A 1,113,893-nucleotide genomic window follows, 5' to 3' on the forward strand; every position below is an offset into this window, starting at 1 on the left:
ATCTATACCATACTGGACAAGCTGCTCCCAGGCTGGGACCCCAGGACTGCAGGACCCCATGGGGCTGGGCCTTTCCAGGGGAGAGCAGGGCAGGGCAAAGAAATACATCTGAGGTGCATCCTGGCTGGGCCACGCCCAGGGAACCAGATGCCTGGCAGGTTTGAAAGGCCCCTCTGTGGTGGTGGGGGGGCAGTGTCCCACGTTGGGGATCGTGATGGGCCTCGTCCCTCTGTGAGGCTGAGCAACAAGGGTAGGACCGTCCCTTCCTGAGGAGGGGCCACCCACACCCCACCTCGGCGTACTGCTCTTCACACCGCCTGCAACGGCCACGCCGTAGAGGGTGGGGACCCCCCGCCCCAGGCCCCAGCTCTGTCCATACTCACCACTGCTGATGCAAGGGGGGGAGGGTGCACGCGCAGCTGTCCGGCCATCCGCACCACTGGGGGCTCAAGGCTGCAGAGTCCGTGCACGTCCGTCCACCTGCCTGGCCTTGGCTGAGACATCTGCGCACCTCACCGGCCCTTCTCTGCGTGCCAGAGGTGCCCCTGCCCGAGGCCGGGAAGCCGAGCCCCACCCCTGAGGGCCTGGTAGGGCAGCTGATGCCCACAATCTTCCTCTAACTTCCACCCCAACGAGTCACATTCACCTTCTCTGCCTCCTTAAGAAAAGTTCACAAGTCTAAGACTCCAGCTTTTCCAGAAATCGGAGCCCAGCAGCTAAGTCTCAATAAAACACTGTGTTTCCTGGCATTGGGGCTGGTCCTGGGCCCCAGCTGCTGGGGGTGCACGAGCCCTTTCTGGGCATTTCATTAATGTTCGTACCAAACTCTCGTCCCAGGGGCCACGAAACCACCCTTGCTCCTGGGCCTCCCACCGCAAGCCACAAACAAGCCTGTTCCCCCGCCAGTGGATGGACCCATGGGCCTCAGGGCAAGGCTTCCCAGAGGAGGGGCCTAAAGTCCACTGCCTGAGGCGCCCCCAGCTCCGGTGAGCCCCTTCCTGTCCTCCCCTGCGGGACAGCCAGGAAGCTCCTGGGTCTTTCATGCCCACACCAGAACCTGCCCCGTTTGGACCTACCCAACCCCACTGGACCTTCTCCCAGAGGCACCACGGGGTCTACATTTGCTGTCAATATGATTTTATTTCCTTTGCTGTGGATCCATGAGAGCCAGAAGCGCTACTGAGGCCAGAGCCCACAGGCGTCACGGGGACCGGTCCCAGGCCTAGGGCAGGGCCCGAAGAGAGGGCGACTATTTACAAAACTAAAGCAAACAAGAGGAAGAATTGCTTGCCATGGACATCAGTGATCTCTCGGTGACAGTGGGCATTCATGACACTCCCTTAGACAGCAGAGCCCGGCCTCCAGCCCAGAGGAGACACTCATGGGCTGGATCTCTTTGAACTTGAAGCTTCCCACTTAGAAATTCAACACAGGGACAGGGCCAGACACCTGCAGGATGTTTGTACCCTGCCCCTCTCCTCCTCTCCACACTGACCCAGGAAGCAGGGTCCCAGCTGGGGTGGTTCTGACAGCCGAGGGGGTAAGACCTTGAGTGCCATACCCGTTGAAGAGCCTTGCATGCCCACGTACACAAAGAGGCGCACATCCATCTCTTGAGGTTGCTGAGGCTATGGTACATGGCGGAATTTTCTCGGTGGCAGGACTGGGGTGCATGGGTGAATTCTACAGAAGAGGCACAGAAAGGCTTCCCCCTCGGCTGGGGATGCAGCAAAGTGGGCATATGGAAGGGAGTGGGTTTGCTGACTCCCAAATCGGGACGAACTCTCTGGCCGAAAGCATGCCGCCTCTTGGTCAAGGCTGCTGGGGCCAGAGTCAGTGGTCTCTTCCCTGAGTAGCAAGTGAGGTCCCTGGGGCCTGGTAAACCGACCTCACGGGATTTTCCAGGGACACAGTCCCCACGGCCGTCCTGTGAGGAGGGTGGGCGGGCGTCATCATTCTCATTCTGCACAGGAGGAACCCGAGGCTCAGAGAGGGGAAGCCCAGGCGATGGAAAGGGTCGGAGGCCAGGCGAGAACCAGGCTCCTGACCCCGGTGAGCCCTTGACTCTCAGGGCACTGCTCGCGCCCTGCGGGGAAGCCCGGCCTCAGGCTCAGTACCTTGGAGGAAATGAGCCATCCGGTTCTAGGACAGTTCTGAGCCAGGAACGAACAGGGACAGAATGCTTTGACTCCCGGGCCTTGCAGCCTGGCTTAGAAACACAGGGCTAATTAGACGCCCCCCCTCTGCGGTCTGGGTCCCTAGGTCTCTGGGGATGGGGCGTGTCCAGGCCGGACCTGCGGGCCCCTCCCTTTGCTGCTGCGGCCAGTCCTGCCCACGGCCTTTGGCCCAGGCCACGCCCCTGCACGGGTGTGGGTTTTCCCAGGGAACTCCTCCTCCCGGCTCCAGGCAGGGCAGCTTCCAGGGGCCTCTGCTGGGCAGACAAACCCGAACGGGCTTCTTCCCTTTGCCCCGTAGCCCGGACACCCTTCGGGCACTCCGCAGTGGGAGGGGAGGTCGTCAGAGGATCGAGGCTTCTGCAGTGGCGGGGCCCAGCCGTGAGCGGACTCCTGCCACCCCGGCGGCCACCCCTCCAAGTCATTCCTACTAAACGAGAAGCAGCCAAGAGAGCTCAGGTGAGGCCCACAAAGACCAAGGGAAGAGCTGCAGAGCCCCCCACCCGTGGTCCATGGGTCAAAGGTGGGAGCCGGGTGGCCTCGCCAGCCAGTGCCCCCGAGCCCGGGGGAAGCCCATGTCTCAGGACCATCATTTTCATCCTGTCCAACAGGGCTTCAGGCAAAGTCTTCAGGAAAATCCAAAGGACATGCGGTCAAGGTCCTGGACTGTAAAACCTCCACCCTGCCTGACGTGTAGCCGACAGGGACAACACGGCTCTGCCTGCTGACGGCATCCAGCAAGGCGGCCCTTTCTGCACCGCAGCCCCTCCCCACCCCGTGCATCCTTCCCCCTCTGGCTCAGGAACACCGATTCCCCTGGCTTGGGAGTTCCACATCTTCCTGGCTGAGACTTGAGCTGGAACCTTCCTGAACAGAACCCTGTTCCCGTCTGCACCTAACCAGGCTCCAACCCCACCAGCTTGTGCGTCCCTTACCCTCCCAGGCCCAGAGTCCTCCTGCTGTCCCATCCTCCCTTCTGGGCCAGCACGTGTGCATCAAAGGCCCCCTTTCCTCCCAGAGGTCCTGACGACATCGTGTACCGTCAGCACAGACATTAGCGGTGGGGGAACTTGTAAGTATGTGCACACACGCACGCTGGCCAATAACATTAAGTGTCATTTTAAAAAATGGGTTAAATAAGCAGCATCGCCAACGATGGCCGTGCAGGTGATTATCCCGCGTTTGCACATTCTGGAGGTGGGAAGGCTAGAAGTCTAATGACTGAATTATCACCCGAATGCCTTTTGCTGGCTGGGAATAATCCTGGGGCAGCAGCTGCCGCAGGGTTTTGGCTGGCTTCCTGTAATTGCATCCAGATTAGGGGAGCCATGCCAGGGGCGGGTCTTCTCCATCCTCTGGAGCAGTGTTTCCTCACAGAACACACACAGTTAGGTCTGCAGCTTCTGAGATCCTAGCTGCTCAGGGAGGTGATCTCACTGGGGTCTGGCCCAGCCCACAGGGGTGTGAGGGGGGAGCAGCAAGGGCAGGGGTGGCACTTGGCATGGGGTCTTGGGGAGCTGTAGGAGCTGCGAGGTTCTGCACGAATGCTTTGCACCCAGGACCCTCCAAAGAGAGGATGCCTGGACAGCTCCCAAGGCACAAGGTATCGCAGTTAAATGCTGTCCTGCAGAGGTGGGAGGGGCCTCCTCGTCCATCTCCTGTTTCTCCAGGGAAAGTCAGGCCCCTGGCAGGAGAGTTCTGAAACTGTGTCATTCAGACCAAGACGTCCTGATTGTGGAGGTGGTGATGGGGGTGGAGGGGGTGGAGGTGAAGGTGGAGGAGGTGGAGGGGAAAGTGGGGGGGCGGATGTGGTAGAGGTGGTGTTAGTGTTGGTGGGGCACCCTACCAACCAGTGAGTTCCTCGCCCCTCCCTGAATTCCTAGCCTCCTGCCATGTCACTGAGCACCCTCTTGCTAAAGGCAGGGTCCGTTTCCCCACCCCATGCAGCTCAGTCCAGCCGTGTGACTTGCTTTGGCTGATAGGCTGATGGCAGGAATAGTGCCCACCAAGGCTTGGGGGGCATCTGCCCATTTCTGCTTCTCACCCTGGCCTTGCCAGGCCTGGCCTGAAGGAGGGATGCGAAGGACGCAGAACAGCACAGGTCCAGCCTCCAGGCATGCGAGCACCCCCGTGGGACTACACGGCCAGCTGACCCCAGACATGGGGACACGCCCAGCCAAGCCCAGAGGAATCTCCCAGCTGACCACTGACCTCCGATGGGCGTGGGAGAAGAGTGCGTGCTGTCCGAGGCGCCCCATTTGGGGCTGTGTGCAGCATCACTGTGGCAACGGAGAGCTGATGCTCCTGTCCACGGGGACGCGTTTGCAGGGGAGGGTCGGTGCAGGGCCTGGCTAACTCAAGCCAATTCCACGGCCAGTCTGGGGCCGACACGGCATGGTAGTCCTCTTCTCTCAGCACAGCACCTGGGCAAGGCGACCTCCACCCAGCCTGGGCCCCACTGCTGGACAATAACGGTCAGGGCCCCAAGACCTGGGCACAGATGGGGATCCCGGATGGTCTCCCCAAAGGGCTCTTGGACAAAGGGACCAGGAACTGGGCAGTGCCCACCTTGCCTGTGGAGGACTCGGGCTCATGCAGAAAAGGGAAGCTGGGGAGGGAGGACGCTGGTAACCTCTTCCTTCCTGTTGATAAACATCTCTTCAGAGCGCCACCACCCAGTGCTCCCTGCCAGGGAGAAAAGCTGGGGGCAGGACTGAGCCTCAGTCAGCTGCGTCCCCATGACCACCCCCAGCACGCCAGGGATCGGTTTCCCCAGAAGGATGTCCGGGAGGACCCTTCTCCCTCCTGGCAGTCTGAGGACTGGTTTTCCCTGAAAGTGGCTCCATGCTTTCCAGCTGGCTGGGAGCCCCCCCGAGCCCTTGCCCTCGTGAATCCATCTCTAAATCCCAGAAGGAGCAACTGATGCAAAACCCTTTGGAGCAGGGAGAGTGTGTGGGAAGACCTGGCTGTCACAGGTCTTTCTGTGGCAGAAAGCAAGGACCCCGAGCTACTGTTCTGAGATGGCTCTTGTGTCCGACCACCTGAGAAACTGACTTGCGAAGACTGTCATCCCCGGTGGGCTGCAGGCCCTGCAGGAAGCAGGCCTCTTTCTGGCACTTGCAGGTGTCTTGGTATTGGTGGGCCAGTTAAGAGACTGCCCCGTCTCTCGGCCACTGCAGATTCTCCCTCCAGGACTCTGCATGCACACACACACACCTCCACGCATCCAGCCCCCGCTGGTTACTGCATTTGATGAGGGATATGCATGTTGACTGGAAATGATTTGACTTAATGTGCTATGACCTTAAGAAATGCTGAAGACCCTCATGTAGAAATTCCCCAGCTAGGGAGAGGAATGCAACACATCTCCAACATCTACGGCTTGGGTGCGTGGGCTGGCAGGTCCCTTCACAAACCAGGCACGTAAGCCCCGGTTCTCTACCTGATGCCCTGCTCTCTAGCCTGAAATCAGTGGAGCTTCTGGTGGACAGAAATCTTCACATCAACTTTGTAGCTGGGGCTGGAAAACTGTGGCAAGTGTGTTTGTTTCACTCAGAGGATGAGGCCTGGTGGGGAGGTGTGTCTGGCTTGCAAAGATGTCTGGGCCCGGACAGGACCGCCACCTTCTGCTCGGCACCCCCCAGCGCTGGAGGATGCACAAGACCTCCTCCTGTCCCTGGCCTCCACCACCTGGCAGTGCTGTTGGTTGACGATAATGCCAGAGGAATTCCTCGGAGTGTGGAGGTCCAGCGAAGGGAGGCAAGAGACCCCGGGGCATCCCTGTGCAGCGGCCGCGCATTCTGCCCCGCTTCGGGGAGCCGGCTTTTCTCTAGGTGGCCGGCAGGTCTTACTTCCGTCTCCCCCACGCTCTGCTTTTGTCATGATTACCCGGTGTTCCCATCACATCGCCCAAAGGCATATTCCTTACATTTCTACTGTCCTGCCCCCTCCATGCCTGTCCCTCCCACCCCACCTGCCCAGGGTCCAGGCGCCATCCCCTCCGTGCCCATCTAGCACAGGAAGCCCAGCCTATCTGCGGAAACCAAAGCCTTCCCGAGGTGCCTTTGGGCCCTTCTTGCCGTCCCTGGGGAACTTGGGCGAAGGCGCCTCCACTGCGCCCCCGAAGGGGCAGCTCTCTGAGCCCGGGTGCTGGCCGGTGCACTCCACAGCAGGCATGTAGCCACTGTCCCACATGCCAGTCCCACACAGCTTACACAAGTCGTGCAGGCTGCAGGGGATCCGGGGCAAGAGGCGGAACTGGTACAGCAGACTCCTGGCCTGTGGAGAGAGGGGACGGTGGTGGGGTGGCCGCGGAGAGGGAGCCGACTCCTGCGGGCTCACTGTGCGCCAGACCCCGGCCCCGGGCTCCGCCTGCAGCCCCCACTCGGTGCCAGCACTGCGGGGCCCACCCGGTTCTTGGGGCAGCGCTCACATGGCTCCAGAAGGCTCCCCAAACGACCTTCCCCAGGAGGGGAACAGGGCTGCCCACAGCTGCACTAGGCCCCTCCTAACTGGCAGGCACCCCCACCCCTGCCTCACATGCCTGGACTCAGCCCTGTGACACTCTGCTCTGCCCGCCCCACCACCTTCCAGCCCCCTCAGGGTCAGTCTGCGCCATTCGGTGCAGGGCCGTGCCCACTCCCGTCCACATGGACAGTGATCCCTGGGCCCTCCTGCTGCCCCTGGAAGGCCACTAGAGAGCCGTAACCAGCAGCATCTGCAGCAGGAGTCTGGGAAGTGGGGGAGCAGCCAAGCTCATGGTCCCCCTTTATTCCACTAACCTTGGATGAGAAGTGGCCACCCTCTCCCCTGGCCTTCTTCTCAGTCTTCCTGGCTCCAGGCTGAGTGAGGTGCCCAAAGGTAGGCAACCTGTCTATTAACCCAGCAACCTGTTCACTCTACGTGGTTCTCAGGTCAGGGCCAGACAGCCAAGGGGCCCTGGAGGTGGGCATGGGGGCAGAGCTCCTAGGTGGGGAGGGTGGGTGCATGTGGGGGCACTCACCTTCCTGAGAACCAGCTCCCCGTTCATGTGCATGGCCAGGGTCCCAAAGTGCAGGAGCATCTGATCGGTGGCCAGCTGCTGCTCAATGACGTCATCCCCATAGATAGCCACAATGGCCACACAGATGAAAAGGTGGAAGTAATCTGTCTGGGGGGTGGAGAGTGGGTTCAGAGAAGGCCCTCCTGCAGGGGAGGATCAGTGCAGGGGTGAAGCTGACAGTGTCTGGGTCCCTGCAGCCTGGGTAAGCTTGCAGCCTTTTTCCATCCTCAGGTTCCCCACATGCAAAAGGGCCAATGCCCAAAGGCCGCTGTGACATGCAAAGAGGTGATGTGGGTGCTGGCCACCCATGGGCTGCTGTGCTCTTGGGGGAGCTCCCTGGGTGCTCTTTCCATCACGGAGGGCAAAGGACTCGCTTCCTCTGAAAGCCAGCCTGGGCTGAGTCTTATTCATCAAGGTGTCGAGAAGCCCTCATGGTCAGAACACACTCACTGGGTCGTGAAGCGTGCCAGCAACACGGGGCCACTGGCAGCCACCTGCAGCAAGTGCCTTCTGGGCAACAGGATGAACGTCCCAATGGAGCCCCAAAGAAGGCTCTTGGGTTTGTCACTAAGAAATTGGGAAGAAGGTCCTGGCACAGAGGAGCACGGTGGCTTCCTGACGCTCCCCATGCAGTGGCCAGCACACCCCGCTGTCCATAGGGTCTTTTCAGAGCCTGCTGAGGCCGGCCGCCCTGCATGGAGGCTGCCTCACACCACTGCCCGGCAATGCGAGGTAGGCAGCAGGAAGCCGGCACTTGGCCCTGAGCTGGGTGCTGTCCTGCCCGGATACTTTGAGGGCATGCTGCCTTTGGTTCACAGTCGCTCCCGGGGACGGAGGAAGAGCAAGGAGCCCTGGAAGTCAAGTTCAGTTTCCTGCTGTCGAAGTTCCCCGACCAGGCCAGGCGGAGCCCAGTGTGGGCCGAGGTCACGGTCAGCAGGCACTCCGCGCCCACCTGCTCTGGGCAACCATCTCCCAGGCTGCTGGGCCCAGGACCACCCTGCCCCTTCCTCCGTCTAGTCCCAAACGCCCTTGCTCGGGCTCTGAATGGTCCTTTTGCAGCTACTGGCACTCTGGCTGCGGTGGGAAAACAGTGGAGAATTCCAGAAGGTGGACATCCAGCTTCTCTAAAGAGTAATGTGGGGAGGAAAAGGTGCAGTCCTGGAGTGGCCTGGGCAGAAGGGGGCTCATTTCAGCTGGTGTGGTCCCTGGTAGTAAACGGAGAGAACATAGCCATTCTCTCTCAGGGGCCACTTCAGACGGGCAGCCCCTCCCCTAGAGCTCACTCCTGGAGATCTGGCCTGCCCCCCCCATCCTGCCCCTGCCCCATCCTGTGCTACTAATTTGATGAAGGGGCCACAGTCTGAAAGGAGTAAACTTGATTTATGGGCTTCGAGCAAAATGACAGCCAGCAGAGGTGTGCAAAAGGGCCTCTCCTGCAATGTTTACTAGATTTTATTAAACTGGGGCATGGATAGGGCACAGTGATCACCACCATCACGAGAATGGCCCGCCTGTCAGGTGACGCTCAGCGTCCACGCGTAACGCCAGCCTGAACGTGATGTGATGAGGATGTCGGATTGGCTGCAGGAGGAACATACGATGCCCCACCAAGAGCAGACGTGACTTTGGTTCTTAGCATGAGCCTGCGTTTGGGAGCATCCGTGCCGGTGCATCCCTTGCTTAATGCGGACTATTCACTCTGGATGGACCCGTCGGGCACACCAGCCCAGGTGAGCCCCACAGCCAGACTGGGGGCCATGGGGGGCAGGTGGGCAAGGCCGGAGAGCAGAGACAGCTGCCGGCAGCCCCGACACGCTCCTCCTGTGATGTCAGGGTGGCAAATGCTGACGCACATTTCTGCAGGCAGGTGGGGGCCCCACCTCGGCAGGGTTTGTCTAAGGAGCTGCTGGGCTGCCATGGCGAGAATGCAGCCACCCTGGCAGAAAGGGTCCTGGCCCCTCCCGGATGCGTCAACACTACTGTTTTTACAGGCTGATGATTCAAAGGGACTTGCCTATCCTTTAACATCGCCAGCCTGTCTCTGATCTGGGTGTTAAAGCCATGTGACAGGGCCGTGCTGAGCTCTGGCAGGAGTTGCTGATAACGGTGGCTGCCGAGTGGGAATGGATGTCGCTGGGAGGCGGCCGCTGGTCCTGGGTTCTCCAGAGGGGCTGGCGGGAAAGCCAGCCGAGCCGGAGGGCAGGTGGGCGCTGGCTCCAGCCTGTGGGCCAGGGCCTAGGCTGCAGCGGGCCAACTGGCCCGCAGTCTCTTTCATGCTGATTGGCTGTGACATGAGAAAGCCCAGCCCCAGACCATGGTGAGGAGCGCAGTCAGGGGCAATCCGCATCAATTTCAGTCCCTTGGGAGGTGAGTGGCTGGTCTCACCAAGCCACGTGAGACGAGCTGGCAGTCACCCGTGAGGGCTGGCATGTGGCTGGGGTTCTGCCCCTCGGGTCCCCCCGGCTCACCTGGTAGTGGGCCCAGCAGGCCTCCCAGATCCGTAGCGCCTCGGCCTCCGGGAACTCCCGCTTGAAGCACAGCAGGAGCCAGCGGTGGCAGAAGAGCATCTGAAGGCCGTCTTCACCCAACGAGACCAGGTGCTGGTAGAAGCGCGGGTGCGTGAGCCGCAGCAGTTCCCGCAGGTACAGCTGGGGGTGAGGCCGGGCGTCAACTGCAGCCTCGCGCAGGCCTGGTGCCCGGCCCAGGAAGCCCGCTCCCAGGGGGCTCTTCCTCTGGCTGCCCCACCCCTGAAAGGGACGCGTGCCACGCCCCAGATCTCCGCCTGCCCCCTGCATATTCTATCCTGCTGCTGGGATCTGACTCACACCCGGTTTTGCTAGTGGGTCCCAGAGGGTAGCCTGTCCCGGTGGCCTGTCCCAGGGCAAGGCACAGCATACCCAGTGCGCTGCTGGGGGTGGGGAGGCTGGGGGCCGGGAAGATGTCCCCTCCTCCTGGGAAGACAAGTGGATCACCCATGGAAACCCCTGCCCAGTCACCAAGGTCTATCACCTTCCAGAGCCAATCTAGAGCAGAGGGGGGCGTTTCCGAGCCCCTGGACACTCAATTCCTGCAATGGAAGGTCACCACCCAGTGACGTGAGACCAGGTCAAGGCTATTTTTGGCAGCACCCAGATTGGACTGCTGACTTTACCAGAGCCATAGGAAGGCCCATCTCCAGTGGCCAGCAAGTCACGAGGCTGCAGGCTGCGTGAGCCCGTCAGGGCAAACAGCGCCAGGCCCTGTGATTGCCTCCCCTGGTACTGTAGAAACCTGGCATCCAAGGCCTGATGCAGAGCAGGGGTAGGCTGGGCTCAGCCGCTCTGGGGGGCTGCAGTGGGGGCGGGCTGGGGGCAGGGGATCCTGGGGCAGGGGCCCCGTGACTCAGGGCCCTCCCCACACAAGCGGCCCTTTGTTCCTGCAGGAGACCCCCATGGGGGCAGCGTGGAGCCCTGGAGGAACTGATTCTTCCTCTCTGGCCAGTTTCTCCCCGCTGTGGCCCACTGCAGGGTCAGGTCCATGAGGGTGGCCGGGCCCTGCCCAGATGCCCCTCACCTTCCGAACCACACCTCCTGTCCTCCAGCCCTCAGCAGCTGTGTTCCCGTCCGCAGTGAGTCCACGTCCCTGGCACTCAGCTCTACCCTAACGCCCGGGACATGTCTGGCCCAACAAGTCCAGGCTGTGCAGGGTCGCTAGACTTGCCTGCCTTACTTCCCATCTCTGCCTGCAGGCACCCCCGTTCCCTGCATCCAGCAGCCTCTCCAGGCACTGCCAGCTCCCAGGCCAAGGCCCTCCCGGACTGGGCACCAAGGCCACGTCCCCCATCAGTGTGTGGAGCGCTCAGCAGGAACAGGAGCACCCTGGCTGCCCCCCCAGCTCCGCGGGCTCCCACCCCCACGCTCGGCACCGCCGGGCAGAGTAGGTGAGGGAAGGCCGTGAAGGGAGGGGTGCCTGCTGCCCTCGGGCTGCGGTGTGGCAGCTGCCCAGGGGGCTCAGGGGGGCTTCAGGACCCCCAAAGGTGTTGGGCCCTTGCAGGGAGTAGCTGAGATGCACCTGGGGATCCATTTTGTGAAGCACAGGGCTGTGTATGGTGGGGCCTCCCCCTCCCCACCCAGCCAAGGAGCCCACACAGGGAGGCCACCAGGGGAGGGCCCTGCCCTGCCCAGCCTGCAGGGAGTGGGATGGAGACAGCAGCATGCGTCCTGGGACCTGGGAGCAGCATGCGGCCCTCCTGGGAGAGCTGGCCCTTCCCCAGAGGCCCCCAGGCCCCATCAGCAACATCTGCCCCACAACAAGCATGCCACATGCAGCCTGCCCTCTCCCATGCCCTCCCACACCTATCCGGAGCCTCACCAGCTGCTTCTCCATGTCCTCGTCCCGAGGAGAGCTGACAAAGATCGTGTTCTGCATCAAACCCACAAAGCACCAGAAGGTGTCTGATTCGTCCAGGACCTCGGCCAGGATGGGAGCCACCAGGTCCGACATGCCCTGGGAGTAGCCGATGGCCGGGTTGTACACAGCGTAGTTCAGCAGGATCCTCCTGGCGACACGGTGCAGAGAGCAGGGAGGTCAGCAGACAGTGGCCACAGCACAGCCCACCCTGCTGTCCTCGTGGGGGGTGAGCAGCACCCCAGGTGGGAGAAGCCCTCCTTTGCCTGCATCTCAGAGGAAGGAGGCAGCTCTGGGGGCTGTGCTGGGAGCCTTGGGAAGCTGAGTGGCCTCCGGTTAGCCATTCACCAGGCCCAGAGTAGGGGAAGGAAGAATGCGGGTCTGATTTTCTTAATGGCCGACTGCCCGTGGCAAAGGGCGGACTGGCAGGGACATTTTTATGGGCTGCTAATTTTGTGTAATTGTTTGCCAGGCGGCAGCAAAATGTCAAAGATGCCAGTCTGGAGCTCCGTGCGGCCGTATCACCCAGAGGACCACCCACTGGGAGATGGAGATATTCAGGGGAGGGTTGTCCACCGTTGCTGTGAGTCAAGCAAGGACAGGGTTGGTGGAAGCCCAGGGGTCACGGCCTTGGCTGGCACCCTCAGGAGGGCTGCCCTGGGACGCTATGGCCTAAGGGGCCGACCAACGTTGCCTGAAGTAGCTGACAATCCCCTGCTCCCAGGTGTTGATTGCATGAACCTGCAAGACCCCTGACACAAGCTCCTGCTCTTCCACTTTCCAGAGGGCCACCTGCGGCCCGGGGGACGAGGTGACCTCCAGAGTGGCAGGAACAGGGAGAAAAGCAGTTGTGCTGGCAGGGAGGAGGGTACCTCATGCTCTCCACGTTAGGATTGTCTTCACCTCGGAAAAACTGGTTGCTCCGATCTGTCCGAACCACGTCCTTGTCTACAGTGAACTGCACATTTCGCCAGAAGGCTCTGTGCTCTTCGGGGGTCATGGAGAGCCTGGCACGAAGCAGAGCACATGCTCCGGGGGGCCGTCCCCACCACCCCCGTTCCCCAACAGGGACTGCTGCAACTGGCAGACTCAGAACTGGGGGGGCCGTGCAAGGCTTTCCCCATATTAATGCCTCCCAAGACCCAGCACCTGGGAGAGGAGGGCTGACTGCAGCCCAGGGCCGGCCAGGCCCAGAGAGACCTCGGCGCCAGGCTCCATGGGCCCTGCTGCCACTGCAGCGTCAGTGGCGGGCTGTCAGCACCTGGCCACGCCGGGAGAGCTCTGAAAGCTCCCGGGGCTGCCCAAGCCCGGCGCCCCGGGTAGTGACTGCGCTCTCCCGCCTGACCGCCCGTTCCCACAGAGACTCTGGGTCAGGGGACACATAGTGCTGGATTGCACCTCGAATCGCCTTTGCAGCTGACACATCCCCGCAGGGCGGCAGGGCGGCGGTCACCTTTTCCGCTGGATCTCTGCGTATTCCTTTCGCTTCTGAGCCCGCAGTGCCTCCCGCTCTGCCGACGTGGACTCGTGGCTGTAATATCGCAGCAGGAAGGGCCAGACCTCCCCCCGGATTGACACATCAATGCCGCCGAAGAAAATGGCCTGCAGGAAGCGGCAAAAGTTGGGGAGGGGCCAGAACAGGGCCACTCAAAGCACCCCAAGTCCCCAGGGATTTGTGTTTGGGGGGCTTTGCTGCGCCTCCTGACAACTGATGCCTTGATTCAGACAGCGGCAATTTGCACTTGTTTGGAAAGGGAAAGTGCCGGCCCCCCATTCCCATGCAGGACACAAGCCAGGCGCATTTCAATGTCAATGCCCTCCCTGGTGTGGCGCTCGGATCAGCGTGTTGTCCTCACGTCACGGCCTAATCCCCGTTCTGGAGGCGCTGCATTTCCCCATGGCTCTTCAATGCAGGCTGACGCGGGACCCCGGAACCCACTCCCTCTGGAGGTTTCTCTCTCCACGCAGGGGCTCCGATTGCTTTATCGGCGTGTTTGCACGGCTCCCGGCGCAGGGCGGGGCCCGGGAGGCTGGGGGGCCTCACCTTGCGCAGCTTGTACTCCTCCTCCACCTGGCCCAGCTGGTTCAGGTGCTGCAGCCAGGAGGAGACGTCCAGCCTTCGGTACGCGCTCTCCTCGGGGTGCGTCTCGGACGAGGGCAGTTTGGGCCGTCGGATGGAGAACTGCATGCAGGTCTTTTCATCGGCGACCTGCTGGACAGGAGCAAACCGGGCTGCTCGGTGCCTGGGGTGCTCAGCTCCGGAGCCCAGCGCTCTTCTGAGGACAGAAAAGCCTCCTTCTGTCCTGAAAGGAGGGGACGTGCTCTCCCCCTGCATACAAACCCCTAAATGGCAAGTGTAATTAGACCCAATTAAAATGAAAATACCTTCATCTCAGCACCGGTTTCCCGGCTGCTGGGCTCACTGGCCCACTCCCACCGGCCGCCGGGCCCCTGGCGGCCGCCCCCCGACTCTCCCTCCGACCCTGGCTGCAAAAATGGAATTAATGCCTCGAACGGCCCGACTCCCCTCTGCCGGGAGGGCCTGCAATAAATTACATGTGATTGGCCACAAACAAAGGGATCCCTGTTCCGCGAGCGGGAAGCCCGCCTGTCAGGCTGTCTCCGCGGGCAGTCACGAATCCAGGGCAGAGCTGCAGCTGACATTTAATTCAAAAATCAAAGGTTGTTCAATGTACGGGGGAAAAAGACCATGCCTACTGTAATAAGGGGAGCCGGCAGGAGGCTCTGTGGGAAGGAAGGGAATTTTAAAGTCAGCCGTTTCTAATAGGCACATAGGGTGTCTTGAACAGATAATTAAAGAGCTCTTATTACATTTGTATGTAGATTGAGCAAAATATGGCAGGAAGCCTTGTCAAAACATGATTTTTCAAGAACGGAGCACTGACTTTACAAGAAGCCCTGGGCACATGTTTCAAATCCAAAGTCGCTGTTCCGTCAGCTGTCCAGCGACCACGGACAGTGGCGAGCCACCAGGGGCCACACCCTGCGAGGCCTCTGTGCCGGAGGTCCTGGCCCCAACAGAAGGAGGGGGGCCTCAGCAGCCAGAGGTCTCCCAGGCCGGGTCTGTGGACCTCTGGGCAGCGTCCGTCCGCCCCCTGGCTACCTGGTCTTTGAGGTGTGTCTCGGCACAATACTGCCACTTCTGAAACACGTCCGACAGCTTGTCCAGGCCGCCCCGGTGAAAGTGGAAGACCTTGTACTGGCTCTCGCGGCTGGCGACAACGAGCTGACCGCTGGTGCAGGCCTCGTCGCTGAGCGGCCATGGGGGGAGAGAAAAGACGGCTGACTGTAAACACAGGTTTTTATTTCCAAGTATAATCAGAGGCAGGAAACAGGAAGTCCCTGTGGAGTTTGGCTGCTGGTGGGAGGGGGTCTGTCCACCCTTGCTCTGGGAGACGTGCCTTCTGTCCGCACCCCACCTGCCAGGCCATGCAGTCCTTCGCTTGGGGAGACCTGGGGCAGTAGGTGGAATCAGATTCTGAATCCGGGTGAAGCCGGCTCACAAACCCTCCAGTTCCCCAGACTCGGGGGGGACTGTCTGAGACTTTCCCTGACATTACTGGCTTCCCAGGCCCCAGCACCCAGAAGAGGAGGGCTGACTGCTGTCCAGAGACAGCCAGGCCCAGAGAGACCTCAGCCCTGGGTTCTCATGTTCCCCAGCTAGCCCGGCGGGCTGTCGGCCCCTGACCACTCGGGAACCAACGGACCCTCCTCGGTGGGCTTCCTCCGTAGCATGACGGCATGCTGGGAGAATCCTCAGGGAAACCCGCTGCCCGTCACAGGGCCACCAGCCCAACCCAGGCTGCCCTTCCGTAAAGGGCTGGATGTGGCTCTGGGTCTGGGGCCTCCTCCAGTGACACTTCCGCCTCCTCTAACACTGCTCTGAGGTTGTGCGGCCTGCTGGCCGGGCCGGGCCGCCTTTCAGGAGGAGAGCTCTGCTGTGGCTCTCAGGCAGGACCCTGACAGGGATGGTCCACCCTCACCGAAGAAGGGTGCTTCCCCACAGAAAGCCCAGCCCCAGTGAACAGCAGGCGGGCGGGTGAGCGGCACTGCTCTGTGCGGCCCACCTGGCACCTCTGCCCATTCAAGAGCCCCCGGCCACAGCCGGCTCCTGCCACCCTGAGGGCAGACAGAAGTTTGACAGCCACCATCCCCCAGTGCCTGTGGGCAGCTGTGTGGAAAACCGTGCGGCTCAGGTTATGATGATGGGAAGCAAACGTTTAGGAATGTGGGTGTTGGCCGAACCTGCCAGGGCCCTGGACCTGAACACCCCACTGTGGGGACACGGCGCCAGGCCAACCTCCAGGAAGCCTCCAGTGGTCGGCCCTCACCTGAAGAAAAGGCGAAGAGAGCGCATGTGGCCCAGGTCCACGCGGAACACGCCGCAGATCTGCTCCAGGGTGCACACCCGCTGCGGCTCATCCCAGCGCGGGGCCTGCAGGAGGCCGTGGTTGTCCGGGAAGCACAGGTGGGCATCGGCGCTGGAGGGGGAGCTGGTGGAGCAGGCGAGGTGAGCCAGCCGAGGAGGAGGGCAGAGAGGGCGTGGGGAGCGGAGCCATTCCACCCTTGTGCCATGCCAGGCTTAAACACACACACTACAGACACGCCCAAACACGCACGCATGCCAAGGCTCTCCAGGTGCCCGAGAGTGAACGAATCAGTCTATCCATCCTGTTACAGGTCAGGCCCAGCTATATTTTCATGTGGATGGGAAAGCATTTTCCTGATCAAATGACATTCTACTTCTAAGGAGGCAGTCAGTCATCCTAACGATAGCCGAGGTCACACTGAGGCACCCTCGCTGTGGGACCCTGGTGGGTCACCAAGCCTCCCTGAGCCGTTGTTTCCACACCTGCAGAGTGAGGCTAGCACAGGGCTTTGTGTGGAGGACGGGTGCGGAGAGAGCTCTGTGCAGAGCGCCCTGGCCTCCGGGTTTACCAGGAGAATCTGTTTTGTGACCATCTTGGGCAGCATAGGGCTTTTGTTTGGGTTCAGACTGGTTCACTGTTTACCTAAAAGGATATTGGCTTCGTTTATGGTTCAGTAAGGAAACATTTGGGTTATTAATGCTAATAGTGAGCATTTATTAAACACTCAGTGTGGACCTGGCCAAGGTGAACCACTTCTCCTGTGTTTATTATGTAGGATCCTGTGAAATAAGTCATGTCATTGTCCCCATTGTACAGAAGAGGAACTGAGGCCTTGAGAGGTTAAGTAACTTGCCCAGGGGCACACAGCTAGAAGGTGGTAGAGCTAGGATTTGGACCCAAACTTTGTGGCCAAGTCCTCACCAGCGTATTTTACTGCCACTGAGTGCAAAGTTCAGCAATACAACCCCATTTATTCTGTTTTAAAATTTGTTTTCATGAATTTGTTTAGAACCTCAGTTGCAAAATATTTTATTACCTGGATTCAGCCGTAGCAATCTCCTGATTTAATAGTAACATCTAGCAAATACCTGCTAGAATAATCGAAGGCGAGCATTGGTTCCAGGCCCCAATCCTGCCCTGTGCACACGCACAGGCTTCACCTCGTCCCGCTCTCCCGCTCAGCTCCAAACAGAAGAGCGTCGGAGGTGACCCATCCCGGGGTCTCTCGCCCAAATGGGCGCCAGGCTCTAAACGAGGCGCTCTGCTGGCCCCAGCACAGCCCCTCGGGACTCTTCCTCGAAGAGAAAGACTGGCCTTTTCAGAACCTTTGCTGCCTCTAAAATGACTCTGGGCCGGCCTGGGGTTTGGGACGCACACCTGACCTCCCTCCCTGTCCGCGGAGGTGCGCTGAGCCCAGCTCTCCATGAGCAAACAGCCAGGTGGGAAGGTGCAGACCCGCTGAAGCACTGTGGCCACACAGCGAGCTCAGACCCAAAAAGGCTGGGGAGCCGCCATCTTCCAAGGGGCCTCTGGCGGGGCCTCCCTGCACCATCAGTGCCGGCAAAACGAGGTGGCCACGGGTCTGCGGAAGGCCCCACCTCGCCACTTTACGCGGCACTTCAGCATCCGCTTACTGAGCAAGGGGCTGCGGCAGGAGAGCTTGCGCTCGGTGTGCTTCCCTGGCCGGAGGCCCCTTCCGGGGCTATCTCCAAGCCCAGCTGGAGCACGACCCCTAAAGGGTGGCGTGATTTGCAGGCCCTCCCCACCCCTCCCCCAGCACACAGCGCACCCTCCAAAGCCTGCACACCTTCCCAACACGCTGCGCCTCCTGCTTGCACATGTGGCGGGCCAAGCTTCCCAGAGACCAGGTCCAGGATGCAGACTCACTCTGGCAGAGGGGTGGGCAGAAGACCCCTGCTTGCCCCTGTGACCAGGAGGATGGGTCCCCTGCAGGGGAAGGAGCCATCTCAAACCAGCAAGGAGCCCCAGAGAGAGGGCGCCTCCCCACCTTCCGGAGGCATTGTGCCTCCAGGCAGAAGTCTGCTTAAACCCTTTCATGACTCCTTAGGGGAAACCATTTGCATTAATTAATTGATTGATTAATTAATTCAAGACACTATGCTTGGACCTACAGCTGGGGTTCCATGGGTTCAAAATGGAGAAGTCTTGGTTGTCCATCATACAGGACCTAGCAGATGGCCCTTTGGTCATCCAGGTCACCTCGGGTGACGTCTGTGCCCCCTCAAGGCTGGCCGCCATGGGATGGCGTTAATAGCCGGGTCGCTTCTACATCCCCAGCTCCCAGCCCAGACCTGGTGCAGAACATGAAGCCATTTAATGCCCATGCCTAGGATGACGATGGAAACTGTCTGGAATTTTGAGGTCATAGAGGAAAAAATTGTAAGGAAATAAAATATCAGAAAAATTGAAGTGGGTACAGTTAAAAAAAAAAGACCTTTTTTACACATGTTGAGAAATTTAGTTTTAAGAATATTCAAATACACTACATATAATCTGGTTTGCTCATAAAATTATTATGTGCGCTGCATTAAAATTAAAAGGATGGCTTATATGGGCAATAACTCCCAACATCCACATGTCAAAACTGTTTCATCAGTAGAGGTGGAAGATGTGACATGACACCCTAAGAAATGTAGCATTTCTTAGTTTTTGTTCTTCTTTGAACATTCCAAAATGCAGAAACAGAAATGAAAACAGAAAAGCCGGCATTCTCACAGCGAAACATAGCAAGTGAGTCCTCTGTCCGCCCAGTAACCTAGGCCACGGCAGGTACAGAGTCAGAGATTAAGAACAGCCTCAAGTTCTTTGGCGCTGACCCCATCAAGAGGGATCTGCGCCCCCACCCCCACCCCCAATCTGGGCAGTTACTCTGGCCGGTAAGGTGTGGTGTCAGTGACATTCTGTGAGTTCCAGAGCCTGACCTCGGGAAGCCTGGCGGCTCCTGAACCTGCTCCCTGGGTGCACCCCTGCCTCCACGCGAGGAAGCGTAGGGATGGATGCCGGAGACCACGGGGAGGGCGGCCCAGCTGCTGGTCAGCACCAGAGCCCCCAGGCTGCGTGGACAGAGACCGTTTCAGCACCCCCACTCTGGTCAGCCCCCCCCCCCCCCGTGCCCTGTGGAACATCCTGACTTAGCCTAGCCTGACCAGAGCGACAGTACGCAAATGAAAGGTTGTTATTTTAAGTTACTAACTGGGGACTTTGTTATGCGGCAATAGATAACTGATACAAATGGGAAGTGCCTGCTTGCAGAAAAGCTTGAGTGGGGGCAAGGAAACCTCCAAAATTACTGAGTTGTAGTTCTTAAGGTCAAAGAGACATTGGAGCCAGATTTTAACATTTAAAAAATATCCAAACTTCTAAATTTGCTTCATCCTGACTCTTTTGAGTAAGTTGACCAATAAGTCAGTGGAACCCCAGCTGTCGTCTGAGTATAGTGTCTTGAATTAAATAATCAATCAATTAATTAATGCAAATGGTTTCCCCTAAGGAGTCATGAAAGGGTTTAAGCAGACTTCTGCCTGGAGGTGTGCTGCCTCCGGAAGGTGGGGAGGGGCCCCCTCTCTGGGGCTCCTTGCTGGTTTGAGATGGCTCCTTCCCCTGCAGGGGACCTGTCTTCCTGGCCACAGCAGGGAGCAGGGGTCTTCTGGTCTTCTGCCAGAGTGAGTCCCCATCCTGCACCTGGTCTCCAGAAAGCTTGGCCTGCCGCATGTGGCGGGCGAGCAGCAGGCACAGTGTGTTGGGAAGGTGTGCGGGCTTTGGAGGGTGCTGTGCACTGGGAGCGGTGTGGGAAGGGCTGGGGAAGGGCCTGGAAATCACACCACCTTTTGGGGCCTTTGTCATTGCCAGAACTTGGAAGCAGTCAAGATGACTTTCAATACGTGATGGGTAAATAATCTGTGGTCCATCCAAACAGTGGAATATTATCCAGCACTCAAAAGGAATGAGCCATCAAGCCATGAGAAGACATGGAGGAACCTAAATCATATTGCTAAGTAAAATATGCCAGTCCGGGAAGGCTACTGATGGTAGGATTCCGACTCGATGACTTTCTGGAAAAGGCAGAGCTATGGAGACAGTGAAAAGATAGCGGTTTTCAGCAGGTGAGGGGAGGCACTGAGGACTTGGGGGCACTGAACTACTCTATGAAACTATAGTGACAGGTCCACGTCACCACACACTTGCCCAGACCCGCAGAACACGCAACACCGAGGACGAAGCGAACCCTGATGTAGATGGTGGACTCTGTGCGATGACAGCCTGTCCGTGCAGGCTTATCGGCTGTGACAAGTGCCCCATCCGTTGGGCTGCTGGCAGTGGGGGAGGCTGGGTGGGGGCAGGGCATGTATGGACAACTTCTCGATTTTGCTGTGAACCTACAGCTGCTTTAAAAAATAACATCTATTAAAACAAAACACGACAAAAGGAGAAGCTAAAGAACAAACCGGAACAAATAGATGACAAGGCATAATACCTTTAATACGTAAGAAATCGTGCAAATTGAAAAGAAAAAAACGATGCCCAAGAGGATATGAAGAGACAGTCCTCCAAAGAAGAAATTCAGATGGCTAACAGACACATGGAAAGATGCTCCACATCGCTAGTCATCAGAGAAATGCAAGTTAAAACCACAGTAAGATATCACATCACACCAGTTAGGATGGCCAGCATCAAAAAGACTAAGAACAACAAATGCTGGCGAGGATGCGGAGAAAGGGGAACCCTCCTACACTGCTGGTGGGAATGTAAGCTAGTTCAACCATTGTGGAAAGCAGTATGGAGGTTCCTCAAAAAACTAAAATTAGAAATACCATTTGACCCTGGAATCCCACTCCTTGGAATATACCCAAAGAATACAAGTTCTCAGATTCAAAAAGACATATGCACCCCTGTTTATTGCAGCACTATTTACAATAGCCAAGATATGGAAGCAGCCTAAGTGTCCATCAGTAGATAAATGGATAAAGAAGATGTGGTACATATACACAATGGAATATTATTCAGCCATAAGAAGAAACAAATTCTACCATTTGCAACAACACGGATGGAGCTAGAGGACATTATGCTCAGTGAAATAAGCCAGGCGGAGAAAGACAAGTACTAAATGATTTCCCTCATTTGTGGAGCATAACAACGAAGCAAAACTGAAGGAACAAAATGCAGGAGACTCAGAGACTCCAAGAAGGAACTAGTGGTGACCAAAGGGGAGGGGTGAGAGAGGGCGGGTGGGGAGGGAGGGAGAAGGGGATTGAGGAGTATTGTGTTTAGTACACATGGTGTGGGGGTCATGGGGAGAACAGTGCAGCACAGAGAAGGGACATAGTGGATCTGTGGCATCTTGCTGCACTGATGGACAGTGACTGCATTGGGGTGTGGGTGGGGACTTGATAATATGGGTAAATGTAGTAACCACATTGTTTTTTCATGTGAAACCTTCATAAGAGTGTATATCAATAATACCTTAATAAAAAAATTTTTTTAAAAATTAAAAAAACAAAAACGATGCCCAACAGAAAAGTGACAGAAGAACAAGAAAACAGTCCACTGGGAATAAATACAAATAACCAATAAAAAGCTCATGTCCAGAGTAATAAATGAAGATGAAAACAAGATACCATTTGAGGAGAGGTCTAGATCTGAAATTGTCCATAATCAAAAAATTATACAATGTAGTGTAGGCATGGGTTCGGGGAAACAGACAGTTTCACAAAGGTGGGTCAAATGTCTCTAAACAGCTATAAACAGGCCACAAAGGCTTAAAAACATTTCTACACTTTGACCCTGTATTTTTCATTTCTACATATTGATCCTAAGAAAATAACCAGAGATGCCCATGAAAAACCCCTACAGGAATGAATGCAGAAAAGGCATTTGACAAAAGTCCAACACTCATTCATGAAAAAAATGGTCAGCAAACCAGGGCTAGAAGGGAACCTCCTCAAACTGATCAAGGGCACCTACCCGCAATTCTACAGCTAACATCACACCCAGTGGTTGGAGACTGAGGGCTTCCCCTGCCATCCGGGTAAGGTGGGATGTTTGCCTCCACCACTCCCGACTTCCACTCCCTACTGCACCGGAGGCTGTAGCCTCTATAAGGGGAGGAAAAAACTAAACTGCATGAAGACTGAAAAAGAAGTAAAACTGTGTCTGCGTGCAGAGGATATGACTGTGTACATGAAAATCCCATGGAGTTTACAAAACAACCGTTAGAACTAGTACGTGTTGCAAGATTGCAGTATAAAAGGTCAATGCCAGGAAATTAATTGTATACTAAAAGACTAGCAGCAGATAACTGAAAAAATGTAATAAATAAAAAATTCCACTTACAGTAGCAGAGAAACCCCCCAAAAGCCTACACAAGATACTCAGCAATACGGCTGACAAGTGCTGTTCAAGACCTCTCTGCTGAAAACCACAGACCCTTGCTGAAGGAAGTCAGAGGAAATGGAAATAAATGGAGATACAGACCACGTCCATGGATTGAAACAGTCCATGTTGTTAAATGGTAACCTTATTGATCTATAGATTCAACACAATCCTGATAAAAAATTCCAGCAGGATTTTTTTTTATTGGTAGACATTGAAAAGCTGACTCTAAAATTCATATGGAAATGCCAAAGACCTAGAACAAAAAAGAGACTTTTTATACACCTACAGGAATCAAGGCAGTTTGGTATTGGTGAAAAGGGAGACTTTCAGATCAGTGGAACGGAACATACAGTCCAGGAATGGACAAATATGATCCATTTAGGACAAAGACGCTAAGACAATTCAGCGGAGGAAGGATAGCATATCCCCACACAGCACCAGAGCAACTCTCTATCTTTATAAGAAAGAATTCAGATCGACCTTTTCTTTATGTCACACACAAAAATTAACTCAAAATAGATCATGGTAAAACCCATCAGCAAACCAGGAACAGAAGAGAAGCTCCTTAAACTGATACAGGGCACCTACCTCTATCATACTTAGGTGTGATACCTAAAATTATAAAACTTCTAGAAGAATCCATAAGAGAAGACTTTTGTTACTTAGAATAGGCCAAGGTTTCTTAGAACACAAAAAGCACAAACCATAAAGGAATAATCAATCAACCTGAAAATTAAAAACTCTTTTCTGCAAAATACGCCATTAAAGAAAACAGAAATGCAACCCACAGCCTGGGAGAAAATATTCACAGCATATACATCCAGTAAAAGACTAGTAGCCAGAACAATGTATGAGGGACTCTTTGAACTCACTAGTATTGTTAGAAAAAGATTTCATAGACAGGACGCCAAAAGCATGGTCCATAAAAAAAAGTAATTGATTAACTGGATGTCATAAAAATGAAGAACATCTACATTTTGAAAGACACTAAGAAAATAAAAAGGTAAGTCATGGACTGAGAAAAGATATTTGCAAAACACATTTCTGATAAGAGATTTGTATCCAGAATATATAAAGAACTCTCAGAGATGGTAATAAAACGAACAATACAATTTAAAAATGGGCAAAAGATTTAAAAAGGCACTTCACCAAATAAACGGGTAAATAAGCATATGGAAATGTGCTCAACATGCCTGGTTGTGGGAGGAATGGAAACGGGAACCACAATGCGGTAAGAATCCACAGCGTGACACTCTGCACACCCATGAGAAGGACTAAACACCAGACCAGTGGGAACGGGCAGGACAGAGCGCTGCCCAGGATGCAAAGCGACTGGAACTCACACCCAACTGCAGGAATGCAAAACGCAAGAGCCTTTTGTTAAATAGTTTGGCAGTGTCTTAAAAAGCCAGACATGCACTTACCATATGACTCAGCAAGCCCATCCAGGGAAAGGAAAACTGCTCACACAGAAATGTGTGTGTGAATACTTACAGCAGTCTTATTCATAACTGCAAAAACATCAATCAACAGATGCATCTCTCACCTGGTGAATGGATAAACAAACCGTGGTGTGCTGTGCTGTGCGACAGAATACTGCTCGGCAAGAAAAAGGAACAAACCACGGGCGCACCACCACCCGTGGGCGAATCTCAAATGTTTTATGTTAAGCCAGACTCAAAAGCTGCACAGAAAGATGCGGCATCGTTAGTAATCAGAGGGATGCAAAATCAAACCACAACAAGATACTCCCACACTTGTCAGAATGGCCAGATTAAAAAGAATAACCACACCAAGTGTTGATGGGGACATAGAGGCACTGGAACTCCCACACGGCTGCGGGGAGTGTAAAATGATACAACCACCTTGGAAAACAGTTTGGCAGTTTCTTAAAAAGTTAAACACACACCTATTATATAACCCAGTCCTTCCACTCCCAGGTTATTTATGAAGAGAAGTAAAAGCATGTCTACATGTTAGACCTCTGCATACATGCTCACAGTAGCTTTATCTGTAATAACTGAGTACTGAAAACAACCCAATGTTTATCGGTAGGTGAATGGATACACAAGCGGTGGCGTATACATACGATGGAATACGACTCCATGGAACACGGAATGGAGTAAAGGTGAATGAACGGTGGACACGGGCAGCAATGTGGACACACAGAAAATCATCACGCTGAGTGAAAGAACCCAGAGAGAAAAGGAACAGTCCTGTTTATATAAAATGCTAAGAAATGCAAACTTATCTGCAGTGACAGCAAGCAGATCTGTCATTTTGGCCTGGGGGGAGGGATGGATTATCGAGGGACACAAGGAAACTTCTGTGGGGGATGGATATGTTCATTATCTTGATTGTGGTGATGGTTTCACCGGTTAAGTATGTCAAAACTCTGCAAAGTATACACTTTAAATATGTGCAGTTTAGTGTACATTATTTATACTTCAATGAAGTAAAAAATGCTAGTATGACTCATTATTACTAAATTTCTAACCATAGGGTAATATTTTAATATATTGTGGCACATTCATATGATACAATATCATTAAGCTATTAAACATTTTATAGATGTATGTGAGACCAAAGAAAATGCTCACACTGTTATGTTAAATGAAGATGGTAGAATAAAAAGCTGTATGACATATATCAATATGGTCTTACAGAGAATGCATATTTATAGATACTTTATGTCCACATAAATATAGAAGTAGAAGACTACACTAAAATTATAATTATGATCATCTCTAGAATGGCATGATCACAGCTTATTTTCATCTTCTTTGTTTTATAAATTTTCTGAAGAGAGTAATGTAACCTTTTGATAATTAGAAACAATAAGCTAATCTTCTGTACTCTTTTTTTTTTTTTAAAGGAAGTCTGTATTGGTTTTTTATATGGCAAAACCAATAAGGAGAATTTCAAAAAGAAATAAAGGAAAGGACGGCCGATTGTCATGGTTACCACCTATCTGACTCTTTCTATGCACCAGGAGCTCTGCTAATTGCTTCAGAGACGTCTTACCCCGACCCCACAAGAGAGGTATCATTAACCCCATTTCGTAGCTAAGGAGACTGAGGCTCAGAACAACACCCCCAAACCTCACAGCTGGGCAAGGCCCAGCCCACTCCTGACCCTACGGTGATGGCTTCCAACGTGAGTTGGAACAACAACGTACAGGAACAAAAAGGAAGATACAGAGGAAACCTAAAGGCTGTCTTAGGCATCTTTTACAGATGCCCCTGAAGACTGTCTACGCCTCCCCCACGCCCCACGCTCCTGGCTCAGACCGCGTCGGTGCCGAGGTTCTCCTACCAGGAAGGCCCAATCTTTAGCCTCGCAGGCACCACGCTCCGCAGACTGGTGCCCACTCATCTTTGCTGGTCCCGCTTGGGTCAGTTTCTATCACTGCTGTAACAAATCACCACACTGCATGCCTTAAAACAACAGAAATGTCTCTCTCACAGTCCTGGAGACCAGAGGTCTGAAATGCAGGTCTAGGGGAAGGTCCTTCCCCCCTCTTCCGGCCTCTGGGGGTTGCCGGTGACCCACCGTGCTCCTGACCTGCAGGCACATCTCCCACATCTCTGCCTCCATCGTCACAGGGCCTTTTTCCCCTCTCTGGGTGGGTCTCCGTCTCTGTTTTCTCTTATAAGGACACCAGTCACTGGATTAGGGCTCACCCGATCCAGAATGACCTCTTCTTGACTAATCACACCTGTGCAGACCCGATTTCCAAGTAAGGTTGCATTCCGAGGTCCTGGTGGACATGAGTTGCGGGGACATTATTCAACTCCGTATACCCTTCACAGGCCCCCTTCAGACCCGAGGCAAACCGGACAGCTCCCTTCCTTTCTGCCTCATCAGGTCCCCTCCCTGGGCATCCGCTCACGCGGGCCGCTCCCTTCAGGCTGCCTGCTCCTCTCTCTCTCCGAGGCCCAGCTCAAACACCACCTCCTCTGTGTTGCTTTCCCGTGTCCTCAGGGAAACACTAACCAGACCGCCTCATGTGTAGCAGGCTGCCAAAATATGCTGGCTTTACTTTATTTCCTGGAAATCCTTAGAAATTTATCATTCTCTTTTGTGTGTGACTGTGAAAAGTCACTTGCTAATGCCCAAACGAGACAAAGGTATCACAAGATAGAATTCTAGGTTCTTAGGAATATCCCTCATGAATAAGGACAAAAAGTTCTCAACAAAATACTAGCAAACCAAATTCAACAACATAAAAAAGGATTATACACCATGACCAAGTGGGATTTCTGCCAGGAATGCAAGGGTGGTTCAACGTATAAAGATCAAGGTAACACACCAGGTTAATAGAACAAAGGACAAAAACCACATGATCGTCTCAATGGCAGCTGAAAAAAAAATTTTGACAAAAATCCAACACCTTTTCATGATGAAAACACTTACCAAGCTAAAAATAGCAAGGAACTTCCTTAAACTGATAAAAGGCATCTATGAAAAACCCACAGCAGACATCATACTCAATGGTGAAAGACGGAAACACCCCCCCTAAGATGAGGAGCGAGACAAGCCTGCTCTCCCCGCCTCCATTCAGTGTTGTGCTGGAAGTTGTCCTTATGGGCAGTTTGGCCAGAAAAGAAGTAAAGAGCATCCAGGGTGGAAAGAAAGAAGTAAAACTGTCTCTGTTCACAGACATGATCTTGCATATAGCATATCCTTAGGAATTCCTACTCACACACACAAAAAACCGTTGTAACTAACACATCGATTCAGCAAACCTGCAGGATAAAAGATCAATATACATAAATCGGTTGCACTTCTATACACTAGCCATGAACAATCCAAAAGCAAAATTAAGAAAAATAATTCCACTTCCGACACACACACACAAGTACAAGACTTACACATTAAAAACGACAAAACCACTGTTGAAACAAAGAAGATATAAATACATCGAAAGTCATCCTGTGTTCACGGATCAGAAGACTGAATACTGTTAAGATGGCAATTCTCCCCAAATTGATCCATAGATTGAACACAATCCTTATCAAATTCCTGGCTGCCTCTTTGGCAGATACTGACAAGATGATCCTAAAATATATATGGAAACGCAAGGGACCCAGAATAGCCAAAACAACACTGAAAGTGAAGGACATTTGAAGGGCTCACACTTCCCAATTTTAAAACCGGCTACAGCAGTACACAACCAGGACTGTGTGGTCCTGCCGTAAGGTCTGACCTACTGACCCTTGCACTAAAGCAGAGCCCAGAAATACACCCATACATGTAGAGTCAACTGGTTTTTTGACAAGGGTGCCAAAACAATTCAACAGGGGAAAGAATAGTTTTTTCATCAAATGGTGCTGGGACAACCGGTACCTATGTGCAAAGGGATGAAGCCGAGCCCTTTCTTCACACCATATACAAAAATGAACTCAGAATGGACCAAAGACCTCAATGCAAGAGATGAAACTATAAAACTCTTAGAAGAAAACAGGCAGAAGTCTTCATGACCCAGGAGATGAGGGTTCCTTCAATATGACATTAAAAGCACAAGCAACCGAAGAAAAAAACAGAAACGAACTTCATCAAAATTAAACATTTTTTGTGCTTCAATGGAAACTATCAAAAAAGTGAAATGACAACCCACAAAATGGGAGAAAATATTTGCTAATCACATACCTGATAGGGGACTAGGACCCAGATTATATTTGAAAAGCACTTAGTTTGCAACCACAAAAAGATGAGTGATCCACAGAAAGAATGGGCCTGTCTGGAGGGACGTCTCTCCGGTGAAGACACACAAATGGCCAAGAGGCGTACGGCAGGGTGCCAACACCCTTAATCACCAGGGAAACGCAGACCAGAACCACAGAGGGGCCACTGCACACCCACAAGGATGGTCAGAATTTTAAAAACAGAAAATAATAAGTATTGCTGAGGATGTGGAAAAGTTGGAATCCTTATACATTGCTGATGGGAATAAAAAATGGGAAGACAGTTTGTCATTTCCTCAAAATTTAAACATAGAGTTATCCTATGACCCAGCAACTCCACTTAAGGTGCATACTCAAGATAACAAAGCGTATGTCCACACAAACATGTGTATAGTTTGAATGCTCACAGCGGCCCCAAAGGGAAAATGCTACCAGTGTCCATCAGCAGGTGAATGGATAAGAAAGGGCGGTCTATCTGCACAGCAGAACGTCATTCGTGGCACAGCCACGAAGAGGGATGAACACTGCTACCTGCTGCAACAGAGATGGATCTTGAAAACATACAAAGTGAGACAAGCCAGTCACCAAAGACCACGTAGTTCACGATTCTGCCTACATGAAACAGGGCTCCAGGGCAGGTAAATGCAGAGACAGAAAGCAGATGAACGGTGGTCAGGGGCCAAGGGAGGGAGCAGTGGGTGCTAACTGCAATAGGAAGGGGTTTCTTTTTCAGAGTGATGAAAATTTCTGGACTTAGATAGTGGTGATGGCTCTACAACTTTGGAAATGAATAACTGCCACTGCACTGTACACTTTTAAGGGTGGCTTTTATGTTATGGGAATGACATCTCAATAAAAGGAGGTTACTGCACACCCATCCTCCCCTGAGTCATCTTATATGTCTCCTAGTAAAGGTCTTGCACGAAGCATGACCTCAAAAAATACTCGTTTGTGCAACAAAACCTTCTGAGTGCCTCCCCTGTTCTGAGACAGCTGGGTGTGGCCCCCATCTGTGTGAAGCTTCAATCTGGTGGAGGAGGAGACAGCAGACACAGAAAGGAGAGACTGTCCGGGATGCGTTGAGACACCCACACCTTCAGCGGTGGGAGGCAGAACGGCTGGGGGTGGCCACTCTAGAGAGGTTGTCTTGGGGGGCCTCAGTGAGGCCTGAATGGGGGGTAAGAGCCAGCAAAGCAAAGACCCAGGAAGAATTAATATGTGAAGCTAAACGCACTGGAAAAGGCACCAATCCTTAGATTTGCCATCCTACAAAATTGGCACCCCTGGAAATAGAACTTCTGCTCTTACATTGTTGAGGTTGACTTTCCTTCTAGTGGGGGAATGGAAACGATCTCATGTTATAAATAATGTTATACTGCAATACACTCCCTGTATTTTTTTTATTGCTTAAAATTTGCAAGTAAGAAATGAATTCATTTTCATGATTAAAAAATGAAAACATACTGCAGTGTGCAGACGGAGCAGCGCAAGCGCCCTTCCCGCTCCCCACACCCTGCCCAGGGCCCCCCAAGAAGCTGTCCCCTTGGCAGTCTGCTGATTCCCCTTCCAAGCCTTGCTATGCCGTGTGTGGCGGCCTGTAGGCACCATCTGTAATAATGGCTCGGGCATAATTTAAAAACAACCGCCTTCAATCTTTTATTCAACTTGACTCACTAAAGTAGAATAAATTGCTTTTCTCTACAACACTCGACTTCATTCAAGGGAGGCTTGAGGAGACCGCCCCCCCAACCCCCCAGGAGAGGGGACCTTGTAGGAGAGCTAAGTGGGGGACACAGGTATGACAACACGGATCCTGTGGCTGGGGAAGCTGCGAGTGCTGGGGGTGTCAGATGAGAGGGGATCACCCGGGCAGGCGGTGCAGGTTCCAGAAAGGCCCCAGGTCTGAGGAGGGCTGGTCTTTGTGTGGAAGGAAGAGCCTGGGCAGGTGCAGGGACGTGTGGAAGGCATGAGAAAGTAGCCAGACAGCTGGTCCGTGTCACTCTGAGAAGGTCCCTGGCATTGACTTGAAAAACGCGTTTCTCCAAAGAACTGAAAGCAGGGACTTGAACAGGTGTTTATACACCAACATTCATAGCAGCATTATTCCCAACAGCCAATACGAAATAGCTGGAAGCAACCTAGGTGTCCTGCAGCAGAGGACCCCATACATGGACTGCAGGCCACCCACACCACGGAATATTACTCAGTCTTCAAAAGGAAGGAGATTCTGACACATGCTAAACATGGAAGAGATTATGCCAAGTGAAATAAGCCAGTCACAAAGGGACAAATACTGCAGGATTCCATTTTTTTGAGGTCCCTAGAGGAATCAAATCTAGAGAGACAGACAATAGGATGGTGAGCACTGGGGCCTGGGGCCTGGGAAGAGGGACAGAGGTTATTGTTTAATGGGAACAGAGCTTCAACAGGGGCTAAAATGCTAAATTTTGTTAATGTGTCTTTCTACAACAGTAATAATAATAATGAACGGGTTTACTGCAGTAGAATTTGTTTCCCCCGCCTTAATGAGTATTTCCTGGTCCTCCCCATCTCCCGGCTGGAGTCAGCACCACTCCCAGGCCCAGCAGCTGTGGGGCCGGCTGATCAGCTGTGGGGCGCAGACTGCTGGGCGAGGCCGGTGGGAACCTGCCTGGGGGCCTGCGGAGGGTGGCAGATGTTGTGGAACACAGTCAGGAATTTCAGAAGAGAGGGCAGAGGGCTGGCCACCTGGCTTTCAAGGTGACTTGGTGGCCGTCTCCCTGCCCGACTCCTTCCTTGGCCTGGGGGCCCCCCCGCTGTGTGCAGGGGTGGGGAGGGAAGGGTGTCTGCAGGCCTCCCAGTCCTGCCTCCCGGGGCCTGCCCACAGCCGCTCCCTCTGCCCGTGAGGAGGCCCTGGAAGAGGTCGGCACTGCCCTCACGAGGGGCTCTGTCCCGGGGCAGTGGACCCTGAGAAAGGGGTGCAGCTGGCCAGGCCCACAAAGACCCAGGAGCCAGGGCCTGCACCACGCTTCCTCGCGCGGCAGGGCCCTGGGATTTGGGAAAGCAAGTTTCTGTGCTGTCTTTGTTTTTTCTTCCGATTTGGTAAAGCTGAAGTCAAGAAACCCTGCCTAAGGGTTTCAACAAGAACAAAACAAACCTGATCTTCCATAATCCACCGGGTGGAAACACCGGCGATTGGCATCTGCCGTGCCAGCACCTGTGTCACTCCAGCTGGCTGTGAGCTTTGCTCGGGACCCGGGCTTCTCATGGCGCCTACTTGAAAGGCCGCTCTGAGCCAGCCAGGGGCTCTTCAAGCCCTGGTGGAAATTCCTCGGTTGTCAGACAGAAAAATTGCTCGAAAGAATGAAACCTGGGGCACCTGCAGTGTTCTCGGAGCCCCAGCTCCTGACTTCAAAGGATCAACGACAAGGAGGGCTGCCGGCCGCAACAGGTCCGCCTGAAGTGGGGAGACCAAGGGCCCCTTCGCCCCAGTTGGCACCAATAGCCACCCCACCGCCGGGGCCAGGAGCAGATCCCTGCAGCACACCCAGCTCTGGCACAGCCCGCGTCTGCCCACACCTGGTGCAGGAGCACCACTTTGGAAGGGACCCCGGCATGCGGTGGGCTGATTTGAGGCCACTTTGGGATGGACAGGGTCTCTGCAGAGACCCAGCAAAGCTTCTGGGCGTCGGGGCCACAGCGACCTTCGCGGGCAGCTCTCAATGACGAGAAGCTGCACCCTCACTGCTTCTGCCTGGCCCCTCACACACAAGGCAACAGTGGGCGTGGGTGCCAACATGCAGTGACAGACACGCCCGCTGGCCAGTGCCCGCCCCCGCTGCACAGTGCCGAGCGCTCCTGAGCTTGGCTTTGTCCCTGAGAGCTGACTAGTCCACACACAGGCCAGTGATCTTGACCTGCCTACCCACACCCCGCCCCCACAAGCACCAGGGCACGGGGTGGAATCAGAACCGGCACATACAGGGTGGTTTCGGTCCTACAGATTTACAAAGGAGCCCCACTGTGCATCCGTTAGCACACCCACTTTTCAGATGTGAAAACAGACTCAGATGAGAAGCCGGGACCCTACTGTGCCCCGACCACTTCACCAAGTTTTCTCTCTTGCATCAAGTTCCAAGGATAAGCCATTTCCCGTGTAGTGCTTTCAGACGCTGGAGGACCGACAAGTGTTAACCAGAAATACGGGAAGGGCTCTGAACAGAAAAGGTCACGGGGAGACAGGGCACAGCAGCTCGTCCGCACAGGTGTGTGTTTGCATGCCTGAAACGTGACTGAGTCAGGCCTGTGTGGGGCGTGCGGGCCTACGTTCCACCAGCCACAGCCAAGCCGAGGAGAATCCTCCCTCTGCTGCTGGGGGGCCGGCCCTGGCGTGGCCCCTCTCCCGCCTCTGTGTTCTTGGGCCCGTTCCCTATGTCTGCTGGGCCTCAGGCTCCCCATTGCAAAATGGGGCAATGAGGGGCACGTACAGGGACTGGGCTGGGGTACCAAGAGAGTGAGTGGGTGCTGCCGTCCTAACCTGCTCGCCAGGGGTGGCTTGCCGCCTTGCCAACTGCCTGTGGCTATGGGACAGTCGGTCCCAGGCAGGACGTCCTCTGCCTGCCAACCCACCCCAGCCACCCTGTATCATCTCCTTGCAAGTCCAGGCTCCAGAGGGCTCGCGGCTCCAGCCGGACCACACAGTGGCCTTGGCCTTTGCACAGGCCGCTCGCCCGCACCTCTCTGCTCTTGTCCTCTGGAGTCCAGCCAAGCCCTCCATGGGAGAGGGGTTGCTGAGGATGTGGGACTTCCGGTGCACCATCCTGCCCCGTGTTCCCTGCACCATGACCAGGGGGCCTCCCCAGGGTTGGGTTAGACAGAACAGGGTGAGTGGGAAGTGGATGGCACGGAGCTGCGGCCCTCCACCTGGGGGTCCTGGACCCCAATATCAAGGACCCATCTTCCTTGACCCCTCAGGCCCTGGCCCCAAGCCCTTTTCCAGCATGTATCCCCGCCCCGCCGCGACTCGTCATGCCCCCAGCAGGGATGAGCCTGGCCACCCTTGTAATCCACACCCCACGAGAGCTGGCATAGGGGAGGACAGCAGAGGAGGCCTCACTTTGCATCTTCTCCGCCTGTGAGACGACAGGGACAGTGGCTGGACTCTGACCCCTGGGACCCCATCAGGCTCTCAAATTCCAGCAGTTTCTAGGATGCGTACAAAGCCGGCTGTTCCAAGTAAAACCAAAGGCACGTCTGCCGTGATTGACACGACACACACACATGTGCACACAAACACACATGCACGTACACACAGTGCCAAGTGCCAGATCGATCTACCCGCAGGGCTGGCCTCTGCCTGGCATCCGCCGCCTGCGGAGGCCCTGCTCTGGTGTTTGCTCGCAGGGCCCGGCCGGTGCACAGAGAGGACAGCCAGTCAGTGTGGCTTCTGGAATGGCCAGCCGGGGCACTAAGGCCGGACAACTGTGGCCACTTGCACTGTCCGTGTGGGACTTCAGATGCTTTTTGGAGACCTGGGCACTGAAAGGGACCACGGAAAACTGGTTCCATTAGGCCCAGAGTGTCCTTTTTGACATGAGTGGAGATGGAAAGTTCTTGGGTAAAGGTCCAGCAGATTCTGTCCTCTGAGCTGAGAGAAACTCCACGGCCGAACTCAATCAGTCTCTTCTTTTTTAGACCGACCTGGTTTTGCCATGCAGAGGGCTGTGAGAGCCACGGGCCGGGGAAAGACAGGCCAAGCAGAGCCTCAATCACATCTCTCCATGCCGGGGGCAGGGCACTGCTCGGAGCTGGGAGGGCAGCGCCTCGGCCCGGGCGATTAACTCCGCCGCGCCATCCCCAGCACCACGCAAGCCCACACAGAGCTAATTATGAAAGGTGTAAATCACGGGGAGGAAGAGAACAGGCACATTACTCAGGTTTATTACCAACACCATTTAGGAAAAGATAACCAGGCCGGGCCTTGCTTCTCTCTCTCCGGCAGCCCTGGCGCGGGTGGGCGGGGGGTGCTGGATGGCCAGAAGGCGTGGCAGGTGTGAGACACACACGGTCCTCTGGGTGCTGTTTTTATTTTAACTTCTTCTGAGTCAAACAGGGTGACATGGTCAGATATCTAAGTAAAATTAAAAAGAATTTCATTGACCGACCCAACTGCCCTAATGCGGTTCCAAGCTTCCATGCGTCAGATGCATTTATAATTATTACAAAGGTGGACGCAGGCTATACGGGGGTGCTGTCGGGGCTTTTTCCACTTAACGCTATTATACAGTGTTGCTCATTATGGGCTGGAGACTCTGCTGGCAGGAATCATTTGTTCTTCTTTCTCCCTCAAGGCATTTGCAAATATGCCTGGAGGCTAAGGGACGCCGGGTACATCTAATAAATAAAGCCGAATAATTAATAGCCAAGCAGTCTGGAGACCACTCCTAGTTGCTCCAGCCAGGCTTCTGAGAACCAGTTCCCAGATGACTTCATCCTTGAAATAGACTTTGCTGAGAAGACGGCAGCAAAGAGACCCTTCTGAACCCAAAAGAATGAAAAGCAGAGTTATATATTTTTTCCTCCAGATTTTACAGCGATTTACCATGGGTAAGAAAGTAAGATATTTCTAACCCAATGTGCTCTTATTAGCTGCACGTACTCATGCTCGGCCCACTCGTGATTGTGCCTGGGAAGTTGTGTGTGGCCCACCCAGGAAAAATGAGGAGACACACATGTTCTGGGCTGGACAGAGGCAGGCCCACGTGGCCACCCTGGCAACACCCCGAAGCTGGCAGAGAAAGGCAGAGAGCTCACGTTCACATTCACAGCTGGCACCCACCAGTCACATGACCCTCCCCAGCGGAGCTACCACACCAACCCCAAGCCAACAGTGGGTGCTCCAGGGAGGTGGGCGAGGGGCGGGAGAGACAGGAGTGGGGACACGGCTGTCACACGCACACCTAGACATCCCTGCATCTTCTGTGGGACCACAAGGGAGCTTGCAGGTCAGGTTGGTTAATGCAATACTAAAGCACCACGTGGGCCTTGTGTGGTTTTTCTGCAAAAATACCTGGAAGGGGCATCAGCCCAGAGGAGTCATCCTACAGTCTCCTGGGCACCAGCCCACTGGGTCTAACCCACAGGGGCGGGGAGGCACCTGTTCTCCACATGCCTTTTCCAGGGACATTTCACACTCACCAAAAAGCATCCCTGGGCTGCAGCACCAGGAGAGGCTGAGGCCAGCCTAAGCTGCCAGGTCACTAAGTCAGTAACAAGGAACCGACTCTGGGGGTGGGGTCGCCGCCGACCAGGGCCAGAACCAGGGAGGAGGAGGCCTCGGGCGAGGTGTGATTCCTACGGGTCCATTATGGCCCAGCACAGGAAACGCTCAGGTTCGGCAGAGCCCAGGATGGCACCTGCTCCTCCCAGGCCCCAGGCTCACGCGTGTGGGATGCCAGGACCCCTGCGATCCCCCCCGCAGGCCCTCGGCTCTGCAGAAGCAGAATCCTCACCACCAGACCTGGTACTTTCCCGACTTTTTCGGGATGTTCCCCTAGGCAATTTAACAATGGAATGAATACTAATAAAGCTTGGACTAAATTTAGGGGTTCCCCTGAGGCACATGATTAAATTTCATGAACTCCTCAGGCTTTCAGCCCCAGTTCGCCTTCTCTCTCAGCTTCCTGGCAAGGCGGCCCTGGCCACCCCGGGGGTCCGCGAAAGCCGCCTGGCAGGCCGGGGTGCCTGCCCCCGAGGCTGGGCGGTCGGAAGAGCTCTGCGGGGGAAGGGCCGTGGGCTGTTGCATCACGTCGTGGGCCTGGGCGCCCGAGGCTTGTGTCACGGAAGCACCTGAAGATCAAGGGGCCCACCACCAATCTCCTAACGAGGGCACTGGGCGCAGGAGTGAGGGGGCCAGCTGAGAAATGGGGAGGGGGAGGAAGAGAAGAGCTACAGTCGGAACCTCCCAGATTCCGAGGTCTGGGTTGCACCCCACATGCTCCTTCCCGCTTCAGCCAGTCAGGGTTCATCTGAACCTCCTTTGGGGACCCCAAGAGCAGGGATGCTGGTCCAAACATGCCATCTAGAATGCTCAGAGCGATGCCCTGGGGCCCCTCAGCCCGTGCAGGCTGGAAGGGGAGCGTGCCTGATGGGGAACCCGTCACCCTGAGCTGACCAGCAGCTGCTGGCATCGACGGTAGGAGTCGGTGACTGAGGCCAGGGTGCTGGGAGCCTGCACTCCGCCACTCCCACGGAAACTGCAGTAACGATCACGAACAATAAAACCCCCTGCGCTTTCTGACAGGGCACTTCGTTTACGGTTCCTTCAATTCCATCTACGAGGCTGACTCCACAAACATGAATTTTGTATATAGCACATCATCCCGCGAGTGACATCGGGACAGCTTGTTTCCAATTCATTTCCTCCCTCCCTACGGCGCCCGTTACGCACCAGTCTTGTGTATTTGTACCCGGGCCCTGGCTCCAGGTTCTCCTCTGGCACCGAGCCATTGCTTGGCTCAGCTCAGGGTATTTAAGGCAAACCAGGAGTGGGGCGCTGGCCGGCAGGATCTTAGAGAAAAATGACTACTCACCAGCCCGGGAGGTGGGCTGCTTCCGGGGCAGTGTGGCTCGTGGGCCCCCGGCAGAGCGTGCTGCCGGCCGAGGCTGCCTCGGGGCTGGTTTATGGATTCTGGAGTGTCTTGGGTGGCAGAACGCAGGGGCACAAAATGGTGGTCCTGGTGGGAGGCTTTGGGGACCCTCAGAGGAGGGGTGACACCTTTCTCTCTCTGATGTGCTCTCTGTAAAGGTCACAAAGACCCCGGCAGATAAATGGGCCAATGACACATACCTCACAAAAAGAAGCGACATGAATAAACATAACAGAAATATATTCAAAATCATCAGCATAAAGAAATGCAAATGAACAGGGTTTTAGCCTGTGTATCTGCTAGGAGTTATTTCTAACAGGTAGAAGCCAGTGTCGGGGGGTCTACAATGAAGCAGGCACCTCCTCCTGCCTGAGGCAAAGCAAAAAGTCAGATCGCCCCCCACCCCCACCATGAACTTCTCTTTAATCAGAAAAGGAATGTGCTTGTGACAAATTCACACACCCCCAGAAGTGTGCAAAGCAAAGCTGTGAAGTCTCCTGTTGCTCTTCCAGCCTCAGCCCAATCACTCCTGCCCCTCCTCCGTACCTCCAGGTAACAGTGGGACACGCGGCATCTGGGGTGCTCTGTGTGTGTGCACAGACATGCACATGTGTTAACAAAGAAATAGGAGCATGCTGTCAAAACTGTGTTACACCTGTATCTTTTCAGTCACCATATTCCTGGCCTTTGTCCTGTCACACCCCTTTGTAGGGCTGCTTCGGATTTCATGCATAGGAATGAAAACTTGGGGTGTTTCCTGTTTTTACTTTTTTGTAAAATAAATAATATCACGTCAAACTTTGGGGGGTGTGTATGCGCATGTGTATACACAAGTATGCATTAAACCTCTGTGCATGCACAGTTACCCCTTGAACCTTTGCACATGTATATGTGGAACCTCTGTACATGTATGACACGTATTTATACCTTTGGGCACATCAGTGAATCTGTCCGCAACCAAGACTCAAACCTGCAAAGCAGCAAATGGCGATGTGTCTCAAGAACTGAAATGCCCTCTTTGATTCTGTTTCTGGAAACCAACTGGAGGGATGATCCTGTCTGTGCACAAGCATCAAACACAGACGCGCTTCTCATAGGACAAGTGGAAAACTGGGAACAGCTAAATGTCCGGGTGTGTGGTCAAGTGAAATGCCCTACATCTACCCACAAGGATGGGCATCGACAATGAGGCCACGAAGAAGGCATCACAGCGTGGGAAGAATTTATGATAGGACACAGATCGAATATAGCCAGACGGAACTCACACGGTCGTGGTGGGTGGGAGTGTAAGCCAGCCCAACACCCGTGGAACAATTGGTGCATCTTATAAAGATGAGCACCCACCAGGTGCACCCCCAGAGGGCCTCACTCCCGGCACCAAAGATGTGTTGTGCAAGTAAGTATTGCCACGGCAGCCTTATCCACAGAGAAAAACCCCGATAACAAACCCAATGGCCACTGACAGGGACACAGACAAGCGTGGAGCCCTGCACAGCCGACAGAAGAGAGGAGCCACACAGGTGGGTCACTGAAGCACGCACGGGATGAGGACGTTTCTATAGTGCTCAAAATCAGACAAACAAAAGCACATTTTGTTGGGAAATGATCGGGGAAATGGACATGGTATTCGAGACAGCAATTCCTTCGAGAGACGGGATGATTGGGGCTGAGCCCAGGGAGGAAAGAGCCCCAGTTGGTTCATTCGTGTAACCACGTGATGGTAACAGGGCTCATTCTGTTATAATGCTGCATGGTTTACAGATGTTCCCTATGTTTTTCGCATGTATCAAGAATAACAGTATCAAAAACTCACTTCTTTTAAAAACAAGAAACCAAATTTTACAAATGGCACATCTACACCTCTATAAAATAGAGATGCATTCTCTTTTGCATGAGAAACAACAAATTGAAAATAAACGCAAAGCCGGAGGAAATAAGCCAAATGCTGCCAAAAGCTGTGCTGAGCGGTGGGACACGGGGAGGTTTCACCCGTGTCTTTCATCTTTCAACTATTTTGCAAAATTACTTTAAGTGTTACTTTTACAATTAAAAAGACAAACTCCTCCAAATCATGAAAAAACACCCAAGGCAGGAACAAACAAAATAGCTAAATAAAGCAAAAGCCCACCCCCCAGAAACAAAAACTGACCCTGAGCCATCAGCCCACAGTTTCAACAGGGAAATAACACACAGGAAGGCCGCACAACCACCCGGGTCAGGACTTAGCTCCTGCAGAGACCAGCCGGGTCCTGGCGCCCTCCTCCCATCCTTGACCTTCTCTGGCTCCAGACCAGACATGGGCACAGCCCCCCAGGGGCTGTGCTGCAACCCACGGCACTGGCAGAGGCCTGGGGCTGCTGTAACAAGGCAACGCCAACCCGGCGCCTTAAGACAACAGAGGTTGGTCCTCTCACGGTTCTGGAGGCCAAAAGTCTGAAATCAAGGTGCCCATGGGGCCAAGCTCACTCGGAAGGGTCCGGTGGAAGACCCTTCCCACCTCTTCAGCTTCTGGGGCTGCTGGCAGTCCTTGGCTGGTAGATGCATCCCTCCCGGGTTCCCCGGCTTCCCCCCGGATCCGTGTGCTCTCCTTGAAAGGACCCTCACGGGATTTAGGCCCGCCCTGATCCACTGTGATCTCATCTTGAGCCTGCTGAATGACACCAGCAAACACCCTTCCCAATCAGGTCCCACTCTGAGCTTCTGGGTGGACATGAATTTTGGGAGAATATTTATTTAACCCACTACACACAAAATTGCCAGTAACTGAAGACATATTTACTGATGTTTGCGACAGGGAAGTCGGGCAGCACGTGCTCAGGGGGTGTCTCCCATCCAGTCCTGTAGTGCCCAGCCACCCAGGAGGGGACAGCTCCTGAAGACACGGGCCAGTCCGTCTCGTGGGCCATGCTCAGGGCCCTCCCCTCCCCTGCCACCCCTGCTCAGGAGAGCCTGCCTCCTGCCCTGAGACACTGGCACTGTCAGACACGGGGTGAAACGCCAGCGGGCTGGGATCACCCTTGTCTCTGCGGCGGCCATTTCTCATTGATCTTCTCCATTCGCTTTTCAGACATGCATTTCCCATCGTAACTGTGCTAAATGCTATTTAGTAGCTAATTAACTTTCTGTGTGAAGACCCCTCTAATCGCACACTCTCCCCCCTTCGCCTGGGTCCTCAGGGGAGCGAAGCTGTCCTAGGGCATTTGTTCTGCTCACTCCTACCTCCAAGACACAACTTCCAGCCCGACAACAAACTGCCAATCACGGCAGCAGAGGTCAAGGGGGACCAAATTAGGAGCCCTCCGCTACTGCCAAACTTGCTTGGTGAAGCTTAATTTAAATAGAAAGCAAAAAGGTTACGAGAAATCATTTTTCCCAGTGAAACTCTCTGCCAGGCTGCAGAAGGGGTGCTGTCCTGTTCTCTGGAATGGCTGATTTCTTCTTTGAAGCGTTCTGACTGGAATCTGTTTATATTTTGATGGCTCTGGCATCTGCCATCCATCAAACAGAGAGATAATCAGAAAGTGAAAGCATTTGGGTTAGCATTTACATAAATCACTGCGGTGCCCGTGACGCGGGGCCCCGTGCAGGGGAGGCGCAGGCAGCAAAGGTGTGCGCTCATTCACCGGGGCAAACGGCCCACGCCCACCCACTCCGGGCCGAAAGCCATCCCAGGCTTCATTGCTGGGCTCGGGCCCTGTACTTCTGCGACACGCTGGGCACCAACGCCCCATGGCAAGTGTACGTTTGCTTTGTAAATGCAAGGAGCTCTCTGATCGTCCTCCGAGACCAAAGTCCAAGCCCAGCAGCTGCTCCCATGGGCACGCGTGCAGCTCCCAGGCAGAGCGCAGGGCAGACCCCTCAGCCTCGCGTCCTCACATCGCCATGGCACTAGCTCCCGGGGCATTCTGGAGCCCCCTGCGTGCACAGCACGCACGCGACGGCGACCTTCCCCAGACCTTCATCGGAACAGGCGAGGAGAGGCAAACGCGGCCCATTCTGAGGCACTGGGCAGCGGCCCCTGGCTTTGGAGGAGTGGCAGCAAGCAGTGTGTGGGCGGGTGCCTGTGACACCCAATTCCTTGCCTCTTCTTCAAGGGCAGAGCCACCCAGGGGAACGAGCAGGTCTCAGCTTGGAAACCAGTATCCTGGTTTGGCTTTCCATTTGGTTTCCGGGACAGGCCCAGTGAGCCTGACTGCAGGAGGCCGACCTGAGCGTGCAGGGGACACGGCGCCCCTGAGAGGCCAGCAGGAAGGTCTGGTTAACTGGGAAGCCTGCAGCAGGACGGGCGTCTGAGGCCCTTCCCTGGCAGGCTGGGCGGGCCGGGGCCGGGGTGAGGCCTGGGCTGTGGAGAGCCACCCTGGGCTGCATTTGTCATAACTGCGGGAGTAGCTGGACTGCAGTCAGCTGTCCCCTCTGGCCCCGTGGTCTCTGCTGCTGCGTCTCCCTGGCTCCCTTCCCACAGCGTTGGAGCAAAGCCATGTGGGATACAGTCTGTTTTCACAGAGGGAACCTCCCCACCATGTGGGATGGGGCCCAGCACCTCCACTGCAGACACCGGGTCAGGCCTGGGATCCATGACGGGGCTGTGGCCAGCCAGGAGCAGGCACGCGGGAGCATCTTTTCAGGCCATGGCCCTGACCCCAACAGGGGGCCTGTTCCCGAACATGTCAGCCTGGGTGGAGATGAGGAATGAGCACTTCTTTAAGGATGGTTATTTTTAAAATAGGACGAACAGGTGCAGGAATGTGCCTGATGACCGGAAGCATTATTCTCTCAGGAAGCGGAGGCCGGTGGGGGACACGGTTACCCTGGTAAGCACTTTCCCTCCTGCCTTGTGACCGTGGCCTCATCAGCCGGGGAGCCCTCGGCGCTGCCTCAAGCCAGTTCTCAGGGACAAGGAGACTCAGTTGTGCTCAGAGGGGCTTAGGGCTCCTCCAGCAGGGGCTGGCTTACAGGTGCTCGAGGAATCCTCCCTCCTCAAGATTCTAATCCAGGGCAAACGCACGTGTGCGTCCAGGAGGACCGTTTGAGGGGCACAGGCCCGAAGCCCACCGAGGCTCTCAGGTGTTATGCCAGGAAATGAGATCCGGAGGGAATATCTTGAACTTGGAAAAACCAGTCCAGAAATTCTGGAAGTGATTTTTAAAAATACAAAAGATAGAGGACAATGAAAGGATATTGAGTACTTTCTTCTGACTTAAAATACTTTCAAGTTCTTCTCCCTGAAACTATGTGTGTGTGTCTGTGCCTGTGTGGTATGCATGCGTGTGTGTGTGTGTGTGTCCGTTTGGTCTGGGTGCCTGCACGTGCTCGTGTGGTGCCTGTGTGTGCATGTGTGTATGCCTGTGAGGTGCATGTGCCCGTGTGGTGTGTACACGCATGCATGTGTGTGTTCTAAGCCAGGATTCCCTGTTCCCATCCAGCCCATGCCAATCTTCACTCAGGAAAGGACAGAGACTCCTTGGGGTTCTGGGCCCAGGTGCAGGATTAGGGAAGAGAGGCAGTGTCACGCCCTCCCAGCAGCCACCGCATGTATTTACAGGGAGTGTTGACACCCATGGAGTGCTGGCCTGGCCACCGGCCTGGGCTCCTCTGCAAGCGGGCACCTGCCCAGACTTTCCTGTTCCTTCCAAACCACGGAGCAGAAGCAGTACCCCCGAGAATCCCACCGCAGCTGGCCCGTGTCTCCGTCTTCAGCAACCTGTGGTCAATCTGCCCAAATTAGAGATTATCTCCCACTATTGGCTGCAGAGAGCTGTGTGTTCAGTGCAACTCACACAGTCAGCTCCACTGGGTGCCTCCCCAAGGGGCGCAGTGGGCACAACCAGGACGGGGCTCCTGGCCACCATCTGGCCAATCCTAAGACTGCGGCAGAAAGTCAGAGGCCTGCACCTGCTCAGCCAGCAGGGTCTTCTCCTGGTCAGTCTAGTTCTCGGTTCCATACCAAAGAATCCTGTCTGCACACACCAGCGACTAAGCACACCAATTCCAATGCAAAGGGAACAAAACCCTAACCATTAATTTCAGGGCTGAAGGGAGTTGTTCTGGAAGGTTCTATGCACAGGATGTTGGCCCTTTAATCAGCAAAGCAAAACTCGGTGGCTCCTGATTGTTCTGTGAGTTGGAGCCTTGCAAAACGAAAGCCTGGTTCTGTTACGTACAGTGACATCTGCCTGGGCCAGCCTCACTGGAAGTCCTCACGTGTCCCCCGGCTCCCGGCCAGGCTGGGTGGGGGCATCACATCCCAGCCCCCACCTGCCCTCCCACCCCCGGCACTTTCTGGAGACCTGGCACCCTCAGTCCACTGAGGAAAAGGCTTTCAGTCAATAAAAGAGAAAACAGTTTCCCCGAAGGACTTTCTTAAATTGGAAAAAAACATCTGAGGGTGTGAACAGGGATATTTTTCCAGTGTCTATTACACAAACCCAAAGTGTGGGCAGACACACCATGTGAGCAGCTGGAGAAGTGACCTGGCGAACCCACTCACAGACAGGATTCCTGGGGCCCCAGGGGCACCCCGAGTGGAGAGGCCCCCTAAGACCCTCACTAGCAGCACCGCCTTTCCTGATGAAACAGCTCTGTGGACGCAGGACAGATTTACCTACTAAACTGAGGAGTGGAGCCCTCCAGGCCAGGCCCTCCCCGGGCCTGCTCATGAGCCACCACTTTCCTGCGGGTGAAATGCCCAAAGCCTCCTTAACCAGCCGCCTGCAGGTCAAGTGAGCAGGTGGGGCTGGATCACAGGTGCTCCCAGCTCTGACGGGATGGCTGGAGCAGGTGGCCTCTCTGCTCTGAGCCTCGTCCGAGTGACAGGGAGGCCCAGCTAGACGCGGCGTGGGATCATCTCCAGCATGAAGACCACAGGGTCGTGCCTTCGCAGAGACAGGCCCAGACAGCGCCAGCACCTTGGACCTGCCCAGCACTTGCCATGAGCGCAGAGCTGTCTGGAAGGCCTCTCCCCTGGCGGACTGTGGGGGTCTTTCATCCTGGGCGGGTCTGCACAGGCATGGTCCAGAGGTGACGGGTGCTAAGTCTCCACGCCATGCCATGTGCAGTGACCCCAGACGTGGGCCCTGAGGTGGCCTAAGGCTCACAGGGAGCCCTGCACCATCAGGGACACTAGCCTTTCAGGGCAAGTTCCAGCTGACCTTTGGCATCTGCCAAACTCAAAGGTCACATCATGTAGCAGCTGTTTCTGTCCCAACTTTGCAAACACCCACGACAGGCCTGATGCACCTGCGTCCTGGCGAGAAGGCAGGTGTGCCCTCCAGGGCAGCCAGGAGTCAGCCCTGGACTGCTGCCCCATCTGCAGCCCAACCCCTGCCACTTTACTCCAGGGCATAAGGGGCAGCAGTTTGGACCTCTGACTGTGGCCTCTGCCGGGCCCAGCACACTGATGGGCGGCCACTTCTACCACCCCATTTCCTACAAACCAGACTGGTCTCCCCACAGCCCTTGCTCATGCTGCCTGTGACCCTGAGCTGGGAGGACTCTAGAGCCCTCAATGAAGTAGGAAGTCCAGGGTTTCTGCTGCAAGAAGAGGGGCATAAACACCGGCCCTGGCCAATCGTGCTACATGTTATTGAAAAAGAGTCTTGTGGGCGCTGGGAGGAGTACCTGCTGTGCTGTGGCCTGGACTCCGACAGCGGGCAGCAGAGGCACGCTGGCCAATCCCACCCTCCTGGGGGCCGGGGACTTGGGGGTCATGCTTAGGGCATCAGCCCCAGGCCTGTGGTTACCCTCCCTCCAGAGACAGGCCTGCACCCACACCATCTCCCTATTCCCATAAGACCATGGAGACAGCCTGTCTTTCTAAGCTCAAGAAAGAGCTGGGAAAGTGGCATCTCCTGGTCTCACCTTGACAAGGCATGGGAGCTTCCCCCAGGTTCTCCTGCCCAACAGAGCCTCTCGGAGGAACCCGCTTTCAGCACCAGCTCTAGAATTTACTTTAAGCTGCTTTTGATTCACACTGAACAGGTCGTGCTGTGAGAAGATGTTCTTAGAGCAAGGTGCGTGTGGCGACCGTCCTGGGCCCCAGCCAGGAACAGGAGAGCCTGGGGGGTGGGGAGGCCATGGCCACGGCACCACCGCTGGCCTTTCCTCCAGCCGGGCAGGGAGTGGCATGGGCTCCAGGCTGGCTTGGAGTTGCCCACAGCTGGCAGCCCCTGAGCGGCGCCGGGGGCCCCAGGCCCTGTGCTGTGGCAGCGGGACCCGCACAGGCTGACAGACCCGATCTGAGAAAGCAGGTTCTCACGAGGCCTGGAAGATGTGCGCCCTCCATGGCTGCTCAGTCTCAGATACTTGGTGACCTCAACTTCCTTTTCTTTCTCTTTCTATTTTTCTGTTGTGGCAAAATATATATAGTACAAAATTCCCCATTTTAACTCCTCTTATGTGGGCAGTGCAGTGGCATTAAGCACACTGACACTGTTTTGCAGCCACCGCACCGTCTACCCCCAGGACATTTTCCTCGTCCCAAACTGAAGCTCCGTCTCCCCATCAAACACGGACTCCCAGCCCCCCACCCCCACCCCCCGCTGCTCCGGGTAACCTGCAGTCAACTCTCTGTCTACACACTTGACGATTCTAGGTCCTCGTGTGAGTGGATGCCTGCAGGATCTGTCCTTTAGCGACTGGCTTCTTTCACTCAGCACCATGTCCTCAAGGTCAGCCACATGCAGCACGTGTCAGAATCTCCTTCCTTTTTGAGGTCGGGTAATATTCCATTGTGTGGATAGAGCACATTGTGTTATCTGCTCATCCGGGGATGGTGATCGTGAGTGCTGTGCTAGGAGCCTGGGTGTGCACGTATCTATCTGAGTGCCTGCTTTCAAGGTTTTGGTACCTTCTCTTGATTTCTAACACTTGTATACTGACCACAGAGAATCTATACAATAATAAAATTTTTTTAAAAAGCAGAGGATCTAGCAAAGTAAATTCCAGACAGGACACCCGAGACTCAGGTGGGCCGAGCGTGTCCACACGGGGCAGTGAGGACAGGGACCAGGCTGCACCCTCGTGTCTGTGTGTATTCAGCCAACTGCTCCCCGACACCAGCCATGTGCCTCTGCTTGGGGACCAGAGGCCAAGCCTGTGTAGGGCCTGTCTGTCCCCAGAGGCCGAGGTTGGCACGAAGTGGGGTGGGGCAGGTCATGCTGGCAAATCCCCACCCACCAGACACTCAAAGAGGAAATGGAAGGTCAGTGGGGAGAAGGTCAGTAGGAGTGCTGGGAGGCCACAGGGGAGCCCGGCCTGGGTCTGAGCTCATGTCCTCCTCTGCGAGGCACACAGCCTGCCACCCTGAAACCCAGGCCTACTGGGCCATGTCCTCACTGAGGAGGGCTTGGAAAACCAGCTTGGGAGGAGGCAGTGCCAAGGGAGGGAGGTGGGCAACAAAGGGCAGGGAGGGCATCCTCCGCCAAGTGGTCGTGGGCCCTTAGCAGGTGGGTCAGGGTGTGGGGCAGGGGCGGAGGCCTGCGGGCCTGCGGGCAGTGGACACCCCTGGCTGCTCTGGAGGAAGCCTGCCATCTGCTGGGCATGTGGGATCCCTCCCCAGCAGCTGTGCCACCTCCAGGAAAATGGAGTTTCAAAGGGGCAGGGTTGACCAGCCTCATCCTCCCAGGGGACACAGTAGGGCCACGGTGCCCAGGCAGACCCGATTCTGGGCCTGCACAGAGCTGGCCCCAGGTGGGCCTCGGCATCCTACGTCTGCTGCCCCAGCCACAGGCATGCCTGCCCAGGGGAGGGGAGGAGTGGGGGCGGGGCAGTCGGGCCCCTCCCCAGCTCTGCTCCCAGTGTTTCTGCCGGGGAGGCCCACAGACACCTCTGCAGGCTCCACGCTGCTGCAGGCACACAATGCGCCCTTCACACTGGCGGGTCTGGTGGAGCACGGCCACCTCCCCGGGGTGCCAGCTGGCTTCTGGCCCTGTGCACAGTTCGGAGGCCGAGGACCTGTCACTGTCAACCACCAGGGAGGCTTCTCAACATGACATTCAATCTGTTACACACACTGGTCTCGCTTGAAGGCGAACGCCCAGGAACCTCGGTCCGTCTGTGCTCTCCCACAAGGGGGGACCATGACCCCAGTCAGACCGTGGCCGTTGGGACGGCAGAGATCACGCGGGGCACAGAGGGGCCAGCAGTGAGGCTGCTGTCACTCGGCACCCTCCTGGCAACCCAGAAGCCCGCCAGGCTCAGAGAGGCCGTAGCTACCAAAAATAATCCTCCAGTGTTTAAATATTCACAGAGGCAAGTCAGACCCCGTGCCTTTACCATCCCCAGGTCTGCCTCTAACCGCAGCCCCGGGGACCCTGGGAGGCCACAGCCCCCACCGGCCCCCTCTGCTGGATCCCAGGCCCTGTCCCTGCACCCCTCCGTGTTTTCGGGCCTCCTGTTTCAGTGACCCATGAGATAGCCCCTCTCCCCCTTCCAGAACATTCCCAAAGTTCCAGCTTCTCATTCCCATATTATCCCAACCCTGGCAGGCACCTCCCTCCTACAGCCCTTTCTGTGTCCAAAGCCCCTCAGGAAAGGCACCCCCTTCTCTTGGCGGTTTGCTCCCTGTTTTGGAAGCCATTCATGCAAATGTAACAAGAGGTGTGCCCACTAACCCCCTGGACCAGCCTCAACGGCCCTCTCCTGGGGACTGGAGGACAAGACAGGGTGGGGATGGTGCCCGGCCACAGTCTCAGACCCCGAGTGTGCCAAGGCCCGCTCCTCACGACAGCCTTGTGGCTGTGTACCATCTCCGCATCCACCATATGGGGGGTTTGGTGAGGGCAGGGTCCTGCTAGGGTGCGTGCTGGGCAGAGCTGGGTGGGCCCAGGGCTCTCCGGCTGCACAGCACCTGGGGACCATCTGTGCCACCACCTGCAGCTAAGAAAGGCCAGGGAGGCTCTGAGTGACCTGCCAGCACCCGAGCCCAGGCCTGCTTCCACCAGCCCTTCTTCCTATGGGCAGGCAGTTTGGACCCCAGTGGGGGGTGGGGGGGCTTCAGCTGCCTTAGATCATCTGGGAAACCATATTTTCAGGTTTCCAAAACAGATTCCTTGAGGCGAGGACGCATGCTCCGGAGCAGGCAGAAGGGGCTGCCAGGAGCCCTTTGTCCCCTACAATCGTGGGTGTCTAAGGAAATCCCCGGTGGAGGTGGCCCTTCTGTTTACTCTGCTGGGAACGAACGTGAAGGCAAACAGAAGCGGATACAGGAATGCTCGATCCAAAGACACAAGTCATTGTCCACCGCCTCTCACTTTCAGGGGGGATTTCACCAGGTACTGAAGCAGCCGGGCACGGGGACTCGGGGACAGAGGAGAGCTCCTGTCTCCCGTGGGAGGCACTGCCACGTCCCTGCTTCCATCACCTCATGCTCAGATCTCTCAGAAGCTCACGTGGCCTCGGGCCCCACGGAGTCCCTGCCAGGGCTGCTGACGCAAGACCCAGGGGCCCGGGGCCTCCGGCTTCCTGCTCCCTGGGGCAGCTCCATGTAGTTCGTGCCAAACAGCCCCCGAGAGCTCCCCCAGTCCCCGTGCAACAGAGCCCCGGGGGCTGCACCAAGGACCCCCAGAGGGGCTGTGGTGGTCTCTGCACCAAGTCCCTGGGGAGCCCTGCCTCTGCCGGAGGCTGAACCTCCTCCTCTGCGGTTCAGGAGGGTTAATGCGCTCACTTCCTCCCCCTCCTGACAGCTTGAATAGAAAGAGGCCAGCTTTCTAAACTGCTGACAGCCCTTCCAGGCCAGTCAGCAGCAGCGCACCACGGCGACCCCCAGGGGCAACACTCCACCAGGCATGGCCTCAGAGCCCTGCTTCCTTGGGTGGTACCCCCAGCTGCTCAGAGCCAGGGAGGGCTCAGGGCTGCAGAAACCTCCTAGCACGGGCAGCAGTATGCTCTCCAGACCTCCTCCCCGAGCCCCCCACCGTCACGGCCAGAGGAAGAGACAAGTCCAGAAGAAAGGGCCAGACAGAGAATAGTAAATAAAGAATACAACTTCTCAGATTCAAAAAGACAGATCTACCCCTATGTTTATCGCAGCACTATTTACAATAGCCAAGATATGGAAGCAACCTGAGTGTCCATCAGTGGATGAATGGATAAAGAAGATGTGGTACATATACACAATGGAATATTATTCAGCCATAAGAAGAAAACAAATCCTACCATTTGCAACAACATGGATGGAGCTGGAGGGTATTATGCTCAGTGACATAAGCCAGGTGGAGAAAGACAAGTACTAAATGATTTCCCTCATTTGTGGAGTATAACAATGAAGCAAAACTGAAGGAACAAAATAGCAGCAGACTCACAGACTCCAAGAAGGGACTAGTGGTTACCAAAGGGGAGAGCGGGTGGGGAGGGAGGGAGAAGGGGACTGAGGGGTATTATGTTTAGTACACATGGTGAGGGGGGTCAGAGGGAGAACAGTGTAGCCTAGAGAAGGGACATAGTGGATCTGTGGCATCTTGCTGCACTGATGGACAGTGACTGCATTGGGGTGTGGGTGGGGACTTGATAATATGGGTAAATGTAGTAGCCACATTGTTTTTTCATGTGAAACCTTCATAAGAGTGTATATCAATCATACCTTAATAAAAAAAAACATCATCTTAAAGGTTTGGAGAGTAGATAAAATATCAAATGTATTGGCACTGTGAAAGTGCTGAGTAAAGGTCAGTTGTAATCAATTTTTAAAAAAAGCAAAGCCTCCAAGCTGAATGGAGCCTAGCTGACCACCACAGTGGCCCCAAGCCACACTCGGCATAAGCACCTGAAATACGGCAGGTTAAAACAGAGACGTGAGTAGAGCACACAAGGGATTCCCAAGTAATTTTTAAATTTATTTTACAAGTTTGTTTTCTACTTTTTAGAATGTGACTACTAAATCCATACAGATATGCCCCGACCTAAACCTCACTCTCTTTGTGCCAAAATTAACCCAAAATGGGTCATAGACTTAAATGTGAAATGTGAGACTACATGTAAAATTCTTAGGAAGATAACAGAAGATCATCTTTGGGATCCAGGACTGGGCCAGGAGTTCTTAGACTTGACCCCAAAAGCCATACCCATAAGAGGAAAAAACCAGTAAGTTGGGTGTCATCCAAATTAAAATCTTGTGTTTTGTGAAAGAGCCTTTTAAGAGGATGAAAAGGTAACTCCAGAGTGGGAGAAATATAAATCAATATGTTCTGAATCAACATCTGACAAAGGCCTAGTATCTAGAATATATAAAGAACTACAAAAATTCAACAGTTAAAGAAAACTGGTAAGAACATGGGCAAAAGACAGTAAGAGGCATTTCACCAAGCAGGATATACACATGGTAAATGAGCAAATGAAAAGATCCTCCACGTTGCTAGGGAACCTGGGGAACTGGACATTCAAACCCCAAACCCCAGTGAGGTACCACCACACACCTATCAGAGTGGTTGGAAGAGGAAAGTGGCCACACAAACGCTGGTGAGGACGTGGAGAAACGTTTCTGGTGGCAATGTAAGACGGCACAGCTGCTTTGGAAAATGGTTGTGAAATTTCTTTTAAAACTAAACATTCAATCACCACGTGACCCACCACTGCCCTCCTGGGAATTTATCCCAAAGAAATGAAAACTATGTCCAGATAAAACCCCACCATAAACATTCATAGCAGCTTTACGTGTAAATGCCCCAAACTGGAAACAACCCATTAATGTCCTTCAGTGGGTGGGCAGTTAAACAAAATGGTCCATGCATGCCATGGGCTACCAATGAGCAGTAAAAAAGAATGATCTACAAGGGAAATAGGCTGAGTGGAGAAAGGCAGTCTCAAGGTCACAGTGTATGATTTCGTTCACATAAACATCTTTTAGAATGAAGAATAGAGTAGTGGGCGCCAGGGCCTAAGGATAGGGACAAGGAGTTGACTGTGAGGGGCAGCACACGGCAGCCGCGTGGCGATGGACCCATAAAGACTCCTGACTATGGTGGTGGTCACACAGAGCTACACGTGTGATACAAATGCCCAGGACGCTCACACATGGCCGTGACGCTGGCGAGACCTGCGGACGGTACCCCTGCAGTTTCCTGGCTAGGAATGTGTGCTGTGCTTTCATGTGGGATGTTGCCACTAGGGGGGGGCTGCAGGGCGCCTCCCTGCACAGGTTTGCAACTTCCTAGGACTCTATAGTTATTTCAAAATAAAGTTTTAAAAAATAAGACTACTAGAAAATGTGAAATCACAAATGTGGCTCACATTACACCTCTACTGGACGATGCCAGGCTGGACCAGGTGTCGGCACATACGGCCTCCTGTCTGTGTAGCCCATGAGCTAAGAATTTTTTCCATATGTTTTATTTTTTAGAGTAGTTTTAGGTTTATGGAAAAATGGAGGGGAGGGTAACAGGGTTCCTAGACACCCCGCACTCACACACACAGTTTCCTGAATTATCAACATCATGCATTAGTGTGGTACATTTATCATAACTGATGAACCTATATCAGTACATTATTATTAATAACTAAAGCTCATAGTGTACATGAGGATTCAACTTGGTGGTGTATATTCTATGAATTTTGACAAATATATGATGGTATGTATCTGCCATCACAGAATAATTCCACTGCCCCCAAAATCCTCTGCAATTCACCCCTCCGCCCCCCAACCCCTGGCAACCACTGGTCTTTTTCTGTCTCAATGGTTTGCCTTTCCCAGAAAGTCATATAGTTGGGATCATATAGTATGTGGCCTTGTCAGACTGGCTTCTTTCACTTAGCCACATGCACTTAAGGTTCCTCCATGTCTTTAACGGTGTGATGGCTTGCTTTTTTCGGCCTGAACAGTATTCCCTTGTCCGGATGGACCACAGCTTACTTTCCCACTCATCTACCACAGGACATCTCAGTTGCTTCCAAGTTTGAGCAGTTACGAGGGAAGGTGCTACAAACACCCGTGGGCAGGCTTTTGCTGTGAAGGAAGGTCGCGAACACTTCTAAATATTGAAATAATCAAAAGAAGGGCAGTGTTTCATGACACAGGAAAATTTCAGAGTCCCTAAATAAAGTTTTATTGGAACCCAGCCATGCCCACTTATTTACAAATTGCTAGTGGGTGCTCTCTCTCCACACAGTCAGAACTGAGAAGCTGCAAGGAGGCCGTGGGACCCCAAAAATCCAAAAACACTATAGAAAAGATTTGCTGACCGCTGAGATAGACAAGTACAATGCCTGTCTTTGAAAGGCCAGAGAGAAACGAACCGGAATGATAATGGCAATGCTGGAGGGATCAAGGGCCATAAATATGTTCTTTATGCCTTTCCCCTCAAATTTCTAAAATGGACATACATTACTTTTGCCACTTTTAAAGCAGATTTCCACAGCTTCTTTGCTCAGGCCCCACACACCTGTCCAGGGACCCCCGCCCAGACACAGGGGCCAGCGGGGCTCACGGGGCCGGAGCACAGAGGGCAACTGGCCCCCAGGGGAGGTGGGAACCTGGGGCTTCTTCACAAGGGCCAGCTTTGGTTTGATTTCTCGCTTTCTGCTTTTAACTTCAGAGCTGCTATCTCGGCCAGGAACCCGTGGGCCGTGGCAGGAGTTGTACCCCACCCTTCCCTAAAACAGGCTGAGAACAGCACCCACCTCGGGCATGGCTCCAAGGATGAAACGCGTCAGCACCCACAAAGCATGTACTGGGTTGAGTAGTGTCCCCCCAAATTCATGTCCACCTGGAACCCCCCAGAATGGCCTTACTTGGAAAGAGGGCCTTTATAGACGCAGCTAGTTGAGGATCTGGAGATGAGATCACCCTGGCTTAGGGGGGGCCCTGAACCCAGTAACTGGTGCCCTTCTACAGGGAGAGGCGGTACAGAGACACGGAGAAGGCCCATGACGATGGCGGGACAGGGCCACAGGAGCGCCTGGGGTCCCCAGGAACTGGCGGAGGCAGGAGGTCACACTCCCTTAGACCTTCAGGGGGGGCACAGCCCTGCGACACCTTGATTTTGGATGTGTGCCGTTCGAAGCTGCCCCGATTGTGGTCCCCCATCACAGCTGCCCTAGGACACTAACAGCACTTGGTTGGGCTGGACGCTGGCAGGGCTGTGAAAGCAGCTCTAGCCGTTGTGGCCCCGGGAATGGCCTTGTCTGCTGGCCCTGCACTGAGCCCCTGCCCGGCACTTTCACACGCTGCCTCCTTCATCCTCACGACGGCCCGTTTCACAGGTGAGAGAACTAAGGCCACCTTAGTTCTCTTAGAAGTAAGAGATGGGTCACCTGTCCAGGGCCGTACCCTGGGTCCCACAGGCGCACACAGGTTCGCGTCCAGGCGACGAAGGCAGCGCAGACCAAGCCAGCCAGCCTCCGCCCTCCCAGACAGCGTGTGGGAGCCCGACGGCCACCCCGAGTCACACATCAAAGGACCGGACATGGTTGAGACGCAGCCCAAATTCCTCACAGCCCCCGTGAGCCCCTGGAGCTGTGGGCAGCAGTGCCGCTACTGAGCTCCCAGGGCTGAGGGGCAGGCAGCAAGGACCCGAGCCCGGCCCTGGGCTCCCGCCGGCCTCCCAGCCTGGCAGAGGCCCAGGGCCTCTTCGGCCTGCCCAGTGGGGCTCAGCCCTGCCGGCTGCCTGTCCCGGGCCAGCTTCCTTCAGGCCCCAGGCTCGGCCACCCCCCAGGCACGGGAGAGCCGCTGGGGACTGCCCTCTTGGCTGGGGGGGCCCATGCAGGGGAGGAAGGGACGCCAGCACGGAGCCTGCCTAGTGCAACAGAAACATAAGACAAGATTAGTCTTAACGAAGCACAGAACAGATTGCAGGGTGTTGGGAGATGTGATGTTTTAAAGAAATAAATCTCAGCTCCCGGTTACAGAAGCGCAAACAAACCCAAACAACAGATCTTTGGGAGCTGCCAGCTTCCCGGCTGCCAGGCTGCTTCTGGGGGCCTGGGAGAGGTGAGGGCGGGTGTTCCCAGAGCACCCTCAGGGGCACCCGGACGCCTGGGCTGGCCCACAGCTGAGCTCTGAGGTCTCGTCCTGAAACCCGGGGGGCCGGGGATGCACCCCTCCTCACTCCCGGCCACGTCACCTCCCACCTCTCCGGGAGGTGGGCCGCCTGCACCTCCGCCCACATCCCATGACCGGTCAGGCGTCACTCTCCTGTCTTGGATGACGGCATGTCCCCCTCGCCTTCCCAAGGGGCGTCTCTCCAGCCCTCCGTCATCAGGTGCCCCTGGGACAGACAGGAGGAAAAGTGAGACTGTGCGCAAGGACCTAAGAGGACCATGCCGGCTACCACCCTCTGCCCTCTGCAGGGCCCCGCACGGCAGCTGCCCGGCAATGACGCTTTCAGGGGCTCGGACCTGGCCGGTGGAGCTCACGGGCTCCAGATCCTTCTCTGAGGCTGGGATTCTCCCCGGAGCACATCACTTCTGCCCACCGTGCAGGGTGGGGGGACAGGGCCAGTTACGGGGTCGATGACAACAGGTATTAATAATTCAGCCTTGACGGCTGACACGCCGTGTCATACAGCCTTTCCTTCCTGAGGCAAAAGCACTTAAGATGCCATTTATCCCAGCCGTGCGCTGCAGGGTGGCCGGCTGGAGCCAGGAGAGTCACACGCTTGGTTGGCTGGGCAGCGATCGTCCCTTCTCACTGGCTTCTGCCTGCCGCCTCATGGTGACCTGACCCTCCTCCTGACACCCCCATGGAGCCAGCCACCCCGGGGGGGTGCAGGGCACCTGTTTGTTTTGGTCTTCACCCCTTTTTCTTGTGACCCAGAACACTGAGGGCCTACTCTGTGCCCGGAGGGGACCGATCACATCCTCCATCCTCACAAGGACCTACTGCCAACACAGAAACCCTCACCACATGGGGCCATTAAAATTTAAACTTGTTGAAGATGAATAAAATGGAAGATCTAGTTGCTCCATTGCAACAGCCACAGTGCCCAGTGGACAGTGTCCATCAGCGCAGAAAGTTCTACTGGGTGGCGCTGGTCCAGATGGACAGGTAAGACAGTACAGGCAGCTTATTTTAAACGACATATGAACGAGACACACACGGGAGCTCAGCAGAGAGAGCAAGGGTCATGGAGAGGAAAATCATCCCCCCCTCCAGCAGGCCGGCCGGGGCTTCAGCATTCAGAGTGAGGAACCCGGGGCGCGTTCAGCAGAGCGTGGGCACCAGTGACAACCTCCGGGGACCTGGGGCAGCGGATCATCAGCATAAGCTTCACTGGAAGGACCTCAGGTTCCTGGGTAGCCCTGGGGGCTTCCTCATTAACACATACGCAAGACAGCCTGGAGGGTGAGCCCGCTGCAGTGTGCAGCAGTTTTAAATGGCTATTTTTAAAACTTGGTTTTCATCATAAGCTTATTATAATCACAACACGTTTTTGAAAAATGAGAAAAGAAAAAAATTCCTCATAATCCCTCTATCCTAACATATTGGCATACATCCTCTCAGCCTGTGCTGCCCAATAGGGTGGCCACGTGTGCTATTTAAATGTATATTAATCGGTAGTACCTAGAATGAAAGCTCCAGCGTCAGCCCCCCAGGCGCACGGCAAGCCTCCCTAGCCGCATGAAGCCGGGGCGACTCTATCGGATGGATGGCACAGATCTAGAATGTCCTGTCTTGCCAGCAAGTCCTAGTGGGCATCGCTGCTCGGGGCCTCTCACAGATTTTAATCAAAATGGGCCCATAACTTGCCACCGGCTCTGTTTTCCACGCCCTGTGGATTCCACACGCTGTGCGCTCTTCCATCTGGTAGCACTGAGGCTCTGAACATCTGGGGGTCACAGACCCTTTGGGAAGTTGGGTGGTGCCCCCTCCTTGGAAGCATGCACACCCGTGAGCACAGAGACATCAGGGGGCTCAAGAGCCCCAGATGAACTCCTTGAACTGGCAGGTGACCCTTAAATGCTGCCTCCGTGTCTACTAGTGCTGGGTATTGAGGTTCTCTTCCTTTCCCCCCCATTGTAAAGAACACTGCGGTGAACATCTCTGTGCAACGAGCTTTGTGTCTGCAACTTATTATTTCTTAGGCCAAGTCCCAGAAGAGATGTCCGGTTTAGGGACTAGGAGCTGTGTTTCGGTCCTTCACACCCATCACCAATACTCTTCCCAAGGGGGGCTACTGACACACCACACTGGGGGTTAAGTCACATCCTCCCCCCCAGGTACCTCTCGGGACAGACACAAAGGAGGGGCCAGCCACCAACCTCGCCTGGGGGTCAGTCGTCCCCACCTCACCTCATTCATCCCAGCCCAAAGCTATGGCCGGACTGGGGAGCCACACGCCCTGACAGAACAGACCTCAGCGGAGGCGCCCCCACGACGAGCCCGCTCCCCCCGTCCTCCGCCCCAGAGGGCCCTGGTCCCTCACCTGGTCTAGGACGTCAGGCCCTCACTGCCCAGGGGGTCTTGCCACCGAGGAACCAGAGGCTGCCCAGCTATGCCCCACAGGTAGCACATGAGCGGACACTGCCACACCCACACTGTAACACTCACCCCCTCTGTAAGCTACCGGCCACATATTGGGTACTGGGTGCATCCTGGTCCACATGTTTCTTTCTTTGCTCTTCAAGCCAAGGGTGACGTCCTTGTACCCTTGGGCCCTCTCAGATCTGGGGGGCAACTTTTACTCTTGGCCCATCCCCTGCCAGACACTCCACGTGTAGTTCTCCGGTTCCGCCACTAGAGGGAACCCGTGAGCCAGCCTGCTTACACCCCTCCCGGGGACCCCATTCCCAGTTAAATGAGGAGCCTTGGCTCTAGGAGCAGCTATGGGCACCTGCAATTCCCCAAAGCCTCCCCCCTCACTGGGTGTCTGGCCAACAGGGGTGTCGGTGCTCTGGGACCTCGGCCCAGACCCACACCTGCTCAAGGCACCAGAGCCATGCCTCTTCCTCTGGGCCCCTTCAGTGGGGCTCTCAACCCTCAGCTGCACCCTGGAAACCCCTGGGGAGCTTTCACATGGCTCAGGCCCAGGGCCCACCCTAGTGGGCAGCAGGATGTTTCAGAGCTGCCCAGCCGGGTCAGGAAGGCCTGCTCTCTGGTGCCCAGCACGACTACCAGTTAGTCCAGGATTTCAGCCATCACACGGGAGTGCTGAGGGGTGGAAGGAGCAGAGGGGTTCCAGCTTTGCTTCTGGGGTCTCCAACGTGCTGGGGGTACAAGGACGTCGCCCTTGGCTTGAAGAGCAAAGAAAGAAACATGTGCACCAGGATGCACCCAGTACCCAAATCTGACTCATGATAGAATTATTGCCTGCAAAGAATGCAGATTCCAGGGCACACCCCAGCCCTTTCAGAATCCACATCTGCTCTTTTTTTCAAGCCCCCAGCAACCTGTCACGCCTGGCTGGGTTGGAACACATGCCTCCATGTACCGTTGCTGCTCAGACGGGGGCTGTCTTCACCTCAGCTCCTGACCGAAGCACATACTCCAGGGGCAGAGAGGGGTCCCATCCATGTCCATCTGTGCCAACACAAAGCCTGGCATAACTGGACGGACACAGGCTAGAAGAGCTAGCAACAGAATTGCTGGAGTTCTCAGGCGGGAAGGCACCTCCCTGCCCACACCACGGCCTTCCGAGACACCCAGGAATCAGCGCACTGTCTGTTAGGCAGCTCTGGGCAGACGGTGACCCTACACTAAATGTGCTTCCAGAGCATCAGCACAGAAAGGCTTCCCGAGGGGAAGCCAAAGCCTCCTGCTCCCCACGGCGCCACCCAGCATTAGCTCAGGGGTCTGCAGGTGGTGCAGAGGGGGGCTCTCAGGCCCAGCTTCAGGCTAGAATGATTGCCTGGAATATTAGTCAGCCATAAAAAGGAACAAAGTCCCAGCTCGCTAAGACACAGCAGGACTTTCAGAAGGTTATGGTCAGTGAAAGTAGCCAGACACAGAAAGCCACATATCACATGACTCCATTCATATGACCTGTCCAGAGTAGGCAAATCCAGAGAGACCCAAAGTGGATTCGTGGTGACAGGGGCTGGGGGAGGGAGCAAATGGGGACGGGTTTTCTTTCTGGGATGACGACACCAAGTTCTGGAACCAGACAGCAGTAGTTTTGCACAATGCCGTGAATGAACTAAATGCCACTGAATTGTAAATTTAAAATGGCAGAAACAGCAAATTTTTATGCGTTGTGTATTTTACCACAACTCAAAAAACAATTTCTCTACTCTAGGGCCCCACGTCTGCCTGCAGCAATCAAGACCTCTAGGGAGTGGGGGCTCTCAGCCTCAGCCTGCTGACACCGAGGCTCATCGCTCTGTGGTGGGGGCCGTCCTGGGGGCCCAGCCTGGGGGTGGCCCTGGGCATTGGGGCGTGTTTTGCAGCACCTCTGGCTTCTACCTGCTAGGTGCCACTATCGAGGGATGACATTGCCCTATGTTCCGGGGGGCATCATCTGCCCCAGGCGAGAACCACAGCCTCCTGAACTGCCTGAGAATCAGACCCCCAGGGGGTCCTCGTGGGCAGCCAGGGGGGGAGCCATCAAGGTAGAAGGAGGGGAAAGAAGAAGCCAGGAGTAAATTCTATAAATTCTGGAATAACCCCACAAAACGGCTGTCACTATTCCCATCTCACAAACAAGGAAGTGGAGGCCCCAAGAAGATAAGGGGCTCGTCCAGGCACATGCCAACCGCGTCTCCCTAGTCCCGAATCCAAGCTCGTCGCACCATCTGCCGGCCGCACAGAGCCGAGCATGCCAGGCCCTGGTTCTGCCATTAGGACCCCAGGCGCGGGACCCCAGGCCAGGCCCCTCACTCCAGGGGCGGAGCGAAGAACAGCAGCTTAGACACTCCGGAGGTGCTGGCACCGCGCTCTTATTCCCAGCCACCTGGTCCCAGGTGCTGGACACCCACAGGCATCGCTGCGCTGGCACTGTGGCACCACGAGGGGGAGCTCTGGGTACGCCCCGAGGCAGGATCCAGAAGGGCTTGAGATTCGCTCCCAGCCTGGTTCCCCGGTGGGAAACACAGCTCAGCGAACCTCCTCAGGGCCCTGGGGTCCTGGCTGCCGCTGACTGCTGCCCTTTATATGCTCTCTCCCAATACTTGAGACAAATGCTGTCAGTTCACCCTTGGGTTTTAATGGACCATGTCTTACTGAGGGGATAAAGTCAGGAAAGAATCCATCTTAAATTCCTTCCTGCTGAGGCCAGCAGAATGTTCCACATCTTTCTGCCCTGCTCCTCTGCTCCCCGGTGTACACTGGGCCCCACAGGACCCTCAGTGCTCCCGGTGCGGTACAGACCCAGCTGAGTTCAGATCTGGCTTGCCTAGCTTACTGGCTGTGTGACCTCTGGCAAGTTACTTAACCTCTCTGATCCTCACTTTCCCCTTCTATACATGGGGGTTAATATTAGGACCTATCTCACAGGATCTGCATGGTTGTGAGCATAAAAACAAGTAATCCACAGGGCATGTGCCAGTGGCCCAGGCAATGCTTGGGCCATGCACACCTGGAACATGCCTGGCCCATAGCACAAGCTCCACAATTACCTGCTGACCGACTGACGTGAGTCAGAGATTACTCACGCTGTTTGCCTAGAAATCTAATGGGAGCAAGAACCACAGCCAGCGTACAAGAAAAGGCTGCAGAAGTCAGAAGGCTCTCCAGGTCAGCACAGGCCCATAGTTCCTGATGCCGTGGATACACCTCTGTGAGGCCCTGAGGACCCCTGGCCACCAGCCGAGACAGGCCTCCCTCCCAGGCCCCACCCCCACAGGCACAGGCTGACTTGTGCCCCTCCTGGCCCCACCCACCAATGTGTCTGGGCATCTGGTACCCCGGGGCCCCCAGGCTGCATAGTAAAGGCCACCAGCACCCCGCGGGGCTGTGCTCCAGCCTCCTGCAGCTCATGGGAGTGAGGAGGAGAGAGCCTAGGGTTCCCTCGGGTCGAGCAGGCAGGCCACACGCCCGGCTTGGCTGCAGGGTGGAGTGCAGAGCCTGGCTGGGGAACAGGCCAACCCCATGAGCCTTATGCCACCACCCAGTCCTCTCCTGTGATGAGACCAGAGGCACAGAGGCACCAGGACTCCTAGGACCTGGCTGGAGGGGCTCTGCCAGGGTGACAGGGCCAGCAGTCCCCCACTGTGCATGCCCCACCAACGCTCCCCGACTCCCTCACCCCACGGCGTGAAGTGACGGGGCCCTGAGGAGGGGACAGCCTAGCCCCTGGGGTTGGGGCAGGGCCGCCTGGCACTCACCAGCTCTCGCTCTCCAGGAACACCGAGCTGCTGCTCTCCACCAGGGCGGCGCTGATGGGCGACAGGCAGAAGGGAGAGGAGAAGGCTTCGGAATCCGAGTCGAAGGAGCTGTCGCGGCTCCCGCCATCGGCCGACAGCTCCAGGGAGCCCTCCTCCTCGCCCGCCTCAGGCCGCGGCTCCCGGCCCTCCTCGGTGCCATCCTGCGAGCTGATGGCAGACAGGATCCCAGAGTCGCTGTGGGCCGGCTGCGAGGCGGGTCCCGGGCCACCCACTCCCAGGCCCCGGGCCGGCTTCTCCCCGTCCTCGGGCGAAGGGCTGACGTACACGGTGTCCTGGAGGCTCTGGGCCACCAGCAGGATGTCCTCGTCTCTGGGGATCAGGCCGGGCCTGGGCTCTGTGGGGGAGCGCTGGCGAGGGGCGCCCAAGCTCTGGGTGCGCCGGGCCCGCGGGCGGGGTGCCTTGCGCACAGGGGAGCTTTCAGGGGTGATGTAGCGCAGCGCCTCCTCATCCTGCCTCTGGATCCGTGAGTTGGGGACCCACGCGAGGATGAGGGTGGCCCCCAGCAGCTCATCCTTCTCCTTGTACAGACACAGGTAGCCTGTGAGGAGTTGGGGGACAGGCGGGTCGGTGAGGGCCATCTGGCCGGCTTCTTGCAGCGGCCACACCCCGGTTAGTAAAACGGGCTGAGCTTCAGAGGAGCCTGGCCCCCAAGCAGACAGGCCAGGGACACGGTCTAGGGTGAGAGGGCTGAGCACTGCGCGCATGACTGACACACGCAGCAGATCCAGGGACCCCAGGTGCCCAAAGCAGAGGCTCGTCCTGGGCTTTTCCAGGCTCGAAAGGCCTCCAAGAGTTCAGCACCCCTCCCAGGCCCGAGTCTGGGGGCCCCAGGGCTCTCCGGCCTGCAATCAGCTGCAGGCTGGGCAGCGGGAGAGGAGAACAGAGGCCCAGGAGCCGCACTCTGCAGCCTCCCAGCACAGCGGGGCAGAGGCTGACTTTTTTGTTTCACAAAAAGAATCGACCCAGAGGGCGGCGTGTGGGCCTTCCCAGTCGGCGGGGCCCTCAGGATTTCCTCCTTAAGGCAAATTCCGGAAGAAGGCGATGCCACGTCTCCCATGTCCCACAGGGGACGGCTGACAAGGACGGAGAAGAGCCGTTTCTCCGAGGCCCACGTGGCTCTCTGGCTGCTGAACACTCGGTGTGGGGGAAACGCAGCATTTCCTGCCGCGGCACCTGCCGCTTGGGGATGTCCTGACTCACGGACTCCCTGGGCGGCCAGTCTCCTGCTCTCCACCCTGAAAAGCCCTCAGGGCAGGGCTGGGTATCCTTGGGCTCTGCGAATCTGCCCCCAGAATCTCCTTAGCACTGTTCCCCTTTCCAAAAGAGGTGGGAAACTCAGCTGCTACCAGCCAGGGTGTGTCAGGGTAACGTGCAGGTGAGGCCAAGCGTTCTCACACCCTCAGTTCACACTCAGGAACCGGGAGGAAAGCCCAAGACCTCGGTCCCTCTCCCTTGTCACGCACCACAGCGGGAATATACCCCAAAGCTCTCCAAAGGCTGCTGTTCTTTTTGTTTTATACCCAGAACATGTAACACTCGCAGACCCAAGCCTGGAACCTCTGCCCCCTGCACCCAAGTCCTCAGCGTCGGTCCTGCAGTCAGGAGTCCACAGGGTCAAGGTAACATGCCACCCAGACCCCACGCCCCCTTCTAAGGCACACTCTGGGGACCCGGGGTCCTGGGATTCCCTGTCCATGCAGCCCAGTCCACTCCTGAGCTGTCTGTGGGGGCTGCTGACTGGCTGGGGTGTCCACAGGTGAGCACCCCTTTAGGGCAGGAAAGACCTGGGTGGGAAGCCAACCTTTCAGCTTTGGAACCCGGAGGGGCCAATGATTCTAAACCTGCACCTGACCATCCAGACTGACCACAGACTCAAGGCAGGAGATTAGAATACTTTCAGAAATAGTTCATTAGCATAATTGGAAGTTTTCATCTTATTTATGTATTTATTCAGTACTTTGTTGACACACAATTTGCACGCAGTAAAGAGCCCAGATATGACTGCAATTTATAACTTTCAAATGTTCCAACACCTGTCGTGGGGCTTTAGCTGCACCCTGGGGACCCCGAGGGTCCTTCAGCAGCCTGGGGAGTCTATGGGCAGGAATGAAGAGAGCCCAGAGGCCGCCCTCACCCCATTTCCACCCTGGCCTCGAGCACCAGCCTTCTCGTCGGAAAACAGGCCTGCCCAGGCCTGGCAGCTCTCCTGAGGCTATTGTGCAGAATAAATAAAGCAAGACATTTACTTGTCACAAGTCATTTGCACAAATCACAAAGGGCCACGCAGGCCTCGGGTACCCCTGACCCAGCTTTCTGTTCCTTCTGGGGCAGCAGAGGTGAGGGCTTGCCCACTGGCCCAGGAGCTCACGCTGGCTGTGTGGCCACATCTAACAATCCCCGGCCCCTGCCTGGAGGAAGCCAGTCAACCACACATCCTGGAAAGAGAGCCAAATGCGTGAGGCTTTGCTGCGCGCTGTGGCCTCAGCCGTGGTGCTCAGGGCAGTGGCCAGCGCAGGCTCGGAGGACAGCCTGAGCCCCAGAAAAGACACGTGGTTCCTTTCTCCATGACTTGGCAGAAGGTAGTGAGGTCACGGTCACCACAGGAGACATTTCCCAGGGACTGATGGGAGCCGTGGGCTGGAGCGCCCCTGACATGGCCCCAGATAATATGGGTTCCCGCGGGGAAGGGCCGGAAAGGGTCCCTGCCCCATTTCTGTGCCTGCAGAGTCTAGCAGAGTGTTTTCTCCCAGATCTCCAGACGGTGGGATTGCAGGACAGAGGGCACACAGGATCAGTGGCTTCCATTTCTCCAGACCACAAGGCCTGCCCAATACCGCCTTGGGTCTCATCCCAGCCCGCTGGGCTGCAGAAAGGAGGAAGCCGCCATGCCTGGCTGGAGCGCTGTGCTCCTGGGCAGGTCCCCGCAGCGTTCCTCGCAGGCCGACAGCCCCTTGCTCCCAGCAGCCCAAGCGCTCCGATGTGTCCGCAGTCTTCTCAGGCCCCCTCCAGACTTGCAAACACAGGCCCATCCCCCTTAGCCTCCTGCCCGCCCCCATGCCTATGAGTCCAATGGCACCCGCCCCTGTTGCAGACAGAGAAACTAGAGCAAATGAGGAAGTGACACAGGAGCTTCTGAAGCTGGGGCTCAGGGACTCGGATACACAAGCGGCCCCAGGCCTGTCCCCTCAGACCCCCCTCCCCCAGTCCTATGGCCCACCCCGCCCCAGCCCCCAGGCCCAGGCCCCCCAAGCCTCCTCCCGCAGGCTCACCTGGGTGGTGCTCCCCCAGCCCCTGCAGCCCCTCTGGTGGGTGCACACAGACATTGTTCTTGGAGTAGATGATCTCGCCATCCAGGACGGGGGAGGGCCCGCCGCTGCCACCTGGGGTGAGGGTCAGGAGGTCCGAGGCTTTGGAGGAGGCCCGGCGAAGGAGGCGGCCCAGAGACATTGCTGGGGGGGTGTTTCCATCCTCTGCACACCTCGGCCCAGGCGGGGCTCGTCCAGGCCAGCCTGGGGAGGAAGAGCAAGGAGGTACAGGGGGGCCAAGGTCCGGGCTCGGGCTGACGACCCCGGGACTCCAGCCTGTCTGACACGGGTGGGCTTGAAACAGATGCTGGTTCACTACAGAAACAGGTCCTGCCAACACAGGCCATAGACAGCGGGGGCTGGGTTCTTGACACCTGGCCATTTGGGGCCCAGTCATTCTTAATAGTGGGCTGCTCTGTGCACTGTAGGATGCCCTGGCCTCCACCCACCAGAGGCCACTAGCACCCCTTTCCCACTAGGACCCCCCAAATGTCTCCAGGCATTGCAGATGCCCCCGGGGTCTAGAGGAGCCCCATCCCCGTGCAGCCGTCTCAAACCTCCAGACAGACTCTTTGCTCAGTTTTCAGCCCCGTGTCTGCACCGAGCCTCCATTCCAGAACTTCTCCCCCAGCGCCGCATTCCCAGGACGCCCAGGTTCTCTGTCCTCCCCTCCCCCCACCGGCCTCCTCCACCCCCGCCCGTCTGTGTGTCCTCGCCATCCCAATGCCCTGCCTGATGTCCTAACACGCGATGGGTCAACTCAGCTGGGAAGGGCATCCAAGTAATATTTGGAAGACACAAGCTTACATACAACTCATTCTTTAAAAAAAAAACACTAGAAACAAAAGGCTCGGATCCAGAATACAGACAGAACTTCTAGAGATTCACCCCAAAAGGAGGAATGTCCCACAGAAAAGATGAGCAGCTCACAGCAGAGCAAAGTGGAAGGGCAGAGACTCGTGGAAAGAGATCCTCCATCTCAAATGAAAACCCAGCACCCAGCAAATTGGCTTCTTAGCAATTTTAATTCAAGCAAAACACAAAGGCCTAGGCGACAGCTGCAAGAACCACCGGCTTTTCCCATTGATGGAGCTCATGCACGTGGACCCCCAAATAGCCACGGAGTGGCCGGTGGGCATGATGTCACTGCACAAAGAAGAGGTGCAGGCGAAGCCATGCTGCTCCTGGGCAGAAATCATGGATGTGCAAGACAAGCCACTCTGCGCAGGGCGCAGATCAGCTTTGTGGGGATGTTGGGGGTCTGGGGTTGAGAGGGGCTCCCACACAGCCCCTTTGAAAGAAAAGGAAAAAGACTTGAAGCCACCATGAGAAAACCACTGATTGGGAGTGGGCACACAAAATGTGCCCTAGCCATACAACGAGACATTATTCAGTGTCAGCAGGGAGTCCTGACACCTGCTGCACATGGAGGGACCTCGGGGACGTGGTGCTGAGTGAGATCGGCCCATCACAAGGACAAACCCACTTCCGTGAGGACCTACAGGAGCCAAATTCACAGACAGACAGCAGGACAGTGGGCACCTGGGGCTGGGGAGGGGAGGGAGTAAGCATTTACTGGGAGCAAAGCTTCCGCTGGGAGGACAAAGAGACTGGACGAGGACGGTGGGGCGGCTGCCCAACGATGTGAACGCACCCAACAAACATCACTGAGCTGCATGCTTACAGTAGTTACGACGGTAAATGTTGCGTTACGTATATTTTACTACAATAACTTTTTCTGGTCAATTATGATACAAAGGGGGTTAAAAATATTCAATAGGGAGAAGACAGGCTGTTCAATCAATGGCTTTGGGAGACCTGGACAGCTATGTGAAGGAGCGCGAGACGACTGGACCGCTGTCCTACGCCTTACACAGAAACAAACTCCAAATGGAGTAAAGCTCTAAATATAAGGCTTGAAACCATAAAACTCCTAAAAGAAACCATAGGCAGTAATTCTTGAACATCAACGTTAGTAATTATTTTTTCTGGATGTCTCCCCAGCCATGGGAAACAAAAACAAAAATAAACAAATGGGACAACATCAAACTGAAAAATGTCTGCCAAACAAAGGAGACCAACAACGGAATGAAAAAGCCACCTCTTGCATGGAGGGAGATATTTGCAAATGATATATCCAGTAAGGGGCTGATATCCAAAATATAGAAAGAGTGCATGCAACTCAACACCAAAAACACAAATAATCCAATTAAAAAATGAGCAGAAGACCTGAATAGACATTTTTCCAAAGAAGACATACAGATGGCCAACAGGCACATGAAAAGATGCTCCACATCACTAACCATCAGACGTTCCACACCACAGATGAAAATCAAAACCACACTGAGATATCACCTCATACCAGTCAGAGTGGCCATTAGCCAAAAGATAACAATATCCAAAAAATAACAAGTGTTGGCGAGGATGTGGAGAAAAGGGAACCCTCATGCACTGTTGGTGAGGATGTGAATTGGTGCAGCCACTATGGAAAGCAGTATGGAGGTTCCTCAAAAAACTAAAAATAGAAATACCATATAACCCAGCAATTCTACTTCTGGGAATATGCCCAAAGAAAACAAAATTACTAATCAGAAAAGATATATACATTCCTGTGTTTAATGCAGCATTATTTACAATAACCAAGTTATGGAAGCAACGTAGTATCTATCAATAGAGAAGTGGATAAATAAGATGTGGCACATGTACTCAATGGAATATTACTCGGCCATAAAAAAGAACTATTGCCATTTATGACAACATGGATGGCCCTAGGGGGTATGATGCTAAATAAAATAAGTTAGAGAAAGACAGATACCCCTACGGTTTCACTTATATGTGGAATCTAAGAAACAGCAAATGAATGAATAAACAAAATGGAAATAAACTAAAATAAACAAAATTATGTTCTGAATTATCAATTGGTAGAGGGTTGTAGGGTACATTATATTGTTCTTTGAACTTTCTGCATTTCATACACTTCTCCCCAAACCCAGGATGTTCCCTAAATCAAGTTATTTCCACCCCCAGTGCTTGGGCTCCTGGATAGGGGCAGAGGGGTGGGGTGGGGGTCCCAGCTGGCTCAGCAGAGGAAAGGTGTCTCAGGGCTGCCCGTCACTGTCCCAGGACCAGGTGGCTCAGTGCCCGGTCCTCAGCCCACCTGGCTCTCTGGGGCACCCTCCTACCCCATGAAGAACTGCTCTTCACCCCCCCCAGCTCATCTGGGCATTTCCAGACGCACCCAAGCTTTCTTACATTCTTCTAACCACTCCCTGCCCGCCTGAGAGGCCCCCCTATTCCCGTGTCTTTCCCAGAAAGATTCACATGCCTTCTCCCGTGTCACTGAGTTTCCAATCGTCAGCATCGCCTTGACAATCACAGTCCTGGGGACCTAGGCCCTTGCTCCCTGGCCCTGAGCCATGGACAGTCCCCTGTTCTCAGCCGCATCCAAGGCCCTGAATCCTTGGACCCCCAAGCCACCCCCTGGCCCAGGGATCGGCAAGCTGGAGGGCCACACAGCAAATAGATTTGGCTCTGTGGGCCACAAGGTCGCTGTCTTGGCTAACTCACCCCTACCCGCGGTGTGAAAGCAGCCAGTCAACAGGCGGACGGCCCTAACAGACGCACATGCCTGAGTGTCATATAATTTTCACACGTCACAAAAAATTCTTTTTAATATTTTTTTAACCATTTAAAAGTGTAAAGACCATTCTTAGCTTGTAGGCTGTCCAAAACAGGCAGAAGGCTCAGTTTGGTCCATGGGCTGTAGATGGCCGACCCCAGCTCGGCCCCAAGCTGCCTGCAGACCGACCAGTCTGAGGCCCTCCAGGCCCCTCCAGGCCGAGGGGCTGTCTCCCCGTGTGTCAGCCACCAGAGCTCTACTGTCTGAACACTTCCTGGCCCGCATGACACGTGACAACCGAAACATGAAGCTTTTAAAGAACCACACTGGAACCTACACCTCAGAACACGTGTCATCCTTCCTTACTCATCTGGAGAGCTTTCTTCTTATTCTCACGACGATTCTGCTGTCTGGGACTTCTTAGATTCAAGAATCCTTCCAGACCTCTAAGACTGGTTAATGAGCCAACGAAACGAATCCTCTTTTTCTAGACCAGCGCTGTTCCACAGGAATATAATGCAACTTTAAACTTCCCAGTAGCTACATTTTTTAAAAGTAAAAAAAGAGATGAAGGAAATCCATTTTAATATTTTTATTTAACCCGTTATATCCCAAATAGTACCACTCTGGCATGTATCAACATGAAAAAAATCATCGAGGGGTTCTTGAATGTTCTTTAAACTCCAGAGCCTGGTGTGTGTTTTGCTCGTAGGCACATCTCAGTTCAGACCAGCCGCCTTCCAGGCACTCAGTGGCCTCCTGGGCTTGGCCTTGGGGTGGGCGAGACTGGAACCCCATTTCTTTTCAGGGATCAAGTGGCATTTCTAGTTTGATCGCTCAACTGCCAGGCCTGCAAACGACCCTCAGCTGCCTCTAAACGGAACGATCTTTAAGTGAAGATGTTTGCCACCACTGGGGTAATCAAAAGAATGTGCTAGAAGATGGGAAGGGGATTCCAAAATAGAAGTGCTCACGATAGCATCTTCGCACACATCAGCTGTGAAATCCCCCCCGGAAGCTGTGTGTCCTAGAGCTGCAAACAAGGAAGCAGGTTCCAAGTCCCTCCGTGCGGGAGCCCTGGGACGGGAGACCTTTGTCCCCAAGAAGAGTTCTGGCTTCTGACTGCCCCTCAGTGGGGGGGGGGGGCAATCCCACCCAGCGCCACCCCCAGACTGTTCTGCGGGGGGACAAGCTACCTTTGGTGGCTCAGGACATGCCTGTTATACATGAGTCACAAATATTCACTCTCTTCAGACAATCTGTCTCCGTATGAGCCTGTTTCATCTAAGCTGAACCTGGTCCACAGCCTCTGATCTCTATCCAATTGGATGTGGAGAATCCTTGACCTATTTTTAAAGCTTTTTTAAAAATGAGGGAACATGCTCAGAGAAGTATAAAGAATTCATGCTCCTTAAATCGCACAATCCAAAGGCACCTGGTATTTTCTACTCCCTGCCGCGCCTGCCTTAAACCCACCCCTGGAATCGTATGGCATATTGGTTTTCCGTTATCATCAACATATCTTCCACGTGTTATGGGTTGAAGTGTGTCCTCCCAAAATTCATATATTGGAGTCCTAACCCCCACTACCGCACTGGAGGTAGGTCTGTACAGAAGTAATCAAGTTAGAATTAGGTCATTAGGATGGTCATAATCCAGTATGACAGGCATCCTTTAAGAAGAGGAAATTTGGAGACGGACAAACAGATCCAGAGACAGACAAGGTGTCGGGGATGGGGCATAGGTCAAGGGAGAGGGTAATGTCCTGACACAGAGCCCTGCCAATGCTCCAAGGGCAGGCGGGCGGGGAGGCAGGCCGAGGTGGAGGCCGCCCGGAGGGGAGGCAGGCGGGCAGGGAGGCCACTCAAGGGAAGGCAGGCGGGGTGGCGAGGCAGGGGGGTGGGGAGGGAGGCAGGGCTGAGGAGGGCCAAGCACCTGTTCGGTGAGCTCAGGCTGACAGGAGGGAACCAGCTCCCGGAGCCAAGTGGAAGGGGCCACACGAGAAGCCCAGAGGGAATACTCCGAGCCACAGGAGCAGGTGGCTGAAGAGGATGGAAAGGTTCTGGGGATGGTCAGGGGGGACGGCGGCACGTGCGGGCACCTCCACCGTGAGCCGGGCACTCCAGATGACCTAAGGGGCTCATGCAGGCGCCCCTCACCCCAACAACAAGCACCCGCGGAGCCTGCAGGGGTTACAGACTCCTGGGACTTTCTGCTCTTTCTGCTTCATAAACCTAAAACTGCCCTAAAACATAAAAACTATTAATTAAAAAAGGAGGGTGGAGACCAGGAAGCCTGCAAAGACGCTGGGCCGCAGGAGATGCATGACCTTGAAAAGCTCTCCTCACTTTACGGCTGTCTGTGGCCTTTAGAGACCTGCTGGCCTGTGGGGTCAAGATGCAAACAGAACACCCAGGTCACCTTCCACAGGTCTGGGGTCTCCCTACGGCCAGGCAACGTAGGTTCATTATAAAATGGTCAGAACTGAGGGTGGGGACCCATCTAGACCATCTCTAAACACTGTCAACAAAGATCCTAAGACACATAAAATCCACTAACGCTCTAAAGGGAGCTGAGAAAAGACAGTAGCCCACAACAGCTGCCTGACTGGTCCTGTCTCAGTAAAGACTTAGAATTAATTGAAATCAAAACAGCAGCCCAAGATGCTCAAAGTACCTGGCACCAATACTGCAAAGCCTCTCCCCAAATCCTGAGAGGTGAAGGTGGATAGACAAACAGCTCAAGGTAGATCCTTGAGAATGATAAAAACCTCATTCCCTGGATTAGGTTCACTTAATATCTTTGCTTTAAAATGGTTATGTCTATGAGCCCTGATAGAAACCCAACCATATATGGTCAATTAATATACGATAAAGGAGCCATGGACATACAATGGGGAAATGACAGTCTCTTCAACAGCTGGTGTTGGCAAAACTGGACAGCTACATGTAAGAGAATGAAACTGGATCCCTGTCTAACCCCATACACAGAAGTAAACTCGAAATGGATCAAAGACCTGAATGTAAGTCATGAAACCATAAAACTCTTAGAAGACAACATAGGCAAACATCTCCGGAATATAAGCAGGAGCGACTTCCCCCTGAACCCATCTCCTCGAGAAAGGGGAACAAAAGCAAAAATGAACCCGTGGGACTACATCAAACTAAAAAGGTCTTATACGGCAAAGGACACCATCAGTAGAATAAAAAGGCATCCTACAGGATGGGAGAATATATTTATAAATGACATATCTGACAAGGGGTTGACATCCAAAATATATAAAGAACTCACACGCCTCAACACCCAAAAAGCAAATAACCCGATTAACAAGTGGGCAGAGGATATGAAGAGACAGTCCTCCAAAGAAGAAATTCAGATGGCCAACAGGCACATGAAAAGATGCTCCACATCACTAATCATCAGGGAAATGCAAATTAAAACCACAATGAGATATCACCTCACACCAGTAAGGATGGCCAGGATCGAAAAGACTAAGAACAACAAATGCTGGCAAGGATGTGGAGAAAGGGGAACCCTCCTACACTGCTGGTGGGAATGTAAGCTAGTTCAACCATTGTGGAAAGCAGTATGGAGGTTCCTCAAAAAACTAAAAACAGAAATGCCATTTGACCCCAGAATCCCACTCCTTGTAATATACCCAAAGAATACAACTTCTCAGATTCAAAAAGACATATGCATCCCTATGTTTATCGCAGTACTTTTCACGATAGCCAAGATATGGAAGCAACCTAAGTGTCCATCAGCCGATGAATGGATAAAGAATATGTGGTACATATACACAATGGAATACTACTCAGCCATAAGAGAGAAACAAATCCTACCATTTGCAACAACATGGATGGAGGTGGAGGACATTATGCTCAGTGAAATAAGCCAGGTGGAGAAAGACAAATGCCAAATGATTCCCCTCATTTGTGGAGTATAACAATGAAGCAAAACTGAAGGAACAAAATGGCAGCAGACTCAGAGACTCCAAGAAGGGACTAGTGGTTACCAAAGGGAAGGGGTATGGGAGGGCGGGTGGGGAGGGAGGGAGAAGGGGATTGAGGGGTATTATGTTTAGTACACATGGTGTGGGGGGTCACGGGGAGAACAGTGCAGCACAGAGAAGGCACATAGTGGATCTGTGGCATCTTACTACACTGATGGACAGTGACCACATTGGGGTATGTGTGGGGACTTGATAATATGGGTTAATGTAGTAACCACATTGTTTCTTCATGTGAAACCTTCATAAGAGTATATATCAATTATACCTTAATAAAAAAATTATAAAAAAAAAGGTTATGTCTAGGTCAGTATCGTGGGTTTAGGATTGTAAACATCTCCGACCAGTTCCTTCACGATGTGCCTACCACAATGCTGCTGTTCCAAATGCCTTGTTTTTCTTGATCGGGTGGCTATGCCAACCTGGCAGCTGGCACAGGAATGCAGAGACAGAATAAGGCTAAGACCTAGAATGTACATTAGCTTGGGTGTACGAAAAAAGGGTAATGATTTCCAAAGGAATAAAATAAAATGCTAATGCTGGTTTTTAACCATCTGATTGTGGCACGATTGTAAGCTGAATTTCATGCTGCTCTGAGCCGTCCACAACCACTAGGTAGGGCCAGATTTCTGCAAAATAGGCTATTGTGTAATCAAAAGGGAAGGACAACTTGGCCTCCCCTCAAAAAACACACACGTGCTCATAAAACAAAAATCTCTCTGCAGAAACTCCCCCACTAGGGAGTCATTCTTTCCGCAGAACCTGCAGTCTTTAAGAATTAGAGCACTTTGGAGAACTGCGGGCTTTTGGCCATCCCCGCTCGCAGGTCTAAGTTACATTGGTGACAGAGGGAACACCACCAGCTTGCTTCCCAGGGAGGGTTTTCGTGGTGGCAGGAGTCGGGAGGGAGCTGGCAGGGCAGCAGATTTCTTATTTTGCAACCCTGTTCAGAACCGGCCCCGCTGCTGGGTTCGAGCCAGCGTGCAGTGCCCAGCGCACAGCGCACAGCGGCAGGCCTGCTGTTAACCACATGTTCCCTCCACCCGCCCTCAGGCAGCTGCTTGGCCACTAACCCTGGGCCCCGAGCAGCAAGGCTTGTAATTCAGCATGGCAGTGGGGGTGGGGGGTAGGGCTCTCATCTAGCTAGCATGAAGTTAAGATGTCTATAACCCAAAATTCATTTCCCAAGATTTGTTCATTGGTACCTGAGGAAAGAGAGTCCCCCTGAGAGGCAAAGTCACTGAGAAGTCAGAAATGGGCAAAAGCCCTGATTAAGAAATGACACCCTTTAGAAAAGACACGGGTCTTCCCTCTTGCTTCCTTCAGAAAGCACGTCCGTCCCGCGCGGCCTGGCTTCCCGTGGCTGCTGGAACAAATGGCCACTGATCTAGCTGTTCGCAGCAGCACAAAGGCATCGTCTCACAGTTCTGGAGGTCAGAGGCCAACCCGGGTCTCCCTGGGCTAAAATCTGCGGACTTGCCTTTCCCCTGGAGTGCCCCACCCTCCTTGGCTGGTGGCCCCCTGTCCACCTTCAGAGCTGGCGAAGGCAGGTGGGGTGCTCACATCCCATAGGATGCTGACTCTGCCCCTTGCCTCTTAAGGACCCCGTGATGACCTGGACCCTCAGATAACCTGCAACAACCTCCCCATCTCTAGGTGAGCAGATGAGCAGCCTTAATTTCCATCTGCATCCTGAGCCCCCTTTACCACGTAACCCAACATAGTCACGGGTTCCCAGGATTAGGACATGGACATGGACATATATGGGGACCATTCTTCTGCCAAGCACACCACACCAAGAACTAACTTCGAACTCTTAGGAGGCCAGGGCCTGCCAGAGCCCCATGCCGAGCCACTACCCTTTAGGCAATCTGAGGAAGACCCGGGGGAGGGGCGGGGCCACACGCTCCCAGACCTGGGCTGGCCAACAGCTTGGCTTCCTTCCTGGCATAAAGGGCTCCACCAGTTCCCGAACAGAAGACAAATAGGGTCAAAGGTGCAAACATCTCTTCTGGAACCTTCTCAGAAAGACCAAAGAGAGGAGCAGCCCAGAGCCACCAGGAGAGAGACAAGGCCTCAGCTTCCCCTGCTCCCTGCTCCGTACCGTGTGCCTGCATCAGGGCCACCCCGAGCGGCACCAGGATGCTGCGGTCCACAGGGCAGATGGGTCCCGGCAGCTCCCACACGCCAGGGGTACATCCCACACCCATGGAGACAGCTGCTCACTGCAGGCAGGCAGGCGGCAGGGGGCCACGGAACACTTGGGGGATGTGTCTTGGGACGAAGCCCACAGCTGATTATTCCCCTGGCCTTATCGCAAACGCCCTGAGCACCTGCCACCTGCCACGCGACCTGCAGAAACCGGTTCACCTGCTTTGCCCTGGAGCCGGTGTACACACAGCACGGATGAGGCAGTGGCATATTAAACATGAGCCGGACACAAGCAAACAAGGATCATTTTTCTCCCACAGAACAGCTGCTGCTAACACACCTCAGGGGAAAGGCCAGTTCCCTCTACTTTCCAGAACCCGGCAATCCCACCAGTTTTTTGGGGGAGCCCCAGCTTTACAGTACAAAGGGTGGTGCAAATCCCGCAGGCAGCCTGGACTGGGAGTCCCGTTCTTGGGGCAGTCGGGTGTCCTCCGCCTCATCGTCCAGATAAGAACCCCAAGGGCTGATATGACCCCTCTCTCAGTGGTATTTGACTTCATGGGGTCATTACAGAAGAGAACTGCATTTGCCGCTCATAGAGCACACCCAGGATTCACATGGGAAGGCTGTGGCCCGAGGGCAGGGCCCCTGTGCAGAAGTCAGGACAAGAAACCAACTTGCGCCCAATGCAAAGGAGCAGAGTTGAGAGCATAAATCCTCGTGCTGGCGCCTTGGAGCAGCTGCTGTAAGTGAAGGCCTTTGAGAGGCTGTGCCTGCTCCAGAAACGGGCTGCTTCGCTGTGGCTCTCCCTCTCCCAGCTGTCCCTTCCATTGCCGCCCGCTCCCCGGAGAGGCCCAAAGCCTCTGCCTCTCGAGGGAGAGACCGTCTCCGTTTGTGCCCCGTGACGGCAAATACCAAAACACTACCTTTCCCTCAAAGAGTCGGGGAAGTAGGGACTGGGAGACGGAACCAACCTTAAACATGACACGGAAGGGCTAACCCCAAAAGGCAAGGAAGGGGGTGAACCCAGCCAGGAGGCCGCCAACCAGCTCAAGAGCAGGTGAGGGGCACCTGACTTCGATCTCGTGCCTGTAAACTTCAATCCAGAGAGGTTCTCCTGCCTGGGATAATTAAGAAGCCACTAATGTACTATGAAATAAAAACCAGCTCTGGGGGGGAAAATGTACTGACAACTCCCCTGAAAAGCAATGCAATTGATCTTGCTTAGGGAAAGCATTTTATTTACAGAAATTGAAAAGCAAAAGGGTGTCAAATGACATCTGTTACGTACACCCTTTGCCCCAATTCCAGAACTCCAGAGAGTGTAACGACCAGTTCATTAGACAACTGAATTCAGGATCACTCAAGTGTGGAAAGCCAGCACATAAACCAAAGTGTGCAAGCTAGGGCAGACACCGGCTGGCGTACACGTATCAGGGTGGTTTCTGCTGTGGCCAGTCTGGACAGAGCATGGAAGGATAGGGCCGCATCTCGGTACCGCCGTTGGGGGGGCTCCATGCAGCTCATACCTTGTGTACATCCGCTTTAGACACCCAGACTGCCTGTCTGCAGCTCGGCTAGACAGGGTGCGCCGTTCAGACTGGATGGCGGCTCGGGGTCCAGTCCTGGTGCTGCCGGTGACTGATGCTACTGAGGACAAGTCTCCCCTCTTTGAGGATGGCTGTGTTAGTTCAGAAGATCTAGGGCATGCGTCAGATCAGATATCACCAGTAACAAATAGATTTACTAGAGATGCAAGACCAGGTGCCCAAAGGATGCACAGGTGATGTATGGCATTAAAAAACACCACCACTGAAGTGAAAGGGGAAAGATTCCCTACACCATTTCCCCAAATTTAGGGAGAAGGAAAGACTGCGGGCTTCTGCTTGCTTTTCTGTGCATTGCGCTCATCAACCGTTCACAGGTATAACACACACACTAGAATGATGTTCAGTACAAAGCACAACAGTAAGATCGACCTTCACGTGCTTCATGGCCAAGCTTGCCCGCACTGCTCTGCTGTATGAAACCAAGCGCCTAATAGTACAAGAGAACATTCAGGCTTGTGAAAAAATCAGGGTCCCTCAGCTGGCTCAGAGTGACAGGGAGAGGTACAATCTCTGCTAGAGATGTGTTCCAGGCAACCCGGTCACCGTGGTCCCTGGAATGATCCACAGGGACCAGTCCACAGCAAAGTTACAAAGATAAGAATGAATATAGGTGAAGGTTGAGTCCCACTTCTGTTTATGATCAGCTTTCCACCTGATGGACCGCACGCACAAAGAATCAAAAAACAAAACCTACATGTTTTCACTGTCTAGTTAAATGTGAAAAGCCCAAATGATGTTCATAAGTAATAACGAAAAAAAATAGCAATGTGCTAGTACTACATACTTTAGATAATTGTTGCAGCAGGCCTTTGAGGTAGGCAGTATTGTCTCCATTTTAAAGGTGGAGAAACTAAAGCACAGATGCATTAAGTCATTACTAATGCCAGGGTTGGCATTTGAACCCAGAGGTCCACTTTGGAAGCTGTGTTTTTAACCATTGCACCAAGCTCCCCGAAACCAAGGCAGAGAGACCTATGCAAGTAAACAGGTCCTGCAAACCCAGTGGCATGTCTTCTCACATGCTGTCATACTGAGGTCTGGGAGGCTCCATGCGGATCAGAGGGGACTGATATTAGCAGCTAGTGGTGGCATGGTTTCAGCCCCACGCCCTTGCATTTTTATGAATCCCTTGATAGAGTCAACCATGTTGTCTTGTCTGCAAATGGGAGAGGAGGAAGAATGTGTGTGTGTGTGTGTGTGTGTGTGTGTGTGTGTGTGTGTGTGTGAGTGAGAGAGAGAGAGAGAGGAGCTGTTACAGGATGGGAAACAGTGTGGCACAGTGGTTTCTTGGAGCTGCGCATCCCGGGTCTCTAGAATGTCACTCTTAGCCGCATGCACCTGGGGGAATTGCTTCTCTAATCTTTAGCGTTCCCATCTGTAAAATGAGGATAACCTCAGTCCAGATTTTACAGGTTTGGTGGGTTATGTGAATTCATACATGACAATCAGAAGTTATTTACACAACAACCATCACGTCTGGAGGAATTAAAAATTCCACTGATAGGAACTTCAGCCATGTTCTGAGACGGTTCACCACAAACCCTCCACAAGCCAACAAGTGCTACAGAAAACACAGCAACTGCGCCCGGCAGCTGATGAGCCTTCCAATACAGTGGACAGCGCCAGCGAACTCGAGTTCCTCGCTTTAATAATCCCTCCTTTGCAAAAACTTTCACGTTCTTAAAAGGGTTTAATACTCACCAATGAAATGTGTATGTTTTTAATGAGGAATTTCTAAAACCAACACATGCATTTTTTAATTCTCAGGCTAGCCGGGAACAGACTGGGAAGGGAATTCTCGAATCTGGGCCTCGCACCATGTGCTCCATCACATGGCCATTTTGAGAACCATTTCCCTCTTCTTTCGGGATCCAAGAATTGCTGACTACGGCTGGTGGAGAAAGGCCTGCAGGACCGGGCACAGGGGCTCGGATGACCTCGAGCGGGCAGCAAACTTCACAGGGAGGAAAGGGATCCCATCGTGACGTTTTCTATTTCTGAATAGAACCTGAGCTAGATTGTGGCCAACATATGACACCAACTTCCAAGTGGGGGAAAAACAGGATTTCAAGATTCAACCACTTCTGGCAGGGTTCCCTAGGGTTATATTTAGCAACCTTAAATTGCGTATTTTTTGCCTTCCTATTCCATTTTCTTTTCTTTTCTTTTTTTGAGTGAAGAACAAGAGGGAAGAGCCCAGGCCTAGAGGAAATGAGTTTCCTGACACGAGGTTCTCGAACAGCCAGACCACCGGCCCTAAGGCCCACGAACGGAAAGAGCACGCGTGCTGCTGGGGAGAAAGCACACTTTGGGGGGCTCCGTCGGCATTCGGCGGCCCCCACAAGTTGGCATTCGCGTGCTCTGGCGACCCAGCCAGACAAAGACCTAAGTTCTCCGGTCCTGGCTCCAGACAGGGGACACCGAGTCTCCCCGATTTGGATGCATTCCCTGCCCGGGACGCGCGCACCCGCAGCGGAGGGGTCCCCAGGGCGCTCCCTGCCGGATCCGCGGCCCCCGCGCAGCCCCTCCCGCCCGGGCCGCGCACTTCTCGGGGCTGCGGCCGGACCCCGGCCCCTCCCGGCCCCGCCGCTGCAGGCACACACGCCCCGCGGGCCCCGGCCCCGTTCCCGCCGAGGGGGCGCCGCTTGGTGCCCCGCGAGCCCCTCAGACCCCGCCCCCGCAGCCCCCAGCCGGGCCCAGATACCCACCCGGGTCCCGCAGCGGGGGCCGGATTCGCGCAGGCTCCTGGGCCGCCGCCGCCGCCGCCGCCAGTGAGGCGCGGCGGGGCGGGGACGCGCGGAGAGGCCCGGCCCCCGGCCCGCCCCCCGGTCCTCCCAGACCCTCCGGGCCGAGGTACCGGGCCAACCCGCCCCGGCCGTCTTCCAGGCCCAGCCTGCACTCCCCACCCGGCCCCCGACCAGCTCCCCAGCCCCTCCACCGGGGCCCCAGGTCCCGCCGCCCGGGGATTCTGCCCCGGACGGGAGCCCCGTGCCCCCCGAATGAAGGCCGGGCCCCAAGGACGCTCCACGTGCGCGTTCGTCCGCTCCGTCCAGCCCTCTGCATTTAGGTTTTTCCTTTTTTGGGGTAGGAAGGGAACAACACCCACCACAAGGCCCTTGGGCTTCCCTCCTCCGCTCAGGATCCTTCGCAGGACCCCTGCGGAGGGGACGCCGAGCCCCCCAGGTCTGGCAATGGATGGGTGGGCACCAGGGTAGGGTCCCCGGCGCCCCGAAGCTGCAGCCGGCTCCGGAGCCCCTCGCGCCCCCCTCTCCGCCTGCCACGCTCGGGGCACTTAGCGGTCCCAGGTCCTCGGGTGCCCGGCGCGGTCCCCTGGGACATCGGAGTTGCTCGGCTGGACGCACACTTGACACGGTTGTCGCTTTACAGAAGCTGAGCCAGGCGGGGGAGAGCTCGGGCTCAGAAATGGATCTGGAGAAAATACATATTAATCCTGTAGTCCGTTTACATACTTAGGTTTTCTGTGTTTCCAGGGCGCAGAACTGGCACAAGGCAGCCGCGCCCGGGCCGCCCCGCCCTCCCGCGTTGGTCCCCGCCGCCGGATGTTGACGGCGTCGCCTAGCAACCAGAGATGGAGCCGGGCGGCGGGGCTGGCGGGTAAGCGGGCGAGGGACGGGGACTCGCAGCGGCCCGCACCCCCCGCCGTCGCCCTGGGCGCCCCTTCCCCTCAGGCGCCTTTCCTCTCCCTCGCCCCCGCCCCCGCGCTCTAGGCCGTGCGCGCTGCCCGGCACCTCTCCGCGGCGCGCCCCTCTCCTCACCTCGCGTCCCTTTGTCCTCTCCCGCCCTCTCCCTCTGTCCCCTCGCTCCCGCGCTCCACTCTCTGAAACCCGGCCCGCAGCCCCGCGGTAACCATAGCAACTATACAGGGTTGGCCCTCCCCGCCGCGGGGCGCAGAGCGGGGGTCTCCCCGGGCTGGGTCGGCTGGGCCGTCCCTGCCGCGGCCTGGGCGCCGCCGGAGACCCGCCACCCGCACGCTCTCCTGGAAGGGCGGGAGGCTTGGGGCGGGGGGGGGCCCGGGCCAGGGGTCCCCGCGGCCAGGAAGCCCTGCGTGATTGTCCCCAGCGTACAGGAGGGCTGGTAGTCCGGAAAGATCCTGCCACTTGGCCTCTGCTCTCTTGTGATCCGTTTTTTTTTTTAAACGCTAGAAACTATTTGAAAGAATTTGACCTTTACCTGAGATGCTTCTGTATTGTTTCTTTTTTCTTTTTTTTTTTAAAGGTAGGTCTATAGGAGGGACATGAAAAGTCCAAGTTCCATTAAATGAAAAGACTGAATGGAAAACAGTGTGTAAAGTGTGGTCTCTAATTGGGGGTGGGGGGGTGTTTAAAAGGCACAGAAAATATTTGAAAGAATATACCCTTAAATCTCCTCCTATTATCAGTGGTTATCTTGAGAAGGGGAGGGAAAGTCACAGGGGAATGTCTATGTCACACATTTCTGTATCAGTTTGACTTTTTTTTTAAATTAGCCTGTATTTTAATTAGAAAAAAAATTTAAGAATGTAAATCATGATATTCTTGCACTATGTAAATCATGGAGAAACTAACCCAAGAGTTTCTAGAATATTTGTCCTCTCTGCAACTTTCTCTCACTCTATTTCCTTTCCCCAGATTAGTTACAGACACAAGTATATTTACGGTGGCTTTTCTGTCCTGATGTACTTGTGCTGTGGCTTTCATGTTTCAATAATTTTATTTTTCATTCATTCATAGAGCAACTCTTGGTGGCCCTCCCGCCACATGCCAGGCATGATCTAGTGCTGGGGTTAGTGACACAGTACAGTCATGCTGGTGGCCTAGGAGGGAGGCAGACCAATAGCAAATAAACAGATTGTATACAGACCTCAGGGAGGTGAGGAGGCCAAGAAAAAGAATGCTCTCCTTTGAAACTGCTACATTATTTCTGTGCAACCAGGTCCCCCCTGCAAGACAGATGGACTTCTGAAGGGGAGGAAGACCAGAACAGAGGGGACACCCAGGACAATGAAGGCGACAGGGTAAAGCTTCCATTCCGGGCTTGTACTTACTAAGAGTTAAAAGAGAATTAAGACTTCCTCAGGGTGACCCTATGACCTTGTACGAGAACAGACTCAATTCTGTTGCAGAGAAACTCATTTTCCTTCTAGCCCATTCTGAGGTGCTGGTGGCTAGTCAGGAATGCCACAGAGACCCTGCTCTTAGATCCCCTGAGTTTTCCATGACTCATTTCCTGTAACAAAGGAGGCAAAATAGTTACAAAACGGAAAAAAAAAAAAAGCAAAGCCCAGGTAAATTAAAACATGAAACAATCTCTCAGCAACTCAGAAGTGTACAGAAGCAGTTTCCCCATTGGTATAATTAGACTATTAAGAAAACCTCACAAGAGCTTTACTCTCGTGTCCTGATTTCTTCCCGCCACATGGCTACAGGTGCCACCCACAGAGGACAGCAGCGACAGGAACAATGACGAAGCTGTTGGGGCCACACAGCGTTCTGAGGGGGAAGTCGCAACAAACGATGGGGAAGAGGGAGACATCACAGCTGAAGGAGAAATGCCAATTCAAGACATGGAAAATGACTGGGAAGAGGCTACGAGAGAGGAGGCCAAATCTGAAGGGGAAATGGAGTCTGAGATGAAATCCACGTCTCCTGAAGGACAAGTCAGTTCTGTGGAACCGGCTTCTACAGACGTCAGTCCTGGGGAAGAGCCCGGAGACTTGAGCCCCGCATACTCGGATGAGAGGGTTGGGCTTGCAGGCGGAGAGGCCCCCCATCCGTCCGAATTCAGAGGGGCCGGGGTCAGCCCCACTGAGCCATCCCAGCAAGGATCAGATTCCTCTGAGCACATGGGCCAGGATGCTTCCGGAGCCAGCGCCGGCGAATCGGTGAGCAGTGCTGGGGTTTGTTTTACTGCCCATGGGCTTGTCACCCTAGGGAGGAACGCAGGGCGGCTAGACATATGAATGGGGATCCCTGTTAGAACTTGCTTAGCACACGGAGGTCCCAGGATCCACTACTGAATGCCAGGGTTTCCTGGACCCGCCTTCGGTGGTCCCAGACCCAAGGCTGGGGGCATTCCACGTGGGGGCATCCAGGTTTCTAGTCTAGAGCTGGGAATGCCCTTCATCTGCACTGTCCAGCATGGTAGGTGTTCGTCACATGGGCTACAAGCACAGGGAGGTGGGGGAGCTGGGTTTTTTATTTTTAAGATTCTAATTAAATTTATATAAGCACCTGTTGCTACTGGCTACCCTATTGGACAGGGCAATTCTAGATAATAATGATTATAATGACAATAGTTATGTTCTTATAATTTTCTTTTTTTGATTTTTTAAACAAGCACAGACTTACAGAAAAGTTGAAGTATAAGAGGTTTTTTTTTTTCTAATTTTTTTAAGCCTGGTGAGCAGGCTGCCAATCTGATGCTCCCCGGCCTTCAGACTCTTCAGTGCGCTTCCCACAAACAACCACAATGTAACTGCCAAAATCAGGACATTTCATTACAGCACCAAATAACCCTCAGGCCTCACTCATCAAATGTCCCAACAGCATCTTTTAGAGCAGAGGTCCAGTTCAGGTCACGTGTCGCCTTTAGTCCTAATCTCTCCTTGACTTTGATGACCTGGTGCTCTGAGAGGTCACAGGCCGTGTTGTGGAATGTCCCTCGGTTTGCTCTGCCAGGGGTTTCCTCACGATGCACTTTGGGTTCCCATCCTTTGCCAAAGGTGTCTCAGAAGGCTGCAGGTGCTCCTGGTGTCCTATCAGGTGGCACCTGATTTCACTTTGTCCCACTTACCAGTGATCTCAGTATGGATCGCTTCACGAAAGAAAAAAGGGCCATCCTTCTCTGTGAAGCACCCTTTACCCCTTCACATTTAAAAAAATTTGCGTGGGATGGTGCTTTTTTTGTTTGTTTCAAATGGGAGGGGAAAATCACAACAGATTAGCACCAGTTTTTTTTTTAGGACTTCTTAGTTCTCTCAGCAATGTGTGCGGGCATTGCCCATCTTTTGTCAGATTCATCCCTAACTATTTTGCTTTTTCCAGTTGCTTGTTACTACCCTGTACAGAGAAATACAACTGATTTTTGTATTTGGTCTTATATTTGTCAACCTTGCTAAGTGCCCGTGTTAATTCTAATAGCATTTCTTGTAGAACCCATAGGATTTTTCAAAGACGACCTTCCTGTCTGTGAATAAAGGCAGCTTAACTTCCTTTGCAACCTGGATTTTCTCTATTTCTTTTTCTTGCCTGATTACGCAGACTAGACCCCGCAGTATAATGCTGAGGGGAAGTGGTGAGAGCGGACGTCCTTGTCTTCTTGTTCCAGCTGGTAGAGGGGGGCTTCTAGCCTTAAGTATGATGGTGGCTGTGGGTTTCTGTAATGCCTTTTGTCAGGTTCCTTCTGTTCCTAGTTCTTTTTGTTTCTTTTTTAACTCTTTTTAATCATGAAAGGATGTTGGCTTTTGTCAAAGGCAACGTCTGTGTCTATTGAGATGATTGTGTGTTTTTTCTTTTTTAGTTTGGTAATTTGGTGGTTACATTGATTGGTTTTCAATATTAAAGTAAATCTGCATTCGGAGATAAACATGGAGAGGATATTTGAAGCCATGGAATGTCCCATTCCTCATTAAATTTTCAGTTCATTCATATACTAGCTTCTATCTATGGATTCATGATGTCCCATTTCATTTGCTAGATTAGAATCATTACTGTCATTTATACTGAGGCTCAAATCGTCCCCAATTTGGCCAGCGAGAGCCCATTTAAATTGGCCTTGTGTCCTTCTGACACACACACGTCAGCCTTTCTTTCCTTGTTTTTGGCTGCCATCGTTCCTTGAGCACTTTCTTGTTGTCTGGCACAGACCCCCCTGCACCAGAATCAGACATTCCCCGGGAGCTGGTTGCTTTTCATGGAAAATAAAATGTAGAAGTTAAGATTTGGGTGTTAGGTGTTCTGAGTGCCACTGGGGATTCACAGTCCCCAGGCCCTCACAGTACACGGCACACACACATGGAGCTCATCACATCAACACCTCTCTAACTCCAAGCCACTGCAGGGCCCTCCCGGTTCTCAACCCTTCCATGTTGTAATTCTGTTTGCAACAGTGAGAATCCTGGTCCTCATTATCCTTAATACAGTTATTAATTCGATCCATCCCCTGGATGCAAACCACACGGCACTTTCCCAGCCCCTAGTGACCCTCCTCACACCACTTCTCATCAGGCAGGAGCTGGGCTTTCAACTCCGGGCTTCTGTGATGTCACTGTGGGTCTGGATGCTTCCAAATTCATTTCTAGAGTCGGCATCATCTGAGAAGGTCCAGCCCAAACCTGAACCTGCTGTTGGCGGGCCATGTGACTGTCAGGCAGTCTTAGCTTTGTGAGGCTGCTTCCCCTGCAGATAACAGACCCGTCTGTGCCAGCAGAGGTGTTGTACGGGGTCATTGTCTGCTGGTGGTAATAGTCACCAGTTCATCCTCAACAATGATTATTGCCAACAATACCTGCAAGAATCTGTTTTAAAGCTAAAATGGAGCCAGGCATTCTTATCAAAGGAAAATATTTTCCTATCAAAATATTCTTAAAGTGTTATGGTTTGACGAAGAAACTGCCCTCTTGGGGCTTGCCCGGGGCTGAGGCTTTGTAGCGCCCTTTTGTAAAGGGGATGCCCAGAGATGGCACTCACCATCCATGGGGAGATAAGCATTTGGGAGTAAAGGAGCCCATGTCCGACACAGACCTGTGCCTCAGCGTTTACACTTGCTACAGATCTAGACGGTCAGAGACCACTCCTGGATGCCTCGTGGGGTAGGGGTAGATGTTTTCCCGTTTGACCATTTGCAAAGGCCAGATAACTTTTATGTCTAAATGACTTTCTCCTGCTTTGCTGTTCTTGCTCTAGACGAAATCCCACGAAGAGCTCCAGCGGAAGGCTTTTCCTTTGGGGGCACAAGACCACCTCAGACTGAGCCAGGGGAGCAGCATCTCACCCCTGGGCTCCGATGAGCCAGGTACCCGGCACCTGCCAGGGCTGCAGTACCCACGCGATGAGCCCCTGCCTGTCCCCTTCTGCGCAAGGGATGTCATGCATTGGCCACCTGTTATCTAGTTTCCTGTTCAGCTGTGAGCCTAAAAGCAAAAATATTTCTGGCAGCTACGGGTAACATTTATGAGCATTTATACTCTTTTATCTCATTTAATGTTTACACTAACCTGATGAGCTAGGAACCATTCTCCATTTCACAATGTCCCTAAGAGTCATGAAATAACGACCTGGACTGAAAGCGGATGACGGACCCACCCAGGGCCCCTGACCACGCCTCACTGCCTCCCAGCATCCCAGAAGGGACAGCCCTGCAAGCGTGCGCCTGTCTGCTGAGTTTCCAAGGCTGTCCCAGCACAGCCCTCCTTTCCACTGGGCCCTGGGCCCTAGCGCTGTGCACATGGGAAAGCAGGCAGACGTTTCCTCCTGCATGCACACCGAGTCCACCGACAGCCCGGCTAGCAGAGCCTCCCGCCTCTCCCAGGGGCATGAGGGCAGCACCCAGCTAGGCGGGGTGCACAGAGGGCAGGACCGCTCCAGCTCGGGCAGGTGGGAAGGCTGAACCCGGAGCCTCACTGATACTGCTGGTCAGGCTTATCAGCTGTTGCCCATCTAGAAAACTGCCAGCCCAGTCCAGAAGCAAGAAGCCACTTTTCTTTATGTATAAAAAAGTATCTATAAAATATATTGCCTTCTTGTCTACCTCTAAAATGCAATCCTTTACAGAGAATAAGTTGAATCACCGACAGAAGAACCATGAACGTAAGACCCTGTAACTGGCACTTCCGAATGCTTTTCCATCAGGCTGCGTGGGTTGGCTGACGACTCCCCCCGAGTGGTATTATCAGCATCTGCTAAGTCCCCAGTGATGCCTGCTGTCCCCCCAGGCGCCCCCCCGGAGGAGCCCGACGCCCACCCCAGGGAGGCAGCTCTGCCTGTGTTCCTGGACAGGATCCAGCAGTCAAGCCCGGCCGAGGACGGGGTGGCGGACAGGGTGCAGTCCGAAGGGAGTGAGGAAGCTGAGGAAGACGGATCCCGGCTGGTGGTTTTGGACCCGGACCACGTAAGAGCAGATTCTCAGGCTGTGCATTTCCCTGCACAGGTGAAGTGACTTAGAGATGCGCTCTGGCCTGCTGCGTAGGCCCTGCTCTGCCCTCTGCCCCCTGGCCCTCCCCCAAACGCTGCGCCGTCTCGCGGGCTCACTCACTGCTCTGCTGCTTTGTAAAGCAAGGCTCCCTTTGGGCCATACCCCGAGGTCCGCGTTTCTTGGCCCCTGCCCTGCTGACGTCTGGGCCAGATGCCCTCCTCGGGGGCCGGCCCTGGGCGCTGGAGGAGGATAACGCATCCCTGGCCTCCACCCACCCGATGCCAGTAGTTCCCCTTAGTTGTGACAGCCAGAAACGTCTCCGGACATTGTCAGGCGTTGGGCGTTGGATGGGGGCAAAACTGCGCCCGCCTGAGAGCCACTGCCCTGAGTGTACCCACCTGGTTATGAATCCCTCTGCCCCACCCGTCTGGCAGGTGGGGAAGGCAGATCTTGATTGGATGAACCCGCTGGGACAGCTGGGTCTCCAGCACTGTGGGGAGGATTGGGGGCTGAGCGCTCCTCCGGGAGCAGCCCCCTCGGCCCCGTGGGGCAACGAGGCCCACGTCCAGGCGGAGAATCCCGAGCAGAGGCGGGGGGCACCCGGCACCGAGGCCGTCCCTGCCGCCCCGGGGACAGCCGTGGGTGGGACCTCTGGCTGGACGGGCAGGCCTGTAACCGGATGTGTTTGCACTGTTCTAGCCCCTGATGATGAGATTCCAGGCCGCCCTGAAGAGCTACCTTGGCCGGCAGATAGAGAAGCTGCAGCTGGAGCTCCAGGAGCTGGTGCGCCCCCGGCAGGGCAGCCTTCCCCCGCCGCGCGCCCGCCCGCGCTCCGCGTGACCCGGCCTCTCTCTCCGGTGCAGGGCGTGGCCGCCAAGCAAAGCCGCGTCCAGAGGCAGGAGCTGGGCGTGCATCTCTACGGGGTCCAGCAGCACCTGGCCCGCCTGCAGATGCAGCTCGAGAAGTGCCACGACCGCCACTCGACCGTGGCGCGCGCGCGGCGGCAGAAGGAGGAGGAGCTGCAGGGCGCGCGCGCGCTCCACACCGAGACCCGCGCGGCCGCCGACGCCGAGCGCAAGAAGCGTAAGGCGCCCCCTCGAGCCCTGGCGCCCCGGAGGGGCTTCCCGCGTGCCATGCTGGCCCCGAGGGCTATCGCGGCCTAGTGGGGCACCCCTGCGTGCCATCGCGACCCGGTGGGGCAGCCCGCATGCCATCTCGGCCTAATGGGGCATCCCTTCGTGCCACCACCACCTAGTGGGGCATCCTGTGTACCATCGCGACCTGGTGGGTGGCGGTCCCCCATGCCATCGTGGCTCCAAGTGCCATCTCGGCTTAGTGGGGCGTCCCTTTGTGCCATCACCACCCAGTGGGGCATCCCCGCAGACCTTTGCATTCCAGAGGCGCATCCCCACATATTGTTGAGACCCGGTGGGGTGCCCCCCTTTGAGTAAAGCAAGATGTGCCCTGTCCTAGGGGTTCCAAGCTTCTCAGGGAAGGAAGGCAGAAAAGTCTTAAAAGGTCCTGGGTAGGCAGAGAGGCAGAGCTGGAGGCCGACCGTGGGGAAACCCAGGCAAACGGGTTGGGGCTCGGGGGCAGCAGTGGTTCAGAGGTAGGCGTGTCCAGAAGCCCAGCCAAGAGGGGAGTGTGCCTGGGCTCTGGTGGCAGATTGGGGGGAAACCGGGTGACTTTGGACCAGATGAGACGGCAGGGCCATGACCCGCGCCGTACTCCATTCCTGGGGAAACACACCCCTGCACAGAGCAGAGGTCGTGGGTCACAGGGAACAGTGGCTTCCTCAAGACACTGCAGATTATTTTAGTCTTTGTGCTGTTAGATTTCCAACTTCATCGACTCCATGTCACCGTTGCGGTGGGGAAGGTGACCTAACAGAATCGGAGGGGAGCAGTCACATGCATATCCCAACCGTGGCTGGAAAGGAATGTTTGGGGCCCTAAGAAAGGCAGGAGAGTTTTCAGATTGCAGAGGGGGGGTAAGTGCTCATTAATTAAGCGCCTCTCCCTGATTACCTCCAAATTAACTGAAGACACCAAAAAGAGATGACTGTGACATTCATGCTGAGGAAGAGCCGCACCCTCCAGATTTAACAGAATGTAGACCAACCTGAGAGAGGACGCGGTCTGCCACCCCCGGCCCCACCCCCTCCACTCACGGGAGAGAGTGCCCACCAGCACCCCGCCGGGGAGGCTCTTCTGGAAAAATCCCAACAGCTTCATGGCCTTTGTGTCCTTCCTGGAGGTCACCAGGGAGCAGGATCAGAACCTGTTTGACCAAGCACAGCATCTCCCTTTCAACACCAACGGATTCGGGCAACTGTGCCAGTCCTGCCCGCCAGCTCCCGGCACTGCACTGTCCCCTAGGTGACCACTGGAGAGCACCCACTGTGGCCCACCTCACCTGGGAGGGAGGTGACACCCACCAGTACTAACTCTACACGTCAGAATGTGGGTCATGAGCGGCAGTCCACAGACAGCCGAGGGCACGGCTGGACAGACAGCAGACACCTACACAGACACAGCCTGACTCCACACCCCGAGGAGAGCATGAGCCTGCACCAGTTGCTATCCTGCATGAGATTTTAGAGGATGTCGTGTCAGTGAAATGAGAGCAACCTATTAGGGAAAAGGATGCTTGGAAGTTAAAAATATAATCATCACTGTAAAAAAGGCATTAACCAAATAGACAAATCAACCCTGCTGAACACTGAACTTGTAAACTAAAAGACCAGTGTGAGGAATTCTCCCCAGAATTCAGAACATAAGCGCAAAGCGCAGGACATTCTGAGGAGGAGATAAAAGCCCTGGATGAGAAATCTGGGAAAGTCAGTATCCATGGGGTTTTGCCAATACCCCTGGACAGAAACAGGAGACGGGGGCATTACCAGTGGCCTTGGAGGAAAACATTTGCAGGAGGTCACGAAGGACGAGCCTTCAGATGTAAAGACTCCTGGAGGGCCAGACAGAGGAAAAAATAAGCACGCCTAGACAAAGCTGGTGAGGTGTTTAAGACCTAGAGGTAAAGGACAATGGTTATTGGAGTATCTGCGGGACAAAACCAGATTCCAGCAGGAAGAAAGTGGCCGGCCCGCCCAGGGTGGTTCTTCAGTTCTGATCTCAACCCCCTGCACCTTATAGGAACCTGCAGGGTGCTGCGAGTCCCCTGGGGCCCAGCACCGCCCAGATTTCCAATTTGTTTGTTCTGGGAGAGGCTGGGCATCATTTGTTTCTTGTATTATTATTTTTTAAACCTTCCAGGTGATTCTAATGTGCATCCAGGGCTGAGAATCATAAATCTTAAATATAAATGACAGTGTAGCGATGGCTTCAGAGTTTAAGGGAAATGGATAAAAAAAGAATCCAACCTACATGGAAATCACAAACTATTTAGGAATTAATGACAAAGAGAGTCCACGTACCAAAATCTCTGGGGGCAGCCCAAAATGCTCAGATTAAACCCACGACCTTGTGTAGTTGTATCTACGTTTCCATTAACACAATTGAAAATAAAACATTTTATTCAAGAAGCTAAAAAAGGGCAAATAAACCAAAAGAAGTAGGAAGAGGATATTAATAAAGTTGAAAAGCAGAAAATAAAAAATCGAAAATACATCGACCTGGTAGATAAACACTTCAAGTCTGAAATAACCAATGATCTTAATTAACCTCTGGCATGTCGGACAAGGAATGAAAAGGATGTAACACAAGCAACAGTATGGGGATTGAGGACAGTTCAGAGAAAACACCTTTTATTTCAAGAAAGCCATGCATTGCACTGATTTCATCACTGAAGAGACTGAAAATGTCAAAAATATATTTTCCCTAAAAGCACTAGTATTTGAAGATTTTACAATACAGTCCTACTAACCCCAAAAGAAACAGACATACCCCCTGTCAGTCAGCCAGCCAGTGGGTAAGAAGCTTGGGAAAACTTCCCAGGCTTGTTTCACAGCACTTAGTGGAACCTTCACTGCAAAAGCTGGCAATGCGCAAAAACAGAGAACCGGAACGCCGTCCTGCTTACGAGGTGTGAAAATCCTAAATAAAATATTTAACATATTGGGTTCAGCAATCTTCAAATGAAAAGAAAAACACCTGTATTCAAAGAAAACAGAAGGGTTTACTTCAGGAGCAATTTAAAATGAGGACATCTACTAATTCAAGGAATTACACTGATAAGTTAAACGGAGACTAAACAGAAAAAAAAGATTTTCTGGGTGGATGCCAAATGGGTGATTGATAAGACTCATCGTTCATCCTAAGCTAGGGTAAAAAAGAAGTTCTTCATAAGTATTTATCAAGAACAAGAAAATTTTGCTCAGGGAAAAGCGCCAGAGAAATGACAGTTAAAATGAGGAGTAATATAGGGATGCCTGTTGGCACGCTGTCCGCACACGCGGTCTCAGGGGCTCCAAATGCAAGATAGATGAGGTACGGGTTTTGCATACGAAATGACCAAATTCTCATTCTTTCCCAATGGTATGATTGTTTGCCTGGAAGATTCAAGATTACTGGTGAAAAAAAGCTAACAGATCCATAAGGCAACTGAGGACCAGCTCTATGGTTTCCTTCTATACCAGTAACATCAGTCAGGAAATATAATATTTAAAAACTCCTCATCCATGATGGCTGTAACAACCGTGTAATACCTAGGAATAAATCTAACAAGGAGCGAGATTATCTGAAGAAAAACAATAAAATTTTATAAAACAATGCAAAACAAATTTAAATAAATACAGTTCCCATGTTACCTGATGCAAACATGCACAGTATAGAAGTGTGCTTGCTCCGCGTGAATAAATCCTCCAGCACAAACTCCACTGGAAATCCACGACTGGATGTTTTGGGTGAACTTAAATTTATTTAGCTTGTTTTTACTCATTTTCGAGAAGAATCATGCAAAATTCAAGAGCTTTGGAGTGTAAAGTCTCCCCCTGCCCGGCTCCCAGTCCAACAGAGGTGCCTGTGGTGTAGGCTCTTGTGAGCTCTTCTAAAGGTATTTTCACGTAGACAAGCAAAGGTCCAAGGGTGCATGTATAAATACACTTTCTTTTTTTTTAATGCATGTAGCTGCATATTCCCCCTGCCACACTGTCCCTTATTCACTTTCACAAATGTACACTGGAGATGAGTCCCTATCAGTGCACAAAAAGCTCTCCATTCTCCCAGCATTTTTAAAGTTCCCTTGGAAGACTAAATGCCAAAGAATATCCAAGAGAATTTTGAAAAGGAAAGTTGTCCTATCAGGTATCAACACGGTATGAGGCTGTAGCAGTAAGAACAGAATGGCAGTGGGGGAGAAACAGGCAAATGGGTGATGGCGCGCAGCAGTCGCAGGACCTTGGGTTTAGCTCTTTACTGCAAACAAACGCACAGGCTGCATTTTAAATCACTTTTTTTTTTCTGTTTTGGCCACCTGAAAATAAATACAAAGACCCCTATTCAACGCCATACAAAAACAAGTTCCAAGATTAGCAAAGGTCTCAGAGCATGAGAAAACTGTGTAAGGTCATTTTATTTTTGTATAATCTCGGAGTGAGGAAGATCTTACAAGTGTGACTCCTCTTTAGAGGAGTTTGGTTATAAAACAACATAAAACTTACCTATCAGGAAGCATGTTTATCATGTTCAAAGGCAAACACAATTTAGGGAGAAAAACTTCTGAAACATCTTTGGCAACCTGTATTCTGCTCCACTTTCCCATTGCTGTGTGCCAGGGCGCCCCAAGCCCGTTTACACATTCCCTTGCGTCTCTGCGCGCCTGGCTGGGTGCTCTGCTTGGACATCACAAAACCAGAGTCAAGTGCTGATTGACTGAGTTACGGGAAGATCCGGGGAGTCCGCTTCCAGGGCCATTCCTGTCCCTGGCGAATCCAGCTCCTGGCAGCTGAGGCCCTGCTTCCTCGCTGCCATCAGCGGGGGCTGCTCTCCCGTCCCCCAAGGCCCCTGCGCCATCAAGCCGTGTAGAGTCCCCCCACCCCCATCCAGTCCCACTCACCCTGTGAGTCTCTGATTCCCACTTTTGCCACCAGCCGGAGAAGGCTCTGCTTTTAGAGGGCTCATCTGCTCAGCTCAGGCCCACCTGTAACTTCCCCGTTGTCTTGTGACGTTAAATGATCACAGGAGTAAAACCAGGGGCAAAGTTGATGGGCACCATCTTTAAATCCTGCCTGCCTTGTCTTTACCACCCAAAGAGCCCTTAGAAGTCAACCAGTGAGCGACGAACATCGGCAGAAACGTGGCCTATGACAGGAGCAGGCCATTTGGGGAAGGGAGAAAACTGGTCCTTCAAACAAAACAGACTTCACTTCACTTATATTAAAACAATACAAAATAGTGACTTTTGGTTACTCAGCCAACAAAGAAAAGCTGGGTGAGTGCATGGCTCCTGAGGCAGGTCCGCGAGCTCCTGCCCAGTCCAGGTGGGGCTGCATCCATCAGCTCCCAGCTCCGTCCCAAAGCGCCACAGGCCAGGCAGCTCCAATAAGAGGAGGTCGTTTTTCTTACAGGTCTGGAGGCTGGAAGTTCCGGAGCCAGGTGTGGGCATGGTTGTTCCTCTGAGGCCTCCCTCCTTGGCACGGGGACACCTTCTTTCCCTGGGTCCCCTGTGTGTCTGTGACTCCGTCTCCTCCTCTTATAAGGACACAGTCACATTGGGCCAGTACCCACCCATGACCTCATTTCACATTAGCTGCCCCTGGAAGACCCTCTCTCCACCCCAGCGACCGCTCCGGTCCCCGTCCCCATATTCTTCTTACCCACACAGGAGCGAGACTTCTCTGGCATTAGAATTTTTTTACGATCATCTTGGTTGTAAAAAAAAAATCTGTTTTCAAGTTTAAGCTACATCCTTTAAGAACACCTGGGTCACATCCTAAGGAATTGACTCCTAATAACAAAACTCACAAGAGATTCATTTGCAGAGCTAGAGCCCCAGTTTTCTTAGGGAGCTAGCCTCAGTCGATGACTGTCGGCTCACTGGCATAGCGCGGGCCTCTTTCAGTGGATAGATCCAAACAGAAAACCAGTCTACAGATCCGAAGGCTGCTGGATGAACGATGAACGTCGTGCTGCACCCCACATGCCATCGTGGGGCGGGGCGTCAGCCCACCCTCAGGCTGGCTTCCTCCTAGGAGAGTTAGGATTCTACCCAGGACTGCTAACCTCTCCATGTAAGAAATCCGTGAAGTAACTGGGGCCTTGTGAGCGAACACTTCGCTGTTATCTTCGGACACAGGCTTGCAGCTGTGGGCACAGGTGGCATGTAGCTTCGTCTCTCTGGTTAGGTGGTAAGGTCACTCATGGCAAAGGCCGGTCTTTAGTTTGACAGCAGTTTCCCAGCTCACCCTGAACGGCAGGAGGGGTGCTGTTTCCTGGGGTTTCAGGCCAAACAAGAGCCTGTGGGTGACACAGGACCGGACCCCCACTTCTCCACAGTGGCAGCTCTGCAAACGGAGATGGAGCGCCTGGCCCTGCAGCTCTTCTTGGTGCAGAACATAGACCAAGACGTGCGTGACGACATCCTCGTGATGAAGCAAGTCGTGAAAAAGTCTGAAGTGGAGCGGACGCGGGCCGAGGCACAGAAGAGGAGACAGGTATTCTGCAAATTCCTCGCAATGTGAGGGCCCCTAGGCCTTGGCTTTTCCAAAGGCGCTTAGCTGCACTTCCTGCCTGATCCCACAGCCAGGCAGGGCCGTGGCCGGCCTGGAGCCGCTGACCGGGACTGTGCTGGTGGACATGGTCCCTGAGTGCCTGTCGCCTCGTTCCACAGGACCTGCATGTGGACCAGCTCACCACCCGAGCCAACCAGCTGGAGGAGCAGATCGCCCTGCTTGAGGCCCAGTACAGTGCCCAGGCTGAGGACACCCGGATTCTCAGAAAGGCAGTGAGTGAGGTAAGGGCCACACCATAGTGGCCGCCATGCGGTGCCAGACAGCATTCCTGCACAGCTCCACCCAGCCCTGCGTCTCCGTAAGCATCCCAGAGCATCCGCTGACCCCCAGTGGGGACACGGGAGGTAGTCGCCCACTCACTACGGCTTGTATTGTTATCTCACCTGTCTTTCCAGTGGGTTTCAGCCCTGGACAAGTTCACGATGGATTCGATGTGACCAAAGAAATGACAGTAGAATATTCTTGGGGTGAAAGGATTTATACCCAACTTTATTTCCTGGTGGCAGGTCAATCACTAGAATCCTGTCTACTCAGAGCGAGTCGGCATGCAGCAAGCCAGTCTCTGCCTCTGGGCCCTTCTGTCTGCACAGCCGTCCTCTGGGTCTCTCTGCACAGTTGTCCCACAAGGCTGTCCTCTGGTCCTCTGTCCTCGGCGCTGCCACCACTCCAGCCTCTGCTCTGCTCTCCTGCAGCCTTGCAGCCCTGCCACCATGTCGCCCAGGGCACTGGGCAGGGCTCTTTATATAGAGTCAATAACGACATATTGCCCACGTGTGTAGTGAGCCAGCCAACCAGGGCCAGGTGGGAATCCTGGCCACGGGAACCTTCACTTTATCCACACCACCGCAGCTGGTAGCAGACTGGACAGCTTCCCGGGAGGGCTGAGGACCCTCGGAGGATTCCCAGCCCTGGGCAGCCAGCTGAACTCAGGGGTTTCCTGAGACGTGGGACTTCCTGTGCTAAAACCCGGGAGAGTCCTGGGCAGGGGATGGCAGGTCACCCCAGCATCGCCACACCAAATATTAAATACTGTACAGCCTAGAGGCTAAAATGATTTGTTCCTGGAATTAGAGATAGACGGGAAGGCCACAGGAGTCATGAGGGCCCAGAAGCAAGCCAACGTTTATAAAACTTTGGGTAGATAATAAATCCATGGAGATGGTGTGAATTTAGCACCCAGTGGTGGAGCGACATTTGGTTAATCATCTGGGGAAAAGAATGAAATCTGTTCCTCATACCAGACATTAAAATAAATTCTAGCTGGGATCAAGCATTTAAATAGGGAAAATGTACCAGGAGAAAATAAAAGAATATGTCCAAAATCCTGGGCTGTAGAGGGCTTTCTGAGGATGCCACCAGCAGCAGACACTTCCAAGGAAAAGAAAAGACTGGCAGAGTAGGGACGCCCCCTGGGGCAGCTTAGGGACCCCCCAGCAGGACAGAAGGACAGGCTTCCCGCAGGAGCCAGTGGCAGTGTGAAGACGCCTGGGAAGACAGTAAGCAGCAGCCTGTGTGTCTCCACGCTGTGCCAACCAAGGGTACGCACGTGGTGCCAGGAAGTCCCTTTTTGTGCCCTCCGCCTTCCTCTGCACCAGTCTCTGCCAGGGCAGACTGCCCCCCATTTATTCATATGCCTTCCTGCACCCAGAACAGCAGGGGCTGGAGCAGGCGCCATAGAATCAGTGAACGAACAAATGAGGACCAAGAATAGTAAAAGGACCCGCTGGCCTCCTCCTGCCGGCTTGGCAAAGATGAGCTGCAGCAGAGAGAGTTCCCACACCCACGGGGAAAACGCCCGCTGGTCTTTACCAGGGTCTTTGTTTAAAGACGATGTGGTAGCACGAAGGGGGAAGGAAGCTCCCTCCCCATCCCAAAGCATCACCACCTGGGCTTCATTCCAAGGGAAATGCTAAAGGTGCACACAGGTAAAGCTTGCACGCATCACAGACGCCGGCAGACAAATAGGCTCAGCAGGGCACTGCGTTGTGTGTAACAGCAGAGGTGCTAAGGAGACGGCCTTGTTTAAACCAAGTAGACATACCTGTGTAGGGCAGGACTGCCCGCCAGGAGGAGAAATATTTGCTGACGTGGAAGCCCATTCATGGTATCCTAACTTTTAATTCTAGGTGACAAAATAATATGTAGAATATGATTCCATAAAAACACACGCACACACACACACACACACACACACAGGAAGACAGCAGCAGGATGTTGATATCATAAGCTCTTAAGTAGTAGGATTATTGGTACTTACTTTCTTTTTTGCTAATTTGCAAAGAAGGAAACACTTTTTTTTAATGGGAAGGGTGTTCAAAACATTTAAAGACTGAATTCAGCCGTGATCTTTGCATCTCAACCCACACGCTGGTCAGCGGGCTCTTACGCAGCAGCCTGGGGGCCACGGGAAGGTGCCCGCCTCTGGCTGACTGGCCCAGCCCGGGGGGAGCCCAGGAGTTAGGGCGCCTGCCACCCAAGCTGGGTCCACAGCCAGCCACCCCACCGCGTTCCCATGGCGACCCTGAGTGAAGGCTCACACAGCTGTTTGGTGTGTCTTTAGAGCCGTATTTATTTCATATTCATTTTTCATTGGTTCATGATAAAGGCCAGGGACAGGGGAAGGAAGGTGATTCCAGAAAGTCTGGGATCTCGGACCTCCTTTTGGGGCTTCAAGCATAGTGAAATGTACCTTGACTCTGCCCTGCAGGCCTGCACGGAAATAGATGCCATCCACATGGAGAAAAGGCACGTCCTGCAGCAGTGGGCCACCAGCCTCACGGGCATGAGGCTTCGCGACGAGGCTCACAGGACCATCCACGAGACCCTCAGGTAGGGCCTGAGATGCGTGGGTACGTGGGGTGGGCGGGGGTGCAGACTACTCGGCTCCCGCTCCCTCCCAGGTGAGCACCGAGCACCTGTCCTGCCGCGTCTCCCAGGACCGGGGTGCACCTGCAGCCCCGCAGCCCGGCGTCCGTCCTGGAAGCTCCTGATTGTCCACCAGGATCTCGGTGTTTCTGAAGCCCTGCCGAGCTTCCTGCAGTACCGGGAGCAGCAAAGCTTTCAGGCCCAGATTCCCGGGAGGATCGGGAAGCAGGGAGGGCAAGAGATGGGGCGGGGCATCTGTCTCTGGGAGGCAAGGGTGAGCCTGGTTGCAGTTTCACCACCTGTGGGCAGAAACGCCGTCCCTTTGAGATTGCTCTGCCAGGGCTGTGTTCCGACTGGAATCCAATTTAGTCCCCCCTCCCCACAAAGGAAAGGAAGAAGCCCCCTCCTCGAGTCCCCTTCTGTCACTCGGGTAAAGGGTTGCCGTGCAGAGTGGGTAGGGTGCTCGAGGTGGGGGCTTCCTGGCACAGCACCCCCCGGGGGGCACTTGGCCCACCTGCATCGCTGAGCTGGCCAGAGCGGCATGGGACTCGCCACCCACGGGAATGAGGGCGCGGCTCTGTCTGCTCCCGCGTGGCCTCTGGTAGCTGTACAGCCGGGAAGACGTTTCCTTTTGGTCCTGTGACTTAGAAGCCAAAGGCCACGCACACGCACCATGGTCACGTGCTAGGCACACACGGTTCTCTGCTGTGCTCTCTCTGCCTTTTCACCAACAGTGTGTCCAGGAGAGCTTCCCAAACCACAGTATAAAGATGGCTCCTCCCTCCCCTTTCACCACAGAGCATCCCGCTGGGCCGCTTCTGGTGGGGAGGTTCCCTCCTGGCCCCGAGGTTACCTGCTCTCCTTTTCCACCGTGTTGCCACCGCACCGTGTCCAGGATCGTGACATTTACATGATGCTGTGCTTACATTCCCCACCAGCCTAGGCGTCTGGGGACGTGCATGTGCAGGTCTGACAGGTATCACCCAGTAAGGCTGTGACATCACTCCCCACGGCGGTGTTCCCAAGTCCCAGGACAGTTCAGCGGGCTTCCATGCCTTTGGGTTGTGCCAATCTGATTGATGAAAAACACAACATTGCGTTTTTAAAATATGCATGCATGGAATGGTCAGCGAATATTTTAGCAAAACACCCACGTGTAACAAGGCGTCTGGTTCTAGGTCAGCTGACCTATCAGACTCGGAGGCGTGAGGCCTACCTTTCCATGGGAACTGTGAGTGACAATTGCAGAGATGTGCCATCTGTGTCCAGATGCGTAAGAAGAAGGGAATCTAGGACAGTTTAACAGAAGGTCAGGGCTTTGCCAGAATCACTTATGACTCCCAGTCCAGTCCAGCACCAAACCCCAAATGCCGACTCATGATGTGTAGACCATTTTAGAGAATGAACAAAAGGGTGATGTTCCTGACTGATGGCTGGGACGTGGGACACAAGGCCAGCACCCAGTGTTGTCTAGGCACAGCAGGGTCCTTCACTGGACGGGGTTCCCGGGGACCAGGCCCATCATCTTCGAAGCTGGCATCATCATGCCAAGAATGCCTCTGTGCCCTTGGGGTTAGTGTGCAGGAATCAGGTTCGCCAGAGGCTGACACAAAGGACACTGCCAGTTTATTCATGTCCACTACAGGGCGCTGCTCAGGGAAGGCAGAGGCACCTGGCGGTCTGCTCACGCAGGAGGAGGTGCCCCGAGGCCCCCCTGGAAGCCCCCTCTGTGCCCCTCCTGCTGTGGTGACCCTTTCCCGTTACTCACCCGCCCCTCCTCCCTTCTGATGCCCATGAGATTTTTCCCAGTGAAGTAATACCTTCTGTTAGTTTCTGGCCGAATCCTGCATTTTCTCCTTTTTTAATTTCCTTGCATGTCTCTTCATTTTATGTCAGTTCTACAGTTTAGAGAATCCAGTGTCCCGGTTCTTGGGCCGGGGGGCACGGTAAGTTGCTCCCATGTGTCTCGTTCATGATGAGCAAGGTTAGCTGCAGGCCCGTGCACCTGCTGACTGTTGCCGTCTCGGCTGTTTGCAGGGGCACCACGTGCAGTCCCAGAAATGCAGGGGAACCCTGACACGCAGTTGGGCTTCAGACTGGTCCAGAGCTTCCGGCACTAGAAAGCAGAAACGCTGGCCTCAACGCCCTCTAGACTCCTTTTCCTTACATCCTGACGAGGGCAGAGACAGCCCTCTGGGGCAGTTCCCTTCAGCGTGGAGGGCTGGGGCAGTCTGCCTGGCCGAGCAAGGGAGAACAGGATGAGCGTCTACAGTCCCCAGCAGGGAGCCCCTCATCCGCAGGGCCTTCAACAGGGTCAGAGGTAGAATTCAGAGCAAGACAGTAATAGCGTGGGATCTGGCCGCACTCTTCCTGTGTGGCAGGCCCTGCCCCACTTGGTCTGGCATGGCCCCTCCCAGTGGGGGCTCTCTCACCACCCACATTTGACAGACGAGGAGGCAGTGCGGGAGGCAGTGTGGAGTGCACTGGCATGGGCACCACCACCGCCACCCCCAGGGACCTCCCTCAGGCCTGGGGCCTGGCTGGTGGCACCCATCACTGCCACGGATGCATGCCACCCAGGAGACCCGGCATAGTGCAAGGGCAGAGAGCACCCTGTTAGTAATGGGTCCCTGGACAAGGGTGCGTGGGTGAGGCCCTTTGGGATTGCTTGCATGGCACACTGTCCTGTCCCTCCCTTCCACTCAGGGAGGCCAGGTGACCGTCCCTCCACAGGCTCCATGAGGCAGGGGGCTCATGCCGTTGGTCTAGGCCCAGCAGCCCCAAGCAAAGCCAGCATATGCCCTCTAGACAGACAGGTCCCCCCCACACAGTCACTTTAAAGGCCAAGGCCATCCCACAATGTTAGTGACAACGTCAGATCAAAAGTGGGTCCCGACCACAGGTGAGTACCCACAGCTGAGACTGAATTAACACCGAGAGTCAGGGATTCAAAGGAAATGGGCCATTTCATGTGAAACCTCTCAAAACAAGCCAGAAACCACAAAGACAGTGCTGTGCTTAACTTGGGGGGTCCTCAGGGACAGGGCGGCAAAGGGTCCCTGGAGCCCCATTATCTGCCTCTGTCTTACTTCCTGACAGGAGATGCATGGGGCAGATGGAGCTCAGCGTGAGCCAGGAGCCCCTGTGCCCCCAACGCTGATCTGTCACCCAGCTGCCTCCAGATCCTAAGCGGGGTCCCTCTGAACCCCCCGTGGGCTCAGGCTGCCCTCTAGAACCCGCCAGGGTCTGTTTTGTGTATTTTCAGTCGGCATCTATTAATCAGGAAAGTTTTTAAAGTGTGTTTTTTTTTTTAATGATTTTTATCAGTTTAGTGATCACATTACAGGAAATTTGAAAACCAGAGAAAAGGATCTAAAAATACCACTGTCTTTCTCCTCTGGTGGCAGTGACAGTTTGCGAGCTTTCTGGGCACATGCAGGTGTGTTTTCCCGCCCAAGCACGTGTTACACCAGAGTGTTCACACTCCTGTCATGCAATTTGGTAACTGTATCTTTTTAAAATTGGACATCTTATTTTTACTGTCAAATTTTAGACATCTATAAGGCTGCTGCTTCCTAAAAAAGGAAAATGAGTAACTTTCTCAGGTTAAGTCGGGTTTATCGAGGATAATTTAGGTACAAATTCATTATGTACAAGTTACCTTTTCAGCGCGCAGTTCCTGCAAACGGACAGAAGCAGGTAACCGTTACACACGGGGGATGTCGGGCACCGCCCCCAGCCCCCAGCAAATGCTGGCCTGCTTTCTGCCCCTGTAGGTCTTTTGTTTCCAGAACGTCACGTCAGTGGGGGGCTCACACAGAGGGGGCTCTTCTCATCTGCCCCCTCTTCCGCCTTGTGATGCTCCGGAGTTCTGCCCTGGCGCTGCAGGATCGCCCCCTGGCTCCCCCAGATTGCTGGGCAGTGATCCCCTGCGTGGGGACATCGGAATGCCTTTATTCAGTCACCAGCTGATGGGCAGGCCGGTTGTTTCCAGTTTGGGGAAATCCCGAATAAAGCTGCTGTGGCCATCTGTGCTGCTCTGGGTGCAGACAAGTTTCCATTCCCCCCCCGCCCACCGCAAATTCCCATGTGGCGGGGGTGGGGGGGGGGTGTTGCTGAGAAGTAGATATTTCACTTTACTGCAAACTGCCACAGGGTTTTCCAAAGTGGCTTGTTCCATTTTGCCTTCCCGCCAGCAGCATACACGATTCCGTTACTGCCCGTCCTCATCAGCTCTTGGTATTGTCACTCATTTTAATTTTAGCCATTAAATGCAGCCCTTGGGAGGCACGTCGTGGTATTACACTAGGGTTTGAGCCCGCGTTTCCCTCCTGAGTAACGGTATTGAGCTCCTTTGCATGCGCTTATTTGCCGTCCATGCGTCGTCTTCTGTAAAGTGTCTTTTGCTCATCAAAGTGAGTGGTTTCTCTTACGACTGAGTTATGAGAGTTCTTCATGTATCCTGGACACAAACCCTTTATCAGATGTGTGTTCTGGAAATATTTTCTCCTGGTCAGTGGCCTGTCTTCTCGGTCGCTCAACAGTGTCTTTTGAAGAGCAGAAGTTTTAAATTTTGATAAAGTCCAATTAATTTTTTTCCATAGCTCTTTCATGCTTTTTATGTCCTCTCTGAGAAATCTCTGCCTGACCCAGGGTTGTAAGTTTCTCTCCCGTGTTGTCTGCTGAAGTTTTATGACTGTGGCTTTCCATGGGCACGTGAGCCATTTCAAGGTGATTTTGTCACGGTGTGAAGCCGAGGTCCCACCTCTTCTTGCACACCTGTCTCCAGTTGTCCCAGCACTGCTGTTGAAGACCACCCTCTCTCCGTGGCACCCGCCATCAAAAACCGGTGGCACCTTTGTCAAAAAACAGCTGGTCCCATGCATGTGCCTGTGTGGGTCTCTCTTCTGTTCCGGTGATTTGTCCACTTTCGCCAGGAAGCCACAGCTTTATAGGAGCTTAGAATCAGACAGTGGAAGTCTTTGTTCTTCTTTCACAAAATTATTTTGGCTATTCTCAGTTCTTTGGATTTCCACATACATTTTAGAATGAGGTTGTCAGTCATGAAGAAAAATGCCTAGTGGGTTGTGATCAGAACTGCATCAAGTCGACACCTTAACAATACTGAGTCTCCTGCCATATGGACATGGCATACCTCCCCAGTACCCTTTTTAAAATTTGTACATGTGTTTATTGCTCCACTGGTGAAATCAGGAAAAAAGAACAGAAAACTAGAAAGGTCCTAATTGTGTATCCATGAGGACAATTAAATTATGGCACATTCATCACTTTGAATACTAAATGTTTTTTCGCAAAACCTCCAGCCCGTTTTCCATAGTGGCCGCACCAACTTACATTCCCACCAGCAGTGTAGGAGGGTTTCCTTTTCTCCACATCCTCGCCGACACTTGTTATTTCCTGTCTTTTGGATGGTGGCCATTCTGACTGGCGTGAGGTTGTATCTCAGTGTGGTTTTTGATTTGCATTTGTGATGCGGAGCATCTGATGATTGGTGATGTGGAGCATCTTCTCATGTGCTTGTCGGCCATCTGTATGTCTCCCTTGGAAAAATGTCTATTCAGGTCCCCTGCTCATTTTTAATCAGATTATTCGTGTTTTTGGTGTTGAGTTGTATGAGTTCTTTATATATTTTGGATGTTAGCCCCTTATCAGATAAATTATTTGCAAATGTCTCCTCCCATTTCCTAGGCTTCCCCTTTGTATTGTTGATGGTCTCTTTGACTGTGCAGAAGAGAAAGCCATGTTTAAAGTACAGCAGGACATCTCAGAATGAAAGGGGAACATCGCCTCACACACTAAAGTGTAAACTCCTTTTTCCAGTATCTATACTTGTAACTTGATGTAAATTACAGGTATTTCCATGGCCAGGATGTGGAGGGGGAAACAGCAGAGTCTGAAGTGACTCCCACTGGTGTTTCCCCAGCCGTGGGGCAGGCCACTCACATGGTCCGAGCCTCCGTGTCTGCATCCGTAGAGCCGGAAGAACGGCTTCCTTTCCAGGACCGTCGTCGTGACTAAAGAGGACGGGCGGGAGGCGCTTTGAGATGCACTGGCTTCCTTCCCCTTCGGTCTCCCATGATCATAATCTCAAAGACTTTCAGACTTGGACTTGAAATGGGGAATAGCACTATGAATACCCTAGAAAAAGTCAAGATTTGGCTACTATTACGAGGGGTAGTTTCCTAACTGATTTCTCCCCATTCGGTGAGCTTCCTCCAAGTGGGGTACAACCACGGGCACTGGTGTTCTCATATCCTGGCTTTATTCTCTCAATTTCGGCAGCGAATGCCAGCATCAGATCAGGTCCATGGACAGTGAGATCGAGGCCTATAAGAAGTCCATCACGAAGGAGGAGGAGAAAAACGAGAAGCTGGCGAGCGTCCTGAACCGGGCAGAGACGGAAGCCAGCCTGACGCAGAGACTGACCACCCAGTGTCTGGCCCAGCAGGAGGCCCTGGAGAATGAGCTCAACACCTACCGGCTCGCCCTGCAGGACACAGAGGACGCACTGGGCAAGGCCCACGGGGTACGGCCAGCCCCCTCCCAGCAGGGCGTGCCCCGTGGCCCCCAGAGCAGCATCCACCTCTGACTCTTTCTCTGCAGGAATACACGGCCACCGCGGCCGAACTGCAGGCTGCGCACCAGAACATCCAGCACGAGCTGGAACTGCGGAGGAAGATGGACGCCGCCGTCGTGGAGAAGCTGCAGGAGCACATGACCTCCGACAGGATGACCAAGCACTTCCACCAGCTCATCCTGAAGCTCCGGAAGGAAAAGACCAACCTGGTGTGTCCCCTCCGCACGTTGCATGTGGGGTGGGGGCCCTCGGGGACAGGGTGGCAGGAACAAGAGGGCCTGCGGCGTGTCTCCTCACTCTTTGTTTCTAGCCGGAAAGACACTGCCCTTTATTGCAGAAATCCTGGAAATTTAGAAAGGCATTAAGAGGGAAGTAAGACATCGTAACCCCGCCATCCAGAGATAATCTCTCCTAAAATTTTGATGGATTTCCTTCTGGGAATTTTTCTAAACACACACACTCATCTTTACACATGCAACCAAATGCATGCACACACACGAACACACGCATATCTGCATCCCCATGCACACCATGGCCAACACACTCACACGTGCACACACTCAAACATGCACACTCATGCAAACACAAAACTGAACACACACGTGCACACACACCTTAAACAACATGGGACTCAATTAATTATGAGTTTTAAGTCTATTTCAACCCATGTTTCATTAATTCTACTGAAATATGACACAGAAGTACACAGATAATTATAGGAGTCAATGAATTTTTCACTGCATATATATATATATAGTGTTTTACTTTTTGGCCATATTTGCTATAACAGTTTTCATTAAGTGTTCTTCAAAAATCTACATTTTCATTTCTGCATAACATTTCATCGTACAAATGCACGTATTTCATTTAACAGTTCCCTGTTACACACTTCACGTTGTTTCTGGTTTTAAACACTCGGCCCTAAATGTACTTGTACACCTTTGTCCCCACTTTTGAGGATAAACTGCTGCTCAGAAACCCTGGGCCAAAGGGTAGGAGACTTTAAATGGATTGTGGGGCTTCCTGAGCCTCTGCCTGCCAAGGTCCTGGAGCATGAACTGACCTTCCCGGGCTGGGGGGTCCCCTCTGCCCCCTTGGGCCCCCCTGTGCTGTCGGAGCTGTGGTCAGGGCCCTGTGTCCTCTGAAAAGCAACCTCTCACTTGAATAGTTGCTTCTTTGTCTCTCCTCGTGGGTGACGCCCTCTGGCATCCCCTGCTTTGTCAGGACCCCTGGGGGGACCCTGCGGAGGTCACCGCAGCCTGCACAGGACCTAGAGCACAGCCCAGCACAGGGCCGGCCCCACGGCCCCACACTTGCCTTCCAGCCCCATGCCTCAGTGTGCATGGGGACGCGGATGTGCGTAAGGTTCCACATGTGTGACTGCAGCCCAAGCCCCCTGAGGGCAGGAGGGCGGGGAGCTCCCACGGGGTGCTGCATTCACTCTTACTGGTGTGAGGCACCCCCAGATGCTGGAGGGTTAAATCCCACAGATTATTAAAATGAGAGCAAAGCGCCTGGAAGGACCAGAGGCAGTGATCCCTAAATGTCAGCCGTCACCACTGTTGCCTGGTGGGCTCTGGTGAGGAGGGGGCCCAGCTCAGACTAAAGGGACCAGCTGCCTAGCTGGTGGGGCTCACCTGTCCTCCTGGGAGCGTGGGGCCACTGTCCACCTGGCTGATGGCGGGGGAGTCCCATCAGTCCTTTCTCTGGGAGGTGGGGCAGACCACCTGCTCGGAGCAGAATAGGGAGCCAGGGGCACTGGGGAAGCTAAGGGGCGCGGTGGGTGTGAAGGAACCCGCCCTGCTTGGGGCTGCAGGGGCCCCGCCCCCCGCCCCCGGAGGCGGCCCCTGTACTACCACTGGAGTCCAACGGAGGGCAGTAAGGAGCCCTGCTCCCGCTAACTGTCTACTACCACCGCCCCAGGTGCAGCCCAGCTCCTGGAAGCTGGCGCTTTCTAGGAACTGCTCAAAACCCCCTGGGATGGTGGCAGGCGGGTCAAGGCATATTTGAGACAAGGAACAGAGGCTGTGGGTGGACGGAGTCATCTGGAGCCGGGGTCCACACAATTCACGGGCAGTGCCGACGTCCCAGGGGGAGGCCAGGGCGGTCTCAGCAGGAACAGGTGGCTGGGGCGGTGATCTGGCTGGTCTGGCTGGTGACAGGAAGGGGTCTTAGGGGCGGGAGTCCCCTCGCGTGGTGAGCGCTGGGCAGAGAGGAAAGCAGGGTGATCCCAGGTGAGCTTGGCAGAGAGGTGGCATACTCTGAGCTGGGAGGGCCCCCCGCTCACAGGGAGCTGGGTGACTTGACATGCTGGAAGCTTCTGGTGGGCAGGGTCTGGCTTTAAACCTGGGGATGGCGGGTGCCCTGCAGAGTCACCCACAGTGGCGGGTCAGAGAGAGCTCGAGGGACAGGGCCAGCTAGGGCCACGGAGGGGAGGAGCCGAGCCGAGCCTGGGGGGCCGTGAATGCTGAGGATGGCAGGGGCTGCCTGTGGCGAGGGGCTGGTGGGAGGGTCAGGCAGCGCCAGGCCTGGGGAAAGGGACCCTGTCCCCAGCGTGAGCCTGATCCCCACAGATATCCTTATATAATATCCTTAAATAATAAACCGCCTTCACAGGAAAGGATCCGCCAAGTTAAATCTCTTCTGAGACCAGAGAAGAGGCGGGGGTGGGCTGGTGAGGCCCGCAGGGCGGCAGGCGGGCCCTGCGGCTCCTCCGCGGTTCTCCCTGGGCGGAAGCCCCGGCCCAGAACCCAGGGCTGGCAAGTAGCCCCAGGGGCCCGACCTTCCCGTTGGGTGGTGGGTGGCCCGCCAGTGGCATATTCTTTTTCTAGGACTGTGTCCAGCTTTTCAGTAAAATGTAAGAACATTTTTCCCCATCAAATATAAGGGGTCGTCATGAAGTTTTGCCACAGCGTTACTTGAATAGGAACACTGACACCAGTTTCAGGCCCAAAGGGATGGCATCTCGGCTCTCTTCACCAAAGCTACCAACGTCAAGTGCAGTGCAGACACTCAGTTAGCGGTGTGGCCGTGAGTGGGTGCTGACAGCTCTGACGTGCATACAGATATGACAGAGGATTGCACAGCCGGTAACAGTGGTGTGACATGGGAACACAACACAACATTTACCTAAAAAAAGGCGGCTGACAAGCCTACATTGTAGAGTGTGGTCCTGTTTTCCATTTCTGTGGGAGGAGGGGGTTTCTAAAGACAGAAGGAAGGTTAGTGATGGTGGCAAACTGTGTGGCCGAATGGCACGATTGAAGGGTTCCTGTGTGATTCACATCTCCCCACAATGTGTGCCATTTGTTTCGTGAGAAGAAACAGTGTCATCTTTCTTTTGTGTGAGAAGCCACCACTAGGGTTCCAGCAAGTAGGTCCTCTGACAGGACCTTGAGATGGAGAGAAAACCAACCTCCTCCTCCCCTGCGCTGTTTTGGGATTTAACCAGATGAACATCCAGGCATTCAAGGAAACAATAAGCCAGCCAGCTTGTCTGAAGCCCAAATGTTCAGACATGTTTCCTTTTGCCAATTCAGGTGAACCGTCTTTCCAAAATCGATGGTGACATTGCTCAGACCACCCTGGATATCACAAACACCACCTGCAGGCTGGACATGCATCAGAAGACGCTGGCCGAGCTGGACGACAACGTGAAAAAAGTCAGCGACCTCATCGCCAACAGTGAGAACGAAATCTCCAGGCACACAGTCCTGATTGAGAGAAAGCAAGGCCTCATTAACTTTTCCAACAAGCAGCTGGAGCAGATGGTTTCTGAGCTGGGGGTAAGATCCCAGGGCCAGGAGAGGCCACTTCGAGTCGATACTTATGCCTGGCCATTTCAAGAACTTGCCCTGAGAAATGAGCCCACAGAGAACACAGCCATCCCCTTCCCCGCCCATTTGCACGTGAAATGGCTCGTGTGCAGAATGCTCTAAGTCAGGGGCTTCTGCAAACCTCCTCTCAGGAGCCCAGTAGTAAATATTTCAGGCGTTGCAGGCTAGATGGTCTCTATTGAAAGGTGTCACCCCTGGTGCAGTGGCAAGAAAGCCACCACAGGCCACAGTGAGAGGATGGGTGTGGCCATGTGCAGTGACCCTTATTTACGGCCCTTAAAACTTGAATTCTATAGAACTTTCACCTGGCATGAGACTTTCTTCCTCTTTTGATTCTGTGCCCGCCCTTGGGCCATAAAGACAGGCAGCAGGCAGGACGGACCCAATGACCCACTGATCCACTGACCCACTGCGCTAAGTGTGGTGGGCTCAGGAGCTTGAGGCTTGAAGTCCAACATGTCAGTCTGGATACCTGTGCCCCAGGGACCTACCACGGGCCTCCTGTGACAGTCTGCTGTTAAAAGACAACTTGCAAAACCACTTTGGGTGGTGGAGGCCCCCCTGACCCTGCCCTCACCCCCATAGGGCTGTGGCAGGGTGGGGCCATCTCCCACCACAGAGGGTCCCCGGCGCGTGGCCTGGGCCCTCAGGGGCAGGAACCCAGTGATGGGCCCTGGTGCCTCCAGGTAAAAATTCCTCAGTCCTCCTACCGACGCGTGGTGTCAGGGGCCCCAGCCCCCCGCAGCCCGCGTGGGACACAGGCCTCTGGGAGCAAGGAGCCTCATTCTGCTCTTTGGCGGATACCACCCTCAGGGGGAAGAAGTGGGGCCACTGGGACTTGAGGTCAAAAGGCTGACCAAGCTGATCGAGGAACACAGCACCAGTGTGATTCGGGCCCAGGTGACGTGGCTCCGCCTGCAGCAGGAGGTGGTGCAGGCCACGCAGCAGCGTGAGGAGCAGCTGGCCTCCCTGGGCACACTCAAGAAGGAGGCCCACGTCCTGGAGCAGAAGAAGCTCCGCATAGAAAGTAAGCGACCCCACAGCTCCCGGGGAGAGGGCCACTGCCCTGGGCAGAGCATCGCTCTGTGGAGCACCCCGCTTTACCTCCCAAGGCCCTTAGAATGATCCACAGCGATGCTCACGTCACATTTTGCAAACAGCTGTTGTCCTGACAGAAGCATGGAAAAAACTGAGTTTAGGTTCACGGACTGCAGAGTGGTCCCAGAGCAGGAGCACGGACGCTCCCGGGAAGCACAGCCAGCACACGCTGGCCTCCTGCTCAGGGAGAGAGTGACTCCTGGGGCCCCAAAGTCGGAGCTGCAGGGAGAGGATCTTTCCTCCTCTCCAGCTGGACTTAGAGGACTGTCCCACGGGGGCTCCCGGCTCGTCCTGCCCCAGGCCGCATCTAAACCCTAAGGGTGTCTGGCGTGCCAGGCTGTCCAGTGGGGAGGCAGGCACCCTCCCCGCTGCCATGCACCCCAACGACCACCTGCTAAAGCATCCAGGTCTACTCAGTCCCACCTGGTCCCCCGCCAGGGACCCAGGCAGATCAGCTGGGCCATGCGGACCCACAGGCCATGCCTATGGCCTGGCCATTCCGCCCGGACACCTTATGCACGATTCCACCCAGAGACGTGCTGCCCTGGGGGTGCTCAAACCCATCTGTCAGAGGTTAGGGCGGCTGTTCTCAGCTCCCACACCGGGGTTTGGGGTGGGGAGGGGTGGGGACCCACATGGGGCTGCCTTTCCTGGAGTGTCAGTATCTGTCCCTGCCTCTGAGGAACCCAAGTGTCCTGGGGGAGGGCAGCTTGCTGGCCATCATCCCGCCACCCATCTACTGGCTGTCCACACACAGAGGTCCTTTCGGTTCCGCGGAGGGCCAGGATTTGGACCCCTTCCCTCTCCTCTGGCCCAGCAGGGCACCGAGAAGGATAGTGAGGCGGGAGGGGAGCCGAAGGGAGGGACCCTACCACTCTCGGGGGCCCAGGTTTCCCGGCGGGTGAGGACTTAGGGCCTGTGGCCCCCGCTCTGCCGCAGACAAGATAGAGCAGGAGAAGAAGGCGCAGAAGGAGGTCGAGCGGCACATGAGGGGCCTGGACAACGACCTGAAGAGGCTCAACGTTCTGGTGGGCAGAAGCCGGAGCAGCTCCGAGGAGCTGAGACACGGCAACCTGGTGACCGAGAAGGAGTTCCTGTGCTCGCTCAAGGTCGGGCTGGGGGCCCACGGGGTCGGGGGTCGGGGGCACATGGGGGGGCGGCGCACAGGGGAGTGAGGAGTGGGCGCGTGTCAGGGGGAAGCGGGCCCAGGGGCGGTGGGGCAGAGGGAATGGGGGCGCGTGGGGGGCTGGGGGGGTGCCCTGCAGAGGCTGTCCGCCCACAGCCGCTGGCGTTCTGTATGCAGGCCTCTGAGAGGGAGACCATTGAGATGCAGGAGAAGCTGAGCCAGCTGGGCGAGGAGAAGGCAGCCACCCTGAACCGCCTGGTGGAGGCTGAGTGAGTCCAGGGCTGCGCCGCACCCCGAGGGCAGGTGGCTGGGACCACAGGGCCCCCGGACAGCAGAAGGTCCCCACAGGGCTCCGGTATCCTGCCCTCTCCCCGAGCCAGTTTTCGCTGGAAATTCAGTGTCTTTCCTTGGGATAAACTTTTGAAAAATCACAGTGTCTCTGTAACGCTGACAGGTGCCCGATCCTAAGAGCGGTCCATACCCAACCGTAAGCATTTCGCACGGTAGCAATGGCCGCGCAGCGAGGAGAACCACACCCAGTTCCGACTCTCTTCCTTTATCAGAAAACCACGTGTGTATACATTTTCTCATTTGTGTTTTTTCACAAAAATGGGATTATTCTCTCTGCTCCCCTTTGAAGCCGTCTCTTGCTTTTCCGTGGCTCTCCCACGCGACGTGCACGTGGATTGTCCGGGTGGAATGGTCGCTGAGCAGGCCCTGTGCGGAGATGTCAGAGTGACATCATGTGCCCTGCAGGCACTGAGCAGCAAAGGGTTCATCCAGTCCTTGTAGTTTGAAAGAATCTACACGTAAAACCATGTGGGCCTGATGCTTTTGAGGGTCTGTCAGTCCCTCCTGGCTGCTATACCACCACAGGCTGGGGGCTTATCCACAACAGACATTTATTGCTCACAGCCCTGGAGCCTGGAGTCTGAGTTCAAGGTGCCGGCCTCTGGGGTGAGGGGCCTCTTTTGGGTGCAGGTGTCTGGCTGTGTCGTCAGTGGATGGAAAGAGGCTAGGCAGCTGCAGGGTCCCTTTTATAAGGGCACTAATCCCATTCACGAGGCTCTATCCTCATGACCTGTCGCCTCCAAACACATCTCCACATGTCAGGTTAGACTGCCGCAGGGGCCTAGGTCCTTGCTAATGTTTTAACAGCTTTTGGTTACGGTCTATTCGGGCTCTTATGTCATCTATTATCATCTGTGTTTACTTTCCTCAGTTCCTCTGAAGGTTTCATGTCCTGCTTCGTCAACCCACCTCTCTACACCAGAGGCTTGGCAAACCTTTTCTGTGAAGGGCCAGATAGGGAATATTTTTGGCTTTTTGAGAAGCTTTACAGTCTCTGTGGAAGCCATTCAACCCTGCAGCCACGGCTCATAAGCTGCTGTGGACAATACATCAGCAAATGGGTGTGGCTGTGTTCCGATAAAACTTTACTGGGAGACGCTGGAATTTGAATTTCACAATCTTCGTTTCCATACTCAGTCTTTGTAATCTGCTGTGCATTCCACACTCATGGCACATCTCAGTTAAGACTCACCTGTGCTGACACAGGGCATAGCCACGTGTGGCTGGGGCAGACGCAGCAGAGGTCAGGCCGACCCTGGCAGCCAGTCGGCTGCACCAGTACCTGCGGGTCCAGCTCCCTCCTGCCGCGCTCGGCACCCTCCCACCCTGGCAGACCAGATGGCCACCCCTGCCCCCACCCCGGGTGCCATTAAGTGGGCTTTCCCCTGATGCAGTGAGTGCCTGTGGGGTCCAGTCTGTGAGTGCCCCCTGCTCCCCGCCTCGCACTGGGTGCTGGACACAGGGGCCGCAGGCAGGCTCCCCTCAGGAGCACTGGGCAGGTGCTGGCCGGCTGCCTGCTGTTCCCGAGCACTGTGCTGGGGAGCATGGAGAGGAGGGGAGGGAGGGAGCAGCAGAAGGCGAAGCCAGTGCCCGCCCTCCACCCATGGTTTGCCTCCACCGGAACCCAGGAGGCTTCAGGCGGCTCTGGGCTCCAGGGCGGGCAGCCCCTCTGCTCTGGGCTGGATGGGCTGGCAGGACCTTGAGAGGACGTCAGGCCCAGAGGCTGAGGTTGAGCCCCTGGGCCCAGCCGGGAGAAGTCCATTTCTAGTGAACAGCCAAGCCTGTGCTCTGTGTGTTGATACTTAAAGACGCCACCTGCCAAGCCAGGGTGACCCCTCACAGACCGGAAGGTGGAGGCCCCCACAGCCCACCAGACTCGACACCTGCTGTGCTGCCCTGAGCCCACCCTGTACCCAGCACTGCGAGGAGGTTCTGCTTTGACCCAAGTTTCAACCTCCCCGCTGGGGGTTCCCAATCTGGAGCGAGTCCCAGAAGCGTGAGGAAGAAATCTCCTCAATTTCTCCAGCTCTTACACTGTCTCCTACCTTTAAAGACACCAGATCATGCTTTGGGAGAAAAAAATCCAACTGGCAAAAGAGATGCGCGCCTCGGTGGATTCTGAGACCAGCCAGACGGAGATCAGAGCCATGAAGGCTGAGATCCACAGGATGAAGGTGGGTGGGAGGGAGCAGCACGGAGGGCAGGGTGGGGGCGCCTGGTCACGTCGGGGCTGGCCTGGGTCAGCTCCGGCCCTTGTGGGATCCACACGGGCCACGCTGGCCAGCAGCATGGACGCAGTTCCCAGGGGACAGTGAGGGTCATCTTCAGGCACTGCAACAATCGGGGGCCCCCCAGGACGCACACAGCTGTGTGGGTGACACTCGACGCGACACCATTTTAGCCTTGCTTCAGCAGCCAGTGCCCTCTGACACATTTCAGGGCTGGCTGTGTCCCCCGAATCTCACGACCCACCAGCGAGATGCATCCCACTTGGCTGGACAGAATCTCACTCAGTAAAGGGTCAAAGACACCCCCTTTCCCTCGGGGCCATGTGTCCTCACCACTGTCATCTTTGGCTGGTTTTCATCATCTTAAAAAGGCCTGGTAATTAAATCCCAGGCTATCATGGAGCCCAAGGTTCAGGCCTTAAGGATACAAATAGAAGCAGATAATAAATACAACTCAACACCACTTCTACGGTGCCGTTTTCAGTAACGGCCCCTCTGGCTGAGTTAGGGAAGAATTCTGGTCACCTGCATTTGCTACTGGTAAGCTTAAAAACCCTCCCTTTAAGTGGCTTCTCAAACCATAGAAGACATGCATGCCTGTTGGCTGCAGCAGGTCACCCCCGCCCCTCTGCTGGCAGACCCGGGGTCCCTCTCCCTCCCCCAGGTTGTTGGTGATTTTATTCCTTAACGAAAATAGTACATACAACTGTACATACAATTTAGCAACTCACTTAAAAACGATAATATGGACATTAACGTATTCTTTAATAGCTACAGAATATAGTTTGGATATATCGCAACTTATTGAAACATTCCCAGGTTGATGAAAATGCAGGTGGCTGTTTCGTCAATGTAAACGTTATAGTAACACCCTTACTACGGGTGTGTGTGTGGTTTCTGTAGGCTAGATCCCCACAAATTCAACTACTGGGTCAAAGAGTATGAAAATTCTTGACTCTACAAGTCCGACGCATTTCTTTTCCTGAGAGTACTGTGTCCCCACAGCCCCGGCAGTCCTGGGTGTTATCCCAAAACCAGCCCTTATTTTTAAATTGAAGTATTAGTTGAGTAAAAGCTCACCCTTTGTGGTACGCAGTCCTGAGTTATGACAGACTTACAATCATGCAGCCACCACCACTTCCTGGCAGGAAGTATTTCCCCCCTCCTCACATCACCTCGCATCCCAGTGTGAGCCCTGCCGCACCCCAGTCCCCGCCAGTGCCACATGGTTCCCGTTCCTGGAGTTTCGGCTTTTCCAGAAGGGTGCATAAATACATCTCTGCATGAAGCATTTTGAGACCAGCTTTTCTCACTTGCCATGCGACTGCAGTTGCGACTCGTTGTATTGGCCACGTCCAGTCAACCCCTCGGTTCGTGGTGGGCCGTGTCGGTGAAGCCTCTGAGAAATCTTCGCGTAGCCCAAGGCCACAAAGATTTTCTCTTATGTTTCCTTCTAGAAGCTTCATACCTTTAGGCTCTCCATGAAAGTCCATGGCCTGTTTTAAGTTGATTTTTTGTATTTGGTTCCAGTGGTGACGGGTTAATTTTGTATCAGATGTCCTGCTGTTTCAGCCCCACTTAGTGGAAAGACTATCCTTTGCCCCCTGAACGCCACCATGCCCTTGTGGAAATCAGCTGACTGCATTTGCATGAGTCTGTTTCTCTGCTGTGTTCCGTGGTCCTTGTGCCTGACCCACCCCAAGTCCCACACTGTCTTGATTTCTGGAGTTCCATACTTATGTGGTGCCTCCAGCATTGTTCTTTTCCAAAATTGTTTTGTCTATTCTATATCTTTTGCCTTTCCATAAAAATTTGAGAATCTGCTCATCAATTTCTACAGAAATCCCTGCTGGGATCATGACTGGGATTGCCCTGAATCTGCAGAGCAGATTAAAGAGAACTGACATCTCCACATCACTGGGTTTTCTAACCCAGGAGCTCTAATGTGTTGCTCTCCATTTATTTAGGTCTTGTTTGACTTCTCAGTGTTTCTCATTTTCAGCATCCGGATCTTACACATGTTTTGTTAGACTTATGCCTAAGTATTTCCTGTTCTGGTGCTATTGTAAATGGTCACTTTTAATTTCCCATTTCCAATTCCTCATTGTTAGTATGCAGAAACACAACTGGCCTTGCATATTGGCTTTGTTCTGTGATTTTGCTAAACGCACTCATTTGTTTATCAGCTTTAGAGTACCTGACTATCCACCAGTGAAAATGGATTTCTCAGCATTATGTGAATTTGGTTGCTGGCTTACCAGTGGGGCACTGGGCAGCGTGTGTGCGCGCGCGCGCACTGGCATTTACTCAATTTCTTACTACTGTTTTCTTATTTGTGAATTTAAGGAGCTCATTGCATTGCGGGGTCAGTAGCCCTTGTTTAAGTGCCCATTCTGGGTGCTTCTCTCTAGCCATTTGCCGGTACGCTGACCTTGGCTCTGGGTGGGTCCTTCTGCACTTAGAATGCTCCAGCATTCGCACTGTGTGGTCTCTACCCTTTTTCTGCACGGCTTCTGGGCTTCCCGTACTGCTCAAGAAGGTCAGCGCTGCTTGAAGTTGCACAAATCTATTCCTAAGTTCTTTTCAATTGTTTGTACATACTTAGATCTTGACTCCATCCGGGATTTATCTTTGGTTATGGTGTGAGATAGAGGTCCGTGTCCATCTTCTCTCAGCTGGGGAGGGAGTTCCAGCAACAGCCTGCATGCAAACAGCGCCCCCTCGCCGAACTGAGGGCCGCGTGGATCACAGAAGCTGTGGTCATCCCGGGCCTCCGCTCAGTGCGACCATCGCTTTGACAAGCTGTGCACCAGTGCACAGAATCTGGTTATTGTCACTGGTCAGTGTCAAACTGGCTGGGCTAGGCCTTCCACCACCAGTCTGAACTTAACTTGGGGAGTCTTGCCTGTTTTTCCTTTTTTGTTTTAAATCAACTTTATGGAGGTATGACTCACATACAATAACACGTACTTTAAATGGCCAGTGCAAGAGTTTTGACACAGGTACATGTCTAGGCAACCACCACCGCCATAGAGACATAGAACGCCTACACTCCAGAAAGTTCTCTTGAGCTTTACCATCGATCTCCCACTACAACCCAATCCCCAGCCCAGATTCCAGAGACCCTGCATGTTACCATCTCACAAAACCATGGTGCCTTTATCCCGGCTCAGCAATTAAGCTTGATACAGTATGGTCAGCTGGGCCACAAACTCCCAACCAGACTTCCCCATTCTTTTGGCTAATGTCCCCTCTGCTCCAGAGCCCAGTCCCAGGCTGGACACCACAGCCCTCCACCCCCAACTCCCCTTGCCCCCCACAATTCCTCGGCATGTCCCTGCTGCCTGCGTGTCCTGAGGTGCGTGTCCTTATTCTGACCAGTAGACAACGCCTCCCAGCACCCCCATCTGTGAACCTAGGTCAGGCATGGGCAGCTGCTGAAGCAGCAGGAGAGGATGATCCGCGACATGGAGCTGGCCGTCGCCCGCAGAGAGACCATCTCGACCCGAGCTGAGGGGCAGTGCAAGCTGGACAAGAAACTGCTCACACGGACAGACTTCCACTACAAGCAGATAGAGCTTCAGCGAAAAATCAGAGAGACCCACAAGGTAGGGGAGCTGTGGGACACAGGCTGGTGTCTCCGCAAGCACTCGGTCACCCTGTCCCGCGGCCAGCTTGCCATGAATGCCTCCCACCCTACTCACGCCATGGCCTCTGCTTCTGCCCCCACCCTGGACTAGAGTCAGCTGCAGGAGACGGAAGTGACAGTGGGCATCTGGGGAGAGGGGATGGCAACCTAACAAGCCAGCCCGCTCTTATGCCGGGGACAAAAGCTGCTGCCCCTCTGTGGGAGCCCCCGCCCCTCATGCTGGTTCTGGGTAGAGATGCAGTGGCTGCTGGCCGCCCCTGAGGTCAGCAGGTGCTTCCCAGGTACCCGCCCACTCTGCTGTGCCGGCCTTTCTCTGGGAGCTTGCCTTCGGTTTGACAGAAGGCCCACCCTGCGAGCTCAGGGCTGCACTGGCCGCAGGTCAGCCCTTCCCGTGAAAGAGGAGGGCATCAGAAGCATGGTGAAGGGAGTGAGCCCAGGTCCCTGACCCCCGGGGTGCTGGGGATGGGCTGATGGGAACTTGGAGAGCACCCACTTAAGCCCCATCCCAGGCCACTTTGATGGAGCAGGTGGTGTGGCCCTTCTCATCTCTGCCAACCTCATGGCGACGGAGCCCAGGGATGCCTCCTGAAGCACGGGTCCCGCTGAGACTCTGCAGAGGGAACCCCACCCTGCTGCCAGCCATCTGCACTCCCACCCTCTCCAGTCCACGTCCCCAGCCCGTAAGGCCTGGACTCCTGCCCCCACCCTTGGCACAAAGCCATCCAGCTGCCCCTGGTCCCCCTGCCCTTGCAGGAGGACAACCCCCATAACTGCCCAGGCCCCCCATTTCTTTCTCCAACCCATGCCTGCCTTTGGGCAGCAGTCTTCAGGTCAGAGTTCCCGAGAGGCAAGGACTCTCTCCATCCTTTGGGGATCCTCCCTGGACAGTGCACGTGGAAGGCTCTCGGCAGGTCCTTCCAGGCCAACTCTTTCCTGTCCACCGAATCACCGGGAGACAGGGTCCCAGGATGATGCTGTCTGTCTCCTAGGCTACCGAGGAGTGCACCCAGGCCATTGCGGAACTGGAAGAAACTCAGAAATGCGTAAGCAGCTCCCTCCTGGAGAAGCAGGGACAGCTGTCAGCGATGCAGTCCGATGCCGACGAGCTCGGGGCCAACCTGGACCGGCTCGTGGCCCTCAAGAGACAGGTAGGCCAGTTGCCAGGGCCCCAGGGCCACAGAGCCGGGCAGTGGGGTCTGCGCCTTGCAGCCGCAGTTGGCAAGTCCTCCGGCAAGGCCTTCTCCCCACCCGGTGAAGCCCAGACTGGTCACAGCAGTGGGCTGTGACCGTCCCTTCATCTCTATTATCTAAAAATCTACAACAACACATAATGGTGTCTCCATCTTTTACGGGCCGGGCACTGTCCTGGGTGCTGGGGCTACAGAGTAGGACACAAAAGATGATGGTCCCTGCCCTCCTGGGGGTCACATTCTAGGGGCCAGAGGACAGGTGATCAAAGATATACCGGATGTCAGATGGTGGTAGATACTCTGGTGGGGACTAAAGCAGAGGAGGGGGTGCCGGGGAGCGATGGGGCCTGCACTGCCAGGTAGGCAGGCCCAGGAAGGTCACGTGAGGGAAACGACATTTGAACCAAGACCTGGAGGCTGTGAGGGAGCCTCGGGTGGAGGGCGCAGCTGGAGGCTGAGGCCAGCAGAGTGGACGTGCCTGGGCCCCCCTGAGCTCCGCCCCCAGCTCTTCTCTCAGGGACGCAGGAGACAGTGGGGTTGGGAGCTGAGGGGAGGCCTGGGTGCCGCAGGACCACTCCGGCTCTGATGAGGACATAGGGCACCTGCTTGGGCCATGAAGGTACCTAAGGAGGACAGTGACGCCCAGACCAGGGCGGGAGCACGAGGCCAGTGAGAGGCTATCAGATTCTGCACGGGATTTCCAGGTCTCCCCAGCGGAACTTACTGAGCTGGATGTGGTGTGGGCAGCAGAGAGGGCCAACGGGACTTCGGGGTCTGGGCCTGATCCGCAGAGACCCGGCAGCTGTGGGAAGTGTGTGGCCCACCCCCCTTCCCCCCAGCACGTGGCAGGGTCTCAGATAATGGAGGAAGGAAAAGGCCCCACCCTGCCTATCAGCCTCTCCCACTCGATTTGGGGAACCTTTGCCTGCAGCATTTCATGGAGTACAAGTTTGTGGGGGGGAGCCCGTGGGTGTCCTTTTTTAAATTTGCATAGCCTGACGCGGTGTCTCCTGACCCACCCAGAGCCTTTCGCAGCTCGTGGCCCTGCAGACGCGCCTGAAGCACCTCCAGGCTGTGAAGGATGGGAGGTACGTGCTCCTGTTCCGCTCCAGGGAGTCGCTGCTGGCCGAGCAGCAGCGCCTGGATGACCGGCTGGCCGCCATCGGCACCATCCTGGAGCGCGTGAGGGTCGGGTATCCCCAGTTCCAGGAGGCCCTGCTCAAGGTCAGCCAGACAATTGCCAACAAACTGGAGTCCTCTGGGTCCTCCTAGGGAGCCTGCACCCCACCTTCCAAGGCTGCCTTGTGGGGGAGATAATACAATTTTGTATGTTATCAGGGACTTGGAATCTTTTTGTGTCACCGAAAGCCATGTCTGCTCTCAGAGAACGGTGCTGTCCGAGAGCTGTCAGGAAGCCAGCACTGCAGGAACTTTTTTAGCCACCCAGCAGCTCAGTCAAGTCAAATCCCAGCGTTTCCTCTGAGCCCACCATTCGCGCTGGGCGTACAAACCTCTATTCCCACAGAAACTTGGGTTTGTGGAGGCCCCCACTTCCCACATGTGAGTGGTCACTAGGGAACAACGTGTCTCCTCGTGACGGTACACTGGGTCCAGTTCAGAACCTTGGGTGAGTAAGGGACCCCCAAAAAGCCAGAGTACGACGGCAAGCCTGGCCTCTGCCTCTGCGGGGTGCACTGAACACCCGCCTCCCACCTCGTTACTGGCAGCTTTCCTGTTCCCACCTGGGATAGTCAGCCCCTTCTCCTGCCGCTCCCAGTCTGGGTTAAATCCAGATTCACAGCTTGCAGGAGGAAGTCCAGGGGGGTGCGAACCCAGGGGCTGCGTTTTTGGAAGCTGGGACCACCGAACACCGGGACCGCCTCCTGGGTCTGCCCGCTTGCGGCCCCTCCATCGTCCCCCCAGCGCCCACTTCCTGAGCACCTGCTACCTTGCGGCCTCTCTGCAGAGCTAGGAAAACTATCCCACCGAATAATTTCACTTTCAGACTTTTCAGCAGAAAAATAAAAGTTGTTTTCTGAACATGGGAGAAAGGCGAATTTATTCTGAAACATTTCAGAAATACAAAAGCCATAAAGCAGTGGGGACCCCGAGTCCCCGCAAGCCGGGCACCGTGGTGCCCACCCTGCCGGGGCCCCTTCCAGGCTTTCCTGCGGGGCCGCCGCGGGGCAGGTTCGCGCCGGCTTCGGCTTTCCTGCTTGCCTTGGAAAAGCCGGCTCACCTTAGCGTACGCGTTTCCTCCCGGCAGCAAAGGCTGCCTGCGACTGCCCTGCAACGTCTTGACACCAGCCGGCTTTGCGGGCGATGACAGTGCTTCCCTTTTCGGAGCGCGGCTCAGCGCCGGGCGACCGTGAACACGGGCGCGTCCTCCAGGCTGGGCCTGCGCTCAGGGAGCCGGCAGCCGGAGGCGAGGGCGGGGCAGGGCGCTGCCGCGGGGGGCGTGGCCTCCCCGCCCAGGGGGCAAACGGCGTGGGGCAAGCGCAGGCCGCGCCTCTCTCCCCGGCAGCTCCTCGCCGCGGCGCCACCAGGGGGCGCGCGCCCCGCCCAGAGCGCCTGCGCGGGCTGCCTGTCACGTGGCCGCCGCCGGGGTCTGCGCTGCGGCCGTGCGCGCGTGCGCGGAGGTGAGCGCCGGGAGGGCCGGGTCCGCGGTGCCCTCAGCGCAGCCCCTACGGCAAGGCTGGTCGGGTCGGGGCAGCCGTGACGCCCGAGGTGGATGGATCGATGGGTGGACCGGCGGTCAGCGGTCAGGGTCCGCGCGCGGGGACAGCCCGACGGGGACCAGGGGCGCCCACGGCTCTCGGTGGCCGCCCCCGGTGTGGTTGGGGAAGGCTGTGCTTCACACGGGGGAAACTGAGGCACCGGAGGCTAACGACGCCGGGTTCCCGGCGGGGAGCTGCGCTGTTCCCACTGGGCGCGACAGGCTCTCTGGTCAGCAGACCGCTGGGCCGCCTGACCTTCAGCTCTTCCCCATTTGCTCGCTAACTGCCCAGCCCTGCCGTGCGGGCCCCCGGTTCTAGGCTCTCTTCCCTCCTTGTCCGAGAAGCGGAGTCCGCAGCAGGGGTGGTGCGGCCCCCCAGCCCCAACCACCCCCGCGCCCTCTGAGCTCTGCGCAGGAGGCCCAAGTCCTCCGATCACTAGGTGTCCTGTGTCTGCCAGGGTCAGGTGGGGCTGGGACGCATCCCGCTATGAAAACCTCTGCCCCAGTCCTGCACACAGCTGCTAAAAGCCCTGGACTGGGGGTGAGGATGGCCTTTATAGGCTACACCTGGCCGACTTGTGGCAGGGGCCTCTAGAGAGCTTCGGGGTGGGCGCTGGGGAGCGCAGAGGCTGGACCCGGTAATCACCAGTGGCCAGAGATTCAGTCCATCCTGCCCTAAACCAGTTGGGGTTTGGAGAGGCCCCCGCTGGGGAACATTGCGGTGGAAGGAGGCATCATGCCGGCCAGGTACCCTGCCCTCTGGCTTGGTTCTGTGAGTTGTAGCCAATTATTTAATCTGGGAGGCGGGGGGGCAAATCCTCCGATATGAGCCGATTGGTCACAGTTGTTGGTGACAACCTGGGACTTGGCGACCGGCTTCTGAAGTTTGAGTTGTCATGTGGGGCTGAGCCTTACTTAACCTGTGGGGTCCCGGAAGCTCATGTCAGCGTTGATTTGAACTGCTGGACACCCAGCTGGTGTCCAGTCAGTTACTGTGAGAAAAAATCCCACACATTTGAGGTCAGCAGTGTTGTGAATAAAAAGTTGGCTTTTGCACCTAATTTACCAGTGACCCCCGGGGCCAGAATGTTCCAGGTGGGCTGTGTGTGTCTGTGATGGCCCCGGCTCCCCTGCACCCAGGCCCACTCCCACCGGCTGTGTGGCTTTTTCCCAGTATTTGCGTGTGTCTAAGACCTCCCTCCACAGGGAGCTTCCTTGACAGAGGGCTCAGCCACTGTGCCCTGACACCCATGGGGGCATCTGCTCCCAGCCTGTGACACTAGGGCAGGCCGCTTCCGGGAGGCCCTGACCCTCTGACGGCCAAGGATGACCCCCTGAGCCCTGTGGCCTTGCCAGACCTCCCCTAGCCTGCAGGGACTCCTGGACCCTACCACCTCCATGGGCCAGCCTTCCCTGGCAACCTCCCTGTGTTCTCTCAAACAGATGAAAGGGCTCCCCTAATACAGGCCTTTGCATCGAGCCCACACTGTCTGCCGCTCAGAGGAGGAGCACGCACTCCCAGTCCACCCCAATGGTCAAAACTGAACAGCCCTGCCTGGTTTTACAGAACTGGGGCTTACTCTGCTGCTGTGACCTCCTGTCCACTCGTCAGCCTACCACACTGGCCTTTGTGTCCTTAAATCATTTTCATAGGTACTCTAACTGCATTCATCCATAATATTTCGGAAGACGTCATGGTGCACGGTACTCTGCAGCCTCTGATTTGGGGCTTTTCTCTCCTTGCGCTTTTTCCTCCATCCCTCATGTCTGTCTGACAAGTACGGGGACTGCGTCCATCCCCGTCTGCTCTGCTTCCTCATCGACCCCACCTCAGCCCTGGGCACTGCTGGGCCCACTTGTCACAAGCCCATGTCTGGAAGCTGCTTTGCAAGTCCCAGCCGCTCCCTCCATCCTTCCCTTGAGCCTGGTTCTTCTCTCAGCAGGCCGCCAGGACCTGCAGGTGCCACCGGCCATGGACGTGAGATGGCTGCCCTGCTCCCGCCCCCTGCTCGGGGTCTGCGCCCTCCTCTCCTTGGTCACTGCTGCCCTCCTGGGGCATGTCCTGCTGCACACTATCTCGGTGGTTCCCCGGGAGCTGCACCGTTTCTCCCCAGAACCCGAGGGGATTCACCGAGCTCGCCAGCAGGGATCCGGCAGCCCAGGACTCCGGCCCACCCCAGGGCACCGTGGCAATCCCACAGCAGCACCCACACACTGTGATGTGTCCCCGGGCAGCCGCTTCGACTGTGCCCCAGACAAGGCCATCACCCGGGAGCAGTGTGAAGCCCGGGGCTGCTGCTATGTGCCTGCCAGGCAGTGGCCTCAGGGTTCCCGGATGGGGCAGCCCTGGTGCTTCTACCCACCCAGCTACCCGAGTTACAGGCTGGAGAACCTGACCACCACAGACACAGGCTACACGGCAACCCTGACCCGAGCCACTCCCACCTTCTTCCCCAAGGACATCCTGACCCTGCGGCTGGACGTGCTGGTGGAGACCGAGAGCCGACTGCACTTCACGGTGGGCGGGCCATGCCAGGCTCCTGCGAGCCGGCCTGGGTCTGACATATCTCCTGCTGTGTCCTAGCCCGGAACAGTGCCTGGCACATAGCAGGTGCCCAGGAAAAACTTGTGGATGGAATTAGCAGGGATGCAAAGCTGAGAGGGCCAAGGTGCATGATGCACTGTGGCCATGTTACTTTCATGGTGGTTCATAATTCCCACCCTTCACTGAGTCGCTCCTGTGTGCCAGCCTGGAGCCGGACACCCTGGTTATGCCTCCCATTCCCCCGTGACCACATGCCAGGCAGAGCTACATTGCCAGATTCAGCAAATAGAAATACAGGATGCCTAATACATTTGAATTCCAGACAACCAAGGAAAAGTTCATTTTTTTAGTGTATGTCCCATGCAGCATCTGAGACATACTAAAAAGTATTTGTCATCTGAAATTCAGATTTACTGGGTGTTCTGTATTATTCCTGGCAAAGCACAGCAGTGCGGCTTTCTTGGCTCTGTACGTGAGGAAACGGGCTCTGGAAGGCTGACCCAACTGCCCACACTTGCCCCTCGCTGGGGCTGAACAGAACCATGGCCCTGATGGGGAGGAAGAGGTGGGAAGGGACGGCTGAGGGCCACTGATGGCATGACGCCACCGTCTCTCATCTCTAGATCAAAGACCCTGTCAACAAGCGCTACGAAGTGCCCTTGGCGACCCCGCATGTCCGCAGCCAGGCACCGCCCCCACTCTACAGTGTGGAGTTCTCCAAGGAACCCTTCGGGGTGGTCGTGCGCCGGAAGCTGGGCGGACGGGTGCTGTGAGTGCCGGACAAATCATTTTGACCCCATTGTCCCTGACCACACTGCCCCTCCAGCCTCCTCTCTGCTGCTGGCCTGCCCAGGCCCCGGTGCTCCCTGTCGCCTCTGCCGGGAGCCCTCCAGATCTGCCCCCGTCCCCTGCCTGGGTCTCCCAGAGCCCCTCCTCTATGTCCAGCCCAGGAAGCCCAGCCGGAGGCCTTCCCCCAGGGGACACTGGCTGTGGCTGGAGACACTGTTGGTCGCCACCACTGGGGTGGTGTGTTCCTGGCAATCTCGGAGAGGAGCCCAGGGTTGCTGCCCAACACCCCACAACCCCCCTACAGAGAGTCAGCACTGCCCTGGCCAAGGCCAGCTCCAGGCCGACACAGCCCCACCCCCACTGGGTGGCACATTGTGGCCCGCTGTACTTCTATTCACTTATCAAATGCTGCAGATGGCTTATTACACTGCAATTACTAACGTGGCTGATCCCCATAATGATTCTTACTGGTGCTCTTATTGTCCCCACTTCACCGATGGGGAAACTGAGGCACAGAGGCGCGGGTGGCTTGCTGGCAAGTGACAGCCAGGGCCCCAGCATCCTGAGGCTGTGCTGCTGCTGGCCATTCTCTGCTCCGTGTCCCTCCAGGGCCCATGTCCCCCACGGGATCTGTGGTTTGAATCATTGTCCCTGCTGCCATCTGCCCGCGACAGGGAGGTCACTCGGCCGGTTCTCTGTAGGTCACACTCTTGCCCCAAGGGAAGTATCACCCTCGCCTCCCCTCCAGGCATTGGATGCCCCGAGGCATCCTGGAATCCACTTTAGACTCAGATGTCCTGGCTGTGACTCGAGTGTCCAGCGCATCCCCTCCTCCAGGGGACAGACCTGTGGGCCAGCGTGCGGCCTCCCAGCCATCGGATGGAGCAGGGCCTGCCCCCTCGAGGGTCAGCTGCTCTGCCCTGATGCTGGGTCATGAAAGCACACTTTCCCTCGTACGCACTTTGCACTTCACCCACACGGCCCCGTGTAAACACGTGCTCCGGGCCCACAGGGCCCCTGTCTGTCACTGAATGAGGTCCCTTGGGCTGGCCTTCATCTCAAGAGGGCTCCCCTTCTGAAATCCCTTTCTGGCCCATTCATTTTTCAGCTGTGCATTATCAGCCTGCTCCCAGGGCTGACCCAGGAGGAGAGGCAGTGAGCAAATCCATACAAGTACAGTGTCAGGAATAATAATGCTAAGAAAGTTCTAGAAACGGGCTATGCAGACACAGAGGGCCAGGAAAAGCCTCTCTGAGAAGCTGACCTTTGAGCAGAGATCTTAGAGAAGTCTTTTAAAGGATTTCAAGAGATTCGGTCTTGGAAACATCACACACGGATAAGTGGGGTCTTATCTGGGCCGGGATTCTGTGAAATTAGCATCATTATTCATTGTGTGTGGAGAGGGTCCTGTCCATGGTTTTTGCCTTGCTCTTGACCCATGTGACCTCGAGGGACCCTGGCATGCCTGGCTGGACAGTGCCATGATGCTTAGCTGGGCCTGGGCCGGGGTCTAGAGCAGTGCAGCCCTTGCTGGAGGGGCTTGGGCCACAGCTCCTAGGCCTGGAAGGTCTTCAGCTGGTGTTTGTAGGGTGCTTCACCTCTGCTACTGGGGCTTCTCCATGGCATGACCCACCTGTGGCCAGGGCTCACAGGGTGGCCACCTCTGGAGGCCCACCTGGGGTAATGAGCGCTCGGCCAGGTAGCTCCCCTTCCCTGGACATGTCCTGGGTGCTCCCCACGCCCCTGCCAGGCACCCCAGGGTTGCTGGGCCCCACTGCCTGACCTGTCCTGAGGTCAGCATGTCCCAGAGCTGGCCAGACTGCAGCAGCCTGAGCCCAGGGACTCCCTGGGAGGTTCATCTCAGGTTCCACTGGCCACTGAGGATTCAAGGCTGCCTGGTCTCTTCCTGGCAGGCTGAACACGACAGTGGCCCCCCTGTTCTTCGCTGACCAGTTTCTGCAGCTGTCCACGTCCCTGCCGACACAGCACATCATGGGCCTCGCCGAGCACCTCAGCCCCCTGATGCTCAGCACCAACTGGACCAAGGTCACACTCTGGAACCGGGACATCGCCCCCATGGTAATGGGCAGCCTGGGCGGCCCTGGGACCTGAGGAGCAACGTGGTGAGGAGCTAAGTGCCATGTCCCCCATGCCCCAGCCTGACGTGAACCTGTATGGATCCCACCCCTTCTACCTGGCACTGGAGGACGGTGGGTCGGCTCACGGCGTCCTCCTGCTGAACAGCAATGCCATGGGTAAGCGAGCAGCTGGCTGCCTCCAGCCAGTTCGGCTTCTGAGCCCCAGGCCAGGGCCTTCCCTGGGGGCGGCCGTGTCTGCCTCCTCCATGGAGGGGACGACTGCTCTCTGGTTATGCCTCCCATTATGCCTGGCAGCCAGGAGCAGAGGACAGGACGGTGGGCAGGGATTGGGCCTTGTTTGCTTTTCCAAGAAATGAGACCAGGGGGTTGTGGCCTCTGACAGCCGTGCCCTTCGATGCCCCTAAAGTGGGCTCTGGGGCTCCTGCTCTGAAGGCAGGCAGAGGCCAGATGGGAGTCCCGGGGCCCAGCTGCTCAGCATCTCTGTGCCCTCCAGCTTCCTCAGTAGTGCTCAGCATAACTGTCCCCAGGCCCCCGAGCAGGCTGCTCCCAGGCTCCCTGTGGAAGACCCCCTCTCCAGGGATGGCTTGGCCCGTCATGAGGTGCCAAGGGCCTGGAGGTGGGGGTGGGTATTTGTGCCTGAGCCCAGGACTGCTTCCCCCAGACGTGGTCCTGCAGCCGAGCCCGGCCCTCAGCTGGAGGTCAATAGGCGGGATCCTGGACGTGTACGTCTTCCTGGGCCCGGAGCCCAAGAGCGTGGTGCAGCAGTACCTGGACGTCATGGGTAGGCCTGCTCCCGGCCCCGCCCACCCCTGCCCCTTGCCCCCAACTCACAGAGCGCTTGGCTCGCAGGCTCCCCGTTCATGCCGCCGTACTGGGGCCTGGGCTTCCACCTGTGCCGCTGGGGCTACCCCTCCACGGCCATCACCCGCCAGGTCATGGAGAACATGACCAGGGCCCACTTCCCCCTGGTGAGTGCAGGGGAAGGTCGGGCCCAGCAGGTGGGGCGGGCAGGCCGCCAGGGCAGGGCGGGGGCGGCCCCCAGCCACCTGCAGCGTACCTGTGCTGTGGCAGGACGTCCAGTGGAATGACCTGGACTACATGGACGCCAGGAGGGACTTCACCTTCAATAAGGATGGCTTTGGAGACTTCCCGGCCATGGTGCAGGAGCTCCACCAGGGCGGCCGGCGGTACGTGATGATCGTGGTGAGTGCCTCCCCCTCCTGTGCCGCCAGAGCCTGCAGCCCCTCTCCCGGTGGCCTCCATCCCTACGTCGTCACGGAGGACATTTCCTGAGGGCTTTTGATAGGGAGGCAGTGTCAGATCCACTGACCTGGCTCCTGCCGTGCAGTGATGTCCCCTGGAACCTCTGTGTGGGGCCCAGGATTGTTCAGGTTATAGGTTAAAGCAAGGAGGCAGTCAGCTGCCGTCACGCAGTGCCAGGGGGCTGGGTGGACCTGCGTGCAGGGGCAGGGAGAACGGCGGTGGCTGCGTGTCCGTCCTGGCCCTGCCTCCCGCAGGTCCACTGTCTCATGGGAAAGACAGGACTCTGAGTGGCCAGCACAAGACACACTCTCTCTGGGCCAGTCCCCGCGGGCAGAAGGCTGGGGCAGGAGGAGGAGGCGGCGGCCGGGAGGACTGAGCTGAAGGGTTGCCACCAGGGACGCCCCTCGGCAGAGGAACTTTGCTGAGAGGTTTGGAATGGCGCTGATACTGGCCATTCCCATCGCCCAGGGCCCTCCGAGGGCAGTGAGCGCCAGTGGTCACTCAGAGCAGGGTGGGCACAGACACAGACCTTTTTCACTGAATGAAAGAAATGCTCACCGTAGAACACTCTCCAGTTTCTAGAACTCACAAAGCAAAGGTAGAACCCACATCCAGGCACCCCGCCCCCCTTGCCAGCTGGTCCAGCCTCGCAGGCCAACGTGCAGCTCTCTCCTGCCTTGGTCCCTTGTGTGGAGAGCGTCTTCCCGTTTCCCCAGCAACGGGCGAGTGGCTTTGGGGCATTTCCTTCTCCTGACCAGTTTCTTTCTCCCACAGGATCCTGCCATCAGCAGCTCTGGCCCTGCCGGCAGCTACAGACCCTACGATGAGGGTCTGCGGAGGGGGGTTTTCATCACCAACGACACCGGGCAGCCGCTGATTGGGAAGGTAGGGCAGTGTTCTGGGGGCAAGGGGTGAGAAAGCAGGGGTCCCCAGTCAGTGGGGCAGGAAGCTGCTCAGGAATAGGGTGGGTTTCAGAAATCCCTGTGGGTTCTTCACATCCAGAAGAACAGAAAGGGTGGTGGTCACAGCTTGGGGCTGACAGTGGCCCCGGACAAGGAAGACCATCTCCAGGCCTTCCGTGGGGCCTCCTGACTTCACGGGCAGGGGCCCAGCCCAGGCACAAACTCTGCAGACCCTCGGTGAGGCCCCTGGGGGGCTTCCGGACAGTCCTGAAGCCTTCCCAGGGGCGACTGGCAGAGTCCCAACCTCGGGATGCCCAGAGGAAGGGGCCAGGCCGAGGGGAGGCTGGGACAGGCTCCCAGGAGCGGGGATGTGCAACTTCATTCCAGAGCCTTTGAGAGTGGGGCCTCAGAAGAATCCACCCCAGGGTCCCTCACCGATGCTCCTCACCACAGCAGCCCACCCGCCCCTGGTACGGGAGCGAGCCTGCAGCTCTGGGGGGGCCTCCATGCCATCTCTGGGGGCCTGGGCTCCCCTGTGGCCTCTCATCCAGGTATGGCCTGGACCCACTGCCTTCCCTGACTTCACCAACCCTGAAGCCCTTGAGTGGTGGCAGGACATGGTGGCCGAGTTCCACGCCCAGGTGCCCTTCGACGGCATGTGGATTGTGAGTTCCCGTGGCCTTGGGGACCGGCCCCTCCCCCTACACGAGGCAGGGTGCCCATTGCCGGGGCCTCCTTGCAGGACATGAATGAGCCATCCAACTTTGTCAGGGGCTCTGTGGACGGCTGCCCCGATAGTGACCTGGAGAACCCACCCTATGTGCCAGGTGAGCTCCCCCCTCAGCCCCACCACTCAGATCAGGGACTTGTCCCCTGTGTTGGAAGACTCGAAGCTGTCCCTTCCGAGGAGCCGATGGGCACAGCCGGCCTGGGAAAGTGGGGGAACCCCAAGAGTAAGGTTTAGGCGAGAGAGACGCCAGCGGAGAGTGAGACCAGGGCACGTGGCGCCGCGCACAGCCCTTCAGAGGGAGGGCATTTCAGGCTTAGGCAAACGGACAGGGAAGCGCTTGAAATGGGTCAGGAGCAGCTGCGTGTATGGTCTGGGGTCTGCAGAGGCCAGCCTTCAGCATCCCCTGGTCCTGTCCTTGGAAAAGTAGTCTGTCCAGGGACCCACCCAAGTTCTGCGGTGCGCCGAGCAGGGGAGCTTGGCGGCCCACTGGGGAGGGCAGTGAGCGCCAGCGGACTCTCAGAGCAGGGGGGTAGACACAGACCTTTTTTATTGTAATGGAAGAAATGCTCACCGTAGAACACTCCAATCTCTAGAACCCATAAAGCAAAGGTAGAACCTACGTCCAGGCACCCCCCACCCCCTGGCCAGCTGGTCCAGCCTTGCAGGCCGACGTGCAGCCTCCCCCTGCCTCAGTCCCCTGTGTCGAGGCATTTCCCCACCCCCGCCCCCAGCACCGGTCCTCTGTACCCCCGGGGCAGCTTCAGGGTGTGCCTCCTGGGCTGAGACGGGGAGTCCCCACCCTGAGAAGGACTCCTGGGATGTGGGGGGCCAGCCTTCCAGGTGGAGGCGCTATGGAAACAGCCTCCCTGTCTTCCAGGGGTGGTCGGCGGGACCCTCCAGGCAGCCACCATCTGTGCCTCCAGCCACCAGTTCCTGTCCACTCACTACAACCTGCACAACCTGTACGGCCTGAGCGAAGCCTCTGCTTCCCACAGGTGAGGGCCCCCAGGGCTGGGCTGGCCAGGGCCCCTGATCTGTGAGCCTGGCGCACACCCGTCCTCCCTGCCACAGGCTCGTTTTCCGGGGTGGGCAGGTGGCCCAGGCACAGCCGAGTGCCCAGCGTACGGCTGCTTGCCCCCAGCTCTGCCTCCCTGCCACATGACCAGGCACTTGGGCCCTGCAAGGCGCCGGCAGCACTGGCAGGCAGTGGTGGCATTCCTGGGGGACCCTGCCCCACACAGCACCTGTCTCCCTGCTCTACCCAGGGCCCTGGTGAAGGTTCGGGGCACCCGCCCCTTCGTCATCTCCCGCTCAACCTTCTCCGGCCACGGCCGATATGCCGGCCACTGGACAGGGGATGTGTGGAGCAGCTGGGAGCAGCTCTCGTACTCCGTGCCCGGTGAGAGCACCTGTTGGGGGGAACTGCTCAGGGGAGGTTTGCCCAGAGCTGGGTGCTGGGCTCAGCTCGGCTCAGAGATGCTGCTGTAGTGACGTGGAGCCTGCCACCCCCGTGCACCCACGCACCAGCATGGCCAGCTCACTTGGGGCAGCCCTCTCCCGAGTGAGCCCATCTCTGCTTCGCCCCAGCTGCCACCTGCAAAGCCATCAGATTCTGTCCCTTCTGGTGCCCACATCCTGAGCTGCAGGAAACCGCACCTGAGCTCGGCCTGCAGGGCATCTAACCCACTCTGGAGTCTGCACCGGGCTCTGCAGTGCAACGGGGAGTGTTACTTGGGTTCTTGGAGCTCAGATGCCACCATGCTCGGCCCAGGAGTGGGGGCTCAGGAGTCCTGGGGAGGGGGTTGGGGTGGCCCCAGAGTCACCGCATGGGCAGCCTTCAGCAAACCCCCAGCCTGGAAGTGCTTTGATGGTTGTGGGCCCACTTCTGTGTGGGATGCATTTGCGACCCTCAACTGCAGGGACATCCAGCAAGCCAAGCTTCGGGAGAGCAGGCCCTTCCTCCTCCAGGAAGCCGCTCCGGTTTTCATCCTGCAGCAGGCACGGCAGGCAGGCACCTCGAGAGCAGGGTCCTTGGCATGGCCCCAGTTCTTGGGTCGTGGTTCTGGGTGAGCCGACTACCTGGCGGAGGCCGTGCGGCTCCCAGGATCTGCTACCACCCAGACTAGAGTTCCCCACAGCCCCCGGCTGGCCCCGTCTTGCCCCTTGGCTCCCATGCCAGGGTCCCGGCTCCTGAGGAGACCCGGGGCAGAGGGGTCGGCCCAGTGCATCCTCCTGTCCTGCCCAGCAGTGGGGGGCTAGTGCTGGACCGAGATGGCCGGGAACCTGTCTGACCTCTCGGCAGCTCAGGGGACTCTGACCCCAGTAGCCTGCTGCCACTGGATGCCTAAAACTACCAAACTCATTCTCTCTCAGCCCCAGGGACTTGGGGCCCTGGTGGCAGGGCTGTGCTGCCTGAGCCCGGGAAGAACCCTTCCTGTTCCCTCCGGCTTCTGGGGGCTGCCGGCCGGCTGAGGCACTGCTGGGCGGGTGGGGCCCTCACACCATCTCTGCCTGTCATCTGGTGGCCTTCTCAGTCCCCATCGCTCCTCAGCATCTCCCTCCCATTAGGTCTCCAGTCATACTGGACTAGGACCCACCCAACCTGACCGACTCTGCAAAGACCCTATTTCCAGATGGGTTCACACTGGCAGATGCAGGGATTGAGACACAGTTCAACCCTAATGGGCTAGTGTTAGGAAGCAGCCCCCAGGTGTGGATTGTCCTGCTGACCGTGCATGGCAGGTGCAAAGGCCTGCACCGTTGGGGCAGGTGGGAGGGCCGTTAGGAGGGACCCTCGCCTTGGGCCAGCTTGATAGACGTGTCTCTTGGGCTCCTTGGTCCCGAACTGGTCCTTCTCTGACAGCCTGAGGCCCAGTTTGAGTCTCTCCTTCCAGAAATCCTGCTGTTCAACCTGCTGGGGGTGCCCCTAGTTGGGGCTGACATCTGCGGTTTCCTGGGCAACACATCGGAGGAGCTGTGTGTGCGCTGGACCCAGCTGGGGGCCTTCTACCCCTTCATGCGGAACCACAATGACCGAGGCAGCCTGGTAGGGCAGCAGGGTGGAGCAGGTTCTGCCCTGGGAACCCTGGTTCCGACGGTTTCTGTGCCAGGGGCTTCCTCTGCCTTTCACCGCAGCCTCAGGAGCCATACAGGTTCAGCGAGACAGCGCAGCAGGCCATGAGGAAGGCCTTCGCCCTGCGCTACGCACTGCTGCCCCATCTCTACACGCTGTTCCATGGGGCCCACGTCAGGGGCGAGACCGTGGCCCGGCCCCTCTTCCTGGAGTGAGTGCCATGGGTCAGGGAGCAATGTCCTACGGGTGGACTGCATGCTCAGTGACACCAGGGTGGCCCCACCTGTGCAGGGGTTCCCTGGGAACTGAGCGAGGGAGCAGGCTGCAGGTGAGACGGGGCCAAAACCTGGGCCCTCCCTACCAGGTGCCTCCTGAAGCCCAGTTAGGTTCCAGCTCAGGGCTCGGGTATTGGAAGTTCAGAAAAACCCAGGATGAAGAACATGGGGGGACCAGGCTGGCAGATGGCAAAGCAAGTTATAAACCTATTGTGACTGCTCTGTGATCAATCTCAAGGGAAAGGCCTTCAAAAGAAACCCATAGATTCCCCCAGTAGGACAGTACACTAAGGTCCCTCGTGACGTAACGGCATCTTGAATCAGTGGGTTAGAGGAGGATTCTCAAGAAGGTGATCAGTTAGCAACCTGCAAAAATCCGTGCATGCTCCCCTCACACCATGAAAGCCTAGCGATCCCACCGGAAAACAAGGGGATGTTCCTCAGTGTTCCAGCAGGTGAGCTTTTCTAAGCATCAAAAGCACAAAGCAAAGAGGAGATTTAATTTAGGGAAAAAAAATATCCTGAACATAGGCAAAACAGTATTAGAAGTGCCCTGTAGAGGTGAACGAGCTGGAAAAGACACTGTCATAAGGTGACAAATAGTTGTTCTCCGGAATATTTAACACCTCAGGCCTGCTGGTGAGACCGACACTAAGAACAGTAGATAAGTAGCTAGGAGCCCAGCTGACACCTGGCCCGGGCCTGGACGCCCAGTCCCACTCCTGCCGCCACCGCTCACCCAGGAGCTCGGCTCCTTTCTGAGCCTCTTGGGGACCCTCGGGCACGCTGACTGCAAAGGTCAGCACGCGCTGTGCTTGTGTGTGAAGGTTCCCCGAGGACCGCCGCACCTGGACTGTGGACCGCCAGCTCCTGTGGGGGGAGGCCCTGCTCATCACCCCGGTGCTGGAGGCAGGGAAGGTGGAAGTGACTGGCTACTTCCCCGCCGGCACATGGTTCGACCTGCAGACGGTGAGTCCCAGACCCTGAGAGCGAGAGGATGGGGACTGCACAGTGGCCCGCCCTCCTGAGCTGGCTGTGGGCTGGGCCGGAGGAAGGACACTTGGTTGTCGAGGTCCAAGCACACGTGGGCCCTCCTCGCCTGGCACTCCGCATGCATCTCCCCTGCCATCCTGGCAGTAACGCATCTTCCACATGAGGAAACTGAGGCCTGAGTGGCCAGCATGCTGGGGTCCATAGCCTCGCTGCTGCAGAGCTGAGCCAGAACCATCCTCCCTCCGTGTCCTGCCCCACCCAAGCCCTGGGTCAAGGCTTCCCCACCACGCAGCCAGGTCTCCGCCCCTGAGGTCACACCGGCTGGTCTGCTGGGCCCCCTGGGTCCTTGGCTCATGATGACAGCTTGGCCCTGGCACATCCCAGGACACCGTGTGATGGGACATCTTCCTCCAGGTGCCAGTAGAGGCTCATGGCAGCCTCCCGCCCCCACCTCCTGTACCCCTCACGCCTGCCATCCACAGCAAGGGGCAGTGGGTGACACTGCCAGCCCCACTGGACACCATCAACCTCCACCTCCGGGCTGGCCACATCATCCCCCTGCAGGTACCTGGGCTGGGCGACTGAGCCTCTTGTGCAGCTCGGGGGCTGCCAGACCCCACATGGCCTCTGTGCAATTGGGGGCCCCCCCCAGAACCCCAGGCAGCTATGATGGTGTCTGAGGGCTGAGGAAGAACCGAACAGGGAGGGCCACTCAGAATACATCCTGCCGTGACCTGTGGCTGGGCCCTGCGGTGGGAGGCCTGCCTTGTGGCCCTTTTCAGAAAAGTCAGTCCACCTGTACACATCTGTGGACCTAGCGTGTCCCTCAGGTGTCTGCCAGGCCAGGGCAGTCCCCGTGGGCACGCAGCCCCATGCGGGCAGCACAGCCCTGTCCCAGCCTAGTGTTCGTCCTGCCCTAAGTCTGGAGGCCTCAGCCAGGCTGACGTGGGCCCCCGCTTTGCAGGGCCCCGGCCTCACAACCACAGAATCCCGCAAGCAGCCCATGGCCCTGGTTGTGGCCCTGCCCGCGAGTGGGGAGGCCCAAGGGGAGCTGTTCTGGGATGACGGGGAGAGCCTGGGGGTGCTGGAGCGTGGGGCCTACACGCACGTCATCTTCCGGGCCCAGAACGTGAGTCCTGGGACCAGTCCAGGGTGGTGGAAGGCCAGTGGGGCCACCTGTCCTGGGTCAACCCAAGTGAAGAGCAGAGCCTGGGGGCCTTCCTGCCTAGCCAGAGCCCCGTGCCCCCTGCCAGGCGGGCTGGCACCCTAAGGGTTTGCCCAGGGGCGTGGTGCCCACCTGCCCTTTTCCGGAGGGGCTTCCTGCCCTGAGCCATGTGCTGACACCTCCGGTTCTGTCTGTCTGTCTCCCTCTGCTCGGGCCAGAACACCATTGTGAATGAGCTGGTGCACATGAGCAGTGAGGGGGCCAGCCTGCAGCTGAGCAAGGTGACCGTCCTGGGGGTGGTCCCAGCCCCCCAGCAGGTCCTGTCCAATGGCATTCCTGTCTCCAACTTCACCTACAGCCCTGACACAGAGGCAAGGAGCCCACAGCCAGGGCCAGAGGGCTGGTGAGGGTGAGGGGTGGTGCCAAAGACCCGGTGCTGAGCTGGGCCTTACGCGGGGTGGTGCCTGGGGGAGTGGGGAGGACTGGCCCCCAGCGGTTGTGTCTGCCCTCTGCCTGTGTCTGTTTATGGTGGTGGTGGGCTGTGTTTAAACAGCAGCTTGCTTCCAAAGCCAAGTAAGGCTGCCAGTGCAAGGCCTGCCCTCCCCCACCTCATGTCCCCTCTGCAGAATGCCAAACCCTTAGGGTCTTGCCTCTGTGACAGTTGTTGGGTGGTCAGGTTTTCCCCTCTGCCCCCCAGGCCCTGGGCATCCCTGTCTGGCTGATGATGGGGCAGCAGTTTCTCATCAGCTGGTCCTGACTGGTGTGCTGATGCTGCCCAGGAGGCCCCTCCCAGAGGCCCAGCACCTGTGCGCGCTCATCCAGGTGGGTGGGTCTCGGGGTCGGGAGCACTTAGCCCACATTGCCGGGCACCGACCTCCCTCCTGGACTCTGAGGTCCTGGGGGGCCACCCTGTGTCTGCAATGTCACGCTGGAAGCCTGCCACCAGCAGCTGTCACTGGAATGCGTGACGTCAGCCGCCAGCAGCTGCCTGTCAGTGACGGCAGAGGTGGTGGTGCTGGGGATTGGATGCTGTACTTGCCAAGGCCACACCTGACTGCTTCCTGGGCATCTGCCCCCGCCAGCAGCACGGCTGTCCACCCGTCTGTCGAGAGTGGGCTTGGGGAGCTCTGGAGAATTCTCAAGACCTGGGGGAACCCTTAACCATTAAGTGCAAATGTTTCTAATAAAAGGGTCTTTGCATTCAGGCTTCTGCTGGTCCTTGTGGATTCAGGGCAGGGAGAATGTCCCCAAGGTGGCTATACCCTCATGGTGGCACATCGCTGCACTGCCTCCCTCCTGTCACCTCCCATCCCCACATCACCTCCCTTCTGCTCATCCCCCTTCACCTTATGTCCCCACATTGCCTCCGGTCCCACATCACCTCCCATGCCATCACCTCCTGTCCAGTATCACGTTTTCTAGAATTTTATGTGAATGGAATCATTCAGCAGGTAATGTCTAATACTACCCAACAGTTTGAGATTCACCCATGTGTGCCAACACCTTGTCCTTTTTGTTGCCAAATTGTTTCCCACTGTACAGATATGCCACGATTTGTTTATTGACTTTTAATGGACATCAGGATTGTTTTGTATTTCTGTCTATTATGAATAAAGTGTGAGGAGCAGCACAGACAAGCCTTTGGGTGTGTTTTCATTTCTCTTGTACAAGTACCAAGGGGTGTGTGTCAGGTCGTGTGGTGGGGGTTGGGAGGCAGGAGGTGGCAGGGCGTGTTTCACAAAACCGCGCCCGTGTCCGACCAGCTGTGAGGACCGCGGGGGCCCCCCCTCAGCACACCGTGCCGGCCTCTCCAATTCCAGCCACTCCAGTAAGTGTGGGTCTCACTGCGGTTCTCATCTGCACGTCCCTAATGACTAACAGTGTGTACCTGTCACCCATAAATCTTTGGTGATGTGCCTGTTTAAATTTTGTGCCTATTTTTTACTTTGCTTTCATATGTTCACTGTTTTTCTATCATTACTATAACAAATCATTGCACACTCAGAGGCTTAAAATAACACGATTTTATCAGCTGTAGGCCCACAGTTTGACATGGGACTCACCAGGGCGGCCGGCTCTGTGGGAGCTCCACAGGAGAATCCATTTCCTCGCTCATGCGGGTCGCTGGCACGGTCGTCTCACAAGTGTACAAGCCTGACGTCCACTTCCCGGCTGGCCAGATGCCTTCTGGGCTTCTAGAGGTGGCTCCGGGTCTCGGCTGGAGGCCCCTTCATCTCATCTCCCAGTCCAGCAACAGCGGGTCGAGCCCCTCTCGTGCCTGAGGCCTGCCGCCTCCTGCTCACCGCGCTCTGGCTGACTGCGGCCCAGGCCTCGCCTATCAAGGGCTCATGTGATCAGACTGGGTCCGTCTGGATAACCCAGAGTAATCTCATGCCAAAATCTTCACCACTTCTACAAAGTCCCTCTTGCCATTTATTGTGACAGTCACAGGTTCTAGGGGTTAGGACGTGGGTACATTTGGGGACCATTATTCTGACCACATGGAAGTTCTCTGTACCAAGTTGCAAGTCCTTTGTCAGGTACACGCTTTGCATAGATATGCCTCCAGGCTATGGTGGTTGCCTTTTTACTTCCATAACAATGTCTTCTGAAGAGAAAAAGGGTTTAATTTTGATGAGTCTAATTTAGAATTATCTCAGCCTTCAGAAGAAATCTTTGCTAAATCCAAGGCCACTTTTCTCCCGTCCTAGAAATTTTGCAATTTTAGCTCTTCCATTTCAGTTCAGTGTCTGTATTAGACATGAATTAACAGCCAAGGTCCTTTTCTTTATTGCCTATGGCGATCCGACTGTCTGGCACCATCTGTTAAAAACATTATCCTTTCCCCCTTTAACTGCCTCAGTCCCTTTGTTGAAAATCCTTCGCCCACAAACCTGTGGTCCTTGTCTAGACACCCTGCTGAGTACAGACCCACCTTGGTGCCAACACCAGGCTGTTACTGTGGCTCACTGCTTCCTATGGGGCAACTGTACCCCCACTTTGCTTTTACGAAGTTGTTTTGGCTGTGCTAGTTCCTTTGTATTTCCATATAAATTTTATTGTCAACTTTTACCAAAAAGAAAGACTTGGTATTTTGATTTGGACTGTGCTGAATATATAAATCAGATTCAGGAGAACTGACAGCACCCGCCCTCCTGGTCCATGGGTACAGAACCTCTCCCCTGCACTCCTGTGGTCTTCGGTGCAGAGCTTGCTCATCTCTTCCCAACTTCATCCCCGAGTATTCGTATATTTGGTGCTCCTGCAATGGTGTTTTAGATTTCCTTTTCAAGCGTTCATTGCTAGCATCCAGGAATACCAGTGACTTTTTAAGCCTGACCTTCCCTAACTGTACTAGTCGTAGCGGCTTTGTTGTGGACTCCTTGGGATTTTCTACATAAAGGATCATATAAATGACATGAAGACTTCCTTTCCAGTTAGATGCCTTTTACTTCCTTTTCTTGCCTTATTGCGCTGACCAGACTCTCAGCCTGACGTGGAATGGAAGTGACGAGGACACTGTCCCTTTATTCTGAGCGCTCCGACTGTAACTGTGGGCCAGCCGACTTCTCCTTGAAGTTTTATCAGGTTTTGCTTCCTGTATTTCCTGCATTCCGAAGCATCGGTAGGTGCAGGGACATTTAGGATTGTCACATCCTTTAGACGAATCACCTTCGTGAACGACCCTCTCTACCCCTGGTGAACTGCTGTGACGTCTACTCTCCGATTCTGACAGGGCCCTCCGAGTTCACTCTGATTGTGTCCTGTGGTGGATTTTCCTTTACTTGTGCCTCACATTTCCTGTAGGCAGTGTGCTGTCATGTCACTTTATGCCTCAGTCCAATGTCTCCCCTGACTCTGAATTTCACTGGGCTTTCCCCTTGCTCGCGCCCTCTGTAAATATAACCTTAGAGGGTGTCAGATTCCCTGCCTGACTGTTGGTTGAGATGTAGCTCACATACCATACGAGTCACTACTTTCAAAGTACAATTCAGTGTGTTTAGTCCCTTCACAGAGCTGTGCAGCCACCACCTCTACTTCCTGAACATTATCATTCCCACAAAGAAGCCCTGTGCCCATCAACGCTTGCTCCCCAAACCCCTCGGCCCCTGCACTCTGTCTCTGTGGATTTGCCTGTTTGGGACGTTTCATATAAACGAATCCCCTACTGTGGCCAGTCCCGTGCTTCTCTCAAGGCCCAGCCGCCTCCTAAGAACCCTCATCCCCTTATGTCAACGCGGTCCCGAGCCCCCAGTGGTGAGCACACGCTGCCTTTCCCGGCACTGCGGATGCCATCTGTGCCCCTGAACAGTCTGCATCCCAGATCACTGCCTACTGCCTCTGGCAGACACTCCCTCAGGGGAAGTTACATGCTCATCTCACCACTCCTGCTGCCCAAGAGCCAGGCTACTTCCAGAAAACCCCTACCCACTGACACCACCCACGTGGATGTTTCCCACACCCTCGCCAACATCTAGGGTAGTGCTTACCAAGCCTCTGAGAATCACATAGCACTCCTGAACCCCCACAAGGCCAAACATTTTCAGACAACTTGCACATTGTGCTGCGCTTTCCTAGACAGTGCTAGAGCCAAGCTCCTCAGGCCTCTAGCCTTCTGGCCTGTTTCCTGCTGGCTCCCCCACCACGCACCCACCCACCGTGACCCAGTGCCCATTAAGCCAGAGCAGTTCCAACTGGGATGGATTCCTTCCTTCCAGTTATTTACCCAGGCGTCTTCATCCTGCCCGTCTGCACCTGGGTACACAGACCCAGGGCCAACCCAGAGTCCTCACGGCCTCTGAGCTCCCATTCCCCACCCCCTCACCCGTCCCAAAGAAACGGGACCAGGGCCAGAGGGGGCTGTTTCCTCTCACCTAACACCTTCCTGGCTGGAGAGGGAGCACGGCGGCACATGGCCACGGCTGTGGGGTCACCCCCTTTGCTTCTGTTGAGCTAAGCACCCAGAACACACCGTGCCTGAGTCTCCATTTTCACCCTTTCTTGGGGACTCACAGGGGAAGTTCCTTTCATAAACTACACAATCTCAGATGCCTTGAGTTAGAATCACCTGATGAACTTTAACCAAGCTCCCCCAAAACCTGAAAATATAGACAACTCAACCATACGGAGGGACCCCAGGTAAGCCAGACAGCTTTCTCCCTCTACTTTGCCATTTTAAAGATCAGAAAACAGTGAAATGCCTACCCAAGATTACACAGCAAGTCACTAGAAAAGCTGGTGACACCTTAAGAAATATAAATTAGGGTTTATGGGAAAAGTTTATATGTTTAATAAAAAAAACTTAAAGCAATGCATTATTTACATGAGGGTAAGAAAAAGTGGCAGAGCCCTGGAGCTTGCTGTGGGGTGCTCTGAGTCCACACCACCCCTACACAGAAACGGCCCCGAATACTCCCCAAGGGGGGCACACGTACATGGTGGCCAATTGCTCTTCAGTGTGCCAGGTTCTTCAAATCAGATCAGCAACTGGAGGCGAAGGAAGATACACAGTAAGGAACAATACAAACAAAATGAAAATCTGTAAACCTAACAAGAGGCTCACAACACATAACAGGAAAAAAAGAAGTGCACTAGACGGGCCTGGGATGCCTCTACGCGACCCGAATGCCACGGGGCTGTTTCCTCACCGTTCATCGGCATCTCGTCGATCTGCGTGGAGTAGTACTGCTCGATGTCCCGGAGGATGCGGATGTCATCGTTCTTCACGAAATTAATGGCCACGCCCTTTCGGCCGTACCGGCCCGACCGCCCAATTCTTCAGGCAGAGAGCAAAACCACCTTAGTGAGTACGGCAAAGGCGATGGCAGTGACTCCATCAAGAGTGAAGCCAATGAATGAGAGGGCCGCCCCCATACCTGTGTATGTACAGTTCTCTGTTATTCGGCAGGTCGTAGTTAATGATCAGGGACACCTGAGGGACATCCAGCCCCCTGGCCCAGACATCTGTTGAAATGAGCACGCGGCTGCAAAAGGGAAAGGATTTCAGGCAATCACCTCGGTCAAAGAAGTTCAAGACTGGCTGAGAGTCCAAAACAGACCAAGGCACTCCTCACGCTGGTCCCTCTGCCGGACTGAAGTGTTGGCAACAGTACCAAAAAGAGCCTCCCAGAGGGGCGTCAGGTGTACTTACTTAGGTCTGTGTGCTACCTGATAAAAACACTTCAGCTACCTGTTACAGGGTATTTCACTTGCTTAGAGCCAGCCCTGTACCAGCAACTGGGACAGACACTTACATCGCCTAGCCACGACTTAGGAACAGTAGCCTTATGATTTTAGTGCCATGAAGAATAAATAAACAGTTACCAAAATAAGTAGCACGGAAACATCCAGAAGGAGGAAAGTAAAAGGAATCGCAGATGGGACGTAATAGGTAAAACGCACTTATGGAGCCAATTTAGACCACACACGTCAATGTCGATATTAAACAAAACTGGGCTGAAAGCTCCAATCCAGACAGTGATTATCATCAGACTAAAAGGAAAACAAAACCAAAGCCAACTATTCGCTGTTTGCATGAAACACGTGTGACGCTCAAGGCTCCAGGGAGGATGTGAGGAGCACACGGGGTGCAGGTGTGCTGCCCCAGGTGAGCTGGGACTTAGCAACAGAATGCAGTGCCACAGGTAACGACAGACAGTCTGTGATGAAAGTAAACCTCCTAGAAATACATTAATTCTAAGTCGATACTGATGAACGAGTTTTTTAAAAAAGGTCAGATGCAGGCGTTTCGAAAAACACAGTAACTGACATCGAAGGGGCGCGCCCAGGAGGTGCTGTGCCAATGAGCTCAGTCCTCGTCCTGTTCAAGCACACACACCAGCTGTCAAATGACCGTGTGTTAGGCCACGAAGCAAGTCTGAGGACCCGTCCAAGGAAAGCAATCACAAAGCACGCTCTCTGACCAGTGCAACTAAGCTAAAAACCAATTACAAAAAATCAAATGTCTACTTGGAAACAAAGGAACGCACTTCAAGGTAAAGCAGCCCACCCACCCAGGAAGGCCGGCTGTCCCCGCAACATAACCTGTCGCACCAGCAGTGGGTCCCCCCTTACTGGGAGGTCATTTGACCACGGAGCTCAGTGGTGAGGGGACCCTGGCAGCCAGATGTGGACCGGCACCGCCAGCAAAGAGCCAGCCAGCAGGGCCAAGTCCGGCGCAGAGCACGGCCGACCCACCTGGCGCCAGAGCGGAACTCCTTCATGATGGACTCGCGCTCCTTCTGAGGCATGTCTCCGTGCATCGACGAGACGGTGAAGTTGGCTTCTCTCATTTTCTCCGTCAACCAGTCAACCTGTAAATCAAAGGGCAGACGCTACTTAAGCTCCCAAACCAAACCAGGGATTGTCCTCAAGACCTTCTTTCAGTCACTTGCGAACCCAACGTGAACACAGGTGAAGCAAGCACTCCGAAACCTCACGACTAATCTTTACTCAGCATGTAGAGGAATTCATTTTTCTCAGCAAATATTGGGGCAAGAACCCCCTTAATCTGTTCCATGTAAATTTGTTTTTTTTTTTTTTAAAAAAGGCCATGTATCACTATTGTCTTTTGAAATTTAAATCTGAATCTTCCTTGGAACGTGGCCCCCTCCTCCTGTCTCCAAGAAAGCGGCCTGTGTTCTGGGTGACGCCTGCAGCCGGCACCCCCGGAGCTGCTGAGCCCCGAGGCCCAGGGGCCAGACAGCCGGCCTGCAGCTGAGGCACCAGTGTCGCACCTGCCGTTTCCCTGGCTGCACCCCTTGTTAATGGACTGAGCGCAGCAGCCTCCGCACTCAAGGGCAGGGCTGGACAGTAGCCACAGGCCCCACGCACCCACACAGGAGGCCAAAGGCACTTGCTGCTGGCCCTTTACAAGAGTCCGAGCGACGTTCTGGGCCGGCTGCGCACCTTCCTCTTGGTGTTGCAGAAGATGACCGCCTGGGTGATGGTCAGCGTGTCGTACAGGTCGCACAGGGTGTCGAACTTCCACTCCTCTCTCTCCACTGCCACGAAGAACTGCTTGATGCCCTCCAGTGTCAGCTCGTCGCTGGGGAATGAAGGCAGACCTGTTCACGCACCTTCCAGCCACTATTGAGGGTGTACGCAGTCCAGGCACGGTCCCAGGTGCCAGCCTGCCCTGCAGCCCCGTGAGGCCGGTCACCCGACCCCTGCCCTCCCCACCAGCCACGTCCGCCTGAAGTCATGGCTCCAGTGCATGGACCCACGTCCTGACCAGCTGACTCCCAAAACACTGATGCAGAAATACTACCGGCTCACTCCTACTCATGGAAGCACTGGGTCATAGAGGAATGCACACGTGAAATCTGGCTTTTCAAAAAGAATTTTCGAATTTTAAAACCCAAATACAACCCAGGTTTTGTGTTTTAATATCACTCGTGAAGCAGGGAGCTCTCACCGTTTCACCAAGATGCGGATGGGGTCCGTCATGAACTTGTTGGTCATCTCCAGGATTTCGTGGGGCAGCGTGGCACTGATGAGCACCACCTGCGTGGCTGGGGGCAGGTACCTGTACACATCGTAAATCTGCTCCTTGAAACCTGGGAGGAGGGGCAGGACACACAGGGAATTCTCAAGGCTGCACACCTCGAACAGAAGGCGCACATCAAACGTTCCCAGTACGACGCAGTCCTGGCCGGAAGGTGCAATTTCACAGGCGACCTTCGCAGAGCTGGACCAAATCCGCGCATCCCCTCTCCCTGCCCTGCCCCGGCGTGCTCTGGGGACCACGGCCCTACCCCAGGAGTCCTGCAGGTCACAGGCAAAAGCTGCCCACAACTTCAGACACCTGCAGGTGGTCACAGCCTAGTTCCAGCTGCTGCAGCCCTGTGCAATTTGCATCCACTGGAGCCACATCTGTCACATTTTAAGAAAATCCAAAGATCTGGATTTTTTCAAAACAATCTCCCACATATATCAAGTCATTATGTTGTACACATAGAACGAATATGTCTCACATCAGTTATACTTCAGGAAAAAACCTTCCCAATAATGCAACTAATTTACACCATTTCCTGTGGTGCAGGCTGAATAAGACATGTCCCCGGGCAGGACCTGGCTCACAGGTTACCACACCACAACCTTGCCAGGCCCGGGCAGGAGGGGGTTAGGAGGCAAGCGTGTGGGAATGCCCACTGCTGGGGCCCAGCCTCCGAGGGCTCATGAACTGACGGCGAAGTTCTGGCTGCGCAGACCATGGGGCCCAGGAGTGTGCCGTTCTTGTAGGTCCCCAGGTGATGTGGATGCTGCCGGTGTGGCCGCCTCACCATGAGAGCTGAAGCCCTTCAGGACAGGAGCACAAAGAGCCACCCACAACTAACAGCTTCCCCAAAGGAACTGAGTGCTCGCGGTGACCACCTGTAAGTTAACTGCAGAGCAGGGCCTTGTGGTATGAGGCCCCAGGCAGAGGCCAGGTGGAGGGCAGCTCCTCCGGACAGCATCAGCCCCAGGCACCTCACACACCTGCTCAGGAGAGCGCCCAAAAAGAGCCCCGCTCTGCTACTGGTCACTGCTGAAAAGCAGGGTACCACCTCAGACCGCTCGGCCCAGAGCCTACAGAGACGACCCACCCAAGCCCCTGGCACAGAGGTGGAGGCACAGCGGGCGACGCGGCCAGGCACTGCCCTCAGCTCTTCCCCACGTGTAACCGGGCTCCCGAACTCAAGGTGACCTGTCATGATGCATCACCAGGCACCCTAAGAGGACGATGCCATCACTCAGGGTCCTCACACACAGGCCCTCAGGCACTTGGTAGAAACACAGGGAGAGCCTGGGACGCGTGCACGCCAGTCCCAGGAACTCAGCCTGAAGAAAGGACCGGTGGAAGAGCACCAACAGCCTAGACAACCAATAAACCGGTACAATTACAGAACCGCTCGACGGCAGAGCGCCCTGCTCACACCCGCTTCAGCCAGCACCAGGCATCTCCGCACGCATCTCAACTCCACTTGGGCACCTGCGCTGACCCGCAGACGCGCGATCAGCAGGCTGTGTCGGCCGCGGCTGAGATGCTGTTCTGGCTGCGGTCTCGCAAACCACGAGCTTTGTGTACATAATCACCCTCAGGGTATAACTGTTCTTTTCCACAAAGAAAACCCATCTATGTTCACAGCATTTTCATCAACTCCACATTTCATTTTACACTGTGAAAATCTAACAGTTATGTCAGTGGAAAACTAGTTCTTCGTTATTCATACCTTTATTCAGCATTTCATCAGCCTCATCCAAGACCAACATCTTGATAGCTCGAGTCCTCAAACTTCTGCGACGGATCATATCTATTAAGTCAGATGTGAAATGATTAGGCCTCAGGCCATGAAGAAAGAGCCAGCCATCTCAACCAGTTTTCAGAGCACTTCAAAGACCTCATCTCCACTTCTTCCAAGTTATCCACATGCAAAAATCCACCCTGCAGCAGAGCAAATTGGAAATGGCCCTAGGTTGTTTCTACCAACTTCCTGTAAATATTACTTGCAGCAGATTTTGGAGAAAAGCACTTACCGAAGACGCGCCCAGGTGTGCCGGCAACAACGTGCTGCCCGTAGTCCAGCTTCCTGATGTCCTCCCCCACGTTGGTGCCCCCGATGCACGCATGGCACTGGACGTTCATGTAGTCACCCAGAGCAAGCAGGCCCTGAATTAAAACACAGGTTCATGTCCAGGGCCTGCTCAAGCCCACCTTCATGTCAGAAACAGCTGAGCCTCCCTAAGTGGAGAGCATTTCTATTCCAATCTAAGATGACCACCACGTACTATTTATGCCATTATTTATACCGTAAAACTACAAAAAGCTCAATTCTCCTTCTCTACCCTTTCCTGCACCAAAACAAAGTCAGCTTTGATGGTTTCTTATTACAAATGCAATACATGTTAACTACAGAGAAATCTTTTAAATACATAAAATTGTAATTCTACACCCTCAGAGACAACAGTAACATTTCAATATATCCTTCCACAGTGTTTATAATATATAAGAACAAAGTAGTTACAATTATTTCCATTAAAATTGATTTTTGTTGAAAAATTACAATTCTAAGAGCAAAAAAAAAAAATTGGAATCATACAAGCTACACTGACACGGACTCAGTACAAACCAGCAAGTTAAATAACACATATTTATGACAAAATGTGAGGAATGAAAAAAACTGAAGGGAACTGAAAAGCAGGATCAGAGCAAACCACCCAACCGGGCCACGCAGGTGCGCGGCAGAGACCCTTCCGGTCGCGGCCCTGCCCGTCCGCGAGCCTCACCTTCTGGATCTGCACGGCCAGTTCTCTCGTTGGAGCCAAGATCAAAGCTTGGGTTTCACGAACCTGGTAAAATGGTATGTCAGAAAATAGAGAATCCTCAGTGTTTTCAAGGAAGACTGCCTGATTCAGACTCAATCTACTCTGAATATTATCTCACATTAACCGTACGTCTGGTATCTACAGGGAAGAGTGAACCAGCAATAATGGTAGTGTACTAGTCGGGTTCTTGTTTGCAGACCAGAATTTCCACTAGCTTAAAAATCTCCCAGTTTAAATAAAGAGGAATGCAGGACTGGGTATCAGTGAGCTCAGACGCTAGTGTGCAATTAAGAGTCTCTTAAAAATTTTTGTCGAGTCAGTACAACTGCAGACGTTTAAAAATTATACTTTTTGAACACTGCAGGTACAGAAGAAAAGGGCGTATTTCTCGGTACTAAAGAAAGGCTTGTTTGAAGAGCAGCAAACTACCTGAATATCCAAACACTGGAGGACAGAGATACTGAAGGTGGCTGTTTTGCCTGTACCAGACTGAGATCTGTCAAAGGAAACACAAACGGGAGTTAGGGGTACAGGCTGCACGCCTCCCCTCCCATTCCTGTAACCCCCACGCGCAGCAGGGCCCCGAGGGGGCGGGCTAAGGAGGCACTGGAGCAGCTTCTTCCAAACAGACTGCCTCCCCCACCCCAACAACAGATCAGCCACTTCTTAACTGAAAGGGGGAGGGGCTCAGGCACCACGTCACAACTTCTACAACACAGGGGACAGGCCACTGGATGGCTTTTCTATCAGGGGATGATGGAGCTGTAGAACCTTAACTCCAACAGGTGTTACAAGGGCCAGAGAAAAACAGATTTGTCCTTATATGACTATCATTCTTTTCTATGACTATGGACTAAAACCATCTGCCAAAAATACTTGGTGGTTTATTTCTGGGAAACCAGTCTTTAAAAATTAGGCGATTTGGAAATCGGGACTAAAGCTATTCAAAAAGTATTACACATAATTCCACATGCCAGCTGACTGGTAAATTAAGCTGGCTATAAAGTGAAAGTTTTCCAGAGTAGAGGACACAAAAATAAAAATGAACAAAACACCCCATAGCTAAAGTCAAGGAAAGAGTTGGTAAGGAATGTATGAGAACTGAGAGAAGCAGCCATCCCAAAGGATTTCCCAGGGGCTGCCGCACTAGCTAGCATCTGGGCCCCGCTCTGGAAGCACACTTACTGAGCAATGACGTCTCTCCCTTTAATTATTTGCTTGATAGCTCGCTGTTGGATGGCAGATGGTTTTTCAAAACCTGTAAAGAGAAACAGAAAAAATCAGCTCGAACCATTTAGATGGCATGCTTACAACCACACACTGGGAGCACCTGGGGATAGAGATGCATCTTTTTTTAACCCGCCATTCCTACCCCACCTAACCCAATGTCCAACATACTAAGCTCTCAAAACACAGCTGCTGAATGAATTGGGCTGAAGTGAGTTTTTACAACTAACATGGGATCTTTTTGTACAAAATAAGACAAAAGTCTCTGTAAAAGGGACACCACTGCAAAATACAGAGCCCCCAGTTATGTTTTAAAAAAATGTTAATGGTGATGCTCCTGAGAATGAGTGGGGAGGCTCACCTGTTACTCCAATTGCTTCTGTATTATTTGACTACATTACAATAACCTGCATTGTTTTTTTACGTTACTTTTTAAATAGAAAAAAGGGAAATCCTGTAACTGTGGCTGCCACTGTTTCCCATCAGCATTAAGTCTGCAGGCTCTTCCTGTTGTCTACAGCTGCCTGGGGGTCTCTGCAGGGTGTCCTGCACTGCACTCTTTTCTGAATCAATGCTCCTGCGTGGCTGCACCTCCCCACCTCTTGCTCAGGATCCCCAAGGTATGAGGCTACTCTGAAAGAGTCAAAGTATGTTGCAAGTAGACAAACAAAACTTTACATACAAAAATGTATTTCAATTATCTTTGGTAGTCTTTTACAGTGTAGTATAATTTCCTATCCAACACAAAAGGAAACGCAACAGATGATTCATACCCCTCATGACAGCCAAGCACGTGGACGGGAAACTAAAAAGTGTTTTCGGCTGGGATGCCTTGGGTGCCAACAGGCAGGCAGGGCTGTCAGCCTCTCGAGGCCGGGCAGCAATGCTCATTATCACTCCCATCCCCTCACCAATTCTCTGTGCTCTGAACTGCCAGGACATCACAGACTGCTGGACAAAAGACGTCCCAGTCCCAGGCATTAAGTACAGACAACTGATGGCTCCATTCTGCAACCTAAACCCGACCTCTTCCCAGGCTCCCAACTTAGACAACTGCCTCCCCAACATCTCCAATGGAGGCCTCAAAGGCCCCTCAAGCACCCCACCACCAAGACAGAGCTCCCGACTTGACCTTTCTCCAGTGCTCCCCACCTAAGCAATGGCAACATCCCGCGCCTGGCTGCTCACAGCCCCCAGGACTCACGCATCCTCTCTCCTCTACAGCTCACATCCAACGGTCAGCAGCAGCCCTGTGAGTTCTCCAGCTCGAGACCGCCTCTCTCCCCTGGACCGGAACAAAAGCCTCCTACTGCATCTCCCTGCCTCCTGCCCTCCCCTCAGCTCCAGACCCCAGGACCACTGCAACTGACCACGAATCTGAGGTCACTTCCCTGATTAAAACCCAGTTCTTTGCAGGATCTGGCCCTGCCTCCCTCTCCAAACTCCCACGACAGTCCTCTCTTTCGCTGGAATGCACCCGGCTCGTGCTGGTGGGGCCCTGGCGCCAGCTGCTCCCTCTGCCCAGTTCTACCAGTCCTTTTAAAATGGGCTCCTTAATCGGGATCCCAGCTCAGACGTCAGTCCCTCGTCTGCCTGCTCTCCTATTTTAACTTTCTCCTCCCCCCAGTCGCACTCCACTCGATTATCGCTTTATTTTCTTCACAGCCATCACACTGCCTGAAACAACCTTGGGTGGAGCCGCCTTCTCCCCGATAACAAGCTCCCCCAGGGCACGAGCCTGTCCGGTTCAGAGCCGGCCTCCCAGTGCCTGGGAGGGAGGCTTCCGAGTCCCCGGGCGACCCCGCACGCTCGCTGCACCCGGAGCGGTGCTCTGAACTGCGACCACACACCGAACCCGGCGACAGACGCGGCCGGTGAGCAGCCTCCGCCCCGCCCCACGGCCTCCGGGTCCGGCCCGGGGCTCACGGTCTCGGCTCTCACCCCCCGCCCGGGCCCGTGGCCCGCGCCCACCGACCGTAGGCGTAGATGCCGCGCAGCAGGTCCTCCCGCAGGCCCATGGTGTCGAAAGTGGGGGTCACGTCCACCTCCTCGCTGGTCTCGAATTCCACTTTGGTCATGTCTTCCTCTTTGAGCAGCCGCTTCCGCGCCGAGCCTGAGGTCGCCATCGTGGCGGCGGCCGCCATGATCCCCAGTCGCCCGAACGCGGAGAGCGCGCCGCGGCGGAAAGCGGAAGCAGGGCCGCGCGCCGCGGTCGCCGCCAGGAACTGACGCCACTACGCGCGCGTACGTGAACGTGGGTGCGCGCGTGCGCGCAAACCAGCGTGCGTCTGGGCCGCCACCCAGGAGCGCGCTCAGGGAAAGGGGCACGGGAGCCAGCCGCAGGAAGCGGGCGGTGCTGCTGCTGCTATCGCGCGATGTGAGCTCCCGCGGGATTTCACGAGGGGTGGGACCCGCCCCCGCCCCCGCCCCCGCCCATCCATATAAAAGTAGGCGCCGCGGCCTGTCCTAGTGAAGTGGCTGTAGTTTTCGTATCGTAGGTGTTTTTTCTATCCTGCGTTTAGGGCAGGGCCTAGTCCACCGCTTGCCGCCCTCGTGCTCTGGAGGCTGGCCGAGTCACCGCTGGGCCGCAGCGTGCGGACGCCGGCGGCAGGCGGGCGGCCCCTTCTCCGGACTCAGCGACCACACGGGGCTTGCGGTATCGACGAGATACCGAGCATCTATACAGCCGAATTTCCTCAGGCCCCCTGCACCGGGGCATAGCCGGCGCCCTCGGCCGCACGCTCGGTTTTGAGCCTGGCGGGCCGGCCTGTGAGGCGTGCAGGCAGGGCGTGCGGGCGAGCTCGGCAATCACGTGGATTGCGTGTGCACGTGGTGCAGTTTAGGCTCGCGGAGCTCATAAACGCGCTGGTCTCACCTGTTCCTTTGCTTCCTAAACTACAGCTACTTAGAGACATTTGAATTCTGGATGGCATTCCTGCTGGGCGGGTCAGTGTGAAATACCTGCTGGCGCGTGGGAGAGAAAACACGAGCACTGACCTTAGCAAGTCCCGGTATCGGCCAGGAGGGGTGCGGAGGTGGTAATTGCCGCTACTGCGCTTGTTCAGATTTTTAATCTTCCGATCCACGTAGACTTGTCTTTTGTCTTCACGCTACTGTGACATTTTGTGCCAGTACCTGGCGATGTCCCTTTCATTGTGTCTGAGTACGCATCTTAAAAGCCTCTTCCTTTTGTTTGAGAATAACAAACTTTTTATGCCAGAGTCCATGAAAATTAAGATCTGGTAGCCGGGAGGCCGGGGCAGTCTGGTGGGCAGTGCTCTTGGGGAAGCGATAGGGAGCCATGGAGACTTGGTCACTGTGCTCAGCGTTAGTCTGATCAGGTGCAATGACACCCTCCCCAAGATAGCGCCCATGTGGGAGATGAGATGCGGAAGACATGGCCCTGTGCCTGAACACAAGGCACAGGCCCCCCACCCACCCTGACCACTCAGGCCCCATTGACAGTATAAACACGCTCCAGAGAACTTGGGCTGGAAGTGGGTCAGGAGATCGCAGGAGAGCTGGCTTTTCACCATAGGAGAGAGTGCTCTGGGCAGTTGCAAGTGAGACAGGGACCGCGGGTGTAGTCAGAGCAGGGTGAGGGCCTCCGGGAAAAACAAGGCAGGGTATTTGCAGTCAGAGCCATGTAACAGCATGCAAGGAAACCCCCTACTAAAACACTGTGTTAAACTTTCAGCTCTGGATCATTCCTCAGTGAGATCAGTTGGTGTACCCCAGACAAAGGGTTATGCTAAACATTTATAATCATGTGTAAGTTTCACTTTAACATGCTAAAAGGCCCAGGCCTACGTGTTGTCTTTCCTCCTTCAGATCTGATGACGTGATTTTGCAAACTGGGCAACTAATTTAGCATGCAAGCCCAGACATAACACAGTAAAAGGCAATAAGGATTACAACTTAAAGAAAAGATTGCACTTAATTTACCCTTTAGCAAACAATGCCTCAGCCCACCTTGGGGTCAGGCTGTGCAGGTGGCCTTGTTTCATATGCCCCCAGACCAAGATGTTGGTATCTCGGAGAAATCAACAGAGCAGGAGGTTACTTGTATCATGTTAATTGTAAATATTCTGGGACCACTTAATAAGTCCACACCCCTAAGCTTTTTTCATGTTCTGGAAAAATCCTCATCTGCCTATAAAACCCCTAGACAACGCACCACCCCGGACTATCTTGTCCCCGCCTGGCAGAAGCCAGGAGCTCTGTCCTGTCACTTTATCTCTAAATAAAAGCCTGTACCTTGCTCTGCCACCTTGAGTGTGAAGCTCATTCTTCAGCTTCGTGAACAAGAACCCTGGCATCACAAGGATAAGAGCTCCTCTGAAGAGCAGAGGTTTTTCCTGTTCACATATAGTGCCAGTTTTCACCAGGCCTATACAATGTTCACCAAAAGTCTTACAGTGTCAGTGAGATCCAAAATGATTTTGCTTTATTACCTGTAGACAAATGTAATCTCGTCTGTCCGTGTGGTGAGAACGTGTCTTAGTTACTTGGCCTGTTCATTCAAATATTTGCTCAGTGTAGCTCTGCTGTGCTGGGCATAAGCAGCTACTTAGAAAGCAAGAATTGACAGCCCAGCTTGGACATCAATACACAGTCCCACTGCTTAAATGTCCAGAGTAATGTTTAAATGTCTTATCAGAAACCTCAATTACAATTCTGACTAGAAGATGCAAACATCTAGAAAGACTAAAGCCCACCCCGGTAAGTTAAAAGTGGGGGCTATGAATTCCCTAAACAGTGGACCTAACACTTTCACTTGTGGGGCACCTGCCTGCAATTTTTCACTGAAATTTCGGAAAGGGTTTAGAGATCTTGATGAATTCACTCAAGATAATAATGACATTATGTTGAAAAACATATAAGACTTTCGGAGCTGCCTACCTGTAGAAACCATGCTTTCTTCAGAGCATCTGGCCCTCCAAAAAATACAGCAGCAGCCAGAACCCACAGTTCCCGTGGATGCATTCCTTTAGGATGAAGACGTTATTGATACAGTACGCGAGGAAGGAAAAATGAGCGGAAACTACCGTATGGTGTACAGTTCACACCCGGCGGCACCTTTAGGGTTTATTCCTCATCCCTTCTCTCTCATGGAATTGAAGTTCGTTCACCATCCTGTGTTCCCCGATCTTTTGGGAAAGGCCTTGGTGGACGCTGGCTCCAGGCTGGGCACGGTCCTTTGGGGGGGGTTATCTTCACAGTTTAGCATTGCAGCTATATGGAGTAGGATTGAATGGAGACTTTTGCCAGTTGCAGGAAATGGTCATTAAAAAATACAAGTTCACTGACAGAATGAATAAAGGTGCTTCATGCAGACATCTGACCCCAGGGTTCACTTCTGCAAAATGCTGATATTATTATAATGAATAAAGTCTTTGAATATTTTCTTGATGAGCAGAACAGGCCAGAGCCTGGGAATGTATCAGCCATAATGTAAGGAAACCAAATCATTATTAGTAATAGTACCAAGTCCTGAAGATTCTCTCTCAAGACTTCAGGTCAATGTACAGTTGTCTGCCTGAGTTGAAGTAGAAGCTCTGAACTATGATGTATGCCCAGAAAAGGGTATTGACAGGGAAGCTCTTGAACAAATTCATTTATATAAGATTCTATAGCACTAAAATAGTCTCAGTATAATATTTTGTTGAGTATATTACAAAATAATGAAAAAGAAACATAACCCCAGTACCCTAGGACATATTTTTTCTGTATATTCTTTTCTAGTCTTGGTACATATGTTTACATATTTGTAAATAGTTGCTTATGTAAGTATACATATACAGTTATGTATATATATAGTGTGTGCATACACAGATATACCCAACTTTGATTTGTGTGATGAATTATTTAAAAATTTATGTGAAAAAAAACCCACTCCATGTATATGGCTCATCACACCTAGGCCCTGCATCCCAGGGTTCCCAGTCAGGGGACCCACCCATCATGTTCGGGTGCAACACCCTGCCTTCTACACCTCGATTTCCACACTCTTTGTATTTGGGGGAGGGAAGTTATCTCACCTGATTAGACTGATCTCAAGGAGGTCACGGGCGAGAGGGCGTGAGGAGCACAGGACCGGATGTCTGGGAGCAACCTGGGTGCATGCTGGAGTGGCGGGGAACCTGGGAACAGCTCCACAGGCTGCATCCCAGGGGCTGGCCTGCCCCTTTCCTGGTTCCCATGTCAAGCTAAGAGTGGAGACATCAGGGCGGCTCATTTTGTCCAGGGAGGAGGTTTGGGTGGAATGGGCTGGGCTGGGTTCCCATGAGTCATCACCACAGGAATTAATGTCCTGGGCCCAAAGAGCCATCCCCAAAGATTAGCTTCCTACCGGTGGTCCCTGCCCATCACCATGTCATAGCAGGTAAATACCATTCCTTTCCAGATGTTAGAGGCCCTCTTCAACCCCACCTGGCCATGGTGGGGCACCTCACTAAGCTCCTGAGCCCACAGAGCTGGACCCCAGGCCTGCACGGCTGTCATCCCTCATGGGGCAGGAACTGTGCACTGAGCATCTCCGGTCAGGTGCTGGACCAGTTGGTGAACAGAACAGAACAAAACACAAACTAAAAAGTAATTGCAGGTTTTATAATTACTGTGATGCAAAAGAAATGAGGTAAGTGGAAAAGAGTGAGCGGGTTGTGATCTCCTAGGTGGCGAAGGGAAGGTGTCACATGAGTTATTAGAGGAGGTGGCCTAGCAACAGCCCAGCGAGGAGTGTTCCAGGAACAAGGGGCCATGAATGCAAAGCCCCCAGGCCTGCAGGGAATGGTGTCGGGGTACAAAAAGCCAGGTGGTTGTATTGTGAATGGGGGTAAGTGTGGAAATGGGAGAAGATGGCCAGATCACAAAAGGTCTTACAGACTATGAAATGGAGTTTAAATACATCACGGTTGCCTTAGGAGCTGCTTCAGGGTGGTCTTTCTTTTCAGGGAGAGGAATTGTAATAAATGGTTTAGAAAGATGATGTGGCTGCAGCCGGAGGTCCAGAAGTTGGAGTGAGCGCTGGAGAGCCCCGCTGGAGCCGTGGCGGGGGCTGCTGGAGCCCGGGAGTGGAGGCGCTGAGAGGAGCCTCAGGAGGGAATCTGGGCAGGGCTGATGTCGGAAGGACGGGCTGTTCGGGTTTCAGAGGAAGAGCGACTCCTGGGTTTCTGACGTGAGCCTCCGGGGGGCGCCGTCACGAGATGGGGAAGCCGTGGGGCAACACTGTTGTAATGCCTTGGGGGCCAAATCAACAGACCTAACAAATACATGTGCACCGTGCCCAAGGCAGCAGGATTCACAGTAGCCAAAAGGTGGGACCAGGCTGCCCATCAGCACATGGAGGGGCAAACACAGTGCGGTCTAGCCGTACAATGCCACTCAGCCTTTGTACCACGTTGAAGAAACCAGACACAAAGGCCACGTGTGTGTGATTGCATTTATGTCAAATGTGTAGCTAAGCAAATCCATAGACAGAAAGTAGAATCGCGGTTGCCAGGGGCTGAGAGTAGGAGCTGCTTAATGGGCACAAGGTTTCCTCTGAGATGATTAAAATATTCTGCAACTAGAGGTGATGGTTGTATGGCATTGGGATTATACTAAATGCCACTAAATTGTTCACTTTTAAATGGCTAATTTTATGTTGAATGAATTTCACTTTAATAACAAAATAACGTTTTAATAGAGCTGATTTAGCTGGATTAAATTTGAGATACCCAAACAGCCAGTGGACTTGTCAGAGGGCAGCTGCCTATGTACGTGTGAAAAACAATAGGGAACAGCTGGTTTTACCGGCTCCTGTGGAAGTAGCAGCTTCCTGCCCTCCCCGGGCCCATTCCCACACTGGTGTGGCCAGAGGTGGGTGTGGGGTCAGGCTGCCAACCAGCTCAGCCTCTGGAGGCCAGCCTCAGAGCCTCACCCAGCCCTACCCTGACTGCCAGCTCAGCCCTCCGGCTTGGCGGCAGAGGTCCTGTTTGGAGTGTCTTGGGGGCCCAGGCCCGGTTCACAGTGACCCAGTAATGACTACACACGGATTGTTATGGCTGCCACCACGGGGCATGGTCACCAGGTGGTGCACGCACATGCCCACACGCCCCCACCGCCTTGGGGGTTTCTCTGGGAGATGCTCTTTCAGTTAAGCCAGGTTACCAGGAATACCACTTCACTGACCCTGGAGGTGTGTGTGTAGCTGCAGTCCTGTACACAGGGAGTCACTGTCACTTACAGGCCTTTGTGGGGTGGGGGCTTCCTCGGCTCGTGCCAGTAGCTCTGCACGTTTGTGTTCTTAGCCGTAGAGGCTTAGAGGGCTCCAGCCGCCTTCAGCACTCTGTCTCTTTTACTTGGGATGGTGGCATTTCTTCAAGTTTTTGTATGACCATCTAGAATTCTCCATGCGCCAGGCACAGAGGTGCTTTCTCACCTTGAGGCAGGTGCCACCAGTAGCCTCGCTGGAGGGGAAGGAAAGCTGAAGCTTAGGTGTTTAAACCCCCTTTCCAAGAGGGTGGCAGGGCCTCAGCTCTGGTCTGAGAGCTGGTGCCTGCTCTGCCCCCAGCGGCTGCAGCCTGCTGGCCCTCGCTAACCGGGAGGAGATTTCGGGTGGCCCTGTGACCTTGGAGACCCACCTTTTTCCGTCAGGATAATAATCTTTAAGGTCCTCTGTACTCAGATGGCACGGAGCCATGAATTTCCTTCTTTCCTGACCGGTACCTGCATCTTTCGGAACCAGGCACCCAACCAGTGTTTATCTGTTCACCCAAGCATCAGTGTCCCAGGGGTGGGGACACAGCAGAAGACAAGAAAACAAGGGTCCTTGTCCTCTGGAGGTGACAGGCTCCTTCTGGGGAGGCAGGCAAGAAACCAACAAGAAATTAAAATACATCATTATCTCATGGAGCAGCGAGGCCCATGAGTAAACTTTCTCCAAAACCTTTGAGGAACGGCCAACGAGCCCCCAAAACAGATGGAGTGGTGCGGAAGGGCCGGGAGCCCAGGGACTCAAGCAACCCCCAGGGACAGAACCGGGGGAAGGTCTCACGGCTTCTCCCCACTACTTCCCCAACTCAAGACAAACTCAGGGGGAAGCACGGGGAGGTCAGAGAAGCACCCCAGACTTCCCCATGACTTCCCCTTCCTCTCAGCAGAGGTGGGGGGCAACCCTCCTTGGGGGTGAGGGGACCCGTGCCGATCAGACCAAAATGAAACAGGGAAAGGGCAATGGAGAGCCGGGGTGGGAAGGCTACGATTTTAAACAGAATGGCCTGGAAAGGCCACTCAGGGCAGGTGGTCCTGAGGGAAGTCCTGAAGGAGGCAAAGGGAAGAGCATTCCAGGTAGATGAGCCACAGGGCAGAGGAGCCGGGCTGGTGAGAGGGCCTGCGGGCGGGCGGGTGGGGGCGGTGAGGCCCGCAAGCTCTGGTACGCAGGGCCTCACGCGTGGGCATGGATCTGTAGGCCAAACTCATGCCCAACAGGCTGCACCGCCTGCAGTGCTGAGGGCTGGCGGGGGGGCGTGGCGGGGGCAGCCAGGAGGCACTGCGGAGGTCCAGGGAGGTGATGACCGGGCACAGCGAGGCAAGTGGTGAGAGGTGACCGATTCTGGATACATCCTAACCCAGGAGATCCAGTGCTTTCATCTAAATCGAAGTAAGAGTTATCAAACGTGGATTGTAGGTGGGCCCGCTGGAATTGTTTCGGTTCTTCCCATAACTGGTCCTGGGGACCAAAGCAGAGCCCCAGCACCTGCTCTCACCTCCGCAGGGTTCTTCTGACGGGTTTGTCAGCATTCACAAAGGGGAAGAGGTTCCCTCTGCCCCGAGATCGCCCCCGTCCTCGGTCGCTGCCGTCTGTGGGTGGTCCCCTGGCTCTCCCAGACCAGCTCAGGGAGGACTCTGCACATGTGTCCCCCCTGCTGTGGGACCGTCTGGGCGCCTCAGGGCCGCGTGGGGTTCCCATGGGAGGCAGTGCTCCTGCAGGCAGGGCCCTGCCGACGTGCCTGTCAAACCTGCTTGGCTGCTGCCCCCCAGGAGCCTGTGGCACAGGTAGTCCTCACTTCTCCAGGACCAGGAAGGCAGGAGTGTCCGCAGGAGAGCAGGTCAGCACTGCAGGGCAGGGTGGCCAGCCAGGAATGGGGTCTGGGAGCCATCCCCCTCTGCACGGCACGGCGGCTCACAGCCTCCCTAGCTTTCTCTCCTCATCTGCTCCTGTTCCGGGGCCCTGCCCGTGCTTGTGGACAGGTGGATGCGCACCTTCTCCTCCCCTGCTTCACAGGCAAGAGGCGCCCCTGAGCCTTGGAGGGGAGGAGGGTGCTGGGTGGGGCAGAGAGAGGATGTGAGGCTCTCTCTGGAGCTGTGGAGGGTTAGAAGACTTACAGAGTCTAAGACGCCCTTCGGGATCTCGGGGCTAGATTTCCTTCCCCGTGAGGACCAGCCTCTATTTAAATTGGGACTGAGTTGCAGAGGAATTCCCACATTCTTTATTGCCACTTGGGGATCCACTGCAAGCTACCTCACTGCATGGAGGATGGACTAGAGCGACCCCTGGGCTGGGCCCCCTTGCACCCAGACCCCATCGAGGCACAGGGCCCAGGAGCAGGGCAGCTGGCGTGCTCTGGAGCGTTCTGGGGAGCCCTCTGTCTTCAGCGGCCCTGGTAAGGCAGCCTGTGGCTTGAGTTCACTCTGATGGGAGAGAGCCCTGCACCATTCCGGGCGAGAGCTGGGGTCAGATGGGTCCCACGCTCACCACGCAGGAGGGTCACCTCCCACCTGTGCCAAGAGGCAGTGGGAGTCAGAGGGCATTCTGGATGCTTGCGTCCATCTCCCCAGACTTCCCCCAGACTTTATTTGTCTTGAGATGGGCAAGTAGTGGGGAGAATCCTTGAGTCCTCCTCCTGGGCCCCTCCGCACCGCTCTTATCTTGGGGCTTTTCTGCCTCTTTTCAAAATTTTTGGCAGAAAGTTGTTTACTTTCCAACCTTTCCCAATTTTGTGCTTTTTAGAAGTTGATTTTAACAATTTTTGGTTCTTTCTGTGAGGCACTCGGGGAGATTCTGTGAGTCCGCTTCATTCAGAATCCTTATCACGTGGACTGATTTTATATGCCGAATTTGATCCGGCATCTTTGAGCTGGACCTGGTGGGGGGCAGCTCGCTCACGCGGGTGCCACCTTAGAAGGCTCAGGAGGAACCCCCAGCCGCCTCTGTACAGGCGGCAAGGCATTCCTGGGGTGGCAGGGTCCTCTGAGGGGGACAGGGAGTGTGGACTGAGGACGTGCAGGGCTTGGAGAGGAGGAGGTCAGCAGGGAGCACACAGCCTCCTCTCAGCCCCTCCAGGGTGGAGGACGGGAGCGTGGCTGGGGCACTGGGTGGTCAGGGTGCTGCAGGCCAGCCAAAGAAGGAAGAACGGGGGAGGCTGGTGTCCCGTATGTGGAGGGGCACCAGCACTGGGGTCACAGAGGCCGGGGCAGGCCGCGTCCCCGAGGAAACCTCCTCCCCCCCTCCTCTGCATCCTGGCAGGGAGTGGTCCCTGTGAGCCCTAAGATCTTTTTATTGAAAAAAACAACATATTCGAGCTATATTTCATGCACTATACAATTCACCCATTTAAGGTAGACAATTTAGCGGTTTTCCATATATTCACAGATATGTGCACCCATCACCCTTTAGAACATTTTCATGACCTTAAAGGAAACTTACCTGGACTCTTTAGCCACCACCCCCAGGCCCACCTCCCCCAGCCCTAACAGTCACTCATCTGCTCCTGTCTCCATGCGTGTGCCTGCCCTGGACTTCCATAAATGGAACCATGCAACATGTGGCCTTTGGTGTCTGGCTTCTTCGCCTGAGCATCATGTTTTTGAGGTCCGTCCATGGTGAAACACGCGTCAGGGCTTGCTTGTCTTATGGCTGCGTAGCAGTCTGTCCTGTGAGTGCACTGTCTCTGTTTATCCATTTGCTGATGGACACTTGGGTTCTTTCCACCTTTTGGTGACTGTGACTCTCACTGCTGTGAACATACATGGGCAAGGCTCCAGGATCTTTGCAGCTGTGCCACCAGGCCAGGGGGAAGAGCTGGTTCCCATATAGACAAATCCTGGGAAAAGACCCTCTGGCTGAGGCCAGATGTCCTTGTCTAGGCCCTGGTGCTGGGCACAGGAGATATTGTTGCTTCCAAATGGATGGGCAGGGTCTGGGCAAACAGACAATGACCTCCACCAGGCAAGGCCAGACCGGGCACAGAAGGGCTGCTCCAGGACATGCTCCCCTGCTCTCGGCCCATGGGGTTGACCAGCTGGCACCCTTGGCTATGGAGGCCCAGAGGCTGAGCCATTTCTCAGGGGTCACAGTGACAGCTCATCTGAACTGCAGCCCTGTCCTGGCTCCCAGGGCCACTAGCCTGGCAGCTACAGAGAAGGTGGATCCCATTTCGCACCCTAGCTCCCCCCAGGCCTCTCAGGGCTTGACATGCCCACCCACCCCTCCGTGCTAAGGAGTAGGTGCTTCTTTCCCCATGGGTACTTGAGAGAGAACCTCACAGAAGGACAGTAGTTGTCACAGAGGAGCCACTGGCCGAGCCAGGAATTCAGGCCTAAATTAGACACTGGGGACCCGGAGACCCCTTGGCCACACACAGCAGGGCCAGCCTCATGGGTGCAGCCTGGGCTCAGGGTCCCGGGCCTGGTTTAATGCTTTGCCACCTCTGTCTTGACCTTCTAAATACTTCTTAAACAAGGTGTCCATATTTTCCCTTGTGCTGGGCTCCGGAGGTTACACAGCTGTTCCTGATGCAGGGTGGAAGGTCATCCTGATTCAGAGAGTCAAACTCCCCTGATGTAAACTTCTTCAGGGTAGAGATCCTAGGATGGGGCGAGCCTTCCATTCAAGTGTGTGGGTGACAGCTCACCCTTGGAGGCGGGTGGGCACCCCAGGACAGCACCAGGGTCCAAATCCCCTTTGCAACTGTCGCTGGTTTCCCAGGGCTTCCATAATAAGCGGTCAGCCGCAAACCAGGTAACCTAAAGCAACCTCACTTTACTTTGCTCACGGTTCTGGAGGCCAGAAGTCCTGAATCAAGGTGTCGGCCGGGCCAGTCTCCTCCTGAAGGCCTAGAGGAGGGTCTGTTCCATGCACTCCTCTGAGCTTCGGTTGTGCTGGCAACCCTCAGCTAGGGTGAGCGCCACTCCCACCTCTGCCTCAGTGGTCACGTGGCCTTCTCCCTGTGTGTCTGTCTCTGGGTCTCTTCTTATAAGGACACGGGTCATAGTGGATTTAAGGCTCATCCCAATGACCTCATCTTAACTTGATGATATCTGCAATGACCCTATTTCCAAATAGGGTCACATTCGAAGGTCGTCGGGGTTAGGACTTCAACATGTCTTGGGCAGGGAGCACAATTCAGCCCATAAAACCCTGATTCATGCCCAGCGGTTGCCCTGAGGAAAGCAGGAGTGAGCTGCCAAAGGGCAGCGAGGCGGGACACCTACCCCGGGCATTGCTCCTCATTCCCCTCACCCAGAAAGACCCCAGAGCCCCTTCCCATCCACATCTGTGCCCAGCAGGTCCCTGCCTCCGGGTGAAGGAGACTTGGGGGAAAGGTACCCATGGGCTCTGACCCTGGGGTGAGGGTCCCAGAGAGTGACTGTCACACCTGCCAGCTCTGCTCGGTGCCCGAGGGTTCAAACCCCACTTCCTCCTAGGACCCTGCTTCCAAGCCCTGCAGAAGCCTTTACAGTCACTCCAGTTACTGAGAAAACCACTGGGGTCAAAGGTCTGTCAGAGTTCCGGGATCAGTTTGTCTTTTTTTTCTCATTGTGTTAGTCTTTGGTGCCTGAACTTTGAGTTTTGGAGCAAGTCACATGGCCTGAAAGAACTGCCAGGCTCTCTTGGCACTGCTTTGGCGGGCTCCCCCCTCCCTGCCCCATCCGCCCGGCAGCCTGCAGAGAAAGGAGCCGGCAGCAGCGCCGCGCCTGGCCACGGAGGGGCCGCCAGATCCCATCCCAGTGGGAGGAGCTCCTGCAGAAACAAGTGTGAGCGTCTGTCGGTGAGTGCGGGCTGTGGGCGGGGCTCCCCGTGTGGATCGTGGGGAGGCCTTCACGGGGCAGGTTCCAACCACCGGTTCCCATTCTCCTTAGTTTGCCAGCATTGATTTGCTCTGGTTTTCCAGCATTTGTAGTGTACAGACCTCTTCAGGAGGCTTCAGCTCCAGCCACTCCAGCTCATCATTCCAAAAGAAAAGAACCAGCTGAGGGATTCGCAGGCCCGAGCACACTCCCACCTGGGCTCAAGGGGACACAGAAGGACGGTCACTACGGTGCTGTGTGATGAAGGAGAGTAGAAATGACACCGTGCCGTCCACGGGGCTCCCAGCAGTCAGCTGTGGTTTATTCATGACCGAGTCCAGTAGCAGTGGAAATAGAAAGGCACGTGTATACAGCCTACATATCAGCTGCTTGTGTCTAGAAGACACACCTGAAAAACATGTTGCGCGTGGTGCCATGTCCAGTATGGTACTATTCATGTAAAGTTGGAGTGAACAGTGAGGATCTGTGTGTGTAAAGGCAAATAAAGTTTGCAGAGGGCTGTGCAGGGGTGCCATGTGTGGTTTGTGGACGCCATGCACAGTTACCGGATGAGTCCAGGCCTTCACATTCGTCCTGGGGCGGGGTCCCTGAGCCTTCAGTCACCCTCACCACCAGGGAGCCTTTTCAGACATTCTGTCCCCAATTGCCCTGCCAAGAAATATTAATATCACAGGTATCCGGTATGTCTATGTACAGTGTGCGTTATGCATTTAAGAGTAAGAATTTTTGCTCAAGAACCACGTTTCCGCTGGGGGCTGTGTCGCCCCTATTGAGAATGCATGGTCTAGACCCTCCAGCAAGCCTGTTGCAGCCAAGGGCAGCTTCCTCTGCTGTGACTGCAGATCCAGTTCCCCGAAGCTAAAGGAAGCCGAGTTCTTGCTCTGCTCGAGGTGGAGAAATTCATATCAGCCGTAAGGATGGATGGTCCCTGCCTGCTGGTCACAGGACACCAGGGCCAGGAGGGTGTCATCGCCCTCTCCAAATGCGCCACTTGCTTCCCTGCCAGTGACACGGGAGAGGGGGTCGGACGGAAAGGCCTCTCCGGCCGGAAGCCAAGTCACAGTTCCCGCCCTCCTTCCAGGGTCCTCGGCCTCCGGCATGGCAGAGCCAAGGAGCACGGACTCCACGCTGACAGCCCTGGACGAGGAGGAGCTGTGGGAGATGATGGAAGACCACCGCTCCAGGATCATGCACAGCATCTGCCCCAGCCGCCTCACGCCCTACCTACGCCAGGCGAAGGTGCTGGGCCGGCTGGACGAGGAGGAGGTGCTGTACAGCCCCAGGTTCACCCACACGGCCATGCGCGTCGGTAAGGACCGCGGGCCCTGGGCCCTTCCTGCCGAGCATGCCCAGCACAGGTGGTGCCACCCAGCCATGTGCAGGCAGGGAGCACAGATGAGGGGTCCCAGTCCCAGACATGGGGCCACTCAGTGGTTTCCTGGGGCCGTAGCCAGTGACCCCACACCAGGGCTTAAAGCAGCAGTGGGCCCTCTCACAGTCTGCAATCTGCAGTCAAGGCGTGGGCGGAGCCACACTCCTTCTGGAGGCTCCAGAGAGAGGATTGCTGTGCCTTCCAGCCTCTGAGGGCGGCAGGCAGTGCCTGCTTGTGGCTGTGTCCCCCACCCCCACCCCAACTCTCCTCTGTTGCCACGGGGTCCCTTCTCTGTGGCCCCTCCTCTTCTGTCCCCTTGAAGGGCATGTGTCGTTGGGCTTGGGGCCCACCTGCAGAGGCCCGTCTGCTCTCATCTCAAGACCCTGACCATTGTTACATCTATCTGCAAAGACCCTTTTTCCCAATAAGGTCCCATTGACGGTTCCCAGGTGGACTTACCTTCTGGGTGGGGAGCCACAGTTCAACCCAGGTGTCTTTGGTGCTGACGCTGATGTTCTCGGCAGCTGTGTTTATTCATCCAAAAACAGGAAAGCTAATAGCTCCACCAAGCAGGTTCTAGGAGAACTGTTCGTGAGATGCTTACCTCAAAGCCTGGGCCATAGAAAGTGGGCAGTAAGCGGTCGCTATTAAATGATACTATTTGTGCCTGTTGCCTTAGGAACCTCAGACACAGGAGGAATGGAGGCAGCCTCGTAATTCAAGCTGAGAGCAGTGGGATCTGGGTGAGCCTGGAGGGCCCCAAGGCTCTCCGGGACCCCGGCCCTGGGGCACTGATGCTCGCTTTTTTCCCCCCATGTGCTTTGTACATGCGTTGGCATGTGTCCACCAACACTCCAGGGAGGTCTTGAGGGCAAAGATCATTTTCCTTAGTCTTTTATCTCCAACTCTCAGCACTTGGGTCCTAGTAGTTGTTCAATAAATACAAGCCTTGCCCCTTTCAAGATCGTTCACATCTCGAGACTGACTGTATCTTGTGACTTAGAGGCGCCCACAGGAGCAGCTGTGTTTATTCATCTAAAAACAGGAAAGCTAATAGCTTCACCCAGCAGGTGAAGGGCAGCCATCCCCGGGGTCCTGGGGAACAGCTTTCACCTGCTGACTCCCTGATATGCAGGGATTGCCACCAGCCCACCAGTGCCTTGTTAGGAGACTGGTTCCTCCCGAGGGCACTTGCTGCATTTGCTGAAGACTAGAGGAAAGAATGGGGCCATCGCCTTCCTGGAGAGCCTGAAGTTCCACAACCCTGACGTCTACACCCTGGTCACTGGGCTGCAGCCTGACATGGACTTCAGCAACTTCAGTGGTGAGAGCCGGGTGTCTGATGGGGGGCTGGCGTCGGCGTCCTCGGAGCTTCAGGTCCCTAGTGCCCACGTGCTGTTCCAGACATTTCCCTGATCCCTCCAGGAAGAGGTTCCTGTCCCTGGCTCCCAGCACTCTGAGGGTGAGGAGACCCCCACTACCTTAGTGGGGTGGGTCAGATTCTAAAAGAAAAAGTCTGTCTCTGATTATCAAGCACCAAGAGGAGACCCCCCCACCAGGAGGCATGGAATCTGCATCTGAGAGGCCCAAGCTAAGGGGAAGTAGGCTCTTGCCGTAGGAGAGCTCCTGAGAAGGCTTTTACCCTCCTGGGTGACCTGTGATTGAAGCCAAGGGGAAGCCTCACTCCCAGGGTGCTCTGGCTCTCACGGGGGCCCGAAGACAGTCCCCTGCCAGAGGGGAAAAGGTGTGGAGCCCACAGCCTTCTGTGCAGTTGCTCAGCCAGCCAAGGAAAGGTGTACGCCCGGCTTGGTGGGGGAGAAGGCTGTTTGCATTAATTCAATAGTTTTAGGCTTCCCTGGAGGAGCAGTTGAAAGAGTTAGATATTCTTAGGAGCAGGACAGATATCACTCAAAGCTTTGGATAAGAAAACTTTTCTGCTTATTTGGCATCACGGTCTGTATTTATGCTTTTTAGAGTTCCGTTATACAGATTCATATTCGGTGGCGTGTTTTCTTAGGATGACATTAAAATGAGTTAACATCAAGCATGTCTTGGCTGATGGGCAGAGACTTGGGTCTGAACAGCAGGGTCCCACAGAGAAGACGAAAGCAGATGATCTTTGTACCAAAATCAATGGTCATACTATTTATTTAACCAAAATATCGAGGCTGGCTGAGCCTAGAAACTTTGAAGGAGGCCCACAGATTAGGGTGGGAGGTCTTGCTTGCGAGTCTGAGCACAGGAGACAAAGCCCCAGAGGCTAAGGAGTGAGAAGAGGGCGGCGGTGCCAGGGCCCACCGCCTCTCCCCTGCAGGGCTCATGGAGACATCCAAACTGACTGAGTGCCTGGCGGGGGCCATCGGCAGCCTGCAGGAGGAGCTGAGCCAGGAGAAGGGGCAGAAGGAGGCGCTGCTGCAGCAGTGCCGGCTGCTGAAGGAGCACCTGGGACAGGCCAAGGCCCGGGCCGAGAGCCTGTGCCAGCTGGAGGCTGACCACGGCCGCATGAAGCGTGAGGCCAGCGCCCACTTCCACGAGGCTCTGAACCTGAAGGACGAGATGCTCAGTCTCTTGCTGCACTACAGCAACGCGCCGCGGGAGGAGCTGGCCACCACGCACTGCCGCAGCCTGCAGGAGGAGGTACTTGGCTGCCTGCCCTGCCGCCCTGCTCCCCGCGGCAAGACACTCGGCTCGACCCCGCTGCTTACCACGCCGTGCCTTTGCACCCGCTACGCCACCTCCTGAAGCCCCGGCGCCTCCTCCCTGCCCCAGGCTCGGGCACCCCTGCGGATAACTGATGCTTTACCTCCACCCCCAGCACCACCACCCCCAGCCTACATGGCAGTGAGCATGCCCTGCCCTGTAACTGCCCTTGGACTGGCCGGGGAGGGCTGCCCCGCCTGCATCTGTAGGCAGGTCCTTCCTTCAGCGGAAAGGTTCTTCCTTCTCTGCTTGGCCCTGGTCCAGGAGTGCATGTCTGACCCACCCTGACACCCAGGCCCCCTGGGTTCGCCTTGCGGGGAAAGTCCATGCTCCCCAGGGATGCCACACCCAGATGGAGACAGGCACGAGTCTCTCTTGGGCCACTATTCAGCAGGATGGAGGCCAGTGGGACTTGGCCAGGTAGTGTCCAGAGGGCCACAGCCCTGGACACACTGCCCGCTGGGCAGGTGGTGGCACATATTTGCACTCAGATTGCCAGTGTGAACAGACTGTGTCCTGCATTCCCAGGCATCTCTGCCCCATCGGACTCCACTTTTTTCTGTCTTTTGACTCACCAGTTTTCATGAATCCTAAGTCCCCTATCTGGGGTATTTAGCAGACTATGGAAAGGCAGAGAAACCGGGGAGTGGGCTGGAGATTACTTGCTGGCCATTCATCGCTGGGGGCTGGTGACCTAGTTTCAGACCAGAGATGGAAGAGCTTGTTGTCAGGGCCCCTTGTTCTACTCCCTGGGACCCAGCCCAGTCAGTTAACTGCACACCTCATCTACAAAATAAAGCTGAAACGCCTTTCTTCTCCCACAGGAATTGAGATATTCAAACCCTTTACGGAGTTTGAGGTCTCGGGGGAGGGAACGGCACCATCCTTAGGGACAAGGTGGAGGGCACGCCAGGCTTCTGGTCTGGTGGACACCCAGCATTTACTCCCTCCCCCCGTCTCCTGCTCCCCGCAGTTGTACCTGATGAAGCAGGAGCTGCAGCAGGAGAGAAAGCCTTCCTCCTGTGAGCGGAACTGCTGCGAGCACTCCCTGAAGACCGCCAGCGCTCTGGAGCCCGGGGAGCAGGAGCTGAGCCGGCTGAAGGAGGGGAATGAGAAGCTGCGATCGCTGACCTTCAGCATGGTAGGTCCTGGCGCCTGCGACCAGGGCAGCTCCCACGGCTGGCAGGCAGCCAAGGCTTCCTGGGAGTCAGCTAGGGCAGGTGGTTGGGCCAAGGTGTAGCCAAGACCTGGGTGAGATGAACCCCAGTGACTCGGCCTGCCTCTTCGCCCAGCTGCAGATGTTGGCATATTTGACAGCTGTTGGACATGCCTTAGAACATACCCCTCAGCGTGACTGCTGCCATGTTATTTGGGGTGGATTATTAGCTTTAAGGTTATATGTGGTGGGAGGAACCCCTTGACTGAAAAATATTCTGCCGTCCTGTCCACATGTGCATCGGAGAGTGGGGAATTGTAGGAAGCCGGGGAACAGGTGCCCCCTGGGGTGGTGCCAGCCCTTGTCTTCTCCTTCCTGAGCCATTCCTGCAGTAGACATTCACTGGGTGCAGGGTGGGCCGCACATGCCTGGATTGAGCGCCAGCCATCTGCCCCTTCCTGAGAGGTGACGGAGAGGGGGGGTGCCCTAAGGTTGGTGCCCCCGCTTGGGAGCCCTGCTGGCGGACCTGCTCTCCGGAGAGACTTCTGCTTTCTCTCCATCTCCCCCACCCCACAGAAGCAGGACTGAAAGGCTTTTCCCATTTTGATTGATGACCTTGCCAGTTTGCCCGCCTAATGGACAGAGATGGGGCTAAGCAGGTGCACACCCCTCTCCGGACGAGATGATGGGGCTGCTTCCCAGGAGCAGGCCTTTGGGGAGGTGGGGGCCCCTGCCCTGACCTCTCTTTGCACCAGGGAGAGAAGGGCATCCTGGAGCAGGATCTGGGCAAGGCCCTGGAGAGCAGGCGGGAGTTGGTGGGCCGCCCGCACTCCCTGAGGGAGCGGGCCGTGGCCGCGGAGAGGCAGCGAAAGCAGGTGAGCATCCCGGCCGGGGCCGGGGCTGGGGCTGCGCAGTGGGGAGACAGCTTCTTAAACCACTGAGCTTAAAACCAGCTCTGCTTAACTGCTGTGTTCATTCATTCCTTCGTCAAAGCTCCATTGAGTCCAAGACAGGAGGTCGTGGCTGGTTTGTGGAATGGTGAGAAAGTGGGGCTCAGGCAAACACAGCGCAGTTCAAGTGTCCAGGGTCCTGGGGTGAGAGCTGGGCTCTACTTAGTCGCTACAAAAGACAAGGGAGGAGCATGAGGCAGGATGGAGGGGGGCGTTCGCGTCTCGGGACATGGAAGAGACAAGACAGAGTCACACACGCAGCACCCATGTGCAGTCCGATTACTCAGCTCGAACGTGACCAGCACGGTGACCCAACAGACACACCTTGAGATTTAGCGCTTACCAAGCATGAATTCACCTTATTTCACCCCAGAACCACCTCCCTCTCTGTCCCTGAGGTTCCCCCACCCAACCCTGTCCTCAGCCCGACCCTCAGCCGCCGACCTTCATGGGCTCTGTCTGTCCCCCTCTGTCCAGTACTGGGAAGAGAAGGAGCATACCCTGCTCCAGTTCCAGAAAACTAAGGTGGACTGCGAGATCTACAAGGAGAAGATGGGCACCCTGCAGAGCCAGGTGGTCGAGCTGCAGAAGGAAAGGGACCAGGTACCCGGGATGGCGAGGGCGCGTGCCAGGCTGAGGGGCTCGGGGGAACAGAAGGTGCTGTCCATGGCCGAGTCTCGGCCCAGGAAGCCCCTGGCCCCCGCTTCTCTGGGTGCAGCCGAGGGCTGGCTGGCAGAGTTGCACCACTCGCTCAACCTCAGTGGCAGCTGGTCCAGGTTTGGGTCTCTCCTCTGGGTCCACTCGAGGGCTGTCGCCCGTGTGTCAGCTCCCTTTCTCTTTGGCACAAGATGTTTGCATGGACCCCACATATCGGATGTTCTGAAAACTGTAAATGAATATAAGTGTGTATCTCAGAATGAGTTCATGTTGGGCTCACACTGGATGAGTCCCTTGTAAACACAGACAAGAAACACGTGGCGTTCTCAGGCCAGGGCTCCGTGTCCCCGGCCCGGCCTCTCACGCCCCGGCGTCGCTGAGTCCGGGCCCACAGGCCTACTGCTCCAGAGACGCAGCCCGGGTGGAGATCTCTCAGAATCTGGCAGAGAAGGACGCCCTCCGCAGGAAGGTATTCGAGCTGACGGCTGAAGTCTGCGAACTGCGCCAACGGCTCCACGGGTTGCAGGCTGAGTCACAGCCAGGGGTGAGTGCCTCCTGCCCACATGCAGGGTGATGGGTGCAGGGGGTGGGCACCAGCCCAGTAGCCCGGTTTAACGCATCCGCCACGCAGGTTCCCTGGAGCAGACCATGCTGTCGAAGGTGCAGGACTGGGCAAATTGAGTGTGTGTCTGCTCCTCCTTTTAGGATAACATTATGCAAATCAGGAAGGGGTAGCTCAGCAGAAGGTTCTGGAGCCTGTAGAGTGTGATGGTCAATGAAGCTCCGGACACCCCGGTGGCTGGCAAGACCTTTCACAGGCACCAGGGACCTGCATGAGGCATCGGCAGACCCTCCCCTCCGCACGCAGGGGCCCCCAGCCCATCCTCCCTCACCCCTCCCCACATCAGCCAAAATACACATGCGTAGAGAAAAGGCTGATGGTCAAACTGAGCAAAACGCTAACAGTCCTGTCGGAGTGCAGGAAGGTGGGCGCATTTTATTTTCATCTCTAATCAGTTGTTTTCTCCCTAATATTCTGTGTGTATATATATATACGGTAATAGAGCATGTGTTGTTTATACAACCAGTAAGGGACATACATCCTCTAAAGATATGAAACACACCCAAGCCGGTGGCTTTTCATCTCCTCGGGGGTGGGCTCCTGTGATGCCGGGCCCAGGCTCAGAGAGGGACGTGATTGTTTTGCCCAGAAGCTGCTGAGGGGAAACTTCCCAGGGGTGGTGACTTGGTGGAAACCCCAGGGGAGACTCTCCGGAGTACCAGCCCCAGGGGCATCCTTGGACAAGCAGGAAGCTGGCACCACGGAGCCCTGTCCGAAGGGGAAGCAGCGGCTCGTGCACATGTTTGCCATCGGCCCACGGGAGGACAGCGACTGCGGCTGCCTCGGCCCCGCGGAGGCACAGCCGGTGCCGGCTCCACTCCTGGGGCCTGACCAGGTGCACCCTCATCTTCTGGGACAGAGGGGGGCTGGCCCCCTGGGTGACAGAGTGCTTACTGAGTGGGCAAAGAGCTACATTCAGACCTGCACTGCACACCTGGCCATGCTCAGCACCTGTCGCAGTCGGCCGATAGCACGGGACCCTCGCCGGCCATGAGCTTGGCCCCTCTGGGCCTCAGTGGCTTTGTATGTAAAGTGGGACAGCACTACCCACCATGTGCATTCACCACGAGAACTAAGTGAGGTAGCCAACAGCGTGCCTGGCACACAGCAGGCGCTCAGTTACTGCAACCTCCTCCCTCCACCTTGTCTGCCCTCACAGGGCTGTGGCTTGTTGCTATCGTTCCCCTGATGGAGTGGGAGGTGTCATGGGGTTCCCGTGAGCCCCGAGCCAACCTGGGCCCTGTCCTTCTCCAGCCCCAGCTCTGGGCTGACCTGAGAGCCACGTCCAGCCGCGAGCTGGTGGACAGCTTCCGCTCCAGCAGCCCAGTGCCTCCCAGCCAGCAGTCGCTGTACAAGTGGGTCGCAGAGGACTTCCAGGAAGACCCCCACTCATTCAGGTAGAGAGGGACTGGCAGTGGCGTCTGGATGACTCGGGTTCCCAGCGGCTCGCATGGATGCGTGGGAGCTCAGGGACGATGCAGCCTGAGCTGTCGTCTTCTGCTGCTTTGCAGCAGCTTCCCAGCAATCCTGGAGGTAGACCCGGGAGCCTCCACAGGAGCCAGCATGGGAGACGCAGACCTGGATTATGAGATCGTAGACAAAGCAGGTGAGTGCCCCCCACCCCGAACCTCTGCAGCCGCCACCTCCCCTGGGCTGAGCGGGACCAGCAGAGCTGGGAGGGGAAGCAAGGACAGGGATCTTCTGGGAGGCAGGTGAGCTATCCAGGCATAGGGTAAACACACGTTCTCACCCTGGCCCTCCCTGCCCCCATCCACCGCCGCAGGCCTTCAGTGATGTCAGGAGACTCTTGGCTTATGTCCCGAGGCACTTGCCTGGAGCATCTCTCCTCCTGGGTGTCCACCCCTGAGGCCTTCCTGTTGCTTCTGTGGCTTGTTCTCCTTATGTGTGACTTAACTGGTACTCTCCTTCCCAAGCCATGGGCAGCTCACGGACAGCCTCCTCACCTTGTCCACCCTCTGCATCTGTCCCCAGTCTGGGCCTAGCACACAGTAGGTGCTTAGCACCCCATCTGGAATTCACCCCATAGTCATGGGGGGGGCACCCACCCCACGCTGTTCCTCACAGAGGCCCCTTTAGGGTGGGGTGGCACAAGGCTTTCTATGGTCAGGTACCCAGAAACGTTGCCCCTTGAGAGATCGATGGTGTCTTTATTTATAATAGTGACCCACTGAGGGCGCTCCCAAGGTGCACCCTACCTGGATCTGGATCCTGAGCAGGGAGGGGTGCTTTCCTTCTGTCATGATTCTGTGTGATGTCCTCTTCATACGCTTCCAGTGGAGCTGACCTCAGTCACATCAGGAGTCTAACTTCATTTGGCTTTGACTGTAATCTTGAGTAGATTTGCTGTGAGTTGGGTACAGGCTGCCTGTAGCAGGCAACTGCTGACCCTCTGCTGGCTCTCTGGTTCCCGTGGGCACTCCACCAGTGAGAAGGGCAGCACCCACCTCGGGAAGGCTGACACCTAGCTGGAGGCCATCTGCTTGGAGAGCCCCTGAGGACATCTAGTCCTAGGACTGTTGACTCTGAGGCCTGCCACTGCCAGCTGGGCAGCAGTGTGGCCCAGGATGAACAAGAGGGCAACTGCCGTGCCTGTGACTGCTGCCACACAGAAATATGGGTCTATGCAGAAATGTGGGTCCACATAGAAACAGAAATGCAGTCCCTAGTTATATCCGACTTGATTTTTCAAGTGAAGCCATAAATCAAGACTCTAGCTTCCCTGTCCTGTAAAATGTTGGAAACTCATTCAAACACCACCAAAGCACATGATGTAAGTCACACCCTGGTAGCTGCAGCTTTCCACCAGCTACTCCTATTTGGGGATAAAATCAAGGTTCTGAGTATTGAGGAAGGGAGGAGGCAGAGAAGGCTCAGCCTCAGCAAAGCACGCAGAATGGCTAGGGGGAGCCTGAGGCTGAGGTGGGGTGAGGGTGAGCTGAAGCTTTGTCAGGAGGGGCACTGGGCGGCCTTGGGGGCTACCTGGCTTGGCATCTGAACCCTCGGCTTCCGCCTAGACCTTCCTGAGTCTGAGCCACCTGCAGCCATCCTCTGGGGATCTCGCCTTGTCGACCAGGTGAGCGGCGGGCAGGGCTGGGCCCGGGGCCAGCAGGTGGCAGGGCAGACAGGACAGTGTTCGGAGCAACACTGTTGGGAGGGCACAGCCTTTCCTAGGACGGGGTTATGTCAGGGGAAGGAGAATGCCAAAATGCTGGGCCACATGGAGTAGGCCCTGCCCGACCTCCTGCTGCAGGTGGCTCTTGGGCTCCATCACCTCCCTTTCTGCCACAGCGTCCCGGTGCGGAGGAGGCTGGCCCACAAGATCCTAAGCCAGGTGGTGGTGCTGGCCTTCCAGGGGGACGTGCTGCTGGAACAGATAAGCGTCATCAGCGGAAACCTCAGGAGCATCTTCATTCACCGGGTCACCCCAGGCTCGGCAGCAGACAAGATGGCCTTGCGCCCGGGCACCCAGATCGTGATGGTGAGTGTTGTGCCGGCCCCAGGATCCTCTCGGGGTGGGGTCGCGGTGGGAGAAGGTAACCCAGGCAGCCGGGGCTCCTCCTGGGTGTCAAGCAGACACTGCAGCTGTTCAGAGCAGAGAGCACACTGAGCCCGAGGCCCTGCCCCATCTCCCACCCTGACTTGAGGAACTCCAGTAGGTGGGCCTCCGGCTGACCGCCGTCTGGGAAGGCTTAGGGATGCTGCAGTGCTGACCGGGGGCCTTCAGACCAGCCACAGGCCTGTTCTGATGAGGGGGTGAGGGGGAGGCCTTTTCTTTTTTATCGTGATGATTGTCACTTTGTGCATGTGTGGCACAATACACATTCCGTAAAATTTGCGATTTTAACCATTGGGGGCATAAAATTTTTTTTTTCTTGTTGTAAAATATTAACTTGTAAAAAACATAAATGTGCCTTTAACTAATTATTATTAGTTGAATACATGCACAAGGAGGTGTCTTTGATGTAGCCTAAGCAGAACTAATACACTTCAGGCTTTTTAAAAATAGCAAGAAATTCACAAAACAGGAGTCACCACATTCTTGAGGCTGGCCTTTCTCCCGGAAAGGTGGGTGCAGGGCATGAAGGCAAGTGCCGGGAGGGGGCCTGTGCCCCACTCGGGAGCTCCCAGCGCCCATGGCTTCTCCCTCGCCGTCCGCATGCCAAGCCACGTTCACGTGTCTCAGTGACTGTGAAGGGAGTTTCTTGTCCACTGCACACAACACGAGCCCTTCCTCACATCCCTGGCAGCCCTCTGCAGAGTCTCAGTCATAGGCTTACATTGTAGCTAAAGCAAAAGCACCCCATTATGATATTTGGGGGGACAGTCCAGATGCCTGAATGGGGCCGATTCAGTTCTAGCACTGTTGAAAACATATCTTCATTTTTTTCTCATTATAAAAATATCTACTCTCCTAAACTTACAACACAGGGAAGTAGCGCAGAGCACCCAGGGCTCCCAGCGTGGCACCATCCCCAACTACGCATGGTGAGTAGCCGTCCTGGGCCCCTACAGCTCTCTGGGAGGCCGGGGAGCTGCACAGGGTATCGCCTGGCCTCCTGCCCAGGAGGGAGATTCTTCTGAAGGCTTTCCCCCTGCCCAGGAGTAGAGGGTGGGGGTGATGAGATGCCCCAACATGCCACCCACCAAGTTCCTCTATGGGGAACGAATGAGATGCAGAGCATTCTAAAGCATTCAGGACCAGAGATTCTCAGCCTCAGTACTGTTGACACATGGGGCTGGTATGCTTTGTCCCAGGCACGCAGGACATTGAGCAGCAGCACCCTTGGCCTCCACCTACTTGATGCCAGTAGTCCCCCCTGCTCCCTTGCGATGACAGCAAAAATGTTTCTAGACATTGTCAAGTGTTCCCTGGAGGCAGGGGGCCCTATCATCCTGGTGTGTCCAGGACTGTCTCTTCAGCACAGAAAGTCCCACATCTCGGGGAACCCCTCAGTCCTGGGCTGAGACAGTGGGTCACCTCCCTACAAACCCCTGCTGAGTACCATGTTCTAGATCAACCGTCATGCACATGGCAAGGGTGTCTCGTGGGGCACCCTCCAAATCTGCAAATCTGGGTCACCTGGAGAGCAGGCTTATCAGGTGCAGGGAGGGCATGAGAGTCTGTATTTCTCAGCGATGCCAGGCTAAAGTCCAAGACCACACGGGGGATAGGGGGTTCTGGAGGGGAGGCCCCAGCCCAGGCTCACACTGAGTCGACCACCTGCGTCCCACCTCAGAACAATCCAATTGGCATCTTCAGGGTGGGCTGAGGCTCTGTAGTTTTTTAAAAGCCCTAGGGGTCTTGTGGCCACCTGGGTGGGAAGGCCCTACCTGGGGCCACGGGGTGTTCTGGAGCGCTGGCGGCAGCCCACTTCCCCTGCCGGCCCTCCTAGCAGTGGCGTTGGGGCTGTCCTCACAGGGCCCAGCAGCTGCTCATCGGCCTCATCCAGGACATGGCTCAGCAGAGCGCCATCACCGGCATGGTGAGGCGGGGAGTGCAGGTCCTGGGTGCGGTCCGTCCCATTCGGGGGCCCCACCCTCTCTCCCAGCTCACGCTGTCCCGGGGAGGATCCTAGCCCCACCTGGGGTGGGCTGGAAGAGGGCAGGCATGGGCAGGGGGTGTTGCTGAGGGAAATGACCCGCATGTCTCCCCCGTAGCCCCCTCACCTGGGTCTGTATACAGAACCTAGCCTGCAGTGACTCTAAGTGTGCAAATACGTCACATATGCTCTCCCTGTATATGACCAGTACCCCCCACCCCGTTTGCTTGTCCATCTGCTCCCCATCTTTCCTCCCTCTGAGGTTCCCCGACACACAATGCTCAGCTGTCCCAAAGCAGGGCGCCAGCAGCCCCTCTGGATGGCAGGGCCTGGGCACGGGAGCCCCACTCCTCCTTCCTGCCACTCACAGCCCACCCCCAACACGGACGCCCTGCTCGAGGGCTCTACCTGACCGCCCTCCACTGCCTCCCTTCCTCGGGGCCTGGCCTGAAGGTCCAGGGGGGCAGGTGCCTGGGTGAGGCTGGACCGACCTCCCCGCGTGCCCTCTGCCCAACAGGCTTCCAGGGGGCTCCACAGACTGGTACGCGTTGTCAGTGTGGACAGGAGCGAGGCCAGCGCTCGGTGCTTGTCCTTCAGTGGGGGCCGGTGGGACCCCAGCAGGCCAGAAGGTGAGGGGCGGAGCTGGCTCCGCGCAGTGAGGGCCCTGGGAGCTGCTGCGTGGCCAGCTGGGCCCAGGAAGCACCCATTTGGGCCAGAACCTGCTGGAGCATCGCAGCTGATGTCTGCAGGCCTCTCTGGGAGCACTTAGCACACCCATCTTTCATTTCCTTTCAACCCCTACTGCTGCCTGTGTGATCGGCCCCAGACAGTCCAAAGCCATTGGGACAACTGCACGGACAGCCCGGCTGCTGCACAGACGGACATGGTGCCTGGGGTGGAGGGCCACTGAGCTGACACACGGGGCTGCGGCAGCCCAGCCCTGGCCATTCAAGGCTCCTCTCTCTGCAGAGCCCCCCTGCCGTGTGCTTCTGGGCCGAGAGCTGCCTCACCCTGGTGCCCTACACCCTGGCGCCCCCCCACAGGCCCAGCCAGCCCCGGCCCGTGCTCCTCACGCCCCAGCTGGTTGGGAAGATCCTGAGCGAGAAGCTCTGCCTCCTCCATGGGTTTAAGAAGTGTCCAGCAGGTATGTTCTCACCTGCCTGCAGGAGACAGTGTAGGGCCTGGGCAGAGAACAGGGCTCAGGTGGTTGTGTGCATGTATGTCCCGGGGCTGTGTGACAAATCACCACACACTGGGGACTCAGGATGACTGAGATTTACTCTCTCCCCGTGTGGAGGCCAGAGGTCTGAGGTCTGGTGTCTGCCAGCTGTGCCCGGCCCAGCGGCTCTAAGGGAGAGCCCTCCTACCTCTCCCGGCGCCAGTGCTGCCCGCAGTCCCAGTGTTCCTTGGCCTGTGGCCACCTCCCTCCCATCTGTGTCCTCCTCTCATGGACTTCTAGGACCAGCCATTGGATTTAGGGCCACCATGCTGCAGTATGCCCTCATCGCACCCAGTCGCATCTGCAAAGACACTATGTGCAATTAGGTCACATTCTGAGGTTCCAGGTGGACGTGAATTTGGGGAGCCCTGTTTATCCCATGCAGTTACTGCTGGCAAGTTGGCTGTACTGACCAGGGCAGACCCACAAGGGCTGCACCCACCCACCTGCCAAAAGTCACTCCACAATCATGGAGACAAATGGGCCGGTGGAACCCTCAGTCCCATTGGACAGGGTCTGCGTGCCTGTGCAGCAGGAAAGGTGGTTCTGAGGTTGGAGTTGGGAGTGAGGTGTTTGTGGGCACTTGTGGGCACCCACCCATCACTAGGTGATGCTGTGGAGGAACTGGGTGGTGGCCTGAGGATAAGTAGGGCTCTGTCCTACCTGCTTGTAATTCGGAGGGACTAGAGGGAAGCAACTGTTTCTGGGCAGTTCCTCTAATGAGCACCTGTGTGCCAGGCTCTATGTAGGGAGCCAGGGATGGGGGACAGATGGGGGACGGGGACGGGGCCAACCCATCCTTTTCCAGAGACAGGCATGTAAAGCCATGGCAGGCTGACAGGGCTGTGCTCCACAAGTGCCCAGACTGGGAGGATTCTTTGGAGAGGGGAGAGCGTGGGAGCCGGGATCTGGCAGGCAGGCAGGGGTGGGTCTGAGACAGAACGAGGTGCCCAGGCTGCGGGAGCAGCACACACAAAGGCTGGAAGGCCAGCAGGCCCAGACCCCTTACGGGGAGGTACCCAGTCACGCTGGTGGCATGCAACTTTATGTATCGGGCAAGGAGTCAGTGAGGGAGGAGGTCAGGCTTGGGCCTTGGGCGCCCGTCCTGGAAGGAGACCAGAGGACGGATGGCAGAGGGCTTGGCTCAGGACTCAGGCGAGCTGAAGGCTGCCAGAACCCGTGGGGCCAAGGTGGCGGTGGCCAGGCAGCACGGGGGGTGGAGGGAGACGAGAGGGGGGCTGCTAGGAGCTGGGGGTCTGACTTGGAAGGGTGGTGGTCGGCCCGAGAAAACTAGAAAGAACGGCAAGGTGGGGACATGATTAACAGCTCCACGTAGGGGAAGGGCTCCTGGCCTCGGCACTGTGACGTCCAGTGGGGCTGGGTCACTCTGCTGTGTGGGCTGTTCTGTGGGTTGTCAGATGTGCACAGCATCCCTGGGCTCAGCCCACTATGTGCCAGGGGCACTCCCACCCCCGAGGTGCCACAGCGACTAGACAGCGCCAAGTATTCCTTGGGGCAAATTGCCTTTGGCTGGGAACCACAGATTGCAAGGATCTAAGGGACTAACAGGTTTAAACTGCTCTCATCTGAGGCTTGAGGAAGTGATGGGAGGGTTCGTTCGTCCCCGTCGTCCTCTCTCCCAGCCACCCTCATCCGGGCATTGACTGAGCACCTGGGGTGTAAGGTCAATGTGCAGAACACAGACTCTTCTGAGTGGGAGGGGCTGGGTCAGATGTATGAAGAGGACACCCTGGAAGGGCTGCCCCAGGACTGGTAAGGGTCCATGAGGGGAGTGGGGGTAGTTTGGGGATCCCTCAGGACCCAATGCAATCAGGTGACATCCTGTTCACTGTCACCTTCAGAATACTTGAGCCAAGAGGAGTACAATGTCTCCAGGCAGAAAGGGGACGTCATCCAGGAGAAGGAGGCATCTGGTGGCCGCTACTGGGTGACCCACCGAGCCGTGGAGTCTCTCATAGACAAGGTAAGGGGCGGGGCTGGCAGCTATGCTGAGGACTTGGGGACTGCATCTCCACAGGAGGGTGGTAGCACGAGGCAGGAAGGGCTGACCTTGAAATCAGGATGCTTGCTGCTAACCTCCAAGGCCCCCAGCAGACACCCCTCAATGCTCCTCTGCTACAAACTGCAGCCCTCCTTGTCCCTTCTGGGCTGTGCGTGGGCTCCACCACTTGCCCAGGCTGAGATCCCGACTCCCTGCCCTGCCCCCTCCAGAACACCCACGCCCTCCTGGATGTCCAGCTGCACAGCGTCCACACCCTGCACAGGATGGAGATCTTCCCCATCGTCATCCACAGCTCCATCACCGAGAAGGCAGCAAAGAAACTCAAGTAGGGGTGCCCCCAGGGGCTTCCAGTGGGGTGTGAACTGGCCCCAGGCTCCGAGCCTCGCTCCTGGAGTGTCACGGGGCGGTTCCCCCAACTTCTGGGACAAAGGTCCTGCTGCCCTCCCCTGCCCCACCCAGGAGCAGCCTGGAGGACAGTTGGGCAAAAACCTAGAACCTGCTTTAACTTGAGTAAGGCCACGTTTACTGGGGCTTATGCAGTCAGAACCCACCCACATTAGGTGAGGACAGATGCCAAAAGACAGTGTTTAGTAGTGATCTCCTGCTGCCCCTTTTATAATTTACAACTGAGGGTGGCAATGAGCCCCCATCCCCCTCTGTGTGATGTCGTTGCCCTCAGACCCCTGGAAGCGGGGCTGCCTGCATCTGGAAGCACTTGAACTTGCACCTGTGCAGCCAGCCCCCTAGAGTTCTGGACCCGTGGCCGGAGTCCTGGGCTCTGCAGGGCAGCCAGTGCTTCTCACCCTAAGCCCGTCCTCCTCTCTGGCCTGCGCAGGAAGGCCCTGCAGTGGCTCAGCACCTCGGAGGAGCAGCCCCTGGACGCGGGCAGGCAGGAAGAGGGCGAGCTGGACAGAGTGCCCTGTCTCTACTGCTGTCTGGCCCCCGACAGCTGGAGTGACCTCGACTCCCTGCTTGGCTGCATCCGCGCGGCCACTGCAGACGAGCAGAAGAAGGTGGTGTGGATAGAGCAGAGCCCCTGCTAACCACCCCCTGCACCTCCCTCCCAGGGCTGTGGGGATCCCGGCACCCATTAACACAGTCCTGCCCTTTGAGGTCAGGGCCTGGCCAGTATGGCTTTGTGGGAGCTCGCTACACAAGCCCAGCTCTCTCACCCTCCCACCCTGTGCAGGCCATAAACAGGCTTTTGAACCATCTGCTCATTTTTCTATGTAAACCTTCTCTGCCTCTCGCCAAGACTTCGCATTTCTCATGGTCTGAACCTGAGGCCCTGAGAATGTCTCCCCGATGGGGGCATCTCCTGCGCCTCCCAGAGCCCAGGAGCGGCCGGTGTCTTCCGCTGCCTACCGGTCTGACCTGAGTCACTGCACTTCACTTTCACATTTCAGTGTCAAAGGGCTCCTTCTAAACCCACTGAGGCCACAGGCTGGTGGCCCCAGTGCCCCCAAGGTCAGCGTCACCCTGCCTCCGGCAGAGTCATGCCTCAGTAACTCTAGTTTACAGGGACTGGCATGTGAACCAGTGAATAGTTTCCCAACGACTGAACAGTTATCTTCAGTGGTCTGCGCCTGATGGCCACCGTGCCTGGCCCAGGGACCCAGGAGGGTGTCCTGACAGCAGTGCCCCTGGAAGCTGCTCTAGAATTCTGGTTAGTGTTGCTATAAATATATTTCACTTAAAATAAAAAGCTTTTACGGAGCTCTGGCCTATGCCTCTCTCCCCACACACCCAGGAGATGACGGGAGAGGGAAGGGTGGGGTTGCCCAGCCACTCAAGGGACAAAGCCCTCCCCGCCCCTGGTTTCCCTAGGCAGAGCTTCTGCTCTGTGGCAGGCAGAGGGGGGCAGTTCCGGAGCACTCTACAGGCAACGTCTGTGCCACAGACACCAGCGCTCAGCCAAGGAGAACTAGCCCAGGCCAGAGTTTGGGAGAGCCTCACCCCCGGACGTTCACACAGAGGGTGAGTTCCGCCCGCACAGACCACAGGATGACACTCGTGAAGGGAGCCTGCCATGACCCAGAGGCCTCGTGGAAACATAGCCTGGGGGTCGGTGGATTAAGCCGGACACCGTGCTAGCACGGACAGTGAGGCCTGGACCTGCCCACCGCCACCTGCTTGGCTCAGAGAAGCCCCATCTCCTCTTGGGTGAAGGCCCAGGAACAACTGCGGGTTCCAAAGAATGAAGAGGGTCTCAAGCCCTAGGTCCCAGCCCCTTCCATCCACAGGTCCCCAACCCAACTCAGAAAACAAGACCCCTTGTTCACACCATCCTCACCTGCTGTGGGCTGGGAATCCATCCCATCCCAGGGTCTCCTACAACTCCTGTACTGGGACACGGCTCAGACACAAGGTCAGCAGTGTCCCCAAACACGGGGGTGGGGGTGGGGGAAGGGCCAGGGCACACGCCTTGCTCACCCCTCAGGCAGGATGCAGAGGCAGGGGCTGTGGGCTGTTCCCCTCCTGCCCCATCAGCTGAAATGGCTGGGAGTCGGGGCCTAGGCCTGGGGAGGGGCACATGCCCAGCGGCCCTCACAGCTCATTGTGGAGCGGCCGGCACTGTGGGGAGGGCTTGTCCTCCAGGACACCGTCAGGAGCACACACCCAGGGGTCATGCGTCTCCCACTGCCACTTGGCCAGCCGGGCCTGAAGCAGCCTCAGCACCTGTGCGTAGCGAGGGTCAGCGGCCAGGTTCCGGGTCTCCCACGGGTCCCGGCCCCTGTCATAGAGCTCCCAGCGCTCCCGGTAGTAATAGTGATGGAGGTCCTTGTACCAGCCGGTGGGCTGGCCGGCCACGGTGCGATTCAAGAGGTCCTGAAAGGTTGGCGACACGTAGAAGTCCTGGTCGATAGGGAAGGGCATCCTGAAGCTGAGGTTGTGCACGAGGCGGAAGCCCTGGTGGTACACTGAGCGCATGGGATAAGCCATGGTGACTTCATGGTGGCTCTGGCTGCCAAACACGGTGGTCCAGAGGGGCTCTGCTTCCAGTGCTGGCAGGAGGGACCGGCCAGTGAGCTCGACGGTCTTTGAGCCAAAGATGGTGTAGCTGGGGTAGGGGATGGAGAACCAATCCAAGACGGTGGGCGTGAGATCTGGAAGGGAGGCGGCATCTTAGCATGGTGGGTACCCCAGGACACTGGCCCTGCATCCCAGGGCTGAGGCCGAGCCATCTGGGAAGCTGGTGGGCCACCTAGCATGAGACATGACACCAACAGGGAGCTGCATGCACCCAACGCCTGGCATGCAGCCCCTCCCTCTGGGCCCCACTGCCTCTGATGGTGTAACAAGGCCCCAGCATGGCAGCCGTCAGCATCCTTCTAAATACCGTGGACCAGTGAGGAAGCTCATTATTCCTCTTCTGTGCTATGGCCACAGCTCTCCTCGACTTATGTTTTGGGGCCAAAGGGAGAGATGCGTCCCAGTCCGCAGGAGCCCGACTGTGCAAAGCGCGGGATTCCCCGGCACCCGCAGCAGCACCTGGGCACTTGTTAGAAATGCAAATTCTCAGGCCCCACCCCCAGATCTACTGAGTCAGGCACCCTGGGGGTGCAGCCTGCAATCTGAATTGTGAAAAGCAGTCCAGGTGCCTGGCTCTCACCAGTAGGCTGGTGGGAAAGTCCTGAAGGCAGCAAGACCCAGTCTAGAATCCCGGGTGGGAGCTGATAAGCCATGTGACCCTGGTCACTTACCTCACTGATAGTTTCTGCATCTGCAGATGGGGTGACCACCCCACACCCACATAATGCAGTAGTTGTGGCACTGTCTGGGCGTAGCTGAACTTTTGCTTGTGCCCCTCACCTGTAAGCACCAGAGGCATACCTAGGAGGCTCACGGAGGCCTCGCTGACCTGGCCCTGGCGCTGCGGGTGCTCCGGGGATGACACCAGCAAGGGCTCGGCGGTGCCCGGCCAGTACAGGTTGGTCCTGCCACTGGGGAAGGGGATCCCATTGTCTGACGTGAAGATCACCAGGGTGTCGTTCAGGACACCTGCTCCACGCAGCTCCTGGAGCACGAGTCCAATGCCTGTGGGGTGCAGAGGGGGGAGAGCAGAGCTCAGCCTCGGCCATGGAGGCGCGGGAATGTGCGTGGACTCACCTGGCCACTGGGCCTGTCACGTCCTCAGACCACCTCTGTTGTCCTTCCCACCAGCCCAGGCCTCTCACCCAACACTGCCAAGCGCCCCATCCTGAAGCAGGGACTGCATGGCCGAGGCCTTTGCCTTCCCGTTAGGGACACTGGCCATTTCTTGGCACTTCCATGGCACCCCTGTGCGGCTGCTACCAGCCATATGCTGGTTTCTGTGTTTGGCGGAACCTCATGTCTGCCCCATGGAGCTAACAGAGTCTTGGGCGGGGGCCAGAGACAGGATGGCCTCTACACCCAGCCCCTTCCCAGATCACCATGAACGAGTGGCATCAACACTTCCTACAGCACACTGAGTGGTGGTCCCCCCATAAGGCATGTCCAACCAGAACCTGGGAACTGGATCTTTGCAGATTTAATAATCAGGGCTCCCAAGATGCAGTCATCTTGAAGTACCCAGGTGAACCCTGAATCCAATGACACGTGTCCTCACAAGGAGGGCCTGGGCCCCGCAGGAAGAACTCTGCACTAGAGCCTCCGAGGGAGTACGGCCCTGTCCACACCGTGGTTTCAGACTTCCCGGGATGGGGGCCCAGCCTGTGGCCCATCCCACTGCTTGGGCAACTGTAACCCACCTTGGTCCATTCGGCTGATGGTGGTGTACTGAGCGGCCAGGTCAGCTCGGGCCGCCGGGGTGTCAGGGACAAAGTAAGGCACCTGGGGGACAGGTGGGTGGGAAGGCAAGGTTAGAGCAGATAGGTTGGAGGACAGGACAAGGCGAATGACCCCTGAACTGGGGTAGGAGATAAAGGTGTGCCTCTCTCCCAAGACCTGAAATTGTCTTCCTTCTGTTGACTGGATCAGCCCAGAAGCCACGGGGATGTTTCTGGATACACCACTCGGGCATTTACACTCTCTCGCCAGCCCCTCAGACAGGGACCCGGACCCCAGAGGTCAGAGGGTCTCCTTTCATGCTCAGTCACACATCTGGAATCAGGGCTGTAAGTCCCCAGGAGGGCCCGGCCCCCGACTGAAGTGGGGGAGAGGCAGGCAGGTGTCCTGGAGACACGGTGAGGGGCCCTCCTACCAGCACATCCTGGGGGTCGTAGGTCTTGGGGGTCCAGTCTGGGATCCACCCCATGCCACTCTCCCCATTGCCAAACTTCTCGCAGAAGGCCCCATACTGGGGCTGGGAGTGCCCGCAGCGGTGGGGGTCATGGAAGGCGACATAGAGGAAGAAGGGCCTGCAGGGGTGGTGGGGGTGGGGCCAAGCTCAGCAGTCGGCACCCCACCCAGCTTCCTACCCTGGGAGCCCCAATCTGTAGGAGGAAACTCCCCACTCGGCTCTGCCTGCTCCCCTAGAACTGAAGTCCCCCCATTATCCTCACTGCCTCAGTTTCCCCATGTTCCCTCCCGCTCTGACCACTGATAACTTCAGTATCTGGCGTTCTCCCCCCAACCCCGACTCTGCTGCTGGGGACTCTAAGAATCCCAACTAGTCTGGGATGTGCACCCTGCGTGGACCGCCCAGAGGCCTGGCAGTGCTCGGGAGGGGTGGGGGGGCCTCCCCGCACCTGTCATCCAGAGACTGCAGGAATTTCCGGACCAGCAGCTTAATTCTAGTGATGTTCCGCCCCACCTGCAGCACAGAGCCGTTCTCTTCCGTGTAGGCGAAGTCGAACGGGTACACCGTTTCGGGTCCCACATGCTTCTTCCCAATGATGCCTGGCGGTGGGGAGACGGTCCCGCGTAGTCTCCTGCTCCTCTCTGCACCCTTCCCCACCCCAAGCCTCTCCAAGGGCAGCCCCGGGCCTTGTTCTCATGGACCCTCAGCCCAGGCAGGAGGCCCAGGTCCTGGGGGACAAGTGCTCAGAGCAGCCGCAGGGCTGAGGGGGGCTCAGGACAAGGCCCCGCCCCTCCGGGGCTGGGAGGCCAAGTGCCGTGCTGTCCCGGTTGTGGCACGCAGCCTCTTACCTGTGCGAACACCGGCGCGGCCCAGCAACAGTGGGAGGCTCTGCACCCCGTCGAAGGAGCTGAAGTGGTGGATGTCCTGGTGCAGGCCATACATGCCGTTCTGATGCTGGGGCAGAGACACTGTGAGCCCGGGCACTGCCCGGCAGCCAGGGTCCTGCCCTGCCTGCTCCCATTCATACCTTGGCTCCTGAACCCCATTGTTCTTAGGTCCTTGATTTAGACTCACGTGGCCAGCACCCAGGGGGGTTCTCTCCACCTCTCCCTCCCTGCTGGACTGAGACAGGCCCGCTGGTCCCTCCCGCGAGACAGCAGCAGGTAGTGTGAGACTGCGACATGTACACCGAAATCAGGGTGGTTTTCCTTCCCTTTTTGCCTATCTGTACTTTCCAATCTTTCTATTAAGAGCACACGTCGTGGGGGAAAAGTTAGCAGTCGGCATCTCTTCACTAACTAGGTTTTTCTATAGTGTAAAAGAAATCACTGTCCATGCTGAACTCCAATCGGAAAACAGTGAGAAAAGCTCTCTATTCCTGCAGGAGACGTGCACAGACCAGCCTCCCTCTCTGTGGGCCTTCACTTGGCTCAGTCCCTCAGATGGGGGCCCACAGAGCAGAGCACCTCCCCATAAGGGAAGGGCAGCAGACAGCACATCACGCGTGCCCTGTATACCCACGTCTGTAGCAGCATTATTCACAACAGGCAAGTCTAGATGCAACCCAGTGCCCACCAGCAGATGGCCACAGGTAAAATGGGCTCTGTCTGTACAAGGGCATACGACTCAGCATCGAAAAGGAAGCGCATGCTGCTGTAAGGCTGTGACACAGGCGATCCTGAAGGACCCGTGCTCAGTGAAATAAGCCAAGCACAAAAGGATTTGTGCGAGGTGCCCAGAGTAGCCAAATCATAGAGAGAGCAGATGGAGATTGCCAGGGGCTGGGGGGCTGGAGTGCTAGGGTTTAGTGGGCACAGTGTTTGGTTTGCGAAGATGAAAAAGTTCTGGAGATGGAAGGTGACAGGTGCGCAATGTTAATGCACCTGGTACCCCTGAGATGCACACTCTTCAAAATGGTGAAAATGGTGAACGTTATGTTACATATATCTTAGCACAATGAAAACAAGGAGAGTGCCTTAAACAGCAGCAATTACCCTCACAAGAGCTCCTGGGACAACATCACAGGGGGTAACACTGGGCAAGTGAGTGCCAGGCACCTTGCTGTGTGCTTTACATATAAAGTACTAACTTGGCCAGTCCCATAATATGCCCACTTCCCAGGTGAGGAGATCGAGGCATTACACAGGCATGTGATTTGCTCACAGTCACACACAGCAGTGAGGCCAGGGCTCACAGGTGGGTACTTGGGGCCTCCAGCCCACACTTGGACCACTGGGCTGGGGTGGGGGAAGGTGGGCGAATCCCCAAGGGAGACCAGGGAGGGCTTCCCTGCGGCAGAGCTGTCAGGGGCACACCTTCCCCATGCCCTTCCCTTGCCCCCCTCACCTGGGGCAGGCCGGTGAGGAGGCTGGCCCGGCTGGGAGAGCAGCTGCTGACAGAGGTGAAGGCACTGCGGAAGGTCAGGCTGCGGCGGGCCAAGGCATCCAGGTGAGGGGTGCTGATGGCACTGTTGTTGTAAGCACCGCTCTCAAAGCCTCCGTCGTCCGCTGAGGCGGGCAGGAGAGAGGCCACGGTGGGCTGGGCTCAGGAGGAGGGACCCCTGGGGTCCTGCCACAGTGCCCTGGGCCAGCGATGCCAGGTGATTGTGATACCCAGATGGACATAACTCCCAGGGTGTGTGACATTCAGCAGGCATGATACCTGGGTGGGAATGCTCCCAGGCATGCATGAAAACCCAGTGAGCAGGCAGGCATTGAACTTGGGGTGTGTGTGGGGGGGGCAGGTGAGTAGGCAGGCGAGGTTGACCAGTAGGCAGGAGCCCGCCCCTCAGTAGACAGCTGTTTATGTTACAATTAGCTGGAGGGCCTTGCTGGTGACCACAAAGCTAATCACAAAGTGTGAATCTGGCAGAGGGCCAGACCTCAAAAGAGGAAAGAATCAGGTTGCCCTGTGATGCGCTCTGGTTGCCCAAGGCGGAAGTCTCGTGAGCGGCAGGGTGTTGGAGGAACTTGGGATCGGGGAGAGGGCAGGTGGGTAGTGGGGCTGCGCCCCTCGGCCAGGAGGAGAGCTGAGCCACAGCGCTCCGGGGCTGAGGAGAGCAGGGCAAACTCAGACGGCTACCACCGCTGGAGAGAAGAGGAGAACCCCAAAGTGCCCTGATCGCGTCTCTGGGGACATGGGCACCAGCCGCTCTTCGGCATCCCCTCTGGGATCTGTGGACCCGAGTTCCGGGAAGCCGCCCAGCTTCGCGAGCTGCGGGATCCGCAGGGTTATCCCTGGTTGCTCTGGGCGCGGGGTGGGGGGTGTGCAGGATCAGACCCGGGGGCACTGCGGGGTGCTGAACGACGGGGACCCCTACAGACCCCGCGGTGGCGACGTCGCCCCTGCCTCCCTCTCCAAAGAGCCGGCCACGAAGAGCTGGGGCAGCAGAGAGGAGAGACCGGGAGGACATGGCGGGGGTGGAGTGGGGAGGGCTGCAGGGCACACGGGTCGGCGCTGGCCGCTGGGGGAGCAGCGTGGGGGGGGCGGGGCGCACTCACCGAGGATCAGCAGCACGTTCCGGGAGCGCGCCCGGTGCGCGCAGCAGAGCCCCAGGACGAGCACCACCACCCAGCAGGCCGAGCCCCAGCGGCGCATGGCGGCGGATGGCGGCGGCTCTCGGTCCGGCCCCGCCCCGGTCACGTGCGCGCGAGGCCCCGCCCTCCGCTCGCCTCCCGTTGCGGTTCCTCCGGACCCGTCGGAGACGTCGGGAGTCCCCGAGCTGCGGCGCAGGGTGAGCCCGCGGGGCGGCAGGCCGGGGGCCCGGGGCGGCGCGGAAGAGCGGCCGGGGAGTGGCCAGGGCGGCCGACGCAAGGGGCGGTGTCTCCCGCAGGACCCCTCCCCAGCAGGTCCCAAGGCTCTCGGTCTTGCTGGCACCAGCGGGCCGCGGACCGTCAGCCACCATCAGACCTCAGGGCCCCGCCACACATCGGGGGCGGGGTGGGGTTCTGCACAGAGCAGCCCCGCCGGGGCCGGGGGTGGGGGCTGGCCCGGGCCGGCCCTGCGCACACGGGGCACCGGGACCCTAGAGGCTGCTGCGCACCCTAGTTAATGAGGCGCCTCTGACGTTCTCCCAGAACCCACTAGAACCTCGGGGCTCCTCTGGGACGCGAATGCCACAGGTGGGGGTGGGGGTTCGACGCGGCCGCGGGTTGCAGCCGCCCAGCGCCTCAGTTCGCCGTAATGGGCGGAGCCCGCTTGGTGCGCCCTCGGGAAGCCCCGCGCCACACACCCACCCTGCGCACCGGCCGTTACCTCCTCTCTTAGACCAGCAAGGGGAACACTTAACCCGTCTGGCTCAAACCCGCACCCCGTAACCCTGGACACCCCGCCCTATTGCTGGGCTGTCCGAATCTCGGACTCTGACTGCTGCTCTGCGTTGCCCCCATGCCCATCTCAGGCATGCCCTCGTCTGTGAAGGCGCTGGGTCCGGCGAGGCCCTCCGGTACCAGTATGGGCCCCCAGGCCCGCTGCTGCTTGCCTGCGGCCCTGCAGAGGAGGCTGCCCATCCTGGCCTGGCTACCTAACTACTCCCTGCAGTGGCTGAAGATGGACTTTATCGCTGGCCTCTCGGTGGGGCTCACAGTCATTCCGCAGGCCTTGGCCTATGCTGAGGTGGCTGGACTCCCACCCCAGGTGAGATGTCTGCCGCCCCTGCCAGCTACATCCCCTTCACAGGGCAGGACCCCACTCCAGGCCTCCCGCCCGGAAGCAGGGTACAAACGCATAGTATCCTCTCCAGGCAAACGCAGCACCCAGAGCTCCAGTCCCGTGAGACCCAAGAAGCCTTACTTTATGTCTGGAGCATGTGACTGCCTTTGGGCAGACACGCCCTTGTAACTTTCCTTGTCACACGTGTCACGTGCAGCACCCAGCCAGTTCTGCATTGTCTCATGAGGCCAGTGAGATGACCCCCGGCAGCCTTACGGCTCGCAGACTCACGTACACACACGCACACCGGCTTCGGCTGCGAGCCCCCGAGTGCAGGGCAGGTGCAGGTCCACAACTGTGAATAATAGAGGGAAGCGATTTGCCCTGCCTGCCTAGGGTGGTGTGCCCAGGGCTCGCGGGGGGCACCAGATGTCCCTGTGCCCAGACGCCCGCAGCAGGGGCACCGTGGGCATGCCCCGTGCCTCCCTGGCGCTCACAGTGCTCTCCCACACAGTACGGCCTCTACTCTGCCTTCATGGGGTGCTTCGTGTATTTCTTCCTGGGCACCTCCCGGGACGTGACTCTGGGCCCCACGGCCATCATGTCCCTGCTCGTCTCCTTCTACACCTTCCACGCCCCCGCCTATGCTGTGCTTCTGGCCTTCCTGTCAGGCTGCATCCAGTTGGCCATGGGGTTCCTGCACTTGGGTAAGACTCCCGTGCTTTCCTGCTGCTGTGTAGAGTTTGGGGGCAGCTCCTGGGGCACTGAGGCACCCACCCCAGGGGATGCCCCTGCCCTCAGCATTTCCCCTTTGCATTCCAGGGGCTATGCGTGTGTGGAGGGGGGTGTGGAGGGGGCCTTCTGCTTAGGGGCCGGGACATGAGGAGAAGTGCCCCGCGCCTCATATCCTAGCCCTCCCTCTTCTGCTCTCCAGACCAGCCTAATAAAGGCATGCTGGCCCCCAGTCCCCTAGCCCCAAATCCACCTGTACCACCTCTCCCTGCCCACATCCACCCATGGGCCCTGGGTCTGGGCAGGGTTGAGACCAGCTCGGCATTCCCTTTGGCTGGCCAGGGTTCCTGCTGGACTTCATCTCCTGCCCGGTCATTAAAGGTTTCACCTCTGCTGCTACCATCACCATTGGCTTTGGGCAGATCAAGGTAGGCCATCTGTGGGCATCGGGGCACCTGCTGGGTAGCAGGACCACAGCCGGGCCCTGGTACATGTGGGCCAGGTGCTGTCTTGCTATTCCACAGCTTGGAGCCCCTGGGGCTTGTTGCATGGATCTGCATTAATAAAATGACCCCTTTGGGTAAATGCTGAGTGACAGTGAGGTTCTACACCAGGTGATTCAGGGGACGGGTGATGACAGCCCCTGCTCTGGGCAGAGCTTGTAGACCAGTGCGCTTGGCTGTCCTCACCAAGTGGTGCCATTGTGTTGCGTTTTCTGCACACTCGGCCAGCAGGCCCTCACGCATCAAGGCTATCCTACCAAAATGTCGACAAGCAGATGCGTCCCTGTGTGAACTTGGCTAGATGATTTCATTTTTGTGTTTTGCCCAAATTTCTGTTTAATATATTTCAAGTGTCATGCTGCCTTGTTACTATTTAAAACATCAGCAAGCAGTGCTGGACCCCGTCATCATGTGTGATCTGAGGATGTTCCTTTACTCTCTTTCACGATGTAAGCCCCTGGAGGGCGGGAGCTGCTCTGCTGGCAGCTGCTGCCCCGCCCAGCGCTATGCTTGGAGTGAAGTCAGAGCGGGCTCAGCTGGGTGTGCAGAATGGGGCCGAGGCGGATGGTGCAGATGAGGCCATGGGGCCCCGGGTGGCAGCCGAGGCCCCTGCCTGGTGACCAGGTGTCACCCCCTGGCCTGGCCAAGGCGTGGTTCCCACCAGCAGGTGTGGTCCAGGCTGGCAGGGGGCAGTAGGAGGCGCTTGTTGCCGTCTTACTGTATCCTGGGTACTGGGTGAAACACCCGCAGCTCCCCAGGAGGCAGGTTTATGGTTTTCTCCACTTAGAAAGGTGTGGGCAAACCGATCTGTGTATCACGTGTGCCCTGTGTCAGGGTAAGTTTGGCAAATGCCATTTTGTAGGGTGGTCTGTCCCTTATTCTGGAAACAAAACCCTTCATTTTTAGTGCCAAAAATGTTCTTTCACGTAGGATGGTCCCCCATAGAGCATAGAGGGTAGATTCTTTAACTCTGCGCATGTGGGGACCCCAAGACTTTAAAAAGCCTTAACTCGTTCGCGAGCCCCCAGGCGGGGTGGGGTCCTCCTGACCTGCTCTTGCTCCCGCCCACCTAGTCCTTCCTGGGTCCGGCTGTGCGCGCCCTGGGGTCTCGGAGCCACACTGCCCCGGGACGGAGTCTGGTCCTCGACTTCCCGCCCCCACACTGCCCACTGGGTCTCAAGCGGGGTGAAGAGCTAAAGCACACGACGGCGGACCCCCGGGATTGTGGTGGGAGGCCCTGACACCCGAGTCTCCCGCACCAGTTCCCGGAGGCCGGAAGCCCAGGCGGCCCATCCTCAGCTCTGCGGGGGTTTTTCCCTGTTCAGAGGCGGTGCCGTGTGGGGGTGGGGGTGCCGTGTGGGGGTGGGGGTGCCTCCGAGCGAAACGCGTCCTTGGGCTGGCCCGGGGCAGGGGCGCGAACCCGAGGCAGCGGGGCCTTGCGGCGGGGGCAGGGCCTCAGACCGCGGACCCTGAATAGGGCCCCGTCCAGCCGGTCTCCCTGCTTTGAGATCCCTGGGCTGGTTCGCCTCAGAAATGAGAACAATTCGCAGTCGCGTCATTGACTCCAAGCACTTTCCCTGGAGGGTAACTTTGATCCCCTGCAGTTGGGCTGTGGGAATGGGCAGGTGGCCCGCGGGGAGGCCGGGGGAGCCGGAGAGGTGCCCCAGGAAGGGCCCTCGTGTGACGGGGGACTCTGGGGCGGGCGGAGACACAGCGGACAGGGCTCCAGGCCTCACTCAGGGAAGGATGTCTAACTGAACCCCCCTGTTGGAACAGAACCTCCTGGGCTTGCAGAACATCCCGAGGCAGTTTTTCCTGCAAGTGTACCACACCTTCCGGAACATCGGAGAGACCAGGTAGCCTGCTGGCCTTGGGTTCTGCCCCCAGATAAGGAGGCGCTTCCCTGCAGACCCCCTCTCCCGGCCCCTCCGCATTGCCACGGCTGCCAACCCCCACCCCGACCCGCGTGGCATTTACTCCAGTCCTCCAGGGCCTTGCTGTTCCAGTAAGTTCACCACCATAGCTGGTTAGAAACGCAGACCCAGGCACCCCAGGCCTCATCAGTAGGATTTACTGGGAGCCCAGGCGGTCTGTGTGCCTGGTGAGGTGTGAGGTCTGCGCAGGCAACCTGAGAGCAGGTCACCTGCCCTGGCGCTGAGCTTTCCCGGGTGTGAGAGTCTGAGGACGCCACGCAGAGGAAGGGCAGGCAGTCCCCTTCTCAGAAGTTCATAGTTCATAGTTCAGTGAGGAAGAAAGAACTCGGGGAAAGCAGAGGTACACAGAACATGCAGGTGCCCCGGGGACCGCTGGCAGGCAGAGAGGTGATAGCGGCTACACAGCTAGTCGTTGGGTTCCCTCAGATGGAGGGTCCCTCCCAGAGGGCAGGCAGGTTAAAGAGACAAACAGGAGATCCTCGTGGCTGAACCCAGCCAGCAGCCAGGACTCTCTGGCTGGGGGAGCAGGAGGAGATGACCTGGGCCTTGACGCCCAGACCTGTGCGGGCCTGTGGACTTGCTGGGCTTCTTATAAAGCTTTGAACTAGAACAGGGATGCAGATTTCTTAGGAAACAGTGGAAAGCACAGCCAAGAGAAAGCTTACCAGCAGAAGCGGTAGCCGCTGGGCAGTGACCAGCATCTGTCTGCAGGGTGGGCGACGCCACGCTGGGGCTGGTCTGCATGCTGCTGCTGCTGGTGCTGAAGCTGATGCGCGACCACGTGCCTCCTGTCCACCCTGAGATGCCCCCCGGCGTGCGGCTCAGCCGTGGGCTGGTTTGGACTGCCACAACAGGTGAGGGCTCTAGCTGAGGACCAGCTCCACAGCCATCCTGTGTGCACCTTGGGAGCCCTGGGTCCCACCTCTGGGGATTCTCGTGTCACCAGTCTGGGTGTGACTTGGGCCTTGGGATCTTTAAAACGTGTTGGGTGGTTCTCACACGGAGCCCGGGCCAAGAACAATGATTTGCAGCAGTGTTCTCAACCAGGGATGATTTTGTGCCCTAGGGGACACTTGGCAATGTCTGGAGACATTTTTGGTTGACACTAGGGCAAGGCTGTTACTGGCATCCAGAGGCCAAGGATGCCACTCAACATCCTGCAATGCACAGCCTGCCATGGCAAAGGATGACCGGGCCCAAAATGTCAGCAGTGCCAAGGTTGAGAAACCCTGGCTGTTCCCTGGGAGAGAAAACAAATTCCACCGAGGCCAACTGGTTCAGTTTTAGTTGTGCACCTGCTAGGAGTAAACATTTTGCTGTGCGCACAGAATCACCAGGTTGAGTCACAGTTAACAGAAGGGTCCTTGAAGGAAGGCTGAGGTAAGGGCTGCAAGGGAAGGAGGTAGTGTAGCCCTCAGCTGGTTGGAGGGCCGTCTCTCCGGAGCTGGAACCCTTTCCTCAGAGGTGCCGTGACTGCGCCGCCAGGAGGTGACACCCAGAGAGGAAGGCAAGCCAGGGAAAGCAAGGAAGCGTGGGTGCTCCTGGGCCTTCTCAGAGCTGGCGGGGAAATGGAAATCAGCCCGCACTTGGCCTGCTCTTTGGCAGCCGTGAAATCCATCCAGCTGTAGGAGGGATGGGGTGGCAGGATTTGGCCCTTGAGTCTCTTCTAGCTGCTCAGGCTGGACCCCGTCCCTAGAGTTGCCCGGCAGACCGTGTTCTGCAGCCGTGACTCAATGCTGCAAGCTCTGTAGCGTGGAAGAGCCCTGGGTGTGTAGTGCCCTACAGCACCTGGCTTTGCCGTCTACCTGGCAGGTGACCTTGCATGTCACTCACCAAAACTTCCGAGCTTTATTTCAGCTGTCTTCAGTGAAAACAGCTCAATGCTCTGTTCTCTGCAACCTCGCCACTCAAGATCCTCAGGCCAGAAGCCTGGACAACCCTGTGAGGTGCCCCAAATGCAGCCTCTCGGGCCCCACCCAGTTCTGGCTCAGGATCCTCGCGTTAACATGCCCACCAGGGGAATTGTAGGCACGCCAAAGTCTGAGGAGCCCTGGAGGGTTCTCGGGCTGCTCTCTCCTCTCTCTGCAGTCTCACCTTCAGAAATGAGCTGCTGAGCTCTCCACCGTTGTTTTTTAAGTTGTTGTTTAAGCTTGTATTAGAGCTGTGTGAGGCCAGGTGGGTCTGTGGCCTCACCTTGTGTTTATTTCGCAGTTTGTACCTCCTCTGAGCCCCAGGGCAGCCTTGTGAGGTTGTCGTTTCTCCCCTTTTGCAGATGGAAAAGTGGAGCCTTGCGGAGGTTGAATGTGTTCTGATGTGACAGATGGTGATTTATGCTTTATAAAACCTTTTGTATGTACCTACACATAATGGTCACGTCAGTACTGCCTTTGATTCCTGACAGTCTTGAGGATGGCGAGATTTTCCCCATTTTGCCAACGAGGAAAATGAGGCTCTGAAAAGTAAAACAGACAAACCAAATGAGGCTTCTCGGGGCCACACACCTAGGAAGGGGCTAAGTGAGGACTTGCTCCCAGGTCATCCACCTTCCTTCCCTCCTGGTCAGTTGATCTAGAAGCATGTCGATTTTATTGATCTTCTCACTGACCCAACTTTTGAGATTTTCATTAACCTCTCTATTGCTTTTATTTTCTAGGTCTTTGATTTCTGCTCTCATCTCAATTATTTTCTTTCTTCTGTTTATTTTGGGTTTACTTTTTCTTTCTTTTAAAATTCTTAAGGTGGAAGCTGAAGGCTTTGAGACTTTCACTTATTCTAATATAAATGGTTAATGCTATAAATTTTCCTCTCAGCACTATATGAGCTGCGTTCCACAATATTGGTATGTGGTGTTTTCATCTTCATTTAGTTATATATACTTTCTGATTTCCATTTTGACTTTTCCTTTGACTCATGGATCATTTAGAAGTGGTTTCTTTGATTTCTCCTTTGAACCATGGGCTACTGAGGAGTTACTATAGTGTTTCCAAATATTTGGGAATTTCTCAGTTAGTATTTTGCTGTTGATTTCTAATTTAATTCCATTGTGGTCAGAGAACATACTTTGTATGTACCTACACATACAAGGTTATAATTTTCTTTTGAAATGACCCAGTTTATCCCTGGTCTTTGCTCTGAAATCTACTTTGTCTGATATGAATGGAACTATTCCGGCTTTCTTTTGATTATTACTAGCATATATTTTTTCAGTCTTTTACTTTTAACCTGTTTAACCTATTTGTGTCTTTATGTTTAAAGTGTATTTTTTGTGGGAAGTTTATAGATGGGTTTTGTTTTTTAAATCCAATCCCTGACTTTTAATTGGGGCCAGTAGGTTAACATGGTTATTGGTATGTTTGGCCTTAGATCTGCCAGATGGCTCCTTATTGCCTACTTGTCTCATTTGTTCTTTGTTCCCTTTTCCCCTTCTCTACCTTCTTTTGAATTGTGTGTTTTTTTATGATTTTTTATTTCCTTTATTGTCTTATTGGGTATAACTGCTGTGTGTGGGGCCTTTTGTTTTTATCTGTTAGTGGTTGCATTAGGGTTTACAGCATCTTATCTCACTGCAGTAGCTACTGTTTCATGTTGATAGAAGAGCCTTATGGCAGGATAAGAATACTTCTGTCTCTCCCTTCTCAGCCTTTGCACTGCTGTTGTCACGTATATTTCTTCAGCATTTATTGTAAGTGCCACAATAATCAGTATCGTCCCTCTCTAAACATGCAATTTATTTTAAAGAGATAAAAATATAAGAGCAAAGTCTTCTCTGTCTACATACATCGTCACTCTGGTTCTCTTCATTCCCTTGTAGTCCCAGATTTCTGTCTGTATCATCTTCCTTTTGCCTGAAGGGCGTCCTTCATTGCTCCTTGTAGGGCGCTTCTGCTGCCGACGACTTCTTTTCGCTTCTGTATATCTGGAAGAGTCTTTATTTGCTTTGCTTTCACTTTTGGATAGTTTTGCTGGATATAGGATTCTAGACAGGATTTTTTTCCCTCCTTCTGTACTCCTAACCAGAAGTGTGCTGTCATTCTTTGTCCCTCTACATATGACCTTTTTGTCTAGCTACGTTTAAGATACTCTCCTTATCACTGGTTTTAGGCAATTTGATTATGATGTATCTTGGTGAATTTTTGTGTGTGTGTTTCTTGTGCTTGGGATTCATTTGGGCTTTTTTTGGATATGTGGGCTTACAGTTTTCATCAAATTTGGAAAAAAATACCCAGCCATTATTTCTTCAAATCCTTGTACTGTCCCTCCATGCCATTCCATGAACTTGGACTGTGGACCCTAACACACCTGTACTAGGCCACCCAAAATTGTTCTGCAGCAGCTGACGCCCTGTACAATCTCTGTTTTCTCCAGGTGTTTTATTTTGCATAAGTTCTGTTGCTACAGCTTCAAGTTCACTAGTCTTTTCACCTGCAGTATCTAATCTGTTTTTAGTCCCACCCAGTCTCAACGTTATGGTTTTCATTTCTAGAAGTTCACTTTGGGGAATAGGCACGTATGCCACTGTTCCATTCATTTTGTATAGTTTTGAGTTTTAGTTCTTTTGGCAGTAGGCTGAGCCTGCAGTGTTACTCTGTCTTCAAAGAGGAATCATCCCAGGACATCTGATCTCAGAGTGTCTTTCCAGCTATTCCACTGGCTGTACGGTCCCTGGCCACCAATAGGCGACATGCACACTGGCCCCGTGTGCCACTCCTCATCTGTCCCATTGTCATGCGTTTTCTATGGCGCCACATGGTTGCGTGTGTCTGCTGGAGTGAAAGGGGTTGTAGCTGGGGTGAGGTCTTCCTCCTCCTGAGGTGCATTTACCCGGTTGCCCAGAGGGGCCAGGTCTCACCAGTGGTCTCTCCCTCCATCTGCCCCAGCTCGCAATGCCCTGGTGGTCTCCTTTGCTGCCCTGGTTGCGTACTCCTTCGAGGTGACCGGATACCAACCTTTCGTTCTAACTGGGGAGATAGTCAAGGGGCTTCCTCCGGTCCAGACCCCTCCCTTCTCAGTGACCACTGCCAATGGGACAGCCTCCTTCACCGAGATGGTACAGGTGAGTAGAGACGGGGAGTCAGGCAAGCTGGGCTGAGCTGTAGTGGCCTCTGGGCCTCGTTCTGTGCCCCTAATGTACCTGCTTAGCGATGGGGAGCTCTGAGCTCAGCTAGGACCCCTGGCTCTGCACCGAGGGTCGGCTCTGGGTGCAGGGACAGGCCTGGAAGAGTTCCAGATCGGGCACAACCTCAGCGGATACCACGTTTTTTTCTCCGGCCTGTGCCCAGGGTGCCCCTCCCCCTGCAGACACTGGCAGAGCAGGAGTCCGCCGCCTGCTCCTTGTATGGCGGGAGATGGTTCTTCCTTGCGTGTGCGAGCTCACAGCCGTGCAGCTGCAGTGTGCTTGCCCTGCTGCCTGGGCAGACCCTTCCCCTCCTCCCCCAGAGGTCGCTCACTGCCCCTCTCTCCTCTCGCAGGGCATGGGGGCCGGGCTGGCCGTGGTGCCCCTGATGGGTCTCCTGGAGAGCATCGCGGTGGCTAAATCCTTTGGTAGGTGCCCACCCCACCCTCTGCCTCCGCATCTTATTCTGGAGCCCCACCTGCCTTGCCTGCCTCCTTTCTTGCTTGCTTTTATCTGATTTTGTTAAAATTAAATCTTTATCCACTTAATACATACTCATGTTTTTTTAAAAAAATGTATAGTAAAAATGGATTTACAAGATTAATGATACCAAAATAAAAAAAAAAAAGAAAAGAATTTACAATAAAGAACCCCCTGCAGTGGTGGCTGGCAGCGTTTGACAGCCTGCGTCGGCAGGAATAGCCCTGGCCGGCTGCACCTTCTGTGATGTGAACGCCCCCCACCCCAACCCCGCTGATTTCACGCTGACCGTGGAGTTTGAAGTTCACGTCTGGGAGGGGATGGGCAGTGGCTGCCACTGCCGTACAGGTACAGGTAGCCACACCGGTTATGGTACAAGAAATTAGGAAGCAATGAGTTTTAAGTAGTATCTTTGTTAGTAACATAGTTAATTTAATTGGTAATAATGGCTGTATTTAGTAACCGGCTTGTAAAATTCCTAAGCACTTAACAGTAAGCTCTTTGCAGCTGGCTGAGCACCCCAGGCCTGTCGCCTCCTCACTCCCAGAGAGCCGGGAAACATTACTCTCCTTAACTATCTATTTGCCGCTGGGAGTGCTGGTCCCCTGCATGTGAGCTGAGGTCACTTAGCCTATCATGTGTCACCTCCCTGCCCTCTTAGGCCTGCTGGACTTCCAGCTTTGTATCGTCTGTGTGTACATGACATGCTCTTTCTGCCGTGTAACGCGACTAAGCCTTCTCTGCGTCTGGTATAGGCTGATTCTAAAGGTTAAAACCCAGTACACACTGTGTACATCATTTCAAAGCATGAATTGTGTTCACTGCCCAGCCCATCTGTTCCAGGATTCGTTTTCCTTCTGCGGAGTTCCAGCATCGTGACCCGTAGGCCTTTCCAAGAAGACTCTAACTAATGTCCATCCTAAAGGGTTTTCTGCTCCAAATGCCAGCACCTGCTCAGGGTCACACCCTGTGTCCAGCTAACGTCTTTCTCGTTCAGTTTTTCTTTCTCTGATGGTTTTTCCTTTTGTCGCTGAGGTGGGGAGTATTTTAGAATCCCCGTCTTACAGCTTTTATTCTTGTCTGTTAGCTAAAACTTTCCATTTTCTTTTGAAGTCAGCCAGCCTCTGTTCTACTTTGTAAAGCTTGTCATGCTCTTAAATCAGGGCTTGGTCAACCACCATCTGCTGCGCTTGACCTAAGAGTGGCTTTTCCATTTTTAAATGTTTGAAAAAAAATCTGAAAAATAGTATTTTGTGACACATCAAAAATATAGGAAATTTGTGTTTCAGTATTCACAAAAATAAGGTGTTACTGGGATACAGTCTTGCTCATCTATTATATAGTATGTATACATATAAATATGTACGTGATATTTATGTATGTCATACACATACACACATAACTACATACATGATATGCATATCATACGTGTATATATAAGACACCTGTTAGCACAGCTGCTTTGTGTCACAATGGCACATTGAATAGTTGCTACAGAGAGTGTGCCCCAGAGACTAAAATATTTATACAGTCAGGTCCTTTCCAGAAAAGTGTGCCAACCTCTGTCCTAGATTCATGCCCCTCCCATAGATTCCCCCAAAATCTCTGTCCACTCATCTCTGGGCTGGCCGCATCTGTGACTTCTAGTCTTCTCAACTTGGAATCAGACAAGCTTTCAGTTTAAAACTTTTCCCCTTATTATAAAAGCAACACATGTTTGTCACAAGAGGTTGAAAGTACAGAAATGTATAAAGAAGGAGCAGGTCAGTGTAACCCCTGCACCACCCAGGCCCGTCTGTTCACACTTGCCTGCTCGTTGTGTGCACATAGGCACACGCATCTACGCTCTAGCACGTGTGTATGTATTTTCTGTCTATTTGTAGACTAGTTACAAAACATAGGCAATGCTGTGAATAGAAATTTGTACCACTTTTTTCGTCTCAGGAACCTTTTCCTAATGATGTGTATCTAGTAACTGTTTCTATTGCCTGTTCTCTTTAGCTTCTCAGAATAATTACCGCATCGACACCAACCAGGAGCTGCTGGCCATCGGTAAGACTCCAGGGGGGGCTCTCAGGGGGCCTGCGTGTGCCCCTCTGCATCTCACGTGAGCCTTGCCATGGTGGCTATGATGAGGGGCCAGGAGCAGGTGGCCCTGAGCTGGGCCCATTTGAAATAAGAGCATGGCCTCCTCAAGTCTCCAGGCGGTCCGTTGCAGCACTGGGAGTAGGGAGCTGACATCTGCTGTCCATTCTAACTGAAGCTTATTGAGTACCTGCTGTGTGCCAGACCCTGAGGTCTGCAGCCTGGTTTTGTGCCAAGGAACATGCATGGAGTGTTCCACCTCAGGGTCAGATGGCAGAAGAATGTGGCCAGGTAGAAACCCAAGGGCCTGCTGATGATGCAGAATCTTGACTGCCTTTGCCGCGCCTTGTGGCCCCGTCCAGGCCAGGCGGGTGGGTCAGCGATGTCTCACGTGGGCCCCAGGCCACCTGACTGGGTGGAGCCTGCCTGCCGTCAGCACTTGTCTGAGGCTTTTCCTCTGCGAATCCGGCCCTGGTGGCCCCCGCTGAGACCATGGCAGGAATCTGACATTCAGTTATCATTGCTTCTCATTTTGTGGATGCCAAGCCATCTTGCCCTGTGAGGCAGGCACAGGTCCACCCGGGCAGCATGCTGGGCTCCTTCCCAGAGGGTCTGCCAGGAGCCTCCACCTGGCTATGCCATGGCAGCATTTTGGACCTGAGCCTCTGGGTTTCTTGACAGCAAAGGGTGTGGGGACCACTCCTGTCTGAGCCCATGGTGGAGGGGGCATGGCCTGTTGGTGGCCTCATTGGTTGCGAGAGTTGGGGTCAGCTGGGAATTGCTCAGTCCCAAGCAGAGAAAAGCCGCAGGCTTCCCCACGCTTCACTAGCAAACATCCCAGAGGGATCTCTCAGGCTGCTCATTCCCGTTCCTGCAAATAGCACAGAATTTCTCTCCTGAAGATGTGGGGCGTTCCGGGGCACAACCCAGACAGAAGCAGCAAGCAAGGGATTGTCATGAAGCCGACGCTATTAAGGTGGATGTGCTGACCGCACAGGCGCTGACCCCTTAGTGTAAGAGACACCAGGTCACTTTCAGCAAGTGCACAGCAAGAGGCCAGCCTGTTCCCCCCACCAGAACACTGCCACTGGGACAGTCCCCCGCCACTGGCTTCTCACCACGGAGCCGGGACTCTGACCCAAGTCTTGTGGAGCTGGCATGGGGACTCGGGGTGACCACGTGTGGTCAGCACACGGCCTTTGCTGTGCCTGCTGATGTCTGGCCCTGCTCTCGGACGTGAGCTTGGCTCTGAGTGGGCCCCACCCTGAACAGTCTCAAGAGCAGGTGTTGATCCTGTGGTCCTGCTCTGGGTTTTACAGAGTTGGGGAGACCAAGGGCTTTGGGAAGGCCCCACGGGTGCAGATGCTGGCAGGCCACCTGTGATAAACGTGGGCTGTCTCTCCGTTCTTAGGTCCAGCCAGGCTCGGGGCACGGATTCCAACCAGTGTAGGTTAACAGTGTCACCTGGGGAAGACAGTTTACTGGCCCAAACCTTCTGCCCCTCACACTGAGCATGCATCTCCCGGGGAGTGTGGGTTTGAAGGGTAAGGTGGAGTGCAGCGTGTGGGTGGCCAACTTCCCTGGCACTGGGCGTCTGGGTGCACCACCTCATTTGGCCATCGCTGCCGCCAGGCAGAGGGGGTTCCTCTTGTGTCTGACTCTCACGGGCGAGGCTGGGGTCAGAGTTACTTAAAGCTAGAATCAACCCCAGTGAACTTGGCAAAGGTCATGGTTCGGCTTTTCCTTCTCTGAGAGAGATGTGCAGGTGCAGGGCACCCCTGGCTCCCCCCACCTCGTCTCCCTTTCTTTCCATCTCATGCTCCGTCACCCGGATAACTTTCCCTTCTGTGCCCTCCCAGGCCTGACCAATGTGCTGGGCTCCCTCGTCTCTTCCTACCCCGTCACAGGCAGCTTCGGACGGTGAGTGTCCACATCTTTCCTTCTTCTGCCTCAGGGTCCTGGCCAGGGCAGAGGGCCCTGGTCCAGCTCAAAGAGCCCACAGGCCCCCTGCCCAGCCATCACCCACCCACATGGCCGGCAGCATCCGGGAGTGGGCTGGCTCTGCTTCCCAGCACCTGGTTTTCTTCACACCAGTCAAGGCACTGCTGTTCAGTTCTGACCATTTCCGCACAACCCTGTGCTCCGCCATCCTGGTGCCGGGCCGGTCCCTCCAGCAGCTCTGCCTGAGGGGCTCGGGCTCCCTGGGGCTGTGGCCATGGGTGCTCAGAGAGCAGGGGCAGACGGGAGAGCGAGGGAAGGGGGCACCAGCCGTCAGGCCAAGCACCTAACCCTCACCCAGCCCCGTCCGAGCGCCGGGCCTTCCCACACCCCGACCCAGCACATCCGAGGGGGCACCTATCCTCTGCGCCTCAGTGTCCTTGCCTGTGAAGTGGGAGTCCTGGTGGAGCCAACCTCAGAGCCATGGGAGGATTAAGTGAGGAGCATTTGTAGTGCCAGGGCCTAGTGGGCACTGTGCTGATGTCTGTGAAATGACATTTCCAGGCAAAGACAGGTGGGCACCAGTCATGCTTAGCGGCTGTAGTGGGGCATGAACCAGGCAGGGTCCAATACACGGTGCCTTAGCGGTGCTGAGGTGGCAGAGGGAAATGTGAGCTGAGAGCAGGTTCGGCAGAGAAAGTATTTCCTGGGATTTGGGTCTGAATGCATTTTCCAGATGGGCAAAATGGAAAAGGAACATCGAAAAACAAAAACAGCAAAATTAACTTCTAGTTCCACCACCCAGAGAAACCTCACCGTTAGGATGTGGGCGTCTCTCCTCTCCGACTTCTTTCTGTTTGTGTGGACTTACATGCACGTATGCGTCTGTGTATCTCCATGTATGACGTGTACGTGTATACGTGAGGGGGATTCCTCCTGTCAGGATTCCCACGTTCCTGTGGAGTCTGTTGTGGGGGGCGTTTTAGTTGCTGGAGCTGCCATGGCAGCACAGAGCAGGCCTTAAAGATTTGCTGTCTTGTGCTGGCGGCTGAGTCCAGGTCAGGGGCTGGCAGGGCTGGTTTCCCCGGAGGCCCCCCTTCTTGGCTCACAGATGGCAGCCCTCTCACTGTATCCCCACCTGGCCTGCCTTCCGTGTGTCCAAAATTCCTCTCCTTTTAAGGACACCAGTCAGATTGGATGAGGGCCCAACTCTAACAGCCTTGTTTTAACTTAATTTTTAAAAGATTTGTGATAGCAATATAGTGTTTCTGTGTTACCATTATAAGCAGGAGACCCCGGGGTGGTGACAGGATCCTGGTGGGTCATGGCTGAGCAGTGCGTGACTGTCCAAGATGCTCCAATGGTGCCGTGAAAGCTAGGCTCTGATTGGGTGAGCACATGTCTAAGAACAGTGGAGAAAGAGAAAGACGTCGAGACTGAGGGCGGAAGAAGCCTGCGGTCCTTGTGTGCCAGCGACCCTGGGCTGGTGGTATTGCCAGGTTGAGTGTGTTTGTCTTGATCACCTCTTTGAAGGCCCTCTGCCGCATCCCAAGGGCCCGGGGTGAGGGCTTCAGCCTGTGGCTTTGGGGAACACGGGGCAGCCCGTGACTAGGAGTCGGGTTTTACGGATTCTCTGTTGGCTGTTGGGTTTCCAACCAGGCCTCTCTCAGATGCACTGATGGGATGTCTTTTGGGTTTACCTAGACAGTCCAGGAAGTCCCCCTTTGGTGAGAGGACCCCCAAGTTCCTCTGTGCTCCTAAGCCTGTCCACAAGGTGCTGGCGTCGGCGGCCCAAGGTTCCCTCACCAGCGCCCCCCTATCCCCGGAGACTGGCTGCGGCTGTGAGGACTGTCACCTCCAGCCCTCCCCGAGTCCCAACAGCCACTAACAGGTCCCCGTGTTGCCTTCCAGGACGGCTGTAAACGCCCAGTCGGGGGTGTGCACCCCAGCGGGTGGCCTGGTGACAGGTGAGCACCCACACCGTCCCCTGGTCACCGCAGCAGTAAGGTGGTGCTGGGATGCAGTCAGTGCTGGCGTGACAGGGCCCCTCGCTCACAGGTTGGGGGGTCAGGGCAGCAGGGCCATAGGTTACCCAGGACCCCGGCCCCACAGGCGTCCTCGTGCTGCTGTCGCTGGACTACCTGACCTCGCTCTTCTGCTACATCCCCAAGTCCGCCCTGGCCGCCGTCATTATCATGGCCGTGGCCCCCCTGTTCGATGCCAGGATTGTCCGGACGCTGTGGCGTGTGGCACGTGCGTATGCCCCGTCTGTTGAGAGGCTGTTGGTGAGGCCCCCACCCTCTTCCAGGAGCCTCGCTGGCAGGCTGGAGCCGGGAGGTTGGCCTGGTTCTGGGAGCCATCGCTGCCCGATGCGGTCGGGGCTGCCGAGAAGAGGGCTTCCTTCAGCCCCTCGGCCTTGCAGAGCACCCTGGACCAGGTCCACAGGGTGCCGACAAGTCTGCACCTCCCAGAGGGCAGGGGCCAGCTGGGCCCGCAGGTCTCCAGGCAGCTCAGCCCAGGCAGGGAGGGATTTCGTGCCTCTGGCACGTCACGGGGCTGGCGTGGCCTGTCAGCAGTGCCAGCCCCTGGGTCTCCAGGTGGAGGTCCCTTGTGGGGTTCCTGGGGCTGTGACACCTTTACCCATTGCATGAAGCCAGAGCTGTCCTGCTGGTCAGCAGGGACTCGGGGTAGCCCTGCAACCAGACCCCCTCTCTCCCAGGGCTGGACGTGCTTCCCCTCTGTGTGACATTCCTGCTCTGTTTCTGGGAGATGCAGTATGGCATCCTGGCTGGGGCCCTGGTGTCCACCCTGATTCTCCTGCACTCCGTGGCCAGACCCAGGATGCAGGTACCAGCCCATCTGTCCTCCTTGGGAGTGGCGTCTGCTGGCCTTGGGGCCTGGTGGGGCACAGTGAGCCAGAGGCAGGACCCCATGGCTGCACTCGGTCTTGCGTTGTTTTGGTGTGACTGTGGCCCGTGGCACTGCCAAGGACTGTCCACCTCGCCAATGGGAATAATCTGTTGTCATGAGGCACAGAGCTCTCACGCAGAGTGTGGGGCCGCGGGGGACCCTACCAGCTGTGCACCCCACTGTGCCTTGGGCCTGGAGTGGGGCTCTCTGCCTGTGTGGACCAAGCCTTGCAGAGCTGACCCGTTGGACTTGCCTCCAGGACTCACTGGCTTCTCCCATTCCGTGGTGTCCCCAGGTGTCAGAGGGGCCAGTATTGGTCCTGCAGCCGGCCAGCGGCCTGCACTTCCCCGCGGTTGAGGTTCTCCGGGAGGCGATACTAAGTCGGGCTCTAGCAGGTACACGGGCCGGGACAAGGTGGGCCGCAGCACCCCGAGCAGCCACCACCCTCTGTGCACGTCATCCTGCCCTTGCCTTCTGGAAGGAGCTCACCCTCTCTTGGGTCCAGGAGGTGTCTGGGTCCAGCGGGTACCCGCTGTCTGCGTGCATGGGTGGCTGGTCCCCAGCATTTGTCCCTAAGGAACAAATGGTCTTTCCTGTAGGGTGTTGGTATTTGGGGGAGAAAAGGGGCCTGTTCTCTAACCAAAATTGCTGCTGTACCCAAACAGCTTTTGTCTCGGGTCCTGCCATCACCCCTAGCACGCACCAGCGCGCACACACATGCACATGACGGGCTCTCAGTGGCCTTGCTCTACCCTGAGCCTCTGGCCAGGGCCTCCTCTAACCACAGCCCCATGTGACCAGCTTGCACCTTTCTCCCCAGCAGCACCCCCACGCTGCGCAATCCTGGAGTGCACGCATGTCTGCAGCATCGACTACACTGTGGTGCTGGGGCTTGGGGACCTCCTGGAGGACTTCCACAGGCAGGGCGTCACCCTCGCCTTCGTCGGCCTGCAGGTGGGCGTCCCATGGGGCACTCGGCCGGGGTTATTCACTCTCAAACCAGCCGGTGAGGTTGGTACTGTCATCGTCCCCATGTCAGGATGACAACACCGAGGCCAGAAGCTGAGTTGCATGCCCAGGGTCCCACAGGAAGCAGGGCGCCTGGGCTCCCAACTTGGGGTGTCTGGCTCCAGAGATGGCTGCTCTCTGTGTTGTACTCTCAGGGCATGAGCCCTCCTTCGTGTCCTTCAGAGAGTATTCATTTAAAAATCATTCCTCTCACGGCATTTTCTGGAGGCCTGGCTTCCTCTCTCCATTTCCCTGAGGGGAGGTGAAGTCCTTCCTGGTCGCAGTGAAGCCAGGAACCGCGCCGGGCCACCTGTCCGCGTGTGCCGCAGCAGGTGTGTCCCCGCCTGAAATTAAAGTTTGTTGCACAGGTTCCTGTCCTCCGGGTCCTGCTGTCCGCTGACCTGAAGGGCGCCCAGTACTTTACCTCACTGGAAGAAGCAGGTGGGTGCAGGTATTTGAGAGGGCTTAGGCAGCCTGCGTGCCCACACCCCCTGGGGCCAGGACAGGAACTCTGGGAAGCGGGAGGGCCGGACATTCAAGTCCTGGAGTGGGGGCGATGCGTTGCAGCAGGGGGCACATAGTCAGGACCCTCTTGCTCTGGGGTTTTATTCTTGTGGGGTGGGGGCAGTGTGCGTCCAGTTGAGGTACAGTTTACTCAGAGTGAAGTGCACAGACCATAAAGGTGCATTTGAGTTCTGGCAGGTGGATAAGGCCAGGTGTGCACCCATCAGGGTATAAAACATTTCCATCATTCCAGAAAGTTCCCTGAGTCCCTCTTCCAGTGACACCCCCTCTCCACCCAATTGGGAGTAACCACCGTTCTGGTTTCTTCCATCACTGATGAGCTTTGCCTGTTCTAGAACTTCATACAAACAGGATCATTAAGATTCTGGGTCTGGCTTCTTTGGCTCAACACGGTGTCTGTGAGAAGCATCATGTTGCTAGAAGCAGCCGATCGCAGGAGACGGATGGACAGACTGGCCCTGCCGTATGGTAGAGCCACCCAGGAACAGGGAAGGGGGCGCAGAGCAATGAGTGCCAGCTGGGACCTAGGCGAGGCCCTCCCGGTGCTGGGGACACAAGCCCCAGGACTCCCAACCCCCTGTGCACGCGGCCTGGGCCCAGCCTTCAGCCCCATCCTGTGAACTGACCCCTCCTCCTATCCGCTTTCTTACTGCTTGAAACCTCAGGTTTTGTTCTTGTTTTTGTTTCTGTTTTCAGAGAAATGCCTGACCCAAGAACCAGGGACCCAGCCCTACAATATCAGCGAAGATTCTGTCCCAGAACACAAGGTCACCCTGTTGAAGGCCTAGTTGGGCCACTGATGGGTGTCGATGTTTGGAGGGTCCCCCTGAGGGTTCTTGCCACAGTGATGCTGGACACCATCTGTAACTGTGCTGGCCTGAGGGCTCAGGAAGCCTGAGCCGGTGTCCCACAGGAGGAGGGGTCCTCGGGCGACTCACTGGCTTCATTCGGGATGACCGAAAAATTACCTCCTTACCGTTCCCTGGGCGTGAACCCCGTTCGGAAGAGTGGTTTGGAGAGAGCCTTGTAGAACGACAGACCCGTGGGAACAAGCAGGTCCAGGAGAGGGGGCCTCACACCCTCGTGCCTTCCTACCTGCGGCGGAGCGAGGGGCCATCCCAGAGGTGGGTTCTGAGGTTGACGGCGGCATCTGCTGTGGCTGGGAGAAAAGCCACGGTGTGCAAATGACCTGAAGTGTCTGTGAGAAATGATTTTGAAGTTTGTGTTTTTTAAATTTAAAAAGTAATTGTTTTGATGTTTTTATGATATTCATAAATGCTCACTATAAAAACTATGGCAGCTACAACGTGCTTGGTGGCAGCTCAGACCCTTCCCCCAGTATCCGTTCACATGGGTGTGTGTTCACAGTCTCACACGAGTGGGCCATGTCATACGTGGTGCTCCATGACCCACATTTCTGTGTAATTCAGTGCTGTGAATTCTTGTTCTTGAGAGGATAATAAATAGAGAAGATGTGGTTTTTTGTGGCTACATGGTGGTTTTTTCTGTGGGTCACAGCCCCTGCACGTGGACCTCTGCCTGTGCCCACGGGCTCTAAGTTCACTCCCATGGCATTTAGAGTTAAGCCCTGCATGTGCTGCAGCTGAGGAAGGTGACACTCCTGGACTTCCTTCGGAAAAGAGCTTGCTGTCCAGACAGCCAACTGTGGGGCCCCAGGGCCACCCGCGTTCCCGCTGAGCCACGTTCTGCCCGGGGCATCCTGGCCAGTCTGTGAGGCCAGCAAGGGGACCACCCACAAGCCTAAGTCTTTTCCAAATTCAGGTCCCCTGTCTTCCGTCTTTCTCCCTCAATCCCCCACCCAGGGCTGTCCGCTGTGGCCTGTGCTTACATACCAAACGCACCCATTCTTGAACCAAGAGCTCAGCCCACTCACAGAGCTGGGCCAATGGACACATTCGCAGCCACCTAAAACCACGCGCCACCCCTGGCTTGGCGCTCCCACTTGGAAATCCAGAGCATGTCCTGGGAGCTGGTCCGAGGATGTTTATCATCACCTCGTCAGCAATTTCAGAAAATGAAAGCAACCTAAACCTCTCAATTTAGGACTGTCTCAATCGTGAAACAAGCAACCCGTGGCCGGTGTGTGGCATCTGAATGGGGAGGAGCCACAGGTATGCACAGACCTGAGTGAAAGGAGCGAGCTGCTCAGTGGTGCCCTTCCTCAAGTGCCCCTTGTGTGAAGACACCCGTTGACCAACGCCGGGACTGTGTGTGCCAGTTTAGAACAAAGTTCTGGAAGGACGTACAGCCAGAGGCTAAAAGTGATTACTGCTCAGTGTGACAGTGTTTGGGTTGACTTTAACCATAGCTTATGGTTTAATTGTTAAAAGAACAATACATTCCTTTGTAATTATGTTACATAATTCAAAATTAACCTATGGTTACATTATAGATTAATTAAATTTAAATTTAACTTATTATTTACCACACGTTTTTTAAAAAGAGAAAAGGAAGGTATGGTAACTGTCTGGGAGGAGTTTGGAGTTCGGTGTCAGGAAGCTCGGGGCTGGGCTCCTCCATCGTCCCTCCCTGGCCAGCCAAGCCCCGGAGCCACGGGCCATCCACAGGGCACTGTGTGACGGTGCCCACCCAGCGGGTGAAACCCTCACCCAGTGGCAGGGGTGGCGCTTACAGCGGACGACCACAGAATGACGTCACCAACGCTGGCACAGCCCCAGCCCCCCTGGAGTGTGACTGGAATGTCAGTGGTGGTGTGGGTCAAACTGTGTCCCCCAAAATCATACGCTGATTTCAGTACCTAAGAATGTGTGACCTGTTTGGAAATAGGGTCATTGCGTTCTCGCCGGATGGTGGTGGGCCCTGATCCTATGTGCCGAGTCCTTGCAGGGAGAGGAGGTTCAGTACAGACGCATGCGGGCAGGTGGGGCGAACCCTCTACAGACTGGAGCTGGGAGGGGCCTCTGCAGGAACTGCCCTGCTGACACCTTGGCCTCGGACCTGCAGCCCCTCAGCCCGTGCTGTCTGTCTGCGCAGGCCGAGTGCGCCCACATAGTGTAAGGAGTGTGCGCCCTTTCCAAGCCTGGCCAGCAGAAGCGGGGCTCACGCTTCCTCGCCCCTCCCGCTTCCCGGCGGGCTGGCCCGGAGGCATCGGAGCCCTCGGAAGTCACGTACTGGGAGGGCCCTGGCTCTGGTCCACTGGAGGGTCAGAGGGCGCCCTGCCCAGCCACACGCTGTCAGTGCTGTCCCTGGCTGGGAGCAAGCGCAGCTCTGCCCGCCTGCCGGCCACGCAGATCGTGAGCCCTGACTGCACATGCGGGGGCAGAGTGGCCTGTCCCACAGAAGTCAGTGTGGGCCACGCACGGGAGCCACATGTGTCATACTAACATTTCTAGGAGTCGTACTGAAAAAGTAAAAATAGGTGGGATTAACATGTTTTACTTACCCATTACATCCAGAACACTATCTTTTCAACATGTAAACAGTTTAAAACTTATCAATGAGATCCTCTGCACCATTTCCCTCATGAAATCTATGAGATTGCGGCCCCTCCCCCACGAGCGGCGTGTCTGGTGTGGGTCAGGAAGCTCTTCTTGGCTGTGTTGGTGGGGCCGACGCAGGGCAGGCTGTAATGCCAGGGTCCTGTTCCTCCCATGCCCCAGGAATTCCCCCAAAAAGAACAGGGCAGGGGGCACCCCTGTGCCACAGCTCTACCCCGCCCCTGCACAGTCTGGGGCTGCCGCGGTGGGGGGGCACTCTTAGTGCCCCAGGCCCCAGGTGGCAGCTGCAGGCTCCAGGGCCAGAGGCCGCCCTGAGGGTAATGTGGGGAGCCGTGGGCATCTCCATAGGGGCCGGTGTGGGGCAGGGATGACAGTGCCTGCCGTCGAAGTCAGTCTGAAGGGGGGCCGTGGAGCTGAATAAATGTACAACTCACTCTGAGAGGACGCCCCACATTTGGGCGCCTGATGTAGTGTGCCACACGTTTTCTTTGGGTGAAATGAGAGAACAAAAAACACAGACAACACAGACAGACAGACAGTGGCTGCAGCCCCGATGTGGCGCAGCATCTTTATCTTTACACTGCCTTTCTCGGACCTCAGCCAAGTGCTATGTTCATCTTTCCCTTCTCAGGGGGGGCAGGCCAGAAGCAGGGGCGGTGTTTTCACACATCCTCAAGGTCTTCCTATTTTCAGAGTGAGGAGTCTTGGCTCGTCGTCGAGGACAAGATATGTTTTTGTGGGCAGATAACTTCCAAGGACGGCACCGGTTGCTCTCAAGCCTGTGCTTTCCCCTGCTGCCTTCAGACCTGGGGGAAGGTGCTTTCCCATTCTGCCTACAAACTTGTGAGAAGACAAAGGCTGTCCCCAACACAGGGACCACCCTCTGTCTTTGGAAGAAAGTCTACCTAGAGCGGGGCTACCTGGCTGACCTGGAAGTGAACAGAAACCCTTTTTCTGACTGAAGTATAATTATTTTTATAAAATGCCTTCTGTAGATCTGTCTACTCTTCGTCAGTTCAGCCCCTGACACTGGCAGACAGCCTGTTTCTCCTCCTTTTAAAATAACTTTAATCCTCTGAAAGGATCTAACTTTATCCAAGTCACATGAACCTTTGTGTGATGCCGACAGTTGTGACTTCAGAGGACTTCGGGCAAAGCCCATGTCGGGGCCGGCAGAAGGATGAACTGTGTCCTTGTGGGTAAAATTGAAACATTTCTAGAATATCTCACCAGGCTTTAGTATATCTGCATATCAATAGGTGTTCAGAGGTAGAAAGAAGTATGGCTTTAGTGCATCTGCATCTTTCCTCAGGGGTGGAGAAGTTTATCTCCGTATCAGTGAGTGATTACTTGGGCAACCGAGGGCTTATCTGTACCTGAGAGCTGAGGGGGAGGCCGGTGTGATTGCTGCTGGAGTAGAGAAGAAAGACTGTCTGGGACTGCAGTTTGTGAGCAATAAATGGGTTTTAAACTTTATTTCTCCCTTTGACTGATTTCAGTTTTTAGAGATATTTTGCCCCGGGATTTCCTTTCCCTGGACTTACAGTCCCCTAGAGAGAGTTCAGTCCTTGCCCCTGGGTACTTGTGACTGTGACCCTACTTGGGGTGGTCTTTGCAGATGCACCAAATTAAGTTCAGGTGAGGTCATCCTGAGCCAGGGTGGGCCCCAAATCCCGTGGCTTGGGGCCTCCAGAAGGGAAGCGGCACCCATGCACAGGGTGAAGGCCCCGGCAGCCCTCCTCCATCCTGCCCCAACTCCCTAACTAAGGGACCCGGGCAGGTTCCCCTCCACAGGCCCGCAGCCCTTTGTGAACAGGCAGCTGAGAGGAGAGGATGCTCGGACCCGAGCCTGTCACTATCTTTAGGGACAAAGCTGGAGGTGGCGCCCCTGAAGCCTCTCCTCCAGTCCTCTTGACTCCCCATTGCCCCCTTCATCCTGCACTCAGCCTCCTCCTCCACCACCAGTCCTCCATTCTGCTCCAAGCTCAGCCCGGCACGGTGAGCCACCGCTGCCTCAATCCTTGCATTTCAAGAGAAGAGAAGGCTCTTCTCTGTGAGTGTTCAGATGGGCTCCTAACCCCTGGATGTCCCCCCTCTTTGTTCTGTCTTTAATCAGGGTACTTTGTGAGCGTTGCCTTGGTGCCCTGGGCTGCTAACCTTTATGGTTTAGTTGTCCTGTGAACTGGACACTTACAGCCACGTTCCCACATCTGGACAGTGTCCGGGACCTCTGCTTTCCTTGGAATACCTGATGACCCGTGTCTGTACCTGTCAAAACAGGCTGTCCACGCTGACCATGCCACATCCAGACCTCTCAGAAAACAGGAAGTCCCAGCCTCCTGCCCTGACTTCCCCTTCTGGAGGTCGAGAGTGTTTCTGGTGTCTCTCCAAAAGCCATGCCTGGAAATGGGTGTTACAGCCCCAGCCCCAGGTCAGCCTGGCTAGACTGGATGCTAAGAGACAGGGACCGTGGGCTTAGAACAGGGCGAGGGCCTCTGTAAAGAGCAAGGCAGGATACTTAGTCAGAGCAATGTGACTACATGCAAAGAAATCCCCCTACCAAAACTCTGTGTTAAACATTAAGCTCTAGAGTCATTCTTCAGGGAGATCAGTTCATATTCCCCAGAAAAAGAGTAGCACGTGTTTTCATTATGCTAATCATTTGTAATCATGTGTAAGACTCACTTTAGCGTGCTAAAAGGCCCAGGCCTATGTGCTGTCTTTCCTCCTTCAGACCTGATGAGGTGATTTGCAAACTGGGCAACTAATTTAGCTGCAGACCCAGCTGTAAACAACATAGTCAAAGGCAGGAAGGATTCCACCTTAAAGATAAGATTGCATCTTAACAACCAGGAAGTTTAAGAAGTAAGATTCTTAACTTACTCTTTAGCAAACAGACAATACCTCAGCCCACCTTGGGGGCTGGGCAGGCGACCTTTTGATATGCTCCTAGACCGAGACACCAGTATCCCAGGGAGAATCGGAGCAGTCAATTTCTTGTGTTAAGTTAATTTTTAATATTCAGGGACCACTTAACAAGTCCACACCCCTGAGCCTTTTATCCGGTTCCCCAAAATCCTCAACTGCCTATAAAACCCCTAGACAACGCATCACCCCGGGCTCACACCAGGAGCTGTCTGTCCTCTCACTGTCTCTCTCAGTAAGTGTCCTTGGCTTTCCTACCTTGACTGTTTGCTAAGTTCATTCTTTGACTCCGCAAGCAAGAACCCCGGCATTATAAGGGTGAAGGAAGCCGCGTCAGAGATTTGGGAGTACAGCTGAAGTCTCATTTACCCTGAACCTCAAATGAAGCTGAGGGGCAGTACAGCAACCCCTTCTAGGAAGCCAGATTTCAAAAATCCCTTTACTGTTTTCATTATTCCCCTGAGGACCAGGACACAGGAGAGGTGGAGGGGAAATCCCCTGGGGACACTACAGTGGCCTTACAGATCGAAAGACACCTGCCTTCCTGGGGCCTGGTTTCTTGCTGGAAGAATCCTAATTTCTGAGGCTGCGTTGGGTTTTGCAGTCAAAGACACTGCATCAGGCAGGGAAACGTGTTTCCTCAGGCCATGTGACTTAGCTAGGGTGGGCATCCTGACCCCGACAGGCTGTTGTGCTCTCACCCTGCTGCCCACTCTGCTGGACCCCTCAACAACTCCTTGTTACTTTGGGGCCCCGGGCTCTGATATGCATGCCTGCAGGGTCCACAAGCGGCTGCTCTTCAGGGCGCACACAGGAGGTGCCTCTTGGCCATGAGGGCTGACTGTGTTGCTGACCTGGATGGGTGTCTGGGTTTTGGCTGGCACTGTGCCAGGAACAGCCAAGCTCTGCTGGCAGCCCCTCGCCATGCCCGAACATAGCAGGTGGCATGTGGGAGCAGCATTGGGCTGGGCTCTCCCCTCATTTGACATTCCTGTTGAGGAACCCCACCTGGAGAATCTTGAGCACTGGGAGTGGCTCTGGGTTCTAGTGGAGACACCTTTCCCTAGGACACATAAGGGCCAGCCCAGTGCAGTCCGCTCCCTGCCAAACCGGCTGTGTGAAGGGGTCCACCCTGCCCCTCCTGGGTCCCTCCTTACAAGATAAGCTCTCTTGCGTGCGCAAGGTCAGCACAAGGTCAAAGCCACTGCAGTCGATGTAGCCTGGATCCTGCTCAGATCCAGATAAACTAGACAGCAGGGGTGGCCAATTTTGTGTGAGTTGGGGTTTGCGGATACAAGTAAATGCAAGATATTACTCCATGGCCCGTGAGAAGTGCCCCCTAAGGAAAGCCTGAGCTCAGACACTGGTGCTGGGATTGAAGGGCCGGGAGAAGCCAGCCCTGCAGGGGGAGGACAGTGTAGGTAGGAGGGGAACCTGTGGATAAAATTTAACATTTCCCGAATATCTCGCCTGGCTTTGGTCATTTGCATATCCTCAGGGGTGGAGAGAAGTTCATCTCCATGTCAATGGGTAATTACCTGAGCAAGGAGGGCCTGTCTGAACCTGAGCAGTTAAGGGGAGGTGCTGGCTGGCTTGATGGCTTCTTCTGGAGCAGAGGAGAAAGATGGCCACGGACGGCAGTTTGTAAGCAATAAACGGGTTTTAAACTTTATTTTTCCCTTTGACTGATTTCGGTTCTTAGAGGTATTTTGCCCCGGGATTTCCTCTCCCCGGACTTACAGAACCCAAAAAAGATAGAGCTTGCTGTTTGCAACCCAGAGGAAGGACAGTGTGACAGGAGTGAGTGGGCAAGGAGAGGGTGGGAGAGGGAACCCAAGGCCATTTAAATTTTTTTTAATTAGTTTTATTTTGGTATCATTAATCTACAATTACATGAAGGACATTATGTTTACTAGGCGCCCCCCTTCACCAAGCCCCCCCACATACCCGTTCAGTCACTGTCCATCAAAGCATAGTATGATGCTGTAAAATCACTACTTGTCTTCTCTGTGTTGCACAGCCCTCCCCGTGCCCCCCCCACTATACATGTTAATCATAATCAAGGCCATTTAAATTTAATAATGATCATCTGAAGGACATTGAAGTGGAAGAGCCTGTGCCACGAGTGCCCTCAGGCCGTGCTGGTTCTGAGGGGAGAGGATTGTGAAGCATGAGATGATTTGCATCAAACACTTTACTCGGATCCTGATACCAGCACTTGCAGTTTTTATTATTGTTGTCACTGGTGGAGGTACTATTCCCAGAATCGTGTCTCAGAGGCGATGAGGAATGAAGCCAGCAGACCAGAGTATGGAGTAACCAGCGAAGCTTTTATGGACTGTAAAGAAGGAAACGTCGGGGCTGCAGGGTCTAGGGTTTATAAGCGCAGAAACAGAAATTTACGTGATTGGCAGGGGCCTGTTGCTAGGGCTGAGCTGGGTTCAAGATTCTCTGTCTCCGTGTCCACTTAGTGAGTGTGGTCTAGTGTGTTTCTCACGGGTTCAAAAGGAAAAACTCCCTTATTTTCAGGCTGATTTTTCCAGGTGGCTAGCGGTTTCTTGTTTATTGGAAGCCTTGACCCTAGGTCCCTCCTGACAGGAACTTACCTGGGCCTTGAGCTCTGTCTGTGTCTCACTAACACCTGCCTCATTATTATTACCTCTCCAAAGCCCTAGGATGTGGGAGTAGTTTCCTAGAGGAGGACACAGGCAGGGAGGGGGTAGGGGCGCAGATGCAGGCTGGGACAGCCTCGGTTATTAGTGACCATGGGAGCGCTGGCCGCTGGCTGGGAGGCTCTCTTGCCTTTGGCTGCTGTGGTCACTTAGCCACACAAGCCCCAGATGCAATAGGGCTGGTGGCCTCCACTTCGCACCCGTGTGGCCCGCCTCCTGTCCTCCGGAGCCCTCCCCAGCTGGCCGCTGGCTCCCCGGTGGACCCTGTCCGAGGTGCTGGCCGGCCGGGGCTGGGGAGGACCCGTGCGTGGAGACCACCAAGGCCTACGCGGCCCGCGGCTGGGGGACCTGGGTGCAGACGCTGGCCGGGCCTAAATCGGGCGCTTCCTCCGAGCCCCGCCCCACGCTCGCAGGTGCAGGAGGGGGTTCCCTCTCGGGCCGAGGACGGATGTAAGGTCCACTGGGGGCGCCAGCAGCGGGGGAATTCCGGCCACACCCACCAAGCCCCGGGCAGGAGGGGCGGGCACCCGGACCCGTGAGAAAAACCACGCGGGCCAGCTGCGCCGCGGGTGCTGCGGGTACGAGCGTGGGGTGGGCACGGGGGGTGCGGGGGCAGAGCGCGGCAGCGGCGAGCGGGCTGGGCCGGGGATGCGGGCCGGGGTGTCACTTTAAGGAGTGCGGGGCGTAAAGGCGAGCCCGTGGGTGCGGGTCACATGCGTGCTAGGGGGTCCCCAGGCGGGGCCTGGGTCTGGGGTCGCGGCGGCCCGGTCCAGGCGCAGACCGGGACAGCGCCTGCGCCCCGATGCGCGCGTCCGGCCGCCGCTCCCTCCGGGCCGCCTCTTCCTTCGGCTCCGGGTTTCGGTTTCGCCGCCGGTTCCTGGTGTAACCCCGCCCTGGCGCTGTGCGGACCCCTCTGTAGGGCCACGGGCAGCAGGTGGGCGCAGGGCGTGGGCAGCGCGCGTCCCCGCGGGGTCCAGCGACCTTGCCCGAGGCGCGGGGGCTGAGGGGCTCCGGGCGGGCTGCGAGCTCCCTGGAAGGGGTGCCGGGACCCGGGGTCTGCGCCTCCAGCCCGCAACCCAGGCGTTCGCTCAAACGAGCTGCAACAGCGAAGTGATGCGGAAAGAGAGCGCATCTTGTTTCCCAGTAACTTTGAGAAGCATCCCTGCCCGCAGAGGCGTGTGGCGGGGCGCGCGGCTCTCCCGCCCCCGAGCCTGCCGGCGGCCTCTGCACAAATGGCCTCGGGCGCCCCGGGGCGCGGGCGGGGAGGCGGGCGCCGAGGAGGGCGGGCCCGGGCGTGGGGAAGGATTTCTTTGGCTGGGGGATGGGCTCGGAGTTGGGCCGGTCCTGTGCTGGGAAAGGGCAAGGGAAGGCCGGGAAGCTGACTCAGTAGCGAGGCGCCCAGTGCCTGGTGGCCTGCCTAGGCCCCGGAGCAGGGAGAGACCATGGGGGCGCTGTAGTGAGGATTTCCGAGCCCCGCTGTGAGTGTGCTGGTCTGTGCGGAGCAGAGCTTGGGAGAGAAGCTACCGAGGGGACGTGAGACCCGGGCCGTGCGGGCCCCCCCACGGAGGTGTGAGAGAGAGTGCCCAGACCACGGTGTCGGGATTGCTTCAGGGGGCCAAGGCCGGGCTGCGTTCTGTTGGTGAAGCCAGGGAGCCCCTCACACCGTTTCAGCCCTGCCCTGCACCCAAGCACTCACCAGCTAGTAGAGACCGAACTGGTGGTGGCAGACTGGCCTGCGTGCCACAGACCTGAGCAGGGGAGCCAGGGGTCCCAGGGTAGGCGGGGCGAGGGAGGACGCAGCCTCCGGCCCATCACTAGGAACCTGACCGCCAGCCCTGTTAGCCTGGGGCTGCTCTGTGCCGGCTGGCCCCTAGGGTTCCTCTGACTCAGCCAGTGGCCACTGGCATTTCTGTAGGGCTGCTCTGTAGGCGCCGTCCCTGCCTGCCTCACGTCGTCCTCATGTCACCTGTGAGCCAGGCGCTCTTGTCTCTGAGCCCCTTGGCCAGGACGCGGTGGGCAGCCTCACCCTGTGTCATATGTCTCTGCCTGGAGACCCCCCCCCTCCTCCCCACCTAGTTCTCAGTTGTACTGGCTCCCAGGCCCCCAGTCTTAGCTGGGTGGGGCCAGTGATGGAGAGTTCAGGAGGCCCAGAGTGGCAGGCCTGGTAGGGACAGCAGACGGGGAAGTGGGGGCAGGAGCTATGTGGGGGTGGGGTCAGGAAGGAGAGGGTGGGCAAGGACTTGGGATGAGGACTGGCTCTGAGCCCCATGCGGGAGCCTCTGGGTTTTGATTAAGCAGGGGAGCCTTAAGAACTGCTGTGAATTCACTTTCCCGGAAAATGAAACTGAAGCAGGGCTGTGGTCACATGACAGACAGACGGCGTGGTATATAGCCCTCTGGCTCCGGTCTGCTGCTCTTCCTTCCAGATCTGCAGGGACAGTCTGGCCTTGGGAAGCTCCCTCCCTGGAGGTATGAAGTGTCCTTCGTGCCAGCATGTCTCTAAAGACAAAGCCCCCAAGTTCTGTAGCGAGTGTGGACAGAAGATGTTTCCTGCAGCTCGCGCTCCAGGTAAGGCCGAGGGGGCACTGATGGGCCAGGGCTGAGGGTGGGGTGGAGGGGTGCTCCGGCAGACCAGGCCCCCTTCCTTTCCTGGGGATTGAAACTGGCCAGCAGGCAGCCCGGAACGGCAGTGTGAGGGCTTGTGGCTGAGGAACGCTTTCTAGAGGAAGTGCTTCCGTTAGAACAGTTTTATCTGGTCCTTCGCTGCAGGTGTCTTGCATTTTTGAAAATTTATATTTTTATTTCTTAGAACTTGGGGTTCCCTTTCTTGGGAATGGGAAATGTTGGGCTGAGCTGAAGGTTCTTAAAAGATTTCAGAGGATGCTGTATGGAACTGGCCTCCCGGGCGCTGTGGTAGGGTGGGTGGTCCTCTCAGGCTGCACAGGCCCCTTCCTGGTGAGGGGAGGCTGGTTGGTGGGAGGAACCGGCTAGGTTGGGCCTCACCTGCTGACTCTAGCAGTCCTTGATTCTCTTGGTATGCTGGACCTCAGCCTGTCTCCCTGCCCTTCCTGGGACACATGAGGACCACAGGACCTTTGCTCTGTCAGTTCCCTCTGCCTGGAATACACTTTTCTCAGAAGGTAGCACTGCTCCACACTTCCTTCCTTTTGGTCTTTGCTCAGCTGTCTTCTCCCACTGGAGGCCACTGCAACCACTCCACTCCACTGAACGCTGCACCCTGCGCCTCCCACCACTGCCAGCTGCACTTCACCTGGCAGGTTGTCCTGTAACACTTGGACCACAGCAACGTGTGTGTGTGGACGGTGAATGCTGTCAGCACTTGACCTTCTTGCTGTCTACCTTTGGGTCATCTCTCCAGGTGGCTGTGTATTAGGGGTGAGGTAGAAGTCTCTGTGCATCCATCATTCCTGTTTCGGCTGTGTTTGTATAAGATGCTCCCATTCTAGATGCTTTTATGGATTGCAGGGGGTGTGAAGAGGTGGCTGGCTGTGTTTTGTCACTTTTTGTTTGATTGGTCTTGGTATGCTGCTAACCCTTTGGGGAGGAAGAACTTGGACAGTCAGACCTTATCTCTTGGAAGACCTGGGACTTGAGGACACAATCTCAGGCATGCTTGGGAGCTGGCTGACTTGGCTGGTTCTCATCACTGAGCGCTTGCTGTCTGGGTGTTGAATCCCGGCCTGGTTGAGCTCCTGGTGTCCAGCTGGGGTTTCCCACCTGCCAGGGCTCCCCACCCTGGTCACCAGAACATCTGCCTGGGTGGGGATCCTTGCGGGGGGGAGGCTTCTGAGGGCCCAGAGATGGAAAAAACAAAATAAAACCAAATGGTTTAATTGCTATGCGCCCATCTCTGTGCTAAGTATTGAGAGAGGAGCTCCCGTAAATCCCCAGTTTGTAGATACCAAGAGCGAAGCACAGAGAAGGCAGGTAGCCCTCCCGCAGACACACAGCTAATAACTGTGAGGCAGGACTTAACCCCAGGCTGGTAGCTCCGGAGTCGTCCACACACTCATTCTAATAGGAGGGCTCTCTGTCTCTGTCTCTCTCTCTGTCTCTCTGTCTCTCTGTCTCTCTCTCCCCCTCTCCCCTCTCCTCTCAAGCCCCCGTTTTGTGTGAGACGCTTTCACAAGATTGCTGAGGGCAACTGATGTGTTTCCCAGCAAAACAGGAAAAAAACATGTGTTTTTTGCAAAATGCTGGCAAGTAGGGAGAGTGGGCAGGGCACAGCTGTCTGCCTCGGCCAGGTCAGAGGTCACTCCTGGCTGCCAGCCCTTAGCAGGGTATGGGCATTCCCAGGGGACAGCCCGCATGTCCAGGATGCCCGGTGACCCAGCCAGCATGGGGGCGAGGCCCTGAAAGCTGTAGGGGTGGGCTGGCGTCTGGGTGGCCCTCTTCCCTGTGAGTACAGTGAGTGGGGACAGGGCTTATCTTTGGGGCTAGGGCCCTGTGGGTGTCCTCCCACCTGCTGCTAGGGGAGCAGTGCCCAGGCCCTGGTCACGGTGCAGGGCACACAGTAGGGCTGAGGGCCCAACTGGCTGCTGAAGGCACTGCTGCCTGGCTCTGGGGCTCTGGCCGTGCAGGCTCCATCTCCAAGGGCCAGGTCGGTATCGTGTGGCACTCCGCCCCAAGCACACATCGGGTCCTCTCTACTTCCTCATAGCCTGGCTGTGCCTCTATTTCCAGGAATAGAAACTGAAACCAAGATGCTGGGGGCTTGGCTGGATCTGCTGAGAGAGCATCTTCTCCTCTCATCCATCTGTAGGGCTGGGTGTGAGCTTAGGTCATCCCAGACGCTGGGCTTTAGAGCCTCTTGGGGGTCTGTGCGGGGTCTGTGGGCCCAGGAGAGCCCCTGGGCACTGCCCAGGGGGGGGGTGCCAGGTCTGGGGGCCAGCAGGGGACCACAGGGATGAAGGCATGGATTGGGAACGTGTGGGGAATTCCAGGCCTCCCAGAACATAGGCGGAGGGTGCCCGGCTTTGCCAGGGGTGATACTGGGAAGCAAGGGGTTTATGAGAAAGATTTCGAGGCTGGGATGAAGGAGGCGGAGGAGAGAATCATGGGCTGGCACGCTATGTGCGCTCTGACTCCTTCGCTGGTCTCACCGAGTGAAGTCATTCCGGGACCCATTAACTACTCTATTTGCACACTGACAGTTTTTTATGGTCTGTACTCAGGCGCTTTAAAACGATTATTGTTTCTGGCCCAGTTCAAAGGTTTTTTTTTGTCCAGTTCAAGAGTTCATTACTTAGGATAGTAGAGCCTCAAAATGGGGTGTCTGCTGTTCAAAACCTGTCCCCCTCCCACTCTGCCCGGTGTGCATGCACTGGTGAGCCCCGGCCTCATGGATCGGGGGTACATTCGCCTTGATTCAGCCACTCATCCAGGGGCAAGGACCAGGGCTTGGAGCACCAGTCCCCAAGGCCTGTCCTGGCCTCTGTGAAGCCCTGGGTGGCAGCATAATGCCTGGGTACAAACCCTGTTCCTCCTGTTGCATCCGGGGCCTGAGCATGCCACCTACCTGCCCTTTGGTGGCTGAGTACCTAATGGGTAACGTGCCAAGTGCCCAGTGAGCGCTAGAAAGGTTTACTCTTACTGAATCCAACTTGTCTTTTAATTTTGCTGTTCACAGAAACACAGGCTGGTGTGAATGACCCTCACATTGCAGGAGGCTATGAGGACTGTCAGGCCCCCTGGCCTTGCCCAACCCCTGCCCGTCAGTCTCCAGGGGATGAACACAGCACGATTAACTGTTTGGCGTGTCCCCTTCCAGATGCCGCCTCTTTGTGGAAATGCGTGTGCACACACGTGTGTTTCTCTGCGTGGACGGGGTCACGCCTCACAGTCCGCTTTTCTCGCCCGTCAGCACCTCGAGGCCTCTAGATGCGGCCGCAGCCTGGGCACCTGTGCTTTTCTGCCATTTTGCCATCATGCACTCGGCTGGGATGGGTCCTGGCCCGGGACCTTGCCTCCGACCATCTCCGGCTCCCACACCCTGCCTGGCTCCCGACGCTGAGTCTGGTTTCCTTTGCACACACACCCCCTCTCCTGCGTGGGTGCAGTGGAGCTTGTCAGTCAGAGCGGGCTGGCATCTCCTGGGTCCTGTTCTCACTACCTTGATCAATAGGAAAGCTGAATATCTTTTCAAGGAGTGAGGTCACTTGTAGCTCTTTTTCTCTGAACTGCCTCTGCTTCTCTGTTGGGGAGCTTTTTTTTTTTTAATTTGTATTGATTCTCGCAGGCATTGGGGCTGTTTATATTGCAGGTGGCCAGAAACCAGCTTCCCACTTGCTCAGGAGGAATGCACTGCCCCCCCCACAAGTCTAGATGGAGCGGTTCAGGGGTCCCCGTGCTCTGCCCCCACGTCCTGACAGCCCTGCTTTGTCCTAAGGCTGCCCGCCCTCCTGGAGGCACACCGGCCCGGCACTGGCTGCTTGTCGGACCGGGAGGCAGAAGTCATCAGTCAGCAATTTCCTGCCCTTCACTGGGGCCAAGGGAAGTGCCAGGTTCTGATTGGCCAGGCTGCTGGGGGGCTGCCCCCCAGCAGAGGCTGGTAGAAGGGACTCCATCTAGATGCCATTTATCATCACAGTGGCCTGGGGCTGTGGTGCCTTACAGATAAGCTCCCAGCTTCAGTCCTGTGGCTTTCAGGTTGTTGGGGAGGAAGAAATTTTCCTTGAGTACTCAAGGTCCTCTGGCTGGTCTAAGAATCAAATTAACATGAGAGATTACAGGAGAAAATCAAGTTTAATTTTGTACATAAGGGGAATCTACATAAAAATTGAGATTCCAAAAATGGTCAGGCAAGATGAGGCATACACGGCCTGAACTAAGGAGAAGGCAGGCAGTTCACATGTGGTGAATAAAGTTTGCTTGGTGTCTTGCCAGTGGATTTCAGCCCCGGGCAAGTTGACTGTGGATTCAGTGAACGGAGGAAGGACAATGGAACGTTCTTGGGGTGAAAGGGTTATACCCAACTTTATTCCCACAGTGGCAGGTCAGTCACTAGAATCCCGTCCACTCAGAGCGAGTCTGCAGGCAGCAAGGTGGTCTCTGCCTCTGGGCCCTCTGCCCCCACAGCCCTCTCAGTCCGCCCTCGGCGCTGCCACCACTCCAGCCCCTGCTCTCCTGCAGCCGTGCCGCCCAGGGCACTGGGCGGAGTCTCTATACAGAGTCAGTAACATCGTATTGCCCACACGTGTGTAGTGAGCCAGCCTACCAGGGCCAGGTGAGAATCCTGACCACAGGAACCCTCACTTTACCCACACTGGGACTCCCACAAACAGTGGGACATGGAGCAGAATTTGAGCAAAGGGACTGCCAAATTCTTCCATCTACACCCGTAGATCACGGTACATAGTGTCGCCTCGGTGGTGGCTCTTCCTGGAGCCAGTCCTCTTCCGTCTGAATGGTTTTGTGCAGTTAGGGGGGAGGTCAGAGTTTCCTCCTGAATCTATTGTGCCTTGATTGCTTTTAGCTAATCTGCATGTCGAGTGGTACACCTGGGGGCAACTTCTTCCAAACCCATACAAGGTTTTTGTTGTTGTTACTCTGAGTCCTGTTGACAGTCACCAGGGAGAGGGGCCAGTAGGCTTTGTATGTTCCAGCGCTGAGGACTTACTGAGGGAAAGGGCAGGGAGAAGAGGAGAGTGCTGGGAGAGGAAAGAGGGAGGGGTTTTGAGGATGTGCCAGAGCTGGGGTGCCCTGGTGGGGCTGGACGTGGGAAAATGGAAGTTCCCATGGCCAGGATGCTCACCTGACCCTAACCTACCTGCCCACTGTGCACGTGCAATGATGTAAACTTGTGCGGTGTGTGTGGACAATGAGCCAATATCGTATAAAAGGGGGCGACTGCTTGGTGCTTGCATCCAGGTGGGTCGTGGAAAGTAGATCACGGCTGTGGACGTGATTCTAGCCTTAAACCTGCTGCTGTGAGAGAAAAGCTTGATAAAAGACTTTTTACCCAGCACGTTTTGTTGTTATTTGGTCTCACTGGAATCCAGAGTGAACCTGCCTGGAGCCGAAGCCCTCCGGCGCTACAGGAGGGTTCCACGCAGAAAACTGTCTGGAGTGTGTGGAAGGGGCCACTGAGACCCAGGTTTGAAAATAGGGGCCCCCTTGTTAGGCAAGAAAATAGATATGAGCAGGGTGGAAAGAGAAAAAGGGCAGTAAGCCCACTAAAAGGGACTCAAAGAGTTAACCAGTTCAACATAAAAGCTCAGACGGCCAGGAGCAACTTGGCCTAGAAGTTTGAGTACCCCCAGATAAAAGTACCTCAGCGTAGCCTGTGCTTTCCGTTGCCTCAAGTAGCACATACCATTGTAAGATTGACTTCAGCACCTGCTCAAAGACGCAGCTTATTCAGGAAGAATTCTGTCTTTAAGTTAAGATTGCATTTTAATCAAACGGATGGTGGCTCAGCCCACCTTGGAGGCAGGGCAGACAGTCTTGATGGATATGCTTCCAGACAGAAGCTGATATCCTGGAAAGGAATCAAAGCAGAAAATTTCTTGTGTTAAGTTAAAAGAAGAAACTTAATGTCTTACCAAAGACAACATTCTGGGACCATTTGACAGGTCTGCACCTGGCCCTTGGTCGCTTTCCCGAAAATCCTCATCTGCCTAAAAAACCCCAGAACTTTCCGGTGCGTTCCTCCTTTCGAGGTCGCCCGCGCTAAGTGCGAAGTGTTAAAACTTTATCCCACCTTCCAGCCCGCCTCTTCTGGGGGATAGATCACACTCCCCTTTCTCCAAGTGTGCACTTGCTGTCTTTAAATAAAACTTAAACTTTCCAGGGCACCTCTCCTCCCTGAGGTTGCCTGCACTTTTTCTCTCTTTAAGTAACTTTAAGTAAGACTTTTGCTCTGTTTCACTACTGTGTCTCTGCCCTTCAATTCTTTGTTGCGGCGGGGACGAGAACTGAGGAAAATACACAACGTCCCCCAGCACCCTGAAGGGCTCAGTTTGGGAGCAGCCACTGCATCAGGTGCTTGTTGCTACGTGGATGAGGGCTGTAAAGGGGTGTGGTTCTGGAGGGAGACCAGACCAGTGTGCATGGACCCCACCAGGAGAGGGGCTGGGAAGGGGTGCTGGCCCCTGAGGGGAGAGCAGGAATTGCTTTGGGGAGGGAGGTGGGTTGAGCTCTGTCCTGGAGCCATGGAGTGTGAGGGGCTGCAGAGACACAAGGGCCTGGGCACCCTGCTGACAGGGACATCAGGCTGCTCACTTTCTGTCTGGATTCAGCCGTCCCTGGGGGCTGCGCCTGGGATCCAGGGTCCTCGTGCCTGCCTGAGAGCAGGCTGTTGCACGCTCGTCTTCCTCCACCCAGGACAGGAGGGAGGGGAGAAGGGGGCACCTGTGGGAGGATCTCAAGTCCCCTCTACCTGTCACCTGCCTGTCCCCGAGGTCTGACCCACATGCGTCTGCCTCTGTAGATCCTGAGAACCATGGCCCCAAGGTGCCACAGCCCCCTGAGGGGGAGATGGAGAGCGGGCAGGAGCTGAAGGAGGAAAGCGGCCCTTTCTCAGGCTCTAGTGATCTGGGCTCCAGTGACCTTCAGGAAACTGCGGACGACCTGAGTTCCGGTGCCTCCTGGACCTTCCAACGAGTGAGTGTGCCGCCCTGCTGGCGGGGTCTGCGAGAGCAGCAGTGCCCCTTCCAACCTGCTCTTCCCGGAAGCAGTTCCCTGCCGCGGATTTCATCAGTGGGTGAATGAGGTCCCCACATCCCAGGACCTCATTCAGGTCCTTACGGCCCTGATGCCCGGTGCCCCCTGCCAGGATTGTTCCCTGCAGCCCAGCCTGTGGGCCATGTAGCTGTTGTTCTCTGTGCCTGCCTCATCGCATAGTCTCTGGGTTGCAACCCCCTGGGGTTGTCACCTGCCTTCTCCCACCAGACCCCTGCTGTGTCACCCCAAAGCCGGGGCTGGGCTGGGGCTGAACTCTTAGCTGCTGCCCTGTGGGTGTCCAGCTCCTCCTGGGGCCTTCTTGCGTTAACGGTGCAGGCCCCGACGTGTCTGGAAGCTCAGGATCAGGGTGGGTGCACGGGAAACAGCGCTGGCCCCCTAGGCTGGCAGCCACTCCTCCTCAAAGGGAAGGCTGGGCTGGCTTTCGTCTCCCTACAAGGTCAGACCCCAAGGGAGTGTCTCCTGGGATGTAGCCAGGCTGGGGCCCCAGGGAAGGCGAGCAGGGAGTCACTGGGACAGGTCAGGGAGGATCGGGGTGGGGGGGCTCCCCTGTGCCGACGGTCAGCCCCCAGGTTTCCTGCTGACGCTGGGAGGGTGCTGTCTGTGTCTGGGGTGGGGCTGGTTTCTGGCCCTCAGCTCCTTGCAGTGGCCGGGCTGGGTTGGGAGGTGCTGTAGCTGGCGGTGCCGTGGTCTGTCGTTAGTATGTGATGTGTGTGTGTGTGTATGTGTGTGTGTCCTTCCCCTTGTAGAGTAATCCATCCAGAGCTGGGTGGCCAGCTCGGGACCACGTGGGACATGGAGCGTCAAATCAGGGTAAACTGAAGTGAGTCTCAGGGACACACTGGTTGAAACCACCGCCACTGAGTCCAGCAGGATTAGGTCACTGTGTTCTGAGAACCACCTAAAGCAAAGGATAAAGAACTTCCGGGCGGGCTTCTAAAGAACAGGGCGCATTTGGGCTGTCAGGTCGTCCCGCTGACTGGATCGGCCAGCCCCTCCCTACTCGGGCTCCCGCAGCCGCTTCCCCACTTGCTGGAAATAAAACAGGATGGGAAAAAATTGTGTCTCAGACTAGAAAGATGAATGAAATAGCAAAGTGACAAAGGCATTTGCCACCAGAGATGGAGGTGGGTGAGTTCTTGACCTCATCCTGAAAAATAATTCAGAGACAAGTGCAATTGGCTTATTCAGCAAAGAGTCTGATACGGCAGTAAATGCACAGTTGGGGTGTGGACACCCTCAGATAGGGGCGAGGGGTGAGCTTGAGGTGTAGGGTTTGAGGATTTATAGGGCCTTTTGGGTAGGGGTCAGCATAAGGCATGATGTATACAGGTGACTCATAATTCCTTTGAAGTTTTGTCTTAAGAATAGGGCTATTTAGGGGACTGTGTTGATCTGGATCTTGACGTTCTTTACCCACAGGTTCATTACACTTTGGAGGTCTGTCTCCTGTCCTGGTTACAAAGTTACTTAATTGATGAAGGGGCAGGAAAAAGAGGAAGAACAGCCTATAGATTAAGTTAATGAATAAACTGGGTCTTTTTCGCAGGCTAAGTAGGTTTTACACTGGCCTGACTGACCCTTGTCCCATGTCCCTGCTTTTCTCAAACCCGGAAAGGCAGGTGTCCTTTGGCCTACTCTTTTACTTCTGTGATTTTATTATAAGGAAATAACCTCAGAAAGGCATCTGAAGGATTAGTGTAGGATTAACTCACAGGCTTAGTCTTCTCTGGCCAGTTTCTGGAATCCACCTGAATATTCTGCCATGGGGAACGCCATCGGTAGCATTAGGGCAGAGCGTACTGTGGCCTTTGACTGTTATTTTCTCCAAGTTTAATGGTGTGAGGAAATTCTTGAAATCAAATAAACTACATAAAGACAAAGATTTTTAAAAAAAAAAACCCAACAGTGTACAGTAGAGTGACAACAGCAAAAATGGCAGCAACGGGAGCCCCATGGGCCTGTCCCTCCAGAGAAACGCTGGAAACACTGATGCAGACCGTAAGAAGACATTTGGTGGAAATGCTGGAGAATAGCCCGAGATGGACAGTCACTCAGTGAATCATTCAACGGCAACCCAACCGAGTTAGGGGAGCTTCCTGGTGCTTGAACCAGCCCTGCCTGCCCCTCGCTGGCATGCCACCTGGCACGCTGGCGGTCTGCAGGCAGGCAGCCTGCGGTTCCGAAGTGGGTTCTGGTTCTGGAGGGAGCAGAGCAGACCTTGTTCCCGGGGAACTGGGTTTGTCTGTTCTGACCTGGTTGGGTTCCCTGTGGGAATGATACAGGGCGCGCCTTCATTTGCGCCTCCCTTGGAACACTGAGAGGCAGTCAGGCAAAGGGTGTTCCTGGAAAACTTAGCAGGCAACGCCCAGATTTCCTTTAGCAGCGATGGCGTGTCTGGAACTAGGTGGTGGTGGTGGTTGCACGGCATTGTGGGGCACTAGATACCACAGGATTGTGCACTTTAAAATGGTTCATTTTCTGTTATGTGATTTTTGCCTCTGCATAAAAAAGAAAGTGTTGTCACAGAAGAGGATTTTTTTTAAAGCCCAAATGCACCCACACCCACACATGGAAGGAAGTCAGAGGGAGGCCCATGAGCAAACGCGGCAGGGTTGTCTCTGATGAGCTCGGGGGGCGTTTGTGGTCGCCCCCAGTCCCTGCAGTGACCCTACATAATCCAAATGGTCAGAAAGTGGAGGTCCTCTGTTGAAGGAGCCTCTAGGTGTGACTGCAATGTCCCATGGTGGAAGGACTGTGCCAGGGAACGAGGGGAAAAAGCCCCGGAACGAGGTGGGCACCCCAGCAGAGGGGAGGCCTGTGCTGGCCACTGAGTGAGTGGGCCCTCCGTCCCTCAGTCCTGGCTGGGTGTGCAGGTAGGGGTAGCTCCCCTCCTGCCCCACCTGCCGCCCGGGTGACCGTCTCTCCCTGGTCTCTTCACTAGGCCCTTTGGTGCCAACCGGGTGCCTCTGCCAGTTCTTACTTCTTTCTTAGAGGCCCAGGACTGGTTCTCCCTGGGGTGGGTTGATAATGCCAACTGACCCTGTGGTTCCCACCTCTCTTCTGCTCGCTTCCAGCCGCCAGGTGATGGGAGAGGGACTCCTGGGGCTGAGCAGGCAGGCTTGGGCCTGGGGACCCCCCTGACCCCAGTGTTCTGCCCCTCCCTGCTGAGTTCACACCAAGCACCTGATGCCAAGATCCATCCCCCTTCCCCTTCACGCTGTTCTCCGCTGCTTCCCAACCCTTGGCCCAGCAGCCCTTGGCCTTTTGCCCTCGTTGCTTGCCTGAGGGTGGTGCCTGGGAGGCCCAAGTATCCCCCGGGTCCTGGGCTGGCTCAAGAGCCGGTGGCCACCACTTTGTTTGCTGGCCCTCTTGATGGCCTGGGGTACCTTAGTGATCCCCTCTGAGCCTCGCCGTCTGGCCCAGAGAAAGGGCAGGCTGGTGGGAAGAGGAAGTGGGTTCTGGAGTGTTCTCTCCACGGCCCCTCGCTCCTCAGGCCCCCGAGGCCTGGCCTGGCTCTGTCTCTGCTCTTTCCAGGACTGTCTGTGCAGCTCCACTGTGTTGGAACCACTAGCCCGAGTACTGGGATGAGGCCCTGGGGAAGCAGGCCCCGGGCTTGTGTGCAGGGGGAAGTCAGGTGCACCAACCAGCTCTTGCAGGACACCGGGTCTGGCATGAGCCAGTTCTCCTCTGCGGCTTTGCTCAGCCCACTGGCTTGCCCATGGAAGCCCTTCCCTGGGTCCCCTGCGCGGGCCCCTCTCCCTGCTGGCCCTGGACCCTGATGGGGCTCAGGAGCAGCTGAGGCTGAGCTGGCCTCTTAGGCTGTGCCTGTAGTCGCCTTGCCCTGCCTGCACAGTCATGTTTCAATAGGGACTTGCATCCCAGCTTTCGTAGATGCAGCAGATTGCCTGTCCAATGAGCTGGAGGCAGCTAATTACCCTCCCAGTAAAAGAAGAAAGAAGGCTTCAACCCCAGCTGGGGTCCCTGGCTCCTGCTCTGCAGACCCCAACAGGCACGGCTTGCCTCCTGTTGTGTTTGCATTACTGCTTTGCAGACACTGCGCTTTCTACTAACCGAACCCTGTGGCCACCCTGTGTCAGTCGAGCGTGTCCATCGGTGCCATTTTTCCAATGGCATTTTCCCCCTTCGTGTCTCTGTATCACACTTTGGGAGTTCCTGCAATATTTCACACTTTTCCATTATTACATTTGGTATGGTGATCTGTGCTCAGTGATATGGCTTACTGAAAGGTCAGGTGAGGGTGAGCATTTTGTAGCAAGAGTATTTTAAAGGATGCATGTCGTGGTTAGTCACAAGGCCACCGCACACTTAACAGACTACAGTACAGTGGAAATGTAACCTTCATCTGCACTGGGAAACCAAGGTGTTCACCTGACTCGCGTTGTTTCAGTGTTCGCTTAATCGCAGTGGCCTGGAATGGAACCGCCATAAATCCGAGGTATGCCTGTACTTTGCATAAATAGTGGGACAGGATGCCTCCCACCGCACTGTGCCTGCCGACTGACCACCCCCATCCCTGCCATCCTAGGAAGGCTGTTGAGTTTTATGCAACAAAAGCTATTAGAACATTTTCACTTGTTTGGGCTTCTGTAAGATGGAAACCTAATTTGAGGTTTGATTATTTTAACTATTAGAAATATTTGGTTGCAAATAACCGAAAACCCAGCCCATATTACTAATTCATATGTAAGGGTATCTGTCACTCACACAACTGAGAAATCCTCAGGAAGAGGCCCGATCCGGGCACCTGGATGGTGTCCCAAGTCCAGGTCTCCGTCTGCAAGGCCTTTGCTGAGGTTGAGGTCCTCCTCAGCCTCTCCGCCGCTGCCTCCAGCGCTGTGGGCCTTTCTACTGTGTGTCACACCATGGTCTCCACGGCTATCCAGCTCCTGCTGCGTCGTTCAGGGGACAGAACACCTTGCGTGGCTTCCGCAGAAGAAAGAGGGTGTGTCTCTTTCAGGGAGGCCTTTCTCAAATCTCATTGGCTCTGGTTGGGTCACATGCCCATCCCTGAACCAATCACAGCATCCAGGGTGATAAGCTGGAGGACTTAATCCTACCAGGAACACACTGGTGAGAGCAGGGAGACTGGGCGCCGTTTCCGGGAGCCGGAGGGAGTGGGAGTCGGGTCAGCCTCCTGCACGCAGACCCGGAGGCGGCCCTGAGCTGAGGCCCCGCGCCTTGCGCCTGCAGGACACGCCGAGATTCTTGGACATGATCTGTCCCATCCGGTCCTCACAATGACGCTGTGCTGGACGGACTCCAGGGTGCAGACAGGGAGCTGCGCGCACTGTGGCTCCGTGATCCACGCAGGGCCACCTGGCCAGTGTGGTCTGTGGCGGGCCGGGCAGGCACTACGCCCGGCTGGGAACCTCTGTGCCCCTGCCCCGGAGGCGCCCGCAGGCCGCTGTGGGGCAGGGCTGGCTGCTCGCCTCTCCCCACTTCCCAAGCAAATCCAGGTGCCTGTGCTTCCCACAGGGATGGTCTGTCACCCCGCTCTTCCTCTCGGTGGTGCTTGAGGGGGTCTTTGTCCCCTTGGCAGCTGCCGGCCTGTACTTGTGAGGCTGGCACTTGTCCTCAGGAGCCACGAGGTAGGCTGATCACCTGTGTGTCGGCCTGATCTCTCTGGGCCCCGCCCCAGACATCCTCTCTTGCTGCAAAGCCGCACCTGCTTGTGTGGAGCGGCCGCCCCGCCGAATCTGTCATCTCAGTGCCACAGAAGAGGAAACCGAAGCTTAGAAGGGGTCAGCTCAGGTCAGCTCCTGCACCGCCGCCAGGAGGCACGGCTCTGGCTGTGGAAGCAAGTGCTTCACAGGGTGGCGGGCGCATGCGCCGCGTCCGCAGCCCGTCCTTGCTGAACCCACGTGGCAGGCTGAGGCCGCGAGCCCAGGGCAGCTCTCACAGAGCCAGGGGGCCCGTTGGTCTGCCTGCCCAGGCTCAGCCCTTTGTCAGGCAGCTGCACTGCCCCCAGCCGACCAGCCAGGGCTCCTCTCTGAGGTCCCTGTGCAATGCCCCCGCCCCCGCCGTCACCCCACACCTGCCGTAGGTGTCTCTTCGGGGCCCCCAGCAGCCCCCCATGTACTCCTGACCCATCACTTGAGTGCGTGAAGGGGATTGGCCTGTGCTGCTGTCTGAGTATTTGGGGGGCTCTTTGGTTTGTTTGATGGAAAAATTAATTGATGCTTACTGTAAAATCAGAGGCACATTTCGACCAAAAAAAGTCCAAGAATTGGCAAGCTGTTATTTTTTCCTAGTTAATTCTCTCTAGGCAGGACTAGGAATGGCATTTGTGTGTGCCTTTCAAGCTGGAGCAGCGTAGCTCCTGAATCGAGGTGTAACTGGCATCGAGTGAAGTGCACAGGCTCAGGGCAGAGTCCTCCAGGGTACACAGTGTGTGTAGCCTCCTGACCCCCACTGGGCCCAGACACGGAGTGCTCCAGTCCCCGAAGGCTCCCCAGCTTTCCTTCCCAGTCAGAAACTGTTCATTAAAATACAAATTTAATTGTTAATCCCACAAAAAAGGATATTCATAACTAGATGCAGGGCTAACAAAGTGCATGTGATTCCCCACCATCCAGTGTAAACCTGGATGTATCTAGACCTGCCAGGGTCTCCTCCCAACCGCACCCTGCCTACTCCTCAACCCGCAGGTTGTGACCCCCCCCCATCCTGACATTGTGTCCACCCCATCAGAGGGACATTTAGGGTATATATTCCTGACTCCTGTGGTCTTTAATTTTGCCTTCTGGCAATTATTTGTATCTGGTGCTCAAAACTACAGATGACAGTAATTAGGGATACATATATACATTCATAGAGATGACCAAGCAATAACTCAAGAGGCCAGTGCCACTGAAAGAAGTTTCTCATTATTAAGAGTTCCCAGGAGGAGGGTTGTGCCTCACGGGGCCACCAGTAAAGCACAGGGTGGTCAGCAGGCAGAAGTGGGGAGGGCAGAGTGTGGCCAGAGCCTGCACTGTGGGGCAAGTCTCAGCAAGTTTAGGACAGATTAGTTTGAACAGTCGTGGTGTCCTGGGCTGTAGGGTTGTCCCATATCCGGCCCTGGGTGATGTCGGGCTGGGGGAATATTGGCTCGGAGTTTGAGAGCCAGTAAAGAGGGTGGCGGGGGCATGGGCCCTGGGCTGGTTGGTTTGCGTGTGGAAGGTGTGTTCCCGCAGGAGCCATTTGCTCTGGAGGAATGAGCCAGCCCTGGGAGGGGCAGTCTCTCCAGGCTCAGCAAGGCCTGTAAAATGTAAAGCATCATAAAATACAGAAAATAAACCAGGATTAATACCAGAGGCCACGGCAGGATGAGGGTGGGATAAGGTTGGCCGGCAGTGAGCAAGGAAGCCGTGGGAGGCAGCCTCTGGCCCTGGCCCCTTGTGGATGGACAGGACCAGGGAATCTCTGTGGAATAGATGAAGCTACCTTCTCGGGGTTTGGTGCCTTTCCGACTCAGCCTGCGCCGTCTTCTTCGGAAGCCTTCTGGGCTTGGAGCTGCCTCTGGGTTCCTGGGGCACCGTGCCTCCATCAGTGCCACCCACGCTGAAACTGTCTTTTAGTCTGTGCCCCACTGAACCATGAGCTTCTTGCTCTTGAACATGTCCTACTCCTCCGTTCCTTGCGTGTGGTAGAGTTCTAGGTTCCTCTGCGAATCAGTGGAGAACCTAAGCAAATTGATTAAAGCCAGCCTTGCACTAAAAGGAGATTCTGCAAAGGGCGTTGGGCTGTGTGGTGCTTGTACGCAGCCTTCTGCTGGTCGGACTGTGGTCCTCAGGGGCTGATGTTAGAACCCTCAGGAGAGCGATGGAGATGCAGGTTCCCTGGCCCAGACCGGCCAGACCAGACTGCGTGGGGCACACGTGTGGCTCCCAGGGGCGGCCTTGGGGATGCACTGGTCCCGCTGTTCACAGCGCCAGCCTGGACCAGCAGAAGCCCCTTGGAAATAAATGCAGGATCTCAGGTGCCCCCTACGTGTGTGGAGTCACCACCTGCTTGTTACCAGATCTTTAGAGCTCTGTAGTCTGGAAGGTGGAAAGCTTAGTGCTATAACTGATTTTTCTTAAGCCTCTTTCTTTCTACCACTGTATTAGTGGATGTTAATTGTCAGGCAGGGAAATAGCCCCCCAGCGGTGCTGGAGCTCAGTCCTTGCGGCAGTTTTGCTCAGAATTCTTGGAGGGAACCCAGGCACTGACCCAGAGTGAGGCCAGGCCACCCCATGTGCACACAAACCCCGCACCCTCCCGCGTCCCTCTCCCAGGCGTCTGAACCCAGGCATGGTGGGGGTGGGTGGTGAGTCTGGACCCACATCGGGTCCAGGGATTTACAGGCCACTGGTACCAGGTGAAATGCTCAGTACTCCCCCCGAGAGCTGTGTCCCAAAGTGAGGTAGGGCTCAAGCCCCATGAGGTTCTCAGAGGGTCCTGCCACACCTGCCCCTCACAGCTGTTTCTGATCCCCAAGTCAGGAACTCCTGCCTTTGAGCAAAGATCAGCCCGGCCCAGTGCACCTGCCCCTGTGCAGGGAGCGGCCATTCGGACTTCTGCCTGAGTTTCAGCCTCATCCTTTCCTGTTTCTGTTTCTATGTACATAATTCATGTGAGTGCAGTGCAGGGGGCCCATATATGCTTTCTAACATTCAGAAACCATCCTTGCAGAGATGGTGCATCAGGAGGAGCTCTGAATTCCCAGCTTTGGTCTGGCAGAACATGGTGTATGGCTAGCACGGCTCGGCCACTTGTCCCACAAGCCTGCCCGCCATCCGTTTGTTGTCTGTCTTGATGTCATTCTTTCCAAGATAAGAAAAAGGCAGACTTAATAGATGTATGGGGGTTTGCTCGGGCTCAGCTTGATGTACTTCAGAAATTGAAAGGAGATTGGAAGAAAACATGGGTGAGAATATGGTAAATGTCAGAAGTAAAAGTGGTGTCTCTTTTCTGTTTAGAGCAAAAAGAAGAAAAAGAAGAAGAAAAACAGTCAGGACACTTCCACTTCCGGAGAGCTGGATTCCCTGTCCTTGCCCCCCTCCAGCCCCAGTAGTCTGAAATCGCTTACAAACCCTGGGTCCCAGAATGCAGCTCCACCCCAGAGCCAAGCTCAGCAGGAGGGTCTGGCCAGGGTGGCCCCACGCGTTGTCACGACGCCGCTGGGCCGCCCGGCACCCCAGGAGCCGACTCTGGGAGGCGTCCTCCCAGAAGGGAGGGACTGTGGCACCCCCCAACCCGTCAAGGGCAGAGGCCTCCCCCAGAAGGAGGCTGGCCCAAACTCTTCTGCCAGTAAAGGCCATCCTGGGAAGGAAGACACTGCCTGGGAGCTCCTGCTGCCTGAGTCAAAGGGGGAGGGCTCTGAGCCCGGGAAAGAGGGCCCAGCCAGGGCCCCCGCCTCCAGGGTGAGTGCTCGGGGGCGTGCGAGCAGGGCTGGCCTGCCGTGCTCTCTCTGTCTCCCTGTCTGGGAAGGATGTCCACTGGGACGTGCTTCCTGGGCAGGGGGCTGTGCAAGGGCTGCCCCCAACCCTGAGCTGCTGACCTGTCTGGGTTGGTGACATATGCTGGCCTTAGGCCACTGAGTCCCAGTATTCCTGTCCATTGCCTCTGATGTCTTGGGGTCTTTATTTCTTCCAGGCAACTGATGCTACAGTCAAGCTGACTGATCTGGTGAACAAGGCTGGAAAAGAAGTTAAAACCAAGACTCAGAAAACAAAGCCATCACCAACAAGTGTCCCTGCTTCCCAAGAGTGCCTCAAGGTAGAGCATCTCGTTATCTGGGAAGCTGCCTGTCCCTTCCTTCTGTCCCTCCGCCGGCTGCTTTGGCCCCGTCCCTCCCTCAACTCCTGATTCAGTGACCGTGTTAGGGGTTGGGGTGCAGCCGTGACTCCTGCCTTCGTGAGCTCACAGTCTAGAGGGGAGAAGACAGACAGCAAAGGCGGGTGTGAGGAGGGTGAGGAGCGTGGTCAGGCGAGGCCTCTCCGGCGGGGGTGGTTGGCAAGCCATGTGGATCTCAGGATGTGTCCCGGGCAAACATGGCACTTGCAAAGGCCCTGAGGCCGATTTCAGGGAGCTGCAGGGAAGCCAGTGTCCCAGGAGTGAGGAGGAGAAGAGGGGCTGGGGCTGTCCCAGGGGCTGGAGAGAGGGGCCCTTGGGGCTGTGGTGAGTGGACCCGAGGGCACTGGAAGGTTCTGTGCAGGGAAGAGATGTGGCCACTCTGGCTGCTGAGAGAAGCACCAGCATGAGGAGCAGACTGGAGGCTGGTCTTCAAGGCTGGGCTCTGGTTGCTTGTTCCAGGAAACTGAAGCAGCCAGGACAGCCATGAGGAGGGAGGAAGCAGGTGCGGATGAGAAAGCGACCCGGGAGGACGCGAAGAAGCCAGGAGGGAGTAAGAGAACCCAAACGGCTGCCTCGGTGAAAGACTGGAAGGATCAAAGAAGCCCGAGAGCCAGTGCATGGAAAGTTGAGAGGTAGGAGGGAGCCAGCCTGCCCCTCTGCACCCCCAGGCCAGGGGCAGGAAGAGGGCCACACAGGCCCCAGGGGACATACCCAGGCCGCTGTTCTTGCTCTTCGCGGGAAAGGCAGCTGTCCCAATTCCTTGCTCGGTTGAAATGCTCCAGTCCCTGGGGTGCCGAGGGCAGCACGGGCCTTACAGGACTCAGGACAGAGGCTGTCGTGTCCCAGCAGGCTAACCAGCCCCCTCCTGCCACCTCCCCGAGCCCGCCAGAGCTGGGCAGAGATTGTCCCCCATGCTACGCCCATCTTCCTCGCCTGTGGAGGGAGAGATGAGGACGCACAGTCTGTGGGGCTTCTGTACTTTGCTGGGGTGTGTGTTCGTGCACAGTGGAGGAGCAGGGGCCCTGTGCGCACGTGCGTGTGTGCGTGTGTCCATGGATGGCTAGGCAGAGCTAGGTCTCATCGGTGTCTCCTCTGCGGCTTTCCTCCAGCCCCCTGAATCCCGAGGAAGGAATCACAGTGTTTTTCCACGCAATCATTTCCAAACATTTCGAGTTCAACCCCAGCTCCCACCAAGTGTTTGTCAGGGGAGGTGAAGAATTCGGGAAGCCCGAGTGGGACCTCAATGTCTGTGAGATGTACTGCACCAAGTGAGTATGTCCGAGATTGCCGGTGGGGAGCCCGGGCTCTGAAACATTGGAATAAAAATGTTGATCCAGTTGATGACCTCCTTAGACTCTTAGAAAGTAGAGATTTCAAACAGTTATTCCCTGTAATGCACTTTTTTGTTATATGTCACCGTGGCCTGTTTTCTGTTGGTTCTGTCTGGAAACCATGTCTCCAGAAGCATCCTCTTGGTCAGCATCAGTGTATAGCTTTGGGTCTGCATTCCATGCGGTATTTGGGAAGAACTAAAACTTCCGAGAGGATTTTTTTGGATAACTGCGTGGAATCCTGTTTATTCACAGAAATTTATATGAGAACGGGTCCCTCGTTGAAGGCAGCACCGTCATTGCCAAGCAGCACTTGGACAAACCCATCCCGTACAAATACATCATCATGCGCAACAAGGACACCGTCGAGTATGAGTTCATCTACGAATATCAGCAGCAGGAGAGTGAACCCATCAACCGCTGTCTGCTTGTGAGGTCTTCCCTGCTGCGCTCAGGAGGTGAGCCGCCGGCGGGCTCCGGGTCACGCTCGGAACGGCAGGTGCCAGGTCTCCGCGGTGGACGTGCCTGGACACCGAAGGCTTCCTCCTTGCTTGGCATGGCCCTGCCCCACCCCTCAGCTCATACACCCAAGTTTGGAAGCATGATTTCGGTCAGTTTAACGTAGCTGCTCACTTAGAAGAGGATTTTTAATAAAGGGAGAGGAGAGAAAACGGAGCCGCTGGGAGGAGGGGCAGCGGTGAGCCTGGGAGCAGGTTCCAGGCCGAGACAGGGCTGGGCTGCCAGGACCCGGGGGGGGGGCGGGGGGGAGGGCGTGTTTCCAAATGGTGACCATGAGGGGTACTTCCAAGAGGAGACAGCAGGGGCCCGCCTCCCGTGTGTATTTGATACTTTCTTTCTTTTCCTCTTTATTGTCTGTATCTAATTTTGTCTTTTTTCTCCATTTCCCGTCACTGCTTGCAGCATGTGTGTTCAGTATGCGGTCTGTATGGAGTCTTCTTTGGGGGGTTTGCCCAGATCTTTGTTGGCCTAAATATTCCACGTGTGCTTGGATAGAATGAATGATGTATTTTGGGGGGACCCAGAAGTTCTGCATGCGTCTATTAGATAAAGCCAATTTACTATGAAAATCCCCTTTTAAAAAAGATTGACCTGTCAGCTTCTGAGAGATGGGTTCCAGCCTGTCCCTGAGACCAGCCCCTTCGACTTGGCACTTCTCGGCTTGGGTGTCTTGTCTTGAGCTGCCCTGTCACTAGGGTGACTTTTGGGACTTGGGAGACGGAGCCCGCTTGGGCTGGGCTGGCTCAGGAGTTTAAGCAGGAGGGAGCCGTTCCAGGAAACGATGGGAAGGCCTTCACTGGCCTGCCAAGTGCCAGGGCCACTGCTGGGGCCCAGGTGGGAGATTGGGGACAAGTGTCTGGCAGGCACTGGGACTTTGTGGGTTCAGAGGCGTTCTGTGTTTTGCTCCATTTAGTGTGGTAGTGGCTTATCTACATTAAGTAAGGAAGCATAGGTTTCATTATTCCCAATAAACAGGTGGGGAGAGAAATGGCTGCCCACCTCTGCCTCCTGACAGCGCCTCTCGTTGGCAGAACGTGACCTCAGTGGCAGGGCTGGTGGGAAGGGGTCCCGGCCCCAGCACTGTGATAGGGAGACTGGGCTCGGGGTCTGTCCATCCATCCGCCTGCTGGCTGCCCGTGTGGTGCTTCGCCTAAAGCTGGTAGCCAGTGGCCACAGTGCCTGCTGCTCTGCAGCCTGTGCCCCCGCTTGCCTGCCCGCTGCTGTTTTCTGCGGGTCTGTCTCACAGGCGTGTCTCCATGTCTGCACTACTGTTTGTTTTTGTTATTCCCTCTGATCTTCTTTAACGGGCAGCTGTAACCCCCCAAGCCTTAATCATGAGTCAGCGGAAGACGTGTACCACCTTATCCTTCCTTTTCCCTTGTTTCCTTGCTGTTTTCTGAACTTTTCCTGACTTTTGGATTTTCTTTCTCTTTTCTCTAGCGGGTTGGAAATTAAGCCTTTCATTTCCATTCTCGTAAATTCTGAAAGACCAAACCCCTGCCCTGCCCTCCTGGGGTGGAGATGGCCCCTGCCCAGGAGCCGGCTGGCACTCCCTGCACCCCGCGGCACCCGCCTGTCCCAGGCCAGCAGCCCTCCCCTCACCTGGTCTGGCTGGCGTTTCTGCAGAGTGGAGAGACGCCGCTGTCCCTGGTGTCAGCCCGTCTGCGGGAGGGATGCAGGGAGCAGGAGCCGCTCGGGGTGGGCGTGCGGGGGTGGTGCCCAGGCTGAGATGCACACGATGACTCCAGCTGTTCTTGTTGCTGGTGGGGGTGGGGCTGTGCCGCGGCCAACACTGCCCTGCGTGGAGTGGCCATCGCGGCCCGGCCACGAGGAGGCCGGCCTGCCACCAGCCGACTCACCACATGGTGCCCAAGTGCGAGTGAGTGATGCAGCTTCCAGGTGAAGCATGTAACCCCCATGCGGTCACTCCCTGAGGAACTCGTGTGCCAAGTGTGCCGAGCCGTCTAGTTGGGCAAAGACACGTGCCAAGTATTTTGAGGCCGGCTGCATCAGGTGACCTTGGGTCTCGCCCCAGGCCTGCGCTGCCCCCCTGCCGATAGGTACCTGCGGCGCCGTGAGCTGCGGCCGCCACGCCTCTGGGTTTTCCTTCCTCTCTTCCCGTACTTGGTTCCTTCCTCCTGTGCTCAGCCAGTCAGGGGCAGCCTCCGGGGCAGAGCACCCGGGCCCATGGGTTCTGATGATCTTACGTATGGACGGCTCTTTCTTCCACCCTCAGACTGGCACCAGTATGATGACATCATTTGTATGAGGCCTCCTGGGAAACTTCAGAGATTAGTGGACTACTTCACGGACGGCACCAAGAGAGACGTGGTGCGGGGGAAGAAGATCGCGGCCACCATCATGCTAGACGGCATCTTCGGTGTGCTGCAGACCTGGAGCCTCATCAACCTGAAGAGCTTTTTCACGCAGTTCGAGCAGTTCTACGCTGCGGTGCGCGTGCCCATGATCTACGAAGGCCGCGCGCGGCCGTGGAGCTCTCTGCAGTACAAGGAAGGGGAGGTACCAAGCTCCTGCGGGCCCCCGGCGCCTGCCTCTTCCTGCTTCCTTCCTGACAGTCAGCACCCCCTCTTCTAGAGGCCAGGCTCAGTGGCTGGGGTGCAAATGGGGGCAGGCAGACCCTTTGGGAACTCCCTGCCCTCCCCATTTTTTCCCTCCTAGTTCCACTCCCACCTCCTCGTCTGAGCCCCCCTTTACCCCCCACCCTCACCTGGCCCCACCCCCACCTCCTTGCCTGACCCCACCCATACCCCCACCCCCACCTCCTCACGCCCCGCCGGTCTCACTTCCTCACCTGGACTGTGGACCCTCCTTCTTACACGTGCACCCTGTGGTAGTGTGGCCCTGGCAGTCTTGAAACAGACTGAGGGTCACTTCTGAGCTGACAGCTGAAGCCTTAATAGCCCTGGGGCCCCCCTAGGGCCCCTCGTCCAAGCTGGGTTTCCCGACTGCACCATTGATGGCAGCTCCCAAAGGCCCAGATCCGCTGGGCCTGGGGCGTGGGGGAATCTCGGGTTCGGTGAGGGGACGGGGTGGTGGGGCACCCCTCTGTGGAGCTGCCCCCCCCCCCCTCAGGGGCCTAGTTCCCTGCCCAGCCGATGTGGAGGTGAAGGGGCAGCTCTCGCCACTTCTGACGGCCTCAGCTCTAAGGGTCTGGTGTCTTCCTTCTTTTCTGGGCTCAGGTGAAGAAAAACCTGTGGGAGTATTTGAAGAAGCAAATGGCCCCATTTCTGGACAGACACAGCGACCGTCTGCCTGACGACTGCCCAGTGAGGAGTGCATTGAGAATGGGCCTCATCGTCCTTTTCTTAGCGGAAAAGCTCAACTACCCCTTGTCCGAACACGAGCTGGTCCGGCTGTGTGGCCTCCTCTGCTCGAATGCCGAGTCGCCAGATGCCTTTCACGCTGACCTGAGCCACGTCCTTGAAACAGGTCAAAGGTATTTTGTGTGTGTGTATGTTAAGAGACTTTATAGCTCTTAATAATTTTTATCTGATTATAAAAGTAAGTGCTTGGCATAGAATGGATGAAACATGCAAGAAATAACAGCCACCCGTAATTTTACCACTCACTGCCGTTTCCTCCGGCCATTTTCCTAGCACATGAATTATTTTTAACGCTGTTACGTATTCTGCTGAATATCCTGCTTTTGAGGAGCTGTGGGGTGTCCCCTGGCTCACCCTTGTGTGTGTACATTTGGGGGGCTTACTAACCCTCTGAACCTCCATTTCCTCAGCTGTCGGGCGTTTGCAGTGGGGCTACAGCAAGGGCCTGCTGAGGGGCACTTTGCGGGGGTGCCGAGGCAGCCCCGCCTCCCATGCCACCATGTTTCTCCGTGGCGTGGTCCTGCTGTGCTCGGCCACCCAGCCAGCGGGTGTGAGGGGCTGCTGTGGGCTCACTGCGAGGCCTGTTTCCCTGCAGCTGGCGAAGGTACCTGGTGGACCTGTGCCGGATGTGCGTGGACAGGATGAAGGAGTGCTGGGTGCCGGTCCTGCCTTTGCTGCACCACTGCATGGAGCTGGCCCCCCAGAGGAAGGGCTTGGTGCTGCAGCCGGAGGACACCTGGGCGGCCCTCGAAGGAATCCCGTTCTCAGAGTACCGGGAGAAAATTCCAGATGGGTATGTTTCAGGGCCGCACTCCTGTACGTCAGTCTCGGAATAGGAGCCATGCTTCCTGGGCTTCCGGGGACGCTTAGGGAGCACTCACACCTGCCTCTAGTGACAGACAGGATGGGTCACATCTTCTAAAATTGCTTCTTTAAAACATTAAAAGAACAAAAACAAAACCATTTCAGGCATACAAGGAGTATAAAGAACACAGATGTTGCCCTGAAATCCCAGAGAGCATCGCTGTGGCTTCCTGGCCACACGTATTTCCAGGGTTTCGTCCAAACGTGGACCTGTGGGTACTCTGTGTGCTTCCAAAACAAACAATAGGTCATTGTTCTCCAACCTGCTTTTGTTACTTTATAGTATTTACTGGCAATTTCTTGTCAGTAAATACACACCTGTGTTATTACTGTAATGACTGTTTAGTCATTGTAATTTATTTTTATTTAGCCAATTACTGGGCATGTGAATTGTCTCTGCACATTCACTGTGTAAGCATGCTTTTATGAGCATCCTTGTTATTTCCCTGTCCAATTATTTCCTCAAGATAAATTCCTGAGCGTGTAACTGCCCCGGCCTGGGCTCTGCACCTTGTACCTGCAAACCTCGAGGGGGTGGAGTGCCCAGTACCAAAGCTTTCTTGGGAGGAAGACACAGAAAGTGCTGTTCATAAAAGAGAAATGTTAAATCAATACAAAAATGAAATAAAAAACAGATGTGAATTAAAAGCCACCACGCATCTCCCAGCATGACTTCCCTCATTTAATCTTCTGTTAGAGAAACAGTTCCAGGTCCCTTCTGCACCCCCCTCCCAATCCAATGGGATCTAGCCTGTAGGTTTCTGGGGATCAGAACAGTGAGCTAAATTATGTCATTGCTTCTTCACTGTTACTGGAACATTTTGAAGCTAAATCCAAATTAAGATTTTCTTACATGATTATATGTATTTTAAATGTCCTTCAGTGATATGCAAACTGTGTAGAAGTTTAGCTGGTGTCAGTCGAGAACGACATCACTAGCCGTGGTACCCAAGATCCTGTCTTTCAGGCAGAAGAGGTCTTTTGCGTGTCACAAACCCTCTGTCCATATGTTTCTTGTATCTTCTGCCCTGCTGTGGCACCCTGCTTTACTGATTTTCCAATTGTCAGCTTTTGGGGTCTCCAGTATAATGTTACAGATTCAGGATAATTCAAAGACTTTCACGGGGCTCACTTAGCCTGGCTGATCCGAGGCACGCACTCACTCATCAAAATGCTTAATTCATAAATTATCACAACCACCATGGAAAACAGTATGGAGGTTTTCAAAAAGTTAAAAGGTATTAAAAAGTTAAACCAGGACTGCTGTATGATCCAGCAATCCCACTGTGGGTGTGTCCCAAAGGGCGATCACTCTGGTAGAGAGAGCTGCACCCCATGCTCCTCGGAGCATTATTCCCAGTAACAAAGACATGGAAACAACCTAAGTGGCCATTAGTAAAAGATGTGGTTTACATAAAAATGGAATATTTTTTAGCCTTGACAAAGAAGGAAATCCACTGTTTGTGGCAATGGGGATGGACCTTGAGGGTATTATGCTAAGTGGAATTAGTCTGATGGAGAAGACACATACTGTCTGATCTCACATGTGGAATGTAAGAAAGCTGAACGCATAGAAACAGCAGAGCAGTGGTCGCCAGGATCTGGGGGTGGGGGTAAAAAGAGATGATCAGAGACTGTGAATGTTGGCTATCAGATGACTAAACTCTGGAATCTTATGTACAGCGTGGTGGCTGTAGCTAATGATCGTATATTATATACTTGAAAGTTGCTAAGAGTAAGTCTGAAATGTGCTCACCACAAAAAAGAAACAGTAGTTACATGATGGGATGCAGGTGTTTGCTAATGCTGCATTTTGTGTATGAGTGTATCAAACCAATACGTGGTAACCTTAAACTTACACAATGTCATCTGTCAATTATATCTCATCAAAGCCGGGAAACATGCACGGTTCTTAGTGAATTCTTTTATTGTGGTAAAATACACGTAGGATTTGCCACAGACCATATGCAGTGAGCAGTGCAGGGCATTAGGCCCACCCGTGAATTGCGCGCCCGCCCTGCCGTCCCTCTCCAGCCTCCCCTTCCCAGGCTCTGCCTCCCTGATCCTGGCGACCACCCTTCCGCCCTCCGCTGTGAGTCTGAGTGCCCTGGGTGTTTCGCAGAAGTGGAATCCTAAAGTATTTGTCCTGTGCGGGGCTGATTGCCCTCAGCAGTATGTCCTCAAGGCCTCTCCATTTTGGTGAATCTTAACCATTTATTTTCCATTTGATTCACTGCTTAGTGTTTAAATTATTTTTAAAGTCTGAACTTTCTAGATCCCTCCTAACCCTATTTTACTTTACTTGGTCTGAGTTACTGATCTCACTGCCAGCCTTCGCCCCGTTCGTTTTCCCGTGTGCAGGCGGCAGTTGCTTCAGCTTATGGAAAAAAAGAAGCACCTGCTGCATGTGGACAAGTACCTGTTCCGATCCTGGCTCAGCGTGCTCCCGCTGAGAAGCCTGGTGCCCTACGTGAAGCAGTTCAGCGACTACCTGAGCTGCCACCCCACTTGCGTCCTGGACTGTCTGCTGGCCACCTGGTACCGGTTTCAAGGCCTTGAGGAAGTCTCCTACAGAAATGCGGAGGTCCGTCACTCAAATAGCCTTGAGTCCTTAGCAAAAGTGGATCAGAAACTAAACATGCAGAGCCCGTGATTGTTTTTCTCTGAAAATTTGACAGGATGAAGCCCTTAGAAAGAAGAGAACTGGCAGGGGGTGGGGGCAGCCCTCGGGGCTGCTTTAGTATTTCAGTAACTTGATATCGGTAAACTGTAGCCATGTGTTATTTGTGACAGTACGAGACAGGATCTGTGTCACCGTGGGGGCCGCCCCACTTCCTAGCTGTCACCTCTCCTTCCCCATTGGTGGAGGGGGAGAAGTGGTCACATTCTGAATCCTGATGTGTATTGGTAACAGACAGAAGATGGGCACGTGAGCACTTACGGAACCTTGCTCACAGACAGAAAAGAATTCATTATTTTACCTTATTTCTGTTGGATGTTTTTCAGTTTTGTTTTTGCCAAGAAGGTGGCATCATGACTCAGTCTTTCCTGTTTTTCTTTCCTTCACCCCCCTAGGCTATTGAGAATGCGTTAAAGATGCTGTTGAAACTCCTGGATGCTTATCAGGACAAGTGAGTAGAAAGCAAAGCGTCATCTGACCCTTGCCCACAGTGCCCCTCCGCTGATGGGCAGCCTCCCACATTGGCTCCGGGTCAGAAGGTCATCCGTGTATATCCCGCTTCTTTTTGCAAGTTATTAATATAATCACCCTGTTTTTTTTAAGGGAAAATAATAGATATCAGCTGCTAGGATTTTGTTTCTTTCCATCAGGCCTTTTCCTGTGCATTTTTTCCATTTACTTTGGCCATCATACTGCATATTCATGCTTACATCCCACACTCCTTTAAGCTTTAGTCTGCATGCTTTTTCCAAGTCAGGTCAGCCGAAAATAAAAATGAAAGGTAACTTTACAGAAATATCTGAATTCATTTGCTCCTGCAAATTTGTGTGGCCTCTGACACCCTGAATCAGGGACAGTATACAGAGTACAGGACAACGAAATAGGCCCATGGGGATGACGTGCTTTTGCAGAGTCTGGGGTCACCTCCAGCGTCGCCTCACCTGAATTGTGCCAGTCTCCGTTACTGTCAGGCGCCTGTGAGGCCTGGGAGCTCACCTGTGGCTGGGCGTGACGGGGGCACCCCCGGGGCTGCTCTCGTACCTTCGGAGCCTCCCAGCCAGTTAGTAACAGACGTGAGCCCTGGCCACACACAGCTCGGAGAACCAGCATGTTCTAGCATTTCTTTCTCTTTCTCCCACCCTCCCTGTGTCTTCCTGAAATTTTTTCAGATTCATGTAAATCTTTAGTGATATACATCCTTACCTAAATGGGATGAAATTCATGCCTTAGTTGTAGGTATTTTAAAGGGAAGAAACGCGTTATGGATAATGGAAACTGTTTTCTCATTTCTGCTAAGTGCCTTCGATGATTTCTCTTTAACTCTTTGCGGGGTAGGATTCTTGAGGAGCCCTTGACAGTCCTACAGTCCTACCTGACTGTGTGTCTGAAACTTCACGAATCTACCTGCAAAATCACAAAAGAGCAGAAGTATTATGAGATGCCTGCCTTATCTGCTGAGATGGTTTGCAGAATTATTAAGCTTAAACCTCTAGTGGTAAGTGGAACACACACATATAATGTCATACCCAGGATAGGTATGGGGTTTCAAGTAGCCTCAATTCAAAAAGGAGATGGGCTAATTCTGAGATTGCTGGAATGGCCCAGAGTGGCTGATTCTGTCATCAGATACTTGTGGCGTATCCGCTTGATGCTGGATTCTGTTCTGGGCATCGAGGATATTTTGGTGAACCAGAGGCTGCGCCCTTGCTCTCCTGGGGCTTCTGCTGGAGGGAGGGAGGGAGAGAAGGGCGGCAGGGCAGGGGTTAAAGTGTCAGCAGAGAATCACAGAGGATGGGAAGAGGAGCAGAGGGGGTGGTCGGGGTGTCAGGCAAGGCCCCCTGAAATGCCCTTCCTGTTCACTTTAATTCCGTCCAGTAGCATAGTGCACACGTTAAGGGACGCGTCAGTGCCTTCCGAGCAGCTGCGTGCCCTCACGCCACCTTCCGCATCAAGCTCTGGGAAGCCCCGCACTCTGTTCCCCAACCCGGTACACCGTCCAGGGTCGTCACCCTTCTGATTTCTGCCACTTAGATTAGTTTTGCCTGTCTTCGAACTTTCTGTGTTTTGCATCTGGCTTTCATCATGCGTCATCACGTCTCCGAGATTCCTCCGCATCGTTCTGTGTATCAGCACTTCGCCCATGTTTGGTGTGCACTGTTCACCCACCCGAGCGTATGAGCTTCAGTTATAGGCGGTGTAAGGTTTTCTGTTTGGACCAGCCAGGTATTTGTTAGCCATATTACAAGTCGGAGCTGTGACATTAGGGATATAAAATGATTTTTTTTTTTTTTTTTTTTTTTTTTTTTTTTTTTTTTTTTTTTTTTTTTTGAGAGGGCATCTCTCATATTTATTGATCAAATGGTTGTTAACAACAATAAAATTCAGTATAGGGGGGTCAATGCTCAATGTACAATCATTAATCCATCTCAAGCCTAATTCTCGTCAGTCTCCAATCTTCTGAAGCATAACGAACAAGTTCTTACATGGTGAACGAATTCTTACAGAGTGAATAAATTCTTACATGGTGAACAGTACAAGGGCAGTCATCACAGAAACTTTCGGTTTTGATCATGCAATATGACCTATAAACCATCAGGTCAAATATGAATATTCATTTGATTTTTGTACTTGATTTATATGTTGATCCCACATTTCTCCTATTATTATTATTATTTTTATTTTTAATAAAATGCTGAAGTGGTAGGTAGATGCAAGATAAAGGTAGAAAACATAGTTTAGTGCTGTAAGAAGGCAAATGTAGATGATCAGATGATCAGGTGTGTGCCTATGGACTAAGTATTAATCCAGGCTAGACAAGGGCAGCAAGACATCCACGGATGCAGAAGATTTCTCTCAAAGCAGGGGGGGTGAGGTTCTGAGCCTCACCTCTGTTGACCCCCAAATTCTCACCTGATGGCCCCCCTGCGACTGTGCCTGTCTTAGGTTGTTCCTCCCTTGAGGAATCTTACCCGTCTCTGGCTAACCAGTCATCTTCCGGGGCCATACAGGGAAATGTAAAGTTGGTAAGTGAGAGAGAAGCCATATTGTTTGCAAAGGTTAGCTTTTTACTTCTTTGCAGATTTATGCCCTGTGGCTTCTATGCCCAGCACTTGTCTCGAGGTATCTTTACCACCTGGAGGAATTATGATACTCGGTAAATTCGATATGAGGCACGAATTCTATTTAAAGTTTGTAATTAGGAAGGAAGAAGAAAAGCTATAGATGTAGCATATGAAGGAAACTTGGGAGGATTGATTATTTCTTTGACATATCTTCTTGTATAGTACCTTAAGTATGTATAGGTTTTAAACTACTAACTAATTTGCACACACATATTGACATAATAGGAATACGGTGACATAAACAAAGCAAATCTATAATTACCAGCCATCTCCAGTGAAGCCAAGACAACCATTTAGGCACCCTAGGCATTTGTGAAAATTTATCTATGATATGATGGATATTTTCCAACTGTACTTGAACCATCAGACAAATTAAAGCAGCCCATTTCTGGGATCTGTTCACATCCCATATGTTCTTTTAACCATAGATAGTCTATAGTCATGAGATTTTGGGGTGCTACAACTTGCACCCCTCCCAACTCCTGGTTGAGTTCCAACAGTACAGATCCAGTCAAATTCGTTGTCTCACTGTATGCACATGCCAGCCTAGACATCTCCCTCCTCCTTCTTATGGCAAGTCCAGGAGACGGTGGGCTGGATGCAGCCACAACCGCAGCATCGTCCGGATCCCTGTGGAGGCTTTTTGATGATCATCCCCCGGCACGAGTCCTCCAGAGAGTGCTGATGCCGGAAGCTCCTCCTCATATCGTATCTTAGTTCATTTTCTGGGTATCCAAGCTAGGCCTTGATCTTCTGCGTAGAGACAAACAGACCCTTTGCCCACACTTTGACATGCCCTCTATACCACTGTGCAGAACTCATTGGAGGTCAGCACACAGTAACTGCTTTTTTTTTTTTTTTTTTTTAATTAAGAGAAAGGAATATTATCAGAAAAGAGTACCTCCATAGCTGATCATCTGACACCCTTTAAGTGATCAACATTAAGGATATTTAAAGCATGCGTTGATCTCTGATTTACCAATAGTTTTATCCTGTTAAGGAGTAATCCCCCTTTTCTTTCTCTTTCTTTTTTTTTTTTTTTTTTTAAATTTTTAATCTACACTTACCTGAAGAATACTATGTTTACTATGCTCTCCCCTATATCAGGTCCCCCCTAACAACCACATTACGGTTACTGTCCATCAGCTTAGCAAAATGTTGTAGAGTCACTACTTGTCCTCTCTGTGTTGTGCAGCCCACCCTCCCCTTTCTCCCTCCCCCCCATGCATGCTAATCTTAATACCCCCCTTCTTCTTCCCCCCCCTTATCCCTCCCTGCCCACCCATCCTCCCCAGTTCCTTTCCCTTTGGTACCTGTTAGTCCATTTTTGGGTTCTGTAATTCTGCTGCTGTTTTGTTCCTTCAGTTTTTCCTTTGTTCCTATACTCCTCAGATGAGTGAAATCATTTGGTATTTCTCTTTCTCCGCTTGGCTTATTTCACTGAGCATAATACTCTCCAGCTCCATCCATGTTGCTGCAAATGGTTGGATTTTTCCACTTCTTATGGCTGAGTAGTATTCCATTGTGTATATGTACCACATCTTCTTTATCCATTCATCTACAGATGGACATTTAGGTTGCTTCCAATTCTTGGCTATTGTAAATAGTGCTGCGATAAACATAGGAGTGCATCTGTCTTTCTCAAACTTGATTGCTGCGTTCTTAGGGTAAATTCCTAGGAGTGGAATTCCTGGGTCAAATGGTAGGTCTGTTTTGAGCATTTTGATGCACCTCCATACTGCTTTCCACAATGGTTGAACTAATTTACATTCCCACCAGCAGTGTAGGAGGGTTCCCCTTTCTCCACAGCCTCGCCAACATTTGTTGTTGTTTGTCTTTTGGATGGCAGCTATCCTTACTGGTGTGAGGTGATACCTCATTGTAGTTTTAATTTGCATTTCTCTGATAATTAGCGATGTGGAGCATCTTTTCATGTGTCTCTTGGCCATCTGTATTTCTTTTTTGGAGAACTTTCTGTTCAGTTCCTCTGCCCATTTTTTAATTGGGTTATTTGTTTTTTGTTTGTTGAGGCGTGTGAGCTCTTTATATATTCTGGACGTCAAGCCTTTATCAGATCTGTCATTTTCAAATATATTCTCCCATACTGTAGGGTTCCTTTTTGTTCTATTGATGGTGTCTTTCGCTGTACAGAAGCTTTTCAGCTTAATGTAGTCCCACTTGCTCATTTTTGCTGTTGTTTTCCTTGCCCGGGGAGATATGTTCAAGAAGAGATCACTCATGTTTATGTCTAAGAGGTTTTTGCCTATGTTTTTTTCCAAGAGTTTAATGGTTTCGTGACTTACATTCAGGTCTTTGATCCATTTTGAGTTTACCTTTGTATATGGGGTTAGACAATGGTCCAGTTTCATTCTCCTACATGTAGCTGTCCAGTTTTGCCAGCACCATCTGTTGAAGAGACTGTCATTTTGCCATTGTATGTCCATGGCTCCTTTATCAAATATTAATTGACCATATATGTTTGGGTTAATTTCTGGGGTCTCTAATCTGTTCCACTGGTCTGTGGCTCTGTTCTTGTGCCAGTACCAAATTGTCTTGATTACTATGGCTTTGTAGTAGAGCTTGAAGTTGGGGAGTGAGATCCCCCCTACTTTATTCTTCTTTTTCAGGATTGCTTTGGCTATTCGGGGTCTTTGGTGTTTCCATATGAATTTTTGAATTATTTGTTCCAATTCATTGAAGAATGTTGCTGGTAATTTGAGAGGGATTGCATCAAATTTGTATATTGCTTTCGGCAGGATGGCCATTTTGACGATATTAATTCTTCCTAGCCATGAGCATGGGATGAGTTTCCATTTATTAGTGTCCCCTTTAATTTCTCTTAAGAGTGACTTGTAGTTTTCAGAGTATAAGTCTTTCACTTCCTTGGTTAGGTTTATTCCTAGGTATTTTATTCTTTTTGATGCAATGGTGAATGGAATTGTTTTCCTGATTTCTCTTTCTATTGATTCGTTGTTAGTGTATAGGAAAGCTACAGATTTCTGTGTGTTGATTTTGTATCCTGCAACTTTGCTGTATTCCGATATCAGTTCTAGTAGTTTTGGAGTGGAGTCTTTAGGGTTTTTTATGTACAGTATCATATCATCTGCAAATAGTGACAGTTTAACTTCTTCTTTACCAATCTGGATTCCTTGTATTTCTTTGTTTTGTCTGATTGCCGTGGCTAGGACCTCCAGTACTATGTTAAATAACAGTGGGGAGAGTGGGCATCCCTGTCTGGTTCCCGATCTCAGTGGAAATGCTTTCAGCTTCTCGCTGTTCAGTATAATGCTGGCTGTTGGTTTATCATATATGGCCTTTATTATGTTGAGGTACTTGCCCTCTATTCCCATTTTGCTGAGAGTTTTTATCATGAATGGATGTTGAATTTTGTCAAATGCTTTTTCAGCATCTATGGAGATGATCATGTGGTTTTTGTCTTTCTTTTTGTTGATGTGGTGGATGATGTTGATGGATTTTCGAATGTTGTACCATCCTTGCATCCCTGGGATGAACCCCACTTGGTCATGGTGTATGATCCTTTTGATATACTGTTGAATTCTGTTTGCTAATATTTTATTGAGTATTTTTGCATCTACGTTCATCAGGGATATTGGTCTGTAATTTTCTTTTTTGGTGGGGTCTTTGCCTGGTTTTGGTATTAGGGTGATGTTGGCTTCATAGAATGAGTTTGGGAGTATTCCCTCTTCTTCTATTTTGTGGAACACTTTAAGGAGAATGGGTATTATGTCTTCTCTGTGTGTCTGATAAAATTCCGAGGTAAATCCGTCCGGCCCCGGGGTTTTGTTCTTGGGTAGTTTTTTGATTACTGTTTCAATTTCTTTGCTTGTAATTGGTTTGTTTAACTTTTGTGTTTCTTCCTTGGTCAGTCTTGGGAGGTTGTATTTTTCTAGGAAGTTGTCCATTTCTTCTAGGTTTTCCAGCTTGTTGGCATATAGGTTTTCATAGTAGTCTTTAATAATTCTTTGTATTTCTGTGGAGTCTGTCGTGATTTTTCCATTCTCATTTCTGATTATGTTGATTTGTGTTGACTCTCTTTTTCTCTTAATAAGTTGGGCTAGAGGCTTATCTATTTTGTTTATTTTCTCAAAGAACCAGCTCTTGGTTTCGTTGATTTTTGCTATTGTTTTATTCTTCTCAATTTTGTTTATTTCTTCTCTGATCTTTATTATGTCCCTCCTTCTGCTGACTTTAGGCCTCATTTGTTCTTCTTTTTCCAGTTTTAATAATTGTGATGTTAGACTATTCATTTGGGATTGTTCTTCCTTCTTCAAGTGTGCCTGGATTGCTATATACTTTCCTCTTAAGACTGCTTTCGCTGCATCCCACAGAAGTTGGGGCTTAGTGTTGTTGTTGTCATTTGTTTCTATATATTCCTTGATCTCTATTTTGATTTGTTCATTGATCCATTGATTATTTAGTAGCATGTTGTTAAGCCTCCAAGTGTTTGTGAGCCTTTTTGTTTTCTTTGTAGAATTTATTTCTACTTTCATACCTTTGTGGTCTGAAAAATTGGTTGGTAGAATTTCAATATTGTGGAATTTACTGAGGCTCTTTTTGTGAGCTAGTATGTGGTCTATTCTGGAGAATGTTCCATGTGCACTTGAGAAGAATGTATATCCTGTTGCTTTTGGATGTAAAGTTCTATAGATGTCTATTAGGTCCATCTGTTCTAGTGTGTTGTTCAGTGCCTGTGTGTCTTTACTTATTTTCTGCCCGGTGGATCTATCCTTTGGGGTGAGTGGTGTGTTGAAGTCTCCTACAATGAATGCATTGCAGTCTATTTCCCTCTTTAGTTCTGTTAGTATTTGCTTCACATATGCTGGTGCTCCTGTATTGGGTGCATATATATTTAGAATGGTTATATCCTCTTGTTGGACTAAGCCCTTTATCATTATGTAGTGGCCTTCTTTATCTCTTGTTACTTTCTTTGTTTTGAAGTCTATTTTGTCTGATATTAGTACTGCAACCCCTGCTTTCTTCTCACTGTTGTTTGCCTGAAATATGTTTTTCCATCCCTTGACTTTTAGTCTATGCTTATCTTTGGGTTTAAGGTGAGTTTCTTGTAAGCAGCATATAGATGGGTCTTGCTTTTTTATCCATTCTATTACTCTATGTCTTTTGATTGGTGCATTAAGTCCATTTACATTTAGGGTGACTATTGAAAGATATGTACTTATTGCCATTGCAGGCTTTAGATTCGTGGTTACCAAAGGTTCAAGGTTAGCTTCTTTAGTATCTTACTGCCTAACTTAGCTCGCTTATTGAGCTGTTGTATACACTGTCTGGAGAGTCTTTTCTTCTCTCCCTTCTTATTCCTCCTCCTCCCTTCTTCATATGTTGTGTGTTTTGTTCTGTGCTCTTTTTAGGGGTGCTCCCATCTAGAGCAGTCCCTGTAGGATGCCCTGTAGAGGTGGTTTGTGGGAAGCAAATTCCCTCAGCTTTTGCTTATCTGGGAATTGTTTGATCCCACCATCATATTTAAATGATAGTCGTGCTGGATACAGTATCCTTGGTTCAAGGCCCTTCTGTTTCATTGCATTAAGTATATCATGCCATTCTCTTCTGGCCTGTAGGGTTTCTGTTGAGAAGTCTGATGTTAGCCTGATTGGTTTTCCTTTATAGGTGACCTTTTTCTCTCTAGCTGCCTTTAAAACTCTTTCCTTGTCCTTGATCCTTGCCATTTTAATTATTATGTGTCTTGGTGTTGTCCTCCTTGGATCCTTTCTGTTGGGGGTTCTGTATAATTCCATGGTCTGTTCGATTATTTCCTCCCCCAGTTTGGGGAAGTTTTCAGCAATTATTTCTTCAAAGACACTTTCTATCCCTTTTCCTCTTTCTTCCTCTTCTGGTATCCCTATAATACGAATGTTTTTCCTTTTGTATTGGTCACATATTTCTCTTAGTGTTGTTTCATTCCTGGAGATCCTTTTATCTCTCTCTATGTCAGCTTCTATACGTTCCTGTTCTCTGGCTTCTATTCCTTCAATGGCCTCTTGCATCTTATCCATTCTGCTTATAAATCCTTCCAGGGATTGTTTCACTTCTGTGATCTCTTTCCTGACATCTGTGATCTCCTTCCGGACTTCATCCCACTGCTCTTGCATTTTTCTCTGCATCTCATCCCACTGCTCTTGCATTTTTCTCTGCATCTCATCCCATTGCTCTTGCATTTTTTTCTGCATCTCTGTCAGCATGTTCATGATTTTTATTTTGAATTCTTTTTCAGGAGGACTAGTTAGGTCTGTCTCCTTCTCAGGTGTTGTCTCTGTGATCTTTGTCTGCCTGTAGTTTTGCCTTTTCATGGTGATAGAGATAGTCTGCAGAGCTGGTACAAGTGACCGCTGGAAGAGCTTCCCTTCTTGTTGGTTTGTAGCCTTTTCCTGGGAGAATAGCGACCTCTAGTGGCTTGTGCTGGGCAGCTGTGCGCAGACAGGGCTTCTGCTTCCTGCCCAGTTGCTTTGGGGTTTATCTCCACTGTTGCTGTGGGCTTGGCCTGGCTGGGGCTCTTCCTCCAAAATGGTCGAGCCCCGTTAGAGGGGGAGCAGCCAGGAGACTATTTATCTCCGTAAGGGGCCTCTGTGCTCCCTGCTGCCCAGGGGGTTAGAGTGCCCAGAGATCCCCAGATTCCCTGCTTCTGGTCTAAGTGACCTGTCCTGCCCCTTTAAGATTTCCAAAAAGCACTCTCCAAACCAAAACAACAACAGCAACAATGAGAGAGGGAACAGAAAGGAAAAAAAAAAGAAAAAACACGCGATTTTTTTTTTTTTTTTTCCTCAGGTGCCGGTCCCAGGCACCCGCGCACTGGTCCTGCTGCCCTGTCTCCCTAGCACCAGGGTCCCTGTCCTTTCAAGGCTTCCAAAAAGCACCCACCCACCGGTCCCGCAGGGAAGGAACGCTCAATATTCTTGGTCCTCAGGCACTGGTCCCACGCACCCGCTCACCAGTCCTGCCGCCCTGCCTCCCTAGCACCGGGGTCCCTGTCCCTTCAAGGCTTCCAAAAAGCACTTGGCAAAAAGAGAGAAAAAAAAAGGGGAAAAACGCGCGATTTCTTCCGTCCTCAGGTGCTGGTCTCAGGCACCCACCCACCGGTCCCACAGGGAAAAATGCGGGATATTCTTTGTCCTCAGGTGCCGGTCCCAGGCACCCGCTCACCAGTCCCGCCGCCCTGCCTCCCTAGCACCGGGGTCCCTGTCCCTTTTAGGCTTCCAAAAAGCACTCGCAGAAAAGAGAAAAAAAAAAGGGGAAAAACGCGCGATTTCCTCTGTCCTCAAGTGCCGGTCTCAGGCACCCGCCCACCGGTCCCGCAGGGAAAAACGGGGGATATTCTTTGTCCTCAGGCGCCGGTCCCAGCCACCCGATCACCAGTCCCGCCACCGTGCCTCCCTAGCACTGGGGTCCCCGTCCCTTCAAGGCTTCCAAAAAGCGCTTGCCAAAAAGAGAAAAAAAAAAAAAAGGGGAAAAACGCGCGACCTCCTCCGTCCTCAGGCACTGGTCTCAGGCACCCGCCCCCAGGTCTCGCAGGGAGAAACGCGGGATATTCTTTGTCCTCCGGCGCCGTTCCCAGGCACCTCCTCACCGGTCCCGCCACCCTGCCTCCCCAGCAACGGGGGCCCGTCCCTCTAAGGCTTCCAAAAAGCGCTCTCCAAAAAAAAAAAACTGCTCCAGTTTCTCTCCACCCGCCGGGAGCCGGGGGGAGGGGCGCTCGGGTCCCGCCGGGCTGGGGCTTGTATCTTACCCCCTTCACAAGGCACTGGGTTCTTGCAGGTGTGGATGTGGTCTGGATGTTGTCCCGTATCCTGTGGTCTCTATTTTAGGAAGATTTTTCTTTGTTATATTTTCATAGCTCTATGTGTTTTTGGGAGGAGATTTCCACTGCTCTACTCACGCCGCCATCTTGGCTCCCTCCTAAAATGATTTTAAGTAGAGTATATGTTTCAACTCTATTTCGTTCAATTGTCTCCTTTAGAATACCATGGACACATTTTAAAATAAATATTGGTAAGATGGTGGCTTCCTCCTGAAGTGGGTGTCATTTAAAACACCATAAGCAGGTGCCAACTTCCAAATAAACCGTTAAGAAATTCATTAGCTGTTTAGGGTGTATTTCCTGGCAGAAATCACTGTCTTAGGATTGTTTGGGAACTCATATTAGTGTAATCCACAATGTGGTCAGAACACTGCCCGCGCCAGAAAAACAAAGCTTTGTGAAACTGAGGTGAGACACAAGGGTGAGGAGGTTCCGGAAAGCTTTGGTAGGATGCTCGTGTAAAGGGCTGATGGGATTGACAGGCTGCCATATGGGAGGAAACAAGGAGCAGAGGTGAGGGCTCTGGCTTAGATTTCGGGGCTTGGGTTGTTCACTTATGCATCCCTGCCTGGCCCAGTGTGGGCACAGGGGACAGACACTAGATGGAAAAGAGGAGGGTCCTGGCACAAGGACTTGTAGGAGGGGCGCCACCCGGCAGGCGCACAGTTGCATCTCAGGGCTCAGCGGTAAGCTGGATTGCCAGTAAGATGCCCCGGGGGCAAAGGCAGGGCCTTCAGAGAGCGGCCAGTGTTCCCGCGCCTCAGAGTCAGGGAGGGGGAGCCCGTGTGGAGGGCCTTGGAGTAACAGCGGCGCAGCTGGAGGAAGCCAAGTTCTAGGGAAGGCTGGATCACAGAGGGTGTGCACACCGGGCCAGAGCTTCTGGATTGTTCTGGAAGGTTCTGTGCCCTTCCTAACCCCTCCTGCAAGGCTAGCGCTTCCTCATCCTTCAGGGCGGAGCTCCCTGCCACCCCTGCTGGGTACAGCCTCCTCTGTGTGCCTCGAAAATGCCTTGCAGTTTTCCCACTGGCACTCGCTACGGTTTCCACCACAGGCTTGTCCGTCTGTCTGTCTGTGCACCGCTGGTCTCCTGCTCCAGCAGGCCGCCCTGGCAGGAATGGCGTCCGCTTTGCCACCACATCTCCCAGCCTTGAGGCACATGGTGGTTCTTGGAGCCTCCAGAGGGAGGGAGTGGCACCAGGTCCAGCCATTGTGGGTCCTGACACTTACAGTGTATGCTGCAGAGCACGCGTGCACACGTGCACACACACCGTGCAGGTGTGGGGGCTAGTAAATGTGCTTCTGGTGAGGAGGGAGGAAGGGAGGCAGGCATCACAAGAGCCTGATGCCGGGGAAAGGGATTTTGGGGAGAATAAAGGAGAAGCCGCACCCAAAGACAGCAAGGAGAGCGGGACTGGGCCCCCTGAGGCCATGATGGCCCGCTGGTGTTGGGGGTGCGGGACTTGCACGGCCCCCTCGCCTGGGTCCTCCGGGCCGCTGGCCGCAGTGCTACTGGGGGGCCTTTTCCACCCGCTGGAGGAGGTGTGACGGCGTTGCCTTCAGTTGGGCCATGGAGATCCGCCTGTGGACAAGGTGGTCTGGTCTGATGCCCCTGGACAGGGTGGCTGAATGTCACATTAATGACCTTGCTTCTCTCCCCATTTCCCCCGAGTCATCCGTGTTCCAAACGCTCAGAGGAAATTGAAGTGCTGTGGGCTGTGCCGGTGCCAGTGCCGGTGCTGGCGCACGCGTGTGCAGCTGCAGTGCCAAAGCCGTTGGCTCTGCAGACGCGGTGAGGCAGCCCGCAGCTGCTTGGCCCCGCGGTTCCCCGACTGATAATCAGTGTCTCTCTCCCTCCCTCCCAGGAGCAGGCCTCTGCAGAAGGGCAGGGAAATGAAATGGGAAAGAAGAATTCAGTAAAAGCAGTCTTCCAGGACACCCTCACCACTACTAGAACTTGGCTCAAGAGGATCTTTAGGAGGGGCATGTTCCAGAACACATATGAGCGTCCTGTCTCATTCGTTTATCATGATGAGATCGAGGTAAGCTCCGCCTAGGCAGAGGGGATGCTGAGCAGGGCGGCGGCCAGCGGCTCCCACCCTGGATGGCGGTGGCTTCCCTAACGGGGTGGCCCCAGTGGTGCTCAGGCAGCGCAGCCCGGGGACACAATCTCCCCCTGCCTTCCATCCAGTCTCAGAGCAAAATGGGTGCCCCTCCCTCTGTTTGTGAGGACTTTTGAGCCAGCTGCCGGGACACAATTCTAGAAGAGGAAAGCAACCCAGCCAACAGCCCTCTGACCTCATTTAGCCAGATTTCAATAAGCTGTTGCCTGACAGGGATATGTGAACAGGATAATCACACAGTCATGTAGATGGAGCTGTGCATGAGCAGAGACAGCTGAGACTCGGGATCGCTCAGACTTAACCTGCCCACAGAAGGGAAGGGATGTTAACTCGAATGCCTGGAGCACGGAACCTGAGCGCTCACACTCAGAGGAACAAAATGCACATGAATCTTGAGCTTTATTTAGAACCTTGTTTGATGGTGGAATGGATGTAGCGATTCTGGAGTATTGTGCGTGCACTGTAAGGCCAGGCAAATGAGTGCAGTTGGATGCAGTTGGAAGCCAGGGCTCTTTCTGGCTGTGTAGGAGGGAAATGTGGACCAGGGAAGCAGGAACACCCCAGGGATTGGAAGAAGCTAGCGGTCCTCTGCATTTGGGATCCGGAAAGCAGCAGTGACCGTCCAAGCTCTCTCCATACCAAGGGCCTGGAAGTGACCTCCTGTTCCCTCGAGCACACTGAGAGCCCAGTCATGGCTTCTAAGTACCATCTTCACCGAAGGAAGCCTGCGCTTCCGGAATCAACAGCAAGTCCCGGGCTGGGAAGGGGAAGGGTGGAGCCAGAAGGGAGCAAGTGCCCAGGACGGATGGCAGCATGTCTCCGGGGCACAGGACTCCCTGCAGGACCGTGTCCTAGGTTGGACCCTGGGAGGCCTGCAGTGTGGTTGGTGGCGATCTGTCAACCCTGACTTCTTAGCCTTGACAGCTAGGCGCTGCGGCCGCGTGACGGGGTCCTGGGGAGGTGCGCTAAGCTCCATATGTGGGAGAGCGCTGTGTTGTCTTCACACTATTTCTATAAATGTAAAATTATTCCACGTTTTTAAAGAAAGGCGAAAGAAGCGAGCCTGAAGGGGCTTCGGCTGGCCAAGCCGGGCGATTTGAATACCCAGAAGAGTCATACCAGGGGTGGATTCAGTTCACTGATATCTTAAACATGTTTACAGAACAAAAAGGGGGAGAGAGGCAAGCCTTTTTTTTCTTTTGTAGAAGAAAACTGAGTACTAATGTGTAGAAGAAACCGTTGCGGTAGAAAGTCCTCGTTCTGTGACACGGTGGTGACAGTGGACTTGTGAGAGCCAGCCACCGGTGCCGCGATCAGGAGCTAGAAGGTGTCAGAGCAGATAACAGAGCACCCCCACCCCCACGCAGATTCCCTCCTAATACGGAGGAGGGATGAGCCCCTGGGCAATGGGGAGGTGTGGCGGAGTGGCCAGCCCTGGTGTGGCGAGGACCCCATGCCCCCTTGTCTGAGGGCCAGCAGCATCCCCGACATGTGAGGCAGATGGGGGGAAGGTGCCTGGCCTACACAAAGTACATTTTCAATGTAGTGCCACTGAATAGTGTTTCCACCAAGAACACTTCATATGACTGAGTCGTGGGAGCATTTGGGGACAAGTCAGGAGGGGGGTCAGCGTAAGACAGTGGAGTGTGTGCGGGGCCCCTTGTGAGCTGTGCTGGGCATGGTGCCTGTGCTCTGGGGGTGTGGCCATGGTGGTAGCGACACCTTCCCGGGTCCCTGGCAGGCCAAGTGACGTGACACCTGCATTGTGCCTCCCAGTGGTTCGGGGGAAGAACGCGGGTCTTTATAGGGAGACTCGAGAACGTGATGGGGAGATAAATGTTTTTGATAGTCACACCTGGGAGATCTGGTGGGAGGTATGTGGTGTTTGCCATTCTTGCAAGTTGTCTGTACATTTGACATTTTTTGAAAAAAAAAAAACCAGGGAAATGTTTTCAGAATAAAAACCAGTTGCACAATGGAAGGACCTAATGGCCGCCTGATGCAGCCAGGGCCCTGCATTTCCTGAGGCTGAAGGCGTTGCCCTGATCGGCACTGACAGGGCTCGCCAGTGACAAGCATCAGGACGCAGGGGTCCTCAGTGCCCAGGGCTCTGGGTCTTAACACAGCCGCCTTTTGTGTAGGATTAGGCTGTGGCACTGACGCATACATGTTGCAGGTCTGGAGGCGGCTGGTGGAGATGCCCTTCCCCCTGGAGCGCTGGAGGGAGTCCTTGCTGGGGGACATGGAGGGGAGAATAAAACAGGTACCGGTGGGTGGGGTTCTGTTCAGGGGCAGGATAAACCGAAGCACCCGTAACAACCCATAGATGTATGTGAACGGTGCGTTTGAATGGACAGCGCTGCTGTGCCGGGGCATGGGGTAAGCGTGAGCTGCATTCTGAGCCGACCTTAACAGTTGGATATTCTGGGATATAGTTGGATACCTGCAGTGAGGCTCTGAGGAGAATAAGGGGACAGGGCCTTGCCGCCAGCAGAATCCCAGGCACAGCCTGGGCAGACCCTCCTTATTCAGGAACTCTGATTGGCTTCTTGGTGACAGGCACCTCATTAAACCCAGTGATGGGTGGGGAAAATGCCAAAGGGCTCCTCATTTTTAAGCAAGGCCTGTTATTCTAGGAAAATTAGGGTTCCTTTTAAACATGGCATGAGAATTGTATATGTAACTGTTAAATGGATGTTTTTAAGAAAGTGGAAGCGAGGAAAAAGTCATGTATTTTTCAAGATTACATGTTTCTGCGCGCTGCTGTGCAGAGAGGCTTTTTCCGTGAAGTGGGAAGAGAGGTGTTCTGAATTGTAGCCTTTTGGGGCTAATGTGGCGGGTGAAGTACTTGCTTAGCAGGGATGTGAAGTTAAAATAATGGCAGGTGAAAGTATAAGGGTGCTTTCATTCTGCAGAGTAGGCACGTGGTGCCCCAAAGCTCTCAACCCTCGTCTCCATCCTGCAGGGGACGCCTCTCGCCCAGATCTCTGTCTTCTGCAGCACCCAGTGGGTCTCCGCAGGCCCAGAAGACAGTGTGTCAAAATGCTTTCAGAAGTGTGTCATCGAAGCCGTGAGCTCCGCCTGCCAGGTGAATGCCCCTGCCTTGGGGAACGCGTTTGGATTCATCAGTTAAAGGCTGTTTGCACCTGCTGGTTTGGAGACCTTGCACCGACACAGAGGGGACACAGGTGTCCCCCTCCTAGCCTAGAGGAACGGTTCTGAAATCCAGTTCCCTTGACCCACTCCTAGAAATGCCGCTCAGCTTCCTGCCACCCCAGGTTGCCACAGCCACTCTCACACAGCCTTGAATGAAGTAGCCTCGCAGATGGCACCTAAATACCCCGTTATCATCAGTGAGAGTGGATTTGTTTTGTCTGACCACTTGCTTAGGCAGGTGTGCAGGAAAGGACTCCAAAGGTCGACAAAGCAGTGTTGGAAGAAAAATGTAGGAAGCTGAAAAGATTCTAACAGTTCATATAGGGCTTTTTTTTCCCCCTTGAAAAGTGGAAAGAGATTCTGTCCCACAGTCTCTTAGGAGCAGCCTTACTTCGTGTGTGTGTGTGTGTGTGTGTGTGTGTGTGTGTGTGTGTGTGTGTGTGTGTGCAGCCTTACTTCGTGTGTGTGTGTGTGTGAGAGAGAGAGAGAGAGAGAGAGAGAGAGAGAGAGAGAGAGATCTCTTTAGGGTTTTTTATATATAAGATCATGTCATATGGAAATAGAAATAGTTTTACTTCTTGCTCTCCAATCTGGACACCCTTTATTTTTCTTGCCTGATCACTCAGGCAACACCCTCCACTGCACCGTCGAGTAGAAATGGGGCGGGTGGATGTCCTTGTCTTGTTCCTGATGTTACCAGGAAAGGTTCAGTCTTGAATCACTGAGTCTGATGTTGGCTGTGGGTCTTTACAGATGCCTCAGGTTAGGGAAGTCCCTTGTATTCCTGGTTTTGTTGAGTGTGTTCACTCAACAATATTGGATTTTGTGCTGTGCTTTCTCTGCGTCTATTGAGGCAGTCCTGTGCTTTTTTCCTATTGATATAATGTATTGCATTACCTGATTGTTTTTTTTTTTCATGTTAAACCAACCTTTCATCCTGGGATAAGTCCCACTTGATTGCGGTGCACCATCCTTTTTCTGTGATGCTGGACAAGTTTCTTCCATCCCTTTAAATATCAGAAAGCATCTGTACTAAACTACCTTCACTCTGTTTTTTTTACTAATTACTAAAACTTTTTCTGAGAACTTTGAGTGTAAAGAAGGAAAACACTTTGTTTTTTGGTGGAGCATCAGAAGGAGAATTACAGTGGATTTGCAGCCTTTAAGAGAATTACAGTGCAGGAACCCAAAGTACCGCGTGTATTCATGGCTTGTTCATGATGTACCTGGTGTTTTTCATGATATGAAAGTCTAGGAAAAGGTAAAAACTGGCAGCGAGTCAGAAGGAGAGGGGCTGTGACTCGTGGGCTGTGTTCTGTGCGTGTTTGTGTGCGTGTGTCCCCACATCTTGGGTGTTTGTCACGTAAGAAGACTGTACACGGGGAGATGGAAATGCCTTAAGAAAAGGTAAGGATTTTCCTTTTCTGTTTTTTTTGAGTCCCAGAAGAGTTCCAAATGCCACTGGGCAAGTAGTTTACTTCCTTTATTCAAAAGCAAACCAATAAAAAATACATCCTAAACTTCTCTCCTTACTTCTAGTCTAATACCAGTATCCTCGAGAGAAACTCCTCCTGTGACTTGTGGAAACTGGGGACTCTTGTGTCTGCTGTGATCACGAAGTCCTGGCCGAGAATCAATGGGGAAGTTGTGGTCACCCTGGATGAGGTCCTAAAACACCTGCTTTTTTGGCCAGACATCAAGCATGTCTTGAAATTGTTTGGTATGTTTATGGGGGTGTGTTGGGAAAATCTGCTCTGTCCACTCGGTGTCCTCCTGCCCCCTGGGGACGGCGCGCTATTTGACCTGATACCCAGGAAAGGTTGATGTTTGACAAAGGTAGCAGATTGGATGGAGGGACCCAGGAGGGTCCAGGGTATCTTGCAATGTAAATAAGAACCAGTCCTGAAAATGATCATCCTTTGAGTACTAGCTGTGCACCTGCCACTATTGCACATAGAGTCCTTGAAATGGTCCCAAACATCCTCCTTAAGATCCCCATTTTTCAGAAGAGGAAACTGAATTGGAAAAGGTAATGTGACTTAAAGTCTGGGAGATAAGGATTAAGAACTAAAATTGAAGCCCAGGCGTGTCTGGCTCTAACACACAGTCTCTTACTCTGAGATGGATGGAAGTGTCCGACCCAGTGTCGGCCTGAACAAGATCTAAGCACTGTCTGATTGTTCTACCTGCACCCTCTATGTTCCCAAGCTCTTTGTGATCAAAATTGGGGAGACACACGTGCCGCCCTGAAAGCATCGTATTCAGGTTGACGTGTACATTGTTAGACTTAGAAGGCCCTGGATCTGGACCTGAAAATCCCAAGTTGGATTATTCCGATTCTCAGTTCCCTCAAATAATCGGGCAGCCAAGGAGTAGCTGAGCTCCCACGTGTGGCTGTGGGAGAGAGAATCAGATCACTGTTGTGGGACTTTTATGTATGTGATTAAAAGCTTCTCACTTGAAAGGTCGTATTTGTATTTTCGTATTAATAGAACTTATTTTTAGAGTACTTGTAGTTTCACAGGAAAACTGAGCAGAAAGTACAGAGTTCCGTATTCACACCTCCCTGCCCCTGACACAGTTTCCCCTGTTAATACTGTCTTGCCTTGACGTGGTGCATCTGTTACCCCCGTCTATCCAGGCCTGGTATGTCAGTGGTAACTGACGTCTGGAGTTTGCATTAGGGCTCACTCTTTGGTGTTGTACAGCCTACGGGCTTTAACAAGTATGTAATGACATGTGTCCACCAGTGTAGTGTCATACAGTCTTCTCACTGCCCTAAAATGCCCTGTGCTCCATCCATTCACCCCTCCTTGTCCCCTCCCCTGTAGTTGTCTTTTCCAGAATGTTATGCAGTTGGAAGCATATAGCATGTGGCCTCTTCAAACTGGCCTCTTTGACTGAGCAAATGCATTCGAGGCCCCTTTTAATCGCTCATTTCTTCCTCTCCCTGAGTAACATTGCATCGTGTGGCTGGACCACAGCCTGTTTATCCAGTCACCTACTGAAGGATACCTTGGATGCTTCCAAGATTTTGCAATTATGAATAAAGTTGCTGTGTTTGTTTTTAATGGTGCAGATAAACTTGGTGTCCTAATACTGTGCAGCCCTAATATTACTGGGGGAGAAATCTCTGGTGGTTAAACTAAGTAGATTTAAAAATTCTACCCTCTAAATTGATGCTCAAATTCACATTCAGAATTTTGCAAGACAGCGAGCTGCAGGGCGGGTCAGGTCGCCCATTGATGCTTCCCTGTTTCCCTAATGAAACGGGCCCCGAGGGCCGTTCGAGGGCCCTTGCTGGGTGTGACAGCGTCCAGGGGAGGGATCCTCAGCGAGGAGGCATCTGAAGGAGGTTGGTGAAGGTTGAGGGGTCTCAGGTACTGAGGGGGCACGGAGTTTAGAAACCTGAGAAATGTTCTCCTGGCTGGTTTGGCCGTTGGAGAAATCACCTTCGTGAAGGAGGAAGTCAGCGGGCAACAGTTTGGACAAGGCAGAAGTGGAACCTAGTGGGTCGGGAAGCGCGCGTAGGAACTCAGGGTGCCTTGCAGAACGGCGGCTTGCTGGGCACCCTCCTGTGTAAGAGGGATGGGGGCCTCGGAAGTGGGGCACCCATGGTTTTACCTCTGTTCTTAACCTGATCAGGAACTAACAAGACGGTCTTAGCGAACATTACGGAGAATGGCAAGAAGCTGATGGCGGTTGTGGACAATGTGCTTGCAAAAGTCACCGGGGACCTGTTGAGTGGAACGATTTTAGTTGGACAGCTGCAGCTGATCCTGAAGCACATGGATCACTTTCTTGACATCTGGCAATTGCGTGAGTGTCAGGCCAGGATGTGGACTTAACAGCCAGTGAGGGGTTCCAAGGGTGAGAAGGTCTGTTTGCCTGTGTGTTGTGGGGGTGATGTTTGTCATGTGTGTGATGAGTGGCTTTCTGGCCAGTAAGTTGCAGAGGTCGGCTTTGCATCCTCAGGAAAATAATGGGAAAAGTATACAATGATGACAAGAATACCTGCTGCATTTTCGTTCCGCATTGCTGAGCCCATGGGCCCCCTGAGAATGTGGCCGTGTGTGCGGCTTTATCGTTCTGCGGCCTTGAATGTGGAACGGATTTAAAGGGAGGTGCAAGAAGTGGGTTGCCATGGAAAAGGATATGTTTGTTTGATTGGGTTACATTTTTTATCCCCCCCAGAGAGAGAAAGTATTTCACTCCAGGAGAAAAAACATGATATGAAGAAGGTGCTGGATTGGAGAAGGAACGAGCTAATATTCCTAATGAGAGAGAAAAGATACGTTGACAGCCTCCTGAAGATGTGTGGGAAGGTGAAACACCTGATAAAAGGTGGTATTCTTAGGAATTGAAGTAAAATCAAGGGGTGTCTTTAGGGGAGAACGGCCGAGGAGGACACAGTAAAACCTATCGTAATCTTGGAGGGGAGGCTTTAGTAATGTGTTCATTTTTAACAAAGTCATGCACTGCTCTCTGGCATTTTCTGCCGTAGCTCTAGATGACGTTTGTAAACGTCCGCCCAGCTTTTCAGTTCTGAGTATTCTCCGCACAGAAGAGGAGGACGCAGATCTGTGTTTTTCCGAGCTCTGCCCCGCACACGTCACCTGTTGAGCCTCCCTTTCCTCCTGATTACATCATGATTTTCATTAGCTCACTAATCAGGGTTTAAGTGATCACAGCTGTGTAAATACACGGCTCACAACCGGGCCACCAAATTAGACCACGATGATTTTGTGTTTCTTGCACGCACTTTGTTTTCTCTAGAATTGAAATTCTTGTCTTGTTCCCATGCTATGTTTTCAGTGCATTTATTTTTAATTTACCAACCGTTTGAATTTCCTTGCAAGATGATCAGGGTGATCTTTCAGAAGGAATCTCCCCAAACAGGAGGAATGTAGTTCTAGCATCTTCCTTCAGCAGCCCGGGGATGTCCTTTTCCCCTCTCCTCGATCGAACTATTCCCTGGAGCCGTGAGTTCCCTCTCTCCCTGCTGAATTTCAGCAGAACATAGCCTCTGTTAATCTCCCTGAGAAAGGGGGAGAGGAGGTTCACGTCCTTGCGTTTCTGGAGCCACCTACCCTTGAGTATGGCTGTTTGGCTCTGTGGGAATCGCAGATGGGAAACCCTCTTCCTGCAGGACTTGGGGTGTGTCGGTCCGGAGTCTCTGTAGAGTCACTTTGGGAAGTCGGAAGCAGTTCTAATTTCTGATCCTTTGTAGGCAACGTATTTTCTCTCTGGAAGCTCTTGAGATCTTTGTGCTCCTGGTATTCTGAAATTTCCCAGTGATATGCCTTGGTATGAACCAGTTGTCCACCATTGTGCGTAATCATGTGGGTCTTTCTGATCCGGAAACCCAAGAATTTGTGTTCTGGGAAATGCTCTTGAATTGTTTAACTGATTGTTTTTTTGTCTCTTGCTGGAGTTCACATTAATTGAAGATTGGGCCTCCTGGGATGGTTATCTAACTTCCGTCATTTTTCTCTCCTACTTTTCATCTCTTTGTTTCTCGCTCTGCGTTGTGAGAAATTTCCTCAGAAATTCCAACCTTTCTGTTAAGTTTTGCATTTCGGTTCTCACATGCGTTTCATTCACAGGAGCTCCTATGACCCTTTTTACTCTCCTGTTCTTGTTCGTGGTTGCCGAACCTTACCTTTCTGAGATTACTGATATTTTTGGTTTAGAGGTTTTCTTCTCTTTTTCTTGCATAGTTTCCTATTTCCTCTGAGTTGCTTTTATCTCGTGGTGCGTTTTAATTCCTGTTCTTTACGTGAAAGACGCCCCAGGCCCCAGCAGTGCACAGTGTACGCTCAGGGAGTTCTGTGCCAGAGGCACGGCGGACGCAGCCTGCCTCCCTAGGCTGGGACTCGGCGCACCGGGGTCTCGGGGGTCCTGTGATTTCCCGCCTCCGTAGTTTTACTGCTGTGGACTCCTCCTCCGCTCTCCCTGACCCTGTCAGTTTATGGCTTTTTAAAACTATCTCTATTCAGACACTGGCGTGGGGACTGGGGAGGGAGGGAGAGAAGGCAGGTGCAGTTTTCAAATGACCATCTGCATGCAGACATCCCAACAACCTTTGTCATGAAAACCGTCAGCCAAGGGGCCGGTGGTTGGGTAATCAGTGGATTCTTACTGAGGAAAATGCCAGCAGGTGTGTTCACCTGAGTTTCCCTAGGAGCAGCGAGTCCAGCAAATACCAGGGAAGTAACATAAAATGATGCCCGACTAGAGGTCTGACTTCTGACTTTCTCTTCTGGTTTCAAAAGTGGACTTGGGAGAGATTGTGGCGAGACACTCAGAAGACCTCAGCAGCAAAAGACTAAGTGAGGCCACGACGGTGAGGTCATCGCTCGCCTCCTCAGACCAGAGGCCCACCACGCATTACAGCCTGAGCCCCCAGGTCGAGGAGATGGCCCGCCAGCTCAGCATGCTCACGGACAGCCATGTCTTCCAGATCTTCTGGGCAGAAGCTGCCAGGGCGCTGAGCACGTCCCAGGAGAAGGAGGAGGAGGCGCGGCCGGCCCTCCAGCCCGGAGACGTGTATCAGCAGTTGTACCACCCTTGCTTCGAGAGGTTCACGGGTCTGTACCAGGATCTGAAGTCAGGAGAGATCACCTTTGGGGAAGTCGATGCCACCTTCAAAGACTTTGTGGACAGATACAGCCACCTTAGCTACAACCTGCAGATCATGTGCGCCCTGGATCCCAGTGACCCCAGGGACTGGATCACAGAGCGGGTGGAGCAGATCAAGGAATACCACCACCTGCACCAGGCGGTCAGCTCGGCCCAGGTTGTCATGGAAGCCAAGGAGAATCTGGGTCTGACGGGTGACTTCAGTGTTCTCCACACTTTATTAAGCTTTGTAAGTTATCTTCCAGGGACTTCTGGGGTGGAGGTGGGGGTCCTAGCTTGGACTTGCCAGGCACCTGGGCTCCTGGCTTTAAAAGCTGGTTGATGCCTGATACAAGGGCTTTGTTTCCACCTTTGCTTGTGAATGGTATGTGTGCTCCTGGCTAAGGAGAGTTGGGTCTGCGTGAGGATTGAGAAGTTGAGAACGCGCAATGATCCCCTTAGTCAGACATTTGTAAGGAGTCATCCGAGCTCACAAGGTCAGAGGACACAGAAAGGATTCACGCTCTTGGCCGCCCTTGTCCTGGGGCCAGCCGGGCACGGTGCATGGCCAGTCACTCCGCTGAGACCTGGGAGGTGAGTCCTTTATTCTCTGCTCTCAGGCGAGCATGTTGACGGCGTCCTGGCACCTGTACCCCAGGCAGACAGGCAGCGGGCGTAAACTTGAGCGGCCAGTGTGGCATCGTGCTCCCAGCACTGTGTCTTCACCTGTGAGACAGGAGAGAGAATGGTGCATGCAGGCAGGGATGCGTGTAAGTTGCTTCGTGGAATGCCGGGTGCAGAGGCACGGCGGTCACTGCTGAATGGATGCAGGGGGCAGCAGAGGCCAGAGCATCCGTTCAGGATGAGACGCCGGGGGCAGATGTGGGAGGGCAGGGGGTGGCTGCTCAGGCTGGGGTTCCTTGTCTTACAGACGGATGACTTTGAAGACTTTCGCCACCAAAAGCTGGACCGGATCAGTAAGCAGCTCATCTCTGCCAAGAAGCTGCTGCAGGGCATCGACGAGGCCCGGCGCCAGTGCCTGCGGGAGCTGTCCCTCAGGACGGAGTTCATCGGCTGGGTCCGGGAGGCGCTTGGAGGTACGGCTGCTCCCGGAGCTTCCCAGGGCTGCCCCGAAGCTGACAGGCCATCCCTCCCCTCGGTCAGCACTGTGCCGGGACAGACGGACGCCCTCTGTGCTCAGGAACACGGGGCCCATGTGTCCAGCATGGGCCTTGTTGGCTGTTGGTAGAATTTTCACAACAGTATTTCTCCTGTGTGGTGGCAAAGCTGTTTCTTCGGCTGCTTTACTTTTGCCCGTGCTCTGGGTACTTGCTGTGGAGAGCTGGCCCCTGGCCCCTGGCTTTAACATCTGGGCGGGGGAATCTGGCAGCGTCCTTCCCAAGTCCTTGCTGGCGCTTTACGTCATGCCTGATACGGCAAGGGCTCATGAATAGTGTGTGTGCTCCCGGGCCAGTGAGAGCGGGGTCTTAAAGATCCTGCCCCTTGTTGCCTTTACCTCCAGTACAAGGTGAGATCTAAGTGCATCGCCTTGCCACTGTCGTGCACGTCTCTTCTGGCTGAGGGCTGGGCAGCCTTTCAGCAAAATGGCTTAGGCGCTGCGGCACAGTTACTCACAGGGGAGCCAGAGGCGGTGGAGGGGAGGCAGTGGTGCTGTGCGGGGCCTCAGGCAGGGCCATCCCCTCCAGCCTTGCTGCTCCCCGCTGCGGGCTCCTTGACACACTGTGATGCACACCCCCAATTTGTAATTAGCCCAAAGAGAAATATCTCCATTTTCTATCGTTAACTATCAACATAGTATTTACCGGTTGAGCCTCTTGCGTTTTGCATAAACTGGGGGTGTCACGTGGATTAAATGAAATAACAGCGCACGAAAGCCCCAGGGGGTACCTGGATATTGCTGTTGCTCAGTAAGGCCAGGTGCTGGCTAGTGGTTTCAACGTAAGCTGCAGAGAAAAGGTATTCAGATTCTTATTAAAAGCAGAAAGTGGGCAAAACTCTAAAAACCTACTGCATGTCCATTTATAGCTTCGCTAAGGATTCGGGTCCCAGGTCTGTGTGTCACGTCCTCACGAGCACCGCACTCACCTGTCTCCTCTTACCCCAAGGCATCACTGAGCTGAAGGTGTTCGTGGACCTGGCCTCCATCTCAGCGGGGGAGAATGACATTGACGTGGACCGGGTGGCCTGCTTCCACGATGCTGTGCAGGGTTACTCCCCTCTGCTCTATAAGCTGGACACGAGCGCGGGTTTCGATGAGCTCATGACGCATCTGAAAGAACTGTGGAAGGCTCTGGAAAATGACCAACACCTGCCCAGTAAACTCGTAAGTTTTGTTTCCCCGTTGCAGGTGAAGCTTACATATCGCTTGGCCACACCAGAGGCGTGTGGCAGTGATGACACTTCCATGTGGCAGGCGTTTAGGCAGCCTTTTAAAAGAAGGTTTGAAAACAGTTCTTCATATGTGGAAATGCTTTCTCTGCCTTGTTATGTTAGGAAGCGTGGTCCAAAATCACAGAGGTGAGAGTAACATCTGTGATGCAAAACACACGTGCGGGAACACGTAGGGGAGAAGAGTGCTGCGTCTCCAGCAGGCGCTCTGAGCGGTGACGGTGCCTGTGACTCAGTTCTGTGTTCTGTTTGGTATTTTCCACGTTTTCCACAATTGGTCTTGAAATTTTATTTTATCAGAAAAATAAACCCTTCGTTTTAAGTAAGCCAGCTGCTCCACGGCCTCCGTAGACCTGTACTACACACCTTAACTGAGGAGCCGGGATATTGTTGGGACTGCAGGCGCCGGGTGTGGGGGGAGGGAGGGACAGACGTGGAGAGAGCAGACGGAGGTGTTCCTGTTCCCTCTGCTGGAGGCTCTTGTCCAAACGAGAAGCCGCTGTTGTAGTCTCCCCGTGGTGCTTCTGGCTGGACTTGGGGAGCCCTGAGCTTCAGAGGACGAGGCCTCACGGCCCTGCCCTCCTCAGCCCCAGCCCCTGGCCGGGGCCCTGCAGAGCGGCGTCTTCCCTCTGAGAACCGGGTTTGTGCCCGTTCGCCCATCCGTGTGTCCGTATGTTCAGGCCGGGTGCCTTCACGTGCTGTCTGTGGCACCAGGCGTGGTGGGAGTGTGTAGGAGCGCAGGCCAGGCCTCCGCCGCGGGGGGCTGCACCTCGAGCTGGACAAGGGGAGGAGGCGTTTGCCCCACAGAGGCGGAGGCGGGCAGAGACCGCAGCAGGGAGAGAGCAGGGCCGTCCTCCACCACAGCCCGTTCCTTCCTCGTGCGTCCCGACAGCGTGACTCTGCCAGGAACTTGGAGTGGCTGAAAACAGTGAAGGAGAGTCACGGGTCTGTGGAGCTGTCATCCCTGTCTCTGGCCACAGCGATCAACAATAAAGGCGTCTACGTGATTGAAGCACCCGCAGACGGCCAGAAGGTGAGCCCCCCCACAGCCCGGGCGCAGTCGGGAGGGTCTGTCTCCAGAAAGGTGACCTCTAAGGGTGCACCTTCCACAGATTTCCCCAGACACGGTTCTGCGTTTAACCCTTCCCGAGAGCCACGGGGACCAGGACGAGGAGCGAGACTATTCTTCAGAAGAGCTGAAGGAACTTTTGAACAAACTGATGCTAATGTCAGGCAGGAAGGACCACAACAGCACGGAAGTGGAAGTGTTCTCCGAGGTGAGAGCTGTGTTTGTGTCGGTGCTGAGGGCTCTCTGCTGAGTTGCCTGAGAAAGTAAGGACTTGAGTCTGGTCAAATTGCTGGGAATCCTTCCGCTCTTAAATGCCTGGCAGGTTCAGCCAGAGGCTGTGCAGAACCAGACCCGCATTCACGGCCCCAAGAGATGTCCCTGGCGTGGCAGGCCCGTGGGGTCGTAGCCTCTTCTTTTTTTAAAAAAATTTTTATTAAGGTATTATTGATAGACACTTATGAAGGTTTCACATGAAAAAACAATGTGGTTACTACATTCACCCATATTATCAAGTCCCCCTGATACCCCATCACAGTCACTGTCCATCAGTGTAGTAAGATGCCACAGATTCACTGTTTCCTTCTCTGTGCTACACTGTTCTCCCCGTGACCCCCCACACCATGTGTATTAAACATAATGCCCCTCAGTCCCCTTCTCCCTCCCTCCCCACCCGCCCTCCCACACCCCTCCCCTTTGGTCACCGCTAGTCCCTTCTTGGAGTCTGTGAGTCTGCTGGTAAGTAGCCTCTTCTTAAGCTCCATAGACAGAATCGTCAGATAGTTGACAGTAAGGAAGAGATCACCCAGTGGACAGCTCTTAGAAAGAAACTGAAATTGCTTTATTCATTCTGTAAATCGGCAAGAATCCAAAAATATAAAGATTTAGGTAGGTATCCTTTATCAAATCCCAAGCAGCCACTCTGGTAAAGGCTCTCAGTTTATGTAACAGTCTCTGAGCTTTGTTCTGGCCTTTTCTCTTTAAAATTCACTGGTACTTTAACACGATATCCTTTATAACATATTGCTTCCTGAAGAGGAATCTTCTTTGAGGCTGATGACATAAATGCAGAAGGAAAGCCTGCGTCAGCCTTCTGTGCCCCAGGCCCCACCGTGAGCCGGTGGACGGCACCGTCCCACGTCTGGCAGGTCATGAGTCCTTGTGTGAGTCTAGACTGGACACGGCACCCAAGCCCCTCTGTGACGCCTGTCCCGTTCACATCCTTGCCAGGTGTTCTGCAGCGTGCAGAGGCTCGTCCAGGCCTTTATAGACCTCCACTCTGCTGGGAACATGCTGTTCAGAGCCTGGAAGGCCAGGGTGTCCTGCGCTCCCCAGGACGGCGTCTCCATTCGCATGGACTTCTGCTTGGAGCTGGTGGGCCAGCTCACGGGGAGTGGGCCGGTCGCCCGGCTGCTGGAAGCCCTGTGCTTGCAGATGGAGAAATTCTTGAAGCAGTGGAAGGAATTTGTGGCTGAGAAACGGGCTGCCCACTTCTACCTCAACTACTACACCGCTGAGCAGCTGGTGTATCTGAGCACGGAGCTCAAGAAGCAGGCCCCCAGCGCCGCCGCCCTCACCATGCTGTCCTTCATCAGGAGCAACTGCAGCCCAGAGGACGTGGCCCGGGCCTGCAGCGGGCTCGCCAGCGAGGCCACCCGCCAGCGCGAGAGGACGGTGGCGGAGGAGCTGCCGCTGCTCCTCTTCTCCGCAGGCAGCCTGGGGGACAAGCTGCAGGTCCTCACGCAGCAGTCGCTGGGCTGCATGAGCGCCTTCCTGCCCCACTGCCTGGACCTGGAGGCCTTGGGCTGCGGTCTGGCCCAGCTGGCGAGCATGGGGGGGCCTCCCGTGCAGCGGCAGCTCCCGAAAGGCCTGCAGGCCGGCCAGCCCAACCTCATTGTCTGTGGCCACTCTGAGGTGCTGCCGGCCGCCCTGGCCATCTACATGCACACCCCCGACCAGCCCCTGCCCACCTACGATGAGGTGTTGCTCTGCACCCCAGGAACCACGTTTGAGGAGGTGGCGCTCCTCCTGCACCGCTGCCTGGTGCCAGGCTCCCTGGGGTGCAGGGTCTACAGCCTGCTGTTCGCAGACCTGCTGAGCTACGAGGTGGCCTGCCAGGCCGAGGCGCTCTTCCTGCATCTGTGCACGAAGTGCCACCGGGAGGACTACCAGCTCCTGATGGTCTGTGACAGCGAGCGGGAGCACAGCTACCTCCCCTCGGCCTTCAGCCGCCACAAAGTCCTTGTGGTCCCCCAGGCGCCCCTCGAGGCCTTCCAGGCCTACCTGGCCCGTCACTACCAGGTCCCAGAGCAGACCCTGTCGGCCGCCGCTGTGTGTCGGGACCGGATGTGCGTTGGGATCGTGGCCTCCGAGAGAGCGGGTGTCGGTAATGACAGCTGCTGGGCGGAGGCCCCCGTGGGCCCCAGGGTCCCCTGACGGCCTCCCTGCCTACGGGGGGGCGGCTCAGACGGAGCCCTGCGAGCCGTAGGGACGCTGAGTCTCCGAGGTTTTGTGAGCCATGCCTGTGCTGGAATGGGACACCCTTTCTCGTTCCTTTTCTCTACTCCTCTCAGCTGCTTCTCTGCCATTCCTTCTTTTTAAATCGCTCTGGCCGCTTCAGGTTGGTGTGGGTCCTGAGAGGAGAAGGAGGGGTGACTGCTTTGTGTGGAGAAGAAACAACGGCCTGTCACCCTTCCAGGGGCTGTCACGACTCCCCTCCTGTTGACGGTGTCCGGTAACAGTGATGCCACCTCTGTGGGGGAGAGCCTGCTTCTCCCGGCACATGGCGCGCCCTACGGGGGCTGGCCTGGCCCTCGGACAGCCATCCTTAGTCCCAGGGCTCTGGCGAGGCTCGTGGGTGGGGGACAGTGAGGGAATTGGAGGGCTCGGTGGCGTGTCCCTCAATCTGATGCTCCGTTGCATCACTTTTCAATTTTGTACCAAGGGAAGTGACCTGGTTTCTCTTACTGTTAGTCCAGAGCACGGGCACCTAACATCCACATTTTAATGTTACAGGAAAGTCTCTCTACGTGAAGAGATTGCATGACGAACTGGAAAGAAAGTTTGGTGAGGAGAAAGAGTCTCTGAAAATTATTCGATTGATTGACCCTCAGGTGGATGAAAACCAAGTCCTGGGCTCTCTCCTGCCTTTCCTGGGTGCCCAGTATCAGGCCAGACCCATGATATTCCACTTCGACGTGACCTCTTCAGTGAGTGCGCAAGGATCCCCGCTCCTTCCCACCCCTGCCCTGCCTTCTCCCCCGTGTAAAGAGTCGCTTCTTTCTTCATGTACTGATATTTAGGATCATGGTATCAAATAATACGAGAGCATCCTTGGGTGGAGAGCACGGTTTTTTCTGTGTATTTACAAACCCACGCAATTCTGTCTTTAGGTGCAGACTGGAGTTTGGGCATTTCTTTTCAAGCTCCTCATTCTGCAGTATTTAATGGATGTAAATGGGAAAATGTGGCTTCGGAACCCGTGCCATTTATATATCATTGAGATCCTAGAAGGGAGCTCAACGCTGCCAAAGAGATCTTCAAAACTGGTGCGTATCCCAGGGCATGCCACATGACCACTGGGCAGGGCCCTTGTGCGTGTCTGTGATTCCTGTTTTTGCCTTAGCCAAGCAGGTGAGTGCCAGTGTTAGGAGAGAAATCAATCTTTAAACTTCCTTTCCAATAATGTCTGATATAAAAATACTCTTTTATTAGTTAACAGTATCTTAAATGTTTTGTTCGATGTGGGATTGCTGCTCTGTGAACAGGGTGCTCTGAAGGCAGTGAATTCAGAGTCTGAGAGAGGTTACCTTTCACAATGCTAAGATGGGAAAAACTTTCATCATATAATTTCTTAGCATAAGGGAGTTTTATGCACACACACACACACACGCACGCCTGATGGAAAGATTTCATTCCAGGTAGTTGGGTAGAAAAGGATTCCTTGTTGAGAATGCAGTTCCCGCAGTGTTTTGACATGGCAACTATAACAACCTATACCAAAAGGAGTCTACAGAAACCACTTTATTATCAGTGGTTTTTCATGAAGGTCCTTTCACTACAGACCGTGTTGGGGGGTAAAGATGCAAAAGCATTTTTTAGGGAAGTCAGTCATAATCGTTTTATTCATGTCTCCCCTTTCCAGAGCACACATGCCCCCCAGTTCAGTTTTCTCGACATCTTCCCCAAAGTCACCTGCCGGCCTCCCAAAGAAGTGATAGACATGGAGCTGAATCCTGGGAAGAGCTGCAGAGACCCAGGGATGGACCAGAGAGAATTCTGCAGCGAAACCTTCCAAAGACCTTACCAGTATTTAAAACGGTTCCATCAGAAACAGGACCTAGACATGTTCAGATACAAAGATGGCCTCGTCGAAGACACCCCTGAGGAATGCCTCCAGCATTTCCTGATTTACTGTGGGATGATAAACCCATCCTGGTCAGAGCTTCGGAACTTTGCCTGCGTCCTGAACCATCAGCTCCGCGACTGCGAGGACTCCGACTTCTGCAACCCGGAGGTGATCAGGGACACGCTGGTGGGCTTCAAGACCTTCGTGGTGGCCTTCATGATCCTGATGGCGAGGGATTTCGCCACACCTACACTGCAGATGTTGGATGAGAGCCCAGGGAAGCACATGGTCACCATGGATGGGGCCACCGAAGAAGATCTAGCCCCTTTCTCTCTCCGAAAGAGGTGGGAGTCAGAGGCCCATCCCTACGTGTTCTTCAACAGCGACCACACGTGCATGACATTCATCGGCTTCCATTTCCAGCTCAACACGAACGGCAGCCTCGACGCCATCAATCTCGTGAGTCGGGAGGTGATCAAGAAGGAGGTCATGACAGTGGAGCTGTACCAGGCGCTGTTGCTTCAGGGGGTGCCCTTCAATGTCGACTTTGATAAGCTGCCCAGACATGAGAAACTCGAGAAGCTCTGCCTGGCCTTAGGGATCCAGCAGGCCATCGACCCCGATGAAACATACGAGCTGACCACTGACAACATGCTGAAGATCCTCGCCATCGAGATGCGCTTCCGGTGCGGGATCCCCGTCATCGTCATGGGAGAGACCGGCTGCGGGAAAACCAGGCTCATCAAGTTCCTTAGCGACCTGCGGCGAGGGGCTGTCAGGGCCGAAACCATGAAGCTGGTCAAGGTCCATGGGGGAACCACCGCAGACATGATCTACTCCAAAGTCAGGGAGGCAGAGGAACTTGCGCGCTTCAATAAGGACCACTACGAGCTGGACACCATCTTGTTCTTCGATGAGGCCAACACGACAGAGGCCGTAAGCTGCATCAAAGAGGTCCTGTGCGACCATACGGTGGGCGGCCAGCCTCTGGCCGAGCGCTCTGGCTTGCACATCATCGCGGCCTGCAACCCTTACCGGAAGCACTCGCAGGAGATGATCTGCCGCTTGGAGTCGGCTGGCCTGGGGTACAGGGTGCGTGCAGAGGAGACGGCGGACCGGCTCGGCTCCATCCCCCTGCGGCAGCTCGTGTACCGGGTCCACGCCCTGCCGTCGAGCCTGATCCCTCTGGTGTGGGACTTCGGGCAGCTGAATGACACGGCAGAGAAGCTGTACATCCAGCAGATCGTGCAGAGGCTGGTGGACTCCGTCGGGATAGAGGAGAACGAGATGCGCGTGATCGCAGACGTGCTCTCCGCCTCCCAGGGCTTCATGCGGGGGAGAGGCGACGAGTGCAGCTTCGTCAGCCTCAGGGACGTAGAGCGCTGCGTCAGGGTGTTCAGGTGGTTCTACGACCACAGCGAGATGCTCTTGTCCAGGCTGGACTCCTTCCTCTGCGAGTCCCCTGTCAGCAAAGGCAGCCTGGAGAGAAACCCTGTCCTCTGGTCTCTGGTGCTGGCCATCGGGGTGTGTTACCACGCCTCTCTAGAAAAGAAGGACTCCTATCGGACAGCCATTTGCAGGTTTCTCCCAGAACCGTATAATGACAGCAAGGTTATCCTGGACGAGATAACTCGAATGCAGGATCTTTTCCTGAGTGGTGTATCTCTGAGGAAAACCATTGCCAAGAACTTGGCCTTGAAGGAGAACGTCTTCATGATGGTCATCTGCATCGAGCTTAAGATTCCTCTCTTCTTGGTGGGGAAGCCCGGCAGCTCCAAATCTCTCGCCAAGACCATCGTGGCGGATGCTATGCAGGGCCAGGCCGCCCACTCGGACCTCTTCCGGAGCCTGAAGCAGGTGCACCTGGTGTCATTCCAGTGCAGCCCGCACTCCACCCCTCAGGGCATCATAGGCACCTTCAGGCAGTGCGCCCGCTTCCAGCAGGGGAAGGACCTGCAGCAGTATGTGTCCGTGGTGGTGTTAGACGAGGTGGGGCTGGCGGAAGACTCCCCAAAGATGCCGCTGAAGGCCCTGCACCCTCTGCTGGAGGATGGGTGCATCGAGGACAACCCCGACCCCCACAAGAAAGTTGGCTTCATAGGTATTTCCAACTGGGCCCTGGACCCCGCCAAGATGAACCGGGGCATTTTCGTGTCGCGTGGCAGTCCCAGTGAGGAGGAGCTCATAGAGAGCGCCAGGGGCATCTGCTCTTCAGAGCCCCTAGTTCAAGAGAGAGTCCAAGGGTACTTTGCATCTTTTGCCAAAGCCTATGAGAAGGTATGTGAGCGCCAGGACAAGGAGTTCTTTGGGCTCCGTGACTACTACAGCCTCATCAAGATGGTCTTTGCCATGGCCAGAGCTTCTCACGAAGAGCCTTCCCCGCAGGACATTGCCCAGGCTGTGCTGCGGAACTTCAGTGGCAAAGACGACATCCACGCTCTGGACATTTTCACGGCCAGCTTGCCCGAGGCGAGGTGCTCGGAGGACATCAGCACCTTGCAGCTGATCAAGCAGAACATGTACAGTGACCGTCAACAGGCGGCTGGCGGGGAGCCGGACGGCACCGAGTCCCGCTACTTGCTTGTGCTCACCAGGAACTACGTGGCCCTGCAGATCCTGCAGCAGGTGTTCTTCGGCGAGGACCAGCAGCCAGAGATCATTTTTGGTTCCAGTTTTCCCAGGGACCAAGAGTACACCCAGATCTGCAGGAACATCAACCGAGTGAAAATCTGCATGGAAACGGGCAAGATGGTGGTGCTGCTCAACCTGCACAGCCTCTACGAGAGCCTGTACGATGCGCTCAATCAGTACTACGTCTACCTCGGGGGTCAGAAGTACGTGGACCTCGGCCTGGGCACCCACCGGGTCAAATGCCGGGTTCACCCGGACTTCCGCCTGGTGGTCATCGAAGAGAAGGATGTCGTCTACAGGCACTTCCCCATCCCCCTCATCAACCGGCTGGAGAAGCACTATCTGGATATCAACACCGTTTTGGAGAAATGGCAGAAAAATATCGTAGAAGAGCTCAAGATCTGGGTGGACAAGTTCGTAGATGTGAGCGCGGGGCGGTTTCTGGGCAGACACAGGTACAGCCCGTCTGACGTCTTCATCGGCTTCCACTCGGATGCCTGTGCCTCCGTGATGCTCCAGGTCACAGAGAGGCTGGACCGCGGGGCGCTGACCCATGACCTCTACCAGAAGGTGTCTGAGGCCGCCAAACTGGGCCTGCTGGCCTGCGCCACGCCGGACGCGGTGGTCCGGCTGAGCGCCTCCTCCCTGGGCCTGTTTGCCGCACAGTCCCTGTCCCGGGAATACTATCACAGGCAGCATCACAACTCCTTTGCGGACTTCCTGCAGGCCCAGCTGCGCACGCTGGGACCGGGGCGCCACATCGTCTTCACCGAGGTGATTATCTCTGCAGTGTGGCCGTTTCTCCTTTCACTGAAGGCCCTTGGATCCCCAGTGTCAGGAATTCGAGATGCTTTTCCAGTCAGTGTGTGGGAATCTCAGGTGGACGTGTGGAGGCTTTTCGATCTTTAGGTTAAGTGCAGGAGATCCGGTTATTTATAAAAGTTCAGTTCAACCAAGTTTTGGGTGCCTGTTTCTGGGCAGTGCTCTGTGCTGATAGCAACGTTCAGTTCAGCCCAGGAAACAGCACATTGGCGCCCTGCGCTGAGGGCCCTGGGACGGAATTGTCAGCCTTGGGCAGCACGCCGGAAAGGCGGGGGCAGGCTCGTGAAGCAGTGCGTCGGCCTCACACGGTTGCACTGTCCACGGAGGCAGATGGGAGCCTCCAGGTCAGGAACAGGGTCAGCTGAGATCTCTAAGAGACGAGCCTCAGACTGACTGTGGAAGTGTATGCAGAGGGCCTCTCACTGTCTGCAGGAAACCGGGGCTCGGCTTTTGCTGGGACTCCAAGGTCATGGTTGCAAGTACCAAAAGTGGGGGAGGTGTCTGGGAGACCGCTGGGAGGCACCGAGTGGCTTGGCCTTCCTGCTGTGGACAGGGGTGGTGGGGAAATGTGTGCTGAGACGGGTCCCACTGCCTGGGAGAGGGGGAGGTAGTCTGGTAAAATACTACCGTAGAAAAGGCGAGCCTGCGGGGAGGCTGCTATGCTAGGTCAGGTGGGGCAGAGGAGCAGGTGAAGGGGACTGAGGAGTCATGAGGGTGTCCCTGGCAGAGCTGACGACACGTGTGGTGGCCATGGGGGATGGCAGAGTGTGGCAATGAGTCCCTGGGCCCTTCTTTGCCCAGGCGTTTTGTACAAGCAGCCAGTTTTGGGGAGGCAGTGGTAGACTCCACTCGGAGAGGTTTTGACGTCCCTGTAGCACCCAGGTGGACACAGCTGTCTGCAGCCACATACAGGAATTGGAAGCTCAGGGGTAAGGCCCGTCTGGAGGCAGGTTTGGCCACCACGGTAGGAGCGTGCCTGTGAGGAGGGCTTGGTTTGCACCGTGTGATGTGATGAGCTACAGAGGAGAGCGGCTAACAGCTGTGGGAAGGGAGGGGCAGCAGAGGCTGGCTCCATCCTGAGCAGAATTGCCAGGAAGCACTGTCAGTGGGGGGGCCCTGAGGGGTCATGAGAATTTCTGAGGGGCCAAAGCAGGAAGGGACACCGGCGTCCAGGAGGGAGATGCGAACACATCTCCAGTGCCTTTGGATCCTGTGGGTTCTGTTTGCTTCAGCGCCATCCCATTTTTAGAAGAGGGTGTGGCTTGGGTCCTTTTCTGTCTGTGTGCCCACCACGTGACGCTGAGCCCATAGGAGATACTTGCTAAACATCACTGTGTTTCTAGAATCTCAGCCCAGCAGACACGCAGTCTTGCCTGGAGTTGGAGCAATAAATTGCATTTCCTGACTTTGCAGATCACCACGTTCTCCAGACTGCTAACCAGTTGTGACTGTGAAATCTTAGAATCGGAGATAAAGGGCAGGGCTCTGAAACTCACCGTCCTGTCGCTGCAGCTGTTCTACACGGAGTACTCCTTCCTCAGGGGAGTCCGGTGAGCCTCCCGGCCCCCCGCTGCCGCTCCGTTCCCCAGCCCTGACCACTTTGTATCTCATCTGCACGACTACAGTAACCCCTGGAGTCACCAGTGCGGGCGAGCTGAGGACACGGGACCCTGTGCTCCCGTGTCTGCTGCTCCTCTGCTTGAACACCATTCTCTGAAACCAGCGTCCGTGTATCTCATTAGGAAGCATGTATTGGGCTCTGTCCTTTCTCCAGTGGACTTCCTGCTCACCTTGCAGAGGAGAATCTCTCCTCAATAGTGTTTTCTATGTGTTTTTTGTATTTCCCATCACCTTGGGGGGATTTTATGACCCAATTTATAGGTCAGAGAAGTCACTTGGGCGGTTTCCCTTTTTTCTTTTTTCAGAGACTGCTTAACTAACACAGCCAGCTGTAAAGTCCTCATTATTCAAACAGATTTTGAAGACGGAGTTCGTAGCGCTCAGCTTATCGCCTCAGCTAAGTATGTTTTTATTACTTTTCTTGGAAAGTAACATGGGAAACTCAAAACGCGTTCAGGTGCTCCTAAGGAATTTTTTTCCCAGAAAACAGTATAGTATCAGAATAAACATAGAAGTAAAAATAAAGACTTTCCCTTTGTATTTTATTTCCCCAAGTACGGACTAGAGAAACTGAAGAAAGGTTAATAGTGACACAAAACTGGTCAAAGGCAGGAGGCGTCGGTAAGAGACTCTTAGAGTATGAAAGAATATCCTCGAAGCCATATGCACAGATATGTTTTGGTAATTATTAATTTTAAATTACACGATTTGAATATGCTGCAGGTCCAGGGGTGATAATAGTATGCAAATGATTTTCATTTGTACTGACGGGACATTTTTATAGAGTTTGTAGGAGAAATCCGATACTTAAAGAATCGACTATGTTCCCTTATTAAAGTAAAAACGATTTCTGGGCCTTTTAAAGTACTAGATGCCTTACTTTATCTCGTGGGTGTCTTTAGCCGTTGACTGTCTGTTCACAGACCCCTGTTCCTTGAGATGGAAAGTCGAGCCAGCCCCTCCCTCAGTGAGTTTAGGGTGATCCCGCCAAGGGTTGCAGGATAGGGTTCCTGGTCAACAGAGAGACGCAGAGGGACACAGGAATCGGGGAGAAAATGAATCTGCTGCCAGAGAACTTGTCCTCACGCTGGTGTAAGAGATGATTATGAATTTATTTAGAGCAAAGAAAATGTAAGACTGAATATGACTGCCCGCGGGGCACCTCTCGGCCATGCCACGCTTGGGTTTTGTTTATTTGCTTGGTATCTGTTTTGATCTGTTTTGTCTCTGCTTGTTTATTTTTTAAATAGGTATTCTGCCATAAATGAAATCAATAAGATAGAAGAAAACCAGGACTATATTTTAGTCTATTTCATCACAAAACTGTCGCGGATGGGAAGTGGCACATCCTATGTGGGATTCCATGGAGGTAGCACCGAAATGCTTGTGAATATGTTCATTTAAATAATGCTTGAGTTATTTCCAACTTGGTCCTATGGTGCACAAGTCTGAAATAGAATATTAATAGTGATCTCAACAATATCCATCTCAGATGCAATTAGGTTTCTTTTTTTATTTATTTAATTAATTTTTAATTTTGGTATCATTAATCTACAATTACATGAAGAACACTATGTTTACCAGGCACCCCCGCTCACCAAGTCCCCCACACACACCCCACTACAGTCACTGTCCATCTGCGTAGTAAGATGCTGTAGACTCACTACTTGTCTGCTCTGTGTTGCGCAGCCCTCCCTGTGCCCCCCCCACACTATACATGCTAATCGTAAGGCCCCTTTTCTTTTCTTCCCACCCTTATCCCTCCCTTCCCACACATCCTCCCCAGTCCCTTTCCCTTTGGTACCTGTTAGTCCATTCTTGGGTTCTGTGATTCTGCTGCTGTTTTGTTCCTTCAGTTTTTCTTTGTTTTTAAACTCCACATATGAGTGAAATCATTTGGTAGTTGTCTTTCTCCGCCTGGCTTATTTCACTGAGCATAATACCCTCTAGCTCCATCCACGTTGTTGCAAATGGTAGGATTTGTTTTCTTCTTACGGCTGAGTAATATTCCATTGTGTATATGTACCACATCTTCTTTATCCATTCATCTACTGATGGACACTCAGGTTGCTTCCATTTCTTGGCTATTGTAAATAGTGCTGCGATAAACATAGGGGTGCATCTGCCTTTTTCAAACTGGGCTCCTGCATTCTTAGGGTAAATTCCTACGAGTGGAATTTCTGGGTCAAATGGTATTTCTATTTTGAGCTTTTTGAGGAACCTCCATACTGTTTTCCACAGTGGTTGAACTAACGCAGTTAGGTTTCCTACTACTGAAGACTGACCGCAAAGAACACTCATTTTGGACCTGCCGCCGCACCATAGAGCATTTCCTCAATTACCTTGTAGACACTTGATCAGTCCTGCTTGTTCCCCACCTTCTGTGTGTGGTTAATGCAGAGACAGTGTCCCCGACTGACATGGTGGTGAGCACACTGATAGTTTATGCCTGTTTTCGGTGGGCTGGTGCTCTCTTAGTATCTTAAATTTCTCTCTCTTATTTTCTGAGGTCTGGGTCTCCAACCCTTTATTATGTAAGAAAAAAGGTATTCTAGAATACCGATTTTAATAGTTTCCCTTAATAACGTCATAGATGATGGGAGGCAAACCTTGCCAGTGTCCCTACCTTTTACTAATTATGCCACAGCAAGTATAATACAAATATGTAAAAGACTCACAAGCCTTCCGATATCCTTGACCAATCGTCAGTTACTTCCATTCAAGCTGTGGATGTACACAGCATGGCATGGGTCAGGCGTTTCCGACGCATACTCAAGGGTTCGACTTGGGGATGCGAGTGATTTTGGAGCAGTGTATTACATGTGAGGACGTGTGGTGCATTCCTGCTTGTGACTGCCAGGAAGAAAGCAGAGAAGGTACGAGGGCTTTCTGATGGCTCTCTTCCTGCCAGGGCTGTGGCAGTCTGTGCACATCGATGACCTCCGGAGGTCCACCATCATGGTGTCCAATGTGACCAAGCTGCAGGACGTGGCCATCAGCCAGCTGTTTAAGCCAGAAGGCATGCCTGAGCGTGAGTCAGGGGGAGACCTCGTGGGCAGTTGGGGTGGGACGAGGCCTGGGGAGGATGCAGGGCGGCAGGAGTGGCGGCCAGGGCTGTCAAAGCACGCGGTGGTGTGCCCCGGGGACAGGCCACCATGCTGTCATCCCCTTTGCATCCCAGCACCTGCCCCACAGCAGGAGCTTGGAACACTGGTAGAGCCCCAGGGCACCATCTACTGCTCTCCAAGCCATGCAGGAGGCGGTACTTCCACTAGAAGAATCAGGTCTGTGGATGGATGAGGTGGTGGCCATGGGCGCCTGTAGGATTCGTCAGGTTCTATTTGCTGTGGCCCCTGTGTCACTCCTCCGAGTGGAAGGCAGGAAAGCCCAGGGCAGAGGGCAGAGACTGCCCTAGTGGGCCCCACTGAGCAGGCGAACCGGAGGCTGGCCTGTGCCACTGTGGCTTCTCTGGAGATCACTGCGGGCCTTGGTGCCCAGCAGAGCCCGATGGCTGGGGCCCATCCCACAAACCGCCATGCCAGTGCTTCCGCTCCGTGTCCTGAGCAGTGACGTGATTGCTTCTATTGCAGCAGAGATGCCCGGGCCCAGAAGCCAGTGTGAGGAGCTCATGGAAACAGAGCCCAACAGACCAGGGGACACGGCGGAGGAGGAAATGGAGACAGGAGGTCCTGAGGCCCTGGGGAGCAGGCCCTGTGAGCTGGGGGAAGGTGACATGGTGAGTTCCTGCCCTCCGGGTCCCAGCCTCGGGGCCTCTCAGGACGCGGGCTCTGTGCAGTGGCCCGTGACCCCACCACTCTGCAGCAAGGGCCACGGTCCCCAGGGGCAGCTCTGACCCGCCTTCTCCAGCCCTCTCCTGGTCGGTTTGGCTGTTGTTCTGAACCAGTGACCAGGTGGCCTGGCACACGCGGTTCCCAGAGGAACTGCTGGGCCCTGGGTGGGAGCACCTCCAGGCCTGGTCCTGGGGTCACTGGGCATCCCCCACATGTAGTGGCAGAAGAGGACAGCCTGGTTGTCTCTGCCAACAGGCACAGATTGTGGACACCACCACTCTGCTGAGAAGCTGCATACAAAGTGCCGTGGGCATGCTCCGGGATCAGAACAAGAGCTGCCAGCGCAACATGAAGCGGGTCGAGATCCTGCTTGGCCTCCTAACTGAAGAGGACGAGTTTAAAGGTAGGTGGCCCTCGTTGTCTCAGCTGCGGTTCAGCGGCCGCGCCGCGGGGACTAGTCTGCCCTGGCGCCGGCCCAGCTGGGGAGGGGTGCCGGGCCTGGGCACGGCTCCTCTGCTCCTTTGCAGCCGCGTTCTTACGGGTGTCCAAGATGCGCCTCTACGTCCTCTTAACGAAGCAAGAAGAGACCTACATCTGCAACACGAAGGAGTGGGTGGTGAGGGAAGCCTTGAACCTGGACGCTCTCCAGGAGGCCGGCACCTTCAGGTACTGGGACGAGGGCCCCGGGAGGGGCGGGTCAAAGGAAGGCCACCCGACGCTTCCCTCGGACCTCTGGGCAATCTGAGTGGCTGCTTGGTTTTTTTCCCCAACTAAGCACAAGGCGGTCTGGGTGGCCGTGACATGGGGTTCATTGGGCTCCTTTTTGTACTTCTGTGTGTGTTTAAATTTTTCATAGCAACAAAAAGAACCAACATCTATTCTTGTAAGAAACAAAGGTCTGCTGCCAGCATGTCCTCACCACAGAAGGGGCTGTTGCAGGCCATGAGCTTGAGAAGGCGACGGCGGGGAGGGAAGAGGGATTGCTCTCCCAGGCCTGCAGCTGAATGTTACCTTATAATCAGAAAAACAAGACCCTGGACTATTCATTAACTGTCCTCGACCCTTTTCCTGTGAAACCTTGACACTTTCCTCAGGGCTGACCCTTGATGGCTGGGGTCGGGGGAGGAGGGCCTGCTCTGGAACGTGGGTCAGGGGTGGGGCCTGGTTTTGCAGGGTCCTCAGACCCGTTACTTTGTCCGTCTGGCCCTTGGTCTCTTCTTCTCTAAAGGGTGACCCATCATGAGGCCCTGCCCGGGTCTAATCTCTGATTGCGTTCCGCCTGGGGGGTGCCACGCCTGTGCCAACAGCAGGAGGAACCTTGGGGGCAGCGCAGTTGCTTGGAATGTGTGAACTTACTGGTGCCGTGGGAGCTGCTTCTGTTTTTTTTCTCTAGTTATCTTTACCTTCCTTCCTAATATACTTCCTGAGGAAGGAATTTTATAAGATCCAACTCGAGCCTACAAGGAGTTCCATTTTCCCTGGGTCCTCCTGATGGATTTTTCCGAATACTTAGATTTACACAAATGCTTCTTAAAAGCTGTTTACCCTCATCACAAGTCTTTCAGCTACTGAACGTCCCCTGTCTGCCCGTTGCTGAGAGCGGCATTTGCTGCAGCACCAGACGGCTACAGTGGCGTCTGAACAGCATGTGGATGCGGCCTCAGAGCTGCCCGTGTGGCCCACCTCAAACAGGTGTCAGGCACTGTCACAAGACTTCGGGGATTAACTGCTCCCCACCCAGGGGGTTTGGACCTAAGTCATCTGCCCTCTAGGGATTCCTCAGTCCAGGTTATGATCGTGTTTGTGCTAGGGTTTTTCAGACACCCCAGGTCTGCACACCTGTCCGGGTGCACCTGCCCTGTTTCTTCCTACAGTCAGCCATTACTCTTACCTTTCTAGCACCTTCTACACTTTTTCCAGTTCTGCATTGTTTTCCTTAGATCAAGTAATTGCTGACCATTAGCTGCTTTATGTCCTCAGTAGACGTTTTTTTTTTTAATTTTAAAGATAATATTTTTAATTACATCAAAAAAAAATAATTTTGGTATCATTCATCTACAATTATATGAAGAACATTATATTTACTAGGCACCCCCCTTCACCAAGTCCCCCCCAACATACCCCTTCACAGTCACTGTCCATCTGCATAGTAAGATGCTATAGAGTCACTATTTGTCTTCTCTGTGTTGCACGGCCCTCCCCGTGCCCCACCCCCCACCACACTATACATGCTAATCGTAAGGCCCCCTTTCTTTTTCCCCGCCCTTGTACCTCCCTTCCCACGCATCCTCCCCAGTCCCTTTCCCTTTGGTTACTGTTAGTCCATTCTTGGGTTCTGTGATTCTGCTGCTGTTTTGTTCCTTCAGTTTTTCTTTGTTCTTATACTCCACAGATGAGTGAAATCATTTGGTACTTGTCTCTTTCTGCCTGGCTTATTTCACTGAGCATAACACCCTCTAGCTCCATCCATGTTGTTGCAAATGTAGGATCTGTTTTTTTCTTATGGCTGAATAATATTCCATTGTGTATATGTACCACATCTTCTTTATCCATTCATCTACTGATGGACACTTAGGTTGCTTCCATTTCTTGGCTATTGTAAATAGTGCAGCGATAAACATAGGGGTGCATCTGTCTTTTTCAAACTGGAGTGCTGCATTCTTAGGGTAAATTCCTAGAAGTGGAATTCCTGGGTCAAATGGTATTTCTAGTTTGAGCTTTTTGAGGAACCTCCATACTGCTTTCCACAATGGTTGAACTAGTTTACATTCCCACCAGCAGTGTAGGAGGGTTCCCCTTTCTCCACACCCTCACCAACATTTGTTGTTTTGTCTTTTGGTTGGTAGCCATCCTTATTGGTGTGAGGTGATATCTCATTGTGGTTTTAATTTGCATTTCTCTGATGACTAGCGATGTGGAGCATCTTTTCATGTGTCTGTTGGCCATCTGAATTTCTTCTTTAGAGAACTGTCTATTCAGCTCTTCTGCCCATTTTTTAATGGGATTATTTGTTTTTTGTTTGTTGAGGTGTGTGAGCTCTTTATATATTTTGGATGTCAACCCTTTATCGGATCTGTCATTTATGAATATTTTCTCCCATACTGTAGGGTACCTTTTTGTTCTATTGATGGTGTCCTTTGCTGTACAGAAGCTTGTCAGCTTGATATAGTCCCACTTGTTCATTTTTGCTTTTGTTTCCCTTGCCCGGGGAGATATGTTCACTCAGTAGATGTTTTGAGTTCTCTCCAGGTTCTTGTGTGCTGTGTATGATAAAAAGCAAACTATTTCTTTTCCATCTTTTCAAACTGAGTCTGCATTTTTCTTTCCAATATTAATTACCAACTGGTGGATTTCTCATACCTTACCACAAACATTTTGAAATGAATTATAGTTTACTATCATGTAGGAACATAATCATAACAATAAAGCATAATGCAGTTAACATAAGCAATAGAATTTATGTGTGTGTGTGTGTGTGTACATACACCCAGACCTAGTATAAAAGCCACCAGCTGCCACACGTAAGTTCTAGATAATGTATATGCTTTCCTGTCTGACTCGGTCTGGAACAAAATAGCTTTGGTCTCCCCTTTATTATATTCTGTCTGCAACTGTGGTTTTTTCCTTAAAATAACAATTTTTCCAAATGCATTTGGTCACTGTTTTCTTTATTTCTAGAGCCTAGATGACTTGTTCTAAAAAGTTAACTCTCTAACAAAATAAAGCAAGTTCCACTTGGCCTTTTCAGGAAACTAACTACAGATTATCAGATGTAGAATGAAGGCCCCTCCTGGCTTTGCTTTGCATCTTAGCCATTTCGGTTCATGAGTTTCTCTTCTGGAACTTAAAAACTATGAACATGTCGATCTATTGCCGCAGCTCTAGCGCGGGTAGGTAGGCAGGATGTTCTGTCGCTGCCGAGGAGGAAGGAAATGTTGGGCTGCTGACCTGGACCTGGGTCTGCCTCTCCCTGGCTGCAGGCACACCCTCTGGAAGCGGATCCAGGGCGCCGTGACCCCTCTCCTGGCGAGCATCATATCCTTCATCGACAGAGATGGCAACCTGGAGCTGCTGACCAGGCCAGGTGCCCCATCCTGGGTACGGCCTCTGTGGATGTTCATTTTCCGTGACACTAAGCTTCTGAACATTCCTCTTGTGGCGAATGATTCCAGGTGAATAGAGGACCTTCTTTTTGTGGGAAGGGAGCAACCTCGCGACACAGCAGCCATCTTAATATGCCGTGCCAGCTGTTCGGTGAAGTACAGGTGTCAGTTTTTGAGTCGCCATTACCTCGGCTCTTTTTGCCGCCAGAAGGGTCAGGGCACTGCAGCGACCAAGGAGAGCTCACTGCAGTCCTGTGAAATCTGCTCTAGTCTGTATTTTCCTCAAGTCCCAGCCTGCTGAGCCCCCGTTAGAGAGCAGATTGCCAGCTTCAGGTCGGTCTGCATGGGGGAAGCCGTCCTTAGGGGAGCTGTCTGGGTGCCTTTCCCACCCCTCGTCCTGTCCCTAGGCCTGCTCTTGTGCGGGTCGAGCTCAGCTGGCCTCCCTACTTGGACGTCGGGGGGGTTTGATTCTGGAGTGTCGGTTGATGAAGAACCGACAGGTAAATGGAATCCCAAATCTCCAGCAGAGACACGCCCTTAGAAGGGCCATGAGAGCAAGAACTCGATGTCTAGTTCCCTGTGTGTGCGTTCAGGGCACCGGCATCCAGGCGCCATGCGGCCCGGTTCTGCCAAGCCTGGGAACCTCCTCGGCCCCTCCCAGCCTCGGATTGGTTTTATTTTGTCTGCCAAACAAAGAGATGACCCAGGTCGCCCTGGAGTTCCTTTGTAAGCCTGGGCTGTGAGGCATTCGGGCGGGCTGACTAAGCCTCGGGCACCTGGCTCTACAGCATCGAGGCGCACTGGCCTCGGGGTGGATCTTGTGTCTTGAGACGTCTCCCTCACTGTGTCCTCTGTCCTCCTTCGCCTGGTAGCAGATCCAGAGGTGAGATGCCGTACATCATGGTGCAAAACCACATGAACCTCTCCTGGGACACCTGCAGCAGCGTCCCGTTTAGCTGGAGAATCCGGGACTATTTGGAGGAGCTGTGGATCCAGGCTCAGTACATCACAGGGGCTGAAGGTGAGCCCAGGGGTCCAGTGGAGATGGACAGGTCCCGGAAGGAGAACCAGTCCCTCTGCCGTGAGCTGGTGTCTCCCGTTCGGAGGCTCCTGTGCAGCTGGGCTGCTGGGACTCGGGAGGTGTCCCCAGCTGAGCCGTTCTCAGCAGGCATCCGTGACCGTCCAGACTGAGCTGCCAGGTCCCTCCAGGACCCCCAGCAGTGCGGTGCTGCCACGTGCCACAGAGATTATAGGCCACGGGCATTATAGGAAGGTGTAACAGTGCTTTGGGAAAAGTCATCTTTTGTACATGAAATAATGTTTTCAAAATTTACTTACAGTTCTGCCTTAAAAAAATACAGGTCAAAATGCTTGAAAATGAGCTTACTTTCCTAGGAAAGCATTCCGCCACTTTTTCTGCACAAATGTGAAACAGCCTCTGTCTTGGGGAAAGAGTATTTCCTTTTTCAGGGCCACACCCTGGCTGGCCCTGCCCTCTGATGGTGACACCGCTGAGGGCGGGTCTTCTGGTTTGAGCAGCACGTGGCCCCAGCCCCCCAAGAGCAGCCCTCTCATTATTGAATCTCTTGTACCCGAGGGCTTCTGAGACGCAGTATGACTTGAGAGGTGTAAAACCTGGTCTGTTTCTGATCATTTTAGCTGTTTGGAGGTAGCGAGGCTGTTTGTGACTGAAATTAGTATCTGCCCTGCCTTTATTTCTGTTGTCCCACTGGAAAAATAATGTGTCTAGAGATGATCATAAAATCTGCGAGCTTCCACTCAGCAGAAACTTTACCGTATACATTTACAGGGCGGCTGCCTTTTGCCAAGGAAGCTGGGCATTCAGAATGTAAGGGGAACATGGGGCTGCCACCTCACTCAAGCCGTTCCTGGTCTCTCTGCAGGGCAGTCAAACAAGTTGGTGGAAATCTTCCAGCAGACGCCGCTGGGCAGCTTTCTGTCCCAGCTCGGTGCGCGGCAGCAGGCCGAGCTGCTCCAGGGCTACTTGCAGGACTTCCTGCTGCTGACCGTGACAGTGTCCTCTCAGCAGGAGCTGCTGGTGAGCGCCGCTCCGGGCGGAGGGAGGCTGTCACGATGGGGACGAGTCTGAGGAGGACACGCGGTACAGCGAAGGGCCCGTATTCTTAGGGATCAATAAGAAAACCCTGTTTTTAAGAAATGGGTGACAATTATAAACCAACTGTTAACAGAATAATTATATAGAAATCCAGAAAACGTTGGCAAAACTGTTCAGCCTCACTGGTAAACCAGCAGAACATGAGCAGTTTTTAGACACTGTCTCGGCTGTCCACGTGACAGAAGTGATTTTTTAAAAAGGCCGGAGTTCTTCCATTGTCGACAGCATGGGGCACCGGCACAGGGCTGCTGGGAACCTGCCTGGCAGGGTGACCAAAACCTCACCCATCTGAACGGGTGATTCTGTCCTGAGACATTACTGCAGACGCGGCTAAGTAGTTTATGCACAGGAATGTTCTTTTCGACTTTATTTCTAAGATCAGAAATAGAAAACAATTTACTTGTTCAAAAATAAAGGTTGGACAAATTAAAGCATAGCCATTTGATCGATTATTGTGCAAGCATTAAAAACCATGGTGCTCTTCAAATATACTCAGTGATAAAAGAGATGCTCGCAATGTTAAGTGAAAAAAATGAGAACTACACTGTGATCCTGCTTTGGGGACAGCAGCGGGGAGAGGTGTGGTTATGAAGATGCCTAGAAAAGAGGACACCGAGAAGTGAACTAGGGGTAGTGATGTTGCGTGTGGTTTTTAAGTTTCTTTTTTGTCATTTTTTGAATAGTTTACATTTTCCAAAGGGAAAACGTGTATGTGTGTGTGTGTTGTGATTTGCAGACACAGAGTAAAAGCTTGTTTTTGGTCCCAGGTTTTGCACATGGCTCTGTCGTCCTGCATCAATCAGTTAAAGGCGGAGCAGCCAGAGGAGAAGCTTTCTTTACCATGGGTGCACCTGGCCTACCAGCATTTCAGGAGCCGGCTGCAGAACTTCTCCAGAATCCTGACTATCTGTCCCCAAATTCCACAGGCTCTGTTCAGCCCAGAAGCCTTACACGACTATGGCTCTGGACATGAGTTGGTATGGCCCCCCGATGGGGACAGTCAGTGCCTTCAGCCCGGGCCTGGCCTGCCTTGCTTGGGTGGGAGGCTGCTCCCAGGGCCGCCCTAGAAGAGGGAAGCTTGTGGGCTGTGTTCCGGCTGGGGACTTCCTCCCGGGGAAGCTCAGAGCTGGCAGAGCACAGCTATAGCCAGTGTCTCTTCTGTCCCAGGACAGCTGGAGCCGAGGGCCCCAAAATGCCCCGGGCCCACCGCCGGGCCTCTGGACTCAGGGTCCGGAGCAGCTCCCCTTCCGCGGGGCTGCTCAGTCCTTGGCCTGTCCTCTGTCTCCCTAGATTCTGGACGTCTATGTAGCCATGGCTTGTGCTGAAATGCTGATCAGAGACATCCTGAAGCCCAGTCCCCAGGCCTGGCTGCAGCTGGTGAAGAGACTCGCCATGCCGATGGAGCTCCTCTGCTCGGACGGGTACATGCAGGGCAGCGGGAGCAGGGCCACAGCCATCGTCGGGGAAGTCAGGTGAGGCCCAGGTGACCCCTCAACAGGTGCCAGGCACCATGTCGACACTAGGGACATGGAGAAGAGGAAGGCTCTGCATTCAGGGGTGCAGGGAGTACTGGGGGAACAGGAAGGCAAGTGGTCATTGCGAGGCACAGGAGGGAGTCTGTGATGGGGCAGCTGGAAGGGACCCAGCGGGACGGCAGAGGCAGGCCCTGCAGAGAGGCCAGCAGTCAGGGCAGGCTTCCCGGGAGAGTCCTGTTCTGGCCGTTCAGGGCTGCAGGGACCCACCAGGCAAAGGCTGAGGTTCAGGATGTGGGACCCCGAGGCGGGAAGCAGCAGGCCCTCGAGGCGGCAGAGGCCCAGTGGCCGTGGCCAGGGACCTCTGTGTGACTCCACCTGTGCAGCTGAGCCTCTGCTTATCTTTCACCTCCTGTGTGGGGAGCTGCTGCCCCTCACTCGCTCCTGTCTCAGGTGCTTTGCCCCCGGCTGAGCCAGTGACTCTCCTCTCCTGACAGAACCCACTGGAATCGTATTTTTTCCATTGCTCTTTTTGTGGAGCATGTGCTCCTGGAGACCGAGAGCCAGCTTCCCGAGCTGCGCCCGCTGGTGACCGAGTACGTCTTCCTGCTGAGCAAGGTGAGTGTGCGGCTGGCTTCCTTCTGGGATGGAGACAGAGAGGCATCACCAGACGTTCTCCTGCAGGCTGGCGCAACCCTTTACAATCAGCTGCTGCTGATTTTATCTAGAAGTGCAAAGGAAAGTGGCCTCCTCACAGAGGCCGCTGCAGGTCAACGTTTAATTGTGTGACGACGTGTTCCATGCTGGGTCAGGGTCTGTGGTTCAGGGCTCCAGGGTGGGAACAGAAGTTGGCCGTGCAGAGAATGTGCTTCCACACCCTGGGAGGCTGAGGGCCCAGCCCCACCTGGGCTGGACCGACAGCCTGGCCAGAGCTGCCGACCACTGCCACGGTCAGGGGCGGAATGCACGAGAAGGCCACCAGGGTCCTGGACCTCTAAAGGCGGTGCTGCCGGTGGACCAGGGTTGCAGGGAGCCCTCGTGACTCTGCCGCGTGGCACCCCAATAGGCTTAGTGATGCATAGGGCAGTGCCCCTGCAGAAAAAGTTCCTGTGTCTCTGACCACCCTTCAGTAACCATGGCCTCTCCTTAGAGGCTGGCCTCTACCTCACTCTGGGTTTGTGACGTGAGCATTTCTAGCAGCTCTATCTGTGATGTTTTGTTTCTTTAAAAAAATGACCAAAAGCAAATATTCCCAAACACCAAGATTTCTTACACTTGGTGGTGGACACACAGATGATCGGTCCCTGTATGATCATCTAAACTGCAAGAGGCGTCATGTGGGAGGAGGGGCAGATGTTCAAAGAAAAGGAGAGGAAGAGGGGGAAAATCGTCAAGTTGAGGATGCCGTCCTTCCGAAAGCAGAATCACAAAGGGCCCCAGGTTAAGGGAGCTGCTAAGTGAAGGGCAGAGCCCTGTCCTGCACGCGCCGTCCTGCGTCCAGCCTGGGCAGGGTGTGCGCATGGGCGCTGTGTTGCCCTGGGGGAGCACACCCGCCTGGTGGACCTCCGCCCGGCCTCCAGCCGGTCACCTCCCTCCTCCCCGCCTTTCTCCCTCAGTGTCTGGAGGAGAACTCTGACATCAAGACCCACAGGCCTTTTGTGGCGGTGATGACCACTCTTTGTAAATGTAAGGACCAGGCCAGCAGGACCTTCTCCAGGTGAGATCTTGGTCTGGCTCCGCGAGGGAGGGAATGCATTGTGAACCTTTGGTATTTTTCTCTTCTTGCAGCCAGCTTCTCTGCGTCCACACTGACCAGCCCTGTTGAATTCTAGGTTTGGGGTTCAGCCATGCCCCATCTGCCTGGAAGACGCCCAGGATCCTGTCTGCCTGCCCTGTGACCATGTGCACTGCCTGCGTTGCATGAAAACCTTGCTCACCCAAGGGGACACGAGGTGCACCCTGTGTTTAGCTGACTTGCCAGAAAATTTCTCTCCAGTGGTTTCCCAAGAGCACAGGTAAAACACCCTTTCTCCTAAGAAAGCCTTCTTTTATCCTCTTCCTCTTTTACAAATATAGTATTCAGAATATAAACTCACAGTATTCAGAATATCAACTATTGAGGTGAGAAAACCTGACTTGAGGGAACTATTCTGAGAGGTTGCTACTTACTGGCCTTTATAAACACCTTTTATAAAAAAGGTGAGCGAGAGAGTTACTCTTTCCCAGGACACACCTGCATATGGATCGGGGAGACAGCAAAATTAGAGAAAATAAGCCAGAAAGTTATAAACGAAATAAAACTGTCACAAGAGACCCAAGGAATTTTGAGCAACTGGTTCATCCTCTTGACGCATAAGTGCCGTTCACGTCCCGCGACCTGAAGCGAGGCTCGATCTCCTCGGGCAGGAGCTCTGCGGGCGTGGCCGTCCTCAGCTCTGCTCAGTCCTCCGAAGGCTCCTCCAAGTGGAGCCCAGGCGAGCCAGGGGACAGGCTCATTGACAGGCTTTTAGGATATTACAGTCTGGCTGGTCCAGATGATCCAAGTGTTCCTGGAACGAGAGGCCTCTTCACACTGTTGCAGTTTTAAAGACCAGCTCTAATCAATGTAAAGAGATACTTGCATCACTGTACTCACAAAAACAAAAAGCTGTCTAAAGCCCCAAGCGTTCTGTGTGGAGGGATTCTGGAACACGTGCTCTGCACCTTCTGACCGTGTTTTTCGACCATCCCCAAGGAATGCCATTGAGAAACACTCCTGCTTCCGACAGCTGTGCAACAGTTTCTTCGTGGACCTCATTTCCACCGTGTGCTTCAAAGATAACTCCCCACCGCAGAAGAGTGTGGTCGATGATCTGCTCTCTTTACTCTTCGTAAAAAAGGAGTTCTTAAGAGATGCTTCCCAAAGTAAGTTGCTCTCTTCTTACAGACCGACACATTCAGAGCTTCGTCTCACTTTTGTGTGTCTGATGTAAACAAGGAGGTATGTTTCCCTTTGTGTCCTAAGGATACCGTGAACACACAAAATCTCTCTCCCCTTTCGACGACGTCATGGATAGGACCCCTGTCATCCGCTCCGTGGTCCTGAAGCTGCTTTTGAAGTACAGGTGAGCACCGTGGACCTGGGGTTTGCCCCCAGAAAACCTTGGTTTCTTTGCTCCTCATTGCAGACTTTCCTTTGCTGCTGGGCATTTCTCAGAGGACTAGTGGTCACGTCACTGTGGGGGGGGGGGCTTTTTCAGGGAGAGAGCACCTGGTATGTGTGTCTGTATTGGCTGTGTGTTTGACATCTTCACGTACAGGCAGATGAGCTCAGCACAGCCGCAAGCATGTTGTTAGGAAGAAGAAAACAGGTGGTGGGAGAGGAGTGGGGTGCTGTGAAACGTGGGCACCCGGAGTCAGAAGTCTGTGGTTCCATCCTGCCTTCCGCCGCTTTCTAGTTTGGAGATTTGTAGGATGGGAGCTTGGAATCTCCCTCACCCTCATTGTCCTAGATGTAGTCTACATTTTGTTTCAGTTCTTAGATGTCTCTGATTCTATAAAGAGACAGAGAAGCTCACGTGGTGCCCAAGCTCAATGGTCTGGTCAAATTGTGCTATTACAGAAAATGCTTAGAATGCAGAAGGCATCTTTCAGAAGATGCTTGGATATGGAGCCTGCTGTCTGACTTGATTGTGTGCTTAGGTGATGGGGAAATCAGGATGCTGGAAGGAGAGTTTGGACAGAAACAACCATTACTGACTTCAGTGTCCACAAGAGACTCAGTATGGAGATGAGGTTTAGGTCTAAAACGTGGGTCTGCTGCATTCTTGCTAGACAGAAACATTTTGCTTTTTTCCAACATGGCTGAAATAGTCTGTTCATACAGGATTCCTGAGGATTCACCAATCAAATGCTCTTACCATGTCTTTCTACAGAACTACCATCTTGCTATACTTTCAAGGCTTTTAAGGCATATAGGTAGAGTTAACTTGAAATCTGAAATGAACCTCTTTGGATGTTAAGTGGTTTTTATTGATTTTGACAAATGTGTGAAATCTGTGCTCATTTGAATTTCTTTGCTTAGAGAAATGGCCATGTCATTGTATGTATGCGTGCATCTTGACGTAGTGTAGACATGATAACGTGAGTAGAAATGGTACTTACAAGGCAAACATTTTGCTCAGAAATATTTAGAGACTAAAAATTATGGGACTGACAATAAGATAAACATCTTAAGATGTAAACCACCATTTAAAAATCCACCTTGTCATTCTCTGGGTTGAGAAATGCTTGTGTCCTTTACTCTAGCCGTTGGGGCACTTCTGTGCGTTAGGGGCTGAGCAGGCTGGCCTTGGACAGTCTGTGGAAACGTGCACGGCAGCTCTCCAGGCCAACCATGCAACAAAGCAGACCTGACTCCACGCGGCGTCCTCGTTGCTCGGGCTCTGGACCCGTGGCGGGGCGCCACCACACCGTCTGGCCGCACGGCACCCGCTGGCTGTGGGCCCCTGCGTCTGCCTGGGCCACATGGATGTCCACTTGTAGTGGGGCTCTTGGCGCCAGGCTGAGGACCTCTGGGCAGCCCAAGGCCAAAATGATGTTTACAGCGCCGAGCTAGCACCTGGCCTGGACCTGCTGCTGCCCGTGTGGTTGCAGAGGGTGTCCTGCCCCCGACCGCCAGGCCTGGCGTGCAAAAGCCAGTAGCACCTGACTACTGTCACTTAATGATGTCCTTGGGGCTCTAAAAAGGATTGATTTTACTAAATATCCTCCCTTGAGGATGTGACTTTTTAATATTCTGTCAAAATGGGAAGTGTGCACAAAACCCTCACCGCACCCCGGGCCTCATCGTCACCAAGGGGCGGTGGCACGCGGGCATCTTGCGTTCTGTGCTCGGCGGACCTCTTTCTTCCTGGGGTACGTGTGCCTGGCTGCAGTTACGTGGCCCCAGGTGTTCAGCTGGCCTTTTCTTGAGAACAAGTGAAGTGGGCCTGTCACATCGAGGGAAACCGGTGGTGGTAGTGGTAAAATTCAAGCTTTGAAGCAAATACCGACATTTTGGAAAACCTATACCCTCCACCATGAGCTGGTTAGCTTTTAATGGCATGGGTGGTGATACTAATGTATGTGAGGTTTTAAAAAATATACTGTAGAATAAAAATGTGTCAACACACACATTTGCAAGATCTGCATAGCTCAGTGAACCAGCGTTTTCCAGATGACCAGTGCTTGATGTCACAAAATCATGTGCTGGTTAAAAAAAAATGCATTGTACTTTTAAAATACAAGGTAGACCATTTGATTGAATGTAACTGACCATGAAAAATGCATTGATCTGGTTCTAGATTGCACGTTGCAGCCGATCCTTAGAGATTATTTGTCAGGTTCTGGTACAGTATCAAAAAAGAGTATCCACAATTATCTAAGACGATTAAAATATTTCTCCCTTTTCCAACTATGTAGTGCGTGAGAGCAGATCAACATCATATACATCAATACAGCACACGCAAAGGGGCGCTAAAAAGATTTGCAGGAATGAAAAACAAAGTCACTCATTACTAATTAATTTTTGCTTTTGGAAAAGAGTTTTTTAATGTTACCTATTTTGACATGTAATAGGTTTATTATTTTTTTTAATGAATTGATAAATATTTCAAAATTTTTGTTTTAATTTCTAATTAGGGATAGATATTAAATACCTAAAAATCTAAACATTGACAGATGTAACCCATGTGAACAAAAGCTCTTTCAGGGTCTCAGTAATGTTTAAGACTGAAAAGGAACCCTGAGACCGAAGTGTTGTTTAAGAACAGCTGGTCTAAAATACAGGCTCATATACCTCTAGTATTGTGCTAAAATATTTTCAGTCAAATCATGTTATAAACTGTATATACATGCGTGGGTATATATTAATAGAGAAAGAGAGAGATTGATAGATAAGTAGGTGGAGGGTAGAGAGAGAGCTTTTTATTTCCTTTGGGAAACTGAGCTTCCAGACCTGAGATAACCAGGTACAACATTTCTCTTGCTATAGCTTCCATGAAGTAAAAGATTATATTCAGACCTACTTGTCCCTGTTAGAAGAGAAGGCATGCATAACTGAAGATAAAAGTGAACTGTACCTGCTCGTCACCAACTGCCTGGAGGTACGCTGTCGCTGTCTTATGTCCCTTCCCGCAAACTGTCTGAGTCACTGGTGTGAGCCATGGAAAAGTGTTTCGGAAAATTTACAGAATATAATCGTAGCTGGTAAAATTAGCAGGTGCTCTCTTCCGTGGAGAAGAAAGGGGTTTCAGAACCATCGCTTGTACCCTCAGTCGTTGCATAGATGGCCATTTATGTGCGTGCGAGTGAGGAAAGAGCAGCCTGGTATATACCACCCCTACCGACAGTACTTACCTCCAGGCGCTGAGGCTGTGAATACTTTTTAATTCTCTTTGTATTTTTGTTTGCTTCCAAAGATTCTACAATGCATATAAAAGTAATAAGATTATACAAAATGTTTTCCTCCTGGGTTTTCTTTTTCTTCTTTGTCTCACCCCTAAAATAAGAAGGATGCTACAAAATGATACAGAAAATTTACACCCAAACCTACACGGTATTCTTCATCCTTTATTTTCCACAGTGTGACTGGAAATTCTGGGAGACTGGGGCCTGTTGTACGAGAAGGAATGACATGCTTTTCTTCGGTCCTTGGCCCCCTAGGATTCCATGCATGAGAAGCACACCGCCCTCTCTGCAAGCGCTGGGCTGAGACGGCTGAGGGAGGAGGGCCAGTTCCTCAGAACGTACGCCTCCATGGGGCTGGGCCGGGAGCCTGCCTGCCAGGCCTCTGTGGAGCGCCTGCAGGACGTGGCCAGGATCCGCCTCTGCCTGGACAGGGCTTCTGACTTCCTCTCTGAGCTTCAGGAGGGCTCCGCAGGTCTGCTTTGCACCTCTCTCTAACTCAGACTGAGACACCCTGTTCTTTAGAATCCCAGGACATGTGGAAAAGTGGTTCTCAGAGTATTACCGGCCCTCCAGTGACCCCTCCTAGTTTCCTTACCATGATTTCCTAAAGAGCAGCCCCAGGCCTTCACACCAGCTCCGTGTCCTTGACAGCTGGCGAGCGCACGTTCTTAGCCCCCGCGGCTCACGCCTTCTTGTTGGCCCCTGCAGAGATGGCTGAGGAGAAGCGCTCCTACCTGGGGCAGGTGCAGTACTTCTGCGCCGAGGCCGGGAACGACTGGTTCCGCGTGTACCTGGTCAGGAAGCTCACCAGCCAGCAGGGGATGGAGTGTGTGCAGAGCTTCTCCAGACAGGGCCACCCAGCCCAGTGGGTGTTTCCCAAGGAGGTCATTGCCCAGCAGGTGAGCAGTGAGTCCGGAAACCCTAGGGGGCCGGCACAGCAGGGCGGGTGCTCTGATCCCTCCCCGGACCTCCCATATCCGCCAAGGAAAATGTGTGCCTCTGTTCCAGTCGTTTGCTGGTTTGACCCAGCCTGTGTGCTGTCTTAGACTGTGCAGATTGGAACGGTGGTGTTTGCACCTGCAAGGCTTCTGTAGGCGTCCCCTCTGGTCCAGGTCAACACGGGGTGCGGAATGATTCTGCAGCTCTGTGTTCTGCAGACTTGAAGTGATTGAGCAGAACGAGCCCTCGTATTGTCGACAGGCAGAGGCTAAAGAGAAGGAAAGCCAAGGAGCACAGAGCTGCAGGGCTTGTGGCTTTGGGGCCTGTCTGCTTCTCTGCTAGTGCTCAGAAGGGAGGAAGTTGTACCGTCCTAGGGTCACAAAAATGGCACTACAAGTCCTGGCTTTTCTCTACTATCAGTTGGAGCTCTGAGTCAGCATAGTTGAAGTCACCAACGTTTGGTGGCCTGCTCTGGGGATAGGGGGGAGAGCGGCCCCAGGTTGGCATCGCCCCTCCCAGTGTCCATCCACTTGCCCTCTTCATCGAGCACGGAGGACGTGCTCCCCAGACAGAGCGGAGGACTGTGGGAAGCCCAGCTCAGCTGCCTTTAAGCCTGTAATGATCACCTGGTCCCTTTCCCTGTTGAGTTCTTCACTAGACATGCCTCCCCTGTCCCCACTGTGAGTAACCCTGTGTTCCTGCGGTTGCAGAAGGACTACCCGGGCCAGATGGATCGATTCCTAGTGCATGGAGATGAATACAAAGCCCTTCGTGACGCGGTGGGCAAAGCCGTCCTGGAATGCAAGCCCCTGGCGATCGTCACTGCTCTGGAGGTAGGGCGGGTTCTCGTCACACAAATGACACCCCACAGAGCCCGCCGCCCACCTCCCTGACGTCACACGGTACAATGGGAGAGCTCCATAGAGCGACATGTGGCACTGGGAGTCCTAGGCCCGTGGCCTCTGCACGCCTGGCCTGAACAGGAGAATAGCTGAGTGGGCAGACAGATCTACTCAGCCTTGCTGACCTGGCAAGGCCATCAGAGCTCCTTTCTGATTGTTTATGTCTGTTAGTTCCTATGAAACCCAGTGGAAATTCCCTCCCTCCAAGGTCACTCTGCTATGAGCACGGCACAGCTAGCAAATTCCTATCCACGCATGTGCATGCGTGTGCCTGGGTGTGCACCTGCTTTAATGGGTCCAGGGGTGTCGAATCTCATCTTGTTCTCTCTGGTCTGGCTTCCTTCCTCCTCGTTTGCCCTGGCACTGTGCCAGGGAGAGGGGGACAGACATCCTGTCCCCACTGTGACCAGTGAGGTAGCCAGAAACAGAAGAGGGTGGATTCCGTTCCCGGTCAGACGCCACCTGGTCAAAGCGCATTGCACTTCCCGTAAGAACATTTGTGAGCTGTGCTGTGACAGGTGTTTGCCAGGAGGTGGTTGTTGAGGTGCAGGGTCCTGGGCACGAAGGTCTTGGGAAAGGCCCCCCACTCCCTCTGTGACTTAAGGGCCGATCCACTGTGTTCATGTATGGCTCACATAGGACACTGGCCTGGGGTCGAGTCTCACCTGATATCCTTGCCATTTCAGGCCAGCTCCTGCCCCCCACAGGCAGCCCACTTGCTGCTGGCGCTTTTCCGGGAGGTGACGGTCCTGTTCCGATCCCCAAACACGCATCTCCATCCTAAGCCGGAGGTGAGTGAGCACTCAGGCTGTGTTCAGAGTCTCGCTATTGGGAGGGACTTTTTTGAAGAGAAGTAAAAGCCACAAACATGGGCTAGTTCCCATAGTTTTTCTTAAGGCAGTGAGTTTCAGCGTCTCTCGTGTTGGGTGCCTGCCTTCAGTTTCACCAAAACTTGCAGAATTGCAGTGAGAAACTCAAGAACATAAGCTAATGTTTACAAAGTAGAGCATCTAAATTAGCGCTTGGGTCTGGGGTGCTGTTTGTAGATGGGAATTCTCTTCTCTGGGTAATTTTCTCCTCGAGTGGTGATAACTGAACTGTATTTACCTTGATATAGGTAAGTATTTGGTATCAGAATGTGTGACTAGCTTTAGGGCAATCTTTGGCTTCTTTCATATCCTGTTTTTCTCTGGCGTATTTTAATATCAGACCTTTCTTCCTCCCAGCAATGTGAGGCCCTGAACAGATTCATCGAAGAGAACGAGATCCTTTCTCCTCCTGACATCAGACTTTTTGCAACGTCCCTCGTGTCCAATACTCTGCCGCTGCTGACGGGCCCCGGGGAGGGCGGCCTCGAAGGGGCGGTGACAGAGATGGCTGTCCATGCCGCTGCCGTCCTCCTCTGTGGGAAGGGCGGAGTCCTAGAGCCCCTGAGGAATCTGGCCTTCTTCCCAGACAGCATGGCGGTAAGATGGGTCTGCCACCCACTTTCCCAGGAAAGACGTTGGCCGTTTGTCCCTGCAGAGCCGGGGCCTGTGCTCCGGGAGCCGCCGGAACTCACCTCCTAGATTCTCCGTCCGCTCCGCCTCGCGTGGCACCTCAGTCCTGGTGGCGAGACACTAGCCTTGCCCTCTGCTTCACGGAGAGCTGCTCCGTCTTCTCCCTGGAGAGCTTTTGGGTCAGGAAGAGAGAGAACCAGATGTTTCCTTTCTTGTTCTAGGCCTCTTGCTGACAGCGACCAGTCAGGGCGCTCACTCAGCTCAAGCTGTCTCTGCTTTTTTTGGCTTTTCAGGAAGCTTTTCTCCCCACAATGCCTGAAGACCTGCTGGCTCAAGCCACACATTGGAAGGATCTGGAAGGAGTCCGCTGGTACAGTAAGTGCTGGCGTCTGAAGGGAACCCTCTGAGCTTTGCAGAGCCCCCAAAACCACGTGAGGCATGGGTTTAGAACAGGGGTCCACACGGTTTGTGTCTGAACGTCCCAAAATGATCGTCATCTTCTGCTGTTCGCGCCTTTGCGGACCATGAAGGGCCTGAAGGAGCCGGCTCTGCCAACCTGTGAGCCATCTAGAGCACTTCTCAGTCGTGGGCAAGGGGCCCCTCCAGGGTGCACTTCTTTTCCCTGGAATATGAGCCCCATCGCAGGCTCAGTCAAGGGCCAGCCCACAATGCAGCCAAGCTTTTGACCCAAGGACAGTTGTTTTTTGAAATCTAGATGTGAAGACAAAATAACATGACTCACAATTTTATGTAAATTTTGGTTGCCTGAGTAAATAATTCTTTCAAACTAGCTTTAAAGTTAATTACAAAACATGCTCATGGTAAAAACAAATCAAAGAGACGGAAGGGTATGAAGTACTACGCATCCCACCGCCAGAAGTGACCCCGGTGTGACCTGTAACCTAGTTTCTCTTTGCCTCATCGAGCCGGGCCCAGGGCGCTCCTCCCCAGCGAGCTCAGGCACCCGCTCTCTGTCCTGACGTGGTCAGGCTGCGGAGGAGAGTCAGCTTCCTTTCCTTAACCGTGGGCCATCCAGCCGACATGTGTCCTGTTGTTCTTTTGACAGCGTGTCCCAACGGCCACCCGTGCTCCGTGGGGGAGGTGAGTCTCGGTGTCTGGTCTTCGGGGCCGGGTTTGGGCAGGTCTTGACCTGGGAGAGCGTAACTCCTTGGAGAGCCATTTAGGGTTCTGACCTCAGGCTGTTCAGACTGCACCCCTGCAGGGCGAGGTTTCCAGCCTCAGCGCTGTGGACTTACTCCCCTGGGGGCATCCTGGCCGCTGCGGGATGGTGAGCGGCGCTCCTGGCCTCAGCTCAGCCGTTGTCAGCACCCCATTTCCCCAGTGTGACAACCTGAAGTGGCTTTGGCCAACTGAAGGTCCCCTGGGAGACAAACTGCTGCTGACTAGGAGCCACTGCTGTGTGGCATTAGTGGCCCATCTGTGGTGGCCCTGTGTGGACTAGATGATAGGCTGAGTCACTGGCCCAGAGAGGAGATGGTCCAGATACCGACTCAGAAGTCATAAGCTCCTGCGGGAGAGGAGGGTTCGCAGTCTCTGAACCCCGAGGCATCTGGGCGGGGCCCTGGGGAGCCCTGTCCCTACTCAGCCCTGGGCTACTGAACCGAACTGGCGAATGTTATTTAATGAAGTAAATGAGACACAGGCGGAAAATAACTGGTGCATAAACTCCACCTTTCTGAGATTCAGTCACTTCCTCATCATGAAATGAGTTTGAAATGCATTCTTCCCAAGATTGCCGTCAGCTCTGAGATCCCGTGGTCTGGGAGTCAGACTGGTTCGGTGTGCTACAGGCTGTGGTTCTCTGTGTTCTCTAGCGGATGGTCTGATTTGGAAAAACGAGCCTTTGGAAGTAGTAAATCGTATGGTTACATTTTTCTAAGTCAGCAGGTTCACAAGAAGCTGAGGAACCAGTTAGGGAGCTGCTGTACTGTCTGCGGCTGGATTCCGAAGCGCGGGGACGGTGGAGGCCTTTGGGAAGGAAGATGGGTTTCATGTATTAGTGAGGTTTCTACTGGAGAATGAAACTTAGGTTGTCTCTGCTGTTCCAAACAAAAACCTGGATTGGCCCATATACAACATAACTGGCGTGGAGCGCCTGCCCCTGACATAGCCTTGTGGCACTGACCACCCCTGTGCCGGTGCCTCTGTGGCCTGGTAGTGCTCGTGTGCAGAGCGGCCCTGGCCCCCAAGTGGAGCTTGTGTCCCTTCTGTCTGCCCTAGTGTGGCCTGCCGATGGAACAGAGCTTCTGTGTTGACTGCCACGCGCCCATTGGAGGAACTGATCACAAACCTCGTGATGGGTTTCATCTTATCGTGTACGTAAGATTGTATTTCCCTTTTAAGTAGTTAAACCACAGGCTTCCAGACTTTGGGGGCTCTTAAGTCTTCCTTCTGATAAACTGACACTAAGTGCAGCATTGATCACCCCGGTATACTTGGCCTTTGTCCTGTTGGGTACTGTTGCCAAGGTCCCATAGTTGTACAACAGTGAGACGTTGGACCTGTCACTGGCTAACTGGGTTCTCAAATGCTAAGAATGCTATTAATTTAATACTTAACTCGTATTTGCTGAATAGATGTCTTCCACCAAGACCCGGGCCATGCTGCCTGTAGAAATATGTTTGATATACACAGGTGACCTAATTCAGAACAACATTTTGAGTTTGCAAAACCAAAGACTGGGCCTTGGCATCACTTGTGAATGCACTTAGCTTGCTTTATTTTTTGAGAAAAGTGAAGTCGAGACATAGTCAGTCCTATCAAATACTTCAGAATCCAGATACAAATCTGATCTAGAATCACACACTTACTCGTGAAACAAGTATGGTTGTAAATGTTGCCTTGGGGTGGCAGGTGTGGCCTCTCCATGGCCATTGTACATGCTGACTATTCAGGTGCAGTTTACAGTTTAATATAGTCTCAGCTGTCATCTCCGTGGACTATCAGAATGTCCTAGGATCTCTTAAGATCTTTGGAACTGAATATATCTGTTATTCTGCACCTCCCATCTGGGTTGCTACAAAATCCTCACAGACCCTGAATCCCAGGTTCGATTCGGGAAAATGAGACCAGTGCACACAAATCCCCACATGGGAGCCGAGTGTCCTAAGCTCCGGCTGCCGCCAGCGTGCCTGCTCCTCGGCCCACAGTAGTTTCCGTGGATGAGGCAGGCGCAGACCCATCCTCACACAGGGCGCAGGGAGCGTGCAGCCACCCGGTGCGGCCACTTCCCACTGAGAATGTTGTGGGCTTTTGGTCTGCCGGACAGGTGAGTCTACAAAGAAAGACTCAGGAACGTGGTCTGGGCTTGGTAGACTAAGAAGTACTTTTAACACGGTTTCCTTCAACGCTGTGGACCGAGTCTCCGCATGCCAAGGCCCTGCAGTGTGCACCCCAGAGCCAAGAAGTGACCGTCTTCAGGCCTCATCGTGTCTTCTCTCGTCCTTTCCAGCAATGGCGCAGACAGAACTCAGACCGGCCACGTGCTGGGGTACCCGCAGCGCAGAGGCGAGGCGGTGGTGTCTGACCGGCAGCTGTCCCCGGCCACCTTCCTCCTCCTGCGGCTGCTCACTCATTTGGCTATGCTTTGGGGAGCTGCTCAGAACCACCAGGTAAGCGTGTTGCCACCAGGCTATGTGTCTAGTTATGAGAGTCGTGACCTGCTGCAGGTTTTCACACTGAGCCCTGCTGTCTGAGAAGCCCTAGCCACTGCCTGTGGATTTGGAATATGTCACTGCTACCTAATCCACGGAGTAACATAAAATTATACATCCTAACTTTTCCCACAGTGGCATATGGGGGGGGACTATTCATCAGATTATATAACCTCCGTTTTAAATGAACAGTCTGTGTCTTCCATCCACAGCTCGGGGTGGAGAGGCTAAGAGAATCACGATTTTACACGTCTTCCCTGTAGCTCTGGGGAAGAAAGAACACGCACTGCGTTCCCTCTAAGTTAATTGGGTCACGATAGCACCGCTCAGGCTTCGCAGTTCCCTGCGCCCCTGTGAACGGCAGCCGTTCTCAGGCTGCGGCCATTCGCGCCTCGGCGCCCCCACCTTCTCCCGCCTCAGCTCCTGGACTCACGCTCCGTCTCTCCGGGAAGAGTGCTTGCTGTCTTGGAGGCCGTCCCCTGGCTCAGCGCTAGTCTCTCGTTACGCATGACCTTGCTGAGCTCGCCGTCTCCCTGCAAACAAGGTCTCATCCCCTGTTTCGTCTCGTCGCCCCCACAGGCTCTGGTAAACATCATCAAGCCTCCAGTGAGAGATCCGAAGGGGTTCCTGCAGCTGCACATTCACAGGGACCTGGAGCACTTGGCCAAGACGCTGGGGAGGAGCGCGGACGAGAGCATGAGCGCGGTGCACGTCGTCCTGTGCGGCCTCCTCCGGGGGCAGCAGCAGCGCCCCGACCAGTGTAAGGGCCCGGGGCCGGGGTGCCTCGGCACAGCTGCACAGCGGGCAGGCTTGCTGCTCACAGCTCCCGAGGGACACCGAGGCATGCATGGCGGGCGAAGGCGGCGCCTTTACTGCCGTTGGGTCGGGACCTGCAATTTCGGAATCACTGGCACAGGAGTGTTCAGTGCGTGTGTATGAGGGGAGGCTTTGCAGTTTCAAGAATCAGCCTAGTGTGTAATCCACCCCCTGCAGGGGGAGTGTGGATCGTCCGGAACAGGCAGTTGTGTTAAAGATGCGTCTCCAGCAGAGGTGAATGTTGGATGACTGCGTGGAACTCGTTCTCTTTGTACATCTGCCCTATTTTGGGGGATAACTTCTGCTTTTCCTAAAAAAGTACTCTAGTCGCAGGCTGACTCGGTATGTTCACATGCCCACCGTGTGTTACACGAAAAGCAGGCTACAAAGTATGGTGTTCATGGAGCTTATTTGTCCATTTTACAAATTTAAATCCATAAAAAGAAAAAGTCTCTGAGCCACCTTAGTAAAATGGTTATGTCCGAGTGGAGGAGTTAAGAGTGATCTTACCTTCTTTTTGCTGATCTGCAAAAAACCTTCTAAAACGATTACTGTAATGACAATGTTATTTTAAGTAGTAATAACAGCATTTAAGAAGCCCTTCCACACAACAAGAAAATCCTTTCCCACTTTGGGTGCTTCATTGCCAGAATCCGGTACCAGTATGTGTTTTGCATTTAGCAAAATTAGATTTTTTAAGCTGCTCATTCTGGTGTGATTCCAGACTAGGTGAGCCCACCCCGCCTCACACTGACCGAGTGGCCGCGTTCCAGGAGTGCGCCAGTGGTGCGGGCAGCAGCCGGCGTCTCACAGGCGGCCCCCGCAGGGTCCAGAGGCAGCTGAGGTGGCCGGGGGTGGTCCTGGCCACTGTCATGGGGCCCCTGGGCCTCTGATTCAAAATGCTGTCCTTCCGGGCACTTTGTTCAGAATGGCCTTCCCGTCACAGCCCCATGCGTCAGAGCCTTCGGAGGCCAAGGCACCCGCACGAAGCTCGGAGCGCTGATGGCAGCAGCCAGGGGCGTCCCTAATACTCAGCCTGACTTAGGAAGCCAGCTGCCCAGAAGGAGCTAGATTTCAGTTTGCTGGATATTTGGTGTTGACCCTAGGTAGGTGGCTGTGTTTGCTCCTTGGGTAACCCACACCGTGTTCTTTGCAGGCCCTGGAAAGTTGGACCCAACTCTGTCTACTAAAGAAATGAGAAACACCTGGGAGCAGCTTGTTTCGCGCATTCTCTTACTTGAGCTGCAGGTACGTGGTGAGTGACGGCAGCAACCGGGCCGTCCAGGTTTGTTGGGCATTGGCCGAGCGCTCTGCCCAGCACCTCGTGTGCCTGCCGGCTCGGGCCCCGTGGCCGGGGACGCCCCTGTTGTCCAAGGCTGCCCGTGAGTCAGGGTGAGGATTACTGGGTCCAGGAGGTGCAGCGAGAGTTTTCTCTCCGATACCTTTTACAGCAGGATAGAGATGAGCTGTCACTCAGACCCACTGAAAGCGCTCTGTTAGGAGAGTACCTGAGCCATCCTCAGAACAAGGCTCAGGAAGTAAAGGGCGGAATGAGTCACAGGGCCCCGAGCCGCATTCTACGGGGGATCCTAACCACACAAAAAGGAACATGTAAATAACAAGATAACAATGTGATTGTTTGGCCTTGTGCTGAAGGGAGTATGGCAGACCCCCTAACTCACTCAGAATCACCAGGCAGCACGTGCACGGACCTGGTCTGCCGCGGACGTGTCTCACTTCCAGGATTCCGTATCCTTTTCTTCACCTAGAATCTCGATAAGACCCTCCTCGTGGTGAATACTCGAATCAGCCAAGACGAGCGCATCAGTTCTGACCCTGTGGCCAAAATCATATTCGGTGACCCAGTGTCCTTCCTGCCCCACCTGCCCCGGGGCAGCATGGTTCACAGCTCTAAGATGTGGGCCTGCAGGCAGAGGGTCACCTTGGAGCACCTCCAGCACATCGTGGAGCAGAGAAACGGCAAGGAGACCGTGCCTGTTCTTTGGAAGTTCCTACAGAAGGTAAGTTCACTCCTCGACCACCTGCCCAGATGCCCCCTGCAGACTTAAAGGCCCTGCCTGTGTGTGGTCTGATCGTTCCTCAGGGTGGGACATCTCACAGACTGCTTCAGTGCTTTGGGTTTTATTTATTTGTTTATTATTGCTTTATATATATATGCACACACACACATTTTTTTAAGGTATCATTGATATATAATCTTATGAAGGTTTCACATGAGCAGCATTATAATTATAACATGCACCCTTATTACCAACTCCCCCCACACTCCACTTCAGTCACTGTCCATCAGCGTAGTAAGATGCTATAGAATCACTACTTGTCTTCTCTGAGCTACACTGCCTTCCCCCCCCTGACTCTCCCACAGTATATGTGCCAATCATAATGCCCCTTAATCTCCTGCTCCCTCCCTCCCCATATACTATCCCCACTCCCTTCCCTTTGTTAACTGCTAGTCCCTTCTTGGAGTCTCTAAGTCTGCTGCTGTTTCATTCCTTCAGTTTTGTTTTGTTATGCTCCACAGATGAGTGAAATCATTTGGTACTTGTCTTTCTCTGCCTGGCTTATTTCACTGAGCATAATACCCTCCAGCTCCATCCATGTTGTTGCAAATGGTAGGATCTGTTTTCTTCTTATGGCTGAATAATATTCCATTGTGTATATGTACCGCCTCTTCTTTATCCATTCATCTACTGATGGACACTTAGGTTGCTTCCATATCTTGGCTATTGTAAATAGTGCAGCGATAAACATCGGGGTGCTTGTCTTTTTTAATCTGGTATCTTGTGTTCTTTGGGTAAATTCCTAGCAGTGGAATTCCTGGGTCAGATGGTATTTCTATTTTTAGTTTTTGAGGAACCTCCATACTGCTTTCCACATGCTTGAGCTAATTTACATTCCCACCAGCAGTGTAGGAGGGCTCCCCTTTCTCCACAACCTCGCCAACATTTGTTGTTGTTTGTCTTTTGGATGGTGGCCATCCTTACTGGTGTGAGGTGATATCTCATTGGGGTTTTGATTTGTATTTCCCTGATTATTAGCAATGTGGAGTATCTTTTCATATGCCTATTGGCCATCTGAATTTTTTCTTTGGAGAAGTCTGTTCAGATCCTCCGCTCATTTTTTAATCAGGTTATTTGCTTTTTGGGTGTTGAGGCATGTGAGCTGTTTATATATTTTGGATGTCAACCCCAATTGGATACGTCATTTTTTAATATATTCTCCCATACTGCAGGATGCCTTTTTGTTCTGTTGATGGTGTCCTTTGCTGTACAGAAGCATTTTAGTTTGATGTAGTCCCATTTGCTCATTTTTGCTTTTGTTTCCCTTGCCTGAGGAGATGTATTCAGGAAAAAGTTGCTCATGTTTATATTCAAGAGATTTTTGCCTATGTTTTCTTCTAAGAGTTTTATGGTTTCATGACTTACATTCAGGTCTTTGATGCATTTCAAGTTTACATTTGTATATGGAGTTAGACAATAATTCACTTTCATTCTCTTACATGTAGCTGTCCCATTTTGCCAAGACCAGTTGTTGAGGGGGCTGTCATTTCCCCGTTGTATATCCATGGTTCTTCCCTTATCATATATTAATTGACCATATATGTTTGGGTTTATATCAGGGCTCTGTATGCTATTCCACTGGTCTGTGGGTCTGTTCTTGTGCCAGTACCAAATTGTCTTGATTACTGTGGCTTTGTAGTAGAGCTTGAAGTTGGGAGAAAGATTCCCCCCTGCTTTATTCTTCCTTCTCAGGATTGCTTTGGCTACTTGGGGTCTTTTGTGGTTCCATATGAATTTTAGAACTAGTTTGTTGAAGAATGCTGTTGGTATTTTGATAGGGATTGCACTGAATCTGTAGATTGCTGTAGGCAGGATGGCCATTTTGACAAATATTAATTCTTCCTAGCCATGAGCACGGGATGTATTTCCATGTATTGGTGTCTTCTTTAATTTCTCTCATGAGTGTCTTATAGTTTTCAGGGTATAGGTCTTTCACCTCCTTGGTTAGGTTTATTCCTGGTTATTTTATTCTTTTTGATGTAGTTGTGAATGGAATTATTTTCCTGATTTCTCTTTCTGCTAATTCATCATTAGTATATAGGAACGCAACAGATTTCTGTGTATTAATTTTGTATCCTGCAACTTTACTGAATTCAGTTATTCCAGTAGTTTTGGGGTGGATTTTTTAGGGTTTTTTTATGTACAATATCATGTCATCTGCAAACAGTGGAAGTTTAACTTCTTCCTTACCAATCTGGATGCCTTTTATTTCTTTGTGTTGCCTGATTGCCGCAGGACCTCCAGTACTATATCGAATAAAAGTGAAGAGAGTGGGCATTCTTGTCTTTTTCCCAATCTTAGAGGAAAAAGCTTTCAGCTTTTTGCTGTTACTATGATGTTGCCTGGAGGTTTGTCGTATATGGCCTTTATTACGTTGAGGTACTTGCCCTCTATACCCATTTCATTGAGAGTTTTTATCACGAATGGATATTGAATTTTGTCAAATTCTTTTTCAGCATCTATGGAGATTTTTGTCTTTTTTGTTGATGTGGTGGATGATGTTGATGGATTTTTGAATATTGTACCATCCTTGCATCCCTGGAATAAAGCCCACTTTGATCATGATGGATAATCTTTTCGATATATTTTTGAATTTGGTTTGCTAGTATTTGGTATTTTTGCATCTATGTTTATCAGGGATGTTGGTCTGTAATTTTCTTTTTTGTGGGTGTGTTGTCCTTTGGTTTTGGTATTAGAGTGATGCTGGCCTCATAAAATTAGTTTGGAAGTATTCCCTCTTCTGCTTTTTGGAAAACTTTAAGAAGAGGATAGGTATCAGGTCTTCTCTAAATGTTTGATAAAATTCATTAGTGAAGCCATCTGCTTCAGGGGTTTGTTTGATTACCAGTTCAATTTCATTGCTGGTAATTGGTCTGTTCAGATTTTCTGTTTCTTCCTGGGTTAGTCTTGGAAGGTTGTATTTTTCTAGAAAGTTGTCCATTTCTTCTAGGTTATCCAGTTTGTTAGCATATAATTTTTCATAGTATTCTCTCATAATTCTTTGCATTTCTGTGGTGTCCATAGTGATGTTTCCTTTCTTATTTCTGATTCTGCTTATGTGTGTACACTCTTTTTCTTGATAAGTCTGGCTAGAGGTCTATCTATTTTGTTACTTTCTCAAAGAACCAGCTCCTGGTTTCATTCTGATCTTTATTAGATTGCTCCTTCTACTGACTTTAGGCCTTATTTGTTCTTTTTCTGTTTTCATTAATTGTGAGTTTAGACTATTCATTTGAGATTATTATTCTTTCTTGAGGTAGGCCTGTATTGCAATATACTCTCCTCTTAGAACTGCCCTTGCTGCATCCCACAGATTTTGGGGTGTGGATTGTTGTTTTCATTTGTCTCCATATATTGCTTGATCTCTATTTTTATTTGGTCACTGATCCATTGATTATTTAGGAGCAAGTTGTTGAGCCTCCATGCGTTTGTGGACTTTTTGTTTTCTTTGCATAATTCATTTCTAGTTTCATACCTGTATGGTCTAAGCTAGTTGGTAGAATTTCAATCCTTCTAAATTTATTGAGGCTGTTTTTGTGGCCTAGTATGTGATCTATTTTGGAAGAAGTTCCATGTATACTTGAGAAGAATGTGTATCCTGCTCTTTTGGGTGGAGTGTTCTGTAGATGTCTATTAAGTCCATCTGTTCTAGTGTGTTGTTCAGTGCCTCTGTGTCCTTACTTATTTTCTGTCTGGTGGATCTGTCCTTTGGAGTGAGTGGTGTGTTGAAGTCTCCCAGAATGAATGCATTGCAGTCTATTTCCCCCTTTAATTCTGTTAGTATTTGTTTCACATATGCTGGTGCTCCTGTATTGGGTGCATATATGTTTATAATGGTTATATCCTCTTGTTGGACTGAGCCCTTTATCATTATGTAATATCCTTCTTTGTTTCTTATTATCATTGTTTTGAGTCTATTTTGTCTGATACAAGTACTGCAACTCCTGCTTTTTTCTCCCTATTAGTTGCATGAAATATCTTTTTCCATCCCTTCAGTTTTAGTCTGTGTATGTCTTTGGGTTTAAAGTGAGTGTCTTGTAGGCAGCATATAGATGGGTCTTGTTTTTTTATCTATTCTGTAATTCTGTGTCTTTTGATTGGTGCATTCAGTCCATTTACATTTAGAGGGATTATCAACAGATAGGCATTTATTGCCATTGCAGGCTTTAGATTTGTGGTTTACCAAAGGTTCAAGGGCAGCTTCTTTACTATGTAACAGTCTAACTTAACTTGCTTATTACACTATTTCAAACACAATCTAAAGGTTCTGTTTGTTTTCCTCCCTTCTTTTTCTTCCTCCTTCACTCTTTTTATATTGGGTGTCATATTCTGCACTCTTTGTGTATCCCTTGACTGACTTTGTGGGTATTTGAATTAATTTTGCATTTGCTTAGTAATTAATTGGTCTGCTTCCCTTACTGTGATTTTCTTTTCTCTGGTGACAGCTATTTAGCCTTAGGAGCATATCCATCTAGAGCAGTCCCTCCAGAATACACTGTAGAGATGGTTTGTGGGAGGTAAATTCCCTCACCTTTTGCTTATCTGGAAATTGTTTAGTCCCTCCTTCAAATTTAAATGACAATCTTGCCTGGTAGAATATTCTTGGTTCCAGGCCCTTCTTTTCATGGCATTAAGTACATCCTGCCACTCCCTTCTGGCCTGTAGGGTTTCTGCGGAGAAGTCTGATGATAGCCTGATGGGCTTTCCTTTGTATGTGATATTTTATCTCTCTCTGGCTGCTTTTAGTAGTCTGTCCTTGTCCTTGATATTTGCCATTTTAATTATTATATGTCTTCCTAGTATCTCTTGTGCTGGGAGATCTGTGCACTTCCAAGGCCTGAGAGATTATTTCCTTCCCCAGATTGGAGAAGTTTTCAACAATTATTTCCTGAAAGAGACTTCTTATCCCTTTTTCTCTCCTTCTTCTGGTACCCCTATAATGTGAATACTGTTCTGGTTGGATTGGTAGCACAGTTCTCTTAATATTCTTTCATTCCTAGAGATCTTTTTATCTCTTTTCCTCAGCTTCTTTGTATTCCTGTTCTCTAATTTCTTTTCATTTACCATCTCCTCTACCTCACCTAATGTGCTTTTAAATCCCTCCATTGTATGTGTGATTTCAGATACTGTATTTTTCAAAGTTTCTTTCTTGAACTCCTCCCTGAGGTCTTAAATATTTTCTGTAGCTCTGTGAGCATGTTTATGATTTTTATTTCGAAATCTTTATCAAGAAGATTGATGATTTCAGTTTCATTTAGCCCTTTCTGGTGTTTGAGGGATTTGGGTTTGTACCAGTTTCTTCTGCCATTTCATATTTCTGATGATTACTATGGGATAATAGGTTTGTGTAGTTGGCGTTCGCCAGTGCCCAGAAGCTCTACTCTCTGGAGCTGCCCGGCTCCTGGAGCGATGGTGGGGGTCGCAGGCGAGCGGCGCTGGTGCCTGCCAGGAGGAAAGAGCTCTTTCCTGCTTCCCGGCTGCAGTGCCTGCCTCCACTGCCAGGGCCAGTGGGCCAAGCGCGTAGGGAGGAGCGTCTGTGTTATGCCCTTGTAGCTGCCATAGGCAGGGCTGCCCTCTGCCTGGCCTGTCACAATGGCAGGGGCAGCAGGTTTGCAATCCAGTGCCAGCCGGGAGGAAGGAGCGGCAGGCTGTGTATCGCATTGTGGGGCCTTAGCACTGCGTTACCAGCCAGAGGGATGGAATGCATGAAGCTTCTGAAAGTTCCCAACCTGCTGGGCTGAATGCTCCGGGATGATTTTGTCCACCTGTCCTTTCTCCTGAGCAGCAAGCTCTGTGCACTCCTTGCCTCCTTAGCAGCCCTCTCATGTTGGGAAGTTTTTCAAAGTGCCCATCTTTCTTTTGTGTCGCGTGCCCTGTCCTCGCCGGCAAGAACAGCACGCAACAACAGCAGGATTCTTCTGCAGAAAGCTTTATTCTTCAGCTCTTTGTGAAACAAATGAGTTGGGCAGGACCCAGAGGGGAAGGAGAGGCTTGCTTATATAGTTCTCATGCTCTGACCTGGTTGGTGCGGCTCCATATGCCTTATTAGCATAACCATTTGGTGGGTCTCATTGGTCCTTATGCCAAGGCGCAATTAGCATGTAGTTTAGTGGTGTGGGATGATTTGTCATTAGGAAGTTCGGGGCCTTCCGGCTGCCCTGAGCGCCCGGCATGGGGCGCTATTTTCTGAGCACGGCTGCCAACATCTCCCCCTTTTTTGTCTAACAGAAGCTCAAGGCGGAACTTGCCAGCAGAGGCGGAGACAGAGGCCTGACCTCCATCATACTTCCTGATGCCCCCTTTTTGGAGAGGGGTTCTGGGCATCTACCCCTATGCAGTCAGGCATGCCTCTCAGAGGGGTCCAAGACCTCTTGCAGTGCTTTGCCTCGCATCCTCTGGCTGGCGTTGGGACCGCTTGGTACAAAGGGTTTGGACCCTTTTTCTCAACCCTCTTGCACCATGAGCTTCTTAAAGAAAGCTGTGATTAAGCATTGAGGTACTCGGGCCTGGTGCAGTGCCACATGGGCTCAGGGTGCAAGAGCTACCTCAAGCTAAAGCTGAGCTTCCTTCTTAAGCATATTGAGCCACACTTGGGGAGAGGCGCCAATGTCTATCGCCATTAGGGCTTGAGCAAGGATCACCTTGTCCTTATGTTGATTGCGGAGTCTGCATAACAACCAGAGTAGGAGCATGAGACCTCCAAGCATGAACACGCCCATCCCAGCCATGCCCGCCCACTCCTTGACGTGGGAGAGAGCTCTGAGGAACCAGGAAGAGAGTCCTTCTGCTACGGAGATATCTAGACGGGTGGAGTTGATGTGGATTATTTCTCGCCGCAGTTCTAGTGCTCCATCAAAGTCCTGGGACCAGTTTCCTGAAAGATACTGGGACAGGCCTCGTGACAGATTAGTGAAAGCATTTAATACTTCTGTTAGTGATCCTGGCTTGTTTGTGGCTCTGTAATATGGCTGCGGCTAGGCCCGCGTTGGTGAGTGGCCCTCCTATTTCTCTACAGGCTTTCAACCAAGCGTGTATCCCTTTCTGTTTCCAGGGTGTTATCGCCTGTCTGCATTCCTTGGTACATTGTTCAAATACTAATTGCTCTACCAGGGGCATCGCTTGTTCCTGATCTCCAAATATTCTGCCTGCGGCCTCCATCATACGAGCGACAAAGTCAGAAAATGGCTCGCTCGGCCCCTGAATAATTTTTGTCAAATTGCCTGATACTTCTCCTTTGTTGGTGAGGGCTTTCCATGCCTTGGCAGCGCACGTGTTTATTTGTGCGTATACCTGTAAGGGGAAGGCGGTCTGGTTGGCTACCCACTGTCCTTGGCCCGTCAGCGTATCATATGACCACGCAGGCTGTCCTTCGGCCGCGTTTGCGCGTGCCTGGGTCATACTGATATCATGCCACAATGCCTTCCATTCTATGTATTGCCCCATACTAGAAAGGCATGCCTTAGTTACATATTGCCAGTCTGCGGGTGTCATGGCTGTCTCTGTTAATCTCTCAACTTGTGCTATGGTGTAGTTGGCACTGACTTCATAAGCCCGAACGGATTCTGCTAACTCCTTAACTTGTTTATGGCTCAGGGGCTGGTGAGAGCGTACGCCATTATCCTCAAATACAGGAAACATTTGTCTAATTGCCTGAAGAGTATCTGGGTGGCAAAAGGAGAGTGCGCCACTCACGTAAGGTGGCGGGGCAAAGGGCGTCGGGGGACACCCTGCTTTCATTTTTTCCTTGGTCCGCTTTTCAACTTTGCTGGTTCCCTTACTTCTACACTCTGCGGTTTTATTTTCTTCCCCTTCCTCTGCGGACGTTAATTCCTCCTCAGATTCCCTATTGGAGAATTGGAGGTCCCTCAATTCTTTCCAGGGGTATTTACTATTTTCTCCGAGGCGATCATCACTCGCTTCTCGGGGCTCTTTCGCTTTTGCCCTAGGCGGGCTTTCTCCCTCACTCTGAGGTTTCTTTACCTTCGTTTTTGTGGCCTTTTTTCGGCCGCGCGCGCTCTCTGTTTCCCGTTCCGTTTCTGACATGCTCTCTTGGATATCTGTCAATGCTCTCTGACCTTCTTTTATTACCTTTTCACATCTCTCATCTTGCAGACAAGCTCTAATCAGTTTCCAGAGGGGCCTGGTGCCTCCCCTCAGGCTACCCTCCTCCTCCTCTCTATCAAGATCTTTCCCCAGTTTGTCCCAGCTCGGGATTGAGAGGGACCCTGAACAAATGAACCAGGGGGCCACACGGTCTATCTCCTTCACAAAAGATCCTAAGACTTTGCTGGAGACCTTCAAGTTTCGCTCTTTGAGAGCTGTCTGCAGCGCCGTGACTAATGACGGTGCATTCCCCATGGTGCCTCCTTATTTACAGAGAACCATCAACCATCATCCTAAAAAGCAGGGGCCTCTCGGAACTTACCCCTCCGGGCTTTCTTCTGACCTGCAGTTCTGAATCCTCTCCAGATGTCTGAAGGGTCCTCCCTGTGCCGGTGATGTTCTGGTTCCCGGGTTTCGGCACCACTTGTCGCGTGCCCTGTCCTCGCCGGCAAGAACAGCACGCAACAACAGCAGGATTCTTCTGCAGAAAGCTTTATTCTTCAGCTCTTTGTGAAACAAATGAGTTGGGCAGGACCCAGAGGGGAAGGAGAGGCTTGCTTATATAGTTCTCATGCTCTGACCTGGTTGGTGCGGCTCCATATGCCTTATTAGCATAACCATTTGGTGGGTCTCATTGGTCCTTATGCCAAGGCGCAATTAGCATGTAGTTTAGTGGTGTGGGATGATTTGTCATTAGGAAGTTCGGGGCCTTCCGGCTGCCCTGAGCGCCCGGCATGGGGCGCTATTTTCTGAGCACGGCTGCCAACACTTTTGTCCTGGAGCAAACAGTTGTGGGTACCTCAAGCAGCTGGAATCTCAGTCTTTCTGAGTATTCCACCTGTCTTTGTTTTCCAGCCCCTCTAATCTCCAGAGCACCATGTAATGTGGGTTCGTGCTCCCAGAGCACATCTCCAGGGGTGGGTGTTCAGCAGTCCTGGGCTTCTACCCCCCACCCCCCCCACTCTGTTTTTTTTCCTCCCGCTGTTGAGCCTGGGGTTGGGGGCAGGGCTTGGGTCCCGTCGGATCACGGCTTTGCTATTTATCCTTTTCCATGAGGTCTTCTCTTTTCCCCAGATGTAGACTGTCTGTTGAAGTCTTCTTTCCAGTCACTTTCAGGATTAGTTCTCTTTGCTGCATTTTCGTGTTATGTGTGGTTATGGGAGGAGGTTTCTGCTTCACTTCTCGTGCCTCAATCTTGTTTGATCCTCCAGTGCTTTGGTCTTTAATAGAGTGTAGCAGAAGGCTCGGGAATCAAGGAGAGATCTTGATACACAGCAAAGTGTTGGGCAGTTTGAAGCATAAAGTCATAGATGAAGTGTACATAGGTTGAAAATATCAAGAATCTGTAAAGAGCTAGAGCGCCAGGAGGCTATCTCCCCAGTCACTTAGCAAAAGAATAGGGCACGAATCTTTCCATGCCGTGTCTGTCTGTCTTTGTTGGCCCCGTGCTGGGAGCACTTGGTCTCCAGGGGGTGTCTGGGAGATGAAAAGACTGTAGTCAGGATGCATGATGAAATCAGACAACAGAAACATTCTTTTTCCTAAACCACCAAGCCTTAGATTGGAGACGTGAGTGAGTCGGTGGGGGAGGGTGGCAGGGAGGGGAGCATACGTGTCTGTCGCATCAGAACCAGAAATGGACACTGTTTCTAACTTTATTTCATTCGAACTTTTCTGTAATAGCTTTTCTAATCATTTTCTCTGTGGACCAGTATTTTTAGCCTAGCAAGAGGTTAGATGACTCAGAAATTTCTGGTGGTCAGTTAAAGAAAATGAGTTCCCAGTAGGAAAGACTCATTAAGACCAATCTCTCACCAAGGTGCAAAGTGCCAGTAATTGAAGCTGCTGAGCTCCTAGGCCCTCAGAAGACAGCCAGGGTCACACCCAGCACCAGGGCCTCAGCACCTGGTCTCTTTGCTCTCAGCAGCTTCTCTGCACAGCCTGCCCTCCACATGGGCCCCAGACGCTGCTTTCTTTCATGTGTCAGCCCCATGAGGGCAGGGGCTTGTCTCCACTCCCTCATACCTAGAGTGTGGAACAGTGGCTGGCACACTGCGAGCAGCCCATAGGTGCTTGCTGGAAGAAGGTGGTGGCCTTTCCCCACTTTCGGGCACCTCGGTGTGCCATCATATAACATGGGGCATTGACCGGATTAGATGACAGGTGCAGGTCCTGGGCAGCCCGGAGCCCATTTCCCCAGTGGTATCTTACAGGACAATCACAGTGGTCCTGGGTGGTCTTTCTTCTCCAGGAAGCAGAACTGAGGCTGGTGAAATTCTTGCCCGAGATTTTGGCCCTGCAAAGGAGTCTTGTGGAACAATTCCAGAATGTTTCAGAAGTTGAATACCAATCTATCCGAGGTTTTATCGGAAGCCAAAATTCAGGTATGACTCCGGTCTAGTAAGACACCAGTACTGTCTGTGTTTAGTGGTTCAGGGTGAGCACTCCACTGGCCGGGGTGGGCACAGCTGTGGGTGGCTCTATACCTGAGATTTTTCATGGCATGAAGCAATGCCATGAACCCCAAAACACATTAGAAGCTTTGCTGCAGCTGAAAGCACCCTGTCGTGGCTCCACAGGCTCAGCAGCATTCGGGACATGTTGAACACATGAGGTTCAAAGTTGGGTTCTTCCAATGAGCATGTAATGATGCAGGTTTGAGCTAGAGTGGGCGGTTATTGTCACGGGCTCTTAAACATGTTTGGTTTGACAGATGGGTTGAGGAAGTTACTCCACAACAGAATCTCCATCTTTCTGTCGACATGGAACAAGCTGAGGAGATCGCTGGAGACCAGGGGTAAGTGTCCTGCATCCTGTTCTGAAAGCTGCTTCTCCCCGACGTAGCTCTCCTGTCCCGTACTGCACACACAGGCGTTGGTACCCCCTGTGCTGGACGCTGGGGCTGAGTCTTTCTGGGGAGGCGTCTGGGATAAGTGAAATGACAGTCAGGAAAAACGAGCCCTCGGTCCCCTTGCATCTATAAATTTGGAATTGAAAAGGAGTTGAGGACACTGGGAATTCTTCAGCACTTAAGAGAGATCCGAAGCAGAACCCAATCTGTTTGCAGCAGCTCATGTGGGGTGAGGAGACCTCTGTGTAGCCTCGCTCTTGCCCCACATGCCGGACTCCCCGGCCTTGAGGGAGTGACAGGAGCAGCATGGAGATGGCTGCCTCTCTGCTTATAAGAATAACTTGCTGTTGAAAGGTGAGATCAAGCTGCCTAAAGAATACTGCAGCACAGACTTGGATCTGGACGCTGACTTCGAGGTCATTCTGCCGCGTCGCCGGGACCTGGGCCTCTGCTCCACTGCCTTAGTCAGCTACCTGATTGCCCTGCACAACGAAATTGTCTACACAGTGGAAAAGTTCTCCAATGAGAACAACAGGTGAGTGCAGGAGCTGCAGGAGGCGGGGCCCTTTCACCCAGGAGGTGTCATTTCTGAGGTGAATTGAGCAGGGTCCCCTGGCTTGTGAGGGCAGAGGTGCCAAACTTCAGCTCCAACTCTTGACAAAACACTCCTTCAGCCACGCTCACCAGTGCCCACACATGAGTGTGTCGTTCCTGCCTGCTCAGCCAGTGAGAAGAGCAAACAGGACCTGGCTCTGCGTGACCCAGAGCCCCAGGCCGCGTGTGCTTGCCCGGGACTCTGAGTGCCGTGTCCTGATGTCTCTCAGCTATTCCATCAATACCTCTGAGGTCACTGACCTGCATGTCATCAGTTACGAGGTGGAGCGAGACCTGAATCCACTGGTTCTCTCCAACTGCCAATATAAAGTAGAGCAAGGCCGCGAAACCCTGCAGGAGTTTGACCTGGAGAAGATCCAGCGGCAGCTCACCAGCCGGTTCCTGCTGGGCAAGCCCAGGATAACCCTCAAGGTACGGCCGACCCAGCTGCTGGTTCGGTCAGCACGGCTGGCTTGCAAGTGGCCCTGGCTGTGGCTTTGAATGCAGCAGTTCCGGAGCAAGCAGGAGTGAGGCGTGGCTGTCTCGTCGGCCTTGTTCACTTCCCCAGGGCCGCAGCCACCTTTCTGTCTGTGTCTCTGCACCCACGGCCCTCCTGAGCCATCTTCTGCATCACCTCTGACCTCAGCTCCCCTGGGGTGTCTTCACATACAGAATCCTCTCCCATTCTGCCCCCTTTTCCTGTGGCCTCCACACAGTCTGCATCGGGTGTCCCTCAGTTCGCTGCCCCAGCCCCTGCTTTCAGTCCGAGCAGCTGGCCTCCAGTCCCGCCACTGCAGTAGCTCCCACTGGCTCCACCTGTGGTTTCCTCAGTTCATATTTCTGAGTCCGGACCCCATCATGCCAGTGGACAGCCGGACACATCCTACTGCCCAGGGATAAAGCCATACTCCCTGAGGCCCGGCCCCAACCCCGCTTCCAGTTGGTCACCATGCCTCCCGCCCTGACGCCTCTGGCCCCACACATGGGTTACTCCCCCCAAGACCAGGCACTCCACACCTGTCCTTGGACCAGGCCGTGCCTTCCCGGGCTGTGGAAGGCACCACACATAGGCAGGTCTGTTCTCCCTCACTGCTCAGCTAGGCTGCAAACTGTTTGAGCCCAAGGCCGCTCCTAATTCCTCTGTGACCCCTGCTGAGTGGTGCCTGCCATGTTCGCGGTCTGTGCAGTCCTGTGGAGTGAGTGCACAGGTGGGGGCTGCCCCGCGGTCCCCAAGCCCCCATTATCCTATGGTGTCTGCTTGGCCACCTGGCTAGGCTGCCCCCTTGTTGTGTGAATGTTCCCGTAGACTGTGGGTAAGACACGCACATCACATGCCAATGGCATGCTCCGCCCAGTGACACACCGAGTAGCCTGGCTCTGCAGTTGAGCGCTGCTCATCTCATTCAGCAAAGGTGGACCCTCCATTATGCATTCCATTTCCAAATGCTGTTGTCTTTCCCACCCTAGGGAATACCCACTCTGGTGTACAGACGTGACTGGAACTATGAGCACCTCTTTGTGGACATCAAGAACAAGATGCCGCAGGTGATCACGGCGGCCCGCTCCTCCGGGTGCCTGGTGCTTCTGTCTGACCTGGGTGCTTCCATCCCTGTTAGGGGTGTTCCGCCCTCACTCCTGGTGTTCACTGTGAGAACCAAGGAGTGTCAGTGGCCTCCCTAAGTTCCCTGAGTCCAGTGCTCCCTTCCAAAGGGCGAGCGGGACGGCAAATCAGCAGGTCTTCTTGTTGGGTATAAACAGGTGGAAATCTTGTGGCGTCAAGCCTCTTAGTAATGGTGTCATGACTGTGTGTGCTGATGTAAAGGTCCAGAGAACTTACTCCTGCTCTTTTGTCTGTGTGTGGGGTGGGGAGAGTGGGGGGGTGCATGTCGGTGGAGGGGTGTCTCCTTGCCAGGCTGGAAGGCTCCAGGGTGTCACGTCTGTTTCTGTAAAGTACCTGGAATAGTGCCGATGCTTAGGAAGGACTAAGCACTGACTGTCCTCGCAGAGTCCGCCCCACCCTCGGGCCCTGGCAGCCAGGAAGGCAGGGGCTCTCACCGTAGCTTTGTGCGTGGAGCCCCGCCCACAGACTTGTTCCGTCCTTGCTTTCCTAGAACTCTCTCCCCAACTCGGCTATCAGCACCATCAGTGGACAGCTGCCATCCTACAGCGATGCCTGTGAAGCCCTGTCTGTCATAGAGATCACTTTGGGGTTTCTGAGCACAGCTGGCGGGGATCCCAACATGCACTTGAACGAGTATATCCAAGACATGCTGCAGATGGACAGCCAGACAATGCTGGTGTTAAAGGTGGGTCTGCCTTGTGGGTTCCCTTGAAAGGCAGTGAGCACTGCCCTCCCCTCACTGACTCCCTGCAGCATTGCTACCATCCAGGCAGCTCAGAAAGGGAGGCGAGAACAGCCCCTCACGCAGCCCAGCCACGGGGTAAACAGAACACACTCTGGCGGCAGACGCAGAGATGCGGGCGGGACATAAGAATCTAGACCCAAGGGGGTCAGCAGTGGATGGGCTCTGAGATGCCGACGGGTGGGGGCTTTCCAGGCACTTGGTATGGATGAGGCAGGGGAATTCGTGGAGGGAACAGAGACAGCCTTCTTAGGAGGGAAATGAAATCCACACGGGGCAGAGGTGGGAGCTGTGCTCATGTGACCGGCACTCAGTGGGCCTCCTGCTCAGGAACTGTCACTCTTGCAGGCCTTACGCTGGTGCCAGTTAAAACACACGATTGCCCTCTGGCAGCTCCTCTCTGCCCACAGATCTGAACAGCTGCTCCGGCTGAACAAAGTAAGTCCCCTCCTGGACGGGGGATCGCTCGCGCTCCCTTCCCCGCCTGGACGGGGGGGATCGCTCGGCGCTCCTCCTGCGCACTACCATTTCCTTTGTCCTTGCTTCATTTTAGGAACCGTTTCGCGAAATCAAGTCAAGGTACAAAGCTGATCTCAGCCCGGAAAACGCCAAGCTCCTCAGCACTTTCCTGCACCAGACGAGCCTGGACGCCTTCCTCCTGGAGCTCCATGAGATGATGGTCTTGAAGCTGAAGAGCCCCCAGACCGAGGGGAGTTTCAACCCCGAGTGGAGGTAGGGTCTGCAGACCCGTGTGCCCTGCACACACACAGCACCTGCCATCTGTCTCTGCCCTTCCACAGGCCCAAGAGTGGTTCCTCCTACAGCCCCCCGCTTTGGCGCCATGACCAGGGCCCCTGAGGACTGCATTCATGGGTTTTGGTCTCTGTCGGCCTCTTTAAAATGATTATAGCAGTCATATATTCTCATCATAACAAGTGGACTTACTGTGTCAAAAAGAGGGTGTTTTAAACGTGAAACAGCCACGCCTGGTGTGGTGTGTGAGGCCACTTGACGCCGGACACGCTCTTCCTTTACATTTTCCACTTTAAATGCCCACAAGGGTATCTCGTTTTCACTTTGTTCTTATTTATTAGTGAAGCTGAAGATATTATTTATCAGCCATTCGTGTATCTTTCTCTGAATGACCTCTTGATATCCTATGGTTATTTTTCTTTTGGGCTGGTCATCTTTTACTGAATCTGAAAAGATTGAGATTAATGTTTAATCTATCGTGTTACAAATGCTCTCAGTCTTTAATTCAGGAAGCCAAATTGGACAGAACTTTCCTATAAAGACTATACAAAAACAGACCCACAAGGGTCCTCCGCATCCCAAGGTTGAAGAGTGTTCTCCCATGTTTATCTTCCTGTGCTTCTAGTTTCATATCACATATGCTTGAACTTATTCACTGTGTAAGAACTTGTTCACCATGTAAGAACTTGTTCGTTATGCTTCAGAAGATTGGAGACAGTTGAGAATTAGGCTTGGGGTTTCATATCATATATTTGCTGTGTTAGCCAGTTCATTTTGGTATGTAGTGTGAGGCAGGCCTTTAACTTCACTGGTTTTCTACCCGCAGAAATCTGGTTTTCCTCACCAATGCACTCACATTTGCTATTTTCTTCCATTATGCTATATGGCATATACCTATTATATACATTTATATTCACTGAACTTACTCAACATGTTTTACTGTCCTGGACTTTCAGCTAGGGAAAAGATCCCTTTCCTGGAGAATTTACGGTCCTTGTTAAAACAAAACATGAAATGGATTACAAGCTTTTTTTGAGTGGCAAGGCGTTGTTGCTTGTACAGATCATGCTACTAGAGTGTTAGGAACCACCTGATTGGGCAGTTAACCAGCTTAGCACCATTCGTTAGTGTTTGTGCACCGCAGGGGCAAGTAGTCGGTGTGTCCCAGAGCCCTTATGTCTGGTTCTGATCCATGTTCAGTAACTCAATAGTTATTGACTTTAAGATGGCCCTTGGTATTTCTTTTTTTTTTTAAATGAAATGTCTCCAATTATTTATTGATCTATAGCAAGTATAAGCTTTTTGAACATCTGCTTATAATCAGAAATTTGATCTTTTTTTTTTTTTTTTGAGGGGGCATCTCTCATATTTATTGATCAAATGGTTGTTAACAGCAATAAAATTCTGTATAGGGGACTCAATGCACAATCATTAATCAACCCCAAGCCTAATTCTCAACAGTCTCCAATCTTCTGAAGCATAACGAACAAGTTCTTACATGGTGAACAAGTTCTTACATAGTGAATAAGTTCTTACATGGTGAGCAGTGCAAGGGCCGTCATCACAGAAACTTTCGGTTTTGATCACGCATCATGAACTATAAACAATCAAGTCAGATATGATTATTCGTTTGATTTTTATACTTGATTTATATGTGAATCCCACATTTCTCCCTTATTATTATTATTATTATTATTATTTTTAATAAAATGCTGAAGTGGTAGGTAGATGCAAGATAAAGGTAGAAAACATAGTTTAGTGCTGTAAGAGGGCAAACGTAGATGATCAGGTGTGTGCCTATGGACTAAGTATTAATCCAAGCTAGACAAGGGCAGCAAAACCTGCACGGATGCAGAAGATTTCCCTTAAAACTGGGGGGTGAGGTTCTAAGCCCCACCTCTGTTGATCCCCAATTTCTCACCTGATGGCCCCCCTGCGACCGTGCCTGTCTTAGGTTGTTCCTCCGGCCTTTGGTATTTCTGATCTCAAAGAACACACTTTGGTCCTGTTGATGACTTAAAAAGGGGATAACTGATGTGTCTCCTTATGTCGTATGGAGAACTGTTGTAAATGCTGTTTCTTGTTCCTTGGTTTTCAGCCTGAGAGACACTCTAGTAAGTTACATGGAAACCAAAGACAGTGACATTCTCCCCGAGATGGAGTCTCAGTTCCCAGAGGACATACCACTCTCCAACTGTGTCTCTGTATGGAAAATGGCTGCTGAACTGAAACGGGATCGGCAAGTCAGATAGAACTGTTTACGTGGTGCTGCCTCTGCCCGGGGCGTGGGCTTCGCCCAGCACCAAATTCAAGACCAGTACGTGCTGTGCCAGCTGACCGCTTCTGGAGAACCAAGCCATTTCAAGAACTGTGCCCTCACGTGATGGGCGCTGTGCATTGGGAGAACTGAGGATGACACGGACCTGGCACAAGCCGCCATCCTTTACAGCCGGGACATGGTACCCACGGGCTTCCAGCGTCATGTGTGGCCGCCGAGCTTCTGAACTTGCACGTGCCTACCTACCAGGCCCTTCTTCCTCAGACTCCCGCACAGCGAGTGAAGGAAAACGAGTAATTTTTGCTTTATTTTTCCAACTTAGTCTGCATTCAAAGAAGAGAATCTGGCTTGCTTCTTTCTTCCATTCCTGTACACTCGAATATTGAACACAAATTTCTTGTTGCCAAGAAGCTGTGAAAAGTGCCAGGCTTTTTGTTTTCCCACCGACACCAGGCAAGGCCCTCCGGGAGCCTGGAGGCGATGCGAACGAGGCCTCGCCCAGGCCCCTGGAGTCCCTGCCGGGTGTCAGGAGCCGGAGCCCCAGAGCTCTCACCGTGAAGAGCACTGGGCTGCGAGTCAGGGGCACTTTTTGGGTCTTAGTTTCCATCTATAAAATGAAGGGACAGATTGATGACCAGATTTCCTTTTAGTATTTTTAAGTTCTGAATGGAAGTTTATCGGTGTAAACTGGAATCAGTGGCATGGGTCTGCCATCGCCGTGGGAAGACTCTGACATGTGGCCTTCGTGTGATCGTCATCTCGTCCTTGGATCTGAGCCAAGGCCTTACAAACAGATGGCGACGCCACTTAAAAAAGGAAAAAGAGTAGTCAGCAAGGCCCGATCTCATGCTGCTTCTCTCGCTGTTAGAGGCTTTGTCTTTTTTTTCAACTGCCTGGGCACTTTCATCTCCGGGCTGGCTCCTGCTCCTGGATAGCTTGGTGCCACTGGCACTGAGACTGTTCACAAGTCAGAGGCACCGTCTTTAATGCACTTAACAAAGGAGTTCATGGCCCAGTGACTTGAAATTGGGCCCGTGGCGTGAGAGCTACAAAACCAGAAAATGCTCCCCAAGAACACCGCCGCCCTCTTGAGCACCACTGGAGGGAGCTGGAGGAGGCACACCCCCTTCTCCTTATTCCGATTTCTCCTCGGGTTGATGCAGGCGAGGTCCGAGGCCCTGGCCAAAGCAGCAGTCATTCAGGGCAGCACCCACTTGCGTCCGGTAATCTATGAGTCTATCATTCCAGGCTGTGCAGAGGCGCTCCCCCACTGAGCCTGGCATGCAGGATTGCCCACTCAGCGGATTGCCTGTTCTAGGTCTCCCCTTGCACTTGGTACTCCTGATACCTCAGAGCTGGGATGGAGCGGGCATGGCCATCAGGTGCTGCTCTGGTCCCTCCCTGTCCACACCTTAGCAGGTGGAGGTCAGGTGTCAATCTCCTGCTGTGAAAAGATCTTTTTTTTTTTTTTTTTGGTCTGGGAATTTTCTTCCCTCACTTTTATGAAGAGTTTTCTAATGAAGATACTTTGTTTTGTATGCTATGTTTTCAAAGCCTTAACTGTCAGATCTCGCTTTACCTGGTTTGTACAAGAACACATTGGCCTAACACGCAAAGGAAGATTTCTTATACTTGGCATTCCTGTTTTAATAAACTTGAGTTTTGCTTCTAAAGACCCCTTTTCTCTGGGGGGCGGAGCCTCTGTGTATGGCAAATAGGCATCAACCAAGCTTTCAGGAATGTTTCTTTTTTGTTGAACTGTTCTTGTAGCAATATCCATGAAATGGAAGGTTCCAGACAGCAAATGTACACTTTGGTATAGAATGTGAGAGGGTAACTTTTCCTCTGGACGAGTTAAAGTGGTAGCCTTAGAGGGGCGGCCCACTCCCTGCCTAAAGTGCCTTTGCCGGCAACCAGCAGAGCTCAGCTCACAGTGAGTACGCGCCCACCCCAGCAGTGGGACAGGTTGTGGGCTGGGGAAACCGTTCCCCAGCAAAAGGAACTAAGGTATGTGAGAGGAGCCAGCTTCCAGCAGCCCAGAGGTTTGGGCGGTAAAATGCTGCTTCAGAGGATAATTGCATTTTCTCTTCCAAAAAGAAAAGGCTCCTCTAGGAGAGAAATCTGTGGTGCAGAGCTGCGGCCAGAGGACGCGAGCCGGCTGACAAGGACCCGCAACCCCATCCCATGCCAGGCTCCACTGCTTCCCAGTGCCAGTGTAGGTGTCAAGTCCGTCTCTGCCCTCGGCACCTGCCCTTACCTGCCCATGCAGCCCCAGTTCACTCATCGATCTCACCTTCATTCTTCTGGACGTTACCAGTTCTTAGGCTTTCAGTCCTGGGTTGGTGGGGACGTACCAGAAAATCTTCACACCTGATGACTACATCTGTAAGGCCTCGGTGTGTGTGTAAATTACTTATTCACATTTTGTTATGGGCGATAGGACCAAGGACAGTCCTGAGCTGCTGCAGTTATTCCTGGGTGCAGGCAAGCCCAACCTAGAGAGAAACTTGCAGTGATAAACAGTGAAGAAACATCAGGTCAGAGGGCCCTGTTGGTCTGGTGCCACTGCCTGTCAAGCCACACGAGTGGGCACAGTTCCACCTGACTGAACATTTCCATGCCGCTGGTCAGGCTGCAGTACCAGCTGGGCCCGGAGAGACTCGGTCGCAGAGGTGGTAGAAAACCCAAGGTCTGGAGCTGAGCGACAACACGTCCGAGCCATTGGCAGCGTTCAGAGTACTAAGGTTCTGATCCCTTGTTGGGTCACTAAGCCTGTGCTCAAGCATTAGGAGTCCTACTTCCAACTGGAAAAACAAGCACCAGGGAAGTGCAGCTGCTTGTAATTCACCTCATCAGACTGGAAGGCTATGCTGGGGACAGGAGGACCACTGAGGCGGTGGGGGTCTCAGGAAACATCCAGGGTACGAGCTGAGTGGAATGGAGGGCAGGAGGCCCCGGCTGGAGTACATGCAAGCTGCCTCCAAGACCCCACATCCTTTAAACACCTGCCTTCAACCCACTTCCCTTCACACCTAAACTTACCAGGACTGCTCCCCACGCCCCAGCATTCCCCCCATGACCACTGCCTGTACCCCCAGCACCCCTTAACTTTGCCCCGAGCTCCACAGGCCCAGGAACGACTCCCCACCACCAAATCTAAGGGCCTCTTCGCCCGACTGTTTTGTCACATAACAAGGCTGACACATTACAGCCCAGGTGGGCCTTGGTGTAAATCTTGGCTCTCCCATTTGCCAGCTCTGTGACCTTGGGCAAGCCACTTGACCTCTTTAAGCCTCAGTTTCCCCTTCTGTAAAGTACCTCTCGGTGCTGTAAGCAGTAAGGTAGGTAAATAACTGAGCACAGGGCCTTGCACGCAATGGGAGATCAAGAAATGGTCTCATCCCTGCTCCCAGCTGGAAACTGCCTATCTCATAAGGCCCACCAGCTGTCAAAAACTATACGAAGCCACCCCTGAACCTCAAACAACCCAGTCTTCCGCAGTCTCGTCTCGAGATCTACACTCAAGACTGCATTACTTGTCTGAACACTTCCCTGAACTCCCCTTGTATATAAACCAGGGGTCAAATCGCTACACTTCAGCCTCCAGGGCTGCCCTTCAGTGCCTGAAACACACCCATCTCAGGACCTTTACACCTGCTGTTTACTTTGCCTGAAAGGCTCTTGTCGACCACCTTCAGGCGGCCTGTGCACTCGCCCCCCAGAATAGCCTTTTCCTGACCACTGTCTACAGCAGGCCCCTGTTATTTTCGCTGCTGCACCATGATGGCAGCTACACCGTGGGGAAACTGATGTAGCACATCACCTGGCACCAAGCGCAGAATAGATGATGAGCTGGCGAGCTCCCAGTAGGAATCGATGCCCCAAAGGTTGTCAGTTTGGTCTGGTGGGTGAGTTTTCTGCCCACCAAGACCCATGCTGTCAAATCTGTGAGTGTGGTCCCACTAAGGGCTGGGTCCTGTCCTTGAAAACGTGAGGACAGTGAGGGAAACGGGTGCGGGGTGATGGGGCTGCGGCCCCTGTGAACGACCTCAGCTTCGGGAGCCTGCGAAGGGCGCGGGAAGGGCCCTCCTGGCTCCCCCACGGTTCACCCCAGGTCCCCCAGGAGAAAGGGACTCCGCCAGGACCGGAGGGTGGGGCGACCGCCGTGTCTCCGGAGCAGGAATTCAGGGCCGACGGCGGTGTCAGCGGGCTTTGTCGCCACATTTACGCCCGGCCCAGACCCCCGTCCGTTCGTCGCAGACTGGTGGTGAAGCCTGGGGTCTTCCTCGCTGCAGGCCCCCGAGTGCTGGTGCTGGTTCGGCGCGAGTGTTTGCCCTCCTCCCGTCCGGGTGCCCGTGTCAGCGCGGCTGAGGAGCCGGCCCCGGGGGGAGGCCACCGTGTGCCTGCGGGCCGGCTGGGCAACGCTCCGGGAGGGCCGCCCCGACGCCGGCCTGGGGCGCCCCTGGGTCCGCGGGCGTGCGGGCGTCCGCCCGGGGGGCAGCCCAGGCTGAGCGGACGCGCTCGAGTCCCGGGCAGGGCCTCCGGCCGCCAGGCGGCGGCGTCCCGGAGCCCCGCGCCCCAGCGAGCGCCGCCATGGCAACGAGCGCGCGCCGGCGGCAGCGCCGCCGGAAGTGACGATGCAGAGGCGCCGGACGCTGTGCCATGGCCCGGGAGGCGGCGGGGCGGCCGCCGGAGGAAACCCTGTTGCTCTGGAAACGGTAGTCGGGTGGGATACGCGCAAGATGTGGGGCTGAACTACGCGCCTTCCCGCACCCCCCGACCCGTAACCCCGGCCGCTTCCGGCGCGCGGGCGGAAGGGCCTGCGGGACGTTGGAGTCCTCGGAGTCGCGGCGCTCACTTCCGGCGCCGAGTCTTGGGCCCCGGGGGCGGGGATGTGAGGCCAGGAGGTCCAGGGCAGGGCGCGTGAGACAGGGAGGGTCCCGAGAAGCAGCCCCAGCCCGCGGGCTCGGACGCGCAGGGCTGGGAGAACTGGGCCGCGAGGCCCACCTGACGTGTGCTGTCCCCAGGGAGCAAGCCCAGCTGAAGGCCCGCGTCGTGGACCGGGACACGGAGGCGTGGCAGCGGGACCCTGCCTTCTCGGGCCTGCAGAGGGTCGGGGGCGTGGATGTGTCCTTTGTGAAGGGCGACAGTGTCAACGCGTGTGCCTCCCTGGTGGTGCTCAGCTACCCCGAGCTGGAGGTAACCCCGGGGGGAACGCTAGCCGGAACCGTCCTGCCGGGGCCCAGGGTGCGTCGGTGGGCCGGGCGGGGCTCCGGCGCTGGGAACGATGCCCGGGTAGAACTCGGCTTCTCCTTTTGCAGGATTTCGGGAAGGGGGTGGGGCGGGCAGAAACTAAAGGAGATTCTGCGACTTAAGTTTGAATTAACCCTCGATCTTCACTTAAAGCTGATGGTCACTTTGGGCTCCCCTCCTCAGTGACCCGCAGCTGCGCACCCCCAAGTTGCCCAAGCGGCAGATCTCTGTCTTCCCAGACCCCACGTGTCCAGTAACACATGGCTCCATTTTTCTCTGTCCTAAACGTTGCTAGAGGCTGCATCCTCGATGCCCCCTTCCCGGCTGTGCCATCATTACCCCACCTGTAGGTGATCAGCAGAATCTTCAGGGGGCTCCCTGCCTCTGGGATTGCCCTGTGGTTCCTTTTCCATGCTGCCAGCAGAGGGATTTTCCTAAAAAGCAGATGTGACCACCTGACCAGTCCAGTGGCTTCCCTAAATAAAAGTCACCCTCATTGACAAGTGTAAGGGTCCTTCACGATCTGACCTTGCCTAATGTAACACTATAGGCTCCACCTTCCACACTCCACTCTTCTCCCCGGACTACACAGCACTTAGGATTCTGGAAACATGCCATGCTGTATCTGCCTGCCTGACCTTTGCAACCACGTTACCTCTCTTGGAATATTCCTCACCTAGCTAACCCCTGCTCATCTCTTGGGTCCTCCAGTAAGCTCACCCCCTTGCCCTGTAAGACCAGTAGCTGTTCCCAGCACCCTCTCTTTCCCCTTTATTGCACCAGGATGGAATTGGCTGGTCTGTCTACCAGAAGTAAACTTCGTGATGGTAGGAATTATGTTATCTTGCCCACCATTTGTAGCCTTAGGATCTAGCTCAATGCTTGACACATAGAACACACTTGAATATATGTGCAAGTGAACAAACATATGCCTGCGATTCCTTTGGCTGCACAGCTCAGGAAACCTTGGCTAAAGAAGAGCTCGAGAAGGAAAACTGCTCCAAAGCTTCAGTTTCTCCTGCTCTGTTGCCCTGCCAGCTCCCAAAGATGGCATCTCCCTGCTTCCATGTCTTTGCACTTTACTTGGAGGGCATCTTTAGTCAAAATTCAGCACGAATGTCCTGAGCACCTGCTGTGTGCTAAAATCTGGATCTAGGTGGTGAAGGAGCCAGAGCTGCTGCCCTGCCAGGTCCCTGGTCAGTTTATAGAGCCGTGTTGGGGGCAGAGACACAGACTTGACAGCCACGCTGCCTGGGCTCCTGCCTCGGCTTTGCCGCTCCCACTTCCCCACCCCACCCCCAGCCCCTGGCCTCCATCTCCCCTTTTCTGACTCAGGGGTGACCTCAGTATTGATACCCAGTCCAGAGCTGTGAGGAATAAATGGGGTCAGATACAGAAAGCAATGTGCACAGCTGGCCCTTGCCAAGCCCTCAGTACATGAACAGAGCCGCTCTCCGTCTCCACCTGTTGGGGCCCGGTGCCCATGTCCCCCCGTGCTGTGCCTTTCCTTAGCTGCAGAATTAACCGCCACTCACTCTGCCCTGGGCCCCTGTATGTGCCCTGAAGTCACTTCTCATATTGTATTAAAGTGACAGGGTTAAAGAGTCTGGTCCAATGGCTCTCAGGTCACCCAACTGTGGATCTGTGCAACCAAGTCACCAGGAAATGCATTTAAGAGACACAGATTCCTACAAGGTTTATTGAGGGTGATGAAAACCTCCTACAAGTAGATTGTGGTGATGGTTGCTCAGCTGTAAATATCAAAATATTACATATTTCACACAACTGACCTTTATGGTAGTAAATTATATCTCAAAATTGTTTTAAAAAAAGATTGCAGAGCCCCACCACCTTTACTGCAGGAAAAAAAAAAAATCCCCCAGTGTAAAGCCTGGGATTTGGCTTTTCTAAGCAAGCCTCCCTATGATTGCAAAGCAAAGCCAGGCTGGTAATCGCTGGTCTGCCTTCCCTGCAGCATCCTCAGCATCCCTGACAAATGGTGGCCTTACAGCAGAGCCCATTCCATAACTGGACTCTTGGTTAGCACGGAGCTGAAGTGTGTGTGGCTTCTACCTGCCGATTCTGGGTACGGCAGCAGAGCACGGAGCAGACCTCCCACTGTCTGCACAGTGCCCCCTCTTGTCTGCCCCGTCCTAAGAGTCTTGCTAGTGTGACTCCAGCTCCTTCACCTCTGTACTTCTGCTGTCCTCTTGGTTGGTAAGGCTCGTGTGTACATCACGTGGGCCTGACATGCACATGCATTTCTGTAAGTGCAGCTTAAGACAGTTTTTAGGGGCACCACATGGCTGACTTAGGTTGGAGCCTGCAGATCTTCATGGAGATTACTAACCATCCAGATGCTAATTGCACAACTGATTTTTTCTTTTCCCAGATTTTTAACTTAAAAAATGTGTAAACGTACTGAAAAATTGAAAGAATAACATTGAATGCTCTAGACCTTCAGCTTAGCTTCAGCTGCTGAATTTTGTCGGTTTTCTGTGCGTGTCCCGAACAGCTTGGGTGTCTTCTTGAGGGTGTGACAGCAAACTTGAGCAAATCAACTGGCCTGTCCGCAGAATGTAGAACATCCGTCTGCGTGACAGCAGCGTCATCATCACCTCAGAAAAGCCATAACCCCACTCCATGTCACACTTTCCCGACTGTCCCATGTCTGAAAGCTGGCCTCGTCTGGTTTTCTGATCTGTAAATTTTAACATATTCTGTGTTACGTCCACTGTTGTTTTTTGGTCATGTTTACTGTGGGCTGGTTCATTTCTCGCCCAGTACGGTGCTTGACTTCTTTACCCTTCACGCAGCTAAGATGCGTCTTGAGCTGAGTGTCCGTAGTCGGCCTCCCCGAGCTCACAGTCTGCTGACTCTGGGGCATCAGCTCTTTCACTCCTTGAGTGTTTCCGGGTCATGGTTCTGAGTATTAGTTCACTCCCGAGTTTCGTTTGCCTTCAGTTGTATGCATGCTGGGTTTTCTTTCAGGTTTTTTTGTCCGTTTCTGTTCTGAGTTTTGAATTTCTGCCTTGTTTTCTTCTTGATATGCCACTTGTTTAAGCGTCGTTTTCCTCTGCTGCACGTCGGCGCTGGGTGGGCAGCATCTGCCAGCCGTCGCATTTGTGGCCTCGCCACCTGAACTCTTGCGGCGGCGCGCGACCTCGCTGCTCACTGAGCTGTATTTAAACCAGAGGGCTGGGTTTGGGGTGGCTTATTGGGTGTCTGAGATCATGAAGGACAGTGAAGTGAGGCACCCCAACAAACAGTGTCCTTTTCAGAGGAGAAGATGGCCAGCGTGTCTCCGGTTCTTTGACACTCTTGTTCCTGAAGGACGTTACACTTCCTGGCCTCGCTTCACTGCCACCCTCCAGGCTTCAGCTGCCCCTCCCCAGAAGCAGCCTCTTCTGAGAAAGGCTGCTGTTGGCTCAGTGTACTTCCAGGCCTCTCTTCTAGGCCCCCCTGCGGGGGCCGCCCCCCAGGTCTCACTGCGGCAGGCTCACCACTAGGCCCCATCACCCCCGCCCCACCTCGCCCATCCCATGCCTGCCAGCCCAGTGCAGTCTGGGGTTGGCTCTGCTCGTCCGGGCTTTTATTTCCCTTCATAGGTGCGTCCGTAACACGCTTACACTGGCATGGGGTTGGGGGTTTTTCTCCTCCCCTTGTGGATGTCTGCTCTCTGGAGCTTGTGCAAGACTGATGCGATCTGCCGTCATCGTCCTCTGAGAACGCAGGCCACCCCTGAGTGTCCCATGTGTCCCTGTGAACAGTCGCCCTGTGTGGAGTCTGGCGCCCCAGCCTGCTGGGGTCCCTGTGGGTCAGACTCTCTCGTCCGTCGTCAGATGAGACCCTGCCACTTCGGGAGCTGGCAGTTTGATAAGTTTCTGGTGACTTTGATAAAAGATGTTGGAAGGAGAAGACTGGCCTGCACCCTAAGAGGACATACTCCCTTCTTTTAGGGACACGTAGACCCCCTGCAGGGAGGGGTTCTGGGTGGGAGTTTGAATGCCATCACCGGGGCACCCGCCCCTACACCCCGGGGCTCTTGCAGTCGTGGCCCTGAACTTAACCCTTCTAGGCTCTCCGATCCCTCGGGCTCCCTGTTCTCTCTCGGGTTGTCTAGCTCTGGCGCCAGGCCTGTCCTTTCCTGAAGTACTTGAAGTCTCTTCATAAAGCTGGGGTCGCCTTTCTCGTTGCCTCCTCTCTGAAGACCTGGCCTTTTCTAGTCATGGGGGTGGAGGGCAGGTGTCAGCTCTGATGTACAAAGGGGGCACCCCAGAAGGGTCTGGTCTGGCTGAGGTGTGGGGGGCACCGTTGAAATGGCTGCGGCTTCAGCCCATCTGCAGGGCAGGCCACCTTGTCCGTGTACTTTCCTCTGGGTAGGTGAGGAGGGGTGGGGGCCCCGGGGCAGGCCTAGGAGCTGAGAGGACGTGGTAGTGAAAAGGACTCATGGTTGAAGGGCAGAGGACCGTGCTGTCCATGACCAGGCGCCCGGTGACAGGTGGTGTACGAGGACTGCCGGATGGTTAGCCTGACGGCTCCCTACATGTCAGGCTTCCTGGCCTTCCGAGAGGTGCCCTTCCTGGTGGACGCAGTGCGGCGGCTGCAGGAGAGGGAGCCTCACCTCATGCCCCAGGCAGGTACCTCAACTGCGTCCATGGGGAGAGGGGCCTCTGAGCTTCCTGCAGAAATGCACTTCTGCCTTGAGGGAGAGGGCTAAGATTTCCCAAAAAGCTGGGCCCCAGAAATGGCAGGGCCACCCCTCCTCCTTCAGGACGTCCTGGCCTGATGGGCAAAGGACAGCAAGCTGACTGACTTTCCCCCGCGGCTCTTCCAGGTCCTTCTTGTGGATGGAAACGGTGTGCTCCACCACCGAGGTAATCCTGCACTTGAAAGACAGGGCCCCAGAGGCTGTGGGAAAGACACTGGGATGGAGGTGGTTCTGACCACCCCCACGGACCCCTGTGCCCTGCGTCAGGACCCACCCAGTAAAGAAGCCTGCTTCTCTTCCACCCCGCCTCTTTCCTGCCTGCCCTCTGGCCTCCCCCAGCACCCGGCACTGGCCCACCGCAGGAGCCATTGCCAGTTTGGACCTGACCAACACCAGAAGTCACAGGGCCCCACGCCCAGCTAGCCGGTCCCACCAGCTGCCTGCCCTGCGCCCTTGCCCCAGACCAGCCAGGAGCAGACGGGTGCCCGTTCACACTGACATGGGCCTGTACCTCCTGCTTGGGTGCCAGCACCTCGGCCGGGGAGAGGACCACTGAGGGAGGGAGGGAGGCCCCAGAGGGAGTGGGGAGGGGTGGCGCCATGCCTTAGAGCCCCTGGGTCCAGGGCCACGGGACGGACACGTGCTGCCCGGGATGCCATCCAGGACCAGCGGGCCAGCCCTGAGCCAGGGCCCCAGTCCCTGCAGTGTGGGCTGCCTGGCAGGGGTCCTGGTGTGTGGTGGGGGGGAGGCAGGGAACAGAGAGGCCCACCCGCAACCACAAAGGGAAAGAGGATGCAAGGGGCAGAAAATGACAGAGGAAGTGGAGTGAAGCATCGTGAGCACTCTAGTTAGGCTCCTAACTCATCAGAGAGGAGGCAGCCTGTGCCCCAGCCTGGCACCATGAAACTGGGGCAGGGGCCACGGCCAAGAGCAGGCTGGGGCCTCCAGTCCAGGCTCCCCAGCCCTTGGACTGCCGACAGGCCTCTGTTCATTCGGGAAACTGAGCAGGTTCTGGTTTGTCCCCAGTCCCCACACCACCTCTAGAAGATTGCTTGGCTCACCACCCCACTGCCCCAGCCTCACCCTCGTCTGCCCCTGTAGGCTTTGGGGTGGCCTGCCACCTCGGCATCCTCACAGACCTGCCCTGTGTCGGGGTGGCCAAGAAACTGCTGCAGGTGGATGGGCTGGAGAACAACGCCCTGCACAAGGAGAAGGTGAGGGGTCCTAACGTCTTGCCCAAGGTGGGGCTTGGGGCACCCAGGCCCAGAGGGGGCGCTCTGCCCTGTGGGGAACCTCTGGTCCAGTCCTTTCCTGCTGGCACTCCCTGGGTCCCTGACCCACTCCCTGTGGCTCCCAGGGGGTTAGGGCATGGTGACAGATTTGTGTGGCTGGAAGGGCACCTTCCGAGTTCCTCTCCCTTCTGGAGCCTACCTGGTGCTCAGTCCTTTAACCCGCCCCAGCCCCCTGGCCCCTGCTCAGGTGAGGTACCATCTACCCAGCCTTCGTTTCCTGCCCCACCTCCTGGCACTTCCCTCCTCTGAGCCCCAAGGTTGGCCCTGGGAATGTGACACCCCGCTCAGGAGGGAGCTGGTGCCACACACAGACCATGTCTGTCTCACCCATTGGGCCATCCTGTGTCTGCAAGAGCAGTTGTTAACAGAGACCCCAGACCAAACCGTCAGTGGGCCACTCCCCACCCCCTAAAAATGTTAGGTCGAATCAAAATGCCCGAATTGCTAACTGGAGAGAAAGCAGCGGGAAGGGGTTCCGGCCCCCAGACTGCACCTGCCTGTCCCCCAGCCTGGCCCCCAGGGGAGGAGGCTGGGGCCATCCCTGACCAGCACGTGGCCTGGGCAGGCTGCCGCCCCTCCTGCAGGCCCTGCCTCCCTGTCCAGAGCATGGAGGAGAGAGCCAAGCTCCAAGGGCCTGTCAGGTGGCCAGTGCCGGGTGGGGCGGCTCCCCGAACTCCGAGTCGGCTTATGGGATGGGCATGAGCAGGGCACCAGGCTGCTCAGCTTTTAAAAACCAACAGGTGTGCCTTCAGCCCTTCACCAAGAAAATAGTTTTTCCAAGTTTTTTCCCTATTTCTAGATACGACTTCTACGAGCTGGGGGAGACACGTTTCCTCTGATGGGAGGCTCCGGGACCATCCTGGGCATGGTGAGCAGGCCCCTTAGACACACGTACTGGCACGTGCCCACCTGATCTCCCGGCCACTGTGGCCCAGGTGTGTCCTGGGCCTTTATTGGCTCCCCAGCCCTGGCTGTGCTGAGGGGGCCTCAGGGCAGCACACGCCCCACCCTGCCCCGGGGCCTGCAGTCCTCCAGCCCTCAGGGCTTGTTCCCCAGCATCCTGACTGCACCTTGCTGTCCCAGGCCCTGAAGAGCCATGACCACAGCACCAAGCCCCTCTATGTCTCTGTGGGCCACAAGGTGAGCCTGGAGGCAGCTGTGCGCCTGACCCGAGGGTGCTGCAAGTTCCGGATTCCAGAGCCTGTGCGGCAGGTGGGTGGCCGCCACACCCCCTCGTCTTCCTTTGCACCAGCACCTGTGGGAGAGCCTGGTTGGGCCAAGCTGGGACCGGGGAGGACTGAGGAAGCAGAGCTCCTGGGGGCTCCTGCCAGGGCCCGAGGTTCCACCGTGCTCCTGCGCTCAGCCTCCCAGCCTACTGCAGCAGGTACCAGGTCACTGGGAAAGCCAGCGGACAGCATGGGTGGCACAGCATCCTGCCAGCCCCCAGCCAGTCCCTCAGGGCCTGCCCTGCCCAGCTGGCGTCAGGGGGAGCAGCTGCCCTTTGCTGGGCAGCCCCTGCAGGGCCGCTGGGCAGTGCTGAGGAGGACGTGTGCCGGAACCATCAGTGTGTCTTTCCGGAGCCTCTGGGGTGTGGCACATAGTCACCCAGCAACTAAATAGGCCAGGGGTCAGAACTCTGGTGACAGAGTCGGCTCAGCGGAGCTGGAGCTCAGCCTGCGGGGGTGACCAGCCATGGGCGGTGCATGTCCCTGAGAAGCCCACGGAGTCTTAGGAAGAGACCTGCTGGAGGAAGAGGGGAGGGCAGGAAGGACTGAGGCCCAGAAACCCAAAAGAGGGTGTGGCCAGGGCCAAGGTGGGGCAGGGCAGGCTGCGGGGAGCCTGTGAGCACAGTGGGGGCGCTGGGCCTTCAGGCCTTCCGCAGGGACCTTGGGTATAGGCCCTGCCCTAGGCACGGCTCTGCACTCATCCGGGGAGCTGGGGAGCCGGCTAGCTAGGTAAGTGGCGCTGGTTTCTGCAGCCGAGCCTGGGACCCTGGCTTAGAGCTGGGCTGCTGTGGGGTGGGAGGCAGGGTCCGGAGATCTCCCTGGTGCCCACAGCTCCCCATCTTTCGAAGCCTGTGCCGCTTCAGCTCTGGGCAGGTCACGGCCACACTGCTGAGAACCAGTCCGCCCAGCTCAGCACCAGCTGGTAACCTGGGAAACTCGATGGCCCTTGCTCTGATTCTGCCACCCTAGGAAGCCCCACTGCCCTGCCACCAGCATCCGACCCCACCTCTGGGGGCTCGGGGTCTTCCGGGCTGCTGGTGTGCAGGGCCGCCTCTAGGTGGCAGCAGCCTGCACGCTTGCCCGCTTCAGCCTCCACCCAGGGCCCTACTCTGCTGAGGTGCATGGGTGTTAAAGCCTGTGACTTGCGTCCCCACCCCCTAAGCCCTGCCCTCCCCCATTCCCTCCATCTGTGTGACCTTAAGGGAGAAACCCAAGAACGCTCCCCAGTCCTTCGGAGTAAGCGGCCCCATTGTGCTGGGTCAGTCCTCTCCACACCCCATTCTGCCCTCCATCCTTGCCGGTGGGGAATGGCCTATAAAGTGCCTGGGCATCTGAATGCCAGTACAGACCATGTGTCTAGCCCCAGGGAAGGGCCTGCCAAAAGCCAGCCACCTGTGCCCAGGAGCCTGCAGCCCACCCTCACATCAGCAGTGAGGTGAGCCTGTCCGGCAGCCCTGGCTTTCTCTTGGTCTGTTTTCTTCCTGGGCCCGCTCTCCTGTCAATGCCGCCTTCCTGTTCCAGGAGCTCCCAGGAGAGAATGGGAGTGGGTGGGGCCCGCTCTCTCTCCCTGGCACCTGTGGGTCCGCCGAGGGGGCCTACCGGCAGGCCCCAGCTCTCTAAGATGGCACAGGCTGCAGAAAGGTGCTGCCTCCCACTGCCGGGGCTGCCTTCCCAGCACAGTGTCCCACTGTCCCCTGCCCGCTTGCCCATCCATGCCAACACAGCATCTGCAGGATTAGTTGTATGTCCTGTAGTCTTGTGGCCCAGAGGGTGCTAAGCCCCTGTGCAGTGGGAGTGGCCAGGCCCCCAGGAGGCCTCAGTGTGGAAGAGCCTGGACAGCAAGGTCCCTGCTCCTACCCCAGCCCCTTGTCTCAGACGCCAGCCTGTGGCCCAGAGCACCTTTCATCCCGGTGGCCCTGCAGGACTCTCCGTAGATGCTGTCCTGGGGCGGGGTCTCCGCTGACAGGAGCAGGGAGACAGGAGGAGCCAAAGGTGAAGACAGACCAGCGGGCTGAGGAGAGCCCTGGGAAGAGGGTTTAGAGAAGAAAATCACAGGAAGCACGGGCTACAAGCCCAGACACTGGGCACCCCCAGCTGAGACGGAGGCGCCCCAGGACCCCGCCTCCTTCCCTCCCTCGGGCCTTTCAGAGCCCCTGCCCGCACCCCGTGGGGCTGTGCTCCCTGTTCTGAGGGCCAGGCCTGGCGGTGCCGCCTTGGATGTTCTCAGGGGGGAGCAGGGGGCTTGCACCAGGCTGCTCAGGTGGGGGCTGGTCTGGAGGCCACCTCGGGACCCCAGCCACCCCCTCTCATGGGAGCCATTCCTCTCCCCAGGCCGACATCCGCTCCCGAGACTACATCCGCAGGACCCTGGGAGTCCCCAGGGCCCCCACTCCAGGACAAGAGAGGTGAGCATGGCGGGAGGCTGGGAACTTGGTTAGGAGTCCCCCCAGTATTTCCCGTGTGGGCCATTCCTAGTGGTTCAGCCTCTCCTTGCTGTGGCCCTGTGGCTTAGGGCGGACGTGCAGGGCCAGGCAGGGGATGCACAGTCTCTGAAGGGACAGGAGAGTTGTACCAGCAGGATCCCGGGGACCCGGGTGCAGTCAGTGTCCAGTGGGAACTCTAGAAACCCACAGAGCTGTCCTGCCTGCTTTGGTCCCCTCACCTGCAGGGCTTGGGGCTGGGCTCCACAGACAGGATGTGGGAATACACCTTGGCTCTGCCTGACGGCTCTGTCGCTGGCCCTCACTTCCTCATCGGTGGGCAGGCACCGGGATCCTCCCAGGCTCTCGGGAGCAACGACTGGTTATTAGTCTGATGGCACCTTGCCACGAGCGGGTGCTAGGCTCCCCAGCTGGAAACAGGCACAGGGCGCTAATGGGATGCCAAGCCTGGCCTCTGACCTGCCTGCCGCTCCCTGAGCGAAGGGCAGCTGGAGACACCTGGCTGGCAGTCTGCATGCCTGCCTCCCACCATGGGCCATCCCGAGGGGGGCCTTTCCCTGCAAGCCGGTGGCCGTCCAAAGCCTGGCTGAGCTGCCTTGAGAATGGGGGGATGGTGTGCCTCTGACCTAAGACGCCCCCAGGAGTAGGGGCCCTTGGAAAGAGTGCACGCAGCCCCTGACTGTCAGGCTCTGCTTGGCCCTCTGGCCTGGGCCGTCAGCAGCCTCTGAGGGTCAGCTTAGTGGCTGCTTCGGGGACCACCTGGGCATGAGGGGGCCCCAGGCTAGCTCTTGTGTTTGATGCTGCCCGTTGTCCATTTCATTATCAGGAGCCAGAAGGCGCAGAACCCAAGGGGAGTGTGCCCCAAGGGAGGCTCAGAAGAGGCCACAGGTGAAGGCAGGCCTCCCGAGGGCCACAGCACCCAGGAGTCGCGGGACAAGGGCACGGGTGGAGCAAAGCTGGACGCCACGAAGACAGGCTGCCCCGCGTCCCCTGTTCGGCAGTAGGCCTGGGGGCTCGTCTGTCAGGCCGGGACCCTGCCCCCATGGCAGCAGGTGGAGTGCCCAGGCCCTGAGGACATGCTGGTCACACCACCCACGGGGACGCCCCCGGCCCCTGCACACGCCAGCTTGATCCCTGGGACCCAGGGCTCCCTAAGGACTCTGGGACCTACTGAGAAGCATGATGAAGTCGCAGAGGACTTTGCCATTCATCCTGCCTCAAGAAGGAGTCGGTCGTCATGTTTGCCAGCCTGAGGTGGTCTCTGTGCTCTCTCTGCGCCCCTCTCCGGCCTTTCTCCTTCCCTTCGTGACAGGAATGGGTGCTCCTCAGGGACTGGGCCCCTGGGAGAAGCAGGGGCACAAGTGAGCAGGGCGGCCACCTCTACCAGCTGGCTTTGGGCACACCTCCGATGGGGACACCTGTCCCACCTCACCAGACAGGAGTCTTCCTGCGTGGAATGGGTGTGCCGGGGTCCTTGAGAAGGGAGGTGACAGCGTGTGAAGTGGGGTCCACAGGGCCAGGGGTGAAGGAAGAACGGGAGGTGGAGTCCTCTTCTACCAAGCTCCTCATGCCTCCTGGCCCCAGAATGCAGGTCCCGGAAGGGCTGGACGGGCAGGACTGTGACTCCCGGCCCCGCCCCCCACGCTAACAGGAGAGCTTCCCAGGGGTGCTGGGCGCTCGCGCCGTGTCTGCAGCAGCCCCTGCAGGGAGCCCCACCAGCGGCGTGCGGGCTTGGCCACAGCCACCCACAGGGATGGGGGTGGGGTCCTGCTTAGAGGTGCTGTTCACAGCTCCCAGAGGTCACCTCAGTGAGGGCAGGCAGAGCAGACACGAGTAGTTTCTGTTTTGAGGTTTAAATCACATTAACGAAAGTCACCATGTTTTTAAGTGTACAGTTTAGTGGGTTTTAATATATTCAGAATCTTGTGCACCCATCACTACTGTCCAATTTCAGAACTTTTACTCGTCCGGTCAGCCATCACACCCCATCCCCACCTGCACCCCAGCCCCACCAGTGGGCTTCTGCCTCGTGGCCGTGCAGACTCAGGCCTCCCCGGGACAGTCACACGGTGTGCGACCTGCGGGTCCAGCCTCTCCAGCACTGTTCCCAGGATTCATCCATGTTCTAGCACCTACCAGCGCTTCGCTTTTCCTGGCCGAATATTGACTCCTTTGTATGGACGCACTGCATTCCGTTTCTCCAGTCGTCCACGGGAGGGCATCTGGGTGGTTTCTGTGTGGGGCTGTTAGGAATAACGCCATTCTGAACCCTGATGCACAGGTTTTTGTGGGAATGTATGTTTTCAGTTCTCTTAGCTGTATGCCTGGAGTGGATCGCTGGTCCTGTGGTAGCTCCGTGCTTACCTTTTGGGAACAGCTACACTGTTTTCCACTCCAGATGCACCTTTACAACCACCAGCAATGCGCAGGTTTCTCCACGCCTCTGTCAACACTTGTTATCATGTGTCTGACTCTGGCCATCCTAGTGGGTGTGAAGCGATATGATTTGCATGTCCCTAATGACATGTTGAGCACCTTTTCATGTGCTTATTGGCCATTGTACGTCTTCATGGGAGACAGATCTCAAATCCTTTGCCCTCTTTTAAACTGGGTACTTTGCCTTCTTATTGAACTGTTTGTTCTTTATGTGCTCTGGATATCAGAATTTTTCAGTTACATAATATGCAAATATGTTCTGCTTTCTGAGTTTTTTTCATATTCTTGGTTGTGTCCTCTGACACCTGCAAGTTCCCCGATGTGCCGGAGTCCACTGTGTCTCTTCATCCGTTCCTTGTGCTTTGCTGTCTTACTTAGAGACCATTGCCTGTTCCGAGGTCATAAAGATCTCCTTCTAAGAGTTTTATAGTTTCAGCCCTTGCATTTATATCTTTGACCCATTTTGAGTTCATCTTTGTATATCCTATTTGGGGTGCCTTGCAATTCCATGAATTTTAGGACCAGCTTGTCCATTTCTGCAAAAACAGTTGGAGTTTTGCTGGGGATCACACTGATCGATTTGGGGAGCACTGCTGTCTTAACTGTCATGAGTCGAAATCACCAAATTTGGGTCTCTCTCTCCTTTGTTTAGATCTTTAGTTCGTTCCAACAATGATTTGAAGTTTCCAGTGTGCAAGTCTTGTATACCCTTTGTTTACACTTTGTATTCTTTTTGATGCTATTGTAACTGGAATTGTTTCATTATAAATTTCATTGTCGGGTTCATTGCTAATGTATAAAAGTACAATCGACTTTGCGTCTTGTATCCTGTACCTTCTCTGTGCTCCTTCATTAGCTCCGCTGTGTGTCTGTGCATGCGTGTGTGTGATCTGTAGGGTTTTCTACACATAAGAGCATGTCATGTGCAAGTAGAACTTTTCTTTAATTTCCTACTCTCCAGTCTGGATTCCTTTTTTTTCTTTTCCTTGCCTTATTACCGTGACTGGAACTCCGAGTACAGTGTTGAACAGAAGTGGGGAGGGCGGGCATCCTTGTCTTGTTCCTGATCTTAGGGGGAAGTCTCCGTCTTTCACCACTGAGTATGATCCTGGCTGTGGGTTTTTCAGGTGCCCCTTTTTAGGTTGAAGGAAGTTCCTTCTGTTCCTAGTTTTTCTGTACTTCTGTGATGAAAGGTATTGGGTTTGCCACAAGCTGCTTCTGCTCCGATTGAACTGATCGTTGTTTCTTTGTCCGGTTCGTATGGCGCATCACACTGATTCTGAGCCACTCTTGCTTTTCTGGGGTAAATCCCGCTCGGTCATGGTGTTACAGTCCTTTTACTGTGCTGCTCAGTTGGATTCGCTAGTATTTTTTTTTTAAGGTTTTTACATCTACATTCATAAGGTATATTGGTCTGTAGTTTTCTTGTGATGTCTTTGACTGGCTTTGGTATCAGGCTAATACTGGCCTCATAGAATGGTTAGCAAGTACTGTCTCTTCTGTTTTTTGGAAAAGGTTGAGGAGCCCTGCTGTTGACCCTCGTTTACACTTTCGGTAGAATCCATCGGTGAAGCCATCTCGCTCGTGATTCTCTTTGTTGGGAGGGTTTACTGATTGAATCACAAATAAAGAGATTGAATGACTGATTCAATCTCTTTATTTGTTAAAAGTCTGTGGAGATTTTCTGTTTCTTCCTCAGTCAGTTGGTAGTTTGTGTGTTTTAGGAATGTGTCCATTTCATCCGAATTATCTGGTGTGTCCACATACAGCTGCTCGTGGCACTTTCCTTATTTCTGTAAAGTTGGTGCTAATGTCCCACTCTCCTTCCCGATTTTAGTAATCTGTATCTTCTTTTTCTGGGTGAGTCTGTTTGTGAGTGTTTTCTAGGAGCCCTCTCCTTACCCCCACGATGCCCCAGCAGTGACCCTGGCTCCAAGTGGGAGTGGGAAGGCAGGGTCCCCTGCAAGATTAGAGGGTCGGAGCTCAATCTCCATCTGCCTTAAAGAGCTTCCTGCTCTGCCCAAGCAGACAGGCCCCCAAAGGTGCAGAAACGGATTAGGGCCCCACTAAATCCTCAGCTGAGGGCCTGACCTCAGGGGAGCAGTTGAAGGCCAGCAAAGGCTGTGTATCACCCTAGGTGGGCTGAACAGGGGAAGGTGGGGAGGTTAGCCTGGCATAGATGGCTGGGGGTGGCATGGGGCCTGAGTCTTAAAGAAACAGGAGTTTTGGCTACAGCCTTAAGGACGAAAACCCCCAGTAGTGTGGGGTGCCTTGGGCCCTCTGCCCTGGCTGGTGGCCGCACCAAGGCACCAGCCCAAATTGGAGACGCGACAAAGAGGTGGTGTGTTTCAGTGGCTTGCCAAGAGCCCAGGGCTTCTGGGAGGGTGTCAGGCTTGGGAGTGGGGTGCAGGGGTCAGGGTGGGCTGGACTGGGAGGGTCAGGTGGAGGGACAGGGCACAGAAGCAACTGGAAGGGGCTATAATGGGGACCTGCCAGCTGGGGTCATTGTGGGAGACCCAGAAGACAGTGGGGTGGTGGGGGTGAGGCTGCGGGGTGGTACCTCCTGCCTTCCCCCAGCTCCACCTCATGCCCAGGGCTCTACCCTGCTCCTTCCTCCTGGTACAGAAGGGCAAGCAGGGCCCATAAGTGCTGTCACGTCTTGGCCCCTTCGCACAGAACGTTAGAAATAGGGCTGAGATGATGTCCTTCACCGCAGACCACAGCCTGCCCCAGAGCCAAGAATAAGCCTTGAACCACTCAATAATTCAAGGCAGACCCAAATAGATGTTCCTATTAGCCTGGCAGCCTCTGCTCCCCTTCCCCAGGCCCCCACCCTGCCCAGCGGCTGCGAGTGAGAGGCTCCCAAGACGGGGGTTGGTCTGGCCAAGGTTGGTCATACCCAGGCACCTCGGGACTCCCACGTTGGGGACCCCACCCTCTCTGCTCCCCATCTTCTGGCCATAGGTGTTGTCCAGTTTGCACCTGGGTCTGAGCCAGGCTCCTCAGGCCCTTTGACCGCACCTCACCCCTTCCCCTGTGTTCCTGGGATCCTGACCCTCCAGGGCCCTTGGGCCAGCCTGGGCGCCAGGGAAGCCAATCCCGGATTCAGGCCCCAGTCACTCGTGCACACCCGCCCCTTGGGCTGTGTTCCTGACTCATGGAAGGGGCTTCCCCTGAGGCTCCATGGCCTACAGGGGACAGCCCAAGGGCTTTGCACTGGCTGGAGGCGGGGGTCCCTGCCCCACGGCGCACCGCCCCAGGTTTGGCCCCCGCAGCAGCCCCTCCTGCCCTGCTCCAGCCAGGCCCGGCGTGGAGTTCTACCAGGTTAATTACAGGCACCAGCTCGCGGCAGCGCTGACATCCAGACGAATGGCAAGCCGGGTAATTAGGCGACGCGTCGCGGGAATGATGGAGCGCGGCCCACTATCCCCAGTTCACCTCCCTGGGAAGCAAGAGCAACTGCCCCAATTCTCTACCACCGTGGGTGGCTGTGGGGGCCGCGTGGGGAGTGCAGGCCAGAGGCCCAGGGCCCGGCTGCTGCTCATGGACAGGGCTGGACCCCCTCTGTCCCATCCCCACCCAACGGGGAGCAGACTGAGAAAGAAGGCAGGGGAGGTGAGAGGTGGGCTACTGGAGGAAGATGCCCTCCAAGACAGGCCAGCAGACCTGAAGCAGCTCCGAGAGGGCGGCTGAGCGAGGGCCAGACCGAGGGCACGGGGGTCCTGCCCGGGAAGCGGAGGCGCTCCCTGGGGAGAGTTGGAAGCAGGAAGCAGGCTGGAGTGTTCCTGCTTTTTAGTAACTTGAATTTCACCTGTGTTTTTAAGTCAGTCATGAAAGTACATCGTTTTAACAGCGGAATAGTTATACAGATTTGTCACGAAGAACCAGCAGCCCGTCACCTATCCCTCTCCTTTCCTGATCGCCCCTTCCGTTTGTTCCTTTTTTGTCAGATTTAGAAATTATCCATCGACTTTCTGCTGTTGGGGTTTTTCTCTCATATATGGCCCCTCCCCTACACTCCACCTGCCCACCCACACTCACTCTCACACTCACATACTCTCACATTCTTTTCCTTGAACCAATTCCCTCACTGGTTGAATCAGATTCAACGTTTGCATTATTTCTTTGCATATACTGCCCACAGCTGCTAACATACTGTAATTATATCTCCTTTCTTATACAACCTCTTGTTTTTCCTGGACTTAATGATTGCTTCATGTTTTGGGTTTGATTTATTTTCTATGTACCTATTACTTATTTATCCCCAAGGCCTGCAGTGGAAATACAGACCTCTTTGAAGACACCAGGCCATCTATGAATTTTTCCCTTGGGGGCCTGTGGTGCTGGTAGCCCTCAGGATGACCCCAATGGACAGCATCTGTGTAGTTCTCCGGCCACACTGAACAGATCGGTCTGCATGACCAGCTGAAGGCACATCAGGCACCATGGAACCTCCTCTCTGTCATCACTCGCTCGGGGGAAGTCAGGTCATGAACTTATGCCAGGTCATAAGCTGCCCTCAAGTACACATGGCAGGGCACTGGGCCCTCCTGCCCTCCCCATGGGATGGAGACGTCTTGGAAGTGCACCTGCCAGCACTGGTCAGGCCTTCAGATGTCTGCAGCCCTGGCTGTCATCCTGGGCATGGCCTCACGAGAGCCAGACCCTGAGCCAGAACCAGCCTGCAAGTCTGCTCCCAAGTTCCCATCATTCAGAAACTGGGTGAGTTAAGTATCTTTGTTCTGGGATAGTTTGCTGTGTAGCCGAAGGTAACTAGTACAGGGCCATCCGTCCTGCGCCCCCCGTGTTGGCTGCTTTGTACGCCTGCTGCCCGTCCCTCTCTCCGTCCTCACCTCCCCCTGCACCGAATCTGCTCTTGGGCAGACCCCATGCAGTGCTTTCCTTGGGCTGCTCCTTTGTTTTAACGGTTTGCATCATCCAGAGGCTCCTGAAGAACCCGCTCGCCCATAGTGCGCATCCCAGAACCACTGCCTCCTGGTGCTCTGCTAAGGTGACCTGGGAAAGAGGCTGATTTTTTTAATTATCCAGGGGAGTTCTTGTTTCCAATACAGAAGGACACCATGATGTCTTTCAGGTTCTGTCAACAGCTCCAGATAACTGCACCATCACATTTCTAGATGTGTGAGTCCACCACTCCCTTCTCTGGGCCTGCTGGGGTGCGCGGTCGAGGCTGCCCTGTCCTTGGACTGAAGCCAATGTCTGCGTGTCAGCTGGGGCTGCCACCAGCGATGCTGGGAAGCATCTGCCTAGTTGTGCTCCCCTCCTCCCAAGGGCAGACGCTGGGCCACCCTCAAGATCACCTCCCCCCCAGCCCTGACCCACTGTCCAGGCTTTGCCCTTCTGTGCCAGGCTGCCTTCCTCAGGTACCCCCCTGTTGCTGTTATGAGCAGACGTCTGCAGGCTCTGCAGACAGGCTTGATCTGGGTGAGAGCCTGTAGGAGTTTGAGCTGAGAACTCTCCAGATTTCATGTGGTAGAAACCAACTTAAACTACCTTAAGCAAAAACGGGCTTGTTAGTTCACCCAAGGGGCAGAGCAGCTGCACCGCACACCTGCTGTCGCCCTCTGTTGATGCCATTTCCCCAGCTGGGTGGTCGACAGTAGCCCCAGGCTTACTTTCTGCCCTGTCGTGGTCCCAGCGAAATGCACCCCTCTATCCCAAAGGCTCCTACAGAAGCCACGCCCCTCGGTTCTGGCTGGCCTGGCTCTGCCCGATCACTGGCCGACTGGAGGGAGACATGTGCCCAGCCTGAGCCACGGAACAGAACCAGCCCTTAGCGAGGGGGCTTCTTCAGTGGCTAGAACACTGCCACCAGCAGAAGGCACACCTGGTTGGGGAAGCTGAAGGGAAGGGACCTCAGGAAGGTGAAGTGGCTCCAGGATCTCCCCAGGCCCCAGGAAAGCACCATCTTCCCAGCAGCACCCATCTTGTCTCTGAGTAATTCTCTCCCAGTGCCAGCAGGGAACGGCATGATTAAGGCTCCATCACTAACTGCCAGTCTTGTTTCTGGGGCAGACGCTGACGGCTTAGGGGACCCAGTTGGCATATAACGAGGTCTCCATGACAGATTACTTGGATATCAATTAGCTATCTAGGGAAATGTCAAGCAGGATCCGTCATGCTGACGCAAGGGATAGCCAAGTAACCGGGAGCAGTTCATCCGATCCAGGCGGTCGCCTGCCTCAGCCTCCAGCTGGGCTGGGAATGAGGGAAGGGGCCTGGGGTGCCATCTCCCCAGGACACATGCATCTGCAGTCACACCTAGGACGCCCACTCACGGCCCTCGCCTTTCAGCCCACCTCTGTCCCTCATTAGCTCCTTCCACAGCTACCTGCTGGGTTGGCCTGAGCCGGTCACTGCAGGTCAGGGAGTGGGAGGGTGCTGGGAAGGGACAGATGTGCAGACAGTGCCTTGGGTGGTCTCTGCGGGATCCAAGATGGGCAGGAGCATCCTCGGGGCAGGAAGAAGGGAAAGGTTAACTCCACACGGGCGGGGGCATGCAGGAGGTCCGTGGTGAAGGGCTGTGGGCATCGGCCAGGGCACCCAGGTACAGCACTGCACGGACACACGGGCCCACTGCTCAGTTCAGAGCCCTCTGGCAGTGGCCTGGCAGACTGGAGCAGCGTCTGGCTCTGCCGTCCCAAGTTGTTAAGACTTAGAGACGGTTTCTTAAAATGTTTCTGAGCCTCTGGGTTCTCACCTGTAAAAGGGCTGATAATCCCAGGGGTGCGGTGAGAGTGAGTGGTGACCTGTGCACATGCACCTCTCTCAGCGCCTGTCCCAAGATGGGTTCTGGTTGCATTTGGTTTCCCTCGTCATCCTTACAGGTGAAACCTTGTCCCTGACTCCCTGGTGGGATGATCCGATGCAGCCTGTGCCCTGGAGACACACAGGGATGAAGGCTGTGGCCAGGGACAGGACGGGCATCCTGGAGGAGGTGGTGTGGGCTGGCCAGTGTGCGACACACCGGCCAACAGGAGACTGAGGGGCCGGGCTCAGGGACTCTGGCCACCTGACATGGTCACACTGTATCGTTTGGACTTTGTTTCCGGGAAAGCATTCTGGTGGCCTGGTGACCGTGCTCTGACCCACCCTATTCCCATGCCTCTGCTCACACCGTCCCCCGACTAGGCCCATGGAGCTGCCCCCTACCCTGTGGTAGCGCTCCCCATGTCTACTCAGTGGGTGATTGGCAGCTGTCACTTCCCAGCCCCCCACATGGAGCCTCGGGCTTATTCACGATGCTGACATATGGCACCTCCGTGGGGGGGATTGGAGGGAGCTGCCAATTGTGAGTGCAGCATGTCCCCATTCGAGCCCCGCTGAAGCAAAACAAATGCAGGATGTGAGGGGAGCAGAGGCGGCTGGGGGTGTGTGCGTGTGCGTGCATGTGTGTGTGTGCATGCTGGCATCGCACTGCGGGGGCCCTGGGAGGAGAGGGTAAAGCAAAGGGTAAGGGGGCTGCAGGGCTCGGGGTGAGTTTTTGTTTTCATGGTTTCTGGATTCTCAGCTAATGGGGTCCTTAGAGGTCAGGCTGTCCACTCTGCACCCCAGGCAGGGCAGCTCACACTATCACCAAGACCCCTTTGCTCCCCAAACCCTCCACACACAGGATGCTGCACCAGAAGCCATGATCAAACGGCCCCCCAGCCCCGTGTGCAGATCGTTGCAATGTTCAAATTCTCTCCAGGATCAGGAAGTTCTACCTAATAAACCGGAGTCCCCAGGGCTCCAGACTTGGCCATTTCTTCTGGTTTTGTTGGGGATGGACAGGAGGGCACAGCAGCCCCCCAGCATTTCCCCTCCTGCCCTCTAGCTCCCCTCTTGACCCCTCATTCCTCCCCCCAGACTCGCTCTGGGTGCCTCTGAGCTCAGCTGGGTGCCCACAGGCTACAAAGCACAGCTCCTGAGGCCAAAGGCTGGGCTCCCCGTCCCAGCCCACCCCTCCTCCCAGACCTAGGGCTGGGGGTTGCTGCCGTGGAGACGAGGCTGTTGGCCACAAGCATCTGGAGATGGTCAGTGGGCCCAGGAACGGTGGCCACCATCTCCCAAGAGGCCCAGCCCAGGTCCCCTGTCCTGTGCTGCCACCTGCCCCCACTGGTGGGAAGCAGAAGTCACAGGAGCTGCAGAACAGGGCTGCGAGGAGCGGGGCCTGGGGCTCAGCAGGCCCGGTGGAGGCAGGCTGAGCCAAGAGCCTGCTGCCCAAGCGCCTGCCGAGGGCCCAGCCCCGTGGAGGGGCTGGCAGCTCTGGGCTTCCTTCCGCAAGCCTCCACACGCGCTCTGGATGGCCTGTGGGCGGTCTGCCTGTGGCAACCGACATCTTTTTGGGATGGAGAATGGCTGGGGGCTTGGGAGCAGCACCCCGACACTTCGGCCCCCACCACCAGTGAGCCAGGAGCTGCAGAATTCTGCCCTTAAGGGTGCAGCCCCCTAGAGTGCAGCCCACCCACTGCCTCCTCCCCAGGCAGTTGGGGCCCTGGCGGGATGGAGGGCAGCTCCAATAACAGCCCACCGACACCCTGGTCTCCAGCCCAGCCAAGTGTTTGGAGCCTCCGCACGGGGCTGGCAGGGCTCACGTCCGGCAGGCGCTGGGCCGCCACGCTTCAGGCACCGCTGTGCACGGAGGCATCTGCTGCTGCCGGTCTCAGGGCAGATGGGCCGCCAGTGAGCTAAGTGTGTGCGGGGGAAGGGGTGCCATAGGAACCCCTTCCCGCCGGGAGCGTGGGGGCGGGAGAGGCAGGCGCCTGCCAGTGAGGGAACAGAGACGCCCAGGAGGGAGGGGGCTGGATCGATGGGCTCCCAGTTCAGGGGGAGGCCTGTGGCACCGGGTCGCCGGTCAGGGCAGGGACCACGTGGCCTTGGGCAAGTGCCATCACTCTGGGCCTGGGGACCCGAAGGAGTGAGGTTGGGCCATCTTCAGGGCAGCTTCTAGCTCCTGCGTGCCGGGCTGCTCAGCAGGAGAGGGGCGTCTTCAGCAGACAGACAGCTACCTGCCAGGGCGTGAGGGGGTGGGGGAAGGCCAGCCCCATCCAGGCACGTGGGCAGCACCTCTGCCCTGCACTCCGAGGCGAGGCTCCCAGAGAGGTTAGGGTGGTGCTGCATGTCAGGCCAGGCCACCCTGCGGCGCCCGACTCAGCCGGGCTCTCCCAGCCAGGCCTGGCCAGTGGGCACCGTGCAGTGAGGGTCGTGGGGGCTGGGCTGCTGGGCAGGATACGGGCTAAGGTGGGAGGCCTGCTCTGGCCTGGCTGCCCCCGAGCCCAGCCCACTGGACCCTGGACCTCCTGGCACTGGGGCCCGTGGAAAGACGGGGAGTGGGCAAGTTGACAAGGAATCCTCTCAAGGCCACCACCAACCTGGGGGACTCACTCAGAGGGCCTAGGAGGGCCAGGGGCTGGGAGAAGGTGTGGGGCAACCCCACGCCCTATTCTGGGAAGCTCTGGGGCTTCTCCTTTGTAGAGACGGGGAGCAGCCCCCGGGGACCTGGCTCAGCCCCATCCTGTGCAGGGTGCTCCCTGAGCACTGGGCGTGGTGACCTTCAGTGATCCCAGTGGCTGGGGGCGGGGGCCGCCACACGGACAGGACACTGAGTTGGGGCTGGAGCGTGAGCCCGCTGGCTGCGAGGCCCTGGTGGGCAGCCCCAGCCCTCGGGCTCCTGGTCTCACAAGCCCTGCTTGGGGGGTGGCCGAGCCTTGGCCCTGCACAGCCCCAGAAGCCCGGGGAGGGTGCCAGGCAGGCCCCGGGGCCTCTCTCCCCTCCCGCCCATCCCTGGGAGGCCCATCCCACCCCTGCAGCCACCTCCACCAGCCCGGGGGTGACTCAGCTCAGCTGTACTCAGCCTCTCGGCTTGCTGGTGACCACTGCCTTTTCTTTTTCTTCTCTTAAGTGCAGCATCGACACTGTGCTGCGGCAGGGTGAGCACCTTTGCCCAGGAGTGCCCATGATGGTGGCCCTGGCCCCAGGCAGCCACGGTGGCCCAATGACCAGCCAGGCCTTGAGCTCGGGCTCTGCTCCTGGGCAGACTCTGTCCCTCCAGGGCGGTCACAGTCCTTAGTTCCGCCTAAGGCACGGTACCCAGGGACACTTGGCCAGTCACCCTGTGCAGCTGCCTCACAACCCAAGGACCTTGTGTCTGTGATGTTGTAGGCTGGGCATCAAGAAGCCAGAAACCCTCCTAGGGTGGGTGCCCTGGAGAGGGACCAGAGCCCCACTTTTCAGGAAAGGAATAGGAAACAGAATTCATCCTGGAGAAGCCCGAGGACAGGGGCACTGCCCATCACCCAGTCTGGGAGGCCAAGTTCCACGGGGGAAGGGCTTTCCCTCAATGAAGGATGCTTCCCTGACACTTGGGACTGTCAATGCAATTTGCTGTTTTGTTAGGGGGTGAGTTCCCTGTCCCTAGGAGGATTCAAGCCTGAGGTGGACACGATAGGATCCAGTGTGAGGGAGTTGGTGGGAAGAGTGTTAAAAGCTGGAGCTGGACTTTGGGTTCAAGTGTCAGGTTTGTCTGTGGGAACACAGGCAACCCATTCAGCCTCATGGGGCCTCAGTCTCCCTTGTCTAAAATGGGATTAGCGTCTCCTTTGCAGGCAGTACTGAGGTCTGACAATGTAGGAGAAACGTTTCTATATTCTGAGTCTGATCCATGCACCTCCTGGGCTCCCTATCCCTGAGAGCACATGCTGCCAGGAATGGGAACGAGCCCTGCGGAAGAAACAGCCTCAGCTCTGACCGGGAGGACTGGGGAGGAGAGGCAGAGCCTTGGGCCATGGGGAGTTGAGGGACAAGGGACTGTGGGACCTGCCCTCTCCATGTGCTCAGGAAATCTAAGACGCTGACCTGCGCAGGCAGCTCCTCCTGCTCCCTGGACTCAGAGCCCAGGGCTTCCTTGGGGCCCGTGAGAAGATGGGGTACTCCTGGCACCTGAAATTGGGACACCCTGGTCTTGGGGAAAAGATGGTGGGGAGACCAGAGGTAGCAAGAAAGCCCTTCTCAGCGGCCACAAGCTGGGGTCTAAGTAACTAGTACCAGATAGTGCCACACCCACAGATGCCAAGCTGGGGGCAGCGGGCTTCTCCTGCCCGAACAGTCCTTCCCACCTGCCACCCCCTGCCTTTCCTCTTTCCCCACTCCCGCCCTTGGCCTTCTGCTCTGTGCCCATTTCTCATGCACCTAAGAGTAGACCAAATGGTGGTTCCCGCCACCAAAATGTGTCCACAAAGAACCTCAGAACATGACCATATTTGGAATAAGAGCCTTTGTAGATGTAACCAAGTTAAGGATCTTGAGATGAGATCGTCCTAGATTAGGGTGGGCCCTAAATCCAATATCAAGTGGATATCAAGTGGATATCAAGAAAGGTGGAGGGAGATTTGGGCCTTGGCCTCGAGCCAGCCACCTGAAGCTGGAGGCAGGTTGCAGTGGTGCGCCCACCACCCAAGGAATGCTGGGGACGGCCGGCAGCCACCAGGGGCTGGGAGAAAGGCCTGCGGCCGTTGTGCCTCAGAGCTGGGCAGCTGCTGGGAACTTGGGCCGGAAAAGCCCACTGTGGGCCGAGGGAATTCTGGGTGGCCGCTGCCTCACCGGTGGGAGTGGGCTTCCTGCCTTACACAGTCCCACCTTCTTAAGGCGGAACTCAGACCTTGTGTTCCCTGGGCCCAGGTGGCCTGCGCTCCGCCAGCCAGAAGCGCCTGAGCAGACTGACTCGGACGTGAGCAACACCGGAAAGCAAATGCCCCGGATTTCCTTTTCTAGCAACACTGTGGCAGAGGGCACTGAATTCCAGGGCAGCGGCTCGGGCCGCGGGGTCTGTGCCCAGCGCGGAGCGTGTGGTTGGGGTGTTGCTTCCGGGGGTGTGGCCACAAGCACCTCCACGTCTCTCCAGAAGGCTGAGCTTCCTAATATCCCGCAGTGACTTCCTTTTCCAGTAAGCTGACCAGAGTGGGTTTTGTAGCTCCCAAGTGGTACGTGGGTTAGGAGACCTCACCTCGTCCACGGGGCAGGTAGTTGTGCCCTAGAGAGAAGCTGCCAGGCGGCCCTTCCCTGCTAAGCCGGCTGGATGAGAGCTGACCTCCGCCCAGGGCCCTGCGGGAGTGGAGCTCACCAAGGGATCCGTGTGCCATCAGGAGTGGGGTGCTCATAGCCCGGGCTGCAGGCCCCTGTGCTCAGGACAAGCCGGGCCCCTAGGTCCCTGGGGCTGCAGGCCTCGGCCCTTCCCTGGAACCCCAGACCCCACACTCCCCGCTCCCCCCTGCTCCCCACCCTCCCGGCCCCCCTTGGGGCCCATGTCCTTCCTCCCTCCCTCTGCCCTCCTTCTCTCCCTACACCCTTCTTAGAAATGAAGTCATCTAGAAAAATAATCAAAAAATAGAATGGAAAAAAAAAGCTAAGAAAATGGGATTTTTTTCCCTTCAAACATTTGGTAAGACACCTCCCACACGGATGAGTGTCCACAGGGCCTGTTTCTGTCCATGGGAAACTCAGGCCTGCACCTCTTGATTGGTGTGAGCCAGGCAGGCCTTCCCGCTCCCCAGCATGGGGGTCCGCCCTGGCCTCCCCCTGCAGCCTGGCAAAGGTCAGCCCCTGGGAGACCTGGAGCCAGGCGATAGCAGGAGGCCCCTGGGCGCCAGGGGCAGGGCAGGGCCAGCCAGGGAGAGAGTCAAGGGGCAGGGGGACGCTAGCGTCTAAGTGGCTCTCTGCCGTGTTGCTTCCCTCTTCCCGCCGGCCCACGCCCTGCTGCAGAGCTCTCGTTTGTTTATTTATAATTTATACTCATCCTGCTTCCAAGAAAGCTCTAAAGCACTTGCTGAAAAGCTGCTTCCCCGAGCTCCACTCTGCGCCCATGAGCCTGGGGCTCAAAGCCATGCACACTTCCCCATGGCTCACAAGTGCCGATGCCCCCGGGGCCCACCAGCTATGGCCCCCAAATGCACCCTTTCCCGCCAGCCCTGAAGTGCACTCTGGCTTCCAGACAGACCCTCCTTTCCAGGGCAGCTTGTTCTGGATGACCCCAAGGCCCAGATGCCTTCTCCCCATCCGGGGACCCTTCTCCCCATCCAGGGACCAGACCCTTCCTCCATGGCGCCTCCTCTAGCACCTGGAGACCTCTGCACCTCTCCCATGCCCTCGGCTGTCATTCCATGTCAGTTACCCAGCACAGCTGGCGCCCTCCTGCCCCCGGCCAGGCTATCTGGTTCTTGAAGGGGGCTAACGACACGTCATGATGGCGTGGTGACCGTGCTGGTGAAGGGGGTGCCCCTCTGCCTCTGGAATGGTGCTCAGAGGGTCAGGAAGAGGCTGGGAAGAAGGAGGGGTCACTGATGACTTCATCTGAAGCCCCACGTGGAGGCCGAAGACGTGCTGTTTCTTCAGGGCCCAGGTGGCACAGTGCGACCTCACGGACGGGGCAGGGCAGGCAGCACAGTGTCGGCCCACATGGCCACACTGCCCTTGGTGGCTTCCTTCCCGACTCTGGGCCCAGCTGGGGCCTCAAAACTTCTTGATTCTGGCAGGATGGTTGCCTTTGACCCGGGTCCCCCCCCTCCTCAGCCTCGCTTTTACCTCTCATGGCAAGTGTGGGCACTGCCTGGTGTCCTGCTCTGGGCTGGGCCAGCAGGGGCCAGGGACCCAGGGAACCGGCTCACTCAGGACAACTTGAAAATGGCACTCATTTCCTAACCTCCAGCTCCTCTTGAAAAGGGGCTGATGAGCAGAAGGCAAAGCCCATGGAGCCCAGACCCTCCGCCCCTCAGAACCCCACTTTTTCCATTTGCAGAAGGAAGCAGCCTCTAGGTTTTTTCCCTGGCCAGAAAAGTCTGTGTATCTGACTTCTGCAGAGCAGGAATGCCTCTGCCAGCCAGGAGGGAACACTGTGGGCAAGGGGTGGGGCCTACCCTCCTCCCCCTCCCATTTGCAGGTTCCAGATCCCCGGGTCTGGCATCATCAGTCACGGCCCATGCCCCACCCTCTGTCCCTCAGCTGAGCAGACCCGACCTGGCAGAGGGAGCTCTGGCATGGTAGGGCCCTCGGGGGTCACCCTCAGTGGCCAGGGTGATGCCAGGAGGGCCCCGCTCTGCCACTTGGCAAGCTCACAGTGGAGCATGGCCTCTCCCCGGTCCTGGCTTTCCTTGCCGCTGAGTTGCACGGGACCACAGATGCCTTGGCTGTGGGGGTTGAGGCAGACCAGATGTCCATTCCGGGCCACAGTGTCCTGTGACAGAAGGACAGTGCAGCCCGGCCCCTTGCTGACACAGCCCTGGAACCCTTGACTTCGGAGATGGGAGGGAGGCAGGTGCAGGAGGGAGGAAGGAGAAGGGCCAGGTGGCGCCATCTCCTGAAGGAAATACCTTTGAGCCACAGATTGGCCCAGGAGCATCTGGCTCCTGGGGTGGCCTGTGCCCTGCTCCCCACGAGGCTGCCAGCATATGGCTGCCCTGGCTTGCCCAAGCCACACACCCTGCAAAGAGCTCCTCTCTCAGGGCCCATGCCCACAGAGAAGCCAGTTATCCGGATGTTTGGATGCAATTCCAGGCAGCCCTGGATGCGTGTCTGGCTTCCTGCCTGAGAAGCAGCATCATGCCCCGGGAAGAACACAGGCTTCTCGGCCACAAATCCGCTATGTACTAGTGGCGCGATCTAGGTCCTGCGGCTGCCCTTTCTGAGCCTGCTTCGTTTGTAAAAGGGTGATCGTCAACGTGTGAGAACTGGTACCTTCGTACAATAAGCATCTTCCACCGTTACGGGATGGGCTGTGCCGCCCGGTGATGAGACTGGCGGAGGGAAACGGGAGGAGTGGGGGAGGGGTGTGACGGCCACGGGACGGCGGCCTCTCCGAGGCGACGCCCGAGCAACGCCCGAAGGGAGTCCAGCGGGCTTCCGGGGAGGGGAGCTCCCGGCAGCAGGGGCAAAGGGCCTGGGGCAGGACGGAGCGAGGCCTGGCGGGCTCGACAGCGTGGCGTGGCGGAAGGGCGGGCCGGCGGAGGGGCCCTTCGGTCTCGGGGAAGCGCGGAGAGAGGGCAGCACTGATACGAAGCCCCGGCTGCTGCGTGGGGGCCCGGCCGGAGACCAGGGCAGTGATCTGGGCTCCCAGGGCGCCCGAGCCGGGAGATGGGGGCGCCGGCGCACGTGCGAAGGCGAGGCCGTGCGAGCACGCGGGGCGCCGCCGCCGGGCCGGGATCCCCGCCCTTCGGCCCGCGGCGCACGCCCGCCGGAAGCCGCGAGGCGAGCTCTCGCGAGGCCCGCCCTCCGCGCTCCACCAATCGCTGCGCGCCCGAGCGCGTTACCGTGACAACCCGCTGCGCCAGGGGGCCTTGCCCGGGAGCCCGCAGGCCTCCTGGCGGCGAGGCCGGGGTTCCCCGTCGTGGGAGGCCCGGTCGGCCCCCTTTGGCTTCTTCAAAGCACTTTGCCCGCCGCCTCTGCCGGGCCCTCCTGCCGTGCTCGCCGCCCTGGGCCGCGCCTCCGCGGGCTCCTGGCCCCGGGCCTCACCTCCCTGCCCGCCCGGGCCCGAGGTCCCACAGCGGTCCCTGGAGGGCGCGGCCCGGATACCGGAGTTCAGCGGGGGCCCCTCCGCCGCCTCCCCCTCGAGGTAGTGGAGGGCGAGGACGGGGCGTCTGGAGATGGGGCGGCCCGGGGTCAGTGGGCCGGCGTGGGGGGCAGCCCGGCTACCGGGCCCCGGCCTGGGCCCAGCCCCGAGGTGGGAGAGGGGCGCCAGCGCCCCGAGCACGGGCCGCCGTGCCCCCAGCCCTGGTGGGGCCTCCGCAGAGCCGCCCTGCGCCCTCGGCCGTCTAAGAAGCAGTGATGCGACTGTGTGTAAAGTACTGTCAGCTGGAGAGGGAGTCATTTCTTCCTCCCTGGGGTTCGCCCAGAAATCTGACTCAAAGGAAAGTTACTGCAATTGGGGAAGAGCACAGTTGGCTGGAGGATTTTGTTTAAAAAGAAATAAATAAAAATTAAATTATATAACTAACACGTGTTCCATGTAAAAAATCTGGAAAACACGTGGAAGTTTAAAATCCACAAGACGTAACGACTGTTAACATCTCAGAATATTTTCTTCCAGTCTTTTTTCCCCCAGTGCATTTATATTGTGTTTTCGAGTAACATTTATGGATATGCCCAAGGGCCCCGGGGACCCTTATGTATCTGTGGGAATGGCGGTCCTCACGTGACAGTTTCCTCTCCCCTAACACCCAGATAGCTGCAGCAGGACCCCAGGGCAGCCAGTGTGTGACCTGCGGTGACACTGGTGTGGCCTCTGGTTCCCAGAACTGCACCCTCCCGAGTGGAGGGTGTCCGGGGTACATGAGCCCTCCATGCTCCGTAGCTCTGTGGTCCCAAGTGCTCGCCGCCTGGTGGGGCAGGAGTGTTGGCGTGGGGGACAAGGTCAGGGTGAGGCTTGAGGTGCCCACCAGTCCAGGTGAGCGGTGGAGACTGAACCAGGCAGGCGCCACAGAGCGCTCCACCCTCCAGCTGCAGGAGGGCCCAGGGGAAAGCAGTGCAGAGGCAGAAAGGGGGCCAAAGCCACACTGCATCTGCCCTCCCTGGGGACTGGGAACTAAAGGGTGAACCCCCCCGCCACCAACATGGTTTCACCCTATTCTGGAGGAAGCCCCTGGCTAGCCCACCCTCCTGGGCAGACGTTGGAATCTGTGTGTGTATGTGCTGGGGCAGGGGAGTGGGTACACCCTGTGCCTCTGAGCTTCCCACCTGGCCCCTCATCTCTTGGCTGAGCATATGCAGTCCCTCTGACCCCCCTCTCCGGGGTCATGGGAATGACCTTACCATCCGTCCAGACAGTCCTTTGGGCTGCTGCCACATCGGACGGTTCAGAATAAGGTACAGACCCCACACGTCCTAGCTCCTAAGTACCTGCAGGTCCACGTGGATTTTCTCTTCTCCGTAAGCTCTGTCTTACAGGATGCCCTCCTCGTGATGGCCACTGTGCTTGGGCAGGGTCAGGTTGGCAGTGGGGCTGGGCACCTCTGCATTCCTCCAGTTAGATGCTTCCTCTCCTGCTGCCTGAGAGTGACACAAACAGCCCTCTCCAGCTCAGTGCAGCCACATTCCTACCTCAGAAGCCCCTTAGAAACAGTCCTGGGACACAGAGGCCATCACACGTTCTCACCTTCACTCCTTGGCTGCCCTGCAGGGCAGAAGGAGCCCCCAGCCCACCCCACCTGCCATCACCTGCACTCCCAAACAGAGCCTCCTGACCAGCCTCCCAGGGTATTTCTTTTGAAAATCACTATATACTTCTCTGTTTAATGCCATCCACTGGTTTTCCATATCATTCTAACACCCGACATTCTTTCCATGGTGTAGGAGGTCTCAGCGATCTTCCGTGCAAAGACTCCCGGGAACGCACCTGTAGTGGCCTGAAGCCAGGGAGACCAGTCCTGGGCTGCACCCGTGCAGGTATCAGCAAGGACCCACGAGGCTTGAGTGGTACAGGGGGACCTGGCAGGGGGTGGGAGTGTCAAGGGCTGGACCAGAGACTGTGGGGAAGCAGAGGCGGTTCCTCCATTATTGTTTCTTTACTCATTTTTATCTAGAAAGTAGGGAAATGGAACATGTGCTCACTGAGAAGTACTGGACAGTGTGTGTGTTCCCTGTGCTCAGACCCGACTGCAGAATGTTCTTGTGTTTGACTCGGTGCATTCAGGCCACAGAGACCCTTGTGTGATGGTGTGGTGTTGGGTGACATTGTTCAGCCATAAACTCGCCGGTTGACCCGCATAGGAACACCAAGGCCAGTCGCTTTCCTCTTGTCCAAGGCCCAGTGTGACCTGACCCCAGTGGCCCTGCATTTCACCTGCTGCGCCCTCCCTGCCATGCAGCTTCCTTTCGTGGCTGAGCAGGCGCCCCTTCAGGCTGTCCCTCCCGAGGGGCCGGTGCCTCTGCCCAGCGACCCACATGGCCGAGCCCTGGCCTCCTTCCCTGCCCCGCCTCTCTGTCCCTTGTTACTCATCATGGCTCTTACCACCTTCCCTTCCACTTGCTGGATCCTACGTCCATCTGACCCCTGCTCATCCCGTGGGCTTCTCCCCACGTCACCACCAAATCCCACCATAAGGGGGCTAGGCTGCACACCGGTGCCCTGCAGTGCTGGTGGAAGGGCCTGGTTCCTGCGTGTGGCTCTTGCCCTTCCCAAGCACTTGGGCCTTTCCTCTGGTCAGTGACCCCACTCAGCCAGCTGTCTCTGCTGTAGAGACCAAAGGTGGCTGCGGGCAGACGTGCATAGTACATGGGGCTTTGACCCGGCATCTCAGCCTCCCCTGTCCACTGCCAGATGCCAAGGGACAGCTGGTCACCACTGAGCTGGAAAGAGCAGAAAAGCTGGAGTTCAGAGCTACTTTCCACTCTGCCCAAAGTGGGTCTGGCTTTTTTCTGGGGCCACTGAGGGCAGAGACTCCACCAGCAGCGTCAGCCTCCTGGTGTCCCAGTCCTCCAGCGTTAGGGGCCTCCCTTTCCTTTGCAGTTAAAATGAAAGACCCTTTATTCGTTCGGCCCCTTTATTTGTTTTTTGTTGCCATAGTAAGATAACACAGACTAGGGGGCTTAAAATAATAGAAATGTGTCCTTTCACGGTTCTGGAGGCCAAGAAGTTTGAAATCAAGGTTTCGGCAGGGTTGGTTCCTTGTGGAGGCTCGATTCCATGTCTGCCTCTTGGTTTCTTGTGGCTGCCAACAATCCTTAGTCCCTTGGTTTGTAGACACATGAGCCCTCTCTCTGCCTCCACCTTCACATGGCGTCTCCCTGCATGTCTGCATCTTTGGCCAGGTATCCCCCTTACAAGGGCCTCAGGCACTGGATCCGGGCCCACCCTACTCCAGTGGGACTGCATCTCAACTGGATTGTGTCTGCATGCAAGGTCAAATTACAGGCTCTGGGTGGATGTGAATTCTGGGGGGATTCTGTTCAACCCAGTACAGCCCCCATCCATATACAATGGAAAACCGAGTGTCCCAAGAGGATTTGCACACTTTTCCTCGTCATCTCCCTGCACGTTTCTTGCTTCTGCTGCCTGCTCATGGGTGGTCTACGCCAGACACCACTCAGCTGCTTCATCCGTGCAAAGCACGTTCACGTGGGGTGCCCGAGCCACTGCTCTGGGCAGCCGCACTCTCTGATGGTTCGAGTGGTGGTGCTGCACATTCCTCTCTGGCTCTAGACGTCTCTTTCCTTGCCTTTCTGGACCCTATCACACCTTCTCTCTCCCCAGTTGGTGCTCCCTGAGCTCCGACCTCCTCTCTCCCAGGAATTCTTTGAAAACCATGGTCCCCTCCACTTTTGTGCAAGCAATTCTCTGCTCTCTCCCCTTCCTGCCTGGGCCCCTTGAGGCAGGGAAGTGGGTAGGCACCGAGCAGAGCCCACCTTTCAGAACAACAAAAGCCATGGGGGAATTTTCCTAAATGGACTCAAGCTGGCCGAGTAGTTATACTGTCCCCGTGGTATATGAAAGCAGCCAGTTCTTATTTCAAAGAGCGTTTCTGTTTTTTTTCTTCTTCTTTCTACATCTGTGCTAACATTCTGTGATTCTTAGAGAACCAAAATTCTGAAGAGCAAAGCCCAGAGCCAAGAATGTTCAAGCCAGAAGGGGCTTCTGGGAGGAAGGAAACAGGTGCAGCCTGTCCGCACCGGGTTCTGGGCTGGGGAGCCTCGGCGCCCTGCAGACCCACCGGGTGTGGCCACGCTGCCAAGGGAACAGGTGACAGGACAGAATGACTAGGATGGATTTGGGGGTAAAGGGGAGTGAGTAGGATTTATCAAGCAGATTGCTTCTTGGATGTGACACCAAAAGCATGGGCAGTAAAAGAAAAAACAGGGAAGTTGGACTTCATCAAAGTTTAAGACTTTTGTGTATCAAAGGGTATACAAAAGAGTAAAAAACCCAGAGAATGAGAGAAAATATTCACACGTCCCTTACCCGATAAAGTTCTAGTATCCAGAATACATAAAGAACTCCTACAACTCAACAAGAAATAAGTAAATACTCAATTTAAAAATGGGCAAAGGATTTGACTAGACATTTCTCAAAAGAAGGTAGACAAATGGCCAATAAGCACATGAAAACCACTGTATCATCACATAGCATCTTGAATCATCAGGGAAATGCAAATAAAACCACAAGGAGATACCACCTTGCATTAGGATGGCTACTAATTTTTTTAAAAAAGCTGAAATAACAAATGTTAGTGGAGAAATTGGAACATTGGTACATTGCTGAAAGGAATGTAAAATGATGCAGCCACTATAAAAGTTTGGCATTTCCTCAAAAAGCTAAACATGGAGTTACCATATGATTCTACGCCTGGGTATGTCCCCAAAGTAATTGAAAGCAAGGGCTGAAACAGACACTTGTACTCCCATGTTTATTGCAGCATTATTCATAATACCCAAAAGGTAGAAACAACCCAAGTGCCCATTGATGGATGAATGGATCGAGTGTGGTCTCTCCATGCAGTAGAACATTATTCAGCCATGAAAAGGAATGAAGTTCTGACACCTGCTGCGTCGTGGCTGAACCTTGAAAACGTGACACTACAGGAAAGAAGCCAGGCAGAAAAGGACAAATATTGTCTGATTCGACTTATATGTGGCACCGAAATAGGCAAAGTCATAAAGACAGAAATCAGCTGAAAGGTGAGCAGGGTCCGGGAGTGGTGGGGGTGGGGAACGGGGGTCAGGGTTTGATGGGGCAGAGTTTCTGCTTGGGACAATGTCTGGAAGTAGAGGTGATGGTTACACAACCCTGTGAATGTGATGAATGACACTGAATTGTACACTTAGAGATAGTTAAAATTGTAAATTTTACATTTTCTACAATTCAAAACAATTAGTAATGTAATATATCAAAAGCCATTGAATTGTATGCTTGAAATAAGTGAATTGTTTGGCAGGTGAATATATCTCAAAGCTGTTAAGAAGGAGGCAGTGGCTCCCCACGCACGGGCCCCTAATGTTTAAGAAGGGGCCTGCTGCTGTGGAGACCCTGGGCGGTCCGGGCCTGGAGCCCAGCAAGGCTGTGGCAGGGGTGCGGGGGAGCCTCTCCAGCCACCACACCCCCCCACCGTCCTGCCCAGCGCCTCCTGAAGCGCCTCTGCAGGTTGGTTCTGTGCTGAGCACACAGCTTCCCCTTGGAAGCCAATTTTCTGCACAGCCAAAATGTTTTCTCCATGCCCACTTTAGCAGATGGCCCCCCACCTTGGCCTGAATTGAGAAGCAGAAATCAAGCAGGGGACAGACGGCTTCCTTGGCAATGTCCTCTAGGCACACAAGCAAACTCACCCCATCCCCCAGCCCCGCCCTTCCCGCTGTTGGAGCTGGTTGGGAACCGGCCAGAGATGGGGGCCCCTCCTCTGGCTGGCAGACCACCACCTGGCCCTGGGGCTTACTCACGATAGGTGCTCGGGAGGCACGAGGGATGAACGAATGTGTCTGTAGAGACGAGAGTGTGGCTTTTCATATCCCTGGCACTCTGCTCTGCTCCTGCGCCCTGCACCCTTCCCGGAAAGGAGGCTGCTGAAACCCAGGTCCTCCGAGGGGGGTGCTGGCTCATAGACATGTGAACGGGGCATGGCAAGGGGCTTGGCGCCCCAGACCTCCCACATTCAGACCCCCCCGCGAGTACCTGTGTGCACCTGATCTGATAGCTAAGAAGCTACTGGGAAGAAAATGTGACCCAGGCCCACCAATGATGACCAGGAGTGTGCACTCACGTCGGGGAAAGGGCAGGGGTCTGGCCTGAGGGTCTGATGAGGGATAAGAGGGACCCGCAGCGGGCAGTCAACATTGTGCAAAAGTCTGGTGAGGGCAGGTCATGTGGCTGCCGGGCTGCCAGTGGGCCAGGGGACTCAGGCGGGCGGCAGGGGGCCAGAGCCCTGTGTGAACAGCGGGGCTCAGGTTGGGGCGGGGCAGGTGCCCTGTGCAGATGGACTCCAGTAGTGCCCATGGACTGGGGAGGCCCGTCTAGGCACCAGGGAGAGCCCAGAGGGACCACAGAGACCGTCTGGTTTCTCCGTGCTGGGGGAGACCCTCCTTGAGTGCCCGTGTGAGAATCAGGAAGTGCAGGTGTGCTTCTTGGGGAGGCCAGGGAATGAGATGGTTTTCAGGCTGTAAGGATCAGACTGTCAGAAACGATTTACTTGAACATCAGGAGAGGAGGAGCCTCTGCTCCCGTGGAGGTGGGGGGGCATCTCTGGAAGCTGAGGCCGCAGGGATCCACCTGCGCATTGCACGTGTGTGCGTGAGAGCCGCGGGCCGAGGATGACCGAGCAGCAACGTGCGAGGGAAGAGCAGGTCCGGGTGGAGATCCGAGAGCTGAGTGCGCCTGGGTCCTTTGTGAGGTGGGGGTCTGCCTGTCGCTCACGCCGCACCAGAGGGCTAGCGTGGAAAGGCAGGGCTCCGCGGTGTGCACACTCGTCTGCCACTCCAGAGCTTGCAGGTCCCCCAGCCTCTCCCCCAGCAACTTATCTGCAATCTCTGTTGTCAGCAGGGTGGCCACCGGGATCAGGAAGATAGAGTATGTTAGCGCGTTAAGCACAGAGTGAATGCTGCAGAGGCCCAGAGCTGCACAGCCTGAGGGCGGCTCCTCCAGGGCCCTGAGCCCATGTGGGCGCCAGCCGTGGCTGCAGAGAAGCGCCTCGTGGGGGGCGGGTGAGGAGTCTCATAGGGGTCCAGGCAAAAGCACCCGGGGGTGAGCACGCAGAGCCCGAGCGGTCAGCAGGGCAGCCCAGCACCTTCCCCAGGGCTTCTGGTTTCTATGGAGAAGCCAAACTCTGAGCCCAGAACCACAGGCCTTCCAAGGAGTTCCACACCATCTGCAACATCCCCATGGCCACCACCTCTCCTCCCTCCTGTTTCCTGGTTCCAGGGAGCAGTTACCTCCTCAGAGCCCAAGGAGTGTGTGTGCTCCTTGGAGGGCCACAGAGAGGGGCTCCTGGGGAGGTGTCTGCAGCCTGGGCACCTTGCAGGATGCCAACTCAGCAGGTGGAGTGGGCTGGGTGCCTTCAACTGCGCTGCTCCACCCTTGGGGCCTGGGGCTGAGTACGTGACACATGTCCTAGCTTCCTAAAGCAAGGACCTAGATGGGGAGAGACAAGGGACCCAATGGGGGAGAGGCACACATCCGTTTGATGGCTGAAGAGATAATGTAGGATTTCAGAAAGATCTTATACTTGCAGTGACCTACTTCCAGTCACATCCCGGACCCACCAGGGCCTTGTCCATCCTTCTCTGCTGTCCCCTGGGGGACTCGGGGAAGGGGGAGTTGGACAAGCCCTGGAGCAGGTCAGTGGAGAGCAGGTGGTGCAGGAGAGACATGAAGGCTGAGCCCCCAGCATCCTGGGGGCTGAGGTGGGAGGGAGCAGCCCTCAGGGGCTTCTGGGAGCTGAGAACTGGCCTCTGAGATGCCTGACACTGACCAGTTGCCCTGAGGATGGGGGGAGTCCCTGGAGTCCAGGGCTGCAGCCACGATGTCCCAGAGCCCAGCTTCGGGAGACCACCCCCAACCTGGGCAACATCTCCCAGATCTTCATGGGTCTTTGTGCCCTAGGAGGGACTAGTCATGGGGGGGTTCTGTGGGGGAGTGAGGGACAGTGTCCCACCCTCCTGAGTGGAGTGTGGAGGGGGGTTCTTGGTGGTGCAGGAAGGGAAGGGGAGGGCACTACTCCATGTGTGCCTGCTCCACACCAGGCCCCGCACATGGCTGCTCATCCCACCTGCACAACCCTGTGAGGTGGAGGCTGTGGCCCCCGCAGTACAGGTGAGGGTACTGTCATTTAGCCAGGCCAGGTGAGCGCCCCAGGCTGGGAGTCGGGAACCCTGGGCTCTGATTCTGGCTGCAGCATAGACAACTGTGTGACTTTGAACAGTCCGCACAGCCTCTCTGGGCCTCGAGTCCCCTCATCTGAAATGTGGACCGGCTAGACTAGACGACCGTCAAGGCCCTCCCAACCCAGACATCCCGGGCGGTATCTCTTCCTCCTCAAGGAGAGAGCTGGACAAGCCACAAGCAGGGCAGGATGCCTCTTGCCCAGTGTGGCTGGGCGGCTCAGGGGGTGGAGACGGCAAACACTCAGAGGGCATGGTGGCTGTCTTCACGTGTGCAGACAGACGGTCGGGGGCGGAAGCTCAATACAAGGAACCGAGCACATCGTACGGGACGTGTAAGAGACCTACGGGAGAAAGGTCCCTGACAGTGTCCGGACGCGGCCAGTCTGTCTGTACGGGACAGTGGCTTCCCATCACCAGAAGTGTGTGAGCTGAGGAGTTTCATGCACCCAATGGGCTGGTGTGGTCGACGGCTTCCAACACACTCTCCAGCCTTGAGGTCCGGAGCCTGTGTCCCTCTACTCGGTTTCCCGGGTGAGCCAGCTCAGCTGCAAGGCCCGCGGCTGCCTTCAGAGCTGTTGTTCTCAGCCCTGTAGCCGCCTGAAGTCGTTCACCGATGTGCGGAGGTCAGGCGTGAGCAGTGTGGAAAGTAATTTGTTCCTAAGGATAGTTAAAATACCCCCGTTTCTGAATGAGCTCTTCTACATGTTAGAAATGTGTGAGCGATGCTGCTGCGGGCGTAACTATGCACTTGCTTGAGCCGGAGGCAGAGAGGCGGCGTGCCGGCTGGAACTGCTGGAATCGGGGGCCTCCCTGGGCCCAGCCACGAGGGTGCAGGCCACAGGTGGACGCAGCAAGGGCGACTCTAGAGAACATAGGCCCAGGGCCTCCCGCTGGGCGGGGCTTCTCTCCCCACCAAGGCTCCTCCTGCAGGAGTGACAGCGGACAGTGCCTGCCTGCCTTGCTGAAGGGCTAAGCTCCTCCCTTCACACCATACCAGGCCGGCCGGGGCTCCCTCACCCCCCAGCGAACCCCAGCTCCCGAGACCTGGTCATAGAACACCACCGCCCCGGGCCGGCCATCTGTAGGTGAGGCCGGGAGTACGGGCACGCTCTGTGTAGCGCCAGCAGGAAGCCCGAGCGACCGGTGCCTCCTGCTGACGTTGTGTGGATGCGCGCGTGTGTGTCGGGCATCGGGAGACCAGTCACCTGGGCAGGCTCTCTTGGCTCCTGGCTGTCTCTTACTTTGGAAGGGGGCAGCTTGCAGGCTCTGTGTCCGTCCAGAGTCTAGCCTGGTCCATGAGGGGCCAGGAAGGCAAGTTCTTCCCAGTACCCAGGGTTCCCTCGTTACCTGTTCCCCTTGTCATGTGAATCCTGGATGCTCCCATGCTTGAGTGCGGGGAAAGGGCCAGGGGAGCCCCAGAAGAGGGAAGGTGCTGGCCAAAGACTGGTGAGCAGGGATGGGGCAAAGGAGAACCGGGCAGGGTTGTTTGGGAAGAACCGGCCGAGGCTGCCTGGAACCTGTGCCCAGTGGAGCTGTGGGGGTAGGACCCTCTTCACCCAGGAGGCACTAGGGCTGCAGGCAAAGTGAGGAATGGGGAGTTACTGTGCACCCCAAGTCCAGTGTGGCTTCGCCGCTGAGTTGAGAAACCCCTTCACCTCTGTTTGCCTACATGTCATCTTCATCTATGAATTGGGGAGGCCCCTCCCTGCCCCCGGCGGCCCAGTGCCACTGGAGGGCTGTGGGAGTGCTGAGGCATGCACCCTCTCTGCAGGCGCGGGACCCTGGCAGGTCCCTTGGGGTGGCCCAGCAGATCGAGATGGCCTCCGCAAGCTGGGAAAGAAGGCACATTCCAAGGAGACCACAGTCTTTCTTCACTCTTTACTGTGTAAAAATAAACTCAACAATTCATGTCATTTCAGCAAGAAAATGAAAAAGAAAAAAAGAAGAAAGCAAGAGTACCAGTAGAAATAGTGCATTTCTAGAATTGCTGATGGGAGGTGGCAGGTCCCATGGTTTTGTCCCATTTGATACCCAAAAGGCTGCAGATCATATGAAAAATGTACAGCTTTGGTTAGCAAATAATGAAAAAGTAAGATACATCGATTCTCTTTCATATTATACAATATATACATTGTAACAATATCAACCATCGGGGATTTGCTTTGTTGGTTATTTTTGTTTTTTGGTGTTTTTTTGGCAAATAACACAAAATTGGGACTCTTAAGTATTGGGCTTTTTTTTCTCCTCAATTATTTGTTCCCCTTCAACAAAGTGCACTTAAATCCACTATGCATGGAAGTGATAGATTTCCGATCATTAGTTGAATAAATTTACACTGTTTTAAGAGATGACACGTATTGGTTGCCATAAGATTACAAAGGATACTATCTTCTTAACGTTAATAGTATGTAACCCTAGTTTCTCTAGCACGTTTGGAACTGATAATCAAGTCCTCAACTTAAAAGTCAGCTCCGAGCAAAGGGTCCACCGTAAATAGCCAAGTTACATCCTGTCCCCAATATGCCTTTGAGAACAGGTGGTCCCTCTTTGGAGCTCATTGGAATGACTGTGAACCTCATGCCAGCCTCTTCCCTCCCCTTCCCTGCCCACAAGACACCCCCTTGGTCTCGGGTCCCAGGGCTGGTGACAAAGTGATCTTTGCAGTCTTAGAAAATAAACTGGGAATCTACAAAAGGAAAAGAAAGCATACAAAATGTATCTTTTTCTTCCAAAATACATGCTCTCAGTCCTATGTTTTGGTTGGAGCCTGAAAGTATCACGGGAGATATAGGTTGAGTTAATTTATAGGTTTGTCCTTTTCTTTCATAAAAATACTCTTGTTTGGTAATAAACTTTTTCTTCTACAGTAAGAGAAATAACACTGTGTTATCAAAAGCAAGAAGGCTTACGATTCAAGTGGGATCTCAGCCCCAAAGGCCTGGAGAGCCTCCATCAGCTCTCCCACCTCGGACACCCCGGGAGCTGCGGGACACCAGCTCGGCAAAAGCAAACACTGCCTTGACAGTGGTTTTTTATCTTCTTGTTTTATGAAATGGCTTACCTGAGATAGGCATGTATCATTCAGTGCGAGAGGGAACGTCAGTCAGATTAAGGAGTAGACGGGGACTGTGGATTAGATTTGTGGCTGTGTCATCCACCTTCCTTGGGGCCAGCAAAGTGCCAAGTGTTAACACAGTGAGGGAGTCGGTGGGCCTGGCACAGGCTCCAGTGAGGGGCGGGGAGGGAGCTAAGTGTCAGCTTCTGTCCCTGGCACCATGGGCGCATCGGGGGAGGGGCCAAGGAAGGTGAACGGGCAGGGAGGCCGAAAGGGCACAGGCGTAAGCATCCGGGGTGTGCTCTGCCCATCTCTAGTCAGGGCAGAGGATGGCTTGTGGTCCTGAACGGACAGCTCCCACCGCGGCCTCTGGGCAGCAGGTGGTCTGGGGTCCGGTAGATCGGCAGGGCTGGTGGGAGGTGCTGAGGGGAGAGCACCCAGCCCGCTCGGGGCCTTGCCTACGCAGCAGCTCCAGATGGCTGACGTGAGGGGTGGGGCCGATCTGGGCTAGGGGTGACTCCAAGCTCTTGCTCTCTCCCAACCACGGGTATTGTTCAGGCTTGTTCTCAACCTACACGTTAAAAATACTTCTTGGTGTGTTTGGGGAGCAGGGAGGGGGAGAGGGAAATCGATCTCTCCCTTGACCTCCTCCGACACCCTTGGCTTGCTTACCCAACCTTTTTTGGTAGCTACGTGGATGATCACAGAACAATGGGTGTCACTCGGTACATGACACAGAACCAGAGAAGTCCATGCAGGCAGGGGAGCACACGTCAGACTGAGGGAGCAAGGGACACGCCACCCCGAGGAACATGCAAACAGAGAAGGCTCCTGCAGGCCCACAGATGCCACAACCCGCTGGGCGCTGAAGGAGCACAGGGGTCTCAGAAAAGCCACTGCTGGACCACAACACACAGCACGGCGCCTGGACTCCTTCCTCTGAAAGAGAGCGATACGCCGCAGAACGGCAGTGGGCTGCTGAGCAGACACCCACGTGGACACTAACACAGAGGCACCAACACAGACTCACACAGACGCACTAGGTTCCAACACAACACGGACCTGCGTTTAAGGAGACAGGTGCCCCTGGAAGGGACAGAAGACAGAACACCTGCTCCTCTTGAAGAAACGCCTGCAGCTGCACAGGAGCCAGGCAGTGAGGGAGAATTTCTAGAAAGACTTTCCAGCCTTTTGCTAATTAGACTCCTGGTGAGAGTCCAGGGTGCCCTTGGGGCATGCGACCCCCAGATGGTGGCCCAGAGTAGGGAGCTCACCCTCCCCTGGGCGTGATCTGTCCACATGCTCTTCCTCTGTCACTCAACACGCACATGCACACACACACTCGTCTCCCCACCTCGGAGAAGAAAATGTGCATGGTTGTTTTTCATGAAGGAAACAAAAGTCAAAGGTTCTGGGCCCTGGTCTTGTCTCAGTGTCACCAGCTGGGGACAGGCTGGGGGCTGCTGCAGGGCTTCAGCCCTCTAAGACCGTGGCATAGGTTTCAGACCTCAGTCCTGGCCATGTGAGAGGTCTCCAGAGTCCCTGTCCCCTTGTGGGAGTCACTGAACCAGCTTTTTGAGCCCAGGAGCATGGAAAGACTATGGCTGCCAAAATTACCAAGGACCTTCTCATTGACTGGTCAGATTTGAGTCTCAATGGCCCTGTGTCCATGGGTCTTCGTCCGTGTGGGTTTCCTTATCTGAAATGTCCCCACTGAAGCCTCTGGTCTTCCACAGCCAGGGACAAAAGGGGAGGTCTCCGGGGACCCTAGCTTCCTGGGCTGTGGGTGGGACACTGGCTGGTGGCTGAAAGAGAGGGACAGGGCCCAGCCTCGCAGGTCCAAGGAGGTGGGAAGATGAGGGTCAGAGCCAGCCAAGCCAGGCATGCAGGCCAGCTTCCCCAGCCCAGCACTGTCCTCAGATGCCAACTGCAGGGCTGCTGGCTGGGCACTGGGCGGTGGGCTGGGGATTGCCCAGTTCCTGGGGTCAGCCCCACCTCCTCTGCCCCTCACCACCCGACAGCATGTGGTGCCACCCCAGAACACCACCAGCTTTCAGACCTCGGAGAATCACTTCTACTATACGATAGAAATTCTCCGTGGGGAGGCTCCCTCCCCAGTCGTGAATAAACCCTAAGACATTTATTTCATCAGAGGGGGGGATGCGTCCTAGTTCTAAAAGAGGTTTGCAAACGAAGACAAATGCGTGTGCTGAAGAGGCCGCACCAGCCCCAAGGCACACAGGCAGCTAACATGGTCAGCAAATGCACATATTCGACCAGTCATGAGATTTCCCAAAGCCACAAAGAAAGAAGGAAATGAAATACCTCATTCTAAAAGAAAAAGCCGCCGCCCCCCCCCAGCCCCGAGACACACACCTGTAAACACACCCGTCCTCTCACCTACTTCATTGTCCAGCATGTTGCAGCCACCTGTCCTGGTGGTGAACAGGGCTTGCCTGAGAAACGGGGGGCCTCCTCGGGGACGGCCGGAGCTGGGCCTGCTTCATGTGCACAAGGGCGAACCAGGCTACGTGCGTGTGCGTGGTGGGTGTGCAAGGGTGATGCCTTGTCATTCCTGGGGAAGAGGGAGCGAGACGACGGGTCATCAGGGCACAAGCAGGGGCGAGGCGGGCGGGCCGGGCCAGGGCGGGGGCTCAGCCCCGCAGGGCCCTCAGTTGATCTGACGACAAGCTTCGAATGTCCACTTGGTGGCTCCGCCGTAGATCTCAATGTGGGACTCGGCCCAGGCGATGACGTTGCCAGAAAGGGCCTTGGTGCTGCAGGTGGCCAGGTTGTACACCTCCCCCGGGGTCAGCTTGCGGTCCCAGATGTTGAAATGGGCCAGCTCGCCCACGAACGCTTGAGTGGCATCAAACCCACCACCCAGAGTGTCCTTCAGAAACAAGAGGAGGAGGTGGGAGGGGGTTGCAGAGGTAGGGCATCATGAGAGGGCCACCCTTGCGGGGTGAGTTTCTGGGCATCCCCACCCCCCGCTGGGAGCTCTGCACATCCAGCCCTGAGCACCATCTGGTCTCCTGTCTCTGGGCCTCCAGCTAAGTGTCGGTCCCCCTCGCCCCGGGAGCCCAGGGAAAGGCCACGTCTGTCCGGGATGTGGGGCTGCTCCTCGGGGCACCTGCACGCAGCCTCTCCCTGTGGTCAGTCCCTCCGCCAATGAGGGAGGGGTCAGCTGGGGCCATGACAGCCGTGGGAGCGGGGCCAGGGGAACCTCCCCTACTCCCCCGATCCAGTCAAAGCACTCAGACGCTGCTCTCTGCCAGCAGCCCACCCAGCGGGAGCAGAAGCCTGGGGCTCTCCCACCGGGTTCCGCCTGGGTGCCCAATGGGAGACAAACCACTTCCAGGAAATAAATTATGCATGGCTAAAGGCAGGACCAGCCTTCCCACGACCAGGAAAGTCTTGCTGCAGCTACTAAGAGTGGGGCGCCGAGCCGGGGCAGCCTGCGTTTCCCAACAAGCCCACGCAGAGCAGGGACTTGGCCCAAAGCTGTGCAGCTGCTTCCCTGGGCTGCCTCCCAGGGGAAAGCGCTTCCCTCTCCACCTCCTCTCTCCTCCCTCCCCTCCCACCTCTTCTTCCCCTGCAGCAGACCGCCCCCTGGTCCCCGCCCCTGGTCCCCGGCAGTACCTGCTCCTGGCCCAGCACCAGCACTCCCTGTGGCTTGATAGGATGATAGGGCGCCAGGTTCTCCCCGTGGCCGCCCTGGGTACCGTCCTGGTAGGCTTCCCAGACCCCGTCCCGGGTGGTCCAGGTGATGCAGATATGATGCCACTTGCCATCGTTGATGACAAAGGGCAGCTTGGCCACCTGCGAAGGAGGATGACACACATTTTATGGACCCAGGGGCACAGCACAGGGTCAGTGATCACTGCCAGTCATTAGTTCCGCTGTCATTCTTCCTACTGCTGCATTTAAAATAAATGCTACGAGCCGGTATCGAATTCTCTCACCACCTGCCACTCCAGGCTTTATTGGCCGCCGGCCCCACCCAGCAGAATCACACAGGAAGTGTGAAGCCTTGTCCAGCGAACCCCTAAGATCCGTCTCAGTGTACCGTCTCCTCACTCCTCACCCTCCTCCCTCTTTGCTAGTCTACAAAACAACCTTTGGACGGGAGCCCTGGGGTCTGAGTTTACTGCGGCCTTCAGGCCTCAACCAATTGCTGAACTCTCTGGGTGCTCAACTCGCCCAGCCTTTGCAGAGACTCAGAGACACCAGGAGAGGTGGCACCATGCCTTTGAATTTTGACTTGCCTGTGCCTGGGGCTTCATTCCACTCTTACATTCCAGGAGGGTGGATGGGGCAGCAGACAGAAGATGGTAGGTGTCACGCCCTTTTAGCTTGGGGAAACAGGGCCCAGAAAGGAGCAACCCTTCCTGGGCAAGCCATCGAAGCAAGGGCTTGGAATCCAATCCCCAGCCAGGGTCTCGGACATTTACTGCCAATGCTGGCATAGAGACGAGGGAGTCTAAGAGCTGGCATTCAATTCCACAGCTGAAGGAAGGCCACTGTGGAGAAGGGCTCTCTGGAGGGCAAAGGCTGCCGTCTCCGAGGGGGTCTGCTCAGCTCTGGACTCCTCCCAGGGGTCAGGGGTCAGGCAGGATAGATTCAGGCTTGGGAAGAATCTCTAGGGCAACTTCACCATTCTTAGCGCATCTACGGGTCTACGGTCCCGCAAATACATGGAGCAAAGCCAGTTCCGAAGCCAGCTAGGGCCAGGATTGGATTTGCGAATGGACGGGTCCCCTGGATCATCCTCTGCCATCCCCCACCCTCCTGGGCCTTTGGCAAGTTTCCAGCTGCACCCTGTTAATGGAGTGCAGGCAAGAGTGCCCCTCCCATTGCTCCTGGTCTTCACCCTCGCCCTCCCGGCACACACTCCCCTTGGGGCCACGGCAGCATCTGAAGCTGCGTGTCCCATGACTGGCACGGACAGGGCCCTAGGGACCTCAGCCTGCCGCCCTGCAAGCCCAGATGGATGGGGGCTCTACCTTGTCATTGATGAGGATCTCCATGGGGTTGTTGCCCCACTCAATGAGGACCAGCTCGTTGGCCTGGCCCGGCACGGCGTAGGAGAAAGGCGTGCCCACCCCAGGCGCTGCGCTGGACTTGAGCCACATGCACACGGAGAAGGCATACATCTCGGGCAGGCTCTTCTTCACCTTGGCATACATGTAGTTGGTCCGCAGGGGGAACGTGAGCTGGAACTTGTCTCCAGGGCGGTTGTCCTTCTGACCTGGGGAAGGCGGGACACGTCCTGACAGCTGCACCTGGTGAAGGGCTTGTTTCTGACGCCCACTCAGCCCCTGCCAAGCTCACAGATCAGACTCCGTTTCCATTGTATATGCCAGGGCACCAGTCCGGGGCCAAAGAGCTGAGCAAAGGTCTCTGCTCTCTGAGTCTGGCTCCCGCAGCGCCCAACCCTGGGGAGGCTGGGGTGGGGGTGTGGGAAACACGGTGGACTGAGCTTCGGCACCTGGGCTGAGTGGTGGATATCCTGTAAACCGCCCTCAAAGTTGTGGCTACAGAAAAAAAGAAGGTCTCCTCCCTGCCCTGAAAGAGACCACCTCAGAGCAGCTCCTTTGGGGGCCCGGCCTGATTCCAGGATGCTGGCTGCTGACGGTGCTCAGAACCACTCCCTTTTCTCGGATCCCCGCCCAGGACAACCGAGGCCCCTGGTTCTCATCACACTTTCCTTGAGGCCGGACCCCGCTGCAGTCCCTGCTCACCCTTCTGACCCAGCCCACTAGCCCTGAGGACTCAGGCTATTTCCAGAATCCCATCCACCCCACAGGAGGAAACTCTGCCCTCCTGGACTCTTGGGGCCATGCTGCCTGGAGCCTGCAAGGGGGCAGGACAGCAGGGGGCCGGGAGGCAGCCCCGGGGTCAGGGGCCCCCCAGGGTGACTGCCCTGATGCTATGCACTCACTCCTGGGTGAGCTTCCTATGTTTCCTGAAGAATCAGGCTCCTTTTTCAATAGCCTGCCTTGCGCACGGCCACAGCAGCCTGCCTGCTAGTGATGTCTCCAGGGAGGGCTTGTCTGCCCCCTCTCCACCCACACGTACACCGCGGCTGTGGCACTGGCCACCGTGTGCCTGACTCCAAGCAAAACATTCCGACCTAACAGTGGGCATGGGCACCAGGCCTAGAGCCAGCTCCACTCCACTGCCAGCTCCTGGGTGTGCTCTGGGGCTTGCCAGGGGGCCCAGAACCTAAGCCAGCCCCCCAGGCCAAGAATGATTTCTAGAGGGCATCCCCCTGGGCCAGCACCTCCCCCCTCCCGCCCCTAAGCCAGGTGTCAGGGAACGGAGCAGGGCTGGCCCCAGGCGGTGCTCCCCACACCCACTCAGGATCACAACGCCCCCCCTCCTTGGACAGACCCAACCTCTCGCCTCTCTAGGAGGTGTTTTTCATTTCCCCCAACCTCCCCTCTCCCATCCCCCCACGCTCCCCCATCCTTCTTCCCGATTTGTTTTTTCAGTTACATAACGTGCCTTAAGATGGCACTGTTTAGATCCATCAGGCACAGTTTGCGGTCTGAGAAGGGTCACGTGGTCCTCCTCTGAGCCAGGCCCCCCCACCCGTTTACAACCTTGTTTGATTTCTGAGACTTCGGGGCTGAGCTGCGGAGCTCCCTGGGCTGCAATGGGGGGCTGCCTGAGTAGGTGACCCAGGGACCTCCGGGAGTGCAAGATGCCCGGACTTGGGTCACTCCCAAGAGAAAACTGCGAGGAAGGGACTGGGGTGGGGGTGCCCCGAGATCCCTAGAGGACGCCAGGGGTGCCTGGGAGCTGAGAGGAAGCCTGCCCAGGACCCTAATCTGCTGGGACCAGGAGGACTCGGCCCAGCCTGAGCCTGCTTTCTGCTGGGGACAGGGACGGACTGGAGCCAGGCTTTCTCAGCCGGGGACGGCTGGGCTGCCACAGCTACAGCACAAAGTTACTGAAGATTAAACAAATCAGACTCAGAAAAATCTTACGGGGTATGTGCCTGAGGGGACTGAAGGGGGTGGACACCAGGCAGCCCCTTCCATGGGGATGTCCCCAAACCAGGGTACCGCAGCCGGGCCAGGAATGCCAGCTGGACACCCAGAACCTGGGATGGGGATGGGGAATCGGGAAGGGGCCGGAGGGATGGGGGTGCTGTGCAGGGAGTCAGGACCAGAGACAGGGACTCCTGGCCCAGGGGGCTGGGGCAGGCAGCGCGACCACCCCCACCCCTTACCTTTCTCCAGCTCGCTGATCCGCTGGTGCAGGGAGGTCAGGGCGCTCTCGATCTTCGCCCTGTCCTCGGTGTCGTTCTTGGGGCCCCCCTTGCCTTCCTCCAGCGTGTTCACCCGAGACAGCACCTGCCTCTCCAGGTCGTCGATCTTGCTCTGCAGCAGATCCTTGAGGCTGTTGGTCTGGCCGGAGGAATTGAGGCGGCTGTACTGCTGCGGGTGCAAGGGCGGGGGGAAGCCACATCGTTACGCGCGGCGCAGGGACCGTGCCGGTGGCGCGGTCCCCTCAGGGCGACTGCGGGGGCGGCCTGGCGGAGGGCTCGGGCGAGCGGCCGTCCGCGGGGCCCCGCGGGCTGGGAAGACCCGGGCGGGCGTTAGTCGGCGCCCGGCCGAGGCGGGGTGGACGGTGTCCGGCCGGGTCGGGGGTGGGGGTGGGGCAGGGCAGGGGGCACGCGAGCCGGAAGGGGAACCGCGGCGCGCGCGGACCTCGAGGTTCTCCAGGCGGGTTTTGAGCGACTGCAAAGTTTGCCCGAGTTGGCTGAGCGTCTCGGCGGCCGGTGTCCGGGACAGGTCGCCCATGGTGTTCTTGCCCGCGCCGGGCGGCTTGCGGCCGCCGGCCGTCCGGGCCTCGCCGGCGCCCGCGTCCAGCGTGCTCTGGCTCTCGCAGCGGCCCAGCTTGTTGGTCAGCTCGCGGATGGTGTCCTTCTGGCTCAGGATGGTCTCCTTCTGCTGCAGCACGGTCTCGCGGAGCTGCAGCACGTCGCTCCGGAGCTCCTCGGCGCCGCCGGCGGCCACGGACGCGGCGCACATGTCGGCGTCCACGGGCACCGAGGTGCAGATGAAGCGCGTCGGCCCGAAATCCTGGGCCCCGCCGCCCAGCAGGCAGAGGGCGAGCAGCGCACAGGTGCGCGCGGCGCGGCCGGCCGGCATCGCTGCGGGCGGGAGTCCGGGCACTGCGGGCCCGCTAGGCTCGGCGCTGCTCGGCTCGGCTGGGGCTCCGCGGGCGGCCCGCGCTCTGGGCGCCGCGCTGCTCGGCCGCGCAGTCCGCACCGCCACGCTGTCCGGCCCTCGCTGTCGCCGGCGCTGCGGAGCCCGCGCCTTTTATGCCGCCGCGGGAGGGGCCTCGGCGCCGCCGACGTCAGCGGGGGAGGAATCCCGCTTTAATTGCCTGCGGCCGGCCCGCTGAGCGGCGGAGGTCGCACGCGCGCGGCGGGCGGCCTCCAGGTCTCCTCCCCGCCCCCGCGGGCCGCCCCCGCGCCGCCAGCCGCTTCCCCAAAGTCTCCCAGAGCCGCCGGGGGGAGGGAAGGGGGCGGGACTGGGTAGAGGATGGGCCACCTGCGCGCTGTCCCCGAATCTCCGACGGGGCTCTGGGCCGGTGGGAGGCTGCGGCGGGCTCGGGAGGCAGAGCTCGGTTCACCTCGCTCAGCTGCACAGAACACCCGCGGGGCCCGCGCGGGTGACGTCCAAGGCCGACCGCGTCCCCAGGGACTCAGATCGTCTACACCGTGTGCCGGGTGAGGAGCGCCCGGAGCGGAGCCGCGCGGCGCCCCGAAGTCCAGATAGGGTGTCGCGGGGCCGCCCCACCATTCTTCGGTGTCCTTGTGGGTTGAAAAGCGCTTGCACCCTGGGTCTGGGACGTCCCCAAGACCCCGTTCCCGGCTCCCCTGCGCCCCCCTCCTCCCCAAGCCCCGGGCTCTGGGGACCCGCAGAGCCCCGGGGGAATGACAGCCCCCACCCCGCGCCTGCGGGGCGGGCGGCACTTCTCGGAGGCGCCCCCATCAGATCGAGCGTTTCCTGCCAGCGGAGCCGGCCAGGTCCTCGGCAGACGGCGCCGCCGGGGCTGGATGTTCCCCGCAGGTCCCGGGGAGGCGCCGGGCCCGCCGCGCCGACGAGCGCGCCAGCGGGCCGACCCTCCGCGCTCCCGAGCGCGGGCACGTGTGCCCGTCAGTGAGCGTGTCTGGGTGTGTGTCCGCGTGTGCGTGTCGGGTTTTCCGGACCCCACTCGCCCCAGCTCGTCCCCTCTCGGCGGGTGGCTGGTGGGGAGGCATTCCGGACTTGCTGGGGGTGAAGGGGGGCGGCTGTGGGCATCGCCCCTGCGGCGCTCCACAGGGGGGGCACTTCAGTCACCGCCATCCATACACTGGAACCCGTTTTCGGGCCGCGGCACAGGGGGTCTCGGCTGCCGGACTCCCGTCTGGGTTACGACGCCCCGTTCGGGGCTCCCCACCAGGACCCGGGCTGCAGGCCCGCCCGGGGGGTCAGAGCCAAAGGCCTTTCGGGTGGCGCGTTCCAAGCACCCAGTGAGCCTTCCACCCCGCAGCCTCTGACGGGGCGCCCGCGGGCACCCACGGCGGCTTCAGGTTGCGGTGAGCGGCCTCCCCGCAGAGGCAGAAGCAGCGGCTTAACCGAGAGCCTTACGTCAAACCCCGACGGCCCCCTCTCACCCCCGCCCCCGGGGCGCCCCGCCGCCTCAGCCGGGAGCCCTCTCCAGCCCCAGGCGGCGAGCCCGGGCGACCCTGCACGTCTGGCGCGTCCTTCGGCCTCCGCTTCCCGGCGCCAGAGGGACCCCGCGGGCCACACGTGGCTGTCCGGGCTCCGCGCGCCGCGCCCCGTGGGGTGCGCGGGGTCCTGGCCCCAGCGTTCCCGTTTGCCCACCACCCAGCGCTGAGCCCCGCGGCGGCTCTCGACCGGGCGCCCCAGGCCAGAACTTGACTGGGGGTCCCTCCACGCCCAGGGCTGCGTCAGTCCAAGGCCTTCCCTGAGGGGCCTGAAGGCGAGGCCATCCCGAAGGGCGCGTGGGCGCGGGAGGGGAGCCCACCGAGGCCCAGGCCATGCGTCCTGAGCCCCTGGTGTGGCAGGGGTTTGCCCGCGCCCAAGACCTGGACGGAGCTTTTACCGCCAAGGGAGGAGACCTCTGCCCTGGGGCACGGGGGCCACCCCCCCAGAGGCTGAGAAGCCCGCGTGGGGGAAGGGTCCTGGGGCAGTGTCCAGGGGACCCGGGAATGTGGGGTCCTGAGAGGGGGAGACGGCTGTCAGGGCCGAGACCCTTGGGTCCCAGCACGACCCTTGGGACCTCTGTGGAGCACACCGTTGGCCAGAAAGCCTTTGCAGGGCCCCTGAGCAGGTACGCGGGGCACTGCCTGGCCGAGGGCCGCAGTGCAGGGCCCCCGTCTTTAAAGCCTTGTGACTGCACTCAAGACCGGGCAGGCAGGGACTCAATCCTGGTGATGTCTGCGGCTTCCTCTCCCTCTCCGGCGTGGGCTGGTATCTGGGCGGGAGGGCTAGGTAGGCCAATGAAAGGTCACTCTGCCCAAAACCCTTCGAGGGGGAGCCCCAGCTGCCTAGCGTCCTGGCCGGAAGGCTGGGGGATGCAGGGGCACCCTCATGTGTGGGCACCGGGTTCTCTCCCACTGTGGGGTGGGGAGGAGGTCCTGTAAACACCCCCCCTGGAGTTGGAAAGAGATGCTCAGTGCCATACTATTACGTGGTATTCCCAGCAGAGCCACGCAAGATGTGAATAACCTCAAAAGAATAGATAATAGTAAAATGTAGTAAGAGTAATTAGAAAGCAATGAATTCTGAGTATGTAGTACCTTTGATCTTAATATAATTTAACTGTAAATTCATATGATTTAAATTTTAATGATGGCTGTGTTTAACAGTCAGCTTGCAAATTCCTGAAATGTAGCAATCGGCTGTTGTCAGCCTGCTCAGCTGAAGAGGATGGGGAGGCCTTCAGAGGTTAGACTGGGGGTGCAGGGCAGGCCGAGGGGGCTAGTAGGGAAGTGTGGCCCGGGGCTCCCTGGCTGTGGCCAGCATGGTAAAGGCAGGCAGGCATATGAAGGCACAGCTATTTATAGGTAAGTCAGGAGGTATCCTGAAGATGCCAGTGCCCACTGAGGGTCTTTACCTAGTGGATGGTGGGAACCCACCCAGGGAGGTGCTGAAGCTGCCCCTGGACCTGCTCTCACCCTGTGGCATCTCCTGGGCTGTCCTCTTCTCAGGACAAGACCACAGGCTGGTCTAGAATCTCAGGCAGAGATCCCTTCAGGGTGTGGGGTGCTGGGTGCGATCTCTGCTAAAAGTGGCTCACTGCTTATCTCTGAGCCCATTGAGCATGAGGGTCTGCCCTGTCGTTTGAAACAGCTGCCCCTGCAGGGAGGAGATTGGGGAGGGGGGCGTGGGACCACCCAAGGGGCTCTGTCTGGGAGGAGGAGAAGGCAGCAGTTCCCACCAACACAGCTCAGCTGGGCTGCCCTGGGCCTCCGGACTCCCTGATCCCAACTGGGGCTTCCCCACAGCGAGGGCCTCCTTCCTCGGAGCCCTTCCCAGGGCAGCGACTGGCCCGGTCTGACCGTGGACGGAGCCCCAGGTGGTGTCCGTCTCCAGCCTGCCCTCCTCTGGACTGAGCCCGGCGCTGGCCTTGGGGGTGAGGAGACTTGAACTGAGGACATTCCAACCCCGACCCACAGGCGTTCAGGGGCACCACCACGAATCCTTCTGAGGAAGGCTCGTCTCCCTTTCCTCCAAGCAGAGGTTTCTGGTGCCAGGGAGCATCACGGGCATCTAACATAGTGTAAATGTTCATAAAGTTTGCTCTCTGCCCACAAATATTCCCAGAGCATCTACTGAGGGGAGATGGGACCAGGGCAGAAGAAACCACCACCTCCGGCCTGGAGAGCGCTTGTGCTGCAGGGCAGAAGGGTGTATGTACACCTTCAGCGTGGCAGGTGAGTGGGCAGGACGTCTCCTGGGGAGGTGGTACCAGAGAGGGGTCCTGAGAGTGGGTGGGGAGAGGGGGCTGATGGTGGGGGGAGGCATGGCCCAAGGGCATGTCCTTCACCTTGGAGGAGCAGAGGGCAAAGCGGGATGTGGGAGGGGTGTGGGTGGGGTGGTGGGACAGGCCTGGGGCCAGGAGCCAAGATTTCTTCCTGTCGGCCAGAAGGCTGTGGTCCTGGGGGTAGGAGGCCCCCCCTGGAGCGCTTCTTGGAAGGCAGCCTTGAGGCGAGGCAGGTTTGGGGAGAAGGGTGGAGCTGAGAACACTGCCGGAGGCTCATTCGTCAGGACGCTGATGACTTGGGTTTGGGGAGTGAAGCAGAGGAGGGGGCTCGGTTGATTCCCGACTGGCCCCGAGGGGGGCGAGGGGCTGGTGGTGCCGCGGTGGAGGAGGGGAAGGTCTGGAGGGAGAGACAGACGGTGAGTCCACATGGGACACGTCTCCCTTGAAGCGGTTACCCAGCAGCCGGGAGGAGGTTGCAGCAGTGATGCCCAAGCACCTGGCCCTGGCCAGGCGCTCAGTGGGCTCCCACCAGTGCCCAGGGAGGAGGCAGGTCCCGAGCTGAGATGGAGGGGCTGAGGGTCGGGACAGAGTCAAGCTGACGAGCGAGCCCTGGGTGTGCATCTTCGGGGTGGTGGGGGTACAGCCAGTGGGTGGGGAGACCACCCAGGGATGGAGGACAGTGCCCTGACCCCAACAGGGACTGTCCTGTTAGGATTTCTGATCTCCGCACTTAACAACACCAAGGAGAGGTGCTGGTACTCTCCGCCATTTGTGGGGCACTGCGGACATCAGAACACTTTCCATCACTGTCTTCCCTGCCCTCCCAACTTTGGAGCTAGTAAATTCTAAGGCTGGGTCTGGAACGGCCCAGGAGCCCCAACCCGGGGAACCCCAGCTTGCATTAATTTGGTTCGCTCGCCCAAGCTAGTGGCGTAGGGCTGGTGCGGTGGGTGCCAGGCCACCAGCCTGCTGTGTCCTCACTCATCAATTTCACCATCTGCCAGACATCAGGAGAGGGCATTAGGAAACACGAAACAAGGTGAGGCATACTGGTGTCAAGAATACAAATGGCGTGTACCGGCGGTGGGGGGGTCACAGCTGTCATGAGGCTAAGAGGCCATCGCTCAGGCCTGGGGGAAAGGCTCAGGTTCCTGCCAGCAGGGGTGGGACCTGGCCACCCCAACAAGACTCAGTGGATGGAGGTTACAGGCTCCCAGGGGCGGGAAGGTGCCTCAGGGCCTCCAGTGGACCAGAGGACACAACTCAAATTGGCCCTTTGACCCCAAATTAGCCCAGTGCCTGGTGGGATGCTTTCCCACATCTTACTGCATCTGATCACATGAGGGGCCTGTGAAGCCAGCACAGCGGGTTCTTCTGTGTTTATGTCATAATTTACAGACAGGCCGTCAAGACTCACTCCCTTCCAGGGCTCGGCCTGAGCAGCACAGCAGATTGCAGTAACGCAGGGCCTGGCCTCCATCTCTGTTCATTCATTCCACGGACAGTCTTCCAGGACGTCCTTCATGCTGCTGGGGACTCTCTCACACAGTGGACACACAGAGGTTTCCCGCTGATTTTATTTTAGGTTGATGTTCAGAACGTTCTTGGTTTTAAGTTTCAATCTCATGCACTTTCCTTAAGATAACTGGCATCTGGCATCTACTCCAGCAGTTATATTAAGATCCCTCTAAGAGGGTGTCCGGCTGGGCCAGAAGCGTGGACTTTGAATGACCTGCGGTTTTCCAAGGCAGGGTTTCACGGTGGCTCACAGAGGGCCCCAGCAAGGATAGCGACGTCACGGATGCGGTGGGCCCCTCTGGTGCGGGGTGAGGCACGCTGGGAGGGAGGGTCGCTCAGCATCCCAGCTCCACCCGTTTCCAGCCTCACCATTGCCCTGGGTGAGACCCTGGGTGAGATCGGGGCGACATCGATGGTGCTGGGTTGTGGGCAGAGGCCTGCATGCAGCGAGCGTGCCCTCAGAGGTGGCGATGGCTGTTCCTGTGACCTTGATGGGCTGTGGGCAGGGCCCAGCCACCCAGGGACAGCCCTGGGCAGGAGGGGAGCCATCGAGGCACACGGGGAGCAGGGGGCCGTCTCCCAGCTGGGGCTGTGTGTTCCATGGGTTCCGCCTCTTTTTTGCATGATGTTGGGTCTGAAGCTTTGGGGTGTGCGGCCCCTCCTGGGGACAAAGGGGCAGCTCCTGGGGAGGGGCCCTCCTGAATTGTGTGTGTGTGTGTGTGTGTGTTTGTGTGTGTGTGTGTGTGTGTGTGAATGAGGAGAGGAGAAATCTTCCTGTTCACGCAACTGGAAGAGAACAAAAGAACCAAGGAATGAAGCCCCCATTGGGATGTCTTGGGGTCGCAAAGCCCCCTTTCTGGGAAGATTTTCATTTCCGGTTGCATTCTCTGCTCAGCGCGGGGTCAGCCCAGTGCCCCTGGAGGCAGGCTGCGGCGGGAACGCAGGAGCAAGCCCTCAGAGCCGCCTTGGCCTCCTGTCCTGCCGCCTCTCGGCTGCCAGCTGCCAGCCAGTGGGAGCTCAGGCTTCGCCAAGAGGCGCTCCTGGCCCGGCTGACCCCCCACAGCTGTGTGAGGTGCACACTGTCCTCCGGGACCCTCTCTGGCCCCTTCCCTAGACTCAGCAGTGGGACAGGGAAGCCTCCCTGTGTCTGTGTCTCTGTCCAGCTCTGTGCTGAGTGCCGTCCAAGGGCCAGGTGGTGCTGGGCACACGGGCAGCGTGCAGAGGACCCGGGTGCACCCTTGCACAAGGGAAATCGCCCCTGACAAGGATGCCCACAGCATGGGCGTACCCCTCTCGTCTTACTGCAGGCCCCTCCGAGGTCAGGTGGGTACTAGCTGTGGTCAGCTCCCCACAGGGGCAGGCAGGCAGTCCCCGGTCCTTATGGCCCCAGGGCTTCTCAGGCTCCACCAGCAGCCCTCTCTCTGCACAGCCACATGTGCACACCCCAGATGTGCTTTGGGGTGGGCAATGTGAGTCCACCATTGACGAGTGGCATAAAGGCTCAGTGGACAAGAACCTTTCCTGACCTCCAAGCGGGTGGCCCTGGGAGGGTTCACCAGCCCCCTCAGGAGGTCCCGGGAGCAGTGGCCAGATCCATCACCCCCCTAGCATTCCCTTCCCTCCCGGATCACTTCACACACAAACCGCTTTCAGCCTCGCTTCTGCTTCTGGGGTGGTGCAGCTAAGTCAGGGATGCCTGGGGAGCGTACAGCAGGACCCGGCCTAGGCTGGGGGTCACAGAGGATCTTCCCAAGGAAGCGACGTGGAAGCTGAGCTCTAAAGCAGGAGTGGGAGTCATCCAGGCAGACGTATTCTAGGTGAGGAAAGGCAGTGTGTGCCAGGGCCCTGGGGCAGCAAGGTGTTTGGGGTGAGCAGAGGGGTGGGCATGGAGGTCAGCAGAGCCTTCTTTGTAGGTCACATTAAAGGGTTTAGTCTATATTACGGTCCTGGGAGTCCCAGAAGGGTTTGGAGCAAGAGACTAGTTTAGAAAGATTCTGCCTGCCCCTTGGTGGCGAATGGACCTGGTGCTGGTGCCGGAGGGGGCAGGACGCCAGTTAGGAGCCTCTGTGAGCAGTATGACGATGGCTGGGAGCAAGGGTGCAGGCGGGAGAACACCCCCAATCACGCGTCCATTCTGCGTGAACTACAAGGGTGACCGTATTTAGCCCTTGGCCTTGACAGCTGCTGTGGGGCTTCCTCGCAGACGCGGCAGCCCCGTTTCCCCCAAAGGCCTCTGACGTCTCGCTGGCCTCTTTTCCCGTTTCCTTCTTCTGTAGGTGGGTCTGGTGACGTGCCCGACACGCGTGCTGTGTGGCCCTGCCCAGCCCGGTGGCCTGTGCCTGTCCTGTAGCCTCCACGCGGAGCTCAAGTGGAGGCAGGGGAGCGGGGCACCCACCCACGCACTGGGAAAGCAGCCCCGATGTGGATATGCCCTAGTGGCCAGGTGGGGAGGTGGGGCGAGGGGGCCAGGTGCACCCTCTCCAGTCTTCAAATCTGAGACAAGACGGCTGACCTCTGGTCCTAGGTCTTCATCTGCGGAGGAGGTATTTTTCCGCCAACCCGGAAAGCACACGGAGAGGCAGAGCTTGGGCTGGAGGCGGGGCCGGCATGGAGGGCTGGCGGGGTCGAGGAGGCGGCTCCCTGCTCCCCTCTGCCCTTGGGCTCGGCTCCTGCCGCTGTGGGCCCTCCCCTCCCGGTGCTGCCCCACCGCGGGTGACCAGGGGGCCTCCAGGGAGGCTCTCCCCGGCCCGCAGGGGCTCGGGGTCCAGCGACACGCCCCGCGGGCCCCGGGCAGGCTGCCGGAGGGCCGCGTCGGAGCTGGAGTCAGGCGCGCTGGGACAGAGACCCACTTCCCCATGGCCAGACCCAAGCCCCGCACACCCCTCCTGCGGACCCGCCTCGTGGGCGGCTGCCATCCCCAGGTGGGGGGGTCGTCTGGGGCCCCGGCCGGAGGCAGCCGGCCCGGCTTGCTGCGCCCTTTCGCGAGGGGGTGCCCCGGAGAGCCGGCTGTGGGAGCTCCGAGCCTGCTTCCAAGAAATCCGCTGCGTTTCGCCGCAGCGCCGGCTCGTGGGCCCCGGAGCCCCGGCCCCCCTCTGTGCCCTGCACCCCCCCCTCCCCTCTCTCCGTCCTTTCATCGCTGCCCCGCGCTCCTAGCACCTGGGTCTGTGAGGGCGCCGCTCCTGCGGCCGCTGCTTGTAGCTGGCTGTGATGAAAAGCGTCCGTTTTACACTCGCCGGGCCCAGCAGCACTACAGACACACAGATCCCTTTGTTGCAAATAATTAATTTGACTCCATATTGCGTAATATCCTAAAAAGCTTTCTGGGGTGAACTCCTGCCGGCCGGACACTGCGATCTCATCAGTATTGCATTGCACTGGGCCCTACTGTGATGCAGTTTCATTAAAAATTTAATTTGTGGTTTAAATCCACAGTATTTCCTTTAAAAGGAGGGCAGAGGATGCAAAGGGGGGACAGGCTTCATGTTGTGGGGGGTGGTGAGCGGATCTGGGGAGAGGGAGGCCTTCCCAGGGCGAGAGCAGCAGCCCCCCTCCCATTGGCTGCCGGCCGGGCTGCAGCCTGAAGCTGGACGGAGCTTGGACCATTCATAGAAAATGCTTCTCCGGCTGTGCTGGCCTCCTTTTCAGCGGTCCCGGGAAGCCAGGAGCTGCCGCAGGGGGGCCGGGGGTAGGGAGCGGTCCCCGGAGGGCGTCCCCCACGGAGTGCAGCTTCTCCCCCTGCCCGGTACAGTCAGTGCCACAACTCCCAGGGGAGTGTGGGGCCTGGCAGTGCAGTCTGGGTCGCCAGCACCCCCTTGTGGCAAGGGTAGCAGTTCACAAGATCCCTGCTGGGAATCGCTGGCCCCTGAAAGGCTGCCCTTAGTCTATTCCCTCATCTGCACTTGCAGACACCCATGGAGGGCTGGGGTGAAGCCACCACCTTGCAGCTGACAGACCCTGTCCCTGGGATTTCTTTTGCAGTGGGGGCTCCGGGTAGCGGGCCATTCTGCTCCTCCATCCAGGCACGGGAGGCCTCAGGAGAGCTCTGCTTCTGGTAGGGGAGGGGACAGAAGTGAAGGGGGCAGGGGAGCCGGCACAGAGCAGGCAGCTTTGCAGTGCTGGCCGCCAGGCTCTGCCCCGTGCTCTCCAGTCCCTGCAGGCCCTGGCGAGGCCACCGATCATGGAAGGGAGGGATTTGTGCATCCCTGGCTATCTTCTGACATTGTTCCAGAGTGACTAAGTCAAGTGCCCTGGGGCCGGCTGCAGAGAAGGGACAACCTGCTCTGTAAACCCGATTTGCTGTCTTAGCATTTTTATAGGGAGCGCGAAGCATCCACGGGGTCAGGTACGCTTCCCCCGCCTCCCTGCCATGTGCTCACAGGTCACGTGCCACAGGCCCAGGACATGGACTGGGGTCCGGGCATGGTGGGTGCACAGAAGGGGGGCTCAGTGTCTCACGCAGGGCAGATGGCTGCCCACCTGCAGAGACTTCCCCCAAAGACCCTTGGGGGTGACCGTTTCCACAGGTGGGCTGTCAGTGCCACAGAGGTAAGAGTACAAAGATGTGAGACTCTCAGGGTCCCAGAGAAGAGAGGCAGAGGTGGCCATGCACCAGCGTCTCCTGACCTGGGCAAGGAGGGCCCCTTTCAGCTGCCCAGACTGCCTTTCCCCATCCACGGGGAAACTGGACAAGGTGAGTATTGCCCCCCTTGGGAGCGGTTTTCAGAGTATCTGTGGGCTCTGACGATGGTGTGTGAGGCCCCTGGACTCATGCAGCTGGGGGCCATTCAGGAAAGGAGGACATCCTGGGGCCAGGGGCGGAGTCTGTCCAGACAGAAAAGTGCGGCCGGGCATCAGGATAGAAGGACAGGCTGGTCCTCCTCAGCAGGCCCACCATGCATTTCAGAAAGCACAGGCTGTAGTGGAGACGGCTTGGCCTGGCCACAGCCCAGAAACAGGCAGGACTTGGACCCATAGGTGCTGTTGGTTTCTATGCCTATTTCCTGGGTGCTCCTGGGCAGTGGGGAGATGGTCAGGGGAGCCTGGCAGTGAGAGACACGGCTTCAGCATTCTGCCTGGGCCAGAGGCAGTTCCTCTGCTTAGATGCTGTGTGACCTCAGATGGGTGACCTCCCCTCTCTGGGCTATGTCAAAGGTTCACTAGCAAGCGCCATAGGCTCTTAGCATGGTTCGCCCCATGGTAGAGTCAGTAAATGCTGATATGCTCTTGTCTTCCCCGCCCTCCAGACACTCTGGTACTGGGAATGACATGAGGAGGGAGAGGGATGCTCGGGCTGTGTGAGGGCCTGGTGCCGAGCCAGGGAGGAGGAGGAAGGTGGGTCTCTGAGCAGCACAGGCTGGACCCTTGCAAAGCAGCGCTCCCCAGTGTAAATTTAAATTTAAAGATGTTTATTAATTGTAAAATATACACAACATAAGACATACCATTCCAACCGTTCTAAGTGTCCAGTTTAGTACCGTTAGGCGCATTCACACTGTTGTGCGGCCGCCCCACCGTCGGTCCCCAGAACTTTCTCATCTTCCCAAACTGAAACTCCGTCCCCGTTAAACACTCCCCCGCCTTCCCGCCAGCCTCTGGTAATCTCCATCCTCTCCGTCTCTGTGAACTCGGCTCCTGCAGGGACCCACGTAAGTGGAATCCCGCAGGATTTGTCCTTTTGTGTTTGGCTTGCATCTCCTAAGGCCCACGCCCGACGTAGCAGGTGCTGGGACTCCCTTCCACAGGGCTGAGCAACATTGCGGTGTGTGGACAGACTGCACGGGGTTTATCCACTCTCCTGGGCTGCTCCCACCTTTTGGGAGTGTACCAAAAGCAGGGCTGCTGGCTCACCTGGTCCCCCTGCTTGTTTTTTTTTATTTGGGTATCATTAAACTACAATTACATGAGGAACATTATGTTTACTAGGTTCCCCCCTTCACCAAGTCCCCCCCACAACCCCATTACAGTCACTGTCCATCAGCGGAGTAAGATGCTGTAGAATCACTACTTGTCTTCTCTGTGTTGCGCAGCCCTCCCCGTGCCCCCCCCACACTATACATGCTAATCGTAAGGCCCCCTTTCTTTTTCCCCCGTCCTTATCCCTCCCTTCCCACCCATCCTCCCCAGTCCCTTTCCCTTTGGTAACTGTTAGTCCATTCTTGGGTTCTGTGAATCTGCTGCTGTTTTGTTCCTTCAGTTTTTTCTTTGTTCTTATACTCCACAGATGAGTGAAATCATTTGGTACTTGTCTTTCTCTGCCTGGCTTATTTCACTGAGCATAATACCCTCTAGCTCCATCCATGTTGTTGCAAATGGTAGGATTTGTTTCTTTCTTATGGCTGAGTAATATTCCATTGTGTATATGTACCACATCTTCTTTGTCCATTCATCTACTGATGGATACTTAGGTTGCTTCCATTTCTTGGCTATTGTAAATAGTGCAGCGATAAACATAGGGGTGCATCTGTCTTTTTCAAACTGGGCTGTTACATTCTTAGGGTAAATTCCTAGAAGTGGAATTCCTGGGTCAAATGGTATTTCTATTTTGAGCTTTTTGAGGAACCTCCATACTGTTTTCCACAATGGTTGAACTAATTTACATTCCCAACAGCAGTGTAGGAGGGTTCCCCTTTCTCCACAACCTCGCCAACATTTGTTGTTGTTTGTCTTTTGGATGGTGGCCATCCTTACTGCTGTGAGGTGATATCTCATTGTAGTTTTAATTTGCATTTCTCTGATGACTAGCGATGTGGAGCATCTTCTCATGTGTCTGTTGGCCATCTGAATTTCTTCTTTGGAGAACTGTCTGTTCAGATCCTCTGCCCATTTTTTAATTGGATTATTTGCTTTTTTTTTCTTGAGGTGCATGAGCTCTTTATATATTTTGGATGTTAACCCTTTATCGGATCTGTCATTTATGAATATATTCTCCCATACCGTAGGGTACCGTTTTGTTCTATTGATGGTGTCCTTTGCTGTACAGAAGCTTGTCAGCTTGATATAGTCCCACTTGTTCATTTTTGCTTTTGTTTCCCTTGCCTGGGGAGATATGTTCATGAAGAAGTCACTCATGTTTATGTCCAAGAGATTTTTGCCTATGTTTTTTTCTAAGAGTTTTATGATTTCATGACTTACATTCAGGTCTTTGATCCATTTCGAATTTACTTTTGTGTATGGGGTTAGACAGTGATCCAGTTTCATTCTCTTACATGTAGCTGTCCAGTTTTGCCAGCATCACCTGTTGAAGACACTGTTATTTCCCCATTGTATGTCCATGGCTCCTTTATCGTATATTAATTGACCATATATGTTTGTGTTAATGTCTGGAGTCTCTCTTCTGTTCCACTGGTCTGTGGCTCTGTTCTTGTGCCAGTACCAAATTGTCTTGATCACTGTGGCTTTGTAGTAGGGCTTGAAGTTGGGGAGCGAGATCCCCCCCAACTTTATTCTTCCTTCTCAGGATTGCTTTGACTATTCAGGATCTTTGGCGGTTCCATATGAATTTTTGAACTATTTGTTCCAGTTTGTTGAAGAATGCTGTTGGTAATTTGATAGGGATTGCATCAGATCTGTATATTGCTTTGGGCAGGATGGCCATTTTGACGATATTAATTCTTCCTAGCCAGGAGCATGGGATGAGTTTCCATTTGTTAGTGTCCTCTTTAATTTCTCTTAAGAGTGTCTTGTAATTTTCAGGGTATAGGTCTTTCACTTCCTTGGTTAGGTTTTTCCTAGGTATTTTATTCTTTTTGATGCCATTGTGAATGGAATTGTTTTCCTGATTTCTCTTTCTTTTAGTTCATTGTTAGTATATACGAAAGCCACAGATTTCTCTGTATTAATTTTGTATCCTGTACCTTTGCTGAATTCTGATATTAGTTCCAGTAGTTTTGGATTGCTTGTTTTGTTTTTTACTAATACGGAAACCAAGGCTACACAGAGTAGCTCGGAGGCTTGCCTGTGGAGTCCCAGCCTACCCCAGCCAGCTCCTCCATGGCGTATTCCAGGCCTTCTGGAAGGCTCTCTGGAAGGAGTGAACCATAATGAATGCAAACTGGCCCCACTGCCGAGGTCATGGGATGGGGAGCTCTGGGCCAGGGCAGCAAGTGAGCAGCTGCAACTAGCCTCCGAGTGTGACCACGTCCCGGGTGCTGGGTGTCCAGCTGTGGATGAGCCCAACAAGGTGTCCAGAGGGGAGCCGTAGACCAGGAGCACATTGAACAAGACAATAATGCAGTGGTAGGAGCTCAGCGCTGTGGGCTCTGGGTTACCAGGGGCATAAGGAGGTGCCCTCTGTCCTCGGTAGCCACCTCAGCTTCTGCCGGCCTTCGAGAGTCCCCATCCCTGGGGCTGGCTGTGGCCTGGATGAGGGGGCTTAGCAGGAGGAGGCTTCTGTAGCTGTGCCCCTTTCCATGGGGCCCCCAGAGAGGGATGGCCCTGGAGGAGATATGGGCTCTGTATGTCCCAGGGCTACTCCCACCCAGGGCAGAGTCGGCCTTGGGAGGTCAGGGCCCTGCCCCGTGGGCTCTTCAGCCCCCTTCCCGGGGGACCAGCTGCAGACAGGGGACACTGGCCGTCTCATCAGCACATTGGCCAAGTCGCTCTGTTTCCCTTGTGGTGGAATCACTGTCCCTGTGGCCAATGAATGGGGACCAAAATGATAAGGTCATTTCAGGCAGGGCATTTCAGACCCTCAGGGTCCCTCTTTTTTCTCTCTGGCCCAGGGACCCAGTGCCTGAGTGACCAGGGTGGGAGGAGCCCCTGCTGACCTGCGGCAGACACATCCTGGGAGGGAACGAGAAAGGGGACCTGATGTTCGAAGCCACTGAAGTCTTGTCTGTTATGGCCACACAGCCGAGCAGCTCCCGGTCCTGCCCGGGCCTGGCTCCCTGGCTTTGTCTTCGGGGCAGCCAGTGCCCCTCGAGCAACTTCCTTTCTGCCTAACCTGACTGGGAAGTCTTGGTTTTCCCTCTTTGTAACTGACGGCCCGGCAGAGGAGGCCATTTAAGCTGCCGTGGACCAGCATGTTACTGGGGTGTGGGCCAGGCAGCCAGGGGGACAGAGAGGGACTGGCTTTCATGCACGGTGCCGGGCTCTGGAGGAAAAGTCGTGTGGTTGTGTGCGTGTATGCACCGGGGTGAACGCCTGTGGGACCTTCCTGCCTCTTCAGTCCATGCAGCCTAACGGTTCAGAGCATGTGCCTGCTACCAGCCTGGGCTTGAATGCTGGCTGCACCCATGCCAGCTGTGCACCCAGCACAAACTAATTGGTCTGAATTCCAATGAGCACATCTGAAATATGGCGACAATACATGGGATTTCTGGAAAGATGACAGGGGAGGAAATATGTAAAGCACCCGACAAGTGTCTAGACATAATAGAATCTCAAGTCCCCATAATAGTGCGGTCCGCCAAGGCCAACCATGGTGCGCAGCCGGTGACGCTCAGTCAGCCTGCATCTTTTTCTCGCCACCGGCTCAGCCCTCAGCCCCACCTGTCCACTTCCACCCCCCCTTCCCAGGGAGCCTGGCTGCCCTCCTAAGCCCGCACGGCCAGGGGACCAGGCCCTTGTCCAAAGAGCTGAGTGCCAGCTACAGGCTCCCAGTGTCTGCGGCCCCCAGGATTCCTGTGATTGGGATCCCGACTTCTCTTTATTGTTTTTAAAGTGTTTTACTGCTAGGAAGCCTCTAGCTTCTCCACAGAAGGACGCAAATAAAGGTAATCGCTTGGCCATTAGGAAGTGTCACGTGCGTGTCCACCGTGGAGCACTGTGCGAGCCTCGGGCAGCCCCTGCCAGCGAGCACAGGGGAGGAGAGAGACGCTGCTCATGCATTCTGCCTCTGGGCCGGGTGCCTCTCACTCTGCGGGCTGCCAGGAATGGGGGATGGGCACAGGCTTTGAGTCCCAAGCCAGGGTAGCATGGGGAACAGGCTGTCCCCCCACGGTGGACACAGAAACCGTGGTGAGGCAGGCCAGAGGGGACACCTCTGATTGCTGCTCTCCCGGCCCTCTTGCAGGCCAGAGCCCAGGGTGGCCGGCGGGGAGGCAGTGTGCCCTGCTGGTCATGGGTGTGGACCTTGCAGCCAGGCCAGCCTTGGTACGAGCACTGGTTGGCGGCACACTGACTGTTCCCTTGGGCAGGTCCTACCACTCGCTAAGTCTTGGTCTCCTGTGTGCGGAGTGGAGGTAGTGATGGTCTCCATTCCCAGGAGCTGGGCCCAGAGGCGCCAGCGCCAGCTGCAGGGCTGTCATCTGTTGTGTGTGCAGCCGCAGCACTGTCCTGCCCTGGATCGGCCCACATAGTAGGTCTGTGTCCTGTGAGGCCCGCTGCCTGTAGGTTCTGTTTCCCACCACGACGAGAGGAGGTGCTGAGCCTGCTCAGGCTGGGGTGGGTGTGGGGGGAATCTGAGCTCATCTTAGGTCAAGGACGGGGCTGAACATTGGCTGGTGGCAAAGTGTCCCTGCAGGGGCCCCGCTGCTCCTTCGTGGCAGGACGCAGCTGCAGCCAGTGGGGAGGGCGGGGGAGGCTGGGGGCCTGGAATCAAGCTGGATCGGGGGGCCCCTGCAGGCTCGGCCTGAGAGCTGCGTCCCAGGTGTCACCTCTGACAGCCGAGGGCTTCTACCGCCCACCAACCCCGGGCCTCTCTCTTCTTGCCTTTAAAATGTTTGACTTTATTTTCATACTTAATAACACTTTTTTAAAACCAAAAAATACATGCCCATGAGAAACAATTCAGATTGTACAGATATTTATTAAATGTGACCATGCGTCCCAAAGCAGGGTGACACTTTTGGGTGAGAACTCCTGGGAGCTGCTGGGCTGGAAGCAGGGCGAGCGTCCGGCTGCAGAGTCAAAGGGTGCAGCAGGCAGGACCCCGTGAGGAGCCCCCACTGAAGAGAGAGAGCGGAGGAGGGGCTCTGCTTCCGGTGCTGGGCTTTGCCCCATGACGTGGGGGCTGGGAGTGGTCCCGAATTTGAGAGCAAGGCCAGGCTGAGGTGGGTAATGTGACATTCCCACATCTGGGGTTTACTTGAGCTGTGAGCTTCCCAGGGGGGTGAGTGGAAGTGGCAGGGGGCAGAGGGAGGGAGAAGCGGGCCGCAGGGGCAGAGGTCAGGGGTCAGAGGGAGGGAGGGGCGGGACAAGGGGCAGAGGGCAGCCAGTGAGGAGAACAGGGCAGGTGTCTCCACACCCACTTCCTCTCCACTGAGGAGTCACGGGCCCTCGGAAACGGCAGCAAGCCTGCCCAGGGTCTGTGCATAGAGCACCAGATGCAGGCCAGCGTCCCAGTGGGAGGCAGACACAGCCACTCTGACCTGGCGACCTTCCCCACAGCCCGAGGACATGGCCTTCACAGCACGCATCGTGATTGGGTTTTGCAGGGACCCTCTGTCACCAGCTCAGTCGTCCCGTGCCGCCTTCCATCTCTGAATGTGTGGCTCTGATGATCTTTAAACCCTGGGCATCACAACTTCTTGCTTCCAGATCTCATGCCCAGCTCAGATTCCACCCCAGTTCAGGGTGGCACGGAGCCTGGAGCAGGTGCAAGGGGTGCCTGGCACAGCGTGTGCTTCTCAAGGGTGGTCTGGGTAGGCAGCTCCCCGCCCTGTGCCCCAGAGACCAGTGAGGCCCTGGCGGGCACCCTGGATGCCTAGGTGACTCCAGAGTGGGGGAGCCTGCCCTCTGACGCTGTGTCTGCATGTGGGGGACACTGGAAGGGTTTCTGGGACCCAGGCCCTCTTCTGCAAAGGGGTAGCAACAGTGAAAGTACAGAGACTTCCGGGTTTAAATGGAAGAACGCGTCAACATAGGCCCTGCTCGAATGAGAACAGCCATTTGTCGTCCATCCCCCTCCCTCTCTCGCCGCTTCCTTACCCACCCCGCGGAGGAACGGGTCGTCTGAGCAGCCAGCTGCCCCCAGGTATCTGTGTCCACTGTCACTTACTGCCTGGGTACCGAGTATGTGCTGGTCTGGGCCAGCACCCAGTGGGAACATCTGCTGTGAGCTGGGACACCTCCGAGGCCCCTGTTTTAGGGTCCACATTCATGGAAGGGGACACTGAGGCTGAGAGGGGTTAAGGGATTGGACAGGGTCCCAGAGCTGGTGCAGGGGGACTTGGGACTCCATCTCTGTCTGCTGACCCCAGCACCCTGTCCTTCACTGCATGGCATGTGTGGGAGGCATCTTCCTGCTCTGGGGTGATCAGATGTTCAGCAGCTTTGTATCCAGGAATCTTGGGGGAGCGGAAGGTCGCTGCCCTGGCACCTTTGCCAGCCCAGCCGCTGGCTGAGCGTGTTCTCGTTGGGCTCTGACGGGTTACGGCCTGTTTTTCAAAACACTGTGAGCACAGGGCTGCCGCGGGAGCAGGCGCCTGTCTCTCTTGGTAGGTTTGCCCCGGGCTCGCCGGCTGCCAGGGGCCGTGTTCCACAACTCCCGTGAGGCCCCGGGCATCTCCCCGCTAGGAGTCTCTCGAGGACTGGCCAGGGGCACAGATAACTTTGTGTTTAAAAAGAGGCCAAAGCTTTGGCCAGCTGCTGCAGACAGCGTTCCTGAACGTGGGCCTGTGGCTATAATCAGGTGGGCGACATGGGGTGCCCACCCCTGCTGGGGAGGCCCCCTGCCCTCACCCAGGTCCCTGCCCCTGATCTCAGATCTGCCTCCTCTGTGTCTCCCAGCTCCTGCCAGTAAGCATGAAGCCTGCCCTCGAGGCTGCATGAATTATAGAACTGAAATCATCCCTACTTAAAAATAGATATTCTCTTCATAAATATTTTATGTATTGTCTTTAGGATACACACGGCTCCTGACTGAGGAGTTAAAGCAAACCCTGTTACTGAACCCCAAGAATATAGGGAAGGCTGGGCCCTGGCCCTACCAGTGTGTTCTTGGGGTTGAGGCTCCTGCTTCACGTCAGGCCCTTGCTCCTGGGTGCCGCCCCCTGAGAACAACCCATACGTGACAATGACAGAATTGTGGCCCAGAGCGGCTCCGTTCCTGGGCGTGTCGGTCACCAGTGAATTTTGTGGAAGTAAATCCGTTATAAAATGCCCGTGGTCGGTGGGCCGAAAGCTGGCTCTGCTGCTGCTGTGGTGCGGGACTTCCACATGGGGGGACGCGGTGGGGCAGCGGCCGGGAGGCGAACTCCGGGCGGGGAGGCTGAGGCAGGTGGAAGGCACTGGCCCATTTCGGAAACTTTGCAAATGCAGTGCAACCTTGAAGGTCTGTGCTAATTAGGACACGGCATGATCTAGATTCGACAAATGAGCCTGAGTCATCCCCAGCGAGGGCTCCGGCCTTGAACCTCCCCCCCATATGCCCTCCCCTTGGGAGGTGGGGCGGCAGGAGATGCTGGGGTCTGCCCAACACACAGACCACTTCAAAGTGCTCCCTGCCCTGCGGGCCCCAAGAGAATGTGTGGCGTGTCCTTGTTTGACAGGGCGGGAAGCTGGATGTTGGGGGGCAGTGTGCTGAGACAGGGACGCACGAGCCATATGGGGCTCCGGGGGCTCGCAGCTCAGGGTTGGTCCCTTTGCCAGGAGCAGCGTCTCTACACCCCTTCTGGTTTTCTTCAGCGGGGCTCCGAGGCCCTTCCCTGTGAGCCCCACGTGCCCCAAGCAGGGGCCACTCTCCTTGTATGCCCAGCATACCTTGGGGACATTTCGGTCTAGCACCCAGCATCCTGGATGACAGGTAGGATTCCAGGTCCGTCTCCCTTCAGAGAGTGACTGTCTGGTGCGCCTGACTTGGAGCCTGGCACGTGTTGTTGCATGAATGGCTGGCTGGGTGCATGGATGGGTGGCTCGATGGACGGATGAGTATGAGTGGGTGGGTGGGGCAGGTGGATGCACGGATGGGTGGGAAAAGGCACATCGAATCAGAGTTCAAAGGGGAATCATACAAAGAATAAAAATGGGAGCTGAGTCACCTCTACCTCTCTTATTTTGGGGTTGGTCGCATAGGTGGCAGTGTGCTCGAATCCTCTTTTCCTGCTGCCCTCTGTCTGCTGCTCCCAGTTCCTGATGGTAAAGGCAGGGCTTGGGGAGCAGGGAGGGGGAGGGGAGGGGTCCAGACCTTTGGAGGACGGCCAGTGACGGCCAGAGGAGCAGACGCCAGTCTCTGCCGTGGGGCCCGCCGGGAGGGCTTGGGACTGTAAGCCGGGGAGACTTAAGGACATGGTGGTGTTTCCTGAGGTCCCTTGAACAGAACTGGTGCTCGAATGCCAGGTGGTCAGCACTCAGCCCCTCTCAGGCTCCCATCAGGCCAGGCTGTGTGGGGCGTACAGAAGTTTTAAAGTTAAAGATAAAGACATCCAGTTGTTTCAATAGAAAGGGTTTTTCAGAAATCTGTGTCACCACAGCTACGGTTTTTATGTTGGAACATACAAGGGAAGAAAATCATGACATGCTTTCATTTCTCTGTGATTGAACAAACTCTTAAAATATTAAGTTATTGCTTAATAATTGATTAAAACTAATCTCTGTGGGAGCCAATCACCTTTACACTTTTAGGGGCTTTCAGCTTTCCTGGCTGCCTGACCTTTCTCGTGTCTGATCCACTCAGGGCTAAGCAGATGTTCACCTCTCGGGGATTTGCAGTGCCTCTGCTGGGCTGTGGCTGACCGAGGCTGGACCCCAGACGGACAAGCAGAAGGGACACTATGTGTGAGGGCATAGTGAGGGGAGAGGGGGAGGGGGCTGGACGGGCTGCCGAGGACTGTGCCGCGGGTTCTAGGTCACAGAACAGGCCTTGGTGGTAACGGCTGTGTGACCATCACAGCCGCTGTGGCGAGGTTTTCCTCAGAAAGACAAGCGTGCCTGCCTCTCCGTTTCTCATGCGGACACTGAAACCACCGAGCAAAGTGGTTTGGAACCTGGGCTCAGGCATCAGCTGACTGGGTTCCACCTTCCCTCGGCAAGTTGCTAAATGTATGACCCTGGACGAGTTTCTCAGCCTCCTCGGGCTTCAGTTTCCTCATCTATAAAATGGGGCTGATGGCAGACACGCCTTCCTGAGCAGATGAAAAGGACATTCAGCCTGAGCAGGGCTGGGGGAGGGCTCTGCCACCTCCGCTGTGCTCATGGACGCAGGGGGATGCACTTAAAAACTAGTGCTTTGACCAGGCGGAAAAAGACAAGTACCAAATGATTTCACTCATCTGTGGAGCATAAGAACAAAGGAAAAGCTGAAGGAACAAAACAGCAGCAGAAACACAGAACCCAAGAATGGACTAACAGGTACCAAAGGGAAAGGGACTGGGGAGGATGGGTGGGGAGGGAGGGAGAAGGGGGTAAATAGGGCATTACGATTAGCACACATAGTGTAGGGGGTGTGGGGGCACGGGGAGGGGCGTACAACACACAGAAGACAAGTAGTGATTCTATAGCATCTCACTACGCTGATGGACAGTGACTGTAATGGGGTGTGGGGGGGACTTAATGACGGGGGGAGCCTAGTAACCATAATGTTACTCGTGAAATTGTAGATTAATGGTACCAAAATAAATTAAAATAAAAACAAAAAACTAGTGCTTTGAATTCTGGGAGAGAAAGGGTGGCTGTGTGAATGAGCAAAGTCCCCAGACTAAGGGGTCATAAAGAGATACTTGCACACTCGTGTTCGTAGCAGCATGATTCACACAACAGCCGAAAGGTGGACGCAGCCCAAGTGCCCATCAACGGATGAACGGATGAACACGTGTGGTCCGTCCACATGGCGGGATAGCATTCAGCCGGAAAACCACCGGAATTCTGACCCCTGCTACACTGTAGATAAATCTTGAAAATAAATGAAATAAGGCAGTCAGAAAAAGACAAATTCTTTATGATCCCACTCACATAAGACCCCTAAAGGAGTCAAATTCATACATAAGAAAGTAGCACGGGCGGTGCCAGCTGGGCCCTGCCCCTCCCTTCTCGCACCCTGAGGTGACCGCTCCTGTTTCCATGTTCCGTGGTGGTGATGGGCGCCTCCTTGAGTCTGAATAGTTGCTTCCAGTGCTGTTTCTTGGCTGTTTTGCTTTGGAGATGCTCTCTGACCCCCCTCGTCTCAGGGGAGGCTTGGGCTTGTGGGCACCAGGGCCGACGACCTGTAGTCCCCCATTCACACCTTCTCACTTTTGAACCTGTCCCGGGTGGGAGCTGCCAGCAGCTTCTGTCCCTGGAGGAGGGAGAGGGGACACTGGCCTCGCCCTAGCCGTCCAGCCCCCCTTGGCCATGGCCTCGCTCTCCTCCCTAAAGCGAGCGCCCCCTTGAGGTCTGAGGCCTGGGCTCCCCTGGGCTCTTGCACTCCAGCTGGTGTGTACTGGACCCGGCCTTCTTCCGGGCCCCCCTCTTCCTCCTGCATCTCGATTCCTGTCCCTTCCCCTTTTGGGGAGAAGCTGCTGCCCTGGCCCCTGTCTCCCCCGTCGCCCTCTACTCGTGGCGCAGACATCTGTGATTCCTGGAGCTCTCGTTGCCTTTCCTGGCTGTGACATCCTGGTCTTTGCCGTGGAGACACCGTGTCACTGTGGGGCCTCGGGCTTTCTCGTTCACACAGAGGCTTTTTTCCAGCCTCGGGGAGGCCTGCTATCTGTTTGCCTGAGCCTGGCAAGGCTGGTGGGCGTGGTGCAGGTGGGATGGAGAACTGGCAGGCTGTGCTTCAAGGCAGCTGCTGAGAGGCCCAGGATACCAGGGTCGTGGCGGCTCACTGGAGCCACCAGCACCCAAAGCCTGGGTGCCTTCACTTACAGGTGGGGAAGCTGACACCCGGGAACAAGTGGCTCGTCCAAGGTCACACAGCAGATGCGTGGCTGAAACGCAGATCCTCTGTGTCGAGAACCCAGGCCCTCCCCTCGTGCTCGGCGCCCTATGCCCCAGCACACCTTCCTTCCTCTGAGCTGCAGGCCGAGATCTGTGCAGCCCGCCCTTGTCCGGGATCCTGTCTGCACTTGCATCTCTGCAGTCTGAAAGCACTTCCACACACACGCCTGGACACGCACGTGCACGCACACAGCCACAGTGGACCCTCCAGGCGGGCAGGGCAGGTATCTTCTCTCCTTTGCAAGCCAGGGCACAAAAGGTTAACTGAGCCACCTGGAGGCACATGGTAAAACCCCAGGAGCCAGAAATCCAGTGCAGATCTCGTTCTTCAATCAGGGTCATCCTGCAGGAAGAAAAGCTTCCCTGGAGCCCCTTGGCTCTGCCTCCTCCCCCAGCAGGAGGACGTGAGGCACCCAGGCCAGGCTTGGGGTTGGGGATGTGCCGAGGGACAGCTGGGCTGGAGGCAGGAGCTAGCGGGGGGCGTGGAGTGCGGGACTTCCACTGTGCGTGCAGAGGCCGGAGGAGCGCCCACTGGGCACCTTTAGAGCTCAGTGTGGAGTTGGGGTGAAGGAGGGTGGGAAGGGGGGCCTGGGAGGAGCTAGGAGGCAGGAACCAGTCCCAGGAGGCCTAGTGATTCAGGCCGAGTCTCCTGAGCTTCATCCCAAGAGCTCCAGGGAGTCTCCGGGTTCTGAGCAGCAGAGGGACAAGACCAGACCTGAGTTTTCTAAGAGATTGTTCTGGCTCAGGATGGAGACTGGGCCTGGGGAGCAATGGGGGCAGCTAGGGGGCCACCTACACGGTGGTGCCAGGCCATTGGCCCAGAACCTGGGCAGCCCGCAGTGAACAGCCACGGCCTTCCACTCGCCGCTCCTCGGGGTATCCTTCGGCCACTCTTAGACATAGAACTGAGCTCCGTCAGGCCCGTGGCGAACCATTTAGTGGACACGAGGGGACAGAAATTCAGGCGACTTCTTTGGTTCAGCTTTTTCACTGTGGGACAGGCAGGGTGCGGCCATCCTGTGCACCCCACAGAGAGAGGAGCAGAGGAGCAAATCTGCGATACAGGCTAAGCTGTTGGCACCTCTGGGGCTCTGTCCCTTGAGCTGGGCCAGACAACCGACCACCCAAAGCCCTTTTCTGGATTTTAGAGGGTCTGAACCTCGGGAACGTTGCGATGAGCCTGCTCCTTGGTCAGGTGGCTGCCTGCCCAGGCAGTGAGTGTGGCCCTGTGACATCCTCATGCTGAGAGCGGGTGGAGAGGGACTGGCATTTCTTCAAAATCCTGTGTCCCTGTGGCTTCTCACTTGTTCTGAGGGAAACCAGCTGCTGTGCTGTGAGCTGCCTGGTGGAGCCGTCCGCACAGCAAAGAACCTTCAGCCAACAGCAAAGAGTCAAGAAGTGAGGCTCACAGCCCACAGCTCACAGCATGTTCGCCGCCCAACCACAGCCGCAGGAGTGAGCTTAGAAGCAGGTTCCCCACCCAGTCGAGTCTGCAGATGAGAACACGGCTGGCCGACAGCTTGACTGAAGCCTGTGGAGAGACCCCGGGCCGGAGGACCCAGCTAAGCTGTGCCCGGACTCCTTCCCAACAGGAATAATGGGAGATCATGAGTGTCTGTTGTTTTAAGCCACTTAAAAATGAAAAAAGAAAAAAGATCTTTTGTAATTCCATTTCCAGAAATGTGTCCCGAAGAAACAGGTATATTAGAAAAGCCTTCAAAATCAAGATGTTCATAATGCTCTCATTTATAAAAGCCACAAACAAGCAAAAACAATCTGAAATACCCAATGATAAGGGAATGACTAAGTGGCAAGAAAGTTAGAGTGGAACACTCTGCCTTACCAAACACAGATTCTTTATGAAAAGTTTAAACAATATGAAAACACTGTGTTAAACAAAAAGGACCAAGTTGCAAACAAACATCGTATGAGCATCACCTGACATCAGACCTCAGGCCATGATGGAAATAGCCCTTGATGCGTAGCGGGATGAGAAATAAGTTCACCAAAATGTGTGCAGTGGTTATTCATGTGTGGAAAACAATGGGTGATCTTTTTTTCCCCTTCTACTTAAAAAAAAAATCCCAAATATTCTATAACGAGTAGCAGCTTGATTGTCAATTCCTGGAGGTCAGGAACTGTGTTCCTGACACCTAAGCACAGTGCTGGGTCCATTTCTGTCAGGTAAATAGTGAGTATGGTACTTACAATGGAAAAACCCTTTATTTAATTAAAAATACTAACTTTCTCTGGCAGTCAAGGTTGGAGGCCCCCGGGAGACGCAGACTTTCTGAACACTCAGGCCAGACGGTGAGGCTGCCCCACGAGGGCTCGTGACCCAGCTGTCCGGGCGGCTTGGGGCCTGACACGGCTGGGTGGCTTGGGGCAGCCCAGCCCTCCTCCCCGGCCCTGCTTGTCCGCAGCTGCGCTTCTGAGCAAGGTCGTGCCCTGAGGTTTCAGAGCCAACACGGCCTCCAGAAGAACCTGGCAAGAAAAACACAGGCCAGAGACCCTCCCTGGGGCCCCCCACTGGACAGACTTGGCTGCTGTCATGGCCTCGCACAGCCCTGTTTTGCCAATTAACTGAAGATCCGAGCCTCCTGCTCAGATCCGAGAAGGGCCCCAGGCTGGATCCATTCGCAGAGGGGCTGCAGGCGTTGGAGGAGGTGGGCGGGTGCCCAGGCAGCCTCAGGGGGAGGGGCTGCGGATGACTCGGGCTCATTCCACCACGGGAAGCTCGTCTCTTCTAGGCACCAGGGGCCTGCCCACGGGCTGCCTCACAGGGTCCACTTTTAATGTAGAACCTCAGAAATTTTAGTGTGTAGTGGCCTCCCGGCCCATCCCCTTATTTTAGAGGCCTGTGGGACTGGTCCAGGCCACTCGGTGGCTCTCTGGGGGGCCCCAGTAGTGTTTGGGGCAGGGTGATTGTATTAGTCAAGGTTCTTCAGAGAAACAGAACCATTAGGAGCTATATATATATATATATATATCCTATGATATGTGTGTGTATATATAGAAAGACATGGACTTTAAGGACTTGGCTTATGAGACTGGGGGCTGGCACACCTGAGATCTGCAGGCAGGCGGCAGGCTGGAAATTTTGCAGGAGTGATGTTGCATTTGAGCCCAAGGCCGTCTGGAGGCAGAATTCCTTTCTCTTCTGGGAACCAGTCTTTCCTCCTAAGGCCCTTGGCTGGTCCCACACGCTAGCGGGGGCATCTACTTTACTTAAAGGCTACTGAGTACAACGCTCGTCTGTCTAAAATGCACCCTCACAGCAACGTCTAGACTGGTGTTGGAGCAAACTGGGCCCTGTGGTGCAGCCAAGGTGACAGAAAATTGACCATCACAGTGGAGCTGAGTGCACGGTGTGGGGCATTTGGTATCCCTGGCACCTGCCCACTCAGTGCTGCAGGGTCCCCAGAAATGTGACAACCAGAGATAAGTCCCCTCCTCATTTCTGAAAGAGCCTGGGAAGGGGGCATGGTCCGGAGTGAAAACCTCTCAGGTGGAGTAGTCAGAGAGGTGGAAGCTGCCTGGCACCCTCAGGCCAGTGGTCTGGGCACCAGGCTCCATGCCCAGCCAGCTTGTCTGTTCAGCTGGGGATTGGACATCTTGAAGCTAAAGGAATGCTTCCTTGTCTGTGGCACCCGGAGCATGGGCTGGGTCCTGAACCCACAGTGGGTCTCATGTGACTTCCGGCTCCCCTGTGTCTGCCTTCTCGACGACCATTCCAGGGCCCCCACGCTGGGGCTGCCGCTGATGAACGGCCACAATAGCGGCCTTGGAAGCCGGCCCAGAAATTGGAGATTCCTGTAATAATTAGAGATCATTTAGGGTTCAGCTCCTGGGGACATTTTGTAGTTAAAATAGAGCTGTTTCATTTTGTCCCCAAGTGTGAAACTGTGATATTAGGAATTCTAATGCTGTGAGTGCCCCCTGACCCCAGCTCCTGTCCTTTAGAAAGCATGACGTCTGCAACTCCATGCCAGGGTTGATAATGGGGGGCCTGCTGTTTAATCCTTGATATTTACCAACTTTGGTCAGTTCACCAATCTCCGGTCCCAAATTTGCTAAAGTAAATGCGGTGCCCTTTTCACGGAGCTGTCATGCATAGAATCTGCCGCTGCGCTCCCTCGCGCCCGGCCCCAGCGAGCTCTGAGCCCTGCTGCAGGCAGCCTGCCGCATGTTGGGGTGCTCTGAGGACAAGCCTGAGCACACCGTGACAGCCGCTCGCACGCTTGCTCCTTCCCAGCCCAGCCTGACGGCCTGGTCCGGAGCCCCAGGCCAAGTCAGAGATGGTTCTGCACCCTGGTGCCCACCCAAGAAAGCAAACGCTGGACCCTCCAGCACTGGCAGCTGGGGGCTGGCTGACATGCCCGGAGCAGGGACTGAAAGTGGACAGGTGTCCACACAGGGATTCAGCCCCTCCTGTTGGGCTGCTATGCCCTCGTCCCTCCTCTGACCCGGACTACAGCCCTTGCCACCTCCTGCCCCATCAAAAGGGGAGGGGAGGCCAGTGGGACAGAGGGTCCAGGACCACAGTGGATGGTGACACAGTGGCAGGCCTGGGCCCTGAATCACTGTGGCCATACTAGGCTGCTGTGGATCAGGCATTTTTATATGTCAGCTGCTGCATCAGGCTGTTTGCACAGATTGGCCCAAGCCCCGCCCCTTCCTGTCCCTGTTCACCGTCCCCAATCACGCAAGCCCTACGTCAATCTTTAAAACAGGGTTCATATGAGTAAAAAAGCCACTTCGAATGGCAATCTCTAAATTCAGAGTTGGACAAGGAGGACACAAGTCACACACGGAATTTCACTCTAGTATGTCTACGTTGTTGTCTTCTGTAAAGTTGTGTCTTTGACATTATGATTTTGTTATTTTATTGAAATCACTGGGATAGATATTAATTACTAATTTTTGCTGATGAGGAGGGTCATAGGCCTAAGACTCAGTACCTGCCCTCTGCCAGCTCACAGTCCTGCACAGCTACAGGCCTAATGAAACAATGTGTAGCCCTAGGGGGAGGCGGCTCGGCGGCCAAGCTTTCTCTGTCTGGAACCCCGCCTCTAAAGAGCCCACTAAGCGGTGTTCCCCCAAGGAGATTTGTTAAGTTGGTGATTGAATTCATGGGTTCTAAAAGCATCTATTAGGGTGAAGAAAATATTTTCTTTTGAAGCTTCCTTTCATTGGTATAATTCTACAGAGGTAGCCGAAGAAGTGTATTTATATCATCAAATTTTCTCACAGCAACTTTATGGGATGGGTAGAAAACGAACTACTCGCACCTGATTTTATAAATGGAGAAGCTACCAGGGTGGGTGGTGGATTCTGGGGGAGAACTTCTGTTCTTGGCCAGGCATTTATTTACCCACCCACCCATCCATACACCCACCCACCACCCATCCATACACCCACCCGTCGCCCATCGCCAGGCCCAGGACTAAGAGCTGGAGGGCAAAGGTGGGTCCAGCTTTCACGAGCTCCCAGTCCGGGTGGTCGTTTGGATCCTGTAGGTTTCAGTGGTGGCTTAGGTTCTCCCCAACATTTCGAGATTAGCTCCGTCCCTCACGCACGGTGCGGGGACAGGCACAGGCCCCTGGCAGCAGACTCCTTCGGGTGGGTCTGGGTGTCCGGGCAGTGGCAGGCGGTGGGCCTCAGGGAGCAGCGCTCACGCCCTGTAACTTCCTAAAGGTCGCAGTACAATGTGCTGAGTGCTGACCGTGGTGCCGGAGCCTCTGGGCAGCCGTGTGAGAGGATTTCTGGTCTCCCTCTGGACACTGAGAGGTAGCGAATCTTCTTGTGGTGGATTAATGGATCTCAGTGTCACGAGGGCTCCCGATTTACAGCCTGCATTCTTGTCTGCCCTCCACAACCTGGCAGAATCTTAGAGAAAAGTTACTGGGCAGCCGGGTCAAGTGAAGGTTGTTCTTTTAAAGTGAGAGGGTATTGTGATCATTCAAGAATGGTGTCATGAAGGACACGCTCAGCCCAGGATGATAGCACTCCGCCTCCCGGGTCCAGATGCTCAACCCGTTAGAGCCTCGGCTCTTGGGAATCGACTCATGATAACCCACCTCACGAGAGACGGAAGGGGGAACCCCGTGGCAGTGGGCTGCCTCCCAGTGGGAGGGGGGCTCAGAGCTCCACACTGGGGCCTCTGGCTGCAGTAGCTCATCTTGCCTGAAGCCTGGCCAGAGAACAAGGGTCCTTCACACACGTTACCTTATTTCGGCCTCACACAAGCAGACCCCCGAGGCGGGTATGACCGAGGCTCAGTGCCGGGCAGGAACTCCTCCAAAGTGGCCCAGCTTGTCAGGGCAGAGTTGGACTCAAACCCAAGCCCCGGGCTCCTTCGGCCTTCCTTCTCCACAGGCTCAGCGGCCCTCAAGGTGTCATAAGAACTTAGATGTCAGCATCTCCTCCTCGCTGACTTAGTTATTGGCCAGGACTGAAATCCTCTGTGTGTGGCAAACACATGTGCTTCCGGGACACACCAGAAAACTGACAGAGCAGGTGGGTGTATCCCTGCGCATCCGCAGCCAGGCGCCCCGGGCTCTGGCTCTGGGGGTGGAGACAGAATGGGAACCAGGCAGCTGGAGCAGCTCAGTAGGTGTTTGCAGCCAGCCAGGGAGCCCAGGGGGACAGCCTGGGGGTGCTCTGCCTGCAGGCCTCTCCTGGCAGTGCTGGGCAGGCACCGATGTGCCCCCTGTCCCCTGGGAGCCCGGTCCCTAGACCCCGGGCAGAGATCCCCGCACTCACTGCCTGGCCACGCTGCATCCTGGAAGATGCAGTCTCTGGCAACATGAGTTAGATGAAGCACGTGGAGTGTGTGTGTTGTGTGTGGTGCATGTGTTGTGTGTCATGTATGTTATGTGTCGTGAGTGTGTGGTGTGTTGTGGGTGTGTGTGTTGTGGGTGTGGGTGTGGTGTGGGTGTGTGTGGTGTTGAGGGCCTAGTGTAGGAGAGCCTGGGGGGTTGGTGGTTGCCTGGCCGGTGGGGTCACAGGGGAGAGCACTGGAGTCTAGCTGTGGTTGGGAACAGCAGGTGGCTGTTGGCGGATCATTAACCAGATGAGCCCCGACGGAAGCGGCTTAGAACATCAGCTATTGTCATGGACTCCGAGGGACTGTGGCAGGGCCCCTGAGAGGCTGGGAAGGATGCATGTCCTTGCTCGCTGGGTGGTTGCCGATGGGGCGGGTCCTCGCCATGTGGGCCCCTCACACCCCCATCACGACGAGATGACAGCTCGCTTCCCCGGAGAGCCAGAGGAGGGCAGGCAGGACGCAGGTCAGGTCGCAGCCACTGGTAGCGTCCTCGGGAGCATGGCGCACTGTTACCTCTGCTGGTCGTGGTCAGAAGCAAGTCCCTAGGTGTCCACACTGCAGGGGAGGGGGCCACACGGAGGCACTGGCAGGGACGGACCACAGGGGCTGCGACCAGCTGACTGGCATTAACTGAGCGCTCACTGTGGGCCACATGCTGGACAAGCCTTCCTGGGCACCATGTTCTCTTACCCCGCATGAAACCCCGCCAGGCATAGGTCCTGGTACTACGCTCCCTGTATAGACAAGGACATGGGGCTTGGGGAGGTGGGTAGTTCAAGCTCAAGCTCAAGCTCACAGAGCCAGCACGTGGCAGAGCTGGAACATGAGCCCGGGTCTGCAGGTCCAAAGCCTGCCCTGCCCTCCTCCATGGTCCTCGCTCCTCCGGTTTCGCCCCGGTTGTCCCCACCTTCTCTTCCCCCATCTACACAAATTCCACCTGCTCAAGCTGCAGCTTTCCAGTTGGACACCAGCCACAAAGAGCCCTTCCCTCCGCGGAGATAGTGCGATAAGCATGCCCTGCACAGACTTGCACCGCAGGGCGGGAGGCCGGCAGCCTCTGTGTGGGATGGGAGGGGCGTCGGGGGGCTCCCTCTCTGTCCCCAGGATCCCCCTACTGGCCCGCCCCTATGCATGGGTCATCTCCATTAGCAGTCACTTCATTTGAGTTCAAGCAAGGAGGATGCCGGAGGTTCCGCTGCAGCCGAGGAGGGCAGGAGCAGGTGGCATGCCTCCACGCCTCCTCGCCGTGCCCACGCTACCTATGCTTCCACTTATCAATGGTTTCCCTGTTTGACAGCCAGGTGGGAGCTGGGCCTCAGGAGCTGGGACATAGGACAGGCCATGTTTTAAAAATTTGTGGTAAAATATACATAACATAAAATTGATCCTTTTAACGATTTTTAAGTGCACAGTTCAGTGGCATTACCATTCACATTGTTGGGCAGCCCCCCACCATCCATCTCTGGAACTCTGTCATCTTCCCAAATGGCCATCACACAATGACCCCTCCCTTCCCTCCCCCAGCCCCTGGGCCCCCATCTACTTTCCGTTTCTATGAGTCTGACCACTCTAAGTACCATATAGGTGTGGTGTCACGTAGTGTTTGTCCTTCTGTGCCGGGCTGATTGCACTGAGCATCATGTCCTCAAGGCCATGCATGTTGTAGCAGGTGTCAGAATGTCGTGTCATCTTCACAGCCGAATGATATCCCACCACGTGGGCGGGCCACACTTTGTTTACCCACTCCACCCACCCGGCGATGGGCCCTTGGGCTGCTTCCGCCTTCTGGCAGTTGTGAGTGATGCTGCTCTGAGCCTGGGTGTCCAGGCATCTGCTCAGGTCACTTGCGATGGGAGCCTGGAGGGGGAGAGGGGCGGAGGGAAGGGTCATCAGAGCTGGCGGGCTGCTCTGGGGACTCTGCTTTCTCCACGAGGGGCCCGGCCTCTGGCTTGACCACCTCTCACCCAGCCGACATGCACACCTGATGCCATGACTGAGTCTCCTCCGTAGCTGGTGTCTCCCAGGCATATAGGGAGCTATAGGGCGCTATAGGGCGGACTCGAGAGCTCACAAGGTAGCTGATAGGCCACCGAGTCCAGAACTGATTACCCTTGTTCTAGACTGTGTCAGCGGTCGGGCCCGCCCATGGCCTGGTGGGGACGAAGCCAGAGCAACAGGAAAGTCACCGTCCAGCAATGCATGTGGGCAAGGCAACATCTGCCTTGTGAGCAGAGCTCTCCTCGTCACACCAGTCAGCTAGTTCCATGCAAAAGCCGTGCCAAGCGCTCAGCACCCTGCCCCAGGAAGCATGATGTAGCCAGTTTCTATGCTGGCCAGCTATTGGCACAATAACGATGTATAACAAACCGGCCCCAACTCACGATTTAACGCACCAGCCCCGATGCTCCTGGACCAGTGGGTCGCGGTGGCGGCTTCTCGTCTGGAGAAAGAGGTGCGCAAAGGGCAGTCCCCACCCAGGCGTGTTTTCCAGCCCCTGTGTTTGCCGTTCCACTAGGATCTCTGGCCAAAACAAGGCTCAAGGCCAAGTCTGAAGTAAAGGTCAGGAAGGAGGGTCTGACTCCGTGGGAAGAGCTACAAGTCATGCGACAGACGGGGACACGGGAAAGGGTGAAGGACTGCGGCAAATCTATGCCTTTCTGGAATGTTCTGCGAGAGCTGGGGGATCACGGCCCCTCAGTTCCATTCTGGCGCTGGAGGAGAGGTTTATTTGTTCCTGCTCTAAGGTGCTCTTATCGATTCCAATTCCAAATTTCTATGATTCCTGAACAACGCCTGATGAACCATACCCACGCAAACGAAATTCATTCCCTGCCAAGATAATCCTGAGGGGCTCCGGTGTCTCTCCTTCACTCCTAAAGCCCCTGCAAAATCATCTTTTTTATTTCAGGCTCATAGGAAATAAAAGATTTTATCTGAGGGCTGATGGGCATTAGCAGGGCTGTATGGGGCTTGAGTGGAAACGCGAAATCTGTGTGGATCAACATGCCACTGTGCTGGCTGCGTCGGGGAGGAGGGGGTGAGCGGGCTGAATTCCTGCCCAGGTTGTGGCTGTCAGCTGCCTGGGCTGCCAGACTCACTCTTTTTGGGGGGTGTGTGTGTGTGTGGTTATGGATTTTGCCGTGAAGTTTCCTTGCTCTCGGCTGTTTCTCTGAAGGAACTGGATTACTGAAGAAAATCCAGCTTACGTGTCCCAGGGCAAAGCAGGCCTGTTTACCTTTGACTCTGACATGCTTCTTGTATCTCCTGAGGTTTGGCGCTAAGGAGGATTTATGTCTCCCCAGATGGAAGGAATGAAAGGAGGGGCCGGCATTCAGTCTGCAGGAGGCGATGCAGCCAGCACATGGCTTGCCATATGCTTGGTGTGGATTTAAGAAAAGAGGTTTTTATTTTGTAATGCTTATTAAAGATGGCTATTGTGAGAATCTGCCCTGACATTATTAAGTGGTTTTGACGTGAAGTGTGTGTGGCTGTGCCTTGCCGACGGGCTTTGGGCAGTGGGCTGCAGCCAGTGCTGGAGAGGCATTCCCGAGGGGCCCCTGCCCCTCCGCCGAGGTGCGGCTGCTCTGAGGGGAGCTCAGGTACATGGAGGGGAGACTCAGTTCTTCAGGGGTGAGCGTGCACAGAGCAGCGGTTCTCAGCGGGGGAGGCTTTGTTCCCTGGAGACATGTGGTGAAGTCTGAGCCATCTGTGGTTGTCACACTGGGAGGAGGGAAGTGCTTCTAGCTTCTAGCGGGCAGAGGCCAGCGATGCTGCCGGACACCCTACGGTGTGCAGGACGGCCCCCCAGCAGAGAACCGTGTGCCCAGAATATTGTTCCTCCTTGGAAGGGGAGGGAGTCCTGACACCTGCTACCACGTGGAGGAACCTTAGGACATGATGCTCAGTGAGATGGGCCAGTCACGAAAGGACAAATAGCACTGGATTCCACTTATGTGGGGTCCCTGGAGGAGTCAAGTTCATAGAGATAGAAAGGATGGCAGGCACCTGCCCGGGGCCAGGGGAGGGGGAGTGAGTGACTTTAAGAGGGACAGAGTTTGGGAAGATGAAGAGGCCGGAGACTGACGGTGGGGTGGCTGCGCAGCAAGGCCAGTGGGCCTGGCGCTGCTGCACTGCATGCTTAAAATGGCTAAATAGTGTTTTGGTATGTATACTTACCACAGTGCTTTAAAAAAATGCTAAATGTAAACAAAGAATAATTTGCCCAAAATGTCAATAGTGCTGAGGCTCAGAAACCCTGGTATGCGTGGCTGTGTGTGACAAGGTGGTGCCGCCTCTGTGACTACTATGGCTGTGCTGGGGCGACAGCCACTCCACGCGTATCACCAAAGGTCACGATGCCCCAAGTGCCCCCTCCTGCCCGCCTGTACCCACAGGGCACCCCACACCAGCTCACAGCCCAGGTGGGCACCTGGGAGAGTCCCTGCTCCTCCCAGATGTCCCCCTGTGGTTTGATGTCTCCAAAGCCCGCAGAGGGACAGCTTCTGCTGCCAGGGACCCTCAGGCGGGAGCCAGTGTCTGGGCCGGTGTGCTTCCTGGACACGCTCAAGCTGCCTTCTTCACGAACCGTCCCTCAACGCCATGCCACACTCTGTCTCCCGGCCCTCTGCTTACGCCCAGAATCCCAGAAGTCCCTCAGTCCCCGCTCCTCCAGCTGGTACCCGCCCCCATCCAACTGTTTGGGCTTAGTTCCTCTCCAAACAGCTCGGAGCATATGCCGGCCCTCCATCATCGTTACTGCCCCTACATCCCCAAATCAAACTGTTCCCACTTTCCTTAGTTTCAAGTGGCAGCTTCGAGCATGGCTGGGGAGCACAGAAACCAGGGGTGGGCAGCATCTCTCGCAGCCAGGGTGCCTCTTGGCCCACATGCCCCAGGCTCAGACTGCCTGAACCACAAGGTGGGAGTGCTCTCTGAGTCCCCTGCCCCAAGCCAATCAACCACCGGGCCCGCTGCGCCTCCCAGACAGCTCCAGACCCCTCCCCGTCCCCCACCCTGCCTCACACCCAGGTTTGGGCCCCCTTCATATTCCACCAGGATTATGTACCTTACTCAAGACTCCTAAACTGTTGATCAGAACCGTGGACAGTAGGAATATTTAGATTTGGGGAGGGGGCAATAAAGTTGGTGGGGGGCTGCATTCCACCTCCTCTGCTTGGTAAGGAGCCAAGCCTGGCGGTCTCCCGGCCTCTGGGCCACTCTCTTTAATCACCTTCTGTGGCCTTCTGGGAAACTGGCCGGCTTCCTGGGGCATCCTACGAGGGGTCCTTCCACCGTGGCCCCTGGCCCCCCACGGACAGGCTGCTATCTCCACCGGCTCAGGCCCCACTCACCCTCCAGCTGCGTCTGGGCCCTCCCTCCCCCCAGCGGCGCCTTACCTGCCTCCAGGTGCCTTCCAGATGTCCCCAGTTTGGTGAGGGGCCCTTTCCTGGGCCTCCCCAGCCATGACCTATGGTGCTGCCCATGTGTACTGTTAGCCCCTCTCCCCCACTGGAACTGTCGCCATTTGATGGGGGTCATTTTCAGTGGTGCAGCTGCTTGACTTCCCTTGGGTCCTTCATCCAGCAAGTATGTACCTCGTGCTGACTCCACGGCAGACCCGAACTCCTGTCCTCACCTGGCTCACCTCCCTGAGGGGCCAGCAAGCGGTAAGTAAATAAACCGTAGATGTGAGACGTGCCAGGTGGTGATGGGCTGAGCAGAGAGAGAGAAAGCGGGACGAGGGATGGAGGGGATGATGGTCAGGGAAGCCTTCTCTGGGTTGTGACGTCAGTGGGGGCCCCGAGGAAGCGAGGGCGGGGAGCCCGTGGGCGTTTGGGGAAGCATGTTCCAGGCAGGGGGCAGAACGTGCAGGCCTGAAGGTGAGGAGGAGTCTGGCTTGGGGTGTCCCAGGAGGATCACAGAGGCCACTGGGGTGCAGCTCTGCGGGAGACCGTCATGGATCAGAGGGGAAATGGGGGCAGAGCCTGCCAAGCTTCAGGGTGACGGTAAGGACTCTGAATTTATCCTGAGATGGGGCTGTTGGAGGCTTTTGAGCCCTAGATGGTCCCTAAGCTGATTTGAACTTTAAAAGAGTCACTTTGCAAAGTTCCTATTAAGTCCTATCTGATTCCACTCTCATGACGTGGTGCCCTGGGTAATCTCATCATTTCCCCATTGTGCAGAGAAAATTGGGGTTCAGAGAGGTTAAGTAACTTGCCTGAGAGTGCAGAGTCTGTGAGTTTAGAGCTGTGCTGGGACCTGCTCTGTCTTATTCTAAAGCCACTGCAGCAGCCCACGGTCAGGGGGCTGTGTGAGTGACCAAAAGTGTGAATGGCTTGGCCACTCTCTCCCTCAGGCCAGCGGACTGGGTGATGCCAGGATCAAAGTGAGAGGTTGCGAGGTCCAACCTGTCTTTTTGGCAAGTGGATCTGCTCACGAGACGTCCAGTCCTCTCACTGGACCTCATCACCTTTGATACCTAACTCAGGGCTGGGGTGGGGTTGTGCAGTGGTCCTGTCTGTGTTGCAAGGCTGACAGGTAGGCCCGTGGAGCGGCAGACTTGGGCCCAAGATAGGGGGATCCTGACCTTGATTATGTTGTCAGCCTTGAATGATTTTAGGTCAGTAATGCAACCTCTGGTTCTGGAAATGAGTTTCTGGGCCTACCTAAGCACCCTGGACCTCTCCTCATAAGGGTCTTTAATTCAGTGGACACCGGCTTGACAGCTACATGGCTTTTTTCTATCCATTCCATTTCATTCTTTCCACCTCCCTGCCTTGATTATAGCTGGGGGTTGGTTCTAAGGCCTACTTGGAGGTGGGTCGGGAAGGATCCCTTGCTTACCCCATAGGAGCGGAGAAGGGAGACTGTCCCCTTGGGGATGCTGTGAAAGTGACAGGGACACTGCATGGTGAGAAGCAGCTTCCCCTCCGCACCTCTTTTGGGAGTACAGCTCGAAAGATGCACAAAATTCAAACCATACTCCAAATAAGTGAAGGGGGAAGATATATTTAAGAAGAAGACATGAAAATAAATAAAGGAAACCTCATTAAAAACAGAGCGGGAATGGAGTTCCGCCCCGAGAGGGCACTCTCACACGTGGCCACCCCCATTAGAAATATGCCCTCCTGAATGCCCCTCATGGAGAAGCCCACTTTGGTAGCCTGGCAGGAGGAAGAATTTCTCTTTGCCTGGCAACAGCCCAGCCACTGAGAACTCTGGAAACAGCCCCTCCCAACTCCCCCTTTTCCCCGCAAAAGCCTCCCCTCTCCTCTGCTCTCCCGACTTGCCTACGGTTCACCATCGTCTGCTGGTCCTGGACTGGAGTCACTCTGCTATCCCCCAAAAACTCATTTTGCTGGTAAAACTGCTGGCTCTTTTGTTTTTTAAGGTTGACAGAGATAACTATATAGCAATCACGTTCACTCAAAGGCAGTAAAAATACGTGTCACAAACCCAGAGATTTGAGGCTGTGCTCTGCCACGACAGGCCACGTTCTGAAGGAAGGCCGACTCTCAAACTCACTCTGGCCCCTGCTCCTGATTAACACTGGAGGAGGGGAAATGCAGGAGGGACACAGAGGGCTAAGAGGGAAGATAATGACCAACTCTATGACAGAAACTGAGAATGCAAATCACGCTTACAAATTCTTCCCTGGCTGACGTTCTGCCTGGAATGCGATCACATATCATAAGGTGGCTGGTGTGAGTAATTCACGGGGCGGGGGTTCCTCTGGACTCAGCACGTAGCGTTCTGATGGGCGATGGCACCAGTGGCCTGGCAGAGTCGCCCTGTGGATGGCATCTGGGCGTCTGCCGTCACCATCACAGCGAGCTTGCCACCGTGACAAGCGAACCAGACAAGACGCAACCTCGGCAGCTGGGCTGTCTGCAGAAAGCACCCAGGCCTTGTTGCTGGCAACATTAATTTCAGATGGATAAATGGAAGTTTTTGTCTTCTCTGCCTTCTGATGTTTGCTTTCTGCAAGAAGAGAACAATGATCTCAGAGTCTCACTATAGCCGCTTAAATGTTCCTAAGTTCCTGCTTGGCTTCTGCCCTGTGATGGCTGCTTACTGACCAAAAACACTGCACACCTGGGCCTGCACCGAGGACACTGGCCCAACGCTGTCCCCAGCCCTGGATCCTGACTGAGTGCCATCCTTCCGTTGTAATGGGTCACGTGGTTCCTGTGCGTGTTTACACTTCCCATGTCTTTCCTAAGGAGTGTCTATCAAAACAAAAATGAGACACCGCTGCTCACTTACCGAGTTTGCAAAAACAGACAATAAAGATAAGGAAGAAAACCGAAATGCCGCTGCTCAGTTTGGGAAGGTGGAGTGACACTTGACATCCGTTCTCCCGTCCCTGCTGGTGCGTCTGCTGATCGGAACACTCTCTTTGGAAGCGAAAGGAGGATGTCTCAAGAACCCTTGAAAAGTTCACGCCCTTTGTTTCTTCTGGGTTGAATTGTGTCCCCCAGAGACATCTATCCAAGGCCTAAGCCCCGGTCCCCGTGAAGGTAGGCTTATTTGTGGATGTAATGAAGGCGTCAGCTAAGATGATTTGGGGTGGGCCCTTAATCCAATGTGATCCGTGTCCTCATAAGAAGAGAGACAGGCACCGGGGAGGACGCCGAGGGATGGGGAGGTGGGGCTGGAGGGATGTGCAGCGAGCCAGCAAGCCCCAGGGTTGCGGATGGAGCTAGAAGCTAGCAGAAAGGCACAGAAAGGGGCAGCTTTTCTCCTCGAGCCATCAGAGGGAGCGCTGCCCTGCCAACCCCTTTATTTCAGACTTCCAGCCTCCAGACTGCAAAACAACAAACTTCCCTTGCTTTAGGTCATCCCCTTGGTGGCTCTTTGTCAGCCCCTGGCTAATGAGTACAGCCTTTTCCTTACTCTTTCATTCTTAGGGAGAAATCTTGTATCTCCTGATCTACCAAATGTGTTTCCATTTCCTCTTGCACCTGGCACTGCATTTCGCAGCCTGCCTTGCAGTGAGCTGTGGTGCATGACTGGGTGTGGCCAAGGCCCCAGCCTCAGGGGAGCCAGGGAGACCTCACTCCCCTCCAGCCCTGTGGCTGGAGCAGACATCTACCAGAGGCACCCACCCCTCCCCGCCCTCCCCCGACCCCAGGGCTCAGGGGATGGTGGCTCCAAGACAGACATGGTCTGTGCCCCCAAGGTTACTCCACCCAACTGTACTGAACTGTCCTGGGGGTGTGCAAGGGCCTCCCACTGAGACTGGCTGGTGCCAGCACTTAGCATAGCTGCTGATACAAGGAAAAAATCAGAGATGGATAAAAGCAAAGATTCAGAGGCCAGGCTATTCCCATGCCCCATTTTGCTCCCCTGGGGACTCAGAATAAAGTCACTCGCTCTTCAGAGCCGGGGCAGCATGGCCCCAAGTGGTTGTCCTTGGCCTTCGTGCAGCCATTCTCGGGTGTCATTAGGTATTACCCAGGGCCGCCCCTCCCCAACGCCTGTTCCTTCCAAGGGTTCAGCCGCTGCCGCCGCCGCCGTGACCCTGAGCCTGGTGCTGAGACCAACCGGGCAGTGTGAGCTGTCCAGGCTCTTCCCCGCCCCATTTCCGCTTCAGGCCAGGCGTGCGCTCCTTGGGGTTCCTGCTCATGAGTCATTTAACAGATCCTAGGTGCCCGCCACTCTAGGAAGCTCTGTGTTCCCTGCGGGGCATGAAGCGGAGAACGAGAAGATCCAGTCCCCGTCTTCAAGGACCTTCTGTCTGGTGGGGAGTGAACAGACCAGTGATGTATGCAATGAGTGAAAAGTGCAGGTCTCATGAGAAGGGTATGAGGTAGCCTGACCGTAGTTTATCATCCAAACCAGGACATCTCTGAGAATGTAAGAGGCACTATTAACCATTACGTCAGGACAAGGGGTGACATCAGGATGTCCCAAGAAACCAGGACCTTGACCCGCGCTGGCCAGCTTGCTCCCAGCTCTGGACCCAGTCCTCCCCCACAGCTAAGTGTAGATGGCATGGCCTGGATGGGACGCCATGTCCCACAATCTCTGGGATGGGACTGAGTCGCACTTTCCAGGAATCCGTGCCTCCATGGCTACGGATGCAGGACTGGATGCTGCGGGTCCCACATGTGCCCGGCAGGAAGCGCCTGGGGATTCTAGGATGCAGAGAGGTTGCCACCCTCTGACATGCCCTGCCGGTCTCTGGGTGCTGCGGAGCGCTCTAAGGCTCCTGGCAATTCCCCCACGCAGCACAGTTTGGGAACCTCAGCTCTGCACTCAACCTGTTGGTTTGAATCCTGGTTCTACTACTTACTACCCGTGTAACTCTGGGCAAGTGACCCTCTGCCTCAGCTTCCCTGTCTGCCAAGTGGGGACCACAGATGCATTGTGCATACTGAGTTAGCAAGGGTGAGGTGCGTAGAAGCGGGGCTCGTGCAGAGGAGGTGCGCTGGGTGTGTAGGCCATTGGAATTGCCATAATTACTTCAGTACCAAATCAGACAGTCAGCCTTCCACAGGCTCTGCTTGCAGGTTTGAGGTCCCCCGAGATGTTTTTGGAAATGAACGGGAGGGTGTTCGCCTTATGTCTCTGTAGCCAAAGGTTTAGCCTGCTGCATTTGATTAAATCACATGCAATCATGGCAGCATGCAGCAGCCCTGAGGGCTGTGTCCACAATTAAAAAAATAAGAAAGAACCCCTGTCTCCCTGGGAGTGGGTCGTGCCTCTCCGCTTCCAGTTGCTGTCTGGGCTGGGCGTATATGCATCAGTAATGATGCTGATCTGCAAAATGCTGGGAAGGAAGATGCATGCTCCTTCCATAAGTGAAAAGGACAAGCCACAGAATAAATGCTTTGTTACATAGTATTGTTTATATAAAACTGAATGGTTCTTTTGTGCAAAAACTATGCAATTAAGTATATCTACTTATAATACGTATTTATAATATATACTGGAAGGCTATGCAAAGAAATATTAATAGCAGTATGTCTGCACACTGGAATTTAAAGTGTTTGCTTTTTTCCTTATTTTCAAAACAATGTTTCAGGATAATATTGTAACATAAAGCAACTTGAATTTTAAATATAGTTATGTCAAAAGAAAAGGCAGAAAAGAAATACACAAAATGGCAACAGTGGTTACTCTGGGCTGTGGATTGATGGGCAATTTTATTTCATTTTTTTCACTCTTTTTGACATTTTCCAATTTCTCCAGCAAGTATTTATTACTTCTTACTTTTTAAATTTGAGAAAAAGTGTCAAAGTACCATGTGACACTGTTTAAAATGTCAAATATTATTTCTGGAATTATGCTGGGAGGGCAGTGTCCCTGCCCCCTGCCCCATGCCAGTCCCGCCCTGTGGAGCAGCTGGTTCACGTGTTGGGCTGTATCTGCTCATATCCACCTCACCATTTCTGCATAGCATATTTCCAGTATCTTTCTTCACTTAAAAAATGCATCTATACATCTTACTACATTGTTAGATAGTGACCACACTAGAGGGGGTGAGGATTTAGTAATATGGGTAACTGTTGAACCACTGTGTTGTATATTTGAGACCAACATAAGATTATTTATCAATGATGCTTTAATAAAAGAAAAATGCGTTCCCAGTCTGATCCCCTGACATCTGAGAGAAATGAGAGTTTTCCCTCTTCTCCCTCCCACCTCACATGTAAGACTTCCATTTAGAAAACCAATTAAAATTATTCAAAAAATGAAAAGGAAATCCATTTTGGAGGCTGGGGCTCACATGCTGTGTTTCCCATGAAGGCTTTTTAATAGGCCCAGATGGAGCTTATTTCCTAGGGCACTTTGTTAATAATAACAGCTAGCCTTTCTTGAGGGCTTGCTGTGTGCCTGGCATTAGCTCACTTACTACTGACAACACGTCTATGAAACGCAACTATTAGTCTCCTAGTTTCCACATGAAATTGGGACTGGGGTGTGCCCAGCACCTCACTGGGGGGGTTCGGGGCAGGGAAACACCAGCGCAGGGATTTGAACCCAGGATCACTCAGAGGCACTCCCGACAGGACGCAGGCTTAGACTGTACTAGTTGGACTCTCACGTGGCCCTGGCCTGGAAAGAGATGTTGAGAAAGCTGTGTAATCATTCTATGTCTCCATTTCCTTCCTGGTAAAATGAATCTAAAACAGGAACCTTTGCATGGGGTTAGTAGGAAGATTAAGTGAGTTAATTCTTATGAAAAGGGCTTGGCTCGCTTCAGACACTGCTGGGGTTGCCATGTTTCAGTTACGGGTGGTTCTCCAATTCCCCTCGGAGGGTAGAGGGGACGGCTGGGTCAGCCTTCGCTCCCCCAGGAGCCTGTGCTCCCTGAGGACCTGAGAATCATTGATGAGATGTGACTATTATGTAAAATGACAAATGGAGAGTTTAAAAAAAGACAATTGGTTATATTGTTCGTGCTTTCATAAAGATAAAATCTTATTGTAGGCAATACTATTAAAATAAAAGGTTTAAAATTCAGTTTGCATATTTTTTATTGGATAACAAATTTTCTCAGTATCATCTCTATCATAAAAGCTTCCCTTTCCCCTTTGTTTTTCTTAAAACACTCTGTGCTGGGTTTAGACCACATCTCCGTGATTCTGCCTCCAGGGTCCTGGGGGAGGAAGGAGGGACTAGGGACCGGGAAAGGGCACTGCTCTCACCCCTTCTCTGCAGAGAATTCCTGGGGGCCATGCAGTTCTTACCCCTGGGGTGTCTGCTCCAGCAGAGGCTTGGGGCTGGGTGCACCAGCCCATCTGGCCCGAGCAGTCAGGGTGCCCGTGCTGGGAGCTGGGCCCAGGGGACTGGGCCTGGGGCTCATTGGCTTCAGGCCCTCGCCTTGCTCCCAATTCTTGGCTCCCCAGACAGGGTCCTTCCGGCCCACAGAGCAGCCCAGAGTAGGAAAGAAAGGGCTGGGGTGCAGGCCACCCTCTGCTGAGGACCCACTTCTGTTTCCTAGCCTCTGTGCGTTTCCCTCTCGGCTCTGTCTTGCGGCCGGCTCTTTAAGGCTGAGGCTGTGCAAAACGCCTCAGTTCTGAAAGAAGAAATTGGACACGGCGGCTCTTTAAGGCTGAGGCTGTGCAAAACGCCTCAGTTCTGAAAGAAGAAATTGGACAGCAGGTGAAGTTTGTTCAATCTGAGGTGATTTTTACTGCAGCCCCCATGCTACTCAGAGGTCATCTCCTTTCTAAATCAGAAAAACACTGTTATTTGTTTCTGCTTATCAAAACCATTCATGCTCAGTGTAAAAAAAAATTATAAATACAATAGAAAGGTACACTGTCGGGGTGCAAATCACATGCACAAATATCACCCTATTTTTTGATGGATGAACCGGGCAGAGGGAGGCAGCCAGGCGGCTCCGTGCGGCCTGGCATTTCCCATGGAGCGTGTTGGTGAGGCCCTGTTACCTCCCTCCCCCCTCTTCTCACTTCACTGTCAACAAAACCTCTGACCTGCAGTTGGTGGGGGGGGCTTGGATTTTGCTAAAAACAGAGTAATGGTGCTTAGACAGAAGCAAAATACTTCAGGTCTATTTTGGCTTTTTTAAGCTAAGCACAGATTTCTCTGGAAAGAACGGGAGCTGGCCGGTCTCCCTGTGCGGAAAACAATTGCTCAGCGAAGCTCCCGGTTTTCTGCAGCTGCTTGACCTCCAGTCTCACTCCCAGTTCTTGATGACAGAACACATTCAGTGCCCTTGATGGACAGTGGGGAACCTGCCCTGCTGGAGGGTGGAACGCGGCCCATGCTGCCTGCAGATGGAACGTTGCCGTGGCGATGGTCTTGAGAAAAGCTTAGGTTGGTTGCTGTGGGCCAACAGCCAAGCTTGGATGCTGTGAGAACCCAGCCTCCTTCCTTTTTCCTGGGCAACATGGAACCTAGTGGGAGCATTTATTCAGACCCTGTCCGTATCTTGGAACTTTTACCTCTATACTTACCCCTGACTTCCGTTGTATTTGACCAATGCACTCAGGTTTTTATATCTGTTCTCGTGCTCACTTCGCTGTATCTTTGGCTTCTGGTTGCCAAATAGCCCAAGTTTTAAGGCTGGAAGGGGTCATCTGGTCTGCCTTCACAGTCTAGGACAAGGCGTCCCTCTCTGTCCGGCAGGCTGCAGGGTGTTCTGCCGTTTCTGACCAGAGCTGGGCTGAAAAGCTCCTCCTCTCTCCTAGTTTTACATCTGTAGCCCGATGTTCATCACCAGCACGATGTCATCGACAGCCTCCCCCATTTTCATAGCTTGAATCAGACCAGTTTCAAGATTCGTGCATTTTTTGAGATTCATAAAGCTTGTTATCAAGATTAAAGTGTCTTATTTAGAGGCTTTGTGGAAAGCAGGAGACGTCCTTGTTTGTGAAGAACTGGAGTCATGGGAAATCGGAACTGCAGGCCCAAGTGGCTAGCAGATCACACACCGTGGTAATGAGATCAGCAGGTGAGACTATGAAGCCCTTGAATTGCCAGCCTGTCATGAGTCATAGACACTCACTGCCTTCTCCATCCTGGAGCCACACGTCCAAAAGCTTATCTGGGACTTGAATAGAATAATCCATGACACACTGGAATGAGGTTTCTTTCAAATGTCATCATGCCATGAAATGACTCGAGCCCATTCTTGAATCTTCAGGCTGGGGGCTGGGTTGTCACCAGCTCCTTTCTGATGTTCACATGAATCACAGAATTTTGAGCCTCAAGTGTCCTTAGAGACTCACCTTCAAGATCCTCATGTCACAGACGTGGAGGCTGAGGACAGAGAAGGGCAGAGGCTTTGCCACCAGTGTCTGTGAGGACTAGTGGTGGTCTGGGGGCCAGAATATGTGTACCCTGAGCCTCAGCCCGGCAGATGGGCCCCAAATGACCTCTGGCTTCTGGGGTCACGTTTGCAAAACAGCAGAGGGTATGTCTTGTTCTGATTTATTAGATGGAAGATTGGGTAATTGCTTTATAGTGTCCATTTATTTGGTACAAATATTTATTGATGGCCCACCATGTATTCGGAAGATAATCATTGGAGGAGAATATTATCTAACGTCCTTAGAGAGAATATTGTCCTATATCCCCAAATTTGGCTGATTTCAAGCTATCACCAGGGTCCCCTGGTTGAAAAATACAAACCCTGAACCGTATCTTCTGCTCCCCTTGATTCAGGAGGTGTGGGGTGGGGCCCAGGCGTCTTTATGTTTCAGGGTTTCCCAGGTGGGCCTGACGATCTGCCAGCCTAGGCTCCACGGTCTCCTTTACTGCCTCCACTTGGAATACCAGACAGAGGGAGTGGATTTCCCAAGGTGACACACACTTCACAGGTGAGGAAACTGAGTCTTCCAAAGATGAAGTGGGTTTTCCCAGGTCACAGAGCTGGTTAGGAACGACTGGGTTTAAAGCTGCCACTTTTCTGTGGTTGAGGCTTCCTCCAAGAGCTCCTGGACTGTTATCTGCGGCCCAGGGGGACCCTGGCCCTCGTTGCCAGGTGCTGCAGAGTGACAGGGCCGCAGTGGGGGCTCTGCGGTTGCCTTCAGGCGAGAACAGGGTCTTCCCAGGACCCTGCCATCTGGAAGCCGCTGCTGGGGACTGAGCGGGACATTTTGCTAACACAGAGAATGGGAAAGGAAGACTGCAGCCTCCATCTGTGAGAACTGGGCTCAGCGGGATGTAATCAGCAAATGGATATTTGGAATGGTAATGATTTAATCCAAGAATTTTCATTAAATGCTTGCTATGTGCTCTGTGGGAGATCTGGGATTGTACTCGTCACCTGGATGTTGCAAGGAACACCAACACCGTCAGGATTCTGATGCGGACCACGGCATTGTGTCAAAGCCCAGGGAAACACGGAGAAACAGGGATCTTCCAGAGCTCAGCCTCAGCTTTTAGATTAATCAGCCACTCAGGGTTGCCAGATTTCACTCTATTGTTCAATTTTATTAGGTACTCACTGTATACTACGGCATCTCACGGATGAATTTTACCCTTTAAGTGGGTATTACGGTCTGTTTTACAGTCGAGGAAACAGCCTGAGCTCCCTAAGGGATTGACCAAGGCCACAGAGATGGAAAGAGACACAGCCAAGATTCCGATCCGGGGGCACCGAGCACGGAAGCCCAGGCGCGGGGGGCGAGACAGCCTCTGGCTCGCTGCCCCGCGAGGAGGGCGGGAGGCGCGCCTCCACGCGCAGAAAGCCGTAGCTTTTCTGGTTGTACAGGAAGCTGTGTCAAAACAGGAACAGTGTTTCAGAAAATAACACGGATCGAACAAAAACCTGTAACCGGACTTAATTTTTTTCACTTGGTGTTCTAAAAAAAAAAAAAATTAAAAGGAAAATCTGTTTGATACTGTAGAGGATACTATGCGCCCCCTCTACCCCCCAAAAGACTCTCCTATGATGTTATCAATGGTTCTTTCCGAAGCTTTTTTGCTACCTTTTCAAAATCTGGAAGAAACAACACGGGGTCTATTCTTCTTTATTTCAGAAACATGTAGCCACTTGTAATAATACGCTTTTTTCAATTAATTAAATTAGCATAGTTCCATTTGTAGAATTGACTGATATCACGCATTTATTGAATGAACGGTGATGAACGCTGGAAAGCTGAATTGTGGTAACCATGGTAACGGGGAGAGGAAGCGCGACTCTCCTTCGCGGCCTCCGGGGAGGCGCGGCCGGAACGCTTTGAGGAAGTTGGGCCTTTCAGCCACGCCGTAGGTCGCGAGGCACGCTGGGCCTCGGCAATATGGCGTCCTCCTTGATGTGCTGATGAGAGGAGTTTCACTGTGGTTTCAAACCAGAGGGCAAAACTCCCCAAACCCAAGAACTCCACGTAACCCATTTCCTCCGCGGCTCCGTGTTGCCCGTTTCTCAGGACTCGTTCTCAGGCAGGAGAGAGCCACGGGGCCGGAGGCCAGGGCGGGCCGGGCCGCGCGGACCTGGGGCTGAGGAGCCGGCTGCGGGCGAGCACGATGGGCCGGTCCTGGCTCCCGTTGCAGCAGCTCCGGCGAGTGCGGGACCCGCAGGGCTGAGAGTAGCCGGAGGAGACCCGAAGCGCTCGGAACCTTTTCCCCGCGGCCGGAGACAGCCCGGTCGGCGAGCCGGCATCAGGGGCTGGCGGCCTGCCTGTCCTCGGATCGGCCGCGGCGTCGGAGGCCTGAAGTCCCCCGCGCCCTTGACAGCCCGCGCGCAGCCCCCCGGGCGCTGACGGGCTCAGAGGCGGGCCGCGGCTCAGCATCTGGGGCCGCGTGTGTCTGTGCGCTCCCGGGCCGCCCCATTTCCCACCCGCTCTGCCCAGCCCTTCCGACTTCCCGCGCAGAGTTAGAGCCCGGGGGCTCCGCACACTCTCCATTCATTTCTCTTCCTACTCCTTCCCTTTCTGTTTCTTATTTCGCCCATTCTGGTACACACTAGTTTTTAAGGCTGGAGGTTCTCGAGCGCTTGCTTCCAAGGACTCCCCCACCTCCTCCCCCCGTAATGGAGTCCGAGATGCTGCAGTCGCCTCTTCTGGGCCTGGGGGAGGAAGACGAGGCCGACCTTACGGACTGGAACTTGCCTTTGGCTTTTATGAAAAAGAGGCACTGTGAGAAAATTGAAGGCTCCAAATCCTTAGCTCAGAGCTGGAGGATGAAGGATCGGGTAAGTGGATTCCCGCTGCACCCCTTGGACCTTGGCAGTTTTCTCGAGGAATAAAGTTCAGAGCCACAAGAGCGTCCTTGGGAAAGTGGCGATTTTCACTCAGACACGTGTTGCAAGTGATCCAGAAAGCACAAACCATTTCAGATGCCAGTTTTCGGTTGCAAATGGAAAAGGCTGTTTTGGTTAGTTAGACTTAATTCACTGGATAGTGTTAATTCAAACTAAGTTCTAATTCAGACGCTAAAAGTTAACCTTGAGCTTGAAAATACAGCACTGCAAGTGTTTACCACTCTGGTTATACTTAATGCTGTTAACGCTGAGAGAAAAAGACACCTTGGGACATAATACTTGCGCCCACGTGGTTAGTCTGCTTTTGTGGTCAGTTCACTTTTTTATCCAAGCTAGGTGAGGTGCCAAGGTCTGATATACTGTGCCAGGAAACAAGATTGCTGGCACATGTTCAGCTAGTAACAATCAATGCAAAGGTATTTTAGAGTTACGATGAACTTCATTATAGCCTTCTAAACAATTTATCTTGAATCCAGACTTTCCTCCTTTTTTTTTTTGGTGTCATATTGCTGTAACTTGGAGACAGAATTTCTCCAATAGTGGACTTAGAGTATGAGTATATGGAGTTAGAAGTGGGGTCCAGGTTTTAGGGAGTCCGGTGGTGTTGGAGCATAGACAGTGACTCACAAGCAGCTAGTGGGGAAGAAAATAGCCAATTTTGTTGAATCTGGCCACCACCATGTATTTCCTCATCTCTAAAGCAAAAGGCGGGGGGGGGGGGGGTGTTTCACCTATATACACTTATAATTTGTCTTTTGTGACTTACTTTCTTCAAGATTGTATTTAAATATTTTAGAGGTATAAGGGGGTAGTTGGTATTACAATAGTGTCATTGTTCTTATGAACACGTTTATATGAGATTATTGTTTTTCATATATAACATTGAACACATAGAAGAAGATTACCCTTATGGTAATTCTAGTTAATCAGTCACTAGTAACCCCTTCAGTTAATGATGTGGTTTACTTTTGGTTAGGAAAATTTGTTTTATTCAAAAGTAGCTTAAGGAATAAAAGAGGTGGTTATTGGAAGAGATTGTATAAAGTCTATCTTATGGATATCTTCAGTACTAATTATGTAGTTAAGAGCTTTTGTGTTCCTGTGCACATATGAAAAGAAATTTATTTTCAAGTGACTGTCTAATCTTTTTTTTTTTCATTCTATTTGGGGGGCCTTTTTTTTTTTCTTTTGAAAAGTGGTTTCCTCTGCTATCCTAAACCTGTGCTCAAACTGTGCAAAACTGATAATGGATATGCTTTTGATTTTTTAATTAAAACATTGATTTGTGAATGATCAACATTCACTAGTAAGCTTTTCATAGGTTATTAAGAGGAGGAAAAGTTCTGTGAGTCTGAGAAAGTTTGCTTATCTGACCTTTGCAATTAGTTTAATGAAGGACAGCTAACATTTTTAGTTAAGTTTGTGAGTTTGCTATCTTAACAGTCCTTGTAGTCCCTTTTCTCTGGTTAAACCCTGAGGGGCTCTTTTCAGCACACCCTACTGGGACAAAGGTTGCCAAGTCAAATGATGCTAAGCGTTGGAAGGTAGCATAAATGAAAAGATATAAGAATAATGGCGCAGGTTCAGAGATGCTGGCAGCTGATATTTGACTCAGGCTTGATTTTCAGGAGGGCTGGGATAGTGGGCTCTGAAGAGCGTGTGCTGGGGCAGCTGAAGAGCAGCTGGGCCTCACTCGGCCAGATCTCTGCATTTCCCTTTTCTTTTCCTTTGAGAAGCCAGAAACTTACTTTTTTTAAATGTGAAGTCTTCCAATTTTAAAATACTGGCACTAGTTCGTATATTACAAAACACAAAGCGATCCAACACTGCAGGCCAAACAGACCGAGTCTGTGGGGCTGGTTCTGGCCAGTGGGTTACTCGTGACTTCTGCTCTGGTATTGCAGTTCCAGGCAGCCTGGAAATTCCAGGATGGCCAGACTGCCGCCCTGTGCTGCAGCAGCGTTGTTGTAAAGCTACATGTGTGGGCCTGGTTGTCCTGTCCACAGACCCACGCCCCCGTCACTTCTGGTGGGCCGCTGACTGCCCAAAACTCAGACCCAGCCCTTGCTTCTTCCCGTGATCCATGTGTGGCACCATATGCTTCCATTTCACATATATATTAGTGGTTACCTGTGGCCTATTTTGTGGCGTTAAGGATTCCCAAAATTGGCATTTTTACTTAAGTTGACTGATGACTCCAAAAAGTTTTCCGCATTCAGCACGGGGCATCCATCCTTACAGAGCTGGAGCACGTGCCTCTCGCAGTTGGGACTCCCACAGTCTTCTTTTGAATCACTCCTGGTTTTCAAATGCCCCTATTAGTGCATTTTAAATACTAAGTTACTGTTATTTCAATACTGTCGTTATCAAATCAGTTTGTTGTTTGGTTAACTGTACTATGCATAGCAAATGATACGTATGTGCACCAGTAGCATTTTTGGCTTGTAATTTTCAAATAACTAGACTTACATGAATTACGGTTCAAAATGAATCATTCATAGACCTGTGGCCAAAACCGATGTGTGTCGATCGCTCCCGTTGCTGTACCGTGGTAGTTAGTGTTATTACCACAGAGCTCATTTCCCCACCGGAAAGTGGGCCGCCTCGGTGACTGGTTGCCTTTGGCTCTTTTGCCCCAGTTGTGGGATGGACGCAGGGAAGCTCCAGAGCTACTGTTCTGAAAGAGCATCAGCAGACACGCTACCCGCACGTGTGTAGGCAGTAGAGCGGTAAGAAGACGAAACCATCTCCCAAGCCGTCTCTAGACGTAGGCACCTTGCTCCGTAAGCCACGCTTTTAGTGAACTGCGGAGGAAACCGAGTAGATGCATCCAACTGCTATGTGCATAAAGAAAAGGCAAACAAACAGTGACGCTCCATCATCGCATGTGACTCCTCCTCGCGTGCTCTTCTGTCTCCCCCAGGCAGGCCGCTTCCAGGCGCTGCCCACCTGCGCATGGCCGTGTTCACTGCTGAATCTACGGGTCCCTTCTCCGTCCTTGTCTCGGGCCACCTCTCAGCAGCGTTCCACAGCGGAGCCCTTCCTCTTGCCTCCGCGTCCCCCATAGCTCCAGGGCTCCCCCAAGGCCTCTCAGCACCCCTCCTGCGACGTCTTCGCCGTGGGCAGTGAGCGTGGAGTGCCCCGGGCCTCCTCGTGGGTCCCTGTCTCCTGTGTGTCCGCCGCTCACTAGCTGGCATCACCCAGGCTCGCAGGTTTAGAGGCCCGTGAGCTGGCCCTGGGGCTTTGGCCTGCCCGGCCGTCTCAGATGCCTGATTGCCTGTTGTGCCTAGTTGTCTCCACAGCCCACTCACTTGTTCGAGCTGTAGACCGAGGATTTATCTTTGATTCTGTCCTCTCCGTGTTCCATTGCCCCAGCCACTTCATCAGTGGAACCTGTCAACTTTACCTCCAAAGCGTATCTCACAGTGGACGGCCCCAGGTTGTCCTCCCCACTGCGGGCCCAGTTCAGGCAACCACCGGTCTTGGTCTGGGTGACTACAGCTGCATCCTGGCTGCGCTTGCTGTGTCCACTCTTGCTCCATGACCGTTTTTTCCTGGAGCGGCCAGAGGCATCTTTCAGAAGTATAAATAGGGTCCTGTTACTTCGTCATCAGCCCTCTCTGAGGGCTTCCTGTGTGCTTGGAGCAGAACAGTCCCCACCCAGGCTCACAGAGCTTCAGGATTGAGCTCTGCCTGCCCTTTTCTGCTTCTTGAATGGAAAGGCCCAGAATGCTCTTTGCACACCTCACTGCTTCTTGTCCTTTGGCTCAGCTGCTGGGTCACTTCCTCAGAGAGGTCTTCCCTAACTGATCGCCCCATCCCAAGCAGCTCCCCCTCTCTCATGACCATGCTTGATTTCTCTGATATTTTCCTTGGTAGACCCCTCCTGTTCAAGAACTGAACTTTTTATTATAAAGCAAGGATTTTGTTCCTGCTTGTACATAGAACAGTGCCTGGCACATAGCAAGGATTCATTAAGAATGTACTGATGAAGAAATGAATAATTTACAAAGGGTTTCCACCTTGGTCATATCTTTAAGGCTCAATAGCACCTAAGTTAGTCAGGGATCATTATTTCATGTGATTTAGGAAGAAACGGGCTTTAGTTAAATGGCTTGCCTAAGGGACCTATATCACATGGCTCGCAGTGAAAGGAAGTGGAACTTGAGAAATGAAGCCTTGCTGGCCAAGCAAACACACCAAACTGTATCGCAGTGTCCGTACTGAAGGGTTCATGTGGAGAGGCTGTGGGGCTAAAGCCAGATGTGTTGGGATGGTAACTAGTGGTGGCAGGAACACAGAACCAGACAGCTGACCCGTGGCCTCCCAGGCTTCCCTGGCCTGTTCAGGCAGTCCACAAGTTCACCATTTTCATAACAGAAGGCATCATTAGTCTTTTCTGCCTTGTTGAGCTTTGCGCTCACAGTGCAAAGAGCCGGTGGGTGAGCTGCCCGGCGCCTGGGTGTGAATGCAGGCGCAGCACCGCACTGCCGGGCACCTGGGCGTGAAGGGAGGCGCAGCACTGCACTGCGTGGAGGCTGCTGTCTTCACCGCCCCATGCATGGGAGCAGTCCGATTCCCTCGAGGATGCCGCCGATAAAGCAGGAAAAAAGGGTGTTGCAGAACATGTTGGCTCTTGTGTGCACAGCTGTCTAACTGTGCGATGCCTCTGCGCTGTGACGCCTCTGCTGCATGCGGTGGTGGCCTTTGGAGCACCCTGTGTGGTGCAGGCTGAATGAGCTGCCACTTTTCCTGGAACACCGGCGGACCCGCACGAAGGCTAACGGACCCGGCGGGTGCTCAGGCTGGGCCTGTCACAGGTGTCTTCCCCAAAGTGAACAGCCAGCTGCCACCTCAAGGGAAACTCCTGAGTATTTGTTGCCAGTGATAGGTTTTGAACTTTCAAGTGGAAATTAGAGTTTTGGAAAACCTCTATCTGCCACTGTGAGGTTCATAGCATCCCAATACTTAAACACTTCTCTGATGAGATCATGGTGATATCAATGAATATGATTTTTTCTTATATTGTATAATGAAATGCACCCGCATTTGGAACGGCTGCCTAATTCAGTGAACCTCTGTCTCCAAATGCCCATGACACCACAGAGCCATCCGGGGGGAAGGACCCATTCAGAGCCAGGCCCGTGGATTCTAATGTGATAGGGCACACAGAGTTCATCGCTTTGGTATCAGATGGATTAGAAATTCTGTTTTATATTCTGTGCAGATAGATTGCAGGAGACCTTTAAGAAACTACCATTTTTGGTGTAATAGTAGAGTTTTGATGTAATAGTAGAGAAGGCTATTCCCAATTATTTGGATGTTCTGATACTCTCAACCTTTCCAACTACATATCTTTATGAGTTTCGTTTTCCACATCTACATCAATCAAAACAACAGATTGAATGCAGAATATGAGAGTCCAGTTGTCTTTTGGTAAGGCAGACATGAAAGATATTTGCAAAAATCTGTCAGTCAATCTGACAAGTTTTTGGAAATGTAGTTATTTTTCATAGAAATATTTGTTTGAATATATATAATTAGTTTATAATTCTTAGGTGAATTAATGCTGAAATGTATTACTTTTTTTTTTGTTTTAACCTCTATTATGGAAAATACTGGTAAATGTAACTCATAAAAAAAGCTCTTTGGGCGTCCTCAGTAATCTCCAAGAGTGTGAAGGTGCCCTGTTACCAAAAGTTTGACACTTGTAATTGTCCTTAAAGTGGGTGTCACACTTAAATTAGGAAGAAGGGTTTGAGGATATCAGGTGGTTGGCCGTGGGTATCAAGCAGTGACTCGACTAGACCTAAGAAGGGTCTCTTATGTCTGTGCCATTCTCTGGGCTATGTGTGTGCGCAGAGCCTGTGTGACTGTGAAGGCGACTGCCCTTTACCCATGACTGTCTAGCCATCATCAGGGCCTCCGGCTGCCCTGGACCTCTGGCCGGTGTCCTGCTGCTCACCTGGTGGGGGCTTGTCCTGTGGGTGGAGTGGTGGATCCAGTATGGCCAGGGAAGTTAGCTGGAAGCCTTCACCACAGTTCCACAAAGGTTTATTTCTCTCTCACCACGTGCTGTGCTCTCCGGGAACCTAGTGTCTAGTAGGACAGACAGGCACGCTAGCACCAAGTCATGATAATGCTGCTACATGTGTGTTTACCAGTATAACTTGAGAAGGACATGATTTTCAGGAAAACCTTGAATTTGTATTAGATAAGTAAATCATTTGCATTCAACTGCATTTGTGAAGTCTATAATCAGTTACATTGACCCAGCACTAAACTCTCAGCAACTAATGACTGTTCTGTGGTCGGCAATGGGAGTGGCCTAAGGACTTACGTGGGCGATGCCATACATAGATCTGCGTTTGAAAGATTTTTTCGACCATGGGTGGAGTGGAGATTGTGGAGGACATGGCGCTGGAGGAGAGAAGGCCAGCGGCAGAGGCATCTGTAGTCCGGGTGGGAAGCCACATGGCCCGGAGCGAGCCGTGCGGGGGGCCGGGAGCAGGCAGGGGCTCTTCTGCTACCAGGAGGCTGGACCGAGAGTCTGGCTGGAGTGTGAGTGTCAGAGAGGGGGCGCCGACCGTGAACCCAGCACGCTTGTTGGGCCGAGCGGGCGTGCACTCCTGAGCCGAAGAGTTGGCAGCCGCCACGTGAGGCTCAGGGGCCACCAAGGGGCATGTACGTGGATTTTTTTTTAACCTGCTTAAAAAAACGTGCCGCGTTCCATTTTGGACAGTGCGCTGTGGCAGTCCTGGGATGGATGGAGCAGTCCCCCCTCGCTATCGCCTTGTGGGATCCTGAAGCTGGGGTTCTGACAAGAGAGCGTGCCGGTCATATACAGAGGCGCCCTCCGGGCTTCTGATCCCATCCCTCCATTCAGAAGACATCAAAGAGTTCTTTGGGCACCTGCTGTACTGCTTCAGCAGAGCTCAAGTCGGACACCTTTTCTTTGTGTGAATTTAATTAAATACATAGAAAATATCACTCCAGTAAATGTTTGGCATAATGTTTTAATGCTTTAATCATTTTCTTGAGCCTTAAACTTATCAGGTAGGTTCAGCTCTGCGGTCAGGCCTCCAGAGGCAGAAGAGGAGACGGCGGAGGGAGGGCCTGTCACTGATCACAGGTTTTGATTTTACCTGCTCACCAGTGTGCTTTCCAGATGTGTCTTGTTCTTGACTAGTTCTATTTTGCATTTTTTAGTTTTGATATAATTTCAAACTTAAAAAAAAATCATGAGAATAGTATAATGGGGCCCATGCCCCTTGCCCCAGATTCACTGTTGTTCACATCTTGTCTCATTTACTTCATTCTCCACTTACACATGTAAACACATAATTTCCCCTCAACTGTTGAAGAGAAAGTTGGAGACTCTGCTCCTTCATGCCGTCATGTGTGTATCTGCTAAGAGCAGGGACATTCTCTTGTGTAACCACAGGACAGTTGTGAATATCAGGCCTTGTCGTTGCTATATTGCTGTCATCAATCCACAGTGCACATTAAATGTATCTGCTTGTCCCAACAGTGCCCCTTTATCAGCCATTTCTGCCCCTCTCTCCTCGTCTAGGGTCACTCATTGTGATGAGTGGTCTTGTCTGTGTAGCCAAGGAGCTTCTCATGTTTTCTTAGCATTTCTTGACCTTGACATTTAAAAAAACTGTGGTAAAATATATGTAATGTGAAGTTTACCATTTTAACCGTTTTTAGGTGTGCAGTTCAGTGGCATTGAACACATTCACATTTGTTGTGCAACCATCCCGACCATCCACCTCCAGAACTTTCTCATCTTCCCAAACAGAAACTGCCCCCATCAAACATTAACGCCCCACTGCCCTCCTGACAAAGCCCCTGGTACCTCTGTTCTCCATTCTGTCTCTATGGGTCTGTTGACCTTGACGTTCTTCAAGGGGGCGGGGCAGTTATTTTGTATAATGTCCTCAAGCCTGGCCTACTGTGTCCTCGTACTCAGATTCAGGCCGTGCCCCTTGCAGGAACACTGTGGAAGTGATGCGCTCTTCCCAGAGCCTCATGCAGGAAGCCCACGATGGTGGTTTGTCCCAGGATCGTTGCCTTTGACCTTTTGCTCTGTCCCTCTCACTATTGATTTGCTTGCTTGGTAAGGCCTATTCACGTTGTCGCCATTACCCTCTGAGACGCCAGGTCTTGCACTTCTGTACTTCCCGGTGCAGTGAGGTGGTCCGTGCCCCTCTTGTATTTTCCCTGCTTCAGCCCTGACCAACCTTTTCTTCAAGGGTCCCTGGTGCCTTTGGCAGCGAATGGCCTTTGGGAACAAGGTCTGGGCCTCGTGTGTGCTTGTCGCTGCTGGTATGCTGCTGTTTGTAGGCCCCTCAGCAGGAGAGAGGGCGGAGACCTGTCTGCCTGCGCGCCCCTCTCCGCTGAGCGCCGGGAATGCACAGCGGTGTCTTCAGTGTGGCGACTGCCACAGGCGCACCTCATCTTTCCTCATCTTGGTCTTGCCCCTTGCTTCCTTCCCGACAGTGAGAACCGGTAGCTCTTGGGGAAGCAACCTGATGCAGAGGTGATGTTTACTACGTCGCTTGAGGCAGACTTTGCATACAGTGAGACGCACAAGTCCTACCAGTCTGTGCCATCTGAAAGTCAGTCTCAGGGTTTCTCAGTGCTTTGTGGGGAAATGATGGTTCTTACAGGCATTTAGTACCATTTACGCGTAGAACCCTGAGCCTGCGATTGTGTGGGAGGGAAGGAGCTGGACATGGCCCTTGGGGAGTTTATATCTTACTAGAGAAAAACGGCGTCCTCACACAAAGTTGTGGAAAAGCACATTATAGGAATTAAGTGTCTGCATGTGGCTAACAAGGTAGTGCCTTCAAGAGCTTAGCCTGCTGGACGTTTCTAAGGTGTCTGTATGCCCGAGGCACTTGGCTGAGCTCGGTGATTTCCTGATGAGGAAAGTGACAGCGTATGTGCACAGGCCAGGTGCTGGGGTGCTGGAAGGGGAAAGAGTAAAGTCATAAACAACTGGTTTATAAAATTCAGTAGTCCAGCTAATATTTATTGAGCGCTTCCTTCTATGCACCAGGCAATAGGCTGAGTCTTGGCAATTCATTGGTAACTCTTGTGTTTAAGGAGTTTACCAGTTTATTGGGGAAGCTGGGTTGACTCAGACAGGAGGCCGGATGCTGGGGTTCTGGTGGTAGCACACTGAGGGTGGGGGCCTTTGTGGGGGTGCTGGTGCTCTGAGCCGGTAGGTAGTGGGAAGAGAGGGAGCTCTTTTTTTCCTCTGGCTTCCGGGAACAGGTGTGGTTCTCCACTGACACTTTGTGCCAGCCACTCTGCAGCCCCACATGCTTTATTGTCCCTACAGCACTGCCACCTCACACTGGGTTACATGTAACAGGGACGTGGTTTTGTTCACGGCTGCTTCTGCATAGTGACTGGCTGGCAGTAGGTGCTTTGTAGACATGTTGTGCAGATAGTCATGCAAATAAAGGGGCAGAGAGTGTGTGAAGAGATGTGGGGAGGGACCTGAGGCTGGAAGGGGGCAGGGCAGGTATGGCAGGCTTTATAAGACCCTTTTGTCTCATGGACAATCCAGAAAGGTTTTACAGTAGGGTAATGACATGATCAGGACTGCATTTTAGAGATCTCTCTGGAGAGTGTGTTGTGTGTGTTGTGGGTGTGTGTGACTAGGTGAGTGTGCGTTAGGGAGTGTGCCGAGGATGGGCAGAGGCAGCAGGTGGAGCTGGGCAGCCCTGAGAGGATTGATGCTCCTGGGACAGGACTGATCGCGCCTGGTCATTGGCTGGGTCCCCGGGGTGGCAGAGTGACGTGCAGGCCTCTGGCTGGATGTGAGAGAGGAACGAGCCGCTGCGGGCATTCGGGAAGGGCAGGGACACATGTCTGCTGTGGACATTGGAGAACGTGTCCTTTCTGTTTGAAAAGAGCGTTTCTGCGGGGAATGCCGGAAGCGTCGCTTGCACGGTCTCCTTGGCGCCTGGTCCTCTTTCCTCCCTGCCCTCTGCGCCCTGGTCCTCATGCCCACAGGGGTTGGCGATGAGCTGCGCACTGGGAGTATCATTCCGTTTGCTGTTTCTTGTGTAATTTCTTCTTTTATCCTTGAAAGTTGATCAGACCAGCAGTTAAAGATACACCAAAATAAAAGGACTATCCAAACGTTAAATCAGACTTTCCCTTCTTCTGCATCCCCTTTAAGCGCCGGCTGAGGCCCAGGTTTATTTTCTACAGAGGCGAGGGCTGTGCCGGGATACCAGGTGTCCTGTTTCTTTGCTGCAGTAGACGTCCTGGGTACGTGACATGTAGGGACATGTTCACCAAGTAGGCGACCGCGGCGCTTCGTTCCCGCTTGGTGGCTGGCTGGCCACATGGGCGGCAGCGCCTGGGTCAGACCTGCAGCCTGGCTCCTGGGCTCTGCTCCCGAGAACTGCTCCTCAGTTTTTTACTCCTGAAGATGTGATTTTACTTGGTCGGCAGGCAGGAATATCTTGTTCTTTTTTAAATTTTATTTTTATTTATTATTTTATTTTGGTATCATTAATCTACAATTACATGAAGAACATTATGTTTACTAGGCACCCCCCTTCACCAAGTCCCCCCAACATACCCCTTCACAGTCACTGTCCATCTGCGTAGTAAGATGCTGTAGAGTCACTACTTGTCTTCTCTGTGTTGCGCAGCCCTCCCCGTGCCCCCCCCACACTATACATGCTAATCGTAAGGCCCCCTTTCTTTTCTTCCTGCCCTTATCCCTCCCTTCCCTCCCATCCTCCCCAGTCCCTTTCCCTTTGGTAACTGTTAGTCCATTCTTGGGTTCTGTGGTTCTGCTGCTGTTTTGTTCCTTCAGTTTTCTTTTGTTCTTATACTCCACAGATGAATGAAATCATTTGGTACTTGTCTTTCTCCACCTGGCTTATTTCACTGAGCATAATACCCTCCAGCTCCATCCGTGTTGTTGCAAATGGTAGGATCTGTTTTTTTCTTATGGCTGAGTAATAAGGAATATCTTGTTCTTTAAATAAAACTTTATAGTGAAAATGGTCTTAGTTCTTGAAAAATATTTTAACATTTTTATTGGAGGGACTGAGTTCCTTGAAAACTTGTTTTCCTTCAGATTATAAAAATAATACATGCCATTGTAAACGAGTTAGAAAACACAGAAAAACTAACAATGACAATAAAAATTATATGAAGTCCCACCATGGCACTGTTAATATTTTGGTGTATTTGCCACTTCTCTGTCTTCCCTTTTCCCCTTCCCACCACCATGATTACGCTGTATACGTCCTAAAGGATTACTTTGGATTACCGATTTTTTCTTACCTTTTTAAGATCTGAAGCGTAACAAACACTTGGAAACCCCCCGCCACACTCAGGAACCAGATCTGTCTGCTTCAGTGGGCGCTTGGAGCCCAGGCAGGTGACGTAAGGCAAAGACAGCGGCCTCCAAGGAGGGAGGCTTCGCACACCTGGTGGTCAGGGCAGCTGTGGACGCAAGAAGGGTTTGAAGGTCGGAGCAAGATTTTAGCAAGTGGAGTTGAAAGAACAGCATGGAGGTGGGGAAGGGAAGGGTTTGCCCGGAGTCAGGCGCGTCTGGAGTCAGGCGCATCTCTGGCCCAAGGCTGGGAGGTCTTTGAGCCAAGTCTTTAAAGGCCTGAAGGGCAGGGTGAGGAAGTGACATTCATTTGGAAAGCAATAAAATCTTTGAAGGTTTCTGAGCAGGGGTGGGGTGTGAAGTCTGGAGTAAACATTCTGAAAGATGAAAGAGAATCGTAGGATTTGGTGACTGATTAGAAGAAAGAACTTCTCTTCCTCCAGCTCCCGAGCTCCTCTGGGCTGTACCGTCCCCCGAGTGGTCTGTGTCTTGGAGGACTGCCGCAGTTCGAGGAGCACAGCTCAGGGGTTCTGCCACCCCTGCTGGAGCTGCCTGATGTTTCTCCCCTGGTGGGGCTGGGCCTGCGGGTTTGGGAGGGAATGAGCTGCCCCCTACATCCAGCCAGGGTGGGGCCCTCAGCCTGGCTCAGCACCGTGATGTGACCTTGGTCACCTGGCTGGGGTGTGCTTGCGGTGTCTCTGCCACGGTTACCCCTACCCCCCAGCATCCAGAGCCCCTGGGGCCTCGGCGCCCCCTCAGGGGGCTGTGCCCCTCCTGACGCAGAGCGTCTGCACCCAGTGCGTGGGATCCTTCTGTGAGGGGGACTTCTGCTGTCTCCCGTTTACTGATCTTCTCCGTCATCGACTTGCATCGGTGTGGACTCGTGCGTGTTTACCTTCCACCTGGGGTCACCGTCCGCTGTGCTTTGTTTTCCCGCTGCTCTGCCTCTGGCCACTGGGCGCTTTCGGTCTGCTCCTGTGCTGCTCCGACGAGCCCCACGTTGCCGGGGTTTGGGGTGCCTCACGGTCTGGCCCTCCAGCGTCCTGGGCTCATGTGCACCGCCTGCCCCAGTCCTGGAATCAGCCGATTCTCCGAGGAGCCCTGGGTCCTTTTAATGGGGATGGGGTCGGAGACCAGGAGCTGGGTGCTGGGTGTGCTTGTCTCCTGGGGTCCTTGCTTCTAGGCCCTCAGGTGGCAGAGCGAGGAGATGCGTGCATGCATACGGCCCCGTGTGCATATGTGTAAGTATTTCTATACGCAACCATCTGTATCTGTGTTAAGCTAAACATACATTCATAGTGATGTTTTCAAGTCTAATCTGTTTTATTTTTTCTGTTTTTGTTTTAAATCTGAACTAAGAGATTAGTAACATAAAGTGAACTTGAGGAAAGGTGTCCTGCAAAGAAGCTAATGAGTTTGGTGTTCCGCAGGTTGAATTTGGGGACACTGAAATTTGAAGACACGAGTCAAGTTTGGAGAAATAAATTTAGAAACTGCATAGGGGTGATGATAGGTGGTGGAAGGGTGAACAAGCGGGGTTGTTTATCAGGGAAAGACCAGTCAGTGATAAGGAGAGAGAGAATCATGGAACGTAACAGGTGCCGAGGAAGAGAAAGGGTTTCTTTGGGAAGTAGTTGCCCTATGAGATTTCCTAAGTGTTCCACTGGGTGTCTGCCAGTCCATAGCCCCTTCCAGTGAGATATTTTCTCCTTTTTAGTCCTAGCTCCTCCGGAACGAGCAGCTTTGCTGGACCACATGGCCTTGCCCCTTCCTGACTGCAGGTTGGAGCTCTGACCCAAGGGCATTCACTTCCGAAGGCCACAGTGTATGGCCTGGCAGATGGGAGGATGAGCTCCCATAGAATTGGTTCTCTCGTAGAATTTGAATCGGGAAACGTGAGTGGACACAGTATGAAGACTGGGTGACAAGGGGTCATGGCATGCTCTGTTAGTGGCAGAGCCCACCTGTGAAGCAGCTGCTGTGCAGGGATGCAGCATACGGCTGAGCCATCACAGTGGTGGAGCCCAGGGTGCACTTCGGCTCCACGCCGGGCCCTCTCGCCTCCTTGCCCTGGTTCTTCCATCCTTCCTGAGGTTGGGGCCTTTTGCTCTCTTCTGGACCCCATGCTAGATGTCCTCACAAAATGAAGTTGCTTAGGGTCACTTAAGTGAGACTCACATTTTTGAGGTATTCATAGTAAATTCCATGGAAACCTAACAGGAGAGTTCACATCCTAAATGCTCCGTGAATTGCCATGAAGTGAACACTTGTGTGACCAGCACCCAGACCAAGAAAAGGAGGCGACGTGAGCGACCAGCCCACTGAGGTGCCGCTTGGGCCTCGCCCCTGTCGCTGCCAGCGCCCCCTCCCGGGAAGCCACCCCCTGAAGCCTGCTGTAGGTAGTGGAGCTCTTGCTTTCGTTCTCCCGAGGGGCAGGCAGTGTTGTTTCTCAGGCTCTGTCCTGCTGCTGTCAGTAGCGGTCCTGTGCTTCACGGGGTGCAGGGCTGTAGCTTATTCCTGCATGTCAAATGTATTCCAGCATTTGGGCTGTTAAAATTGTGCTGCAGTGAATGTTCTTTTATATGTCTTTTGGGAAACGTATATGCTGATTTTTCTTAGGTATTGATATGTAGGAGAGGGATTGCTGGGGGATAGAGAATACATATAATCAGCCTTCTTAGGTACCTGCCACACAGGTTTTCAGAGTGGCCGTCCGGCGAACATTCCTGCCAGCATTGCATGAGTTCCAGGTTCTCCATGTTCTTGCCAACATGTGGAATCCATATGACCTTGAAAACTGCAGAAAGGAGACCTACGGTCCTCACTCACCAGGAGCCGACATCGTGATCGAGAGGCCTACCGCTGGACAGACAGTTCTAGAAGTGTCTGGTGCATAGTAGAGGCTTTGTAAATATCTGTTGCATGATGGAGCTGGGGCCATTCGTGACCTCTGAGAGAGAGGCCCTGGTCAGATAAGGAATTCAGTGGGAACTGAATTTCTGGGGAACCGTCATCAAGGAAGCAAGGTCACAGAGTCTGGGGTTTGGGAGGACAGAAGTGGCTGGCGCTGGGGGCAATAGCAGCAAATGCTTGCCAGGCAGAGGAGCCTGCAGAGCAAAGAGGGCAGGCGGTGGAGGGTGGGGAGGGAAGGGCCCTGGGGTGCACTGCGTGCTGCTCCAGGGAGGGGGGTGCGGCTATGCTGTGGCGCTTCATGTCTACAGCCTGGAAACATTTTTTTTCACATGGATTAGTGTATTTAATCCTGACAGCACCCGTGTCAAGCAAGCAGCCATTGTTAGAGCTGAGCGAACTGAGGCCCCTTAGGGTACTTAACCCTATGGAATTCGTTGGCTGCTGGGAGGCGGGCCCAGGAGTCCAAGGTCCTGATTTGACAGTGGAGGAGGCCAGGCTTCCAATGTGCTTCTACCCTGTTCTCAGTACAGCCTCGGCCGAGATTTCTCATTGGTTAAAAGCCCTTCCTTAGGGAGACTCAGAAAATCTTGATGGACTTTTTCAAAGAATTGAGGAAGCAGCCAAGCTTTTATCTAAGAAAATGGATATTGGTGTCAGACTGACTTTCGTCTAAGCTGGTTCCTTTTCTAGCCGTCTGCTCTTGGTCTAAATCCTGGTGTTTTCACCAGAAAATGGGTTTAAGGCTACTACCTCATAGGGCGGTCGTGAGGTTAAGTGTGATAATATATGTGAAGCTCTGGGGACTCCGTGACCCATGGTGTGGCGCCTGGTGGGTGACTGCTGTTCTTGCCCAAGGGGACACAATATGCTCGTTACTGCAGGCTGCTAATGAGCTCCGTCCATTGTGTGTGCTAGCTTATATGTTGCAAATGATCACCTATTTGGAAGAAAAGAGCAGAGATTGCCTCCCCTGAGACAGGCTGTGCCGGCTGTTCGCACCGGTTGGTAAGGGGCACTGTGGTTCAGGCGCCCGTCATCCTACGAGGGGCCCTAAACCGGGCAGGCTTAGATTTCTTTCTTTCTTTTTTACCCCTTTACAGTGCTGCCAGCCCCTTTCACATCTAGGATATGATCTGTCCTGAGATACACACTGTACCTCAGTGTGTTTATATGAGATTCTGGTAAATGTTGGAGGTTTATCAAAAACTAGCTTTTATGACACAATTCCCATAAATCAGTATTTGTGAACACTAGAGAAAGTGAATTGATTTTTGCAAGCCATCATGGCAAGCATTAGACGTTCAGTAATGGCTCTCATGTATTTTAGACATCAGATTCATTTCATTCAGAGTAAGTGTTCTCGTAAAAACAGTTTGGGGAAATCTACCAATAGGACTGGGAAGGAGAGGTCAAAACTGTCCCCTTCTTTCTAGTAAAGGCGCTCTGAAGATGAAATGCCTTATTCCAGTATTACTGATCTGTGGGGCCAACTGCTGGGTTTAACGGGAGTCGTGACAAGTTCCCTGAGCGTGGGCTCGCTGCGATGCCCATTTTCTTTGCTGCTGGTCTAGCCCTGGCTCTTACGCTGTGCTGCCTTTCCCACAGGTGGGCTCGCTGGCCTAGTGCTGTCCCGAGTCCCAGGAGAAATGAGCCAAGCAGGAGGTACCTCAGCTTTCCTGGGGCCCCACTGGGAGTAAGGGTGTGGATGCTGACCCAGAAGTGAGGGGCCTGCCGCTGACCATGGGGCTTCGGAATTGTGCCTGAAGCCACGTTTCCTCTGACCCACGTCTGGGTCTCCGTCTGCTGATGCTGATCACCAGGTCCCCCCTTTATTCTGTTCTGTGAATCCTGCTCTAACAACAACCTGCGCACTGGCTACTGAGTCCTAGGGCTTGAGTTTCCCCCCTGAGTTCTGGTTTGCTTCAGCTTGGGGCACCTGGCTGCTTCTCCCTTCTTGGCTTTGCCTGGGTTCTGCAGCCCAGTGTAAGGAGCAGCGACCCCGAGTGGTGTCGGGCTCCGTGTGCTGTGTCTCCCTTGGGTGCTGTCCTGGATCCCAGGCACCAGAGGCATGCCCGAAGTGGGCTTGGAGATGGCCTGGTTCCCGTGGCTGCTGTCCTGCGCACCCCTCCCTCCCTAGCGCTCATCTGATCCGCCTGGCAGGGGGTTGACCGTGGGCCCTTGCTCTGCCCCTGCCGCTGTCAGCTCTACCAGGACATGCTTGTTTATGATTCAGTTTTAGGGCCATCTTTGTGTCTTATGTTACTGCATTTAACGTAGACAGTGGGTCTAATCTATGATCTATTTTATTGCCTTATTGAACTTGTTGATATTTTTCACTTAACAAAATATATTTTCTCATAAATAAATATTTTGAGAAATAGTTGCCAGATTGTTCCTGACAGTATCTTTTTTCTTTGAGAATTTCATACTAAGTAGATTACTGTTGATTCTGTAGATTATTTTTTCTTCAGTGATGACTTATACATAGAGATGTGTTCTGAAAGTATGTTAATATTTACACAAATATCATGACTTTATGGAATTGTCTTTATAGAGCTGTGAGTCTATTTAAACCTAGGAATAATAATCCAAGCAAATATAGAAATGTAGAAAACCAAACATTTTAAGATCATCCCAATTTTCTATAAGAATATTCATTGCAGCATTTATTCATTCATTCACTTAGTATTTATTGAATCCCTGCAAATAATCTAATACCCATCCATAGAGAATTGATTAATTAAATTATACGCTTCATCATACACTAGACTTCCATGCAGTTACTAAAGACAGCAACGCCATTCTACATGTGCTATTGTGGAAGGTTTCCAAGATACATTATTAAAAGAAACAAAGAAACCCCCCAGACAAGGCATAGAACAGAGTATATGGTATGATCCTATTTGTGCTTTTAAAAAGCTGTGTATACATATACAAATACGTGCTTATCTATGTAAAAAATTTATGGAAAGGTACACATTTAGGGATAGGGATGGGAAGGAGGGATCAGTAGAATTATATTTATAAAAATTTGTATTTTTCATCCTGTACTTAATTTTTAAAACCTGCACGATTATTTTAATGTTAGCTTAAAAAGATGATTCTTATGATTATGTGTGCTCTGTGGGCTTCTGAGCTATACCTCTCTGTTTTAATTTTTTGGTAGTTCTAAGGTTTGCAGTGTTACACTGCTAACCTACCACATTGCACCTGCAAGTAATACCGTACCACTTCATATGGAATTTAAGAACCTAACTTCTGTCCTTCCACTCTTTTGCTATTAGTGTCATATGTCTTATTTCTACATGTTATAAACATTATACTGCATTGTTATTTAAAAAAGTAGTCAATTGTATTTTAAAGAAACTTTAAAAATAAGAGAAACCTCTTTTATATTTACCCATGTTTCTATTTCCAGCCTTCATTACTTTGTGTAGCTCTGAGTTGGAATCTGGTATCATTTTCCTTCAGTCTGAAGAACTTTCAACATTTCTGGTCTATTGGCAACATATTTTCTTAGTTTTTGTTTGTCTGGGAATGTCTTTATTTCACCATCATTTTTGAAGGGTATCTCTGGGCTTTCATTGTTCCTGATGAGAAGTCTGCTGTCAGTCTCATTTTTGTTGCCAAGTATGTAATATATCTTTTTTTTCCCCTCCAGCTGCTGTTAAGAATTTTCTCCTTACCACTGGAATTTAGCAGTTTGATTGTGATGTACGTCAGTGTAGTTTTCTTTGTGGTGAGGCTGTTTGTGGTCAATTGAGATTTTTGGATCTGCAGGGTTATCAGTTTCATCAAAATTTTGGAAAATGTATTGCCGTATTCTTTCATTTTTTATGTTCCTCCCCTGCTCCCCTCCTGTCTTCCAGAACTTCAGTTACATTTATCATAAAGGCTCGACATTATTCCACTGAGACTCTCTCCCCACTTGCTTCCACCTTTTCTTCCCTCTTCGGAGCAGTCTGGCTGGTGTCTGCTGCAGCGTCCTCACATTGTCTCATCTATTCTTCAGCGTCTGATATGTTGTTAGGCCCATCTGATATATTTTTCATTTCAGATAATATGTTTTTATTCCCTAAAAATTCTACTTGGGTCTTTTTTATAGTTTATATTTTTTTCTTCTTTATGTTGTTTTCCTTTTAATCTTTGAACAAATTTATAATCCCATTTCAAAGCTCTTGTCTGTTGTTACCATCAGCACTGTTATTTCTGGCTTTGTTTCTATTGACTGGTTTTCTTCTGCTTCTGGATTTGATTTTCCTGCTTATGCTTACATCTGGTAACTTTTGATTGGGTGCTGGACACCGTGGATGTGTTGCCAAGCATCTGGATGCTGTCTTCATTAGAACAATGTTCAGTTTTGTTCTGTCGGGAAGTCAGTGTGCTAGTGTATCAGCTTCATTCTTCCCAGGGTTGTTTCCTAGCTTCGTTCAAGCAGGTGTGGATCAGGGGTCGGCAAACTGGGGCCTGTAGAGCTTCTCGGGCCCACTGCTTGTGTTGTGAATAAAGTCGTTTGGAACACAGCCACGTTGTTCATGTATTGTCTGTGCTGCTTTCATGCTCCAGTGGCAAGCTTGAGTGAGACAGAGACTGTATGGCTCACAAAGCCTAAAATATTTACTATCTGGCCCTTTTCAGAAAAAACTGAATACCACTAGTTGAGAGAAGCCTTTGCTCTGGGTCTAGCTTAGCCTGATGCCTAAGGTCTGGCCTTGCCGGGGCTTCTGCTGAATGTTACGGGTGTTCAGTGAGGTCTGTTCATTCGGACTGGTTAGACCTTGGGTGCCTCCCAGCCTCACCCAGCGGCTGCTCTTCGCCTGGCCTCCCCGAGTCTTGCTGACTGCACGTGCTGCCTTCTGCTCAGCCAGGGGTGCGAGGGGCCCCACGTAGACTTCTGGAGCACCCTCTCCAGGGAGCGCTCTTCTCTTTGGGTCTCTGGCCCACCACCTCCGGCTGCCTCAGCCTCCTTGAGCTCTGGTCCCCGTCTCCCGTGCTCAGTGAGCTACCGCGCTCTGCTGGGGGCCCCTGTCTCCACACGGAAAGCTGGTGATATGTGTCTCACCCCGTTGGCTTTCTTTTTCTCAGGGATCGTATTCCTACACTGCATGTTGTTTAATGTCTGAAGAAGTGTTTTATGTATTTTGTTCAGTCCTGGTCGTGTGTGGTGGGAGGACTAGTCTGGTACTAGTTACTGCGTCTTTCCTGGAAATGGCCATCCCCCTGAGCGTGCTGGGGGGGGAGCCGAGGAAGGCGGGAAGTGGTGGAGAGACGAATGATGCCCCTTTTATTAAGCAGATTCCAGTGGTTGCTAGTCAATTCTTTACAGTTAATATGGTGGTGTATGTTGGACTTGTTCTTTCATTAAACCTTATTTTTCCCCCAGAGTTTTATTTTCCAACCTAAATGTGGCATTAAAATTTAAGACTGCATTGGTGCATCAAATTAAGGGACAGATTGAAGTGTGGAAGAGCTCAGTTTGCAAGTACCTGCCCAGTCTAGATTTCAGGTTCCTCCTTTCTCTGATAGAAACATTTGCATTGCATTTGGGCTTTACAAAGGTCAGAGGTTGAAACTGAAATAATTGTTAAACAGGTAAGAGGACTTAAGAGTAAAGTCCTCTCCTGTTTTGGTGTTACGGATTTAAACTGGGCACTTTGTCAGGCAGCCTTGGAGCTTGGGATTTGACTTGCTACCTTAAGAGTTTTGCTTAATTGTGCAGAAATCCTCTTTTGATGTTAATAATCATTAGAGCCCTATAAGGAATTGTCTAATTGCTCTTTTCATTTAGCTGTTTTATTTAAGAAGGTTCTTTCTAGTACTGTTTGATTATTTTCTTTCTATTTGAAAAACGTAGGAGGTAAAATGCATAAACATCTATTTACAGCTTAGCCAGTATTTACGAAAACAGCACCCGTGTACCCCAACCCCAGTCACGAAACGGAGCATGTCAGCACCCTGGACACCCGCATCACAGTGCCTCCTCCCCTTGGGGTCAAGTGCCATTTTTACTTTTTGGGTGACACTTACTTCTTCCCTTTTCTTAGAGGTTCCCCCCTACATGTGTGTCTCTAAAAGTCGTACTTCTGTTCTGTCACTTTAAAGTTTGTATGAATGATACACAGCATTTATGTTTTGTGTGTAGCTTCTTTCTTCAATGTTACATTTGTACAAGTCACCCAGGCTGTTGAACATTTGTGTAATGACTTTGTTTTCATGTCTGTGTAATATTTCATGACACATCCAAATCACAGTTCACTTACTCTACTCCTGAATGGTGTTGGAAGGAGCATTCTTATGTGTTCTGCACACTAAGCAGGCATAGGGCACAGGTACAAGATAATATTCTCTTAAAAAAACCTTTTCAGATCTTTTGTCCATTTCTCTGTTGAGTTGTCCTTTTCTTATTGATTTTAGGAGTTTTATAAATTTTGTATATTTGCTGTAAACACCCTTCCAGTCTAAGGCTTGTATCTTCACTTTCTTGGAGGGGCGTTTTGACACTCCAGTTCCAGGGTCAGGTTTATCACTTCCTCCTTAAGCTTGAGAGCATGAAGGTGTGCTCCTGCCTTACCTGTGGAGACCCTGGCCTTGGCCTTCCCTCTGCAGGTCCGTGAGGCACTCGGGGTCGATCTCAGGCAGGGTCCAGTTTCCTTTCCCCCCATGTGGGTATCTAGTTGTCTTAGTGGTGTCTGTGGAAAAGCTCACCCCTCCCTTTGCGGCCGTGCTCTGTCGTCAGGTGTCTGTGTCAGCTCAGGTGTGTTTGGGGCTTTCTGTTGCGTCCTGTTGGCCAGCCCTTGCACCTTCCGCGCTGTCTTAGTTACGAGGCTGTATGAGAAACGGAGTGAGCTAAGTCCTCGCGCTCGTTTTCTTGGGGAGTTGTTGTGGCTCTTGTTCATTTGCTCGTCCACAAGTTTGAGAGGAAAGAAAGAGAGTTAGTTGAATACTGATTGGGATCGCATTGAGCTTGTACATCAATTTGGGGAGATTTGAATTCTTGAAAAAAATCGAGTGTTCCAGTCGTTGAACATGGCACGTCACCATTTATTTCGGTAGGTCCTTAATTTCCCTGAATAAGGTTAGATACTTTTTCTTGCAGAGGTGTTGCTTATCTTTTGTTTGATTTCGTTTAGGTACTTGATACTATCTTGATGCTTTCCTAAATAGCATCTTTTAAAAAATCTAATTGTTTAGCTGTATATGTATGCATTTGTTTTGCTAGCGTACAAGGATGTGTCATTTATTTTTGTATATGGTTTTATGTGCAGCATTCATAGCATCTTCCATCTCTTTGGGAGTGTGCACAGCTTCCTGCGCCTCGCGCCCTGCGCCCCGCGTGTAAGGCTGCTGGGATGAGGGGTGGGGTGGGGTGGAGCATGTGTGGGCACAGTGCAGCTGTGCCTCGGTTTCTTGCTGGTTTAATACTGTTGTGATCACAAGACCACGCTGGACAGGTCTTCTGTTTCAGGGGCTGTCTCATGGGTCTAAGGGTCCCAAGAGCCCAGTAGTGGGATAGCCAGTCCCCCGCAGCAGCCTGCTCTCTCTAGCTTCACTAGGTGCATTTCCAGGGCGTCAGGGCTGTGAGAAGTCAGCCTCCCCAGAAAGGGCCGCCCCCCGGCTCTGGCGGGGAGGCTCAGGCTGCGTGGAACTCTCGAGCCCGAGAGCGATCCCTCGGTGTTGGAACCTCCTGCCCCACGGGCGCGTGGCTTAGACAACCTGTCAGTGAGGCCATGGCATCCTAGAGCTTCCTTTGTAAAAAGAGCTTTTAAAAATTATGATTTAGGCTTTTAAAATGGTATTCCCTTTTTTAAAAGTCGGTTTGGGTAAGTTACATTTTTTAGAGAACATTGTCCATTTCATCTAGGTTGCAAATTTTCAGCATAAAATTGTTCATTATATCCTCCTGTGGTCTTTTAAAAGTCTATAGATTGAGATTATATTCCTTTTTTATTTCTGACATTGAGTATTTATACATCCACTCTTTTTTCAATTCTTGCCAGAGGATTGCCCATTTTATTAGTCTTTCAAATAACCAGCTTTTGGCTTTATTAATACTCTCTAGTATGCTTGTTAATATTTCATTGACTTGTTGTTAAATCTTATTATTTCCTTTTTCCTACTTTCCTTGTATTTATTTTTAATTCCTTTCTGTCCATTCTTGAGGGAGAAATTCTTGAGATGGATTCTTAGCTTCTTAATTACTGGTCATTTGTCTTTGCTAATACAGGTATATGGTAAATACTTAAATTATAATTTACAAATTATATAAATAATTAAATCCTTCGCTGGGTCCCGCAAGTTTTGATGTATAGTGTTTTTATTATTGTTCAGTTCAAATATTTTCTAATTTTCATTTTGACTACCATTGATTTATGGGTTATTTAAAACTATGCTTTGTAATTTTTTAAACATTGAGGAATTTTCCTAGGGTTGGTTTTCGATTTCTTGCTTGACTGCATTTTGGTCGCCGCACATCCATGTGATTTCGGCAGGGCAGTAACCGCCTGCACATCAGTAGGGGAGGCATTTACCTCTGACCTGCGTGAATGGCGCCCCCTGGTGTTGTGGAGCATGCAATTTGCCCAGCTCTGTGCGCGTTCGTGTTTGCGTGTGTACACGCTCAAGATTTCAGTCCTTTGAAATTTGTTAGACTTTGCCTTCTAGAGCTGTGTGTGTTCCCTGTGCGCTTCAGCCCGATGTTTATCTACGCTTGTTGGGTGCCACGTTCTGTATGCGCTCATTAAGCCAAGAATTTTATAAGTCATCTTTACTGACTTTTTTTGGCTTTTGTCATAACACAGAGAGGTGTATTACATACTCTCACCATCATTGTGAATATGTCTGATTCTCTTTATAGTTGTGTCCATTTGTGCTTCATTTATATTTTGAGGCTATATTACTATATCATACACATTTAAAGTTGTGTATCTTCCTGGTGAATTGGAGTCTGTGTTGTAATGAAGTCACTTTCTATCCCTAATAATGCTTTTTGCTTTCCAGTCTGTCCTCTCATGAACCTGGTTTCCTCTTGGTTAGTGTTTGCGCTGTTTATTTTCCTGTCTGTTTATATACATCAGCCTTTGTGTGTCCTCATGTTTTTCCTAAGTCTCTCGTAAAACAACTGCTATATGAAGTAAAAAAAAACCTAGTCTGACAATTTTTGTCTTTTAATTGGAGTATTTAGTCAGTTTATATTTGTTTGGGCTTAAACCTGCCATCTTATTTTATGTTTTCTGTTTGTCCTGTCTGTACTATTTCTTTTTTTGTTGTTGTTGCGTCTTTATTGATTGAACATATTTATTATTTCTTTCCACTATTTTTGAAGTAGTATACTGTTTTTCTCTTGTTTAATAGTTCCTAGCCGTTACAGCAGGAATACTGAAAAAAAAAGGATAAAGCTAATCAAGGCCTTTGTCCTTTTCCTGGACCACTTGAGACTTTGGAAATGCATTCAACTCCTCTAAGTTCCCTTTATGTCAGCGCGGTCGCGTGTTTTATTTCTGTTCTGGCAGCGCCACAAGCGCTTGCTGTCATTCCTGTTCCTCACGGTCGCTGTGCTTCCAGATGCCCATGCACACCTGTGGCCCCACACCGCATCCCTTTTGGATCCCAGACCTTCATGTGCGATCACTTCACTTTGAAAGATTTTCGAATTTCCTCTCATGAGGGTCCGCTGATGACACATTCTCATTGTTAATCTGAAAATGTCTTTGCTTAGTCCCAATTCTTGAAATATAAGCTTCCTAGGCGTGGGATTCTAGATGGGCAGCTTCGTTCAGCACTTTAAAGATACCCTGGCGTCACCTCTGGCCGTTGTTGTTGCTTAGGGGACGTCACTGCCCCCCCTGCCCCCCGTGCTGTTTGTGAAACTCCGACTTGATATCGTCCACTCTTCTCCACTCTTCCCCCCTTTTGCCCTCTGCTGCCTGGAGGACAGCTTCTTCCTCACCAAGTCCGCCTCGCGCGGTCTCACTGTGCCAAGCTGCTCTTGGTCATCCACCGAGTTCTAACATGATGGATTCTGTTTCATCCTCCCAAGCCTCTGAACCTTAATGTTTTCTGTGTTTCTCATTTTTTTGGAACTTTATTTGGTTTATTACTACAATGCTTAAAAAAATTTCCTGTTCTCTACAGTGATTTTCCATTTGTCTTTCAGTTCATTGGGGTATGTAAGTACAGTCTAGTATTTTATTACTTGCCTTTATTAATTTGTCTGGTGTTTTGTTCTTTGTCTAGGGTTCCAGTCTGAAGCTCTTGGGCTCTTCTGTTTGCTGCGTGTTAATCATTGCCCCTGGTGCCGAGTTGGTCTGTGTGCTTTGTGATTTTCTGTTATACTGTCTCTGCCTTGGGAGGTTATTGGTGGGGATCAGCAGGCCCCGGATAAGGGTGCCTTTCTCCAGGGTGGGCTCTTGTTTCTTGGTCCCAGTCTGGGATCATTTTACCCCAAGTGCATGCATTGAGGTTCCCGAGGCACTCCAGAGCTGGGAACCCAGCAGAAATGCACGGAGGACACAGACGATGACATAGTGTATAGATGTCCAGATCAGCCTGGGGGAGGGGCAGGGGATGGAGCGTGACTTCAGGTGGGCACAGCATTTGCTCCTTGGAGGGATAGAAATGTTCCCGTGTTGGATTCTGGTGATGGTAGCAGAGCAGAATACTCGAACCCCTCAGTTGTGCACCCCCATGGTTTCCCTCTTCATCCTTTGCAAATCCTTGCAGTCCCTGCTGTCCCTTAGATTTTGGCCTTGTCATTTCTTACTATCTTGACAGCTTTTCGGTGCTTTTAAAGAAATCACAAATCAAAAGAAAGCAGAATATCCGGCCCAGGTCCCCCCTCCTGGCCTGCCCTGCCCCAGCCGCCCTGCTCCGGAGGGGGAGGCGGGGGAGGCCCGGGGAGCCTGGCCCTGGCTGCGGGACCTGGGCGTCCTCTGTTCGCTGTTTCCTACACTCCCGTTAAACATTTCTGGTCTTCTGGGGCTCCTTTCTGTGTCATTTCTTAGTCGCACCAATGATACAAGCTCATTCCTTAATTTCAGTGGGCCTTGATCCTGGGTGATGGCCGCCACTGGGGTCACGGGCAACCTGTCCAGCTAAACTTCTGCATATTATTTTACCACAATAATTTTAGAAATTGAGTTGATTTTGGGTGATAGGGTGCGGACAAGGGTTGAAAATAAGTTGATCACATTTGTTTGCCATAATTGTCATAGTAATTATTATTATGGATAACATAATTCCCATTCTTGAGGTTTTGCTCAGATACATTAAGCTTTGGTTTTTATGAATCACCCATCACTGTTTGCTTTTCTTGGTAAGAACAGGAAAGGAATGGATATAGTTCAGTAAAGGCATTGGATGAATGAAAAGCTTAGGCATGAATAATACAATTTATTTAGTACTTTTTGCTAAATTAAAAATACTGAAAGGCCATATTTACTGACTTAGTGAATTGAGATGAGGTTAATTAAATATTTGAGTTTAAATTTATAGTGTGTTAACTTACGTATAAATAGTCATGATTTTTAAAAATCGTGTTACTGTCTTTTTTATTTCAGGCTTTCCACATGTGCCCACAAATTTATATCCCTGTGTGCCAAAAGGTCATAGGGCTAGGAATTGCATGGCTGTGTGTGTAGACACACACAAACACACACCCTTTGAACTGCAGAACACATAAAAATTTGATCACAGAAGATCGTGTGCCTGCTTCCAACCTGGTAAACCGCGCCGTCCTCCCAAGTCAATTTCAGATGCCAGCCTCTTCCGGAATCCCGTCTCCACCTCCTCCTTTAATCCCATAGCGTTCTGTGCCTCTGTGTCCTGGAACGTAAATCACCTTTATTTTACAGACTGCTGTTTTGTTTTTACCTTAAAAAAAAACTTATAGAAGTCTATAGCAATATCGTGGAAGACCTGAAAAATCGAATAGTAATAATAATGAAGTAATACTAAGAGCTACTTGAATGAATTTGGGAGTTTCCTAACAGTTTTCAAGTACATATGTGATTACATTGTTGCCATGATACCCATACAATCTTGTGTTTCATGTTTTGTGTTTACCTTCTCACATGCAGTTTTTCCATATTGCTAAATGCTCCGAACTAGTTTTAAGGGCTCCTTGTTGGCACATACTTCAGCTTCACCTGTTGTTGAATGTTCAGCCTCCCCCGCTTGTTGTGAGTGATGTCATCAGCACAGATCCCGGAAGTCAGGGGCCCGGGAGACGTGGGCTGAGAGCAGAGAGGGGACACTGCGGCCGCGGCCCCTGCCCGTCCGCCTGAAGTGCAGGCTGTCTCCCATGCTGTTCTCCTTAGGACATTTTGCCCTTTCCACTTTGTTTTTCAGAGGTGGGAACATGCTTAGCTAGAGATGCCCTTGTCACAGTTTGCAGTGGAAAAGTATTCTTACTTACATTTTCAGATCAAAAATGTTTGCTTCATGGCATAACATCTCCCTCCTGCGGCATCATACTGCTTTTTGAAACAACCCCCGTGCAGCCGGGCAGCCGGGGGTATGAATGCTGGGCGTCGGGTGCTCGCCCTGGGGACGGAACGAAAGGCAGAGCGAAGCCGGCGCCGGCCGGGAGGGCTCTGGCCTTGTAGCCCTCACGTGAGAGTCCATACCGACTTGCGTGGTGTTTGCCACGGGCTTCCTGCCAGGCCTGAGTGGGCAGCCTCCTGCAGGTCCTCAAGTGTGGGTGTTCACGTGCCCTTCCGCCCTGCCCCCAGCTCTGTCCCCAAGTATGGGAGGTGGCATGACAGGACGCCGCGGTGGCCTGGGCCGAGGGCCAGCTTCCCATCTTGCGTCTGCTGCATAACGAGCTGTGCGGGCTGACCTGTGAAGTGGGCGTAAGGTGAACCCTGCACGATTGCGGCGAAGCTTGCTTCTTGTGGACTAGGGCCTGGCGGGCGAAGCTGCCCTGTGCCCTCGCTGCGCGTCATAAGCCAGGAGAACCTGCGTCGCTCAGGTCGCGCCAACGCTCGTGTAGGGGGTTTGCACAGGCTGCGGGGCAGGCTGCGCGCACGGGGGGCAGGGGCGCTCAGGCTGAGTCCCTTTTTGCTCTCTGTCGTTTCAGTTTTTCACTCATCAGATTTGAGATAGTTTTCCAATTGAGGCACATTTTTATGTTAATATAATCGGTACCAGAAGCTCTTGATTTGTTCACTAAATTAAAGAACCATATTTTTTGTTTATATGCATTATATTTATACATTGATTTTACTGTAAACAGTGCCTGGGAAGATTGGTTGAAAGGTGAAAATAATTTTAACTAGTCTAAAAAAAGAAAAGCTTTTGGTTTACTTTTAATGATATAGGAAAATGTTCATGCATGACTAAGTGGGGAAAAGTTGGACCTTATATGGCCTGTGTTGTGTCGTACAAAGAAAATAAGAAAACATGAATATCTGAGCAGTAGTTTTTTCTGGCTCTTCTTTTGTGATCAGAATCGTTATAAAGTTATTTTTATGGTTTTGTGTAAGTACAGTGATCAGGACCGAATACCGCACTCAGGGATGGGTCGATGGGTGAGGCGTAGGTGGACGTGGCTGTCATCACCTTCGTTCTGGGTATGGACATCTCGTCGGCATAGCCAGGTCCATCCACCTGCTCTGGGGGGCCCGGCCTCCTGGCTCGTGGGACGCTTTCTGTCAGACACTCCTGTGCGCGTCATTTCCCGCCTGCCCCTCTCTGCATGTCAGGTGGTTTTTTCTGGCTGCAGCAGCTAGGCTTTAATCTTCAGTTTTATCTCATTTGGTTCGGTGGCTTTGCCAGATCTTTCTTGGCTTCCTGATTCTCTTGTCCAGCTTATTTATAATCCTTTCCAGCTCAGCTAGCTAAGATAAGCACACATTCTAAACCTCCCCCCTCAGGTGTAGATGAGAACGTGGGTCACCCCTGACCAGGCACTGTGCTGTTGGAAACCCCCTTTCAGCCCCAGCCGTTTGGGTCCCCTTCTAATCACTGCCGTACTCAGGCTCCGTGCTTAGTCTGTGCATAGGTCAGTCTGAGGAGACTTGCCCAAGTGTTGATGGAAACAGCATTATCGTTGGTAGCTCTGTTTTAGTTAAGAACTACCATTTCTGTAAATTCAAAGCACTTTTAAGAGTTACCGCAGTGTTATCACAGTGACCCCACTTACAGGTGAGGCACGTGAGGCATGGGGCAGCGAGGCTTGCTCCGCTGTCGGACGTATAGCCAGCGCTCAAGCCTGGCCGTCCCTCTGCAGAGGCCACACCTTCCACCAGGCTGTGTTCCAGTCACATCCGTCTCCAGGGCCGCTGTCAGAAGGTAGAGCCCTCCCGGCAGGAAGAGGGAAAGTAGCTGAGATGCCGAAGGGTTTTCACTCATATTATCTGGAAGACATACACTAATAAGGTATTAATCAGTTTGAGCACCTTTTATGCCCCTGAAAACATGCTTAGGTGTTTTAGTTGATTGAAAGCAAAATATGACTTCTGTGATGTGCTGCCAAAAATGAACAGTTTTAGACCTCGGCTGTATCTTTTGGCTGCATTAACCGAATGCAGTGTCCAGAACGAGGGAGGAGATAGTCTTCCTGTTTATGAGCTGTTTTTTATAAGTACTATCTTTAAAAAGAATGTGCATTAATTTGGAATTTATTCAAAGTGTGCAGCCGAGATTGTGAAGGGATTCAGAACTCTGTGGGGATGGCGTGTGTCAGCGATGTGTGGCCCGGAGCAGTGTTCTCCTGGGGGCTGGTGGGGGGCGGGGCGAATGCCACCATTCGTGTCGTCAGGGTATGTGATGTTGGTGCTGCTTTATCCCGAGCTTACAGAGGGCAGAATTGAAGGTGTGAGAGGTGCAGTCATTTGCACAAGGTCCCTTGAATTTTGGCCTCACTGTGTCCCAAGTGGGTGGGCTGGGAAAAGGGAGGGGACACCTTCCAGTCACTGTGTCTGACCCGTGAGCCAGCCAGCTTCTCAGTGTTGCCAGGTGACAGGACAGACTGTGGGTCTTCATGCAGTTTCTGTAGCTCTCTGTCTAGAACATGATTATATGTGTCCTTTTCTCTTTGAGACAAAAGTGTATCCATCAGGATCCAGAAGACAGAACACATCCAGGGTCTCTAAGCAGCAGGGGTTTAGGTGGGGGGGTTTCAGCAGAGCAGAGAGGGCAAAGCGGCAATTCGAGGTGTTGATGACTGAGAGGCTCCCCTGGGCCAGGGGCAAAGAGAAGAGGCTGGAGTTACAGGATCCAGAGTTTTCAAGAAGGGGCCTGCAAGCTGGGTGTGGACTCCAGGGGCTGGCACCTTTGCTGGTGCTTGGTGAGGCAGCTGCTGGGCGTGCCCGCCTGCCGCTGGCCTCTCCCTCCAGTGTCCCTGGTGGCAGAGCCCAGGAGGCTCCGTGGGGTGGGAGTGGGGCTGGTGGCTGGGTGTGGGGCTGAGGGCAGCAGCTGGGGCACAGCATGGCAGCCTTGGGGCGCGCAGCCTCTGTTCCGGCCCTCCAACATACGTGAACTGCCGCCCACTACAGTGGTGGCGGGGTTTACTTTGTAAATTTGCAGCTGCCCTTTGTCCGTGCCGCTCTGCAGTGACTATTTCCCACAGGGAGGATCTTGCTTAATTCTAATTCAAACCTAATTCACAGGTAGTGAGTCTCTTAGCCTCGCCCAAATGAGGGGCTTCAGGAACTTTGTGGACCCCTTCAAGTCGCCTCCCCAACACTGGCCTGACTAGCACCCGGGAAGCTCCCAGTCGCCACGGACGCAGGAGGAGGATCCAGTCCTTTCTGTCTGGAGGAGGTGGGAGTCAGAGCCCAACCCACACATCCACGGTACCCATAGTGAGCGTGCCGGCCTTGCCCAAGGATCACTGTTTAAAAATAACGGAGAGTATGAAGATATTTCAGAGAGGTCTGTACTCCGTGTTCAGCCTTTGTTGTGAGCCGTGTTTCCCGGAGCAAGAATCCCAGCACAGTTGTGCTTGAATTTCTTGGTTGTTAACCCTTGGTTTCCCTCGGTGACGCCCATCCCAGAGCTGCCCGTGTGACGCCATCCCGGCACAGCGCTGGAGGGCCCGCAGCGCTGCCTCTGTGCTCGGCTGTGGCTTCTGTAGTCCGGAAAGGCCAGGCAGGACTTCAAAAGTAGTGGACTTGTATATGTTTAGACAAGAATGCATCGTTTGGTGTGGATGTAGCTCTGTTAAGAGCAGGCTGCGTTTCCTGTTGTCTTTTCTTTGTCCCCCGTTTCTTTGGAATTACCCAGACATATTTTTCTTTCTCCCCCTTTTGATAGCAAAAATTGAGATCTGTTCTACGTACTGTTTTGTATTCTGATTTTTTTACTTAATATCAAATTGTGTGTATTTCCCCTTATTATTTACACATTTTAAAAAATGTGATTTTTATGTGTTCCATAGTAAGTGAAAGTCATATTTAAAGTTATTTAACATTAATGTTTAAAGTTACTGGGACGTACCAATAATTTTTTAAGCTACTTTTCTATTGTTAGATATTTAGGCTGTTTCTGATTTTTCAGTAATATAAATTATGTTAGGGAATCTTTGTATTCTTTGTTTAGGTTTCTGGTTATTTCTTTAGTGTAAGTTTCTAGCAGTTATAAAAACCTGGATATGAACATATGAAGCGGTATTGACACATTTTGCAAAATTGCTGTTCTGGAAGATATTTAAAAGATAGTGTGTTGATAGAAAATTTAAGGTATAGTAAGGCTAGCAGATCAGGAAACAATTGCAGTTGAAAAGAGTTTATTTACTCACAGTTCCCAAGGGAAGGGCCACGTGGGGAGGTACTGGGCTGCCCAGGAGGCAGAGGCTCGGCCTGTGCCGGGTTTTGGCTGGGAGGGCCGGGCAGGCCGGGCAGGCCGGGCAGGCAGGCCCTAAGCCCTGGGGTAGGGGCTGCCCGGAGCCGTAGGGACCTGGCCCTGCGGCGGGCATGTGTGCGAGCAGGGGAAGGACGTGGTGGCAAGGGGGGTGTTTCTGAGGGTGCGCTGGGTGGGTTCGCATTTCAAAGGCGAGACGGTTTTGCTGTCTCTGGAAGCCGGTGGCCCCTCCAGGGTCAGCGCGGCCCAGGCGTCAGAGCATCAGGAGGAGGGAAGAGGAGCCTGGTCAGTGCGGCCTCTCCCAGCTGGGGGCGGGCCTGAACGGGCCTCTTGGCCGCACTGTTGCCCACCCTCAGTTTTAATCATACTTTTCAATTACTGGTACAGTTGAACGGTTTACACATTCACGGGTCCATTGTATTACTTCCTTTTTTGTTTGTACCCTCTGCCCATTTTTGAGTGGAAACAGGTGACCTGCATGGCACTGGTACGGGTGGCTCTGCGCACATGGAGGGTTATTCGGTGCCTCTCACAGCCTAGAGGGAGCCCCCGGGAGCGGCTCATTGCCCAGGCGTTGACCCTGTTCTCTTCAGCATTTTTGTCAGTGCCCTCGATAAAGGTTTGGAAGGTGTGCTTACCAAGTCTGCTGATGGTACAACATTGGGAAAAGCACAGGTGACGATGTGAACGACAGGTCAGGACTGAACGTGGGCCTGTCAGGGTGAAGTGCGCTGGAGTCTGTGGAGGAGGGTGCGGATGCCCTGCAGGCCCTGCGCCCGGCTCCTTCCCTCCTGCTGCCTTTCTTCCTTTGCTTTCCCCCACTTCTCCCCTTCCCGTTTTTTCCACCAACTGCATAAATACAGACAATTAATGTGCAAAGACCTAGGGATATAAAAAAACTTCAGTGTCTGATGCCTCATAGATTTCCATTCGCAGCCCCGCATGCCTCTTACCCTGAGGACGTGAGACCGCGTGCAGTCTACCACCGGTAACTGCGGGTTTCTATTTTGAGAGACATCCACAGACCAGACCAGGTGCAGGACGGCTGGAGGAAAGTGACTAAGGTCCCAAGAGGCCCTGAAGCAGGGGCCCTGTGAGGGAGGAAGCATGGGATGAGGGGAGATGGCCCAGTGGGACTTGGCCGGCTCTCTTTCAACCCCAGAAGAGCTGCTTCTGGGCCCAGTGTCTGTAGACCTGCTGGGCTCCTGAGGAGCAGACCCCAGTGGCCCACCACAGACAGGCCCCTCAGTGGGGCAACCATCTGTGTCATCAGCTCCTATGGAGACATCCCGGGCGCAGCTGGACGGGCATCTCCCAGGACGTCAGGGTCTCTGCATTGCCAGGAGAGTGCTTCATGTTGTGGGAGAGGCATGCTGACGGAGTGGGTCTGAATTCGGAGTACAGCTTGCCGACTCCTGGCCTGTGGTCTTGGAATGATTGATTCTTTAATTCACTCTGAAAATCGCTTTCCCGTAAAGTATTGATACCTGTTTCCCATGATCGATGCAAGTATATGAAGAGGCCGGGCTGGTAAGTCCCTGGAATGTAGTCCTGTGCCCTCCCTGGGAACGTGCCCTGGGGCTCCCAGGTTCCGGGAGCTCCAGATTGCATGGTGCTGTGATCCTCTTAATGCAGATTTATGTGTGTATGTCCGGTGCATGAATCTCTTAGGAAGATACAACAGGGCAGATACGTTGTTTGAAGTCCGTGGCCTTTGTATTAGAAAGTTTATCAGAATTTCTAGCTTCACTTACACATTCAGTGCAGGTAAGGACATCTGTCAAAAAAAAACAAAAGCTGGTTGTCTCCACCGCTTCTTTCTGAGGCCTGACACACTTGGTACCCAGTGGAGAGTCTTAAGGCTGAACTGTAGGGGCCTGCTCTTCTGGGCCCTTTGCTTGTGCTTACAGGATCCATTTAGCTTCTTTCTCTTCAGAATCTTCAGCTATAAAACCAGAGTGCTGTCGGCCTCCTGCTGTGGTCGTGGGTGGAGGCATGTTTGGTACTGTACGGGAAGTGGCGGATAAAGAGAAACCAAGACATCGCCATTGTAATCGGCCCTCCTGATGTCATTCATCATCAGGTGTTTTTTAGCTTGTCATTGACAAGGACATTTAATTTTTTCTGTTTTTGGATCATGTTGTATAGAAAATTAGGCCTTTGCCCAGGCATCCCATTTACTGAAGTGAGCATGTTGTTTACGACCTCCTGTCTTCACTAACCCGTCTGATTCTGTGGCCCGACCAGCTGCCTGCTGACTCTGAGAAGAGTGGGAAGTGTTGATCCATTCTTTTTATTCGTAACACCTCTTGGACATGGCCTTGACTCATTCGGGGGAGGGTGTATAAGTCAGGGTTTGTCAGAGAAACGGGACCCATAGGATGCGTGTGCAGAGGCTCACGTGATTATGGAGGCTGCCAAGCCCGCAGTCTGTGAGGTAGGCCCGCAGGAGGGGCCTCGGGGACCGTGTAACTCATGCCTGAAGGCTGTCTGCTGCAGAATTCACTGCTGCTCGGGGGCGGGCAGGTGTAGTCCGACCTTGCACTGGTCGGCCGAGGCCCACCACACAACAGAGGGCGGTCTGCTTTATGCCAAGTCTGCCGCTGGCTTAAATGTCAGTCTCATCCCAACACGCTTGGAGTAGGTCAGACCGCGGATCTGGGCACCGTGGCCCAGCTAAGTAGACGTATAAAATTAATCGTCACAGGGTGTCTTTTCTCAGTTCGGTTCTTGAAGCTGCTGCACCTGGTGAGGAGTCTGCCTGGAGGCTGTGCAGTTTGTGGCTGGCTGGATGGAGCCGGGCAGATCTCCATTCCCCATCTTTAACCTTTTTCATCCTGAATGCAGTGTTCTTTCTTAGTTGTAAAGGGAATAAATTAGCGTCCTGAAATGTACTTTAATGAAGTTTATTTTTTGTCGTTTGGGATTTTACTGAGAGCCACAGAAAAAGTACTCACCTGGGGGTTCAGAAGCATTGTGGGGTGCTGAATTTTTCTTTGAGCTTTTAAGGTTAGAGCTTATGGGAACTAAGAAAAAAAATATGTAAAAACATAAACACTTAAACTTTATAGAGTGGCTTGTAAATAAGTGCCTTTCAAGATGGATGGGATTCTTGTGGGGAAGAGCATTGTGAAATTTCCTGCCCTCAGGGAGCAGAGGCCGCCACTGCCAGGTACAGCCTTGCACGACTGAAGGGTCCCATAGAGCTGTGCCTCTCAGCCAGGTGTTGCTGTGTTCACCCCCTGCCAGTGAAACGGTGAAGAAAGGCCTTTCCATTGTTTTGTTGTTTGCTTAATGTCTCCCCCTCTTGTTTCCTTGTCATCTCCCCCTTTTTCCGAGCACTGGCTGACTGTAGAATCCATTGTCCCCCCTCTCTGCCTGTGTGGAATCTGGGTGCCGTCACTGTGATACTACTGTGATCTATTATTTATTTAGAAAAAGATTTTATCATGACAAAATGGAAATTATATTTTGGACTTTGAATTATATCAAGTCTTTGGTAGCTGGTGAGTCATGAAAGTTTATTAAAATAAATGATTTCAGATGCGTTGGATATTTACTGACAAGATGCTACCAGAGTTCAAATATTTAAAATGAGCCACATATTATTTTTATCAGCTTGTAAAATACAGAAGGAGCATGAGCTGGCTACGGCTGGATTTTTGTATCTTTTCTCCCAGTTTTTTTACACTTTTTTGCAAGAGAACGAGAATTTGCTTTCATGTGAGTGGTTACAGAAAGCTCGTGAGGAGGTCCACTGGAAACTGAATTAAAACCGAATTATATAGGACTCTTCTTAGTTTTATAAGCTCTGTTGTTTGAATGCTTTTGTTCATGATTTTTCTGTAGCATTCTGCAGCCCGTGGAGCTCCTGTATCCACGGCGCCGGCTCGGCTGTGTGCCTCCAGGGGTGCCCTTTATGTCATTTGTGCACATTGCTGTTAACACCCAGGTTTATGAACCTTAAACAATTATATAGTTTAAGGACAATGGTGTTCTCAAAGTGAATTTTACTTTTACTATTTGCATACAGTTTAGAAATTAGACATTTTATAATGTGTCATTGTGAAGTGGACCCTTGAGATTTACTTAGTCGAGAAATTATTTTTGGATTGGGTTTTAAATATTTGAAAGCCTGTTAAACAAATTCTGTAGTGACTGGAGGTTCAAAAATTGCAGTGTTCATGAAAAATACTCACTCTAAATCTGCTTTCTTTTGCAGTGTAGGCATGTGTGCAGTCTTTTCGGAGTCCTTCCATCCAGTGCATTAAATACCATTTTGAAGTGCTCTGAGTCCCCGTTCTCAGTTGTGCTTGTAAACTAACCAGTCCTGCACACGTCCTGATGTGGTTTGCAGTTTGTCAGAAGGTGCCGTGCAGCCGGGCAGATGGAGGGGCCGAGAGGCAGGCTGCTGAGAATCTGGGAGGGCATCAATCTTTAGTTTCTGGCACAGATTTAATTGTTTGGTTCAACTGGGAAGTCATACATTTACTTCTACTCCAGGCTGTCCTGCTCTCTCCTACAAATGGAAGTTTTAGACAGGCCTATTTTTCTCTGAAAGTGAGCCTGAGAGACAAAAATTCGTACCTGAGTTGTCATAGAATTTGCTAAGTTGCGGCTCGTGGAACTGGCTGGATGCCTTCCACCTGCCCGGCGCCCCCTCATTTAGGGGCCACGTCATGATTCCAGGGGACCCATTGGGGAGAGCTCCCTTCCAGGATGCGGATGTCTGTTTTTATTCCACTCTCTTTATGGGCAAAATTCTGCACTGAAATTTCCTTCTTGAGAAAATTAGATTAAAGAACTAAAGGGAGAAAGACCATAAGGAGGTTCGGGTGGGCCTAGGGCTGTGGTGCCTCGTCGTGTGTCTGAGAGCCACGCTTGTCCCCTGCTTTGTCTGCTGCCCCCTTCACATGGGTGGCGCTCTGGGAACAGCCAGGAGGTCTGTCCCACGGCTGGGTGTCCAGGCGCTTCCCGTTCCTTAAGGCATAGCTCAGAGGTCTCACCTTTGCTCTGCAACGTGTCACGTTTCTTAAGGTCTTGACCACATTTTGTCATATACTGTAGTGGTGTATGTTCTTCAGACTAGATTTTAATGTTCTGGATGGTGAGAAAGTCCTCCCTCCCCTGTTAGTTAATGGAACTGGTCTTCAGAAAGTGTTTATTGAGTGAAAACAGGAACTCGTCATGTATCACTTCACCTATGTCTTCTTTAACCCTGTAAGTTTTACAAATGTGCTGTATGCACAGAAAGATACAAAAAAACAAATATACAGTGAAATACCCCAAAAATAAATACCCAGAAAGGAACACTGGCACCATCAGACCCAGCAAGGAGCCTCACCAGCCTGGGCCAGTGCCCTGCATGTGGATGGCCCGCTCATGGGATCCCAGCATGTGGAAGGACTGCACGTGGGATCCCCACAGGTGGGAACCCTGCACGTGGAAGGGCCACACATGGGATCCCTGCTTGTGGGATCCCTGCACGTGGAAGGCTGCATGTGGGATCTCTGCACATGGAAGGCCTGCAGGTGGAACCTCCACGTGTGGGATCCCTGCATGTGGAAGGCCCGCACCTGGAAGGCCTGAGATAAGTAGGTGGGTTTGCAGCAGAACCGCGTTCGTTCTCATTGCCGAGGGGCGCATGCAGTTGGACTGCAGTTTATTCATCCACACCACGGTTGTTGAATATTTAGGTTGTCCACGTTTTGTATATGATGCACAGTGTTGCTGTAAACACTTTTACATGTCCTTTGGTTAGCATATATATGGATTTTTTGATGGGGAGGTAGATGCCCAGGAGTAGAATTGCAGGGTAGCGGTACACCTACCTATACAAATGTTCAATTTTAGAAGCTGCCACCAAATGGCTTTTCACAGAGATTCTACACTTCTGCCCGCCATGTGTGTGAGTTCTCATTGCCCTGTATTTCAGCCAACACTGTTATTTTCATTTTAGTCATTTTTATAGGTATGTATGTATTTTGTTATTTTAATCTTCATTCCTTTCATGACTAGTGAAGTTGAATACCCTTTTATATAGCTTCTTTGTGAAATGCCTGTTCAGGATTTTTGCCCATTTTCCTGTTAAGTTGTTTGCTGTTGGTTTATAGGAATTTTTGTATGTTCTAGATTAAGTCCTTTTTAAATTTGTTTGATGTGCGGCACATTTCTTTTCCTGCCCCGTGATGTGATTTTTTTCAGTCTTTTTATGGACTCTTGATAAATAGAAATACTAATTAGACTATATTTGAATGTAAATATTTTCCCTATGGTGCATGCTCATGTTGGCATTTTTTCCTACCCTAACGTCAAGACTTTGTTCTATAATGTATCCTGAAAGCTTTATAGTTCTGCTGTTTATAGTTAGGTCCATGATTAGGGTGACCGTAAGTCCCTGTGTGCTGAGGGCACTCACAGCTTATGCCTGCTATCCTGGTGTAATTATTCATAAATCCTTTTTTACTCTCAAAAGTGTCCAGCGTGGGTGACAAATAATCATACTCTCTTGCGTACCTGAGCACACCTGCATGTGTTGTGAGGTAGGGGTTCAGTTTGATTCTGTTCCACATGGATATGAATATACGAGAAGATGCCGGCACTCTTTGCTGCTGGGGCCACTGCCCCTCCTCTGCGGCGCTGGCCTTGTGATGGATCAAGTGTTGGGTATGCTGGGTCTCTTTCTGGTCCCTTGGTGCCAGCCTGGGGTCTGTTTGTCTCTGTGCCAGCCTCCCTCAGTCTCTGTGGCTCCATGTAATCTGAAAAGGTGAATGGTGCTGCCTTTCTCGCCCCTTTACATCTCCATGTGAATTTTAGAGTCAGTGGGTGAAGTTTCACCAAGGGGACAAGAAGACCTGTTGAGATTTTTATTGTGATTTATTCAGGTCTATAGGTCATAGATCTTTTCGGTAGAGAATTGACATTTTCAATGTTAAGTTCTCTGTTTTTTTCCATGTAAAGTCTTTTATTAAATTTATCCCCAGGTATTTGAATTTTTACATGCTATTTTGATGGTAGCTTAGGCATTTTATATTGTTAGTTCTGGTTCATAGGAATGCAGCTGATTTATGTACTGGTTTAGTACCCAGCAGCCTGCTCAACACTCTGGTAATTTGAATATTCATCCACATATTCTTTTGGATTTCAAGAAACGTAATCACAATCTTCTGCAAATGATGGATCTGTTTTTTCTTCTCCAATCCTTACACTTTCTCTCTTGCCTTTCTGTCTTCAACTGTGCTGCCCTGATAGGACTGGTGTTGAATCGGAGGGAGGGCACCTTTAGCTCGCTCTTGATCTCACAGGGGGAGCTTTCCATCTTCCACCAGTGAAGTTGATTTCTGCTACTGTTTTTTTGTAGACAATCTTGATCGGATTGAGGAATTCTGTATTCTTGCTTTAGGAGTTGTTTTTATAATGAGCAGCCACGGACGTCTATGAAATGCCTGTTGTGCATCTTCAAGGTGGCTGCACTCCTTCTCCTTTCATTGGTTAGTGTGCAGAAGGGGGCAGGTGCCCGCCCCCCCCCGCCCCCCGCACCCCCTACCGAGTGTTTTTAGTGGCCAGGCCTGTCTTGGGTCTTGGGTTTCAGATATAACTCCAAGTGGGCGTCGTGTCTCGTGTTTTTTATGCACTGCTAGATTTGGTTTGCTTAAGATTTTTGACACGTGCTCTTTATGAGAGTGACCTGCTGTTTTGCTTTTTCCCCTGGTGCTTTTTTTGGTTAGGTTTTAATGCCAAGTTAGCGTGAAAAATATGAGTTGGAGGAATGTTTTCTATCTTTTTTATTGTCTGGCTTTCAGTAGGATTTGTAGAACTTTTTAGTTACTCATCTGGGTCTAGAGTTTTCTATGTTTAATAATTTTTTATTACAATTTGTTTTTAAATGGTAATAGGAATTTCCATGTTTTTTTCTATGCCTTCCTGAGTCAGTTTTGGAGAGCTGTGTTTTTCTAAGGATCTGACTTTTTACCTAGTACATTAAAAAATTTAGTGCATAGCAGTGTTCAAAGTGGCCTCCTCTCTTTCCAGTGTATGTAGAGCTTGCTTTTTTCTGTTTTTGACAGTGGTTTATTTGTGCCTTTTTTTCTCCATTAGTCTCCACAGGCCAGTAGCACCCCAGGCAGGGGAGTGGTTCTTGGAAGAGGGCCTGGGCACGTCCCGCCCTTCATGTGTGCAGCACAGATGAACGTGTGGTACACTGTGTGCACCGTGCCCGCAGCATTGGAATTCCACGGGGGAGGGGCCCACTAGGGAAGGTGTCTGGCAAGGCTCCTTAGCAGGCAGAGGATGACCGTCTGTGGGTAAGAGGTGCTGGTGGTGTGATGGCAGGAGGAGCGCAGACTCGGGACGTGCGCCTTGGGAGGGGCGGCGGGGCAGTACGCGCCACCGAGCAAGTCATTCGAGAATAGTCTCCGTAGGACAGACCATCAATTACTGTCCGGCCCAATAGATCTTAGTGCGCGGTGGCTGTGTAGCTTTTCATTTATCTCCATGATTATTTAGTGCCCTAACAGATAGATTTACTGGGGCAAACAGGTCCCTAGGAACATTTACTTTAAGTATCCTCTCAATTCTTGTGATAAATAAAGATAATTCAGTGCAGTCTGTTTTCACATTCCTACAAATTCAGTAGTACAATTCTCAAAGTGTGTTGCAGACTCTTGGGGAGTCTCCAAGACCCTCCTGGGGGGTCTGTGAGGTCAGTTACAGAGCTGCTGTTTGCCTTTTCCCGTGTTGACATGTGCACTGATGGTCAGGGGCGTCAGCGGGTGAATGAAGCGGAACAGGTCAGGCAGGCTCCACCCGGCCCGTCCCCGTGCTCAGCGTCTCGCCCTCGCGGGGACATGGACACTGACTAGGATGAATATATGAGACCCTTTGGTGCGTTCTCCCTAGCATGCCGTAGCACTGCTGCGGAGTGTCGGATCCGATGCTGGCCTCAAGGCAGAGCGCGTGTGAGCCCAGCTGTGAGTCGAAGTAGTGGGTTTTCATGGCTGTAGGAATTTCCTCACATGTGAATAAAGCTGTCACTTCAAGGAAAACAGCTGATGGCATTTGTTGCCAGCAATGACATTTGAGCTTTTGACTTACAATTACAATTTTGAAAAACTTGTGTCTGCCCCAGTGAATTTGACAGAAGCATTTTCTTATGCCTAAAGCCTTTTCTGAGGGCACCAGTGGTGAGCTCAGCGTGTGCTTGTTTGACGTTGTGGAAGGAAACTCACAGACGTTTGGGAGAACTGCATAGCTTGGGGAAACAGTTTTTTCTAGATGACCATGGCCTGGCAGCACAAAGTCACATGAGGGTCAAAGAGCCAGTTAAAGCCCTGGACGGGACATTAGACTTTAACATGACAGTGTGAAAAGGGCCTTGAGATGCTTTCAGGCTGCATTGCAGATGACCTTCGAGGGACCACCGCTTGTGGAGTGTTGGTGTGGTATCAAAAAGTACAGTTATCTGAGAAGACTGCGTGTAGACGTGCCTCCCCGCGTTTGCACGAGGCTGGATTTTCTTCACAGGCTTCGATCCAAGGAACACACTGCGGCGGACCGGACACAGAGCGAATGGGAGGGTCCCGCCGGCACCTCTCAGTCAGACCTTAAAGGGATTTGTAAAAATGAAAACATTGCCACTCTCCTCACTGAAGTTTTCTGTTTGTGAAGATAGTTTTCGTTTTTTTTCTTTAAATAAAAATATAGCATTTATGTTATCATGTAATAGGTTGTTGTTCTTTTTTTTTTTTTGTGTGTGTGTGTGTGTGTCCACATTTTTTTATATTTTGGTATCATTAATATACAATCACATAAGCAACATGTGCTTACTAGATTCCCCCCATTACCAAGTCCCCCCCACATACCCCATTACAGTCACTATCCATCAGCGTAGTAAGATGCTACAGAGTCACTACTTGTCCTCTCTATGCTACACTGCCCTTCCTGTGCCCCCCTTCCCCACATTATGTGTGCGGATCGTAATGCCCCTTTTCCCCCCTTGTCCCTCCCTTCACACCCTCCTCCCCAGTCTCTTTCCCTTTGGTAACTGTTAGGCCATTCTTGGGTTCTGTGCTTCTGCTGCTGTTTAGTTCCTTCAGTTTTTGCTTTGTTCTTATGCTCCACAGATGAGTGAAATCATTTGGTACTTGTCTTTCTCTGCTTGGCTTGTGGTTGTTAATTTTAAATGAATTAATGAAAATGAAAAAACCTTCAGTTTTAACTTGGGACATGGTAAATATTGGTAGTTACAGTTGGCAAAAGCTCTCGGATCTTCTACAGTTTTTAGGAGTAAAAAGTGGTCCTGAGACCAGAAGGTTTGAGAACTGCTGGTTCAAAGAAACAAAAATGATACTTAGTGGTCTCCCACTTACTCAAATAGAGGAGGTACACTTTGGCTTCTCCGTCTGGCACTGGCATCTCCAACCAGAGGCAGGCTCCCTTCTGTACTAATGCTCTTGCAGTGTGACGTTTCACACGAAGTACTTGCACGGAGCAAAACATGCCCCTTCGTTTTAGGAAACCACCGTGGGAGCAGCGCTTTTGCAGGGTTTTCCTTCTGCTCCCTGAACCAGAAAAGTGTTGTGTCCTCTGTGTCTGCGGGCTGTAAGCACAGCGCAAGAAAAAGGCCTTTAAAATTCAGCAGATAGAACCAGCCATTACTGAAAATTGAACGTTTTAATTAAAAATATCCATCACAGGGTGCCTATTCTCTTGCGTTGCTCCTCGAGTGTGGCAACATTAATCAGCAGCGGTTGCGCTTGGCTCTGTGGTGAATGGCGGTTGGTGAATGGGATTTCCCCCCATGATGTGCTTGGAGATAAAACTCTGCAGCACCCGTCCTTGGACCACTGTCCCTTTTTATTTTGGCTTATGTGTATTTCAGAAGCTAGAGACGGGAGGTTATGAGAACCTTCAGGAAGAGCTCAGTAAATGCCTGCTCTGTTTTGTGTGTGCCGAGAGTCAGAGGAAGAGAAAGCACATGACCAGCACGTGAATTCCTTGGCGATCCTTTCTGTTTGCTTTGTTTTTCACCTGGATTAATTGAGGGCTTGACTAATTACTGGGGTGTGAGAGGCGCCCAGGTGTACAGAGGCACTCAGTTTTTTTTATTTTCCAAAATTACTATATTGGCAGACAGAAGGGTTGAACACCATGATTCTTTGTTCTCCTATTCATATATTTTTTAAATAAAATAGGGTAAAGTTGGGCTTAGTCTTTCTGCCTTTGAAGTTACTATAGTGTGAAAACTACTCAGATTAGGGGAAGGTTGGAAGAATTTTTAAACCTTTTAAAACTTATCAAGTGGGTTGATTGGGGTTTCTCCTGCAGTGTAACAGTAGGATTCAGATGGATTTTCTCATTGTGAAAAAAGAAAACCCTTATACCCACCCCCAACTTACACACACACACACACACACACACATATATGTCTGTAAAAGCAAAAAGCCCAGCAAGTAGAAGCCAGGAAACCTGGGGGAAGAACTGGTTGCGTGCAGAGAGGCCGGGCCATACGGTAGCTGGCGCTGTCACCGAGGGTGTGGTGATTGGCTGAAGCGGGCAGTGCCATCTTGGCACAAGTATTTAGGGGTTTGGGTACCTCCTCTCCTTATAAGGTGTGTGGGGTATGGTTTTGTTTCAATGTTTTCACCAATATTGCCGAGCTGTTTGCATTTTTCTTACAGGGGCTCTGGGCACCAACCAGCTGTCCTGCCGTTTGGGGTGCAGTGGTTTGGGGGGATTTTGCTGGGGCTTCACTAAGATGCAACTGAAATATTGACTTACCTTTGGACCAATATGAGTTTAAGTCTTGGCAACTTTTATGGTTATAGTTTTCATTTTATTACCATTTAAAACTAAAGGCTGGGGAGATTAATTTGAATGTCAGTTTATGCTGTCTTAGGCTGAGAGGGATTCATTCACGTGACACGTGCTGTATGGAAAGCACGTCAGAGACCACGGTCCTCCGGAAGCGGTTTGCATGGTCAGCTGTTCTGTTTATATTTTATTGTAAGGCAGCCTGCTTATTCCTGCCATGTCCCCATTCTCACATCTGCCTAGTTGGGATGGGATCAGTAGTAGACGATGGACCTATCAGTACTTTGCAGATGTTAAAAAAAATAAGTAAAAAGTAAGTATGTTAATTGTTTTGGCTATGTCTATAATAAAATTTCCTTCTTGAGTTTCCCTTTTTCCTCTTTTCCCCTAATTCTTCACTGTTAGGCTGCCTTCGCAGCTGTGGGTCCTCCAAGGGCGAGTGCGCCTGCACACGTCGGGAGGCACGTGCTATGTGTAGGGCTTCTGGGTGGTTTTGAGACACTTAGGGCTTCTCTGTGATGGATATGACACCCAGATTTACATTTCATTTAACTTATTTCTGAGATTGTGTAACATTTTATACTGTATTCTTTTAATATTGATGGTGTTGGCATTTTGGAACTCCTGTCTAGAAAGCATTTGGGAGAACAGTGCACGGCAGTTTTAATTTTGGTGATGTCAATACTTTTCTCTCTTAGTAACTAGACTTTTGCAGAGGTTGACTTGGGGGTGGTGGAGTTCGGTGAGGGACCTGGCTATCACCGCACAGGCTGTCAGACATCTCCAAACACAGTGTCACTTGCTCTTACAGGAGGGTGAGGACCGGCATTTCAGCCGCGCTCGCTTTGCCTGGAGACTGTGCTCTGGTTCCTCGGGAGGCACTGCAGTGGTGCAGCAGCAGGTGACGTCACTGTGGCGCTTGGCAGTCAGTTCTTTCGGCAGGTGTCTGTTGCCGACTGACTTGCTTGGCAGCAGAGGGGGTTTGCAAAAAACGTCAGAACATAGCTGCATGCTTGGGAACCATGCACCGCTGAGGGTGAGCGCACCCGCCATGGCTGAGCACGAGCAAGTGAGGCGGCTTGTGGCCGAGCCCCAGGATTTACACAGCTGAGATGCTCAGCAGCAGGGCCGTGCAGAGTGGGTGGCACCCCGCGGGACCTGGAGCTGGCTGGGCAGAGGCGGGGGACTCTAAGTGCAGGGAGGACATTGATGATGATTTCCAGAGGAGACACCATGACTTTTCCACGGGACGCTGGGAGGGTCCACGTAGCTGGAGGTGGGGCTGGGCGGGTGAACCGGGGCCAGGCTGAGGAATTCGGTCCTTAACTCATAAAGGCAGTGGGGAATGGTGAAAGTTGTCAGCAGGTAAATGCTGTGTTTCCTAAAGATTAATCTGAGTGAGGCATGGGGAGAAGTGGAGCCAGTAGCTACTATCAACCAGAGTTTCTAGGTGGTCCAGGCACCAGGCAGTCACTGTCATGTAGAGGATTAGAAGTGGGAGTAAGATGTGATGGAGGTAAAGGGGCATTTAGACGGAGGAGCAAAGCCTTTGACACCTTATTTATTAATAAAGGGACAGGTTGGGGGAGCCCAAGATAATGAATATCTTAAAGTACTTCAGAAGGGAAAGAAAAATGAAACCGGAGAAAGAAAAATGAACCCAGATTTCTGGATCAAACTCTTTGATGTTGTGCTCTTGCAGGGCCATTGTTTCTTACAGGGAGCTGAAAAGGAATTTAAAAACTATAAGGCCGTACAGTTTATCAGTATGAGAGAACCCTTGATAGCATCTCTGTATCAAGATGCCTAGGAGTGCAATCAGTGGTTTCCTACCTTTTCAAAGGGTAGTTTTGCTATATTTTATTAGTCCTGATTTCTGGAGGCCCTTTTAAATTTGGATCTTGGTAATTATGCCAGCTGAGAAAAGGAGTTCTTTCTGTGTTTGGAATTTGCGCATCACCTGCGAGGAACAGAGAATGGGCGTCCTGAAAAGCACTGAAGGATGCAGTGCGTGGAGTCACCATAGGAACCCAGAAAAGCTGTTCAGCAAAACAGTCTCTCTTTAAACATTCACATGTTAGAAAAAGCTTCTGTTATTCATGCACCTTAAACTGTGTGCAGAAGCCACTTTGACCAAGGAATTCAGAGGAACAGGGATTGTGCCGTGAACAGATCTACTTGTGCTGGGATTTCTTGCTGCAGGTGCAGGGTTTGGAGGTGAGCAATGAATAGCCTGGAGACGGTCAAACCCTGCTTCTGGCAGGTGGTATTTTCCCCAAACAGCCACAGTGTGACACCTCTCTGTTCCCTCCCCTTGAATCTGGGCCCTTGTGACTGTGGCCATGTGACCTCCAGGACCGGGCCATAGCAGCCTCACGCCCGGATCTGCTGGAGCCCTCGTTCCCAGAGGGGCCACCTCACCGAGAGGAAAGCCTGTGGCCCAGTAATAAAGAGGCACGGAGGGAACCTAGTGCCCACTGATGCCCACCCCCCAGCTTGACTTCTCCCGGCTGATGCCCCAGATTGGGTGGAAAAGCACCCTCTGCAGGCCCCTTTCTCAGTTCTTTACCTATGGAATCTGTGAGCATAATTCACTACCTACGTATGTACAAAATGAGAAAAGGCCTTTGGATGCCCAGATTCTACTGGAGGAAGCAGTCTGAGAAAACCACTAAATATATATTTATATTTGTATATATAAATATATGTATATTATATGATACTATGTACTATGTAATATACATGTGTATTATGTATACCCCACTAAGTAAGGGGAGTCTGTTAAACAGCAGTAGGCAACAGGAACACATTTTGGAAGCTGGAAACAGGTTCCATATTAAATCCTAAAACCTGCAGGACTGGCTTTGGGACGAGGTGGAGGGCAAAAGTCTCACGGGGGCTTCTAGGGCTTGGGGGTGCCTGTCTGCCCTCCCCTGCCTTGGTGGGCATGGAGGTCATGGCCCAGCCCTGGAAGCAAAGAGGGGCCCCTGTTCTCTCCAGCTGGAGGGCTGGGCGCCCTTGTCCCTTGGTGGCGGCAAGTTTGGGGTTCCTGTTGCCGTGGTAAAGGGGAAGGTGTGCCAGGTGCAGGTGACGAACCCCATCACCTAGTTCAGGGGATGTCCAAGCAGAATATTCAGAGCCACCTGGCTTCTACTTCAAGCCTGTGACAAAATTTGGGAGGAGCAGGGGACTAGAGAACAACTCAGTATACAGAGACAGGACTTGCTGGGTCTGAAGATAGAACTCCTCCTCGTCCCCAGCCTCTTCTACAAGCAGAGGGGCCTCGAGTGAAGAACCGGCATCAGGCGGGCAGCAGGCCGAGGCCTGGATGTGAGGTGCTCCCGCCGCCGGCCCTTCCCGTGGACTGAAGGCCTCCGGAGTGACCCCGCAGGTCCTTCCTCTCACAGCAGGCCTCGGGATCTGAAGGCAAGCGTGGTAGGCAGGCTTGTATCCCAGTGGGGTAGAGGATAAATTGATACCCAAAAAGCTCACAAGTTTGTACAGAAATTATGTATCTGCTTAGACTGAAAGAAACAAACAGTACAAAATGAGAAAGGCCTTTGGGCGCCCAGATTCTACTTGGAGGAACAGTCTGAGAAAACCACCCAGTTGCAAACACGTGCCACTTCTCATGGGAAATGTAGTGTGTCTGATGGGTGGCCGGGAGCCTGGGAGGACAGCTGCCAGGTGGCAGGCCAGAGCCCTCACCAAGGTGCACTGCTGGGCCGTCCTGCACCAGCCCCACCAGGCGCGGGGCTGTGTAGGGCTCTGGGTCATAGGTCTTTAGACTGGAGGGAACGTGTGAGGAGCCTCATCCTCCCCTGGGCATGATTCGGATGATGAGATCGCAGCCTTCAAGCTGAGGTGGGGATCCCACGGGCCTAGGGGACCTTGGGGCCTTAGGGAGGTGTCAGGTGCGTTTTGCACGGGAAAGGCTCTGAACTGACCACCTGGTGCACCGTGTTTACCAAAGAGGACTCAGCAGCTCCCATCGCACATGCCTGCCCACAGTGTTGTGGTGGCACTCCTCCCGTTGAGAGGCCGTGTCCCTTTTCCCTCCCCTTGGGCCTGGAGGGCAGTGACCATGGTAGAGATGATGCTTTGTGTCTGGGGGGCTAAAGACAGCACGACTTCTGTCTGATTCTCTTGGGGGTACCATGCTTGGAACGCAGCCAGCATGCTGCGAGGGAGCCCAGGCCAGCCCCACGGAAGAGCCCAGGTGGGGAGGCCATGCACTGGTGCTCCCATTGACAGCTGAGCTGAGGTCCCACCCGTGACCTCCGTGAACCACCATGTGTGTGAGAGAAGGAGCTTCCAGGTGGTTCCAGCACAAGTCGTCGCCAGCCTTTGCATCTTGCTAGAGGAGGCCCTAGACATGTGGAGCAGAGACAGGCTGCCCTCTGCCCTTTTGTGAATCTGACCCACAGAATCCCCACTGAGTGGGGTGGTTTGCTGTGCAGCTGCAGGCCGTGGAGCCCGCTCCCGCCGCGTTGCAGCCAGCACTCACGCCTCGTGCCAGAGCAGGCTGCCGAGCCCCGGAGATTCAGGAATCTCATGCCTTCCAGCTTTCTCTAGGCTTCCCTGGCATTGTGATTCCAGCCTTGCTGCCATTGGGGAAGACCTCTGAGTTTCTTGGGTTGTTCACCTTGATCATCGTAACAGACAGAAAGCCTTGCACCTTGCGCCTGTCCACCCTTGTAGGCTTGGGGCTTTTCCTGAAGCCTGGTGAGAGGTGAGCACTACTTTGGTGGTTGCTGCCTCACCATCACATTGTTCATTTTTGTTATGAAAAACATCTCCATCAACAAGAATAATCTCACTTTGATCCAGCGCCACTCCCGGGTCAACTCTGCTCTTCCATCAACAGACTAGCTCACTACATTTACAAAGATGGAGAAAATTATTTTAATCACATTTCAATCTTTTTGAATTTACTGAGCCTAGTATATATAATCTATTCTTGAAAATGTTCCATGTGCACTTGAGAAGAACGTGTATCCTGTTGCTTTTGGATGGAGTGTTCTGTAGATGTCTGTTGGGTCCATCTGTTTTAGTGTGTTGTTCAGTGCCTCTGTCTCTTTACTTATTTTCTTTCTGGTGGATCTGTCCTTTGGAGTGAGTGGTGTGTTGAAGTCTCCTAAAATGAATGCATTGCGCTCTATTTCCCCCTTTAATTCTGTTAGTATTTGTTTCACATACGTAGGTGATCCTGTGTTGGGTGCAGAGATATTTATAATGGTTATATCCTCTTGTTGGACTGAGCCCTTTATCATTACGTAATATCCTTCTTTGTCTCTTGTTACTTTTTTGTTTTGAAGTCTGTTTTGTCTGATACAAGTACTTCAACTCGTGCTTTTTTCTCCTTTAGTTGCATGAAATACCTTTTTTTCCATCCCTTCACTTTTAGTCTTTGTATGTCTTTGGGTTTGAAGTGAGTCTCTTGTAGGCAGCATATAGATGGGTCTCGTTTTTTTATACATTCAATGACTCTATGTCTTTTGATTGGTGCGATCAGACCATTTACATTTAGGGTGATTATCAGTAGGTATGCACTTATTGCCATTGCAGGCTTTAGATTCGTGGTTACCAAAGGTTCAGGGGTAATTCCCTTACTATCTAACAGTCTAACTTAACTCACTTCGTGTGCTGTTACAAACACAACGTAAAGGTTCTTTTTTTTTTCCTCCTTTTTCTACCTCCTCCATTCTTTCTTTGTTATGAATCATATTCTGTACTCTTTGTCTATCCCTTGGTTCAAATCTGTTTAGCCTTAGGAGTACTTCCATCTGTAGCAGTCCCTCAAAAATGCACTGTAGAGATGGTTTGTGAGAGGTAAATTCTCTCAGCTTGTTCTTATCTGAAAATTGTGCAATCCCTCCTTCGAATTTAAATGATAACCTTGCCGGGGATAGTATTCTTGGATCGAGGCCCTTCTGCTTCATTGCATTAAATACATCCTGCCACCCCCTTCTGGCCTGTAAGGTTTCTGCGGAGAAGTCTGATGATAGCCTGATGAGTTTTTGTTTGTATGTGATCTTTTTTCTCTCTCTGGCTGCTTTTAAAAGTCTGTCTTTATCCTTTATCTTTGCCATTTTAATTATTATATGTCTTGGTGTTGTCCTCCTTGGGCCCCTTGTATTGGGAGATCTGTGCACCTCCATGGCTTGAGAGACTATCTCCTTCCCCAGATTCGGGAAGTTTTCAGCAATTACCTCCTCAGTGACACTTTCTATCCCTTTCTCTCTCTCTTCTTCTTCTGGAACCCCTATAATACGAATATTGTTCTGTTTGGATTGGTCACACAGTTCTCTCAATATTCTTTCATTCTTAGAGATTCTTTTTTCTCTCTGTGCCTCAGCGTCTTTGTATTCCTCATCTCTAATTTCTATTCCATTTACCGTCTCTCCTACTACATCTAATCTGCTTTTAAATCCCTCCATTATATGTTTCATTTCAGATACGGAATTTCTTAAAGATCGAATCTCCAACTTAAATTTGTTCATGAGTTCTTGAATATTTTTCTGTACCTCCATAAGCATGTCTATGATTTTTATTTTGAACTGTCAGGCAGATTGGTCAGTTCAGTTTCATTTGACCCGTTTTCTGTGGTTTGTGAGATTTTGGTCTGGACCATGTTCTTCTGACGTTTCATATTTCTGTGTGGTGCCCTCTGGGGCCCAGAAGCTCCAGTCTCTGGAGCTGCTCAGCCTGTAGAGTGAGGTTGGGGGCCGTAGGGGGGCGGAGCTGGTGTGGGAGGGGGGGTGGTGGGGGTGGGGGTGGAATCTGTGTCCTGACTCCCGTCTGCGTTGCCAGTCTGGGGTGTCAGAGCCCGTGGGCGGAGCACCCAGGTGTGAGCCTCTGAGCTGGGCGTGTCTGGCTGTTGTGGGCGGGGCCTCCCCGTGGCTGGCCTGACGCCAGCGCAGTGACTGCAGGTGTGCGGGCGGTGCCATCAGGCCAGGAGGGAGGCGCAGCCGGCTGTGTGTCTCAGTGGGGGGGCCTCGGAGCTGAGCAGGCAGCCGGGGGGATGGGGCGCCTGAAGCTCCCCCAAGTTCCCAACCTGCTGGGCAGCCGCCCAGACAACCTCCTGCGGCTCTCCCCTCCCCCGCGCAGCGAGCTCCGCGCAAACCCCGCCCTTTCGGCCGCCCTCTCCGACCGACCGCCGCCTTTCCTCCGACCCAGAGTGGCCGGGTGGGGATCCCCTCCTCCAGAAACGGCCGGAACCTCAGTCTCTCAAGCGCCCCGCCTCTCCGGGCTCCCCAATGTCCGGAGCAGCGCGCAGGGTAGGTTCCTGCCCCCAGAGCTGACCTCCAGGGCCGGTGTTCCGCAGTCCCGGGCTCCCCCGCTCCCCGCCTGCGGTCTGTGCGCAGTCTGGGGCAGCCTTCTTTCCTGTTGCTGTGTCAGGGTTAGTTGTGTCAAGCAACTACATTTTCATGCTCTCTGTGGTTTTGGGAGGAGTTCCCCGTCCCACCTCTCACGCTGCCATCTTGAATCTCATCCAAGACTGGGGGTTAACTCAGTATTTCAGAGTGAAATTACTGACAGCTTGGGGCTTGCTGTCACTCTTCTACTGAATAAAAGTTTTATGTTGAAAGTTATATAACCTCTCAGATTTCATTTTTTGGAAGTTTAGTAAAAAAATGTGGGGAGGCGGTGGATGACAAAGCGGATGATACGTAAACCTCCTTCCCAGCTTTATGAATCAGTGAAAATCGGTTGGTTGGATCTGGAGAGCATTGGGTCCTGTGTCTGCACCCCTGGGGAGTCACTAGAGAGGGATTGTTGTTTGGAGCCAGGAAGGGAATGCCTAAAGTCTCTTTATCTGGTGATTGCTCAAAAGTAGGGGTGTGCTGGCAAATGGAGAGAATGAGGTGTCAGTCCCAGTTGGGATCACGTGGGAATGTCTCTTTCTGAGCCACAGCTCATGATGTGTAAAAGTAGAGGCGAAAATATTTACCTTTGCATGAAAATGAAAAGTCATGTACACAAAGGACCCAGCACAGTGCGGTACGCACAGGAGGCTCTCATGGATGCATCGGCACAGTTGTTCCTGATGAGGGCCTGTCCAGTGTCAGGCCCTGGCCAGCTCCATAGCAAATGCTGGCTATAAATCAGAAAGGTAGTGGGTTTGCTCTGTGGTACAACTCGGGATGATTGTCCTCTGGGGTCCAAGATTTTGAAATGAGGATAGCTGTGTGAAGTTCAAGGCTTTAGTAAGTGAGAGGTAGTCGAGCACAGTGCTGTTGTCCTCCACGTCCTCTGTGTTGTTCCCAATGGGCTATTCTCTATGGGCACCCTCATTCTCTGTGGGGTGTTGTAGTTTTCTGTGGGGTTCTCTCTTACCAGTATATTTTTTAAGGAGGTGGTTTCCTCAGCTACTGAGAAATTTCCGTGTGGCCTAAGAGTGGGTGCAGTTATGTAGCAGTTGTCTTAGTGATTGTCAGTTTCCCCACATCTTTCTTTAGTTGAAGCAGTTGATTGATTTGGACTCTGGTAATAGTCCTGTTGTTGCTTGTATCTGCATTATTTTGTTATAGTGATGACACTGGGAAATTATTTGAGTGAGGCAGATTTCAGGCTTCTGTCTATCCATCCATAGATCTGTCCTAACTACCTATCTACCTATCCATTTATTCGCTCATAATCTGTTTATCTGCCTACCTGTTTACCTACCTACACATCTACCCACCCATTCATTTAAATGTCTTTTTTTCGGAGGTGGTGGGGGTGGCATTGTGTATATACCTATGAATGATAACCTGTTAGCAATCAGTAGTCCGTTCTTCTGTTGAAACTTAATTCTATATTTCTAGAGGGAACTCATGATTGAAAGTTGTGTGAAAATGGTATTATTCTATGGCTGTTGACAGTATCAGATTTTAGTTATAATTGAAGGCAGTTTTGGATCTAAACCTATAGTTTTGGTAATTAAAAAAAATCTCTTAATGATCTAGTCTTTCCCATCAATGAAGTGTTTCAAGGCTTTTAAAAAATTTCTGTCTATTCTAGTTCACTAGTTGATGATTATTTTTGTAATCTTTCCTGCTTTCTAGTCTAGCCACTGAGTGGTCGAATCAGGATGCATTCTCAATCTGCCTGACTCCAAAACTGAAGTTTTGCCCATCATTCCCTAGAGCTTCCTATGGTGTGCATGTGCGTGTGCGTGTGTGTGTTTTAAGTTTGATTTTGTATGCTCCCCAGTGTTTTTGGCATTGCTTGTTTAGAGGTATTGGCCAACATTTCTGACTCTTGGGTCCTGTGTTCTGGTCTTATGAGCCTGTCTTGAACATCTCTCTCCATAGCACGCTTGGTGACTGTGGGTCTCTTGGGTGTGTGCACACTCGATTAAATGCTTCACATGTATGTCTTTGTAAAGGGTCCTGGCCTCCTGCACACCATTGCACCAGTCAGTGTTCCATGTGGCATCCACCGTGGGGCTCATGTGCCAGGGCTTTGGAAGGACAGACCAGGTAGCTAACTCAGGCTGGCAGAGGGCGTCAGGGTCGTTAAGCAGGTGGCGAAGGGAAGGGCGTTCCAGGCAGAGGAAAGGCAGTGTGAAAGCCTTGGGAATCTCAGGGATTGTGGGCAGTGCACGTAAGTGTAGGTGTGCGCCGGGCCCTCTCCAGGGCGCTTTCTGGGTGATGTGAAGCCAATAAGACGTCAGCTCGGAAGGCACATGTGGCCTTGTAGTGGAGACTCTAAGGGGTCAGAGTTGGGGGGAGCAGGAGAGTGTATTGGGTGGGGGTGCTGGGACCTGGGCTAAGACAGCAGCAGGGCAGCGCGAGAGGGGCTGAGTGGACGTCAGTGTAGAGGGAACAGGCCCAGGCCTCGGGGTAAGTTAGACGGGGCAAAGCGTCCAGACTGTGGAGCTGGGTAACTGGCAGTCTCTGTTTCATGCACACAGGAGATGGCACAACAGCACAGATTCAGGGCGGGTGGAGGCGGGCGTGGGGACAGTGAGAGGTCAGAGGACCCTCAAGGAGCAAGCGCCCCCCCTTCTCCTTTCTCCCCTCCCTTTCCTCCCGCACGTCCCCCCTCTCCCCTCCCGTCTCCTGCTCTTTGCCCTCCTCTCCTCTCCTCTCCCTCCTCCACATAGTCACTTGTTCAGTTCTACTGCCTTGAGTATCACGGTCAGCTAAGCTGAATCTAAGACATTTCCTCTTCCTTCGCATGTAGCAAGAAAGCTCGATTATACAACATGATGATCATATAGACGGAAGACATTCCTGGATTTGTTCATGTTTAACGTTGCCATTGTTGCCAGCTGCCGTCGCTCATTAAAGGGAGCAAGTGTTTTGCTGCTGTTAATAAGAAGGGTCCAGTGGGCTTCATCGGCCTGACTGGCGATGGAGAACCAGCGGCCGGGTGCTGCTGTCCTTGGCCGCGTGGCCCAGCGTGCGCGGGAGGAGCACGTGGTGCAGCCGGGAGCTGGCGGTGGGTCTCTGGACTGGGGTGACCCGGGTGGCCCTGCCGCTGCCCCTGGACGGTTCTGGTCTGCCACCGCCCGGGGGTGCGGGAGGCAGGACCTGCCCGCGGGACTGCTGGGCCGGTGACGGAAGGGCACGCCCCGTGGTATCGGCGGGACCCGAGGGGGCCCCCCCGACTGACCACGGGTGTGCCGGAGGGGCCGCTGTGCTGGCAGCCCCATCAGCGAGAGCGGCAGCAAGTGTGGCTGACTTCGGGGACTGTGGCCCTTCCGCCTTTTCTGCTGATTTTCAGGACTGTGCCAATGTGTGTTGCGTCTGTGCGTGTAATGGTTCTTGGAAACCAGAGGGCATCATTACCTGGAAACTACCTTCCAGCCATCAAGTCTGTCTGCTTGGATTCTTGTGGTCAGTTTTGCTTTCCTCCGTGTAGCTTGCCTCCAAGTTTTCATTCTGAAAAACTTTGTCACAGCAGGAGGAGCTGGAAGAGGGCACAGCGAACGCCCATGTCCTCCACTTACATCCAGCAGGTGTTTACGTTTTGTTTTGCTATATTTGCTGTTTTTTTTTTGACATTTTTGTCTGTTTTTGAGTCACTCGAAAGTAAGTAGCACATCTGGTGAGTCTTACTGGATTTTTTTAAAACCAAGATCCACCCATTACATTTGTTTACGCCTCTTTAGTCTTTTCTAAATTTAGAACTCTTAAAAAACAACATTGACTTTCTAAAGAAGGTTCTAGGCTGGTTGTATTGGAGAATGCCCCACGCGGAGGTTTGCTGATCGGCTCTTCATGGTGCCCTTTAGCTTGTTCATCTATCCCCCGCATCTCCTGAAAACTAGGAGTTTAGTCTGGAGGTACGATTATATTCAGGTTATTTCTTCTGGGCAAGAATGCCTTATAAGTGTGGTTGTTCACTTCACGTTAGTGATCAGTTTTTAACTTAGAATTCTCCATCATTCTAAAATAGAACAGGTTGTTTTTTTTTAATGAGTCTTAATTTTACTCTGTCAAATCATACTTAACTGATTGTTTAGCTGTTGTATTTGAGGTTGAAAATCTTGCCTGCTTTCCTTCCGCCCTGAGACATCGGAAGCCATTCTGATTGTCAACCTTTTCTTTGTAACTGAATTTTTTCTCTGAAGCTTGTGTCTTGTTTTGGATAGAAGTATTTTTCTTTAAACTTTTAATTTAAGTTTGAAAGTCATTGTCAAAGATGTAAGGCTGTAATGTGGGTAGAAATGTTAAGGGGTAAATAATATATATTAGTGCCTATGTATATTTATAAAAAGAGCCACAAAGCAACTCAAACTCCACAGTATGTAAACATGACCACAGTGCTCCAGATCCAGGGAGCTTCTGCGCACCCCATGCCGGTAGGTGAAGTACCCCTCCTCAGGTGGCGTGCAGCCTTCTGGTCACTTGTCCGAGTCACTGGGCCACGGGTCTTGCACTGCCTAGGGGCACCCCAACCACATTCCCCTCTCGGCTCCTGTCCGCTTGTGCCGCCTGGAACTTGTGTCGGTCTATGATTTCTCTCCCCAGACCCAGGTAGAATGTCCCTTTTCTGTGCAAAGGCTTCTCTAATTCTGTCATGGACAGGGTGATGCCCCAAATCTGAGACTAACTCTGATGCCACAGTCACTTGATGAAGACATTTAAATGAATATTGAGAATCCCTATTTTCTTGTTCCTTCTTTTGTGTGCATATATTTATATATAATAGCATTTACATGCAGACATTTTCAAGAAGAACGAAGTGGATGCAGGTGACTCTGTGGTTTCAGAGGGGAAAGCATTATTGAAGAGGCGTTAGGGTTTCAGCTGGGCTCTGCCTTCCATACCAGTGACTGTGCAAACACGACGAGGCGTCTGTCTCAGTGCTCACCTCTGCACCCAGGGTGGCTGCTCTAAGTGGATTTCTTGTCTTAGATCTTGAGAAGAATATTGACTTTCTTCCTGGTGTTGGTGGAGGATCCCCCAGACACACTGCTCTGGAGTAGTGGTCGGCGGGCCTTGATCGTCACCTAGCTTCGAAGGAGCCTGGCACTCCTCTTGCCCATGTTTGTCTGGGACCTTCATGTCAGCAGGGGGCCCAGGTGCTGGGGCTTCAAAGATGATGCAAGGCTGGTGCTGCAGTCCAAGAGGCTTGCATGGCTGGCCGGTGGGGACAGGGCGGTGACTCCCCGAGGAAGGGACCCACCTTCAGTGCTTCCATGGCCTTGCATGATTCATGCTTGAAATGTTTCCTGAAGGATGGTATTTTTAAATTTTTTTTGGTATCATTAATCTACAATTACAGAAAGAACATTATGTTTACTAGGTTCCCCCCTTCACCAAGTCCCCCCCACATACCCCTTCACAGTCACTGTCCATCTGTGTAGTAAGATGCTGTAAAATCAGTACTTGTCTTCTCTGTGTTGTGCAGCCCTCCCTGTGCCCCCCACGCACTATACATGCTAATCGTAATGCCCTCTTTCTTTTTCCCCGCCCTTATCCCTCCCTTCCCACCCATCTGAAGGATGGTATTTTTGAAAAAAAATTTTTTAAAGCAAAAAGAACCAATCTACATGTTGTGTTTTTGAGGCTCTTGGATTTTTCTTCAGAGTTGCTTATCAAAGAGAGTTTTACCACTAGCACTAAATTCAGTTTACTTTTCTTCCTTTTCTTTTAAATAATATGTTTTATTGGAATTAAACATTTTTTATGTGATTTTTTATGTGATTTTTATGGCTCCTTCAAGAATATTTTTTTCTTATGCTTGGTTGTCTGCAGGAAAACCTGTTTTTTTAGTGAGGCTTTGCTTTGTTCAGATTTAGCACCAAGGTGTTAGTAGAATGTGGCTTCTTCATTTGGGTGTGTTCTGTGGTTTTCCAACAGTCTCTGAGGTGAGAGGAGATACAGAATATTAAACAAAAAATATTTTCAGCAGTCAGAGTTGCACGAATGTCGAGAAGAAATGTACCCGGTGAACGGCAGGCTGTAGGAAACACCTCACTGCTGAGATCTTAACACTTGCAGGGTGGGAGGCTTTAAAGCAGCTGGCAAAGATGCATGCTGGACTATGTTCTGGTAAGTTCTGGGCCACGGGCTTGGTTATAGACCATAGTTTGCTGTCAGCATGGTTTAGAGTCGAAAATCCCCAAAGGATATTTGTGTGTGTTGTCGCCATTCTCAGCAGGACCTTGAAGGAAATTGAAATGTGACTGTTAGTTCATGTTTATAACTCCTCCTGCCTCTGGCCCTGCGGCGCTCTCTCATTTAGAATTCCTTTGAATAGTCGGGTCGTCGGGTGGGGGGGCTCTGACATTATGTGGTGGGCTGGCGTCTGCTGGGCGCCGTGGCGGGGGCACCGTGGCGGCTTGCTGCCTGCAATCTGGCCCCTGCCTCTCTGAGCTCCCGGCCCCTGTGAGCTGCAGGCTGCTGCCGGCCCCCTTCCGCAGCACTTGGCCCTCTTCTGGAACATCAGAAACTTCTGCCTCCAGACCTGCTCTCTGGAGTGAAGGAGGGTCCGGCACCAGCGTCAGATCCAGGTCACCGCGGGGTCGCGGCGCTGCTTCTGGTGTCTTCACACTGAGCGCGTCCAGAAAGGTTCCGGCGATGGTTCAGCTCTGACCTTTTGTTTTCCTCTTCTCTCTCTTGGGAACAGTCAGTCTGCTTGAGACCGGAGGTAAAATTCCCACCTGTTGGGCTAACAGCACCTTGGCCAGATCTGTGTGTCCTCAGTTCCCGGGTTTGATGATGCCAGAGTTGGTGATTATTGCAAGATGCCATACAGTTAAATCCAACGATAATTTTAGCTTATGAATGTTTTCTCTTCTCAGGAGCCTTAGGGACTCTTAATTCCAGACATTAGAATCCACTCCAGCTAGGTTAAGCAGAAAAGACATTTGATGAAGGCTCTCCGGGAGAACCCAGAGCCAGACCCTGCAGTTACAAAGACCCCAGTGGGAGCTCTGTAGCTGCTGAACAACTGGGACTTTCAGAAGAACCTAGAAGCCCTGCCACTGCCACTCTCGAGCCAGGTGTCCCTGCCACGCAGCTCCTGGTGGGGTGGTGGCCTGGTGCTGCTGGATTCGGAACCTGATTCTTGGGCAGGTGCATCCACTGGAGGAGCCCAGGCCACGTGCTGGTCCCTCAGCTGTAAGGGTCTGAGACATGGTTGTTTCCTACCATGGGCAGGCAGGATGCATGGCCTAGGAGGTTATCAGAATGTATGGAAGGTGCTGAAAAGGTCTTGGGGAGCTACTGCTGGCAGGTGTTATACTGGACGGGTGATGCGGAGTTGCAGCTGTGCAGGACCTTCGATCTGCTTGTGTCTTTTCTCTGATGTAGCAGCAAATGCTACGTCATGTGTTCTCTGAAATACAGGTTCCTTTCTTTCTTTCTGGTTCTTTCTTGTCTCTGCACTCTTGCCACCCCTAGTGCAGGCCTTCTGTTCCGGCTTCCTGGCTCATTTCCCTTCCTCCATGCTCTTCCTTCCCAAGTAAACATTAGCCCAGTACTGTCCTGAGTTAGCCTTCTTGAAAACGTCCATTCTGCCTTGACGACTTCAGTGAGGGCCCTTTGCCAGCTCCTGGTTGGGATCCTCTTCAAGGCCCTAATTATCAGAATCCACCCACTCTACCCTCCACCTGGAGCTATGGGACCTTTGAGACGTGCTTCATAATACATGTTGGCCCAGCCGAGAGCTTGGATGGGAGCAGAAATAGCCACAGTCAGCATCCTTGGACCTTTACGTTGGGAAACGCCTGTCATTGAGGCGCATGGCTACCTCAGCAGTGTGTTTTCAGCCAGCGTGGGAGCTCTGTGTGGTCTTGTTTGCCTTGGGGTTGTTTTTATGAGGCCTGTGCTTGGGTACATATAGCTGGATAATGAGGAGTGCAGGAAAAATCAGTCCTTCACAAACGACTCGGTCCCATGCTGCTGCTAAGTTTCATTTACACCGGGAGGAAAGCAGCGGTCCAGCATTTTATCAGATGAACAAATCTCTAAACAGCCTGGGTATCAGTTCACTTATTGAAGCAGGAAATCTCTTCCCCATAACAGAAATTTTAGCAGCGGGCTTTATCTAGTGGCTTAAACTGGAAAGAAGTGGAGAAAAAAATAGATTAGAGTCCTTTGCTCTGCTGTTCTGTGAAGGTGATGAGGGCTGGGTTGGGCTTGACTCACGGAGTCCTCGGGTAAGGGGAGATGTGACTGTCACTGTGAATGCACGTGGTGTCACCTGCACTGCGCTCCTCGCGCCACCCCTGCTCTCACTGTTGCTTGGGTACTAGTCCAAGCTTCAGCTAACCAAACAGGTTATTTTCTACATCTTCAGAATGTGATAAAAATTACACATGTGCATGTGCACAAACGCAAAAAATAAATCCTTGACTATTGTGATAAAATCATTTTTATAACTTTCCCCCCTGCTTATAGAAATAATGTATATTTATGGTAGAGAATTTGAAAATACGCACACAGAAGGACCACGTACAAAGAAGATGGGCGGAGTTATCTATACCCTTCGCTGCTCGGAGGCCACAGCCATGTGACATCTTGTTTCTCATCCTGTGTCCCTTGCATATGCGTATTTACAGTTCGGAGTGATTACGAACATGGTTTAGGGCTGTCCTCTTTTCACTGAAATTATGTTTGGGTATGTCCCATGCCATTTAACAGTCTTGGAAAATATGTCTTTATTTAAACAGCTTTTTCAAAGTACAATTCAAATTGAAGTTCACCAGGGGAATGGTGCAACCTGAAAATATGTTGCTAAAGGTGGTGTGATGTGCCATCATGTAGTATATGGCACCATTTAACATATTCCATTTTTGGACCCTCTTAAACCCCTTAAGTCAGACTCCTAGGTTTCCATACTTAGACTTCTTAATAATTGTTGAATTATTTAGAGTTAATTTGTAAGTGTATTTATATGTTTTCATGTACCCCTCTGTGATAGTTAAATATTCACTTTTTTAGGTAAGGAAACTGAATAGGTAATTGTATTCTTTTTTTATTTATTTTTTATTAAGGTGTCATTTATACACACTCTTGTGAAGGTTTCACATGAAAAACATTGTGGTTACTACAGTCACCCATATTATCAAGTCCCCCCATACCCCATTGAAGTCACTATCCATCAGTGTAGTAAGATGCCACAGAGTCACCACTTGTCTTCTCTGTGCTACACTCTTCCCTGTGCCCCCCTACACACCATGTGCACCAATCATAATGCCCCTCAATCCCCTTCTCCTTCCCCCACTCCTCCCCTTTGGTAACTGTTAGTCCATTCTTGGGTCCTGTGAGTCTGCTGCTGTTTTGTTCCTTTAGCGTTGCTTTGTTGTTATACTCCACAAATGAGTGAAATCATTTGGTACTTGTCCTTCTCTGCTTGGCTTTTTAAAAAAATTTTTATTAAGGTATCATTCATATACACTCGTACGAAGGTTTCACAAGAAAAACAATGAGGTTATTACATTCATCCTTATTATTATTACCCCCCATACCCCACTGCAGTCACTGTCCATCAGTGAGCCTGGCCTGTTTCACTGAGCATAACACCCTCCAGCTCCATCCATGTTGTTGCAAATGGTAGGATTTTTCTTCTTCTCATGGCTGAATAGTGTTCCATTGTGTATATGTCTTTATCCATTCATCTACTGACGGACACTTACGTTACTTCCGTATCTTGGGTCTTGTAAATAGTGCTGCAATAAACATAGGGGTGCATATGTGTTTTTGAATCTGAGATCTTGCTTTCTTTGGGTAAATTTCTAGGAGTGGAATTTCTGGGTCAAATGGTATTTCTGTTTTTAGTTTTTTGAGGAACCTCTGTATTGCTTTCCACAATGGTTGAACTAGCTTACATTCCCAACAGCAGTGTAGGAGGGTTCCCCTTTGTCCGCATCCTTGCCAGCATTTGTTGTTCCTAGTCTTTTCAATGTTGGCCATCCTAACTGGTGTGAGGAGATAACTCATTGTGGTTTTAATTTGCATTTCCCTAATAATTAGCCATGTGGAGCATCTTTTCATGTGCCTGTTGGCCATCTGAATTTCTTCTCTGGAGAAGTGTCTGTTCAGATCCTCCGCCCATTTTTTATTAGGGTTATTTGCTTTTTGGGTGTTGAGGCATGTGAGTTCTTTATATATTTTGGATGTTAACCTCTTGTTGAATATGTCATTTACAAATATATTCTCCCATACTGTAGGATGCCTTTTTGTTCTGCAGATGGTGTCCTTTGCTATACAGTAATTGTATTCTTTTTAAAATATTTCACCCCATAAGGTGTTACAGGAAAAGGCAAAGAAGTCATGCTTGCCCTCACTCAGCTCCTTCATGCAAATAGACCAGCTCCTCAGACCCCTGGCCACAGATGCCCAGGTTTGCCAGCTGGCACTAGTGGAGACCCTTTGTTTCATGAAGGAGTCACAGAGAGATTCAGTATAGAATTCCTTTAAGAAAGGATTTCTCAAGTTTTTTTAAAGCTATTATGATCTCTCCAAAAACCTGTTTTGTATGCAGTTTCTTAATTTCATTTTTAGGCACCTTACTTTCTCTAGGGTCAGTGATGTTGGAAGTACGCCTGATCCCAGTGTCCTGAGCCGCCCGGATGGGCTAGGAAGGGGCAAGAAAGGGTGATGAGGTACACGCCTTCGAGACGATAGCAGCAGATGAGATTTTCTAATTTTCGGTGTTGAGAAGTTCCTGTTGTCTCTTCCCTTTGTATTAGATTGTTTTACAGGAGTGGGGGTTGATTTCAAAAGCAGGGAAATACAGACAGAATCTGGCCTCAAAAAAAGTGCTTAAAACTAAATTAGGCTGCCGGCTCAAGGTAACAGACTGACTCATAAATTGGAGAACTGCTCTCATTTCCAATTCCCGTTGAAATGAACAAAGGAACCTACAAATAGGGAATCGCCCAAGCTCACACAGTTGCCTCTGGTGATGAGGATCGTGTTCCTATTACAGGTTTGGGTTGCAGACACCCCACTTGATGGGCTCTTGCTAGTTCGTTGCTCACCTCCTCCTTGCAGCCTTCGGGATGGGAGTCAGGAGGCAGGCTGGCTTTTCCTTTTCTGCAACAACTCGCGCTCTCCCCCACCCCCCGCCCCGCGCCACTTCCTGTGTTGTGTCAGTTCTGCCTGCTATATGTTCTAGTCTCTGACTTTCTTTATAAATTATGCATTTGTATAGCTTCGGCTCTGCTCAGAGTTTTTGCCTGATGCTCTGAATCTTAATGAACACTACTGGGAATTGGGTGGCTTTGCTCAGACAAACAGGGGAGTCGTGAATGTTGTGGCATCTGGCAAACCCTGGTCCTGCTTTCTGCCTATTTTCCTTTTTGCTCGGTTGTTTTTCTCCGCAGGGATAAGGAGTGAGTCATGCTCTCAATGTGGGGAGCAGAAAGCAGTGATTGGCCCGTCTAACGTATGTAATTTTCCTCGTTCTGCGTAACAGCTTGGATGCCGTAGCGTGTCAGCCTGTAAATGTAATTCGGGTTTGGTTGTACCACTTGATCAACTGGGTCTTTGAAAAAATGTGTTTTCTCATCAGTTAAAGAAGAAACCAATGCAGGAATCCCTTGTGATTTTGTGTTTGAACGACAACAGGCAGTAATGCGTTTTTAGTGAGAGGTGACTGGGACCTGAGCTTGTGGGTGCTTTCAGGCAGGGCTGGTGGTAGTCTGGGTCCACAGGCCCCTATCTGCAGTTCTGAAATCTGAAAAGCTCTGAACGTTGGAAATGTTTTCATAACTCATTTGGTGGCAAACTGGATTTGAACTGGTGTGAGTCTGTTGATAGTCTTACATGGGTAGTGCATATTTGTGCCTTTCACTGTGGAGATTTTAATGGTTTTGAATACTGGGTGTTGCTCCACACGCTCCTGGGTGTGTTACGTGAGATACAGGATTTGAGCCTTATTATCCTTCCGTGAATCTGAAAAATTCCGGATTTCAAAAACGCATTTGGCACCAGAGGACTGTCTGGGGAAACTGCCCAGGCTGTTGCAGTAGTGCCAGGCCCCCACTGCCCAACCGCCCCCAGCCTCTCCCACCTCGTACCGGAGATGATGTGAGGACCTTCGGGCTGTGCCCAGATTCACAAGGCAGCGCGCCCCGTGCCTTGCTTCTAGTATGGCTGGAGAGACCAGTCCCGGAGTCAGGACTTGAGACCTGAGGAAATCATCAGCTCCTAAGAGGTGATCTGCAACCCACCCCTCATTTTGAGGGTAAAGAAGTTGCTCAGGAGAGGCTGGAATTAACTGACGTGTCTAGGGTCACACATTTTCGGTGATTACTTAATGTTTTATAGCTTCTCAAAGTGATACTCTCTTCAAATTCAGAATTAACCTCTGGGGATATAATTGCCATCTTCAACTATATTGCATTGGAGAAGAAATGTTTTAAAGCCCAAAATGCTTATTTTATGTACTGTTATGCAGTTTTTGGCACATTAAATTTGATAGCCCTTACATTTTCTTAATGCTATAACTGTATTATTAAAAAACATAAATCTAGAATTTTTAGAATGAGGTTACTATAGAAATGAAAATAAAATACCTAAAAGACACTTCAGGGTATAGCTAAGAATTAAAAACTTACCACATATGAAATCAGGCCAACACCATTAAAATTTGCAGAGAAACACAGACGCATTTGATTGGCTTAAGGATATTTTCTGGTAATGTCCTTTGCCCAATTGTGGAACTAAATTGGTAGTGAGGTGTTGGGCCAAATCCATTGTTCTGGCCCACATGCCAGTGTACCCTTGAGACCTTTGTTCTTGTTTTCTTAAAAGGTAGAGAGCGGGGTGCGGGGGTAGTTGAGCAGGGGTAAGTCACATACTCCTTGCACGTCCTTCTTCGTGGAGCATAACCAGCTGCACTCTGTGTGTGAGGGCCGTGCTCGCCTGTTGCTCGCCTTTAAAGCAAATGGAAATCGTGCTCTAAGTGACGCTTGTTAGTCATGAAGACGGCACCAGGTGACAGGGTGCGGAGAAGTGAGGCCCTTCAGCCTCCTGGTCTCCTAGGACTAAAGAGTTTGCCCTGCTTCCGTTAGTTTCCATTTCTGTCTAAGGACTTAGAGAGCTTCCGATATAGTAATTTTTATAATTAAATCAAATTATTTTACTGAGAATTTTTAAAAGTTTATTAACCGAGAGGTAGAGGGAACATAGTTTGTCTAGAGTGTCAGCTGGTGGATGAGCTGGGGCCAACAGTGGGGATGTGGGGCAGGGAGCAGGCTAGTGGGGACAGGGTTTCAAATGTTAAGGAACATTTTTAAAAACTGGAAAACCACATCAGTGAGTTTCTTGTTGAATACTTGTCTTTTCTCTTGTTTCTAGATGAAGACTGTCAGTGTCGCCTTAGTCTTGTGCCTGAATGTCGGCGTGGACCCTCCAGATGTGGTGAAGACCACCCCCTGCGCGCGTTTAGAATGCTGGATTGGTAAGTGCGGGTCCCTCCCCTACGATCTGTTGTGGAGGTCACTGTGTGAGGGTTCTGGGCTTGGCAGGGCTTGTCCCCCACTATCCTGGTCCACAGAGGCGGTCACTGGTTTGTGTAAATCTGAGAACTTCTTTTCTTTTTGGAGTAATAGAACCTTTAAGTTATTTTAGGTGGGTTCACCTATGATTTGTAGTGGAGGAAGTATTTCAAGGAAAATTAATAAAATATTGAATATTGGATTATGTAATTTCCTCCTTTAAATTTGCCCTGTATTTGGCTTTATACACTTTTTAAAAATTTAAATACTGGTACCTGCATGAAGGTGTCTCCCTTGTGCACAGCAGAGAGTCCTGGTTCTTTCCGAGGATGGAGGGCTCAGTCCTTTGTTCCCCACCTCCCTGCAGGGTCTTAAACACACTGTTGAGCAGACATGGTGAGAGTGTGTAATCTTCACTTGTTTCTGGTCTTAGAAAGCATTAGGCTCTTTCCATTAAGCATGATAGTAACTGAAGTATTTTTTTAGATTCCTTTTCGGAGGAAAAGGGATTCACTTCTACTCTTAGTTGGCTGAGAGTTTTTGTCAAGAATCAATGATGAATCTCACAAAATGTTTTCTCAAATCTATTGAGACAATCACCTGGCTTTTCTTTTTTAGTCTGTTGATGTGGTGAATTATACTGATTGAATTTTGGTTGTCGAGCCAACCTTGAATTCCTGGAATAAACCTCACTTGTGTTATTTATATATTGCTGGATTTGATTGCTAGTATTTTTAAAGAAATTTTGCATCTCTGTTTATGAGGGCCATTGGTCTCTGGTTTTCTTGCAACATACTTGTCTGGTTTTGGAACCAAGATAATCATGGCCTCATTAAATGAGCTGAGAAGTATTCCCATCTTTCTGTGTTATGGAAGAGTTTGTAGTGAGTTGGTTCTCTAAATTTTGGTATAATTCTTTAAATTTTTGGTATGATTTAACAATGAAGCCATCTCAGTATGGATTTTCCTTTGTTTTCATTGTTGATTATTCAGCTTTCTCATGGTAGGATTGGGAGCAATGGCCCCCTTCCCCGTGTCCCCACCCTAAGCAAATGCAGGAGTTCCCTTTATCTGTTTTTAATAACAAATGTTACAAATTACAGGTTCCCCTGCTCACTGAACCTTCACTTTATGCCACTTAGCTTTTACAAAAGACCTACATTGATACCTGTTTTGCGAACCGAAAGACAGCCAAGGAAGATCGTCACTTTGACGAAGCAGTAATTCCTCCTTTGTGTCGTGCCACTTGGGCTTATGAGAGGCTTCCCAGGAAAGCTCTGCTTCCAGATAGTGGGGGAAGCCTGTATTCTGATTTGAACTGAAAAAAAAAAAAAGTCGTTCTTCCCTTTTTACTCACCTGTGTCACTATTTGGGGTGTCTGAGGGTGACAGTCGCGTCTCACAGCCTCTGTGGACGCTGCCCCGGCCCCCTGCCCCTCACACCCCATAACAGAGTAGCCCCTTCCTGTGGCCACTTTTCTTAGATGCTTTCTTGGCCCTCTGCCATCTCCTGGTGACTGCAGGTTGAAAATGACTTCTTATTAACCACCACTGACTGTTCCACTTAATTTATCCCTTGTCAAAGCTGAATGTGATCGTTTGCTATTTTCTCCCTCTTTACTCTTATGTTAGGTTTTTTAAAAACATTTCTTGACCTAAATCCTGGAGTGTGCTCCTAGGGATGTGGGAGCCCCCTGGGAACTGGTGAGTGGTGGGGTCTGAGCATAGAGTTGCACCTTACAGACTGAGGATCCTTGGGTTTCTCCTGGGATTCTTCCCTCCACCCCCTACCCCCCAGCCCCAAATCAAAAGAACCCTCCTTCTCACTCATAGTCTCTTTGATTAGTATTTATGGGACAGTGTTAATGAAAATGAACAGAATTCCTTACTTCCTTCCTGGTGTGAAAAATCCAGCAAATGAATAGATTTTTTATATAGTGTTTTAAAATTTTTGTGCAATTTAGGAATGTAATCTACTTTGTAAAAATTTCAGTGGATTTTGAGTTCAAAAGTCATATACCTTTCCTGAGTTGAAAAATTTGCATTTGGCCTTTAGTAAAGGGAAGACTGAGGACCTGTTCCAGGATGAATGAGACTAAATTAAGGACAGCCTGTGACGCTGAGCCAGGGCCTTGTGCCGTAAAGTACCTTAAGGACAACTGGCCAACCCGAGTGCAGCCTGAGGCTTGTGCGGTAGCAGGACACCCATGCCAGTTCTTTAACCGTGACGGCCATGTTGTGATTATGAAGGAGAAACTCTCATTTCTAGGAATTATACACTAAGGGATTCAGAGGTGATGGAGCATCATTTCATCAGCTTACTCTCAAATGAAGCAGGAAAAAAACCTGGCATCTTTTGAGAGTTTTCTTTTTCACAATAAAAAATTAAAATACAGACTGCTAGATAGCACTGCAGATGTGCTGAATCAAATCTCCAGAACCCTTTTTCCTTATTGCGTATTGCTGAAATCATGGTCACCAGGATCAGCCTCCCACGGTCCTCCTCGCGGCCGGGTCTCCGGCACCCTGTGCAGGTCGCCCATCCACGGATATGCCTTCATCCCTTCGCCGTGCAGGCACTGAGCCCCTGGTGGGACTTGACAGCTTGTAGGGAAAATGCAAGTTCTAGGGCTGGGGTCCTCGCCTGACCCTAAACCACTTGATGCTGTAATTGGCCTGCGACGCTGCTTCCGCACCCCTCGGCAATGAGCTGTTACTGACTGAGTCACTATATAAAGAGCTCTGCCCGGCGCTCTGGGCGGAGGCTGGAATGAAGGTCGAGTACAGATCTGCAGGCTGCAGGGTGCAGTCGTGATTCTACTGCCTGACCTACCACCACGAGAATGAAGCCAGGTATAAACCCTTTTACCTCAAGAACATTCCCTTGTCATTTCCTGGTCTTACCAAGTCCATAATGAACGTGCCTGGGCTGAAACCCTCAGGGAGGGCACAGCTCCTTTGGGGCCACTGCAGTCTACCTCATCCTGGAGCAGATGCCAGTCTTGTGCAGGCCCACCTGATGGCTTTAGGATTGTTAGGGGGGCTGTCAGCATTTTCAACAAGTGCTTTAGGGTCCTGGCTTGGCCAGCCCAAGGGATGGTGATATACCAGAGACCAAGCTGAGAGCTGGAGCCCAGCTGGGGAGCTAATGAGATGGCATTTTGTGGGAGGTCAGGTGCTTCTAGGATGCTCAGAGTAGAGGCAGCTTCCCGCCGACAGCTGAGAAAGGCCTGTCTGGTTGGGGAAGGGGACTTGGGAGCGATCACCTGCTGAGAATGACCTGATGGGAGGCGAGGAGCGGACCCAGGGCTCTGAGTGTGTGGGGAGGGTGCGCCTGGGACAGAGACCCTGCTGGTGGGCAGCAGCAGGAGGAGGGCGGTGGTGCCTCGTGTTGTCACCAGTCGAGACGCAGAGGGTGAGAGCTGGGGACCCGGCAGGTGGTAGGAGCCCGGAAGTGAGGAAGACGACGTGGCGAGGGCTGTGGGGTGGCCTAGCTGCTGAGGCCAGGATGCCCAGGCTTGATGACCGGTTGGTTCTGTCTTTTTCAAGACGTGAATGTCTGGAGCCTGCTGTGGCCACTAGCAAAGGGTCCCAAGGAAGACCCTCTGCGGGGTTTTTGGTATGGTTAAATAATTTAGAAGTCATTGCAGGTAGAAGGCAGCTCATTGGGATTTTGTTTGGTCTAAGCATTCTGTGCCCCATCACCAGAAATCAAAAGGCTTTCCGTACATCAAGACCCCTCTGCATTCACCCCAGTTTCCCCACTTCAGCTGGTTCCTTAATTGTTCTGGGCCTGAGGGTCCTCGTCTGGAAAACGGAGCTAACAACTCATCTACCTCTTGGCTGGAGGGGGATTTACTGGGTGCACTAACGGGGCTCAGGGTGGGGACTGCCTGCAGGATGGAGCAGCGACTGCAGGCCTAGGCCACCTCCCAACTCGAACACACCCTCCCCTGCCCCAGCAGGCCACCCCCCAGTGCCCAGAGGGAGCTCGAGCTGCTTCCTGCATCTGAGCCTCTGGTGTGCAGCGCTGTGCGCTCACTCCCAAAGGGAGGGGAGGAGACCCCGCCTCGGGCCCCCAGCTACTCCTGCTCTGGCCCAGCGGGCAGCTGCTCCGGCCTGGCTGCAGGCTTCTAGCAGATGTCTGACAGCAGAATGCACCATGTTTCTCATTTTGTTTTAAAAAGTAGACATTAAGTCAGGTAACAAGGGTCTCAGTAGGGGGTGGTGGTGGGGGACAGATGATCGTGAGTTTTTCATCTGCAGACACAAATCCGGCCAATGGGGAAGGTCTGTGCTGGTTGAAACTGCTCTGATCTCAGGACGAGGGGTATGAGTAGCTTGGGAGGTAGATGGAGTCTTCCTTTCCAGTCTGCTCCGCTGTACCTGTGTGTTTGCTGCCTACACCCACGCGGCAGAGAGCATGCCTGAGTGCTGGTGAAGTGGTCCTCTGGTGTCACCGTGGTGATGGGCCTTTGTTGACAGAGCAATAAGCCCTGTGACCAAGAAACGCCTGCATGGCCTCGCTGACAGGCAGGCTTCTCTCCTGGCGGCTGGTGCCCGGGGAGGCTGGGTCTGGACGACGCCCAGGCCCTTACAGCTTCTGGGGAGCAAGCAAAGATGAAGAGGATCTTGAGAGCCTGCAGGCATTTTTTGGGCTCTAACACCTCATTTCCTGCCCTGACCTGCCCTTCCCTTGGGCTAAAGTGCTGTTTTATTTCATATCAGAGAAGTGACACTCCTCTCCTCTCAGAGAAGCGGGCAATTGGCTGTTTTGTTTCATGACCTGACATTAAATACTATGACAGTAACACTGAGTCCCGCTGAAGAATGGTGAGAGCCCCACAGCCTGTCGGCGGGTGTCTGCGTTCGAGCGGTGTGGATGCGCTGCACGCGAACAGGCGGAAGTACGATGTAGCCCAGAGCTTTTTACATCCTGGCTAATGGCTGTGCATCATAAGCCACAAGGATACCAAAGGTTTGTCCAGTGCCTGGAAATGCATTATCCTAAGGAAGTATTTGGGAGGCACTTTGTTTTTCTCTTGTTCCTTAGAGAAAAGCATTTTCTCCTTCCTCCACATATGTGGACGTGAAGGGGCTTGAAATAGACTGACTGCTCTTTGCACAGCTCGTGTTTCCAGCACAGTTGCCCAGACTTTGTGTTTGACTGTTACAGCGACTTGGGGTTGATACGTCAGTCAGGGCGGTCAGCAGGTGTTAACTAAGTGGTGGTGAGCGCAGAACTAAGCTGGGCTCCTCACTGGGTGCTTATGGTGCAGCTAGGGGGGCCGCACTCGGGACACAGACCCACGTTGGGCGACCTAGGAGTTCAGACAGTCGGGAAGGCCATGTGGGAGGAGGGACTTTGCAGAGGAGATGAGCCACTTACCCCAGGAGGGGAAGGAGCCTGGCCGTGGGGGCTGAGCCCTGGGAGAACTTGCTGGGCGCACCTGGCGTGGGACACCTGCTGCTGCTGTGTGCTCTGGCACGCCTCTGTGCCCGATGCAGCCTCTGTCCCTTAGGGATCCTGGTTGGAAGCCCTGCTCTCTCTGTCCGTGGTGCTGGTCTCTCATAATGGTTTCCGTGAAGGGCAGTGTGCATGTTTGGAGCCTCCCTCTCTCTCCACTCTGCAGTGTGACTTCCATGTAGGCTACAGGCTTCACGTTAAAATGGCATCCCGGCCACCTCCCTGGCTCTGCTGAGAATCTACCCAGCTCCTGGTGTTTGTGTAGCGCAGCAGCAGATGGCATGGGCACCAAGCGCGGAGGCGTGCTAAGTGGCTAGGACAGGGCAGGGTTGTAGAGGACCCTCCTGTAGGCTGGTGCTCCCATCCTGGGACCCGCAGGCTGTGCAGCTGGGGGCACCAGCTCCATCCTCAGCTCAGTAGATGAGATGCTACTAATTATAAAATAGATGTAGGTGATATTATGGCTAATATAATACAGAGCTATTAAAAACCATGTCTAATTTCAAACTGGCCCTTTTGCCATTGTATGTTTTCTCAGTCAAAAATCAGTTGCTCAAGGTTACACAGCTAATTAGTGGCTGAGTCCTTGAAAGCCTCACAGAAATTTGCACTTGATCTAGTAGGTGGTACCCAGACAGTGAATCGGTTAGCAAGCACTTATGAAATGTACACTAATACAAGGCATAAAAAATCCAGGTGCGCTCTGAGCAGTGAGCTCTGCTTTCTTTTTAAATTTTAAGTTTGTGCCAGAGTGTAGCCTGCATACAGAAAGTGCTCTAATCCAAGCACATAGCTTGATAACTTTTTTCAGATGATCGCACCCAATTAGGAATCGGCGTGACCGTGGCCAGAAGTCGAGCCGCGGCCCCTGCTGCCCCCCAACCATCCCGCCCCAGGTCTCACTGCGGGCGGGCGGTCTATCTTGATTTCGCTTCCTCTGCAAGTCCTCTAGATGGAGCATGCGGGGCTCTGTCGGGTTTGGCCTTTGGCGGGGCGGCATCAGGGAGCCCTTGCCTGGGTCAGGGAAGCCTTCTTCCCCAGGACTGTGCCCGCCTCAGAATCTCCGGGGACGCGGCAGGAGGTGGGAGAGTGTCGGCGTTTCTGCGTGGGCGCGTCGGTGGGCCCGGCACATTGGCAGTTGACCATGGAGGCAGGCTCTTTCCAAGAAAATGGGCGGAGGGGGTAGAGCTGCGTGTGAAAGCCAGGGAGGGGAGAAGTGCCCCACTTTTCAGGAGGGCTGAGTGCCAGCACCATTAGCCTTCATAACCTTGGACCAGGTCGTTTGACCACTTCAGTCTCCTTCAGGTGGGTGAAATGTCTGTCCACGTAAAGTGCTAAGCTTGTGAAATACACGGGTTATGCCGACAAGCTTGCAGATGGGAAGGAAGTCTGGTGAAAAAGCTAATGTTTTGAGCAAATGCAGGTTGCCACCTACTTTTCCTTCCATCCACTCACCCCAGCGTCCCACCCTTCCACTCATCCACCCATCCACTTAGGTCACTGAACTGAAGCCCACGAGGGCATTAGGAGGAAGTGTTTTAAGACGGAATTGTAAGTCTGTATTTATGTTTTGTCCGCTTTGTCCAACGTCAGATTGATAACATTGGGGTAACACCCAGCAGGAGTTTGAAGTCCATTCAGTTCGGTGGCTTGTCTCTTGCAGTTCGGGTAGTAGCTGTGACCTCTCCCGTCCCTCCCCTTCTCCCATCTCTTCCCTGTCCCACTCACTGGCCAGTTCTCAGGAGGAAACCCTAAGATCATCTGACCACAGGGATTCCTGGTAGATGGGATGTGGAGGCACCACCTGGTTGGTCACAGCCTCATGACTGGCCAGTAGCTGCCCTGCTCCTCCCCCCCAGGGGCAGGTATTTTGCTCTAAGGTCAGGGAAAAGAGTGGGTGCCACTGCCAGGCACCACGACTTGTCACTGGAAGTTGGCGGGGTGTGCAGAGAAGCTCGGCAGCAGCTCTCTCCACCTCTGGCACGCTTTCCACGCCCCCTCTTTGGGAACACTGGGGAGAGGCTGGTGTGGGGTGGAGGGCCTGGGCTTTCCAAGGGTGAAGGTCAAGGAGGAAGGGCAGTAGGCCTCCCCTGGCCCGTGGACCTTCTGAACGCCCTTCCTCCCCTGACGGGCTTTTAGACGCCATGCCCAAGGACTGCCTCCAATCCACGTGAGTCCTGGCCAGGCCTGTTTTACTGAGGAAATGGTTTTGCTCTCTGAGCTGTGGATTACAGCCAGAGCATTGGCTGCGTGGTGCTGCATGGAGGTGCAGGTGAGTGACAGGCGCTTTCACACCAACTCTGGCATGTATTCTGTGGGTCATCATGCAGAAGGCATGGCCAGCTATTTGAATGGTTTCTATTCGTTGAAGCTTTTTTCTTCTTCCCTTTGTTTGTACACTTCAGTGGCCCTCAGTTTTTATTTTTCAGATCCCGGTTCTTTCCTGCCTCTTGCCAGTCTTGTGAGTCGGATCACAGCAAAGTTCACTGGGATGATTCTAATTCTTTTGAGATCTTAGCACTACTTTGCTACCTGAACAAAGAGAGAGGAAGACCGGTGTCTAATTTCTGTCCTTATGGATCAAAACATATTGACCGTACTTCTTATGGACAAGTTAGTTATAACCCGACTTCTACGAGGTTTCTGCTAGAGGTGCTCATTAGCCGGCCAGGCTCTTCTCAGGCTATTGAATTAGACTCTCCGGGTAAGGCCCGCCATCTCTGCTTTGAGAAGTCCCTGATGACTTTGACATACACGTAGTAAAGGTCCTTCCAGCTCTAAAATGCTGCTACTTAGTTTTATAGTTCACTTATATATTTTTAAAATCAAAGTAACATAGCTTCAAAATCAAATAGCACTAAAAAATTTTTTAAGAAAAACCTGACTCCGGCCCCCGCCCTTCCCAGAGGGGATACTATGAATGATTCCTTTCTTGTCTCTGTATATAATCCCCCCCATTACAGATTGACTAGTTACTTTTATTTGCTTAATGCTGTGAATTTATGAATTCATTTTATTTTTTACAGATATTCCGGTAGATCTATCAAATGCTATCAATTTTCCCTGTGCCCAAATAATCTATTAGTTTCGTTTTTTTTAACACCCCTCCATCCATAAAAAATATGCATATATTTTATGCACCATGACATATCTTTTTTATTTTTTTGATATTTCTCAGCCACTCAGTTCTTCTGCAGGTTTTTTCAAACTGTTGCATATCTCCAAAAATTTTTCCAATATACTTACTGGAAAAAAATCTGTGTGTAAGGGACTGCTTGGTCTCTAGATCTGGTACCTGTGCATTTGTGGTTTCTCTTCTGTCTGCTTCTGTCTCTGTCTTCTCCTGGATCCTTTGTTGTCTTTTTTTGTGATTTATTTCCCGAGGAACATGCACAGATTTTGTGAGTGTTTGCATGTCTGAACAGACCTCTATTTTACCCTTATACTCAAACGATAGGTTGAAGTTATTTTCACAGAGGACTTGAAGGCACTGCTCTATTTTGTCCAGCTTTCAGTGTTGTTGGGAAACCCAGAGCTTTTCTCGTTCATGATTCTTTGCCATCTGGTTCTTCTCAAAGGGGTCGCTTTGCCTTTGGTGTCCAACGCTTGGTGATGTGTCTGGATGTGGACTTCCTTGGGTTAGCCTGTTTCTAGTTCACTGAGCTGCTTGAATCTGTGCATTTATATTGTCACATTTGAAAAGTTACCAAGCATTGTATTTTCAACTGTTTTTTGAGCTCTGTCAAACTTCTCTCACTCTGAGACTCTGATGACGCAAGCATTAGACCTTTTGTCGTCCCCAGGTCTCTTAAGGCTCTTTGCTTGGGAGCCAATACGTTTCTGCAAAGAGGAATCTCACATTTGCTGCCAAAGATGGGATTGTGCAGTGGGTGGCCAAGGAGGGGGAATACATTAGGTGATACAGCTGACCCTTCAACTGGGCGGGTAGGGGTGCTGACCCCCTGTGCAGTTGAAAATTTACATGTAACTTTGTATTTCCCATTGCTGATTTGATGGTAGTAAATGATAAAATAGACTAGTATTTACATATATTTTATGCACCATGACATATCTTTTTTATTTTTTTGATATTTCTCAGCCACTCAGTTCTTCTGCAGGTTTTTTCAAACTGTTGCATATCTCCAAAAATTTTTCCAATATACTTATTGGAAAAAAATCTGTGTGTAAGTGGACCTATGCAGTTCAAACCTGTGTTGTTTAAGGGTCAGCCATTCTTGACCATGCGGAAGATAGTATTTGAGAGAGATCCTTGGGGGACTGGGGCACAATCAGTGCTTGTACATGGACACAGGAGGCTGAGAAGCGGCACGAAAGACATCGCTTCAGTGCACAGACTGGCTGGACTTCGACGCATGTTTCACTAGGTATCCCCGTGTGAGGAACCCTGAGTGCTAACTTTGTAAGACGTGTGTGTGGCTCCGTTGGGAGAGCAGAGGGGGGCAGCAGTGGAAGAGGGGGTGACGCCATCCCAGGAGCAGGGCTGTACTGGCGTCTGCAGTGGACATAAACAGCCACATAAGCGTGGTGTTCAGAAAAATGGTGGTGATATCAGAAGCAAAGACTGTTCTGGTTGGAAATGGTTGCTCCTGAGAAGTGAGGCTTGAGGTGGAGGCTGGGGCTAGGGGACTGCTGCTGTTTTGTTTAAAGCCTTTTGACCCTGTCTGACTTTTTAAAGGAAGAATATGTGTATAACTTCGAGTTGAAGAAGCCTTTGGGAAGGCTCTGGTTAAGAGGGGAGGCTGAGTATCCTGGAGCCTGGGGATTAGGAGTTTAGCTTCTGAGAAAGTGGGCCGAGCTAGAGTCCAGAACACCGAGTGGGAGGATTAGTCTCGGTTGGGAGGAGGATTAGATAAAAGCCAACATAAGTATTCTGTCTATCCAGTAGTTTAACCTCTTTCTTTGAAAAATGCTTTCTGGTTGAAGTCAGAGCATCTGTGTTGAAAACAGCTTTGTATAGCCATGCTGACAGTGTGATCTGTGGGCCCCTGGAAGTCTCTGAGGCCCTTTCAGGGACCCACAGGGCTGCAGCTCTTTTATAATATTATTAAGATGCTATTGGCCTTTCCCTGTGTTGGGAGGTTGCGCTGATGGTGCAAAAGCAATGGTGGGTGAAGCAGCTGGCACCTGAGTGCAGACGAGGCCTTGGCTCCAAAGTGCAAGTTGTGGTGTGCTTCTCAGCCACACATTTGCAGTGAAAACATCATCCCCCCCAGACTGCCCTTGATAGAACAGCAAGACTTACTGATGTTGCTGATTCCAGCCTCTGCACCCATGTCTGATCTTCTGTGTGATGAAGCGGGGTATATGCGGTAGGCATGGGGGCGCACTGGCGGTGGGGTGGAGGGCACCGTGCTGTCGATGAGCTGCAGGCCACACCATTTGCTTTCTCCTGGCACCCTTTCCGCCTGCAGGGACCGTGGCAGACATTTTCTGGAAAACAAAGTGAACTGTCATTTTAAAGACAACAACTGGCAGTATTTGTTGTCGCTGACAAGAAGATAGTAGAGAGTGAAATAGGGAAGGTCTGCATAGCTTCGGGAACCAGTATTTTCCAAATGACCGGTGATGATGGTACGAAGTCATCCATAAGCTAAAGATCCATTTACAGTGCAAGATAGACTGGATTTTCCTGGAATGGGGTTCAAGTTCATTGCTGTGCTTTCAGATTCCACAACCTGAACAATATTAAAGAAGCTTCTACTTGTCAAGTTTGGTAGCATGTCAAAGAAGAGCCATGATTCCCTAGGAATGCCCCAGAGCACTCCTGTACTTCCCAGCAGTCGTGTGGGAGGCAGGATTCTCACATGTCGCCCAGAACCGCACGTTGCAGCAGATGAATGCAGAAGCAGATAGGAGAGTCCAGCTGTCATCTAGTAGACCAGATATTAAAGAGATTTGCAAAAGTGTAGCACCGCTATTTTCATTAATATTCTTTTTTGGAAAAAATTCATTTTTCATAATAAATATTGATGTTCAAATGTAATGGGTTTGATACTGCTTTTAAAGGAATGAATAAGTAAATAAATAATCTCTCATCTTGATTTTGAACACAGTAAATGCAACAGAGACAACCACTTAAACATGTTCTTTGTGTCCCCTCCCTCCCCCCACTGTAATTTTAAAGAGTACAGAGGAGTCCCAGAACCAGACAAATTTGGGGAATTGCTGGGTTAGTTACTTGTTCTAGGAGCCACTCCTGAATAGATGGGTAGCCTGTGAATGTGCAGGTATGTCTGTGAAACTGAGAGTACGTGGGGGAGTTGTTAAAAGTGTGTTATGTCCTCGCATGTCTTCCTGTTGCTCCCGTACGAGAGCTGTAGTTTGAACGTGGGAAGAGTGCCTGGTGCTCACGCTGCAGGCCCCAGCGCCCCGCGCCTCTGCTTTGGCAGAGGCCCAGGCCCGATCTCTGGTCTCTGTCCCACAGCCCGTCAGGAGCACACGGCAGGGCAGGAGGCATGCCGGGGAGCCGCAGGTGCCGGCGTGACAGACAGACGGGGCTGGGAGAGAGCAGGTGCTGTGCCCGCGACCTCCAGAGAGGTGCCACCGGTGGTGCGTTAGCCCATTTGGTGCGTCAGCACTTCTGTAACCCCAGCGAAGCCCAGTTGCGTCTTCTTCCATTGAAGGAGGCCCTGACGTGAATTCTGTACGTGGAAAGTCTGGAAGCGGTTCAGCAGGGGAGCAGATGTGCAGATAAAAATGTTCTCTCCTTCTTCCTCAGATCCTCTGTCCATGGGTCCTCAGAAAGCGCTGGAAACCATCGGTGCAAATTTACAGAAGCAGTATGAGAACTGGCAGCCACGGGTGAGCATCCGTTTGCTTCTCTTTCCTCCTCACCGGGAGGCCGCAGTTCCTTGGTTTCAGTCTCTGGGCGAACGGGGTGAGCACACGTCACCCTGAGGCCGTCGGTCGGTGACCGGGGGCTGCTCCTCCCGCCTTCCTTCCCTCCTGGCCTGTGACGCGCTGTCCCGTTTTGTAATGCAGCACTTGCCCTCCTGTGAGTCATAAGTGGGTTGTCTGTTAGTGATTTTGCCTAAGTTCTCCCCAGATTTTTAACAAGTAAGGCATTTTCATGTTACTCTTAAAGCATGGTTTTTACTTTGCACAGAAATGTATTTTAATAACTTTTCTGCAGCCTCAACTAGTGAGAGCTATTTCTTTTGTCTTCAGTTTTCAAACAGTTGAGAAAAAAAGGGCCCAGTATTCAAAAGATGACACCTATTAAATGCTTTGTCTTTGATTCAAAAGGTAAGGTTCTCTTCAGAGAGTCAGTTACCAATTACTGAGCCTTTTGTTGCTTATAGCTCACAGTTTTTTTCTGTGTCTTTGTTTTTTTAAAGAAAGCAGCATAGAATATAACTGTGTCAAATTGCCTTTAAGATCTTGAATTATTTGTAAACACCCAGAGACCTATTTCCTTCAGCCTTTCTTGTTCACTGCTTTGAGGATTTAATACTTCTAATAGAAAATCAAAATTTTAGGAGGGCCTTTAGAATTAATGGAGGGTATTTTCCATTCAGGCTTGTGTGAGGGGCCGTTCTGGTGACCTAAAGGGTGCGGTCAGACAGGCAGCGAGCAGGCGGCCTGCCTGCCTCCTCCTGCGAGTCTTTGCGCTCCCTTTTTGAGTAATGGAAGCAAATGGCTCAGGACCCCAGAGGACACTGCCTGCTCGGTATTTTCATTTGTGGATCATGTATCCACGTGCTGTGAAATATAGGAATTCTTTGTGCATTATTTACATCTAAGAGAAGAAAATAGCCAGAGAGGATTTGTTCCTGCCTGTGACAGTGCCCTCAGGTGATGTCCGCCGTTGCTCGCAGCGGTGGGATGGCTCACTGTCACGCAGCAGCGGCAGGTTGTAGGGTTCACCTCTGTGCTTCAAGTTTCTAACCTGTCAAGCCAGTAATAATGAACCCCTATGCTTTAGAAGGCACTTTCTTAGTGGTGGTTTTGATCCATGCCTATCGACTTTGGTTTTTCCTCCATCAGATGTGTCACCTCTTGACGGTGTTTATAAAAATTCTGTAGCCTTTTTCTGGAGAGTACAATGTGTTCGGGGCTTGGATGAGGACCAGAGATATATTTTGATGGGATGGTGTATTCCTTTCAAAACAGTTGAGATGTCTAGTGTTATCAACAGAAAATAGCTTCTTTGAGACCTTTGGAGGTACTCAGGACCCTGGTGAGGTACATAGACACTTAACCAGGAGTGAGTGGTGCGGACAGCGTGACGGTATGCACCTGGAACAAAGGATGGTACCATTGGCATCTGGAAGATGGAGAGCCAGCACTATTTAAATGTAAAAGAGTGCCTTTCTGCTTTAGCGACCTCTGATCTCTCCTGGGCTTGACTTTCTGCTCTGGCTTTTTGCTGGGTACATCTGTGTAAAAGAGAACGCAGCCAGATGAAGTCAGATCCATAGCTGTGTTCTCTGTAGAACAGGGATCTGCTGTTTTGACTACTTTTTTCTGTTAAAGAATTATTACATGAGAAGATACAGTCTTTCAGAATACATGTTTAATATTTCAAGATATTGTATGTTTATTCCATTTGATGTGACTTACTACAGTTTTTTTTCCGGCATGCTAAGGGTTGATTTACTGCTATTCTTTTCATTAGTGTAGCTTGGTAGGTATCAGCTAGTTCAAGCTAGCAGATAGTAAATGGGATTTTCTGGTAAGGTCTATCACTATTTTTGACCTAAATTTCTGTCTGAGAGCAAACCTTGTTCACGGTATCTGGAAGCGGGGTCACCATGTAAGGCAGGCAACCTTTAAATATAGGGAACTGGTTGCAGGTCCAAAAACAGCAGTGCAGAGTCACATATAGGACTGAGAGACTACCTTCCTGTGAGAGTGGGTGGTAGGCCACGGTTCAGGGGCGTACAGTCCTGTGGGTAGTCGGTGAAGTCTGAGAATATTTGTTAAATTGGTGAGATTGCATGAATTCATCTGCAGTATAAGTTTTTGAAGGAGGGAGAGAGAGAGTTCAGAGGGCTGTTGAGGAAGACTGTTTCTAGATTATAGGATGCTTAGGAAAAGCCTTCAGTGAACTAGTGCCAGGGAGATCCCACAGGGTGAGTTTACAGAGTGGGTCAGGGATGAGGTATCAGCGGCAGCCTGGAAAGCAGCAGTTCATGCCGAGCGAGATCTCTTGCCTGCGTTCAGGAAGCACAGCCACAACAAGGAGTACTTAACACTGTCTTTTTCGAATGCCAAGACCCATTGCATTCATTTTTTATTTTTATTTTACTTTTTTATTTTGGTATCAATATACAATCACATGAGCAACATTGTGGTTACTAGATTCCCCCCATTATCAAGTCCCCACCACATACCTAATTATAGTCACTGTCCGTCAGCATAGTAAGACCATTGCATTCATTTTTTTTTTTTTTGAGAGGGCATCTCTCATATTTATTGATCAAATGGTTGTTAACAACAATAAAATTCTGTATAGGGGGGTCAGTGCTCAATGCACAATCATTAATCCACCCCCAGCCTAATTCTCGTCAGTCTCCAATCTTCTGAAGCATAACGAACAAGTTCTTACATGGTGAACAAGTTCTTACATAGTGAATAAGTTCTTACATGGTGAGCAGTGCAAGGGCAGTCATCACAGAAACTTTCGGTTTTGATCACGCATCATGAACTATAAACAATCAGGTCAAATATGAATATTCGTTTGATTTTTATACTTGATTGATATGTGGATCCCACATTTCTCCCTTATTATTATTATTTTTTTTAAATAAAATGCTGAAGTGGTAAGTAGATGCAAGATAAAGGTAGAAAACATAGTTTAGTGCTGTAAGAGAGCAATCGTAGATGATCAGGTGTGTGCCTGTAGACTATGTGCTAATCCGAGCTAGACAAGGGCAATAAAACATCCACATATGCAGAAGATTTCTCTCAAAACAGGGGGGGGTGAGGTTCTGAGCCTCACCACTGTTGTTCCCCGATTTCTCACCTGCTGGCCCCCCTGCGGCTGTGCCTGTCTTAGGTTGTTCCTCCCTTGAGGAATCTTACCCGTCTCTGGCTAACCAGTCATCTTCCGGGGCCATACAGGGAGATGTAAAGTTGGTGAGTGAGAGAGAAGCCATATTGTTTGCAAAGGTTAGCTTTTTACTTCTTCATTGCATTCATTTTTGCATGTGATAAAAATGTTTAAAATTTCGCTGCTCTCCACTGTTAGAGGGACTCACCGATTTCAGAAACAAGCCTAAGGTAGTGGGTGCGGCAGGGTACCCGAGCGTCTGTGGGGTTGTGCACTGGGCAGTAATAGTACAGGCCCCGTGCAAGGGGCGCCCTTCTTGCTCTCCCTGACCTCATGTGGGTTACAGGAGCGGGAGGGAGGCTGGCATCCATGGCGTGGTTCTCTGTGTGGCCGGCCTCGTGCTCCCTTACAGACTTTGTGGAAAACATGAGGCAGTTACCAAGCTCAGATGTTTGTGTGCAAGGCGCCTGCAAATCAGGGTGCTTTGAAACATCGCAAAGCTGAACACACACCACTTTATTGCACCCCACAGGGCTCTTGAGTTTTCTGCAGTAATAGAGGTTGATGTGCATCTGCAATAAAACAATGGGGACATTATTAAGTTTCTGGATCTTTGATGTCAGTACCCATAGATCTGGTTTTCTCTGTCTCTATATTCTCTATTTTGCAAGACTCACAAAGGTTCAGCAACTGGAAATAAGGTCATTTTCATTAGTGTTTGTGGAAATCCTCGCCTGCCTCCATGTTGCTGTGGGCGGAAATAGGCTAGGAAATCCTGCTGTCTGATCCCATCGGGGACGTGCAGAGAATCAACCTCTGCGAACCTGCCAGCACTGTGAGAGCAGGGCCTTGAGTTGCTATTTCCTGCCTGCTGCTACCATGCGCCTCCCTCTCTCCTCCTTACTTTTCCAGCTTTAACCATCCAAGATTAAACATTTTGATGAGGGTGATTTGGGGTCAAGAAGGAATTTAGAGAAACCATAACAACGATTTTTTTTCTGAAGCTGACAGACTGTCAGACCCCCATTTCCTTGCCAGGTCGATTGTGCCCTTTTCTAAATAATTTATCAGTTTGCTACTAGTGAAATATTTCTTTTGATTAAATTTAAGTCTTCTCCTTATTACATGGTAGGCACATAAATTTGTGTTCTGCAGGAGACTGAAGGAGAAGTGCCAACTGTTGTTTCAGCGGAAAATTCTGTGGTTAAATAAACCTCACTGGTTTCATCAAAGTCTCAACAGAAAGCTTTGCTGGGAGATGGCAGTAGGAGATTACAAAGCATATACAGTGAAGAATTTATCTTTTTAAGACTTTTGCCTACAAATCAAGGGTGCTGGCAGTTTAGTGCAAGGTCTGATTTAGGAGCTGGAGCCGGCGGGAGGTGGCAGTGCCTCCATCCTTGTCTACCGTCCTTTCTCTAGAGAGCACACAGGCCCAGGCGGAGGCGCGGTGCCTTTCCTCGGGTTGAGTGCCGTTCTGGGCGACGAGTTTATGTGGGAATGTTTGTGACTTACTAGGGTAGGTGAAGGAATTTGGCGCGACTTCCCCTATTGGCAGGCATCTGGGGTGACCTGAGTAAATCCGTTTGTCCCAGTAGTTCTTGGGTTTGTGCTGGTCTAGGAAAGGGGCAGAAAATGCCACTCAGCTCTCTGCTTGCTGGTGGAGCTTGTCCTATCCTAAGTGGGGCTGCAAGTGGCGGAGGTGGCCCACCTGAGCAGCAGCTGGGACCCTCAGGAGCTGGGACGCTGGACGATTCCCAGTGAATGCACCCTGACAGTTCTTAGGTGTCCTTGCACAGTGACGCTGTGGACTATGTTTTGCAGATTCTAAATGTCAGTCTTCCCTTCAGCTCCATCGTGCTTCTCAGGGCTGCCACAGTCACTGTGCATCAGGGACTGAAAGTGAGTTGTGCTCTTAGAAAGAAAGACCTGTTCTTATCTTGCTCTCGCCAGGCTGAGTTACCCAGGGAGAGAAGTCTGGAACAAAGTGGGACTCCACCACCTGGCCCGCTGGCCATTTATTTCAGGTTGGGTGGCAGTTGGCCTGGCGGTACTGTGGCCACAGACTCGTCCCCACGCCCCTGGGAGCCTGCTTGCGGCAACTGAAGCTGACGTCACACGTCAGAGGAGAATTTGGGGAGAAAGGGGGTTGCCAAGGGCAGCAGCGGCTTCGTTCAGGTTTGGGCATTCACGGCCTTGCCTTTGGGTTTCAGGCACACACCCTAACACTCTGTGCAACAGTGTTCATGGTGGGGGGTCAGGCCCTTCACTCTCTCCCTGAAATGGGGCTGGCCTGGCCATCTTGGGGAGGGGTCCCGCGGCATAATGAGCCACCGAGCGTTGGGATTGGCCGCTGCGCTGACGGGTGTAGGCAAGGCTGGCAGCCCAGGTTGCAGGGCCGGGCTTTGGAGCCCAGCGAACTGCTGGGTGACTGTCATTGCTGGCCTTCTGGCCTCCTTCCTGGGGCTGGTCACAGCGTGTGGCCCACAGGCTGTGGTGCTACCTTTTTCGGGTGAGTAGCAGCAGAGCCACAGGTATAAATGCTGATGACTCCCCTTACCCGATCCTTTCAGTGTTTTGGAATGAATTTTATACAGGGATGCAGTCAAGCCCTGTAAGTGGGTTCTGCCATTTCTTGGAGTTTTCAGAGTCACATGTGGGTGGCTGAGGAAGGACCCAAGCGTGCGTGGGACTGTTGCCTGCCTGGGCACTGCCCTGGAGAGAGCTGGGGATTGTTCTTGTGGGGGCGCTGGCTCGGGGCTGTCCCAGCACGTCCCTCATCCCACGCTGACAGTGCCATTCGGCGGGGGAAACGGCCCTGTGAGGAGGTGGCTGCTGTCCCCTGAGCGCTGCCCTGACTGTGTCGGGGCTCTGCTGTCCTGGCCAGCCCGCTCTGTGGGTCCTGAGGTTGGGCTTGAGCCACCTTACTTGTGTCTCGTGGCAACTGCAAATGATGACTGCACCCCAAGGCGGAATTGCCACAGTTGACATAATTTGGTATCTGGGGTGAAGCACCTTGCACCAGGTACTCATTAAACTTCCATGACAGTGCAGACGAAGTCCCCTGGCCCTCTTGGGGTTAACTGTGGTGTTTTGGCAGTTTCACTTAATTGCTTTCCCCCGGAACTTTTAAGATTTGTACCTGTGACAAGCATTTTGTTTATATTTTTGCTTTGGCCTCAGTCACGTTCCCGTGCTTCACCCCTCTCGGCTTTTCTGCCTTTGCCTACCTGCTGGCCGCGCCTCGCCCCTGCTCGGGGAGTTCCGATTGACAAGAGCCTCTTACTCAGCCCTGCCCACGCGCCTCCTGTCCTGCCCTGTCCCCAGAGGCCATGCTCTTGGAAACAGCCTCTGACGTGGGGTTTGGATTCTGATAAACAGTTCATGCCAAACTCTTCCTGACAACCCCGCCTCTCCTTGCATTTCCCAAGAGCGTAAAGGCCTTGTCATCCCACTGCCATCACTCAAAGCAGCTTTGGAGACATGACCTATAAATTATTTTTAAAAACACAACAAATACATTAAAAAAGGAGGAGAAGGAAGAAAGAAATTTTGTATCCCGTCTGGGGGATGAATAGCCTGTTGTGCAACTAAAACTCTAGGCTGTTGGGGGCTGCGCGTACGTGACCGCTGGTCTGGGAGGCAGCGCTGCTTCGCCTTCTCTGTGATGGGCTTTGCTCTTGAGGTGGCCGGGGTGGCTTCCTGGGAGCCCACTGGGGGCGCAGGCCTGCCCCGTGGGGTGGCGCCTTGCCTGCTCACGAGAATCCGTCCCCTGGCTCTGGGTGTCTGAATGGTCCTGTGCGGCTGGGGGCTCCCCGCACTGGCAGGGAGAGCGTTGGGGCGCCTCTTCCCCCCCATGGTCCTGGTCTGGGGAAGGGCGAGGCCATAGCCTGGAACCAGAGAGGAACATGGACTTGCTGGATTTTGGGTTTGTACTTCCTGGAAATGTACCTTTGAAAGGTTGCAACTTAACTTTTAAGATTTCTAAAAGTGAAAGAAGGGTTAAGGTGGAGAACAGAATGAGGTACAGTGTTTGCTCCAGGAGGGGCCCGTGGCAGCCTGCCTGCACACCCCTGCTCCCGGCAGGTGAGACAGTGAAGGCTGCGCATGGACATGGCACGCGGCTGTTTCCAGCGCAGGGCGTCTGCTCCAGCCCCATCCTCCGGCCCGGTTGCCTCCCCTGCCAGCTCTCCTCTATGAATTGACCTACTTGAAGTGTTGTATTTTTAGAGAGAAATAAGGGCTTACCTCTGTCCTTAACAAACCCCTTCAGGGTATCATCTCTCATCTTCATGTTCCGTTTAACAAGAGAGTTACCTCTCTGTGTGTGACAAATTGCAGATGAAGCCCAGGCGCTGTCAGTTGGAGGGCTAAAACTAGCTCAGATGGCGGGCATCCACAGATTTCATGTGCAGTGCTGGTTTCCTGAGTTAACCTGGAGGCCTGTGATACTGAGCGACGTGTAAACAGCTCTGGAGGACGTGCTAGGCTGGAAATAAAGATGTCTGAGGAAGTGCTCGTTCTAAGTCAGGAAGCAGAAGATGTGAGGCGTTGAAGATGGAAAGCAAAATTTGGATGTGGTGATGAGGAGCCACCGTATGCTCACCATATGTAACCGAGAAGAGTTGTCAAATTATATTCCAGCCAAATGGGAAAGTTCTGATACAAGGGGAAGATAATGATGGATTGGAGGGGATGGCTTCTTGGGTTACACTTGATTTTGTTTTACAGGGGAAACTGTATGTCACAGTGGTATTCATGAATTGGGGGTTCACAAAGGCTTCTGGACATGCCCCTCTTAAATGTCAAGGATCTACCTGGTGTGATATATAATGTAGTTTTTTTTTTTGATTGAGATAAAACTCACATAACATAAAGTTACAAGTGGACTCGTATGATCTGTGGCCTTGTGTGTGTGTTAATTTCTTCCACTCAGCATGTTTTCAAGATCATTCTTGTGCTCGCACGTTGTTGCATGTATCAGTAATCAGCTGTTTTAATGGCTGAATAATATCCCATTGGATGCACACACTACACTTTGTCTGCTGGTGCACATGGGCTCTCAGGAGCAGTGCTGCTGTGGACGTGTGTGTGTGTGGTGGGGGGGGCTTCTTCGTGGACATGCTTTCTGTCCTCTCGGGTGTAACCCACGCATGGGATTGCCGGGCCCTGTGGTCTATGTTTGCCTTTTTGAGGACCTCCTGAGTTGTTCTCCACAGCACTGTACTGCCTTCTGTCCCTACTGGCAATGCGTGGGAGTTCCAGCTTCCCCCTCTCCTCTCCAACACTGGTTTTCTGTTGCCGTTGTTACAGGCGTCTCCGTGGGGGTGAAGTGGTGTCTCTGGTCTTGATTGGCATCGCCCTTGTGACCAGTGATGTTGCGCATCTTCTCATGTGCTTGTGGCCATCTGTACATCTTTTGAGAAATGTTTATTCAAGTCCTGTACCTTTTTTTAAGTTGGGTTACTTGTTATTGTTGACTTGCTGGAAGTCATAGTGGAGATTTTTAATAATTTTTGTTGTCACTCATTTCCTTTCCAAATAGTTTATGTGATGTCTGCTGACAACCTCATAACAACATTTAATTCTTAAAATAGTCTTTGGCCTGGTAGGTTTGTTCCATTTATGAAATCATTATTAAAAAGTTTTGTGATTATATGTGTGTGTGTGTGTGTATATATATATATATAGATATATATATACACACACACACAAATCCATATATATATATATATCTATATATATCTATATACACATATACATATATATATATATATATATTTTGGTATCATTAATCTACAATTACATGAAGAACATTATGTTTACTAGGCTCCCCCCTTCACCAAGTCCCCCCCCACCGCACCCCATTACAGTCACTGTTCATCAGTGTAGTAAGATGCTGTAGAATCACTGCTAGTCTTCACTGTGTTGCACGGCCCTCCTTGTGCCCCCCCCACACTATACATGCTAATCGTAATGCTCCCTTTCTTTTTCCTCCCCCTTCTCCCTCCCTTCCCACACATCCTCCCCAGTCCCTTTCCCTTTGGAAACCGTTAGTTCATTCTTGGGTTCTGTGATTGTGCTGCTGTTTTGTTCCTTCAGTTTTTCTTTGTTCTTATGCTCCACAGATGAGTGAAATCATTTGATACTTGTCTTTCTCCGCCTGGCTTATTTCACAGAGCATAATACCCTCTAGCTCCATCCATGTTGTTGCAAATGGTAGGATCTGTTTTCTTCTTATGGCTGAATAGTATTCCATTGTGTATATGTACCACATCTTTATCTATTCATCTACTGATGGACACTTAGGTTGCTTCCATTTCTTGGCTATTGTAAATAGTGCAGCGATAAACATAGGGGTGCACCTGCCTTTTTCAAACTGGAGTGCTGCATCCTTAGGGTAAATTCCTAGAAGTGGAATTCCTGGGTCAAATGGTATTTCTATTTTGAGCTTTTTGAGGAACCTCCATACTGCTTTCCACAATGGTTGAACTAATTTACATTCCCACCAGCAGTGTAGGAGGGCTCCCCTTTCTCCACAACCTCACCAACATTTGTTGTTTGTTTTTTGGATGGTGGCCATCCTTACTGGTGTGAGGTGATATCTCATTGTGGTTTTAATTTGCATTTCTCTGATAACTAGCGATGTGGAGCATCTTTTCATGGGTCTGTTGGCCATCTGAATTTCTTCTTTGGAGAACTGTCTGTTCTGCTTCTCTGCCCATTTTTTAATGGGATTATTTGTTTTTTGTTTGTTGAGGTGTGTGAGCTCTTTATATATTTTGGATGCCAACCCTTTATCGGATCTGTCACTTATGAATATATTCTCCCACACTGTAGGGTACCTTTTTGTTCTACTGATGGTGTCCTTTGCTGTACAGAAGCTTTTCAGCTTGATATAGTCCCACTTGTTCACTTTTGCTTTTGTTTCCCTTGCCCGGGGAGATATGTTCATGAAGAAGTTGCTCATGTTTATGTCCAAGAGATTTTTGCCTATGTTTTTTTCTATGAGTTTTATGGTTTTATGACTTACATTTAGGTCTTTGATCCATTTCGAATTTAGTTTTGTGTATGGGGTTAGACAGTGATCCAGTTTTATTCTCTTACATGTAGCTGTCCAGTTTTGCCAGCACCATCTGTTGAAGAGGCTGTCATTTCCCCATTGTATGTCCATGGCTCCTTTATCATATATTAATTGACCATATATGTTTGGGTTAATGTCTGGAGTCTCTCTTCTGGTCCACTGGTCTGTGGCTCTGTTCTTGTGCCAGTACCAACTGTCTTGATTACTGTGGCTTTGTAGTAGAGCTTGAAGTTGGGAAGCAAGATCCCTCCTACTTTATTCTTCCTTCTCAGGATTGCTTTGGCTATTTGGGGTCTTTGGTGGTTCCATATGAATTTTTGAATTATTTGTTCGAGTTCATTGAAGAATGTTGTTGGTAATTTGATAGGGATTGCATCGAATCTGTATATTGCTTTGGGCAGGATGGTCATTTTGACGATATTAATTCTTCTAGCCAAGAGCATGGGATGAGTTTCCATTTGCTAGTGTCCTCTTTAATTTCTCTTAAGAGTGTCTTGTAATTTTCAGGGTATAGGTCTTTCACTTCCTTGGTTAGGTTTTTCCTAGGTATTTTATTCTTTTTGATGCCATTGTGAATGGAATTGTTTTCCTGGTTTCTCTTTCTATTAGTTCATTGTTAGTGTATAGGAAAGCCACAGATTACTGTGTATTAATTTTGTATCCTGCAACTTTGCTGAATTCCGATATTAGTTCTAGTAGTTTTGAAGTGGAATCTTTAGGGTTTTTGATGTACAATATCATGTCATCTGCAAATAGTGACAGTTTAACTTCTTCTTTACCAATCTGGATTCCTTGTATTTCTTTGTTTTGTCTAATTACAGTGGCTAGGGCCTCCAGTACTATGTTGAATAACAGTGGGGAGGGTGTCTCTGTGATTATATGATTCATATACTGTATAATTAGATGTTTTATCTATTCCATTTCATTTGCTAGGTGTGTTTAGTTTCAGAGAGCTGTGGTCCAGTCAACCTGGATCATGTAACATGGAGAACCTGAGAACCTTCCTGCCCAGGTCAACCCATGGGGGGCAGTGGGGTGCTGGGCCCCTTGGAAATCCCCGCACAGCTCCAGAGGTTCAGCAGGCCCAGGGCCTCCACAGTGGCTGGGGTGTGTTTTCACCTGGCGGCTGATTGCTCATGAACTTGTGTCCCTCTGGGTGTTTTCTACTTTAGGGTCACTTCTGTTTTACCTTGAAGATCTTTTCTCTGCCTCCTCATGCATGTTGGCCTGTTTTCCTTTTCTGATGTTTTCATCTGTTTGACATGTACTCGCCTACTGCCTGCTCGGGAGAGGCCCTGGTTGCCCTGGGTCTTGGTGCCAACCAGCCGCAGCCCAAGCCTTGTGGAGCTCACATTCAAGGGGTCCTCACCGTGAGTCCTATCATAGTCTGTCATGCTGTGAACCCCCATGTTCTAATGTCACCTGTAACCTTTCTTCTCAGCATCAGTTCTTTGCTAGCTGCATTTTTTGTTGGATTTTCAACATTAAGTTCCCCTCAAAGAGTGTTGCATTATTCATGGGGTGGCCAGGCTGTGTGGCTGGACATAAAGGCAGGTGCCACCCAAGGGAGAGGCCAGTGTGTGATGCGAGGCCATTGAGAACAGGCAGTGCACATGCCAAATGCAAGCGTGCAATGCCTGCTTCAGCAGGAGCAGGGACACAGATCTGCTCTTGAAGGGTGGCACACAGCCCCACAGTCCAGGCCGCGCTGTGCAGCGGCACGTGCCCTGGCACACAGTGTGGTTGCTGGTGCCCCGTGTCATGCTGTAGTGGAAGGATGTCCCCCCAAAACACATTCCTTGGGGTCTGAAATACAGAAAGCTGGGCACCACCGACTCACTTTTGTGTTCGGCAGAATGAGGAGCACATGGTGTCTGAAGCAGGCAGGACACCCTTACTGCTCCGAGCCCAGTGCCCGCTGGGGGAGAGGGGCTCGGAGCAGTGCAGCCGTGCTTACATCAGGCACAGAGCGGGGCGTGTGGCCTTCCTCCCTCTCCCAGGCTCACCAGCCGCCTCCTGACCTTGGGTGCAGCAGTGGTCTTCTTCCAGGCGCCTCTGCCCACATGCCACCTGCGGGCTGACCTTCCTCAAGTTCACTGTGGTGCTGTTGCCCGCACAGACACAGTCATGGTGGGCTGTAGCGGCAGCACCTCCGTCCGCGCCCGGCCGGGTGCTGCTGGTGTGCTCGGTCCCTCCTGCCGTGGCCTCCCCGCCTCCCCGAGAGCACATCGCCCGCCCACCTCTCGCCCTCTCAGCCTGCTGCCCACCTGACCTGTTCCTCTCCTCGCGCTGCAGCTCCCGGGCTGGGACGGAGATGGCAGGTGCTTAGGCTGAAGCCCAAGTTGGGGATTACGTGTGGCCCATGTGCCATGTGTTAGGGTTTGGGGGAGATGGGAAGTGACTTGTCATCCCGGCCAATACTGGGACTGATAAGGAGGGCGGCATGGTTCCGAGTCAGGGCATGGGGGAGACAGTGAGGGGCACACATAAGACAGCATCTCAGAGGTGGAGGCGACAGCCTCGGAGGAGGGTCAGCCCTTCTCGGGTCTCAGCAGGGGGGTGGGCCGGAGCCCCAGAACCTCCAAGCCTGCCTGACTCCCATTTTGGTTGGAGGGAACTGCATTTTTTGATTAGCTTGAGAACTGGCATTTTACAGCCACGCCATGGTGTGCTTTCTGCTTTCTGCTCCTGTTTTTATGTCTTTCAGTGAGGCCTGAGAATTCCTCACAGTGGTCTGGTGCATTTGTTGGGGCTCTTAGAGCTTCTGCTGCTCTTGGGAAAAGGACTCCCCCCGTGTTTGCTAGTGGGTTTTTGGAGGGTATGTGAGCCCGCGGTCTGTGCCACATTCGGCATTACGCCATTGCTGATTCCCCGGGCTCCTCCAGGACCCCTCATCCTGTGGCTCCAGGATGGCTGTGGTAGTCGCTGGGTGGCTCACAGAGTCTGGACGGGGGCTCTGAGGAGGGTCACGGCCCTGCCCATCAGGGCCTCCGTAACTCACAGCCAAAACAGCAGACGTGGAGGTGTACAGGAAGGTCTGTTCTACTTTCAGTTTCATATAATTCATGTCTTTTTTTTAAGTCTCTTAAAATTAAGAAGTCCCTTTTTTATTTGCCATTTTACAAATTTCTTTACAAGCAATTTTTAGACATCACAGTAAAATGCACAAGACCACAAGTCTTTAGTTGGGCAAATTCCCACCATTGTATCCTCCCCTTTCATCGCCTCTCAAGACAAGGTGTCGGAGCATCTGGCCGCCCAGAACTTCCCTCGTGCGCCTTCCCAGCCAGTGTCCCCTGGCGGGGGAGCTGCTTTCTGGGAGTCACTGTGGATCGGTTCTGCTTATTCTGGGACTTCGCCCATGTGCTCAGACACGGGGCCTTCTTGGCGTCATGTTTCTTAGCCTTGCCCCTGCTGCTCTGTGTCCGCGGTTTGCTCCTCTTTGTCGTGGAGTCGTGTCTCATTATATGGAGGTACCAAGACTTATCATTTGACAGCCGATGCGCATTTGGGTTCTCCCCAGTTTTTGGCTATTAGGAGTGCAGCTGCTGTGAATGTTCATGTGAAAATCTTTGTGTGGGCATATGCTTCCATTTCTCTTGATTAAATACCTAAGGATGGGACTGCAGGTCACGGGGTAGTTGTATGTTTTCCGTTATATTTTGTAAGCAGCTCTAAATTGGCAAAATTACAAAAATCATCTGTTTCTCTTTGCCGAGCCAGGCAATCTGCAGAGAAATCTTATTTACAGTTTTCTCCACATACTCTGGAGACATGAAAACTGGAACATAAATGAGCTAGGAGGTGTTTGGTTGTCTTTGAATGAATTCTTAGGTTAGGCATTGGACATTATTTTCCTCCCAAATAGTACACATTCCTAGCAGTGGGGAGCCAGTTAGGCTATTTGTGCTTATTATGGAAACATGCATATAAATAATATGCACAGTTTAGAAGATAATGAAATTACTTGCCCTTACCCATTATTAGGCTTAAGAAAGTAGGTGGTTTGTAGCTTTAAAACCCTTTCCAGCCCCTCCCTGATGACAGCCCCCTGGTCTTGCAGAGGCAGCCCTGGCCAGGGCTGTGTGCCTTCCCCAGTTTTCTTTAAAGTAGTCCTGTGTGTGCACGTGCATGCCTTTGTGTGTGTGTGTGCGCACAGGACCCTAAACAGACTGGTCAATTTGCCCATTTCCGACACTGTGTGCTCCTGTATGTAGAACTGTTTTGAGGTTCATCTCGGCCGGTTTGGGTTCTCAGTTTTCTGCAGCTCCGTATGTCCCCTAATGACACTAGAATGGAAGTTGGCCCTTGATGTTTTTTGCCGGCACAGACGCCCCGTGGAGGAGGACCGGCACACACCTTTGGCCCAGATGCAGGGTGCTCGTCGGCTCTGGGAAGGGCCTTGCTGGCTGTAGAGCTGTGTGTCTGTGCCCCGCTCAGTGACTCCGTGCTGCCTTCCTCCTGGCGGTGCAGAGGTGGGGTCTTGCTAGTGGGCACTTCTCATTCTTTCCCTCTCAGTGATAAACAACGGGAAACACTAATCCATTGTAAATCCCCAGTACAAGTGCATTTAGCTGTATTTGTTTTTATTCCCTTTTTAAGTAATAGGAACGAGACCTGAGAAAACCGTTTTTAGGGTCTGGTTTTCCGCTGCAGGTGCCGGGGGTCCCACCTAGAGCTGCGGCCTCCCGCCGCCCCCCAGCTCCTCCCCCGCCCCCCCTTCCTGCCCTCTAGTCTCGCTCCTCCCCGGCCCGCAGCTGGTCTTCTAAGGCACGGAGCAGTGCTCCGAACCCCCGACCTCCAGGACCCCTGCTCCTTGAGGAACCGTGCCCGCCGGAAGCTGGCTTGATGAGAAGATGGAGCATTTCTAATAATGTGCTTGTTAACTGAAAGTGCCTGAGGTAAATTTATAGTGTTCATTTGCTTTAGAAGGACCTGGAATTTTTCTTACAAGAAGATGCTTTTATAAATTTTACGTCCAGAATACTGATACAGTTGTAATCTGCATTACTCTTCAAAAGGAACAAAAAGGTTTTTTTCCCTCTGAGCTGTGGAGACCTCCTAGATTTTTTTCCTCCTTCTATCCTGTATTTTTCCTCATTTTTCTCTTCTTCCCTCATTATCTCTTGTCAATTAAAATATTTGAAACGAAGTTTCTGAGATACTTGCGCTGATGTTGACCGTGGGTGTGGTGCCCTGACTGGCCTGCGTTTCCCCGGGGTCCCTCCTGTCACCCTGATGGGGTGGGGGGGTTGTGGCGGCCTCACATCAAAGATCCCCGGTTTCCCGAAGAGAACCGAGGCTGGGAAGCCAGATGGAGGCGCTGCCTGGTCACGGGGGTGCACCCTAACGCTGTACGCGTTTCCTCTTGAGAAACGTCTCCCCCAGGGGTGATACGGATCCTACAGGCTCTAGGAAAATCCCCAGAGGAAGTCCAGCCGATATGGTGCTTCCTTCCCCGGCCGGCCCCGAGATTCCGTATCCGCTGCAATACCGTTTCGGCCCGTTCGTGACCCTTGTGGGCATGAAGAGGGGGGAGGCTTTGCCTTTTATTCTCAGTGTTTCTCCCCGGAGAAGAACATGATTTTCTCTCTTTCATGTGAAATATTATGAAATTGCCGTTTGGTATTACCCAAAAATCACCTGTCCTCACATTTGGCTTAGTGAACAAAGATGATTGGTATCATTCTTTGGCCCTGCTATGAATTCGGGAAGACCCTGTTCCTGGTCGCTCTCTCCGGCCCGCTGAGACGGTAAAGGGGAGGGTGGAGGAGGTCCGGAGGCAAAATGTGCCCTGCTGGTGTCCAGGGGAGGGGAGGGGCCTCGGGGCCCCTTCGGAGAGCGGGGGAGGCCGTCGGAATCGGGTCAGCGTGCTGGCCGAGAGAGAGGGACGGCGAGAACAGGAAAACTGCCTGCTTGGATCGATGCAACACAATATGATGGAGTGTTTGCCGTATCTGAGGCACTTTGCCGGGCGCTGTGGATGTTAAAAGAAGATGCTTCCTACTGGCATAGAGCCCCAAGCCTTACAGAGAAAGCGGATACTGATTGATTCATGCAGTCATCCAATATTTATCAGATTATACTGTGCTCAGACTGAACATCACCAGATCCGTTCCTGCCGCTGTGGACATGAATCCTGGTGGTGGAGACCCAGAGCGGTCAGTCACAGAGTCGTGCCAAGGTGGGAGGCTGGTGGCAAACCAAAAGCAGTACCTGAAGACAAGGACTATATTCTGTGAGCCTGGGGAACGCTCTCCTGGCCAGAGGCCTGTGGAATTAATTCCCAATCAAGTGCTTATGAGCCAGAGCAGGGCCCCCACACCCCAAAGAAGGCTGTGGTACTGTGCCAGCAGCTGCCATCACCGTACACTCAGCCATGACGGGGCAGCAGGCACCCTCTGCCGGGTGCCTTCTGTGTGGGCAGGGCACTGATTGATCGGCATGGATTTTCCCACTGACCTGGGAAGGTAGGAGTTGCCATCTCCATCTCCCTTTCTCAGGGTACCAGCCCCAAGAACAGGTCTGCTTGTTCCTCCCCAGGCGCCTGTCGGTGTTTCCCGTGCATCTCACTGTGTTCAGTGTGTGTGGCTGTGAGGCCACCCTGAGGTTTACTAGAGGGCTTAGTTTTTGGGAGGCAGGGAGCAAGCAGCTTGGAAGCGCTTCAGAGTTGGCCGTGTCTGAGCCAGGAGCCAGGGGTGCTCAGACCCGGCCAGGCGGCCGAGGCGAGGGCCCACCTCCCCTCCGGGCTGCGCAGCTCGGTGGTGCACCTGAAGATGGAGCAGGCACTCGAAGAGGTATCAAGTCGGGACAAGGCCACCTTCCCTGCTGAAAACTGGCCGTACAATGTCGTTTTTTTTCCTACCCAGGCTGTTTTCAAAGGTCCTCTTAGCTATGTTGACCAAGATGTACAGAGTTAATAGTTTGAACCGAAGCACTTACTTCCCCATTGCAAAGGTGCTCCGTGGTGCCTGGGGCCTCACCTGCTGGTGGCTGACAACCCGGCCTTGCCTGCACCCTTCTCACGCCGAACCCTTTGATTAGCTTGTAGTGTCAGGATAGCAAGCTGGTGACAAGTCAGAGGACTGTCAGTGTGACGGTCTCCCAGGTGCCACGGGACAAATGGCGGCTCTCGGTGGCTTTAGCTGAGTGCACCTGGGGCACAAGGTCTCGGGGGCAATTTGGGAGATTTCAGCGAAGTAACTGTGTGATTGTGATAATGTCCATAAAACCAGTTGGTAGCTTTTCCCCTTCTTCCCACCAATCGCCCAATATTCTGAAAAAAATTAACCTTTTTGTGAAATCATTTTAGTGGGAAAACCCTCCAGCCCTCTAGGAACTACCATTTTGCCAAGAACATAAGTGCTGTGGGCGCAGTGACCTTCCGAGGGTAATCTGGCCGCCATGTGACCTGAGGATCAGGTGGCAAAGACATCTGGCTTTCAGGGGGGAGTTTACTCTGGGGCTGTGCCCCAGTGCAGATTTCAAAGCTGTCGTAAGAGCCCAGCTGACGGCGTTCCCCGAGGCTGGCCCCCCGGGGTGGGCGGGCCCCCCCAAGGCAGACTTGAGCTGCAGGTTGCCCCCAACAGATGCCCGGGTCCTCCACACCTGGCTGCCTCTCCCGACTGGCAGCCTTCATGAAGTGCCGGGCGGCCTCTGTGTCGTTGCCATAGGCCCGGAGGGCCGGGGCTGCAGGCCGGAGTCCGCAGAGCCCTCGCTCTGTGCAGGGTGGTCTTGAAGGCGGGGTGGGGGGGAGCTGTGCTGTTCATGGACCACAGCGAGCTGTCTTGTTCTCCACACCTTTCTCACTGGTTTTGGAGGAGAGAAAATGAAGAACTTGGTGCTTTCTTTCACATCTTTCTTTCTTTTCTGTGTGCCTTCTGCAGCCTTTTCTCACGATGTATCTTCTTAGCCCTTTGTTTCAGTGTCCTGAGCAGCGGAGCGGCCTCCTGAGGGATCCGGGCAGAGGGGGCCTTGCTGTAGGCCTGTCCGCAGACAGTGCCCCCTCTTCATTTCGATCAGAGCGCCGAACATGTTCAGACCAATCATTTTAGATGGCCAGTTCCTATCCAGTGTTTTGTAAAGGACAAGCTGAATATCAATGAAGGGAGGAGGCTTCGTAGTCCAGGCAGATGCCGTGGGACACTGAGCCCCGCAGTGCCGTGGGAGCTGGCTCACCACACTCCCTGGCGGCCTCAGGCAGCCGGCATGGGGGAGGGGAGGCCATGCTGAGGGGGGGCTGCTGGCTCAGTCGGGGCTCCGGGGCATTTCCTGGCTGCTGTGCAGGCCGCTGGTCCTGTGCGTGTTGTTCCAGGGAGCTCAGCCTACGTTCTAGGGGCCTTGGAGTGCCCGGCAACGCAGCCCTTTCTTCTTGAACCTCTCAGTGGCTTCTGCTGAGCCCCGCCGCCCCTTGTCCTGTTGAATACAGTCTTTCATTCTCGTGATGTTTCTCCCCTGTGCCCTGTCAGCCCAAAGCACTCCGTGGCAGGTGAGCGCCATGGTGCCTCCTGTGCTGGCACCAGCTGGCCATTGTTTTTGTGGGTGTCTCTCCCTTTTCTTTTCATTCTCTCCTTTCATCTGATATAAATTCAAATAATTTATTTTCCTCCCTCCAGTTGTCTTGTCTGTGTTTAATTTCTGAATGCCTCTCCAGGCCTGACCTCTTAATCTCTCTCATGCTGTGTGTCTGCTGCTCTCTACAACAGCACTTCACTGAAGCGTCCTTAGATATGTGTGGTAAGTGGAACTCACCTTAAATTGGATGAATTTACATCCAGAAGGGGGGTAAAGGTTTATTCGTTGCCCTCCCTGGATGGGTAAAGAAATGATTCTGGACAGAGAAGGTGCCTTGCTCGTAGAGCTGACGCAGCATTGGAACCTGGTTCTTTCTTCACTGCAAGCAATATTTTCTCTTAAACCAGTTTCATGTGGCCACTGCTTCACATCTGACCACGGGACTCCACTCTTTCTGTCTCTGGTAGAACACGAGGAACGCACCCCTGGAGCATCCCCATTCTTTCCGTCACTGCCCACTTGGTCACCCGAGGCCCCGGCTCCCTCCCGGGGCCTGTGCAGTCTGCCCCGCCCTCCCCGCTTCCTGCCCACCTCCTCAGTCTGGCTCCGGCTCTTCATGCCCCAGACCCAGTTCCAATTCCCAGGGTCTTGCTGTTTCTGACCTTTCGTGCCTCGGTCCATCCTGAACTTTGCTGAGAGCACTTGTGGGTGTCCCACTTGGTGAACCCATACTGTGTGATGGCTCGTTGCACTGGTCACCTCTGACATGCTGTATAACTTTTTCCTGGTTTTTTTCTTGTGGCAAAATACACAGAATGTAAGTTGACCATTGTAACCCTTCTAGGTGTGCAGTACTTTAGGTACATGCACTCTGTGCAGCCAGCACCACTGTCCACCTCCAGACTCTTCATTCTATGAATTCTCACTCCCCATGTGCTCCCCCAGCCCCTGCACCCACCACCCTCTTGTCTGTCTCTGTGCTTCTGACTCACTGTACAGTGTACATGCTTGGGGTCTGGTTCTCCCCAAGAAAATGGGCTTCAGGAAGGCAGGACTTTTGTTTTGACCATAGGTGTGCTGGCTCCGGGCTGGCACACACCAGATGTTCATTGATCCTTGTTGACCTTGTTGAGCCCCCAGCCTGACTTTGACTTTCAGCGTTGTCTCAGTATTGTAGCAGCTGCTATAGCATCACATTCCCTTGGCTAAGTTCCAATAATCACTTCTATTGTACATTGAATCTACTGCTTCTTTTTAAGATATGACCGTTAGTGATGGGTTTGTCTTTGAAAAAGGACTAAGACCACAAAATAGGCTTGAGCAGATGCCATCCAAGAAATCTGTCCAGATTCAGGTGCTGAAGGGGTAGAGTGAAAGCCCTGGTTCCTCCCTCCCTCATTGTCACATTGATATCTCTTTATGTTCCACCTTATTAGGTTTTGGTTTGGCTAAGTATTTATCTATCACAGGGGGTGGGGGTGGAGAATAGCAATAGTGTAAATAAAATTGCAGTTTTTTTACTCACATTAAAACTATTTAGTAGTAGTCAGGGCTATTAGGTGCTCTATAATATCAGGGTCCTTGGCTTCTAGTAAGGATTTTACTCTCTTGGTCACATCCAAAATGACTGCTGGAGTTCCAGCCGTTGCGTGTGCATCTCACCTTGCGGGAAGAAAAAAGTAGGGAAGGAGGCCCCTCTCTTTACCTTTAAGGATGTTTCTTAAAAATTACACTTAGCACTTTCATTGGGAGACAGAAAAATATTGTCTGGTGGCCCTGTGCCCACATGAAAAATGGGGGTTCTGTTATTCAGGAAAAGAGAGGAATGGGTATTGGAATAAACTTGTAACTTCTGGCATAAGCACCAACCATGCTGGCTGATGCTCAGCTAAAATCTTGCTACCATGCCAAGAAGAGAATGATTTTGTTTTGGAGTGTTCGTCAATCCTGAATTAGTTTCAAGTGTGAAGTATCTCAGGCTATGATCAGGTGTGCATGGAGAATGAGAATGAATTATCTTGTTGGTAAGTGCCTGGGGAGCTTAGAGATAGAAGACCTAGGTGACTAGTTGTGCTCTGAATTAGGGCCCAAACCCCGTGGCACGGAGATGCAGAGTGGTCTCTGGAACAACACAACCTTGTGGCACATTTGTCAAAAACAACAGTTTTTGCTGCTAAGGGGCCTTTCTTTTAATTTTTCTGACTTAGGTCCCCTTAATATTATTTATTGCATGTAGACATTTTGTATTACATTTCAAATTTGGGAAAGTTACTTCAAGTCCTGGTTTTATCTATCTATTAGCATTTTTGAGAATAATTCTTAAGGAAAGAGATTGCTAAGAGGTTAATAGAATATTCCTGGATGAGATGCATAAATACTAGACTTTCCCAGAAGATTGGTTAGCAGCGGAGCTTGGAGCATTCCCTGGAAGCAGGATTTCTGCTTTTGTGTCAGGAGTCAGTAGGGTGCAGGACTCGAGTGTGAGCTAACTCATTGACAGAAGCACCCTGAGCAGTGTTTCTCCTCATTATATCTCAGTTTACACATCGTAAAATGAGAATAATAACAAATGTTCACCTCAGAAGGTTTTTGCAGACCTGGAATGACATAATGTACATTAAATACACTTGTTAAATTTTGGCTATTAATTTTTATTCATACCCTTTATATGTAAAACTACTAATCTTTTTCATAAATATTGGTTAGGTTCTCCCAGGTAGTCAGAAAAGAGCTGTCAAACAGTAAAATTGAGGTTTAGGTCATAGTAAAGTTTGTCTTCTGAAACTCAGAAATTCAGAATTTCTGAAAACTTAAGTTTTCCCATATTTGGCACCAAAACTTACTTGGCAGTAGAACCCAACCTGAAAAACATGAGGCTGTTTAGAGAATTAAAGGGAAAAAAAGCGAATTAACTATTTATAAGTTTGTCAAAAGAGATACTTGTTTGTGTGTTTATTCACCATTATTATCTTTCTAAAATACAAGAATTCAGAATTCTAGAGCACATCTGGCCTGGGGGTGGGCACGAGGGGCTATGACCCCATGGGTTCCCTCGCCCTGTCCTCCTGGAGCCCAGCTTGATGCTCCACCGCCCCTGTGTCCCCCAGGCTAGGCAGGCCCTGAGAGCCATGCGGCAATGCGAGGGGGCCCGGGCACAGTACTGATGGCAGCTTCACTCCCAAACGGCTGCCTGGCAGTCGGTAATGTACCGCACACCATCTCCTCCTCCATTTGGGGAGAGGCAGGTGAGTCTTGCTTCTGTCCTGATACACTCCTTAAACACTTTGGAATTTATGTTGCAGTGTTTGCTTGCTGGTTGCTGGGTTTTGCACGCATACTCAATGTCCTGGGCCTCGTTCTGTTAACCTAAAACTTGAAAATGGCATAATTTACCAAGGAAGTCATTCTAGGATTTTTATTTTTCCATTTCTTCTTAGTAGACACCCAGTTTTTTATAATTCGTCTGTATGATCTGCTGAACTCCTGGTCAAAGGCTTGGTTGCCAGCCTGTGGCATCATTGTCAAAGGTAAGACACAGGAAAGGCAATTATTATAGGAGACTTCCTACCACCTGAAAATAGTACTTTTAACTATAGAAAAATACTGGGAAGCCAAACAGTATTCTTTGGACAATCAATTCCAAATAATAAACAGTAAACTTAGGCTGCTCCAAGCTTTTCTTCCAGAAGCTGGGTGACCACCACTATGATCAAGAGTAGAATGCTGTCTTTAGAGTTTTCTGTTAATTTGCCAATTCTGCTAATTTGACTCCACATAAATGCTCAGAATAACCTAACTTTTTTTTGTTGGTAATGAATTCCAAGATATTTGTTTCAGTTTTCCAGGGCTGCATAATTGAGCACCCTAGAACCTACTGGTTTAAGACAATAAGCATCTACTTGCTCCGTTGTACATTATGGGCTAGGCCCAGCTGGGCAGTTCTTCTGCTCAGTTCTCCTGAGGCCATTCAGGCAGCTGCAGTCATCAGAGCCTTGGCTGGGGCTGGAATCTAGGATGACATCATTCTGTGTCTGCTGCGTCAGTCCAGGTGGCTGGACCATTGTGGGCTGGCCATCACCGTCTCTCCAGGTGTTCTTCCCAGCAGGTTGCCAGGCCTTTTTATGTATACATGGTAGTTTGTGCATTGAGGAAGGGTTTTCTAAGAGGACAGGGTCCTGTGTTCAACTGCTTATTACACCTCTGTTTGCATCCCACTTGTGAGCCCATTGGTCAAAGCAGGTCACATGTCCAATGCCAGGGTCATTGTGGGAAGGGACTACACAGGACTTGAATACAGGAAAGCACAGTTTATTAGGAGCTATCGAATTTTTTTGAGTCGTTATGAACCAATGGCTTTAAATGTATTTGAGGAGTTGTAATTCATCTCAATTTCCACTATGATTGAAGCCCAAATTGTCCCATCTTTAGGCAGTGGGGCCTCTTCCACTTGCCTTGGCCCCCAGGTCCCTTCAACATGTCATTGTCCCTCACGTTCCCATGTAGCTTCCTTGCTCTCTGGATGGCACGATGGTCCAGGTTCATCTTGTACATTTCTAGTCCCAGACCTGGAAAAGGCCATTTTCCAATAAGTCTTGGTTTCCTTTACTGTTTTTCATTGTATTTCAAGGCCACACAGCTAGGGACATTCATTGCTACTGTGCTGGCTACTTTTCCTAGGCTTTTTCAGAGGGTACAGCTGGAGTTATGTAGTTATTCTCCTATACAATCAGTATTTGGTTGCTTATATTTACCCTGGTGCTTGCCAATTCCTTTGCATCTCAGACCTTCTAGCCTAATAGTTTCCTCTTGTCTGAAGCTCATCCTTAAGAATTTCCTTGTCTATATTAATCTCTTTTTAGGACGGACTTTCTTAGTTTCTGACATCTCAATGTATTTTAATTTTACTCTTATTTCAGAAAGGTGTCTTTCCTGGGCATAGAGTTGTTCGACATTTATTTGCTCTCAGTATATCACAGGCATAATTGCACATCATTTGGTTTCTAATTGCGCTTTTGAAAAGTCAGCCACCGATCTAACTGCCTCTTCTCCTTGTCTGCTTTTGAGAGCTTTTTTTTTTCTTCCTCTGCAGAATCATTAGTATGTATATAATGTAAAATTATTTTTATTTCTTTTTCTTGAGATTCAGGGGTGTTCAGAAATTTAGGTATTGGTGTCTTTCATAAGCCCTCGAGTTTCACAGCCGTTTTCTATTCGAATGTTGCCCGCGCCCCAGTTCCTCCTTTGCAGGAATCTCATTAAAACTATGTTGGACCTTCTCTGTTGTTCAGTTTTTCCTATTAACCTTTCTTTCCTATATTCCATTATTTCATCTCTGTGGCTCTTTTCCAGTTAATTTCTTCAGATCAGTCCTCCAGTTCACAGATGCTTTGCTCAGCTGTATCTAATCTGTTGAGAAGCCTTTTCATTTCTATTTTAAGTTCTAATAGACATTAAACTTTTTTTGCTGTTGTTACAACTTCTTGTAATTGTTTTTCATGTCTGCTTGTCTTTTCTCATCCTTTCAATTCTCTTCCCTGAAATACACAGAATCACTTTATTTCATGGTTGTTTTGATATCTTAAGTCTATGCATTGGCTTCAGTTGCTGTTTTTGTTGGCTTTCACAGTGCCTGTTTTCTAAGGTACTTTAAAAATATTGACAATTAGTAATTTTCCTTTGAAGTTTGTGTAAAATCTTTGAAGCTTTAGAATATGTTGTTTTTTTCCAGAAATTATTTAGGTTTGCTTCTATCAAATACTTAGGAGCCCTAATAGTCAAGGTTATTTAAGGTTCTGGCTTAGGGCTTTTGTATCTGACCCAGACAGTATGACTGCAAACCCACATCAAGACCAGCTTTTCTCACTCCCTATATTACCTGGGTTAGAGAACAGATAATTTTCTTTGCAGCCTCTTGGTGGGGTGGTTTTACTTTTGGTTATACCCTGTTTGGAGTCTGTAGCCTTCTGCTGCCCCACTTTTCGGGAGGGCCATCTTCTCTGGGACCTGCCACTTGGCCTAAGCCTTGGGCATTGTCTCCTGATCCTTAAGCCACTGTGGCTGCAAACAACCATGCTCTGGCACAGGGCTGGGCAGTTGCTGTTCAGGTGAAATCAGGTTTCTTTCCCATTCATGTCTAAGGTCCTAACTTGAGTGTATGACCTAAATATTCCTTACTTGTGTTTAAGAAGGCATTCCCCAGCTGTTCCCACCCACCCCAAAACGTCTCTCATTGTTTGTGGTGGGGGAGGTGCCCAGCAAGCTAGGTTCCCCTCTCTGCTGGGCGTTTTCTCATCTGTGGTCACCATGCTTCTGCAGATTTGATTTCCAAGGGCTGTGACAGTTCCAGACCCTAATCTTAGAGCTGAGAGGTATGATGAAGTATTTTTGAGGATGTGAACTGAAGTAAATCATAGAGTCTGAGTGGTACAACCTGATGGTTCTGAGATAGAAAATGTAGCTGAGTGCCTCCGATTAAGTATAGCTGCAGTCAGTGATAAATTGCTGTCCACGGTGGGCGGGTAGTATTACGTTCACCCAAGATTTGAAGGCACTTCTGGAGACCCATGGGCGGTGAGCCTTGTGTTGGTGAGTGGCAGGGAAGCGGTGGCGTCTCTGCAAGCTTGTGATGTCCAGCACTTGCTGGCAGAGTTTCCAGTAGGTAGAAGGTTAAGTAAAGGTGAGTGGGGAATGGAATTTGACTAAACTTAAGCATCTCTGAGGGACGTGAGTCACTGTGAGGCACGTGAGTCACTGCACAGGTGGACTCACCTCCTACTTTGATTTAAACAATAGGAAGCAATTTCGAAAGAAAAAACAGCATGTCCAGAGCCACAGCTCCCTGAGTCCCAAGAGCACAAGCACCAGACAGCAGGGAGCCCTCAGATTCATTGGGGAGTGATGCCCCTGGCTGCCCTGGAACTGGATCAAGGGGCGCGTGAGATAGCAGAAATCTTCACGCGGCGGCCACGTCACTGTCTCCTGGGATGTCCACTCACCGGCCCTGGGCGAGGCGTGCCAGTCCGGGTGTGGAAGATCAGCGAAGCTAGTGGGGAGTTTGAGTGAAGTTATGTTTGGGGCCGACCAGTAGCTCGTTAAGTTAAATGCAGTGTAGCATGTGGACGGGAAGACTTTCAGTCCTGGATGCCTGCATGACTTCTGGAACCAGGGCCGAGGAGGTCCTCTGGCGTAGTCCCCGAGGCGTCTTATGAAGAATGGAGGCCCCGGGAGGTACACGGACTCACCACACAGAGTCGGTGGTTTTGGGGTAACCGCCTCATATAACATAATTAAGGTCAACACTGTAGGGAAGATTTTTATTGTAATGATCAGCTTAAGGCAGATCTTGAAAACCAAGTAGTAGAAGGACAGCAGCTAGGTTACAGGCTCCTGAGTCTTGGTCTGATGTCGGTGGGCCAGGCATAGTCAGAGCGTGCTGACTTACTCGCTATTAGGGGAGAGCTAGTGCATGATACATGTTACCCATTTGTGTGTTTATTGTGACGTGAGCTTGTTGTGAGCAGCTTTTATTGTGATAAGAAAATAAGCATTTTCTTATTCTTAGCAGTAAACAACCCTTTTTCTTTCTTTGCTGTCACCTTAATGTTTGCCTTCTGCGTTGTGCTCTTAGAGATACTTAGGGATGCCATCTTTTCAAACCATCATAACTTTTCTCTGGTTGTGAAGTGCAATAAAATGTAGCCCTGAAGCCGCATGGCAATTCCTAAACTCTGCACATAGTCTCTGCTCTGGGGACAGTACAGGTTTCATTTAAGAGGGCTTTGGGGCTGCTTAAAGCATTCTAATGGCTCTTCACTGGCCCCAGTACAGAGTCTGAGTCTTCAACGGCTAAGAAGTGGCATTTGATCTGGTCCCTGGTCTCCTCTGTGACTGGCTGTGGTTCTCGGTGCCCCGCGCCAGACCCAGCCCGACTTCCAGGCTGCTTGACCCTCCCTTCCGCTTTTGCCGGGCAGTTTTCTCTTCCTCTGCCCATTGAACTCTGTTCATGCTTCAGGTCTCATCTTCGACGTCGTTTTCTTTGGAAGCCTTCCTGGATCTGTAATCCTAAATGAATCCTGGGAAGGACGCCTGCTCCTTTGTTCTCCCATAGGATGTTTTATATTTACTCCATAAGATGTGCTGTACTGTAAGATTTATTATTTATCACCTTGATGTCATTCTCACTGGTCTCTAGGCTTCAGGGGAACAAGGAATGGAGATTTCCAGGTGCCAGTGACAATGGTGGTGTTTTACATCTGTCTCCAAAGATTTCCTCCTGAACAACATAGAAAATCAAGGGAAGCGGAACCATATCAAAACCGTGCCTTCAGCATAGTGACATAATATGCCCACACTTGGACGCAAGGAAGAGCCGCAGGCTCCCTATTTCTGCCCCATTGCAAGGCTCCGCCTGGCGATGCCGCGCATCCGGGATTGTGGATGTGAGTCAAGGACCAGCGCGTGGCTCCTCACTGTGCGGGTTGGAACCTTCCAGACACGTTTTCCCTCCGCTTCCTGGCCTCGTGGTCAGTGGGTTTTATTGCTGCATCTGGTGGGGTGGGTTCTTCCTACTACTTTTTTCCAGCAGTGGCCTTGTTCATCTTCCAGGCGTTTCTCCCTTTGCCTTTTCTGATTATCCACAGTGACCCCTGCTGATTATTCCCCTTCCTCTTTTCTTTCCTCTGGGTGGAAGTCTGATTTTGTGTGAATTAACGGTAAGAAAGGAACTGTAGGGACGCGTCCCCTGGATGAGGAATCTGCGGACCGCAAGGTTACACGCTCGTTCCATGTCAGTTAGGAAAGACCAGAAAAATGCGGTGGTTTTCTTTTCTTTATTTTTTACCTAAGTTACGATTTTTTAAATGATGTTATTACTTCCTTTTCCCACAGTTTAGGGCTCCAGAATACTAAGATACTTTTATAGACCCACCTGAATGAATTTAAAATTAAGGATTTCTCTCAATTCCTCTCCCTTTCTGTTTCACTTGGCCTAATTTTTGAGCCTTCAAGTTACTAATTTTTCTACAATGAAAGTAACTTACCAATTAACCTTAATCCTGTTTTGAGAAGGCAGTGTGAAACACTACATCAGCAGCGGTTGGTGAGGACCCCACGTCCTCAGAGCCAGGTTTGGTTTTCTGAAGCCCAGGGTGGTCGGGAGCGTGCATGGTCCGGGCAAGCGCTCCCAGGCCGTGTGGGTCACGCGACCCTCCTCCTCGCCTTTCAGCGGCAGTCTCTCCCGCAGAGAGAAGGGGCAACGGTTAAGGGCGGGATGGGGAGGAGGCTTGTTTGTGCCAAGCTGTCTGCACTGTTTCCCCAGAGCTCTGAGAGGGGGAAGGAGGCAAAATGGTCACTGTCTTGGACTTAAAACGCTCAGGTCATTCCTCGTAGCGATTCCAGACCCGGGAGTGTTGCTGTCACCTTGCTTCGCCTGTCCTTCGCCCGAGAGCGCTGGCCCGTCTGTCGTACGGCCAAAGGCTGTCCGTGTCTAGCTCTCCACGCCCAGGCATGTCTTTCTGCCCAAACTCCAGCTATGCATTTCAAATTGTCTGTTAAATGTTTTTGCTGCGGTACGTGTCTCCAAAATCTAGGCCTTTCTTCCTTGGGGCCCTAGTACGTTAGAAACCTGGGGTCTTCTCCTGGGCAGGAATCTCTGTATTGAGTGTGTGGCTCTGTCCTTCAGCTCACGCTCCCGGCCGCCTCTCTCCCTCTCCTCTGAGCGCCCCTTCTTTCCCGAGGCTCTGCCTCGATGGCTGCTCTGGACTGCGCACGGACTCCCTGACCTTTTCCTAATGGGCAGTGGTTGTGATCCCTTGAAATCCCACGGCTCCTCCAGATGAAGCCCCTTTGGTGGGTGATAGGGAATACCAAGCATGGTAGCCCTGGCACCCAGCTGACTCGAATCCCAGCCCACCGCTCGCCACAAGGGCCTCTGTTCTCTCCATTGGCTCTTGTGCAGATCCTAAGGTTGTGGCTTTGTCAGTATTTGATGAGTAAATCCCTGCCTCGCCTGGCACAATGTGGGACACGGTTCAGGTGCCTGACTGACACCAGTGGACTTGTTCTGACCATCAGATCCAGAGACAAATATAAGAGTGCTCTAAAACAGGTTCCCACTAATGTAGTCAGCACAATGCTTGTGAAATAATAGGGGCTCAGTAAATATTTGTAGGGTGACTTGTCGACTCAATCAATAAATGAAATGGTTTGCATCCTATGCTGCCCCTGAGGGGCTTAAGTAGTGATGTAGCAAGAGCAGAGATGCCCTGCAGGTGGTCTCGCATGGACCTGAAGACCCACGCCTGAAATCCATGTCACACACGTGGTGAGAGAATCACAGGTTGGATAGACCCTTCTAGACTCCACATGCGGGCTAGACATGTGGCCCCTCATGTCTAGCTGGCATTTGCTTTCACACCTCGTCTGTTTCCAGTGCCCACGGCTCTGCTCTCGATGCATGTTGTGGGTGTGTCAGACAAGAGGCCTGGCATGCTGGACTGTGGCTCTGGTGGGGTCAGGAGCGGCACAGTGGCCGCCACATGCTCTGTGGAAGGTCAGTTACTGGCAGGCAGTGAGCCGTAGGCTCTGGAGCTACCAGGGAGTAACTCCGTGTCTCTTTGGACTCAGATCGATATCTCCTTAGGAAAAGAACCCTGTGCATTTTCTCAAACTCGACAGAAGCAGAGCGTGCCTGTGGAAATGGCAGCTCTCTGTCTAGGCCTCCGGTTTCAGGCTACCTGGTGCATGTGGATTCAGTCTCTCCGCCTGTGCCGGGGCACGCGTGTACCTGCTGTAGCTCCTTCACGGCGGCACGCCGTCCCGACAGCTGACAGTTGACCTGCACTGTGGTTTGGTCCTGTAGCTTTCTGACACCAATCAGTCATTGTTTGCAGTTCCTTTCTGTGGCCCAAGGCTTGGGTTCAGAGGTCACCTGGGTCTGCGTACCCTGCCTGCATGCCATTAGTCAGCCATTTGCAGCAATGCGCTAGCACTCCCTCCTCCTCCATTTAAAAAAATTTAATTTTCTGAGTGTGTAAAATTTTAACATAACCCCCCAAGTCGAACTGTATCACATGTTACGCTCACTGTCACCCCTGCTGCTGTTCCCATCCACCTCCTGTAGGTGACAAATTTCAGTTTCTCATTTACCTTTCTTCTGCTTCTTTTTGAATAAGGGCATGCCTGCTTGTTTTCCCCTTTCTTATTCTTTTTCACACAGAAGCTGTGACACCGTGGGTGCTCCTGGCATGGCCTGGGAACTGCCCTGCCTTCATCCTGCTTTAAGGCTGTGTTGTACTCCAGGGTGTGGATGTGCCATAATTAACCCCGGCAACCTCCTGCAACTGCTATTAAAATTGTAGCGCTTTGCAATTTCAAACAAGGCTGCAGTGAATAACCTTGTTCAGATGTGTTCTGTATTGTTAAGGATGTATCCTCGAGGTAGATTTGTAATAGGATCACTGGGTCACAAGAGTACACACGTGGTTTTTCCGGGTTATTCTGAGAGCTCCCTGCACAAGGCTCATGTGCCGCCTCACGCCCCCCAACCCCCGGCAGCGCGTGCAAGCCCCTGATGCGCTGAGTGCCTCGTGGAGCCTTCCCAGGCGCCTGTGTGCGGTGCTTGGCGCGAAGTGCTCTCTCAGGCGTTTTGTCTTATTCTGGTTGGAAGTGAAGTGGGCTGTTTCTGTCTGTGTGCGGGCTATCTCCATATTGTTTGCTGTGAATTGTCTGTTCAGGTCTTCTGCCCACTTTTCTCTTTAAATATTTTTTATTCCCATAAGTTTTAATTTCATGGTGATGACCGTGAGGCCCTATGCATTGCCAGCTGCTCCTGGCTGCCGAGTCCCTCCTAGTAGTGAGGGTTGAGGGGCCAGCAGAGTCATCGGAGAGAGGAGCAAGGTGGTCACTGTGAGGAGTGACCTCACAGTCCTTTGGCGACCTTCCAGGGGTCGGCGCTCTTCTGGGGCAGATGGTGGCATCTGCGGAGGGCCGGGTCATGCTGCGTGGGACAGAGGTGAACGCTGGCAGAACTGTTTGTCAGGGGCTTCACGGAAGGGCCCGGCCTCCGAGCTCTGGCAGGCCACCCGAACCTCTGGTGCTGTGCCCTCCTGAGAGTCTGTGTCACTGAGATGAGGGACTTGGGTGGGAGGTTTGGTGAGTCTAGACTTGAGGACAGCGCGTGCCATGCGGAGACCATGTCCTCCCTGCCCCAGTCCTGGACAGCCTGCCGGTACATCACGTCTGCAGATGAGGCCACTGACTCTCCTGCCTCCTTGTCCAGGGTGCTTCCGCCCTGTATGACTGGAGCCCTTTTTCCATTGCAAAATGAAGAGAAAGTGCCTCCAACTCTCCGGTTTTCTCTCCTGGGCCATTGGCATAATTCAGATTCTCTGCAGTGAGTCTGTCTCCTGGAAGGTGTTTCTCCTGGGAGGGCTGGAAAGGACGCTGCTAAGGAGGCTGTATGCCTCCGTGCCCTCCTGTGGAGACGAGGGTCTTGTTCACTTGTGCAGGGCCACACGGACCAGAGGGTGAGCTGTGAGGCTGCAGCTTCACCACATGCCGGCTTCTACGGGCAGTTGGGCCATGCTACTTTGGGCCCTTAGATGGAATTTGCTTGACATTCTGAGTGAGATTTATTTTAATGGGAGCCTTAAAAGCAGAGGCTTTGATGGTTGAAATCACATAGTTTTTGAATCTGTCAATTCTAGGGAGAACTGATGGCTATCCTTGTCTTCACAAGCCAGTAACCAAAGAGTGGCACCTGAGAAATGTGTCTTCTGTAACCAAAGTGAGTCCCCATCCGACGGGCTGGGCTCGCAGTCTCGGGTGGCCTCGTTTCCTGAAGGGCAGGCCAGGCACCAGGGCTGCACCCTCTTCTGCCCCCAGGCCACCACCTTACATGCACTTAGTGGGCACTTGTGAACAGGTGTTGATTGGATGTTGCACTTTTGCACATGTGAAGGTTTGTGAAAAGTGGGTGCAGTGGCATCGCCTTGTAGGAGAAGGAGTGGGAAAGGCTCACGGGGTTTCTCTCCAAGCTTTCTGGCTGCTCCAGGCTTAGTTCATCCTCTCGATGCAGCGAGGGAGCAGCTTCACAGTGGACCCTGTGGTGAAGTGAGGTAAAGGGTGAGTTCCAGAAAGCTCCCAGAGGGATGCTGCACCTGTGTGCCCCCAACATTCATTGCAGCCGCCTGCCCTAAGCACCTGCTGGCTTTGACTGCAGGTACAGCTGATGCCGCATCCCCACTTCCTGAGGCTTCACCTCCAAGCCATCTGCTGCAGATTCTGCACATATGCCCCTTGCCTGGGCAGCCCGTCTCCACCTGCAGCCCAGAGGTCCCGGCTTGGGGCTCAGGAGATACTGGTTAAATTAAACAGACAGGTAGTCTAGGTCAGATTTACTAAGTTTTCATGCTTCATTACTCTTTTTGTTTTAACCATTGCATATTGGAAAGCTTTAATTTTATGGAAAATTAAAGATGTTTTAGGATTTTATTGACATAGTTGTAGCCAATGGTATTCCTTTATTTTACATATGTTTTATATTAAGTGGCTGTTCAGTGCGTGAGAGTCAGTGTGTTCAATACTGTAAGAAATGCAAAGAAACGGAAGTCAGGAGGATGCACTGATTTGGGGGAAATGTCATGTGGAGTCAGTGGAGTGGTGTGTGGTGAGAATGACTTAGGGAGAGAGACATCCACAGCAAGTAGTAGGGGCACGTTAGGAATGGGTGGTCTTGGGGGCAGAGCACGTAGGGAAGGCTGAGGGCCGAGGAGCCTGGGTTGGGTTGGGAGGAGGACACTGATTTGTTGGGATGCTGATAATAGTGGTGTTGTGTAGTGCCAGGTACTTTTGTATATTAACTCATTTAATCTTCACAAAAGCTGTGAGGTAGACACTCCCTGAACCCCTTGATTTTATTGGTGAAGAATCGGAGGCACGGAGGAGTCGCGTAGTCCGCCGGATCGCAGAGCTTGTGTGAGCTGGGTCTCCCTGGGCCCAGAGTCCGTGCTCTGAGCCGTTACGCCCTTACTTTTTCCTGACTCCGTAAGTAGAGAGCAGGCTTCATCATGACTTCTGAGGCTCCGTGGTTCCAGGACTGGTTACGTATGTGGTGTACTATTATCGAGATTCGGGATAGTTCTTTGTTTTCATGACTCTGTTCTTATGATGGCAAGATGGTTGCTGTGGCTCCAAACATCACATCCTTACAATTGTGTTCAGAGGGAGAAAGAAAAGCAGTTATTCTTTTTTTATGAAGGAAAATACTTCCAGAAGCCCTCCAGCTGGCTTCCCTCGGGTCTTTCTGGTCAGGCTTGATGTTGGGAGATTTTCAGCCTCTGCAGTGGGACAAGGCACGCTCCGCTAGAGGGATGAAGGGGTGTGGGAAGGCAGCCAGTGTCATTCCCTGCCCCATCCCTTTTTTATTTGCTCTTTCTTACTCTTATTGAGACTTGATGTATCTCTAGGGCACGGCAGGAATGGGCTGTCGCCTTTTGCCAGCTTAGGTCTGTGCCCTGACTCAGGCAAAGGAGTGCTGAAGCCCCCCGACCCCCCTCCCCAGCCCTGAGCCCTGGCGGGTATGGAGCTGGCTCTGTAGCAGCCTTGTTGCTGGGCAGCTGTGTCTGGGGAGGGGTCAGCCTGTACACCAAGTGAAACCTCAGCCTGGATGGGAGAGGGTTCTCGATTCTGAGTGAGAAGGAATTCTCTAGCAGGAAGAAGAGTGTAGGGAAGGAATGAATTCATCAAAGTGAGAGTGGCAGAGAATGGCAGCAGCCGTGCAGGCAGCAGAGCGCAGGGAAGAGCCGAGGGAGGGGAGGGAAGCTCACTGGACTCCTTCTTGGCATAGGGCAGATCCCCTGGCAACTCGTGGAGCCAGGGTCACCTGTCATCCAACGTCCGCTTGAATCTGCGCGGTGTGAGAACTGAATCCCCACCACCCCAGGATGCGGGGAGCCGCAGAGCACTGGATGGGGCGAGACTGTTCTGAGAGCTTCCCAAAGGCAAAGAAAGGAGACTTTCAGGGAGGCTGCTAAAGAGCGTGTCGCGCAGCTGCAGTCCTGTCCGGGTCGCTGAGGCGACGGAAACTCGCCAGCCCACATCAGAGCCCTCAGCAGCCCCTCCCTACTTGTCCGGAGTAGGACAGAGACAGAGTGAAGACTTGCGCTTAGGTCTGGAGAACAGAGTGAAAGAGCAAAGGGACAAGTGAGCTCACCGCTGGGGAGCGCAGAGACAAGACACAGGGAGTGGGGCAGTGAGAGGTCTAAGGCAGAAAGTGCACGCCCGAGGAACGGGGAGTGCGGGCACCCTCAGAGGAGGCTCACTTTAAGCATCTGGGGTTTGGGGTTTTATAGGGCCTTTTGGGTACGGGTCAGAGTAAGACATGATGTGTGATTCATAATTCCTTTCAAGTTTTGTCTTAAGAACAGGGTTATTTACATTCACAACAACATGGAGCTAGAGGGCATTATGTTCAGTGAAATAAGCCAGGCAGAGAAAGACAAGTACCAAATGATTTCACTCATATGTGGAGCATAAGAACAAAGAAAAAACTGAAGGAACAAAACAGCAGCACAATCACAGAACCCAAGAATGGACTAATAGTTACCAAAGGGAAAGGGACTGGGGAGGACGGGTGGGAAGGGAGGGATATGGGCGGTAAAAAAAGAAAGGGGGCCTTACATGTATAGTGTTGCGGGGGGGCACGGGGAGGGCTGCGCAACACAGAGAAGACAAGTAGTGATTTTACAGCATCTTACTACGCACATGGACAGTGACTGTGAAGGGGTATGTGGGGGGGACTTGGTGGAGGGGGGAGCCTAGTAAACATAATGTCCTTCATGTAACTGTAGATTAATGATACCAAAATAAAATTAAAAAATAAATAAAATGAAATAAAAGCTTTCATCATTAAATAGAACATAATGTTATTACAGTAACTAAACATTTAATTTTTAAAAATGAACTAAAATAACCCCATGACATCACTAAAGGAGGAAATGATCATGTTGAAATCAGATATTTGTGAATTACAAACAAATAATAGAGAATTCTTTAAAAAAAAGAACAGGGTTATTTATGGGACTGTGTCGATCCGAATCTCATCATTCTTCACCCACAGGTTCGTTACACTTGGGAGACGCCTGTGTCCTGTCCTGGTTACAAAGTTACTTAATCGATCAAGGGGAGGGAAGGCGAGGAAGAACAGCCTATGGATTAAGTTAAGGGATAAACTGGGCCTTTTTTGCAGGCTGAGTAGATTTTGCGCTGGCCTGACCCTTGTCCCGTGTCCCTGCCCTGCCTCAGCCTCTTATGCAAAATGGCAGCTGGCCTAGTGCAGCTCTGAGAGACTGCGAGATAATCAAGTACCGGCAAGTGGCATTTCTGAATTTGAGTATGATTTTGCTTAGAAATATTATCTCAAGTATTTCTAAACATTCATCAGATTATTGCATGTTTTGGAGTCTGTAGTGATGGGTGGCCATTTTAAAGCGGGTGCGGTCACCTTCTGAGGCCAGTTGATACTTTCATGGCTCCCACCCCGCAGAGGCTAGTGAGCAGATGAACAGGCTGGCTTCGGGGTTATTCCTGGAGAAGTTGCATGGTGCCTCTCCATTTGCAAGGTGACCCGTTCATTGACTCACCGAACCCCGGCAGCCAGTGGGTAGAGCTCTGGCCTGTGGCACGAACAGCAGACCCTGTGCCCCAGTGTCTGTTCTCCCAGGCAGTGAGGGCTCCTCCTGTGGAGCAGGATCCCCCAGGCCTGGGGCTGGGCCTCCGGGGCAGGGCAGTCGCGCCTCCCCGATGCCGCCTGAGCCGCCGTCTGGGCAGCCGCCTTGTCACCTGCGAAGCTCCCCGTGTTCCCAGGGATTGGCTGCCTTAAGGCTTTCACCGGGGTGGCCAGGGCTGGGAAAGCAGGGACCCACGGTGGGGAACCAGACACCTAACTGGAGACGGATTTCCTAGACAAAGCTTTATGCAGTATTTTTTTCCAGATGCATTAATCGTTCAGGTTATTGGTATGTACATATTCAAGATTTGTACTTGTCTGTTCACCTCAAAACATCTGGCCAAGCCTCGAGAAAATGCTGCATGTAAGCAAATTTTAATAAAAAATAGCCAATTTTGATTCTGCCATTAAGTTAAATGTAAAAAAACACCATTTTAGGGGACTTCCTGTTGATTGTGGAAAGATTTTGCATGCTGCCTCTTATTTATATGTCAGACATTTTTTGTTATGGAAAATGTCCACATCCACCCCTCTGTGGCCTTCTCTAGTCCCAGTCCTCTTCCAGCTCTGCTGCCCCCCACTCCCTGGCTTATTGCAAACATCAAATAATTTCATCTGTAAATATTCCAGTGTATCTGTAAAGATAACTATACCTTTACACACACACACACACACACACACACACGTATTTGAATTTGAATCAGGACACAAGGTAAATAAGTCATGATCGGTTGATTCATCCTTTTAATCCATAGGATCAATACAAAAGTCAGTTCCCAGCCCCATCTTGCTCCCGTCATCTGTTTGTCTCTTTCTGCAGTTTATTGAAGGAACCAGGCTGTGTGCCCTGTAGAACTCCTCACAGCCTGCCTTTTGTGGATTGCTTCAGCGCCTCACTCAAAATAAGCTACACTTGCCTCAGTCCTTGACTCTCCTCCGCGTGGCAGATAAAGCCAGAGGGCTGACCGGGTCTGGTCAGATTGGAGGGGGCGCTCAGGAGGTGTCTCCGAGGTGGTGGTGTGTGCCTCCTTTAGGACGCATGAAAGGACTGACTGTCCCCTCTGTGAGCTTAGCAGCCACTGATGACCAGTACTTGGACCCAACCATTAGAAATCACAAAATGATGGTGGAGTAATTCTGTCCTTGGGCCTTGTCTGTTCACTGGGATATCTCTGTAAAGAGAAACTTCTTCTCATCGATTATTTGGGTCACTTGAGGTATAGATCATATAGGAAAGCCAGAATCAATAATTATTTTCTTTTATTTTTCCAGATTACAAAATGAGTAGGCTTGTCTCAAAGGTAACCAGTAGTGGAGGGTGGGAGGGTGTTTGACTGTCCTAGTCGATGTGCAGTGAAAGTTTAACTGGTGCTCTGATTGGCTCCTGAGTCTGTCTTATGCAGCTCTAGGGGTCTTTGATCACTCCTTTCCTATCTGGTGTGACAAGTCAGGATGTTCCATACTCATTTTGTACATTTTCTGCCTCAGGCCTGATATCAGCCAAGTCGCCGAGGAGTCCTGGTTTTTTTAAATTGGGAATCGGTATTTAGAAAGCTTAGTGTGGGCCCCAGGGGTGCTTATTGCTCCCACTCCATCCCTCTCTGTTGTGAGGATACAAGGCATTATGAGCTCTTGCTGATTTCGTCTCAGGACTCCCAGGGGTCTTACAACTGTGTCTGCTTTCTCCTGCACCAAATGTAACCAGCCATTTCTCTTGCCCCACACGGCCCTCGGCACCTTCAGAACACAGCGCCAGCGCCCCGTCGGTGGCCACTGAGAAACACTCACCAGGCACTCGCGGTTCTTGTGACAGCAGGACCTAGAGATGGGGCCACATTATCCTGTTCTAAAGTCTCCCGGAAGAGTTCTGCTCCGGCTGTACAGCCAGCTGGACTCACATGTACAATCATCTGTTTAATTTTACTCACAATTTTCAAGGACTGCCACTTAAAACTTCTAATTTTGCTTTATAGTCATGTAAAATATTTCATGGACCCAAAGTCAAGCACACCAAAGCAGTGTATTCAGAGCAGTCTGGTCTCCCAGCCCCGTGTCCGCCTTCCCTCTGTTGGTGACCATTTAAGCATTTTAACAGCGCATGCGTATATAATGTATGGCCATTTACATTGGTGGGGAGGAAGACATTTTCTCTGCTTCTCAAGATGAATAGGAGTAAAAACCAAAGATTGATTACATATGTTTGAGGACTCCGTAGACATGAGAATACAAAGACAGTCTGGGACAGTGAGATAAACGTGTCATCCTGAACCAAGGAGAGGGGCTGGGGCTGGGACTTCAAAGGAAAAGGGAAGCGACTCACAGGAAGCCGAAGGAGGAAATGTTGCTCACTACCTAGTTCCTCCCCGCCCACCATACCACCCCTAGGCTATCTAATCTGTGGTAAAGCCAGGTCCTCTGCGTGAATTCTCTTACATGCAGCTGGTGTGTATGTTGTTTCTTTCTGCGTTTTCTGGGCCCTGATCACTCTCAGCTGTGAAGTAGTCTGCATGCCAAGGTGGTACGTCTTGGGGCAGCCTGCCCTTTGCCCCTGGAACACATATGCACACACGCTTGTTTCTGTTTTTCGTGGATAAATGGTATATATATATTGTACACATTTTTCTCCACCTTGGTTTTTTCACTTTATTAGATTAGAATCAGTTTATGCTCATTAGAATCAAAACTCCATTTTTCTCTCCAAAGCAGTTTTACAAATGCAGTACTATTGATATTTTGGGCCAGTTAATTCACCTTTGTGGGGATCACGTCTCCACATGCTGTGAGGACAGTCTCGTAGGGTGGTTCGCAGCTTCCCTGGCATTTACTCATCAGCTGCCAGTACAACTGCCGCCCCCTCAGCTGTGCTGACCAGGGCTGTCTCCAGACCTCACCAGATGTCCCTGGGGGGCAGAATTGCTCCCTGCTGAGAACTGAATAATACATAACAGAAAGAAAGGCAATGATTTTACAAATTTGTTGTACAACTCTTACTGGGAAGGTAGGTGCTGAAAGCACCAGGAGTTACTTGGACCTGTGCATGGGCTCACAGACCTATCGCCTCGGTCCAGAGGCCCTCCAGTGCAGTCACCCCTGCTTTCTGACTGACCAGGGCACGCCAGCAGACCTCCCACTGGGCCACGACCCAGCACTGCGGGTGCAGCTGTTCTCACCACACGGGCTGGAGGACCAGGTCGTCCTGTTGGGTAAAGCAGACGAAGCCAGGGCATTTTACGAGGGGCCGGTGGGGTGACGCAGATGCGTGTCCTGGAGCGCATCCACAGGCCACAGGCCCGCACCCAAGGGCGGCCTCTGCAAGCGTGCAGCGCAGAGGTGGGGGTGCTGCGCAGAGGTCATGGGCCTCAGGGACTCCTCCTGTCTGCTCCCTGATCTCTGATGCCCCCTGCGGAATTCAAATTAGCCTCTGCATTAAGAAGAGGTCTGACAAGGAATCAGGACCTTTTCTGGAAGTAAATACGGGGTTAGCAAGAATGCTCCTACCATAGCTGAAGATTCGAGTTCACAGCTATAAATCAAATGAAGATGGGCTCTGGCAGTCTGGCCCTCTTGCGGGCTGCTGCTGGGCCCGGGGCAGCCCTGTTTGGGGCTTTACTCCCAGGGACCTCAAGGCATACCTCGGAGGTACTGAGGTTCGGTCCCGGCAGTGAGGTGAATATGGCAGCAAAGCTAGCCAAAGGCATTTTTTGGTTTCCCAGAGCAGATAAAAGTTATGTTTACACTATGCCCCAGTTTAAGTGTGCAATAGCATTATGTCTAAAAAAACAGTGTATATAACTTAATTAAAAATACTTTATTGCTAAAAAAAAAAAAGAGCTAAATTAACCATAGTCTGAGCTCCCAGGAGTCCTAATCGTTCGCTGGTGAGGGTCCCGACTCTGGGTTGGTGGCTGCTGACTGATCAGGGTGGTGGCCACTGGGCAGCTGTGGCTACTTCTTAAAATAAGACAGCCGTGAAGTGCGCAGGATCAGTTGATCAGTTGACGCTTCCTGTCACCAACGGGGTCTCTGCAGCGGGCGATGCCGTTTGAGAGCGTTTTCCCCGCAGTCGGGCGTCGGTCTTCTTATAGCTGCTGCCGCCTTCTGCTCAGGCCTGGTCCGCATCCTCTGCCGTCATTTCACGCGGCCACAGCGTCCTCAGCGGGAGCAGGTTCCGCCTCGAGAAGCCCCGTGCTCTGCTCACCCCCAGGAGGCAGCCCCTCGTCTGTGCGAGTGTGGAGACGAGGTGCAGCGACCCGGCCCCACTGTCGGGCCCCGCTTGCGATCCAGCTCCCAAGCTGTCCTCCCCGCATCTGCAGCCCGTTCCTGCACTGGGTCTGAGCCCCTCGGAGTCGCCCCTGAGGGCCGGGGTCCCCTCCCCAACTCCCCTTAATGCTGGTCTTTTGACCTCTTCCCATGAATCATGAATGTTCTTAATGGCATCTAGAGTGGGGAGTCCTTTCCCGAAGGTTTTCGGTTCACTTTGCCCAGATCCACCAGACGAATCATTATCTGTGGCAGCTACAGCCTTAAAAAAGTGTATTTCTCACATAATGAGACTTGAAAGTCAAAATGACTCCTTGATCGTGGGCTGCAGGAGGGGTACTGTGTTACTAGGCATGAAAACAGCGCGAATCTCCTGGTCCATCTCCTTCAGAGCTCTTGGTGACCAGGCGCAGCGTCAAGGAGCAGTCATGTTTTGAAAGGAATGTTTTTTTCTGAGCAGAAGTTCCCAAAAATGGGCTTAAAACACTCAGTAAAGCATGTTGTAAACAGATGTGCTGTCATCTAGGCTTTGTGATTCATTTATAGAGCATGGGCAGAATAGATTTAGCATGACTCTCAAGGTTCCTTCGGAATGGGAAATGAGCACCGGCTTCGACTTCAAGTCCCAGCTGCGTTAGCCTCTCGCAGGAGAGTGAGCCTGTCCTTGGAAGCGTTGAAGCCAGACATTCAGTTCTGCTCTCGAGCTACGTAAGTGCTAAATAGCATCTTCTTCCAGTAGGAGGCTGACGTGTCTGCATTGCTGGTTAGGGTACCACCTTCACGGATGATCTCAGCTGATCTCCTGGGTGACTTGCTGCGACTTCTCCATCAGCACCTGCTGCTGCTCTTCCACTTTCGTGTGATGGGGATGGTTTCTTTCCTCAAACCTCAGGAACCGACTTCTGCTCGCTTCAGGTTTTTCTCCTGCAGCCTCCTCACCTCTCAGCCTCCGTAGAGTTGAAGAGTTAGGGCCTTGTTTTGGGGTAGGCTTTGGCTTAAGGGAATGTCGTGGCTGTTTGATCTTCTATCCAGACCACAAAAACTTTCTCCGTATCAGCAGTAAGATTGTTTCGCTTTCTTATCATTCGTGTGTTCACTGGAGGAACAGCTTTTAATTTCCTTCAGGGGCTTTTCCTCTGCAGCCACGACCTGGCTCCCTGTTCGGGGCACGAGGCCTGGCTTTTGGCTGTCTTGGCTTTCGCCCTATGGTCCTCGCTAAGCCTGACCATTTCTAGCTTTTGATTTAAAGTGAGAGTCGGGTAAGTCTTCCTTTCACTCAGACCTTTAGCGGCCTCTGCAGGGTTATTAATTGGCCCAATTTCAATACTGTGTCACAGGGAGTAGGGAAGGGAGGGGGAGAGACAGGAAGTGCTGGTCGGGGAGCAGCGACAGCCCACACATTCGCCGTTTACCACCTCACATGGCCACTGTTATGGGCTCCCTAAAACAATTATAATAGTAACAGCAAAGACCGCTGATCACAGACACTGTAACAAATAAAATCATATACTGAAAAATTTTGAAACACTGAGAATTACCAAGATGTGACGCAGGGACACAAAGTGAGCAGATGCTGCTGGAAAATTGGTTCTGATAGACTCGCTTGATACAGGGTTGCCACAGACCTTTTATTTGTGAAAAACACGTTTTCTGCAAAGCACAATAAAGCAAAGTGTAACAAAACAAGGTGTGCCTGTCACTTTCTGTGAATTGCTTTCTCGTGAGTTGCTTGCTGGCCGTTTCTGCAAATGAATTCATGTGTGGTTCAAGGTCATGGGCACACCCTGAGGTGTACACCCTAGCATGCGGCCTGCTGGCCTGGATTACAAGCGTTTAACAAATACCTATTCCTGCTCAGGGTAAGGCTTGCTCTAGCTATTTATTTATTCCTTTATTCATTTTGTTAGTGTTTAAAGATAACATATAATACGACAGGTGAGGGCTGTCTTCAGATTCTCTGCCAGCTGTGGTACTGCGCATCTGGCGTGGCCACATCCCAGTGTCCCTCCACTCCTTTAGTCCCAGTGACCAGGGCCAGCCTCCCTCCCCTCCCCTCCTGTCTGCTCCATATAGCTCATTAGGTTCTGAGTGTTCCCTTTCTCTCCCGCCAGGCAGGTGGGTACATATTGAGTGTTCCAGGTAACTGGCAGTTATTGATCTGGCTTGGAGGTAGTCTGGCATTAATGTAAGGAGCCAGCGGTTCCTTCAGTGCTAATGTGGTATTGTGTGGGAACTGGCAAAAATCTGTAGCCGTGAGTGATTCAGGCTATTGTGTTCTTGCAGCCAAAAGAGACTTGCTCCTTCAAGCAGCTCTCTGTTTTGCTGCTCAGCAAAGACAGGCTCTCAGGGTCTGTCGAGGATTCTGCCCTTCTCCACAGAAGGGACTGCCCTTTAGTGGTGTGCTGGAGCCCCGAGGCCGTGTTTAAGCAAGAGGGGCATTGCCACATCAGGACGGCTAGAGCTGGCCCTTCTGTCCTTTGCCCCCTGCTGTCCCCGGGGCGTGAAAGCATGAGAAGCTCACCACTAGTTCCTCAGGCCCCGCGGATGCCCTCGGCCACTGTTCGGGAGTCCGGAGCAGGCTCCCTGTCTTCGACATGCACCGGCCACATGCCGGCTGCGTGCCTATGGCAGCCGCTGAACCTCTCTGTGCACCAGCTTCCTGTCCATAAAGCGAGGATGACACGGTGCCCACTTCACGTGTGCGTGGGATGCGGTGCGTTCGTGTAGATGAAGGGCCCTGAGCGGGGGCTGGTGCGCCCGCCGTGCAGTGTGAGCATGGATCGCCACCCCCTCAGCTCTTTACTGCTCCCGAGCTGCTCTGACTCAGTCCCCGTGGCCTGTGGCAGACAGGGCAGCAGCATTTTAGTAGTTTTACAGAGGAGGCCACGCAGGTTTTCGGTTTGACTTACAAGCTTCCCAGGTCAAATGCCTGGTGAATTGTGGGGTGAGCCCCCAGCCTTCCATCTTGGGGACCCTGGCTCTTATAAGGGAGGGAGTCAACAGTGGGTCACCAGACTCCTCCTCTGAGATCTCCAGCATTGTGGGGGTGGTGAATGGAGACTGCACCCAGTAAGGCTGTGCCCAGGGCAGGGGTGGGGGGAGAGGAAAGCGGCCCGGAGGCTCCCAGCACCCAGCAGAGGGACAGCCCTGGAGAAGCTCAGGCTGCATTTGCTTGGCTTTCTCTGAAGGTGCGTGCAGCGCTCCCAGCTGGCCGGCCGCATTACCATCAGCCCCCAGGGGTGGCCTGGGACGCGCTCTTGGGGAGGGCCCTAGGGGGGCAGTTCAGTCACTTGTCTTAAGCCATCAAAGCCTGTTTGAGACGCTGCTGCCCTTAGCAAATGTGGGTGGGGTCTGGGGGTGGGATTCCTGAAAATGTTTGTGTCAGCTGCTAAGCTAGCCCTGCCCTGTGACGCAGGGGGCGCTGATTTCTAGAAGAGGCCTGCGGGGCCTTAATGACTGAACCGAGAGGAGGAATCTTTAGAGGAGAGAAAGTATGTTTTAAAAATAACTTACTACTTAATTGTGGAGGGGGACCCCTGGATTGTTGAAGCACACATAAATCTAGGTCAGATCCTTGCAGACCGAGGGCCGAGGGGTGTAAGGCAGAGCAGCCTTTTCTGTAGTGGTGACCCGCGCTCTTGGAAATGCCCCGTACCTGTCTGTCGCTCTTGGAGCCGGGGTCCTCCTGCGAGGTCATCTGAATGGAACGTGATGTGACAACTGACAACTTTCTGTTCACGTTGCCCAGTTCCAGGGTCATATAAGAAGGAGCGACAACTATTGGAAGGTGACCTGGGATTTCTGTGCTTTTGACGTTTTCTGAAGGTCACACTCACCCTTTTTATTTCTGAGAAACAAGTGAGCTCAGTCCCACCCATGCACAGTGGCCAGAATGCAGCACACAGCAGGCGCGCAGTGAGCAGCCCCGGCCTGTCATCCAAGCTGGGGCAGGGGACTCTGCTGTCCCTCTGCCATGGGCTGCCCTGGTTTTGATTTGCTTACGTTCCATCTTGGCGATGAGTTTACACAGGATGCTGGTCACATTTTAGGTGAACACTGCAGCTGTTTCTGTATGTGTGACACTCGGAGGCAGGGCTGCTGGATTCCTCGAGGGCCACGTAGATTCTCAAGGTGTGTGGACTGAAACAGTGGCTTCCTGTCTCTGGTTACACTTCCAGGACTCAAGTGTTCCATTTAAACTTAGAAGTGGTAGCTTGTTTTTGTTTTTATTTATTTTTTAAGGCATTTGGGGAAACAGCAGTCTTATAATGATAGTATCAGGAAAAAATACACAAGATACCATCTTACTATGAAATAATGAAAACATTTAAAGAAAAGATGAAATATGCAAATAAAATGGGGCGTTGAATTTGTGCTGCATGACACCTTGCCCTACATCCTAATGACAAATTAGCTCTGAGATCTGTGTTGGGATGAGCAAAATTATTCTGGGATGGTGGAGTTCTACTTTTGTTAATTTAAGGTAAATGATGTATTAACAGCCTCTATAGTTTCCGCAGACACCCAGGGCTTCACTCCCCACGCTTCTCTTACAGGACTTCTGTGTGTCTGAAAATCGGGATCCAGGACTTCAGAGGGGCTGTGCTCTGTGGTGGCTTGTCTGGAGGCAGGGCTGTGGGAAGGGTGGTGAGCTGGCCTGCTGCCTGTGGCCCAGGTAGGCAGCCCGGGCGGCACGCGAGGGTAAGGGTGGAGGTGCCATCACAATGTGCTCTTGAAGGTGCTGCCTGGGGGTAGCGCGTCACGTGAGGGAAGGGAGGCTGAGTGACAGGCTCATGCGAGGATTGCTGGAGGAGGCTGGACTAGGGAAAGCTGAGAGGCAGCAGGCACGGTGGTCTGGGGTGGAGAAGGGGGCCTCAGGGGGCCGGGGAGCCCTGCCAGGTGCTGGACCCTGGCTCGTAGCAGGAACCTTGACTCCCTGGTGGGTGTGACACAGAAGGCCTCTGGGCTCCAGTCGCCGCCAGCATCCTGAGCCCAGTGGTGACATGTTGGAACAGCTTGGAAGGGGCCAGCTGAGAGCTGTAGCAAGAGTTCCTACCGTTACCCTTCCAGAGGGCTGTCCTCACGCCAGGCCTCCCATGGAGGGAGGGACGAGGAGGAGCTCTCGGGGGACATGCCCAGCCAGTCCCCTGCTCAGCTCTCTTCTGCCCTGACGCTACTGACTTAGCACGTTGCTCTTTTTCCCTTCACCTTTACATTAGGAAAGTCTCCTTACAGTCCGAGGCCACGCCCCTGGCTGAGCGCAGCTGCTTCTGCAGCCCCTCGTCTCCAGGGAGCTGTGCTGGGCGATGGAGATGTCTTGTCTTTACTTGCCGTGCAGTTACAAACCTTGGAAGACATGTGTATTTGCCAGTGACAAAGTAAATCTTACCTCCCGCCTCCGCTCGTAGATGGCACTCCTGGTTGCTTCTGGCAGACAAATAACAAGGCTCATGGATGGTCCCTGTCCACCCAGGAGAGTGTCAGCCTAGTGTAACTCCACTACGTCAGCCAGGCACTTCCATAGAAGTGTGTGTTTCCACCTGCACCTGCTCCGAGCCCATTTGGGCAGGAGATTGTCTGTTGAGGGGCCTGGGTGCTGTAGCAAGAGGCCTGCTCCCCTGCTGCACTCCATCCCAGCAGAGCAGAGGAGCTGCTCTAAAATGCAGAAATGCCACATCTCTGATATAATAACTCTTTTTTAGAGCAGCTCATTGGACTTTACAAACAAAAATTAGGAAGTATTTATTCATCATTTGTTCATGAACAAATATTTATTGAGCACCAACGAAATGCCAGGCATTGCGCTTACCCGAGGGTGCCATGGTGAGCAGGGAAACACCACGATCTCTGTGTCCACTGGGTTTTAACCAGGTCAGGAAGAAGGTGGAGGGCAGGCAGACAAATGAAAGACAGGGAGATAGGCAAGGGTCATAAATGCCGCGGTAGGTGTCCCAGGGGTGCCGTGGAAGCATTTGGCACGGGGCTTCTGCGGGGCATCCGAGGTGAGTTCCAGAGAAGTAGCATTTCACCTGATACTTCAAGAAGGAAGAGGCGGTATCGAGGCAAGACTTGGAGTCGGAGACAGAGGGCAAGTAGGAGCGCCTGGGAGAGGGCCGGAAGGTGGGTGAGGGCGTAAGAAGGCAAAGGACTCGAGACTCTCGCAGCTGGAGTGCAGACCCTCCAAGGCTTCAGACAAGGCCAGAGGTCCCGCAGGGACGAAAGGGCTCATCCTGAGAAGTTTGCGAGGTCACTGGGAGGCTGTCAGAGGGTTTGCAGTCAGTGAGACTTACTGAGTTTTGGAGAGTGGCTTAGGATAGAGCAAAATGAGGCTGGCTGGTTAGCTGGGAAGTTGTAGGAGTGATCTGAGAGGCAGAGGGTGGTGGTGGTGGTGGTGACAGTGGCGGTGACAATGATGGTGATGGTGACTGTGGTGGTGATGGTGACAGTGACGGTGGTGGCGGCGGCGATGGTGGTGGTAGTGATGGTGACGGTGGTGGTGACTTGGCGACGGTGTTGGTGACAGTGGTGATGATGGTGACTTGGCAGCGGTGGTGGTGTGACAGTGATGGTGGTGGCGATGGAGGTGGTGGTGATGGTGACGGTGACAATGGTGACGGTGGTGGTGACAGTGGTGGTGATGGTGGTGATGGTGATGGTAACAGTGGTGGCGATGGTGGTGATGGTGACGGTGGTGACGGTGGTGGTGACAGTTGTGACAGTGATGGTGATGGTGTCCAGAGCAGCTTGCCTTCAGTAGTAATAGTGAGGATGGAAGAGCTAAAGCACAAAAAGGTGTTTTTTGAAGGGTGGTAGCATAAAGCCCCTTAACTGCCGGGGGCCTGGAGCTTCCTTACATGGGGCTGCCATCTGGGACGGGTGTCCTCCAAGCAGACCTGACCGTCCTCCCACCCAGCACTTTCCCAGAAGTCCTCACTTCCTCTTGGGATGGTGAGCGGTAGGGGTGGAATGTTTTCAAGACCCCAGATTGGAACAGAATTGGCCCCAAATCTAGTGGTACGTTTGCTTCCCCAACAGTTCTGAGAAAATGTGTCAGGCATTTCGGTTTCTTCGATCTGTGCCTGCGATGCCTGAGAAGGATGGTGATGGAAATAGCTTTATTCCTGCATACATACCTGGCCTGTGAGATGGCAGTCTCCTTACTAGAAACCAGCGAAGTGCAAGCAGAACTGTGGCGTGGCGCAGGGTTCCTGGTCCGGCTCTGACGGGAGGAACCCTGCTAGCAAAGTGCCCTCCTGTGCCCGCGGCAGTGTCCAATGCCTTGCAGACCCAGCAGGGCCTCCACCTGGCCTGCCAGCCTTGAGTTGCGTGCGTGAGCGGAGCCACAGGAGACAGGGCTCTGCAGGGCATGCCGAGTGCGAGCCAGTTCTCAGGCCTCATGACCACAGTGGGCCACCAGCTGCCGCCTGGGGGCAGGAGGATTCGCTGAGAAGGAAGTGAAACCGGGAGCTCCCTGCTCCTCGCCTGCTGGAGGAGGCTGCCTGCCTGCCCCTTCCTCGTCCCTCCTGCACTTTCTTTGTTCCACCTCGGGACTCGGATGGGAGGGGCGCTGCCAAGCCCAGTGGGAGGTATTTTAGAGTCTGGCCCTGTCATTTCTGATGCCCAACTAAAATTGCTAGAGATCCCCCAGGTGGCCCATGCTTCCTGTGCCACTGCCGCCTTTACACCATGGCACCCTTACCCCAGGCACTGTCCTTGTGAAGCAGCACCCTAGCGTAGTGCGCTGCAGGGGTGACATTTAAGTCACTGCCTCTCATCTCATGCCCTTAGTGGTATTAATCAATCCCCACAAGCTCCCAGGGGACATGCCATTAATATCTACAGTGCCGCTCATGCCAACCCATCAGTGTGTCCTTTCTGTGCGGCCCTAAGAAAATGAGGCTGGATGATTTTTTTGCAACCCCACGTGCGAAGACCTTGATGGGGCCGAGGTCAGAGATGACAAATCCCTGATTTTATTGATGTCTCTGGGTAATGTCAATCCGTGGCCTTGTGTAAGGCCTGGGAGAACAGCACTCCTATTTAGGACTAATCTTGGGAGACAGCAAGTGGTCCTTCCCTGGAGCTGGCACTTCACAAATCCTGGTTGGGAGCTGCATGGAGGAGGGCAGAACTGAGCAAAGCTTTGTGTTGTGGTAAAAGTGAGATGTAGCCGGGACAGGAAGCACCTGCCATTGCCCGTCGAGGAGGGCCCAGCAGTCTGTGGGCTGCGAGGCGAATCCAGACACCATGGATGAGCTTGCCGTGCCTGGGAGACTGTGTGCGGCCATGCAGAGTGACCTGTTCATATCTTGGGGTGCCTTGTCTTTGAGCAGCGTCTTCGCAGCTGCACATCAGGGTTCTGTCGCCTTCAGAAGGATGTTTGAAATTAGGGGGCTCCCTGAGGTCTGGGGTTTCATTCAGGCCTTTCCCCTTCCCTTTGCCCTGCCGTCTGGAAAGCTGCGCACATGATCTCTTTGTGCCTGCACCTATAGCTCATGACACTGGAAGTCTTCCTGACTCAGAGAGCCATGTCCGTGCTCAGTGAGGTTCCTTGGCTTCAAGCGCATGAATGAGGCAGGCGCCGCCCAGCTTGAGGCAGCGTGGTGAGCGCGAGACCTGGGACCAGGCCAAAGGCTGGATTAGAGGCGTTCACAAATGAGACCTGCGTGGCCTGCTCCCCCTGGCTGGGCTGTGGACTCAAGGCGGTCACACCCTCGCTTGCATGAGCCTTGGTGGCTGGGTGAGACCGCGGGTATGTCGCTGGCTGAAGGACTGTCAGGACTCTGCCTGTTAGCTGTTTGGAAGCAGTTGTAAGTAGTGATGAGGGCGGGCTCAGAGTGGGCCATGGTACTTGGCGCCTGTGGCTCATGGTATTTGCTGGTAGTAGGACGTTTCAGGAAACAAGAAGCATTTGTGCTCTAGAGACCTGTGTGGGTTTCTCTCTGTCGCCTGAGAAAGCTGCCAGTGAGCTGAAAGTCGCTGGAACTCAGTGGCGTGGTAAGGCGCGCAGGCTGCAGGGCGGTTCCCATCCCTGCTGCCCTGCCCGGACCTCGTGGGGCGCGTTCTCTGGGAGCTTCCCCGCCACTCACTGCGCCTCATGGCTGCTGTGGTGGGAAGGGGTGGCCGTGTCCCGACGGCGGTCCTAGGCCCCAGGGCCCTCTGAGCCCGGGCAGGAGGCCCTTCCCACGTATCTTCCTGATGGACCGATGGGACTTGAGTGGAGTGGGGATCTTCCCCAGGTGGTTTCCTCACACCCTGGAGGAAGTGCTTCGGGTCGGGGGAGGGTCTGGTTCCTCCTTAGCAGCGCACCATCCTTCAACAGCTAGAGGCAGCCCTGCCCTCCAGGGGTGCTCGGGGAGAGGCCACTGGAAAGGCTCCGCCTCGTTCGAACTGGGTCTCTCACCAGCCTGACGCCCTGCTGCTGCCCTTGGTAGTAAATGAGCGTTGCCTTCAGTTCCCTCGCGCCCACAGGCAATCTAAGTAGCGTTCAGAACTCCGTGCAGGCCCACCGGCCTCTCCATCCTTGCTGTTCCGTGCCCGGGCTGCCTGGAAGCCTTCCTGGAAGCAGGGAAAACACACATCCAGTCTTCCCAGCACCTCTCCCCTCTGCCCCAACATACCCCGGGGCTCAGTAATGCTGGTGCTTGCAAGAGAACCACCTCTTCCCTGCGCCCTCAGGCCTGGGGTGTAGCTCCTGGTGCCAGGATGTTCTGAACACCTCCAGCTGCCTCCTACGTGCCCAGCCACGACACGTTTCGTAAAGTACTTGCACCAAAACTGCAGCGGTGTCTATGCTCGGAATGCCCTCCGAGGTGGGGTGTCCTTTGCTGCCTGGTTCGGCCATTATAGCAGCTCTGATTCGCAGAGAAAACTGAACTTACATTTAGTCCTTATTTCACCAAGGACTTATGTCATCGTAAGTTGTATTACAGGCATGTATTTAATTAGATGAGCCCAGACGTTGTCTCTCTTACACAATGGACCCAAAACTGTGAGACCAGTCACCATATTTGTAAAGAAAATGTTTATCCTTTTTACTGGTTTATCAATTTGGGGCATTTTTATTGAGTTCCCAGTGTGGCTTTAGTGCTTTTATACACATCACTTCCACCCCACCACGCAGTGTGGCCATGGACGGACTCCTGCAGCTCCTCGCTGGGAATTTACCCTTGAAGTGAATGTAGGGTAGAGACCTCCAGTGAACACCACCCCTGCACCCGTCACACAGCTTCAGTGTCCCCCGCACAGGCTTGTCTCTGCACTGGCCAGCCCTCCACACTCAGATTGTCTGGAAGGCAGAACAGTTTGATGAAATAAAATCAGCATTCTGTGTAAACACTGTTCCCCAGAAATCCAGGAAGCATGTGTTTGGATCTAATTCTGGACTTTATGTGGTAGCCCCCAGGCCCACTGGTCTCTCTGGGCCTCTGACCCCAACATCTTTCCATTTTCTAATCACCTCTGTATTTTCCAGGAGAGTCGAAAAGCATTTCCTTGTCTGGGTTTTGGACATTTCTGTTCATTTTATTCCTATGTATTTAGTCTGCTCTGTTGCTTTATAGATGGGGGTTCCTTACATTTATGTCCTCTAACCATGTGTGTAGTTGATTTTTGTACTTAATTTAGGTCCTGCCAAGTCAGTGAATTATTTGCAGTCATCAGCAGGGTCCGGACAGGAGTGGCAGGCAAGCAGAGTGACTGTGGCAAGGGGGGACCAGCGTGGTTTGTGCTCCGTCTTTCTTGATTAGATGCTATCTGTGGCTGCATTACATTGCAGGGCCCCTGCATTTAAGTAAATTATCTTTTCCATGTTGCAGATAATCTCAAAAGGATGCAGTGGCCCTGCCTTCTTGGGTCTGCTCGTGCGGCAGGTTTTACTCATTTATCTCCTGTGATCATCATAGCAGTTCTCAATAAATGCTTAGTTGAATGGATAAAAGTTGAATGGATGACTACAGTGAAGTAGTCATTATCCCTATTTTGTAGGTGGAGAAACTTGGGGCCACTTGTCCAGGGCCACACATCTGCTGATTGCACACTCCGAGCAGGGAACGGAGTATGTCCCAGGTTTCACCATGGATCCACCGTAAGTTTCTTACTTTCTTCTCCTGCCACAGGCCCGGTACAAGCAGAGCCTCGATCCCACTGTGGACGAGGTGAAGAAGCTTTGCACGTCTTTGCGCCGGAATGCCAAGGAGGAGCGGGTTCTCTTCCACTACAACGGCCACGGGGTGCCCAGGCCCACGGTGAATGGGGAGATCTGGGTCTTCAACAAGGTAGGAGCGCCAGCAGAGGCTCGTGTGAGCCATGCTCATTTCTCTCTGCCAGACTGTCTGTCCATTTGGGCTGCAGGTGTGGGTCATCCGCAGCTTCTGGAACCACTGATGCTTCATCTGTCTCCATGAACCCAGGTTCAGTGAGGTTGAATAGGGCCGGCAGGCCAGCTTTCTGGTGGCAAGTTGTGCAGGCACTTCTGTTTCAGTGGTGAAAGCTGAGAAGTAATCAGGCGCAAGTTGTTTCTGTTGCGAAACGTCTCAATGGAATGGCCGGGGAGTCTCAAAGTGTGGCAGGTGTGAGCTGTTTCTCCCGTGAGGATCTGAGTTGTTTGTAGGTCTGTGAGGAGAGATCTCAAGAATGTCTGCATTCTGGTTTGTGCAAACACAAGATCTCCCAGTCCTGTTAGACTCTTCCTTTGAGAATCAGTGGTTTTTCTAGAAAATAAAATGGTGTAAATATTGCCAAGAGCTCCGGCCAAGCACCTGAGGATGCCAGACTCAGGTCTGCCCTCTCCTGGGAGCATAGCCGGCCGCCTGCAGGTCCTCCTCAAACACTGGGTGAAAGTGAGGGGTCGGACACCCCCCAGTGCGGGCTGCGCCCTTCCCTGTGCCAAAGTCACAAAAGCATTCCGCTATGTGTTCTTCCAAAAGGGCTGGATTTTTGTCCATTACTTTTAGGTCTTTAATTTACCTGGAAATGATTTTTTCCCCATACTGTTGGGTAGAGTTTCAAATTCATTTTTTTCCAAAATGGATAGTCCCCTGTTCCATTACCCTTAAAGCCAGATTTGAATGAAATCAAGTTTCCAGAGGGTGTGGGGGTGCTTCTGAGCTCTGTTCCATCCCCCGAGTTTGCCTCAAGCCAGCAAACTGTTTTAGTGCATGGACGTTTCCAAGGGTTCCTGATATTTGGGGAGTCTCCCCTCTTTGCTCTTCAGTGGTGTCTTGGCTGTTCTTGGCCTTTCAATCTTCCACGAAAATATTGAATCAACTTGGGAATCAGCGGCTTAATGGGGGAAGACTCAACACCTTTACAGTGCTGTATCCTATGAACTATGTTCTTGGTGTCTATCAGTAGCACTTTATAATTTCATAAAGGCTTGCACATTTGTTAGATATACTTCTAGTTATTTCATATTTCTTGATGTTATATTCACTATAAAAATTGTATTTTGTAAGTTTTACCAGGGTACATGGAAAGTTGATTTTTGTATGTTTTGTACATTTAGTTAATATCTACCAACTTTGCTTTTCTCTTGCTGATTCTATAATTCACCTGTCATACTTCCTGCCCTGATAGACCCTCGTGTCATCTGCAAATAGTAGTTCTCTTTTTTCTTTCCAATCTGGTGCCGCTTGTTTATCGTTCTTGTCTTACTGCGCTGGCTGGCGCCCCCAGTGGGGTCCTTGTCTCTCCTCATTTCTGAGTTTTGTGTGTGATGTTTGCCATAGACTTCCTGTAAAAATTAAAAAATAAGGAAATTCCTTATCAGATTAAAAAGTGCCCTTTTATTCCTACTTTATTTTTTGAAGTCATGAATAGATTTTGCTTTTTCCCGAGTTGTTATTTGAGTGTGTATGTGTGTGTGTTGTAAGATGATTGTATGAGTTTTCTCCTTGAAATTGGCAAGGCATTGAATGATGTTTGATCTGTGGGATGACTCAGTGTGTCATCATGAATTATCTATTCCTAATATGGTTGAATTTGGTTTATTAGTATTTTGTTTAGTGTTTTTACAGCTGTGTTCATGAATGAGATTGGCTTGGAATTTTTTTTTCTCCTGCTGTCTTTGGATTCACATTATAACTGGCCTTAGAAACTAAGTTGAAGAGATATCCCTTTTTTGAATAGTTTTTATAGGAGGTGAGCGTATGTGTGTGAGTATTTGGTAGCACTCACGATTACGGCTGTCTGGCTTACATTTGTTTGTGGAGACAACTTCGACTATGGATTTAGTTGCTTTCCTGGTTAAAGGGCTGTTCAGACTGTGTTTCTTCTTGAGCCACTTTAACTAACTTTAGTGGGAAATTGCTCATGTCAGTTGCATTTCAAATTTGTTGACAGGAAGTGGCTCATAATACTTCCTTGCTCATTTGTGAAGTCCGGCCTCCTGATGCTGACGCCGGGCGCCTTGGCCTGTCTCTCCTTGCCGGCCGCCCTCACCAGTCCTCTCAGGCGCCCGGCAGGTAGCTTTGCTGGCCCCCCAGGAGGACCGGGGCTGCAGGGTGAGTCCTGCCGTGCTGTCCGCCCAGGCGCCGCCGCTAACACTGCTACGTTTGCTTTCTCTCCGAGAGAAATATTTTCTGCCTTGACCCTTTGAAAGTTACGATAAAAGACATTGTGACATGAAGAACAGGACATTTTCCTACAGAACTCCAATGCTCTAAGATTGCTCAAAAAATTTAGCATCTACTCTGTAATATCATTTAATATGGAATTCATACTCACATTTTCCCAAATGTCTCAAAAATGGGTTTTAATGGGCATTGTCTGTTGATTTTGTCTGGATCCGGGATCCATCTTGGTTCATGCACCGCATTAGCCTGTTCTTGTTATCAGTCTCCTCAAATACACATCAGTCTCTCTGTCGTTTTTTCTGTATTGACGTTAACATTTTTTTTAGTGAGGTTATTTTTTTTGTCCTCCTCTGGTAAGGTAGTGTAGTTCCACATCGGTCTCTTTTTCAAATTATTAACAGACTTTATTTTTTAGAGCAGTTTTAGTTTTACAGAAAAATTGAAAAGAAAGTAGTTTCTCTGTGCTCTCTGCCCACCCAGCCTTAGTTTCTGTCCCTGACGTCTCGCTTTGGTGTGGTGCGTGTTACACTTTGTTACAACTGATGATCTGGTGTTGATACATTGTTGCTGAGTATAGTCTGTGGAGTATATAATGGATTTAGCTTCTGTCTGACAGGCCTGCCAGTTCTGCCAAGTGAGTACTGTGAGTGTCACGCGCCACTGCAGCATCACACAGAGGAGTGTCATCGCCCTAGACTTCCTGTGCTCCCCTGTTCATCCCTTGTTGCCTGTCCTTCTGACCTCTGGCGACCACTGATAATTTTCCTGTCTCTGTGGTTTTGCCAGAGTGTCATATAGTTGGAATCATACAGTGTGTAATCTTTTCAGACTGCCTTTTTTCAATGAGGAATTTACATTTAAGATTCCTTCATTTCTTTTCGTGACTTGATAGCTCATCTCTTCACCACTGCATTAGGAGTCCACTGTCTGGATGGACCACAGTTGAAGGGCACCTTGGTTGTGTCCAGTTTTTGGCAATTGTGAGTAGTGCTGTTATCAACTTTTGTGGGCAGGTTTTGTGTAGAAATACGGCATCAGTGTCTGCTCACTTGGGTGAGTACCTAGGAGTGCCACTGATCCCCCAGGTGGCATGTTCGGCTTTCTGGGAAGCCATCACATTGTCTTCAAGGTGCGCGTCCCTCTGCGTACCCATCGGTGGCAAATGAGAGCTCCTGCCGCCGCACAGCCTGCTGAGCATTTGTGGTTGACAGTGTTTTGAATTTTAGCCCTTTTGAGTAGGTGGCTAGTAGTACATCTCAGGGTCGTGTTAATCTGCGATCCCTTTATGACATACATGGAGCACCTTTTCATACGCTCTTTGCTATCTGTGTACTTCTTTGGTGGGGTGTCCATATCATTTACCCACTTATAAATAGGATTGTTCTCTTATTCAGCCTTAGGAGTTCTTTTTCTATTTTGGGTGCAAGTCCTTTTTCAGATGTGTGTTTTGTAAATATTTTCGCCCAGTCTCTGACTTCTGTTTTCATTTTCTTGACAGTGGGCATTGTCTTTTTAAAGAGTCCAGACCAATTTTCCTCTAGGATATCTCACATTCTAGTTTAATGTGTTTTCCATATGTTTACATCAGACTGTGCTGTTCACAGAAGATGTACTTTAAATACAAAGACACATAAAGGTTGAGTGGTAAAAGACAACTCATGCAAATACTGGTTGTAAAAGCGTGGAGTGGCCTATAATCATAGGCTTCAGGATGAATAGACTTCAGGATGAGGAGTGCTTCCAGGGATGAAGAGGGACATTTCATAATGACAAACAGGTCGGGTCAGGAGAAAGACATGAACCGTGGTGAACGGCTGTGCACCAATCTGGGAGCTCAGTCTACGTAAAGCAAGATTGTTAGTACCAGAGGGAGAAAGGAGAACTTATGCAGTTCTCAAAATCCAGAGATGGGATGTTACATGTTTTCTGGAAGAAATAATCAGTTACTCATAGAAAAGATGGGAACAGTGCTATCAACCTCTCTGACTCAGCGGCCGCCGGGCGCTCCACCAGCAGCCGCAGAGCACAGGCTCGCGGTGCCCAATGAAGTTCGCGGAGGCAGGCCATGTGTTGGGGGCACGAGGGCGTCTTAGCGAAGTTTGAAGGGTTGAAATCACACGGGGTATATTCTCTGACCACAGAATTTGAAAAAGAGTGTCTGGAAAATCCTCAGATATTTGGAAATACAACAACACGTGGGTCAGCAAAGATGTCACTAGAGAAAATAAAAATAATTCCCAGGAAACAATAATGAAAATATGTCTTGTCAGAATTTGTAGGAAAAGCTTAGGCAGGGCTTACGTGCTAATGTATAGCCTTGAGTTTAGAATTAAAGTCTAAACTTCTACCTTAGGAAACTGGAAAATGATGGGCATACCGCACTCAAAGCAGAAGGCAAGAAATAGTAAAGAGCACATGCCAGTAAAATACCAGTGAAATAGAGAAGAGGCGATAGAAGTAGAGCTGAAGTTGGTTTTTTTTAAAGTTCAGTAAAATTAACAAGTCCAGCTAGATCAAAAAAAAAAAAAAAGAAGACACAACATTTAGGAATGAAAGGGGATATCACCGCATATCCTACAGACATTGAAAAGATAAGAACTCTTATTATTTTTTTTCCAATAAATTTAACAAATTAGATGGGAAATACCTAAAAAATAGAACTTAACAAAAGTAACCCAAAATGAAGTAAAAAACTGAATAAATCTATATCAATCAAAGAAATGAATTGATAGATAAAAACCTTCTTACATGTTCACTCATAGATGAATGGATGTTTTTAAATATCATCTTACCAGCAAAGGGTTTCCTGATTATACATGTAAAGTGGGAAATCATCATTGATGGAAAAAAAGGGTTTGGGAAGTTCTTCATAAAGCATCAGGCATACAGGTCAGCCAGAACCAGAGACTGAATGCCCTCTGTGGGCAGTACGCTCCGGCGCCGTCCACCCCCCAGGGTTCTCCGAGGCTGGGTCCCGGGTCAGCAGCAGCGGTGTCTTGAACTTAGGAGCAGAGTGGGTGACAGGACCCCGGCACAGCTGCAGAAGCCGTCTCTGGGTGGGCCCGAGGGCCTCCAGGCCAGTCCATGCACACTTACTGGAAGACGATTGCTCTCCAAATTTGGTTTCAAATAGTGCAGGACATCTGAGAAATCAATCAAGATATGATCTAAAATGTTATATTTCTTAGCATCGAGGAAGTTATATCTTAAAAAAGTTCCAAGCTCTTACATAAAGTGATAATGCCAAGTTTTCCATCACTCCTCCCAAGCGCGAGAGCTGTGCTGAGGGCCTCGAGCTGCCACAAGCAGACACGAGGGCTAGCGGTCCTCAGAAGGAGAGGCCAGGTGTCCGGTAAAATGAACAGCTTTTGTTTGGACCCTGTTGCATTCTCACTACAGATAAAATAATTACAACCAATGGTAAATGTGGTCTGGCATAAATACTGCTTTGAAAAACTCATGGATGTATCTGCTTGATAACAGTGCGATTAAAAACCTTTATGAAAGAGAAAAAAAAACCCTTTATGGTCCACATTTTAAGAGAATCAATAGTGAATCATATGTTGAACCAGAATAAGAGGCCTCTCTGATCGTGACATGCAGTTTTAAAAACCAATGAACCTATTATTTTAATAACATTTATTTGGAATCATGGGGTAAACAGTTACTTCCCTATAACACAGAAAAGGCGGAAGTTGAACAGAGCCCACAGCCCTGAGCTGTGGGGATTTCCAGGGACCCATCTGGCCATGGTGATGCTCTGGAGTTGGGCTCCACCGCTTGATTCACAAGCTCTGCTCCCCTGACGCCTGACATTTCTGGGCATCACCTCCTGCTGCAGTTGATGTGTGTTCAGAGAACACCCTTTAGGAGGAGCTGAATTTTCTGCTCCTCTGCTCTCCGTGGAGGACAGCTGTGTGCAGACACCAGCACAGTCTAGGGACAGTGTGGGTGACATGGCCAGATGTGCCTGCAGTTGTTGCCATGAGGTCAGGAGCAGACATGTGTCCTTATGGGGCCGAATGGGGGGCTCTTGGGAGGGTGCTGCTCAGTGTGGCTGATGTCCTGGCTGGGTGGTGTGTGTACTGAGACTGCGCTCAGAAATAGGGAGCTGCTGCTTCAGAGGCGCTGCTTTGCCTGGAGAACCGAGTGTCCTTCCTGCCCGGCCCGTGTCCTGGCGCTCTGCTGCTCTGCTCAGCGCAGCCAGAGGTGATGGTTCCTGAAGCCAGTGCACTTTTCTTTTGATGTTTAATATGACATGATAGATAAAGTGGATTGTAATGAATAACTTATCTAAAACCTATTTCTGTTTTTTTGTTTGAAACCAAAGCCTTGAATGTGTTTTTTCACGAAAAGGGAGAGGTACTTTTATGAGGAATTCTCCGTACTTGTAGTTTTGCTGGGGGAGAAACCACACCGCTGCCCGAAAGGCTCTGGGGTGTCCCCGGTGGCCTTCAGCGCACGCAGGGGGCCTTTGAGCCCTTCAGCTGCGCGGGTCGGTTCAGCCGGAATGACAGAGGACCGTTCCACGGGGACAGAGAGCAACAGGCACACTCAGATGTTTCCGCTGCCTGCTCCTGCCCCGCGGGCGCACTCCCTGCAGCGCCAGGCTGTCACCCCACAGGGCTGCCCTTTGCAGGTTGAGGGGTGTGATTCTGACAAGCTGCTCAGGATCTCTGACATGGGAAACGAGATCTACATGGTCACGTTCCAGGAAGAATTCCTTCTCAAAGGTCATGCTCCACAGTGCAGTTTAATGGAGTCATTTTGTATTCTCTAAAGGATACAGACTTCCGAGTTTGGGGTCTGACTAAACTTAACACATATTGCTAATGTCTTAAATGCAAACTGCTCTCCTGAAGGGCAGCAGTCCCCACCCGGGGAGATATCCCCCAGGCACATTTGGCAACGTCTGGAGCCCCCTTCAGTGGGCATAAGTGGGCAGGAAGTGCTGCTGACAGGTAGTGGGTTGGGGTCAGGGACACTGCCTAGGACGGCCCCACACCAGGTGACCAGGCCCCAGTTCCCTTGCTGAGCAAAAGAAGCGGCCCCAGAGGCATTTGCTTCTCAGCAGGTGCTCCCGAGGCTCAGGCCTGCCAGTGTCGGGGCGCAGCAGCCCCCTACGGCATAGGCCGCAAGTCCCTCCCCTAACCACAACTCGTGAAGCCGACGGTCGGATTGGGAGGCCGCCTTGCCGTGCCACTGTTTGGGCGGGCATTGGGAAATGGAGGGAGCCCGCCCTCCAGTGGGGCTGGGCAGCTGAGGACACACGTGAACCCTGCTCACAGTGGCCAGTGGTCAGAGGACAGAAGGAGAAACTGTTAGTGGGTTTCCTAATGTGTTATTGCTTCATTATTGTAATGAATCACCACTAATTAACTTTGTGTCTCAGAAATCTCAAAAGTAGCTTTTGATTTGGGGGAAATACAAAAGTCAGATTGTAGCTCAAAAGGCAGGACCTTGGAACATGGCATGTTAACATGTGTTTTATTTCACGCTGCCTTTGGGACCTTGTAGGCCTGTGCCTAAGGTAGCAGACGTGACCGCATCGCCTTTTCCTGGCCACGCAGCTGACCTGGTGGTGGGAATGCGGTCAGAGCTGCACCAGCTGTGCTGAATGTTCCTCAGAGCCCAGAACACGGTGGGAGGTAAATAAACAGCCCACACAGTGCTGCCAGCACAGAACAGCGCTTATTCCCCAGGCTGGTGCTAAAATCCTTTCTCCCTCCAGGGTTGGGGTGGCCCTGCCCAATTAAAGGGTTCACTTTGCGCACCCCCGCCTCCCGCCAGCAGTGGGGGCTGCGTGTCCTCAAGGGGGCAGTGAAGGGTGCTGGGAAGAGGGGACAGAAGGCACACATTCAAGCCCTGCTCTGTCTGCAGTGGCATTTGCTGAAGACTGTTTACTTATACAGATACTATGTAATAGCTGCTCATTGTAAAACACTAAATCAACAAGGAGTATATGGTAGTAAACCCTGGAGGTCACTCTTTTCCTCACTCCTTTTAATAGTTTGCATGTGTTTTGTCTTTTAAAAAAATGCAAGTGATTTATATTATAAAAAGATTCCAAGAGGGCACCAGTATCGAGAGGAGTAGATGTGACAGTGCCCCCACATGCACACCTTACCTCCCTGACCAAGGAGGACATCCCTTAGCAGTTTGATGTTTATTCTTAAACACCATTTATGTGACTTGTTCATTCAACATGCACTTACTGAGTTGTTGTGTGCAAAGCCATGCTGGGTGCCTTACACGCACAATTTTTCCATTTCTTCCCACAAAATGGGGTCATGTTATATTTGATATTCTAAAACTTTGATGTGTAAAGTCATAAACCTCTGACATCTGTCCATGTCAGTGTGAGTAAGTCACCTGTCTGTTTAGGGCCATGGGTGTCCCATAATACAGATGTATGGGCCCCACTGTGCCCACAATTCCTTTACTTTGGATATGTTAGGATCCAGGATAGGTGTCACACAGGCCATCTGTGCCTGCTGTGCCCTCACCAAGACGGGCAGCCAAGGCCCTTCTGTCACACACCTCCACTGTCCTCTGCTCTTGTCCTCTGCGTGGGCAAAGGTGGCTCCCCACATTCCCGTTCCCACAGGGAAAGGACTAGAGGGGAGGGTGAGTGTGGTGGCACTTGTAATTTGGACACATTGCTTCTGATCCTGCCCCACTGGCCAGAATTTGGCTCTAAGATCAGACCTAGCTGCAAAGGAAGCCATGAAATGTGCAGAGCCACTTCCTTTGGTGATGGATAAGGATAAAGCAGGTGTAAGATTAGCAGTCTCCACGGTGGCATGGAGACAGCTCCCAGGCTTTTACCAGAGATATCGTACATCCTGGTACATGTGTTTCTGTGTACAAATGCAAGTCTTTGTATACAACAGACACTGGAAGTCAAAGGGGGATGTGCATTTAAAAACTGAAGTCCTGTGAAACTGCTCTCCGAGGAGCTCCCTGAATTGGCATTCCCACCGGCGGGGAACCTGTGACCTGTTGAACACATCCTGGTCACCATGGGGTGTCATGCGCCTTTAGTATTTCTTACCAGTTTGCCAGATGAGACAGACAGACAGAAGATTCTCCTTGTGATCAGTGGCTCCGTGGTCGAGTGTGAGACTCCACTGCTGTTGATCACCAGTGTTTCTTGTGTGAGTCGCCGCTCTGTGCCTCCTGCCTGTCTGCATATTGTCCCCGGTTCTGCCTGTCACTGCTCTGCAGCAGGCGCCTAGACACACTCTGTCACATCTGTTGTGTCTACTTTGTTCTTACATTGCTTGTCATTAATATGTGTTTTTATCAGAATTATATAATTTTATGTTAGATTTTTCTTTATCTTCTAGGTTTTGTGACTTAAGAAGGCTTTTTTACATCAAAAAATATTTTATTCTGCTCTTATATTTGACTTTTTTATCTCGTGATTTTTTGTGTATAAAATCTCCGATAGCAATACTGAATGGCTAGATTTTACAGTATAACTTACTGAATTGTTCTTCTCCTTACAGTTATTATGTGGATCTATTTCTGGATTTTCTCTTCTGTTGATTTGTCTCATGCTCCCTAATACCGCCCTATAATTACCACAGACGTATATTTAATAGCTGGTAGTGCGAGTTCCTACTCATTATTCTTTATTTAAAAGATGTTTTTTGTGCTATTCTTACACATTTCTGTTTCACACTAACTTTAGAATCAGCTTGTCAGATTCCTTGCTGGTATTTTTACTGGGCTTACACTGACTTTATAGATTCATTGGGGAAGAATCTTGAAATCCATCAGTGAGGAGTGCATCACAGAGAGCGCGTCCAGGCGCGCCTACGCAGCACGGTGGTGAGGACGGCGCAGCGAGCTGACATGGTGGAGTGAAGGTGAAGAGGTGCCCCTTGGGAGCTAGGTGTCTACCCCTGCACATGCACACCTGGGATCTGGACGTCTGCACCTGTGCACACACTTGTGTGATCTAGACGTCTACACCCCCCCCCGACCCCCCCCCACACCCCACCTCACCCCCCTATATGACTGTGGATAAAGTGAAGGTTACTGCAGCCAGGATTCTCATCTGGACCTGGTTGTCTAGCTCACTACACACATTTGGGCAATGCGTTAATATTGACTCTATATAAAGAGCCCTGTCCTGTGCTCTGGGCGACAGGGTGTCACAGCTGCAAGGCTGCAGGAGAGCAGAGCAGAGTCTGGAGTGGTGGCAGCACTGAGGACAGAGACTGGGACGGCTGTGCAGAGAGGCCCAGAGGCAGAGACCACCGTGCTGTGTGCAGACTCGCTCTGCGTAGATGGGTTTCTAGTGATTGACTTGCCACCATGGTAATAAAGTTGGGTATAACCCTTTCACCCCAGGAACATTTTACTGTCATTTCTTTGGTCACACTGAATCCATAGTGAACTTCCCTGGGGCTGAAACCCATTGGCAAGACAGACATCTAGACGTCTACACCTGTGCGCGTGCACACACACACACCTGTGGGACCTAGACGTGTACACCCCGTGCATGCGCACCTGTGCCTTGCCCTGTCTGGAGCGTTGCTGTGCGTATGGAGAAGGCTCTGTGCCCCTTGCTAGCTCTGCTCGTCTCTTGTCCTCCTCCCCTGCTGTGTGTATAGGGTCCTCTCGGCAGTACCAGGGGCAGCTTTCATGGCTCAGCTGCTGAGAAGCACTGTCGCCTTCGCTGTAAGTGTACAGAACTGATTTCCGCCAGTTTTATCGGTGTCAGTGCCCAGGGAAAGGTGGTGAATAAGTGATGGTGTTCTGTGCAGAACAATTGCTAAAAACGTTACTTTTCGATGGGGATTTTAATTGTTTCTCTGGTGAATTGAGGAACATTCTTCTTTGTGTTTTCTAGTATTTACTGGAGTGTTTTCGAGTGCTGAACAGTACAGTGTGTCCGGAAAAATATCTCACTTAGCGAATTTGTGTTAATAATTTATTGTTCTGTGATTTGAAAAAATTACAGGGCCAAATCCACTTGTACTCCTTCAGTGTGATTTTTAAAATCATCTAGAGGATAAAGTGGTTATGGGTGTCTCTGAAGCGAAAGGGACAACAGGCAAAACATGCACATCTGAGGACCTGATCAAGTCTTCGGAGCTCATCTCCTTTATAAGCGAGGTGTGTGTTACGTTTTGTGAGCACAGAGACACCCGGGTGAATCGGCCAGCAGGGGAATGGCTGGAATAGCACGCGCAGCCTGTCAGCCTATGAGAGGAAGTTGTGGTTTGCTTGCAAGGGGCCGGACAGGAAGGGTGAATGGTGGAGGCCCCGTGGGTAGGATTTGGGGGAATCCCACAGCCACTGTGGGAATGAGCCCCTGTTCCCAGGAGACAGCAGCCACTGAACCAGGTGGCGCCTGCCGGTGGGCTCCGGGCTGGGGATTGACCTGTGACAGCCACCCAGTGCCCACTGCTGGGTAACACCGCAGCAGAGGGTGCAGAAGCTTAGTGTGCTGCCATTCACACTGAGCAGAGCTGACAGCTCCAGAGCTCCCTGAAGCCAGGCCTGGTGCGTCGTGCCTTTTTTGCCATGCGTGTGCTGGTTGTCAGCCAGAGCTCTCCGGGTGTCTCACAGCGCACTGTCCTTTCTTTTCCAGAACTACACGCAGTACATCCCCCTGTCTATCTATGACCTGCAGACCTGGATGGGCAGCCCGTCCATATTTGTCTACGACTGCTCCAACGCTGGCCTTATCGTCAAGTCCTTCAAGCAGTTTGCCCTCCAGAGGGAGCAGGAGCTGGAGGTGAGGCCCGCACTGACCCTGGTTGGTGCTGAGCTTCTCTTTCCTGGGGAAGGGGGTGGGGGGGGGGCGGGAGGAGGCGGGGAGGGTGTTGGACTCTGGGGGGCTTCCTTTCATTCTTTGGTGGGGAATTGCTCAGAGTGCTCTGGGCAAGGTGTATGTGATGACAAAGGACTTGGGGGTACGTGATGCAAGCTTTATGGGCTTAATTTTATATCTCATTTTACTCGTGTCATTTTTAATCTCAACAATAATGAAGTGATAATATTAATAGGGTTGATTTGTGTCCCAGTGGTCTCTACCTATGAGATAAAGGTTAAAATAACACAAACACATTGATTTTAGGAGAAATGGGCCCATGTCTGGGCACAGTCTTCAGTCCCACTACTATCTTTATTGTTGCCCCATTTTTTTCCTTTTGGGTGAAAAAAGCCCACCCAGCTGAATACAGACAGCAATGCAAAACAGCCGCCCTCGGTAGCTTCCTTTCATAGAATGCGGAGCCAGTGCAGCTCTGGGCATGCAGAGGCATTTTACTTGGTTGTTTTAGTTAATATTTGATGTTTGAATTAAATAGTGAATTGTAAACAGGGGTTGAAGAGGCCTCCATCCTGTGGCTTGCACAGGAGTAAGACATTCTGCAGCCTCGAGGGGGTCATGAATCCCATTTGGTTGCAGAGTAGAAAATTCTCCATTCAGGAACAAACTGGTCCTGAGTACACTTTTCCTCAAGCCTTTTTGATCTATCCAATTTTAATGTATTGTTATATTTTTTTCACATTTCATCAGAGGATACTGCTGAAATAATCAGCAATAAAATGGGAAGTTCTACTTGGTAGAATTTAAAATTAACATGTATACAATTTAATATTTTATATTTTGTAAATTAAGTCCTTATGCAGAGCATTGCACACGAGTGACTAATAAATAAAATGCCCTTTATCTTGGAAAATGGAACCAAGTGCCACAATCTTTTGATTATTATTATTGTTATTGCATTCTATAAGAGGAAGGAAAGATCAAGTCTTGTGCCATCAGATTTCCACTTTGCCTTTAGGATTTCATCTAAGTCCACTCAAGGGACAGCCATCTAACCGAGCACGACAAAATTCAGAGCACCAGAGGTGACTTATTCTTCCTCACATCAAGTAATAAATGCTGCAAACCACGGTTTTGTTTTTTTTACATTTAAAATATGTAAATAAAAATGCCAAAGAATCGTAGCTGGTTTTTATCCCCAATTTATGAGCCTTAGTGTGGTTAAGGAAACACCAGTGCATCAGCCTCAGTTAATTAAAACATGTTAAATGTAGCCCCTCGCCCCCTGCTGTCCGCAGAAGGCAGGCATTTCTCTCTTGTGTGTGACACTAAACGTTTGCTTTCAAAAACTTTGAGTATCTGCTCCGTCAGTACTGTGTGTGTTCTCTGTATGTTTCCAGGGATTAATCAGCCTAAGAAACTGTTCATTTCATTGAGTACAACAAAAAAGATATCCATGCATCTCTTTTTGGGGAAAAAAAAAAGTTTAATTGGCTAATTTTTCATGGAGGAGAGCAAATGAAAAATGTTATCTGGGGTGGCGAATAGATGGCACTGCAGTAATACCATCTGCTTTATAATTAGCTCTGACTTTTATCTTCACTCTTTTTTGTTTAATTACAGTGTAGATAAGTCTCGTGTTTTTCCATCACACTTACTATTGTTGGCTGTTGTTCGGTTGGTCTCTTGCATAAACAGTGGAAATTAAAATGATAAAATTGGCTCCCGGCTAATATCTTAATGTTCCCTTTTGTCATCTTATTATCTGCTGTAGAAACAAGTCCTATGTGGCCTTAGTTTTATTCTTTTAAAAAATTCTTACCGTCTCTAGTACATTTGGCCGGATTCTTTGTAAGTTCACATTCTATCACTTTTATTACATAGGTGATAACATGTGAGCTGAAAGAAGTTGACAGGTAAAATGGTTTGTGCCAGGGTTTAAAAAATACAGAGGGTAAAAACAAATGTGATGCAAGAAAATGTCTCCTTGGACCAGAAAGCCTCCATGTGATCAACAGTAATGCAAACATGAATGACATAGATTTTAAGGGGTGACCATCAGCCTGCCTGCTCCTGGTGGCCGGTGCTGTGCTGGGACCAGGAGCCCGCTCACTGCGACTGCAGCCCAGAGGGGTCCTGCCGGCGGGGAGACGCCCTCACTGGGGTGCTGCGGAAAGGGCTGGGAAAGTGCATTTCTGTCCTCAGTGACCTTCCTTACACTTTTCACTGTGTCCTACTGCTTTTTAATTTGAAAATTAAGGAAAGTTTTCAGATCTCTCTGCTTTCTGTGCTCTTTTTAAAATAAGTGTTTTTATTTTTACGAAATTAGTATATCCATGATTCTAAAAATCAAATATTGCGGAGGCCTGGGAGGAGAAGAGGGGCAGCGGGAGGCATAAGGCCAGGCTGGGGGAGGCACACCGCAGAGCTTGGCCCCCGTGCTACGGCCGGGGTACCGGACAAGTCTTACCTTATAGGTGCTCCTGCCTTTATTTGGGTGGCATTTCCTAGTTTGCAGAGTGTTTTTACATTTACTCCTATCCCAGCCCGTGCAGTAAAACGGCCTGCAGCCAGCCTCCAGGCCCTCGGCCACCCTCTGCACCATGGCCCCCCCCTTCTGCGGTTCATGTGCAAAGACTGAGCCGTTTTCTTTTGGCACCTTTTGCTATACCTAGTCCTGTAAATTGGAGGCTTTGGGAGAAAGGAAAGTGATTCCTCTGTATAAAAAATTGAGGAGCTCTCACCCCTGACGGCACAGAGTGAAATCCACAGACACGCAGTCTGTCACTAGCACACTCAGCTTTCAGGGTATAAAGTCCTGCCTCCCTGAGGTAGCCTCCCGCGGAGGAGCTCCGCACGGTCTCGTGCCTGCCTCACAGCGCCTCCCTCACTGGGGTTGTGGTTCTCTTTTAAATCTGTTACAGGCGCCGTGTATGATGCAGATGTTCAGGAAGTATTTACAGATTTTGTCTGATAAGTAAATAAACATCTGAATAAACTACCTTTACTTGTCTTCTTTAGGTGTGTCTGTGGTTCATTGAATATGTTTGACCTTTGATTTGTGTGAAATATAAAAATAAACAACAAAATTATTATAAATCCAGGAGCCATTTACAGCCATAACTAAGATTAATTCTTTTTTCCAGTCTCATCTTTTCATAATTTCATTGTAAGTCTGCGGAAAGTAAATTCCGGGGCAAAATACCTTTAAAAACCGAAATCAGTCAAAGGGAGAAATAAAGTTTAAAATCTGTTTATTGCTCACAAACTGTGGTCCCGGACCATCTCTCTCTCCTGCTCCAGCAGAAGCAAAACCGGCCCCCGCCTCCCCTCTCAGGTACAGATAAGCCCTCCGTTGCCCAGGTAATTACCCACTGATAGGGAGATGAACTTCTCTCCACCCCTGAGGACTGAGGCAAATGCACTAAAGCCATACTTCTTTCCACCTCTGAACGCCTGTTGATATGCAGATGTACTAAAGCCAGGTGAGATATTCTGGAAATATTACAATTTTGCCCACATTCATATTTGAAATGTTCAGAAATTGCTTAATATTCTGGACTATAGATCATGGCTAACACCATGGATATATATGGTGCAGGGTCATCTGCTGGCCCCACCTGCCATCACAGTAGTCTCTCCCCAACACCCCTCTTGAGGAAGCTCAGATAAAAATTAACATTTAGTTCATGGGTTGGAAATCTCAGAGAAGATAAAAATAAATACATTGGATTGAATGAAAATGAATATATAACATGTCAATATGGAGAAGATGCAGCTGAAGCAATTAAAAGGGAAATTTATAGCACGATTTAAATCCTTATACTGGAAAACAGAAAAATATCAAATCAATAATCTAAGTTCCTATGCGTCCTAGTCCATTTGGGCCCAAGACTGGGGGGTTTGTGAACAGCGGGAATCTTACTTCTCACAGCACTGGGGGCTGGGTGTCCCCGATCAAGGCGCCAGCATGGTTGAGTGAGGGCCCTCTTCGTCCTGCACTGCCAATGCCTTCTCTCTGGGTCCCGAGGTGGACGAATCGAGGGAGCTTTCAGGCTCCTAAGGGCACTAATCTCATTCCTGAAGGCTCTGTCCTCATGTCCCAAGCACCTACCAGAGGCCCCGCCTCCAAATAGCATCACCTTTGCAGTATGATTTCAACGTAACTCATTTTGGTGGGGATACGAACATTCAGACCATAGTTCTAACTCAAGAAACTAGGAAAGGACAGCAAAATACGGTTGACCTTTAACAGCGCAGGGGTTGGGGTGCTGACCCCTGATGCAGTAAAAAAATCCATGTATAACTTTAGACTCCCCAAAACCTTAATTACTAATAGTCAGCTGTTGACGGGAAGCCTTACTGATAACAAATAGTTGATTAACACATGTTTTATATGTTATATATGTGCTATATACCATATTCACAATAAGGTAGAGAAAATAAACATTCTTCAAATTGTAACAAAGCTACAAAAATTTTTCCAGTATGTTGAGAAAAATATGCGTGTAAGTGGCCCCACGCAGTTCAGATCTTGTTGTTCAAGGTCACCTGTAAACCCAAAGTGTCCAGAGGAAAGAAGATCACGATGCTAAGAGCAGAAATCCCTGAGTTGGAAACAGAAGAGGCAGAGAAAAATCTGCGAAAGAAAAAGACGATTCTCAGAAACAATCAATAAAATGGCTAAATCTCTAGCAAGACCACCCAAAAGAGGAAGAGAGATCAGGATCCTGTGACCATTAAAAGAATGACAAGGGAATAGTGTGAACAACTTTACACTCATGTATTTGACAACTTCAAAGAGGTAAACCAGTTGCTCTAAAACGACAAACAACCAAATTCAACTAAGGTGAAATACGTAATATGAATAGTTCTGTAGCCACTAAAGAAACTGGATTTGTAATTTAGAAGTTCCTGAAAAGGAGATCTCCAGGCCCAGATAGTTTCATTGGAGAATTCTACCAAATATGTAAAGAAGCATTAACACCAGTTTTATACAGATCTCTTCCAGAAAATAGACGGCGGAGAAAACATGTCCCAGTTCATTTTCTGCGGTCATTATTACCCTGATGCCCACGTGGATGCGTCCTGCACAATAAAACACAAAAGAGCAGTAACATGCAGACCATTACTTCTTACAAGCCAGATGCAAGAGCTCCACAGAATGGTAGCAAATGGGGTCTAGCAATCTGATAAAAAGAATTATATTCCACAGCCAAGTGAGGGTTATTTCAGGTATGCAAGTCTGGCTATATATTCAAGAGATCAATTAGCATAATCCACCTTACTAACAGACTAAAGAAGACAATCCTATGGTCATATCAACTGATGCAAGAAATACCTTTCTGACACAATTCAATACCTTTTCATAATTAAAAATACTCTTACCGAAGTAGGGATAGAGGGGAGCTTCTTTGGTTTGATAAAGAACATCTACAAAAACCTACAGCTGATACTAGATAATATTCTTGTGTCATTATTCTTGATGGTAAAAGATGGAATGCTTCCCCCTGAGACTGGGAGCAGGGTGAGGATGTCCACTCTCCCATTTATATTCCATGTCGTGCTGGAAGGTCAAACCCACGTAATAAGGCAGGGAAAGGACATCAGTCGCTAGGGAAATGACAGTCCAGATACAGGTGCACTGCATATCACCTGAGATGGCTCAGGTAGAAGAAATGGGTACTTACAAGTGTTGGTGAGGGTGTGAAGGAATCAGAACTTTTACACACCACTGGTGGGGAAGTAAACAGAGTGGCCGCTTTGGGAAACAGCCTGGGAAGTCCTCAGATGTTAAAGTTACTGTGTGGCCCAGTGATTCCACACCTGGGTTTATACCCAAGAGAATCGAAAATGTATTCACACAATAACTTGTACACAGTGTTCATAGCAGCATTATTCATAATAGCCAAAACATGGAAATGCTCATCCTGATGTAAAAGGTTGCAAATTTTTAAGTATCTTCTTTTCTTTAGTTGCTGACTATCTCAGAGTAATTGGGGAGTAGAATTTGGTTATAATTTGTAATTAAGCATCTTCACTGAGTTATAAAATGATTCTAGAGCCATCTAGAAACTGCTCAATGGCCAGCAGCTAAATGGCTTTCAAACAGTGGGTGGTCCATTTGGGTAAACTCTCAGGATAATCGTGACAAACAGTTGCTGTAAAGAGGCTCTTTGCCTGCCCTTGGTGGGCCACACTGAGGGGCTTCTCGCCGTCATTACAGGTCTTCACCTGACGTATGTGATCCTTCTGCTCTCTCGACCTAGGTTTCATGGTTCCCAGCAACAGATACCACTTGGTTTTTAAATCAATACTTAGTATTTGACATATGTAAAACTATATAAAGACTCTTAAAATTACAGCTTCCACTTCATATCTGCTGCTTTTAGTGTGGTATCTGTCACGTAATAGGTGGTCCGTTAATATCTTTGGAATGAGCTCGGTAAGCAATACACTGATTCCCTTACAATTCTCAGTTTCTTTCTGAACTTTACAAAGTGTGCATTATAATAGGTGTTGAATTGAGAACAAAAGTTGCTTTAAGCTAGAACTGGCATTGTTACCAAGTAGATGTTATTTTCAGAGATGCACTTGCTGAAGACTCACTGCTTTCTCTTCATAAAGATGCCTCACAGATGTAGACATAGCTGGATAGGGGGAGACGGCAGCTTGTTGTCAGTTTAATTTAGAAAATGAGAAATGAAGGTGCCCACGGCCCCTAAGAGCAGTACATTCTGCTCGGACCAGGCCTCAGGCTTCGTGTGCGGTTCCGCCTGGCTGGCTGTCCCCATACCGCTGAGCACCAGGGCTCCATGTCACCACACGTGTGGACGGTGCAGCAGATGCCGATTTTGGATCCGGTTGCTGTGTGTCACATCTGAAGATTTTTCTGGATCCTTCCCAAATCCTCCAGAAGGCTCTAGTGAGCTTTTAAAGTTGAAAGTTTTTCTGATATTGGAGTCTCTCCGTTTTCTAGGAGAAACCTTGGTGGGAGGAAGGACATCTTAGGACAAGGGGTGGTGCCAGCCGGAACCATTCACTTCTACTCCTCGGTGCTTTTCAGAGTTCTGTGAATCGGTGGTTAGCCTGACATGCAGGCTGTTTCCAAAGAATAATTTCAGTTAAAAGGTCAGCATATTTAGATAAATACAAAGCCAAAACAATGGATGGGAAATAACTCATCCATTAAAACAGATTTTTTTGTTTTTCTGAGTTAGCAAGCCTGAAAAGTAATGATTCCTTGGTGGAATCCTTTGCCTTGAATGTCATTTTTTCAGTGTTACTGGCACTAATTACCCCCAAAGCAGAGCTCTCCTGCTTCTGTGTGCCCAGGGGTGCCGTGGAAGGAGAGAATTAACCTTGGCAGGCCTCTTTCTGAACACGAGATGGCAGGTCCATGCGTCGGACTGTCTGCAGCGGGACATCCTGCTTCTTGTCTGCACACCGGTGTACTGCAGGGGCTTATTAAGTTGCTGGGGTTTCTATCAAAGTTCATTTAGAATTGGGAAACTTATAGTTTCTGGTAGACTTCTTTGGGATAAAGATGTTTGAACATCTACCCGTTCATTTCCTCGCTCAGCATTCTCGGAGTGTCTCCTGTGCCCCAGGTGCTTCGCCAGCCTTTGGCCCTAGTGCTGGTGGACTCCAGGTGTAGATTTGGGGACAGCACGCGCAGAGGTACCGAGTAAGCTTGCCACTCGTCAGCACCGCATGGCTCTGTTGGGACTACGGGAGCTTGCTCGGCCAGAGGGGATGCACTTCTTCATCTTGACCCCTAAGGAGGTCCTCTGAAACCCACCACCTTCTGACGGGCCGCCTGTGCCTGAGGAAACCGGCTCGCTGGGGGCCTGTGTCCACCCTGAGGGTGGCCTCGATGTGACACACCGCCTCACTGCTGAGGGGTGTTAGGTTTTAGAAGACCCCTAGAAAGCAGAGGTGGGATAGCTACAGTGTTTAGGGTCAGTGGCCGGAGACTGGCTTTCTGTTCTCTGCACTGTTAGAAAGAGAATCGGACGTGGAAGCAGGTTGTGAACAGCAAAGCTACAACCAGTAAGCCACACCGATATTTCTGCCGTGAAAATGCATCTGTCTTTGAAAAGGAGCACAAGAACATTGAACGCAGCTTTTATATCGATGGCTGTTTCTCCCTCCTTAAGTCGTTGCCTTTCATCCTCTGTCCGCTGTTGTCACCCGTGCCCACTGGGGCCGTGGTTGCATCGCCATGCCTGCGTCCTCTGGTGCCACGCGTGGCGCTGCCGCCCCCGCGCGTCCTGCCGCGTGACTCAGGTCTGCCAAGCACCCAGGCCCGTCGTCCCGGGCGGGCTCGTCGCGGCAGACCCGGGCTGATCTGGGTGGGGCAGCTTGCCCGCCGGCGCAGTTCTGGCTTCTAGAGAGAGAGTCTAGGAGAGGATTTTAAGCAGGATTCTGCCGTCCTTTTTCTCTTTGCTTTCAGAACCCACTCTCTGGTGGTGGGTGTGCCGTGTGAATGTGCTTAATGCCACTGAACCGTACACGTGAAATGGCTGAAGTGGCAGATTTTATGTATGTTTTACCACAATTAGAAAAATCCTTAAATTGCATTTTTAATTCAAAAGTTCAAATTTTATTTATTATTCAGTATACTAGGATTTGATTTGTATTTGGGGCTTGACATTCCTGCCATCGTATGGGGTTGTTAATAAAACTGCAACCATTGCTACCTTCCATTTGAGAAACTGAGTTGTTAAAAACAAGGTTTTTTATCAGCAGTAATAATTACACTTCATGTGTCATAATTGGTGCATCCGATTTTTATAAGTGAGTGCAGCTTTACGTGCAGGGGTGCCCACAGAGCACCCATGTGCCGTCACAGGTGCTGGGTATAGATGCGGGAGGGCGCAGATGGGGTGAGAGTGGAAGCCGCCCTGAGGTCGGGAGCAGCCTTCGGCTCTCTGGACGCACCTGCTGACCAACTTACCTCCTGAGGATGTGGTAAAGCAAATGAAATTGTCAGTGTGAAGAGCTTTGAAAAATACCAGCTGCTGTGCAAACAGAAGGGACTGTCAGTGAGGAGCTAACCGAGATCCGTAAACATTCTTTTCAAATCATGAAACAGATCTGTCACAGTCAGTGACAAAATCACGTCCCCCTGACCCATTCCGGCCTCTGAGGTGCGACTGCCCCCTCCCACGTTCAGCACATGCTCTGGAGCCCGGCTGCAGCCTGCGTGGGAAGCAGCCCTGCCCCTCGGGCATCGTGATCCAAGGAGTTGCTCAGTAACACCTTTCAGAGGCTCTGGAGCCGAGTAACCGGCAGCTGTAACGTGATTCACCGGATCCGGGCGGCTGCTGGCCTGATGAATAGAACTGCATTGGGAAGAGATGTGTTCAGTCATTAAAGTTCACCTTAACGAGGTTTGAGATGAAGCTGTGTTACGCCAGATCCCTAACCGAGGTGGGCTGGGTTACAGGGGCCCTGGTAAACCGCTGTCCCTTATGGCCAAGTGGTGGGTATTTGGCGAGTGAATGACAGTGTCCTCAAGGTTGTGCGGACCTGCATAACCAGTGTTCTCGAGTATCTTAATTTGGGGCAAGTCCTAAGTCAGGGCACATAGAGCACAGGAAAGGGGCCTCTGCGCCTGTCCACCTCTTGCAGTGTCCACCCCTCTCTCCCCAGCCTCCTCCTCCCCCAGGGGGTGTCGGCAGGGGGTGTGGGTCGGGGGTGTTCAGACCCGCGCTGCCTCCGGACCGGCCTCCCTGTCTCCCGTGTGCCGCCCCCGGCAGCTCACCGCCGCGTGGCCGAGCGCCGCCACCCTGGTTCCCTGCTGGAGGCGGTTCATCTGCGCGGCGGTGCCCATTCTGTTCTTCCCAGCTGTTGCCAGGAGCAGGCGGGGCAGCGTGCACACACGAGGCCTCCCGCAGCCTGGCACATTTTACCAGCCGGAATGGCACGCAGCCACAGGGGTCCTGTGAACCTCGTCACAGGCGCCGGCCACTCGGCTCCTCAGCCTCTGAACGGTGTTACCGAGAGGCCCCGGTGACAGCGCCCGAGGGCCAGGGCCGCGGCCGGGCTCCGCACGCGGGGTTCTCGCACACCTTGGGGTTTCTGCAGACAGCAGCCCAGCTGCGTGGAGTACAGGGCCGTGCATCTGCTCCGCGCATGCGCAGGGGAGGGGGGGAAAACCCGCTCCGCCGGGCCCTGGTGTCGCCGAATGCTGCTGTTTTTATAAGGGCACAGTGAAGTCATGATTCTGGCAGTCCTGTGATTTAAAAAACACTTTTTGTATGCATTGTGTTATTTCTTTTCAAAAATTTACACTTTTAATTAGGTTTCATTCAGTCAAAAATAAGGTTTCGTGTGCACCCTCACCGTGCACAATAATTAGCTGGGTGCCTGCCCTCCTGAAACTTCGTGCACTGTCAGCCCCACGCCCGGTGCCCTTCCCGGAGTCTCGCTGGGGACCACGAGCAAGTATTGCTTGCCTGCTTTAAGAGAAATGGTCGTATTTAAGGAAAAAACTTTCTCCCTGATCACAAAGTTAATGCCCATTTGTTTGTAGGACACTTAGAGATATCGGGTGACGAAGCGAGGGAGGAAGTCACCCCGGGGCCCTCCGTGTGCCTCCAGTCGTCCCGGTGTGAAGGATCAGGATCAGGGGTGCCCACACCGAGATTTTGCCATCCGCGTTTTGGTGGTCGTGGTGGTGGTGACCTCCTGCACCCCGAGCACCGTCCCATGTCACCAAGCACACCACAGTAAGGTTAGGCTGGGTTAGAGACTGAATTTTAAATTAGCACTAAGACCCCAGCAGAGACCTGGAGGGAAACGAGTGTGGGCAGTGGTGGTACAGTCACCAAGGAAGGAAGGGCCGCGGCAGGAACACCACCGGGGAACTGGTCCGGCGGGGACCAAGCGCGTGTGGTCGGAGGGGGCCTGGTAGTGAGGGCTGGGCCCCCTCCAGGGGAGGGCCCGGCAGCGGCGCCCCTCCTGGGGGGACTTGGAGGGAACCCCCCGAGCTCGAGGCTTCAGCTGCCTGGTCTTCCCGTCAGCGCTGCATGTCCCCGTGCCCTCCGGGTGCGCACAGCGGCTGAGAGCTCTGTTCCTAACGTCTCCCGGCAGGTCGCCGCGATCAACCCGAACCATCCCCTCGCCCAGATGCCTCTGCCCCCGTCCATGAAGAACTGCATCCAGCTGGCGGCCTGCGAGGCCAGCGAGCTCCTGCCCATGATGCCCGACCTCCCGGCCGACCTGTTCACGGCCTGCCTCACCACCCCCATCAAAACCGCCCTGCGCTGGTAAGTGGCGCCTGCTGCGTCCCAGTGAGCCCGCGCCCCTGGGGCTTTGGGCTTTGCACCGTGGGTTCGGGCCCCGACGCCTGACCTGCACTCTTAGGGAGTTGAGGCCGCCCTCTCCCTCCGGGGCCAGCCGCCTGCGTGGTGCGCCACTCCGTGAGGTCCACAAACCGTCCGCATCTTTGTTTGCTGCGGGTGTGGCCGTAGAGGGTGCCGAGGGCGGTTGAACTGGAAAGCAGACTTCGTTTTTGACAACAGAAAGGCTGTCATGAAAGGAGAAGTATTTCCTTGCTCCAGTTGAAGTATCATCTTCCTTTTATTCTTAGCAGTGAGAAAAATCACGGTTCTTCCCACCGCCATTCTTTTTAGAAGCCCAGGGCCCTTCCGCATGTGGCTACTCCAGAACCGTGAGGACCCTGCCCCGTGGCCTGGCTCACAGTGAGACATGCCCGCTTCCCGCCTCCAGATCCGGTCTCCCCCCTAGACCACCCTGCCGCTCTTTAACATCGGCTTCTCCAGCCTTGTTTTGTGGAAAAGCTTGTGTGTAGTAGCTGTTAACCGGCTGGTAGGTAAACACATCTCCAGCGAGGTGCAGAGACGCGCGGCCCCGGGGGAGGCCCTGCCCTGCAGGGGCCGCTTCCCCGGGCTTCCAGGCAGGATGACCCGACAACACAAATTCAGGCGCTTGTTGCCTCCCCCAAATCCTGGGAACACGTCCAAGGCCAGTGTGCACTCAGGTGGCTGGCCACGCAGAGCCCCTGGGGAGCCCCTGGGGGGGAGGGCGCCGGGGCGGGGCGGGCCGGGCGGGGCGGGGCTGAGGCTGCTCAGAGCTGCTTGATTGGACGCAAACTTGGACAGCTTTGCCTCTGCGGTGACACTGCCGGTCAGCCCCAGACCCCAGTGAGGAGTTAGCGATGCGGGGCGGCCCGAGCAGCTCCCCTTAGCCTTCAGCTCCCCCACCAAGTCCTCCCAAATCCCGGGACGGTGGATCGCCCCCAGGAAGAGGCCTCTGCCAGTGTGGCACACCCCTGGGAGATTAGGAGGAGGAGAGGAACTGTCTGGAGAGGGCTGGCAGCGGGGTGATCAGCAGTGTCCCCCAGCTGGCACAGACCGGGGCTGGCCCAGGGCCCTGCCCACTGCCCCTGGAAAGTAGACACCCAAGGGTGCAGACGCCACAGGAGGGCTGAACCGCACGTGTGCAAGCAGGGCTGGCAAGCACGTGTGGTCCACACCTCGTGGAGGTGAAGGTGGGAGACATGGGAGCAGGAGGTGAGGCTGGGGGAGGACCAGGTGGAAGCCAGGGGAGAGAGGGAGCGCAGTAGGTGGGGTTTGAGGCGGGGTAGGTGGCTGCGCCCTGTGTTGATGCACCGAGGCGAGGAGCCCAGGAGGCGGCAGGGGTGGAGATAGAAGACCGGAAGGAAGGAAAGACGGGGAGGGGCGGCCCCATTCGCCGGGAAGGAGGAGGGTGGCGCGGGGGAGTGTTCCTGAAGGTCTGCGTGGCACGTCCCCAGAATTGGAAAGAAGGCGAAAGACCTCGGGTTGAGGGTGTGCTTGGCACAGCAACTTAGCTGAAGGAAGACGCTCAGAAGCCCCGTTTCTGAGCTGCTCTCTGCCCCGAGTCATTTGTCTCCTTGTGGGGGCAGTTCTTCTTGACATGGGTCTTTTTATTCATTACAGTTTGTGAGCTTTTCTTCTTAGCTATCTGTTTGATTGCTGTCAGAAAAGATTGATGAGGGCTTTTTAACAGGACCCCAGGGTGGTCTGTGGTCCAGATGACTCAGGACTTCACTCATTTTATCCATCATCCAAGAACTGATTTACTAAATACCAACTGTGTACTTAAAACCTACTCCAAGCACTGTAGGAGATGCAAGGAGTTGTGTTGCCTTCAAAAATGTAGAGTCTAGTTAAGGTAAGATGTGGCTTGAACATTAGTTCTAAAATGGGCGCTTTACGCCAGGCAGAGGAAACCTGGACACTTCAGGCAGCACATGATCCAGAACTGAAGGTGTTCACGGCACCACGGCCACCGTGACCCCCGAGGACGAGACCCCTTGGGGCCAGCGGGGTCAGGGAAAGCTTCTTGGAGGGGATGCACTTGACTTGGAGCCGCGGGCTGTGGGAGTTGGAGGGGCGTGGAGATGCCCCGCAGACACGTGGCACACAGCACAGGCAGGGCACAGGTTTGAGAAGAGCAGGCACATCAGCCCAGCTAGAGAGGGAGGCACCCAGAGGGCCTGAGTGAGGGCAGAGGGTGGACCAAGGCCAGTTTGGGGGACTCTGACCGCTGGGCCGACGACCTGGACTTCTAAGCCTGGCCAGGGAGAACCCCCATGGTGTTTATGTGGGGGGACGACTCAGTGAGATAGTGTTTCAGGAGCATGACCCTCGCAGTGATGGGGTGACCCTGGCCATCACTGGCCTTTATCTCAGCAGTGTAGTTGTGGTCTGGTCAGACGGAAGCAGGAAGGGGGGCATGGCCGGGGCCTGGAGGCAGGAGCTCCCCAGATGCACCGTGGCGCGTCCTGAGGAGCAAGCCTTGTCCCCGCTTGTTGCCCTCCTTGCCCTCTGGGTTTCCTGCCCTTTCTGCTTCGGTGCAGCCCAGTCCAGAATTGACACTGTGTGTCTGCTCAGGGCCCCACCCAGCTGGGCCTTATCTGCTGGGACCTTACTGGCATGCGTATTTCCAGGCAGATGACTGGAGGTGAAGGGAGGGAGGGAGAGAGGAAGCTGCAAGGCGCCTGAAGTGAGATCTCAGCTGCTGCCCCCTACCCCCAGGGACCCTGCTACCAGGTGTTGCAGCCAGTGGGCGTCCATCTCCTGACCCTGTCCCTCCGCCCTCTCTTCCCCCACCTTGAGTCAGGAAGGGCCTGGCACCCCTTCCCTCAGAGCTCTGTGCCCCTATGGCTTCCGCTCTCACACAGAGGCCAGATGACCCTCAGTGCTGGTATAGGCCTGCCACCTGATTTGGGAGTGGGCTTTCCCTCCACCAGGACATGATGCTTCACGCAGTAGCTCCCTGAAAAATCCTTCTGGGAGTTAGGGTATAACTGAATTTTTAAAAGTAAGCATTTAGTGGGAAGCACAGTAAAAACAAATCAAGTTAATGTGGTTACCATAAGGTGGACTTTAAAATCACTGTGCCACAGTTGCAGGTGATGGTCATCAGGTCCCACTGCCTTAACAGTTAAGCAGTGTCCCAGGCTGGTAGACTTTTACGGTGAACCACTTTCTGCCATAGTGAGGTGTTGAAATTGGGTTGAACAGACTGTTCTGCTGAGGCGACCTGAGCCTGGGAGTGGCCATGAACTATACTCCCTGGAGGAATTGTCAAGTGAAATGTGCCCTTCTCTGTAACAGCTGATAAAAAAACATTAGCTCCTTTAAAACAGAAAAGGGAACCGTTTGTCAGGCAGTACTTACTTACATTTTTAGGGTTACGGTTTTGTTTTTTTCAATTAAAGTCAACTTAGTATTTTCCAATTAAAAGTAGAGTATATATTCTTTATAGAAAATTTACTAAAGGTGAAACGAAAAAACATTATCCAAGATTCTTCCATCTTTACCATAATCAGGGTTAACTTTTTGGTGTATTGCCTATCGATGGTGTACATTTTTACATGGATATAATCAGACTAAATTTATAGTTTCGTATACTTAATTATCAGCCTTATAATAAATTTGTCCTAGACTGTTAGAAACTCTCAGTAAACATCATTTGTATTGATTGAACAATATTTCACTGTATTGATGTTCCATGGTTTATTTAACCAAAGTCTAGGCTTTAGGCTGTAGGATTTACGGAAATAAAGGTAGGAAAGCTCAGAGCAGTTCTAGTAGGGGTTTGCCAACATTTGTGAAGGGCCAGACAGTACATAGTTTAGGCTTTGTGGGCCGGAGCGTCCCGACTGTGCTGTTGCAGCATGAAAGAGCCACAGACAGTATGTAAACGGAGGAGCAGAGCTGTGCCCCAGGAAGACTTGATAGAAACAGGACGTGGCTGTAGTGTGCCAGCTTCTGTTTTGGAACATGGAACCCCGATCGTAGCTGCAAATGACTGGTGTGCACATCTACTGGTCAGTGAGTAACCTAGACAGTCCGCTCAGGAGGGCTCCCGTCCTGCCTTCCTACTAAAGCAGGTAAGAAGACGGTTCCGACAACACTGAACTCATTATGTCAGCATTATGTGCTTTGGAAACATTACACAGCCTTGCTTTTTATATACAAAATACGTATATTTGTATTTGATGGCAAGTGTGTTTATGAATCTTATTTGACAAAGTAGTTGGAAAGCATTGTTCTCTGATTTCTTTTTCACCTCAGTCTTTCCTAGTTTCAGAAACTAATACTTGTAGTAATTCTGAAAAGAGCTTTTACATTATCATCAATATAAGTGGTTACCTTACTCACCATATATGTGAATGTAGTGTAGGAATCCAAAGTGTATTTTTCCTTTAGTGTTTTCCTACTCTTTGATTGAGTGGCAGAATACCACTTTAAATTTATTGTGGGTGTGTTTGTGTGCTACTGAACATTCTAACTCGGTGGTACTTAATTTGCTGGTGACTTACTGTAATGCAGATTGATGCCGTTGCGTTGTGCAACATGCAATCGTATTGCCTGTTAATGAAAATGATAGATATTATTTTGGATTGAACAGAGGTCAAGAAATGTGTTTTCTTCCAATTAAATTGAGGGATTTCAAGGAGTTGAAATGTTAATGACGTAGTATTAATGTATCTGTCACCACAGAAATGCACTGATGGGCTTTGGCCCCCATGTGTGCCCGGCGAGTGCTGGCAGAGGCACAGACGCCCTGTGCAGGGGGCGTGCCCAGCGGGGCTCCGGTCCCTCCGAGCCTGGTGCCCTGCCTGTCTCACCTCATCTCAGATACTCGCTGCAACATTTGCTTTGGGTTTTTTTTAAAGACTCAGCCAAGAATCAGTCAGTATTGCCTTTGGAAAGATAACTTCTTGCTGGGTTTTGGTGATGGGATTAACCATTTGCTTTCTGTAGAATTTCCTGAAATGCAGCTTTGCTAGAGAACAAACTTTCTGCCTACCCACTCGGTGCTCTATGCGTGGTGAACTTTTCCAGCTTCTTTTGAAAAGCTGAGTATAGTGATTCTGCCGTATGTTTGGAGGCCGAGGAGTTCGGGGACCCTCCCAGAGAGCGACGCAATCTGACCTGTCAGTGAATGTACTTGTTCACCTTGTAGTCATGTCACTCTTTTGTGCCTTAGGCCTTATTACTAGGTGAGTTTAATTTGGAATTTATTTAGATGGTTTTCTTATCCGAAGGTCTTCATGGTATGGCCTTAGCCGCAATCTGGTCCTGCTGCAAAAAGCCTGAAATGGTTTGTGGTCAGTTTCTAAAGTCATTTGGGTTATGTAATTTGTCATGTGCCCACTGAGGAGGATATTTTTTTCCTCCAAACTAGACGATGTACTTCCACTGTCGCAGTCTCCTGACATACACTCAATTAAGACGAATGTCATAATGTATTGTAATGGGATGCCTTTAAAAGTGTTGACATGCAAAAACCTGATTTATGCTACTAAGAAGGAAAATCGAATCAGACGCAATAGCACGGTCTGGTCTGCTGACTCCCTCCCCTAAACCCAGGCCTCAGGATGCGCCAGGAGGAAGATGGGTGGGCCCTAGAGTGGGTTCACTCCGTGAGTCAGAAAGGGTGTGGAGCCCTTGGGGCTGAGGCAGGAGCGGCGGCGGAGGGGGCTTCCTGGGGTGCACGGGACCTCCCCGGGGGTATCCGGGGCTGGGGAGGAAGAGAGGGAGGAGGGGAGGAGAGGGGGCGCACCAGCTCTCCTCCGCAGGGTGGCCATGCCTGTGAAAGGCAGGAGCATTACCCCAGGCAGGAAAGGGGTCGGCGGGGGCAACGGGCGCTTCAGAGTGGCGAGGAGGATGTCGGGAATTCGAAGAAACGCGCAGTTAAGGAGCAGCTCGGTGGGAGCACGAACATGTCGTTGACGGAATAAAGAATTTAGGAGCCGGACTGAAGCGCGGTGCTATGGGTATAGCCAAAGGGCGAACCAGCTAGAAAACGGGGTCAGGGAATGACTACCGAAGAGAGAGGGGGGGGGAATGAGAGACCGGGAGATAGGATTGAAGTTCAAGTGTCTAAGATGCCTAAGGACTGATCATGAGAAAGAAGTAAAGCAAGGTCTTGGTGTTGTCAGAGATGACCACCGAAGAAATAAAATAGAATGTATGGTTTTCACAGAAGGAGAGAAAAATGCCTTGTCTCTAAAAGTAGGTAGAAAAAGAAAGGAAAGCATGGTAAATAGAAAATGTGATATAGAGTGGCCAAAGTAAATTTTGAAGTAAAGTGATTACGTAACTCTGAGTGAGTTGAATTCACTCTCGGGTGACAGGGGTTCCCACTCTGGGGAATCTTGTGTGGCAGTGTGTCCCTCACAGGATGCGCGTTAGACTGGCTGAAAGGCTAGAAAGCAAAGGACGGAAGAGGCGAAACGTGAACCCGAAAGAAAGCTGGAGTGACGATTTTAATGGAGTCAAAGCAGAATCTGAGATAGAAAATATCAAAAGGGACAAAGAAAAACGTTTTATTGTGGTAAAAAGAGCAGGAGATCAGAAGATGCCCTGATCCTGACTCCGTATGCGTCCGACACCATGACTTCAGACACGCACGACGGGAACTGGAAGAGCCGTGGACAGAAGCAGGTCCTTCAGGACTGCAGGGACGGGGCCACAAGGAGTAAAAAGCCAGCAGAGTGGGGGGGATCCCCGGGGCCGGGCTGGCCAGCCAGACCCCAGAGGGGGACGCAGGGCCACATACCCAACAAGCACAGAATACAGGTTTGTTTAGATCATACATGGACCATGCACATAAATAAACTGCTCTAGGCACAAAGGAAGCTTTAATAATCCCAGTATTAAGCTCTGTCCTCAGACACCATGCAATCAGTTGGAGTTCGGTAATGAAAGAATAGTTCTAAAAAATATCTGAAAACAAAATCTTATTCTTCAAGAAAAATCCTTGAAGAGGAAATACTTCTTTTAAAATGCTCAAAGCTGAATGACAGTGACAGCACCACTTTTCCTATCTGTGGGATGTAGCTAAGGCAGGCTAGGGTTTAATACAGTCAGCCAGAAATCAAAGATTAAAGTTAGAGAGCCAGGGGGAAATGCCGTGAACCCAAGGAAATGGGAGGCGGGCGTCGTGACGGGGCAGGCAGCCCTCCGCCCCGAGTCCGGAGCCCCTCTGGTCAGTTTCTCCAGAATTCTACCAATGGGCAAGAAAAGTCTGGGACTGTAAGCACTCTTCGTGCACATTTCGGACCAGGGCCCTCATTGTCAGTCCCTCCTGCAGGCCGGCACAGCACCCCAGGTTCTTTATCCGTCCAGAAGGTCTGCATTCTCAGTTGGCTTACTTCTCTTCGGCTTTTCCCCGCCCTTCCTTAGGGTCTCATCCCCCTTCCTCTGTGAGTCATTACGACTTGTCCCACTCTTTCTTCTATTTTGTTGAAATCTTAAAATTAGGGTATGAGCAGCTAGTATTTATTGAGCATCTTCAAGGCCATTACACGAATTAGCTCACTGAGTGCTTACAGCAGGCCTGAGAGGCATGGACACCTCTAGTCCCACTCTCAGGATGAGGACATGGAGGCAGCAGGGGTGTAGGTTCAGCCCCAGTGCCCTGACTCGAGAACGGACACTCAAAGTTGCTGACATGTTCTTCCCCTCTGTTTGATGACTGGCTTCTCTTGTTTGCTGTAACTTTCTCCCCAGTTCTCTCCGTTTCAGTCCGGTGGTTATGGAGGGAGTTGAGACCCATGTCCCTATTTAATCCACCATGTTTAAACAGAGGTCCAAGGGTCTCACTTAACTTGATCAAGGCTATGCCACGCTCTTCAGCAAACACTGTGCTTAGCAGAGAAACAAGGTGTCATCCCTCTGAGGCTGGGAGTGAGGCAGGGGTTCCCTCTGCACTGCTGCAGTACTTGAAGTCCTGGCTGCCCGGAAGACAGGAGCAATAAATAGCCGGTAGGAGAAACACAAAAACCTGGATTTCTCTGTTCTTAGGGCGGATCATCGGTCAGAGATCATCCATTCTAGGCTGCCCATTTCATATCTGAGATCCAGCACCATCCCATAATAAATACCATGCCTGCTAACAGGCAGCACCTTTTCTTTCTTAGTGGCACAAAGAAATGCTTGCAGAAGTCCACTCACTGCACTATTTGTGAGATGGACTAACTGAATGTTTACCATGAGAGGATCATGGGTAAAATGTCCCGGAAGCAAGCAGTAGATTTACCGAACTAGGCTTATGTATACCAACAATAATTAATCTCGAAATCATAGTGGTATTTATAGATTTTAATTAGAAGAGTCTGAAAGTTATGATCTTTCTGGAGAAGATCAGAAAAAAGAGAAACACTTTAAACCTTAAGTACTTAAATAGTAGAAAGGAAATAAAAGAAGAGCAAGATTAAACAAAATAGAAAATGTACCAGATAAATGTAGAAAACCCATGAAACTAGATTGTTCTTAAAAAGTTCAGTGGAAGTGTTTAAACTGTAGCTAGATTGGTCATTAGAAATGGAAGAGGGGGCATCACTACAGACCCCACAGGCGTCATAAGGACTCTTTTTAAATATGAAGGACTTTATACAATAAACTCTACATTTTAGATGACATGGATGAATTCTGTGAAAGACACAAATTACCAGATCTGACACAAAAAGTAAAAAAAAAACTGTATAGTTTATATCTCACAAAGAAATTGAATTCCTCGTTGAAAGCCTCATAAAGAAAACTCCAAGCCTGGATAGGTTTACTGCTAAACTCTCAAACATTTAAGAAAGAAGTAATACCAATCCTTATACAAACTCTTCCAGAGAATAGAGCAAGGGGGGACAACTCCTGTCTCATTCTAAGAGGCTAACTTTACCCTGAAATTCAAAGTCAGAGACACCACAAGAAAAGAAAAAGAAAAAAAAAAAACAACCCACAGGCCAAGATACCTCATCAACATCTACTATAAAATATTAACAAAATATTAGCAAAGGAAGTCTGTCAATATATAGAAAGAATATAGTGTTATGATCAAGTAAGGTTTAGCTCAGGAATTACAATATTTTGTTTAACGTGAAGTTCAGTAGATGTAATTCATTATATTTGCAGAATAAAGGAGGAAAACCATATGATTATCTCAAAAGATGCATGAAAATTATTTGACAAAATGCGACACGCATTCATGACAAATCAATTCTGCGCACTAGGAATAGGGGGGCACATTCTTAAGCTCATGAAAAGGCATCTAAGAGAAACCCTTAAGGGTGAAAGACTCAACACTTTCCCTGGAAGACTAAAAGAAGACAAAGATGTTCACTCCCACCATCGCTGTTCACCGCTGCACCGGGGCCTCTACTCAGCACAGGGGGGCTAGAAAAGAATAAAAGTGCGTGCAGATCGGCAAAGAAAAGAACTGTTCACAGACAACATGATTGTCTGCATAGAACATCACGGGAGTCACAAGCCACTGGATGAAAAGCACAGCAGGGGGAACATGGTCGATGATATTAGGGCTCTGGTGACAGACGGTGGCAACACCTGTCATGCTGAACATTTTATAATGTGTGTAGTTGTTGAATCCCCATGTTGTACACCTGAAACTAACATGATACTATATGTCAACTATACTTCGGTTTAAGAAAAAGTCACTGGAACTGGTCATTCATTTTAGCAAGGATCTAGGATATAACATCAGCTCTCCCAAATCAATTGCATTTCTATATAATAACAACAAAAAGTTGGAAATTGAAATTTAAAAAAATATGATTTGCTATGTCATCAAAATTCTGAAATACTTGGGGATGAGTAGAACAAAATATATGCCAGATCCATGCACACAAAACTATAAAACATTGTGAGACCGAAGACCTAAATAAATGGAGAATTGCACTGTGCTCGTGGAGTAAAGAGCTCAGTATTTTAAAATGATGGTTCTACCCAGCTTGATTGATAGATTCAGTGCATTCCCAAAATCCCACCTTTTTTCTTTTTCTTAGAAAAGTTTGTTTTTAAAATCAATACAGAAATGGCAAAGGGCCTACACAAAATGCTTCTGAAAACAAGGTGCATTGCTTTCTGTAAAGACTTGATCTAATAGAACTACAGTAACATCGCTGTGACATCGCCGTAAAGGAAGGCGTGTGGGTCAGGTAACAGGAGTCGGAGCGCAGAGGCGGACTCCCACACATGCGGTCGGCGTGGGACAAAGGTGTCAAGATAACTCGAGGGAGAAAGGACTCTTTTCAACAAATGGTGCAAAAAGAATGCTGTACTTTTCCTGAATGGAAAAACAAAAACAACAAAAATCCCTCAATTTTACACTACACAGAAAAATTAACACTATTCAAAAGAATTAACTTCTGACCTTTTACATGTAAAAGATGAAGCTTGAAGATGAAAGTATGGAAATTGTTCATGATTATTTAGACATGAGACAACACAAACCATTAAGAAAATTGATACATCGAAGTTCAAATTTACAGCTTTGGAATTTTGATAGACACTGTTAAGAAAGTAAATAGAGAAGCCACAGACTAGGTGAAAAGGCCCACGATAGGTGTATCTCACAAAGGCCTGTACCCCGAATATATAAAGACCTTTAAAAACTCAATTGTAAGAAGGCAACCCAGTTTTGAAAAAATGGCCAAGTAATTGGAATAGATGCTTTACAAATGAAATAGATGAACGGCTGACAGACAAATGAAAGGTGCTCAGTGTGTTGGAGAGAATGTAGAGATTTGGGACTTTTCATACATGCCAGTGGGAATGCAAAATAGTTCAGCCACTTTGAGAACAGCTCAGCAGTTTCTGATAATGTTAAATGCATAGCATATAACCCACTAATGCCACTCCTGTATATTTACCCAAGAGGAACGGAAACGTGTCCACACAAGATGTGGACCTGAACATTCATAGCAACTCTGCTTGTGGTCTCAAAAGCTGGGAAGCAACCCCAGTGTCCATGGGTTGGTGAATGGATAACCAGGTCATGGTGCATCCATAGTGTGTCCCTACCTACCAATGAAGGGGAGCACGCTATTGATCCACACACAGTATGAATGACTCTCAGAAACATTTTATTGATTGAAAGAAGATAAACACAAAAGAGTACACAGCTTATGATGGTGTGAAGTTCCCAGAAAGACAACTACCAAGAAAGAAAGTGGCTGTGGGGTGCTAGGGCTGGATTGACAGGAGGTGGGGGGGCCAGTATCCGAGTGGAAATGTCCTGCCTGGGTCTCTGCAGGAGGCTACACAGAGGTGCACCTCTACCAGGTGCTCCAAACTGTGATCTTAAAATGGATTCATTTTGTATGCAGATTGCACGTCATTAAAGTTGATCTAAATGTTTTCAAATGCAGTGTTGAGTGAAAAAATTAGAAACAGGTTTAGATTTATAAATTAAATACAAAAAATGCAGCATAAACTTGTTCATGCATGTAAACAAAGGTCTGGAAGGACACACATTTAATAGGTGTGGGTGCCTTTGAATCCTGAAATCTTAAGTGGTCGTATATATGAACAGGCTAGACAGCACTTTGTGAAATACCTGTATGTTAAAATCATGTCCCCTTCTATTTTGAGTATCAGCTGACCTTTTATTAAAGTCCTGCTCCAGAGCTCAATGCAGACAATAATGGTAAAAGCTAAGAAATAATGTTTAGAGACTTACTGCCTAAACATTGACCAATTTGGCCAAATTTCAGGTACCTAGGGCCATTTGAAAATCTATTTCCCTAAGAAAAAATTATCTTTAATGACTTTGCTTTTAAAGGTCAGGTTGCTGTTTATTTTTGGTTCGTGTTGGGGCTTACTAATCTTCTGGTGACTTACTCTGGGTACACATCCTCTCTCCTCCAGCGTTCATCTAACAAGAGAACCACAGAGCGCACGGTCTGAGACGGGGCCTCCCAGGCAGCTGAGTGAATGAGTCTTTTGTGAGAGTTTTGATACATCAGAGTGTAATGTGTGTGGAAGACTCAAGGGTAGCAAGCATGAACAGAATATTCTTTTAACATAACAGGATGTTCAGAAGAGAATAAAGATTATGTGCAGCTCAGCTCACAGTGGGGTTCTTACTGCCACTGAGTTATTGATATAATTCCAAGAAATCAGCTCTGGCTGAAACGATACTCGTAAAATAGTATTCCGCCCCCCAGCCTCCCTCCCTCCCAATTATCAGTGGCCAATGGGAGGAAAGTCTTCTGTCCTCTGCGGTTTGATACCGGAGTCACTGTGTTCCAGATTCGTCTCAATCCCTGTTTGAAATCATACCTGCGCAGCAACTGAATTATATCACCTTTTATAAAAGAATCACTTGTTAACTATTTGCTTGTCTATTCATATCTTCTTATTAAACTGCTGGGCATTTTAATGGTATTTCGACTTCTTATCTGGTCTGTGTGCCTACATGTATAATCAGTAATATTAAGTTACATTGCTTTCAAACGTGCTGATTCACGCAGCTGCCTATTTTGTAGTGGACATTCATGACCCTTATGGAAATAAAATAGCAATCGTTTGGTGCTGAACTGGACGTTGTATTGCATAAACCATTTTCATTCTCCTTTTACTCTAGAATGGAATCGGTGGTCCTTAAATAGCATCTTCTTTTGAATACCAGAGCCACGTGATCACGTAGGAGCCGTGCATACCATGGCGTAGTGACCCCAGGTGTTCAAAAACGGTGTGAATCAGCACATGAGACATCAGCCCCCTTCGGCTTTCTTATTTCCTGTCGTTCGCTCCCCTGATGTTCCTGGACTTGATGTGGGGCCGTAAACTGTTCACACGGGCCTCAGGACACACCACAAGGCCAGGCGCCATCTCACTTTGGTGTCAAGTGCTGTCCCATCATGAGGGCGGCCTAATGGGGGCTTTTGCTGAGGCTGAACTAACCGTGTGAAGTGACTTATTTTGGATACCTGTTCTGTTCCAGGTGGCCTCTCAAGTACTTAAGTACTTTATAAATTACAGAGCTTTGTGAGACGAACCCCTGTGTGCTGGGCGGGGTCATCGGAAGGGGGACCCACACCTTCAGGGTGCTGTCCTGGAGAGCCGCGGTTCCTGCTGCCAGGCCAGGTGGCGTCTTTGCTGCTGGGTGTCATCGGGTCCCCCACCTCCTGAGAGGACGAAAGTCTCCTGAAGTGGGGGAGGTGCCAGGCGTTCCAGCCAGATCATCCCATCCTGATCACAGGCCCAAACCCACCTTTGGGCGACAGCAAACTGTCCCATGTGTCAGGAAGGGGCGTTGGCCGTGAAGTGAGAAAGGGACACACAGCACAGGGTGGGCTGGCTTGTGGTCATGACTCCTGGTGACAGGCCCTGCGGCCTGGGTCCAGGCCTGGTCTCCAGCCCGGTGAGGTCTCCTGATCTCTACCCTTCAGGAACGCACGCCTCACTTGGAAGCCACAGGGCCGGGTGCTGCTGGGAACACGCAGGGCATGTGGGTGCACAGCAGCCAGTGTGGGCCACGTCCCAGGGTGGGCAAGGCCTGGCATTGGCCACGGTAGTGGCTCTCTGCTGGACCCAAAGGGGTTCAGGGCACCTGGGCGCTCCCAGCCGGCCTCTGCCCAGCCTGCCACAACCAGGGTGTGCAAGCAGCGTGATAGACAGAGGCTTTCCAGCTCATTCTGACTCCCTCCTCTCATTACCCAAAACTATGGAGCAGCCACGCAAGACAAATGGGACTGGGCGGCAGGGGAGGCATTCCAGGGGAGGCGGGCTAGGGCTGCAGGAGAAGTAAGGAGAGGCTCCCCCAGCAGAAGGAAGGGATGGCAGCCAGGCCAACGAGGCCAGGGCGGCTGTGGGCTCTTTATTGGTGTGGACACCTCTGTTTCGGGTCATGTGCTTGAGGTGTGTGGGGCTCACGCAGGCGACGTCCCAGGGGGAGGCTCGTGGCCAGGGCAGGCGTGTCAGCGGGGCACTGCCGTGGCTCTGATGTGGTTGAGGTCTCTCAGAGAGAAGGTAATCCAGAAGAGGGCTAGGAATCCGGCACCGGGGACCCAGGCCCAGGTGCAGGGAGGGAGGGAGCGTGGAGCCCGGGAGGGCAGGAGGCCTTCGCGCAGGAGAAGGCAGCTGGCCTTGAGTTGCAAGGAGGACGCTCTGGGTGGGGGCTAGGGCAGGCCGTGGCAGGTGGGAAGCCATTGGTCACCGTGTAGTTCCAGACGAGGGGCTGGCGTAGTGCCAGTTGGCTGGGACGGAGCAATGGCACAAACACACTCCCTTCTGGGCAGAGGGAGCGGGAATGTGCGAGGGTGCCCCCTGGGGACTGGGAGGTTCAAGGAGAGGGCTTGATCGGTCAAGCTAGTTGCCTTTTATGCATTCTTGTTGTTTTAAGTAGGCGAACGTTTGTAGAGAAGCGTGAGGAGGGGCTACATCCAGACCGCAGATTCAGGGCCCACAGCGGGGCGTTTTTTCCTCTTAGCAGAACGCAGGCAAGCTCTGAACGGAGGGAGTTCACTGGTGGCCTCCCAAAGCAGGGGTCTGCTGAGATGGGTGAGGGGACACACGGGGAGGGGAGGCTTGGAGAAGAGGGCCAGGTGGCCGGGCGGCTGTGAGGTCTGCCTGAATTTGTGAGCCAGTTGACAGTCACGCAGCTTAGCAGTGGAGCGCAAGCAGAGTTGTAAGAACCAGAACAAAAGCAGGTATTCGGGGTGCTCTGCATGTGACAGTTGGCCAGAGGATGAGGAAATTGTGGGTCTTGGAGCTGGAGTGGCCCCAGGCTGACCTGGGCTGGGAGAGACAAACCAGGGACCACTGGTTCAGAAATGAGAAGACTCCGAAGGCCGGGGGTAAGGATGGAGGCCAGGCTGCGAGATGCTCAGGGCCTCGGGGGCAGGAGGCCCAGGCCCAGGCCCAGGATGTTGTGGCCCTGAAGGGTTTCATGGTCACTGGTGTGTGGACAAGTCCTTGATTTGGGGGGTTCCATCTGGAAGGGTGACGGCAGTCGGGGAACGAGAGGGAACTGGGGCAGAGGCGTGGGGGCAGTGGCGGGACTGGAAGAAGGCGGTGCCATGGCGGTGTGGCCGGCTGGCCTGGTCTCTGAGGAGGTCTTTTTAAAAAAAGCCACTGAAAACCTGGGCAAGAAGTGGCAGTGGGTGCGGAGAAGTTGGCCGCCCCCTGCCCCTGGGGTGTTGGGGCCCTGGGGAGCATAAGGAGAGTCCCGCTGGGAAAGGGCAGCCTGTCGGGGCCCGGGGATGAGGCGGCAGCCCCCAGTACCTTGGAGGCCCCAGAGAATGGACCGCCAGGGCCGCGGGGCCTCTGCCGCCTGGCATCCTGGGGTCTGGGCAGGGGGGCGTGGTGGTCTGCAGTGCGCACAGCCTGCCGCCTGCCACCGATGTTCCCTCGAGGGTGCTCCTCCAGGGGCATCTGGCTGTGGACCCCCTGAGGTGTTGCTCATGTTGACCACATGTGGGTTTCAGGTGTTCCGCCACTGGGCTTTGTTGGAGGGGAGTGTATCATAACTGGGGTGTGGCCTCTCCACTTACCTTGCAGTGGGCTGGAGCACCCGAGGCCTGTCCTCCAGAAGGCGTCTGACTGTAGGAATTAGTTGCACCTTCTTTCCCGGGAGGGGTGCAGACAGGGTTCCGGGTGGGGGGAGACACTCCGATCACCGTCTCTGTAATTTCCTTACCATGTCCTCCCTACCCCCTGACCTCTAAAAATCAGCACAAAGAGAAAGAAGACCGAGCGGTGGAGGGAGAGAGCCAGCAGGCAGTGAGGCGAGGGTCCGCCGAGGGAAGGCGACCGCGGGGGTCTGGGGTTGGCCGTGTGCTCACTCCAGAGAAGCATGACCGTGTGCGTTAGGACCAAACTGCAGTTAGCACGCCACCCTAGCGACAGTTCAAGTGAGTGGGAGGCTTTCCTCCCACATATCACATGAGAAACCCGAACAAACCATTTCCTCTGAAGCCCTGGTTGGAACGGGCAGCCCTTCCAGTGCCACGATCTCTGATACCGGTGCCAGGTGGGCACTGTGCCCACAGAGATGGCTCACCGTGACTGGAGGGACCCTGGTGTGCCCGCAGCCCTTCCTGTGCCCAGATTCCCTTCGCTGCTGGCAGAGACCTGGCTCAGAGGCTGGCGTGGCAGCCCAGGGTCCCCAGCCTCTCCCCTACCACGTTTACCACAGCCTCAGGGCTCCAGGGGCCTGGTGTGGGGGTGGGCATCAGACCTCGGTGTATTCCCCCAGAGTACCCAGTCCCAGCCCCATGACTGGGTATAGGGAACATTCTGGAAGTCATTACGGAAGGAGGGAGCAAAGGTTCTTTCCTTCAGGGGGAAGCTAGTATTTATTTCACTTTATTGTGTACCAGATACAAATTAAGACTTTCTTTTAATGTCAGTAATTCCTATTTTGTAAATATATTGTCCTTATATTGTAAGTGAAATATACTAAACATAGAGAAGCTGCTGCCAAGCCCAGACTCACGCAGTTGGCAGGAGGCGAAGCTGGCCCTGGGAGCCAGGGTCTGGGAGCTGTGTTTACCACCATTCTGCCGTTCCGCAGTTGCTCCTGAGTGGCTTTAAAAATGCGTGTCTTTTGAAGTCAGAGTTTCTTAAAGAGCGGTGTCTCTTCATAGTGAAACGCCCTCGTCACAGAATCCCGGGGTCACAGAGGGCCCTCCTGTCAGAGAAAGTGGCGCCGGGCGGTGTGTGTGGCCAAATTGGTGGCGCCCAGCAGCCTTCCTCCCACAGCTGATGCCAGCCAGCCAGGCAGGCGTGGGCGCCGTTTACCGCTCTGGACAGGGGGCTTCACCAACACCCTCAGAGTGACTGTGCCCGAGGTACGGCCGAGGGGGTTTTCCTGCAGGCTGAGACAGTGTGGCGCAGGGGCCGCTGGACCCCTCTGCTGGCATGGGCTTCAATACCCACGCTGCTGTTGAGGCAGTATATTCCACGAGCATGTGGAAAAGCAGCCATTTAAAATGTCTCCGCTTTTTATGGGCCAGTCTCTCTTGTTCTCTCTCACTCCCTTGCCAATTGTTGAGCTTGAAGCTTGTGGAAAGGGCCTCTCTTTATTTTGATTTATGCCTGTACTTTGCTCCAAGGCAGGCGACTGGGGGCATTTTTCACACCGAGGATGCTGGAGCCTGAACCCATTCCCAGCCCGGCATCTCTTCTGCTCGCAGGCGGACGCCGCCCTCCGTGCTGGGTGCTATTTGTTGTTTCTTTTGCTGGTACAGCTCACCCCCCTGGCAGGCTCTGGACAGACCCCAGGACGGATGTGCCATTGTCAGGGACATGTTGTCATCGCGTGGCTGCCAGAAAGTCTTTCTGGAAAACAAAGTGGCTCCTTGCACATAGCGTTGCTGTATGCGCTGCTCTCTGCAGACAGGCTGACCCGCCGAGCGCCCTCCAGACAACTCCAGGGCGCGACGGCCAGGCCAGGCCTGGCGCCCACAGACATGGGCCCTTCTCAGGACACAGGCTGTAGTTTGCACGTCCCCTCCCGTGGTGTCCACCCTGTCCATTCACAGGAGCACTGGCTGTCACGTTTCTTAAAAACACCTCAAGTGTGTAAAGGCTTTTATTCTGTTAGTGTAAATTGATGCCGAGGTATCCTGAGAAACCAGTGGCTCTGAGAGTCTGACACCAGTGTGGCCCCAGCCCACCTTGGCAGCAGGCACCGCTCTGGTCCTCAGCTCTCTGGACCTTCCCCTCTGCTTCTCACGGAGGGGGCTCGCGAGGCGATACGGGAAGGCACTTTTGGCATGGGAGCGGCAGCAGAAATGTGAACCTTTGTAGTGCTGACCGTAGGCAGCTCCGTCATTCACGGCACGCCCTCCCTGTGGCTGCACGCCTGCTCTTGCTAATAACCCAGGGCTCGTCAAAGCCAGCACGAGGCATCAAGCATCCCTGCTGCTGGTACAGAGCTGGCTGCTCACTGACAGCGGAGCGCTGCTCCGCGCTCCTGCTTTATAAACGCAGCCCGATGTTACCGCGTGGTGATCTCATCACTGCTGCTCCGTGGTTCCTGTGAGAGCCAGCGCTCCTCTGGGGGCACCACAGACCTTTTGGAGCCCCGCAGGACGGCGCTGACCCCTTGTGAGGCTGAGTGACGTGTGTTTGCATTGGCCTGGAAGGTCCCGCAGGGTCACATCTGAATTTCACCATTTGCCAGGCTGTGAGGTGCCACAAAGCAGTCAGAGGACTCAGACACTGTCCGTCCTCGAGCATTCAGTCTTCCCATGCCTTCCCTTCTGGCGCAGGAAATTTTCATGTCCTTACATTGTTTCCTTTAAAATTTGGCCTTCCTTGGCCCAGTCCCCAGGTGCGCCGTCGCTCTCCTCAGGGTGCCTCTGCCTGTCTGCACGCTTGCCCGTGGGCCCCGTGTCCATCGGCCGCCCTTTCTCGTCGTGTGCGCCCCCGCACGGTGTCGGTCTGCTGCCGGCCCGCCTGGCAGCCTGCCTGGGCCTCCCCCTCAGCTGAGCCTGTGCCCCCGCCACCATGCCGGGCCTGGAGCACGGGGCCTCCTCCAGAACCGGAGAGTCCCCAGCGGGGAAGGAAATGCAAAGCCTTTTAATTCTCGTTTTCAGCCGTTTCACCCACACTGTTCTCGAATCCTGCCTGCCTGGATCGCCCTCTGCCTGTTTCCCGCCCTCTGTGTCCCTTCCCCGGTGCAGGGGACTGTGGAGCAGGCGAGGAGCGGGGCCAGAGCAGGCACTGCTCCACGGCCACGCGGCCTGCAGTGTCGGGCAAGGGCAGCCCCCCCGGGGCAGCGGCCCAGGGCCGGAGGCGGAAGGAGCCCGCTCCCCGCGCTCTGCTCTTCAGACCGAGTGACCCAGAAACCCCTGTCATCGTGAGAACGCTGGAGCAAGCCTTCGCCTTCTTTTAACTTACTGAACCAAGAGTAGCACAACAGTAAACAATGAAAAGGAAGAAATGAAAGAAAAATCACCCAGAATTCCACCTGGCCAGTAAATCAACTGCTTTAGTTTTCCATGCTTTTTCATACCTTTTGTCCATATTTGCACATAATTGTTCTTAATTAGCATTATATATTTTTTGTGTTTTAGTTTTAAATTTTAGAATTATGATTTTATTTCATTATCCAGCATTTTATTTCCAAATTTAAGTTTCCCTGCTCGGGACTCAGAAGCTGGGGAAGGGAGAGCCCTTGTACTCAGCTTTCTAGATAGCAGGGCATGGCGTCTTCTTTATTTACTTTGCATCATTCAAAAATTGAGAGCAAATTCATCACCTGGATTCACTATTTACAACATTTTAAAATATAGATCTCAGTGTTTTTAAGTATTTTCATGATGCTGTGCAGCCACCACCACTAATTCCACAGTATTCCTGTTGCCCCAAGGAACCCTGTACCCACGAGCAGATACTCCCCGGCCCTGCGACCACCAGCAGTCTGCATGCCATCTGCTTTGCCCATTATGGACCCTCCACATGCAGAATCACCTGCAGCCTTTTGTGAGTCGGTGGCATGTATCAGGGCTTTATTGCTTTTATGATGAATAGTATCCATTATCTTTGGTTTTTATTTTATGTTTATATATTACATATGTTTATTACATTCATTATTTTGTTTATCTGCCCAAATGTTGATGGACGTTTCATTTGTTTCCACTTTTTTGCTCTTGTGAACAGTTAATATTTGCATATCCATTTTTGTGTCACCACCTGTTGTCAGTTCTCTCGGGTACACCTAAAATGGAATTTGGGGTTGCATAGTAATCCTATGTTCAACGGTTTGAGGAACTACCAGCCTGTCTCGCGCAGGGGCCACACCATGTTAGGCCCCCTGGCAGCGCAGAGGTCCAGCGTCTCTGCGTCCCTGGTGTCATTCATCATCACTCGTCGGTCCAGGTCCTTGCTTGCTTTTTAACTGTGTCTTTGGCTTTTTTTTTGTTGAGCTGTAAGAGTTCTTTATACATTCTAGATACTAGACCCATATCAGGTATTTCATTTGCAAAAAATGTTGGCAGGTATTTTCTTCCATTCTGTGAGCTTTTTACTTTCTTCATAGTGTTCTTTGATTCAGCAGTTTTCTACTTAGATGAATTCCATTTTATCTGTTTTTTTCTCATTGCTTATACTTTTGATGTCATATCTAAGAAACTATTGCCAAATCCATGAAAATTGACACACGTATTTCCCTCTGAGAGTTTTATAGCTTCAGCCATTACATTTAGTCTTTGATCCATTTCAAGTTGGTTTTTCTAAAACCACATAAAACCACACAGGATCACACTTATTCTATGTCAGAGGATGTCAGAGTCAGCCACTTCTCTGCTTTTTACTTTGGGAAGAGCTATTTGGGTCCTTTTTTTAATGGCATCAGATAGAAAATCAACCAACCTTCTTTAGGTCATGGAAGCTTCTACCCCTGGACCCCAGGGTCCGGATCTCCGGAGGAGGATCTTCGTGTTTTGTGCATCTTGGGAATCAGTTTACCCACCTTGCTCAAAAGCATTATATTTGGAATTGCAATGAACTCATCTTTTCAATTTTTTTTCTTCCATTTTAATGTTAGTGTGGTTTTTTTCATCACATTCTCTACATACTGCAATTGATTAAAAGAATGTTCATTGAGGATTCGGATGGTAAAATCACGGGCCTGTAGGGAAGGACAGAAGCATGAGCTCAAACCTAAGTGTGTGTGTGTGTGTGGCTCCCGGGGCAAGTGACCCTGCCGTGCTCGGCCGTCCTCGGGAAGGACTAGACAGTGGCGCTGCAGCTTTGGACTGGCCATGTCGATAGCTTGGACCGTATTCTTGTATCTTAGTATAAAAACAAGCCTCGCGGTTTGCAGCCGCCACCATCACTGGCAGAGCAGTGCCATGACTTGACGCGCAGGTTCAGTGATGGGCAACACTCCACACCCCGTCCCCTCGGCTGTCCCCAGCCTCTGCGCAGATGACACCTGAATGAGCCTGCAGGACTAGGTGTAATAGGTTGAACTCTTATTTGCATATGTGTGTTGCAATAAACTGGCTTTCTGTTTATGGATATGAGCTTCTTCCCATAGAAATACCAAAATCATCCACAAAAATAAGTGACAGTAAACCACAGGCCACCACTGCTGTCCTCAAGTTGTCTAGTGTCTCATTGAGGTACCCAGCCAGGTAGTCACTTGTGTCCTGTGATGGGCAGGCGTGTACGTAGCTTTCTTGCCACACTGAAGGGGTCAGTGAGAGACCCACGGGGGGGCAGCATCTCTGTCTACTCCTTCTTCAGTGCCGTAAACACGGCTAATGGAAAGAGCCATAAAATTCTGCTGCGGTCAGGGCTGTCCCTTGCGAACAGGAAGTCTGAAATCCTGTGGGCCCTGAGGCTGCGCCCTCCTCACGAGGGCTCATCTGCCCTGGGAGCCGTGAGGGCAGGCTTGGAGAGAATCTCGGTGACGGGTGGTGTCCGGGGCCACTGACCAAGTGTCTCAACTGCAGACCAGGAGCACAAGTAGATGATGTCAGCACGTGTGATAGAAGGGAGAGCCGCATCGCATGATTTCCGAGCTTCCTACCTAGGGTAGGAGCACAGGGGCAAATTGTGTGTCAGGCATGTTAAGGAACACAATTTACATTTAAAGGGTAATTGGAAGATGAGCATGCATTCACTCCTTTGCCACCAGAATGCCAGGAATTAGCTCAGTTTCTCCGTGTGCTCTTCCCCACTCCCATGCCCTTGGGAACTTTTTCCAGTGGCTCCGAGGCATACGAGGGCCCAGAGAGGCCGAGGGGGAGCGGCCTTCGTTGCCCTCACTGACCTGCCGGCGCTGCAGTGCCCCTCTGCGGTGGAGGACGCGCTCCCTCGGGTGGGCTCCCCACGCCCCGGCTTTGTCCTCCCAGCCCCCATCCTCAGACCAGCAGTGTTATTTCATGTCCTTGTGCTTCTGTTAAGTTACCAGGCCCAGAAGCAGCTGAAGTATTGCTACTTGTCAATCTACTTAATTGATAAATGTTTCACTCACTAGACATTAACATCATATTAGTGCTATTAATGTTTGGAAATGTGTCCCAGGCGTTTCCTTCCCCTAAGTGTGACTGGAGTCATGAGTGGAGAAAGGCACCCAGGGAGAGCTTAGGAGTTGGAAGGGAGATGGAGAGAGGCGATGTTACGGAGTTGGTGTAACTTTAAATACTGGACGTGAAAGACATTAAGATTTAAATCCTAAGGAGGACAACAGTGTAGACAAGGGTTTGCAGCACCGTGTGAACTTGGCAGCCTGGCACACCATGGCCAAGACCGGCTGGCGCGCCAGCCATGACCCGGGCGATGGAGACTCGGGAATGACGCGCTCACCGGACCTTCAGCGGGACTTGATGACGCGCCTTGGCGTCTGTGAGCTGCTGATGCTCTGACGGGTCTGCATTCGGCTGTGGGGGGACGTGCACACAGACACTCCCATCAGCCCTCCCCTGAGCCGGCAATTGCCCCTGCCCCGTGCCCCGGGCGTCTGCCCCCGCCCTGCCCCTGTCTTCACCCCCATGGGCCTTACACGTGCGCAGGGCCGTCCTCCCCTCCAAAGCTGTCACCTTGGTGCCCTCTGCCCTTCTCCTGCTTTCCCTGAGTGAGTGGAAAAGCTGCAACGATCCCGTTCTCTCAAGTATGGAGAGGAACACCATTTTGCATCGTATCTGTGTGGACTCTGCACTGTGGGCACGTGGGCGTGTGGGGCCCTCCCCTCATCCCCTCCACAACCTGGGGAGTTCCAGAAGCTTCTGACCCCTGAGAACTAGGGCTAATGAAAGCATACCTCCAAACTGGCTGCAGGAGACACTGAACAGATGCTCCTCCCCAGCCTGAGCCTCTGGTAGCTGGGGCGCTCTAGTGCTGTCCCAGCCCCCGTGCCATTGCCTGAGCGAAGGCCCCTGCCTCTGGGTCCTTTAGGAGTTACACTGGTGCTGCCCAAAGGCAATGGAGTCAGAAAATTCAAAGTTTTTTGCGAGAACTTGAACTTCCCTGGTTTAGAATACACGGGGCTTATTCAGAGCGGCGCCTCCTCGTGGGAACTAAGGGTGCTCTGGCTGCAGGTCAGCTCCAGCAGGGCCACAGCAGCGGGTCGGCCTTCCCTACAGGCTGAGCCCGCCATGCTGGGCTTGGAGTCAGGGCCGATTCCTCTACCTGGCCACCCCGGGGCCTGAACGCTAGCCCAGGGCTCAGGGGGACAGTGCCTGGTGCTCCAGTGGGTGCGGGGGGTGCCCTGAGCCCAGCGGGCGTGACTGTGGGTGCAGCAGGAGCCATGTCCTGCTCAGCTTACCTTGGCCTCCAGGCCTGTTGGAGATCCTTCCAGCCGGTGTCCTTGCTTGTGTTTCAGAGTAGAACCAGGGCTTGGCGTAGGGCCACCAGACGCACAGCAGTTCTGGAGCCGTGCGTTGCTGTCAGCTTGGCTTCCTGGCGGGCACGGGTGGCCTCCCGTGGGCCTGTGTTTCCCCCGGCCTGTGACACAGGTGTGAATTGACCTGGCTGTGAAGTTTGGTACAGAGGAAGGATTGGGGACTAGGGGCATAGCTTCTGAATACAGAAAGAACCCATCAGATGGGAATAAACATGGGGGATGTTGCAGAAAGTGTTTGGTTCTTTAAAAGAATCACTTAATTTTTACATACATCTAACTTTCTGGGTCTGTCACAAGGCCATCCTACCTCCTAGACAAGGATAAATGACAGCCCAGCTGCCGTGTGTGAAAATAAACAGGTGCATTTCGTGGAAAACCTCCCCTTTCTGCCATTAGCACTGTTTACCCTTTACTAGAGTTCTTGCTTCCAAGGGATGGCGGCCTCAGCCCCCGCCTGCAGCCTTCCCTCATCACCACTGGCAGGTTTTTAATGCATGTGAGGACACTTTCTAATGAAGAACTGCAGAGCCGAGGCTCCAGAGACGCCAGCAGTAAGAGGGTCAGAGCTCTGTGCACGTGACTGCCAAGTTCCTGTCCTCCGCGGCCACCCCCTCTGACCCAGCTTGTCTTCCTCCAGGCAGGTTCTTATCTTTGTCAGTAGGTAGTGTAGACACAGTCCTTGTTATTTTTAGATTATTAGGTAAAAATGCCTTAAGGTTGGAATCAGGCTGAGGAGCCTGGCTAATGTGAAGCTGTCCCGAGCAAGGAGGAAGCTGTTCTATGCAGTTACAGCGGCAGCTCGTTAAGGTTGGTGAATTAGGGAAGTATCTTCTCCTTTTTTTTTCTAATAATACCAAGTGGCATACTTTTTAATTTAGTAACAGATACCAGATGATTGACACACTGGTTTTATATGGGGTTTTGGTTTTTTCTTAAACCTCCTGGATTAAATGAGAACCAAGGAATTTGTGGTACTTTAATAGTATCTTATTGCTACTTAAGCTGTCTCCTCAAATTCCCTTTAAAAAAGGAATATTTAAAGAAAGGCTGACAGCTCTGGCAATGTGCTTCATATGCAGAAGGACTAGGTTCAAGTCGTCTGATCTTAAAAGCTTTGATGGCATCTCTACTGCCTGAAGCCCCCGAGACTCCCTGTGCCCACAAGGCAGTGGCCTCTGCTCGCACCCCACTGAGTACTGCCTCTGGTTGGAATATAGAGCCACAGGCCGTGGGCCCTGCAAAGCAGGCAGGCACATTGGGGGCTGAGGTCCAAACTGAAGTCACCACCTGTGGTCCATCCCTCACCTGTGTCCCTTGGCTGGGACCACGTGCCAGAGCCACACAGCAGTGCTGAAAGCCAGACCACCAGGAAGCGAGACTTTCTAGGTGAGAGGAACCCCCAGGGATGGAGAGAACAGAGGGTGTGCCTCCTTCCCAGGAAGCACCCTGGTGAGCTCTCCAGCCGGAGGCTCTGCACACGCCCCTCATTCAAGGCTTGTATAGAGCTCAGGCTCCAGCCCCCTTCTCTCCCGCAGTCAGAGGTCAGCCTGGGGGTGAATGTTCCCGTCCTCCATCCAGTGTTGGGCTCCTGGTGACCAGCGCCTGCCCAGAGTCACCCCACCAGCGTTCATGCAGTGTGGTGCAGAGGCCTTCCTACCACTCCCCAGAAAGGGGACAGCATATGCTTTGCGCCCTCAGTGAAATTACAGGAAAATGGTCTCTGTGGAAAAAAAATAAATACTGAGATGATAAAATAGTACATCAAGATGAAAAAAGAGCTAGCAAAGAGAAGGAAAAAGTTTAAGAAACCAAGTTTAATTCCATAATCCACAGGACCTTAAAATCAGAAGTAGAGTTGGTAATACAACAATGGAAGCAATACAAAATGACAAGCATGGAACATAAAACAATGAAGATTCAACATACAGATAATTATTCTGAAAGATGGAATAGAACAAATGGTAACAAAACAGTACATAAGCATGTGCCATAGTTCAACAAATAAAAGCTTTCTTATTTTTTTCAAAAAATTACCGTGGCTGGGATGCCACACCTCACACAGCGTGTACGTGTACGCACACACACACGCACGTGCGCACACACAGCCGCCGAGACATGTTCACAATGAAACAGTGGTAATTAGAACACTGCAGTACCGTAAGAGAACAATAAGCTTCGGCCAAGTGAGATTCATTCCAGGGCCGCTTTGATGATTTTCTATTAGGCTGCCTATTAATATAATCCATCATCTTAATAGGTGAAAGGAGAAAAGTTATTTGATAAAATTAAAAATGGATTTTAATAAAAACTTACAATAATAATAAAATACTTCACATAAAAGAAGTTTTCTTCTGAGCTAGCAGCCGTCATCATACTCTAATACCTCAATTTTTGAGTTTCCATTAATGTAATTAGAACTAAGAGAAGGATGTATACTGACTTTAATTTATTCAACAAACTGTTCTGGAAGTGCTTGTCAATATAGTAATTAGATGAGAAACAAAACAAAAGGTCTTCGTGCTCCAAAGAGAAGGCACATTTGCATTATTTATGTATGATCTGAATTTCAACTCTGCGAAAAAATAACCCAATAAAGTACGTTGGAAAACTATTAGTAATAACATGAGTATTCAGCATAGTGACTGATCAGTAAATGAATTCGTACACACAAATCGATACTGTAGAAGTCGGAGAGGCTGCTCCGGAGGGGGCGGGAGCAGGCACCGTGGGGGCACACACGGGCCTTGCACATTCTGTCATGTGCTGTTTCCTAATCTCGGTGGTGGTTAATTTACCTAATTGTTCCTTAAACTCACATCTATATCATATTTGCTTTTCATATATGGTATACTTCACAATAATTTGTTTTAAACTGTTGCAACTTTTTATATTAAAAACAGCTAGCAAGGAAATACTGGGAAGGAGAGGGAATCTGATACACAATAGCAACAGTAGCAAATAATGACAAAAACATAAACTAGCTGAAGTATTAGACATACATATAGAAAATCCCAGAAAGCCCTCCTGATTAATAGGAAAGGACGTTTATATAAACGAAAGGATTGACCACACTATTACATGATGAGATCCGGTAAATTAAGGATATAAATTCTCCCTAAATTAAACCATAAATTTAACACAATACTGACAAAGTTATTTTAAAGGCCAACTAGAAGAGTAAATGCTTGAGAACAGTCATGAATATTTAAAAAAAAGAAGATTTGGGAAAGAAAATGTATCCTGCCAGTTACTAAAATGCATTGTGAAGGTACAATGGGAATAAGAGTAGACATTCCAGTCAATGGAACAAAATAGAAAGTTCCAAAAACATGATCTATGTATATAAGAATTTATCATTTGTGAAAAAAAGTGAATCACTCAATGTCTTACACTTGGGCCACATGACACATTTGAAATTTTAAAATCCCTACCTCTAACTTAAAAAAATTCTAAATATACTGAATATTTAAATACAAAAAACTCACAAAAGTACTAGAAAAATTACCAGCTGGGGGACTTTCAAGTCTTATTTGAGAAATACACTTTTTTAAGGCTGTAGCTGCCACAGATAATGATTCGTCTGGTGGATCTGGGCAAAGTGAACCGAAAACCTTCGGGAAAGGACTCCCCACTCTAGATGCCATTAAGAACATTCATGATTCATGGGAGGAGGTCAAAAGACCAGCATTAAGGGGAGTTGGGGAGGGGACCCCGGCCCTCAGGGGCGACTCCGAGGGGCTCAGACCCAGTGCAGGAACGGGCTGCAGACGCGGGAGGACAGCTCGGGAGCTGGATCGCAAGCGGGGCCCGACAGTGGGGCCGGGTTGCTGCACCTCGTCTCCACACTCGCACAGACGAGGGGCTGCCTCCTGGGGGTGAGCAGAGCACGGGGCTTCTCGAGGCGGAACCTGCTCCCGCTGAGGACGCTGTGGCCGCGTGAAATGACGGCAGAGGATGTGGACCAGGCCTGAGCGAAGGCGGCAGCAGCTATAAGAAGACCGACGCCCGACTGCGGGGAAAACGCTCTCAAACGGCATCGCCCGCTGCAGAGACCCCGTTGGTGACAGGAAGCGTCAACTGATCAACTGATCCTGCGCACTTCACGGCTGTCTTATTTTAAGAAGTGGCCACAGCCGCCCAGTGGCCACCACCCTGATCAGTCAGCAGCCACCAACCCGGAGGCAGGACCCTCACCAGCGAACGATTAGGACTCCTGGGAGCTCAGACTATGGTTAATTTAGCTCTTTTTTTTTTTTTAGCAATAAAGTATTTTTAATTAAGTTATATACACTGTTTTTTTAGACGTAATGCTATTGCACACTTAAACTGGGGCATAGTGTAAACATAACTTTTATCCGCTCTGGGAAACCAAAAAATGCCTTTGGCTAGCTTTGCTGCCATATTCGCCTCACTGCCGGGCCCTGGGACCGAACCTGCAGTATTTTCAAGGTATGCTTATAAACATAAATTTCAAGTTTTATCTGGCAAGGAAGACAATAAACAATATTTGAAATAAAATAATAAATTGGGAAAAACTGTGTAACATGTAACAAAGGGTTAGTTCTGTTAATGTGTAAAATAAAACATTCTTCGGATCAGTCAGATGAGGAGTACTCCTATAGAAAAATGTAACGGGGATAAAAACAGGCGACAGGAAAAACACAGAGACCCCAAAAAATTATTAACTCACACTTAACCTCAGTGATCAAAGAAATTCAAATAACCTGTCGTTCACTTGGGCAGAGGGCAGAGATGGTTTGTGTTTTTTCTTTAGTGTTTATAAACCCAGTATTAACAAGAAGTTAAAACAAGAAAGGGTACGATCATCTTTGTTGGGACAGTAAACGGCACTTCCCTTCTGGAGAGTCGTCCGCCTCTGCGTAGTCCTTCAGCACACGGGTGCCCGTTTATCAGGCAGCTCCAGTCCTAAGAATGCATCCTGAGGACGACTTAGTGTTCCAACGAACAGGTTCCTTCAGATATTGAAAAAGGTAACTTCTGTGTGTCAGCTTTTATATTGTCCACGATACATGTGTAAAAATTACAGACCCGCATAAACCGTGGTGCGTTTCTCTAGTGGAGTACCAGTCAGCAATAAAACGTAAGTCCATGATGCAGGCAGGATGTGGGTAAGCCTCAAAGCATCATGCTGACTGTGAGAGGCCTTATGTAAAAGTACACACTGGATAGCTCTGCTTATATGAAGTTCTAGATGGAGGAATAAACCAGCGGGAAGATCAGAAGGGTTTTTGGGGGGGAAGTCAGAATTGACTGGGAAATGCAAGAGAGACCTTTCCGGGATGTTGGCAGTGGTTTCGGAGGAGTTTGGGTTGCTTACATAGGTGTATGTATTTGTCACAAACCAGTGTCTGTGTAAGATGTGTGCACTTGATAACATGTAATTTTACGTCAAAAGACAAAAGCAATAAACGAATATTGAGATCCAGGTATGTGTGCTGAAGAGTCTAAAGGGACATGTACCGTATCTTCAAATGCGACAAAAGGAGATGATTAATGGATGAAAAGACAGATGTAATGAAGCAAATGTAGGCAAATGATAATGGCGGAGCCTAAGTCGGGGGATACATGTTTTTACTAAAATTCTTTCAACTTTATTGAATGTTTGAAATGTCAGGGGAAAAAAAAGTTGTAGCATATAAGGCACAATTCTGTTCTGGACAGGAAACAACCTGACAAACCTAAGTGTAGGTACTGGTGGTACGCATGCGCCGCACACAGTCCGGAGGGTGGGAGTTGTACATACGCATGCGCCGCGCACAGTCTGGCGGTGGCTGGGACAGACTTCACTTTCCCTGACACATCTTACTGTTTGTTTTGGACCTTTTCTGTAAAAGGTAAATGTGAAAATGTCAGGATTTTGGGTTATTTTCCCTTGTAATTTTCTGTACTTTTAATTTTTTATGGTTAGTACCTTTTTTTAATTAGAAAAATTAACATATTTCCATTCTCAAAAACAATGGCATCCAACAGTCGCATGATGCTTTACAAGGTTACAGAGCTGAGTATCTTTTTTAACATTAATTTGTCATTCATAAAAATCTGGAAGCACTTATTTTCAAGAGTGACAGGAAAAGAGAATATATATGAATATTAGAATCCATCAACACTGCCAAGTCGCTCTTCTACCATATTTACTTGTGGCCGTGCAGTTACTGAGTATCAAAACTGTTAGGCGCCGTCCCAAGCACTGGGGATGTGATGAACAGAACAGAGAACGCCTTGTACCCCTTGTCTGTACTCACTTCCCGTGACGGAGACAGATAATAACCTAATGCATAATAAAACACTGTCATGGGGCCATGGAGAGCGGAGGTGCTGTTTCCCTTCGGCTGCTCAGAGACCATAGAAATTTCAGTCCAGCAAGGGTGGTGCAGGCAGCGGGAGCGGCGGGTGCAGAGGCCCTCTGGTGGGTCTGTGCTCGGTATGTTGAGCAGGGGGCAGGGGAGGAAATGAAGGGCGCAGTGGCAGGAGCCTGCCCTGCAGGGTCTCCGGGGGCCTGGGTAAGGGCTTTGCACTTCATTCTGAGTGGCAGGGAGCCTCCAGAGGGTTTCGAGCAGATGGAATGACCAACTTCAACATTTCCTCTTAGAAGGCTTGCTCTGGGTAGAGAATGGGCTGGGAGTGGGTAAGGTGGGCAGGAAGGAGTAGAAACAGAGAGACTCTTCTGGAAAATGTGGGAGACGCTGGTGCTTGGCCTGGGGCTGTGCCTCTTGAGGGGGATGATTCTGCTCCCAGGGACATTGCACAGCCCATGTAGGGAGAGGTTTTGTGTTGTTGCAGCTGCTGGCTTCGTGTGGGTTGAGGCTAGGATGCTGCCTCCCTTGATGAAGAATGACCCAGCCGGTGCCCTAGTGCCGGCTGAGAAAGCCAGGCCGGGGGCGGCGGGCAGGAGGTGGGCGTGGCCAGGGCGGACAGGAGCCCCCGACTGCGACTGCGGGGGATGGTGAGTGGAGTAAGAAAGGCCCAAATCTGTTTATGCGCCCCATCCCCCATGCCACCTAGTAAGCGCTCACTAAGCGCCCACTGTTGTGGTTATTGTTACAATTATTAATATCCAGTTTGGGGCCTTTGGGAGGCGCTCGTATCGCCTCTGACTGTGCTGCTCCTGGGGTTCGCCCTCATTCCTGGGACACTCTCCAGAGGGGAAGGAACAGATCGTGTGGCACCCGAAGCTGATCGTCCACCGTCCTGGGATGTGCAGAGGGAGCTGATTTATTGGCTGACGTGAGCCTCGGTCATCAGTGACTCATCTGTCTGCTGCTTTTACGCAGATACCACACCATGGGTCTTCTAATGCGTGATGTCCCTATTTTTAGTTTCCTATTTAATGGAACTTTATAATTCAGCAGATTTATAAAAATGCTTATTTTCCATCCAATAATTAAGCTATTTTTAATTTTAAAGGCTGCTAATTCCAAAGTCTGGCCAACTATGAATCTAGTTTTATTAACTGTGTTTTCTCTTGATTTTAGACAGTGAACTCCAATGTGGATGCGACACCAAGGAACGTGGGTTCTGTTATCTTCCTGTCGGGGGGGTCTTGCTCTGTCCTTGCAGGCAGGCTCGGTGATCTTGTGGTCACTGGTGGAAGGACTGGCCTCCCTTGGCTTTGCTCCGAGTGCCGGGTGTGGCTCTGAATCCCAGAGCTGGTTGTAACTAAGGCACCCTCTCCAGGGTGCCCGTGGGAGCCCTTGGTGTTGACGAGCCCTTCTGATTCGGTGGGCTGGCTCTCCCTGTCTGCGTGGGCACTGGCAGGTGCTGAAATCCCCAGGAGAGCATTTCAGCTCACAGAGCTGGGCTCCCTCCTCGCTGGGGCTCCAGGCGCCTTGAGTCCTCAGTCCCGGCCCCTCGGCCCGGTGAGCGCCGCTCCCAGGTGCTGCGTGTGCTGAGGAGCCCCCGTGGGAGACGCTGGGCAGAGGTGGGCCTCGCCGGAGCTGCTGTGCTTCTAAGGGTGGTGCCCCTCTGTTCCTGCCTGTGTGTGGTTGCCCCTTGCTGTGCTCAGATGGTTGCTGTTTCTGTTTTGTCCAGAGCTGCTTATTGTTATTGGCAAAAGGATTAGTCGGTACAAATTATTCTGCCATTACTGGAACGCCGATGTCCCGGTCAATAAGTACATTACAGATGAAATGACAAACAACAAAGCAGCATGGTCTGCAAAGGACTTGGAATTAGACTGAAAATGCGCTTCCTGCAGATGGCCTCACCCCCCGGGTCCTGCCAGTCCTGGAACCGCTGGGGCTGCGTGTGCATGGCTGCAGCGCAGGGTGGCAGTGGGCTGGGCCACGCTGTCTGAAGGTGGAGGCACGGAAGGGTTTGCTTGGAGTGTCACTGAGCAGCTGGCAGAGGTCTCGGCGCTGGGGCTGTGGACGGGGAGGGGCTGCCTCCTGGGGTCAGGGTGGGAGCCTGGCCGGGTGTGGTGCCACCATCTGGCATTACCCGCAGCCCCGGAGGCTGCCTCCCAGGAGCCGTTTGCCCGCCAGTGCCATCTCCACAGCCGTGCCTGCGTCCTGGTTCTTCCTCGGTCTTCCCATGTGGCCACCATACACTCGTCTCCCTGAGTGAGGCCTGGTTGTCTGTGGGCTTGTCCCCTCCCTTGGGCCCACCATCTTCCTCTACTTATCCTGTCAACTAGTGGTGCATTGAATGCATTTGGTAGGTGTGAGTCCCCGCAGTGTGCCTGCCCATTTTCTTAGAGGGCGTTATTCTTAATTTGTAAAGCAGGTGAGTTAAGCGTTTGACATTTCTCGCACTGTATGTATGCCCTGGTGCCGGGCACCCTCTGTTACTATTGATTCTGTGCTGAGTGCCGGTGGCCCTGACAGGAAGGTGGACAGTGTCCTGCCTCCCGCTTGTGCACGTAGCAGGAGGGGCCCCGCCAGCGGCCCGGCTCTGCAGGAGCACCTGCCTGCGAGCGTCAGGTCCCTTGGCTCTGACCACACGCCTTCATGATAATTGGAACGATGTGACTGAACTCCCTTGTCTTTGTCCTCCCCGGTTTCATGGCTGTGCTCCGAGGTCGTTCACAGGCGCTCAGTCCTCACCGCTCTCCCGTGTGTACTTTCCTAAGAAGGGAAAAAGACAGAAAAGGCTGGCGTGCCCGGGACCTGGGTGGGAGCTTCCTTCTGGGCCACGCCCCATGTCCCCCCAGGGACTCTGCCCCCGCCGCTGCGGCCAGCCTGCTCGCGCCCAGGCCCGAAGGGGGTCCTCATCAGCGAGTGGGCCTCCGCCTCAGCCGCCCCGCCGCGCCTCCCCTGTGGCGTGCCCGCCCGTGTGATCACTGTCTCTCTCTCCCCGCAGGTTTTGCATGCAGAAATGCGTTAGTCTGGTGCCTGGAGTCACACTGGATTTGATAGAAAAGTAAGTAAGAGCCTGGGCCTCGGGGCCTTGGGGCCTCCTCTTCTCCCTCTGGCTCCGGGGGCACGTCCTTTGCCGAGGGGAGGCTCCCCTTCAGGTGGGCGCGCCTTTCTTCTCCGGTTAAGGCTGCAGCTGTGACGGTCACACCAGGGCTTGCATAAGACATAGCTAATTTGGGGAGCAAAAACGCTGAATCCTTTGAGCGTGTGAACGTGCTCTCGCACTCTGCTAAGGCGAGAATGGATTACTGCTCCTTCAGACCGTCTCGCGCCCTGCCTGCCGGTGCCAGAACGTGGGCTGCTGTCCGCGTGTTGCCTTCGGTTTCCCTCTACTGTTCTGCACCTTCCCATCCCCAAGCCCAGTTCCATGTCCCATCATGGAGCAGGTGAAGAGGTCCGCTTAGGAGGCGCCCTCCCTGGGGCCACGAGTCACACGGCCCCTCCTTGGCCTTCCAGGCCGGTGTGCCAGCTCGTGTGCCCCCTGCCGGGAACTTCTGGGCCCGAGACCCCTCTCGTGGCTCTGCCTTCTGTCTGGTCCTCTGGGTGCTCACCCAGTTCACGTGGGAGGCGCTCCTTGCATCCTCCCCTCTGAGCATGTTTCTTCTGGAATTAACATACAAGCCCATCGTTTTCTAAGTCGGACAGGCAAAATCGTGTATTCAAACAGCCATGGCTGAGGTGAATTAAAATTAGTCAGGAAACACAGACCCTCCTCTAGGTCTCTCCCCTAGAAAGCTCCTTGCCTGTGTATCCGGAACAGTATTCTAGAATATCATGTCAGAAGGCCCGTGTGGTGGAATGGATCAAGGCCCCTTCCCACCCACGGGGGTTCCCAGTGAGGGGTTGCTCACTCTCAGGCAAATAAAAAGAATGTGGTAGTAGCTTCAGTCGTGCTGGTGCAGAGTGGCCTGTCAGACATGGTGTCTGGGAAGAAAGCAAATGGAGGTCAGTCCGCGCAGGAGGCTTCCGAGAGAATTTTCAGAACAATGCCTAGTTCTGTGCGTGAGCACACACTAAAAAGTCATGAAATGATATATTTGTAGTTCACTCTGGGAGGAGCAGCATTAATTGATTCCAATTTTTTTCCATCTTTAAAAAATGTTTCTGATAATATAGACATGTATTTTACATGTAGAAATAAATCTTAAAGAAGGAATCAACAAAGTATAAATGGGACACCTGCCAGCAATCACTGAGTATATTTTCTCCTTTTATACTTTGTAAATGTCCCAGGAGATCATGTGACTGGTTGGCCACTGTATCTAGTGACTCCAGGTGCTCTTGTTTGCAAGGAAAATGGAACATTATGACAAGAAAGAGCCAGCGTAACACTGATTGGTGGCAGCAGGGCACGTAAAAAGCTTGGCAGCCCCGCCACTCGAGGGTTGGTCCTGGTCCTCCTGAAGCCAGCCCCTGGTTGACAGCTGCTGAGAAGCCTTTGTCAGAAAGGCAAGCACCAGGCCAGGAGTGCGGGGCCGAGATGTGTCGGCAGGTCAGCGTGCTGGCCAGCCGGAAGCAAGGTAGCGGGAGCCTTGCGGGCCAGCTGAGGACCGGGGTAAAGCTGCACGCAGGGGAGCCGGACTCGAGGCCATCTGCCCTGACAGACACAGTGGCCGGAGCAGGGGCTGCAGGCCGGAGTCACCGCGGCCTAGAGGGCAGTTCACAGACGCCCAACAGACAGTGTGATCCCCAAGAAACACCACATGGAAAAGAATTTTTTTTATGATACAATAGTAGCTCTGTCTGGTCAACTGATCTGTTTGGTCTGGTTCCTTGAGATTTCAGAGCTTTGCAAAGCTGTTTTATTAGAACTCTGTTTAGCAGCTATTGCTGTGTTCTCTCTTCTGGGTCTTATTTCCCCCCATTTCTGAGTTCTGAAATACTCCATTAGCTATCCGTCTGTTGGCATATACATATAATTCCTCAAATAAGCCGTACCCATTAAAATTTCCGTAGAGCTGCGTTTCGTTGCGGCCACTCGCTGCTGGCAGTCTTCTCAGACAGTCCTCGGTTTAAAATGTCCTTGATGTCTTCTTTCTGCCTCTCTGTATTTCCGGAGTCCCCTGTGAAGGGGGCAGTCACTGTTCCTCCCACATCAGGTGGGCGGCATGAAGCCCAACCCCAGCCCACACCTCTGTCTCCACGTGAGGCCAGCACCCCAGTCCGCGCTCCTTCCGGGACTCAGCATGGCTGTGGCCACTTCGAGCTGTGCCCCGAACAGTATCACATGCTCAGGGTTCTCCAGAGTAAAAACAGCTTTAAAAATCACATAATTTAAAAATATGCATTCTTTAAATTATTTGGCTGATACAATATTGCACCCCCGCAGAAGCTCCAGTGCAGTTGCTGGCCTGGGAGGGAACGTGGACGTGGGGTTGGATGGAGTGGCTGGAAGCCCGCCCTCACCACCCTCGGCCCCGGGTTTACTGAAGAGCACGGTGTTTGGTTCAGTTCAGCTTCCTGGGCGGCTCTCTCTTGCAGCCGGTCTCTGGACGTCTCCCTGGTCCTCCCCATACTCAGGCCTCCCTTTACCTGACTCTGGTGTCGGGATAGCCAGCCCCCGTCCTGTCACTTTTCTCAGGCTGAAAGTGAGCATGGCAGCTCGACACCCTGAGCACAACGTGCACGGCAGACTGGACTTCGTTTAGTTTAAAATGTTCGCTCTCTGAAAGACATTGCAAAGAGAGTGAAAAGACAAGCCACGGACTTGGGGAAATATTGGCAAATTGCACAGCTGACAAAGGACTTGTATCCGGAACATACAAAGATACCTCAAAACTCAAAACTCCAAACTAAGGGAAAACTACCCAATTTAGAATTGGACAAAGGACATGAAGAAACACTTTACAAGAAGACAGGCGGAAGGGCCTGGGACCAGGCTCCAGAGGGCCAGAGCCGTTGTTTTTCCATGAAATGTGCTCTGTTTCTTGGGAAGAAACCTTCACTCTCATTATTGAAAGTGGTTAACAAAGATTGGAAAGTAGAAGTAAACACCCTTACATGTGAGGACTTTGGCGTCTGTAGCATTATTTCCCTCAAGCCCGACTTGGAGTTTGCAGCCACCGGGTCCTCCTCGGGAACACACGGTGTTTCTCTCCCTGCTCGCTGACGTCCTCGGCCAGTGACTGTACTCAAGCCTCCGAGGGGTATGCGGATGGGCGTCTTTTCTACTCTGCACCCTCTCCCTTGCCTGGTGATGCCACAAAGTCAGTTAAATCCTGGAAGTGGGTGTGTGCTTTTTAATTTTAATTTTACAATGAAAACATAATTAACTGTCCCTAACAGCAGGCAGTTTTCAAAATGCATCCTGAGTGGGGATGGGTGTCGGGGAGGGAACGTGGACGTGGGGTCGGGCAGAGTGGCTGGAGCCCCGCTCTCACCCCAAAGCTACTCTTGTGAGACACGCCTCTTTCCCCGGTCTGTCCCCACCCCACAAATACTTTGGCTGTCTTCACACTTTCCCTGGAGCTGCTGTGTGCTCTTTGTCAGTGTGCCCTCACCTTCTGAAGCCGTTAGGCGAGGACTGCACACGGCTGGAAAATCAATATCCAAGTCGAACTGTGCAATTAGAAAGCATGAGTTCTGATTTCAGGTTTGCATTTTAGAAAAGCTTATTGTCAAGATTGATTGGGACGGGCCACCAGTGTCCAGAATGATCCACACTTTTCCCCTCACGGCATCAAGGAAGGTGCTTTCTTTGTGGTTGTGCTGAGGGACAGGGACTGGAAGCTGGTGGCTCTAGAAGCCTAAGTCCGTTGTGAGCAGCCCCTGTAGGTGTGTTGAGGGTCCGAGTGGCCGGCCTCTGAGTACGGTTCAGCAGGTGTGTTCAGCCGACACAGTCAGCACTTCCGTTTGCTGTACCATGTGGTGCCCTGCCTGGTAACCTGGCCAAGTGGGACTGCATGTGAGTGGGTGAACTATGTTAATGTTTTTATACCAGGACAAACTCCAAACTTCAGAATTTTTTACTTTAGAAAAAATCAAGACATAAAGGTCCAGAAGGTCCCCGCCACCCGCCTTAGATCTGTTTCTGAGTAAATACGACTTCTTGATCTCTGTGGCTTACATGAGAGATTCCTCCATTTAAAAGAAAATGCTATTATGTTTTTTTATTTTTAGATTTTTTTTCTCAGTCTTGCTTAGTCTATAAGAAAAAGGAATTTCAGTAAGCAGATTTGGTTTTGTGGTTCCCAAGCCAGGCGGTAATGAGGCCCGTTTGTAATGAATACCGTCTTCCCGGCTGCTGTGGCTTCTACATTCATAGAACATTTCTGGGGAGAAGTCTCATTATTTTCACTTATTTTACTACCACTTTATAGAAATTTCTTCTCAAAATATGAAGCTCTTGGTTACAGTGGCTCTGTGGCTCCTGCCTCCCTGTTTGGCGTCCCACTGCACTGGGACAGCATGGGGCCCCCCAGGCTGGCTCCTCGCGACGGACCTGGCTGCCAAGGCCAGTCCACCTGGGGCGTCACCGTGTGGCACAACTCACACTCAGGCACTGTGCCCCCTCCAGCAGGGAGGACTTAGTTCACCCTTTTCCCTTCCATCATCTCAGCAATGTATTCATTTTCATCAGCCAGTTTCTAAGATGCTGTGACCTTTGTCCATCCGGAGGCGCCCCCTCCGCACAGCGCCACCCTGCCGCTGCTGCCTAGTCTCTAATCCGCCTGAAGACGTGCCGAGTGAGTGCCTGGTCAGGTGGTGCTTGTGTGTGCGGGCTTTCTCCGTTCAAGGCTGCCCTCCCCTGGCATGCGAGTCCCCACCGTCCTCCCCTGAGGGAGCCACAGGAGGCCGGGCCTCTAGGAGGCGGTGCAACTTCATCCGCTGTCACAGCTGAAGTCTGCACAGTCCAGACTCACACGTGGGCTCGTGTCGTGTTTTAAGTCAAATACAAGCTGAAATCCTTTCACCAAGATGTGGAAGAGTAGGGGAAATGGGGCCCAGGGGATGGAGAAAGTGAGAACAGGAGCATGGCGGGGCCTGGTGCGAACTGGGGCTGGCAGTTCAGAGGGAGGGCGCGCATGTGAGGGACACCACTCACCTTCTGGCTGGTTTTGTCATCTATCCAGGCTCCTACACAGGTCCCTGCCGCCCTCACGCCGTTGCACTTGCCCTGCTGGTCTTGGTATGGGCGGGACAAGCCTTTTACCCTGTGCAAAATGCCGGGGCCACTGTGCCTCCGGACAAGGCTCCCCCCAGCTCCTTCCGGGCAGACTTGTGTCCCGTGTGCCTGTGGGTGACAGGTCTCACCTCCCTGACATGAGCCCAGAGCTCCATGTCTGAAAGAAGACCTCGCAGTCAGCTTCCTTCTTTCTGGTGCTTTGAGCATGAAAGTGCCCCACTTCGGGGTGACAGCTGACACATGCACAAAGGCCTTTTAAGTCTCGGGGTGGGTTGTCTAATCTGCCAAAACTTTCCTAAAGCGGAGTGGTCAGACGTGAACTCACTGCCCCTCCCCAGGCGGACTGGCTGCTTCCTCTGGGTCAGGACCATCCCTGGGACTGCAGGGGACTTGGAGGGTTTCTGCTGCCCCAGTCAGACTCCGCAGGAGGGCATCCCTCCTCAGAAGCCCCGTCCTACCAAGAGACTGTCTTGGGGCCCCGAAGCAGCGCCCCACAATTGCTTACCAAGATTCACCTTTGGCTGTGGGACTGAGTGAGGTGGGGGCGGAGGCACCTTCCGCCAGCCTGTAAGTAGCTGCTGTTTGGAGAAGGCAATAATATTTCACAATACGTAACTTTTTTAATAGTTTGAGAGATTTTAATAACACAGTTGCATGATGTGGACAAAGCTGGTGGAGTGGTTGCTGGGTGTGATCTTAGAGAGCCCAGCAGTTGGCTGGATGATAGTCCCACGTGTCCCCACCTACTGTGACTGACTCCACTCTCTGAGAGGAGTGCGGCTGTGGGCCCCTTGAAGCGTGTCTGCATTAAAGCTGATGGGGCACCCGTCCCCCTGTGTGTGGGCATTCACTCCCTGGGGGCGGCTGTGTGGCTGTCTCTCCCCCGCCCTCTTGTGTGGGATGCCTGGCCTCGCCGGCAGAGCTGGGAGACGCTTCCGCGGGCATCTGGTGCAGCTCTCTGGGTGCACTGATTAAAGGCCAGGCTCATGGCTGGGATAATTGGCTGTCAGTTACCATCACAGGACCCAGCAGAAGGGACCTTGTGCTTGGCCCTCTGGCTCAGGTTCTCTAATTCTTAGCAGTTCTGTATTCCGAACCAAACCCAAACCCTGGGTCTTCGTAGGGGACGAAGAACACCTGCCACCAGAAAGCACCTGCACGGGTGTGACGGGCCACCTGCAGCTGTGAGCCACGCGGGGCCTTGGTAGGAGCACCTGCAGATGCGTGAGCTGAGCGTCCTGCGGTCAATCTCCACTGGCCGTGTCAGGGGCCCGGACACTTGGTTTGTGTAGCTTCACTCTCATTTCAGCTCACCACATGGGAATTCCTGCCCTGCGGAGGCCCTTTCACCTCTCAGGGTGAAAGCGCCTCCGCCACTAGGCCCACCACGTACCGAGAGTGACAAGTCATGATTCATAGCTGCAGCAGGGAGAGTGCAGGCCTGTGTGGTTGGGTTCCATTTTCTTCAAGTTCAATGACCTGCACAAGCTCAGAGTGCTGTGCGTCTCGTCCTCTGCCCCGCTTCCCTCCCAGGCCCCAGCTCGGTGTGAAGGGTTGGCCCGACACAGGCCCGTAAGTGCAGTGCTGAGCCGGCCTGCGGGGCCCGGGCAGCACTGGGCGTGCATGCACCCGAAGGGGAGGCGCCCGTCTGCGCCCCACACCGTCTCCTGCTCCTCAAAGCTGCGCTTCCGCCGTGCGCAGCTCGGTGTGTGCCCAGGCCTCCAGGGCCAGTGCCCCATCAGGACGGAGCTCGCTGTTCATGTCAGCATCTGCTGCTGAGGAAGCCCTGCCCTCAGGACCAGGAGCTGTGGGTGTGCCAAGCTTCACTTCTGTGACCTGCCTTTTCAAACGTGAAGCTGAGGGCCAGCAACTCCCCTTGCTGCCACTAGACAGTGAGAAATCAGGCCTGAATCCTGTCATCATCCTCTTTACCCTCACGAGAGAGGGAAGAGTTCCACACTTCAGACCTGCTGCATGCTTATTCTGTAATAAATGTGGTTTTTTCAAGCAGCTGCCTCTTCGCAACTGCTCAGCATAAGGTTCCCCAGGAGAGTGGGTACTAACCCCTCCCCAGCTTCTGCCCCCCTTTGTCAGATGTGCGAAACATGTGTTGTTGAGTCTCAACACCAGACCAGAGAGAAGGTATGGGTGGTGTGTGTGTGTGTGTGTGTGTATTATAATTATTTAGCAGTCTTTAAAGCTAAGGGAGGAATTTGTTTTCTAATTAAGCTGCTGTGTCTGGAAGTAAATTACAGTGAACCTTCCTTGAGCGCCCCCCCCCGACTTCTAATTATCTAAGCTAACCCAGCAGCCTGATGAATAAGCATGTTGCCGCTGCAGTACATATTTATATTCTGAATCCTTTGGGAGAGTGCTAATAAGATCCATGCTTGGAAATTAAGGGACATTTTTCAGCCCTGGAACAAAGTAATGAAACACTTAAACAGAGCTGGAGATATGGGGTCTCAGCCAGCCCCAGGGAATCGGGAAGATGGGGAACCTACCCCACGGGGCCACCAGTTAGTAATCCAATCACTGGAGGCAAAAAGCATGCCAAAAAATTATTCCCAATTAACATCCATTGTGTAAACAGCATATTTTAAGTAGCTAACAACACTGTGTCTTGAATAAAATACTCGCTGTGTTGTGCTTTCTCAGAAGAGCGACTGAGCCCCTGTTTCACCCAGGAGCAGCAGGCCAACGCTGAAGACTGCACGTGGAGTTCGGTTCAGGTTTGAAGCCCTGAGCACTTGTTAAGCTAGCGGTGGTCTCCAGCCATAGGACCCTGTGTGAGTCCTGGGACGTGGAGGAGTGTGCAGGGAGCCTGCTGGTGCTGGGCAGTACAGGGCCGGCAGGCGGCTGCAGGGGGAAGGTGCCCTGCATTGAGCGCCTGTTCGGGGCCAGGCCCGGGGCGAGGGCTTGACAGGGACTCTAGTCCTCGTTGGACCCCTTCAGAGGCAGGTGTGTCATTATCTACATTCTGAAGTGGGCAGGCTGGTAGTCCGCCGAGCGTCTTGCCGCAGGGCTGGGCTGGGCGGCGCTTAGGCAGAGCCCCTGCGCCCAGCCAGGCCACCTGCCCTCAGCGTGCACTGCAGGAGACGGAAGCAGCAGCCCCGAGGGCCAGCTGGGTGGAGGGTCTGCAGGGGCTGGCGGCGGCATGCGCTTTGGGCTCGGCAGCCGGGACTAGGATCTACTCTGCTGTCAAGCTGGAGTCGTGCACGTGTATCATGCTTGATAGGAAAGCCACCAAAAGGCACCAGGCTTCATTCACAAAGTACCTTTCTTTCCAACATAAATATATTGTATCAGCTGGTTGCAGGTGAAAAATCAGTAATTAATTAATGCCTGCCAGTCACTGATGAGTCATAATTGACTGGAAGCTCATTTAGATACAAAGTCGGGAAAACAAGAGCCCGGGAACCTGTGCGGGAAAGGACTGCAGGTAAGCGCCAGGAGTGGGCAGCGTGATGGAGCAGGAAAGCTGCCCTCTTGGGCCCACCCTGGGGCAGGTGGCTCGGCCTCTCCTGCTTCGGGCCCTCGAGCTCGAAGGGAGGATGAGGGGCACGGAGCCCTGTGTTTTGGACACACACCCTGCCTGGCCTCCCTGGTTGGTCTGGTCACCAGCGTGCAGGAGGCCAGCACTGAGAGGTCCTGTGGACAAGCTGCTGGGGAGAGCGTGGGGGCCTTCAGAGGCCTCCATGGGCGCCTACACGCAACGTGGGAGCACCCACTTCCTTCTGTGTGGGGCCTGAGCCCTGGCCTTTGCCAGCACACAAAGGCCTGCCCCTCCACATTTGCCCATTGCAGCCCTGATCTTATCTCACACCCAGTGCCCCTGGTACCCTCTTGGGGTCCTAAAGAAACCACGAGCCTGTAAGGCTCCCAGCTCCACCCAGATCCAGAGCTGCAGATGGCTTGGCAGGCAGCTTTCTTTGTGGAAGATGGGCGTCAAGGGTGGGGGAGGCCATGTGAGACTCGGCGCCAGCCTGGGCACCCGGACTGGCCTTCCTGGTGGCGCTCATCCCCCGAGGGCTGCTCAGTGCCGCTGGGATTCTCATCCTGGCCGCCCAGCCCACCCCAAGCCAATGCCTCTGCTCACTTCTGTGCATCTTTAAGTGGGCACAATCAGTAGGTAAATGAGATGCCAACTTCAAAAAGGCAACCTCTTGAAAAGCAGGGAGGTAATGTAGCAAAATTTAGTAGCACAGCAACAAATGGTTCTCCTCCAACTCTTATTGGGTCAGTGCAGAAAATATGCATTTTGAAAATAAAGTGACATATACAGGGTTTTTTTTATATGGCATCATTTATGTATCCAAAAGGGACCCCCAAATCCAAGGCTTTTGGGGTCACCTTTGCTCTATTTTTTCAACATTGGGGTATGATTTCCATACCCATTTTAAGTGTGCAGTTCAGTGGTGTTTAATGAAACTACCAATTTATGCAGCTATCACCATATTCCGGTTTTGAAACATTTCTGTCTTCAGATCCTTTGTGCCCATTGATGGCCAGTCCCATTCCCACCCCCAGCCCCAGACAAACACAAATCTGCTTTCTTTTCCTATAGATTTGTCTTTCCTGGGCATTTCATATAAACAGAATCATGCAACGCGGTCTTTTTTGTGTCTGGCTTTTTTTTTAACTTAGCATATGTTTTCAGGGTTCATTAATGTTTTCAGGGTTCATTAATGTGTCCGTGTTTTGTTCCTTTCATTGTGGAGTAGTGGTCCATTTTACTTAGCAGTTCATCCTTACGATCCGTCATCACTCCCTGGCTGTTAAGAGCAGCGTTGCTGTGAATACTTACGTACAAGCCTTTGTGTGGACATCTATTTTCATTTCTCTTGAGCAGATATCTAGGACTGGAATTGCTGGGTCAGATGGTAGATCTATGTGTGACTTGTAAGGAACTGCCGAATTACCTTCCACAGTGTCCGTATCAATCTGAATGCCCATCAGCCATGCTCGAGAGGGGGGGTCTCCCTGTGGGTCGTGTTTGCCTCTTTGACGGTAGCCATTCTTGTGGGTGTGAAGTGGTCTCGTTGTGGTTGTCATTTGCATCTCACCAGTGGCCAGCCATGTGGAGCATCTTCTCACGTGCTTACTTTCCATCCATACGTCTTCGGTAGTGAAGCATCTGTTTACCCATTCTTTGTTTGGGTGGTAAGAGTCTTTTATGCGCTTTAGATGTAAGTTCTTTTCAGATATATAAATTACACATGTTTTCTGTAAGGACACTTTTTAAGTTACAAACAAAAATGTGCAACATAAAATTGCTCATAAAGTTACCATGTTTGTTATATTAGGAATTCAGTTTAGTTGGGCAGTTGCAACATTTCCGATTTAATTTCTTTAAAACTTGTAGGGGTTTTGGTGACAAAACTTTTACTTCCCAAGCCTTACCATGTCGCCCACTGTGTGCCAGCTTACCGTGTGCCAGCTCGCTGTGCTCCTCCATCTCCATGATGGAGTGGCGCCAGGTCGTAGAGGTGAGGTGACCGCATCGCAGGGCTAACTGACAGCTCACGGCCACACCGGAGGCGGCAGAGCCTGCAGGATTCACACCCAGGTCTGTGTGATTCCACCCCCTCATCTCTGTGCCATGCATAACATGAAATAATCTTCAGAGGGAGGAAAGGTTAATTTGGTTTGGGGACATATCAAGAAATGTCTTATGAGGGAGGTGGCATGAGTTCTGTGCGTCTGGTCTCCTAAGGCAGGTTAGATGTGGGCAAAATGATGGCGTAGGAGGAGGGACCAGTTGGTTTGGCCAGGGCGCTGTGGACATGGGAGGGTGAGGAGCAGCTCACGTCTGTTTAAGGCGCCCCTGCCAGGAAAACCTCAGAGGACAACTGTCCCGGGAGATCCAGAACAGCAAACACAACCCGACTGTATATGGAAACAGTTGTTTCTGCGGTGTTTTAACAAATTCACAGGAAAAGGCAGAATTTACAGCAAGGCCATGCGTAGACTGGCTCAGCCTAAGCTGTAGAATGACCCTGGCATTTCAGTCTCTTCATGGGCGAGAAAGATGAGGGCCCGCGAAGGAAGTCGGTTAACAGTCTCTGCTAAACAGCGGGGGTGTCAGCAGCCGAGTTCACTGCGGAGGTGGCCGGCTCCGCCCCTCCAGCCGCTCCTACTCACCCTCGCCTCTCCCCTTCCTTGGTCCCGATTTCTACAGAGAAGCTCACTGTGAGGTGCCTCCACACCTTCCAGGAGACATCTGGACGGACAGAGCTGGAAAGAGCAGGGTGCCTCAAAGGGGAGCGCCCCCGGGATTTGTCTGAATTCTGTCCCTTCTCCTCATTTTAGAAGCCCCTTTCCTGAATGTGAGAGCCCAGAGACCGCTGAGCTTTGAGGCTTCTGCTTGGCTGCAGTGACTGCTCTCAGGACGGATCTGCCTGAAGACCAGTCTTGACACTAGGAAGTCCAAGGAAAATGAGCTTTTTCAGGAAATGCTTCCTCTAAATAAATAATTCCTCTAAATAAAAAATTCTGCCTCTAAATAAAGTTTGGAATCTGCACTATTTAATAAAAATTAATCTGTTTTCAGTGTGTCATAAACATGTCGAATAAGCAAATGGGAACGTGCCCCTGCCCTGTCTTCCATCCCGCGTCTTTGAGTTTTGTTTGCAGCCTGCAGGGGGCGCATCCGGGACTTGGTGCTGTTGGGGCAGGTCGTGCAGGCCCAGGGACCAGCTGCAGTTCATTCTGCAGTAAAGCCGGTAAAAGCCAGATTATCTCCAGTGTTGTATTAACTCCGGCTCACCACTGAGCCATGGAGATCATATCTCTTTTTCTTCCAGAATTTTGAAGTACATTTTTCAGCATTTGCTTCACAAGTAAAGATGAGCAGGTTTCCGTTCCGTGGGAGCTGTTAAATGCCCAGAGAAAGGGCTCCAAGGGGCAGCAGGACTGCGCACGTCAGCCATTGGATGTAGAGGCTCAGTACAGATTTTTTTACATCATTAGAAAACAAGCTGCCTGTGCAGGTTTTATTTTTTAATCTATTTATTTAGAGGCAGAATTTTGTGATCTTCCCATTGTTAACATTTCCAAGTGCTCTGTTCCCCATCAGACTGTTCTGATGACCCTGAGCCAGTGTCCTCCCAGAGAAGTTAATGAGAGTGTCATTTAGGCCGGTGCTGCTTAAACTGCAGGTTACGGTTAGTGGCTGTAAAGTCAGTTTGGTGGGTTACAGCTTTCATTAAAAAAAAAGGGGGGTGATAGAGAATACTGATTTGTTTTCCTACTAACATGGATGTTCTTTGATTGTGTTTGAATATAAACACTTACATGTGATAGTATATGTATGTATGTGGATATCGGGTCACCGTGCCAGAGGCCCTCCTTCCTTAGGAGTAGTGGTCCAAAGAACCTGAAGGGCTGTGCTGCCCAGGGGCGGTCGGGACGCACTGACCATCCGTCCTGTAGCCGTCGTCGGTGCTGTGAATACTTAGCCGCCCTTCCCTGTTTGCAGTCCCGAGTCCCTGCCCTCCAGCAGCCCCGGGCCCTGTCATGGTTTCCCGTGACCTGCCGCGTCGCTATGTCGCTCATGCTCACATCTCGACTTTCTCCTCTCCTGGTCGAAATACTGTTGATGATTTATTGCCATTTTACTTTGAATTAGAAGCCCCTTCCCCTTTGACCGCCGGCTTTGCCCTTCAGAAGTGCAGGGCAGTTAGCCATGGCCGATCCCCCCTTCCTGGTGGAACGCACCGAGCCTCTATTCATCTCTGATAGCGCTTCTGCCGTGGGGTCCGGCTCGTGGGACGGTGACGGTGGCCATGCAGCTATTAGTGTTCACAGAGTATCTTTTTCATCCTTGTGTATATTTAAGCAGGTGTCCTCATATATATTTCAGTATCCTTATGTATACTTAAAGTGTCTCTCTTTTTTATCAGGATACGGTTGACTTTTGTTTTTAAATCCAGGCTGAAAATTGTTGACTGTAATCGAAGTGTCTAGTCTTTCTCTATTTAGGTAAATACACTTGATGTATTTAGGTCTGAGTATATGATCTTGTTCGCCTCCTTGCTTTTTCCCTCTGTTCTTTCTCCCGCCTTCCCTTTTCCTCCCTGCCGTCTTGTGGTTTGACTCAGCAGCTTCCCTGCTCCTCCGTCCCTCTGCTGGCCTTGAACTGTCTGCGCTGTCCCTGCGCGTGGATGGCCGGCAAACGGAGTGGTCTCCTTGGGCTTTCTGTTAGGGGCCAGGAAGTGCGTGCCTGGCGAGCCACATCGGGTCTCGGGCATGTATTCGTTCTTTTCTGTGACAGCCCTTGGAAGGTATGAAGACCATCGCCAGCTCTCAGGCTGCGCAGAAACGGACTGTTGGCTGGACTTGGCCCTCAGGCCATAGTTTTGGCAGCCCCTGCGTGCTCAAGTCTAATATAAATGAGTTCGTTTGCCGTTCCCAGGTGGGGCAAGGACATTAGGACACATCGCCTTTACAACACCTTTGCTCACCTCCTGACTTGTGAACAGCCATTGTCCTCTGTTTTAATTCTCCATCGGCATGGTGGCCCCTATACTGATGCTCGTGCAGGATGCCCCTACCCTTTGGTCTCCTGCTGCCCTCTGCCCCTCCCCATCTCTGGGCTTCCATCTCGGGGTATTTTTCTCCGCCTGAAGGACTTGCCACATTGCCAGTAAAATTTTGTGCTTATTGTTGGAAATGCCCTAATTTCCCCTTCAACGTTGTTGAAAATGAACTCACCTTAAGTGTGTAGTTGGGTGAGTTTTGACAGATTTATACACCAGTGGAGCCACCATCCCACTCAGACTATATCCCAAAGTTCCCTGCACCTCATCCCAGCTGACCCCCCGCCCCAGCCCCCAGGCCCTGCGCCATTGTTCTGCCGCTTGTCGTTGTGCATTAGGCTTGTCTTTTCCAGAGCTTCATGTAAATAGGGAATGATCATGAATGGGTTTGTTGGCATTTCCGCTCAGCAGTGCCTGAGCCGTGTCCCTGTTGGGTGGACGGGTGTGCGTTGTAAGTGGTGCCCCATTGCACACATCAGTTTTTCTAATCCACTCACCTGTTGATGGACATGTGGGTGGTTTCCATGTGAGCTGTTAGCACAAAGCTACTACAAATACTCAGGTACAAGTCTTTGCGTGGAAATGTGAATTCATTTCTCCTGGATAAAGAGTGGAATGGCAGGTGTATGTCTAGCTCCATCAGAAATTTCCCACCTGTTTCCAAAGTGGTCCGCCACATTCCACCCCCGCCCGTGCTGCGTGAGTGTGCGGGGCGCTCTACAGCCGCGTCAAAACTCTTGCGATTCTTAGTCTTGCCGATTTTAGCTCTTCTACGAGTGCTGTGTCGTGCTGTGTCTTTGCGGTTTTAATTTGCGTTAGCCTAGCAACCAATGATGCAGAGTACCTTTTCATGTGTTATTGGCCATTAATTTATATTCCTTAATAAAATATATTCATGTCTCTTGCCAGTTTTTAAATTGTGGTGTTTGTCTTCAGTTTGTGAATCTCAGATGTGAGTCGTCAGATCTCTGTCCTGCGAATATTTTTTGGTCAGCCTGGCTTGTGTTCTCATTTTTACAACTGTCTTCTAAAAAGAAGTTTTTCATTTTGATAAAATATGATTTAATAGTTTTTTTCTTCTATGATTTTTACTTTCTGTGTCCCACCTAAGAAATCTTCATCTATCCACAGTTGTGAAGATTTCCTATTTTTATGAAACTTTTGTAGTTTTAACTTTCATGTTTAGGTTTGTATCTGTTTCAGGTTAATCTTTGCAAGTAGTGCGCAGTGAGTCCCGGGTCCTCCTCCTGTGTGGGCGTCTGGGTGCCCAGCGCCATCGTGGAGAGACCTTCTCTTCCCCACTGCATCTCCCCAACGCCTGTGAAGAGAGTCCCTCGAGGACGACCCTGGCGTTCCGTTGCTCTGTCCTGTTACGTCGACCTCAGTCTGTCCTGTGCCAGTACCACATCAGCTTTACAGTAAATCTGTCCCTTTTCAAAGGGTTTTCGCTGTTCTAGCTCCTTGCATTTCCATATAAATTTTAGAATCAGTTCATCAGTTTCTGACAAGCCTGATGGGATTTTTGCCACTACTGCATTGAATGTATAGATCAATTTGAGAATTACCATCGTCATAATACTAAATCTTCTGATCCATGAGCAGAGTACATCTCCCCATGTGTTTAAGTCTTTTAAATCTACCTCAACAGAGATTTGCAGTTTTTGTAGCTTACTGGACACTGTGCCTTGGTATCTACCATCAGTCATAGGAAATTCTCAGCCATTATATCTTTGACTATTGCCCGTGTTCTGTCCTCCTGGGACTCGGGTATGTGCCGTAGAGCCAGTCACCGTATCCGCTATATTCCTCGTGCCCCAACCTTGTCTCTCCGTGCTTGGATTTTTGAGTCAGCCTCCATCTCTCTCTTCAGTGCTGTCTGGTCTGCTGTTCCAATCCATCTGTTGAGTTCCTATTTAACATATTAAGTTTTTGAAGTTCTAGAGTCCCCAAAGTTTATAGTTTGTAGTTCTCTACCAAAATTTTCCTCCCTGTCCTTTAATTCCTTGAACATATTCAGTAAAATGATTGCGGAGTCTGTGTCTGATGTCGCCATTATCTGAATCCTCTGCCCATCTCCTCCTATCAGTTGTTGTTCCTGGTTTCAAACACAGAGTTTCTCAGTAAATGCCTGGTTATTTTTTATTAAGTGCTGCAAATGAAAAATGAAAATGGTGCAGAGACTTGGGGCGATTGGAGGCTGAGGCCCGAGTCACCTCTGGTCCGTTCTGGGTCCCGCCCAGAGCGGCCTCGGCAGTGGTTTCCATTCTTCACTTGCGTGAGTGTCACGCTCTGCTCAGCGTCTCTGCCTTTCAGTCCTGCTTGTGGCATTACTAGATGCCAGTGCAAGCCTCGGGCTCCCCACTCCCAGGTCTGCCCCCTGAGTCCTCACAGCCTTACCAGTTTCCAGTGCCTTCGAGAGATTCTCCCTCCCGCGACACACACACAGCCTTTTAAGTTCTCAGCCGGAGAATGTCTGAGTCCCCTAATATGCCATCACCAGGAGGGGAGCCCGTGGCGCCATCTAAAACCCCGAGAGATGAAGTGAGCCACACGCTTCGTGGTTCACGGATGTCGTTTGGGGCCTGGCCCCTCGCTCCTCAGGCAGCATCGCAGCCCCCATGTAGCCAGGTGTCCTGGGGCCCAGTGGGGGGAGCCCAACGTCCACAGGCTGTGTTTAAACAAGTGTGGCCCGATTTCCAGCCAGGCTTCCTACTGCATTTCGTCCCACTTCTTTCCCTCTAACTACTCAGACGTGGTCCTGCAGCCCAGCCAAAAGAGGGGTTCGCCTCTGGCTGTCAATCCGCAAACCACGCAGACAGGTGTCATATCTCCTCTGCACTGAAGATCCCAGGCGTGCGAGAGTGGACTTGGGTTATCACCACTGAATGACAGGCAAGGATTCAGATAATAGGAAAGGGTGTTGAATGATGCACAGTTTTAAGGAAGAGCAACGGGGAAGGGCTATTGTGGGCATGTGGCTTGATTTGGTTCAGGAGAAACCGCAGTCGGGTGTGGTGGTTCCCAGCCTTCACTTAATGAATGTGCCCCCCACTCCACCGTGTGCAGTGATTTGAGATGGTGTGTGTGTATTTGTGTATATGTGTAATCTGATTTCAGCATGGTATTCACCGATTGAGAAAATGCATGTACATGTGATGCACACATGTTCAAGGACACGTCATGACTCTGTAAGCTGTCCACCAGTGCGCACCCTGCAAGTTGAGAACCACAGTCTGGTATATATGGCTTTAACCTTACCAAAAACCTAACCATATGCATTGACCTGGATGTTCAAAAGAATCATTTTAAAAAGAAATTACTAGGTTCACATCCCCTTTTTCATAGTCATGGAATGTTTCTAGGCAATGAATTATTGGCATTAAGTAATTAAACTAGCCCACAGTTCTCTCTAATCATCGTTTTCATGAAGTACTTAAGGTAGACAAAAGTGTATCCTGCTGTATTTGAACGGAATGTGAGATGATTTAAACTATAAAATAATGTAGTTTTAAAACATCTTCCCCAGATGGATTTACGTCGGAATTTTATCAGACACACAGAGAAGACATAATACCCATTCTCCTTAAAGTTTTCCAAAAAATAGAAGAGGAGGGAATACTCCCAAACTCATTCTATGAAGCCAACATCACCCTAATACCAAGACCAGGCAAAGAACCCACCAAAGAAGAAAATTACAGACCAATATCCTTGATGAACGTAAATGCAAAAATACTCAGCAAAATATTAGCAAACTGAATTCAAAAATACATGTCCAAGTGGATTCATCCCAGGGATGCAAGGATGGTACAACATTTGAAAATCTATCAACATCATCCACCACAATCAAAAAGGACAAAAACCACATGATCATCTCCATAGATGCTGAAAAAGCATTCGTCAAATTCAACATCCATTCATGATAAAAACCCTCAACAAAATGCGTATACAGGGCAAGTACCTCAACATAATAAAGGCCATATACGATAAACCCACAGCCAGCATCATACTGAACAGAGAGAAGCTGAAAGCTTTTCCTGTGAGATCGGGAACAAGACAGGGATGCCCACTCTCCCCACTGTTATTCAGCATAGTACTGGAGGTCCTAGCCACGGCAATCAGACAAAACAAAGAAATACAAGGAATCCAGATTGGTAAAGAAGAAGTTAAACTGTCACTATTTGCAGATGACATGATACTGTACATAAAAAACCCTAAAGACTCCACTCCAAAACTACTAGAACTAATATTGGAATTCAGCAAAGTTGCAGGATACAAAATTAACACAGAAATCTGTGGCTTTCCTATACACTAACAATGAACTAATAGAGAAATCAGGAAAACAATTCCATTCGCAATTGCATCAAAAAGAATAAAATACCTAGGAATAAACCTAACCAAGGAAGTAAAAGACCTATACTCTGAAAACTACAAGACCCTCTTAAGAGAAATTAAAGAGGACACTAACAAATGGAAACTCATCCCATGCTCCTGGCTAGGAAGAATTAATATCGTCAAAATGGCCATCCTGCCCAAAGCAATCTACAGATTCAATGCAATCCCTATAAAATTACCAACAGCATTCTTCAATGAACTGGAACAAATAGTTCAAAAATTCATATGGAAACACCAAAGACCCTGAATAGCCAGAGCAATCCTGAGAAGGAAGAATAAAGTGGGGGGGATCTTCAAGCTCTACTACAAAGCCACAGTGATCGAGACAATTTGGTACTGGCACAAGAACAGAGCCACAGACCAGTGGAACAGAATAGAGACTCCAGACATTAACCCAAACATATATGGTCAATTAATATTCTATAAAGGCACCATGGACATACAATGGGGAAAGGACAGCCTCTTCAACAGGTGATGCTGGCAAAACTGGACAGCTACATGTAGGAGAATGAAACTGGATCACTGTCTAACCCCACACACAAAAGTAAATTCAAAAGGGATCAAAGACCTGAATGTAAGTCATAAAACCATAAAACTCATAGAAAAAAAACATAGGCAAAAATCTCTTGGACATAAACATGAGCAACTTCTTCATGGGCATTTCTCCCCAGGCAAGGGAAACAAAAGCAAAAATAAACAAGTGGGACTATATCAAGCTGAAAAGCTTCTGTACAGCAAAGGACACCATCAATAGAACAAAAAGGTACCCTACAGTATGGGAGAATATATTCATAAGTGACAGATGCGATAAAGGGTTGACATCCAAAATATATAAAGAGCTCATGCACCTCAGCAAACAAAAAGCAAATAACCCAATTAAAAAATGGGCAGAGGAGCTGAACAGACAGTTCTCCAAAGAATAAATTCAGATGGCCAACAGACACATGAAAAGATGCTCCACATCACTAGTCATCAGAGAAATGCAAATTAAAACCACAATGAGATATCAGCTCACACCAGTTAGGATGGCCACCATCCAAATGACAAACAACAACAAATGCTGGCGAGGCTGTGGAGAAAGGGGAACCCTCCTACACTGCTGGTGGGGATGTAAACTAGTTCAACCATTGTGGAAAGCAGTATGGAGGTTCCCCGAAAAGCTCAAAATAGAAATCATTTGACCCAGGAATTCCACTTCTAGGAATTTACCCTAAGAATGCAGCACTCCAGTTTGAAAAAGACAGATGCACCCCTATGTTTATCACAGCACTGTTTACAATAGCCAAGAAATGGAAGCAACCTAAGTGTCCATCAGTAGATGAATGGATAAAGAAGATGTGGTACATATACACAATGGAATATTATTCAGCCATAAGAAGAAAAGAAATCCTACCATTTGCAACAACATGGATGGAGCTGGAGGGTATTATGCTCCGTGAAATAAGCGAGGCAGAGAAAGACAAATACCAAATGATTTCACTCATCTGTGGAGCATAAGAACAAAGAAAAAACTGAAGGAACAAAACAGCAGCACAATCACAGAACCCAAGAATGAACTAACGGTTTCCAAAGGGAAAGGAACTGGGGAGGGTGGGTGGGAAGGGAGGGATAAGGGGGGGTGGAAAAAGAAAGGGGGCCTTACGATTAGCATGTATAGTGGGGGGGGCCACAGGGAGGGCTGCGCAACACAGAGAAGACAAGTAGTGATTCTATAGCATCTTACTACGCTGATGGACAGTGACTGTGATGGGGTATGTGGGGGGGACTTGGTGAAGGGGGGAGCCTAGTAAACATAATGTTCTTCATGTAATTGTAGATTAATGATACCAAAAAAAAAAATATCTTCCCTTCTCAGGAAAATTGTTAATAGCCTTCCTCTTATTTAAAAAAAAATGTTTTGTTTATCTTCATTCTGCAAGTAGTGTGTTTTCAGCGTAGATATATCATTGCATACAGATACGCAAAAGAAAGAAAAGAAATTAAAATCATCCATGACCCCCACTGCGCCAGGACACTCATTGTTAATGCTATGGTGCACACCCTTCCAGACTTGTTCTTCTAAGTATATTTTAGGTATTTTTAACAAAATGTAGCATGTCTTCACATAGTTTTGTTTCAGTACATTTAAAATTATTTGCTTTTGTGCATAGATACCTGGAGGAATGGTCACCAGAATGTTCCTAGTGGTTCTTAAATGTGGAGTTTGGGGTGACTTGTATTCTTTCACTTCACGCACAAGTATTTTTAGTGAGTTTGTATCACTTTCTCGGAAACTAGTTTCTCACGGGACATTTCATGTGCGCCGAGCTTATGATCACTCAGTGGACCCAGAAGTCCGTGCACATCAGACAGCCGCGGGGAGCAGTGTGTCCGCACGGAGGAGCTGGAGGCCTCACTCCCAGGGCGCCCAGACCCGCTGAGGACAGCCTGGGCAGCCTCTGCCATCAGGGCAGGTGCTACAGTGTTCCGTGGGCACCTCTCCTGTGGCCTGAACGCCTGCGGAGGCCCTGGGGGTACAGGAGGAGGCCCCCAGGAATGTCCTCTGAGAGGAGGCACAACCTGAGGATTTCTCAGTGTTCTCTGCGCCAGGAAGGCGGGAGGATGGTCTGCACGGGTCCGAGGGCACGTCAGCTATTTGCTGCGAATGACACGGCCAGTGTAGCTGGGAAGGAGTGGGTCCAGGGAGAGAGCTGGGGAGAAATAAACGGCGACACGAGGAGGGGGAATACGTGCAGGCTACAGCGTCTCCCACCTACCACTGCGCTGGTCAGGGTGTAGACACCAAGACAAAGGGGGCACGGGATTGCTGGGGTGTCATGGGGGGGAGACAAGGAAGAAGGGCCCCAATGCAGAGCTGGGATGGTCGCTGCCAGCACACAGGACACCGCATCCTGGGAAGGGGCCAGGCCTTGCACATGCCGCACTCTGTCCCTGGCTGGCAGAGGGCAGCCTGAAAGCTGACCTGGGGCCCCCCGAGTCCTGGTGGGAGAGTCACCTGGCCAGACTCCTTCCCGCTCAGCAGCTGGTCCTTCCCGGGGGTCCTGGACGGGGCGCCTCCGCTCAGCCGGGCCACCCCTGGGATGGGAGCTGCCGTGGGAGTGGGGGCAGCTGTTCTCAAGACAGGGAAGTAACATGAATCAGATCTGTGGGCTGTTGAGAGCATGCTGTGCGCTGAGCGCTCTGCCAGAAACCGTAAGGAGATCGATTTATATTGAGGAAAATAAGTCATTGCCCACAAGGAATTTGTTATCTGGTTACACAGACAACTAACATGCAGGGATCATTGTGGGAATAAACACAGGGAAGAAAAAGGTAAACGTTCGTGGCCTGCCGAAGAAACCCGAGGAAGCAGCAGGTTCTCATTCAGTCCCGACAGAAAAGGAGCTCGGAGCTCGAGCAAGACCGTCGCGGTTGAGGACGTGGTCGTGCATGTGAGCTTGGAGCCCTGCTTGTGAGGGCTGAGCCCAGACGGGCCCCAGGAAGGCAGGGAGCGTACCCAGGGGTGCGGGAGTGGACGGGGGCGTCTGCCTCGGGCTCGGACGCAGGGGTGGCCAGGAGGAACTCTCTCCTCAGCTCCAGTGCCAGGGCTTTGCTGTTGTTCGTCAGGGTCCTGGCAGGGGCCTGCTGGGGCATCTGTGGAAGACAGGACCAGAGGTGGGGAGGGGACGGAGGTGAGCGGTGGCCTTCCCACGATGGCCCCACTTCACTCGGTTTCCTGCTTACTGGCGGCTGCCCCAGTAACTCAGTTGGGGTGTGGAAGCCGAGGTAGGGTTAGCGTGTTGCCAGTGTGGGGGAGCTGGGGGCCCCCAGTAATCCCTGGGCACCTGGGTCAGGGACATGGTTACCGGCAGGAGTCTGAGCTGTAGGTGAGCCGGATGTCAGGGAGTGAGACCGCCTGGCAGCAGCAGCGCTGGCAGTATGCAAGCAGCACACCTTTCCAGGAGGGGGTCTGCCACACCTCCTCTTGAGTGCTGTCCACTGTATTTTTGTCCCATTTTGCACATGCTCCAGCCTCAGTGACTCAGCAGAGAAACTCGGGGACAGAAGTTGCCAGGCGCAGCACAGTGGGGGCGAGAGTTCGAGGTCTGTAACCCCCCAGCTCAGCGTTCCTAAAGGAGAGCTCGTTACGCTCTCCACATGAGGTTAGCCCTCGATTAACCCCGTGGTTTTAAGTTTGAAAGAACCCCCTCGCCTGTGAACGCAGCTCACTGGGGTTCCATGGTTGCCGTCATGGTAAATGTGGCCTGCGCTGCTGCGTCCCTGCAGAGGCCCCGCCACTGCCACCAGTGGCCCAGGGCCTCCAGACGGCTCGGGTTCCAACACCGCAGGGTCGGCCACGGCACGAACAGGAACAAATGATTCTGAAGTGATTTATCTAAATGACATGAAAGGCGAGAGAAGCGGGACGTTGTCCTCCACCTTTGCCTTCCCGGCGTGCCCCCCAGCCTGCCTGGAGGGGGTGATGCTGTGGCAGACCGGCTGATTGGGCGCGAGGTCCATCTGAGCTCAGCGGGGCAGGTGGCTTTGTGCCTTCACGAGGAGCTTAGTGACAGTGACCGTGGGCTCTCTGGGAGACTGGTTGGTCCAGCTTTACATTCATCTGCCAGGGATCGTCATGGGTAAGAATTCTGAAAACACTGACCCTGACCTCACCAGAGTTGGCCTCTGTTCATCGCGGTGGCTTGCCCACCCAGTGCTGGTGACGTGCCAGGGAGCTCCTCGGTGCCGTGCACACGGGACGCAGGTTCACGTCCCGAGGGGTCGGGCCTGAGAGACAGGCCTGGGCTGTGCTGCCCCTGCCTCACAGGTGCTGGTTCCTGTCAGGGCCGTGCCTGTCCAGCCTTCCTGCCAGCAGTCCTTGCCATCCACAAGTGCCCCATGTGCTGCCCCTGCCCCACCGCGGCGGCCGCGGGCTCCCGCCAGTTCCACCCAGGGCCCCGGTCGGGAGGGGGTGGGTCAGGGTCTGCTCTGGTCCGTGTTTCAGTGGGTGCGCACACCGTGGCCAATACTGACCACAGACACATATGAGGGGTGCGGATGCGCCACCACCAGCACGGTTTGGGGGTTTTCTTTCCATTATTTCTCCTTACACATGTTGTGTGTAATTATGATTGTACAATATTTGTCTTCTTAATGTTATAAAGCAAGCTTTTTCCCACATTATTAAAATATTCATAAACAACCGCTTAATGGCTTGTAGTATTCCATTGTGCTTGTTGCACAATTTCCTTGGTCATTTCTCTCGTGTTGGTAACATTGTCATTTCTGACTTTCACTGTTACAAATAAAACTCCGCATAAGTTGTTTCCTCACTTCGCTTCCAACTCAGAGTTGATGCCTGGAGGTATATTTAACGTTTTCTGTCCGTCGTGTGTCTGTCCTTCCCTAGTGCACCCTGCCAGCTGACGCTGCACAGCATCATGTGTGGTGGCCACAGACTGACTTTAAAGCATCCCCTCCTTCCCTTGGAGCCGATTGGGACCGTCACCACCGGGTTACCTGGGACTGTCCGGGGGTCTCGTCTTCACATGTACAAACTCAAAGACGGGAGGAGGCAGGCTCAGCTCCCCTAAGACAGCTCACTGGAGTTGGCCCCATCTGGGGTTTCAGTCCGGAGAAGGCAAGCCGCGGCCTGCCAGCACTGTGCCCAGGGGTGCGTGTGCTTCAAAAACTGACGTCCAGGCCTGTGTGGCTTCACTGTCCATGTTGCCCAGACCGTTCGTGTAGGGAACAGCTTGGCCTTGCACAGAGAGTGGCCTGTGCCCTCAGCTTCTGGGAGGTAACCTGTGTCACACCAATAGTCAGTCTGGTGGGGGCCCACCTGCCTGGAAGGTGAGGCCACGCAATTTAGGGTGGGGCCTTTGAGTGTCGTATCAGTCCACCTGGAGGTGAGACCTAGCACGTGGTTAGCCAGTTAGCCAGCCAGGCCTCCATGGTCGGCACCAGGGCCCTGGGCCATGGCCCGCAGAGCCCCAGGTATGTTGTCACACGTGGATCCTGGGAGGGGACCACACCCTGACTCCGTGGAAAGGGGTGCAGAAGCCCTGCCTCTGCTACTTTCCTTGATACTGCCCCATGCATCCTGCCAAGGGCTGGTTTGAGTCTCTGTTTCCCTGTAATGAACTGTAACCGTAGTAGCTTTCGCTGGGTTCTGCAAGTCCTCCTAGTGAATTACCAAACTGAGGGTGGTTTTGAGAACCCCCGAACTTGGTGGGGGGGTGCCAGGTGAAGGCAGGCTTGGAGTGCTGCCTTCTAACCTCGCAGTCTGGTCCAGTCCTGATGTGCTAACGACAGAGCTGAGACATTCAGGGTGCGCTCCCTCCTGCGCTGTGTTCTTCCGCAGGCCAAGCTCATGGGCAGGGCAGGCACAAGTTCCAGGAGTGCCCCCGTATGGAAAGGGTGGTACTGTTGTTGGGCACTGTTGGCGACCTCATTAGTTGTCTCCTCAGGAAGGCCCTTGGTGTGCGCTCCCTTCTCCAGGCACGTGCCAGGCTCCACGTCTGCCGTCCAGCCCTCCTGGTACCCCTTCCTCCCCCTGTTGTCTCCTGGTGATGTGTCCCTTCTGGGGCAGCGAGCTACGGTGTCCACCGGCACTCGAGGGCCTAGAAGAGCGGTGGTCAGATGCCTTCCCAAGCTGTTTGTGTTTTATGAAGAAGTATTTTCCCTTGGGAGGTGCCCCCACCCTCACTGAGCCGCCACAAGGCAGAGCTTGGGTGCAGCTTGTTAGAAAGTGGGGTCTTTGCTGTGTGCTGTTCACAGACCCTCACCTCCCTGCTCCGGGGCCAGGGCCACCCAGCTGCCCAGCGTGTTGCCCTCCCTTCTGAAGAGAGAGTGGGCGGAGAGGGGACAGCCTGCAGGCCGAGGAAGTGGCACACACCCGTTGGGCTTTCCTCGGAGACCTGGACTCTTTTAAACAGTGGGAAACCTTCAAGGTGCCTGGCACACAGAGCCAGTTAAAACTGCTTTTTAAATCAGCCATGCCATGATCAATAACCTGTGTTTTTAAAACCTTTTAGTTTGAGTAAACTGGAATCTCCCCTGTTGAGGCAGAATTTTTCTCGAATTTGGAAATCTTTATCTGAGACTTCAGAGGTTCTTTGAGCCATAATGCTGTTTTCGAGTATTTTACGGATTCTTCATCTCTTAATTTTCTTGCTGTCATGAAGCCTACTTGAGGAAATGAAAAGACTTTTTATTCCTGAAATGGAAGGTCGGAGCCCACATGCCGCGGCAGCATGTGAAGAGGTCAGCTCCGCTCAGCCGCACCCGGGTGAGGCCCAGCCTCCAAGTGTCACTGATGCACAGACCATGCCATCAACTGGGTGCTATAATGGGAATTATTAATGTTAAATCCTAAAAATAGCAGGAGTCACACTTCAGTCCCTGAACCAAATTACTGTGAACATTTTCCTTTAGGGAGAGAAAAAAGAGTTCTCTGTCAGATATAATTAGAATACTGTACAGTGGAGATAGTGAAGCTTGCTGTTGAGCAGGCAGAACGTGGCCCCGCCCCGGGCTCGGCACTCGCTGCCCTCCGCCCGACTTGTCCTTCCCCGGAGCCGCCTGGCCTGCGCCCTCACTCCACTAGTGCCGCCTCTGCTGCGACAGTGCCTCCCTCGCCCGTGCTCGTGCACAGCACCCTCACCCTCTCTGCCCCATTCTCCCCAGCTCATGTCATGACATCGTTTGCCACCACTTTGCGTGTAACCTGTGTACTTGTTTGAGTCTCAGCTGTCCTTCCCTCCCGACTGTAAGCTCCACAAGAGCAGGGACTTCACAGCACAGCTGTCGCCGGTGCTGGCATACGCTAGCCCTCTGGCAGGTGCCCAGAGATACTGTTGGGCACATGGAAAGTAGGTAGGCCTTCAAAGACTGGCTCTCCTCCCCTGGCACTCAGGTTGCAAGTGAGCTTGTGCAGCCTGGAGCCACAGGGGCAGGGTTGTAGGATGTGGTGCAAATGCCACTGGTTGCCCAGTGGGGCCCAGTAATGGCCTGTCTCAGATGTGGAAGCACAAGAATGGCCTCTGTTGCCCTGGGTCTGGTCCGTATGCCAGGAGGCACCTGAAGGAGCTGCACACGGGGTTCCCTGGATCTGAAGGTTTTGTCTCCCTTCTGCTCTGTCACCCCCCCGGCTCCCCCTCAGGCACCCATGTTCCGTAGTCACTAACGAAAACGACTGTCCCCTAGGATTCCCGGCCGGCTGAACGACAGGAGGACTCCTCTGGGCGAGCTGAACTGGATCTTCACGGCGATCACAGACACCATCGCGTGGAACGTGCTCCCTCGGGGTGAGGCTGCCCGTGTGCCCAGCGGGGGCGGGATCCCTGCTGTCCGGGAGGCCGAGGGGAGTCCAGAAGAGCACCGAGGGGCGGAGCGGAGGGGCGGCTCTGGAGGTGGCCGGGGGGCCCCGCGGCACGCGCCCACGCAGTGGGTACCAGCCCCGCCTGGCCGGTCCGCGTCACCTCCTGGGCAGGCTCGGCTTGCCTCTCCCCGTGGTCATCGGCACTACCCTTACTTCTCAAAACCAGAAGTCACTGTTAGAGGACAAGTTTGTGGCTTTCCATTGCTGACTGGTTAGGTTTTGGTGCGTGTGTGCGTGTGTGCGTGTGTGTGTGTGTGTGTGTGTGTGTTTATCACCAGTGGGAAATGTGCACGTTAGCCCCAACTTGCTTGTAAAATTTTTTTTATGAAATTTTTTTGAATGGTCTACTTGCTACAAGTGCTGGACATGAGTCACTGAGGATACCTTTTTTATCTGCCCTCAGATCTCTTCCAAAAGCTCTTCAGACAGGACCTGCTGGTGGCTAGTCTGTTTCGAAATTTCCTATTGGCAGAAAGGATCATGAGGTCGTATAACTGCACGCCTGTCAGCAGCCCACGCCTACCCCCCACATACATGCATGCAATGTGGTAAGTGTCTCATGGCCAGATGGCCCCAGGCTGATGCTAAGTTCTCTGAACAGTATGGTCTTCGTTCATTTCTACAACAGTGCAAGGTCAGCAGAATTGGAAGACTTGCCACCAAACATGGAGGCCTGGGTGGTGGTAGTGGTGGGGTCACCCCCAGACAGGACACCTGCCCTCCTGCAGGCACAGGTGCCTCTGTGGCTCTCCCCAGGCTGACCAGGCCCCGCACCCCCAGAGGCCTTACGGTCCTGTACCTTACGGGCGGGGCGGAGCCTGCAAGTGAGGCTGTCTCAAGGGAAGGAGCTGCCCACTGGATTCATGGAGTGTGTCCGGGATCGAACCAGAGAATCCATGTTGTTGGGTTCCCGACCAGCTAATTCGTGGCTTGTTGCATGTACGCACGTGTTCACACCATTCACATGACCTTATTTCATGCACACACGCCTGTGTACACACACACACACACACACGCATGTGACCTTTCATGACTGTTGATAATTTCCCCAAAAACTGGGTCTGCCACTATGCTGCCCATAATAGTATTAACAACAATAATTATGTAAATTGTCTTTAATTCAGACATTATGTCCGAAGGCACTTGGTTTTCTCCTGTTCCCTTGCCTTTGTGATGCAAGCAGAGTTTGAGGAAATGTTAAAATGGGGAGATAACAGAGGAGAAATGAGTCTTAGTTATATCCGCCAGTGGGAGAATCTTATCAGATAGTTTAAATGAGCAACTCACTTCCAGTCAGCCTTAAAAACCATTCATAGTGAATTTTCAGGGTCAGATTTATTTCAGCTAGTCATTTTTTTAAATATGTGCTTGAACTACTTCCCCTGACACTGGAAACTGGGAAACCCAAGAGTTTGCAAACTCACCGTCTCTCATATGCTCAGGGAAATCAGGAACTAGTCTTACCTGTGAGGTGAGTCCAGACGCTGTGCCGGCCGCAGCACCAGACCGTAAGCAGCGAGTCAGAACGTGTGCCCTCCCTTCCTTTAGAGTGTGTGGAGCACCGCAGAGAACCCCGATGGGGAGTCATAGAGATGGGGGGACACCCCCACTGAAGGGCCAGCCACGAACGTCACGTGCCAACAGCGTGGCGGGCCCGACAGGCCCCACTTCCATTATCCCGTGAAAATTCGCATTAGAAAGGCCTGGCGATACTTAGAATGAATAAGTAGAATAAAGACCCACATTTTTAGAAGAGCAGATCCTTGTGTTCCCTTAGGAAAAAGTGATGTCTTAAATTCTATTTCTTTTGACTAGGTTTTCATAAACATCTATTATAAAAAAGGAAAGAAAAAGGAAAGCACTGGGTGGGCTTCGTAAAGAAACTAAGTCCATTCTAGGAAAATACGAAAGAATGTCCATGTATCTACTGAGTGTGCCTAGGGTCCCAGCCTGGGAAGACTGACATAGCCTCTGCCTTCAGAAGGAGTTTGAATGAGGATGAGAAATGCTCTTAAAAAAAGCCATCCAACTGCTTTGAAGGGAATGGTTTCCGACCAGCAGACACCTGGGCTCCCGGGGCCGGAGCGGGAGAGCAGACTGCCTGCCGGGCGTGGTTCCGATCCGTCCCAGGGCAGCCTTCCCCCAGAGCTTTCTGGTGGGCTTCCTGGAGCTGCTGCCCGCACTGCCCCCAGGGCTCCCTCCTCCGCGTCCCTAAGGATCCTGCCCTCTGAGCAAAGCCGTGCAGGCAGACCCTGAGAGAAAGCTGTGTTCTTAACGGGGCACCATCGGCACACATCTCACGCGGGCAGACTGTAGGCTCGCTCCACTAAGTCCGTTCACGCGTGCTAGCTCAGCACCAGCCATCTGGGCCTCCTCCCTCGTCTCCACCAGCCCCTCGCTGCCCCGCAGTGAGCCCTGGGGGGGCCCTGCACCTGTAGCCATTCCTGGCTTGGGCCGAGCGGCTCAGGTCCCCCCTTCCTGCACTGTTCTGCCTGAGTGCCTGGAGGCCAAGGTGGGCAGAGTGCCCTCAGTGTGCTGGTTAAGGTGTGAGGATACCCAGACGTCAAAACGAGGTCCAGCCCCCACAGGGTGGCAGCCTGGAGACAGGATGGTGGGGTGGTGCTTGCTGGAAGGACAGACGAGTGACGCTTGAGAACACAGCACCCGCGGCTCAGAACCAGCATGGTGCCTGGCCTCATTCCGACGGCTGCCAATGAGGGGCAAGGGGAGGGAGAATGTTCTGGGCCTGCCCAGCTTGACGGGCTGCCAGGGGAGGGCGTGGCTGTGGCCGGAGCAGGTGGCCAGACTTCCCTTGCTGGGCCCGGGGCAGGGTCGGCCCAGAGCTGGAGCCAGTGGGGCCTAGCCGGGGATGCAGAGCGTGGAGTGGTGAGGGACAGCCAGTGGCGGGGAACTGTGGGAAGAAACGAAAGACAAGTGGCCTGGCCGTGGCAGCATGGTTTGATGGGAGGAGCCAGATTTCAGAGCATCTGCTTGCTGGGAATGTCAGGGTTTGGTGACTGATTATGTCCGGGCTGAGACAGGCTGCGTGGAGGGGCCTCTCCAGGGTCCCGCTTGAAAAGCTGAGCAGATGACGCTGCCTGGTGCGAAGACTGAGGGCGTTCAGACTGCACGGGGTCCTGTGTTGTGCCCAAAAGCCACTTATGGAAAGAGTCCCTGTCAGATCTCAGAACATAAAAAACGGCTTTTCCAGAAACTTACAGGAGGCTGCGGAGCGGCCCGTTCTCAGTGTGCGCATGAAGGAGCAGTCAGCCCCCGAGGGCTCCGGCAGCATGGACCCTCCTCGCGGCCCTCCCCTCCTGTGGCAGGCACTGCCGGGTGCCTGAGCGTCCTGGGGGGGCTTCGGCAAGGAGGCCACCGTGCGGGGGGCCTGTAGGCCTCAGAGGGGAGGTGGAGGTGCCGGCAAGGCGGATGCAGGCGTGTGGCGTGGCGAGAGCAGCAGAGCTGCCCTGTCTGGACTCCGTGTGGCAGTCTTGAGGCACAGTAAATTTTAAAGAGTAGCCAAAAATTCATATTTTCACTTACAATTTCCTTATTTTTTAATGTTGATATCTAATACAGCATTTTAAGAAAACATTCAGAGGGCCAAACTAAGTCTATGGCAGGGCCTGATGCAGGCGGTAGGCTGTGCGCCAGGGGCTCTGCACCAGGCGACAGCTGCCCTGTGGAGGAAATGGGGTGCAGCTCCTCAGTACCCCCAGGGCTCCTGAAACACTGGCTGTGCGGCGGGGAGGAGTTCCTGGTGTGGCTGCCCCCGACCCGCGTCGGCACAGCGAACCTGCTTTACCTGTCTGTGTGCAAAGGTCCTCTCCCTTTGGGATCTTTTTCCGAAAGATCAAATCTAAAATCAGGCTTTACATTTAGAGAAGAAACATGTTCACAGGAACATAAGCAGTGACGAAGAGGAGAGGCCAAAACGTGGTCCGGCTGGTCAGCAGGCCCCCGTGACGGCTCCAGCCGCCACCTGCACACTGGCCTCTCCCAGAGCCTGCAGGCCCCTCCCCAAGTCCTCCCGCCCTGAGAAACGGATTTCCAGGCCAGTGTGAGTTAAGCATCCAAGGAATTCAGGGGGATTCATTTAGTGGTAATTAGACCCCCACCCAAATTTCAAGTGATAGCAATTTTTTAATGCTATTCCCAAGCTCTCCATTGAACGTGAGCTGAATCCTAGCCCCTGGGAATCGACCAGCTCCAGTGCCCAGCTGCTGCCTGCAGGTTCCCTGGCAGCATGGGTGGGAGCGATCCCGAGCAACGTCCTGTCACAGCAAACGTGATTTTGAAGAAGGGCTTTGTGTCCCAGGGGAGTGCCCCGGTGACAGCGTCTTGGTCCTGCACGTGCTTTCTTGCCCACGAAGGAGTAATGAGCTTCCAGGGGACGAGGCATGCGTGAGGACCCCACACCCCCAGGCAAGAGCTCATTCTCCCTTGGCGTCCCAGAGGCTGGGTGCCCTCGGCCCCACTCCCATGTCTGCTAAGGCGCCTGATGCTCACCAGAGGGACAGCCTCACTCCACGCGCCATGACGCTTGAGCTAGTTTAACGCAAGGCCCCCCAGCTGGGCTGTGCCGCCGCACTGTGGAGCTAGGGAGGAGAGAGCCACCCAGAGTTGATAACGACTTTGTTTCCTTATAAAATCATTCACAATTGTTTTACCAAGTTGGACATCAGAGTGCTTGGTATAAACACTAGGTCAAGCAGCTGCACTGGGCATGCAGCCACACCCCGTCGAGGGACTCTGACTTGTTCAAAATGGAAAGATGCACAGAGTTTCTGCCCTGGCAGTAGTGAGATGTAGTGGTTGAAATACAGGTTCATGGGTACCCCAGAGTCCAGCAGTTTTACAAACAGGTACCTGTGTCTCTTTGCCACGGGACCTAAGTGCAAGCTGTCAGGGCCCAGGCCTCTTTCAGGCAGGAGGCTGCTCGCAGCGGCCAGCCCAGGGGCACGGCTCATCTCTGCTCTGGCCCTGCAGCCGTGTCTAGCACACCTCTTTGGAAGGCTGGGCGTGTGCTCTCCGTCCTGGGTAGCAGGTGCCCGGCTCAAACTCCTAGGCTCAGAGGATGAGGCAGAGCAACTGCCCAGGAGCAGGCAGTGGGCTCAGTGGCAAAGACAGTGAGGACATGAGGCCCAGAAACCGAGAAGGTGGTGCTCACCTGCGCTTAAGTTCTGCCGCCTGCTATCGTGGTGGGAGGTGCCCTGGATGCCCGGTGCCGGTGTGGGCTCCTTGCCACAGAAGAGTTACTGTGGGCTTTTGCAGAGCTCATTCGGGTGCTAGAACACCTTCCCCCTCCTCGTAAATAGAGCAGGGTTTGTACATCCCTGGAGAGTGCACAGCCGTGGTAGTCAGAGCATTTGGGATAAATAATTTACCATCCAGTTACTATATTTCTTGGGTGGTGATGGAGAGGTTGAATTTTTAGCAGAGGGAAGAAGGAAACAAAGCCTAACAGAAATTGAGGTTAAAACACAAAATAATACACATGCACACTTGGCTTCCGGCGGGGGCGCTGATGATAAAACGCACGGCGCCTGGTTCCTGGTTAATTTTTGATGCGAAGCCATCAGGGAGTCGTTCTCCTTTGCTCTCAATTTCAGCAGGTCCTGAAGCCCTTGCATTTCTCTGCAGTAATAACCTGCCCTTCCACTCCATCGCGGGTGCACTGATGGATCGGAGTGGATGGAGGCTACGCGTGGAAGGCTTTCCTCCCTGCCCACAGCTTGGGCACCTGCCATCTAGGCCCATCCCTGAAAACCTGTGCTTGGCTGGATGGCATGTTTTCCGTGACGCACGGAGCAGCCCACAGCCACACACTCTGCTGCAAGCTGCTGGGAAGCCCATCAGGCGCCCGCCCTCCCAGCTCTGCTCCGGCCCCCAGACTGCTTCACCCTGCTGCGGGACAGACACCTCCCTGGTCCTGGGGTGCCCACTGCCGGAACCCAGGCGGCAGCTGCTGGAGCCCACAGTCCCCATCTCTGGATCTGACAGGACTCTCCTGCTTTCCCCACTGAGAATCCCGAGTTAAGACTCCAAGTTCATTTTGGTTTTACCCTAGAAAATGCAGCTAGATTTGATCAGCTGATGAACTGCTCAACAGAGTCCGTTGCTATGCAGTTAAGAGTTTAATGGGAGCTCGGAGGTCCTCTAACCTGACCCTTTCCTTCTGTAAAGATAAACAAGCAAAGGCCCAGGTCTGATAGGGTGGCCAGCTTGCCCAGCGCCACCCACTGCGCCCTCCCCAGGACCTCACTGAGGCTCACTGCCCTCCGTGGGCTGATAACGGTGTTGGTCATTTGGTTTCCGGGGGGTCCCCGACGTCCTCGTCTCCTCCTTTCACCTGGGCAGCTGCCCCCTGAGCAGCTCTCTGTGTGGCTCCCAGGGACCTCGGCCCAGCCCCTCCTCTGTGGCTCCCCTGCAGCTGCCTCCAGTCCCCGGGGCACAGGTCAAACACAGCCATCCGAGCTGCTCTTCAGGCCTGGAAATGTGCTGCTGGGTGAGGACCCATCCTCCTGTGGTGGGCCGCAGAGGGCTGGGCCTTAGAGCAGTCACGCCAGGTGTGGTGACGAGGGTGGCACTTCTCAGGACTGTTACCCTCTGGCCCTGACGCAGCTGCGTGGGGACTGTACGGAGGGTCTTTCCGGGGCAGCCTCATCTTCTAATGCTTTCTCTAGAACCCGGCCCAGACCTCGTTTTTAATGGGCTGCTATTCTTCCAGCCGCGTGGTTTTGATGAGATGGGGCCAGTGCAGGGTGTGTGCACCTGCCGTGGAGAAGGGCCCCAGATCAGGGCTGGCTCGGGGCCAGCTGTCCCGGACCCCACCCACTTCACACCTCCACCTCCCCTGGCATGTGCTCATGGCCAACTCCTGCAGCTGAAACTTTTTATTTTATTAAATTCAAGGAATCTTTATAGAGCTTAATTGCAATAATTGACTGCTTCTATCTAAACAAAGAGAAAATACTCCCTCAGCGCTGCTGAATAACCACTCGGCCTGCAGTCCAGGCACTTATTGAGCGTATGGGAGCTATTTATTGCCTGTACTTTGAGGCACTTTTGATTATCTGCTGATTGCCTCTTAATTAGATTGGTGGGGGAAGGGCATATACTTGTGCAGAGGGGCCAGTCTGGGGAAAATGAAATCTGTTTCGTGTGTCTGGGTAGCGAAGAGGCATTCTCTAGTGATCCTTGTTCGTCTGAAATTTTTACTGTTTTCCTGGGTGTTTAAAATTTCCATTTGTGTTTACATCCTTTGTGAGGACCCCATGAAAAGGTGCCTCTACATACAAACACGTCTTCTCACTAGTCTAAATACACATGACAAGGAGTCCCAAGGCCCGGGAAGCTGCCCTGGGGAAGGCGCTGCGGTGGGCTGCGGTGCTCAGAACGAATCTGCCGTGCTGACCCGGTCTGCTTCCCTGGGGAGCGTGTTTCTAAAGGAGGGAGGGGGACTGAGCAAGCCCTGCTCCCTGGGAGCCCACCCTGGGGTCTGTGGCCGTGGAGAACACGAGGCGGCTGCGTCCAGGGTAGCATTCACGTGGGGCGTGACAGCAGGCCCGGGGCCCCGCAAGGACCCGGCCAGGGACACATGGTCGTCAGCCCGTTTCACAGGTGGTGAAACTGACCCCAGGGAGGTGAAGCCACGGGCACAAGGCCCCAGCCTAACACTGACCCATTTCGTACATGTGTCAAGCCAAGGCCCGATGCCGTAAGAAATCGCAGGGAAGGTAACCAAGGTCACTCGCCAGGGACCGTTGCCCTTCCACCTTGAACAAGCACGACCTGTCTCATCCCCTGTGGCCTGTGTTGGGCACAGGCAGTGCCGGGGGTGGGAGGCCAGTCCTGACTCTGGGGGCAGGACGAGGGGCATCTGGGGCAGTGGGGCCACAGGCATATCCTCATGTCCCAGGCCTTTTCTGATGAAGTGCCTTGGCCTGACCCAGTGCACTGTTGCACCTGCATGGGTCACAGCCACTGTCCGGCACCCTGGTGCCCACCTGCCCCATCAGCTGCACATACCAGCAATATACAAGTTAACAGAAACCATGTCAGAAAATTCTTTTCCCAAGCTTTTTTGCCATTGCAGTTAGAGAAAAAATGTCACAGTGGCTCTAGTGTGCTGCCAGCTGCGTGTTCCTGCCCCTCCTTGCCCATCAGGGCCCGCAGCGTGGTCGGCCACTCTGCTGTCAAGGCCCCTTGCGGGTGAAGCCGTCAGTAATGCTGGCGCATGCCCCTCTCTGCTCTCTCCCCAGGCAGGCCTGGGACCTTGCCGTGGACATCTGCCTGTCTCAGCTGCCTACGATCATCGAGGAAGGCACTGCATTTCGGGTGAGTCCCCCTGAGGGCACCTTCCCCAGTCCACCCTGGTGGCGTCTTCTCAGCACCTGGTCTGCAAAGCCCCCGGTCAGTGTGGCACTCCCAGACTCTGGGGTTAGATTCTGTTCATCCACATAGGAAAAGGTGCAGTTAGCCACAAGTTTAAAAGATTGTGTCAACCAGGGCTTAAAGTCAGATTTTGAAATGGTGAGCTCTTAAAAAATTTCTTCTCTTAAAACGTTGCTCTTATAAACCTGCTTTCCTAGTGCACTCCCCATGCAAACACATCCAGTGTTCCGGATGCCAGCTCTTCAGCCATGTGTACATTACGGGTTCCCCAGGACTCTGGGCCCTGTGAGGGTGTCATGTTCACCCTAAGGAACTTCCTGGCCCCAGGCCATCGTTGGTAGATGCTTGAGGGTCCGCCAACTGCCCTTTTACCCAAGTCAGGCCCACATGCCTCGGTTTCCTCGTTTTACAAGGGGAGTCACGGTGTGTCCAGTTCCCAGGGTATGTGAGGCCTGGAGGAGTTAAGTTAGCATCGGCTGAGAGCTCAGGACAGAGCCTGGCACATGGCTTGTGTGGCCAGGCTTCCTCGCCCTTAGTGTATTCAAGGGGTACCAGTGCCAGCATGTCATTCCCTGAGCCCAGGCCAGGGGCGCTGTGTCCAGGATGGGTGATGCCATCAGTACAAAAGGGTTTGATTTTTTCAGGATCCATCTCAGCCATCAGGGGAGCTTGAACCTACTGACTCCAGAGCATGTGCACGGGGGTGTGCATACGTGTGTGTGTGCATGTGCATGTGTCTTGGGTTTGATGTGCCCCAAGGCTGGGCTGGTCAGGCAAAGAGATTCGCCTCTTTTGTCTTGTATTTCTTCCCTCTTTGTTGCTTGACTTTTGTCACATTTTATTATGAAAATTTTCAAACTGACAGCAAAGTTGGAAGAATTCTCCAGTGAACACCATGTGCCCACCACTCAGTCCTGCCCTAAGTATTCACCACACACGTTCCAGCACGTCCATCCCTCTGTCCAGCCATCTTTTCTTAATGCCCTCCCAGGAGGCCATAGGCTGCCCAGTGTGGGAGCGGGCGGGCCCCTCGGGTGCTCGCCGGTGTGTCTAGCATTGACTCTGGGGCCCCTTCCCCACCTGGTCTCAGCTCTGGGGTAGGGCCAGGTCCCGTCCATAGTCACCACCTTTCAGCCTCACCCCCCTGTCAGTCCCTGTCCCCTGCAGCCAGGTGGCCCTCCAGGTGCCTGAGCCCCCAGGGAGGCTGTTGCCACAATCACGCATTTGGAAAATCTTCTGTCCTCTGCGTGATTTACTTTGTACCATTAAGGGATCAGAACAACATGCTCTCCCATAAATAACCCATCCCTGTGTTCCTACCCTCTGCTCTTGTGTCAGAATCATTTCTAATCTACTAGAATCAATATTCTGCAGTCATGAATAATCTCACTCAGTTGTGGCAGGGAGGGGGTAACTGATCAGACCACATGCCAGCTTTAATTTTGTTTTCACTTTTTTGGAAGCATAACATACATATAGAAAATTGCATGTATCATAAATGCGCAGCTTGACGAATTGTTCCACGTTGAACATACAGGAGGGCCTGGCACCCAGATCAAGCATGTTGGCAGCCTCGCAGCCACTGCCCTCTGGTGCTACCGCCCCCACCCACCCCCCGCCAGGGGTGAGCACTTCACTGCCGGGTCTTGGGTGCACAGACTCCCTCGGAGACAGGTGCAGCCTTTGTGTCCCACGCTTTCACTCAGCATGAAGTTTGCTCCACGTGGTGGTAGGTGCCCCTTAGCACAGTGGGGAATACCCCAAATGTCCTTGTCCACCCCATGGCCAGTGGGCATTTTGAGTTTCCAGGTTGCAGCCCTGACAGGTCTTGCTGGCCAGGAGCCTGAGGCAAAGGAGAAATCAGCAATATTGAGCCTGTCTTTACTTGAACCTTTGGTATTTTGTTCATTAGGGATTTTTTTGTTGATTTTTATTTTTTTAAATATTCTGTTGAGGTGATTTTTCTCAATCAGTGAGGTTCTGATGCCCTTTAACTTTTGTGCCTGAGGCGAATGCCTTCCTTGCCGTGCCCTGGGGAGCCCAGCCAGCTGCTGCCAAGGCCCTGCCAACTCAGGTACATTCATGCCAGGTGCGTGCACCCAGAGTGACATTTCTGGTCACCAGGTATGTGCATGTTCAGTTTTAATAGATACCGCCAGTTTTCCAAAGTGACCGGTCGGTGTGCACCACGCCCACAGCTCCGAGCGTGTCGGCTGCCCTGTGTCGCCGTCAGTACTCAGCATCTCCACCTTGTTTCTTCTGAGTCTGCTGGCGCAGTATGAAAAGGTGTTCCGCCGCGATGGCGTCTTGCATTCCCCTGATGGTTAATAGTGTTGAGCACGGTTTTATATTTTTATTGGCCATTTGAATATCCTGTTTTGTGATTTGCCTGTTGCAGGCTTTTGATCATTTTTCTTCAGTTTTCTGTTCTGGCTGAGTTGTGGTGGCTGTGTGTATTCTGAACACGAACCATTTGTCCTGCATTGTGAATATCTTTTTTCATTCTGGGGAGCTTCATTTTCACTTTTTCAGTGTTTTTTTTCTTGACGAACAGAAGTTTCTTGTTTTAACATAATCCAGTTTACCAATTTTTTCTTTTATGATTAGATACTCTGTTTAAGAAATCCTTACTTTGAGACAAACGTCCCTGAGGAGATGTCCTCCTTTTCTTCTGAAAGCTTTCTGGTTTTGCCTTTCACATTTCAACCTGCAGTCCGTGTGGGACTGGCCTGTGTGTCCATGTGCGGTGGGGTCAGGGTGCGTCTTCCTCACGCCTGGGTGTCTAGCACAGCGCCGCTCACCCGCGTCGGGGGCCGTCTGTGCGGCCATTTCTAGGTTCTCTCTTCGGCGGCTCTGGTCGCCTCTGTCCGTGGACACATGCCGGGCGGGCCTGGCTGTGAGAGTAGTTCTGACTGAGGTTACAGCGGATCCATAGACTGACTTGGGGGAAGTTGACATCTCTACAATATTGAGTCTTGGCTGTAAATGGTGCCTTTTTAAATTTCATTTTGTTTTTTCTTTCTTCGTGTATATATTGTGTACAAGTGATTTGGTATAGCAACTTTACTAAATTCACCGTTTTTTTCTAATGATTTTCCTATAAATTACTGGTCTTATCTTAAAACCTCCGTTTCAGACATACTGAAAGAAAGCCTCATATATATGTCACTCTTCCAAAGTTAGTAGTTGGAAGTGACAGATTTTAATTAATAAATAAAAGGAGACCTATCAGAATGGTGCTCACTGACGAAGGGAGAGAGGCGAGGAATATTCACACCCAGTGGGAAGGATTCGCACACAGTGGGAAACTTGGACGGCCGATTTTCTCAAGGGGCTCAAACAGTCCTTCACAGGCTGAGCGCTCTGACAGCAGGCGGGGCTGGAAGCCCTTTGCCCCTTGGCAGCTTTCTCTTGTCTCTGCTTCTAAGCAGTGAGATCGCCATAGACAGTGAGTATATCACTCTGCTGCCAGGACAGACGCCGGCTGGCACTGGGGTGTTGGACCACGGACAGCAAGTGGCGGGAAGAGGTGTGTTGAGGCCAGCCTCCCTCTCCCACAACGACGATGTGGAAGTCTGTGTGGATCAGCCCCAGTGGTCGAGTGTGGCTCCTGGTGCCCGTCTATGCATCTCACTTTCAGCCCATTGTTTTCAGACCCCCAGACTCTCTGACACGTGGGCTGACAGTGGAGCAGACCTCTTGGCATCAGAATTGTCCTGGGAGGCCCTGGCCACATGGCCACATGACTCAGAGCCCCTGCCCACAGCAGTGTGAGTGTGCCCCCAGAACACTCAGCCTGGCTTCCGGTAGCTCTGACACACTTTGGAGGTAATTGTAGAGATTTGGCCCAAAACATCAGCCTGTGAGTCACCCCACACGGGTCGGCTCTCAAGATGCTCCACAGGGTGTGACTTAAGCCGTGGTGCCCTGCTGGGGCCGCAGCTGCTCTGACTCATCAGCTCCCGTGGCTGCAGGAAGTGTGACAAACCTCAGGCGAGAGCTTCTCCCTCGTTGTGAGCCTCAGGCAACTAGACCGGCTCGTCGGTCTGTGTGGAGCAGTTTCTCTGGCAGCGCCCGAGTGTCCAGGGCAGAAACGAATCCAAAAGGAAGGGAGAGGAGACGGACTTACTGTTCCCCGACTTCCCCTCACAGGCCCAAGGTTTTCCCAGACTTAGCAAAACTTGTCTCGCCAGATGTAGGGAGAGAGAGAGCCCTTAACAAGATTATTGTTTTAAACCATTTAATGAATGATTCACACTTAAAAACAAGAGAGTCACTGGGGCTCCATTCCAGTGCACAGGCTGCCCTCCAAACGTAGGCTGACGTTACAGGAGCAGCGCCAGAGCAGTGCCCGTTCCCTGGGCACTCGTCGTGACGCCCGACTCTGGGGCCTGGGGCCGCCCACCAGGCCCCTCTGTGGAAGGCCTGGGGCGCACACTCGGAGCTCAGCGCACAGATGTGCTGAGGCCCTGCACACAGCGTAGTCATTTATGGGCACGTATCCACAAGGGGCCAGGGCCACATCCCTGCCGTCCGCCCTGCCGTCCTCACACAGCCACCTGCTTTCCCCCTTGGGAAGAACGCAGAAAGGGGCCAGGGAGGCTGGTGGGTGGGAGGCAGGGATGTGCAGCTTTGAAATTCCTCTTCTCGGGCGCTGGGTGTGAAGTGAAAGTGACTGTAAGAGGCAGAAAACCCAGCGGTGCCATTGCCCGGCTGCTCCGTTCCCAGGCCTGCTTCCAACAGCCCGGCCCGCCCTACACCTGAGCCACCTCTGTGGTCCCCCATCCTTGCCCTCGCCGTCCACGCCCCCACTCCGCAGTGCCACCACAGGAGAGACCCACCCTCAGCGCGGCCCCTCCAGCGTGCCCACTTCACCATGCTCCCAGCTCACCAGTTCCCGGCCCCGTGGCCCCAGCACCCCTGGCCCCCTCACCCCACTGGCCCCAGGTCAGGGGCTCAGTTGTTCTCAGCACCTCTCTGCTCCCTGCACCGCCACCACGCTGCCCTGGTCCCCGAGTAATTCCATGCCTGTCCACTCTGAGCTGAGACTGCACGCTGGCTGGAAGCGAGACCCCCTGGGGCCCTGCTGTGGTCACTGCCCTTGACCGCTGCCCCATGTCTGACCCACAGGGGGCCTGCCCATGCCTCTCCTCTCCACCAGTGCCAGCCCCTCCTCCCGACAGCAACTCCCATCTTGCTGGGACCTGGAACCACCTCTGCGGGTCCCCAGGGCGTCTGCCCAGCCCTGCATCAGGCCCATCCACTTCCCCATCTCCAGGTGTCAGGGGGTGGCCCTCGACCCCACCTGCCCACTGAGGGTGGCAGCCTCCCTGTCTGTCGAGAGGTGCCCTTCTATCCCATCTTGACACCCAAGCTCAGCCACCTGCCCTTTTCCTCCACTCCCATCCTCCCCTGGCAGCCAAATGCCTTCAAGGTACTTCCGTACCTGCCCCTCCAGGTCACCCTTTCCCCACCGGACCTGCGCCCTCCAGGGACCCCATGGGGCTGAACCACCCTGGAGTCTGGATGGAGCTTGCCCAGCCCTCCCACAGCCGCCCGGCCAGCCACCTGCTCGTCCCTGCGGGTCTTGCCCTGGCGCTCCCTGGCTCACCCACCTGTCAGCAGGGCCCCTCGGTGCTGGCGGGCTCCAGGGCCTGGCCCGGGATTGCTTCTCTTTCTCACTTGACTTTGATCTCCAGCCCAGACCTCCCTCCTGGACTAGGACTCACACAGTCCGTTGCCCACCCGATGTCTTCACACCAGTGCCCAGCTCTTAGCTCAGCATGTCCAGGGCTGGGTTCCCCACACCTCCGCATCCCGCCTCCCCCACCGTCCCCCCACCTGGGCTTCCAGTGCTCAGGCAGGAGCGTGGGGTCGTCCCCGCTGCAGGCCTTTCCTCTGCCCAGCCTGGTCTGCTCTGGTCTCCCTGGCTGGCAGCCACTCTGCCTGAGGATCGCCCCTGCTTTGCCTGCCTGCCGGCCGTGCCTCCTGAAGACCTGAGGGGTGGGGGTGAAGGGAGTGCCGTGGGTTCCTAACTAACACCCCTCTGTCCCCCCAGCACAGCCCATTCTTCGCTGAGCAGCTGACTGCCTTCCAGGTATGGCTCACAATGGGCGTGGAGAACAGAAACCCCCCTGAGCAGCTTCCCATTGTTCTGCAGGTGAGTTTCTAAAGACGGGCATGCTGGCCAAGTGTATGTCACAGAAGGAAGCGGAAACCCCCCACCTCCTGGGCACTGGCTGTCTGGGACGCGTGTGCCCTGGGCCAGACGGTGTGGGGGGTAGACCGCCCGCTCCGCCAGAGTCCTGGGGGCTGACTGCATACTTGTTCTCAGAGGCCCTCCTGCTGGTGCCCAAATCCCTCCCCACCCTCAGTTAGCTACGCGTTGGGGTTGCAGTGCTCCCGCGTGCCCCCCTGCCCAGCCCCTGGGGGACTGGCACACCACTGCCTGGAGTGCCGCTCTGTGCATCAGTGCCTCCTCTGTTTGGAGGCTTGTGAGATGCCAAGCAGCCGCTGGAGGAAAGGGAAAAGGAGGAACCGCAGCCGGGCAGCAGTGCGGGGACAGGCGGCCCGCTCTGCCTGGGCTGCACCCACGCCACAGGCTGTGCCCCTCTGATGGTCTTGTGGGTCTCGTCCCACACGTTTCCTGGTTAATGAGATCAGATGGGAGTCAGAGGTGAAGCCCAGCGGAAGAGCAGGACGCTTTCACGGGACTTCTCTTTCAGTCCGTGTGTCTTTAGTGGGGAGGACTGGGCCGGCACAGAGGAGAGCTGTTTTACTCTGGAACTATGTCACATGAGTTTTAAGACCACTGGTCAGTGAGTGTAGACACCCAAGACTAATAACTCTAATAACTCACTCTAGAACCTGGGAGAGCTTTCTGCGTTTGGGGTGGTACAGGTGACACGGGGCGAGCACCTGTGGCCACATGTGGGGGGTGTCGTGCCTGCAGCAGAAGGCACTGGTGTCACATCTGTGACCAGTCACAAGGGTTGTGCATTCTGCTGGTTCCCCCCAGAAAGCCGATGAGGTGGTTCTGTCTCCAGGAAGTAGGGGCGGGGGCTCTCCGTCCACTGTCCAGGAATGGGCCTCACTTCTTACCAAGAAGGGACTGTGCGTCCTTTCCTCCTGCTGCCAACGCCCTCGTGACGGGGCACCACTGGGCTTCACAAGTCCAGACACGGAGCACACCCACTGCCGAGGGTCACTGGGAGATGAGGTGAGCGGCTTCTCTGCCACCAGCGTGGAGCGTGCAGCCCTTCTTCCGGTGTCGGTCTACCCTGCCTCTGTGTTGGCTGCACAGCAGGCTGTGAAGGTCATTGGCTTGCAAAGAACTGCGCTTTCACCTGATTCAGGACCATGTGCCCAGAATGTGAGGCAGCAAAGCCAGGAGCTCAGAGGAAGAGAATCAGCTATCAAGCTGTAAAGACGCACAGCAGCCTGTCCTTGCCGGCAGTGATAATCAGGTGGCGACAGTCGTGTTGTGCCAGGAGTTTTCACGTGAGATATTATGACTGCTTCTTTCTGACATTATAAAAAGAGGGCAGAGAGATCAGATTAAAGATGGTGGCGTGAGAGGGGAGACAGAGGCTTCCTCCTAAAACTGGATACAATTAGAAAATTTAATTGGCACAACTAATCCTGAGAGAGCAACAGGAAAGAGGACGGCGCCAGACTGCACACACCTGGAGAAAAGAGCAGAACTCAGCGACCAGGGTAACGTACCGGAGCTGTGGCTCCGCGGGACCCGAGCCCCCCCCAACCCCCGCCAACCCCAGCTCACCGGCGGGAGGAAGACAAACGGAGCAGGGAGGGAGTGGAAGCCTGGGACTGCTGAACACCTGGCTCCGGAGATCTGCGCGGGGAGCACAAACCTACATTTCATGGTGCTTTCATGAGACTCACATGACTACCGGGTTGGAAAGTTAATACAGGCAGAGTTCCTGGGGAGACGGGGATCCCAGCTGCTTGTGGAAAGCAGGGATCCATATCTGGCTGCTCTGGGACAAAAACTTACACTTGTGTGCCCGCCCACTGGCTCAGGCAGTGGAGACAGGCACAGCAGTCGGGAGGCGGGGAACAGCTCTTTCCTCCCCCCAGTACCGCTCCCCTGCGACCCCCGACATTGCTTCAGGGGCTCAGCAGCTCCAGAGACTACAGCTTCTGGACACTAGAGGGCGCCATATACAAACATGAAACGCCAAAGAAACCTTGTCCAGAGTAAAATTGTTAATAGGACTCCCAAGAAAGATTTAAATGATATGGACCTCGTGACTCTTCCTGAAAGGGAGTTCACAATAAAAATCATCAACATCCTAATGGAGGTATGGAAAGACATCCAAGAACTCAGGAATGAATTCAGGTCGGAGATCCAATCGTTAAAGAACACAATGGAGGGTATTAAAAGCAGGCTGGATACGGTGGAGGAGATGATAAAGGAAATAGAAACTAGAGAAGAGGAATACAAAGACGCTGAGGCACAGAGAGCAAAAAGGATCTCTAAAAATGAAAGAATATTGAGAGAACTGTGTGACCAATCCAAGCGGAACAATATTCGCATTATAGGGATACCAGAAGAGAAGAGAGAGAGAGAAAGGGATAGAAAGTGTCTTTGAGGAGGTAGTTGCTGAAAACTTCCCCAATCTGGGGAAGGAGATGGTCTCTCAGGCCATGGAGATCCACAGATCCCCCTACACAAGGGACCCAAGGAAGACAACACCAAGACACATAGTAATTAAAATGGGAAAGACCAAGGATAAGGACAGACTGTTAAAAGCAGACAGAGGCAGAAATAAGATCCCATACAAAGGAAAGCCCATCAGACTAACAGACTTCTCAGCAGAAACCTTACAGGCCAGAAGGGAGTGGCATGATATATTTAATGCCGTGAAGCAGAAGGGCCTGGAACCAAGATTACTTTATCTGGCGAGGTTATCATTTAAATTTGAAGGAGGGATGAAACAATTTCCAGATAAGCAAAAGCTGAGAGTGTTTACCTCCCACAAACCATCTCTGCAGTCTATTTTGGAGGGACTGCTATAGATGGAAGTGTCCCTAGGGTTGGATAGCTGACACCAGAGGTAATAAAATCACGGTAGGGAGGGTGGAGTAGCTGATAGCGAGGCAAATGCAAAATTAAATTGACTATCCCCAAAGTCAATCAAGGGATAGAGAAAAAGTATAGAATCTGATACCTAATAAATAAAGAATGAAGGAGGAAGAAAAAGGAGGAGAAATAGAAAAGAACCTTTAGATTGTGTTTGTAACAGCATACTGAGTTAAGTTAGACTCTTAGATAGTAAGGAAAGTAACCTGGAACCCTTGGTAACCACGAATCTAAAGCCTGAAATGGCAATAAGTACATATCTTTCAATAATCACCCTCCATGTAAATGTACTGAATGCACCAATCAAAAGGCATAGAGTCACTGAATGGATAAAAAAACAAGACCCATCTACATGCTGCTTACAAGAGACTCACCTTAAACCCAAAGACATGCACAGACTAAAAGTCAAGGGATGGAAAAACATATTTCATGCAAACAACAGGGAGAAGAAAGCAGGTGTAGCAGTGCTAGTATCAGACAAAATAGACTTCAAAACAAAGAAAGTAACAAGAGATAAAGAAGGACATTACATAATGATAAAGGGCTCAGTCCAACAAGAGGATATAACCATTATAAATATATATTCACCCCACACAGGAGCACCAGCATATGTGAAACAAATACTAACAGAATTAAAGGAGGAAATAGAATGCAATGCATTCATTTTAGGAGACTTCAACACACCACTCACTCCAAAGGACAGATCCACCAGACAGAAGATAAGTAAGGACACAGAGGCACTGAACAACACACTAGAACAGATGGACCTAATAGACATTTATAGAACTCTACACCCAAAAGCAACAGGATACACATTCTTCTCAAGTGCACATGGAACATTCTCCAGAATAGACCACATACTAGGCCACAAAAAGAGCCTCTGTAAATTAAAAAAGATTGAAATCCTACCAACCAACTTTTCAGGCCACAAAGGTATAAAACTAGAAATAAATTGTACCAAGAAAGCAAAAAGGCTCACAAACACATGGAGGCTTAACAACACGCTTCTAAATAGTCAATGGATCAATGATCAAATTAAAATGGAGATCCAGCAATATATGGAAATAAATGACAACAACAACACAAAGCCCCAACTTCTGTGGGACACAGCGAAAGCAGTCTTAAGAGGAAAGGATATAGCAATCCAGGCATATTTAAAGAAGGAAGAATAATCCCAAATGAATAGTCTAACATCACCATTATCAAAATTGGAAAAAGAAGAACAAATGAGGCCTAAAGTCAGCAGAAGGAGGGACATAATAAAGATCAGAGAAGAAATAAACAAAACTGAGAAGAATTAAACAATAGAAAAAAATCAGTGAAACCAAGAGCTGGTTCTTTGAGAAAATAAATAAAATAGATAAGCTTCTAGCCAGACTTATTAAGAGAAAAAGAGAATCAACACACATCAACAGAATCAGAAATGAGAAAGGAAACATCACGACGGACCCAACAGAAATACAAAGAATTATTAGACACTACTATGAAAACCTATATGCTACTAAGCTGGAAAACCTAGAAGAAATGGACAACTTCCTAGAAAAATACAACCTTCCAAGACTGACCAAGGAAGAAACACAAAATCTAAACAAACCAATTACCAGCAAAGAAATTGAAGCAGTAATCATAAAACTACCCAAGAAAAAAACCCCTGGGCCAGATGGATTTACCTTGGAATTTTATCAGACATACAGAAAAGATATAATTCCCATTCTCCTTAAAGTTTTCCAAAAAATAGAAGAGGAGGGAATACTGCCAAACTCATTCTATGAAGCCAGCATCACTCTAATACCAAGACCAGGCAAAGACCCCACCAAAAAAGAAAATTACAGACCAATATCCCTGATGAACATAGATGCAAAAACACTCAACAAAATATTAGCAAACCGAATTCAAAAATACATCAAAAGGATCATACACCATGACCAAGTGGGGTTCATCCCAGGGATGCAAGGATGGTACAACATTCGAAAATCCATCAACATCATCTACCACATCAACAAAAAGAAAGATAAAAACCACATTATCATCTCCATAGATGCTGAAAAAGCATTTGACAAAATTCAACATCCATTCATGATAAAAACTCTCAACAAAATGGGTATAGAGGACAAGTACCTCAACATAATAAAGGCCTTATATGATAAACCCACAGCCAACATCATACTGAACAGCGAGAAGCTGAAAGCTTTTCCTCTGAGATCGGGAACAAGACAGGGATGCCCACTCTCCCCACTGTTATTTAACATAGTACTGGAGGTCCTAGCCACGGCAATCAGACAAAACAAAGAAATACAAGGAATCCAGATTGGTAAAGAAGAAGTTAAACTGTCACTATTTGCAGATGACATGATATTGTACATAAAAAACCCTAAAGACTCCACTCCAAAACTACTAGAACTGATAATGGAATTCAGCAAAGTTGCAGGATACAAAATTAACACAGAAATCTGTAGCTTTCCTATATACTAACAATGAGCCAATAGAAAGAGAAATCAGGAAAACAACTCCATTCACAATTGCATCAAAAAGAATAAAATACCTGGGAATAAACCTAACCAAGGAAGTGAAAGACCTATACCCTGAAAACTACAAGTCACTCTTAAGAGAAATTAAAGAGGTCACTAACAAATGGAAACTCCCCCCATGCTCCTGGCTAGGAAGAATTAATATAGTCAAAATGGCCATCCTGCCCAAAGCAATCTACAGATTTGATGCAATCCCTATCAAATTACCAACAACATTCTTCAACGAACTGGAACAAATAGTTCAAAAATTCATATGGAAACACCAAAGACCCCGAATAGCCAAAGCAATCCTGAGAAGGAAGAATAAAGTTGGGGGGAATCTTGCTTCCCAACTTCAAGCTCTACTACAAAGCCACAGTGATCAAGACAATTTGGTACTGGCACAAGAACAGAACCACAGACCAGTGGACCAGAAGAGAGACTCCAGACATTAACCCAAACATATATGGTCAATTAATATACGATAAAGGAGCCATGGACATGCAATGGGGAAATGACAGCCTCTTCAACAGCTGGTGCTGGCAAAACTGGACAGCTACATGTAGGAGAATGAAACTGGATCACTGTCTAACCCCATACACAAAAGTAAATTCAAAATGGATCAAAGACCTGAATGTAAGTCATGAAACCATAAAACTCTTAGAAAAAAACATGGGCAAAAATCTCTTGGATGTGAACATTAGCGACTTCTTCATTAATATATCTTCCCGGGCAAGGAAAACAAAAGCAAAAATGAACAAGTGGGACTATATTAGGCTGAAAAGCTTCTGTACAGCAAAGGACGCCATCAGTAGAACAAAAGGTACCCTACAGTATGGGAGAATATATTCATAAGTGACAGATCCGATAAAAGCTTGACATCCAAAATATATAAAGAGCTCATGCTCCTCAACAAACAAAAAGCAAATAATCCAATTAAAAAATGGGCAGAGAAGCGGAACAGACAGTTCTCCAAAGAAATTCAGATGGCCAACAGACACATGAAAAGATGCTCCACATCGCTAGTTATCAGAGAAATGCAAATTAAAACCACAATGAGATACCACCTCACACCAGTAAGGATGGCCAGCATCCAGAAGACAAACAACAACAAATGTTGGCGAGGCTGTGGAGAAAGGGGAGCCCTCCTACACTGCTGGTGGGAATGTAAATTAGTTCAACCATTGTGGAAAGCAGTATGGAGGTTCCTCAAAAAGCTCAAAATAGAAATACCATTTGACCCAGGAATTCCACTTCTAGGAATTTACCCTAAGGATGCAGCAGCCCAGTTTGAAAAAGACAGATGCACCCCTATGTTTATCGCAGCACTATTTACAATAGCCAAGAAATGGAAGCAACCTAAGTGTCCATCAGGAGATAAATAGATAAAGAAGATGTGGTACATATACACAATGGAATATTATTCAGCCATAAGAAAACAAATCCTACCATTTGCAACAACATGGATGGAGCTAGAGGGTATTATGCTCAGTGAAATAAGCCAGGCGGAGAAAGACAACTACCAAATGATTTCACTCATCTGTGGAGTATAAGAACAAAGAAAAACTGAAGGAACAAAACAGCAGCAGAATCACAGAACCCAAGAATGGACTAACAGTTACCAAAGGGAAAGGGACCTGGGAGGATGGGTGGGCAGGGAGGGACAAGGGGGGGAAGGGGGGCACGGGGAGGGCTGCACAACACAGAGAAGACAGGTAGTGATTCTACAAAATCTTACTGTGCTGATGGACGGTGACTGTAATCGGGTTTGTCAGGGGGACTTGGGGTAGGGGGGAGTTCTTCAAAAAAGTAAAAATACATAAAATAAATTAATTAATTAATTAATAAAATAATAAAACATCAAAAGAAATGAGAGGGCAGAAATTATTACTGTTCCTCTTCTATGCATCTAGATTCCTGAATATGCAAGGTGAGCTGTAAACAAACAAATGTTCAAAAAAGAAACTAAAATATACCAAAGAAAGCAAGCCGGCCATTTGGCAGAAGCCAGTACGTTCTGATCTCAGTGGGCGCAGGCCTTGTGGGGGGCAGCGGTGCTCCTCCTGGGTCAGCGGGACCCCCTGGAGAGGAGCTGGTGATCCTCCCGCTGACCCTGTGTCGGTAGCAGGGCCGCAGCACCCCGCGTGTTAGATCCAGTCTGGCAGACGATCCTGTGACAAACGGCCTTCTATTGACTGTCTCTTTTTTTTTTTAATGCTCCATTTACACCCCACAGTCTCTCTGGGAAAAGAGAGGACCTCATAGAGCTGAAACAGGAAAAACCCCTCTGTGGGAGAGCACGGAGGCATTTTCTGTCTGGCCTTCCAAACAAGCTAAGTGGCGTGTTCTTCATCATCCGGGAGGGTCTGTCTCCGGGCTGTGCCCCCCTGGATCCGTGTGCGAACTCTGCCTGAGCAGAAAATAAGGAGAGACGGGGTGCAAGGAGGTCCGCCTTCACCTGGCGCAGCCCACGGCGTCGGCCTCCTTCCCCATGATCCAGCCGCCCTCGCCTGCTCCCTCCTAAGGAGCTTCATTCTTGCCAAAGCCTGGACACTGTTCTCCAGAAATCATCCTCTCGCGCCTCGGCAGGTCAAGACGTGTTGCTTAAGGGAAAGGACTTCAGCACAGTAACTTCATAGCTTTTTCCACAAGCCAGAGAACTTTCTCTACCCGAAAACTCAGGCATTAGCTGATGACTGGCACAGTGAAACGGAACATCTCCTCGGGCCGGCTGACTTGCCGTCCCTCATGTTAAGTGTAGGCATTATGCTGCTCCAGGCTCTCAGACCCCGTGTCCTTTTTTGCCTTTTAAAAATGCAAACCAACAGAAAGGAGTGGAAGAAAGGTCAGTGAACCCTGAGGTGCACACTCAGCCTCCTGGTCTTGGAGGTTCTGCCGGGCCAACATTACTGTGCACACCTCCCCGGTGGCCTGTGTGTAAAGCCTTGGGCACAGAAGGAAGGATCTGGATGTGTTAGAAGAGGGAACAGGGGGTGTTATAGGGCACGGTTACAGTACTTCACAAGTCCGTGTGGGCATTTCACTGGGAAAGCCCCGTTTGCTTTCACTGTATCATTTCACTTACAAACAGAACTTTTGGTCTGAAAGCCCAGGAAGATTATTCGGCGGCAGCAGGGTGGTAACCAGGGTGTTGATGGTACATATTATATGCGTTGGTGGCTCCAGCAGCCCTGACTGTCCGATTCCCGGGTGCCCCGGCCTGCAGAGCTCCCTCGCCAGGGCTGCAGCTTGAGATCTGCTCTTCGTAGCAGCAGCTCTATCACGAAGCCTCAGCCCAAGGTGCCTGGGTGGCCTCTCTGCACACAGGGCAAACCCGTGCCCCTAGCGGGCTCCTCTCCGTTTGGGTCTTCATGTCACCACGGTGAGTCGCCACAGATGAAAAGACATCCAGCAACTCACCTACCAGCGTTTATTCCTTCTAAGTCCCACAGATCCTGGGGCAGGCTGAGACAGGAATTTAAAAAACACACAAGTGCGAAAGCCAGTCCCTATTTGCAAAGTAATTTTAATGTATTTTGGCTTCAGTTTTTTTTTAATATAAATGAACAGAAGGAATCAAAAAGAAGATGAAATGTATTAAAAATCCAATACTTGCCATTTTCCACAGGACTCACTATTGACAGCTTGTTTTCCTGTGTGCAGAGCCTTGGACAGAGAAGGAAGGATCTGGATGAAATACCAGGAATGGCACGAAGCCCTGCTGAAGGGCTTCTGAGTCTGAGACGCGTCCCCTGGACGCCTGTGGGCGGCTCCTCGGTGTGGGCAGTGGACTCGCGGACTCACGGTGGCAGAACGGGCCCCTGAGGCACTCGCAGAGCATCTGCAAGTGAACCTCCCAGTGGGGACGTCGCTGCCGGGCCATGCGCACGCCAGGCAGACCGCACAACCTCCGCGTGGCCCAGCACCTTTCCTTCCCCTGCGAAGGCTCCAGGGCTTACCTTAGAAAACACAGCTCTGTTCACACTGACGGTGTTTTAAATAACAAAGGGAGTCAGAAAACAATCTTTACAAGCTTTAGGTGTATTTGATGTCTGATTTTGGGCAGGCCGCAGCCACCTTTACCGACCTAGTAAATGGCAACTGCTCAGCCTGGGTCCTCGAAACTCGAACCACCAGCAGTTTTGTTTTCTCTGTAAACAAACACAGTCGAATCAAATTGCTTCTGAAAGACAGGACGCCCTGAACTGGCCTCTAAAGCCACCATGCACCCCCACACCAACAGCGTTGTGCCAGATGCTGAAATTTCGCGACCTTTCTCATTTAACAGCGGCGGGGCATCATCGGTCCCGGATGAAATGCTGCCGTCTCCACTTGCCTGGAGGAGGAAGCTGTGGTTGCCACAGGTTGAGTGATCTGAGCCGCACTGTTAGGAAGTGAGACTTGGGATTAAAAGCAGGTCAGCTTGCCTTCGAAGCCCATACTTCCTGCTGTCCAGCCTTGTCCCCCACACCTAAACTCCAGGCAGCCGGCAACCCAGGGATGAAAGGTGGCAGAGGCGTCAGGTCTGAGCTCACATTCGTCCCCGTGAGCAGCCCCACAAAACCTGCCCCAGCTTCTTAATCAGAGGATGTCTCAACATCCCCCAACACAGGACATGCTGCTCACACATCCACCTTGAAACAGCGGTGTGCAAGTGGCTCCACACCAGTGGAAGACACAGCGAGGTGGGAGTAGGAACATGAGGGCCTGCACCGCCAGTTTACGGCAGAGATAGCCGAGTGGCGTACGGAAAAATCACCAGCCTGCTGGTACTCAGAGGCACCGAGACTGAAAGGTCATTTTTACCTATCATACTAGTAAATAACTGTGTAACTGGGCTAGCCTTGTCTCAGGATCTTTTAATTTACTATTTAATTCAATAAAGCCCTTGTGGGTGGGTTTTGCGTCATCCTTGCTTTATGAATTGAGAAATAAAGTTTCAGGAAGTTAAGTGATTTGCCCAAGGTCAGGTAACTAACTGGTAAGCCCGCAGCAGACTTGAGCCTCTGCCACGGAGAGTAAGAGGGCCGAGCGGGGGCGCCGTGCGCTCACGTTGTGTGACCTGGTTCGGCAGCACAAGTGCGTGTGCTCTGACCTGTCATTCTACTCAATTTATCCTAGAGAAAAAGCCATGTAAATGTAGAGATATGCCTGTTAGGATATTTTTAATAGCATCATTTATAACAGCAAAAAATTGATGATAATTTAAATACCTAGCAATGGGGAAATTGTGTACATGAATTACGCCCATTTATGTGCAGGAAGCACTATGCTGCCATCGGGAATGATGCACCCAGATACCTGGTGATGTGGTATGTGAGATTCACACGTATTATTATAATAGGAGATGAGAAATATACAACAATATAGTTGTTAAAATAGGAGATGAGAAATATACAACAATATAGTATCTTGTTTAGCATACATAAGGGAAGTGTGTGCAAGGAGAACAATGTCTGGAAGTTTATATACCAAAACATCGTCAGTGGCTTTTTTTTAAATGCAGTTGAACAGTATTTGTCGAATACTTCCTACAGCTCTTGTGTTTACTCGTTGGTGAAGTCGAGCGTTTTCCTAACCTATCCAACAGCGTTAACTAGAGAAAGGAGCGCCTGCCAGAGGTGTTGGCGGAAGGAAGCAAGGGGCAGATCTGAATGCAGTCAGACCCCCGTGGTTAGCAGCGCACCCCCAGAGGCCTTGCGTCCTTGAGGTTTGCGGTGACACTGTCTCCTTTCTTCCCAGGTGCTGTTGAGCCAGGTGCACCGGCTGAGAGCCCTGGATCTGCTGGGAAGATTTTTGGACCTGGGCCCCTGGGCGGTGAGCCTGGTGCGTGCTGTCTCGAGTGACCCGGGGCCTGCTTACCCGGAATGACGGTAGCATTTGCGGGTGACTGCGGGGCCGGCCAGTAAGCCCGTGAGGCCCAAAAAACGTGTTGCGTGGCCTCGTTCCACAGCGCTTGGGGGTCTGTTTTGCGTTCTTCCCATCCGTGAGCCCTCACCTCCACAGGACAGGAGGCGTTGCCAGCCTGTGGCCGGTTAGGGAGCGGCCCGCCTCTGGCCCGTCCATGCCACACAGGGTGCCCTTTCTCCCAGGGGCAGCCTCTGAGCCTTCGTTCACTGTCTTTTCACCAATTTTAGGCACAATTCTGAAATACTTTTCAAGTTACTCATTCTATGGAAGAGTAGAAACTGCTGTTAAAACAAAAACAACTAACAAAAGCAATCAAAAAGTCTGTTTTTTCAACAAATCACAGAAAAGGATCTTGAGAGGGAATCTGTAGATTAAAGGAGACTCAGTGGACCATCACCAACTGGAATATTCGGTTCTGCTTTCAAATAAAAGCTTGACAGTTCAAGTTTGAAAAATTAGCATTCATAAAACAATTATATATTTTACATGCATATTTTGTAATTAAAGGGTAATTCATTTTCTAGGTGCATAATGGTATGCGGTCATGTTTTTACAAAAGAGACCCCATTTTTTAGATGAGTATAGAATGTCCACAGATGAAATTATGTGAGGTGTGGAAACTGCCCCAGTGTAGCAGGACAGGACGAGTGGGCAGGGGGCATAGAGCGACGTCTGTTTGGGCCGATGCCATCGAGGCCCCTGGGGAGCTTTGGGAGCTCAGCACATCGTCTCATCTCCCTGCGTGTGTTTTAAGCTTTTTCATTTATAATGTCCACTGAGAGTGACACGCGGCAGCTCAAGGCCGAAGGGGAGGAGGGAAAACCCAGGCACGAGGCAGAGCGAGTCCGCGCGCATCACCAGACTGCTGCCCGCCTGGGCGCCTGGCACCGCAGGTGGCCCACACGGGTGGGCGTGTGCACGTGTGCCTAGTGGCATCGCAGTGCCATTGCGGGAGCGCATGCCCCGTGCTGCTACGCTCCCTCGGAGGAGAGGGGGGCACATGACAGTGGCATTGTGAAGAGGTGCTCGTTTGTATGGTTAGTTTTTTAGCACTGATTTTGGCCCTTTAAAGAATTAAGCTTATGCTAACGGGATATTTTGCCAATGTAGGAAGAGGTGTGGAATAAATGAGGTGGTGTGACAGGTACAGACCTGGCCCTTAGGTGAGGGCCTGAACTGGAGAGTGAATGTCCATCCCCCACTAGACCCGCCTTCACAAAGAGAGGGACACGGGCTTAGGTCACACCCTCCGCCTGTCCTGAGGGGCACCTCGGGGATATCTCTGGAATCTCAATAAATGAGATGAGGACAGCAAAAACTGAGGCAGATGGTGCTGGCAGACGCCACTAAGTCATCCTTCCACTGGGACACCCACTTTCTCTCTCACCTACCTGCCCCAGAGTAGAGGGACTCCCAGGGTGACATGCTGCCATGAATGAGCCACTCCCACTCGCAGCCAGGCCGCACACCAGCCACACCGACCTCGGTGCAAGTCTTACCCAAAGCCTGTGCCAGTTGCACCCAGGAATGTTGGAGCAAGCCGCGGGCACGCTGCAGAGCACAAGGCAGGGTTCACACTGCTGGGAGCAACAAGGCCACCCGAGGGCAAGGTCGCTGGGTTCCCAGGAGGCCAGGGGAGGCTGTGCAGATGGGTCCTGGGGTCTGTAGACCTGGCAGGACTGCAAATACCCACAGCTTTAGGAATAGAGTCAGAGGTGAAGGATCTGGAGGAGCCTGTCTGCTTTCCTTGATCACATCCGAGTCCATCACAGTTCCCACGCACGTTGACGGCAGTGCCACCTGCTGCCCACGCCACACCATCCCTCCAGGGTGCGCACAGGGCTCTGAGAGCTAATTGCTTCCGCACTCCTCTCTCCGCAGGCCTTGTCTGTGGGCATTTTCCCCTACGTGCTGAAACTGCTGCAGAGCTCGGCCCGAGAGCTTCGGCCTCTTCTTGTTTTCATCTGGGCCAAGATCCTTGCCGTGGACAGTGTGAGTAACCTGTGTGTCCTCCTCATGGGGCACGTGCTCCCTGCGTGTGGGCCGGGCCACAGTGTCCTTGAACCCAGGCCGCCTGGCCCTCGGGAGTGGCTGCCAGGAGTGGCAGGGGCCGCAGGGGCAGTGGGGGGCTGACCGTCGAGGTAGGGCCTCTCCTTCCCCGTCTCCCCAGGCCTCCCGCCCTTTGCCTGGCACCGCTGGCTGCTTCCTCTCTTCTGGGTAAAGGAGATGCTTCCCTCCAGGCCGATCCCCGTCTCTCTCGCCCCGCCCGTTGTGAGCTGCGGGCTCGCTCGTGCCCTGCCTCCTGCCCATCCCCAGCCACCCCACGAGCCAGCCCACTTCCCTCTTGGAACTCCCCCCTGCTGCACCCCGGTCCCCATCGGGCCTGTCTGCCACAGCGCGTGCTTCTCTCTCCCCACCGGGAGCGCGGGAACAGCCCCATGGACACACAGCCTGTCACTTGGAGGGCTGAGCCCCGGGCACACCAGCAGTCACTTCCCAGTGAGACTTTTCCGCCGTCCCCTCCCCCTCGGCTCTGCAGTGACCATCCCCGTGAGTCCTCGCGTCTGCCCGCCGGGCACAGGCGCCACCAAGGTCAGCCTGATAGGCTCGCTGTCCTGTGGGGTCAAAACCCTCTGCTGGGAGGCACATGCACGGAGGTGTCATTTCACAAAGGGGAGGCCCTGGGCAGCCCCGGTGCCCGACTCAGGAGTGTGAGGGGTGGGCAGTGTGGCCCGTGCGGTTGGGGGGCCGGCTGTGGGGCAAGCATTCAGAGGCCACCTGGGAGGGGACCCGCCGCCTGGAGACCCCGACCAGGGCCTCGGCCCCCCACTGGGATGGCGGGGCTGGGAGGGCTGGGGTGGAAGTTGCTGGAGCGCCTCCCCGGGGGTGGGGGAGGGCAGGCTGGAGGAGCGCTGCTCAGAGCAGGAGGAGCTTCCAGGGCGAGGGCGCCCTGAACGGGGCACCCAGCGGCAGGGGACAGATGCGCAGAGGCCGTCCCGTTTGGCGGCCAGCACCGGAAGAGCACGTGTGGCCGTAGAGGTAGGAACCCCGCTGGGCAGTGAAGCGGAGGGCAAAGCGAGTTGGCACCAGGAAAAGGCCGGCGGCTTTGCTTGTTTTAGAGCAAAATGTGGCCTAAACCATCTGAACACAGGAGAAAAGAATCATGTTTAAAATTGAACTCAGGCTGCCCTCCTGCACGCGTGCGTGTGCCCGCTGCGTGTGCGGGGCGATGCCAGGTGTCGGGCTCTGGTTTGGCCTCAATGGCTGCGTGTTTTGCAGTTTGCTCTCAGGTGAGGAAATGCCCACTTGAGTGAGGGGCTAGGATCGCGCAGCTCATCACACACCGGTGGGAAGGCCGCTGGAAGGCAAGGCCGTCGCTTCTGCACAAGGAGCGTGGGAGTGGGGGCATAGCGCCAGTCCCTGTGCCCGTGCCTGCCCCCAGTCCCTCTCCAGAGCCTCTTCATGCTCCGCAGCCCATCCCCTTCCCTCCCTTCAGCAAATTCCCACCCTCCGGTGCTGGCTGGCCTGGAGGTGACAGTGAATTGGGCAGGCCCTCCAAGCCTGGCCCTGTTCCCACCCATCCGCCCCTCCATGAGCCTGGCACTGGGGTGGAGAAAGCCTCCGGGATGCCTCTCACTCAGGCCCTGCTGACAAGCCCCTGCTGCTTCTGAGCTTCCCGCTGCCCACCCAGCGAGTTTCCCACACGAATCCAGATCCTCCTCTCCGCTGGGCACTGTGGCGGCCAGGGTGCTCCCAGAAGGCACAGCTCTGCCCTTCTGCAGGGAAGACTGGCCGTAACGACAGTGTCATGGTGTTTGGGGGCCTCGCTGTGTGTTCGCTGCAGCCTTGCTGACTCGCATGGCTCAGGGCTGGTGGTAGGTTGTTCGGCGTTTCCATGCAGCGGCTCTTATTGTCTGCAGACAGCCAGCCTGTTGGCCTCCGGCTGGGGGTCTCATGCTCCTGGTCCAGTGGAGCCGACCAGGACCGTCCCACCCTGTTGAGTGATCTGTGCATCCTTGTATGTTCCCGGTGTTCGTGATCCTGATGCTGGGAACAGCCTCCTCTCTCCTCAGGGCGCCCGAGGCTAACCGTGAGCTCAGCACCCTTAACCCTTCTTGGTCCTGGCGCCTTGTGCACAGCTGTGTCCAGTGGGAGGCCTCTTGCTTGTTACTCATAACGGTGGCAGAATATTACACATTTCAGTAAAAAGCATACTTCCTATCCACTGAACTACCTTTGCATAAACAACGGCTTCCCTAAAAGATAGGCCAGAATCTGGGTTTAAGAGTTGAAAGACTAAATTTGAGTCCTGTCACACTCATTTCCTTAAGCAAGCCACTCCCACCTCCCACAGCCACCACCTCTCTCTGTAAAACTGTGCCCCCAGTGTCTCCCGCTGCAGCTACAGAAATCAGAGCCACGACCTGAGGCCCCTTGGATGCTGCAGAGGAGAGGGGGTCAAGGGTAAAGCTCGCGTCTGCCCAGCCCGCCTCCTCGCGGTGAAGCCTCTGACCGCCCGAAAGCTCGGCCGCCTGGGCCAGGCAGCTGCCCCTGCTGTCATTCTGTTTGCTGATTTTACTGAAGAGCCAAGGTGTGTGAACAAAAGGGCTCTTCTCGGAAAATCGTTGTGAACCTGTTTCTCCTACCTCAGTACCTTTGTCATCTGTGTGCCCGTTGGGAAACTGACTGGCACTGTTACCTGGCCGGTGAGGACCATGCATAGAGGTTGCTGGATGCATAAGGCAGGGTGCCAGACTCAAGGCAAAGCCTGGCTACACGGAGGGAAGAAATGAAGACGCCACCCACAGAAGTGGGCTGCTGTAGGCCCCCTGACACTGCCTCCCCAGGGCCAGGCCTGCATGGGCACGCTGAAGCCAGGCTCAGGGCTGGTGGTAGTATGGAGTCCCATACTTTCGGTGTTTTCAGTACCTGCAGACACCTGCAGACAGGCTGGGTCTTTGTTTTCAGGCCCAGAGGTGGCTATTTCTGCATTAATTTTTTCTTCCCATGGAAGTGGTGGCCCCTCTGAATGCACTTGGTTTGCTGTCACCTTCTCATTCTCATGGAGCTTACACTTGATCATCACATTTCAGTATAAGGAATCTTGTTTAAAACCACCTCTTGGTCACATTTATCTCCAAGGGGCCTGTTTATCTCTAGAGCTTGAAATGGGAGGGTTCAGTTTGGGCACGGATACTGTGGGGTGCCTTCTCTGCACCCTGCCATAGGAAAAGCTCAGGGCCGTGGTCTTATAGCTGCAGGCTGCTCAAGGAGTTGCACGCTTAATAATGCTTGAGGCGGTGGTTCCTGCAGCCCAGCAGGAAATGCCCTAGCCTGCGATGTTCTTGTAAATGCCTTCCAGTGCCAGGGACCATTCTGTGCATTAATTTCTTACCCAGCTTGTTGCACGTATTGATTTCAAAGCAGTCATCCCACTGAGAGACGTTTTGAAATATTTCCGGTTGAGACTAGTATCACACATCTCATCCTTCCTTTTCACGCTCCCCCTCACCGTGGTTCCCAGAAACTAAGTCGTGCGCTTCTAGGGAGTTGTTCTCCCACTCTGTCTTCACATCTGGCCGGAAGTCCTGCTTCGTTGTTGCCTGGCCTCTGCGGCCAGCCTCTGTGTGCCCCGTGTGTGCGGCGTGTGCCTGGCTCCTGCAGAGCCCAGAGCTCCTGCAGTGAGTCCTCGGTATGGCCGCCATGAGGGTCAGCACATGTGTCATTTATAGACGGGTGCCTTTGTTAGATAAACCCCTGTGTGGAGGCACAGACCGAGGCCTGCCGGTGCCCCCGTGTCCCAGCTCTCGCTGTACTGAGGAGCTGCCCGGTTCTCGGTTCTTCGAGAGCTGCAAAGCAGCGGCCCCATCAGGCTGGACCCCTCTCATACCGTAGTGAGTGCCGAGTGCCCTCTGTGTGCCATCGTATGAAGGGCTCCCGACATTCAGTGGTGGTAGGAGTTACTTCGGTCTTGAAGAACTAGGCTGTGCCTGGGAAGAAGGAAGGAGGGGACTTCTAAGAAGAGGCTCAGGGGCAGAAGAAATTGATGCCCCTTGGCTGAGCAGCAGTGTTCTGGGAGACACAGGTGTGACAGGGAAGGCCCAGCTCAGGACGAGGAAACCCAGTGACAGCACACGAGGAGACCTCTTCCCTGCTGTCTCAGAGGCCGATCTCCTCCAAGGAACTGGTCCCAGAAGGTTTCTGCCCAAGTCACCCTGTGCCATACTACTGCATACTCACTGTGAAAATCACCAGGCTTGTGAAGAAGAGAAGCATATGGCCCATAACAATGAGAAAAAAATCAGTCCATCAAAACCTATTGTGAACTCTCAGCGCTGTTCGAACACATTAAGTCTGGGACACATTAAGTCTGGTCCACATAAAATGTTCCACTGACATGTGGAAGATATTAAAAGGATGCAACTCAAACTTCCAGAGGTGAAAATTATAATATGTGACATGAGAAATAAACTGGATGGAATTAGCAGTTAAACATTGCAGAAGAAAAATAAGTGAACTTAAAGACATAGCAATAAAAACTCTCCAAAATGAAGAATGGTGAGAAAAGAAAATGTTTTTAAAAACTAGAGGAAGCATCGTTGAGCTTTGGAATAAGTCCAGGTCACGTAATACAGGCATATTTGGAGCCCCTAAAGGGGCTGGCAGAAAAAATATTTGAAGAAATAATGGGCAAGAAATTTTCAAATTTTCAAATTTGATGGAAACTATAAACCCACAGACTGAGGAAGTGCAATGAACTCCAAGCACAAGAAACATGAGGAAAACTCCAGTTGCTCTAAAAAACGATGACAAATTAAACAACCTATGTGTCCATGGATGGGTGAATGGACACAGAAAATGTGATACACACACACACACACACACACACACACACACACACACACACACACAGAGGAACGTGATTCATCCATAAAAAAGACAAGCCTGCCATTGTGACAACATGGTTGAACCTGGAGGACTTTATGCCACGTGAGGTAAGCCAGTCGGAGAAGGATAAATACTGTTCTGATCTCACTTATTTGGAAAACCTAAGAGTCAAACTCAGAGCTTGAGAAAGCGAAAGGGTGGCAGCCAGGGGCCGAGGGGCGCGGGAAACGGGAGGTGTGATCAGAGGGTGCGCCTCCAGCTGCGAGGTGGGTAAGCTCTGGGAACCTGTGTCCCGCGTGGTGACGCAGTGAGAAGCCTCTGTGTGTACCTGGGAGTCGTGAAGAGGGTAGATGCCAAGTGTTCTCACCACACCGAAAAGAAAAAGAAAAAATGTGAGTTGGTGAGTGTGTTAACTAACCTGATCGTGGTGATCATTTCACAGTGTACACTCACACAAAAGCATTACATTTTATACTTTAAATATGTATAATTTTTGTCAATTATACCTTAGTAAAGCTGGAAAAATATGTATCTTAATATAACAATTCACATAATTTATCATATTAATTATGGAATCAGTGAAATTAAAGAATTAAGTTTTTTTTCAAGAAGGACCTCTCAAGGGAAGTAAAAAAATACCTTGCACTGAACGGAAATGAAAATACAGCATATCAGGATTCGGAAAGAGCTCAGCACTGCTGAAGGGGAGATTTATGGGACTAAATGCACACATTAGAAAGGAGGAAAGGTTTCAAAGCACTGGCCTCAGCCTCAACCTTAAGGTGTTAGTAAAGGAAAAGCAGCTTAAACCCAACGCAGGGGGAAGGAAATAATGAAGATCATAGTGGGAATCGATGCGAGAGGATATAGCAAAGCCGTAGAGAAAATCATTCAACCAAAAGTAGCTTCCTTGGGCAGATCGGTAACACTGACGAATCACTGCCCAGACCGATAAAGAAACACAGACTCAAATTCCCAGATCAGGAATGAGAGACGTGGCATTACTAAAGGTTCTAGAGACATTAAAGGCATAATAAGCAATTATTAGCAGTTTGATGCCAAAACATTCGATCACTTTGATGAAAGAGACACATTCCCTGAATGACACCAACTTCTCGCTTCCAGTGAGTGAGTCTGAAGAGCACTGTGTCTGTTAAACAAATCGGAGTTGTAGTTAAAAACTTCCTACGAAAAAATTTCTGTTCATCTGGCTTCCCCAAAGAATTCTCCCGAACATTAAGGAAGAAATGTATGAATGGCATAATTCAGTGGCACCAGCATTACCCTTGTGCCCAAATCTGGGCAAGCACGTTAAAGGAAAGAAAAACCTGTCAATGTCCTTCATGAAGATAGGGGCAAAATTTCCTATGGAAAATTGTAGCAGTCAAATTCAACGATATATCAAAAGGATAAATACATCGTGCCCTAGTGGAGTTTATTTCAGGAACGTCAGGTTCTTTAACAATCAGAAAAATCAGTGTAATTTACCGTGGTAACAAAAGGAAAGCCAGGCTGTCATCTCAGTAGGCACAAAGTGTTTGACAAAACCTAAAATCTATTCCTGAGTTTTTAAAAAAGCTCTCAGCAAACCAGTAACAGAGGGGGCGTCCCCCACCCTGACCCACTGTCTCCAGACCACACCTAGTAGTGGGAGACCGAGCACCACATTCTGGAGCGAAACCAGGGTGTCTGCCCTCATCTCCTCCTTTCAAGCCTGGACTGGTAGTTCCAGGTATTGTCGTGAGGCATCTGGATTGGAAAGGACATGGGACCGTCATTATTATTTTCAAACAGCTTGATTGTCTAGGTACACAATCTGATGAATGTACCAAAAAACCACAACTACTTAAACTAGTCAGTGAGCTTAGTTAGATAGCAGTTTACAAGATCAACACACAAAAATCCATTTTATTTGTATATACTATTAATTAACCATGAGAAGTTAAATTAAAATAAGTATTTACTATGGTACCAAAAACATGAAATACCTAGGGATAAAATCTGGCAAAAGATATGCAAGAGGAATTAAAACCTAAATAAATGCAGATTCCGTTATCCTGGGTCCTGATTCTACAATCCATATGTAAATACAGAGGACCTGGGATAGCCACAACGTCTTTAAAAAAAAGAAGAGAGCTAAAGGACTGATCTCAACATTTATCACAGAACTACAGTAATCAAAACTGGAAGTGGCACAACAATGGGCAAATAGATCACTGGGACTGTTGTCGGGCAGCCCGACCTGGGGAGATTTCCTGCACGCTGGGTGAGACCTCATCCCGCAGGGGGGCTCTTGACCCTGATCCAGGAAGAACCCGAGCAGGCCGAGCAGCTGCAAGCAAAGAGCAGTTTAAGGCGGAAGGACGCACCCAGGGCGGGGGTGTGGGCCCCGGAGGGGAGGAGGGGAGCGGCAGCTGGGGTCCGGCTGGGCGGTCCCACGGCTGGAGGTTAAGCGGGGGTGCAGGATTCATCGGGTGAGGTGGGGCTTTCCCTGGATAGGGAGGGGATTCTGGGAAATAGGGTGACGCCCTCGTTTGTCCTTACATGGTCAGCCTGGAACTGTGGTGGCGCCGAGGGGCGTGGTTTTAGTATGCTAATGAGCGTATAATTAATTTGGAAGTGAGGTCAGGGTCAGCTTCTCCTCATTGGATCCAGCCAGCTTTGGCAGGTCTGTTCTCTGTACCCTCCCTCCCCACATTCCCGAGAAGAGTTTGCATGGAATGTGTAGAATATAAGCAATCATCTAACCAAATATAAACACTGGTCAAAGTACCCAACCCCCTCCCTGCTCATGTCTGGCTGTCTACCTACAATAACGTAACAGAATGTAAAATCAATAAATAGATGTGGGCACCACATACGGGCAACTGATTTCCACCAAAGATGCAAAGACAGTTCAATTCCATGAAGGAAAGAGTCTTTTCAACTTGTGTTCGGACAAGTGGACATCCATGTGCAAAAACGGCCTACAGTGAACACCTTGTAGCACATTCAGTATTAACTCAAGGGGAGTATTTGCAAATCACCAGTGTGATAAAAACTTCTAGTGAGGTGTAACTCTGGAGAGAGGAAATCGTGGGGGAAAAATGCCTCTTAAACCTAAATCAAAGGGAGAAATAAAGTTTAAAACCCATTTATTGCTTACAAACTGCAATCTGGGGCCATCTCTCTTTCCTGCTCCAGCAGAAGCAAGCAAGCACCTCCCCTTAACCTCTCAGGTTCAGATAAGCCCTTGGTTGCCCAGGTAATTACCCACTGATGTGGAGGTGAACAGCTCTCCACCCCTGAGGAACGCCTCTTGATATGCAGATGCACTAAAGCCAGGCGAGATATTCTGGAAATATTACAATTTTTTCCACATGAGGATATATAAAGAACACTCAAAACACAATATGGAAAAAAAATGTAAACCAAAAAAATCGGCAAAAGATTTGAATAGACTTCACCAAAGAACAAGTCAGATGGCAGAGAAGCAGGTGGGAGTGTACTGAGCATCATTCAACACTGGAGAATGCAAACCAAAGCACAGCCAGACGCCACTGCATGCACACCTGCCAGAATGTCTGCCTCGGCAAGGATGGGATAGCAAGTGTGGATGAAGCCGTGAGGAGCTGAGACCCTCCTGTGTCCTGTCAGGGATGCATGTGGTGCAGCCATGCTGGGAAGTCAGTTCACGGGCCCTTACAAAGGGTTAACACTTAACTATAAAACCTAGTCATCCCATGCCTAGTTATTCACCCCAGAGAAATGGAAGCATATGTCCATTTAAAAGTGTACACAAATATTTATGGCAGTTTTGTCCTGGCCAAAAAATGGAAATGGCTCAAATGTCCATTAACAGCTGGATGGAAACACAGTGATTTATCCATACAGTGGGATGCTGCCCAGCCAAAAAGAAGAATATGCTAAACCCCAAATAACTACACTGAGTGAAAGAAGCCAGTAAAAGAAGGGTGATACCGTGTGATTCCATTTATATAAAATTTTTGAAAATATGAACTGTAGTCACAGAAAGAACCAGATTGATTGCTGCCTGGGGGCAGGGAAGATTCTGAAGAGGCGTAAGAAAATTTTCGAGGAGAGGGATTCATTTCCTATTTGAATGGCTTTGCAGGCATATATATATATATATATGTCCAAAATTATCACAATCTATACTTGAAATATGTGTGGTTGTTTGTATATCAGTTATGCCTCAACAGAGCTGTTAAAAAGTCCAATTGTGGGAGAGTCTGCAAGCAACTGTACTGTTCCTTTCCAGATTCCCAGTTCAAGAGAGGAAAAAATGAGGGAGGAATTGTTCTAGATTAAGACTAATAATGTGTGACAAGTAAGTGTGGGTCTTGATTGGGTCCTGGGTCAGAAACCAGAGACTCTTGGACAATTGGGAGAAATTTAAAGTGTGCTGAATATCAGGTAATAGTATCATATCATCATTAAATTTCTTGACGGTGACAATGGTTTTGTGGTTATGTAAGAGAATGTTCTTCTCCTTGGGAAAATTTCCAGGCTAAGCCTCGTGCTATATACAACTTTCAAAAAGTAAAGCAGGGAGAGAGAGAGAGAGCAGAGGTGACAGGATTGTTTTTAATTGCCCTTCAGTCCCTGTGAGGGGATCAGACTTGAGAGCCATCACGTGTGGGTGAGGAAGTGCAGGGAATGCAGCTGACTGGCCGTGGCTGTGCTCGGAGGGGTCCCTCCAGCCCCGTTACAGTTTGTCTTCCTGCTGACTGACATGATTAATGGGGAGGAGACAGGTACCTAAGGTTCCTGCACGCTAGTGGCAGGAGGTGTTGTTTATTTTCTTCTGTTCTCGTCCCTGTCGCAACAAATAACTGAACGGCAGAAACACAGTAGTGAAGCCGAGTAAAGGTTTGATTTAAAGTTATTTACTTAAACAGAAAAAGTGCAGGTAACCTTAGAGAGGAGAGGTGCCCCGCAAGGTTTTCTTTAAAAAGAGAAAGTGCACACTCAGAGAAAGGGGAGTGGGGGCTACCTCAGAGAGAGGAGAGGGGCTGAAAGACTTGGAAGACGTTTTAAGGCAAAAAGGCTATGCACTTAAAAAGTGTGGGTGTGGGTAAAATTGTAACATTTCCAGAGTATCTCTCCTGGCTTTAGCGCATTTGCAGATCCTCAGGGGGGGAGAGAAGTTCGTCTCCGCATCAATGGGTGATTCCCTGGGCAACCGAGGGCGTGTCTGAACCTGAGAGGTTAAGGGGAGGGGCTGGCTTGCTTGCTGGCTTCCAGGGGAGAAAGACGGCTCCGGACTGCAGTGTGTAAGCAATAAACGGGTTTTAAACTTTATTTCTCTTTGACTGATTTCGGTTTTAGACGTACTTTGCCCCGGGATCTCCTCTCCCCGGACTTACATCTGGTGCAGTCGACAGGATTCCTCTGAATGCGAAATCTGTCATGATGGGTGCGACCTTTGGGACGGCTGCTCCTACAGATGATGGCGAGATGCCCGGGACGCCTCCTCACCCCGTGGATGGTGGGGTGGCCCTAGTGGATGCAGCGGCAGAGGGTGCAGCTTCCCTTGTTATTATGCCCCGAGCTGTGGGGCTTCCAATTTGGAAACCCCGAGGGAAGAATTGGCCTAGGGTAAAGTACCAGGGGAAGGGTGGAAACACCTTGAAGCCTCAGAATTAGCCCCCCGTGAGTTGGAAGACTGCTTGGAGACCTTAGGGGGCCGTGTAGCAGCTGGCATTGTAGGGTCTCTTTTCAACAGGGGAGTGGAAAATGTTATACAGGAGAAAGAGAGGATTATTGAGAGGGTTGGCAAGGAGAGTGAGGGACTTAGGTGGGAGAGAGACACGCTTCAGCATCTCTTGGAGGAGCGGGGCGATTACCTCTGGGATGCTGTTAAAGAGGAGAGACAGTCACTGAAATGGCAGGTCACGTTCCTAGAAGATTCCTTAGCAGCCGCGAGGGGGGAGGGGGCAGGAACAGCGGCCTTGCAGGAGGCTCTGGGGGAGGGGAGGGAAGAGCGGGACCTCCATCCCTGGAAATGGGGGAGGAGGAGCCACCCCCTCCCCAGGTTGTGGAGCACCCTGGGCTCCGCGCCTGTACCCAGGATGAGCTGGTGGACATGCGTGTCCGGTATAGGCAGAGGCCATGGGAATCTCTGCCCACATGGCTTTTATGTGTCTGGGATATGGGGGTGGAAAACACTGTTGTGTCGGGTACTGAGATGAGTAGAATGTCTTCCCTGACGACTCACCCTTCCCTCCAGTAGCGGTTGCAAAATGCCGTCATGCCTCAGGGAATCAGACGCTCCTGGAATGGCTGACAGCTGCCATCAGGGTAGTTTGGCCTAATCAGGGTGATTTGCCATATTTTCCCAGTAGTTGGAAAATGTATGCAGAGCTCCAACAGGGACTGTGGGAACTGGGTATGAAAAACATCATCTATAATATGGGCCCCCAGGGCCCTGATGAGGAGGTGTTCACAGTACGAGTGAGAAACCTGGTGCCGCACACAGCTCCCACAGCTCCCTTTGGGTCCCTAGTGAATACTCTTGTCCCCCCACCTAGGGCACCCCATGAGTGTGGCTACTCATGCTTTAGCAGATCGGGGGGGAGGGAAGTACGGGCCACGACTGAGAGGAGAGGTGCAAAGGGCCCCGTGAAGGTCTCGAGGACCCACATGTGGGTTGATCTGATAAAGGCCGGGGTAGTGAAAAAACTTGATGGGCAGCCCAATAGAATCTTGTTAGGACTGTGAAGCCAGAGCAGCAGTTCCAGCCGCTGAGGCCCAGGACATGGAAACCAGAGTCAAGGTCTCATGCCTGGCCTGTGTCCCTGCAGAACTTCCTGGGGGACAGTACTCAGGATTCACCTGGGCCCTCACGCCCATAGGAGGGTGATCGGGCATCATGGTTTGACTGGGGGGGGTCAGAGTCCACACCCGGGGAACATGAAGGGGGCTGGAGGCCACATGTAAAATTAGCAATTCATTGGTCTGCTGTGAATATACTTGCCCTGGCGCTGGTGGGCACAGGAGCTGAGTGTTCTCTGATGCGGCACCCCTGAGCGTTTTCCCGGGACCCCTGCTGTGACAGATGGCTACGGGGGTTAGGCATTTAGAGGGAAGAAAGCCCACATCTCACTGGGGACAGGGTGTTTACCCCCAGAGGAGTACACCGTGTACATTTCTCCCATCCCTGAATATATTCTGGGGGTAGATATCCTGCAGGGCCTGTGGTTACAGACCCCTGCAGGGGAGTTCAGACTGAGGGGGCATGTGGTAAAGGCAGTTCTGAGGGGACACGCTAAGCACCCACCTGTAGCTCTGCCTGTACCTCGGTGGGTGGCAAATACTAAGTAGTATAATTGCCTGGGGGGCACAAGGAAATTGGAGAAACCCTATAAGAGTTGGAGAAGGTGGGCATTATAAAGCCCACTCATAGTCCTTTTAGTTCCCCAGTGTGGCCAGTGAGAAAGCCAGACGGCGCCTGGCGTATGACCGTGGACTACAGGGAACTGAATAGAGTCACACCCCCTTTGCATGCTGCTGTCCCCTCTATCGCAGCCATTCTGGACACCCTCAGCCATGAGCTGGGTGTCCAGCTCTCTGTAGTAGACCTTGCCAATGCTCTCTTCTCTATTGACATAGCACAGGAAAGTCAGGAACAGTTTGCCTTCACGTGGGACGGCTGGCAGTGGCCATTCACTGTCCTTCCACAGGGACATCTCCACAGTCCCACCGTCTGTCACAGACTTGCAGCCCACGACTTGGCCACATGGAAGAAACCGCAAACAGTGCAGTTGTATCACTACATTGATGATATTATACTGACGTCTGATTCTCTTTGAGATTTAGAAAGGGCAGTCCCTAGACTGTTGCAACATTTACAGGAAAAAGGGTGGGCTGTGAACAAGGTTCAGGGACCTGGTTTGTCTGTGAAATTCTTGGGGGTTGTCTGGTTGGGTAAAACTAAAGTTATGCCTGAAGCTGTCATAGACAAGGTCCAGGCCTTCCCCACCCCTCCCACTGTGGCAGTATTACAAGAGTTTTTGGGTCTTTTGGGCTACTGGAGAGTGTTCATTGCACACTTGGCACAAATTCTGAAGCCCTTATTACCGGTTGGTACGAAAGGGCATCAGGTGGCACTGGAATGAGACGTGCAGCTGCTTTTACTGCTGCCAGGCAGGCAGTCAAGGCCATACAGGCCTTGAGTGTAATGGCCTCATCAAGGCCCTGTGAACTAGATGTTCATGTAACCAAAGATGGTTATGGATGGGGTCTTTGGCAGCGGCTTGAACAGACACGCCAACCTATTGGGTTCTGGTCACAACTGTGGAAAGGAGCAGAGGTCTGGTACCCCTTGAATGAGAAGCAACTGGCTGCTGTGTACCATGCCTTGCTGGCTACTGAGCCCATTGCTGGAACAGCTCCAACCAAGGTAATAACCACCTATCCCATTGAGGGGTGGGTGTGAGACTGGACCCAAATGCCGTGGAGTGGTGTGGCAGACACCTGCAGTGGCCACCTGGGGCACATATTTACAGCAGCTCAGCACCCTCTGTACTGGCCCCTTAAGAGGAGAACTCCAACGCTTATTGGGGCCAGTGACGTATACCAGTGGAAAGCAGGAAGAACTTGCTTTTCAGCCATTGGTAGCCAAGTCCTTATCAGGAGGGAAAAGCCCCTGTACCTGAAGATGCTTGGTACACAGACAGTTCCAGTCATGGGCAGCCCCCGAAGTGGAGGGCTGTGGCTTTCCACCCTAAGACTGAGACAGTATGGATGGAGGATGGAGAGGGGAAGAGCAGCCAGTGGGCTGAGCTGCGGGCAGTATGGCGCCTGATCACCCAGGAGCCCTCCCCCATAGTTGTCTGCACTGACAGCGGGGCCGTCTATAGGGCTTGACCCTGAGGCTACTGACATGGTATCATGCCAACTGGATGGTTGGTCACCGGCCTCTCTGGGGGCAAGAGTTGTGGCAAGACCTATGGGCCTCTGGTCAGACTAAGACTGTTACCGTCTATCATGTGACTGGCCATTTGCCTCTGGCATCCCCAGGGAGTGATGATGCAGACACACTGGCCCAGGTGCACTGGCTAGAAGGAAAGCCTGCCTCTGATGTGGCCCAGGGGCTACACCAGCGTTTGTTGCACGCGGGACAAAAGACCATGTGTGCTGTAGCCCGTCGGTGGGGCTTGCCACTGACCTTTGCAGAAGTCAGCAGAGCCCGGAAGGAGTGCCTCGTGTGCTCTAAAAGGGACTTACACTGAGTCCCGCAGCAACATGGGACAATAGTAAGGGGGCCAATACCCCTTGTCGGGTGGCAGATACACTGTATTGGGCCTCTGCCCATATCAGAAGGATATCTGTTTGCCATGACTTGTGTGGACACGGCTACTGGCCTGTTGGTTGCTTTTCCTGCACGTCGTGCAGATCAGCAAACCTCCAAGGGGGGGCCTGGGGCATCTCTGTGCAGCCTATGGCCGCCCGCAGGTGGCTGAGAGCAATCAAGGCACCCACTTTACTGGACATGTGTTACAAGGATGGGTGCAGCATTTAGGAATAAAGTGGAAATTTCATGTAGCATATAACCCTACCAGGGCAGGCATGATGGAGACGTACAACAGTTTGTTGAAATCAGGCCTGAATTCAGACACCAATAGTCTATGGGGCTTGTCAGTTCACCTATGGACAATCCTATGGCATTTGAATGTGAAGCCACGTAAAGGAGCCTTGAGCCCTGTGGACATGCTCACACACCTTGCTGCCTGTCCTATACAACCGTACGTCCAAACCAAAGACGAGTTACTGAAGCCAGGATACGGCCAGCAGAGCAACATCCTGCTGCCAGCCCCACTGCATTAAACCCTGGAGACACTGTTGAATGGACATGGCCCTGGACATTTCGACACGTAGACCAGCAATGGCTGGCCCTTCTGGCTCCTTGGGGAAAGGCCTGGAAGCTGGCCTCGTGTGTATTCCTGGAATAACAGCTGAATGGCCCCCATAGGTCACGTAGTGTACCCAAACGTCCAGGAGGTCAGAGCATCTTGCAAGGAAGTTTTGTTTTACCTTCCTGGCCAGTGCACGTACCTCCCGTAGCCCTATATACTGACCCCTCTGTAACACCCACAGGGCGGGGGGTGAACGTCTGGTGCACTAGACCAGGACAAGGTCCCATTCCTGCCACTGCTTTATCACAAAACCACTCTCTTACATGCATCCTGCCTGATGGAGAAGATTCGCCTCTGCTGGTGTCATTAAAATGTGTATCTTATCGCCCTTACGCTTATTTTCTTCTACAGTCCTAGAGCCTGGATGTGCCGCCGGGCTGCAGCTGCCGTGTGATGCTTGCTGTGAACCCCTTTAACATTATGACCTTATTTTGTGGGTTCCCCTCGAATTTTCTAATTGCTTTCATATATGTGATGTTTTAGGTTTTAATTCCACTAGTTGAACACAGATTTCTGAAACTTCCCACACTGCATAGCAAGCAAGAGGGGGACCCCGGGCGTGCCCCCCGATGTCTTTGCCTCCACGCCTGCCCTCTCCTGTCCTCTGCACTGCGCACACAGACCTGCGGGGTCGTCCTCTAGCCTGAGCGTCCAGGACATGGTCATTAAAGTCTCCTAAAGAGACACCCCCAAGTCAGCCAGCTGGCTGTGCAAGCCAGGCTCCTGTCTCCACGGCTCCGACCCTGTACCGCCGCCTGCCTCGCCCCTGCCGGTCCTGTCCGCCAGGGCCCCCTGCTCCCCAGTGCCTCCACCTGAGCGTGGGGTGTGCACCCCGTTCCCTCATGACTTCCCATCCAGGAGTTGGATCATGCACCCCCCTCTGCCTCTCCTGCCCAGATCCCACCGGGACAGCCTTCTCATGCCTGTGGGGTGGGCCCCATGCCCTCTGTCCTGCGCGCATGCTGCCCCTCCCAGTCCAGCCTGCTGCTCGCCCTCCACTGCAGCTCCAGCATGATGCCTGCGGTCCGACTGCCTTAACCCCCCTGGCCTCTTCGGGGCCCCACTGGGGCAGCACTGAAAGCCCCAGGCCATCTGCCTCCCCGCCCTCCCCTTGCACCCTGCAACTTAGGGGAACAGACTCCCCACATCTGTCCTTCCTCCCTGGAGGATCCCAGCTGCCTCTCGGCTTAGGCATCCCCTCCAAAAGCATACAGCCCCTTCTCTCCAAGCCCGCAGGGTCCCCCGACCAGGTGCCGGTGCTGCCCACCCAGCCATCTCCCCCAGGAGGCTGCGAGCAGGGACAGGTGGTCTCTGTTCCAGACAGAGGCAGTGCGGGGCACCTCGTGGTCCTCACACGTGTGCTGCGGTGGACATGCTGGTGCTTACGGGCTCAGGGCCTTCTGAAGAGCCAGCAGTTGCCTAACACCTAAAACCCTCCCCTCAGGGCTGCTCTGGGGGGTACTGAGTTGGGCCGCCAGGCGGCACCTGATATAGAGCGCGCTGCACAAATCGTGCTGTGGCCACACCCATGTGCCACATTATCTGTCCTTTGTAGTCCGAGCAGAATGCGGAGGAACACCTTTGGGGGCTGGGCTACAGGTGGGTTTCAGGTGTCAGTGCCCCCCAGCCCAGAAGGCATGAGGAAAGGCACACGGGCGGGAGGATGGGGGAGGGGAGGGCACAGGGTGCAGGCAGGCCTCCAAGGGGCACCACGCCCGTCGGGTGCAAAGGTGTTTTCAGAGAACATCCCGGAGCTGCTGCCTTTCTGAGATGCCAGCCCTTCACCCACAGTCCGGGGCTTTCCCAACGGGCACTGCACTTGAGCACGGATTTAAGGCATAAATTCCTTGCGTATTCCTTTGCGCCTCCATCCCAAGGCCTGGGAGCCAGCCCAGCACACTCACTGTGTCCTCTGTCTCTGCAGTCGTGTCAAGCTGACCTGGTGAAGGACAACGGCCACAAGTACTTCCTGTCGGTGTTGGCGGACCCCTACATGCCGGTAAGGGCCGGGCGTCGCCCCCCGCGGGCAGCCCCGGGGTCTGCGCCAGGCGTGCCTGCCCGCATGCCGTGCCGTTGTGCCTTTAGGAAGGTCCAGATAAGGTTGCTCCTCACCACCCACCCGTTCAAGCACAGGGGCTGCAGTGGAGTGTGGCCTGGCTGTGGGAGGCCATGTGCACACTGTCCACACCCCTGGAATGCTCTCTTTACTCAGTGACATGCTACCTCAGCCGCTGTTTCCTCGCTGCCGCTGAGAGGTAGCGTTCACGCCAAGGTCGGGCTTGCTCTGCTTACGTGGGCCCACTTTCCCCAGCACGCCTGTCAACGTAGCAGGACCTGCCGTCCCTCCCTGCTGTCACCTGAGCTGAATGAATGAGTCCCTGCACATCTATATGTGGCAGTTGAAGGGCAGGAAAGAAAGAAGGGATTGGAAGTTTAAGTTTAAGTGTGTTACATTGCTTAAAAATTAGTAACCTCCAAATAGCATATATAGCAACTCCTATAAATGTTTTATGATTTATATAGCCTTCCTCTAGCTCCTCGCGTAGTAAAGAGAACAGAACAGACATCCTGAATAATTCTGTCAGCTCAGTTTTACCTGAATGTTCAGTCAAGTGCACCAGCTCATGTAGTCTCCGCTGGCTTTGGTTGTATAAAGGAACTTTTGGGTGTAGTCACTCCCTCTAGTTGGCTTTTAAACCAAATAATGACAAACAAACTTACTAATAAAAACAGCCACAAGCAGAAAGCATGAAAAACAGGATCGTTACACAAAAGCTAAATAGTATTTCTGTGCTGTGACTTAAGCGCAGCATTTGGGCATCAGCTCAGGCGAAGTTAGTTTCAGAAAGAATCACTCCCATGGCCGAGGGTGAATTGAGCAGGCATATTGGCAAAGTCGACAGCCACCATACAGGCAGCGGGCTCCCATCAGCAACACAGGAGGCGGGAGGCTGCCGGGAGGCCCCTGGAGCGCCACACCCAGCTGACGGATCACTCAGGGGTGGGGGCAAAGCCGACACCTGTTCAGAGACTGACAGCTTCTCACGTTCTGACCCCCACCCAAGCAATCCCAGGGGAGAAATAGGACGCAGGACGCAATGAAAAGCTAGGAGGCTGTCAGACATGTCGGCCTATCTGAACAAGCATTGGCTGTGAAAATGAATGATCATGACCCTCAATTTGAGGGCTTAACGCCTGAGGAGGAATCCAAGTGAGGGCTCCGGCCTGGCACTGATGCAAGGCAGACGCGGAGAAGGACCGACTAGACTGTTCAGTGCGCGCAGTCAGGCCTTGAGCACCATTAAACGGAAGCAGGCACGCTGGTTCCCAGAGAAGCAGAGGTGCAGAGGCAGGAAGGCCTGGGGGTGGGCTGCCCCATGGCCTGGGGAGGTGGCCGGGTGGGGACACTCTGTTCCTTGTGCTGCCACCGGCGTGATTGGCTCGGGGCAGCCGAGGAGTCGGGGAGCTTCCTGGGAGCAGGACGGCCTCCTGACGGGAGATCACAGCAGCCCTGTGCCCGCAGGATGGTCTGTCCCCCAGAAGCCAGCCCAGAGCTGTCAGACTCTCTCAAAAGGGCTGTTCTCTTTTGTAGACTCAAATCAAAAGACAGCAAAGCTGCATCTCTTCTCTTTACACATGAGGCGCATCGTAAAGACTTGGGGCCAGCCCACTGGGGAGTGGGGAGCCCACTGTGGCCCATGCAGAGCCGGGGTGGCTTCTGTTTTGCAGGCCGAGCACAGGACCATGACGGCGTTCATCCTCGCTGTGATCGTCAACGGCTACACCACCGGGCAGGTGAGTGCACGGCCGTCCGCCCTCCAGGGCTGCCAGGCAGTCGCCACGCAGGGGTCGGCACATCTGTTCCAGACAGGCCCCGGTGGACATGCCGCGGTAGAGCCGAGGCCCGGACCCTCACTTAGTTGGCCGTTGGGAGGGTGATTTATAATTAGTGGGATTTAAAATGAGAAGCGCTGAGCAAATCTCATGCTGGGATTAAGCAAGGTTTCCCCAGGAAATGTCAGGGCAGTGACCTGGCCCAACACTTCTGGTGGGTACCCTGGGTCGGTGGGTGAGCCACGCTGTGCCATCTGCCTCCTCGCAGGAAGCCTGCCTCCAGGGAAACCTGATTGCCATCTGCCTGGAGCAGCTCGATGACCCCCACCCGTTGCTGCGCCAGTGGGTGGCCATCTGCTTAGGACGGATCTGGCAGAACTTTGACTCGGCCCGGTGGTGTGGGGTGAGGGACAGTGCCCACGAGAAGCTCTGCAGCCTCCTGTCTGACCCCATCCCTGAGGTGAGTCTGTCACTGGCTGGTGACTTCAGGCTGAGCGAGGTCAAGGTGCCAGCAGGGAAGACAGGCAGCGCCCACAGAGGCCTGCTGGTGCCCACATGCCACCTCATGTCTGGAAACCGTCCACTTGCTCAGCTGGCCCACCAGCCCCCTGCCATGACCCCTGGCTCGCTCACTGATGGCTCCAGAAGTTCGTGCCCCCGCGGGCTGCTGGCAGGGGCGAGGACACCTCCTTGGGTCCTGCCCATCCCTGCGCCGTCAAGATGGGCAGCAGCCTCCTGCAGCCTGTGCGGGGCACCCATGCGCAGTGGACGGGGCCGAGCAAGCTGCCCTGACCCCGGGGCCTGGCAGCCGGGCATGCCTGTGACCCATCCCCACCCTGCAGGTGCGCTGTGCAGCTGTCTTCGCCCTCGGCACGTTTGTGGGCAACTCTGCGGAGAGGACTGACCATTCGACCACCATCGACCACAACGTGGCCATGATGCTGGCCCAGCTGATCAGCGATGGGAGCCCTGTGGTACGGAAGGTGCGTGGCCCCCAGGGTGCAGGCAACAGAGAGCCATGGCCGGTCTCCCACAGTGACCGGGGTCTGAGCCAGTGGCCCAGCCACAGCAATGAGCACTCACTCCCCCTGTGCGCACCCCTCAGAAGGCAGATCTTTAAATGTTTGTTTGATTCTCTCCAAAACACTTCTCTTCACCAGATACTCGTGTCTTTGCTTCATTTAAAGGCATTTAACAGGCTGCGTCTCCTGGCAGCTTGTATAATAGGCTCCTTCCTGCCTGGGAGCAACACACAAACATGCCACGGAGACTCAAAAGGGCAGTAGTCACCCACAGACACACAGACAGGTTTGTGGAGTGTGCCCCCTCCCCGCCCCCATGTGCGTCAGCAACTGAATGGACGTGTGATGTCGGAGACATTTACTTGTCTGTTTAGGTGTGGGAATTCCATGTAGGATCTCACCCCAGCCAGCAGGCCCGGCACTAGACCCCCTGCCCTCCCCAGGCAGAAGGGGCCCCTGGGGAGCCACTCGCAGCGTAGGGGCCACATTCCACGTGACCTTGCCAGCTGCCTTGGAGCGGAGACTTGCACTGGTGCCGGGGAGGCCAGGCGCCCTGTAGGCGGCTGTCAGCCAGCACGTCATCGCACAGGGCCTCTGAGACGCTGTGCCAGGGAAGGGGCGGTTGGGGGTGGCGGTCGGAAGATGGGTGTGGTTTGGGGGAGTTGCTTGTGGGGAGTAGGACCCCCTGACTTACCTGGGTGGGACACCATGTGAGCAAGACCCCAAACATGGAGGCCTCACCCTATCTTGACTCCTCTTAGAGACCAACTAGCCTGCTATCACACGTCAGGTTATCTAGGGAAGCGTGAACAGCGTGAGACGAGGTCCCGGCCATCCCTCCCTGGTCCCAGCCCTGTCACCTTCGGGCTCCCACCACAAGCGACCGGCCCCCACAGGACAGGCCGCCTTCACACAGACTTGCTAATCGAAGCAGCAATTTGGCTGTTTTGTCTCCCACTTTTAAAGAAGGAGAGCATTTTTCTTCCTCTAAAAACACTTGATAAAGAATGTTGATTTAAAGAAGAGTGTCCTTCTAAGTCCCCAGTGTCAGGACAGTGGCCACCAAAGCCATAGGAACGACCGGAGCACTGTCCGCTGGAGCACGCCCCCAAGGGCCTCATGTGGTTCCCGGGCTCCCGTCTGGCTGAGTCCACTCGCTGTCCCTTATTTCGGATTCCAGAGGCTCAGGTGCAGCCAGGTCCTCACTGTGGGCCTCACACTGCCGGATGCCACATCCCCCGGACCCACCAAGGGCCCTTCTCCCCATGTGCTCATCCATCTGAGCCCAGTGGGCCGGTTCCCCTGATACCAGGCTCTGGAGCACAGAGGGGAGGGCGAGCTGCCCCCAAGGAGCACGCAGTGCGGTTGAGAGCAGATATGATCCCGTAATTGTACTGAAGCTCTCGAAAATGAGCAGTGGCCCAGAGGCAGGCCCGAGTTCTCCAGAACTGGGTAGCTTGGCAGCTGCCCTGCCTCAACAGAAAGCAGGGCTGGGAAGGCTACCGCAGGGCAGAGCTGGTACCTGGCCTGTGAAGGCGGAGCAGCCTGGAGCCAGGGAAGGGGGTGTGTATGCGCAGGTCCTCTTGAGGGGCTGAGCCCCAAGGGCAGAAGGGGCAAGGCTGGAGGGCATAGCTGCCATCCTGGGCACCCTGTGGGGAGGGTCTCCCCAGCCCTGCCTTCTCTTTCAGGCTCTGGTGAGGCCTCGGGACCCACCAGAGCCTTCAGGGAGCCTGCTCTCCGACTGGGAGACCGGCAGCCAACAGCAGGCTTGTTCCGTGAGCCTTCGCAGTGACGTTCGCTACGGAAGCGCAGGGCACATAGAGGTTTCAGGAGAGTAGGGTGGGGGTGGGCTGGAGAGAGGATGCGTCTGTAGTAGTGGGCAGGGAGGCCTTCTCTGTGAGCCCTGATTCACTCTCCCCTTTGTTCAGAGCCACATGGTGGGACTATCGGGGTATGTGGCACTCTGAGGGCCCAGCCCCCGGAGACCCGCATGGTCCTGAGCTCCACCAGCCGGCCTGCCGCCCCCTTGGCTGGGGGCTGCTCTGTGCTGCCAGCTCAGGGCCGACACCCTGGCTCCGACCCGAAGCTAAGGCGCTGTCACCCTGGCTCTAGCTGCCCATGCTGTCCAGCTCGTGCCAGGGAGAAAAGCTGGACATTATGGTGGGGTTTTCATGGTCACAGGGATTCCATATAAAAAGATGCATCCATTCACTGTTGACAATTAAGCGTCCTTCCCAGGTGATAGCCGAGAGTGGCCTTTGCTGGCTTGTTACAGAGCATACTGATAAAATCATAAAGTCAGCAGATTCATACCAGCCTCCAAGTCATTTTGAGCTTGAACTTGTCCTTGAAGGACAAAATGCTGACTGCCCAGTCAGCAAGCCACCCCCACCTCATCAAGAAGGCCAGGCGAGGGGGGCAGGTTCTGACCCCCCAGTTGACGCCCGCCTTTCCCAAAGGCTGACTGGGAGGAGCAGCGTGGCGTGGGGACCAGGCCAGCCCCACATCTGCGGCTCTGGCCACCTTAGTGAGGAGGCAGGAGGCGTGGCATCCTTTGCCTCGGGTTCAGGTTCACTCATTCGCAACCACAGACCCCAGAGGGCCAGCACCCCTGAACCGCACGCTTGGCTCAGGCGACCCTGGGGCAGAGCGTCGGGCTGTTTGCGCAGGCCTCTGATGGAGTCGCTGTGGGCACAGGCCGCCCGGGCCGCAGCCCCTGCTCCCGAGGCGAGCACGGAGGGAGTGCACAGCGGAGCGGCTATGCGCCCCAGCCCGGACCCACCCTGTCCTGCGCCGGTTCTGGGCGCTGCGTCTGTGGGCCACAAGCAAATGTCAGCCAGCAAACTGCTAGAAGCCAGGGGTGGCACTGGGCTCACGGAGGCCACAGGGAGGACCACAGAGGCACGTGGTCGGCTCCCCCACACAACCACCGGGGAGCATTTGCTGGGCAGCCTGTGCCCGGGCGTGATGTCCCTGGGCGCTGTGACAACACTCTTTAAGAAAGAAACTTGTGTTAAAGGGGAGAGGCCGATACACATTGTGCCTGAGGGAAGGGCTTCGTTCAGCAGATGCTGTCGGCACCCACTGTGTGCTGGGCCCTGGGTCGCCAGGCCTTGGTGTCCCCGTCATGAACTGAACCTGGGGCCTCCCTCAAGACTTTGTGCTTGGGGACAGGGCGGCTTGGAGACTGAGCCGACCGGAAAGCAACGTGGCAGGTGGTGGTAGTGCCTGGGACCCGGGGGCAAGGCCTCGTTTTGTTCAGAGAGGGAGCAGAGGGCGGGAGGCTTGGAGGGAGGAGGACCGACCCTGCGGGGGAAGGCCGAGGCTGCCCAGCTGAGAGGCTCTGCCAGCCAGAGGCACAGATGCGTGTCTCGGCGCTGGGGAGCTGGGAGCACCGTCTCCCAAAGGCCGGAGCCGCAGCGTGTGCTCCCCGGCCCGCCCTCTGCCTCGCTCTGCAGACACCCCGAGGTATCCGCGCATTTGAGCTCTGCGTCAGAACAAATCACCCACCCAGGAGGCCCATCAGCGGCAGGACAGGGCCTGGGGCCAGCAGCAGCTGCCCTCCGAGTGCCCGCTGCCCCAGAGCCACTTGGTGCCTTTGGCTTTCCCTGAATCAAAGGGCCCAAGACCTAGGGAGGGGCCGTCTCAGGTCCCAGCATGGCTGTTCCCTCCCCACATCAGCGAAGGGGGAAGTCAGTGCCTCTCAGGGATGGCACAGGCCTCATCTTTGCAGGGAAACCAGACAGGGGTCCCTCAGCAGCACGCTGTTCCCACACACAAGGAAGGTAGGCTAAGGTGTCGCTGGCTGGCGCAGAGAGGCTCATGGGTGCCAAAGGGCCCAGCACCCTTCCTCCCAGGGATGGATCGAGTGGGAGGCGCTGCTAAGATAGGAAGGATGGGTCAGGGTTGATCCAGGGCTCCAGCCTAAGCCATCACAGGGTTGTGGTTCCATGGGCACGAGCCAGGGGGTCCCTCACAGGGGCTGAACAGAAGGGCAGTGCCGGCAGGTGGCTGGGAGGCCGAGCTTGGGGTTTGCGTGAGCGCTTAGGTAGAGGAAGACCACCTGCCGCTTGAGAGGTGGGGTGCAGAAGGGTACGTTTGGGAGCAAAGCACGCATGGCCAGAGGCCCAGCGGTGTGTGAGGCTGTGCTGGGGGTCCGTGCCCTCGGCCCGTCCAGAGCCAGCGCCTCGGCAGAGCTCTGGAAGACCTTGGCTCTCTGCTAAGTGAAACTGAAGGCAGAGCTGCCTGCACAGCAGTGGAAAAGTGGCGCAAACCTCCTCCCAGTTTCATTTCCCGGGGACCCCCGGCTGCAGGCCCCTGTTAGAGCCCTGACCGTCCTGGGAGAAGCCTGTGCACGTTCTTGAACCGAGGCGGGCAAGCCTGAAGATCATGCAGAACTTTCTTACAGCCTGTTAGGGCCTGGACCCTCGTTTGTCTTTGAAGGGTTTGCATTTAATGAAAAGAGTGCACTTTAGCTTGTCTGGCGTGTTGGCTTCATGTGCCCAGAACACCAGTGGGTCACCCAACCATGGGGTCTGACCAAAAGGCCTCTCGGCTGGGTCGTGGCACGTACTAGAAACTCGAGGCCCTGAGGCCTCCTGCCTTGCCACTCGGGCCCCCACAGATCTGCGCGGCATGCTGTCCAGCGCACTCTCGGCCCTGCTGGGCTCTCCGTTGCGTTCCTTGGTCCCTTGCAGCAGGGGGCCCGTGGCCTTGACCACACTTGCTTGTTCAAGCACCTGCTCCCACTGGATACTCCCAAGTGTCTCACCAAAAGGGTCAGTTCTGCGCCAAGAGGGCATAGTTTTGTTTTAACCTTTCTTTTTTCTGTGGAGACACAAGCATTTGGTGTTAGCTTTTAAGTCTCACTGCTTTTCACAACCATCTTCCAGTCGCCAGTAAGTGTTCCGGTCCGTTCTCCCTCTCGGCAGGAGCTGGTGGTGGCACTGAGTCACCTCGTGGTTCAGTATGAAAGCAATTTCTGCACCGTGGCCCTGCAGTTCATGGAAGAGGAGAAGAACTACCCCTTGCCGTCTCCGGCGACCACAGGTACGCAGCTGAACTCGTGCAGCCCGAACCTCTCACCCGCCCCTTCAGGCAGCCAGGGACGCTTCCTTGGAGCGTGAGCAGGCCCCTCAGCGCTGCCGGGGCCTGAGCGCAGACGTCTGCCTTGCGTGGCCCCCGTGACTCCTGTCCTCCCAGGCACTTAGCAGAACAGAAGGGGCAGGAAAAGGGGCCGTGCTGATCATCTGCCTCTTCTTGCTTTTTGACCCTTTTGGAAATCGTAGAAATCTTGGGGGTGGGAACCTGCGTCCAGGCTCGCAGAGAGGCACGCAGCCTCATCCCATGATGAGCCACTCCGTCAGGCTGCTGCCACTTCCCGTTCCAGTGACTCATGTCAGGCAGCTCCCCTCCTCGCACCCAGCCTCTCACCGAGTTTATGGCTCGTCATCTTGGGCTGCCCGCACCCCCAGAACACAGCCGTCGCTGCAGGAAGAGGGCCTGTGATCAGCAGTGCGAGCATCACCCCTTCAGTGCTCCAGGGAACGCGGCGAGGGGGAGCCTGCTCGGTGGAGGCGGCTGGTGTGCCCGGAGGCAGGCGGCAGCAGACGGGGTCCTGCCTGGGCCCACCCGGTGGCCGCCATGCTGTCGCCTCCGGGGCAGCAGCCCACGGCCGCATCACAGAGCACCTGGTGCTGCTCTTGGAGAGGCGGCAGTCCCCGTCCTGCTCGCTGCGGCCCCTGCTCACCAGACCGCCCCACCCAGCTCTGCCCAGCTGGCCCTGCCCCATGGAGCTGTCCTTCTGAGACCAGGCCTGCCGGAGCGCGAGCTCATAGGGCGCTTGCTGCCCCTGCCGCCCTCACCTGTGGCTGCCGCCATCCTTGGCCCGCGGCAACGCTCTCTCTCCTTCCCCCCTAGAGGGCGGGAGCCTGACCCCGGTGCGGGACAGCCCGTGCACCCCCAGACTGCGCTCCGTGAGCTCCTACGGGAACATCCGGGCCGTCGCCACAGCCAGGAGCTTGAACAAGTCTTTGCAAAATCTGAGCTTGACTGAAGAATGTAAGATACTGGACACGGGGTACTTGGGTAGGGCAGTCGTGGGCTTTATTTTATGAAACTTTTCACGTGACCTCGTGCCCGCCCCCCTTCTCCACCATAAATGCCCCACAGCCCTGGCGACTAGCAGGTGTTCATACCACAGATGTAGTATGGCCCCCAGGGTAGCAGTGGGCACCTTCCAGGCTGCAGACAGCAGGCAGCCAGCAGCCGGCTGGGGTACATGAGCTCCGGGGAGGTCCGTGCGGGCTGTGTGTGGGGCACAGGCCAGTCCTGTGCCACTGTGGAGGCCCACAGGGGGCCGGGGCACTGTGCTGACCCTCCCTGCGGCCCGGGCCAGCTGGCAGCACCGTGGCGTTCTCCCCGGGGAACCTGAGCACCAGCAGCAGTGCCAGCAGTGCCCTGGGCAGCCCGGACAACGAGGAGTACATCCTGTCCTTTGAGACCATCGACAAGATGCGCCGCGTCAGCTCCTACTCGTCGCTCAACTCCCTCATCGGTGAGTCCGCCCGGCGCTGAGCCGCCCCCAGATGCAGGGACCGCAGTGTTGTGGGGGGCGCGTGCCAGAGCTCCTCGGTGAGAGAGTCAAGCCGGCTGGGGCGCAGGGCATGAGGGGGCGCCATGCGTGGCAGCGGGTTTCCGCCGCCGGACTTGGATCTGATGGCGCTCGCCCTGCCCCCCTGGGCTCTCTGGGCCAGAGCCTTCCAGCCGTCTTCACCCGGAGCGGCAGTGCTCAGCAGGGACTTGGCCCGGGAGATGCGTTGGCTGTCCTGGCAGCGACACCCCACTGCACACAGGCGACACCCCGAGGGCACGTGCTGGGGCTGAGGGCCTATCCGCCCGAGACCAGGCCCGCCCCTCCTTCCAGTCCCCTCGGTCGCCCCCGCCTGGCCCTCTCCTCGGGCCTCCAGCGTCACCCAGCGCAGCGACCTCACGCTGAGCTGCCCAGAACCGAAACCTGCCTCAGGGTCAGGCGGCCGCCCGTCCTGCCCTGCGGGTCCCAGCCCCGCTGCGGCAGGGGCTCCCCACGCTTTTCCCACTTGCAGCCGTTTCACTCCTCGCAGTGACCAGGTGGGCCTCCTCTGCTCCTGCTCTGACCGCCCGGGGCGGCTCAACAGGCCTCATTTGAAATTTTATTTAATACTAAGAAATATTTTAGACACAGAGAACCTTGGAGAGGCTCATATAACACATCTGGGTGTTTGTTCTTTATCAACTTAAGGACTGTCAACCAGAGCCGGAAGCCCAGAGCCTCCCGCGGGGGTCCCGACACACTCAGAATGTCCACCTGAACCCCCGGAATGTCCGCGGTGCCCTTCCAGAGGCCTCAGAGCCCGTGCACACGTCACGCGGCGCCCCCGCCCTCCCTGCCCTGCAGCGCTGCTGGGCTCCCACCCCTTGCCTGCAGCAGAGCTCTCTGCTGCTATTCTGTAGACCACTCCCTTGCTTAAGCCAGAATTCTGCCCGATGTCACCTTAAAAGCCACCTCCTCCACTGCCCTCCCCCGTCTAGAAGGTGCCGCCATCACAGGTTCCCCGGCCCCGCTTCTTGCTGTTTTTCTCTGAGAGCGTCCACCACCAGGCTGGTTGTACACACCCCTCGTCCTGTTCGTGGGGCCGGTTCCTCCTCTCTCCCAGGAACGTAGAGCCACGACTCCTGGAATGTGGTCTTGTCCACGACTGTGTGCCCCCCACCCGCAGGGCCTGGCGCCGGCTAGGCGCTCTGTAGACATGGGGGGGTGAGGGCTGCTGCGATGCCCTCCACCGATCCTGTTTCTGCACCTCTACTCTCTGTCGGCGTGGTGGACTCCGTGATTTGAATTTCTCATTAAACCATCCTTGCATTGCTGGGTGAACCCAGCTTGGTAATGTCCTTTCACACTGCGGCATCATTAAGTTTGTCAGTATTTCATGAGTAACTTTGGCGTATAATTTTTCTCTTGTTCTCTCCTTGTCTGACTTAGATACCAAGTTTATGCCAGCTTCATAATTAGTTCGGGACTATGCCCTCATTTTTTTGTTCCCGAGCAACTTGCGTAAGACAGAGTCGGTGTGTTCTTTAGGTGTGTAGGTAGAACTCGCCTCTAGAGTTGCTTGGGCTCAGTGGGGTATGTGTGGATGGGTTTTGGTTCCTGACTCCATCTGTTTGACAGGATTATCCAGCTTGTCCATTTTCTGCATAAGTTAGCTTCCACATCTTATATTTTTCTAAGACATACATGTCAGCCAAATGTTCTCATTTATTCCCGTGAAGTTTTCCAAAGCTTTCTCATGACTTTTTAATCGCTGCTGTCTCTGTAGGCATCTCTCTTCTTATTACTATTACTGGCTACTTTTTCTCCCTTTTCTTGTTTAATCCTGTAAGATGTTTGTTCATTTCTTTAGCGTTTTTAAGGCCTGCTTTTTCTTAGTCGATCTACTTCATCATTGATTTCATCATTGACTTCATCTTGTGTTCTAGTAATTCTTTTCTTTATTTCTTTCTGGGTTTTTTTAGGTTTATTCTCTTGTTCTTTTTCAATTCTGGAGTTGAAATAGAAACAGCTCATTATCTTTCGGGGCCTCTTCCTTTCTGGGCTGGGCACTGACGCCTGTGACTCTCCCTCCCGCCGCTCACGTGCATCGCTCTCAGTTGGTCGGTAATGTTCACTTCTGAGTTACTTAATTTCCTCTCTGACCCAAGAGCCGGCGCTTCCCACCCGAGAGCCGGGTCTTGCGATGTGGACCTTCCGACACGGTGTCCGGTCTGCGGGGGGCTGATCTCGTGCATGAGCACCGCTCCTCCGTAGCCCTAGAGAAGACTCGGGACATGCGCCCGGTCCCCGCAGGATGCGTCTGTGGTGTCCTGTAAGGACCTGCCCGGACAGCAGGGCCCAGGGGTGGCCAGCCCGCCCCAGGGTGGTAAGAACTGGAAGAGGATCTTTGCTCTGTGCACGCAAGGCCTTGGTGGGAAACACCAGCCTGTCCCTGTAGACTGGGAAGTGCCATTGCATGTGTGCGCATTTGGGTGTATGCTGGTCCCCCGACGGGTCCTGACTCACCAAGAAAACATGCCTGCAGGATGTTTGCTTCAAAGTGAAACACATTCCAGATAGGATTAATGTGACAGTGGCTAAGTTCCCAGGCTGGCCCACGGGAGTCTTTCAGAACCTGGGTCTGTGTGAATCCTAATTCCCCCACCTCCGCGTGCAGTCCCCCAGGGTCGAGGTGAGGGCTGCCTTCCAGCCCCACGCTGGAGCGGGGCCGGCAGACTTTCTGTGTAAAAGACCAGATGGCAAATGGCGGTATAGCCTCTGTGATGCAGAAACAGCCACAGACAGCGTGAGAACAAATGGATGGCCACGTTCCAATAAAGCTTTATTTAGGAACTGAAATTTGAATTTCATACAATACCCACATCACAAAACATCGTTTTTCTTTTGATTTTTTTTTTTCTCCAGCCATTTAAAAAATATAAAAACCATTCTTAGTTTGCAAGCCATAGAAAACAAGCAGCCAGCCACACTGGCCCACCATAGTCTGCCCACAGAGCTGCCCTCCAGGCCCCAGGATTGCCCTGGGAAGCCGGGAAGTCTCCTGCCATTTCTCCGCATTTCAGTCAGTGAGCACTTCCCAGGCGCCCAGCCACCAGGCATTGGGAGGAGGTGCGGAGGAAGCAGGCGTATAAATGCTCATAAAAGCGTATAAACTTCGGAGCTGGTGTCCATGGCGGGCACCTCCACTCCCTAAAAGCGTGGGTTCTGCCCCACCCCAGGGGAGGGACCACCAGCCCAAAGCTGGGTGTGTCTGCCACTCCCCTCTGTCCCCCGGGCCCCTCCTGGTCCCACCTCTCCTCCCGACCCCCTTGCTCTCCAGCCTTCCTCCTGGACGCAGATTCTCCTGACTGGTCTCCCTGCCTCCACGCCCACCTGACCCAGGTTCAGGCCCTGTGTGCATCCTGCCTTTCATACCTGTCCAGGTGCCCCGTGGTGAATGCTGCCCTGACCGCCCTGAGTTCTGAGGGTGCTATTCACCTGTTTCACAAATACTCACATGCACAGCTGGCCATCAGGAAAAGAAACCAAAGAAAGTGAAGCCTGCTGCCCCAAGCTGGCAGGAACACTGCCCTTCATTTGTCAAATGGAATCGCCAGCTGAGAAGTACTGAAGCCATACGTCAGCCCTGGGCCATGGAGAGCGCCCTCAGCAGGCCTCCGTTTCCTCGGCATTCCCCCGTCTCTGGGTGCCTTCAGTGCCGCACGGAGGTCTCCCTGCATGCTGGTGGAGGCCCAGAAGGTTCCGGCGTGCTGTCTCACTTGTTTAACAGGGCAAGCTGGTGTCTGCGGTGCCCTGGCCAGCTGGGACATGCCTGGAGCACATCTCTGGTCCCTGATGATAAATGTCATTTTTGTCCTTGGCACTAGACTGGGGAAACCCGTCTTGGCAGTCTAAGGGATGAGGAATCCACGTTTCATTTCAGGCCGCGTCAAGTCGGGGCTCGGCAGCTGTGGAGCAGAAGCAGGTCGCTTTCTGCCCCCAAGGACGAGCCCCGTGGCTCAGCTCCGAACCACCGCCTCCCTGTCTCCCCACCGAGACTGAGAGCCATGTGCTGAACCCCTGCCTGCTTTCTCACAGTCTGACTCTGGGACGCTTTTTGCTGGAGGAAACTGAGTTTTATCTGTGTATCATTCAAATCTTTGAAAACTTGGGGGAGAAAGTCTCAAAGTGAGCTGAAGTTGGAGGAGCCCAGGAAGACAGAGCACCAGCCCCCCGGAGTCAGCGCGTGCACACTGGGCGAGCTCGAGCTCTCGTCCACAGCTGTGCCCGAAGCTCTGGAAGCTGCTGCAAGGGCCCTGTGGTCGGCGTCCGGCCCTCCCGGACCTGGGAAGCAACACGATGTCCCTTCTTACCCTTTCCCTGCCTGGCTTCAAGCTGCCCCAACAGAGAGGCCCACGCAAGCCCCCCGCTCAGCTCTGGAGATGCCAGTGTCGTGAGCTCTGGATTTCAGGGAGGCGCTGGTTCCTCCATGAACCATGGAGTTGCTGAAGGAAAGCACAACCCGCACCAGGAGGCTGAGCAGGGCCGCTGCCAGGGACGCTGACATGTCCCGGGGGGAGGCTACAGCCCATCCATTCGATCTTCCTGTTGGAAAATGTTTTCTGTAGCCACAAGGTTGGTTGTATTTGTACAGCCGAAACCCTTGGTTAGAGGCCATCATTCAGTGTGACTCAGGGACATGGAGGAGCCTCATAGAACTGTGGCCATGCTGGCCGCCCTGTCTGCGCTGGGCTCCGTCTTCAGCAGAAGGGGTAAGAGGCCATCCCCACCAAGAGGGCAAAGGCAGGTGTTCTGGCCTTGGGCACTGGTCTCTGCAGAGGGCAGAGGCTCTCGGCCCTGTGTCCCCAGGTGGAGCATCAGAGGCGGGGAGCCCTGAGACCAGGGTGACAGGCAGCAGCCCCCCACTGAGTGGGGCTCCAGACTCCTCCTCTCTCCAAGCTGCTCTGCCGACTCAAGGGGTCTGGGGGTGGCCACAAATTGCTGAGCACATTTTCCTACATCTTACACTACTTCACAGGTTGCAGCCATTGCTCTGAAAGACCCGTTAGTTATGGTCTGTTACTACTTTCAGTCTAGACATGAAAACAGATTCCCGGCACGTGGGGGGGTTCAGCCAGTGCCAGACACCAGTGCCCTTTCTGAGCATGCAGTATCCCAGATGCCTCCCTGGCTCTCTGTCCCTAAGGGACTGGACTCGGGCATCTGCGTTGTCTCAGGGGCTCCAGTCTCTGCCCAGACAGTGCAGGGGAATAACTGTGGTGCCCAGACCAGGAGAGAGAGGCACCGTAGTAGCCTGGGGACTGCCGGTCACCAGCAAATGGTTGTACCGCTCACTGTGGTCAGAGGTTCTGACAAAGGTCACTTATTCCCTATTGAGTCACACACCGTTACATCAAAATTGAAATCCCCAGCAGAAAAGTCGGCAGCAACTGAGGCTGAGATTCGCCCCGGAGACGACAGTGGGGTAGCTAACTGGCTGGTGCGCCGCCCGTCCTCTGCCCAGCATGGCCCCACACACACCGCGCCTTTGCTCCTGGTGCCTCTTGCACCCATGGTCCTGTGCCCCCACCCCTGGGGTCTGCTTCCACCACCGCACCTGATGACCTGGGACACAGCCACGAAGGGGCAGAACGGGCCCCGCGCACCACCCTGTCCCCCGCCTCACGTTCCTGTCAAAGGCTCCTCGGGGCTGGGCTCAGGCGCGGCTCTCAGGTCAGCACCCAATCAACGAGACTTCTAGCTGTGACCCCACAGGTCTCACCCACCCTCTGCCAATGCCGGTGTCCCGCACTCCCCGGCTCTTGTGACGAGGGCCCTTCCTGGCACTGTCACACAGCAGCTGGGCTTCGCTTCAGGAAGCTGTCCACCATCACTGAGAGCCCAAAAATGATGGAGGGGGAGAATTTCAGGGCTGGAATGAGCTGGGGGCCTCTGAGAACTCCCCATGTTGGTTCGACCATGCTTCTACATGGGGCAGGTTCTGCTTCCCCTCCTGAGCCAGCTACACCCGCAAAGTGCATGGATTAGGGACCGTCACCCAGGGGCTTGAGAGCCACCTCGTCCCGCCCGCCTCCACCTCTTGGGAGGGATTGCAGTCTCCTGGAGGCCCTTGCACAGCACAGAGGCTAGTTCTGTGGCAGGCCATCCGCTCAGATAGCAAAGTAGATTTTAGGACATTTTCTCAGAGATTCTGTGCTAATTTCACCAGTTTCCTTGGGCTTGGGGCATCATCTGGACAGTGGTCCTGAGGCTGCGGGGTGAGCGTCGAGAGCTCTGTGCTCTGTCTCTGTTTTGAAGTGGGGAGCACATTTCTGTGTAGCTGCTCCCCTGACGCGGGGTCCCTGACAAGCAGAGCTTGTCTGCCTGGTTCACCTAACAAGTCAGACTGAGGAGCCCAGGCCTCCAAAACGTCCCGGTACCTGCTTCCTGTGGGTCCAGAGCTGATGAGGTCCTCCCCGCGCACCGTAAGCTCACGCTGAGCACACGCACATGGACGATGAGGGGACGCCGCCTCGCCCGCGATGGTGAGAGCTGCCCTGCACTGCCACCTTCCACCTGGCTGCACTGGGGACACCAGTTCACGAGAAAGACAGTGACTGGAGGGATGTTGTGAGCGCTCGCTGCAATGAGCCTTTTTGGTGCTGGTCACCTCGGCAGAGAAGCCGGGAGGACGGGGTTCTCTACCTCCATCACTCGGGTGGCAGTGGGCAGCTGGCAGTGAGTCCCATGGCCCCTGTGCTAATGGGGTGTGGGTCAAGGTGGCTGCGAGGAGCTCATGCACAAAATCAACTGGGACCGTAGGCCTCTGCCCCAGCTCTCTTCTTTGATTGAAGGTGCCATAAAAATCCATTCCATTTGAACGATCAAGAAACACTTCTAGCGCGTTCGGCTGCTAACCGAAAGAAACACTTCTAATACTTAAACCCCTTCAAGCATGAGAGGCCTTTGCTGGGAGCAGGCTGGTCACACAGGACAGCGCTGTGGCTTCTTTGAAATGCTTTCTCTCTTTTTGTTGAACAAGCACTTACTTTTCAACAAACTGTCCAGCTTCCCCCCAAAATGAAAGGATGCATTTATACGTGGTTCCCTCCCCATCCGGCCACACGCTCCTGGGGAGCAGGACCATCTCTGCGTCCCGGCCTCCAGGATCGCTCGGGAGGGGCACAGGGCCGGAACACGCTCTGCTCTCCCGCTCAGCCCCGCCTGGCGACCGAGCGCCTGCCGCCCTGTCGCCGTCTCTGGCTGGCATGTCTGGACTCTAGTCCTGCTGCTTCTCCAGAGGCTCTGAGGTTTCCATCGCCCTGTGTTAGTTTGCTGTTTCCTCCGCTGACCTTCCTTCCAGGAAGGTCTTTGCCAGAAGAATGGTCCTGCTTCCCTTCAAGCCCACTTTTGTGCCTCTACAAGGCCTTCCTGGCCCCTTACCCCAGGCCCACTCCTGACAGAAGGAACCACTCACCCGTTACCCTAACTGCCAGGCAGCCCAGTGTCATGGAAATGGTGGGCTTGCCGGTCAGACAGGTGCACATTCAAACCCTTCACCCTTTGCCGCAGGGCCTGGCCGTCCACATCTGCGATGCCAAGGGCAATGCCTGGGGCATCCCATGGGGGTTACGTGGGACCGAGCAGCCTGCACAAGATGAGGCCCTCAGTGGGCGTCCCCTTCCTTCATGTTGTGTCCACAGTTTACCCATCTCTTCCACCTTGGCATCCAGGCATGCAGAGAGGGCCTTGTGTGGGAACACACTCAGCAACACCTTTTGTGATTTTCTGGGGATTCGGGACAGCGCGGCGTGTGGTGTGTGGGCAGGAGCATCCGCAGGGAGCCTTGGCACCCAGGGCACACCCGGACGGGGTGAGGGGGAGACGGGACAGTCATCTGATGCACACCGCTCATGGAGGCCGTGACGGCTCCCCTGGGCACAAGGTGCTGCTCCCCAGTCAGCCAGGGCACCCAGGAAGCCCTGCCTTTTCCAACTCACCTGTCCTTCTAGAAAGATCCACTCTCAGAAGACAAACTCATGTGAGCATTTCACAGTTGGCCTCCCACCAGAGTAACAAAACAGGGGCTTCTTGAAACCCAGTTTCTCAAAGTGTCCGCTCCTGATAGCAGAGCTAAGTCGCCAGAAAAAGGGGGCTGTCTCGGGAGCTTGCGAGCGTGCAGGTGGGAGCTGTTTGTTACTGAAACATCTCCCATTTCTCTCTTCTAGGGGTTTCTTTTAATAGTGTCTACACTCAAATCTGGAGAGTCTTACTGCATCTGGCTGCAGACCCCTACCCGGATGTTTCCGATCTGGCCATGAAAGTGCTCAATGGCATTGCCTGCAAGGTACGTGTGGCGGGCGTTCTCCGCGAAGCTCTCAAGCCGCCATCTTCAGTCCCGGGCACTCAGGCAGGGAATTCCAGCCACAGTCAGGTCTGCACCACAGTCTGAGAACTTCCAACGAGCATTTTGAGTCCGGAGATTTACAGCACGCCCTGAACTCCGTGTAGATGTGGCTCTGGCCGGAGCACACTTTACTATTTCTGCTCCCCCACGTCAGCACCAGGAAGTGAGGTGTGGGTTGTCATTATTTCTCAGAATCCTCTTGGTGTCCATGTGACCTGTAGTGATGTCCCCTCTTCCCTTCCTGATACCAGTAACTTTTGTTGACTTCTCCTATTCATGACCATTCCATCTAAAGAAGACTTTGCAGAGAACCAGCTTTTGGTTTCGTTAGTATTCATTTTACTGATATGTTTTTTCTTGATTACTTGCCTTTGCTTACTGAGGGTTTAATTTGCTCTTCCGATCTTAACATGGAAGCTCAGGTCATTCGCTGATCTCAGTCCTTTGTTCTTTGGGGACTGCAAACTCGCCCAGTCCTTTTTGTGAGCCTGGGGGGTTCCAGGGGTTCCTTATACCCAGCCTTGGTTTTCACCCCAAGCAGAAGCAGAGGCTCTCAGGAGGCTGCAGGGGGCTCTCCTTCCTGCAGACCTCGGAAGCCCTCTGCTCCCTGGGCCTCCGGCACCACCGCCTGGGACTGCCAGGTCACTGCCTACAGGTGTGATCCGGCAGTGAACCCCGTCACCAAGGTCACAGGCCACAGTAGCCTGTCTGGAAATAGCTGTTTCATATATTTTTTTCTGGTTTTCCAATTTTTGACAATTTACATGGCAGTTATTCTTTTCTGAATGGAATCAGAAATCATTCATTACAGCATTTTTAAAAATTTTTGTCACTTTCTGATAAAATGTCAAACTCACAGACAAGTTGCAGAAAGAGTTCGGGGAAACGTGGGCCATGTCACAGCTCCCCTGGGGTGTCCCCGTGCTGTCCTCGCCTGGCCCTCACCGCAGCAGGGGGCTGTCCTCAGCTCGCCCTCGCCCGAGGTCGTGTGGCTCAGGGGCGTATTTGGGGCCCGCGATTCTTCCCAAGCCAGTTGTCAGCGTCTCGTTGTCTGCCTACCGCCCAGTGCGGGGCCCGCTGCCCACCAGCTCTGCAGCACCTGGCCTCCTGGAGGCGCATGCGGCCCCCCCGCCCGCAGTACGTTCATGACGTGGTCGTGTCTTTCCTGGCCGACTGAATCCGCTCCTCCTCCACGGCTGCCGCTTCTGCTGCTGGTGGTGTCATGAGCCGGGTGACAGCCTCCTCGCCTCCCCGATTTTAAATTGGCCCCCACTTTCTCCTTAAAGGAGCCATAAGAACAGTGCAGAAGTGCATTCTGGGTTTTACCTCGAGCTGTGGTCGCGTGTGGCCCTGTGGGAGCAGGACTTAGAGGAGCCCGTCCCCCATGCCTCCTGCGGAGTGCCGATGTGCCAGGCGTTACCGCACCTACGGGCTACCCTTGGCGGTGGGAGTCCGCCCTGACCTCCCCTTGTCCCCAGCGAGCCCCCAGCCCACTTCCTTCCTCATCCTGGCCTGCAGGAGCTACAGGGGTGCTGGAGGTGGTCCCACCCTTGAGGGGCAGGGAACCTGTCGATCCTTTTACTTGTCACTGGCCTATGGAAAATAACCAGTCAAGTTAATTTTTTCATTGTGTATTAGAAAACTAAGAAATAGTCTAACCATCTGCTTTTTCAAGTAAAAATAGGATCAATTCAAAAATAAGGCTTTTAAAAAAATGTATTTGTTCTAACTTGGTCTGTGACCAAGGGAGGAAGGAAGGAGAAGGAAGGTGGAGCGCCCAGAGGGAGGCACGCAGAGGTCCCCCCCGGGGGAGGCCACCAGTCACCCCGGGCCACGGCCGGCTCTGGAAGGGACGCTCGGGGGAGGCGAGATTCTGCACGTTTGGGGCCGGAAGTCATCGTGTCCACTTGCTACATATTAGGGGAAGTCTGTCTTACCATTTACCACTGTTCCTTCAAACTCCAAGTAGCCTCTCCGACTTTCAGTTCAAAATTTCAAAAATTGTTTTTAAACAACTGTTTCCACTTAAATAATTTTGAAGCTTTGTATGGACATTAACGAATGGCTTAAGCTTTTAGAATCTGTGTTTGAACAAAGAGGAACCTGGCCATTTCACCCCTTTGCCTGAAAGCCTGCGGGGCTCCAGGGAGCCTGGCGGCCTCCGCAGCCGGCACAGCCGGAGGCCGCGCTGTCCAGACGGCTTGACTGTTTCCCTCTGTCTCTTCTTGATTGTTTTGTTCACCATGAAACCAGTATTCGGCCTATCCGAGTTTATTTTTTGGTGGCTTTTATGTATCAACCCTTACTAAAAGTCAACATGAATTATTTAAAAATACAATCTCAGCACCTCATCATAATTTCACAACCGCAGGTCACCGCAGTAGACCTGCCCTCAGGCTGTCAGGTCCCTCTCGGGAGTCCCCAGTGTGTGAAGCACAGAGCTCATGTCACCACGTCCTTCTGGACTGCATGTAAATTGTGTAGCTATAAGCCAGAAATGCCACTCACCCCACCTGAGGGTAATTAAACATCTCGTGCACTTTCACACCCTGCCACCTGAAGCATAGCCTCCTGTGCCTTTAGCACTCTCTAGCTGAGCCCTAAGGACCCATGAAAGTGGCATGTGGCTTTCTGCCTGCTTCACTGATCTAGGGTGACACACACACCCCATTGTGCACATGGCTGGCACACCCAAATCAGAGGGACGGGTCTTCTCTGGAGTCCATGCTCCCTGGAGACCTTGCAGTGGTACAGCACAGCCTGCACGTGTGTCTGTGTATGTGTGTCTGTGGTTATGGGTGTCTCTGCGTGTATGTACGTGTGTATATGTGTGCGTTTATTTCTTAGAGTAAACCTTGGTACTGAAGGATTTGGAGATGTAAACATCAAGAAAATCCTTTCTTGTCTTTAATTTAATTTCAAAAAATGTCTTATTTTCTGCTTTAGTAACTAATGAGGGGGTCACATTTCAGCGTACAGATGAACGGGCCTATTGTAGACACCTAACTCTGAAGCCAAGCCCGTGTTTATAGTAGTCAAAGCAGCCTTTTCACTGTGGAAGGCCCCACAGAGCGCTGAACGCACATGCAGGGATCGCCCCCAGCCAAGCAGGTAGGGGCTGCACAGCTCGGAGCCGGGGCGCGTTTCCATGTTTATGAGCCTTTATGTGGCTTGGGGTTTGCACAGTGCATGTAGGTTTTATTATAGAAAATGTTAAGCCTCACAGAAGTAAAAAGAGTATGATGACCCTCAGGAACATACCAGCCCTGCTGGGGCTTCGGAGTGACACTGAGAAAGACACTCCAAGCTGCGGGTGTTCAGATGTATAAAAACAGCACTTCTTTTCATATTTGTGAGAAAGTTTATAAACATAGAAACTCACCTAAAAATAGTACCACAGCCTCTTGACACCCACCATTCAGAGTCAAAATGTCAGTTACCGTGTCCATGGAGGGCTCATGCAGCCAGCCACGCGGAGAATCAGAGATGCACGTGCTCCGTCAAAGGCAGTGACTGACTTCAAGCCAGAGGCCTAAGTGGCTGATAAATAAAATGAAGGTGGAGATACCCGGAAAAGCATGTTCAAAAATACCATTAAAATTCATTACACCCAGCTTCACATTTTCAGGGCACTGGTGACGCACCAAGATTTCTTTTAAAATCCTACTGCCACGTGGGAATCCCCTCCTCCCGTTGACAGCTTCAGTTAGAATCCAGAAAGCCAGTCCGCCCCAAATCCGACTGAACTCAGCAAGTCTGCACTTGGCCCCTGGGCCGGAGCAGGGCCGAGCCCCGCAGCCCCTGAGGTCCCCTCACTGACACCTGCCTTCTTCTGTGCAGGCTCCCGCGCTGTGCATGTAAACATCCTGATTTCTTTTTAGTCGAGTCAAAATGGCCTTTCTCCCAGAGCCAAGGGTTCTCTGGTGCTGTTGTCCCTCTCTCTGGAATGGCCGTTGGCCCTGATGTCTCCAGCTTGCCACTCCCTCCCCTGAAGTGGGGGCACGAGCTGCACTGTCCAGCTCTGGAGGCCCAGCACCATTTCCCCCCCTGGTTTCCGAGGAGGCCCTGCATGGAAGTGCTGTCTGACAGCCTCGCCTGCCTGGGCGGAGTTACTGAATGGTGGGCAGGATCGTGGGCTTTCAGCAACCAGGTGGCTCGTGTGCTCTGCGGCATGCCGTGCCTGCTGGGCCCCAGGCGGCATCTGCACAGTCCTCCGGGGCCTGCCCTTCACTCAGGGACCTCGGTCCATGGTACACATAACAGGGGCGTTTCTGAAATACTCCCAGCCCCCAGGAAAGGGCAGCCAGAAGCTTACACTGCTGCCCTGCACGCCCGCCATGCGGTCGGCGTGGGAGATTCGCTGTCCTACTCACCCATGTCCCTCTGGTCCTTCCTAGGCACTGGGTAGGGCTTCGTGCAGCCAGGTGAGGCCACATGTTCTCGCTGAAGAACCAGAGTGTAAAGAAAGCACTCAGGGAGCTGGAGACAGAAGTGGGGCTGCAGCCCCAGGCCCCCGGGGTGTTCAGCAGTGTACAGAGGCCCCTACTTAACTGCTCAGGACAGGAAGCCAAGGTGGGGCTGATGAATGTGTGCATGTGTACACATGGGTGTGTACATGTGTGCGTGTGTCCCTGCAAATCACTCCTCTGTTTGCACTGGGATGAGAACACATCTGACCTAAAAATTCCACTTTTAACATGGTAATGTTCATGCCCCCTGGAGAGCTGACCTCTCCCGGACTTGGCCCCCTGGGCAGCGAGCTACTCTCAGGCCTCCCCATCCAGTGGGCCCAGTGCAGCACCACAAGTGAGCAACGGGCACGGGCGGGTGCAGGAAACAGGCAGGTGGGCTCTTGCAGGCCTCCCGGGCCCTCCTCAGTTTATCCCCAAACCCTGTCAAGAAGCACACACACCGTTTTCCTGTAACCTTTTCTGGCAGTGTGCCTGCCGTTTACCAGGTGAGTGGGCCAGCACAGAGGAACCTCCGGGGCCCCTCCACACCCGCTCGTTGCCCAGTCCCCTAGCCACCTCTGTCCCCATGGCAGTTCTGTGGCCAGGCAGGTGTGCCCGGCCGCCTCCTGTGCCCCATCAGCGCTGTGGCCCCGCGTGCTGATGGTGTGTTCGTTAAACAGATCTGCATCATTAGCTGAAGAAGGCTTCCCAAGGCCCGAAGCCTCACAGTGGCCCGAGTTAGTCTCCTGAGCTGGGCCTGGCCTGCCTCCCATGACTCCCAAACCTGACGGCATCGGCGTGGACCCCGTTCAGGGGCCCTGTCTGCCCTGGAGGCGGCAGGAGGCTAGGCCCAGGCCGCACCAGCCACCAGACCAGGAGTCAGGAAGCAGCCACTGCCGTGCCCTGTGCCCAGGGTGTGCAGGGCTGGGCCGAGTCGCCACAGCTCAGGCCGCCTCCGGCCTCGGTGCTCTGGAGCCCTGGAAAGGTGCACAGGTGCTGCCGACGTCTTCATTTCACCCCCAAGGGTTTGCCGCCGTCCCGTCACCTCCCACTGTTCTTCTGGACACTTGGAGGAGATGCATATTAGGTTTATAGTTTCTGAGCTTAAATTTCTTTCCTCTTTTTAGACTTCTTACAGGATCATTTGCCTGTCAGGTGTAGGGTGTGACAAGGACGTGGCCAGATAAAGGCCAAAGCAAGTTCTCAAACCATAACTTGCATAATTCAAAAAATGAAAAGCATTTTCAAAAGGCTGGTATGGTTCCGTTTTCTTGCTAGTTCTATTTCAAAGTGAAGGAACAGCTGGAAAACACTGGTATTATGTAAACGAAGGGCTTTATGGTTTTGTTTTCCATGATTGTATCTGTTGGCTGGACACAGGGACGGCCTTCCTGGCTGCTGAGAAGTCAGCAGACACCGCAAGGGCTCCCCACGTCGGCAGCCAGTCGAGACCCCACAGGAATGCCCCCACCAATGTCAGCCTTCTGTTTTGCTGGCTGGTGCCCCGAGCTTGAGCACCGGCTCTGGCACCAGCTGCACTCAGGGAGCACTTGGCGGCCATAGTAATGGGCCACCTGCGCTGCCCCCTTCATGCAAGGGGCGCTCACCTCGCCCTGTCGCTGGCAATCAGAGCAGGGCCATCCAGCTGCCCGGGTGTGCAGCGGGCACAGAGCCGCCTGCCTGCAGGGAGCCTGGCAAAGGGCGGGTCCGCCTGCAGAGGAGCACACACCCTCGCTGGCTTGTCCCCTATTCACTCGCTGCTCCAGCGGGCGCCCTCTTTCCGAGTCAACATAAAACCCTATTTTAAAAAATCAAAACAAAGCCACTTCCTGCCTGAATGCCAGTCTCAGGCCGGTACAAATCCCTTCCAAATGTTACCCTGCAGCCTTTGGTGGGGGAGGCCCACTCACAGAAGCTGCGTCGTGACTCCACCCACCAAGTGCCATGTCTGGGGAAACTGCTGTGAGCCTGCCCCTGACGTATGGGCCACAGCAGCACAGCTGGGGGAGGCCTTCCCGGCCTGTAGCGGGCCTCCCAGGCGAAGGAGGGACAGGGAGGCGGCTGCTCTCTGTGGGGAGGCACCGGCTGGAGGTGTGTCCTGGGTCCTGAAGGCTTGTCGCCAGCCGATGCCCCTCGAGGAGTGCCATCCCTAGAGCCTCACTGGACTGGCAGGTAGCTTCCAGAAAAGCAAGGAATATCATCTTCTCCACAGGGAGATGTTTGGGGGATTTTCAGCTGGAGCCTGCCATTGGTGGGTGACTTTTCCTCGGCCAAAGGCCTTTCCTGCAATTTTGGAACTACTCAAAAGCAGCCGCCAAGCTGTGCTTCTGTCTGGTGGCCTCAGAGGCCAGCAGCTGGCCAGCTGCCCGTGCACATCTCATGTCCCTTTGCTCTTTCAGGCCACATTGAACGCCCGGCCCCAGCGCATCCTCACCGCGTCCTCACTCACGCAGTCGGCACCTGCCAGCCCCACCAACAAGGGCATCCACATTCACCAGGCGGGGTGAGTGCCGCCCTGCCCCCACGAGCCCTCTGCCCACCCCCGTGACCAGCCTCCATCTCGTTTTCCCTCCCCTCCTCCCTCCCTCTCGGGTGCGTGCCCTCCCACACACACTCCTACATCTGTCCACTCAGATCCCTCCCTAGAGTTCTTTCCTACATTCATCTGCATGTTTCATAATGGCAGAAGTCAAACCGAGCTGACTTCCTTGGCCCTCAGCATCTTACAGGCGAGGGTCTCTGTTTTCCTGGTCAGTAAACAGCAAGGCGGACATCAGTGTTCACATCACAGGAAGCAGCCGGCCATGCGCCCAAGCCAGGGAATGACTGCGGGTCATGGCGCCCTCCTGTCCCCAGGGCCGGTTCTCTTTGTGGGGACCTAGCTTGCCTCTTGGGCTCACTCTTTCTCAGTGGAAGATCCTGGAAGCTGCAGGTGGGAGCTAGAGGGCTCGTCAGCTCAGCAGCAGTCGGCACTCGGGGTCTGGCCGACTTGGCAGGTGGCCGAGGGCATCGCTAGCGGATGACCCCAGGCCCCTTAGCAGTATCTGGGCTGCCAGCACCATTTGGTTTCCGAGCTCTGGGTCCCGGGTAAAACACGGTGTTCCTTCTTCCCCGACAGAGGCTCCCCGCCCACCTGCAGTGCCAGCAGCTCCAGCCTGACCAACGATGTGGCCAAGCAGCCTGTCAGCCGGGACCTGCCTGCTGGCCGGCCTGGCACCACCGGCCCCACGGGAGTGCAGTACACACCCCACTCCCACCAGTTCCCCCGGACACGCAAGATGTTTGACAAGGGCCCTGACCAGGTACAGACGGGGCCTCCCCATAGCACCCCACCATGCCAAACCCATCTTACACTGAGTCAGACGCTGAGAGCTTTGCTCCTCAGACGTGGGTGCCTCGTAGTCAGGTGGCTCACGTCGCAATCCCTCCTGCAGTTGCGTCTTCATGGGTGTCCTGGGCTCCCTTGCACCTCATCTTCTAGACTCCCTTTACTTGATGACACCCAGTAACGGCCCAGCACGTGCCGCAAATGTGTGCTTCCTCCTGTGGGTAGACCGCGTTCCTCCTCCCCTTGACGTGGCAGCTGCTGCACAGAAGTGCCTGCTCTGCACGGGGTGTTAGCTTGTCCGTAAACACTCGGCTGCATCACAGGCTGTGCGGTCTCTGCATTTACCTGAGCTGAGAAAGACATTTCAGGACAGAGGGGAAGCGGTGTCTTTGCTTCCGGGGTTGTGAGGACACGTATCAGGGACACAGGAGCTGGGGCCTCGCTGTCTGGCCCAGACGGCTGGCTGCCTTCTTGGCCAAGGAATCGGTCTACAGAGGTTGTTCAGGCTGCGCCAAGGACACCAGGCTGCTGTGGCTGCCGCAGCAGCTGCGTGGCTCCACGCACTGTAACCAGTGGTTTAATGAGACGTTCACAGCAGCCTGCGGGGTGACTGGGGAACAAGACGTGCCTGTTAATGTGCACACGGCCCCTCACCCACCCGGGCTTTCAGGGCCACCTGCTCTCCTTGCCTGGATGGCTGTGGGGCAAACACACCCACAAGCACCCAGTGTCAGGCCCAGCCTCCCAGGGTAGCCAGGTGGAAGCAGCTGGCCGTGGGGGTCCTCGCTGTCCGTGGGGCAGCGATCCCAGGATCCCAGCCCAGCAGAGCTGAGTGGGCAGTACGTGGCTCGTGGTGACCCCACCGGGTGGGCGATAAGACCCTGTCACTGTGTCTCATCTGTAGGATTTCCTACCAAGCTGGCCTGCCCTGGACGACGGGCCCCTCTGAGGGGCTCAGCCCTGCTGTGCTGTGTATCACGGGGGCTCATGCCCAGCCACACGCAGCGAGGCCGCATCCCGTCCTGACAGCGCTAGCAGGGCAGGTCCTCCCACAGGAAGCGAACTGATGCATCATCTCAATAAACAGCATGAAGAACCTTAAGTTTTATACTTAGCAGTCCCAGTTGGCCTGCGCTCTGCCTTAGAGGCCACTTGGCCCAGGTGGGCGCAGAGCTGCTGGGAGCCCCGCCCTCCACCAGGTGCCTGTGTATCTGGCCTCACGGGGTCTGCAAGCCCCGTACTGAGCAGCAGAGGCTTCTGGGTTGTGGGCCTGCTGATCGGGCGCAGGCTTTGGCCGGCTCCGGGACATATGGCCCCCGGAGCGCAGACTCGAGGGCCTCCCTGAGCAGCATTCCCGGGGCCCCGGGACCCCCAGTGAGGGGAACGTGGCGATGCCTGAGGCCCCTGTGCCTTTGTCCCACTGGGACTGTTGGAGCAGAGGCGTGGGGATGACAGGCCTGACTGATGTTGCTCTTTCCCCCCTCCTTTCCAAACGTCCTGAAGACCACCGACGATCCAGATGATGCTGCTGGACACAAAAGTTTCATCTCGGCTGCCGTGCAGACAGGATTCTGTGACTGGAGTGCCCGATACTTCGCCCAGCCTGTCATGAAGGTAGCCGTGTGTCCTTGGCCCAGGGGTCAGAGCCAGAAGCCCTGGCTGAGCGCATGCCCCTCCGGCAAACCCTCACAGTCCAGAGCCTCACTCTCCCGCGGCTTCTTCCTTCGCAGGAACCCTGGCCCCTTGCCTGGGGTCTGAACCCTCTGCTCCGAGCTGAGGGTCCAAACCCCACCGGGTCTACTCACCATGACCTCAGCTGGCCCCTCACCATGGCTCCCACCAGCTTGGGGGCTACTGGGGCCCGCACACGCGGGCTGCCTCCTGAAGCCACAGCCTGAGGCAGGGCTGCAGAGGGCTCCCGGTGTCACCCAGCCTGCACCGGGGCTTCGTCCCACCACATTTACAGCTGGGGAAGGGCCACTCCAGGTTGCTGTCATGTAGCTGGTGTTCAGTGCAAATAAAACAGCGAAAGATGCAGACTTGCTTACCTTCCTGTCTCAGAACAGCCTGTGTCCCCTCAGCCGCCCTGTGTGATGCACAGTCCTGTCTCAGTCGGCAAGGCCCCTGCAGGCCTCCTGGCACCTCGAGGGGAGGGCTTCTCTGGCCTGCCCAGCCTCCGAGCCTGCTGGGCTATGCTGCCTGACACCCCTGAGGACCTGTGCCTGCTGCTGCTAGTGTGCCCAGCTGGCAGGGGCTGGGGAAGGAGCTGTGCCCTGCAGGTTCGAGCCGTGCTCACGACACGGATGGGGCTGGCGGTGCCTGGTCTGTGTGGAATCTCTCCGCCATCCTTCCCCGGGAGCGCCACAGGGGCTTGGCTTTAGACTCTGAGAAGCCACCTTCCCCATCCCTAACCTAGATAATTAGAAATTGTAGCCTGTTCTTGATTGTCAGTCAAGCTCTGTGTCTAACTTCCATGTAGAGTGTTTGGACTTTACTACAACTTCTTTCCTGCTTTCCCCTTTCCCAGTAGTAACACTGGTTTTTGTCAGTAAATACACAAAATAATCATTGCCAGTGCTACAGCAGGTTGTAAAGTTCTAATTTATGGAGCCCCTTTATGAAAAAGGGAGAGATTTTGCTTTCATTTTGTAAATGAACTCGACTTCCAGAAAGCAGTTTGGCAGTAGATATCAGATGCAGTGAGTGACCATCGCTTCGGTCCAGGGACTCGCTGCTGTGGTATTAGCTGGCAGAAATCGTCAGCTTCAGCTGATCTGTGCACTAAAAATAGTGAAAACCGGGGCCCCTTCAATGTCCAACAGTGGGAGAACAGTTTGAAAATTACAGAATGTTTGGTATCCTAGTAGTGGAGCCATTAAAAATTAAGCTTTAAAATTAATAACATAATGAAATATAAAATGTTTAAAAAAGGAGGGTGTCGGGATGTGAGCTGTTTCCAGGACAGCCGTGGTGGTAAACGCCGTGCATGCAGGCATCTGTGCACAAAAGAAAGACTAGAAGGGTAGAAGGAAACAGCCCCGAGAACAGGCTCTCAAACCAAGGATGGTGGCACCCAATTTGCTTTTTTCTTATACATTTGTGTCTTTTCTACATTTTCCACATGAAGCATGACCCTAGGTGACGAGGTCCATGTGTTAAGTTCTGGCCACAGAGACTGTTGTCCAGACCGGCGTGGCTGGTTCTGCCTGCCTCCAGGCGCTGCACCCACAACGAGGAAAGCGCCCTTCCGCTCACCGGAAGTCCTGGTGCAGAAGGAGAGGACAGTGTGCAAATGCTGAGTTTGTGCCAAGAGGCAGTGCGACACTCGTGCTGTACGTGCCTGTAGAGTGAGGCTGTGGCCTGCACGGGACACACTGTCTGTTGAGCTGCGTGAGCTCTTTATATAATTTGGATGTCAACCCCTTATCGGATCTGTCATTTCTGAATATTTTCTCCCACACTGTAGGATGTCTTTTTGTTCTACCGATGGTGTCCTTTGCTGTACAGAAGCTTTTTAGTTTGATACAGTCCCACTTGTTCATTTTTGCTTTTGTTTCCCTTGCCCGGGGAGATATGTTCATGAAGAAGTCGCTCATGTTTATGTCCAAGAGATTTTTGCCCATGTTTTTTTCTAAGAGTTTTATGGTTTCATGACTTACATTCAGGTCTTTGATCCATTTTGAGTTACTTCTGTGTATGGGGTTAGACAGTGGTCCAGTTTCATTCTCTTACATGTAGCTGTCCAGTTTTGCCAGCACCATCTGTTGAAGAGACTGTCATTTCGCCATTGTATGTCCATGGCTCCTTTATTGTATATTAATCGACCATATATGCTTGGGTTTATATCTGGAAAACTTTAGTATCTGGGCTCTCTAGTCTGTTCCTTTGATCTATGTGTCTGTTCTTGTGCCAGTACCAAATTGTCTTGATTACTGAGGCTTTGTAGTAGAGCTTGAAGTCAGTGAGTGTAATCCCCCCAGCTTTATTCTTCCTTCTCAGTATATTGCTTTGGCTATTTGGGGTCTTCTGTGGTTCCATATGGATTTTAGAACTATTTGCTCCAGTTCATTGAAGAATGCTGTTGGTAATTTGATAGGGATTGCATTGAATCTGTAGATTGCTATAGGCAGGATGGCCATTTTGACAATATTTATTCTTCCTACCCAAGAGCATGGGATGAATTTCTATTTATTAGTGTCCTCTTTAATTTCTCTCAAGAGTGTCTTGTAGTTTTCAGGGTATAGGTCTTTCACTTCCTTGGTTAGGTTTATTCCCAGGTATTTTATTCTTTTTGATCCAATTGTGAAGGAAATTGTTTTCCTGATTTCTCTTTCTGCTAGTTCATCATTAGTATATAGGAATGCAACAGATTTCTGTGTATTAATTTTGTATCCTGCAACTTTGCTGAATTCAGATATTAGATCTAGTAGTTTTGGAGTGGATTCTTTAGGGATTTTTATGTACATTATCATGTAATCTGCAAACAGGGACAGTCTAACTTCTTCCTTGCCAATCTGGATGCCTTTTATTTCTTTGAATTGTCTGATTGCCGTGGCTAGGACCTCCAGTACTATGTTGAATAAAAGTGGGGAGAGTGGGCATCCCTGTCTTGTTCCCGATCTCAGAGGAAAAGCTTTCAGCTTCTCGCTGTTCAGTATAATGCTGGCTGTGGGTTTATCATATAAGGCCTTTATTATGTTGAGGTACTTGCCCTCTGTTCCCGTTTTGTTGAGAGTTTTTATCATGAATGAATGTTGAATTTTGTTGAATGCTTTTCAGCATCTATGGAGATGATCGTGTGGTTTTTGCCTTTTTTTGTTGATGCTGTGAATGATGTTGATGGATTTTCGAATGTTGTACCATCCTTGCATCCCTGGAATACTTGATCATGATGGATGATCTTTTTTATGTATTTTTTAATTTGATTTGCTAATATTCTGTTAAGTATTTTTGCATCTATGTTCATCAGGGATATTGGTCTGTAATTTTCTTTTTTTGTGGTGTCTTTGCCTTGTTTTGGTATTAGAGTGATGCTGGCCTCATAGAATGAGTTTGGAAGTCTTCCCTCCTCTTCTACTTTTTGGAAAACTTTGAGGAGAGGACGGGTATTATGCCTTCACTAAATGTTGATAAAATTCAGCAGTGAAACCATCTGATCCAGGAGTTTTGTTCTTGGGTAGTGTTTTGATTACCAGTTCAATTTCTTTGCTGGCAATTGGTCTATTCAGATTTTCTGTTTCTTCCTGGGTCAGCCTTGGAACATTGTATTTTTCTAGAAAGTTGTCCATTTCTGCTAGGTTATCCAGTTTGTTAGCATATGGTTTTTCATAGTATTCTCTCATAATTCTTTGTATTTCTGCAGTGTCTGTAGTGATTTTTCCTTTCTCATTTCTGATTCTGTTTATGTGTGTAGACTCTCTTTTTTTCTTGATAAGTTCTGACTAGGGGTTTATCTATTTTGTTTATTTTCTCAGAGAACCAGCTCCTGCTTTCATTGATTCTTTCTGTTGTTTTATTCTTCCTAATTTTATTTATTTCTGCTTTAATCTTTATTATATTCCTCCTTCTACTGACTTTGGGTCTCATTTGTTCTTCCTTTTCTAGTTTCATTAATTCTGAGTTTAGACTGTTCATTTGGGATTGTTCTCCTTTCTGAGGTAGGCATGTATTGCAGTATATTTCCCTCTTAGCACAGCCTTCACTGCGTCCCACCAATTTTGCGGTGTTGAATTGTTCTCATTTGTCTCCATATAGTGCTTGATCTCTGTTTTTATTTGGTCATTGATCCATTTATTATTCAAGAGCATGTTGTTAAGCCTCCATGTGGGCTTTTTTGTTATCTTTGCTTTATTTTTTTCTAGTTTCACACCTTTGTCTGAGAAGCTGGTTGGTATAATTTCAATCTTCTGAATTTACTGAGGCTGTTTTCGTGGCCTAGTATATGATCTATTCTTGAAAATGTTCCATGTGCACTTGAGAAGAATGTGTATCCTGCTGCTTTTGGGTGGAGTGTTCTGTAGACGTCTATTAGGTCCATCTGTTCTAGGGTGTTGTTCGGTGCCTCTGTGTCCTTATTTTCTGTCTGGTGGATCTGTCCTTTGGAGTGAGTAGTGCATTGAAGTCTCCTAAAATGAATGCAATGCAGTCTATTTCCCCCTTTAGTTCTGTTAGTATTTGTTTCACATATGCTGGTGCTCCTGTGTTGGGTGCATAGGTATTTATAATGGTTATATCCTCTTGTTGGACTGAGCCCTTTATCATTATGTAATGTCCTTCTTTGTCTCTTGTTACTTTCTTTGTTTTGAGTCTATTTGGCTAATACAAGTACTGCAACTCCTGCTTTTTTCTCCCTATTAGTTGAAATATCTTTTTCCATCCCTTCACTTTTAGTCTGTGTATGTCTTTGGGTTTGAAGTCATTCTCTTATAGGCAGCATATAGACCGGTCTTGTTTTTTTATCCATTCAGTGACTCTCTGTCTTTTGATTGATAAATTCAGGCCATTTACATTTAGAGTGATTATCAGTAGATATATACTTATTGCCGTTGCAGGCTTTAGATTCATGGTTACCAAAGGTTCATGGGTAACTTCTTTAATATCTAACAGTACAATTTAGCTCACTTAGCATGCTATTACAAACACAATCTAGAGGTTCTCTTTTTTTTCTGCCTTTTTATTCCTCCTCCATTCTTTATATGTTAGGTATCATATTCTGTACTCTTTGTCTATCCCTTGACTAACTTTGGGGGTAGTTGATTTTTCATTTGCTTAGTAATTAATTGGTCTACATCCTTTACTGTGGTTTTATTTTCTCTGATGACAGCTATGTAGCCTTAGGAACACTTCCATTTATAGCAGTCCCTCCAGAATACACTATAGAGACAGTTTCTGGGAGGTAAATTCTCTCACCTTTTGTTTATCTGGAAATTGTTTAATCCTGCCTTCAAATTTAAATGATGATCTTGCTGGGTAGAGTATTCTTGGTTTAAGGCCCTTCTGTTTCATTGCATTAAATACATCATGCCACTCTCTTCTGGCCTGTAAGGTTTCTGCGGAGAAGTCTGATCTAACCTGATGGGGTTTACTTTGTATGTGATTTTTTCTCTCTCTCTGGCTGCTTTTAATACTCTGTCCTTATCCTTGATCTTTGCCATTTTTATTATTATATGTCTTGGTGTTGTCTTCCTTGGGTCCCATGTGTTGGGAGATCTGTGAACCTCCATGGCCTGAGAGACAATCTCCTTCCCCAGATTGGGAAAGTTTTCAGCAATTACCTCCTTAAAGACACTTACTATCCCTTTTTCTCTCTTCTTCTACTGGTACCCTTATAATGTGAATATTGCTCTGTTTGGATTGGTTACATAGCTCTCTCAATATTCTTTCATTCCTAGAGATCCTTTATTCTCTCTGTGCTTCAGTTTCTTTGTATATCTGTTCTCTAATTTCTATTCATTTACCATCTCCTCTACTTCATCTAATCTGCTTTTAAATCCCTCCATTGTATGTTTCATTTCAGATACTGTATTTTTCAAAGTTTCTGTTTCATTCTTGAATTCTTCCCTGAGTTCTTGAATATTTTTCTGTAGCTCCATGAGCATGTTTATGATTTTTATTCTGAAATCTCTTTCAGGAAGACTGGTGAGTTCAGTTTCACTTGACCCTCTTTCTGGTGTTTGTGGAATTTTGGTTTGAACCAGGTTCCTTTGACATTTCATATTTGTAGGTGGCACCCTCTAGCGCCCAGAAGCCCTACTCTCTAGAGCTGCTCAGCCCCTGGAGCAATGTCAGGGGTTGCAGGAGAGTGGCACCGGAGCCTGCCAGGAAGAAAGAGCTCATACCTGCTTCCCAGCTGCAGTGCCTACCTCCACTGCCAGGGCCAGTGGGCTGAGTGCACGGGGAGGAGCCTCTGTGCTATGCAGTTGTGGCTGCCATAGGCAGGGCCTCCCTCTGGCTTGCCCGGCACAATGGCCTGGGCAGCCGGTTTGCAAGCCAGTGCAAGCCAGAGGAAGGAGCCACAGGTTGCATATCACAGTGGGGGAGCCTCGTAGCTGTGTTGCCAGCCAGGGGGATGGAACGCCTGAAGCTCCTGAAAGTTCCCAACCTGCTGTGCGGAGTGCACTGGGATGATTTTGTCTACCTGTTCTTTCTCCTGAGCAGCAAGCTCTGTCTGACCCTTGCCCCTTTAGCAGCCCTCTCACTGTTAGGATGTCTCTCAGAGTGCCCATCTTTCTTTTGTTCCAGAGCAGCCAGTTGTGGGTACCTGTTCTCCATAAGTGGCTGGAATCTCAGTGTCTCCAAGTAGTCCACCTGTCTTAGCTTTCCAACCCTGCTAATCTCCAGAGCACCATGCAATGTAGGTTCGTGCTCCCACAGCAGATCTCCAGGGCTGGGTGTTCAGCAGTCGTAGGCCTCCGCCCTCTCCCTGCTCCATTTTTCCTCCTCCCTCCAGTGAGCTGGGGTGGGGGAAGGGCTTGGGTCCTGCCAGATCATGGCTTTGGTACTTTACCCTTTTCTGTGAGGTCTGCTCTGTTCCCCAAGTACAGGCAATCTGTTGCAGCCTTCTTTCCTGTTGCTCTTTCAGGATTCGTTGTATTTGCTGTATTTTCATATTATGTGTGGTTTTAGGATGAGGTTTCTGTCTCACCTCCATGCCGCCATCATTAAAAACACTAACTGCTTTTTTGAAGGGCACTGTTAAGAACATAGATACACAAGCCACAGACTGAAAAAGTAATTGTAAAACACACATCTGATAAAAATCTTGTATCCAGTATACATAAAAGGTTGTCAAAATCCCATAATAAGGATATAGGCAACCCAGTTAAAGACAGTGGGCAAATGATTTGCACAGACTCTTACCAAAGAGATACACAGATGGCAAATGAGCACATGAGATGTGACCTAAGGCAGTTGGTGTCAGGAAGTGTGTCAGAACAGCTACAGGTTAAATCTGTTGGTACCAAGGGCTGAAACAGGGTGCAGAGCACCTGGAACTCTCAGGCTTTGCTGCTGCAAAGCAGAAATAAGACACCTTGGAAATGTCTGGCTGTTTCTTATAAAATTAAGTGTACACTGACCCTCCAACCTGGACAGCTCCTGAATCCTCATGCAGGAGATGAAAACTCATCCATTCAGAACTCTGTATGTGACCGTTCACTGTGGCTTCACTCATCACCGCCAGAACCTAGGAACAACCCAGATACCCTTCTTCGGTAGATAAACCGTAATAGAGCCACACAACGAAATGCTGGTCACCCCCAAAGATTCTCAAGTACGCTGATGCTCACACAGTATGGATGAATCGAGTACACTGTGATTGGTGAAAGGCTTTGTCCTGTTCCACCTGCTTCTATATCATCCCCGAAAAGGCAGAACCAAACGAGAAGATGGTGGGGCTGCCCAGCCAGGCTCGGGGCCGACTGCACAGGGGCAGGAAGCACTGTGGCTGCTCTGCATCTCGAGTGTCATGGTGGTCAAAGGACTGAACGCTCATCAGAACTGTGCCCCACGGGGCAAAGTGAACTGGGTGTCAGTCTCGTCTCAGTCCTGATAGTAATGGGATGTGTGGGCAGGTGACAGACGTGCCCTGTTTGGGTGTCATGCATAGTGAGCTCTGACATCCCTCCAGAGCTGCTCACTGGGGCACCTGCAGTGTGGACTGGAAGGGCCCCTTGGATGTCACGCACGGACGAGGCCTGGACCAATCAGGTGAGCGCTGTGTTGCCCACACACGCTCAGCACATGCCACTTCCCTGTGTGTGCAGAGATGACCTCATCATTTGTGTCAGGTCGGGGTTTACAGTGGCCCTGCAGGAGAGGGGGTGGAGTCTCAGGTGAAGAGCAGGGGCAGAGGCGCTCTGCCACGTCCTCAGATTGCATTTCAGTTCTGGGCTCAGCATCTGAGAATTTACATCCAGTTGACGGGCGTCTCCAGGTCCCTGTCCCCTTTGCCTTCGTCAAGTCTTTCCCAGTCGCGATGGTCATTCCCTGTTTGCAATTTCATCCCGTGGAGCTCGGGCTGCTTTAAATCAAAGCTATTGAAAGTGGTGTAGCCCTGTGACTCACCAATTCACTGAATAAGGGTGTGCTCCATATGGAACGGCCCTGCGTGGCTGGCCTTTTGACTTCTGGGGATCCTCCCGTGCCTCTCGGTTCCTGAGCCCGTCACTCCAGCAAAAGGCGAGGGGCAGGACGGATGCACCCCATTGACCCTCCACCAGCTCCATGGGAGGCTTCAGATGTAATTGTCCCCTGTCTGAGCAGAAGCCAGGAGGTGTCAGTAATCCACGGGGTGTCGTGACCCTAATCATGTAGCCCCATTACCGCCCACATCCGGCAGCGCCTGCAGGGGAAGCATGAGCCGGGGTCTGGGCTTGTTTGCTGTGAAGCTCTTACCGAGCCTGAAGAGCAATGGGGAGGGGAGTGTGAAGAAGGGGGTGCAGAAGGACCGTCTGTGGGATGGCAGCCTTCGGTCCCTCTGCCCTGAGCGGGCCCTTGCACACCGCAGCGGCAGGCGCCCACAGCTTCTTCCCTGTTCCCTTGTCTCTCTCCACCGCCCGCCCACACCCCTGCCTCTTGCGCTGGGCCTGCTGCGCTCCGTCCCTGCCTGTGTCCCTCCTGGTGCTTCACAGGCATTGTCTCTGGCTGGACACAAGTCACGGCCGCAGAGCTGCTGACTGCTCATCCTGAGCACCCTTCTGTGGACTCGGTGGGCCTGTGGGGACAGGCTTGGGGGGCACCCCACGCCTGCTTCATGCTCGGCCAGGGGGGCATACCCCCACTGGGAGGCAGAGACCCAGCTGCCCATGGGCCCACAGGTGCTGCCTGGCCTCCCACCAATACCCTGCTTTCCTGGCGCACTGGAGCCAGGCGGGAGCCTCCTGGGCTGCCCCCGCCTCTGACTGTCTGTCGCCTGTGAGCCGGGCGGGCATCCAAGGGCCCTGTGCAGCCCACCCTGCCCTCCCTGCTCTAAGCCTTAAGACCCCTCCTCTAAGCAATACCCCAGCTCCTGTTTGTGTTTCAGGTCTCTTCATTGGGGTTTTTTCCTTTTATTGCTCTACATTATTGGTCATTTGTCATTTCTTTTTTAATAAGCTCTGGATTGTCAGAAAATGAAACCAGCTGTTAAAAACCCCCAGTCTATCCCATCTGCTGTGGTGGACATGCTGTGGGGGAACAGACACCTTTTCTTCTTGCTGGCTCTGTTTTTGAGATTTTTTTTAAAGAAAAGAAAGTGTAGCAATGAAATCCTGGGCAACAGAGGCCACCAGGTCACCTGTGCCCAGACACCAGCAGCATGGTCTGGCGTTGTTTGCTTGGGTTTATGACCACAGAAAACAAAGCATTCAGGGCAGGGACCCCAGAACACGCTGGGCCCACCTCCTGGGGTCACCCCTGTAACACAGTCTAAACTCCTCTGCGTGTGGCAGCCACCGCCTTGCCCAGCCACGCCCGCACACAGGACGCCAGCATGGCCTTTCTCACTGACCCTCCTCCTGGCAGGCACCTGCCCCCAGCACCCTCACCCTGGCTCCGCGAGGGCTGTTCGCCTGTCACCTCTCAGCTTTGTATCTTCCAACTGCCTCCCAAACTCCCCTTGCCTCCAGAAGGAATTAAGGTCGATGTCCCAAGCACACCCATCTTTCTCTGACTCTGCATTTTAAAATGTGTGAGGTGTTAGCCTCTGCTGGGCTCAGCCAGTGTCTGGCAAGCTTGGGCCACTGTGTCCCCTCCTATGGAAACACCCAAGCCCTTGTCCCTGAAGCCCTCCTTGGGAGCTTCTTGTGTGATCTGAAAACAGCCCACCTGGCGCTCCTCAGGGCTCGGCTGCCGCCTGCGGAGCAGGACAGTGGCCTCTGGGCCAGGGGATGTTTCCCAAGTGTCTGCCCCCATCACAGTGCACTGGGCCGGGTCCCAGGTCGCAGAGCCTGCACACCGGCAGCATGAGTGGAGAGCGGCGCCCCAGCACCAGGTGGGAAGCCAGGTGCTCCTTCCTGAGAGCCTGGAGGTTGGGGTGGCCATGAGCACCCCACTTAGGGGGCACAGCGCCACCTTCGTCCCTGACGCTCTGCTCTGTACCTGTCAGTCTGCGTCTGGACACTCATCAGACCAGAAAACCCAAGTTCTCAACATCTGGGGAGAAAGAGCCTTTTCGTCTGGAAAGGTTATTTGTTAATTGCTGAACTTCATGTCTTTTATTGTTGAAGATCCCAGAGGAACATGACCTGGAGAGTCAGATCCGCAAGGAGCGGGAATGGCGGTTCCTGCGCAACACCCGCGTCAGAAGGCAGGCACAGCAGGTCGTCCAGAGGGGTAAGCGCCCGAGCGCCCCTCCCCAGCCAGGCTGCACCCAGGCTCTGGCCCAGCTCCCCACACGCCTGCCCCGGGGGCCCAGGCGGTGTCCCCTGGAGGAGGAGATGGAGGCCAGGGAGACGCAGTCACTTCTCAGGAGGGGGAGCCGGCACCCTGGGCGGTGGGGGCCACTGAAGCCCTCTGGGAGCATCCCAAGGGGACCCCGTCTGAGCCAGCCTCTCACCGGTGCAGCTTCCGCACGTTGGCATTTCCTGAGGGGAAGAAGCCGGCCCTGCCCTGCCCTGGCAGCCTGGCAGGGCGGGCCCTACGCCTTCCCCGGGGACAGAAGACAAATGCAGGCCCTGGTTGTTCACCTAGCCCCCACCCGTCCCAGAAGGAATCACTGTCTATCACCCAAAGCTGCGTGTCACTCACATTTTCATCAAACTTTTACCAAGTTTGCCAACAGATGCTAAACCACCCTGTTTGCGTGCCCCAGGCTCACGGGGGTGGAGCGGGAGTGAGAGGCCCAGGACAGGACAGGCAAGCCCCTGCCCTCAGGCAGGGAGGGAGGGTCAGCCGTCAGCCTCTGGCTGCTCAGGACAGGGACCAGCACCCGGGCAGCCTCGCCCAGGGACCCCACTCCCTCCCTCTGGATGCTGAGTCAGCAGTAAAGACCCGCCTCTCACTGGGTGGCTGGCCCAGGCCGTGGTTTTGAGTAGGCAGGGAGGTGGGGCCTAATCTTGGGGCCCTGGCACCGCGGAGCAGGTCATTCAGCGGTCCTGGTGATTTACCGCTTCAGCCTTGGCTCCCCATCCTGTAAGGTTCCCATGGTCATTATGGGCTACATTTTAGAGCGGGCAGGGTGGACCCATAAGACAGAACGTCCCTCCTGCCAAAGCAGAAGGGCCACCGCGGATGTCAGCGAGGCTGCCAAGGCCCCGTGCGTCCGTCCCTTTGCCCCACTGGGCACCACAGCTGCCCATTTACTTCTAGAAACCAGCAGTGCTTCTGAAGCCCTTTCACGTGCAGCCTCATTTGTGTCCAGAGCTCTCCCTGCACAGTGCCTTGAGGTTGTGTTTCATTAACGTGTGCAGTCACTACTGAAAACTAATCTCGGTTGTTTATGACTCTGCCTCCACGAGTTTGCTATTGGCAGCTAGACTGAAAGCTCTCTCATGCTTCGGAATTCACCTGCCGGCCTGGCAGTCACTGCTCGGATGGGTGGCTTGGAGGCCACCGAGCCTCCTGCGAAGCTCTGCAGGACAGCACAGAGCCTCCCGGCCTGATGGGGGCTCTGGGCATTTCAGCATCGAGAGGCTGTTTTCTTGGAGGTTTGCAGTCCTTCAGGACCCTGGGGCTCTTGGCTGGGACAGCAGGACAGACTGGCTTCCCTGTGCCTTTGAGAGGCCTGGGGCCAAGCCTGCCACCCCCCCCTTGCCACCCCCAGGCTAGACCTCTGAAGGCAAACCAGCCCCAATGGTGAGAGCCATGTTCTGGGCGGCACCTCTGCTCAGTACTAAGCAGGGGCTGACACAGAGCCAGGCGTCCAGGGAGCAGCCAGATTTTCTGGACAGAAACAAAAGCATGTGTTTGTAAAGCAGAATCAGGTGCTTTCTTTTCCTGTCTTAGCGGCGGGGTTGGGGGAAGAGACGGACTTGTCAAAGGCACACTAGGAGAACTCCGAAAGCGCTGGAAAGGTCAGCAAATGAGATCGCAGTCTGGAAAGCCAAGGCACATGGGCTTGGCACCAGGAACCAAGCGTGAAGCAGGCCTCCACCCGTGGATCACCAGAAGCTCAGAATCGATCCACGTGAGGTTTTGCCTTTATTTGAGCCAGCTGTGTGTGGGGGGATGCAAACGCCCGAGGCAGTCAGGCTGTAGGTGGAGCACAGGCACCGAACGCGGGCCCAGAAGACGGGCAACGGGCATGTTCACATGGGCTTCAGTTCCTGCCCTTGCAGCCACCACCTAGCAGCTGTGACCTCGGCCGTCATGCTCGCCGTTTGCACATATGCATCACTGACTTAAGAGCCTGTGGGTCTGTCCCCTGCACCCTTCAGTGGTCAGAGTCGGGCTCGCCACCTTGGCTGCCCCGAGGGATGTGTAACTCAGGGCGAGGCCTCACAAGGGTGACAGAGTGACGCTTGCAGGGCCTCTGTTAGGTCCTGCGTCCTCACCCCGTGGGTTTCAGTGTCTGCTGTTGTAACAGGACGTGAAGGACTGAAATCACTGGGGACAGCAGCTGACCCCGCTCAGCCAGGAGGTGGTGAATGCCACCCAGGACAGAACTTGCACTGGCCAGCTGAGTGGCAGCATGTGGTCTCCGAACTGCCCACCCGGGTCTGCAAGAGCCTGGCCTGCTGCCCACGGCCACAGGCGTGGGGGGCTGGTCCCCCCTCCCTCTGTGACCTTGCAGGGAATAGGGTCCCGTGCACATGGGTGCTCCAAATCAGCCCCCTATTACTCACCAAAATGTGCCTCGACCCATCTCGATGCTCTCTGCGTTTTCAGCCTCTTAATTGTCCTTCTAAAACAAACTTTCAAAGCTTCCTGGTGCCAGCCTGTGGGGCCTGGTGAGTAAATCACATCCACCTCTGCAGTGTGTGATCATCTGTCATCCTGTGATTTCATGGCCGTCACCTAGACTGACGGAGCCCCCCCAAGACTTCAGCTGCATTGCGAACAGCGATGGCTGCCCCGAAGCATGAACAGCAGCCATAGGCCTTCGTAACGCCCTCAGCAGGCTGCACCAGCCCGAACATCACTCATGCTGTCACCACACGAGTCGGCAGGCATGACTGAGACGTGCCATGTGTCCAGTGTGTGCTGGAGCTGTAGGGGCCACGCACAGGCCGGACCCCTGTGGCCAGGGAGCCAGGCCTCACTCCTACCCCTGCCTTCCTACTATTTCCCCTGCCTCCCCATCTGCAGGCAGGAGGCATGGGCTGGCCTCGGGGAACCCCGCCGTCCGTGGTTACTGTGAGTTAAGACCCCTCCTTTTCCCTTGGGCAGGCATCACAAGGCTGGACGACCAGATCTTTCTGAACAGGAACCCCGGCGTCCCCTCCGTGGTCAAGTTTCACCCCTTCACGCCGTGTGTGGCCGTGGCGGATAAAGACAGCATCTGGTGCGTGGCCGTGAGGACTTGCATTTCATCCGGGTAACAGTTTGCTGCACGCGTTCTTTTGTCACGTCCCACCCTCCACGTGAGGCCGGGAAGGTCCCGGCTGTTGGAGGCGGGGACACGCCCCCACGTTGCCCCGCCCCCTGAAGTCCTGCCGCCTGTCCAGGTGGGGGGCGGGGAGGAAGGCCTTTCCCACTGAGCACAGACAGGCGCGCAGAGAACGCGGGGGGCCTGGCTCCTGCCACCCCCGCAGAGGCACGTGCGCCCGCACCGGGACCCCGAGTGGACCGCCGGCACGCGTGCCGAGTGGGGAGAGCGCCCCCTGCTCACCTCCCTCCGCTTCTCTTTACTGTGGCAAAATGCACGGCACAAAATTCACCTTGATCGCTTGAGTGTGGGGCGCACTGGCATCAGGCACCCTCACACGCTGCGCAGCCCCCCACACCATCCGTCTCCGGAGCTTCACGCCGTAAAAAGGCATCTCTGTGCCCGTGGAGCACTGGCCCCCACCCTCCCCCAGCCCCTGCACGTCCCGTCCCACAGTGGCTGCAAACGTGGCTCCTCCAGGGACCCCCCCAAGTGGAGTCCTGCGGGCTCTGTCCCCTGCTGCGGGGCCGACTCCACTGAGCGCCGTGTCCCCAAGGCCCCTCTGCCTGGAAGCAGGTGCCGGGACTCCCCTCTCCATCACCGCTGAGCGTGGACCACGCCTGCATCCACTCACCTATCCATAGACATTGGGGTAGTTGGCAGCTTTCTTTTTTCACTGTATTAGTATGGTCAGGTTTTAACTTTCCAGTTTTTAAAAAATATGTTCACTTCTGACACAGCTTAAAGGAAGGCAAAACAAAACGAAGTAAAGTCCACCTTGATTATTTGTTGGGTTTGATTTTGTTAGAACAGGAAATAAAGTAAATGACTGGCATAATTGAATCTTTTGATATCTGCCATTGAGTAACATACTTGATACTAATTTTACCTCAGATTCTGATTTACCGCAGGCTATAGTATGTTTATATTTGTTAACTGTTCCTTTCAAAATAGAAATATTTTTATTAAAGAATCTGTACACAAACATATATTCTTAATAACAAATTATAAGAACAAGTCACCTTGTTTGGTTGCTTAGTATCCACCAGGAGAGATTGGTACAACTTGTCTCCGCCTGTTGTCTGTGTAAATAATGTGGCTGGGAACATGGGTGCACAGATACCTGTTAAGTGGACACCCAGAGGCGGGGCCCCGGGTCGCCCCGAGGAACCTCCACGCCGTCTAACACGTGGCTGCGCAGGCTCAGCACCGCTGCCGCACGCGAGGGCTCATTGTCTCCACATGTTACCAGCACGTGTCCTCTGTGCTGGGGAGTGGCCGCCCCAGCTGGGGGTGGGGGTGCCTACTTGTGGCTTTCACTTGCATTTCCCTGATGACTGGCCTGATTCCTCTCTGTCCCCTGAAGTTTCTGGGACTGGGAGAAGGGCGAGAAGCTGGATTACTTCCACAATGGGAACCCTCGCTACACCAGGGTCACCGCCATGGAGTATCTGAACGGCCAGGACCGCTCGCTTCTGCTCACGGCCACAGGTGAGTGGCTCTGTGTGGGGACCAGCCCCGGTTGCCGCGGGCTCCTTTGACCCTGATCATTTCTTCTTGTAACGAGGGCCATCATAAGGGAGGTGGGGGCTTTCTGTGGGGAAGGGCTTCACCCCCAAGGCGGGGTGAGCAGAGTGACTGCTGCCAGTCGGTGTCCTGCTGTGTCTGTGACGCCGATGGAGGCAAGGCCGCAGGTCTCAGGACACAAAGGACCAGGGTGCAGGCCCTGCCATTGCTGCGCCCACCCCTCCCCACTCTGGCCTCCTCGGGGCAGAGCCCCTTCCCTGCAGGCCACCTGTGGTCCCTTCAGCGACAGGTCCAAAATGTCACTTCACCTCACTCGGACAGTAGTTTCCCAGGTCAGCTGCCCTCAGCCAGCTGCCACCTCCTTCACATTTGAGAGTGTGACCCACTGCTTCCTGGTGAGAAGTCACCGCTGCGCCTGCAACACTTCCTTCTGAGGTGACAGACATGTGGTGGGGGAGGCGGGAGGAGAAAGGGAGCACTGAGCGCAGGCACTGAGCTGGACACCCCGGCCCACTTCCTGTGCGGCCCCAGTGCGGCCTGCTGCTGGCCTGGCGCCTGTTCTGATCCTGACCTACTGGGCCCTGGTCCTGGCCTGCCTGCTCCTGGCCAGGTCTTTGTTCTGGTCCTCGCCTGGCCTGCCCTCATTCTGGGCTTCTGAGCCATTGAGACAGCTGAGCTGGTTACACCCACAACACAACCTCTTTCTTCTTTTAAAGTGTTCCTGGGCCTGCTGCGAAGTGTGAGCCCATGGGGAGAGGTCCTGCCGGCGGCCACTCCCCGTGCACTGCCACCTCAGGGCCCAGTGAAGTCACGCCGTGGTCCAAATCAGTGTCCTCCACAGCAGGCGTCAGGGCGGAGAGGCAGATGGCCAGAGCTGTGGTGCAGGATGTCGGGAAGGCTCAGCAGAGGTCTTAGCACAGGTTCCAGTGAGCTGCTCTGAGCCCACGAGGAGGAGAGGGTGCTCCCCTGGGCATCAGGGGCGCCACAGAGGGACCAAGGGTCCTCACAAGTTGGGTCCCAGTGCAGAAGCGGCACAGGAGCCTGAGTTCTGTGGCACAGGAAGCTCACTGTGGAAGGGGTCAGGCAGACGGGCGGAGGGCAGGACCTCGGCTCAGGGAGGGGCCTGGCCCTCTCTCTGTTGCACAAGAAGTGGTCACCCTCAAGGGCAGGTGACAACAGGGCTGCGAGCAGCGCAAGGCTTGAAGTCATCCCCTGGGGGCCATGTGTGCAGGGCTAATGAGGCCAGAAAGTGGAGTTCAGGACCCCCAACGTCGGGAAAGGAAGCAAGGAAGTGCAGGGCACCTGCAGCTCACCGCAGCTCTGCCAGAGCACAGGCCCACATGCCCCACACTGAGTGTGTCCCGGCCCGAGAGCCTGCGGGTGAGGTCACGTGGCAGAGGCAAGGCCCACGGGTGTTGGAGCGCAGGGGTCATGGGTGTGGGCGGAAAGACCCCAGGGGCTTTGTTGCTCAGGGAGAGTGACTTTTCTTCTCTGCACACAGTGAGTCCCTGCAGGGAAGTCTCAGGAAATTGGAGCGGCCTGGGAGCAGCCAACACCCCCTCCCCTCGCCATGGCTTTCCCAAGTGCCCCCCGTAGGTCAGGGCACAGCTAGGAAGCAGGCGCCCAGAAAACCATCCCTCTGGCATCAGGCCACCAAGCGCAAGACCTGAGCAGGCCTCTCACAGCGCCTCCTCTGGGTCGGCTCTTCCGCCCAGAACAGGCGGGCCTGGGTTTTAATGTCCTCTTCTCTCCCCAAGATGATGGCGCCATCAGGGTCTGGAAGAATTTTGCTGATTTGGAGAAGAATCCAGAAATGGTGACTGCTTGGCAGGGGCTCTCAGACATGCTGCCAACAACTCGAGGTGGGTCCCCCCAGGGGCAGAGAAGGTCCCTTAGCTACGGGGGCCCACCGTCCATGTCCCCCCGTGGTGGCTCCACAGGCCATCTCCACATTCGCCAAGTCATAAACCACCCAGCTTCCTCCAAACACCATGAAGTCCTTCTTCCCAGAGGCTGGGCTCTGCAGGAGGGAGCCCAGCTGGCCCCTGCCCTGCCTGAGCAGGCACCCGGCCATGGGGCACCCGCCCCTGGCCCTCTTCCTTGGCTTGAAGCACATGTTGCTCAGAGAAGCTGTCCTGCATGCAGGCCTGGTCCTGCGCTCTTTGTGCTCAGATCAGTTCCCTTGTGATGAGTGCACGGAGGCATGCCAGGGGCATCTTGTACATGGGTGGAGGCCATGTGTACTCACCCGGCCTGCCCTGGGCTGACAGAGGGCATCTCAATGGCTGCAGCGTCCAGCCAGGCACAGCACGCACACTGCTGTCAGGTGGGCACAACCGCCGCTTTGTGGCTGGGGCAACACCCCTGTGCCCATGCACCTGCCAGAGCTGCATGGTCTCCAAGCTCTGTACTCGCAGGCTGACTGTGTTCCGTGGCACCTACCACAGGCTGCAGGGGCCAGGCTGTCCAGCTGATTTCTACAGCCACCCCACAGCTGGAACTGTCTCCCTTCAGTGTGGTCCCAAAGCCACTGGTGCTGCTGAAATGACAATAAAGGCGGCTTACCCTCTGCTCCTCTGCTAACCTGGGATTTCTGCATCGTTGTGCACCTTTTCCTCACCTGTGTCCCGTCCCTTCCCAGGTGGCCCTGCCTGCGCTCCTTCCCTTCCTGGGTCCTGTCATCACGTGGCCATGCTCCTCACAGCCGGTTGTCTATGGCTCCTTCTCTCCTTCATCCTGCGCCCCTCGGAGGTGGCCTCGCATGGGCGGGGGGCTGCCCCAACGCAGCACAGACTGCTCCAGGGCAGAGAGCTCCTTGTATACTGTTTTTGAAAATGCAGCCATGTTTTTAATTTTTATTAGGAAAAATAGCCAACCATATTCACCCACCCCAACCCCCAGCATTGCCAGTTTACACCACCTGGGCCTCTCTGGACCAGGTCGTGTGCCTGTGTGGGTGACATGGCTGCAGTCACAGGGTGCCTTCATCTTTGTACTACTTGCTCCCACATTCGAGCAAAAATCTACCCATCAGCCCCCTCCCCTCCGCTGCTGGCAGCTCTGTCGGGGGCACGTTCTCGGGGCCACTGCAGGACACATGCTGGAGGGCTGTCCCCTCAGGACACTGGCTTCCTGCCTCTGTCTCTGCAGGCGACGCCCCTGCCAGCTCTCCCGCCAGCCACTCCTTGCGGGCGGTAGAGACCCGTGCGTGGGCAACGCAAGCACTGCGGAGAGCAGAGTCAGGCTCACGGCCACGCCAGGGCGTGGGAGGCCGGCAGCCCCCAGTGGCTCTGTAGATACACGGGTGTTAGGTTTATTGATCTTACCAATGCCCACCTGTCCGCCCCCAAATGCTGTGCGTGTATGTGTTTTGGGGGCCTGAGGAACAGTGTTACCCATAATACCAGTGCCCCATGCTTCAGGTGAGGTGAGGGAGGCCTGGAGGATGGCATGCAGGTGTGAGCTGATGGCTAGAGGTCTGGAAGCAGGGGTGAGGGGACTGGCACATAGCAGAGGCATGCTTTGGGTCTTGCCCCTGCATGGCATCCAGTCCCTTAGAGGCCCAGACATCCCCTGGAATGTGGAGAGCCGCTCCTGGTCTCAGGTGTCCACTGCAGCCCTGACTTGAGAATAGCTTCCACCAGTGTAGACCTACGTTTCCTACTGGTCCCTCCCCTCTGGACCCTCTGCCCCTCTCCTGGGTTTTCAGAAATCTCCCCCAGAGACACAGAGCTGGCAAGGGGGCTGGCAGGTGAGGGTGAAGGGTTCTGGGGGGTCACCCTGCGCTGTCCTGAGCTGCCACGCAGTTTCTTAGGTTGCATCCTCTGCCTTGCGACCAGGCTTCAGTGGCTCAGCATTATTTTCTCGTCCTTCTGGGAGGTTGGAAAGATGGAAGAGGCTGGAGCCTGGGAGACCAGCTGCTCTAAGGATCAGGACAGGACGGGCTGGTGTGCACGAGGTCCCGGGAGGAACCCGGTGCTCCTGCCGCCTCACTGGCTCGCGCCCTCCTGCCCCGCGGCCTCAGCAGGATCAGAGACAACTCGACTACAACTACAGTTTCAGGATCTGAAGCTCAGCAGTTGGGGGCAGGTCTGCTGGGACTCTGACCCCTACACCACCTTCTCGTTGCTTCTGCCCATCAGCCCCCGACCCTCCTGGGAGGCAGCTCTGGCCTTAAGCAGGACAGTCAGAGACTGGGAGTGGAGTGGATGCCGCCCGGAGCACGTCCACCCGGGCTCATCCCGGAGTGCCCCTGCAGCAGAAGGCAGTGCCCTCAGAGCTCGGGCGGGGGCAGCAGCCCACCCGGCTCCTCCAGATCACCTCCAGTGTTGGAAGCTGCTTCTCCACCCACCAGCCCACGAGTAATAGCTGCCAGCCAGCCGTCTGCTGGGAGGAGGCATGCTGTCTGGGGGCTGGCTGTGGTCCTCTCCACCTCCACCACAGCCGAGGACCTGACACAGCGACCTGCACACCGTGCAGCCCAGCCAACCTGGGCCTCCCTACAGAGGTCAGGAAGGGCTCGCCATGCACACCGTGTGCCAGGCAACTGAAGGAGGGCGCAGTCAGACCCAGAGGACTTGGAGGGCTGGGACAGAGGGGAGCCCTTTGAAGCAGTTAGAAAGTGCTGCCTGTGAAGTCTTTCGTCCTGAGCCCTGCCCAGCCGGGATCCACTCGCAGAGACCTGGATTCCGCTGTATGTGACTGAAGAGGATGTCTCCTGCAGGAGCCCCATTCCGCCCTTCAGAAGTCTGGAGATTTCCATGCAGGGCCTCCATCGTTGTCAAGTACCTGCCGTGCACACTACCCTCCTGCCCACAGTCAGCCAGACTGAAGGCAAGCCCTGGCGAGCACACCCCTGGCAGCCTAGTGCAGCCACACTGAGTGGGCCGGCCAGCCCGACCCAGGTGCAGGCAGCCCCCACGCCCACTGATGCAGGGCCCTGTGGAGCAGAGCTGATGGCAGCTCTCAGAGCTGGAGAGGAGCCTGGCCCGCACCGCCCGCCCCTCTGCCCCTCCCTCTGACGCAGCGCCTGCACTAACCACAGGTGCCTCGGCCACTCACCTCCCTGTCCACGGCCCCCTTGCCCAGCCGTGGCGGACTTCACCTCTGTGCCTTCGTGGGTGGGGAGCCCCGCTGCCAGGCTGGGTCATGCTTCTCAGTGTGCCGCACCTCCCCATTTCCCCTCTAGAGAGAGGCTGCTCTTGGGGCCAGAAACCCTGGTAATTGGGTTTTCTCACCTGTCAGGTAAATTTTGCCAAGGTCAGCAGGCTGTCCAGTGAGGCGACCCTTTTTCTGTGAATGGAAGTGCGCCGTGGCCACCTGCCTCGCTCCCATTCCCTTCTGCCTGGGTGTTCTGACCCTGCGTGATGTCTGACTTGAGCAGGGTTTGCTTTGCCTGGCCGGCCGCCATTTGCACCAAGCCCGCGATCCGTTTCCTCGCGGGTCTGGACCGCAGGGTCTCCGTCTGTCTTGACTGCAGTGAGCAGGGAGGTGAGTCCCTGTCTCTTACCTGCGACCACAGGGCCGGGCAGGAGCTCAGCCCCCTCCTCTGCCCGGGGACATGCGTTCTCGCGCCTGCGGCGCTCTGTGGGCCCGCAGAGGCTCCGGGCCCTGGTTTGGTCTCCTTGCTCCAGCCGCTCACCCCTCCCATACGGAAGGATCACCAGCACTTGGCCGTGTGAGGCTGTGGGGATGATCTTAGAGAAAAACACAGAGGCATCTCCCTTGGCCCCGAGGCCTGTGGGCGCGCCGCCTGCACCTCCTCCTCCCAGGGAGAGGGAGAGGGAGAGAGGCTCAGGGCCGGCTGGCTCCAAGTCGTGCATTCTCTGCGCCACTGTACCCTCGGGCCCGGACTGCGTGGGGCGTTCCAGCGCTCTGCCCGGCTCCTTCACACCAGCCTAGGCATGGGAGACGGTCCCCATTACATCTGCTGGACAGGGACGCCCACAGATTCCCATCCCAGCAGGCAGCCCAGCTCTGCAGGCCACATGCGCCAGGAAGGGTGGCTCACAGCTCAGAGAGGTCGTTCAGATGGAGCACTGTTTTCCCACCCGAACTTCCAATAAGGAATCTTTTTCAGAACTTCATGCAAATTCTTGCAGCATCTGTTTCCTTCTGAAAGCTCCATATGTAAGTTTGGTTATTACCAAAACAGCACGTGCAACTGCCCTCGGATGCTGGTCAGCAAAAGTAAAATTCGTGATTTCTTCACTTTCTTTCACTGTTTAGGTGAATTGTAAGGAGAGGAGCTTCCCAAGTCGGGCAGCAAACATCACTCTAGGCCTTTGATTCACAAATCAAGGTGCAGCGGGCACAGCCTCTGCATGGGGCTGGGCCTTGCCGCCCTGGTGCCCTGCAGGAGGACCTGGCCTGGTGGGCCCTCTGTGGTCGGAACCGGAGGAGGAGCCGTGTCCCCAGGTGGGAAACGTGCCGTTCCGCAGACCTTAAGGACCCGCGTTGTAGTTTTTTATAAAGACTCTTCAGTAAAGTCCAAACTGAAGGGGAAACACAGGAGGAAACTCGAGACTGCCTTTGTGTCCACTCCGAAGCCCAGGGGCAGAGCCAAGCGGATGGGACACGGCTGTGCAGCCAGCAGCAGGGCAAGCACTTCCCACGGCCTTCTGCAGAAAGGGCCTGGGCGCTTCCCAGGACTGACGGTCACTGTCTCTGCAAACCCAACGGCAGGGCCGGGGCCCGCCTTCCGTGGTGGGAGCCTGGGGAGGCGCCTGGTTGGTGGGATGTGAGCAGGGGGTTTCCCAGGCCAGCTCCTTCCACCCGGTGACAGGCCAGTGCCAGGGGTTCTGCCACACGGAGCCAAGAGCCCGGCGTGTGGTATGAACACTGACCTGTCTTGGCCTTTGGTTGGTGTTAATACTTGTGCGCTCACTGGGAGCCACGGGGACCAAAGGGCCTCGTCAGCCAGGAGCGCCTGGGAGCCCAGCACCTCCGGAGCTGCCCCGCCAGCCTGTGCTGCTCACGAGCGGGTGCCGGGGTGTGGTGTGGTTTCCTGCAGAAATCAGGCAGGCCTAGAATCTGAAGCTGGCAGCAGCTGGCAGGAAGGACGCCCCTCAGTGCTGGAGGCAGAAATAGGGAGATCCGCAGGGGCTCCCACTGGCGGGGCACAGAGCGCACCACCCCCTCCTCTCAAGAGGAGGCTTCCCACGTGGGTGCCCACACCGCGCAGCCCAACCGATAGGGCGCGGTCCCGCCCTGTCTCCTCCGGGCCTTAGAGCGGCTGCCAAGTGTTCTTGGCCTATTTCCAGGTGAGAAACAGAAGTTTATGTGAAATCACCTGCTCCTGAGGAGCAGGGTTTCTCAAGCCCAGTTTTCTGTTGCCAGCCCCAAGGTTCTAAACTGTTCGATGTCCAGGAGGTGTTCACAGGGCCCCAAGGGAGGCCTGACCCCAAGTGGAGGCTCTGCATCTGCACCCCGGGGGCGTGGGGTCATGTCCGTCAGTTCTGGGTGACAGCCCTTTGAGCCAGCGTCGGTGTGAGTGGCCCTGAGCCTGGTGGCCGAGTGTGGACGCCGAGACTCATAGGCACTTTTCTTTTTCACTGTCCGCCGCAGGGCCTGGGATGCTGCCTGGTCTCGACGTGCATATTCCAGTTTCCTATCCCACAGCCATCTCTGCTCCATGTGTCTAACTAAGGAAGACGTTCCCTCTTTGGCCAGGTTTAGTTTCCAGAATATAGCCAGGTGGGATCTGGAATATGTGTCCTGGGGGCAGCGCCCAGCACTCCCCTACCCCGGTAGTGAAATCGGCCGTCACATGTGGATGGGCTGTGGTCTCAGTCTCGGTGGCATTGCGGCCGGCCAGGCTGGGATGGGGCCTCAGCCTTCAGACCCTGGGAACAGCTGTCGACACAGCCAGTGCTTGTCACATGCAGTAGGTTTCCGTTAAACACAGGACAGAGAGCATGGTCACCAGGTCTTGACGGCACCAGGGGGGACAGGGCAGGGGAGGGAGCCGGCAGGGTGGCCCTGTGCCAGAGGGGATCCCAGAGCACCCTGCCTGGTCCTCCAGGTGACACCAACCAGAAGGGCCAGGGAGACTAGCGGGGGGCAGGTGGGAAGGGGAGAGGTTCTGCAGAGGTCAGTCAGCTCTCCAGGTGACACCAACCAGAAGGGCCAGGGAGACTAGCGGGGGGCAGGTGGGAAGGGGAGAGGTTCTGCAGAGGTCAGTCAGCTCTCCACAGGGATGAAGTGAGTGGGAGCCTCCACTGGCCTTCAAGGCCACCACAGTCTTATTTTATGAGCTTTACTTAAACCACAGCCATCAATTTTGTTTCTTGTATTCATCACGTCTAGAAAGAGGGTGTCACCTTTTTATCTTCATGATGAGGCAGACCCCGTCCTCCCACTGCATCTGGGAGTCAGGCAGGGCTGGGTCAGGAAAGGCCTCAGGGAGCGCCAGTGGCTGTGTTCCTGTGGGCAGGAGGGGGCCGTCAGGGTTCCAGACCCGCGGAGAGCTAGAGGGGGCTGTCCGGGGGGGCTGGTGTGGACGCGGGGTGGGAGGGGGTAGGGCGGGTCACCGCTTTTATCCCAACAAGTTTCACAGTGATCTGGGATTACCACCCTCAGACAGGAGGCCATCTTAGATGAGATGGCTCCTACCACAAAGCTCCCAAACCGTATTCCTGTTCTCTTGGTCTTCATTTTCAACCAAAACCTACCACAGAGGCTGCTCTGACTATATGTTAATGCCCCTTTTTCCCAGCAATGTGGAAATACAGCATCTCTGGCCATGTGGAAAACCCCACAGTACTCACCTGGCTGGCCTGGACCCGGGCTGTGTCCCCTCCAGGCGAGGCGTCCTGTCAGGCTGGGCAGCTGCCTTCTCTTGGTGTTGAATCGCCTTCCCCAGGTGCGGTGTGGCTTCCCCGGGACAGGGAAGCATTGTAGGCTGGGGCCCTGGGCCCTCTGGCCGACACTCAGGAAGGACCCTGGGGCACTGGAAGGTCAGGCCATTTGCCAGCCATTGAGCGCATCTCAGCGGCCAGTTTTGTTTAAAAGAGGAAACAACTGAGTTGTCGTGTAGTTCTTTGTTTCCCTGGTGCGCGTCAGAAGCAGCATGGCTTCGGGGAGAAACTGGTGGACTCCGGCTGTGGTCCTAACTCTCTGCCTGGCTCTTTCTTCTTACCCGCTTTTTTGAAAATTTCTAAACCAATCGGAGCCTTAGGTCTGCGACCAAAAATAGGATGGAAGTGATGCCTGGGTTCTTGTTTGTGGAGTCGAAGAATGAACTTAGCAAACACCCAAGGTAGGCGAGCCAGGGAGGGGCTTTTATTGAGAGAGAAAATGAGAGGACAGAGCTCCTGGCTCACAGCAGGAGGGAACGAGAGCCCGAAGCTGTGCGCTGTCTAGGGGTTTTATAGGCAGTTGAGGATTTGGGGGAACGAGATAAGAGGCTCAAGGGTGTGGACTTGTTAAGTGGTCCCTGAATATTTAAAATTAACTTAATACAAGAAATTTACTGCTCTGATTTCTCCCCGAGATACCAGCATCTTGGTCTGGTAGCATATCCAGCAAGACCGCCTGCCCAGCCCCCAAGGTGGGCTGAGGTATTGTCTGTTTGCTAAAGAGTGAGTGAAGAATCTTACTTTTTAACTTTCTGGGTATTAAAATGCAATCTTACTTTTAAGATGGAATCCTTCCTGCCTCTTACTGTGTTGTTTATGGCCGGGCCTGCTTGCCATTATTAATTGCCCAGATTGCAAATCACCTCATCAGATCTGAAGGAGGAAAGACAGCACCTAGCACGCATGATCACAAACACTCAGCATAATGAGAGCATAGGCTCCTTTCGTTTATCTGGGGAACGGTGACTGATCTCACGGAGGAAAGGCTCCAGAGCTTAATGTTCAACACAGAGCTTTGGTAGGGGGTTTCCTTGCATGTAGGTACATTGCTCTGACTGCAAATATCCTGCCTTGCTGTTTCCGGAGGCCCCCACCCTGCTCTGACTACACCCACGGTCCCTGACTCAGAGGGACACACCCTGCAGGCTGTCCAGGGCCCCTGGGCTCCAGAAGGAAGCGTCCTGCATGGAGACGGGGGCTACGGCCGTCGGTTCTGGGACAGGCCTGCAGGCGCCTGGCTTCAGATCAGCTTGGAGGAGGGCCTTGACTCGGCAGCGGGAGCTCCGTGTCTGGGGCCGCCCCTCCGTGCCGTGCTGCTCAGGTCGTGGCACGTGGCTCTCGCTGCCTTTCAGGGTGTCACCAGACTTGAGTGTGGGGGGCCCGGACTTCACTACAGCTGTGTACAGAGCCTGCATCTTGGAACCATGAGCAGCAGGGTGCTGTGGCCCCACCTCTGCCCACCCGGGCCCTGCTCTCCCCGGTGTGGCGCACAGGCCTTCATGGCATGCCTCGGAACTAGCCTAAACCCGAAGTTGCTCAGCATCCTAGAATCTGGAATCGGACAGGGGCCGAGAGCTCACATGGTCTTCATCGCCACCACCGTGAGGGACCTCCCAGAGCCACTGGTCCGGACGCAGACGCTGAGGCATGGTGTGCGGGCTTTGTGGCCTCCCAAGGTGACTGCATGTGAGAGAGTCTTGACAGAGGCAGTTGAGCTAGAGCAGGGTCACTCGGGAGGGTCCAGTCCTGGTGGGCCGGCTCTGAAGCATTTTGCTGGAAACGCATCACCAAGGAAGCTGCCCTCCACACTCCGCACGGCAGCGCTGGCAGGCCTTCCAGACCTCGAAGCCAACCCACTCCCCCGGGCATGGCACAGTGCAGCGTGGGTCTAGGGCTGCTCGAGTCCCTGTGTCCTCCGACTGTCCTGGCTTGTCCCCATGGCTCAGAGTGTGGGGCCCAGACACGGGTGCTGTGTTCCTGCGATCTGTGCCGCGCACATTACATCACGTGCTCCTGTAGCCCCGTGGGGCAGACGCCCAGCACAAAGGAGACTGTGAAGGCTGACCACACAGGCCGCCCACCCTGTGGACGCAGCCCCCGGCAGTGGCCCTGGGCCTGTGCGGAGTGGTGCCCATGCCTGTTTTCGGGAGGGGCTATAGGGCCTTCGGCTCTGAGCTCTGGCACCGGGAGAGGCTGGGTGCGGTGCTGTCGGCCTGCCACCGGGACGCCCCCCGCCGCTGGGACACGGCCCCCAGCCGGCTCCTCGCCCCACCCCAAGTCCGGGCGTCTGGTCTGACTGCAACACTTTCTGATTTGTGAATCTGCTTTTTTTAAACCCCATGCAGAGTCTATACAAAACGAATTGCTTTTAGTTTTACAAGTTTTATAAAGAATGTTTCTTGAAGTTGCAGTCATTGCAGACAACCCAATCTGTGGTGTTCGTCCTGGCCCTGATCTGAGACAGGAGTGGGCAGAACTGGGGTCCCCACACCGTGACCTAGGGCTTCCCCCAGCCCCTGATGAGCGGGGCGAAGGCCGGCTACATTCGAAGCTCCATCCCACAAGCGGGATGACAAGCAGGCGAATCCCAGACCATCTAAATGTCAGAGAAGGAAGATCTGAGCAGTCGTCGGTTTAGCCGTGGGGCCCGGCAGCTCCTCAGGGAGGGTCCCGTGGACTGATGGCTCAGACTGCCCCCCAACGCCCTTCGCGCTCTGGGGGGGCTGTTGCTTAGGCTTGAGGTGGCTGTTCTTCAGCACGGCTGTGTCCTGCCCACGTGGGGACGGTGGCAGCCTGTCTCCTTGCCGTGGGCCCCCGCTGCAGCGGTCCCAGGGACCATGCAGACTGAGTGCATGTCCGATGAACCCGCTCAGCCACAGGACTTGCTCCTGGAGGAACCGGGCTGTCTGACTCGGCGAGCTTTGCTCACGTGTGTGGACACTGCTGGGTCCACCTTCCTGACCCCGTCTTCTATCCCGTCGACATGCTGTATTCACAGCGTGTTACCGGCAGTGTCTGCCCACTCGCTCATCCCAAGGACCTGGAGAGGGTTGCTGAGTGAGGGCATGTTTTCCTCTTGAGTGGACAGGCAGACATAAGTGTCATCCTGTGTGACTGACTTATGCTCAGCCTATCCAACTGCTCCGTGGGCCATCCCTGCACTGTTATCAAGGGCCCCACAGAGACTGCAGGGGGGTCACAGACGGGTGATGTGTGTGCGGGGGTCCATTTCACTCCCTAACCCGGCCGTGGGGTTACAGTTCCTGGGGTACCAGCTTAGTAGGCCACCATGTGGGCACTTCCGCTGCAACCTGAGGGCACCTGGAGTCAGTGGGGGCTGCCCAGGGCCACTCCAGGTCTCTGAGCTGGTTCCCGAGGGAGGGATCGTGGCGGCTCTGAGCGACACTGAGGGCCGGCGGTGAGCACTCACACAGGTCCTGGGGCCGCCCCAGGAAGTCCTCAGCTAGTGTTCGACTCATTAGTATGTGAGTGTGTCAGTTTGGGTTTTTTACTCCAAAAGGTTAAATTCAGAGGAGCAGTTAACTAAAGTAAACAGCTAAAGGGCCAGAGATAGAAATTATGCTCTCCATTCTTAACTATCTTTGTTTACCAATTGCTTCAAAACTAATAAAACAGGGATCTAAAAACAGTAGAACTTCAGAGCTGCTCTCCTCCTCGCAGGAATGGGCGCCTGGCAGAGGAGCCGCCTTGGAAGCCCGGACGGCCTCCCCTGCTTTCTCTTCTGCCCTGGATCAGACGTGTCTCCTTAGACTGAGCATGAAGTGTGCGCGCCGGGGGTGTCACCGCCCTGTGGCCGTGCTCGGCGTGTAGACAGTCGCAGCCTGAAGGCCCCCCTTACCCTGTCCCTGCTTTCCCTCCTGTCGGTTCCGTCCCGGTGTCCCCAGAGTAGCCAGGAGGACTGTGTCCCAGAATCAGCTCCGTCCAGGCCGGGGGCCCTGCTTCTGGGGTCCATGCAGGCAGGCTTCTGGTCAGGAGAGCAGACACTCAGCAGGGCAGGGGGTTCTCACCTCTCTTCTATGTTTGTCTCTTTTAATTGTTATTATTGAGGTAAATTTCACAAATATTAAACTGACCATTTTCAGGTGTCCAATTCAGGCACATTTAGTGGGCTCACAATGTGCAGCCAGCACCTCAGCGGGCCCTGAATGTTCTCAAGCCCCCAAAGCTTACCCTGTGCCCGCCAATTCTTTCCTAAATGGGGCGGAATGTGGGCACTCCACCGCTGCACCACGCTGTCCCTGCATCGCCCCAAGAGTGGGGCCTGGGGCTCTTGTCTCCTAGCCTGTGGGAAGCAGACACCTGGCAGGTAGCCCTGTGCGCCCCCCAGGCAGGCTGTGCCAGTGGAGCCAGCCTCCCAAATGGACGTGCCAGGAGCCTCAGGCAGTGGCCTCCCCAGTGACCTGGGGCTGCCCCCAAGCCCCGCTGAGTGGGCAGCGTGTCCTCCAGCCCCTTACACAACTGAACGCCAGGCGTATCAGGCAGAGGGAAAGCAGAGTGTTTGGGGCTGGGCTCTGCCCATGGCTCTCTGGCAGAAGGACAGAGGCCACATGCCTCCCCTGTCCTCCAGAGGGCACCTCTCCCGCCTAGTGGCCAGGCTGAAAGGCCTGCAGCCTCGTCACCATAGCAGATGCCTTTCTGGCGTGTTGGGTATTTCTTCCTGCCTGGGGTCAGACGCATCACGGCAGGGAGACTGCACTCCAGAGGTGAAGACTGTCCTCCCCCTTGTGTGGAGCTTACTCGTGGGCAGACGTGATAGCAATAAGGCATGAGCATGGGCTCATATGGTCTGGGGTAGAGGAGAGAGCAGCAGGTCAGGCAGGCGCCATGCCACGGCGGCAGGAGCCACAGTGTCCTGCCAGTGCTGGCAGTGTGATGGCCTCGCGGTGCACGTCCACCACAGTCAGGACTCAGGGCACAGTGGGGCCTGCTGCCAGTTCAGGGGAATGGGCTGTGTCTGGAAGGACCCCACTGTTGGCTGTGTTGAGCTCGGGCCGTGTGGCAGCCGGGGCCCTGCTGGGAGGTGCCAGGGTCATGGGAGCAGGTCGGTGGCCCCGGCCGGCGCTGAACTGCCCTGAGGCCTGGCGTGTATCAGAGTGGGGCGAGAGGCGGGGGTGATCAGGATTCCAGGGCTTGCCCCCACGCCGCCTGGGCAGAGCTGCGGCTGGCGGAGGAGGCTGTCATCGGTGATGGGGGTGGTACAGGACCAGGGTCCGGTTATACCAGTTAGACACACAGTCAGAGACCTCAAGTAGCATGTACGCCGTCCGTCTGAGGTTCGAAAGAAGAGCGGGGACTTGGAGGGAAGTCCATAGACTTAAGAGGAAGAGTGGAGAAGAGCAGGTGAATGTTTCCACGTCCAACCCACGGAGCCAGGAGAACAGACGCCCAAAGAAAGTAGAAAGAAGCCACAGGCAGAAGCCGCAGCTGGTGCGGTGCAGAGGCAGGCGGCAGACACCTCAGCAGAAGGGCCCGTCGCCTTGGAAGCGACAGGCAGGAGAGGGCATTTGCCACCCACAGGGTCCGAGAGCATGAGAGCATGTGCACTGGGCGTGGGAAGCCCAGACGTGTGTCGGTGAGGACTGGGGAAGCTGCCCCTGTCCGCAGGCTGCAGGTGAGGCTCTCATGGAGGTGCTTCCGTCTCGCCTGCGCACGAGGACACCCGGAAATGTCGGATGTGGTGCCGTTCCCAGTCAGGGAGTAGCTAAGGTAACCGGTTCCATCCCAAATGTACTGTTACGCAGAGGCTGAAATGAACCAGATCTATCTGTTGGGTCAGATAAATCCTCAAGATCAAAGGAAAAGTGCAAGTCGCTAGAAAATATGTCCCATTTATAATCAGTGACGTAGTTTGGAATGTTTCGGGCGTGCTCGAGGTCTGGGGACCATGCTCCTGTGGGGGGCGCGCGGGGGCTGGAGTAGGAGGACGCCCTCCATCTGCAGGTTTATTCAGGGACACTGTTCTTTCTGTATGATTAAAATATTTATGATGAAACCTTTTAAAAGTAAACCTTATTAAACAGAGTCCCTCTGGTGAGATCTTAGTGCTGCCTTCAGGAACGCTGCGGTCACCTGCTTCCTCGTCCGGTCCCAGCGCGGGGAGGGCGGCCCTTGTCTCTCTCGCCCCGCCATCTGGGCTCAGCCCCCTGCTCTGTGAGGTGGCAGCTGCAGAGCTGCAGGCCTGAGCTGGGACACGGCCCCAAGGAACTCACACCTCCCTGCCCCTGACCCTATGCGAAGTCTCCAGGGCTGCCCACTGTGCTGTGTTCTAGAAGGCGGGTGTCTGGGACAAACAGTCCCAGGGTCGAACTCTCCCTCCAGCAGATGCCCGGGTACAGCAGGGATCTGGGGAAGGCCCTGACTTGTTGGCCGGCCCCGGACTGGGGTGTGCCGGGAGCCAGCCCAGGGTCCCCGACGGTGTGGATGCGGTGGTGCTCCGTGGCGCCAGCTGAGTACTGTATGGCTCCTAAGGTGACGCCATGTCCATCTGTGTCCCCAGGAGCCGGGATGGTGGTGGACTGGGAGCAGGAGACGGGACTCCTCATGAGCTCGGGGGACGTGCGGATCGTCCGGATCTGGGACACAGACCGGGAGATGAAAGTGCAGGTAACCCGCCCCTGTGGGCCGCCCGCCCTCCCAGCTCTGCCACCCCGCAGGCCCTGCACTCGTCCTGGGGAACCCAGGAAGGTCACTGAGCACAACTGTGCCTGATCCCCTCCAGCTCGGGCAGGAAGCCGCGTCTGAAGCAGCGGCACAGACTCGCGCAGCCTTTAGAAACAGACTGCCTCTGGATGCATGCTCACCGGGACACTTGGGCCCCGCGTTGTGGCGTGACTAGGCCCCTGCTGACCCTAATCACTTCCACTCACATTGTATCCGTGCAAATTAGAGGACGCCAGAAGGCGGGAGGGTGAAACATATCAGAGGGATTATTTGGCTGCATGCTTCTTAAAGCATCTTTTATTGTTTTAATAAGAGAGGGAATAACTGGCTTCGCCTCAAGCACCCTGGAAGGTCAACAGAGAGAGGGCCAAGGGCTTGTCGGCTGGAAACTGAACTTGGCTGACTGTGTTTGGCGCTGGGGCTGCAGATGCTGCAGGAGGCCATGCTGGCACTGCGCCCTCTGCTCCAGGCTCCCAGGGTCCTAGGGAGAGCTGCCTGGTAGGAGACTGAGGCCACCTGCCATCCTGCCCTGCACCTCTCGCCATGTCCTGGGTCAGACGGAGGGGCAGGCCTGTGCTCCCCCACGGAGCCAAAAGGTCACGGCTTGGGGAGCAGACATGGGGCTGCTGCTCCGTCACTACTGCTCTGTCCATCCGGCGTCCAGCAAGTGCGGTGGACTCACATCACACTCCTTTCTGGGAAACAGGCCAGTGGCCACACAGCCCTCCCTGCAAGCCGGACGCCCTGATGCACGGGTCACTTCTCTGGGCATCAGCAACTGCCAGCAGCTTCTTGTCCCAGAAGCACCTTGGTCTGGCCTGGGGTCTCACCCCTGGCCCTGCCCACCCCCTGAGCAGCAGTGTTCCCAGAGGTGTGGCTGAGGCCCCTTGTAAATGGCCCGACTGCAGTCTCCATGTGTGCTGGCCCACCTCCGCGGGCGGCCCAAGGGCAGCCACCCTCTGTGGGAAGCACCCTCCCTCGTGGCCCGTTTTGTCTCCTGCCCTTTCCCGAGGAGCACCCCTCACTCCTGCCCTTCTCCAGCATTTACCAGCACCAGGAGCCGAGGCGAGGGCCTGCTTCCCAGGCGGCAGAACCTCCTAGACCCCTTCCTGAGCTGACTGGGGCCTTTAAGGACGAGCCAGAGTGGATTCCCCGCCGGGACTGCTTTTCCTCCTTAGGACAAAGGGAACCGCAAGGTGACCTCGTGCGGAAGGGCAGTCGTGACCCCGGACTTTGCTGGCCGTGGCCCGGGACCACAGGCCCTGCCTTCCAGCCGTCACTCGGGACATGGGCCTGGCTCGGTGCCCCAGGCCCCACCAGGGTGAAGGACTCGCTGCTGGGGCTCCACCGGCCCCCAGCAGCTGTTGGTGGCCCGGCACCACAAGGCCTCACTAGTCTCTGTGTCTGGCCCTAGGATATCCCCACGGGTGCTGACAGCTGCGTGACCAGCCTGTCCTGTGACTCCCACCGCTCCCTCATCGTGGCTGGCCTGGGCGATGGCTCCATCCGCGTCTACGACAGAAGGATGGCGCTCAGCGAATGGTAACTGAGCCACACAGCCGCCCAGCACCAGGCACGGGCACCCTGCAGATGGCAGTGGTTGCCCTGACCGGCAGGAGTGAGCTCCTCAAAGCCTGCTGGGCGCCCAGGTCCCATTCCCATGGCTTGTAGACGAGTGTGGCTCCCCCACAGCCATGGATGTGCCGTTTGGAACATGCCCATGGCTGGCAAGTGGGGAGCCAGCAGCTCGGGGTCCTGGCACGGCACCTGAACGCCCCCAGGCTGTCACCCCAGCCTGCCTGGCTGTGCAGGTGAACCGGGAGAGCCGGTGGCAGAGAGCACGCACGGGCACTGTACCGTGCTGAGCAACAAGCGTGCCCGGCTGCTCCGGGCCCCACATCTCAGCCCAGAGGCCAAGGGCTGGGTGGGGCCGGGGGGGCAGGTGCTGTCCCCTGTGTGGGCAGGTGAGCCGAGGGCCAGGCAGCAGTCTCCTGCCTGAGGCCCCACAGCTGGTAAAGGCAGAGCGTGACCCCACCTTCTCCCCTGCAGCCGCGTCATGACCTACCGGGAGCACACAGCCTGGGTGGTCAAGGCCTACCTCCAGAAGCACCCCGAGGGCCACATCATGAGTGTGAGGTAATGAGCTCAGGATATTTATGAGACATTTTGCTGTAAAAACATTATTTTCCCTCCATTTAAAATATGTCTTGGTATTTAAACAGCTGACAAATGATAGCATTTCAGGGCAGTAATTAACTTCTGTTCTGGGACAGGCCAGCACAAGGCCAGGGACAGACACACGGGTCCTCCTGCCGGAGTGCTGCCTGCAGTGATGGGCAGGGGTAGGCCGGCAATCTCAGGGCCTCTGTGGCGGAGGCGGGCAGTGGCCTCTGCCGGGCGTGTTGCTCTGGAGAACCCGTGTGGAGCTTTCGCTTGCTCATAAATCCATCTCTGCTCCTGGTACATCCGTGCTGAGAGCAGCAAGGGTTTATTTGCCCATTAAAGGGACAGCAACCCTGATTTACTGTCACAAGCCGCCATTCCGTCAGAGACGCTCCTTCCTTTGTTCGTAATATGAAAATAGAACATCACTCTTAGAACAAGTCCCATCAGAGACCGAGGGCAGCAGGAATGGCCTTTGGGGGTGGCAGCAGCTCCCAGGCCTCCCCTCCCCTCCCCTCCTGACCTGCATCGCCAGCTGCAGAAATCTAGTCTCGAGACTGGGAATCAAACCGCTAAGTCACATCCCCACTGCAGGCTTCATGGCCTCGTGGCAGGGCCCTCTCAGCCTCAGGTTGCTGGCATCTGTGGGGTGGGCTCATACCCTGCCAGGGGCCTCCCTGGCACTCTGAAGGTCCAGGCAGCCTCGGCCTTGTGCTGTGCGGCCCAGCATCACCGTGACTCCCCCTCGGCAGTGTCAATGGGGATGTGCGCTTCTTTGACCCTCGCATGCCCGAGTCTGTGAACGTCCTTCAGATCGTGAAGGGGCTCACGGCCCTCGACATCCATCCCCAGGCCAACCTCATCGCATGGTAGGTGCCAACCGTCCTCTCCACCCCCAGAAAGAAATGAGGGGCCTCCCCTGCCCCGAGTATCCCAGAGGGCCCACAGTCAGCTCGGGCACCGGGTAGGCAGCAGGCACCACCCCATGCCCGAGTGGGGAGCAGGCTGGAGCAGTCCACTGCAGCCTGTGGGGCCCTTTGCTGCTGGTCACTTGCCTGGCCTCCAGGCTGACAAGGCTGGGTGGCCCCTGAGTCTGGGACCTGTGCTGATCACCCCGCCGCTCCCCAAGGGAGTAGGAGCTAACAGCCACCCCCTGCCCACAGTGGCTCCATGAACCAGTTCACGGCCATCTACAGCGGCAGCGGCGAGCTCGTCAACAGCATCAAATACTATGATGGCTTCATGGGCCAGCGGGTCGGCGCCATCAGCTGCCTGGCCTTCCACCCGCACTGGGTCTGTCTGCTGGGCTGGGCGTGGGTGCAGGGTAGTGGCCCCCAGGGTAGGGCTGGTCCGGGGCCTCTCCCAACCTCCACCCCAAAGGCTACCACTGGAGAGACCCTAGGTGTGTGGGACACGTACATGTCCTCCCTGTCCTTAATTTAAGCACAGCAGCCTAGGTGGCTGTGGGCTGGTGCATTTTAAATGTGGATTTGGCCAGCCTGCCTTCTGCGGCAGGGCCTCCACAGGGCATTCGGCTCCCCGGGACCCAATCACGGAGGGAGAAAACCAGGGAACCATGGGTAGCATCGAGTTCTGGGGTGGACCGGAGTGCCAGCTCTGCGGGGAGCCGCTGCCCACCTGCCCAGCAGGGGCGGGAGCTCCGGGCCGCGGCTCCGCCACTCACCAGCCCTCTCGCCCGCAGCCGCACCTGGCCGTGGGGAGCAACGACTACTACATCTCCGTGTACTCTGTGGAGAAGCGCGTCAGATAGCGGGCACCCCAGACCACCGCCACCGTGTACATAGTGGGCCCGCCACGCTGCCCAGGGCCCGAGGACGCCCCGCCATCTGTCTGTCTGTCTGCGCTGTCCCGCCCAGGAGCCAGGGCAGGAGCTCCAAGGGTCCCGGGTGTGACAGTTGCTTCTCTGCTGAGACACAGCTTCGGGGCCGGAGGACATAGTCCCAGTGCCCCTCCCACCGTCTTTTTCTCCTGAGGTCCTTAAAAGGGGGAAACACTCCTTTTATTTCCCCAGTGATCCAAGCATTAGCTCCATAGAAGCTCCGAGACGGAGCCACCGGACCACGTGGAGGTGCAGCCGGCTCGTGGGGAAGGAGGCAACTGGGCACCCGTGCCGCCAAACCACGGCTTGCCCGCCCCCCACGGCACGACTTTGGATTCGAGCGTCGGCCCCTCTTACCCCAGATCCACTACCAGCCGGGGCCTGGGGCTTTGGGCAGGTGAGGCTGGCCTGTGGCTGTCTGGCCGCTGCCTGTGGCCACAGGGCTCACTCTCCACAGGGCTCCTCCGCAGCCCCACAGCCTCCCCCGTTCCCGTACAGTGGAGCGCACACTGGTGTGCCCCATGGCCTCCCCGCCTGTGCTTGCACATGCGTCACACGTGTGCCATGTGGAGAGCAGGTGAGCCCGAAAGCACCTGTGGGTAACCTTGGCCATGTCCAGCCCTGTGCCCCACACACTGTGCAGCTCACGTTTGGGTCTCATGAGCGACACAGGAGAGTTCCTGGCGGTGGCTTTAGCGATGTTGGGCATCAGTATGTGCCAGTGTGCGGCGGGGGGGGGGGCCGGAATAGGCCGGCCCCAGGAGGGGCTGCAGAGCGTGCTGAGCCAGCACAGACAGGCCTCTTGGGAAACAAAACACAACCACAATTATGATATTTTAAAAAGCATTTTTCATTTTCCTTGGGAATCAGGACTATTCAGGTAACTGAGTGAGCTGCTTACCTGGTTCTCCTGACAACGGGCTGGGCAGAGGGCTGTGGGAGAGCGGACCCCACGCTGCAGGTGGCGCCCCATCCCATGCATGGCCACAGGGGGCGCGGCCTGGCCAACAGGCAGGAATCTGCATGGGTAGATGCACGGGACGTCCGTGCCCCCAGCCAGGAGGACCCTGGGCCAGATTCCAGCCCCACCGTTCTGGGTGAGCAGGTGGCTGGGGCCAGGAAGGCCACGGAGAGCCTGGCTCCCCCAGCCGCCTGCCGGCCCCGCCCTGCGGGCCAGGCGGACGCCAGAATCTTCCTGAAGCTGAACCCCACCCAGGCACTAAGAGCGTCCGACCCACACCCAGCTGACTCGCGGAGTGACTCACTCCATGCTCTAAGTTCATGTGCGATTCCGTTTGCTTTGAGACCAGCCCGCAACGAGGCTGTGTCTTCACAGATCCGATGCGAAGATCCAATCATGAGGTTGACTGAGGCTCGAGAGAGCACGGCCTAAAGATTCACTTATATCTATTTATTTTACAAAATAATAATTGAAAAAGACAAGGCAACACGGGATTGTGATGTGAAAGCAGGAACAATGACAGACGAGCTGTTAATAAATTACACAAATGCGGAGCTGACTGTCCAACAGCTTTGTTTTAGGAACCAGCACAGGCCTCATGCCCCATGTGCACAGCAAGGGGCTCCACGCGGGCCCACCTGGTGCGCTTGGCAAGGACAGGCCTCCATCCTCAGGTGCCACCCCCACCCTGTGACTTAGTTGGTCTGAGAAAAGGCCTTCAACTGGGGGTCAAACCTACACAGCGAAAGAGCCCAGACAGGACTCCCGCTGCTGCTGCTTAAGTGACACGCGCCGCCTCACCTTTGGAGGTCGGACGCGAGCCTCCGTGGGGCCGGCTGTGGGCGTCCCGCCCTGGGTCAGGTCTGCCTCCCCAGCGTCTGCAGCTTCCTGGGGCCCCTTTCCCATCTGCAAAGGCAGTGCAAGGCTCACTCTGACCCCGGCCTGGGAAGGGGCTGTGTGGCCCACCTGGTGGCCTTCAGGACTGTGTGTCCTGAGCAGGACTCCTACCTTCCTGCTGCACAGTCCCTCCCGCCGTTTCTGAAAGGGCTTGTTTCGTGGCGGGACTCTGCAGCCCTGGGCCCCACCAACCTCACGACGCTTCCCGAAGAGGGTGGGAATGTTTCCGAAGACACTGGCCGGGGGAGATGAGGGCCCTGGATCATTCCTTGGGGGTGTGGCTTCCTGGAGAGGGCCTGGGGACAGGTGCCCGTCACCCTCCTGAAACGGAAATGGGTCCCAGGCATTAAGTGACTCGCACAAAGACATACACATTGGGTAGTGGCAGGAACTGGGATCCCAGCTCAGGCCTCTGGACCCCAAGGTCCTGCACAAAGACCTCCATCCCCCAGGGGGGTGCCGGGCAGGCAGCTCCTGAGGAAATGGCAATGCAAACCTAGAGGAAGTGGGCCGGTCTCAGGAATGTCGCCGGTGCTGTGGCGCATGACAGGGAGATGCCACGTACACGTCCCGAGGCTGGTGGGCGCTTGGCGGGTGGTTCCAGCAGAAACACAGGCATCGGGGCTGCACAGGGCCTGGCCCCCAGCAAAGGCAGGAAGGCCGTGGAGGTGCCAGACAGTGTCCCCAGGTGCGCAGGAACTGTCCCGGCTGCAGGATGGGGGGTGGTCACCAGGGCTTGCGTGTGGAGGCCAGTGCACTGTTGGGGCCTCGGTGGACAGGCGGCATCAGGGGACAGACAGGGCCGGGGCTTGGGAACCGCACGGGCCTCTCCCCCTGGGTCCCCATGTTAACGAGCCCCAGGTCAGCCTCTGTGGCTGCAGCAGCAACCGTCCCAGCCACGTGGGCCAGGAAACAAATCACTGTCCCGGCTCAAGGGGAACCCAGGAGGTGCCACCAGGCTACACCAGGATTCGCAAGTTCCTGATGAGGCGCCAGCAAAGGAGCTGTGGCCTGGCATTCCGACTTCTAGAATGTGTCATCCAACTTAGCTCGTGGCCCCTCCTCCCCTTCAAAGCTGGCGATGCCAGGTGGGGTGCTCACAGCCCATACCGGGGCTGACTCTCTGCCTGTTGCCCTTTAAGGACCTTACGACAACCCAGGGCCGTGCACGATCCATCCTGACCAGTGTCACTGGTGCACAGGCCCGCTGCATCAGCCGCCCCTGCCCCCTTTGCTATGTGACCGCGCTCAGTCGCAGCTCCCAGGATTAGGGCTTGGGCATTTTGGGGGCTTTATTCTGCCAAGCACTCCCTCTGTCTACAAGGCACAGGAAAAAGACCTCCCACAAAGCAGGGTCCCAAATGCCCATGGGGTGGGGTCCTCAGCCAAACCACGGTTGGTGGGCCAAGCGACAGAAGACAGCTACCAGGGTCTGGGTGTGGGGCGGAGTGGGGAGGGCATGCTGCACCGCGGCTCCGCTGCCAGCCCACTCCAAGGTGGGGAGGGGAGCTGTCGCTATGGAAACCGGGGGTCTGAATGGCTGGCTGGAAGTCCTGGATAAATTGGGTCTGTTTTAAACAAGAAGGATGCCCAGCATTTACGCGACTGTGCCCGACAGAGTCGGCAGAGAGGGTAATATTATTCCTATCACCATCAATTTTTCTGTCACCAGGACTAGAGTACAAATAAGTGCTCATAAAAATGAAAAATGTACACGTGGTGGGAGCAGGCTGTCAGGGAGACGCCAGGGGCCACACCAGGCCAACTTGCCTCCAGGACTGTCCCTGCACCCCCGCTAAGGGGCAGGAGGAAGCCCAGCACCCCACAGGGATGGCATGGGGAGGGGCAGCCACTGCCTTGCAAGGGGGCATCAGACTGGACTGCTGAGAGGCCCCGCCCTGGGCGACCCCTGTGCCCATCTGAGGAGCCCCCAGGACTGTGCCCGCCTGGTGCTGCCATGCCCCTCAGGGCCTGGAGGCACCAGGAGTCCCGCAGCAAAGACGTGCTCCTGGTGATGCGGCCCAGCGGCCACGTGCCCCTGCGCCTGTGGGCAGGTGCCCTCCGTGGCCAGTCCAGCCTCAGCAAGGCCCGTAGAGCAAGTGCAGGAGAGGGGATGAGACAGGGCTGGGGACCACCGGGGCCCTGCTGGGTATAGGCTGCTTCTCTCAGGGAGTGGACGCAGAGGGGCCCTCGTGAGTCCTCGGTCCTGGCAGATGACCTCACAAGCGGCTGGGGCTGGTCCGCCCTCTCTCCTTCGCTCCCGCGCCAACTGTTCCTGGGTGGTGCTTGGGGCATCCCATCCACTTCTGCTCCTCAGCAGCATCGGCCAGAAGAGAGGAGGCCCCTGGGAATCAGTCCCACCCCAGGACCTGCTTCCTGGGGTGAAGGTCCCTTTTCGCTCCGCCTTGCAGGACTCAGCCTTTTCCACCTGTGAGCATGACCTTCACGACCCAAGACAGGCCAAGGATGTGCCCTGCCCTCCCCACCCACCTCCCCAGCAAGCCTGCACATCCTGGGGAGGGCTGCCTCTGAGACCCCCGCCTGCCACTCCCCGGGCCCATGGAGGGAGCCGAGGTGGGTGGCATCCCCTCTGGTCCAGTAGAACCATCCAGAACCCTGGCCATGCCACATCTTCATGAGGAGAGTTTCTTCCTTCTCTCAAGGTGTCCGGCTCCTGCCAGCCCCACCCTGTAGTCCAAACCAGCCCCTGGGCGGGTATAGCCACGTCCCTGGATGCCTGGAGGCCCAGCCCCTTCCAGGCTGTGGCCAGGAGGGTAGGGGGGTGGGTCAAGCAGTTTCTGCTGCCCCCGGGACAGGGACCCACCTCTTCATTCCTTGGGGGTGGCCACGGCTGCAGCCTCCTCTAGACATCCCAAGGCCCCAGCTGGCAGGGCCCCCACGGCCAGCGCTGGGCCTCTGTGCGCAGGGGCTGGCATCGCCAGGATCAGCAGCGTCACAGAGCAGACGCCACCCTGACAGCCAGGAGAGCCTTCGGGGCCCCGCATCCTGTCACCGCCAGGCACCAGGTGAGAGGTGGGATTTGGGAGGCAGAGGGCCGTCTCCCTGGTGCTGCAGGAGCTTCTCCTAGGCTCTCCCTTAACAGTGTTTGCCTCACCCGAGCTGGGAGGTAGGGTCACGGGGTGAGATGCAGGGGCTGGGAGGCTTCTCCCCAGAGTCTCAGCCCAAGGGGCCTCCAGCGAGTCTGGCCAGCTGGTCAGCCCAGAAAACAGCAGCCCCAGGCCCCAACAAGGCCCTACAATGTGCAGGTGAGACAAGCAATGGAGAATCCAGAGTCCAGGGGAGGAGTCGGTTCACGGACCCCCGTGCAGGCCCACTGCAGGCAGGACACCTGGAGGGACACGGGATGAGCACCAGGGCGTGCGGGGCACTGGCCAGGCTGTGTCCCAAGAAGGAGGGACCCAAGGGCTAGGGCGGCCCCCCAGCCTGCACTCTGAGCCCACTCCCCCGACGGGCAGGCCCAGACTGGGCACCTCCGGCAACCAGCAGGCTGGGAGGGGACCCCACGCACAGGTTGCGGCCCTGGGGCCCTGTGGGGAGTGATGAGCCCAGCTCCGCAGGGGAGAGCAGCAGAGGCCAGCAGTGACACAGCCAGGACACTAGGACCCATGTGGGGTTTTCTTTCTCTTCTGCTATTTACCAGACTTCGTGGACTGGGGAAAAACAACACACCAACAGTGAACATCGGGAAAGGAAATCTGGCCGATTCTATTCACAACAGCATCAAAAAGAAAAAAATACCCAGCAACAAATTTAAAAAAGGAGGTGAAAGACCTGGACACCCACTGCAAACGTAGCTGAAAGTAATCAGAGAAGAGCTATAAACAGAGACGGGAAATCATCTTCCAACAAGTGGTGCCGGGACAGCCGGACTCTGACCTCACACCATATATGGAAACAAACTCGAAATGGGTCAACAACCTCAATCTAAGAGCTAGAAACTAAGCAGAAACTATAGAACTCCTAGAAAGAACTACAAAGGAAAATCTTCCTCACCTTGAGCTTGGTAGTGGAGTTGAGATGTGACACCTGAAGTGCATCCGTTAGGAAAAAAGAGAGCAAATTGGACTTTGTAAAAATGAAGTACTTTTGTGCCTCCAAAGATGTTATCCAGAATACGAAAAAGACGATCTACAGAAGAAATTGCCAGAGAAAATACTTGCAAATGACATGGCTGATAGGGGTTTAATATCCAAGACATATAAAGAGCTCCTCAAACACAGCCACCCAAAGACAACCGGATTCAGAAATGGGCAAAGGACCCAAACAGACGTTTCTTCAAAGATGTTCAAATGGCCAGTGAGCCCATGAAAAGATGCTTGGCGTCAGTAGTCACCAGGGAGGCGCGGACCACAACACAGTGCAAGGCCCCTTCACGCCGCCTGGGGTGGCAGGAGCCGAAACAAAGAGCGTGTCAGCCAGGACGCAGTCCTCGTTGCCCAGGGGCGTGGAGAGCAGCCCAGCCGCCCCGCCAACGGCTGAGCGCGGAGTGACCCGCGATTCCGCTCCTGAGGTACACCCGAGAAGCTGCGTCCACCAGAAATCACACGTGAGCTTTCCCAGCAGCGCTGCTCACACAACCCAGAGGTGGAAACAGCCCCAAGGCCCGTGAGCGGACGGTGGGCGAGCAGTGTGGCCTGTCCACACAGCAGAGGGGATCCACCTCGAGGAGGCTCAGAGGCTCCGAGCGGATGGACGTGGAAGCACGCTGAGTCAAAGAGACCAGACAGAGGCCGCAGGGCACCCCACTGCCTCTTTACTGCGTGTCCTGCGCTGGTAACTCCAAGAAACAGGCAGGAGACGAGGGCCGGAGGAGGGGAGCGGTCACCTAATGGTGAAGGGCTGCGTGCTGCAGTGCTAGACTGTTCTGGAACTGGATGGGGCAGGGGCTGCACAGCACAGTGAATGCACTGATGCCTCAGGGCTGTTCATGTTGGGATCGCCAGTTGTTTGTGAACTTCCCTCAATTAAAAAATGGCAAAAAGCCGAAGTGACCCTGAGGACCATGGCCCAGGCTTTAACTGGGGCTCAGCTTATGGGAAACAGCATCTCTGAGTCCGTGGGGATGCAGAACTCCACAGGCACAATAAGGCCAGCACTCAGAGGATGCGAAGGGCCCAGAGATTCAGAGGGGACAGCCACGCCGGGCAGCCCCTGCCGCCAGGCACCCCCATCACCAGCTCTGAAGGAAGCTGCCTAGCTATCGGGATGGGAGCCCCACCACCACCAGCCAGCCTGGGAGAGGGTCCGGGCCCACAGGTAAGCATAGAGCGTGGAGTTTGGGGGAAGACTGTCACAACGTATTTGTCCCCATCCCCTGCTGCATGACAGTGCCACTAAACTCTGTGGGGACAGCGATGGACATACAGCAGCTGGGGGTCAGGAATCCAGAGAGGCCGGGTGGGTTGGTTCTGGTTTCTGCTATGGGGTTGCTGTCAAACCCTTGGCCAGGATGAAGGCCCCTGTGCCCATGTGATCCAGTGTCAGGAGTGCCCGGCACCATATCTGCTCTCTTCCTGTCCACTCTGAGCAGCGCTGGCCCAGGGGGTGTGGGACTGCCCGAGGGCCTTCCGGCAGCCCGGCTGCACTCTGCCCAGTTTCTGCGCCCACACACCCGTGGCTCCCCCACCGCAGGCCCCCTTCCTTCCCGGGCCTGAGGCCACTGCACAGCCCGCAGGGCCTCTCCATGGGGAGCAGCACCCTCCGTGGTCACCCACCTGCCCCGGAGGCAAGCTCTGCCCTCCCACCTTTCAGGTGAGGGTGGCCCTGTGTGCTGGTACCGCTTGCTGGGATGCCTGGTAGGTACGAAAGACGTGCTTGGTGCCTGGGAACGCGGGGTGTCTGAGGACGCGGGGTGCTTGGAGGGTGCAGTGCACCTGAGCGGGGTGTTCTGCACGCTGCACCGGCGGAGCCGCCCACGTGGGCCCAAGGCTGCCTGGCCCCAGACTGTCCTGCAGCGCCACCGCGTGGCCACCATGGGGCTTGCCCTGTGCGACAGAGGCCGCCGAGCGCGCTACGCCAGGCTTCCGGAGGGTGGGCGTCCCTGCGGCCCGCATCTGTTCTGCTCCCCGGGCCCCAGATGTGTCTCGACCTTGGACCCGCGTGGCCCAGTGCCCCGACTGGCCTGGGTCCCTAGAGGGTCACCAGCCGGCCCCGCCTTCCCCAGCTGGTCCTGGGCCCCCGACTCGCGGCCCCTCCTGGCCCCCTGCACTCGCAGCTCCCCCAGAATGCCTGCTCTGGGGGCTCCTTCCAGCCCACGCCCCAGGGTGCCCATCTGCCGTGCCCCTGGCATGTCCCCACAGTGGGCGCCACCAACATCCCTTCTGTGTCTTCAGCACCAGCACTTCCTGGGCTCGTCAGAGCTTTCAGTCTTCCAGATGTTCCTCGGCTCATCCAGCATTCTCTGCCGTTTCTGTCACTGCCTCCTTAGTCCGACCCTCAGGACCTGGCCAGGACACTGACGTGGCACCCCCTGCCCATGTGTGAAAGCTGCCCATGCCCCCAGGCCAGCCCCCAGCGCGCCCTCCCCAGCTGGGCTGCCTGCTTCTGGGGTGAACCTGGTAGTTCCAGAAGTCATTCCAGATGACAGATGGGAGGGGGAGAGCCAGGTCAGGTACCAGAGGTGCGGCGCTCGTGGTGGTGTGTGGGCCGAACTGGGAGCCCGTCCGTCAGCTGCTTGCCCAGCTCCCGGACCTCTGCACAGATTGTCTGGACACAGGGTCTTTATAGAGGCCATCGGGGTAAAGGGAGTCATTAGGGCCCTGATCCAGTATGTCCAGTGTTAGGAAAAGGGGAAATGTGACGGGGACATGCGCACACAGAGGCCACGCGAAGCTGGAGGGCAGCCAGCCTAGAAGCTCCAGCCTAGCCTGTGAGGTAGGGGTTTTCCAACATGTGAGCCGCACAGCCCAGCAGCCGGGCGCAGTCAGCGAGAACGGGCAGGTCGGGGAGGCTGCTTCCTGGACTGTCAGCAGGAGCTGCTTCCCGAACGCCAGGCTCTGGGAGCCCGAGAGCGGCTGCCAGCAGGGCTCTGGGGAACAGCGGGGTGGCTGGTCATCTCCACACGGAGGAGGTGACATGCTAAAATGATGAGCAAGAAGGGGGAGCCCTCCCACACTGCTGGTGGGACTGTGAACTGGTACAACCACTGTGGAAAGCAGTATGGAGGTTCCTCAAAAAACTAAGAGTAGAAATACCATTTGACCCAGGAATTCCACTCCTAGGAATTTACCCTAAGAATGCAGCAGCCCAGTTTGAAAAAGACAGGTGTACCCCTATGTTTATCGCAGCACTATTTACAATAGCCAAGAAATGGAAGCAACCTAAGTGTCCATCAGCAGATGAATGGATAAAGAAGATGTGGTACATATACACAATGGAATATTATTCAGCTACAAGGAGAAAACAAATCCTACCATTTGCAACAACATGGATGGAGCTGGAGGGTATTATGCTCAGTGAAATAAGCCAGGCGGAGAAAGACAAATACCAAATGATTTCACTCATATGTGGAGTATAAGAACAAAGAAAAACGGAAGGAACAAAACAGCAGCAGACTCACAGAACCCAAGAATGCACTAACAGTTACCAAAGGGAAAGGGACTGGGGAGGATGGGAGGGAAGGGAGGGATAAGGCGGGGAAAGGGACATTACGATTAGCAGACATAATGTGGGGGGAGGGGCACGGGGAAGGCAGTACAGCACAGAGAAGACAAGTAGTGACTCTATACATCTTACTACGCTGATGGACAGTGACTGTAATGGGGTATGTGGGGGGGACTTGATAATGGGGGGAATCCAGTAACCACAGTGTTCCTCATGTGACTGTATATTAATGATACCGAAATATAAATAAATAAGTAAATAAAATGACAAGCCAGGGGCTTGGGATTCGCAGTGCAGGGTAGAGTCAGAAAACACACAGGATGCCAATAAAGGAAAATCTCATTTCCTGCAGCAGGACTGTTGTATCTGCAAATCATACCCCAAGTTTTATCATGCGGTTGTAGGGTTACAGCGTAAATTGACTTCTCAGCCCCACCAGGTCAGGGCATCCATCTGTGGGGGGGTTGGCAGGACTGCCCTCGGCCCCCTCGGTAATCCCACTCGGCCTTGCCTGCCAGCAGAGGCGACTCTCCTCCCGTGGAGCCCACACCCGCAGCAGGGACCTGCTAAGGGGAGCCCCATCTCCCCATGACGCCACCCGTGACCCATCCCTGTCCCAGGCCCATAACCAGCGAGAGCCCAGCTGACTCCAGGTGAGCGGAGCTCTGCCACACCCCGTGGCCCACTCAGAGTGGAAGCCGAGCGAGGCGGCCGCTCTGGGTGGCTGGACCCGGCGCTCTGGGCCCCGCTGTTCGGTTTCATCTGACAATCGCCTCAGCAGTTTGCTCCTTCGTGCTGGAGATGGGCGAGGCGCAGCCCCCCTGAGCTGCCAGGAATTTCCTTGGCCTAATACAGAGGGAAGCCCCCGAGGGCTTAGGGAGCTAAGCACACAACCGGAATCCAGGCGCAGTCTGCTCCCTGAGGCTCCTGCGCCCTGAAGCAGCCCCTTGGCAGGGAGTCTAAGGGCCCCTGGGCGAGGACCCTGGGTCCTTGAGAAGCTCTCTGAGGTCTGCAGGCCCGGAGCAATGGTATCAAAAGTGCGTTCAAAGGTGGATCCCCTGATTTCTCCTGCAAGCCCAGAGGGCAAAGCCCAGAGATGGGGGCCGAGATTGTGAAAAGGGCAGCACACATGAGCAGAACCCCAATGGGCAGAGCTGGAGGGCCTCTGGCATCAGCCAGCGGGTCGCATGCCCCAGGAATGGAAGTGATGGTCTCGGAAAGCTTGGGTTGGCCCTTAAGAAAAGCCCCAGATCTGGCAGCAGAGGTATGACGTGAGGCACCTGACAGAGGCATGCCCGCCCTCCACCCGAGGCTGAGCCACCCTCCTTCAGTGCCCAACCACTGCATGTGTTCCAGTCACCGAGCAAACACCCTCAGGCTTCCAGGCATGAGAGCCACCCTTCACCCAGCTTACAGATCCACAGCTGAGCTGGCGGGAAGGCTTCGCTGCCGACTGACGGCAGCGGGGGTGCCCACCAGTGGGGACCAGACCTCGCTTTCCAGGACCATGTGCTCACATGGCTGGCAAGTGGTGCTGACTGGCAGTTCCCCTGCACACAGGCCTGTCCAGGGTGCCTCTGACTTGGCAGCTGAGTTCCAAAAGGGAGCCTCTCACCTCTTCTGATGGGGTCTGGGAAGTCCCAGAGCACCACTGCTGCCTGAGGGATCCGCGCCTCTGGCCAGCTGCTGGTGGCGAGCCAGACCCTTCAGGCGTTTCCCAGCTGCCAGCTCGCTCAGTGGTGGTTTCATCAGGGCAATGTGGGCACCGCAGGCAAAGCCCAGCAGAGGAAGGGGCTTCCTTTTCTGGCTCCAGCTTGCTTTGCTTTTGTCGTCTTCAGCGCAGCCGCCGGTCCACCAGCTTGCAGGAGACGTTTCAGTGACATGGCCGCCACTGCGGGCTGCTCCCTGCAGACCTCCTGTCTGTCCCACGCCCCAGCAAGCTTCCCAGGCCCTGGGGGCAGTTCCTGTGGCCTCCGTGGATCCCGTCGTGGGTTTCCTGGCCAACTGGTGGGCTCTCTTGCAGGCCAATTCTCATCACACTTCTGGAACCCACCTTCAATCCAGGCGCAAAGTCCGAGGGAAGCCACACCCTCTTCAGCCAAGTGTGGACCTAACGGGCAGGCAGCTAGGTCACCCTGCTGCACAGAGGACACCCGCAGGGGTCTCTGGCTAATCAACATGTCCAGAATGAAATACACAGTCAGCCGCCCCAGAATAGTGCCTGCCCTGAACAACAGCAAGAGGGCTGGTGGCCCAGAGCCGAGTGAGCCAGCACAGTGGAGGTGACGGCCTGCCTGGCCCCTACTGCCTGCTCAGCAGGCCCACATGTGATGTCTGTGGCCTCAGGGACAGAAACCACACATGGGCTTCCTTTCACCAAGGCTACCTGGCCACTGTGACTTCTGGTCAACAGCACTGAACCCCCCAAATGGCACCCGAATCGCAGCCTGGTGAATTGGGACCCCCATCATAGGGCAGTGACATGTCCCCAGGGGAATAGACACTTGCTCTAGACATGGATCTGCCTTCCTGCCCACAGCGCATCTACAGGCTGGTGTCCCCACAACACTGCTTCTGACCAAGGAAGGGGCAGCCCACAGGGTGGCATTCACCCCGTACCCACAGCCTGGGAGCCACTGCAGACTTGGGATCAGCTGGGGTGGCCGACAGGCTGGGAGCTATCGTGTGAGATGTGGCAGACACCACCACCAGAGACCCCCAGCCAGGACGTGCAGGTGAGAGCCAGGGCTATCCTGTAACCCCAGTGCCCCGGGAATGTTTCTTACCCCACGGGAGCCTCGTGCTTCTGCAGGGGCCACGCTGGGCAAATCCGGGCACTGACTGGCAGGCCAGGGGAGCCAGGGAAGGCAGTGGGAAGAAGACGTCATGGTAGCATTTCAGCAGACACTTTTAAGCCCAAAAGGTCGTGCATAACATCACTAACTGCAGCATTTTGCGGTCAGCACTGGAGGGAGCAGAGGGCTGACCGGACCAAGATCTCTGACCTGAGGAGGCTGTCCACCCAGCTAACTTGCAAGGATCCCTCCTAAATAGGAGATTGGAATTTTAGTCTTCATCTGCACATGTGGGGACATTCTGGGAATGCACGTGAAATATGTCGTTTGGAACATTGCAGGCCCCACCGTCAGTGTATTCGTGCCACCGTCGCATAGGCCTTGGGGTCAGCGGATTCGAACCTGCCCTCGCCGCGCGGATCGCGTTCTGCGGCGCCTGGCTCCGTGCGGCCGCCGTAGCGGGGCGGGTCCGGACTACGGCGGCCGCGAGGGCGTGAGGCTGGGGCCGCTGCCGGGGCGGCGGTGGGCCGGGCGCCATGGGCAACCTGTTCGGCCGCAAAAAGCAGAGCCGGGTCACGGAGCAGGACAAGGCCATCCTGGTGAGCGGCGGCGGGACGCGGGCACAGCCGGTCGGAGCCCGGCCACGGGCGGGCGGGCGGCGCTCCGCGAACCCGGCTCGTTCGGCCCCCGCGGGCCGCGGGCTCCCGGCGCGGAGGTGACCCCGGGACTCCGGCCTCGGAGGCGGCCCCTCCTGGCCCGGCGGCGAGCCCCAGCCCCGCGCCGCCCGCGTCCTGCTCCGCCCGGGAGGCGGCCCGTCTGTGCGGCTGCCTCCGGCCGGAGGCCCGGGGACGGGACGGCCGCGCGACGAGGCCCTGTCCCCGCCCCCAGAGCCGGGGGCTTGGAGCGGCCGAGGCCCTGGTCCCCGGAACCCCGTGGCCTGTGAGCGGGCGGGGCCCCCCGGGCGCTGGGCGCTGCGCCCCCCCCGGCCCGCCGTTGCTGGGGAGGGTTTCTGATGATGTTCCTACCTGTACGTTCGAGTGTCTTTTCCGGGGACCCCGGCAGGAACGTTAGCTTCGGCGGAAGCGCCCTGAGAGATGGCACGTGAGAGAACTCCGTGCGCGTGGGGAGGAGAAGGCGCCCTCGACCAGAGCAGGGCTTACGCCGCCGAAGCCCCCCTTCCTGCTTTTCCGCAACAAGAGCATGTTGCTTCTGTCCTGAGAAACGAATTCAAATGGCGGGTGTTCTGCGGTTTTTCACTTCGGCTCCTGCGGCCGCAGGTTACGAAAGGCTCCTGACTGAAGGTCCCCGGATGAGGAGCACCAGGCGCGCCCGTCGCTGGGGAGCCCGGCCCTGGTTGCGGACCCGCGGGAAGACGGGGCTCAGCCCTGGGGAGGGAGGCCGTTGGTGGATGCGAAGGACGGCAGGGCCCCGCCCGCCCCCAGCCCGGGGCTGACAGCGCCTCTGGCCCCGCGGGAAGCCCCGGGGTGATTCTCGCCTCCCTCCAGGAGCTCGGCTTTGGGGTTCTCCTCGGCTAGGTCTTTCTCCCTGCAGAGGATTCCCTTTGGTGGGGTCAGAACAGGAATAACATGGTTTAGAACAACTTATTGCTGGTGCTTTGCTAGGATGAAAAGCTTGGTCCGAGAACCCCTAAGCCCCAGTGTGCGGTCCTGTCACCTCCGCCCCCGCAGAGGGCAGCCCGGCCCGACCTGCCTTCTGCTGGCCCCTCTCTATGCTCTGTACCCAGCCGGCCAGGATCATTGCCAGGGAGGGGGCCACGGCCCGGTGGCAGCCAGAGCTGGGAAGACCCAGCACATGGGCCAGCCCCAGGGTCCCCGGGCCATGGAGCTGGGAGAGTGGGTGCCACCCATTGTCCCAAGGAGAGGACACACAGCTGTCACCAAGGCTAACCCACAGGCCATTTGCTGTGCTGGGGCAGACCCCGCCCAGCGTGGTGTGGGGGCCCTCAAACAGCGCCGACCACAGCTGCACCAGGGGGTGGTGCCGTGCTGTGCTGGGTCTTTCGAATGTGCACCCCTTGACGCAGTTCGCGCAGTAATTGGCCCTAAAGACAGGATCCTACAGGTGAGGAGTGCCCTGTGCCTGCCCCGTTCCCACTGCATCATCTGAAATGGTGAAATTGGGAAGAAACATGAATGGCTTAAGCAAGGGTCGACTGAGGCATGTGAATGGCACACACACTTCCTGGGGCAGCACACAAGGCCCGGGGCTCTCGCCACGTGCAGCCGCGCCACTCACATGTGCACCTGGTGCCCGCTTGGACACCACGATAATGACCGGAGCAAGGGAGCTAAACACATGAAGAACATGGCTGAAGCCCATAGAGGCCATGGCCGGGAGGGAAGGCCCCAGACCCGAGCCACTCTGGGGTGACTGTCACCAGCAGCCTGTTCTCCCTGAACCTCGGAGGCAGGGGCTTCAACCCCTGACCCTCCCCCAGGGCACCCACTCCTCACAGACATGGGCAGGCCCGCTCTGGTGGGCGTCGTTGGCATTGCAGGGAATGCGCAGCATCCCTGGGCCCACCAGATGCCATGGCACCCCCAGTTGTGACAGCCAGTGACGCCTCCCCACATTTTGCTCCACGTGCCCTGGGGTCAATCTCATTCGCACTGAGAACTCAGTTTCAAGGGTGTGCGTCCACGGGCAGCAGTTGGCAGCCTGGCTGGCGAGGGGGCCTCTGATGAGCCCATCGCCTCCAGACGGGCTGGGCTGGCATGCCGGCCGGGCTGGCGAGGGGCCCGCACTGCGTCGGCTCGCTGCTGACCCGCAGCCGCCTCTCTCGCAGCACCTGAAGCAGCAGCGGGACAAGCTGAAGCAGTACCAGAGGAGGGTCTCCCAGCAGCTGGAGCGGGAGCGGGAGATCGCCCGGCAGCTCCTGCGGGAGGGCAGGAAGGAGTGAGTGGCCCAGGCAGGCCAGGCGGGGGCCGGGGTGGGCCGGGCCAGCCAGCGGGCGTGCTGCTGCGTCACCACTCGGGTTCCCTCTGCAGACGGGCCAAACTGCTGCTCAAGAAAAAGCGGTACCGGGAGCAGCTTCTGGACAAGACAGAAAACCAGATCACCAGCCTGGAGGCCATGGTGGGCAGTGTGGGGGGAGGCCGGGCGGCTTAGCAGCGTAGGAGCCCCCCAGAGTGCTGAGAGAATCGGCTTCCTTCCTTGACTCTCAGCTGCGGGCTGAGGAGTGGGCCACGCCGGACGATACAGGAGAATCTGACGGGAACCTGCCAGCCTTAGGGGCTGCCAGCCCTTGGCTCTTGCAGGATCGTGGCCGGGGAGCTGGGCTGCTGGGGGCTGAGGGCAGGCAGGGTCTGCTCGGTGCCCGAGGGGTGCCAGCAGTCATGGCAGGCTTCCAGAGCATGCCTGGCGTCCGGGCCCACGTCTGCTCCTGCCATCTTGCTGACCAGAGCCGCTCCTGAGCTGTTGGCCGTGCCAAGTTCCCTCCCGCCGCTTGTCAGGTCCCAGTAGTGGTGAGGGCAGTGGGGCAGGGTGGGAGGAGGGAGGGCACAGGACAGCCCGGGACCCAGAGCACCGGCCCCGGATCCTGGCGGTGGGTGCGGTGAGCCCTGACCATTGCAGTCTCGTTGGTCCACCCCAGGTCCAGAGTATCGAGTTCACCCAGATTGAAATGAAGGTGATGGAGGGACTGCAGCTGGGAAACGAGTGTCTGAATAAGATGCACCAGGTAGGTGCTCATGGGCCTGGGGCCGCGAGGCCAGTGGGGCAGGAAGGCTTGTTCCTGAGGCCGTGCCTGCGTCCAGCCTGTCGCCCAGCAGGTGTTTGTGCTGGACAGGAGCATGGGAAGCCGGTCACTTCTGGGGAAGGGTGACAGTCTAGCAGGACAGACACAGGGAAGTTGACCTGAAAGTGGGGTGATGGGAACACACTATAAGTTGGGTCCACAGGTGCTAACGTGATGACAGAGTCTGGTTAGGGTGGGGGACGATGTGGTGAACTGGTTGGGAGGGCTTCCTGGTAGAGGCGAACACAGCCTATTTCAGGATGCAACGATCACAGGAGCACGGAGGTGGACAATGAAAGGGGAGGTGAGCCATGCACAGGGCCACTCTGTCACTCCCAGTGAGTGGCCCACGCTGCATCCCTGAGTGTCCCATGTGGCAGTATATCTGCCAGTCAAGAAAACCCCAAAAAATCAAGTTGCCTGTCCAGAGGAAGTTTTATACTTTTTATTTATTTTTACCTGAAACTGCTCAGGTTGTTTTGGGTGCCAGGCGGTGTGGTGACAAGGGCCAGCAGGAGCCAAGGAGTGCAGGGGACGGGCCCTGCCTGGGGCACAGCCATCAGAGAGGTGTCGTTCCCGCTTGGCCCGGCTTCGCCTCAGCAGGAACGGGGGCAAGGCCTGCCCGGGTGCCTCTATTATCTGCCTCCCTGACGAGGCCCAAATGCTTTTACCTGGTCAGGTGATGTCCCTGGAGGAAGTGGAGCGGATACTGGACGAGACCCAGGAGGCCGTGGAGTACCAGCGGGTAGGTGCCCGCACCGTCCCCCAGCCAGCGGGTGGCCGCCAGCCACCCCCGAGGGTCCAAGGCACCGTGTCTCCCTCCTTCCCCTCGGGGCCGCCTCTCCCTGCCCAGCCCAGCCGCGCTCTCCACCTCAGCTCTTCCTTCCGCAGCAAATAGACGAGCTGTTGGCAGGAAGCCTCACCCAGGAGGATGAGGACGCCATCCTGGAGGAGCTGAACACAATCGCCCAGGTAACGGCCCCCCGGCGCTGAGCCCAGCCATGCAGGTAGCAGCAGGACCTCCAAGACCGAGCAGTCGCTCCGCCGGCCCCCCGAGGCCCACCGTTGAGCTCCCAGGCCGTGGCGAGGGCATGGCCGGGGTCTCACCTGGGCACAGGCCTGGTTTGCTGCGGGTCTCCCTGAAGTGATGGTCGTTTGTGCTAAACTGACTGTTTTCCATGCCCAGTGGGCTGACATGGCCTGGAAAGGGCTGTGAGCGTGCAGCCCACCCAGGAGCACTGCAGGCGGGCGGGCGGGCGGCCTGCGCCTGTGGAATGCCGGCCCTCCCAGCCCCTCGGCTCCAGCCTCCCCGAGCACAGTGTGCGGTTTTTAGATCAGACAGGTGCTCCTTCCCCGTCGTGGCTGCCACCCTCCGTGGTGCACAGGCTTGCACACATGGTCCTGCTGGGCTGTCACGTCCAGTCCTGTGTCTGTTTGCTCCCTGGCCGAGGCTGTCCCTGTCTCTGGGCCACTGCCACATTCCTGCTGGGCCCCCCAGCTGCAGGCTGGGCCAGGAGGAGCGGGCACCGAGTGCTGCTGCCCACCGCTCTTCGGTAGCTCCCACGCAGCTGTCTGCTGACCCGCTTCCTCCCGAGGGCCAAGCGCCTGTGTGCTGTCAGGGAAGGGCAGTGGGGAGCTAAGGCGCCGTGCGTAGCCCAGGAGGCGGCTGCACTCGCTGGGACGGCCAGACCCGCCTCGGCCCCCCCAAGGGGCCACTGCAGGAGGCCGTCGCAGAGGCGCCACAGGGGCTTCTGGACCTGGATGCCAGAAGGACCTGGGCGCTGCCCTCGTGTGGCCCAGACTCTGAGCCGGGGCCTCCAGGGAAACCACGGATCGTGGCCACTGGGCCCCTTAGGTGGCTTGAGTCTCAGAGATGCTGGCAGCAGGAGGATGCCCTCGGGGCATCACACAGGAAGGCTCTTGTTCATCTAAAATCCTGCTGAGTGTCCCCCCTCCCTCCAGGGAGGCCAAGAGAGCCTCGGGGCTGCACCTCACTGCCCCCGCCCTCCGTTTTTACAGGAGCAAGTACAGCTGCCGGACGTCCCTTCAGAGCCCCTTCCGGAGAAGAAGCCAGGTACCCCCGCATTCTGTCCTTGGGCAGCAGCGGGTCCTAGCACAGAGCAGGCGCCGGGGCCGTGGGGTCCTGCCCTCTCTGCTCGGCAGAGGCTGGCTCCCACCTTCCCAAGGCAGTTTGCAAGCTTCCGGGCACCAGCTCAGGCAGAGCGCGGGGCCTCGCCCTGGGGGTGGGCCTGGCTTTTGGGGGGGTAAGTGGGAGGGGTGAGTTACCTCGTGAGAGGCATGCCCACAGTCAGAGCCGGGAAAAGGCCAGCCAGCTCCCACCCAGGACCCGCTGTCCTGTAAGCATCCCAGCCCTGGGACGGCTGTCCCCTGGCATCCCCTGACACCTGCCCTCAGAAGTGCCCCACTGCCACCCGGACCGTCCCCTATAACCCCCTCCTGTTCCATCTGCCCCATCCCCACGTTGCCTCCCTCCTGAGGCCTCGTCCACCCGAGCGTGGGGCCCAGGTGCGCCCCATTTGGCAGCCCCACCTGGCTTTCGGGTGTGACTGGCCTCGGCCGGCGCTGCGCGGGGCCCTCCCCACACACGGAGCCTGAGACCGGCTCCTCGCCACCCCTGCCATCCTCTGGTGGCTCTTCTGCTCTCAGCAAACCTGTCTTTGTTTCTTCCACAGACAAAGTCCCCGTCAAGGCCAGGCCCAGACAGGCGGACCCAGTAGCAGCCTCGTAACCCTACCCCCTCGCATGGGACGGGCCAGGGCTCCCCAGGGACCAGCCACAGAGAGCGTGGGTGTGGCCAGCCCTGCCCGGGCTCCCAAGTGGCCTGTGCCAGCCCAGGTGCCTGTGGAACAGCACCGCGCGTGGGGTCTGCTGTCGGGACCACTCAGAGCATTTCCCGGGCACTGCCATGCTCTCATTTCTGGACCAGAAGGCAGCATTCAGACCCTTCAGCCAAACAGCTTCTGAAGCTGTGCCCCCACAGGGCTGCAGCCAGGCCCTGTGGGCCTGGTGCCAGCCACACTCCCAGCCCGGACCGGCAGGGCTGCACGGGCCACCTTCAGCTCAGCTTCCTCTCCTGTGGCACTTCAGGCCCAGGGTCCCCTCGCTTCCCTCGTACACTTCTGCTCCCGTCAGCTGGCAGGGGCTTCGGTTAAAGGGCCCGGCTTGGCCTGGCCTCCTGACGTGCCCAGTTTCCACGTACATTCAGGGGTGGCAACCTCTGCTGCTGTGTTCGCTTCTGGGAGTGGTGGGCCAGGAGGGGCGCATCCTCCTGGGTTGACGACTACAGGAGCCCTGACCACCCCTCATCACTTGTGGGTCCCATACAGGGAGGCTCGGCCCTGCTGAGGAGGGGCTTCCGGGACAGCCAGCAGGCCCCGTTCAGCCGTGGGACACTCTCCAGCTGGGCTTGAGCTGTCAGAGACTCAGGACTCCCCTGGCCTGCCAGCTCTGAGCCGCCAGCACAAGGCAGAGGCTGCAGAGGCTGGGCATGGCCTCCGTGGTGCACGGTTCCTTCTGGACTTGGTCTCGCTGGGACCTCACTCCCAGCAGGAGCACAGGGGCCCTCCTGGCCTCCAGGCTGTCGGCCATATATTAAAGTCAACGCCATTCCTCTGCCTCGTGGGTCTGTGGGGGCGCCAGGGCGGGTCTAGTGTGGCCGCTCCCCTCTGGCATCCCTGAGACACGCCCCTTAGCCCTCATGGGCACCCACTCGAGGGCACCTGCACGGGCAGACCCTAGGCTGGGGACGCAGGAGCACTGGAGGCCTCGCCCTGCCTGGGTGGGCAGTCGGGCTGGGGCTCCAGCGCTGAGTGGGCCCTGGGCCCTGGCGGCCACCTCCAGGCACTGGCCCACAGCGGTACAAGGTGGCGCACTGCCCCAGCCCCTTAGAGGGGATGCCAGCGGCCGTCCCTGTTCACCTGGCTCTGTGTGACTCCTGTGGCTGGTGGCTGGCCTCAGGCCCCTCGTGGAGAGGGAGGTGTGTGGTCTGGCGCCTCTGGGGTGGGGCTGGTTTACAGCCCTGATGCCCCGGTGGAAGTCAGATGGTGGAAGTAAGAGAGGCAGGGCGTCCCACCTAAGGGGGGCTCCACACCCTCTGCCTGGAGGGCGCAGTGGGCTGAGGGTGGGGGTGGGATACAGCCCCGGTGCTGGATGGGGGTCTGGGGGCAAGCTGGGCTTGCAGGGCCTCATGCTGTGTGTGAGCACCCTCACCGGCTGCAGTGCAGTCCTCAGCCAGGAGGGGGTGCTCTGCCAGGATTTCAGGGGTTCTGCAGGAAACTGGCAGTGCCAGCGCCAGTCAGCCTGCTGGGCCTAGCCCACCTGGTGTCACTTGCTTTTGGTAACATGCCGCCATCTGTCCCCAGGACATGAGGTGGCCCTAAGGGCAGTTTGATCAACTAGGAGGATCAGGATGCCTGTCAGCAACCCTGTCCCTCCGCCCCTGGGTCCCTGACCAGGGAAGGGTGTGGAGGGCCTCCCCCCACACGTTCCCCCCGACAGCCTTCCTTGGGGGTGCACACCTGGCCACAGCCTCTCCAGATCCCACCAGCGTGGGACTCCTCTGTCGCTCCAGAACTGGGAGTTGGGAGCCGTCTGTGCAGCCTGCCCTTGGCGGCCCACCAACTGACAGTATCATGGCTGTGGCTGTGTGGCGGGTGCCACTCAGCCTGGTGAGCTCTTGGGGACCCTGAACCCTGGGACGGGGACATGGAGACCATCCCTGGGGAGCATAGGCTTCCTGGCCCTCCACTGGGGCACGGGGTTGGGGCCCCTGGTCCTCACTGTCCGGGAAGTCAGGTCACACCAGTCCGCATGTTCCTCCCATGGGCCTGGGGAGTCTCTGCCCTGGAAACCAGCGTGACCTTGAGCTGACAGCCGGACTCACGCAGTGGAGGTCGCCTGGCTCACGGGCCCCAGGGGAGAGCGAGGGTGTGTCTGTGTCTGTGTCTGTGTCTGTGTCTGTGCAGCGGCGGGGGTGAGCCCCTCCTGCCAGGATGAATCCTGGTCCTACAACAGCCACCCAACCCTGACCCGACTTCCTTCCAGTCCTGGGGCCGTGAGGACTTGTCACCACCACAAAGAGCCCACAGCAAACACTGGTGGGGACGGAGCTGGCATCCCGCCCGAGATCAGTGAGCACGGGGGCAGCTGGAGCAGCCGGAAGCCGTACAGGGTGGGTGGGAGGCGTGAATGGGGAGCCACAGGGCTGCCTGACCAGAGGGCCTTCTTGGGAAGCTGGCCTAGACAGGCCAGGCTGGGGCCATGGGGGAAAGGCCCAGCCACTGGGACTCATCTGGCTGGGGGCACGTTTGTCCCGGCCATGGGCAGTGGGGAGGTGGGGAGGCAGGGAACAGGGGTGCAGCACCACCTGGGATGGGGGGGGTCGTCCTGGTCCTTGCGCCAGGCCTTGGGGTGGTAGTGGGGGGGGGGGAGCAACGTCCTGGAGCCCAGCCCACCTTGGGAAGGCATCTGTGCCCACCGCCACACCGTGGGGGCTTCCGGCGAGTCCCCCCACCCTCAGGGAGAATGTGGGGACATCGCCACGACAGCGGGGCTTCCCGCTGTGCCATCTGCCTTTCCCGAAAGAGGCCAGGGGCTGGGTCCCTGGCTGTGCCCCAGGGAGGCAGGGGGAACCCATCCTCTGCACGGGTGTGGGGGCAGCTGGCTGGCAGGTGGGGCCGGGCCTGGCCCGGGGTAGCCGTGCTGTGGGCCCAAGCAGCCTGGGGCCTCCCCGGTGGACACCTGTACCCTCGGCCAAGGACAGCGACGTTGGCATGTCCCTTGCCCTTTCAGTGACCCTCAGCACCCTTCCAGCCCTGGGTTTGGGATCTCTGAGCAAATGGGGATACCCTAGATCTTCCTCGTGATCTGGGTTCCTCCCCGCCAACGAGCTCTCCTCAATGACCCCACCTCATCTGTGGTGCCCGCCCCCACTGAGGACCACATCTGATGCTGGGGACCGTGGTGCCCTCCAAGGCACCCCTCTCTACCTGTGATCTTGTTTGCCCCCGAGGAGCCAGGGAACTTGGAAGGAATGTTCTTTTCTACCTACAGCTGAGGGAGGAGCAGGCCGGCCCTGGGGAGGCAGTTAAAGGGCACGATCTCTGGTCCGGCTTTGGGTGAATGAGGCTGGCTTAGGAGGCAGACGCTCTGAAGTGAACTCGAGGGTGAGGGCACAGAGGAAGAGCAAACTGGGAAGCCGCGGGCACAGGCCCCCGATGGCGTCTGCACCCCCTGAGGAGGGCTGGTTTCCCTTCGTGCTTTGAAAAGCTTCACTGAGGTAGAATTCCTAACCCTGTACCATACAGTTCACCCATATAAAGTGTACAGTTCATCAATTTCCACAGTTGTGCAACCATCACACAGACCTTTTTATGGCTGGGTAATATTCCATTGTAGAGAAAAAGAACACATTTTATGTGTCTTATCACCTGATGGACATTCGAGTTGTGCCCACTTTTCAGCTATTATACGTAATGCTCCTGCGAACATTCCTATGCAAGCTTTGTGTACACATCGTTTCTCCTGGGTGCACGCCTAGGAGTGGGAGCACAGGTCACACGGTGACCCCACGCTTAGTCACTTGAGAAATTGCCAGACTGTTTTCCACAGGAGCTGCACCATTTACATTCCCCCCAGCAGTGTGTGAAGTCCACATCCTAGTCAATACCGGCCGTTCTCTAGCTTGATTCTAGCCACCTTGGTAGGAGAGAAGTGGGATCTCATGGTAGTTTTGTTTGCCCTTTATCCTAATGATGTTGAGCATCCTTTTGTGTGCCTGTTGGCCATTTATATGTATCTTCTTTTGAGAAAGCATTTTGATCTTTTGCCTATTTTTTAACTAGGTTATTTGTCTTACTGAGTTTTAGGAGTTCTTTATATATTCTAGATACGAGACCCTTATCAGACATAAAATTTGCAAAAATTTCCCCCCATTCTGTGGGTTGTCTTCACTTTTTGATAGTATCCTTTGATACACAAGCATTTTTAATCATGATGGTCCAGTTTATCCATTTTTCTTCTTCTGTTACTTGGGCTTTTGGTGTCATGTCTGAGAAACCAGAACCTAATCCAGGGATATAAAGATTTATTTCTATGTTTTCTATTAAGATTTTTATAGTTTTAGTTCTTACACTTAGGACTTTGTTCCATTTCAGTTAATTTTTGTATTGCGGTTAGATCGGCGATCCAACTTCATTCTTTTGCATATGGATATCCAAGTGTCCCAGTATCATTTGTTAAAAAGACAGTTATTTCCCCATTGAATCCTTAGCCTCTCTGTCAAAAATCAGCTAGCCATAAATATGAGAATTTATTTCTGGACTCTCAGTTCTATCCCATTTGTCTGTACGTCTATCCTTATATTCTCACTGTAGCTTTGTAGTAAGTTTTTAACTCAGCAAATATAAATCCTTTAACGTCGTTCATCTTTTTCAAGATCGTTTTGGCTATTCTCAGTCCCTTGACTTTCCATAGGAATTTTAGGTTCAGCTAGTTAGTTTCTGAAAAGAAACCAGATGAAATTTTGATAGGGATTATACTGGATCTGTAGGTCCATTTAGAGAATAATGCCATCTGAGTAATATTAGGCCTAAAGACCTGGGAACACAGGTGTGTTTTCATGTGTTTAATTTCTTTCAACAAAGTTTTGTGGCTTTCAGAGTGTAAGCTTTATGTTTCTTTTGATGCTTTTGTAAATGGAAGGGTTTTTTTTATTTCAATTTCAGATTATTCATTGCAAGTGTACAGAAATACAGTTACTTTTTGTATATTGAGCTTGTATCCTGCAACCTGGCTCTCGTAGGTTTTTAGTGGAATCCTTAAGATTTTCTATATACAAGGCAATACCGTGTATAATAGAGAAGGTTTTACTTCCTCCTAACCTGGATGCTTTTCATTCATTTCCTTGCCTAATTGCCCTAAAATGTCTAGTACAATTTTGAATAGAAGTGGATATCTTCCCCTTAAATGTCTAGATGTTTCTACTCCACGTCCACCCCCAAAATTTTACCAACAGGAAAAAGAAAGTTCATATGAAGAGTTTTTCCTGCAAAACTAAACCCATTTCTTTTTCATTTCCTGTTCAATCCACAGCAGCACAGAGAGACTTTGAAATTGAATTTGACCAAAAGCACTGGCCACAGAAGGCAAGCGGACCTTGTGATCTGAACTAGCCAGATTGATAAGCTGCTAAAACAGAAAAATCAACGTTCTCCTGAGGATTATAACAGGGTCTACATAACATAGCAGTCAAAATGTCTAATTTACAATCACAAATTACTCAATATACAAGGAATCATGAAAATTGTGACCAATTTCCAGGGCAAAAGACAACAGATGCCAACTCTGAAATGACCCAGGACACGGATGGAATTATCAGACAAAACTTTAAAGCAGTTATTGTAACCATGTCACATAAGGTAAGTTAAACACACCTGAAACAAATGGGAAGATAGAACTCAGCTGAGGAGTAGAAACTATTAAAAGAACAAAATGGAAATTTCCAAACTGAAAAATATAATACCAGAAACCTCAAAAAAATCACTAAACAAACCCAATAGCAGAACAGAGGTGACCAAAGAAAGGTGCGGTGAACTTGAAGCTAGTTCTGACCAGCCCGGCTAGTTCAGGCGGCAGGTTCCCCTTGCCTTCTGTGGCCGGTGCTTCTGGTCAAATTAACTAAAGACGAATCTACAGAAATTATCCCATCTGGAGACGAGAGAAACAATGGGGGACAATCCCGAGCCCCAGGGACCTGTAGCACCATATCAGATGACTAATATATGTGTCATTAAAATCCCAGAAGAGAGCACAAGAAAAATTTTTGAAGAAATAATGGCTAAAAGTTTCCTCATTTGGTGAAAGACATTAGTTTACAGATTCAAGGAGCTCAGCGATCCCTAACCAAGAGAACTCCAAAGAAAATCATGCCTAGAGACATCATAAATAAACCCCTAAAAACCAGACATCATAAATATACCCCTAAAAACCAGAGATATCATAAATAAACCCCTAAAAACTAAAGGCAAAGAAAAAATCTTGAAAGATGCTCAGTTAAAATGAAATATGTACAGAGAACAATGATTTGTATGGCTACAGATTTCTAATCAGAAACCACAGTGGCTAGAAAAGAGCAGAACAGTATCTTTAACGTAGCAGAAGAAAAAAACTGTGAACCCAGAGTCCAATATCTAGCAAAGAAATGCTTCAGGAATGAAAGAAAAATAGACATTCTCAGACGAAGGAACACTAATAGAATTCATTCTGCAGACCTGTTGTAAAAGAAAATATTAAAAGATACTATTCAGGCTGCAGGGAAATTATACCAAATGGAAATTTGTATCTTCAGGAATAAAGGAAGAACTGACATGGTAAATATACCAGTCAATAAATAATATTTCCTTTTAAATTTTTTAAAAGTATGTATGATTTTTGAAAGCAAAAATTATAGCAATATCTGGTGGGATTTTCAATATATATAAATATATATGACAGCTATAACATAAAGGGGGAAAGACAGGAACTTATATGGATGTAAGGCCTCTACATTTCAGTTGAAGTGGCACATTAAATAAACTGTGAACAGATAGGTATATATACTGAAATAATACATACCTAGTGTGACCATTAAAAAAATTAGATACCGCCAAATGTCAGTGGGTAAATTAAAGTAGAATATAAAAAGATTTTCAAATAATCCAAAAGAAGGCAAGAAAGAGGGAACATAAGAGACAGACAAAAAAATATGGTTGACCCAAATTCAATGATACTAATAATTACATTAAATGTAAATGGTGTACACACACCAATTAAAGACAGATTATCAAATTGGAATTTTAAAAAATCACCTTACTATATGCTGTCTACAAGGAGCCCACTTTAAATATGAAGACAGAGATTGATAAAAAAGTAAAAGGAAGGGAAAAATACACCATAGGAACCTAAAAGAAAACTGGAGTGGCTCTATTAATGTCAGACAATGTATATTTCAAAACAGTATCACCAGAGATAAAGAGGGACATTACGTAGTGATAAAGGATGACAGTCCTAAACGACTATCACCTAATACTAGAACTCCAACAGGCAGAAAGTACAAACTGAGAACTAAAGGACAGAGAATCTCAGCGATGAGACACTCCCCCTTTCAGTACAGGAGAGACAGACGGACGGAAGGGCACTAAGGACACGGCAGGCCTGAGCATGGCCGAGCAGCTGGCCTCACTCCCGCCCACAGACTCCGCCGCCCGCCCAGCAGCGGCGGGACGTGGACACCCCGGCCAAGTGCACATGGAACATTGGCCGAGACCTGCTGTGTTCTGGGCCGTCAAATAAACCTGAGCAAATTCAAAAGAACTGAAATCATGCAATGTTTGTATTTAATGAGATTGCTCTTGAAATCAATAACAGATATCTGAAAAAGCCACAAATATTAAATAATTCATGGATTATGGAGGAAAATCACAGGGGAAATTAGAAAATATGTTTGAGTGAAAATGAAAACACAGCTTAATATTTCTGCAGCTGAACTAGTGCTTCTCCACGAAGGGAAATTTATGACATTAAATGATGAGATTGAAAAAGAAAGTCTCAAATCAATGATCTAAACTTTCACCTTAATTAATTAGGAAAAGAGCAAATTACACCCAACAAAATCAGAACAAATGAGAAGTGGCAGAAGCCAAACTTAGAACAAAAATAATCAATGGAGCAAAAACTTGTTCTTTGAAGAGATCAATGAATTTGATTAACCTCGAGCTAAACTGATCAGCATAAAAAGAGAAGCTACAAATTACATTAAGAATGAAAGAGCCTCTCATATCACTACAGACCCTGTAAACATTAAAAGGATATTAAGGAAACATGACAATTTTATGCCCATAAGTCCAACAATTTAAATGAAATGGGCCAATTCCTCAAAAGACATCAACTACACAGTTCACATGAGAACACAAACAGAACAGCTGTGTATCTATTGAAAGAAATTCTAGCAAACATTAGAGGAAGATTTTACCAATTCTGCACAAACTCTTAGAGAAAGTGGACGAGGAGGGAACAGGTCTCAGTGCCCTACGAGGCCAGCCTCACCCGGATACCATGAGGTGCTCACAAGAAACAAACACTAAGGACCTGGATCCTTGGTGCACATACATGCAAGACCCCAATGACATACTGGCAGACGGAGTCCAGCAATGTAAAAAAAAGGTGTTTTCATCCTGCAATAACCTGTTTACTCTGGGATAAATCAAATGGGGTTTATCTTGGAAATGGAAGATTGGTTCAGCCTTCAAATATCAATCAATGTGATTCACCATAGCAACAGAGTAAAGAAAACCCATACGACATCTCGGTAGATTTAGGAGAAGCATTTGGCAAAATTCAACATCAATTTATGATTACAAAAAACTTTTAGCAAATGAGGAATTAAAGGGAACTTGTTTACCTTTACTTTAAAAACCCCTATGGCTAACACCACACTGAATGGTGAAATGCTGAGCATTTTTCCTGTAAGATCCTCAAGAAAGCCAAGGGTGACTACTCTTACCACTTCTCTTCAGCAGCACGTTGGAGGCCCTGGTCAGGGTAACAAGCAGAGAAAAGAAATCACACACATGTTGGGAAAGAAGGAATAAAACTTCCTGTTTATAGACAACATGACTATGTACACAGAAGACCCCAAAGGAATCTGTAAGAAACTCAGAACTAATCAGTAAGTATAGTCAAGTAACAGAGGACTAGGCCAATGCACAAATCCCACAGGTGTTTCTGTTTCCTAGCAATAAACATTAAAAACTGGAACTAAGATTTAAATACGGAAAGCCGACTCCCACTCCAGGCGGGATGGAATGGTATGTGGCAGGGCAGTGCCCCCTTGAGCTACTGGAACAGCCAGATGAGGTAAGAGCCATCCTATTGAAGGTGCTGGAGAGCTGCACGAAGCAGTAAAGCCACTGAGGGCTGACCTCCTGGAGGCAGCACCTGCCAGGCCGGGCTTCCTGACAGAGCTGCAGATCTGGGAGTGCCTGACCAGAACAAGTACGGAGACTTGAGGGCTCATCTCCTCCCAAGACTTTGCAAACTTGGGAGATGCGGTGCTAAAGATCGGGCATGCAAACCTCTGGAAAGCAGGATGGATGCCGTCCTCGGTGCCGAGGAGACCAAGACCCAAAGGAGAGGCCGCGGTGACACCAGGCCCCTGGTGGGTGTTCTGGAGGAGTGAGTGGGACTTTGGAGACAGATTCACCGACTCTGCAGTCAGGCTTCACTTGTTAGTGAAAACCGGCCCTTGCTGCCGACATCAGATCCCGAAGCAACGACGAGGTTTTGAGGAAAGGAAAGAGTGTAAAACTTGCCAGCAAATCCAAGTGGGAGGCTTGTGCTTTAAAGAACCACTGCCCCCCAAAGCGACAGCAGGTGGGCCTTTTAAAGGGGACATCCTGGGAGAGAGGCCATGGGGTTCCTGACCAGACATGTAATGCAGCTACTTGCAAGGATCCAAGCAAACGTTCTTGTGCCAATTCAGTTGCTTTTTATTTTTCTTACCAGTTCCTCTTCAGTGCCCTGGGACAGGATGGCTCGGCTTCTGCAAAAACCAGCTTCCTGCCTTATCTCTGACCCGAAGACTCAGAACTAACAGGGAGGACAAAGAGAAACTGTCCCCTGTTACTGGCCACAAGGCTGGGGCTACTTGAGTTCATTTTCCAGTTAATGTTAGTGTTGAATTTTAAACCCAGGGATTTAATTCCATTTTCCTCTCCCACACTCAGCTCGGTCCTGGTTGCGGGAAGGTGGTCGACCTCCCTACAGGGAAAAGGCCGAATCTCAGCTGCTGGAACATAGCATCTACAGGAAAACTTTTTTTAAAAAAAACTGGATAGTAAATGTTTCAGGAGATAGGCTCTCTGACTACTGAACTCTGCTGTGCCACCTCTATGGAGACGCTGTGTAAAACAAATGAGCATGGCTGTTTACTTTGTAAATAGAACTTTCTTTACAAAAACAGGCAGCTGGCCCACAAGCTGTAGTTTGCTGACCCTGGTCCAGTGCGTCCAGTTGTAAGTCCCTGGCGACAGCTCTCAGTCTGAGGACCAGGTGACTGGAAACCGGGAGAAGCCCGCCCGGGGCACCGGCCCACCAGGCTCTGGGTGTGGGCCTGGCAGACGGGAACTTGGGCAGATCTATGACCAGGACGTTGTGTTTTTTTAAATAGGCTAAACAATGAAGAAGGTAGATTAAAAAATGGGGAATTACAACAGAGAACTGGAATCCGTAGAGACGAATATTTAAGACCCTCTGCAGAGCCCAGGCCTGGGCAAGTCTGAGCCCCAGCACTTCCCCTAGTGAATGAAGCTGCTCTGCGACCGTGAGTGACCAAAGGACATTCCCACCCAAGAGTGGTGACGGGGCCCAGGGACCCGCACAGGGTGGGGCTGGGGAGGGGGGGCTCTGTCAGGCTGAGCCTGTCCTACTCAGGACCTGGGCCCCTCTCCTGGGTGCTTGCCTGGGGGTGGGGTGTCAGAGTCACACTTCCTCACCTAATGCCCAGCTGGAGAGCAGCGTGGCTGCGGCTCAGCAAGGGATTCCTGTGCAGTGACGTCTCAGAGCCTGCAAGGCCGCCGTGCTGGGGCTGCGTGAGGGCAGGACCTCTGACTCTGGAGCAGCAGCTGCCCCGGCAGAGGTCAGGCCTTGGGTGGGAGGGGCTGGGGGGCAGGGTCGCAGTGGTGCGAGGGCGATGGGCCCAGGTGTCCGCAGCTGGCCCAGCACTGGCCACTGCTCAACGGACCAGGTGGCCCTCCACCAGGTCTGGCTCAGGTAATCTGCCCAGTCTCTCCAACAAAGCCTGTTTCTGCTGATGTCTGCGGGGCTCTTGACCGCCAGGACTGGCACGTGCAGCTGCCTGGTGCCCCTGGAGGGGAGAAGCCCCAGGACTGGCACGGCTTCTGCTTCTCCTGTCCTGCGGGCTGGTGGGCAGATGCCTCGGGCAGGTTGCAGAGCCTGGCTCCCTGGCTCCCGGCCACCACCTGGTGGCACGGTCCTCCTGCCAGGGCCTCAGATGGTCTGGGCTCCCACCCAAAGCGTCTGCAGGCGGCAGGTCAGGACTTCCCCTCACTCGCGTGCCTGGGGGAGCTGCCCTATTTCCTCACCTCGAGCTCTGCGGTGCAGGGCCCCCTTACCCACACACCAGTGCACACAGCCACCCTCTTCAGGCCACGGGGCTGTGTCCTAAAGGCACACAGGAATTGCTCAACCCAGAATGTAGTTGTGGTGGTCCTTGCTGCTTCTGGAACTCTGGGCTGGACTGGGTCCAGGGAGTCCCTCATTTTAGCTAGGGGAGCCCAGTTTTGGTTAAAAGACTCCAGGAGGAAGCCAAGTGTGGGCTGGTGGGCCTCCGTGATGTCTTGCAGGCTCACTCCCCTGACAAAGTTCTGAAACACAGATGATAGAAAAGTCAGGTTCCTTTAAAAGATGCCATACATAGGAAAAGATGCTCGGTGTCCTTGGGTATCAGAGGAACGCAAATCAAAACCACAGTGAGCACCACTTCCCACCTACTGGGATGGCCAGACTTTTGTTGGTGAGGACATGGAGAAATGGTAGCCCACGCGCGTTGCTGGCGGGGATGTAGACAGGGCACTTGCTGGGAAGAACAGCTGCTTTTCAGGGCTGAACACAATCACCATGCGACCCAGCAATCCCACTCCTAGAGATGCACCCAAAGGAGCTGAAAGCAGGTGTCACACAAAAACTCACACCACGAATGTGCACAGCGGCACTAGTTACAGTCACCAAAAGGAGACGGCTAAGGGTCCGTTGCCAGTGAGCTGGTGAGCAAACAGTGGGCTGCAGCGCAGGGAACAGTACTCAGCCACGGAAAGGAATGATGTTCTTTCACACGCCTGCATCGTGGATGAATGAAATAAGCCAGACACGAGGCCACAGGTTGTATGAGGCCATTTATGTAGAATGTCCAGTTAGGCAAATCCGTAGAGACAGTGGATGGGTGGGGCCAGGGCTGTGGGGAAGGGGGACTGACTGCTGATGGAGACAGATTTCCTTTGGGGGGAATTAATGTTTCAGAACTGGACAGAGGCAGCAGCTGGACAGCGTTGTGAGTGTACCAAATGCCACTGAATTATATACTTTCAAATGGTTAATTTTATGTTATGTGAGTTTTTCCCCAATTTTGTAAAAAGATGTCCTAGAGCCCTTTGAGAAAGCAAGCCATTTTCCTCGTAGAGTCGGTTGCCTGGGGAGATCACACATCCCTCCCCACGTTCCCTCTGCAGGTTCCGGGCGGTGTCTGCACCGAGCTGACAGGCAGACCTGCCCACATATATTACCCTTTTCTCCCTTCTGGCCTGCGAAGGGGACTCCCCCACTTCTGTTGAGGAGACAGGATCGAAGTGGTCTGGGGCTTTTCCTGGATGCCGCCCATCCTAGGAGAGCTCTAGGCCCACAGCCAGCTGCCAGATGTAGGGGCAAGCCCCAGGACTGCCACCACCTGCTGCCCCCCTGCAGCCTGTTCAGCCCCGCTGCCCTCTAGGCCGCTCTGCACATTCCCGACACGGCCCCTCCACGCCTGGGCACTGCTCCCTGCACTTGCCACGCGCCGTCACCTTCCTGGGCCGTCCACCAGGTGGCAGCGAAGGCTCCCCGATGTGGAGTCCCTGCCGGCCCGCCTAGGGCCGCGGTGCAGGGCCCCTCCTCCCTCAGGACAAGGCTTATCGTGGACCCAAACGCACGTGCGTCCTCAGCCCCTGCCCACCTCTGACGGGGCTGAGCTCCAGGTTGGATGCGTGAGGGCAGATGCCTCGTCTGCTGGGTTGTCCTACAGCTGACCCTCACCATCAGACCTGCGGTGCCTCCAGACCGCTTGCAAATCACCACGTCGACTTCCCCGGAAAGCTGCACGGAGAGCCCACAGCTTTCCAACAGGGAGCCTGTTTCCTTGCTGGGAGAGTCTGCTGCTCACTTTCCTGATCAGAATCAAGGTCACTGGGGTTTTCCCAGTGGGAACTTCACAAGGCGAAGGATGGAGGAAAATTACAACCAGACCCAACACCAGCAGCCCTAGGGGCTCCGAAAACCCAGTCCTGAGGCCGCACAAAGGGCTCTGCCGGCTCCTGCATGCAGAGAAGAGCTCGAAATCAAGGTGAGAATTAGAAGCAGATTCCAGGCCAAGCTGCCAGGGCTCCGCTGGGGCCTGGGTCTCCGTCCTCACGGAGCGCCGCTCTGCAGAGGCTGCTGGCAGCCAAGGTCTGCTGGGACTGGGGGTAAGATGTCACCCAGATCTGTGTAAGTTGTTTGTGCCCATGGATGGAATATTCTTTTTATCTGAACTGCTGGAAACAGCTGAAGTTTTCCATAAACCTGAATAAATGTCCTTTCTGCCAACTTTTGAGGAAATAAGAGCCTGACGGTGCAGTGATGGTCTCAGGCCCAACACCCAGTGTCTCAGCCGGACCCCACCAGCTCCCACCCGGTCCCTGCTGGAGGGCGGCCCTGTGCCCCTGGTCTGGTCGTGGCAGCCTGGACTGGGGCCCACCAGCTCTCCACGAGACCCCCCTCCAGCTTCCCTGCTGTCTGCTCCAGGAGCTGGGAGCCAGACAAAGGTGCTCCGTCCCCATGGTGTCCTCCCCGTAGCCCAGCTGGCCTGTCTGGGTCTTGTCTCCTTCCTGTCATTTTCATCACGGTCCTTCTGGCACATTCTAGCTGCAGAAGGGGATGGAGGTAGTCATGTGCTACTTGAAGAGGACAGGACCCCACACTTCTTGAGCGCCCAGCTGGGTCACACCCTGCCTGTGGGTCCCAGAGCTGCCCGCTGGCTGACACTGTGTGAATGAACATCTGGCGTGGGATGGCATCTTCCCATCAGAGCGGTCCAGGCATCCTCAGTTCCCAAATACACAAGATGTAGGGAGACCCGAGTGTCAGGGAGATTGGAGGAGGGAGAAGCCAGTGCACAGCGGGTCTGACCTGATCCCTTCCCACCCCAGGGGGACTCTCAGGGACTGGGAGATGTGCCGCTGCATCAGGGCCCTTGACAGGAAGATGATGGGTGGGTGGCTCCAGACGCTATCTGGTATGCAGCGCCTGGCACGGTGGGGGCCTGCTCCCCTCCCCTGCTCATGTTTGGGGACCAAGGGCCTCCAGAGGGGCTCTCTGTGCGCCGGCTGTGCTGACGCGCCAGCCGACTGACTCTAAGGGGAAAGAAACATCAGCCCAACATCCAGCTGTTCCTTTGCACAATGTTGGTAGGGGGTAGCTCTACGACCCACGGGGGGAGTGCCCCACGGCCCAGTGCCCCACAGCCCAGCCTCCGTCAGCCTCAAAGTTCTTCCTGTGGGGACGGAGGACTCCAAGAGGGGTTTTAGGGTCTGCAGCAAGAAGAGAGAGTCAGGTTTCAGGGCTGAAGACGACATTTTAAAATCTGGCTTTAAATAAACGTGGAATAAAAACAAGTGAGAGTGGAGCCTCCAGCAGCCGAAATTAGCAGCAGGCGCCCTGGGCAGGGAGCCCCTGGCTCCGCGAGGCGGCACAGCAGCGCCCGCAGTGGGCACCTCAGGAAGCTGGCCGTCCCAGGCGTGGTGTGCCTCCCGTCAGGGGGACCCGCGGGCGCAGAGAGGGCCTGTTTTCCTCTTGGCTCAGACTCCAGAGAGCAGGTTTCCTCTCCAAAAATGCCTTTCAGGTCACTTTCAAGGGAACAAAAGTCATTTAAGAGGCGGAGTGACAAGAAAACAAAGACGTTTCAGGGGTAAATGGAGAGTCATCAAACTGCCTGTGAAAGCTGGCCGGCCTTTCCCCATCCTTCCTGGGCAGACTGAGGGACCGCCCGATCCCTGGCCCCTGGGAGCAGCCAGGCCGGGGCGCCGCCCTCCACCCCGCGCGGTCCGGGGAGCCTTCGGCCCGTGCCCCTCACCTCTGTGATGCCTGCTCTGACGGAGATGGCCCGTGCAGGGCCGGCTCTAGGCTCCCTCCACACCCGGGCTCCACGCGCGGACCCGCTCGCTGGAGAATCTGCGGCAGGCGAGGTGTGCGTGTAAGGGGGAGAGAGTGCGATGCGGGGTGGGGTTCCCTGCTCTCCGCCTTCTTTGTCCCCCTCCAGAACCCCTCCCCCATCCCAAGCATGGCCTTGGCCCCTAGCTGGGCTGCCCTGCCCACACCCCCCCCCCCCGCCCTCTGTGCCCAGCTCAGGACACACAGGTAGTGAGCGGGCTGGAGGCCTCGGTCCTCAGACCCAGCCCTCTGTGCCCCGCCTGGGCCCACAGGAGGCCCAGGGCAGGGGGCTCTGTAGGTGCACCTGCCTGAGCTATTTAAATCTGCGTCGTCAGTTAATGCATTCTAATAAGCAAGTGGGTGCCCCAGCCAGGAGACGCAGGATGATGCTGAGGCGGGGCCGAGAGAAGCACCCAGTGCGGCTGAGTTCGCTGGCGCCCTGCGCTCACCCCCGCGCCTCCCACGGGCACCTGGAGTCACGCTGGATTATGTAAGGGGGCTGGTTGCTGGGGGCCCCCTCCCAGCCTTCCACCCCTCCAGAGAAAGCCCACCGGCAGTTCAGGAGGCTCTAAGGGAGGCCCCAGCAAGTGGAACTTTCTAGGCTGCCTGGCGAGAGGGCTGAGGCAGGACCTCCTAACAATGGGCCCCCAGGAGGCCGTGCCCCCTGCTGGGCTCCTGGCTGCCCTCCAGGCCTCTCCTGGCAGTGCCCCCACCTTCTGCCAGGTAGCGCCTTTGGGCCATGTTCTGCTCAAAGGTGGGCAGGTTTTGCGGAAAGGGTGAGTGGGATTAAAGTCAAAGCCTGCAGGGCAGGCAGGGCCCAACTGCCGGGCTGGCCAGGGTGCCATGTGTGGCCAGAGCAGCGGTGGGGCCCAGGGGGCGGGTGGCGCTCCCCTTCAGACCTGTGGGCCAAGCAGGACCTTGTGCCAAGGTTGAGAATGACTTGATAAAAAGTTTAGGGCAATTGTGGATTCATGCAGTCATCACGGAGATAGACGTCCCCCACCAGCTCTGCTCCGTAACAGCTCAGTGGGCCGCAGGGTCACACTAAGGAACCAGTATGGACTCGCTGTTGCCGACCGAAGCCCCCGCTCCCCTGGTCTACATGCAACCCCCTTCCCCTGCTCCGGGGCCCACTCCCGGGGCCCACGGGGCATCTGGTCCTCGGGCTCCCAGGCTGTCCTCCTCTCGGACGACCATGGCCGACCATGGCAGCCTGAGGACGCTGCTGGGCAGCAATTCCACATCCTCTCCCTCTGTCGGGAGCTGCCTGCCGTGTCTCCCACGGTGGGGCCGGGCTTGTGAGCTTGGGAGGGGAAGTGCCACCCTCTCACATCTGCGTGTGGTCACGTGCCTCCCGCTGCTGACGTGGCTGCGCTCCCCTGGCTGAGGTGTGCCTGCCGTGCCTCCATTTGTCACCCTCTCCCCCACCATCCTGCGCGCTCAGGAAGTCGCTGTACACGGCCCACACCGAAGGGCTGGGAGTCTTCCTGAGGCACCCTCCTCTTTAAAAGGCAGCCTTTCAGGGTGGCATTTGGGTGCTCCCTAGAAATGTACCACCTAATCACTAACGATAATTCTAAAACAGGAAGGGCTCTGCAGGGGCCTGGTACTGCTTCCCCCTGACTCCTCCCAACCTTGGCAGCAGGGCCACTGCCCGCCTCCACGTGCAGGTGGGGCTCACAGAGGCCTCACTGGGCCGCTGGCACCCGAGTGACTGGCCCCCCTCCATTCTGTGCCTACTCCCTCAATGGCAAACCCAGCCGGTAGATGCCAGGCCTCACCCTGTGGCAGGAAGTGTAGCTCTGCCTTTTACACTGGACAAAGCCAGGGTGCTGGCGGCCACTGAGGTGACCCTCCTGCTGGCAGGAGGCAGGACTCCCTGAGCCTGCGGGCTTTGGGCGCCAGGCGCCATTTTCTTGCTCATGATGCTGACAGTTGTGAAGAAGGAGAGCCTGGATGGGAACCAGGAAAACCACTCTGGACACAAATGGGATGGTTTTGCCCTGTGACCCTGGCAGGGGGCTGGTTGCCCATAGCACCTGGCATGGAGGAAGCAGTGAAGGCCAGAGAGGATGGGGGAGATGAGGCTCTGGTCCAGAAGCCCACCTAGACAGGGCCCCATGTCTCCTGTGCCTCCTGCTCTGGAACTTTCTGGTTACCAGCCACAAGTGCGTTCATCCAGAAAGGGGAAAAGGAGCTGCGATTGGATTCTTCTTTTAGGGAGGCTTCTGCGGAGGTGGGGGGGCACGGCTCCCTGGGTAGGCACAGAATTTCCCTGTGATCTAAGACAAACCACCACCTGAGGTGAAGCTCAGCTGAAACCAGGCTAGGCTGGTCAAAAAGAGAGCTGATTTTGCTGGGTGGCCACCCCAGAAAGGGTGCCTTCTGTTTAGCAAAAATTCACAATCCCTGCGCCTGCCTTGCCAGGAGAACAGCTTGCTTGCAAAGCAAAGGCTGTCATCCTGTAATTAAATCTGAGACCCCCCTCCCTACGTGACGTTGAGATGAAGCCACTTACATAACACAACTAAAAATAAGCTGAAGAAGATGCACTTTTATTCTCCCTGCTTCCAGCCCTTCTCCCCAGGGCTGCCAGGCCAGCCAGCTGACCTGGGGTCAGTGTTGGAGGCTCTGTGTGGCCCCAGATCCTCGCCTCTGACCCCGGCTCAGCACCCTGCATGTTTGAGGGCCCATCGCCAGTGCACAGGGCAAGGGACTCTCTGCCTCAGAGCTGGGGTGCTGAAGGTCACCATGGCTACATGCCTCCCCCGTCCTGGGGACCGCAGAGGGGACGACTGGCAATCAGAAGTGACACCAAGACCAGCAGTTCTCAGAGACTCAAGCTGCTCCCTCCTCCTGCCCCAGGCGAGGAAGGACACACCGCCTGGTCCCCGCCCCAGGTCAGGCCTGGGGTGCTGCGTCCTAGCCAGACATCTTGCAGGAGGTGGGAAGAGCAAAGCTTCTCCATGAGCAGTGGATCTCGTGCTGGTCCTGGAGGGGGTGGGCCAGACCCCAAGTCTGGGCAGGGCTTTCTCAGCTGCAGACTTCCAACCTCCGTCACTAGATCCCACGGTCCCAGCACTCTGAGTCGAGGGAAGAAGGAACCGGGTAGGTTTGTAAAGAGCTCTGAACAGCTCCAGGGTAAAAAAGGTGCCAGACAAGCATGCCTCCCTGGTTCCCAGGAGCCTGTGCTGGGGCTGACCTCTCAACACCCAGCCCACTGACTGGCCCTGAGTCCTTACCCTTGGTCCTCAGCCCCCACCCCAGACACCGCCGCCATTCGAAGGGGCTTCCACATAGGAAAAGCCTCAGAGTACACTAGTGGCCTTGTGGCCTGGGGCTCAGACCTCCTCCTTTCTGCTGAAGGGGCTGCTGGTGGGTCAGGGAAGCTGCTGGGCAGGACCCTGACCTTCCTGCCTCTGTTCTCCACACCTGTGTGCACTGTTCCCACGCTCTGCTCCATGCCTGCCATCGCCGGTGTGTGTTCCTGGGTGGCTCTCGTGCCCACTGGTAGAAGGTGCTCTGTGAATGCTCTTCTGACTGACGGCTTCCCCCCAGCTGCTCACCTCCTGCCCAGCTGCAGGCAGAGGGAGCAGGCCCGGGGTAAGACTGCAGAGCCGTTCGTGCACTTGGAAGACGGGGTGGGCTCTGAATGGATCCCTTACATCAGCCAACACTGAATGTGAGCGATCTTTAGGCAGGAGGAGGGCGCTCACCAAAAGGACCTTCTAGAGTGTGGAGCCAGGCTCAGGATCACGGACGCTTTCCTGGCCGGGCCTCTGCCCTTCCTCTACTGTCGCGTGTCTGTGGGAGCGGAGAGCCAGAGGCGCTCTCTGCAGGCTGGTTCCCGTCCTGGAGCCATGAGAGCCCCGTTCTTCCTGCTGGCCTCCCCGTCGCGCTTCTGGGTCCAGACACTCGCTCCCCTTTGGACAAGCACACTCTCCCTAGCCCCCACCCAGATCCACCTTGGCCTGTGACCCCGTTCAGGTCAGCCCAGATTTGGCAGGATGGAAGTGTGTACCACAGCAAGCCAGCCTGAAGGACAGGGACGTGGGGAGGTAGATGGTGCGGACCTCCTGCTTGTGGGCCAGTAGATGCCCTCATTATTAGTGCCCATTCTTTCTGTCACTTGCAACCAAACGAATCTCAGGAACTGCATACACAGGGATCCACCTTAAAACACTGCCAGCAGTGAAGAGAAAGGAGGAAGCCAGGGCCAGTCTAGGGAAGGAAATAAACTAACAAGGATCTGTCTGTACAGGAAGGCTCGCGGTGGGGAGGGGAGGCCATGCCCCCCGAACAGCACTGTTCCAGTCTTTGCGACCCCATGAAGCTGAGCACGACGCATCCGGGCCACAGACGCTGCCTCTTCCGGGCCTGTCTCGGCTCCTTGCGGACTGTCGGGGGTCCGCCCGGTGTCTGGTGGGTCTGTGATTCCCCGGGCGCGCGCACCTGAAGGTCACCTGACAGGCTGTTGGGACGGGAAGGGATCGGGGTGCTGGGGGGTGGGTGCCGGTCCTAGTGGAAGGGAGACACTCAGGTCTGGCGTCCTCCACGTAAAGCAAATAGTTCCCCGAGTGAGTCTAATTTATGTGAGGTTCCCCAGGTGGATCGGACGGGAGGCCGCGGTGCAGGTCGGCCCCTAGGCGGGACCTTCTCCGCCGCGAGCTCCTCTCCCCACCCGCGGGCGGCCCCTCAGTCCCCCCGGGCCCTCCCCTCCCAGGGTCCTGCCTCCCAGGCCCTCCCAGCTCATCCCAGGGCCCACCCCGCGCCTCCCGGGAAGGCCGGCCCGGCATCGCCGCCGCCTCGCATACTCACCGGGCCGCGCGCCGGCCTCTCCTCCTCCCTGGCCAAACCCGCGCGGCCGGCGGCCCAGCGCCCAGGGCTCCTCCCGCCTGGCGCCAGCCCGCGACACCGCCGCCCACGCCGTAGCAGCGCTCGGGCCCGGCCGCCCCGCCTCGCCACTGTGCGCAGAGCCGCCCCCACGCGCGCGCCTGCCGCCGAAGCCCCCACTCCCCACCTACATGCCTTCTTCCTGCGCCGCCCGCCCCCGCCACGCCGCCCCCGGCCCGGCTGTCGCCGGCCCCTCAGCCTGTTCTCAGGGTCCCATCCCGCGCCGCACCTCCACCTCCTCGCCCGCGACCGACAGCGCCGCCAGCCAATCGCTGCCCTGTGTTGGCCCACGGGCCCCGCCCCCGGCCCCCGACTCCCGAACCCACCAATGGGAAGGGCGGTGCGGGGGCGGTGCCTGCCGGTTGCCTGGCAGCGGCGGTGCTGGTTGGGGGCGGGCGGCCGGGGGCGCGAACCGGGCGCGGCGGGGGCGGGGCACTCGGGGGCGGGGCCTCCGGGGCGGGGCATGCGCGGCTATAAAGGCGGCCGCCGGCGGGGCGCCGCGATCCTGGTCCGTTCCGCGTGCCCGCCGTCTCCGCAGTTCCCGCCACCTCCGCGCCCCCGCTCCGGTCCGTGGTGCCGCCGGACCAGCACCATGTCGCTGTCGCGCTCGGAGGAGATGCACCGGCTCACGGAAAATGTCTACAAGGTGAGCCCCGCAACGCCCGCGCCCTCGGGCCCGACTCAGGCGGCCGCAGGCCCTCGGGGTCCTCCCGCGCGCCAGCGGGACCCCGGCGCCTGCAGGTCACAGGTGGGCGCGGGCGCCCCGCCCCCGGCTGGCCGCTCGCGCGGACTGGAGCCCTCGGGGATGGGGGCGCGGGGGCGAGGCGGGCGGCGCGGGGGCGGAGGCGGCCTCGGAGGCCCCTCCGGCGGCGGTCGGCTCCCCGGCGCTTCCCGGGCTTCCCGGTCCGCGGCGCCGCGGGGCCGGGGGCGGGCGACCGAGCCGAGCTCTTATGTAACGGCGGGCCCGCCGGCGCCGTTCGTCCGAAGTCGCGGGCCGGAGCCCGGCTGCCGGGGCCCAGGCAGCGCGGGGTCTCGGCGGCGCAACAGGCCTTGGTGCTCGGCCCGGGCGCGGCGGGTCGGCGAGGTCTCCCACTCGCGGAGGCGCTAGCACTGTGGCCCCGAAGCCCGGGAGCCGCCGGCGGGCCGGAGCAGACCGGCGGGGGCGGAGCGCAAAAGGAGCAGCCTTCGTACACGCTTGGCACCGCGTAGAGTCGGTGGCATACGTTTCTGGTCGCGTTGCTCTGCAAATGCTGCCAGGGGACGGAGGTTTATTAAATCATTACTCATTAGTTCCGCGATGATTTGCTCATTATTGCAGCGGGTGGGAGAGGAGTGCTGGTCAGAGTATTTTTTTCCTATTTTCCCTGTTTCTGCCCCGAAACCATTAAACGGGAAGTTTCACAGCAAGAATTACGAGGGGAGCGTGGTATGGCTCTGCTCCGGGCAATCCCACAATCACGCTTAATACAACTCTTGTAAGCCCGGCAGTGAGGGTGCAGCCAGAGCCAAGCAGTTTCCACACAGCTGTGATTTGTCTGGATGTCTGAAGTGGGATCTGTCCGCGGAGTGGTGGCAGGAAACTGTTAGAATCCCTGCGCTTGGGGGCTCGTAGCCCCTTTGGAAGCAGACTGGAGGGTTTGGGGCACATATTCAACAGGCAGGTCTGGGTTGCGTTGGGCAGGTCAGGTGACGAATGAGTTCCCGTGGGAAGGTGTGGCATTGAGCCCCAGGCTTTGCGGCCGGTCGCCGAGCTTTGTGTGTGCAGGCCGTGCCCCCTGCTAACGCTGGAGCCTGGGAGCAGGCCCGCACTGCACCGGCAGGTTGGGTTTGTGGGCGGTGCTCGGCCTGACGCTCTGCAGCCACTCAGTGCCGCCTCTGTTACTTCGTGTTTTGACCCTGGGGAGCCTGAGGTTTGGAGGCAGGGCCGGTGCTGGTCGGCGGCCTGGGCGCGCTGGCCAGGCGGAAACCAGCCCCACCGAAGGCTCAGTCGGGATGCAGCTGGAGTCAACCGTGCGTCAACACCAGCTGGCCTGCCGTCCCGTGGTCTCTGCTGCCTGTGTGCCCGGGTTGGTGGCCGGGGAAGAGTGGCTGGGATGTGGCCCCGCGCCGTGTCACCCTGCGCCGAGGCTCAGCTGTCTGCTTTGGCCCCTGCATCTCCTCAGCTGCGGCTGAGTGGTGTTTGCCACGGCAGAGAAGGAAGGAGCAGGGACTCCTGTCTTTGGCTTTGCCGATTAAAAGTACGAGAATCAGTGTACGGTCTTGGTTCTCCTCCCTGGAAGAATCCGTAAGGGAGACTTTGACCTCTTCCCCTGCGGCTGGGTTCCCGCGGGAGCTGCGTCCTCAGGGAATTTAATGGAAGATGAAGGGGGCAGGAGCAGGATGGCTTCCTGGTGCCTGCTGAGCACTCACCCTCTGACCCTGGGCAGGGGGACGTGGACTGAAGCCCTCTTGGGCAGGCACTGGGCTGGGCCCTCCAGGGGTGGGCGCAGGTAACAGCCTGCAGCCCAGGACCTGGGGCGAGGGGCAGAGGGTGAGGGGTGGGCATCTCCTGCTCAGAGTCAAGCCCAGCCACAGCCCCTTGGGAGAGCGCCCCGAGCACCCCTGTGTGCTGCAGAGGGCTTCTTCAGCCGCCGGCCTCAGCTCCTGGTGGTTCCACAGTGCGGCGGATGTTTTTCTCCTGGTCTTGTATCCTGCTCCTGTGTGATTTGATGGCCCTTGAGGGTGGTGGCGCCAGCAGCTTCTCTAGGTGGTGCCGTGGCTGGTCCTGAGGATGCCGGAAGGCGAGAGACAGCCAGAGGGGGACGGAATCCCCAGGAAAGCCTCGGGCCATCTGTGGTGCCTTGGCAATCAAGCCTTGGTCAACATGCTGGTGGTCACTAGAGGCTGTCTGGTCATCCTTACCCTGCAGCTGCCATGGGGAAGCTGGCCTGGCCATGTGAAGTTGCCCTGTGAAGGTGGCCGGTGCCAGTAGGGGCCTGGAGCCAGGAGTTGGTCAGGCTTGCCAACTGGTGAGGGCTGGTGAAAGGTGGTAGGCATCAGGCGCTGGTAGGAAGGAATCCACCTGGGCAGGGCAGAGCCCACTGCTGGCTTTTCTGATTGAGTCGTGGCTGCTCAAGCCCTGCCTGCTACCCTCTGTCACATCCGACTCACTCTCCCAGGTGTGTGTTTTGGGGAGTGCTGGGAAGCATGGGGCCCCTCAGTCCTATGCCACTAGGCTCAGAGCCTCTCCACCTTCACCCATGGTTGGCCAGTCATGCCAAACTCCTGGCCATTGTCAGAAGCTGGCATCTGGAGCGGACAGAGCCAGCAGGCCCCCAGTTGGAGGGTGAAGTGGACTCAGGCACTTCCTTGGCAGTGGAGATGCCTCTGGGAGGAGCAGACCCAGGGCCTGCTTTGCTAAGGAGGTGAAGGGTCCCAGCACCAGGCCCAGCTATGTGTGCATGTACGTGTGTGCACATGTATACTGAACATGTGTGAGCATGCGTGCACGCATGTGGTGCTTTGCTCCCTTTGCTTCAGAGGCACTTTCAGGGGCTCCCACTTGGGGTGGTGCCTTCTGATAAGACTGCCTGCTGTCCTCAGCAGCTGTCTGCTTTGCTTCTCTCAGGCCTGCTACATGGCGCCTGCCTTCCTCCCACCGGCATTGAAGCAGGGTCCTTGAATCCTCAGAGTAGCCAGGGCAGGCTCATTGCACTGCCCTCTGAGTTGACCAGCTTCAGCAGCTCTTTGTGCCCAGGCACATCCCAGGAGTGGACAGCTCTGTGGCACAGGACTCTTGCTGTTGGCTTGTGGGGTGCCTGGTGCCTGGCTACTGAATGTAACGGGCGGCTCGGGGACACCCAGGCCCAGGGCGAGGCGGCTCTGCAGAGTTTCCAGTTGGGCTGGGAGCATCTTGCCTGGGAGATGGGTCTTGCCTCAAGCATGTGTCCTTTGCTGGGGAAGTTGGCTTGTCACGTGGAACGAACCCAGGTCCCAGGTCAGAATGGTGGGCATTGCTGGCCCAGGTTTGATGAGTGTTGTCAGCAGGGAGCCGTGTGTGTGTGGGGGTGTTTGTTCCCATTGCCACCTAATTTGGGACAAGGTTTCCTTAGGGCTCTCCTCCCAAGCATGGGTGGCAGGCCAGCAGGGAGCCCAGGGCCCTGCTGGCCTTTCCCATCAGATTACGGGTCTGGTTCCTGTTCATGAGGTCCTGAGATGTCACCAAGAGACCGCGTGGGCCGTGGGTAGGGCTGGCCTTGCCACTCATACGTGCCCGCTCAGCCTGCAGTGGGGCCCTGGGCAGGTGTTGCCTGTGCTCTCACCCCCTGGGGAGGGCACATGAGCAGCTGATCTGGCCTGGGGGCACCCTGGGCCACCAGCGAGGCTGGCTCCCGTCCTCCTTCCTCACCCCCAGATGCACTGACCAGGACCCACCCTCCACTGCCTTCCTGGCAGCCCTACTGGGGCCTCAGGATGGTACAGACGTGTCCCGGATGCTGCACGGGCTGCCCTCAGAGCAGTGCCTCCATCAGCTGCCTGCACGCATGGGCTGAGATGGCACCTCCCCCAGCACTGCCCCCGCCCCCACCAGCTCCCATTCACTCCTGGCTCTGACTGTGCTGCGCAGCTGCAAGGTGGCTCGAAGGGCCCCAACCCAGAGAGGGCAGGGTGGGTTGGGGGTGCACCCATGGGCCCCTCTGGGTGCCTGGGAGGTTGGTGCCCAGGACCTCTTAAAATGAAAGACATTCTGTCCCCAGCCTTCGCCTGAGACCCAGGTGTGGTGACTCAGGCCCCACATGGCTCCCCCACTGGCTGGCACATGAGCATCCATGCTTGGCCACAGTGAGCCCCATGTCTGGGCTGTAGGGTGCCTACATCTGCACTGCTGGGCCACCCCTTCTGGGGTCTGCGTGTCAGCTGTGGGCTCTGAGAGCAGCGGCTCAGGGCCTGTGTGTACCCTGGATGTTAGCTGGGCAGTTGGGGTCCTTGATGTTGGTCCCCATGCTGAGGGGGGGGGAGCTGAGAGGCCCAAGGGCACAGTCAGGCCTTTGAGGAGTGGGGCAGGGGTGGGAGGGCAGGTCTGATGCAGGTGAGACCCAGGCCCGTCTCTGTGCTGCCTGGAACCTCAGGGGGGCAGACAGGGGCTGTGCCTGGATTGCTGGCAGGACCCCCTTCCTCCTGCCAGGGGGCAGGCAGGGCCTTGAGTGAACCCCTCCACCCGCCTTGGGCTCCTATTCCAGACTGCCTCAGAGACCACGATGAGTCGGCCGGCTGCAGGGCAGGCTGGCAGGAAGCTCACCAGGCCTTTTCCTGCCCTGCTCGGAGGCTGAGCGGGTCCCCTCCTGCAGTGTGCACGGTGGCCAGCACGTGCCTGTGTCCCTGCAGCTCCACTTCTGGCCCCAGTGCCTGTCCAGGGTCTGTGAAGCTGGTCTTGGTGTCCATGGCTGTGAGGCGAGCACTCCGAGGGCCCATCCGCTTGCCCGAAGCAGGTGGAATGGGGGTGGTGTCCTCACACATGCCCCTGGGTCCCCACACCCCCACCGTGGCAACGCTGGGAAGCCTTTGGGCCACCAGGAAACAGGGCTGCCGGCCAGAGCACAGCACCGTCTTCTTGCATGGGATTTTTATTTTCGACTTGTGGGAATAGTTTTAGAATTATTTTGGCAGATTTTTTTAAAAACCATTTATCAAGTGTGCATGGAATAAACTGGTAGGGTTTTGCTAAAACTGCTTTGCGTTCAAAGTCTGGCTCTTTTAGACTTTGTCTCAGCTGGTAGCTGTCAGTGTCAGGGTGCCCTGCAGCCACTCCCCTGAGCCACGGGGGCTGGTGACAGGTGCTTCCTGAGCAAGTCTCTGGGGTTGTCTTCCAGGCCCCCAGAACCCGTTCTGTCACTTTTCTTGCTAGCACTCATTTCTTGATCAAAGGTTTTCAGACAGCAGGCAGGGCCCTGGCCCTCTTTAGTTGCTGAGGGGCTTGTGGGTGTAACGTGCAGGCTTGCCCTGCTCAGGCAAGCCAGGGACAGTCACCAGGGAGGCCTATGCCAGGTGATGACATGCATGTAGCAGATCGTGAAATGCACTGGATTTCTGGGGTGTCTGTGCTGTGAAAGAAATTGACATCTTGATGTTGGAAGTGGGGTGGAGATGGGGGGGGTGGCCCCACCCCCGGAGCTAGAACTTTGAGCACCTGGAGCTGAGGGTGGTCAGGGCTGTTAAGGCAGAGCGGCCTTGCTGCTTCCGGGGGGCTTTTAACAGAAGAAGTGCCTCGCCTGGGGTACAGTGGGCCTGGGACCCCTCTGAGCCAGTGCAGCCAGTCGAGACCCCTCTGCCCCCAGTGACACTCTGGCAGAAGTGGCCTGTTGTCCACACCTCCATTATGCCCTCCTGCCCCTCCTGCAGAAGACATGTCCTTTGCAGTCCGGGGCCAACGGTGCTCATGCCCTTGGGAGTCAGGGCCTTGCTGGCCCAGGCTTGGGGGCTGCAGTCAAGCAGGTGGCAGGAGTACTGCTTCAGGCTCCTTGGCGAGGCCCCACCTGCAGAGGGGCTGTGAGAGCAGGCGCCTCGCGCTCTCCCTCCAGCTCTGCGCTGCAGGAGGTGGAATGGCAGCCCGGGCTGCCTGAGCTCTGCCTGCTGGTCGTCGTGAAGAACCTGTGATGCTGTGGTCCACGCCCTGTGCTGAGCTGTATGAGTGTGACCTCCCTCATCCCGAACTGCTTTTGAGGGGCGCTCTGGGGGACTTAGGCTAGCTGGGGAGCCCCAGTGATGTGACATGGCATGTCCCAGGCCATCAGCTGGTACCTGGCTGACCTGGGGTTGGACCCCAATCAGGAGTCCCTTGGGTTTCAGGCAAGCTCTTTCCTTCTGTGCCATTTTCTCATTAATGACTGCGTGGGGTGACAGGGTGCTTCCTGGCATAGATGGGCTGGGGAGGTGGTGGCTGTGGCTATCAGCTTTCAGAATGGAGAGTTCTAGGGGAGCAGGTCAGTGGCGGAGTGGGGAGGCGCAGGCTGAGCCTGTGCCGCTGTCTGACTTCCTGGGTACCCGTCAGCCTGACAGCCTCCCCCTGGGCCAGCTCGCCCCGCCTGAGGTGAGGGTGGGGGAGGAGAGGCAGTTCCAGGGCATTCCAGGGCTGCGTGCCTGCTTGCTCATCAGCAGGGAGCCTTCCCCGGGACAAGGACGGGTCAGTGGCCTTGGAATGTTCTGGTTACCAAGCAGTGACCAGACAGTTCTGTTGTCAGCAGTGACAGGGGAACCAGAGCCCTGGCCCTTCTCCACGAGCTGGGACTGACCCAGGGCCTCTGCAGGCTTGGGCACCAGGAAAAAACACTGCAGGCTGAGCTGCAACAGCAGACGCTTGTTTCTCCCACCTGGAGGCTGGGGCCAGGACTATGGTGGCAGGGCTGGGACCAGGTGTCAGGGCCGGGACGGGATGTCAGGGCCGGGACGGGGTGTCAGGACTGGAATGGGGTGTCAGGGCAGGAATTGGGTGTCACAGGGTCGGGACCAGGTGGCAGGGCCGGGACAGGGTTTCAGGGCCGGGACAGGGTGTCAGGGCTGGGATGGGGTGTCAGGGCCGGGACGGGGTGTCAGGACTGGAATGGGGTATCAGGGCCGGAATTGGGTGTCACAGGGTCGGGACCAGGTGGCAGGGCCGGGACGGGGTGGCAGGGCCGGGACAGGGTGTCAGGGCTGGGATGGGGTGTCAGGGCCGGAATTGGGTGTCACAGGGTCGGGACTGGGTGTCAGGGATGGGACTGGCTGTCAGGGCCGGGATGGGGTGTCAGGGCCGGGATGGGGTGTCAGGGCCGGGACAGGGAGTCACAGGGCCGGGACAGGGTGTCAGGGCCGGGACCAGGTGTCACAGTGCTGGCCTGGGGTCCTGGGGCCCTCCCCTCCCACATCCTCAAGGTCCATCTGTGCATGAATCATCCGACCTCTTCGTAGAAGGACAGCAGCCGTAGTGGATCAGGGCCCTCCCACATGACCTCCTTGAACCTAATGGTCTCTGTAAAGACTCTCCAAATACAGTATTTAAGGTACTGGGGGTTAGGACCTCAACACCTGCGTTTTTAGAGGACAGATTCAGCCCCTGACACCCAGTGAGCCAAGGGTCCCCGCCCCAAGGTGCAGCCGGGTCCTGGGGGCTGTGTGTCTGAATCTCCAGGCCTGTGTGCCTTTCCCTCTGACCTCAGGGACAGGGCAGGCCTCAGTGTGGCGTGGTTTTTGGAGGGCGCACTGGCTTCATCTCGGCATCTGGTGGGGATCGAGGGCCTCAGCTTCGTGCTGACTGGGCAGATAGCAGCCCGAATGCCCACGTCCCCTGGTGTGGTCGTCGCTTCTGAGGGCTGAGGGGCCGGGGGTCATGGGACCTGGGCCTGGACATGGCGGGCATGTGCGGCGACTCATGGGCTGTGCTCCCTGAAGCCGGGATGGGCAGGATGGGCCTCCCAGACAGGAAGGAAGTTGCCTGGCTGCTGGGCCCCTGACCTGGGGCTTCTCTGCCCACCGGGACCTCAGCCAGGAGGGGTCAGGCTTGGGGCACTGAGGATTGCAGGCCCCAAGAGAGAGCTGGGGTGGGAGTGAGGGTGTCCAAGGCCCAAGGAAATGGTGATATGCTGAGACCCTGTGCCTGGCCCCTGCAAAGAGCCGGGACGGGAGAGTTGGCTGGGATTCTGCTGTCATCCCCGTGTTGTTCAGGCCATCCCACCTCCCAGGGACCCAGGACCCCATGGTGCAGGGCCTGCAGGGGTGATGGGAAGGGGTGCTCACCCTGTGGCCCCTCATAATGGAAGCCACTGTGTTCCTGGTGTGTCCCTGGGCGCCCAGCCAAAGACACAAGTTGTCACTTTATTGTAAATTGGTGGCTTCTTGGGAAGCTGGCAGGGCTGAGACCACTGCCCCACTGCAGGGCGATTTCTTGGCCTCTCTTGCCCCCTGGTTGGCCCTGGCCGAGCTCTGAGGCATGGTGGAGCCCCCGCATAGTGTGGAGGCCCTCCTGCAGCCACCTCCAGGCCTCTCCTCCACCTCCCAGAGAGCCAGGCGCTGCCCCCGCCTGCCCTGCTCCCTGCGGTGGGGACTCCAGCCCTCTGTTCTGGAAGGGCCGGCGCCTCACCTCACACCCCGTCAGCCGCAAGGTGTTTTCTCCCGCGCCGTCGTTGGGAGGCTGGGGCTGGGGTGTGGGTGCCCCGTGCCCTTGGGCAGGCCTGGGGTGAGCTGTGGCCTGTGGGGGCTCTTGGTTTCCCAGGGGGTCGGGGGTGGGGGCATCTTAAAGAAGGTCTGGGAAGGTGGCCTTGTGCCGTTAAAGCATAACTAGCCCGTTGAGCAACACTCGGCTCATGCCTGTCCTTGGGGGTGTTTCCTGTGGTCCCCTGCTGGCCTCTGCTCTCCCGTCCTCACCCCAAGGCCATTTTGTTCTGGAAGCTTCCACTGCATCTACTCATTCCCTAAATCAGTGTGAATGCATTCCTGCCTTCTCTCTGGCTCCAACCAAGGGAGATCCAGTTCAAGATCGGCCTCCTCATCCTGGAAGCCCTCTCAGCACCCACTGAACTTCTGGAGTTGGTTCTGTTCCTTCAGGACGGGTCCCTGGGACAGATGTCCAGCCTTTAGAGGGAGACAAGATGGCAGGTGGGAGCCGTGCAGAGCTGCCCAGCTTCCCAAGTCCTTCCACCCCCAGCTTGTGCTGTGAGCCAGGCCCTCTACCCAGGGCCCCAGCCAGTCGGGGCTCCTTCAGGGGGCCACATCTGGCAGCTACTCTTGGATAGCAGCTACTACCCTCTCCCTGGCAGCTCCCGGGCAGTGGGCCGGGCTTCGGCCCCAAAGCCAGCACGCGCTTGTCCTGCCGAATCATGACAGGGATGAGACAAGGGCAGGTGGTCGGGGCAGCCAGGCACTGGCCCCTCGGAGGCTGTAGACCATGTGTCCTGGGTGTGTGGATGGGGTGGGCACCGGGCCCCCTTCCCTCAAGGATGAGGTACCCTGGAGTAGGCGAGAGTCAGCTCAGCCCCCAGCCTGAGCCTCATGTTGCTGGAATGGGGCTTCTGAGGGAGCCCAGGGCAGGTGGCCCGTCGGGCAGCAGGGGCCCACGGTGGGCAGCTCAGCTCTGTGGCCGCCTGCAGTTGGAACACTGCTCCGTCACGCCCTGTCGCGGGCTCTTCCCCTCTGTCTGTCTGTCTGTCTGTCTGTCAGATGGATCAGCCAGGTAAGGACACAGGGTGAGGGGCTAAAGGCTAACCTCCCCCCACTTGGCCTGGTGGTCCCAGTGCTGTCTTGACCTCTAAGTTTGTTCTTCCAGGTGTTGTGGGTACAGAGAGAGAAGCTACAGCTTGGCGGGGCCCCACGTACCCCGTGTGCTCAGGGTGCAGACTGGCGCGTCCGCCCTGGCCTTGCTGTAGGACAGGGTGGAGGGAAGCAGAGACTGTGCTCTGGGTTGGAGGCAGCTCTGCCGGAAGGTGCCGGAGAGGGGCCGTCGCCCGGGAGCAGCAGCGTGCCTGGGCTGGTGCGGCCGCGTGCGAGAGGGGCCCGAGCAGTGTCCTTTGGCAGCCGCTCCCCTCGCTCCCCCAGGTTGGAGCTGGGGCTGTCGCACTGCCCTTTGCCCTCGCTGGCTGGGCAGACCCGTGACCAGAGCAAATAAAAGCAGCCATCCAGGCCACCCGGTAGGAAGGCCTCAGGGTCTCCCGCTGTCAGGGTCCCGCCCCTCCCAGGTGCGCCTGTAGGAATGCACGGTTGGGTCATGGGACAGAGGGGGTGGCCGGGCACCCCTGCCCTAAAGGTGCAGTGAAGGCCAGGGTTCCTGCGACTCCGGGGCTGGTGGGCTCACTGGCTGTGACATCCGGGCAGGAGGGTGACTGCACCCGCCTGAGCTTGTGCGTGTCTGGCAGGGCCCTCCTCACCCACCCTCCCAGGTGTGTATTCTGTGGGGATGTCCGGGGGCCCCCACAGCACCCCAGCACCCGCCTGGAACCCGGCAGGTGTTCCCTGGTGAACACTGAATGTGAGCCAGCGCCTAGGAGCAAGAACGGGCCGGTGCTGATACTGTTCTGGGCCCCCAAAAGCTGCCAGATGAGTGAACACACGGTGGGGTGCCGCAGGGTGCGAGCGCTTTCCGGGGCTTCGGTCGCATAGGACAGGTACCGGATTTTGAAGGAAATGCTGGTCACAGCTCCGTCTGTAGGAGGTCTGGCTGTGGTGAGGGGTCCTGGGACCTCTGTGTGTGTCCCCCATGGCCGAGTTTCAGGACAGACGAGAGGCCAGCACCTCCTGCCTGGGATGCCTGCAGCTCCCGGACCACCAGCAGGGGCCAGCCAAGGCGCCAGGACAGGGAAGTGCCCCTCCTGGCCTGGCGCCTGCCTCTGAACACCCTTTGGAAAGGCCCTCCCCCCGCCTTTCTGAGTATGTGGGCCCAGGCTGCCGCAGGATGTACGATGTGGGGTGTTTGGACCTCAGCTCCTTGGGGGCTAAGCGACCCGTGAGAAGACGCAGCCATTCTGGAGCCCATGGAGTCGCCCTCCGCGTGGTTCTGGGGTTGAGGCTCCTGGCACTCCTGGCCTAGGCTTCCAGACGCCTCTGTGGCTTGCGGAGAGGCTGCGCAGGCCTGGTTAGAGGAGCTGGCCGTGGGGGCAGGTGTGGAGAAAGCTCACCCGTGGTGGCTGGGCCAGGGGTGTGCTGTCAGGAACCCACCTAAGTCCTCTGAAGGTGGGTCTGGACCTGTTTTGGGCCTGGAGATGGCATGGCCCACCAGGTCCAAATGCCTCTGTGTGAGCCCCAGAACTACAGTGGGCTTAGGCTCTGGGGGACCTTCCAGCAAGGACTCTCTCCCTTGCTCCAGCCACTGGGATCCCTCCTGGCAGAGTCCTCGCCTGAACTGGCTGGTGGGTGACATTGACTGCAAGTGCCCACCGCAGGCTTCCCCAGGAGGCCCGCCCTTAGTCCAGGGGTGGGTTTCTGTGCACTTGGCTGCAGAGAAGGAAGCAGGGGCCCCCTCCGATGCCAGCCCCATGGCACTACGTTTCTGCTGCCTCCAGGTGCACAGCAGCTCCCGTGTGACCAGACCTGGTCCCCCGCCCCTTCTCAGCAGAGCAGAGGCATACCCTGGCCAGGTGGCCTGGCTGGCACCCTGGCGGCCCTCCCACCCTGCCTGCTCACCCCAGCATTCCTTGTCTGTGAGCTCAGATGCTGCACTAAGGAAGTGAAACCTGGCAGCTATCCCCGTGTGTCACCAGGAGGCGTGGGTGGGCCACCATGGCGACCCTGTTGGTTGGCCTGGGTGGCTTCTAGCCTGTTTCCTGCTGTCACTCAGGATGCTGTTGGGACTCAAAGGATGAGCTTGGGTGGAACCTGCTCTTCTGAATGGAGCCCCGGGTGGGTCAGGCTGTCCTGGAGCTCGGCGTGGGGTCGGCTCTTCATGACCACCCCCTAGGGTGTGCCACAGATATGTGTCTGTCTTATGGTGAGAAACACGCCTCATACTGAAGCTGCATGCATGCGTGTGCTGGTGTACGCTCACGTGTACACGTGCACACACAGCTTCGGGTTTGGGGTCCCAGCCGCTCTTGCCAGGTTTGGCCCTGCTTGTTTGTGGTTTGAACAGCACACAGGAGCCCTGTAGCATTTCTCTGCCCTGAGGTCTGGGTGGAGGTCAGCTGGGCCGTGCATTTACCCCTCCTTCTGCTGCGAGCCCCCAGGCCTGTCTGCACTCATACCTTCACTTTGAAGGGCTTCCCCAGGGCAGCCATTTCAAAAATGGAGCCAGACCGAATGGATCTGCTCAGACCTGCCACCAACTGCCAGGTGCCCGCCACTGAGCCTGCCTCCTCGCCCACTTACCTCCGCAATCCTTCGCGGCATGCTGTCACATTGTACCTGATGCCCCCGCCAAGGGCTGGCAGTGTTACCTGGGGTCGGGGCAGGGAGGGTGGGCCTGCGGGGTCCGGGCAGCACTGGGCAGTTTCCGTTTCATCCCTAGGAAAGCTCGGCCACCTGTCATGGTAACAGGCCTGGAGCCATGGGCAGTGGCCCACCCAGCTGAACACCCCCCGTGGGCTGACGGGCAGGGCGTCACCCACCCAAGAGCCTACATTTGGCTGCTGTTTGTGTGTGCCTGTTTCTACGCCTTGTAATTAAAACATTTATTTGGCTTTTGCAGTGAAAATCTAATTTCTGCATTCTCAGAACTGCTGGTATTGGCACCCAGACATCAGTCCATGGGGCAAACAGCCCGGGAGCCCGTGGGATTACTCATAGCACAGTGTTGGCAGGCTAGCTGTGGGCCCCTCTAATCAGCGCTGCTGTGTGGTAATTGCTGTTTTGCGTGGAGCTCGGGGGAGGGGGTGCCTCTGTGTGGCCGCGGGGGCCTCCCTTGGCTGACTCAGCCCTGCCAGACGTGGGAATGGCCCCTCAGCAGTGCCGCGTCTGAGCGCCGGTTGTACGGAGTGCCCCGCGCGTCTCTCCCGTTAATCCTCAAAGCCCAGCACGCGGGTGCTGGGTCTGTCCTCATGCTCCGCATGGAAGGCGTGGCCAAGTGCGGTCGGCCCGCAGGGCTGCGGTCCAGACTGCGGGCGCCTCACAGGGGCCTTGTGCTGGGGCCCTGGAAGGGGGTGCCTGCTAGGCACTCCTCCCTGGCGGGGTGCTCCCGGGCCCCGTCTCTGTGCTGCTAATGCTCTTGCTCTGCTTCCTTCCAGACCATCATGGAGCAGTTCAATCCCAGCCTCCGGAACTTCATTGCTATGGGGAAGAACTACGAGAAGGCCCTGGCAGGTGAGCCGCGGGCCGGGGAGCGGCCTGTCAGCACATGGACAGCCAAGCCCCGCGACCTGGCCCCGCTGTCACGGCTCAGCCGTGCTCTCGGCCTTGTTCTGCGGCAGCGACAAAGCACAGGGTCTGGGTTCTGACGACGGGCGGCTGTGGGTGTCTCTCTGCTACGCTGGTCTTTAAGCTACAGGACTGGGGCTCACATAAAGCAGCTGGTATCCATGGTGGCCTTGAGTTTGGGGTCAGCAGCTCACAAAGACCCCGGATGGAGGGCCGCCCCCTTCCACCCAGTCTCTCCAAGACCCCCACCTGTCCCGCTCAGGTGCCAGGCCACTGCAGCAGGGGCTGTGGGCACGTCTGGCCCCTCCCGCCCAGCAGGGCCCACGGAGTCCGCATTCCCTGTTCTTGGGGACTGACCGCTGGTCTCCTGCACCCTTGGCCACGTTCCTGCAGACCAAGGTGTCAGGCTGTCACACTGACTGTGGCGTCTTTGTGAGACAAGCCCCCACCCCCACAGGTAAGCAACGGCGCGTCCAGGACATGCCCGACCTCTGCCAGCTGCCCTCAGGGGGCTGTGCTGTGGGGCGCTAGCTTAGAGGCGACAGGGACAGGGCCTGGTGAGCGGCTTGTGCTCTTCTGCCCCCATGGCCATCAGGCACCGCTATGCAGCATCTGGCAGCGGCAGCCTCGCTGGACTCCGGGTGGGGTGTCTGGTCACAGGCCTGCCTGCTGCCACGTCCAGGGGAAGGAGGGCCTGCGCTCAAGCAGGGGTCATACCAGGAGGACCCTGCTCCCTGACCCTCCACCATGACCCTGGTCCATCCTTCTAGAGCCACTGCTGTGGGCTGGGGTGGAAGCAGTGCCCCCACGGACTGTACCCCCATCCCTGCTGCAGGGGTCGATGGCGTTGACCCACCCTGGCTGTGTCTGTTTCTGTGTCGGCCTGGAGGGCAGGCTCCCCATGCTGCCCTCTGCTTGCAGGGCGCACACAGGAGTTCTGCAGCCGGCACCCTGCTAGGGTCTCCCAGGCCGCCCTCTTCCACTGTCACTGTCCTCCGCCCTGAGCACAGAGACGCTGCCCTGGGCCCCTGGCTTCAGACACAGATTCTGTGCTGCCAGAATTGTTAGAAGGAGCCGTCCTTCCCTGAGCCGAGAGAGTCTGGGGGGCACTTCTGACATGGCTTTCGCTCGCTGTGATGCAACTTTGCTCCCCGAGTCGGGGCCAAGGCCCCTCCCGCGTCCTCCTCTGGGTGGGCGCTCTGGCCCTTTGATGCCCCTCGGTTTCCTCCGGCCCACCCCACCCGGTTCCCCATGAGTCTCCTTCCTCTGCCCACTTTCCTGGCTGCGCCATAGGACAGAGCTCCCCGGCTGTGCACACCATCCTCCAGCTGCCCTCAGCCACTCCATGTGCACTCGTGCCCAGTGTGCGACCCTTCATTTGTCTTGAGCGCAGCCCTCAACCCCATGGAGCCGCACACACTCTTGGGCTGCAGAACAAATTGGGTGTGTTTAATTGAAAACCACCTAAATAAAATGTGATGAAGTACCCAGTTATAGGTGCCTAACTGGGTTCTGTAGAAAACAGATTAGAAATTGTAATTATGCCACTGGTGGCTGCTCCCTGCAGCCCTGCCAGTGAGGCATCGTGCCTCCCTCCAGGCAGAAGGGCAGGCGGGCTTCTTCTCAGATGAAGGAGTTTGCTAGACACACCCAGGGTCCCAGAGGTTCACAGGCCACAGGCATTGGGGCGCTGGGCCCGGGAGTTCAGCAGCAGTGACCCCCGTGGGTCCCTTGGGGTCAGGCCCACTACTGACCAGAGCCGAAGACACCATGGGAAGCAGTGTGAAGCCCTGACCTTAGGCTGCCTGGTGGGCGGTGGCCCCCACATGGAGACCTGGGACCGCCCAGTTTGGGGGTTCCTGAGGGAGTGGCCTCTGTGTTGGGAAGTGTACTCGGTCCCACCCCTCGCCAGAGACCACAGGGCCCAAAGGCCCCTGCAGTTCGGCTGAGGAGCTCTGGACCTGAATGTACGCTGTGTTCTCAGAGGAGGAGCCTGGGGATGGGATGGAAGGGGAATGTGAGCGGAACCCCAGTTGGGTGCAGCCCAGGACCCAAGTGCACACGGGCCCAGCCAACTGCTGCCCAGGTGCCTGGGCTCGTGAGTCCCGGGGGGGCTTTAACACCTTTTTCTCCTCTCAGGTGTGACCTATGCTGCCAAAGGCTACTTCGATGCCCTAGTGAAGATGGGTGAGCTGGCCAGCGAGAGCCAGGGCTCCAAGGAGCTGGGTAAGAGCCCTGACTTGGCAGAGACCCCGGGGCCGCTGACGTCAGATGGGCGGGTCTGGGTCTGTCTTGTGTCTGGTCCTAATTTGATGGGGGACAGGTTTTCCCCGTCAAATGAGAAAAGCTTTCCCTGAGTGGCAGTAGCCGTCAGAGCTAGCAAGGGTAGTGGCATCACACTGCGCTGAAGGCAGGTGCCCCGGGCACCCTCGGGTGCTGGTAGGGCCGTCCGTCCTGAGGAGCGTGTCTCGAGGCCAGTCCATGCATACAGGTGTTTGTAAACTTCAGTGGCTGGTGTAGGGGAGCTGTGTAAAAACTTGGTCTCAGATGATGGCATTTAACGACATGGGGAAACCTTCCTGGTATAAAAATGAATGAAAAGGAGTGTGGCCCATAGCGTGACTCAGCTTTGTAAAGCTCTGTGTGGCCATACGCATCTCCCGGCAGAGGCGAGACCCGGGCGCAGCTGCTGAATCCCTGGGACGGCCGTTACTTTGTTTTTTCTGTTTTGTAAATTGTCTATGATGAGCTCTTGTTCCTTTTATGGCCGGGGCGAGCAGCGTGACGCATGAGGCGCAGCGCCTTCCCTTGAGTGACCCGGGTCCTGGGGTACACTGGCAGGCACCCGGGATTCTGGCCCCCCCCCGGGCAGCCTTGCCTCCCTCGGGCGGGAGCTTCCGGCAGCAGCCCTGTCAGCCCCTTCCCGCTTTCCCCACTGCCCTGCACCACAAGCTGGCCTGGCCACTGTGGACTCTGCAGTGGCCTCTGCCACTCCGCTGTCTGAGGACGTGGAGGCCTGAGCCTGTTAGGGGCCTAGCGGGCCCCAGGTCAGCACCGTGCCCCACAGAAGCCTGCCAGGTGTGTGCTGTGAGCCCTGGGACTGCCACCTTGGCAGAGCAAGAGCCGCGTCCTGGTTTCCTGGAGGCCAGTGTGAGAACACAGCTGCTGTTGACACACACGGTTCTGGGACCTGCCCCGACTGGGGGGAGAGGGAGGGGCAGGAGGCTATAGGCGGACATGGCCGGGCAGCACGAGGGGCCAGCACCGGGCTCTCACACCACTGGGCTCTGGGCTCTGCGGCTGGCATGGTGGGCCTTCCTCCCGCGTCTGGAAGGCCGATCTGCTCTCCAGCCCAGTGTCTTGAGGGCAACCATCTGGCCTCCTGTGGACGTGTGCTGACTGCCCTTGGCAGCCCCACGGGCATGCAGAGGGCCCGAGGACGCGAACCGTGGTGGTCAGGCTGCCAGGCCCCCAGGTTGGTGACGTGCAGGACGTCTGGGCAGATGGAGGCCTGGACTCCTTCCTGACTAACTGGCTGTGGGCTCAGAGGCCACGTGGGGGCCCCTTCTGGTACTACTGGGCCCCCGACTGCAGATCCTACAGCCATGGTCTGGGTCCCCTGCCCCCTCAGGGAGGCCAGTGTCGTGTGTGACCCTGCGTGTGTGTCTGTGAGGGGGCATTTTCTCATCGAGGTTAATCACGTGGTGGCTGAGGGGACGCCTGCTCTAGAGGGCCAGGCATGCCCCCTCTCTGCCCTCACACACACACGCAGCGGGCAGGGCCCTTCCCACAGGACAGCAGGGCTCCTGTGTCCCAGAGTGTCAGTAGGTGTGTCCAAAACCGGTGAGATTCCACAACTTCCTGCTGGCGGAATGTTTGGGGTGGCTGCTGTGAACAGGCCCAGGGGGTGCAGGAAGGGGTGCGAGCTGAGCCGGGAGGGCTGCCGAGGTACCCCTTGCGCTCCAGGAGCTCTGGCTGGAATCAGGGAGCTTCCAGTTTGTTTGTAGAGCTTTGAAATCTCTCCAGGGGCTCCTTGGGAGCGCGGGGCCCATCACCCAGTAGGGCCTCCTGCCGCGTGTTTTCAGAGGGGCCTGGCGAGATCCCGGTGGAAGGAGGGCACTATTTCCTCCGCCCAGACTCTTCTGACACCAGATGCTCCTGTCCAGCCAGTCCTCCTGTGCCCTGAGCGCCCCAGCTGGCCGCCACAGTCCAGTTCGGTTGTAACAGCCTCTCCCTGGGCTTAGGGCAGACCTCACGGGCTGAGGATTCCTCCCCAGACTGCCCCTGCTGCAGAGGCCAGTCGCAAGCAGTGGGCCCCCAGTTACCCACATTTCTGTCTGATTTGTCTACAAATTCGGGTTCCCGTGACCCCTTCCTCAGGTTGTATAATTTGCTGGAATGGCTCACAGAACTCGGGAACACCCGCTCACCCGCTCCTAGTGGCTTATTATAGATAATATAATGAACGACACAGGTGAAGACCCAGGTGGACAGGCACACAGGGCGAGGTCTGGGGGGTCCCCAGTACAGGAGCCCTGCCCCTGCAGAGTCGGGGTGCCCACCCTCCCGGCACATGTGCACCCCGTGGTTTAGGGCTGACCTGGAGGCTTTGTCACAGGGGCCTCATCATGGAGGTGTTTCAGCCTGCGGCACGGGGGCCATGGGGGCCACAGGAGCAAAGCCCCGACTGCAGTCACAGCTGGTCCTTCCGGTCTCCCCAGCCCCCACCTGAAGCCCTCTGGGAACCCACCAAAGAGTCACTTCATTTGAACAAAAGACATCCCAAGGGATTTAGGAGCTCTGAGTCAGGAGCCAGGGACCCGGACCAACATACATTTTCTTTGAGGCCACACCCCCTGCTTCTGGCATTGAATTTTTCTTCAAGTCACAGCTTTATCGAGACGTAATTCACACACCACAGGCCACGCCCCCTGGAGGCATACCATACACCAGTTTCTTGTCTGTCCACTGGTGTGTCTGTCCCAGAGCTTGTCCCGAGAAACCCCACACCTGTTAGTGACCTCTCCTCCCCTGCCCACAGCCCCTGGAAGCCACCCATCTGCCCTGCGCCCACAGGACCCAGAGGCCACCGCTGCTGTGACATTTCCTGTGCACAGACTCGTGCAATGACCCATGGGGGCCTTTTGTGTCCGGCTTCTTTCAGTCAACAAGGTTTCTGAGGTTCATCCTTGCAGCAGGTGTCAGTCTCCTCCTTTTTATGGCTGAGTAATATTCCACGGCGTGCATACAACACGACCTCTTCACCCATTCCCAGCGCCAAACATTTGGATTGTTTCCACCCTTTGAGTAATTTAAATAGTGCTGCTGTGAGCGATCACGTACAAGTACTTGTGTGGGTACTTTTTTCACCTATGGCCAGGCATGGAATTGCTGGGTCTCGTGGTTGGAAGCTGAATTTCTATCAGAGCAGCACCTGGTTTAGAACACTTGGTTTAAAAACAAGTTAGTCCCTGAGGGGTATTATGTTCAGGATACATGGTGTGGGGGATCACCGGGTGAACAGTGTATCACAGAGAAGGGACATGGTGGATCTCCGGCAACGTGCTGCACTGATGGACAGGGACCGCAGTGGGGTATAGGTGGGGACTTGATAATATGGGTGAATGTAGTAACTGCATTGCTTTTCATGTGAAACCTTCATAAGAGTGTATATCAATCATACCTTTAAAAAAAAGAAAAAGTCAGTCCCTTTGCCCCAGAGGCCCACTTCTCAGAGACAGGGCCTCCTGCGGTGCTAGCCGCTTCCTGGCTGTTGCATCCATGCATCTAAAAAGGCAGGTTTCTGCTGTTTCTTCTTTTCTATTTCAGACACTGTCTAATGCATTCTTAGAGAATTGGATTTAGCATTTTCATACCGTCCCCTTCCTGACCCAGTATGATCACAACTCTTGCTTAAATCCACGCAGCATTTCTGTGGTGGCAGGCTGAGCGCTTTGTGCTGCCGAGACCCATGTGCTCACGGCCGCGGCATGTGCGGCTTCCTCGAGGTGTACCTGGAGTGAAGCAGATGTGATGAGTTTGGATATGTGGACACCTGTGAAGATCACGAACAGCTCCATCACCCCTGAAGTATTCGGGGGCCCCCAGGAACTCTCTGCTGCCCCTCTCCTTCCGGGGCCCCCGTACCAGGCAAGCGCTGACGTGCTTCCTGCAGGGGGCCTGGTGTGTGTTGGCCGGACTCACGAGTGGGAAGCTACGGGGTGTGCATTCCGCCAGGTCCGGCTGCTTTAACCTGCACGAGTATTTTGGAAGTCACCCCCATTCCTGTGCACTTCGGCCAGGGTGTCTGCTGTGCACGTGGCCCGGTTGCCTATATATTCTCCTGTTGATGGGCTTTTGGGTTTCCTGTCTGGGGTATTTCCAGATTTTCAGTTCTCTAATGAACTAACAATTTGAGCATCTTTTCTTGTGCTCATTCATCATTTGTTTACCTTCTTTGGTGAAGCGTCTGTTCAAATCTTTCCCCTCTTTTTTTTTTATGTTGGGTTTTTGTCTTACTATTGGGTTGTGAAAGTTCTCTATATATTGAGCTAGAACTGCTTGTCACATTTATATTTTGAAAATATCTTCTCCCAACCTTGTTTGCCTTCCATTTTTATAACTATTTTTAAAAGAACAGAAATGTTTAATTTTAATGAAATCTGATTGATATTTTTCTTGAACCATACATAGTTCATGGGTTTTTATTGTTACGACTCTGATTATGATTTTTCTTGCAACTGTTCCCCAGAGTTGGTCATCACTTCTGGGCTCACTGCTTGGCTCTTGCTGTGCCATCCTTAGCCTCCTGGCCCTCGGCGCCCGGGCTGTGCCATCCTTAGCCTCCTGGCCCTCGGCGCCCGGGCTGTGCCATCCTTAGCCTCCCCGGCCCTCGGCGCCCGGGCTGTGCCATCCTTAGCCTCCCCGGCCCTCGGCGCCCGGGCTGTGCCATCCTTAGCCTCCCCGGCCCTCGGCGCCCGGGCTGTGCCATCCTTAGCCTCCTGGCCCTCGACGCCCGGGCTGTGCCATCCTTAGCCTCCCCGGCCCTCGGCGCCCGGGCTGTGCCATCCTTAGCCTCCTGGCCCTCGGCGCCCGGGCTGTGCCATCCTTAGCCTCCCCGGCCCTCGGCACCTGGGCTGTGCCATCCTTAGCCTCCTGGCCCTCGGCGCCCGGGCTGTGCCATCCTTAGCCTCCTGGCCCTCGGCGCCCGGGCTGTGCCATCCTTAGCCTCCCCGGCCCTCGGCACCTGGGCTGTGCCATCCTTAGCCTCCCCGGCCCTCGGCACCCGGGCTCCTCCTGGCCAGCTGCACCACTGCCTCCTTTTAGACCTCATCCTCCTGTGCAGGGAACACCTCTTCTCTGTCCCCATGACTGTGTTTTCTGGGTCTTGAGCATTTTTCCAGTCCTGTTTCTCCCTCAGTTAGTGGAGGTGATCCTTCTCTTTAATGGTTCCTCAGCAGGTAAGTGGGAAACACATTCTTGAGCCCATGTCACCTGCAGATGTTTCTCTTCTTAAAGGCTTGGCTGGCTTAGAACTGCAGGCGGGTCCTGGCCTCTCCTGGGGGCTGGGGCACCCCCTGTGGTCCTCCGGCTCAGAGCGCCTCTGTGTTCAGTGCTGTTCTGTTCTCACTGCTGTAGAATGTTGTGGTGTCCCTGGTGGGTTTGCTGCCCTGAGTGGGCTGGTCCCTGGGACCACAAGGCTGAGTCCCGTGCGATGGCTCCTGTGTGCTTCTACGGGGCTGCCCTGCACGGCGGCTCCACTCCAGGTCTGTGAGGTTTCAGTGTGAGCCTTTCTTTGGAATGCTCCCATCTGTGGGAGCCTCGGCACAGCCACCGTCTCTTCTCATGCCCCCATGCTGCCTTCTGTGTGGGCGAGCCCCACCCTGCAGGCCGCCTCGACCCCCAGGCAGAGGAGCAGCCGCTACCCATCAGCTCTGACTCCGACCTGGTTCTTGGAGGGGAAAATCAAAGCCAGGCTGGCATCTTGGGCACTAGTGGGATAAACTTTTCCCACTTTGTACAGCTTGGGCTGTGTGCTGGGTGCCAGTGTACCAGAGGCAGGGGATCCAGCCAGCAAGGTCTTCTGGGTTCTGTGAGCTGCTCACCTCCGCCATGAAGCCCTGGCAGAAATTCCAGGTTTGGGGTTCTTTGCTCTTGGCTAAGTCTGGAGGGATTTGGGGCTTAGTGGCACATTTTGGCCGCTGTGCCCATGAAGAGTGTCATTGGGGTTTTCAGTGTTGAAGTCACTTGCTTAGGACGCATTGTCCTCCCAGCTGTGTGGGGTCCTGGTTCCCTTAACTCCGCCTGTGGCCATGGGCATCTCACGGGGCCCCCTCCCTGGGGGGGCCCGAGACCCCAGGTGTGGGGGCCTGTGCTGACCCCCGGATGACCCGGAGTCTCGGGTGCTCACCGGCAGGCTGTTCTGTCCAGTGTGTGGCCTGGGTTTGCACGCGTGTGTGAGGTCTGAGGAGATCACATAGTCTCCGACTGTGGGTGGGAGGTTCCTAATTGTGTTCAAAACTTCGGTAACTTCGCCTACATAATGATAAGAACAGGAGTGCGTCGTGCCCAGGATGGTGGGCTCGTGCTCCGTGGCTGTGTTCACGCGCCTGCCAGGTGTGTCACTGTGTGTGTGGAGCACACGGTGTGCGGACGCATCTCTCTGACCTGAGCCCTGTCCTGCTGCGGTGCCCTGCTCCGCCCCTAACTGAAAGTCCTGCTTTTCGGTCTGTTTGTTTGATGCTGGTCCCTCCTGCGGAATTGCTCGTTTCTGACACTTTCTCCTCCAAGGCCTTCCACCCGGGACAGGAGGGAAAAGAGGCAGTGTCCCTGCTGTCTGTGGGGTGCGCCAGGACCCTGGAGGAGTGAGTGCTCCTGGGGAGGTGGGGCTCTGCCCTCCCGGTAGCGTCCCAGGCCAGGCCCACGTGCTGCTTGGCCCGCAAGTTGTTGGGTGCTTGGAACGCAGACAGGTGGGGCTTTCTCTCCCTTCTCGCTGCTGCCTTCCTGCCTGCGTCTGTCTGGGCTCAGCCCTGGCGCTGTGGGTTTGGGGCCTGCTGGCAGGCAGTGACAGCGGCCCTGGCCAGTCCCCTCACTGCCCCTTTTGTGCTCTGGCCCCCCTCCCTGCTCCTCAGGGCCTCCTTGCCTTTCCCTCCCGGTCCCACGGGCACCTCCTTGGCCCCTGCTCTGCTCTCCAGGCAGACCACCTGCTGGCGCGTCGGATTCGACCGCGCTGACCCTTGTCTAATTGCCGTGGAGACACTGCCCCCCGACCCCTGTCCCAGCACAGCCCTGTTCCCATCCTTCCTGCAAAGAAGAGGGTCCTGACGGCAACGCCCCCCAGGAAAGGCACACTGCTTGGAGCTGCCCTCAGGCGCCCAGCAGAGCTCCCACGAGTGCGCACGCACAGCGGTGCCCAGAGGCAAGTCGGTCAGACTGCCTGCTGCCCCTTTGTTCCTCGTCTCCTCAGCTCTGCTCCCAGCGCCAGGCTGTGCTCGGGGAACCCCTTCTTGGTGTCACTGGAATGAAAACACTGAGGGCTTGGCTTTATTCTGCAGGCTGCTACTCAGTGAGTACAGGCACAGCGTGCATTCTGCAACCTTCTTGAAGCCCTTCTAACCCCTGGCCCACAGCCGCCCACCCTTGACTGAGCACTGGTTAACTTCAGTCTCTCTGACCTTCACCCTCCCCTCTGCTGAGGCCTCAGTGCCACCTGCAGCCCACGCGTGGTGTCACACAGGCAGGCCCTGCCCCTTCTGTCTGCGCACATGGGTGGCCTTCCAGGGCCTCATCCTGCCTGGCTGCCTGTTCTTGCTCGGGCTGACCTGCGGCTCCAGGCAGTGGCCAGTCCCCGGCGTGTGTGGGCGCTGTCCCCACAGCCAAATGCCGGTGGTGGCTGAGGGCGGCCGCCCTGGAGGGGCTCACGCTCCTGGGCTGATGGGCCCAGGAGCCCCGGACTTGCTGGGATCTGAGTGTGTCTGTTTCTCCTGCTCCCCCACCCCTGTCTCGAGCACAGCCAAACAGTGGTGGGTATTGCTGGGCTGTCCCAGGATGGGCTTTGGGGCTGCTCAGCTCAGGTCTTGGGGTTGTTCGTTTTGCTCTCAGGTGTTCTCTCAGCTCATCAGAGGCTCTCCGGGCACAGCGGGGTACTGGCGTCTGTCTCCTGTCCCGGGCACCATCCGAAGAGCTGCCCAGCAGAGGGCCAAGCCGAGGAGAACTAGGGGCAGAGGCTGTGTCCCCGGGCACTCCACCACTTCAAGCTTTAAGTTTCAGGATGTGTCCGTCCATGCCAAGGCACAGGGTCAGTGTACGGAGCCCCGGGTGCTGCCCCCAGCTGGGTGCAGGCAGGTCACGGCTGCCATGTCTCTGGGCCATGTTGCTGCCCCTGTGTTTCTTCATCACCTTGCTTCTCTGTCCCGCTTCTGTGTGCACCACCAGCATACGTGGCCCTGCCTGTGGGGCTGAAAGCACATGCTCCCTGTCCAGGTGGTGGACAGGCTGCCTTCTGGACCTCTGTTCCACATCGTGGCCACTCGAGGGTGGGCCTGGCACAGGGCCACAGTGTGTTGTCCTGGCTTCCCCAGTGTCAGTTCCCGGGGCTGCCAACCGTGGGTGTCGCTCTGGTCCTTTGTGCAGGGAAGGGTGCTGTCCAGTCCGCCTCACCGACAGCTGTGCCCTGGCCTGGGGTACCCCCGGGGTGCTGCACACCAGAGCATGCCCACCTGCCGGATGGCAGCCTGTAGCCAGGCCCCTGGTTCCTTCCCACTGGGGCACTGTGCAAAGAGCTGGACTTGGGCTGAGGTGGGCAAAGTAGGCGGTGCAGGCAGGGGCCCAACACACCTGATCCTGGTACAGTGTGTAAGCGTGAGTAGGTGGGCAGCTGGCTCAGGCACTCTGGGCTGGAAGCACTCATGCAAGAAGAGGTTGTGTTGCCCGCCCTCTGGCCGTCCCTGGCCCTGCAGGGAGACCGAGGCCCCACAGCCCTCCAGAGAGCCCTGGGCTTTCCAGGAAGGCAGTGCTGTCTGAAGTGAGGCACCCTCGCCGTGGGCACCTGAGCGCACTGTGGCCTCCACGTGTGGCTGAGCTTCCTGCTCCCGTCAGAACCCTTGTTGAACCTGCCCTGCCTGTCTGTCCATCGGCAGGGCTGAGGGCTGGCAGCTCTTCTCTGCCTTTGAAGAGGAGCTTGTTTGTGATCCTGGGGCATGTGTGAGCTTGCAGGGCCCTTGGGCCTGCACCCGGCTGCCTTCAGCCTGCACGTGCACCTGCGCCCGCACCCGGGGAGCGGCTGGAGCCCTGGGCTGGGCTCAGCCTCAGGAAGGATGCTTGCTGGTTCCCCCAGCCTGAAACTGGGCTGGGTTAGGCCGCTAAGTCACTGCATTAAGGTGTGGCCTGAACACACCCCGGCCAGTTGGCTCCCATCCACACCTGGTTCCGTGAGTGAAGAAGAGAGGCAAGTGTTCCCACACCCGGTGGGACTTGGGCACCTCGTCTTGCTCCTGCAGGCATCTGAGCGGTGGCCCTTTCTCCAGGTCGGCCCCAGGCTCAGACGCATGCAGTGACCTGTGCCCGTGTGGTGTCACCGACACGCAGGGCCTGGCGACAGGCAACACCCTTGGCCATGTGGCCCCGGGGAACTTTGTTGCCAGGTGGTTCCTGTTGGCAGAGGTGGTTCTGAGATGGGGCACTGGGCTGCCACGTGGTCAGACTGCCCACCTGGTCTGGCTTCTGTGCTCCCTGTTGGAAGTTGTGTCTGCATTACTGTCCCATCTGCCTCAGCAGAGCCACTCACACCTGACGCGGAGGCTCACATGTGTCCCAGCCTCCCCTTCGGTCATGTGACAGCAGCCTGATGTGCCACCTGCTGTCAGACTCTAACAGCAGGACCTGTCTTTGATGCTAAAACCTCCTGAAAAATGCCATTTATTAAACCCGCACAGTGGAGCTGCGTCAGTATCACACCCCTGAGGGGCTTGACTCACAGCCCCCATGTCTGCTATCCCGTGGTGGCCATGGGCCTCCATGACAGATGGCCGTCAGCAGACGGTGTTCCTGTGGCCAGCGTGGGGCTGGACTCTGCCTGCAGCCTGCCTTTACTTCCCGTTCTCAGCTAATAACGCCTAGGCTCACCCCCACTATGCACCCTGTGCCCCCAGGAGCATGTGGAGGGGGTGCTCCTTAGGCAAGCACCTGCTGGGGCTGCCGTGTAGACAGCCCCGAGCCCCCAGGAATGAGACCCCGCTCTCCTGGGCTGCCTCAGGTCCTGTCGCTCCACCAGGGCTTGGCCGTCCTCAGGTCAGCTTTGTGTGGATGCTAGCTTGAGGCCAGAGGGCAGGGGGATGGCCTCACGTCTTAGGCTGTGTTCGCTTGTCCAGCTTGGCAGCTGGGGCCAGGGCGGGGGGTCCCTTCTCAGGGTCCCCTGGTACACCAGCTTTGCCTGCGCTGAGAGCTTTCTGGTGTCAGATTGAGCCTTTGCAGAAGAGATTAGTGAGCATCTTAACTGGATCGGCCACATCTCAGTGGCAGCTGTGATGTCAGGAGAGTGAGCTCAGCCCGTGTTCCTGCTCCCTCAGCGTCTGGGCACCTGCTCCGGGTGGGAATATTGAGGGGATGGTGCTGCCTGCCTGGGTCTTCTCTGGAGGACTGGCTGGGCCCACCAGGCCTGTGGGGGTTCCTGTTTGGGAGGAGAAGAACAGTGCCTTCAGCTGTACTTCCATCCTGAGCGCGTCACCTGGCGGCGACAGGCTGCGCTGGTCTGTGAGGACCTGCTGAGGTCTCTGTGCTGAGAGGGACCCGTTTGCTGTCCCACGTCCTGGCCCCATCCTGCGGCCTCTAAGCCTCTGCGGTGGTAGGCCCTGGCCAGCCTGGGGCCTGGAGCTTAAGGTACCAGGGAGACTGTTTCCATGGTGGCCAGCATCCCAAGTACCCCTGGTCCCGTGGCCCCAGAGTGTCTCCTGAAGCCCGGTGCCAACAGCCTGTGCTATTCCTCAGCGTGCCAGCAGCCTGAAGTGGGGGTTCAAGGAGGGGAGCAGCTCGTTGTCCCTGGAGTATGGCTGCGGGGTAGGCACAAATGCTGACCCAGAAGCCTCCGTGGCAGATCCCTGCCTGTCCCCGGGATGCCAGCGGCTGCTGGGGTTCCCCATATTGGTGGGAGGCAGGCACATCAGAGGCACTGTTGGCATTCTGACTGCAGTGGCCTGGGGACTGGTGCCCAGCACTCCCCACATGGCCTCAGTCCCTGCTTGTGTCCCGTAAGGTCAGAGCATGCCCGTGTCTGAGACTGTCCCCAGGAGATATCCACCAGGCAGTGCCGGGGCAGGCTGAGTCGGGTGCTGCTTATGGTGGAGGGTCCTTAGGGTGCTCGGTGAGGGGCTGAGCAGCACCTGGGGGCTTGGTCAGGACGGGCCCACTGGGGCCAGGTATCCACACGCCTTGTGGAAGGTGCCTCTTGCAGCGGGGCTGGGCCTCTGGCGCACAGGCCTCACTGCCAGTGGGGGTGTAGGAAGAGGCCTCTGTGCTCTGCTAGCACCTTACACCTCCTTGCAAGCTGCAGCAGGCAGCAGGCCCGGCATCGTGAGGGGCAGCCAGGCTGCCAGCTGGGGCATCTGGGTGACAGTGGGGCGAGAAGCGGGTGTAGGGGATGCTGCCCCCATCTCGCCAGCCTGCTTGCCCTGTGCTGCTAAGGGCCATGCTCAGCCAGGCCCCCTGGCCCTCAGGGAGACAGCAGATCAACTCAAAGTCCCTGCCAAGCTCTGCGCCCTGCTCTGCATGACGGAGCTCAGCCACTCACTCACTCCACATCGCCCTGTCAGCAAGACCCTAGCCACCGTGGATAGGCAGCTGAGGAGCCCGCCCCCATTCGGTGACCCTAGACGCTGGAGAGCATGCCAGCCGCCCTCGGACAGCGTCTGACACAGATTTGGCTCGGGAGTCCTGGAACAGCCTGAGAGTCCAAGACGCAGAGCAGACAGCCAAGTGTGATGGATGCCAGCCCAGGACCTGATCTGGAACAGGCTGGGGTGGTGGCCCGGGACGGTCAGCACAGGGAAAGGAGGCTGGCCTGGGCAAACGGCGGCCCAGGTGGCCCGCGCTGGCACGTTGGCACTGATGGGTCCTCGGTCTGCTTCCCTCAGAACAGCACATCCTTGAGGACTGCTGGCTGTCTCATCACCATGGCAACACGGCTATCGATTTTTCTCTGGGTTACCTCCCCGCTCCACTTTCGCCTTTTTTGTAGGTGGGGGAAAACCCTGTTCTTCCCAGGGAGAAGCTGGTGGTAGGAGGCCAGCAGAGAGGATGGTGGGGTTGGTAGCTGGTCCCTGGGGGGTGGCCCCATGGCACTGTCTGGGGCCATGTCCCGCCCCAGTGGCCCTCATGGCCGTCTGTCTGCCTGCCTGCGATGAGAGCGCTGTGCTCGTGCCTTGTTCAGGCATCTGCTGATCGACTCTCTCGGGTGCCTTTCTGCTCTGGAAGCCACCAGAATAACTGAGCATTATGGATATTTGCTTCAGAAGACTCCAGAAGGTGATGTGCACTCCCAGCCAAGTTTGAGCAGCTGACCCTTGGGCGCGGAGCCCACCTGCCATCCGGCGGGAATAGGGGCTCCCGCCCCTCCTGAAGACAGACACCGGAAACGTGGGTGTTTTGGTGCCCTCGGTGGCCACTGGTGACTAAAAGGAGCGAGGGATTGGCCTGTCAGTGACTGCATGGCCCTCCCGCCAGGTTCAAGTCCAGCTCCAGGAAGACAGGCTGGAGGTCAAGTCCCTGAAGGAAGGTCAGATGCATTGTCTGCAGCCTCCAGCACCATCTGGGGTTGCTGAGGATTCTTCCGGCATGTGGCTCTGCCTGGGAGGAGGCAGGGAGCACCCACGACTCCCCCACCCCTCCTGGCACACAGGCCAGCCTCGTGGCTGCAGTCACAGCCTTGCGGCCCGGTCCCTGGGGGTGTCCCGGCGGCTATGATCCAGGGTCCTGGAGGGCTTGGACCTTCCAGGGTGCAGCCACCAGCCCTGGGCCACCTGCCTCCTGAGCCATCTTCACTGTAGCCCCACCAGAGCGTGCCATCCCCTGGCCTGTCGCACAGTCACACCCTGGGGAGGGAGTAAAACCAAGTGGGAGTCATGGGGGCCTTGGAGGGGGCACATGTCTCCTCAACAGGGCTGGCGGCAGCCCCAGGGGGACTCTCAGAGGTGATGGTTGTGACTTGGGTCCCCAGGGCCAGGTGCTGCCCCAGGGCTCACACGTGAGCCGGGCCTTGGTGCACAGGCCTTCATGGTTGGATTCCCTGCAGAATCCCATCCTGGGAGCCGAGTGCTGTCTGTGGTCTCCCGGTGCCGTCTGAGAGTGCCGGCACTTCCCCTTCCCCAGGCCTGAGAGCCGGGCTCCTGGCAGCACTCCCCATGTCTGCGATGGTGCTTAAGACACTCCTTCTTTCAAAGCAGCAGCTGCCCTGCCCGTGCACCCCAGCACAGCACCTTCCTGGGCGGCTCCCTGGGCCTGTGTCCTCAGCCCTGTGCAGACCCGACTTTACAGCAGAGTCAGAGACAAGCATGGCTGGCTCCTACCAGGGAAGGACACAGGTGCACGCAGTGGGCATGGCGGGGAAGGAGCCTGGTGCTTGGACCCCCGATACTTGGAACCTCGCCCAATCTCACTCTGTCACCAGCTGGGTGGGAGGAAAGGGGCATGGGCGGCGCCCACCCCCCAGACAACAGGCAGGCCGTGGCCCTCTGCAGGCCCAGACCCTGATTGGCAGGGAGAATGAACACTGCCTACAGGTGGGGGCCTTCCTGTCTCTGCGCATTCCCTTAACCGTTTCACCCGCCACCCTCTTGCAAAGGCCTGCCGGCACCGGGTGGGGCTGTGCCCAGATACCAGGCTGTCATTGTCACTATCACTAAAAATGGAGGCAGGTGATGGCCTGGCCCTTTCCCTGGGCAGGGACCATGGCCGGTGCCTCTCCCTCCCCACCCCTGATCGCGAGGGGCATGGTCATACTGGTTCAACCCTGGCACCAGATAAGCCACTGAAGCCATGAGGAAATGAGGTCTGCCAGGTTCTGCTGGCCGGAGCCCTTTCCCCACAGATGCCCCTCTGTTAGGGTCGGTCACCTCCCTGATGCAGGCATCCTCCTGTCAGTGCACAGGTGCCAGAGCAGAAACCGGTCTCTGCCCCGAGGCTGGACCCTCTGTGTGTGGCAGTGGGCTCGAGGCCCTGCCACCGGAAGGCCCCTCCCGCCCCCGCCCCATGCCCTGCAGAGACTGGGGCTTCAGTCGTGACTGCCCAGCTGTGCGCCCCGCCTCCTCCCCGTTCCTCAGGGTGATCAGGTATGAGGAGGGTCCCCACTGGGTGGCCCTGTGGGCCTGGATTCTGGAAGCCACGTGGGTGGTCACAGGGTTTGGAGGCCTGGCCTTGCGTGGGGTGTACCCAGCCCTGTGGTCAGGAGCCAACCAGTTCCTTAGCCCCTTTATCCCCTGTGGGGTCAGCTCCAGCCACTGGCCTTCCTCATGAGACCTGTCACCAAGCCCGTCGCCTTGGGCCATGCTGTGTTGGCAAAACCGTGTTCCTTTTTGAGCTTAAGTGGGGTGTTAGCTCAAGTCCTCATGAAATGCCCCCTCACTCCTTCGGGACCAAGAGCCCAGCGTGACGGCCCTGGGGGGCCCCTGGGCGGGGTCTGGCCCACCCTGCACCTTCCCAGGCAGGGGCATGAGCTGCAGCATCTGCGGGCTTGGGCTGAGGGCTGACCCGGGGCCCTAGGCCCCTCCCCCACCCTGTCCTTTCCTCCCAGATTCTTGCCCCCTCTCAGCTTCCTGTCATTTGCAGGTTATACGAACAAGTTTCTGCAAAACAGAAAAGCAGCCTGAATCTTTAAAAACGTCAGTGTTGAGAAGGACTCTAGACTAACTAGAGTAAAGACTTGACACCCGGGAGAGGAGATGAGGGTTCTGGTGCCGCCCGGCACCCACTCCTCGCATCCCACGTGTAAACCTGTTCACGATTTGTTCCAAAGGCATGTGGGGCAGCATTCAAATAAGCAGGAGCGGTTATTGAAAGAGACTAGAGGGCTGGGTGGGGAGCTCCCAGATGGCACGATGGAGTGTTGGGGCACATGGTGGGTTCTTCCCTGGAAGAGGGTCCTGTCGATGGAGGCTGCCTGAGCATCAGGATGGCGGTGTGCTGATGTGGCCGCAGGCCCTTGCTCTTAGGATGCCGGCTGTGTCGGGGGCCATGCCGTGACGCACGCTGCTGCTACTCAGATGGTTCAGCCAAAGCGTGTGTGCACACAACTGTACATACATTTGCTCTGTTATTCTTGAAGCTTTTCCAGAGGTTTGGACGGTGGAGCTGGGAGGAGAATTTCTGTCTCCTAGGCTGCTTAGAAGCATGGCCTTGGCAAAGCCGGGACTCATGGCCTTTTGATCTCGGGTGAACCCCCTGGTGCCTGCGCAGAGCCGCTAATGGATGCCTCTTGGTGTGGCTGCAGAACTGGCCTCAGAGTGTCCCTCTGCCCAAATCTGAGTGCCCCTGAGCCAGGGTTGGGTGTCGTAGGGGACCGACTGCCTGGCATCTTGCTGAGTTCAATTTGGAGGTGTCTGTGCACCTGTCCTGGTCTAGGGCTGGAGAAGCGACAAGACAGGGGTCCTTGCTGCCAGCTGCCCCCTGTGGCCGCCAAAGTCACGTCCTCCATCACCGCGCCCCCTCCGGCCTGCTGGCCTTCGTCCTGGTCTGCCTGGCCGCCTGCTCTTCTCTCTGCCTTCCCGCCACCCTCCCGTCACCTGTTCGCCTGCCTCTCCCAGGAGTGTGCGCAGGCTGTGAAGGCAGGGTGGGGCGCCTGGCTCACCGGCAACGGCGCCTGGCAGGTGCTCCATGAGCAGCCGTGGGGCTGGCCTACAGTCAGTGTCTGAGCAGGCGCCTCAGGCCAGGAGCAGTGGCCTCTGCTGCGTAACGGCTCTCACCCAGGGGACCAGCCTGCAGTTGCTGGAGTCTGTACCTTTTAAGAATCCAGCACATGTAATTTTTTCTAGTCGTCTGCAATCTCATCTTTCCCCGAAGGGCCCAATTTGGGGATCATTTGAATGTTCTCCCATTTTTGAGATGTCACCTGTGAGGTCCTGTGTCCCTGAACATGTGCTAAGTGATTGAGTGCATCCCGCCAACCCCTGCTATTGGCCAGGCCCCGGAGGCCACGCATTTGTCCGTGCCATCCTTCTGGAAGTTCTGAGAGCACCCGGGGTGCGTGGCTGTCCTCTGCGTCATCTGCCATAGGACGGGCGTGTCAGGCCAGGGTGCTCTCCTCCTCCTGGTCCTGACCTTGCCCTGACCTCTGAGCAAGACCATCTCTGTACCTTCTCCTGAGGACCCTTCTGTGATCCTCAGTCTTGCCCATGCTCTCCTGCCGAGTGTGCCCTGTCTGGCCATCCTCCCTGGTGCAGGCCGTTCCTCGCCTTAGCGTCCCTGGAGCCCACCGCGCCCCATGGTCCGGCCCATCGCACACTCACTCTATGCCAGTGGCTCTCTAGTTTCTACCTTTTTCTCTCCTTGGTAGCCACCAGAGGCTCCATGTGGATCTAGCTGGGTCCCTCCACCCTTGTCTTGGCACTGAGGTTCTTGCCAAGGACTGTGCACATTTTTGAGGGCCTGTCGGGGAATGTTTTTGTAGCAGTAGTGAAATAAAAAGCTCAAGGGAGGCAGAGGTGAGTGGGCCCTGGTGCCCCTCACGATCCCAAGGGTTTGGCAGAAGCCAGTTCCTACCAAGCGGCCAGCAGAGGCAGGGCTTCCCTGGGGTGACCCACCCTCCCCATGCCTGCCTCCTGGGCTCCTGGGAGAAGGATGCTGAGCCATCCAGAACCGCCGGGAGGCCAGCTGCCACTGTGGAATCGATCCCTGTTAGGACCTGCAGCTCCACCGGTGGTGGGCCTGCCTCGTCTCCCCTGGGGGTTGGGCCATCCTGGAGCAGGAAGCCTGACCCAGAGGTGCTGGCAGTGCTTGGGGGTGGGCGCTGACTCCAGCTCCTCCCTGGCAGTGGAGGGCTGGCAGAGGGCCTGGCAGCGCTGGAGTTCTGAGGCTCTGACCCCCGCAAGTGACAGCACTGTCTGGGGGACCTCATTTTACTAGGCTTCCCGGGGTCCGCTGGCTAGCAGACTCTTGCTGTAAGCAGATGGAAAGGCCTCAGAACTGTGAAGACTGATTTTATGCAAATAGTTTAGGGGCACCCTAAAATAAGGTTGCTTCCTCAAGAGAGTGGATGATCACACAGCATCGTCCGGCCCAAAGGTGGACACACCCAAGGGTCCATGGGCGGGTGACCAACAGCGTCAATCTGCCTGCTGGACTGCCATGTGGCCATGAAAGGGATGGACATGCCAGCGTGCGCACTGGTGGGCGAGGCTCGTGCCTGGTGAAGGCACCAGACGCAATAAGATATCAGGTGCCCAATTCTGCTTATGTGAAATGTCCAGAAGGGGCAGATGCACAGAGACAGGCCTGGGTGCTGGGAGCTGGGGTGGGGAGTGGCCGCTCCTGGGGGCGGGGTTTCTCAGGGTGACGCAGATGCTCTGGGAATTAGAGGAGGCAGTCGCTGTGCTTGGGGAACGTGCTTGAGGACAAGCCACCTGTCGGGGGCTCACACAGGCCTGGACCCCAGCCGCATCCTGTCCAGCCAGCCCTGCAGCACCGTGTCCTTGATGGGCCGTGTCCCCGCGTGAAGGCTGGACCAGTCCCTCCTGCCCATTGCCCATGGCAGGGCCACCACGCTGGGGGACACGGGACCTAGCCCTGGCTGGGCTTCTGGGGCCATCTGGCCTGTCTTCAGCTGCACACTGCACACAGGCTGATGACTTGGGCTCGCAGGTCACACTTGTCATGTGGAGCAAAGGCTCTAGTGACTGTCCCATCGCTGTCCTGTGTTAGCCACAGACCAGCCTATGTCCTGGCAGATGTTTCCTGCACATTTCTGCCCAGTGGGCTGTGCTGGGGTGGGGGAGTATGGTGAGCACATCGCCATGCATGAGGAAGTGCAGTGTGTGCGTGTGTGTGCCCATATGCACATGAGTGTGCGTGTATGGATGTGTGCGTATGCATGTGTGTGCCTGTATGCACGTGTGTGTGCGTGTATGGATGTGTGTATGTACGTGTGTGCATGCATGTGCCCATATGCATGTGCTTGTGTGTGTGTGCATGTATGGATGTGTACAGGTGCATGTGTGTGCACCTGTGTGCAGGTGTGTGCATGTATGCGTGTGTGCGTGCTCATGTTCATGTGCCAGCTGCCCTGGCCCCTGCTTCCCCAGGGAGGGTATTACCATGTGAACTGCATCCCATTCTTGATCTTGAGATATGAGCTGGCCATTTGTGGTTCCTGAGAGTCCCAGAAATTTGAAAACTCAGGGCTGAAGGAGGTGCAGCTGGAGGCAGCTCCCCCCTGGCCTGGCTGCTTGACTGGCAGGGCGGACGCCTGGCAGGAGGGCTGAAGAGGGCGTGGCCTCTTTTCCAGTTCCTCTGTGTTTCTGATCCGGTTTTGTCCCAGATGAAGCCTGGCGGCATCCTCCTGTGCCCTGTCTCCTCTTCTGTCCCCACTCGTGATGGCCCTTATCCCTTCCCCACTCCTGAATTCTCCTCTGCACCCTGTGACTTCCTGGGCCCCAGCCCCAGTCCCAGCCCAGCCACTGGGCTCCAGGGTTCCCTGGCGCACAAGCCCCTCTGTGGCGGAGACTGTCTTCCCGTCGCACTCCCGCCAGCGCCCAGGGGCGTAGCCGCGTTCTGCCTCCTCCCCCTCTGCTGATTCTCTGGAGCCCTGGCGGTCTGTCGAGCGGTGGCTCTTGGGGCTGAGGTACCCCATTCATCCACTGTTTGCTCTGGCAAGGCTGAGTCTGAGCTGCTACTTTAAACCCAGTTTTTCGAGTTTAGGGCCTACCTGCGCTATGAACCAGGGACCTGGATTCCCAGGGGCTGTGGTGTCGTCATTCAGAGGGAGCTGGGTAGAAAGCCCACGGGCTGCTCCTTCCCGGGCAGGGTGACCCTCGTGAGGTATCCCTGTGTCACCCTGCCTTTGTGAGAGGGAGAAGGGGCGCAGGGGGTCATGGAGCCCCAGCTTGGCTGGCTCGTTGGCTCTACCTCACTAGCCCGCCCTCCGGGACGTGGAAAGGATGGCTTGAGGTTGTCTGCTCCTCGGAGAACCTGTTTTGGGGCACAGCCTTGTCGCCATGCCAAGGGTGACTGTTCTGCAGCCAGCTCAGCGCACCTGGCAGCTCTCCTGGGTCCGGGGCCTGCTGGTAGCTTGCAAACGCTCACACCGCCACCTCGCACGCTTCACGTGCATGTGGCTCCCTGCAGCTGCCTGTAAAATCCACTGTGTGGGCGGCTTGTGCGGCCACCGGCTTGCAGCCCAGAGCTGTGTGCCTGCCTTGGCTGCATGTTCCCGGTGGTGCGCCACCGGCGTCGCTGTGGGACTGGGGGCTGGGCCCACCTCCGAGGGTGTGGGCTGCAGCTGGTGGAGATGCTGGGGTGCGTGTGAGCGTGTCAGCAGAGTCGGAGAGCTCTCCTCCGGAAGCTTCATGTACTCTCTTTTGCATCAGGAATTCCTTTTCTAAAGGATTTGCTATTCGTTGTTTTTCACATGCTCTCCTGGAACTAGTGGCATGCAGCCTTTTAAGAAAATGTATATTTTCAATTTGATCTTGACAGTAACTTATAAGGGGTAACGGGGGACTGATGAGCATGGCCTATGACACGGGCCCTGGCCCTGTTGGGACTGCGCTGACCGTGCGTGAGCACTGCCACCATCGCCTGCTTCGGGTCTTATTTATAGACCTGATGCCCTGTGAGGGCTGAGAGGGCCAAGGGTGGGCATGTGAAGGTGATGCCCACAGGGCCAAACACGGGGCCAAGGTCCCCCGCACCAGCCAGGCCGCCCATGTGGGCCCCACCGCCCCTTGGCTTTGGTTTAACCGATTCCCAGAGCCCACAGCCTCAGAGCTGGGAAGTGGACCAGGGACTCCGACATGGAAGACCCCATGTTCCAGGCACACAGACGAGACCACAGGCGGTTCCTGAGCTTGGAGCACTGGGTGTGGGTCCTGAGACGTTTACGGAAAGCCGAGAGCGCCGAGAAGCAGCGTGAGCCCGGAGCCGCCCCTCCGCGGTTCTGGGCCGGTCCTGAGCGCCTAGAAGTCTGCCCCCTGGGTCTGGATTCCCTGCATGTGCTGTTCTTGACACACAGGATGGCGTCCCTGCCGTGCACGTCAGACTGGGGGCAGGGGAAGTCTGTGGGCTGTGCTGGGAGCCTCACCTCGTGCGCGGCGCTGGCGGGAGCCCGGGCCTGCATCGGGTGGGACATGGTGGCAGCACCCAGCCTTATGTCCTGGGCTGTCCTTGGTGGCGCCCACCCCAGTGGGTCCCAGTGGCTTCCTTTCAGTCAAGGGAGGGACTGGGCACCTTCATATCACCTCTGGCCCTGTCACCCTTGGCCCCTCAGACCCCTGAGGTGGGGGTTGGGTAGGCATGGAGCCGGGGCCGGAAGAGGCCAAGGGAGACCCGTGTCCTCTTGTGCTGGGCCTGCGCAGCCTCCACACCCGCCTCAGCATGTGGTTGACCACTGACCATGTGTGGTCACGGCCCCATCCCGACCAAGGGGCTACAGCAGGGGCGGGGCCTTCCTGTTCCCAGGTGCCCCCCCACCGTGCCATCCCTGCAGCACCATCAGGCCCAAGGTCAGGCTGGTGTTTGGGGCCAGAGCAGAGGTAACTTCCGGGACTCTGTCCCCGATGGGCCTCAGTCAGTGCCGTGGAGGTGCCAGCATGCCGTGGAGCTTAGCAGGTGTTTGCTTCCTTGAATTCGATGGTTCGTTCACCAGGAATTCCCAGAGTCTGGCCCTGCTCACCTGTCTTCCCCCTCTCCCTCTCTCTCCAGGCTTGTGGGCAAGTGTGGTCTGGAGACAAGACCCCGCGTAACCGAGTTCTGGTCCGGATGGCCCACATGGTCATGGCCTGGCCACCTAGCTCCTGAAGCCACACGTGCCCAGAGCCATGGCAGTGCCCCGGCTGCCGGAGGGTTAAGGGGAGCTCCGGTTCACACTCACTCACCCTTGCCGGCCCTCAGTGACAGGCACACATATAAACACAGGCACTGGGCGCCCTTGTCCTGCCTGCCAGCCCACCTCTGCAGTGACACTCTCACCTGGTGTGACCGTGGATGGTGCCCCACCCACCTGCCTTCCATTCCTTTGCTGCCCCAGCTGGGTGTAGTCTCCCTCTGTGGCCAGCATACCCACACACCCGCCGTCTCCTCAGGAGGAAGCATGTGGCTAGGTCTCACATGGCCTGGGGTGGGACGCACGTCCCTGTGGCGGGCAGCAGCCTGGTCCCAGCTGCCTGGTGAGAAACTTTGTGTCCCTTCCCCCTCCTCCCTTGACTGAAATCTGCATGTCAACAGCACTGAGCAGGAGTCACTTGGGAGTGGCAGGCGGGCACATGGCTAGAGGGGTGGCCCAGTGGCTCTAGGGCAGTAGGGAGCGCCCCGGGGGGTGGGGCGCCAGGCCAGCTCCACGCCACTTGCCAGCTTGCTGGCCTGCCAGGTGGGCTGGTGGACCTGGCGGCTGTGCCGATTGAAGGAGATCCATCTGTAAGTGCCCAGTCTTGTCAGGCCCCCTGTGCCCCGTGGGCATCAGGCTAGGAGCACTGGCAGCTTGCAATGGCCAGATGACCAGGAGAGGTTGGTCTCCCCCTGACCCCTATGCCTCTGGGAGGGAAAGCGACCCAGGTGGCAACCATCCTCAGGGCCAGTGGCCTGGTCTTGGAGGGCATACCATCCCGACAGGGCCTTCTGCAGGGTCCATGGGAGCTTGTTCTGGTTTCTAGCTGGCCTGGTTGGGGGCAGGGTGCTTCTCGTGGCTGCCCCTGGAAGGGCCTTTGGGTCATGTGACCCTGGGTGGCCCAGATGTGAGCGAGGGTTGGCGTCCTGGTTAGGCAGCACCTTAGGAGCAGGGTTTGTCAGGAAGTGACTGTGCCTAAAGACAGGGACAGGCCTTTTTCCCCATTTGTGTCCACAGCACGTGGTCAGCACCTATCACTGGAAATGGCCACTCAGCAAATATTTGCTGATCAGATGCACGTGTCCTGGATGGCCTATTCCAGCCCCTCCCTCTGCAGACAGGAAACAGCCGTTTACCCAGACTGACGCAGGGGTCTTTCACGCCAGCTCCGCAGGCGCGGGCGGGCAGTCCCAAGTGTCCTGGGAGCCAGGTGCTGCTGGGCCAGGGTTCCTGGTCCAGGGCGCTGATGTGGGGTGGGTGTTGGGCTCTGGGGGCAGGACTGGTTGGGCCGTGGGGCACCCCTCATTTCATGTCCACACCTGGGGGCACAGTGAGGCTGCACGCACACCTGCAGCTGTCTGGGCTTCTGGAGCCGGGCTCCCTCAGCCCCACTGGCCACGAGGCACAGGCCTCACTGCAGCTCCCCGGTGCCGTGCTTTGGCGTCATGGCTGTGTGGGAGCCAGGAGCTTTGGGAGAAGGAGGCGCTGTGGCTGGGCTCCTCCTCCCCCCCTTGGAAGCCTCGCCCCTGCTGCTCTTTGGTCTCTGTCCCTGTGGTAGAGGCCAGGAGGTGTATGGACACTGAGATTTGGTGGTGCCTACAGAGTGTCTGGGGCCTCAGTCTAGTATCAGGCCAGCCCCCCATAACATGAAGCATGCAGGTGAAGGCCCGGGAGCCCCGACATCTGGGCTGACATGGCCTTGGGTGACCTGTTCCTGTGAATGGACCGAGGAACCACCACGTCCCTGAGGTGGCTGCTCTGGGAGAAGGCCTGGGGAAATGCCCGGGGGCCGGGTCGAGTGCCCTGGCGGGCCTGCAGGCTCCGGGAGCTGGCCTCTGTAGGCACCCTCGCTGCCGGGCCCACGGCCTGGGTGCGGTCTCCTCTTTGTTCCCACTTGGCTGGGAGGTGAGGCCTGGGGCCAGAGGCCCTGCTGCCTCTAGGCCTCTTTCCTGCTTCCCTCGGGGTCAGAGAGGGTCACTGTGCATGCCCCACACAGCCCCTGAAGAAGGTGTGTTCCCCCTCTGGTGTGGCCTGGCCCCAGGTGGGTGGGCCATTGATGGCTGGCATCTGTGAGTGTGAGCTCACAGGCTGACACATAGGCTGAATATGTGCAAACAGGGTCTGCCAGTCTTTTTGCTTTAGTCATGAACCTCAGCTCTGATGCAGACATTTGAGGACACCCTGCACCCCACCCCCCCAAAGCTCTGATGCAGACATTTGAGGACACCCTACACCCCACCACCCCCAAAGGCTTGACATGATCATGCATTTGAGGTCCACGTCCCTGGTTCTAGAATTTTCCACGTCTGCCTCAGGGTGTCACAGGAGAAGCACTCCTCTCCCTTGCCCACTGGGTGACTGCTTGCTGGGCATGAGCCTTCTGCCACTCCAGACGACGGCAGCGCAGGGCCTGGCCTGGTTGGGGGGGGCGCTGTGACTCAGAGCACCTGACTCCCCTCCCCTTCTCTTCTTTGCGCCGTCCTACCTTTCCAGGAGACGTCCTTTTTCAGATGGCTGAGGTCCACAGGCAGATTCAAAATCAGCTGGAAGAAACGGTGAGCCCCAGCCCCCTGTGTAGGCCTCTGGGGGGAAGGGACACATGCAGACGGGCAGGCAGGTGAGAGGCGAGGGCTAGAGCCGGCGGTGCTGCGGCCTGCGTCCCCTGGGAACGCTGCATGGCCTCGTGGCTGCTCTCAGAAGGGCGGGGACAAACCCCAGGCCCAGCAGGGTGACTCACCTTGGGGCTAAGCACACACTGAAGGGCCTGGGAGGACAGGGCACAGGCCAGTGAAGGTCTCAGGCTCAGGGGCGCAGTGAGTGGAGAGTCCAGAGCACGAGGCCCCTGATGACCGGCCCAGCCAGGACCTGCTGGCCTAATGCCAGGGGTCACTCAGGGCCCTCCCAGTTAGTGTGCAGGTCCATAGCTGGGGTCAGTTGTGCCCGAGTGACTCCCCAGCACCAGAGAGCAGAGGGGGCAGCGGGGAGGGTTTCCCCATGGCTGTCAAAGCCGACACAGTCTGAATTCCAGGCTTCTGTTCAGAGTCTGCTCCCGGAGGCCCACGTGTCCGTGCGGGGTCATCAGCTTGTGGGTCAGGCAGAGCCCTTCTTCACACGGGGTGCCCAGTGTCCAGGGCTCCTGCTGACGAACTGCTGATGTTTCTCTCCACATCCAGCTGAAGTCTTTTCACAACGAGCTGCTCACGCAGCTGGAGCAGAAGGTGGAGCTGGACTCCAGGTACCTGAGTGTAAGTTGCCCCGTCCGCTCCTGGCTGCTCACCTGGCAGTGCTCGGGCTCTCCCGATGGTGTGGAAAGTCCTCCGTCCTCCGGGGGTGTTCGCTTCCTGGGAGCTTCCCAGCCAGTGGCTTCCCTGTGGCCCTGGGGTATTCTCGCCCACGTGAGTGCAATCCTGTGGGTGAGCCCATCATGTCTGATGCCCCAGTGTGGGTCTGGCATCCCTGCAGCTCAGCTGCTCTTGGTAAAGGCACTGACATGGTGTGAGCAGCCGTGCATCTGCACGGACTCCTGGTCCCCTGCTGTCACCTGTGGGCTCCTTTGCGCCTGCCCTTCGCCTCTTCCCAGCCCGCAGGCCAGAACAGCCAGGGTTTACGACACCAGCTCACACAAGGCTGGCTCTCAGCGGGGTAAGGGGGTGAGGTTCCTGGTTTTCCCAGGCCCAGTTTTCATCTCTGGGGAGCAGAGGGTTGCTGTCGGGGGTGGCCCAGGCCACCAAGTGCCCCCCAGATTTGCAGTCAAGCATTGGCTGCCATCCCATGGGTCTTGGGCACAGCAGCCGTGGAGAGAGCTGGGCACGGAGGGCTCACGTGCTTTGCACTGCTCTTTGCACCTCAGGCCGCACTCAAGAAATACCAGGCGGAACAACGGGGCAAGGGCGACACGCTGGACAAGTGCCAGGCGGAGCTGAAGAAGCTTCGCAAGAAGAGCCAAGGCAGCAAGAACCCCCAGAAGTACTCAGACAAGGAGCTGCAGGTGGGGTGCTGTGGCCCCGGGGCTCCGGCCCCTCCTAGGGGGTGGGGAGGAAGGGTGCTGTGTGTCCCCCACCCACATGGGGGGTCGAGAGCTGCTCCTCCTGGTGAGATCGGGCAGCCAAGCTCCAGGCCTGGTGGGTTCCAGGGGCGGCCCCTCGCCTGTGCTGGCAGCCTCAGTAGGGCGCCAGAAGGCTCTCTGCCAAAGGAGCAAAGTCCCAGAGGAAATCTTTTCCTGTCCCGTCCTTCGGGATTCCCACCTCAGACAGACCCCAGACTGTTTCTGTAATTAACTTCCAACCATCCGCCCCCAGGACGGGGCTTGGAGCCTCAGGGCAGGCAGACGCCAGCCGGCCAAGCATCCCAACAGCCCTGCAGTGTGAGGCAGATGGCACTGGAGGGCACGGCAGGGACCAGCCCTGGTGTGGCTTCTCTCACCAGCTTGCCCATCACTGGAGGCATATGTGCTGAACAGGGCAAAGATTCCGGATGGCATGGCCCTGAGGCCCTGATTCTCCAGAACCACGGCTGGCTGACACAGATCAGGCCCAGAGCTGCGGTTCTCAGAGGTCACGCCTAACTCAGACAAGGGGGAGACTAGAGTCAGGACATGGGGCGTTAGTATAGGAAACATCAGAAAACAGCCCCAAGCCAGTCAAGGGTGGAAACTTGGCAAAGCACCTGGAGGGGGGGCGTGGGTGTGACACTAGGGGTCAACGCCTCCCCTTGCAGAGCCCTTCCCGCCAGCTGTCAGGTTGGCAAGCCTAGAGACCCACATGTGGGTACACAGGCCCTGTGGTGCTGGGACACTGCTGCCTCGCAGGGCCTGCGGCCGGACCTGCCGTGGGCGAGTCGCCCGCTGCATGTGTCCCGCCCACTGTGCCCCTGTGCAAGGACACCCCTGGTGCAGGAGTGCCTGGCAGGACAGATGGGATGGTGCCTGTGTAGGGAGCAGCCCGGCGGTGCCGGGGGCAGGATGCGCCTGCAGCCAGCAGGGCACTGCTCCCAGGCCCCCGCCTCTGGTGCATCTTGTACGGAGCTGCACTGATCCAGCTCCTGCCTGTCTCCGGTGCCTTCCTACCTGGGCCAGCCATGCCCATGGCCTTCCGCCGGCCTTCCCACCCAGCTCTGAGGTGCTGCCGCAGGGAGCCTGAGTCCCAGGAGCAGGTCCTGCAGCCAGGCATGTGTTTGCGAGGCTCAGAGGCTCCTGCATTGCTGTCTTGTCTCTTTGTGCCACCCTTGATACGTTCTGCCATTTGCTTCCTGAAAGGCTTGGCTGGCAAACGGTGCCCCTGCTGCTCTGGACACAGTAGCACCCTGAGGGCAGGTGTCCTCCGCTTAGGGCTCTTTCCACAGCCGGCCTGTCAGCCTGCCGGGGGCTCCGCTGCCTGCCAGGAAGGGCTGGGAGCCTGCGCCCCCTCCTCGAGGTGCCCCTCCTTTGGCGGCACGTTGTTGGGATTGGGCTCCCATACCATACAGTTCAGCCACTTAAAGAGCGAGGCCCAGGCTCTGAGTGTCGGAGTTGTGTACCTGTCTCCACAGCCCATTTCAGAGCCTTCTCAGCACCCGGGAAAGAAAGCCCGCCAGCAGTCACTCGCATTTGCTACCTGCCCAGAAACAATCGCCAATCTCCCACCTGTCTGTGCAGCTCCCGTCTGGGCCTTTTGCATCTGGCTGCTTGCATTTCGTGTGAAGTTCCCCAGGCTCACCCATGTTGTAGTGTGTCGGTGCTTCGCTCCTTTTCATGGCCGTAACGCAGGTGCTCTCCCTGCCCTGGCTGGCTGGCAGCGGTGGTTCGCTCTGCAGCGGTCTGCAGCTAACTGGTAGAGGTGTGGCCAGGACCCTGGCCGGCGCACCTTGTGGCTGGGAAAAGAGCAGGGCTGGGTGGAGGGAGCATGAATGGAGCCGGTGGCTTGGACGTACTCGCCCCTACTCAGTGGCAGGCACACAGGACTGCTGCGTCACAGAGACAGTGCTGTCTCCTTCCCAGGCGTCCACCCTTTGTCATCCCTCCGGTCCCCTCTGCCCAGTGCCAGTGTTGCCAGGCCAGCCCGACCTCCCACGCCACGCTCCCTCCCACACCCTAGGCCCCAGGCCTGCAGATCCCAGAGAGCAGCGTTTGCTTCCTCGGCCATGCAGGGCTGAAGGGGATGCAGCACAGGCTCCTCGAACCCTCGTCCTTCCGTACAGGTGTTTGGAGGCTGTCTTCCTCGCAGAGAGGTCTCCCAGCAGTTGTCCGGTCTGGCGAGGCCAGCCATGTTCCCCTTGGCCTCCTGTGGCCTCTACTTCAACATGTCTGAAGCCAATTTTTCTTCCTAAGTCTCAGGGTCATCCCGCCACCAAGGATCCCCAGGGCCCTGTCTCCTTAGCACAGCCTTGCCAACCCAGCAAGGTCCAGCCACCCCTTATCACACCCCCACCCCCACCACCACCCCTACTGTCTGCTCTGCCAGCGACTCTCCTCCCTTGGGCTCTAGCTGAGCCACCTCCCGGCTCTTCCCCCACTGCTGGCTGGCCTGTCCCCACCTGGGCCCAGATGGATTTGGGGTCGGGGTTTGGCTTTGGCTTTGGGTTTGGGCCTGCTCTGCCCGTACAGGTGCGGTCATGGCGAGCCCCAGGTGCACGCAGCCGTTGGTGCGGTGGGGCGCTGCCGCCCTTCTCCCTGCTCCGAGCACCGGCAGGCAGGCCCAGGGAGCCCTCCCTCTCCGCCAGCCCTCCTCTGTCTTTTGCCTTCCAGACCCACCTTCCTTCCCTCTTTGACCCTTGGCCACCCAGAGGTTTTCCTGTGCTGGTTCTTCCCGAGTGACCGAGCTCCCTCTGGGGAGGGCTGGGTCCTGCGTCCAGCGTGTGTGCCCCTCGGCACCCAGCATGGGGGTCACACAGTGGCAGCCAGCGCGAGCTGTTGTTTCAGTTGCTTGCTTGAGGGTGGAAGCAGAGGCTCGTCTGTCGTGCGTGGCCTGCTCCTCAGTGGCATGGAGCCCCCGAGGCCAGGTCGTGCCAGAGGGAACGGGGTACTTGGTGTGCTCCGAGCTGGGGCCGCACCCTGGCTGCCTGTCCAGCGGGGGTGTTTCCAACCTGCCTGGTGGCTTTGTGGGGATGCTGGGCCCGCTGGCAGCTGAGGCTGTTCCTTCTGTCTGAGCCTCTGCACACCTAGCCAGGAACCAGGATCTCACCTCCGCCTGAGGTGTGGCCACTGGAGCAGGGGACCTGGGCGCCTTCCACTGGGGCAGCTCCTGCCCTCCACACTGTTTCCCTGGGCTAGGCCTGCCTCCTTGAAGCCTGGCAGTCACCGGAAGTGGCTTGTTTGAGATGCCCTTTCTGGGAGGAAGGCAGGACTCCCCTTCCTGTTTCTCCCTTCCCAGAGCGGCCAGCCCAGCTCCCAGGCGGGCTGCCCAGCAGCTGTGAGCACCTCACCGCTGAGCGCCGGCTGTGGGGGCAGCTGGGGCCCGCCCAGGCCGGAGCTCCGGGCCCTGCCTCAGAGCCTGCCTCACAGGACCTGCCTGCTCACTGCCTCTGCGCCCTGCCTCCTCTTGGGTGTGCCTTGGTGGGTCCTGGGGGCGTCAGCGATTGTCTCCGGGCCTGAAGAGCCAGGAGATGCAGGTGTCACCACACTGCGGCTGTGGCATAGGAGGTGGGACTCTGACCCGGTTCACATCTTCAAGCTGACCAAGGAGGCAGGAGTGAGCCCAGCTGTGGGCCCCTTGGAGCTGGGCATCAGGCACGGTCAGTGACCTGCCCCTGCTCTTTTGGAGACTTCTGTGCCCCAGGGGCCCCTTCGAACTCTGCAGGAGCCCTCACCAGGGGCCTGGGTCACACAGCCCAGTGGGCTTGCGGGCAGGTAGAGGGGTCTGGGTGCAGGGGCTCTTCCTGGAGGTCCGCAAGCTGCACCAGAGCCCCACCCACCGAGGGCTGCCCCTGCGGGCTGCCCTTGGAAGAGCAGTTGCATACCCTGGCTGCCCCAGTCCACAGAGCCCTAGTTTTCTCCGCTGTGGTCGCTCTGGCTGGGGCTCCAGCACACGGTTTCAGGTGTGGGTTGCCCAGTGCTCTGGACAGGTGGCTGGTCTTTCCTAAGACTGTGTCACTGGGATCACCTGTGTGCCTTCCAGAGCCACCTGCCCCATGTGCCCCTGCTCCGGAGCTTCGAGTGTGCAGGTCACTGGCTGGGGAGAGTGCAGGCTGCTCAGGCGCCCCTCAGTAGGGCACAGGCCCTTGGAGCTCATCGGGCAGCTGCGTGCACTTCAGGGGTGCTGACCTGGCAGGACCCCACACCCCCTGCCCTCCCAGGCGCCTGCTGGGCTCTGCTGCAGGCTTGGCCACCTGGGCCAGCGGTCAGGTATGCCTCAGTGTGGCCACTGCCCGGGGGGAGCGGGGCAGGGGGAGTGGCTTTGGCAGGTAGAAAGGCGGTGTACTTGATCAGACCCCTGTCCCAGAGAGAGGCTAGGCACGTCTGTCTGTCGGTGACAGGGCTGCATCAGAGCCAGCCGTTTTCAAGAACTGCTGATAATTGAGACTGTGTTTTGGGATTTCCATGAAGAGAATTTATTATAATTGTAGGTCAGGAGAACAGGTGCTTGGAGGCATTTGAGGTGCTATCTAGGACAGAGGGTTCTGTCTTAGAAGTAGAGGACACGCTAAGTGCTGCCCTCACAGCCAAGGTCACTCTGCACACCTCTGGTCATTGCCTGTTCCCTGGCCAAGGTGCCATGGTGCACATGGTGGAGGCGCTATGTCCAGTGGCATGTGGTCACAGTCCTTGTCTGGCCACCCTGTTCCTAGGCCCCAGGGGTCTCAGCTGAACCTGTGTCGCCCTCTCTGGGCATTGGACCATGAGGAGGGTGGCATGGAGCCTGACCGTGTCAGGGCTCTCAAAGCTTCCGTTGATTCTGATGAGAGGCCAGTCCCACCAGTGGTCCCCAGGGCTGTGTGTGGCCGGCCCTGAGGGTCCTGTTTTGGGCAGAAGCAGTGCGTTCTCCCCTCTGCACCTCCTGAAGTCTTGGGGGAAGATTTCCTCTGGCTTTGTTTAATTGCCTCCACCCAGCCTGGGTGGTTCAGGCCGAGGCCATACACGCCACCCACATGCCCTCTGAGGGCCTCACCACTTAGAAAGCCAGCAGTCGTCTGCACCTTGGTGGCGTGTGTTGGGTGTGAACCTGGCCGGGCATGGAGAACGCGTGTGCCTTTCCTGTCCCACACGTGGGCTCCCAACACTGAGGACGGGGCTGCTAAGCACCCAGGCAGTGCTGGGGTCCTAGAGGCAGAAGAGACACCAGGGAGGAAAAGCTGAAGGTGGATGGGCAGGTGCGGGGCAGGCCCAGGCCCATGCAGGGCCACCAGCCCCTGGAGGGGTGTTGCAGCCTCCCCACCCACTGGGGACCAAGCTTGCCAGGGTGCCTGGAGCCGCAGGCAGCTCAGTTGGCCCAGGCCCACCTTCCCGTTCCGTTGTGGGAGGAGAGCCGGCAGCCATGGCCAGCTGGTCACACCAGCAGTGTCTCTGAGGGCCTGGCCAGAGGGTGGCGGGCGGGGCCTCCAGCGTGGTGGCCACTCGCTGGGATCGCTTGCTCGCTCCAGAAGGCGCACAGTGCAGGTCAAGGTCTGGGAAAGGGGAGAGACTGGTTCTATTTAAAGGGGTGTGTAATTAACAAAGCAGAAACAAAATAACCGTAATTTAGATCTTCAAAAAGACAATAGCAGAGGCGGGGCCCTGATGTGTGGGGTTTGACTGGCGGTTTAAGCCCTTTATGTGTCTGCTGTTCTCACGTTTAAAAATCTCTTCAGCACTAACGGCAGTCTGTGGACGGGCCGCGTCAGTGCCGTGGGGGCGTCTGCTTTCCTTGGGGTATAAACGGGTCCTCGCTGGGAAAGATGAGTGTGAGAACCCAGAGGCCAGCCCATCCTCTTAGGGCCTCTTTGTCCAGAGGTGGCACCGTGGCACTCAGGGTGCCCGGAGGGACTGCCCGTGGGGCGAGCGGGGCAGGACACTGCTCCTGTGAGCCTCGGGACCAAGCCACATCCGTCCCCGCTTGGCACCTCACCCATGCCCACCACCCACCCCAGATGGCGCCTCCACCGGTGGCCGGCCTGGGGTGCCTCCTTAGTGCTGAGAGTAATCGGGCACTTCTTACACTGTTGGAGCCGGAAGAGGCTTTCAAGGGTAGCGTCAGGCACCCCGCACCCATCACTTAACGCCTAAAAGTGACCACATTAAAAGAAAAAAGCAGGTAAAGCTGGTTTTAATTGGTTTTAATTATAGACCTTACTTAGCTGAATATATCTAGAAAGTTATTTTGATGGATAATCATAGAAACTACAGTGAGAGACCTCACGTCCTGCTGAGCCTGAAGTCAATGCAGACTTTGTGCCTGCAGGGCCCTCAGTGCACCAAGCAGGGGCTGCCGTGCCAGGCAGGCCAGGCCACGCTGGAAGGGGCGGCTCAGCGCCTGCGGTCTGTGGCTGAGGGGACAAGCGCAGAGGGGTGTACAGCTTGTCCGGGGCCTGGAGGTGTGCAGGGGTAGGACATGGGCGGTTGGGACCCGTTGGTCACGGACCCTCTTGCCAATCTGGAAAGTGGGAATCTGGGGCCCTGACACCTGCAGGAGGGGCCCTACCGTTTCTTCATGAATGGCCGGCCTTCTCACCTGCTGGCTCCTGGACAAGGCAGCACCGCTGCCCCAGCCCCAAGTTGTGCTCTGAGCTCTTAGGATTAAATGAGATTTTAAGGATGCTCCAGTCCATGGAACTGCCACCCCGGCCTCCTCCACCCCCATGGCCCAGCTTTGCCTGGGTGCCAGGCCCATCGGGGAAGGGGTGCAGGTGGCAGCAGGCTCCAGGGAAGCCACTGCTCAACAGCAGGGCATCCAATTCCTGCCTCCGTGCCTGCACACCCCAGCCGGTTGGGTTCCCTCGTCTCCTTGGAGTAACAGGTACCAGTGGTGACGACTGCAGGCCAGGAATGATGCTCACGCTCCCGTCCATTACCTGCCGGGGCTAAAGGGGCAGCATGAGGTTTTGGGAAATATGGGAAGCTGCAGCAGTGGCCACATTGGAGGAGGTGCACCAAAGCCTCTCAGAGATTTTTCTAGAAAGCGCCTCCCCCACTCTGAGTCACCAGCTTGCTTTGCAGAGAAGAGGAGACATATGTTCCGATCACTTTTGTCTTCTCGGATTGCAGGGTGACTAAGTGGGAACGTTCTGTGGGTCTTAAATGCTTTCAGATGAGGGTTTCTATAGCACCGTCACCATAGCACCCGCTAAACCAGGAGTAGAAAAGCCAGGAACAGGAGCCTGCCCATGTGGGGCCAGGCCCAGCCGCTTCCAGCAGCCCGGAGGTGGAGGGCCAGGCCGAGATCCGCCCTGTGCCCTCGTCCAGACAGCGGGAAAACTCCTGGCATGCGAGGGTGGCCCTGCCCCCAGAGCGGCTACAGCTTGAAGGGCTGGGAGGCTCTTGGCCCGGCCTGCGTTTCCAGGACCTGCGCAGTGAAGCTGTGGCCTCGCCGCAAACAGCTGCCACCCTGGGAAAGGAGGTCAGGGAAGCCGCTGCAGTTCCTGGACAGAGGCGGTGACGGCCCCACGTCCCAGCTGCCTGGCTTGGCCAAAGCACTTGGCCTTGTGTGCGGGTGCCGAGGTGGAAGGTGTCACACAACCCCCAGCCGCCCCTACCAGTGTAGCTTGGACGGCTCTCCTGTGACCTTGGCACAGCCCCTGGGGAGCTGCTCGGCAGCCCCGCAGCCCGCCAGGCTATGCTGTCCCCCTCAGCCTCTGGTTCCCACGTGGGGGCCTGGCCCTAAGTGGGGCTCATTTGAATAAATGGAAATCTTAAAAATAAAACCCTGGGAGGCTGCCAGACCCGACTAATGAGGCCAGCGCCCCGCACAGCGTGTCCAGGCTGCTTCTCTCCCTCCAGGGAGCATGTTGATGTGACAGACGTCAGCACAGCCTCAAAACCCAGAAATGCGTGGGGGCGGCTCGAGGGGCCATGCTATTCTCTGCAGCCAGCTCGGGGCAGGCGGACCCTGGGGGCCCTGTCACGGTTTCCCTGCCCTGGGGTCACTGTGTACATGACAGCTAGAGTGCAGGCCAGCGCTCTGGGCAGCCTCCCGCATGAGGCTCCGTGCTGCCTGTTATCAGCGCCTCGGCCTTCCTGCCTAGTGGTGGGGTCACCCTGTGCCTGGCTAGCCTTGAGCTCACCACGGTCCTGGCCACCTCTGGGGCAGGGACGGAGGAACACCCCCAGAGGGGGAGGGGGACGGATTGGGGCTTTTTCTCCCTATGGTCTTCCTCACCTGAGGTGGCCCCGTTGGGCTCCTGGGCATCAAGCTGAGCCCCTGTGGTGCGCCTGAGCACCTTTTGGCAGTCGAAGCTGCAAGCTGAAGCCGATGTCCCTGTGAGCCCCTGGAGGGGGCAGGACAGTCCCAGAGCGGATGGGGCCTGAGACCGTGCGGACGGCTGCCATCTGGCGCTGGGTGGGGTTTTGGGGATGGGTCTGGGGCAGCAGGGGAGGGTGTCTGCAGCTCCCTCTTGCAGGTGCCATTCTCTTGCTGAGCAAGCCCTGCCTTTTCCAGGCCCCTCTGTGCAGAGGGTTCCCCGCCTCTGGGCCTCTGCGCCCTCCTGTCCTCACACGCACCTCATGGGGCTTCTAGGCCGGGGTACAGGGTGTCAGTGGCCCCATGGCAGGTGCCCCTCTCCACAGCCGCGTGTGGGTGGCATCTCAGGAGTCCTCTCCTCTCCCAAGAGTGTGGCTCTACCCCTTTGTCCTTGCTCGCCAACTTCCTAGAGGAGCCTGCAGGGGAGGCTCTGTCGGCACAGGTTTCATAACCAGAGGAAAAGTACTCAGAGACACCAGGGCTGCCAGGAGCAGGGGGCGGGCGGCACTGGCAGAAAGCAGGGCCTGCCTGGGCCTGCTGGGGGTGGCCCTGGACAGCCTCCCACCTGCATTCAGACCCTCCTCCCAGGCTGGCCTCCTGGGTCCCCTTCAGGCAGGCTCCAGGGCTGCAGGTGACCGAGGGCCGAACTTGGTCCTTGAGGCTGTAGGCTTGGTTCAGGGATGAGGGCAGAGGGCCCACCCTCTTGAGGCCCATTTAAGCTACCCTGCCTGAGGGGAGGAGACAGTTCAGTGTAGGAAGGTGAGGTCGGCAGGGCCAGGGGGCCGAGTCCCGTGTTCTGGCACAGGGCTGGTGGGCTCTGCCTGGGGTGGCGTGGCTCTGGGATGCTGCTAAGGACAGGCCACACCCGGCAGGCTGCCATGCCCTCCCTGGGGCATTGCAGGGAGGGGAGGCGGCAAGCACAGCCTGCTCTGCCCACCCCAGCTCAGTACCTCCCACCCGTGCTGAGTCAGAGCTGGGGGTGGGGCGGCCACCCCCTCTCTCCCAGGGCTGCCCCAGAGAGGAACCTGCGGCTGCAAAAAAACTGCTCAGGACACAGGTCCTGGGACCTGGGTGGACGGTGGATTGGGGGTGGGTTGGGGGTGGGTTGGCTCTGAGGAGGGCCAGGAGGCGAGTCGAGATGGGAAGAGGGCCGGGGGGGCCTTCCTGTGCTAAGAAGCAAAGCAGCCCCCTTCTGAAGCAGCTAGCCACACAGACACCCTGACAGGGCAGGGGGTGTCTGCCTGGGGCTCTCAGGCCCTGACCGTGTGAGTCTGGGGTGCTCCTACCACCCCGTGATGCCTGCCCACGGTCTTTCTGCCATTTTGTTACTGAAAGTTTCCAAGCTGCAAAATCAGGGAACATGCTGGCCCTAGCATGGGGTATGGATGGAGCGTGGGGACACAGCCCCCAGGGGACGGAGGCACAGTGGGGCCTGGACTGCCCCACCATCACCTCTGCCTGCATCCTGTTGGCCTAAGTGGGCCACGCAGCCAAGTTCCACTGCGCACAGTGGCCGGGAGGGGCACTCGCCTCCTGTGGGGCTGCCCAGAAGTGGGCGTGACCATTTTCTGTCCCCCGTCCCGCCCCCACCAGTACATTGACGCAATCAGCAGCAAGCAGGGTGAGCTGGAGAGCTACGTGTCCGATGGCTACAAGACCGCCCTCACCGAGGAGAGGAGGAGGTTCTGCTTCCTGGTGGAGAAGCAGTGTGCCGTGGCCAAGAACTCCGCCGCCTACCACTCCAAGGTGCGCCGGCCCCTCGGGCCCCTGAGTGTGTCCGGTCCTGGGCTGTGAGGAAGTCATGCATTGCTGAACGGTCCCTTGCATTTTAGACTTCCCCAAAGGTAGAGTTCTAGAACCACCAGGCTGTGACTGTTTTTGAGACTCTTGCTAAAAATTGCAGGTGCGTTTTAGACAAGTCACACTGCCAGCCTGCTGAGAGAGGGTCTGTTCTGGGGCCTGAGCTCCCGGTGTGGCGGCTGCAGGGCCAGGAGCCCTCGCAGAGGTCGCCCGACCCCCAGAGCCAGCAAGACCTGAAGGACACAGGCTCCCCCGTGGGGACAGGCAGGTTCGGGGAGGGACCATGTTCCCCACAGTCCACAGGCAGGAACTGGGGTGAGATTAGATCCATCCACTCTAGAACATTCCAAGAGCTTGGATGGTGTACTTAGGTAGCTGAGCCCGAGGAGGCCTGAGTTCATGTCTTTTTTCATGAAGGGTTCTGCTGGTCAGCAGGGCACACGCTCTCAGGTGCTTGATCTGAGGTTCTGGTCCCCACAGCCTGGGCCGCAGACAGGCATCCCCTCCCAGAGAGGCTCCTACTGCCCAAGCCCGTTGTCACGGGTGCACAGCCGGGACAGCGACGGGACCTCATCCCCCGCGGGAGCTGGGGGCGGGGGCAGCCTCCACTTGGCCTGGGCCGCAGCCCAGCAAGCACGGGGCTCCAGCAGGGGCTCTGCTCGCCCACGCGGTTCCGGGCGGTGCTGCGGAGGCGCCTGCGCCCTCTGGCGGCAGCCGGCCGGGGGCGCGTGCGCCTGTCCGCCTTAGGTGGGACGGAGCGGAAAGCCGTCGTTCTCCAGGGCCACAGCCAGAGAGGTGACAGCCAACCTCGCAGAGACCTGGGCCCAGTGCCCTAGTGGGCGCAGAGAGGCGCAAGCCCCAGTGCTGGGTCCCCAGGTGCAGGGCAGGACCCAGACTTTTCCCAGCAGCAGGCCACCAGGCACTGCCCTGGCGCTGGGTCCCCACCCAATGGGGTCTTTGTCGCCCACTGGGTCGCCTCAGATGTGGAGCCCCTCTGGGGACACACCCTCACCCTGGCATTGTCCCCGTCGGGGCCTAAGTGGCCACTTTAGTGCAGATGAGCAACTGTGACCGTTCTACTCAACCCCCACTCACAAAGTGGGCAGCCAGCCCTCCCGCTGTGGTTCGCTGGCCCCTGGTCTAGACCAGCAGGTGGTGGAGGGGCGCAGCCTTGCTGCGTGCTGTGTGTCTGGCATCCTCCAGGTTCCCACACAGACACCCCCTCCCTGCCTAGGCATGGGTCAGGAGAAGTGGGACAAGTGGTGAGAGGTGGCGCGGCTGGGCAGCCCCTCAGAGGTCCTGGGGACAGTGAGCGCCCCAGCTGGGGAGCAGTGGCACCAAGTCAAGGCTCTACCACACGCTGAGCCCACTTTGGCCAAATGGCTGAGAGGTGGAGGGCACGCTGAGCATGCCCGTGCGGGTGGGCTGTGGGGAGCCTTAGGCTGGTGTCACAGCCCCCTCCTGGGACCCCCTCACCAGGTCTGTGGCTTCCTTGTCCTTTGTCAGATCCCTGTGCCCATCCTGCCAGCGGTGTTCCAGGCAGGCCCCTGGGTGGTGGGCGGGAACGGCACTGCCTGTCACATCCCCAGGCTCTGTCCCTCCCCATCCTGCACCACATGGTCTCCTGGGCAGACTCACCGGCTGCCGTGCCACCTCTCCTCCCCCCGGGTCCTGCCGAGGCCCTGCCCTGGTGTGGCCTGGGCCTGCTCCCATCCCGGGTGGCTCCTGCGCTGCGCAGCACACCACACCACACCAGCTCCTTTCCCAGCAGCCCCTCTCTGGGGCGGAGCCAGGGACTCAGGTCTGGCTATGAGTCACCCTCTGGTGATGAGTGGCCCTCAGCGGGCCAGGGGTGCACCTCCTGGGGTGGGGTGTGTCCTCAGTGCCTCCCAGGGTGGGGCCAGGGCGCCATGTCCAGGCGAGCATGGTTAGGAGGTCAGCAGCAGGCCCTGGCCTCTCCTGGCCCTTGAGGGAGAGCCCCTGGGATGCCCCTGGCTGTGGGAGCCTGGGCCTGGCTCTGGCCCTGATTCCCGTCTGGTCCTGTTTCCTCCGCTTCAGGGCAAGGAGCTGCTGGCGCAGAAGCTGCCCCTATGGCAGCAGGCCTGTGCTGACCCCAACAAGATCCCGGACCGCGCCGTGCAGCTGATGCAGCAGATGGCCAGCAGCAATGGCTCCATCCTCCCCAGTGCCCTGTCAGCGTCCAAGTCCAACCTGGTCATCTCAGACCCCATTCCTGGGGCTAAGCCACTGCCAGTGCCCCCTGAGCTGGCCCCATTTGTGGGGGTGAGTTCTCAGCCTCTAGAAAGCCTTATGGGTGTGGGAGGATGGTCCGCCTGTGCACCAACCTGGTGCAGCTGGGGTGCCCCTGCGGGGGGCGAGGGGCTCTCCATGCTGGTCTCCCTGGGCCAGGCCTCTCCTGCAATACCACGTCCTTGCCTCTTCTTGACAGCGACTGTCTGCCCAGGAGAACACACCAGTCATGAACGGTGTCTCTGGCCCAGACAGCGAGGACTACAGCCCCTGGGCCGACCGCAAGGCCACGCAGACCAAGGCCTCGCCTCCTCCCCAGGCCCAGAGCAAGCTGAGCGACTCCTACTCCAACACGCTCCCCGTGCGCAAGAGCGTGGCCCCGAAGAGCAGCTACGCCACCAGTAAGGGCGCTGCGGGGCCGGGCTGGGCCCCAGACGCCCTGAGGCCCGCAGCAGTAGTGCCGCCCCGAGGGGGGTTGGGGGGCCCAAGGCAGCACTCTGGGGCCCCTTTGAGGTCTCCATGCTGGGTCCTCTGGCTTTACTTGGCTCCCCCTTTAAGTGTCTGGCACGTGGAGGGCAGTGCCAGGCTGCCCTCAGATCAGCCCGTGACGGGAGCACAGATGGGCAGTGCTCAGGAGGCATCTGTTCGCCATGGCACAGCCCCGTCTGCCATGGCGGCATCCTCCCTCCATGCCCAGCCCCACCAGGGCCTTCGCCTGAGAGGGCCTCCTGCCTGGCAGATGGGAACGCCAGGGCCCAGGCCCAGAGAACTGCCCCAGCTGAGGAAGGGCGGGTCTGTGGCTGGATCCTCTCCCCGGCGCCCAGGCCCTTCCAGACCCTGATGCCGCACCGCCCTGGAGCCTGGCGGGCAGTCCGCACTCAGGCCTCTGGAGTCTTCCCATGGGGCAGCTGAGCTGGCAGGAGGGGCACAGCGTCCCTCACACCTGCCCCCTTGTCCTGACAGCCGAGAACAAGACCCTGCCCCGCTCGAGCTCCATGGCAGCTGGCCTGGAGCGCAACGGCCGCATGCGGGTGAAGGCCATCTTCTCCCACGCGGCTGGGGACAACAGCACCCTGCTGAGCTTCAAGGAGGGCGACCTCATCACCCTCCTGGTGCCTGAGGCCCGTGATGGCTGGCACTATGGCGAGAGTGAGAAGACCAAGATGTGAGTACCTGTGGGCAGTGCCCATCCCAGCACAGAGGCGCAGTTGCTCGGCCCTGCAGTCCGCAGGTGTTCTGGCAGGTCTGAGTCCTGTCGGGGGCTTCCAGCCGGGATAGCCTGGGCTGGGGCTTGCGTGGGTGTGTCTGTGGGTGTGTCTGTCTGTCTGTGTACTGGGCATGTCCACCTTCCCTGCCAGTGGGTGTGTGGCTTCCTGTCTAGGTATGTGGGGTGGCGTGGCGGGGGGTGGCTCAGAGCCCTGGGTGCAGACTGGGGTCTCCTGGTCTCCCTGGAGTGCCCACATTGCCTCCCCAACAGACAGATGCAACCAGGCTGTGCCAGGGGCCTGGGCGAGCCCTCAGCTGGGTCTTCTCTTTCAGGCGGGGCTGGTTTCCCTTCTCCTACACTCGGGTCCTGGACAGTGATGGCAGTGACAGGTTGCACATGAGGTGAGCCTGCCAGCCCAGGCATTGGCCCTTAGCTTTGGAGGGGGGGCTGCCGTGAGAACAGAAGCTGTGCACGTACCCTCTGAGAGCAGCCCAGGCCCTCGGCACAGGAAGCCTGGCCGGGCTATGGCCCCTCTGCCCTGCAGTGCTGCCCCAGTGGCCCAGCCTACTGCACATTAGAGCCCCTGGGTGCACTGCGAGGAAGGGGTCTGAGCACCCTGTGGGGTCTCTGGGAGCACGCCCCTGTGAGCAGGGCATGTGGGAGCCCAGCTGCCTCCCACAAGTTCCCCAGAGCCTCCTGGTCCTGTGGCTGGAGCCACAGAGGGGCAGTGTGGCTGCCAGGAGGATTGGGTCCCTGCAGGACTCAGCCAGGCCACAGGCTCTGGAGTCCCTCCCTGCCACGCCTTTGTGCCGGGTCCTGAGGAGGCAGGGAGACAAAGGGGTCAGCGTGGCTGCAGCCCGGCCCCTGGGAGCAGCTTCCTGGGCAGCGCTCTTGGGGGCGGGCGGGCCCTGGGCAGGGGGCCTGTCCTGAGCACCTGCCCCTCAGCCTGCAGCAGGGGAAGAGCAGCAGCACAGGGAACCTGCTGGACAAGGAGGACCCGGCCCTCCCGCCCCCCGACTACAGCACATCCTCCCGCGCCTTCCCCGCCCAGACGGCTGGCACCTTCAAGCAGAGGCCCTACAGCGTGGCTGTGCCCGCCTTCTCCCAGGTGAGTGCCAGCAGAGGAGCCAGCAGAGGGCTGCTGACGGGTGGGCTCGGCTGCAGCCCAACCTCAGCGCCTCCTGAACGGCAGACGCTCGGTCGGCCTGGACATAAGGGTTGGGCCCTGCACCCATGCCTTGGCCGCACCCACCTCCCGGGTCACTGGCAAGTGCCCTCCACAGACTCAGGGCTCTAGAGAAGGCACGGGGGCTTCTTCCTGCCCCTCTCTCAGGCTGAGGCGTCGCCTCTTGGGAGGAGCCTGGGCCTCAGGGAGGACTTTGTGTCCAGGAGCCCCTCCCTTAGAGCGCGGGGTTCCTGCAGTCCTGGGTCCAAGGAGCAATTGTGTGCCTGCCCTCAGGGCCCTGGACATGTCCAGAACCTACTCATTAGTGTGCCTCTGAGTCCCTTAGGAGGCAGGGCTCGGTGTGTGTGGTCAGGCCACCCAGGCTGGGCGGCCAGAGGCAGAAGCCCAAGGCCTGGGCCCTGGGTGCGGTCCCCTGACGGAGCCCCTGCAGCACATGGCCCTGGGGTCGGGCGGGGCAGAGCGTGTTCACTGGGTCCCGCACCGCTCCACCCAGGAGGCTTGTGGGTCAGAAGGGCTAGGGCTTCCAAGACGTTCATCTGCTCTGGACACAGGGGCCGGCGGTGGGCAAGGTCCAGAGAAAGGCTCTGGGTCCTGGTAGCGACTCACTCTTTCCTCCTGGTCCTGAACAGCCTTGCCTGCCTCGTCCCACCTGCAAGGAGAGATTAGCACGCTGGCCCTGTGGGAAGGGCTGAGGGCTCAGGCAGTGTGAACATTTGTTCAGAGACAAGGGGTGAGGTGGGCAAAATCAGGGGGCCGTGGCTGGGCCCCTGGGTGGAAATTTCTAAAAGAGGTAAGGTGCAGCTGGTGCCCAGGGCAGCAGTGGGGCCAGGAGACAGCCTGCTGGGCACAGGGACACTGCATCCTGTCCTTGGGGCCCGACCACTGTGCTACTCCCCCCCCCAAGTCCCCACATCTGTTTTGGTGCTGGGACAGCTGAGCAGGGTGTCCGCAACAGCACGTGGTGGCCCTGGGCCAGGCCTCTGCCCACCGCCACCCAGGGCTGCCCTTCCTACCTTCCCCCAGCCCGGAAGAGGCAGCTGCTTGGGCTGGGGCTCAGGGTGATGCTCTGCCCAGGGGCAGCCCTGGTCTTCTGCAGGCAGGCCCGTAAATGACCACCCACTGCAGCTGTCCCCTGCCAGCCCAGCTTCCCCACCCATCTGTTGCCCCTACCTGCAAACACCACTGGTTTCAGACGTGGGGTTTCCAGGGAGGCTTCTGCCCCTGCTGTGAGACTGGAGACCGCCAGGCCGCCCCCACCTCACCTGCCTAGCTGCTCCACCACTGCCATGGGAGGTGCATGTGGCGGGAGCTGTCAGGTGACCTGTCTTACTCTGCCCATGAATGTGAGGTCACATAATCCACAGGTGGCCACTGGACAGGGAGGTATCCCTGTGAATTTGGGAGATAACCACTCTGCAAGTGAGAGAGCCCCATGCCCTCAGCTGCAGATGGCACCCACACCCCAGGGACCGGAGGGGCACCTGCCCAGCCTGCTTCTGCCCTGCTGGCTCCGTTGTGCCCGGGGACCCCAGCCTGACCTGTATCCACCCTTCCTCCACAGGGGCTGGATGACTACGGGGCACGGGCTGTGAGCAGGTAAGGGACTTGCAGATGCGTCCTTCCAAGCTGTGGGCAGGTGGGCAGTGGTTGCAGCGGAGGCTGGGGCAGGGTGCAGTTCTCTCTGGGGCCCTCTGCGGCCTACTCCATGGGGGCCTGGCTGGACACTGTGGTCTACACTCCAGGTCAGGGCATGTGGGACCTGGGTGCCTGTTCTCTCTGCCCCTCACCCTGCAGCCCCCAGCCCTCTCTGAAGGATGGGGTTCTGAGAGCAGGGTGCCCTGGCCGGAGCCCGGACCCTCTCCAGCCCCTGGCAGCTCCCATCTTGGGCTACACCTGGCTGCAGCTGGAGCCCCCTAGGCCCAGTTCTTCTGTGCCCGCTCTTCATCCCCTTTCAGCCAGGAGGGGACCTGTCTGCCCCTGGGCTGTCTCCCCGGAACTAGCCCGGGCCGGTGTGGGTGGCTGGGGCCTCCTGGCTCCCGGCTGGGCTCGCCCAGACCTGGCCTCGTCCGGGGTGGGCAGCCTGGCTGACACCGACCCTGAGCCGCCGACAGGGCTGCTGTGGGGGAGCTGTGCGGCCTGGCAGCTGTCCTGTGCTTTGTTTCACAGCGGCAGTGGCACGCTGGTGTCCACAGTGTGAGGACGCTGACCATGGGCAGCTGCTGCTCGGAGCCCCCCCCCCACCTGTCTGGTTTCCTCCGCAGCTCTTGTTGGTTTGTTCTTGGGTTATTTTTCTTTCCCACGTGCCCCCCGCCTTCTGGTTGGTGACCCCAGACTCTGCGATCCCCCAGGGTCCATGGTGCTGCCCCGTCTCTGCTCCCTGTGTCAGCGCGCCCCAGCCTGTGTGGCCCGCCAGGCAGCTGGGAGGTGCCCTCACCTCCGCCCAGCTGCTGGGTCATGATACTCTGTCCCCTTCTGAAGGCTCACCGTGAGCCAGGTCTAAAGTTTGAGGAAAAAGAAAAACCCTAAAAAAAAAAAAAAGACGAAAAACAGGAAAAGGACTTTTTTTCCTGAAAAACAAAAAACAGACATGCATGGCCTGCGGTGTGCGTGCTGTCATTTCTGCATCTGACCCCCCAGCGCAGGCTGGTGTCCACGTCGGACGGGAGGGTGCCGGGCTCCGGGGCTCAGGGCCGCACTGAGAGGGGCTCCTGCCGAGCTGGGGGCCTCCTGAGGAAGCTGGCCGCTCCTGTGAGGGAGGCCGTGACCCCTGGCCCTGCCCGGCCCACCAGGCCAGGCTCCCGAGGGCTCCTTCTGCACATTGTTGGACAGTGTACAGAGACCACAGTGTGGCGTCGTTCTTAGCAGGGCATGTGACCTCACACAGCGTGCTGGCGGGGAGGGCCTGGGAGCAGGCGCTGCCCGGCCACACTGGGACATTCCAAAGAGCTCCAGGGACCACCCTCCCTTGACGTGTTCTGAAAATCGTTGCTTTAGCCAGCCTCGTGAGGGGGTCGTGGCCACCCAGCTGCATGGGGCAGGGGCATGTGGCTGGGCCTGGCAAGGCTGGCCCCAGGGAGGGCGGCTTGGGGCAAGTGCCCCAGCCTGCCACCCAGGGGCAAGCAGGCAGTCCCTGCCCCGTCCTCCCTAAATGCTCTTGTCTTTTTGTGTGTCTTGGTGACTTCAGAAAGAGACATGCTGGGCTCAGTGGCTACTGGTATCGCCTCTTCACACCCTGAATCTGGGGAGTGGGTGAGGGCGCGGCCCCGCCCGGCCCTTCCCACGTGGGAGCCCCTGGGGAGCCGTGGGTGCTCCTTTTTCTGATGCGATTTAGCAAAACCCTCCTGCCCACCCTGCCGTGGCCTAGGATGTGGCTGGTAGTGTTTGTGGGAGAAGCAGTTCAAGACAGACCTAGTTTTATATTTAAGCAAAACACAAAGCCAGAACACGGACCTATGTAAAAAGAACCTTCTGTGTTGGTCTAATTTTGCTAAAAGATCTCAAATCCAGGGGATTCCATGCTCAATGGATGAATGTAGATGCAAAACTTGTATGAAGATGTAAAGTGCTGAAAATATTTTTCCCGTTTTCTTTCCCCCCTTTTTTTTAATCTGAGTTGCGCCCTGTACTGCAGTTGTTTGAATAAAAGTTTTATTTATTGCATTGAGTTGGGTGTGGTGCCTCCTTCCAGCCCCCGCATGCATCTGGCATCTGGGCTATGCCACAGCCAGGCCCCTCCCTCGGTGAGCAGACAGGGCGGCCCACCCTGCTCTCCCTGCCCCCTTCTCCCTGGCTGAGAGTGGGGCTGTGCGGGCCTGGTCCTGGGGCACCGTCCTGGAGCGGGAGAGCCAGCTGCTGCCCTGTGGTGGCGGCGCACGCCCGTGCCAGCATGCACCACTGCCAGGCGGCCCCTCCTGCAGCCAGCCTGCACGTGCCCTCCGAGCCCTCGGGCCTCGCCTGTCCCTGCCACCTGCACCAACCAAGCCCTGTGCCCCCTCGCTGCGCGGATGTGGAAGTGGCCAGATTGTGAGTTGCCCCGATTAGTTAGTAAGTCGCCTTGGCTTTCGGTGCTGGCCGGTGTGCGTTCCCAGGGGTTGTGGAATCCTCTGGCGTCAGCCCGTACAGGCGGGGTGTGGCCCGGGGGCCCTCCAGGCTGGTGTCTGCTCTGGGTTCCTAGCCTTGCTTCTCCTGGAATCGCGCCCTGGGCTCTTGGGTTTCCTCCTCCTGCCTGGAAACCTGTGGGTGAGCCCCGCCCTGCGGCCACCGCACCACCCGCTGCTGGGCGCGGGCTGGCCCTGGCCTCTCTCTGCATGTCTCTCCTGCCCCTGCTGGCACTTCGGCCACAGTCAGGGCGAGCCCCACGGTCAGCTGCAAGGCGGCTTTGGGCTCCTTTGGCTGAGTGTCCCGTTGGACCAGCCCTGCCTGGCCTGGCGGCTCCTGCGTCAGTGAGTACCGCAGCCCCTCAGTGGGTCTTGGGGACAGGTCCCGGGTCTGTGCCCGGTGAGTGCCACAGGCCCAACTGGAGCAGGAGCACATGTCTGCCCCACTGGGGACAGGGCGTGGGGTGGTTCTACTGGCCCTCTGCCCCCGCTCACCCCATCCCTGCCCTGACGGGGCACAGGGGCTGCAGCAGGCTGCCCAGAGCACGGGCGGCCCTTGGCCCCCACCTGTGGGTGCCCTTGCTGACCTCTGCCGACCCAGCTCAGTGACGGCCCCTTCCCCTCAGCACTCGGACAGCAGGTACTGACAGCTGGCAGAGGGGAACCTGCCGCTTCAGGCCCCTGTGCCTGGGCCAGGTGGCCCTGTTGCCTGGCTGTGCCCGCCACCAGCCCAGTCAGAGGAGCTCGCCCCCTTGGGGGTGAGAGATGCCATCCTATGAGGGCAGTGGGGCTGCTCCACAGACCCTGGGCTCCCACTCTGCTTTCACTGCCTTTCTGTTTGGGAGCTCTGGTGTGAGTTCTGGAAAGTTCTAGAGACAAATGCTCCTGAAATGGAGGCACAGTAGAGATGCCTTTGGCGCGGGCCACCCTCCTCCCCTGCCTCCAGGTCCTTCCCCTCGCACGGCGCTCTCTGTGAGGCCTTGCCCCCTGCCCTGAGCCCAGCACAGCCCCCATGTCTGCCCCGTGGCTCCGAGCTGGTGGCTGCCCTTGCCCAATACAGGCACTGGAAGGGCCGACGGCTCTGGCGGCCAGCTCCGCCCCTGCCTGGGAACACTTTGTGTAGGGCAGAGCCCAAGGGTGCCGTGAGCACCGGACAAGCCAGGGCTGCGCTCAGCCCCTGGAGTACAGAGCACATGGCTGCCTGGCCCAGCGATTCAGCTGGGGTCAGATGCCACCTGGGTTCAGGGAGGGGCCTGCCCAGTGTTGCCCTGAGCTTATGCTCTGGAACAAGAATGACTCAGTTCCAGAAGAGCCCATGTTCTCAAGTTGTGTGAAACCACTTAGGTTTTAGGTGAGAAAGTTCCGGAGAAAGTGGAAGTCTGTGCAGTGGCTGTTCTTCGCTCCCTCTGGTCTGAAGGCGCCCAAGGAAGGAAGCCACACTTTGTGACCACATGGCTCTTCTCAGAGTTGCTGTTTGTCATTCAAGTAGTAGTAGATTCAGGAACTAATACTAAACAGTTCCCCCAAATCCACAGCGACATATGTGCCGTGAGACTGGGATTGAAGAGGCCGGCTGTGGGGCCCAGCCCTCCTCGGTGCAGGGGGTGTGCAGGGACCCCCCCAGCCTGCATGACCCCTGGGCAGCCCGGCCCTTAGCCTCCTGCCCGCCAGCCTGCCCAGGGAGGGTCCCAGCTCACGCCTCCTGAGCACAGCGGGGACCTCGGGCTTGCTCTACGCCGTGAGTGGGGATCCACTTCCTGCGGAAAAGCACCCCTGCTCAGGAGCTCCTGACGCAGCCTCTTGGCCAGAGGAGCCTGGACCGCTCCCGCTGGAAGCAGCCTCTGCCCCTGGGCTCCCTGTGCCCAGATGCCGGGGTGCCTCCCTCCAGTGGGCTCAGAGCACCGGCTTGGGTCCATCGTGTACAGCCCTGAGGTTGGAGGAAGCCTGGGCCGAGGGCCATCCCCTGCTGTGCAGTGTCCACAGGCTGTGAGACTGCAGGACAGGTCTTATCCTGTTTTGTCCCTCGAGCCTGTTCTTTCACAGAACATTCCAGAGCTGGTAGGTGCCTGAGGGGCCCTGGCCGCTCGTCTGGTGCTGAGGGGTGGGCATGTCCCCCCTAGGGTCTCTAGCCCGGGCTGTGAGGGGCTGCAGAAGGAGTTGCGTGCAAGGTCCCAAGTGCCTGCAGCCCTCGGTCACCTTGTTTCAGGGGAAGACATAAGGAAAAAACGGGTCGGAGGCCAGGTGCCCTCTCGGAAGACCTTCCTGGCCCTGCAGCCCTAGTCCAGCCCTGGCTGAGTGCCATTTTGCCACAAACCCTTTCTGATGGTCATTTGCATGTGGGGGCAGTGTAAGGTGCTTGCTGCCCAAACCCGCTGTGCCATCTGCCCCGCTCTGGTCTGCCAGGAGCATCCTTTGGGGCTCAGGGTCTCCACTCCTTCCTCTGCTCCGTCCCTAACTCTAGGTGGACAAATGTGCCCTATTCCCAGTCCCCTGGGTGTCCTGCCTGACTCTGGTTGGGGGCGGCCAAGGAACGAGGCCTAGAGTCAGAACTGGAGTCTAGTCGCTGACCAAGTGACTGGCCCAACCGTGGGCTGGGCTGCCCTGAGCCCCCATCCCAGGGACAAACGTCACTGGTCACACAGGACCTGGCCTTGGAAAGCCCAGTGGCCCCTGCCCAAGGCCGTCGCAGCTGAAGCTTGTCTGCACAGATCCGAGTGGAAAAGAAGCCCAGCGCGGCGAGCTCGAGCCCCAGGCGGGGCCCGAAGCGGCCTTTCATCCAGAGGCTGTAAGGCGCCCGCCCAGACGCCAGCCTGTGCTGCCGGGCTCCCGAGTGCCACCCTGGAGACACAGGAGCCACGCACTGACTGGCCGGCCTCCTCGCACAGCTCCTCGTGTGAAAACAGTCCAAAGAGTCTCCATTTTTAGACACCACCCAATGCTCAGGAAAACCCAGCGAGGCACCTGCCCTGCACGCACTCCTCCTGAGCCCTGATGCAGCGCCGCCCTCCCGTGACACCAGCCCTGATGGGCCCCAGGCGACTCCCGCCCCAGGTAACAGCTCCAGAGCCGAGCTCTTCGCTGGATGCAGCCCTGTCCATGCCACGCCCACCGCGTCCACGTTCCATCTGTGCTGTCACCCCAGGCTGGGGCTGCCTGCCGTTCCCTGGCCTGCTGTCCTGTGCTGTTCTGCCCAGGCAGGGCCTCCAAGGAGGAGAGGCTGCCACAAGGACAGGCCGGATGCCAGCCCACGCTGTGCTCATCTTGTCCCATCTCAGCCTCTTGTCTGCAAGTCCATCTATCTGTCAGCTATGGGTGGCCTCTGGCACACAGGTGCGGGTGTGGCTCCCCTGGGGTGCCAGGGGGCTGAGCCTCACTGAAGAGGTGGGTGGCTCCTCTGCCAAGGGGCCTCAGGCACCCACCCCTGCAGGCCCTGTTGCTGCCAGTGTGCGTGTACCTCGTGTCTGTCGTGTCAGCGTGGGGCAAGCCAAGGCCCTGTGTCTTGTGTCTGGCCATTATCTGGGATGTGTGGGGCTGCTAAACTGTGTCTCTGTGTGTCCACAGATGTGTGCCCGCCAGTATGCTCTGCTCCTGCTTTGGGGCAGATGGCAGGTGGGCTCCTTGGCCTGGGGCGGCTCATGGACTTGGATATGGGCCCGTTTGGGACCACCTGGAGTCACTGAGAAAGAACTGGCTCCAGCCCCAAGGAAGATGGGGAGGGTGATGGGGCCCCTGCCCACACCCACCTATCTGCCTGGAGGGCTGACCCTTGGAGGTGGGGGCACATTGGGGGCCCGTGCTCATCCACACCCAGAAATCGGCTCCCCCCAGCATCTCTGCAGCCTGAGGCTCTGAGCTGGGAGGGTCAGGCTGCCCCGGGGCTGTGCCTGGCAGAGGGCAGGTGGTGGTCAAAATACCCCTTTCCTCTGTCCTAAAATTGCTTTTCTGCCCTCTTCTAGGAATCCCTTCACCAGCGTCCAGCTGAAGCCGACAGTGACCAACGACAGGTCTGCCCCCCTCCTCAGCTGATGGCCCTCTGCGCCTGCTGCCCCCTGGGCCCCTCCACGCCGACCCCTACATGTCACCTCTTGTATTACGATCTACATGGTTCCCACGTAGAAAACTTTCTCTTCCTTGTAAGCCCTTCACCTGCCTGGCTGTCTCTTTGCCCCGCTTCCATCTAGCCTGGGCTGTTCCAGCGGGGAGGGCACGGGCTGTGGCCAAGGAGAGCAAGGGGCTGGGCCGTGGGGCCAGCCTCCTGCAGCAAGCTTCAGCTTATGTGGGCCACAGAGCCCCCGGGTGCATGTCAGGACAAGCTGGGAGAAGAACCCAGCTCCCATGCTGCTCACAGCTCCTGTGTCCAGTCAGTGAAAGAAAGGTCACCTTTCTGTGACCTGTCCAGCTGAGGGGGTGGGACTAGCCTGCCACCTTTCTTTGCAAGAGGAATTTTTTATGAGCACGTGACTTCGCAGTCGGCCTCCACTACTGCTCTGATAACCACCCACACTCCCCTGGCGTTCGGGGGGCCCCCACAGCCCAGCTCTTCCTACCCAAGCTCCTCCCCAGCTCTCCTCCCTGACCCCGGGTGGGCAGCTGGTGGTGCGGCCTGCATCTTCCGGCTGTGCGCCATCCAGGGTCCTGCCTGCTACCGTACTTCTGCTGAAATACAAGATTTGGAAACGTGTATCATCGGGTCCATGCTGTTTGGTGTTTTAGCTGAAATACAGTTTCGGGCAGAGCGTGTGCCTCCCAGGGGCCCCAAGCTGCCTGAAGCCTGCCCACGCTCCAGGACAAGGAACACAGGGGCCGGGGTGCCCGTGTGGGGGTGGGGACGAGGACCCAGAGCAGATGATTGGGGAGGGGAAGCACAGAAGCCTGGACTCCTCGGCCCACCCCCGTCCCCCCAAACCCCCAACCGCTGCCCCTGTGCCAGGGACAGGCATAGCCCCCTGGAAAGGCAGGGGGAGAGTGTCCTGGGGGGTCTGTGGGCCCCTTCCTCATCCTTACCCAGGCAGGGCCAGCTGTGGGGCAGGAAGAGCGGGCTGCAGAGGTCAGTTCCTCCCTACTCTGGGAAGACCCCCACCTGGGTACCATGGGGGCACAGGCCACTGTCCCCCACCAAGGCATGCCGAGGACACCTGGCGGGGAAGCAGCCACCTCCCTGCTAAGCACCCCGACAGTGATCAGGAAGGGCCCACTGTGACCCCTACCCAGAGCTGGCAGCTGGGTCCCCACCCCAGCCCATGCCCTCTCCTGCCCAGGGCCTTATCTGCAGACCCAAAAGAAAACACAAGCTTAGCATGAAGGCTTTTTTTTTTCTTAGCTTGATTTCTCTTTAAAAAAAAAAAAGGAACAGGAAAATCATTGCACCAGCATCCTAAGCCTCAAACTAATAAAAAACAAGACACAAACCTAAAACAAGCACCCCCACACACCGGAGAGCAGCAATGTCCTTTCTGTCTCTTTGGCAGCAGTAACTTAAATCATCGCATTTCCATTCATGTGGACACCAGCCATTAAAAAAATACTCCCCGTGCTGCCCTGCCCCCCAGCCTTTTCCCAGCTCCAGCCCTCCCCACTGTCCTATCCTGGGGGCAGGAGCCTGCCCTCCCTTGGCAGCTGGGCCAGGCTGGGCAGTGCCCTGCAGAGGGGAGCTGCCTGCGCCAGCCAGCTGAGGGCCCCTCTAGAACCGGGCCAAGGTGGCAGGGGTGTGGCCCAGAAGCCCCTCATCTTGTGGGCTCCCCAGCTTGGCCCATCAGCCTGGGCTCTAGCGGTGGGACCCAGATGGGAGGCAGCCGAGACCAGTGGGGAAGAGGGTTCACAGATCCGGCTGAGTCAGTGAGGGGGGAGTAAGAGCCAGACTTGGGGTGAGGAGAGCAGGGAGCCAGGGGCACACAAGCTGGGGTCCTCTTCCTACACTGAGCAACCCCAGACCCAGACGGAAAGGATGAAAGGGGCCGGGGAAGGCCGTCCCAGTGGGCCTGGGCCCACTCTCACTGGGGTGGGCATCCTGCAGTGCACCACAGGAGCCAGTGCATTGGGTGTGCCAGGATCCCCCAGCCAAGAGGCCCCCTCACCTCGGAAGGCAAGCAGTCCAACAGTGGGGGTCCAGAGTGGAGGGGCAGCTGTGGGGTGCGGGCAGCCTGGGGCTGCAGGGCATCCCTGCGGGCCAGCAGCAAACCCAATGTCCAGGGCAGATTCTGCCCCCAGGGCAGCACGGGGCTGGTGCGCATGGCCACTCCACCGTCCAGGGCTGGAGAGGGGCCTCGTTCCAGCCTGTGCCTCCAAAGGGCTGTGTGAGGCTCCACGGGCCTGGAAGCCGCTGCTGACTGCGGCCAGGACCGAGGTCCCAGCTCTGAGTCGCCGTCCTCACGCTGCCTGGGGCAGGACCAGCGGAGGCTCCCAGGTGGGGCCAATTGGGCCTCACGCCTCTTTACAGCTGCCCCCTGCACCTGGCAATGAGGAAGCACCACATGAGATGCCAGGGGTACAGGAGCTCCTCTGGGGACAGAACCTCCACAGAACCGCCACCTGACCCGGAGCCACCGAGTAGCTGGGGCTGCAGCCCTCAGGCCCCCGGCTGTGGCAGCTCTGCCTTCTAGGCAGGCATTGGGCCCGTTTCCCTTCCCAGCGCACCACCAGGGCCCAGGCCAACAGGCTTGGCGAACGCCCTCTGAGCCCTCCTTGGACAGCCAGGGAGACTGAACACTGAATGCTGGGCTGGCCAGGGCCGCACACTTGCTTCCAGATGGCTTGCCTGCAGAGGTCCTGTAAGGGTGGGTGTTGGGTACCAGGGAGAGGCCCACGGTCCTTCCTTGGAGGCTGGAGCTACAGGCCAAGGCCAGCGGGGCAGCCCTGGGTCTGCTAAGATGCCCAAGTAGGGCTGCCCTGGGCACCCAGCCACCACCACTCATGCCTCTGGTGACAGCCATCAGAGGATATGTGCAGGTCCCAGTTGGAGGCCTGGGGGGCAGGGGGGCCACACAGGTGAGGTTGGCCAAAGGGGCTCAGAAGGTTCTGGTGAGAGAAGGCTGCTGGTTTTGGGGGGCTAACTCCAGGAAGAGAGTGGGGCGGAGGTGCTCAGTGTCTGGCCTGATGCCTCCAGAGGAGGGAGAAGAGGGAGAGGCCTGAGGGCCAGTGTCCAGGCTATGCCCTGGCCCAGGGAGGTCCCAGGTCGGCTGTGTCTGGAACACTGCATCTCCCCAGAAGGCAGGGAGGCGCACCACGCACCAAAGTGGCGGGGATAGACCTGCCCGGCTGTGATCCACCCTCTTCAAACCTCAGTTTCCCCGTCTGAAAACTGAGCTTGCTTTCAGAAGACAGAAAATGGGCACAGGGCCTCTGCACCCAGCAGGTGCCCTCCTGGCCGGCGTCTTCACCGTCCCGACCCGGTGTTCCCTCCCGCCGGCCTCGACGCAGCCTCACCTCCCACGTGCCTGGCTTCCGAGTCGGAGACGTGCGTGATGGAGAAGCGGGAGCCTGGAGCGGGTGACACTGTGAAGCGCGAGGAGCCCCGCGCGGCCGGCTCGGGGGACGCGGCAGGCGCCGGAGGGCCGGGCTCCGAGGCGGGCGTTGGCGCGAAGCTGTCATCCCACCCGAAACCTCCTGCGAGCCGGCAGCGCGGTCACTGGCGTCCGAGGCCCCGGGGCGGCCCCGCCCTCCCACTACCTTCAGCCCCGCCCACCCACCGGCTCCACGGGCCGAGGCCACGCCCACCCCGCGCCGCCACAGGCCCCGCCCCTAGCTCACCCTCTCCCGCCGCGGAGCCGTCGCGGGGGCGGTCAGCCGGTCTTGGGCGGCCGGGGGCGCTGGGGGAGCCCGGGCTGCTGGCCAGGAACAGTGGGGGCGAGTCCTTGACGCTGAGGAAGGGCTCCCCGGGCTCCCGGGCGGGGCTTTCCTGGAGGGTCAGAGCAGTACTCAGCAGCGGCCCCTCCCTCCTTCCCGTCCTTTGGGGGCCCCCCACCCGCGGGAGAACCCCGGGCAGCCGCCCACCTGGTCAAAGAGGTAGACGGTGACGTCGTCGAAGAAAGACACGGCTTTCTTCTTGCGCTCCAAGTCCTCGCAGAAGGCATCGGACAGCGGGCTGGGCATCTTGAGCAGGCTGCGCAGGTGGCGCGCGCTCTGGCTCTCGGCCACCACCACGGGCACGGGCGGCGCCTCCTCCTCACTGTCCTCGCCCGGCTCCTGGACGCTGTAGCAGCGGAGCTCCTCGTCCGACTCATCGCTGTCCTCGCTGCCGTCCTCCTCTTCCAGCCGGCCCTCCAGGGCAGTGGGGAGCCCCGGCGGGGCTGGGAGGAGTGGGGCTCTGGGGGCGCCTGTGCCCCCCGTCCGTTCCTGCAGGGCCGACCCAGGCAGCAGTTCCGGGGCCTCCTGGAGCTCCAAGAGGCAGCTCTCTGAGCTCCGTGGGACTGGGGTCAGCAGGAACATCTTGGAGCGCCCAGGGCTGGGCATGGGTGACACCTGGGCTGGGCCTTGGGACCAGGGAGGGCAGGCACGCGGCTCTGGGCAGTAGTCCCCCAGCAGCGGGTGTGGCAGTGGCGCCTCCACAGCCCCAGGCTCAGGGAAGGACCGTGTGGCCTGCAGCCCGCAGCTCTGAGAGCACACTGGGTCCTGCTCTGGCCCAGGGCCCGGGACCACTCCCTGCTTCTCCTCGGGGCACGCGGTGGGCTCGGGCTCCATATCCAGGTCCGAGAAGTAGGCCGAGTCGCGGTAGGGGTTTTTCTCACAGAGGCCGCCCGGGGAGGTGCAGAGCCGAGTCTCGGGCCCCAGGCTCTCCTCCTCTGGGGCCCCGGGGTCACTCGGCTCGTGTGCGTCCTTGAGCACAAACTCAGGAGACTCATAGTTCTCTGTGTCATAGCCGCTGTCCAGGGCTCGGGGCTGCCCACTGGGAGGGCCGGCAGCCAACAGGTTGAAAACCTCACAGCCATCGCCGGCTGAGTGCGGGACGTCCAGCGAGTCCAGGGAACTGGGGGTGCCCACCTGCTTCTGCTGGGATGGGAGGGCTGGCGTCACATCAGGCACCTTGGACTCCCAACCACTGGTAGCCAAGTCCGTGAAGCCACTGCAAGGGGCCTCCGCCGTGTCCCCATCCTTGCTTGCTGGTGTCTCCAGGGCCTGGGTTGGCTTGGTGGCAGTCGACCTGCTGCCAGTGGGCGTGGCTGGCAGGACAGAGGGGGCACTGGCCTCTTCAGCGGGAAGAGGGGCTCCCTCCTGGGATGGAGATGGGATGGAGGGAAGGGGCAGCTGGAGTCCAGCAGAGCCCTCGGCCTCTTCAGCAAGCCTGGGCTCTGCCTGGGGGCTGTCACCCCCACTTACAGCTGCCTCTGTCCGGGGCAATACGACCAGGCAGGTGGCGGATGGCAGGCTCTCAGCAGGACACAGCTGGGGGAGGCCAGGGCAGCGGCCTGGCTCTTGGCCAGAGGAGGCTCCCTTTGCTCCAAGGAGAGGCTCTCTGGGATCCTCTGGGGCCAGGGGGTGGCTCGCCTCGGGGGCTGCCCGCAGGGTGCACTCTAGGCCAGGACAGCAGCCCGCGTCCTGGGGCCCCCGTGCCCCATCACCACCGTCATTGGCAGACATGTCGGAGCTCCAGTGCCTGTGCTGGGTGGCCTTGCGCACCTCAGCCTCCCCATGTGCCTCCCTGCCCAGACACAGGGGGGCCCCACAGCTCCCGGAGGACATGCCCAACTGGTCCTCCAGGAAAGGTGAGCAGAAGGTGGCCCCATCCCAGTCAGTGTCCTCTGTTGCAGGCTCCACCAGCAGGGCTCCCAGCGAGGGTGAGCTTGGCAGGCCCAGCAGGTCCTGAGCGTGGCTTCTGGACGGGTAGTAGTCGCAGTGACCCCAGGGACCGGGACCTTCAGCATGTGACGTGTGGCCCAGCAGGGGCTCCATGGCCAGCGAGGGGGCCAGGCTGCCATCAGAGTCGTCATCGTGGTCACTGCCATTGTTGAGGCACGGGGCCAGGGCATGGGGGCTGGGGGTGCAGCCAGCACAGTCGGGGTCGTGGCCAGCGGTGGGGGTGGGCTCCTCTAGGCGGATGAAGTACTCGCTGCCCACCGAGGGGCTGTGCGCGCTCAGCACGGGCACCACGCCAGGGGGCGCGCTGTCGGGGCCGCAGAGCTCCGGCCGGCGCACCTCGTGGCCCGGGCTCAGCGCGCCCCCCGGCGGCAGGAACGCTTCGGCGCCGCAGCCCGCCTCCCACTTGTACTCGAAATTCAGGCCGTGGCTGGTCTCGGTCACGGTCAGCACGTCGTCGCCGTCTGCGTGGAAGCCGTCACCCGCGAACTGCTCCAGCAGCGGGAAGGAAGACACGGCGGCGAGCTCACCGGCGCCCCCCAGTGCCAGGCCTCCTGCTCCTGGCCGGGGACCCGCACCGCCCCTGCCCGGCCGCAGAGAGCGCCAACGCCGCTCAAACTCCTCCTCCGCCTCGGTGGTGCCTTTGGCGCACAAGTAAGACAGCAGCAGGTGCACCTCCTCGGCTGTGGGCCGCTGCTCCGGCTGCAGCCAGCAGAACTGCATAACCTCGTACCTGCAGGGAGGGGAGCCAGGGTCAGCCCCGCGGGCCATGCCAGTCTCCCCCTGGCACCACCCAGGCAGGACCCCAAGCCTTGCAGGAGTGAGCTAGCCATCTGCCCTCAGCAGGAGGTCCAGGGTCCCCTCCTTCTCATATCCAGAATGCCTAGAGGGCAGTTGAGGAAATCTCCCACTTAATTAAGGCCAGGGGCTCAGCAGCTGGGGAGCAAGCAGTGGGTGGGGCACTTTCCCTTAGCCCATCGGGGCCCTGTCTGCAGGCAAGTTTATGTTTGGAGTAGAGACCATTTCCAATTGTGGGCACGAGGTGGGGCCCAGAGGTCACTGCTGGGACCAGGGCACCACCCATTTGTCTTGGCCTTCCTGCTACAGACACCCCATCCCAGCTTGGCATTACAGGGTCCTCACCAGCGGTCAGACAGGGTCAGCTGCAGCTGAGGCTTGGGCAGCTTGAGCTGCTGCTCCCGGACCGTGTAGGCCAGCACCTGCCGGTCGGAGTGGTGAGGGTAGGGCTGTGCGCCCAGCTCAAAGAGCTCCCAGATGGTCACACCCAGGGACCTGTGGGGGCGATGGCCATCAGACGGGGGCTGGCAGATGGCACATCTGCAGAGGATTCAGAACTTTGGGCACCAAGGAGTGGTTCCCATCATTACACCAGCTTCTTGGGGCCACCCCTCCCAAAGACATGCCTTCCTTCAGTAAACGGCCAGTACATGCCCCCGGCCAGGCCCTAGCCTGTGCCTGGGATCCCCAGGCAAATAAACAGATTGGCTACCCACAAACCCAGGCCCCTTTGCCTATTCACTCATTCCCTTGCCAGAGTGAAGACTACACACTGCCAGGTGTGGCCAAGCCCTGGCCAAGCTCCAAGTCCGCAGGGCACCAGTGGAGGCTGGAAGGAGGGAGGGGTGAGTCTAAGGACACCCAGGCCCAGCAATGAGGGACCAGTGGTCAGGCAAGTCAACAGGAGTGTGCAGGGCTGGGAGAAGGCAACGGAATTCTTCCCGGTGATCAGTGGCTTCACCCAGCTCCTTGGGACCCCCAGCTGTCCCGGGAGACTAGGGGCCTGAGGGATGGCAGATCTGGCAACAGAGAAATCATGGTGGCCTGGGCCAGAGCCATGTAGGGGACGCCAGTCCTCGTGCAGCAGGGTGGGTGATGGGGTGAGGGTCAACTGGATCAGCATGGGAATGGACTCTCTGGGGGCGGCACAGGGTAGTGGCTCGGAAGGGCCCCCTGGGAAGCTCAGGGTGGGGCTGCTCTGTGGAGCCAGGCTCTGAGGTTTACCAGGAGCACGGCGAGGCCACACAAAGGCCTGGGGGTGCGGGGGGGGGGGTGCCGGCAGGAGGTGGGAGCGGGAAGCAGAGGCTGGCCAAGGCCAGAGACTGGAGTTCAACATGGTGGACCCTACAGTGGCTGCAGTACAGGGGGTGAGTGCCCAGTTTGTGCCTGCTGGGGCCAGGCACTCAGGACGGGGTACCTCCAGGCTGTAGTCACAGGCGATCCCCAGCCCCCAACAGCCCCTCCATAGCAAAAGGCGCCACGCCAAGGCCCCACCCCTCCGCAGTAGAGCCTGCTGCCACTCCAGGTGGGCTTTCCGACATGAATGTGTGCTCTGCCCGAGGTCTGTGGTGCTGGCCCAGAGGGTCGTGAGAGGGGCAGGGCCCGCTCACCACACCAGGCAGCTTCAGGTGGCCCCAGCCTTCCCCATGACCTCGCCTGGGGCCAGCTTTGGCCCCCTCATTCAGAGATGTGGTTCGACAGACCACGGCCTGCCTTTGAGCAGCTGGCCTGCATGCCCTCCGACACAAGGGACCAGGCTGGCAGGTAGGACTCAGTGTCCTGGTGCCAGCAGGCCTGCGGGCCGTGTCCTCAGTGGACTCACTCTACGGGCTACGCAGGGCTGCCGTGAGGCCTCATGGCAGCAGGCAGGAGCACAGCCCCTTCTGGGGGGCACGTCCTCGCGCAGCAGCTGCGGGCCACGCTTACCACACGTTGCTGGCCTTGGTCTGATCCACCACCAGCAGGTTAGAGTGCACCTCATCCACCAGCTCAGGCGCGATCCAGCGCAGAGGCACCCACAGCTGGTCAGCCGTCACAAAGTAGTCCTCCTGTTGGCAAGCGGGGTAGTGTCACCCCGCCAGGCTGCCGGGGCTGGCCCTGCCTTCCAGCCAGCCCAGCCCAGCCCACTTACTCTGTATTTTCCGTGAGAAAGCCCATAGTCGCCAACCTTCACTGTCAGGTCAGCCGTGAGCAGGCAGTTCCTCAGGGCCAGGTCACTGGGGGCAGGAGGGCGGGATCAGCAGCAGCGGGGCGTGGGGGCGTGGGAAGGGGCACCTAAGGCTGCCCACCCTCCCCTGCCCAGAGCTCCAGAGCCCTACCCAACACTGGGCGCTCTGTGTCACGTGGACTAGCCTCAAGTGTTACGATCAGACAAGGGAAGCGAGGCCCAGAGAGGGATAGCTTCTGGCCCAGGGCGCTCAGCAAAGGGCAGGCCCCACTGTCACAGGAACGCCGCTCAAGCCCAGCTCACGCACCCCACCACTTCTCACACACCAGTCTGCTGACCCCCTCAGGGGGCAAGGCAGGCCAGGGACAGGCAGCCTTCCCTCCTGCCCAGTACACCGTCACTCCCAGCTCTCCGAGGGGCAGGCAGCAGTGGGGAAGCTGATGCTGTGTCCCAGGGCAGGTGGGGTTGTGCAGTGTCTGCCCGCAGCCATGCGGGTTACCCTGTCCACTACCTCCAACCCAGCAGCCAGCCTCAGGCTGCCCATCTCCTGCCTGGTGGCCACATGGGTGTCTGGGGGCACAGGGCATGAGGGCAAACGGGTTTGCACCCAGCTGCCATGCCGCTGCTGTGCTGGGGCCCAGACGGGCCTGCACCTGTGGGCGCAGTGGGACTGGGCGGGCAGTGGGCAGGTCAGTAGGCTGGCAGCAGCCCTCTTCAACAAAATCACTGATGCTGGAGTTGTGTGCGTCATCACTCAGCACCAGGATGTTGTTGGGGAGGACAGCCTGGTGGCGTCGGGGGCTGGCAGGCCACTCATCCGTGGCTACTTCTTCCGGCACATCCCCCAGGCCAGCACCTTGGCCATCTTTCCAACTTCAGGGGCCAGGGCAGGAAGCAGGGCAGGCCATCCCTCCTCCACCCCGGGCCTGAGGGCAACAGAGAACAGGGCCAGTATGGGGCCACCAGGGGACAGAGGGTGGACTTGGGCCCTGCTGCGTGTGGGTCCAGGCCAGCTGCTTCATCTAACCGTCCCGCAGAAGCATGTGTCCAACCACCATCTGCCTGGTGGCTTTTATTTAATGAAATTCCCTTGTGCGGTGGTCCCTAGGAGCTGAACAGAGACTTACTGGGTTAACCCCCCACACAGCCCAGGCAGGAATCACTGGTGCCCCTTTCTGCAGGTGCAGAGGCTGCCCCTGGGCTTCCGGCCCCACCCTCGCCCTCACCTGTGCACATAGTTGTTGCGATGCAGGTGCAGGACGCCACAGGCCACCTCGCAGGCCATGCGCTGCAGGGTCAGGGGGTCAGGTACCATGGACTCCACCACCCGGCAGCTCCGCAGGTAGCCCTTGAGGTCCCCCTGCAGAAGGGGCAACACCGTCACTGGCTGGAGGGGAGGAGGCACCTGTCCAAGCCCCCTGCCCTGTCTCTCCATCCCCAGGGTCCTCCTAACAGCCACAGGGCTGCAGCTGCCCAGCGGAGCCACTGCGCCCGCCACCCAGCGGCCAGCTCTTGGCAGCACCAGCCCACAGGCAGAGGACACTTTGTCCAAACCGCCCCCAGGGACCCAGGCAGTCCTGCAGGGCCACATCCTGTGTCCAGATCACTGGGGCTCAGATGCTTGCCACCTCAGAGCTGGACAGAACCCAGGGCAGGTGATGGGAGGGTCAGCTGGCAACTCCTTGCCCTGCTGACACTGCCCAGCTCCAGGGAGGGCCCAGCTGTCTTGGGGAGGCCCTGGAAGGTCATGGCTGTGGCCAGGAGTCCAGAAACCTGACCATGGGTGCCTGTCCTCAGTGCTTGAGCTGTGTGTGTGGGACGGGGCCCAGAGGAGGCAGATTGCAGGCACAGTCACAGGCCCCAGGATTAAACCTTGCCAAGCGAGGCCGTGGAAGCGAGGAACAGATGTGAGGGGCTCTCCGGAAAACTGCCTCAGTGCTGAGCAGCCCGGGGAAGGAGGCAGCGGGGCCCCTCCCCAGGATGCGGGTAGAGCCCAGCAACTACGGCCACCGTCTCCACTGAGCAGGGTCACCTCCTCCCTTAAGGCTATCCCTGAACCCCAATTTAGGGGGCATATGAGGCCCGCAGTATGGGGCCAAGGGGTCCCCAGCTCAGCGAAGGCCCCTGTGTGGAGGCTGGGCCCTCCTTCCCTTGCTGCACAGCTCAGGGCAGAGCGGCCAGAGGCCAGGGAGTGGCGACTCACCATGGGGCAGAACTCCATCACCAGCAGGTAGGGGGTCACCTCGGTGCACTGGGCCAGGCACTGGAGCAGGTTGCTGTGCTGTAGGGCCCTGCGGGAGCCGACAGGCCACCCCCCCCACTCACACCTGGGGCAGGAGGGTGTGGGGGGCGGGGAGGGGGCGGCTCTGCGGGGCTAGGGAGGGGCAGAGGGCAGCGCGGAGCTTGCCTTTGTGTCCACGGCCTCGCCCTGAGGCACCGCCCACCTCCCCGGCCCCGCCCCCTCCTCCAGCCACACCTGCGCCCAGATGCCACCACCTGTACGGCTGCGCCTCCTCCAGGAAATGCATCTGGTCCTGCACGCTGGCGCTTGCCTTCAGCTCCTTCACCACCACCTGGGTGCTGCCCATGCCCGAGGTCACCTCCCCGAGGAGCACCTGCGGGGGCGGCGTCACCACGAGGCTGTCGTCCCACCCGCTCTGCCTCTCCTGAACCCAGAACAAGGCGCTTCTCTGTGTCTTAATTTACTCTGCAGAATGGGCTCTGGACCCCCCCGGGGACCCTTCCTGGCTGTAATTGTCTGTCTTTGGTGTTCGTCACCCCCAAGGACCTCTGCCGTCTCTCAGGGTCCCCCTTTTGGCAATCTCTGGGCATCTGCAGTGAGTCCGAGGGACTGACTGCCCTGCCCGGCCTGGGGGTCCGGTCGCAGCCGGGACGAAGCCCTTGCTCCCTGCTGCCCCTGCCCTCTGCCCCTGGAGGCCCCTCCAAGCATCGGATACCAAGGCCTGCAGAGAAGGGACCGCTAGACCCTAAGTTCCTCCGGGAGGGGCTCAGCAGGGTAGGGGCCTGGGGAGGGGACCCCAGGGCCAGAATGGCTTTCAGGAGAAGCAGGTATCCACTTGCCCCCTTTGCTTGCTGGGCAAAGAGAGGGGCCCATGTTCCCAGCTCCTCCCCACCCAGGGTCGGCCACTCACCTTTCCAAACCAGCCGTGGCCGATCTCCTCCAGGTACAGGAGGCTGTGCCGGCCCAGGTCTGCGGACTTGAGCAGCTGCACTGTAACAGGGCAGGGGGCTCAGGGACCCTGCTCCCCTCACCTGGCCCCTCGAGGGGCTGGCCACTGGGCCTGTTCCAGGGAGCCACCCTGAGACCCCCAGAGCCAGGGCCACACCTGGGGGCTGCCATCAGGAGTAGGGCACCTGCTGCCCAGGGCATCTTTCTGGGTGGGTCTGGGAAGGCTGTGCCCCTAGCTACAGGAACAAGTAGGGCTGGAGACAGCAGGGCCTGGAGCTGGGCCTGTGTGGGCACTGCCTGGTAGGCAGTGTGGCTGGAGCCAAGGCCACCAGGAGGAGGGCACTGGGGTGGCCCGTCCCTCACCCCTGCCGCAGGCTGGCATTCCAGAACCGAGCACACCAAAGCGCCTTTGTTGGGGGCTGCTTGGCACAGCCCCGCACGGAGCACACTGGGCCCGTTCTCCTGCAGGCTGGGCTGGGCAAGTCGGCGGGGAGGAGGGGTCAGGGGGGCCCAGAGCAAGGGCCAGGGCTGCTGAACCCACTCGCACCCTGCCTGCGCCCCGAGGGATTCCCCGAATTCTGCTCCCACGCCAGCTGCCTGGAGGGCCGAGGGGACAGGCCGAGCTTGCTGCCAGGAGAGCCAGGGCCAGGGGCTGCTCTCAGGGACCAGAGACCAGAGAACTTCGACCCTGATGATGAGCAGGACTTCGGGTGGGGGTCCCATTGTCCCTGAGTCCTGGAGTTCTTCCTGGGCCCCCCACCGGCCCATCTGGGGTCTGCCTGAGCAGTTGGGGGTCCTGACAGAGAACACCGGGGCCATGATGGAGGGCGCCATCTGCCAGTCCAGCAGGAATGCCTCCTCTTGGCTGCAGGAGGCACGGAGGCTGGGCAGGAATGCCTAGATCCGCCGGGGATGGCGCCCACAGAGCCATGCTGGGGACCCTAGAGACCAGGCCTGGCTGTGCTGACCTCCTCCACAGTCTTGAGTGCTGGCACCTACTGCCTGGGCTTTTGGCCCTTGACCCCTAGGTGGGCTACCTTCCCAGCATCACTCCCCTGTCTCCCCCTCCCTGGACGCAGGGCGCCCTACAGGAAACAGACCAGGGCTGCAAAATGGAGAGAATGGCGGTCACAGCTCTCCCTGTTCCTCGTCCCCGTCTCCCCCCAGGCAGCTCCCTGCAGCCCTGGAGAGGCACACACTGCCCAGAGGTAAAAGGCCCAGGCCAGGGGCATGGTGTCCTGGGGCGGGCCTGACCTCCACCAGCTCCCAGTGTCCAGCAGTGTCAGCACAGGCGGAGACCCGCATGGTCATCCAGGAAGCACAGGCCCCACCTTCAAGGTCTTACGGGGTGATTTTGGGGCCAGTGGACAGATGCCTTCGAGCCCCACCTGATTCCTGCCTAGCAGGTGACATCTCCTAAGAGACACTGGCTGGTGGGTAGGGGTGACACCCACGCAGCCCTGGGCCCTGGGGCTGGCAGCCAGTGGCCCACTAAGCCTGCTCTGGAGGCTCAGACCAGTGCCTTGAGCCCCCCAGGCCATGACTGAGGCTGGCTCCAGGGCGGGCATCACAGTGGACAGGGACAGAAGCAGGGGGTTGGGCCTGTCACCCTCCCTCAGTGCCCCTGCAAGAGCTGGGGATGGCACAAGCCTGGTCTAGGAGCTTCTGGTGCGGCGGCCTGAGATCAGACGGCCCCACGTGGGGAAGCAGCCCACGGCCCAGGGTTCCCCAGGCCCCAGAACAGCTCCAGAGCCCTGCCATAACCTCTCGAGCTTGGGCACCACATCTCAAGCTGTGGGCAGCCAGGCTGGTGGGAGACCCCAGGATGGGAGAATGGGAGGCATGGAAAGGAAGCTATGGGAAGAGGCCCCTGCCTGCCCAGCATGTGTGGGTGGGACTGGCCCTCCTGCCCCAGGTCCTGCGTGAAAGGCCCATTCACAGCCCACAGGGGCAGCCCAAAGACCCCCCCCCAAGTGGGTGGGTCCTGCCCACTGGGCACAATGGATCCCATGTTCCTGCATGGCCAGCAGGCGCCAAGGGAGGTGTCTGGGGTCAAGCAGGCGGGAAGAGCAGAGGAGCCCCTCCCCCCAGAATGGATGGCCCATCACAAGACCAGAGTGGGCGACCCATACGCCAGTGCCTGTCACCGCCCCTCCCTGCAGCAGCCCCTCCGGCAGGGGAGGTGGCAGTCGAGGGCCCTCCACAGGCCTGCTCACAGTGCCTCAGGTCTCAGCAGAAGGGGCCCACCAGCCCTGTCAGCCCTCCTTGGGAGCAGTGGCTGCTGGGTGAGGAAGCCAGGCCTGACCCCCGACCTAAGCCCTATGCCCAGCACGGAGGCCTACCGGGGCCCACTCACCTGAGCGCCCCGGCTGCTTGGCCACGGGCAGGGAGACTTCCGTGAGTGGCAGGACATACACGTCGGGCCCGTTCGGAGCCACTGCTGCCGGGGAGCTGTGCGCCGAGAAGTCGGCCGAGGACTCTTCCCCCTCGGCATTCTCAAACTCCTGTGGGGCAGGCAGGGCACACAGTGAGCGCCAGGCTCCCAAGATGGGGAGACTGGGGTGCCAGGGAGCGGGCGGGGAGTGCAGGCCAGGCTGCTAAAACACCTTTCTTCTGGGGGTGCAGTGGGCTGGGGGGCTTGACCCAGAACTGGAGCCCCCACCCAGGCTGGCACCCCTGGCTTGCTATGGACCCTCACCCCCATCTCCTGGCTCCTCAGGGCAGAGAAGAGACCAGGTGGGAGCCCCTCCCTCCCCAGGGACACCAGCTGCCCCAGGAGGGCTGGCGTTTCTTGGTTGCAGGGCTGGGGGGGTGAATTTCCCTCCCAAAGTTAGAGCCTCAAGGGTGGGGCCGTGAGCCCCAGGGCAGCAGCGCCTCTCCCAGCCTCAGCCCACCCCTTCCAGGTTCCGGGCAGGGTGGGCACACACCGGGCCCCACGCTGGTGGGGGCAGGGGGCGGTGGTTGTGGCTAGGGGCAAGAGACCAAGAAGCCCCGCCCCTGCCCTTCCAGATTCAGCCCCAACTGCTGCCTGCCTACCGCAACCCCTTTCTGGCCCTGTTCTGGGTCCCACCTGCCATGTGGCCCTTACCTCAGGGTCAGGGCTGAGGGGCAGACGAGAGTTTCACCCCAGCCCACCCTGCCCCAGTGGATAAACAACTAAGTACCTTGGCCCCCCTGGACAAGAAGCCCATGCCCCAACTTCACCCCCAGGCCCAGCACCCTGCCACCTACCACGGCCATCTGTCTGCAGGTGGCCCCTGGACCTTGACCCAGGCGGGCCATTGTCTGCTTCCAGGGCTCCTTAAGAGCCTGGTCCTGGGCAGCCTGGGGCTGGGCCCCACCTGGCCTGGCTGCTATTTTGAAATGTGGCTGCTGCCGCACTTGTCTGAGTGAGGAATACCCGTCCGGTCGGGCACATTCCCCCCAGTCTCAGGGAGGCCCCGGGCCTGACTGAAGCCCTCTAGTGAACAGGGGCTCTCCCCCCTGGGGCACCGGGTGAGCCTCGCTCACTGTCGGACGGACAACCCCGCAGCCCAGGTGCAGAGACTGACCTCTGGAAGCCTCCAGGGCCCCTCAGGGCACGGCCCCTAGGACAGGGGGCCCATGCTCCTGGACCGGCGCCGAGCGTCTCCAGGGAACTGCCCTTCGTGGGGCCCTGAATCTCTCAGCTTCAGGAGAGAGGCTGGAGCTCTCTGGCGGGGTTGCTACGGGCCGGTCCTGGTTTGTGCCCAGGGAGGACAGACCCCAGGGGGCGGAGGAGGGGCTGGTGCCAGCGGCGTTTCCCCTCCCTAGCACCCGGGAGATGTCCTTGGGGCCTGGGGCTGGCAGAACCACCCTGGCCCAGCCCATTACCTGACAGGGCCACCTGGAGACCCCCCAGATTACGCCAGCAGCACGGGCGATGAGATAGGACACTGTGAGCATCGCTGCCCAGCCCCGTGCCCAGCACAGCTCCAGGTGGGGGAGCCCAGCCCTGGCCTCACGGCTGGGCGGGAGCCCCCTGTGCAGGCAGGCCCTCCCCCCGGGGCGCACTGGTGCAGGACTCTCTGGGCACCATGCTCCCCAGGAGGAGAGGAGGGCGTGGGGACGAGGCGCGGAGGCTGGCCCTTGTTCGGGGCCTTGTTCTCCCAGCACCAGGGGGAGGGCCTGACCTGCACAAAGGCCAGAGCGTCCTTCCCCTGGGCCCCCGCCTTCACCCCTGCACCCCCCGACCTTGCAGGCAGCCTTGCCTGGCCCAGCCCACTGTGCCTGCCACTCAGGGAGAACCTCCCCAGGGCAGGGACAGGGACAGCTGGGCAGGACACAGAGCCCACAGCCACTTAGGAACTTAGCTTCCTCAGCTAAAGGCAGGCGGGCAGCACCCCAGCCCCCTTCTGTGTCGTGACACGTTAGAGGGTGACACAGGAGGGCTGTTCCTCCAAAATGGGGGCTGCTTAGTGAGCAGGTGTGTGCGGCTGCAGGACTGCCCCTCCCATCCTCACCTCGCCAGGCCCAGAAATCTGACCTCCAGCCCAGGGTGTGGCTGGCCTCGTGTGCGTGGGTGGGTGACTGACTGTGGCCCAGCCCGCTGTTTGCCAAGTCGGCAGGAACTTGGCCCACACAGGCTGGCGGCAGGAGGCCTCTGGCTGGGGACCTCAGCTCCCAGCTTTTCCACCTGGTCCCCCCACCTGCAGAGCTGCTGCTGGGTGTGGGGGGCAGCTGGGGGGCTTGCGGGACAGGGGAACAGCTCCCCAAGGGATGGCCCTCAGCCAGCATCCTTGGGAGGGGGTCCTCCGCCTGAGAATCCAACCAGGAGGATCCTGGGGAGCTTATCCCTGCATGAAGGCTGGATGGCCACAGACAGTCATAGGCAGCGATGGTCACAGCCGCTGCCCACAGTCACGCGGGTTCCGTGGCAGCGCACCATCCTTTCCCGTGGGCAGAAGGTGCCCGGAGGGGTTCCAGCTGGCAGGGTGGCCTTGGTGCCAGGTCAGCATGTCTGGGAGCCTTGGTTTCCCTTTGCTGATTTGGGGACCCTCTAGGCATAGAGCCCCTCCTTCTCTGCAGAGAAGCCAGGGCCCCTGGGGGACCAGCCCCCTCCACACCAGCTCTGGAGCCCCCGCAAGCCCCTGAAAGGCCCACCCTCACCATCCTGGAGGGCCCAACCTGTGCATACACAGAAGCCTGACTGAGCTAGCGGGACAGTGTGAGGCCAGGTCCCCATAGGGGCGACCCAGGATGGGGGAAGCTGTGCGCAGAGGACAGGCTGTGGGTCCGGGCCCAGGTCTGTATGGTCCCCAGGGGGCCCCAGTGGGGAGGGATGCTCAGTGCGGAGTGGGGGTGAGAGGGCCCAGCCCTCAGGACTGCGTGCACAGCCACATCGGGCCCCCAGCCCTCACCTTGAACCCGATGCCCCCCTTTTTACAGCACAGGCAGGCCAGCATGAGGACGATGACAGTGAAGAGTCCAGAGAAAGACACCGCCACCACAGCCAGGGAGGACGGCCAGGACAGCTCGCTGAGTGGGGCGCCGTCTGCCGACGGAGAGAGGGGTTAGGGGTCGCCTCTGCAGCCCAGCCTCCACACTGCACCCAGTCCCCCGGGGGCACTCAGAACCAGCCAGACCCCCACCCCCTCCCAGGCTCCCCAGCACCCCCCAGGTCAACACACTGTGAGCTCCAGCCCCCTGACACTTGCTCCCACTCCCCACACCTGGAGGCACAGCCACTAGGCCCAGGGCAGGTGGATACACAGGGCCACCAAAAGCGGCCTGCGGTCCCGTGGCTGGCCACTGGGCGCCGCTCTGGCCTCAAGCGAGGACACGGGTTGACAAGCTCCCCGTTCCGGGAGTTCACAGACACCGCTCTGTGAAGTCATGGACTACAGGCTGCGGTGACCCCCTCGATGTCCCTCTCGGACTCTGTCACCCCACCTTGGCCCTCTGGGGCCTGCCCCAGGGCTGTCATTGCCAGAGCTATAGTGTGGCGCTGGTCAGGGTTGCAGGACCCAAGGAGGCCAGAAGGAGGACAGGGCCCTGCTAAGTGGGAGAGATTTCAAAGCTGGCCACTGGCCACATGCTAGGCTCTGGGAAGCCAGGGCCATGGCTAGAAGGCCAGTCTGGGCTTTGAGACCCAGGGACCCCACTGTCGCTGAGAAGGTGGTGCTGCATCAGCGGGGCAGCACTGTGCCCCATGCACCCGGGCATTGCTAAGTCTCCGTCTTGCTGAGTCAGCCCCCAAGGGCACCTTGGTGCTGGTTCTGTCCTGAGGACAGTGGGAACCCCCTTCTGCAGCACCTGGTCCACCAGCGGCTAACCAGATGGGGAACTGAGATTCCAGGGCAGCACCACATGGCCCCCCCAACACAGAAGCATGGCCCCAAAATAGGGCTCCCAGCTGCCCCAACCTCCCAGCAAGAGCAAGGGCTTTGGGGACACCCGGCGGGGCCAGCCTGGGGGTCCCCTGGACAGAACAGGGACACGCTGGGCTGACAGCTCCACCCTGGCTGGCCCCACTGTCCACCACACGGACTCCTGTGCATGCCCCTACTCCAAGGCCTTGCTGTCTGTCTGTCCTCCACTTGGCCTGGAGGCCTTCTGTCGGCTCCCCACTCCTCTGCCCATGAACACCCAGCCCCTCAGCTCCCAACTGCTGGTCTCTCAAGACCCCATCGCCTGACTCAGCACACCTGCCAACACAGATCCCTCAGCTCAGGCCAGAGGACGTCTCAGCAGCACCTCACTGGGTCCTAACTGGCCACTGAGCTGGCTGCCTGTCCCCACTGGCAGGAGGGAAACAAGCTCGGCAAGCTGACCTCTGTGTCCACACAGGAAGCCAGGGCTGCCAGCTAACAGGTATCTGGGAGGGCTCCCTGGAGGCGGTGTGAGCCAGAGGGCCCGGGAAGCTAGCAAGCACAGCTGGTTCTCCTGCTCAGGTCTCTGAGCCTGCCCCCCACACCCACACACAGGGAAGGGAGGCCCGTGGAGTGGGGCCAGGTGGAGGGCAGGGTCACCGTGGCAGAGGACATTAGCTCAGCCTGCCCCCAGAGGAAAGTTGCCTGCAGGGAGGCTGAACATCAGAGGCCGTGTCCCCAGTCCTGTGGGGTTGCGAGCAGATACCCTCACAGGGGCCTCCACACGCAAAGTATGGGGGGGGGTGTGTGAGCATGTGGGTGCCTGTGCCTACACATTCGAACACACCCCCGTCCACGGTGTAAGCCCCCCACTGGGCTCCCACATAGCGCAGGGCACACAGGCCCTTGCCCACTGCGTACTTGCAGGGCTCTGAGCAGCCCCAGGCTCCCAGCACTCTCAGGAAGCAGTGAATGCCCTCAAGGACGCACCACTGCTGTGGCCACCGGGGGGCGCTCAGCTCACGCCCCTCCTGCTGCCCCTGCCTGCTCGAGCTTCTGCACTCCCCTCTCTGGGCTGCTCCTGGGGCCTGGGCCAGTCTCCTGGCCAGCTGGGTCCCTAGAGACCCATCACCCAGCTGCCCTCAGGGCGTACAGGCTGCTGTTGGGTAGACTAGCAAAGGAGGCCCAGCCTCAGCCTCAACTCTCAGCCTCCGCTCTGCAGGCAGAACTGGGGGCAGGGAGCAAGCACACTGGAAACAGGGGGTGGCGACATTGCTGGGAGAGGCAGGGCCTGTGGGTGGCCAGAGCACAGGATGAACCCTGGGCCCAAGGACCACCCCAGCCTGGTGGCAGCTGCAGGGGGCAGGGGGGTGGGTGGAGGGTCTGAAGGAAAGCTCCACGGGGTGGGGGCAGGGTGCCCCTGACAGCAGGGGACCAGAGCCCAGCCCACCCCCTCAGTGCTGGGCGGCCGCTATTCGGGCACAAGGGTGGTTCCTTCCTGTCGTGGTACAGCTTCTACCTCAACTCAATCAGATGTATTCACACAGAAAGGGGCTGCAGAGTTCAGGTCCCTCGTGTAAAAAGACGGTCATGAAGCCACATGTCCATGAAATAAAAGCATCCCGAAAATAGCAAGAGCGCACGTGCCTGGGGCAGGAGCATGTGCAGAGCCGCCCGAGATCGGTGACACGCTGGGGGCAGACTTACACCCCGGGAACAGCAACACTGCAGCACACCTCCGCCTCCGGCCTCTTGGCCCCGCACCACCCCAAAGCACCCGGCGCCTGAGAGGAGCAGGTGTTGGCAGGGGCTGCTGGCCCCGGGGCAGGCCCAGCGCAGCGCACAGGCACACGGTGACCTAGGGGCCATGCGGGGGTAGCTGTCTGCCTCCGAGCACCCACCAGAGTGGCTTCAGGCTGATGCAAGTCGGATCACAGCATCTTAGGAGAAAACTGGTACATATCAAGTTTCCTGATGGAGAAAGGTTTTTTTTAAGCTTTTGAGACTAATGGAAAGAATCAGAGAAGAAAAAAATCGATGGGTTGGATGTTACATAAACATACGTTCAATAAAAACCCCAAATTAAAGGCAGACAACATACCAGGAAAAACGATTCACAGAAAATATGTCAAACAAGTGGTGACTCTGTGGCATCTTAGTACACTGATGGAAGTCACTACTTCAGTGCGGAATGGGGGGACTCAATGACATGGGGGAATGTAGTAACCACATTGTTTTTCATGTGAAACCTTCATAAGAGTGTATATCAATGATACCTTAATAAAAATAAATAAATAAGAAAATATGTCAAAGGACTGGAGTGTTTACTTTACAAAGCAATCAGCAAAAAATAAAAAAATACTTTAAGACCCCACCACGTAAACAAAGTCAACCTGCAAATGAGGTAATACCCACGATCTGTCTAACCCACAAGAAAATGTTCAGCCTTGCCCAGAATCAAAGAAATGTAACTCAAAACACAATGTCCAGCTTCCAGACCGCAGGAGGTTTTAGGACCCAATGTCCTGGCTGAGGCTGGTACCCAAGAACCAGCTGCCCAAGCCTTCAGGGGGGCACAAATTGGAGCAGCCACTTGGACGAGCACGCAGGGCCATGCGCAGCTGCCCAATCTTGGGCTAAGTAATTCCTCATCTGGGTATTTAAACTAAGAGGTTATATAACCTGGGGGGCGCACAAATCCAGAACGAAAATGAACAAAGGGTGGAGCACATTATCTCTGCAGAGAACACTTTTCACACGAAGATGTTCATTGCATTTGTAAGAGTAAAAAACAGCCTAAAATACTCAACAATAAAAGAAAGACTAAAAAACAAAGGTACAGAGAGGAGCCAAGATGGCGGCGTGAGTAGAGCAGCGGAAGTCTCCTCCCAAAACCACATATATTTTTGAAAATACAACAAATACAACTCTTCCTACAAACAAAGGTAGAGCGGCAAAAGAAGCCATGAACAGTGAATTTAAGAAGACGTTTCAGGTAAAACAGGAAACATCAGTAACATGGACAGGTCTCGGGGGAGGCAAATGTTAGGGATTTGATTGCAGGGTTGAGGGTTCATAGGGTCCCCCAAATACATACATTTCCTGAGTTTTGATAGATCTTTATGTCAAAACTCATCAAAATTGCACACTTTAAACATGCACGATACAGTTTATTTAAATTATACCTCAATAAAATTGAAAATGAGTCAGGATGTAGAATTGTTTACCGATTCTGAATCCCAATTACGTAAAACAGCAGAAAACCGGAAGAAAGTAACTCAAAACGTGAAGAGTGGCTGTCCTGGGTGATGGAATTCTGGGCGTCTAGTTCTTTCTTGCTGTCTGCACCTGTCATATTCTCTACAGTAAGCCTGCGCTCCATAGAATCACATGTGTGTAATTTCATTTATCACCCACACCTAAGCCCATCACTGCCGCCTTTAAAGACCCTGGAGGCCTCACCACACCCAGAATAAAGCCCAGACCCGCCCTGACATTACAGAGTCCTGGGGTCTCTGCGGGGTCTCTGTTCCCCCAAAGTCCCCCCTGCGGAGCCACCTGGCCAGAGGTCAGCGAGTTCTCCCCAGGGAAACAACGGGGACACAGAGAGGGAAGGCCGAGGTGGCCTTAACCAGGCGACAGGCAATGGATCAGCTCCACCCTGAGGTTGGCGGGCCCGCCCTGAGGGACTTGGGTCTTGGCCACCTCTCAGCGCAGCTGGTGTGCAGAAGGGACAGCGGCTGAGCCGTGTTCTGAGTCCCGGGGCAGCCCTGGGATGCCTCCACCTTCTCAGTGGCCGCTTTCTGTCTGGAGCGGGCCCCTCCTTCCCTGCCCCCAGGCGGGCCCCAGTCGGCCTTGACCCCAGCACCTCCTCAGGGCCCCACACCCCGATGGCCACCTGTCCCGGCGATCCCAAGCATCTCAGACCAAAGCAGGCAGGCAGCGCCCCAGCAGCGGACCTGCTCTCTCCCTCCCCTTGTGGGAGGTCTCCCGGATCCCCTGGCCTCTCCCATGCCCGGCCTCACCTAGGCTATCACGTCCACCAGCAGGCCCAGGGCCCTGCTCAGCCTTCTGGGACCCACAGCCGCTAGGCTGCTTCTTGCCCAGGCCTCTTTTACAATCACCACCTGCAAAGGCCCCTCCCTCTCACCATGCTGACCCCCACCTGCCCACCTGCCGTCTGGCCTGGCAACTGCCCTGAAGAGTAAGGAAGCGATCTGGCCCACCCGGAAGCCTCGGTGAGGACACCATGGAAGGGGATTCCTTGAAGTGACCCTGTGTGACCCCACTAGCAGGCATGCTGTCGTCCATGGAGGGAGAGAGCAGAGGTTGGTGGCCAGTTGGGGGACAGGGAGTGGCAGCTGGAGGCTTGACGAGAATGGTCTGTAACTGGACAGAGGTGGTACCATGAATGTGTGACATGCTGCGACATTATCCACGGTTGTTTTTATGTTATATGAATTTCACTTAAATTAAAAAAGAATTTGAGCAGTCTGACAGCCGCCTAGGCCAGGTCAGGGGTGTGCCTGCCTGTCCAGTCCCCAGCACCCCTAGCTCCCCCCAGAGCTCCTTTCCATTCTGCCACCAGGTGTCCACAGCCCCACTCCTCAACCACCCTCTGGGGACTTGCCCACATCCTCCTGGAAGAGGGGCCACAACCACAGTGGGTGACACTCCTGGGGTCCCCCATCCCGGCGTCCCCCATCGTGGCCAGGTGCCCTGGGCTGCTCACACCACAGCAAGCTCACTCCGCCAGCATCTTGGCCAGGCGCGGGAGGCGCAGAGGACAGATCACAGCTACCTCAGGGCCCCCCCCTCCCCACCGCAGCTCCCTGCCCCGCCCCCATCTGGCCTTGACATTCACTGGATGCTCTGTCCAGTGGAACATGCCCCTCTTCTGCTGGTCAAGACAACACAGGCCAGGACACTGTCCACACATCCACCCCCCATACGCACCCCATGCCCACCCACCCCAGGACCCAGCACCCCATCCTGGCCCCTGACTTGTCCACTCTGCCCCCTGCAGGAGGGGGTTCTCAGACCCCCAGGCTGAGCTGTCTGGAATGTCTCCAGGGAGTCAGTGCCCCTCCATTAACCAGGGCCCCTCCACTAACCGAGTCGTCTGCCCAGCACAGCTGAAGCCGCCAATCCACTCTCTCAACACCCGGCACCTGTCCATGCCCCCCGCCTCGTGACGCACCTCATCCAGGGCTGGCCACAGGCTCTGAGGCCCTGAAGGCTGCCTTCCCTGCTGGCCCCCAGCAGCCTGACGTCCACGGGGCCCGCCCCAGCCTGGCCAGCGAGCCCTGGTCTCGGGCGAGGTCACTGCTGTCCCCGGTACGGCTCACACTCAGGGGTCACCAGTAGACCTGGGCGGGGCCTTGGCCAGGCATCCGAGGACATCCTGGCACCAGTCCCCTTGCCTCCCCCCCCAGCGCCCGCCCGGTGATGCAAACAGGATCTTAAGCAGGAAGGAACCGTGCAACCAGGCGGCGCTTCACTGAGTTAAGGGGCCCAGGCAAGCAAACAGCACGAAGGGTGGTGGTGTGTGCGCCTGGGGCGCCCGGCATCCAGGGGAGCCCCAGAGTGATCCCCCCATGTGCCCCACTGCCCCCCCGCCCCCACCCCAAGCCCCCAGCTGAAGCGGGAGCAGGACGCGGAGGCTCCGGGCAGGGGGTGGGGGTGCACGGAGGTGGCTCCTTCCCAGACCCCGGGCCGCAGATCCGAGGAGGGCGGCGGGCTAGTAGGTGTGGCCGTTGTCACTCCCCTTCCTGCTGGCAACATGGGTCAAGAACAAAAATGTCACCCAGAGCCAAAAAGGGGATCCCCTGGGTTCTAATGTCCGCAGGAGCTGGGGAGACGTGGGGGCCTGGGGCCTCCACCCCCAGGACGGGGCAGGGGAGCACACTCGCGCCTTCCCATGTCCTCATACTCTGGCATTCAAACACGCACACACATATGCTGTGACCCAAATACACACACACTCGCACATTTACATGCGTGCTCACACACTCACACAGTGCTATGTCCTCACATGCTTGCACACTCACAGATATGTGCATGTATTTTGCACACCCACACATTTACATGTATACCCAGAACTCCCAGCACAACACATGTACTCACACCTGGACACATTTGCACACACACACAGGTCTGCACATGCCACCTTCACACACACTGGCAGTCTGGGAGGTGGGCACTCAGCCCTGACCCCCTCGTATGGGACCAGCTCCTGCCAGGACCCTACAGTGGGCCCCCAATGCCAGCCAAGCTGCCCGACCTGCCCGCCCCTCTCGGGCCATCACTGGGCACAGCCCAGGAGGACGAAGTTCCAAAACCTCCATGTGGACGCTGACACCAGAAAGCCACCCACACAGGGGCCCCTCCACACTGCCGGGGGCCACAGGGCCCACCAAAACCAGTCCTCTGGCAGGGCAGGCATCCGGGATGTACCAGCCCCCAAGGGCCAGCCGGCAGGGGGTGGCTTGGTGGGTCTCGCCGAGAGCTGAGTGACACAGGCACCTCCCTGTCCCTCGCCCCAGGGCTGCTCCCCCCACCGACACACCGTCCCCTCTGCACAAATGCGCCTCCTACTTAGCCTCCAGCCTATCCACCTGTCCTCCCGACACGCACGTCCCGAGGCCCGCACCCCCTGGAGCCCATGGACAACGCCCTGGGAGGGCAGGGCCTGCCCATTTTGTTCAGCTGGAACCCTGCTCTGACACCTCTAGCCACCAGGTCCCCAGAGGGACCAGAGCTAGATAGAGGAGTCCCTCTCGAGTGTGGCCTGAGGGGGAGCGAGGGACCACCAGGCTCACACTCTCCCGAGAGGAAGCCTACAGGTGCATGGCCAGACCCAGAGAGCATTGGGGACACACCTGGGCCAGTCAGTTCGACTTCAGGGCTGCCTGTCACAGGAGGGAAAAGCATAGAGAATCGGACTCCCGGGCGCCCGCTCCGGGCCCAGCTGCTAAGGGGCTGGCGGGCAGCCCAGCCCTAACTTCCCGCCCGCTTCACCGGGCAGACCGTGGGGCTGAGGCCGGCTGCAGAGGTGGGGCAGCCCTGGCGGCTGGGCCTCCGCCACAGGTAGGAACGTGCCCTGGGCGGGTCAGAAGGAGCCATGGCCTTACCTGCCTGCAGCAGGCCCCACCATGCAGGCAGGGCGTCCCCTCCAGGCCGAGGGGCCCTGAGAGGCCCCCATGCCAGTCCAGGGGTCAGAGCGGGATCATCCCCCAGGCCACTCATCGATGGGGGCCAGAGAGTGCCTTTCCGGGGTGCCTGCCTCGGGCCAAGAACATGTCAGGCAGCTTCCTGGGATAAACAAAATGGCCCCCATCATGGGGTGCCGGTAAATATTGAACAGCCAGCTCTCTAGAAAAGAGAGAATGGGGGGTCCCAATGAGGCATTCGCCAGCTTCTGGGGTGCATCCTCTCATGGGCCCAGCTCAAGCGCCAGCAGCAACACTGAGCTTGGGGGCAGGAGAGAAGCGTGTAGGTGGTGCCAGCACAGAGGCCCCCACACGGCGGCCCGCACGCAGGACGGCTGCAGTGAAAACACAGCCATGCACACGGACAGACCACGGGCTCGGTGTCGGACCACGCAGACGCCACCACAGACGGGCAAGGGGAAGGCTGGCAGGCGCCCACAGGCAGCACCAGCGCCAGGAAGTCCCCGGAAAGGCACTTGGTGGCGTCCGGTGGCTGGGAAGGCTAGTGAGGCTGCATATGCCACGTCCCCACGGCTATAGCGGAAAGGGGCCGACGCACAGCACTGGGGACAGGGCTGCGTGTGAACCACAGGACCATGGCCAAGGCAGTCGGTAAAGCTGCCCAAGCCCTGGCCAGCCGTTCCCACCATGAACCCCGACAGGGCGCCTGGAGAGAGGCCTGCAATTCAGTTCACTGATGAGGAAAGCGGCAGAGGAGCCGGAGTGGTCGGCGGCCCGGGCAAGGGGGCGGGGTGGGGAGCAGCTGCCAGCACATATGGGTTTCCTGGGAGACAAGACGCTCTAGAATTGGCTGTAGTGACGGCAGCCCAGCTGTGCCTGAAGACCACTGAAGCCTACACCCCACGTGGACGAACGGCAGGGCGTGTGAGTCGTCTCAGTAAAGCTGACAGACGGGCGGAGGCTCCCGGCACAGCCCAGAGCTGGGCAGAAGACCCAGTCCGTTATACAGTCACCATGGCTCCCCACCGTGGACATGTACCCCTGCCCTCCCTGCGGGCCTGAGGCCGGACAGTGGCTCTCAGCAGGCCTGGCTGCAGAATCTGCAGGGCACGTGGCAAAACGGAAATGCAGAGACCCTTGTTCAAAATATTTAGGAATTCTAAGAGAGTGTGAGCACAGCGTGGTGACCTGGGGGAGCCTCCCTGGGGCCGGACCCCCGACGTGGAATCCCCAAGACACAGGACGGCGTCCTCAGCCCCATCCCACAGCAGCCTACTCCCCTCTCTGGCCTGTCATACAGACAGACAGGTTGTCTGCCTGGACAGCCCAAGGCCAGATGGCCAGGGCTGCCCAGTGCCATGTGTCCAAGTGGCCAGGTGGGTGGGGCTACACGGCCCTTCCTTTGGGTTGGGAGGGGCACCACCACACCCTCGCCAGGGCCAGCAAGGCCAGGCCCTGTCACACCCACCTTGGAGGTGACTTGAGGGCTCTACCCAGCCCTCCAGTCCATGGCCAGCGTCTTGCTGCCGCACCTCACACACCCTGTGACAGGTGACCCTCAGCCTGCCCTGAGCTGCCCACTGCAGGGCCAGAGCAGGCACTGTGCCTCATGACTACAAGCCCCCACCCCCAGGGCTGGCATGGGAGGCGGGATCCTGTGCTCCCAGAAACCCCCACACACCTGGCTCTGGGTGGCTGCTTCCACTGCCGACCTAACCCGAGTGACACTCAAACACACTCCACCCCCACTGTGGGGTATGTGGGCCCCTGGCCCTGGCCCTGGCAGAGGAAGGCAGGGGGCTTGGCATGGACACTGCCCACTGCGGTCACCCAGACAGGCTGCCTGGGAACTGGCGTGGCCTGTGTCCGCTGCCCTCGTTTCCTCCCTGGCTTCCTCTGGGGTGAAGGGTGGGGGCAGGGGGGTAGAGGGCAGGGAAGCTTCAGGCTGCCGGTCCCGCTGGCCCTAGTTCCTCTGTGAGACACTGGCTGGGCCAGGGAGTGAAGCCCATCAGCGTCCAGCCTCTCCTGTGACACTGGACACACGTGCCCCCACCAGCTGTGTGGCTGCCTCCACCACACAGAAATGGAGGCCAGGGGGAAGGTGGAGGCCAGTATAGCCCCAGACAAGGCCCCTCTGCTCAGAACCGCCCTGCAGGAGCATCCTGGGGCAGCGGGAACATGCCGCACGGGGCTCAGCAACAGGCTGCAGTGTGTCACGGTCTGGAGGCCGGGGGTCCTCAGCAGGGCTGCGCCATTCCAGGCTACAGGGGAGGGGCCTCCCTGCCTCTGCCGACTTCTGGAGGCTGCAGGTGTCCCCTGGCTGGTGGCCGCACCCCTGAGACCCCCATCTCCATCGTCACAAGCCTTTCCTCTCCCCCAAACCCCTGTCTGCTCTTTTCTTAAGGACCCCAGACATTGGGCCCTAACCCAGGATGGGCCTGAAACATCCTCAGAGACCCGATTTCCAAACAAGGTTCCGTTCTGAGCCTCCGGGTGGGCTTGACTCTTGGGGTTATGCTACTCCACCCAGCAGCCACAACACAGGGAAGATGGGGTGCCGGGGGAGCACCAGCTAGAAGATGGGCTAATGCAACCCGAGGCCATGAAGGCAGGTGGAGAGGTGGTGCGACCCACCCTGGGGAAGCCCCATGGCTGGGTGCCAGCCTCTGGGAGGAATGCACATGCCCAGACACCAGGCCACCTGCTCAGGGCACAGACAGCCCTGCCCATGGAGACTCTAGGGTGGTTACTGCCCCTGACCAGTAGGGGCAGCGTGGGGCTGGGGACCAAAGGAGAGGTGGGGATCTGGCTCCTTCCCAGCCATGACCTTGACTCCCTATAGTAGCCCATAGTGCCAGCAGAGGTCAATACCAGCACAGGGTCGGAGGCCTGATGACCAACCAGGGCCGGGTGGGGCAGGGCTGAGCAAGAGGTCAGGGCCATGAGCATGCTGGGCCCTGGGTAGGGCCTCATGGGCCTCATGGGCTGAGACCCCCACAGATGAGGTAGCAGGAAATTGCACACAAAAGCCAGGGCACCAACATGTCCACTTCAAGTTCACCCAAGGCCAGGGAAATGGTCTGGCCTTGGAGGGACCAGGTCCAGGCTGGCCCCCAGCTCAGGCTGTGCTTGACAGGAGGGAAGGGTGCCCAGAGGGGGTAAGTGGGGGGTCACCTGGTGGGGGTCAGCGGTTCAGGAGGCCATCTCAGAGGGAACTGTGCCCCAAGAGCCCCCACGCCCAAAGAGGCATGCTCTGAACAGCTGGCTGTACATTGCATTTGAGCACAAGGGGGGTGCATACGAGGGTCCACCTCTGTGGGCAGGTGGTGTGTAGGGGTACTGTGCTGTGGTCACCTGTGGGAGTGTGCACATGTACATGGTGCAAGGGATTGTGTGTGTTTATAGGTATCTTGTGCACATGTGAATGCGTGTGACTGTACCTGTGCCAACATGTGTGTGTATCATGTTCACACATATGTGAGGCAGGTGAGTCTGTGTGTAAGCAGCTGCACAGGGGCTTTATGGGGACTCATGGGGGAAAGGCAACACCTGGCTTCCTAGAGAATGTGCTAGAATGCACAGAAACTGTCTCCCCTCCCCTCCTGCCCAGAGGGAACCATGGCCTCCCACTCCCTCACTCCCACATTGGCCTACACCCCACAGGCAACCCCATGACCAGCCTTTCTCGGGTGCAGGAAAGGAGTGAGACCCGGAACCAGCCCCGGCTAGGGAGATGCCAGACCCTGCGCTCAGCAGGCAGCCAGCAGTGGAGCACCATGTGCAGGAGGCAGGGAGCAGGACTCTGCAGCCCGCCCAAGCCCATTCCTGGGGTGCCCTCTTGGCCCTCAAGTCCCCAAGTGCCCCAGTCCCTAGGCCAGGGCAGACGGTGTCCCACTGAAACTCCCTCCCTCTCCATGACGCCTGCATGGACACCTCCACCACAAGGTCCCGGGTACTGTGCACAGGTCCACACTGGGAAGCCAGCTCCCAGCCTGGGAGGCATGGTGGGGGACATGCCATGAGCTGAGAGGTGGGGGGAAGGCGCAGGGGATGCCTTGTCTGCCAAGAGCTTCCCCAGACTCCAAGTCCCACCGATGGGGGAATGGTGACCCCTGCCCCAGGGTAGGCCTTGCCTGGCACTGCCAGGGTGCTCTCCCTCGGTGCTCTATGTCACCAACCTTGTTGACATTCACATGACCCTCAGGGGTGGGCACTGCGGTAATTCCCATCTTACAGTTTAGGGAACTGAGGCACAGAGAGGGCCACAGGGTCATGGAGAGCTGGTCTACCACCAATTGCTAGGGTCCTGGGCGAGAAACCAGGGCCAGACGGCGACCTCACACCTGCTCCTGGCTGGCAGCCTTGGCAGCTCCAGGCTCAGGGGCTCAAAGGCTAGCTGCCCAGAATCCACAGCACCCGGACTGAGGCCTGCACCTGCCATCCACCTGCCGAGGTACCTCAGGCCGCACCTGGTTGGCCGGAGGCCACAGAGGGTGAGAAACAAGGTCAGCCCCTGCCCTGGGGCACTCCAGTGGGAGAGAAGATTGCCACTCTCTGAAGGCCAAACTATTCCCTCCTCCCAGCTGGCCCCAGCTGCTCCTGACTCCCATTTGGCACCCCTCAGTTCTTGGCTTCCATGCCCCACCCATCTGGTTTCCCCAGGATGAGATTTCACAAATGCAGGGCTGAGTCTCAGAGAGGTTGAGTGACTGACCCAAGGCCACACAGCACTGAGGTCACAAGGCTTATATTGCCAAGAAATCTCCATGGTCACCCACATCCTGGGGAAGAGCTGGACCCCAGAGGGGGCAGCCTTTCCAAATGTTTGTCTTTTCAGGCCCATGTTTCCCCAGGAGCACATACGAAGGCACCCTGCCCTGGCCACACCTGAGAGGTGGTGGTGGTCTGGGCAAGCATCGGCTTAGATAAGGCCTCTGCCCCAGGCCACACTGGAGTATGTGCCCACAGCCTGAACCCCAGGCTCAGTCCCTTCTCTAGACATAACTGTCACCATCACCACCCTCAGGTGGGGCCCACCACAGAGCCAGGCAGGATGCAGAGTCAGCCATGGGCATCAGGACCTGGCCTGATGACTGGGAGGACCTCACACCCAGGGCTGGGCCCACAGCTGCATCCCCTACAGACACAAGCAGAAGCTCTCTCCCCTGTGGGGATGGAGAAAAGCCACCAAGCCACTGAGGCCTTGTCTTCCGTGAGTTTCCCCAGACTCCAAGTCCCACAGACTGGTCACCCCACCCCTCCAGAGTAGAGGGTAGCAGTCCCTGTGTACAGAGTGCCATGTACAGAGTACACAGTCTCCCCAGGCACTCAGCCCTCCCCAGGGTGTGGGCACTATCCCATTTCACAGACGAGAAAGCTGAGGCTCAGGGGAGTAGGTCGAGCAGAGGGACTCTGGGGTAGGATCCGGGCTCCCAACGCAGCGTTTAGTGGGAAGGCAGGGGGCCCCACCTCCAGTCCTCCCCAGTGCCCATGTCCGGCCAGCACAGAGCCCCGCGCCCCAGCTCATTCCCAACATCCCCGTCCAGGCCAGCCCTGCCGGCAGGCAGCGGGACACAGCCAGCGTTCCCCTCCACTTGACCCACACTGGAGACCTCCCCTGGCCTCCTGACAACTTTTCCCTCTCAGTCATCAAACTACACTTTATGATTACACTGGTCCCATCTGTTTACACCAACACTTGCAAGAAGCCCAAGGCTCTGTCTTCTCTCTAACATGGGGGAAGGGTCTTGTGGTCAGGGCACACCTGGGTGCAGGCGTGGGAGGCGGGTGATTGAACACCGCTCAGGCCAAGTGTGAGCCCCACAAGAATGCACGAGGCGGCAGCCGGGGGGCCTCCTGCAGCCCAGGGCCAGTCCCGGCACACACACCATCCGCCCTGCTGGCAGTCCCGAGGCCGGATCCCTACCTCCCAGCTGGCAAGCTGCTTGGAGCACCCCCTGAAGCTCTTGGACTCCCGGCCCTAAAGGTGGTCGGGGCCTGGGGCTGCTCAGCAAGGCCACCTCCAGCAAGGCCACCTCAGGGCCCTGCCAGAGCCGCTGCCACCTGGATTCTGGTCCATCCAGGGTGACACCATGTTCTCCAAGCCCTGGGAGGTGCCTGGGAAGTCATGTCTGAGCCAGTGACTCCCACATCCTAAGCCCAACAGACAGACCTCCCATCAGCTCACCGTTCCCGAGGCAGGTGTCTTCAGACCGGGCCGTGCCCAGGGAGCCCCGCGCATCGCTGTACACACTGGGGCTGCTCCAGGGAGGGGGACCCAGGAAAGCTTCCGTGTGTGCCCAGCTTTGTTTTGGCTGGATCAGCCTGTGCCAGGGCCCCAGGGGCATGGGGGTGGGAATTGGGGCTTGGGGCCAGGACTCCAGGGCAGGGGTTCATCTCCCACTTGACCCAACAGGGGCCAGGCTCATGAAGACAGAGGGAAGAAGGCCTATCACTTCCTGGGGACAGGTGCCCCGGCCCCTCCGCCCACCCCAGCTGCTCTCCGCTGCCAAGAGGCCAGGCAGCCGAGGGTAAACAGGCTGCGGGGCCACCAGTCTGGCCAGCTAGAAGCCTGGCCCTGGGTCCCCTGCAGCCTGCTTGGTAGTGCACCCCGGCCTCGCCCACTGTCTAGGAGGCCTAGGAACCCATCTCTGCTGAGTCTCTGCGCAGTGAGCTCTGTCCTGTGAGCTGGGCACTGCTCTCACCTCCCTGTGCAGGCTGTTGGGTGGCCAGGCGGGCTGCCCGGAACCGGCTCCCAGCGTGGGGAGGAGCCTTCCGCGCCCCCAGGGGCCCTCGGTCCAGGCCCCTTCCTCCCTCGGACCTCTGGGGCCAATGCAGGTCCTCCCGCCCCAGTTACCTGTGCCAAAGGGCCCACAGACACACAGCGGTGCCTCGGCTGCCCATGCCACCGCCAGAGGCCTCAGCTGTACGGGTGCCAGCCCCAGGCCTTCCCGCCTCTGAAACCGGGGGCTTCTGGGGTCCGGCCCCAGCCTTGCCTCTGCGGCTCCGCTCAGGGTGGGGAAAGGGTTAATTTCCATGCGAACTAGGAAACCGGCGCTCAGGAAGCACCGTGTCCGCAGTGGGGAGAAGCGGCGGCAGGGCAGGTCGGGGGCAGCGGCAGGGGAAGAGCGCGGGCGAGGGGCGCAGCCGGCGGACTCACCGGGGTCGAAGTGCGAGCTGAAGGCGAAGCTGGGGTTGAAGAAAGACGACGACATGGCCGGGGCCGGCGGCGCGGCGGCATCCCCGGCAGCGCTGCGCTCAGGACGCCCGCGGCCCCGGCCTGCGCCGCGCCATCGCCGAGCGGCTGCCGCAGGTGCGGAGCGCGCCCTGCCTGCCGCGCCGCCCCCGAGCGTCCCTCCGCAGCCGCAGGGCCGGTCGGGCGCGGGGGGCGCGGGGGGCGCGGGCGGCGCGGGCGGCGGCAGAAGAGGCGCCTCCGCCAGGCCGGCCGCGGCGCCGCGGGGCTCCCGGCTGGTGCAGCCCGAAAACACCGGCGGGAGCGCGCAAGGGGGGGCGCCCTCCCCGGCTGGGGGGGCACGGAGGCGCGCGGAGCGGGAACCGGGTGGCCGTGGGGGCCCCGAGGCGCGGGGGCGGAGGGGCAGGGAGATGGGGGCACGGAGGCGACGGGGTGCAGGGAGGCCGGGAGCACGGAGATGCGGGGGTCAGGGAGCTGGGGGCACGGAGGCGCGGGGGTGCAGGGAGGCGAGGGTCACGGCGGTGCACGCGGGGCAGGGCACCGCGGCACGAAGGAGGAATGGAAAGCTGGCACGGGGCTCGGAGGCGCGTCTGGGGCCACGCGCACGGGACTCGGGGCCTGGCGCGCGGTGTGCACACGCAGGCCGAGGAAGCAGCAGGGGTCAGCCCCCGCGGTCTCTGGGTGGCGACCCTTGAGCGGGGTTGGGGCTGGTTTTGCACGGGCCCACGCGCCTGTGCCTCGCTGCGACAACCGTAAAGTAGGCGGTCGCCCCCGCCCGGGAGTGAACAGCGCCGGCGTTTGGGGCTGCGCGGCCGCGCCGGCACCGAGGACCGTCCCCTCCCCGCCCGGGCGCCGTGCCTGCTGCGCCATTTTGCACTGATGCGGCGTCTGCCGGTGGGCGGTGCAGCCGCGCGCCCCAGAAGGCTGGGGACCGTCCCCTCCCCCATCCGTGGAGCCCGGGGAGTTACAGTGCAGCCGAGATTTGAGTTTTACGTGACTCAGGTCATACTCCTTCATCCACCCATTCATCCTCTGGTCAGATGAGCAAAGCCCCTTGGCACGGCCCAGCTGGAGGGCAGGGGTTGTGGGAGCAGGAGGACCACCTACTCCCGGCAGGTGCCAAAAGGCTTTGGGGAGAGCAAGGGATCAATGGGCCCTGCAGAGGGATGGGCCCCTCTGGGAGAGGGTCCCAGGATGCCCCTTTTTTTTCCCAAGCTGGTCCATTGTGTAGGAAGTCCTGCCAGTGGCAAAGCAAAAATCCCCCTCCTTTCCCCTCAGACCTTAGGGGGTCCCGGCTGAGGCCACACACCTCCACCCCCAGGCCTGTGGAAGAGGCTGAGGCATCCTGAACCTTCTTCCAGGCCCTGATCGTACAGCCACTGCTCTCAGGAACTTTGCCCCACAGGACCCCGTGGAGGATGAAAGGAGTGGCCAGTAGATGGCCTGGCCCATGACAGGCATTCGGTCCCCGGGAGCCAAGATGGCCAGAGACCACCAATGGCAAACATGGTTGAGGGCTGTGATGCAGGAGTGCGCCCAGTATGAGCAGCTGGGTCCATGACCCCCTCCCCACCCAAGAGGCAAGCTGAGCAGTGCGCCGTAGGGAGGGTCCTGCCCCTGCCCTCCAGGAAGGTGCCCCAGACGCCTGGACCTCAGTGCAGCCAGGGAGGCTCCGAGGAGACAGGCAGGGGAATGACCAGTGGCCCTAAGTTGCTTGTGTCCAGTCCCTCTATGCTGCCACAGCCAACCTCAGTGCCCAGGGCCAGAAGCTGTGACATGGGTTTGCCTATGAACGCAGCACATGTGCACACACTGGCACACAAAGGGGCACACACAGCGTGGCTCCTGCAGCAGAAGGCACATGGAGAGAGTAAGCCAGATCTCTGGGGCTCTAGGCTTGTGTTGTGGGTCCTCCTCCACGGCCCAGGCAGTAGGGGAGATCACTCGAGGCCCCAGGGCCAGCACACCCACCCCATTCTCCCTGCACACTGGGGTCCTCTGAGCTACCATCAGAGCCAGGAGTCCTGCTGCTCCCCAAGCAGGGTGACTGTCCAACTGTTCTTTGGATCGACACCTCTTGCGTGCAGCCAGCCACCAAGCAATTACTGCTCATGGTGCTGTTGGGCAGGAAGGCTGGCACTGGCATTCAGGGGAGGGTCTGTCTGCATGCATCTTGGAGTTGGGACGAGAACTGCTATCCTCCAGGGTCCTCTGAGCCCAAGGCCCCTAGGTCAGCCGTGAGCCAACCCCCAGCTGGCATGAATGGGCAAAAGTCATGTGGAGGGCAGAGCTGAGCAGCTCAGGGCTGGCCACCTACAGGCTGGGCTGCATGGGGCTCTCTCCAGCATTGGCGCCTAAGGGCCAGTACCCCATCCTCTGAGAAAAGGGAGAGCAGAGAACGCAAGCCCTAGTGATAAAACCCCCCACATACCCTGGGCCACCCAGCCTCGCTTGTCTGGCACCCCTGTGAACAGGACGTGCAAGGGTGAGAGTGGGCAGGTGGACCTGCAGTCTGGGGGGGGACCGGCAGTCGCTTCTGCCGGCTTCTGCCAATCCTGGGATGGCAACTGGTCACTGAAGACATGCGCCCAACCCCTGGCCTTGGGGGAGGCAGGGTTCCCAAAGCCCTCCACAGCCTGAGCAGCTCAGGCCTGACCGTGGTGGGGGCAGAGGAGCCGCACACCTGAGTGGCTGCTGCCTGGAGCACCGGCTGGTCTGGTCACAGTGTGTTTCCACCTGCAAAGGCCAGGCCTGCCGATTCGCTGGCTTCTCTACCACAGGACACAGTGCATCCTTGGCCCACAGAAACCTGACCAAGGCTGACCCGGAAGGAGCTGACCCTCGGGGGCCGGGCCTAGGTTGGGAGCCCATCTGCCGTGGGGGCTGCAGGCCCAGAGGGGACCCAGGACGGCAGGTCCCAGGGGCCGAGGAGCCGCATCTTCCATGGGCCGGAGGAGCAGGGTGGGTGGCATGGGGCAGGCCCAGACACAGGCACCGGCACATGGCAGCCGCCTGCCCACTCCCCACCCTCACCTCAGGGCCCAGGCAGGGGTGTGCATGGGCAAGGCCTTCCTGTGTCCCTGGTAGGAGCAGGTGGAGGCGGGCTCAGCGTTGAGTGGCCACACCGCAGACCCTGAGGCAGTTTGATTCTTTCAGTTTTGTTGATTTATGCTTCATGAAAGCATTGTTTGGGAGGGGGGTGTTGGGCAAACAGCAAAGGGGATCAAGGCGTGCAGTTATAAAATGAATTAAGGCACAGGAATGAAAGTATGGCATAGGAAACACTCATATCTTTGTATGGTGACAGATGGTGACTGCACATACCATGGTGAGCGTTTCCTAATGTATGTAATTGTTGAATCCCTATGTTGTACACCTGAAAGCAGTAAAATATGTATCAACTGTACTTCAATAAAAACAAATAATACCATAGTGTGGTGAGTACAAGAATAATTTTTGTGAACAATGATAAAGCTGACCTATTTAAGTGTGCAGTGCACCGATGTCTTCAAAATAAGATGGATTGATGGATGGATATTCAATAAGGCAAATATAGCAAAACATTATAGAGTCTAGAAAGAAGCATTGTTCCCACTGGTGCATTCACAATGCTGTGCAACCATCACCACTTCCTCATTCCAGAACATTCCCATCACTTGAAAGTCAAACACTGAACCCCTCCAACAATCACCCCCATCATCTCCTCCCCGAACTCCCTTAAGTTATTAGTCTGCTTTCTGTCTCTGTGGCCAAGTCTGGGTATTTGACACACATGGAATCGTTACGCTCTAAAGCCCTCTGGTTTCTTTCGCTCAGCATAAGGCTGTGGGGCTCATGGAGTTGCAGGTGTCCGCATGGCCCTCCCTGCAGGGCAGGCTCATATTCCCGTGTGGATGCACATGTCGAATGGACATCAGTGCTGCCTCTTGGGGACCAAGTGTGATTCAGTTTGCATAAAATACCCAGAATCAGCCAACCCGCAAAGACAGGGTGAGTGGACAAGCAGGGAGACCGCAGGGCATGGGGCGTCCGGGTCACTGACTTGGTGAACAAAGCCAAGGAACAGGAGACACTCTCACTTGGACAGAGATGCACGCTGAAATAGCGTCTTCTGATAAAAATGTTGGGCTCTGCTCTGTAGGGGACGGCCTTTGTCTTCTCACATGTCTGAAGGCAGCAGGGGAAAGCACCAACTTGAGAACAACTGGTGCCATCCTTGGAAGTTATCTGCCCACAAAAACATATCTTGTCCTCAAAGACGAGCCAAGACGCCTCACTCTGAAAATAGGGAGACCTTGAGGACGTGTGAAAACACCGCCTGTGCTTACCAGGCAGCTTCTAAGAAAATCACCAAGGTGCTCTGGCCTGCCCCCCCTGAGAAGGGAAAGATGAGTGTAGCACTTGGCTGAGGTCCGAGAAAGGCAGTATAAAAATACAGATGCTGCACCACATTGGGGCCGCAGCCATTGTCTGTCTGTCCGTGTCTGTGTTTTTTGTTCTCTCATTTCACCCAAAGAAGACGTGCGTCACACTACATCTGGCACCCAACGTGGGGTGTCCTCTCAGAGTGAGTTGTACATTTATTCAGCTCGATGCCTCCCCTTTGGGACTGTTCGACTTCGACGGCAGGCACTGTCACTGCTCAGGGTCCAGCAGCAGGGGGCCAGTTGAGGAAGGTACTTAGCTAAGACCATCCTTAGCTTGTCAGCCTAAGACAGAGCCATTTACATTGTAGCCACACAGGCTTGGTGACATGTGACAAACCTTCACACGGAGAAGGGGGACCTCAGTGCTGCCTCACTGCTGCATGAAATGACAAAGGTCAGAGGGCGGCTGGTGGCTGGGCTGGGAAGTGGCTGCCTGGATGCCCTGCACTGTCATGCTTGGGGCCTGAGGTGGACAGGCAGTGAGGGTCTCCCTGTAGGCAGGCCATGGCTGGGAGGGCTCTTGGCCTCCTCTCTGGTCCCCCATCCTCACCTTGGTGACCACTCCGTGAGGACCCTGCCCAGGGTCTCACAGTCCTGCCCCCTGTGCCCTAGGAGCCTTCCAGGCCTGTCACACACTGTCTTTAGGGTCAGCCCTGGCGTGGCTCCCCTAGGGGCAAAGGACAGCCCAGTGGCTCACCTCGAGGGGCCTGTTGTCCTCTGCGGCTTCTTGGACACAAAGGCCAGCCTGTACCCTCTGGGGGACCCTCTCCTGGCTGACCATCTCTGGGACCACCACATCCCCACCCTGTGAGGCCAGCAGGCAGGGGAACCTCAGGCGATAGACAGAAACTCTACCAGCCCGCCAGCGCCGCCCCCCTCCCCGACCACGCCCTTGCTCGGGGAGGCCAGGTGCCCCTGAAGGCCAGTGTGCGCACCTGGGTGGATGCACCAAGTGCCAGCGAGCCCCTGGGGGCAGCCTGAGCCAGGATGGAGTGCGGGGAGGGGCTGGGGGACAGGGGCAGCCCTAAGCTATGAACAGGTTGAACAACTCCGGGTATAAAAGCTGGAGCCTCCACAGACTCTTAGCACCCCAGCCTGACCTGCCTCCCCAGACCCCTTGAAGGAAGCCTGGCAGAGGTGAGTCCTGCCTGGGGAGAGGTACGCTGGGTGGGGCCGGAGCTGCCAAGCTGCACGGCAGGGGCTGGGGCAATGAGGGGAGGCCCTGGGGCCTGGGGGCCCCCAAAGAGGTCTAGGGGAGACAGGAAGAGGAGAGGAAAGGGAGCCGCACCCACAGGCAGCTGCGTGCTCAGGTCTGGGTGCACATCTAAGGGGGACAGCGTGGGGCGGGTGGGTGGTGGCTGGCAGGGCAGAGCGCCCAAGGTCAAAGGACCTGGCAGCTCTGGTAGGCCCCCTGCGCTGGCCCTGGGGCCCCTGCGCCCAGTCCCATGGGCCCGCTGCTGCCATCACCCCCTCTCCACCTCCCACTGGTCCATAAGGCATTTTTCCTCGTCTCGGCACCTGAACCGGGTGATCCGCCGGCAGAAGCTGGCCTGTGGGAGGGCGGAGAGCTCCGGGCAGCGCGGGGAGGTCCCTGCCAGCACTGGGCACTCTCAGCACACAGCCATGCCAGCGACGTGTTGGGGCCTGGGGTTTTTAGCCTTAAAGTTCCAGCAAATTTGTGTGTGGAGAGTGATGAGGTGGGGGTAGGGAGGGGTGGGGCCCTTCCAGGCACTGGGGGATCCCAGGAGGCTGAGGGGGCTGCAGGGCCGGGTTGTGTGGTCCACCACCAACTCGGGCCACGCCGGCCTCACTCTGGGGTGAGTGAGACTCCATCCCAGGCCCCGAAATAGCTATAAATACACCAGCAACAGCCCAAGGCCACAGGCCCTGCCTACCCCACCTCCAGCTCTGGCGTCAGGTTCCCCTGCCTTCACGGGGGTGTCCCAGAGAGCAGTGGGGTGGACACGGGCGGTGAATGGCATGGCCCAGGGCACCCACGGCACTCTGCAGACAGGATGTTGGCCTCTGACTCTGCCAGACCTGACCTGGCCTGAAATTTGGCCCTGTCCCCCCTCCATAAAGCAGTGACACTGGCGGCTGGCAGGGCTGAGCAGCAGGCGGGCTGCCCGTCCCCCCAGAATGCACTTTCCAGACTCCAGGGTGGGAGCGGGGATCAGCGTCTCAGCCAGGATGTAGGGTGGTAGGGCCTGCCCCTGGTCCTTGCTTGAGCCCTCCTCCAGGGCTGGCTGCAGGAGTGGGCCATTAGGGGTGCCTCGTGGGGAGCCCTGCTCCAGGCCCCCACAGGGCCCTAAGCCCTTTCCCCACCTCCCTCCCCTCACGGCTCCTCACACATGCTGTAGAGGGGAAGGGTGGGCAGGGCTCTGCCCCTTTCCCAGTGAGGAGCCTGAGGCCCTGAGCAGCCGGTGGCCTGTCCAGGGGCTGTATCAGCATCGCCCCTGCTCCCCCAGGCCACTGGGTGGGGTGCAGCCTTTGACTGGTGGCTTTTCCACTGGGAGGGGAGCAGAGACACCTCCAGCCACTGCCCAGCTCTGCTCAGGACCCACGGGCCACGGGGCTGCCCTTCCTGGTGCAGGAGCACTTCAAGAAAGCTCCACCACCCTGTGAACTTTCAAAAAGGCCAAGGAGCCTCTGAAACAGCTGTTTTGCCACAAAACCCAGAACCCACCCCCACAGGATGGACCGGTCCTTGTCTGCTGGCCCCTTGGGCTGTATCCACACCCCCACCTGCCTGGCTGGAGTCCACCGCTTACTGACGTCAGCTCTCTGTGAAGTGGGGGCAGCGATGCACACACCTCCACAGGGGCCGTGGGCAATGCCTGGAAGGGGGCCGTGGTCCTGCCCAGGCAGTGTCTGTCCCTCATGCAGCCCAGGGCCAGCTGGAGACTGGCTTGCACTTGGCACACAGCATAGTGCACAGCACACCTGGCACTGGGCCTCACGGTTCAGCCAAGGCGACCGAGACCTGCCGGGCCAAGCACCTTGACCCTGAGTCACGGTGGAAGGAGGTGGTACTTCAGGTGACCAGGAAGGCTTCCCAGAGGAGGCAGCTCTGAGTGGCCCTTGACAGGACAGAGAGAACCTCTCCCATGGTGTTGGGGAACCAGAGAGCTGCCACCTGGGCCTCTTCTGAGCAGGGTGAGGGGCCTGGTGCCGTGACTCCCCTTCGGAGCCTCAGGCCTCCCCTCTGTGGTCCAGGAAAGTACCTCAGGGTACCTCTTCTGGGGCCCTGGGCGCAGGGGTCTCTGCAAAGCCAGACATCTTGGGTGCTGAACAGCTGACCCCTCCAGTACCTTCTGCAGCCTGAGGGCAGCTGGAAGCCCAGTCTGGGCCCCTCGGGCCCTCACTCAGGGGCAGCAGTCAGCTCTGGGCAGAGCCCCACCCCTGCCATGTATCAGCCAAGCCAGCTCCCTGTACACCGCAGAGCCAGGACGGACGAGGACTCTCTCAGATGAAGAAGACGGCCTTAGCCACGGGCACGTCCCTGTTGGACACGGACATATTGCTGCGGCCCATGGACATGAGGCACCTTGGGACAGCCTCCCCGGAGCCCCCAGGCACACGCCCCTGCCCTGGCCCAGCCGTGGCCAAGGAAGCAGTGGGCACAGGAGCTCATCCCTTGGGGTGGGTGGCTCAGGATGCACAGGGGGAGTGTCAGGGCCTAGCTCCCACCCCAGGGCAGGAGCCCCCTCCTGGGCTTGATGACCTGTGCCTGGCTGTCCCAGGCTCCTTCAACTCCAGGCCTCTGGGAAGCTGGACAGCGCCACCCACCGGGCCTTCCAGACCCTGGACAAGGACAAGAGAGGCTTCACTGAGTGGAGTGAGGTCAAGTACCCGCTCCTGGCCGGGAGTGGGCACCTCAGGCTCTGGAACCCTGCTCCGTCCACAGCCACCACTCCTACCCCATTAGACCTCACACCCCACATCGGACCACCAGCTGGCCAGAGACAGGGTCCCGGTCCACAGCATGGGGCCCAGGCCCTGAGCCCCCTCTTCAGCTGGGCCCGTCTCCCCACCTGCAAAGTGGGCGGTGAGCACCTTGTGAGCCATTGGGCACCAGCCAGACGCCTCCTCAGCTCTGACCCAAGCCCACCCCTGACCCCAGGTACCCCCCCGTCCACCGACCCCAGCAGCACGGCGGTCACTCCACTGACGGATGGGAAGGCTGAGGCCGTGGTCCAGGCAGCCAACATGGACAGGGTTGGGAGGATTGACTTTGAAGGTGGGGCAGGGGAGCGGGGCACCTCTCAGAACCTTCCTGACCCTGACCCCCAGGAGCCCACATTGTATCATCCGTGCAGTGCTGAGTAGGCGCTGTCATCCTTGGAAGTCACAGCCTCCTGTGAGCTTCCCCAGCTCGCAGATGGGGACAGTGAGTCTCAGGGATGCAGAGCCTGGCAGGGTGTGTCACTGGGCCACAGGAGCCACTGCGGGTTTCTGAGCAGAGGAGAGGTGGCCTGAGCCAGCTTTGGGGAAGGGCAGCTGGGCACCATGGGCCGTGGGGTCAGTGGTGGGTTTCTGAGGGGTGTCCAAGGTGCCAGTCAGCCATGGGCCAGTCCTTAAGTCTGGGGCTGCAAAGCCTGACTGGAGAGGTAGCCTCGGGGCATAAAGGGGACGGCGTGGGTGAGAGTCTGTCCAGGACTCACAGCCCAGCCTCTGGTGCCTCGGTTTCCCCAGAGAGAAAGGCAGAGCACAGGAGCACCAGCTCAGAAGGCTCTGGAGGGAATGCCTGAGGGTCCCTGCAGAGACACGTTTGTCCCAAGCCCCCAGGTGGGCCGGGGCACGGAGCACACAGCAGTGGTAGGGGCAGCATGTTCTGGTCTGTCCCGCACTCCACCCAGGGCCCAGGAGGGCAAGAAAAAGGCCCCCTGGCCTTTGGGGTCCTCCTTCATAAGAGGGGACACTGCACTCCATTGGGCCTGCAGGGCTCAGGGGGCAAAAGCCAGGGGATTACTTACTAGAAATCTGTCTCTTCCTTTAGAATTTTCTGAGTTGCTTTAAAAGGAGAAAATCCCAAGGAAAGAGTGGGCCCACAGCCAGCCCGGCCCAGAGAGCGTCCCCAGAGGAGCCTGCGGGACACACAGGCCATCCAGGAGGCCACGGGGGTGGACGCAGCCCGAGCCAGGAAAATGGAAGGAAAACAGCACTAAAGAAGCGACACAGCCTGTGCGTTTGTGGCGGTGGGGGGAGGGAGCCAGGGGTGTGTCCACCTGGCCCCCAACCCCTCATGGGTCTGGGCTGATGCTGCGGGTCCCCTTGCCCAGCACCAGCTGGGCTCTGCTCTTGTCTGAGGCCTGCACAGCAACCAGGTGGGCTCAGAGGGGCACACCTGTGCCCCAGGCTTCGCCCTTGCCTCCTCCTCCCTCCCTCAACGCCCCACTTCCCCCAAGCTCTTCCGGAACAAGCCCCTCCCTGCGCCTCCCACACCTGCCACCTGTCAGGCTCCGTCCTGAGGTTTAAGTGGCCCCTGTGCAGTGGCAGCTCCCCCCACCCTCCCATCCTGCCCGTTTTGGCTGCCTGACACCGTTCCACTGCACACTCGATGGAGCTGAGCCCTGGCTTCCCGCCGCCTGCGGCCCTCCCTCTGCTACAGCCGCGTCGCTCCTTGGCTGCCCAGGCCAAGGGCCTCACGGTCACCAGACAGTGTTGGCTGCACTGCCCCCTTGATCCTGGGCACAGGTCTTTGTGGGAGCCCGGGACCCCCCCAGGCCTCTGCACCTGGGTGTCGGGGGCAAGCAGTGGGGCGTGTGTCACTTATGCTGTGGTCACAGGACGCAGGGCCCCTCCTCCAGCTGCCACATGGGCTCCAGACCCTCTAGGATGTTGGGGCCAAAGGTGGCTGGATCGCCCCAGAAGCAAAGGCACGGCCCCTCAGGAGTGCCCCTGGGCTGCTAAAGGGCAGGCGAACGTCCGCAGGACCCACTTGCAGCAGCTTGAGCCCCTTCCCCCCCAAGCGCCGTCCTTACCGCCTCCTTCATGCCCACCTGTGTGGTGAGTCCACAGGCTATTCTCAAGATGCATCCAGAGCCCCCTCCTTGCACCAGCCCGGCCACCACCACCTCTTGCCCGGATGGCCAGGGCCCCTGAACTGACCTCCCTGTCTTCACATCCTGACAGTTGGCTCTCGACACAGCAGCCGGAGAGGGCCTTTTAAAATCAAGTCAGACCCACTGCTCTGCCCAGAGGCACCCAGAGGTCCCCTCTCCTGCAGTCAAGCCAAATCCTTGGCATGCTCCCCACCCTGGCTCCCCCCATTTGACCTGATCTCAGATCCCCCAGCCCTGCTGCAGCCACACTAGCTCCCTCACTGCTCCCTAGCCAGGCACTGCCCCACCCCAGGACCTTTGCACGGCAGTTCCTGGGCCTGGCACGTATGACTAGCTCCCTCTTCTCCTCGGTGTTTCCCTCAAACGTCACCTCCCAGAGGGGTCACTCTCTACCCGCCAGGTCACAACGTGCTCACCTTGCTGAGCACCCTGCCCTCTCCATGGTGGCTCCGTGTCCCCGCAGCATACCCCATCCCCCGGCTACTACACCATGTGGTTTTTTTTTAACCATGTTTATTATGAGTAAGCAAAGCGCTGAGGACAAAGGATGGTTCAGAAACCCCAGGAAGGCCCTGAGAGGTGGGCCCGTCAGGTGCTTGGCAGTAGGTAATGGCGGCCGAGGCCAAGCAGCTGAGGCGGGCACCTAGCCCCCTGGGTGTTCAGTACCTGCCAGGGAGGGGGGCTTTGGTCGCAGCTCCTGTGGGCCTAGGAGGGCGGACAGGAGAGCCGGGCCAGTCCCCAGAGGCACAACCCAACCCTCCCTGTGGGCCGGGGCCCAGGCCTGCTCCCTGCCTACTGCCTGGTTGTGCGCTGACTTAACCAGAGGGCCACAGGAGGGCCGACAGGAAGGAGCTGGCAGACAGGCCACACCAACCCTGCGTGGAGAAAGCTGCGTGGCTCCCACCACCAGACGCGGGGCTCTAAGGCGAGGTGCCCAGGTGCCCAGAGGGGCCAGCTGGTAAGCACACAGCTCTACCACCCTGGACGTACAGGCCGGAATGTGGCTTCCGAGCGAGGTGGGCACCGCACGGTCACAGACAAGTGGCATCCTCTGCTGGAGCGGCAAGGGCGGGGAGGGAATCAGTGAGGACAGGACGACTCGGGGCCGCGGACCGACCGGACGTGAGCCAGAAGATGGCCGCATCGGGCACCTATTTCCTTTAACGCTCGGTGGGCACTGAGCAAAACTGGCCACATGCCAGCCTGGAAGCAAGTCTCCGTGGAAGCAAACGGCTGGAGTGACATGGGACGCATCTTCTGACCATGGCAAGGTTAGGAATCAAGAACAGAAGGACAGTGACACAGTGCAGATCTGAACAGACACTCTCCTGGTGGAGGCCGCCCAAAGCCCTGGCCCGGGGCCGCCCGTCCCCATCTCTCTGTGCTGGGAACTTGGGAAAGATGGCCAGAGGCCAGCCTGGCACTCAGGAGCTGGCAGAGGCCGGGCTGGCTGAAGGGTGGGGCTGGGACGGGCTACAGGCCCAGTGGGGAAGGGGCTCTGGCACAAGCTGGCCCCAAGGGGACACAGGTGGGGGCCAGTAGAGTTTTGGGCAACTGAGGCAGCCCCTCTGGTGTGCTGAGCAAGCCCCCTCCTCATCTCAAGCCCCACGACGGAGTCCCAGCTGGGGCTGGAGAGGCTTCCTCTCGCACGGTCATCTCATGGTGATGAGACAGCCACGAGGGCGGGGACATGGCGTGCGCACATGCACTCTGCCCGGGCCAGGCCAGGAACTCCCTCCGGCCATACTTCCGTTTCTGGCTCTGGCCCCAAAGAAGGAAAAGAGTCTCCTGTGCAGGACGGGCCCGGCCCCCACCCCCCACTCCAGGGCAGGGGCTGGGATAAAAGGGCCCTGCATGCAGGTCAGCACTGCTGCAAGCTGCTCAGGCCCACGAGGAGTCTGCCAAGGCCCTTCCTGGCCCCACGGCACTGGAGCTGAGAGTGGCGGCTGTGGGACGCACTGCGAGAGCCCAAATCCCCCCAGGCGGACGGAGGGTGCAGGAGGGGCTCCGGTGCAGGCAGCGTGCCGCCCCAGGCAGCAGTGGTGACAGAGCCCCCGGCAGAGCGAGGGCGGGAGGGCGCCGAGGAGGAGCGCCCTGTCCAGCGCCCTGTCCAGTGCCCTGCTGCTCCCCTGCCTGGACTTTAGGGGATGGGCTTCCACCCTGCTCACGGGCAGGGCCCCTCCAGTGCCTGTTTCTCTAGGGCTCCAGGCAACCACACCTCCAAGGGTGTCCAAGTTGGGGAAACAAGGAGAGGGTCTCCTGGGGGGCTGCCAGCCATGCGGGGACACAGCAGCCCATGGGCAGGGCACCCAGCAGGCTGCCTCAGAGCCCCTTCCAGGGCATGTGGCGGGCCAGCAGGGGCACCTGAGTGGCTCAGGGCTCATCCAGGTCCAGGACGGAACACAGGGCCACCTCTGCTCGGGAACTGCGGCCTGAGCCGGGGGCCCAGCAGGGAGCACATGGGGTCAGCCCCAGACTCCGTGGTGGGCCCTCTGGCAGCCTCCAGCCCCTAGCCCCTGCCAACCCCGGACCCAGCCAGGAGAGAGAGCTGAGGCAGGGTCACACCAAGCATGGCAAAGCACCTCTTTACTGTTAAACTGCGGCCACAGAACTCTGGGCTGGGGAGGCCCAGGCACAGGGCAGGGGAGGAGGCGCCGTGACGGCCCATGTCTGTCGCATGCCACACACCATCGGCCCTGACGCGTCGGCCTGTTCACGTCCTGCCTGGCGGGCAGTCACTTGGTGCTTGGGACTGGCCGCCGGCATTGCCGCAGCAGCTCCTCCAGGTGGTCAGCCCGCTTCACCGCCGCCTGCAATACGCCGTCCACTTGTGGCCAGGCCTGGGCCCCCCGCTCCCTGCCCCCCGCAGGCCCAGCAGCAGGGACCCACCTCGTGCTGCCTCCGCAGGCTGCTCACAGTCTCCTCCTTCTTTACCAGGGCCATCTTCACCCTGCGGGGGGCACACGGTGGGCTCTGTGTGGTGCCCGGGCCAGACCCCAGGCTGTCTGCAGCTCTGATGGCAGCAGGGCGGCCAGCAAGGGGCCTCTACCCCAAGAAGAGCCCTGCCCGCCCTGTCCCTGCCCTGCTGGCTGCAGGCACTGGGCTGTCCAGAGGAGCTGATGACAGGGTTGTGACCCCATGGCTGCACCAGGATCCTGCCCACAGAACCAGGGTGGGTCGGGGCCCACAGTGGGATGATGGTGCCCACCCAGGAGGGGCTGAGAGCCAGAGGCACCCCCTGCTGCCACCCTACCTCTCAGAGAACCTGCTGGGAATGACAAGGGCTCCTGTGGGGTGGCCGCTCACCGCGAGCCCCATGGGGCCTCAGCCCTTTCCGCATAGCACCTGCGTCCCTGGGGCCCCACAGGGAGGCGCCCACCCTGGCTGGACCCTCTTGGGGAGTTCCTGGGACAGAGGCAGAGCCCGGCCACATGACAGCACCCATCTGGGGCCCAGCACGGAGCCCACAGCAGCTGCTGCTGACCGGTCCAGGTTCCTCAGTCCGAGAGTCCGCCACCCCACGCACGCCGACAGCCCGGAGCCGCCCACAGCCCGGAGCCGCCCACAGCCTACCTCCCATGCACCTCCTCAAGCTCCGCCTGCTTCTCTCGTGCCAGCTGCTCCAGCTCCAGCTGCTGGCGCGCCTGCAGCTCTGCCAGCTGGGCCCGGACCTGCCGGTTCTCCTCCTCAGAGGCCGCCAGCCTGTCGGCGAACTCCTGGCGGAGCACCTGGGACAGGCGGCTGCGCTCCCCGGCCAGCTGCGCATTCACCTGGCGGCGCGGGGAGGCCATGAGCAGGACAGCGAGCGGCAGCGGGCGGGGGCCGGCGGCAGCCCCAAAGCCCTCTCACCGCCGCCACGCCGGCCAGCTCCTTGTCCTTCTGCCGCAGCAGGCCCTGCAGGCGCCCGCTCTCCCCTTCGGCCTCTGCGAGGCGCCCCTTCAGTTCTGTGCACTGTTCCTGGAGCCTCCGCTCGGACTGTGCCAGCTCCGTGAGCTCCGCCTCGTACTTGTCCCGGACGCGCTTGACGCTGGGGGCGGCAGGGGCTGGGTCAGCGGGGTGGGTAGCCTGGGCCTGGCACGGCGGAGCGCCGGGTGCCAGGGGAAGGCCTCACCGGCTCTCGGAGGCCCTCTCGCTCTCCTCCCTGGCCAGCGTCATGTCCGCCTCCAGCCGGTGGACCACCAGCTCGATCTCCTTGTCCCGGTCTCTCCGCGTCTCCTCCCTCAGCTCCCGTTCCCGCCTCAGCAGCCATGCTTCCTGGAGAGGAGGCGCACGGCTCCGGTCACTCCTGGAGCCCCCGAGAGGGGCTGGCCAGCCCCAGCAGCCAGGCCGGGGACCCAGAACTGCGCCCACCGGACCCACTCGCGCTGGCTCTGCTGCCCGGTGCCGCCCTCCCACGGGCCGCACCCACGCCCACCTCCTTCTTGGCGCAGCTGGCCTCCCACAGCTGCCGCTCCACTGCCAGCTGGTCCTTCAGGGCCTTCAGCTCCATCTGCAGGCAGATGGCCGTGAGCAAGCCTCACAGCCCACCCTGCGGGCCTCCCGGGAGGAGGGCGGGCCGGGCCTGGCACACCTGGTGCTGCTGCTCTTGCCCCTCCCTTCCCTTCTCAAACTCGGCCCTGAGGGCCCGGCTCTCCGCGGAGCAGCTCTCCTCCAGCCGCAGCCTCAGCTCCTCCAGCTCAGCGCGCTGCCTGCAGGCGGGGGAGATGTCAGCACCTGGGTTGGCGCGTGGCGCCGGCTGCCCGCTGGCCCGGGCCTCCCGGCGGCACCTGGCTGCCTGCTGGCCCAGCTGCTCCTTCTCCTCGGCCACCTCGCTGTAGAGCCGGCGCCGCTGCTGCTCCAGGGCCCACTGCTCCTGCTCCAGCTGCCGCTCGAAGCTGCCGCGACAGGACCGCTGAGCGCGCCGTGGCAGGAAGGCTGCTCAGAGCAGAGGGGCGGGCACGGCCACTGCACACAGAGGGGTCCAGGGGCCGCCAGAAGCGGACCCTGCCCAGCTCCCAGGCACCGCCCGCAGACACACTCCCCGAGAGGCCTTGGTGGCATCTGCATGGAGGCCGCCACTCAGCCCTGTGCCCAGTTCCCCACCCGGCCTGTCTCTGGCATTGGGCAGCACCTGACCCATCCTGTGGGAGGAGGGTGCTGCTCGCACATACGGCTGCCTACGTCACCAGGGTCCAGGCACACCCCAGCTCAGCTGCCTGCGGCACCCTGCCCACGCCAGCCAGTCTCCAGGGCAGGGCCACCCACCACTGCCGGGCACGCTCCCTCTCCTGCTGTGCCAGGGCCTCCTTCTCCCGCTGCAGGTGTTCCCGGAGCTCCTTCACCTGGTGGTCGCAGCGCTGGGCTGCCCGCTGGTCCGCCTGCACCAGCTCAGCCTCGTGCAGGCTCCGCAGCCGCGCCACCTCCTGCTTATGCCTGGCGACCAGCTTCTGGATCTCGGGCTCCAGGCCTGGGGGGAGCGCCAGGCTGCAGGGACCCCCGACCTCTGCCCACCGTGCTGCGGGGGCCCCAATCCTCACCCCCAGTACTGGAGGAGATCCCCAACTCTCACCTACTGAGACACCAGGGCTGCAGGCCAGCCAGGGCACTTGGGCCACCCCAGGGGTTTCAGCCCCAAGCACAGCGGAGGCCACCTGGCCCCACAGCACCATTCCCTGCCTTTGGCACTGCAGCTGCTCCCCTGTGAGGCACTGGCCTACAGGGTCCCCCCTGGTGGTACCCAGTCTCCCTAGAGGAGGGTCCCTGAGAAGGGGGTGCAGGGGCAGGAAGGCTGGACACGGCTGGGTGCTGGCAGGCACAGTTGGGGTTGCCCCTCAGCCCTCAGATCCACTCTCTATGTGGGGGAACGGGGGTGATGCCAGGGGCTGGGAAACCCTGGGACCCGCCCCCCCGAGCCCCGCAGGCTGGCCCCCCGGGAGCTGGAGGGAGGAGCCTGCTCTGAGGGATGGCAAGGCCCACCCCTCCTGGGGCTGGGCTCTGCCTGGGGCACTCCGTCTGTGCTGAGCCCATGTGCCCGCCGGCACCCACCCGCCTCCCCTGCGCCCACCTCTGACCGTGATCTCCTTGATCTTGCGGGTCTTCTCGTTGATCCACTTCTCCCTCCGGACCCTCTCAGTGGCGCTCATCAGCTCTTTCAGTTTCTTGATCTCCTACCAGCAAGAGAATGGGAGGCCACAGAGTCGCTGTGGGAAGCGGGGATGCAGAGGCCCCCTGCCCCCTGGCCACGCCCTCAGTCTCTGAACGGGGACTCTCTCCCGGTGCCAGTCAGGAGGTGCGCCGGCCAGCTCCTCCACGTGACTCCTGGCAATCCCATCTGCCCCCCTGGGGAAGCGGGAGGCCCGAGATGAGGTCAGCAGGACAGTGACCGCTGGCAAAGCAGGAGGCGGTGGGGACAGGCCTTGGCCTGGAGCCGGGAAAACTAGGTGAGGTCCCGCTGCCCAGGGACCCAGAGCTGGGGTGGGCGGCTCGCACACAGCTGTTACTGTCGGGGCGGGGGCTGCTCATCTGTGACACGCAGGGGTCACACAAGCCCCTTGGCCCCCTCTGGCTCCTGACAGGCACGTGGGATGCAGCTCCAGGGGAAGGAGGGGACAGAGCTGGTGCTGGGGTACCCCTGCCTGCCGGATGGCATCTTGGGCTGGGGCACAGCCCAAGGTTTTCATACACAGGCTCCTGGCTCCAAGGTGCCGTGGCGGGTCTGGGGGTCCTGTTCACAAGCCGACGACACCGGACTCCCCGGCTGGAGAAGGAGGCTGAGGGGCCGCCCCGCTCTGGGGCGGCTGGGCAAGGGCGCCCCTCCCCGGGCCCGACAGCAGCAGGTCTGCAGCCAGGCGGCAGGCAGGGCGGGGGAGCGGCCGAGGGCTCACCAGCTCGTGGTGCGCCCGCATCTGGGCCTCGTGCTCCCTGCGCCTCTGGTCCCTCTGCTTCAGCTCGGCCACCACGGCCTCGCACTTCTCGGCCAGGACCTTCTTGTCTTCAATCAGCTGTGGTCAGGGGGCCGGAGGTGAAGCCCGCCCTGCGTGACCCCTGACTGTGAAGAGACCCCACCTCCCCCTGCCAGGGAAGGCCTGTGCCCCAAAAGTGCCAGGGCCACAATCTTGGGCCTCCTCCTTCCCTTCTTCCTGGGGGGTCATTCCAGGGCCCCCTCACCCAGCCTGTGGAGGACCTTCCTGTGGCCAGCCAGGGGGTCTCTGTGAAGCCCCCAGGATGGCGCCTGGCCGCCCCAAGGGCTACACACCGACGACTGCCAAGCGGGTGCCATTCACAGCCACCGGGGGGCTGTTTCTCTGGGCTCCTTCTCCTCTGCACAGACCCCACACATTTTCTCCCGAAAAGGACCCCAGGTATGCAGCTGAGCGCAGGGTGGGGAAGCGCCCACCGCCCCTCACCTGGGGGAGCAAGGGCTGCCTCACCAGCCGGCAGACCAGGAGCAGCCTCCCTGAGAGGGTGGCCCGGGAAGGGCATGGGAGAGGCCCAGGGTGTGTGCCCACCTCCCACCAGGCCTCATAGGGCCAGCTAGCCCTCTGAGCAACCCCACGTGGCCAGACCCCCACCCAAGGGTGCGCTGCCCACCTGCCCCCCACCCACCCGTATCATGAGGGGCGGGAGCATGGCCATAGAGGGGATTATGGGGGGAGCAGCCAGAGGTGCTGGTGTGCCTCAGACCAGCCCAGGCAGGTGGCACCTGGTCCCCACCAGGGACGACTCTGCTTGTTTCTATGGAGAGAAGGAAATGGCCCAGCCAGGAAGGCCTATGGGTCTAGAAGGCTCCAAGAGGCCCCGGCCGGTCTGGAACCCTGTCCTGTCCCTCTCCCTGCCCCATGGGCCCAGCGGGTCCTGACACCCCTGCCCTGGCACCCCGTTTTCCGGGCAGTGTCACCTGGTCGATGAAGCACAGGTGCCGCTGGATGGTGGCTTCGTAATGCTCCCGCTGCTGCCGGCCCAGCTCCTCCTCCGTCTCCCTGGCCTGCCGGACGGTGAGATCCCGCCACTGCGCCTGCAGGGAGGGCCGGATGAGGCCTCTCAGGGAGCCCGCTGCAGCCCGTGACCAGGGACAAGGCCCCCTGCGGCACCCGGGGGTCGCTTGGCAGGGTGGGGGCGTCACCAGGGCTCTCTGCAGCAGCACGGCCGCCTGCTGCTTCTCCACCTCCGGCCGCAGCCGCATCACGGAGGGGCTCACCTCGGACCTGGGCTCCGGGCGCCCTGGCTGCTCCTCCAGCACCAGCCCCTGAGGACACGGCGCACATCAGGCAGGCCCACTCGCCTGCCCACAACCTGTGCCCCACGCTGGGGACCCACCACACCTGGGGGGCCGAGGCTGGCCGGCCCGGTCCCGACTCCTCCAAGTCCAGCTCATGCAGGAAGTTCAGGACACTCTGCAGCTTGGCCTCCGAGAGCAGCATCCCGTCCTCGGCGGGGCCGTCAGATGCGCTGAGCTTCCCAAGTTCCTCCAGGTTGTCAGCTGTCAGGGAGCTGGCCTCGTCCTGCAAGGGACACAGCATTAGGGGATGTTGGGGCAGAAGGACTCTGGCCGGGACCCTGGGGCAGGGGTGGGACAGGATGGTGGGGAGGCAGGGGAGGCTGAGGAGGCCTGTTCTGGAAGGGAGGGCCTCTCAGGCTACCCAGACCCTCCACATCATTGCCTGGGGGCACTGCTGGCAGAGGGGTAGCACCCACCCCAGGTTATTTTGAGGGTCCTCAACCTTTGCCAGCCCCTGGTTGAGGGAGGGGGCTTCAGCAAGTCCCCATCTGGCCCTTCTTAGGGGCCTGACTAGGCAGGGAGGAGCCCAGTGGGCGTCCCCAGCCCCGCAGTGCCCCAGCACAGCCCACGCCTGGGCAGCCACCTCGCCAATCCAGGCGTATCTGCCCCTGGGGTTGGCCCTGGGGCGGGGCAGTGGCTCAGGCTCCTCCTCCAGCAGCTTCAGAGTGTCCAGCAGCTGGTCTAGGGTCGCTCTGGACGCAGCCCTATCCGCAGCAGGGCTCACGGCCTCCAGGCCCTCACCAGCCACATCCTGGGAGCTGGCATCCTGCAGTGGGTGGGCGGGAGAGGCCAGTGAGGCCATCAGAGCTGAGACCACCAGAGGGCCGTGGAGGCGAGGCTGGGGTGTGCTTTCTTGGCACAGGCGCGTGCCCACAGAGCCACGCAGGCTGGGCTCACCTGAGCCCACCTTCAGGGAAACAGGAAGGCCAGCTGGCTGGGACGCGTCTGGGTCGGGCCCCCCACCCCTCAGCCCTGGCCAGTCTAACCCTAACCCCTGAGCTTCCCGCTCATGTCTGTGGGTAGACACGGGCCCCACCCCAGGGCGCCTGTGAAGACCCAGTAGGATTTCAAGGCAATCTGAGAAACGCCATCCCTACTTTGGAGCAACAAGACCTGTCCTGGGCAGCTCTTCATGGTGTGCGGGGCCCCCATGGCTGTGGAAGAGCAGGGGAAGGGCGGGCTCGGGCCACCCCAACACGGAAGCCAGGGAGGGCAGGTGGGGAGGGCTGTGCCGAGACCTGGGGCTTGTCCTCTGCAATCTGCCGGGGCTCCAGGGACCAGTCGGGGGCAGGCTGGCAGGGGTCCTCTGGGCCTGCAGTGTGGAAGCCAGTCCCTGCACAATAGGACACAGCATCATGAGCCCACCTGGGCGGCGCCCCTCAGATCAGGCAGGGGGGAGGCAGAGCGCATGACAGCATGTGCTACAATGGGCTTGGCAGAGCAGAGGGAACCCTGACTTTCTGGGGTAGAAAGCTGGGGAGCCAGTGTGACCCCAGAACTCTCAGCCTGTGCTCTGTATGGTCCCCACATCCAGGTCCAGAGTAAGCAGAGAGGAGGCCAGAGCCTGGGGTCTGCTTGCATAGCTGAGGCAACCCCCTCCCATGGGTGGAAGCCCCTAACCAGATAGCGGCACCTCCCTCTCAAACACAGAGCTCCCCAAGGGAGGGGAGGGGTGGCCAGGCACAAGGGTGTCTGTACCTAGGAGTGCCCGCACCCACGGGTGCCCACTCAGAGATGGGAGGCAGAGGCGGGGGTGTGGCAGGGCATGGTCAGGCTCTAGGCTGTGCTCACCTGAGTTCCTGGCCTTGCAGGTCTGCTGAGCTGTCCCAGGCCTCGGGGGTGGCCCCTGGGCGGGCTGGGGCTTCCCTGTCCCCCTGGCCTCCTCGGGCAGCCCACGCTCAGTGTTGCCTGACTTCTGGGCTCGCTTCCGCTGCAGCTCCTACTAAGGGAGCACCTCCGGGCAGCCTCACCCCCTGGAGGGCACGGCCTCCCTCCCCCCACCAGCCGACCTGCCCTGAGGTCCAGTGCCCAGGGGCTTGAGGAGGGCGGGCTCAGGGAACGGAATGGACAGGGGTCCCCCAGGGGCACAGTGGTGCTCTCAGGCACACAGAGGTCCTGCCTCGGGGGGCGCTCCCCGCACTGTTCAGATCACCCTGAGCACGAGGCCACCGCAGGCACCTGAATGGCTGCTCGCCTGGCCTGGCGCGCTTTCTCCTCCCGGGCCTTCCTCCTGGCTGCCTCCTTCTGGTGGTGTAGGTCCAAGACATTTCCCCCTCCAAGCTGCTGTTCCTGCTTCTACAGAAGTCGAGGCCATGGCAGGTTGGACTGGGAAGCTGGGGTCTCCCAGTCCACACCTGGGCTTCCATAGGCCCTGCGCGAGGCTCTGCCCCACGGAGGACAAGCCCTCTCCCGGGCAGCCGGTGACTCCTCTGGGGTGGGTGGATGACTGCATCACAGAGCAGGGGCCCTGCAGCCAGAGTGGACCCGACAGGCATTTTCTGACATCCAGGCCCTACTGATTCCAGGGACTCAGGGGAGGGAGGTGGCTGGGCCTCCAGATGGGGTCTGGACCCATGGAGCGATTCTTGTTTTCAATCACACAAGTCCCAGAAACCCCATCATACACGGTTGGGGCCCCTGGGATCCTCACTTGCCTCTTGGGGTATGGCTCACATAGCCACACTGACCTGTCGCTTGGACGCCAGCAGGTGCTCCAGGCTGGCAGCTCTGGCTCGGTGTTGATGTGCCTGGTGGCGGTACCAGCGCTGGATGGTGATGGCGGCCTGGTTCACCTGGTGGATGAACCTGCCCGAACAGTGGGGCTCAGGACCGAGGTGAGGCCCCATGCCACCGAAGAAGCAGGCAGCTGAGTGCCGCCTCCTCCCCGAGTCCCCAAGGCCCAGCGAGGCAGGGAGGCCACAAGCTGTGAGCACAGCCCTACGTTGGGTGGAACCATGTTTCCCGGGAAAATGAATACACCCATCCACACAGGCTCTTCAGATACCCAAAGGCCAGCCACCTGGCTGCGAGTAAACACCATGAGTGTCCTCATGGTTGAAGCTGCTCGTGGACAAAATGCAGCAAAACAGAGACTCGACCGGGCACAAGGCAGAGGCCGTGTGTGCTAGTCAAGAGCATTCTAGCAAGGCAGAGCCCTAGGTGTGCTGGGGTCAGCGTCAGGGCCGGCAGCAGCTGGATGAAGAGCAGGCGAGGGCGTCTTGGGGGTGCTGGACACTCTGCGTCGTGGCATGTTGTACGTGCAGACATGACTGCACATGAGGGGCAAACTCATCGACGGTACAACTAAAACAGCGCAAAATGGCGCACCTCGTCCTATGTAAGTTACGCTTAATAAAGCTGATCAAAGAGCCTCAAACTCGGCTCTCAGGACCGTCTGCATTCATTCGGCAAAGGTACCGAGGGAGATACAGGGGGCAACTGGCCACCTGCCATGGGGCACACACAGGGCGGCACGTCCTGCCGAGGGAAGGGCAGCCAGGTGGTGGTGCACAGCGCTCCTGGCTCCTACCTCCCAGTGCCCGCTTCCAGGGCCTGGTCCCCAGACTCGGAGGGAGCCGCAGTGTGGCCGCCCAGCGAGGCGGGGGCTCTCAGAGTCCAGGCCCAGTCCCCGCAGGCTCCTGGCCGGGGGCAACCCCATGAAGCTGGGCCCACCCTCGTGCCCCCGGCTGGCTCCGAGGGGGCACCCTGGAGGTCACTGGGATTCTTCGGGGTCATCTTACTTAATGCCTTTCTAATTAACAGTTTTATTGAAGTGCAGTTTACGTACTCTAAAATCCACCCCATCTTAAGCACTTAATTCAATGATCTTACCAAGCTTACGGACCGTGGGACCAATTTGAGAATGTCTCCGTTGCCCCGAAAGACCCCAGAACCCTCACTCCGAGTCCACACACCTGCCTCTTGATGTTTTGTGCAAATGGAGTCACATGTGTGGTTTCTCAGTCTTCGCATTTTAAAATCACTGTTGGGTGGGAACGTCTATCACCAGGCGTCAGGCCCCCTCCCGGGCCCCCAGCCCGCGGTCACCTTTCAGCCTCCTCCTCTGTCACCGCCTTTAGCCTGGGCCGGGCTGTGGAGTCTGCAGCCACCCCAGCACTGTTCCCGGCCACAAGGTTGCTGCTGGCGACGTTCTTCTGCGGTGTCTCCAGATCGCTGCCCTTGCCCTCCTCGGCGGCTGCCTTGACGAGGTTGCTGGCAGGAGGGCAGAAGGAGGCTCGTGGCTGCCTGACCCGGCCCCTCGCACGGCCCCCAGGGGATGGCTCTGCCCTTGGGCACAGGGGGCTGCCTTGGCTCTGTCCCAAGGCCTTGAGCCTGGAAGGATGTGCCCACGGGATATCAGGAGCGGGCGAGGGCCTGCTCCCCCATACTGACTTGCTGGCCAGCCCCCTGGGCCACTTGCTCCCCCCACAGGGACCATCTGGGGGTGCCCAGGGTTAACAGGCTCTTTACATTTTAAAGAGCAAAATGTTTGTAAAGCCACAGGATCCCAGAACCAGACAGTGATGCAGGACACATCATAGACCATCTCCGACTTGGGCATCCGGCGGTGGGCACGGGGGTGCCAAGTCCTGCCCCAGACCCACGTTGGCTCTGGACTCAGCCAGCGGACTGGGGACTTGGGGAGGCTGAGGCTTTGCAGCCGGACTGCCCGCCCAGCGCGGTCTGCACGTCCTGGGCCCTGGCGCTCTCACGCACCTAGCTCCTGGGCCCCGGGGGTCAGAGCCTTACTTGAGGGGGCAGGGCGAGCGGCTGGAGCTCCTCGGGGGCGGAGCCTTCTCCAAGAGGCCGCAGCGGTTGTGCACCATAGTGGTGACGCGGTTGCCCACGGCTCCCTTGCTGCTCCTGCTCAAAGAGACGAGAGGCAGCGTCAGGCCCCGGGAGGCGGCGAGAGGGTCCCCAACACGCCGGGCTCAGCGCTCACCGCGGTGCAGGCCGAGCCTCCAGCAGGACCCCTCGGCGGCCACCTTGCCCAGCGACGGGGCCCTTCTCAGGCCGGGAAAGCCCACCTGGGGTTTTCTGCCGAGCAGAAGCAAGGCAGGAGCAGTGAGATCCGGGGCCCCTGACGATGGACGCGCCTGCGCTGGGAGACTGGTCACAGGTCATCAGTCAGCAGGGCAAAGGCCTTCCAGCACCAGTTAAACAACAGGGCACGTGCTGCGTCCTCCCCTCAAACCCAGAGCAGGGAATAAACACGCCACAAACGCACGAGGACAAGGGCTCCAGGGGACAGCAGCAAAGAGGTGTCCACAAAGTTTACAGAGTAAGAAACAGCAGAGCCATCAGGAAGCCACGTGCAGTCGGGGGACCAGGGGCTGTGGGGTTGGCGCCAGGCGGCTGGTCTGCCCCCAGGTCCCAGGGGGGTGCGGGAAGTGCAGGCATCTGGCTCTCCCACAGGAGCAGCTGCCCCCAGGCACCAAGCCAGGCCCTCCCCAGGTGAAGAGGTCTGGTGACCCACCCAGGACACCTGCACCCCCACCTGCCTGGCCCGCACCTCTGGCAGCAAGACTCTAACCCCGAGGTGGGGACCAGAGACTCTCCTTGGACAGAGTGAGCAGCCCAGGGAAAAGTCGCAGATACTGACAGGTGGGAACCGCCAAACAACAGCCAGGTCCCTGCCAAACACCAGGCAGCAGCTTGAGGACCTCCTTAAATTCCGACAGAGCCAGTATTCCAGACAACCCGCCTGCGAAAGGCCAACAGACAGCAGGACGTGATGGAGATGGGGCCAAGCAGAGGTCAGGACGGTTCAAACACCTACACTACGTACCAGGCTGTGCCGACCAAGGCCTGGCAGCCGCTTCTCAGGGGGAATGCTCTTATTTGCAGCGTTTGCAAACTACACTGGTGTTGTCTTCCTAGTGCGGCTGATTTCACACAGCACGAACACAGGCTTGGGAAGAGAGAACACCAGGCTCACGGCTCCTTAGGTGACTGGCCCTAAAGGTTCGGACATGCGCTTGTGCTGAGGCGTGGGTCCTTGTCCGTGGGCAGCTCCAGCCTACTAGCACCTGGTATCCTCAAAGACACGCAAGATGAAACAAGAACAGGGCACTACGAAACAGGAAGGAAGGGAGGAAACACGCAGGGAGCGAAGGAGCTCCAGGAACTGAGAGCTGGGGCAGGAACGGAGCGAGAGAAAACTGAAAGCCGAAGGTCCCGGGCCCTGACCGCGGACCCTGAAGCCGAAGGGAAAGAAAACCAGACATGGTGCCGCCTTCGCAGATCAATCCAGGAGGCCCACAGTGGGAGTCATGGAAAGAACAGAAAAAAGAAAGGGAAGAAAATTGCCAAAGAAATAAGAGAAAATTTCCCAGGACCAATGGCACGCGTCTCCATGTTGAACAGCCACCAGAGCCCAGGGCCCTGAGGGACCCATGCCGAAGGCCATGAAACCTCACGACAGACATGAAAAGGTGGCCCAGGGTGCCCTGGGGACACAGAAGGATGGGGTCAGGAAGGCAGCGTGCATGGGAGCAGAGGAAAGGCTCCAGGTGTCAGGGAAGTGCCCCAGTCTGGAACCCAGCCCATCAGACTGGGTCAGGTATCGGGGCTGAGGCAGTTGCAGACGGTTCCTTGGGTGACTGGCCCTCACGGTTCGGACCTGCGCTTGTGCTGAGGCACGGGTCCTTGTCTGGCCACTGGGCCCACGAAGGCCAAGAGCGAAGAGGACCAGCTCTACTGGCAGCCGAGGTCCCAAGCCAACTTCCTCTGTGGGCCCCTCTGGCCATGCTCACCCTGCCCAACCCAGTCCTAGCCACCAGCCCCACTGATGGAGGCCACAGCCCGCCCGGCCCCCCGCCGCCTACCCTGCCGCCCCAGCCATTACTCTGAACGTGCTGTTGCCACAGCACAGCTGGCACGACTGAGAGGTGACCGCCACAGCCTGTACACTGCCTGGCTCTCAACCCACAGCGAGCAAGTGCAGGCAGGGGGAATGGGCTGCTTCCTTCCTAAAGACATGGGGGCAGCCACCCAAGCTCCAGAGCCCCCCATGAGCCTTAAAAGGTTGCTGGTTGCCCCACATGAGACTTGCCAGGCAACCTCTCCAATAGTAAAGCTGGCACCCAGGACTGGGAGAGAACCTGCCCTTCTGAGGCCCCCAGACCGGAGTGGAGCCCCTGTATGAAGACACCACCGTGTGGCCTCCTCCTCGGCCCTCAGGTAGAGCCGCTCCCCTGGACACCCACTCACTCCTTTCACAGCACCCTGGTCCGGCCACGGCTGCCATGGGGGCCTTGGGGGTGGGGCTGTGCCAGGCACCTGCAGTGGGTCGCACCTGTTGTTGGCAGTGAAGTTGGGTGCCAGGGGCACGGTGCACTCTCTCCTCCGGGGGCCCCCTGGTGTGCTGAGGGTGCTGGGGCTCTGGGTGGCAGGCGGCAAGCTGAAGGCCCGGGGCTGGTCATCCTGTTGGTGTGGACGGATTCGGCCTCAGCCCATGATGCTGCTGACACTGTGTCCCCTCCGTGCCCACCCACCCCCCACCTCACACACGGGGAGCACTGGGGTGGCCGGGGAGGTCTTGGCCCCTCCTCACGCAGTAACGTGGTCAGAGCGGGCTCACGTGACCCCCTCCCCTCATGGCCCTCCCGCAGGTGTGGCAAGAACAGGGACGCTGCTGCTTGCGGGGTGCTCAGGCGCAGCCCTGGCCCTCACCGGCATGGGCCACGCGGCTCCCCTCTCACGGGACGCTTTGCTGGGGCTTGCCAGCCTCTTTGTCCCGCCGGGGCCACCCTCAAAGAGCGTCATGAAGCCAGGGGACTCGGCAGGCCTAGTGGATAGAGTTCAGCAGGCCAGGGTAGTCCCTCCCTCAGGGAGGCTGATTCCAGGAACACAGGTGGGAAGGGAGGGTGGGTCACCAAAGGGCATTGTGCGGCCCGGCCGACACCTTCAGTATGGCCTCTTGGTCCCTTATCTGACAAGCAGGCCTGGGAGCGTGCTCACCCCAAGGCCCGGGAGAAAACCACGCCAGGGGTGAGGGCAAGCAGCCAGGAGATTGGCCTTGAGGTCGGACCTCCACACGAAACAGACGAAGACCTGGCCTGCCTGCCCCCACTCAGTGGGCCACGTGAAATCGCCTCACGCCCCACTGCCAAGCAGCAGTGCACACTGGCGAGGCCAGAGAGGCAGACAGAGGCAGGAAAGGAGCAGGCTGAGGTCACCCGAGGATGGCAGGGGTCACCTGAGGGGCTGGGGTTACCCGGGGGGGCTGGCCCAGGCCTGGCTGGCTTGTGGCTGGGGGACCTGCGTGGTGCTGTTGGGTCTTCGGAGCTTGTTGGTGGCCCGAGGGCTTCCGGGCTCTGTGGCCTCCTGCAAAAAGGAGGAAATAGCCAGTCACACGGCAAACATTTCAGACACTCGCCAGCTCACCTGGCTCCAGGCCAGGCTCCGGCAAGCAGCTTTAAAGAGGTGGGTAGGTGTGGAGGGAAGGGCCTCCTGGGTCACCTGGATAGGCAGGAGGGCAGCGTGGGGGTCCAGGACAGGGCCCCGGCCTCTATGACCCAGCTGCCTCCCGTGGAGTGGGAGGCCTGCAGCCCTGGGAGCTGGAGGGTCCAAGGAAATGCGGGAGGCCTGGTCTGGGGGCGAAGGCTGCTGGTCCTTGTCACTCACCAGTGAGTCAGCCGGCGACTCCCCCCAACCCGGGGCTCCTCCAGGGCCACCACGGGCCCCTCCTTCCCACAGTCAAGGAGCCCAATGACCCCAAACCTGGTGGGGCAGGAGGGGCAAGGACTTGCCGGCCCTGGCTGTACCGTGTCCGTGAGTGAGCTCCCTGACCCGGGGGCTGGAATCCTTCCTGCCTGCCCCCACAGGATGGGTGGGGGGCCTGCTGCGGCTCAGAGCTTGCCCAGGAGTCAGGAGCCCCCAGGAGGTGGGGGGGGGGGACTCACCCGCGCCAGGCTCCCCGGCTCACCGCCCAGGGCCGCAGAGACGGGGCGGGCGATGGGCTTGATGCTGGAGGCACTGCTGGGGCGCCGGGTCACAGGCGGGGGGAGGCCTGTCAGACTCAGGTCCACGCCTTCTGGGCTGCTCTCAGGGGGGCCGGGGGCGCCCCTAACAGCCCGGGAGCCTCTCATTGTGGGTGAGCAGGCCCTGAGCTGGCAGGAAGGGACACAGTGAGACACCCTTCAAGGAAGGAGGTGCCCTGCACACACCTCCTGCAGGGCCTCAGGGAGCCGAGGGCTCCCAGGTCTGTCTGCTCCCAGTTCCCCCAGGAAGCCTGCCACCACCCAGCCACCCCCCCTTGCTGCGGCAGTCTCCCCATCAGGAAAATGAGGTGTGTGGCAGACTCCCAGCGGTGAGCAACAAAGATGACCCCCCCAGGAGGAACCCTGCTGAGGGGGGCCTGGGGTGAGCCCTGTCACCCCTCCCACCCCAGGACACCCTGCCTGCCTGAGCCTCACTGTTTCCATCTGTAAAACAGGCATTTAAAGGGCGCCCCTGGGTGATGTCCTAGGGCTCAGACAGGACCGTGAGGCTGGAGCGTGGTGAGCACCTGACAAGCGATATTCTGACCACGATTTGGTGTGATGAGTGCTGCCCACCCAGGTCCCCTCGTCTGGCCACGGGCCCCCTCCACTTCCTCAGAGCCCCCAACACCTGCGAGCATCTGGGCCTGGTCCTACGCTTTCCCCCAACAACCTGGTCGGGGCCCCTTCCCCTGGGCCCTGGACAGCAGGAGCCCTGTCCCCCTCCCCAGGCCGGCCCCACCGTATGCGGCCAGACTGACCTCTCTGAGCAGGGTCTCCAATCACACTGGGCCCTGGGCCCCTTCGGAAAACCCTCCGAGGGCTCCCAGGCAGGGAGTATAAAGCCCACATGCCTGATGGCCCTCCAAGCTGGCCTTGCTCTCTCTCTGGTCTGCTCTCGGCCACCCTCTGCCTGCCTCTCCCTGCTGCGGCCAGACCAGCCTTCCAGCCGCCCCTCACACCGCACCAGCCTGCCTCCATCGCAAGCCTCTGCTCCTGCGGGTCCCTTTGCCTGGATCCCCTCCTGCCTTCAGAGGCTGGCCCGGCCGCATCACCCCTGGCTCCCTCCATGAGCAGAGGGACCGTGTGGCCCCAGCACTCGGCCAGCACCTGGTGGACACTCAGGTAACAGGAGCAGATGAGCGGGTGAACAACACCAGCAGTGACCAGAGAGGAATGCACAGAGCCCTCCCTGCCACCCAGGACGCTGGTGGGCCAGCAGGCTCACACCCACCGTCACCCACAGTCAGCTCCATGGCCTCCTCCAACCCTGACACCCATAGGGAGGCCCCTGGCCCAATGCCGGACACTCCTGTTGTCTGGAGTGGGGAGCAGACCCTGCCGGGTACCAGGCCAGGGTCCTCAGTTATGTGTTTCTGGTCCTGTGGGTGAAATTCAACACCCTCCTCTCCTCAGGGCACCCGCCACACCCAGCCAGACCCAGGCTGGCTGGCTGGGCACAAGAGCAGTAGTGCGCCAGGCTCTGGGAGGGCAAACATCCTCTCACTAGAAAACTCAAGGCCCGACCTCACCTTCCATGCAAAGATGTCCTCCCAGGACTTGAAACTGGGTGTCCACAGCCTCCGCCTGAAACCCTCAGGACCCCTGGCAGCTACTCAAGGAGCAGCTCCCTATCTCCCTGGAGTTCGGCTCAAGGTGGTGGGACCTGAAACTGTTGACTGGGCTCCACCTATCTGTGCAGGGGCCCTCACGGGCATGGCCCTGGACCGCCTCATCTGCGCGGGGACACCGTCACCTGCGCAGGGCCCGGACCCGCTCATCTGCGCGGGGACACCCTCACCTGCGCAGGGCGGGCTGAGCCGCGGGTGCTGCGCGGGGCCCGGGCTTCCAAACGGCCACCTCTTGCTCTCGGGGCCAGCGCAGGCTCCGAGGCCCGGTGACAATGAAACGGCCGGGCGGCGGGCGGCAGCTAGTAACCAGCAACAATCCTGGGATCTCCCCTCCTGTCCATCACGGACGCCCGCCTTCCCTGCCCGCGCCGCTTCTGCATTGGTTTTTCCACCGCCCCTCCGTCCATTTTGAGAGCTCATTGGGCCGCCGGGCTGTCCTTCGGAACGTACAAGCGTGGGGGAAGCCGCGACACCTGGGGCCAAGAGGCGGCAGCGGGCTGCCGATTGGACGAGGCTAGAGGGGGGTGGGCCTAGGTGGAGGCGTGGGCGGGACCTGGGCGGAGTCTTGGGCAGGAGGGGCGGGGCCAGGGAGCCGCGACTGCGCGCCTCTCCTTCCCCGGGGTCCAGGACCCCAGCGTCCTCTCCCACGCGGTCCTCTGGCCTCCAGGCTGTCCCCGGGCCCCACGTGGTTCCCGGGCCCCCCACGGCGTCTTCGGACCCCACGCCTTCCCGTGTCCCCCACGCGGCCCCGGGCCCCACATCCTCCTCGGGCGCCCCGCGGACGCCTGTCTGGAACCCCCCCACCCCCCGCCAGCCCTGTTTCTCCTACCTGCCCCCGGGATCTGGACAGCGACCCACGCCCGTGCACTTCCCTCCTCATCTCCCAAGACGGCGGTGGCCTTTGCCTTCTTTGACTCCGCTCCCGTTTTGTCCCTGTGCTGGCTTTTTGCCTGCTTCCCCAACGTTTTAACACCCCCAGCCCCGCGCAGGCAGTAGGTCCCACGGGCAGTGCCCCCTGCCCTCCTCCCGCCTTTCCTGGCCCTCGGTTGCAGCCGGACTCCGCCTGTGTTCCCTCTCCCCCGAAGACCCCACCCTGTGCCCCCTGATGTCCAGGTCAGATGCCTCTCTTGCTGCAGACTTTGGTCTCTCTCAGTCATCTTTCTCCTTAAAATAACAGCGTATCGCTGATCTTTGCCCCTTTTCCAAATCAGGTGCTTTTTATATTTAGACAAATATATGTACAATAAAATCTACACTTTTGGGGGCTCAGTTCGGTTTTGACTGAGATGCACAGGTGTGTCACCACCACCACAGACGGGCCGCAGAGCGTTCTCCCTGACCCAGTGCCCTTGGGCTGCCTCTCTAGCCAAACCCTCCCCATCCTTTACCCCTGGCCCCCATAACCTGTTCTCTGCCACTATCGTTTTGCCCTTCCCAAAGTGTATAGAAATGGGATTTCCACTGTGAGCCTTCTGGGCCTGGCTTTCTGTGCTTAACATTTTGAGATTCATCAGTGTTCTTAATTTTTTCCATGGTATGGGGGAACCCCACTTTATTAGTCATTAAATGTCAGGCATGAGGGTTGTTTCCGGTTTAGGGCAATTTTAAATGAAACTGCTGTAAACATCCGTGTTTAGGCTTTCATGGGAACGTAAGTTTTCAGGTCACTTGGGAAAATATTTACTTAGAAGTGGGACTGCTGGATCAGATGGTGGGTACAGGCTTAACTTACTAGAAACTGCCTGCTTTCCGGAGAAGCTGGATGGCTTTACACCCAATGGCAGCAGCGGGGAGGGCAGGGTCCAGAGCTCTCGCCCCCTCAGCATTTGGTTATGTCAGGGATTTTTTTGAGTAATTCTAGTAAGTATTTAATGGTGTAACATATGTTTTAAATGGCATTCCCTAATGACCAATGATGTCAAAAATCTATTCATGTGGGTCATTTGCTATGTGTTCGTATACCTGCTTTGGTGAAGTGTCTGTTCAAACCTTTTGCCCATGTTGTGAATTGGGGCGTTTCCCTGTCGAGTGTCGAGTGTTCCTCACATGTTCATAATACAAGTTCTTCATGAGATGTGTGATTTGCAAGTGGCTTCTCCCAGTCTGTGGCTTGTCGTTCATTTCTCTTAAATGTGTCATTCAAAGAGAAATTCGTAAACGCCAATGAAGCCCAATTTCTCTACGGCTTGTGCTTCTTGTAGCTCATAGACAAGTCGTTGCCTAATCCAGTGACACCACATTTCCTCCTCTTTTCTTCTAGAAGGTTTAGTTTTAAGTTTCACTTCTAGTCTATGGCTCAATTTAGTTTTGTGTGAGGTGTGAGGTATGGTTTGAAGTCTCTTTTTTTCCTTTCATGTTTTTACACGTGGATGTCCGATTGTTCCAGCACCATATGAAAGACTATCCTTTCTCCACTGAATTACCTCCACAGCTTTGTAGAAAGTCAACTGCCTGTGTTTGTGTGGGCCTACTTCCGAGCGTCTATAGGTCCGGTCTGACCTCCTGCTGGCGCTACCCTCTTGATCGGTGCTGCTGACAGTACAGCCTCCAAATCGGTAATCGGTACCGTGAGTCTTATTCTTTCTCTAAAGTTACCTCGACTATTCAAATTCCTTTTATTTTTTCTATAAGTTTTAGTTTCAGCTTGTTACCATCTCCAAAAAAATCAGGCTGGAATTTTTATGGGATTATGTTACATCTGTACAATATGGGAGAATTGACATCTTAAAACCATTTTCCAATCCACGAGCACGGTATATCTGCATTTATTTAGCTCTTCATTGATTTCTTTCATCCATCTTTTGTATTTTTGGCATACAGAGACATATATTTTTTAGATTATTTATCTATTTCATTTCTGGGGTGCTATCATAATGATAGTTTTGAAATTTTAAATTCCCAATTGTGTATTGCTAGTATACAAAAATACAATTGATCATATTTACTCTGTGGCCTGTGCCCTTGCTTAACTCACATAGTAGTCTTAGCAATTTTTGTAAATTTTGTGGGATTTTCTACATGGAAAACAATGTTGTCTGTAAATGGTAAGTTTTATTTCTTCCTTTGTAGTGCATTTAGGATTTTTTTTTCTTGCTTTGTTGAACTGGCCAGGACTTCCAGCACAATGTGGAGCAGAAACGCTCAGGGTAGCATCACTGCCTTGTTCCCAGTCTTGGGGGAAAAGCATTTAGTCTCTCACCATTAAGCATGATGTTAGCTTGTTTCCAGCTTAGGGCAATTTTGTAGATATCCTTTACTAGATGAAACAAATTGTTGTACTTCTAGTTTGCTGATTTTTTTTTCATAAATGAATGTTGAATTTTGTCTTTCCTGCATAAAATGTGATTTTTTTCCTTCATTAATGTGTTAACATGGTGTCCTATTGATGTTCTGATATTGAAATAGTCTTACATTCCCAGAAAAACTCCACTTATTGTGGTATATTACTCATTTTATATATTGCTGGGTTCAGTTTGCTGATATTTGAAGGATTTCTTTTCATCTATGTTCATGAAGGATTTTGGTCTGTATCCAGGGGGGTGAGGACCAAGGTAGCCCTGAGGTCCCTTTCTAGGTGGAGGGCACATGGAACATTCACCAAGACAGACCATACTGTGGGCCACAAAACAAACTTTAACCAAAATTTGTAATCTAACAATACAACTGAAATCATACAAAATGCTTTCTCTTACTGCAGCAGACTTAAAATAGTAAAACCCAAAAATGTACCTTCACATAACCCATTGGACAAAGGGGAGTTCAAAGAAAATACTTTGAACTGAATAAAAATATCAAAATTCTTGGGATGCAGCCAAAGCTGTCTCTAGAGGAGAAGTTGTAACACTGAACTGCTCATATAGGAAAAAAGTAAAGGTCTCAAACCAATTATCTAAGTTCTACCTTAAAGAAACTAGAAAAAGAAAAAAAAAACCCAAAGAAGGGAAGAAATAATAAAGAACAGAAATCCATGAAATAGGAAACATAAAAACAGTAGAAAATATAAGCCCAAGTTAGTTCTTTGAAAAGATCAATAATAAAAAAACTTCTGAGAGAGGGAAAAGTATTATCAGTCTCTGAAATGAAAGATGGAATATCACTGTAGATCCTGCAGAAATTAAAGGATGATAAAAGTATGCTACAAAAAAATTCTGTGGCCATAGTTGACAACTTACGTAAAATGAACCAATTCGTTGTAAGATGCAAATTACTAAAACACACAAAGAAATAAATTACCTAAATATATATCTACTTAAGATTTTTAGTTTCATAAAAACCTTGCACGCGCGCGCACACACACACACACACACACACATGAGGAAGGGAAGGAAAGAAAGCAGACCGTGTGGCTTTGTGTGAATGACAGTGTTTATTTAGGAAGTGGGATCCCGGGGGCCGTCCTGTCCTGCGAGGGGCCAGAGCCACCAGCTGGGGGCTGGCCCTTCACAATCTGCAGGAGGCGGTCAGCGCAGAGGCGGCAGACATGGGTCATACGGGGACCTGACGCTGGAAATGGCCACCCCCTTATGGACAAGGTGTGTGGCTTATGACCTTCATGTGGCAGGAGGGATCTGAGCCCCAAAACAAGGTAAGACCTGAGCAGTGGTCCTGGATCTGAGGGCGGGGAGGCAGGGGTGTCCTCAGGGCCCCCTGACTCAGCACTCCTGAAGCCCTGCCTCATACATGCCCGCTACTATAGGAATTCAAGTCTAAATTGCCAGCCCCTGGCAAAGGAGATCTGGGTACAGTGGATGAGGACCCAGGTGGTAGCCCTGGGTCCCTTTCTCAGGGTCATCACCTGGAAATAATGGTAGCAGCTTGGCCGGGTGCCACAGCCTGGAGAGGGGGCCTCTCCATCTCCCCCTGACTGTACCCCATGGAGGTGCTGGGTACCTTTTTCTGCTGTACCTCTGAGGACCCTGGGAATTTGGGACAGCTCCACAGGCCATCTGGCTTCTGAATTTGGTCTCCCCTGCCCCACCAAGCAGGCCAAGTGATACTCTCTGCCCTGCTGCACCCCCTGCCCATCCCTCTGGCCTTCGGCTGGAGCCTGGTGACATTCGCAGATGGACCCATGGCTGGTGCACTGAGCCCACCAGACCGGACAGCCACAAGGCAGGAGACGTGCAGCCCAGGGCTCACCAGCTGCCAACCTTAGCAAGCGGCTCAGCTCATCCTGCCCAGAAACTGGCAGGCCCCATGCCTCTCCCGCCCTCTCTGCACAGCCTGTGGGCTACCCGTCCAGCCCTTACACCAGAATAATGGCCTTCATGTGAGGTCCTGCCCAGCAGGAAAATAAGGTACTTGCTGGAAGCAAGACTGGGAGCTGAGTCCGTGGGCAGAGCACCCCTCTCCAGTGCCATCCTGATCTGGCTGGCTGTGGACCAGAACATCCCCCAAGGCTCACCCATGGCTGTTTCACTGGATGATGGGACAGCCACCCAGGCAGCGGCCCACACCGAGGCCTCAGTGGGTGGGGAAGAGGCCGCAGGGGGGGCGAGGCCCGCAGACACTTGGGGGGAAGCCACCTTTGGTGGGACACAGGGGCCGCAGACAGAGGGGACGGCAGTCACAGGTCCTGGGAGGCATGGGCCAGGGGACACAGGGACTGCATGCGGCCAGGCCAGCAAGGTCACGAGTTTAAGAACGCGAAGGCTGACGAGGGCTCTGGGCCGGGAGGCTCTTCCGCTGCCGCTCTCTGTGACAATGTCCGGGCAGCCTGGGGGGCTGGGAGGGGCTCCTTTGCAGCAGTCCTGGCACCCACAGGCTGGGGACAGACCACCAGCTCCATGCCAGCAAACAGTGAGTTGCAGCCACTGCTGGCTGCTGGGCTCCACAGGCAGTCACTGGGGCCTGGGCCCAGCTCTGGCTCTCCCTTTGGGGTGTCCGTGTCTGATGGGTCTTGCTCAGATCCAGGCCCCTGCTTTCTGGCACCTGCCAGTCTGGTCTCAGCCTCCCTGGCACCCCCAGAGACTGTGAGCAGGGTACCATCCGAGGGAGGGGGCAGCGCAGGGCTGGGCTGCAGCCCTGATGGGGGAGCAGTGCCCTTGGGCAGGAACAGGGTTGAACTCAGAGGCTGCAGGAACGCCTGGTCCCCCGTGAAGGGCACAGAGTCGGTCAGCAGGTCAGAAGGGCCCATGCGGGCAGCTGCGGGACTGGGCTCAGCCAGCAGCCTCTGGGCTGGGGGTCGCTGTCGGCAGGATGCTTCAAAGTGCCTCAGAATCTGGATGATGGAAAAGGGGACTCGCCGAGGGGTCCTGTGCTCCCCGAAGCCGCTGGGACACCCTCCCACGCCTCCGTCCAGAGAGCAGGGCCCCCCACAGGTGTCCGTCATCGCCACCCCGCCCACAGCTCACATGGGCCCCCACCACAGCCGTGTGGTCTGCTCCCCAACCTGCTGTCACACAAATGGATGTTTCCCTGTCATCCAATGAGGAACCAGCTCAGAAAGAGGCGCTGCTGGGTACCACGCAGGCCCCCAACACAGACCCCAAGGGGAGAGATGGGCCTCACACCATCGGCCGTTCCCAACTGCTGGGTGCCAGCTTCTACCCGTCCTTCTTTGTCCTCATGATTAAAACACCTCTACAACATGCATCTCACGTACCTCAGGGTCACTAACGCTTTGACAAAGGGCAATTTAAGGGCAGGTGACTAAGGATCTGAACTTTCGGAGGCCACGAAGAAAACAGAAGCAGCCAGGGGACGCCAACGGGTGGATGGAGCTGCCAGAGCCTGGCTGCAGCAGAGGCCGGCAGCCCATGGGCGCTGCCCGGAGGGCCCCCTCTGCCGCCCTGCGGGAGGGCCCAGACGGTCTCCACACAAATCAAGCACAAATGGGAAGGGGACTCAGGTAAACAGAACCATTTCTGCCTTCCAGGAGTTGGGGATCTGGGACCCAAGCACAGACCCATGTGCTGTGACACAGGGTGAACAGTGGAATAAATCTGTCTGAGCAGTCCAGGAGTGCTTCCTGCAGGAGGCCACACGTGGGCTGCCTTGTGGGAGAGGGAGCCGCTGGGCAGTACAGCAGAAGAGCTCTGGGGGTTTCTGGGAACTGGAAGAGGCCAGTGGGCCTGCAGTGCCTGGAGCCAGCACAAGGGGTGGCACCCACCTGCTGCTTTAAGGGCTTGAGCTGTCCCGGGCAGCAAAGGACAGGGACATAAGGGGACAAGTCGGACAGGCCAGCGGGCATGGGGAGTGGGACCGCTGAGGCACCCCTTGCCTCCCCCCACTGGGCCTGGCTGCTGCCCACCTTGGTGGCTTTGTTGGCCACAGGTCCAGGGCGGCCTGCGCTGAGCTCCTGCAGCCGAGGCCGGGCCAGGAGCAGCACGTGCTCCTGGGAGAGCAGGTCGGTGCGCCCCAGGGAGGCGATGGCACAGAGGGCTCTCTGCAGGAGGGACAGGCCAGCAGGGTCCAGCCCAGAAGGCCCTCCGGCCAGCTCGAAGGCCAAGGGCACTCCCCCCTCCCGCCCTTCTCTGTGGGGTGCCCCCAGTTAGGAGGTCCCTGTGGCCCCTGCCAGCCCCCACCCAGCACACGGGCAGCCCTCACCATCTGCGCACACTCTCGGGCCCCGCCCAGGCGGCGGGCCAGCAGCTCCAGCACAGCCTCGCAGTTGAGCAGCCCACACCTGCAGGGAGGGGTGCCTGGGTGGGTGCGGGCAGCTGGGGCCGCCCCTCGGGGGCCAGGCGGGGGGAGCTCAGGGCTGGCAGGGGTGGGGGCTCAGGGGCGGGGCTGGGAGTCGGGGCGGGGGGCTCACTCTGTGACGAAGTGCTGCACCTCCTCCCGGCTCAGGAAGGGGTGCGGCCCCCGCATCACAGTCTCAACCAGGCTCAGCTCCTGCAGGCAGCCGCTCAGGCCCACGGCCTCGACCCTATCAGCGCAGCGGTCAGGGCTGAGGTGGGCCAGGCCCTCCCAGGACGCTCCTCCGTGGGGATGGGACCCAGGGAGGGGCCAGGGAGGCACTGGCTCACCTTCCCGCCAGGTCACTGGGGGCCTGGCTGGCCCCCGAGGGGCTGTCACTGCCCGAGCGGCTGCCTGAGCCCGAGGCCTTACTCAGGGTGCCGCTCTCCTGAGAAGAACTCTGGGAGCCGGAGCTGCTGTCTGGCTCATCCCAGCCCCCTCCGGCCTGCCCAGGCTGGGGTCTCACGGCTGTAAGAGACGGTGGCCACGGGTAAGACCTGCGGGCCTCAGACTGCCTCCTGCCCATCCACCGGGACCCCCAGGGAGGGCCTGGGGGGGCGGGTCCTGAGCTCCAGCTCCAGAGAACCCCAGGTTGCAGGGGTTCAGGTGGGCATTGCTGGCACAGCACACACCCGCCTGGGGTCTGGGTCATGAAGAGGCAGAAGCACCAGGTGCCAAGGCCAGGTGGGCACTAGCCTGGGCAGAACAGCTCCCAGCACAGCAGCTCTCAAGTCTCAGGAGTGCTGACATTTTTCTTTCAAGCCTGGCACACACGAGAAGCTTCCAGTAGCAGCGGGGTGCAGGCCACTCTGACACCTGCCTGCCCACCTTTCTTGCCACACATATTGCTGATTCCACTGACCGCTTCCTGGCACTGATGAGGCCTCTGCTGCTGTCCAGGCCCCCACAGAGCCACCCAAGGGCTCTGGGTGGGGGGCAAAACCTGGGCCAGGGCTCCAACAGCTCTCGCCCCAGTTCTGCCCCACTTCTGCCCTGGAAGAGCCCCTCAGGGCCGTGACACCCAGGATCCTGCTAGGAGCAGCTGGCAAAGCCATGTCCCAACACAGCATGTAGATGCTGCACATGAGGTAAAGCCCTCACAGAGGCCACAGGGGACACACAGTGAGCTGGTGGCTCCGCGGGGTTCCCACGTGGCCGATGGAAATGCAGCGCTGCCCCTCAGCGGGGGTGGGGCCAGCAGGCAGGCTGCAAAGCTCCCAGGCTCACTGCGTCCCCCACCCTCTCTTTGCCCTTCCAGCTGGTGACTTGCTCCATGAGCCCCACTGCAGCCAGTGCCAAGAATGGGCTTACTTCGCCGGGACCCTAGGAAGGGGAAGCCGGGCCCTCGGGGAGGAGCCTTACCCCAGCTCCTGGTGCCCAGGGCGGCTCCAGGCACTGGAGTCCGAGGAGTCAGGAGGGAGTCACTGACTGCAGGCGTCACGGCGGGCTGGTAGGTGTCACCCTGCCGCAGGGGCCTCTGGGCGCTGGGGCTCGCAGCCCCAGGGCGCACAGCGTTAGCCACCAGCTCTGCGGCCTTCTGGATGGTGGAGAGGAAGGTTTCGCCTGCAGAGCCTGCGCCAGAGGGAAGGGGAGATGGCGCCAGCCCCTCCAGGTGTCCTAGGTTTTCCCAGGATGAGGGGCCTGCGGGGGCTCCTGCTCAGGGCTTCGGGGGCCAGGATATGAACTGCAGTTATAAAACAGGGGCTGTGTGGCAGGACCTCCCTCAGTGAATCCACTTCAGGGTATTCCTGGGCCCTGTGGAGTGTGGGCCCCACAGCCCACAGCAGAATCAGGTCCTGCGTCCCCTTGGTCCCCACTTCAGAGCAAGGGGCCTCCTAAGGTGCTTATCCCAATAACTGGTGATCTCCACGGCCGCCTGGGGATGCCCACACCCAGGGCTGGGGGTGCCCCTGCCTAAGTGAGTGCCCGACAGAGAAGTGAGCTGGCCAGCACCCCCAAAGTAAGAGGAGGCAAGGCCGCAGGGGACACCTGCTCTAGCAGTCAGCACTTGGCAGTGCTGGGCCTCAGGGCTGCGCCCGCCACGCTCAGCACAGCAGCTGGATAGGCGGGCCCAGCGCCCACAGCCACCGCCTCACGTTCACTCCCAGCCTTGTCACGAGGCTGATGTTCCTACATGCTCCTGCCAAGTTGCCAGTCGTGGCCTGGACCACAGTCCTCTGCCCTCAGCCCCCCAGAGGAGCCGGGGGCTGGGGGCTTGAGCAGAGGACTGACCCTCAGCCTGGCTTCTCACCTCTTGCTTAAGAAGACCTGGCCACACCTACCTGCCTTCCCGCAGGGCTGCACAAAGTCAACACATGGTGCAGACAGGACCTGGCTGGGCGCCCCCGAGCTCACGCGGTGCTCACCTGTGCGGCCCTGTTCCTTGCTGTAGCCGAAGCCCTGGAGGGTGCTCTGGGGCCTGCACTGGGCGCCCATGCCTGCAGGGAGGACCTGGGTCAGCGGCAGGGATGCCCAGGGTGGGAAGAAAACCCCGAGCCCCCCCCAGGGTGACAGAGCTGCATGAGGCCACACACCTGCTGGGGGCAGGACCCTGGGAGGCTGGGCGGCAGGCGGAGGTGGCCAGGTGTCAGAGAACAAGGCGGTCCCCAGGTCCTGGGGGGGGGGGGGCAGAGGGCACTCAGATGGCCACGGGTCAGGCCATGTGCCCCCCACCCCCGAGGACCTGGCAGACACAGGGGCGCTAGTCCTGCGGCAGGGGTGGAGCCGGGCCCTAGGCTCACCTGGGCGGCCGCCCGCACCTTCTGGTACAAACTGCTCCCATGGAGAGGATCCGGAGGCCCTGCAAAACCTGTAGGCGAGGGGCAGAGCTGAGCTGGGCGCTGTTGACCGCCCTGAGGGCACAGCCTACAGCCATCCAGGCCCCCAGCCCCCTGGCCGCCCCGAGGTCTGCCTCCTCCCAGGCTTCCCCAGAGCCAGACGAACTTTCTGAGGCACAGGTCTGACCTCGAATCCCCTGTGACATCTCTTGCAGGTCAGAGTCCCTACAGTGGAGAGCGCCTCCCTCCAGCACCCCCCGTCCTGGGGAAGCTGGCCCTTCCTGGGCACCTCTGCTCCTTGGGCAAAGCCCGGGAGCCCCCAGGAACCCCGCCCCAGGGTCTGCACCCCACAGCCCCTTGCCCTCCCTGCCTCCCAGGCCCCCAGCAGGGGAGGCCCGTGATTTAGCATCACAGGTGCATCCCCTGCTGGCCGGCCGCCCCCTCTCCCAGGAGTCCCTGCATCAGCTGCCTAACCGCCTCCACGTGCCTCCACGTGCCCCACTTCCACCCAGAGGCCACATGGAGGGGTCGCGTCCAATTCAAAGCTTTGAAGGTTCCCAGGGACTTGCCATAAACAAAACCCCGGCTCCCCACCACAGATGAAGGGCTTGGCGTGCCGGGCACCCCCTTAGTTGCAGCAAATCCCATTTTCTTCCTCAACCCCCCACCCAGGTTCTCCATCCTCTGGGCCTCTGCAGGCCTGAGGGTGCCTCTCCACCCACTGCAGGCCTCACCATCTCAGGGTCCCGTCTAGAGCAAGAAGCAGCACCCCCCTGCCATCTGCACCAGGCAGGCCAGCCTCAAGGTGCACAGACACCAGCCTGCATGCCCAGCGGAAGCTAGTCAGCAAGCGGATGGATGGCACAGCCTCCCTGCTGCTCCCGCCCCGGGGCCCAACTCTGCACAGCCCCTCCTCTGCGTGTCCCGGCCCCCTTCTCACACAGCCTGTCTCCGACGGCTCCAACGGCACCAGGCAAACCCTCTGGGCTCTCCTCACCCTGGGGGCAGTGCTCACGGCTCGAACCTCAGTCTGCTACACCCCCTCTCCTCAGGGGTCAGAGGGGACAACCCGTGCCAGCCACAGCCGCACGGGGCCCACCCGCTAGCTGGTGAGAATGAACGGGCTGCGCTGTTTCAGTCCACAGCCCAGCTGCGACCACATGCAGTCCCCAGGCACCCCGGACACCTCTGGACATCTACCGGGTGAGCTGTGCCCAGGCTCCCAAGGCTCTGGGTGTGGCTGCCCGGCCCCAGTACAGGGGTGACAGGGGCTTGCGGGTGCAGGGAATGGGTCCCAGCACCTGGCAGATGGGATGTGCTGACTGCTGAGTGTCTCCCACTAGCAAATGGTGGCCAAGAGCTCTTGGTCCCCTCCCTGGTGCTGCCCCCACAGGGACCATCTGTGTGGGGATGGTCTTTGCCTGAGTGCCAGGCCTCCCAAAGACTCACGCAGGGCACATGGGGGGGTAGGGTTGGTGTGCCCCCTAGACTGACCCTGGCTGGGTGCCTGCTCTACCAGAGGGGAAGGCCTCAGGCCACGTCCCCCACAAGTCCTTGCCAGCAAGTGAGGTGCACAACAGCCCTGGCCTGGGTCATGGGAAGGGTGGGGGCCCACCCCAGATCCACCCCAGACCCACCCGACGCCTGGACCACGTCCGGCTAGAGCCCCACCCTCTGGAAGGCCTCGCCGCCCCGACCTCCCGCAGGAGGCTGCCAGCACCCCATCTAGAGCCCTGAGGAGCGACCCTGGGGAGAAGACCCGTGGCAGGGCTGTGGGCGGTACAGACGCTCCCAGCACGTCCTGAGCGTGGAACTCTGTGACAGGCAATGTCTGGGCACCAGGCCCAGCAGCACACAGACACAGACAGGTGATGGTGCCCCCAGGTGGCAGGCAGGACTGAGGGCACGAGGGCTCAGGGTGCATGGAGGGGCTGGGGGTTGGGGTGGGGCTGGAGCAGAGAAACGCCTGGCTGGTGAGACGGGGGCGCAGGCCTCCCCAGGGCTGTGCACCCCCAGTACCTGCGGCTTCCTGGATGAAGGTGGGGTCACGCTTGAGGATGAGCAGGAAGGACGGGGAGCCGTGAGCACACAGGTGGAGCATGATCTTCAGCACCTGGGGCAGTCACGTGGGGGACCCTGCTCAGCACAGAGCCAACCCCCCACAGGCAGGAGCTCAGGCCCTGACTGGTCCCCTGGGAGTGTCTGTGGGGGTCACTCATGGACTTACCTTGAGCTTCACTCGGCCAGACCCGCTGTGCAGACGGTTCAGAAGGTACTCCAGGAGGCACTGGCTGCTGCCCAGGGACTCGTGGGAAATTTCTGGGAGGTGCTCAGGTTAGGGAAGGGGCGAGCTGACCCCAGGCCACACTAGGCTGGGCTGGCTGGGAAGAGAAACCCGGCCTTCCTGCCATTGGATTTCTCAGGGTGTCCACCCTGCAGGCACCTGCCCCAGGCCCTGGTTTCAGGGTCTCCGGGGCTCTGCTGTTGGTGACGTGACTTTTAGGTCTCACCCACCCCCGATCACTACAGTAAAGGAGCTGCAGACCGTGCAGGGCAGGAGAATCCCAGGAACCCCCATTCTCCTCCATGGCTCCCACACACGGATGAAAAGGAAGGATACTTGCGATCTCCTCAAACAGGTAGCCTGGACATGGGACATCATCGTCCGATGTTCCCTTCAGGAGAATCGGGAGCTGAAAGGGAGTGACAGCCCCTACCCATGAGTGACCGTTACAGGGATGAAAACCGGAAACGCCTGTTCCCATGTCATTCAGCGTCCAGGGAGGCATGAGCCCCACCGCAAAGACAGGACAGAGGACCTCAGGGATGAGAAGAATGACTCACATGGGGACTGCAGGGCGGTGGCCACAGACAACATTCTGAACCGCAGCAGTCTACTGTCACAACAGCACGTACCTGAAGGTCATGTGACGCTTTGCACACACAAGTATTACACTATTTGTCCGCCAAGACCCAAAGGGGAGCTGGACAGATCTGTAGAACTACAGATGTCCAGGCATGTAACGAAACCTCTGCACACAGAGGACTGGCGGGGCTTCTGGCATCATAAGGTTGACCCAGTGCCCCTAAAACACCTGTCTGAGAGAGCTCAAGGCTGCCGGAAGAATTTACTGCTTGTTTTGACCAGCGCCTGGTAACAGGCTCCCCACCCACCTCGGAGCATTTACTAAAAAGGGCTCACAGTTGTGAACATGAAACTCCTACAGGAGTATCTTTCTCAAGGACCTGAGGGCCATCCTTGTCCTGCAGTCATCGGGAAGAACAGGGCCCATCTCCAATCCCTGCGGGGACTAGGATCCTAATTTCCGTAACTTCCAGTAGCAGACACAGCTGCCAAGTGGCCTGGACACTGCCAGACCCTTTCTAATTCTCCACTCTCCCTTTAAAATGCCCACATCACGGTGGAGCTCACGGCGTTCCCATACTGTGACAGATTTCCCCTGCTTTCCGACTAAGGTCTGGCTGTGTTTATCTTGGACAGAGTTCAGGACTCATTGTTTCTTTTAACGTAAAGTTGCTTTTTAAGTTGGTTAAGAGAACAGAAATTCAAATCTTTCCCAATTCAGCTGTGACTGTCCCCGGTGGTCCTGAGGCAAGCTTGGCCTGACCTGCCCAGGCGACGTACATGGGGTGCGATCCCCAGGCCTTGGGAGGGGCCCAGCGGCGGAGGGGGAACGGCAGGAGGAGGGGGGCGCAGGGGGTCGGAGAGGTCGGAGGGGATGGAGGGGTCGCCGAGCCAGGGAGGAGCCGCAGGGGCGACCCCGGCGGAGGCCAAACCGGCCAGGGAGGCGGACGGCTCCTGGCCCAGGGTGAGGCCAGGGGTTGGCGGCGCGCAGCGGGGCCGGAGCCGCCCGCACTCACCCGGTGCAGGAAGCTCAGGCGGTCCCGCAGCAGCGGCGTGGTCGCCATGACGCCTGTCATCTTCCGGCCCCGCCCCGCTTCCACCCCGCTGACCAATCGCTTGCGCGGGGCGGGCCCTGAGGCCGACTTTAGTAAACAATTTGCTTCCGAACCAATCCAAAGTCCCAGGCCAAAGACAGACAAGGCCACGAGCTAGTTGCAGGGCTCTGGGACACGAGGCGCCGAGGAAAGGCCTGGGGCGGGCGGGGGACGGGGGCGCGGAGGGGGAGGCAGGGGGGAGGGGCTGAGGCCTGGCCAATTAGAGAGCGCAGGAAAGGTTATGGCTTGAAGCGCCGACCAATCATGCTGTTGGAGGCCGGAAGAGGCCGGACCTAAGGTGGTGGCTCTCGGGGTGCCGGGAAGAGGCCCCATGTCGGTGAACGGAGCGGTATGGAGGCGCGTGCGTTGCCGCCTCCGCGTCTTCCCTGAGGGCCTGGCTGCCTGTGCGGCCGAGGTAAGGAGACATCGGGCGGGCGGCGGGGCGTGACCGAGGGCACGGGCGCAGGCGGGGTCGGGCGGCGGCGGGGTGTGCCCGGTGACCCGCGGGTGCAGGGGCTACCGCGACGCCCGCCCCCGCCCACCCCCAGGCCGCGGCCTACGGCCGGTGCGTGCAGACGTCCACGGCCCCTGGCGGCCGCCTGAGGAAGGACTGCTGCGCGCGGGAGTTCGAGGCCCTGCGGAGCTGCTTCGCCGCCGCGGTAGGTGGACCCCGTCTGGCGGAGGGGCCCAGGGGGGCGGGGACCCCCGTGTGCCCTTTCCTTGCGTTTGGTGGTGGCCGCCTGCTGGAGCCGCAGACACGGGGCTCTAGCCCAGCAGCCCTCGCGACCCCCGCCGCCACGGGCCTGTCACGTGGGGGGAGCACCACCCCATTGTGGAGACAGTGACAGTACTGCCGCCGGGGAGTAACCCCCCAAGGGACCCCAACCCAGGACTCCAGTACCTGCTCTTAGTGTCATTGGTGTTTACGACCCCCGTGTGTACCCCATTACCGCCGGGTCCACCCAGCCCCACCGAGGGGCGCCCTTCTCCCTACACCCCGGGTTTACGGAGGGAGGAAGGAGAATGTAGGATGTGTCCTAGGTTGCCTACTTCATACGCAAGGCTGGGCGAGGCGGCCTCTCCCCGCACAGCAGCACGGTGGTGGCACAGCCGCTCCGCCTGCAGTCTGGCCTCCGTTTGCCTCTAACCGCTGAGCAGCCAGTCCTTTGTGTTACTGAGCCACGCATTTTTGGCCTGATCACACACTGCGCCAGTGAGCCTCGTGAAAATCAAGCGCTGCACACCAAGAATTAGTGTGGGTGTTGAGGTGTATCTGGGAAGGTCGCGGAGGAGGTGGAATTTGAGGAGGTTCGGGGTGGTGAGCTCTCAGGGAACCTGGACGGGGTCCCACCCTAGGCACCCTGATCGGAGGACTGTACTGCAGAAAGGGCAGTTGGGTGAGGTCAGTGGAGTTCAGGGTTCGAGGCAGTTTCCTACATTTCCGATTATCCAGAGCAGGAAGGCTGAGTAGGCAGGGTACCCGCGTCTTCAGCCCAGGAAGGTGGTTCCCATACTGGTTTCCTGGAGGGCTCGGAGAACTCCTTGCACCTTCCTCACGATTATTATGGCCAGGACACACCACCTCCTCTGGCCCCCCTCCACCCAGCTGGCCTTTGTCACAACCTCAGATCTGATGGGGGCACTTGTCCCCTGGACTTGCTTCCTGCCCCTTGGCAGCCTCCCTGCTTTTCAGCACCCCCAGAGGTGAGACAGGCCTTCACTCTGGTTGCCGGCTGGATTTACAACTGAGGTGCACACAGGATTTTCTCTTCCACCTCCTGAGCTTGGTGGGGAGTTAGTTACCTGTCACCTCTGACCTCCTCGCGCCACTTCGTCCCAATCAGAGATGTCCCCACAGTGCAGGCTCGGCCCCCAGGAGCCCCTTGCTATTTCATGCCCATTCTTCACCAAAGGTGAACTAACTGCAGGCCAGACTGGCAGCTCAGGATGGGGTGCTTGAGTGTTTCCCACCACAAGGAAGTGCGCTGACTAATCTGTCTTTGGCCACTCGGCCTGTGATCCAAGCTGCTTGTGGGGGCTGCGTGAGTCGGCACAAAGGCTTCAGGCTCCCAATCCCAGCTCCGTCCCAGTGAGCCCCGTCCCTGGGCAAGTGTTTCAGCATGTGACCTGAGATGTCCTGTCAGAAGCAACTTCTGCTAGACGGGGTCAGGGGTGGCTTTAAGGTCTGCTCCGTGTCACAGCATCGCAGAGCTGATGGGGCCCTACCCTGGAAAGCTGGACAGAGACCCAGCCCCCAGGGCTCTGACCAGCTGCGCCCCCTGCCTCACATCCACGGCTAGGCTCCCCTTGAGGTATTTGTTGTAAGTGGCATTTGGTGTGGTAGTTCTCTTACTTAGGAGCCACATCTAACTTGGAAACAACCCATTCAGACTAAATATTTTGCCCTCCAGGCCAAGATGACTCTGAAGGGAGGCTTTTAGGACCAAGTGCTGCCTGCCACCTGTTTGCTGCTGAGGGCGTGAAGCCGGGCACCTGGCACTGATGTCCCCCGGGCACACAGCTACAGTATCCCAAGCTCTTGGAGCTACAAGGACCGGAGCCCTGCCCTGTCAGGGCGAGCCGTGGTGGGGCGGGGGGTTGGTTTCCAGCACTGTGGACACAAAGAAAACACAATGCGGTAAATAAAGACCATGCACGCACTTCAGAGCTGTCTTTGTCTTGTCTCACTGGGTGTGTGTGGGCGTGGCCTCTCCCCAGGAAGCCGGCAGGGTTGAGCCACAGGAACAGACTGCTCAGGAGTTTCCTTAAAAAATTCCAACCAGAAACATGGCTGCTGGTTCAGAGGGCACCCAGAGAGGGCTCCGCACTGTGGGGGATCCCACGTGGACTTGGAGAAGGAGGGGATCGCTGTCCTACCAGCAAGGCAGTGAGGACAGGCACAAGCCAAGAGTGGGTCCAGAGCGGTAGGCGTTGGGGCTGCGGGCCTCGTGCGTGGCTCCCCACCTTGTGCAGCCTACTCTGAAGTCAGGGCCCAAGCCCCTGACCCCTCTAGTTCCCCACCATCCTCAGTAAGATCGAGGTGCAGCACCTCCCTCACCCTACAAGCCTGGCAGGCCCCCTCGTGCCAGGCCAGCTGAGTCCCCAGGTCCCCGCACAGACTGCTCGACACACGGGGACCCTCCATGAGCCCCTCCGGGGGCCTGGATCCTTGAGTGCCGCCCACCCCGGGTCCCAGAGTCCAGGTCAGATGCAGTGAGCCTGTGAGCTTGTTTCCCCAAACGCTCCAGAGCTGATCCGACTTCCCCTTGGGAGGCAAAGGCCCCACGTCCCCGGGAAGTGAGTGCCCACCCATCAGACGCAGCTCCCAGGGTGGCTTCGGAGGGGAAGCTCCTGCCCTGGCTGGGGTGCCTGAGCAGAGGGGCTGAGCCAGGGAACAGGTTTGCCGAGAGTGCCTCACCCCTTTCCTGTCTTGTGTCCCAGACCTCACCGTGTGGCCCAGCAGGTGCATCCAGTCCGAGGACAGACTTCCTGACCCTTCCACATGCTCCACTCTGACCTCTGATGCCTCTTGGCTAGACCTTTGGGCACCTCCAGGGGCACGCTGCTCCCAGCCCTCCAGAACCGTCCCATCAGGTGCACTCCTTCCAGCCTTTATGAACACCAGCCACAGCTGCTGCCAGGACAGGCCACGCCGCGCACAGCCCTCTGCCCCCTCGGCCTTTGTCCCTGCCCCACGGTGGCTTCCCACACTCGTTCATCCTCTAGACCATGCTTAAGACCAAGGGGATTCAACCTAGTTGGTGTGGGGATGCAACGAAGACCCCTCTGCCATCGTCTCGGCTGTGTCATGTGGAATCCCCATGCGCGGCTCCGACCCTTTGCCTGTCCTGGCCCTTGGATGGCATCTGACTTTCTCTGATAGCTCTGCCAGGTCTCCATCCTCGCTTGGTGGGGCCCTTGCTCAGCCCTGACCCAGCCTTTTCACCCTGGTCTTGGCCTCGTGGCCCTGCTCTGGGCTCTCACAGGCAGGGTCCTGTCCCAGTGGCACAGGTGGGCCATACCCCATGTCCACGGAGTGCAGCCGCCAACACGGGGCCACCCGCTGGTGGCCCAGCTCACTGCTCGGCCAGGACACCTGGTCACACCTACCAGCGCAGGGACCCACACAGAGGGGTAGGCAGAAAGCAAAGCCCCTCCCCAAAGGCTTCCTGCAGTCCTGGGGGCCGTGGCTGGGGGAGGGAGTGGCCCAAGCCAGGAGGCTAGCGTGGTGGGTGGAGGGCCCAGGGCACCACGCATAGCTCTGAGGACTATCTTGGCAGAAAAAGGGCACGAGCCTGGATCAAAGTGAGCTATTCAGGTAAACAGGGCTGCTAAAATCCCACTCGAGTGCCTAACAAATGGGGTTCCAATCTGAGGGGACCAGCCAGAGGGTGTTTCCCCACCGGCATGGTTTGGAACCACTTACTTAGGAAAGGAGAGGAAGCACCCTGAGACCTGCCCCCTGTGAGGGGTGCTTCCTCTGCAGGAGCAGCAGCTGCCCCCCACCCCCACCCCCCAGGTTCAGGAGGGATCGGCTCTGTCCTGGAAGTGAAAACTCCACTCCTTACTCCTTCCTAGACTTCAGGCTGCCCAGTGACATAGAAGCTACAATAAAAAATAAAAATGATTTCAAGAGGCACAGGGGTAGAGCAGGATCCGCGGCCAAGGCTGGAGCCTTCCGCGTGACCTCTGGCTGGGGACCAGTGAGCGGCCCGCACTGGACAAAGCACTGAAGGCTGGCCAGTGGGCGGGACGGCCCACCTCGCCTGCCAGGGATGCCTGCTGACCAGGCTTCTGGAGCTGTGGGCGACCACTGGCTTTCCTGCTCTCGAAGATAAAACACCATGAAAGTCCTCACAACTGATGAGCTGGGCGCAGCAAGGAGGGCCTGGAGCGCTGCAGACCCACCCTGAGGCCTAGGTGAGCGCCAGGAAGCACAGGTGTGCAGGCTCACAGGGTCTCTCTGGGGGTGTTGTGCGTCTGGCTCCCTTGTCACCGTCACAAATGCATGGATGTCGCTCTATATTGGTCATAAGGAATGCTGACCATTCCCTTTAGGCAACCCCTCAACACCAGCTTCACTGACCAGGTTTTATTTTTTAAAAACCTTATTGACAGTTTGGGAAAGCACCAAATGTGGAGAGCAGAGCTGACTGTGAACAGGGCAGAGGGGCCCCTAGGAGGGGGCAGGACTCACGGAGAAGCAGATTGAAGGCAGAGGGTTTACTGAGGTTTCCTACAACACTCAGAGAACCTCAGATAAATAACGAAACAGTAACTGGAAGTCTGGTGGGCGGGTGGTTCTCCCGGCAGCCTGTGTCAGGGCTGCAGTTGGTGCCAACCCCTAATCCATGACCCCTCAGGGCAGGCTGGCCGCTGCCCCGGCCACACAGGATCACCGTCTCAGAGGAAGTGGAGGTGGCAGTCACAGACCTCGGGGCCCTACACAGGCAGAGGCCACGTCCCCTTAGAGTCTCAACCAGCACTGCTTCTCCTCGAGGCTGTGGTGAGCTCAGAGCCACCCAGAGAAGTTTCAGAGGTGGGACAGGGGCTGTAGATCCTTCTGGAAAATGATGCTGCAGTGAGAGAGTTTTCAGACATCCACTCCAGAGAGTGACCTTTGGAATTCAGCACCCACTTGTGGTCCAGGTTCACGGTGGCCTGGGTGTGGCTGGGTGAGACTAGGTGACCAGGAGGATGGCGGCCACTACCAGGCGCTCAGGGCTCTTCCAGGGCCCTGGGCAACTGTTTGATCTCGCGGCCAGGGACCATCCGCAAAGCGCCCCCTGCAGCCTGGTGGAGCTGGCTCTCCAGGGCACTACGGAGATCGCTGACCTGCATGTCAGGCAGGCGGTTAAAGCTGATGATGACCCTGTCCTTCGGGGCCGCCTCCTCTGCACCAGGGGCTACATCCCGCCGTCTCCTCCGAAGGTCAGAGTCGGCCTGGACTTTCAGGTCTCGGTTGGGTTTGGCGTAGTCTGGCTTCTGACCCCCCGAGACAGGCAGTTTGGGCCCGAGATCAGAGTCCTGCCTGTGCTCAGGCTCCTGGAGGGCGACATCCTCCCCAGGAGTGGGCCCGTGGCCTCTGCCAAGGGCCTGCCTCCTCACCGCTGGCTGCCCACGCTGCTGCCCACCCAGACCCCTGGCAGAGATGGTCTGGGGTTCCGGCTGATGTAACACAGCCTGGGCCTGAGGCGCTGCTCCCCCCGACCTGCTGGCGAGGCCTGCAGGAGCCAGGTCTTGGCTCCCTTGCTGGGGTTTCACGTGAGGGTCCCCTATCTCTGCTCCCACCCCCAGCACGTCTGCCTCCTGCACACCGGCACCCACAGCCACTGCCTCCTTCCCAGATTTCTTCCTTGCACGGGAGCCCCCGTCCACAGCATCCTGACTCTGCCCAGGGAACTCCCCAGCAATGAGCTCCTCTGGGCCCCCAGGTGCCCCAGCAGGGTCTGGCACAGGGACCCGTTCCTGCACCCCAAAGCTGGCCATCTTGGTCACAGCGCCCTTCTGGCCTTCCCTCGGCTCAGTCAGAGCTGCCCGGGGCTTCACGTCTGCACCACTGGGCGGACTGGCAGGGGCTCTGCCTGCGGTCACCTCGGCATCCTCCATGGAGTGCTGGCCATGCCCCTGGGGCAGAGCTGGGGCTCGCCCAGGAGCTCTGAGTACAGGTTCCAAAGGCCGCGGGGGAGGACGCCCCACCGTCCCTCTGTCCTGGGCTTCCTGCTCCTTCCCTTGGGGTGCGGCCACCCCGGGCTCAGGCTGCACGTCCACTGCAAGCGAAGTCGGCTATCAGTTTAGCCCTGGGAACAAGCAGAAGCTGCCTGCACAAGGACTGATCAGACCCGTGCTGGCAGGTAAGAAGTGCGCACTGGTGCTGGGACCTGCCCAGCAGGACTCCAGGCCACAGAGCCCCGGACCCAGCTGCACAGGGACACGTGACAACGCCTCCCCACCCCTCCAGGTGGAGCCCGCCCCCGCCCAGCCTGCCGGCCCGCCGCCGCCACCTGCCCGGGCCCCCTGGCAGCCGGACTTGCCCTCCTCGCCGTCCTGCCTCTGCTGGTGGATCTCCTTGTGCTGCTCTTCGATCACCGCCAGCAGCTTCTCCTGCTGGTCCAGCAGCCGCTTCTGCTGCGCCTGCTGCTCCTTGATCACCTGCAGCAGGACGGCGTGGTCCAGCATCTCCACCCGGCCGGCTTCTGGTCCAGAAAACACCGTCAGAGCCCGCGGGGTGGCCGGGCTCGCGCGCTGGGGTGAGGGTAGCGTGACACCCGACCACAGCACCGAGGTCACCAAGGGGACCCTGTGCTGCAGCTCCTCTGCGAGGCCGTCCCGGGGCACAGCCTGCGACCAGCCTAATGGCCTGGCTCTCCCACCAGCCCGGGGTCTGGACGCCCCCAGCGGAATGCTGGTCGCCCTGACTGTCTCACTGGGAGTAGAGGCCAAGAGGAAAGCCCAGCAGGAGGTCCCGGAACAGCGACGATTGGTGGGGAATGGCATTCTACACCAGAATGGCACTTCAAAAAACTTTCTCCCAATGTGGGAATTTTAAAAGCAGAACCACCTTCCTTTCCAGTGGAGATGGGAGCTGAGGCCAGCTGCAGACGCCCCCGAGTCCTGATTCCACTCTGACCACCCCCAGGACACGGGCTGCAGGCTGGCGTGAAAGGAGCGCTGGGAGAGCAGAGGAAAGGCCAGGCCCAGCAGGGGCATGTGCGAGGGCCCCACGGTGCTCTCTGCCACACCCATGTGGGCCCAGGGGAAGAACAGGGGAATGTCCGAGTCTGAACCCCCAGTGCCAGCAGTGCCACCCGTGCGTGCGCAGGGCATGCGCAGCTTACAGCGGACACCTCAGCACCAGCTCAGAAAGCAGCCGTGGGTCACTTTACAGCATGTAGGCTTAGGTAGGGAGCTCTGGTTAGGGGCTGCCACGACTAAAGGCTCAGATCCCAATGGGGGAAGGCTTTGTGAGCAGTGACTGTGAGCTTCCCAGCAAGGGCCCCCATGTGCTGGCCTGTCCTCCCCAATAGTGACCTGTGTCCTGCCACAACAGCCTGGGCCTGGCCTTCTCCCAAAGACTGCAATGGTTTCCCCCCTGGAGACAGGTGCAAAGACGTGCAGGTGGGCAGGCCCATGAGAGGCATGCAGAAGCCAACCGAGGGGAGGACAGGGCCATGGAATGGACACAGCCACACACAGAACAGGAAGATAGGGCCACACGGAGGACAGGACAGTGGCCAGAGGACACAGCCACATGAATGAGAGGGCATCCATGCAGAGGACACAGCCATGCAGAGGATAAGACCACACAGAGGACAGGATGTCAGGTCACAGGAAGGACAGGACTATGCAGAGACGGCCACATGGAGGACCACAGGGAGGATGGGGCCACACAGAGAACGGGACCCCTGGGCCAGCACCAGTGCAGCAGCCCTGCCCCCTGCCGGGCACACATCCAGATGTCCCAAGGTCATCAAGACACTTGCCCGAGAGGTTCTGTGATCAGACTGGGTCCTGACACCACCATTCCCGTGAGGGGTGCACAGCTGTTCCCACAGGGTTCTAGACTAGCCACCTTCACCATGGGCCACCCTGTCCCCATGGGTGCCTACAGCTCATCACCATCTAAGTGTCACTGGTGAAAGGGTGGCCCCACGTGCTACCCATACTGCTGTCCCCGGCACAGACTTAGAGGAGCAGCCCCGCCCCTCACCCGGGTCTCAGGAACCCCCTACCCCCAGACCTGTGCCGGGGGAGGGGCAAGCAGCACCAGGTGCAGCCAGAAGTGACACACAGGACAGACGAAAACACAGTGGAGGTGACAAGTTGTGCTCACGGCCAGAGCCCAGCCCACCAGGGCCACGGGGACCAGGCTCTCAGATGGGATGAGTTGCCCAGATGTTAATGTACATGCAGAAAGCATTAACATCGGGCTGGGCACATGGCAACAGTCACACTCAAGCCCACTCCCAGCTCGGCGGGGCTTCCACAGCCTTCCCGTCGCCACAGAGGCGCACGGCAGCGCTCAGGAGGACTGGGGCATGTGTGAAAGTGGGACAAGGAGGGGCATCAGGGGTCCCCAGCTGAGAGGTTGTGGCTGAGCTCAGGGCCGGGGCTGGACTGGGGGCACACTGTGTGGCTCCCGGGGTCCTGCCCCATGTGCTCTGTGTAGGGTTGCTACTGGGCGGCAAGCCTGCACTGTGTTCCTGCATCTGTAACTTCTCTGTGAGTGGCCTTTTCTGTGCCACACTCCTCTGGGCTCATACCTGCTACTATCTTTTTGATTTCAGCTGTTCATCCCATTGAGAAGCATACAGAAGAAAGGCAGAATAGGAAACTGTGAAAATTCTCTTTTCAGGAAGAAAAAAACCAAAGAATCAAATAGGTTTAGGTCACAGAATATAAGGATGGGAGTTGGTAAACAGGGAGGAGCTAAAACCATAGGCATATACTGTGTGTCAAACACCTGAAGTGGCTCCACCTCTGGAGAAGCCAGAGCACCTCTCGGCTCCAGCCCCTGCGTGGTCACAGGCTCGGCCGCATCCCCGCCCAAGTGCCCTGGGTGACCAAGCCCCCTGGGAGGCGGCGAAGTGCACACCTCATGAACCCCACCTGAGGCTGCTCTGCTGTGACGACATACGTCAACCCCAGGGAACAGCCACCCAGGACGGTGGCAACCCGGGGGCTCAGAAGCCTGCCAGTCACCAGGGAAACCAGGATGGAAGGTCGTGAGCCAGAACAGCCGTCACCACCTCTGCCACAGAGCCAGAGCCAGATGGGTGAGGCCGCAGGGCAGCTGAGAGCTGGAGCCCCCGAAATGGGCAGGAAGGGGTGGAGCATGCAGAGCGAGTCGCTTGCTGGAGAGGGAGGTATGGCCAGCTTCTGTTTCAGGGCAGGTTCTGGAGTTTTGCTGCAGGTTCACAAACGTGCCCCAGTTGAGGGGGCTGATGCAGGGCTGGGCCACTGCGGAGAGGGGCACTAAGAGCAGTACGCCCCCCTGGGCCTCCCAGCCGAGCCCCTGGAAGGCGCACCCCATATCAGCTATGCAGCAGCACACTAGGGCCCACACCTGGCCGGCTCTCGACGCGACCCAGGGTGGGAACATTAAGGTACCTGCCTGGAGGTGAATTACGAGTGCTAATGGGAAACCATGTGCCAGAGACAGATTTTTTCTGAGAGAAGAAAGGAGATTAACAAATATCCCTAGGAAGTGCCAGAGAAAAGCTGTCAGTGGGAAGAGGGGGTTATTTAAGGCCTTCCTCAGTGGGAGGCCTGAAGGCACCGAGCGTGGGGTGGCTGTGAAGGCCCTTCCACTGTCCTCCCCGGGGCCCGCAGGGAGGGCAGGCCCAAGGTGAGAGAAGCCTTACCTTCCAGCCTGCTGCCAGGGTGGCCCCCGCCCTGTGCCTCCACATGCCTCTGCTCTCGGGGCTCCGCCTGCCCAGCCCCAGCGAACGGCCTCACTGGGAGGGGGGCCTTCCCACCTGTGCACATGGTGAGGACTCAGGAGGTGTGTAAGAAACCCAGAGGTCAGGGGGGCACGGGAGGCAGAGGAGGGACAAAGGAGGCAGACGTTTCCCCAGATGACCTTTCCCTCGGCCTGCCCTCCTATCAGCAGTTCCTGTGCAGCCTGGTGATTACCAGGGAAGTGATAAAAAAAGGCTGGTGGCAGCAGCCAGCATTAACTGCCTCCGCCAATCAACACGCAGGAACCAGCCTCATCAGCTTCAGGGCACTGAGCCAGGCCAGCACCTGCCAGCGCTCTCTGCGCCGGCCCGTGTGCACCCAGGCACAGGGCGGCGCAGCTCTGACGGTCAGTGGTCCAGCAAACACCTGTGTGACAGACACTGGAGCAGCTGCAAGCCAGCAGACCCCAGGTTCCCCAGCAGCTGCGGAGGGGCTGCCCCATTTCCGTGCCGACCTCGTGAAAGATCCTTCCTCTGGCCCAAGCCCAGCCTCTCCGGAGCCCCACACCAAAGGTCCTCTCCAGGGGAAGGGGAGTTTGCCCAGACAAGCCCACGCCGACGCCCGCCAGGCTCACCCCTCTCCTCCAGCTTCTCCACGGCTCCGCCGGCAGGGCCCAGCGGCAGGGCCCCAGCTCCTCTCTCCCCTGCACCCACTGCCAGGGTGTCCTGCCTCTCAGGGAGCGCTGCCTGGGGCCCTGGATGCAGACCCCTGTTGCCTGGCCCCAGGTCCTCCTTCACAGGCTCTATGGCTGGCTGACCATTTTCTTCTGGAACCTTCTGCGGATCTTCAGGAAGACCAGCCTCAGCCCCCAAGGCCTGGTCCTGTCCACGTCTCTCTCTTTCTGAATCTGGCAGAGGTGGCACCATCTGCTCCTTGCCTTCTGGAGACTTTTCATTCTCATGTTTGGACAGATGTTCATTCTCCTCCAGTCCTTCTCGGTCTTGACCTTCGTCCACTACCACCTTGTCATGAGGGATAGGGGGTTCATGGCGGTGGGCCTCACCCATGGGTACGGCAATGCCTGGAAGACAAGAGGACATGTAGGGGAGCACGTAGGGGAGGACGGCCCCAACTTACTTCCCAGGGATGTGAAACCAGGTCTAGTGCCCAATGGTGGACACAGGCCAGCAACTGCCACTCTTACAGATCCAACTGCTGCCTAGCTGAGGACTGCTGCTATTTCTAGAAAACTACACAGAAGGCTGCAAGCCAGTGGCTTTGTCCAGGGGAGCATCTGTGTGCACCAGAATAAAGGCAGAAAGGACCAGAACCTGGGCAGGGCTGAGGGGAAGAGCCATGGCCTGAGCACACCCCTCCCCCACTGAGCGGCACCACCTTGGCCAGGGCGGTCCAGCTGCGCCTCCTCCTGCGCCTCCTCCTGCTTCTCCTTGGCGGCTTCCCTCTGGGGCACGTTCACGGGGCCCTTGATCTGGGCCTGCTCCATCTCATCTTTCTCATTTGGCAGTTTCGGCTTATCTCGGCCATCCTCTGCCACGTCCACAATTGGATTCTGGCCTGTAACACGGCACAGCTAATTGAGCAGCGTTTCCACATGGCTACACCGCCAGTCAGCACGGGAACTGGGCGGTTTTCCCTGGATGGTAATCACATTTCCCAGTCGAATGGCAGAGCCTAGCAGTTATTTTTTTCCCTGTTCAATCATTAGCAGCTAAGTAGCACAGAAAACTGTCATTTTTCATGTGTATTCATAACAAAAATATGTCAAAATGCAATTTACACCTAGCTGGGTGCAGAACAGTAACACTCCGGATGGCACGGGTACCACCACCAGATGGCAGCATGAACCCACCATGGGATGTGGGACAGGGGCTGCCAGCCTCGGGGCGGCACTGCACGGGCGCCACCACCAGATGGCGACACAAACCCACCTTCAGACGCGACCGGGCCTGGCGCTGGCACGTGTCCCCTTTCCCCCTGGACACCACCTGGCCTGAACCCAAGACCTTGCTACGGGCCAGGGGAGGCGGGGTGAGAGGTGCTTAAGGAAACGCCGCTAGGAAGGCTGATGTGCAATCCTGTCCGCACCTCACTGATGGCAAACACGATCACAGGAGGAAATTGCCCTGACGCTTCATCCCACCTCTCCCAGGCACGGCAGTCCTGCCCCACCACGGCTGTCCCCTGATAGGTGCACAGCTCAGCCGCCCAGGAGTGCGGGTCCTCAGTGGGCGTTGTGTAAGGATGGCCACCAGGAGACTGTCTCCATTAAAAGCCACTTTTAACGTGTTAAACCAACATGGTAGAAACTAAAAAACTAGGGGAAAAAAGCTAATAACTAGCCATTTCATCCTGGAGGCCTCAAACAACCCCTCCCTGTTGCCCATCTCAGGACACTAGTTGCCCTGGAATAGGGGAGACAGGCGAGGAACCCATGCAGCCTCTGGGGCAGCAACTGTCCCATCCAGAGGGGAACCCACTCCATCCATTGCTGTCTTGGCCCAGAAGGCACCTCCACACACAGTTTGGGCCATGCCCCAAGGCCGGGCATAGGGACTAGTCAGCAGGAACAGACTGCACGCTACAGCGTAACCAGGCTGCTGCTTTGAGCCAAGTGTGTGGCCTTTGTCCAGGCAGGTGAAACGCTCTGGCTGCCATCACACAGTCAGCTCCTGTGGGGGCCCCTGTGCCCAGATGGAACCACTGTAAACCACCAGGTGTGTGTCTGGCAGATTAAAAGCCAAGAAAGGGGGCGGGAGGGGGAGCACACAGAAAAACTAAGAAAACTAAGAGAAAGCACTGTGCCACGGACCCAGGGCCCCCCGTCAGGCAGAAGGGGTGGCCTCAGCTGCAGGGCGAGGGGACTTCTGCGCGGTCTGCCCAGGACGGCTGCGGCGTGGTCACCCTCGAGGGCCCTCCGAAGGCACCGTGGGCACGGGCAAGTCTTAACCATCTGTGGGCCCAAGCTTCACAGCCGGGCAGGGGAAGAGGCCTGGGCTGCCTGCCCGCAGCTGTCCTGCCCTTTCCACAGCTCTTCTTCAGAGCCTCTGCCAGTAACACCTCGTGGCTGCTCTGAAACTAACACAAAGCTTCAGGATTAGAGGCTAAAATCAGCGTGCTCTGCCTGCCTGCTTGGCTTCCCATTGTGAGGCAAGGGCAGGTTGCAAACAAAGTTGCCCTGAGGGCTGGTGGGCAGTACCCGCTGGCGAAGGCTGGGCACCCACATCTGAATGTTACTGCTTGGAGTCAGGGCTCTGGTGCCCCAACTCCCCTGGGCAGCTGGCAGAGGGTGGGCCCAGCGGCTCCCAATCCTGGCTCCCAGGGGCTTCCCATGCCTGGCGGCAGCCCACCTTACACCCTCAGGGTGGCCCACCCTCCTTCTCCAGTGACCACTGGCCAGGCAGCCAGCCCAGGAAAGCTCCTTGTTTATGCTTCACTCCACGGGGCAGTCCGAGGTTTCAGTGGCCCTCCTCCACACTCAGACTGGCACTGCATGGTGACAAGGGACGTGCACAGCCTCCCACCAAGGCCTTCAGGCTAGAGCCCCAAGACAGGCTAGTGGACGGTTGCCCATCACTTTCCTTTCCTGTGTCCAGTGTGGGCACCAAGTGGCGCTGCAGTTCTGGCTCAGGGACACGGGACCAAAGACCACCAACACCCGCAGTGCTGGGCTCCGTCCTTGGAACTGGGGATGCCCAGCAGTCTCGGGGTGTGAGACCCAGAGCAGTCCAGTCCACCACCACGAGGAACTCTGCATTTGAGGAGGATTTCCACTGCAGAAGACAGGGCCAGGCTCTGCCACGTCTGAGGTGTGCTCTGCTGGTCACCAGCATCGACCAGTCCCTCCCTATGTCTTGCGATCATTAAAGGTGGAAGCAGTCATCTCAGACTGCTAAGCACCAAAATAAAGTGACTTTTAAGATTACACCTGAGTCACACAGTGGAGTTCCTGTCAACCAGAGAACCCCAAGTTCGAGGGACATGCAGGACCCCAGGGCCATGTCCCTGCACAGCAAGATGGCCCACTGAGAATCCTTTAAGAGGCCAGGCCCTGGTTTTTGGTGACACTGCTGATAATCTGATTCCTGCCTTTCCTTTGAAGCCCCTGCCCTTGGTGTTGCCATGGGGAAGGGTCACTTGCTAAGGCTCTGTTGAACCCACTCTTCTTGGCATGGCTGGCAGGGGAAACCTTGGCTATTATGGTTGCTCATCTTTCCCAGTATGGGGAATCCCAACAGCTCCTTGGATCTGAGCTCCTTGGATCTGAGTGTCCCGGCCAGGTGGCACAAGTCTGATTCACTCCTCACGCTTCCGCCAACAGGTGCATCTGCCCAGGACAGCAGGTGGAGGCCAGTGTGGGGGTGCAGGACCCACAAGGGTGAGCCCGGGTTCCTCAGGGCGCATCATGGAGGCAGCGCCCCCTCCCTGCCACCGAGGGGCCCTTCCAAGTCCGGCTGCAGTTGTCTCGGCTGGGCTGGTGAAATGAGCTCACTGCTGCATCCTGACACGAGAAGCCTCCAGAGGCAGGAGGCCTGTGGCACAGCAGAGACAGGTGGCAGCCCCTCCCAACAGGGCACAGGGGCTGCTGGCCAGGCTGCTCTCTGAGGCGAGGAGAGGGGGCAGAGGCTGGGAGGCGCGGCTCCCTACATCTGCTGCAGGAGTTAGGACATGTTCTTGTTTGTGTGCATGCGCAGCTGGTGTGCACGGCCCTGGGGCAGATCCTCAGGAGAGGTGATGCAGGAGCAGAGGGGGCAGTGGTGGGCTCCCGCCCAGGCCTATGGCCACCATCTGCCAGCTGCATAGGCACACACAGACGCTGCCACCTGCAGGCCTGCCTCCCATGCCCCTGAAGGCCTGGCGCTCTCTCCAGCCGGGCGCTTGGAAGCCTGTCCTGCCCGTCCTCTTCTTTGCAGGGAGCAGAAGCACGGCTGGGTGGGGACCAAGGCTGCTTCCTGACATCATGAGACAGGGGTGCAGGCACAGGGAAGTTAAGGAAGGAAGGGCACACGGCCGCGTTCAAAGGAGGGAGCAGAAAGTGTCACAAAATCTGGCAGCCCTGGCAGACCCCGAGGGCACTATCAAACACCAGATAAACGGCCTAATTAGCCTTTATAACGGATAATTGCCTCATGGGCCTTCGCAAGCCTCAGCAACCGCTGGTCGCCTCACAGGCACTCTGGCTCTGTGCTCTGAGCAGGCAGGGCCCTGTGTGGGGCTCACACGTGCTGGCAGGGGGCAGGGGCAGGACTCCTATCAGTCCCAGGGCTGCCTCGGGGGCTCTGAGGACAGTCAGTACCGTTTAGGCCTCTGTGACATCAAAGACACCAAAGAAACCCGCTCACATGACAGCGGGCAGAGGCTGGATGGGGCACACAGCGAAGGCCCCTGTGGGCCCAGCTCTGCTGCAGGCAACCCATCAATTACAGGGGAGGCTGGGGGCGAGAGAAACGGAGACCGCGCTACAAACATCCAGCATGTGTTCCGAGAGGGGCCATGTGTTTTGTTACAGTCTCGTGGAAGAAATGGAAACCAGATGTGGCCGCCGAGGGCTCCAGGTGAGCAGGCCCCGCCTCCACGACAGGATGCAGCTGCTCACACTGGCAGCGGACTGCAGGCCACACGGCGCTGCGGGAACTGCTGCCCAGCACCAAGAAACCCATGGCCAACAGGCCTGCCACCGCCTGAGATGGAAGCGGGTACCTGAGTCCAGCTCTGCCAGGGCCCCACATGCACAGGCCTGCGTGCCCGAGGGGAGGCCCCAGCGGGGCTGTCAACGGGTGGGCACACATCCACATCTCTTCAGGTGGACAAGTTACCAAATCCACGCAACTCAGCGTGGGCACCCAGGCAGCTTCTGACCACTCTGACCTATTTCTCTGGCAGACCCTGGTACTCCTGGGGTCCCCTCTGCAGAGAACCCCACAGGGAGAATCTCCTCTCCAGCCACCACTATCCCAGCAGGCAGAGAGAGTGGGCTAAGCACAGGGCTCTCTGAGAAGAGAATTTCTCCCTCAGCAAGGTCTGTGTGGGTGCAGAGGCTGGCCAGGGCTTTCCAAGCACAGGATGGAGATGGCAACAAATCCGAGGGCCATGTGCCCCCGTTGCTGGTGGTGCAGTCCCAGCAAGTACCTGGGGCACGTCTGCCTCTCCCACCAGCCTTCTGGACCTTTTCTTTTGTCAGGCTGGTGGGGAGCCTGGGCTTCCACCCAGAACAGGCACTCTGTAGCCGTCACCATCAAAAGGCACGTGAATCCCACCAGCAAACAGCACATGCCCAGAGGGGCCTGCCAGGCGGGCGGCCTGGTGACCTCAATGCATGCCAGGGCCTCCCCTGCAGCCCTCCCGTCAATGCTGCACAGGCCACAGGCCCTGAAAAGCCTCTTCTCTCCCCAGCCATCCCCAGACACAAGGGAGCCCCTGCTGTACCCCAGAAACCACTCTGCACTCTGTGGGCATGACCACAGATGGAGCCATGGGACCACAGCACTGCAGCTACGAGTGGGTGTGGGTCACCACACTCAGCAAGCAGTCAACAGGTAAGAAAGACCATGAAACAGGAGGCAAAACTGAGGGGTGGCCCGCACTTTGTGCAGATGAAACCCGGATCAAAATTTACATCCTCAAAACAAACAAATGTAAGCGACACCCACAAATGTACTTACATATTAGAGCACTGAATGGTGGGCACTGCACGCTCCGCCGGGCTGTGTCCACTGTCCACAGTTGTCCCCTGCATGCAGGTGGCCCACCAGCCCCTGGAGACCCCATGCCCCACTCCATCACACAAACGACAGAGGCAGCTGGGTAGGCGAGACAACCTGGGAAGCACCACCTGTGTCCCCATGACCCCGAGGTCACACAACTGGGTGCCCTGAGAAGGCTGTGGGCTGGGGGGCTGTGTGGGTGCCTGAGAGCCACATACCTGGCAGCCGGGCTGCCTCTGCCTTCACTGCACTGTCGGCTTCTCCAAGCTGGCCACCCGGAACTTCCTTTGCCAAGTCCACTGGGATCTCCTCATTCACAGACAGGGTAGTATGTGTGCTGACCACCAGGATGCCCAGGCCGACCCAGAGCACCACCTGCACGAGACAAAGACCTGGGAGCAGAGGGTCACAATGTTTCATGCTCTGCCCTTCCCAGGGAGGGGGCAGCACATGGGCACAAAGCCGCCTTGGTGAGGCAGGAGGGGCCAGGCTGCAAACCACACACAGGCCACAGTCCTGCCTGCCTGTCCCCCACACCGATGGCCAGGAGACAGTGGTCTCCAACTGAGTGCCAGGACTGAAGCCTCAGGCTAACAAGCTGGAGCATGCTGGCGATGGGAGTGGTGCCCGGTAGCCCAAGGGGGCCTGAGGGCAGGAGCACTGGCAGAGAGGTGCCCACTGACTGGCAGAAACTCATTCCACTGACAGGTCTCCCAGGTAGCCTGGTGGCTGGACCCACCAGCACCGATGGCTGCAGAGGGTGGGCCCTTGACAGCTTCTGCTAGAAGAGCAAGTCTTGGGGCAACTGCCCAACCTGCAGGGACCCTTGCAGGCCACCCATTCACCCAGAAGCTGTGTACAGGGCCTAGGCACTGAGTGCCCAGCCCCTCACAGCCCCGTGACAAATGACCTATCTCCCAGCACCACCCAGTGAGCCAACATGCCCAGTGCGGCCAGGAGCAGACAGGGGAGGTGGCTCCTCACCCTCCTCCACCGTGGCTGCCCGTTGGGGCTCCCGGTGACTGTCGGGGGCCTTGCCCAGCCCCGACTCTCTTGAGACGGAATGCTGCCCAGGCGTGCAGCACAACAAACCCCGAGCTACGCAACTCTGTCTCCTGCGCTGCTGCCACTTCAGGACACACACGACAGATGCTGCCGCCATGGGGGTGCTGAGGCCCGGCCCGGCCCGGCCTGGCCCTCCCCAGGGAGCAGAACCCTGGCTCTGCAGAGTGTGCAGGAAGGGCCAGGAGGTTGCCTGCCTGAAGAGCTGGGGCCCACCCCGCCCTTCCATGCAGTCTCAGAGCCACAACTCAAACCCTTTTTTGAAAGGCACATTGACACTTTCAAAATTATCCAACACAATTGGAGAAGAGAGATTTCCCCAGGAAGAGAGGAAGGTGGGCACTGACCAAGCAGATGGGTCAGCTGCAAGTCTCCTTCCTTCACTGCCACTCTGCAGACACTGCACTGGCGCTACACTTGCAAAGGCGCCTGGGGTCAGCCACGGCTTAGGAGGCCTGGGCACAGAGCCTGTGACTCGTGGAACCCCCCAGCAGTGCCCATCAGCTGGCCATGATCAGGTACCAGCAGCGCTGCCCAAAGTGCATGTGGGGTCCTCACTGATTTGTGCCCCTGAGGTCCAAGCACCGTCTGCAGACTCTAAAATGCACAGCTCAGGGTCAAGAGCCCCTGCCCCAAATTATTTTCTTAAAGTGTGTGTAAGCCCAGCGTCAGCTGTGTGCCCTAAGATCAGCTTCTTACCATGAAGGAAAAATTTGTGTGGCAGTAATGGTGTCTGGAGGTAACCAAAGTACTTTTAAGAAATTTTAAAAGAAAGAAACTTTAAATCTTTTTCATTGTATGTTTGCCTCCAACTGCCTCCAGCTGATGGCAGAAATGACCTTGCTCAGGAGCAACAAAAACCCACCTCCTGACCTGGACTCCAGCCGCGCGGAGGGGGTACTCACAAGACCCGAGCGAGAGTCCTTACATACTTCAAAGGGAAACAGAGAGGCCCTGCCCTGTTCTGCCACCGGCTGGGGGCAAGGTCCAGGGGACACTGAGGACAGCGCCTGAGCTTCACCACACCTGGGGGCAGGAGCGGAACCCCCATACACCCCCAGCCATGATGTGCGTGGCCCTGAAAGTAGTTTTGACACAAAGAAGAAGATATTTGGTTGGTCAGTTTATGTCTGGTTATTTTTATGGGAATATCATATTTTCATGGGAGACTGACAAGCAACAGACATTTCATCCGTAACTGAATGATTTATCTCAACCCTCAGATTTCTGGCTTAACAGACAAAATTGCATGCAAAATAAGAAACGTCAACTCTGTCAACGCTAGGAGACAGCAAGCTTCCTGGAGAAGTCCGGAGAGCATCAACTTAAGATCGATTCACGAAGTGCCTACACAGCACCAGGAAGTTCCAGAAAATGGACCAGGCCCCCCAGGTGCCATGCACACTCCGGCCACCGCCATGGCCCAGACGCTTGTGGAGCACCCGCACTTGTGGAGCATTTCCTTTGGCCCACCCCGTCCACAAAGACCCCACCAACCCTCTCCTACCCCGAAGCAGTCCCCACCCCACCTGTGCCAGGACCCCACTTGTCTTGACACACCTGGCTCGCAAGCCACCCCGGGGCTCTGCGGAGCACTCACCAGCGGACTGCCACTGACTGTGTGAGTGGCCCACTGGTCAGCTGACCCTCGTAGCAGATTGCACATCTAAGCTTCCCACTGTCGCCCTCAACTCGGAAGAACTACCACAGACAAATGAGTACCCCAGGCAGGAAGCCAGAGCTCTAGGGTGAGTGCCCCACAGGTGTCAGGAGGACGCTGTGGGTCCTTCCTGCTGGACACCGAGCAGGCCTTGTTCCACAGGTGATGGCCCAGGCAGTGACATCAGTCTACAAGCAGGAACACGCTGGGAAGCCAGAGTCAATCAGAGCCCGTGTGGGAGCACGAATATGGCCCACGTGGCAGCGTCAGACACTCTAGGTGAGCTGGGCACTTGGAAAGAACTCAGGAACCACCCAAGTTGCAGAGGCAGCCATGACAACAATGTGCCAGCTGCAGGCCCGCCAGCTCAGACCTGGGGCATCGGGGGAGGGCCAGAGCTCCCAGGCTCCTATTCTACTGCCCAGGTTTGGAAGGCTGACTGCTGGTGTGCACACACAGGGCTGATCATGTCCAAAGTCCTGAATAAGGAAGCGGTGTGGGTCCTGGAAGGAGCCGAGTGCTGTGCCCGCCAGTCGTGGAGCCAGTCTGGGCCTGGGCGCATCTCACCTCTGAGGCCCTGAGGCCTGCCCTTTGGCGTGCGCCCTCCAGGTACTCTCTCTACAAACCCAAAGAGCTGCTCTGAAATGGGCTGAGGGACGAGCATGGCTGGTGTGCCGGCTCACTTCAGGGACCCCTGCTGGCTTTCATCCTCCTTAATGGGGAGGCAGGGCTGCCGTGGGGAGAAACGCAAACACGCCATGACGTGTCACCCCAGGCTTGGTTAAACCAGGGCCCAGGGTGAGCTGTGAGTGTGGCCTCAGGTGTGCCAGAGGCTCTGACTCAAAAGCAGAGGGAAGCGTACATGTGGGGATGGACATGGTCATGTCCATGAGCAGCACGCCAGGCTGCCTGGACAGAACACGAGTCCAGTTCTGCACCTCAGCACGGAAACACACACCTGGAGGCAGGCCCAGTCACCCTGCTGCCAGCATCCTGATTCGTGTCTCCAGGTCAGTGCAGCCGCAGTCTGACAGACACCTGGCCCCACGCAGACCCCAGCCCTGAGGGCCTCAGGTAGCGTGCTCTGGCAAGGTCAGGAGGCCAACCCGCTGGCGGCTCACTTGCCTGCAAGTCACGGTGCATGTTTATGTCTTTCAGGAGCACAGGGTGGGCCTCCAGGCTGCTGCGAGAATGGTGCACGCTGGGCAGGCTCAGGCTGTGCCCTCAGCACCCCAGCCGGACTTGGGGCTCGGCCTATTCTCCCGGCGGCCAGTGGCTCCGCTCCCCCTGCTGGCTGCCAGGCCACAGCACACCAATCCGGGGGCAGACCGGATTGTAGGTCAGGGCTGGAGGGACCATCCAATCTGACTCTCAAGGTACAGGAGGAGCATGTGACGGTAGCTAAGGCTTCTTCTGATTCACAGAGGGCCAGTTGTCTCCACGGCTCTTGCTTATTCTTCTTGGGGCATTTCTCAGAACAGTCCTTTCTCATCCTGCCCAGCCCAGCCCCAACGTGCCCATGACCCATGCCCACCCACCTTTTCTGGCTTTGCTCAAAGTCCATGGCCAGGAACAAGCTTGCCATGCTAAGGAGTGTTCAGACGGGCTGGGCAAGTGGACTCCGGGCCTCCGGGTCTGCCTTCTATGGGGGCAGCAGCTGGAGCCCAGACACACCAACCTGGTGCCCTCCAGGCCCATGCACACCAAACTCCAGCCATGCTTCCCACAGCATCCTGGGAAGATTCATCTTCCTCAAAACATTACAGCTACAAGTTTGGAAATAAAACACAGCAGCGCATATGAAAGTACATCACAGTCAGATGGTCCATTCTAGAGCTGACTTGCGATGTGACTCGCGATGTGATTTGCCAGGACACTAAGTCAGAGGGAGGCACTTTACTGTCTTCTCCAAGCATGGCCAAAAAGTAGATAATGCAATTCAACATATTTTGTAGATATTTTAAAAGGGCACAAATGCTTCTCTAACGCTACCCTATGTGTGTTTACATCTGCATACACGTGGAGGTGTGTGGATGCGCACATCCATTTCTATACACGAAGCCAAATGCCAGCATTAGGCTCAACACGTTCCAGGCTGAATGCTGGAAGCTGGCCCCTCACCCTGCCAGCGCCATGGCTGGAGGTACGAGGCAACGCAAGGCGAGAGAGAGCAAAATCCTGACAACTGGCAAGGTAAAGGGGATTATCAGGAGACACCGTAAGCGTTCAGCACGGTAAATGGGTAAAAAGTTGACACGAAAGCCTGCAGCCTCCCTCCGTGCCTCCAGGCAGGAAAGGCGGTGGGAGGGCCGGCAGCACAGACAAGGCCAGCAGGTGTGGCACTAGGAGGCAGGGAGAGAGGAAGAGGGGATGGCCTGACGGGGCACTGCGCCCTCTCACTGCACAGGGGGGCCGGCAAGACACCGCAGGGGAGCCAGACACGACTCTTTCTGAGTCAACCTGCAGCTTCAACAAATTCCAATTAGACCAAAAAACAAAAGGATGCATTTGTTTTTGCTAAGTCAGGTCAGCTGATTCAAACATTCACATGGGAAAATTAATGACCAAAAACATCCAGAAACACTATGAATAAACGTGAAGAAGTGGGATTAGATTAAAATGTTTTCTGAGCGACACGTCACAGTGCGGGGAGCACTACTGCAAAGCCGTGGTAATCAAAGCAGTGTGGGGGCTGCACGACTGGACAGGCCAGCCAGGAATTTAAAAGATATGTCCCAAACTAGTCCTGATGCATACAGAACTTAACACATGAAAGCAGTAACATTCCGTATCAGCGGCGGATGAACAGCGTCCTGACAACTGGCGGCCCTGAAACACTTTGGGCACCTGCTTTTGTTTGTTTTCACAGCGAAATAAAATGCGGATGATCAAAGATTTAAATGAAAGAATGCAGTCATGAAAATACTCAAGGATAACTGAGGGGGGAGTTTTTTAAAGTAACTTTGCAACAGGAAGGTCTTTCTAACGATGACATTTTTTCCAAAAAGAGAGTCTAAAACACTGGGACTTAATGAATGGGGGTAAACACTTGGAATCTGGTAAATTTCCTCACATTATGAAGAGTTCCTCTGCCCCACTAAACCCACCCAACTGAAGACACCAGCGAACAACCTCAGCCACTGAGACCCCAGAGGTGAGAGTGGGGGCCCCGTGAGTCCGGGCTCCTTCTGACCAGTGGTCAGGGCACAAGGTGGCAGGGCCAGGGCCCGAGGCCACAGGATGCACAGGCAGGCAGCAGGGGTAAGGGGGGGGGGCAGAACTTGAGGACCACTGTCCTGGAAGACAGGAGGCCTCAGAGAAGGGTGCCCATGTTCTGTGTGTGGGTCTCCTGAGGTGCAGGCCAGCGACCAGCCCCAGGACGGTGGAGAGATCAGCTGCTGAGGATGAAAGGTAAGCGGGGAATTTAGCAATCTGAGGGCGATGGCATTTCACTGAGCCTGGAAGGGCTACCCTAGGAGTGAGGGGAATCCAGAAACAGACTTGCCCAGCCAGACACAGGCCTCTGTGTACCCTGTCTGTGGCATGAAGAATCATCCAGACCTCTCTGATTTCTCAAACACAATGTCCACAAACTACCAAGCACACTAGGAGATGCGACCAAGTGACGGAAAACCAAGCAGCTACGAAGGATCAATGACTAAATACTGACTATTGAAACAACAATAATGATTGGGTGGTGTCTAAATTACACCAAGCTATGCCAATACAACAGAAAAAAACAATAGCACCAAGGACCAGAGGAAGTAAATGGAGTTAAAATATTGTGGGATACTTGCCCTGTCTGAGAAGTGGTTAAAAAAAACTAATTTACAGTCAACTCTAATAAACCAAGAATTCATACTAAACTGCCTTGTATAACCACTAGAACAGAAGTGTACAAAAGCTAACAGAGAAATAAAAAATAAACATTTAAAATGCTTGATTTATTCAAAAGGCAAGAAAGAAAAAAAAAAGCACAGAGGGAATAATAAAAAACAAAAACTAAGACAGAAGCATTAATCCCCTGAATCAGTAATTACATCAACTGCATATAGTCTTAAATATCTGTTAACAAACTGGACAAAAACAAAATAGAATGAAAGCCAACTATACACCATTATTCATCATATACACAGTAAATATAAGGCATGGAGAGATCAAACGAGAAAAGGTAAGAAAGACTAAAGAGTGCAAATATAAACACAAAACAAAGCTGGGTTGGCTACACTACCTCAGACAAGGCCGACTTTAGGAAGAGAGGCACTTCCAAAGGACACTTCACAAGAAAAAGGATCAGTTTAACAAGATATAACCATCATGAAACTGTATGTTCTAATAACACAGTTTCAAAATAAAAACTAAAAATTGCTAGAACTAAAAGGAGAAATAAATCTGTAATACGGTGGGATTTGTCATACCATTCTAACTGATAATAAGATTAAAAAACATCAGTAAGAACAGGTAAAATCTGAAAATGCAGTGGATAAGCCAGACCTAACCACTCACAACACATCACACCCAACAACCGCAGACTGTGCGGCCGGCGTGCCTGGCGGAACGGACCGCGCTCTGTGCCTCCGAGCGATGCTCAGAAACGTCAAAGAACTAGAATCCTTCAGTGATTCTCCAGTCACACTGGGAGATTACTAGAAAATCCCCCAAAGTTTGGAAACCTGAATAAGCCACAGAGGGAAGAAGAGATAACAAGGGAAATTAGGAACTTATGAACTGAATGACAGTGTCAATTCTTCAGCCTATACTTTGCTGCAACCCCAATCGAAATGCAACAAGGCTGTTTGGAGGAAGCTGATAAGTCAGTTATAAAATTTAGTTGGAAATGCAAAGAAAGGGCCAACAATAAGAAAGACCACCTTTTAGAAGAATGAAGTCGGAGGACTCTGCTGCCTGACATCAGGACTCATTAAGAAGCTGCCAGCAAGGAGGATGCTGACCAACCAGAGAACCACACAGAGACAAACCTTCACCCCGCCTCATGCCGCCCAATCCCAGATGGAGGGCAGATCTATAAGTCGAAGATGAAATGAAAGGCCTCAGGAATACAGGATAGGAGACTACCTTCAGGGCCTTGGAATAAGCAAAAATGTCCTAAATGGTACATAAAAAGCCCCCTGCAAACGAAGATCAATGAATGAACTACAGTAAAATTAAAAACATCTGATCAAAAAGTATCATTACAAAAGTGAAAAGGCAGCTTAGAGTATGAAAAGACATTGGCTATATATATTTCTGAAAAAAGACTCCTATTGAGAACCTCTGAAAAAAGTGCACAGATCAGTAAGAAAAAGTCAGACAACCCAATAGACAAAAAACGGGCAGGACATGAGCTGCATCCAAACAGGAAGGCAGCACCGGCCGAGAACATGGAGGTGCTCCACGTCATCAGCCACTGGGAATCACAAATGAAAACCAACATGCAGTGTGCACGAGGGACAGGAGAGTAAAGGCAACTGAAATTCTAACATGGTGCCTAAGCACAGGTTTGGAAAATCAGAAAAAGTCTGGCAGAATCTACTAAGGTTGGGCAGACATAACCCCTGGCAATTCCCTGCCTATGTGAAACGCCCACAGAGACACACACACGTGCACCAAAAGCGGAGGATGCTGTCTGCCCCGGGGGACAGTGGATGCCACACAGCGGTGAGAAGGGGCAGGCTATCTCCCCCTGCCATAACACAGGTGACCTCACACGAGGCTCAGTAAGGAGACCAGATGCATAGGACCGTTTCCACCACCGTGATGGACAGGCAAAACTACTGCAGAGCGTGGGAAGAGGGCCAAGCAGAAACCTCTGGGGAGGGAAGACTGTGAGGCACCCCCAAGGGAGCTTTGGGTGCTAGAATGTTCTATGGCTGCCCTGGACAGTGGTTCCATGGCTGCGTTCATTCATCAAGTTGCATGTGAGACTACGTGCTTTGCTGTGTGCACATTAGACTTCTAGAAAGTGTACCAGATATATCAATAAGGAAAAGGTCAATAATTCATAAACGGTGGGCGGAAAGCATGGACAGATCACAGAAAAAGAAACACAGTGGCTTCTCAACACAAGGAAAGTAGAGTTTCCACCGCAGGCTGATGATGGGGAAAGAGGCCTGTGCTCAGCCATGCAGTGTCAGCGGTGGAACTCCTCATGGACACCGGGCAAGGGCCTCCACGGCCACACGCGCTGACCTGGGGATTCCATTTCCAGAAAGATTCCTATGATTCACCCTCAAATCCATCACAAAGCTGCGCACAGACACCTGTCATGACTGTCTCTGCAACAGCGCAAGACTGGAGGGGTGGCTCCATCAGAGACAGTCCCTAGCAAGACAGTGGGAGGCTGAGAAGGGGGACAGAAGTGGGGAGGGATGTGGAGTGTGAGCACACACACAGTTATCCAGTCACCACCCGGCCACACATTTGGGGAAAGCTGAGAGCTGTTCAGTATTTGGCCCTCAGACAAGTAAGTTGGGGTGACACCACATGTTAGGCCCTGAAACCCCCCACCAAGTGCACACACACACACGTATGCATACCCATGCACACAGGGTGGCCCCACAGTGCAAAGACCCCTCGCCTTGGCTGAACCCCGAGTTTCCCAGGCCTTTGGGACCAAGTGCTAAGAAGCTCCCAGTTGGCCCCCAGCGCCTACCCGAGAGCACGGCCTCCCCCACGCCCCACCCGAGGCGCCGCACGCAGGCAGCACTCACCTGGGAGGAGAGCGCATTCTTGTGTATCTTTTTGTGAATCAGCGCCGGGCAGATGAAGCAGATGAGGCTCCCCATTGTGGCGCCCGTGAGGCCCAGGACCGTCTCCACTGGGACAAGAGTGGCAATAAGCAGTGAGCGCAGACCCAGGTGGGCTGGCCCTGTCTGAGGCCTAGCTACACCTGCCTCCAAACTTTAGCGAGGAGCCCAGCCCTCTGTGCCCACAAGACACCTAGGGGTAGAGGACAGTGTGGGGTCAGCCCGTGTGAGCCCGGGGGTGCCCTTTCCAGCTGTGGCATCTTGGCCAAGTTCTATTGCCTTGGTTTCCTCACCAGCAAAACAGAACCAACACCACTCCATCCCCGGGTGGTGGCAGCCAGCCTTTCCTCCTCTGCAAACATGGGGATGCCACGTCCTACGAGGCAGTGGGGGTGAGTGTCTCCCACGAGCACAGCACAGTGCGAGTCCTGGGAACAGCCAGGGGGGCACCTGATCAAGCAGGACTGTCCTGGGCTGTGCACAGAAGCCACGGCCTGGAGTGCGGAGGCCCCGGGGCTGCTCCCTGGGGAGGACACCTGCAGGCTCCCCTCAAGGCCTGCTGACAAGCTCGCTCTGGCTGCCGGGAACAGGCCCAGAGCCTTCATCTCCTCCCCTGGTGGTGTGTCCACAGGAAGGACAGAGCTGCTTCACAGGCACCGGGCCTGTGTCTCTGCACAGCTTGCTGCCCAGGGTCAGCTGCTCAGGTGTCCCATGCCTTTCTCAGGGCACCAAAGAAAAAATCACCTGAGAGCTTCTAGACATTTTAAGGAGACCAGAGAGGATGGCAGGAGATTCGAGGGGTCTTGGTTGAATGTTGGGACTCAAGGTGGGGACAGCCTAGGTCCTGACACGTAACAGCAAAGATGGAGAAGAGCAGGGCAGTGGGAAGGACCGGTGGTGGGCGGTCACCGGGGCAGCCCCCCTGCTCACCGTTTGGGATCATGATTCCTCCGACCATTGTTCCAAACACAACCGAGAGGGTGAGCACTTTGAACCGCAGAGGGGGCATGTAGCCTCCAGCCGCAAAGGTCCCATCTTTCTGCTGCGAGAAAGAAAAACAAACACACAGGTTTTGAAAGGACTGCCCTCTACCGGGCTCCTGTAAGCAAGCCCTCCAGGGCTCTGCCAACGCCCCTGGGAGCACATGGGAGGCCAGCAGGAGAACCCTGTGCGCACAGTGAGATGCGGCCAAGCAACCCCAGTGTGAGCTGCCCCTGGAGCCTGCACAGGGGTGAGTGCTGCGCCCTCATCCCAAAGGTTATCAGCGATCCTTCCGTCTTTCTTTTGGAGCAAGTGCCACGTGGCACAGAGGACGGCACCCACGGTGTCAGCGTGCAGCAGACAGCCCCCCACTACACCCACACATGCTAGCTGTCCTTCCCTCTGGCAGATGCGTGACGCACAGCCCGGGAAGAAGACCAGAGGAGGACACGCTGTAGAGTGACCAAACCCAAAGTCCCTGGTCCTCTGTGCCTATAAACATGGGGATATCAGAAGCACCTTGTCAGGCTGTGAAGACAGCACTGAAGCTTCTGGAACAGTGTCAGGTACATAAGAGGCCGACCGTGATTACAATTCCTGGGCTGGGAAAACACTCAAGTGAGGCTTCAGAACCTTCCAGAACCATATTTTCAAAGCACCTAATTTCCCAAACAGGCTTTTACACAGGTGGCTTTCTCAGGGTGGGCTAAGGGCGCTGGAGCCAGAATTTCTGATCAACGTCAGGATGATGGCTCATACCCAGTCTTGCAAGGAGGGCTTTCACAGGCTCCCTTTTTAACCCAGGGACTCCTGCACTAGAATTTACCCAGTTCCCCTAGAGGAGAGGAGGAGGTCATGGGAAGTTACCCAGTGGGTCAAGGGTGAAAGACCAGCCGCAAACAGAACATCTCATGAAAGCTGAGAGAGCAGAGAGCGCAGCGCAGACGCTGTGGATTTCCATGGAGACAAAGATGGGAGAAAACACAGTGAGAGGAACTCTGTGAAACAGACACAAACGCCAGGTCGTCCATGGGGGAATGAAGGGACACCCGTGAATATTCTCTCTTGGTTTAACATTTCCTTTAATGCCACTGTGGATTTTCCAATTTAAAAAATGATAAAAATGTATCATGTGCAGAAACAAACACTGTTCAGATACAAAGTGCATGCTCGCATCAAAGAGTGAACGATGGCAGTCAGCAGCCCACAGGGCAGAGGCTGGGCCAGGCCATCAAGGAGGAGACCACAGCCAGGTAAGCTGGCCCCCTCCCCAAGGGACAAGGCGCTGAACCACGCCGCAGTGGCGCCTGAGTAGGGGCTGCCCGTCCCTTAGGGCCCAGCCTCTGGCATGAGGCACTGTCTCTGGTGGTGGACAGGCAAGCCCCGTCCTGGCTATTTCAGAGCCCAGGAGCCACCCTCCCAGTCTGGCTGTTGGCCTGTCACCTAGAGCTCTTGGACCACGTCCCCCGGCCCTGAGGCCTAAGCAGTTCGGGCAGAACTTGTGTGGCCACCACGAGTCCTGGCGGATGCCACGGACCAGGCTCAAGGCCTCGGAGCAGGACGTGGGACCCTGCCACAGGAAAAATGCCGAGGGCCCATGGGCTCCAAGACCCCCAGGTCCTGTGCACAAGCTAGTACACGGGCACCTTCTGTTCCTCTCAACAACAGGGAGCCTGGGAAGCTTTTGGTTCCAACCCGCACATTTGAAGACTTGTAAAAGGACTAAGCAGCGCCGTGCCTGCACATGACAGTGAGGGACACTCAGCCTCTCTCACGGCTCAGACAGCTCTTGTCAAACCGTTAAAATTTGCAGTTAGTTACACAAACATAGAGAATAGAGCCCACCTGCCCACCAGGCCACTATCAGCTCCTGCCAACTGAGGCGGCTCCTGCAGGCTCCCCCCAACTCCTCCCCCGCCAAGGCTGCGCTGAGGCAAGCCCCCAATTTCCTGCTGCTTCTCTGATTTCAGGATGACAGCAACATAGCTGGGAACTCAGAGGGGACAGCCCTAGCCTGCTTGGACCCTGGACCTGACTCCATGTCCCTTGTGTGAATGCGTCCCTGTTTGTTCTGGCGCTGTCTCTTTTCTCTAAAGTTGGTGTTTTTTAAAAATTAAAGATTTCATTTTAGTTGAAGCTTCTTTATTTCTAACTAGGGAAAGCTCCCTGTACCACTGCCCAGGAAACAAAGCATGAGCAAAACCTGATAGAAGAGAACATAACTGAGATCAGGAAAACAACATTTCCCAGCAAAATGTCACCTGAAGGGCCTCGAGAACCTTACCTGCTGTTCGAAAAGCAGTGTGTTCAAGGCCTGCCGGCAGGGCAGGATCATCATGGGGAAGCCCACGGCCACCGACATCATGAAGCCCACGCGGATCATCTCGGTCACCAGGCTGGAGGGGAAGTGCATCAGCACATTGCCCACAATGGCCTCCGTGAAGCTCACGTAGCCAAAGAACCCCACCTGCGGAAGGACAAGGCGGGAGCGTGTGGCAGGCCCCAAACAGCCTGTGAGCTGCCTCGCACGCAGCTTCAGCCACATCCGAGGCTTGTGATGTCCCTTGGATGCCTGGCTCATGAAATTCCTCCCTTGATAACTGGACAGCTAAGCCTGCAGGTGGGGGTTGGGCAGGGCTTTCCACAAGGACAGCAGACCCCAAGAGCTGTGTGCATGCAGAAGAAGCCCCAGGATGCCCAGCATGTCCCACAGAGCGCCCATCTTCATCTGTTCAGAACCTGCACCAGGGAACCGCGGGGGGCATGGTGCTCCCTCACAGACTATGTGTCGAGGATGACCTGCACAGACCACCGCCAAGCGCAGGAGAACAGCTATTGTCTTAGCATGTTCACAACCATACTTGAAACATGAGCACACAAACAGGACCATCAGGGAGACCGGGGAGACACCTGCCGAAGCAGCCGCTGGGAGCGCCCACAGCGGGCCCGAGGCTTTCATCCTCTGTTCTGTCCATGTTCCCATGGCTGGTGAGCGGCCACGCCCCTCTCTGCAGTGAGCTGGCAGAGGTCTTGCCAAGGCAGTGGGAGGCGCACCAGGGCCGGCCCTGTGTGGAGGCGCTGCTCCGGGCCTGGGAGACCCCACACCCCGGGGCAGAAGCAGGCTCAGGGCCAGCCCTGCACTTTGCTGGGGTTCTTCCCCTTGGCCACCAGGCTCTGGGATGGGAGAGCAAAGGACAAGCCGCATGGGTCAAGAGCCGAGTCTATTCCTAAGGGGCCGGAAGCATGTCCCACTGGCACTACTGCCAGTGACACCTGAAAGGTACCTACCAGGACGTAGAAGGTGGTGACCACGTTGAGGGAGGAGGCAAAAATGGAGCTCATGGTTTTCACCGATGGCTCATCCAGGCTGTCATAGGTGGGCAGGACCTGGCTGTGTGAAAACAAGAGACTTCACCAAGCAGATTCCAGAGAAAGACACACCCTCTCCAGCTGCGTAATTCTCAGGCCCGGGCCAAGAGGCTGACACCCTTTTTACCCCCACACTTCCCACCACACTTGATTTTGCAATACTACAGCCACAGATGCGCGGTGTGTGCTCAGGGCCCTCCCCACTGCGCTCTCTGTAAACATCTCAGAAGTGCCACAGAATGAAAGGCTGCCTGTTCCACGGAAGCAGGAGCGTGACTGCTCCGGGGGGGCTGGGCTGGGTTGGGGCAGCCGTGTTTACAGGGGAAGCAGGAAGCGGTGCAGAGCCTTGCTGTTGAATGAACAGAAAGTTAAACAAACATAAGCCGACCGGGCCGCCCGCCCATCTCAGCGCCTCCGCACAGGCGACCACAGCCAACATGGGTAGGGCAAGAGCGGCTTCTGTCCCATGGCCCACGGCCAGCAGTGCACCACTGCTGGGGGGTGGGAGCAAACAGCAGGTCCCTGAGGGCAGCGGGCAGACAGCGAGCATGGTGGGGGAGGATGCTGTGTCAGGGGTGCCCGTACAAGGAAGCAGGGGACAAGCTCTGTGATAAGAGCAAATCATGGAGAGGTGGCCTCTGTCCATCTTGCTGTTGTCGTGTCCTGCACTCACGGACATGGCTCCCCTGCTGCCGGGGCCAGGTAGTCAGCCGGGAGCACAGCTGGGAGGGGCAGGAAATCATCAGCCCGCAAGTGGACAAGCACAAGAGGGGGCCAAACTCCAAAACCACCTTTAAAATGTGGAAAGAAAAAGGAGAGGACATGCCAGCTTCTACAAAGTGACATGAGGGCATGGTTGCAGGGAGCCGTGGGGTAGGCCAGGCAGTAGAGGCTGACCCCGTTTCCCTCAGCTCACACACACTCCCGTGTCAGGGCACCTGCAGCACACAGGGGTCACCCACGGACAGCTCCCCTTGGCCTGAATGGAGGACCGCAGGCAGCCACATGCCCATGTAGCCCAGGAAGAGGACAGAGGTCCACAGGGGAAAAGGAACATCTCAGTGCTGGCCAGCTCTCGGGCTGGAGCAGGGTCCACCCAAGGGATTGCCAGCTTGGGGGAGCACCAGACCCCAGGACAGTGGCTTCCCTACCCGGCCCCCCACTCACACGGGGAGGAGTCCCTGCCACAGGGTCAGGGACTGTGGGGAGAGGCTGTGCTTGGCACTCAGTCATGGGAAAGAATGGGAAGGCTGAGGCGCTGGCCCCCTCCAATCCTGCCCATGCCCCAGAAACCCCCGATGGTGGGAGCCACATGCCCCCACAGCAGTGCCGCCTCACACCCTGTGGAGCATTCAGACCACCCACCTCACTGAGCCTCCTGACTCAGTTTACCTGGGTCAGACGGTGCTTTCCACACACAGCCCTGTCCATGCTCTTCACCTGCCCCACGGCACAGACCCAGGCCTCCAAGTGAACTAGGCCCTCTGTGCTCCACGCTCTCTCAGCTGCTTCTCTGGGCCACAGGACCCGGTGGTTCTGCACCACCAAGTATTCATTTACTACGAAGACCGGAAAGGGCCGGCAAGGCCGAGGCCCTGCAGCAAGGAGCCCCACCCGGCACGCACAGCAGGGCAGCCAGTGGGAGGGAAGGGCTCGGCTCCGCCCTCAGCAAATGTGGATGCTTTCAGGGGCAGCGAGGCCAGCAAACTGGCCACACCAAGCCGCACAGCCCCTCACCAGCCTCTCCGTGGGGAGAATGTGGGTGTATCTGCAAGTCCGACACCCTCTGTGAGCAGAACCAGAGGTGTGCTCGTGACCCTTCCAGAACCTATAATCTGAACTAAGAGCCAAACCAACAGACATACGTTGGCTGCCACATGACCACCACCCAAGAACCCAACCATGGGGTCATCTTAAAAAGGCAAAGTCACAGACAAAAAGACAACTGGAACTAGGTACGCGGTACGAGAATGTAACTTCCGTCATCGACTGTAACGGGGACTTTAAACAGCAGGAGTGGGGCAGGTTCTGCGGGAACCGAGCTGCCAAGAGACGGTAAGTGGGAAACGATGATTTGGATCTCACATGTGGGTGTGAACAGCAGTATGACGAATTTTATCTGTCAAGTTAGTTCACGACTGGCAAAATCCATGCCCACTAGAGCTACGGGGGCCTGCTCCAAGCCCCCACACGATGGTCTTTTCCCGCCCACGCTGGATTTACACATCTCTTGCGTAGGTCACCCTTCTGACCGGGCACAAATCACTGGCTCTCATCTTTTGGTGGAGAGGGTAACGTTGCTGGAATTATGAAAATAGCCTGGTCTGCATTTACAGAGCTCTGTGTGCCAGAGAGAAGCACACTTGCATGCATGCACACGGGCCTCTGAAAGAGTCCCAGCAGCAGTCTGAAGTCAATGTTTGTGCAATCTTTTAAATATTCTCACATGAACAGCTAAATTCTGGCAAAATGCTTGGGACTCTGTGAATCAGATGGTTTCGGGCTGTTCTGTGTTGCCCACAGCCAACTCTTCTCGTGGGGATTTGGCAAACCAGGGTTCTCACCCAGCAGTGCCGGCAACATATCCCAGATAAAGTCAACTTCTCTCTGGATAGAAACAGCTATCTTCAACTTGGAGGGGGAAGAGGTCACAATGGAACAAGACATTACTCTTGGGTGGCCTGTAGCATCCAGTTAAAGAAAACCCACAGCCCTGTCTCCCGGCATCAGACCCCCACCTCACAGAACACGTCCACATCTCGGAGCCCCTTGGGAATGGGCGGTACTTACGACTGGCAGGCAAAGGACATGCCGAAGATGGGGATGCAGCGGAAGACACCCTCCCAGCGGACATAGCGGACCCTTTGCAGCCACTGCCCACCAAAGAGGCCATGCTTGAGGGAGGAGAGCACGATCTGCAGCAGGAAGGCAAAGGTTGGGACCATCAGCCAACGACACCCGCGGCTGCTGGGCTCAGGCTGGGTTGGACAGGAGAACGGGCAGATGGCTCAGGTCCTACACCCTGCAGGGCTCACTGCCCTCTGGGCTGGGCAAGCCCACTCATGCACGCAGGAGGCAGGAGACCTACATTGGCTGCCCCAGAGGCCGGGACCATCCCCCAAACTGGGCAGGTCCTTCCCCCAGCCCCACTGAAAGACCCATCAAGCCTGGGCTAGCTGCAGAGCGGGGGTAACAGTCACTGGTGACAGCCACCCGGTGCTGTGAGGTTCTCAGGCTCCGTTCTCTCAGGACCAGTCCTTTCCCACCTCCCCAGGAGGGGGCAGCCAGGGCTCAGGTCCTGGGGCCCTGTACTTGGTAAGAATGGGGCCTCCTGAGCAGCTGGCTGTCAACACTCATTCAGAAAACCTCTTGCCCCTTGTGACAGAGCGCTGGCACTGTGACTTCTGGTCACTGATCCCATGTAAAACACCCTTTGCCCAATGAGGAGCGCCCACTTTTGCCTCCCAGGGAGCCAGCTACTGGCCTCCCTGGAGCCCCCCACTCCTGCCAGCAGCTACACCTGAGCCAGGCACCCAGCCAGCCCCCAGGGGCTCACATGGGCCTCCCAGCACTATTCCTAGTCTCTGAGCCCTTTGGCCATCATCCCCAGGAGGCCACTGGAGCCAGACCAGAGCCTCAAGTGCCTGACACTCACCACAAACATGAACACAGTGTAGAAGATGAGGGCCATGGCGCTGAAGGACTGGATGGAGGCCATCATGTTCCTCTGCAGGCTGAGTGGGAGCACGATGCACAGGGACACCGTGAAGAGCAGAAGCACACGGAAGGTGCCAGTCACCTGGAGGGGCCACCCAGTCAGTCTGAGCCTGCAGCTGGGCCTGGGCCCAACCCAGCCTGGGGTGGAAAGAAGCTCCTCCCAGCCTGCCCTCCTGTGCCCACAGGCAGCCATGAGCACCCAGGACCTCCTTACCTGGAAACCAAATAGCCGAGCAAAGAAATTGGACCCCAAATCACCGATGACAACGTAGAAGGCGATGCAGGTCCCTAGCATCAGCCCAATCATGCTGCAGGGAAGGCAGGCAAGTAGAAAGGGCGTTTCACCAGGAGCCTGCTGCCTCCCCGCCCGAGCCAAGCGCCAGCCTAGACTGCACTTCTGGTCTGGGGAAGAAGCCCTGAACCTCAGCCCTGTTCCTGCTGTGTCGCTGCTGACACGTGACAACCCAAAGGCTGGGTTGTCAACCCAAAGATTCGATTTCGAATGGGCAACAGCTTTTAGAACTTGGGTGTGTCTAATGGGGTTCACTATGTTACTTGGAATGAATACTGAACAACACTGAACCTTCCTTTATATGGTGTTATGTGTTCCTCTCCACGGGAGGTTCCGAAAGTTCTTTCAGGGGCTACCAAAATGCACTGTGATGCTAGAGAAGTTAAAAGAACAATCAACTGCTCTCAAACAGGGTTGTTCTTTTGAGTTTACAATTCCCTAATTTAGAAACCTGAAAGTACAATTTCCTGGCAATTTTTTCATCTCATAAAATTTTACTCCAAAGAGAAAGACGTGACCTTTCCAATTTAACACCACCTTTACATAACAGTGTTTGAGGGTAGGGGGAGTCCGAGTTTCGGGAACAGTGCTGAGGGATTCACTATGACCAAGGAGCCCTATTTGGCTGTGTTCCCCAAATTTTACATTTTTATATTTTTCTTAGTAAGACTTAAATAAGGTTTTCAGCCTTGACACTAATCATTTTAAGGGTACAATAAATTGAACTTTCAACTATTTAACAAGTAACACTTCAGAAAAATGCTGTAAGTTATAAGCCAATGCACATCTGGAACACGATGCCTGTCTGGTGACAATCCTGGAGCTTCTCCTCAGCTGCAAGTGAACAGAGAGGTGCACCACACACCTGGTCTCCACCAGCATCTTCCCTGCTTTTCCGTAGGCGTGCAATGCTAGTGCAAAAGAGAAGAAAGTTATGTTCGTTATGCTTCAGAAGATTGGAGACTGTTGAGAATTAGGCTTGGGGTTGATTAACGATTGTGCATTGAGTGCCCTACACAGAATTTTATTGTTGTTAACAACCATTTGATCAATAAATATGAGAGATGCCATCTCAAAAAAAAAAAAAAAAAGAAGAAAGTTAATGCCCAATCCAAACCTGAGAGGCACATCAGCAAACATGTTCCTGATAAAAGTTGTGAAGGGCAACTGGACAAAAATCCATTGTCCTGGCGTTTCAAGGGCATAAGGGTAATTTAAAATTTTGGTCTCGTGCTTTTTTCAGGTCTACCATTCCACAAATGGAAATCACAAAAAACAAGAAAAAAGCAAGGAAAAGACATAGGCAGGTTGTTTTTTTTTCACTAAAAGAAAGAAGAAAGGAGAAAAAAACCTGTCCTTTGGAAGTAGGCAGCCGTGAAGGGGGCCTGCCCAAGGAGGAGCTGTGACGAGCAGGGGCCACGGGACGGAGCCCAGGTGCCAGAGGGCTTGGCCAGCACCAGCCCCAGGCCCAGGCCCAGCACATCCCAAGGGACTTGGCTAAGGGCTTTGATGTCCACTCTTTGTGATTTCAGAAGAAAATCTGGAGAATCCTTTCAAGCGTGGCACACTTGGATGGGAGGAGATGAGCACTCTCCGGCCTGCCCACTTTGAGGCAGACATTCAAGGAACTGGACTGGTAACAGCACCCAGCGTGCCACCCTGCGTGTCCTGCTGGGGAGGAGCCGCCCGCCTGTCCTTCCTTCCTGACAACAGCTGCTTCAGGCAGATGACAGATCAAGAGCTGACTCGGCAAGGCCCCTTCCAGGACCTAACAGTGGTAACCCTGCATCCCTCCCATGGTCCAGTGGGACAAGGGCAGGGCGCAGTTCTAATCTCTGAGGAGCAGCCAGAAAGGGGTGTATGTGACAGGACAGCTCCAGCTTCCTGCCCCTTGCTCCTCCCATACACGGGAGTCAGGGCCTTCCAAGGCAACAAGGAAAACAGGGAACACACAGGCCAGTTGGTATGAATGAACCCAAAAAGCACTCATGACTTTTAAATTACTTAGGAAGAGGCACAGTGTCGCCAAAAGCAAGTGAGCTTTGCATCTGACACCAGTGACACAGGCCATGAAGGGGCAGATGGCTGTGAGCAGCAAAGGCTTCTGCCTCAGGGGTCACCCCTGCCCTCCTGGCTGGTCTGACCCCTCTGCAGAGACTAACATCTCAGGTTCCTCCAATAAAGCTCGTTTGCATCATGGAAACCAAGATAAGATCTTTGCATGGAATGCTGACCAAGGTCAAGCTGAGAATTTCAAAAACTAAGAACTCCAGACAGTGGACAGCAGCCCAATGCCATGCTGTCACCAAAAGGAGGTGCTCCAAGCTCCTCAAGGACAGCTGTCAGGCAGCATGGCCCTAGACATGACACAAAACGTGGAGGTGGCCCTGCTCCCAGCCATCCCAGTCCTTTTCCTTCAACAAAAGCAAGCAGAGTATCCACAGCACATTCCAAAAGTACACCATACTCCACCAGAGAAAGTTCCAGAACACACCTGCATCCTGGGCAGAGAAGAAAAGGAAGGTCCTCTTGGAAGTAAGAAGACCAAGTCAGGAGATGGCAATCTTCATCCAGAAAGACTCAACTGGTCCCCAGAATGACATCCTAATGGGGGCTGCCCCAGGGTACCGCCCGAGCTGAGACAGGCCTGCTGTTCCAGATCCCCCCACCCCCCATTCTGACTGCTTTCTTCACCTCGGGTCAGCCCCCCGACTCCTCACACCATTTCAGGCATCAATCCTTCGCAACCTCTAACCCCAAGTCTCAAATACAAACACCTGGAGCCCCTACTCTAGCCTCCCCCTCAGCACGGCGTGGGGACAGGGCCTTGCTTCACCCATGGTGGGCACTCTGCAGCTCACGGGCCGGGCCTTGGGGACAAGGGGACAGCGCAGCCCAAGCCTGGTCTAACAGTGATCCTGCTTCCCAAGGAGCCCGGACTAGCATCAGGAGTGGCTCTCCGGTCTTCCCCACCCACCTGCCCTGCATCTTTCCCCTGGCCTCCAAGACACTGGGTCACCTTCTTCTCCTGGGGCCCCAGCCTGGCCTGCAGTTCCATGGCTGCTGTGCAGCCACCCTAGTCCCACTCCCACTCTCACCACCTACCACCCAAAGCCTCCTGCTTGTCAACACCTGGCAGCAGCAGGGCACAGAAAGGGGTGCACACACCAAATCCCACTGCTTAAGATGCAGGGGACAACCTGAAGCCAGCCTCAGAGCCAGGCCATGGATGGCATTTGACTCCCCACTACCCCCTGCAATAAACATTTGTTGGATGAAGAAAGGGGTGTGAGGGTGTAGAGACCCCAAGGGTCAAAAGCTTGGCTTTACAGCCTCATTCTCCAGGGAAAGTATCCACATGTGCGGACCACACATCCAAGGACAGGCAGGGAGAAAACTGGCTGGACGGGTCCTCCGCAGTCCCGGGTCCAGAGTGCGCAGCAGGCTGACCAGGGCCACAGAAACCTGGGCAGTCGGATGATGGAGCCAGAAGCATCTACTCCTCTCACAACTGAGAGCTCAGAGGCCAACTAGCTGGTTTATCTGTACATCTTCTGTAAATGAGGATTAGAAAAGTCTACATAAACTACAGGACAGGCAGGTAAGAGGTGGAGAGAATTCACAAAAAAGAGCTCACAAACGGAACACCACGAAACACACAGATCACACCAACAAAAAATCTACCAGATGACAGTTCGATACTGTCATTCTCCAAACGGGCAAAGTTCATTCTCCAGCAGACGGCTCCACACCGGCCATGGCAGAGGGGGCAATGCTGTGACCACTGCCTAGAGTTGCCCAAACTGAGACGGCATACAAACTCAAAGTCACATCTCAGCACGCCAGACATCACTCAGAGAAAGCTGCCCACCTGTCTGCAGAGCACATATGGTTCAAACAGGCTATTTGTTCGAGCTCTGTCTGCTGCTCCAGGAATTTCCACACCATCCCCTGACTATTTCCCAGTCTGGACTGGACATGAGCCATCTGTCCATCTCCTTCACCCCACAGCTGCTCAATGTCCATGGATCCAGCAGACGACACAGAGGCTGGGGTCTGCTGACAAAGGCTGACTGTCCTGGCCCTGCAGCACCAGGATGCAGTCAGGGCTGTCCCCTTGGGCTACCCTCTCTGGCTGCAGTGCAAGCTCTCTGTGGCATCCATTCGCCAGAAGGAGGAGGATGGGGAGAAAGGCCCTTTACAGTAGTTTACAGTAGGTCTCCGAACACAGGCAGCAGGAGATGGCCAACAGTGAGGTAGAGCCGCTGACCCACAGGGTCCAAGATTCTCATCTCTTCTTGTCCAGGGCTCTTTTCCAAGTGGCAGGGTCTCTCCATTTCTGAGAGACAGTGCCAAGGCCGAGCCAGGACAAAGGGCAGCTGATGCTGCAGATGGGCCAGGGACTCTGGTGGGGCTCATACAACTGAGCCCTCTCACTTGGTACCAAAGACACTACCGGAGACTGATGGTTTCAGATCTTGTTTGTCTCTAGCAGTTAGAACAGGGCTGCAGTCCCCACTGCAGTTAAAGGTAGGAGCCCCATGCAGCCTCCAGGAGGGTGTCCATGGGGCGATTTTCTTTCAGTCTTTCACATCTAACCAAACCGGTTTGCCTGCTCAGGGACTTTCTAAGAATAATCAGACAGACAGCTATCAAAAACCCTGGCCTCCCTCGTCTAGGGTCACCTATCCTCTTCCAGAGCAGAGCCAAGACTCCATGGGGCATCCACCACAGGAACTCCGCCATGCAGAGACCCCTGTGGGGAGAAAAGGGTCACCCTGATGGCCCCACCCGGCCCCACCCAGCTCTGCGGAGAAGGAAGGGGCCTCCTGGAACACATTCCACTGCAAGCTGAATTAGGTTATCTCACCAAGGGTCAAGTTTACCTGGTAAATTTCACTTCCTCAAGTGACTCCAAGAACAATAAAAAAGCCTGACAGCTCCAGCGTCCCCAAAAATGAAAGAGAAGGGAGTGCCCCAGCAATTCCAAGTCCAGAATAAACGCTAGTACCCCGGTGCCAATGCAAAGAAGACTGGAAGGAAACGAGAGGCCACGTGGCCACAAGCCCACACGTGGCTCTTGCAGGTGTTTTTATTTTGTTTGGCCCCTGGGAATCTGCACACCACCTCTCTGCCATGAGAGCTGTGAGCTGAGGGCCAGGCAAGGCTCCGCGGGCAACACAGAGTCCCGGGCACACACTGGCTGGCAGGTCAGGGGCTTCCATCTAGAGGCCAGGAATTTTCCCCAGACACGCCCAGGCCAGCTCCTGAGAACATGTGTGTTAATTTTTCAACACCCACGCAGAATACCCCCAGAATGGAATGCAGAGCTGATAGGTTCTGAGGCAGGCAGAGAACGTGGTGTGCACACACCAGCCTGAGCACAGCCGCACAGTGAGGGATCCCACCCCCCCAGCCAAGCTGCTAGCAGGTCCACACCAAAAGAAAGCAGAAAATGCAGCCCTCTTGCCCTCGGCTGACATCAAGGGAAGAAAGAAAGAACTAAGAGAAATGAAATTGCGACCAACAGCATGAGGAACAGAGAGCACCCGGGGAGATGGTGACTTGATCCCAGCTACAAGCCTGGGCCCAGCAACAGTCTCCTCCGTGGCACTCAAAGTACTGCAAGCTTCCTGTCCAGCGCTCCAGGGGAAGGCTCTGGGCGCTCAGGAGAGCAGACAAGCCCAAGACGAGTGGGGAAGTGCCTTCCCGCCTGAATCTGCGGGGGGCTCCCTGTATATCTGCTTCAAGAGGAGACAGGTGCACAAGTCACCTCAATTTTGAAACATGTTTACATTGAAAGTTTTTTTAAATTGCATTCAATTTTAAAATAAGAAAAACACTGCTGCTCAAGGAACTCTTAGAAGTGAGGAGCAAGGACCACCCCCCCCCGCAAAGAGCACAGTGCTCAGGAAGGTGCTGGGTCAACCCAACCACCCCAACACAAGAGCCAAGGTCCTCACCCAGGCCAGCGTAGGTCCTCCGCTTGCTCAGGCTGGCAGATTTCACCAAGAACATGCAGGACTGGTGTGTCATCCAAGAACAGAAAACCAAGAGCAGGGCCCCTAGGATGATGCCACACTAGAGGGGTGAAGGAAAGAGACGTTGACAAAATAAAACTACACGGCCTGGCACATGTGTGGCTTACGCAAGCCCCCTGTGCTCCCCTGACCCTTGTAGAAGCAAGACCCTAGCTGTTTCATTCCCCTGCCTACAGGTGACAATTCCTAGCACTGACAGGGACCCATTCCCTGGATGTGGTGGCCACAGTTTGGCCCAGGGACATAAAACCCACGCATGGTTCTGAAAGAGCATCAGGACACGGTTGCCTTCCTGGCCCTTCTGGGAGCCTTAACAAACAGCTAGGTGTGGCCAGCAACTACTCTCCCCAGTTGTCTGCACACACCCTGCAGTGGGCCACCTTCTAGCCATTTGAATCCACAGCCACTGTGGTAAACACATTCTGGAAGGAGATTAAAAATGACATTTACACCTTTCTTATAAGTCGAACAGACACTTACCATCTGACCCAGCAGTTGCACTCACAGGTATTTACCCAAGAGAAATGAAAACATGTGTTCATGCAAAAGCCTGTATGCCAATGTTTATAGCAGGTTTATCTATAATCCACAAGCTGAAGAAACAAATGTCCTACAGCGCCTACTCAAGCCAAATGCACACACAGCCTACAACCTAGCTATTCTATTCAAAGGCAAATACCCCCGAAGTGCACACACAGTCAGAGCCCCTGCATGTGTTCACAGGAGCTCCAGATGGAAAACACCATTAATGCCCAGCAAAGGCAAAAGAACAAATGAATTGTGGCATACCCATACAATGGAATCATTTACAAAAAGCTAAAACCAGGCAACACGGATTGGAGGTGCTAAAGTGGGGCGCTAGATGGGTAGCAGGGAGGCAGTGCCTGGAAGGGGGTGGCAGTGATGGTTCCAGAATTTGGGAGCTAGTTATACATACTTGTTCATTTTATGGAAGTTCATCAGGAGTACACCTGAAATCTGTGCACTTGTCTGTATGCATGTTGTATGTCAATAAAATGTTAATTTTTTGGAAAAGCTCCAAAATTACTAAAATCCTCCAAACTAAACAAAAACCCCAAAACAAAACTTTTTTAAATGACATGGCTGCCAGACACTAAAAACACACATCCCCCAAATGCCCGTTGGCCTCATGCTGTGCTCTGGCCGTGGGCTTCCCACAGAGGAGAGGCTGAGTCCGGATGAGAGCTCCGTCTCAACCGTGCCAGGCCCTCAGGGCAGGGGAACCACTTCTAGTTCTTTGCTTGCACATGGGCCTCCACTACTAAGCTGCCAGCTCTTCCCAAACAAGTAAGTCTGGCCCTTGTTTAAATGCTCTGGCAGGGACTTCACGCCAACCACATGGCAAATCCTCAAAGTCTGGACGGCAGAATTGCCTGGCCTGAACAAGTATTTTACAGGTGTCTACACCACAGGCCCACCACAGTCACAGTGTCGCTTTGCAGACGGGCACCAAGAATGGCAGTGTTGGACATGCAGATACACAACCAGCCAACTACACATCCCAGAGTGCAGTTCTGTGCCAGCAAGTTGCAATGTATGCTGGGAAGTGTAGTCCTGCAGAAACACCCAGCCAGGTTGCCCTCGCTGGGATCTATAATGCCTAAAGATGTTGCCCCAGGGGATCCGGAAGCTGCCAGCCTGGCTGTCCACAGATGCCAGTCCTCCCACCCACATGCTTGCCAACCAAGTCAGATCAAGAACTCATGCAGGAACCCTCAACACATTCTCACCCAAATGGGCTGCAGGGCTCTAGACGGGGAATCGAAAATCTCCAGATTAAAAAAGATATTTGCTGTTGTTATCCAAAAGATGCTAAATGCAAATTTAAAATTAAACTACAGCTACCCATTTTCAGTTCCAAAATGTCCATTTTATTTTCATTTTTCTACCTATTTGGTCTCATCATGTGAGGCTTGTCTCTGCAGACTTGGGACTACCTGCCCATCTGCCCCCATCCTCAAGCAAGCCAGCTCTCTCTAGTGGGCAGCTCCTGCCCCCTGAGGCAGGGGAGCAACTCCAGACATGGCACATATGAAACCAAGTTCATTTTTAGGAAATGAGTTTTACCTGACTTGATAATTCCATCAACCTCCCTTTTCTAAATACTGAATGCTTGTGTATTTATGGATTATTTAATTAGAAGCCAAAGGAACCCACACCTCAGAAATGGTGACTTTGCTTCGTGCAGTATTTAATGTTGACGTAACACCAATTTTTTGATATTTCAGATTTTTTTCCAGAGGTAACTCTGCATATGGTGAAACGCACACACCTGAAGGGTGCAATCTGGGGGATTTTGCAAATCCCCCTGTAACCAACCCTGCTATGCAGTTCCAAGGTCTGGGGGCCTGACGTGTGTGCTTCCGAATACAAGAGCAGTCGGGTGAGCGTTAAAAAATAATAAAAACAGCACTGAATCCTGGTTCACTTTCCATGTCTGGAATATCATTTTGTTTGCTACACTTTGCACTTCGGTCTGAAGTTACGAACGGCGCCCAACTTCAGGCGGACACCGGCTCCAATACTGGGAGCTTTTCACCGAGGGGTCCTCTCGGATTTCTCCTCTGACCCAAGGCGGCGGGCCGCGGAGCCGCCTCCACTCGATCCCGGTTCCCCCCGCGGGGCAGCGGGCTTGAGTGGGTGAGCCCGGTCGGCGACCGCCGTCCCGCTGGACTCACCTGTTTGAAGCAGAAGGGCATGGTGAGGACACTGACCCCTACTATGCTGTTCACTATGTTCGTGATCAGCCCCCAGTTGGAGGCGGCGGCCGCGGTCATAGCGTGGGGTCTGGGGCCCGGGAGCCCCGGTCTGAGGAGCCGAGAGGACCGCGGAGCGCGAGACCCTGAGGAGGACGGGCGGCAGCCTGGAGGAGGTGCGAGCGAGGGCGGCGGGGGCAGTCAACCTCCAGGCCCTGCCAGGACCCGCGGCCGCCTCATTCCTTCGTCCCCGCTCGCTCTCGCCGTCTGCCTCCGAGTCCCCGAGCCCAGACCCGGAAGAGCCGCCAGACGCCAACGAGTGACACCTCAGCCGGGCTTCGCGGCTGCCCGGACGCGCACACTTCCGCCTTCCGCGGCGCCTCTGCACGGAAGTGACATAAGGGGCGGGGCTAGGCTGGTAGGGCACCAATGAGAGGCGGGCCTGGAGGGAGCCCTCGGGACCCTGCAGGCCAGAAAAGGAGAAGGATGGGGCGGAGCCAACGGGGGTAGCTGGGGATCGTGGGGGCGTGGCCTTGCGGGGGACCTCGGCGGGTCGCGAACCAATGAGAGACGGGCGCGGGGCTTGTGGGCAGGGCCTGAGGGCGAAGCTGCGGAGCGGGTTGCGGGGCGAGGCCGGGGCGGGAGACAGCACCCTGGTCTCGAGCGCGCGGCTGGTCCCGCAGATCAGGGCTCCCGAACCCCACTTTACCAGGGCGGCAGGACTCCCTCCTTCGGGCCTCCATCCGGAAGGGCAGTAGAGGGCAGGAGAGAAAGGGCAACACTGAGCCTTCCGGTGAGGGGCGGGGGTTCCAGGTTCATTTTCACCAGTTACACCCCTGGAGTGATTTCGGGGCGTGCGCTCGGTGCCTCGGGTGCGGCGCGGAGGCCATAGCTGTCGCATCTGAACACCCCAGAGAACTCTTAGCACCTACGCTTTACTAGTAGACGCTGAGGCACGGAGTTGTTCGGTGACTCAGATAATGGTACACAAATCGTAAAAGGGGCCGTGAGGATCTTGTCTTCCGGCCGGCACCCTTCAGAACTGTACCCAGAGCGGTGCAACGAGAGAATCTAACATTCTGTAATATTAAAAGCGCAAGTTAACGCTGTGGGAGAACCGGAGAAGCAGAGACCGAGATGCGCAGAGAAATCTAGGAGGACTTCAAGAAGGAGGTGATTTCTAGGCTGGGCTCTGAGGGACAAATGGGATTGGAGGGTAGCAAGGGCTTTGGGGAGGGGATAGAACAGAGAAAGGCCTTGATACTTACGTGAATCCTGGCACCTGGCAAGTGCTCACTGTGTTTGCTGAATGGATGCAGAGACGGGAGGGCCGGGAATGGCCTTCTCAGGAATAAGCAGGCCAGAACTCTGCAGGAAGCATTAAAGGCTGCCAGGAGAGGACAGAGGAAGAACCACGTTTGTAGGCACATGAAGGACCTTAGGTCTTACAGCAGAGGCTGCTTCCTCAGCTACGGGCAGTGCAGCCGCTCTAGGTAACACTGAGAGGAAGAAGATGAAATGCGGAATAAAGAGTAACTAAATGCAAAGCCAAAATTACCAGTGCCATTCATTAATTTTTATATAAATCATACATTCTCTAACCTTTATATTATGTAATTGTTTATGAAATATGCATGCAAAACAGGATATGAAACTTAAATGCTTGTTTTAACAAAGAACAATACTCATGAACCCACCATTCAGCTATAAGACAGTATTAGCAGAAACTTCAATCTTCCCTTTGTACACAAATCCACCTCACCCTCTGAACAGCCATCCTGGGATTGTCACTATCCAAATTTTTTTTAATTCATTACTTTTCTTTAAAGGTTTACCATATAGGGACAAATCCCTAAGCAAATTATGGAGGAGATTACTATTTATCTCTTAATATTCATTTACTCTGTCCTCCAAATTAGCCTGCACATGTGGCTGAATAAAGAATACACTTTCCAGCCTCACTTGCAGCTAGGGATGCCCATGTGACTAAGTTCTGGTCAATGAGAAGTGAGCAGAAATGACAAACCCAATTTCTATATCAATCCTTAGAAAGAGGGGTCTGTCCTTCTTCCCACTTTCTTCATCCTGCTGCTGGAACATAGCTGTGATGGTAGGAAACCATGTTGGGCCGTGCAGACGGTGGCAGGAGTGGAGCAACAGTCTAGAAGAAGCCTGGAACCCCTGACAAAGTCCCCAAGCAGAGCTACCAACCTAGCCCCTGACCATCTCCACAGATTGCTCTGTGAGACAAACCATCTCATGTAAGCCATTGTTATTTTGGGCTCTGTTTCATGAAACCAAAGCTGTAGTCTAATTCAATAGTGTATTGGGGCAGGGCGTTTTTGCATTTTTGACTTTTATACTAATGGATTTATACATATATTTTCTTCTGCAACTTCCTTTTTCACTCAACTTTGCAAGGTTCATCATCATATTGCATGTATTCTAAGTCATTCATGCTTGCTGTTCTATGGAATTTCATTGTTTAAATAGCCCAGAATATATGTATCCATTTCCTGCTGAGGGCACCTGAGTTGTTACCAGTTATTTGCCATTATAAACAGTGATGCAGTGAACATTATGCTACTTATCATCTCCTTAATATGTTGGAGTTTCTCTAGGGTAAATATGTAGAAGTGGACTTGAAGATTCAAGAGTATGCATACCTTTGATCTTACTGGACATTCCAAATTGCTCTTCAAAGTAGTTATGAGTTCTTGCTTGTTTACTTCAGAGGCTGGAAAACTTCCTGTAAAGAGTCAGATAACAAAAATTTTCTGCTTTGCAAGCCGTATGGTCTCTGTCAAAACTATTCAATTCTACTGTTGTAGTTTGAAAGCAGCCCTAGGCAATAATGTGTCTGTGGTTCAATAAAACTTTATTTACAAAAGCATAGTCTGGCACATTTGGTCTGTGGGCTGTAGATTGTGGATCCCTGCTCTAAATTATCACTGACATTTGGTATCATTGTGGCCAATCTGGTGAATAAAATGGAATGTCATTGTGGTTTTAATTTGTTCTTTCTAATTACAAATGAGGTTAACCATCTACTCAAATCTTCATTGTCCATTTATATTCTGAAATGCCTATTCATTTTCACCCATTTTTCTAATTAGCTATTTGTCTTTGTCCTTATGAAATTTGAGGAGTTCTTTCCCTGTGCTTGATAACTAAACCCACGCCCCTCAGTTTGGGCTTGTTGGGTGTCTCCTTGACGGGTAGTTCTCACTGCTGTTGTGACAAATCACTGCAAATTTAGCTTCACCAACACAAATCCCCTATCGTACAGGTAGCTGGCAGAATTTTTGTTAGGGTGATAGGATCAAGGCCCCCATTTTCCTGCCAGCTGCAAACAGAGCCCTTCCTAGCTTCTTGAAGCCACCACACTCCCTGGCTCATGACCCCCTTCCTCCACTTCAAGGCCAGCAAAGGTGGGGAAGGGTCAACTTCCTCTCTCGCGGCATCTCTTGTTTTCCAGCCAGGAAAAGGTCTCCACTTTTAAGGATTCATGTGATTAGATTGAGCCCATCTGGATAATCCAGGATAATCTCCCCATCTCAAGGTCTGTAACCTTAATCACATCTGCAAAGTCCGTTTTGACACTTAAGGTGATTCATTCACAGGTCCTGGAGATTCACTGAATCCTATCAGTGCTGCAAGATTTTGATTTGCCTCATTACTAGTGACGTTCTCTTTGATTAGGTCGGCTTCTCCGCCATAAAGTTTCCTCTTTCTCCTTGGTCATTAATAAGCGGTTTGTGAGGAGGGACTTTGAAACTAAATATTCTGGTCCTTATCAAACTTTTAATTTACTGCTTTATCTACATCCATGTGGACCTGTGATCTCCTGTTTTATTCATTGGGTTATAATCCATTACTATTACTACTTATTTTGATGCTCAGATTGTCCCAGATTTACACGGTGAGAGCCCCTTCAACTGGCTCCTGTGCTCTCAGGTGCGTCACCAGCATTTTCTGAGCACATCCTCGTTTTCTCCTTCAATAAAAGGTCCCCAGCTCAACTTGTCCTTTTCCTGGGACCAGTCGTCTCTCCAGAGTCCTGTTCGTGCTGGTGGAGAAGGTGATAGAAGCCAAGGTCCAGGCCCTGGGTGTGCACAGGTGTTGGGCTGCCACCACAACTTGGTCTCTCAACGGACAAGCCAGAAGATTGGTGTGCACATGTCACACACTCACATTTAGAGTTCTTAATCTATCTACAGATATCAAAGGCCACAAGGTCAGAGCAACACCTCCAAACAGCCCTGGGGGCCCAGGGCCAGCACCCATCCTGGGGCTCTCCCCACTCAGGTGTGTGATGCCCTGATTGAGGCTGTCCCCCCTCATGCAGGCTCTGGTGCCCCACCCTGGGCTGCCTTCCCCACTACCTGCCCCCCTTCCCCACCCACTTTGGTTCTGTGTGGCCTCCCACCTCCCGAGCCTGCTGGCAGACACTCGCCTCCCCCAGTCCCACCTGAAGGTTTTAGGACTGAAGTGTAAGATGAAGTGTAGACAAAGAAAAGCAGCACTTGGCCATTTATAAGCCTGCACTCACTCCATACATGCTGGCGCACACGTGATCCAATCCCCACAGCTGGTGGGATGCCCATGTCCCATGGGAGACTGGAGGTTTCTGGAGCATAAAGGCTGTGTGACCACAGGCACATTAATGAACCTCTCTGAATCTGCTCCAGGGCACCCATCACTGAAATGGCAGTTCTAAGGGCAGCAACTTTCCAGCAGGTCACTGGAAATGACAGCCATGTCACTGTCCTGGCTCTGGTGCTCTTCAGAGGTGGGAGCTGATGCCCACCTTGCACGTGTGTAGTGAGGTGAGGAGCCTTTTCCTCCTGTATTTGCAAGGAGAGGGTGTTGCTTTACCAGGGGTGAGTTCTCCACCTTCCCCAACCTCTTGTCCCCTTACCTCAACCCTTGCCAATGGGTTTCAGCCCCGGGTAAGTTCACTTTGCATTCAGTGAGACCAAGGAATGACAATGGAGTGTTCTTGGGGTAAAAGGGTTTATTAACCAGCTTTTTGGGCACTAGAATCATGTCCACACCCAGCAGCCTGCAGGCCTGTAATCCTCCTTCTCTCTGCCTCCACCCAGAGCACTGGGCAGAGCTCCTTATATAGTGACTCAATCAATGCTAGTTTATTGCCTCGGGTGTGGAAGCGTTAGCCTAGCAGTACATCAATTACATGATCAAGGAGTTAGGTTCCGGTGAGGATCCTGGCCGTAGGAACTCCCATTTTCCCCATAGACATGCACCACCCAGCCCAGGTTAAACCAGGCAGGAGCTGTGGCTGAGTCAGAGAGGGGTGCCCAGAAGCCTCATGTGGGTCAAGCAGGGGTCACATGTTTTCTCCAGCCCTGGAGGGCCTGAACTGTCTAGCAACTCGAGTTCACACCCCATCTCTGGTTGGGCTCCTCCCTTCCCAACTGTCTGCATCAGAACAGAGCCTTGAGGCTGCCCCAAATCCAGGGAAGGGTCCGAAGGGAGGAAGGTGGAACCCAGCTGTCGGCTCCATACCCATCTGCTTGCAGTCTCTTCCCTTCGCCCAAGTAACTCCACAGCCAGAAAACTGACAGGTGGGGCGGACAGTAGATCTTATTTAGCACCCACTGGGAGGGGCATCACTGGCTCAGCGCTATGGTGGAACCCACCAGTACCTCCCACAGCCAGGCCACAGCAGAGGGGCAGCAGCCACATGGAATGACCAGCCACTCAGGGAACTCCGAGGTGCAAAACCCTGACACACACACACCACACACACTCACAAACACACTGCCCTGGTCGGGCCGTGGGTTTCTGAGCAGAGGTGCAGTGGGGGCAGTCAGGCCTTATGAGGTGTGAGAAGAGAAGGGAATCCATGCTAGTGCCTTCCCACCAGCCCCGGGGGTTTTCTGGCTGCAGCAGCTCCATTTATTTCATTGATCTCCTTGGGGAGGGGGAGGGGAGGACACCGAGGCTGGGGAGGCCCAGGCTGGCCCAAGTGCCTCCAGAGGATGAGCACAACACCTCCTCCCTGTCAGGCCTGCCCCCGCCCTCCAGTTGGAGATGCCTAGGGAGCCCACCCGGGTGCAGGGGAGCCAAGATGGACCTGGGCGTGGGGAGCTGGGTCGCTGCCAATGGCCCATGCTGGGGTGGGCCAGGCTTTGGAAGTCCATCCTTGGCCTGAGCTCCAAAAGCTGCTACCCAAAAGTTTTTTCCCAGGGCTCAGACGTTTGGTGACTTCCAGGGGCCGGGGGCTGGGGGTCGAGGCCCAGTCTTCCAGGCTGTGCTGAGCAGGCCAGGTACCAGAGAGAGGAAGGCCAGTGGGCTGCTCAGGGCACCTGGGCTGGATGCTTGGGGGAGTCCAGGGTGCTGGCAGGGTCCGCCCAGGGCCTTGGTCACTGGTGTCTTGCCAATAGGTTTCATCCCCGGACAAGTTCACTCTGGATTCAGTGAGACCAAGGAATGACACTGGAGCGTTCTTGGGACGAAAGGGTTTGTTACCTGGCTTGTTCTCCCAGTGATAGGTCGAGCGCTAGAATTTCGTCTCCATTCAACAGTCTGCAGGTCTGTAGTCCTCCTTCGTCTCTGCCTCCACCCAGAGCACTGGGCAGAGCTCTTTATATAGCGACTCAGTCAATACTAGCTCATTGCCCTTGGGTGTGGAAGCAGCGTAGCAGCAGGCCAGTTACATCATCGAGTACTTTAGGTTCAGGTGAGGATCTTGGCCATAGGTACCTTCACCTTATCCACACTGGTCACCCTGCATCCAGAGGGCTCTTGCAGGAGCAGGGACAGCTGAGATCCTCTTTGGAAAAACCAAAGACTGGTCATCCAGTCCTCTGGGGCTCCCACCCAGGCCACAAGTTCCCAGGGGCTGGGAAGGCAAGAATCCTGGAGCAGACGGACCCTGTCCACCCCAGCGCCCTGTCTGGCTGACCCAGCCCTGAGGAAGACCTCCAGCCTGCCTCGAGTATGACCAGGCCTCTCCTTCAGGTGGTCTGCAAGCCCACCCTCCACTCTTGACTGAAAGGCTGGAATCGAGAATGGGGTGCTGCGGAAGGGCACCCACATCTCTTCCCAGCCTGCAGCCTGGCTCAGACGTTCTCCCTTGGCCCTCCTTGGGAGCCTCGCTGGGGAGACCCACTCCAGGGCACCTGGTGGGGAGAGGGAAGGCCAAGGGGTATTTTCTGCAAGGAATTCGGAAATGGTCCCCCCACTGCCCCAGGGCCTCCACACTCACCGATGAGGCCTGTGACTTCCCAAGCCTCAGCCACGGCTGCAGTCTTCACAGTCACCTTCTCCCCCTGCAGGCCATGGTGGACTGCACCCCCAAGTCATATGTGCAGCCCTCACCCCAAGAATTCAGAATGGGACCTTGTTTGGAAATAAGGTTGTTGCAGGTGTGACTGGTTGCAGTGAGGTCACACTGGAGTAGGGGGGCCCTGATCCAACGATTAGTGTCCCTATAAAAAGGGGAAATTTGGACACAGCCACAGAACACCTGTGAGGATGGAGGGATGCGTGTGCAGCCAAGAACACAAGGAGTGTGGCAGCCTTGGAAGCTGAAAGAGACCAGGAAGAGGTTCTCTTCTGAAGGAGCCAGCCCTGCTAGCCTCCAGAGGTGGGAGGGAATAAACAGCCGTCGATTTAGGCCACCCAGTTTGTGGCACTTTGTTAGGGCAGCCCCCGGACACTGACCCCCTGCCCACTCCGGCACTCCCAGGCTTTGGGCCATGCTGCTGCACTGTGCACACCCAGCCTCACCTGCTCCATGGCCAGTGGTCCCCTGGGGCACTTCTCAGCTGCCCCTGCTCTCCTGCCTGGCTCTCCCTCACCACCCCCAGCCACCTTTTGCTGCCCCTGCCAACTGCATCCTCACACGGGCCACATTCAACATTCACACCACCTAATGTACGACACTGGCTCTTGAGAACTGTAGGAATTTGTCCCGTTAAAGCGAGTGCAGAGGGAAACCCACAGGGTGGGGTAGGGGGCATCAGGAGTGGGCAGTGCCCCAGGCCCACCAGCGGGAGGGAGCACAGCCTTTGGCAGGGCATGGCCTCTAAGGACTCTCTTCTCTTTGAGCAAATTCTAGAACTGAAGGGCACCTCAGGCCTGGGACGCTCACCTCCGACAAGGAGCCCCCTGTTCTCAGGAGCTTCCTTGCCAGCCCTGCTGGCTGCCCAGTGCCCTCGTGGCCTCTGTCCCCTCACATCGTCTGCTCTGTGCTGCCAGGGTTGGAGTGAGGATGGTGGTGACTTGAGCTCAGCTCTGGTGGCTGGTATGACTGCCCCTAGGCTGCTAGGGGCCCAGGGTCATCATTCCAGACGCTCCACCCATGGGCCGCCTGTGGGGCAGGGAGGTGGCACGAAGGGACAGGTCTGGTCGGGGCAGAGCTGAGGGGCCAGGGATTCCCACCTGCCTTGCTTCTCTCTCCACAGTTGGAGGGCAGAAGTGAAGTCCCTCCAAAGCAATCTCTCATTCCTCGTCAAGCCCCGAGAGCAGAAAGGATGTTGTTCCCAGAGTGGGGGGCCTCTGACTCTGCATCCAGTGGCGGTGGGATCCCGGGCAAGCCACACCTCCTCCCCTGGCCTCAGTTTTCTCACCAGTAGAAAGGTCCATGTGGGAGGAGCTGCCCAGTGACACGGGCCCTGGAGCCAGCAGCACTGCACACGCAGTGTCTGTTCCCAGCAGATCCGGGAGCCTGCGCGGCCTTGCCGACAAGCCCGCAGCCCTGTTCCGGCTCCCCTCCCTTCCTGAGTGATGCATGGCTGCGGCCTCCTCCAGAGACCCTGTCCATCAGCATGCCGCCTGGCCAAGGCCAGCAGCCCTCATGGCATTGTGGGCCCACTGAGAGCTGACTCCGGGCTAAGTGCTCCTCAGGCAGCATCTTGAGATTATCCCACTGCTGGAAGTGGCCTCCTGACGCTGCGCTCTGCTTTTTCCTACTTGCAGCATCTCTCTGTCATTGTGGATGGCAAAAACACTATATCCAGCCAAGAGTTCACTGTTGACATCCCCATCTGCAGCCAGGCATGGTCATGTGACCAAGACCGGCCCAATGTTAGCAGAAGGAAAGTCTTTCCGATAGTCTTTTTTATGTTCTTCCCTTCTCATTCCTGCTTCCAGGAATGCAGATGTGATGGCTGGAATTCCTGCAGCTGCCGTGGAACCATCCTTGACTTCTCCCTTTCGGTCACACTGCCATCCAATCTATCAGGAAATCTCACCGAGTCCATGCTCATGCACCCACCATTCTGACCATCTCTCACCACTTCCTCTGTCTCTGCCACTATCGAGGTCATCACTGTCTTTCTGCGATCGCTGCAGTGTCCTCACTGAGGAGCTGCTACCCTGGCCTCCTCACAGTCTGCTCACCACACAGCTGCCAGAGGGTCTGATCATATCTGCTTCTGCTCATGCCCTTCTCACTAACAGTAAAGCCCAAGTCCTCAAAGGGGCCCTGCACAATCGGCCCCATCCCCTAGCGGAGCCCCTTGCCAGCATGTTTCCCCTCACTATTCCCACCAACCACACCCTGCTGGCTGGCCCCTCCCCAGGCCTTTGCACTGGCCGTCTGCTCTGCCTGGGGCACATCCCCAGATGTTCTTAGGCTGTCTTTCCCATCCTCCAGGCCTGGGTCCACCCCCTACCTCTCCAGGAGGTCACTCTGCTCATCCTTGCCAGGGGCCCAGCCCCTGCCTCCTAACCTCTACCTGCCTGGGTCTTCCTGTAGCCTCACCGCCTCCTCACACAGCTTTTAACTTGTTACTGTCAGTTATGTCATGAGCGTCCTGTCTGTTTCTCCCTCTAAAAGGCAAGGTGTAGCGTCTGCTGAGGAGCAAATAAGCCTCAGATCCCAAGGGCAGAGGCCGCAGCGAGAGGTGAGGTACCACCAAGCCTCAGGCCACCCACCACAGAGGGGGCAAACCTCTGGTGTTTGGGGTTTCCTGATGGAGGCAGCCAATGGCCACCCCTGTTACCTCTTCAATTTGCAGATGGGGAAACAGGCACAGAGAGGTGAAGGGAGATGCTCATATGCCACCTGACCCCTGAGTGTGGCGGCTGTGGCTCCAAAGCCCCCTGACTCCAGCTGCTGGCCTCTGCCCCTGGGCTGGGCTGAGGAGGGCAGCGTCTTCTGGCTAATGCTGGTGTCCAGCACCGTGCCTCTGCACTGGGCCCTGGGGCCACTTAAGAGGACCAAGGGTATAATGAACACTACCACAGCACTCCAGACCCAACCCCAGGCTGGTCGGGGCCTCGTGTGGCCCTCTGTAGACTACCAGGGCCTCCGCTTCCCCTGGTCTGGGTGGGGTGCCCTTGGACAGGTCCTGTACAGCCGCAGTGACAGGACGTGTGCCCCCAGGCCCATCAGGCAGAGCTGGAGGGACAGTGTGACTGCGATGTCCCCAGACTGAGACAGAAGCTGCAGATCATAATCTTGGCCACCAGGAGGGAACTCCCCTGAATCTAGTATTACGTAATTAGAAGGGTATTTGGGAATTTGACAGGATGGGAAACCTGCTTTCAGCTACATTTTGTCCCCTTTCCTAAATGCTCCTGTCACGAGGGGAGAGGTGCCCAGACACATAGGTGTAGTCGCACGTCCAGTCATAGGCCCTGGCACCGTCCTCGCAGCCCTGGTACAAGCAGGTCTGCACCGCAGGCCCCTGGGAAATCACAGGGGGTCTCCCTGCTGCAGCTGAAGGCAGGCAGGGGTGGAGGTGCAGGAAAGGCCATTTCTGAGCCCATCTCCACCTGACTCACTCCCCCGACACACCAAGTAGACCAGGACCCTCACCGTGGGGACACGTTTCCCCTGCCTGCTCCTCCCTAAGCCAGGACACCAGGGCGCATTCCATGGCCACCTTCTGCCCAGCCTCGGCCTGGAAGATTAGGGCAAAGCGGGGCTCAGATGCTCAGCCCACTCTGCTCCCTGCCCCACAGACCCTCTGCCAGGCTGGCCAGTGAGGGGGTACAAGGCCTCCCTCCTGCTGCAGGCAGCACCTCGGGGGCGGAGGGGCCCCTGAGCAGGTGTGTGCTCCTCAGACTTGCCCAGGTGAGATGCCCCAAGGCTCTGAGAGGGTGCAGAAAGGCCATTTCACACCCCAGGAGGGACAGGGCAGCAGTAGTGGCCCAAGTTGGGCAGATGTGGCCTGTGGGGGTGGAGAGGGCCCTGGGGGGTCGCACCTGCCTTCTTCTCCAGCCCCTTCAGTAGAAGCTGCCCATTCTGCATCTGGTCGACCTGGGCCCCACAAACAGGGAGACGTCCGTAGGACCATCCCTTCTCCTGGGGAGAGGCCTCGCAGTCAGAGGGGCCACTTGTTTCCCCAAAAAGTATGATTGTCCAGACACCACAAGGCCCAAGGGCCCTGCCCAGGCACCAGGGGAGGCCATGACCATCAGGTGCAGGGGCAGCCCTGGACAGTCAGACATTCCCATCTGGGAAAGTCTGTCCTTGTCCTTGTCCTTGTCCTCGCGGTCAGAACACCAGGGCCCTCTGGATGGCCCCAGCTGACCCAGGTGATAAATGACTGGAAGGCTGGGGCTTCACCAGGTTGGGGACACAGCTACAGTCAGGCTGAGGGCAACACAGCTGGGCCGGGGCCGGGCTTCCTGGTTCCCCGCACCCATCTGCGGCTGCCCTGCAGTGGGACAGAACATGCAGGAATGTGACGTGCCCGGGCATGGGACAGAGCCGAGCGCCTCCCCCACTGGGCAGAGGCCCAGACTGTTGGAACCTGGGTGACTAGAGCCAGTGGTGACAGGCAAGTGACAGACAGGGGAGGGAGCACAGGTGGGCATATGGGGCAGCTCTTCCTGGGGTCCTGGCTTCTCTGCTTCTGGGTGGAGGGAGGCCCTTGTGGAGGCAGGGGGCTGGGGGCACAGCTGAGGGCAGAGGCCCGGCCAGGCCCACACCCAGACAGTCTAGTCCTCAGACCCCCTCCCTCAGTAGGAAATGTCTCTGCCGAGAACAGGTGCTGCAGGGCCCCCGCGGCCCAGGGACCAAATCCTCTCTCACCGTCCAGCCAGCACTGGACAGGAGCCTCCACCTGAGCCTTGGGTCCCCATCTGCAGTGCAGCACTAAATACAACCCTCCTCTCAGTGGCAGGAAATGAAAGGTCCTGGAACACAGTAAGCGAGCACCCCGCCCACTGCCCATGCCACCTGCCCCGTCCTCTGGAAGCCATCATGGCTGCAGGTGAGAGACTTTCCTCTGTTCGCTGGGCCATTGGCAGCTCACAGGCCTGTTCCTGGCGTGGACAGGGCGATCACAGTGCCTGTGTGTCGGGCCTCCCGGGGGACACAGGCGTGTGTGGGAAATGGCAGATGAGCTCAAGACACTGTGCTGTCCCTGCTAGCGGCTGTTACTACCATGCCATCAGGGGGCCCAGACCCGACTAAGGCCCAGGCCACACGCATGGGCATGGAATTCCAGGCCAGCGGGGGTGACCCCAGCCCGGCCCACCAGGCCTGGGGCAGACTTGGATTACCCCTGGCTCCTCCACTGACCCTCCCCACTGGGTGAGGGAATGGTGCTCCACCCAACCAGGGGTGGGCTGGGAAAAAGAGGACCCCTTCCCACAGCAAAGCACCCCCACCCCAAGGGCCAGGGAAGCAGTGGGGTGGCTGCCGGCCGGGTAGAGGGTTCAGAATGCACATGACTGTCCCATACCCCATGTCTCCACCAGGCGCCCGGCCCTGCACTGTTCCTTTCCCACAGTCACCCTGTGCTCAGCATCTCAGGGAGTAGGCTGAGCAGTGCAGGGAAGGTGGTCACAGAGGGTTGCTGCAGGGAGCTGCCCCCACCCTTCCTGGGGGCCTGCAGCCCCAGTGGGGGATCTTGAAAGGGACCCTTTGTGTGGTGAGCTATCTCCTTGGGGCTGAGCCACAAGGTCACCTTGACTTCCCAGCCGACAGGGACCTGAAGTCCCAGCATTTGAGGCAGTGGGGGCCGGGGGAGTTGCCCCAATGGCCGATTCCTGAAGGTGCCCAGGCCAGGCCACCTTCCTAAGTCTGCACCGCCACCCACAGGGGGAAAACAAGTCCCCTCAGTCATCTGCCAGACCTCCTCCGTGACCCATGGGGCCCGGTTCCAAAGGCCAGGGAGAGGTGGGGAAGGTGTAAAGCGCAGCGCCTCTCCGTCTCTTAAGTGGCCTCTCTACTTTCACTTTTTATTGGCTTTCAGTTCATTCTAAGCAAAGCAACATTTGAACTATTAGCATGCATTTTACTGTCCATCTTTATACTGTGTGATGCCTGTTCACAATGCAAATATAGGCAGAATCCGTGAAATCACACGTCTATATTATGTAGCCAGCACACAGTCTTGTATTTTGTTATTAACAAAACAGTACAGACACGCCTAACTCAACTGTACACGTGCCGCGTCTGCACTCCCCTCCACAAGCCAGCAGCGGGCAGCCCTGGAGGGCTGAGGGCTGCTGGCCTTCTGTACCCCATCATCCTCTTCAGTGGGAGCAGCCGGCTGATGCCACAGGACACCAGGAAGGGAGAGGATGTGAAGGGCTCTTGGCCACTGGTGTTTCCTACAACATGCTTGCCTCCTCTCTGGATTTGAAGGGATTTCTGGGTGTCAGGGAAAGCGTGTTCCCCGTGGACAGCAGGTGCCCCCCACCCTCACTGCTTCCTCACGTGTAACACAGTGACCATGTGTATATTGGGGCCCTCCCATCAGGGTTCCCCAGATTCTGCTCTCAGAGCTTCCCAGACCACAATGGGGTAGCTGGGACAGAGGGAACGAACACACAGCGTGAGAGCCACTGTCCCACTCACCAAACACAGATTAAAAGATAAAATCACTTGGAATTTCAAGACAGCATTAGAGCAGGGGGCCCTTCTGAGCGTGCATACATACCAGTACTCTGGCTGCAGGCCCTGCTTCCTGGGAGACTTGCTGAAATGCCAGATGCAGCCCAGGGGTTGACGGGCTAGGTGGGTGGCTGGGGGGCTCCTGCGGGAACTCAGGAAGTCCCCAGAGTTGGGTGTTAGGGTGCCCCCGCCCTGGTAGGATGGATGCAGCCACCCAAAACACAGACCCATGGCGCCTCTCTCCTGTCCTCTCTCCTTGTCCACTGGGAACAAGGCTGTGACACCAGCTCTGCAGCTCTGGGCCACCCCTGTCCCCCATTCTGTTCTCTTATCTCCGGAGCCAGGCACCTTGCAGAAACCAGGCCTTTCCTGGCCTCTCCCAACAGCCCTTCCTCCCCACCCGTCTTGAAGGCCCAACACCTCCTCCTCCTAGAAGCCTCCCTGGCCCTCTCCTGCCCCCAGCTGGGTCATTCCTTCCCTGCTCATTGCCTCAGGGACCCCTGGACTTACATGTTGTCTCTTGCACCAGAAGGAGACTACTGCAAGGCTCCATGTACCACTGAGGCATCTCAGGGCTAGTGCCAGACCCGGGATACTGTCAGTGTTCCTTACAAGGAGGTGGTCAGGCGGGGGCAGGAAAAGATGGATAAGGATGGATGTGTGAATGGGTACGTGGATGAGGGGTGGATGGGTGGGCAGGTGGGTGTGTGGATGGGTGGGCAGGTGGGTGTGTGGATGGGTGGGTGGGCTGGTAGGTATGTGGATGGGTGGGTGGGAGGATGGATTGATAAATGGGTAGGGGGGGGTGCATAACCTGGACTACGGTTCCCTCCTGGTGGAACCACAAGTGTCAGCACCGTGACTTTTATCTTGGTGGGTCGTATATCAACCAAACGCTTTCCGTCAGGTTTCGGCGATAGAAGCCAGCACTGTTCTCACCATCACACAGGATGCGGTTGGAGCGGTAATGGAATCTCACAGCTGAAATGGTGGCTAGAACGTGGGGCTCAGGAAACAAGGGCTCCTGGGGAGGGAGGAAGCAGGGAGAGCATTACCCACCTCCTAGCGGGCACAGCCTGGCTGGACACCCAGCCAGCCACACCCCAGGGACTCTCTCTGTCCCTTCACCTGGTGACTCAGCCAAGAACCAACTCCCAGAACCAGGCAGTCTGCCTCTGCAGCCTGGGCTACACACGTGTGCCACCGCCAGGGGTGTTCATCTCAGCATCTGGGCTTCCCTGTGGGGGCAGAGACCACACCGCTGTGGGACTCCCTCAGCCAGGGAGCATGCCCGGCCCTGCTGGTCCAGCACACACAGCCTGCTGCTCCGGAGTGGGGACTGCTGGGAGGCCGTCTGCCCTGTGATGGCCCTGAGTGCATGTCGGCATCTCCCGACAGGAGAGGAGCCCCAGGGGTCAGGGCCAGGACCCATCCCCTCCTTAGAGATGCTGGCACTGCCCCTGGGCTGAGGCACTTGATACACTTGCCTGCCTGCCAATCAAGCGACCAGAAAGCAGCTTCTTTGGGGTGAGCCCTGGACACAGGCAGAGATGGGGGGATGGCATCCGGCCTATTTGTTAGCAGTACTGTCACCTCAGTTAGCACCAGAGTCCATGACAAGGCCATGCAGAACCGGTGGGGGACCTCATGGTCCTGGGTTCCCAGAATTCTCTGTGGGAAGGGTAGGGGGTAGCATCTGGCACAGGTGGGGGGCAGGGCAGGGGCCACACGCACTGAGCAGCTTTCACTTGGAATAGCCAATAAAAGTTTTCTAAGTACGCCCGATGCCACTTTCCTGCTGGCTCATCAGCTGTGTACAGAAGGATTTCATTATTCCAGGAGGGGGCCTCCACCTGCTCCCTCCCCCAGGGGTATGGGGGAGAGGCGCTCCTGCACCCCTGGTCAGCCATGGCATCAGGGAAAAACTCAGTTTGAGAAACAAAAGTCAAGTCACCACAAAGAACACAATTATCCCTCCCTTCCAAACCTTGGGGGCATTGCAGGGGGCACATCTGTACCCAGACGCAGCTCCTTCATCCTCCTCGCGGTCCCTGGGATGCCAGCCTCACGCACAGGTGGTAGGAGGAAATTCAATGACCCTCAGGCTACCCCTCCCAGGAAACACCGGCCTCCCCATGTCAGAGGTGAGCTGAGCCGCCCCAGTCCCTGGAGGAGCCGGGGACAGGAATCCCTCTGGGCAGGAACTGTCCTCCCGCTGGGCTGGGGGCGGGGGCCGAGCAAAGGCTGTGAACGAAGACCAGGTAAGGACATAAATCAGCAGCTGGGTCACATTTCCTGCTCTGAAAGGTCCTGTAAAACACGGGAGAAAATTGACCTGTCAGGGGGATAGATGGGCAGCGATAGTGGCCGCCAGCTGGGGCCAGCTTCCCCTCCACCCTCGGCATCCCCCCTGCTCTGGGTGACCCCCACCTGTCAGAGGCTGGGCTCCCAGGTCTGGGCAGCCCCCCGAGCAGGAGCCAGGCACAGGGGAGAGGAGGCTCGTGGAGCAGGCCGCCCTGGGTGAGGGGGTGGCTCTGCACCCCAGCCCTGCGCTCCGACGGAGGAGGCCCAGCTGGCTGAGCCGTCAGGCTATAAAACGGATGGAGACCAGAGCTGGTGTCAGCAGACAGCTAGAGTACCTTTTAAAAAATGTAATCTCTTTTTATTTCCCCTCCCCCCGCCCCTTCCTCCTCCACACTGTAACCTCTCGGTCACCCCACCCCCTTCCTTCAGCTGGCAGTGACCTTGGTGCCTGGACCTTGGCGTGGGGCGCCCGCAGCCCTGAAGGATGCCCTTGTGACTGCGAGGCTCTGTGCTGGGGAGAGCCAGCACGTGGGGCCGGGCAGGTGGGGGGGCGTGCGGGGCTCCGCGGGCAGACTGTGGCTTCGTGGCCGGGCCCACCTATCCCAAGGCGGCCACACACTGCACCTCCTGCCGCTGCACTGAGAGGGGGGCAGCCCAGGAGGCCCAGACCCCAGCCGCGCAGCTGCCCTGGGTGGGGAAAGGGCAGGAGCCGGTCGGCTGCAGCTCCTCTGCAGGGTGGGAGGCTCAGCACGCGTCCCACACTCCCACCAGGAGCAGCCCATTTTATGGCTCCTGGGGACTCCAGGGCTCCCCCAGCCTAGGGCTGGCCGCTGGGCCACGGCTGCAGAGCCCTCAAGCTGCTCCCTTTGGGAGCCAGTGGTGGTCTCTGAGGGTGAGCAGGGAGAGATATAAGGGAGCCCCGAGGCTCCCCGCACCCTCCTTCTGCAGGGGCCAGCGGAACCACACAGTCTTTGGGTGGGACAAGTGGCCGACTGTGTCCCCGCCTCTGGGCGCCCCGTGGCCGAGCCTTAGAGGCCAGGTGAGTGGGAGCAGTGGCTGTGTGGCTCTCTGGGAGGCATTGTGGGCGTCAGGGAGCCCATCAGGGTGCAGGGAATGGGCAGGAGGGAGCCAAGCGGCCACATGCGTGGGCTCAGGGGCCAGGTGCCCACGGGTGACCATCAGCAAGGGCATGACGCCTCTGGGCAGCACAGCCCCTCCAGCAGACGGACCGCTGTGGAGGACAGGGTGTGAGGGCTGGTGTGGGAAGCGGGTGCAGAGGTGGAGAGATACCCAGAGGCCCACAGAGTGAAGGCCCAGCAGAGCAGAAGGCAGAAGCCCGACACCTGTGCTGAGCGGGGCTGGCAGAGGTTGCCCCAGCCCCTCCTGATGCTGGGCTGTCCTGGGAAGTCAGCAGCCTGATACTTCTCTCCCAGGGCCTCTGCTGGACCAGTTAGGGCACTGGAGTCCTGGGCCTGCCTCAGCAGCCCACTGCCCCTTAGGCTGAGATGGAGATGAAGCGGCTAAGAACAGGGAGGTGGCTTCCCTCCAAGCACTGCCTGGGCACGCTGGCCCTGAGGGGCCTCCTGAGTTTGGCCCAGCCGGGGTTCCTGGGTCTGACCCTGACCAGCTGTCTGAAAGCTGGTGGGTATCTCCACGTGCCCCTGGAATAATGCCTTTCACTAAGTGGGCTGGAGGCCTTTGGCCTGACAAGCAGGAAGGTGGCTGAAAGGGTGTGAGGGGGCAACAAGGACACGGGCTCCGGTCTCAGAGGGAGGTTGGGTCCCTCGCCCGCCCCGGCCTCTCGGATGGTGGGCTCCTTGGGACGGAGGAGCCTGGTGTGGCAGAAAACAGGCACATGGTGGGGGCGCCGGTGGGGGCAGGTGGGGCACTGGCCCTTGGCAGGATCCTCCCAGCATGAAGGCGGCCTGTCACCCCCTGCACCCAGGCTGCCCAGCTCCCCTCTGCCAGCCTTGGTGCCCCCAGCTGCCCTTCTGAAGGGCCTGCTCTCCAGCGGCTGCCCTCCTGGCCACATCTTCCTTCCTGGACCTCCCGGGCCTCGCTGTGGCCCTGCCCTGGGGCGCTGCCCCGTGGCTGCCTCAGCCCTCAGCCCAGGGCCGTGCCTGGTGGGGGTGGCGATCCCTTTCCAGGCAGCCTCACCGTTTGCCTGCACACATACCATGCTGGGCCTCAGGCTCCCAGGGCCTGGGGGTGGGCTGTGGGAGTTGGGGTGGATCCTGTCTCTTACACGCACACACATGTACATGCATGAGCAAACACATACATCCATGCACCTGGTCCCTTCCCAGGTTCTTAAACTGGAGACTGAGGGCCTTGCAGCAGCGTGAACACAGCAAGCCCGGGCACTCACGGGGTAATGGAGGTTAGGAGGGGCCAAGGCCTGTGCAAGTGCCCACGTGGTGCCATCACCTGTAGGTGGCCCTTTCCAGGCCAGAGGGGACTCCTCTCTGCCTCCCCACTGTCCCCCCACATCCCCTGGGAACCTTGGACACCTCAGAGACCCGTCGGCACAGCTGCCGAGACCAGCCAGCTCTTGGGCCTGCGTCTGAGACTCCACACAACAGAGGGGGATGATTCTGGTTTTTTTCTCCTTATTGTGGTTTAACCCTGCCCTGCGCCAGCCCCAGAGGGGCCCGAGCAGGTCCTCACCCCAGCCCCACCAGCAGCCTGAGTCCCCACCCCTCCATAGGTCCGCCTTTAGTTGGTTTTATATTCTCTGGTCTGTGACCTGCCCCAGTGGCTTGGACAACTTGCCCAGGGACATCCTGTCTGACCCTCTCCCTGTCCCAGGCCTTCAACCCTTCCTCAGTCCCCACCAGAAATCGTTGGAATCATGTTGGATCCTGGGGACCCAGGTACAGGCTCACGTAGGGCAGGCCCTGCTCCCCAGGGGCCAGCTGAGAGGAAAAGCAGGTTACAAGCCACCGAGCCTCCGGACCAGGCACTGCCTTAGAACCACCAGGAAATGCAGGTGGGCCAGCTCTGGCAGAGCACGTGTCCTGTTGGGACTTCCAGGGCCTTCCCAGCACCACTGAGGAAATCGAAAGGCCATCCTTGTTGAACAGATAATTGCCCGAAGTCTTTTAGGGTCCTCACAATAGGTCCCCAGTTAGTCCCTGGTTTTTTAAAATACAACTTTGCTTTTCCATTCCTCCAAAATATAGTTTTCTAACTCTAATGAGACAACTGATGGAGCTCTAGAAGTTAGGTACTGACCTGAGGATGGGCCCTACAGGGCTGCCCATCTGGCGTGAATCACCTGGGAATAAAAACGCAGTGGGTGGGCAGGACAAAGGGGACCCTGCAGCCCCATGGCTGCTCCTGCTCCAGCCTCATCCATGGTCCGGATAACTTGAGGCTGAGGTCTGGAGCTCCCTTCCCCCAACTTCCCCGCTGCCGGGCTCCCCCCAGCCTGTTCACACTGACCCAGGTCCCCCGGTGGAGCCGGACAGGATCTCGGCTCCCCCTTGCAAACACACCTCTCTCTCTAACAAAATAATTTAATGCAACTTAATGGCTTGAAGTTGATGTAAAAATTACAGGCGTGTGGGGGTGGGGTGGGGTGGGGGCCCAGTAAGAAATCCTTTTGAAAATATAATTGAGTTAATGGAGCCATAACCGTGTCTCATTTTGGGGGGTAATTGGCCTGCTTTTTGTCACTCTGTCCATTTACATACTCCTGTTTTCTTTTCTCTATTGATTTTTTCTTTATAAAGTGGGCCACTTTGCTGCAATTTTTAAAGCCCCAGTGATGAATAAAAACCTCATCTTCCCACTCATTAAGACACAGGAATTAGCCGGGCTCAGGGGCCCACCAGTCAATTTGCGTAACAATTCTGGCCTGCCAGCTAATGGTGAGGGGCTCAAAGGCAGCCAGAGGAGCCCAGTCAGCTTCCGGAAGGCAGGTCCTGGGTGAGGGGTGCCTCCAGAAGGGCCCACCTCCAGGAGAAGGAAGCAGAGAGCTGGAGGTCGCCCAGAAGCCCACAGCCTCTGCCATCCTGGGAACTGGGTCCCCCAGACTCTGACCTGAAGACACCCCTGCCCCTTCCTCTGAGGCTGCAGGGACGTCGGCCCCTCCCTCACCCTGCACCTGCCCCCTGGTGGCTGTAACTCAGAGGCCCCACCCACCTGCCTTTGCCGGCCAACCAAGGTCACACTTCCTTCAGAAAATATTTTTTTTAATTATAAAATCCATACACACGCAAAATAGACAAATCCACTGGCACAATAGGACATAAAGCTAGGTGGCATCTCCCCAGCACCCCCATCTCCAGAGGCAACGTTCTAAGAGCGACTCCATGCCTCCCGCGTCTCACCTGTTCTGTTTAATCCTATTCTTCACTGGGGTTTCCTGGGAAGGGGGATGTTCAGTGCTAATTCCAGGATGGTCCCGGGCAAAATGGGACAGATGAGCAGTTTACGTGGATTTAGCCAGTGTCCTGTTGGACATTTAGATTGCTTCTAGATTCTCAACAAATGTTACTGCAAAGGACATCTCTGTTCCCATGTCTTTGTGGCCTTAGGTAAGTGTGTATGGAAGATAAAATTCCTAGTTGATAAGGAATGCAAATTTCAAATTTTGGTTGCTTTTGCCAAACTGCTCAGCAAAAGTGTGCCAGTACACAACCCCAGCAGGTGTGAGAACTTCTGTTTTCCTATGTCCTTGGCAAAGCTAGATAATAGCAATCATCTTAGCCTCTGTTATCTGACAGGTGACAAACAGCACCCTCTTGGACTTTCATTTTAACCAGTCTCAATGATACAGGACTTAGATACAACAAAATGCACCCACTTTAAATGTACAGTTTGATGAGTTTTGACACAGGCATGCAGCATGTAACCACCACTAGTCAAGACACAGAACATTCCCAGCACCAGGGAAGTCCCCAGGGCTCCCTTCCAATATCTGGTTCCAGATCTCAATCCTGGGCAACCAGATCGGCTTCCTGTCGCCGCAGAACAGTCTGGCCTCTTCTCCACTTGCACAGGGATGGAATCGTGCAGGACGGACTGGCGTGGAGCTCGTCCCAGCTGGGTGCAGTGTGTATCCGCATGGCCGCCGTGGTCTGGGGTTCTGTGTTTGCCCCATGCACCGTGGTGGACGTCCAGTGCACGGCTATCCGTGAATAAGGCTGCCACGAACATCCCAGTGTGAGCCTGTTTATGCGTGAATGTTTTCACCTCTAGCTGGTGAGTGCGTTGGAGAGGGGCAGCTGGGTCCCCTGGCAGGCGCAGGGTTTTCTTACGCCACCAACCGGCTCTGCAGGGGGCCGTGCCATTTCCTTTCCCCCAGCAGTGGGCGCGTTCACGTCCTTGCCGATTCGGACCCTGCCAGCCTTTTTCAGTCTCCCTGGGATGTGCACTGGCATCTCACTGAGGTGGCATCCCTGATCAGTCTGTTGCCTTTTGACATTTGTTAATAACGATCTTCTCAATTTCAAATGTTTTGTGTAATAACCTTCTGTGTGTGGTTTTGGGGTTTCATCACAGTTTCCTGGTATACCCCAATCATGATGGCTTCACCCCCAGAAGTTGGCCCCCTTGACTGACCCCCACTTATTTGTAGGTGTTTCCAAAGAGATCGGCCCACACACACCCTGCTCACACGTCACCACCTCCCTCCTCGGCAGCCGCGCCACTGGTCTGCAGGGGTTTATGGGAAAGCGGTGTGGAGGCCAGCGTCTCTACCCACCTGGGACACCAACACCACACCACAGGTCCTGTCCTGCCATAGGGCAGCTCCGCCCGCTTCTGACTCTCACTCCTCTCGCCTCAGGGCCCATCACAGGTGCAGGAGCTTGGAAATTACAACCATAAGCTGCAGGCAGCAATGGGATGAGCCCTTTGCGGATGGCCAGGGACAGGGGACAGGGATCCTAATGAGGGGCTGGGGCTGCCCATCAGGGGGTTGGGGCCAGGTCCCAACAGCATCAGCCCCAGCCCCTTGGGTCAAAGCCGCCTGTTCCACCAGCGCTCAGGGAGCCCCAAGTCCATGCCCTCTTCTTCCCACACACCACTGTGTTTCCCAGAACCTCTGTGGCCACAGTCTTACAGACAGAGTACTAGGAGTGGAAGTGGCGGTAAGCAGGACGAAGCCCCCTCAGGAGGTTGCCCAAGCAGCCAGCCTGGACCTCCGGGTGAGATGGAGCCCACCTAGGCAGCTGGCTGTGAGGCTGTTTGGGCCAGGCCTTTGCTCCCAGTTAGCGATCCAAATTCTGTTCCAGGCCTGCTTCGCCTGCGGGGCCCCCTCGAAGAAGGAGCCCCATCCCTTTCTTTCCCTCCTGGGACACTTTCACTCTCTGAGACCTCCCCTCAAGCTCAGGTTAGCTGTCACCCAACTGTTCCCCGACATCGTGACACCAAAGTTCCTACAGTCCCTCCCTGCAGTGGGTTGAATGCTGTGACCACGCAGAGCCTCAGGATGTGACTGTATTTGGAGTAAGGGCCCTTGTAAACAAATCCCAAGAGGAGATCCTCCTGGAATAGGGAGGGCCCTAAGCAGGTGTCCTCGTAAGAGGACAGGGCTACATCACACAGGGGGAAGACTGTGCAAAGGCCCAGGGACCGGGGCCACACAGCCGAGGAGCGCAATGGATCACCCGGAGCCCCCGGGCGCTGGAGAGGCCAGGCCGGCTCCTGTCAGAGCCCCTGGAGGGCACCAGCACTGCCCACACCTGGAGTTTGACTTCCAGCCTCCGGGAATATAAGAGGATAAATGTCTGCTGTTTTAAGCCACGGAGCTTGTGGTCCTTTGTCACAGCAGCCCCAAGTCACTGGTATCTTCCTTCCTGAAGCAGGTCCCAAGAAAAGAGCCCCATGGTCTGCAGGAGGCAACCCCAGAACTCAGGAATGGGACAAGAGGCAGGGAGGGCCAAGGAAGGTGTGCTGACGGGTTGGCCCGCAGGTGACTGGGGCTTCATCCCACCTCAGAAATGTCCCACCAACACCCAGTGCCTCATGCTTTGGAAGACCAGGGAGACCTGTGTGCAGGGAGCCCAGCCAGCCCCCAGCCCGAGGCACAGATGTGAGCTCAAGGCTGCATGTGGTTGCCTGACCCGCCGGTCGGGACTCAGTGGGCCAATGGCTATCGGCAGCCTCTGCCCCTCCAGGAATCCTGCTCCCACTCTCAGCCTCCAGCATGCCTCCCAAGGAGTGCCCTGGCTGCCAAGTCGGAGTGCCAGTGGGCAGACGAAGATATGCGTGGGGCACCAGCACAGCCACGGCACACAGCCTCTTGGGGGTCATCTGATCCTGGGTGATTGCAGACAGCCTCAGAGAAGTAGACATGGGGCCTATGTAGCGTCGGCCCAGCCTCCCACCCCCACCAGGAGCCTCAAGACTCACAGAGGGCCCAGCCCTGGCCCTCAGTACCCACTTCCCTGGACAGCTCACGCCTTTCAAATCCCTGGAGACAGGCCTCTGCTCTCACAGCAGCACAGAAGAGGCTTGGGCAGGTCGCCAGCTCCTGAAAGCACCGTCTTTGCCAGCTCCGGCCAGGGCCTGCCTTCCTGCTGCCTGGCCACCCAGAGGCTCACACCTAGCATGGGGCCAGGCCCACCCCAGCTTGTGGTACAACCTGCGTCTCTGACAAACGTCCAGTCGTTGCTATGCTACTGGCCCAGGGACCACGCTGAGCACCGATGCGAGAGTCCAGTCTGGCCACCGAGGGCCGCCAGCCTGTCCTCCCCTCTGCTGGGGTGTGGACTCCGCTGGGCGCAAACCCCAGAAACGGGAAACCTCTAGTGCAGATGGGGAAGCCGGCACTGGGCAAAGGCAGGTCTGGGCTGGAGCCGGCCAGGACCCTGGGCCAGGCGCTCTGGCCATGTGGTACCCTCCAGAGGGGGGGTCTACCTCCAGCCCCTATTCAGCCTAGGTCTGCAACCTCTCCTGGGGGCGGAGGCACCGCCGACACATGATCACACGTGGCCTGCTCTGATTGGCCAGCCAGGGCCACGAGCCCGCCCCTGGCCGAGGAGCCCTGTGATCGACAGCCTGACCAGGTGAGACCTGGTGAGGGCGCTGTCCCCGGAGCGTCAGCTCTTCTAATCAGAAGGAATCCTGTGCCTCAGCCCTTCCACACCAGAGAGGCAAGCCCTTAACCTGTGCCAGCCTCCCCTCCATGCTGCCCAGTGGGTCCTTGGTGGTAGGTGGGGACCAGCAAGGTGGACTGGGTGCCGGAAGGGGCCTGGCCACCGCGGTCGCTCTCCTGCAGGCCAGAGCAAGCTAATGGCTTGGGCTGCCGCAACTGCCCGCTGTGGGGTGCTGGGCTGGGGCTACGAGGGGCAACCGCAGCCACTGCTCTGTAGCTGACTGGTCCTGGTCCCTGGGGAGGTGGGGTGGGGTGGGGCACAGGCGCCTGGGGACCCTGGCCTCCCCACTGCCCTCACCCCACCCCCACCCCGCCCAAGGTCAGAGGGGGCCCTTGAAGACACCTCTTCCTGTGAGGTAGGGCCACCGAGGGTGGGCCCTGGGAGGCCTGGGCCAGGGGTCGCTCATCCCCACCAGCAAGCCTAGCCCTCAGATCATGGGACCTTGCTCAGGATTTGGTGGGACCCAGGCCGAGCCATTTTGCATTTGGTTAGTATACACTTCCTGGGGACCGTCTGTGTGCTGGGGCCTCTGGGAGCAGTGCCTGCCTGTCCCCAAGGGTCTCTAGCAGATGAGGCCCACAGTCTGACCAGGAGAGAGCCTCCAGCGTTGGGCTGGGACTTGGAACACAGGCCAGTGTGGTCACAGGGACCCTGTGCACTCACTTACCAGCCCTCCAGGAGGCTGTGTAGCACACACAGAGGGGTGGGCACAGGCTCGAGGGTCCATCTGGGACTGACCAGGGGAAGCTGTTTGGCCTCCCTGGGCCTTGGACCTCACCTGGAAAAGGGTTTGTATAGGGTTGCACAGGCACAGGGCACATGGCCACCAGATCTTTTCCATACAGTACCTTCCCCGAGTAGAGCATGGAGCCCCAGCAAGGAAAGCTCTTTAAGGCCTCCCCTAGCCGGGACAGTGGCCAAGCAGGACATGGGCAGAGCCCACTGCCTGGCCCTCACACCCCTTTCCCTCTTCACTCCTGGGCCAGGACCGGGGCTCTAGTAAAACAAAGGCACAGAGACCTGGCAGTGTCACTCTGAGATGAGCGCGGTACATGTGGCCTCCGCAGTGCCAAGCCTTGGGCCACAGAGCGTGGCTAGGCCTCCCAGGACAGAGCCTGAGAGGTGGGCAAGGCTCAGAAGAGTGGGGGAAGAGGGAAGACCTGGCTCTCCATACCGTGTGCTGTGGGCTGGGCCCCACAGGCCTTCTACCATCTCCTGGACCCACCAGGCAGCCTGCCCTACATCTGCACACAGAGGCTTCAGCCCCTGGGCCTGTATATCCTCTGGTCGTGGGACCGGCCTTTGTCACAGGGCAAGAGCTGCTGGGAACTGTGACAAGCCCGCCCCTGTTGGAGTGGCATCCTGGCAGAGAGCTGCAGATTCTGGGGAAGAAACAGCAAAGGCTGATGTGGGCAAGTGAGCAGAACTCCAGGAAAATCCCATTCGGAAAAATTACCCTTAAGTGCTTGGGAAGCATTAGAAACATTGTGACTGCTAATGAGCATTATTAGAATTAAATTGGAAGCCCGATAAACACTGTAATCTGGTTGCAAAAAGCAATTCTCTCTTTACCGCTGCTCTCCTGGTGTCAGAGGCCCCCATGCCCTCCCATCTTGGCAGCGGACTCTGGGGGCCTGAAGATGCTGGGGACAGGGGTCTCCAGGCAGAGGGGAAGGCGGAGGCCCCAGCACCCCCAGGGAGGGCCTCCAGCAGGCAGGTGGATCCTGTCTCCAGGAGCACCCCTGTCTGAGGCCACTCACTCCCCACCTGAAGTGGCCCTGAACCCAGCCTGGACCCTCCCCCAATCCTCACCCCAGGGGCTGTCCCAGAATGCTTTGGGCCAGAACTGTTGCCTAAAGTGTGACCCCCAAGCTTCTCTAGAAGGGAGTGGGGTCTGAGCCCCTGATGCTGCCCACAGAAGGTACCACGCCTCCACCCCCATCACCCCCAACCCTGCACATGTCCCAGACTCAGAATGGCCTGGTTAACCCTGGGTTTAAAATCCCATCTGCCTCCGTGGATGTTTTGTTGCCCTCGTCTAGCTTGGATTAATACTTAGTCTACAGGCACACACCTGATCATCTACATTTGCCCTCTTACAGCACTAAACTATGTTTTCTACCTTTATCTTGCATCTACCTACCACTTCAGCATTTTATTAAAAATAATAATAATAATAATAATAAGGGAGAAATGTGGGATTCACATATAAATCAAGTATAAAAGTCAAACAAATAATCATATCTGACTTGATTGTTTATAGTCCATAATGCGTGATCAAAACCGAAAGTTTCTGTGATGACGGCCCTTGCACTGTTCACCATGTAAGAACTTATTCACTATCTAAGAACTTGTTCACCATGTAAGAACCTGTTTGTTATGCTTCAGAAGATTGGGGACTTGAGAATTAGGCTTGGGGTTGATTAATGATTGTGCATTGAGTCCCCTATACAGAATTTTATTGTTGTTAACAACCATTTGATCAATAAATATGAGAGATGCCCTCTCAAAAAAAAAAACATCCCATCTGCAGATGGCAGCACTGGGACTCAGGCCCCGCCCAGAGGTGGTGCCAGCTGTGCCTGGGGTGAGCAGGACTTGGGTCCCACTCTGCCCCCACCCTGGGCCTTGTCAGCTACCCCATTTCCCAAGGGGTTGGGTGGGGAGCATGGTCCCCCCTCAGTAAGAGGGATGACCTGGTATCCAGGCCACTTTGACCAGGGCATGGTACTGGGGGGACAGGATGGGATCCCCTCAGCAGCTGTCCTGCCCCAGGACCACTGAGTTTGGGGCCTCTCCAGGAGCCTGCAGTCTGGGGCATTCTCAGCTGGGGCAGGGGAGGCGGGTACTCAGTGGACCCCTCTGTCGGAGGGAGACAGGGATGTGCAGGGATAATGCTGCCACCCGGCCTGGCAGACCCCTCGGGGGGCCCAGACCTCCCCCACCTACGTGGGAGCTGTGTTCTAGAGCAGCTGGAGGCTGAGGTCAGTTGGAGGCCGGTGGGGAGAGCCCCAGCGGGGGTGCAGTAGGAGGCCCTCCCTCTTGCCTTGCGGGGCCCAGGGGGCAGGGTAGGGGGGCTGGCCAGCCGGGCAGCCGCAAAGGGCACAGAGAGTGCAGCGCCGGGGCCAGCTGCCAGTGGGCTTGAACAATGTGGTTTTAATCTAATTGTCCCAAAATATTGTTACAACACAAACCACGTGCCATCCACTCACCTGCAACTAATCAGCAGCAAAGCTACCGAATAAATCGGTTCCACGCCTACGGGGCCAGGCAGCCAGGCTGGCGAACCCAGGCACCCAGGCCAAGGCCACCACTCCCAGGGCCTGTTTCCTGTTGGGCGGAGAACCATCAGGACAAGGAAGGGGCGCCCATAGGGGCCTCTCCTCTCTCTGCGACCCCCACCCCACTCGGGAGGGCGGAGCTGGAAGGGCCAGCCCCTCGCGTCGCAGGCTGTCCAGGCCTCAGAGGGCTGTCTGGCCAGTGGGTTTCAGCCCCGGGCAAGTTCGCTACGGATTCAGTGTGACCAAAAAAATGACAGAACGTTTCTTTGGGGTGAAAGAGTTTATTACACGGCGGTAGGTTGAGCACTAGCGTCTCCGCCTCCGCCCAGAGCACTGGGCCAAGCTCTCTGTATAGAGCAGTAATAGCTCATTGCCTAAAGGTGTGGAAGCGGTGGCCTAGCAACAGGCCAGTTACATCATCAGGTGGTTTAAGTTCAGTGAGGGTCCTGGCCATAGGAGCCCCAGCTTCCCCTCAGGTCTGCCCAGGGTCCACAGCCCCAGCAAGTCCCCAGCATCCTCCTGCCGCCCTGACCCTCCCATCCCAGCACTATGGCCCTAGGGGCCTTTACCCCTTTGGAAATAGTCCCATGCCCACTGCAATAACAAAACAACCTCCAAGCCACTGAGGCCGTTGGCAAATATGACTTCAGTGATTCCTGACATAAACTAAATCCTCATTTAGTTGGCGAGGGGACTGAAGCTCACAAGGGCCCTGGACATGCAAGGGCCTGCTGCTAGTAGGCTGGGGTGTCCAACACCAGGTTTTCACTTAGCTCTGGCCTCCTGGCAGCTTGCACACTGCCATCTGGTCAGACTGGACACAGGCCCCCCAGGAAGGGAGCCTGAAGCTGAGACCCTGAGCTCCAGGGGAGGGGACAAAGCAAAATAGAAGCTGGTGCTCTGAACCCCTCCTGGGAGCCTGGTAGCCCCCCGGGGCAGTCCTCGAGCTCAGCCTTGAGGGCAATGGTGTGTTCATGGGCAGGAAGACAGTGTAACGATGGGGCCCACAAATCCACCTCATTGGGTTGGTCAGGGGTGGCCAGACAAAGACTCTTTTTCCAAATAAGGGCACATCCACAGGTTCTGGGTGGACACATCATTTTTTTGGTGGGGGCGGGTGTCACATTCAACCCACTACCAGGGGACAGCCTCAGCTTAACCACCTCCAAGAGTGCGGCCTGTGCGAGGGGCCGTGCAAACTAGCTCTCTGCCAACACGGAGTCTCACGGCACTTCTGGGGTGTAGATGTGGATCATCCTGCTTCATAGACAAGGACACTGAGGCTCAGAAATGTTACGCAGCCGCCCTGAGGCTCACAGCTTGGAAACAGGGGGGCAAATTCAGGCAAGGCCTGTCCTCTCCCTCCAGGACTCCACAGAGCCACAGAGTAATTCCTGAAACGCAACAGGTGCCCCAGGTGCAGAAAAACAGGCCTCTGAGTGCCCTTGAGAGGAGCCGGGTCACAGAGCGCTCCCAGGGGCCCGAGCCTCAGGTTCGTGTGTGCAGATAACTGTTCTTCGCACAGATTCCGTGGGGGTGATTCCATGTAGATCTGGCGGCCCAGAGAGTCTGTGTCTGTGCCCGAGTGCCTCCCAGCTGGTGACGGTGGGACGAGGTTCTGGCTCAGGCCCACACTCCTGCAGCAGCCCAGAGGCGAAGGTCAGCCCCTGCAAAGGTGGGACAGTAGAAAAGGTACCAGGCCCGGGGAGAGGAGAGAAGAGGATGGGGGAAGCCCCAACAGGGGCAGAGAGGGTGGCAGCAGCTGCTCCCGCAATGGGGTTTTGGGGGGGTGGAGATCTGAGGAGCCTGAGGGGGTCCCCAAACCTCACTTGTGCTAATAGTTTCAGCTTCACCTTCTTATTCACCTTTGAATAAGAAACAAATGGAGAGAACTGCTTTTTTTTTTATTGAAAAGTTGATATGCAATATTGCATCGGTTTGGGGTATACAGAATGGTTTTGAACCTCCTGTTAAGCTGGGCCTGCCTGGTAGGGACGCAGCCAAGGAGGTGGGCTAGGGACTCTGACCCTCAAAGTCCAGGTAGGAGGGGCCTCTACACACCTCTCACTGGGACCCATCCTTTTTCTTAATCATTTTTTACTGTGGTAAAATATATATAACATATAATCAGCCATTTTAACCATTTTTATGTGTACAATTCACGGGCTCTAACTACATTCACAATGTTGTGCAACCATCCCCGCTATCAGTTCTAAAATTTCCACCACTCTGAACAGAAGCTCTGTGCCCCTTAGGTGGGTACTAACTCCCAGCCCCTCCCCCAGCCCCTGGCAACCTCTAACCTGCTTCCTGCCTCTATGCATTTGCCTCCTTTGGGCATTTCATAAAAGTGGGGCCATACAACATTCTGCCTTTGTCTAGATTCTTTGACATTGCATCCAGTCTTCAAGTTCATCCAAGCCCTAGCAGGCGCTAGAACTTCCTGTTCAAGGCTGAGTGCTATCCCACTGCATGGAGACACTGCATCTGCACAGCCGCTGCGGATAAAACTGCTGGGAACACGGGTGCGCACGCACCGTCTGAGTCCCTGCCGCCAACTCTCTGGGGTGCAGACCCAGAAGTGGCGTTGCTGGATTACATGGTGACTCTATATTTGACTTTTGAACAACCACCAAATTCCCTTCCTTTTTCAGCCCATTTTTAATCTTTGAAAGGAAGCAATTTTGTCTCTATTCCATCTCCCGGGCCCAAGGGGTATCTGTGAAGGTGAGAATACTTGGGAAGACACTGCAGGTGCATGAGGTGGCCCCGAAGGCTGCATGCCCAGGACCCAGGCCAGTACTGGGACCTGAGCAGTCCAGCTCTTTGACCTACTTGGCTGCCTGGAGCCCAGCACTGGTGTATCAGTGCTTACTCCCCGGAGCCCCACCCTGGGCCGATGGGCTGCTCCTAGCCCACCCTAAACCTAGGCTGGGGGCCTTAGGGACTCTACCAACACTTTATCCAGCTCAAGTTTTCCCTCTCCACTGCTCCCAAGGCCCCCAGGGCAGGTAGGGCAGGGATGGGAAGAGGACCCGGCAGCCCCTGGGAGAAGAGGCCTGGGAAAGGGGGGCGAGCAGACAGGGTTAGGTGGTCCTCCCCTCCTTCCTGCCTGAGGGTGGGGAAAGGCTCACTCATCTGCAAGGGGGTGGGGGCTTTGAGGGCTGGGGGGCTGGTCAGAATCCCAGGCAAGGGCCTGTGCACGGCATGCTGTCCTGTCCAGCAGGGGGCGTCCTCTGCACTCTATCCTCACCTTTGCCTTTCCTGAGGGGCTGCATGACCCTCTCTGGGTCCTGTAATGACCACAGGCTTCCGGGCCTGAGTGGCTGGGGCGGAGGGGGCGTGCGTGGCTCCCTGGGGTGCACAGCCTGGTACAAAGCCAACTGCCCCACCACGCTCTGGAGACCCAGGGGCAGGACCACTGGAGGCCTCTGCCTCCCTGCACTGGGAGGAGCAAGGGCTAAGAATGGGGGCTTGGGGATGAGAGCTGCAGCCGACCCGGGGGACCCAGGGGAGCGGTGATGAGCATGAGCCCACCGGAAGCATGCCTGGGCGTCCGGGCCTTGCACAGTGGTGGGGGTGGAGCGCAGGGACCCAGGTTGCCCGGAGAGGCTGACTCTGGGAGTCGGCGCCTGCCGATAGTGAGGTGGGGCCTGGACTCAAGGCCATGGCTTCCCTGCTTTGGGGGTGCCCTGGGAAAGCCCCTGCCCAGGTCATCCCAGCTGTACCCGCACGCCCTTAGGGCCCCACATTTCCGAAGGAGGGACTGGCCTTCCCCCAGGTTGGCCGTGCCTGATGTGATTCACAGATGGCCCTGGCAAATTTTTTAAAACGCACGATTTCTTTTAGCAAATGTTAGAAAAAATGAAACTAACACATCAAGCCTGCGATTCCACAGATGTTCACACTTGGGACAAGATCAGGTGAAACAGAAGCCTGTGGAATTACAGAACCCACTGGAGTAAACGGCAGCACAGGGCCTGGGGACAGTCAGGCCGGCTCCAGCTCAGGTGTGGGCAGTGTCCACACTTCCCACCCTGCAGGGGCCTGGGCGGACCTCGGCTGCAGGGGGTGGGGGGTGCTGGGCTTGCCCCCGCGGGGCCCAGGAGAGCCCCTCCCCCACTGCCCGGCCCAGCTAGGATGTTCCCAGCCTGGCTTCTTCCCACCGGTTCTTCCCAGCTGGCAGGAGCCCTGGCAGGCAGACCGGCAGGCTGGGTGGTGACTCATGGCTGGCCAGGGCCCCTTTGCCCTGCACCCTACCCCCGGGTGAAGTGAGAAACCTGACTAGGCTCCAGCACAGATGGGAAACCCCACCCAGGGCCCGGGGCAGGGCAGGTGGGCCGGGCTGCAGCGCCCTCGAACCCCCACACAGGCCTCCAGCCCCGGCTGAGCCCAGCTGGCAAGGTCCCCACACTGACGCAGCAGCTGCCTGTCTCCCGGCCCGGAACCCAGGAGCCAGGCGGCCCTCCCAGGCACTCCGCACAGGGGACTCTGCCCAGGCGGAAGCTGGTGCCCTGAAGGCAGGGCAAGGAACTGGACTTCCTGCCCTACTCGGCCTCTTGTTAGCTGTGGAGCTTCAACCAAGTTGCTTCCGCTCCTTGGCCTCTGTGTCTGTCTCTGGACGGGTCATCTGCTCAACAAGCATTTCAAGTGACCTCTAAGGCCCTGAGGCCTGGAGGCTGACCCTGCCCTTCCACCCCCCATGCTTTGCTCTCACCTGGGGCAGAGGGGTGGGTGTTCCAGGCCTGGGGGCAGAGAGCCGAGTCAGGCACAAAGTCCCACACCTCGCTGCTGGAGGAGCCAGGACCACTCAGGCATGGGATGACCTACCTCCCAGGGGATCCCTCCTGTCGGGGCTGACATGGAACCCAGCAGCCCTGCCAGGGTGTGCTGGCTGCTGAATTTCTTCTTCATTCCCTGCTTCCTCCATTCACTGTGCCCCAGCCGGCCCCATGTACTGGGGCTGTGCGGGGGCCAGGCAGCCACAAGGGAGGCCCTCCCTACAGGGCCTGATCAGCACAAGGATACCAAGGTCTCAGAAGGGAGGCCCCGCTGGAGAGCCAGGGACAAGTTCCCTGAAGGGCACAGGCGCCCAGGCCGGAAGGCACAGATGGGCGGGGGCAGCTGTGTGGTGGGATGCGAGGCCAGTGTGTGGGACGGGGTGGGGGTGGCCGGGCCTGCCTGCCGGGGCTGGGTGCAGATGGCTGTGTCCCGTGCCAGGCCTCCCTACTGCCTCCCACTCCAACTTTGTCCCCTTTGCTATTTGTTGGGCTGACGGTGGCGTGGTCCTGATGAGGAGGGAAGCAAGACCCAGATGGAGGGGGTGGGTCAGGGCCTTCCACATCCCCATCCCAGGTGCTGCTGGAAGCGCTGAGAGGCTCCAATCGGCAGGCACAGGCTGGGGTCAGAAATGATAACAAGTATCCCAGGTTCCAGGCCCAGCCCATCATCTTTAGAGAAATTCAGGTTCTTCTCTTGAGCCCCTGACCACTACCAGGAGACACCTGGATGCAGGGGCGCCCGCTGGTTTGGGGGGACAAGTGGAGCCTGGCTCTGTGGGTGGGGCACGCCCAGGAATGGAAGGCGGAGGAGGCTGGTCCTGACCAGAAAGAGGCCCAAGGAGGGGAGGCCAGTGTGGTTAGCAAAGCCATGTTGGGTGTACCTGGGGTGCTGGCCAGGGGCTGTGCTGTGAGCTCTGGGGCACAGGGCCCGCCCCTTTGCTTGCCTGTCCTGACCTCTTGCCCACATGTCCCTGGGAAGGCTCTCTGAGCTGTCCCCACCCCCTGCCATGACTCCCAAGCTTCGGCCCATGCTGAGGGCTGCAGAGAGTGAGTGAGCCAGGCCTGGAGGCTGGACCCAGGCACCCTGCCCTGGCCCCCCCAAATTCAGCACACAGAAAGAAAATTAAAGGGGGGAAGCTCAAACCAGTGGTGAGCTGGGCCTCCTGGCCTCTGGAGTTCTGGGGGAGGTTGAATGGGCTCTGCAGCCTGGCTGGGATCTCAGGAGCAAAACAGAGGACCTGGGGCCAAGCCCCCATGACCCTAATGAGAACGGAGAACGGAGGTGGTGGTCCAGGAGGCCCCTCGGTGTGCTCCGCTTTGTGAGAATGCAGAAGACCTCACAGGGATGAGGACACCTGTCCTCAGAGCCACAGAGCATGGGGGGCATGGTTCCAGGGGCACCTGTTGGCTCTAATGTGGTGTGCATTTACCAGCATGCAGTGCGATGGTGGCAATAACTCGCTCAGCCCAGGGTAGGGCCTGGAGCAAGCCCTCTGAGGGCAGAAGCCTTCAGCACCCTCCTGCAAGTGTGTGGCCTTATGGGTGGTGCTGGAGTCTGAGGCCTGAGACTGTGTCCACATTGCTAGAGGCCCAGGGCTGGCAGCCTGGGTGTAGATCTTGTCCATACCACCTGAGGGGCTGCAGTGCTCAGAGAAGCAGGCAGGTTTGGGGCCCCTGGCTGTGGGACCAGGCCCAGTTGCCCCTCCCTGGCTGGGAGCTTTGGGCTGTGTTGAAATTCCCTGCACGTCAGCTTCCTCATCTCTGAAATGGGAAGCACGTGAGGGTCGGCCAGTGTTGTGTGCACAGCCGTGCCGGTGGCCCGGGCCCAGTGGAGGCCAGATCACTAGAGCCTCTGTGCCCCAGCCTGCCCCTGAGCTTGCCTTTCTGAGGCTCAGTTTCCTCATTTAAGAACTGGTCCCCAACAGCAAACGCCCTGGGGTGGCGGCATCCATCGGTCAGTATTTGAGCCAGGACTTTGCTGTGTCCTCTTCAGGCACCTCTGGTGAGCGCCGGGAGCCTTCCTACTCTCTGGGGGTGGGGACAGGTGTCCAGGGGCCAAGAGCACTCCTAGAAGACGCATTTGAGCAACAGGACTGCCTTGACAAATGCTGCAAACAGCCAGAGCAAGAGCAGCTCAGTGCGCACACCTGGGTTTGTCGGTCTGGAGCCCCCCAGGCCCCAGAGGACTTAAGCATATAAATTAAAATTGATTTGTTCATATAGAGTTTGTTCCCAGCAGCTCTTTTAAAAATGATGCTGTTGCCTGTGTTCTTTCTCTCCCTTTACATAAAGTTGCTGAAACATTTGGGAGTCAGTTGCAGACACCACAACAATTCACCCCAAATACTTTGGCATCTGAGGACCCCAGGCTTTCCCACCTCACAGGGGCGAGCCCCCCCGTCAGGCCCCACTCACCCCTGCGCCAAGTCCCCACACTCCCTCGGTCCTTTAGAGCTGACCCTGCCCCCACCCAGGTCTGGAGCTGAATGAGTGGTCACACCTCCTTACCACCCTTCCCTGCAGAGCAGACACCCCATGTTTTTGTCTTTTTTAACATTGACCTTTTCAAAGCATTCAGGGTGATGGTTCTGCAGGAAGTCCTTCCCCTTGGGTTTCCTTTATTGTTCTCCCAGGGCTTGATACAGGTTAGGCATCCCGGACAAGAGCTTCACTCAGGTGACACTGTGCACCACCTGGAGGAGACTGAGGCCTGGAGAGATGGAGTGACGTGGTCACCACTGCCGGGACTGCTGCTCCAGGGGCTCTGATGGGTGCTGCCTGCCACCCCCAGGCCTGGATGACCAGTGCCTTTGGTGAACCTGGGGCTCCTTGAGGTGGCACCTGCCTTTGGTTTCACCTCTGAGCTGGCAAAGGGGCCAGCAGGGAAAGGACAGGACCCAGGACGGCTGGACGTGAGGGAGGGGTGGAATGGCCAAGGAGCCCCTCAGAGAGTGCCCCCGGGGCGCCTGATCCTCAGACTGAGAGGTGTGGCTGGAGCTCCTGCAGTGCTGGGGACCCAGCCCCCAGAATTGACACATCCTCCTAAGAGGAGGCTCAGGAAGGCCCCAGGGTCTGGGCCAAGGGCCCTGGGGGACCAGGGGGGGCCAGCAGTGTGCTGGCCATATGTTCCTCCTCTGTAGCTGCCAGTGTCCGGGAAGGAGGTGACGGTGAGGGCAGGGAAGTGGGGAGGGCATCACCCGTTTCCCAGGATCTCCTCTTACCATGATGGGGTCCCCAAGGTGGTAAGGCTGAAAGGGAAGGTTGCCCATCAGTTTGGCGTGGGCCTGGGGAGGCCTTCCGGAAGGCCCGCGTGCTGTTGTCTCTGGCAAGGTCTGTGTGTGCAGCTTGCCGCTTCCAAGAGGCCTTCAGCTCTAAGCTCAATGCAAGGTCGGGTCACCAGGCCCTGCAGGCCCACCTGGTGAGCTCTCTGCACCAAGCGAAGAGGGTGGGCAGGTGGGGCCATCATACTCCAGGGAAGGAGGGTGACCCTGCAGAAGGGGTGCCGAGGGCTCCTTGGCCCAGAGCCCGAGTGAGCTGCACACCCCTCGTCCCCAGCCGCCCTCTGGTCTCCAGCCGGTTCCTCTCCAAGCCCCACCCACAGAGGCCAAGTGAGGAGGCCACCCTGCCATGTGGGCCCCAGGGTCAGCCCCAGGGTCAAAGCAGGGCACTGAGTGGGGGCCCAGGGCCCTGGCTGTCCAGCATCAGCAAGCCACCACCTGGCCCCTTAACTCAAGCTGATTGACAAGCATAGAGCTAACTCCACTTGGTGCGAGCAGCAGACCCCCAAGCCCCAGACGGGGGCTGAGAGTCGCCGGCTGCAGCTGGGCCAGCCCGCACCTGTTAGGACCCGCCCTGGCGGGCAGGGGACAGCTGAGTGCCTGCCATTGTTCTCCCTGGCTCCAGGGTCTCCCCACCAGGCCAGCACCACCTTCAGAATGTTCCACGGTGCTGGGGCCGGGCCGGGTCAGGGAAGGCCAGGGAGGACAGAGGGGCCCGAACCAAGAGCTTGGAAACATCATGTGGGCCATCGGGGTTCCCTGGCGCATGTGGATCTCAGACAGATGAGGACAAGTGGGGTGAAAGGCTGGGTCAGGGAGGCCAGGGGCAGGTGCAGTGACCTAGTGACACATAAGGCACCAGGCTGTGACCTTGAGCTACAGACAAGACATCAGAGGCCAGACGGGGGGGATTCAGTGAAATCGGGCTAGGGTGGGGGTGCACCGCAGCTCCAGAGAGTTGGGACCCTCTGCTTCCAGGATCTTGCCCACACCCCACAGTGTCCAGGGCTCCTCAGGGCCCAGGGGCCATGCTTGGATGGTTGCATGTGCAAAATGTCCCTTAGCCCATGGAAACTTCTCCTGATCACCTGCAGTGACCAGGACAGGGGCCCAACTGGTTGTGCCGAGGCCCCCAGTCATGGGGTGGCAGGTGAGAGGAGGGGGGACAAAGCCAGCACCATCTACAACCAAAGCCTAGTCCCTCTGGGCCAAAGGGTGGCTGAAAAACTTTGAAAGCAAACCACCGGTCCCGTGTGACCTCTGCCAGGGGCTGCAACTGCACTAGAGTTCACGTCTGAGTGCCAGGCGGGCCACCTTCCTGAGTTAACCATGTAAAGGAAGATGGAAGCGTGGGTCCTGTGCTCATCTATCCGGGGCACCCAGCGCAGCTCCATGGGACAGAGAGTGGCCAGTGTGAAGCGCTCCTCAGGAGGGGTGCCCTTTCCCAGCGATGTTCTTCGGGTGGACCCCCTGGCCTCTGGCCTGCTCCAGGCCCCGAGCTGTGTGGTGACAGTGAGCCCCTCACCCTCAGAAGGGCCCAACACAACCTGCCCAGCCCAGGAGGCTGGGCCAGCTGTCAGGTCTGGGCCATGGGCACTGTCCCAGGCAGGGGTGAGGGATCTGTCAGGCACCCTGCTATGACGATGACTTTAATTAATATTCAGTATGTCATGTCCTGGACAAAAGCAGGCTCCCCAGTCAGACAGACTTGGTTCAAGTCCTGCTGTGCTGCCTTGGACACATTACTGAGCCGCTCTGTGCCTCTTGTCTTCATCTCTAATGTTTTTTTTCCATGGGAGGCAGTGGTGGGGACCCAGATACTAATGCTATTAAAGTACCGCGTGCAGGCGGCGGCCAGAATCAGCCCCTTTCGCTTCCTTCTGCACTTCCTACCTCATGTCCCTGTGGCCTCAGGACAGAGCCGCTTGGCAGGCCCATAGGATGCCTGGAGGTGGCAGTGGGGCCAGCACAAGCCCACCAAGCCCCAGGAGGGGCCACCTCTGCTCAAGTTGGGCAAAGGATGGCCACAGTGGGCACAGGGGGGTCTCTGCACCTGCCAGGCAGGTGGAAAAGCTTTGTCCATCTGGAGCAGTGGACCTGGACAAGCGGCGCCTGCCTGCTCTCGTGGCCCCCCCCCGTCACCACCCTCCCTGCTGATCACATCCCAGCTTCTCACCAGCATGGAGGTGTGAGGTGGGCTGGGTGGTGGGGTGCATCCCAGGCCTCCCTACATGTCCTGCTCTGGTCAGGGGAGGGATCTTTCTTATGTCCCTTGTGAGCCTGGTCAGGAAGAGGCCAGGAAGCCCCATCCCCCCTCCCCCAGCCCGTCAGTCTCTCTCACCAAGGAACATTTCTGGGTGGAGCCAGTGAAGTCAGCTCTGCCCCCAGTGGGCAGTGTAGACCATAAAAGGGCCAAAGAAGTCATCTTTGCCCCTGCCCCTAATGACACCTCATTATCCACTCACCCATTCATCCATCATTCAACAAATACTTCCTGTGTGCAGAGCTCCGCTCCTCACCAGCCTCCCAGTGTCTCTTGGGTAGTAGCTGGACTGCCATCTGGGGTACCTGCTGGTCACACCCACACCTCCCAGGCCACCCTCCAGGCTGTGGCTTGGCATCTGGGTTTTCAGCCAGGGCCCCTGCTTCCTCTGGAAGGTATTGAAGGTCCAGCCGAGCAGCCGGCAGAGGAGCTGGCAGTGATGAAGTTCTCCTGGAGACACAGGCATCGGCGCTGTGCCCTCCTCGCACCTGGAAGGGGGATGGCAGGACCTGAGCCTTGCCTGCTTTGCCCAAGCGTCGAATCTCCGTCCTCCCACCCACCGCAAGCAGGAGCCGGCAAGCCCAGAACTCTAGCACAGTGTGGCCGGGGGCTGGGCCTCTTTAAGGACAGGGAAGTCCCAGCGTCACCCTGCCTTGGTTGGACAAGCGAGACCGTCTGTCTCCAACAGCAGAGCTCCGAACAGGGACAGGCGTCCCTGGTCTCCTCCCTGGCCCCATCCGGCCCCACAGCCACCCCCTCCGGCCTTTCCTTTTGGGCTTCTCAGGGCCCCTCCCCCACAGCCCAGAAGTCTCTGGGTGTTCAGTCCGGGATCCCCCATTCTGTTACTGTTCTTGTGAGGAGCTTTCCCGGTGCAAGAAACCCCAGCTGGAAGTACCCCAGAAGACTCCATCAGACCCAGGTCACACAGCAAGAGACCTGTGGGGTGCAGGGGTGGCAGGATCCCTCCAAAGCACCTGGGGCTGCAGAGCTCCTAAAGTGCCCAAGGGCCCTGAGCCCCTGAAGATCGTGTTCACGCTAACAGCCTTTCAGGGGTCCTCACACCCCCAGGGCCCCTCCACCCAGCTGGCATGATTGGCAATGAGCAAAATGCTGGGAAAATTACTAATTTCCATCCATTGAGTTTATTTCTGGGAAAGTTTGCCCATTAAGGGGCAAGCCAAGGCACCCAGAATAAGAGGGAGGAGGCAGAGGCCTGGGAGGGCCTTGCAGGAGGGTCAGGGATAGCAGGTGTAGACCGCGGTCAGCAGAAGCCCGCGGGGCCTAGGACAGAGGAATCAGAAGGCTGCCCCAGCCCCTGCCCACCCAGGGCAGCTAGTGAGTGGCCGGAGGGGGCAAGGCTGCTGAAGTGTGTGGTGTGTGTGTGTGTGTGTGTGTGTGTGTGTGTGTGTGTGTGTGTGTGTGTGTGTGTGTGTGTGTGTGTGTGTGTGTGTGTGTGTGTGTGTGTGTGTGTGTGTGTGTGTGTGTGTGTGTGTGTGTTGTGGGGGCAACAGGCTGGGTTGGGAGTCCTGTTTCTGACTGTCCACGTGTGAACCGTGAACGTGTTTAGCATTGGGTCTAAATGGCAGGAGCCGGTGGCCACAGATCCCTTGACCACCAGGGCCAGAGTGTGTTTCAGGCTCTCAGACGTCCTGTCCACAGTCCCTCACCGGGGTCCTTCCTCTACTTCCCCTGTCGTGGAAAGTCGGGCTCCTCCCCTCCCACCCTGGAGTCCACATCCCCCGCAGGCGTCCCTGGCTCTTCTGTGGGGTTCTGGCCCTCAGGCTGAGGCTGGCATGTTGCTCTGATGCTCAGTTCTTGCTGTGCCCACGGCCTGGGTGGGGGTGGGGGAGGGGCGCAGGGGAAACCAAGAAGATACCCCCGCAGAGGCCACTGGGGCTCTAGGGCCTTGGCACTGCATATGCCTGCCTGGCTAGACAGAGCAGGCAAGGCACAGTTGGACTGTCCAGATGCTGCAGAAATAGGCATCCAGTCCACACACAAGGCCAGGAGAAGGAGGGCTGAGCCGAGACCAGGTCCCCACGTTGGGGTTCTCCAAAGGCACTAGGCAGGCTGCTTCTGGATCCGAGGAACCTGCTCTGTTTCCCAGAGGGCAGGATGGGGGACCAATGTGCCCAGGGCCTAGGATGCGGGGGGACACTCCTGCCCAGCAGCCTTCCAGATGTCTGGCTCAGGAATGCTTCCCCAAGCCCACTCTGCGGCGGCCAGGGACAGAGGGCAAGGCCGTAGTGTGCCTTTTCACTGCTTTTTAGAAGGCAGCCCAGAATATTCAACTCCTGCCAGCCTAATAATATTCAGCTCGGGGCCACGCATGGCCAGCTTCCTGTTTCCTGCTCCTCCAGCCCAGTTTCATCTGGGCCATTCCCTGTCCCTCCAAATAGAGGGGCTGTGGTCTCTCCAATGATGCCCTAACTGCCCCCCATCAAACCCCAGAAGTACTCAGAAACGTAAATCAAAATAAATTGCATTTTTAAGTCACAAATAGGAGCCGTTTTATCACTTTTATTGCATAACAACGATTATTGAAGTACAGTCCTTGCTGCCTTAATTGCCTGGAGACTAAAGTTCAAGTCTTGTCATCCATGCAGGCTGGGAGATGCTGTGGGTCACATCCCCCCACCTGGTGCAACACAAGTGTACGGACAGGACGAGGGGCTTCAGGGAAGGTCCCGGAGGCTTCGTGGTAGAGCCTTTGAGTGATGGGTCAGGGGGTCCTGGGGAGAGAGGCTCTGTGGAGCCGTCCCTTCTCCTTCCTGAACAAGGAGCACTGTGTCAGAGCCCCTGCACTCTGGCCCCACAGCCCCAGAGACAGAGACGCAGAATGGGACTGACCTGGCAAGGCAGCTGCCAGAAAGTGCTGCCTGGCTGCACGCTGCAGGACCCGCTGGCCAGCCGGGCTTTCGCGGCCCCATCCGGGCACAGCCACTTTCCTGGGCTCCCTGCATCAGTTGGGGAGAGGGCCAGTAGGGCCAGTCTCCTCCTCTTTCCACACTACCCACTGGGATTCTGCAGGGGTGAAGCCAAATGGGGGTACCGTGAGCGACCAGAGCTCCCCCATCTCCTCCCTGGCCAGAGGGGTGAGCTCACAACTGCTGTCTGCCTGCACCCACTGTTCTGCCCTATGGGTTGGGGAGCAGCATTAGAGACCAGGGCTATGCCCAGGAGAGGGGCTGTAGAGGCGCCCTTTAATCTTTAAATGCCTCGGGTCTAGTGCTGACCCCAAAAGGAACACCCCAGTGAGGGGTCACCTGGAGTGGCCTCGGGGTGGGGTGGGGCGGGGGCAGTGCGGACAGGTTCTCCCTCATCCCTCACCCCCACCCGCCATTGATGCTATTGGAGGAGGCGAATTTCTCCCCAGTTCAGAGAGCTGCGGTCTTTCCTGCTGAAAGGGGGCCGGGCAGGGCTCCAAGGCAGAGGCAGATTTAGGGAGCCAGACGCGAAAGCCCCAGGAGTGGGCTGGGGCCCGGGCAGGGGAAGGGGTCCCCACTCCTCGAGGAGGTCCCTGCTGCAGCCGGAGGGCAGAGGCGTCCCTGGAGAAAGCCGGGGAGGGGGCACTTCCTCCAGAAATCCGCTGGGTTATTGTTACACTTTCCGAGGCCAGGGAATTTTTCCAGGAGGTTGTGACAACCCCCAAAAATAATAATAATGCCCCTCCCCCAGCAGAAGGAATTCAGGAAAAAACAGCTGCTGCCTCGATGAGGCCCAGGAAAAACAAGGTCAGGCGCTGCGAAGATTGAATTCGAGGCGCGCACCGGCACGCACCAGACGCGGGCGCGGGGGGCGAGCTCCCGCCCCGGGGCCTCCTGGCTCCACGCCGCCGCCGGTCTCCCGCCAGGCCCTGGGCAGCGGGCTGTCCCGGGGGCCGTCTCCGGTCTTGGGGGAGGGTCGGGGGCCAAACCGTCAGCAAGCCACCCGGGACCTCGGGGCGGGGAAGGGAGAAGGCCGCCGAAGGGAGAAGGCCGCCGCCGCTGTCGGGAGAAGACTCGGATCCTAGTCAGCAGGGGCCGGACAAAGGGCCGCGGGCGCTGGCCGGCCATCACGGTGGCCTGACCGGGCCACCAAGACCCCCACCGCCACCGCGGTCATCCGCCGGCCACGCGGGCCGTGCCTCTCCTCGCCCGGCAAGGGTTGGCTGGGCCTGGAAGGTCCTGCGCACCGACGCCCACTCCCTATGGGCCGCCCTCACCATGGGGGCTGCGCGGGGCTCAGGGGGAGGCTCTGCCGAGATTCCTGCTGCCTCCCGGGCGGCCCCGATCGTGGGGGGACCCCCAGCAGGCCCTGCGGGAACGCAGGCATGTTGCACACAGCAGCTCGCCGGGGTCTGGTCCCTGCGTCCACGCGGGGGAACGCGTGGGCGACCCTCCAGGGAGTCTGTCTGGGCGCCTTGGGGCGGGTAGACGCTTGGCCACCACGGGAGTAACCGGGGCCCGGGGACTCCGGAGCCTGCGCTGGGAATGAGGTTTGGAAGAGGCCGCGGAGTGGACCCCGAGCCTTCGCCGGGCAGGGGCACCGCGTGCGCGCCGCCCGCGAGGCCGCGCAGCGAGAGGAGGCCGCGGGGAGGCTGCGCGGGCGGCGAGGAGGCCGAGGGGAAGGCCCCGCCCCGCCTGGAGCGCTCCCCGCCCCCAGCTCCGAGGTGTGAGCTCCTGTCTCTCGGGAGAAATCAGCAAATAATTCTCGGTATTTCCCAAACTGGGGCACCTGGGGGTGAGGAGAAAACTGGAGAGAGGAGGGGACAGGGTCGAACCCGCTGGTTTTTTACTTTAAAAATTATATATTTTATGTCACAATCGCTTTTCGTTAAGTCCACAAACATCCAATTTGGCTTGGCGTAATAAAATCAGCCGGAGCTCCCTTAAACGGAGCCATTCCGGTGAATTAAGTTGTGAAATCTAATCTATTATATCCATAAAGGAGAATGCTTTCATTGTAAATTCAGGTTATAAAGAAACTATACCTGGGCCGCCAGCCTCCCTTCGGATTTGCTACTTGAAGGCTTATCAAATTACTCCAAAATGTTGGGCTACTCTCTCCGTATCTCATGGCAACAAAAATTAAATGTGGCAACATTTCTTTTAAGAGCGGAAGAGGTCAGCAACAACCAGAACAACGGAGTGAGGGTATAATTTTTGAAAGACACCCCCCCCAACTCTCCTCTGCATTGGGAGGCGCCGTTACTATTTCCCAATTAATCCGAGTTTGTAGAACAACCTAAACGGGCCCAGCTTCCTTACGTTCTCCTCGCTCGGCGGCTGGGGGCGTCTGGGCGCAGCTCCGGGGTGGACCGCACGTGGGCAGGGAAGACCTCGGACACTCCGACCTCTGGTCAGCGGCGCGGGGAGCTCGCGGCCCAGCCCGAACGTGCGCGCGCCGTCCCCGCCCGCGGTCTGCACACCTGGGCCGGAGCAGCAGCCCTCCGAAGCCTGGCTTGCCCCTCCGGCCGCGGTACCCTTGGGCTGGGCGCCCGCTGGTCTCCGCAGGGGCAGTGCCAGACAAAGGAGTCGCTTACGAGGGGTTGATCCGTCCCCCACCCTTCCCCGCCTCTACCCCCAAGCCCTCCTCAGGCAGCCTGGAGTGGGGTTGTGCAGCACCCTGATGTTTATTTGGTTCTCGGACGGGGGTCTTGGGCCAGCGCTCACTGTCCAGACCACGCCCTCCCCCTGCGACGCTTTCATCTATTTCTGGGAACTGGTGGACTCCAGGCTTGGGTCCGGGTCCCCAAGGACCCTCCGCCCTCCCCCGAAGAGGACCGTTGGGGTGACAGCGCCGAGATCTTAAGTCCGAAATTCCCAGGTAGCCGGAGGATGCGGCTTTTGTCAGGCCCGCAAAGATTTATGAGGCGCCCACGGAGTGTCAGCCAGGCCTCCCCGAGGCCGCCAGCGCACCTCGGCTAATCTTTGATTTTCATCTGATTATTTTTTTCCTGCCACTTTCAACTCAACGTCCGGAGATGCGAACAAAGGGAAGGAGATGGGGGAGGGGGCCTCCAGGCTGCGGCGAGCGGTCGGTCAGCACAGTGGGGCCCCTCCACGCCCAGGCTGTGCCCTGCGCGGGCCCCAGGACGGCGAGGAATGAAGAGTGACCAGACTGAGACCGTGGGGCACTTGCTCTCCACCTCCGCTCTCCCCCAGCAGCGGGGCTAGGGTGGGGGCCGCGACCCCCGAGTGGGGCTCGGGGTCCCGCGCAGTCCGCGGCGCACCCAACGCGCCGCGCGGCAGGGCTTCTCAGGAGGAATCCCTGTGAACGCCCTTGGGCGACGGGAGGAAGGAAAAAATACGTTCCCTTAAATTGCAAAGAAAGGGGTCGTGGGAGGGGGCTCGACAGGCCAGAGGCGGTAGAGAAGGTGGAGGGAGGCCGGCTTTCTCTCCTTCCGGCACGGAAAAAGGCCCGCCCAAGCGGGTCAAGACAGGAGCGAAGCTTGCAGTTTTCATGTTTAAAAAAAAAAAAAAAAATTCCAAAAAGGAAAATTATGTTAGTGGTCACCACCCGTAAATCAACTAAAAACAGTGGCGGTAATCCGAGTGTGGGAGTTCGGGGCCGCATAAATCTCAGGCGCCTCTTCCACTGGAATCGGGAGACTTCACGGCTTGTTGGGTTTTATTTCGGGAGGAACGAGGTCCGGGGCTTTGGCGGACGCGGGTCTGGGCCGGGGGTGCCGCGACCGTCCCGTCTGCGCCGCGGAATTAGGGGGCGGCAAACGCGCCTTGCGGGTGGGCCGGCCTTCCCGCCCTCGGGGGCCCGCTCTCCCCGGCCTGGTCACCACGTGGGACCAGCCGGGAGTCTCGTGGTCCGAGTACCGGCAGGAAACCCGAGCGCGGGTGGGGAGCTGCTTTCCTTTGCAGCCCGAACTGGAGTGAGCACAGCCGGGCTTCGCGGGCCTACGCGGCCCTCGGGAGCCTTTGCAGCGCGCCCCACCCGAGCCCCGCGCCCGCACCCGCGCCGCTCTGCCCCTGTCGTCCCAGCCCTTTGTTCTAACTTTGCGTCGGGGGAGCGGGAGAAAAGGACACAAAATCATCCCCTCCTCTTTAGCCACTAAATCCCTTAATTTTCAGTCCAACCCCAAACGGCAAAAATTCATTTCACCGTATGGGGGCCTTTTCCCCACCGGTGGAGGCCAAATTTCCCATTTCCCACGTATCTAGGACTCCTCTTTTGAAAGTCTCCAAACAAATCCACCGCCACTTAAAGCCTCATTAATCAGGCAAGAAAGTGGAGAGGGGAGGGCATGTTCTCTTTAGGATCCCCAAATAGGAGCGCCCTTCTCTTCAACTCCCCCCCCCTTTGTTGTAGGGGCTCGTCCCGTCCTAAGAACAGGGGCGGGGTGGGGGACCGCAGGCTCGCACTCAGGAGGGTGCTCCCCCCAGAAAGACTCTCTGAGGGCTTCTTTTGTCTGACGTGGGCGCGGGGGAGGGGCAGGAGCCCGCCCCAGGCCTCCCCTAAGCACCCCCGAAACACAAAGCCACGGGCCTCCCCCGGCCGGCAGGGCCCGCGCTCCCGGGGCTGGGAGCGGCTCGCTGCACAGGGTCGGGGACCTTCCCGCCCCGCACGGGACCGCGGCCGGGCCTCCCCATCCTGAGCTTCCTCCGACAACCCCGCGCCCCACCACCCCCAACAAAAAGACCCTGCGCGTCCTCGCTCGAAACAGAATCCCGGGTCCTCAGAGGGAGAGACTGCGGGGAACAAAGCCCCGTCGCCCAGCCGCGGACCGCGGCAGCGAACGCGGTCTCTTCGGTGAATGAAACAGAACCTGGGAAAGAAGGACAAGCTTTTCCAAAGGGCACTCGCCCCGCACCCCGAGGTGGAGTGGAGGGCGGCCCTCCGGCTGGGCCCGCGTCCACCCCGCGAACGGCGGCCGTCCCGGAGCCCCGCAGAAAGGACACGTTTGCAGCGAAAGGGTCTTACACACCAACCGGGTTTTTATTCCTTTCCTATCCAGTCTGCGCTCTGGGCGCGCGGGAAACAAGGAAAACGTACCTACCTGGCGGCGCTCCGAGGGCGGCCTCGCGGGCGCAGCGCTGGCGAGGGGGCCCCCCAGACGCCACTCCCGCCCGGCCGGTAGCCCCACGGCCCGTCCCTCCCTCCCCAGCGACGCGCCCCGCCGAGCCAACTCTCCAGGAAGCGCGAGGAGCTTCCCGTGCGGCCGCTGCGTCCATCTTCCTGCGCCTGGCCTCGCCTCCTCCCTGTGCAGGACCCGACAGAGGGTCCTGCAGCCCGGCGGGCCGGGAAGGGGGCTCGGAGGCCAGGGAGCGGCGCGTACTGCGGCTCCAGCTGCAGGTCCGGGCCCTGCCTGGGGAGTTCTGCTCGGCGCGGGCACCCGCGTTCCCACGTTCCCGGCCGCGTTGCAGGGATGGACGCGGAGCCCTCTCAGAGGATGAGGAGGCGGCGGCGGCCGCGGTCCAGGCAGGAGCCCCAGGCGGGAGGGGTGCTGGGCAGATGGGCGGATGGGCTCCCGCGCCCCGCGGCCGCCGCCCTCAGGGGCTCCCGGCCCCGCCCCGCCCCGCGCCCCGTCCGGCCCCGCCCAATTGCCGCCCGCCGCCGCCGCCGCCTTTGTCTGGGCCGCGCGCACGGGCCAATGGGATTGCGCGGAGACGCGGGCGGCGCGCGCCTGGGCCAATGGGCGGGCCGGGCGGCTCCGAGACCCTGCGGGGCCGAGCGCGCGCGCGCCTGGGGCTGAGGCGCTGAGCGGGTGACTCACCGTTCGGGCCCCCGCGCTTTCTCCCCTGTTTGGGGCCGCCTCCGCTCTCCGGAAAAGCACCCCCAGCGCGGCGGTGGCAGAGAGACGGCGGCGGGACCCCCGAGGCCTGCGGGGATGTGGTCCGCACAGCCCGTGGCATCCAGCCCCGATCAGCTCCTCCCGCCCCAGGGCCGCCCCGCGCCGTGTACGCCCCTCCGAGTTGCTTCAGGGAAATGCAGCTCCCCCGGGTGGGGGGCGGGGGGGGCACCCTGAGAGCGAGGACGGGACAGCGTCCCCGGCCCAGGGCCCGCGCGGCAGGGGGAGGTGCTGCTTAGAGGGCCCGGTCTGCAGCCGGGGCCCCCGCTGTGGGATGGGGGCCCAGGAGCCAGCCCTGCGCGCGCTCACCGCCTGGCGGCCGTCCCAGGCTCACCCCGGACGAGGAGCGGCCCCCCGACCCGCCGCGCTGCGCCATACGAGAGGAGCCGGCGCCCAGGAGCTCCCGCATCGGGAGTGTCCGCAGGCAGGGGCGGCGTGCCCGCTGCTCCCCGCGCCCTCCTGGAGGCGGGCTTCTCCCTGGCCCGCCTGAGCGGGGATCAGAGGCAGCGGCTCCGCCGGGACGGTTCTGACCCCTTCCCCACTCCGCTGTTGCCCTGCACGCAGAAAGGAGGCCTTTTCGCTAAAGGAAATGCCCAGAGTAGGTTCGCTTGCCTCTGGACAGAGGACTTGGGTCCACCCCAGTAGTGCGGCTTCCTTGGAAGAGGCAGGCAGGTTAGTGACCCTGGCATCTTGCTGCTGATGGACAGTGACGTCAGTGGGGAGTGGGAGGGACCTGATAATACGGGTGAATGTAGTAACCGCAGTGTTTTTCATGTGAAACCTTCGTAAGCGTGTATATCGGTAATACCTTAATAAAAAGGAAAAAGAAAAAAGAAAGTAGCAGACAGGTCTTAATTACACCAGGACTTCCACCAGGACAAGACACCAGGACATGTGGTCCCAGGCCCTGGGGGTGGGGGGTGGCTTCCAGAGTGTTTTGGTTCCAAACGGTGGCTCATAATGAAATCACAAATGAACGAAAGTAGAGACCCAGACAGAGCGTCCGTGGGTGGGTGGGGGTGAAGCCCTGGCGGTGGACAAGGGCCTGCCTGGTGTGGGGCTCTTCCTCCAGGAGGCAGCTGAAGCCTGGGGCGAGGCACCACGGGGCAGGGGGCCCCGCCGTGTCACAGGCGCCCGGGACTCGCCGTCTGGCCTGAGGATTCTGTCTTCCCCTCACTGGAGCCGCTGTTACCAGAGTCACCAGCCAGCTCCTCAGCACTGAAGCCCCCAGACTGACCCCGGGGCCAGGGGACGGTGCTGTAGGCCTCTGCCCTGGTCCGGGCTGGGCCGCAACACCGTCCGTCCGCAGGTCCGTGGAGATCCTGCTCCCAGGGAGTGAGCGCACAAGGCCTGAGAACTGAATGCACTTCGATGCCGTGAAGAGACGGAATTAAGGTGGTGGTCCAGACACTTCCCTACAGACTCTATAGTCTCACCTTTAATGCCTGGAAATGACAGAGAAAAATTAAAATCCATTAAAAACAGAACAAGAAGGGTGCTCTCCGTGGACCAGAAAACCCAGAAAGTTCTGGAGAGTTGGGGAAGCATTGTTTCTATGGCTCGAGAGAAGAAACCACAGCCAAAACCTGAGAGGCAGAATCTGCTGGCAGGTGACAGTGGCTGGAAGGGAGCAGCTGAGGGGCCTGGGGCAAGTGTCAGGGTGACCCCCGGGTGCATCTGGGTGGGGGGGTCGGCCCGCCCTTGGCTGTGGGAAGCAACAGGCAGTGGAGGGAGAAGGGAAGCCATTGATGAAGAACACCTGGCAGGAGTAAAGAGTCCCACGTCCCCAAAGTGGTCACTGATGCCCCTAGCAGCCTGCTGGACCTTCCACACTGTCATTCAAGGCCACTGACCACTTGCTGATGGACAAACAAGAGACCTGGCTGGCGCATGAAGAACTGACACATGAGGCAGGCTGAGGCTGAGCCGGGCACTGCCGTAGCATCCCCTTCCTCCTGGGCATGGGCTAGACTCCATTCCCAAGCTCCCCAGCAAGTAGCGTAGCCATGCAGCCAAGCCCTCCCCTGTGGGTGTGAGCGGACATGGTAGGTACCACTCTGGCACCTCCCTCACATTCTTCCCCTTCCCATGGGCCCAAGAGGCCACCCTCCAGTGACACGGAAGCTTCCTGCGCAGGATGGAGACCCGCCATCAGCCTGAGACCCTGAATGTGGCTGGAGCTGAAGCCACCGTCAGCGTGGAGCCCTTCCTGTGGCTTCTCCACCCTGCATTGACCCTCAGAGCCAGGAGTGTGAGCGCTGCAGACTGCTGTTTCCGCCACGGGACTTTGGAGTGGTTTGTTATGCAGCATTTGCTGTGGCAACAGCTGACTAATTCTCCCACCCTAACACAGAAATGGGTGCACAAGGAGCTGGTGTGACAAAACCTTACAGTATGTGGTGTTGGCTCTGGGGTGGCTTGTGGATGGCAGGGAAACTGATATGGTGAGCTGGAAATAATGACACGCTTCCCTTGTTATGTTGTGGCAAAACATTCGGGAAGACCGGGAGGCGGTAGGGAAGAGCCAGAACATGAGTGCGCAGGCCGGTCCTTGCTGCGCCACCACAGCCTTACAGAGGAGGGGCTGCTTGAGGTCAGGGGTAACTCAGGAAGGGGGTCCTCACAGGCCAGAAGGGCCCAGTGTTTACACCTCAAACGGTGGGAGGAGATGCTCAGGGGCTTCCCAAAGGTAGCTCGAGGCGATAGGGGGCAGCAGCAACAATCGGGTTGAGGATCAGATTTCAGGGTGCAGGCAGATAACTGGGTCACCTGTCTGCACATCTGGACCCACAGAGAGGCTGCAAGATGTGCCCTTGGGCGGGGTCACCTCCTTCCAGACGGGGTGATCTTTTCTCGCCAGAAGGCACACTGCAGGTGTCTTAGCTGTCCCCCACAAGCTGTTTCCCCTTCCCGCTGGCCCCTGGCTACACTACATTCCCCAGGCTCCCTTGCAATAGGGGCGGTCAGGTAACTGGTTCTGTCCAGCAGGATGTGGCAGGAGCAATGTGTGCCGATTTCAGGCCAGAACAACCTCCCCACTCAGAGCAACCGTGGAAGCCACGTGCTGCAGACTGGGGCTCCCACCCCCAGTTGGACCCCGTGCCTTGGACCAGCCAGAGATGAATCAGCTTCCAATCTGTGTGAACTCTTACGTTTGGGGTCTGCTTGGTGTAGCACTTTAACCTGGGCCAAGCATGAAGAGCTGCAGTTCTCCGAATACACAGAATGTTTAAAAACAACATCAGTAATACCTATGGAGAGAAAAGGAAACAGTAAAAGACAAAAAGTTGTAATGGAGGAGGAGGAAGTTATGAAACATGAAAAGTAAACCCCCAGTTTTCTATCCAGTTATCTAGAAGGAATTCCAAGGGACAGAGACTGGAAGGGAAGGGGATGTGGGGCTTCCAGAAAGAATCCCAGCTAACCGCCCTGGGCTGAAGACACGTGACGACGATGTTGCAGACACAGGGAAAAGGGATCGAATTAAAGCCCCCCGTAGGGGACAAGCACATGACCCCGGAAAAAAGAAGGAGACGGGTGAGCCTGACAGCAGACACGGGCAACCGTGGTGGGTTCCAGACGGCCATGGCACACCCTCACGGCTTGCAAGGAAGATTACTGGGCCTGAAATTCTCTGCCAGGCCTGACAGCCATTCAGTTGGGAGGAAAAACAAACACTTTTTTGGGTCATGCCAAGTGTTTGGAGAGTTGATTTCCAACAAATACTGTCTGAAATAATTACTAGATTATATACTCTAGCAAAACAAAAAACACACCCAAGAGGAAGACATGGGCTGCAGGAGTCAGAGAAACTATTTTTATCAGGGGACACAGGCTGGAAAATACTCCCCACAGTCTGGGAGGAAAATCCAGATGATCTCATCCTGGGCAGCAGAGGGGGAGGAGGAGGGAATCGAACTGAGAGGTGTGTCTTTTTCACGGGGGCAGCCAGGACACTGATTAATTCTCACAATGGGAAGGGAAAGGTAAGTTCAAATATGGGTGTTAAAATTTAAAGTAACCAGTAGGCGGGTAGAAATATGATGTAAAAGTTTCAAACCATTAGAAGGAAAACTTAGAACAAAGACAACTTGACGTCTCTAACAAAGGTGGGAAATGGGGCCGGAGGGGGATGGGTGCTGCGGAAAACACACAAATGAAGCCGGAAGTTAGATCTCGGGGCTCCGGTTCAGGGTACGCCTATCACAGTGAATGCTAACAAGTCAAAACTAGGCATTAAAAGACCAGAGACACTTGGGACAGGCACAAATTCACACTGCAGACACCTGCTGCCTGTGAGGCTGACCCCAACAGAGGGCTAGTCTAGGCCAGGGGTTCCTGGCCCATGGAGTCAGGGGATCCATGAACTTGGGTGGGACAACCTTATTACCCGTTTCTTTCCTCTGGTCTCTAAGTACAGTTTGGCATTTCCTTCAGTTATTAACTGAAATGACAGTTATTTTCAAGTTGTGATGCAATTCTTGCAGATATCTTGAAATACTGTTTCTGTTCATCAGGACTTCAAAATTTTGGTAGTTATTTAATGTGTTAGCAAGGAAATGTACATCAACGACACTTCAAGAAAAAATATATCCAAAAAACCACAAAGAAGCATAAGTATCCCTTTTTTGTGGTATACATAGATATCACACAAGTACAAAGCATACAAAAACCATATAAAGACTTTGATGACTATACTTCAATAGAATTGTTTCCTTTATAATCCTGTGTCTTATGTATCTTTTATTCTGACATGGGGTCCACAGACTTCTCCAGGTGTGGCGAGGGGCCCAGGCCAGTCGTGTGATCCCACCACTGAAGCCAGAGCCGGGCTGGGTGGGCACAGGGCCAGTTCTGCACCTCATTTGCAAAGGTCCGTGTGCTGCAGGACTCTGGGCAGGCTCCTTCTTTTTATGAGCCCTCCAGGAGACACTCTGGTGTCCTCCTGGGTCCCATTGGTCCCCTTGCACAAACTGAGGGCAGACTGACCCCTCTCCACCCCCCTGAAGTAAGAGCAAAGGACTCCGAATCTGGGAGACACTGGTGGGCCTCAGTCACCGACCCTGGCACATGGCCACCTCTGTCATATGAAACATTAAACTTCAGTATTGTCGGTACAGCCTGAGACAGAGTTCCCACACACCTGCCCAGAAGAACACTGCAGAAGCACAGAAAATGAAGAGGGAGAAGATGACAAAGGCAAGTGTTCCATCTTGTGCTTTGGGTGTCAGGGGCACGGTATGTTTATTAGGTGACAACTTGTATGGTTGCACATTTAAGATGGGTGCATTTTTATACATGTGTATTGTGTTTCCGTACAAAGTTTTGGAATGCCGTATCAGTGGTGATCGTTGTGTAATGTTGTGAATGTTCTTAATGTCACTGAATTGTGCACTTAAAAGTGGCTAAAATGATCTATTTAACTTGTATATTTTACCACAATAAAAAGAAAATAAAATTCATAAGACTACAGACAACATGCTAAGATCAGAGAAATGTTAGCAAAAAAGAGCAGATGTAGTAATGTTAATAGAAGACAGAAAGAAATCAAGGCAGAACACTTTTAAAGTGACCAAAAAACCCCCACCACACTGCATTTCAGTTCAGCCCTCCCAGAGATATGCCAGTTGTATCAGCTGTCGCTGTAACTGTTCAGTTGCAGGTAACAGAAAACTTAACAGATAGTAGTGGGCCACACAGCAAAGGGTTTTTGTCTCATGCAGCAAGAAGTGCAGAAGTTGAAAGCCCAAGATTATACACAGCTGCCTAAGAAAATCAGATATACACGCTGTGTCTCTTGGTGGCATCTGGCTTTCATCCTCATGGCTGCAAGATGGCTGCTGCAGCTCCAGTTATATCCTGTTTCCAAAAGTGAAGAAGGGGTAAGGGCCGAGGGATAGAGCCTTATCTCCACAACACTTGTACTTTATTTCTAGAAAGGGAAGTCCGCAGGGGTTCGTGCTCACATACCCTTGGCCTGGACTGAGTCATGTGGACAACCCTATTTTCAAGGGAGACCTGGAATCTGGGCAATTCCATCAGCGAGGTGAGAAAGGCAAGAGAGAAGGGGTTGGAGGAGGTGGTGAGCCTCTTTCCTCAGAGTCTGCCACACCTTTTATGAACCAACCAACAAATCTCCAAAATGCAGAGAACAAAGAATCATGGAGTGCACATACTAACAAACCCAGACATAGCAGATGTTAACAAATCAGGCTCAGAAACTGAGACCAAGCAGACAAGAAACCATTAAGGATACAGCAGATTTGAGAAGCACAATTAACAAACTTGAGAGAACTTTGTGATCAGTGAACAGGGACTCTATTATTTTCACACATACGGACCAGTCGCAAAAAGTTGACCATTTGGGGGGCTGAAAAAGAAACCTAATAGAACTAAAATCATGTCGTTCACATTCCTTGACTGCAATGAAACCATTGAGAAATTAGGAGGAAGAAGATAAAAAAATTAAGTTACTTGGATGTCCAAGGACAGCTTTCTGAATACCTCTTGGCTAAAGAAGGAAATCAAAACGGAAATGCAAACTATTTATGAAGAAACAAGAGAACCACATCTCAAAACCCAGGGGCTGTCCCAAAGGAAAACTGAAAATGTTAAGTACACTTATTGGGGAACAAGGAAGATTGAAAAGGGACATGCTCAGCTTTCAACCGGAGAAGTCGATAAAAAGCAACAAAGAAACCCGGCATTTTAGTTAGGCTTTTCACACCTGTGTTCATAAATGAACACTGGACCCTGAAACATGGATTTATTCTGGTTTTCCCACCTGGGGTTTGTAGCAGAGTCGGGAAGAGTCCAGTCTCCTATGCCTGGGGAAGCTGACATGTATGGCAATTGCCTGTCCCTTGAAAATGTGGTAGAACTTGCCTTAAGACCATCTGAGCCTGGTGACATTTTTAAGGACAGATTCTTGACCATTGTTCCAACTTCCAAAGGTTATATCTCCTTGATTTAATTTTAGTTTTTTTTTTCTAGAAAGTAATCTAGATTTCTTTTTATTTCGGTACAGAGGTGTGCCTAGCACTCCCATAATTAAGAAAAGAAAAATCTCTCTGCTTTTGTATTTTCAGCCCCTTTCTCATTCCGTGCGTGTGCTCTTGAATTTTCTTCTTGGTACGAGCTCAGGACCTCACTCCGTCAGTTCTGTCCTCTCTGCTGTCTCCGCCGCCGTCTCTTTCTTTCTCAGCTGGCTCTTTCTCCTCAGTGCACAAGCATTCTCAAGTTTCTCTCCTGCTAAAAGCAAACAACACCATTGTCGTCAACAAACAAACTCCCCCCAGATGCCTGCATTAACCCCGAGCGCCCCACAGCTCGGGCCCCAGCCTGCCCCCTCACTTCCCAGCAAAGCATCTGGAGAGAGCCATCTGCTCCAGTGAGGCTGTTTTGTTTTGTTTTATTCCAAATCCATTGCAGACTAATACTTTTGTATAATATAATAAAGTGAATTACCAGAAAAATGAAATAAAAACCCAAAAGACATCTGAAATGCAGGCCCTAATTCTGTAGTACTCCGTTCAGCAGGTCACTGTTGGATTGCTATAAAAGTTGCTAAACGCTCCCTCTAGATTTCCACTCTCATCTGAACGCGGATGAGTGACCAGCCACTCCCAACGCTGGGTTAGTGGCCACACGTGGAGAACGCTGCCTTGCCCGGCTCCTACTTGGGGCCACCCGTGTGCTCTTGAATCCACCCCGCCATCTGGCTTCTGCTTCCAACCCTCCTGTTCAGGCAAAAGTCTCTGAAGACATCCCGTGACTCGGCAGTTTCCCCTCCCACCTGTTTCTCTTTGATGCCTTTGTGGCCGCCTCCTTCTCCACCCACCCTTTGGAGTGTGACATCCTGGACCCCATCCCCTCTCTCTGAATGACAACGCTGCTGTGGAGGGGGGGGCTGGATTTTCCATGCACAGGTGCAGGTAACTTCCAGGCCTTCTCACCGCCCCCCTGCCTGGGGGTCACTCTGTCTTGGATGTCCACAGCACCATGTGGTCAGCATGCCTGCATCACTTAGCATTCTTGCAGCTAACCTGGGGCAATATTGGCCTCCCTGAGGGCTAGAAGGGAGCTCTGCACATCTGGGAGTCCAACGGGACAGGAAGACACGGTGCTCCTGAATAGAGCGGCAGGAATGGTGCACATTGTGCTCGGGCTTCCCCGTGGGACGCACCTTCTATGTTCCAGTTACCAGTGCCGCATAACAAACACCCCCAGCACAGTGGCCGAGGCCCCGCTGCATGATGCTCGCTCAGCGTGTGTGCTCAGCAGTTCAGACCGGGCACAGTGGGGGTGGCTTGTCTTTGCCCCGTGATGTCCGAGGCCTCCGTTGGGAAGACAGCTGAGGGGACCTAAGCGGCCTGGGGCCTGGAATCATCTGGAAACACTTCACACACGTCTGAGTTGATACCAGCCAGAGCCTCAGCTGGGCTGTCGGTCACTCCCATCCTGCTCTGTGCCTGGGGCCTGGGCTTCCCCTCAACATGGCAGCCTCCAGGCATCAGACTCCTGACTCCGACCTCAGGGCTCCAGGGGCTAGTGTCCCAGACCCAGAGCTCTGCTGGACAAGGAGCAGCCCTGATGCGGAGGGGTGGGGGGGTGGCGGGGTGAAGGGAGTGGGAGGTTGAGGGAGTATCAGAGAATTTGTGAAGCATGTTTGTTTATTTTCAAACTACCACATGAGGGCAATGTCCAGATTTCTCAGGAGCTACAGTTCCGGGGAGTGAGAATGACTGCTGGGACCCTGCAGACGTGCAGAATTCCCAGGGGCACACGTTCTAAATTCAGGTTCCCAGCCAGGCAATTTGGTGTCTTAATTTGGGGTGGAACTCAGGAAGTTCACATCAGAGGGTCCCTGAGTGATTCGGATACTGAGTCCCTGGGGAACCTCACTTTGAGAGACATCAGAGCAGTTTTCTCCTAGTGTTTTCAACCAGTGAGGTCAGGACCACCGCTCCCCACAGGCAGTGCACGGTGAGGGGGTGGTGGAGGAGGACCTGGGATCTGGTGGGACAGAGCTGGATGGATTGAGTGTGGACAGGCTTCCGCGGGAAGAGAGGACTCCAGGGACCAGGAGGTGGGCCAGGGGCTATGGAGGGGTGTCTGTGTGCCCCTCCCTCGGCCAAGTCCCCCAGCCTGTGAAGCAGGGCCCTGTGGCTTCTGCACCCCAACGCCAGCCCACTGCCCGCTCACAGAGGGACTGGAAGTGGGCTGGTGGTGGTGGATGGCCTGAGAAGTCATTGCTCTCAGGCCTCGTAGGTGGGTCCTGGTCTTGGCGCACATCTGACACAGCCTGGGAACGTGCTGGCGGGTAGAGGCCGGCCATCAGCAAGTCCAGCCCAGAGGCTCTGAAGGAGACCCAGGAACTGGTCTTTTTTTCTAAGCACTCATGATTTTGTTTAAGTATGAATTGTATTCAAATATGCAAATACATATAACAAATACTTTGCAGCAGTATATATTTAGCAATATAAAATCACTATTTGTGTATATATATTTTTATTTGTGTGTATATATATATATATATATATGATACACACACAAAAAAATACCAGTTACAGTTTTTGTTGTTAAGCTTTTTATTTTGAAATAATTATAGATTCACATGCAGTTGTCAGAAATAACACAGAGGGATCCTGCATGCCCTTTACCCAGTTTCCTCCCACAGTTACATCTTGCAAAATTATATGACAATATCCCACCAGGATATCAGCATGCGTGCAGTCAATCAGGACATGGCCTCGCCCAAGGATCCCTGTACTGCCCTTTTATAGCCACACCCACACCCACTCCCTGCCCAGCGCACCTTAGCCCCTGGCAACCACCTTTCTGCTCCCCACTTTTAAAATGTTATTTCCCAGATGTTATATAAATGGGGTCTTAGAGTGTGTGTGACACATGTGACCTTTGGGACTGTTTTTTCACCCAGCCTAATTCCTTGCAGATTAAGCCATATTGTCACTGTATTGTCAGCTGTCCCTCTTTATGGCTGAGTAGGATTCCATAGAATGGAGGGACTAGTTGGTTCACCACTCATCTGTTGAAGGACATCTGGGTTGTTTTCTGTTTCTGGCCATTACGAATAAAGCTGCCACATCTGGTCACGTTCAGGATGTTGCATGACCACATGTCTTCATTTCTCTGGGATAAATGCCCAGGAATACATCATAGGGTTTAAGGTAGTTGCATGTCTAGTTTTTAAAGAAACTGCCCACCTGTTTTCCAGAGAGGCCGTGCCATTTTACACTGCCACCCACAATGTATGAATGATTCAGTTTCTCTACATCCTCACCAGCATTTGCTTTTGTGACTATTTTTGTCTTAGCCATTCCGGTAGGTGTGCACCACTATCTCCCAGTGGCTTTAGTTTGTGTTTCCTGACAGGTAATGATGTGGAGCATCTTCTCGTGTGCTTATTTGCCATCTGTGTAGCCTCCTCAGTGAGACGTCTGTTCATACCTTTTGCCCATTTTCTAATTCAATTGCTTTTTTACTGCTAAGCTGTAAGGATTCTTTCCACATTTTAGATCTAGTGCCTGGCCTGATGTGGGGCTGGGAGTTGTCTTCTCCAGTCTGCAGCCTGCCTTTCATCCTTTGAACAGGGTGAGTTTTTAGTGTGTTTTTTTTTTTAACTTTTAACTTTTGAATAATTTCCAACTTAGAGAAAAATTGTTAGAATAGTACAAGAAGCTCCTACATAATATTCACCCATATTCCCCAAAGAGTAATATTTTATCATATTTTCTTATTCTGTTGTCTTTAAAACTTTTTGAGTCATTGAAGAGTAAATTGCAGACCATTATCCCTTAATACTTGAGGGTGTATTTCCTAAAACAAGAACATGCTCCTAAAAGCCAGGGCATAACAATCAAAACCGGAACATCAGTGTGGCTAGAGTACCGCCCTTCACACAGCAGAATTTCAGGGATGGCCCCAATAATGCCTTATATTGGCCCAGAATCCAATCCAGGGCCACATGTTGGTTTGTCATCCTGTTTTCCTTGCTCTCCTTCAGTCTGGAATTTGAATCTTTCTATGTGGCTCTGTCACTTAGAACTTGCGAAAGATTTTGTTCCACACTTAAGGGTCAGTACCTTCCAGTTCAGGGAAGAAGGCAGGCCAAGCAAAGCAAATTTAGCAGATGGGCAAACGGGGGCAGAAAGAGCAGGAGCTCACACACCATCACACAGCTGACTGACAGGGGGTCTCTGGGCTCACCAGCCCTTCCCAAGACCACACACCCCCTGAGCGGAAACTCCAAGTGTCACTGCCCACCGATAAGGCATCACAGAAGGTCAGAAGACAAGAGATTCACTTTTTTATTTTTTATTTTTTGAGAGGGCATCTCTCATATTTATTGATCAAATGGTTGTTAACAACAATAAAATTCAGTATAGGGGGATCAATGCTCAATGTACAATCATTAATCCATCTCAAGCCTAATTCTCGTCAGTCTCCAATCTTCTGAAGCATAACGAACAAGTTCTTATATGGTGAACGAATTCTTATATAGTGAATAAATTCTTACATGGTGAACAGTACAAGGGCAGTCATCACAGAAACTTCCGGTTTTGATCACACATTATGAACTATAAACAATCAGGTCAAATATGAATATTCGTTTGATTTTTATACTTGATTTATATGTGGATCCCACATTTCTCCCTTTATTATTATTATTATTTTTATTTTTAATAAAATGCTGAAGTGGTAGGTAGATGCAAGATAAAGGTAGAAAACATAGTTTAGTGCTGTAAGAGGGCAAATGTAGATGATCAGGTGTGTGCCTGTGGACTAAGTATTAATCCGAGCTAGACAAGGGCAGCAAAACATCCATGATGCAGAAGATTTCTCTCAAAGCAGGGGGGGTGAGGTTTTGAGCCTCACCTCTGTTGATCCCCAATTTCTCACCTGATGGCCCCCCTGTGACTGTGCCTGTCTTAGGTTGTTCCTCCCTTGAGGAAAGAGATTCACTTTTTAAAAATCTAATTTAAAATGTGATAAACAGGACCACTTTCTTACACCATATACAGAAATAAACTCAAAATAGATTAAAAACTTAAATGTAAGACCTGAAACCATAGAACTTATGCTAGAAAACTCGAGCAGTCACCTCTCGGACATTGGCCTTAGCAATACTGCTTCTGATTTGCCTCCCCGGGCAAGGAGGACAAAAACAGGCGAACAAGTGGGATGACATAAACTAAGAAGCTTCGTACAGCAAAGCACACCATCAACATGACAAAAAAGGTGACCTGTTGCATGGGAGAAGATATTTGCAGATGATATATCTGATTAGGGGCTGATAACACAAATGTATACAAAACTCATACAACCCAGTATCAAAAAAATAAATAATCTGAATAAAAAGTAAGGAAAGAACCTGAATAGAAATTTTTCAAAAGACACACAGATGGGAAACAGGCACATGAAACAATGCTCAGCATCACTGGCCATCGGCGAAATGCAAATGAAATGAAAAACCACAATGAGATCATTACCTCTTACCTGTCAGAATGGCCAATAGCAACAAGACAAGAAACAGCAAGTGTTGGCGAGGATGTGGAGAAAAGGGAGCCCTCATGCACTATTGGTGGGGTTGCAAATTGGTGCAACCACTATGGAAAACAGTGTGGAGGTTCCTCCAAAAGCTAAAAACAGCAATACCATATGATCCAGCCCAAAGAAAACAAATCACTAACCGAAAAGATATATGCAACCTTTTACTTATTGCAACATTGTTTACAAGAGCCAAGATATGGAAACAAACTACATGTTCATGGAATGGATAGAGAAGAGGTGGTTCCATATAGACAATGGAATATTACTCAGCCATAGAAAGGAATGAAACCTTGCCATGTGCGTTAACATGGATGGACCTAGAGGGTATTATGCTAAGTGAAATAATTGAGACAGAGAAAGACAAATACCATATGATTTCACTTACATGTGGAGTGTCGGTCCCCTCCCTGCCTCTGTCCTGCAGATAAGGAAGGAGACGTGATGAGACATCCAAGACCTGAAAGGACCAGCCAGCAGACTAAGGTGTCACAGCACAAGAGTCATGCCGAGAAGGCACTCCTCATATTTATTGAGTGAATGAACCCAAATATCCAAAGAGTTCTGAGTAGGGGGTCCAACACATGATCAACACACAGTCATTATCTGACGTTGAGTCCAGCCCTAGGGTGTGATGCTCCTCAAGGACACCAACACCATGTAAGGGTCGTCACGAGTTGTAGGAACTGTTATGTCTTTACTCATTTTGTTATTGATCGTGTATCAGGAGTTGTAGGAGAAACAATCAGGTCATATGCATTTGTACATTTGATTTCTATATTACTTGATTTATGTGTTAATCCCATTAATCCCACAGTGGAGTCTAAAAAACAAAACAAATGAACAAATAACACAAGACCAAAACACTCATAAACACAGAATAAACCTGTGGCTGTCAGAGGGAAGGATGGTAAGCAGGGAATGGGTGAAACTGGTATAAAGGGGATTAAGAGGTACAAACTTCCAGTTATAAAATAAATAGGACTCAAGATTTTATGTACAGCATAAGAATATAGTCGGCAACATTGTTACAGCTTTGTATGGTAACAGATGCTGACTAGACTTACCAGGTGAGCATTTTATAATTATACAATTGTCCAATCCCTGTGTTGTACACCTGAAACCAACATACTATTTATGTCCACTATACTTCAATACATTTTTTTAAATGTGATAAATAAATCTTTAAGATAAGATTGGTCTTTCTTTATATTTCATGACTATGATAGTTGTACAGGCCAGTGATTTTGTAAAATATCCCTCAGTTGAGGTTTGTCTGATGTTTCTTCACTACTAGATTCCATTTCTGCACTTTTGGCAGGAATATCTCAGAAGCAATGTGTTTTTCTGGGTGCATGAAATTGGGAGGCACAAGGTGTGTGTCCCTACGGTGGGACAAGTGAATGTTTATCACTTGGTTAGGATCACATCGGCCAGGTTTCTCCCCTGTACAGCTAATTAATTAGAAATTTGAACTTATAAAACTAACAAGCAACAATTAGTAAAAGAACCCTGTGAGGAAATACTTGGAGTCTATGCAAATACCGCTTCCATCTGCCTTTCACCAGCAGGAGCGCTGACAGCTCCTCCCTGAATCAATTATTAACCTGGTTGCCAAATGGAAAAGTTTTCTAATTCCATTACTCCTTCTACATTTTAGAGTCGGCTTTCTCTCCCCTTTATGTATTCATTCATTTATTTATATCATGGATTATTTATTTCATAAATAAAGACAGCAATCCATTACTATCTTTATTTTCTTGCTCAGAAGGTTCCGGATTTGGCCAGATCCGGCTGATGGGACCCCTTCAGGGTGTTTCCGAGCTTTCAGTATCTCCATCAGTCTTTGAACATGTCCTTCCTTTCTGGCACCACAGGCTATTCCAGGTCCATCAGGAGCATTCCGTACCCCAGCCCTGGAATCAGCCATTTCTCCAAAAAGCTTTTTCCTTTTGGTGAAGAATGGAATTTAGAAACCACGATCTGGACACTAGGTGTGCTCACGGCTGCTGGGACTCTGGTTTCTGGGCTCCTTTGGCAGACAGAGCTAAGAAACACACAGACACATCTGTGTCTATTTCTATATTAAAAAATGAATTTGTGGCAGTACTACAGTTGCAGTCCAGCTTTATAGCACTGACCCCAGCCTTCCTCCCGTCCACGTCTGACACGCCCAGGACAAGTGAGTGCTTATCATGTGGGCAAGCCCAGGGCCATTATCCTCAAGACCCCTGCCCTTGGCCCGGCTGCCCTGCCCTTAGCTGTCCGACCACATGTCTGCTTCCTCCCTCATTGCCTGCATGGGCTGGTTCTTTGGCTCCAGCCGAGAGAAATGGAAAAGAAGAGAGAAAATAGAAAAGCGGAGGGCAGTGTGTCGCTTTTCTGTGGCTGCTGTAACAAATTGCCATGACCTGGGTGGCTTAGGACAATAGGAATCTATTCTCTCATGGTTCTGGGAACCAGAAATCCAAATTCAAGATGTCAGCAGGGGTGGTTCCTTCTGGAGACTTGAGGGGAGCATCTGTCTGTTCCACACCCTTTCCAGCTTTCAGTGACTGCTGACACTTCTTGGTGCCATGCGGCTGTGTTACCCTGGGCTCTGCCTCTGTCATCACATACTGTCTCCCTTCTGTGTCCCTGTGTGCAAATTTCCCTTTCTTTATAAGGGCCCTGTTCGTTGGATTAGGGCCCTGGATAATAACACTAACTTCCTGTGCTAGGTCAGTTGTCAACATAACCTCATGCAGGTTGGCTAATCTCACCTTGATCACGCCTGCAAAAGCCCTGTTTTCCAAAAAACACCACAATCACAGGTATCAGGGATTAGGGTTTAGACATAATTTTCTGGAGGACATAATCCCACCCACCACAGGTGGAACCTGCATTGGTACCAAGCCCTGGGGCTCACTGCTGCAGTCTCCCAGAACCCCTGGGCTTGGTGTCTGATCAGCGGGACCAAAGGGCAGAGGGAGCAGCCGCAGGGGGTCGGCTGTGTGAAGTGCAGGAGGAGCCCCGCGGTGCCTGCCGGCAGCTGCCCTGTCCAGGGACGAGTCACCTCACTCTGCCTGTAGCCAGGGAAGTGCCGGCTGGGAACTGAGCCCAAGGGGGAGCTGCGGCCTTGATTCTTCTTTCTTGGGGCTACAGCCTAAGGCCTCAGGGCTGCACTGGCCAGAGTGGTTCTTCCCGGGCCGGGGCAGTGGTGGGCAGCGTGCTGGTGACAGGCTCTGCACAAGGGGTTCCCCAGCCCCCACTCTGCCCCCAAGTGTAAGAGCCCCACGGCCTTGTGCAAGAGGCAGACCTCGCAGGCTCAGACTGCCCCTGTAAGATGGGAAGGCTGCACGTGAGCCCCCACCTGCATCGAGGCTGCACCGCCCTCCCCATGCTGGTCAGCCTCCTCTGTTGGCATCAGGGCCATTTGAAACCAACCCTGGGACTAAAACTTAAGAGACAGCCCAGACCCGTGAGCACAAGCCCCTAGCAGGCAGGGTCGGCTGCTCAGGCCTGATGAGGACGAGGTGTGTGTCGGGATATCAGGCAGGGTGCTCCCCTGAGGTCCTGCTAAGCACTTCAGGCCCCTGGAGGGAATGAGGGTTTCAGAACTGCTCTACAGGGAGGGCTGGGTGGGGACCCTGCTCAGGTGCTAACAGCATCAGGCCGAGTCCAGCATCTGAAATTCGGGAGGGAAATTGGTGCCATGCCACCCACAGAGCAGAGGACACTGAGGCCTAGAGACAGATTGCACACCTGCCAGCATCGGCCCTGGAACTGGCTCAGGCTCTGTCCTGTGCACGGTTCTGTCTGGGAAACAGGGCCTGGGGCCTGGGGAAGGGGCGGGAAGGCCTCAGAGCTGGCATGGGCTTATCTCCTGCCACGCACGGAGGTGCTGCCCCAATTGCTCTCGGGCTCATTTGGTTGATGAATTTGTCATAACTTGAAGGGCCTGGTTTATAACGTGACTTCCCGTCTCAGTTCAGGTGCCAACATAACCACAGGTGAGGTAATTGCCTGTCCATCAGCTCGCCTAGGGAAGAAGCAAGCCCTCCTTCCGCCACCAGGCCAGGAGGCCCTTGGCACAGCCCTTACGGCCTTGGTGCTGGGACGCCAGGCCAGCCCCGAGAGGCAGCTGCCCCAGCTCCCCTGGCCACACGGCACCCCGAGGAACCACCGCTGTGGCCTGTGCAGCAGAGGCCCCCATTCTCCAAGCCTCCCTATGAGGTGGCCGTGATGGGACAGGAGCAGAGGCATGGTCCAGGCTCCGTGGACAGGGTGACAGCTGGGACAGCCTGGGGTGCCACTGAGCAGCGTTCATCTAGCAAATAGAGTGCCCTTCACTGACAGCTCCACTCGAAGGCTTTCCCCGCAGCTGAGCCCCCAAGGTGCCCACCTGGAGCAGGGCTGGAACCAGGCTGGGACAGGTGGCAGCCAAGCACAGGGCACTGTGGTCCCCTGGCCAGAACGGCAGCCTGCCACTGTGCCTGTGCCGTCGCCCAGCACCCTTTCACCTTTTCCTCTTATCTACCTTTTGGATTTCTTTTTGATTTCTTTCCTAGGACTCCCACGACAAATTTCCACAAACTTAGGGGCTTAAAACAATGGGAATTTGTTCTCATACCTCTGGAGGCCAGACGTCCTAAAGGCAGGTGCTCGCCAGGCCTCCATCCGCTGAAGGCCCCAGGGAAGAGCTCTTCCCACCTGTTCCGGCTCCAGGTGGCCCCAGGCGTCCTCTCGGCTTGTGGCTGCTCCAGCCTCTGCCTCTCTCTCTTGTGGCTTCTCTCTGTGTGTCTGAGCCTCAATCCTCTCTCTGCCTTTATTACAAGGATGCCTGTCATTGGGTTTAGGACACAACCTACTTCCAGGATAACTCAGGCCGCCCTGGCTGCCCCCAGGGCCCAGGGTCACACACAGGGAGGCTGGTGAGGGTGAGAAGGAGATGCCCAAAAAGCTGCAGGAGAAGCATCAGTGTGTGATTGAGGGTGACTCCCGTGTGACCATGACGCAGAACCCGCACGGTGCTGAGAGGGTGGGCTGTGCAGGGCAGGCGTGGCCGCGCCTGTGCAGCTCTGACCAACAGCCCAGCTGACAGCCCCTTGGCGGAACCTTGTCTGAACACAGTCTTGGAGCTAGTGGGGTGCAGCACTGAGGGTCAGGCGGCCCTGAGCTCTGCAGCCGTGGGGCCTTGGCCGGGTGACCCCTGCTCCTCAGCTGCAGGCAGATGGAGGCCCTTCCCCCTCAGGGGCCCTGGTGGCCACTCACAGGGACTGACTCGGCCTGGCCACCAGACTTTACCCAAGACTCACCTTGGGAGGAGCCAGCACCAAGCCCGTCCAGGCCTCCGTGTTCCCCGAGCTCTGCAGGGGGCTTGCAAAGGTGTGGAGCCTGGGTGGCTGGGAGAGAAGCTGACCGAGGCTGCAGGCACTTTCCTCCATTCTGGAGGCCGGGTGGGCCCCAAGGACCAGAGGCAGCTCTCTCCTCTGCAAGGCTGCCCCTGGCGGCATCAGACAGGGCAGGGGCACGCGGGAGCTGGAGGGGCTGACAAGGCAGCCTGAGGTAGGCCTTTTGGATGCCTTGTTGGGTGCCCAGCAGCAACCAGCTGCCACAGAGCCCCAGCCCCTGGCCTCCTGCGTCTCGGAGGAAGAGGCTGGCCTGTGGGCACATCAGCCACGAGACTCAGCCATTTTCCCCAGTGGGAGAGAACGGTTCACACGTCCTGCCCACGACCACCGAGCCCCTCAGTCCTCCCAGTCTGCCTACAGGGTGGGGTGAGGGCTGGGAGGCTCAGGTCTTTAGGGAGAGGGCTGTTTCCACATCCACAGAACGGGCCTGTGCGGGACCTACCTTAACTGAGAAGCTCTCTCTCTCTGAGCATCACCTCTGCAGGCCTGGAGGGACAGTGGAAGGACAGGAGACATGCCCAGAGGACGTCGTGCGGTCCCAGCTCCGGCCTGGTACAGCCCAGCCAGCCCTTCTCTGCTCCCAGGTGCAGGGTGGCAGGCTCTTTCTCACCGTGAGGCTACTTAGCCCGATTTTCAGATGAGGCTCGGAGGGTCAGCTGCGCAGAATCACTCTCGGGTCCAGGGTAGGGCCAGAGGGGATGGTGCAGGTTCTGGGGGCCCCTTGGCCCAGGCAGAACCCACTACCCCTCTCCTGCCAGGGGGGTATGGGAAGTATCCTGCTGTCCCTCTGGCTGACCCCAGACTCCTGACCCCATGTCATGGGCCCACCTGGCGAAGCTGTCAGTTGACATCCTGGTCTGCCTGGCCTCATCCTTCCTCCAGACATTGGCTCGACCCACTCGCCTCTCTCCCCTCTCTCCCTTAAGGCCCCACAGGAGCAAGGCCCTCAGAGGCCACCATGGAGCAGGGTCCTCAGGGACCTGGAGAACCAGCCGGACAGGGAGCCTGCTGGGGCAGCTGGGGTTCAGGGGGTATGGAAGTGGGGGCCCACGGAGCCACTTGGGGGCGGGCACACAGGGCTTCCTGAGCTGGACCTGCGGTCCCAGTTTGCACTGTCACGTGGTCACTTCTGCCTGGGACAGGCCCTCAAATGTCCTCTACCTCATTCACTGCAGCCCCACTTAATGGGTGGAATTGTGTGTCCCCAAAATATGTTGAAGTCCCCCTATGATTGTGACCTTATTGGAAAATGAGGTGTTTGCAGGCTGATGGAGATGAGGTCACCGGGGGGTAGGATGGCCCTGACCCAGTGACTCCTTCATGAAAGTGAGGCTCTGGGAAACGGGGTGGCTGTGCAACAGCGTGGCTGTGTGTCCAGCAGCTGAACTGAACGCTTACAAATGGTCACGTACATTTTACCACAATTCAAAAATATACAATTTTAAAGAGAAAAACAGGCGAGGCAGAGGAAGACTTGGGACCCAGAGATGGGGGGCGAGCCATGCGCCAGCAGAGCAGAGACTGGAGTCGACAGCGAGAGCTATTAGCCCCCGGAGGTCAGGAGGCCCCTGGGCAGCTCTGGGCATTTCAGGGCTGACAGGGCACCTTGGGGACACATGCAGAGCTGGGGCCTTCCTGCAGAGTCAGGAGTTGGGGCCCGGAGGCCAGTTCAGGGAGGGTGCCCAGGGTGCGTGCTGGAGTGGAGGGGAGTCGATCCTGTGCACCAGCACTTAGCCCGAGAGAGGGAAGGGGCGTGAAACAGGGTCCTGCCCAGGGCTGGTGGCCTCCGCTGAGCCAGACCAGAGGGTCAGTGCTCGGCCCTCTCGGTTGACCCAGGGCATGGTGCCGGCCTGGCGGGACCTCCTTCTCCCGGCTTCCCTGCCTGGGGGCCCTGCTGCCTCTCTCGCCTCCCCGCCTCCAGGCTGACTCGTCCACACCCCTGCTTCCCATCCCAGCTAAGCCTGGACCTCAGAGTCCTGGTCCACAAGCCAGGTGGGTGGCCCTCACGCATTCCCGACTGACCTGGCCGCCTGACAGCCTCCCTCATGCTGAGCAGACGTGCAAGGCGGCCAGAGCCTCCCAGAGCCTATGGGTCCTTGGCACCCCATCTCAGTGAAGGGCCCCCCAGGCCTCCAGGCTCAGGCCCAAGGCTGTAGTCATGCCTGACTCTGCTCCTCACACCCACAACAAATCCCCATGGCTTGAAGTTTCAAAATTCATGCAAAATCCGGCTCCAGCCCTCCCCCTGGCGCTGCGCCCTCCCCAGGCCTGCGCCGCCATCTCCTCCCTGATCCTCTGCCTCCTCCAGCTCTGCTGCGTTGCCTTTCACCTCCTCCCAGAAGTTGTCCTTCCCACACTCAGAGCCCTCCACCGACCTCCCAAGCTAGTCTTCCCCAGGGCCCACAAGGACCACTGGAATCCAGCCCCTGGCTCCCCGACCCTCTGACTCATCTCTCTTCCCTCCCACCCCCACTGGCCGCCCAACGGCCTCCTTTCCTTCCTGGAAGCCGCAGGGCCTTTGTACCTGCCAGCCCCTCAGTATGAAATGCTCCCCCGCCCCATCCCTTACCCATAGGATTTGCTGCCTCATGTCACCTGACCACCCTGTGTAGAACTACAACACCCCTCCAGCCTCCCAGGAGCCAGGCACCCACTTCCAGCATGCTATCTAATTGACCTGTTTGACTTGTCCATGCTCTGTCCCCCCAAGCCCACCGCACCACAATGTAGGCACCAGTATTCAGCTCCATGAGGACCCCCTGCCGGTGCACCCACACCAGGTCCCAGATGACTGCGTGGTGGCCAGAGGAGTTGTTGTGGCAGGTGGGGCTGCCCTTGGCACGCCCCTTCCCTGGGAGCTGCCCCCACCCTCATCCACAGAGTCCCCCAGGAGGCATGCCTGGCCTCAGCAACTGGCCCACGTTTACATGGAGCCCCTGCCTGGGAGCCGCACCTGGGTCTCAGGGCAGTGAGCTGAGCAGACGTGAGGGGCCCTGCAGCCCCATCCCAGGGGCCCCACCTGCTCAGGCCGGTGGTGGGTGGTGAGCAGAAGGCTCCACAAAAACAGGAGGAACAGGAGGGAGGGGCCAGAGCGACACCGCCCACACGGGGGTCCTCAGGGAACCCACTGATTTGTAAGAACGGAGGCTGCTGCAGCAGGGGTGTGGCCTTCCCAGTCAGGGTGGCATGTCAGCTCCACGTTGATGGGAAAATGACCCCTGACCCCCACATTTAAATCCTCAAAGAGTAATTAAAAATGGGTCAGAGATCACAATGTGAAAAGTGAAACCAAAAGAGCTTCTGGAATAAAACCTAAGAGAATCTCTTCAAGACACTGTCATCCAAAAAGATTTCTTACAAAGGACACAAAAGGTGCTCGCCGTAAGAAAAGGGCCGGACTTCATTAAATTAAGAACTTCTGCTGTTAAGAGAATGAAAAGGTAAGCTACACACAGGGAGACGTCCACTGCGCACAACGAAACTCGCATAGATGAGGAGCCCCTACAAACCAATTGTCTTTAATGGGCAAAATGCTCGAACAGGCACTTCACAGACGTCAAGGATAACCAAACGGCCAATACGCAGCCTCCTGAACCATCGAGGAAATAAACATTGAAGTCACAACGAGATACCACCTCACACCCATCAGAAGGACTAAGAGTGCAATGTCTGATGGGGTTCAGTGCCGCCGAAGATACGGAGCGACTCCCGTACCCCCAGGTGCGCAGCTGCTCCTGAAAACCATTTGGCAATTTCTGTGAATTCCTACACCTGAGCTGTGGCCCAGTAATTCCCCTCCCACCTGCAATGGTTGATTTTATGTGTCAGTGTGACTGGGCCAGCGGGTACCTGGACATCAGGTCAAATGTGATTCTGAGGGTCCGTGTGACGTAGGACAAGGCAAGCACTTGAATCGGAGGCTGAGGATGGCACACCGCCCTTCCCAGTGCGGGTGGACCCGACCGAGAGGCCAGAGGCCTGAAGGGAATGAGATGGGGAAGCCTCCGGAAAGTAAGGGAACTTGCTCACGTCCAACCACCTGCAGCTGGGACATGAGGTTTCCCTGCCTGAGGCCTTAGGCTGAAACATCAGCCCTCCGGCATCTCCAGTTTGCCGACTGCAGGCCTGGGGACTTGTCAGCCTCCACAGTCACGGGGAACAACCCCTCCTTATATGGCAATAGGCAATGAACAGGAATATGTAAGTAAGGGTATTTGTCACCCAAGGCGTGAAAAAAAAAATGAGCTTCACCGCTGTATTCACCTGCGCCCCGTGGCAGTGTCCCGTGCTGCCACAAACCAAGCGGTGCAGAGCAACACGCAGGTATCCTCACAGTTCTGGAGGCCGGGTCAGGGGGCTGGTCTGACTGCGACCCCCTCTTGGTGCCAGTGGCCGGGGAATTCCTCACGGCCCCTCCCCTCTTCACCCGAGGCTTTGCCTCCAAGGTCACGTGGTGCTGTGTGTCGGTATCTGACCTCCCGCTGCCTCACTCTCACGAGGACGTCTGTCATCCGATTTAGGGCCCATCCTAATGCAGGGGAAGAACTTCTCCAGATCATTCATTACATCTTGTTCTGGATAAGGTCACATTCAGAGCATCTGGTGCGCATACCTTTAGGTGGGGACACGTCATTCGGCAAACCCCAAACTGAAAACACAGATGCCCATCAAAAAGAGGATGGATAAACAAATGGTGTTTTATTCCTACAGTACAACGTGATCAGCTGCAGAAGGGAACACGCAACACGATGCAACGATCTTACAGGAGAGGCGCGGTGAGGGAAGCCAGACACGAATGGCAGAGGAGAAAGCCCAGCGAATCCGCGTGCGGTCAGAGGAGCAGCACCTGGTCGGGAGGCAGTGGGAGGCCAGAGGCCCCGAGGGCACCCACGGAGGGAGGACACATTCTATTTTCCTCTGGGTACTGGCTTGTGCAGGTGAAAGCCTGTAGGGCCATAACTAAAGAGTGCATTTTGCTGTGTGTACGCAGTACCCTGATTTAAAGAGGAACCCCGACCTAAGCCTCAGGCTGACGGGAAGCCTGCTAGGGAGAGATGCCCACCTTCAAGTATGGGGGAGGGCAGGGAGTGGATGCTGCCCAGGGTTTGGGGAAGTCAGTGACTCTGCATGTGAAGCTTGGCTCTACCCGTCTGGCATCAGGGTCCCATCTGTCTTGGACCACAACTCCCATAGGTGCATAAGGAGTGGCTCTTACTCCATGTGCTTTGGGAGGCATTTGCTCCAGGGAAGACAGGGGCCAGGTCAAGGTGGGGGACCAAAACCAGCAACGCAGGGGAGCCACATCACTGAAGCCTCTGCCTCCCTCTTAACCTGGCCTTTTTCTCCTCCCACCCCAAATTTCCCTCAGCCTCTCTCAGCAGGACACTTGTCACTGGATTCAGGGCCCACCCTGACCCAGAGTGACCTCATCGTTACTTCCTTACCACAGTCACTTCTGCAATGACCCCTTTTCCAAATAATGCCACATTCTCAGGATCTGGGTAGACATGGCTTTTGGGTGCTGCCACTCCAGTAGGATGCCCCAGACATTCTGGGAGCCCCCACAGAGGCCTCTGCTAATGTGGGTACACATGAGAGGTGTGGGGTCTGAGACCTGTGGGCAAGTCACCAAACTCCTTAATGAAAATGCTGTTCCATTTCATTCCATTGCTGGCCTGAAGACCGGACGGGGTCACAGGCAAGAGGCCTGGCCCAGAGGGCCCCGCGGTGGACTTGATGGTGGCTCTGACCGAGGAGGGGGATGGGAACGAGAACACGGCAGTGCTCATCCAGGCACTTGCCCCCAGACTGCTCTGGGTCCCTTGGGGCCACCCCGCCACCCATCCTCCTCCTCTAGTCCCCACCAGAGAGGGTCTCCCCAAGATCATGGGGGAAAGGCAGGCTCGGGGAGGTAAGGTGCCTGCCCAGCTGGTGCTTGGCAGACCTGGACCACGCCTGGGGCTGCTGTGCTTGACACCAAGAGGGTACTGGGTGTTGTAGTGGGCAGCCCTGCAGCTTCCACCGAATGTGCACAGGGCAGCTGGTCAAGGAACAGCTTGCAGGAGTGAAGAGTCTTGTCCCAAGTCATTAGGGCCCTGTGGATGCTGGGTAGCCCTAGAAACTGGGGGAGGAGGGACCTCGGGATTGCCCTAGCAGGCCCCAGTCCTCGGGGTCCAGGCCGCACTGTGGGCGTTTGGGTGTCTGGGCAGTGTGGGCCCCGGGCGTGGCCTCACACAGTGTGTGGCATGGGGGGAGGGCACAGGTGTGGGGAGGCACAGGCGTGGGGGGGGCACCATGGCGCTGGGAAGCCCGACACACAGCGTTCACGGGGCCACCTCCTCTTCTGACAGCTGCTTTCTTTGAATGGCAGCATATGAGGCCTAGGAGCCGTCGGCCTTTCTGCCACTTGTGTGCCACTCAAACCTTTGAACTTCGGCTTCAACTACATTAATAATGTGAGCCACCCAACAGGAGGAAGAAGCAGGAGCTGGGCTGGGCATGTCACCTCCTGTCCCCTCACCCCTGGGGTGGGGTCATGCTCCTGTTTTCTTCCAGACACGCTGGCCTCTGGCTCAACCCCTCCTCCAAGGACCCCACCACTCAGCACCAGCCTCCCTGCCCAGGTAAGGAAGGCAGTGGGCACCCGGAGCGCAGGTAAAGCAGAGGCTGAGGACAACCCTCGCCCAGCCCCACTTGCGTTTGGAGGCGTGCAGGCATCTGCTTCATGGCTGTTAGGGAGGACGCAAGGGCTGGGCTCAGCGGAGGCTGGGGACAGCCTCCCACCCCCGAAACACTCTGCAGAGCCCCCCTTGGCCATTCGGACATTTGGGTCAACTCTGGTTATCCTGAACCAGAAGCTGGAAGCAGCCGCCTCTGAGTCTGGCCCATCAGAACCCATATCCTGCATTTCTCAGGGTTTGTGGGGCTGAGGGCACAGTTGCTAGAGCTCAGACTGTGGTGGATGACCTGGGTCCAAGTCCTGGCTCCCATTTCCTGCCTCTGTGCCCCTGACCAGGAGGGGACTTACCCAGTGACTGCGGCTCCGTGCTCAGACCTCTGCTCTCCCTGTGGTCGGCAAGGGGCACAGCCCACCCACAGGATGGCTCACACGGCTGACACCCTAGCCTCCCAGGACCATGGCCGTTTCTTCTCCTGCCCCAAACCCACGCAGATTTCTTCTCCATGTTGGGGTATCTCTCCTGCCCCCTCCCCAGGGGTCCAAGGGTCCTAGTCTGGCTCTGTCCACACCCAGGGCCCCAAGCACCTCTCACCCCCATGTGCGCTCCCTGGAGCCAGCCTCCAGCACCCAGCACCCCAGCATACCCACAGGGTGTTCCAGCTGTGGCGCTGGATTCTGGGGCTAGGGGGCCGAGCCAGCAGCAACCAAGAGTGAGCACCACAGGGCAGCCCTGGTGAGGAGGTTTCGGTCCACCACCTACCACAGCCTATGCAGGTGGATGGGGCTACGGCGTGGGCACCGCTGCAAGGATGTGAGCGAGGGTCTTGGAAGAAGCTAGCTCAGGCTTTTGGGGCATCTGTGTCTCACTCACACTGGCCCCGCCCACTGGCCGAACAGTCTCACTTCCTTGGGAAGAAGGATGCCTTGGGACCTGTTGGTGTGCCTGTCGGTGGCAGACCCTGGTCCCTGGGAGGGCTTTTCCCAGGCCCCTGACCCTGTAGGGGGCCCAGCCTCAGCCAGAAATGGCCCGACATGCCCTGCTGTCGCTGGGTACCCAGCACCCTTGGTCTTGGCACGTGCTCATGCTGTGGGCCTTTCCTGGATGGGGACCCGACTACCTGGGGCCACCTCGCTGTGGGGGTTCAGGAGACAAGCGCTCACTCAACCGGCCACAGCAGCACCTGGGGTGGGAAGGGCTCCTGAGGGTGGGTCTGCGTTTCTCCTGATGCCACGGCCTTAGGGACTGAGGCCAGAGCAGGTGGCACCCATCCTAAGTCTAGCTCCCCTCCACAGGCGGGGGGCGGGTGCAGGGCAAACTGAGGCATCTGGGACCTAGAACGCTCTCAGGGGATCTGCAGGGTAGGGATGGCACTGAGGGGGCTCGGAAGAAACAAGAGGCATGAGCCAGGGCAGTGAATTCATAGGTTCCCGGAAGAGGGAGTGGGGTGCCCCAGGAACCCCCACCCCCACCCTGCAAAATGGCCGGAGGATAAGGATCTTTGGACCTAGAGACTTACTGAGAGATAATGTTTTTGTTTTCTCTCATTACAAAAATGAATACACTTCAAAAGGGAAATTTGGGAAATACAGAAAACTCTAAAGATAATAAAATCCACCCCTCATCCTGCTACTTCCTTCAGCCCCCAAGGGCACTGGCGGCCCGAAGGAGAAGTGGGCCAGCCAGGTGCTGCCTGGGGGACAGGAGCTGCAGCCCCGGGTGCCCATGGCCCCGCTGTCCTCACCACCCTCACCCTTCACTGAAAGGGAACAGCGCTCACACACAGAGGACCGCCCTCCCTAGCCCAGACCACTTGGGCTGCCATCTGGCCTGCCCATAACCCTCTCCAGTGCCTGCCTGCCCACCCTTCCTGCCTCCAAAGAAGCACTCCTGCCCGACCCACCCCGGCATGTCATGGAGCCACTTGAGGGTTATCCATCTTCTAGTCAAGGCTGGCCAGGCACCGCCCCCGCTCTGGAGATGGGTCTCCTTGGTCTCCCGTCAGGCCTGAGACCCAGAGCAGATGGACAGATGCCCAGTGTGGGGCCTCCTCCTCTGGGTGACCAAGAACCTCCCCCCAAGCGAGGTGCATGCTAGAGCCAGACCAGGACTGGGGCGCTATAGCGTGGGTTTCTGTGACCAGCTGGACCTGATATGGGAAGGGGGTCCTGTGGGGAAGGTGGGATATATCTGAGTCACCCCCAGCTGGAGACCTTGTCCTGGGGCCACCCTTGTGTCTCCCTCAGTGGCTGCAGCCAATTCAAGCCAGAAACACTGGGGTCTGACAAGGCTTGCCACTGACCGTTCCCCTTCTGCATGACCCCGGGCCCAGACACAAAGCTAGGGGAAGATGGGGTGTCCAAATGCCACTCAAGGGTTAACAGGCCCCAGAGCAGCCACTGCTGTTCTGAAGCACCCCCAGCCTCAGGAGCTGGTCTTTGGTCCCGTGGCCACCATGGGAGTGTGGGTGCAGACAAAGCCGTGTTCATCCAGCCCTGCGTTTGAAGAGAGCAGCACAAGGCCCCCATTCTCTGCCGTCCCCAGCTGCATCCCCTCCCCCAGCGAGCCTGACATCCCAGGAGAGCCCTCGGGGGTGCAGGCTCTGCTGCTGGGGCTCAGGGAAATTCACACGGGGCCTGTGTCAGGAGCCGGTTCTGCCTGAACGGTACAGACAGCTGCAAGTCGGCTCGTCATGTGTTCAGAGGGAAGCTGCCTGCATTTTTACAACTGATTTTTGAACCTAAAAGTGGAGGTTCACATCCAGCCTGTTAAACGTAATCTTGCTGGTTTCAGTCCAGTTGTGACCTTTTAGAATCTGACTTCCAGATTCTTGCCTTATATCAGCAGCTCTTCCCAGCTGCAGAGATGTAACCTGTATCCCAGTGACTCAGAGAAATAGCCCGGTTGGCAAAACCTGCAGAGGGGGCTTCCCAGGGAGAACGGGTCCTTGGTGCATCCTTCTGTGGTCCTGAGGCCCACATTTTTCTGCTCCCCCTCTGCAGGGGCAAGGAGTTCATGGAGGACAGGACGCAGGCCTGCCTGCCCATGAACCTTGGATGGTCAGGGACTCAAAGGCCAGCCAATCCATGTCGCAGTTTTGCAGAAGAATCTGGGGCCCAGGCCCCCTAGTCCCTGGGTGAGAGCCAGGCAGATCACTTTGCTCATCTCTAAAATGGGTACAGTCATGTGTACCAGCTGTCCAGAGGGTTGAATGAGCGTCCAGGGCACCCTCTGGTGCCAGATGCCCATGTTGCCATTTAGGCCAGAGAGGTGGACCAATGGAGTTGCCCAAACACTTGCCCTCTGGATCTAGTCTGGGTCCCCAGCCAGGACTCTGTCCATCTCCTGGGACAGCCGCTCACGGGCTGGGCCAGCACGGCCGGCCCGGTTGCCCGGCTGGTGGGTGGGGGTGTTTTCTCTTGTGAGCACACAGCCCTTCCTTTCCCTAAGCCGCCCCACTGGGGTCGCTCATTCATTCTCCCTGAGAAGCCCCCTTCACCCCACTTGCTGAAAGCCAGGCCCTTGACTCCTGTACCCCAGCCGACAGAGCATCTTGTCCAAGCCTGGCCTTCTCAGGGAACGGAACGAACAGGATGGGAGGGCAGAGGGGGTCGCGGAGGAATTTTGCCCCCAAGGTGGAGGGATGGCAGGGCGCTCGGCGCGCGAGCAGTGCCGCTGCCCCTGCGCCCCACGGCATGACCTTCCTCGCGGCGCGCACAAAGGCCGCGGCGCGGGCGGCGCCTTTAAGGACGCGGCGCGGCGGGGTTGGTGCCAGGAGGCGCCGGGCGCGCCCCGGGGGAGCCGCGCCGCGGGCGGAAGAGAGCGGACACTCGCGGGCAGCCCTGCGCCGCCGGCCCGTCGCCCCGCGCTGGCTCCAGCGGGGAGGAGGGCTCCGCGCCGGGGGGGGGAGGGGCCGGAGTTGGGAGCAGAGCGGGGGCCGGGGCGCTTCAGAGCCCTGCGACCGGGAGGGCCCGGGACGCGAAACGCGGCGGGAGTCGGCGGGCCTCCCGGGGCGGCCCGGGGCAGGGTCGCGGCCCCCAGCCCCGCGGACCGGAGGCCCGAATGCGGGAGGAAGCGTCTGGCGCGGGGCGCCCCTGCCCGCGGTCCCCAGCCCCTCCCCGAAAGGCGGAAAGAGCCGGCGAGGGGCGCCGAGATTAGATCTCGCTCCTCTCTCATCAATTTTCTGTTTAATGTCACCGGGCCCCATTGTGGGAGAGGGAACACGTCACCCAGGCCATAAATTCACGGTTATGGCGCCTCCGGCCGCCTCCCAGTTCTAGGGGACCGGGTGAGCAGGTGGGGCGCCGCGGCCGCTCCGCACACCGGCCGCCCGGACCCGAACCCGGGCCGGAGCCGGAGCGGGAACCGCGAGGAGCGCCGTGCGGTAGGTGCTGCGGCCGCTTCTCCCCACGCGGGCCCGCGCCGATCCGTCCGCGCCCGGAGAGCGCGCCCTGCGGCTCAGTTTCCAAAGGGCTTTGTTTCTGGCTTGAATGGAGGGGCTTTGATTCCCCCCCCAAACCCGCCTCGGGTTGGGGGTTTTGGATCGAAAATGTCTATTAAATACAAATGCAAACCAAACAAAATCAATTCTGGTGGAAAGACCCCCGCCCGCGTTTGCGTCTGCGCCGCCACTGGGTAGAGCAGGCAGCGGCCGTCGGCTTGGGTCTGCATGTTGACACCGACCCCGCGAAGGCGCGGGGCGCGGGGCCGCGGCCCCGCGAGCGCCAGAACTTGGCCTAGTCGAATGGGCTGGAAAAAGGCCCCAGCGGAAGCGTCGGCAGGAGCTGTCGGCGCAGCCCGGGTGGCTGGGCCTCCCCGCGGCGCTGGCCCCAGCGCGGGCTCCTCTAGCCATCTTGGCTTGGGCTGCTGGAAGAGGGAGTTTTCTGGCGAGTCTCCCCAGGGGACACTTTCCCAGAGCCACCACCCCCTCCACCAATTGCTGCTTTCAGGGGATGTAGACAAATCACGAATTGGGGTGGACTATGTATTTGTGCCGGTCAGAAAAAAACGGATCTATTGAATGTTTTCTAATTAAATGGGACCACTGTCCTGTTAACAAAAGAGGCAGTGGCTGCTCAAGCAGGGCCAGAGTGGCGGCGGAACAGTCCGCGCGGCCAGCCCCACTGCCGGCCTCTGAGTACCAGGACGAAGGGCCTTTGCTGCAGGCCAGGCTGCTCTGCGGGAGCGCTGATGGGAATAATTTATTTTTGGTCTATATATGCCACAGGTAACCAGGCCAAAGACGGTCCCCCCAGAAACAAGGCGTGTCTGCTGCCTTCTCAGCCGTGATCTAGTCCTGGTTTCTTCCTAAAAGCAGCCGGGAGGGGCGGGGAGCTTGGCCCTCAGACACGGAGAAAAGTCATAGGGGCTGCCGGGCAGGGCAGGAGTGTGGCTCAGCAGGGACTGGAGGCCTGTGGGGTGAGCTGGGTCCGGATGTGAATGGGGAGCTTGCCGCATCAACTTCACAGTGGGAGGACCAGAGGGTGGGGTGTGTGGCCCCTTGAAAGGAAGCGCTGAGGCCTCCCCTTTTGTGGAGTGGGCAGCCCCTTACCCTTGGAAGCCCTCTGCTGGGGCAGATGTGGGAGGAGGAGCCTGGCGGAGGCTGGGGCTTTACCAGGTCTGGGACTGAAGAAATCCAGTGGGCAGCTGGCTTGGGGTTCCTGCCTGTGCTGGGGGCTGTGGTGGGCAGGGGTGGGCACCCCTTTTTGCCTGCCCAAGCTACGTCATTGGTGCTCATAGGGACTTTGTTGGATGTGGGCGGTGGAGCTGGGCGCTGGGGGCTGGGAGCTGATGAGCAGTGGCCCTGAAGATCAGGGTCAGCCAGGTCCCAGACCCCATCCTTCAGGCTGGCTCCTGGCCTTGCCTCCTGCTGCAGCTCTGCCTGGGCCAGCTGGGCTTTATCAGAGGAGACCCTGACGCCCAGCCTGCACCCCTCTCCCAGGGCCCTCCCTCCAGTGTGAGACCAGGCCTTGGAAGTCCAGCCCATCCAGACATCCACTGACAGGGACATGTGTAAACACACCCAAACACAGCAGCCACAAAGGGCAGCCAGCAGCAACTGCTTACTTGGCACTTCTGCTTACTCTGGCTGGACTGGGAGGCCTGGTCTTCAGGGAGGCAGGTGTCCCTCCAAGGGAGGGCGTGTGGCCAGGCTCTGGCTGCTGGGGTGTACCTGGAGGCGCCTAGTAACTGTCCCTTCATTAGGCCCTACCAGAGCTTTTGTCCCCAAGCAGGGCAGTTTCAGGCACTAAACCACCTGCCCCCATTCCCATAGACCAGGTCTGGGCTCTGGTCATAAGAAGGGTCCTTCCTCATGGGCAGGAGGAAGGAGGGCCCAGTTTGGGTCAGCCTCCTGCAAGAAGACCCCCAAAGTGCATTTCCCCCAATTTTAGCTTCAGAGGACAAATGTTGGTAGGGAAGGGGCAGCGGTCTTTGGGGAAGGCAGCCATGCAAACACTACTGAATCCTTCGAGGCTTCCTTGTGGGTCCCTTGCCTGTCTCCAGCCTGTATGAGAAAGCGGCCAGGAAGCTGGAGGGGGCAGGACAGAGGAAGGTGGGGAGGCATTTAGGAGTTTGCATCCTTCCTTTTAAGTAGGAGGAGGGAAAAAGCCAAACGCAACCCAGAAGGGCCCTAGCTGGAGGAATAAACTCCTCAGAACTCCTCACTCCTGGGGGTCCCAGCCTGCACCTCACCCCCTTTATGCCCATAATAGCAATGACACTCCCACTGTCTTGAATAAAAAGTCAGGGAGGAGAAATCTGGCAATGTAACCCAGATGGGTCTCCAGGTTGATAACCTCACGCAACCAGCACCCTAAATTATACTTTCTGTGTGAACACACGGAGTTATATTTAGCCACAAATTATGACTCTGTGTTTAACAAGCACCTTCCCAAGTGGAGGGGGCCCAACAGCCTCCTGACCTGGTTGGACGAGCCTGTAAGACAGAATTAACCCCTGGGAGGGAGGGGCTGGGAAGGCTGTTCCTCTGACTTCAAAGTCTGGCTCCCTGGCTTCTCTTGTTGCCTTTTACAACTTACAGCTACATCCCCAAGTCGCTTGGACCCTGTCCGTGGCCTAGAGGGACCAGCTGTGCCTCTTCCTCGACAGCTTCGAGTCTGAGTGTGGAGGGTGCAGGCCTCAGCATTCAGGCCCAGCTGGGAGGAATTGGCGCACAGGGCTGGGTCGCTGGGGGAGGTATGCTTGGGGGACCCTCCCACCCAGGCCTGGCTCTGACAACTCTTCTTCCTCCCAGGCTGCTTCCCCCCTGACCCTGGGCCTCAGAGAGGGGCCTGCCCTTGCCGCCTGGCCCTCCCAGGCCCAGCAGGCTTTGCTAGATAATGAAGGGGCTGTGACTGGAGGCTTTGTTTTTGGTGGGGGCTGTCCCCTTCCCTGGGGCAGGGGAGGGCTGCAGCTGGGAGATCTTCCCCTTCCTCTCCCCTTCAAAATAGGCCCGCCCCAACAAAGCTCAGGCCCCCAAAGGCAGAAGGCCACCCCTGGTCTAGGCACAAATTCCCCGTGCAGCACTCTGGGAGTCCTGGGCTTCCCAACTCCACCCACAGCAGAGCTGAGGGCACCTGCGAAGATGGGGGACAGGCTGCCCTGGTGAGTCCCCTGTGAGAAGGAGCCACGGCAGTGGCTGGTGGCCTCTCAGCCTGGGCAGGGGCTGGTCCACCCTGGCCTTCCTCCCACACCCCTGCTCACTCCAGTGCACTGGCCAGAGGCCCTCCCTAAAAAGAACCACCCTCATCTGGTGACCACAGACATCCTCCAGGGGCCAGGCTGGGACTCGGCCCTGCTTCCTGAGGCTGCAGTGCTGCAGGGAAGCTCCCCGAGCCAGGGCCCTTCCCATGATGCATTTGGCTTTTCAGCCCTCTTACTTGAGAGGAAGGACGCTAACTCCTAATTTCTGAACTCTCCTTGGAAACCCAGGGGCTGGCAGTCAGATTGGGGGTGAGTGGGGTGACGCTGCTCTCCTTTTGAGGAAGGATGGAGGTGCTGCAAACCCTTGCAGCCCCCACAGGGCCCAGAACATCCCTCTTCCCTCTCCTGCAAAAGCGCAACATGCTGGGCAAGTGCAAACCCCTGGTACAGGGCACCTTCCGGGTGGGCCTGCCTGCCTTGGGGCCCAGCCTCGGTTCCTGCACCTCTGGTGGGAAAATTAAGAGTCAATTTTTGTCAAGAAATTGTTTCTAATTTGCCTTTTGACTAATGGCCCAGGGAACAATGGAGAGACATACACATATGCCTACCTGGGTGTGCAGCTCTGTGGGTCTCTGGCCCAAGCAGATGTTTATTTGGGGCAGCAACTAACTCAGTGTTTTGGAACTCCCCAGACACCCCCATGCCCCTTGTGTTTAAAAAATGATTATTTCAGGATTTCAGACAGTGGGATTGTGGTCCTTCCGGAGCTGGGAGACCTCCGTCAACTGCCACTTTCGAGGAGCAGTGTGTGTGGGCAAGTGTTGGGGTCCCCAGGGATAGGATAGATTCTGGGGTGACAGGGTCCCCAGGCCATCTGCAGGAAGGCAGGTTCTCTGGTGTGCTGTGGGAGTGTGTGCACATGGAAGTATGATGTGCTTCATGGTGCTCAAGTGTGTGGCTGTGCAATGTGCACACAAGTCCTATATGTACCTTGTGTGAGCTGTGTGAGGTGTCCATGTGCTCATCCACTGTGATGCTCTACCATGCTTGCCCCGGTGTCAGGGCAAAGCTGGACGTGTGTGGGGGCACCCGCTCATCTTCCCCGCAGGCCAGAAGGCAAGCTGATGGGTCTTGGGAGGTGTGGAAGTGAGCTAGGGAGGACTCTAGGGCTTCCAGGCCGCAGGGAATTCGGGCAGGGGTTGGGAGGCTGGCCCTGCAGGCCTTGCCTGACTGGGAGCCTGTGTCTCTGTGGAATGGCAGGTGAGGCAGAGGTGACTACCTCCCAGCTCACCCCGACCCCCACCTATCCTGATCCCCTCTCCCTGCTTCTATCTTCCTCCCCAGTGGAAGGTAAGTCTGCAGATCCCTGCACCATGTTCCTCTAAAATTAAAAACATTTGTTAGCTCTGGACAGCAGGGAGAGTAAAAAGGGAAACCCGGAGGTTTCCTCGGAGCTGATAGCGCGCCCAGCCAAACATGCCCCGGCCTGCAGAGCCTCGCGGCCGTCTTCCGACGGGGAACACAGGAAGCTTATTTTGGTACTGCGGGAGCTGCTGAGCGGCCCGGTGCCCATGCTGGGCAGCTGCCAGCCCCCGCCGCATCCAGCAGGCCCGTCGGCAGCTATTTGCTGTAACAACTGTTTTGAAACAGTATTGAAAAAAAAAAGCCCACTAAATTTGTTTCAAGTGACGCTGGGGGTTGGGGGAGGGCGAGACGGGCAGAGAGGGCCACGGGGCCCAGGAACACCCAAGGCCGCCAGACCCTCCCCACTAGGGAAGCCTCTCTCGGGGTGCCGGGGGGTTCTGAAAGCCAGTGCTCCCCCCCTACATTAGGAATCTGGCGAGGGCCAGCTGCAAGGACCTGAGCCAGCCTGCGGAGGAGGGGCCCCGACCGCGCTGTCCTCTGCGGTCCGTCCCCCTGGCAGCCAGCGAGTCTGAGACTGGTGGAGTGGGACCCTTAACTAGGCTCCGGGACCCTCAGAGAATCTTCTGTTCGTGGGGGTGGGGGCAGGGCTGGGGACCCGGGTGGCTTCATTGCCAGCGCCCCTCCGTGCACATACTGGAGGAGTGGGGGCCCGGGGAGCTGGAGGGCTCTCCCCTCCCCCACAGGGCGGCCCGAGGCCTGAGCCCCTACCCCACTTTAAAGCCAGCGGGGCGGCCGCAGCACGCGCTCCGGGACCTCGGAGCGATTCCTGGGACATCGCCGGTCGCCAAGGTGTTCTCTCTCTCGAATGCAGGATTTTTCTATTTTTTTATTTCAAATGGGGCTTTAAAATTAAAAAAAAAATAAATTCCTGGACGGGAAAACAAGTTCATTGGAGAAAGTCAGTCATGGGGAGCTCCGCTTCCAAAACAGAGTAGAAAACGTATCTTCAGCGGAGGGCGCTCTGCAGGAGCGAGACTCCCGCACTCCGAGGGCGGCAGGCCCCGGCTGGAGAGCGGAGCCGAGACTGCGAGAAGCGGACTGGGCCCCGGATGCACCGGTCGGCAGCGCCTGTGCGCCAGGCCAACGGAGCCGGGGAGGCAGCGCGAGCCCGACGCTCTCGGAGGCCGCGCGGCCAGCCGCTCCCAGCCCCGCCCCGCCCCCGCCGCAAGGCCCGAGCAGGATCCCGGAGTCCAAGCCGGCGGCTGCCTGGCCCGCCCACCCCTCCGCTGGCACGATTTCTCCGGAGCCGGGCTGGATCTGCTGGCTTTCCCCTTGTGCGTGGGAAGCGGGCGGCCTCCGCACACACCCGCGGGGCCGGGATCCGGGAAACCCAGTCCTCCCCAACACACTCCAGGGCGGCTGCTGCGACTCCATCCTCCGGAAGCCACAGCCCGATCCTGGTGGTCCGCGCTGGACGCCCTCACTCCCACCCCTAGCGGCCGCGCCCAGCGCACCCCGCTCCCCGGCCCGCGCCGGGGACCTAATTTAATCGCCTGCGGCCTAATGAATAGCCTCGCGCTAATCGGATCTCCGGGCGCTGTTTGGATTTATGCACACCACCTCTTCTCCCGCGGCCGCCGCGTGCCGCCCGCCTCGGGACTGGCCTGGGGCTCCGGCCGCGGGGCCTGGGATGGGGGGAAGCCGCAGCCGGCTGGGAACGTCGCCGGAACCGGGTCTCGGATCCTCGAGCCTTGTTCTGAGCCCCCGGCCCCGCGGAGCCCCGGCGCTTACCTGCCAGCCCCGGGCTCTCGGGAGCTGCCCCGCCGGCCGCGCCGCGCGTAGTGGGCACCCAATCCCGGAACCCCCGCCCGCGGCCCGAGCCCCCACCCCAAGTCAGAGACGCCCGCGAGGCAGGGCCGCCCGGGCAGTGCGCCCGCTTCCCCTTTCTCTCTGGATTCCTTTGATCCGCGGTCTCTCCGCCGCACCTCGGCTCCCGGGCTGCCGGGGTCGGCCTGCGGGGGTCCTGGAAACGGTCCCCAGCTTATCTCCTTTCATCAAGCGGCCTTGGGCCGCCTTGAAACAGCGGAGCCAGTAATTGCTTTTTTCTGGAGACCCTGTGCGGACTGGACAACAGCCAATCAGCGCCTTGTTTACACTCGGTGATTGACAGCCTGCTGGCGGAGTGCCAGCCAATCCCGGCGGTCCCTCTGGAGCGGGCGGGGGGGGGCGGAGAAAGGAAGGAGACAGCGGCAGGCTTCAGGTTTAACCCCTTCGGGTCCCTACCGGAACGAGCCCGTGAAGATTTTCTAACCCGTGTGGATGAGTTGGTGGGCTAGTGTAAATATCCTTTTTTTGGTCCCCCTCTGGGGGAGGCAGAGATTCACATGGAAAAAAAGGAATAAAGATGTATCCATCGCCTCGACATCACCTTGACTACCTGAGAATAAATAGCATTTTGTTGGGAAACCAAATTCTGACAGAAATGTTCATTTGGAGAATATTTTTAAAAGTGGTTTGCATCTGATTATGATGAAGATAATCGTTCAGTGGCTCTTTTTAATTAGGGAGAGAATTTAACGGATGTCCAGGAGACTGGCACTGAGAGATACTGTGCAAGGTTATCGCACCATGCGTATCAAAAAATCTAGTTGCAGATGAAAAAGGGCAATCTCTGTCTTGGCCATAAATGCCAGACTTTCATTTTGATTTGTGCTCTGTTGGAAAAGATGGTCAAGGGAGATTAAAACTGAGCGTGGGCAGATAGATGGCCAGAGACGCAGGTCCCGTCTTCCTGGGGTCTGATTCGCAGTGCAGGGAGAAGAGAGGACCAGGCAGGAGACTCTGAAGCTTGTGCTGCCCATGCCGTGGGCATGAGAGTATTTCCGAGCTCGGTACGTGCAGGTGGAGCCTCGGGAGTGGCAGAAGGATGGGGCAACCTGAGGAGGCCTCTGGGTTTAGAGCTAGGGCCTACCTGCTCGGTTTCAGCCACCTGCCAGACAGATCCGAGGTATATTTTAAAAGCATCTGCTTTAACGGGTACTGCAGTTTCTTCTCCTGGCCTCTGTACACCAGAAGCTAAACGTTAGGCCTGCTGGATTTAAAAAAAAAAAAAACTCCCCCTCCGCGCGGACACGCGCTCCCACTCGCTCTCCCGCCCTGCGCCACCACATTCCCATTCAGCAGCAATGATCTGCGCAGAGGAGCTGCGCAGTCGCCAGGCTTGAATTAGGCGCCACCAGGCTCGGTAGTAGCCCTGCTGCTCCCTGATTGGCAGCTCCCTGGCCCCGCGCCAGCCTATTGGGAGGCCTGTTTACGCCGAATGAGTGGCACGAGCTCCCGGCCGCAGAGGGCCGCGCGGCCAATCAGCGTGCGCACTGCTCCGGGCTGAGTGGCACGAGCTTATTAGTATGCAGGGCCCGTGGCTCGCCGCGCCGGGCTGCAGGTTTGAGAGCCGCTCTGGATGGGCTCGCTAGACTCGTTGTTGTGGAAGCGGTGCATTTACAGTGCAACAGTCAGCACATTGAAAATACCAATAGGAATACAAAACAAAGTCACATTTACTGATTTAATTGTATTGCATTCAATTGTATCCAGGAAACAGCCTCCAGTAAGTAACTGAAATTGCTTTCTTTTTTTTTTTTTTGTATTTTTATTATTATTTTATTTTCTATTTTGGCTTTGGGGATTTACATTTTTTTTTTTAGCCAGAGGAATTCAGGGTTGTGATGTTAAGAAATATGTATCTTCCCTTTAAAAAATTCCGTTATAATGTCGAGCAGGCATTTTTTTTTTAAGATGGACTATTTATAAGCGGTTTTTTTCCTCTGAAAAAAAATATCGATTGATTTAAAATTCCCCCCGTAATGCGTCCCTTGCTTTGCTCTGAGCGCTTGTTGTCTCGATCGACACCCAGCATTAAAAATAAATAATCGCGATCGGGTAGGGATTCTCGGGCTGCGCCCGGCGCTAGCCGCGCGGGCGGCTACGAGCGGTCAGCCGGCGAGGTCCCGGACGCGGCCAACGCGCGCCCGGCTCCGGCCGCACGGGGAAAGAGCCCCAATTGTTTGCCCCCACCCCCACCCCATCCCCATTCCGCCTCCTCCCCTGGGCAGCCCAGCCGGCCCCGCCCGGTGGCTTCGCGGCTCAGGGAACCGGCCGGCTGGTGGTAGCCGAGGCGGCCCAGGCCGCCAACCACAGGGGCTTTTCGGCTGCCGGCTGAGAGCTGGGCTAGGGGTCGGGGCGCAGAGGAGTAATGGGGAGTTCTTGGGTTTTCGCTTTCCAGAGCCTAATTCGTTGCAGAACATTTCAAAAAATTTTCTGGTGTGTGGGAGTGAGAGTGGAGGAGGGGGCCGAGCGAGGCCGGCGCAGCAGGGCTTTTTCACCGCCAGCGTCGGGGCAGCGCGCGGGGCTCAGGCCATGGCCTGCTTGGCGGGGTCTCAGGGCGGTGGGCCCTAGGGAGCGGGGGTCCGGCGCGGGACGGGCCTAAGTCCTCTCTCAGAGGGGGGGGAAGGGGGCGGGCGCAGCCGTTTCGCAGGGAGCGGGTTCTGCGGTGGCGCCCCAGTTGCCCGCGCCCCGGTGTGCGTCTGGCTCCAGCCCAGCCTGCAGGGAGGCCCCACGGCGCCCATGAGCTAGGAGACGGCGCCTGGGCTGGCGGACAAGAAGGGGTCCCCCTCCTCGGCGGGCGGCCGAAGCGAGTGTGGGCTTTTGGGGTGCACAGGTTAAAAACAAAGCAAACCTGAAGGAGCCCCACATCCAGGAGCGCGCGGGTCACGCCACGAGGGACGAGGGCTCCAGGGACCACGTCTCGCCACCCCGGGGAGGAGCCTGGCGTGCTCTTTCGGTTCTTTCCAAAATGCCCTTGTCAGCGATCCTCTGGCTGGCGCGGAGCCTCCTACCCGCCGCCGCTTTTGCTCCGTTTCCTCTTAGACTGGCTGGGCCCGGGGTTGCGCACGGCCCTCTGCTGCGGCGTCCCCCGGCCTGCGGGGAGGAGGGGGCTCCGAGCCCTGGGGCTCGTGGGAGGTGGCGCCTGCTCTCCGGAGCGCTGGGCCCAGGCCGCGGCGGACGTGCGCCCCCGCCAGCTCCCTGCCGGCTCGGCCTTCGCAGGCCCGGGCGGACGAGGAGGTGCTTGGCCTCTTCCCGGGAGCGAAGAACCAAAACCAAAGCCCCTCCGACCCGGTAAGAATCGCAGCGGCAGGGACGGCACGGTCCACCTTTGCCCAAGTAAAAAGTCTAGCGGGCGTGTGAGGAAAGATCAGTCTGGCCCCGCGATCCGCCGCAGGAGGTGGAAGATGAAAACTGCTGGTGGCCGAGCCCGCGTCCCGAGAATCGCGAGCAGCTCGCGCTTTCTCGACAAATTTGAAACTGTCTTGGAAAAAGGAACCCCCACAAAACAAAAGCCTAGTGCACAGGACTCCCGGAGGCCGCAGGGAGCCTCGTACCCTCGCTCGCGCAGCCCCCGGTGCCTTTGAAGCCGCCGGTCCCGACCTCTCTCCCCTTCTTCCCTTTGTCCCGCCCAGTGCCCCCCCGGCTCCCGCCTCACAGCTGCCCGCAGACCCCCAGCCCAGTGCGGGCAGCCCCTCCCTGACCCCCGCGCGGGCAGCCCCTCTCCCAGAGCTTCTCGGCCCCGGGGCCTGAAGCTCTCAGTACTGGCCTGAGCCGCGTTGTTTGTTAGACCGGGGGAGAGAACTGGCGATCCCTAGAGGCGAGGGAGCCCCAAACGTCTTTGTATGAAGTTGAGAGACAAAGAGAACTCTTTGTGTAGGTACCGTTTATTTACAATGCAAAAGCTCTCCGAATAAATATTAAAAAAGCTTATCAGCTGAGCAAATATGTATTCACTTAATACATTATGTTTTCGGTTATAGATTAAATCAAACACAAAATAGTCTGCAAATAAGACGTTGAAGAACCCGTAGCATTAAATATAGCAATTTAAAATGGTATTCGCAAAATGGAAAACATCTTAGTCGGTTTGTTGTCACGGTGGGATGGCTAAATAAAAAAAACTCAGAAGGTTTTGCACCGTCCACAATTTAAATTATTGAGCCTACCCAGCTCCTTTTTGTTGAAGGTGATAGCACACATTAAAACAATACTGATTTGGGAAATGAGAAATATACAAAGTGAAAGGTCCACGCGGGCACACAGTGGTGCGGTTTATGTCGCTTGCTCAGTCGCTCCGCAAGCAGCATCTGAAATTGTCCCCAATTTCGCCTGAGAGTGGGCTCCCCTCGTGGGGTGGGGGTGGAACAGAAGGGACGGGGAGGGACATCTTCAGAGGCCCTGTGGGTAGGTGGACGGGAACGACGGAGGCCGAGTCTGCTGGGACGCGAGCGGCCACCGAGCTTGGCTGCGCCGGCCGCCTCTCCGCGGCCCTAGGGCCGAGTCGGGCGCAGCAGACCCCGCATCCCCCGCCCTCGGCTCGGGGACCCTGGGCAGGCGCTGAAGGGAGCAAGCCGTGGCCGGTTTGGGGAGTTAAGAGAACAAATCCTGACTCTCGGAGCGCCCCAGCCAGAGCACCCAATCCGCGGGGGAAGACCCTGGGCGATTACGATTGGAGGGCGGGGAGATTGTTGCAGCCGCGCCGGGGCACTCCCGGCTCGGCCGGCGGGCCGGCACTGCGGCGTGGTGGCCCAGGTGACACCGGCGACGCGGACGCCCGGGGCTCCCGGGGAGCTGGGTCCTGGCTGTGTGCTGGGGGTGGGGGACCAGCCCGTTGGTGGTGGTGGGGGGCGGGTTCAAATGAAAGGACCAAAAGACGCAGGGGGGGGATGGGAGAGGGGAGAAAAGGAAGGTTATAAAAAAAACTCGGGTTACAATCAATAAAATTACTCGCTTAATTAGCATGGTTATTCGGTTAAGCGGAATGCAGTAAAAGCCGGACTTCGGGATGGGGGGAGGAAAAAGCTAGCGCGGACCCTCGGCCTTTTCCTCCGAGACACCTTCGGGCAGCGGGGGAGGGGAGAGGGTGTGCGTGAGTGTGAGTGTGTGTGTGCGTGCGTGATGGCTTCGCAGATTTGGGTTTTTATCACCCGGCGGAGCCAGCAGCCTCTCGCCTTGGCGCCTTCGCCTCCGGGACCTGCGGGGACGCCAAGGGGAGGCGGCGAGCGGTGCGGCCAGGCCCCCCAGGCTCTGCGGGGCCGAGCGGCGCTGGAACGGTGCGAGTGCGCGCGGGGGCCGGGGAGCCGGGGGGCCGGCACACGCACGTGCAGCGGGGAGGCGCGCCGAGCGCTCCGGGCCGGCCCGCCCGGCTTGGCCGCGCTCGGGCCGGCGGGGGTGTGGGGGCGGGCGGGGCGGGGACCCCCGGGTGAGCCGAGTCTCCAAGTCACCGAGTGTCCTCTGCTTGCCTCCGCAGACGATGGACCCGCACGGCGGCCGCCGGCTCGGCGCGCGGCCGCCCGCCGAGGAGCCCAGTCCGCCGGCGTGCTGACCGGCCCCTCCGCCGCCGCCGGTGACCCCAGACGCCGCCTCCTCCGCGCCGCCCGCGCGCCTCGCTGCCCCCGGGCCCCGGCCACGCTGCTCCCGGGAGGCGGCGGCGGGCCGGGGCCAGGGCCCGGCATGGATGGCCGCGACTTCGCGCCGCCGCCGCATCTGCTGTCGGAGCGCGGGAGCCTGGGCCACCGCAGCGCCGCCGCCACAGCCGCGCGCCTCGCCCCGGCCGGGCCCGCCGCGCAGCCCCCGGCGCACTTCCAGCCCGGAAAGTACTTCCCGTCGCCGCTGCCCATGGCTTCGCACACAGGTCAGTGCCGGCCGTGCGGGCGCGGGAGAGGACCAGCTCGAGGTGGGCACGGCGGGGGCGGACGGGCGACCGCTCTCCCCTCCGGGGCACTTGCGGGGAAGCCTTCGGTTTCGTTTCCCAGCCCCGGCCCCGTACCCGACCCTGGGGCGGCCGGGCGGCAGCGCGTCCTGCGCCCAGAGCCGGATCGCCGCGGTTTAGAGCGGCCTTCCCGGGGGTCCCCCGGGGTCTCGGAGGGGCAGCCCCTGAGCCGGCTAAAATAAAGCCCTTTCCTCCCATGCCGCCCTCTCCCACCCCTCCCTGCATCAGAAGTGAATTCCGCAGAACCCTCATTTCTGCATTCTGCATTCACGTCCTTGAGACATTCCGGGGCTGGGACCACGAGGCACCTTCTGCGGGAACAAAACGGCTGTGGTGACGGGGTGGGGGCGCCGCGGCCTCGCGGATTAGGGCGGTGTGCGTGCGGTGAGCGTTACCAGGGGCCGCTGGTGTAAGACGGGCAAATCCTGTTTCTGTATAAAGCCTTGTAGTGTCGGGGCGAGAATGGGTGCGCAGGGCTGCCCCTGCGATGACAAGTGCCGCTGGTATCCCGCTCCTGCCGGACAAAGCGCGGCGCGCCCAGGGGGAGGGCGGCGGGCGCCGGCGGGGCGCGGGCGCGGCTTTCGGTGCAGGCGAGTGCACCCACCACGGAGACCGCGGCCACCGCTCCCGTCCTCGCGGTGGGAGAGGCCGGTCCTTGACAGAGCGGACCCAGGCCTCCAGGGCAGACCGCCTCTCGGGTTTCTCCGATAGTAATGATGAGCGAGGTCAGAGGAGAAGCAGGCCGCGGGCGGAGGGTTGCGGAGGGGCAGCTACCTCGCCGAGAGACCCTGGAGGTCACTGGCCAGCCCCGACCGAGTTTGCAGGAAGCGCCAGGGTCTGCGCTGGGGATCTGCCGGTCACCCTTGAAGGTTGGCTTGCTATTGTTTACAGTTTGTCCTGAACATCAGAAATGTTGTTTGCCGCTTTTTTTCCCTGTTAATTTGGCAGTAACAGTTATTATTGCTAGCTTGATGAACTGTGAATACTAATAAAATTATATCTGCTTTAATGGGATTACAATTAGCGTGTGGATTAAAACGGATGGCACAGTGAGGCTGGAAGAGAGAATGTCAGAAGGAAGGGCAGTCAAAGAGAAAAACGTAAATTTCCTAAAAAGAAAAAAAACGACGAAACTGCCTAATTACTAATAGGCTTTTAGCATTTACAATCTGAGGAGATTCCGTTAGGCCAGGCTGGCCTCCAGCGCCCCTGGAATTAGCCCGGCACCGCGGTGTTTCCGGCGCCAGACCTGCAGGACTGCTTTTTCGCTCTGCCTGCCCTTCTTTCTTTCCCTTTCTTTTTCTCTCCTCTGGATTTATAACTGGAAAGAGGGAAAGTACTTTGCCTGGGCAATTGGTGATTTAAAAATATCTGTCCCAGCTGTCCCTGCGGTTAAGTGTTTCTCTACCCCTGCACTAGAGATGCTGCCTGCCCAGCTCTGCCTGGGAGGGTGAGGGGGCTGCAGACAGCAGCTCATGGTGGCAGCAGGGACAGTGCCACAGCATCCCTGACCAGTCCCTTCTCCTGGCTGTAGGCTGGTGGTCCCTGCTAAGGGCAGGGAGCCTGAGCCTTCAGGTTGGGGGATGGCGAGGGAGCAGTTCATCACACACCCCCTCCTGTGTTCCATACCCTCTGGCCTGGCAGGTAGCAAGACCACAGAAACAAGGGTATGGAAGAGCCCCAGACGTCAAGGTTTCCCAGTAGTGGATAGGCAAGCTGGAGCTGTTCCATCATAGGGAGGCACAGCCAGGCCGGATTCCCTGAAGGTTCAGGTCACTCTTGCCTCCCCTGTCCCCATTCACCAGCTCACAGCTTGGCTAGGTCCTGGCCTGCTGCCATTTTGCCTTTCTGCAGATACTTCCAGATGCTGGCACCACCAACTCAGGTGGGAATGTGGTCTGTGTGGCCCAAACCATTGTCTTGCTCAGGCCAAGTTTGACCACGTGGTTCTTGAGCATGGGCTATAGAGGGTTTGGAGAAATTGGGTGGACACTGGCCTGGTCCCTTTCCTTCACCCAGACCCTATCAGCCTTTGCCCATATGCAGAGTGCTCTAGAGGGCGCTGGAGGTCCCCAGGGCCCTCACAGGGGGCTGGAGGGCCACGTGTCCTCGGCTCCTGGAGGCCTTTCCACTCCCCTGGGGGACCTGAGAGGCCTATTGTGCTTGGAGATGTTCGGCCCATTTGTGGCAGGAAGGCCAGGCCAAGCAGACGTCCAGCTAGAAGCATCTGTACTGAAAGCCTTTTGAAATTGCTGAAAGCCAGAATATTCATACTGGTTTTTAAAATTTAACTACATCAATATTTTTAAAGGAATTTTGCCCCAGATTGCTTTGCTTTGGTCTGTATCTATATATGATCTGGCTTAGAAAGAAAAAATTGAATTAAGTCAAAAAAGATTTTTTTTTTTTTGCCTCTCATGTGCGGATTTCCAAATGGCCAGTTTGGCGGACTTCCTTCCCATTTCTGCGGATAGCCTCGGTCTGCAGGCCTCGGCTGCAGCAATCCGGCCTGCCGCCCGCTCCCTCCTCTGCGGCCCCACTGAGAGGAAAACTGCTCCGAGCATCTCCCCATTTGCCAGGCTCTGACATGGGAGTAGGTCCAGCCACCAGACGTGGAACCCCTGGCTTACGGGACCGCTCCTCTATGCGCGGCTACCCGGTGCGGGCCAAAGGGCTCCCTCCCCGGAGGCCGCCTGCACGGTCCGTCCTTGTCCACACTCCGCTTTCAAATGTCAGCCTGAGGTTCCCTGATGGGACGTAGGGCTCCAGAGCTTCCATTGTTTTTCTAGAAATGAAAGTGCCGGTAGCTTTACCATCGGCTGTAGGGCTTTATGGTAAAGTGCTGTTCCAGTAACCTTGTCACCAAAAGGTGCAATTAAAATGTTTGGAATCATTATTTTTAGTGCAGTGTTAGATTTTGTCTCTAATACAGATGGTCCGGAGGCAAAGCTGTGAAATCTAGGGGGGGGGGATGGAAAATCAACAACGCATCAACCCAAGATTTTTCTTCAGCACACTGCCTGGAGCGATTGGGGAGCGCGCCTCCCCTGGAGCGCATTTAATAAGGCGGCAGCCCAGCCGGAGAGAGGCCCGTCCCCGCCCCCTCTTCCGGCCGGTCAGCTTCTGCCCTCCGCCCTCTGCGCAGCCCCGCCCTCTGCGCAGCCCCCTCCGCGGGCCAAATCTCAGAGTCACCGGGTCCCCACGGAAGGGAGGTGGAGGTGCCGATTCTGGCCTGGGTTTCAGCAGTGCGGCAGGCTGCGGGTGGGCTCCTCTCGCTGCCTCTTGTCTCCTTCGGGGTGTAAATGGCGTGGCCTGGCAGCTGAGTGTCCTGGGCCCGGGGGTGTTGGCAGCAAACAGAGTGGCAGGTCCCTTCCGGCGGGAGAACAGCAAACTTATTTCCTGTTAACAGTGCTTCTGATCTCCAATCTCAAAAAGAAGAAAAAAAAAACTTGGTAAAGGAAAAAAGATAATTTCCTAGTGTGAAAAGACCCCATCAAAGGTTCCCCTTCCCTGGTCATGTGATATTTTTTTGTAAAGAAAAAAATGCATTTTCGTAAATACCTCATTAGCTCAATGACACCATAGAGTGTTTCTGCAACAGTTACCAGCATTAAGTAGGTGTGAAAAGAGTTACTTTCCAAGGACTCTATGCATTCTGCTCTGGAAGAGACAGAACCAGACATCAAAGCCACCTCCGTGCTGAGGAACCCTGGGAATCCGGTGGCCGGGTGGCCACGTAGACTGGCCAGCAGGCTGCGGTGGCCACCTCGCCTGCCCCACTGAAGCCATTTTTGGAATGTGGGTTTTTTCTCATTGGGGTTTGTGCGGCCTCCATATCTGATCATTCCTGTAAGGATATTCCTATAGGGATATCCAGGTCACATGAGTAGTAAGGCAAATTGGTGAGACAGGCAGGGAGTGGCCTTGTGTGCATTAAGCATCTCCCCTGGAAAATATGCGCATCCCCAAACGCTGCCCGTTATTCTTAGAAATCGCCCTCCTCTGCTGCGAGACTGGGTCAACAGCCCTCACTGACAGGACAGAACGCATAGGAGGCTGTTAGAATAACATGGATGAGGCTAAAAATACCCCTAAGAAACACACATAAAAAAGCCAAATCCAACGACAGAACAAGCTAAAAATATTCCAGGCTTTGGCAAAGAGCACAGAGTTAAATAAATTATACAAGAGCCATTCATGGGAGCAAGTTGACTTTCTCTCTTACGGGAACTTGGTTCAAGCTAATAAAAATAATAATTTACTAGCCACTGAGCTTTGCATGAGTTTAAATTTAATTGGTGGGGCTTCTGGTGTTTGTCACTTCTTGGCGATTAGTGGGCTTGCCCTGGCCTGGAGTGGGGTGGGGAGGGGTGCCGGGGCTGGGGTCCTGGAAGGAGAGGCTGTGTTCCCTGAGGAACAGGGCCCGGGTGCAAGAGCTGGATGCACAGGAGGCTGGAGAAGGAGGCGGCTGTGGTGGGTGGGGGGAAGGGGGGTGTCAAGGAAAGCAGAACAGGGGCAGGCAAGGCGCAGCTATTTTAATTTGATAAATGATCATACACCTTTAAGAGTGTGTTTTAACAATCAAGATACACTCCGGCAAGTTGATAGGATGTTCGCTGTCAACTTACATATGTCATCAGAGCGGGCTGTGAGCATAAATAATGTGCGAGAGCGTGGGGATGTGCTGCAGGCTCTCGCAGAGTTGGACAGGTAGCACCCCCTGTCCTCTGACGGGCACTTCTCTCTCCCAGTGTCTGGGGCAGTAGCCAGAGGACAGGAATGAGGGGCATTTTTGTTGGGGCCTTTCCTCTCTGGGGAGTTCCCAGGTCTCCCTACCAAAATAAGAGGTCCAAGAAAAGCTGCTGCAGGTGTGGTCTGAAGCTGGAATCGTGGTCCCCGGCTGGTGTCTTTTCAGACAGCAGATGTACAGGTTCAGCCATCTCCCTGGAATGTCAAACGCCCACCCTGGGATTAGGGGCAGGGTAACCCCCTTTGCTCTCTTCTCTTTAAAGTAATGCCATGGGAAATCCCACCAGGCCCTTGTAACTCCCCAAGGACTACACTTCCCAGAATGCCCTTGTTCTAGCTCCAGGGTCTCAGCGTGGGACCCGCCCTGTGCTGGGAGTTCCCAAGCACAGGTGGTTCGGCCAGTGCCACTGGGGATGAGTGCTTTCCCAGCTGGTGGGAGGAAGGGAGCCTTGGTGGCCACTCCCAGGGCCCCCTTGTCCTTCCTCCTGGAGAGGCCTCAGCCCGCCTGGCCTCCTCCCTACCATAAATATCTGAACATAGGCCCCAATAGAGCTGCCCTGCCCCTCTACCTCAGGCACCCTGAGTGGCAGCTGTCTTGATTGGCATAATGGAGTCCCAGGGGAGGGTCCCGCCAATCCCCTTGCTCTGGGTCCATTGTGTGGGTGCTCCTTCAGGGGGCCTTCTCAGAGGGGCCCTGGTCACCCGGGGTGGGGCCAGTGTGGAATACAAGAACCCCACCTGGGCGACCTCAGGGCTGGTCTCTGCCTACAGAATCCCATGAGAAAATCCTTCACAGCCTTTTGGGTGGCACCACCCGCTGCAGCCTCACATCCTTAGAGAGCAGGGTCCTTACTAATGCTGTATTGAGCAGTATCCACCCTGGATGACTTCCGGCAGGATCCAAAGAGAAACTGCCCCCCAGGACAGAGGCGCTGCCTATGCCCCTCTGAAAGCCTGGCGTATCACCTGTCCAGGGAAGGTTCTCTAACCAGCACTGCTGGCAGCTTTCCAGAGGGGTGGTTTCCCCAGGGCACCCCTTGGAGAAGCCCCCCAGGAGGTCTCTGGTCAACCTCGCATCACATTTCTTTAGCCAGATGCTGAGTGGGACTTCAGGGCTTCAGGATGCAAAGCACGTGCCCCCATCTGTTTGGCACATAGGTGACTCTGCACAGCTCCCACCCTTGCCTGCTAGAGAATGGCTCCCTGGGGTTCCCTCATCCTCATTAACCCCCTGGGGCCTCCTTTCTCCCACCAAAGACTCAGTATTACAAGCAGATAACAAAATCAAAACCAGCACGCGATACCGAGAAATATCCCGCAGCCCCAGGCCATGCTGAGGAAGGTCGGTGCCTTGGAAGCCCCAGTGCGTGGGGCTGTCTCTCCGCCCGGCTCTGACGCTCTGCCCGCTGACGTTTTTATGGGATAATATACCGTTTAGATCACGTTGGTCTATTTGTCAGTGGGCCGCCCTGTTTGTTGTAATATATAATATTACTGCCTCCGTGGCCCTGTGAGCAGTTGCCTCCGGAGGACAGGGGCCCCGTGGGAACGGGGCGTGGGCTGGGGGTGGGGCACTGGGCCCAGCCTATGAGGCCAGCACTGGGTTTGCAGGGGGTGCGGCCTGGTGTGGGGAGCATCCCACACCCAGGCAGGGAGCTGGCGTCCCGGGGGCTGCTGCAGCTGTGCTGACCCGCTGTGCTCCAGATAGGATCAGCCAGGAAGCATTTGCTTCGTTCTGACCTGGGGTGGGGACAGGAGGAGGATATAAACAGGTGGGCTGGGCGCCCTGCCCCCTCCAGCCCCAGGCCCCCACAACAAAGAGCCCAGTGTCTTTAGATACAAATACCTCTGAGGCTGAGGCTGGGGACGGGAAGGAAAGATGAAGCAGCCCCCCCCACCCCTCAGTGCAGGAACTCTGTTTCCCACTGACATTTCCAGAAATGGGGTGGAGGGGGCAGGAGATGATGGGCCCCTGAGCAGCAGGCTGGGTTCCCCAAGGGTGGCCTGCAGGCATTGTGTTCTTGGAATACCCTGCCAAGAAAGAGGATCCTTAGGGATATTACATAAAACTAAGCGACCTTGCTGCCATCCTCCTGGGAAAGGAAGGTATTGATCCCTTTGCCCATCTCTAGATGCCCATTTCTTCTCTGGGACTGCCACAGGGGTCTCCAGCAGAAGGCACCATGGCCACTCCGTCACAGAGCCAGGCACTCCCCTCCCACCCAAGCAGGGCACAGTGGGCCTGGCGAGGAGGAGGTGGATAGGGGTGGTCAGACGAGGCCCAAAGGGCTGAGCCTGGAGTGGCGGTGCAGCGGTGAGGTGGGGAAGGGGCCACACTGTTGGCCAGTGTCCACCCCACGTCTCACTGCAGCTGACGCAGGCAGGACAGGCATGGGCCCAGCCTGAGTCCCCTTTGTGGGCGGGCCTCCCCACACGGCCCCAAGGGCCAGCCAGCTCATTAGCTGGCCTAGCTTACACTGCCCCCCATGCATGGGCATCCACCACACACAGCTCATCCACACCACCGGACAGGTCTTCACGCTCATAACCGGCCTTCAAGGAATCACATTCCAGCGGCCCCGGGAGAGCCAGCCTGCCCAGTGACTGGAATGTGTCCTGGTCCATCTCCACTTCCCACCACCTGCTCTGTCCCTCAGCTCCTAGCCACCAGCCGGAGTGAGCCAGCAGGTCCCCAGTGACCCTCTGTGGCACACCCTGGGCCTGCGTGCAGGGCTTGGCACCTGCGAACCGCCCTGCCTTTGCACCAGCTCATTCCTGCCCTTTTGTGCCAAGGAACCCGTTTCGGGATTGGCCGGGCCCAGCCCAGCCTTCTGCTTCCCAGAAGCCGTTCCCATGTGGAACAACTCCAGGAGGACCTGGCCTTCCTTTGGGGTCTCCATCCTTTGAGCCCCCACCCACCCCCTTTTCACTCCACTATTCCAGATACTCAGCACCCAGCCCCCTGACCCCACGCTCTGGCCACCTGTGCCCCCCACCCCAGCCCCCAGCTGCCCCAAACACCTCTGCTCCCCTGCCCGTCCTGGGGTCCCCAAGCCAGCTCTCCACCTGGGCAGCTTCTACAGCTGCAGTGCCGGCCCCCCCAGGTTCAGATCCGCAGAGGGTCCTGGCCACATACTTTCAGAGCCTCTGAGTGGCCCGGTTCTGCCCTGCAGCCTGGTGGAGGGCGGCTCCGCTTGCCCCCCAGCGTGCCCTGGATCTGCTGTACCCCCTTCCTGACCAGCAGGCCCCTTCTTGGGCCTCCAGCTTGTCTTCTGTCCCTCCTGCTCTGCGGCCCTGTCCAGCCGCCTGGCCAGTGCTTCCTTCCTTGTAGGATGTCAGGGCGCTGAGTGTGGGATGCCTGTGTCCTCTGTCCCCTTGCACCCCCTGAGCTGGGCCTGGCTGTCGTTGGCCTCCCGTCTGTGTACGTGTGGGCAGCCCTACCTGGTTGCCTCCTGAAGCTGCCCCCAGCATGAAGGACAGGAAAGAAGCAGCAGGTTCTGGGGCTCCAAGTTAGAGAGAGAGAGGTGAGGACACTCCAGCTAAAACCAAGGTGCGCCGCCCCTGCTCCTGACCAGGACTGGGCCCTTCACGCCAGCGGCTCCCTCTGCGTAGGCCCAGCCTGCGTGGCCTCCCTCCATGCCTTTCCGAGCACCTCCTGTCATCTGCAGAGGCCCCCAGGCTGCATGTGCCCCCTTGTAAAAGGTGTCAGAGCTGAACAGACGGGCCGAGTAAGCTGTCTGCTCCCTGCTAGTGCCTCACCCGGTGGCAAGGGGTGGCTGGGTGGCAGGGGTGCAGCCAGGAGGGGCTCACTGAGCAGTCTGGCCCGGTGTCAGCCGTGTGGGTGTGGGCTGGCCTGTGGGTGCAAATGTGTGTTTCTGTGCTGGAGGGAGGGCGCCAGCAGGGACAGAACAAGGCCCAGGAGGGGACTGTCCCTGCGGAGAGACAACACAGCCCCCTCCCCCCCAACCCCCTGCAGTGAAGGAGGGACCTGGCAAGGCCACTTCTACTCTGTCTTGCCTGGCCCCAGCCGGTGGCCTTCTGACCGTCAGTGTGAGGCTCTGTGTGCAGTGGGGCACCTACGATTGGGGGCAGAAGCCAGAAGCTCCATCTGGGTCATAGGACACTGGCAGGGGAGGAGGGTTGCCTGGGGGTGCTCCCCTCAATGGTGGCTGTGTGGGCAGTGGAGGTAGGGGCTTGGGGGCTGGCCAGCAGAAGGAAAACGAGGGAACAGCAGAGAGCAGGGAGCAGGGAGAAGGCAGGGGCTGGGGGCCTCACCCCTCTCCCTCTGTGGCATCTCCATCCAGCCAGGCAGGGCCTGCCGGCAAGCAACAAGCCACATGTGTCACCAGGTCAGGCCCTTCTGCGCCACCTTGCCTTCCTCCGGCCTTGGGCCTTGGTGTTTACTCCCAGTTCTCGGCTTGAGCACCAGTGTGGGAGGGGTACCTGACAGCACCGGCCCTGCCCCAGCTTTCTGGCAGTTGGTGGCCCCTGTGCTGCCCCTTAGAAGCCCACAGGAACTGGCTGGACAAACACACCTGTACACACACACCGCAGGAAGTGCCCAGAGGCCTGGGGCGTATGACTGGCCCCTGGGCCTCTCCAGAGGGGCTGCTTCCCTGGGGACAGGCAGGGAAGCACATGCAGGCATGGTGCCCCGAGCCCCTCTCCTTGCTGTCTGTCTGCAGGTCCTGCAATCTTGAGGCCTTGGTCTGACTATGGGATTAGGAAAGAGGGCCTCAGCTCCCGTCTGGGCACTGGGGTCCAGCCACACCCTGCTGTCCTCTTATCCTCTGCCTGTGTGGGCTTTGGCTTCTGGGGGCCAGAGATGTGTTGCGGGGTGGGGGGACACTGTCTGGGCTTCCCATGGGGTCTGACAGGATTGGGGTAGAGTGGGCGTGGCTGCAGGTCCTGGAGCCCCACCGTGCAGTGCAGGGAGCCCCTGACCCGCTGGGGTGCTAGGGGTCTCTGGAGACTGCAGGGGTGGGACTGTCTGGGTGGGGGAGCTCCAGGGAGCCTCTCCTGGGGTGGCGCTGGTGTAGGTGCACCAAGGGCTGCCTCAGGTCCCTTGGGGCAGATCCCCTGGGGCGGGTTCCTGGGAAGTATGCTTTGTGAGAGGCCCTGTCAGTCTTATTTATCCATGTGAGTGAGACGCCGGTGGGACTGGGGGCAGCTCACAGCCTGGACCTGTGAGTGCATCTCCCCGACACCTGGGGGTAGGCCTGAGAACCCAGACCTCCAACCCAGAACTGCAGTCAGTTCAGAAGGAGGCTTGGTGAGAACGAGTAGGGTGGGGGGAGACCCAGGGAAGAGGTCGGGGTGGGGGACCAGTTACCTGTGGGTGGGTAGGGGTCACCCACCATGCTGGCTGGGTCCGTCCTCTGATGCCCAGATCCTGACCGAGCACAGTGGGCCAGGGGGCCCGGGTCTGCAGCTGCCCTCCCTCCCTGTCTCTCCTTCCCTCTTTCCTCCCTCTGCTGCCCCCCCTGGGGCAGACCTAGAGCCGGGCCAGTCTGTTGACCTTGCCCATAGACATCTGCGGGCAGCTGGCATGTGGGCAGGAGTCCCTGGGCTGCTGGGGGTTGGAGATGAGTGTGTCCTCTATGGGCATTTCAGATCAGGCCCTTCCACACTGCCTCATGCCCCGGGGTGTGCCCTCCGCACCGTCCACAGAGCTTTCGGGGGTCTCTGGGCTCTTGGACACCCCCTTGCCCTGCACACTTCCTGTAGCCTGCACGTCCCACCCAGGCATGCCCCATAGTGCCCTCGTCACCCCTGCCCACCTGTCCAGACCTGCTCTCCCGCTCCCAGCACACCTCTCGTGCCCCTGCACCTGTGTGCTCAGGAGCCCTTTGCCCTCAGGGCGGCACGGTCACAGATGCCTCCTTCCTGTCCCTCCCCGTAGGGCCCTGGCAGCTGGCAGCTGGTGGATTCAGGACCCAGGCATGGAGGTGGACACAGTGAGGACAGGACTGGGGCTCCCACCTGCCTCCTGGCCTCAGTGGCACCTTGCAGGAAGGTGACGGCCGACCCCTTTGTCCCTGGCCATGGGCACAACTCTCCCTGACCTGGGAAGGATGAAGGGGGAGGAGCTGGACTCCACGGCTCGCCTAGGACGTGCTGGGTCTGCCCGACAGGGCAGGTTCCCCGTCCAGTCGGCCTGCCACGTGCCCTGGCCACCTAGCCGGCATGGGCAGTTTGCCGGAAGCCAGTCCCCTTTTTGAAACTTTTTGCATCCCCATGGGTTTCCTAAAAATAATCTTTTAATTTATTTTAAATTAACATTAAAATTAAATCTAAATTAAATTAAATTGTATCTTTGGGCTCTTAAAAAGCCCTTAATGTGTACAAATGCAGATAAAACTGAGAAAAGTTGGGATGTGCAAGGCCTCTCCCACCCTCCATAACTTATTGCAGACCTGATGATAAATACCTGGTAGAAATCTAAAATTATGGAGTCCAAGGGTCCTTGGGTGGGAGATGGGTACGCCATCCTTAGGGTGCAAAGAAGAAGGGAGGGACAGGATGCAGACCCCCTCCAGGGACCTCCACAGCCGCTTGTCTGTGCAGTGGTGCCGGACTGAAGTGACTCTGGGTCTGCCTTGAAGGGGAAGCTGGCTCCAGGGTGTGGAGGAGGGGACACGTCTGTGTGTTGGGGGGTGGTCAAGAGGCTGTCTTTCAGCTGGGGTGGGGTGGGGGGCCTCACACACAAGCGGATTTCTGACTTCTGCAGAGGCGTATCTGACCCTGAGTTGCTCACTCCCCTCCTGGCCCTCCCTGTGCTGTCCTGAAGGTGTCTTCTCTGCTCTGGGTTCCCCCATAAATGCTGCAAACCCCATCATCTACCAGGTTCCATCGCCTCTCTACGTATTAGTCAGCTACTGCTGTGTAATAGACCAACCCGAACTTGGTCGCTTAAAGCAGCAAACACCGGTCACCGCTGGACCAGGTAGCCAGAGGGTCACCGTGCGCCCTGCAGCCCCTAGGTCCCCCAAGGCTGTATGAGGGGCACCCTTCAGGGGACTCCTCCCTCCTGGGTGCCCCCAGGAGTGTCCGGGGGGAAGGGGGGTATCTGTGCTGCCCGGTGGGACTGCCCTTGGCATGCTCCTCCCGCCACGGGCTGGTGGGCAGCCCTGGTGGCAGGTCTTCTGCTTCTCTTCCTGGAGAGTCAGGGGCCGAGGGAGGACAGCAATGGGGTTTGGAGGGGTGACCCATCAGAAGCCCCCAAGTTCTCTGCTGGGAGAGGCAGGGTCCTGGAGCTCTTGGCATCCTGTCTGCTGGGAATGAATTGTAAGCTTTTGATCTGGGTGGTGAGCAGGCCAAAATCCATTCTCCCCCAGGGACCCCTTGGGAATTAGGTCTCACCTGGGCGTCTCTTGGACAAGTCACACCCACTGGCTTGGCAGGCCACGTCCAGGCCATGCAGGCAGGGGCACAGGCTTGGCAGGCAGCCCGGACCACCCCCACCCCCTGTGGCAAAGCAGTCCAGCTGAGAAGTAAACACTTTGTGCTCATTAGACCCCTGCATTTTCTTCATCTCTCCGCCCTGCCTGTCATGTCTCACGTCCCAAACGGCGTTTGCCAGCCTTTTACAAGTGCATCATGATTTGTTTTCTCTCCCATGTCCCAAGCTCTTCTGTGCTGTCACATTTGCCCGGGGCTTCTTTCTGGCTCTCTGCCCTTCTCACTGGTCTCCCCCACTTAGAGGGCTCCCCTTCTGGAGGCAAACCCTTGGGGCTGGGAAGCCAGTCCTGAGCCAGCTCCTTGCCAGGGCAGGAGGCTGGACCAGCTTCCAGCGGGGAGTTGGCATCAGGCAGCCCCAGGTGTCCTGCTGTCCCCGCAGCTGCCCGGCCCTGCCCGTGCCCTCGCACTCTGGAGCACCCCAAGTCCGCCCACCTTTCTTTCCTGCATCTCTTTTTCCTCCCACCCCAATTCATCCATGAGACTGAGTTCCTAGACCCTGGGCCGCACACCTGACACCAGGCTGCACGTGGTAGGGGATGGATGTGTACGCAGCCCCGTGGACGCACAGCCGGGTGCTGAGTAGAGGGTCCCGAGGCAGTGGGGAGCTCTGAGAAGGGGACCTGCACTGTGAAGGGGGTCAGGCTGGTTGTGAACTGTGCCTTGAAACATAGAGTCAGGAAGGGCTGTGTGGCCCCGAAAAGGGCAGCGCTGGAGTGTGAGTCCCAGTGTGACTGGATCGGACCATACCCGAGGCAGTTGGCTGGGAAATGAGGACAGAAAGTTGGCACCAGCAGCAGACACCCACGAAGCTTCTCAAGAAAGGCAGTGCTGCTGTGGGGTCTCGGCCGCCCCTGCAAGCCCCACTCCAGGGTGTGCAGGTCCTCAGGCACCAGGGAGCAGGAGCTGGCCTGAGTCCTCATGGTGGCCAGGCGGAGCTCTCCAAGCCCAATAAAGCAACCGGCCCCGTGACGGGAAGTGGTGACCACGGTGTGCTTAGCTGTCCCTGCCCCCTGGCCCACCCGGCACAGCCCTGCCAGAGCCCAGTAACACACAGTGGTGTCTCTCCTACCTGGCTGAGGCTGCAGGGGGTCTGGGTCTGCCTGTGGCCCTGCTAGGTGGCACTGGGACTGGTCTTCAGATCCCCCCCATACCCACCAAGGCCTTGTGGCTGGACTGGGCAGGACATGGGGGTGTCAGCTGGGGGTCAGGCCTGTGACACCTTCCTCACCCTGGGCAGCTGCGGTGTGTCTGACAGCCCCTGAGCAGGGCGAGCACCCTGTGTTCACTGATGGTGCAGAGGCACTTGTGAGCCCAGTCGGGGACGAGGCCAGACTTAGTGATGCTTTCGTCCCACTCTGAGCACCCAGAGAAAGGCCTCCAGCCAGCAGGGCTGGGGTGGGTGGGGAGGGGACTGCTATACAGGTGGTTTCTGCTGTAGGGCCGGAGCCTGGGGGCACCCAGTGGTGGTGGCCGCCACGTGGTGGGGTGGCGTGAGGGGCTCGCTGAACTTCGTGCGTGGGCTGGCTCTGACCGCCCCGGAGCATGCACAGGGTGGTGGAGGGCCCGCCCCCCCGCATACCCCCCCAGCCCTCAGTTTCTCCTTCTGTGCTGACCCTGGAGTTTCCGCCCAGAGCAGCCAAGGGTGTCACCCTTGTGGGGCTGGCAGGAGAAGGAAGGTCACATTTGCTGGACACCAGTCTAGTGCCAGGCTGTGAGGATGCTGTCACCGGGCCCCCTGGCAGATGGGGAAGGACTGGCCAGTGGGGCAGACTCACTGCCCTCAGGCCTTCGCATGAACCCAGGGTCCATTCTGTGTGGGTGTGACCAGACCAGGCTGATCCCTGTAGGCAGGCCTACACCCATGTCCAAGCCGGCCTCTTCCTCCCCCTGCCCACAGCTGAGATGGGCATGCCCAGGGTCAGCTCGAGGGGCTGGGGGCCTGGGTCCAGGGGACAGGGTGCAAGAGGGCGGGGTGGGCACCTCCAGTCCTGCTCAGATGGGCTCTCCCTCTGAGGGGACCAGCGTGGCTGGCGCGTGGGTGTGTGCGTGCCTGTGCGAGCCTGAGTCTGGCCTGGGGTCCGTGTCCATGCTGCTGGCTTCTTTCAGGATCGTGGGGGGGAAGATGTGCCTTCCAGATGGGGGCGCTTCAGCGGGCTGTTGCTGGCTGGCCCCTGCCCGCTAGCCAGTTCACAGGAGTGTCCTGGAGGAGGAGGTGCTGGCTGCCCACCAGGGGGAGAGTGAGAGACGACCAAGGAGGTGTGAGGAGCAGGAGAGGTGGGGCGGCTCTGCTCTGCTCGGCCCCACCCGGCCCCGGCGCTCTGAGTCACTCTGAGCCCAGGGTCCCAGGGCCACCTCAGTGGGGAGCCTTGCCCCCCCAGCCAAAGGGCTAAATTTACCCCTTTAATAAGAACCAGACTTATCTCCAATTTTCCTTTTCTTTTATTAGTTCTGGGCTGTTGGTGGTTCAGCCCATTCCCTGTCATCTTGCCTCCACATTTGTGGGCTGGGTGGCTCAGCAACCACAGAATTTTCCTATTATGGCCTGAGATGCTGCCTTTGGGCCATTCAGGGCTTCCGGGGGTTCCTCCTGGGCCGGCTGAGAGGGGCTTCTCACGTGACATGCTCATGTTTCTGCACGTACACCTCCCAAGCCCGAGCCTCCCATCCCCTCTGTCCTCCCCACACACACCCCGTGCCCCTCTCAGCCTCATCTTCTTGCCCAGCCACCTTCCCAGAGCTGTGGGTGGCAGCGGGGCTGCTGGGGGGGTGCCCTCAGAGTCCCCCAGGGCAGGCTCTGTGTCCAGTGAGGCCTGTGAGGGGTGCTGGAGAGGCCAGCATTTAGGGGAAGCCCCAGACCTGGACGATTCAGGGGCCCCAGAGAGCCTGCCTGGCAGGGGGTCCCAGATCAGAGAGGGCTTTGTGCCAGGCTGTGCTGCTTCCTACCCCCAAGGAGTCTGGCTGCCTGTAGAGAGACAGGCCTGGCTGCATGGCCAGCCCGCTGCCCCCAGAGCCCACCCAGCCGCAGGGGCCTCTTTCGGGGCCAGGTGGCTGGGGCTGAGTAGCTGGGCTGGGGAGGCAGCCGCTCCCATCAGCAGGAGCTCGGAGGTCAGGGGCCTTGGGGCTGCAGTTTGGTGCAGACCTCTTAGGGGTTCCCCTTCCACCACAAGTAAGGCTGGATATGCCCCTAGGCCCCAGGGGAGAAGGAGGTGGGTGGGACCCAGAGCAGACAGCCAGGTACCCTCCCATGCCACCAGCAGGGTCAGACAGGACCACCGGCTGGGAGCCTTCTCCAGGGTCTAGGCCAGGGAAGGGACCAGTTTGGAGATCTGACCCAGGAAAGCAACATCTTTGAGGGCCCACCCAACTTGTGGGAGAACCGAGCCAGCCTCCTTGTGCATGCCCAGAGCCCATGTGCACACCCACATCCAGGTGCAAGCTTGAGCCCATGTCCCAGACGTGCATGTACATCTATAGCCTGTATGCACACCCATAGCCATGCCTGCATGTGCAGACATTCCACAAATGCCCACACAGTCCCTCTGCGTGCATGCACACACACACCCCATCTCATGCCTGGCCACTGGTGGGTTCCAGCCCAGGGGGGACCTTCCCTAGTGGTTCCTGGAATTGAGCCTGCAAACCTATGCACATGCAGCCAGAGTGGGTCTGTGAGCAGTAACGCTGCACAGCCCCTGCTGCAGCTCTCTGGGTTTGGAGGTGGTGGCGGAGCAGCCCTTCCCACCAGGGCCTGGTCTCCTCATCCCTGTCCCCTTACCCCCAATCCCTTCCCTGCGCTGTCAGACAGACGGACACCCACCTGCCTCCCAGCAGGCTGGACCAAGGCCTCTCTACCTGAGCCTGCTCAGGACATCCTGTGTGGACATTCTTCCTCCCTCCCGCCTCCCTCCCCTCCTGAGATGAGAGGAATGTGGGCCAGGTCCATGCGGTGGGCTGTTGATCCTTCCTGCCGCCTCCTTCTCTCCTCTCAGCTCCCTGTGGGGCCTGGCTTGGTGGGGGAGGGTGCTGTGGCCTCCCAGGCTCCAGTATCTCAGCCACCACTGGTGTCCTGGGGCAAACCCAAGTATGTCCCTAGGGGGTGCTGGGTGTCCCAGGCACCCAGGTGGGCTCTGCAAGGGCCCGGGGGAGGTACAGTGCTAGGGGAAGGGACCCTGAGCAGGTGTGAGTGGCAGGGTGGGAGCCAGCCGAGGGTACAGCCACCAGAGGCAGAGCCCGGGAGTGCTGCGGAGCAGCCCGGAGGCTGGGCCCCTGAACATGCAGGAGCCCAAGAGCCTGGGGTGGGGTGGGCTCAGGAGCTGCTGCCAGCCAGCCCGGTGAGGTCTTTTTCTACAACCCACTTTGCAGTTTCCAGAAAAGGAGTGTCTGTCTGGGTGCTCACTTGGGTCAGAACCAATGTGTGTTCTACTGCAGCTCTGGGCTCCTGCCCACTCTGCCCAGCCCTGCCAGCCCCACCCATCCGTCCCTCCTTCCCTGTGCTCCCTCTGTCCCTAGCTTGGATCCACACCCAGGGCAGCCTGGCAGGGAGGGACAGTGGAGTGGACGGCCTTGGTGGGCACCTGCAGCCAGGTCCCCAGCCCCAGCCTCTAGTGTGCTGGCCCCTCGAGCTCTGGGTGTGCAATGGGCGCTCTACCAGCCTTGCTGCCCATCAGATCTGTGGGGCTGGCCTGGCAAGCGGTTGGCAGGGGAAGGCCCTGTTTTCCTTGGCTTGGCCAAGTAGGGCCCCCTTTGCCACAGACAGTGCAGCTTGCTGCCACCTGCTTGGTGTCAGTCACTCTGTATAGTGGCCCTGGGGGCAAAGGCTGGGCTCCATGGTCACCTGAAAATCTCAGGAAGTTAGGGTGCTGCAGCTGGTCTCCTGTACGAGGGGCAGCTAAGAGGTAGGCAGCGCTGCAGCCAGTGTTCAGCACAGCCTGTCTCCCCACCCAGGTGCTTTCAGCCCTCACATCACACAGGCCACCAGGGGAGTGGGCTGTGCCCAAGGAGCTGGGCTGCCAGGGGGTGTCAGTCGGCCCTCCCAGGCATGCTGGCTTCCAGAGCAGTTTTCTCAGCCAGCCCAGCACCCAGGCCAGGCCCCTGCGGGATGTGCTGGGTGGAGCTGAGGCGGCGCTGGAGTCCTGTGTGGGACTGCAGGCGCTGGCTGGGTCTGGCCAGGCTGGAGGCCAATGGGCAGGACAGAATGGCCTTCCTCTGTGGCCCTGCTGACACTGTGCACGGCATTCAATCCCCTTCCCAAGGTAATTGTAAACACGGGCTGTACCCCTTGGACAAGAGCCAATGGAGAACCCAGGTGTGGCCACCTTAACCATGCACGCTGGGGGAGACGGGCTTTGTTCAGACCTCCGCCTGGGCACTTAGGACCATGGGGCCCAGACTTACATCCTGTCCCTGTGTCAGCCCTGTGGCCGGCTCACACCTGGGACTGCGGTGATGGGGATTGCTGAGAGCCTGTGAGGAGGTGCAGGGGCCGATACTGGTGGTGCCGGGATGGGGGCTCCCAGCCTGGGAGGGCCGGGCCCAGAGCTAGGGGCGCCCACTGTCCCCGCCCAGGCTGGTAACCGCAGCACCCCGTGGGCAGGGACCTTGCCAAGAGGGAAAGAGCCTCCAGCCAGTTCCCGGCCAGACTTGGCCGTGCAGCTGGGGGCCCGGCCAGGGCCCAGGCCGCCTCTGCTCGGGCTCGGTCTGGGGCTGGCTCTTGGTTGGCGGGTGGGGCTGGGGGGGCGTGGCACGATGCCAGTGCCAAACTCCTCAGAGGTGGAGGTGACAACGGAGTGAGGACACTCTGTCCCCAGTCGGGAGCCGGCGGTGGGGGGCACTCTGGGGCCAGTAGCCCCCCGCCAACCCATCCCAAAGTGTCTACCTGGCTGGGCCTGCAGGACCTTTGGTTGGTGCCTCCAAACTTCTAGTCCAGGATGGTTGGGAAGAGTTTGACCCCTTCCAAGCAAGGATCATGGAGCCCCACTGAGCAGGACCCAGGCTGGGGGCCCTGTCGGCATTGGCTGTGCACCTGCCCAGCGCCCATGGCCTCAGGGCCCACCTGCTGGCCAGGGAGCGTGAGAGCCAGGGTGGTACGAGGCAGAGGCCCCTGGGTACCTGCATGGGCTCACGTGGTGGCCCAGGGGGAGGATGACCTCTGCTTCCTTCCTCTGCCCTGTTTCGGGAGCATTTATGATGGCCATGTAAGGACGTTGTATTTGCATGAGGAGGTGCTTTTCTTTACAACTTGAATGGTGAAAGCAGGAAGGCACAGAGAAGACCCCCAACACAGATGGGCTGCTGGCCTGAGATGGGACCCTGGGGCCCGCCTGCCGCCTGCCAGGGGCCCATCAGTGCCCACAGGGCTGGAGGTCAGGTCAGGTGGGCAGGAGTGCCTTGAAGGCTTGGAGCAAAGCTGGGCCAGGGGAGCCTTGGCCTGAGGCCCAAGGGATAGGGGCCTGACTGGATGCATCCCGTGGCCCTCATTTCCCACACTCTGAGGCAGGGGTCCCCTCCTTGTGGACTCAGAATAACCAGTTGTGAGGCAGTACCCCAGGAGGCCCCCAAGTCAAAAGACAGGCCTGCATGGGGTGATGTAGGCCCAGCTCGGGGTCTCCGGCCAGGGCAGGAAACACAACCGGTCACTGGTGTGTCCATGTGCAGCGGTAGCAGGGACCAGCTGAGCTGCGGTGCCTCCCCCAGGCCCCGTGCAGCAGGAGCCCCTTCTGAGATGGGGTCGGAACAAGGTACCCATGGACATGGTCCTCGCCCGAGGCCAGGCTGTCTCCTGGGGGGAGTGCTGTCTCCCCCCAGTTCCAGCGCAGGGGTCTGGTTGGGTGAGACACCTGCTAGGCTTCAGGCCTTCCACAGGCTCGTGGCCTTGGGGGCATGCATAGTGGGTCTTCAGCGGTGGCTGGCTGCCCCTGCAGGGGCATGGGGACCCAGGGAGGGGGCTGCCTCTGCCCTTTCCCGGGATCTGCCCATCAGGCCCCTGCCTAGAGCTGCCTTCCCTCCCACCCTGGGCAGGCCCGCCCCGCCTCCCGCCCCCTAGGCTGTGGGAGCGCCCCAGGTGCGGGGTTCTCAGGCTGAGCCCCTGAGGAAATCCTTTCTCCAGACCCAGCTCTTGGCCTGGGCTGCTTCCCACCGTCCCGGGAGGAGCAGGCGGGGGAGGGACCTCCCTGGGAGGGGGCGGGGGCGGGCCTGGGCGAGGCAGGAAGAGGCCTCCGGTCATCCCACAGGCATGGCCGCCTGGAGTCCCTGGGGTCTCGCAAGGGCCTCCCACCCTCCGCCAGCTGCCCCGGGAGGCCAGCACTTCCCTTCCCGCCCAGAGACTCCTCCCCTGGCTGGATGTGCCTGTGGTCTGGCCATGGCCCATGGCCGTCCCAGCCCTGAGGTCTGGGAAGTCCCTGGCTCCTGGGCATCTTTGCCCCCTGCCCCTGGGTCCTCTTAGGATCTCTCTGCAGCCTGACACCCACCACAGAAGTCAGCGCACACCTGTCACACCCTGGGCCCCAGCCGGCTCTCCTCTCTCAGACCCTTCCTCTGGGCCCGTGTCCAGGAGAGGCCCCTCTCATCCAGATGTCCCATTCATGCACAGGAGCAAAGGGGCGGGGAGCTGCCAGGGTCCTGGCCGGGGCACCCCCTCCCACTCCCCCGCAGCCCCAGGCCTTGCTGCCTCTCTGCTGAGTCACCCCTTGTCTGGGAAGCTCCCAGGGCCAAGCCAGGCTGGATGAGGCATCAAAAATTCACAAATTCCCCCTGCCCCCTGGTCAGGGAAACAGCTGCCCTGACTCACCTGGGGCCGTGCCTGCAGCCTCTGGGGGCCCCCAGAGCCCCTGCAATCCCTGCCAGGCCCCTACGCTCAGCCCAATGGACAGCAAGCCTGCATCCCTTGGGATAGACCTAAGCCAGGCTCACTGCCCATAGAACAGAGGTGCCAGGGCACCCTGCCAGGTGGGAGCCAGGTAGCACAGCCCAGACTGCCCACCAGGCATGGGGGCTGCTCTGCCCTGAGCTTCTGTGCACCTGTGTCCTTCCTGTGCAAGCCACCCATCGCCATGGAGACCCAGGGAGGCTTGTTTGGCCTTGGCCTTGAGCAGAGAGGGGACAGAGTGGCTGAAGGTGCAGGGGGACTGGTGGACAGGGTGTGGAGGCCAGCTGCTGGGAAATGCCGGTGTCCTGGGGGTAAGTGGCTGGCTGCGTCTCCATGCCAGCCCAGCGCGGGCTCGGACCCGAGAACCCCCAGGGGGTCGGAAATGCCACACCCTTCCACCCTGGGCTCCTCCCAGCCCTCTCTCTGCCTTTGCCTCAGTTTCCCTTCCTGCTCATCTGGGATGGACACCCCAGTCTGACAAGGCTATTTTAGTTAGATCTGGGGAAAAAGTGGAATATCCGTTTGGGGAGACGCCATCCCCACAGTGCCACCTAGGAGGTGGGCTGAGACTGCTGGTCCCGCAGGGCTGGGGCAGGGCCTCTGGTGAGGCTCTGCTGACCTGAGCCTTTCGGGGAGGTGTGGGTACAGCTAGGAGGCCTTGTTGCTGCCCACCACCTCGGCCTGGGAGTGCCAGGGGCTCTTCTCCAGGGAGCAGGCCTGCCTGCAGGGCGGTTTCTTCCTCACAGGCCCTGTGTGTGTTGGCACAGCACCTGGCACCTGGTTGGTGGGGGGTGGGGGTCAGGTGGTGGTGGGTGACATGGTAGCTTCAGAAGTGCCATTCTTGTGGGTTTTGCAGTAATAGGCATCAGGGCCTCTGGGCCCCAACTGTGAAGATCAGGGGTCCAAGTGGGCAGCTTCTCCCAGCGCTGGCTTCTCCGATATTTGCCAACAAAAGCCCCTGAAACTTGGGGCCCGAGGGTCCGCTGGCAAAGGGCTCCGTGGCAGGACCTCCGGCCCAGACTTACTCTCGCCCCCTGTGCCCACAGCCAGCAGCCGTCTGATGGGGAATGCTCCGGCCCCCTCCTTCATGGGTGGCTTCCTCACTGGCAGCCTGGGCTCGGCAGCCTCTGCGCACCCTGGTGGCACCGCACCCTCCTCCTCGGAGCAGGCCTACCGTGGCTCCCACCCTGCCGCCTCTCAGATCTGGTTCTCCCCCCCCCACGAAGGTAAGTCAGGCCGGGCTCCCAGCAGAGCGCTGCAGCCGCGGTGACTGACCAGGTGCCCGGGCATGGCAAGGCAAAGGGCCCCCTCGGTGGGCACAAGCTGGCTGGCAGGCCCTGCCAAGTGCTCTTGGGAGGGGCTGCCTCCCTACCAAGGAGGACCTCACGGCGGAGGTGGTAATTGGTTGGAAATGGGGGGCAGGTCCCTCCAGGCAGTGGTCCTGGCCAGATGTGCACCACAGATGGGCAGAGAAGGAGAGAGGGGGTGGAGCTGGGAGGGCTCCAGGGAGCGAGGAAATGTGGAACACAGCTGGGCTGGCTGGGCAGGGCTGCGCCCACCTCCCCAGACTTGGGGACGCATGGACTCCAGATGTGCCAGCTGGGAGAGAGGGGCAGAGAGGAGGGAACTGTTAACATACTCAGGCTGCCACCTTCGGGGCCTGGCCTGGAGGAGTGTCCTTCCCAGGCCTCTGACCTCTGCCTGGGCACACGGGCGGCATGACTGGCAGGAGGGCCCCTGGAGGCCCTTCGAGGCATCTGGGGCTCCTCTTGGCTTACTCAGCACAGGCACCCCCCACCCAGCACCCTGCTGTCTGCTCAGCCCCTTGGCACTGTGGCATGGGTGGCAGCCTCGGCCCTAATGTCCCCAGCCCATGGCTGCTGGTATCTGGTTGCCCCAACTCCAGCAGGGTGGGAAGGGTGAAGCCCGGCGGTGGCTGGCACGAGGAGAAGTAATTGCAGTTGGCAGTGGTCACAGAGGTCCCCCTGCTCCTGGCACTGGCACTGCCATGACTCCCTGGCTGCTGAGCGGTGCACATTGCATGTGCGGAGCACGCGGCCCCACGCGCTGTGCCTGCCACGGCCGCGCTCCAGGTAGGGGGCCTACTGTCTTGTGCTGCTGGAGAGCAAGAAAAGCCTCTCTTTGTGCACCAAGAAAGGGGCTGTTTTCCAAACAGGACAGGTGACAACTGAGGGGCGGCTGTTGAAACAATCTGGGCTTTAAGCCCCGTGCGGAGCGCACGTGTTGGGCAGGTGATAAGAAGCAGCTTTCTTCCCAGTGGAGAGGAGGCTGGACCAGCCCTGAGCGCCAGGTGGGCAGAGCAGGGTCGCTGACCCAGCCTTGCCTGCACCGCCTGGAAGGGAGACCCAGTGCGGAGGGGCTGGCCTTCGGGCCCACGCGCTCCCCACACGGCCAGCCCCACCTTTTACCCTTGTGTGTCTGCCGGCAATCTCCTGGCTCAGGCAGGAGTGTCAGGGAGCAAGCATGGGGCCACCTCAACTGAAATAACGGCTGCTGCCCTGCCCCAGCCCCCACACAGGTGCAGGGGCCCAACAGGCTGGCTGGCTGGGTCCCCCTCCTCACAGCAGTGGCCCCCAGCCAGGCTTGGGGGTGGCGGTGCTCTGCATCAGGGGGCAAATATCCCTCTTCCCCTCCACCCCACCGGTGGGGACCTCAGCGGGGAGCAGGACGGTTTGTGGGCAGCACCACCTGCCCTGGGGCCCTGGGAGAAGGTGCCCCCGTCCTGCCCCCTGGGGCTGCTGGGAGGCAGACAGTGCCCTCAACGGCCTCAGCGCTCACTTCCCCTGAGCCAGCGGCCGCCTCCACGGGGTCACTTCCAGCCTTCGGGGCACCCCACGGCCCTCGGCTGCAGCCCCAGGGGAGTCCATGTGGGTGTGGTATCCTGGCCAGTGCTGGCCCCTGCCTGCCCCCCCACTGTCCTGCATCCTGGAGGGGGCAGTTCCTTCAAGGCAGGGGGAACCCCAGCAGGAAGAGGGTTCGGTACTGAGCATTAAGGCTCCTGAGGACTGGTAGTCATCTGTCTGCCCACCCAAGTCTGAAACACTGCCAGCACCTTCTCAGTCTGCATGTGCCCACAGTCTGGGGTGAGAGGGCTTGTGTGTTGGGGTGCTGGGCAAGGGGAAGTGAGCCGTGGCCTCTGAGCCACCCACCCAGGCTCCAGAACAGAAGGTGGGTGAGGAGCAGGGCCCACCTGGGCTGCAGATGAGTCGGGGGGAGCGTGCCCCACCTGAGCAGCTAGCCTGGGTCAGTCCTGGGGACCATATACCACATGCACCCTCCAGGCCGGTGCCTCAGTTGACCCCCTGGCCAACTCCCCTTCTCTGCCTTCAGTTAAGATGACCCGCCCCGGGATTCCCTTCCCGCGGGGGTTCCCCCGCCCTCCGCCCTCTGCCTGTCTGCCCGCTGCAGCCTTGCTCCCCGACAGGCCACGTGGTGCCGGCAGCCTCGCTGTGAGTGTGGAGCGGAAAGGCCGGCGGGCGGGGCTGGAGCGAGTGGCAGCATTCGTTGGCTGGCTGCCCTGGCAGTGTGCCTGGCTGCTAGTTTGACTGGGTGCCAGCTGGCTCCCTGCGTGCCGGGGCCCGTTTCTCTGCCTTATGTGTACAGAGGGAAGGGGGAGGCAGGCGGGGGCACGCGACACGGCCGGAGAGTGGGGGTCAGCAGGCATGGTGGGCTGCCTGGGAGGGCTGCTCAGAAGCCTGGCTCTCCCCCTGTGGTACTTCCTTCTGCCACCTCCCCAGGTGGGCAGAGAGACAGGTGCCAGCAAAGCTGGTTTGGGGCTGGCCAGGGCCAGGCCCCTGAAGGGGCTCTTATCTTAAGGTCTTACGGGCAAAGCGGCCAGGACAGGCTGGCAAGTGCAGCCCACGTTGGGGGATGGGCCCAGGTGGCCCCTCCACTCCCACCTTTCCGTGGGTGGACCCAGCCCACCATCAGGGGGCAGCCGTCAGAGCAGAGCCAGGGCTTCCTGCTTCCTTGGTGGGGCAGCTGGGGTCCAGGGGAGGCACCCCAGGGCTGGAGGGGCCACCCCAGAACATCTGGCCGGGGGGGTGGGGTGGGCAGAGCCTGTCTCTCCAGCCCCCAGGCCTCCTGGGCCCCCAGGCTCGCCCAAGTGAGGGGGCCTGCCAGAGGCACACAGTCCCCTCGAGGGCTTGGGCTTGGTGGGTGGTAGAGCTGGCCTGAGACAGGGGTGAGCCAGTGTCCAGCCAGCATGCCCTGGGCGGGTCAGAATGGGGTGGAGGTGGGGGTGCAGCATAGCTGATCCAATTGTCAGCGAGCCCAGCCCCCCCTCTCACCCCACCCCCAGCCATTGGGCTGGGACCACCCACAGGGCCAATGAAAAGGGATTCTGTTCCTGGGGGCTCAGCCGGGGAGCGGTGGGGGCTGGGATGGCTGTGCTCCCCAGCCTGGGCAACTCGAGGCCTTGGGCAGCAGTGGGCACAGGAGCCAGCACTGGCAGGGGCCTGGCCAGCCTCTTTGCTGGAGCCATACTCACCCTGGCGGCCACTTGTCCCTCGGGGCTGGGCCAGCCTTCAGTAGGGGCAGGAGCTGCACCAAAGAGCTTTCTAGGGCTCCCTGCTGTCCCCCTGTCCCTTCTGAGACCTCAGGGCCCAGCAGGGCCTCTGGGAGTGAGTGGGAGTGGGCCATGCATGTCTGTGTGAGGGGCAGAGGTCCTACCCAGCGTCTCCACCACCGTGTGACCTCAGAAGCCCTCCCGGCTCCTGCAGCTCCGTCTTCCAGAACTGCCTAGAGGGGCTCTGTGCCCTGTCCCCCTCCCAGCCCCGGACCCACCCCTTTCCCCAAACCCTGTCGTCCCCTCTCCTGGCCTCCATTTCCTTAACAGGTCAAATGGCCTCTGAATCTGCCTGATGGGACTGTGGACTATCTGTCCCCTGTCCGTGCTGAGGGAGAGCTGGGCCGGTGGGGACAGCTGGCTGCCCTGAGGTCCGGGGATATCAGTGGCGAAGGGGCCCAAGTTCCCCAGATCCCAGATGGGGAGCCCACTGCCCTGCCGGACAGGCCCCCTCTGGCCAGCTTCACCCAAGCCAGAGGGAAGCCCAAGGTCTGGACCTCTGCCCCCTCTAGGGCCTTCTTGGGGCCCCCCTCCTGCCGCCAGCCCCTCGCTGCACCCCGCCTCTCCTGCCTCGCTAGTGTTCATGCCCGAGCCCCAGCACCCCGTGACTCCCCTCATGTGCCCCTTGTCCAATCAGCTGCTGAGGGCAGGGGTTACAGCACCTCGCCGGTCCCTCCTGCCTGGCCCTGGTTTGAATAAAGGTGGGCCTGAGCCAGGGGCCCAGGGCCAATCCCGAGCTCTAGGCGAGGCCAGGCGGCACTCGGTAGCGCCCAGGATGACATTTCATCGGCTCCCTCTGGTCCCAGTGCCGGGGTTTGGCAAGGCTGTTGGTGTGAAGGCTGCCCCGGGACCCAGGGCCAGGATGCCCTCAGCATGGTCTGCCCACATTGGGGAGAGGCCCGGGCCCACTGCTGGGCAGATGTGCGTGTCTGTGTGTGGGGCTGGGGCAGGTGGTTCCCTTGGCTCCAAGCACTTGGGATCCCTGGGCGCGACGACACAGTTGTGTCCAGAACATCCCTTCCAGGGGTCTTGGAGCCACAGGAGGACAGGGCGCGGAGCCAGGGACAGAAAGTCAGCACAGGGGTGGGGTGGGGCAGCCCCTAGAGCCGAGCTCCTTGGAGTCAGAGCCGCCGATGTCAGTGAAAGTTTTAGGGGTCACACTGGCATGCGCCCCGCTCCAAGTTCTGAGATTCTGCTGTCCTCCGCAGCTTGAGGCCCGTGGCGAGCCCCAGGCCCCGGCCCTTCCCGGCCCTCTGCCAAGGTCTGCAGAGCTGCGGCAGGTGGCCTGGACCTTCATTCTTCCTGCCAAGTGCGGGCCAGGAGCCCAGGACTGTCCCTGGACTGCCTGGGTCCCAGGAACCCTGCTGCTGCTTGAGTTCCAGAGGCACCTGCCCCTGCTCTGAGCTGCTCCTCTCAGCCTGGGAACCAGCCCAGGCTGCCAGACCCCACACCTGGGGCAGCTGGGGCCTGTGTGTGTGCTGGGAGAGGCTGAGCCCAGGGCTCTACAGGACGGCATGGTGGGTGGACTTCGATGGGATGGAATGAAACAGCCGTCACCATGAGCCCACACTCAGTCCCGGCCCCACTGGGAGGGCTGGGCACCAGCCTGCCCGAGGGGCTGAGCTTCTAAAGCCCACTCCAGCCCCTAGAAGGGGTCTCACTCGGCTCCTCCCAACAAAGCTCAGGGCGGTTGACCCTGGGAGCTGCATTGAGCACAGCCAGCATGCCCAGGGGTCCGGCCGCGGACTGTTTGGCAGGGAGCAGGGAGGAGGCATTGCAAGGTCACTGCCATCAGATCCTAGGGCAGGGATGGCAAGCATCCTGCCAGCTCACTGCCAAGGTCTCTCCTCTACCCAGGCAGACATTATCAATCTACCAGTGCATGTGGATGCAGCCTCCGAATCCTTCTTAACCCAGCATTCTAGGGGGTCGCTATCGTCTGGTAGACTTACACACCTCAGTTGAAACCCACTGATGCCCTGAGTGAAAGAGGTCCCACACTGGAGTGAGCCAGCACCCAGTTAGTGCCAGGCGCTGGGCCAGGGGCGAGAATCCCGAATAAGGGCAGTGTGCCAGGGCCCGAGGATGGGAGCTGGTGTCCAGGCCTGGTGTCACTGCAGTTGTCAGTGTGGGTGGAGAAGGGTGGGGTTTCTCAGGACTGGAGGTGGGCCAGGGGTGGGAGTCTGCCAGGACTCCCTCCAAGGAGGCTTTCCCCACTGCTGAGCCCCAGAGGCAGGCCTGCCCCAGGTGACATGGGGCCTCTGAGCGGGCAGACCAGCATTGCAAGGGCCCAGCCCCGGTTCCTGGGGTGCCGCCTGGTGTGGCTGCTGGCTGGGTGGAAGTACAGACTCGCAGCCCCAGTTGCCAGGGAACTCCGCCAGATGGGCTGTGGGGACCTGCTCTTGGGCCCTGATGCCCGGTCCCTGCTGGTGGCCCCCAGCCACGGCTCGAGCCTCAGGGTGGGGAGAACCGTCTAGCGACTGGCGCTTCAGGACCAGTGTGGTGTGGGTGCCGCTCTCCAGGGAGGCGGCAGTGCCATTTGTCAAGGTGGCCCGGGGGCTGGGGTGTCTGTCTCAGAATCTCTTGCCCTCACAGGTGTGGGGGCAGCTAGGGTGGAACTGGGGCAGGGTGCTGGTGGGCCGGGGTGGCGAGAGCCCCAAGCCGCCCCCAGAAGAATTTATTAAGCTGCTTTTGTGCTGAACTCTGTGGGCCTAGGGTGGGAGTCCGGGGGGCCCCATGGTGGGAGGACCCTTGAACACCCAAAGAATCCTGGTCCTCCAGTGGGCTGGCCACGCAGCCCTGCCCCACACCTGGCCAAGGGCGCACCCACCACACCCAGCCTCCCGAGAGACCCAAGAGCAGCCCCCAGTCTCCCTGCAGGGGGTGGTCCCTGGAAGGGCAGGATCAGGGGGCAGGTTCCTGCCTCCCCAGCCTTGGTGAGGGGAGAAGGTTCTGGGTCTGGCCTGGAGCAGGTACGGTCTCAGATGCCATGGAAAGTGCTACCATGAAACCCCAGGGAGGCGAGAAGCTGTGCAGCAGGTTTTGAGGTGACCCCGCTTGGAGCGGAGGATGGGTATGGGGGTGCCAGGGCCCCGAGTGCCTGGCAGAGCCACCCCTCCTTCCTCTCCAGCGGAAGGCCTGCAGCAGGCCTCCGGGCCTTCCAGACACCCACCCCTTCTCTGGGGGCCAGGAGGAGCCCGCACCCCCTGGTCCATTTCCCCTGCTCCCCTCCCTTCTGCTCTGTCCTTCGGGTCCTGCCACTGGGCTGCCTGCTGACCCCTCTTCCTGCCCCCGACTCCACATACTTCCCGCCAGCCCCTGACCTTCCTGGAAGTGGCCAGCAGAGGCCCAGGGGGATGCTGGGAGGGGCCCAGAGACCAGGTCTGCGCTGCCCCGGACGGACGGCTGCAGCCACTTGCACTTCACATCCCACCCCACCCACCCACCCCCCAGGGCTGACGGCCTTGACTCCGCCTCCCAGTCACTTGGATCATGGGATTGGGCGGCGCCTCCTGCGGTTCCGAGCAGCAGGGACAGGATGGTGGGACGGCCTCAGCAAGACTCCCACTGAGGCGCGGGGTCCCTCCTGGGCCCCAGAGCAGTGGGACACCACGGGCAGCGGGTCTGAGGCTTGCCTACAGGCCTGCCACCTGTTGGTTAGGCTGATAATAGCCGTCATCCCTCAAAGGCTTTGAGGGTCTGAGAAGGGGGCTCTTGGATCATGTGGGGTCAAGGAGCGCTCATCCTGGGTTCTGGGGTGTCCAGTCCCCCCTGGCCTGGGGTCTGCAGCCAGCCCTGCTCTGATGTCCGCTCCCGCGCCCACACACCCCCTGCTCCCTGGACCCCCTCCACGGCAGCCCTGGCTTCTGGTCTCAGAACAGCTGCTCTGATTCATAGAAATCATTTTTTATTTTCCTCTGCAATTCAAAGTACTGTCTTGTTGGAGGAAAAGAAAGGGACTTTTCTAGGAACCCCCACCCACCGCCCACACCCCTCCATTGCTTCTTCCATCTTCCCATCTGCCCCTCCCGCCTCCCTCCCATCCCCAGCTCCCCTCCGGGGTCCCAGAGGATGGGGCCTCAGGCAGGCAGGAGATGGGCGGTCCCTGGTAGATTCCACCCCCACTCCCTGGCCTGTATGGCCACCAGCTCAGGGTCAGAAGTGGAGGGACACATCCCCAAAGGACGCCGGCAGGAAGGAGTGCACCACTCAGCCAGCTCAGTGCCTGCCCCCCAACACCAGGGCGGGTGGGCAGGAGGCCCAGGACTCTAGAGGGGTCACGGGATCCACGCCCGGGAAGCAGTGTCTGGGAAGGAGGAATTTACAGACTTCTGTTTACCAAAATGAGGCCCTGTAAAACATTTAACAGCAGCCAGTTAAGGGGGGACAGTTGCAGGGTTTAACTCCCCCCCACACACACACACAGGCCGCTGCCCCGCCCGGCCAGTTCCCATCCCTCCAGCTACAGCCTTTGTCAAGTCGGCCAGGAGTGACTTTAATAGAGGAAATGTCTGCTCCAGATGTGTCTCCATACACAGACCGGGCCAAGTGGCCCGGCTCTCCGGACTCAGCCCGTGTCCTCTGCAGGAGGCGGCTGCAGACGGATGGGCCAGGGTGGCCCTGGGCACCTCCCCCGAGTCCCGAGACGGACGGGGGTGTGGGCCCTAAGCGGGAGAAGTCTGGGGGCCTGACGGTGCATGCTCATCATGAGCCTCTGGAGGGGCAGGTGTGTGTGTTGCCCTTCCAGCTCATGGCACCTGGGATGAGCTCTGCATGGGCACGGGGGAGCGTGTTCCTCTGGGCCAGAGAACGTCACGCTGCATCATGAGGGGCTGAACGGTGGTGGCCTGCTGCTGGCAGGGGGCCTGCCGGGATCAGGGCGTGCAGTGCCCTGTTTGGGCTGGGGGCCTTGTTTGGCACTTGACCATCTCCCACTGAGCTGTACCCTGGGGCTCCTTATCCAGGCTTACCTCTGAGCTGGGTTCCACAGGCCCACCCGCCCGCACGGCCCCTTGGCCGCCAGCCTGCTGTTCCCCATGCACCCACAGGCCAGAGATAAGAGTCCAGGCCCCACAAGACTCCACCCCCGTCTCAACAGCTTCACCATCTGGAAGGCCAGCCTCAGGCCCCTGGCCAACACCCCAGGTCCTCGGAGGGTGTGGAGGCCTGGAGGTCCGTCCTGGAGCCCGCCCCATCTGCCCCGCTGCCTGCGTTCCATGGAGCGCCCCACCGCGAGCTGTCACAGGAGGAACACTGAAACCGCACAGGGGTTCTGTCCTAAGGAGTTTAGGAAACAGTCAATGAGCAAGATGGAATGGGACTCTGCTTCAGGACTTACTGGTGACTTTGCGACACTGAGAAGGGTGCTGGCGCCCCTGCTCGCCAGCCATGTGCCTCCTGGCCCTCTTCCACTGGGCCGTGCGTGGCTGTGGGGAGCCTCTAACGCCCTGTGCCTGCCTGCCTGCCGTCGCTGGCCACCTGCACATGCCCCTCCCTGTCTCAAGGGCCACTGCTTCCTGGGGACGCCCCGGGGCTCCTCCTTCATCACAGCCGGGGCAGCCCAGAAGCTGGATGGGAAGCCACTGGGACAGTCATGGGGTCCCCAGGAGAAACTCCTCTGGGACCCATTACTCAGGAGGAAAGTGTTCAAAACATTCGCTCAAAGTACAAGTATTTGGAGGAAGACAGTGCCCTGCCCATCCCAGCTGGGGGCCCTCTGCCAGGCTCGGCCCCTCCCTGTTGGGCCTGGTGGAGAAGCCACCCTCCAGGTGGCTGACAACTCTGGGCATCCAGCAGACACTGCTCCCCTCCTGCACCCGGCTGGGGTGCTGGCACCTGAGTGGGCTTCCTGGGCCCTTGATTTGTTCTGTCTGTCCTCATTCCTTTTAGGGGGCAGGGTGTGCGTCTCAGGTGGCCTGAGCCCCCGAAGTCCAAGGAGATGGGTGGGGCCAGCCCTAGGGTGTGGCTGGTGTCTCTGTGCTGGGCAGGGCCAGGCCAGGAAGAGTCTGGGGCCCTCAGGGGCACAGAACTGGGCCTGCGTAGCGTGACTGGGAGATGCCAGGGAGGGTCACTGGGCTGGGGGCCAGCTCCCTCTGCACATCCCCAGAGTGCAGAGGAGCCCCTGCCACCAGCAGGGGTCCTGAGCCTGTGGCCTCGAGGTGGGAGCCTGCTGCGCCCCACTGTGCTGCTGGCGCACCCCTGCCTGTGCGGTGCGGCCAGGGCCCACATCCGCCGCTTGTGCCTGAGCCTGTCCCCCCAGCCACCTCTCTGGAGCCCCTGTGGTCCAACCGCTGTGCTGCTGGGAGAGGCAGCAGAGGCTCTGGCCCCCACACCCCCTCTCCCAGCCCGTCAGCAGTTCAGTTTGTGCTGCACCAGAGGGACGGTATTAGTTGAGTCGGAGTTAATATGGTGTATTGATGGGCTGATTTCCCCCTGGTGGGCTACATGCCAGGCTCTGCAGGGCATCGCTCCTGAGCTACCCACCAGCAACTTGCCTCCCTGGGCTCAGGGTGGATGTGGGCTAGGGGTCCCGGAGGCACCTCTGCAGACAATTCTTGCTTCTCTAGCTCCAGGGTACCCCAGATTTTCGGGGAGTCTGGCATCCACCTTCCTACCCATGAGCCACTTGGATCACCATGGAAACGGCAACGTTCTCTATGGGCAACATCGTTTCTATGGAACCCAAAAAGGCAAGTGCTGGTGTGGGGCTTCGAGGGCCCACCGGAGGCATGGGGGCCAGGGCAGAGGGGCTGGGGCTCCTGGGACTTCAGGCAAAGTCCGCCAGCCGGGGCAAGCCCTCCCCTCTAGGTCTCAGGCCTGGCGGAGAGTGGGCCTGCCTCTCAGGCCTCTGGAGGGTCCCCAGACCGCCGCCTAGTGGCAGGGTGTATGCGGGGCGAGCGCTCCGAGCACAGCTGTGTTGTCTGGAGCTCTTGTGTCTCACATGGCAGCATCCCTGACAGCTGCAGCCCTGAGGGCATGGCGCCCAGCTCCCTAGGCACCTGTACCCGCCCCCGCCCTGGCAGCTCGGGGGTCCCAGAGCAGCTCAGGGAGCATGCCACTGTGTGGGGGCAGGGAACCCCTGGAAGTCTGCACCCCGGCCTCACTGAGTGGCACAAGGCCCAGGCCGCCACCCCACAGCCCGGCCTGTGCTCAGAGTCTTGGGGTTGGGAGGTGCTGGGACAATGATGCCCTCAGACAGAGGACAGGCTCCACCCCACTGGCAGGAGGGGTCCTTGTGGAGCACTTCTGGAGAGGGACGCTGAGGCTGGGGCTTTGCTGATAAGGCAGAGCTGCGGGGACGGCACACACATATGTGCAAAGGCCCGGCCTGGAGGGAGCCCACCAGGAGCCCGTGGGAGAGGCGGCCTCCTGGAGGTGGGGCAAGTGCGGTGCCGTCCCTAGGGCTTGTCCTGGGTGGGCTGATGCCTCCCGTGCCTCTGGGAAAGATCTCCCTGGCTGCACCGGGGACCCTGGGGCCTCAGGGGCCCAGAGGCTGTCGGGTTAGGAACCATTTTCAAATGACAAGTGCCATAGACTTGAACCAGGGCCTGGGGTCCAATGGAGGGCCTGAACGGGGCATGAGGGCCAGGGGGTCTTCAGTAACCCCCATTCACAGCCCTGGCTGTTGGGGGAGCCCTCTGAAGGTGAGGGAGCTGTCAGTTTTTGCACAGAGGTACCAGAGGGGCTGTCCTAGGAGTGTCAATGAGGCAGCCATGCACACCTGGTGGGGCTCTGGAGGCTGGGAGGCCAACCCCAACCAAGGAGAGGGGCCGTCCTGGTGGGGAGGGTGGACGAGGACAGATGTCCTCGGGGGCAGTGGGGGAGCAGGAAGCCGCGAGACTGGGGCTTCAGGAGGTGGCGGGTGAAGAGCGTCCTGAAGAGGCCTCAGGGAAGGAAGGGGGCCCCACGAGGGGGCCCGATCTGACTGTCCTGGAGGGTGCCTGCGACCAGGCCTCCTGCCCTCCACCCTGCAGTTGCCCAGCCGCTTTCCCCACCAGCCTCCCACTGCTGGACCTCAGCGTGTCCTGGTCCTGGAGCCCGTTTTGCTCCTTTGGGCCTGGCAGGGCGACTGAGGCTACGGAAGGCCTTGGCCCAGCCCCGGGCGGCCAGCGGGGACGGGTGGGAGCAAGACCCCACCTGAGCGCGGGGCCTGGAAAGCTCCCCGCCCCCCCACCCCAGGGGCGGGCAGACGCTGCATGCTGCCGGGAAACAGTCTCCTGGGGGTGAGGCCAGGCCGGGTGCTTGCTGCTCTGGGCACAGTCCCTGACCAGCCACGGCTGGGTCCCCCGAACCGCGGTCAGCCTCGGCAGGAGCAGTGATTTTGATGGCGTCCATCAGGGTGGGCTGGCGGTCCCACTGCAGGAACCCAACCAGTGGCGGCCGCTCGGTGGTCAGTGTTTGGTGGAGCCCCGTCCAAGAGCACCTCGGTTTTGGAGGTCGAGCTAACTAGGTTTTGCCCAGGCTGCTGCCCTCCCTGCTTTAATTGGCAGGAAATTGACAAAGAATTCACGCAGTGGAGGACAGTTTTACAGGTTCCGAATGCTTTTCCTCTCCTCTGGTCTTCTCCCTGGGCTCCAGGCTACCCACACTGCCTGTCCGCCCCCAGCTGCGTGTAGACAGCTGTGGCTCCCAGGGACCCCGGAGGTGGTGACCTGGGCCCAGCCTGAGGAGCAGTGGGGGTCTCTCAGGTGGGCTGGGGACCCATGTGGAGAGCAAGGCCTTGGCAGGAAGGGTTTGGCCTTGGCTGAGGGCCCAGGCTGGACGGCAGGCCTGGACCCAGGGTGGGGAGCTGGTGCGCCCATGAGGCTGGGCGGGCCCAGAGCTGCAGGGACGTTAAAAGCTGACAGTGGGCTGGTAGGGACAGCCCGCAAGAGCCATTTTCCTTCCTCTCCTCTTTAAATGATCAGGCAAGCCCTCCACCCCCCACAACCCCGTCCTTACGATGCATCCACACTTAGGTGGCAGAGCAGCTGGGGGCCTCCCTGGGGGTTCAGGAGGTAGACAAGCCGGGTCCTTCACACCCAGCCCATGCCCTGGGCCTCACTTCCTCCTGGGGGTCTTAGCACGTAGCCACCTCCAGGGGGTAATGAGAGCCAGGCACTTAGCCATCCCCAGGGATGGTCGTGCTTGCAGCAGGCTCACTCAGACACCCTGGCACAGGAATCTGTGTAGTGGCCTTATCACACCACAGGCCACAGGGGCCACTGTGCACTTAGCCAGCCCCCAGCAGTGGGCCAGCGGCCCCCTCAGCATTTAGGTTCTGATGGCTGTTTGTAAAGACCTGGCCAGTCACCAGTATTGTGCAGATGCCTGTTACCCAGACCTTCCTGGCCCTCCAGTCTTCGCCACCAACTCATCCACATGGGTGGGCCCTGGGCTGGGTGCGGGGTGGGGCCATGTGCAGCTCCCATCTCCTGGAGGGCTGAACACAAGTCAGGACCTTGCAGGGGCGGAGGCTTAGTATTTAACTAAGGGGACAGAGCCTCAGCTTGGGACTACGAGAAAGTCCTGGGGGTGGATGGTGGTGGGGCAACCATGCTAATATTCTTAATGCCGCTGAGCTGCATGCACAAAATGGTGAAAGTGGTAAACTTTACATAATGTGTCCTTTACAGCCTTCCTCAGGCAGTAACCTTGGGCCTTTGCCAGCTGGCCATGGGGAGGCCCCTGGAGCGAGTGTCCTGGGAGTCTGAGCTCTCCAGCCTCTGCCCCAGCTTTTCCTGTTGACCTTGTTTCTCTCCACATGCAGATAACTTCTACCTGCGCAACCTGCCTCCCCAGCCCACGCTCCTGCCCACCAACCACAGCTTCCCCAGCGTGGCCCGGGCTGCCCCCAGCCACCCCATCGGCTCTTGTAGCCGTGACCGGGGTGAGGCCGGGCCCCTGCAGAAGGGTACCAAGGAGTTTGACCGCTTTCTCATGGGCAAAGAGCTGGGCAGAGAGAAGGCAGGCAAGGTGGCAGAGGGCAAGGAGCGGGCGGTGGCGGAAGAGGATGGCGGCAAGGAGCGGCACAAGCTGGTGCTGCCCATGCTGGGGGACAGCCACTGCAAGGAAGGCGGCGCTGCACCCCGGGGCACCTATGAGGGCCGCCCCAAGCACCTCGCCTCCTGCCTCCTCAACACCAAGGTGCTCGGCGGAGAGGTGGGCCAGGCCGCACTGGCCAGCTGCGCGGGAGGCGTGCTGGTGCGGCCCGGCATGGGTGTCGCAGCCTCCGGACGCTGCCCCAAGGAGGCAGCGGGCCCCGCAGAGCCCGGGCCGGCCTTCAGCGAGTGCCTGGAGCGGCGGCAGATGTTGCACCACACCGTGTCCTACACGGTGCCGTCTGGCCTGCCTGCTGGGCCCCCTCCACCCCTCAGCACAGCCGCCGGCTCCTTCCCCTGCCTGCAGCTGCACGCAGGCCCCGATGGGCTCTGCCCACTGCAGGACAAAGTCCCCCGGGACCTGAAGGCCAGCGGGTCCACCTTTGTGCCTTCCGTGGGCCACCTTGCTGACAAGAGCCGCCCCTTCCAAGCAGCTGAGGCCTGTGCTGTGGTGGGTGAGAGCAAAGACCGACACCTCGATGGGGCCACAGCCCCTGACCATGCCGCACCTTATGGGGTCTCCTATGCCCACCTGAAGGCCGAGGGCAAGGGCGAACGGCGACCTGGGGGCTTTGAGACTGCCCTTAACCCTCGGCTAAAGGGCCTGGAGTATCTCAGCAGTGCAGGCCCTGAGGGCCCCTTCCCCGGGCTCCCCAAAGGTGGTCTGGACAAAAGCAGCTACTTTGAGTTGCCCACACAGGACTGTGCCCGGCCAAGTCACCAGGATCCACTGGGTGGAAAGGTCACCCAGGTCTGCTGCACTTTAGATAAGGCTGCCAGCAAGGAGGTCCCCATGGGCCCCCCAGGAGCCCAGAAAGTGGCCCGGATCCGGCATGAGCAGCACTTGGTGGCTCCAGAGGGGGACCCCGGGGGTAGCGGGACCGAGGCCAAGCGCAAATCCCTGGAACTGGCATCTCTGGGCTACGGCGGGCCCCACCTGCCCCCATGGAGCATCCAGTCAGGCCAGGGCACCACCATGGCCATTGGCGAGGAGCGCAAGGGCAGCGCCTACCTGGACCCCTTCAGCAGCGGCCTACAGCAGGCTGCCCTTCTGTCCCAGGACCTGCCTGCCCCACCTGATGAGGTGTCGGCCATGAAAAACCTGCTCAAGTACAGCAACCAGGCACTGGTGGTCGGCCAGAAGGCTCCCTTCATGGGCCTGGGCGGTCTGAAGGCCAGCTGTGCCCAGCAGGACATGAAGTTCCCAGCTTCCAAGGGCCCAGGCCAGGCCCCCAGTGAGGTAGAGAGGCCTGATTGTGCCCGAAACCGGGAGCACGATGCCCCACACAGCGACGGAGAGGTGCGGCAGCCACCTGTGGGCATTGCAGTGGCCCTGGCCCGGCAGAAGGACACGGCGAGCCGGCCAGAGATGACCTACAGCTCCAACACTGGGCGGCAGGGCCGGGCAGCCCCCACCTTCAAAGGTAGGCCCTTTGCAGGGAGGGAGATAGGGGTTGCTGACCTGCCCTCATCTACCTGGCCTGCCCCACCCCTGCCCCCAGAGCCCACCCGCTCTCCATACCCACCCCGGGCAAGCTCCCTGAGGCCCGCAGGGCAGGAGACCCTTCCTCCGCTCATCAGCCCCATTTGGTTGAAAGTGGGGTCCCTGCTTGCTACAGCTGTGGGCTCCCCGCCTGCCCCAGTCCTCTTCCCTTCTGCCATCTCCCACCCGTGCAGCTGGCGGCGGACCCCGCCCCACCCCCGCGCTGGAGCTGGAGGCCGAGGAGGACAGGGCGCGCCTGTGTGAGGACCGCCTGGGGCTCGCTGGCCGGGAGCTGCTGCTGCAGTACGGACATAGGACCTCCGCGCGCAGGGCCAGGCCAGGCCTGAGGGCTTGGCCTGCGGGATACCAGGGCCAGAGTGTCAGGTTCTGCACCGGCCTTAGGCAGGGCTGTGCACCCCATCCCCAGGCCTTTCTGGGCTCCCGCCTGTCTGCCAACTGCCCCCACTGCCGATGCCTGAGCCTGGGGTCTCCCCATGACCCTCCAAGCCCCCTCCCTCTGAGGTTGATGGCCACGAGATAGGGTTGAGGAGTCAGGTGAGCCCTCGCCCACCCCCCTCCCACTTCCACCTCCCACCCATGATGTACAGGGACAACAAGGACCTTGTGGAGTTCACCCGGATGCACCCACCGAGTGGCTGCCCAGGAGACCTGGCCCCTCACCTCATGATTGCTGGAGGCTCTTCCCTGCAGGGCAGCCAGCTGGGTGGGGACCCGGCCTCCCACCCCCACCCTGCCCACCCTCCTTGGCTGCCGCGTACCCGCAGCCCCTCCCTGTGGATGGGAGGACATTCCTACGGTCAGTGCTCCAGGGCAGGTGGGGGCAGGGGGCTGAGGGTCAGCCAGCTGGCCCTCGCAGGGCAAAAGTTCTGTCTGGGCTTGGTGAGGGGGCTGGCCTGGGGCGGACTGGCCCTTAGCCTGGCGTGGGAGGCTTGAGACTGGCTTGGATCCTGGCCAGTCTGGGGTCTCTGCTCCTTGCCCAAAAATGCCTGACCACTGTGCCCTGTCTCCCCAGGCCTTGGGCACCCCGCCCTGCACCAGAACCTGCCCCCCGGCTTCCCCACCTCCGTGCCCGGCTCCATGCCCTCCGTCTTCCCCCTCCCCCAGGACAGCCCTGCACAGCTGGTCATCCTGCCCTCGGAGCCCTCGCCTCACACTGCCCCCCATGCTCTCGGTAAGGGGGCTCCCAGGCTAGGCTGTTTGCATGCGGGGCTGTCAGAAGCAGGTCTGAGGAAGCAAGCTGTCGGGTGGGGGTGGGGGTCAGCGTGAGGGCGGTGAGGCCAGCACCTGGCTGGGGCTCGGGAGGCAGGTGTGAGGTGGATGGAGCTGGAGGTGAGTGGGGGAGGGGGCCGGCACAGGAGGCTAAGGATGCAGCCACGCACCCTGTCCTCCCCTGGGGCTGACGGCTCCCCGGCCCCTGCACACAGCTGATGTCATGGACCAGGCCTCGCTGTGGCCCCCCATGTATGGGGGCCGGGGCCCTGCCCCACACATGCAGCACCCGGGGCAGCTCCCTGTCTACTCGCGGTCCCAGCTGCTGCGCCAGCAGGAGCTGTACTCTCTGCAGCACAAGCAGCCGCGAACTGCCCAGGCCCTGGAGCTGCAGCGCACCACCCAGTTCCAGGTACCCACCCTGCTGCCACCCCTAGCTGGGACCCGGGGTGCCACTTGCTCCCTCTGCCCACACCTGACCTGGCTGGGCCTAGGCATCCCCACTGCACAGCCAGCGCCAGCAGTGATGCCCAAGCAGGGGAGCCAAGCCAGCTCAGCTTCTCCCCCCACAGCGGAAGCCAGAGGACCACCACCTGGAACTGGAGGAGCCGACCCAGGAGACGACTGCAAAGTCCGCCCACAAGCCAGTTGCCTTAACCCCCATGGCGAGGGGCACCCCTTCAGCCCCCACCGCAGGCCCTGCCACGCTGTCACCCTGCTGCCACTCACCCACCCCAAAGCCCCCTGCCAGCTGCCCCACACCACCGCCACGTCCCCGAGCCCCGTGCACTTTATCTGTCTGCCCTGTGGGCAGCCCGGGGCCAGGCTCCAAGCTGCCCACCACCAAGGACAAGCGTGGAGAGGGCCGGCGGCCTGGAGCCGACCTCAACCCATCGGAACCAGGTGAGAGCAGGAGCGCGGCCCTGGCCTTGGCTGCCCCCACCCCCCGAGGCCTTTCTCCTGCTCACCGCATGTCAGGGCAGAGTTGAGTTGGGGGCTGCCTGGCTTGGCACCTTCAAGGGTACCCTGGGCTACCCAGCCCCTGGCAGGCCCCAGGTCTCCATTGCCCTTCCTGGTGACCCATTGGGGGAGAGCTCAGGGTCCCTCCAGACCAGCCCCTGGCCAATGGGCAGGAAGAGGGTCAGGCCCCGCGGCCAGCCCTGGCCGTCGCCGTGAATGATGAAGTGTCTGGCCTGCTGAGGGTGGTGGCAGGACCCGTCCCCAGCTGCAAGTCTGGGTCCTGGCAAAGCTGAACGAGGGCCGGAGGTGCCACCTGCTTGGGGCCCACGTGGAGGGTCCTGGCCCCGCCAAGGCCTCTGCAACCCGCCCTCCATGGCCAGCTGCCCGACAGCTATTTGATTCTCTCGGAATTAGGCTGAGAGTTTACACTGGAAACCCGCGCAACAAACATAAAACCCGCCCCAGTTCCACAGTAAGGAAACCAAGCCAGCAGAGGTTTTTTTTTTCAGGACTTTTTTTCTTTTCTTTTTCTTTTTTTTTTTTTTTATTGCAGTTAATGGAGCGTAATGCCTCCGACAGGCTGTCGGCTCGCTCTGGTTCAGGGAAAGCCCTGATTCCAGAATCTTGTTTTAAAACCCCTCCTTTTCTGGTCAGCCACACCACACCATGGCAGGGATGGCCGCTGGGGCCCCCAAGACTGTTATGGGAGCCAGGGCAAGGGTCCTCAGCTAGCCCCTGGGTTCCCACTGCCCCTGCTCTCGCCTCACACGTTCCGAGGGCGGAGGGCGGGCTGGGCCTCCTCCTGGGCATGGGTCTCTCGCCGTCTGTGATGGGGCCACCTGTGCCCAGGCTGCTCTCCTGACAGTGCCCCTCTTTCACAGACTGGCCTCCTGGATACTCCTGCCCTGCAGCCGGCTCTGGCTTCGCCCTGTCCCGCAACATGCACTCAGCTGACCTCTCGAACCCCAAAACTATGCAAGCCGCTGCCCCTGGGGCTCAGCCTGAGCAGGGGAGGACGTTCCTGCCCGGGGAGCCACCCCCGCGCAGCCTCCAGAGCCAGCAGGAGACTGGCCTGCCCTCAGCAGCTGGGGAGGCCACCCAGGACCTTGCCAACACCTCCCACCCTGCCGAGCAGGGAGCCCCGGGGAAGGCAGCAGACCCCAGCCCGCTGGAGGGGCTGGGAGAACTGCAATGTGGGGCCCTCCTTGAGGGAGGGGACCCCGAAGCCCCTGGCTGGGCTAGTTCTACTCAGGGAGGGGCTGGAGAGGAGAGGACCCCGGTGGAGGGCAGGGAAGGGGCAGAGCACGGGCCCTTGCTGGGGGCTGGGCCCCAGTCCCTGGGGCAGCCGGCAAGGAGCCCAGGGGCCCTAAATAGGGCTGAGCGGGGCCAGCAGCAGGTCCCTGGGGAGGCAGAGCTGGAGGAGGAGGCCGAGTTCGAAGATGACGGCCTGGAAGAGGACACAGAGGGCGACTGGGGATTGGCCCCGAACATCTACCTGCACAGGACGCTGCCAGGCTTGGACGCCCTGGTGGCAGCCACCATCGACTTGGGGGACCTGCCTGGCATCATCCCCCTGGACCCTCAGCCCCCTGCCCCCGCTGGACCCCCCAGCACTGCCCTCCTGCCCCATAGCTCAGGAACTCATGGCATCGCCCTGCTCAGCGAGCTAGCCGACCTGGAGAGCCAGCTGCAGCCTGAGCCTGCTCTGCGAGGTGAGCGCTGCCCCCTGAGAGGCCTCCGGGCCCCTGGAGCTGGCCCCCCAGGCACGGGTCAGGGCCAGCTGTCCGGATCACAGCCTGCAGCTCAGCTGGCCCCACAGCATGGTCCCGCGTTTGCCCCTCTGCCCACTGGCCCTCTGTGCCATGTCTCTGTAAGCCCTGGCTGCTGGTGGGTCCCCAGGGTTAGGGCCCTTGAGGCCAGGACTGTGCCCTGAGGGTGGTCTCAGAGGAGGGGCCTCTTGGGCAGCCCCTCCTGTTGCTGAAGACGCTCACAGTGCCCAGAGGAGGTCACAGTTGGCCCTGGTCAGCCCGTGTCATGCAGGAGGGCATGAGGCCCATGGGGGCTGGGTGGTGGGCAGGCATCGCAGCGTGGATTGTGTTTCCGCCCACGGGCTTCCCACCCAGCTTCCCACCACCTCAGGCTCCATGCTCCTGGCCCTGGGCTGCCTGGGCTTGGCTCAGGGTGCTTTGGCCCTTACCTCTCACCAGAGGAGATGGCACAAGACTGATCAGATGGTCCCACCTCAGGACCTCCATGTCCCCCACAGCCTCACCAGGCCTGGAGGCTGGGATGCCAGCAGTTTATGCTTTGGCGCTGCTGCAGGAGGAGATGCCCTTCTTCCTGCACCCCCAGGGCCCAGCATTCAGGCACAGGGCATGCCCTGCAGCGAGACAAGGGACCAGACCCAAGGGCCACGTCCCTGCTAGGCAGCTCTAGCCCTCTGCCAAGCACCCAGGACCCCACTCTGGCCCTCCTTGCTGCCCAGGCACTCCGCTAAGAGAAGCCCCTCCTCCCTCCCAGAGCAGTGGCCCTGGGGGTCCCCGGGGAAGCCCCCCCCCCGGGGAGCACCTCCCGCCTGGCATTGTGCCACACTGATGTTGATAGAAGGAACCCCACCAAGTCCTCAGGACGTCCTGCTTGTTCTCCTGACGTGTAAGCCCTCACTGCCGGCTGCCTTTTGTGCTGCTTGGAGATAAAGTGAATGCTCTTGAATTTTCCCAAAGGCCTCTGTCACTGCTCTCCTGGAGGGGGCCCCATCCACTGTGCCGAGGGGAGTAGCCAGGGAGCCCTTGCAGGCAGGCGCCCACCGGGATGCCACTGGGGCTTGGGGCTGCAGGGTGAGGCAGGGGTGCCTGGGCAGGCCCTGTGTGCGTGTGGCTGGTGGGAGTGCGTAGAGCGGATGTCAGGCTCCGTGTGTGTGGCCACCCAGTCTGTGCATGGGCGTGCCTGCTGGCCCAGTGCCCGCTTGCTGAGTGAAGGCTCACGTGTGCACCACGTGTGCCCCAGTGTGGCTGTTGCAGCTTCCAGCCGGCTAGGCGCTGCCAGCACCAGGGTATATCGGCCATGCAAGCTGCATGGCCTGGTCTCCACTGCCCCCTGCCACCCATGGGGCCTCACCCCTCTTCTGCCCCGGTTCGTTGGTGCAGGTGTGCCTTCTTCGCTCAGGTCCAGAGCAGTTCCCTGTAAGCACAGTGGGCACTTTTCCTGAAGTTACTAGGACATCAGCCCATTCTTGCAGCAAATCACAAAGAGCAGAGCGGGAGCCTTGTGGGAAGCAGGGGCTGAGAGGGCAGAGATCTCAGAGGGTCCCCCGGAGGCCCCCTAAGGCCAGGCAGAGTGACGGCTGGGAGTCTGGATGGGCCCTCAAGATATGGAGGTGAGGAGATGACCAGGTTCAGGAAGTCGACATGGCCCCTGGGTCCCACAGCCAGGTGGGGCTTGAGCCCCAGCCTCACCCTTGCTGACCTGGGCACACAGCCCCCTCCAGCAGGCCTCAGCCTCAGGTCCCTTGGTTTGCCGCCACTGGGCTCAAGTCCAGGGAGCTTAGCAGGCAGGCTGCCTGACCCCCAGACCTCTGACCTGGACACAGGGACTTGGCCTCAGGCCAAACGCTGCAGGGATGGGGGCAGGTAGCCAGACGTTTCTTTTGTCTGGCCTTGGATGGTGGGGCCTGCTTGCAGTGGCCCGGCCCTGAGCCCAGAACGCCCCGTGCTGCATTCAGAGGGGCTTGCCCGGAGGTGTAGTAGTGTCCACTGGGCCTCCCATGAACCCCAAAATTTTGGGAGGCCCAGACCCTGTTCCCCCTGGAGCATGGATGCCCCTTCTTTCCCCAGTGAGCCTGAAACCAGGTGATGGGCCAAGATCCCAGCCTATCCCCAGACCACCCCCATTTTGAACTGCCATCTCCCTGCCCCCCAACTCCGCACCTTGCCTGGCAGGGCTGTGGTGGAGAGGCCCTGGCCCCCACTGTCATCTGTCTGCAGAACCCACTGCCTGCCTGGGCAGCCTAGCCCCATGCCTGGATACAGGGACTGTAGGCATCCCCCTGAGGTGGGGGGTGGGGCAGTTACTGTCTCTCCCTCTCACAGGCCCCAGAGCTAGAGGGTCATGAAGGGTGTTGCCCCATCTCCCCAGACCAACCACCGCCCCAGACTCACGGACTGCAGAGCCTCCACAGGCGTATCCTGAGGAGTGGGTGGGGGCAGGAGCAGAGAGGCTTCCTGGTGATCCCAGTGACTCCAAGATCCAGGAGACCCTACAGAGCTCTTAGCTGAAATGGGACTTACAGACAGCCCTGGTGGAGGAGCTGCTTGGCTCCCTGGGAAGAGAAAGCCACCCACCCTGTGCCGCCAGTCACCAGGCACTGCTGACCCAGGAGCCCACGTTGGGGCTGAGGGCCTCTGGCGGCCTTGGCCCAGAACTGGCATCCAGATATTTGCGTTTCTGGCACCAGCTCTGCTTTGTGCCATACTGAGGGTGGTTTCTCCTGGCGGCTCCTTCACGGTGGTGGCAGCCAGACACTTTTCCCTCTGAAGTCATCAAGCGTTCCACAGGGAGGTGCTGTGAAATGGGAGAATATCCCGTTCCTCTTCGGCACTCCCTCACACTTTTGTTTCTATCAGTGTGACTTGTGGATTCTCATTCTCTTCAATCGGTTATAATTTGTCACCGCTGCTGTTTAATTTTTGATGATGGAATTGGCTCAGGCTTGGCCCCCTCAGCCGGCCCAAGCATGCACTGATGTCCCTGTCATCCTCTGAGCGCTTCCTCGCTCCCCCTATGCCTCCCTCGTCCCTGGACTCACCTGTTCCTCTGAGGAGCCGGGTTCCTTTCCTCAGAGGATGGTGTTAGAAGCCAAGTTCTGGGCGTTAAGTGTGCTCATCAGCTCTGGGGTGTTGCTGCTCACAGGCCCTCTCGGGAGACAGAGCTGACTGTCCTGGAAATCCCCACTGCCCCCTGATACCACCAGCCCCGGGTCCCATCTAGCCCCACAGGGCTCCTCCTTGCTGGCCCCCACTGTAACTCGTGGAAGGCTCAGCCTGCTCATGCATGCCCAACCCCCCATCTCTGCCACCACCCTGTCCCCGTGGTCGCACTTGGGTATGGAGTGTCCACTCCAAGTCTCCCCCTGGATGGATACTGCCCTCCCTGGCTCAGCTCTGATCCCTTGCTGAGCCATCCCTCGCCATCCCACTAGGGCTGTGACACGCTGGTCTTGTTTTCATGGATGTGGGAATAGAGGCAAGCACACAAGCAGTTCCTATTGGAAGCCTGACAAGCCATGTGCCTTTGTTAAGTGGTTTGGGCACTGCCTGGAGGGCTTGTCCATCCCAGCTGGCCTGGCCTGCAGCAGCCGGGGGACCAGGAGCTGAGACAGGTGCCTGCCCCAATGGCACCTTGCTGCTCCAGCCGCCTCATCCTCATCCTTGGTCCTCATGTCTTCGGGAGCCTTGGGGGTTCTGGGCTGTTCTGAGATGCAGGTTTACGTCAGGCACTTCTTTGAGGGGCAGTGTGTGCCTGTCGTCCACATGCACTGACCCTCGTGTCCCCCACAGAAGAAGATGTGCTGGCCTTCAACCTGCAGCGCCTGGCCACCCTGGCCTCAGCCTGGTCTCTGGTGGAGGCTGCTGGCCTAGACATCCCTGCCTCCTCAGCTCAACCCCCTGCTGCCAACCCCTGCAGTGTCCCCATGCTCACCCCCCGCATGCAGATCCTGCAGCGCAAGGACAGCTGGACCCCCAAGATCAAGCCTGTGAGTGGCAGGCCCTGTGCCCCCATTGCCCAGTGCTATGACCCAGGGGGACCCCTGAGCACCCAGGCTGACTACCCATCCCCTGCCCCTCCGAGAGGCCCTGGCCAGGCTCACAGGCCCCTGTGCTCCTGCCCACCAGGTGTGCCCACTGAAGGCCGCCATTGACCAGCTGGACACGCAGGAGGTAGAGTTGCGTGTGCAGCTGGCAGAGCTGCAGCGGCGCTACAAGGAAAAGCAACGGGAGCTGGCCCGCCTGCAGCGCAGGCACGACCGCGAGTATGCCCCAGCCTGGGGGAGGGCAACGGGGGACCCCCAGGTTCAGGCACGCAGCTGGCGGCTCCACACAGGCCAGGGCTACTCCCTCATGCAAAGGAGCCGCCAGGCTGGACTGGGCTGGACTGGACTGGGTTGGAAGCTGGGGTCCAGGAGGGTCCCCAGAAGCAGCACAAGGTTGAGGTGTTCACCCAGCAGAGAAACCAAGTGGGGTGGGGGTGATGCTGATGGGAGAGCCAGGTGGGCAGGGCGTGGGTGAGGATGGCAGCGTGAGGGGTGAGGCTGGGCTGGGAGGCCAGGAGGGAGCCCCTGAAGGTACGGCAGCCGGCGGGAGCTCACGGGAGCTAACCTGACCTGTGCGTGCAGGACAGCTGGAGCCAGGAGGCGGGGATGGTGGGGGCAGCGGGGAGGGGCCTGGGCCTGCCCTCCCTCTGATCCTTGAGGGCCAGGCTCCCCGGGCCAAGTCTTGAGAGAACCTGTCCCCCACCATCCACAAAGGCTGTGCCCTCTGCTGGACCCCTGTTAGGGAGCCACTGTGGGCAGGTGTAAGCCTCTGACTGCCCCTCCTGCCACCCACAGGAGAGACGAGAGCGCGAGGAGCCCCGCAAGGCGGGGGCCCGGGAGGCCCAGGAAGCGCAAACACACCAGCTTGCTGCCTGCCCTGCGTCCTGGGGGTCAGCTTCCCAGGGGCGACAGCAAGCAAGTCAAGTGAGTCCTATGTGCATGGGCCACCTCGGGCTGGAGGGCATGCCAGTGGGGTGGGCCTTACCCAGGGAGCCCTGGAGGCCTGGGCATGGGCTCCTGGGCTGCCGGCAACCCCTTCACAGCCCCTCCTGAAGACCCAGCTCATTCCCCAGCACGCTGGACCTGGGGTGTGTCTGGCAGCAGAGCCCAGCACAGACGTCCTCTCTCTGCCCACTGTCAGCCCTTGGCCCTGGGCTCCTTTCTGCTCAGAAGCCACAGGGGGCCTGGCACACGGCCACACCAGCTCCACACACCTGGCCGGGCTGGGCGGTGGCATCACCCCCACGCGCACCCCGGCCCCGGCCCCGCCCCCCGAGCGCGAGGCGGCGTTGCATAGGAGCCTCTTTATCTGCACTGTATAAAGTCGTTGGTCACGCTGCCATGCCGCGCACGGCTGCCGGCGCAATGTTATTATCCATTACCCGCCCCTCGCAGTCGTTGGCTCACTCCCGGGCCTGGTATAATTGTCCTTCTCGGCTACAAATTGCCTCTCCCGGCAGGCCCGTTTGCATAAATCCTCCCAGCTCCTCCAAACACGATTGGCGCGCGCGTGTGCGCACTGCATCAATCCTGATGATTCGGTAATAATAGTTAAATCGGCACTAAATGGTTCCTTCAATTAAGACAGAGGCAAAAAATTAATCTCAGGGCTTTATGTCACAAAACATTAGCGAATGCAGAGAAGGTTACAGGGAGAGGGAGTCCATCGCCCGTGGGCCTTGCAAGGATGGGCCATATGGCTGGGGGGCCACCCTGAGCTGGCCCTCCCCCTGCCCAGGTGTCACCCCGCGGGGGGCTCCAGGGGACTCCTTTTGAGAAGCAGCCAGCGCGGTGGAGGCTGCTGGCCATGGGCCCTTTGCTCTTGCCTGCCTGGCACCAACCCCCGGCCCCAGCAGCCCACTCTAGTGCTTGCATTGTGGCCACTTTCTCCACTGACCCCAGGAACAGGCCCTGACTGAGGGCAGCAGCCTCAGGACAGGGGGGAAACCAAGTCCAGGGCCCTCCCTTCCCAAGGATGGGTGCCCTCCTGCCCCGCCCTGTGTTGGCCTCCTCCCTGCTGCGGGGCCCCGCCCCCCTGCAGCTGCCCATGGCTGTGGGCACTTCCGGCCCGGCCTCCTCTCCATGGGAAAGTAAAAGAGAACCAGGGCCCTCAACCTCCGTCTGAGGCTCATTTCATTCGTGCCGTGCAGTGGACAAAGAGGCAGGTGCGAGGCGCAGTCCCGGCCCCTGTCTGGCAAAAAGACAGGTGGCCAAGCCCCACCTCACACCTGTGGGGCACAGAGAAAACGAGTGTGTGCCAGTGGCTTCCCGGGCTCCATCTCGGAGAGGGGTGGCGGAGGGCAGGGTCTGCAGGGTCTGCAGGGTCCCTTCCCTCCAGACCTGGAATCGAACGTGGAGGACAGAAGCTCCGAGGGCTCTGGGCCTGCAGTGGGCGTCGCTGGGCACGAGTTTCTCAGGCCACTGCCCTCATCCTCCTCCTCCTGGCAGCAGCAGAGAGGGTGGGAAGATCATGCTTTCAAGAGCGCCTTTGTCCCTGATGGCAGAGGCAGCTGGCCTCTGTACTCAGCAGGGCCAGACCTGGGTCCTCGGTGACCCGCCCCAGCCTTGCAGAGGCGCCGCGCTCACCACTGCCGTTCTCAGGTAGAGCGGCCAGGGCCAGGGCCTGCCACACAGCGGCCAGCCGGCCGCAGAGCCCTGGCTCCTGAACACTGAGCTTCCCCTCCCCAGCCCGTGGGCAGAGGCTGGCTGGGAGGTGGGTGCCAAAGGGTTCCGCGGTGGTCCGGCCCCCTGCCCTGCAGCGGCTCCTAGGAGCCTGTCCCAGGAGCACAGTCTTGGCCAGAGAAAGAAGCAAAGCCCTCGGGGGGAAAAGGGGGCCTCCTGGCCATGCGGCTGTGCCCCATGACCCACCAGGGTGCCCTGGCTGCCACTGCAGGGACTGTCAGGGGACGAGGCCTGGGGTGCCCAGGTGTGCTGCATGTGGCCCATGCCCATCCCCGTGCCCCCAGGGCAGTGCGGTCCAGCCTGAGCCTGCTGTGTGCTGAGCTTCGGGGCAGTGACGAGCCTGGGAGGAAGCACCGCCGACTGGAGAAGGGCATCTACGCGGGCCTGCGGCCTGCCTCCACCGCAGCCTCTGCCTCGGCCTCCGTGGTGAGTCCCAGGCCACCTCGCCCTCTGTCTCCGGGTGCAGGATGCCGTTTGTAGACGTGGAGGCAGCCCCATCCCCTGAACCTGCTGGTGGTGCCCTGGGCTGGCTGTGCCCCGTGACAGTCACCCCTCAGCCCACCTGCAGAAGAACAGGAAAGAATGCGTAGTACGGGTCACAGAAAGACGTCTCAGGTGCAAGGGCCATGCCATCCATGTTGACAGGTGCACACTTGGTGTAGTGGGGTCCCCCTGTGGGTGCCAGCACCCCAGTCCTCCCTGCAGCAGGACACCCCCACCCCACCCCTATTTCAGGGTCCTGGGAGGGACGGTGAGGGGGACGTGGCATGTTGTCACTTTGCTCATCCCTCCCAGAGCAGGAGGCTGGTCTCGCCCAGGACATGAACAGACATCTGGGCCCTGGCCTCCCATTCCTCGGCCTTAGTAGGATTGGCAGACTGGCAGGGGCTGTGGAGTGGCGGACAGGCGGGCACAAGCACAAGCTCCAGTGGAGGGCGAGGCCTGGGGAAGTGGGACCTTGACGGTTGAGCATTGGCAGAGGGTAGACCGGAGGCCCCCGGGCTGTGGCTCCAGGTGGGGCCCGGTGAGGTGCAGCTGCTCTCTGCCTATTTGCAGGAAAAGGTTCGGTGTAAGAAGAGCAGCAGCCGGGGAGAGCTGGTATCCCCAGGGGCCCATAGGGTGGCCCAGCTGAAGCCGAAGGTCAAGAGCAAGGGGCTGCCCGCTGGCCTCAGTCCCTTCAGGCGGAAAGAGACCGCCCCAGGGGGTCACCTCCGGAAGAAGCTATCCCGGGCCAAGAACACCAAGGTTTCTGGGGTAGCCCGGCACCGACAGCCCGCTGGTGATGCCAGGGCCCAGCCCGTAGGGGCCACAGCACATGAAGCAGGCAAGTCTATGGTCCCAGCACCACAGCAGGGCCTGCGGGCCACGGTCACCCAGGGGCTGCAGGAGAAAGCCAGCAGGGGCTGGGACGTCCACCGGAGCTGAGTCAGGGCACATGGAGTGTGCCAGGCCCGAGGAGGACCTCCTGCTGGCACAGGCCGGGGAAGGAGACCCCACCCAGGGCAGAGCCCAGGGGCTCTCTGTGCTCCACCCCCACGTCAGGGGCCAAGGGGAGGAAAGGGGCCACAGGACACATCCTGGGAAGGGGGCTAAAAATAGCCCTTCTGCCTCTCGGGCCTGCCTCCCTGCGGCGTCCGGCCGGGCTGCCCTGGAGGAGTTATCCGGCCCCCAGCAAACACATGTGTCCAGGAACAGGAGCCTGGAAAAACAGACGCTTCCTCCCCACCAGCCCCTGCCCGCCAGGCCTCCCTGAGGAAGAACAGAGGGGGCGGTGAGGAGTCAGGAGGTGGTCTGGCAGGAAGGGGCTGGGGCTGCCCTGGGAGGGGGCCCCAAGCATGCAAAGCGGCACCCCACTGCCCAAGGCGTTAGAAAGGCGGGCAAAATGTCAGAGAGAGGCACCTCCCAGCTCTGTCCAAACACCGTCACCTGAACACCTGGTCCAGGTGCCTGTGCCCCAGAGCAGCCTGGGGTGACCGTGATGGGGCTTCACTCAGCACCCCAACATGTCCACATGCATGCTGAGGTTCAGCCCCCTGACCTCACCCCAAAATGGTGCTGCTCCGAGGCTGAGTCATCTGGACCCCTGCCTCCCCCCAGGCAGTGGCTCTGACAGTGAGAGCGAGGGCCTCCTGGGGACAGAGGCGCCCCCCAAGGAACCTGGGCCGGCGCTGCATTCGGGGGCCGGCTCGGCCGTGCCGGGGCCCTCGCCCTCCTCCGTGGTCAAGATGGAGGCCAACCAGAAGGCCAAGAAGAAGAAAGAGAGGCAGAGCTTGCCAGGTGACCCGGAGGCTGGGACGGGCTGGGGCCGGCCTGCTGGGGGCCAGGGCCCCTGTGACGCCCCCCCGCACGCAGGGGCCTGCCGCCTGTCCAGCCCAGAGAGTGGCGTCAAGATCAAGAGGCGGACGGTGAGGGCCACGGGGAGCTCCAAGCCGCGGCGGGCCCCGGGGCGCGGGCCCCCAGGCAGGAGGACCGCCGTGGGCAGGGCCAGAGGCAGCCTACGGGCAGAGCCAGGGGCCACTCCCAGCCGGGACACCCTCTTCAGCCCCACCCGGGCCTTCACCTGCCGGGAGGGGAGCAGCAAGCTGGCCAGCGAGCGCCTCAAGAGAGCCACCCGCAAGAGCACCGCGCTCCCGCCAGGACTGCGGGTGAGGCTGGCGGGCATCTGGGTGGGCACCTGAGGGTCCTGAGCCCAGCAGGGGTGGGGGCAGATCCAGAAGGCCTGCAGGGACCCTCGCGCCACCCTTGCCCTGCCCTGTGCCCCCTGCCCAGGCCGGCCTGAGCCACACCCTGAGCCGGCTGTGGGCAGGGAGGTGATACCACCCTCACCCCTGTCCCTCCAACCTGCCCCCAACAGCGGAAGAACGGGGCCCTGTCCATCGCTCTGTCACCCCGCAATGCCAAGGCCATCCTGGGGGAGGGCAGGAAGGTGAGCAAGGTGAAGCGCAAGGCTGCCAGCCAGCAGGTAGTGTCCCCGCCCCCGGGCATGCTGCCAGGGCCCAGCCCTCTCCCTCCCCCTCCTGCGAGAGCTGACCCCTGTGGGCCCTCAGGGCAAGGGCCGGGCGGTCAGTCGTCTCCTGGAGAGCTTCGCGGTAGAGGACCACTTCGAGTTTGATGACAGCAGCAGCTTCGAGGACGAGGAGGAGCAGGCCGGGGGCCCCCTGAGCGCGGAGCAGAGCGCCGCCCTGGGTGAGCATCCGGGAGGGGGCGGCCAGCATCCGGGAGGCGGCGGGCAGGGCCGGGCGGTGACGGCCCTGTCCCCCCAGCACGCTCATGCGCCATCCACAAGGAGGACCTGCAGGATGGGCTGCCTGTGCTGGTCCCCAAGGAGGACAGGCTGCTGTACGCGGGCAGCGTCAGGACCCTTCAGCCCCCCGACATGTGAGGTCCAGGTGTGGGCAGGGAGGGTCGTGGGCAGGGGGTGGGGGACCGCAGGCCCCTCACCCGCTGCCCACCCCCACCCCTCAGCTACAGCATCGTCATTGAGGGAGAGAGGGGCAACCGGCAGAGGATCTACTCGCTGGAACAGCTGCTGCAGGAGGCGGTGAGGGGCGGCCCCCAGGCCCGCTGCCCCGGGGAGGTGGGCCTGGCTGCACCCAGCCCTTCCCAGTGCCCCTCGCCCGGTCCTGCCCACGCACAGGCAGCCGCCCACCCCTTTCCCACAGGTGCTCGATGTCCGGCCCCAGTCCAGCCGGTACCTGCCGCCCGGGACAAGGGTCTGTGCCTACTGGAGCCAGAAGTCACGCTGCTTGTACCCAGGCAACGTGGTCCGGGGTAAGCCGTGCCCAAGGGCCCCCAGGGAGGCTATCAGCAACCCCCTCAGGCAAAGCTGCCGATGGGAGGCCCCTCCTATGCCCCCCGGAGTGCCTGGGGAGGAACCCTGCTTCCCAGGCCAGAGCAGGGCAGACAGAAGACGGGATCAGCCCCCCAGTCCACCAGGGGCAAGGGGGTCTGTTGTCTGTTGGGTGGGGGACTCCAGCCCTCCCAAAGGCTCAGCAGGGAAGGGACCCAGAGCCCCAGTCCAGGGGTGAAAAACCAGTAGCAACTCCCCTGGGGTGGATCCCCCTGACCCCCCATGCAGGGCATGTGGGACCCTGGGTCTGACGTGTGGGTGGGCAGGCAGGCGGCATCCGGGGGGCCTTGGGCAGGCATGCATTTCCATGCGTGAGTGAGTGTGGGGCTGGGGCTCTGGCTCCCTGTTCACACCTCAGGGTGGGGGTGACGGATGGCGGCAATACTGCCACTGCAGGAGGTGGAAGGAGACCGTTGTCTCCCCAGTGGCCCCAAGGTCAGACGCGAGCAGGGAGCAGAATTGTCCCAGAATTACTTGTTAGGTGCCTGGCAGTCCTCCTGTCCTCCTCCCACCCCGGCCGCCCGGCAGCCAGAGAGAGCCCCCTGGGCCCCGAGCAGAGGGCCATGTGCTCAGGCGGCCTTGTCCCCAGGCGCCTCCAGCGACGAGGAGGAGGACCTGGACTCCGTGCTGGTGGAGTTTGATGACGGCGACACAGGCCACATCGCCATTTCTGACATCAGGCTGCTACCCCCGGACTTCAAGATCCAGTGTGAGCCCTGGGTCCTCCCCCACGCTGACGGCAGGCTCCCCAGGAGGGTGTGAGGGGCAGCGGTCGCCCCGTGGCACGGCACTGAGCCCTGGCCCACCCTGCAGGCACTGAGCCCTCGCCCGCCCTGCTGGTGTCCAGCAGCTGCCGGAGGACCAAGAAAGCTTCCTTCGCGGCCCCCGCACCCAGCGAGGCTGCTCCCAGCCTGTCCCCCAAGGCACATGATGGCCCTGAAGCCTCCAAGACCCCTGGGAAGAAATCCATCGGCAAAGACAAAGCTGGTACTGGGGATGGCCAAGAGCCCAAGTGGGCAGAGCATCCTGGTTGGGGTGGGAGACCAGGAGGTACAGGGCCAGGCGGGGGGCCTGGGCAGGTGGTACCTCTGACCCTACCTGGCCTCCACCCAGGCAAAGCGGAGCTCCTAACCTCAGGTGCCAAGTCCCCCTCGGGGGCCTCCGACCACTTCCTGGGCCGCCGGAGCAGCCCACTGCTGAGCTGGTCCCCGGTCGCACAGACCAAGCGAAAGGCTGTGGCTGCGGCAACGGTGGGCAGCAAGGGACCAGGCATGCTGCCAAACCTCTTCCAGCTCAACGGCAGCGCCAAGAAGCTGCGCGCCCGCGAGGCGCTGTTCCCCGTGCACAGCATGGCTGCACCTGTGTTCGGCAACGGCTTCCGTGCAGATTCCTTCAGCAGCCTGGCCAGTTCCTACGCGCCCTTCGTCAGTGGAGGCGGGACGGGCCTGCCCGGGGGCGCCCACAAGCTGCTGCGGGCCAAGAAAGCAGAACGGGCGGAGGCCGAGAAGGGTGGGCGGCGGAGGCCAGGTGGAGAGTTCCTGGTCAAGCTGGACCACGAGGGTGTGACCTCCCCCAAGAACAAGAACTGCAAGGCCCTGCTCATGGGCGACAAGGACCTGGGGCCCAAGCTGGCGCGGCCCCTGCCGAGCCCCAGCTACGCGCACCCAGCCCTTGTGGGCAAGGACAGGAAGGCGCGGGCACCCGTCCACCCGCTGCCTGTGGGCCTGGCGCTGCGCAAGTTCGCGGGCCAGGCTGAGTATCCGCTGCCCTGTGACAGCGACTGCCACAGCTCCTACTCGGACGAGGAGGACGATGGGCCCGGGCTGGCCCCCGGCGTGCCCACCCGCTTCCTCGCCCGCCTGCCTGCATCCTCCTCCTCCTCGGGCTCATCCACCTCCTCCTCCTCGGGCTCCCTGTCCACGTCCAGCCTCTGCTCCTCCGACGACGAGGGCTCATCCTACAGCTCTGAGGACGAGGACCCGGCCCTGCTGCTGCAGACCTGCCTGACGCACCCTGTGCCCGCCCTGCTGGCCCAGCCCGAGACCCTGCGCGTCAAGGGGGGTGGCCCCCACGTGCACGCCCAGCGCTGCTTCCTCGCCAGGGCCGCGGCGGGCGCGGGCGCGGGCCCCGGCAGCAGCAAGTCCAAACTCAAGCGCAAGGAAGCCCTGAGCTTTTCCAAAGCCAAAGAGCTTTCCCGGAGGCAGCGGCCGCCCTCCGTGGAGAACCGGCCAAAGATCTCAGCCTTCCTGCCTGCCCGGCAGCTCTGGAAGTGGTCCGGGAGCCCCACACAGGTAGGTGGGCCGCCTCCTCCCCGCCCCCAGCAGGGGCGGCCCAGCCGGAGCCCCGGGTGCCTGGGGAGGGGGCGTGCGTTTCTGCTCCTTGGCCCCCTCTCCTTCTCTCTCCTGTTTCGGGTTGTTCTATTCAATTTCAACCAAAAGAAAAAAGGGAGATTCAAGGGAAAAACAAAGTGGCAGCCGCAATCCAGCGAGGTAAACAACCACCCTTGTTGTTCCCCTCCGAGCCCTTTGCCAGTGTGATCGTGGAAATGATTTTTGCGCCCCAGCATGTGAGCGTACCCTGCTCTGGGGGCTGTGCCCACCATCTTCCCACATCCATAGGCAGTGCAGCCAGCGCTGGGGAGGAGGCAGAGTGCTCCGCTGCGGGCACGAGATCTCTGCCAGCGGGCAGCTGTTTGTAAACAGCTCTGTGGAGAACATCTCTGGGCTCTGCCCTCGCACCTCCAGCGCGTGTTCCTTTAGTCCCTGTCCACCTGATGTCGTGACTCGTGTGCAGGGCAGAGCCGCGGGGCTGGCCAGGTCCTGGGTCTGTGGCTACCGCTTGTCCCTCCTTCAAAGGTGCCCACATGCATGTTCACACACATGCCTCCACCTGTCTTCCCCACTTGCTCTCTCTGTCATCCTGTCTCTACTGTCTCCCAGCCACCACCTGTCCCCAAGACCCCTGGGCACCCTCATCACCCCTGCCTCTGGGTGTCCCCCTGCAGAGGCGGGGCATGAAGGGGAAGGCCAGGAAGCTGTTCTACAAGGCCATCGTCAGGGGCAAGGAGACGCTGCACATCGGGGACTGTGCCGTCTTCCTGTCGGCTGGGCGGCCCAACCTGCCCTACATTGGCCGCATCGAGAGCATGTGGGAGTCGTGGGGCAGCAACATGGTGGTGAAGGTCAAGTGGTTCTACCACCCAGAGGAGACCAAGCTGGGGAAGCGGCAGAGTGACGGGAAGGTGAGGACTGGGGGGTGTGGACAACAAGGCTGTGGCTGCAGACATCCTGTTGCGTCCCCCACACCGGAGGCCTCTGGGCCCAGGGCCGGGGCAGGCTCTGCAAGAAGCCACCACAGCCCAGGGCTTGGGCCCCAGCAGGTGGCTCAGAAACAAGTGTTTCTCTAACTCTGCTGGGGAAAGAGTGTCCCAGGCAAAGGTGCCCAGCCATACAGCTAAGCAGCTTTTCCAAGTGGCCCTTCCCAAACCCAGGGTGCATCCTGGGGTGGGTGGGATGGGCTGACCGAGGCCGGCTGCCAACACCACACGCTCCTCGCCTCATTGCCTGGCAGAACGCACTGTACCAGTCCTGCCATGAGGATGAGAACGATGTGCAGACCATCTCCCACAAGTGCCAGGTCGTGGGGCGCGAGCAGTATGAGCAGATGATGCGGAGCCGGAAGTGCCAGGACCGGCAAGACCTCTACTACCTGGCAGGCACCTATGACCCCACCACGGGGCGCCTGGTGACAGCTGACGGCGTGCCCATCCTATGCTGAGCCTGCACCCGGACTGTGCCCAGGGGTGTCAGGAGTGTGCGGCAGGAGGACGGCTGACAGGCAGTGGTGAGCCCCGTGCCGCCACGCGAGCCTGTGCCCTGCACCTCGGAGGGGCACATCTGAGCAAATATGCAAACCCACCAAGGCAAGAACCAGGCTTCCCTCCTGTTTCCCTGGGAAGGAGAGAGCGCCGGGGCCTGGGAACCGCGGCCTGCCCTGGGCCACGGCTGCTCTGCTTTCCCGCCGCAGGACCCGAGAGATTAGAATCCAAGCCATATTTTCCCTAGTACCTCCGACTGTCCCCACCAGGGCGAGCCGAGTCAGGTGTGCTGTCTATTTATTTCTCTATGTAAATATTGTATTTCTGCGGGGAAGTTTTATGGAAAAAAAAAATGGGAAAGATTTTTCCCTACACGCGTGGTGAGGGGGTGTGTGCATGGGTGTGTGTGTGTGTATGTGGGGGAGGTTTTGTTCTGGGGTTTCTTTGAAAATGCACTGTTGTCCTCAGCCTAGCTGAGTTCCGACGCGGCTTCTGTGACTCCGAAGGCGGGTGGAGGTGGGCACCCCGGCTACACTGCTGACCCTTGGGCCTGCGTGAGATGGAAGTCACACCCAAGTGTATTTCCTTCTAATCCATCTCCTAAGAAAGAAAGCCTTTTTTGGGGGGTGTGGGGGCAAGAATGAGGGTCCCTCGGGGGGATATGGGGTTCTAGAGGCTAAAGTGGAAGCCAGGACCATCCGGTCCTCTGGCCACAGCACAATAGCAGCCATATGTATCTTACCTCTGTTTAAAACAAAACAAAAATGAACAAATATTTTAAAGTATAGATATGAAAAAGTGATGTTTTGATCTCATTTACTGAATATTCCAAGTTGTTTTCTGATTTCTGTTTCAATGGCCAGTTTGACCTCCAGTAACAGCAGGGAAGGGACCATCCCCATCAACACTTGGAGGTCTCCAGGCCTTGTCTGTGGTCACTTGGCAGGCAGAGGGCTTGCTGGGCTAGCTTGGGGCACGGAGCAGGAATCCCCCTGGCCTGCCCGAGCCTATGCCCTGGCCCCAAGTGCAGGGAGCACCCCCCAGGGGTCTCTTTACCCCTACACCCAGTACCACTGGGCTCTGTGGTGCCAGGTGGGTGCCCCAGACCCCCAGACCCACCCCGGCAGCCCCAGAGAACTTGCCGCCTTCCCCGGCAGTCAGGAGGGACAGACAGAACCAGACCTGTGGACCAACGGCTCTTGTCCTCAAAACGCGCTGAGGGCTGTGTGCCCCCATGCCCCACCACACCGAGGTTCCCCAGGCCCCACCAGGAGCCCCGGCAAAGTCCCACAAGTCAGCCACCGCTCCTTAGGGTGAGTTGAGTGACCTGTGGACCCACAGCCCAGACCAGGAAACGAGGGGTGTTTGTGGGTGCTGAGTGCCCCAGTCGGCCCCTCAGCCCCCTTTTCTTTTCCACCAGGAACCCCCCCCAGCCCCTCTAGAGGGCCCTCCTCCAGCTCCTGGTGGCCCCGCGGGAAGTGCCAGGACAGGGAGAGGCCCCCTGCACCCCAGCGTCCCTCCCCCGCCCGGACTCTCCTCTCTGTCTCTGCACAAGTGCAATATTTCATTCCTGGTGGTCATCCGGGAGGTGGCGGCCAAGGTCCTCTCACGACTGGGGAGGCAGAAGGTGCCGAGTGGAGAAGGTGTGTTGTGCAGAGGCACCGAGTGGGGCGGCCCAGCTGCAGAAATCGGGACTGAGGGCTCTTTCCCAGCCCGAGCACCGAGCTAAGGGAAGGCCTTTCCTGGGCCCCTCGCTGACTCTTCCCCGCCTGCCGGGCTCCCTCTGCCCTCTCTTCTCCCACTGTGTGCGTGTGGACGGCGCGGCCCTGCCCCGCTGACCATGGTTGGACCTGGCAAAAAGCACGATTATTGTAAATGTGTAAACTAAGAGGAGGGGTGGATGTTTTTTCAATGTAAACACTAAAACAAAACACACACAAAGGTTTTATGAACAGCAAACTCTATGTAAAGGCATTTTAGTATTAAATTTTTTATTGATAACTTGCTTAAGAATAAATATATGAACTATTGTACAGCTTTTCAGTGTTCCAGAATCCTACCTGTACCTCAGCATCCATGTGCACTTGAGACGGTGACCCCCTGGGTGCCCTAGTGGCTCAAGGGCCTTCGCGGATGTGGCCGAGGCCTGAGACTGGGGCTCTGGGTGAGGCCCTCCCCATGTTAGCCAGAGCAGAGCCCCTTGGGCCGCAAGGGGAACGTGTGGCCAGAATGGGCCCGGGATGGCCTTGGTCTCTGAAGCCCCCAGGACATGACCCCTTTCCTTATAAAGATCTCACCAGAGGTGGATCAGTGTCCAGCCTGAACAAGTCCGTGCGGCCAGGGCAGGCACTCCTGGAGGGGACGTGGGAAGGGTCAGCCTCCACAAGGCCCAGGCACGAGGGGAAAGGCAGGCAGTCCCCAGGGTGCTGTGGCCACGGGGGGTGGGATCTGAGCAGACCAGACAGGAGATGCCCTCCTCAAGGAAAGCGTGAATTCATTCTCATTCATTCAGCAAACATTTTCTGGACTGGCAGGTGTGCAGAGCTATAAATAAACAAGTGCTCCCTACTGTTAACAGAGTTGACAACGCACAGTCAGGAGGTGCTGGGAGGGAAGGTACATCTGCGGAGCTCAGAGGATCCTCAGCACACCCCCAGCTACAGAAGGCTGTGCCCACTGAGGCTGCAGGCCTGGGAGGGTTTTCCCAGAACCCTGCCACGTAGGCAGAGGCGGGGGTGCCCTCTTCTCCCTTCACCTCCGAGACCTGTGGGGAAGAAGGTGCCAGCTGGAATTAGGGACCCCTGTCAGGGCAAGTACGTAGGACCATGGTAAGAACAGTGAGTGAGGCTGTGACCCACCAGGTGTGTGAGAAGCTGCAAGTCATTTGCATATGCACATGTCTGCCTGCACACCTGCACACACACACGCGCGCACACTTGTTGCCCACAGCCAGTCGCACCCTGCCTTCTCATTTCCTCTGCTGGACCGACCTGATCAGAAAAGGCTGACGGAGCAGAGCCAGGCCCCTCCCGGGTGCAGGAGAAGGTCGCAGGACCCGGTCAGAGGCCTGAGCTTGGGGACTGGGGGCAGGACAGACTTGTCAAGCTCTTCTCTCAGTCCCTTCCGCACCCACCAAACAAGGGTGGTTAGAATGGGGTTCCTGAACAAGAGGCGGGGGCTGCGTGGTACACATCTGCTCTGAATGGGCCCCAAGGCAAACTCCGCCCTTAGGTTTGCTGAGTCTGGGCGTCAGCAGCCTCTGACTTCGCCCAGGTGAGCCGGGAGGTTCCTGGCCTGGCCAGCCCGCCCCCCAACAGCCCGGGACATGAGCCCAGTTCCAGGGCTGCAGCAGGAGGACGGAGAGAGGGGCCTGGAGGCCTGGGGCCAGGCTGAAAGCGGGACCGACCTTGTGCCAGGAGGTGTGAACGAGCCAGGGAGTGCTTCCGATCCGATCCAGGTCTCTGGCCTAGGACCCTCTGTGGCAGGGGAGGGAGTCTTGAGGACCAGAGACCCCCGTGGGCTTGGGAGTCCCCAGCTTCAGTGCCTTTGGTCACAGGCTGGGGCAGAATCCAGGATGGACTGGAGCCTGAGCAGGGAGAAAGGCCTGGGTGCCTCCTGCCCAGCCCATGAGCTGTCTGGCACACAGGGAGGCTGGTGGGCACCAGAGGTCATGAGGGATGCTCTGGGTCAAGAGGGGGGTGGGGCCAGACAGGATGGATGACAAGGTACAGAAAGGTCAGCCCTGACACCTGCCTAGGAGCCAGTGGAACCCTCCTCTGCTGGCAGGTCACAGGTTTGAATTCTCCATGGAACGAGCACAGGGCCAGCAGTACACCAGGCAGCCCAGACCAGCGCCATGATCTTCCAGACACCATGGTTCCGTGAAAGAGGTAGACAGGAAAAGACAGCACAGCTATGCAGCCAAGACAACCTCCCCGTGGAACTGCGTCATAGGTAAGGCCCCCATCAGCCAAAAGAGTGGCACTGGGGCTAAGCCAGGCCACGTGGCTCCAGCACTGGGCCCCCTGCTGCAGCCGGTCTCACAGGGGCACCCAAGGGCATCCGCGCTGTGAGCTGGACAATGGGACACGCCTGATGCTATAGGGAGAGGGGCTGCAATCAGATTGGGACCACTTCCTCTGCAGCCCCACTCCGGGTGAGCGGGGCCCTGCGGGCACCTGAGGGTGAGCGGACTACAGGGCCACAGCAGGACAAGGTGGCCCCAGGGCTTTGCTCCCTGCAGCCTTCCTTCTGCTCCCCAAACCCTGGCCCAGCTGCCTTCCTGCCCACCTCCCTCTCCCCACCTTAACTCAAGGGTGGCCCTTGCCTTCCAGAACCTGGGCCGGGGACAGGGTGTGGGCCGTATGCTGCAGAGCCCCAAGGGTTAAACGTGCAGGACTACACTTTGATCAAGACAAACGAGTCATCATGTGAAATGCTGAAGCAAGATAAATGACGGCATGGGGTGAGTGAGATCAATAAAAGTGACGTTTTTTCAGGTAGAAATGACAACCCAGCTGATCGCAATTCGTTTTTAATACCGCAAACCAATTGGGGACTGAGGGGCTTTAATTGTTTGTGCCCCAGCCTGGGCAGGGTGGCTGGGGGCTGGGTGGGAACAGAGCTCAGACCCAGGCTGGGGACTGGGAGGTCTGTGCTGCAGCCCAGCCAGTGCGGAGGCATCTGGGCACCCAGCAAGCCAAAGGCCAAGGGCCTACGGGCCCCAGTGGCCGCCTGAGTCTGTGCAGCTGCAGGGGGCAGGGAGGGACCCGCCTCTGGGTCTCCTGGCCCCGGCTGAAGAAGTGGACAGAGCAGCTCCCAGGAGAGTGACCCTGAAGGGCTGCCTTGCCTTCCTCCAGGAACTGAGGACCTTGACCCCCATATTGCACTCCCCCTGCCATCCTACTGCCACCCTGTTCCATTCCCCAGGGGTCCTGGCGACAAACCACCACCCCTCCTCTAAAAGTCAGGCCTTCCTGCCCCTCCCCAGGCACCTGCTCAGGCCCGGATGGTGGCGAGAGCGTGGCCGCTCAGCATGTGAGCTCCAGGCGGATGGACAGGCTGCGGGTCATTAAAGGCCGAGTCCCTCTTCAGTGCCCACCCGGAGCCAGAGGACCCCTGGCAGGTGCACCATGAGATCCGGGCGACCCAGGCCTCTGGAAAGAACCATGGTGTTGGCAAGCAGAGCAGTGCAGCAGGTTGAGGTGTGGGCAGCTCTCCCCCAGTGCAGCCTGGGGCCTCAGGGTCCCCATCTGAGAAGAGGGTTCCCAGACTCTTACTCACCGCTGAGAATGGGGTGAAGCTCACAGAGGGTTGCAAAGGAATCGTGAGCAAGGGCTTTTCCCTGGGTCTCACACTGCTGCCCCATGTGGGAAGGAAAATGACCATTACCAGCCCTGGGCCGGGCACTTCACGCTCCCCAGCCCGCTGCCTCCTCAAACCATGTGGTGGGCAGTGACAGGGCTTGGAGTGTGGGGACACACACAGGGCCCCAAGCTGGACACAAGGGAGCCGGATTCCACCCGCACGTCCTGCTCAGGAGCCTGCTTCCCCACCACCTGGAGATCCCTCAGGGCCCGGGGAGCTGCCGCAGCAACTCCACCAGGGGTCGGGGGACCTCCCAGGGGCCTGTCCCACGGATTGATGGGAGCTTCCCAGAGGATGCATGCAGGGAGGCTGTGTGCCCTTCTCCAGCAATGCTCATGGAGCCACTGGGTGTCTGGTTTGCAGCCACCTGCCACCCCCGCAAGAAGAAGACAGCCTGACAGGGTCCCCCAGGCCACGGGCACGCCTCCCTCCCTCCACTAGCCTGGGCCTCACCACCCCAGGCTGCCCCAGGCCCAGCCCTGAGTAGGTCAGCAGTATGGCACCATGTTCCGAGACAAGAGCAGGAGAACGAAGAGGCAGGCCCAGGCTTCCAGGCAGGCGAGCGGAGAAGCCACGGGTGAGGGGGCTCCGAGCAGCGAGCTGGGGCGGGGCTGCTGACACACCTTCCCTCCTGCCCTTCTCCCCCGTGCGGGTCCCCCCCCAGGCCCCAGCTCCTGGAACCCAGCCTGTCAGGAGCCCTGACACATGCTGCTCATTTGTCAAGCTCCATGTCCCCACCAAGCTGGCCCGGGTCCCAGGGAGAGAGTCTCCATCAGACCTCCTGAGGGCCAGACCCCCAGGAGGTAAGGGGCTGGCGGGGCGGGGGGCCCTGTGGACCGCACTGGACTCTTTCCTTTACCTCCACACCAGGAGCTCAGATCAGCTCTGGTGGAAAAAGAACCCCAGGCTGGTTACTCAAGGCAGGGCAGCCTCAGCCACACCAGGCCGGCATGTTCAGACCACTGACTCAGCGTTCTGCACTCCTGACATCCCCTCCACAGAGCCTCGGGTCCCATCCCCCACCCCTGGGGGTCCAGAGAGGGTCAGGCTAAGAGAACAAGACGGACTTCCAATTACCCCTCTGTGCTTAGTGCCACACTGAGGGCATGGAGTCTGTGGCCACAGCTCTCCGGGCATTTACATCAATTCTGAGTTTCAGACATGTTTCAATTTCCATTCAGCCCCCACGGATCCTGATGCCTGGGGGGACGGCCAGCTGGGGCAGGAAGCAGCAGTCATCCCTGCATGGTGCCCAGAGACTGTCCGCTCACGGCTCTGCAGGCCATCCGACCGAGGGCCAACAGCTTGGAGCCCAGAGAACAGCAGCCACCCCCTGGCACCTGATGTTGCTGCAGACCTTAGGTCCCACACTCCCCCAACCAAGTCCCCATTCCTTTGAGTTTTGGGGAAATCTCCATCACCTGCCACCCCACTCCAGGGCCAGTGGGGCCCACTCATACAGACATTTCCTGTCCGATTTTACAGGGCTCCCAAGGCAGACCGCACCCGCCCGCAGGAAGAAAAGGCAAAGGCCAGCACCCTAGGTTTGCCAGGCCAATGCCTATTGTTCAGGGAAACCCTCCCTGCCAGGGAGGGACACCAGGCCCCTGATGACACCCAGGGTTGGTGGGGAAGCTGCCAGTGCCTCTAGCCTACTCCAAACATCTTGAGAGCAGCCACCCTGCCCGTCCAAGAGGGGGTTTCTCCAACTCCTGCTGTGTAAACTGCTCCAGCAGGAACAAAACTTGTTCTCAGCCATCCATCTGTCGTCACGTCAAGCACCTGCTGAAGACTTACTGTGTGCAAGACCCTCTGCCAGGCACCAGGAGGCAGCGCCCACAGGGACTTACTGGAGTCCTCCCCCTCCAAGAGCTCAGAACCCAGCAGGGAAGAAGGCCAGCACAGAAGCTGGCACCCCCAGCAAGCCCCGAGCCGCGCGGAGAGGCCGCACCCGAGGGCGCCAGACAGGGCCCCTCAGTGCTACGGAGCGGCTGCTGGCCAGGAAGTGCAGGTCAAGGACCATGGCTGGGCCGGGGTGGTGGTGGGGGTCTTGCTCTTCTCGCAGGAAATTCAGCCCCACAGAAAGGATTTCTAGGGGCACCCACAGCTGTTTCCTTTAACTGGTTTAATCTGAAGAAAAGTGATGAAATTGAAGCCGCTCCCAGAAGAAGGCAGGCTGAGAGTTCGCAGGGTGGAAAACACCTTCCATGGGCAGGGCCTCAGGACACAGCGGGGCAGAGAACGGCCCCCAGCCTGGTTCTCGGCCCTGGGGCCAGTGGGAACTCCGCTCTAGCGCAGCCTGAGGGCAGGGGCTGCGGCTCCACCGAAAACCGGCCCCCAGTTGGCAGGGGTGGGCCGACCCCGCTCCTTCCTGCAGTGATGGAAGGGTCTGGGGGCCCCCTCACGGGTTAGTTTGCTGAGAGGGGAAAGTTAAAACCACCCGTTTTATTTGGGAGCCTTTGAACCAGTTTAAGATCTTGCCCCTGGTAGGAAATCTGTTTTCACTTACAAGAAACAGGCTTAGGGCCCGGGGTGAGCAGGGCGGGTGTGGGAGACTCTGCACCGGCAGGGTGATTATATTTTCACCACCAGGCCCTGCAGTCGTTCCCTCCGGTCCTGGGGCTCAGGATCGATGAACCCAGCCTTGGGCTTCCCAAGGCCCCTGCGGCGGCTCCCCACGGGGTGCCCGCTGGGCACAGGCTGGAGGCAGGTACACAGGGACCCTGCAGGAAGGGGACACGAGCCCACGGCCAGGCCAGCGTGGTGAGTTCCGTGGGTTCAGCAGGGTAACAAGGCCACCCAGCCCCAAGGGGCTCTGCGGCCACCAGTGCCTGCGGGAAGCCAACGCCCTCGAAAGCTGCCCGAGGCCACTGTTCCAGGGGCCCAGAAGCCCCCTGTTAACAGGAAGAGCCTCTTAACACCGCACGCTTCCCAGCCCACCTGCCGGGCACACACGAGGCCATGTGCATCGCCACCCCTCCAGTCACGTGATCCAGGCCAATGGGGCGCCTCCGCCCCCTTCCCAAGGTGAGTGGCTTGGGTGTGGGCACGTGACCCAGGCTGAACCAATCGGGGTCCACCCTGGGTTCCCTGGTGGGTGGTGCTGCGAGCTCACCTTGTCTGGTGGCCCCATGAGTTCGCTGTGCCCAGGGCCACCTCTAGCCGTGGCTGGTGGAGCGGGTATTACCTGACATGGTACTGAATCCCTGGCCCCAGGACACCCAGTTTAATTCAACTTTCAGATAAATAACGAATAACTTTTAATACAAATATAGTCTATGCAGCATTAGGGATATGCTTACAACTGCCAATTACCCACGTTCATCTGAAATTCAAATTAAACGGGAAATCCTGTGTTTATCAAGACAATGGCTTGACCTTGAAACCCAGCTGTCTGACATAATGGTGCTGCCCCCCAGCCCACCTGGCCATCATGGGACAGGGAAGGTACACACAGAAGAGGCCACACAGGCCCTGAAGGCCCAGGAGGCCACTGGAGCCCACTCCTGCCACAGGCCCACTCCGTGAAGCCCTTCGGTCTGCTAGGGAAGGGTCAGCCTGGGCTTACAGTTAGCTCTTTGCGGGTGCCAGCCCCAGCCCCGAGGGGACCACAGTGCCCTTACAGGCCCTGCCTCCAGGACAGTCCTCCCCGGGGGCAGAAGGCCAGCATCTCTGCTGTGGCAGTGCCCAGCCATCTGGCCAGACATGAGGAGCTTGGAAGGAGTGAATGACAGATGAGTTAAGATAGCTCAAGGAGGAGGAGGATGGACGTCTGTCCACCTCTGGCTGTGCCCAAAAGCCGAGCATCTGCCTGCCCATGTGACCAATACCCACTGCAGGAGAGTGCTTAATAGTCAGGTGACCCACCCGGGCCACCCATGACCTCCCCTCCCTCTGGTCAGGCTTGGGCTTCCTCACTGAGCTCATGCAGAGGGTACGGCGGGCAGGCGGGAAGGGTGTGTCAATGACTTTGGACCCTTCTGTCATGCGTGGGCAGCAGTTTGTCCTCAGCAGGAATAGACACTACTTGGGACTTGGATGGCTGGTGGGCCTAGTGAACCCCTGGACCAGTTCAGGGAACCCCACCAGCCCCTGCAGCCAAGAAACTCTTTCTGAGCACAAGTTCCGCAGGGAGCATGCCCATGCCCATGCCATGCTGTCCTGGCATCCACAGCTCAGGTGCTGTGCAGCCTGGGCAGGCCGAGGGGGCCCGCCTGTGTGACCTGCATGAGGGGTGCTTCTCCCTCAGCCCCAGCCATGGGGCCAGGGGCCAGGGCTGGAGCAGGCAGAGCCTCCCGCATCACACCAGCGACCCTGGGCTCTCCCTTCTCTCCCACCTGGGCGGCTCTGCAGCGCGGCACCCAGGGGAGGGCGCTCTCTGCCCAGGAACCAGGAGCTGCGGTGCGCCCAGGGAATGGGGAGAGAGGGCATGGCCTGCAGCTGGGCAGAGGCATGGGGGGCCCTGGGGCCCTCCGGAACACTCCTTCATGACGTGCAGATGTGTTAATGAGGGATCTTTGCAGCCGCAGGAAGGCAGTAGGCATGGGGCTCAGATCCCCACGGGAATGAAGACTGGACTGGCCTGCCAAGAAGAGAGCCCACCCATCCAGGGCGCTGGCTAGGGGCTAGTGGCCAACGTGGAAGGTCAACAGCAGAGGGACCACAAACACCGGCTGGCTTGTGACACCCTGGAAGGAAGATCATCTGACCTGTGTGGGGTTGGGTGCTTTTTACTTTTCTCCTTCCTTCCTTGGCTTCCGCCTGCTGTGGGGTATCAGGTATGCTGGTGATGGGGAGTTCTGGCATCTTCTCCAGGCTGCAGACACTGGGTGGAACCCTGCACTCAGGGAGGTAGACATGCCCCAGGGGACTGAGGTCCCAGGCCCTTCGGCTTCCGTGGCCTGAGTTGTCCCCTGATGGAAAGAAAGTGTTTCTTTTGACTCTCAGACAGTTGCACTGTACCAGGCAGAGCTCCCTGGAATCATGGGTGTAGGAAAGGGAAACGTGTGGGTGCCTCAGGGCCAGCTTGCAGGCCTCCCGGCCACCTCTTCCCGGCTTGCTGCAGGGACTGCCTTCATCCTACCCACACGGTTCTCTCATGTCACCCTACCCTGGCCTCCCCACCAGCACAGGGATGAACTTGGGACCCAGGCCTGGACGGCCAGAGCTCTGACTCCTGGCCGGAGAAGTAACCCTTTCCTGGGTGTGGACAGAGACCCCTGCATCCCTACCAGGTCACCAAGCTGGGATGGGTGGCCTGGCCCTGTGTGCGTCATGCCCCACCCCCCTGCCACATGGGGGAGACACATGGAGAGAAAGAGGCCAGCAGGCAGAAAGAAGCAAAGCCGATGGAGGCAGATGGAAAGATGAACGCATCTCCGCTGACGTCCAAGGCCTCTGAGGCCCAGAGGCCAGCACCATTCCTGCCATTCATGTTAAGCTGAGCTAGTCTGGGTACATTCCGTCAGTCGGACCCAAGAGGGTCTGGATCTGGGCGCTCCAGCCCTGACCATCAGGTGCTGATGCCCGTTTCACGGAGCAGCTACAGGCCCACCGCAGATGGCCCAGCTCCCCCAGGCCCTGGCCCGGGAACACTAAGGTGGCAGGTGCGGCCAGTGGCAGCCTGACGAGGGAGAAAGGGTGCTGGAGGCCCCTGGACCCTCCACCCCAAAGCCTCTCACAGGTACCTGAACTCTCAGACTTCCAGCAAAAGTCTGGAAGAGCCTGTATGCCAATCAGTAGCAGTCTTACCAAACCCAGGTGACCACAGCCCATGGCAGAGCACGTGGGGCTGCGTGTGCAGGACGGAGCAGGGCCCAGTCCAGGCTGACGGGGTGTCCCATCCTGTTCACACCTCCGTGTGTGCACGTGGCACTTCCATGTGCATGGAAATGCTCTGGAAACAGCCACCCCTGGTCAGCTCCAGGTCCCATTACCTGGGAGCAGGATTTGACTTTTGACATTTTGCACCTCAGAGTACCCACTTTTATTTTAACAAGAATGTTCCCTTTTATGAATTTTGATGCACATGTAAAGACAGAAAACAGTGGGGAGTTAGTTAGCATCAGAGACTCAGACCTGAGGCCTGGTTCTGGCACCGGGCATTCCTGCCCTCGTGCCCGCACTGGGGGCTGACTGGTGCCAGGGGGAAGAGCATGCAGGGGCTAGGAGGGGCAGCTCCCAGGGACTCTCCTCTCTGCCTGCGTTCTGTACAGCGCCAGGGCACACAGGTCCTCCAGAGCTTGGCTGCTGCCACTGGGCCCTGCCCTGCCCTCTGGGTAGGAAAATAGAGGGGGGATATGTGGCCACTCCTGTGTCCTGCTTAAAGAGGCAATGGTAACAGCCTTGGTCAGCAATGGATCAGGAGAGGAGGAGCATCTTGGCGAAGGGAGTGATGGGGGCCTCCTGGTCTTGAGCCCTCCCTGCCAGATGAGTGGAAGTGCCAGGAAGTTCTTAGGAGGCCTGCTTCTCTTGGCCTGTGTCCCAGCTCTGGGCCCACGGACAGGCCACTTACCTACCTCGCTTCCTTGTCTGTGAAAATAAGATGAACGAGATACCCGCAGAACGGCTCATCAGTGGAGACTCCAGCATGCTCTGCACACCCCACGCCTCTGAGCTTCTGGGCATCGAGCGATGGGCAACATGCAGGGGTGCGCAGAGATCCGCTGGTCATTTCCTACCTTCAGCGCATCCCCTCCTTTCCAGTTACCAGAGAGGTAAAGGCTGTATTGCTCCAATGTTTCGCTTCTCCTTTTCCCTCAATAATAGAATCCCAACTGGAATGGGATCCCAACTATTCGGAATCAGTGTCACATTTCTGCTTCCCTTGCAGCTAGAAATGAGAGTGAGTGCGAGAATGCCACGTGCAATGGAAAACGTCCTTCAGCAGGAACTGCGCTCTTCTTTGTCCCCTCTCCCTTCCTGCTGGTTGAAGGTGCAGGTGATGGCTAGAGGCTAAGCAGCCATCTTGGGTCATGAAGAAGAAGCCATATTTGAAGGTAGTAGAGCTTTATGTGAAAAAGAAAGAAATGTCTCCCTGGTTAAGTCAATGTTATTTTGGAGTTTCTGTGGAGACTGAACCTCATTCTGAGTGTTCGGTTTCATCCAGTCCACCCCCAGGCTCTGTGGCCCTCCTGCAACCGGCCTGTCCGTGCTGAGGACTTCCACATCCCCCTCTCACCATTCCCTCCCAGACCCCCAACTCCCATTCTGCTAGGATACTGCCTCCGAGACCCCCTGGAGTATTGTGACCTCTGAGGCTCGTTCCTTCTCAATCCTGATGTCACTGCCAGGTCGGGCCCTCTCACAGCACACAGCACTCATCACAGCCTGGAATTACATATTTATTGTGGGTTTCCTTGATTGCCTGCTTCCCAGGACCGTCATTAACGTGAGGGCAGGGCCCCTGCCTGTGTGTGTTCGCCATCACATTCATATGCCCAGATCAGGGCTTGGGCACAAGCGTGTACCCAGCAAGCCCCCACCAGATGGGTGCTGACTGCTGATGGCACCGCCTTCTCCACTGCCCTTCCGCAGCTCCCACGGCCCTGCTGCTTCCCGCCCTCCTCCCCCACCTCCCTCAACACCCAGGACCCCCTCTCCAGCTCTTTGCAGCAGTCCTGACCTGGTGCTGGAGCTCA

General features: G+C 55.7%; 21 protein-coding genes, 10 long non-coding RNA genes and 1 pseudogene across 126 annotated transcripts; 17 read left to right on the forward strand and 15 right to left on the reverse strand.

The window, feature by feature from the left end:
* Window positions 1–1,120: 1,120 nt before the first annotated feature.
* On the reverse strand, window positions 1,121–78,188 carry TBC1D16 (TBC1 domain family member 16). 12 transcript variants are annotated; one of them, XM_036997413.2, is made up of 14 exons: window positions 77,349–77,424; window positions 63,216–63,455; window positions 60,211–60,484; window positions 59,887–60,093; window positions 15,954–16,115; window positions 14,726–14,873; window positions 13,646–13,813; window positions 13,055–13,203; window positions 12,474–12,608; window positions 11,566–11,752; window positions 9,684–9,863; window positions 7,177–7,323; window positions 4,386–6,452; window positions 1,121–2,604 (listed from the first exon to the last, which is right to left on the reverse strand). In XM_036997413.2, the coding sequence occupies exons 2-13, from the start codon at window positions 63,391–63,393 to the stop codon at window positions 6,204–6,206; spliced, it is 2,184 nt and encodes a 727-aa protein (XP_036853308.1). In that variant the 5' UTR covers window positions 63,394–63,455; window positions 77,349–77,424; the 3' UTR covers window positions 1,121–2,604; window positions 4,386–6,203. The 12 variants fall into 12 exon arrangements, with proteins under 12 accessions (XP_036853308.1, XP_036853304.1, XP_036853301.1 ...); XM_036997409.2 differs by having other exon boundaries at window positions 1,121–1,927; window positions 2,118–2,205; window positions 59,887–60,484; XM_036997406.2 differs by having other exon boundaries at window positions 1,121–1,927; window positions 2,118–2,604; window positions 59,887–60,484.
* On the forward strand, window positions 78,157–117,642 carry CCDC40 (coiled-coil domain 40 molecular ruler complex subunit). 4 transcript variants are annotated; one of them, XM_073236040.1, is made up of 21 exons: window positions 78,168–78,255; window positions 79,573–79,654; window positions 80,066–80,521; window positions 83,544–83,652; window positions 84,572–84,747; window positions 85,471–85,554; window positions 85,635–85,854; window positions 92,223–92,380; window positions 92,557–92,679; window positions 95,166–95,287; window positions 101,627–101,870; window positions 101,948–102,130; window positions 105,461–105,706; window positions 106,571–106,784; window positions 107,795–107,964; window positions 108,159–108,250; window positions 110,386–110,506; window positions 113,980–114,168; window positions 115,199–115,357; window positions 116,423–116,623; window positions 116,738–117,642. In XM_073236040.1, the coding sequence occupies exons 1-21, from the start codon at window positions 78,230–78,232 to the stop codon at window positions 116,972–116,974; spliced, it is 3,612 nt and encodes a 1,203-aa protein (XP_073092141.1). In that variant the 5' UTR covers window positions 78,168–78,229; the 3' UTR covers window positions 116,975–117,642. The 4 variants fall into 4 exon arrangements, with proteins under 4 accessions (XP_073092142.1, XP_073092141.1, XP_036853288.2 ...); XM_036997394.2 differs by lacking the exon at window positions 78,168–78,255 and adding an exon at window positions 78,376–78,941; XM_036997393.2 differs by having other exon boundaries at window positions 78,176–78,255; window positions 116,423–116,866.
* Window positions 95,285–117,773, reverse strand: LOC108387038 (uncharacterized). 2 transcript variants are annotated; one of them, XR_012130935.1, is made up of 4 exons: window positions 97,144–97,366; window positions 96,540–96,612; window positions 95,838–96,395; window positions 95,285–95,622 (listed from the first exon to the last, which is right to left on the reverse strand). It is a non-coding gene; the product is annotated as an uncharacterized lncRNA (long non-coding RNA). The 2 variants fall into 2 exon arrangements; XR_012130934.1 differs by lacking the exons at window positions 96,540–96,612; window positions 97,144–97,366 and adding an exon at window positions 117,639–117,773.
* Window positions 117,774–117,932: 159 nt separating this feature from the next.
* Window positions 117,933–133,155, forward strand: GAA (alpha glucosidase). 4 transcript variants are annotated; one of them, XM_036997399.2, is made up of 20 exons: window positions 117,933–118,038; window positions 120,056–120,633; window positions 121,284–121,429; window positions 123,363–123,528; window positions 123,608–123,704; window positions 124,210–124,329; window positions 124,398–124,516; window positions 124,620–124,751; window positions 125,586–125,696; window positions 126,265–126,378; window positions 126,456–126,540; window positions 127,321–127,438; window positions 127,709–127,842; window positions 129,338–129,489; window positions 129,579–129,727; window positions 130,619–130,760; window positions 131,199–131,348; window positions 131,749–131,913; window positions 132,168–132,320; window positions 132,647–133,155. In XM_036997399.2, exons 2-20 carry the CDS (start codon window positions 120,088–120,090, stop codon window positions 132,704–132,706), a joined length of 2,859 nt encoding a protein of 952 aa, XP_036853294.2. In that variant the 5' UTR covers window positions 117,933–118,038; window positions 120,056–120,087; the 3' UTR covers window positions 132,707–133,155. The 4 variants fall into 4 exon arrangements, with proteins under 4 accessions (XP_036853294.2, XP_036853295.2, XP_036853293.2 ...); XM_036997400.2 differs by having other exon boundaries at window positions 117,966–118,038; window positions 120,059–120,633; XM_036997398.2 differs by lacking the exon at window positions 117,933–118,038 and adding an exon at window positions 118,052–118,160 and having other exon boundaries at window positions 120,059–120,633.
* Window positions 133,156–137,215: 4,060 nt separating this feature from the next.
* EIF4A3 (eukaryotic translation initiation factor 4A3) lies at window positions 137,216–146,699 on the reverse strand. The gene is made up of 12 exons (XM_073236045.1): window positions 146,459–146,699; window positions 144,442–144,514; window positions 143,686–143,752; window positions 143,218–143,280; window positions 142,468–142,600; window positions 142,164–142,244; window positions 140,366–140,507; window positions 139,858–139,996; window positions 139,147–139,262; window positions 137,826–137,933; window positions 137,598–137,725; window positions 137,216–137,436 (listed from the first exon to the last, which is right to left on the reverse strand). The coding sequence occupies exons 1-12, from the start codon at window positions 146,625–146,627 to the stop codon at window positions 137,420–137,422; spliced, it is 1,236 nt and encodes a 411-aa protein (XP_073092146.1). The 5' UTR covers window positions 146,628–146,699; the 3' UTR covers window positions 137,216–137,419.
* Window positions 146,700–148,897: 2,198 nt separating this feature from the next.
* On the forward strand, window positions 148,898–150,119 carry LOC108410244 (uncharacterized; annotated as a pseudogene).
* Window positions 150,120–158,133: 8,014 nt separating this feature from the next.
* On the forward strand, window positions 158,134–175,859 carry CARD14 (caspase recruitment domain family member 14). The gene is given in 21 exon segments (XM_073232911.1): window positions 158,134–158,516; window positions 159,638–159,865; window positions 161,115–161,252; window positions 162,243–162,565; window positions 163,602–163,769; window positions 164,540–164,659; window positions 165,212–165,337; window positions 165,786–165,935; window positions 166,603–166,818; window positions 167,274–167,410; window positions 167,525–167,619; window positions 169,049–169,064; window positions 169,066–169,107; window positions 169,323–169,638; window positions 170,350–170,519; window positions 171,454–171,529; window positions 172,092–172,229; window positions 172,544–172,718; window positions 174,656–174,777; window positions 175,026–175,141; window positions 175,652–175,859. Coding segments are annotated over 20 exon segments (3,063 nt in total). The 5' UTR covers window positions 158,134–158,516; window positions 159,638–159,654.
* Window positions 175,317–183,676, reverse strand: SGSH (N-sulfoglucosamine sulfohydrolase). 2 transcript variants are annotated; one of them, XR_012130936.1, is made up of 9 exons: window positions 183,541–183,676; window positions 182,387–182,547; window positions 180,889–180,994; window positions 180,489–180,639; window positions 180,002–180,158; window positions 179,550–179,631; window positions 178,651–178,854; window positions 177,110–177,923; window positions 175,317–176,997 (listed from the first exon to the last, which is right to left on the reverse strand). XR_012130936.1 is itself a non-coding variant. In XM_036996971.2 (8 exons), the coding sequence occupies exons 1-8, from the start codon at window positions 183,635–183,637 to the stop codon at window positions 177,364–177,366; spliced, it is 1,518 nt and encodes a 505-aa protein (XP_036852866.2). In that variant the 5' UTR covers window positions 183,638–183,676; the 3' UTR covers window positions 175,317–177,363. The 2 variants fall into 2 exon arrangements, 1 of the variants encoding a protein (XP_036852866.2); XM_036996971.2 differs by having other exon boundaries at window positions 175,317–177,923.
* SLC26A11 (solute carrier family 26 member 11) lies at window positions 183,643–204,356 on the forward strand. Of its 3 annotated transcripts, none has more exons than XM_036996970.2 (17): window positions 183,643–183,773; window positions 184,440–184,675; window positions 185,205–185,397; window positions 185,765–185,850; window positions 187,702–187,781; window positions 188,571–188,713; window positions 192,737–192,912; window positions 193,328–193,400; window positions 195,454–195,504; window positions 197,397–197,457; window positions 199,387–199,442; window positions 199,588–199,728; window positions 200,195–200,322; window positions 200,681–200,780; window positions 201,206–201,339; window positions 201,762–201,834; window positions 202,615–204,356. In XM_036996970.2, the coding sequence occupies exons 2-17, from the start codon at window positions 184,442–184,444 to the stop codon at window positions 202,704–202,706; spliced, it is 1,821 nt and encodes a 606-aa protein (XP_036852865.2). In that variant the 5' UTR covers window positions 183,643–183,773; window positions 184,440–184,441; the 3' UTR covers window positions 202,707–204,356. The 3 variants fall into 3 exon arrangements, with proteins under 3 accessions (XP_036852865.2, XP_036852864.2, XP_073092147.1); XM_036996969.2 differs by having other exon boundaries at window positions 201,209–201,339; XM_073236046.1 differs by lacking the exon at window positions 199,588–199,728.
* Window positions 204,357–210,653: 6,297 nt separating this feature from the next.
* On the forward strand, window positions 210,654–321,478 carry RNF213 (ring finger protein 213). Of its 7 annotated transcripts, none has more exons than XM_073236050.1 (68): window positions 210,654–211,572; window positions 213,421–213,562; window positions 220,446–220,618; window positions 229,663–230,106; window positions 230,339–230,461; window positions 230,999–231,171; window positions 231,649–231,807; window positions 232,126–232,328; window positions 234,626–234,909; window positions 235,590–235,846; window positions 236,329–236,526; window positions 238,959–239,181; window positions 239,673–239,728; window positions 240,613–240,772; window positions 252,090–252,266; window positions 254,524–254,610; window positions 255,313–255,435; window positions 257,043–257,223; window positions 259,149–259,322; window positions 259,698–259,847; window positions 261,779–262,374; window positions 263,056–263,221; window positions 264,251–264,468; window positions 265,426–265,566; window positions 265,646–265,810; window positions 266,830–267,985; window positions 268,615–268,808; window positions 268,992–269,147; window positions 269,744–273,352; window positions 274,814–274,950; window positions 275,326–275,421; window positions 276,271–276,389; window positions 277,932–278,051; window positions 278,611–278,756; window positions 279,067–279,214; window positions 279,339–279,477; window positions 282,792–282,983; window positions 283,787–283,935; window positions 284,819–284,973; window positions 285,819–286,028; window positions 286,342–286,523; window positions 287,021–287,141; window positions 288,140–288,240; window positions 288,356–288,538; window positions 289,258–289,427; window positions 289,528–289,627; window positions 292,537–292,648; window positions 293,208–293,424; window positions 293,661–293,851; window positions 294,602–294,724; window positions 295,480–295,584; window positions 296,020–296,259; window positions 296,586–296,667; window positions 297,359–297,393; window positions 298,534–298,628; window positions 299,765–299,924; window positions 300,546–300,726; window positions 301,939–302,030; window positions 302,552–302,803; window positions 313,218–313,350; window positions 313,680–313,763; window positions 314,172–314,352; window positions 314,642–314,843; window positions 315,879–315,956; window positions 316,523–316,717; window positions 317,123–317,212; window positions 317,328–317,506; window positions 319,626–321,478. In XM_073236050.1, exons 2-68 carry the CDS (start codon window positions 213,466–213,468, stop codon window positions 319,777–319,779), a joined length of 15,492 nt encoding a protein of 5,163 aa, XP_073092151.1. In that variant the 5' UTR covers window positions 210,654–211,572; window positions 213,421–213,465; the 3' UTR covers window positions 319,780–321,478. The 7 variants fall into 7 exon arrangements, with proteins under 7 accessions (XP_073092151.1, XP_073092150.1, XP_073092149.1 ...); XM_073236049.1 differs by lacking the exon at window positions 210,654–211,572 and adding an exon at window positions 211,618–211,928; XM_073236048.1 differs by lacking the exon at window positions 210,654–211,572 and adding an exon at window positions 212,336–212,472.
* Window positions 216,732–229,457, reverse strand: LOC140849212 (uncharacterized). Of its 5 annotated transcripts, none has more exons than XR_012130939.1 (4): window positions 225,425–229,457; window positions 222,412–222,564; window positions 218,784–219,494; window positions 216,732–217,715 (listed from the first exon to the last, which is right to left on the reverse strand). It is a non-coding gene; the product is annotated as an uncharacterized lncRNA (long non-coding RNA). The 5 variants fall into 5 exon arrangements; XR_012130938.1 differs by having other exon boundaries at window positions 216,732–218,632; XR_012130937.1 differs by having other exon boundaries at window positions 216,732–218,664.
* Window positions 321,479–324,406: 2,928 nt separating the features above from the next.
* Window positions 324,407–337,981, forward strand: ENDOV (endonuclease V). 7 transcript variants are annotated; one of them, XM_017642466.3, is made up of 9 exons: window positions 324,407–324,523; window positions 324,833–325,004; window positions 329,560–329,698; window positions 329,896–329,935; window positions 330,871–330,983; window positions 331,861–331,929; window positions 332,202–332,273; window positions 334,619–334,692; window positions 335,555–337,981. In XM_017642466.3, the coding sequence occupies exons 1-9, from the start codon at window positions 324,468–324,470 to the stop codon at window positions 335,618–335,620; spliced, it is 801 nt and encodes a 266-aa protein (XP_017497955.1). In that variant the 5' UTR covers window positions 324,407–324,467; the 3' UTR covers window positions 335,621–337,981. The 7 variants fall into 7 exon arrangements, with proteins under 7 accessions (XP_017497955.1, XP_017497950.1, XP_073092156.1 ...); XM_017642461.3 differs by having other exon boundaries at window positions 329,612–329,698; window positions 332,145–332,273; XM_073236055.1 differs by having other exon boundaries at window positions 329,612–329,698.
* Window positions 337,982–362,924: 24,943 nt separating this feature from the next.
* NPTX1 (neuronal pentraxin 1) lies at window positions 362,925–372,364 on the reverse strand. Its single transcript, XM_036997280.2, has 5 exons — window positions 371,791–372,364; window positions 371,310–371,517; window positions 369,076–369,320; window positions 367,712–367,891; window positions 362,925–366,962 (listed from the first exon to the last, which is right to left on the reverse strand). Exons 1-5 carry the CDS (start codon window positions 372,232–372,234, stop codon window positions 366,741–366,743), a joined length of 1,299 nt encoding a protein of 432 aa, XP_036853175.1. The 5' UTR covers window positions 372,235–372,364; the 3' UTR covers window positions 362,925–366,740.
* A 125-nt stretch (window positions 372,365–372,489) lies between these two features.
* Window positions 372,490–381,014, forward strand: LOC108385148 (uncharacterized). The gene is made up of 5 exons (XM_036997283.2): window positions 372,490–372,818; window positions 375,925–376,034; window positions 378,766–378,925; window positions 379,879–380,045; window positions 380,127–381,014. The coding sequence occupies exons 2-5, from the start codon at window positions 375,943–375,945 to the stop codon at window positions 380,884–380,886; spliced, it is 1,179 nt and encodes a 392-aa protein (XP_036853178.2). The 5' UTR covers window positions 372,490–372,818; window positions 375,925–375,942; the 3' UTR covers window positions 380,887–381,014.
* Window positions 381,015–401,553: 20,539 nt separating this feature from the next.
* LOC118968177 (uncharacterized) lies at window positions 401,554–404,118 on the reverse strand. Its single transcript, XR_005055702.2, has 3 exons — window positions 403,604–404,118; window positions 402,800–403,079; window positions 401,554–401,777 (listed from the first exon to the last, which is right to left on the reverse strand). It is a non-coding gene; the product is annotated as an uncharacterized lncRNA (long non-coding RNA).
* A 13,708-nt stretch (window positions 404,119–417,826) lies between these two features.
* On the forward strand, window positions 417,827–736,978 carry RPTOR (regulatory associated protein of MTOR complex 1). Of its 9 annotated transcripts, none has more exons than XM_073236056.1 (34): window positions 417,840–418,836; window positions 482,560–482,662; window positions 494,905–494,987; window positions 545,882–546,040; window positions 557,946–558,092; window positions 569,229–569,404; window positions 602,076–602,135; window positions 628,376–628,476; window positions 628,954–629,098; window positions 636,815–636,890; window positions 643,006–643,107; window positions 654,303–654,386; window positions 656,352–656,462; window positions 673,203–673,277; window positions 675,008–675,073; window positions 675,381–675,572; window positions 675,955–676,095; window positions 681,066–681,183; window positions 682,054–682,194; window positions 682,532–682,690; window positions 690,934–691,052; window positions 697,963–698,066; window positions 698,682–698,865; window positions 700,395–700,505; window positions 711,098–711,203; window positions 714,198–714,345; window positions 715,763–715,887; window positions 717,681–717,785; window positions 731,299–731,405; window positions 732,877–733,004; window positions 733,512–733,598; window positions 734,378–734,494; window positions 734,789–734,918; window positions 735,328–736,978. In XM_073236056.1, the coding sequence occupies exons 1-34, from the start codon at window positions 418,675–418,677 to the stop codon at window positions 735,394–735,396; spliced, it is 4,041 nt and encodes a 1,346-aa protein (XP_073092157.1). In that variant the 5' UTR covers window positions 417,840–418,674; the 3' UTR covers window positions 735,397–736,978. The 9 variants fall into 9 exon arrangements, with proteins under 9 accessions (XP_073092163.1, XP_073092162.1, XP_073092159.1 ...); XM_073236057.1 differs by having other exon boundaries at window positions 417,846–418,836; window positions 714,198–714,312; XM_073236060.1 differs by lacking the exon at window positions 417,840–418,836 and adding an exon at window positions 418,898–419,018.
* On the reverse strand, window positions 718,279–721,298 carry LOC108398123 (uncharacterized). Of its 2 annotated transcripts, none has more exons than XR_005055692.2 (3): window positions 721,161–721,298; window positions 718,544–718,745; window positions 718,279–718,462 (listed from the first exon to the last, which is right to left on the reverse strand). It is a non-coding gene; the product is annotated as an uncharacterized lncRNA (long non-coding RNA). The 2 variants fall into 2 exon arrangements; XR_001853328.3 differs by lacking the exon at window positions 721,161–721,298 and adding an exon at window positions 720,985–721,075.
* Window positions 736,979–737,112: 134 nt separating the features above from the next.
* LOC108398122 (uncharacterized) lies at window positions 737,113–748,880 on the reverse strand. 2 transcript variants are annotated; one of them, XR_012130945.1, is made up of 4 exons: window positions 748,767–748,880; window positions 737,820–738,031; window positions 737,516–737,644; window positions 737,113–737,332 (listed from the first exon to the last, which is right to left on the reverse strand). It is a non-coding gene; the product is annotated as an uncharacterized lncRNA (long non-coding RNA). The 2 variants fall into 2 exon arrangements; XR_012130944.1 differs by having other exon boundaries at window positions 737,113–737,644.
* CHMP6 (charged multivesicular body protein 6) lies at window positions 748,184–755,128 on the forward strand. 2 transcript variants are annotated; one of them, XM_036997592.2, is made up of 8 exons: window positions 748,184–748,340; window positions 750,548–750,657; window positions 750,750–750,837; window positions 751,355–751,441; window positions 752,178–752,243; window positions 752,390–752,470; window positions 753,518–753,572; window positions 754,192–755,128. In XM_036997592.2, exons 1-8 carry the CDS (start codon window positions 748,278–748,280, stop codon window positions 754,245–754,247), a joined length of 606 nt encoding a protein of 201 aa, XP_036853487.1. In that variant the 5' UTR covers window positions 748,184–748,277; the 3' UTR covers window positions 754,248–755,128. The 2 variants fall into 2 exon arrangements, with proteins under 2 accessions (XP_036853487.1, XP_017517408.3); XM_017661919.3 differs by lacking the exon at window positions 748,184–748,340 and adding an exon at window positions 749,231–749,823.
* A 1,831-nt stretch (window positions 755,129–756,959) lies between these two features.
* LOC140849213 (uncharacterized) lies at window positions 756,960–768,264 on the forward strand. 2 transcript variants are annotated; one of them, XR_012130942.1, is made up of 3 exons: window positions 756,960–757,796; window positions 759,611–759,936; window positions 761,600–768,264. It is a non-coding gene; the product is annotated as an uncharacterized lncRNA (long non-coding RNA). The 2 variants fall into 2 exon arrangements; XR_012130943.1 differs by having other exon boundaries at window positions 759,614–759,936.
* A 3,780-nt stretch (window positions 768,265–772,044) lies between these two features.
* LOC118968117 (uncharacterized) lies at window positions 772,045–774,552 on the reverse strand. Of its 3 annotated transcripts, none has more exons than XR_012130948.1 (3): window positions 774,535–774,552; window positions 772,943–773,981; window positions 772,045–772,593 (listed from the first exon to the last, which is right to left on the reverse strand). It is a non-coding gene; the product is annotated as an uncharacterized lncRNA (long non-coding RNA). The 3 variants fall into 3 exon arrangements; XR_012130947.1 differs by lacking the exon at window positions 774,535–774,552 and adding an exon at window positions 774,329–774,528; XR_012130946.1 differs by lacking the exon at window positions 774,535–774,552 and adding an exon at window positions 774,329–774,527 and having other exon boundaries at window positions 772,943–774,028.
* Window positions 774,553–774,890: 338 nt separating this feature from the next.
* BAIAP2 (BAR/IMD domain containing adaptor protein 2) lies at window positions 774,891–838,776 on the forward strand. Of its 4 annotated transcripts, XR_012130950.1 has the most exons (15): window positions 774,891–775,049; window positions 788,062–788,137; window positions 790,331–790,417; window positions 813,705–813,766; window positions 814,385–814,456; window positions 815,062–815,199; window positions 825,149–825,301; window positions 827,414–827,638; window positions 827,805–828,006; window positions 828,569–828,770; window positions 829,145–829,213; window positions 829,758–829,920; window positions 831,560–831,594; window positions 832,165–837,146; window positions 838,052–838,776. XR_012130950.1 is itself a non-coding variant. In XM_036997019.2 (14 exons), exons 1-14 carry the CDS (start codon window positions 774,996–774,998, stop codon window positions 838,119–838,121), a joined length of 1,608 nt encoding a protein of 535 aa, XP_036852914.1. In that variant the 5' UTR covers window positions 774,891–774,995; the 3' UTR covers window positions 838,122–838,776. The 4 variants fall into 4 exon arrangements, 3 of the variants coding, with proteins under 3 accessions (XP_036852914.1, XP_036852915.1, XP_036852917.1); XM_036997019.2 differs by lacking the exon at window positions 832,165–837,146; XM_036997020.2 differs by lacking the exon at window positions 832,165–837,146 and having other exon boundaries at window positions 827,820–828,006.
* Window positions 838,777–839,397: 621 nt separating this feature from the next.
* AATK (apoptosis associated tyrosine kinase) lies at window positions 839,398–871,039 on the reverse strand. Of its 10 annotated transcripts, none has more exons than XM_036997302.2 (15): window positions 870,700–871,035; window positions 858,270–858,339; window positions 855,418–855,551; window positions 852,396–852,543; window positions 850,002–850,081; window positions 849,346–849,464; window positions 849,053–849,140; window positions 848,076–848,209; window positions 846,814–846,898; window positions 846,609–846,730; window positions 845,028–845,177; window positions 842,085–844,617; window positions 841,842–841,989; window positions 841,518–841,697; window positions 839,398–840,544 (listed from the first exon to the last, which is right to left on the reverse strand). In XM_036997302.2, the coding sequence occupies exons 3-15, from the start codon at window positions 855,460–855,462 to the stop codon at window positions 840,516–840,518; spliced, it is 3,861 nt and encodes a 1,286-aa protein (XP_036853197.2). In that variant the 5' UTR covers window positions 855,463–855,551; window positions 858,270–858,339; window positions 870,700–871,035; the 3' UTR covers window positions 839,398–840,515. The 10 variants fall into 10 exon arrangements, with proteins under 10 accessions (XP_036853197.2, XP_036853198.2, XP_036853200.2 ...); XM_036997303.2 differs by lacking the exon at window positions 870,700–871,035 and adding an exon at window positions 861,569–861,704; XM_036997305.2 differs by lacking the exon at window positions 858,270–858,339 and having other exon boundaries at window positions 870,700–871,039.
* A 7,589-nt stretch (window positions 871,040–878,628) lies between these two features.
* PVALEF (parvalbumin like EF-hand containing) lies at window positions 878,629–880,178 on the forward strand. Its single transcript, XM_036996988.2, has 4 exons — window positions 878,629–878,726; window positions 878,903–879,207; window positions 879,283–879,399; window positions 880,159–880,178. Exons 1-4 carry the CDS (start codon window positions 878,629–878,631, stop codon window positions 880,176–880,178), a joined length of 540 nt encoding a protein of 179 aa, XP_036852883.2.
* Window positions 880,179–883,783: 3,605 nt separating this feature from the next.
* On the reverse strand, window positions 883,784–900,471 carry CEP131 (centrosomal protein 131). 6 transcript variants are annotated; one of them, XM_036997365.2, is made up of 26 exons: window positions 900,267–900,471; window positions 898,388–898,594; window positions 897,700–897,809; window positions 897,156–897,270; window positions 896,779–896,906; window positions 894,231–894,344; window positions 893,529–893,693; window positions 892,169–892,286; window positions 891,660–891,776; window positions 891,273–891,420; window positions 890,720–890,814; window positions 890,065–890,247; window positions 889,525–889,704; window positions 889,326–889,448; window positions 889,101–889,217; window positions 888,088–888,204; window positions 887,268–887,370; window positions 886,469–886,670; window positions 885,991–886,098; window positions 885,795–885,912; window positions 885,639–885,713; window positions 885,336–885,478; window positions 885,074–885,251; window positions 884,798–884,994; window positions 884,114–884,174; window positions 883,784–884,034 (listed from the first exon to the last, which is right to left on the reverse strand). In XM_036997365.2, the coding sequence occupies exons 2-26, from the start codon at window positions 898,571–898,573 to the stop codon at window positions 883,960–883,962; spliced, it is 3,276 nt and encodes a 1,091-aa protein (XP_036853260.2). In that variant the 5' UTR covers window positions 898,574–898,594; window positions 900,267–900,471; the 3' UTR covers window positions 883,784–883,959. The 6 variants fall into 6 exon arrangements, with proteins under 6 accessions (XP_036853260.2, XP_036853262.2, XP_036853265.2 ...); XM_036997367.2 differs by lacking the exons at window positions 898,388–898,594; window positions 900,267–900,471 and having other exon boundaries at window positions 897,682–897,807; XM_036997370.2 differs by lacking the exons at window positions 896,779–896,906; window positions 897,156–897,270; window positions 897,700–897,809; window positions 898,388–898,594; window positions 900,267–900,471 and adding exons at window positions 894,509–894,590; window positions 895,270–896,263.
* A 3,972-nt stretch (window positions 900,472–904,443) lies between these two features.
* On the reverse strand, window positions 904,444–914,631 carry TEPSIN (TEPSIN adaptor related protein complex 4 accessory protein). Of its 5 annotated transcripts, none has more exons than XM_073236071.1 (13): window positions 914,436–914,627; window positions 913,174–913,246; window positions 912,781–912,872; window positions 912,573–912,666; window positions 910,518–910,585; window positions 910,311–910,389; window positions 910,059–910,214; window positions 909,139–909,348; window positions 908,067–908,244; window positions 907,853–907,987; window positions 907,645–907,723; window positions 907,349–907,483; window positions 904,444–906,316 (listed from the first exon to the last, which is right to left on the reverse strand). In XM_073236071.1, the coding sequence occupies exons 1-13, from the start codon at window positions 914,493–914,495 to the stop codon at window positions 905,726–905,728; spliced, it is 1,950 nt and encodes a 649-aa protein (XP_073092172.1). In that variant the 5' UTR covers window positions 914,496–914,627; the 3' UTR covers window positions 904,444–905,725. The 5 variants fall into 5 exon arrangements, with proteins under 5 accessions (XP_073092172.1, XP_073092173.1, XP_073092174.1 ...); XM_073236072.1 differs by having other exon boundaries at window positions 907,853–907,966; window positions 914,436–914,625; XM_073236073.1 differs by having other exon boundaries at window positions 910,143–910,214; window positions 914,436–914,624.
* Window positions 914,632–914,769: 138 nt separating this feature from the next.
* NDUFAF8 (NADH:ubiquinone oxidoreductase complex assembly factor 8) lies at window positions 914,770–917,178 on the forward strand. 2 transcript variants are annotated; one of them, XM_036996987.2, is made up of 3 exons: window positions 914,770–914,928; window positions 915,062–915,172; window positions 916,925–917,178. In XM_036996987.2, exons 1-3 carry the CDS (start codon window positions 914,845–914,847, stop codon window positions 916,952–916,954), a joined length of 225 nt encoding a protein of 74 aa, XP_036852882.2. In that variant the 5' UTR covers window positions 914,770–914,844; the 3' UTR covers window positions 916,955–917,178. The 2 variants fall into 2 exon arrangements, with proteins under 2 accessions (XP_036852882.2, XP_073092190.1); XM_073236089.1 differs by lacking the exon at window positions 916,925–917,178 and adding an exon at window positions 916,715–916,901.
* A 90-nt stretch (window positions 917,179–917,268) lies between these two features.
* LOC140849214 (uncharacterized) lies at window positions 917,269–918,309 on the forward strand. 2 transcript variants are annotated; one of them, XR_012130951.1, is made up of 2 exons: window positions 917,269–917,437; window positions 917,955–918,309. It is a non-coding gene; the product is annotated as an uncharacterized lncRNA (long non-coding RNA). The 2 variants fall into 2 exon arrangements; XR_012130952.1 differs by having other exon boundaries at window positions 917,269–917,423.
* A 1,281-nt stretch (window positions 918,310–919,590) lies between these two features.
* SLC38A10 (solute carrier family 38 member 10) lies at window positions 919,591–958,595 on the reverse strand. 12 transcript variants are annotated; one of them, XM_073236080.1, is made up of 17 exons: window positions 958,204–958,595; window positions 955,427–955,544; window positions 950,329–950,374; window positions 949,386–949,479; window positions 949,110–949,253; window positions 948,245–948,369; window positions 945,374–945,476; window positions 944,370–944,481; window positions 942,035–942,146; window positions 941,069–941,175; window positions 931,855–932,028; window positions 926,310–926,489; window positions 925,549–925,995; window positions 924,878–924,991; window positions 923,777–923,800; window positions 921,548–921,709; window positions 919,591–921,283 (listed from the first exon to the last, which is right to left on the reverse strand). In XM_073236080.1, exons 1-17 carry the CDS (start codon window positions 958,300–958,302, stop codon window positions 920,232–920,234), a joined length of 3,213 nt encoding a protein of 1,070 aa, XP_073092181.1. In that variant the 5' UTR covers window positions 958,303–958,595; the 3' UTR covers window positions 919,591–920,231. The 12 variants fall into 12 exon arrangements, with proteins under 12 accessions (XP_073092181.1, XP_073092178.1, XP_073092177.1 ...); XM_073236077.1 differs by having other exon boundaries at window positions 921,548–921,706; window positions 931,855–932,011; window positions 944,370–944,552; window positions 958,204–958,594; XM_073236076.1 differs by having other exon boundaries at window positions 931,855–932,011; window positions 944,370–944,552; window positions 958,204–958,594.
* A 251-nt stretch (window positions 958,596–958,846) lies between these two features.
* Window positions 958,847–961,114, forward strand: LOC140848784 (uncharacterized). Its single transcript, XR_012129904.1, has 2 exons — window positions 958,847–959,394; window positions 960,271–961,114. It is a non-coding gene; the product is annotated as an uncharacterized lncRNA (long non-coding RNA).
* Window positions 961,115–998,572: 37,458 nt separating this feature from the next.
* On the reverse strand, window positions 998,573–1,005,682 carry LOC108409865 (uncharacterized). 2 transcript variants are annotated; one of them, XR_012130953.1, is made up of 3 exons: window positions 1,004,775–1,005,682; window positions 998,915–999,088; window positions 998,573–998,835 (listed from the first exon to the last, which is right to left on the reverse strand). It is a non-coding gene; the product is annotated as an uncharacterized lncRNA (long non-coding RNA). The 2 variants fall into 2 exon arrangements; XR_012130954.1 differs by lacking the exon at window positions 1,004,775–1,005,682 and adding an exon at window positions 999,845–1,001,291.
* A 36,231-nt stretch (window positions 1,005,683–1,041,913) lies between these two features.
* BAHCC1 (BAH domain and coiled-coil containing 1) lies at window positions 1,041,914–1,102,924 on the forward strand. 10 transcript variants are annotated; one of them, XR_012130955.1, is made up of 28 exons: window positions 1,044,243–1,045,134; window positions 1,045,853–1,046,236; window positions 1,067,435–1,067,614; window positions 1,077,543–1,077,665; window positions 1,080,725–1,082,479; window positions 1,082,733–1,082,841; window positions 1,083,147–1,083,355; window positions 1,083,572–1,083,730; window positions 1,083,984–1,084,180; window positions 1,084,341–1,084,671; window positions 1,085,610–1,086,440; window positions 1,090,284–1,090,480; window positions 1,090,620–1,090,756; window positions 1,091,333–1,091,461; window positions 1,093,504–1,093,645; window positions 1,094,276–1,094,547; window positions 1,095,321–1,095,864; window positions 1,096,074–1,096,181; window positions 1,096,267–1,096,405; window positions 1,096,483–1,096,597; window positions 1,096,685–1,096,760; window positions 1,096,882–1,096,990; window positions 1,097,659–1,097,778; window positions 1,097,883–1,098,056; window positions 1,098,183–1,099,360; window positions 1,100,074–1,100,310; window positions 1,100,640–1,102,199; window positions 1,102,307–1,102,924. XR_012130955.1 is itself a non-coding variant. In XM_073236093.1 (28 exons), the coding sequence occupies exons 1-28, from the start codon at window positions 1,044,657–1,044,659 to the stop codon at window positions 1,100,844–1,100,846; spliced, it is 8,565 nt and encodes a 2,854-aa protein (XP_073092194.1). In that variant the 5' UTR covers window positions 1,044,243–1,044,656; the 3' UTR covers window positions 1,100,847–1,102,924. The 10 variants fall into 10 exon arrangements, 8 of the variants coding, with proteins under 8 accessions (XP_073092197.1, XP_073092196.1, XP_073092194.1 ...); XR_012130956.1 differs by having other exon boundaries at window positions 1,100,640–1,101,170; window positions 1,102,044–1,102,924; XM_073236093.1 differs by having other exon boundaries at window positions 1,095,321–1,095,496; window positions 1,095,572–1,095,864; window positions 1,100,640–1,102,924.
* Window positions 1,102,925–1,113,893: the final 10,969 nt, after the last annotated feature.

The sequence above is a fragment of the Manis javanica genome, chromosome 4 (genome assembly GCF_040802235.1).
Source record: "Manis javanica isolate MJ-LG chromosome 4, MJ_LKY, whole genome shotgun sequence".
Lineage (NCBI taxonomy): Eukaryota > Metazoa > Chordata > Mammalia > Pholidota > Manidae > Manis > Manis javanica.

What these genes read in the sequence shown, in the direction of transcription:
- TBC1D16 (XM_073236043.1), bottom strand. Translation starts at nt 63,393, where the DNA reads ATGTCTCTGGGCCGCCTCCTTCGCCGGGCCTCCTCCAAAGCCTCGGAC. An exon ending in GCAGAGATCCAGCGGAAAAG is followed by an intron (nt 12,609 to 13,054) that starts GTGACCGCCGCC and finishes GCTTCGTGCCAG; the next exon opens with GCTCTCCATGACCCCCGAAG. An exon ending in GGGAGCTGGTTCTCAGGAAG is followed by an intron (nt 6,453 to 7,176) that starts GTGAGTGCCCCC and finishes CTCTCTCCACAG; the next exon opens with GCCAGGAGTCTGCTGTACCA.
- CCDC40 (XM_073236040.1), top strand. Translation starts at nt 78,230, where the DNA reads ATGGAGCCGGGCGGCGGGGCTGGCGG. An exon ending in GAGCCAGCGCCGGCGAATCG is followed by an intron (nt 80,522 to 83,543) that starts GTGAGCAGTGCT and finishes TTCTTGCTCTAG; the next exon opens with ACGAAATCCCACGAAGAGCT. An exon ending in TGGTTTTGGACCCGGACCAC is followed by an intron (nt 84,748 to 85,470) that starts GTAAGAGCAGAT and finishes GCACTGTTCTAG; the next exon opens with CCCCTGATGATGAGATTCCA.
- GAA (XM_036997398.2), top strand. Translation starts at nt 118,139, where the DNA reads ATGGGTGGACCGGCGGTCAGCG. An exon ending in GCCCGGCCCCTCTTCCTGGA is followed by an intron (nt 129,728 to 130,618) that starts GTGAGTGCCATG and finishes TTGTGTGTGAAG; the next exon opens with GTTCCCCGAGGACCGCCGCA. An exon ending in CATGGTTCGACCTGCAGACG is followed by an intron (nt 130,761 to 131,198) that starts GTGAGTCCCAGA and finishes ATCTTCCTCCAG; the next exon opens with GTGCCAGTAGAGGCTCATGG.
- EIF4A3 (XM_073236045.1), bottom strand. Translation starts at nt 146,627, where the DNA reads ATGGCGGCCGCCGCCACGATGGCGACCTCAGGCTCGGCGCGGAAGCGG. An exon ending in GCGCGGCATCTACGCCTACG is followed by an intron (nt 144,515 to 146,458) that starts GTCGGTGGGCGC and finishes TTCTCTTTACAG; the next exon opens with GTTTTGAAAAACCATCTGCC. An exon ending in TCCAGTGTTTGGATATTCAG is followed by an intron (nt 143,281 to 143,685) that starts GTAGTTTGCTGC and finishes CCATTTTACCAG; the next exon opens with GTTCGTGAAACCCAAGCTTT.
- SGSH (XM_036996971.2), bottom strand. Translation starts at nt 183,637, where the DNA reads ATGCGCCGCTGGGGCTCGGCCTGCTGGGTGGTGGTGCTCGTCCTGGGG. An exon ending in GAACGTGCTGCTGATCCTCG is followed by an intron (nt 182,548 to 183,540) that starts GTGAGTGCGCCC and finishes TGCCCGCCTCAG; the next exon opens with CGGACGACGGAGGCTTTGAG. An exon ending in GGCCTCCGTGAGCCTCCTAG is followed by an intron (nt 177,924 to 178,650) that starts GTATGCCTCTGG and finishes CCTCCCTTCCAG; the next exon opens with ATCTCACGCCCACCGTCTTG.
- SLC26A11 (XM_036996970.2), top strand. Translation starts at nt 184,442, where the DNA reads ATGCCCTCGTCTGTGAAGGCGCTGGGTCCGGCGAGGCCCTCCGGTACC. An exon ending in TGGCTGGACTCCCACCCCAG is followed by an intron (nt 184,676 to 185,204) that starts GTGAGATGTCTG and finishes TCTCCCACACAG; the next exon opens with TACGGCCTCTACTCTGCCTT. An exon ending in CCAGGAGCTGCTGGCCATCG is followed by an intron (nt 195,505 to 197,396) that starts GTAAGACTCCAG and finishes GTGCCCTCCCAG; the next exon opens with GCCTGACCAATGTGCTGGGC.
- RNF213 (XM_073236050.1), top strand. Translation starts at nt 213,466, where the DNA reads ATGAAGTGTCCTTCGTGCCAGCATGTCTCTAAAGACAAAGCCCCCAAG. An exon ending in CGATCGTCACTGCTCTGGAG is followed by an intron (nt 294,725 to 295,479) that starts GTAGGGCGGGTT and finishes TTGCCATTTCAG; the next exon opens with GCCAGCTCCTGCCCCCCACA. An exon ending in GAGATCGCTGGAGACCAGGG is followed by an intron (nt 313,764 to 314,171) that starts GTAAGTGTCCTG and finishes TGCTGTTGAAAG; the next exon opens with GTGAGATCAAGCTGCCTAAA.
- ENDOV (XM_017642460.3), top strand. Translation starts at nt 324,468, where the DNA reads ATGGCCCGGGAGGCGGCGGGGCGGCCGCCGGAGGAAACCCTGTTGCTC. An exon ending in TCAGCTACCCCGAGCTGGAG is followed by an intron (nt 325,005 to 329,559) that starts GTAACCCCGGGG and finishes GCCCGGTGACAG; the next exon opens with GTGGTGTACGAGGACTGCCG. An exon ending in TTCCAGAGCCTGTGCGGCAG is followed by an intron (nt 332,274 to 334,618) that starts GTGGGTGGCCGC and finishes TCCTCTCCCCAG; the next exon opens with GCCGACATCCGCTCCCGAGA.
- NPTX1 (XM_036997280.2), bottom strand. Translation starts at nt 372,234, where the DNA reads ATGCCGGCCGGCCGCGCCGCGCGCACCTGTGCGCTGCTCGCCCTCTGC. An exon ending in CCCGCCTGGAGAACCTCGAG is followed by an intron (nt 371,518 to 371,790) that starts GTCCGCGCGCGC and finishes TTGCACCCGCAG; the next exon opens with CAGTACAGCCGCCTCAATTC. An exon ending in GATCAGCGAGCTGGAGAAAG is followed by an intron (nt 369,321 to 371,309) that starts GTAAGGGGTGGG and finishes CGCCTTCCCCAG; the next exon opens with GTCAGAAGGACAACCGCCCT.
- LOC108385148 (XM_036997283.2), top strand. Translation starts at nt 375,943, where the DNA reads ATGGGACCAGGGCAGAAGAAACCACCACCTCCGGCCTGGAGAGCGCTT. An exon ending in GCAGGCCCCTCCGAGGTCAG is followed by an intron (nt 378,926 to 379,878) that starts GTGGGTACTAGC and finishes CTTCTTCTGTAG; the next exon opens with GTGGGTCTGGTGACGTGCCC. An exon ending in GGATATGCCCTAGTGGCCAG is followed by an intron (nt 380,046 to 380,126) that starts GTGGGGAGGTGG and finishes CTCTGGTCCTAG; the next exon opens with GTCTTCATCTGCGGAGGAGG.
- RPTOR (XM_073236056.1), top strand. Translation starts at nt 418,675, where the DNA reads ATGGAGTCCGAGATGCTGCAGTCGCCTCTTCTGGGCCTGGGGGAGGAA. An exon ending in ATGAGAACTGGCAGCCACGG is followed by an intron (nt 494,988 to 545,881) that starts GTGAGCATCCGT and finishes CTCCTGCCACAG; the next exon opens with GCCCGGTACAAGCAGAGCCT. An exon ending in AGGATGGCGCTCAGCGAATG is followed by an intron (nt 733,005 to 733,511) that starts GTAACTGAGCCA and finishes TCTCCCCTGCAG; the next exon opens with CCGCGTCATGACCTACCGGG.
- CHMP6 (XM_017661919.3), top strand. Translation starts at nt 749,365, where the DNA reads ATGAAAAGCTTGGTCCGAGAACCCCTAAGCCCCAGTGTGCGGTCCTGT. An exon ending in CTAAAGACAGGATCCTACAG is followed by an intron (nt 749,824 to 750,547) that starts GTGAGGAGTGCC and finishes CCTCTCTCGCAG; the next exon opens with CACCTGAAGCAGCAGCGGGA. An exon ending in CTGCGGGAGGGCAGGAAGGA is followed by an intron (nt 750,658 to 750,749) that starts GTGAGTGGCCCA and finishes TTCCCTCTGCAG; the next exon opens with ACGGGCCAAACTGCTGCTCA.
- BAIAP2 (XM_036997019.2), top strand. Translation starts at nt 774,996, where the DNA reads ATGTCGCTGTCGCGCTCGGAGGAGATGCACCGGCTCACGGAAAATGTC. An exon ending in TCACGGAAAATGTCTACAAG is followed by an intron (nt 775,050 to 788,061) that starts GTGAGCCCCGCA and finishes GCTTCCTTCCAG; the next exon opens with ACCATCATGGAGCAGTTCAA. An exon ending in AGCTGGCCCCATTTGTGGGG is followed by an intron (nt 827,639 to 827,804) that starts GTGAGTTCTCAG and finishes TCTTCTTGACAG; the next exon opens with CGACTGTCTGCCCAGGAGAA.
- AATK (XM_073236066.1), bottom strand. Translation starts at nt 850,873, where the DNA reads ATGGCGCCCTCCATCATGGCCCCGGTGTTCTCTGTCAGGACCCCCAAC. An exon ending in GTGGTGGCATCTGGGCGCAG is followed by an intron (nt 849,141 to 849,325) that starts GTGTGGCTGGAG and finishes CGGCTCCCGCAG; the next exon opens with GGCCCTACAGCACAGCAACC. An exon ending in ACCAAGGCCAGCAACGTGTG is followed by an intron (nt 845,178 to 846,608) that starts GTAAGCGTGGCC and finishes TCGCCCCCACAG; the next exon opens with GTCCCTGGGTGTGACCATCT.
- PVALEF (XM_036996988.2), top strand. Translation starts at nt 878,629, where the DNA reads ATGAAGAAGACGGCCTTAGCCACGGGCACGTCCCTGTTGGACACGGAC. An exon ending in CTTGGGACAGCCTCCCCGGA is followed by an intron (nt 878,727 to 878,902) that starts GCCCCCAGGCAC and finishes TGGCTGTCCCAG; the next exon opens with GCTCCTTCAACTCCAGGCCT. An exon ending in CCCCACCTGCAAAGTGGGCG is followed by an intron (nt 879,208 to 879,282) that starts GTGAGCACCTTG and finishes CCCTGACCCCAG; the next exon opens with GTACCCCCCCGTCCACCGAC.
- CEP131 (XM_036997365.2), bottom strand. Translation starts at nt 898,573, where the DNA reads ATGAGAGGCTCCCGGGCTGTTAGGGGCGCCCCCGGCCCCCCTGAGAGC. An exon ending in GATACGCCTGGATTGGCGAG is followed by an intron (nt 889,705 to 890,064) that starts GTGGCTGCCCAG and finishes TGTCCCTTGCAG; the next exon opens with GACGAGGCCAGCTCCCTGAC. An exon ending in TGCTGCTGCAGAGAGCCCTG is followed by an intron (nt 889,218 to 889,325) that starts GTGACGCCCCCA and finishes CCCTCCCTGCAG; the next exon opens with GCGCAGTGGCGGGATCTCAC.
- TEPSIN (XM_073236071.1), bottom strand. Translation starts at nt 914,495, where the DNA reads ATGACAGGCGTCATGGCGACCACGCCGCTGCTGCGGGACCGCCTGAGC. An exon ending in GCCTGAGCTTCCTGCACCGG is followed by an intron (nt 913,247 to 914,435) that starts GTGAGTGCGGGC and finishes ACTCCCTTTCAG; the next exon opens with CTCCCGATTCTCCTGAAGGG. An exon ending in GTGCAGCACTTCGTCACAGA is followed by an intron (nt 907,724 to 907,852) that starts GTGAGCCCCCCG and finishes CCCTCCCTGCAG; the next exon opens with GTGTGGGCTGCTCAACTGCG.
- NDUFAF8 (XM_073236089.1), top strand. Translation starts at nt 914,845, where the DNA reads ATGTCGGTGAACGGAGCGGTATGGAGGCGCGTGCGTTGCCGCCTCCGC. An exon ending in TGGCTGCCTGTGCGGCCGAG is followed by an intron (nt 914,929 to 915,061) that starts GTAAGGAGACAT and finishes GCCCACCCCCAG; the next exon opens with GCCGCGGCCTACGGCCGGTG. An exon ending in GGAGCTGCTTCGCCGCCGCG is followed by an intron (nt 915,173 to 916,714) that starts GTAGGTGGACCC and finishes TCCGTGTCACAG; the next exon opens with CATCGCAGAGCTGATGGGGC.
- SLC38A10 (XM_073236076.1), bottom strand. Translation starts at nt 958,302, where the DNA reads ATGACCGCGGCCGCCGCCTCCAACTGGGGGCTGATCACGAACATAGTG. An exon ending in TCACCACCTTCTACGTCCTG is followed by an intron (nt 944,553 to 945,373) that starts GTAGGTACCTTT and finishes GTCCTTCCGCAG; the next exon opens with GTGGGGTTCTTTGGCTACGT. An exon ending in CACTGCTTTTCGAACAGCAG is followed by an intron (nt 942,147 to 944,369) that starts GTAAGGTTCTCG and finishes TCTTTCTCGCAG; the next exon opens with CAGAAAGATGGGACCTTTGC.
- BAHCC1 (XM_073236090.1), top strand. Translation starts at nt 1,044,657, where the DNA reads ATGTCGCTTGCTCAGTCGCTCCGCAAGCAGCATCTGAAATTGTCCCCA. An exon ending in GATGGGAGGACATTCCTACG is followed by an intron (nt 1,083,356 to 1,083,571) that starts GTCAGTGCTCCA and finishes CTGTCTCCCCAG; the next exon opens with GCCTTGGGCACCCCGCCCTG. An exon ending in GCCTGAGCCTGCTCTGCGAG is followed by an intron (nt 1,086,441 to 1,090,283) that starts GTGAGCGCTGCC and finishes TGTCCCCCACAG; the next exon opens with AAGAAGATGTGCTGGCCTTC.